This window comes from Carettochelys insculpta, chromosome 5, assembly GCF_033958435.1.
Source record: "Carettochelys insculpta isolate YL-2023 chromosome 5, ASM3395843v1, whole genome shotgun sequence".
Classification (NCBI taxonomy): Eukaryota; Metazoa; Chordata; order Testudines; family Carettochelyidae; genus Carettochelys; species Carettochelys insculpta.
The window spans coordinates 111741396-112894828 of NC_134141.1; the positions used below are offsets into that span (position 1 = coordinate 111741396).

The following is a 1153433-nucleotide window of genomic DNA, read 5'->3' on the forward strand; positions in this document are numbered from 1 at the left end:
ATCAACATTGAATTCCATCTGCCATTGCGTTGCCCGGACATGCAATTTTGTGAAATCTCTTTGTAACTCTTTGCAGTTTGCTTTCAAATTCTGCTAGCTCACTGTTTATCCTTTTGTTCTGGAACAAGAAGTCCTGTGGCACCTTATAGACTAACAAATATTTTGGAGCATAAGTTTTCGCAGACAAAGACCTGCTTCATCAGGTGCATGATCTGCCAAAGCGGGTCTTTGCCCACGAAAGCTTATGCTCCAAAATATCTATAAGGTGCCACAGGACTTCTAGTTGTTCTCGAAGATACAGATGAACACAGCTACCTCGCTGACCTTTTGTTCTGGATAATTTATGAGTGTGTAGAACAGCCCTTGTCTCAGTACAGGAGGAGGACAGCAAAAGGGGCAATTGCCCTCAGGCCCAGCATTTCAAAGGTACCCAGAGCAGTGCTGCTATGTACAGCTGTGGGCCGGGAACCAGCACCTACTGGACCTAGGCCCCATCCCTTCCACCCCAGGCCCTGCCCCCTTCCTGGTATGGAGCCAGGTCCCCCCTCTGCCCTTGTCCTGGGGCCCATGGCAGCCATTGGCTCTGCTGCCTGAAGAGCACCACTATTTACTTCTCTACACTCTCACCATTTATGATCATTATTTCCTATCTTTTGACTAGAGTACATAATACTGCTTTCAGGATCATCTATTGATCCTTAGTTCACTTTAATGACACGCCTTTTTTATTTTAATTGCCTGCCTCCATTAATAAACAAACTCCCTGCCACAAAGGATGTGCTGCTCCCAGCGTCCAAATTCATCATATATCACACTCAGGCTGTGCTTCAGTTAAGAGCTCTATCTGAGGTTAGAGTGAATAGATCCCAGTACAAATATTTGGGGGGCTACAGCCACCCCAGTTCCACCTAAATGGTGCCCCTACAAAATACAGAACAAACGTTTCCAAGGGATTCAGCTTTCACAGAAGCAAACGCAACAAAAAACACAATGTTCTTAATGTTCCACACACAGCTCAGCAAAGGGTCACCATATTATCTCCCCATCACACTGTTTCTATACATTACACAAACACATAGTCTCAAACACTGCCTGCGCAGAAGAACGCTAGTTCAGAGATTCAGGTAAGTCATAGAACTATCCCATCTTCGCCAACCACAAGTTGCCTCCTCAATCACAGTACAGTGACTGTTTTCTATGCACACTTTGATACTGAGACATTCCTATTAATTATGATTTTTATGTCAGTTTTACACAGTGGTGACTTTTTACACTCACTTGCCATCCCATTGGCTTTGCTCTTTATTCTTCCACAATATACTTTGCCTTAAATCTTTACATTATTTTCTGAGTTATCCGCTGTGTTGGCTTTGATGTAAGGGAGGGAGAATAGTATTCTGGAGAATGCGAGTGGTGTTCTAAGCCATGTTTCATCTGAGCCCAGATGGGAATGAAGTGTAAGTATCACAATCAATTAAAGCAGAAGAAATGAGTGTTTTTTAAGATAGTGCTAACTCATTTACTAGAGGAAGCTTGGTGGAGAATTTCTCTGTCTTTATGGAGGTTGATTTGTACTGGAAGAAGGCTCTATTCATCAGCATAATGGAAGGAGTGATATATAGAATTTGAAATGATATTTACATTTGGATGATGATGACAATCTTTAGTTACAGTTTTTCTCTGTGTATCTGTGATGTTTGCAAGCAGATGAAGTAGCCAATAGGCATTTGCTTATACAAACTCTGAATTCAATCTTGCTTTTTCTTTTGCTAGCTATTGTGCATTATACCTTCCCTATGTGTTTCAAGTTCTCATCACAGCTTTGTGGAAAATATGTTGTACGTTCACGGCTCAGAGCGCTTCACTTTCCAAAAACGTTCTAAAATGACCCTTGTTGTTCACAGACGGACTAGACATGCTTCCTAGTCACAGGCAACCTGATGAAATATAATGGTAATATATCTAACTATCAATTGTCATCCACAAATCTCAAAGTGCTTTACAATGAAGAGAAATTATGATCATCCCTAATTTACAAAGGGAAAAATGAAGGCTTGGCAATCAGTTACTTCTCCTGGGTTACTCAGCAGCTCAGTGACACAGAGGGGTACAGCACAAAGGAGCTATCCACTGGACCACCCTGTTTAGCTTTGGAAAATGTGTGTTTCCACTGGAAAAGCCTCAACAATTGGAAATAGGTAACCAGTGATTAATAGTATGAGAGACCACTATGCCCAGATTAACAGATTACCTGTGATCAGTGAGATAGCGCTATGAGTAGAAAATGAAAAAGACCAAACTGTTGTGAGATGAGAGCTAGACCTGGCCTCAGGGAAAGGCAAGCAAGGCAGGTGCCTTGGACTGTGCAGTTTCAGGGCCCTGCACTCCAACTGACTGTAGCATCTGAAACCCATCAGCTGGGCTCTGCTGTCAGTGTACCACCTTGGGCCCTGGCAGTGGGCGGGGCCCCACTGATGAGAGAAGAAACTCAGACATAGCAGGTAGTGAGTGAGGCTGAATAACAGTCCAGCTGCCAGCAATCACAGGGAGACAGAAGAGTCGTAGGTTTGTATTAAGAGACCAAGCAAACCAGAAGAGATGCTAATCCCGATGTTTGATTTTGTGTACCTCACAAAAGTAGACTCTCCTTCCCTGCTTACACTTAACTCCCACCTGAACCACTACTTCATAAGACTTTACAAAGTAAAAATTGCTGGTAAATCAACTTTCCTACATGGTTTTGAGCACACTATACGCTGAAGTCAACTCACCCAACACGCTAGGTTAGGAGCATGCAATAGGGTGGCTACAGCTCACTGACAGAAAAAGGGTTAAAGGCAGGCCGAGGGAGGCTGTAAATTGGAAAGGGGCTGAAAGGAGTAGCCAATCATGGCCACAGATTCATATAAGTGCTGCTGGGCAGAACAGAGGTCAGCTATTTTTGGAGCCTGAGGTGGGAAGACTGGCTGCCTTGCAACCAGTATGAAGTTAGCACAGTGGACAGAGCAGTGCGAAGCAGGAGGAGGGGAGTGAGAGAGAGAGCTCCTGGCCGGCCATTAAGGTCAGCATGCAGAGGTCTTGACATAAGTCTGAAGGAGATGCTGGAAGGCACAACAAAGAGGCCCAGGGAAATGTTCTGAGGAGTCAGAAATGATGAAGCAAGTGGCAGCCAGCTATGGGAACCTTGCGCCGGAACGCAGAGTAGTGAGAGGATCAGGTTCCTCCATCCCCCATAGCTCCATTCACCGCTGAGTAAGTGACTGGACTGAGGGACTATGATATAGTCACCCAGAAAGGGGAGAACTCAGGGTATGGCACAGCAGGAGGGCTGTTTTCTGAAGAAGACATTGTGGTCCAGGAGCAAAAGTGATGGTGGTGAGGCAACACCAGAACAAGGCACACTGTCAAAAAAAAGCTATTCCCTGAGACAACCAGTGGGAAGTGCCACAGTGGTACACCCCATTACTGAGCATTGTCTAACCTTTTGCAAAGCACCTAATGGTTTTGAGTTCCAGTTAGGATCAGATGCATTACAGACTGGCCGAAGCAGAAAGTATCTCAGTTGGAAGATGGATCTGACCCTGAATGAGGACCCATTGCAAGTGATTTTGGTTTGGGCATCCAAAAACAGAGGCACTCAACATTAGCAAACACCACTTTTGAAAAATGTTACCCTAAATGCATGACTTTGGGCAAGGGTTCTCACCCTGCAACATCCATTGTCCTGCCTACACATTTTTTGTGACTGGTTTTATCTAAGTAACTCAGATATTGACGGGGAGTTTCACTGAAGACTTTTATAATTCCTGAGTTTGAAAGAACATATGAAATGATGTCTCATTGTGGGATCCTATCAGGCACTTGGATATATGTTATGATTTTACTTAGTGCCTTGACTTCAGTTGCATTGACAGCGGGTCTGATTTTGCTGGTAAAATCATCACTCTGAAGGTTCATGATGGAAACTGACGTTATATTCTTATCCTGCAAAATTGTATAATGGTTAATTTCTTAACTTTCCCATAGAATCATAATCTATAATTCCACATGCATGATAAATTGCATTTGCCTCCTCTGCGCCGTGTGAACCACTATAGAACGATCATATGCTTACAGCCCTGATCGAAGGAAGGATTAGAAGGACGACAGAGCCAGCACATGGTCAGAAATAAATGATACACGGGTCCCAGTACCGTTGCCTATGGATTTCTAGCCATGAATTGAGACTGAGTTCTTCACTCCTGCCTGTTCCAAGCTGTCCTCATCCGATAAGGGGAGCACACACAGGATTTTTTATAATAAAATTTCTCCTTTGTTGTTTTTAAGGGGAAAGAGAAGAATGACACCTACATACAAACCCTGCTTCTCTGCAGCTGGTTGCTTGGCTGTAGAACTGTTGAACTATATTTGAAAGTCCTGCTCTACTGGGATTCTCTGGGTAGTAGATATTTGGCCAAAGTAGTCTCCAGAGCCATTTCAACATCTGCCTTCTTAGCTTTTTTTTTTTTGGCCCCAGTACAATTTTTCAGCTCCAGCCTAATTTCTCAAGCCGGTCATTGTTTAAGAATTTTGCCTTGACTGAACAGTAGTGTGCTACTTTCCCTCCTGCTGTGGCTGGAGATGGACCAGCAGGGCCTGGCTGGTGGGTGGGGCCCAAGGTAGCACACTGACAGCAGGGACCCAGCTGTGGCAGTGGATGCTAAAGTCAATTTGAGAGTACAGCCCTAAAGGCACAGGGCCCAAGGCAACTGCCTTGCTCACCTTGCCCAGAGGCCAGGTTTTGCTGTGGCCTCCATTTATTTCTTAAGGATCACCTCCTAGCAAAGTCTTTTATGACTCTTGTAAGCATTTAAAGTTTCCTAATAAATGTTCATGAAGGAAAATCTCACCCTTACATCCAGTTCATCTGTGGTATCTCTACCCACAAAACAAAGATGGGACCTGTTTCTGAGTCCCCTCCATTGCAAATAAGATGCCAAGATTTTGTTCTGAGCACAGGAGTAGATCTGTACTAAACCAAGGCTTAATTTTTAATTATTTTACCATCACTATATGGCAAACAAAGGCATGAAAAACAATTGCACATTATTTGTATGCTCCTGACCTTTTGAATTTCATTGAAGAGAGAAAAGAAGTTGACAATTAATTCCTCTCTCCCTGATTGTATTTTAGTTCCTCCAATGTATTTTATGTTCATCATACAGAGCTTCTCTTCTTTGCAAAAAATTAGCTTTTGAATTATGATGATTCATTGGCCATGTCACCTCGCTATTGCTAAGCTAGATTAAAGGGAGGCATGCAGTATGTGACTACTGCATGTTAGGTGGCTAAAACGTTATGATCCAGCATTCTGTCCTTAATTGAAAACACAAGTATCTTCAGACCGCAAGCTAAAAGTGTGGGTAAAGAGCCCCCAGATCAAAGACCATATTCTGCAAACATATAAACTTGGTGAATATTTTTATCTTGCTCATGTACATAAGGTCACTCCTGTGCTAGTGTTTGTAGAATCAGGCCATAAAACGTTAAATGTGCATGGGCATAAATCTAGCTGTATCAGAAGTCTTCTAACTAATTTAAATCTCATTTTTCTATTCAAATAATTCACATGAGCACAGCCATACTGTGTCAGTCTAAGGGTCCACCCGGCCCTGGATACTGTCTTTCAACAGTAGCCAGTGCCAGAGGCTTCAGAGGGAACAAATAAAACAAGACAATTATTGAATGATCCATCCTCTGCTGTCAAGTCCAAACATCTGCTGTTGGAGGCGTAGGAACATCCAGAGCATGAGGTTACATCCCTGACCATCTTGGGTAATAGCCGCTGGTAGATTTATCATCTGTGAACTGATTTTTTAACCCAGTTATACTCTTGGCCTTCAACATTCCCTGACAATAAGGTACATGGCGCTTTGCATTGTGCAAAGAAGCAGGCCCCATTGTTTGTTTTAAACCTTCTACCCATTAAAGTTGTAGACAAGATACCTTTTATGGATGTGTGCACGTGAAAAATGCAATGGACCTCAAATGTGCAGAATTTCCTAAAGTTTCCACAAACCCCAGTTATATGGAACATGGTTTTAATGAGCAGCCTAAATTCACCAGCTGAAAACAGCTGGATGTCTTTCTTTTCTTCACTGTTCATTCTAAACTGTGGATTAGTATTGCTGTATGATGTAGATCAGCATCCCTGGGAAACAAACAAAAATTGAGTTACCCATAATTGGAGGCCACTTGTGAAAATTTGGGCCTTAAATTCTATTTCCTGATCTGTAAAGTGGAAATATATTACTTGGCTATTTCGGTCATGGATTGTACGACTTCATTTTTAAGGCTCTTAAAAAATCTGCGAGATGTTCAGATGGGAGGCACAAAATGTAGAGAAGGTTTCCTATCAGTACTATCCAGAAGAATTCCTTTGAAACTGGAGATCCATGCTGTATCTTCTTAACAGATGAAGGGATAAAAGCAAACATGAGTTTTACAAAGTGTCAGTTCCAAATCATTACTCTTCTTATTTTAAAAGGGATTCCTCCTTTTCATTAGCATAGGAACATTATCATTTCAATCAAGACGGCCATTTCGTTCAGGGAATATAGTTTCAAATGATATTGCATATTTAGTTCTTCTTGTAGTAAGAGGATCAAAGGCTTGTAAATGAGAATGTGTGAAGAGCAGGCAAAGAATGACGTTCATTATACTATATAGGTATATAATAATGATCTATCTGATATAACACTATGAACCACAGCTGTCCGATATATTCTTATTGTAAATCAGGGCCATCTGGACACGGTTGGAGGTTCTCGGAAAGTTTAGGAATGCAAGCAGAGGTTATTAGTATCTCTGCACCCCTGTGAGCCCTGCACATCCTCCCTCTCCTCCACAGCCATTGACTCCACGCTCATATGGTCAGGAAATTCCCACACCATCGTTACAGCATCCTGCGGGACATTCCTCTGGGGAAAGCCACCCAACCCAATGATGATGAAAGGGGATGGATCTCTTTCAAATCCTGACTGCCAAACTATGGGGCTCGGATGGTAGACCTAAATATTTATTATTGGTCATCAGCTGCTATTTTTATTTATTTATTTGGGCCTGCCTCTGAAGTCTCCACTACGTGCATCTGATGAAATGGGTCTTTGCCCATGAAAGCTTATGCTCCAAAAAATCTATTAGTCTATAAGGTGCCTCAGGACTTTGCATTGTTTCTGCCAGATCAAGCAAATCCTGGTGCAATGCCCTGCCTGGCCAACAGTGCTGTTGCATTGAAAAACCAGCTCATAGGAATCCTTAGATGGACTTAGGTAGTGAGCAGGTTTTTAGCCTTGTGGATAGAGGAGGTATTTTTCACTCAGCATGACAGCTGCTGATTATTTGTCCCAGTCAAAATACAAGGAAATCTCACTCTGACCTGAATAGAAGTAAAAGATTACCAAGCTTCAAAAAATTTACATTGCAGTTAGAGCAAATTGTAGTAAGCCTGCTTAAGGCAACTGAGCTGCCTGAGTATTGAATTTTTCAGTGCGCTAGCAATTGGGAAAATTACAAGTTTCATTTGAGTCAAACTGAAAATCATATTTTCAAAATTTTGGTGAATTGAAAGTTAAAAAATGAACAAACAAACAAACAAACAAAAAAACAGCCAGGCTAAAAGAAAACATTTAGATTTTTGAGCAGAAGCTATCTGGCAAACTCCAAATGAATTTGTGCATAGTATTGAGTCCCAGGAAACTTCATATTTTGATGAATAAACTGTTCATCAAAACATTTTTGTTCAACTCTAGCAAGAAATGAGCATCTCTGAGGAATCTGGCCTGAAGTACCATAGACCGTTTATTATCGCCCCCTTCCCTTTTCCCATCACCAAGGCACTACTGGTTGAAACTCTGTTGTCCGACACTCTCTTGTCAAGCAACATCTGTAATCTGTCATGGTTTTAGTTAGCTGGATGACCACTTATCATGGGTATGGCTAAGTTTCCTGTGGTCCTACAAAGTTTGTTTAGAGAAACCAGTCCTGGCTCTCGGTGTTCTGCGCTGTTATTTAGCTGTAATTTACCCATAAATGTCTTCTAAGAGCCAGTGGAGGTGTTCATAATGTTGCTGGACAATATTTGTTTCTGTGGTCCAGCAAATTCTCTCATTCAGCACAAGTCAGGTCCCAAGGGTGCTGGACTAGACAGAATAAACCTCTATTCTTTTTTTCAGTGTTAAGGGTTAATGATGGTGGTGATATAGTAATGAACTAATAAGCATGCTAATGATTAGCAAAGTGCTGTTTTATATACTCTTTCAATTCCCAGTCTCATTTTCTGATGAATAAATGCTGTTACTTAATGGGTTTTCTTCATAAATTACATTTGTGCAGCTAGCACCCCATCTCCAAATGCAGGTAACTGGATGCAGACAGTACCACAAATACAGCTCAGTTTCCCAACGTCAAAAGTTTAGAATGGTTCATATATCACCCAGCTTTTTGAGCACCTAAAGTAACTTTAGCTATGTCGTAAACCTTCAGAGGTTCACCTGGTGTTAAGTAATTTAGTGTATGCTAATTGGCTAAGAAGAAAATATGGTTAGAACCACAATCACAGTGATTATGATGTCATAGTAATTTCTCTTGATGTTGCTGAGAGCTAGTATAGACTGAGATCACAACTGTGTTTTCTAGTCCTCTAATCAAGATGTTGAAAGTCCAAATAAGAACAACATTTAGGAGAAAGAGTGATGGATGCATTTGTGAGGCATGATGAAAGAGCTATAGATCTATTGCTTGACCAATTGATAAGTTTGGGGAGGTAGTGCGGGTTTTGAGGTAGATGTTAAGTCCCAAGGTGGAGAAGAAATCATTAAGGTAACAGAAGAGGATAATAATAATAATAATAAAATAAAGTTAAGAAGAAAAAAATTACAAACTGTCAGAAATGCTTCTTAAAGAGGTATGAGGTTCTGGAAAAGTTTTGTAGGAAGTTTGTTTTTCTAGACTGGACTAAATATTTGGAAATCTACTTTTGAGTCCTGTACTACACTTTACAAGAAAAAGAAAACCTAAATGGTCTTTCTCCTAACGTCTATGACTGTGTGATTTATAGACAGACAAGGTGAGGTAATATCTTTTATTGGATAAGCTTCTTGTTGGAGATGTATCAGGGAGTTAGTCTGTAGCTTCGAGAACAACAAGAAGTCTTGTGGCACCTTGTAGACTAACAGATATTTTGGAGCATAAGCTTTTGTGGGCAAAGACCCACTTCATCAGATGCATGAGTTGCGGGGGTGGTTTCAGAGGGGTATTTAAAGAATGGGATCCCAGAAAAAGGGAAGGCCAGAGCTGACAAGGTCCATTCAGCAAGGTGGAAATGTCCCATTATCAAGAGTAGGTATCAAAAGAGCTAAAAAAAAGTCAGATTAGACAGGGGGATATGAGCCATTGTCAGAGTCTAATGGGGAGATCTTAACACCCAGGGCAGAGAAGCTGCCTTTGTAAGCTGTGAGCCACTCCCAGTCTCTGTTTAATCCTTGGTTAATGGAGTCAAATTTGCAAATAAATTGCAGCTCAGAGATTTCTCTCTCCATTTGATTTTTTGAAATTTCTTTGTTTCAGGACTGCCACCCTTAAATCTGCTACTGAGTGTCCAGGGAGATTGAAGTGTTCCCCCACAGGCTTCTGTACATTACCATTCCTGATGTCTGATTCATGTCCATTTATTCTTTTACATAGAGACTGTCCAGTTTGGTCAATGTAAATTGCAGTGGGGCATTGCTGGCACATGATGGCATATATTATATTAGTAGATGTGCAGGTAAAGGAGCCCTGATGGTGTGGTTGGTATTAGGTCCTGTGATGATCTGGGTGTGAGAAGAGGGGTGAATACTCTGAGCAACACAGCAAAATGCAAGGTGGAACAAATTGTTTAGCATAAGCAGTTCACATATATGCTAAGGAACCACTGCACTCATATATGATTCATAAAAGGCAATTTATTGATAATGCCCAGGGTGGTCATTGATTGCAGATGAACTGTTCAAATGGGCATATTGTTATTTTCCCAGTAGACTTTGATAGAATGTCTAGTTTTGCTGTGTTCCTATTGTTTTATGTGACTCAGAAGTTCATTTCTTGTTGCACTGTAAACTCCTACAACTAAATTATCATTAGCCTTCTATGCCAATTCAAAGAACAGTTGAGAAATAACTCTAAATTGATGAGGGGCAGGAAATACATTTTGGCCAATTACTTGCATTTCAGTGAAATGTTTGGTGCAGTTTTGGCACATAAAAATCATCTGGAGTTTCTTATTTACTAGAAGCATTTTCCCCCATTTCTTCTAGACCATTATGCTTTCTCCACTTTCATGGGCTCTATAGAGGTTCTCTATCTCTGCTTGTGACTGAAAATTCTGCTGTTGAACAGATGTAAACGTATCTGTGATGAATGTATGCTGGAGTGAGTTTCGACCTGCTAGCTGTGAATGATTTTTCTTTGTATTTTGGCTTAAATGATCCTTGGAACTGATTTGATGTTTTTCAGAACACAACATTTTCAGTTTGCAGGGCATAGATTTCTTAATGGTGTGAAAGCATGAGACAAAGACTCTTGATGTAGCTTTTGTTCAAATAAGCACTAAAATCCACTATGTGACTAAATAATTATTAGTTCTGTCATTTGTCTGTTACTGTTATAACAAAGGTAATGGACATCAGTGGGTCTGGTGCACTAATTGCACATCACTCAAGACAGTCCTGTGACAGCGAGTGATGGACTAGCTCAGTGTTTCTTACCTCTTCAGGCTGGTGACCCCTTAACTGGAATAAAAATGAACATCATGACCATCTTACCATTACAAAATATCTATCCGTTATAACAATGATAAACTCAGTGCTTAATAATTTATGCGATGGCTTAGCCTCCCTGCACCTGTAGACTCAGCAGTTCATAGCCTGGCACCTCCGGGCTTGCTGCATCAGTTATGAAATTACAAAAATTGCTTGAGCCCTGGCACCTAATTATTTTTGCCCAGGATCTCTTGCATTACAAAGTAAGCACTGGCTAAGCCTATGTAACACAGAACATTTGACTTCAAAAGGTTAGGGTATGCTGGGAGTTGGGGAATGACATAGTGGAAGAGATTAACTGCATGGTCATGAAAATGGTGGCATTTCTAGTACAATTACTACATTTGACATTACAACCTTTGACTTCTTGGCTGCTCTGAAGTCATTCTGGAAAATGTATTGTCTTTGCTTTTGATTGTAACAATCTTTTCAATGCCTCACCATCCCTGGATTGCTTTCCATGACCCCATCATTTGAGAAGCACTGAACTAAATGACCCCTAGGTCTTTCCATCTGTAGTCAGTAAGCTGGATGCTTGATGCCCTTGCATGGGTGTGCAAAAGGGTAAGAAGGAATCATCCTTAGGGGGTGGGCAACTAGAATCACCCAGTTTGTATTCTCTGGGCTCGATCTGTAACCCCTCAAAGTCAATACTAGTTTTCCACTGTTTGCAATAGGCTTTCAGGCAAATCCATCAAGCACATGGTGCAGGAGTGTTAGGACCATCAGAGATGCCATGTACCTCTCAAGGTATGTGGATGGGCAAGGTTGGGAATGTGGCCATCCCCATCTATTGCACACAGATTGGCACTCCGAGGTCACCACTAGGAGGAAGTGCTTTCTGTTCAGAAGTATTGCTCCACAACATGCAGACAGATCATCTCTGAGAGCCTCTGTCCTCTATAGGCAGATTGCATCCAGCTACTGGTGTGGGCTCCTTTGCGCTCATCTATCTCCATCACAGCTGGTGTTGTAAAAGCTACAACACAGTCACACTGCATGATCCAGATGTCCTTTTCAAAATGTCTCTTAACTTTTATAACTACTACCTGTCTGGGTTCATTGCTGGAATTGAGTGTATGCACTCTGTCATTAAAAATACCCTCAGGGTGAAATTCTCTCCAATGCAGAAGGCCAGCTCTAGACAAATGCATCACATCCCTTTAAAAGCTAACGTAAGACTCACATACTGCTTTGCCCTTGTTCCTCTTCACAGAATGAATTTCACCCTAAGAAGCCTTAGCTCAGTGCTCAGCAAGTTAAAGCCAATATTAAAAATCTAAAGACAATTTATGTTTTTCTAATTGCACAATTCTACATAAAGCAACAGATGTACCAGAAAGTAAGACAGACTGGTCTAAACAATTCATATTATCCTATCTCAAGCACTCATGGCTTTTTGCGTGAATGTATGCACATCACTATGAAATAATAAGATGCAAATTTGAAGTGAATTGTAAAGGAACTTGATAGCGTGTGAAATTAAAACTACAGGCAGTTAAATTATTGATAGGAAATAAACTAACACATTTTGTAATTGTATTATATTTCACATATAGATGATTGTTCCATAACAAATTTAACATGATATGCATGATATTCCTCCTTTAGTTGAAACAATCAAGTCAATTGAAGTTTCCCAGCTAAGACAAAGTGGACCCTGAATAATTACCTGACTATTTGCATGCCTTTTCTGGTTCAGAAACCAAGTGAATTGTTAACTAAATCCACATTCACAGTCTTTATCTTAAACTGATTGCCCAAATAATACACCTCAACTAGCTCAGGGTACTTTCTGATGATGCTTCATTTTGGATGAATAGTTTTGTGGTCAGGGCACTACAAAAGGATACATAAATCACGGGATGAAATTCCAGGTTTTTCATAAACTTTTTGTATGATCTTGAGAAAGTCCCATTGATCTCTATAATTCAGTTCCCCATGTGTAAAATGGGTTAATTCTTTCTTTCTCCTAGGCTTTATCTCTCTTGTCTAAGTACAGTGCAAATTTTCGGGACGGAAATTGTCTCATCATATGCATATGCAGTGCCTGGCACCATGGGGCCATGATCTCACAATAACCCAGAAAGAATCCAGAGCCTGGACGTGTTTGCACGTTTCCTCTTGTAAGTTATGGAACTGGAGGAGCTGTAGATGCCACACATTTGCAGCATGAGTTATTGGTCTAAAATAAAAGTATATGAAAGATGATAATCCTGAACCTCCCACCACACTAAGCCATGCCAAGAATGAGTTTTTGGCAACCTATACTTGAGGATTCTGATCTATTTTTCTTGAGAATCATCAACAGCCACTCTGACTTAACAGTGGTGTACTAATACAATGAATGTAAGAAAAAGGTTATGCACAAGGATTTAGCTAACGATTCTCTATATAGTAAAAGAGAGGGAGCCTTGCTTGTCTGTATACTATCAAAACAAAAAAGCAGTCAAGTAGCACTTTAAAGACTTGCAAAATAATTTATTAGGTGAGCTTTTGTGGGACAGACAGACCCACTTCTTCAGACCATAGTCATACCAGAACAGACTCAATATTTAAGGCACAGAGAATCAAAAACAGTAATCAAGGAGGACAAATAAAAAAATGATCAAGGTGAGCAAATCTGAACCAGAAAAGGCCTGTTACTAACTAGGCGTAGTTATAATAAAAAGAAGTATCAAAATTATGCTGTCCAAGCTTCCATCCCTGAAACTTACCTGTTTCCCTTTTTTGCCTGGCATGAATTAGTCCAAACAAACTTTTGCTTTAAGGATTCCCTTGACCATAGGACTTCCTTTACTGGGGCTGAGAATCAATGCACAGACCCTCGGGGTTTGGGAGACCCCGGGTTGGGAATCACTGCTTTAGTTGATTCACATAAACCTCCTTAGAGAGATCAGGTGCTCCTATTGGCCAAGAAACTACTCCCTGGATTTCCAAATTACACTTAGGTATAGCTCAAGATTTTACACTGGCAAGCCAGGCCTTTATGCCCACTGTAGAGTCAATTGCCTTCTGACATAAATCTATTAATTATCTTCCGTCACCTGCCAGGGATGATGTAGATGGTGCTTGATCCTGCTGTGAGTGCATGGGACTGGACTCAATGACCTCTAGAGGTTCTTTCCAGTTCTATGATTCTATTCTATCATACAGCTCGATTGTAAGTTCTGATTCGCAACTGATTGACTGAATTAGAGTTGACTGAAAAGATTGATCAGAATTTACACATCTGAAGAGGTGGGTCTATTTTGTTAGTCTTTAAAGTGCTACATGACTGCATTTTTGTTCTGATACAGACTAACACGGCTAGCTCTCTGAGAGCTAGGTTGGTATTTTTCTGCAGTCTCTGTCTGCCAGGGAACAAGGTCCCTTATATGTACTTAATTATAATTGTTGCATATGAAAACCATTAAAGCTGTGACTACACATGCACAAAACACTGAAATAAGCAGCCCTTTCTCGAAAGAGTGGGAGGAGTGTTCACATGTGTAAAACTGTTTTTCAAAAGGAAATTGAAAGAACAGGGTGCAGACGTCGAAATCCGAACCCTGGTCCCAGATCAGGAAGGTCGTCCCCCTTTTGAAATACTAAATTGAAAGAGTACACATGTAGACGCTCCACAGTCCGCTTTTTCAAAATATGGGTCCGCCATGGTGCCAGTCAGCTGGAGCGCGGGGCTGCTCCAGCTGGCAGCAGCAGGGCTCTATGGTCCTTGCGTTCGGCTGCCTTAAAGCTGCACGCACGCAGGAAACCCATGGCTGGAAGCTGAGAACGTGCTAGGAGCAGCCTCTGCACGTGCTCCAGCCCCATGCTTCAGCGCCGCAGCTTGGCCAGCAGCCGGCCCCCCAGCAAACCCCACGGCCCCTCCTCCAAGCCCCCACAGGGCTCCCAGGGGAAGAATAAAAAAAGGGCCCCCTCCTGGATGGAGCGGGAGCTGTGGGACCTCCTTGGCCTGTGGAAGGAGGAGGAGGTCCTGCACGAGATGGGGGGTCAATCGGTCAAGAGGGGCTCTTTAAATGGGGTGGCTGGCTTGTGGCCCTCGAAGGCCTTGCTGGCCATGGGACCCCATCCATGACGTTTCCTGCTGCCCTTCTTTCGGAAGAGGGCTTGGAGCCGTGTGGACGCTCTCTTTCAAAAGACCTGCAGTGGCACTTCGAAAGAGTGGATCGAAATGCTGATCCGCTAATGGTGTCGGGTTCCCCCTTTCAACGGCCGCTATTTTGACCGCCCAACTTCGATTTTTGCACTTCTGAAAGGGTGCTCACACGTCAACCCAGCTTGTGTGTATGTGCCTAGGCTAGTTAGATGTACCAGTGACCAGTTGAGCATGCACAATTACAACTAAGGCTATGTCTAAGCTAGGGGGATCCATCCCTAGCATTCACAGTTTTAAAAGGCTTTGGCAGAGCTTCTGTACTTCTCTGCAAACAATCCCCCCTCCCCCACCAATGAAACAGACATTTCCTGTGTTTTAAAATTTTCTGAGACATCCCAACTCCCCCCATCACTTAACATTACATCTGAATACAGTTTTGGTATTTAACTAATCTTTCATTTTTAATCATGCTATTAGTTTTGATTTTATTCTGACCCAGAAGGCTTAAGAGTGATGGTGTGCAGTGCAATTCATCACAGAAGAGACATGCTTTGGTGATGTATAGTTCTAGGTGCTATCAGTCCAGTGATGTATTTCAGAGTAGGAACATGAGAATGAAGTTGAAAAATGAAGGGTATATGTTATGTATTGTTGAAGGATCCTGATGAAATCCGAGGTAGAATCATTAGTTATATTCAACATTCTCCAGACTCAAGGTAGTGGTCCACTCATAACAGCCATTTTGTAAATCAAGGGTTGAACTAATGAGTATTTCTGTATGTACTTTACATGGCCAAATTATGCTTATGCTTGTACACACTTTCTTATTTTTATATATTTATTTATAATGTGCCCCCTGCCACTGTTAGGTCTGTGTAATCTTTAAAACATCAAAAACTCAATTTTTTACATCAAACCATGTCAAATTATGAGACCTCCAAAGAAACTTCTTGGCAAAATAAAAATAAAAAAAAAGCAAATAAATTATTCAAATCCCTCTTCAAAAATACCCCTCAGGAGAAAGCCTGAGAGACCAGCAAGGCATTGTAGAATGCCAGCCCCTTGAAGGAAGTGAGCTTCAGAACTGAGGGTCTTCTACCAATAAGATGCTGTGTCTAAAAACCAAAGACATACAAATTTAAGGCAAATGTTCAAGAGATCCACACCCACGGTTAATACCTGAGTTTCAAAACAGTTCAGCCTAGTAAATTCCAAACTGTGTCTGTGTACTGTGCTCTGCAGTACACTCCCATGAGCAGATGGGAATAAGGGGACTTAGAAGTAGGTGGGGTCCTTTCGAAAAGGAGCCCAGTCTGAATGAGCCATGCGGCGGCGAGTTGCGTCAATTTCGATGCGCTGTGGCTGCCCACATGCTAATGAAGTGCTGAATATGCATTTCAGCACTTCATTAGTAAACTTCGAAATGGCCATTTGAATGGCCATTTTGAAGTTTGGGGCTAGTGTAGACACGGCTTTTATGTAGCTGGGTCACCTCTCCCACTTAGCTACATGACAAAGTCAGGGGGTCACATCCCTCCTCCCTGTTAGCCATTCCCAGGTTGAGAACCCACATTTGATATTATTATTAGGAAAAATGAACTGGATTATCTCCTGCCTCTATGGAAAGGTAGAAGATTCCTTTTGGGTGCCCACAAAGGAATTTCTGTGAGGATCTTCTGGCTTGTGGGGCCAAAATTTAGCAAAAGAAATGAACAATTCCTGCACAGTGCACAAATTAGCTTGTAATCTGTTAATATCAATGTATATTTATTATTATTCCTAAATGGTTTATTTCATCATAGTTAACTCACTACAGCACTTTGAACATTTCATGTTGTTGTCAATATTCTTTTTCTTAATTAGGTTCATCCAAAGTACCTTAACAACTGTTAAATAAAAACACATAAATATTGCAATTGTCCATATAAACAATAGTGTAATAAAAAAAAGAACGGGAAATTTCTTCCCTACAAAATTAATCCCAAATATAGTCTGACATAAAATATTACTTTTTTCTAGGAAAAGGAATATCCTGATGATATTAAATGATAGTCTTTATAGCCTTATACTTTCTTTCCATCTGTCTCACATTCTAGCTAGCTATCATCTATTTACTGGGCTTCTAATAAGCTGACTGCTGTGGTATGTAGGTACATTTCCTTGTTAGCATGTGTGATCAATAAGTCAGTAATAAAAGAAATATTCCAAGCTGATGTAGTGTACCCTGGAACTGAAAATATACTGGGAAGAATGTAAAAATGTTAATTTGTACCCATTAAAATGTTAATTGCCAAATATTTCTTCTGAGTCTTTCTGGTAACATCTTTTGGTATTGAAATGCCATTGCAATCTTATGACATCAAGGGGTTGGTTACACTAGTAACTTTGACCAACAAAACCCTGGTTTTGTCGACAAAACTGGTGGAAAGTCCACACACAAAATACTTTTTGTTGACAGTTTGTCAACAAAACTCAGTTTGTCAACTTTGCTGGCAGTATTCTGCCTCTCAGCCACGAGGCATAATGCTGCTGTTGACAGATTCTATTGACAAAAAAGCTGCGTGGACACTTGTTGCGGGAGGTTGGGGGAGGTCTTCTTTCAACACATAGAGCATCCAGAGCAAAGGGCAGCCCTGTCTGCTGTGTTTCCAGGTGCATGTTTAGTCAAGAGAGCAGACTGGCAGTCTGGCTGCTCTGTCGACAGCGACGAACGCTCTCCTGAGTGGCTTTTGTGTTTGGCTGCACTCTGTCAACAGAAGTTTTGTCAGAAAACCTCTTATGACAGTGACTTCTGTTGACAGAGTGATGTGTATCTGTGGCCCAGAGAATACCGTTGTTAGACATCAAAGAAGGCTCTAGGGATATAGTGTCAAATCAGAGACTAAAGGGATTCAATCTTTCCTCACACAAGAACCAACAAAATTACTTTGTCTTGAAGCTTTTGGTTCTGAAAACCTTCCAGAAGATTCTAGACATGGATAACACCACTCCAAAACAAGTACATTCATCAACTAGTAGCACCATACATCTAGTTGCCAGCTGAGATATGTGACCAGTTCAAACAAGCTAGTGTGAAAATGATGCTTCTCTAATAGAAGCTACAGCATAATCTAGATTAACCCAAGATCCTTTGTGCTTCAGGGAGCAGCCCTTGGTACTACAACTGTGGACTAGAAACTGTGGCACATTGGGAGAATTTCCTAGTTCCTGTCAGGATGTACACTCTGTCCCCACTGCAGGTTCTCAGCACTGGGTGAACTGGGAGCAGGTAGGCTGAAAGCAGAGAGGAAGCTGCTGAACTATAATCCTGTTCTATGTTCTTTGTAAAGCCTGTTCTTGGTGGTTTGTCTGAGTGGTTCTGGTCTGAGGTGCACACATAGTACAACACAGAGAACACAAAGCAGCATCAGGTTTAGTCTTCCAAAGTTGCGAAAAGTGCCTCAGGCCTTGCTGTGTGTTGAATGACCTCCTACAGGGACAGTGAACAGGAAGGCTACACTAGGAAGTGAGGGAAACACTCCTCTTCTGCTATCATTAACGTCACTCATCCATGAAGGCATCAGACTTCAAAATCAGTAATATGGTGCGAAGCCTCTAGGTCATACTGGACTGATCCTGAAGATGAAGGTTGGCATAGTGGAGAGGAATATCTTTAATCTTTCACAGAGTAGCAAATGAACCCTTTCTTCTCATACGAGGTCTTAAAGTCGTTAATGACTGAGGACACGTCCAGTCTTTGGCATTTAGTATACACCTGGTGACATGTCTTTACTATCCCATAAATATGGAGCTTGACTTACATAATTCACCTGTGGGTGAATGTGAATCTTTCTGCTCCTCTGGTCTGATTAACAAAGAGGTTTATTAGTGCAAGTAATACAATCTTTAAGTGTGTGTGTGTGGTACTTTCATAGTAAGGGGTACTGGTAATCAGATCACTACTTAACTCTGAATTTAAAATGCGTAACTTCAAAAATAGTGTATCTTACACATAATTTGCTATTTGCCTCTCCCTGTTATTAATCTGTAAACATTTTGCAGGGGTAAGTTTTTTTTTCTTTTCTGTACGCTTGAAGAATCTGAAGCACTGAGATGGTAATAGCCAGTATAACTTAATTTCCAAGGTAATTAATGAGGCTGCATTTTAATGAGCTTTTTATATAGTATTGTGAACTGGGCTGTTTCATAATGCCATTGTTCTCTCAGTGCTAGAGGAAAAAAAGCAGAACTTGGTGAAATTAATCTAAAACAGGAGTATGCCCTCTTCCCCGCATCCCCAAATCCTATGCAGCACTTTACTTTTATTTTTCTTTACAGGTGATTTTTTTTGGTAGCAAACAGGCAATTATTTCCAAGTTCTTACAAGGGAGGATTCATGGAGTTCTAGATTCTTGTCATGCTCTTATTGTTTCTGACCTTTCAGTCATTATTTTGTAGTTTAATATTCCCTGTCCCCCCACAGTCTGCAAAGGTGTCAGGTCAAAGCAGAATCAGTGGTGGCTAATGGAAATAAGCAAACCATTATTTCAAGTGCGTAATTTATTTTCTTCATGAAATGATTTGTGAATCTTAGTGTCCTTTAACTCTTTGTTAATAGTTTATGCAGATTTACCAGTGTAGTGACAAGATGTGTTTGTAGGGGGATAGGTTATATATTCTAAGGCTGACATTTAATGAATACCATTATGAGCGGTATCTGTTAATGACTTATATGTGGGCGTGAACATAGCAGAAATATGTGCATGTTAGTTTTATTGTTGGGAAAACCCAGAGGCATTTTGTTTCTGATGTAGAATCTGTTGTTGGCCAAAATGTTCATCAGTAGTTTAGATATAAGTCAAAATCAGAACCTTGGCTTCTAACTGGTTTGTGTTTGGAAAGATTCAAATTTAAATCTCTGGATCCAAACCTACCTCTATTGTTATGGCTGGAACTTAAGACAGAAGGGGCTTATTCTCCAGTTCAGGTTTGGATGCAGCTGAAATCCGATAATGAAGGCCAATCTTGTGACACCTCCAAGATCCAGTCTGGTGGAAATCTCACAACGTCTGCTGAGCTCCTAAAATTTCTCCACTTGGGGACAAAAATATGCGAGAACAGCGTGAGAAATTATGGTGCAGTCAAATCTCATTTTAAACACAAACCCTTGCCCTTGTTTGGCCTGTTATACTAATTAAGATGGGATATCAGTGTCTTGGAAGTATTCTCTTAGACAGAGACATCTAGTCTCTATCTAAGATGGGGTATGTCAAACAATCAAAGGTGTCACTGTCTGATATTAAAGTTTTTAAAAAAAGATTTGAGGTTTGTTAAAAAAGAACCTGGGCACATTTAATACCTTGGCAAATGCACCATTAAAAATGGTTGTAAACCTTTTCCTAAAGATTCAGAAAAGAAGAAAAATGGTTAAAGCATTTGCAAAATAAAGCTGCAAAGAAGCTTTCATTTCAGCAACATCCCTTGTTCCCTTTTCCTTTTGCTGGGGAGAGACTTTAGAAGGAAAATTCCCTTTGTTTAACAGTCTCCATGGTATCAAAAATGAAACTGTCCTTTTACGGGAAAAAAGAAAGAGTTAAAAACCATTGGAGCTGTTGCTAGTAATGTTGTTGTTTAAGTTTGATACCGTTGCTTAAAAAGACAAAACAAGATAAACGTACAAAAAAGGAGCAAAAAGAACAGCAAGGATAAGAATGCAGCTTCCCTCACTGTTGTTTTCCCTTGCAACCTTACTGCTGGAGAAACAAAGGCAGAGCCCAGGGTCTTATCAGCCACTCCCAGGCTTGGCAAACTTGGACCAGCACTAAGCTGTTTAGATCATTGTATTCAGCTGCCTCTGTGGTCACAGGCTTACAGCAGTGTATTTTGCAGTCTCTTTGCTAGTTTTTTATAAAAGACACAAACATGGGGGTTTCCACCTCTTCCCCAGAGAAACTAATGCATCATCTGTAAGACATGATTAAGATAAGAAGCTATGTTCCTGATTCAGCTTGAATGTACCCTTTCTTGGTCTGTTTTTGGACGGTGGCTATAAAATGTTCTTATGCCAACTTATTACCCTGATTGTATATGGTTTTATATATATAACATACTGAACTAGTTAGGTCAAATTCACAAATGTGTTCAGATGGTGTAATTTACAATCCTGCAATAAGTACATGGCAGCAGTTTTGACTCCGTTATCCAATGCACTGTAGCAAATCATCTCCTCTCCTCCTTAAATACTACTCTGGTGTCAATGAAAAACTGAGCAGAGGTTACTGTAAAATGTGTTTAGAGAATGTAGGCTACGTCTACGAAATAAGCTATTTCGATGAATAACGTCTACACGTCCTCCAGGGCTGGTGCCATCGATGTTCAACGTCGATGTTGGGCAGCACCACATCGAAGTAGGCGCTGCAGGGGAGCGTCTACATGCCAAAATAGCACACATCGAAATAAGGGTGCCAGGAACAGCTGCAGACAGGGTCACAGGGCAGACTAGCACTTCCAGGGCAACAGCTAGCTGCTCCCTTAAAGGGCCCCTCCCAGACACACTCAGCCTGCACAGCACGCGATCTGCAGAGCCATAGGCACGCACACCTCAGCGACGCAGTTATGGACCCCCAGCAGCAGCAGCAGCAGCAGCTGCCAGAGGTCCACCCAGCCGCCCCTGCAGGAGCAGTGCTCGCCCTGCTCAATGCCATGCAGGAGGCAGCTGATCACATTCTAGCCACAGAAGAGGAGCTGCCCCCAGGGGAGAAGGAAGCAACCCCAGACCCTGCAGCCCCCCGCTCCCCCCCGCTGCACATGCCGCTGGATGTGGAGCTACCCCACGAGCACCGACTGGTGGGAGCGGCTGGTGCTTGGGGAGTGGGACGACGACTGCTGGCTCCAGAACTTTCGTATGACCTGGCAGACATTTCTGGAGCTCTGCCAGTGGCTCACCCCCACACTGAGGCACCAGGACACTGCCATGTGGCGTGCCCTCAGCGTGGAGAAATGGGTCGGCATCACTGTCTGGAAGCTGGCCACTCCAGACAGCTACCGATCCGTGGACCAGCAGTTTGGCATCGGCAAGGCCACCGTCGGGGCTGTCCTCATGGAGTAAGAGGACCCACGGGGAGGGGGAGGCAGCCCAGGGGGTGGAGGGGATCCCTGGGGAGGGGGGCAGAGGGGAGTCCTGGGGAGGGGAGGGCCAGACACACCCAGCACACCCCTCCTCATTGGTGCTCTCCCATGTCCTTCCCCTGCAGGTCGTCCGTGCCATCAAAGCCCTGCTCCTCCATAGGCTCGTGCGGCTTGGGGACCCGGCTGCCGCCATTGCGGGGTTTGCCACCCTGGGGTTCCCAAATTACTTCAGGGCTCTGGATGGGACCCATATCCCCATCCGTGCCCTGGAGCACAGTGGAGGACGCTTCTTGAACAGGAAGGGCTACCATTCAGTGGTCCTCCAGGCCTTGGTGGACAGCCGGGGCCGCTTCCTGGACATTTATGTGGGCTGGCCTGGCAGCACCCACGATGCCCAGGTATTCTGTAATTCGGGCCTGTGCCACTGGCTGGAGGCGGGGACCTACATCCCCCAGCGGGAGATCCCTGTGGGGGACACCACCATGCCCCTCTGCGTCATCGCAGACGCGGCATACCCCCTCCGGCCCTGGCTCATGCACCCTTACATGGGCCGTCTGTCAGCCAGCCAGGAGCACTTCAACATGTGCCTGAACCACGCGCGCCAGGTGGTTGAGTGCACGTTTGGCTGCCTCAAAGGGCGCTGGATGTGTCTCCTCCCCTGCCTTGATGTAGGCCCCACCAACATCCCCCAGATTGTGGGCGTGTGCAACGCCCTCCACAACCTGGTGGAGAGCAAGGGGGAGGCATTCTTTCAGGGCTGGGCTGTGGAGGCTGGCAGGGCCGATGTGCAGCCACCCCCTGCCCCAGTCGCCAGGTGGACCCTGAGGGGATCCAGGTCCGGGAGGCCCTGCGGGCCCATTTCGACGAGGCCGCGGGGTGAACGCTGGCAGGCCCCCCACTGCACTCCGCATCCTCCACAACACTCCCTGCCCCTACACCCACACCACAGAGCACGCAAGAGCACCCCCCCCCCACTTTTCTTGCAAATAAAAATAGACCTGTTGTTCGTGAAACTACCAAACGTTGAATTCTTATTATATTATTTACAACAAATATAAATATTATATATTACATGAAGATAAGCAAAAAACAGTAGAACACAAGGAAGGGGAGAACGATTTACATGGGGGGGCAGGTATCCTAAAATAACAGGGGTCTAATATAAACTATATACAAAACACAAGTAAAAGGGGATATGTACAAAGGGGGGGCACGTCCTGGGCCCCGCACCCCCTAATGTCCAGTGCTGGGGGTGGGCGGCCATGACCCGCGCGTCGGCCTCAGCCCTGGCCGGGCTGGCTGGGGGCCGGGCGGACCGGCAGGTATGGCCAGCAGGTGTCAGCAGGCCCCAGGTCCCCCTCGGCAGATGGCCCCTCGGTGGTGGACGGCGGTGGGACAGCGGGTGGAGCGGCGGGTGGAGCAGGCAGCGTGGGCAGAGTGGCGGCCGGTGTGGCATGGGGGGCCAGGTAGTCCGTGATGTGCTCAAATGTGCGCATAAAGGCCCCCCATGCCTCCTGGCGCCAGGCCAGCGCCTGCTCCTGCAGATGGAGGTGCCACTCCTCCACCCGCAGGCGCTGCTCTGAGACCTCCAGCTGCCGCTGGAGGATCGCCAGCAGCTGGGGGTCCATCGCCGTCCTTGGATTGTGCTGGGTCCGCCGTCGTCCCCGCCCTGCGGCTGGTCGGTGCTCCACCGAGGGGCTGGCCTGGAGTGATGGCCCCGGTGGGCTCTCCGGGACCACTGACACCTCGCCGGCACTCTCCGGTCCCTCTGATGGTGCAGCTGCGGAACACAGGGGGGTAAGAAGAGTGGAGACAGCCGTTAGTGTAGGCCCCGAGCCGTGGCCCTTGTCCCTCCACCCCTCTGCTGCTGGGTCACCATCCCTGTCCCCAGGAGATGCTGCTGCTGCTGCTGGGTGTCTGACCCCCTCCCCCCGGGGGACCCTAGGTTCCACTCCCCCCATCCCCAGGGATGGGGCATGGCACTGTCGTGCTCGGGGGGCAGGGGCTGATGCACACTTCTGAGGGACATGCCACTGCTGTCCTTGGGGCCATGGTCATCTGGGCATGTGGAGGGCCCTGGTCATGTCTGTTGCCCCCACCCCTCAACCCTGGGGGTGTGCACTGGGGGGGGGTTACATACCTGATGGTCCGCTCCCACAGTCGGGGAACACCTGGTGGGCGGATGCCCTGCTGGAGCTCTGGGACAGGATGGTGATCCGGAGCCCCCCGTGGCTGGAGGAGGATCTCTCCTCCTCCTCCTCCTCCGGCGTCCCAGGGGTGGGCTCCTGGGGGGGGCCCTGGGGTGCGGGGCTTGCCTCCGGGGCAGACTCCGCCTCCGGGGCCTGCTGGGGCTCGTCGGCCGAGGTGTCAAGAGTGGCCAGAGGGGAGGAGGTGTGCTGGGGGCCCAGGGTTTCCCTGAGCTCCCTGTAAAAGGCCGAGTGACGGGGGTGGCCCCAGATTGGCTGACCGCATCCCAGGCCCAGGCGTAACCCTGCCGCAGCTCCTTAACCTTACTCCTGACGTGGTCAGGAGTGTGGGCAGGGTGACCCTGGGTGGCCAGACCCTCGGCCAGCCAAGCGAACGCATCTGCGTTCCGCCTCTTGCTCCCCATTACCTGGAGCACCTCCTCCTTGCTCCAGAGCCCCAGCAGGTCCCGGAGCTCAGCCTCCGTATAGGAGGGGCCCCGCTGTCTCTTCCCCAGCTGTCTGCCAGCCTGGGAGCCCTGGCTGCCCTTGGGGGGGTTGCCCTGGGGACGCTTGGGGGGCTGGCTGGCTGCCATGGGTTCAGGCTGTTGGGCTGCAGCTGCTGTGAGACATGCAGGCTGGCCGCGTGGCTGTGCTGCCGCCTGCATGCTCTCTCAGCTTCCTGCACAGGAAGGCAGGTGGTGGGGACCTTTAAGGGGCCGCTGCACGCGGCGATCATCGAGCTCAGGGGCTGAAGAGAGTGTCTCTCAACCCCTCAGCTGATGGCCGTCATGGCGGATCCCGCTATTTTGATGTTGCGGGACACGCATCGGCTACACGTGCCCTACTTCAACGTTGAATGTCGAATTAGGGCGTTTTTCCCATCCCCTCATGAGGATAATGACTTCGACATCTCGCCACCTTACGTCGATGTCAACTTCGAAATAGTGCCTGCCGTGTAGACACGGCGGGCGCTATTTCGAAGTTGGCGCGGCTACTTCGAAGTAGCCGGCACGTGTAGATGCGGCTGTAATGTGCTACTAATGGGGAAAGTCACTTCAACTGAAACGTAGCAAAACAAAAGAGCAGTCGAGTAGCACTTTAAAGACTGGCAAAATCCTTCATTAGGTTATGAGCTTTTGTGGGACAGACCCACTTCTTTAGACCATAACCATGCCAGAACCGACTCAATACTCAAGGCACGGAGAGCCAAAAATAGTAATCAGGGTTGACAAATCAGTAAATATTATCAAAATGAGCAACTCAAAGAGCAGAGGGGCCAAAGCGGGGAGGAGTCAAGATTTAGATAAAGCAAAGTATGTAAAAGAGCCCTTATAAAGAGCTAGAAAATTGCTGTCTTGGTTCAAACCACGTGTTAATGTATCTAATTTGAATATAAATGAGAGTGCAGCAGCCTCTCATTCCAAACTGCTGTGAAAATTCCCCTTCAGTAAAACACAGACTTTCAGGTCATTAGCAGAATGGCCCACTCCATTAAAGCGCTGGCTGACAAATTTGTGAATCAGGAGTGTTTTTATGTCTGTTTTATGCCCATTAATCCTTTATTTAAGAGAGTTTGAAATCTGTCCAATATGCAAAGCATGTGGGCATTGTTGGCACAAATTGAGAAACAAATTGACAGGGCCAGACAAATACTCAGAGACCAGCTACTCCAAGATAGCCCCCAAAAAAACCAAGAACAGAACACCACTGGTCATTACCTACAGCCCCCAACTGAAACCACTGCAATGCATTATTGAAGAGCTACACCCAATCCTTAATTTGGATGCCACGCTCCAGCAGGCCCTAGTGACAGGCCTGTTCTCTCCTACAGACAACCTCCCAACCTTATGAGGATTCTCACCAACAACCACAGTTTATACTGCAGGAATACAAGTCCTGGAACTTTTCCTTGCAACAAAGCCCGTTGCCAACTTTGTCCACATATCTATTCTGCAGATACCATCACTGGACCTAACCAGGTTATTCACAGAATCATGGGCACATTCTCATGTTCCTCAGCTAACATCATATATGTCATCATGTGCCAACAATGCTCAGATGCTTTGTATATTGGACAGATTTCAAACTCCCTTAGACAAAGGATTAATGCGCATAAAAGAGACATAAAAATACTCCTGATGCACAAACCTGTCAGCCAGCACTTTAATGGAGTGGACCATTCTGTTAATGACCTGAAAGTCTGTGTTTTACTGAAAAGAAATTTTTAAAGCAGTGTGGAAAGAGATACTGCTGAGCTCTCTTTTATATTCAAATTCGACACATTAACAAGTGATTTGAACTGGGACAGCAATTTTCCAGCTCATTATAGGGGCTCTTTTACATACTTGGCTTTATCTAATTCTTGACTCTGCATGCCCCTTCTGCCCCTCTGCTCTGTGATTTGCTCACCTGGATAATATTTTTTTTGATTTGTCAACCTTGATTGCTATTTTTGTTTCTCTGTGCCTTAAATGTTGAGTCTGTTCTGGTATGGCTATGGTCTGAAGAAGTGGGTCTGTGCCATGAAAGCTCATCACCTAATAAATTATTTTGTTAAAGTGCTACTGGACTGCTTCTTTGTTTTGGTAGTATATAGACTAGCACGGCTCTCTCTCTGTTACTGTGAAACGTACCAAAGTGATTTTATTTGTGATTGTTAACAGGAATAGGCTCAAATCACATAATTCACATCTGGGGTTTGAACATACAAGGTGTGTGGGTTTGTTTCAACCCATGGTGGGTGAGGCGAGGGAATCGAGAGCAGAGGCCTAGGGAAATACATATCTATCTCCGATTTCAGATTTCAAAGCTATAAGAGATGGGAATGTAGTCTGAGCTCATCTCTATTAATTACCAGAAACCCAAGCTTTCAGGAGCTTTTTTAACTCAATGCAACAAACAAAATGAAATGTTGGTCAGAAAATACTTGGAAATGTCATTTAAAATGAGCAAATCCCACTTTATCACTAATCACAGATCTAGCATACTCTCTCCCAATCTCCTTGCGTTATTACTTTTTGTGATCTGTGGTGGGCTATGCGTTTCAAACATGTATAGTATGCAACCATTACTTCATAACCCTGCGCAAATGCAAGTGTGGAATATATGAGTGGGTGGAAATTACTCTGAGTTAGTGTCTACTCTGCTTCAATATTACACAATTTCAGTTATCCTCAGTCACACTTGTGGCACTCCTTAATTCTAAAATTAATCTTGATAAATGATACAGGGATCATGTCTGTGGCCCCCATCCTTGTAGGTAAATGGGCAGGAAATGTTTGCAGAGATAGCACAAGGGTGGTGAGTGAATGTACATCTCAGATCTGTGGAAGCCTCTTGCATGCTGTACCTCTGAGAGGATACAGTATGTAGCTATATGACTTCTGTTGGATTTTTTCCTTGTGCACTGCATCTTTAAATTTCTACGTATTTGCTACCTGCTGGAAGTATCTGCCATTTTGCACACTGTTCAGATGTAATCTGAAGCAGTAGAGAAACTCTGACTGTTCAAGAGTGGATGGACTTGGGTTTCATAACCCTCCTCTGCATGTGGGTGAATTTAATCTGTTACGAAGATCTCTTGAATGTACAAGTCTTTCTATATAATTTATCAGGTTAATTTGGGGTCCTGAAGGTACTAACTGCTTATTAGGATTCTTAAATAGAGAATGTAATTATTATCCACTGGAATAGTAGTGCCATGAAATGTTTGCCCCGCAGTCCTATAATTCCTAAACACATGCACACGCACACGCACACGCACACACAAGCTTCTCATAAATGTCTATGGGATTTCTGAGAACCTTTCATTTTGCATATGTGGCTCTGGGGCATCTTTCTGGAAATTTTCCTTGCTCCTTAAAGCACTCTGTTGTTTAAGGGAGGCATAGATCAAAAAGAGCTTTAAGTCAAAACTTGTTTTGGAAGGAAAAATGCTCAGTGTAGTAGCTCTAAGCGGTCTTTGAAAAGGGAGCAAATAACAACCACAATAAAAAATTGCATTTGTTTAGCACCCATCACAGCATGGTTATCCCTGGGCACTTACAGAACTTGCTTGTTTGCATGAAAGAAAAGTTGAGAGATCACTGAATATGAATTTATGTAAATCACAATATAAAATTTCAAACAACCGCTTATAACAGCTGTTCTATTAAGTCACTCTCTCTTTTCATTTTTCTTGAGTTTAGGGGAAGAGGAAGGTCAAATTTCAGAGTTTTCTTTCTCATCTTTCAAATGTATTTGAGTTGAGTGCCAAAACGTGTATGAGTCTGAAGAATCTAGGCTTGAGAAGGTATTTGGAGATATGATATATTTTGATTTATAATACTGCCTCTGTAAGTCATCCAGAACAAGAGCAAGCATAAAGTCTTGTTTGTTTTAAGGACACACATGTTGTCTTGTCTTTTGTTGTTGTTGTATTCTTCAATAAAATACAACCATGAGACTCAAGAGATTTCCATATGTACTGCAGCCAATTAGAACCTGTCAACACAATTTTTGGAAATTGCATGAAAAAAATGAGTGGAATTAATTGCAGTGTAAAATATGTCAACAGAGAGCACATGGATAGAATTGAATGGCTAGACAGACTTGGAGAATATTCTGTGTTGATTTCGTGTAAAACTAGTGCAAACAAAATGTTCCAGTTCTGTCAATGCGCTTAGAGGTAGCCAAATCACTCTTGCTAACGGTATTCGATACTGTCGTGAATTACAGTGTGAACAAAGGACCAACTTCCTGCTACATTGGATATTTTGGTAACTTGATTTGCACTCATAAATAAGATGGCTTCACCTCGCAGTTTCCAACTGCTCACTCATTTACCATAGAGAGAGCTGCTGCACAGTACTATACCTTGGTATCTCTGCTCCAATACAGAGCCAGGCCCAGACGTAGCACCCTGGCGAGAATGTTGTATGGTCCTCCTTTGTGCCCAGTTTGCAGAAGGTACAAGTGTCTTACAACCCTAGCTCTAGAGTGTTGCTTGTTAGCTCAGACAGCAGAGATTTAACTGTTCAGCTTATACTTCAGTCCCCTTGTGGCAGTCAAGATAGCAGTCCTCTAAATGTGACTTGTCCCATATCTGACCTGCTGGGGGTCTCAGATGCTCAGGGGGAAAAAAGGGTTTTCTCTCTCCAGAGGGACTTCTTAGCCTATGGCTTGGGGTGTATTATGTCTCTTGTGCATCTGCTTCAGCTTAAGTTGCAGTTAGCCATCCTTTTAGCTGAAGAGGTTCCCAGTTCAATCCTTGGTATTGGCCAAGATGGTGGTTACCACATGGACCAGTGGGATCCAGCTTGCACCTTTCCTGTCCAAGGGCTGATTCAACCCCTAGTGCAGTTAGGGCAGTTTTGAGGAACGCTGTAACTTGAGTGCAGGCTGTCATGGCTTCTACGGGTACTGTGACAGAGCCTGATAATCATAGGTGTGTAGGACAATCTGCTACCACTTCTCTTGCCTGGAATTCATCCTTTCCCATGCCCAGCACATTCCTCTGAACTAGGGCCTCCTGTGGGCAAGAGAGCACAGAGCAGGCTATATTGGCTCAGGGCCTGGTGGAAAAAGTCCATTGCACTGTGCCTATTCCCCTCCGCGGAAACAGCTTGCAGATGCTATGGTACTATTTGGACCAGCTTGTCAGGTATAAAGTGCCTGTGGGACAAGATAAAATTTCACCCATAGCCATGATGTACACAACCAGTGCCAGCCAGCAGCTTTTTGCTGAATTTTGGGCTGTGCCTGGGGTCCCCAAGTATGTCTTGAATATGTCCAGATCACTTTTGTTCTCTGCACGTTAGTGGAGTGGCATAGATTGATGATGTGTTAATTAAACATTAAATGTATTTTGTGCTCATCACGAACATTCTAGATTCCCCAAGCACAATCCTGCCCAATGCCATAGGGTATGTAACCAGGACATCTTGCCCTCCCACCATTTGCACTGCTGTGGATTTTAGCATGGCAGATTAACTAGAATTAGCAAGGGTGTGTCTCCCCAAGCTGGCATTTACGCCTTTCTGCTCCTGTGGAAACAGCTCTGCTGTAATAGAAAATTCAGAATGCTTCTGGCCAGGGTGGGGTTTTCTACAGATGGAGATTGCAATTTCCACTATATTTACTGCACAACGCACACTATGGCGGACACTGCATATCGTGGCCTGTACATAAAAACCTCTGAAGGAGAAAGGAGACCCCCCCAGAAGCACTTTGTGCTTGTAGACTTTCTATCAAATTCTCCCATCGGAGGTTAGGCAGAAACCTAACCTCAGTTTGCCTAGGGTGGTTGTAGAACCTCCATTATTAGAGATATATAAGAACAGGCTGGATAAATTCCTAACAGGAATGACATAGATGGTGCTTGGTCCTGCTGTGAGGGCAGAGGACTGGACTTGATGACTTCAAAAGTTCCCTTTACATTTTGAGCATTCCATGATTCTATGAAAGCTCTTTTCCTGACCCAGAGATTTCTCCGTAGCTTTATGGGAAACTTAGAAGGATCCACACACATTTTAGGAGAACTCCTGAGATCAACAATTGCTACCTGAAGGCCCTGCTTCTTGCGCTGCTATCTTGGCCTCCATAGAAGTACAGCGACAACGTCCTTCTGAGTAGCCTTCACCTCTCCTACCCCACCCACAAGGACATGAAGGTATGGATGAAAGTGAATGAGAACAGGTGGTCTAGATGCTTAGACAGGCATATCTGGCTGAGGGAAGAAGAAAGAGAAAGGAGTGGGATGCTGGGTCTGTGGCACTGGCCTCTACGGTGTCTATCGAGGATTTTAAACTAGGTTTCTCACTATAACAGTGTTTAGCAACACGTGATTTGGTTCCTCTTCACTCAGGAAAGCAGTAGGGCCCATCTATTCTGATATTAGTGTTCATTTACTTTGCAAAAGTCACTGAAATAGTGCCAGTGTAACTGAGGGAAGAATTTGAGTTCTACCAATAAGCAATTAATAGCCTGTTAGTTAGTGTTAGAGTTGACAATTACATTACAGAGCATAGGGGCTCAGATACTACTATGACGGCACAAATGCCAAATCTAAACATAGGTAATACTTATAAAGGAACAATTTCTACAATTTCTCTATATTTAGCTTTTTCCCCGGGGGAAAAAAAAAAAAAGAAACAATTTAAGCATGTGGTTAAAGAAATAACATATAGCCCCCAATATTTCTTTAATTTACAGAAATGACAAGGAAGTCATGCCACAATGCACACTGGAACAAATTGCAGGGTTATTGAATCAGCAAACTACACCACTATTTGCAAACAATGCCATACTGGGCTCTGGGAAAATATAGAGGGAGATTTTTTGGTATTATTTAATGGCCTACAAAAATATTAAATCATTAGTTCAAGCAATCATACAGGGCAAATGAGCAAACAGACTTTCTGCTAAATGACAGTGATGTTATGTGCTTGGTGGTGATTAGCATCTTAATTTTAAGTAGCTGAGAAATACTGCAGGGGAAATATAAATACAACAATAATTTCTTGTTTTGGAAAGTTTTTATTTGTGGTGTTTCAACAGATGGTTATTTTTGCTTGCTGGAGACAGTTCTTGTGGGAAACCATATATATTTGGATTTAAAGTGGAAGGTGCATGCGGCATTTTCAAATTTTGCTTCCCACCCCTACAGTATAAATTCTTTGCATTCTGATCTGGGTTCATGTAACTGAGCCTCCGAAGAGAAGAGTGAAATGAATGCATGCATCTGTGCAGATTCACAGTGTACTTGTGTGCTACGTGTCAATTCTATAAAGAGCTCCATAAAACAAAGCAGATTGAATATTACTCAGGCTTATTCTGTAATGTTTGCTGTGCCAAAAATGATAAATTCACTTGTTATGCACCCATAAATCTCAGCAAATTAGGCTGAGAAACATTCCTAGCATAGCACCACATGTTCCTGCTTCCTATCTCCTCCGGTGTCCGCAGACAGGAACAAATAATTCAAGAGAGCCTTACCTAAAAAATCTTTTATATTTTTAACATCACCCAAGAGTCCTTACTTTTGTATTCAGTTCTCAGGCAAGCCGGCACTACTGTAAAAGTTGAATGAGTTTAGACCACTGTATTTATACCTTACTGCTGGTAAAATTAAACTAAACTGCCTGGATTATGTTGTTTTGATCTGTATGCCACTCTGAGTGAAAAACAAATGCTCAAGATTTTCAGAAGTGATCAATGGCTTTGGCTTTAAAATACCTTAAAGGATCCTGAAAAAGTGTCTTTGGAAAATCTTGGCCTTATAGCATATCTCAGGTTGTCCTCTCTCCCCTGCCTCAAAATACCTACAATCAAGACACTGAAAATACTAATCAATGTTGAAAATCATGAGCAATGATTGTATTTAGAAAGTTCCCCCATTACTTTACACTGCACCAGGTGGCTGCACCAAAAAACTTAAAATAACTTCAGCTCATAAACTGAAATTCTCTCAGTTGCTGGGCCTGGCCCAACTGTATTGTGCTCTGGACAGGCCTGAGAAGCACAGGGAGGATGAAGAAAGATCCCATTACACCACATTTTCATTCCCACCATCCTAGGACCAGCTGAAGACCGTTTCTACTTCTGCCGGAAATGATAGTACATCTTTGCTGCAGAAAAAAAGGGTGTGTTCTTAGTTTGTCTTAAAATAGCAGTGAAGACTTTGCAACTCAGTTTTAACTTGGGTTAGCAGGTTGAGCTCAAATTCCAGGCTTCACTACAGGTTTGCCCTCAAGTTGCTAACCTGATTTAAAAGCTCATCTGCTGTGTCTTTGATGCTACTTGCAGTGAAAAACACACCTTTACAGCAGCAGCTTCCTGTTGCCCTTAGTGTTGTTGGCAAGTAGGAGATCTCTGACCACATCCATTTTTTGTCAGCTTACGCCCAGGCCTGCCAAAAATGAGTTCAAGGGGATCAACTGCTCAAGGGTCTGGCATTTCAAAGGGGTTGCATTAATTGCAATAGTGGTCTGGCTCTCCAGGCCCCTTTGTAACTCCATGGGAGCATCACTCCACCACTCCGTGCTGCTTTTGAAGTGTGAGGGAGGAGGCCCAGCACTGTGCTGTTCGTGGTGCTAAGAATTGACTGCGCTGAGCCCCTGATCCTTCCATCCAACGGTCTGCCCAGAAGAGCTAGTCCCCTGCACACCTTGCCCTCAGGGTCCATGGTGGCTATCAGTCCTGCTGCCTATGCTTCTTCCTCAGAAGGCTGTAAAGAGAAAGTGGTGTAGAACCAATTATATCAGGTTTGGTTTTTGCCACCTTGAAACTTCACAAGGCCAGGAGAGCCCCCGGGTGAGTAAAGCTAAGCTTAAGGCCCCATTGAGCTGCTGGAGAAGTGTAGCGGTTTTATAACAGGTCTAAGAATTTGCTTCTTGATATATAAAGACGACACAGAAAAAAAAACCAAGAGAGTTTTAATAGGAAAGATAGGTGGGGTCAAAAGTGCTAACAACATGTGCATGTCCAACAACAGCGAGCTGTACACTGCATTTGCATACATACAATTCCTGCTAACTTCACAGGGAGCTGTGTCTACCTATACTATGTCTGAAATGGCTCATTGACTTTAAGATAGGGGAGTTTGTCTCTCATTTGGTGTCTTCTATTGTGGGGTATGTCACATAGTCTCTTTATCTTTTCAGAAGCATAGAGGTTATCACAATATCCTGAGAGTGATGAAATAAATCCAGGGAAGAATGACAGATATAACTCCAGAGAGATCCATCGTAGTAGTCTTCGGTCTTATCTCTTTTCTTATCTCTATCTGTTTCTCTCTGATTTGAGCTTTGTGTAGTGACTCTTGACCTGCTCATACAAAACCATAATCCCTCCTGTATTGGGACTTATACTTGTGGACTTAAAAACATTGTTCAATTCTTAGGAGAGAGATTTTTCTGGGCATCTGTGTCTGTAGTTAAGACAGACATCATTACTTTTAGCTTTCTTTTCTTTTGTTACCTTGTATTTTGAAGGTACAGTAGCCGAAAGGACTATCTCTCTGGTTAATTTTGTTAGCCTCTGTTAATAAATCCTTCTTGTTGCCTTGTTGGCTATTTTTCTTTATTAGACAGCTCTACATGTAATCCCCTCCTCACTACCCCTCCCCCCAGGATTTTCAAGGGAAAGCTCTGTATCTTTTACTTCTTATATTTCATGTTGCGCTTCTCAGTGACAAAGTTCCCTCAGGTTCCAAGGTTCACCAAGTGCTATTACTTACAGGAATTAAATCACTGTACTATTTTATCCTGCATTGTGTGGTTTCTTCAGAACCATTGTATGGTTTCTTCAGTATATGAGATGTCCTTTGCATAAGAATAATAATAGTGACTTTTCATTAGATTATTTATGGTGTTTTTTTCTTCCCCTTTTGGAAAAGGTCTGTAGAATAAACAGAAAATGATACATTTTCTATAGGTGCTTTACACGATCAACCAGCATATAATAGACAATTATATGTCTAACATGGAATTCCATGGTGTCATTTGAAAACTATTCAAAATATGGCATTCTTTATTGAACATTATAGGTTAGTTCTTCAGCTGGTGTAAACTGGCATTGCTCCACTGAAGTCAAATAAATATGGTGGTTTAGCACAGCGGAGGATTTGGTTTTGTAGGTTTTAAAATAATTTCTCTGGATCTTATTTGATTTCTGAAACATTCTAGTGTTTTATCCCTTCTTTAAGTGTCTGTTCTTCTACATTTCCAACGTTAATGACAACCATAACCAAACTGTACAATAATTTTGGGGTTTTCCTGGTGCTAGGGGGAATAAAATACTTTAATCTTTTTCTCAGTTCCTGGATGGAGCCTGCCAAAAGGAACAGATCACCCTCTACACAGGTATCATATTCCACTTCCTTTCAAACAGGACACAGTGCCTATGTCAGGGGACCGCAGATGTAGGTGGGGCCACTTAGAGCAGTGTTTCTTGAACTTTTTGAGATCACAGAACACCAAACAATAATATCTTTTATGTAGAATGTCTGTGAACATTTACTTAACTCATTGATGGTACTGGTTCTTCAGCAGTCATAATTTCACTCTCATCTGGCTTTCTTAAAAAGAAATTTAACTTACTCTGTTTACACATATTTGTGGAAATAATAAATTCAATAAATCATCACATGCCACACACATGGGTTCGTTGACAGCAAGCAGCTGACTGACAGCAGAAGCACCACAGTACAGTTACTCATGCGCTTCACGCTGTTGCTAGTTGCTATGCTGCTGTTTAGATAGGAGATGAAGATTTGAGGAGAGGGGAGGCTAGCACAATGTTAGTCAACCTTGTTGTGTTACCGCTTTCGCGAGATGTAGAAATAAAATTATGTTTCAGTATTTCCATTACTTTTATCATAAAATGGCTATTTATTGTAAAACTTTGAATTATTTTTCCAACACCTGTGAATTGTACCTGGAATACCTATATTCCACAGAACATAGTTTAAGAAACCCTGACTTAGAGGACAAAGGGGGCAAAATGGGTAACATTTATTTAAACTTTTTTCTTTCCTAGTGAAATCAAAGAAACTGGTTATTTCCCTAATTTCTGTTCCTTTAGAAAAAAAAGCCAGAAATGTGATATTATGACCCAGAAGTTACACAACATACAGACATACACAGACAGTCACATATACACATTCAGACTTTTTTAGGACATAAGAATCTTCATCAACCAACAAGTATGGAAAGTTCTGGCCCTGTCTGTTGGTCCTTTGTTTAATGTAGCGATCCATGACCTTACAGAATAATGACATAGATCCCATTTTGGCAAAACTTCCTTTGTAACCAGTGGAAGTTTTGCCAGGATTGGAACGGCAGGTCTTGGTCTTTGGTTATCAAACACATCCCAAAAGTAGTCATTTGAATATCATGAATAATTTAGATTCCAATATTTATGACACTGCAGTAACTGGAAAGCCTGCTCCTCAGAACACAGAATTATTAATTACTATTTTCTCTCCCATTTTAGCATGAGTCATTATTCATATCCTGCACATTATCACAGCTTTCTTGGTTTTTTTTTTTTTTGCTTTCATGGAATTCTCCTTAAGGAATTTAGCTACAATGAAAACGTTTTACCTTTTTTAGTTAGTAAAATGTTCTTTAAACATGACCTGCAACAAGACATATGTGGCAGAAATCACTGTAATAGGCTTTAAAGGTGGCTACTGGATTTTAATTGAACATTGTGATAAATTTGTCCTTACAACAGATCAGCTAAAACATACAAAAGGGATGTGGAGTAGAATTCAGCACAGAGATGGGCGAAGGATTTAAGATTTCATAAATTTCTTGACCAACATTATGGGTTCATGTAACTTATTTAAACACTTGAGGCCAGACACCTTATTGATTTAAACCAGAGAATGAGCTCAGTGGAGCTATGCCAGATTACACCAGTTGAGGATTCTGCCCCATTATTGTTTTTCAATAAACACTGAGTTTTAAAACAAACCAGTATATTTTTATAGCTGATGACAAGCCTGTGCTCTGTTTTTGTTATTATTACCTGTCCATCACCTAAGATGTTCTCATTGTTGTACATACTGGTATGAATTTCATACATTAAAGAGCTTACAGTTTAAGACCTCAATACTTAAATAGGAACCTACACCTAGTCTCCTCATGTGGAAGAGATTGCAATATCTGGGCCTAAATGAAAACAGTATTAATAGGACTTGGGAACACAGCAAGGAGTTATAAAAGGAGGAAGCAGCTAGAGTGAGCCAATACATCAAGCAATATGGTTTAAATTGCAGTTGAGGGTGGGATGGGGGATATAGGTTGGACATTAAGAAAAACTTCCCAACTGTTAGAGTGGTTAAGCACTGGGAGCAAATTGCCTACAGAGGTTATGGAATCTCTGTCACTGAAGATTTTTAAGAGCAGGTTAGACAAATACCTGTCAGGGATGGCCTAGGTGGTGCTTGGTCCTGCCGTGGATACAGGGGACTGGCCTTGATGGCCTTTCAAGATCCAGTTCTACAATTCCATGAGGGATAGAAAAGCCTTTTCACTCAGGCATTGTTAGCCTGACACAGGTGGATGATTTGTGTAGCCAAACTTTTACAAAGGAACTAGTGGTTCTTGAATGCCTTGATTTTTGGATGCCCCTTTTGAGACAGCTTACTTGGCCCCGACTGTCAGTGTGCTCAGCACCTTTAGAAAAACTTGAACACTGACAGCCACACTTCTTGTATTTATCATTTTCCACTCTGGCTTCTTTGCTGTATGTTTAGTCTGTATACAGCAGACCAATAATATGCAAGTCAGAGGACAATAGTTAAAGCCATGGTGTTTGTAGGGGTTTGACGTAACCACTACATTCATTATGTCTTGTAGAAATCTGATGTTGTGGTGTTGTGTGGTGGTCACCATTAAGGAATCACTTGCAATGTTATCTAACACTTCACAGTATGACCTTACAGCTAAAACTGCAAATCACGGCAACATCTCAGGTACTGAGGTGTGGTAGCACTTGTTAAATGTTGACATTTTAATGGTGGGCAGCATAAGTTCAAGCAGAACAATAATGAAAAGAGGAAGGAACTTTGGCCCTGATCATGCACTTTATTTCCTCCATAACACTTTCTCACTTATAATTTAATTACAACACATTAAAGAAACTTTAGATTTCATACTTTTGACATTGTGCACCATACCGTCAGTCCTCTATCATGGACCTAAAAGGCAAACTTCATTAGTGGTTCAATGAAACAAAGCAGCAGAAATGTAGTTCTGCAGGCTTTGTTTTGTTGGAGTACAGACTCTCTCCAAGGCATCCTTCAGTCTGCGTGGACTATGGATCGCGCCCTTCATAACTCCATTTAAGATAGTCATTTGCAGCTTTGACCCACACAAGAGTGACAGTCCTCGCTCCATCTGCTGCATATGTAGTGGGTGTCTGGCAGGTCCTTGCTGTCCTTTTTATGGGCTCGCTTTTCCTCTGCCAGCTGTCTGATCTTCATCTCACGCTTCTGAAGGCCCCTGTGTAGTTCCTGCTTCCAGCTGCTGTGGTCGTCTGCCAGCTTCTCCCAACTGTCTGGGTCGATGTCTACCTCCTTGAGGTCCCTCTTACAGACTCTTTGTAGCACAATTGGGGGTGTCCGGGAGGTCTTTTGCCAGAGGCTAGCTCGCTGTACAGGATGTCTTTTGGGATCCTTCCATCATTCATCCTGGGGAAGTGGCCAAGCCAGCGGAGCCGCCTTTGCCTGAGGAGGGTATGCATGGTTGGAATTCCAGCTTGCTCGAGGACTGTGTTGTTGGGCACTCTGTCCTTCCATGATATCCCAAGAATGCACCTGAGGCAGCGCAAGTAGAAGACATTCAGCTTCTTTTCCTGGCGGGCGTACAAGGTCCAAGACTCACTGCCATAGAGGAGGGTGCTGAGGATGCAGGCTCTGTAGACTTGCATTTTGGTGTGAGTGTACAGCTTGTTGTTGTTCCACACTCTCTTGCTAAGTCTGGACAGAGTTGTGGCTGCTTTTCCAATCCTCCTGTTTATCTCAGACTCCAGCGACAGGGTGTCAGTGATGGTGGACCCGAGGTAAGTAAACTTGTGGATGACCCCTAGCGTGTAATTGTCAATGCTGATTGATGGAGGTTCAGCAACGTCCTGACCAAGTACATTTGTCTTCTCTAGGCTGATGGTAAGCCTGAAGTCCTTGCATGCTTTGGAGAACTGATCCAGCAGTTTTTGAAGCTAGCCTTCTGTGTGTGTCACTACAGCAGCGTCATCTGCGAACAGCATGTCTCTAATGAGCACTTCCCACACCTTAGACTTAGCCTCCAGCCTTGCAAGACTAAACAGTTTCCCGTCAGATCTTGTGTGCAAAAAGATGTCCTCTGTTGAGGATCCAAAGGCATGCTTCAGGAGGAGTGCGAAGACGTTCCCAAACAATGTCGGAACAACGACACATCCTTGTTTGATACCACTCCTGATGCTGAAGGCAACTGATGATGTGCCGTTATATTGGATGGTTCCTCTCTTGTCTTCATGGAAAGACTGATTCATCTTGAGTAGCCGTGGTGGACAGCTTATCTTGTGGAGCAATTTAAACAGTCCATCCCTACTGACTGAGTCGAAAGCCTTGGTCAGGTCGATGAAAGTGACATAGAGTGGCTTCCTCTGCTCCCTTCATTTCTCCTTCAGCTGCCTCGGGGAGAAGATCATGTCAATGGTAGATCTCTCAGCACGGAATCCGCACTGGGATTCAGGATACACTCTCTCAGCGAGCTTCTGGAGTCTTCCGAGGATGACACAAGCGAACAATTTACCAATGATACTTAGGAGGGAGATTCCATGGTAATTGTTGCAGTCACTTCTGTCTCCTTTGTTCTTATACTAGGTTACAATGTTGGCATTGTGCATATCCTGTGGAACCTCACCCTTTCCCCAGCACAGGCATAGCAGCTCATGTAGGGGTTCCAGGAGTGTGTCCGTGGCACACTTGATTACCTCTGGTGGTATATCATCCTGGGCCTGGGGCCTTTGCTCCTGCAGTGCTGTCCAGAGCTTTCTTCAATTCGACCACAATTTGTTCCTGGTCCAGCTCGTCCATGACTGACAGGAGCTCAACGGCGTTGAGGGCTGTATCAACCACAGTGTTCTCGTATGAGTACAGCTTGGAGTAGTGCTCGACCCATCGCTCCATCTGTTTGGCTTTGTCAGTGATGACTTCAACCAGATTTGGATTTCAGAGGTGCTGTCTTGTTCTGTATGGGTCCCATTGCCTTCTTTATGCCCTCGTACATTCCCCTGAGATTACCAGAGTCAGCACAGATCTGGATACTGCTGCATAGCTTAAGCCAGTAGTTGTTGGCACAGAGCCTGGCTGTCTGCTGTACTATTTTTCTGGCTACTCTGAGTGCTTGCCAGGTACTCTGACTGGGTGAGCGTTTATACTCCAGAAGTGCAGCGGGCTTCTTTTCGATGACTGAAATTATCTCATCAGAGTTAGCTTTGAACCAGTCGTTTGTGTTTCCAGCCCCTCTTCCAAACACTGACAAGGCCGTATTGTAGATTGTGTCCCTCAGATGCTGCCATCTGGATGTTGCATCAGCACCCTCAGGGCTGCTGCGCAGAGTCTCCTCAAGGGTCTCTCTGAACATTTCAGCTTTTTCTGAGTTTGCCATCTTTCTGGCATCAATGCAGAGCCTTCCAGTTGGTTTAGAATGGTGCAGCTTCTTGTGTCTCAGCTTGAGCTTGGAGCAGAGTACTGAATGATCTGTATCGCAGTCAGCACTATGGTAGCTGCGTGTCAGGAGGACATTTTTGATGTTGTTGCATCTGGTGATGACCAAGTCTAATTGGTGCCAGTGTTTGAAGCGTGGGTGTCTCCATGACACTCTGTGCTGTGGCTTGGTTCGGAAAAATGTGTTTGTGATGCACAGATTGTGGTACGTGCAAAGTTCGAGGAGACGCTGTCCGTTGTCATTCATTTTTCCCACACCGAAGTGACCTAGGCAAGAGGGCCATGAGTCATGATCGGCTCCAACTCTTGCACTGAAGTCACCCAAAAGGTACAATTGGTCACGAGCAGGTATTTGCACTATGGCAGCACTGAGCTCATCATAGAATTTGTCCTTTGCTTCTGGTGCAGCATTCAGGGTTGGAGTGTAAGTGCTGATCAGGTGGATGGGACTGGTGCAGGTTTAAAGTTTGACCTGAAGGAGTCTTTCTGATCCGCCCATGACTAGTTCCACCATTTGCAGAAGGGTGTTTCTGATGGCAAAGCCAACACCGTGCTCCCTGGGTTCCTTTTGGGCTTTGCCCTGCCAGAAAAAGGTGTAGTTGTTTTCCTTTAGGGATCCCGAAGCTGCGAGTCGCATCTCCTGCAAAGTGGCAATGTCAGCTTGGAGCCTCTTCAGTTCCTCGTTGATGACAGTGGTCTTTCGGGTGTTGCTGATGTCCTGAAGATCTTCAGTCAAACCGGTCAACATGGTCCGTACATTCCAACAAGCAAGCTTGAAACTTTGATGATTTCCTTTTCTTAATTTTCTCGTTGGTTTGTCTGGTGCTCATTTCAGTCACTTGTCAGGTTTGGGAAATTTAAACGTAAACTTCACCCAGTGAGGGAAGTGAACTGTGGCGAGACAGTACCCTACTGGCTGGGGGCTGCCCAGCTTAAGGCAGGTGGTGATTGGCCAATGAGATGCGATGATCTCTCCTACTGTTGGAAGCAACCCCTGGCACTCGTTCTCTATGCCAATCGAGCAAGAGCTTATACCCAGTATCTGTTGCCTCCCCTGTTGGTTCAGCGCTGTTAAGCGATGCTGGAGTAACTCTCCAGGAGTGAGCCTGGGCAATTTTTATGGAGACCCTGGGCTTTCCAGACACCAGGCCCCCCCCTCTCGGCTTTACTGATATAATCCAAAGGAAAGGATAACCTCTACGTTTGGTACCAGCTCAGCTGCAGGAGTTGCTGGGACAGTGCCAGAAGTTGACATAGAACTGCCTTAGGACACCCCTCTGGATTTTCTGTCAGGGTTTACTCCCTTAGCCTTACTACTTCCCAGGATAACCCACAAGTCAGTGAGGCGTCTTCCTCTGCCTCCACAGGAGCTGTTGATTTGCAGCACCACACCTCCTGGTCCGCTGTTGAGACTGTGCATTAGAAGGGAGAAGGAGCAAGTCTCTTCATAAGGTCGGTATGTGAGACAGACCAGACCTCTCTCACTGTGTTTCGCCTGCAAGCTGACGCAGTTGCCCAGGGGATGGTGTTGCTGTAATGCACAACAGCTGCTAGGAGCCAACAGCAAGAGTTGAGTGGTGGGTGAGGACCAGTGCTTCTGTCCACCTGAAAAGGCACAGCTGCCGGAGAGTCAAAGGTACTACCTCTACCCCAGACACCCCATATCCACCGGAGTACAGACTACTTCTCTGTTACTATTCATTAGTGGTTGTTATTAATAGCTTGTTCCTCCCAAAACAAAGTGCAAGGTCTCATGCCCTTAAGATCCTACAATCTCATTTAAGGATTGATTTAATCTATGTTTCTAATTTAAAGTTAACAAAATGAGAGAAAGAACAAATGAAAGAGGATAAGGAGTGGGAGAGTTACATAAAGAACTTTGATCAGTTTGTATAAATCTCATGGACAATAAGCTTTTTTAAAAAAATCCTCTTGTTTAATTTGTTTACTACAGCTTTGTAGCAAAAATAAACGTGTAGGAAAGAGATGAATTAGCAACATGTGGCTTGTTTTGGGGAAGGCAGTCTAAGTATAAAAGACAGAATACAAATAGGCACAGACTTACTGTAAACCCTTTGCAGACTGGCCACTAGAGGGCAATAATTCCCATTCACATGTTCATTAGACTCAAAGCAGCGAAATTACCACAAATTATTTTCTATTTCCCTAAAAGTATTCTTATCTATACTGTGCTCTCTTACAGCAAGCATTACATAAGTTCACTTATTATTTGCAAAGGAAGAGCAACAATTTAGGCACTTAGCTAATTAGACATTTCTGTCTTTTGCTTTTGACATTTGCATCAACTTGAAATTTAGCAGACGAGATTACTGAAAGAATTTAAAATGAACGTTCTTGTGATTAAGCATTTAAATCTGAATACTAATGTATCTCAAACTGGGTTACAGCCATAATGAATCGACTATATTTAGTGTTAAAGTGGACCAATTAGCAGCTAAGTTTCAAGTGAACTTATTTACACCTGAATTTTTAAATATCCCCAATTTTTGATTGGCTAAAGTTAAAGTTGCCAATTTGGCACCTCTCTGCTGTTGATGGGAATTTGCTGGTCCTCTGATTTCTCCAGGTGCCCACCATTCTCTTTCTTCCTTCTCAGGGGTCTTCTCCATCCTACTGGGGATTCTTTTCTTTTCCAGCTCCTTAAATCACATGGGTCATGGCTACCCTTGGTCTCACCTTTCTGAAGGGGAATGCTAATGAGCCACTTCTCCAGATGCTAATGAGGCGCTGCCATGAATGCGTAGTGCCTCATTAGCACAATGGCAGCTGCGTGCATTTTGAAAGTGCCGTTTTTGAACTGCACGCTGCTCGTGTAGACAGGGGCCTTTTGAAAGGACACCCAGACTTCAAAAGCCCTGTCTTCCCATTTGGTTTTGGGAAGAAGTGGCTTTTGAAATCTGGAGGGTCTTTTCAAAAGGCCCCTGTCTACATGAGCAGCGCGTGTTTCGAGAGCGGCACTTTCAAAACGTGAGCATCTGCCATTACGTTAATGAGGTGCTGCATATTCATGGAAGCGCCTCATTAGCACCTGCCAAAGTGGCTCATTGGCATGCCCCTTTCAAAAGGCGGAAATTGTGTGTAGTCAAGGCCATACTGTTTTAGGAATAGAAGATAGTAGCCGCGTCTACACGTGCACGCTACTTCGAAGTAGCGGCACTAACTTCGAAGTGGCGCCCGTCGCGGGTACACGCGTCGGGCGCTATTTCGAAGTTAACTTCGACGTTAGGCGGTGAGACGTCGAAGTCGCTTACCTCATGAGGGGATCGGAATAGCACCCTACTTCGACGTTCAACGTCGAAGTAGGGACCGTTTAGTCGTTGCGCGTCCCGCAACGTCGAAATTGCCGGGTCCTCCATGGCGGCCATCAGCTGGGGGGTTGAGAGACGCTCTCTCCAGCCCCTCAGCTCACTGGTGACCGCGTGGAGCGGCGCCTTAAAGGTCCCCTCCCCCTCCCTTCCTGGGCAGGAAACTGAGGGAACGTGCAGGCTGCAGCCTGCACACGCGGCCAGCCTGCACCTACCTCAGCCCCCCACCCAGCAGCGATGGCTGCCCGGCAGCCTCCCCAGCGCCCCCAGGGGACCCCCCCCAAGGGGAGCCAGGGCAGCCAGCCCAGCCAGAAGGGCAGCCAGGCTGGGAAGCGGCAGCGGGGCCCCCCCTGGACGGAGACCGAGCTGCGGGACCTGCTGGGGCTCTGGAGCGAGGAGGAGGTGCTCCAGGTAATGGGGAGCAAGAGGCGGAATGCGGATGCGTTCGCTCGGCTGGCCGACGGCCTGGCTGCCCGGGGTCACCCTGCCCGCACTCCTGACCACATCAGGAGTAAGGTTAAGGAGCTGCGGCAGGGTTACTCCTGGGCCCGGGATGCGGCCAGCCGATCTGGGGCCGCCCCCGTCACTTGCTCCTTTTACAGGGAGCTCAGGGACATCCTGGGCCCCCAGTACACCTCCTCCCCTCCGGCCACCCTTGACACCTCGGCCGACGAGCCCCAGCAGGCCCTGCAGATGGAGTCCGCCCCGGAGGCAAGCCCCGCACCCCAGGGGCCCCCCCCGGAGGCTACCCCCGGGACATCGTGGCAGGAGGAGGAGGAGGAGGAGGAGGAGGGGGGCTCCTCCTCTGCAGAATCCGGGCTGCAGATCCTCCTCCTGCCATCCCGGAGCAGCAGCCGGGCCTCTGCCCCCCGGGGATCTCCGGACCGTGGGAGTGGACCGACAGGTATGTACCCCCCTCTGGTGGACACCCCTGGGCTTGAGGGGCGGGGGTAATAGATATGTGTCCAGGGCCCCCCACATGCTCACATGGCCATGGCCCCAAGGACACCAGGGCCATGCCCCTCACAGCACTGCATCAGCCCCTGCCCCCCCGCACCCCGCATGACAGTGCCATGCCCCATCCCCGGGCCAGAGGGGAGTGGAACCTCGAGGGGCCCCCGGGAGGAGGGGGTGGGACACCCTGCAGCAGCAGCATGTGATGGAGTGGGGGGAGTGCCAAAGGGAGACTCAGGCTACCTATGAGCAACAAGAGCGGAATAGCTCCCAGGGGCAAAGGAGGATCCTGGGGCTACAGCTGGCAGGTGACACCTCTGCCCTGAACAAACAGGAGGGAGGAGCCGAGCTGGCTTGGACTTGGGGGGCGAGGGTGGGGCCCACAAGTAGAGGCTAGGGGAAGGGAGAGCTGGAAGGCAGCCAGCCTGAGGAGGGGGAAAGCTGCATCCCCGAGGGGCACCCCTTGGGGTCTTCTCCCCAGGATGGGTTGGAAGGACTGTCTCTTCCAACAGCTGGTGCTGTCACTCCTGGGAGAAACTGGGCATCTGTGGCCTAAGAAACCTCTCCTGCTGTCAGACCCTGTGGGGTGAAGTGAGAGTCTCTCCCACCAGGGGACGGGGTGCAGGGCAGGGGGACCCCTGAACCCCATCCATCACAGTAGCATCTCCCGGGGACGGGGATGGGGAACCTGCAGCACAGGGCTGTGGGGGACAAAGGCCACGGCTCGGGGTCCACACTAACGCCTGTCTCCATTCTTCTTCCCCCCCTCCTCTCCTGTGTCCTGCACCTGCACCATCAGAAGGACCGGAAGAGAGTGCCGGCGAGGCATCAGTTGTCCTGGAGAGCCCTCCGGGACCATCGCTCCAGGTGGAGCGACTGGCCCCACGGCGGGCTAGACGGCGGACCCCGTGCCACCAACAGCTGACGGCGACGGACCCCCAGCTGCTGGCCGTCCACTGTCGGCAGCTGGAGGTCGCGGAGCAGCACCTGCAGCTGCAGGAGCGGGCGCTGGCCTGGTGCCAGGAGACATGGGGGGCCTACATGGAGACATTTAACCGCTTGGGGGACTACCTGGCCCCCCATGCCGCGCCGGCCGCCGCATCGCCCGCCCTGCCTGCTCCTGCAGCCCCACCATCAGCTGCTCCGCCCGTCGCCGTCCCGTCCGCCGTCGCCCCGCCACCCACCGCCGAGGGCCTGAGCGCCGAGGGACCCCTGGAGCCACCTGACACTCGCCGGCCATCGTACCTTCTGGTCCGGCCCGCCCCCAGCCAGCCCCGGACAGGGCTGCGACCGCGGTGGGGCTCCCGGCCGCCCACGCCCAGTGCCGGGCTATAGGGGCGAGGGGCCCGGGACGTGGCCCCCCCCTTGTATATAGTTGGACCCTGTTCTTTTCTGCCCCCGGTTTGCCCCGTCCCCCCCATGTAAATAGTTCTCCCCTTTATCCTCCCTGGTTTTCTTTTTATTATTGAGGACAGTTGTTTCTTTGTATTGTTTTATTTTTGTACATATTAGTTTTTTTCCACATGTTTGTACGTACTTTGTTTTTGGTTCTCATATTTATACAGTTAAAAAAAAAAAAAGGTTCGGAAAGAAAAAAAAAGTTTAAGTTCAGCCACAAGTGCGTGCTGTCATTTGTCCAGGACAAGTGGGAGGGGGGTGCGGTGGGGTGCTCCATGGTGCAGGTGTTGGGGCAGGAGTGTGGTGGAGGAAGGGGCGGGCAGTAGGGGGCCTGGGCAGAGTTCACCCTGCGGCCTCTTCATCAAAGTGGGCCCACAGGGCCTCCCGGACCCGGGTCCCTTCGGGGTCCACCTGCCGACTGGGGGCAGCAGGTGGCTGGACGTCTGCCCTGCCGGCGTCCGCAGCCCAGCCCTGGAAAAAGGTGTCCCCCTTGCTCTCTACCATATTGTGCAGGGCGCAGCAGGCACCCACAATCTGGGGGATGTTGTTGGGGCCTGCATCCAGGTGGGTCAGGAGACATCTCCAGCGTCCCTTCAGGCAGCCAAATGAGCGCTCCACCACCTGGCGCGCATGGTTCAGGCACTGGTTGAAGTGCTCCTGGCTAGCGGAGAGATGGCCCGTGTAGGGGGTGCATGAGCCACGGCTGGAGGGGGTACGCCGCATCTATGATGACACAGAAGGGCATGGTGGTGTCCCCCAGAGGGATCTCCCGCTGGGGGATGTAGGTCCCCGCCTCCAGCCGGCGGCACAGGCCCGAGTTCCAGAATACCCGGGCGTCGTGGGTGCTGCCAGGCCAGCCCACATAAATGTCCTGGAAACATCCCCGGCTGTCCACCAAGGCCTGGAGGACGACAGAATGGTAGCCCTTTCGATTCAGGTATCGTCCTCCACTGTGATGCGGGGCGCGGATGGGGATGTGAGTCCCATCCAGAGCCCCGAAGCAGTTGGGGAAGCCCAGGTTGGCAAAGGCCGCGATGGTGGCATGTGGGTCCCCCAGCCTCACGAGCCTGTGCAGGAGCATGGCGTTGATGGCACGCACAACCTGCAGAGAAAGCACATGGGAGAGCACCAATGAGGTGTGAGCAGGGTGTGCGTGGCCCTGCCCTGCCCTGCCCTCCTCTGCCCTGGCCCCCCTCCCCTGCCCTGCCCTCCCCCCGTGGGTTCTCTTACCTCCATGAAGACAGTCCCGACGGTGGCCTTGCCGACACCAAACTGCTGGCCCACGGATCAGTAGCTGTCTGGAGTGGCCAGCTTCCAGACAGCGATGCCGACCCGTTTCTGCACTGTGAGGGCACGCCGCATGGCGGTGTCCTGGTGCCTGAGTGCGGGGGTGAGCCACTGGTACAGCTCCAGAAATGTCTGCCGGCTCATCCTGAAGTTCCTGAGCCAGCGGTCGTCATCCCACTCCCCAAGCACCAGCCGCTCCCACCAGTCAGTGCTGGTGGGGTAGCTCCACAGCCGCCGGTGTGTGAGGCGGGGGGGGGCGGGGTGCTGCAGGGGTAGGGGTTGAGCCCTGCTGCCCTGGGGGCATCTCCTCCTCTGGGGCAAGGAGGTGCTCAGCTGCCTCCCGCATGGCACGGAGCAGGGCAAGCCCTGCTCCTGCCGGGAGGGCTGGGTGGACCTCTGTCGGCTGCTGCTGCTGCTGCTGGGGGTCCATGACTGCGGCGCCCAGGGTCTGTGTGCCTATGGCTCCTCAGACCGTGTGCTGTGCAGGCTGAGTGTGTCTGGGAGGGGCCCTTTAAGGGAGCGGCTAGCTGTTGCCCCGGAAGCACTAGTCCGCCCTGTGACCCTGTCTGCAGCTGTGCCTGGCATCCCTATTTCGATGTGTGCTACTTTGGCATGTAGACGTTCCCTCGCTGTGCCTATTTCGATGTTGGGCTGTGCAACGTCGAAGTTGAACATCGACGTTGCCGGCCCTGGAGGACGTGTAGACGCTATTCATCAAAACAAGCTATTTCGATGTCACTACTTCGAAATTAGCTACTTCGATGTAGCGTGCATGTGTAGACGTAGCCAGTGTGATCCATCCAAGCAGACAGAATAAGACCCTATCATTTCATTAGAAGAAGGGCTATACAAATGAACACTAAGGCTGGGTCTATATGAGCACCTTCCTTTCAAAAGGGGCATGTTAATGAGAGGGTTTGAAAGATGCTAAGGAGGCGCTGCAATGAATATGCAGCACCTCATTAGCATAATGGCGGCTGCAGTGATTCGAAAGTGCGGCTTTTCAAATCGGGCGCTGCCTGTGGAGACGGGACCTTCCGAAAGGATCCCCCCACCCAGTTTTTGAAAGCCCTTCTTCCTATCTGGTGTTCGAAAGGAAGGGGCTCGTGTAGACACGGGGTAAGAATATTTACAGATCTGCATGTATGTGAGCTGAGTCTGAATGTCATGGGCTTCCACTAATGCTCATGGGGCAGAGGCTGCTGCTGTTACATCCAGTGCATTTATGACACATGGCCATGTCTACACGTGCCCCAAACTTCGAAATGGCCATGCAAATGGCCATTTCGAAGTTTACTAATGAAGCGCTGAAATGCACATTCAGCACTTCATTAGCATGCGGGTGGCAGCAGTGCTTCGAAATTGATGCGCCTTGCCGCCGCACGGCGCGTTCAGATGGGGCTCCTTTTCGAAAGGACACCACCTTCTTTGAAGTCCCCTTATTCCCATGAGCTCATGGGAATAAGGGGACTTCGAAGTAGGCAGCATCCTTTCGAAAAGCAGCCCCGTCTGGATGCGCTGCGCGGCGGCAAGGCGCGTCAATTTCGAAGCGCTGCTGCCGCCCGCATGCTAATGAAGCGCTGAATGTGCATTTCAGCGCTTCATTAGTAAACTTCGAAATGGCCATTAGCATGGCCATTTCGAAGTTTGGGGCACGTGTAGACGTAGCCATGGAGTCCCATGGATTTCTGCGTAGGTACTCACAGAGGAAAGGGATGACACAGAATGAGAAAAGGTGCCAGAGTTTGGCTCTCAGTGAGTACCTTGAATAATCCCCAGAGCTTGTTGAGAGACATTTTAAAAGTGCTTACACTCACTGAGTGCCTACCTGGCCAAAGAGCGTCTCTTCTCCTGAAAAGCTTCTCATTGGTCCAGCTTCTCTGCTCTGTGCAGTTCCAGGAATTACTGGAAATTGTGGGGATTGGTCTTTTTTAACCATAGTATCTTCACTCCCAGTTAGGTGCAGCAGTGTTAAAACCGGTCTTGTTATTTTTGACTCAGTTGCAGAAAGCCTCATGTTACATTTCTTGGCACATATGCAGAGATGTTCAATAAAAACATGAACTACTAATGCTAGAAAGTTGCAATATAACACTACTTTATTTCTTAGAATGCAGAAGAACACACAAGAACCCCAAAATAGAGAGCAAAACTAGACTGTTGCCTAAAACATAGAGACACAACTAATCCTACCTTATTCTAGTCTGTCTGCTGAACCAACTCTGGCTTAGTCTACACCAGGGAGTTAAGTCGATTGCAGATACACAATTCTAGCTACAGCAATCAACTTATGTGTCTGTGCACACAAAGGGAGGTGGATGGAAGAGTTTCTCCCATTGACCTCTCTTATTCGTTGATCTATCAAGCAGTACAGGGGACAACAGCCAATCCCAGATAGTTTGATTTCACACTCCCTTGGTATGCACAATCAAACTCCAGAAGATCGATCTTGACCAGGTTGATCTTTCTGGTAGTGTAGACATATCCTAAGATCACTTGCTTTTCAAGAGAGCCCACTGCCAGCAACTATGATTGGGAACCCCCCTGAGAATTTAAAGTGATTTCATTTTTTTAAGGTTTCCAATAAACCATTCCTAGAAGAAAGACATGCCTCTTCACCTTTGCTCTCATGGGATAGTGGTAACCTTTATTTTCTCTGAGGTAGCCCAGTTACTCTGTATCTTCAAAAACAACAAGAAGTTATGTGGCACCTTATAGACTAACAGATATTTTGGAGCATAAGCTTTCATGGGCAAAGATCCGCTTCATCAGACAGGACTTCTTATTTTCTCTATTCTCCTTGTGTACTCAACTAGAGCAGAGGAGGAGTAGGAAGTGATATTTTCTTTCGAGTACATTTAACACCCATATGACATTTTGATAATTGTTGCATTCCAAATGAGTTAGCACCTGTTAAGTAAATATAGCAGGTTTAGTTTGCCAGCTGACCAATGCTTTGAACATACAAGCTTTTACAGTGATATCACTAGACAGGTTCCCACAAACTTATTTTAATTCCAAGGGAAATGGGGCTTAAAGACACCAAAAATAAACATTCCTCCCACAGATTCCAGTCATAGATTTTTTAACTGCTGTGATCACCCAATTTGACCTGCAAAATACACAGCCAAAGCTCTCATATACAGTAATTTCTGCACTGGGTTTGGAACTTGTATATCTACACACTGCAGCATTCACTTATTACATAAGACACTGAAATGGAAATTGACCAGATGCTAAGCACAGGGAAAAGTAAATAATGACTTGTTCACTTTCGTTGTCCAAGTAGAAGAGAAATGCTGAGGGGCAAACAAGCAGCAGAAACCAGGGAGAGTAAGCTAGAGTTTTAAGTGCCACAGGACTTCTTGTTTTTTTTGAAGATACAGACTAAGTCGGCTACCTCTCTGATGCTAGAGTTTTAAATCATTCTTGCATTAATAACTAAAATATTATTTGTAACACAGCTAAGAAAACGTGATTTAAAAATATGGGCTGTCATTTTTACCCTTATCCAATTTTAATGGAAGATAATTGAAGCTCGCTGATATGCACTGGAACAATTTAGTGTTGGGCATGGCTTGGGTCCCCCCCCGCAACAACTCCATGCTTCAGCCCTGTTGATTGGCAGAATATAACCTCCATTTATGCACTTGGCTCATGTAGTAGGGGCTCCATCTGCCTCTGCCTCCTCTCTGTCAGCTCATGGCCAATTTGCAGCCCTGACATCTCTCTCCAGCTGTAACTGTGCAACTGCTTAACAGCCCCTGATTCTCGCTACCCACATGGATTCTGTTCCACTCCAGCCTTCATGTCTGTCATCACAAAAGCACCTGGTACACCCAGATAAATCAGGCCTGACAGCTCAAGGTGGGGACCAGATCATACTTCTGGCTTAACAAACTGGCTAGACTAATGAGATGATTTAGAGTACAAACCCCTGCTGCTGTGGGCGCTATGTAAGCCTAGCGGAGGAGATGTGATTCTGTGTTGCAGGCACTGTGCTTCTAAATGGAAGGAGATTCTCTGCTGGGAAGGTGGAAGTTTGGGCTAGTGCTATGAATCCCTGCATGAAGGAATTTCACACGGTGCACATCGTCTCTCATTAGGCATTTTCCCTTAAATAGGCAACATATTTTTATTTATGATCAGTATTTTCAGAGGCCCAGATTCACTAACTCCTATGTTGGGAACTTGCATTGAAAATGCAGGTTTCACTGAGCTTCTCCGAACCCCAGCTCAACTGCAGCTTAATCCTGTAGACACCCCAAACTCACATCATCGCTAGATATTCCTCATAAAATTTCCCTGGGCACATACATTTGTGCCTCTGGGCATGTGAAAATGCCTCTCTCCAGGCACCTGGATACCCATGTTGCACCTAAAACCTAGAGGCTATATCTCCCTAGTGAAGAAAAACCTGTGGCTGACTTGGGTCAGCGGTTCAGGCTCATGAGATTCACGCTCTGGAGATCACTGTGAGGATGCTTGGGCTTGGGCTGGAGTCCAAGGATGGGGGTCCCGGAGCCTAGGCGTTAGCCCCAGCTTAATCATAGTACATAGCCATGTTTAGTCCCATTGTGGCATTATCCAGATTATAATCTAGATCTATGAACATCTGTGTTTTTTGTATTCCTTATGACAGTAACCACTCCTGATCTGCTCTTGTACAGCTAACAGCATGTACGTTACTCCCAGACCTCTGAGTACTACGGTCAGGTACTCTTGAATTACAGGAAGAATGGGCTTCCTCTGAGTGAGGAGAGCAGAAGCTTTACATTAAAGACCATTGCTTTTTCATGTCCTAAAACATGAATTTTAGCAGTCAGCTGATAGAAACAAAAGGAGCTGGATTCTTCTGCAGGACATTGGTTATGGTTATACACCACCATAGCTGCATTGCATAACTGCTTTTGTTTTGATAGTATATAGAAAAGCACAGCCATCTCTCTGTTACTGTGCCTAGGGAGGTTGTGGAATCTCCATCTCTGGAGATATTTAAGAACAGGTTAGATAAATGTCTATCAGGGATGCTCTAGACAGTATTTGGTCCTGCTATTGGGGCAGGGGGCTGGACTCATCACAGCATTTATCTGTGGTTCTGTTTCTCCAACACCATCTTTGTTTTGTCTCTTTAGAGGGTAACCTATTTGGAATATGTTGCTCTTTGCTGACCACAGCAGAGCCCTGCTCTCAGTTAAGACTTCCAGCACCTACTTCAGTGTAATACAGATGAATAACAATTAGTGGAGCTCTTCCTATTTTAAGCAGAACGGCTGAATGAAGAATCAAGCCAGCTGAGCTGTTTAGATTGGTATCCTTTCAAAAGACAAAAATCCCGTGTTGTTCTTCCTTTGGCATGTCACCCACCATAGAGTGTTGTGTGTACCCACAGCACTATATAAACAGTACATCATTTGCATCATTGATATAAGCATGCACACAGTCAGCATTTATTTCTGCCAAATAACAGCCACCAGGCCCAAAGAAACCTAAAGCCAAATGCAAACGCTATGAACCAGAAAAGAACACACACACTGTGAGACATACCAACTTTAGCTATCACATCTTAATGACCAGGTGAGGATTGTTTCGTGTGAGGGGAGAGAGGTATCATGGTGTATAAAAATTAGAAAACCATTCTTACATATGAAAGAAAGCACAGACAAGGGACTTGAAACAGGGAAGCATGCCAGATCTTAGGGAGCAGAAGGAAATGTAGGAGGTGATAAAGCAGAAATATAAAGAGGTTACTGTAACAGAGAGCTTTGAACAAAAGGAGCTTTAACTTCCTACAGAAGGAAAGTGGAAGTTGGTATAATTGTAGGGCCTATCCTACAAAACAGAAAGAACTACCTTAACTCATCTGAGCAGTTACTTCACCACCAAAGTGTTTTCATAATGGACGCTTCAGAATAAAACGTGAAGACTGAGATTTCCCCTTCTCCCCTATCCTGTTGGAATTGTTCTATACATGGTTCTTACGCCATATATTGTGAATTGGTGATATATATTGCTTTTTAGCTGTGTCTATATGTGAGCACCCTTTCAAAAGGGTGAAAATCAAAGTTTGGTGGTCGAAATAGCAGCCGTCAAAAGGGCACATCTGCCTCCATTTTTCAGATTGGCACTTCGATCCGCTCTTTTCAAGTGCTGTCGATGTCTTTCGGAAGAGAGCGTCCACACGGCTCCAAGCCCTCATTCGAAAGAAGGGAGGCAGGAAACGCCGTGGATGGGGTCCCATGGCCGACAAGCCCTTCTGGGGCCACAGCCAGCCGCCTCCTTTAAAGGGGCCCTCTCTCCACCTTCCCCTCCACATGAGCCAAGTGCTGCCCAGCCTGTCCCAGCCCAGCAGAGGCCGCTCGTGCCCACCATGGAGGCCCAGCGACAGCTTCTGCAGGAGGACGCCCTCACCATAGAAGCCCTGCTGGCAGTGCTGTGCACCATCGCCACAGCTGCACCCGATCTCATCGGGTGGCTGGGCTGTCCCCACTGGGCCGCAGGGCTCCCCCCCGGCTGCCCTGACGCCTCTGGACCCACCCCAGCAGCAGCGACTGGTGGAAGCACGTGGTGCTGGGGGAGTGGGGCGAGGAAAGGTGGCTGCAGAACTTCCACATGTCGAGGCAGACCTTCGACGAGATCTGCCACTGGCCCATCCCCGCACTCCGGCACCACAACACCTGCATGCGGCCAGCCCTCACCCTGGAGAAATGGGTCACAGTTGCCATCTGGAAGGTGGGCACCCCGGACTCCTATCGCTCCATGGGACAGCAGTTCGGGGTGGGCAAGGCCACCGTCAGTGCTGTACTTATGGCGGTAAGGTGGGGCTGGGGCAAGGGGAACCCTCCGCTGCAAGGGGCTGGGTGGGGCAGGGGTTGGAAGGGTGGAGGGCAGGGGGCTCAATGGGGCAGGGTCTGAATAGGAGGGGGGCAGAATGGGTCCGAGGCAGAGGGAGATAGCTGCCTCACCCTCACTAGAGCACGTGTCCCCCTTCCCCCTCTGCAGGTTGTCAGGGCCATCAATGCAATGCTGCTCCATAGGGTCGTCTGGCTGGTGGATCTGGACAACACCATTGCCGGCTTCCTGGACCTGGGCTTTCCAAACTGCATCGGCGCTTTGGATGGCACACACATCCCCCTCTGCGCCCCGCCACACAGCGCTGGCCAGTACATCAACCAGAAGGGCTACCATTTGGTGGTGCTCCAGGCCCTGGTGGATATGACGGGCCGGTTCACCAACCTCTACATGGGCTGGGACAGCTGCACCCATGGTGCCTGGGTCTTCCGGAACTCCGGCCTTTGCTGGTGCATGGGGGCCGGCACTTTTGTCCCCCAGCAGGAGATCCCTGTGGCAGAGGACGTCAGCATGCCGCTCTGCATGGTGGCAGATGCAGTGTACCCCCTGCAGCCGTGGCTCATGAGGCCATACACAGGACACCTCGACCCCACTTGGGAGACATTCAATGAGTGCCTCAACCATGCCCGCAATGTGATGGAGTGGGCCTTCAGGCACCTAAAGGGGTGGTGGAGGTGCATCTTCACGTGGCTGGAGGTCGGGGTCCTCAACATGCCCCAGGTGGTGGGCACCTGTTGCGTCCTCCACAACATCGTGGAGGGAAAGGGGGACGCCTATGTCCCCGGGGGGGCCCCTCTGGCTGTCACCGTCTGTGAGCAGCCAGCACCACTCCCATCTGCCAGGCCCACCAGGATGGCCACCGCATCTGGGAGGCTCTCAGGCAGGCCTTTGCCAATGGCCATCTCTGACCTGCATGCACACCCACATCCCACGCACATCTGCCACCCACCATCCCCACCACCCCCACCCCCACCATCCCCACATCCGCACATCCACCACCCACCATCCCCCTGAGGAGCACAGCATGGAGTGGTGAGCAATAAAGAAACATTTATATAACTGGTTGTATTGGTAACTATGTACAGGGGGGAATCTAACTTGGAGGGGGTGAGGCACTCATTCTGGAGCAGGGGTGGTGGGCTGCGAGCCCCATTGGTCCCTGGAGCCCCTGCCTCCCTGGGTGCAGGGTTCCAGGTGGGAAGGGGAGGGTGCAGTTAGCACTGGCAAGTACTGATGGTGAGTGGGCCTGGTGAGGGCAGAGGGTGCAGGCTCAGTGGGGGTGGAGGGGGCAGGACCAGCAGGGGGAGCAGCTGGGGGGGCCAGGAGGCAGGCAACAGTGGCCGTATGGTCCCAGACGGCATGGCCAATGACCTCTAGGGTGGTTAGGAGCCTATCCCAGGCTGCCCTCTGCCACACCATGTCAGCCTGGGTGAGCTGCAGGTGTTGTTCAGCCACCTCGGCCTGGCGCTGGCTGGCTGGGTCTTCCTCAGCCTGGTGGGAGGCCCTCCGGCCACGGCCCTGACAGTGTGCTGCCAGGGGTGGCGTCCAGATACCTCCAAGGGTTGCAGACAGGCTCTCAGGGAACAAGGGATGGTGTGGGGCTCTCCTGGCCCATGGATGGTGCGGCTGTGTGGAGAGGAGGAGAGCACGTCAGTAATGTGCCCTGGACGGAAGGGACCCAGCTGTGGCCCACCCGGCTGAGCCCACCCCATGGGCCCCCCACAAAGGACACTGATCCCCCCAGGGAACACCGACCTGTCCCCCATGGGCTGGGCCTTCCGGCCTGGGGGTGTCTCCGAGGTCTCTCATGCAGGTGGCCCTTCCTGGCCTGCGGTGTGGGGGCCCTGGGTGCTGTCCAGCACCGACCAGCCACCACCCCTATGTGGCTTGCGGTGCTGTCCACTGAGGGCAGGTGCTGGGCGTCGCTGGTGCGCCACCGCGGGGTGCCGCATCCCATGTGGTGGCTGGCCTGTGTTTCCCAGGAACACTGGTCCCGTGTGCGTGCAACCAGACATTACCTTGCCCCCACCCTGTGGAACAGGTGTGCGCCCCTCCCTGAATGTACTGGAGGGTCCCTTGGCGACGTCCAAAGATGTCTGGCTCTCGGTCACTTGGCTGGAGGAATGGGAGGGATGATGATGGTCAGCTTGCCTTCCTTACTTGACCATTCAGTGGTCCCCTCACCCGCCTGGGACCCCGGTCCAGGCTGCTTCTCTTCCTTCTCTGGCTGCAGCTCCTCGCTGGAGGTGTCCAGGAGTGCTGGGTGGGGAGCTCTCCTGGGGCCCCAGGATGCTCCAGAGCTCCCTGTAGAAGAGGCATGTGGCTGGAGCAGCTCCGGAGCATCCAGCCTGGTCCCTGGCCCAGGCATAGCCCTGGCGCAGCTCCTTAACCTTGGAACATACCTGCTCTGTGATACACTCCTGGTGGCCCCTGGTGTGGAGGCCCTGCTTTCAACTTATTCCAAATATAGGAACTGGCATTCGAGCGTTTTGCAGATGGATGGATTTTTGTTGTCTGGCCTACATACAGCTCGGTATGTCTGACAAACAGGTGGTTCGGTTTGTAATTGTTGGCAGGCAGCATGGTGCCTAAAGTTTTGCACGCACTTTCACAGTGTTTGCAAAGCAGGGATCACAAATTGAATATGACTCATGAATATGATACAATTACAAAAAAGATTAATATAATTCTGTGGTATATTATCAGCAATACTGTTGACCTGGTATACTTGGCATTGGTGAGGCCTCACTTGGAGTATTGTGTTAAGTTCTTTCAGAAAGATAAGGGCAAACTGGAAAGATCCAAGAGGAGCTGGACAAAAAATAATAAAATAGTTAGACAAACTGACCTGTGAGGAAAGGTTAAAAACACTAGACCAATTTAGTATTTCAAAAAGCAGACTGGAGTTGGGTGGGGCAGGAGACACCTGAACACAGTCTTCAGCTATGTTAAGGACCCTTACAAAGTGAATTATGTTTAGTTGTTCTTCATGTCCACTGAAGGTAGGACAAGAAGTAATCAGCTTAATTTTAAGCAAGACAGACTTATGTTACATGTAAAGAAAAGCTTACAAACTATGAACATAATAAAGTACTGAGCAAGCCTTCCAATGTGGAATTCCTTTTGGTTGATAGCTAATAAAACACCTACAGTTCTTTTATATGCTAACACAATTCCTGTTTACACCATATATCAATAAATTTAGTGCTCTACACCTACTGAAACTATATTAAGATTACTATGTTTGAACTTTCAAAAAAGAAGACCCCCTTGAAAAGGAATGTATCTGTGTCAGTATCTACCAACTCACGTATTAATGTACTACACTGTTACAGATATGCTCCCTCTCAGGGATGGTCTCTTTTTTGAATGTTTTAATGTGGTAACCCTAAGCTAGAATGCTCCCCATCCTTGAGCTGAGTCCCTCAGTGGGTGAAGGGAAACATGAGTCACAAATGGAATGATGTAATTTTTTACTCTGCTCATACTTATATAGCCTAGATGTCCAGGAAAGAAACCCTTAGTGTCTGTGGATACAATGCGTTAAAATGAACAAGACTGGGCACCTGATAAAGGGGGAACTTGGAATCTTGTTATGTCATGTGATTGATAAGGGATATTTTTTGTTGTCACTGCATTGTGCAATATTGGAATAATGACCCAGTGAAAAATGTTTTTAACTCATTACAATGTGCATGTTGCAAGAAGTATTTTGACTAGTAATACCTGAATTAGAAATCCCATTAGTTTATCAGTCATGTAAACTGAGATACTAAATAAACTCCATAAGTACTGAGTTAAACTAATATCTTGAGACCACAACACATGGTGGGATCAATTGTGGGAAAATAACTTTTCCCTCCCCAAAAAGGGGAATTTCTTTGTCCGTACCCTATGGAGGAAAGAGTTTTTAGCAATTAATTTGGGAATAAATAAACATTTACACAGAAGTAGTAAATATACTTTCTACATTCTGTATGGTGCTGTATTAATCTTTGGCTACTAATATCTGATTAAACAGTTCTAGTTGAGCTGATTATTTTGATATCTTGAAGTAACAGTAGTAGTAGTAGTAGTAGTAATAGTACGTGTTGAACCTCTCTAATCCATAACCCCCTCATCTGGCAGCATCCATAACCAAGCATGATTTTACTTAGCTGGATGACCACTTATCATAAGTGTGGCCAAGCTTCCCATGGTCCCATAAAGTTTATTTCCAGCCACCAGTCCTGGCTCACATTGTTCTGTGTTGTTATTTATCTGTAATTTATCTGTAATTTACCCCTAGATGTCTTCTAAGAGACATCTAAGCAAAAGAAGTGCTGGTAATGCTGCTAGACAATATTGACCTCCTATGTTCTGGCAAATTCTCTTGTCTGGCATTTGTCAGGTCACAAGGGTGCTGGATTAGAAAGGTTCAACCTGTGGTAATATTAAAAAATTCAATGCAACTTTGGAGGTTTTTAACAGAACAGACTGGACAAACAGTTGGGGATGATGTAGGTTTACTTGGTCCTTCCTCAGTGCAGATGATTGGAGTAGATGACCTGTCTAGATGCCTCCTAGCCCTACATTTATATGATTCTCTGGATATATTTCTGGGGCAGAGTTTTGCTAACTTGACTGGGGAGCCATATGAGTGCAGGGGACTGTCAAGAAGTTTCTTTGCAGGCTCAGGTTTTCAGAAATTTGTGTGGGTACCATCAACTAGCAACAAAACTAAAGAAGAGGCCAGGGGAAAGAACTGTTTTTCAAATGATTCACTTTCTTTTTGTGGATTTCTCTTGGGAGCTAAGCAATTTTATTTCCATTGTTACTCTAGCAACATATTTTATAAATAATAATAATTTGTAATGCTGTAACTTTTTAAGGTATTATGGCTGATTTAACAATATTGTCACTGATCTCATATTTGTGAGAGCTCAGTGAATAGACAGCAGAAATTTAAATGCTCAGATATCAAAAGTGTGTATGGATTCATGATTAATAAGAACCTCAAAGATTCTCATGCTAACTAGTCCTTTGTGAGCCATTATTAGAGTAGATCAGTCATTATGCATAATAGAACTAGCAAAATATAATTGCATATGTGATGTGTTCACTTAATATGGCTATTTGTTCAATAATTATTTTGCATTATTTTCCCTACCATTAGCTAATCAAATACTATTCATTATGTGAGTCAGTAAATATTTTATTAGATTAGGTCTAATTATGAATCATGCTTATTCATATTAATTCTCTCTTCTTTTTGGTTATCAAACTAATCATTGTTTATTTTGAACACAGTCACTATTTAAAAGGGTGTATTTAATAGTTTCAATAGTTTATTTTACATGCATGAGCTATGTGCAAACTACTCACTTTGGCTGTTTCCGGTTGGTTTTTTTTGGTTGTATAGTTGGTTACTTAAGTCATATGCTATCATTTTTGTTCCCCCTTTGAATGACTGAAACTTTTAAAACATGGAAAAACAAGTAACAAATAGTAAATAAGCCACTGCCAATATGAATTTGTGGATTAATATTATTTTGGTCTGAGAATACAGAGAACCAGCAATTGTCTAAGTTCTTGTGAATAAGAATGTGACTCCATAAATCAAACAAGTGATTTTATTTCAGCTTTTATTTGTGAAATTAAGTTTTATTTATTTGTTGAGCACTATTAGACCAATTCTAGCTGTTACTGGCTAATAACAGAGAGATGCCTCCTTGGACTGGGACCCTTCAGTGGTTCTTGATGAAAAGCTATACATGCAACTACAGAATCAATAGAAAATGATTATGGAAATTCAATTAACACTTCCCGTCAGGGCCACAGGGCACATTTCCTGATTGTTATGACTGAAGCATCAGAAATAAATCACATTGTTAGCCGGTGGCCGGGTAATGTGCGGTGAGGTACTCCCCTGGGTTCTAAGCAACCCAGTTTTTTGTTGTGCCGGCTGCGTTGCAGTGACAAAAGGGTTAACAACCGGGTCAGGCTCAGAGCTTAACTAGTTACAAGTTTATTAAGCTACAGTTATAAGCGTGTGGTTACAAAAGGCTATTGTTTACTTCTTATATGCTAGCAAAGTACAGGTGTTAACAAGTTACGTTACAATCCAATACAAAGATATCTGTTACCATCTAACACAATGATATCTTGACACAATGACATCTAGTTACAGAGCTCTAATTCTTTAGCTGTGCACAAAAAAGTCAGAGACCTAGCATGGGTGTATCTTACCCTCTCTGCGTCTCTTGATACCAGCGTAGCCAAGCCGGATCGGTCACTCAATTCCGCGGAAAGACGAATACGAGGTTGGGCGTCCCCAGTAGTGGACCTCGGGAGCAATCACCTGACCCAACCAGCAGGTAGTTGGTGGAATGCACTCAAAGTTAGAATTCTGCTGGACCCATCTTTTATACCCCTTTTGGGTTACGTATTCTCCTTCTTATCTATGGTGCCAGATCATACTGGTCTGTCTTTGTGACGCCAGTTTGTTACAAGGGCATTTCTTACTTAGTTTGCACTTGTAAGACAAGAGATAAGCAATTTAGGAGTACAGGACATTCTTTCTCTGCGGGCGGAGCACTTCCCCTTCTGGGATGGTTGTGTGTGTGTACATCATATCGATCAATGCCAGCGGGGTGATTTCTTGAGGGTCCCCCCCCTCATGTTGACAGTCTGGCCTGTTAGCCTTCTAGCTGTACTTTCTGCTTCTCAGGGTCACGATAAGATAGCATATCTGGGCCTCAATGAGGGCATCAAAGACTGTGCTGTCAGCAGCCATTTCCGTGCCCTGTGTGCTCCTCGGTGGGGGCGGGGGCAGCGAGCAAGCTGGCTTGTAAGGGGGAGACTTTGTCTGGCTACACACATTCCCATAACTGAACAAGACAGATCTGTGGATTTACAGCTTCTCCTCATAACTGTAAGGAGGCATAGGTTTAATATCAGTGTAATTCTACCTATGTCATTTGTAAGACTAGGATATTTCAAAGGAACCTAGAAGAACTAGGCACCAGACCACTATGAATTTCAACAGAAGCAGAGTGTTAAACTCCTTTGAAAATCGCAACCTAAATAACTGTTTCTTCAACATGCCCTAAGAAAGAACCCGATCAGTTCCTAACTAATTGGAACGAAAATCAAAAACCTGGCCACAGCTTCAGAATCATGGCTGTAATATGGTTTAAGGAACTAAGAACTTCAGTGAAATTGGTGCTTCAACTTTTTGTCTCTGATTATCTTTAGCACATGTCATTTACTAGAATATTGTGCTTCCTAATGATGCATGCCATCTGATTTACTGTCCTAGACTTTAATTCCAAGGCAGCGATCACCCTTTCAACATATCCTGCAGAAAAGTGGTCTTAGTGCAGGGCCTTTTTAACCAGTCCTGACTGAAAGCCACCTTGAATATTATTAAAATATTTCCCCCCCTCCTTTGTCAAGTTCATAAGCTATATCTGCACTGGCACGCATTCCTGAAGAGTGATTTGTGTTCATGCTCGCACATGTTCCCTTTACTTATGCCAGAAAGTCCACATATGCCATTCTGGACATGGACATAATGTCCATGTTGCCACTGTAGATATCCAGTGTTAGTGCTACCATTTCACAGGTGGTATCCTGGCATTCTGTGCATCACAGGGAGGCACTAAAGGAAGCTCTTCTTGTGCTCTGGTGGTACTGGTGCCTGCTTTTGCACATTTGCCAATGCCAGTTCCTGAACATGTCGCACCTCACAGTTATCCCTGCAAAATTGGATGGAAAACAGTAATTGGATCACGATCTTGTTCTGGTCCTACTCATGCTGTTTAACATAGGACAAATGACTATGCAGTGGAGCAGATTCTTGCTAAGATATTGGATGGAATTTGGACAACATTGTCTGACATATTAAAGATGGCTGGATTTGAAGTACAGGGCAGTTAATTCAGCTCACACTATACAGATACGCTGGTGAATGCTGGTATTTTTACAGTCTGTCCTTTGGTGGACTGTTGCTTTCGGTGTAGGAAAACCAGCACAGTGTGGGGAGATCACATTGTTTTGGACACCTGAAATGAGCAGCAGGGGTTTCAGAACCTCCAAAGAGGATGTAGACCTTCATGTAGCATGAACCAGTTCTTCACCACCCGATCACTCAATAAAAGGAAGGTATACTGGTGCAGTAGCATCCTAATTGCTCTGTGGAAGATGGCAGTGCTAGACAACTGTTGATCCATTGCAAACCACTTGGAGGCTGGAAAGCCACTGTCAGGATCATAATCCTGAAGATTTGCAAGGCAGTTAAAATTGTGATCTATGCATGGGTAGTTGCCATTTCAGAAACAATAGTTAGATTTCAGATGATGAGATTTCCAAACTGTCCAAGGTCATTGATGGCACTTGTATCACAATACTTTGCTCACCAAAAGGGACAATCTAGTGTGAGAACAAAAAAGATTACTGCTCAGTAAGGCTTAGCAGGAAAAAAATGCGGATTCATCATCCATTATGTGGGAAACACTAACAAGGCTCAGCTTGCCAGGATGCTGGAGAAATTAGGATTGTACTTGAATGGGAAGGAGGGACTTTATTCTGCAGAAGCAATATGATTCTCTATGGTGTGTCTCTGACATCTGTTATTTTGGGTGAACTTGTGGATCCATTCCTATGTTGCCTCATGAAACTATTCCAACATCAGTGACGTTGGAAATAGTGAATTCAGTTACAAACTGAGTAGCTGCAGAGTGGTCATGGAGTGCCCTCAAAGTAGGCTGAAAGCTTGCTGGTGCTGCTGTAAGACCTCTCATGCAGTTACTTTGTGCTGATAGGCAAGAGCTCTCCTGTTGCTATATTTAAACCACAAATAGCAGTGGTAGCTATGCTGGCAGGTGAACGTCTCCCACTGACATAGTGTTGTCCACACTGATACTTCTGTTGGTGAAATTTATATTGGGCAGGATGTGTCTCTGTTGTGCAAAATGTGCTGAGCTCAGGTGTGTCAAAATGAGCTGATAGGTGGGGGACAGGTTTAATTATTTCAAGGGTGATGGAGTAGAAGGGAAAAGTCTGAGTATCTGCAAGCTAAGAAATTGGGGAAATGTAGACCTATAAAGGTAGGCTGAGGGATATGGGCTTGTTTAGTTTACAGAAGAGAAGACTTAGGGGTGATTCAATAGCAGCCTTCAACTTCCTAAAGAGGAGCACTAAAGAGGAGGGTGAGAAACTGTTCTCAGTTTTGTCAGATGGCAGAACAAGGAGTAATGGTCTGAAGTTGAAGAGGGAGAGGTGTAGGTTACATATTAAAAAGAACCTACCTCACCAGGAGGGTGGTGAAGCAGTGGAATGTGTTGCCTATGTAGGTGGTGGATTCTCCATCCCTCGAGGTTTATAAGTCCTGGCTTGACAAGGTCCTGGGTGGGATGACTTACTGGGCGTTGATCCTACTTGAAGCAAGGGGCTGGACTAGATGACCTTCTCCTCCTAAGGGCCCTTCTAGCCCTATGATTCTATTTGGGGATCACCTGTATCTAAATGTTATGCTGTAATGGCTTAAGGCTCCAAGACCAGCAATCAGCTCACAAAGTTCTCCATCCTAGCTTTGAGATGTCCAATTTACTCCTTGCAGAGTGATTCCACTAGCTCATCTGGTCCCACATCTCCCCAAATTCATCTCCCCAATATCTTAACTACCCACTCAGACATTTCTCCTCTAGTTCATCACTGCTGAGGAGTGAAACCTGCTCCTAGTTATCAGTTCATTCCACACACACCACACTGGTTGGTTCTAAGGTCTCAGCAGCATGTGGACACTGCACTCTTTTGCTGTCCTGTTCAGTCCACCTCTCCAGTGGGAACCATTTCCATTTCTTGTGATGGGACTCCACCTCCATTAACAGGTTCCATCAAAGCTGCTCCCCCCTCTGGCACTTTGAGTGCAGAAGGTGGGGGACAGCAAGACAATGTAAAACTCCCCAAAGTCACAGATTCTGTCTTTGGATTGGTGCTATTGGCACCTGCCTAATGCAAAAGCTCCTTTGAGAACCAGGAATGCACATGTGGGAATTCCTTCTTGTGGGGTACCCCTGAGCTCCTTAGCTCTTCCTTTGGAGAGACGTTGAAAACTGTAATTTCTCTTAGTAATTTGGCTTTGCAGTCTTAGGTATATGCCCACAGAATATCCCACCTTCTAGGACACAGGAATCAGATCATGGTCTTAAAAGGGTGATTTTTATTAACAAAACAAACAAAAGACTTTTGGTGAAACATTCTTTTGTAGCTAGGGGGAATGGAGCAACTGAAAAAAGGAAGAAAAAAGATTAAAACACAGAAAATTGCTTCCCTGGGATTCAGTTCGGAACATTACAGTTTAAGAGGATAGTTACAGGAACTCACACAGAGAAGTCCACCAAAGGCAAAAGTAAAACAAAATAACCTGATTGTGTCTGACTAACATTCCTGGTGTGATCACAAATCAGTTGTTTCAAGGTTTAGTCCTTCCCAAGGCATGAATTTCAATGAATTCTCCAGGCCTGGTTCCCTGGCTTATTTCATGTCCTCCCACCTCTCCTCTGCTTGCACAATGGCAGGAACAGGATGGTGTCACTTACTACTTCCCTATCATTCCAGGAGACTCTCTATGATCCCCCAGCTATGGTTTTAACCCTTGTGGGCAAGATAGTTAGGGCTAGGTCTCAAGAGTTAACCACTATGAAAAGAATTTACTTAACTGAATGTCTGCATTGTCCAGAAAAGAATATCACCTCTCCCATTCATCACAGGTTCATAAGAGAATCCACTACTCCCATTGTTTGAGAAATTCAGATTGCTTCTGAATTGTTCTTCTGTCTATCCCTCCGAACAGCAGCTCCTCCAGAATCCTCCTTCTTCTGCCTCTGTTGTCTCTGGAGTACTGTTAGTGCCCTTGTGGTGGTATGGTTTTGTTCCCAGGAGCCAGAGTCCCTCCCAGTGCAAAGAGAAGGAGAGAGTTGTATTTCTGACCTTCTGAAGAAGCTAAGAAGTCCTCCTTGACTCCGGAAGGCCACAATTTTGATACTTTTCACCGTTCCAGGCAGAGACAACTACTGCAGAGATTCCAGGGGACTGCAGGAAGCTCTGATTACTCTCAGGCTGTGCCACTCTTGGGGAAAGGAAGGACTTCCCCTGCATTGCCTGAAAGCAGTGCATGAGGCGCTGAAAGTGAGTGGTGGGGGCGGGAGCAACACTGGGGTAGGGGTGAAGAGCCCCTGTGCACCTCTACACATTGCCTCTGATTCTGGGAATGTAAATATCTCACTAAACTTGGTTCAAGATAATTTTTGCAGCTCACAAGGAACTGGCTGAGACTAGTAATGGTAAGAAAACAGGATTAATGTTTTTAGCAATGTAAAATATTCATACTGTCTCAACTGGGCTGAGAGCAGATATGGTAATCCTTTCAAATGTTACCAGTTCACAATTTCTTCCCTTAAAACAGGTCAAAACGTGGAGAACCTAGCAGTTTTCAAAGGATCAGAACAGAAAAAGATTTCCAAGTCTCCGGTAGAAGTTTCAGCTGAGACAAAAGGTAGATGCTGATTGCAGCTATCCTGCAGCTAGATATCGTCCCTGGAATGCTTCGTAAAGGGACATGCTGACATGGAAGGGCAGCACAGACTTAATGTTCAGCCTACGTCTGTTTTACCCTTTTGTACACCAGGCTGATGGGTGGAAAACAACATTCATTTTTCTCTGTGATCACTCTATGCCACTGCTGATCTACCCTTTCTACCAAATGATCCTTCGACTTGCTGAGTGCATCCCTTTGGCATGTTTTTATGGAAAATATTGAGACATCTCTACTTCTCCACTCCCCAAAGCCAGACACATTCCTTTCTGAACGGGAGCAGGACTGCCAGAGAGCATGATCAGGGACTGAATAAAGAACATGCTTATAGTTGGCACAACAATGCCCCTTCTAGCTATCTTGAAATTCTTGCACTTAGCACTCACAGCTGGTTGTACACATATGATCTTCTGGTCCCTAAAGTCCAGGAATGTGAATTGCACCAGTTTCCACATGTGACTTGAATGAATCTGTTTGAGTTCCCTTATTGGTGAACAACCCGCTGTATTCAGACACTGTGTTTCTTTACAGTTCATCATGCTGGCTGTCCTTTTATGCTAACTCACATTATTCAGGCAGTAGAAGAGAAGGAGAAAAAGAGGGCAAGCAAGCAAACATGTATTACCATAGGGAGAAGAGACAGTGTCAGGGAGAGGTCCAGTGTTGGACACATTTGTTAGCAAAAGCTGCAGCCTCACAGAAAGGAAACAGCATCTGATTCTGCATAATACCAAGGGCATACAAGGACATTGCAGAGCATGGCTCTAGGGGACAAGCTCAAACATTTAAGAATGCAGATGACAGAAATTGTAATGTGCAATGACATTTTGCTTAATGTGTATCTAAAATAGTATAGTTGGGAGAAAGATTAAAAAATGTAGTGGCACATTCTCATCAGGTAAACAGCTTGAGGCACATAAACCTAATGAGTTTGCACCAGTTGTGTTCATTTCCTTTGAATACAGGGCACATAAATAAGAGAGAGGCTACATATGTGGAGTCCACCTGTGCTTACTGCCTTCCCCAGTGCCCCAGTGTGTGGGGAGGTTACAGTCACAAAAAAAGCCCAGAAGACAGGTGACCTTGCTGCAATCAGGCATTGGGCAATTGATCCTTCTGTTGAGACAAGTATGATCTAGAACTGAAATTGCTTGCAACAACAGGGAGGTCTCTGTATTTATGCTGAACTTCAAGTGGTTCAATTCACTCTGGATAAGCAACCCAACCTTCAGATGCTTATCCAAAACTCTTAATACTGGAAATAAGTCTAGGAAGCTTATAGGGTTTCTAGGGAATCACCTGATGAATTTATCTGGCTTAATAAAATAGGCTTTGTGACATTATTATAGTATTTCCTGTCCTGAGAAAGAGGGCATGCAGATGTATATTAAGATTTGAAAAAAAAAGGTTGTGATTCTTTTAAAAAGAAATTTAATGGCAATTTTGCATATACAATTATTTGCAAGTGCAAATGAGGGCATCAAGTATAGATCTCTAAGTATCTGATATGCATGCACAATCAAGTTGTTAGAAGTCTTTTGTGTCTTCATTGACTTTGGCAAAGAGTTTCAAAAATGCCCCTTTTTTGCATAGAACAGCATCAGTTCTTCTTCTATGTAACGAGAAAGGTACAATGGAAACTTTTGAAATAATGGGCTGTTTGTGGAACTGTTACCCTTCCCTATCATAGCCATGTGATGAGTAAATTTGATCAGTTTTTGTCATGCAGAACGAGGAAGACAGTGGGCGTATTTTTAGGCTTGTGAAGAGATATTTTTCAAAGAAGGTAGGAGATTTAGAAATGTGTAAATCATTAAAATTAATGAGAAAGATGCATCTAAATTTCCCAGACTATTTGGAAAGTCTTAGCTGATCACTGTAAAGAAGTTTTTTTTTAAACAAAAAATAAGCTTGTCAAAGCCTGGAAGTATTTTTTTTTATGTTTAAAATTTTGAGCTGAGCTGTCAGAGTTCACAGATCAACTGAATTAAGATAAAATAACTCCCAAATTTGAAAACTGTCTGTTGGAGCTCAGTTGTCCCAATGGTCTCTCTTTTTGAGAATCTAAGAATAGCTTTGTAAGATAATTTTCTGCAATGGTAACAGGATTTTAAGTAGCGCTGCTAATGAACTATCTTTAGTTGCTACAATAATGAAGCTAGTTTTTTGTAATGTGGTAAAAAATACCACAAAAAGATTTGGGTTAAACTACAAAATAAAATATCAACGTGATGAATTGGAGTTTGACTCTATAATTCTAATGAAAAATAATTAAAATTGCGGATGTAAAAGGCCATTTTCACCAGCATTCTGTTGACAGAATGGACTGACAGCTGGTAACAGTTGTATCTTCAAAAATTAATATGCAGTTTTGACTGAAAGTTTGGTTTTGTGATTATGATATGATCATTAACAACCCTGTCTGTTGTTAACAAAGGACTGGGAATAAAAGTGTTCTGGAGCAATATTCACTACTGATTGGACTTTTCTTCAGTCACAGGGCAAGGATCATAACTAAGGGCTTTGTTCAAGTCTCCCCAGTTCCCATTATCTTCAGCTGTGTTGTTCTGTGGCTGCCATTCCAATGGAATATTATTCTGTTGATCCTATGAAGAGAACTGTTGGAGTATTGGTTATAAATTTGGCAGACATTTCTGAGGACAGGTTGTGGTGCTAGCAAAATATAACTGGAACAGGAAAATGTAAAAGTTGTATCCATTTTAATAATTCATGCTGTGTCTACATGTGCACGCTACTTCGAAGTAGGGGCACTAACTTCGAAATAGCGCCCGTCGCGGCTACACGCGTCGGGCGCTATTTCAAAGTTAACTTCGACGTTAGGCGGCGAGACGTCGAAGTCGCTAACCCCATGAGGGGATCGGAATAGCGCCCTACTTCGACGTTCAACGTCGAAGTAGGGCCCGTGTAGACGATCCGCGTCCCGCAACGTCGAAATTGTGGGGTCCTCCATGGCAGCCATCAGCTGGGGGGTTGAGAGACGCTGTCTCTCCAGCCCGTGTGGAGCTCTATGGTCACCGTGGGCAGCAGCCCTTAGCCCAGGGCTTCTGGCTGCTGCTGCGGCAGCTGGGGATCCATGCTGCAGGCACAGGGTCTGCAACCAGTAGTCGGCTCTGTGTATCTTGTGTTGTTTAGTGCAAGTGTGTCTGGGAGGGGCCCTTTAAGGGAGCGGCTTGCTGTTGAGTCCGCCCTGTGACCCTGTCTGCAGCTGTGCCTGGCACCCTTATTTCGATGTGTGCTACTTTGGCGTGTAGACTTACCCTCGCAGCGCCTATTTCGATGTGGTGCCACGCAACGTCGAAGATGAACATCGACGTTGCCAGCCCTGGAGGACGTGTAGACGTTATTCATCGAAATAGCCTATTTCGATGTTGCTACATCGAAATAAGCTATTTCGATGTTGGCTTCACGTATAGACGTAGCCTCAGTGTTATTTTCCATCTTCAGTCTGCATATGCAACACAGCTTTCAGCATTCGGTACATATCCCAATTTGAATAGTAACAGAGAGGAAGCCATGCTAGTCTATATACTATCAAAACAAAAAGCAGTCAAGTAGCACTTTAAAGACTAGCAAAATAGTTTATTAGGTGAGCTTTCGTGGGACAGACCCACTTCTTCAGACCATAGCCAGACCAGAACAGACTCAATATTTAAGGCACAGAGAACCAAAAACAGTAAGCAAGGAGGACAACTCAGAAAAAGATAATCAAGGTGAGCAAATCAGAGAGTGGAGGGGTGGAGGGGAGGTCAAGAATTAGACTGAGCCAAGTATGCAGACGAGCCGCTATAGTGACTCAGACAGTTCCCATCATGATTTAAACCATGTGTTAATGTGCCGAATTTGAATACAAACGTCAGGTCAGCTGCTTCTTTTTCCAGAACGGTGCGATAATTCGTCTTCAGTAACGTACATACCTTTAGGTCATTGACAGAATGCCCAATTCCATTAAAATGTTGACTAACTGGTTTGTGCATCTGGAGTGTTTTGATGTCTGTTTTGTGCCCATTGACCCTTTGTCTATGGGAGTTAGAAGTCTGTCCAATATACAAAGCATCTGGGCATTGTTGGCACATGATGGCATATATGATGTTAGTAGAGGAGCATGAGACAGTGCCCGTGATTCTGTGAGTAACCTGGTTAGGTCCAGTGATGGTATCTCCAGAGAAGATATGTGGACAAAGCTGGCAGCGGGCTTTGTTGCAGGGAAAGGTTCCAGGACTGGTGTTCCTGGGGTATAGACTGTGGCTGTTGGTGAGGATCCTCATGAGGTTGGGAGGTTGTCTGTAGGAGAGAACAGGCCTGTCACCCAGGGCCTTCTGGAGTGTACCATCCTGATTAAGGATAGGTTATAGGTCTTTAATAATTCGTTGCAGTGGTCTGAGTTGGGGGCTGTAGGTAATGACCAGTGGTGTTCTGTTCTTGCCTTTTTTTTGGTCTATGCTGGTTCAACTGGCAACAGTCATGGTCTTTCAAGGTTTTATTTTTATGTGTGTGTATGTATATATATATATATATATATATATATATATATATTACACACTTACCTCATAGAGCTAGAAGGGACCTTGTGAGATCACTGAGTCCAGTCCCCTGCCGTCTTAGCAGAGCCAAGCACTATTCCTGGCAACTTTTTATTTTTCAATCCATTTGCCCCAAAGGGCCACCTCAAGAATTGAATTCACAACCCTGGGTTTACAAGGGCAATGCTCAAACCACTGAGCAATCCTCCCCTTACCAGTTTGCCAGATGACCACTTATCATGGGTGTGGCCAAGTTTCCCATGGTCCCATAAAGTTTTATTTACAGTCACCAGTCCTGGTCTGTGCTGTTATTTAGCTGTAATTTACTCCTAAATGTCTTCTGTATGGCCAGTAAGTAGTGGAAGTGTTGGTAATGCTGCTAGACTAGAGAGGTTCAACTTGTACTACAACTCCCAGAGTAGGGTTGAATTATGATTGATGTATTGAGGTGAATGCAGCACAAATGTGGACTTTGCATGCTACCTATGTCACGTTCTCCAGAAGCTGTCCCACAATACTTGATACTGAAGGCACTGGTCACAGCTGTGAATTTGTGAATTGTCATGAAGAATAGAAAGCACCCTACCTTCTCTGTACCCATTGTAAAACCCTGTAAGTTTTTGAAATACCTTTCCCTAATTGCCCAGCATAATTAACACACCTACCAGCTGTCTGTTGTGTGCAGCTTCCCAGCTGCCCAGGCCAGCTACACACTCCAGATATGCTATATCTTGGAGTTGACAAGAAATATTAGTTATCATGGATCTGCAGGTAGAAGATGCTGTGCAAGCATAGCACTGGACAGTCCATGGAAATGTGGATATGTAAAATCAGATTGTGCAGTGGATGCATGAGAAAAGGCTCAACAGGGATCAGTAGCAGCAGCACATGAAAGTGAAGGAACAGGCAAATCACAAGGTCAGGGATGCCAACATTTAATATAGTAGGCCTGAGCAACTGAACTTTTTCTTTTACAAAGAGCTGCATGCAATTTTTGGCCAAGACCCTGCCCCAACCCCACAGCACCACGGAGATGTCTCGAGTTACAGGCCCTAGTTATGAAAAGTGAGGAGGAGGAGGAAGTGGAGAGAAATGGAAGACATATGACCAAGGGGGTACAACCATGCTGCAAGCCAGGACCTGATTGAGACACCACTGTAACACAAGTATCAGAGAAGTAGCCGAGTTAGTCTGTATCTTCAAAAACATGCATCTGACAAAGTGGGTCTTTGCCCACAAAAGCTTATGCTCCAAAATATTTGTTAGTCTATAAGGTGCCACAGGACTTCTCACTGCAATACTGTGCATACAAGACATCAACCATATATAAGTCTGATGCACTGGAAGGAATTTGGGTATGTGTGGAAATTTATTCTCCATTACAGAGGTTGCACCCTAAACTTATCAGGCCACAGCTAGTGACTTTTCATTAATTTACACATACTAGAAGAGGTATCGTTTCAAGAAAGAAAAGTAGAGTTGTTATCTGCTTTTCATTCCCCTGTAGAGTTACTCAGTGTGGGTATGTGCAGCAGTTTGTTTTGGTACACAGGGATGATCCTTGACTCCTCCAGAGAGATCTCAGTGAAATGTTTGTGCAGATACTCAGCAACCCTTCCCTGAAAGTTTCTAAGAGTAGCAGCCTAATTGCTTCCAATATCATAGCACACCCTTCAGTGCCAACTAGCAATAATTTAATCAGTGAGCATTGAAATAAACAGTCTAGCAGCATATGGGCCCAGGCAGTTCAGCCCACCACCAGCTGCTCTGCTCGTTGTGTCTGTTACTCTCAGGAATAACAAGCAGTCCTGCAGAACCTTAGAGACTACCTCATTTATTGGGTCATGAGCTTTTGTGGGTAAGACCCACATCTTCAGATGATTGGAGTAATAGACTACTACTCCAATCATGTAAAGAAGTGGGTCTTACCCACAAAAGCTCACGACCTAATAAATGTATTAGTCTCTAAGGTGCTACTGGACTGCTTGTTATTTGCGAAGCTACAGACTAGCACATCAGAATAGAAGAAACACAATTCCAATGGAAATTAACGTAAGAAAACAGCCACCTAACAGTACCTATTTAGCTCTGTTTTTTGAACAGTAGAAGAGCATGAATCCAGGCAGAGGAAGCCATTATAACCTTTCTTTGCCCCTTACCTTCCACAGAGCAAATGTCCCCTGCATTTGCAAGATTCTGCTATCTGAGCTTTTTCATTTGAAACAATTTAGCAGAATCCTACAGTCCTACAAACATTACTAACCATATTTTAACTACCCCTGCATTTAATACAAACGTAGCTTGTGCTGGGTCACAAATTAAATTGATTACAATGAGCAAAACACCACTCCATCTGCTGAATATCCAATAAATGTACTAAAGCAGGAGCAAACTGTATTTACACAGACACACCCAGGGTTTCTCTCCCATTAGCATCTTGAGGCTGCTTCACAACAACATGACTGCCATAAGTATTGAGCAACAACGGGTCCCAAAGCAACACCTCTGGGGTCAAAACGGGAGTCAAGCAAGGCTGCATTGTTGCCTCACCCCTGTTCTGCATATTCAGAGCCATAACCTTCACCTCATTGATGGCAAGCTTCCAGATGGTGTGAAGATTGCCTATAGAATGAATAGGAAGCTTTTCAGTCTCAGGAGACTGAAGGTTAAAAGCAAGACCTCCACCACATTGATCATGGAGCTCCAGTATGTGGATGATAAAATGGTTGATACTCTTTCTCCTGCAGCCCTTCAGACCATCTTAAGTGCCTTCACTGAGGCATCTGAGAATCTTGGCCTCACACTGAACATCAAAAATACCAAGGTGTGCCACCAACGCTTGCCAATAGGACAATCCCATGTACCTTCTGTTGAAGTCAGTGGAGAACTGCTGGAAAATATGGAGCACTTCCCACACCTTGGAAGTCAGTTTTCCACTAACATCAACATTGATGCAGAAATCCAGTGTTATCTGAGCCATGCAAGCTCTGCTTTCACCCACCTGAGACGAAAGGTCTTCGAGAACCAGGACATCTATCCAAAGACCAAGCTCCTTGTATACTGTTCAGTGGTTGTTCCAGTGCTACTGTATGCATGTGAAATCTGGACAACATACAAGTATCATTTGAAGGCACTTGAACAATAGCATCAATGCCACCTCAGGAGAATCCTAAATATCTCTTGGGAGGGTAGGTGCATGACACTAGTGTCCTGGAAGAATTGAACATGACCAGTATTGAAGCCATTATCAATGACTTCATTGGATTGGTCATGTGGTTCAGGTGTCTGATCAGCACCTCCCAAAACAGATTCTGTTTTCTGAGTTGGAGAAAAGCCAGAAGAGCATTGGGGGCCAGCAGAAGTGATATAAGGACATGCTGAAGGCACACATGAAAAAGTACAGCACCAGTGTCGGCACTTGTGAGAACTTTGCCCAACACAGTTTCCAGAGGAGAACAGTAATCCATGAAGGAGTGGTGCATTTTGAGAGGTCCCACCACTGTGCAGCTAAGGAGAGGCGGAGAAGAGGAAAAGAACATCAAAAACTGCCCTGAACCCCTACAAGAGCTACCAACACCTGCCCCTACTGTGATAAACTCTGCGGCTCCAGAATTGGGATGATCAGCCATTAGTGAACTCTCAAATAGAAGAGTGACATGAAGACATCCTGCTCATTATCTAATGACCACCAAGAAGACATAAGAGTCTAAGAATGGCCATACTGGGTCAAACCAAAGATTCATCTAGCCCAATATCCTGTCTTCTGACAGTGGCCAATGCCAGATGCCCCAGAGAGATTGAACAATAATCATCAAATGATCCCTCTTCTGTCATCTATTTCCAATCTCTGACAAACAGAGACTAAGCACACCATTCCTACCTGTCCTGGCTAATAGCCATTGATGGACCTAGCCTCCATGAATTGATCTAGTTCTTTTCTGAACCCTGTTAAAGTCCTGGTCTTCACAACGTCTTCTGGCAAGGAGTTGCACAGGCTACCATTTGTTGTGTGAAGAAACACTTCCTTTTTTTAGTTTTAAACTTGCTACCCATGAATTTCATTTGGTGCCCCCTAGTTCTTAAGTTATGACAACAAATAAATACTTTTTCCTTATTCAATTTTCCATCCCTGTCATGACTTCATAGACCTATCTCATATTCCCCATTAGTCTCCTTTTTTCTAAGATGAAAAGTCCCAGTCTTTTTAATCTTTCTGGCACCTATTCCAAATCCCAAATCATTTTTGTTGCCCTTTTCTGAACTTTTGTCAATACCAATACATCTTTTTCTGAGATGAGGCAACCACATCTGTACACAGTATTCAAAATGTGGGCATACTATATATTTAGATAGAGGCAATAAAATATGCTCTGTCTTAATCTCTGTCCTCCCTCTCTCTTTTTTCTTTGTTTTCTTGTGGCTCTTGAAAAAGTAACTTCAGGGTTATATTATTTCAAACTCTCTATACAGAGAAGAATTCATAGCTATACTCTATCCTTGTGTTTAATCAGTTCTTTTCAAAACAGAAGCTTATTAGCAAACCCCTGGAGTAATGGTTCATGTTTGCGTTGGAAATCAAAACAAACTTCTTGTACATTCAGTGATAATGGTTTAGTTACATGCCAGATTTTAGGAAGGCCATAATCTATGATGTATGTCATTCTAAACAGACTAGAATGTTCATTTATTTTGAGGATGATAAATGAGTTCTAGAAAGTGACAAAGATTTGTGTCTTGCTCTGTTGATCTAACAATTCTCAGCAGCCATGCAGTCATGCCAACTTGATTGGGGAATAAAAATGCCATAGACTGATGAATATCAAAATGAACTGAATTGAACTAAATCTAAAGCAGCTCAAACTTCAGGCTGCTTAGTCCCAGAACAGACAACTGAATCCTTTAAGCTAGTCTTGACGGTGGGGAGGGGAAGGGTGTAGGAGTATCCACTTTTCCCATTCCCATACGATCATTTGTTTCTATTCAGTGTTAACTCAAAACCAGCTCAACATCAAAACTTGGCGCCAGACTGTAAATTCCTTCCTCACATAAAATAGGATCTTACTCCATGAACAATCACACGGAAATCAGTACAAAGTACCCAGTAAGCGTTTCTCAACTTGCCCCTTGGAGGGTAAATAGTCCTTTTAAGAGAACATATCTACAATTAATGTTTGGAATAATTGGTTAGAGCATAAGCTACGGTTGCTAGGTGACTTGTTTTCCACCAGAAAGCCTGTGTGAAAAGAGACCATGGTGGCTCCAGTCAGAGCGAGTAACTGGGCCACTGAAAGTCAAGTCAGTGGTGCAAGGAGGCTCAGGCAGGGTCCCTACCTGCACCGGTTTCACACAGCTCCTGGAACAATATTTGGGTCCTAGGCACAGGAGTAGCCAGTAGAAGACGAGTAGCCTCTGTGAACTTCCCCTGCCTCAAGTGCCAGCTCTGGATCTCCCATTGGTTGGGAACCCTGGCCAATGGGAGCTGCATGGGGTAGCACCTGCTGATGCAGGTAGTGCACAATGAGCCAGGCTGCCTGGCCACCCCTGTGCCTAGGTGCTGGACAAGGCAGCTGCTTCTGGGGCTGCACAGACCCAGGGCAGGCAGGGAGCCTGCCTTACCTCTGCTGTGCTGCTTACTGGGAGCTGCCTGAGGTAAGCACTGCCTGGCTGGAGCCCACACTCCAAACTTCCTCCAGCATGCCAAACCCCTCCCCCGGGTTAGAACCTCTTCTTGTATCCTAACTCCTTTCCAAAGCCTGCACCCTGATCCCATGCCCCAGCCCTGAATCCCCCTCACATGCAAACTCACTCCTGGAGTAGCCACCCACCCCTGCACCTCAGCTCCATTACTGAGCCCTTCCTGCCCTTGTCTGCCTCTAGAAGCCTGCATCCCACGTCCCTGTCTCACACTCCAACCTCCTTCCCTAGTCCTGGGCCTCCTATTCCACCCCGAGACCCTCATCCCAGGTTACACTCCAAGTTGGAGCCCGTACCCTCTCCCACACTTCACCCTTTGTGCCAGCTCAGTGCAAACTCACTCTAAATCTCTTGTCTCCAACTGAGAGCCCCATCCTGTACCCCAAACACCTCATGCCTGGCCCTGCCCCAATGCTTGAACCCCTCCTGGAGCCCTCAGCCCTCCCAAACCCCAACTCTCTGGACCACACCAGTGAATGTAAATGAGGGTGGGGGTGAGTGAGCGACAGAGGGAGTGGGATGGAGTGAGTGGTGGGTAGGGTCTCAGAAATAGCATGGGACAGGGAGAGGCAGCAGCATTCAATTTTCTGAAATTAGAAAAGAGGCAACCCTAAAATAAGCAAATGATAAATAATTGAAAAATCTCTGAGTAGAGCTGAACAAATAAAGGATTTCCCAGTTCAGGGGCTCAGCTGGAAAAATTCATTTGAATTACATCAAAAACCATTTTAATTTTTTTGTCAAGTTGAAACACTTGAAAAAATAACTTTTGTCTGAACCAAATATTTCAGGTCAGTTCAAAGTTGTTTGTTTGTTTGTTTTTAATTTAGAGTCAGATGAAATTTTAGTTAACTAGAAACACTTTTTTGTTTTTCTTCCTTTTATTTTGATTGGCACAAAATATTTTCATTGATTTGAAATTATTCTTTGTTTTGTTGCAAGTGTTTTTTGTTTTATTTTGCATTATTTTTAAATGGAGCCAATTTGGAAACCAAATGCCATTTTGAAATGAAAAGTTCAATGGAAACATTTCTGAAAAAAAGTTTTCATTTTTTTTGAGCCGGAATTGTTCACCAAATTCAACCCTAGAACACAAATAGTGTAAGTGCTTTCCGGAAGCATTTTTTAGGCAAAATTACTATTTTGTTGAAAAACATGTCCAATCAAATGTGTGATTAGTAGGATCTGCTAAGAGTTTCTAAACCTAGTGAAATCCTGTCTTCTTTGAGACCTCTCTTCTTCTGGGACTGGCACATGAGTATGTGAAAATGTCTAAATGAAATGTATATAGCAAACCTTCCAAAAGAAATATAAATCCTGCTTATGAAAATTGATTTTAGATGGGTGCATGACTAAATGGAGTAATTGCAATGCTATTATTGCTGTAGCCCTCACCCTTTCATGTCTTCTGTGTCATCTATCACCATCAATTTTATAACAGCTAAAATAAGCCCTTTGAGGCAGAGATAGGAAGGTATACTTTTGTGCTGCATGAAGCACCAGCCCTATTTTTGGATGATATAAAATCATAAAAATGACAGCATAGGGTGCCTTTGCAATTTTGCTGCTCTCTGCAAACTTCAGATTTGATGAAACAGATAATCTATCTATCTATCTGCAAGCACTTGGAAGGTGGTAAGGTGATATGGAACAGCCAGCATGGATTTGTAAAGAACAAATCACGTCAAACAAATCTGATAGCCTTCTTTGATAGGATAACAAACCTTGTGGATAGGGGAGAAGCGGTAGATGTGGTATACCTAGACTTTAGTGAAGCATTTGATACAGTCTCACATGATATTCTTATAAAAAAACTAGGCAAATACAACTTAGATGAGGCTACTATAAGGGAGGTGCATAACTGGCTGGATAACCACACTCAGAGAGTAGTTCTTAATGGTTCTCAATCCTGCTGGAAAAGTATAACAATTGGGGTTCCTCAGGGGTCAGTTTTAGGGCCAGTTATGTTCAATATCTTCATCAACGATTTAGATATTGGCATAGAAAGTACAATTATTATGTTTGCAGATGATACCAAGCTAGGAGGAGTTGCATCTGCTTTGGAGGATAGGGTCAAAATTCAAAATGATCTGGATAAATTGGAGAAATAATCTGAGGTAAACAGGATGAAGTTTAATAAGGACAAATGCAAAGTGCTCCACTTGGGAAGGAACAATCAGTGTCACACATAAAGAATGGGGAGAGACTGTCTAGGAATGACCACAGCAGAGAGGGATCTAGGGGTTATAGTGGACCACAAGCTAAATATGAGTCAACAGTGTGATGCTGTTGCAAAAAAAGCAAACGTGATTCTGGAATTCATTAACAGGTATGTTGTGAACAAGACATGAGAAGTCATTCTTCCACTCTATTCTGCGCTGGTTAGGCCTCAACTGGAGTATTGTGTCCAGTTCTGGGCACTGCAGTTCAAGAAAGATATGGAGAAATTAGAGAGGATCCAGAAAAGAGTGACAAGGAATGATTAAAGGGCTAGCGAATGTGACCTATGAAGAAAGGCTGAAAGAACTGGGCTTGTGTAGTTTGCAAAAGAGAAGATTGAGGGGCGACATGATCGCAGTTTTCAGGTATCTAAAAGGGTGTCATAAGGAGGAGGGAGAAAACTTGTACCTTTTGGCCTCTGAGGATAGAACAAGAGGCAATGGACTTACACTGCAGCAAGGGAGGTTTAGGTTGGACATTAGGAAAAAGTTCCAAACTGTCAGGGCGGTCAAACAGTGGAATAAATTGCCAAGGGAGGTTGTGGAATCTCCATCGCTGGAGATATTTAAGAACAGGTTAGATAGATGTCCCTCAGGGATGGTTTAGACAGTACTTGGTCCTGCCATGAGGGCAGGGGGCTGGACTCGATAGTCTCTCGAGGTCCCTTCCAATCCTAGTATTCTATGATTCTATGATTCTGTCACCAGGTTGACAGGCCTATTTGGCATTGGTTAAGCCTTGCATAAGAGCTGCAGCTGGGGAGGGCTGCCTGTTGAGAAGCCTCCTGGGGGTATCTCTGCAGCCTCTGCCCGCCTCAGAAAGAAGTTCACACCAGCCCTGCATAGCTCCGTGTGGGGGCCTCGCCCATTTATCATAGGCAATGGAGGGGCATTCAATATGTTGGCATATTGTGGGGTTGTGCAGGAGTCCATAGGAGCACCATTGACTTGAACATATGAATTGTCCACAAATCAGAAATAGTTGTGGCTGAGGACAAAGTCACATAGCTTAGTCCTGTGGCATCACTGGGGATGGTGTTACTGACAGCTGGTAGTCCACCCTCATGTGGAATACTGGGGCAAAGTGCTTCTACAACCATGATGGTGAGGATGGTGTTTACAGGAAGATTATGGATGTTTTGTAGTTTCCTCAGGAAGTCAGTGTTGCCTCGAAGATAGTTAGGAGTGCTGGTAAAATAGGGTTTGAAGAGAGAATCAACATCACAGGATTATTCTGCTGTAAGGGTGCCAATACCTGAGATAATGGGATGTTCCTCTGATACCATTTATTATACTGAGTCTTTTTTGCCAAGCAATATATTACTTAACCTGATTTTAAGACAGGTGGGCAAGGATTCCTGATAATTAACAAAATGCCATTCCTTTAAAAATGTCATCTTCTTTATTAAACTGAAGGTGGCATTCGCAGACACTGATCCATCTGCAGAGTGCAAATGTCTCTAGTTATTACTAGCATATGACCTGAGGGGAGAGAGAGATGGGGTATTGGAATGAGGAGTGACAAATGCTGAATGTTCAGTGAAAGGATAAGCAGCATCTTGGCAAAAGTCAATTATGTGTTTGGCCAATAGGAGTGAGATAAGGGGAATCAAATCCTCTTGGTGTAGGCACATAATGCATAAATGAGCCCAGGTCTGTATTCTTTGCACACAACACAACTAAAACTCCTGTTGACACCAGAGGAAGTGTGGGACATGATTAGAATATGTGATGGGCTTCTAGAAGGTGGGAACTTGCCGGAGGGGCTGTCATATAGCATCAACCCTCTTTTCATTTCTCCACTTTGAGCACAGCAACAGAGTAATTCAGAATCAGGACCATCAGCCAGCCGTGAAGTTCAAAATGAATGAGAGTGTCACCTGTTTGCCAAATGATTTTCCAGACCTCATGTTTTTTTCCCACTGGACAGGAAATTAGTGACAGGTAATTTCAAATATTATTGTCTGGTTACATTCATCCTTATGCTTGGAAGACCGATGGTTGTAAATTGAGCATATACCAGTACCTGTCGTAGAAACCTCAGCAAAAACACCACTTTCCTTTAATTACGAAGCAGCTGTCTTGGGCCTCTGTCTCTTTTGGGCCCTGTTTACACTTGGGAAAAAGAAGGTATGTTTTTACGCCGTGAAAACCAACGCACTATATAATCCTAGTGTAGCTAGTAAAATTGTCATTTTACCTCTACTTTGCTAGAGTCCTTGTGGAGGTTCACATCAATCCACTAAATCCAAGCAAAATTACAGTTTACCAGTCCACATGTGGGTTTTACAAGATGCTACCATGATATAAAAACAAGCCTTTTTCCTTGTGTAGCCATACATTTGGGATCTCACTAATTAATCCACACTTTCTTTTACCTTCTTCAACCCCAGTGTTTTACAGCCTGGGTATACTCTTAACATAAAGCCTGCTCATCTGAGATTATGTAAAGTCCCAAAGTAACCAGACTATTCACCTTCCTTTTGCAGAGCTTCTGTGCAACACACCGTGACTTAAATATGATTGAATTACACCTCCAGAGATTTCATTAACCTCACATACACCTTAACAAATTTTTGTATGGCTGCTGAATGAGTACTTAAACACTTTTTCTATGGAAGTGGTTTATCTTGAGGGGTTGTATATCAGTGTACTTATAAAGTGTGTGACCTGTTGTCATGGCCATATATTATCAGTGACTGTATTAATGAAACTCTAGAAGTGAATGTGAATTTAACCATAAGTCATACTTCAGGGGCAATATGTGTGTGTGCGCGCATGGAGGGATCATGCGTGCCACCCAATGTTTGTTCTTGGCTTTTACTAAGCAAGCTCAGATGGACTGAGCCTACTCAGCAACACTGCTGAAGCCAGCTCCTGTCATTCTGCCGCCCCTCCATCTGCAAGTACAAATCATCTTTGCTGAGCTGTCTGCAGAATTACACTGGGATGTGCTCCATTCCCTGCTCACGGTCAGTCAGAGCCTAACAACTACACAGAGAATCCTTGAATTCATTTAGATACCTTCATTGATTTCAGGAGAGCTGAACCCTTCATTGATTGAACTGCAATGAGCCAGCAATTACTCTGTATATATGCAAGTCTTTGCCACAAGGGTCTTTTTTTCTTTTTCTTTTTTTTTTTAACTCTAGCAAATGATACCAAATTAGATCATGCGCTAAGTAGCTACCAAGATCCGTATCTGAAAATCAGCCCCTATTAAAATACTAAATACATCAAATTAGCTCTGGAATTATTTCAAACTATTCTTCTGCTTTCAGACTAAATAAACATACCCAGCTCATTTTATTGTTATTGGAAAGGGGGATGAAATGCCCTCAGAGGATGAAGATATATATGACAAGTGCCAGCCTGAAAGGAACATTTTGTAGCATTATGAACCTTCTGAAAATACATTACTTTCAAACTACTTTGTATTTAATTATTTGGCCATGCCACATTTTCTTCTATCACTTTTTTCCTTTAAAAGAGGATATTGAGGCTGTAAAAAAGCAGAACACATATAGTCATCAGATTAAATTGCAGAACACTGTAAAGGTCAAAATCATTGCAGTATAGTATTATCTTTCAGAAACTGTCGCCAAAAGGGAATGGCCATATCTGAATGCTTACTCATGCAGAGATTTCAACCAAAAGTTGAAAGAGAAATATAAATCACATCTCAAGTCTGGACTTGATCATACGACTTCATAAATTGATTGCAAAGAGAATCAGAAATAACAGCAAATGAAGTCCCTTCTCATTCTAGAATGCTAGTGCCACTCAACACAGCTTACCTTTAAGATACTGGGCAGATGTCTTTCATTGACTTCATAGGAATTACATCTGTTTACAAGAACTTGAGCCCTGCCCCTCTGTTTCTGTGTCCAAATTTCACAGAATTTACTGAAACAATTTAGTTAGCACCATATGGAGTGTACTTGTTTCATTTAGTTTCCCCGGAGTAGACATAATTCTGCAAATTTTACTTGTGTGGCATTTACACCTATGTCTGTGGAATGATTTGCTACAATGAACAGAATCAAAAAACTAGACTTTGGTCATTTGTGCTGTAGCAGGGTCAGGCCATCAGACCCTAGCTGGGAGGGTGAAAGGGAGCTCAGGATGCACCCTGGGCTAGGGAAGGAACAGAAAGAACTAGTTAAGCTCCCAGGTGCAGGCAATAGGGAGTGGCAGCAGGTAATCAGTGAGGGTCAGCTGACCTCACTGCCGGAGTCCTGACAGAGCTAAAAAAACAGTCCCAGCCAAAGGAGGGTAGAGAGAGTAACTGAACAAGGTAGGGACTGGAGGAGGTGGAGATAATAGGGGAAAAGACAAATAAGGAGAGCAAGTAACATCTACAGAGAGAGAGGGCAGGGAAGGGGGAGTAGCTCAACTAGAGAGAGTCTGGGTTCCCCATATCCAGTGGGACGGAAGCTCTCACCATAGTAAAGGTGGAAAGGACTGACCAGCCAGCCCATACCAGCAGGGGTGGGTACAGCCTAACCTCTCCAACAGAAGTGGGAGGTGTGGAACCTGGGCAGGACCCAAGGATACCCTGCCAAAGTGAATTAATACTTCCTCCGTGGCATTTGCTTGCACCTATCCCAGTTGTTGAAAGCTTGAGTTTGTTTATCTGTCCAGCTTCTCTATTTAAATACAATCTGTCACTTCTCATCTGCTTCTATCTCAGCTGCTGGTTAGTCATTTGGTCACTTGATTACCAAGGAATGGAGGGGAAAAGAAACAGCTTGGCAAACAAATTGAACTGCTCAACATTTGAAGATGATCCAAGGAGGAAAAATGAATGAAAATGTTCTAAAATCCATTGTCTTAAGCAATATCAGCAGTTTAAACAATGTTAAAGGGAAAAAAAGAACATGGTTTTTAAGTATAAATGGATATATGATTAATTGAAGTGTATATGTAGCTGAGGTAATGACTTTTATTGGGGTGTCTCAGAACTGCTTGGTTAATTACACCTAAGTGTACCAACACTAGAGCTGGAAGCAGGCTGCCTACTCTGGGTAGACAAACCCATGTGAGCTAAATAGTATGGAAACATAAAAATAGGAGAACTAACAAGTGTCCATCTACCCTAGGTGGGAGTCACAATCCTAGCTGCTGTAGAGACCTACCTTATGACAGTTTGGCTGCTTATTTATGTTTAAAAGGTTTATTCTGTTGTGTGTATAACTAGATTATTTCAGAGCTAGAAAAACACTTTGTTTTAACAACCAAAGAATCATAGAAAGCAAGGATAGGGAAGAACTATTAGCATGATCAATCCTTCTCTCAGCCAATGCAGGTTTGTTACCTGCCACACATTTTCCAGGGTTTTGTCCACTGCAGTTTTAAATATCCCAGTGGACTTCTTCCACTTTCTTTGATAGACTATTCTGTAGCCGAAGAGCTCTTGAAATAAGATTTTTTTTCCTGATATTCAGCTACAGTTCTCCCTTTCCTAATTTCACCCCATTACTTTTAGCTAGATCCTTGTGTTCGAAATCTTCCTTCTGCCTCCTTGTTATTAACCTTCTTCTGGAGTTCATAGGGTCTGTGTTGTTCAGAGAAGCAAGACATATTGAACTCTTCTGGTCTTTTCTCATAGGTCACTTACTCCTCCAGACCCTTTTTCGTTTGGCTGTTCTTGTCTGAACTTTCACCAGTTTGTCAATAACCTAAATTGATTAAGTTAGGTTAAATTAAGTTTAACAAAAGAAGAGATGTGGTGAGGCTAGGTGAGGAAGAAACAGGGAATCTATACAGACCAGAGCTCAAAGAGAAGATTAAGATTATCACCACAGAGAAAGACCTAGATAAGACATTCACAGGGATAACCATGCTGATAGAAGAAGTAATTGATCAGACTGTTCCAGAAGAAGAGAAGATCAATAAGAAGTGGATTACTCAGGAGACACTAACGTTGGTACAAGAGAAAAGAGCGTTGAAGATCAGAACAGATGTTTCTGAGATGGCAGAACAGCAATATAGGGTGAAATGCAATGAGGTGAGGAAAGCAGTCAGAAAGGATAAAGATAAATGGTTAGAAGAGCAATGTGAAGACATAGAGAGGTATTATGGTGAATGTAAGACCAGGGAGGTGTATAAGATCACTAGAAATATTAATAGGAAATGGCAACCGAAGCAGATGGTGATCAAAGCTGAGAACAAAGAAGTGCTCATGAACAGGCAGAAGATTGTGCAGTGATGGAGGAGATATTGCACCAATCTATACAAAGCACAGTTGGACGCGAGTGTCTCAGAGAGACTGATTGAGGAACTGAAAGAGATATCTCCACTGAGCATTTAGAGTGAAAGCAATATTTCAAAGAAGGAAGTAGAAAAAGCACTGAAATGAATAGAGAACAACAAGAGCCCCGGAAATGATAAGATCACCGGAGACATGATCAAATACAGTGGAGAAAACATGATTCAGGAAATACACTGACTACGTAAAATAAAAATAGCATGGAAAGAAGGGAAAGCACCTAAGGAATGGTCAAGAGCCGTGCTAGTGACTGTACAGAAAAAAGAAAGTACATTGGAGTGCAAGAATTACAGAATGATTGCGCTAACGAGTCATCTAGGTAAGGTGCTGATGATGATACTGACTGAGAGACTAAGATTGCAGATAGAAGAACATATAGCAGATGAGCAAGCGGGGTTCAGAAAAGAAAGAAGTACCATACAGCAGATATTGGCACAAAGACTGATAGCAGAGAAAGCTCGACGAAAGAACAAGAACTTACACACTTGCTTCATTGATTTTCAAAAGGCATTTGACAGTGTAGATCAGAAAGTGACTTGGGTGGTGTTGGAGTCATATGGAGTGGATAGCAGACTGATACAGTTGTTGAAGGATATCAAAGAAAATGTGGAGGCAGTGGTGAGAACATGTGGGGTGTTGGGAAGTTGGTTTAAAACAAGTAGAGGTACGAGACAAGGAGATCCAATATCACAAAGTATCTTCATCACGCATCTGGAAAGAGTGATGGACAAGATCAAGTAAGAAGTAGAAGGGATATCTGTGCACAGGAAAAGAATTAACAACTTGAGGGTCATGGATGATATAGTTATCATTGAGGAAGATGAGGAGAAGCTAGCGAAAATGGTGCAGGTGCTAAATGAAGAAGGGAAGTGGTACGGACTGTTTGAACATTGATAAAACAAAACCAATGGTATTTGGAAATAAGGAAATAGGAAGGAAGATCGGTGTAGATGGTACTGAGGTAAAAAACATAAAGACGCTCACATACCTGGGGAACAACATAACGTGATCTAGACTGTAAGAAGGAAATAGTGACTGGAATAGCAAAAGCAAGAGCGAGTTTGAAGGCGACGGATGAGATCTGGAAAAGCAAAGTGATTAGCTTAGGAACGAAGCTGAACATCTTGAAAATATGTGTATTCAGCAGCATGTTGTATGGATGTGAGACATGGGTGATAACGAAAGATTCAAAAAGAAGAATATTGGCGTTTGAAAGCATTTGTTATAGAAAGATTCTGAGAATAGGATGGATGCAGAAGGTCACCAATGAGGAATTATAGAGAAAGGTACAGCTGAAAGAGAGCCTGCTGCAGAAGGTTATAAAACAGAAGCTACAATTTTTTGGACATATTTGTAGAATGAACGATGAACGAAAAATCAAGATCTTAGTATTTGGCATAATGGGTGGTTCGAATAGGAGAGGCAGACCCCACAGAGAATGGATAGATGATATAGTAGATTGGTGCAAAGCTAATCTACAGAACCTAAGCCACTCCACACTGGACAGGGAAAGATGGAAGGAAATAGTGAGAAAGACATCAGACAGCAACGGGTGCTGAGTCCACAGTTATTGAAGATGATAATGGATATTGAATATTTGCATGTATACACAATAGATGTGTCAGTGACTTCCTCCAGAAATGAATAAATTCATATATTTTGAGGCCAGAAGGGAACATTGTGATTATTTGGTCTGACTTCCTATGTAACCCAGGCCATAGAACTCCCCCTAAATAATTCTCTTCAAATTAGAGCATTGCCAGAAAACACACTTTCTTGATTCAAAAAAAAAAAAAAAAGCCAGAGATAGAGACCCTACCATCATTTGAGGTAATGATTTCTAATGGCCATTTTCCCTCACTGTTAAAAATGTATACCTTAGTTCCAGCCTCAGTTTGTCTACTTTGAGCCACTGGATCATGTTACACCTCACTCTTCTAGACTGAAAGGCTCATTATCATATATATGTTCCCTCAGTAGATACTGCAGACTGCAATCAAGTCAGCCCTCCATAGTCTCTTTGGTAAGCTAAAGAGAGGCTCAAGAAGCTCAATTACTCTAAAGGATGTTTTATAACCTTGAAATCACTCCAGTGACTTTTCTTTGAACCCTCTCCAATTTATAATCACTGTTCTTGAAAGGTGGTCGCTAGAACTGAACATAGTTTTTCAGCAGTGGCTGCAACGCTTTGCGGTATAGTGGTAAACTAACCTCTATCCTTTTACTCAAGATTCCCCTGTTTATGCATCCATAGTTTCCATTAGCCCTTCTGACCACAACATCACACTGGGAGTTCATGTTCAATTGTTATTAATTGGGTTTGAACACCTGTGGTTCTTCCCTTCAGTGGTGTGCAGTGACCCAACCGCCTTCCTCAAATGAATATCCTGTTTTGGAGACCTAAATAATTAACAATATTAAAACAGTCTACACACATCACCATTTTACCTAGATACTATCCCACTTGTGGTAGCCCAGACAGGCCTAACGTCTTCAGTTATCTCACTTGCTTCCTAAGTCCCAGTCTTCACCCCCAGAACGCATACCTGCCTCTTGATAGATAGTCCTTTTTAAGCTGTTTAAAATTCCTTTGTACTTTTATATTCCCAGGGCTTTGGCCCCTCTTGTTGAAAGCAGTTTTGTAGGTTGATTGGAGCCAGAGGTAAAATTGTCAAAGCAAACAGATCTCATGTTGTCACTTAATAACTCTTAATGTTTGCTGAGACCCGGCTTATCATGAGCCATTCTTTTTTCTTCCTGCTTATTTTCCCTGACAGCCCTCTCTTAAACTAAGCCAATATGTTCATACAGTAAACAGCCCAGCAGTCAGATCAGGAAACAATATCCATAAATAATTACAGAACAACTACAAATCCGTCTCAATCGTTTTTGAAATCTAAGAGTTTGATAGGAGTGCAAATTGAAGGTCTCTGACTCCAGCGGGTCCTGGATAGGGCCCTTAAACATGGTCGGTGTAAATTTGCCAGCACTCTCTTCTTTTTTCTATTACCTTCATTAACTTGAACTTTTCTAAATAGGGGATAGCATTGTATTCTTCTGTCATGGTCAGTCTTGGGCCTTCTGTGTTACTAGTTCTAAGTCACACCAGATTATGGTAGCTGTATTATATGAAATACTTTCTGTTAGGAGTAACAGAGAGGGAGCCATGCTAGTCTATATACTAACAAAACAAAAAAGCAGTCAGGTAGCACTTTAAAGACTAACAAAATAATTTATTAGGTGAGCTTTTGTGGGACAGACCCACTTCTTCAGCCCATAGCCATACCAAAACAGACTCAACATTTAAGGCATAGAGAACCAAAAACAGTAATCAAGGTTGACAAATCAGAAAAAAATTATCAAGGTGAGCAAATCAGAGAGCAGAGGGGTCGGGGAGGGTGGGTCAAGAATTAGATTAAGCCAAGTATGCAAAAGAGCCCCTATAGTGTCCCAGAAAATTTGCATCCCGGTTCAAACCATGTGTTAATGTGTTGAATTTGAATATGAAAGAGAGTTCAGCAGTTTCTCTTTCCAAAGCAGTGTGAAAATTCTTCTTCAATAAGACGCAAACTCTTACGGCATTAACAGAATGGCCCACTTCATTAAAATGTAGACTAACTGCTTTGTGGATCAGGAGTGTTTTGGTGTCTGTTTTGTGCCCATTAACTCTTTGTCTGAGAGAATTTGAAGTCTGTCCAATATACAAAGCATCTGGGCATTGTTGGCACATCTGTTCTGGTATGGCTATGGTCTGAAGAAGTGGGTCTGTCCCACGAAAGCTCCCCTAATAAATTATTTTGTTAGTCTTTAAAGTGCTACTTGACTTTTTTTTGTTCTTTTTCTGTTAAGAGTCCATGATATGCTGGACTAACTCTGATCAAATTCACTTTGCCTTAGAATTTAGATCACTGTGTACAGCCACTGCTGGGGCTTCGGCGGGAGGGGGGGAGTGTTGGGGGAGTCCACCTGCGTGCCCCAGAAGGGGCAGGGCCAAGGGAAGAAGAGGCAGGGCTTAGGACCGTCAGCCCCCCCACTACTCCCTCACAGCCACACATAGTGACAGATCAGCGCTGCTGCTCCAATTCAAAGCGGCTTGGAGCTCCAGCTGCTGCTGCTCTCAAAATAGCAGTGATGGCCACTGGAGCGCCAGGCGCCTGTGAAACTCCAGACCCTGAGACAACTTTCCCCTTTGCCTCCTCTTCCTGCAGCCCCTCCTGCCCCAATGGCAGGTCTGTCTGTGACACTCCATCCTTCTAAGGGGCAAAGAACCTGAATGACACCCAGAGGGGGCTTGGTGAGTTTATCGAGGGGACATTATGATTAATGTGACTCCAATAGCTTGTAGCCAATCAGCTGCTGCTAGAGTTCCTTGTAAGCTAAGCGCTTGGGAGGCCACCCAGGAGAGATTCAAGTGCCACCCAGCTGGTTAGCAGACCGCCCACAGTGGTCAGCAGGTGTTTCTATTGGTCGTACATGTTCAGACACGCCACATTCGTGGTGCACATCCCCACATGCCTTGGTGCACGTAACAATGTTTTTCTGTCTGTGAGTGGAAAAGATTAGAGGGAACACTGGCTGCTGCAAATAGCAAATATCCCCACTGCCTGAGTTACTAATCAGAGTTATTATGCAGGTGTCTGGTTGTTGCATCTGCTGAAATGCTCAGGATTCAACGGATCAACATATCTGGAAAGGAATTCCTTCCAGATCTGCCTGGCAGAGACTTTTTTTGTGCCGTCCTCTGCATCATGGGACACAGTATCACTTGCAGGTTTAAAGCAGAGTAAATGGTGATTTATTTGTAACTTGAAATCTTTAGTTCAAGATTCATCCAGTAAATCAGCCAGCGGATATGTGCCTATTACAGGAGTGGATGGTGAGGTTCTGTGGCCCATGATGTGTAAAAGGTCAGACTAGCTTATCCTGAAGGTCTCTTCTGGCCTTGAAATTTTTGAGACTATGAATTGTTTGCAAAAGAGGAGCACAGTGGACTTGATTCTCAGGCATAGCTTCCTTGACTTCAGGAGTCTTGCCTCAGTTTTTGGCAGTTGAGGAAATGAATTGCTATCCTTGAGACTGAGACTGCAGAAGTAGTTATGACTATTGGAATTGGAAAATACATTTCATGTGCAGGAAACACATTTCCTATGCATTTAAAATCTACATTACCATTTTTTCACTGCACAAAAACAGACATAAACAACTCTTGTTATTTTGAAAGCAATTATAAAACAATAATTGTAGGGGAGGAATTCCAGCTGTAAACATGTAATAGATAATAGTACATCTTTCTTACCCAAGCAAATTAATCTGCACCTTACCCAATGAAAAATTACTTCAGCAAGAGTTTAACAACAGCGCTTGGGAAAGGTTTTGTTAACAGCAGTGAATTTGGAGTTCTTCTCATAGTCTGTTTCTACACTTGGATTGCTATTTTTCTGAAATTTCCCTCATTTTTTGTTAAATATGAATCCTGTGCCATTATTAATTAAATTTTTCTTCCTTTTTCTTTTGCCCCTGTTTTCTCACTGGCATAATGCAAAAGAAGGGCCTAACAGGGATTAAAGATGAAAGTAAAAAGGGGAAGGCAAATGGAAAATTGGGGGCAGAAAGTTAATTTTGAAAACTGAAAGAAGAATTGTTTTTTGTTTGCTGGCCATTTTGATGAAGAAAAAATGAAAAGAAACGTCACACCTTTGTCACATTTTTTTAAAAAGCCCATTTTTTGTTAATTGTTTTTTTGACTTGATACATTTTGTCTAGCTCAATATAACAGGTTTCTCAAATAACAGAGCTACTTGTAAATTTCATTGATGAGAGGCCTGTGCTTCTGGATACATACTGGTTCTTCTTTCTGAGGAAACCTATCTGCACCATTCTGTTCACTCAGACTTGGAGCCCAGTGGAGGATCTCAGTCTAAGTCAGCATCATATACAGGATATGCATAAATATACTGCAATGCATTGCGTTCTGGGTAGTGTAGTCTTCACTTTTGTTCTCCAATCTACTCATTTAAATAATGCTTGCTGTCTTCTTTATTCTTCCAACCATTTTACACCAAGCATAAAGGGAGGAAAACAGCTGCTTCCCCAGCTGATACCAGCATCACTCTCCTCATGCCTAGCAGGTATGAATGTCTGCTTTCCTTGCCTTCTGAGAACTGGATGCCTCACTTTTGAATTGCACCTGTCATAGACCGGCCCACAGTTCTTTCATCATTACATCAGTTTGTGTGTGTATTTGGTAAGCTCTAGTCTCTGGAGTTGAGTTGCAAGTCCATGCCACAAGCATAACACTTAAAAGCCAAGACATGGAACTCAGAGTTCTTGCCATTAGATTCAGTCAAATTCAAATTCAGTCTCACCTGGAAACATTCTTGATCATGTGGCTACACATGAATAAAGTTAGTCAAGAAAAAATTCTCATGTTGGTATCTCAGGAACAGTTTGATCTGAACTATAATTTTACGAACTTTGAAAGAGGCTTAGCCATAACACTGGATATTTCATAATACTATAGAACTTAGATTTAGTTTGGATTGTGTAAGCCACTTCACAACCTGGTGGCATGTTAACTGCCTTCAATTTGGACTCAGGGATTTTACCTCCTTTGGCTCGCTATATGCTGCTAGATGAAGGACAAATTACTTCAGAAAGGCAAAAAAATAAATAAATCATGCCACATGGAATGCAGTGCCTTGTACCTGTGAATCAAAGTATTTTCATGTGTACTTATAGATTAATAATCTTCCCCTTTGCAAGGATTACCAGGATGAAACTAACTTCATCTCCTTGGGCCTGCTTCCTCTCTTTCACTGTGTCTCTGGAATAATTTTTGGGGTGGTGGTTCTGAGCTATGCCATCTCCCACCTTATGCCATCTGTGCCCTCTCCACCCCAAGATGGAGCAGCTGTGGAGCCCAGACGTCAGGCCAACAGTGAGGAACCTGGAGCCTGCAGCGGAGCTGCCAGGATCCAGGTGGCAGTGGAGCTCCTGGTGGCTAGGAACCTTGGCTAACAGCAGAGCCAGTGGGGCTGGTGGCTGGGCCTGCCCCCCCGGAGCTGGTGGCTGGCTGGGACCTGGGTGAGAGATGCAAAATCTGATGGTTGCTTCAACATGCTACGCTCCCCCCTGCACCCATGCTTCCTGTGCATATGCTCTTTCATGGGTGCCCACAGGATCAGCAGCAATGGGGCCCTAATCTTGAATGGTACCTCTGCATGCCACTGTAATATGGACAATAATAAGAACCACCTGATTAAATGCAATAAGATAATGTAACCTCCTACAGGTGGACTTGAACCTCAGTCCATGAGCCACTAGAGGCTGAGCTAAAAACTAGCTCACACCCAGCTAAGGCTCTAGGGGAGATTTATTCAGTCTCTGTGTCAGTGGTTTAGGTGTCACTGTCTGGGACAGTGAACCACAGCTACTGTGTTGGTTACAATTACAATCTCCATTTCAATGTAATAAAGTGCAGCACTTCAGCATCCATTCTCTCTAATGCACATTGTGAGTATATGAAAGTTTCGCTGAGCACAGTAGGATTACTCTGACTCTACACCAGTGTAACTGACAGCAGCATTTGGCCTAGAATTTTTCCTCATTATTTTGCATCCTCTGGAAGCCTGGAGACAACCTCTCAGTTTTTAAATAAAAACCCAACAGTTTTTTTTTTCTCCACAGGCAGCCTCCTCACTTCATGTCTTGATGTCAGTAGGATACAAGGACACTTGTATGCAGCAAGAGTTCTGCAATCACTGAAACTCAGGGCTCACAAAAGAGGAGAAAGGTAGCAAAATACAGTTATTGGGATGTAGGACTATACTAACAGCCATACTGGATTAGAGCAGTGATCCTTCTAATCCAGTATTTTGTCTGCAACCAGTTGTTCACAGGAAGGGGCAGGAAACTCAACAGCAGGCAGTAATTGGATAGCTTTGTCCTAAGGGAAAATTTCCAGCTAACCATTTATAATGAGAGGTTGTCTGACAGTGGGTCATTTGACCGCCTTGTAATTTTTGTTCCCTTATAAACCTTTCCTGTTCAATTCTATTACTAATTTTAGAGGCACAGACTTTGGAATGACCTGCTCAAAAACTTTTCATTTCAACATGGGATTTAGAACCTCAGATGCCAATGTTCGTATTTACCAGGTTTTGTTTTGATTTGGTGAGTGTCTGGACAGAGAATATAAAGTTTGCATAGGCAGTTTATGCCTTAATTGCCTTGAGATAGTAAGTCATGTTATTAGTGACAGAAAGTCAATTTCCCTTTAATTAGTTCCCTTTATTAGTTCCATGATGCCTTGCTGATTGAATTAAACTTTACATCAGAGGAAGAGTTATTATTTTTCACATTAAATGCATTTCCATAACCCTCCTCCTCCTAGGAAGCCTGAGGATTTAAATCCTGTGTCTCCACCAGTGATCTTGTTACAGAGAAATGAAAATGTTTTCGGTCATAAGTTGGACCATTTGGGACTTTAAATTACAATTAAACACAAATGTTATACTACTGACAATTTACGTTTCAATTAGAAACTTCATGACTGCACTGATTTTTAAAAAATGGTAATTAACGTCCTCCCTCAAAAACTAGTCAAGTGAAAGGTTGACACTAATGTACAAAAGCCAGGAAATGTTAGGGGAGCTGACAATTGTTGAGCTCCTGGGAAAGTGGAGGCTGTGTGCTCTTAGAAGGGGTGGGCTTCAGACAGAAGACAGGGCTGGGGCACCCAGGGCTCAGCATCACCCGAAGCATGCTGTGCCTCCTGCTGACAGCCCTTGGTGCAGTCTGGAGTATACCACCCATGGCTCAAGCAGTGATTACAAGGGCCTGGGGTTCTGGCTGCTGCCATTGCCACAGTAGAAGCAGCAGTGACTGGGAGCCCTGGGCCATTTGGAATATCTGGCCCCTAGGGCAGTTATCCCCTATGCTGTCCGCACCCCCTCCTGTTGGTGTCCCTGGGAAATGTTTAACCAATTCATACAGCTACCTCTCTGTTACAGTTTCTTCCTGCCAATCTAAGCTGTCGATCCAGTACCATCTTGATCCAATGGAGAGCTGGATTTTTAAAAGTTCACCTATGTGCACCTGCCAAACACCCAAGGCCTGATTCTCCATTGCTTGCACCTTGTGGAGTCTCTGAAACCAGTGTAAACTGGATGTAAAATGATGAGAATTGCAGATTTCTTAGACCCAAATTGTGCTGTTAGAGACTGCTTGAGGCTCAGGACAAGGACCATCAGTGCATGTTGCTAACGCATGCCTAATAGGCAGGCAGCTTTAAGTGATCTAGGGAAGTGTGAGTGTGTGTGTGTTGTGTAATGAGTTGCGTCTGAGTCATTGTTGCTGTGCAGATACAAAATTAGCATTCATGCCCTGAGTTTCTAAGCATGCTCAGTGTGTTCTCTGTAGCTGCACTACTCCACTGTCTGCAAATAGTTAGGGCAGCTGCGTCACATGGGTTGGGAGAAAGCCACTGAAGCAGAGAGCAGTCTGTTCTGCTTTGCAATAGATTAGTAAGACTGTTACCTTTCCCCACAGGAAAGCCCTGTTAGTTAGAAAGGGGAAATCAGGAGAGGAATTTCAGTGTTTGTTTTTAGCCAAATGATTTTACCATTGCGGTTCACCAACTATTTTCTTGTTTAAATCTAATGCTAGGAGAAGGATCCTTCATATTTTGCTTCTCAGTTCATTATTTTTGTTGTATCAAGGATATTCACTTACACATTTAATTAATACTTATTAGACAAATAGTCAGTTAATTAGTTAGCTGATTAGCTAATTGAGTCATTTCACAGTCTATCAGAGGCGGAGAAAGAGTCGTCTTGGGTTCCAGTTGGATATTTCTGCAGGCAAGAGAAGGGAAGCTAATGCTGCACTGCTTGTGACGCAGCAGAATGTACTGAGTTAGTGAATAAGGACTGTGAGATTCAGATGAATTCAGCATGAACTTTTGGAACTCCCAGTTACTTCACTGAAGCATTTGATTAGTGGTAGTAAAGTAGACTCTAGACCACCCAAAGGTTACTCACAGTCACACACATAAATTGATAGAGGCCCTGCATAGACTCATTTTCTGAGATTGCTTTTGATTCTCAGAAAGAGAAGCCCATTGTAATCAAACACAGACATGCATAATATTTATAAAAATAGATATTAGTTTTCCACACAAACCTCCTGACTTGTACATGCCCATTGGGCATTTGGGAGCTGGTTTGGCTCTCCTCGTAATTATTAGGCTGATTGTGCTCCCAACTGAAAGGTACAGAAAGGAATGCTACATTTTTTAACTCTGTGTGGGAACAAACACCAGTTATTCTAAACAGAAAAGTAGAAGGGAAATAGCACCTAATCAAAACATGGCTTGAACTAAGACTCCCCTGAAGTTCCTAGATTCTTAGTCAGAAATGTTTGGAAAACTCAAATGTTGTATTTACAGGAGGTGGTACGTGTGTGTATGTCGGGGGGAACTGGCTAAAGAAGCTGAGAATGAATGGATATTAAATGGTGAGGCTCCGAAAAGATGTGCTATCTAAGGCAAATCAGTATGAGGCAAACAGTATGTGGTAATGAGCTAGAAGAAGGGAGGGGGAGTTTACAGAATTTCCCCAATGGGGGTTCTGTTTTCCAGTGTGAAGAAAGGATAAAAATCATAGTGGGCAGATTGTAGCAGAGAGAGTGTGAGTAATATTAAGTGATACACTGCTCCATTGTGAACAATTAGCTTCATTTAAAACTTTCTCCATCAACATTTCTTCAACTCAATTGTGGCAAGGGGTTGGAAGCAGCAGGCCCCCAACTGCAAGAATATTCTGTGCATATTCTTGATTATTTTTATTATAGCTTTAGCATAGCTACAGGATGGGGCTTTCAAAACCCTTCAGAGCTGGGCTAAATCTTTTGCCATTGAAATTAGTGAGAGGTTCATTTTTGACTTCAAGGCAAGTACAGTTAGGCTAAAGCCATGTTTGCAATGGCAGACATGAAGTGCTGCTCACAAGGTGCTGCAGGGAAACCTCTGTTGTGTGTCTACACTGTCCTTCTTGTGGCTATGTTTACGCTATAGGTACTATTTCGGTATACGTTTGTATCCCAAATAGCAACTCCACGGCTACTTGCTGTGCTCAAAATAGAAGTGCTATTTGGAGCACAATATTCCATTTCTGCTACCTCTCGTTGTAAGAGGAGTAGTGGAAACCTCGAAATAACTGCTCATTTCGAACTCTGGTGCTGTTTGGATGGCACCAAGTTAGAAATAAATAAACTCCAAACAATTTATGCAATTTGCATTGCGCAAATTGTGTAAATTATTTCAAGTTAGGGAGAGAGTCTGTAATGGTGGAGCACATCCAAATTAGTAGTTTTAGCAATGCCACAGAGAGTGCATTGTGTTAGCTATCCCACTGTGCAACTGGATGCAGGGTGCTTTGGGACGTGTTTGCAATGCCGCATAGGGCAGTCAGCATAACATGATTCAGGGTTCCCAATCCCATTGCTGCATGGTCATCTTGCTATGTTGACAGCTGCTTTTCAACAGCAGTTGGGGGAAGAATGTGACAGGGAGTGGGAGTGTATGTAGGGCAGGAGAGAGATGGTGTGTTTTGGGGGATGACATTCTGTCTTGTAAATTCAGCCAGTGGCAGGAAACAACCCTTCCTGAGACAAGGGGAGGGGAAAACCCTGACACATCAGCCTCCTACCCTTGCCTCCCTCCCAGGCTTCATGCAGGGCAATTGCTCTCACTCACACATGCAGATGCCTGCCCCTGCGTTCTACAGCAGGAACATTTCATCTGAATGAAAACAAAAAAGCAGTCCAGTAGCACTTTAAAGACTAACAAAATAATTTATTAGGGGATGAGGCTTCGTGGGACAGACCCACTTCTTCAGATCATAGCCAGACCAGAACAGACTCAATATTTAAGGCACAGGTTCTCTGTGCCATGAAAGCTCATCACCTAATAAATTATTTTATTAGTCTTTAAAGTGCTACTGGACTGCTTTTTTGTTTTGATAGTATATAGACTAGCACGGCTCCCTCTCTGTTACTGTTCATCTGAATGGTTTGCTCTGTGTCCTGGAGCAAACCAGCACAGCACGAAGGGGTGTGCACTTGCCTGCAGGGCAGTCAGTGAGTTCCACAAAGAGCAGACAGGACTTGAAAGATTATGCACCTTTTGCAGAGGGCAGTCACAATGCAGCAGTCAATTCAAGGGCCACACTTGGTCCCTCCCACCCTCCAGCCCAGGCCCTGTATCCAGAGCTCAGTAAGCTCACACTTCTTGTCAAGGTGGTTTACCTTGAGAGCAGCACCTGCAGAGTTTGTGCATACTCAGTGCCTTGCCAGCATGGAAATCTCTGGAGTTGCAGGTCTGGGCGCTGATTTACTGCACAGTAACTTAACAGTGAAGAATTGACCTACGACTAGGTAAGTTTGAAAATCCTATGTAGTATCCAGACAGCTAAAGGTACATCGTATGCAACTAAGAGGGCAATCTCCACCAATATCTAGCAAACCCTGTGCCGTCTATCCTATATATCATGGTATTGTCCATCAAAACAGGACAGTGCTGCGTTAGAATTGAATTCTTTTGCAAGCAATCAGATCATGCACTATATCTTAGACTGTAAACATCTGGGGCAGAACTCTTCTGAAAAACACTTGGTACACCTCTAAAGGTACATACATACAACCCCATACCAACTCTGTGTTTATAACAACTCTGTGGTTTTGCAACAGTGGGGGAAGAGTTAATTATTAGTTTGGATAAGTAGCCATAGCACTGTATATTTGTGTGAGTTCTACTATCTATCCCAACAGGCACTCGCTTTTCCTTGCTGTTCTTCCCTTCAAAGGGACAATATGGTGGCTTCCTTTCTCTCCAATATCTTGGGGGTCAAAACACAATATGGTTCTCTGAGGGAACATCTCACATTCCTCCAATCTCTCTTAATGTTTTCCCCTTGTTTTACTCATTTCCCGGATGTTCCATCTAAAGTTGGATTCTTCTTCGCAGTTAATCTATCATACTGTCCTCAGCTCTTGGTAATAAAACCATGATCTATTCAAGGGTATTCATGGAGGTGTACAGCTTGCTAAAGGGCATGGCTTAACTAGCAATTCTCGGAAAACAAAATCTTGCTCACGCTGTCCACCACAAAGCCTGTCCTATCCATGCTCCTGCAACAATAATCACAACTGTTCCCAAAACTCCTTTCTCATGTAGTCTTTCCCATTCTGGGAGTTTATGATTCAGTGGTTGAATTTGTCTGATTAAATCAGTTATCATTTTTACATTATGTAATTTGCTTTTTTAAATAGGTATTTCTTTTGTGGAATTTCTGTTGGTTGATCAAATGAAAGAGTGAACAATTGTCCCAAAGAATTGTCCCAAGCAAGGGTAACACAAACCTTTTCCTGCTCTATTAGCACTGACATCACCCTAAGCACCCCAATTTGTCGAATCTTTCTCAGCAACTTCTTTCACCTTGAGTAGCTAAGTGCAGCTGTTACTCTGCATCTTTGCCACCTGAGTTAGCCATATTTTCAACGTTCTTGTTGAACTTGTTCACCTGACATTATGCCCAAGGTGGTATCTCATTGTTGATAGCATAATTACAACAAGATACTTTGGGTCTTACACTTCTCTACAACAATGAAGTACAGGTTGAACTTGGGGCTGGGACGTATCTGTGATCAGGGGGCATATTATAACATAGTGGTGGATGATGCTGAATTGGCTTAGCCAGGGAACACTTAAAGCTGATATTATGAACAACCCTCAACCTCAGTGGCTAAAAGGTAGTCACTATGAATGACATCTGAACAACAGCCAAGGCCATCCCCTGTGACCTGGATGATGACATCCTCTCACGCTAGGTGGAACATTATCACAATGCCCTGAATGAACCTCCAGGTGACACTTGTTCAGAGCTGAACAATTTAGCAGCCACTGTGGTTTTGGACCCTGACCCTTGCACTGATGTTGGGTGAAGTGAAGCATGACATCTGCAAATGGAATAATAGACATGCAGCTGGCATGTCCTCTTGGTCTTGTAGGAGATTCATTTCCGGCCATCTTTTATCTGGGGTAGAGAACTGGAACTATGCCATCCTTCTGGAAGGAGGGTAGTGTGATTTCACTTTGTAAGAGTAAGAGACTTCATATGGAATATAACAACTGCCTGCTGATCTCCTTGTTGTCTGTGCCTTGGAAGGTGTTTATGAATGTTTTGCTGGCTCATTTGGACCACCTGCTACATTGGAATTATCAACCCCAACACTCAGGCTTTATGAGGTCCATTTTGGTTCTTCACTTATCAGAGATACAGCATGGGTTCAAGAAGCCCCTGTACATATCATATACAGAGTTTTAAGATTTTATTTTATTCTGTTGATTGAGTCACACTATGCAAGTCCTTAAAGGGCATAGATATCTCAAACACTCTGATAGATTTGACTAGCAAGTGATATAATGGAACCACTGCCTATATAGATCTGTGGAATCTGATTTTAGCAGCTTTTTAATTCAGTACCTGGAGTCAGGCATGGCTGTGTGTTGTCTCCTGTACTCTTTTGTCCAGCAGTGGATTCATAGTGCAGCATTCCATCAGGCTATAGGCATTAGGACAGGTGATCTCTTGCTGTCAGGCCTTGACTATGCTGATGACATTGCTCTTCTAGTACAGAGCCCTGACAGATTTTATGAGGCACACCAGTATATGAAATAGGAGTGGACCTCTAGCTTTGGCCTTCACCACAAATTATACAAAATCTAAGACTACATCCATCTTTGATTCCAAACTATTTGAATAGTGAAACTGTCAAAGCAGTCTACTGGCTTTTGCTGTTTGGATTCCATATTCACCAATTCCTTCAATTCTCCCATGGAGGTTTTCCATTGGCTTGGCCGCACAGCATCTGCCATGGGTTGTGAACAATGCATACAGAATCCATTTAATCTCAACATGACGACAAAGTTCAGGAGCTATTTGAGCTGCATCCTCTCTGTAGGGTTGTAAAATTGTCAAACATGGACAGCAGGCAACTCAGTGGGAGGCCTTCCACAAAAAATGGCAATGAGGCATATGGGGCATAAAATGGAATGACTACATGAAGATATCTGTGGTTATTCTGGTCTATAGAACACTGAGACCATTGCCCACAGATGGCATCTTATGTTTTTCAGATGTGTCACAAGACGGCCACAAGACATTCCAGGTGAATGCCATTGTCCAGGTGGCTTGTGATATCTGGGTGGAGGTGGCTCAGAGGCAGACCCCTATCACATGGGTTTACTAAGTCTCTTCTGAAGTTGGACCCTCAGATTGTTAAGCCCTTGTGACCACATAGGAATGAATCAAATGATTGTTATGACTGACAGTTTGGTAAGCATTGAAGAAGAGAGAATATGCTTTCGTGAGGAGTAATCAGGATTAAAAATTCCTCTTTGATAGGCAGTATAGATCTGTGAGAGAGCATAGGACTGAGACTCAGATCTGGATTTAATTGCCAGTTCTTCCATTGACCTAGTGTGTGACTTCAGCCAGGTCATGTGTGCTACTGAGACTGCACTTTTAAGGGCTGAGTAAGAAAGAACTTAGCTGGGGCATAGGGCAGTCCTTGAGATTTTGCAAAGGTAGATGGGACCAGATACTGGAACCAGACAGAATAAACCAAATTTCTCACAGGCACCTTAAGCACATGTAATCAACCAGGCTCAGGTTCCCCAGAAACGAGGCTGCACCCAGAAGGCAAGTGCTATATTTGGTTTATTGAAAGCACGTGACACCCGCGACAGGAGCCCCGGAGATGCCACAGTCACCAGTGGGGGAAAACCCAATGCGTTGGAGCTTCGCTCGGGGAGAGGCTCTGTAACAGGCCTCCTAACACTAGCGGATAAAGCTCAACTCATTAACATAAGATTGCCTAAAATTGCCTATGCATTCCTTATCACTATCTCTTGTGGCCTACTGCCAGCGTAGCCTTGAAGTGTTAGCAAGCGTGCTTTGTTTTGCAGGTGTTGTCATAGGATTCCTCTGAGGGTTCACAGAGGGGTCGGATTGCTCTCATGAGACCATTACAAAATCTTCTCTCACCCTACAGCACAGCAAGACAGTGCTTCAAAGGTATTTAGGTGCAAAAATCCCATGGTAGTCAGATGCCTAAATACCTTTGAGGATCTAGGCCTGTGAGGCTGCTGAACGCTGAATCATGCAACCTCTTTCTACCATATCTTACCCATCTGTAAAATCAAGATGATTTATTTCTTGTTGAATACTTTACTTTTAATATATAACATACTAGGTACCCATCCTGTGCTATGAGTGGTTAAAAAGTGCTGCATAAAGAGCTAAGTCATATGATGTTTTCCTTTTTTCCTCTTTCTTTTTCTTTCTGTTTTTAGATAGAGCTCTGGTTTTGTTTCTTTCACAGCTCTTTAAAACCAGCGTAGGTTTATGTTTCTCTTCACCCAAATAACCACTGTGAAAATACTTTGGTAAGCAGAGACAAATGCAGAAGAAAGTATGTTGAAAGGTTACATATGCACAGAACTTATGAAAGGAAGAATATTTTTCAACTCTGCTTGCCAAGGAATGTTCTTTTGTTAAAATCCAAGTCTCATTTAGATGGAGAAAAAAAATCTTTTTTTTCCCAGGCTCAGAGCTTAGATTCCCTTGGGGGAACTTCTATAATTTCAAGACTAAAATGGTGGCTCAGATTTCTCAAATGACACGTCCTCCCTCTTCCCAGATTAGCATTTTTTCTCATTACTGAAAGCCTCACAAAGAATGCTTAACTAGGCTCTTCTAAATTTGCACATCCAATAGAAATATGGTTAGAATGTTACCGCATCTGGTGTGCCTGATGATTATTCATGTATTCCAGAAAGATGACTATTATGGGCTCCTGACTGCAGTCATTGATGAAACTCCCATTGACTTCACTGGGGCCACAATTTTGCTTTAAGGATCCGAACCTCTGTTAGTATCTGTTGGTAAATATTAATCCTTGGTAATTATTAATCCTTTGCTTCTTCCAAATCATATTCAAATTCCCTCATTTTCTCCTTTGTTTTCCTAACAACATCATTTAAAGCCATGCAGGTTACAATAGACTTTCTATAGCCATACCTTTTTCACTTTTTTCTTTTCCTTTTTTACCTTTTCCCTCTGTCTATCCTTTAAACACTTTACACACATTTCCAAGGGTCCTGTGGCACCTTATAGACTAACAGAAAAGTTTTGAGCATGAGCTTTCATGAGCACAGACTCAGAAGTGAGTCTGTGCTCACGAAACCTCATGCTCAAAACTTTTCTGTTAGTCTATAAGGTGCCACAGTACCCTTGATTGCTGTTACAGATCCAGACTAACACAGCTACCCCTCCGATACATTTCCAAGGGTCATTTTTGTTAATTGGTGTAAATGCAAATAAAACATTTCCTTGTTCAGTAACATAGTTTATGAAATTCTCTAGGGTTCTCTCCTTGTTGGCTGCCATTGTTCTTATTTAACCTATTTTAAAGTTTTCTTATTATTAATAATCTGAGTTTATTCTCTTCTCCCAAGGTACCTTACTGTTAAATTACTGCATTGTGCTATGAAAACAGGCTTTCACACAGTAGAGAAATCACATTGTTCCTGGTCTAAACCAGAAAAATGTGGGTCGTCATAAGAGGTAATCTGGATCTAAATGGTAGGAATTCTTACAAACATTTATGTGCCTAAGGTAACAGCAACTCAAGATTGTTGAATAACAGGTTCAATCACAATTTAATCAAAGATCATCAGTTGGAGATTAGTACAGCACTATATAGCATATAAAAGCATACTGCCCTTTTCTTGTAAACTCAAGAGCTAGGTCTGTGGCTCTTAATTGTAACTGGAGAAATGCTTTGAGAATAACAAGAAGTCTTGTGGCACCTTATAGACTAACAGATATTTTGCAGCATAAGCTTTTGTGGGCAAAAAGCCACTTCATCAGATGCATGAGTGGAGGGGAGTGGTTTCAGAGGCGTATTTAAAGAGTGGGGTCCCAGTAAAAGGGAGGGCCAGAGCTGACAAGGTCTACTCAGCAAGATGGAAATGGCCCAGTATCAATAGTACTTATCAAAAGAGTAAAAAAACAAGTCAGATCAGACAGGGGGATGTGAGCCTTTGTCAGACTCTAATGGGGAGATCTTAACACCCAGGGCAGAGAAGCTGCCTTTGTAAACTGTGAGCCACTCCTAGTCTCTGTTTAATCCTTGGTTAATGGAGTCAAATTTGCAAATAAATTGCAGCTCCGAGATTTCTCTCTCCATTTGATTTTTGAAATTTCTGTGTTTCAGGACTGTCACCCTTAAATCTGCCACTGAGTGTCCAGGGAGATTGATGTGTTCACCCACAGGCTTCTGTACATTACCGTTTCCCATGTCTGATTTATGTCCATTTATTCTTTTATGGAGAGACTGTCCAGTTTGGCCAATGTAAATTGCAGTGGGACATTGCTGGCACATGATGGCATATATTATATTAGGAGATGTGCGGGTAAAGGAGCCCCTGATGGTATGGTTGATGTTAGGTCCTGTGATGAAGTCACTGGTGTAGATATGTGAGCAGAGCTGGCAGCGAGGACTGTTGCAGGGGCTGGGTCCAGGCCTAGAGTCTCTGGTTTGTGATTTGTAGTGGCTGGTGAGGATTTGTTTAAGGTTGGCAGGCTGTGTGTAGGCAAGGACAGGCCTGCTTCCCAAGGTCTGTGAGAGTGAAAGATCATTGTTCAGGATGCGCTGCAGATCACTGATGATGTGCTGGAGAGGCCTTAGGTGGGGGCTGTATATGATGGTCAGTGGTGTTCTCTTGTTTTCCTTGTGAGGCCTGTCTTGTAGCAGGTGGCTTCTGGGTACCTGTCTGGCTTTATCAATCTGTTTCCTCACTTTCTTAGGTGGCTATCATAGTTTGAGGAAAGCTTGGTAAAGGTCTTGTAGATGTCTGTCTCTGTCTGATGGATCAGAGCAAATATGGTTGTATCTTAGTGCCTGGCTGTAAACAATGGATTGTGTAGTATGCCCTGGATGGAAGCTGGAGGCATGTAGATAAGCATTGCGGTCCGTGGGTTTTCGGTATAGGGAGGTATTTATGTGCCCGTTGCTTATCTGCACAGTAATGTCCAGGAACTGAATTTTTGTGTGGACTGGTCCAGGCTAAGGTTGATGGTAGGGTGGAAGCTGTTGAAATCATGGTGGAACTCTTCAAGAGCCTCCTTCCCATAGGTCCAGATGATGAAGATGTCATCAATGTAGCGCAAGTAGAGGAGGGGCGCTAGGGGACGAGAACTGAGAAAGTGTTGTTCCAGGTCAGCCATAAAAATGCTGGCATTCTGTGGGGCCATGGAGAAATGCTGCAGTTTTCATTCCCCAGATTCCAGTGTGAGTATCATTATATAGGGTTCCCAAAGTCAAACAGATACTCTTTACCCAAAGGAACCTATGTTCTGATATCAACTGGTGTGTGTGTGTGTGTGTGTGTGTGTGTTAAGTTGGATTCTCAGCTATGAGATACCACGAATTATTTGACACAATGTAATGCACAGAACAGGCCCACTAATGAGGGTGGTTTTGGTGGTGCAAAGAGGCAATGGCTCTGGGCCTGGCATTTCAGAAGGGCCCAAGGCACCCTGCCTCTGTCACTTACCGCAGCAGTAGCAGTGGCCAGAGCCCTTGGCCCTTTAAGTCACCACTGGTACACTGCATGGTACACTTTGGGTGGTGCTGAAAGGCTGGGAGGGGTATGGCTCACTCTGGGCAGCATTGAGAGTTGGTGGCCTCTGCCACACCCCTTCTGCCCAAGGACTTGCCCTTTGCTCTGACACAGAATTTCTGCATACGAGTACTTATTTGTCAAGGACCAGTGAACTGGGCCTTAGAATTCAACATGTTCTTTGTTAATATCCTACAGATTTAAAGATTGGTTAATCAAATATACAGAAAGAAAAGGATGGAAAGTATCAATATTTACTCATTTACTAGCAGATACAATTTGTCATTTCCAGAAATCTTCTTTTATTCCTCATCTCATGCTTAAGCCTCAGTAGGAGTCACTAAGTAGGTGTTTCCTTATCCATCATACCTTCAGGATCTGATTGAGTAGCAGAATGCCTATTATAACTTTTCACTCAGTGCTTCAAAAACTTAACCGGGATGAAGGAAATACATGTTTTCAGTTCCCTCCTCTGATGGATATGAAGAAGGGACTTGAACTCTAATGGGAATGCCCAGATTATTAGGCTATTGGGTCAATTTCTGTTTTCTGATGGAGCGTTTGAGATGTGAATAAATACACAGTGGAGTATATGGCTTGGAACTTGGGTCTCCCACAGCCCAGCTGAGTAACTTATCTAAGGGTTATCAGAGTAATTTGGACTTCATTGTCCTCTAGACATTTTCAGAATCCCCTGACCCCATGGGCTACCTCTTCCTGGAAGGGCAGAAAGCTAGAGATCGTTGAATAATAGTGAAATTGATTTGTGGGAATTTGGTCCATTGTTATCTGTGGAGCTATATTATTTGCTCATGATTGTTTAGAAGCCACTGGTTTGTTTATGAAGCTGGAATCCCACAATTTTCAGCAGAAATAATTGTTCACTCAGTAGAGAGGTATTGCTTTGTTCTCCTAGAGGCAGAGATAACAGGACTCACACAATATAGGCGGGCAAAAACAATAAGTGTAAAGTTGGCTTCATTCAAGTCAATAGATATTTGCAAATGACTTTAGTAAGGCCAGAATTTCACCCAATAAATCTGGCAACAAGGGAGGAGACCAATTTCTCTACTGTGCTGACCTGGAAAGTGTTGCTATGTTAAAACTTAATTTACTGGAAGAAGAAACCAGTAAAATGTTGAATTAACATTTGAGCATCTCACTCAACTGCTATTAGCTGCAATGTTTTTGCTATGGATGATTATATATGTATGTACAAAACCTAGCCTGTGGGGTTTGATCTCTGGACTGCTAAACATTATTGCTATACAGACAAATACTAATACTCAGCCATAAAGGCCTGGAGGATAAGCCTATGTATATTTAATACAAAAGCAGTTGCACTACAGATGAAGTGTGGTCTGCATTACCCAGCACACTGAAATAATTAGACATTTCTCTCAACAACCCAGGCACTAAATTCTAAGCAAATCCCTGAGATAGATTTTTAAGGTCAGTGAACAGAAGAAAGGGTGCAAGGGAAAAATTCACCTATGTGCATAGGGGCAGCTCAAGGCCTGCACCACTTAAGCCCTATTTTTGATGCTTTGTGCTGGCTGTCTTTATTGAGGCAAAATTCACTTTTCAAATCTTACTCAAACACCTTACATATAATGGGTGAAATCCTGGCCCATTGAAGTCAAATCTCACATTGATTTCAGTGGGGTCAAGATCTTATCCGGAATAAGTTATTAGAGTTAATGAAGCACTGTGTAAGCCCTGCCAAGATCGGAACCTGTAATTTCAGGGAATCTTGGTTATTCTCATCTGACACTTGGAACGCTATGTTTCATTTTTCTGAGATGTATATTATAAGCTGCCTATTTTACTGACTGCTGTCTCTGTCTCTGTCTCTCTCTGCATATATTTAAGAATGCAGTAGGAAGAGTATAAAAGGACAATGTGATGCAAATTCCAAAGATTTGTGGAAAAAATCACATTAGATTTATTTTATAAAGCCAAGACATTGAAAATAAATTAATATTGAAAGTTCATTCTGCATGATTAATGCTTTTGAATATTTACATTTAACTTTGCAAGAAATGAGAATCTTTCGTTTCCTGTTAGATGGCTATTGCATGATAAAAGATTTTGAAATTGGATGTTACAGGTCACAGATTTGCGTTTATATATCCATTTCATGCTTCAAAAAATCAGCTTCTTATAATGTAATACTTGATTATAGAAAAAGGCTGCCCATAAGAATAAATAAATAAAATGCTGATAGCTGTTGTTCACTGCCTGATAGGAGGGGTGGAAATGTGAGAATCTAGGAGAGCTCAGAAAAGTGTCACCAAAATAGCAGCAGCTTTGCTTAAGTCATTACACTTACCTTAAAAAAAGAGGCAGTTTTGTTTAAAAAAGGATGAGCCCAGATAAGGGCTGTGTCTGTAACAGCCAGATGCACAGGAGACCCTATGCACCAGTAAGGGTTTTATAGGGTCTGAATGTATAGGGTTTTATAGGGTGTGGGTGGGGAGGGATTCTGGTGGATAGAATCATAGAATACTTAGGACTGGAAGGGACCTTGAGAGGCCATCAAGTCCGGCCCCCTGCCCCAATGGCAGGACCAAGTACTGTCTAAACCAACCCTGGTAGACATCTATCTAACCTGTTCTTAAATATCTGCAGCGATGGAGATTCCACAACCTCCCTTGGCAATTTATTCCACTGTTTTGACCACCCTGACAGTTAAGAACTTTTTCCTAATGTCCAACCTAAACCTTCCTTGCTGCAGTTTAAGTCCATTGCCTCTTGTTCTATCCTCAGAGGCCAAAAAGAACAAGTTTTCTCCCTTCTCCTTATGACACCCTCTTAGATAGCTTCATTTTCTCCTCACTTCCTGCTCACCTCCTCTTTTTCTCCTTAGGGGAAATTTTTGCTTCCACTAGTCCTGGCTCTGTGTTCTGTGCTGTTATTTAACTGTAATTTACTGCCACATGTTTTCTAAGAGTCCAGTAAATAGTGGAAACATTGAAAATGTGGCTAGACAATATTGACTAGAATATTGAGTATGGTCCTACAGTCCAGCAAATTCTCTCATTTGGCACTGGTCAGGTCCTGAGGGTGCTGAACTATACAGGTTCAACCTGTAGTAACTTTCTATGTGCCTCATTGTATGCAGTGTTATAGGCATGGCAGTCTTAGGATATTAGACAAGATGGGTGAGATAATACTTTTTATCAGATCATCTTCTATTGAGGGAGAGAGAAAAACTTTTAAGCTTGCACAAAGCTGAAGAAGAGCACTGAAGATGCACTTTGTCTGCCTGTATGCCTATTGTTGGTTGAGCTCTAGGAAGCAGTATGTGATATGGATATGCACAAGTAAGCACAAAGTATTCAGAAGGTATTCATGCTTATTTTTAAGCAAGATGTTTTTCACATACATGGCAGAGCAACGGTTTAAAAAAAGTATGTTAGACATCAGTGGTTCCAGCAAAGCTGTGCACTGTTCTAAGGTCAAACTAACAAGAAAGCTGTCATTCACTCATTTCATTTCTAATGTCTGTCACTAAAACACTCTTTCAGTCTGAGCGTTCTGCTGCTGGTAATGAGATAGATAGCAGTGAAGGAGGTTGAGAGTTGGATTGGAATCACTATAATCCTGAGTAAAATTTAACTTAGTTTGTCTAATAAAATATTATGTCGCCATTTTCACATTTGTGAATGGTTTCATGCCCTTGACATTTTAATTTATGTGCAAATTTCAAGCCCATTTTTACACAAAAAGAATCTGGCAAAAATATAAATGTCCCCTGGAAAGTGAGCCTGTTCTCTCTTGAAACAAGAAAGTGAGACTCTCTGGAAATGGTTCAATTTCACTGGGAAAAATAATAACATTTCTGTAAAGAAAACATTGTGCATACCTCAGTAAAGCTGCCCATGGAACTAATCACACCTCCAGGAATTAAAGAGATGTAAAAGTAAAATATGAATTTTGAGTGGGTGTTGCATCACATTCCAAATATTTCACACACCTCTCATCAGTTTGTGGCTGAAGGGTCTAGACTCATTTGCTTTCCAGGGAGAGGTCGGACCCGGAAGGATCTCTTTCATACTATCATACAGAATTACTAATGCAATCAGTATATAGCAGCCTCACCTTTTAGCCTGATTCTGGAGTCATAATAAATTCTGAAGCCAAGTTCTACTCTCCCTTTTTTTTCTTTCTGTGACTGCAGTTTGAAATAACCCTTCAAAGGAATCACAGCAGTGATTTTAGCATTGGGAAATTATATTTCCTGTACTTTAAGTTTGTCCCACTCCTAACCTCCTCCCTCCATACGGATTTCTTATGATGTTATTACGGAAGTTCATTATGTAAGTATTTGATCCAAAGACAATCACAAACCTTGTTAAAGTTGGTGGATGCTCAGACTCAATGGAAGGACAACTGGGCCTCTTTAGGCAATGAGATAACCAGAAACAATGGGGCTACTGTCCAAGGTCTGAGTAAATCTAACTATGTAGATTGACACAGTGTTTCCTGATTGAAAATACAGAAGGCTAAGAATTAGAATTTGCAAGATATCGGTGGCAGAAGGACAAAGGTCTTTGTCACAAACTGTTTCTCCAGGCTAAAAGGATGCAACCAGAGTGAGCTTCTTAACACAGAATTCATTGAGCAGACACCCAGGGGATTTCTGAATAAGCGTGTGTGATCAGGGACACAAGACATTTTGTGCAGTTTTTGTAAATAAACAAAACTATGCCATAAAAATACCTAGCTCTGAGTCCTCACATAATGCCTAACCACTGAGGCCAAAGGGTTAATAGTATAACTGCAAAACAAAACACGTGTTACAACCAGGAGACAAGTATACACCTCTGGTATAGCTAAATTAAACCATGCAGCAGCCAGGAAACATATGCACACATGCATGCTACAGCAGAATATATAATCATTATCTCACAAAAGTGTTGAATATTCAGTGTTTGACGCCATATTAAGCAGAAGTATGGAATTTCAGGTTACCCCTGATTTGCAGCATTTGAATGAGGGGGTGGATTTTAATAATGATGTTTCTACTTGAATGCTCCTGTCTTCACTCAAATATTAAAGGCTCTAAAGAAAAGTAATTGCATACAATGCCAGAAAAGGACAATGAGGTCCATCCAACTCTGATTATATATGTACTTGTTTTAGTCAATCTATATATAATTGCATAACTCTATAGGCATCTAACCTTTCCCCCCAGCCCCCAAATGATTTATCTTCCTATTTGGATTAATTTCAATGTCTTGTACTCATAAAGTTGGCAACTAGTTCCATACATCAAATGTCCTTGATATATTCACTTTAAGCTCTTGCTTTTTAACAACTCTTATATGCAGGTGATTTGCATGAGTTTGTCCTATCCGTTTAGGATATTGAAAACCTTTGAAATTTGCCCTCTAAATTTGCTTCTGGAGTCCGATCTGCCTCATCTTTCTCTCTGAGTTTGTTTCCCTCTGTCCTTTTCAAGCATAACAAAGTCCTTGACCAACACTGTAAACTGCAATTCTAATCTAATTTTGGTCTTGCTAGTAGCTTAAACAGTGTCAGCAAAGCTGCTTTCAATTTATAATGTATGTCTCTATGCATACCATCTCATTTACTATTGCTAAACATTGTGCAGATGGTTTTAGTGTATTATTGATGACCACACTCCCGTTTTTTTTTCTAGCCTTTATTAGTATTGTGTAGATCTTCAGGGAGACTTATTCATAAGGGAAAACAGTGACAAAGTGACTGAGGTATGGGGACTAATGGTTACTTGCACTCCAATTAAACAAGACCTTAAAGTCAAGGCCTGAATTCTGTATGTAGCAAACCAAGATCTATTTTTAATTTTACCAGCTAAAAAAGCAAGAGACAAAACATAACCTAACTGTCATTCATGACCAGTTTAATTATACTACATGCCAAAATAATGACCTGATGTATGTATCATGAGTTTTATTAGATGCAATAACCCATTTTGAAAAAAAAATCACGTTCAAAACTTGAGTGATTCATTGAAACTGTGTTTGAACACAACAATAAAAATAAGTGGTCTGATTATTTGGAGAATATGGTTAGGTATCACTTGTGAATTTTGGTAGATGTTATGAAATTGCCGGACCAGGAAATGGCTCAACGGGTGTGCAGTCAGCCATTTGCTAACTGGGGTGGTGTCATGTCCCTCTCAAATGGGGAGCAACGGTGAGTCATTAACATGAATGGCACCCAGTCAGATTAGGGCATTTTAGGAAGATAGATTGGCTGAAGCCTAGGAAAAGAATTTGAAATAAGCTTGTGTAAAGTGAACAGATTTTGAAGTAGTGCAACTCCCTTCTGCCATCCTCTCTGAAAATGGAAACAAAGAAAGACAAAACCTGTTAGTGTTAAAACATAACTCAGAGGGAATCGGAGCACTAAAATGGAAGCTTGAGAAGGAATGAGGAACAAAGGGGAATGGTCTTTGTAGCAAATGGGTTCTTTTGACTGTGGGACCAACTGGGGAAGAAGGAAGCTTCTATGAAGCTCTCTGCAGGAGTAAGAGATTTCATGGTTCAGTGGAAAAGACATATTCAAGAGGGGGAGCTGAAAACACTGTGTCCTGAAAAACACTTGAATGCTGAGGAAGCTGAGGGAGGGAAGGGCCTGGTCTTTTTACCTAAACCTCTTGTGCAATCTTAGGTAAATCATACTAATAATTGTGTTTGAAAACATTTCAAAGCTTGCATGTTTTGGGCTTCATTTGTCACATGTGCCTGGAGAGGTAGAACATAAACCAACCTGTTTTACATATGGTTGAAGCTCTCAGAGTGTGCTTAAGCAACAGTGGTGGTCTTGAGTCAGGTGGTGGTGGTGGGGTGGGGAGCACAGTATTGGCCTTCAAGGCCTAGGGCAACTTGACTGCAAGTTCCTTCTTCTGTGAAAGGATAACAATCTGTGCCCAAGAGGTAAACCAGAAAGGCCAATGGGAGAGAGAATGCTAGCACATACCCAGACCAAAGGGAAGCTTAAGAGAGACCAGTGTGATAGACTTAAATGCAGAAGCCTGGTTAGTGGACAGCAGGGAGGCCCAATCAGGGTTGTGACAAATGCATTTCAGCTCATAATTTAATCTTAAAATTAGGCAAACTACTTTCTATAACTATTGCAATATCTTAGTACCTTGCTTTCCAGGCAGCCAACTCTTGCAAACAAAAACTAAATTACAGAAATGGCAGTGTGAATATATTAAAGCTGTCTGGAATTTGCTGACAGACAAGGTAAATTTTAAATTTCAGGGGGAAAATGGAAGAAATATACTTCAGAAAAAATGTTCTCAAAAGGTTTTTCCTCCTTTCAACTACCTATATTCTTAAGGTTTAGCTGAATAAAAGTTTCAGCTAGTAATAACTCATATATATATAGGCATATCAAAACCAAAAACAGTCAAGTAGCACTTTAAAGACTAGCAAAATAGTTTATTAGGTGAGCTTTTGTGGGACAGACCCACTTCTTCAGACCATAGCCAGACCAGAACAGACTCAATATTTAAGGCACAGAGAACCAAAAACAGTAAGCAAGGAGAACAAATAAGAAAAAGATAATCAAGGTGAGCAAATCAGAGAGTGGAGGGGTAGGGGGGGAAGGTCAAGAATTAGATTGAGCCAAGTATGCAGATGAGCCCCTATAGTGACTCAGAAAGTTCCCATCACGATTTAAACCATGTGTTAATGTGCCGAATTTGAATATAAAAGCCAGCTCGGCTGCTGTTACTATATATAGGCATGTTCTTGCTGCTACATGTGTATCAGAAAACATTTACATCTAGTCTCTTATTTTACTAAGCTTTGTTACTAGACAGAACTCCTGGGCTGGTGGTCAGCTGGACTTGTTAGGCTTCTCCTGCCTTTGTTCTGGTCACATACATTGTGTCCTCTTGCTTCCTGTGTGGGGCTGGTCAGGAGATCTTTTTTTAGAAACCAACAAACGCCTCTCCTCCAACAATTACCTCTATTTGGTAAAGTCTTTCAGAGAAACATATCTATTCTGATGCCATTCATTAAAACTGTTTGGCAAATGGTCTCTCATATATGGAGATACATATATCTCTTAGAACTGGAAGGGACATGGAGAGGTCATCAAGTGCAGTCCCCTGTACTCACAGCAGGACCTATCACCATCCCTTGCAGATTTTTTTTTAAATCTATTTGCCTCAGAATCCTAAATTTACCCCTTCAAGGACTGAGCTCATGACCATGGGTTTAGTTGACCAATGCTCTAACCATTGAGCTATCCCTCCCTTTCTGCAATATTTTGTAAGTTTTCCATTTATTTTGATTAGAGATTTTTTTCTGTTTTCATTTCTTAATTTTTATGGTATCTTCCCCTTTTTTTCTCCATTTTACACATTTTAGTGGCAAAATAGGAGCAAAGGTGGTGGGGGAAAGAGGAAGGCTAAGTCTATATAACAGCCTTATTTTCAAATACAATATTTTGAAATGACTATTTTGAACAATCTTATTTTGAATAACACAATCCCATGCAAAATGCAATTCTAAATAGCACCCACCTATTTCAAAATAACATTTCTGATCACATAGCATTATTTCAAATAGTGTCATTAGAGCCCATTATGGCTTATTTCAAAATAGCACTAGTCCATGTATTACAGCCCCTCTTTCCAAATAGCGATTCAAAATAGGAGTTATTCATCTCAGAATGAGGTTTACTGGAGTTGGAATAACATACACATTATTTCGGTTTTATTTTGAAATAGTGTGTGCGTCATCTACATGCTGCCAAAGTTATTTTGAAATAACCGTTATTATTTCAAAATAACTTGGTCATGAAGACATAGCCTAAATGGACAAAACAACCTTTCACAGCTGATTCTCCACTCTTGGTACTTTGAGTGCAGGTAATGGGGGCTGGCTAGTCAAATAAAACACTGGTAGACCCTCTCTCTGCGGTCCCTGGAGGCAGAAAAGGTCTGATTATTTGAAGAACATTGTTCGGTATGACTTGTGAATTTTGGTAGATTTTATTAAATTGCCAGACCAGCAAAAGGCTCAACAGGTGTGTAGTCAGCCATTTGCAGTCCTGGAGGCAGAAAAGGTCTGATTATTTGCTTCCATGAAATCAAGCAGTAGCTGCCTCCACCAAGTGTACATAGATCCCATTTCTAGGAAAGAAATCACTTGAAATCTCTTCCCTGAGGGCAAAACCTCCAGCCTGCTTTCACCAAGGAGTCAGAAAGAAACAACAAGAGGACCTACCTGCAAACACACCCAGGAGCTGTGAGCTCTCTTGTGAGGTGTCTGCAGCCAGGCATGTAGTTTTGAGCCCCTATAAGACACAAAAGATCAACCAGTACTTGTTAACAAGGAAAAACACTTTTATTATTAAAACAAGCCTACTTTTGAAAGCATTATAAATGGTCTAGTGTTAAAAAACATGAATTAAAGCAAAACACGGGGATTTTTCCCTGTGCCATTGGGAAACCTTGGTTACAAACCAAAGAACTTGTAACCTCTGGGTTATATGGGTGAACCAAAGAATGAAATAACAAGCTCAGACATAATTTCCAACCCCCCCAACTGTGTAAACCATATCCCCACTACTTTTCCCTACTCAAACTTTCTGATGAACCAAGGGATCTGTTCTGGAAGAGCTCATTACTTCCTCTAGCTCCTATTGGCTCTTTTCCACTTCCTCCAACCCCCTCCTTCAGAGGCAGATTAGCTTAACCCTTTCCTAATGATCCAGGTAAGTTTAGGATTTTCTTTGTGGCTCCTATTCATAACACAACATAAACCAGAAAAAGGTGAGTTTTGACTTTTTCAAACAAAAACACTTTGGTGTTTCTGAAAGATTTCAGTGTTGGAAAATTGGCCTTTTACAGCTAGAAGAAGTTATGACTGGAAAGTGTTTAACAGTTGAGCTGTTGGACTATTCTTTAGCTTTCTGTCTAAATTATTGAGTTCCTAGGAGTCAGACATAGCTGTACGTGTTACCAGGCAAAAGCTTTTTAGTTTCTTCCATTGTAAAATTTACCTGCTGTTCTTTCTTGTCTTACTGCATCAATGTTAACTTTGGCCAACACCCTTTTTGTTATTTCAGTATCTGTCACACTCTTGAAAATAAAAAATACTGCTGCTGTAAGTAAATAAGACATCTACTCTCAGGCTATTACTATATGAACAGCACAGTACCATTAAGTTAGGAAAGTGAATAAATAAACATGTTTAATATATTAATGACTAAATGGCAACACCATTTGGTTTCAAGGGTCTTATGTAGTTATCCTACGGAAGTGTATTGAGGAAAGCTACTATTTTGCTGATACTTTTGCAATTCACATAAAATAAAGAATCAACATTGCAGACAGGGAAGCATCAGCCGTGCCTCTCATGCCATGAAATATAACTAATATGTTCAGCACTTACCTTTCTTGCTTTTGAAAACAATTAAGTAATAATCAGTGTGACACCTTCAGTGGTTCTAAAGAGGAAAATTATGGGTTAGAAAGTGCATGAAAAGGGGGGAATTAGAAAATACCGGAGAAGATCAGCAAGGATGACATGAAGCTGTCACAAAAGTCCCTGAGTTTAGCATTCAAACTAGATCCATGTATTTCTAGTCAAAACCTGAACATGATGTTAAGGAGCATTACATGCCTCCAACATCCATAAATACTTGTAGGCTCCCAGAGAACTGTGTGAAACATTTCCTATCAGTAGAAAATGTGAAGAAATGTGCCTTTTCTTGCTGTCTTTAGTACCTGCAAAAATATTTTCAGCTGGGTTAGTTTCACCAAGTGTACCATAAAACAACTTATTTTTCCATCTGAATTCTGCTTTATGCTTCCTGGAATTGTATTGCTAAATGCACAGGCCACTTAGAGTCTACACTTAAGAGTTTTGTCAACAAAACTGGCATTTGTCAGCTAAACCCACGGAGCACCCACATTCCCCAGGCATTCTGTCAACAGCATTCTGTCACTCCCCCATGAGGCAGAACACCTCTGTCAACAGACAGGGCTTCTGGGACACTAGGCATCCCTATCTGCTGTGCTTCTGGTTGGCCATGCTGGCAAGAGAGCAGCATGACAGTCTGGTCACTCTCTGTCAAAAGAGTGGATCGCTCTTTTGAACCACTTGGCAGTCCGCCTATGATCTCTTGACAGAAGTTTTGTCGGAAGATATCTTCGGACAGAAACTTCTGTCATCAGATCGCTCTAGTGTAGACATAGCCCTAGAGAGGAAGTTATAAAATACAGCTGGCCACATCACTCAATCTTGATTTGTATATTGTTACCCACACCCTTGCTTATGGCTTCTGGTGCAACAGGAAGAACCCCAAAGTTTATCTATGATATGTATAAAATGGGACCATGAAATGGATCTGGCAGGCAATGTGAAGTTACATAGTCTATTTCCACTTCAACATAACCAACCAGCTCTCTCAATCCATATATAGAGATGAAATGTTATGTCTTCAATTGCCAAAGAGCAGCAGTAAAAGACATTTTCCTGTTTCTGCTATGGGAAATAAATGAGGTGCTGTGAAAATATTAGTAAAGAAATTGGATCTAAGTAGAAGAGCACCCTAGAAAGTGAAGCAAGAACACAGATGGAATACAGTAGACTCCTGGCTTAAATGAGGGTTGCGCTCCTGCACACACTCATATAACTCAAATTTCATGCAAGTCAGCGGGTAGCTGGGAACCAGGCAGCAGCCTGGCTCCTGGATGCCATTTTGGGCACCAGGCATGGCTTATCCCTGGCTTCCCCTAGCTGAGGGAGCCAGGGGCTGGAGTAGGGGGGTGGCAGAGGAACTACACTCCCACCAGCCTCTGGGAACCCCACGATTTTAGCTTGCGCTTAACTTGTGTTAATGCAAGTTAAATGTAAAACGAAATCGCACATATCGGGGTTTACTCTAGAGCCAAGGGTCAACAAAATCCTTCCCTCTGAGAACTCTGCTTGAGCTTCTGAGGATAGTATGGGCATGTGGACAATTCCAAAGCCCGGAAAGGTGTGCACACAAAATTAAATCTGTCAAAAATCTAGAGCTATATACTCTGTTTCAAGTGTCCAAAAATAGTCATTTTGTAAAAGCTCCACAACCCACAACTTCAGTCTGTTACGCTGAGATGTGAGCCACACCTTCTTTGAAAGAGGCTACAACAGATAGGGTAATTCCCTATTACAAGGATACAGACTACAGTGGAGTTCTTTAGGGTCTTAAAAGCATGGCACACTTGGGCTGTGTCTACACTAGCCTCTTTCTTTTGGAAGCGGCATGGTAATGAGTGAGTTGGGAAGATGCTAATGAGGCACTTCCAAGAATATGCAGCACCTCAGTAGCATAATTGTGGCCACAGAAATTCAAAAGTGCTGCTTTCAAATCACATGCTACCCACGTAGATAGGGGCCCTTCGAAAGGACCCCCTGGACTTTGAAAGCCCCTTCTTATTATTTGGTTTTAGGAAGAAGGGTCTTCTCAAGTCTCTGGGGTCCTTTTGAAAGGCCCCGCTCTACACGGGCAGCTTGAGATTCGAAAGCGGCACTTTTGAATCATGCATGGTTACCATTATGCTAATGAGGTGCTGCACATTCATGGCAGTGCCTCATTAGCATCTTCCCAACTTGATCATTACCATGCCCCTTCCGAAAGGAAGGGGATAGTGTAGATGTAGCCTTGATGCAGTGGACTGAGTGGGAGCCAATGGAAGGAATGAGAAAGAGATGGTTGATTGTAGTGAAGTGGAAAGAGGCTATTCAGCTTCATATTGCTCACTGGATCCATTTCACATTCACTGCTGACATTTGGGAGAGATTGTGTGTGTAAGTAACTTGGGACTGTTGATAAAGTTGAATTTCTACATCTGAGCAGCCTTCTTAAGTATTTTGAATATTTAATATAAGACTGATACTCTCTTTTGTTCCATTGGTATATTGTACATCACCAAGTTATTCTTTCTTTACTTACCTTGTAGTGTTGTTTTTTCTTTTATTTCAATGTTCTAATTTTGTTCTGATATATGTAATGAATCTATTGAACAACAATGAATGTAATGAAGAAAAGCCAAGAAAAAATATTTTTCGATGAAATTCATCCCTCTGTTGTGAGACAGCAAAAGGTTTATGCAGCACTGAAGTTGTTTGCCTTAGTGGGTCTACAATACTTCAAGCATTAACATAAGAACATAAGAATGGCCATACTGCGTCAGTCCAAAGGTCCATCCAGCCCAGTAGCCTGTCTGCCAACAGTGACCAGTGCCAAGTGCCCCGGGAGGTGGCGGGGGCCCGAAGACAATGATCAAGCGATTTGTCTCTTGCCGTCCATCTCCAGCCTCTGACAATCAGAGGCCAGGGACACCATTTCTACCCTTGGCTAACAGCTTTTTATGGACCTAACCTCCATGAATTTATCTAGCTCTTTCTTAAATTCTGTTACAGTCCTAGCCTTCACAGTCTCCTCTGGCAAGGAGTTCCACAGGTTAACTGCACTGAGTGAAGAAGAACTTTCTTTTATTAGTTTTAAACCTGCTACGCATTAATTTCATTTGGTGTCCTCTAGTTCTTGTATTATGGGCACAAGTAAATAACTTCTCCTTATTCACCTTCTCCACACCCATCATAATTTTATATACCTCTATCATGTCCCCCGTTGGCCTCCTCTTTTCTAAACTGAAAAGTCCCAATCTTTATAGCCTCTGTTCATACAGGACCTGTTCGAAGCCCCTAATCATTCTAGTTGCCCTTTTCTGAACCTTTTCCAGTGCCAGGATATCTTTTTTTTTAATTTTTTTAGGTGAGGAGACCACATCTGTACACAGTATTCAAGACGTGGGCTTACCATAGATTTATATAGGGGCAGTAAGATACTCCTTGTCTTATTTTCTACCCCGTTTTTAATAATACCTATCATCTTATTTGCCTTTTTGACTGCCTCTGCACACTGCGTGGATGTTTTCAGGGAACTATCCATGATAACTCTAAGATCTCTTTCCTGATTAGTTATAGCTAAATTAGCCCCCATCGTATTGTAAGTATAGTTGGGGTTATTTTTTCCAATGTGCATTACCTTACACTTATGCACATTAAATTTCATTTGCCATTTTGTTGCCCAGTCACTCAGTTAGATGAGATCTTTTTGAAGTTCTTCACGGTCTGCCTTTGTCTTGACTATCGGAACAGTTTAGTGTCATCTGCAAACTTTGCCACCTCCCTACTCACCCCCTTTTCCAGATCATTTATGAATAAATCGAACAGGATTGGGCCTAGGACTGACCGTTGGGGGACACCACTAGTAAATTTGGAAAATTTACCATTTATAGCTACCCTCTGTTTCCTACCTTTTAACCAGTTCTCAATCCATGAAAGGACCTTCCCATTTATCCCATGACAATGTAATTTACTTAAGAGCCTTTAATGAGGTACTTTGTCAAAGGCTTTCTGGAAGTCTAAGTATACTATATCCACTGGATCTCCCCTGTCTACATGTTTGTTAACTCTTTCAAGAACTCTAACAGATTAGTAAGACATGATTTCCCTCTGCAGAAACCCTGTTGATTTTTGCCCATCAAATTATGTTCTATGTGCCTGACAATTTTCTTCTTTACTATTGTTTCAGTACAGTACAGTAAGTGTACTACCTGTTTGTACCATATCTAATGTATTGAGCCACATGCCATAGTGGAGAAAAGTTTTTTTTCTAGGGAAAGGAGACTGCATGTATAGAAAAATACAATATCAGAACCTATTTGCCACTATGTCATTGGAGAAGCATCTAACAATGAGGAACAGATCAGAACCAAGAAAAATGAGTCACAAAAATAAGATAGTGACAGACAGATAGCTGGGTTGGTCTGTATTATACCAAAACAAAAAAGCAGTCTTGTAGCACTTTGGAGACTAACAAAATTTATTTTGTCAGTCTTCAAAGTTCCACATGGCTGCTTTTTTGTTTTGATTAAAAATAAGATGGGAGTAAGTTTGGGAGAGGCACCCACCTGAGTACTGTAACCTCTATTACCCTTTTACTGTCATATCCACTTGTCACTACACTAGATAATAAGAGAAGCTATGTGATGTACGGGGCAGCTGCTGTAAGTAAGTTGGCACAAAGCCAATGTGTCTGTCAGAGAATACATCCCAGTGCTGAAGACAATTAGGAGTATGACACACTTACCGGAAGGAACATCCTGTAAAAGGTGGCTGGATTTCTAGGTCATGACCAGTGTCTATCAATAAGTGGAACTTTCTGCAGTTTTGAAAAATCTCTTACTGTAGTGAACCTGAAGAAAAAGCTGTCTGAGAAGGTTGCCACCTGCGCTGCTGGACAGCACATTTGTTACAGTGACAGAGAACCTTCACATAAAAATAAAGAATTAGAGGATCCTATCCTTCATCATCTGTATGGCAGAAACTCACTTTCAAGGACAGTAACTAAAGCATCTCAGAAAAACAGAAAAGTCTTATGTTCAGACTTCCAAGTTAATAGCAGAGATCAGTGCTAACGTGGAAGCCCCTTCACCGTTAACTGAGATCAAATGAATGAAAGATAAGCAAATGGCTGAGTACTCCCCGTCTTCTTCAGACTTCTATACCCTCATCATACTCTGGGAATGCGAGTTTGGTCTGCAGATGGTGGATGTACAACATGTTTCAAAACTAGATAAAGAACTTAGTGAAGGAAGACAGAACTTAATCACAAGACTAAGTTCAATTTCTTTTTCTGTCACAGACTTTTTGTATGACCTTGGACAAGTAACAGTCTCTCTCCTTCAATTTCCAGTCTTCTGCCGGTATGTTGTATCCCTGTCTCCCTCCATTGGTTCGCGTTTTTTATCTGGAATGTACTATCTTTAGGGCAGGAACTTTTTCTTACTAAATTTATGCTTACTATTCTATACTATAGTGGGTCCCTGTATTGGCTGAGTTGTCAGTCTGCGGCTGTGATGAATAGTGAAGGTTGGTGATGGTAGTCAGATTTGTGAGGGGATTGTATTATTTTTTCACTGTGTATATATATAAAAAACTCTTAGCAAAATAATTTCCTAAAACTGACTGGTGTGTCATTGTTCTGCCAACACATATCTGTATCATTTTTGTGTTGGATCCTGCAAGTTGGTGGCTGCTTTGTAAGAATTCTACCATTTATATGCAAAACAGCTACCTCATGCTCAACTCTTGGAGAAAAAGAAGACTTATAGCAGTACAGAAGTTGTCCTGCATATTAGTAAGTTCCTTTAGAAGCAACAAATTATGTTAAAACTCTGAGGTCATTGGACATATTTCTGTCCTTCTCTTCTGGTACAAAGACATGTCCCTGAAGTTGTACAGTCTGCCAAAGCTGTGCCTATATTTAACTGAGGATAACAACACTGGAGTCCTAGGTGACTATGGAGCTCAATCATTGTGATTCCCCCTTTTCAGGGCTGCACCATTGCTTGCATCTTTTTCAGAATGCAGCAGTGCTTCTGCACATTGGCTTGACAGCTATGACATATTCAGTCTCTGTTTCCCTTATCTTGTTGACTATAAAGTGTACATTTTTTGTTTTTACGTTAGTGCTGTTGGTTTATAAAACCTGTGGCTGTATTTGAGGCTGACTGCTAGTACTGATGTGTATCTGTGCTCTATTGACTGAATTTTCAAATGATCAGCCTCCACATTTGGGGCCAGCTGGGTGCTGATCGCATATTTATGTGCCTAAATGGAAACTGAATTCTACAGTAAATCAGGCCTCAGACACCGAGCACCATTACACATAATCCACAGTTATGGCAATAATTGGCTGAAACTAACAGGTTAAAACTATATGGAATTATCATATTGATAAACAGATTGCAGAGGTAGACACAGAACCATGAACTCTGTGTTGGGGCCATTTTGAATGGGTAGATGTGCTCACAGCACTGATAGCAAAGGAAGAAGTTTCTCAGCCTCTCATACAAGCACGACCACACAGCCACAGGCTTCCTGGCGTCAAATTCAAATTTGTGGGCTTCCTGTTACGTAATGTCTGTAGATGCAGACATGGAAGCAGCCAGAGTGGAGCACCGGGGGACGTTGTGGAATACATATGGGACACCTCTGGAGGCTAATGAATTTGATTTTAAGGTCTGGTGCTTCCACACTGGCTTTCATAAGCACTTTTAAATTTGAACTTGACGCTACACCCAGCTGGTTCTGATGATGTTATGATATCAATATTAATGCTCTGTAAATCAAGCTAATGGTATTTACAATGAAGACAGTGATGTTGTAATATCGAGCTTACTGTCATAAATTCAAATTTCTCTTGTAGTGTAGATGTAGCCTTAGTGTCTATCAGTAAATTACATTATTAAAGTTCTAATAAGATATAGGTAACAGACATATACTATTAATACCTACTTCTGAGTCTCTAAAAGTACAGGTGTCTATCTCAAGAATTCTAGCCTATTTAATATGGCTTTGCAAATTACCTGCAAGGAATGATGTTCCTGTTTACCTTTTCAGTACTTATAGATTGTTTTTAGTTAAACCAGCTAACTTGTTGCTTAACCCCTCTTGGCGCATAGCATCACACAAGTATTTCAGCTATTTTCACAGACATTTGTAAGCCTGGTTTCAGTGATTCTAGCGCCAGTGTAATTGACCAAATGACCTGTTTATTTCCTACAGTTGTCAAACTAGTAACATTGATGAAAATGAGCAAACACCTTTCACCTTTACAAGTCATCATTGGCTAATTTAGTACACCAAGCCAAGTGAAACAGTTAATGACAATGAGGAAAATACAGCAACATTATTTTGTCATGAGGACCACTAATATTAAGACAGGAAGGTTAGAAGGATGCAGAAGTGTATATTATAATCTTCAAATCTGACCCAAGTTAAACAAGGCGTGACTTGCCTTTTACACAAGAGTACCTATCAGCCCACAGGCAGAAGACCTGCATTTGCTTTCAGTGCTTCACTGTGTTGTGACTACTATGAAAATTATCATATGCATATTTCAACATTTGGTGATTAAACTCTGTCATCTAAGTGGATGCTTGTTGTCTGAAAAAATGTGCAGCTTTGTGAGCTTCCACAGCTGGACTGCTAGGGGGACTTTTCCATTATAGCTGTGATCTTTTGTGGTTTTTTTCAGTTTCAGTGCGAACATTGGGCAAAAGCAAAAGCTACAAGGTTCATGCTGCTATTTCTAATCCCTGTTATTTAACATTTTAGAGTGAACTGTACAAATCATTTCTTACTCGTGATGGGTCTGATCTTTCCTAATGTGTTTTCCTTTGTTTCTTTAATTTTTTGGCCTTCTAATATTTGTACTGCCCCATCTCCCAGTGGGAAATATTGGGGATATTTATTGCCTTCCTCTTAAAATTAACTGCTTGTTATTATGGTTATTTATTGCTAACTATTTGCTTTGTGGTAGAATCTAGGGCAGCAGTGATGGATTAGGTGCCAAATTAATGCATAATGAATGATGGTTCCTGCCAATGTTCCTTGTGCGCTTGTGTGGTCGCTCAGTACAGATTCAAATGCCACTCAGCTGATTAGCACAGCAGGTGTTTTTGTTTCTATTGATGGTACACATTTGTACATGCATCAGTAGACATAAAAATATTTTGGAGATGGATGGAAAAATCCGCACCTGGATTAAAGGCAGTATTGGTCCCTGCCCTGAAAAGCTTGCAGTGTGTTTGGTACCATAAGTGTCTCTTAGCTCTCAATTAAAGCTCAGGAATACTCAGTACCCACAACCCAGAATTGAAGTCAGTGGGAACTGAGGCTATGCTGTGCTCTTCCTGGAGCCAGAACACTTTCTCCTTATGCAGACCAAAACTTAGAATCACAGATTCTTAGGGTTGGAAGGGACCTCCGGAGGTCATTGAGTCTAGACCCCTGCCTAAAGAAGGAACAACCCTAACTACATCATCCCCATCAGGACTTTGTCAAGCTGGAACTTAGAAACCTCTAGGGATGGAGAGTCCACCACCTGTCTAGGTAACGCATTCCAATGCTTCACCACTCTGTCGGTGAAATAATTTTTCTTAATATCCAACCTACACCTCCCCCTCTGTAACTTTAGACCGCTGCTCCTTGTTCTGCCATCTGTCATTACTGAGAACAGCCTTTCTCCATCCTCTTTAAAGCCCCTGTTCAGGAAGGTGAAGGCTGCCATCAAATTGCTCCTCACTCTTCTCTTCTTCGAAATTTATAAGACCAAATCGCTAAGCCTCTCCTCATGGGTCATGTGCTCCAGCCCCCTTAGCATTTTTGTAGTCCTCCATCAGACCCACTCCAATGCATCCACATCCTTTCTATACTGGGGGACCCAGAACTGGGCACAAATATTCCAGAAGTGGCTTCACCAGTGCTGAACAGATGGAATAATAATGTCTGTAGGTCTACTGAAAATGCTCCTTCTAATTAATGCCAATATGCCATTAGCCTTCTTAGCTAAAAGGGCACATTGTTGACTCATATCCAGCCTTTCATCAACTGCAACCCCCACGTCCTTTTATGCTATACTGCTACGTAACCAGTCAGTCCGCAGTCTGTCACAATGCTTGGGATTCTTCTATCCTAAATGCAGGACTCTGCTCTTGTACTTGTTGAACCTCATCAGATTACTTTTGGCCCAATCTTCCAATTTATCTAGGTCACTCTGGACCCTATCCCTACCCTCCAATGTATCTACCTCTCCCCCTAGCTTAGTGTCACCTGTAAATATGCTGAGGGTTCAATCCAGCCTCTCATCCAGGTCATTAATAATGATGTTGAACAATACCAGCTTCAGAACTGATCCTAGGGACACTCCACTTGAAACTGACTGCCAACCAGACATTGACCTATTGATTGCTGCCTCTTGGGCATGACCATCTAGCCAGCTTTCCATCCACATTACAGTCCACTTATCCAATCCACTTCCTTAACTTATGGGCAAGAATATTGTGGGAAACTGTATGAAAAGCTTTGCTAAAGTCACGGTACACTACAGAATCACAGAATCACAGGGCTGGAAGCAGGATCAACCCCCACTAAGTCATCCCAGCCAGGACCTTGTTCAGCCGAGACTTTAAAACCTCAAGGGATGGAGAATCCACCACCTCTCTAGGCAACGCATTCCAATGCTTCGCCACCCACCTGCTGAAGTAGTTTTTCCTAATATCTAGTCTACACCTTTCCCTCTTCAACTTCTGACCTTTACTCCTTGTTCTGCCATCTGACACCACTGAGAACAGTTTCTCACCCTCCTTTTTAGAGCTCCCCTTCAGGAAGCTGAAGGCTGCTATTAAATCACCTCTAAGTCTTCTCTTCTGTAAACTAAACAAGCCCAAATCCCTCAGCCTATCCTCATAGGTCTTGTGCTCCAGACCCTTAATCATTTTTGTTGCCCTTTGCTGAACCTGCTCCAGCAAATCCACATCCTTTTTATACTGGGGGGCCCAAAACTGGACACGATATTCCAGATGTGGCCTCACCAGTGCCGAATAAAGAGGAATAACTACTTCTCTAGATCTGCTCAAAATGCTCCTCCTAATGCACCCTAGTATGCCGTTAGCCTTCTTGACTACAAGGACACACTGTTTATTTGTATCCAGCCTTTCATCCACCATAACCCCTAGGTCCCTTTCCATCATACTGCCGCTGAGCCAGTTGGTCCCCAGCCTGTAAAAATGTTTGGGATTCTTCCACCCCAGGTGCAGGACTCTACACTTCTCCTTATTGAACCACATCAGATTTCTTTTGGCCCAGTCCTCCAATTTATCCAAGTCCCTCTGGATTCCCTGTCTACCCTCCAACGTATCTACCTCTCCCCCTAGTTTTGTGTTGCCCTGGAAGGAAATGAGGAGCGTCCACACACACAAGCGCTCCCCGTCGAAATAAGGGGCCAGCAAAGCCCCAAGCTGCTTCCTTAAAGGGCCCCTCCCAGACACACTTGCCCTGCACAGCACGAGATCCGCAGAGCCGACAACCAGTTGTAGACCCTGTGCACGCAGCATGGACCCCAGCTGCAGCAGCAGCAGCCAGAAGCCCTGGGCTAAGTGCTGCTGCACACAGTGACCATAGAGTCCCACAGGGGCTGGACAGAGCGTCTCTCAACCCCTTAGCTGATGGCTGCCATGGAGGACCCCGCTATTTTGAAGTAGCGGGATGTGGATTGTCTACACATGCCCTACTTTGACTTTGAATGTCAAAGTAGGGAGCTATTCCCATCTTTGGATGGGAATAGCGATTTTGACGTCTCACCGCCTAACATCAATTTCAACGTCAAAATAGCGCACGGTGCATGTAGACGCAACACGTGCTATTTTGACATTGTGCCGGCTACTTTGAAGTAGCTGGCTAGTGTAGACGCACCCCTATAGAGATAAAAGGTGGAATAGAACTGGTCTTTTAGCTTAAGGAGTAGAGTTGTGTTTTCATATAAAGGGGGCATAGGTTCAGTCTCTGTATGTGTTTCAGTCAAATGTGTTCTTATGTATATATAATTCCTGCTCGCTGACTAGCAGATTATTTAATATACTTGAGTTTCTCTAGCTTTACATTTTTAATCTCACATGGTGCACCTCTGATTATACTGAAGCTATGGTTGAGTTACGCTTGTGGAATGTGATCAGAATCAGCAGCTGTTTGTCCTGGCTGCTACATAGGTACCACAAGCCAGTATAAATCTGCAACTAAGTTAGTTATAATGTGCTATAAAATTCTAATGGTCCATTCAGTGACCTCACAACAGTGTAACTTCACTGATATTTGTGTAATTGCCTAGGTTTACATCCCTCATGAAATCAGAATCAGACTCTATCATTTGTTTTGGCATAGTCTAGGGTTGAAACTGTGATGATGGGTGTCAAATGACTAACAGGATAACACTATGCTACCAGTATAATAAGGTGGGTTGGACAATATAGAGAACTGGTGAGAGAGAGAGAGAGAGAGAGAGAGAGAGCGCAAAAGGCAGGTGAGTGTAAATTTATGTGGGGTTACATCAGGAAGTTAAAGGTGTCAAGCTTCTAGGGTTGTCCCGGAGTTTCCAGGAATTAAAGATGAACCTTTAACTAAAGATTATGTTGTAAAATGAAACCTCCAAGAATACATCTAACCAAAACTGGCAATCCTATGTGTGTGTTGAGTGTTTGAGTATTCCACACCTGGAACATTTCAGAAAAAAATATGATGATGAAGGACATGGAAAAGGGGAAATGTAGTGCCCATCTTCAAAAAAAGGAAAGACGGACAATCCAGAGAACTATAGATCAGTCAGACTTACTTCAGACCCTGGGAAAATAATGGAGGGATCCTCAAGGAATCCATTTTGAAGCACCTGGAAGAGGGGAAAGTGATCAAAAGTAGCCAACATGAATGCACCAGGGGCAAGTCTTGCCTGACCAATCTGATGAGCTTCTATGATGAGGTAACAGGCTCTGTTGACATGAGGAAGTCAGTGGATGGGATGTGCCTTGACTTCAGCAAAGCTTTTGATACTGTGTCCCACAACATTTTTGTCCATAAGTTAAGGAAATATGGATTGGATCCTTGGACTATAAGATGGATAGAAAGCTGGCTTGATGATTGGGCCCAATGGTTAGTGGTTCAATATCTGGATGGTGGTCACTTTCAAGAGGAGTGCGCAAGTCTCAGTTCTGGGGCCGGTGTTGTTCAACATCTTTATTAATGACCTGGCTGAGGGACTGGATTGCACCCTCATCAAGTTAGCAGATGACACAAAACTAGGGGGAGAGGTAGATACGTTGGAGGGTAGAGAGAGAATCTAGAAAGATCTGGGTAAATTGGAGGACTGGGCCAAAAGAAATCTCATGCGATTCAACAAGGAGAAGTGTAGAGTCCTGAACCTGGGGCAGAAGAATCCCAAGCACTTGTTATAGGCTGGGGACTGACTGGCTCAGCAGCAGTATGATAGAAAGGGACCTAGGGCTTGTGGTGGATGAAAGGCTGGATATGGGTAAACAGTGTGTCCTTGTAGCCAAAAAAGATAATGGCATACTAGGTTGCATTAGGAGGTGCATTTTGAGCAGATCTAGAGAAGTAGTTGTTCCCCTCTATTTGGCACTGGTAAGGCCACATCTGGAATATTGTGTCCAGTTTTGAGTCCCCCAGATATAAAGGATGTGGATGTGCTAGAGCAGGTTCAGTGAGGGGCAACAAAAATTATTAAGTGGCTGGAGCACATGACCTATGAGGATAGGCTGAGGAATTTGGGCTTGTTTAGTTTACAGAAGAGAAGACTGAGGGATGATTCAATAGCAGCCTTCAACTTCCTGAAGGGGAGCTCCAAAGAGGAGGGTGAAAAACTTTTCTCAGTGGTGTCAGATGGCAGAACAAGGAGTAATGGTCTGATGTTGAAGAAGAACTGTAGGTTGGATATTAGGAAAAACTACTTCACCAGGCGGGTGGTGAAGCATTGGAATGCATTGCCAAGAGAGGTGGTGGATTCTCCATCCCTTGAGGTTTTTAAGTCCTGGCTTGACAAGGTCCTACCTGGAATGACTTAGTGGGCATGGATCCTGCTTGAAGGAGGGGGCTGAACTGGATGACCTCCTGAAGTCCCTTCCAGACCTATGATTCTGTGACATTTTCCAAAAAAAAGTATGAAAAACCTATGGAAGCAGAGAGCAAAAGAAGGAGACTAACATGTTTAAAATTAAGCACACACATAAGTGTTCGTAGGATTGGGACCAAATCTTGTTTTGACACCAATGAAAAGGAAGGAAAATAGAGATATATAATTAATGGAGCTCCAAAATGTGCCTCTCCAAAGGTGACTTCAAAGAAACAGCTTGAAATCAAATTACCATCTACAATTAATAACCAGACCCTTTGAAATGAGGAATAAATCTGAGACTGTTGCAATCTGGTTTGCTATTCAACTGATATGAACAAAACCCAACGATACAGCTGTAATGAGGAACAAACTCTGAGAAAGAAAACAAGTTGGCTGTAATTGTGTGCATTTTAACAAGCAACCGTTGTCTGACATAAGATTTTTCATGATTTTTAAGTTAATGGACCAGAAGGTGCTTTCCCTAGAAGGTAGAAATTGGTGCAAGTGAAATGATTTGCCTTTGGTAGAGATCTGAAATTTGACTCATATTATAAAACCACTTAATAAACTACACTGGTAGAATTTTCTTTCTGTAAGGAAATGTTTTAGCTAGGATATCATTTCTTGTCCACTTTAGGTAGCTGATAAGAAGAGTTGCTTTAAATTTTGCAGATGTAAAGGCAAAAAAAAGTTAATAAAGTAGATACATGCTCACTAATATGCAATTCAAGAGTTGGAAGAAAAGTCAGGTAGTCTTTAGGCTACAGAGATATTATTTAATAGTCATTGAATTGTCACTGGAAAGCCACTATATTCTTTCAAGTCACGTGCTAGAAACATAATAGTGTCCTTTCAATATAATACATATTAGTGAAATGGTTGAGGAATTTGGAATGGTCCAGGTCTGTAAGATTGACTTCCTGATGTACTGCTAAGAGAAGCACAGGTGTGTTTCCTGGCATGTCCTAAAATGGTCTCCATTTAAGGAGTATTCATCAGAAAACTCCAATCCCAGTGCATGTTCATTTTGGCAGAAGTGAGGCGGTTATGCATTAAAGAGTCATTTCTTCTCAGGCTGCAATCTGAAAGGTCAGCAACCTCTATTTTTAGGTAGCTGTTTTCTTATCTTATTGGCAAGAAAAGCTTTTTGCTCCAGCTGGTGTTAGCCTTCCATCTGACCCCAGTGGCGTGCCAGTAATGTAGTTTATTTCTCTTAAGACTATGATGGCAAGATAAAGAAAATGATCTGTTTTGTTCATTTTTATGGACACCTGTTGGGCTATGCTAAAACAAAACATACACCCACAAATACGCATACATGCACAAAACCCTCTGAATTTCTTTGTATTGGTAAATTGCTTTGGAAAATTGCAAGAATTTCCTAAAATTACTCTATTAGTAAACTTCCCCTTCAGTTCCAGTTGCATTAAGGATTGTAATATAGATCAAAAATCAAATCAGATACAAGGATTGTCCATGCTCCAGCCCTCCACTTAGGCCCAGGTTCATAATCAGGCAGTTTTCCCACCCCCTCCATTATATATGCAGCAAAACACAGGTAATGGGCAATAGTATTGCAGACTGAACCTCTCTAATCTGGAAACCTTTTGTTAAGCATACTCCATAATCTGGCAAGATTTTAGTTAGCTGGATGACTGCTTATCATAGGTGTGGCCAAGTTTCCTGTAGACCCATAAACTTTATTTACAGCCACCTTTCCTGGCCCTAAGTGTTCTGTGCTCTTATTTAGCTGTAATTTACTTACATGTCTTCTAAGAGCCCACTAAACAGTGGAAGTGATAGTAATGTGCTAGAAAATATTGACCTCCTGTCATCCGGCAAATTCTCTCATGTGGCACTGGTCAGGTCCCAAGGGTGTCTAGACAAGAGAGGTTCAACTTATAGAGTAATTGAAAAATGAATGGCGGGGGAGATTGTGAACATTTCATCAAAGTTTTCCCCTTCCCTTAGTGGTTTTGTTAACAATTCAGCAAAATTTTGAATTAGGCCAGCCGTGGAGCTTTTGCTGGATTTCTGCTTTTATAAAAGAGGGAGGTTTCTTTGAGGACTCTGTAACTTCCTCCTAGACACTTTCAAAAACAGCCTGAATCTGGTGACCTGGTTATGGTACAAAAGACAATTCTTGAAGAAGGATGAATGTGTTTCCCATACTGATATAGGGGTGCAAAAGAACTTTTCTGAAGGAGATTGGTTGGCAGAGGGCTTATCTGAATGATTGTTTTATTGCTGCTGGGGATCTGCTGTAATATTTACATTAGTGTAAGTTGGGTGAAATTGTCCCATTACAATCAGCTTGTACAACCAAAGAGATGGAAAGATAGCATCAGGAAAGACATAGGCACATGGAGAAGGAAGGTCAGGATAAGAGAAGAATGGAAGATGTTGCGATTTCCACAATCTATATGAAGACCAAAGAACCAATTGATCAAGGTGTTATCAACATTTAAAAATATAGACTGGTATGTATGAGCAACAGTGTCAGTATGTCTGTAGAAGTAGTAGTCTACATTCACTATGTGGGAGAATGGAAGTGTGTTTGGGACTATGGGGTTACACAATCTGCAGTTTTTCTGAGGCAGGAGGGAATTTGGGCTGATAATCCTAGGTTAGGTGGAGTCAGAAGATGTCAGAAGGACTTTAGGAATATAGGAAAAAGTCTGGGACCAGACAAATCACATTTGTTAAATGTTCGGTCCCTGCACCTGAAAGCAGAGTCAGGGACAGCCACCAGAGAGGTGGTACAGTCTGTGATGTGAAGGCAAAACTGATATGTGGGTTGAAGAAATGATAGGGGTCAACTATGATGACCTGGCTGGATCGCCAAAGCAGGAAGAAGGAGCATCGTTAGTGGCAGAGACAGGAAGAGACACAGACAGAAAACAGGATGCACAAATGAGCAGCAGAGAAGGCAGTGCACCTGGAAAGAACTAAGCCCTACCTGGGAGTGAATCGTATGATACAGCGACACCGGTTCTTTCTTAGCGTGTTTACATAGTGGCCAGCACAAATGGGGCCTATAATGCTATGTAATGCAAATAAATAATAGTGATATATGAATTTATTGTAGTTCATTTGATAGATGACTTGGATTGAAAACAGATTGTCACTTAAATCATCCCTACATATGTAGGGGAGAGTAGATGTGGAACACTCCTGGCTGGATTTTGAAAAAGCCGTGTCATCCCCATGACTGCAGTAACATCAAAGTAGCAGATATTTGGTGCATTATAAGGGAATACCAAGAAAACCTGAAAACAGTGGAAGTGAACTTGTTTATTTTCATGAGGAACCTAGCTCAGTGAAAGCTTTTGACAAAGAATCTGCCAGACTCCAGCAGCAAATAGGATAAGCATGGTCACGAAAAACCAATGGAAGTAGTTTTGTGGAAAAACACACACAGTATATATCAGCAAACTGGCTTGCAGCTCCAGGTATCCAAAAGAAATTGGACAGAGTTTTATATTTAAAAGCAAACAAACAAATCTTGAAAAGTTCTGACCTTGAAATGTAACAGTGTTTGTTCTCTAAAATAGCCTAATTGTACACTAAAGTCATCTGTGAAAGTGGTGGTAGGAGAACGAGAAAGCCAACCCTCAATTTTGTCCCTCTTCCTAATCAAGCAGGGTTACTGGAAACCTGACAGAAAGATGGGGGAATGAGCTGGTTCTCCAGTGCTCTTTTGTAATGTTTATAATAGTGCAAAGTGGGAATAAACTATTGCCATTCTCACTGATAGTGTTTTACATACACTGATGTAAAGGTCTCCACTGGTGCAGGGCAAAAGGAAATCCAGTGAAAATTCTCCAATTTACCCCTACAATAGACCAACTCAATTCTGAGTTAATGTGTTGTATTGAATTTACTGAGACCATATTTCATGTAACAGATTTGGTGGGATTATAACTCTATTGCTACAGGTCGAACCTCTCTCATCTAGCACCCTCTGGACCTGATCAGTGCCGAATGAGAAAATTTGCCAGACCACAGGAGGTTAACATTGTCTAGCACATTATGGCTGTGTCTACACGTGCCCCAAACTTCGAAATGGCCATGCAAATGGCCATTTCGAAGTTTACTAATGAAGCGCTGAAATGCATATTCAGCGCTTCATTAGCCTGCGGGCGGCAGCCGCGCTTCGAAATTGACGCTCCTTGCCGCCGTGCGGCGCGTCCAGACGGGGGTCCTTTTCGAAAGGACGCCGCCTACTTCGAAGTCCCCTTATTCCCATGAGCTCATGGGCATGCCCATGATAAGTGGTCATCCAGGTAACTAAAATCATGACAGATTACAGGTGTTGCCAGATGAGAGATATGGAGTATGCTAGGGTAACTGGAGATTTAGCCCAGAGTTTTTGTTAGCTTCCTGCCTGTCTTCCTTATCAGATATCCTCCACAATTCCATGCTATTTTGAGCTAGTATGAGTCTCTTCCTGAGGCAGAAATATGAAGCTGGATCAGATTCTGCTCTCAACTCCACTGCTGTAAATCAGATTCTGCTCTCAACTCCACTGCTGTAAATCTGAATCACCCTCTTTTATTTATATGGAATTGCTCCAGGTTTGCAACAATGGAGCTAAGGGCAAAATTTGGCCCAGAGCGATTATTTTCTTGCGAGATGGATGGCACTTTTAATGGGAGGTTTGTGTATTTCAGTCTGTCACTGCAGTGTTTCCTTAAAGCCCTAATCCAACAAAGCCTTAAGCACATGCATAATTTTAAGCACATGAATAGTCCCCTAGGATTTCTACAGTTGGTGGTGTTTTTGTTCTAATTTCCTCCCCTCCATAGTGGGTAAGTAGCATACATTTAAAATCACCACATCCTTAGACCTGGTATATATTGTCTCAGGGCAGCAACAGATGAGAGAATTCTGGATTAGAGAAGTTCAACCTGCACTTTGATCAGTAGTTTCCAAGGGCTGCTCTATGCTGAAAAGTTGCACTGGCATAGCTACATCTCATGAAGGTGAAAAAATGTACACTCCTGAGAGATAGTTAAGATGACCTAACCTCCAGAATAGAACTGGATTGCCTTCAGTGAAGGGTGAATTCCTTCTGGCACTGCAACTCTACACTTAGAACACTAGAGTGGCACATAAGGCTACGTTTTGTTTCTAGAGCAAGGTACTGAATTGGAGTTTGATAGCTTAGTGTAAAATTCTTGTGGAAACAGGACACAACTAGATATTATCTCAAATAAACCTCAGATAGGGAGGGGGGTTAATGTTGGCCTTGACTACATACAATGAGGTAAAAATTATCGGTGCCTTGACTCCATTAGGATTTTACAGTGAGCTTGAGTTTGCCATCTCACTGTACACGCACACACCTATTAGGCTCAGAGTTTGTGTGAGGCATGCATTATATGCCGCAGTGCTCTTGACAAAGTCCTGTGGGAAAGAGATGCAGAGTTGGATTCATGCAGGGGACAGGAATGGAGACTATCTGGCAGCTATTCAGCCACCCCCATCCAAAATATTACATTAGAAATACATAGCAGGCTTACTGTCCACTGATGAAACATCTTGTCAAATATAAACTATACAGCAGCATATCCAGTGCAGAGAATGTGCCCTGGTTTCATATTAGTTACTCTGCTACCATAGGAAGGGAAGGTACTAGTCAGCAATATTCAAGCTGTCAAAGCCAAAGAGATATCTTTGTCCTTTTTAATCAGAGATTCCAATACATTTTTCACTTAGGAAACTAATAGACACATTACACATTTATACGGACATATTTTATCGGGGGAGAAATGCACACATTAACTTTTTATTCAAGCAAAGTAGAGTCATTGTTCTAAAATCTTGAAAATAATGTAAAGAGAACATGGAAAACCTGAAAACCTCACTGAAAACCTCTGATTGTGGTCTCAGAAAAATCTCAGAGGTTCATCTAGGCAACTCAAAAATAATGTTAATGCTTTTCATTATCAGAAGTCATGACTGTGTGGAAAAATCCAGCAGAATATTGAATAAGAAAAAGATTAGATTATTATTATTATTATTATTATTATTATTATTATTGGGAGGAAGGGGTGTTTCTTTAAAAGAAAAAAAACACCTTTAGGGGAAATAAGCCAGAATTTTACTTTTTGGAAGAGAGATAGATATAAGTAGTAACAATATTTCACAGGAATAACTTTGAATTTCAAAGCACTTGACAAATACCTGGTTTGGGTAATTTCTTTAAGTTGTCAGTTCTTGTACTTAAGAACTGCTTTCCTTCCTGTTTTGCTTAGTACTTAGCACAATGGTGCTCTTATCGCAAGTGAGATTTTTGGGCACTGATATGGAAATAGGAGCTATAGTAATAATAAAAACAACTATAAAGTTTCAAATGCAGATGTCCTGCCAAGGTCTGGCATACTCAGGCTCAAGTGATCCTTAACAGCAGAAGACTACGATGGCTTGGTCACATGAGAAGAATGGGTGACAAGAGTCTTCCCAAAGAAATCCTCTTCAGTGAACTGTCATGTGGGTGGAGAACAAGAAGAAGACCAAAGCTAAGATCCAAGGATACATGCAAAAATGCTGTGAAATAATTCAACATCAATCCAACATCCTGGGAATCTACATTATTGGATCAAAATACCTGGTGATGGTTGCTACGATAGGGCACATTATAATGTGCAAGTCACACAAAAGAACTTTGTCTTAGAAGGAGAAACTCTCACACTCAAGAATTCAGAAAGAGACTGATATGCTGTTATTTCAATCAACCATGCAAATCCAATAGTGGACGCATAAACCATGAGAGAAGCTGCAGACTCAAACACTGCCCATAGATCCTCACCACCACTGCTAACCACCGTCTCTCAAGATGAAAAGGGGACATATGCAATGTATGTAAAGGCTTACAACATCCTTGTCAGGTAGGTAACTTACAGGCAATTTGCTTCACTCATGACAGAAATGCCGTTACCTTTGCAACAGAATACAGCATGTGTCATTCCTGCTCACAGCAAAATTATACAATAGTTTGACAGGTATATTGCATCTATCTGAAATGAGAGTAGTTAATTAGGCAGGAACAAAGTAATTGACCAAGACAAAATTTAGCATGGATATTGATGTTAACAGCTCTGCTTTTACAAAGAGCACCTCAGGGCTTGTTAAAGATCATGAATAGTTAGACCCTATTGTTTATGGCTTCCTACAGTGGATGAACTCTTTTGAAAGAGATGTACAAATACTGTATGAGGTTGTATAGTATTACATAATTTAGCACATTGGAATGGGATTTGGTGGTGCTTGTCACTAAGACAGCTCTGGCTACCACTGAGACTAATTTTACCCATGGAGTATTATTTGGATGGTATTCGTGGGGAGAGAGATTCTAGCCCTCTGTAAGAAGGACATGTAGTAGTTGGAACTGGAGGACTGGCCAGATTCCAGCTGTATTGATCTGAATTGCTTAACAACTTGCATGCATATGTACAATAAAAAGGGGGCTTTGTGTTTCTTTTGACTATTTTCTTTCCTCCCACCAAATAAGAAGCTACTTGCAGGCAGTGTTACCATGACTGATCTAAAGGCTCCACCAAATCTGATGCAATTTTTGACTGATGTTTGGGGTTCCATCTGTGAGGAAGCCCACTAGTAGCACATCTTTCATAACAGACAAGTTGCTGAGCAACCAAAAATAGCTTTGAATAGCACTTGCTATATTTTAAAAAGATATTTTAGGGCTCTGTGCAGAAGAAAGTGTGCTTTACTGCAACCTCTCAGGCTTATTACAAGCTCTGGAAGTCAGAAGATCCTGGCTCTGTGGGAAACTAACCTCTTCAGGCAAAAGACTGGCCTAATTCAGAATCCCAATATGAAATAAAACTATCAGTTTTGTACTGAAAAAGTTGCACTGAGATAGTGGAAGGAGAATGAACTTCTCTTTGCAGGCTAATGACAGTTTCTTCGGTTATCACGTAACACTGCTGACTGGACAGTAAACAAGATCAACAATAACATTTGAGAGTAGAATCAAGTTGTGCAGGTCTTGCGGGGCATGCAATCTTACTGTAACATTTCCCTTGATTCTCCATCCCATTCTGTATTAGGGAGCATTAGCTTTAAATAGTTTGAGTTAATTATCACTATTGAAATGCACTAGGAAATTTTATAACTACTATTACTGTAAAATACAGCTGCAACTAGAGTGAAGTTCAGGATGGAGGCTAAATGCCTGAAGGTACCTCTACACTAGAGAGAGTTGTCAAAAGAGCCCCAATCCACACTAAAAATGGGTTGTATTGATATAACTTGGCACTTTTGTCGACAGCTTTCTGCCTCTTCCCCATGAAGTGGAACACCTTTTTTGATGGAATCTGTTGAAAAAAAGCTGTGTGGACTCTCTGTGAGGATGGGGGAGGGCTCTGTTGACAGACAGCCCTTCTGGGACACCAGGCAGCCCTGTCTGCTGTGCCTCCGGTTGGTTGTTCTCTCAAGAAAGCAGCTGTGCAGTCCAGCCATTCTGTTGACAGAGGAGATCGACAGAGTGATCCACTTTCATGTGCAGCCATGATCTATTGACAAAAGTTTTGTCAGAAGATATCGTCTGATAGTAATTTTTGTTGCCAGATCGCTGTAGTGTAGACATAGCCTGAGTGTTTTGCAGCATATATAGCCTATCAAGTCCCATTTTTCTGAGATTTCTGAATTGTACTCTCCCTATCCATGGGTTTAAGACTGAATGACAGTTTGAATTAGTGGCCACAGTACTGAGAATTTCCTGAGCATTTCTGTAAGTCCCCTAAACCTTGGATATTTCACTTTAATATTAGCTACAACATCAATTGATGCAAATCTTCTAACTGTCAATCAAGTGAATGACACTATGCTTCTTTACATCAGTTAAGAATTGGCCCCAATATATGTGGTTGTCATGTAAGAAAGGTGTCAGTGTATACAAAATGTAATGTACCAGCTCACAAATAAAGGACAGGCTATGGAAGTTAATGGAAGTGTTGACGATATTCAGTCTTCAGCATTAGTTCCAGCGTACATTCTCATTGAAGACCTGGCATTTCCAAGCCCTGTTGAAAATAAAGGCAACAAAACACCCACTGTGCCATGACATTTCTCCCTATAGATTCTTCCTGCTAATCGCAAATGATCTGTGACAAACTGAAAGGTGTGAACTACTCATCATCATCATCATCAACAACCATGGGCTCAGCACCCATTGGTATCTGATGCATCTGTCACTATTTCCTTCCATCTTTCCCTGTCCAGTGCAGAGTGGCTTAGTTTCTGTAGACTAGCTCTGCACCAATGTACTATACCATCTACCCCTTGTCTGTGAGGTCTGCCTCTCCTATTCAAACTGTCCATTATGCCAAACACAGGGGCCTTAACTTTTTGTTCATCATTCATTATGCAAATATGCCTGAACAGCTGTAACTTCCATTGAATAACCTTCTGCAGTAGGTTCTCTTTTGGCTCTAACTTCCTGTATAGTTCCTCGTTGGTGACCTTCTGCATCCGAGTCTTAGGATCGTCTACTACCTATTCTGCTTGTGTAGGAAAGATAGAAAATATGGCAAAGGACTGCCTTGGCTTAACCAGGAGATCTTGTGTGATCTCAAAATTAAAAAGGAATCATATAAAAATGGAAACTAGGACAAATTACAAAGGATGAATATAGGCAAACAACACAGGAACGCAGGGGCAAGATTAGAAAGGCAAAGGCACAAAATGAGCTCAAATTAGCTACAGGCATAAAGGAAAACAAGAAGACTTTTTATAAATAAATTTAAAAGCAAGAGGAATACCAAGGAGAGGGTAGGCCCATTGCTCAGTGAGGAGGGAGAAACAGTAATGGGAAACTTGGACATGGCAGAGGTGCTTAATGACTTCTTTGTTTCGGTCTTCATTGAGAAGTCTGAAGAAGGAGTGCCTAACATAGTGAATGCTAGTGGGAAAGGGGTAGGTTTAGATGATAAAATGAAAAAAGAACAAGTTCAAAATCACTTAGGAAAGTTAGATGTCTGCAACTCACGAGGGCCTGATGAAATGCATCCTGGAATACTCAAGGAGCTGATGGAGGAGGTATCTGAGCCATTTGCTATCATCTTTGGAAAATCATGAGAGACAGGAGAGATTCCAGAAGACTGGAAAAAGGCAAATATAGTGCCCATCTATAAAAAGGGGAATAAGAACCACAAAGGAAACTACAGACTGGTCAGTTCAACTTCTATGCCAGGAAAGGTAATGGAACAAGTAATTAAGGAAATCATCTGCAAACACTTGGAAGGTGGTAAGCTGATAGGGAACATCCAGCATAGATTTGCAAAGAATAAATCATGTCAAACAAATCTGATAGCTTTCTTTCATAGGATAATGGGCCTTGTGGATTAGGAAGAAGCAGTGGATGTGATACACCTCGATTTTAGTAAAGCATTTGATATCATCTCGTATGATATTCTTACCAATAAACTAGGCAAATACAACTTAGGTGGGGCTACTATAAGATGGGTGCAAAACTGGCTGGATAACCATATTCAGAGAGTAGTTATTAATGGTTCTCAACCCTGCTGGAAAGGTATAACAAGTGGGGTTCTGCAGGAGTCTGTACTGGGAATGGTTCTATTAAATATCTTCATCAACAATTTAGATATTGGCATAGACAGTACACTTATTAAGCTTGCAGATGATACCAAGCTAGGAGGAGTTGCAATTGCTTTGGAGGATAGGGTCAAAATTCAAAATGATCTGGACAAATTGTAGAAATGCTCTGAAGTAAACAGGATGAAGTTTAATAAAGACAAATGCAAAGTGCTCTACTCAGGAAGGAACAATCAGTTTCACGCATACAGAATGGAAAGTGACTGTCTAGGAAGGAGTATGGCAGAAAGGGATCTAGGGGTTGTAGTGGACCACAAGTTAAATATGAGTCAACAGTGTGATGCCTTTGCAAAAAAAGCAAATATGATTCTGGGATGTATTAACAGGTGTGTTGTGAACAGGACACGAGAAGTCATTCTTCCGTTCTACTCTGCACCGGTTAGGCCTCAGTTGGAGTATTGTGGAGAAATTGGAAAGGGTCCGGAAAAGAGTAACAAGAATGATCAAAGGTCTAGAGAACATGACCTTTGAAGAAAGGCTGAAAGAATTGGGCTTGTTTAGTTTGGAAAAAAGAAGATTAAGAGGGAACATGATAGAGGTTTTCAAGTATCTAAAAGGGTGTCATAAGGAGGAGGGAGAAAACTTGTTCTTCTTGGTCTCTGAGAATAGAACAAGAAGCAATGGGCTTAAACTGCAGCAAGGGAGGTTTAGGTTGGACATTAGAGAAAAGTTCTTAACTGTCAGGGTGGTCAAACACTGGAATAAATTGCCTAGGGAGGCTGTGGAATCTCTTTCTCTTGAGATATTTAAGAAAAGGTTAGCTAAATGTTGATCAGGGAAGGTGTAGACAGTACTTGGTCCTGCCATGAGGGCAGAGGGCTGGACTTGATGTCCTCTCAAGGTTCCTTTCAGTCCCAAAATTCTATGATTCTACAACAACTCCTCTCAAAATCCAGTATTCTTCTCTTCAAATCTTTCACCATCACCCATGTCTCACATCTGTAGAACATGCTGTTAAATATACACATTTTCAAGATGCTTAGCTTCATTCCTAAACTAATTGCTTTGCTTTTCCAGATCTTATCCATCACCTTCAAAGTTGCTCTTGCTTTCACTATTCTAGTCACTATTTCCTTCTTATAGTCTAGATCATACATTATGTTGCTTCCCAGATATGTGACCTTCTCTACATTCTCCAGTTCAGTCCCATCTACACTGATCTTCCTTCCTATTTCCTTATCTCCAAATACCGTTGTTTTTGTTTTATCAATGTTCATAATCAGGCCATACCACTTCCCTTCCTTGTTTAGCACCTGCACTGTTTTTGCTAGCTTCTCCTCATCTTCCTCAATGATAACTATATCATCTGCAAACCTCAAGTTGTGAATTCTTTTCCTGTGCACAGATGTCCCCTCTACCCCTTCCTTGATCTTGTCCATCTCTTTCTCTAAATGTGTGATGAAGATACTTGGCAGTATCGGATCTCCTTGTCTCATACCTCTACTCATTCTAAACCAACTTCCCAACTCCCCACATGTTCTCACCGCTGCCTCTGCATTGTTATTGATATCCTTCAACAACCGTATCTGTCTGCTATTCACTCTGCATGACTTCAATACCACCCAAGACACTTTCTGATCTACACTGTCAAATGCCTTCTGAAAATTGATGAAGCAAGTGTATATGTTCTTGTTCTTTCATTGAGGTTTCTCCACTATCAATCTTAATGCCAATATCTGCTGTATGGTACTTCTATCTTTCCTGAACCTCGCTTAGTGATCCGCTAGATATTCTTCTATCTGTGATCTTAGTCTCTCCATCAGTATCATCATCTGTACCATGCCTAGATGACTTATTAGGGCAATTATTCTGTAGTTCTTGCACTCCAATGTACGTCCTTTTCTTGTGTACTGTCACTACAATGGATCTTGTCCATTCCTTAGGTGCCTTTCCCTCTTTCCATGCTATATTACATAGTCAGTGTATTTCCTGAATCATACTTTCCCTGCTGTATTTGATCATCTCTCCAGTGATCTTATCATTTCCAGGGCTCTTGTTGCTCTTTAGTGGTTTCACTGCTTTTTTTATTTCCTCCTTCGAAATATAAGTCTCACTCTTGATACTCAGTGGAGATATCTATTTCAGTTCTTTGTTTAGTCTCTCTGCGACACTTGGGTCCAACTATGTTTTGTACAGATCAGTTCAATATCTCATCCATTGCTGTGGATATAGACTCAGACCACAGTCTTGTGATCACAACCATCAAGATAAAACTCCAGAGAAAGTGTAAGACACAGTTGAAGAAGAGAAGAGTTGTGGTGAGGCTGGGTGAGGAAGAAATAGCGAATGCGTCCACAGCAGCACTTGAAGAGCAAATTAGGAATGTGGCCACAGAGAAAGACTTAGATTAGAGAGTCAAAGGGATCGCCATGGGGATAGAAGAGGCAATTGAGCAAACTGTTCTGGAAGAAGAGAAGATCAATAAGAAGTGGATTGCACAGGAGACACTGAAGTTGGTTCAAGACAAGAAAGTATTGAAGATCAGAAGGGATGTTTCTGAGAGGGTAGAACATCAATAGCAGCCAGAAAGGATAAGGTGAAATGGTTAGAGGAGCAATATGAAGAAAGAGAGGTAGTATGGCAAATGTAAAACCAGCAAACTACTGCTTCCATTGAAATCAGTGAGATTTTACCATTGGTTTCAATGGAGTCATGATTTCATCCTGGGCATATAGGGCTTATCTGAACCCAATGGGAAGAAAAATTAAGTTGGCTTTAGTAATGTTTGAATCAGGCCCAAATTCAGAAAGCTGTCTCTGTATGAATATGTATTTCCATTTTTACTTGATATTCCACGTATGAGAATACGAATTACATTCATTGTCAATTTTGTTTGTAATGGTAGTGTCTAAAGACCAATCAAGAGTGGGGCTGAATTTTGGTAGGCATTGGTAGCTAGTCCGTGCTTCAAAGAGCTTATAATCTAAATAGAGACTACAGCTATAAGGTGAAAGCCAATGCAAACAAGCAAACAGCGTGATGGCAGCAAACATCATATTAGAATTCTAGAGATGCAGGCATAGGTACGTGCAGAAAGAGAATAGGGACAAGCTTGTATATACGACATGTTTAAAGTCATGTTCACTGATCTGCTCTCTGTTTCTCCTGGTACTCTTGTCCTTGTCTGGTTTTCTCCAACTTTATGGAAGATTTGAATTCATCATACTGGGTACTGGCTCCTCAACTTCATTTAAATAGACCTATAGTCTCTGATCTTAGCTGTGACTATTTGTTCCTCAGCATGTGGGAGTTCATGAATTAACTGCTGTTTGCTGGTATCTTTCCTCTTCTTCATCCTCCCAAGGGTATCCATTTGGCTTAATAAAAACATACTCTAAAATGACTATCAAAATAGCATACTACTAAGAATCAGGAAGTTAAGTAAGCTGATCTGTTGGTTAATGAGAAATTTAAAAAAAAGTCCACCACAATCAAAGAGGTCATCTTGTAGGCAAAATAAGGCATTTTACAGATTCCTGGGTCAAAATATGGAGATGGTTCAGTATGCCAGATTATGCCCGTTTTTATGTATATTTTCATGTTAATTGGACAGTTATAAATGAAAGCCATTGCTTGTGATATTCTAATTCCAAAAAAGCTCCAAAAACATTTTAAGTATTAGATTCGTTGGAGGGTTAAGAGAGAATCCAAAGGGACCTGGATAAATTGGAGGATTGGGCCAAAAGAAATCTGATGAGGTTCATTAAGGAGAAGTGTAGAGTCCTGCACCTGGGGCGGAAGAATCCCATGCATTGTTACAGGCTGGGGACCGACAGGCTCAGCAGCAGTACGATGGAAAGTGACCTAGGGGTTATGGTGGATGAAAGGCTGGATACAAATAAACAGTGTGTCCTTGTAGTCAAGAAGGCTAACATCATACTAGGGTGTATTAGGAGGAGCATTTCGAGCAGATCTAGAGAAGTTGTTATTCCTCTTTATTTGGCACTGGTGAGGCCACATCTGGAATATCGTGTCCAGTTTTGGGCCCCCCAGTATAAAAAGGATGTGGATTTGCTGGAGCAGGTTCAGCAAAGGGCAACAAAAATGATTAAGGGTCTGGAGCACAAGACCTATGAGGATAGGCTGAGGGATTTGGGCTTGTTTAGTTTACAGAAGAGAAGACTTAGAGGTGATTTAATAGCAGCCTTCAGCTTCCTGAAGGGGAGCTCTAAAAAGGAGGGTGAGAAACTGTTCTCAGTGGTGTCAGATGGCAGAACAAGGAATAATGATCTGAAGTTGAAGAGGGAGAGGTGTAGGTTAGACATTAGGAAAAACTACTTCACCAGGCGGGTGGTGAAGCATTGGAATGTGTTACCTAGAGAGGTGGTGGATTCTCCATCCCTTGAGGTTTTTAAGTCCCAGCTGGACAAGGTCCTGGCTGGGATGACTTAGTGGGGGTTGCTCCTGCTTGAAGCAGGGGGCTGGACTAGATGACCTTCTGAGGTCCCTTCCAGCCCTGTGATTTTGTGAACCTAATTTCTATACCTGACAGTTGTCACAAGTGATGCTTAAGACTGAAATGTAGGTAAGAAAATCTGGAAATGCATCTAATGGAGAAGGCAGGGGATAGGGCGTGAAGACTGGATTTTATTGGTAAGTGTGTAATTGTCTTTGCCTATGTTGTAAACATCATGCATTCTTTGGGAAGTAGGTGGTCTCATTTATTTTCATGGAATATTTTGTCTGCATTTTCCAGGTGTGCAGAAATAGAGACATGTCATTCCTGATATTGGGCATACTGGAAGGTTCTCAGCAGGGCATTTGCTGATAACCATCCAGAATTCCTTATATCAGTATTAGGGGTATATGTATGGGGAATAGGGGGTCTCAGAAGTGAAAGGTGGGATTTTTGTAAGGTACTAACTCTTCACCTAATTTAGCTCCCAGTAAAGTCAGAGGGACTTTTCCTCCAAACACCTAATTAAAAAATGCTAAGTCTGGAGAAGCTAAACATGGTCATTTTTAGCTTTACTTTTAATGGATTTTGGGATTTTAATCTATGGTCTTTTCCCATGGCACCTAGTTCTCAGTCAGAGGATTTTTCTATCGTGAAATGAAACTGCCTGGATTAATGCTCAGCAAGACATTCTCTGCACTACTTTCTCAGTGGAAGACAGAAGAGATGTTTTGACTAAATTTGCTATGCCAGAAGCCAGGAGGGTGGGGAATATGATGAAAGTGCACATTTTAGGTAGTACAATAAAATTATTTGAAAATCTCATCTTTGATCTATTCCAGCAATTTCAAGGCAAGGTAATTGCATGAGGGCCAAAGCACGTTACTAGCAGCACCTGAAAAAAGAATATGACCCCAAAAGGTAAGAAAGGAAGGTGTTTCCTTAGGGGAAGGGATTGAGCCTGGCATTCTTTTGTGGTCAAAAGAACTTGAGTGAAACTTTGTGGTTATGGATACGAAGGATGATCTGGCAGAAAGCTTTCTGTGGGAACCCTCTAATGCACCAGGAAGGAAGCAGCACTATCATAACCATCTGGTCAATGAGATCAAGACATATTTCTGCACATACTAACTTTGGGATGAGTGAATTTGTCTGGCTGTTTAATTGTTGGCTCTCTGCGTTTGTCTTTTTCTATCAGATTATTTAAAGCTGTGGAGTCAGGTGAGATTATGAGTTTGGCAACTGTTTGCTCCTTTGTTTCCTGGGATCATCCTTGATCATCTTTGATCAGACTCAGTCAGCCTTGAGGTCACCTTCCTCTTGTGTGATAAATGAGGGGATAGGACTGGCACAGATAAAAATTCCTGGGAGGTCACTTGCCTGCCTTGGTTTCTTGGGATGCCTCTCAATGAGAAGACATCGTTCCCTTTGACAGTAACATTCTGCATGTGTCCTTGCAGCTGGAGACAAGGAAGCAGCTGGGCAGCTGGTTGAGCTCCTTCTCCCCCCCCACTATACGGGTCTGCATTGCCTTCCATGCTGCTGGAGCTCCATGCACGCCCTCTTGCTGCCCTGGATTTGAGGGGTGTGTATGTTCATCCCAGGATTATAATTCAGCCAATTACCAGTTAGCCCCCATGAATTAACTAAATAGACTGCCACAGAATTAAGGGTTAATTAGTGGTAGGTTTTTAACACGAAGGTCAAATCTAGTTGGCAGTTTCTGCTAATCAGAATGGGAATAGGGGACAGACCAATAAACAACTGAGTCTGAACACACTGCTGATAGCTGGAAAACCTTGTACCTAGAGGCTTTGATATTATAACATTACTCAAAGTTAGAAAAGTGATGAGCCAAGAGAAGTTATTATGACCTGTGCAGTTTGTAGACATTAGTTATAAAATATTAGCTCTGAGAGGGTACTTTGGAGCAGCCCTCTAGAGCCAGCTTGAGAGACATTTTTCCTGACCCCCTTTCTTTCTGGCAGGTGAGCAATTAACCTGCAGTTAATGACTCAGTACCACATGTTAGGTAAATATCTGGGATGCTCTAAACCTATTGCTTATTTGTCTGTGTGTGCAGTGTTAGACAAAAGCATACTTAGTTGCTTTACTCGATCAGACGGAATTGCTGAGCTTCTGTGGATTTATTCCTCAAACTGCCTGTGGTGAAATACCTGAGTTGCCACTGTTGGTGGTTCTGAAATACCCAGGCAACACCTCTCACCTGCAGGTGACCTGCAAAGCAGCCAGAAGAGTTGCGACTCCAGCAGCAGTGAAGGTGATGCTTCCCCATGAGGATGTGGGAGGAGCTCAGCCAGCCACCAGCCAACCTACTGCTTTGTCTGTTCCTGTGCTACACGGAGAGCACTACTGCTAGGGAGAGGGTTGCCTCCTCACTGACAGGTATACCATCCAGAAGCATTTGGAGCAATCTCGGGGAGCATGACTCCACATGCCCCACCCATGCATTGTTTCTAGGTCCTCTCAAAAGCATCTGGTGGTCTGGGTTTTGATCATGGTTGGCCTGCTGTCCACCTCTGCGTTAAGACTGTGCGGGGCCTCCCTGGGGCCTTGGCTGTTACTTTTGCATTTTAAACTTGCCTGCCAACAAGCTGAGGAGGACAAGAGGCTCAGGAGAAAGGAGACATTGGCTTTAAGTCATGGTCAACAGCCCCTTCTATATATGGAAACATCTGTCCACACTGTAATAGAACTTGTGGTTCAAGGACAGGCCTTATCAGCCACCTAAGGATCCCCAACTCCCCTGGAAGATGACCATACTTGTTAAATGAGTGATCACCATTATCATCACCCCTGACTTATGGGGAATGCAAAGAACAAGACAATTATATTGTGATCTAGTCCCAGTAATCTAGTTACAGCTTCTGGCAGTCAGAGATTTTTGTGACACCCACAGCATGGTGTTGTGTCCCTGGCTACCTTGGCTATTAGTTCTATCCTCCAGGAACTTATCCAATTTTTTTGAGTACTTTTGGCCCTTGCAATATCCCTTGGAAATGACTTTCACAGGCTGCCACTGTATTGTGTGAAGTACCTCCTTATGTTAATTTAAAACCTACCGCCTGTTAATTTCATTGGGTGACCCCAGGTTCTTGTGCTAAGTGAATTAATCATTGGACAGTGAATACTACAGTAATACTCATTTCACAGGCATATGGTGAAACTTCATTAAACTTTGTAAATCACCTTCCAAATCCTTGAATCAAATGTGCTCTGGAAAATCAAAATATTAGTGTTCAGATATCAACTGGACAGAGACAGTCCCACAAAACTGCAGCAGGTATTTTAAAGGAACTTCTTAATAGTCATTATAAAATGGCTCATTTAGTTCTCAAATTTATAGTGCAAACCCTGGAACAGTGTCCAAGAATGGCAAAGCACCAGCTGACTCTCAGTTTTGAAAAGCAGGGGCTTTCTTTCTGAAAGGAGGAAAGCGTTCTTGATAACTCCATTTTATCAGAAGAGGGCTACGATTCTCCTAAAAGATATATACAATGCACAGTTCCTCTCTGAAGAGGAACTAGTGAAGTAGAGCAGATTGATTCCCCCAGAGGAAGAAGAGGAGTCCAATGGGATAAAGTAATGTGGTACTACTGAACTATTGGACAAGTCGTATTTTAGACGAAGGAAAAATGTGAGCTGCTTGAGGAAGAAAAATCCACACACAAAGCTAACACAGTAGAGTTATTCTTGAATAAATTATTCTGAAAGAGGTGTTCTGGAATAGCCTATTCCAAAATAGTGCAGCTACAAACAAAAGGCATTTTGGAACAGCACTCATCTCTTTTGAAATAGAGTGCCTGCACACAATAGATCCTATTTGGAAATGAGCCATTGGAAGCACTATAGCTTGTTTCAAAATAGTCTCTATTCCCTGCCTACACAGCACCTACTTTGAAATACATTTAGGCATCATGCCTCATACAGGCCGCGTCTACACTAGCAAGCCCTTTTGAAAGCAAAACCGAAAGGAGGGCCCCTTTTGGAAGAACCAAACACACACAAAGTGCTCTTTCAAAATTAATTTCAAAAGATCATGACATGGCTTTCGAAATCACTCTTCCCTTTCTGCATCAGGAAGAGCCCCTCCTGTCGAAACACTCTTTTCAAAAGAGTGCCAGTGTAGATGCTCCACAGGCTGCTCTTTGGAAAGAGCGGTCCTCCAAGGTGCCGGCCAGCTGGCATGTGAGGATACAACTGCCAGCACATGGGGGGCCTATAGCCAGTGTGTTCAGCCACGTTTAAAGATGCAGCAGCCCAGAAGGCCCATGCGGGAAGCTGAGAGTGCGCTGTCTTCAGGCACTGCATGAACCTGCAACAGCACAGGCTCTCAGTGAGGACTGAGGCCAGTGAGTCACCACACTGGCCTCATGGCTACCCCCCAAAGCCCCAGGGGACATCCTTCTGACCCACCCGAGGGGTCCACAGAGGGCAGATGGGCCAAAATAACTGGATCCCCTCCTGGAGTAACGGGGAGATTAAAGACTTGCTGGAGGTGTGGGGGTAGGAGGATATGGTCCTCCACAGCATGGGCTGGTGCAGGAATGCCACAGCCTTTGTCCGGATGTTGGTGGGACTGAAGACCCAGGGCCAGCTCCACCATGCTGCCCGGTGCGGTCGGTCTGGCCTGTGTAGGGACGCATGAGTGATGGGTTGAGGGGGTAAGTGGCATCAGTCACTTTGCATGGGGGCATGGTGGAGTCCCCAACTGAGAGGTCCTGAGGGGACGCTTAGGTCCCATCCTGCATTCTACAGCCCAGCCAGGAGTTCTGGAAGATCTGGGTATCATGGGCCTGCCAGACAACCCCACGCAGATGTCCAGGAAGCAGCCCTGGGCATATCTGAGGGCCTGGAGGACTACTGAGTGGTACCCCTTTCTGTTAACATATCTCTGCACTGTGGCCTAGGGCCCAGATGGGAATATGGGTCCCATCCAGGGCCCTGAAGCAGTTGGGGAAGCCCAGGTTGGTGAAGCCCTCCATGGTAGTGTCGAGGTCTGCGAGGTGAATGACCCTCCACAGGAAGATAGCACTGATCACTTGGATGACCTGCACAGGATGGAAGGTGTGTGCTTTGTGAGTGTGCATCAGGGTGCCTTGTCCTGTCCCTGAGGCCCTCCCCTACCCCCTCCCTGGACCCTTCACCTGTCCCCTCCTTGGGTCCCTCCCTGTCAACTCCCCAGGCCCCTCCCCATCTCTAATGGTTGCCCTTTCCCAGGTGCCCCTCAAGGTGTGTGTATGACCTCAGCATCACTTACCTCGAGCAGGATAGCCCTGACAGTGGCCTTGCCCACATCAATCTGGCGGCCAACTGAGCAGTGGCTGTCCAGGGTGGCCAGCTTCCAAATCGCGATTGCCACACATTTCTCCAGGGGCAGCACGGGCCTCATCTGTGTGCTGAAGAATGGGGGCCAGCCAGTGGCACAGCTCGAGGAAGGTCTCCATCCTCATTCAGAGGTTTTGGAGCCACTGCTTGTTGTTCCACTCCCTCATGACCACCCAGTCCCACCAACTGGCACTGGTGGGGTGGTGCCACATATGCCAGATGGCACGAGGGAAGGGGCGCGGGTGGTGCCCCGTGGCAAGGGCCTGCAGGACCGGGGTGGGAGGGGTCAGCCTCTGGAGGAGGAGAATGGCTGAGGCAATTATTGTGGCCAGCGGCTTGACCACATCACCACTTGTGTCTCCATTGTGGAGCTGGATGAGATCCACTGGGTACCTGTGGGGTTGTGAGGTCTCTCTGGACAGAGGGTCTGTGTTGTTGTGTATGCCAAACTGGCCCTCAGCATGTGCAGGCCAGGGCAGTTTGGGAGGGGCCTTTAAGAGAGCGGCTGGCTGCAGGTCCCAGAAGGGCTTATCTTCATGCAACCCCATCTGTGGTGTTTCCTGGCTTGTTCTTTCAAAAGGGCTCCTGGGGCTGCGTGGACGTGCCCTTTCGAAAGAGTGCCACTCCCTTTCAAAAGACCGGATTGGTGGATCAATCTGCTTTTGCTTGTGTCCACGCTCTTTCAAAGCCCTATCTTTCGAAAGGTGCCTTCTGGAAGTTTGCCTTTCAAAAGCACCCTGTAGTGTAGACACAGCCAGAATGAGGTTTACCAATTTCAAAATAAGATTATTTAGAAATAGCAGTTGAGTTATGTAGACATTTGCATAGTTATTTTGAAATAGTTGCTGTTATTTCAAAGTAACTTTGTTGTATAGACATACCTTAATTGCCCTTGTTTTGATAGCCGTTGCTATTCCAGCTCCTAAGAGGAAAATGTCTCTTTTTGGGTGTCCTTATTTGGGAAGAAATGTAGAGAGCCAGTGGGATTGTAATGAAATCAGTGGAGCTGCACCTGCTTACACTAGTGTTGTATTTGGCCTGATGACAGGTGGAGATGAAAAATGCATGCCTCATAAATGATATGTCTTGCATGACCTTTTACAAATACAGCAAGATTCTTTTGAACCACAGAAGTGGATACATTTATGCTAGTGCTTCTCAATGGAAATGTTGATGTGGAAAAAAAAGGAATGTAATGTAATTAGAGAAAAAGAAATCAGCCTTTAGATTATTTCAGTAAGTCAAGGCTACCACAAGGTCACCCTGCAGTGAAGAAATTCAAAGAAGAAGGTAAGCAATTCTGATCAAAGTGTAAGATAAAAGTATGGAGAACTGGAAAACTAGCTTGTGTTGAGCTGCTACAACAAATCATTACGTTCCAAAATAATAATGACCTAGTCATTTCAGAGTGATATAGTTTTCAAATGTTGCAAAGAAGTAGCTAAACTATTACTAGTAAATTACTATTACTATTACTATTATGGGCCTTAGGTCATTCTCATATGATCTAAACAGTGGTTGCCTGGTATCTGGGGTGCAGATATTTAATAAATTAATTACATATAAATTACATATAAAGTTTATTGTTTCTTAACATTTCTCCTTTGGATGTCCTGGAACTATCAAGCATGTATGTGTCCTTAGTGGTTATATTAATTACTTTGTACTCTGACTTTAAAATGGTTTCAGCTAAAGAGATATCGATCATTAACTGGGCTGAAAGTGAGGGATTGTTTGGCCTGGTTTAGCAGGATAACCCTCTAATGGACAGGTTTGCATGGTTATCTATCATACTAACATAAAAGTCCGAGAGCTATAAAAACAAAACAAAACAAAACAAAAACATTTGGTCATGTTACTACACTACCAATTGACACTCCAAATAGAGCTGGTTAAATTTTTTTGAAAGAACATTTCTGTATCAGAAATTTTTTTGTTTGCTTTTGATGACACAGAAATGTTTTGTGGGAACATGTTGATTTCAATTATTCAACATTGAAATGGAGTGCTTTGTTTAATTCCATGTTTCATTCCAACTGCCCTCTTTTGTTCAAACTTTTACATGTATTAATTATATTTTAATAATCTATATTGTACTTATGTATTATTGAAAAGTTTTACTTTGATAAAGTTGCTGTGATATTTAAAAATAACAAAATTCCATAATTTCCATTCTGTAACTTTTTAATCCCAGTTTGGGACAAAAACAAATTTTGATCTGTAATTTCCAATGAGATGGAAATCCCATTTTCTACCCAAGGCTACCAATATGTTCCTTGTCCTTCATAGTATGTATCCTGAATACTGAGGCTTCCTGTTCTTCTCTAGAGAGATTATTTCATCCTCTAAATTTATTGCTCCTTGACATTTTTTCCAAAGGGTCAATTTACATTTTACATTTCTTAATTTCCTACTAAGTGACTTACACATATTTTGTTTTTCCTATTGGTTAGAAAGAATGTGGCTCTTGACTTATATTCCAAAGGGATATTTGCACACATTTACCAAACTGTACAAAGAACTTTCAACTTGTTCTTGTTCTTCCAGTGAGTCAAACTCTATATCCTTTAAAAATATTCCTAGTGGCTGCAATGATCACTTTGTGAAAATGATCTGGAGAGAGTCCTTCCTGATGGAACCTCAGTGAAGAAAAGGACATTTTTCTCACAGCAACTCTACCAGTCTCTGTCAACTCAGATCATCTACAGAGGACAACAACGTCTTCATGTTCTCTCTTCTGGCCAGCTCACATTCTTGGTAGCTGCTACTCCAGGTGTCCGTGGAATATGCAAAACTAGAAGGTACAGATGAGTCAGAAGATTGCACATACGTATAATGAAAGCTTTTGAACATTTCATGGATATTCTACAGGAGATAAAAGTCTGATTTTTCTTCCCTATTGAATGAAACATGTTTAGTCCGCCTCTTTCAATCTGCAGGAAATTCTGTACAGTGCATTTCAGTCAATACATGATGCTGCTCCACTTCAATCACATATGTGGCATGCTGCCTCTATATGGAGTGGATAGTGTTTTATTTTTGTTTTAAACCTCAGAGGAAACAACCCCATTTATTTCTTCAGTGACTTGGGACACAATATGAGCAGCTCTAGGCTGGTAAGAATGTCACTTTTTAGCTTTTAAACATACATTCATACTGCCTAATTAAAATACAGAGTCATAAAATAGCTGTTTAAATGAAATTAATATCTTATCCTCATGCACATTTTTCATTTTGTTTTGAAGTGACTATGAAGTCACATCAAATCAGGATTACCCCTTGGTGAACATTTTTTTCAAATCAAGCACTGAAATAGAGGATGCTTACATAATAGTTGTGTGAAGGGATTTGTAAAAGGAGTGGGAGAGTTTAGAAAATGGGCTCAAACTAGCAAATTAAACCCCCTGAATGGTAGAAAAACAAAAAATTACCAAACAGTTCATTTAAGCCTGCCTCCAGGCACCTTTCTTTTGAGTGACTTACTCTCAAGGCCTATCTGTACAGAAATATGAACTATTCTTGAACAATTTCTCTAATGTAAAGCATGAGATAAAAATGTATTTGCCTGAAACCATCAGGCATGAATTTTGTTTCACCATTACTCCCCAACAACCATAGTTATCATGACAAACACTAAAAATCTACATACACTGAAATCCAGATCCTTAACTGCTGCAAATTAGCCCTAAGTATGTAAGTACTATAATTTACATCAGTGTGAGGATTTGACACTGCAAGTGTCTTTATATACCGTACTGACAAGACCTCAGGTAGAGTGCTATATTCTTATCTATCTGTAGTAAGTAAATTAGAAAAGCATAGAGAGATGCAGATTCACAAAGAGGAATGATAGAGTAGCATTTGGTATGTACTGAACTCATGTTCGTCCAGTAATTAAGGAGTTAATTACTTTCATCTGATACATGTGTGTTAATTTGTGCGCAAGTCAGATTTTGATATCAGTTTAATTTCCAGTGGAAATGAAGAGTCAATTTATTCAACTGAATGGAATTACACATTCACAGTAAACCCTCGAGATATGTGCAATCAAGTTGCACATGTATCGTGTTAATGTGACTGCAGCTCCTGACAGGAGCGGGAAACTGCTCCTGTCAAGGGCAGCAGCCTAACTCTTGCTGTCCCTGACATGAGTGGTTTCCTGCTCCTGTCAGGGGTGGCAGCCATTCCTGTCAGGGGTGATAGCCATGAGTCAGGGTGCCCTCCCTGACAGGAGTGGGGAAAAACTGCGTCCCCCAGCTGCCCTCACCCCCAACTTCCCCAAGTTTAGGCAAAAGTCAGTTTACCTGGAGGTTGCCTAGGATGCAACCTCCACATAAATCGAGGGATTACTCTATACCCATGTCACTTAGACCAGAAAGCAGGCTCAGATACCAGCTGTGCTTCTGTTGCCTAGAATTTCCAGGAGACAATACCTACCTTGTCAGTACTGGTTCCTCGTCCGCTGTAATCTAATTTCAGTCTTCATCTGAGAGGTGCTGTGCTGAGTGTGATTTACCAGTAGAGTGCTGACTGCAGGTGAGACTGCGGGGAAAGAGGGTCTGGGAGCAGGCCTGGGAGCATCATACTGAGTTCCTTGCTCTGCCACAGTGTAATCTAGGGCAAACGATCTACTGCTAAGTTCACAACGAATGTAGTGTGATAAGGCTGAGCACTTTAAGTGCTGGAGCCTGAGTTTGGTCCTAAGCTCCATGCATGAAGAGAGAGAGATGCCTTCGAATGAGATTCAGAAAAGCCAGCATGCAAGGTGGCTCCCTACCTAAACTAACCCATGGTAAAGACCAATGTGGTATGAGTGCTGTAAGCCTCATTTGACCTTGAAGATAGATCGCTGCAGGAAGGGAGGCACCTCCCTTCACTTGGGACTTTTAGCTGCAAACCCTCTTCTGGTGCTAGGATCCTTTGCCTTTTCAGTAAGATGCCTGGGAAGGAGGAGAGGACTTCCCTCATAATGTTTAGCCTAGGGGTTGGGCTGCTAGCTGAGAAGATGGAAACTGATAGTTCATATCCCTCTCGTTCACCTGAGGGGAAAAGGGGATTTAAATTGGGCTTTGCCTCACCTCAGGTGAGGCCATAGCCACAGGGCTATGGCATATTGAATGGAGAGCTTCCTGAGCCTCTCCTGTTGCAGCTGTTCCACTGTGGAAATTTAGAAAATCATTGGGCCAGAGAGAAAGGAGGAATGGGGGCTGATTCTGATGTTGTAGTCTGGTGGTTAGAGAACACAGCTGGGTTGTGGGTGACCCATGAGGATCCACTTCTCTCCCTGCTGCTCCTCAGATGGAAGAATGGACTTGAAGTGGGACATCCCACCTGAGCACCCTGGGTAATGAACTAAACGTTATGAAAGAACTCCCCCTACCCAACCATTTTGCATAAGCTTCCCTGGTGGGGACCTAGCTGGTAGGCGAGACTTGAACAGCTCACTGGATTGAGACCCACAAGCAAATGAGCTGGGGGAAGGCTGTCTTCTACCAGATAGTTCATTGCTCTAGGGTTTTGTCATATGGGTGCTGGCATAACGCTTCAGTGTGCATGCTCAGAAGCAGAGACTTAGATACTTAGGGAAATTTAACTGCAAATATTGATTGAGTTCAGGTGTTATAGGATTCAGGGAAAACTGAGCAGGAGTTTGTGAATCCAAGTGGGGTCTGATTAGAGAGCACTTAGGCACCTAAATCATTTTGTGCAGCTATCTTTTAGACTGTACCTCTTTTCCTCATTTATAAAATTAGGATAATAGCATCTCTCTGCCATGCAGGGGTATTGTAAGCATTAATTAAAGATTAGTTAATGATTTGGAAATGCTCCAGTACTACAGAAGAGCTTATGCAAGTACTATACAAAGCTGTGTTGATATTTTAAAACAACATCAAAGTTAAACCTTTTTAAGAAGATTATTCAAGTGAGCTCTTAGTTATTGGCTATTCTTCAGTGCTAGAAACATACCCAGCTTTACCCAAATGTAGCCAAACTTGAACCACACCACAAAGAACTTTGGAGAATCAGAACTGGAATCAAAACCTGAAATCTTTTGAAAAGGCAGATTGAGATGATTACATTCCTCCTGGCTGTGTCTTACTTTGGTTCCAGTACAGTCCTTTGAAATATTTAAGGCTTTGGTAAAAAAGTCAAAATTTTATAAGAGCATCTTAAGGTAAGATTTTCCATGCCATTAACCTTTTCTGTCCTTTTTCCCTCTGTCTGCTGCAAAGGGCCAGAAATATAATTAATTAAATGGTTCAGAGCACAAAACATTCCAGAAAAATACATAAAAATTCTGCACTGTGCATGATACCCCTTCAGTGGAAATAAAACAAACTTCACAGCCCAAGAGGAAAAAAAACTGTACCGTTTCCAGTGACAGAGAGAGAGCTCTGTTAGTCTGTATTCTAGCAAAACAAAAAAGTTTCCAGAAAACTAAGCAGCTGGAACAATGTTGAAGGAACATTGTCCACAATAGCAAAGCAAAAGGCATGTCTGAATAAAGGAGTCATTGTCTGGAATATTGAATACCATGCTCTTAACAGATGCTACAGCATGTAAAGGATATACATATAAAACTGGGAAATTGGAGCTCATTGGGTCATGTTGCTTAGGTGTAGAAATAGGCACTGGGATCAACTGCTGACTATAGCTTGACTTATATTGCTTTAAGTCAATTATTCAAGATCTGTGTGCCTCCCTTTCCCCATCTGTAATAACACTTCACCAGGTGTTAACTGTGGAGAAGATATTACCGTTCCATCATTAAGGGCTCAAGCGCCTGATAAAGAGACAGCACTTTGTTGGGCTGCCCCAGTAGCAGGCTGGGAATAGATTGCAACTCCAGAAAAACCTCTCTCCTGTACAGCAGCTACCAGAACATGGCCTGATCCCAGCTATAGCTTCTCCACTGCCATGACGCTAGGGTGACCAACCTTCTGATTGCCGAAGATTGAACTCTGTTGCCCTGCCCATTCTAGGAGGTGCCATCTCTGCCCTGCCCTTTCTCTGACGCCCTGTCTCACCCTCTTGCTCACTTCATCCCTCCTCCCTCCGCCACTCAGGCTGGACAGAGGGCTGGAGTGTGGAGGGGGTGAGGGTTCCAGGTCAGGGTGAAGTCTCTGGTGCAGGGCCAGAAATGAGGGGTTCAGGATTGGGATGCGGGGGAAGGGGGACAAGGAACAAGCTCCAGGATGGAGTTTAGATATGAGAGAGGGTTCTGACATGAGGCAGGAGTTGGGGCAAGAGAGCAGATTTGTGGGGTGGGATCTGGATAGTGTTGACCTCTACTGGTTCCCAAGAAGCAGTGGCATGCCCTCCAGCTCCTAGGCTCTGGGTGCTGTGTCCTTCTGCAGGCGCTGATTTTGCAGTTACTTTTGGTTGGAAACTGTGGACAATGGGAGCTCCAGAACTGATGCATAGGACGGGGCAGTACATGGAGCCCCCACAGCCACCCCTCTGCGTAGTGCCAGAGAGACAGGCCAGTCACTTTCCAGGAGTTTTGCAGAGCCAGCCATGGAGCTTACCAGCCACACTGTGCCATCAACTGGACTTTTAAGCAGCCTGAGCAGAGCCACAAGGATCCCTTTTTATTGGGTGTTCCAACCACAAACCAGACACCTATCAGGAAAGCTGGCCTGAGTTGAAGGGCTAAAAGTTGTAGCATAAGAATCAGAACCCAAATATCTACACTGCACTTTTTAGCCTTGTAACCTGAGTACTGTGAGCCTAACTAAGCTGCAACAGGCCACCTGTGTTGTGCAGCAGGTCTCTTATTACACTGTGGAAATACCCTACGGCACAACCTTAATATGTGTAATAAAGTTTGGGTCTGTAATTTGGACCACTCAGGCAGGTATATTCCAGATAAATATAAGGAGACAGGAACGAAACATCATTGTATGCTAGCCTGAACCATGGGCTTCTGGCCCATAAATGAGTCCTTTTTATTCCTAATGCCCCTACCGATCTGCCTGATTGTCTAACATCCTATGCCAGATGAAGACAGCAATAGAAATTCCAGTGTTAATGCTGGAAAAGAAAATCTGGCATAAATTGAAAATGGAAATATATATAATCTCCAGGCCTATGTTGAGGCTATATTACAGATTAAGGGAACTTTCAGCCTTCACTGAAGGTGCCAAATGCCACTCTACAGAGGCAAACCTTGTTATTAACCCTGACTGCAATAGTCCATAGCAGACCTCACCCAAAAGCACTGCAAAGAGCTATTGTCCTACTTCACTGAGATGTTTTGGGAAGGTTTCTCAGACCATATGGATCCATGTCCCCCTATACCCTCAAAAAACAGTCCTGTCCACATTCCTGGAGTTCAGTACATTGACTCATCAAAAGTAATGGGACTTCCTAAGGAAGTCTCGGCCTAAGAACTGGGAATCTGACTCTGCTATTCCTAGCTGGTGATAGTCAAGAACAACTGATGCCAGTCATGATTAAAATAGTCAGTGCCCTAGTCCATAGAAAACTCTTCCCTTCCTCCTTCAAACCGAATAGAATTACTAATACTAAAGAAAGCCACTATGGTTGGGTCCCTTGTGGCTGGGTAGTCTAGTGGTTAGATCAGAGCTTACCCAGGCAGAAACAGAGGGAGTGCTGGCTCCCTGCTCCCCTCACCATACTTCTGGCCCAGGAACACTGAACCCCTCCCTAGACACTCCTTAACTTTGGAGCATGGCTCCAATAGTCCAGATTACTCTTAGATGGGGAGGTGGGGGTGCCTGGCTCAGAGGACGGAAGGGGAGGGGCTTGGCCGGCCGGCTTGCGGGCTCATGTGGCTTGGGTGGCTGGCCCTGGCATTGCAGGGCTTGGGCAGCGTGGGTTGGTGGGTGGGCAGCTGGCCCCAGCAGCGTGGAGCTCAGGTGGCTTGGGCTGGCAGGTGGGCTGCTGGTCTTGGAAGCATGGGGCTTGGGTGAGCGGCTGGGGCAACTAGCCCCAGCAGCCAATGTCTCAGTCACCTTGCATGGGCAGCTCTGGCAGCACAGGGCTCAGGCAGGTGGGCAGCTGGCATGGGCAGCTCTGGCAGCTGGCATGGGGCCTGCACCAGGCACCAGCAAGGGGCCACGAAAAACTATTTGTACTTATTTTTATTTTTAAATGACATTTTATATCAAGTTTTTGTATTTATTTTGGGTTATGAATTTAATATTTTATTAAAGGAGGGGGTTGGATGATGGTGAAGAAGAGGCTGGGGGTGGGGGATGAGGGCTTCTCAAAAATCAGAAGGAAGGGGTGTGGTGCCAAAAAGTTTGAGAACCACTGAGTTAGAGGATACCAAACTGAAATGAGATCAAACAGATCGTCACCACAGCTTTTCCTGCTTGTTTCCACAAATGGGTCTCTAGTAACCCTTGGCTAAGATAAGGGTTTCCCCTTCATGAAACTTCCAGGGACTCTGCCTCAGAATGTAGCTTTTAAAAAAAATAAACCCTGCAGGTTAAGTGAGTGGGTTTCCAATAATGAAAGTGAAATATATTGTAAAATAGATGTTTGCGAACGCAAATAAATTAAAATATTTGACAATATAATAAACAGCTACAGCTTAGTTACCATGGTACCTTGCTAGAGCCTTTCTCCGGTAATTCTAATTTCACATCAATAGCTCTTGCCTTATCAAAATGTTTCAGTGCCTCAGGTGGTCTGACTATTTCAGATGCAAGATGCGAGCCCTGACCTTTTGGTCTGTATGTCAGGTTCAACTAATAATTTCTGATGTGTGGCGAAGATAAATATTTAAAGTCATCAGAAGTCCAGGATTTCACACTTGTGAACAGGTTATGCACAATTCTTCAAGCATCACAAATTAAAATTGTTTGGGCAAATCTTCCACATTTATGAGGATGGCGTCACTGCCTCTGAATATTAGTTGGAGACACAGATGGTCTTAGTCCTGACATGAGTGTGGGAAGTAAAGCGGAGGTTCGAACAGCTGTGTGTGATGCTGGCTGCTCATGTGAGGACTAAAATAAGTAGCAGGCTCCACACTCCAGGAACTCCTGCTGCTCTATTCACTGTAGAATTGGAACCTGACTTAAAGTAGAGGGGAAGGACCCCGGGCTGGCATGTCTTTGTCTTCCTTGTACATAGTAGCCCATGCAGCTCGTTAGTGAAGAAGCAGAGCAGGTTTTCCTATCCCAAGGGTACCTCTACACTGCACACTCCTTACGGCAGTGCAGTGTTCTGTGCCTGCCCCCAGAGTGGCTGTAACTATCGGTGTAGAAGGTGAGACATTGCATCCATGAGTAAACGTTACACTACTATTTTTGGCATCACCGTATCCTGCTGTCTCTCTGCTGCTGGAATACTTCTCTGCCACAAGAAGCTGCTGGAGCCTTTCTTTGCTACTTCCCCATATCAGCCTGTATCACTGAAACATGTAACTGCATGGTGGAGCGTGGATGCAGCCTGCTTTTTCACTGAGGCGTGGAGCTATGCATACTCTATGCACTGCCAGCAGGGGTGTGGAATACAGCTAGAGCTTAAGTGATGCTTTGGCCCATACACTTCCCTGTATATATACAAGCACTATCCTTGAGGTACAATCCCTGGAGTTTATTTGGGAATGGGATAACACCATGTAATAATACAATTTGCTTATGTCACTCTAGAGTCTTCCTAACGACAGTTCAGAAACTATATCCATGAACCATCTCATCTCAAAAAGAAACAAAAAAAAAAAAAACAGAAGGAAAAGACACAAGTGATAGCTTCCACTCCAGAGTCCCAAGAGAGGAGTAGCAGGAGAATGGCAGGTAAGGCTGCATGTGGATAAGCAGAGTCAAGGGAAGCAGTTTGTGGAAAAGTTGCCACCACACTCGCTCTGGTATTATGTTAATGGAAGTGGGAAATACACTGCCCACTGGCATTACCTGTTATGTGACATGCCCCCTTGGGGCACTGATCCACTAAAGCTCTGTTTGAGCTTGAGAACTATACCCCATGAAATCACTATTGGTAGGTAACTGTATATGAGGTTTCTTGGACTTTTCTTTGAAATATTTGAGCTATTGTTGAAAATAGAATACAGCACTAGAATCCCCCATAGGATAATTCTCGCATTCCTATTCTTCTATATACAAGCAACTGAATGATTTCAGAGTGAGAGAGAAAATCTGTCATTGCTTCTCTTAATGCTTCTGCAAAATCTTAATTATGCTATGAAGAGTGCATACCGATCTGTTTCTCTTTTAATGCTCTGCCAGCAACAGCAAGCAATGGCCATTATAAAGATTCCCAGTCTTCATCTTGTCACAAGGTTTCTAGACTTAGAAACTCATGTACTATAATTCTGAACCTTGACTAGACAGATATTTATTGAAAACTGAATTTATAGCTTTTGAGAGTAAACAGGAGCAATATCCACAAAGTGGTAGGTTAGGTATCCATGCCAAGGCAAGTTACGTGCAAGATATGAAGGCAGGTTACTTTTTAAAAGCCTGAACATAGGGGTAATAAAGTCTGATCCTGGCAAGGCATATGAACAAATGAGGATGCATTTCAAATCACCTGGAAATGCTTTAGATGAAGACATAAAGCTAATGTTGAAAACACACCAAATTCAGTAGATATGTAGCATAAGCAACCACCAGAAGATTTTCTTCTGGGAAAATTTTTGTCTGATGTTGTGATCACCTTTCAATGGATTCCTGAATTTTCCAGGTGTTTCCCACAGAGTGGCACCAATGTGTACTGATGTAGCTCAGGGAATCCTGTGCCAGGAATAATAGCAACCCAGTGAATGATGGGCCTAGTTCTTCTTTTGCAGTTTTCTAGAGGGGGAGATCCGGTGTCTGCCGGATTGTCTCCATCTCATTTTTCACCACCCACAGTTTCTGTTGGAAACTAGGATGCAAGTGTGAAGGTCATACAACAATGGAGATTAAATTCAGCACTTTTCTATGCAGAGTTGATGGAGATACAAGTACTTACACTGTGGCTGTACCTTTAGAAAGATGCATGCTGTGAAACACCTGTGGCAGTGTATGGTATGTAATTTCTGATAGAGATGTGAACATTTGTCAGTAGAATGTCCTTTAACATGCAAGCAGACTGTCAGTGAGTACTCTTTCTAGCCACAGAAAAGTTGAACAGTAACATGTAATCACCTGCTTATTACTGAGAAAACCTAATTTGAAAGGGTGGAGAGGTTGTGCATTGAAACAATTATTGTTACTTACAATCTATTTATAGGACAAGAAGAAGTCTTGTGGCACCTCATAGACTAACAAATATTTTGGAGCATAAGCTTTCGTGGTCAAAGACCTGCTTCATCAGATGCATGAGTTGGGGGGGTGTTCAGAGGGGTATTTAAAGAGTGGGGTCCCAGTAAGAGGGAGGGCCAGAGCTGACAAGGTCTATTCAGCAAGGTGGAAATGGTCCAGTATCAACAGTACTTATCCAAAGAGGAAAAAAACAAGTCAGATCAGATAGGGGGATGTGAGCCTTTCATTTGTGAAGGTTTGTACGTCTGACTGTCTGTCTATCCGTGATTCCATCCATACATCTAATAGTCTGTGGAAGAACACTTCCTAACTGAAAAGTAACAGGGAAGGAGCTGTGTTAGTCTTTATACTATCAAAACAAAAAAGCAGCCAAGTAACACTTTTTTGTCTTCCTAATTGGGAATAGCTCAGTCCACCACATTTGGTATGCAGCTTCTTCTTGGCCTTACTTAAAGCCAGGTCAGGTCTGGTCACCTCAGGAAAATGGTGTGTGCCTGGACTTTGAGGTCGTGTCTACACTTTGTAAAATCTTCGACATGGCCATGCTAATGGCCAAATTAAAGACTACTAATGAGGCACTGAAATTCATATTCAGCCCCTCATTCGCATGCTGGCAGCTGTGGCACTTTGAAAGTGCCGTGGTTTGCTCCTGTGTGGCTTGTCTACACTGGGGTTCTTTCCAACATCGAAATCCCCTTATTTCTGTCAGCTGATATGCATTTCAATGCCTCATTAGTATTCTTCAATTTGGCCATTAGCGTGCCATTTCGAAGTTTTTAGTATGTGTAGACATAACCTGAGTGTTTTCCAACTCATGGAAAGGGAGGGGTCTGATAGGAAGGACAGGTATGCTCTGCAATACTCACTGCGGGGGTAGTGAGCCCAGGGGACAATTATACTGCAGTGACCCCAAGGAGTGGTGGCACCAGGAAGAGAGTGGCCAGCTGTGGCTGGGACTCTCTATGTTGCTGGCCACCTGACATAGGTAAGTGGCCCTCCTGCATTCAATCCCCTTCCCGTCAGCAACAGCACTGGATGGGGGAGTGAGACCCCTCTGGCCAAAAGCCCTCTGCTTTCCCCCCCCGCCCCAAGGAGCTGCAGGCCTCCTGGGGGAGCCGGTCTACACAGCCCTGCCCACTCTCCCACCCCTGCAAAGAACTGCTGGGGGAGGGGAAAGGCAGCCCAGCCCTGCCCCACCCCTTGTCTCATGACGAACTGCTGACCAGAAGGCTTGGCAGCCCTCTTCTACCTGCAAGACAACACTGGCTGGGGGGAGCCGGGCATCAAGACCCAGCCTTCTGGATAGAGCTGCCATTGGAGCAGTGCCACACTCACTGCTAGGGGCAGCCCTGGCAAGATTTTCCCAACTATCTCACCTGAACCCCCTGGCCTGAGCCATCCCCTACCCTGAATCCTGCACCCCACTTCCCTGAGCCTCCCACACTTCCCATCCTCTCCCCTAAAGTCCCTCACCCTCCCTTGACCCACCATACCTCTCCATCCCTCCCCAGGGACCTCCAACCCCTGCCCTGATTCTTGTACCCCACACCTGTAGCCTCCTGCCCTGAACTACCTGAGCAATGCCAGGTAAATCTTCTGGTTTCCAATACAGCGAAAATCCATATCAGGGTCAAATCCTCTGTAGTGTAAGCAGACACAATTTCTCCTACGAGGAGTGGCGTTTGGCCAAAGTGCTTGCCATAAGGCACTTAAAAAATTGACTCAGACCAATGCAAAGTCTGGATAACAGGTGTGATGAGCGCAGCTCTGTCAGTATGAACATAAGAACATAAGAATGGCCATACTGGGTCAGACCAAAGGTCCATCAAGCCCAGCATCCCATCTGCCGACGGTGGCCAATGCCAGGTGCCCCAGAGAAGGAGAACAGAAGACAAGTGATTTATCTCCTGCCATCCATCTCCTGCCCTTGTTATGAAGGCTAGGGCACCATACTTTATCCCTGGCTAATAGCCATTTATGGACCTGACCTGCAAAAATTTATCAAGCTCTTTTTTAAACCCTAATAGAGTCCTGGCCTTCACAGCCTCCTCGGGCAAGGAGTTCCACAGGTTGACTGTGCGCTGTGTGAAGAAAAATTTCCTTTTATTAGTTTTGAACCTACTACCCATCAATTTCATTTGGTGTCCCCTAGTTCTTGTATTATGGGAAAAGGTAAATAATTTTTCTATATTCACTTTCTCCACACCATTCATGATTTTATATACCTCTATCATATCGCCCCTCAATCGCCTCTTTTCCAAACTGAAAAGTCCCAGTCTCTCTAGCCTCTCCCCATATGGGACCCTTTCCAAGCCCCTAATCATCTTAGTCGCCCTTTTCTGAACCTTTTCTAATGCCAATATATCTTTTTTGAGGTGAGGAGACCACATCTGCACGCAGTACTCGAGATGTGGGCGTACCATAGTTTTATATAGGGGAAGTATGATATCTTTTGTCTTATTATCGATCCCTTTTTTAATAATTCCTAACATCCTATTTGCCTTACTAACTGCCGCTGCACACTGCGTGGATGTCTTCAGAGAACTATCCACTATAACTCCAAGATCCCTTTCCTGATCTGTCGTAGCTAAATTTGACCCCATCATGTAGTACGTGTAATTTGGGTTATTTTTTCCAACATGCATTACCTTACACTTACCCACATTAAATTTCATTTGCCATTTTGCTGCCCAATCACTCAGTTTGCTGAGATCTTTTTGTAGTTCTTCACAATCCCTTTTGCTTTTGACTGTCCTGAACAACTTGGTGTCATCTGCAAACTTTGCCACCTCACTGCTTACCTCATTTTCTAGATCATTGATGAACAAGTTGAACAGGATCGGTCCCAGGACTGAGCCCTGGGGAACACCACTAGTTACCCCCCTCCATTGTGAAAATTTACCATTTATTCCAACCCTTTGTTTTCTGTCTTTTAACCAATTCCCGATCCATGAAAGGACCTTTCCTCCTATCCCATGACCACCTAATTTACATAAAAGCCTTTGGTGTGGGACCGTGTCAAAGGCTTTCTGGAAATCTAGGTATATTATGTCCACTGTGTGCCCCTTGTCCGCATGTTTATTAACCCCTTCAAAGAATTCTAATAGATTAGACAGACACGACTTCCCTCTGCAGAAACCATGCTGACTTTTGCCCAACAATTCGTGCTCTTCTATGTGCCTTGCAATTTTACCCTTTACTAGTGTTTCTACTAATTTACCTGGTACTGATGTTAAACTTATCGGTCTATAATTGCCAGGATCTCCTCTAGAGCCTTTTTTAAATATTGGTGTTATATTGGCCGTCTTCCAGTCATTTGGTACCAAAGTGGATTTAAAGGATAGGTTACAAACCACTGTTAATAACTCCGCAATTTCACATTTGAGTTCTTTCAGAACCCTTGGGTGAATGCCATCTGGTCCTGGAGACTTGTTACTATTCAGCTTATCAATTAATTCCAAAACCTCCTCTAATGTCACTTCAATCTGAGTGAGTTCCTCAGATTTGTCGCCTAAAAAGGCTGGCTCAGATTTAGGAACCTCTGTAACATCTTCAGCCGTGAAGACTGAAGCAAAGAAATCATTTAATCGCTCCGCAATGGCACTGTCTTCCTTGATCGCTCCTTTTATATCTTTATCATCCAAGGGCCCCACTGCTTTTTTAGCAGGCTTCCTGCTTCTAATGTATTTAAAAAACATTTTACTATTGTTTTTTGAATTTTTGGCTAGCTGTTCCTCAAACTCTTTTTTGGCTTTTCTTACTACATTATGACAGTTAATTTGGGAGTGTTTATGTTCCTTTCTATTTTCCTCACTAGGATTTGACTTCCACTTTTTAAAAGCTGCCCTTTTCTCTCTCACTGCCTTTTTAACATGGCTGTTTAGCCATGGTGGTTCTTTGTTAGGTCTCTTACTGTGTTTTTTTATTTGGGGTATACATTTAAGTTGGGCCTCTAGTATGGTGTCTTTAAACAGTTTCCATGCAGCTTCCAGGGATTTTAGTTTAATTACTCTACCTTTTAGTTTCTGTTTAACTAGCTTCCTCATTTTAGTGTAATTCCCCTTTTTGAAATTAAATGCCAGAGTGTTTGACCGCTGCGGTGTTCTTCCCGACACAGGAATATTAAAAGTTATTATATTGTGGTCACTATTTCCAAGCGGTCCAGTAACAGTTACCTCTTGGACCAGATCCTGCGTTCCAGTCAAGACTAGATCGAGAATCGACTCTCCCCTTGTGGGTTCCTGTACTAGCTGCTCCAAGAAGCAGTCATTTAAGGCATCAAGAAATTTAATCTCTGAATCCCGTCCTGAGGTGACATGCACCCAATCAATATGGGGATAATTGAAATCTCCTATTATTACTGTGTTTTTTATTTTGATAGCCTCTCTAATCTCCCTTAACATTTCAGCATCACTATCACTGTCCTGGTTAGGTGGTCGGTAATATATTCCTAATGCCATATTCATATTAGAGGAATGAATTGTTATCCATAATGATTCTATGGAACATTTTGATTCCTTTAGGATTTTTACTTCATTTGATTCTATATTATCCTTCACATATAGTACCACTCCGCCACCCGCACGACCTGTTCTGTCTTTCCGATATAATTTATATCCCGGTATGATAGTGTCCCACTGATTGTCCTCATTCCACCATGTTTCTGAGATGCCTATTATGTCAACTTCCTCCTTTGATATGAGGTACTCCAGTTCACCCATCTTATTAGACAGACTCCTAGCATTAGTGTAAAAGCATGTTAGAAAACTACCACTATTTATATGTCCGCCTTTCACAGACGTGGTGGATTTTTTTATGCACGATTGTTTCACATCTGATCTTGCCCATATATTATTTCCCACGTTCCCTATCTGACTAACTTCTAGGGAATCCCTGTCTATGGAGCCTCGTGTAAGAGAAGTCTCCGTCCGATCCAGGTGCTCCCCCGCACCAATCGGCTTTCCCCCACCTCTATGTCCTTTTTAATGTTTAATGCCAGCAGTCTGGATCCACCTTGATTTAGGTGGAGCCCATCCTTCCTGTATAGGCTCCCCCTACCCCAAAAGTGTCCCCAGTTCCTAATAAATCTAAACCCCTCTTCCCTACACCATCGTCTCATCCACGCATTGAGACTCTGAAGTTCTGCCTGTCTATCTGGCCCTGCGCGTGGAATGCCACCAAAGATGTTCTGGATTTCAGTCTCTTTCCTAGTAACCTAAATTTGGCCTCCAGAACATCTCTTCTACCCTTCCCTATGTCATTGGTACCAACATGTACCACGACGACCGGCTCCTCCCCAGCACTGCCCATAAGTCTGTCTAGATGCCTCGAGAGATCCGCAACCTTCGCACCAGGCGGGCAAGTCACCATACGGTTCTCCCGGTCATCACAAACCCAACTATCTATATTTCTAATGATCGAATCCCCCACTACTAAAACCTGCTTCTTCCTAACAGCTGGCGCTCCCTCCCCCGGAGAAGTATCCTCGGCACGAGAGGATACAACAGCACCCTCTGGAAGGAGGGTCCCAACTACGGGATGGTTTCCCTCTGCTCCCCTTGACTGCTCTCCTTCCCTGAGCCTTTCATCCTCCGTAACAGCCTCAGGACTGTCAGATTGGAGGTGGGACAGCCCTACTATGTCCCGGAAAGTCTCATCCACAAACACCTCTGCCTTCCTTAGCTCCTCCAGTTCAGCCACCCTGGCCTCCAAAGCACGCACTCGGTCTCTGAGGGCCAGGAGCTCCTTGCATCGAGCGCACACATACGCCACCCGCCCACAGGGTAGGTAGTCATACATACTGCACTCGACACAATAAACAGGATAGCCCCCACTCTGCTGCTCGGCTTCTGCCTCCATTTCCTACTCTAGTTATATATGAGGGTTAATTAAATGTTTCAGATAGAGGTTGTTATAAAGGATTTAGTTTAAGGGCAACAGAAGTCACTGGCTCCCTCCAAGCTCCCCCTCTCAACTCCCCTCTCCAAACTCCCTCCTGTTAGCACACACCCTGTTTGCCAGCACCCGGTCGCAAAGCTCCCTGGTCGCTTACTAGCAGGGTTTAAGTGCTCGGCCTCCCTGATAGCTCCTCCCTCTGCCTACAGCTCAGCCAATCAGCACACGGTGTTTCAATTCAAACCTAATCAGCTTCCAACTGCCTGCCTGCCTGCCTGCCTGAGCACACGGCCTTTCAAACACACAAACAAACACTCAGCTCAGCACTCCAAACAAACAAACTCCAAACTCCAAACTCCAAACAAACACACAAGCCCAAAACCTCCAAATATAAGCAGCCACTTACCCCAAGGTGCTTTAGTTTGCTCCTTCCTTCTCCTCCTCCAGGAGAGCCTCTCCAAACTCCCTCCTGTTAGCACGCACCCTGTTTGCCAGCACCCGGTCGCAAAAGGTATGAAAGGTCATGCAAAAAGGATCCTATCCGAATTGAATAGCTAGTTAGAACAGCAGGCCTCAAACCTCAGCAAACTGAGGACCCCACTTGATTTAACATTTTTGGGGACCTCCCTGCCCCGCCCCTTCTCCAAGGCCCCACCCTGCCCTGCAGCCATGCTCCCCTCTTGATCCATCCTCCTCCCTCTGTTGCTTGCTCTCCTGTCCCCTCACTCTTGTTCACCACTCTGGGACCAGCCACTGGGGTGCATGAGTGGGTTGAGGGCTCTGCTTGTGGGTGAAGGCTCTGAGGTAGAGCCAGGAATGAAGGTCTGATGATGAGAGAGGTCTCTGAGTTGGAACAGGGTAGTGGGGTATGGGAGAGATGTGAGGGCTCCAGCTGAGGGTGCAGGCTGTGGTGGAGGGGCAGGGATGAGGGGTTTAAAGTACAGAAGGAAGTGGGGCAGAGGATTGGGATGTTGTGGGAGGGTGCAGGCTCTGGAAGGGCATTTGGATGTGGAAGAAACTCTGGGCTGGGTTCTGTGGTGCAGGGGGTAAGGTCTCTGGCTGTGGGTGTAGGCTCTGGGATGGGGCCAGAAAATAGGGATTTGGGGTTCAGGAGGGGACTTCTGGCTGGGGCAGGGGGTGAAGTAAAGGAGGCGATGTGGACTCCTGGTGGCATTTACTGTGGCTCCCAGAAGCAGCCACCAAGGTCCCTGCATTTCCAAGGTGCGTGAGTGGCCAGGGAGATTCTGCATGACATGCTCACACAGATAGGCATCACCCACCTCTCCCATTGGTTGCAGTTCCTAGCCAATGGGATCTGAAGAGACAGCAGACAGGTGGCGGCAACTCATGGAGCTTCCCTGGTTACTCCTGTGCTTTTGGGCCACTTCTGGTAGCTGCATGAAAATGGCGCAGGTAGAAAGCCAGTATTTGCCTTGAGCAGTGAACCCCAGAAGGGCCTGGGAGGAAGAGGGAAGAGTTGAGGGAGGGAGGGAGGAATGCAGAGGAATTGACCAGCAGGGCCCATGTACTCATCCCCCTTTCCAGAATTCCCTCCAGTTTGAGACCCCAGTTTGAGAAACATCCGTGTAAAAGAGAATAGGTCCATCATATGGAAAATGAAGAAGGCAACTCCAAGCACAACAGATAGAGGAGAGGCACAGGTGTGTGAATAGGTGAAGGACACACAGGAGCAGTTACTAGGCAGGCTTGGGAGAAGTGTAGGAGAAGATAGAGGACATCCTGGTGAAATGATGACCTGATGGAACTTCATGTAAACCTTTTCTCATTCCTCTCATGTTCCCACCCTCCCACATCCCTTGTCACTTACATAATCACCTTGGGTATCCTTCTGTACCTCCCCCAGCTCACTCACAAGGCCTCACCACATTATTCCCTGCTTCATGAGCCATTTATGCTGTGCTGCTTACAGTGAATCCAGCTGAGTTACAGAGATATTCCTTGTATGATATTCCCCTTCTCTTAACTTCCATTTGTTTGCCTGGCTCTGTCATTAGACTGTGAGTATCTTGTCACAGAGATCATCCCTTTTGGAATGTCTACTTTGCATCTAGCACATATGGAAACTACCGTTAAATAATAATGGAACTGCTGCACGTGATACAGCTACTGTGTAAATTATGCCTAGTCCAAGTGAATGAAAGCTTGGCACTCTAATCTTTCAGTTTCTAGATACAGGACACTAACATTTAAAGAAACGAAGAATACCAATAGCAAATTCCTTATGCTCTCTGTGGGCTATCTCCAAGAAGGAAACATCAAAGCAACATATCGGGTGCGTCTACACTAGCTGGCTACTTTGAAGTAGCTGGCACAACGTTGAAATAGCACACGTCGCGTCTACATCCACCGTGTGCTATTTCAATGTTGAAATCGACATTAGGCGGTGAGATGTCGAAATCGCTATTCCCATCCGAAGATGGGAATAGTGCCCTACTTTGATGTTCAACATCGAAGTAGGGCGTGTGTAGACGATTTGCGTCCCGCTACTTTAAAATAGCAGGGTCCTCCATTGCAGCGGTCAGCTGAGGAGTTGAGATGCTCCATCCAGCCCCTGCAGGGCTTTATGGTTCCCGTGCGCAGCAGCCTTTAAAGCACCATGGACCCGGATTTCCTGTGGCAGGAAGCCAAGAGCATGCAGGCAGCAGCACACATACATGCTAGCCCTGCACGCCCTCCAGAGGCCCTGAACCACCATGCACCACCCATGGCATCGAACTGGCCCCCAGAGTGCCCCCAGGGCTCCACTTCTGAGGGGAGCAAGGCACCCCAGGCAGCCAAAGGAGGGGGCAAAATGAGGCACACCCCCTTCTGGTCAGAGGCCAAGCTCCAAGACCTGCTGGGGCTCTGGGGTGAGGAGGAGATGCTCCATGTGATGGAGAGCAAGTGGTGGGATTCAGAAGCATTCGCCTGATTGGCCAAGGGCTGGCCGCCTGGGATCATGCTGCCTGCACTCCAGATCACATCCGGAGCAAGGTGAAGGAGTTGTGACAGGGTTACACCCAGGCCCGGGACTCGGCCAGCTGGTCTGGGGCCACCCCCACCATTTGTCCCTACTACAGGTATCTCAGGGCCATCCTGGGCCCCCGGGACACCTCCTCTCCCCTGGCCACCCCTGACACCATGGCTGACAAGCCCCAGCAGCCTCAGAGCCAGATTCCAGCCTGAAGGCCAGCCCCGCACCCTGGGGCCCACCCGAGGAGCCCCCCTCAGGATGGCGGAGGAGGGGTCCAGCAGTGAGGAGGCGGGGCTCCTCATAGAACTCCCCTCCCAGAGCACCAGCCAGGCGTCCACCCACTGGGGTTCCCCCGACAGCAGCAATGGATGGTCAGGTACATACCCCACAGGGTACACACCCCTGGGCCATGGGGTGGGGGCATCAGACATGACCAGGAGCCCCACACACCCCAGAAGACCCTGACCTGCAACTGCCCAGCTACAGCATGGTCCCCGAACTGCAGCATGGCCATCAGCGCCCTTCAGCACCCACACCCATGGACAGCACAGTGCCCTAACCCCGGGGGCAGAGAGACCATGCAATGGGGACACCCAACAGGGACATCACACCCACTGACAGGGACGGAGACCCAGCACCCAAATGGGGGTGGGGGGAATGGGTCATGGGCCAGGGCACAGTACTAACAGCCTTCCCCTCCCTCTCTCTCTCTCTGCAGCTGCATCATTGGAGGCCCCAGGCAGCTAGGCACCCTCTGTGGTCCCCGAGAGCCCGCCGGAGGTCAGCCACCACCAGTGCCCAGGGACAACCCCAAGGCCTGTGGGATGGTCACGCCACTGCTGGACTCAGGGGATGGCCCCCGTGGAACCCCAGCTCCTGGCAGCTTTCCAGTGGCAGACAGAGGTGGCTGAGCAGAGACTGAGTTTTGACTGGGAGAAGTCCACCTGGCGCTGGGCGGCATGGCAGGAGTTCATGGGCATCTTCTGGGACATAGCTCGGTCGATCCAGAAGGCTCCCACCTGGCTCCCACCCCCTGCTGCCCGCTCTGCCGCCCTCCCCACTGCTTCACCCAATGCCCCACCACCACCTACCTGCCTCGCCCCCGGTGCACCACCTGCCTTGCCACCTGCTGCCCCACCTGTTGTGCTGCCTGCCAGCCCCCCAGGACTGGAGCCCATTGGGCTGAAGACCAGCTAGTGGAGGCATCCCAGCCATACCTGCCATTCTTCCCGGCCCCCAGTGGGCCACACCAGGGACTGCGGACAAGGGGGGCATTGCGACCCATATCCACCGGGGGTCATGCCCCTCTACACCCACCTCAGACTGATGGGCCAACAGTTGAGCCATCTGCTGGTCCCCCACTTGTACATAGTTGTCCCCCTTGCGTATAGTTGTTCCCCTTGTATACAGTTGTCCTCCTTTGTATATTGGTTGCAGTTTTTGTTGTGAACATAACACAGTTACCAGTTTTCAATAATCCACAGTTTTATTTTCCAAAGAACCTGAGATGTGTGCTTGTTGGGGGGATGGTATGCGGGCAGTGGTGGCGGAGTGCGGGCGGTGTGTGTGGGGCCCTCTGAGGAAGGCCAGGGAGTTGCTCAGGGGTCTCCCTGATCAAAATGGGCCCACAGGCCCTTGCGGATCCGTACCCCCTCACGGTGGTCCTGGTGACTGGGTGTAGTGGCTGGCTGGGAGAAGCCCGTGCAGGCATTGACTGCCCATCCCTGGACGAAGGCTTCCCCCTTCCTCTCCACAATGTTATGGAGTGTGCAGCACATGCCCATAACCTGGGGGATGTTCTGGAGGCTGACATCCAGGTGGGCAAGGAGGCACCGCCAGCAGCCCTTCAGGCAGCCAAAGGTCCTCTCCACCCCCGATGGGTGTGGTGCAGGCAGGCATTAAACTGCTTCTGGCTGACGTTGAGGTGGCCGGTGTATGGGCGCATGAGCCAGGGCGCCATGAAGCAGAGGGGCACAGTGGTGTCCTGCAGAGGGATCTCCCTCTGGGGGATGTAGGTCCCTGCCTCCAGCCGGTGCACAGACCCAAGTTCCAGAAGATGCAGGCATCATGTGTGCAGCTGGGCCAGCCGATGTAGACATCCTGGAAGCGGCCCCGGCTGTCCACCATGGCCTGCAGGACCACAGAAAGGTAACCCCTGCGGTTGATGTATCTTCCCCCCCCCACATGGTCTGGGGCGTGGATGGGGATATGGGTCCCGCCCAGGGCCCCAGAGCAGTTCAGGAACCCCATGGCGGCAAATCCAGTGATGGCTGTGCCCAGGTCCCTGACTCGGATGACCCTCTGCAGCAGCATGGCATTGAGCACGTGGACAACCTGTGGGGAGGTGTAGGGTGCGAGAAGAGTTTGTAACGGTCTCATGAGAGCAGATGGACCCCTCTGTGAATCCTCAGGAGAATCTAAACAGACTACTCTGTGCAAGGTGAAAGCTGCAAAACTAACTGCCATGGGAACAGCTGCAGAACAAGCCACGCTTGCCAAGATTTCAAGGCTACGCTGGCAGTAGGCCACAAGAGATAGTGATAAGAAATGCATAGGCAATTTTAGGCAATCTTATGTTAATGAGCTCAGCTTTATCAGTTAGTGTTAGGAGGCCTGTTACGGAGCCTCTCCCCGAGCGAAGCTCCGATGCGTCGGGTTTTCCCCCATGGGTGACTGCAGCGTCTCCGGGGCTCCCGCCGCGGGTGTCACGCGCTTTCATTAAACCAAATATAGCACTCTCCTTCTGGGTGCAGCCTCGTCTCTGGGGAACCCGAGCCTGGTTGGCTACAGGAGGGAACATAAGCGCCCATGAGGGTGTGCAGGGTGCCCCAGGACCCTAGCCCCAGCCCCCCTCCTGGGCACCTCCCCAGGTACCCCCTGCCCAGCCCCTTCCTCCTTGGCACCCCTCCCTCCCCAAACCCACAACCAGCCTCTCCCCGGCCCCCTCACCCCTCAGTGGGTGCATGCCCAGGCCTCCTTACCTCCATGATGACAGCCCCAACCATGGCCTTTCCTATGCCGAACTGGTGTCTCACGGAGCAGTACCTGTCTGGAGTGGCCAGCTTCCAGACGGCTATTGCGACCCTCTTCTCAACAGGGAGGGCGCACCGCATCCATGTGTCCTGGTGCCTCAGTGCAGGCGTGAGCCACTGGCAGAGCTCCAGGAATATCTGCCGGTGCATGTGGAAGTTCCGCAGCCACTGGTCATCATCCCACTCCCCCATGACCAGCTGCTCCCACCACTCGCAGCTGCTGGGGTAGCTCCAGAGCTGGCAGAGCACCTGGCGGGGGAGGAAGAGGGAAGCTCGGTGGTCAGGGGCATCCCCCTCTGCCCACTGGGAGGACTCCCCTGCCAGGAGCCGCTGGGCAGCCTCCTGTGCAGCACCTAACAGGGTGCTTGCTCCCTGCGTGACTACTTGGAAGGCTTCCAGGTGCTGCTGCTGCTGCTGGGGGTCCATGGCTGCTGTGAGTAGGTCTGCGAGAGTGTGGCTACTGCTCTGCAGACCTCGTGCTGTGCAGGTCGGGTGTGTCTGGGAGGGGCCCTTTAAAGGAGCGGCTTGCTGTTGCCCTGGAAGGGCTAGTCCGGCCTATGACCCCGTCCACAGGCTTTCCTGGTCCCTTATTTCGACGGGGAGCGCTTGCATGTGTTGACGCTCCGCATTTCCTTCCAGGGCAGCTCCTTTTGACATTCCCTGTTGCTACTTTGACATTGAACATCGACAGCACCAGCCCTGGAGGACATGTAGACAATACACGTCGAAGTAGCCTATTTCGATATTCTTACTTTGAAATAGGCTACTTCAATGTAGTGTGCTAGCGTAGATGTAGCCATAAAGTTCTACATACACTGATGAAATGAGAGACACATAGGTGAAACATGGGTGGTATCTTGGCAGAAAACCATTTTTTGTCAGATGCATTTTATTTTCCAGTTGTGTATGAATTATTCTTTGTAATGCTCTTGGTCTCAAACTCATGCTTTAAACATAATGCTTACAGTTGACAAATCTATTGTGCCTTGCTTCTGGGTTGCAATGCTACATTGTATTAAAGATCCGAGAATCTGTGTCTTACAACAGAAATACTTTAACACCAAATTGCATAGGGAGACATCTGAACTGGACTTTATTCTCAAATTTGACACTTTGGGACTTGATCTTAATAGAGATGGCTATGACCTTTATGCATTATAAAGACAACTTTTCCATCTTTGATATTCGTAGTGATCTCAGGCAAGTGACTTAACTTAATATATGGTTGGAGTAAATCATTTTCTTCCCCTCCTCCCCACCCTTTGTTAGTTCTCATTTCTTTTTCATTTTGTTTTCCATTTCTCTGTTATATGTGTGTCATGTGAGTTCTTTCTCAGCACTATTTCCCGATCTGAAGAAGTGGGTCTGCCCCACAAAGGCTCATACATAATTTTTTTTGTTAGTCTGTAAAGTGCCACAGGTTTGCTTTTTGTTTTGCGAAAATACAGACTAACGTGGCTACCTCTCTGTAACTATTTTATTTAAGGATATCATCAGTTTGAATCTAGCAAAGTGAATCAGAGTTATCATCTTTTATCTAATGTAGTGTTTCCCGAAGTGAGGCATGTGTACTACTGGTGGTACATGAAAGAATTTCAAGGGCAAGATGGCAGAAAAATAGATTCTTAAAATTCAGCACTGGGATGGAGCTGGCAGAGTGGGTACACTGATAAGGCTGAAGTCCTGAAAGGGGCACACAAATGTTTTCACTTTGGGAAACACAGATCTAATGAGTCCATGAAAACACAAAATGGATTTGGTCACTGGAGTTGTGTGCAGCGATTAATGAAATTGCATGTTTTTGCAATGATCATAAAGGCAGAATTAGAAGAGGTAAATTATGAGCACAATCAACACTTCTATTTTTCATACTTTAAAAAGACAATATACCAAACAAAAGGGAGTGGTTTCCACATTTAGGTCTCCACCTTGAAGTCCGTATAAAATAAAATTCTCATAAAATCAAATGATAGTTTTGCCTGAATAAGGTCTCTGGACATGAAGGCCAATGCAAGCTGGGAAAGCCTCACATCCACTACCCAAAATTTTTTTGGGGAAAAAAAATTTAAAAAATTCAGATCTGGAAAATAGTTTGTGTTATATTGTTTTGGTTAAAATATTTTTAAAATGTTTCAGTGACATTTTAAAATGTTTTAATTTTTTTCATTCAAAACTACTTTGTTTCAACTGTTATTTCCATTTTGTTTCATAAGGGTACAGTCTACAACAAAATGTTTCTATTTGGGGAAAACAAAAATGCATGTTTTCAGTGCACTGAAGAACTGAACCAGCTTTATTTTTGGGCTGAGCCAAATTCCACTTCCACCAAGTTTTTTTTTTTTTTCATTTGGACAGTGAACTGAATGCCCGGAGGCTTCAGTTTGTATTTTGGTCCTAATTTGGGCAGATGTATCTAGTTCTGAGTGGAGTTGGGATTTAAGGGTTTGAGGTAGTGTCATTTGAAAACAATTGAAAGATTCCCACTGATTTCATTTGAACTGGATCAAGCTTCTAGACCAGTGTTTTTGTATGTTTTGAGTAACTCCTTCTCATTTGCAACTCCTAAAGAGAAATAATACTTTCCTTTCCGTCTTTAAGTGGCTTTTACTGATCCTTCACAATATGTGGAGTAGGTCTTGCTAGTCAGGGAACCTGGACACCATGTGATAAAATGAGGTGATGAAAACTATGCAAAGCAGCTTGCAAATCAAAGATGCACGACACAAAAGGAAATTGTTACTGCCAACCAGTGAGTGAAAAGCAACATCACTTGCAAAACATTTCTTAGGACAGTTGTAGCATTTGCAGACACACTCTGCTGAACTTGAAAAGCATGTGTTAAGATATTGTAACAAACAACAAAGCTCTGGAGCTAATTATTTCCAATCTAGAGCTTTAGAACTGGCCTCAGACCAAACACATTTCATTAGGGTCAGTGAACATCCATCAGATGGGGATATTTAGTTCAAAAGACTTGATCTTGCAGTGTGTTTTATGAGGGCTGACAGCTGCCCTCATAAGAACCTCATTAATTTGGTTTTCTTACTTCATTATAGTGCCATATGAGCATAGCAATCTGCGCATGCAACACTTTGCAGGATCCTGTTCTTTCTAAACTTTACTCTTGGTTTTGCTGACTTTCTTAATCAACTCTAATGAATTCTATGAGCAATTTTTCCTTGTTTTGTAGTTTGTTCCTCTGAGCCATTTGTTCTATACTCTTGACATCTTTCTTATTTGTATAATTGCTCATGATTGGTTTTGTAATTTCCCAGTCCTGTACACTACCTTTTTGGGCAGGCTTGAAGTAGAATATAAATAGATGTTTCTTTAGTGTAATTTAACACTACTAATGTAGCATGGGTATCTGTAATATTGTTCTGCTAAATCCTCAGCTAATATTTAATATTGGTTTATCTTTATACCAAACATAAAACAGAAGTTTGTGTTAATCCTTTCAATTCCTACCCCACGCATCTGCAAGTCATAAGTTTATAGTGAGACCTGGGAAAATAGGCACAGATACAGCGCATCAGAGTAGTGGGCCATCTACACAGGGTATTTCCTGCAACAGAGATCAATAATAGATATATCTGAAGAAGGTGCATTAAACCTTGTGGTCAACAGTTTTGAAATAACCTGACCACAGGAAAAAAATTCTTCCTCCCCTCCATAAGTTAGGAGTTGGTTTAGCTCTTTTTCTGACAAAACCCTGAAACATTCGGCAACTGTTTTTTTTTTTTAATTTGTTTTAATTTTGGAAGTTTTTTGTTGTAAATAAAATCCATTTTCAAACTTGGGCCATGTCTACACTAGCCAAAAACTTCGAAATGGCCATGCAAATACATATTCAGCGCTTCATTAGCATGCAGGCAGCTGTGGCACTTCGAAATTGACGCGGCTCACTGCCGCACGGCTCGCCCAGATGGGGCTCCTTTTCAAAAGAGCCCTGCCTGCTTTGAAGTCCTCTTATTCCCATCTGCTCATAGGAATAAGGGGACTTCGAAGTAGGAGGGGTCCTTTTGAAAAGGAGCCCTGTCTGGACGAGCCACGTGGCAGCAAGCTGCGTCAATTTTGAAGTGCTGCGGCCGCCCGCATGCTAATGAAGTGCTGAATATGTATTTCAGTGCTTCATTAGTAAACTTCGGAATGGCCATTTGCATGGCCATTTCGAAGTTTTTGGCTAGTGTAGACATAGCCTTGATGTTCTAAGCAGGAATACGTAGAAAAAGACAATAGTAATTCTGAGGTCGCTTTCATTTTGGAGGGAGGCCATGTAGCTGTAACATTATCTGTTTAAGCTACATCTACATGAGGGGAAAATTTCAAAATGACCATGCTAATTGCCAAATCGGAGAATACTAATGAGGCGCTGAAATGAATATTCAGTGCCTCATTATCATGCTGCCAGCTGCGGCACTTCGAAAGTGCAACGTTTAGTTAACGCATGGCTCGTCTACACGGGGCTTCTTTTTGAAAGGGCCCTACAAATATTGAAATCCCCTTATTCCTAGGATAGAATAAGGCAATTTCAACATTTGCAGGGTCCTTTTGAGAAGGACCCCCATGTAGACGAGCTGTGCACGAGAGCAAAACACGGCACTTTTGAAGTGCCATGGCCGACAGCATACTAATGAGGCACTGAATATGGCCATTTTGAAGTTTCCCCCAAGTGTAGACGTAGCCTAAGAGGAGAAGAATCATTACTTCTATCTATTTATGTACTTATATGACCTTATTTCTTAGTATCCTAGCACCTCACTGTCACTAATGGATTTTACTGTTGCAAGAACCCTGTGAAATAGGGAAATACTTGTCCCTCTCTTTTAAATATGGGGATCTGAGGCATGAAGTGCATTAAGTGACTTGACAAAAGCCACATAAGAAGTCTTAGAATGAGCCAACAATTATATGCAAGTGCCAGTACATGCTCGACCATCTGGCTAGCCACAAGCCTTGTGCCTCCCCCCAAACTAGACAAATTGGGATCATTGAATTATCATACATTCAAATTCACTTATGCCCTCTTTGCTAAAATTCACAGTAAAAATCCTGGAAATATTCAGTTCAGTGTTTATAGCTAATTGAATCATCACTTTTTTCCAGGATTGCAATAAATAGAATTATGGTTATGAAAATGAACTAAGTGATAATGCCATTGGAAATGTGTGTTATATCTAATGATCTCCCTCAGCAAGATAAATGCCAAGGCATTAGCAAAAAATACACTTGTGAGGAAGCAGGGAAGTGGTTTACTACACTTTGCACGCAGCAAGGAAACCTTCATCTGGGCCCAGATTTCAATTCCAAGATCATTATTGTCAATCTGCTGAATAAGTGAAAATAACATACAATAGAACAGTTCTAAGAGACAAATGAGGTTATAGCAGGAGTGAAAGCTGCTACGTGTCCCATTGCTTTTAGGGCCTGATCCATAGTCTGTTTAAACCACATAGAATACGCACATTGATTTCAATGGACTTTGGGTAAAGGCTTTTTGTGAAAAACTATTCCAACCGGCTCAGATTGCACCCAAGAGGCTGGGGCAAATGTCCAGCAGTGCATGCACATGTGTAACACCCATAAAATTTGTCATGTAGATCAGTTTCTCCAGCTGCACGTGAATTGGCATTACTGATGGTGCACCCATTCAACTGCCATTTGAGAGCTTAGCCTTATTGCATATTTCAGGAATAAAGAAAACAGCTTGCTCGTAAAAATGCATTTTACTATGCTGATCTGTGTTGGCTGTGTTCATCCATTCATTCAGTACTAGAAGCCTGTCTAATCCCATCAATGTGGCTTTTGGATAAGACAGTTACAGTGACTGAAGCCCTCTGTACTGCTATTGTCATCATTGAGGTCTTGAAGTTTGACCAAAGAGTTGCTTGGAGCACGACTGTGATGCAGCGAATAATTTAACTGGCAAATATTGCACTATGGGAATGCAATGCTGATCATAGAATCATAGGACTGGAAGGGACCTTGAGAAGTCATCAAGTCCAGTCCCCTGTACTCATGGCAGGACTAAGCACCATCCAGACCATCTCTTAAAGGTGTTTGTCTAACCTGCTCTTGAAAAATCTGCTTATTTCTCATACTTGCATGAGTATACAGACATCTGAGATACTGATTTGATCCCTCCCCTTTCTCCTTTCTCCCTGCTATAAATGTTCATGTCCCCACCCCCCACCGCACCAATTTTTGACTCTTTTCCCAGGTCTCCATGTTTTTGACTGACCTGTGGGCTTTGGTCACCTGCCCTTTTCAAACCTAGTTTAAATCCTTCCTCAACAGTTTAGCAATCAAAATATGCTCTTCTTTCTTCCTAGTGCCATGGGCCCTTGTCAAGGAAGACAAAGCCCTCCTGACAGCATTATCTTCACAGCCGGGCTTTCACCTCCAGGATGCATCTCCCTCTCTCTTTCCTGGACTCCTACCCTTGCCTGAAATGATCAAAGAGAACAGCACCTACATTGCAAACTCCATCAACAGTACCCACACCCTGAGAGCCCTGTAATCATTTCTGATCTGCTGAGGGTCATACTTGTTAGTGTCATTAGTGCCCACCTGGATGAGTAGCAAGGGGTAGTAGTCAGAGGTCTGGATGGCCCTTGACAATACATCTGTAATGTTTCTGATACCAGCCCTTGGTGGGCAGCATACCTCCTGGGATGTGATATGAGGAGGACAGGTAAATACCAGCCACCCTACCCTACAACCTACCCTATGTTTCCTTCTGGGACTGGTGACTGCAATCCTCTCAGCCCTGCAGTACATGACTTTTCCTCTCCCTCCACTTCTGAGGGTAATTTCTCTTTGCTTGTTGCCCGGGTAGCAAATCAGTTTTCTATCACCATGGTGGGTTGCTTGGAAGGAGGGGTGGAGCACTAACTGATTCCAGTAGTAACCAGCAGCCAGTGTTCTTGCTGCGACAGAGCCATATCCTCCTCCTTCAGTGGCGTGACCTCAGCCATCTGTAGCTGTCTTGCTCCCTCAGCCTTGGAGGTCTCCACATGAATACTCTTGAGGAATTCTTTATGGGCACGATGCTCCTCAGCCTAGCCACCTCCTCCTGTAGTCCATCCACTGGCTTCCTGAGAGATTCCAAAGCAAGTAATATTAACACTGGATGCTTGCTGAAGACTGATTTTCTGTGAATGGGAAATGCAGCTCCCAGTCTCTGCAAATCCACACCAGGATCCAGGCAGAGGTATCCATAGTTAGGTTGTCTGTGTACAGGCATAAGTGGAAGAGACAGGAGCCACACTGGCACTGGCAATGCACCCCTCCTAACTGTACTGATTATATACTCCCTTTTATAAGCTCCCTCTCAGACTTTGCTGTTTGTAGTTCCCTGTTTGCTAGCTCCCTTTGGTCACTTAACCTCTGGCTTTTAAGGCCTTCTCTTTTTGGTCAGCTGTACCCACTGGTTAATCACACTGGGAATAGCGATCACAAGGCTGACTGAGACTGATCAAAGATGACCAAGAATAATTTAGGGGACAAAGGTTCAAACAGCCCCCTAACAGGCAATCCCAAGTGACCCTAACTAAAATAACTGAAAACCTGAAAGAAAAAGAAAAACACAAACTGTCAAACTCACTGACCCAGCAATTCTTACTCACTCCTTGTTTACCGCTCCCCAAATTGCCCTGTTTCCAATCCCCTTTCACTAGCTCCACACTTTCTTCAACACTTGGCAAAATATTTAGCAGGGAAATAAATCTTATGTCTCAAAATGTCAAACTTGGGCTACATCTACACTTGGAGCTAAGGTATGACTCCTAGCTCACACAGACACATAACTTTGGTTTGAGCTAGCAAGCAAGAAATAGTAGTGTAGTTGCAGTTGCACAAGCTACAAACAGCATGGACTAGCTGTCCCAAACACACATATGCCCTTCCTAATTCCAGTGGATACGTCCTCAGAGTGGTTAGCATGTGCTACTGTTTCCCAAACTACCATGGCTACACTACTATTTGTATCATGTTAGCTCAGATGAGAGCTATCATGAGTCCGTGTAGGGAAGCTGGGAATCATACAACTAGCTCATAGTGTCTATATAGTCTTGAACTCTAAATGTCCTTTAGTGCATAGGAAGAGATGAGGCTACCAATTTCCACTATTATATCAGATGAAATCTTGGATCTTAAGGCTAAAATGCACCATTATAATAATCTAGTTTGACCTACATAACATAAAGGAGTCTCATCCAATAATTTCTGATTCAAATGCCTGACTTCTGCTCGAGCTACATAATATTTTCAAGAAAGGCTCATGTGCCAGGGCTGCTTGCTATTACACTGTTTTTTTTCTCATCAGTTTCCATAGCAGTAGTTTCTGGAGGGCTGATAGGACAGAATAATCTGTCCTTAAAATAGATGGAGATCTTGGCTACAGTAAAATATTATCTTCAAGGACCTTTAGCCCTAGAGATGTCTTCATGAGCCACACCTCTGAGGTCACTTCTATTATTGCATATTCTATCTTTACAATCTCTTTATTAATTTTTAAACTATGCTACAAAACTGCAGAGGAGAATTGATAGAACATATCCACAAGACCGCAGCTTGTAGAACCCAGAGGAGCACCAAGCCAAGCCACGCTGTTCATTTAATTTCACAGATAATGTCTCACATTGTTTGTCCCTATTATACTTTCAAAATGTGAATTATAGAGACTAGGAAACTCTTCCCTGCACATGTCAGTGTTAGAGAAGGACTAGCCCTAGCCACCATGAACATCAGTGGACTAGGGGATCGGCAAAGAGTGGAACTGAGCCCCTGCACCCCCAGAGTCCTGGATAGCTACAGACCTGGCAGGATATCCCATTTGTGCCTCCTGCCACCAGCTCTCTGCTTGTTGGAGAAGAGGTGCATGGGCTAGAGAGCTGATGCGGCTGTAGAGAACCAAGCCCCAAGCCTGAGCTCAGGGCTTTTGGACAGGTACCTTGGGTGCATGACTAATAGGAGCCTGCATTGCTGTGTATACAAGAATCAGGCTGAGCAGATGTGTGCCCTGATTGGTGACTAAGAAAGGCCTTTGGAGGGACACTTGGTCTGCTTGTTTGCTAGCAGTGAAGACTGTTTGCTCACTAATAGGCGCATTGCAGTAATGTCTAAGTAAAGTCCTTCTCCACATGGAGGGAAAAATGGGATTGGCACAAATTACAAGAGAGGATGGCCCCCATCACATATGAATGGCACAGCTGGATCTCCTTGGTCCAGCACCCTTGGGACCTGACTGGTCTCTAATGTGTGAGTTTGCTGAATCAGGCTGGCCCCTACTACCACGCTCCATTCCCTGCTGATTCCCCTGCTGCTGGCCCTGGCCACTGAGATTTGCTCCTGGCCCCAGCTACTGGGCTCCACGCCCAGCACAGGCCAGGCTCCCTGCCACCAAGCTGCCAGCTTGGCTCCATTCCTGGCCTCAGCCGAGCTCCCAGCCTCCAGCCTTCTGGCCACAAGCCTGGATCCCAGCTGCCAGCCCCTCTGTTGCTAGACTCTCAGCCGGCCCCTGTTCAAGAGCCTCTGACACAATAACATCCATGATCCTGCTGGACCAAAGAGTCCCAGACCAGAAAGGTCCAACTGTATAGGCTATTATTAGTTAAGATAGTGTGACGTCCCAGCCATGGATCACAGCCTTTCTGATAGGTGCTATATAACCCAGAACAAACAGACATTCCCTGATGCCCCAGGGCTTACGATGCTGAGTTACAATAGCACAGGGTGTGTGTGTGGGCGGGGGGGAGGGGGGAATGAAGACCTATAGAGACACAGAAATTGCAGTTTCAGATATTCAGTACTGTGTACTATGAATCTAATTTTCACATGTTTATATGCATGCAAGCAGCAATTCAAGGGCCCAGCTGAAATGCTCAGAGGTTGTTCCTTCCCTGAAGAGCTGACAGTCCAAATGGACAAGACAAACCATGGCAGGGGAATCAGAGGTAGGCTGACTCGCCCATCATCACATAGCTGATCAACAGCACAGCCCGGAATAGAACCCTGTTTTTTTGAGGCATTATCCTTCACCCTACCCAAGGACCTGTGCAGTCTAAGCAATGGTATGTATGAATGAAGAGCTGTAACTACTCATAGAGCACCAAGGATCAATTCCCTAATCTGAAGGGTTGACAGCCCCCTGTCCCCAGTCCTACAATAGGATCAGTGTAAGCAGTTCTTACTCCCACACAGGATAAAACAACAGGGTTCTGCACAAATGCTATTAAGCCTCCAGCCTATGTCTTAAACTTATAGGGTACTCTGGTTCTCCCTCCTCCCCCAACCCACACCTATCATTGGGAGTTTACCTCCTTAACAAAACACATAGAAGGTGAATAGGACAAACAAATTAAATTTCATTATCAAGAAAAGGTGACATAAAGAGAAGCTAGGGCCTTCTCTGTTAGTGAGCAGAACGCTGTACCAATGGCAAACAACACAGAAGAAAATCAGTAACACTTCAGCTGCTAAATTTCTTAAGGTGTGAACCCCAGACCTCCAAGTAAGTGGAATGGATTTTCATCTTCATTCTCCCATCAATAAGTAGAAAGCACCTCTCTGGCATGTTCAGGGGCAGACGCACTCCGATGGACTGGATACAGCAAACACAAGGCTGGATCTTGGATTGCTGACCCCTTGGGTAAGTTGTCTTCCTTTTCCTCTTCTACTCTGTGTCCTCCTGGCTGTGCAGATGGATAGCTGATGGGCTGCTGTCCTGGGCATATGAGTAAGAGTCCCCTCCCAATAATGCACAGGTGCAAGACAGAGATCACAACTACCTAAAGATCACCTACTCAAGGACTGCTATCTCCGTGTGGGCAATATGTATCATTGGATCCATAACAGGCAGACTTGAACACTGCCTCTAGAGCAGTGGTTTTCAACCAGTGTGATGTAGCACACTGGTGTTCCATGAGAACTCTCCAACTGTGCCATGAAATTTTGTCAATTTTTCCTTCTTCATGGATCTTTGCACAGCCATTGCTGGAGCAGGGTGGGGAAATCGATGACCCTGCACCAACTGGAGCTCAAGCAGCAAGGCTGGTGCAGGGTTCATCCATTTTCTCCCCATGGTGGTTCTTTGCAGAGCTACCTTGAGGCTAAATGCCAACCCTGCCAGGACCCTGTTCACACTGGGAGGCAGCTGCGGTAAAGGGGAGGGAGAGCAGGAGCCTCATGTAGCTGGGACATAGTTTAAATTCCATGTCCTGTCCCCACTAGTGTGGCAGGGAGGGCAACCTACTTCCAGTGATTACTCGTCTACTCAACAGCGCTAGCATGCCATTGAGCAGATTTTGAAAATGTGTCTTTGCTCACTGTCTAAGAGGGTGGATTCTAACCATGAATGCAGTTGATCCTTGTTTAACTTGTTGCACATACTAGTCTGTTGCAAACCTCTCTAGTAAGACTGCAACCCTAGTAAATGTAAGTAAATGTGACTTTATAAGCAATTGATTCAGCTGAAAAAAGTGGGCGTTCCCTGGAATTTTTGTCTTACCAAAGTGTGCAATGGCACTGAAAAGGCTGGGAACTACTGCTCTAGAGAATACAGCTTCCACTTCTGCTTCCAGAGAGGACAGTCCCAGTGACAAGAGAGGTGGACTTAGTCTTCTGGTAACTGGGCAGATCGGTTGGTCACATAGCTAATCTGTTTCCATGATGGAATGACAAAGGCACCAAACTGGGATGAAGAAGGGGGACCAATCTGGATGCTAACAACAATCTGAGGCAATCCAAAGTGGTGAAGTGGCCTTTAAGGGAATAAAATAGCAAATCTAAAAGTTTCCTTTCAGTGACAGTTTGTTTGAGGTGATCAGATTGCAAGAGCAAGGCCTAGGATAAAAGCAAAAGGAGAAGATAAAGACAGCGCACGGAGTAGGATAAGTCAGCACAGTTTTACCATATTGTGGCTGGGATGACCAGTGAGTGCACCTTATTGGCTACTTTTTTAAGTCTATAATGTACAAGCCACTATGTCAATTTGAAAATGCACTTAATGCTAACACACGCAATAATGGTAATGGTGCATGGAATTTTGATACAAACACCTCGTTCTGGAAAAGCCTGCCCCCTAGAAAGGATGAGTAGAGTTTAACAAGCTGAGCATGTTGATTAGATGTATATGCAAGCAAGTTGGAACTGTTAGTCAAGTGGATCACGTGCTAATACTATTCAGCAATGTTTAGGATCCTACAGCATATCACAACTGCTTGGGTACATAGTGGAAGAAGTTAATAATGAAGTTATTTCAACTATTGAAAAATGCAGATTAGTAACTGGTGCACTTTTTTGTAGCATGATAGTGGTTTTATAAGTTGTATTAACTGTTTATTCTCTCATTTTTGGCTTTGAGTGTTTGGTTTTTTCAGATGTTCAGATACCTGCAGACTTGACGTCTTGGATACGCCTTTTCTTTTTTAAGCACAGCCAACCAAAAACATTTTTGAAATTCTTTTCGAACTGGCAGAGTTAATTCTGCTGGTAGGAAAGGGCTTATCCTGAATATCACAGTCCAGGCTTTCCTGGTAGCCTGTACCTCTAATGTCACAGCTGCATCTTAGGTGGCCAAAATACACTGTGGACAACATGACTGACTTGAACTGATGCTCTGGCCATTCACAATTAGTTGGAGGTGAGAGAGACAAGATGAAAAAATGAGAGGCATTCAGCTCTGCTCACAATTTATTTTATTTGTATTCTGTTACTAGGGCCTAGCAAAGCATTGACGTTTAGAGTTTAAAGTTTAGAGTTTACTATACATAGTGGCTTTTTTATGTTTACCTGTGATGCTCTCTGACCTATCCATGGCTTTGCCATGGGAGTAATTATTGTTTCTCTCAGAAATCAAGTAACTGCTGCCACTATTAATGACTAAAATGTTTGTTTTTTGATGCAAGTGGTTTAGTGTTGGTTTTGGAATCAAACGTTCAGTGTCTCAGAACACCTGTATAGCTTGTAAGGGGACTGTGAGTCATAAACATTTGTAAACTCTTTTGCTATATCAGGTGATAGGTGCTAAACAAATGGCAAAGGTCAGCATGAGAGGGATGAACACGGCTGCAAATAACAGCTTGTCTCTTATATGCAGTACATGCTCGATTGAACTGCCTATTTTAAATAGTAGAGTAAGAGAACTGACAGGTGACATTACTGCATGCAAAGCTTATAATGTTTCTAGGTGCCATTATTGTGTCCACTCAGAAAACTGAAAATTTGCAAAACATACTTATGTTGCACAGTTTCCTTTGCTGGAGGGAACATCTGTAGCCTACTAAATTCAAAGCTGATGCTGTGAGCCATCAAGTATGGCATTGTTAATTTTTTAATTGACACTTTCAGTACTTCAGTTCTGTGCTAATACATTCTGAGCAATTACCTCAGAGCATAAACAGCAAGCAATGCTGGAAGACCTTTGAAATGGTCACAGATTGGGACACAAAGGTAGGGACACAACTTTTTTCATTCATTTCCTTGGGCCTGGAGCAACTTCAGCTCTCACTTTGATTTACTGCACTAAATCGCTTTCTTTTTGTCAGCCTTCCACCAGTCGGCTCCACTCCAAACACTGTATCCACATTTTATCTGTTCAGTATCAACAAAAGCAAATAAAACCACAAACTATATCAAATGAGGAACTGACAAAATGGATGCAGAAAACAGATATTTTTCATGAACTTTTAACCTTAGAAAAGTTCTTTTTTTTTCTTCTTGAAAGAAAATCTTGTAAGTTATAAGCCATTCTACAGTACTTTAAAATTCATTTATTGCAGGGCACTGGAACAAACTACCAAGATTAGATGCCTTTCAGGAAATGAGTTTTAACCAAACACAAGTTATTGGTCCCAAAATGAGAGTAGCTGGATGAAATTATGAGACTATGATATACAGGAGGTCAGACCAGCTGAACTGATAGCCCCTTATGGTCTTAAAATCTATGAAAATCTCTGTGTGCTATAACACCTTGGCTGCGTCTACACGTGCACGCTACTTCGAAGTAGCGGCAGTAACTTCGAAATAGCGCCCGTCACGTCTACACGTGTTGGGCGCTATTTCGAAGTTGAAATCAACGTTAGGCGGCGAGACGTCGAAGTCGCTAACCCCATGAGCGGATGGGAATAGCGCCCTACTTCGACGTTCAACATCGAAGTAGGGACGTGTAGACGATCCGCGTCCCGCAACATCGAAATAGCGGGGTCCTCCATGGCGGCCATCAGCTGGGGGGTTGAGAGATACTCTCTCTCCAGCCCTTGCGGGGCTCTGTGGTCACCGTGGGCAGCAGCCCTTAGCCCAGGGCTTCTGGCTGCTGCTGCTGCAGCTGGGGGTCCGTGCTGCATATACAGGGTCTGCAACTAGTTGTTGGCTCTGTGTATCTTGCACTGTTTAATGAAAGTGTGTCTGGGAGGGGCCCTTTAAGGGAGCGACTTGCTGTTGAGTCCGCCCCGTGACCCTGTCTGCAGCTGTGCCTGGCTCCCTTATTTCGATGTGTGCTACTTTGGCGTGTAGACGTTCCCTCGCTGTGCCTATTTCGATGTTGGGCTGAGCAACGTCGAAGTTGAACATCGACGTTGCCAGCCCTGGAGGACGTGTAGACGTTATTCATCGAAATAGCCTATTTCGATGTCGCAACATCGAAATAAGCTATTTCGAAGTTGGGTGCACGTGTAGACGTAGCCCTTTTTATCTACAACTCTTCTCTTCACAGGCCCAGATCCTCAACAAAAAAAATTGGGCTCATAACTCCCCTGCAGTCTGGGCCCAATGCCTATGGCCCTCTTGTGCCCCTTGGCCATGGTTCTCTCTCCCACTTGGAAACTGGGAGGGAAGGTGTGGTCAGAGGAGAGGGGGAAGACTGACAGACCTCTCTGTAGATGAGTAGAAGCTTCTGTTGTTGCAGTACAAGCTTCTGTTGTTGCTTGTTCCTCGGAAGTCAGCAACCGAAGAACCCCTCAGGATCTTGGCCACAGATGCATTTTGTTTTGTTTTTAAAATGAGTCCATTAGTGGTTGTGAAATGTTCTGGCCTGACCTACTGGAAATGGCTATCTAGATGTTGGCATGAGGAATGGCATCAGATTAGAGCAGAGGGTATTCAGCATCTCATATCATTGATCACTGCTCTTTTTGGTCATATTCCCTGCGTCAGTGACAAGTCCATATACATAGAATTCTGACAGTCAAATTTGAGGTCTGGAAGGAGGGTGGGTAAAGAGGTGGCAGACATGTGGACACCTTGGCTGCCTCAGATCAAAAATGGTCCTGAGATGCTTAAAATAAGGGCATAAAGCAAGGTCATGGACATTTGGTGCTATGGACCTCTGCTGTCTCACTGTATAGTTGTTGCTGGTGCCTCCATACCTTTAAGGAGATGACCTTTAGTGCCTGATCCTGAAATGTTCACTCATCCAATCCATTTGTACACATGAGAATATCGTTGTTGAGCTATTGAACTGTTCAGGATTTACAAATTTCTGCCTTTAACGCTCTCTGGCATCTGTAAAATGAGGATAATAAATATCTATATATTATGCCCCATGGCATTTTTGCTACACAAGTGCTAAATAGTCATTCCCTAATTAAATTTATAACACTGACCATAAGTAATTAAATGATGTTCTGTTTTCAGAGCCACTGATTTGGTGTTTACTCTTTTACAGTACCCTTTAGACACATAAATTGGTGCTCCAGGATTTATGTGATAAATTCAACACAGTCCCTATAAGTAGAGATTTCAGTGTACAGTATTGTTACTTAGAAGTTTTCAGGGACTACTTTGTTCTTTTCACCTTCTAAAGATGAGTTCAACATTTATTGCCACTTTTTTCACGTCTTTTGGATTCACATTTTAGAAAGAGTACCCTAGTGAATTTTCTAGAAGTGAAAAGACACCCAATTTTCTTTTGTGGAGAGAATGTTCCAGAGAAATCTTACAAGTGTAGGTTTTGCTTTCATGTTCCTATAGTTGTCAGAAAAGGGAGTGGTTTGCATTCTGAACCTTGGTTCCACCACATCATCTCACCACTCTGAAGTTAAGCTGCTTGATTTCAGCAAACTAGAAGAAAACCCAGAGAGGGTGAGAGTAGTGAGGTGGTTTAGTCAGTCAAAAGGCTTGGTGCCCTGGGCTTCTGACTCAGTCTTTTGGTCAGTTCAGGTTGCCCTGGAACTCTGGATGAGGTCCAAACTGGACTGATCCCTTTGCTTGTAATCCATACATCTGCTTTCTTTGGTGCCAGGATGCATAAGTCGAGGACAGGTTTTGATACTGAGTGCTGGCGCAGAGCTCGGAAATCACAGCAGCATAAGACAGCCAAGGTTTAGCCAGCCCCTTCCGCACCTTCCCCTTGGTCACTTACTACCACACTCTGGGTCTCAGTTTGGGATGTGGACACATCTGTTTTAACATCTTTACTTCAAAGCATCCCACTCTCCCCCAGTTTAAAGCAGATGCCTGTGATCCTCTTGTGCTCCTTTCCAATGCCTCTCTCTTCCTCTTGGGAACTGTCTGGGAGGGAAGGGATGTTTGTGGAGGGTGGAAACTGATAGCCAGATCCCCTTAATAGAAGTTTCTATTTGTTGCAGAGCAGTGCTGCACATCCTGTGTCCTGTGCTCCACAAGGAGATGGCTTCTCGTCTTCATGCCTGCCTTGGGTGACAGCTTGCTGAAGCTTCCTTTACACTGGTCTTTTCTCCAGGAGCACTCAAAGCAGTGCTTAAGGGATGGGGACTTTCCCTGCCTTGGTCTCAGTGTGGGCTTTGTAAACCCCATCACATCGGGATTCGCGAGAGGATGTAGGCACCACCGTTAAAAATTTATACCCTCCAAACTTCCTGATCAGCTGCCACCAAACCCTGTGGGTGCCTGAACTCCTAACTTCCATACATAATGTGAAAATTTCTACCAGTAGGCATACACAAATCCACCTCAGTCCTGAAACCATTGAGCTGTTTGGCCTAAGCACCAGTAGGATTCACAAGTTAGGTGCTCTCCTGCCAATCTCACTGTGCAGTCTGATAATGTAGGTATGTTTAGAGGCCACCTTAGAACACATATCTCAGACTGAGCCGCACTCACAACACAGCTTAATTGACACTTTCAGTACTTCAGTTCTGTGCTAACACATTCCCCCCACCGCCTCACTTCCACTGATTGGTTAGAGAGTTAGTGGACCTGCATTCAAACCATAGTTCCACCTCATGCAGACTATGGCTCTACACTTAGATTTCATGTCTCCGAGATAAATGCCCCATCTATAGGGCATAATGCAGGAGGAGGACAACAAAAGCTCCACCACATTGTTGGGGCTTTTTATGGCTTATGAACCTGCTTCCAGGAAAGGTTTCATGTCTGTGAATCCTGAGTGGCTGATGGTGCCGAACTGTTACTGAGGGCTGGAGCTTAGACCACACTTCTGTCCTTGACATCATCTCATGGCTAACTCAGGCACAGTGGCTCCTGTGAATCTCTTTCAAAAAGCTCTTAACTCTTCTCATGTGTTTAACAGAGACAACTAGGGATAGTGAATTCCACTCGGCAGCAGGGCTTCTAAAGGTTAGACTGCATTACAGTGACTAAGTCTCCTTAGTGAAATCCACGTAGATCTCCTACAAGCCACCATAGTTGTTAGTGCCAAGGATATTTCATGACAAGAATCAGTGGGGTAGCCGTGTTAGTCTATATCTGCAAAAACTATGCAAAGTCCTGTGGCAACTTATAAACTAGCAGATTTTTTGATGAAGTGGGTCTTTGCCCATGAAAGCTGATGTTCCAAGAAATCTGTTAGTCTATAAGGTGTCACAGGACTTCTCATCCTTTTTAAGGGTATTTCATGAAACTACTCCACCTTGTCAGAAATGCCACTGAGGGTAAAAGCTTGGTGAAAGGGAAGGAACGCCAAAAGTTAAGCAAACACTGGTAATGTATAGTACTACTTGATCTGTCCCCCGGAAAGATCAAAAAATGCTAAGTAAACAGTAATCTTCTTAATTTCCCTATAAGTTACTTTCCATCATGATTTTTGCATGGGAAACTGAGGAAGAGCACATGTGTGTGACTTTTCTCAAGTTCACTGAGAAAGACAGTGAGAGAAAAACCCACAATTTTGCTTTAAATTGAAAATGTTGATGACATTTTTGGCCATTTCATGGTCTGAGATAGTTTCATGACATTTGTTTTTCTGGTTTGTGATTAGCAATGCCCAGAAGTCCTCCATCCCATATAAACTCACTCATCACTTGGCATTTTGGTGTTAGAAGGCTAAAAAAAACCAAAACAAATCCAGGTTTAAGTAACACAGGAACAGGCTCACTGAGCAATCAGAGAGGTGTAAATTCACTGGCTGCCTCACCCATAAGCTACTTCTACACGGGGATGCTATGTCGAAATAGCTTATTTCGATGTAGTAAAATCGAAATAAGCTATTTCGGTGAATAGCGTCTACATGTCCTCCAGGGCTGGTGCCGTCGACGTTGGGCAGGACTACATTGAAGTAGGCGCTGCAGGGGAGCGTCTACACACCAAAGCAGCCCACATCGAAATAAGGGTGCCAGGAACAGCTGCAGACAGGGTCACAGGGTGGACTAGCACTTCCGGGGAAACAGCAAGCTGCTCCCTTAAAGGGCCCCTCCCAGACACACTTGCACTAAACAGTACAAGATCCACAGAGCCGACAACTGGTTGCAGACTCTGTGCATGCAGCATGGATCCCCAGCTGCAGCAGCAGCAGCCAGAAGCCCTGGGCTAAGGGCTGCTGCACACAGTGACCATAGAGCCCCGCAGGGGCTGGAGAGAGTGTCTCTCAACCCCTCAGCTGATGGCCGCCATGGCGGACCCCGCTATTTCGATGTTGCGGGACGCTGATCATCTACACGTGCCCTACTTCGACTTTCAACGTCGAAGTAGGGCGCTATTCCCATCTCCTGTTGGGGATAGCGACTTCGACGTCTCACCGCCTTACGTCGATTTCAACTTCGAAATAGAGCTTGCCACGTGTAGATGTGGCGGGCGCTATTTTGAAGTTGGCATGGCTACTTCAAAGTAGCCGGCTCGTGTAGACGTGGCTATAGAGACCAAAGGAAGTTCGTTTCCAGCAGAGCACGACATTCCAAACAGAATATTGAAATAGACATCAATAACACTGACCAATCTGCAACATTTATTCATCCCATTAGCAGATTGAAGGGGAATGGTACATAAATGAACAGCATAGTTTGCAACAAGTCCTTACTTATTTATTTCAGGCCCCAGAACATCCCGTAATGCAAATGTAACTGCCTGCCTTCACAGTATTTTGTTCTGAGATTCGTATATTGAACACAAACTAGCTGCAACAAAAGGCCAAAACAATATGAAGGATGACAGCTGTGATGATAGGGAGGAAGAAAGAAGATTTTTTTTCCCCAGGAAGTCAATTAATGTTTTTGATTTGTTCATTTAAAATAAAAGTGCATCCTCAATTCCTTCACAGCCTGTTTTGTTTGGAGTAAATCAGTTTCCTGCATATGGAAAACTGTTGTTTTCATGACGCACTCTGTGTGTTACCGTACGGGGGATTATCAGACAGTTAAGCTTGCTACTATATACTTATGGTACAGAAGCATATTGCCTCTTATTTTCCAGAGTGTCACAGGCTGGAAGGCTCTTCTCAGCATATTGAATTTTCAAGATGTAAATTTAAAGCAGCAATTATGTTTTAGTAAGCTGTAAAGCATACACGAAATAACTATGCTGCCACCGTGCGCAAACCTATCAAATCTGTAGGTAGCCTTCTCCTTGATATCTGCATGGAACTGTTGATACTTACACTCATCCTCACAATTCAGCTTTAGCCTTAGTCTCTGCTCTCCTGTCTGGGGTGCTTATGTGGACCTCACAATTTTTAACATATTTGTCAGCAGAGCATCCCTGCGTGGGTGGGAAGTGTTAACCCGGTTTTACAGATGTCAGACTCATCCTTCATTCCATAACTTCCTGTTCTCGCTGGCCAGGTCTACATGGCATGCTGCTGCTGGCAGGGTCATGCAAATAAGGGCACTCGACAGTGCAAATGAGGCACTAATTTACAAATCGCGCAACTCATTTGCACACTCGCGTGATCATTGTGTCGGCAGAGGCTTCTGTCTATGCAAAACAAGCCATGTAGAAGGGGTTCTGTTGACCAAAACCCCACTTGTTGACAGCTCTTTATTCCTCATTTTCATTAGGGATAAGGGGCTGTTGATAAGGGGATTTTTGACTGATGGAACCCTGCTGGCAGCAGCATGCCGTGTAGATGTGGTCCTTGTGTTCTTCTCCTGCTCTTGCTCTTATGACTGCTACTAGCTCCTATTTGCTAAGATCCTCTCCTGGGCCCTCCCTCCCATGCCTTTCCCCTCATGTGGTTCCTCAAATCATAGCTGAGTGAAAGGATAGTGCCGTGATTAAAATGCTGACTTGGGCTCCAATCCTTGGTCTGGCACAGATTTCCATTGTGATACTGAGCACATTACTGAGGTCCAGTTTGGAAAGTCTCTTAGGCACTGCTGTGCTCAGTGGTGGACCACCCAACTGACTTAGGAGGATGTTGGAGGAGAAAAATATCAAAGACTGCAGGGTGGGGTTGGGGGTGGTGAGCATGTAAGTAGTTTATCTATTAAAAAAATCCCTCTAGACTGTAAGACATTGAAGAATGACTTGGGATTTTTCTAACCGACCACTAGACACTCTTGTTGTTCCATGCACAACCAGCCTCAGGCAGTTAAATTTTTACAATCTATTAAAGAAAGAAGTTTGGAATAAACCAAATAAGAGCTGCAATCTAAATCACAGCTGAGTCAGACAAAGGTTTGTGCTTTCTGGAATACTGCATCTAAACTACAGAAGAGGGTACTGACAAAATATCTTTAAATAAATATTTAACTGAATTACATTCAATGCTGCTTAGATTCCTCCCTCCCTTTTTCTTTTGAATGAAAACGCTAAAGAAAATGATGCAGCAAATACGAATATAGATTTTCTTCACTAAGCAAAGGAAGACTAACAAAGCTGTAGATTTTTTTTAAAATATGAACTTCATGCATAAACCAAAGAATTTCCAAACACCTCCTCATATATTCAGATTTTTAAAGGATTTTAAATTGAAAAGAAGTGATAATCTGGAATTTATTGTCTAATTCTAATATAAATGGAGATACCTTTTTCGTCATTTTAGCAAAATGAAACATCCAAAATGTACATGTAAATATAATTTACTTCCACTTTATGGTGTTTTGTATGAATTTAAATGAAATAAAGAGGCCCAAAGAGTCAAAGGCGCTAACATAATCCAGTCACTGAACAATATTAAACAGTTTCAAATAAGGTTTTGGGGATTGGTATACAGAGATTTCAGACTGCGTAGCGCTGTGGAAAACATACCATTAAAAAGCCTTTTAAACTTTAATTAAAGATATGAAAAGGAAAGAAAAAATAGTTAAAGCATTTGAAATGCGAAGTATTAACTAAAGGCTTCATTTTAACAACCGCCCTTGTTCCCATTCCTGTTTCCGTTAGATGGAAGGAGAAAAAAACATCCCTTTGACAGCCTCTCAGATGGTATTAAAGACAGTAATAACCATCCTTTTAGAGAAAGGAGAAGTTAGTGAAGCTGGGCTGGAGCTGTTATTGTTGCTGTTGTTAAAGTCCAAATGAGTTTACTGAACGATAAAACAAGACAAACACATACAAAAGGGAGAGAGAAAAGAACAGCAAAGAGAGAAAATTCAGCTTCTGTCACTGGTGTTGATTCATGTGCAACCTCACTTCTGGCAAAACACGGGCATAGCGCAGAGCCCTAACATGCACCTCAAGGCCCATCCAACTTGTACTGCATCAGGTGGTTTAGGACATTACTTACATAATGGGACCCAACCTGTGCTGAACGAGAGAATGTGCTGGACCACAGGAAGTCAATGTTGTCTAGCAGCATCACCAACATTTCCTCTCCTTAATGGGCTCTAAGACAATTAGGGGTAATTTACAGCTAAATAATGGCACAGAACATAAAACCAGGATTCGCGGCTGTAAACAAACATCATGGGACCGGGGAAACTTAGCCATGACCATAATAAGAGGTCATCTGGCTAACTAAAATCATGCCAGATTATGGATGTTGCCAGATGAGAAAGTGTCAGATTAGAGGTCAGCCTGTAGCTATCTTTTTGGTTACAGGCTTATAGCAGTATTGTAAAATAGGCAGTCTTGCCCTGCTGAGTCAAACTCTTTTACAGCAGAAGGAAAAACCAGAAAGGAGAAGGGACAGAGAGAGATTTTTAGATTCAGACAGAGTGGATATAGGTGGTGATACCTCTGGATTTCTCTCTCTGACCCAGGACATCTCTCAGGATCAGGATGATGATGGGCTGGGGGTTGCCGCAGGTGACAGGGCTGGAAGACAGGATAATGACGTCTGCTCCATTACTCAGTTTTATTCCCCAAAGTTTCTTGAAAGAGACCAAATGGAGTAATGGTGAAATAGTTTATTTTGCCCACAAATTAGGCCTACATTCTGATACATCCATTTTGGTGTTCTGATTTCTGTTTCCAGCATGACCATAGCACAGTCCTCGAGTTAAATCAGTAAGTCTTTTTCTTTGGATTAATTCAGTCTTGTTTTTGTACCTTTATTCATCAACATTTATTGTTATAAGTTATTGTGACATCTTATGAATTTACACCCACTTTTCTACAGTTACAGTTGCACAGACAATTAGGATAAATTTGTAGAACCAATTATAACAAGAGGACCCTTTGCATTGCCACAGGGAGGTGTGAAGTATCCTAGCACTAGGTTCACAAAGGAGCTCTTTAGAAGTATAGGAGTGGAAGGGAGTCTATAGTCTAACCCGTTGGCAAGATAAGGGGTTTGTTGTGGCTAAACCAGCCAAGACAGATAGTTATCCAGCCTCTCATCAAGCTTGCATGCTATGCCTCTATTAATGGAATTAAAAATTGATTTTTTTTTTGTTGGCAGATGCTATGTATAGTTCTCTCACGCTGAGGTTGCCTGCCACCACAACTTGCAAATCCTTCTCAGGAATGCTGCTGCCAAGCCAGTCAGCCCTGATTCTGTATTTGTGCATTTGTTTTTTTTCGTGGTGCCAGGAAATAAAAGTTCTTACAGGTAGGGGACTGGGAGGACACCTCACCACACGTCCCGCCCCGTTGAATCTGCCCTGCCCCAGCTCAGGACGACCATACTCTTCCCCTGCACAGGCCCTGTTCCAGCTAACGGTTCCTTGAAGGAGGGTGAGCTGGGGGCAGTACGGCAACTGGAGGAGCTACTGGCAACGCTGCTCCTCTCCTCTCCCGGCTGCTCCTCCAAACAGAGAAAGGATCAGAAATCCCAGCTCCACCCCATGTTTCTCCACAGAGTTGTTGGGTCTCCGTATGCAGCCGGGGTGGGGTGGGGCAGGCCTGGCTGTTGTGCTCCTCTCCCCACTGCTCCTCACAGAGGACAAAGGAGCAGAACCTCAGCACCTCCTCCAGCTGCTGTAGTGCTCCCTGTTCCACCTCCCAAGCCCCAGCTCTGCACAAAGTGGTGTGTCAGCTCAGTGGAGGGACTGGGGATGGCCATCAGGGAGTCTCTCCCGTACTCTGTACTGGTAAAAATAACTCCCCCAAGGCTTTGTCTGCACTGGCAATCGAGTGACAAAGATTTTGTTATTCACATTTTGTTACTTTCCCACCCAATCAACAAAAGCTTTGCCATGGCAAGTGCTAGTGTAACGGATGCTATGTTGGTGGGAGTGCTGTCCTGTTGACAAAGCAAGTGCCATTTGCAGGGCATTGGAAGTTTTTTCTTGTTGGCACAAATGCTGACAAACAGCATGTACACTGACTGGCTTTTAGCTGGCTTCCTTATCAGCCGTGGTTCCTCTTTGCTGGCCACCCTGCCAGCTGCTCACTCTGTTTCCTCCAGCAGCTCCTGCATACTGACTGCTCACTGCTCCTTCTGGCTGATTGTCAGTTACTTGCGCCTGCCTTTCTACCATGACCTCTGCAGGCCAGTCTCCCAGTGAACGTCAACTTTTAGCAGGCTGGGCAAAAACGGCATCCCACCACAAGTGACTTCAGCTTTTATTTAAGTGCTTAAAAACACAGCCTCCTAATGGAGCCTGTTTAGTTCTGTCTTTGAGCAGTGGAGAGGAACTGATTAAACCAGATTGGGGGGACCTTAGGGAGAAGCCATACCTCCTGGTTTGGACAACCAAACCCACCTTTTACTTTTGCATTCAAGCTCCTGGCTTAACAAGGCCTTTCAGAGGAGGGTGAGCCCCTCTTTTGGGCTAGGTTAAGCACAATTCTGCTCCTCCTTTGTTTATATAAAACAACAAATGTTGATAATGTTACACTATTCCTGCATTCACCAGTAAAGTGACCAAACACCAGCCAAAACTGATCAGTTTTACCCAGAAGGTTCCTCTTCTCTTTGATCAACACACTCTATTTGCTGGACATCTCAGCGGTAGTAGGTGTGATCCTGCAAAAACAGTTTGCTCCTGTAGTCTCTTCCCTCCCCCAGCTAGCTGTCAGAGCCTGCTTACATCCAGGACTTGCTCAAAGTTGAACAGGAAGTATGCAGTGAAACAGAGACATGAACTTGGGTTCTTGGCTTGCACTCTAACCCAACAACGATGGGTACCAAAGTCCACTCCCTGACACTCATTCTCCCAAAAAACTTATGACAAGGTTGTCTTTTTCTACAGCTATTGTACATTGCATTTTTACTCCTGGAACCTGAGTCATCACATTCAGGCTTCCACACTAAATATAGGATTCGTCATAGAGTAGTCCTAATGTCCTCCTAGCTCAGGTGTCAGAAAACTTTGGTTCCCAGCCCATTAAGGTAAGCTGATGGCAAGCCAGGAGACATTTTCCAGCACTGGCCATCCGCAGGCATGGTCCCCACATCGCTCAGTGGCCGTGATTTGCTGGTCCCAGGCTATGGGAGCTGCAGGAAGTGGCATGGGCTGCAGGATATGTGGGTCACCCCTTCCTACAGCTCCCATTGGCCAGGAGCAGCAAACTGTAGCCATAGAGGAGCTGTGGGGAGCCATGCCTGCGGATGGCCAAAGTAAGCAAAATGTCTTGTAGCCCACCAGTAGGTCAAGAGTCAAAGATTGCTGGCCACTATCCCTGCTTCAGTCTATTGTGCGTGCTTAAAAATGTCTGTTGGCAGCTTTGACTGCCAGTTCATGTTGTTTGTCTTATGTTTCCTCATCACTATGGAGAAGTCACTTTCTGAAGTCTAAGTTAAAGTGGAGGTCATGGCCATGGTAACGCACCTTCAAAGAAAAATAAAGCACAGCTGATATTTGACATTGTGCCCTCTTGTATCCCTCACATTCAAAAGACCTAGCTTCAGTTTTGAATCCTTTTGGTTTCCTATTGCAGCCTCATTATAGTTTTGCCTGATGTCATGCTGTGATAGTGCACAGGCAGATTTCACCCAGCCGTAGTAGACGGTACATGTTGTGCACCCCATGCACATATCTGAACTGCAACGGACCTAAAGAATGTTACCTATCGCCAGCAAATTTCATTTCCTTGTGTTTCTTAGCCTGTCTATGCTACCTCTTAAATTATTTTTTGAAGCTAGAGGATCTGAGTCTCAAACCTGCTAAATCTTTGATTCTTAGAGATGACACACATATACTTAATTTTACACATGACTAGCTCAGTGGCTATAAAGTTGACTTATGCATTAGTGTTTGCAGAATCAGGACCCACATTTAATTTGACCTTCTCCATTTGCTAATGGAGGCTTCCAAAAATGCCACTGAATTTATGTCTCCTTTTGAATACATTTGCAAGATATTTTGAATCCCATTCTCTTCCCCTTGTAGTTGATGGGAAAACTGCCATGCACTTCAATAGAAGAAGGATCAAGCTTTCTCTTCCAAATCTCTCTTTTTGGACCAATTTAATTTCCTTATCAAACTGCCCATTTACACTATTTTATTAGCCATTTAGAGTGGAAATTCATCAACATCATTTCTCCCCAGAACGGCGCTTTCTTCATTTGCACTCACCTAATTTAAAAATAAAAATGAGTCTATGGAGTTTTCCAAAGGACACTTTTACCCAGAAGGTTTCTCCTTTCTTTGCTTTGACAAAACACCTGCAACTGAATCATTATTTTGGCTTTTCAAGCTACGAGCGCAGGTTTTTTTCCCCCACCCTGATCCACTTTTCATCCCCAGTGCAATCAGGCATGTAGTTCCTAATCTTATGGAGCATTTGAAAATGATGATTCATTGTGAGGCATACCGAGCTGGTCATTAAAATTTAAAGCAAGGTTATCAGAGTTATTTCAGTTGTGGTCTTGGAAAGAGATGTGAGGAATGACTTGCAGCCAATTACTGCCTGGCCTGACTTGTGGTCCCTTCAACCCTTCACTACTCTCATCCTTTTCTTTTTTTAAAAGCAAGCTGCTGGGATGACTTTGCCCTGCAAATCGTATCAAATTCTGAAGTCTCCATCTGACTGTTAGGAAGTGCCTTGCAGGAGCAAATTGTAATAGGGCAGGTCTTTGTTCACTTTATGGTGTTTTCATTGTCTGTTTTCTGGATCAAGCAGAGTCCTCTGGCATCATATTCCTAAGTATCAATGAGGCAGACTAACGTAAAGACATTTTCAATGATCCTTTAAAATCCATCTTAAAAACTAAGTAAATGAAGGTTTTTATTCTGTTCTAAATTGGCTGCAAATACACTGCCTATAGGTTTTTGAATGTCCATAATAAAATATTCATATAAAATATGTCAAACTTGTATTGCACCTTTCATCCAGAAGCATCATCACGTGGACCTGTTGTTCCTATCAGACTCATTTCATGTACTCTGTTAGTCGGTGGAAGCCACAGTATATTTAGTGAGGCTCGAGACCAACACAGGGGTCCTCAGTTATGCTCCGGGTAAGCTGCACAGATGCATGGCCCTGTGTAGCCAGACAAAATCTCCCCACTACAGACCAGCTTTTGCCTCCCCTCTAAGGTGCCTCAGAGCACACAGGGCACTGAACAGCAGTTAAACAGCACAGTCTTTGATGCCTTCCTAAAGGGGCCCAGATGTGCTGGCTCGTCATGACCCTGAGGAACTGAAAACACAGATAGAGGGCTAGCAGGCTAACTGTCAATAAGGGGGGCCTCAGGAAATTACCCCAGCTGGCATTGATGGATTTGATGCACCCACACAGTCATCCCAGAAAAGAAATCTCCGTCCTTGTAAAAGAGTGTCCTGTACTCCCAAATTGCTTATCTCCTGTCTTACAAGTGCAAATTAAGTAAGAATTGCCCTTGTAAAAACTGGCGTCACAAAAGACAGAGCAGTACGATCTGGCACCATAGATAAGAAAAAGGATACGTGACCCAAGGGGTATAAAGATGGGCCCAGCAGCACTCTGACTGTGAGTGCATTTCCACCAACTACCTGCTGGTCGGGTCAGGTGATTGCCTTCTGAGGTCTGCAACTGGGGACGCCCAACCTCGTATTCGTCTTTCCACGGAACTGAGTGACCAATCCTGGCTTGGCTACGCTGGTATTAGGAGACACAAGGAGGGTAAGATATACCCATATTAAGGAGGGTAAGATGGAACCATATTAAGGTCTCCTTTTGGTGTACACAGATAAAGAATTAGAGCTCTGTAACTATATGTTGTTGTATTAAGATATCATTGTGTTAGATGGTAACAGATATCTTTGTATTGGATCGTAACGTACCCTGTTAACACCTGTACTCTAATAGCATATAAGAAGTAGACAATAGCCTTTTGTAACCACACGCTTATAACTGTAGCTTAAATAAACTTGTAACTAGTTAAGATCTGAGCCTGACTGCTGTCACTCTTTGTCACTCCAATACAGCCGGCACAATAAAAAGAACTTAAACCGTTTGGTTACCACAGCCTGGCCATAGGTGAGAGTGCTAGGAGCTCCCTGCTCTAGCAGTAAAAAACTGGCGTGTTTAGGACCCTGGGGCATCCATCAGTCTGGCCCAGGCTGCCTGCTGCACGGAGCGCTGTGCTCTAGCAGTTAAAGACTCGGATGGTAACAAGGGCATAGTTGGTACCTCACCGCACATTACCCGGCGACCGGCTAACACCCTGGAGTTGTCTATTTAGTACCATGCAGGTACTCCAGGGAACTAGACAGATGCAGGGACCTGCAGCAGCCAGAGGAGGGACATTCCATCCCCATCCTCAGACCCAATCTACCCCACCCTCCAACCTGCCACGGCTGGCATCATTTGGGGCCAACATGTTCTCTGCTGTGGCCAGGGCAGCCCAGTCCTGGCACTGATCCTACTGAAGCAGCTCAGCCTTGAATCTGCTATGGGTGGGGGAGCCTGGTCTCGTGGCTGCTATGGTGGGGAGAAGAGCCATTCTCCCCCCTACCCTATGCCAACCCAGGTGCTGCTGCAAGAAGACAGATGGGAAAGTCCTCTCCTTTCTGTAGCCCCAGAGCAGCATCCTTCATTGAAAACTTACCACCCATATCCTGTACTACCAGACAGAGTGCTTAGACCCTGGTACCCTAACCTTCTGCTCCAGCCCTGAGTATGTCATACCCAAACCCACCTCTGAGCTGGCACCCCCCAGCTGGAGCCCTTACCACCCTAGCACCCAACCCTTTGTTCTGGACCTGGGCGCTCTATCCCCAGCCCCATCTCAAAGCATACATGTCCAGCCAAAGCCCTCAGAGCCTTGCACCCCCAACTGTCTACCCCTTGCCCGAGCCCTATCTCACACTCCGAATCCCTTGGCTCTACCCCAACACATGAATTTTGTGATGTGCACCAAGATGAAGGTGACCCGTCACATCTCACCTCCATATTGGTGCACATAACAACTTTCATTGCACTTGGGGTGAGAAACACTGAGGGAACACTGGTCCTCAGTAGCAAAGATGGATAGGACTAGGGCATGAAGGAGTGCTGTGCCATTGAAGATGTTTCTGTCATCACTGGCACCAGAGTGTAGAAAACTGACTGATATGTAGAGATACACATCACATTGAGCTATAAGGGACCTTGGGGGGTTGTTGAGTCCAGTCCCCTGTCCTTTTAGCAGGGCCAAGCACCATCCCCTTTTTAAAAAAAAAAAAAGAAAAGAAAAAATCTGATTTGCCCCAGATCCCTAAATGGCTCTCTCAAGGTTAGAGCTCACCATACTGGGTTTATCAGGTCAATGCTCTAACCCCTGAGCTATCTCTCCACTCTAGAGCCTTGCCTTTTGGCTGGCTGAGCAGAAATTGCTGCAAGTGCCCTTACCCTTATTAACAGTTAAGGGACTCTCTTTTTTAGGGTTTCATTCACAAACCTTTCCCTGGCACTGAAGGGAAACAAGAGGACAATGGCCATGTCACTGCAAGGGAGTGAAATGGATTTTTGTCCTGACACATCTGAATTATTAACCTTTCAGCTCCACAGCGAAACACCCACAACTGGAAGAAAAATTTGGTGAGAGTGTGTGAGTTCCCAGCTCTGTCATTTTGACACAAGCCATTTGTCTGCTGAACGTTTGAAAATGAAATATTTATTCATAAACCCTGGTGGTGCCCTTTAAAGGTGGTTTTGTTTGCTGGGGAAGAAGCAGATGGCTCTGTTCACTCTGGCTACATGCTTTGCACATCACCAGTTAATTTGCTTCATTCCCCGTCCTCAGCAAGCCTTTCAGCGCTGTTAGTTATCAGACCTGCAAGGGCACACCTGTGGCTGGGCACAGGTTGCTCTGTGCTCCAGACATTCAAGGGAAATGCTCAGCATGCAGGCAATGGCTGGGGAAGTGGGTTGTTGAATTCCCTGTAAAATGAACCGTGTGCATGCCACATGTCAGTGAACTGTAAATGCAGAAAACAGTATTCCCTTGGAGAAAGCGTACACAGCAGGAAGGGGGAAGTTTAAGCAAACGTATCTAGCACAACCCTGAAATGGGGTGGGTAGGGGGAAAGGAAGGTAGCATTGTTCCAAGAAATGGGAGGCTTTGTGTGTTGACTGCTAGGGGGTAGGTGTGCCGATGCGGGGGTAGCCTAAAGCTGAACTGCTCCAGAAGTGGAGCATGAATCCTGTGTGGATACAAAATTTGTATCTGTAGCCTCATCCATATCCCCAGAAATGAGCTGTGGATAGTCGCATCCACATCCAGACACCTGCAGATATAAAGTGGACATCTGCGAGTTTCAGGATTATGTAAATTAATACTCACAGTAAACGCCTCTCCTGTGTTCCCGTCACTTCATTTAATGGAGTATTTTAGTCCCTTGTGTGGGCTGGTCAGTGTGGGGGTGGAGCCAGAGATTTTATTCCTCTCTATGCATGCGTAGGCTACGTCTACATGAGCAAGTTCTTTCGAAAGAGTTTTCAAAGGAAGGGTGCTCTTTTGAAAGATCCCATGGAGTGTCTACACACAAAAAGCATTTTTGAAAGTAAATTGAAAGAACACGGCACTCCTTTTGAAATCACTCTTCCTTTCCCATTTCAGCAAGAACGCCTTTTTTCAGAAGCTTCTTTTGAAAGAAAATGTGTAGACATTCCACAAGGCCCTTCTTTTGAAAGAGCTGTCTGTCCTCTTGGCACCTGATTTTCTGATCCCTGGCCCAGTCTTTTGAAAGAGCAGGGGCTGCGTGGATGCTCTCTTTCAAAAGAGCAGAACACTCTTTTGATCCACTTTTTTGTGTGTGGATGTGATCTTTCAAAAGAAGTTCGAAAGAGCTCTGTAGAGTAGACGTAGCAGTAGTGTTTGACCAGGCGTTGCTCTTCTGCTCTCTGCCTAGAATTCTAATCTGAGAAGGTTCAGGTAAGAAGAGGGGCTCCTGTATTCCAGCTCCCTGCCTTTCAGACCTGCCTTGCAGACCTTCCTGCCTTTCAGACCTGATTAAGGCCTGTGGCAATCTATACATATGTGGTACAGCTGCCCTCCAAATGTTGTGCTGAACGTTGGTTGTCCATACTTCACCTGAACAGACGTTGGCTGCATTAAGCATAACCTGCAATGACAAAGTGGGGGGAAGGAGAATCTACCTGGATTTCCATCCTCTTTTGAGTTGCCAATTTTATAAGAACATTTTTCTTCTAGAATTCTAACTATGCTCTGGCCAGTTGATTACCTTTGCAATCCTACAGAGATGCATGCAGTAAAAGGGATTATCTCCAATGACATTATCCTTCCTACAGATTTTGGAAGAGGATGTCCATATGTGTGATTGTCTGAGACAGTACTGCTTGTGTTACATCAGTAATGACTTTGATGCAATTCAGTTTTTACCAGAGGCCAACGCTACAGAAAAATAAACTTGTTGATGCGCCGTTGTCCTCAGGCAATCAATATCTGAACTGTATTGCAGTGTAAACCATAAAGAGGCAGAGCTGGGATGACTTCTGAGCTCAAGAGCACAGCTGTTTGAGAGAGGAATGCACATACAGCAGATCTTTTTCTAAGCCTAGATCTAACACTGGCAAAGTCATAATGAAATGTATGAACAATAGCCACCATATAGTCCCTTTCTCCAGAGACCATTGTGGCAGGGCCAGGGTGGAGGGCCCCCTAAGAGGGAGCCCAAACAAGCAGAAGGGCCTGCTGGGCAATCACAGGCAGCTGGGTGGGAGATTGCTCAGCCTAAGTGGGGCCAGCTGACTCCATGATTGGCATAATAAAAGGCCTTTAAAAGACCTTCACAGTGGGAAAAGTGGTGGGAGAGTGTGAGAGGAACTGGAACTGGAACTGGAACTGGAACTGGAACTGGAACTGGAACCACAATCACAATCACAATCACAATCACAACCACAACCACAGACGGAGAGGGAGAGGGAGGAGCTTCAGCCTATCAAGAGTGGGGACTGGCTACTGCTACAGCCTGGAGAAGGTACCAGGGGGAATCATCTGGGGAAGTGGCCCAGGGAGAAGATCTGCTGTGCCAAGGGCTAAGGGAGTCAGCCCTTCCCACTAGCAGTTGCATAGGGTGCCTGGGCTGGAACCTGGCATGAGTGGGTGGGGGCCAGGTTCTCCCCAGACCATCACTCACCCCAGCAAAGGCAACTCAGACCTTAAGTGAGGCCAGTGGACTCAATAGAGGCCAGAAGCCCAGGAACAAGACTGACTTTGTCACACTATCAATGGTTCAATGTTAGGCTGACTCATTATCACAATGTGAGTAACCATTGAAGTCAGTCAGCAGACCGAGGTGATGGTAAGGTTGTCAAGAACAATGTCCAAACTAAAACCTTCTGATACCTCTGGGAGAGGTTCTTGTGTCCATTCAGGCCCACTGACACACAAAGATGCAGGCTCAAAAGCAAATTATTAATTATCTGTCGTATGGCAGATCCCCAAACCCCTAATCACAAAACAAGCTGCAACAATCACTAGGAGGGATGAGGGAAGGAATAAGTTTAATGGTAATAAAGTCACATGGTTACTTAGGTTAGATCTGAAAATCATGAAGATGGAGTCAGTGGAAGAGTGAGGAAGAAGAGAAGAATTCTGAGTACCTACATTAATCACGGATCACTACATGTCTGTGGGATCCTTTTAATGAATACAAGAAACACTAGATATCTACTCTGTGGCTATGTCTACACTTACCAAAAACTTCAAAATGGCCATGCTAATGGCCAAATCGAAGAATACTAATGAAGAGCTGAAATGAATATTCACTGCCTCATTAGCATTCTGCCAGCCATGGCACTTCAAAAATGTCACGATTCGCTCGTGCACAGCTTGTCTACTTGGGGGTCTTTTTTGAAAGGACCCTGCAAACATCAAAATCCCCTTATTCCTATCAGCTAATTGGGTTTTGAGCCTGCCCAAAATAAAGAAAGAGGCCACTTAGGAAATGTGGATGCAGATCTATGTTAGGTTAGTAATCACCATCAGCTGATAGGAATACGGGGATTTCAATGTTTGCAGGATCCTTTTGAAAAGGACCCCTGTGTAGACAAGCCACACACGAGCAAAATGCGGCACTTTTGAAATGCCATGGCTAGCAGCATGCTAAGGAGGCACTGAATATTCATTTCAGCGCCTCATTAGGATTCTTCAATTTGGCCATTAGTGTGGCCATTTTGAAGTTTTTCATAAGTGTATACACAGCCTGTATGTTTTTCAAAGGAGTGTGAAGCATGTCCAATGCTGACTGAAAGTTAATGGGTTTTGGGAACCTTACTCAGGTTGCTTTGGGAAGAGGGGGAAATCACAGTTAATAGTTACTTTGGTTTTCTGATTTTCCATGTATAATATGTATAATCTGATGCACCCTGACATAAGCCACGTCTACACGGGGATGCTACATCGAAATAGCTTATTTCGATGTAGCGAAATCGAAATAAGCTATTTCGATGAATAGCGTCCACACGTCCTCCAGGGCTGGTGCCGCTGATGTTCAACGTCAACTTTGGGCAGCACTACATCGAAGTAAGCGCTGCAGGGGAGCATCTACACGCCAAAGCGGCCCACATCGAAATAAGGGTGCCAGGAGCAGCTGAAGACAGGGTCACAGGGTGGACTAGCACTTCCGGGGCATCAGCTAGCTGCTCCCTTAAAGGGCCCCTCCCAGACACACTCAGCCTGCAGAGCACGCGGTCTGCAGAGCCACAGGCACGCACACCCCGTCGAAGCAATATGGACCCCCAGGAGCAGCAGCAGCAGCCAGAGGTCCACACAGCCACCCCTGCAGGAGCAGTGATTGCCCTGCTCAGTGCTATGCAGGAGGCAGCTGACCACCTTTTATTCATGGAAGAGGAGCTGCCCCCAGGGGAGCAAGCCCAGAGGAGCTGCCCCCAGGGGAGCAAGCCCAGACCCTGCTGCCCTCCGACTCACCTCCCTCCACACAATCAATGCCCTGCTCCTCCACAGGCTCATGCAGCTTGGGGACCCGGATGCTGCCATCACGGGGTTTGCCAGCCTGGGCTTCCCAAATTGCTTGGGGCTCTGGATGGGACCCATATCCCCATCCGTGCTCTGGAGCACAGCGGAGGATGCTTCCTCAACAGGAAGGGCTACCATTCGGAGGTCCTCCAGGCCTTGGTGGACAGCCTGAGCCGCTTCCTGGACATTTATGTTGGCTGGCCTGGCAGCACCCATGACGCCCGGGTGTTCAGAAATTCAGGCCTGTGCTGCCGTCTGGAGGTGGGGACCTACATCCCCCAGTGGGAGATCCCTGTGGGGGACACCACCATGCCCCTCTGCGTCATCGCATACGCGGCATACCCGCCCTCTGGCCCTGGCTCATGCACCCTTACACAGGCCATCTCACAGCCAGCCAGAAGCGGTTCAACATGTGCTTGAACCATGCACACCAGGTGGTCGAGCGCACTTTTGGCCGCTTCAAAGGGTGCTGGAGGTGTCTCCTCACCCACCTGGATGCAGGCCCCACCAACATCCCCCAGGCTGTGGGCGCGTGCAGTGCACTCCACAATCTGGTGGAGAGCAAGGGAGAGGCATTCTTCCAGGGCTGGGCTGTGGAGGCTGGCAGGGCCGACGTGCAGCCACCCGCTGCCCCCAGTCGCCAGGTGGACCCCAAGGGGATCCGGGTCTGGGAGGCCCTGCGGGCCCATTTCGACCAGGCCGCAGGGTGAACGCTGGCAGGGCACCCACTGCACCCCCCCCCATCCTCCACAATACTCTCTGCCCCCACACTCACACCACAGAGCACCCAAGAGCACCCCCCCCCCCACACACACACTTTTCTTGCAAATAACTGGACCTGTTTTTTGAAACCAAACAGTGAAATCTCTCATTAATACAATATATATATGTATATATATATAGAAAAAAAGGGGGGCTATTTACATGGGGGGCAGGTACCATAACAGAACAGGGGTCCAACACAAACTATATACAAATAATGGGAGATATGTGCAAAGGGGGAGGAGGGGGCCACATCCTTGGCCCCGCACCCCTACTGTCCGGCGCCTGGGGTTGGAGGGCGTGACCCTCGCCTCGGCTGGAGCTCTGGCCGAGGCTGGGTGGGGGCCGGGCGAACCAGCAGATATGGCCAGCGGGTGTCTGCAGGCCCCAGGTCCCCCTTGGTGGCAGGCCCCAGGGTGGTGGACGGCAGTGGTATGGCAGACGGAGCGGCGGATGGCACAGCATGGGGGGCCAGGTGTTCTGCTATGTGCTCGAAGGTGAACATGAAGGCCTCCCAGGCCTCCTGGTGCCAGGCCAGTGCTCGCTCTTGGAGCTCCAGCCACCGCTCCTCCACCCGCAGGTGCTGCTCCGACACCTCCAGCTGACGCCAGAGGGTCGTGAGCAGCTGGGGGGGTCCATGGCCGTCCTCTGGTGGCTCCGCTGTCGGCCCCGTCCTGGGGCTGGTCGGTGCTCCGCCGAGGGGCTGGCCTGCTGGGATGGCCCTGGTGGGCTCTCTGGGACCACGGACACCTCGCCGGAACTCTCCGGGCCCTCCGATGATGCAGCTGAGGAATGAAGAGTGGAGACAGCCGTTAGTGTGGGCCCCGACCTGTGACCCTTGTCCCCCCACCTCTCTGCTGCTGGTTCCCCATCCCTGTCCCCGGGAGATGCTGCTGCTGCTGATGGGTGTCCCACCCCCCCACTCCCCCTGGGGGACCCTAGGTTCCGCTCCCCCCATCCCCAGGGATGGGACATGGTGCTGTCCTGCTGGGGGGCAGGGGCTGATGCACTCTTCTGAGGGACATGCCACTGCTGTCCTTGGGGCCATGGTCATCTGGGCATGTGGAGGGCCCTGGTCATGTCTCTTGTCCCCGCCCCTTAACCCCAGGGGTGTGCGCCAGGGGGGTACATACCTGATGGTCCACTCCCACGGTCGGGGGACACCCTCTAGGTGGATGCCCTGCTGGAGCTCTGGGGCGGGATGGTGATCCGGAGCACCCCCCCCCGTCGCTGGAGGAGTCCCCCTCCTCCTCCTCCGGCATCCCAGGGGTGGGCTCCTGGGGGGGGGCCCTGGGGTGCAGGGCTTGCCTCCGGGGCGGACTCCGTCTCCGGGGCCTGCTGGGGCTCATCAGCCGAGGTGTCAAGAGTGGCCGGGGGGGAGGAGGTGTACTGGGGGCCCAGGATGGACCTGAGCTCCCTGTAAAAGGGGCAAGTGGCGGGGGCGACCCCAGATCGGCTGGCCACATCCCAGGCCGGGGCGTAACCCTGCCGCAGCTCCTTAACCTTACTCCTGACGGGGTCAGGAGTGCGGGCAGGGTGACCCCGGGCAGCCAGGCCCTCAGCCAGCCAAGCGAACGCATCCACTTTCCGCCTCTTGCTCCCCATTACCTGGAGCACCTCCTCCTTGCCCCAGAGCCCCAGCAGGTCCCGGATCTCGGCCTCCATCCAGGAGGGGCCCCGCTGCCTCTTCCCTGGCTGGCTGGCCAGCTGGGAGCCCTGGCTCCCCTGGGCGGGGTGCCCTGGGGGAGCTTGGGGGGCTGGCGAGTGGCCATCGCTGTGGCGGTGGTGGACTGGGGCTTCTGCGGGCGTGCAGGCTGGCCGCGTGGCAGTGCTGTCACCTGCATGTGCTCTCAGCTTCCTGCACAGGAATGCAGGGGGCGGGGAGCTTTAAGGGGCTGCTGCACGCAGCGACCATAGAGCTCAGGGGCTGGAGAGAGCGTCTCTCAACCCCTCAGCTGATGGCCACCATGGCGGACCCTGCTCTTTCGATGTTGCGGGACGTGAATCGTCTACATGTGCCCTACTTCGACATTCAACGTTGAAGTAGGGCGCTATTCCCATCTCCTGATGGGGATAGCGACTTCGACGTCTCGCCGCCTTACGTCAATTTCAACTTCGAAATAGCGCTCGCCACGTGTAGATGTGGAGGGCGCTATTTCGAAGTTGTCGCAGCTACTTCGAAGTAGCCGGCACGTGTAGACACGGCTATACAGAATTATGTGCTAGGGTGCAGCAGAGTATAGTTATCACTCGTCAAAATGAGAAATTGAATAGACAAATGACAAATGAAATTCAGTGGTGTCACTCTACATGGCCTTATGGAAGTGTTCTCTTTGGTTTTGAGCCATATGGTTTCAAAGGCCCTAAGTTTGGTCTTGTGGTTAAAGTTCTAGAAATGGCATGACCCCATTCTGTGGACACACATTCCCAAGTTTTGATGGTGATTACTAACTAATGTATATCTACATCAACATTTCCTAAGTGGACTCTTTCTTTATTTTAGGCAGGCTCAAAACCCAGCTGTAACAACATGATTCATTATTTGACCTGTCCCCTTGTGGCGGCATAGGGCGCAGCAGATTCTCTTAGTCTTGAGGTAGGCTGCTGTTTCTTGGGAGTCAGCCCTCCATCCAAGTTACATATAATTCTGCCACTCTGAGATAAACAATCTAACAAACAATAGTCCACCAAACTCACAGTTACAGACTCTCTAGTTCTTATCCCACATCTCCTGGGTTTCAGTAACCCATACTCAATGTGTCCTGAGGCTTCCATCCTAACTTCCTTAGTAGGGAAACCCAGGGCCTACTCCCTCCGCTGTTCCGGTCCATTGACTCTTTATTAATCCATCAAGGTCTGGCTATGTGGACCCCTGAATCACTTTCTATCATGCTCTGTGTTAGGGCTTTCCAATAGCCTCTCCCTGGGCTTACTTTGCATTGGCATCATTCTTAATACACCTCTTTCTCCAGGCTCACTGCAGATCTTCTGAGTACTTTCAGCTTACCGGCTGCTTCTGCTGGAAGATTCTTTGCTCCTGTCTCCCCCTGAGCATTCATGATTCTTCCTGCCCTCTGCATGCCTCTCTGCCAGCCTGGATGCTTCCCTCATGGTTCCTTCCCAATTGCTTTGGGCTTCCCATGGTAAGGCAAACCTGCTGTCTCGTAGTCCAGCTCTTGTCCCTGGTTCCAGTCAGGTTTCTGTCACTGAGAGTCACAGATTCCACAATGGTCACTTCCAGCCTTGAGCTTCTCATCTAACCTCCTGCATAACACAAGCCATAGGACTTCCCCAAAATAGTCCCCAGAGCAGATCTTTTAGAAAAAACATCCCATAGTGATTTAAAAATGGTCAGTGAGAGAATCCACCATGACCCTTGGCAAATTATTTCAATGGTTAATTCTCTTCATGGGGCAAAGCTGATTGAATGATAAGCTCTTGTTAATGCCTTCTGGAAGTTTTGTGTGTCGCAGAACTTAAAGGGACCTCTAGAAGTCTTCAAGTCCAGTCCCCTGCCCTCCCAGCAGAAACTATCACTATCCCTGACAGACTCTTTTTTGTAATTCTAACCTGCCTGGCCATGTCTACATGGGAAGCCTCTGTCAGCAGAAGTCACTGTCAGAAGAGATTTCCTGGCAGGAGGCAGGACCTCTGTCGACAGATTACATCTACTAACAAAAGCAGATTGAAAGAGCAATCTGTTCTGTCAATGGAGAGCAGCCAGAGTGCTTGGCCCTCTCTCGCCAGAATGGCTGACCAGAAGCTCTGCAAACAGGGCTGTCCAGTGAACTGGAAGATCTCTGTTGACGAAAGGGCCCTGAAGCATCTACACGGCTGTTTTGTCAACAGAGCACTGTCAAGCATATCATTATACATGAATGGGGAGCAGTATAACACTGTTCCCGGATGTGCCGGGTTTTGCCGACAAATTATCAACAAAGCACATTTTACATGTTGACACTCTGTGGGTTTTTCTAACAAAAGCCAAGTTTTGCTGGGAAAAGCCTCTCACGTAGACATGTCCCCCCCAGATCCTTGAAGGCCCCCTCAAGGCTTAAAATTACAACCTGGGATTTACATGGCCAATTGATACACCCTATGGCATCAATGTACAAACTCCTTGAAAATATGGACTGTTGACATTCTTTTCATATCTTGGATCCATTCTGCACTGGGTTTATCTGGGTAAACATTACATGTTCTGCATTATCATGAGCCAACACCACAAACTCACCTGAAATGGGCCCTGGCTTGTTTGAAGTATTTATGAGCAAACTTTTCAGTGAAATGTACATCTAAGCACTAACCCTGAAATCAGATCTGAGTATACACAAATGCATCCAGTTAGATGATAGAAAGAGTGTTTGCAGTGGAAGTCAGGTCTTCTGAATTTCATTGCAAACACATTACACAATCCTAAACACACCTCTGGAAGTTATGCTCAACTTCTTGCATCAAGTCAATGAACAGGATGCAGGAAACATTGGATAAAATTCAAAAGCCTTTGTTATACAGGCAGTTAGACAAGATCCGGGGTCTTCAACCAAAATAGTGAGAAGAGCCATATATCTAAATTTGGTTACTAAATCAATACTTCAAGAGCTGCTATACATCTGAATATGAGACGGTCCTTCCCTCACACCACGACTCCTCCATACACAACTGCCCCACCTCCACAGAGCATCCCCCAGGCTCACAGCCACACCATCCACTCATGCCACAGCTGTCCCCCATGCTACAGTATCCCTTCTTCCCTCTCAGGGAGGGCCCCCAAGCACTACAGTCTCCCCTCCCTCATGAGTCATGTGCCACCAAAGGGCCATAGCTTGACCACCTCCTCCCACCATGCACCAGTTCACTCACTGCCCTTCACCCCCACACTCAGATATGGAGGGGAATGAGGGATCATGGCAGGGCTACTGAGAGAGGGAAAGTAGAGGGTCAGGTGGGGTTGACATTCTTGCTGGAGCAACAGCTCTGGAGCTTTCCTCCCTGCCTATGCTGGGGGAAAAGGGCAGGGGACTTGCACTTACCCCACTGCCCAGCATCCACAGCCCCTGGCCCACTTGCAACGTGCACCCCAGCTCCCGCCCAGCTTCCAGGCATGCTGGGGGAAGGGGCATGTCACACACACCCCAGTGGGGGGAGCTGATGCAGCCCAAGGCCCTCTCTGCTGGCACTTGGCCCTTGTCATTTCCCCCACCCACCTCCCCCAGCCCTGACCGTTGGTTTTCCCCACTACCCTGTCCTTTGGTTTCTCAGCCCAACTCTGGGTCAGAATCTTCGCACTGCCTGAGTCTGGTGCCCACATGTGCTGCCTCTTGACCCCCTCCTGTCTCCACCCTCTCTCTTACCACCACCCCCCGTAGTCGGGCAGGGGAGAGAGCTGACTGTGCCTCACCCCCTGCAGTGTGTGCAGCATGCAAGGCAAAGCAGCCTCTGCCACTTGTTGCATTATGGCATGCAGAGCTGCAGCCACGACAGCACCAGGAGCTGCAAATGACTCCTTAGAGAGCCACATACAGCTCCAGAGCTGCAGATTTCCGACCCCTGGCCTAGATGATTAAAATGGTACCTTCTGGCCTTAAAAAAGAAGAGATCTATGAAAGGCCCTTTCTGGCTGGAAAGGTCTCTCCAGAAACATGATGAATTTTATAGCTGATTTACTTGTTGACAAAATGACAAGTTCTTTAGAACATCAATTTCTAAGATAAGCAAAAGCGCACAGCAAATGTTCATAATAGAGACTCAAACCCAGAACATAAAACAGTGCAGCCTGATTAGCTGCATTGTACAGTTACAGTCAATTTTCTCCTTTACCAGGATCATCCCTTTGTCAGGTATTTATATTCTGTGTCTGGAAAGTTCACAGAACATGCCACACTGATATCAGGGCATTACAGATTTATTCATTTAACTATTCTAATACTCATTCTAAAACTCAGTTTTTACTCCACTCTAACTGCTTCATGTTTGTGCAAGTTAGGAAATTAGGGGCGATAGTGTTAGGGCTTAATGCCATCATCACTCAGTGGGCACATAGTTTAGCAACAAATCTTTCCCACAGAAACAAAGGTCAGGCCTCAGCCTGAAGCACTCCCTAAAAGTCTGGATTGCACCCTCAGCAAGTTTGCAGGTGACACCAAGCTAGTGGGAGAGGTAGATATGTTGGAGGGTAGAGAGAGGATCCAGAGTGACTTGGATAAGTTGGAGGATTGGGCCAAAAGAAATATTATGCATTTCAACAAGGAGAAGTGTAGAGTCCTGCACTTGGGACGGAAGAATAGGCTGGGGACCGACCAGCTAAGCAGCTGTACAGTGGAAAGGGACCTAGGGATTATGGTGGATGAAAGGCTGGATATGAGTAAACAGGGTGCCCTTGTAGCCAAAAAGGCTAACAGCATATTGGGGTGCATTAGGAGCAGCATTTTAAGCAGATTTATTGTTGTTCGCCTCTATTCGGCATTGGTGAGGCCACATCTGGAATATTGTGTCCAGTTTTGGCCCCCCCACCCCGGGTATAGAAAGGCTATGGATGTGCTGAAGTAGGTTCAGACGAGGGCAACAAAAACTAGGATATAAAAAAAAACCTAAGATATAAAGAAATCAGTTGTTACACCTAAAATCTTGGAAGCATATTGTTAACATAAACATACTGTGAAATTTCAGAAATTTATGTTATGAAGCTCACACAAAATTTCTTAGTATTTCCTTTCTCTAAAAGCAAGGAAAGTTGTTATGAAAACACTAGACAGCTCTGAATGATTAATTTAAAATAGTGTCTGTGTTTCAGTGTGTTAAATATGTAGTAATCAGGAATGATTACATTATGAAGTTTTACAAGTACATTTAAAGTGTAAAATCTACTTACAATACTGTTTAAAAATGTAAAACAGAGAAGAACTGCATCATGTATTCCATATTATTTATTGTTTTATTCAGCAGGACAGATGAGTTGCCCTTACTAGGAAGTGTCTGCAAATCAGTGCTAGATACCTTCTGGATGTCCACTCTTCACAGTGCACACACTGGAAAACAAACTCCATTTTCTTTAGAAAGACCTGCTTATTTCAAATGTTGTTTGCTACATTTGGCTTCAGGGATTTGGCTGGAAAGGATGAGTGTGTGCGGGTGGGAAGAGGAGGGACACAGTGGGAAGGGGACAGGGTTTGAGCAGAATAGGAGTGGTGTATGGACAGGTTCACAGTTTCACAGGCTGGAGAGCTTGCCTTGCCAAACAGGAGCTTCACTCACCAGCAATAAGTCAACAATGTCACATTGTTGCAAAAACAGCAGACACCATTCTGAAATGTGTTAGTGGGAATATTGTAAGCGACAGAAGCAGTAATTCTTTTGTTCTGCTCCATGCTGATTAGGACTCAACTGGATTACTAGGTTCAGTTCTGGGCACCACACTTCAGAGAACTTGTGGACAAACTGGGGACAGTCTAGAGGAGAGCAGCAGCAAATTACTAAAGTTCTAAAAAAAACATGCCCTACAAAGGAAGCTTGAAAAAATGGGTTTGTTTGGTCTGGAGAAGTGAAGACTAAAATAGGAATATGAATACTTCTCTTGATTTCGCTCTGAAGAGGCTCAGGTGCTACAGTGATAGGCAGCAGAGTGAAAATTCCCTATGTATTTACATCCAATAGAAATGCATGAGTCTCCTGGGGTATATTCCGTAGGCAGATTTAGCCCCCTTTTCATGTTTATTGTGACAGAGATACAATTTGAACATAGCACTCTCCGCACAGACTACATGTTTCTTCGTGTTTCACACATAGCTAAGACTGACTGCAGCTATATTTGTGAATCATGTGTAACCATGCATGACTCGCTGCCGTGGTGCCCCCTGCTGGTCACTAGAGAATTAGCTCTTCCAGCTTCTGGACCACCCTGTTCTGGTCAGTGTCTTGCCTGCTGCTGCCTTTCTCTGGGGTTCTCCCCTCCTAGGGAACCCCAAGCCCCAAATACCCACCTTGCCTCAGTTGCTCACTGCCAGTCTTCGGCTAGCCTCTTACCTCTGGGGCAAACTGCAGTCTGAAATGGCTGCTCAGAATTAGCAAGGGTTTGGAACTGCTGCCTCCTACTGCCCTGACTGCCTCTCCATTGCCCTAGTACCCGAAGGCCTTGTTTCAAGCTCTGAAGCCTGGGGTTTGCCTGGACAGTGCTCCCCTGGCTTTCCCCAGCATTGCTCTGTCCATGGTACCCAACTCTAGCAGACAGCTAGATTCCAGTCCTCCTCCTTCAAGGGCTGGAACAAGAGTGTGATCACCCTATCCAGCCGTCTCCTTTTTACAGCCCTCCTGGGCTCTGATTGCCTGCCCCAATCCTCCTCACTAAATGGCATCCAGAACAGCTCACTCCCAGGGCTGTTTTTAAACCTTTCTCTACCAGTGCAGGGCAACCACCCTGTCACACCTGTGCCATATTATCTATAAAGCTTTATATTTCTCCCCCACCCGCAAGCCTTTGCTGTCACCGTTTTATTGCATTTGGCTGAGTATTTGTGTGTCTGCCTTTTAACTTTACAGAAATTTAACAAAGAGCATTGCAATAAAAAGCATATTCAAAATGAATTCATGATCAAATCGCCCCATGGGGAATTTGTTAGGAAATTGGAAACAAAAACCTGACAAGTAAATAACCAGCTTTCACTTGCATATGCAAATACATCACTTTAATTGAGACAACAAGGTAGGTATCTGATCATTCTGAACATGTATTTGAGTTTATAAATTGCTAGCCTGATTCCCTCATTTCATTCCTCTTTGTTAGGCAGTTAATTTTTAATTGTATCTCATTTGGATATGCACTACTAAATTTTTTTTCCTCTGATGTATCACGGTTGAAGATGTTCTAGTACAATGAATGCAGAGTTAGGCCAGGGGAGGGCTTTTTAAAATGCCACCGTCATTTGCCTCTCTAGGGGCAGAAGTGTTGTATGTGCCTTTTGGAAAATGTAGCTGTAAGGCATGATACATGGATACAAATAACTAAGCCCACAAATTAGCTTGCTGCACATTCAAAACTAGTAAATGAAGGTTGTGCAATGTAGAATTTCAAATAAAAGGCAGAGGGGCTGCATTGAAAATACAGGACTCAAATGTTCAAGTAGTAGGGCGTCCACTTGTTTTGCTAGATCTTTGAGACACCTTAATTTGTTAACCCTAAGTTACTCTAGTAACCTGTGAAAAATTAATCGGAAGTCCAAGTATTTCTCTTTGTGGACATGTGTGAAACAAAAATACTGTCCCATGAAGCAGCAGCTGGCAACTCTATTGATAGCCTTGAAATGAATTGACAGGTGAAAGAGTTTTCGCTGCTGTGACCTGTGATACCTCTGGTGTGAATAAAGAGAGGCTTTTTATCTCTAGGAGAGGCTTCCTCAACCCACTTCATTAACAGGACAATCATTTTTATCCTCCTGGGACAGTGGAGATGATAGTTTAAAAGCATATCTATTTTATAATGAGCCACTGATTCTGACCAACAGCCTCCACTGAAGCCAGATTTCATCCTCATTGGGAAAGATGCTCAGAACTGTTGTGCCCAGAGCAATTTAATGTTTTGCCATCTGGTGGATTACAGACATAACTGCAGCCAAAGGAGTCCAAATTCCCCTGCGACACATTGGCAAAGTTGGGGGGAAAAAGATAAAAAGACACTAAGTGAAATCAGAATATCAAGTCTGAGTACCTTTGAGCTTTGTGGATGTCAGTTTTGCACCAAGCTTTGTGTGTTGGATCACACTTCCCCAAAAGTCTATTTCAAATTTTTCCTGTTTTTAGAAAATGTGAGTGCAAGTGTGATACCTAAGCCATGGGGTCCCAAAGCAGAGATTTCTGCACTAGGAAAAAGTGGGGAGGAGGATAAAATGGGACCCATTTAAAGTTACCACTCCCCTCAGCATCTTCTGACCCCAGAAGTGGGCAAAGAGGAAACCCCACACTCTGTTCTACAATGCAGCCATGGGGAACTCGTTGCACAGAGAGCCAGAAAGAGACTCCTGTCCTAGGAACCACAGCCAAAACTGGGATATCTGGGGATTCCATTTTAAACAGCAGAATGTTCTGCTTTTCTCTATCCTTTGCTGATTGGCTATGTGCTACAACCATCTCAATAGGCCTTTCACCCGAGCTACACTCCAGACTTGCCCATCCATCCCCATCGTATTCCCTTTCTCCCCCTTTGGTTCCTTTTTCTTTCCAGTTAGTTGATCCCTAGCTCCCTTTTCTTTCCAGTTAGTTGATCCCTTCCACTCCCAGACATGCAAAAATAGTTGATCCCTTCCACTCCCAGCCCCGCAAAAAAAAAAAAACAAACAAAAAAAAAAACCATTCAAAACATTCATCATGAAACTAACATGCCATTCTTAGTCATAACTTTGTTTACTCTCCCTGTATATTACCGCAGTGGTTCTCAACCTGTGGCCAAAGACATTTGCAAAAGATTTAGACTGAAAACTCTCAGAACAGAATTCAATCAGATAGATAGATGAGAGATTTCCAAAGGGATGTGCACTGCCGTACAAATTTCCAGAGAGATCTATGAATGATCAAAAAGTTGAGAACCACTTTGTCACAGATCTTCCCCCATCCTATTACGGGGAAGCAGGCAGAAATGCTCTGCAAATCCTTTGACTTTACAAAGAGACAATGAAAGAGTGCTGGCTAAGTTTGATGCATACTTTATACCTGAGAGAAACATGCTGTATGAAAGAATATATTTTAAACAGCCAATGCAAGAGCCAGAGGGAAATATTAAATGTTTTATAAGAGCTGTGCATACATTGCCTGAAAACTGCAATTTTTACATTGCAAAGCAAGAAGACATCAGAGACAAGCTGGTCATTAGGTTAACGTAAGAATTTCTCACAGCAGCTATAACTGAAGAGAGCATTAACCCTAGTTTCAGCCATTTAAATATCAAGCCAATCACAGCTGGTGAAACAGTAAAACCTAGAGCAACTTGAGAAATGTGAAAAACCTGAAACTAGCCTAGAAGCTAGAAATAAACACTTCTATATTAAAAGGCATCATCATAAAACCCCTGAGGCAAGGACAGAAAACTCTCAGGCTAAGAGGGACAAATTCCAGCCTACATGCACTAAGTGTGGGAAACATCATGTCCCAAAAAGTCATGCATGGCTAGCCAGAAGCTGATGGTGTAATAATTCCTTTAAATATGGAAATTTTGCAGCTGTTTGCTGTACCAAAGCAGTCAGAGTCGACTTATATTACAGACAGACAATCAAGAACCATTGTTTCTGGGACCTATCACTTGTGATGACGTACAGTCTGCCTGGAGAGTGAAATTGAATATTCATGGCAAGACTATTGACTTTAAAATAGACTCTGAAGCTGATGTCAGTCATCTCAAAAGGGATTTAAAATCTTCTGCAATGCCTCCCACTGCTGAAGTAAACTGATCTATAGCTCTAACTAGCCTTGGAGGTATTCTTAACTGCATAAACCAGTTCATGCTGCGTTGACATAGCTGTGTTGTGTTGGTCTCAGGATATTAGAGAGACAAGGGGGATGAGGTACTGTCTTTTATTTGTCCACTTTCTGTTGCTGAAAAAAAGAAACTCATGAGCCAGTTTATCACAGAAACAACTTAGAAAGACAAAAGCTGTGTATTCAGAGAGTATATGATCAAAAGAGCACAGGCCTTTTTAGCTGCTGCACGGCAGCCATGATGGAACTGATGACGAAGGTGGACGGACTCAGTGGTGGATTTAATGATATTGGCATTTGGAAACAAGATCCAGAACAAGCATCCTTGAGACCTTGCTGAGACATATAAGCTGGGTCTACACTACAGAGTTCTGTCTACAGAAGTTACTGTCGACAGATATTTCCCAACAGAACCTCTGTTAACAGAATGTGTCCACACCTAATACAGGCTCCCCCTGTCAATGCCCTTTGTCAACAGAGAGTGGCCAGACTGCCCAGCCCTTTGTCGGCAGACCAGACAACTGGAAGCTCTGCAAACAGGGCAGCCCAGGGAACTGGAAGCCCTCTCTGTCATCAGAGGTCCCCCTCCTCCCCCTCCATGGAGCATCTATGCTATTTCTTTGTTGACAGAATCTGTCGACAGAGGTGCTTGCCTTGTAGGGTCAAGACAGAACTCTGCTTGGAAAATTGCTGCATTCTGCTGACAGATTCTCAACAGAACGTATTTGTAGTGTGGACGCTCCCTAGTTTTGTCAACAGAAGGCCTCTTCTGTTGGCAGATCTCTGTAGTGGAGATCCATATATAGTGTACACCCACAGTGTTCCTCTTGTTCTTGCACATATAGAGACACATAAAATTATATGTGCAGATTGAAGAGGAGGCTCTGGCAAGCATATGTGCGTGTGTGAAATTTTATAGACATTTGTGTGGACTGTAATCATTTACGCAGATAACAGACTGTAATTCTCATTGGTGAAAAAGACCTGGATCAGGCACTGCTGAAAAGCGAACATGCATTGCTAAAGTTAATGAGATTTAACATAACTGATAAATATGTTCCTGGAAAAATCTAATAGTAGCAGATACTCAGTCACAGAGCATAGCATCAAACTCAGCTACCCATGAGATCAAAGATGATGTAAAGGCATATGTGGATGCTGAGGACATAGACCTATGTCAGAAGAGATGCTATTCCAGCTTTATTTTAAAAAAAAAAAGAAAAGAAAAAAAAGCAAATTCAACACACACTTCTACATTGCATTAGGGATGGCTGGCATAAATATCTAGAAAGTCAATAAGGAAATATTGAGACTACACTTGTATTACCACATGAAATGGCAGGAGAAAACTTGATATCTGATGTCTTTCATGGATGTGTTTTCACTATATGCCGTGAGTGGACAAACTAGCTAGTCTACTTCTACACTACAGCGACCTGTCAACAGAAGTTACTGTCAGAAGACATCTGCTGACAAAACTTCTGTCAACAGATAAGGCCACACATGAAAGAGGATTACTTTGTCAATCTGCTGTGTCAACAGAGAAAGGCTGGACTACTTGGCTGCTCTCTCGTCGGAACAGTCAACCAAAAGCACAGCAGACAGGGCTGCCTGGTGACCCAAAGCTCTGTCTGTCAACAGAGGGTCCCTTCCAAAACTTCCATACATTTTTTTGCCAACAGATTCTCTCAAGAAAGGAGTTATGCCTCATAGGGTAGAGCAGAGAGCTGTTGACAAAAGTGCCAAGTTCAGTATGTCAGCAGAGCGCATTTTAAGTGTGGACACTTCATGAGTTTTGTCACCAAAGTGGGGTTTCATCGACAAAACTCTCTAGTGTAGACATAGCTCCAGTGTAGTGGCTGGGCATTATCAAGGATGTAAGTATTATGAAGGAAAGAAGTTTTTCCATGTGAACATTGCAGAACTAACAGACCAACACAACACATCGCAAAGATGTGTTCACACCACTAACTCTGTCAGACAGAGCTTGGAAGAGACTAGCTGCAGATTTATGCACATTCAGAGGACATTATTGCTTGGAGGTCATGGATTGTTTTCCCAGGAATACAGAGGAATGTGTTAGAGACACACATTTTTGAACACATTGCACTGTTAGAAACCTGAAAAGCACTTCTACTCATTTTGGTGTTCCAGAAGGAGTTACACACAGTGAACCACAATTTACTACAGCAGAATGTAAGCAATTCCAACTGAAGTATAATACAGTAAACTCTTTTGTATCCAGCATTCTATTATCTGGAACTCTCAAATAACCGCCATTTTAACAAAAAGTAGATTTTACTTACATTTTCCACAAGTACAGTATAGTGAAAGTAAATACAAATAAATACAGAATTAACTTACAGTGTACAATACTACTATTGCTGGAAAATGAGGTACTCTGCATACTTTTTTTGTTTGTTTCTTAATATCTAATCTCGTTTTTCTTTAGTGTTATGTATTACTCCGTAGGCCTCTCTATTGTCCAGAATATTTGAATATATGGCAACCTCCAGGTCCCGGAGCTGTCAGATATGAAAGAGTTTACTGTATTAACCATATAACTAGCTGTCTGTATTATGTACAAAAGAAGTCATGAGAGCTGTAGAAACAGACAAAAAATCCTACAACAGGAAGAGTCAGAGAACCACCAGTAGCAGCTACTGGATATAATCCAAAACAACTCTCAATGGGAAGACAACTCAGCACTACCGTTCCAAGTGTGGAAAAGAATCTATCTCCAAAGTGGTTACACAAATCAGATAAAAGAGCTCACTAACACTTACAACAGATATGCCTCAGATTGCTGCTCAGACTAGAACATCATAACCAGGGCTCTTCATCTACCAAAATGCCATGGCAGGGTGGTCTGGCACCTTTTTTCCCTGGATGGGTCAGGGTGGGGTGCTGCACAGGGAGCCGCTCTGGGCAGCTTGTGCACAGTCAGGCTGCCTTGTGCCAGCAGCCACTCTGAGCAGCTCGCGTATGATCGGGCTGTGCCAGAAGCAGCTCTGGGTAGCTCATGCATGGCTGCAGGGTGGGAAGTAAGTCTGGGGGTTTGGGGAACAGTTTGAGGATGGGAGGAGTTAAGCCTGGGGGGCAGCAGCGGGAAAGGTTTGCAGCTGGGAGGGGTTAAGCTACCTGGGCAGTGGTTGAGTTCTGGCACGTTTTCTCTTTTTTATAGAAAAAGTTCACTGACCATGACTGTGTTCATGTCTAACTGGATGGAGAAAAAAGGTGGATAATTCCACTTGTTGCAAGGCACTCAGCGTTCAGGTCTTATGTGGAAAAGACCAACTATTTAGAATTAAAGGGAAACCAGCAACTTCGACAGTGTGTTCCTCAGAAAAAACGATCAACAGAGCAAATGCAAAAACCTCAAGCAGATGGCAAATGCCAGGAAGCCACTAACTCGGATTCCAAACCAGCTGGAAACAGTCACTGGGACTAATGCATAGCCCAGATGACCAAGTAGTTATGTGTTCAGGTCTCATAAATAGAAAACAAGTGTAGCTCAGAAATACTGAACAGACTTCTAACTACTGCATTTCAAAGACAGATAGTGCAAATATTGTAAATGGGAAGAATGTAGAAGTCAACATGTAACAGAATGCTAAAAATACATTGTATTGTTCACCCGCTAAGCAGCATTCTGCAGAAAATATGTTATTTAAATGAATGTCACTTATGCCAGGCAGAGCATTAAAGAACTGTACAATGAACACATCTTCTGTGTATAAGCAAGCTTTGTAGCCAGTCCATATCTGATACAAGAATATGACACCACTCAAAAGAAGTCTGTTGTCGGAAGCAAGCCAAAAATCAGGATAATTACTGAGAGTTTCCTCTGCTGCCAGGAAGTGTGAACAAGAACAAAGCAGATGCAAACACAGCATGAACAGCAATAAGTGAATGTGCAGATGCTCCCTGTAATGTGCATGTTAGCCAGATTTGCTCCTATCTGTGTTCTAGTACTAGGAGACTGATGGCTCATTAGAACTTGGCAGAGACCTTTTGGAAGGACAATTTGCTAGGGAAATAGTTAAACACTAGAAATGAAGCATCATGGAGCCATAGATTCTGCATGTGTTCTCCCCACCTTAGCAATGGGTGCTTATGGTGAAATGCGCAGTCCTGCTGCATGCCGCTTGCCTCTCTGATAATATTTATTTTGGGGCTTGGAGAATGCAGTGAAGTACACACTTAGAAAAAATGAAGTAACTGATCTGCTTTTTCTCTGCTATAAGTCCACAAGCTAGTACACTGCTCTCTGAGGAGAGTCATGTAAGAAACCAGCAGCCAAAATCAATGATGTAAGGAAAGGGAACTAACTGCCACTAAGTTTCTCCCCTCCCCTTTTCCATGTGCAAGAAGATAGCTCAAGGTAGGAGGGACCTGCTTACTGTACTGGGAGGGCAAGGGGTCCTCTAGCATCCCGTTTCTTAAACTATGTTCTGCAGAAGAACGCTGGTGTTCTGTGAACAACTTGCCGGTGTGCCATGAGTGTTTGAAAAAATATTCTGGCAGTGTATTTTTTCTGCTATTAAAACCAGATACAGTGTTACTTCTTCACTGCTACAATACCTGATTAAATTACTTCATTTGGTTTTGCTATGTATGTTGCTATTTGGTTTTTTAGGTCTGACGACAATGTCTTTTGAAGCAAATTTTCATGGGGGTTCCACATTAAAACTATTGGGCTATGGTTACACTATAGCACTCTGCTGGTAGAAGTTACTGTTGGAAGAGATTTACCAGCAAAACTTTTGTCAACAGAGTGTACCACACACAAAAGCCAATCGAAAGAGTGCTCTGCTCTGTCAACAGGGTGGCCAGACTGCCCAGCTGCTCTCTCAACAAAACAGTCATCCAGAAGCACAGCAGATAGGGGTGTTAATTGTCCTGAATGCACTGTCCGTCAACAGAAACTCTCCCCTGCCTCCCAAGCATAAACACAGCTTTTTTGTTGACAGAATCAGTCTACAGCAGTGTTACATCTCTTAGTGGAGAGGCAGAACACTACAGGTGAAAGTGCTGAGTTTTGTCAACAAGCTGTCAACAAAACACATTCTGTGTGTGGAAATTCGACCAGTTTTGTTGACCAAACTGGCATTTTGCCACCAAAACTCACGAGTGTGATCATAGCCTTATTTGGTGTTCCATGATTCTTCCTCTCCACTTATTCAGCACAGTCTAAGATTGTAGTAGATCTGGTCGTCATGACAAATTCACACTCTCTCATTGTGTTTTTATGCTCCCACTTGTACAACCCTTTACTACATGCAGACTTGTCTCAGACAGAATCCTTTCTTGACTCCTACAAACTGCCTTAGCACACAAACCCATGCACAACCAACAAAGGGAATTACAGAGTCCTGGCTGCCTTTAAGGGGTTCTCAGATCTCTTTATCAATATTTTGGTTTCAAAACTTGCTCAGACTTGTTCTAGCTTCTTTGACCTATAGGTAGCCAGATTCCACTTCCACAGCCCATGCTGAGCAATATCTGTTTCCATCAGTGAGACTGCTGATTAAAGTTCTCAGTGTTATAGCCTCAAAGTAAGCAGAAAAATAATGGCCCTGGATTATTGGCAAAAAATTAGGAAGAAGAGTGTTTTCAAAAGTGGGGTTTCCTTTCACAGGAACCCCATCCACGTGGCTACCAGGGCTTCTAGAAATGGCTTTTCTGAAAGCCAGATCATGCAGGAATATGCAAGTGAGGCATGAGATATTTAAATCCACGCCTCATTTGCCTTTCCAATCCACCACATTTGCATGCACTTTCCGAAAGGGAGGAGCCATGTAGATACAACTATAAGGTTTGGCTTTCCATCTACAACTGAATCAGAAGTTCATCACTGCTGGTTTTTCAAACAGATAGTAAGTTTGTTTCTAGCCGATGAGGCTTGCATTTGTTTCTAATCTATGAAAATAAAAGAAACCTGCCTGTCCCCTGTACCCATATCTTCTTTCTTTTTGGTCTTTTCCCAATCCTAATTTCTTTGTACCTATTTATTTCCTGGCCCTTTCTCTTGGGACAATCAACTGTTGTTGACCCAGGAGGAAAGGTAATAGGATTTATGGATTTGGAAAGGCTCACAAATCTGACTTAAATTGTAAAGATTCTAGATTCACACCTCTCCCGATATAACAGTGGAGTCTGAAACAGAGCCTGTCTCAGGCTAGAGGTGAGTTTTCTGGGACTTCCAATGATTACACAGACAATATTTTTAGCAGCACTTATTTTTGTTTATTTAGCAGCATGATGATATTTAAGCAGCACTTAACAAATACAAAGTGAAGGTGTATAATGCAGTCAGTATCTGGTTACAGTCAAAGGATTTCACTTAACAATATTCTAAAGCAATACCAATTACTTAACTAACTGCACTTATGGTTTAAACTTATGCTAAGCAAACAGGATGCAATACTCACTGATTCGTTTGAACTGTCTAGAAGCCGAGACCAGCTCACTTCAATTGGTGAGGAAGGAGATATTTCAGTGGTTAGACTGAAGAAGAGAAAAGATTGTTTCAGGAAAGACAGCGAAGATTAAAAGATAGTGGAGAAAGTAGAGAGAAAGAGAGAGCTAACCAGAGTTACGCACATCCTTCTGGTGTGGATCTGTCTGGCACATCTCCCTCCAAACAGCAAGGGTTTCATATGCCCATTTTACCTCATAATGATTAAGTTAAGGGCTGACCTCATAGAATCTTTGACAATAGCCGACACCCCAAGTTTGCTGATGATCTCAACCCGAACGTTTCGAAGTTTCTGTTAAAATGTCAAGGGGGAAATACCATTGAGTGACCTTTATCCGAATTTGGTTGGTAATTTCACACATTTTCTGGTGGGGGAAAACTTGGGCATCTACTGGCATCAGAAATGTACCCTGGATAGCGAAGATTTACGTGTATATCTTACCATTACTAACATGACCTTAACATTTGGCAAAAAGCCCCCTCATGCCACATTTGACTGGCAGGCTGCTAGGGTTACAGCTGACAGGAAAGATAGAAAGGCGTAGTCCTTTTTGGGTCTAAGTTAGCTAGACTATCATGACTTCTTAATACCTATGGCTATCATATAACAAATCCTTACTCAAACTGTATCTTAAAATACAGTTAAGCTAAGCTAAGCACAAGGCTAAGTTAAGCTAGCACAGGATACATTGGTTAACTTCTGCTTGCCAATAACTGAGGTTCTTGAAATAATGCAGCAGGGGCTCTTCACTTTCTCTTTATGCTGTTGTGTTATTTATTGTTGAGTTTCGTTCAATTACCTTTTTAATCTGCCTTTAATGGCCTGGTGATTAAGCTACACTGTGATTATTGTGTTTCCATCTCACACAGACTCCTGCTTAGTTGCTGAACTATTTGTATCTGGCGCTAGCTGTTGTGAGGCTAGATAGCACTTTGTCATAATGAAGTTATGTTGCTTGTTATGTTCTTGGTAACATTTTTTCTTCACATGTTTCAAGTCCTATAGATTACATTTAATCTTTAGAAATTAAAGAGTAAATCATATTTGTTCAAATTTTAGAAGATAGGTAATATATCTACTCATTATAGAAATTATTTCTAATTATCATGGCATTGATATTCACTAATATGCATCATCATTTATACCTCAGAGCTGCAAAACAAAGTAGAACAGCCTTTTTACCCAGCACTGAACACAAAGTAATTAACACTGACATAAATTCATAATCACACCATTACTGCGAAGATGGACAAGTGATTGGCTGATATCTGCTCTTTAAGAAAGATCAACAGGCTGAAACTGAGTGAGACAGAAGTGATGCTGCTGGGCAGAGGACAATACTTTCCAAAATTGCCGCCATGGTGCAGTCTCTATTGATTGAACATACAAGCCCGCAATTGGCCATACATTGTGTAGTCTAGGAGTATTTTGACTCCTTGCTCACACTATGTTCTCACACAGAATCATAGGACTGGAAGGAACCTGAAGAGATCACTGAGGCTGCATCTACACAATGAGATAACATCAAATTTAAAGGAGTTAGCTCAATATTAAAAAGTCACTGTCTTCACTGTAAATACCATTAGCTCAAATTAGTGAGCCCTAATATCAATAAGAAAATGTCAATATGACCGGATTGGTCGAGCATTAATTTCCAATTTAAAACTTCAAATAAAGGCTAGTGTGGAAGTGCTATGTCTTTAGTTTGAATGTATTGGCCTCCAGAAGTGTCCTGTATGTATCCCACAAAGCTACATGGTGGTCCTCCATGTAAGGCCACTTCCTTCTATGCTGCTCTCCATCCATGTGCACAGGAAGAACTTCACAGGGACCTTGCGAATTTTTGATTGAATTAGAATTTGATTTTGAATTCTGCAGTGCCCAGGCCTTCAAATACAAATATGTGTGGCTGATGGAAGCAGGTGGGGGTGGACAGGGCTGATAGCACACATGCCTGTTGCTACACCAGTGTCCACAGAGAACATGTGGTACAGGAAACCCGGCAGGTTTGTGGGAGGGCTGAAGTCACCACTGCCCACTGCTATGCCAACGTCCATGGTGGATGTGTGGCTGACGGAACCAGGTGGCGGGGGGGTAGACAAGGCTGATAGCAGAGCTGCCTGCCACTACACCAGTTTCTGCAGAGGACACGCAGCACAGGGTACCTGGGAGGGTCTGTGGGAGGTCTGAATTCTGTTAGTGGGTGCTTGGCATTCTGGAACACTGCTTTGCATTCTGGGATTCTAACATGAAGCACTCACAAGCAACCGGGGCTAAGGCACTGTGGGATAGGCACCCACAATGCACTGCTCATGCTGTAGAACTTGCAAAGGGCAATGGGGACACAGAAACTCGACACTGAAAAATGATGGGTTGAATGTCAAGAAGGTTTGTGGACACAAATTTGAATTCATAAGAATGAGGTTAAAATTGAATTTATCAAAAATTGAATTTATCTTGTAGTGTGGAGGTAGCCTTAATCTAATCCCCTCCACACATGAGAGGACTATGTACTATCTAGATCTTCCCTGGCAGGTGTTTGTCTGCCCTGACCCTAGAAATCTCTAGTGCTGGAGATTCCACAACCTCCCTAGGCAATTTATTCCATTGACAGTCAGGAAGTTTTTCCAAAGTTGCACCCTAAAACACCCTTGCTGCAATTTAAAATTCATTGCATCTTGTCCTATCCTCAGAGGTTAGGGAGAATGTTTTCTTTTTTAATCCTGTAATAAATATTTATGCACTTCAGAACTATTTCCATGTCTGCACCTCAATAGTCTCTTCTCCACATTTAACAAACCCACTTTTTTTTTACAATCTTACCTCATAGGTCATGCTTCTTAGACCTTTAATTATATTTGTTTCTCACCTCTGGACTTTCTCCACATCTTTTCTGCAATGTGACACACACAACTGGATGCATTGTCTTATTCAGCATTGAGTAGAGCGGAACAGTTACTAGTGTCTTGCTTACAACATTCTTGCTAGTATCTTTCAGAATGATGTGCTTTTTTCAACAGTGTTTAGTTCATATTTAGTTTGAAATATCAGCCCCTGTGGGTAATCCTTTCAACCATATCCACATAGTTAGGAAATTCCATCCTTTCTGGCGGACAAGGATCTGGCCTCAATTATTCTTGTCTTTATTGGCTTAGCTGGATTCCAGAAACACCATATACCTGGGACATGCAGCCTTCAGCTTATAGAAATATTCAACTGGTTCAGAGTGCTGCATGTGTCCTCTGCAAAAAGGAAGCCTGTCCTCTAATTTCTACAGTGGATTTCTATACAAAGTTGAATGAAATTTAAGGACACAGGCTTAATTTTCAAACCCTGGGTCCAAGTCATGATGTACTGGCTAGAAGGTAATCTAAAAGTCTAGGATAAAGACCATGATGTGCCTATGACCCAATGGTATTCTCAGCAACAAGAGTAAAGCTCACCTGTGCAGAAGATAGAATGATCTCTGGAGACAACACATAAAAGGCACGTTAAACACCGCATTACTCCACACCCTGTTAACATGATACTCCACAAATTTGTCTCTCTGGGGAGAGGATGAGAAAACAAACAACTGTGTAGGCATGATCCTTAATGCACTCTTAGAAGAGGCTCAGCTCAACAGCGATAAGTTGAGGTATAAAAACATATGCAGAATAGAATAGAAATCCTTGTCATTAAAGCAACAGCCTGGAATTGGGAAGATTTAGGCTCAACATTTGCCTGAATCACAGAGTTTGTTGGCCTTCGAAAAGGCACCTATTTTGAGTTCCATATTTGAAAATAGGGATAATAGCAGTGGAATACCCAGCTAGACAAGTCCTCTTTCATGTCAGCAATGTGTGTAGAAGTCCTGATAATACTGATAGTATTTGTGTCTAAAGGAATGGCCTTGTCTGGCTTGTATCTGGTAGAGAGGGATCAAATTATTTCTGGTTGAAGAGCTTCTCTGAAGGTTAAGAAAGAAGAGGGACACTTGCTATTCTGACCAATTCTGCCCATCACAGAAGGTCATTTGTAAAGCCAAGCCATTTCAACAAAGCCAATGTAGCTCAGCCTGGATTAGTGACCCCTTTACCACTCTACTACGTAAGATATGAGAGGAGATCAAATGAGACCCACTGGAGCAAGAACATGACATGCTTGTACTTGCTTGAAAGGAGGATTTGTAGCTTGTTTTGACTCCCCAGTCATCTTCCTTTTGTCCATGTCTGTAAATGTGAATCCCTTGCAAGTGTTATGTCCTGCCCCACTGAGCTGGCCAATGGACTTAGTTCCATGGTGAGGACTAGCAGGCTGGCAGCCTCTGGAACCTACGAGTTTCCAGGAAGTTGCAGCAGCCTGGTAATTGCAGGCTTGGGCAAAGCTGTAAGGAGACTGGAGAATTAGAACAGTTCAATGCAAGCTGCAGTGGGAAATGTGTTTCCAGATGCAGAGATTTTTCCTTGTGTTCCATAATATCGTTAATCAGGATGAAAAGGGAAAAAATCATAGAATCACAGAAGTCCAAAGTGGTAAAAAGACCTGTTATGGCATCTAGTCCATTTCTTTACCTCTTATGCAAGCCCTGGTCTGTAATGTGTCACCACTGTCCACGGTAGATCTACAAGCATTGAGTTCTAACTTGTTTTAAAATATTTAGAGTCATGATGCTTCCATCACATCTATTTGGCTTCAGTCCTAGTTTTTCCTAGTTTAAGTTGTACTTAATTTCATTATTTACTAAGATCAATACAACCAAATTTATTACATTGACATAATTGCTGTAGTACCTTTAACCACCCAGGTCTTGCAAATAGAAGTATATCTCTTAAACAGTATTTCTAAAGTTATTTCACGGCTATCCCCTCTAAATATGCTAACTAAACTTCCAAGTCATTATTTTAGCACACATTAATAATGAAGACTTTTTCTCTGCAGAGGGATGGATAGATGGCCAATTGAATACTCAATGTTCTGTCCTTGAACAGAGTTCATATCCATAACCATTTATCACATGCAACAACCAAACAATTTTAGTATATTAATTCTTCCCAAATCAGCAAAAAGATCAGTTCTATGTTTAGTAGATGGATTTAAGGTGAAAAATAAATAAAATTTATCTATACAGCACATCACAGAAATGACCTTTATAAGGCTAGATTCATTGATTAAAAGCAGACATATCACAGCAAGCATTGTTAGTAGCCATACAGAGTGCCATGGGGTAATTGATTTCCTCAAAGGATTCTGATTTTTAAAGCTCTCTCTGTTGGAATATTTAAAACTGTTTTGGAATAGAACATTCTGAGAAGGGACTTTTTTCACTTTCTATAATGTACCCTGTTAAAAGTGAAGTAAAAAAACAAAATTAGATTTGTGCCCAATTGTGCTTAGTTCTTGGCTGGGTCTACATGGGCACTTTTGGCTGGCAGAACTTGCCTTTTGTTGACAAAACTTGCAGCGTGTCTCCACGGTTAAAGCACTCTGTCGAGAGTTTGTCAACAAAAGGCAGCTGTTCAGCCGGCAGCATTATACCTCTCCCCAAGCAGGTATAATAACTCTGTCAACAGTATTCTGTTGACAAAACTACTGTGTAGCCACTCGGGGCCCATTGCCAATGCGCAGCAAGAGAAGTAAATATGGTAGGAGGCCAGACTGGCTTACTGGGGAAATCCTTGGAAAACTTAGACACAAAAAGGGAGCTTACAAAAAGTGGAAATTTGGACAGATGTCTAGGGAGGGATATAAAGGTATAGCTTGAGAATGTAGGGCAGTTATCAGGAAAGCGAAAGCGCAACTGGAATTGCGACTTGTGAGGAATGTGAAGGATGACAAGAAAAGTTTCTACAGGCATGTTAGCAAGAAGAAGGTTATCAGAGAGGGCGTGGGGCCCCTACTGAAAGAGAGAGGTAACCCATTGACAGATGATGTAGGGAAAGCTGAAGTACTTCATGTTTTCTTTGCCTCTGTCTTCACGGACAAGGACAGGTGTCGGACTAAGGTGATAAGTGATGCATTGTGGGATGAAGGTGGACAGCCTTTGGTGGGAAAGGAACAGGTTAGGAGCTATCTAAAAAAAAGTTAAATGTACATAAATTCATGGGCCCAGACCTAATTCATCCAAGGGTTCTGTGGGAGTTGGCATATGTCGTTGACGAGCCTTTGGCCATTATCTATGAAAAGTCATGGAGATCAGGAGAGATCCCGGATGATTGGAAAAAGGCAAATGTAGTGCCCATCTTTAAAAAAGGGAAGAAGGATGATTCAGGGACCTATAGGCCAGTCAGGCTTACATCAGTCCCTGGAAAAATCATGGAGGGGCTCACAAAGGAAGTCATTTTGAGGGACTTGAAGGAGGGGAAAGTGATCAGGAATACTCAGCATGGATTCATTAAGGGCAAGTCATGCCTGATCAATCTGATTAGTTTCTACAATGAGATAACTGGCTCTGTGGATAGGGGAAAAAATCAATGCATGTGATTTATCTTGACTTTAGCAAAGCTTTTGATACGGTCTCCCACAATATTCTTGTCAGCAAGTTGAAGGAATGTGGATTGGATAAAAGGATGGTAAGATGGATAGAAAGCTAGCTAGACGGTCATGCCCAGCGGGTAGTGATCAACGGCTCGATGTCGGGCTGGTGGTCAGTTTCAAGTGGAGTGCCCCAAGGTTCAGTTCTGGGTCCTGTTCTCTTCAACATATTTACCAATGACCCGGATGAGGGGTTGGATTGCACCCTCAGCAAGTTTGCTGCTGACACTAAGCTGGGGGAGAGGTAGATACACTGGGGGGTAGGGATAGGGTCCATAGTGACTTAGACAAATTGGAAGACTGGGCTGCAAGAGGTTCAGTAAGGACAAGTGCAGAGTCCTGCACTTGGGCTGGAAGAATTGTTACAGGCTGGGATCCGACTGGCTCAGAAGTAGTTCTGCAGAAAAGGACCTGGGAGCTGTAGTGGATGAGAAGCTGGACATGAGTCAACAATGTGCTGTTGTAGCCAAGAAGGCTAATGGCATATTAGGTTGCATCAAGAGGGACGTTGCCAGTAGCTCCAGAGAAGTGGTCCTCTTTATTTGGCTTCAGTGAGGCCGCATCTGGAGTACTGTGTCCAGTTCTGGGCCCCCTATTATAGGAAGGATGTGGATACACTGGAGAGGGTCCCGCGGCGGATGACCAAAATAACTGGGGGGCTGGAGCATATGACTTATGAAGAAAGGTTGAGGGAATTGGGATTGTTTAGTCTGCAGCAGAGAAGACTGAGGTGGGACTTGATAACAGCCTTCAACTTACTGAAGGGAGGTTGCAAAGAGGCTGGAGAGAGGCTGTTCACGGTGGTCACGGATGGCAGAACACGGACCAATGGTCTCAAGTTACTGTTGGGAAGGTCCAGGTTGAACATTAGGAAAAACTTTTTCACTAGGAGGGTGGTGAAGCACTGGAATGGTCTACCCAGGGAAGTAGTGGAGTCTCCATCCCTGGAGGTGTTTAAGTCTCGCCTCAACAAAGCCCTGGCTGGGCTGATCTGAAGGGTTTGGTCCTGCTTAGGGCAGGGGGCTGGACTTGATGGCTTTTTTAGGTCTATTCCATCTCTATTGTTCTATGATTCTATGATTCTGTTGACAGAACAAGTCTGCCATGGTGCTGGCCAGCTGGCACCAGTAGGCACCCTTCCCCCCTCCCTGCTGACTGCTATCATCTCTGTTTCTGGCCATGTTTAAAGTAGCTGACAGCCACAGCAGCCCCAGGCAGGAAGCTGGAGGTGTGGCTCTAGCCCTGCAGCATGTGGCTGGAGGCATACCCTTCCAACCACTCCCTGGAACAATAAAACATGTCCCAGGTAGCTGCAGAATATCCTGGGCCTTCCCACGGCTTAGGGGAGGGATCACAGGCCTCTGGAAGCTGGTGAGGGGGAGAGCAGGAACTGAGGACCCTCATGGTCCAGCCCTGAAATCAAGGATTGTTGGCCATCTGGGCAGAGGAGGCGGTAGTGCTGGCCCCGACTGCCAAGCACAGAAACACCCTGGGCAATGCTTGGATGGCCAAAGCCTGGGCAGAGACCAGCTACCCCACCACACCCTTGAGCAGGTGCAGGCAAAGGTTAAAGAACTCCACCAGGGCTATAAGCGAGCCTGGGACATGCAGTGGAGGTTGTAGGGGGGAGTAGGGGTGGCCACCTACCCCTACTATGAAGTTCTAGACCCCTCCCTCCTTGGGGGCAAGGATGGGGCCCCATGTACTGCTCCAGTAGGCACCAGGGCAGGGTCACCAAAGGTGGCACCCCCCAGGATCCTCCCAGCTCATTGGTGCTAGGCCAGGAGCCACCATCCAAATCAGAGTTGAGCCAGGGCACGCTCATCATTGCCCTGGACTCAATGACTCCAAGTGCTGCCAGCTCTGCCTGTGCATCCCCAGGCCTGTTCACAGGCCCATCCAGTGAGTACCCAGGCTGTCACACCCCACCCCACTCCCCTGGGCTTGGTGGGGTGGGGGCAGGCAGGGATGCCACATGACCTGACACAATGGCTGGATGGGCAGGCACCTGAGGGCCCACCACCTGCGCCCATGGCCATGGTGGTGCATTCCACTCACACCCATTGGGCAACTGACAGGCTGCTGCCAGCTTTATGGGGTCCCCTCTGACATCCTAGGTCCAGGGTGGGGTGGGGGCATCACTGCCAAGTCTGAGTGTGGGCTCTGCCGCACAGTGGGGTGAGCCATACGTGCGTGGCAGGGCTCTGGGCAGGGTACGGCAATGCTGGGCTCCTTGCCACCCATCCTGTAGCCTCCCCACATACCACCGTGTGGGGGGCAGCGGTCAGGCCAGTCCCTCCCTTACAGCACAAGCTCACTGTGTGGCAGGACTCTCCATGCAGGGGCACAGACGTGCACCCAGGCCAGCTACATCCCACAGCAGTGAGTTAGGGATGCCAACTCCTGGGTGGGGCCCACCAGTTGTACTTTCAGAAAGACTATCCCTTTTCTGATCCCTCCCTACAGCTGCACTGCCCAAGTGCTGGGCCAGCTCCATCATGCACCCAGGCAACCCCAGGATGGAGGCAGAAGCAGCAGAACACTGAGCCGTGCCCCCAAGAGCCAGCAGCCCAGGACGACCAGGGTATGCTTATGTCTGGTGGACATTTCACTGGGCTGATTATGACACCCCGTGGGCCTACACAGCCACCTTCCTCCTCCAGCATGACCTGATGGAGGAGTGGCTGCACTGTGAGGATGAGCGGCACTGGGACTGGGTGTAGGCTTCCAAGAAATGGTTGGCCCAGGTGGACCATCTCCTGGACATTGTGGAGGTCTTGGTAGGCTGGACCGCCCCACCTGCTGAGCCCACTGCTCCTGTCCCCATCACAGCCGGTGCGCCTCCCCCCCCGGTGGCCCCACTCCCCCAGAGACTGTGGTCCACACCCTATGCTCCACCTGGTGCTCCATGTCCTGCAAAGGGCAATGGATATGGCCGGGGTCCATCTCCCCCAGGGCCATAGCCTCCAGAGCCCCCTCACCTCTGCTGCCCTGCCATCCCTCCCACACCCTGCCTTGCTCCTCCCACTCCACTGTGAGTCATGGCCCTCGACACCTGTCCCTGATTGATTTCTCCAGTTGGGATCCCCGCTCACCAGTTCAGGGTTCCCCTAGCCCTGTCTGTAAATAGAAAGGCCCATTATATATGTGTTAATGTTTATTTTCCAAAACAGTTCCATAGCTATATAAAGATTTTATTTTTCAACACAACACCTGTGCCCTTGAGAGAAGGTGATACGTGTGTGTGTGCGGGGGGGGGGGGGAAGAGGTAGGGGAGGGTGTGGCAAGACTGTGGCCTCCCCAGGGGTGCCCTAGGGTGAGTGACTGGTGGCTGTGAGCAAAGGACTCTCATAGTGCCTCCCAGATGCATCCTGTCCATATACACCTGTTGATTGTGTGTCACCCTGGGCTGTTCATAGCAGCCCCCTTCCTCCAGTGCCCAGCCCTGCAGGGACTCCTTCTCCTTCCTCTCCAACAAGTCGTGGAGTGCACAACAGATGGCCGCAACTGCAGAGACAGTCTCCTCTCCCAATCTAGCTGTGTGAGGAGGCATACAAACTTTTCAAGTGGCTGAAGACCAGATTCACAATGTTCCTTGTCCAGGTGTGGCGGCTGTTGAAGACTTCCTGAGTGTGGTTCAGGTGACCTGTGCACAGCCTCATGAACCACGGGAGAAGTGGGTAGGCTGCATCCCCCACGATGCACAGAGGCATCTGTGTGTCCCCCGCATGGCCCGCTCCTGGTAGGGGATGTGGTTGCCCGCTGCCATCCTGTGGAACAGGCTCAAATTCCAGAGGACATGGGTGTCATGCATCTGGGCTGATCACCTGACATAGACAGCAAGGAACTGGCCTCAGTGGTCCACCAGGGCCTGCATGACCACTGAGTGGTACCCCTTCCAATTTATGAAGCATCTTGCACTGTGTTCTGGGGCCCGACTGGGAACATGTGTCCTCTCCAGTGCCCAGAAACAATTGCAAAAGCACTGATGCATGAGATATTGCCCAGATATCCATGCACAAAGTAAAGCTTAATTTTCTCTAGGGAATAGTGGAAACAACAGGAGGAGGGAGGGGAAAAAGGGTAATGGGTTTTGAAGGCATGAGTGTGCCATGAAGGAATTCCCTGGCTAACCAACACTACTGTAATTTTTAGGATGCACAGGGCAAATGCTGGCAGGATAGGAAGCCTGTATTGCATCAAGTACTAAAATGACTCAGCATGCATCCATGACTTTGAAGGATGCAGCTCAAACACATACAGCAAATGAACTCCATGCATATAAATAACCATCCTCTCCTACCCTAATGCTAAAGATAACAGTTTTAGATGAAAACGTGTGTAACACTGTCAAGTATAACGTTACAAAACAAACCAACCACCCAAATCAAATAGCAACATTTTCTCTGTTAACTCCCCTGATTTAGCTCTTGTACTAACGTAATTTTGTTACGTGAAAAATCTCAAATGGATTTAATTTACTAGGCTCAAGGGGGGGACAGCAGCTTTGTGTGCATGAAATGAAAACATTCCCACTCGGCCAATAAAATAGTGAGCCATAATCAATTTATTAACGTGCCACTATTTTTACATTCAAACTAACACCTCACACATACAATTCATCATGGCTTGGTTTACCTTAGCCTCATATTTCTCTGCCCTTAAACGTGATATAACAGAAAGTCTTCCATTAATCCCTATTAACAATGTTAAATAGGGGTTTTTTTTTCAAGGCCTCCAGTGCAATAATAAAAGCAGTGGTTCAGAACACAGCCTCAGGTCTGCACCTTGATCATTGTTTAGAGGTAATGGATTCACCTCTTTCTTACACTAGGGTAGCTCAGGAATAATTCACTGAAACCAAGTTATGACTGTGGGCAAAGTTAAGTACGTACCTGTCACCAACCAGGCTCAGGTTCCCCAGAAACGAGGCTGCATCCAGAAGGCGAGTGCTATTTTTGGTTGATTGAAAGCATGACACCCGCGACGGTAGCCCCAGAAACGCCGCAGTCACCAGTGGGGGAAAACCCGACGTGTCAGAGCTTCGCTTAGGGGAGAGGCTCTATAACGGGCCTCCTAACACTAACTAATAAAGCTTAAACTTATTTACATAAAATTGCTTAAAATTGCCTATGCACTACTCTTACTATTTCTTGTGGCCTACTGCCAGCATAGCCTTGAAGTTGCAGTAATCATACTTTGTTTTGCAGCTGCTCGCCTTGGCAGGATACTTGTTTTGCAGCTTTTCACCTTGCACAGACTGGTCTGTTTGGAATTCTCCTGAGGGTTCACAGAGGGGTCGGACTGCACTCTTGACCGTCACAATGTCTTCTCGCACCCTACAGTACCCATGTGTTTTCCATGATTAAGGTATTAATGTTCATAAATTTCAAACAGCTCTGGTGTATTATTTATCCTTCCCCACCTACCCTTTGTCCTCACCAAGCTAAATTATCCACTCTGATCTAAGTTGTGCAAACTTTACTTATATTAGTGTACAATTACTCATAGGAGGAACTCAAAGGCTTCCTTGGGTAAGCGCTTGCCAGTGTAACCAGTAGTTGTAAAGTCACCACTCTTACTCCCCACCCCCCCATCCAACTGTTTTTCATAAGTCAGTCTTACGCCTCCTTTTTTTGTTGCTCACTGGCTATGGCTACACTAGCCCCTATCTTTCGGAAGAATATGCTAATAAGCCACTTCAACAGACGCTAATGAGGCACTGCCAAGAATATTCAGTGCCTCATTTGCATAATGGCAGCTACACGCTTTTTGAAGCTACTGTTTTTGAAATGCACACAGCCCGTGTAGACAGTGGCCTTTCGAAAGGACCCCCTGGACTTCAAAAGCCCCTTCTTCCCAAAACCAAATGGGAAGAAGGGACTTTTGAAGTCTAGTGGGTCCTTGTCAAAGGCCCCTTTCTACACAGGCAGCATACACTTCGAAAGTGGTATTTTCAAAACCTACGTGGCTGCCATTATGTTAACGAGGCACTGCATATTCATGGCAGTGCCTCATTAGCATCTACTGAAGTGGTTCTTTAGCATGCCTCTTCTGAAAGGTGAGGGCTAGTGTACCCACAGCCACTGTGAATTCAGGTGGATAAAGCTTACAGACTACCTTTGCTGTGTTGTGACAAATGAAAATCCTCATGCACAAAGCTGGTGAATTTTTTGTTTTCACTTAGGGTCACTCAAGACAAATAAAAATAAAATGCCAGAACTCAGTACACTATACCACACAGCAGGCCTTTTGTATCAAAACTTTATTTATTAAACAAAAATGCACCATTGGAATAACATTTCTATAAAAATGAGTATGAGACTGTTCTACAGTGCATTACAAAACCCCCTTTTTCTTCATGTAGTAGTATACAAGATTGTGTGTAGAAACAGTCATTTAATTTTAAATTGTAAGCAAGTTTCCTTTCGCATAGAACAAGATTTACACTTAAATATTGCAGTCACTAGTCTAATTTGGTTAACAATGCTAGAATTTGACAATTTAAAGAAACCGTTTATTGGCTCAAAATGCCACTTTTAGGCCTTTTTTAACAACACATTTTTTTTAAACTAAGGCTAGTTAAAGCTGTAGTGTAACCCTTTGCTACCAGATTAAGGTATCACTAGTAGGCTAAGAATTTCAATTACCTTGCAAAGCCCTTTAAATGAAGAGATAGCACTGTTTTCCTCAATGTTGTAACAATCAAGTAACATCTTATGTCAGTGTTTCACAGTCACCATTTTTGGTGGTAACTCAAGTAACAGATACTAGTCAATATTTAGCAAAATAGCTTTTCCAGTTACTCTTGAGTAACTTATGCTTAGTATGCTTAGGTATGAATAATACCATTTCAAATCACAACACATTGAGACATGGAACACCACAGTTTTAACAGCCAGCTCTAGGTTTCCAACCAGATCTCCCTTTTATCATAAATTATCCAAAAGAAAACACTCTAAATAATAAATTAAATATTACTTATAAAAAGTACACCCTTCCCCCAACCCTCCCCTTCTACACATGGTGACAATTCACAAATGTGGGAATTGCCAGGTATATTTTACAATAATAAAAACAGCAGTTTTTCCTTTCTCTACCAACACTGCTTTCTTCCACTTCAAAATACATATACAGCATACAGTGAGAAACATTGGCTTGTGCCACTTTATGTCATATGTACTGTATTGTTATTGTTTTTCTCCCATCAAAAAAAAAAGTCAGCATGAAAATGTTTAAAATGCAGTCCACTGAGATCTCAAGAGAGGGCATCAGCAAATTCAATTTGAAATGAGACAGGACACTTGTTAGCCCACAGAGAGACACATCAAACAGATATGAAAAACAATCTCTGATCACTTTCAGGTAGTTTGTGTCTTTACTAATAACCAGCTTTTTCCATCCAGTTTCCAGTGCCCCCTTTTCTGACGGAATAACAAATGGTTTTCCTCTTACCTGCCTGTTGTGTTACTTTTTTCATTGAACAGTGTGCATGTGTGTTATCTGAAATATTTTTATTTTAAAAAGGCTATAATTATTTTGTTTCTAATGTTTATATAGAGATTCAATAACAGGTAAAGTCCTGACCCTCAAACACATATGCATGTGCTTTCCTTTGTTAAATTTTTAATGAGCCTACACACGGTAGTAAAGTTAAGCAGGTGTATAAGTGTTTGAAGATTGGGGCATTGTCATTTAAAAAAAAATCAGATCTGGCATGCCTGTTAAAGGATTCAGGGAAGAGATTTGGCTGTCACTTATGGATAAGGTAGTGCTGGAAACAGGATCAGAATGTTCAAATAGAAATAATCTTTCCATTATGAGGTTGAATCTTGGTGTACTATAACACATGATTTCCTAAGGTATTGTAATTGATACTTTTGTTCTCAACACTGTCAGTCTAATTTTTGTTGATTCAATTCTGTTGATTGCAGTGGGGATCCAATTGTGTATAAATGGAGTAATACCATGGAAAAACAGGCTGGAGAATAATATTGCATTTTTTTTATAATGTGATATGAAATGCACCAGCTCCCACCAAACTTGATGGCAAAGCCCTTATTCATTCAACGCTGAGTGAACAACACTTTTATCAACACAACAGTTCACAAAACCAGTCTTAGAAATAAGGACATAAGATTAGTAAATTATGATTTTGCTTTTCTTGTTAAAAGATGCTAAAGACAAACTTTGGATGTCGGAATAAAGTGACCACCATATTTTTTCCAATTAAGTTAATGATGATTTTCCTTCAGTGGAATCAGAGTGGTGCTATTTATGCCTGTATATATTCGTTTATTATTGGGCTTTATCCAGTTTTAATAAAAAATGCAGAGTTATGAGATTCACCTGGGAACTGTATGTACAACTAAGGGTAGGTGAACTGGTTTGGAGAAAATAAACAACAATCCCTGAAATACTGGTAACGTTGTTTTGAACATCCCCCCTCCCTCGCCACCAAAATGTAAGTTAGGCCTTGATCCTGCAAGGAGTCAGTAGGGAGGTTTCCTACGCTCGTACGGAGCCACAATGATTTTAGTGTGCAGTATTTCTGCAATTCTTGGCTTCTTCAGGTTAGGATGATGACATTCCCAAATATCATGGTTAACATTTGCATTATTATCCTGCTCAAACCATGAAGTAATGGAGATCACATGGGAGTACACCAGTTTTCCTGTCCACTTAGAAATAAAAAGGATAAATGGTGCCAGATAAGTAGCTAAATATTTGCATGTTATCCTAAACTGACCTTAAAAAAAAAAACAAAAAAAAATAAGAATCACCAGATTAACTTTAACCACTAAATTATCGAGGTAGGGGATCCCTAAACAATGAAATTCTAGGCAGCATTCATTTGTGAGCTCTTGCTCAGAATAATGATTATGATGCAAAACATACCGATGCAGAATTCTTCACAGCAGTCTCTTATCTGCTACCTGTAATGGTAGCCCAGGAAAACATTGATGGGTGGGATTAGCTAGTTACTTCCCATGGCAATATCAGCTTTACAGAATCATGTAATTTGTAAACTGGATTGGCAGGAGGAACAAATGGAGGTAATTTACTGATGTTCATAGCTTAGTATTTATCCAGAGTATTGAGAAAATGGAGGAATTAAAAATTAATCCAAGCACTCAGTTACTATTTTATGTGAGGCATGTATTCAATAGACACAGTTCTATTTTTCCTAGGAAATTTTAAACTCAGTTTCCAGAAGCATGCATTTTATCAATGAGAATGAAGAAGTTTAGCATTTCTTGGTGTTAGTTAATAGAATCAGCTGTTCTTTCCCAGAGTTTATATATAGAATAGAGAATACAAGAATGGTATTTTCCTCAGATTTTGTCCCCAGGCCTGCAAAGTTGTGCTGATTTAGATAAAATTAGTCACCTGGGTAATGATAAACAGAGGGACCGACACAATACATTGGGATGCAGCTATGACTGCAAATGACTACAAACTAGGGATGACTGAATCACTACAGGGTATTTAAGAATCTCCTCTCTTTGAAGTCTTGTGGATACCCAAAAATCATATTCTGAATCTTGCAAAAGTTCTGAAATTTTGCCTTTCTTTATTCATTTCCAGTTTCAGTCTGAGATTAGAAATAGAATTGCTTTACAATCCATAAGCAAGGCTGTCCTCATGAGAAACCCAGACCAATTTTTCAGACATACAAGGGCCTAATACTTAAAGAAAAATAATGGGAGCTGCATTCACAAGAAATATGGTAATCAAGGCCAAAGAACAGCATACACAATAACAAATATTCAAATAAGCATCTGAATATTAGGATGGCCACCCAAACAAAATTCAGTTGTCAAAATTTTGAAGATTCACCCATCACATATTTTAGATAAAATTTTATAACTTGAATACATTTGGTTTTGGGTTAATGTTCTATAATTAAAAGCCCCATGTTAAAGTCTGATGAGTCAGATCCTGTTTTCCAGACTAACTCAGACTTACTCCAGGATAAATCTAAGTACAGAATTTGGCTCTATGGTCGAAATCTTTGCTAGCAAGGAAGAGGCCTTTTTTCAGAAGTTGTATTTAAGGAAACATGACAGTAGGCTGGAACATCATGGGATCCAATATCAGGACTATGAATTTGGTAGTCATCATAAAAAACTTCTTTGTATTATTTTCAATAGAAAGTCTAACTTACAAATCTGCCAAAACACAAAAACTCAACCTTTCACAGAGATGTGACTTCCTTAATTCTTAGGACATATTTGGCTAAACTTTTAATCATTGAACAACAATGTATTTTTGTACGAAATATTTTCACAAACACACTAGAGTTCCTAATGAAATATTTGAATTCCATCTTTCACATATGATTTCCTCCCTAACATATGACTGTAGAAAATAATCTGACTATTACTTCTGTTACAGCACAATTTTTGCTCAAAATATTTTATCCAGGGATTCACATATAATTACCCATCTAATAAAAGGAAATATTAGGTTGTAAAGATCCCAAACCTTCCATGCTCTTTTAAAATTATAACCTACTCAAGCTTGAAATCAAAGGCAGAACTGAATGGAGTAATTCATCTGAAACTCTTATTGGGTTTTGCAGACTTCTAACTGATAAATATGCAAACAAGTTCCGTTTAATGATTCAGGATTTAACTCAGAATGCAGTTGAAAATTCAGGAATAAAAAGTAAGCACACAAGATTTAGTCAATTCAAACTGCTGCAGTTCTCAATAAATACTGTAGTATGAAGCTATACTACTAGAGGAGCCGGGGGAACATTGCATGGGTTCCAATAAATTCATGGCAGTATCCTGATGCTTAGTTGTGCTTGGTGGGTTTTTTCTCATGGTTGAACAAGGAGTATCCCACTGCAATCAAGCACCTGTAATTTGTTTCCTAATTATGCCCCACAGCTCCTTAGTTCACTTTCTTGGGTTTGTGGCTTGTCTGAAAAAACTGTGCTGTATCCTTCATTGCTAAGAGATATGTCTTATCTTCTTCTGTGCCTGGCCTAGTGGTTGCATTTCAATTTTGGCAGCCTGCACTGAGTGAAGGAGAAGTTATTGGTGACTGCGTCATTGAGTTCATGAAACTAAGCAGTCTCAAACAGGAGGCAGATGAGGAGACAAAGGGTGGGAGGAACATCAACCCATTTTCCTCATTGCTGCTGTGAAGGATGGCCACAGACGAGCTTTCAAATGTCATCTCAGTGCAGGGTGGCACAAAGGCCACCCATCTTTAGAACTGTTCTATTCCAGGCTTAAGTACATAATTACTGTGTGTCAGAGAAGATTGCATATCATACCCTCTTTTTGTAACTATGCAGCAGCTGGCAGTGTGCCACCAATGCAGATTTTTTTATGTTCCAGTTCTCTGTAACCAGCTATAAAATGTTAACTGTGGGAGGATTTCCAAATACTTGCAAAAATGGGTTGATTTTATAGCAATGGGCTAAGGCGCACTGCTTCTGCAAGGTGAGTGAGTGAAATTACAAAAGAAATGGGAGTTATTTGTCTTCTTGTTTTGTGCTGTTGGTAATTCTCACAATCCTTTGGCGCTATGTCATGATTTTTTGCTGTGGATGCTCTCATCAAAAAACAGAAAAACCAAAAAACAAAAAGTGAACTTCCACACTGACCAATGGTATATGTTTACAAAATGCATCTAAATGAAGCAAAACTAGATTTCCACTAAGAACCACACATCCCTGTTAAGTAAAATGTGAGATAGTCAGGATGCCTTGAGTATTACAAAGGCTAGCAGATCAAAATGAGCAATCAAGTGGCATCAGCCAGGGCTCTGCTGAATGATTAGTGCTGTAGAAAGGGTGGTTTTATAGGGTTGTCTATGTGTGTGGTGTATATGAAGTACTTGTATGCTGCAATGTTCCTGGATAATAATTCATCAATTATTGTTAGAAGGCTGAGCCTGTAATAGCGTTAAGTTGCTTCATTAGCCCCTCCAAACTGGCCATTTGTTCACTCAGATCATCCTGTTCGTATACCTGCAAAAAATCCAAATCAAAAGTCATTGTGAGCTCTAGCCAACAGCCTGTTCTACAGAACACAGAAGATGACAGGCAGGGGCAGTGCCACTTGAAACAACACATTGAAACAGTTCTCAGATTTTTCACTTTGCTCAAATGAGACCCAGGCACCTCCTTGCTCTCCTTCCACCACTGCAGCCAGCAGCCTCCTCTCTTGTATGCCTAATGAGAGAACTGAAGGACCAGACTCTGCGAGGAATCTTAGAGTTTCAGTATATGCCTGCCCAATGGCAGTGTTGCTTGTAATGCCTTGGATGATTCCAAAGTGAACTGTATAAATGAATGGGAATGACGGCATGATGCATGATGCAGGCGTGATGCATGGAAGTGCATAATGAGGGCAAGCATCAGAGAGATAGCCATGTTAGTCTGTATCTTTGAGAACAACAAGAAGTCCTGTGGCACCTTATAGACTAACAGATATTTTGGAGCATAAGCTTTCATGGGCAAAGACCCTCTTCATCAGATGCATCTGATGAAGCGGGTCTTTGCCCATGAAAGCTTATGCTCCAAAATATCTGTTAGTCTATGAGGTGACACAGAACTTCTTGTTGTTCAGAATGAGGGCCTGATTCTGTCAAGAGCTGAGCACCAGTGTTCCCTTAATTTTTTTCCATCCATGGGCAGAATAAGTTTTGTTTTGTGCTCCAACGCAGGTGCGGGTGGGCATCACCAATAGAAACACATGCTACTCACTGTGGGTGGCTATGCATGGTTTGCTCATCATCTGTCTGACAGGTGGATTTTTCTGGGGCAGCCACTCAAGTGCTCAGTTTATAGGGAACACTCCTGAATGCTCCCAACTCCTATTGTAGTCAGTGAGCCTTAACTCTTACCATTACGGTTAATGGGATCTGAGGGCAGTGACTCCTTGCCAGAGGTGTTCAGTACTGCAGCTTTGGGGCCTGTGACAGAGCAGGGGCGCTTGGTGTACAGAAGACAGACAGCTGAGTCCCTGTGATGAATGGGAAATGTACCTATAATTGGGAGCCACTGACCTCAAAAGTTCCTGAGACAGGAGTAAAATGAATGATTTTCTGCTTGTGCGTCACTGGGAGAATTCAAACACTAGTTATTTATGTGGACTTTTCAAAGTAAATGATTTGAAAGCACTGTGGAAATCTGCAGCCTGCAGGTCTGGTTGGAGTTAAGAATCCAATAGCATAATCAAACTTCTGCAGGAATAAACTTAAATAACTCTTACGATTCACACACCTCCACCCCCAAAACTCCAACTACTGAAAGAGCTTATTAACTGATGTGCCATTATTTCCTACAAGTGCTCCCACACTTGCTTAGTTTGAAAAGTGTCCCTCTTGGGAGATAAATTGTGCTGCTGTTCTCATATATTTAGAGCTGAAATAGCCTTTTGTGTTATCAAATGTTCCGTGCTAAATTGCTCTAGATGTCAGTAATTTTACCCAAAAAAGTCATTTTCATTTCTTTGCCCCCAATCCAAGACTCCGTGTTCCTTAAGTCCTCCATGTGGTAGAGTCAGTAGGACTTGGAAGAAGTTCCAAGAAATAGTAAGGCTGAAGTAATCCACAGGACTGCTTTGTGACCACATTATTCAGTAATGGATTTTGCCCACTGGCTCAGCACTACACTTCATTCCTGGCACTATTTGTTTCAGTCCCATTGCTGTTTTAGGTCTCAACCCTAAATCATGGAATCTTTGGAAAGTCACTTTCTTTAGTCTGACGAGGATATTCATCTTATCTGTTTTGGAAAGAGCCTAGAGATCTGTCAATAAATTCTATGGCAAGTGTCCTGCAACTAGATTTGCAATTAGAAGAATCAGTGATGTACATTATTATCATGATTACAAAGTGCCAGTGGTAGCATAAAGATCACTGGAAAAAAATTACTGAGTTAAGAAAGGGTCAGGTAATAAAACCTTAGTTTTTGGAGATGGGTCCCCATGCTGACTTTTACTCTAGCATTATGTGAGAAGAATTTGCTTATAGCAACACAATAGCACATTGCTTATGATACTACTAACAATGAAAGGAGACAAAATTTAACTGTCTTACATTTATATAGGGAGCAGGCCAAAAATCACTTTGTGGATGTCAAGAGCAGATTTATTGCTTTTTTCTTTTCTCCAAGGTTGTAAACATAAGAGGATTAGGTAACAAGATGCCAGGTGAACCTGACTCATGAAGCCCAGTAAGCCATTCTCAGATGCAGGGATATGAAAATAGATTGTATATAACAATCTGCCTCCCTTAGTTTCGCATGCTTTTCTCTGGCGTTTCCCCCCACCTTCTGTATAATACTGTGTGTAAGACTCTGAACAGGAGTTAATAGGATTATTCTAAATTTTCTGATTATTTTTCCAGACATCTTTTCCCTCTGATCCTCTCTCTTTATCGTATCTCCCCCTTTCATATTATTTTTTGTCTTCATTGTCTAGATTTAATTTACTTTTTTCTGACATCAGTTTTCTCATTCATTCACTCTTCAATCAGTACTTTGGCCCTTCTGGACCCCATGCTTGACAACGAGAATTGTTTTGAACTCTCAACTGGTGAAAAAGAGGCCATGCAAGTAACACTTTGAATTATATGTACACACAACATAGGTTATCTGTCCAACGGTATCGAACACAGGCCCAGATACAAAGACCACTGAAATCAATGGAAAGATACTTTATCAGACTTGGGATGAGACCTGGTGTTTCCTAATTGCTATGGCTGGGTATAACTTAATACATCAAGTAGGCAAAGATAAAGCTGTTCAACTAAAATGATTGTGCAGAGTATGATTTATATTACAGATACATCCCTTTATTAAAGGTCATATTATTTGTGATGAGATTGTTCTTACATTAGTTGGGTCCTCTGTCTGTTTGCTGCCCTCTTCTGAAACTTCTGGGGCTGTTGGCACTGAGACTGGAAGCAGGGGGGATCGCGCTTTTCCAGCTAATCCAAGTGATGCTGTTTTAACCTGAGCCTTGGGAAGGTTAGGCCCTAAAAGAGGAAACAAATCATAATAATAATGTAGGAATAATCCATAAGGGAATGAGAAGGCTTAAGGTGACTATGCGAAAGACATTTGATATAACTGGCTATAACTGGTGTTACATTTTCAACCCTAAGTACAGATTATCTTTTCCAACTATTCTGATATTATTTCTTCCTGAAGGGGCACTTCCAATTGGAAGGCTCTTGATGAAAGGCTGCCAATTAGCTTTCACTTGTGAGCAAGCTCTAAATCCTATTGCTGCCACATTCAGAGTGTCAAGTGTTTGGAAATGTCTTTGTAATTCAGATGGCAGCTGTTTTTGCCACCTGGCCAGACAACGGTGGGCTCATCTCCCAAAAGAGCAGTCAAAATCCTGCCCAGTACTAACACTAAACTACAAGATGTGCAGGTGATAGGAGTAGTAATGGTTGCTATACTGTTCATTCTGCCTGTCTTCTAATTAGACATTGTAACGAGGTTCCCAGTGGCTTTTCTGGTGGAAATTAAACTTCCTCTGTCAGGTTTTATCTTTTAAAACAGTATGTAATAAACCCACCATCCTGAGCAATGTGTTGTCTCTTACTATAATGGCTTCTAATTCTCATGGCTTTGCACTAGCTATTGCCGGTCTCATAATGGCAGCCTACTGCAGTGAGTACATGGCTCAGATTTTACAGACACAGGAACAGTTTGAAAAGGAATGGTGCACTATCACACAAAATGCACAGTATTCATTAAATATTCTGGGCACATATCAAAGACTCATGCTATTAGAGGTGCAGTTTTCAAAAGTGCTCAGCACTGGCCTAACTCCGCTTCCACTGACAAAAATTCCACACAGCCAATTGTGTAAAGCCAGCTCAATCTACTGCACCTAGTTTATCCCTTCTTCTGAATATCCATTAATATGAATCATTTTCACCTTGCCTCTGAGGGCACTCAGCCACTACAAGGCATGTTTGAGCTCTATGGTAAATTTTAAATTGATATGTCCATGTCATCAGCATTCTGCAGCCTGAAATTTCTCTGGCAGAGTAGATTACTTGCTAGAGTGGTGGAATCTCTCTCAAAGCCTGCAGCTCTCAGTTATCAGAAAATTGCTGCTAACACAGATGGTTTCTTTAGGGACAATTCTCCATTTACAGCACTGTACAAGACATTTTTGTATTCAATGCATTTGTTCCTGTGGAAAATCAGGACCAAAACTTGTATGAACAAATGAGTCTGGCCCACCAGCTTCCCCTCCTTATCTCCAGGATGTTGGAAGGACAAGTCATTTAAGATACTCGTGCTTTTGTCTACTTATTTGTAAATTGTGTTTAATATTAATTGGCTGATCCATTGTATGCCATGTTAGGTGCCATGCCACCCACCTAGTTTCTGTGTGATGTCATGCAGCTCTTTCAAGTTTCTCTGTCCTGCAGCCTGGAGCTTTGGAACAGAGCAGGACAAGAACCACTTGAAGTTCAAATAAGAGAAGAAAGTGGGGATGGCTGGGCCACCCTCTCAGAAAACCATCATCCATCATCTTTTAGGGCCATCAGTGATGCTACCAAAAGGAATAACTCTACTATGGTATGAAAGGCAGTTGAAGCACAGAAAGAATTGCCCTGCTCCTAACAAAGTGTTGCCCTGTTCCTAATAAAGTGTTTTGTATTTTTACAGCTCTAGGGAGTAGCCAGCAGACAAAAGCTGCAGATTAGTATTCTTCCATTTCAAACAATTGTTTTTACATTTTAAATTAGATTAAAATGTGTATAATGGAGATAAAACACTCAGGCTCTGCAGCAAAGGAAGTACAACACAGCAAAGACAATGAAATCCCCTCAGAGACCCCGCCCCCCAGCACATAATGACCAATAAAAAATATTAAAAAGAAGAGACTCATGATTGTGCAATCTCCAACTGTCAGCCTCTTTAATAATACAAGTTTAACTGAACAAACAATAAAAGAAAGTCAATACTGACTATAAATGATTTCTAAAAAGATACAAAGCCCATGCTAGATCCAGTTTAGTAGCTAAAAAGTTCTTTCATAACTGGCACTCCAAACTTCCTGGTAAGTTAAAGGATGACCAAAACATATAGCTATCCACCAAGAGATACAATCCCTTAAATGTTGCAAATGCAAATAAAATTTTAAATAAAGAAAATATGTTTAGCTTCCCTTTCTTCAGAGAAAAATGATTTTCAAAGAGAATTTTTTTTTGGCTGTTAAAGGATTTCTGCTGATGCTGAAGTGAATGCACATACCCTTATTTGCATTGGTGTATGTTTTCTTCAGCTTTGTGTTTGACCAATTTCTGGAGTCTAGCTGTATTTGGTGTTACAAAGAAGCAGTGTTTATTGTATAGCACACAGACGAAGACAAAGGCCTCCAGATAAACGAGAAATCATCCGAAATTAAACTTTTAAATGCTATTCACACAAAGAAATAGCATTGTGTGTCAGATTTTGGTGGGTATAAATAAGTCTATATATGTCGAATTAAATGGAGCTGTATCCGTTTACACTTACAACAGGTGAGGATCTGGCTTTATATTATTAACAACATTTTGTTTGTGGTTTCAAGATGCATTCAATATTTACTTTAATAGTATGCATCATTTATATGATGCAGAGGGAGCAGAGGCCAGAACTGACTGAGAAGCCAGGATAACCCAAGCTCATAATAATGGGGGTCTTTCTCCATTGGGTGACATGTATGAATTTTGCCATTCTTTGTACTGATCAATGTTTGCTTGTTCAGTGGTCTATTATATTGGAAACACTATGTAAACTACTGAACATTGATGAGTTTGAGGATTCAAGCTCACCTTATCAGATTGGAAATCTGGTACCCTTTCTTTGATGGCCACCTATGTGTGGTGCTTCAGAGAAAGATGAACACCTGTCCTGACTAAATAATTCATCAACAATACAGTCTGCCTGATGAAACACTGCAAATATCTATCCAGCAACACTGACATTGAAGATGAAATCTGCCATTGAATTTCCACTGCCAGTGCAGTTTATAGACATTTACAGAGGTGAATTTTTCATGACTGTGACATCAAGATGCAGACCAAAATCAATGTCTATAATGCCCAACTATGCTATATGGAGCTGAAATTTGGGTTCTCTATAACTGTCATATAAAAGAACTGGAAAAATTCCACTGAAGGTACCTGAGGAGAATATTGGGCATCACATGGCAGGATAGATGGACCAAAGTTAGTGTCCTCACAGAGGCTGAATCCTGGAGCATCAAGGCAACAAATGCCCAAAGGCAGCTACGATGGTCTGGTTATGTCAGGATGCCTGACATACATCAGCTTAAGCAGATTTTCTGTGCTCAGCTGAGGACTGGGGTGAGACGGAAGCACTACAGAGATGTGCTTAGGAACATGTTGGTAAAGTGCGACATTGATGCTGAGACCTGGGAGAGGCAGGTGGAAGATTGGGTAATCTGGAGGACCACTAACAAGAATGGTGCCCAACACTTTGCAATCAAGTATTGTCTTTATGAAGAAGACCAAAGAGCCTGATGTAAGGAGTGTGCCTGGGCCTGCATCAGCACCGCTGGTGTTGGTGCTGATGGACACAGAGACCTTGTGTAACTACTATCAGGGTGTACCTTGCGAGAACTGGCCTAATTTCTCACCTTCTCACTCATCAATTATAGGTGTCCAAGGGGAAATCTTAGTCAACAAAGAAAGGGTCCCAGAGATAGAGATAGAGAGAGCTGTGAAACAGTAGAGTGGTTTCAGTCCAGTTTTGAAAGATTAGGGCCCCAACTGAGCAAAGCACTTCAGCACATGCTGAACTTTAAGAACATGACTACTGACTTCAGTGTGACAGATACACATTCTTTAAGAACGTGTGAAATGCTCTCCTATATAAGGACATGGGCCTACATATCACAAACCCCACAGTCATAGCTACCGCTCTGGTTAGAGGCCTCACTGGAGAGACCAGTGACTGACTGCAATTCTTTCAACCACAAAAGTGGTTCCTTTGGATTATGGGTGAGGCACAGTGAAGAGTTCTATGCTGCACCTGTTGTGGATAAAAATAGGATTTCTACCTCCAGTACTACTAAGGTAGCATCTTTTGTAAGATCTAAATTAAATCAGCATTGCTTTATTTATGCCTATCTGCCCATGGCCTTTTAAAGGATTCAGAAGACTTTGCTTCAGCTCTTAGGCCTGGATAGCTGGGTGACTCCAGCATGTCATTGCTATCCCCTTGCCTCCATTTTTCTTTCTCTAAAATGGGAATAATGACATTGAGATCCCTTTGTAAAGTACTTTGACATCTATTGATGAATAACACCATATGCATGCTATGGCCTCCTCCCCTCACCACTTCTTCCAAACAGTGGTCACTGGAGTGCAGGCACACCTTGAATGGGAATATATCCTTGCATCCTTTGATGTGGCGCAGAATAAAACAATGCAAAACTGGTTTCTCAATATATTGTGTATACAATACACCATGTATTGTAGCTACATGCACTTGGTTGGTGTTTGTGACCATAGTATCTGGGCCTTCACCCATGGATACATGTTAAGCTCATAGCTAGCTTAAACTGCCTGCATGCTGATGTGCAATGCTGCTGAAATATAGAGCAGAGTAATAAAATGCACTGAGTAGTAAAGACACCACCTGGCATGTGCATCTGGCTGCCATATGTTATATAACTAATGAGCAAATTAAGTGTTTAATACTTTAAAAATATTTATTGTTAAAAAGAGGTAAAAAACACAATTTAGGTACTGTTGTCTACAGACTACAGCTTGAAGAATATTGTCTTATTGTCCAGTCACACTCCCTTATCAGTCTGTATCCATCTATTGTCTCCTTCTCTTACACTTAGCTTGTACATCCCTTGGGGCAAGGAATGTCTTTTGTGGACTGTTCTGTGTTCATTCAGCCCCCACCACAATGGGGTTCTGGTTTATGAGTGGGGATTCTAGGTACTACAGTAATAAAACAACAACGAAAACAACAACAACAAAAAATCTGGCAATTGATGAGTTGGGAAGCATTGTTGCCCTTAATTGTTTCATCTATGCACAGAATAAATTTTGTTATGTACACCAAGGCATGTGAAAATGTGCATGACTAGTAGAAACACATGCTGCCGTCTGTGGCTATTCTGCTAAATGGGTGAGCAGCCTTTGAATTACTCCTGGGTAGCTGCCCAAGCATTCAGCTTACAGAGAACACTAGGAGGGACCTCACCTTCTTACAAGTATTTAAAGCACTAAGAGTACACCTGCATTAAACTTTGAAGAAAAAAGATGGCAACTATAACTTCTGTAACTGTAAGTTTTCGTTTTATGTATATTAGCACCCTAATGGCCTAATAAAAATGTATTTATGGAGATTGCTATTCCAGCACAATTTGACTGGAACCTTCGGATGTCACTGTAAAATAATGAATAAAAGTAAACAATTGCAGAAATCAGAGTGGCACCATGTCTATTCATTGTTTAGCACAGCTGTATTGCATAATGTTTCTAAAAGAACACCACTTATCATCATCTACAGGCCTTAGCTTAAATTCTTGCAGTGCATCACAGACAATCTACAACCTATACTCGAACATGAATGCTAGTGGGAAAGGGGTAGGGTTAGAAGTTGAAATAAAAAAAGAACAAGTTAAAAATCACTTAGGAAAATTAGATGTCTGCAAGTCAGCAGGGCCTGATGAAAATCATCCTAGAATACTCAAGGAGCTGACAGAGGAAATATCTGAGCCTTTATCTATCATCTTTGGAAAACCATGGGAGACAGGAGAGATTCCAGAAGACTGGAAAAGGGCAAATATAGTGCCCATCTATAAAAAGGGGAATAAGAATAACCCAGGAAACTACAGGCCAGTCAGCTTAACTTCAGTGCCAGGAAAGATAATGGAGCAGGTAATTAAAGAAATCATCTGCAAGCACTTGGAAGGTGGTAAGGTGATAGGGAACATCCAGCATGGATTTGTAAAGAACAAATCATGTCAAACTAATCTGATAGCTTTCTTTGATAGGATAATGAGCCTTGTGGTTAGGGGAGAAGCGGTAGACGTGGTATACCTAGACTTTAGTAAAGCATTTGATACGGTCTCGCATAATATTCTCATAAAAAAACTAGGCAAATACAATTTAGATGAGGCTCCTATAAGGTGGGTGCAGAACTGGCTGGATAACTGTACCCAGAAAGTAGTTGTTAATGGTTCTCAATCCTGCTGGAAAAGTATAACAAGTGGGGTTCCGCAGGGATCTGTGTTAGGACGAGTTCTGTTCAATATCTTCATCAATGATTTAGATATTGGCATAGAAAGTACGCTTATTAAGTTTGCAGATGATACCAAGCTGGGAGGGGTTGCAACTGCTTTGGAGGACAGGGTCATAATTCAAAATGATCTCGATAAATTAGAGAAATGGTTTGAGGTAAACAGGATGAAGTTTAATAAAGACAAATGCAAAGTGCTCCACTTGGGAAGGACCAACCAGTTTCACACATACAGAATGGGGAGAGACTGTCTAGGAATGACTACAGAAGAAAGAGATCTAGGGGTTATAGTGGACCACAAGCTAAACATGAGTCAACAGTGTGATGCTGTTGCACAAAAAGCAAACTTGATTCAGGGATGCATTAACAGATGTGTGAACAAGACACAAGAAGTCATTCTTCCATTCTACTCTGCACTGGTTAGGCCTCAGCTGGAGTATTGTGTCCAGTTCTGGGCACCGCAGTTCAAGAAAGATGTGGAGAAATTAGAGAGGGTCCAGAAAAGAGCAACAAGAATGGCTAAAGGGCTAGAGAATGTGACCTATGAAGAAAGGCTGAAAGAATTGGGCTTGTTTGGTTTGGAAAAGAGAAGATTGAGGGGAGACACGATAGCGGTTTTCAGGTATCTAAAAGGGTGTCATAAGGAGGAGGGAGAAAACTTGTTCTTCTTGGCCTCTGAGGATAGAACAAGAGGCAATGGACTTAAACTGGAGCAAGGAAGGTTTAGGTTGGACATGAAGAAAAAGTTCCTAACTGTCAGGGTGGTCAAGCAGTGGAATAAATTGCCAAGGGAGGTCATGGAATCTCCATTGCTGGAGATATTTAAGAACAGGTTAGATAGATGTCTATCAGGGATGGTTAAGACAGTACTTCGTCCTGCCATTGGGGCAGAGGGCTGGACTCGATGGCCTCTCGAGATCACTTCCAGTCCTAGTGTTCTCTGATTCTATGATTCTACGATCCCTCACTCTCACAGGCCCAGGGTGACAGGTCTGTTCTTTCCTTTATACGGCCACCCAACTGCAAAAAAACACTCACTGGCTATGTCTACACGTGAAGCCTATATCGAAGTAGCCTATTTCGATGTGGCGACATCGAAATAGGCTATTTCGATGAATAACGTCTACACGTCCTCCAGGGCTGGCAAAGTCGATGTTCAACATCGACGTTGCGCAGCACCACATCGAAATAGGCGCTGCGAGGGAACGTCTACACGCCAAAGTAGCACACATTGAAATAAGGGTGCCAGGCACAGCTGCAGACAGGGTCACAGGGCGGACTCAACAGCAAGCCGCTCCCTTAAAGGGCCCCTCCCAGACACAGTTGCACTAAACAACACAAGATACACAGAGCTGACAACTGGTTGCAGACCCTGTGCCTGCAGCATGGATCCCCAGCTGCCGCAGCAGCAGCCAGAAGCCCTGGGCTAAGGGCTGCTGCACACGGTGACCATAGAGCCCTGCAGGGGCTGGAGAGAGAGTGTCTCTCAACCCCTCAGCTGATGGCTGCCATGGCAGACCCCGCTATTTCGAAGTTGCGGGATGCGCAACGACTACACGGTCCCCACTTCGACGTTGAACGTCGAAGTAGGGCGCTATTCCCATCCCCTCATGGGGTTAGCGGCTTCGACGTCTCTCCCCCTAACGTCGATGTTAACATCGAAATAGCGCCCAACACGTGTAGCCGTGATGGGCGCTATTTCGAAGTTAGTGCCGCTACTTCGAAGTAGCGTGCACGTGTAGACACGGCTACTAGCAGCCACACAGCTTACCACAGAAACACTAACCCAGGAACCTATCCCTGTAACAAACCCCATTGTCAGCTCTGTCCTCATATCTATATTAAAGACACCATAACTGAACCTAACCACATCAGCCACGCCATCAGGGGTTCATATATCTGCACATGCACTTATGTGATATATGCCATCATGTGCCAGCAATGCCCCTCTTCCAATGTACATTGGACACATAGGACTGTCTCTGCACCAAAGGATGAATGGACATAAATCCAACATCAGGAATTGGAATACACATAAACCTACAAGGAAACACTTTAACCTTTACTGGACATCCAATAAAGGATTTAAAAGAAGTCACACTTCTAGAAAAGGATTTTACCAAGATTACAGAGTGAGACATCTGACTTGGAATTTATTAGCAAGTTTGACACATTTACCCTGGGGCTTAACAGAGATTTTCTGTTATCTTACGCCTAACAAGGATAATTTCCCCACATTTGATATTTGCAGGAATGACACCCATCTCACATAACTTAATTTACTTCTTCCACTGGTCCTATGAGTGAGAGGTGACCCCCTGCCTTTTTTTGCTCCTCCTCCTTTCCCCCCCCAAATATAAACCCTAGATTCTTATTATCTGTTTCAAATCTGAATGAGCGGGTTTTACCCGTGAAAGCTTATTACCTAATAAATAAATTTGTTAGTCTTTAAGGTGCTATCATACTGCCTGTTTTTCATGAAGTTACAGACTAACATGGCTACTCTGTGACTGCATACTGTGAGTTGCTTGATGTTCATAGATTTGAGGATAAGTAAACAATTTACATTGAGGGCAATGAGTTTATGTGAACTGCAGGAATATGCTATTCTAGTATTCCTGCTGTAATGCATATTTGTACCTGTAAATCCCACGGTAAAAATCCTGTTACTCCTACGTAACTCATTATAGTAATTGGCCTTAAAGAGCTGCTTTTCTGTACAAAGACAGATGTTCTCTCCTAGATATTGTTACTGAAAAGCCAGAATGAGAATTAGCATTTTGTTTCCCCTTCAGCACATAAAAACTACAGGCAATTTCTAATGCTTGAAGTTGTAACTAAAATGACAACCAGAAAATGTTACTTAATTAATTATATATTTAAAGTTCCCTGGTAAATGTTTACACACCATGGTTAAAAGAGACATCCATTTGATTTGTTGGGCAGATAGATAAGAAACAAAGAATATTGGAAAGACAAAGCAGACCTCTCCATAAATACACTGGATGCAGAAGGTAGATGTACTAAGCTAGCTAATTTATGCAAATAAATTACTAATTAAATTAACAACCCTTTTGTTTCTAATGCTTCCAAACCCAGCAGGACTAGGAGAAGAAAAATAGGAACCAGCAGCTCATGAAAAGACAAATGAGAGTGCTCATCAGGTATAGTTCTAGTAGCCACAGCATGAATTTACTGTTTTAAAGTTTTATTTCTCAGTAGGTTTATTAATTAAACACTTCAGTCACTCATCAGCTATATAACATATGGCTGCTAGGTGCAAATTCCACCTAGTACCTTATTTCAGAAGGCCATATTGAGCACATTATGTTACTCTGATTTATATTTCAACAGCATTGCATATCGGTGGGCAAACAAGAGTTCTATATCATTAAATGATGATAATTGTAAATATATGTTTGCCCGGACAGAGGTCTAGATAGTATGACAATGGACACCCAGCAACTGTTATTAACAGCAGTATATTATGTACTGTGTGGAGACTGGTGTCAACAGCAAAATTCCAGCTGACTTTTGGGTGGCCTGAATTTCACTTGATGTGTTCAATATTGGTTAGTCCATCTCCAAAGAAGTCTGAAAAAAATAGAATGGTACTGGAGACAGCCATAAATATATTAGGAGTGTTTATTTCCGAGAGGATATAAATAAAAGGGTGACATGTTAGCCCTATGTAAATCAAGTATGGTACAGAGGTAGTCAGTGGTCCATTAATACTCACCTTCTCCCTTAAGACATGAAAAGGGGACATCCAAGGATATTTTGAGGCACCGCATTTAAAATTGATCATAGAAGATATATTTTTATGTAACTCATAATCAATGTAGAATTTGCTGGCATAGGAAGCCCCCCAGTTTCAGTGTGATTCTTGCTTAGGCTGCAAGAAATCGAAGGGGTTCTCAAGCCTTTCTATAAACGTCTATAGTGGATGACTTGGATGGCACTTGGTCCTGTCGTGAGGGCAGGGGACTGGACATGGTGACTCCTTGAGGTCCCTTCCAGTTCTAGTATTCTGTGGAAAGCTGATTCAATCATTGTCCGTTATAGGATTTCTTTCACTTTCTTCTGAAACATTTGTTTCCAATTTTTAACTTCCTGGAATTGAATCTACTGACTCCAGAAAAAGTACTGGAGGAAATAACATGCCAACAATTTTAATTCTGAATGAATTTCTCATTACCTTCTCCAGTGCAGCTAGTATAGATCAGGGAATTTTTAGGGCTGAATCAGACCCTTAGGAAGGCATGCAGCTATTTTCTCTCCATCCCTGGCCCAGGACACTAATATGTCTGGAGTATAACCAGTGCTTTTTAACATTCAGTTGCTCTCTCTCTGTCTCCCTGCCTCTCTTTAAATGTTTTCGTTTTTCATTCATAAATGATTCAAAGAGTGGAATTTTCACCTCATTCACACAGACAGTTTTTAAAACTTTCCTTTAAATGTTTCATTGAACAACACTGAGAAAAAGTACTATGCTTGATTAAGTTAAAATTTTAATCTAGTAATCAGACACTGCATTTTTCCTTGTTTCATCATAAAGTGGGAATTTGTAACCTGGGAATCATTTTAAGGTAAGAAATTGCTAAGTTCAGAAGGCAGAAGCTGACTGAATGTTTACATGCTCTGGAGGGATTTAAAAACTAATTAGGCAGACATTCAAAAGACTACAAGAAGCAGAACAAGTAAGCTCAGGAAAAAGTCAAGCTGTTTACTAATTAATTAGCCTCTTTCCATTGCAAGAAAAATCAAGACATAAGAGCAGTGACTCATCATCTACGGAGTTTGTTTGTAAGTGAAAACAGCTGCCAGCAGACACCAAAGAACATCAGTCCTGCAAACAGTAATGCTTGTACTTGATTTCCATGGGACCGCTAATAGTAGTAAAGTTAATCACATGCATAAACTTTTCTTGAATCAGGACCTCATTTACAATGCAGGATCCCAATTTTACAAAACATTTATGTACCCACTTAATCTTAAGTATAAACTGTCTCAATACAGAATGTAAATATATTGGATCTATAACAGATATTATATATACTGGGGCTGAACTAAGCCTTTAGCTTGGTAAGAACTGGACCCTTTTCTCGCCATGTTGACAGAATGGAGAGACACTCTGCAGAATTAGACCATAAAAGTCTAGGTAAGCTACAGCAGTCCCATTATGATTTCAGACCAAAATAATTATCTAGATCGGGGGTATCAAACTTTAGGTTACAGCTCATCATGGCAAGTCAATGGTGGGGTACAAGAAGTTTGGCTTACCCGAGCATCCACAGAAATGGCAGTTCACAACTCCAGTGTCCATGGTTTGCCTTTCCCAGCCAAGTCAGGTCCAGCCAAATAGTCTGCGGGGCTCAAGGTGGCACAATGACAGCGGGGCCTAGCCAGTGTGTGGTGCCTATGGTAGCACACCGATAGCTAGGTCTGACCAGTGAGTGGTGGATTTGACAGTTAAATTGGAACGTGGGGCCCTGAAGGGGTGGGTTCCCATACAACTGCCTTGCTCACCTTACTCTGAGGCCAGCCATGAGCCAAGAGGATTTGTGAGAAGCGTTGGCCCATTGGATGGGAATGGAAAACTACAGCCCCTGGGACTTGTGAGCATCTTATGACCCACCAGAGGCTTACCCTGAAGAGCTGTGACCCACAATTTGAAAAACCCTGATCTAGAAGCAATTTCTTTCAATCAAAACCAGCCATCATTTTATGTAATAACAGAAAAGAGAGGGCAAGCACAGCCCAACGAATGCAGTGCTTATGTTATACTTCTCAGCACATAGCTAGGACAATGTAGACAATTAAAGATATTAAAGATATGTAAACATTTAATTTACTACTTTCTTTCTATGTCTCAAATGCTCCTGACTGTAAAGATGGTGACAGACAAAACTTTATATTTTTAGCCTGAAATAAATAAATTCAAGGGTTTTTATTGTAATAAATTAAATATTTGTAGAGGGGTGCTTGGGGAGGATTAGGTATATCACGGTGCGAAGATGTCTTTTTTTCCTCTTAGTTTCACAGAAGTCCAACAGGAAACCCCAAAAGGATCAAAGATGACTTACGTTTTATTTGATACTGACTGTGCTAAAATGTGCAGTCTAGCTGTTTCAATGTGATTCTGAGCCTGTTTGTAACTACATGGCAGAATGATCCCATTAAGTGAGACAGTGCCTCTCAAGGGAGTGGAATGTGAAACCCTATGAAAAATATTTGAAGACAAGACTGATTTACCTGTAAGTGAAATAAATACAAAGACAGTGACATAAGTAAAAATGGAGCTTTTAAATATGACTTTCTCAAATGACAACAAACTGTGGTTTGACTCATTCCATAGGAAAAATGCCTTTAAAAAGAGGCAAAATTTCATTTGGGTTGCTTTGATTTTGTGGGGGAAAGAACTGAAAAGGAAAAGAGAGCAGAGAAAAAAGAAGAGGGTATTTTGTGAATTTTAAATTTACGGTGCCAGATATTTCATGGAATTTCACATTTGGAAGACTTTAGAAGTAATGTTGGCAAGACTTTTTATGTAATAAGTCTTCACAAGAGGTGTAACACAAAGATGAAAACAATCACTTAAAATGTTAACACATAGAAGATGACAGTTGAAGTGTTGAAGCATACAAGATGTTTGTTCTGTCCTTTCACATATACACTGGAGGAACATGGTGTTATTTACACACGTCAGTTGGATATTATCATGATTTTTCACAATTTCATTATATGAAGTAAATGCATATTACATGAAAACTTCTGTTACTCTGAGGTTGTTTCTACACAGGCCACCTCCTTCAGAAGTTGCATGCTAATACAGGGAGTGAAAGATGCTAATGAGGCGTGCATGCAAATTCCCTGCACCTCATTAGCATAACATCACGTGATTTGGAGTCTGGCAGACCTTTCTTCCGGACTCCAAAACACTGTGTAGAAGTGCAGCCGCTGGGGGGGGGCTTCCGGAAGGAAGTCCTTCTTCCAGAGGCCCCTTCTTCCCAAATATTGTTGGGAAGAAGGGGCCTCCAGAAGGAGGACTTCCTTCTGGAAGCCCCCTACCCTGGGGCCGTGCTTCTACATGGCATTTTGGAGTCTGGAAGAATGGTCTTCCGGACTCCAAATCACATGACGTTATGCTAATGAGGTGTGGGGAATTTGCATCCACACCTCATTAGCATCTTTCGCTCCCTGTACTCCCTGTGTAGAAATGGCCTTAGACTATGGATACACTATCAAGTTTTGCTAACAAAATGTCAGTTTTGTTGACAAAACTCATGGAGTATGCATACAAAAAAATATATTTGTCAACTGTATCTCAATAAAACAGAACTTTTCCCAGCAGCATTGTGCCTCAAAGCTTTGAGGCAGAACACTGCTGTTGACAGATTCTGTTGACAAAAAACTGTAAATGGCCGCAGGGGACCTTTCTCGACAGAAGGGCATCCACAACAATGGGCAGCCCAATCTGTTGTGCTTCCAGGTGCCTGTTTTGTCGAGACAGCAGTTGTCAGTTTGGCTCCTCTGTGGGCAGAGCAGAGTGCTCTTCCAGTTGGCTTCTTTGTGTGGCTGCACTCTGTCAGCAGAAGTTTTGTTGGGAAATCTCTTCCGACAGTGACTTCTATTGACAGAGTGCTGTAGTATAACCCGTGGACTTAGGGTTTTACTTTACACTGTCTTCTTTCTTTTCTATTTCTCAAATAGGGAAAAGGTTGTTAATTATTCCTTCTTAAATATGCAATGAAATCAGTGAGCTGTCAGTACAAAATGGCTGTTTCTGGTTAATGATAACTAATACCATCCCAAATCTATATTCACATATCTGAGAAAGGTTTACTACTCTACAATAGAGTCAAATGTTAAATAAGCCAGCCATGCTGTCCTTTCACAGCACTGTGAAAGTAGAAAGTTTGGAAAAATACCCAAAATTTTCAAAAGAGGATTTTTTTTTCTACAGAAGAGATATGAGCCTCCAGAATACAATTTTTTTTAAAAGACTAGACTGCTGCCTCAGTAGGCAAAACGTGGTGTCAACCCATTTGTTTCTACAGGGCTTGATCCTAAAAAAACACTTAAGCCCCTGCTTCATTTTAACTTCTGAAAAGCACGAATAGCACTATTGATTATACTGGAATTACTCAAGAATTTAAAGCTTACCATGTGCTTAAGTATTTTCTTGGACTGCAGCCAGACAGCTGATTAACATGCAAGATTGAATTCTCTTTTTCTTTATGTTTTGTTTTTGTTTTTTTGGGGGGGGTTGTTTTGTTTTGTTTTGTTTTGTATGGGATTTTTTGTTTTGTCTTCTGAATGCTTCATCATCAAAAGTAGCTGTGTGGAATGGAGGAATTCTGATCTGATAAAATGACATGGGAGCCAAAAATTTTAAAGTTTGATTGAGGGTAGGGAGGGTAACAAGCACGTATATGTGTATAAGAGGGATTTTAAACAGCAGTGACAACTGTCTCTCACTTCAAAAATTGTGTGAGAGTTATTTTGTTTTAATGTTCATGAGAATTAATATAGGATTCTGACACCAAAATGATATGGATCTGCCATTAGTTTACCAAAGACATTTTCTAACATACATCCTGTTCTACCAGTGTGTGCTTCATTCTCAAGACATTTGTTACTCTGTATTCTAGATCATTTATTGAGAGAATCTAAAACTATCATTTCTAACCAGCATTACAAGATGAGCAGTTAGAAGTAAAAGAACCAGACGTGCTCTCGGAGTTTTATGCAACAAACTTGTGCCTTTCTGTAGAAACTAATAGCTGAATTGGTGGGAATCAGAACTAGGTACAAGAAAACAATCAGATTTAATTGATATTTTCCATTAGCAATGGGAAATATTGACTCCAAGGGTACATTTCTAAAAGAATACACAGATTTATCTGGAAAGTTAATTAATTGGTGTCAGCTGGATTCATTCCAGCACTAAATGATATCTTGCTGCTTTGTGTTTATGTGCAGTTCTGCTCCACAGATTGACAGCCTCCCCCAGTTCTTCCTGATCAAATTTGCTTTGCTGAAGATTTGCTTTTGCAAAAGAGCTCTGGTCCTCAACCAGGAGCTCCTTTCCTACATGTGATACAAATAGAGACCTTATTTAAGGTAATCTCATCCATGCCTATATTTGTTTACTCTTTAGGTATTTGTCACTGCAGGAGGCATTATATGAATTGCATTGGGGGTCTGTGGAATTGGTGGCACTGCAGAGGAACAAGTTGGTGACAGCCCATGAGGTGGAGAATGTCACCCGAGCCTTATGGTTCTTGGGTAATCAGGAGGGACAGCCTGAACATTCTTATACAGCCAAGATGGAGGATCCTGCAGCAGGTGCAGCTCCCAAGAGCAGGAAGATGGACTGGGAGACCTAGAAGGGGTGAGGTTTTTAACAGGATGGTTATGGCTAAACTAACCATATCGTGAGGTTAACATGTTCAGAAAATGCTAGTTATTTCAGCAGATGCCAATACAGCACTGTGCATATTACTGGAAGCCACAAACCTAATGGCTGTGGTTTGCTGTCCCATGTAGTGGCACCTAGCCCACTTACAGAGAGAAAGAATGAATCTTCACTGCAGCCTGAGCTAATAGCCAGCTGGCTTTTAGCTCAAGCAATAGAGGCTCATGATCTGAGCTCCAGAGGTCCCATGTCACTCAGGGTTGCATTTTTCACACCCCTGACTGCCATAAGCTTTGCTGATATAAATGGTAGTATAAACATGTCTGCATACTTTTACCTGCTCTCTGAACATGATTAAGGACCAGCAGACTTCCATGACTAGCATCTGATGAAGTGAGTCTTTGCTCACGAAAGCTCATGCTCAAAACTTTTCTGTTAGTCTATAAGGTGCCACAGGACCATTCATTGCTGATACATGAATACTCCTGACCACGCTGAAGTAACAACACCTCCTACTCCAGAACTTAATGAAGATGACAAACCAAGCCCAGCAATACAAGCAGGACCACAAATCAAATAATGATAAATTGTACATATCAGATTATATATAATGATGTATGGTACCAGCTGATACCTATAGCACTAAATTCCACCTATTTTGCATTGGTTTATTTTTTTCAGTTCTGTTACGGAAAATACGTGCACACCTATATGAAAACAATGCAAAATTTTAGACATTCCATGGAAGGGGTGAAATTGGAGGAAATTTGGTGGTGTGAAAAGGGAAAGAGGGATAGAGCAGACATAAAAACAGTACTGGGAGTAAAGGCACGGTTAATAGAAGCCTGATGTGAATTTTAAGTGTCTGTTCTGATAACATTTAACAGCATTAGGATAAGTAGAACTGCACTTGTGTAAGAAATTACAGTAATCATCACTGTAAGAAAAAGAAAGATAAAATAACTAAAAAGCTTGAAAAGACCAGTTTAAATTAACACTAACTCTGTGTTGATGGTGGAGGAGAGTTATCAGGATAACGAGAGACTAATGCATGTATATAACAGAAGATTAAATAAATTTGTATAACAAGGGGAGGTAAAAACTGTACTGGCCAGTGCTGGAGGTGACTGTGATGACATAGTCTCATGGAGTTTTGCATTTGTAAGTAAGTGATCACTATTTGCTAAGTTTCTTTTTTTAAGAAAGATTTTTTAGACATATATAATGAAACAGTGGATCTCAATTCAACAATATGTGGCAGAAGTTTAAAGGGTCTTGTATTGAACATATCTGGTGTTTGCATCTCTCTATGGATATCTCTACATAACAGGTTTTTGCCAGCAAAATGGCTGTTTTGCCAACCAAACCTGTGGAGCTTCCAGATTCTCAAGGTGTTTTGTTGACAGTAAATCAACAGAATGCAGCACTTTTGTTGACAGCTGTAGCCCACTCCCCACAAGGAATAATGTCTCTGTCAACAAAGATCAGTCGACAGAAAGCCAGGCTGGGTGTTCCAGGAGCCCTCTGTCAACAGACAGGGCTTCTGGGACACTGGGCAGCCCTGTTTGCTGTGGTTCTGGTTGTCTGTTTTGCAGTCCGGTCGCTCTCTGGCAACACAATGGGTCGCTCTTGCAATCTGCTTGGCAGTTTGACCATGACCTGTTAACAGAAGTTTTGTTGGGAGATATCTTCCAACAAAAAATTCTGTTGACAAATACCTGTAATCTAGATATAGCCTGAGAAGGAAGCTCTGTAGCCAGTCCACATTTGGTAAAAAAGGCTGCTTGCTAGTAGCAGCCCTGCAACTTACTTACTTTGTACAAGAAAGATGAGAGAGGGAGCAGGTCTGTTGGCTAAGATGTTGTCATTTTTCCAGCCGTAACAGCAAGTTAAGCTACAGCTACACTATGAGTCAGGGGAATGATTCCCCTTCTCACACTCCTATTATTCTGCTAGTTTCCATCACATCAATGCAAGAAAAAAAACATCTATGTGGCTCATGGAGTGGCAGTGGAAACATAGGTTAGCCACGTGGAATAGGTACCCACTGGATTCAAGTGGGTTTGTCATGTTGCCACGTCTTCACTTCTGTCCGTACACTGTTAAATGACACTCACACTTGGCTGAGAAGAGTTAGTGTGTGTGTGTGTGCGCACGCGCATGCAGAAGTAGGGAATAACACTCAAGCTGATAGTGTAGATATAGCATATAGGGACCTTTGAGTGTGTGGGATTCCTAAGGCATGGTATTAACTAAGTAATATTAAATCAGTTGCTTCATGTTGATCTTACCTCTAATTTCTGTGGGTGTGATTTTTGTTTTCTTTCTTTTTATTCTGGTTTCTTTCTGTGACTTCTTCATGAAGAGGAAGAAAAGTGACTGTAACAGCAAACACCACACTGAACTAATTTCCTTAGGTATATTATGGGACCCTCTAAAGAAGGCAGTTAGTGGTGTGGTTATTACCAGGCATAGGTGGAAACTTGTACTAATCATACTAACCCTAGCTGGAAGGGACTTATATTAACACCTACACATTTTAAAAAGTAATAAATTATGTCATCATAATTTACTACTTTTTAATATAGTTTTGCATACTTGCTAGATTACTGCTTGCCAAAAATAAAGGTTATGCCAAGAATACAAGATTTCCTGATGAGCCAGAAAATGCAACTCAATCCACATTCCTCGCAATCTTTCCATACAGCTCCCAGGTAATATCCAGCTGCAATCACAGCAGGACTTGACCCTGCAATCTTCTGATATGAAGCCAGATACCTTGGGCATTGGGCTGTGTGGCCTAATAAATCAGGTAGTTCACTACAGCTCAGAAGATTGCAGGTTTGAGCCCTGCCATGGTCATAGCTAGCTAAGCTGTGATTAGTACTTTACAAATGGTAAGGGGTGGGGGCAAATAAAACCCTTAATTGTGCTGGATGATAATGATGCACTTTTTAGTTTTGTCATATCCACTAGCATACTGATAGAGCCATGCAAATCTGCAGACAGCCATTTATAATTGTGGGCGGTCCGCACTCATGGATGTGGATGCAGATGTGCCTGGCTCATTTTTGTGGATATGGATGCGGATACAAATTTCATATCTAGAACCCTGCAAGTAGGTGGATATCTACATGATATCTGTGTGTACCCACATCTGTGGATGTGGATATCCGCACACCATTTTTTGCAGCTGCAGACGAGGCTGGGTATACCAATTTTGATGCTATATAAAGCTCTACATGTTGGTCCATGGAAGATTGAAAAGATGGGAATTTTTACTTCTGCATATAAATATTCTGCAGAAATAAGTAAAGGGGCAATAGAATACAGCACTTTAGCAACTACAAAAATACAAGGGCTAAGTTATAAACTGTGATACAGTATAAAAGGCACTGTTTGAAAGGTCACATTTTCTTCTCCCTTACAGCACACTTACAGCTACAGAAGACAAATGGCTTGCTAACCCAGGTTCATTTAAAGTCCAGCTGATCATTGCAACTGTTAAAAGAAATGCCTATGTTAGGAATTTTTTTAAAAAAAACCTCCTTTCCTGGCCATTTGTAGAATTTGTCAGATTTATAATGTGGTAAGCTCAACACTCCATCAAACATTTTCTATTTAACCTGAAAGAGGACTAATGCAAATTGTTTAAATGTCTATGTCCATGATTTGAAAGGAGAAATTACCATAGACACAGTGGCGTATGGAATGGAGATTGTCCATTTACTCTCATGCTTTCAGATGAAGATTACATGTGAAACCCTAAATGCCTTACTTAAGGAAGAATTTTTATTCATATAAGTAGATTCTTTCATGTAGCATGATCATCAGGATTTGGCCATTTGTAGATAAACTTGTACTATTACATTATGATGAATAGACCCTGTCATATATAAATATATCATTTACTAGTAATAGGTGGCAAAAGAAAAAGACTTTTCAGTACTGTATGGTTTCTTTGCTTCTGTCTGAAGAACATAAGAACATAAGAACATAAGAATGGCCATACTGGGTCAGACCAAAGGTCCATCGAGCCCAGCATCCCATCTGCCGACGGTGGCCAATGCCAGGTGCCCCAGAGAAGGAGAACAGAAGACAATGATCAAGTGATTTATCTCCTGCCATCCATCTCCTGCCCTTGTTATGAAGGCTAGGGCACCATACTTTATCCCTGGCTAATAGCCATTTATGGACCTAACCTGCAAAAATTTATCAAGCTCTTTTTTAAACCCTAATAGAGTCCTGGCCTTCACAGCCTCCTCGGGCAAGGAGTTCCACAGGTTGACTGTGCGCTGTGTGAAGAAAAATTTCCTTTTATTAGTTTTGAACCTACTACCCATCAATTTCATTTGGTGTCCCCTAGTTCTTGTATTATGGGAAAAGGTAAATAATTTTTCTATATTCACTTTCTCCACACCATTCATGATTTTATATACCTCTATCATATCGCCCCTCAATCGCCTTTTTTCCAAACTGAAAAGTCCCAGTCTCTCTAGCCTCTCCCCATATGGGACCCTTTCCAAGCCCCTAATCATCTTAGTCGCCCTTTTCTGAACCTTTTCTAATGCCAATATATCTTTTTTGAGGTGAGGAGACCACATCTGCACGCAGTACTCGAGATGTGGGCGTACCATAGTTTTATATAGGGGAAGTATGATATCTTTTGTCTTATTATCGATCCCTTTTTTAATAATTCCTAACATCCTATTTGCCTTACTAACTGCCGCTGCACACTGCGTGGATGTCTTCAGAGAACTATCCACTATAACTCCAATATCCCTTTCCTGATCTGTCGTAGCTAAATTTGACCCCATCATGTAGTACGTGTAATTTGGGTTATTTTTTCCAATGTGCATTACCTTACACTTACCCACATTAAATTTCATTTGCCATTTTGCTGCCCAATCACTCAGTTTGCTGAGATCTTTTTGTAGTTCTTCACAATCTGTTTTGGTTTTGACTGTCCTGAACAACTTGGTGTCATCTGCAAACTTTGCCACCTCACTGCTTACCTCATTTTCTAGATCATTGATGAACAAGTTGAACAGGATCGGTCCCAGGACTGACCCCTGGGGAACACCACTAGTTACCCTCCTCCATTGTGAAAATTTACCATTTATTCCCACCCTTTGTTTTCTGTCTTTTAACCAATTCCCGATCCATGAAAGGACCTTTCCTCCTATCCCATGACCACCTAATTTACATAAAAGCCTTTGGTGTGGGACCGTGTCAAAGGCTTTCTGGAAATCTAGGTATATTATGTCCACTGGGTGCCCCTTGTCCGCATGTTTATTAACCCCTTCAAAGAATTCTAATAGATTAGACAGACACGACTTCCCTCTGCAGAAACCATGCTGACTTTTGCCCAACAATTCGTGCTCTTCTATGTGCCTTGCAATTTTACTCTTTACTAGTGTTTCTACTAATTTGCCTGGTACTGATGTTAAACTTATCGGTCTATAATTGCCAGGATCTCCTCTAGAGCCTTTTTTAAATATTGGTGTTATATTGGCCGTCTTCCAGTCATTTGGTACCAAAGTGGATTTAAAGGATAGGTTACAAACCACTGTTAATAACTCCGCAATTTCACATTTGAGTTCTTTCAGAACCCTTGGGTGAATGCCGTCTGGTCCTGGAGACTTGTTACTATTCAGCTTATCAATTAATTCCAAAACCTCCTCTAATGTCACTTCAATCTGAGTGAGTTCCTCAGATTTGTCGCCTAAAAAGGCTGGCTCAGATTTAGGAACCTCTGTAACATCTTCAGCCGAAAACTGAATTACCTAAGGAAGAATGGCAGGTGTTCATTGTAAAAATCTGGTGATTTTTTGTAGCCTTGTAATCACAGTTAGGTAACATTGGCTGTCTACACACTAGTGAGTTTTGTTGACAGAAGGTGGCCTTCTATTCACATAACTCTGGGAGATTCTACACACTTAAAGTATTCTGTCGACAGAGTTTCAACAGAACTCTGCATTTGCCTGGACAGTATTATTCCTCAAAAATCTGAGGTATAACAGAGTATTGTCAATGGAAGTTCAGTGTAGACTTGTCTGTGGACAGAGAGGACTTCTGGTTGCCAGGCAGCCCTCTTTGCAGAGCTGCCATTCCACTTTCTGGCACCAAACAACAGTGTAGTCTGGCAATTCTCTGTCAACAGAGCAAGTTGTGTGTAGATGCTAGAGGTTCTGTCGAGATTTCCCTGCTGACAGTAACTTCAGTTGATGTATGCTTCTAGTGTAGACATAGCTGCTGTGTGGCAAGAACCCTATGTGCAGAAAGCAACATCAGAAAACAGAACAGAATTCAGCAGACCTGAAATTTCTGAGCTGAAGGTTATTCTACCAAATTGAGTAACCCTCCAAGCTGCATAGTGTGAATTATCAATATTGGTTCCAACCTGCAAAACTTATTCACACAAGTAGTCCTTATTTACCACATAATGTTATTGACATCTACAGCACAACTCGCATTAGAATCATTCAGGTAAGGATTCTTGGATTGTGCTCATATGATGTGCAAAATATGTATAATGTAAACCTTATGTTATAAAACTTTTGTCCTTTTATTGCATTTATTTTTTATAGAACTAAAAGGGACTTTCAGAAGTCCTTAAGTCCAGTCCCCTGCACTCAAAGCAAGACCTGCTACCACCCCTGAAAGATTTTTGTTTTAAATCTAAGCTGACCCAGGCCCCTTTTGGGAGGGGGGGGACTCAAAGCCCTGGGTTTACAAGGCCAATGCACTAGCCACTTACCTAGCCCACCTCCTTAGCTTAATGTGTTATAGAAGCATTGTGAAATAACTGTCCAGAATATGGGATGATGAGTAGTTGTGCTAGCATAGGAGAAGCAGATGAAGGGAATCTTTCTTTAGAAAAGCTCCATACCAGCAACAAATAACTAACCTCCCCTATGATAGCTCCACTGTGCTGGATGGTGCATTGTGGAGGATGGACTAAAGACTCTACTCTTTCCACTCCTTTGTTGCAAGGCAGGGTTGAAGGTTGACTCTCAGTCTCTCCTGTTGAAGTTGTTCTGTAAATAGTCATTGGAGCAGAGACTTGAACTTGAGTCTACCTCAGATGAGTGAACATCCTAAACAGCAAATAAATGGTTCTGAAGTGATTCTCTCTCTCTCTCTGGGCAAATGACTATTCAAGTATTTTCTACACAGTTGTGGAGCTTCAACTGGAGAGACCAAGATGAATTATCCCCATAGCATGGGATGGGGTGAAATTGGGTTCAAATGTGTGTTCTAGAGCAGGGATTCAAAGCTGGTTTTCCAGTCACATGAATCACTGGCTTATGAGCTCCAGGAAGGCCCACCACCAACCTCTCCACATCCAACAACTTTGGGTTAAATATACAAACCAATGTAAAATACCTGGAAACAAAATGGTTTGAGTCAAAAATATTTGGTTGGATCCAAAAGAGGGAATTTCAATTTACCAATATTTTCTAGCATTTCTGGTTTATTTCGATAGAAACTGAATTTTTCCCCCTATTTTTCAGAACTGCCAAGAGAATAAAAAAATCAGCCCATATTTGCCCGTCTGTAGCAGTGCAAAATTATCCCTTTGCCCTTGGACCCATGGTGCAGGGAGGCAATTCAAGAATTTAAAGAAAAGTCTTACATGAATCTTTCTCATCTTCTAATGCTTTTTCTGGTAATTGTTTTCTATTTCTTCTCCTTCCTTGCATATTTGATTTTTATTTTTAATAAGTTTGCTGTCAGGACTGGATTCCAGGCAGTTTTTATGGCATATAGACATAATCCTTTTGTTATCAACAAAGTAAACCTCGAAACAGGAGCCAAGCATTTGGCTTTGGTTTAATTTATTGTAGAAAATATGAAACTTGAAATAAGACCAACTGATTCATTTGGCTCCTTATTTATTTAATTCCTTTCCCTTATTAGTTGACTCTAAATTTAAACTATTCCCTTATTTTTAATTTCCATTCTAGAAAGACACAATTAACTGCTGGAAATATTATCATAAAATGGTGTGAATTATTTTCTCTTTCTACAGGAACTTAAATAAACTTCTTTAAAATATAAGACACAAAATGCAAGATATATTTTCTTTTTAATAGGCTCTCTGTATGTCTCAGTTTCCCATCTCAGATATTATTCTGAAGGCTGGGGCGCATACAATGATAGATAATCCCTGCACCTGTACTAGAATACTGCACCTTAGTGGCTAATAAATATTCTTAATAATTCTTTCCTCATTTATTACCTGTTTGAGACAAAAGTGGTGTATAAGGGACTTTCGGTTCTATTGCACTCATTGGTGGAGGTAGCAAGGGATTGGCGAAGCTGCGGAGAGGGTGCGTAGGCCGGACACAGGCTGTGGGGATTGTTCTGCTTGGGGCGTCCTCATTGCTGGAATGTTCAGGCTGTGTCTGTGGTAGCATGGATGGCTGCTGAGGGACTGGTCCTTCACTGACCGCTGTAAAGGAACAATAAAATGAACTGTTATTGGTCAGTCTTCCAAGTCCTATTTCTTACTTCCTTGATCATTTCTCAAAGAGAACCTTTAACCTTTGAAGAGCTGTAAGATACATGTAAACCCTTCATAAAAAAGGTAATAATAGCTGAATTAAAAGATAAGAAATATTTCTAAAAGCAACCATATGCCTTAGCACTGCAGTAAATTTTCCTTCAAACGTAGTGATGAAAATAGCATTTATATCTCCCTCTGTGTATTTTATTTGTATACAAACTTCACATGTTCCCATTAGTACTGGATCTGGGTGTCTTTTAAATACTGAAAATCAACCAAAATCTACTACATATTTTAGAGAGTTTGTGCATCTGTGTGTCCATCCATCCATGAGTCCATTTGTTCAAGAACTGTTCTTAAATGTAAGAGTTAGGATCACCAAATCAGGCAGCTTCCTTCTATCCTTAACCCTAAAGCAAGGTCAGGGTGTGGTTGTGCAATCCTCACTGGGAAGCAGCTGGTGGGTGGCCAGCGCAGCCCCTGTTGATCTGGGCTAGCCCCGGTGAGAAGCTGGAAGAGCCCCCAGTCTTTGCCCTGAGGCCCTTGCCCCCCCCACATCCTTACCTGCTGCCTTGACTCCTGCAATTCCAATCCCTCCTCTGAGAACTGTCACAAGCCTCTGCTCTGCCTTCTGCACCCTCTGTCCCTGATCTGAGCCCCTCCTCACCTCCTGCGCTCCTCACATCTGCAACCTCCTGCCTTGAGCCCTCCACATCCTCAGCCACCTGCCCCGAAGGACCCAAGTAATGCCACGTAAGTAGTGTCGTCATAATATACCAGAGGGATAGTGAAACAAATCAAGTCTGCTGGAACTCATTACACTCTCCCCTATATTATTGTTACAGCCACAGTTAATGAGAGTTGACCACAAAGAAAGGACTTAATTTCTATTTAACCAAACACCAATGCCATTTTTCCTTGAGACAGCAGTAATATTCTCTTTGCCAAAGCAGTCTGTTGATGTTTTATTATCCTATACCCAAAGTCAATTTTTCTGTGATTTAAACACTCCATGTCAACCTTCAAATATAAATCAAGGTTGCTCTATATTCTAGAGTGTTTCTTATAACAGACTCTCAAAAATTACCTCTGTCATGAACATTCTCTGCCAAAACAGAGTTACAAATCTGGTTAAAGTACTGTGAAAGAAAAATGAAGTGAAAGGATAAATGTTAGTGGATGAATATTTTTGTCTTGTTTGTAGCCAGACTGATCATTTCATTGTGATTACAATTGGTTAGGCCTTTTCAGCATGGTCACTGAGCAACAGCATGGTCTGTCATTGAGAATGTGTATAGTATTGCAAATGGAACTACCAAAAAACCTGTTGAGCGATGATTTCAAAGAAGAGTGTCAGGATAAAAGAGATGTGACATGACTGTGCCAAAGCTTCTGAACTGGTTAAAGGCAACTGTTTAAATACTGTAACCAACTGAAGTTATTCACACAGTCATACTCGGGCTTCATTTTAACTTAAAAAGGATAAAACATCAGGTGAGTTGAGCTCTGATGCAAGGATTTGAATTAAGAATCATGGAATGTAAAACTGATTGTGTATTTGTACCAATCAACATGAAACTTGCAGAGAGGAGTACAAGTTGTGAGTAGGAAACAAAGAAAATCAGTCTGTGTACACATGGCTGCAAAACTAGCTATAATTGCTCAGTCTCTATACATAGATCTGTAAGGCTGCATCTACACTAGCAAGTTATCTCAGAAAATGAGACTCTCTTTCAAAAGAGCACATGGAGCATCCACACACAAACTGCACTCTTTCACTCCGAAATCGAAAGAATGTGGCTCTTCTTCTGGAAGCCCTCTTCTACTGCCAGGGATGGAGGTATAGCTTGGTGGCTTGAGCATTAGCCTGCTGAACTTAGGGTTATGAGCTCAATCTCTAAGGGGGCCATTTAAGGAGCAAACAGATTTATATATTTTTAAAAAAATATCTGATGGGGATGCGTCCTGCTGTGAGGGCAGGGGAGTGGACTCAATGACCTCTGAAGGTCCTTTCCAGTTCCATGAGATAAGCATACCAGGAAGAGTGCTTCCTTTGAAAAAAAGCAAGAGTAGACACATCTTTTGAAAGATCATTGTAGTGTAGACTCAGCCTAAGGGTATGTCTATACCGTAGCCTTATTTCAAAATAAACAATTCTGGAAGAGCTACTCTAGAATAGCTTATTTGGGAATAATGCTGGGGCACATAAAAATGCATTTTGAAATAGCGTTTTCCATTTCGAAATACAGTGTCTGGAGGTGTAGGTTATGTCTACACATAGGCTATGTCTACACTACAATGATTTTTTGAAAGAAGTTTTTCCAGCAAATCCATTCTGAAAAAACTTCTTTCAAAAGAGGGCGTCCGCACACAAAAAAGCAAATCAAAAAATCGATCTGCTCTTTTGATAGAGAGCATCCACACAGTCCCATCTCTTTCAAAAGAATGGGCTGGGGAATGAAAAATCTGACACTATGAGGACTGCTCTTTCAAAAAAAGGGGGCCCTGGGGCATCTACACATATTTTTTGCAAAATAATCTTTTGGAAAAAGGCACTCTTCCTCCTCTGGGAGTCAGAGCGAAAGAGCGCACTTTTTTGTGTAGACACTCCATGGGTTCTTTGGGTTTATTTTAAAATGGCTCTATTCCATGTCTTAACAACACCTATTTCAACATAGCTCTTTTGAAATAGGAGCTCTTTCTTGTACTATGAGGTTTAGCAAGTTCAAAATCAGCCAACTGCTATTTTTAAATTATTTCAAAATAGCACTTGCATTGTGTAGATGATAGTTATTTAAAAATATCAGCTGTTACTTTGAAATACCTTTGCTATGAAGACCTACCCTTAATAAAGAGTAAGTTTTCTTTTTTGAAACATGGAATTATCTCATTGGAATGCCCAGCAAATGATACAAGAAATGCTATCCACAGAACATGCACTTTATAACCAATGGCACAGATCAAGTTTCCTCATACTGCTCTGCCATAGTTTCATTAGATCACCTGCACAGCTGACGGTCATTCATTTTCTGTGCCCATTCATTTCTTGGTTATGGATCTTTTTAGAGTGAGAGTTATGTTGTTTATGCAGAAGAACCAAATCCCAGGAGCTGAGCAACTGCTTGAGAAAGAGATATCTTGTTGCTTCTGCATGTGAAGGGATTGAGGCATACAAAGTGGGAAGAAGGCAGTCAGATCAAATGTCAGTTAATCTATGTGCATGCTGGGTGTGAAGTGCTGACCCCATTGAAGACATTGGAAGTTTTATCATTCCCTTCAGCAGACTCAGGGTGAAATCTAATTTTACAGAGTTTTTTGCATTTTGGAAAAAAATTTGAATCCTCAGTCTAGTGCTGGCTCCAAGTCACTGAGTGTACTGGTCTTTGCAGTAGTATATGGGCATGCAATACTGCACTATCAGAAAACCATTACTGTAAGCATACTACAGGTCATCTTTCAAGGATATCACTCATTGAAGGAAGTTGCTCTGCCAAGAGATTAATCAAAAATATGAGGCTGGAGGGAACAGATTTTTTTGTTCTTAAGAGGAGAATTTTAATTTGGAAGTAATAAATGTCTCCAAGAACAAATCATAGCCATCCATACCTACCATAACAAGACCAGCTAGCTTGAGTTATCTAGGGGGGAATTGGTGGAATATGATCTTCCAAGACCGAGGTTATGTTATGGTTCTGGTACACAGTATACTAAAGAGCAAGATGTCCAGGAATCCCCTCTCCCCTGTCACAGAATGGTGACCACTGCTTCAGTAGCTTGTAACATCATTGTGTGTACACTCCATGAAAAGCATATGGAAAGTGGATCTACACAGTCTCTCAACTTTCCCACTGCAAACCCTGCATCACAGGCAAATTCACAGAAAGCTTGGGCTCTGTGGTATTCATAAGGAGTTCCCAAATCCCACCCCATTGAACAGAGCAGTGGTTCTCAACCTATTTACCATTGTGAACCATATATGCACCTCCCTCTGTGGTGTGTTGGTCACTTATATACTGCTTACATGGTTTTTATTTTGAGTAAACTAGATTTGTGCAGTCTTGATTCAGAAAAAAAGTTCCTTAGTACCTGCGCCAGCTGGAATGGCTCATAATTCAACAGTTAATCTTGTGGCAGGAGCCCAGAAAGCAAAAGAAACAAAGACCCTAAGCAGCTCATCTTTCTACTACAAAAAACAACGTGCCTGATGCTTACGTATCAGGCCTAGCTGTAATACTGGGGATGAAAATACTCTAGAGGGTCTTGTGGCTTTCAAAATCCAGAACTCATTGTAGAAATAATATGCAATTACAGAGCCAAGACAAATCTCAAGACATCTTATAATAATTAATGTCAATGTATGTAAGTAATTACAACCTACTCAGTGGCAAAATAATTTTGAAAAATGGAAATGAGGAGTTTTGTTCCAGAAACCTTTCATCTGCTCCTGATGCAATATTGCAGACATTTCCAGCAATTTGGAACTACAGGCAGAGGAGACTAACTATGATATGTGATCAAGGTCACAATCATTTGTAGTTTGCAAAAGTTTATGGGGTAGTTGGAAAGTTTCCTTGTCCTCACCTGAGTGGTCGCTGCATAACTGTGCCACTATCTGCATCTCCATCCTGCTTCCCTTCTGCTCCCTCCCTGGCTCTGTGTTTTGAGACTTCAAGGCTTCTTCCTCCACTGTTCTCTTTGGAGTAGGTTTTGGCTTGGATCACATGTCAGTGAAGGGGAATAAGCACACCACTTAAATCCCTATCTTGGTGCCCAGGGCTGAACCAGTGCTATGGGAGCAGGTTGGCAAACAGGGTAATGGAGAATGACTTGGACATTGGCTGCTACCAATGGGAGAAAATGGCAAATTGTGACTTAGAGGTTGTCTCTCTGACACGGTCTCCTTGCTCAGGGCAGTGCTCAGTGGAGGGAAAAATCCACCCCTCTGTCTCTTTTTCTTCATAATTTTCTTTCATGTTATCAGGAACAGCCTGCTTCTCCTACTGTGCCCCAGGCTTTCAAGTGCTGGAGGTCCACTTTGGGAGGATGCTGACCCTCATGCACAGACATGCAAGAACAGACACATATTATTACCTCCACTAACCTGCCAGCTATCTTCTGAGTTTATGGCCATAGAGAGAAAAACATGGTCCATTGGCACCAGCCATGCAGAAAGAAGTAGTTTTAATACTAACAGTCATTAGGCTCCTGAGAAAGTTTTTTGTATAAATCCAACTGGACTAAAAATAAAAGATGGTGATGGATAGAGGAAGGGAAGCTCGTTTGCAAAATCTGAAGACTACCATAACTTTTATTATACAAAAGGCTTGATGGGGGACAGTTTGACTCTTAAAATTGAATGCAAGGGACAGACGGGTCCATAAAAATTAGAAGGCTAGGCTTGGGCTGTAAATATCAAAAGTAAGTTGCTTGATGAATATGTCTAGTATTTGAGAAGGGAGTATAAAAAAATAAAACATACAGCCTTGAAAACCTAATGAGAACCATCAATTCACAGTTAGTTCAGGTTCCTGAGGGAAGAGAGGATGGAAGTCGGAAAGTTTATTTAAATAATGCATGACGAGGAGTGAGTTGCTAGTACCATATGATCCAGTTAACTCAATTTCCCACTTAGAAGCTAGACATTTGCCCTTATGAAATTCAGCATCAATGTCTAATCCCAGAAGAATTCTGATTACTTGAACAGATATTGTAGTTAAAAATAAGATTTTGATGGAAATCAGGCTCTCAGATAACCCTCACTATGAAAACAAACAAACAAACAAACAAAACATTGCACTAGTTTCCAGCAGTCCTCACTGTTGAAGTAAGGGCTTTGACAAGGTAAAGAAAAATGCTATACCTTGGGACCTAATCCAAAACCCAATAAAAACACTTCCCATTGATTTCAAGAGGCTTTGGAACTACTGTACTCCAGGCATCCCTAATCTGGGAATGACTGTGGCATGGAAACTGGCAGGGGGAGGAAGAAGCAGCTCTGCATGCCACCACTGCCCCTACTCCCCAGGTGGGGGAATGGCAGTGCAGTGATGCTCTTCTCCTGAAGCTTTTCCCCACAGCTTCCATAATGGGAGGCAGAGGGAAGTGGGGGAACTGCCTGGAAGTGGTGGGAAGCACAGGCCTACATGTGTGCTTGGGGGAGCAGGGCACCAAGTACCCCACCCCCATCCCCTGCATGCTCTGTCCTGCCAGTGATCTTCCTAGCCTGGAAAATTCTGTAATCCAGAATATCCTGCTTCCTCAGGTTGCGGGATTAAAGAGCTTCAAGTGCATTTTTACGTCCAGGTAAAGTCCATTTACCTTGCAGGAGATTTATTTACTCCTTAAAATCCTCTGCTACTGTCATGCTTTTTATTTATTTATGATTCCAAAAGGAATGAATGGTCTGATGATGCAATAGAAGAGCAGAAGACCCATGTTAAATTTAACATAGACTGAGCACTCTTCTGTATATGCTGCCTTTTCTCTTTCATTTGCACATAGACTAATAGAATCATACAAATGTAGGCTTGTACAAGATTTGGAAAGTTCTATAGTCTGTCCCCTATGGTGAGGCAAGGGCAAATAAACATACGTTATCCTTGACCAGTGTTTGTCAAGCCTATTCTTAAAATCCTAACATCATGGGAATTAAGCAACCTCCCATGGTAACATAGTCCAGTGCTTAACTATCCTTATTATTTGAAAGACTTTTTCCCCCTAATAACTAATCCAAATCTCCCTTGATGTGGATTAAGCTCATTATTTCATGTTCTATTGTCAATGAACATGGACAGAAATTGATCACAATTCTCATTATAACCTTAATATATCTGACAGACCATCAGGTTTTCTTTTTGAGTAAACTAGTATTCTAGTCATGAAATTTACCCCAGCAGGTTTCTGTGATGCCAAATGAGTCATAATTTAGTATGTGGGCTAGTACTTCCAGATCTTCTGGTTTATTGCCCTGTACCTCTTTGTTTGACATATTTGAGAAGTTTAATGATGTCAGATGTTTGATCCATTCATTGTACACCTTTTATGACATGATATCTTTGAGAAGTACTCCTACCTTAAATTGCAGCTGTTGGCTCCACCTAGACGTGAAATCAGAGGTAAATCTAGGCTATACCAACCTATGTTTAAACATGACTTCCAGTCATGACCTAGAGGTTATTGTACCCGACTGAAGTTTAGGAGGTGTGAGTTTTATTCCTTGATGGGGGCTGCTCCGTGCTTCTGTGCCTTCTCCCATGCTTTGTCTGTTTTTCTATTTAGATTATGGAGTCTTTCAGAGCATTTCTATCTCTTTGTATAGCATTTACACAATACGGTCCTCATTTCAGTTAGGACCTCTAGTCTTCACTGTAGCACTAGTAGAACATCATTTTTTTCCCCAGTGGAAAAAAATTAGGTATATTGTTGGAAGAAAGATGGTGTAGGTGTTGGGGATTTTATTTATGTATTTATTTATTTATTGCATTTGCTAGACTAAGACCAGGTCCAATTACATTAAATTAAGCAGAAATATTTCTGGTTGATTCTGACATAGCCCTTAATTTTTTAAAATTTATTTGTCTTAGTTTTTTTTTTCTCAGTAGATGATGAACTGTAATACTTGGCTGAAGGAAGATAATTCAACAATAGAAGCCCTGAAGACAACTAGAAATGGTTGTGGGAGCAAAAAGAGATGCTCATGCCTGGTTAATTTGGCAGACTGCACAGCAACACTCTCCCTAATGACAGTGCACTTTATTTATTCAAAGATTGCTTTCTCCTCATCAATCATATGTCTAGCCACAAAGTACTGTAGGTGGAATTACTCTGAAAGGAATTATCGCAGTGCATGCATTTTATTTTTAAAGTGACTGCAATTGGGCAAGAGTCTCATAGGGTTTCCACTAGGTGGTTCAAATGGATACAAACATACCTCATGCGCCTTCCCTAGTATGATCTTCAGTTGTCATTTGCTGTCAACAAAGCCCCCATGATCAGATGAAGGCAAAGAAGTGGATATGATTGAAATAGAATCCTGGAACAATTTGCTGAAAACATTTGCTGAAGCCAAGAAGCCATATGGGAGACCTAGTGAGGTGATTCAAACATGAAGCAGACACTCTAGGTGCTGTTTAATGCTGTCTGTTGATTGCGTGTGTGAGAGAGAAATGTGCAATGAGGATCTTTCATATTATGTATTGCTGCCAGTTCCTTTATTTAGTGGTGGGAGCATCAGTATATACAGCATATCTATCTGTCTATCTATCTACACATACACATTGATCTAGCCTCCACTCTAGTCCATTCAGGAAGAAAGCTAACCTACCATGTTATTACAGAGAGTTAGGCAACTGCTCGACTGTTTGTCTGTATGTCACCTATAAAATACACAAAATACATGAAAATAGTTTCTGCCTTATGGATTATTTTGTGTATGGAGCTTTATGGCAGCTCTTTTTGTTACATTTTGCAGCTGAGTGTCCTGCATCTCTGATGGATAATAAGAAAATAACAGTGTCTTCTTTGACTTCCCACCTGGTTTGTTGCACGTGTGGGAATTTATCCACAGATAATTCTTCTCACATCTACTTTGCTGTGTAAAAGCAAAATAGTCAGAGATTTTCAAGATGTCATTCTGAGAATACTGCCTCATGATTCCTGTTGGAGAGCTGAAGAAATCTCTGCTTTGGCTCAACTACTGCTATACAGAAATCATAGAATCATAAAACACTAAAACTGGAACATAAACATAAACATAAAACATAAAACACTAAAACTGGAGAAGTCATTGAATCCAGTCCCCTGCCTTCACAGCAGGACCAAGCCCAATCTAGACCATCCTTAATAGATGTCTATCTAACCTGCTCTTAAATACCTCCAGTGACGGAGATTCCACAACTTCCATAGGCAATTTATACCAATGTTTAAGCGTGACACTGTGACAGTTAGGAAGTTTTTCCTACTGCCCAACCAAAACCTCCGTTGCTACAGTTTAAGCCCACTGCTCCTTGTCATACCGTCAGAGACGAAGGAGAAAATTTTTTCTCCCACCTCCTTGTAACCCTCTTCTAGGTACCTGAAAAATGTTATCATGTCCCCTCTAAGTCTTCTATTTTCTAAACTAAACAAGCCCAAACCAAATGCTCAACTGCACTCACCACCTGCTTCTGGGGGTGATTCTAGGGTGGACAGGTTAATCAGACTTAGCTCAAAATGCATTTTTTCCAAGAAAAGGGTAAGGTATGGACCAGAGGACTGAGATGGGCTATAAGATCCTCTGGGGAGAAACCTGGCAACCTGGGGATCATGTAAAAGGATTGTTTGTGAATGGAAGTACTTGATGGCAAGTAAAAGATGTGAAAGGTCACAGGAGAGGTCTGGGGTGATGAAAAAAAAAAGAGGTCCTTCCACAAAAAGGACCAGAGGATATCAGCTGAACTAGCAGGCCCCATAGAGGGGAGGCCATCTAAATGATATGGGGGACAGGACACCACCTCCTGTCCAGTGGTCTACAGGGGAGAGTCAAGGGTGCGTATGCTTACTGTTGACAATTTATTAAATATATAATCCCTCACATAACATATCATGAAACAGATCAAGGAAACATACCATCCCTGAACCGTATTGCCCCACTGAATACTCTCAAAGTGCCTGTTAGAAGTGTAATTGCCTGCACATCCACATTTTGAAAAATTCTCCAGGATAAAGGCACACATTCCAATCTGTCAATTGTCTCTTTCATCCCTAAATATACAGAACCTTATAAGGTGAAATTTAAACTCTCTCCCCAAGCGTGGTGTCCACACATCACAAAGCTGAACACCCTGTGTTTTGGTATGTTAAAGCTGTGGTAATTTTGGGATCGGGGGAAGGTCTATATTGTCACAGGAAAACATGCAGTCAGGAATTAGTCACTTCAACCAGGCCTTCAAAGGCATCTACTTTTTGGCCTTCTATTGGATCAAATCATTGTAGGAGATGAAGGTGACAATGACGCTGGCTTCATAGATAAAATAGCTACAAACAAGCCTTCTACTGAAATTTTAATTGCCAGTCCCTCTGGGCCTGACCATAATGATGGAAAGCAAAAATCAAACAGGAAGGGGGGAACCCTCCCATGGGCTTTATTCTCCATGAATTAGCAGTAAAGACTTACAGGAATACAAAAAATGTATGTGATGGAGTGACATAAATATGCTAAATAGTAGCAGAGAGTAAGCCGTGCTAGTCTATACACTATCAAAACAACTCACCTTGATTATCTTTTTCTGATTTGTCCTCCTTGTTTACTGTTTTTGGTTCTCTGTGTCTTAAATATTGAGTCTGTTCTGGTCTGGCTATGGTCTGAAGAAGTGGATCTGTCCCACGAAAGCTCACCTAATAAACTATTTTGCTAGTCTTTAAAGTGCTACTTGACTGCTTTTTGTTTTGATAAATATGCTAGTAATTCATCCTGAAGAATAGAATAAAGATAGAGGGGATTATAAGAAAAGTATAAGCTCTCCAATTAGGATAATGTTAATTAACATGCAAAAACCTGGTCACAGGCTAGAACATATGGCCCATGATGTTAAGGCTGCTTTTTTAAAAATAAAGTGTGAAGGTGAGGCTGAGGGACAACTGCAGTGTGCATATGCTTTCCAAAGATCATTATAAGCTGTAAAATTAGTATAGGAACAAAAAGGGCTCCAATATATGTCTCTAACTAATACAATTCTGGAAAATGTAGGCTGTGGCAAGAAGGGTGGGCCAGTGGAACATGAAATAGTTTGGTACTTGGTAAACCTGTTTTTGTTTTTCCCTTTGGCTCTACCATTAGCCTGCTGAGTGTTTATTGTTTCAGACTGTTACAGTCTTCCTGAAGGGTCCATATCTGGTAATATCTTGGTAGAAGTTGTCAATGTGAATCTTCCAATGATTTAGAATAGTAACAAAGAGGAAGCCGTGCTAGTCTATACACTATCAAAACAAAAAGCAGTCAAGTAGCACTTTAAAGACTAGTTACCAATGATTTAGAGTTAGCCTAGGATCTTCTGAAAACGCAACCCACAATGCATTTTATATATATTTTATATATCAAAATACAGTGAGCATTCTTACGACATTCAAACACTACAGTGCATCACACAACTGCAGGGAGCTTCCGTTTATTCCCGGCTCATGCCAGAAAACATTTAGAGGAGAACAGTCAACATGTGAGAGGCTATTTTGTTCAAATTAATGTGTACACAAACTCTAAGTTAGTTCCTAAGCTTTCCTCTAAGGTGTACCATTCTGATAAGAAAATAACACTGTGCTTGCTATTTCACAGCTGCCTAGACTCCAGGGCCACCAGAGGCCTACTGAGATCATCTAGTCTGACCTCCTGCAGGCCACAGAACTGTCCCAAAATAACTCTGATTTGAACTAGAGCAGATCTTTTAGAAGAAAAACCCATCCAGTCTTGATTTGAAAATTTCCAGGAAATGAAAATTCATAACCACCCTCATTCTAATGATTAATTACCCTCCCCTCTAAAAACATACACAACTTCAACATGTTTCATCAGAAAAAAAAACAAAATACAAAAACAAAAAAACAAAACAAAACAAAACCACACCAAAAAAACAGTAAGGTAGTGTACTGACTTCTTCCTGTTCCAAAGGTCCGGTCAACAGAGAGTGTTGGGAATGGCACGGACCGGAGAGTGAACTGCGGATGAGGGTATCCACATGTCGGAGATGGCAGAATTCCTGGGTACTGGGCACTCTCGAGTGTTGGCACTGGGATAGCACTGACAACAGCTGGAGAGAAAGGGAGAGAGATAGGGAGAATATTAAAGATCTCAACATCACGTGGGTATTTGTGAAAAGTTAAACATCTGGATACAGTAGAAAACCACAAATGGCCACACTTCTAAAGCTGGATGCTCAAACTGCAGCCACAATATATGTATTTCTATGGTGCCTGATAAAAGGGGTCCTGGTCCATGAGTAGGGCTTCTAGATGCTACAATAATACAATTAATAAACTAACAACAATATCACACATATGTACATGACATCTGCATACAGGAATAGGCATGTTTAATGTAACTACAATATTTTCACATACAAAAGAATACTTTTATTAGTGAAACAATCTACATACAAAAATGTCTATTTAAATCTATGAAGATTAGGCAGCCAAGTTTGAATTTTTTTCCTGTCAAGTGACAAATATTTGAAAGAAACTTGAATGAATTAAGGCTTTAAGGGCCAGGATATGATCTTACTGGCTACTAAAAATATTACTGATTTATATCTGTTTAAATAAAATTGGCCCTGCACTCTGCATGCACAGTTCATGCTAATAGTTTGAGTGGGAATTACAACCAACAAAAAGAGAACAGAAAAACAATGGATTATGCTCAGATTTGTCACCTGAATATTTAAAGTCTCCTTCACACCACATGAACCTCTTTGACTTGGAAACTGTTGCAAGAATCTAATGAAATCAGGATTCCTTGGGAGTGATTTCCAGTATGTTCTGGTTTTGAACAAGCCACAAATAAATTAACAATAATCAACTAATGGACCAAATTCTGAATTTCCATATTTGTTTTTATGCACTTCTCAGGGAAACTCACATTGAATTCAATATACATTTTGCCTGAGTAAACATTGAATAGGAACATCAGGATTCAGCCAAAAATTTTAACGTTTGGCTTATATAGCACCTTTCATATAAGTTCTAAACAATTATAAAGGCCAAAGAGGTATTATTATTAATTCTAGCCCTTATTACATATATATTACACAAAGCTGTAACATGGGCAGTTTGCCCGAGGTCACACAATGAGTCATTGGTTATGTCAAAGCTTATTACATATTTAAGCACTAAATTACAAGACTCTTATGAAACATTTCTTGTATTTTGAGTGGAAAATGGGAACTGTAAAGCCGTACAAAACTTTTATTAAGAAATGATGATCATACTTTTATTAACTTATAAAATGTCTGGGCTCAACTCATCCATCCTTAGGGCAGATCTACACTAAAGTGGAGCACTGAATTAAGATATGAACCTCCAGCTATGTTAATTACATAGTTGGAGTCAATGTACCTTAATTTGCACTTCTGAGAAGTCTCCACTGCAAGAAGCAGGAGTACCAGTGCCAAAGGGGAGCCCTCTGAGTTTGGTTTAGCATGTTCCTGCCAGACATGCTAACTCAAACTCTGATGCTGCTGCAGCTGATCTTCCACTTAGTGAAGACATACCCTTGGAATAGAATTCTTACTATTCAAAGATTTAAATGTATCTGTGAAATCATATTATTCATTCATGTAAAAGTTAAATAATAGTCTTCTTGCTTATAACATTGTTAATGCCTTGCAAAAACATTCACTCTGTACAGAGTCATAAAAAGCCCAACACATTTACTGAAGTCCATTTCTTCATTCTTCTCCAGGGAACAGGTAATAAGAATTTAAAAAAATCTTAATAGTCACTGTAATATTATATTTATGTAGAGCAGCTAAGGGAAAAGATAGCTTCAAGCATTTTCAACAAATCTCTGCAATATGACAAAGCATGACAAGTCATTTGTTCTGACACAGCCTGCCAACAATTAAATTTGTATTTGACACTGATGCTTTCGGAGTTTGAAAGCACAAGTTCCCTCATCAAATTGTGGCACTCCTTAACCACTGCCCTTTTGCATCTAAAAGTTTTCACTCCATCCTATGAAATTTTTATTTAAGTATAAATCATTGAGATCATGAATTTGTTCTAATATTTGGGAAAAATACTAAAATCAGTGAACAAATCCCACCTCAAAGGTACTATTCTATTCTATTCTATGAGCATATTTCTTCCTCATACAGATGTAAGCATTATAAAAATGAATATTTTGGAATTCTGTAGGCAAATCACAAGAACATAATGTTCTAGTCCCTGGGGTAAGCAGACAAAATTTTTCTGCCTCATTTTTTTAAGAGCTCTTACATAATGATGAACGCCTTTTTCAAGTTATTTGTTGTCTCAGAACCTATCCTATTTTATCATTTTCACTAAGCCCACCAGAAAATGCAGAAAATATGTTCTGTTGATGCTGAGAAGGGGCATACATCTTTCACCAGTAGATAAGACTCTGAATTCAAATGTCCTGTTTTCCAAGATTTTATTCCTTAACTCATTATCATTTTGATAAAACAAATTGTGATATAGCTTCTTTCACAAACATAGCTTTGGTATTGAAACCCAGATCTTTAATTCTAATGCTAAGGGAGAAGGAAAGTGCTTAGGTTTCTATATCAGCAGTTACATTTCAGCCCTTTTCTCATTTTCAGTTCGCCCATCCACTCTTTGGTATGCATATGTGAGTTCAGTTGTATTGCTTAGGTATTTGAAATAAATGTACTGAATTATTTTCAGTTTTGTCCATGTGTGGGTCCTGTTTTTTGTTATTAGTAAGCTCAAACCAGAGCTCTTCTGAGACTCTGACTTCAGCATCATCAGACGTTTGCAAGACTACATGAAACCCCATTCAGTTGCTTTGTCCAGTTTAGTGCCTTTCTATGGAGGAATTGAGAGACTTAAGAGAGTCATCATGGCTACATTTCCATAACAACGATGGCCGCAAAGAGCCTTGCTTGTACCATCATGAAACTTACTAATGTTTGCCCTTTCACTCCAACACAAGACAGTTTCACCCACAATCTCCTTTGATTCATAGATCAGTGATTAGGTCACTAGCCTTGTAAACTAGAGGCTGTGTGTCTGATTCGAGGTGGGGCCACAAATGTATTTCATGATGACAGCTTTCAAATACCTATGGGCAGGTTAAATAAACATCTGTCTGAGATGGTGTAGATGGTGCTTGGTTCTGCTGTGAGTGCCGGGGACTGGACTCGATGACCTCTCAAGTTCCCTTACAATGCTATGTTTTTCTGTGCTTTTTAAAATGAACATAAATTGTTTCTATTATGCCACTTAACACTGCTAATATGTTTATTTTTCTCCAGAATAATTATCTGCTTTCATTTCTTGAGTCCTGTCTACAGCTTATCTCCTATCACTCTCAGTGTAAGAATATTGAGTCAGATATGGTAAAGTGGCTCAAAAACATACCACTTTAATTTAATGGGAAAACAATTTCTTTACAACCCAGCCTAAAAAGTATGCAAATTTGGCCTCACTGCCCTTATTCATCTTTGTTGGCACCAGGTTAAATCAGACGTAACAGTAGTGTGGCCAGTGCAGTTATTGTGGTGTAATTCTACTATGAGAAAGAGGATTATAATGCCCATCAATTTCAGTGATGTGACTTCACATTTTTTTCTGGAACAAATGAGATCAGAATCCAATCCATTGAATTTTTATCTTATGCATTCTCCATTTTTTATGTTTATACGTCCCCTTAATGAATAGTCTGCCAGGCCAAAATGCCAGCTGTGTAAAAGACTGTATTGTCTACCAGTGGAGACAGCCTAAAAAAGGAGACAGTTCCCAAGAATGATTTGTGCCTCAGTGGCTGCTGTTGGGAAGTGGCTCATACTTCCCAAGTATGTGGTAATCTCAAAAGAAATGCACTCTTTATGCCTAAATGCAGTCCCATTTACGTCAGTGGAACAACTCATATTACAAGGTAAGAATTGTCCGTACATAAATATACTGGCCGTGTCTACAGTAGCCATTTCGAAGTTTACTAATGAAGCGCTGAAATATATATTCAGCGCCTCATTAGCATGCAGGCGGCCGCAGCACTCCGAAATTGACGTGGTTTGCCACCGTGCGGCTCGTCCAGACGGGGCTCCTTTTCTAAAGGACCTCAGCAACTTTGAAATCTCCTTATTCCTATGAGCAGATAGGAATAAGGGGACTTTGAAGTAGCCGGCGTCGTTTCGAAAAGGAGCCCCATCTGGACGAGCCGCACAGTGGCGAGCCACGTCAATTTCGAAGTGCTGCGGCCGCCCGCATGCTAATGTATTTCAGCGCTTCATTAGTAAACTTCAAAATGGCCATTTGCATGGCCATTTCGAAGTTTTTGGCTACTGTAGACACGGCCAGTATATTTAAGTACGGACAATTCTTACCTTGTAATATGAGTTGTTCCACTGACGTAAATGGGACTGCATTTAGGCATAAAGAGTGCATTTCTTTTGAGATTACCACATACTTGGGAAGTCTACTATACTACCTTCACTACAGGGAAGAGCAGCGCTGCCTTGGTTGAATTTCCAGAGTTCAATTTAGCATGTCTAGTCCAGACAAACTAAATTGAACTCACATGGTGTCTGTGCTGGTGCCGGTACTCCTGCTTCTCCACAGTGGAGATGGTGTGGAAGCTGGAATTAAGGTATGTCAACTCCAGCTACATAATTAATGTTGATAAAAGAAGTCCCATTTCTTACAAACCTCCGGTGAACTTGGACAGAAATGTGACCTATGCCCATGTGAGCCTTGGAAGACAGCTCAGTGCTGCCCCTGCACAGACAATTCTGATGATAGTACTGGAGTTTGGTCTGGAAAAATCCTAAACAATCCACATCTACACAAATGCAGTTAGCTTAATACGCTGAATGTGATTCATTAGCACATTCCAAAGTTACGCGTTACCATAGCCCTTCCAAAAGGAGGGGCTAGTGTGGCCATGGCCATACAGTTCCATCTTATGGACATCTGAGTGACTACTGCTTTCTTCATTTTCCGGATTTGTTTGTAAAGTCTTCTGGTTACAGACTATCTTTATCTCGGTGTCTTGTTCAGTGGTGATCTCTTTGTGGCTACTAACTAACAGTTAAATAATCTATTTTCTTCCTCTGTTTGCTAAATGTTATAACAAAGAACAGCAACAATCATGGTACAAACAACTCTATAAATTGCATGTCCCCAAGTTCTCTACACACTAGAAATAAAATGACAGACCTTCAAGAGATGTGTGGTTTAATGGTTAGAGCAGTGGACTGAAAGCTAGGACTTCCTGATTCTGGTCCAGGTACTGACTCATTGGGAAACCTTGACAAGCCATGGTTTACTCCTATGTAAAATATAGTTAATGCTACTCACTGTAATTGTGTTATGAGGCTTAGTTGATAAATATTTGCATGATCCTTTAAGATTCTCAGATGGAAGATATTCTATTGTTCTCACCTAAAAGTGTAAGAGGGAGTAAGGGATGCAATACTCACGAGGGTTGTTTGGCTGTGAGTCCATAGGAATCATGAGCTTGGCACGTGTGGCTCTGCGGGCAGCAAGTGAGCGCTCTAACGTGGATATGCTACTTCCCACATCCTCTGTATCAGGACCTATTGAAAAGCAAAAAAGGGGTTACATACCACAGAGATGAAATCACTGATACCTAAGTTTAAGTGTTAGACCTGCTTTAGGATACTATCTCTGGAGGCATGACACTGCCCAATGTGAAGAAGCAGGGAGGCTCTCCTACTAACAGCTGAAATCACTGAGAGCTGTGTTAAGTGTTGGTACCTCAAGATATCCAGGTGGACTGGTGAGCAGCTGGCAGTAAGTTGTGACAATCTGTCCTCCGAACGGCTGGTGAAAAAGGGATGGAGGGGGTTGATCGGCCCACATGGTGGCTAGTGAAAAGGAGTAGTGAGAGAGTGCCCAGGCAGCTGCATGAGTAAAAGTGGCTTATTTCTCTCATGCTGGCACCCAGGGTGGGAGGTGAAGTCTGGAATTCTGCATCTAGATTCTGGGTCTGCCCTGACCAAGGACAGTAATTGTGCATGGGATGCAGAAAAAGGATGGGCATGTTACAGGGCTTTTGGCTGCTAGAATTAAAAAGCAGAGGGAAAAGGAAACCATTCAACTTACTTAGGAATGAGTCTTCTGCTCATCATTGGTTTATGAACCTTGTTTGTGGTGTTTTTCCAAACAAAGTCTGGGTGATTTCCCTCCTTTTAGAAAAAGTGTCTTTTCTACATAGAGACTCTGTGTTTGTGAGGGGGAAAGTACTGTCCTGGGAGGTATGTAATTGTCTCAGGTTACTGGCTGGGGATTCAAGATAGCTTTGTATTGCATTGTTGAAGGGAAACCACTAGATATTGAACTTGACACTCATTGCTACCCATACCCATGGGCAGATGGGATACATATACTTGTACAGTGCCTTGGCAATGAAACTGGGGCCTCCATATGCTAATCCACTACAAATGAAAAGAGAACTCACTATGTAAGATATCAAATGCTAAAACTTTGACAGTAACATATGGATTTTAGATCCCTTTAGAAGGCTGAAATTCTCCTTAGGGCTGCGATTTCTTTCACGCTAAAGCCTGTATCTCTTAGAGTAAATAAGGAATAGACATACGTATAATAGTACCAGCTGAAGAAATCTAAGCTTTTAGCACCACATACATCACCAAAGAATCTGCATTATTTAAAACTCTATGGCCGCATCTAGACTAGCAAGGTCTTTCAGAAAATCCATCCCTTTTCCAAAAGAACACGCTCAGCGTCCTTACAGAAAATGTGCTCTCTTGATATAAAATTGAAAGGATGTGGCTCTTCTTCCAGAAGCCCTCTTCTGCTCCTGGATCAGGAAGAACACCTCTTTTCAAAAGCTTCTTTCAGAGAAAAGAATGTGTAGATGCTTCATAGGCCCTTTTTTCGAAAGAACATTCCTCATGGTGCCAGATTTTTCAATTCCTGGCCCATTCTTTCAAAAGAGTGGGGACTGTATGGATGTGCTTTCAATCTTTCAATCTGCTTTTTTGTGTATGGACACACTCTTTTAAAAGAAGATCTTCTGGAAGAGACCTTCCCAAAGACCATCTTTCAAAAGATCACTGTAGTGTAGACTCAGTCTGTGTAATTTTCTAGACTAACTTGTCTCTGTCACTCATGAGTGATGCACCCACTGTAAATTCATGCAAAATACGCTTATATTTGATTCTATATGTTACTTGTCTTCCTCTCCACCAGAGATTTTCATTCTGAAAAGAAAAACAATTCTCTAGTAAAAGGGAAGCCCCTGTTGTGGAATGGACAATAAGGACAAAAAAGAGAAGCTAGACTGCCTATATGCTATTCTTCAATTGCATTATCAAAACAAAAAGCAGTCAAGTAGCACTTTAAAGACCAGCAAAATAGTTTATTAGGTGAGCTTTTGTGGGACAGACCCACTTCTTCAGACATGGTCTATTTTGCTAGTCTTTAAAGTGCTACTTGACTGCTTTTTGTTTTGATAGTGTATAGACTAGCACGGCTTCCTCTCTGTTACTATTCAATCGCATTTTTTGTGTTAGAGTTTCTCTTTCTTTTTGCACTACATTCTGATCTCAGTGGTGAAACTCTTTTTTTATTGCTTTGTCTCTTGGCTCTAATTTTCATATCTAATGTTTTCCATTGTGTTTTGCCTTCTCTCTGTCATTCTGCCCCTCGTCCTCCCAAGAGATTGCCCTAGAGTGGAATGTAAAGTGAGGGCTTGTCCACACAGACACTTGGCACGCGGCAAGCCAGGATGTGACAGTGCATCATGCTAGCCTGCTGTGGTCACCTTGTGGAGCCTGCATTTATACTCTAAAAATACAGTAGTATACTATGGCTACATCTACACAGACAGCTTCTGTTGACAGAAGTCACTGTTGACAGAGAAACCTCAGCAGTACCTCCGTCAACAGATTGTGTCTATGCACAAAAGCAGATCGAAAGAGCAATCTACACTGTCCGCAGAGAGCAACCACACTGCCCTGCCCTCACTCAACAGAACCGCTGACCAGAAGCTGTGTAAACAGGGTTGTCAGGGGAACTGGAAGCCCTCTCTCTACATGGGCACTCTGTTGACAAACCTCTGTCAACAGAGGCGCTATTCTGATCAGGACAAGGGATAACGCTGTTGACTGAACAGCCGAGTTTTGTCGACAAACTCTCGACAGAGCGCTTTAGCTATGTAGACACTCAGTGAGTTTTGTTGACAAAAGGGCTGTTCTGTTCTGTTGATAGAAACTGCCCACATAGATGCAGCCAATGCGTATACATTAAGGTCCATATACCAGTCAGTAGATGTACTAATTGACCAACCATGCAGACACACTCTATCACATTGGTTTCCAACTGAAGTTCTGAGCCCATCATGTTAGAATGGAGCAGAAGTCAAACATGATGCATGTTCTTCTAATTATAAGCCTATGAAAGTAGCACACCATTTTGGAAAAAAATGAAATATACTATTCTGCAGACACTGCTAAGTTGCTTAATAATTGATTTATTGAAAAAAATCATTTTTATCCATAAAGCAACTGAAAATATTTGATAATGATAAGCTAAAACCTACCAATGCTGAATAAAATAGAATTGAATTATCAATTGAAGAAACAAGTGATTTTTCCTTTTTTCAGATCTAAATTTCATCATACGTACTGGTCAGCAAGTATTGGGAACTACCATGGATTCTAGTCATGCTGTTATGCCAGACAAGAGCCACCATAGCGAAGCAGAAGTGTAATTTCTCCTAATTTTATTATGGCTCTCCTGATGTTCAGTGACAAGTCTTGGAGGGGTAGCTGTGCTACACTCTATCTGTAAAAACAACAAGGGCTGTGTCTACACTAGCAAGTTCTTTTGAAAGATTTTTTGAAAGAAGGGACATCCAGCAGATCATCTACACACAAAAAGTGTTTTTTCAAAATTAAATTGAAAGAACGTGGTGTTCCATTTGAAAGCACTCTTCCACTCCCATTTCAGGAAGAGCATCTTCTTTCGAAAGCTTCATTAGAACGAAAATGCATGTAGATGCTCCATGGCCCCCTTTTTTTTCCCCAAAAGAGCAGTCCTCATTGCACCTGAGTTTTTGATCCCGGCCCATTCTTTTGAAAGATCAGGGGATGTGTGGATGCTCTCTTTCATAAGAGCAGATCACTCTTTCAATCCACTTTTTTTGTTTGTGGACATGCTGTTTCAAAAGAAGTTCCTTTGGAAGAGATCTTCCGGAAGGATTTCTTTTGAAAGATCACTGTACTGTAGATGTAGCCAAGAAGTCTTGTTGCAAAGACCCATCAAAGCTTATGTACAAATAAATCTGTTAGCTTTTAAGGTGTCACAAGACTCCTTGATGCTTTTTACTGATTTTTAATGCATTTCTTAGACTGTATCTACATGGCAAAGTTATCTTGAAATAACAGCAGTTATCTTGAAATAAGTTTGGCAGCAACCATACAATGCTATTTCAAATAGAAATCAAAATTCAAATAGTGTATGTGTTATTCTGATTCCGCTCAACCTCAGTCCACAAAGAATAACGCCAGTTTTGAAATCACTATTTCAAAATAGGCGCTATTAAGACTGGCTGGGTCTACACGAGCCCCTTCCTTTCGAAAGGAGCATGTTAATGAGCAGGTTTGAAATATGCTAATAGGGCGCTGCAATGAATATGCAGCACTTCATTAACATAATGGCAGCTGCGGCGATTTAAAAGTGCGGCTTTTCGAATCGCGTGCCACCCGTGGAGACAGCACCTTCGGAAAGGACCCCCCAGTTTTTGAAAGCCCTTCTTCCTATCTGGTGTTTATGTCTGCAAAGAAAAGCTTGACAGTGTTTACTCTAAAAGCTCCAAAAATCAGGAGCCCTGGGACACTTTGAATCACTGGACCCTGCTCCCTTTGCTCTACTGTTCTACATCACACATTTCATCAGAGTGTTGGCTTAATTCTGCTGGCTGTTCCCCTTTTCAGGGCCTAGACTTCCCAGCCACGGGGCATACCTGTATACAATGCTTAGAAACACCTTTCTCTCTCTCTCTCTCACATCTGGTATAGCTGAGCCACATTTGGACCAGAGCACCCAAATTTATTGACTGACTGCCTTGTTCTGTTCCCCCCTACCCCACACCCAAGAAAATATTTACATATGCTTATAGAAGTTTGTAGTTAGAAACAGCTCCAGGCAGGCTGGAACTCTAACATTCAGTGAGAACAATAGGGTGATATTACCAGACTGTGAGGCACTCTTGCTGCCCAGCTGTGTTTCAGACTGGCTATGGCTGACTGGTGTGATGTCTTGACAGCTCTGCATTGGCGAATCTCTTCCTGAGGGGTCAGAACCTGATGGCTTTTCAATATTCTTCATCTCCATCTCTTCATGATGTATCCAGAGGTCTGGAGGCCTCAAGTCTTTCTGGCTGCCCTTCCTTTTCCCAGCACTATGGGTAGCACGCTTTCTATAGAAAAAGTCAAGATTGAAAGGTGAGAAAATGTCCTTGAACACCTGCAAAACCCCCTTAAATTAAGTGATCTTCTTTTTGTGGGACCTCAGGTTATGCAACAGAAGAATCCTTTTGGGTTTATCCTATAAAACAGAGGAACCAGTTATCTTTGGTCTGACTGCTATGCCTTTAGACCTCTTGGCGATAAATATATTATAGCAATGACATGTTAAATCCACAGGGCATGGGTGGTTGGGAGGTTACCAGGTGTCTGACTGCCTGGCACCAGCTGCTTATTGGTCTCTGAAGTGGCACTGGTGTTACTTCCAGAAGAGGTCTCTTGCCAACTCCTTAGAACTAGACATAAGGTATTGCACAAAGACCATATGTTAAGTAGATGAATGAAAGGGGCAAATGACAGGATATACTGCTGTTTGCTTCAGGGTGGGACGTTGCAGCTCAGCAGGGAGGTCATCTGTGCACCAGCTGATGTGCAATTGGAGAAAAATTCTTTCCAGAAACAATAGGGGAATGGTGAAGTTCCTCTTGGGAAGACCATAATTTCTGATTCAACTAAATGTGGCAACAGCAACTGAATAGTGCAGAATATATTCCTGCAGTGTTCTGTAGGTCTCATACTTCTCCTAAATTAGGAAAGTATACATTATATTTCTTAAAAGTACATTAAAACATTTTTAGAACGCAAAAGCTAAGAAATTCCAAGGGATATATCCCAGAGCAACTTTAACTTCCCTCCTTATGTATATTCATTACAATATGTTCTATCCTTAAAGGACCATAGACCATGTGTATATATACATAAAATACATAAAATATGCACATGCACACATTCATCTATATATGTGCATCTTCTGGTAAAGAAAACATATGCAATTTAAATATAAATCAAGAGCTCTCTTTTACAGCTCTCTAAAAACTCTCAATGGAGATGCATTATTTAAACTTCATTTCAGTGATCTAAAAATATGTAAAACATGCAGCCCCTCTGTTTTATTTTTAATGGTATTATTTCCAGAAAAACCTGCTTGAGCATTCACATAGCATTTTTTCTACACAGGTCTCAAAAAACTTTATATAAGTGGATAAATATAATTCAGTTTACAGATGAGGAAAGCGAGGTATACCCTGAAGAGGCCAGAATTTTTAAACTAGGGTGCACACATACTCATCAGAAAAATGTCTGCTGGATTTTTACAGATGCTGAGCACTCTCAACTCCTGTCAAGCCCCAGAAGTTATTAACCCCAAAATAGCAACGAAGGGTCCTGTGGCACCTTATAGACTAACAGAAAAGTTTTGAGCATGAGCTTTCATGAGCACAGACTCACTTCATCAGATGCTGGTCCAGCATTTGATGAAGTGATTCTGTGCTCACGAAAGCTCATGCTCAAAACTTTTCTGTTAGTCTATAAGGTGCCACAGGACCCTTCGTTGCTGTTACAGATCCAGACTAACACGGCTACCCCTCCGATACTTAACCCCAAAATGTATTTTATACATCTACCAAGTCATTTCAGGCTTAATTCAAAGCCCATTGAGCCAGGAACTCCTGAATTCTAATTCTGCTCTGCTGTTTATTTACTTGGTCAAGCTGCAGTGCCTTGGTTCACAATCAATAAAAGGAATAACATTTACTTAGTGCAGCTATCTCGCATGGGAGTCATGAACATTAATTTGTTTATAAAACCCTTTGAAGAGAAATGGTGCAGACTGATGCTACTATTAAATCTTAAATGTCCTTTTGGTAATTGAATTAAAAATTAAGATGTACTGCTCATTACTCTTTAACTGTGCAATACACACAGAGAGATTATGATATTATACAGTACACCTTGTGGAATGCAGTAAGACACAGTACATGCTGAATCTTTTAAGATGACTCATTCCACTTTGCTGGAGCATTGAATCTCGTTATGCAGACACTATCCTAAACAGCTTGGATGAGGCAAATAAGTGAAGACATAGCTGATAACTCATTAGCATCAGACCTTGGAAAGGATGTTTCATCCCCTGCAGGAGAACAGCTTTTTGCCTTTGATTTAAACCCATTACTGTACTATATCATAATTTTTCCAGGAGATAGGGATTCTTTCTCCCTGCAGCTGTAGACAAATAAATAGAAGGGAAACTCAGTGAAACCCTTTACAATTCCCCCTATTTGCCCCAACAGCATCATAAATATAACTGTTGTCTGCACTTTTAGTTCTGTAACTGGCTGTAGTAAAGGGAGTGCAACTGATATAAAGATGCTAGTAAGAAAAATTATCTCTTTACAAATGAGAAGTGATTTCACTTTCAGTTCAGTTATTTCCTGCAGGCTACTATTAAAGGTGTGAAAATGACACATCTTCCCCACCACTATGCACACCACCAACAAATGCAACCTAATGCCTGGCAGGCAAGAGTCAAAAACATAAGCTGCAGCTAATGAGCAATGTTAAGGTGGGAGATTCAGAGTGAACCTTAAAAAACAGAAGACACATCCCAAGGGAAAACTGCAGTGACATACTGAGTATGTCGAGTGGCTGCTGATTTATTTGTCTGAATTTTATTTTGCCTTCCTTTAAGTCTCCACCTAACTTCTCCTATCTCTGTACACATTTGCTACCATCAGTTATAATAATACCTTGAAGGCAATCTTTATTTCTATTGCTTTTCTTTACCCACTTCATATGCATCACATCAGAGTCACACCTGGACAGCTTCTGAAGGACAAACTCACTGCTGTGCTCTGGAGGGATTTAGGAACACTGAATTTACCTAAATGGACCAGACTAGCGGTCAGCACCTGAGGCTTCTGAACATTTCAGGCTTTGATTGATATTGCACAAGTGAGATTGATGGTCATATCTTAGTATAAATGGAATTAATAAGCATTGCATCATACAATCTAAGCACAATGTAGTTACCATCCAGTCTGACAAAGTCTGAAAGCACGTGTACACAGCAGCCATATTTCGAAATAAGCAAGCATAAGAAAAGACAATAACCTAACACAAGAAAAGACATAAAAATGTGGCCCCTTTTTTGTGTGTGCTCACATATTTGCCAGCAACATACTTCCTCTGTTGGGCTGAAGAACGCCTGGTACAGATCACAGCCACAATCACCACCACCACCACTGTAATGACCCCAACAGTGACCACGATGATGACGAGAAGGTTGCTGTTCTTCTGAGGTGTTACACTACCATGCGGAGGATGCATCTGCCCTATGGGAGGTTCTGCAAAAAATTATAAGAGGGTTTCAGCAGCAAAATTTAACAACAGAACGAGAACGTGTGGTGTTTAATAAGAGTTGGCAGCGACTGTTAGATTGTGGGGTACAGACCTTTTGCCCATCAGATTGCCTGGGTAAGTTTTGTCCCCAGTTGAAAGAGACAAGGAAAAAAGATATTTTATGCCACAGAAATACTTCTCTGACATAAATGAGGAAAGGTCACGGATTATGAGAAACAGCCTACTTATTTCATGCCCAGGAAGACAAATTGCTTGACACATTGTGAACACAATTTACCTCCCTCACACATACCTTCTCCTTCAGAGGCCACCCATAAAAAAGGAACAATTTAAAGCCTGTCTGGGGTGCGTGAATTCTGCTTTGCAGACAGACAGTGGGCTCAGAATGGTGTCATAAAGCAGATAAATTTATGCTTCACTGTATTTCAGTGGTACAGCAAACAGGAAAATATTGAAGCAGTAGGGACTGAGGTGCAAGGCATTGACTAGGGAATTGACAACCACTTGCAGGGAACCAAGAGGTAGTATTGCTATTAACAGCAAAAACTGAAAAAAAAATACATTTTTATTCTTTGTATAGTCCCTATTGATATTTACTGGAAAATTAATGTGTTGTGCACGAGCCAATCTGAATGTAAGGTTCAGCTCTCAGATTTCCATTCAGTTCATAAGCAGCCACACATTACATTTTATTATATTTATCGATGTTGCTTCTCTGGTGCAAATTGTTTATCATACATTGCTAGGAATGCAACAGTAGATAGAGAGCTCAATCCTCAGGTAGACTGAGAATCCTCATTGTCCATTAATGTCAGTGGAGCACAAGACTGGACCCCAAATGATCAAGTTTCATCTTTTCTTATTTCAGATCCAAATACCACTGACTTCAAAGATTGGAGTCTTGGTCACTAGTTTTATGGCTATTGCTATATGATGGATAACACTTTTTTTCATCTGTGCTGACAGCTTCTTGGATGGTTTAAATAGAAAAATAATTATTCCCCATACTTGCCATTCAGAGGACCCAGTTCTGCATCACTTATTCAGCAAAATTTCCATTTTAATCATAGGAACTTTTGCCTGAGTGAGGACTAAGGGTGCAGCATCATACACTGTAGACACTTACACAGAAGAATTGGTTCTTCTTTCTGCTAATGGATCTCATAAAGACTATGAACTCAGAACACTGAGAGACAATGACACTTACGTTTGGAGAAAAGACATGAACAACTCATCATCAGAGTTCAGAGACTTGGTGGGATGACTCGCATGATTGGAGCGCTGCCATGAAAGGGTATAAACTGTTCAGGAAGAACAGGCAAGGGAGAAAAGGAGGAGGGGTTTCACTGTATGTAAGAGAGCACTATGACTGCTTGGAACTCCAGTACATAGAGAGAGAAAAGCCTGTTGAGAATCTATGGGTCAAGCTTAGTAGTGTAAGCAACACTGGAGATGTAGTGGTTGGTGTCTGCTACAGGCCGCCAAATCAGGATGATGAAGTAGATGAGGCTTTTTTTATACAACTGGGAGAAGTTCCCGGATCACGGGCTCTCATTATCGTGGGGGACTTCAATTACCCTGACATCTGTTGGGAGACCAATACGGCGGTACACAAGCAGTCCAGGAAATTTCTGGAGAATGTTGGGGATCACTTCTTGGTACAAGTGCTGAAGGACCTGACCAGAGGTTGTGCATGGCTCAACCTGCTACTACAAAAAGGGAGGAACTAATAGGGAAGGTAGAGGTGGGGGACAACCTGGGAAGCAATGATCATGAGATGATAGACTTCAGGATTCTGACCAAAGGAAGGAAAGAGAGCAGCAAATTACACACCTTGGACTTCAGAAAAGCAGACTTTGACTCCTTCAGGAACCTGATAGGCAGAATCCCCTGGGATGCTACCATGAAGGGAAAAGGAGTCCAGGAAAACTGGCAGTATTTTAAGGAAGCTCTATTGAAGGTGCAGAAAGAAACTGTCCCGATGCGCAGCAAGAGAAGTAAATATGGTAGGAGACCACACTGGCTTAATGGGGAAATCCTTGGAAAATTTAGGCACAAAAAGGGAGCTTACAAAAAGTGGAAACTGGGACAGATGTCTAGGGAGGGGTATAAACGTATAGCTCGAGAACATAGGGCAGTTATCAGGAAGGCGAAAGCGCAACTGGAATTGCGACTCGCGAGGAATGTGAAGGATGACAAGAAAAGTTTCTACAGGCATGTTAGCAAGAAGAAGGTGATCAGAGAGGGCGTGGGGCCCCTACCGAATGAGTGAGGTAACCCAGTGACAAATGATGTAGGGAAAGCTGAAGTACTTAATGCTTTCTTTGCCTCTGTCTTCATGGACAAAGACAGCTCCCAGACTAATGCAATAAGTGACGCATTGTGGGATGAAGGTGGACAGCCTTTGGTGGGGAAAGAACAGGTTAGGAGCTATCTAAAAAAGCTAAATGTCCATAAATTGATGGACCTGGACCTAATTCATCCAAGGTTTCTGAGGGAGTTGGAGTATGTTGTTGACGAGCCCTTGGCCGTTATCTTTGAAAAGTCGTGCAGCTCGGGAGAGATCCCGGATGATTGGAAAAAGGTAAATGTAGTGCCCATCTTTACAAAAGGGAAGAAGGATGATCCAGGGAACTATTGGCTGGTCAGTCTTACATCAGTCCCTGGAAAAATCATGGAGGGGCTCCTCAAGGAAGTCATTTTGAGGGACTTGGAGGAGGGGAGAGTGATCAGGAATACTCAGCATGGATTCATGAAAGGCAAGTCATGCCTGACCAATCTGATTAGTTTCTACGATAAGATAACTGGCTCTGTGGATAGGGGAAAATCAATGGATGTGATGTATCTTGACTTTAGCAAAGCTTTTGATACGGTCTCCCACAATATTCTTGTCAGCAAGTTAAAGGAATGTGGATTGGATAAATGGACAGTAAGATGGATAGAAAGTTGGCTAGAAGGTCGGGCCTAGAGGGTAGTGATCAAGGGCTCGATGTCGGGATGGTGGTCGGTTTCTAGTGGAGTGCCCCAAGGTTCAGTTCTGGGTCCTGTTCTATTCAACATATTTATCAATGACCTGGATGAGGAGTTGGATTGCACCCTCAGCAAGTTTGCGGATGACACTTAGCTAGTGGGGAGAGGTAAATACACTGGAGTGTAAGGACAGGGTCCAGACTGACTTTGACAAATTGGAAGACTGGGCTGCAAGAAATCTGATGAGGTTCAATAAGGACAAGTGCAGAGTCCTGCACTTGGGCCGGAAGAATCCCAAGCATTGTTACAGGCTGGGGTCCAACTGGCTCGGTAGTAGTTTTGCAGAAAAGAACCTGGGAGTTGTAGTGGATGAGAAGCTGGACATGAGTCAACAGTGTGCCATTGTAGCCAAGAAAGCTAATGGCATATTAGATTGCATCAAGAGGAGCATTGCCAGTAGATCCAGAGAAGTGATTATTCCTCTTTATTCAGCTTTTGTGAGGCTGCATCTGGAGTACTGTGTCCAGTTCTGGGCCCCCAATTATAGCAAGGATGTGGATACACCGGAGAGGGTCCAGCGGAGGGCAACCAAAATAATTAGGGGACTGGAGCATACGACTTATGAAGAAAGGTTGAGGGAATTGGGATTGTTTAGTCTGCAGAAGAGAAGACTGAGGGGGGACTTGATAACAGCCTTCAACTTACTGAAGGGAGGTTGCAAAGAGGCTGGAGAGAGGCTGTTCACAGTGGTCACAGATGGCAGAACAAGGAACAATGGTCTCAAGTTGCGGTTGGAAAGGTCCAGGTTGAACATTAGGGAAAACTTTTTCATTAGGAGGGTGGTGAAGCATTGGAATAGTCTACCAAGGGAAGTAGTGGAGTCTCCATCCCTGGAGGTGTTTAAGTCTCGGCTCGACAAAGCCCTGGCAGGGCTGATCTGATGGGTTTGGTCCTGCTTAGAACAGGGGGCTGGACTCGATGGCTTTTTTAGGTCTCTTCCAGCTCTATTGTTCTATGATTCTATGATTCAGCTGGAAGGATGCAGAAAACAGAGTGACAGCACGGAGAGCCAAACTGTAATAATAGTTATTCCTATAAGGATAGTAAACAAATAGTAGGTGTGGTGTTCCACGCATAGCCGTGTGAAGTAGGAGTGAAACTGATATGTGGTTGAGGAAATCGCTAAAGGCTGATTTAAGCTTTTCTCTTGCAACCAGGACAGCAATTCAGGTAGGCCAAGTCTACACTACATCGGTCCTCTGGACGACTGCATTTACACTTAAAGTGCAGCCCAAAAGAGCTACCTGTTCTTTCGGAAGAGCACATCCACACAGCCGTGCACCCTCTTTCGAAAGAATGGGTCAGAAAAAGCCCCAGATGGGGGTTGCACGGCCAGAAAGTAATTCCAGGAGTGCCAGATACACGAGGTCTTAAAGGGCCCCTCTCAAACAACCCTTTCATGTACATGATGCTGAGGCCTACTGAGCTGTTTGCAATGAAGCTGAGCCTGTGTCTGTTTCTGACCCTCACTTGTGAGAAACATGGACGCACAGCAGCTGTGGATCCCCAGGATCACCCAGCTATGCCTGATGGCTACCATCCTGGCTCTCCCCCTCCCCCTCTTGCAGAGCACTGACTGGTGGGACCTGGTGGTCCTGACTGAGTTGGATGATGTGCACTGGCTGCAGGAGCTCTGCACCTGGCTTGCCCCTGCCCTCTGATGCCAGGACATGCACATGCAGCCATGCCTCCATTGCCTTGTGGAAATTCGCCACCCCGGACAGCTACTGTTCCATCAGGCAGCAGTTTGGGGTAAGCAAGGTGACCATCGGAGTTGCTGTGCTCCAGTAAGGCATGCTGTGCATCCTGGCTTGGCACAGGAAGGGAATAAGGGTCTGCCAGGCAAGGGGAACCCTCAGGAACCAGGGATGAGAGGGTGTGGGGAAGTGGGGAGAGGAAGCCCAGGTCCAGGGGAACCAGGACACCTCACCCCGACACAAGCCCCCTTCCAGAGGGACTGCCCTGTGGGAAGACATGCCCAGAGAGTTTGCAGGGGGACAGGGCAGAGGGATGGGGCAGGGACACCCTTGGTCACATCCACAAGCATATTCGCCCTCTGTTCCCTGCAGGTTGGCCAAGCCATTAACCAGGTGCCACTCTGGAGGTTCATGTGTGTCAGCGACATGGATATAGCCTTCACAGTTTCAACACCTTCAGCTTTCCCCACTGCTTTGGGGTGAACAACGGCACACATATCGCCATTAGGGTCCCAGCACACAGCGGTGGCTGGTTCATCAACATGAAGGGGTACCACTCCATCATACTCCAGGCCCTGGTGGATCACTGGATCCACTTCATGAACATTTATGTGGGCTAGCCAGGGCAGGTGAATGACATGCACATCTTCAGGACCTCCACCCTGGCCCACAGGATGGAGGCCAGGACCTACATCCCCTAATGGGAGCATGCCATTGGGGACATTGTCATGCCCTCTGCACAGTGGGCAACCTGGCATACCTCTGCAGCCCTGGCTCATGCAGCCCTACACGGACCCCCCCCGCGACCTCACCCTCTCCCAGGATATCTTCACTGCCTGCCTGGCACAGGCATGCTATCCTGTTGAGTGCGCAGTCGGATGCTTGAAGACAAGGTTCAGGTGCCTCCTCACACGTCCCTTGGATGATTTGTCCCTGGACTGGACTTCTAACTCCAGGGAACTGGGCCAGCTGGAGGGTCCAGCCTGTTCCTCTCTAGGCCCTGTCTTTCCCTCTGTGGTAGATGGGGACTCCAGGGCTGCAGTGTCCATGAGGCTGCTGGGTGTGGAGTTGTCCTTGGCCATGAGGAGCTCCTGCAGCTCCTTGTAATAGAAACAGCTGTCTGAAGCCTGCTTGGGCCACCAGGCCTGCATGTATCCCTGCCTGAGTTCTTTTACTTTACAGCAGACCTGTTCGGTGGTCCAGGCAGGGTGGCTCCAGGCTGCGAGTCCAGTGGCCAGGGGGGCAAACACAGGGGTATTGCAGCCGTGGCTCTTGGTGTCCTGCATGACCACCTTCTTCTGCCAGAGCCCCAGGAGGTCCTGGAGCTCTGGCTCACTCCAGGGGGAAGCCCTGCACTTAGTCCTTCAACATACCTCCTGGCTGCCCTCTGCCAGTTCCCTGGGGAAGATCTTTTCACATTATGGTGGCTGGATGCTTGTCACCTCAGGGGTGCCTGTCGGGTGTGTCTCGCAGGGCTGTATGTGCTTACAGCCTCCACACCCTCTGGTTCCTGCCACAGGTCCTTGCAGCATTTAAAGCAGCCAGGGGTGGGGACCAGAGGTCCCTGCTGGTGCTGGCCAGGGCATTACCATATTTTGATTGGCTGCTGTCATGTTGGTGGCTGTCTGTCTGTTGGCCATGGTTCATTCACACAGGACATGCGGCAAAGTAGCCCATGGCCTCAACTGTTCATACACTCTCAGCCCCATGCCCTGGGGACCCAGGGTTGCAGCAGCTGTACACGCTTTTGTGGTCACATGGCCACCAAGCCCTTCTAGGGGGATCATGCTACCTGTGCCTATATGGGGCACCCTGGAGTTATCAGCCCTGGTGAATGTTGAGGAGCCCCAGGCTTGCATGGCCTTGAAGCTAGCTGCCAGTCACTGTCCCTGTGCATTCCAAGGGAGGCCAGTGGAGCTGTCTGCCTGGTGCAGGGAAAGCTAGGCAGTGCAAATGGCTGAGCCCCGGGCTGCAGAGACATGGACCTCCAGCCTCCTCATGCCCTCCTGTGTGTCCTGGCCTGGTTGCTGGCCTCCCTCCTGACTGCCATTGTGTATGTGTTTTGGGTGCTGATGAATATTTTTTTACCTGCCAGGCCAACACCCTAGACCCTGCCAGGCCCCCTCCATGCCCAGCAGCCATGGTTGTGGCCCCACAGCCGGCCCTGCCTGGTGGGACTAGGTGGTCCTGTGTGAGTGGGACAATGCATGCTGGCTGTGGGTTTTCCTTATGACAAGGGACCCTTCATGGAACTCTGCAAGTACCTCATTCCCAGTCCCCCAGGGAATGGGGTGGAAGGTGGGGGGTTTGCCCGGACACGGGGGTCGCTGTGTGGCTAGCATGGGGCTCATGTGTGGCTGGTCCATTCCTGAGGTGCTCCCTGAGGACATGTGGCTCACAGCACTGTCCACAGATGTGGGTGCTGGATGTCACTTGCAGGCAGGCCCATGTGCTGGGGCAGCCCTGCTGCATGGTATCCCTGGGGTCAGGGAGTGGCCACGTGGCCAGCCTGCCAGAGGAGGGGGCAGATATTTGCACCACCCCATTCCATTCCAGCTTGGCCCCTCCCACACCACCACAGGGCGTGTGACACACCAGGTGCTTCCCAGCGAATCCCTCGTGGTGGCATTGGATGGCCCTTCTGGTGCTGTGATGTGTCGAGGGCACCAATGGCCACGTGATGCAGAGGGTTCCAGGCATGGTGTGGTTGTGGGACAGGAGCTGTGCCCTTGTGACCATCTTCCTGCATGGGCCCTCCATGTCACGGGGCTTCTGTGTGCTGTGCTGGGGGGGGTGGGCCAGGGGGGTGGGTATGCCCCCCAGGGGTGGGTATGGGACCATGTTGGCACTTGACTCATGTCCCTGCTCACGTGATGAGGTCTGAGGGACTCACTGCCACTTTAAGGGCAGCTGAAGCCCAGGACCATAGAGCTCTGTGGGTGCTGTGTAGAGTGTCTCTCCACTCCTGCTAACCAGCACATGGTGGACTGTTATTTTGGAAGAGTGGCTCATGGAGTGTCTACACACACTTTCTTCTGTAGGAGTCTTCCAGAGGAGGATGCTCTTCCTGAAATGGGAGTAGAATGCAGACTCTGTAAGAGATACTGTGTTCTTCTGGATTCCTTCCAGAAGAATGTTTTTTGAGTGTAGACTCTCCCAGGATATTCCAGAAGAGTGCCACCTTCTTCCAGATGAATTTGCCAGTGTAAATGTGGCCATAATAAAGTACTGAGTAGAGGTAAGGTTTGAGATTATTTAAGACCATTAAAATTTCAGAATATCTCATATCCCTGTTCACAAATTTTCCTCACAAGAAGTCCTGGACTCCAAAACTTCTTCAACCTCTTTGAAGCCAGGAACCGCCAACCAATGGGAAAAGGCACATGGAACTTAAAAAGAAGACAATGAAAAAAAAGAATGAAAAAAAAAGCAGAACTACAAAATCAAATCAAGGATGCTGGAACAATTTTTTTTCTAACAGGACCGTTGAGAACCACTGAAGCAAATTGTAAACCCTCTATATAACTGAAGCTACTTCAAGCCAGGCAGTCCTGCAGGAACCCCCACATCCCTAGATCCAGCACCTAGGCCACAAACTGATACTTTATAACAGTAATAGGAAGTGGTTTTTTTAACTGCAGTATCTCTCATGTCTTGATATAATACTTGCTGAAAAACACTGGAGATGTTTCCATTAAAAAGGAAAACAACACCTTGTTAAATAATAGCCATCACCCTAGGTTTCAGACAGAATAATATCCTTTAAGCAACATCTATAGTTTTTACAGGTTTTTTTTCCCAGGGACTTAAGACTACACATATTAATAAGCTGGAATCAAGAAGACTCAGATTGATTAGACTCATATCCAACAAGATTGTTCAGCTTCACAGAAATGGCATATAGCAATGCAAATGTAATCATTAGGTAATTGTATTTCTGCACTTTTCCCCCAAAGGTGTCTAGTGTCTCCCAAACAAGCCATTACGTTACTTCTTTCTTCACTTCGTGCTATAGGGGAATTACAAAAATCTTTATTAGTTCTTGATTTTCAAATGCTTTATGCCTTTTTAAATCTCAAGAAATGGTTTTGGAAAAAAATTGTTTGTATCTGAACCCTACCTCATGAGGTGAGGTTTCTTTTGACAGTGCTGTAGTTGGTAAAAAGTGATCTGAAGTCCATGCGTATCTTGATCTGATAAAAAGAAATTCTAAAGTACAAAGTAGGACACTAATCATATGTAAACAATTTAGTCTAACATACCATTACTAAATTGCTTGTAACTGCAGGAACTTTTCCTAAAATATGAAACACACATTTGCCAACTAGCTAAATATAGCTGGGAAAGGTTACTGAGTTCAGTATTCCATCCCTATCTTTTCTGTGGAACGTAACCAATCTGACTAAATCAGTTACGTGCCGTGCAATAATTGTGTATTTTCCATGAATGTGTGTGGATGTGTGCTTGAAAGCTAGTTTCCCCTTTTCCTTTAATCCAGTAGTGGCAATTAATAAAATATATATGATTGTATCCCTGGGGTTGTCTGTAGTAGAAATTAGGGTAATATTTATTGGTGGAGGATGCAGACACGTAAGGGTTAATTTGAACTTGAGCAGTATCTGGCAAGGGACTGACAGCTCTCTATTCTCCATAGCCATTTGTGGGAAGGCTAGCTAGCTCCAGGTTGGGTTCAGGAATGCTGCATGGACACCATGCTGTTATTGGAGGAGAAAAGTGAACAGATACCATTAAGAATGTACACTAAGAAACAAGCCTCAGCACTGCTCTAGTTCACCCTTTGTCCAGGCTCATTCCCTGGCTGGTTCCAAGGATTTAGTGGTGGAAAAAGATGTTATGGAGCAGAACACATATGGTGTACCTGGTCTCCCTTCTAGGCATAGTAGAGGTAATAGAGGAAAGGGGAGTCATGCAGCAGAGAACATACGGGTAGTCTAGGAATCCTGGTGCTCCTGCCCCACCGTCCCTTCCAGATGTTGGGTATGATGCCACTATTAGAGAAAGGAAAAGAGAAGAGCCTCCCCAAATCTATAGTGGAGGGGAAGATGACAAAGTTCCTTCTCCACCTCCTCTGGGCACAGACCGAGGGTGTTGACCCATGGACTCCTGGGGTAGTTTAATCAGGAGACACCATGAAGCACGTAGGCAGAACCATCCTGGTTCCATGTTCTTCCCTGTGATGACTCACTGCTTATGGTATTTAGGTTTCCTTTGCAGCATTTTGTTTTGCAGAATATCAGAAGGAGCAAATACCAGCTGAAGTGTAACCGAAAACACCATGGTTGTGTTGTCATGACAAAGTCTTGCATTCCACGTTTCATGTTTTATATCTCTCTTGTAGTGGGTGCCTCCTTGTTAGCATTGTTGTGTGTTATGTTTGGGAAAAGAGGGGATATTGCATTATACAGGGAAAAGTAGGATTTAATCTATGCCCCCCGCCCCCCCGCCATCTGCCAAACTGTCAATTACATGTCCATATGCATGGTGGTCCATGTCCATACAAAACCCTGTCGGTCCTGGTTAACGGCATTTATTATTATTATTATTATTATGATAGCCTGGATTACAGTTTTTATTTTGCATTATGGTATTGTTTGATATATTTTATTATTATAGCCTTGCCTATCATCATTATTTTGCATTTGGATATATTTTGTCATTGTGGCCCTGTCTACAGTTATTATTTTTCACTGCTTTGTTGTTTGATATTTATTTAGCTAGAGTGAACTTACTTACATTTGTTGTTTTGTTGTACATATTTAGTTATTTGTGAACTTGCTTACATTCTTTGTTCCATTATTGGTATGTATTCTGCCTTGATGGATACGTTTTATGCATTGGAAATTCTGGAGATTGTCTTGACAATTAAAATATTGACATGAATGAGAGGAATCATGTTCACCACTTGTGCATGGTCACTTGATTTGGTCCAGTCCAGTCATCACTGCTTTTAAGTCCTCTAATTTTCTGTAAACTTTGTTTTATAGCAGCTCCTAGGTCTGTACTAAGTATTATAAGTTAGGAAGAAATTCTTTATAGATACCATAAGTCCATAAGAAATTTTGGCTGTTCCTTTGGAAAGAAATTGCTTTCTCTGAAGTGAGCTTTCTTTATGTGAGTGAAGAAGTGTGAATGTGGGTGTGTGTGCAACAGAATCAGTATCTGAAGCCAGCTTGTCTGGGCAACCAATTGCCAGCATCACTTTGATGGCCAGAGAATAATAAGAGCTGAGCCCTGCAAAAGAACCCACCCAAGACAGTGAAAGAAGCCCTATCAAGAGACGATTACAGCATCCTGTGGTAGTGGGACAGGACGAGAGCTGTGGACTGAAACACATAAAAAATGGGTGCAAAACTATAGAGAGTTCTTTTTGCCATCACATCTCTGCAGGAGTTAGTCTCTCACTAGGATGGATGGTACTGACTGCTCCTGACTACAACACAAACACAAGAGCAAGCTGACAAGGGGTCATACAATCAGCTTGGCACTTCATAACTGCAGCCAGACATGCTGGACCTATTATGCTTCCTCCTGTGTCTGTATGCAACTTTTCACTTGCTTGAGCTTGTCTGTGTAAGTGTATAAGCGCAGAAGGGTAACAGTGTGTGTGGGTGTGAGCTTAAAAGCTAGTTCCACTTTCCTTTATTCCAATAGTAGCTTTTAATAAAATACATGTAAGTGTAACCCTACGGTGGTCTCTAGAATAAAATAGGATAAAACACACCTATCTTGATCTGATAAAAGTAAATTCTAAAGTACAAAACAAAGTCAGCTACTAATTAGATGGATCTGATTTTGCCTATGATGCCATTACTGAGCTGCTACTAATAGCAAGATCTTTGCCTAAAATATGAAACACACATTTGTCAATTAGCCGAAAATAGCAGGGAAAAGTTACTGAGGTTCAGTATTCCATCCTTACGTTGTTTGTGGAAAGTAATCAGTCTGACTGAATCAGTCAGGTGCCTTGCAATAACTGTGTATTTTCCAAACTGGGTTTATATAGCACCTCAGGAGCTCTGTTCTCATTTGTTCAAGAATGTGAAAGCTAAAGCTCTATTAGGTAACTGGGGAGGAAAAGGTGTTGATAGCATATCTAAAACTCAGTTTACTGTGGTCAGATTCAGTTAATCTTTCTTAATCTATAGCTTTTCCTCTTGCGTCTTGCTATAGCAGCTCCGGTTTAATTAATATTGCTTTTGCCAACAGGAGGTTTAACACATTGCAACAAAATACCATAAAATACATTCTATACTATTTTCCCTTCAAGTTATTTTGATTCTGTCTTTTATTTCTTTACTTCCTTCTCATCATTTTTCTTAGGATCTGAAATCTAACTAAAATATATCTTATGAAGAAAACACCTAAGCTTCTATTAGGGAAAGAATATCTTTTCAGCTGGAAATATGATAGGGGTTATTTTAATTTTTTCACTTGATGGGTCAGCTTCAAGCAGACAAAACAGATTTTTTACTTGTCACACACAGATAAAGAGGGCTGCCTTTATGTCATGCTTTTTAAAATGGAATACTTTCTCCCTTCCGTGGCTTACATTTGCTAAATCTACAGTAAATACAATAACTATTTAGTCGTGGTTAGGAGCTGCGAAGGGATAATTAAATTTTCTCAATCATCTATTTCATTTTACTCTTTACTCTCCAGGCATCGCCCTTTTATTTTACAGGCTACTTTGCACCAGTGCTTGCAGAGATATCTCAATTGGCAGTGAAATGTAATACTACTACAGGACAAAAATAATTTATTAGTCTTTAAAGTGCTACTGGACTGCTTTTTTGTTTTGATAGAATATAGACTAACACGGCTATCTGTTACTACTACAGGCTTCCTCACAGCAAAGCCTGATCAATATCAGCTGTTATTTTAATTGGCTTATGGGGCAAAACACTTGGAAAACCTTGCTTACATTTTATTTAACTCCTCCTAGTCTTGGTCGTTCAATTGCACAAAGGACAATTTATGTATACCTAAACTATAGTATTTCAAATATTTCAATTCATCAAAAGTGTAGTTCATCATCTGCTACTGAGCAAGTGGATATGGAGGAAACAGTAGATATGATGATTTTAGAAAGACTTTCGATACAATCTCAAATGACTTACTCATAAACAAACTACTGAAATGTAGTTTAGATGAAATTACTATAGGATGGATATACAGCTGATTGAAAGACCATACTCAAAGGCTATAGCTACACTACAGCAATCTGTCTACAGAAGTTACTGTCAGCAGATATGTTCTGCCAAGACTGATGTTAACAGACAGAGTCCACACATAAAAGTGTATCAACCTTTTTATCTGCTCTGTTGACAAAAGGGGCCTCCAGAGCACCCCATGGGGTTTTTTTGACAGTTTCTGTTGACAAAACTCACTAGTGTAACCATAGCCAAAGAATAGTTATTAATGGTTCAATGGCTCTCTGTCAAACTGGCAAACTATATTTAGTGGGATCTCTGTGTTTGGAATAATCAATACTTTCCATAATACGTGGATAAAGAAGAGAATGCTGACAAAAACTGATAGATATCACCACGCTGGAAGAAGTTGCATGCACGTCAGAGAACAGAATTCAAAATGACCTTAGCAAATTACAGAATTAGTCTGAAAGCACCAACATTTAGGAATGGAAATGCACAACCACAAAATTGGAAATAGCAGTCACAGTAGAATGGCTGAAAAAGTAAATAGTAAATAGGAGGAATAAAGTGCAAATCACAAATGGAACATGAGTCAATAATGTACTGCATTTGCTGAAAGCTGCAAATATGCAGTTGTTAAAAACTGGCAATATGCAGTGTATTAACAGGAGTGATGTATTGAGAAAGGAGACAATTATCCCAGCACCACTGTGGCCTCTGATGGCTATTATGTCCAATTGTGGCTTCCACACTTTAAGAAGAATGTGGGCAAACTGGAGAGAGCCCATATAAAAGCAACATTATAAACATTTAGAAAGCACGCTACATGAAGAAAAATTAAAAATCTGGAGACAAGAGGATGGAAGGGGGACATGCCAAGCTGTTGAACTCAGTTATAATAAGGATGTGAAGAACTGTTCTCTGTATCCACTGAAGATAGGACAAGAAGAAATGGGCTTTATCTGCATCAAGAGAGATAGAGGTAAGGAAACCTAACTATAAGGGTGGGTAAATGCTCCAAAACAGGCTTTGAAAGGAGGTTGTGGAATCCCCTTTACTGGTTTTTACGAAAAGTTTAGACAAATGCTTCTCAATAATGGACTAGGTTTACTTGGTTCTGTCTCAGAGCAAAGGCGTGATAGTCTCAAAGCTCTTTTCCATCTCTATGTTTCTATGATTCCGTAACAAACTATCATACTCCGCATGAGATTTTAAAACTCTCACCCGTATATGCACTGAACACTGAAGAAAGGAGTGGGTGAGAGGAGCAACTGCTGAAAAAAAAAGACTTAATAATGAAAGTTAATTGAATGGAGTCTAGTTCAATCTACACTTACCATTAAGGCTGCTTCTGTCAATCAAGTTCGTGTCAACAGGCCAGTAGGCCCCATCTCCATGACGACCTGTTAACAGAAAAGCATGTGTCAGAAACAGCATGACAGATAAACTGATCTAAGTGAGATTTGCTGCTTGAAACAGTTTCTCTGACAATATTTAAGCCATTAGACAGTGCAGTGAAAAGTAACTCAGTATGTGCATGAGAAAATCTGTCATAAAAGTCGATTTTTAAAACAAGCTGAATTTCAAGCCTTTGAGAGGGTTGCCTTTTTAATTTTTTCCCCTCCAACATTCCTTGTTAAACTGACAAAATAAAGTGAGGCAGCCATATCAGTCAGAATGTTCTGCCTCAAAAGTTGACAAATCTGAAGAAAAAGTTAGTTTCACAGCACAGATGACAGACATAATATTGGGCTTCCTTTGCATATGCTCACTGATGGGTCCCAAATGACAATTCTTTGAGTGCAGGTAAATTGTCATTATTATTCTACAAGGTGACAGTACATCTCATCTAGTGTCTGGGTGTCTAGAATGCCTCCTTTTACTTGCCATGGAAAACGAATTTAATATTTGATTGTATTCTTGTATAGGGTAAGTAACCCCTGTATAATTCAGTTTATGAACAGGCTTTCTTTGGGAGATTATATTTAATATTGAATACAATCAGTAAGAAGAATGTCATAATTTTCTGCAACATATTAAGCAAATAATTATATCATTTTATTCCATTCCCAGATATATTTATGGGATTGCCATTTTTACACTGCAAATACATAAATTTCAAAAATGATATGATCTGATTATTGTTCTTAAGAAATTAGAAAAATTGTCAGAATTAATCATTATTGATTTTTTAAACAAAGAACATTTGCTGCATGTTGCAAGTTTTTCACAAAAGTGGACCATCTATAATATACACACTATACACATAAAGAAAATAAGATAAATCTGAGATTTTGAAGTAAACTTTTGGTATGCTTGTTGCAATTGTGAGCAATTTTAGGTCCAAATTCAAAATGGTGGTTATGGCCACCTTGAGCCACCCAGCTGATGAAGCTTTGCTGTTGCTAAGGACTACGCTTATGCCTTCCCCACTCTTGGTAGATTCAGCCTGTCAGGGTTGGTAGGGGGTAAGGTGTAATTTTGCTATATTATGCCTATCCTCCACTGGTGTAGGATCAGTTAAGGACTGTAAACCACTGATAGAATGTAGTCAGCTCTGGTTCAGGAGAGAATCTGAATACTTTGCCAGTCTACAAATACTATACCAGGAACACACTGCTAATATGGATGCAAAACAAAAAACAGTCAAGTAGCACTTTAAAGGCCAGCAAAAATGGTTTATTAGGTGAGCTTTCGTGGGACAGACCCACTTCTTCAGACCATAGCCAGACCAGACCAGACCAGACTCAATATTTAAGGCACAGAGAACCAAAAACAGTAAGCAAGGAGGACAAATCAGAAAAAGATAATCAAGGTGAGCAAATCAGAGAGTGGAGGGGTGGGGGGGAAGGTCAAGAATTAGACTGAGCCAAGTATACAGACAAGCCCCTATAGTGACTCAGAAAGTTCCCATCACAATTTAAACCATGTGTTAATGTGCCGAATTTGAATATGGATGCAGTTTTACTAGCTAATCTATGCTTTTGGCAGTATTGCTTATTCCCACCTTAGCTCCTCTCAGCAAAACATGCTGTGCTGGTAAAAGTGCAATTTAGCATTTATTACTGCATTTACATTAGAGGCTTCTGCTGGACCAACTACGTTGGTCAGGGATCACACACACTTCCATGCCCCTAACTGTTATAGCTATACAGCAGACATCTGTAGTGTGGGCATGGCTTGAGTCATGTACTTTCCCAATAGATAAGGAGCTGACTAAGTAGATGTATTATTCTTCTTAGTTAGTAATAAATCAGGGTCCTAGCATTGAGTCATGGAGCCCTGTTACTTCCATCTTTCAGATGAGACATAATAATGAGCTGATGACCAATTTTGAACAATACATAACTCATGAGTCTTTTTCAGATAAATTATATGGGGGTATTTAACCCAAAATGTTCTATTTAAATTCCAACTCTGATATCTAATGTTCAGCTATTTGAAATCCCCCATCAGCTGCAGGTGGAAAACCACTTCTTCACTATGTACCATACACTATTATTACTGTTGTGCATTGTTAAACAGTTGTTGCATTTTATTCTAGAGGTAGCTGTGTTTTGGGGGAAAATGAAGTGATTCCTATGTATAATTTTGTCTATCAGTTTCTAAAGTGCTTTGCAATGAAAGGAATGATATAAATGTAAGATCGTTATTATCATAGGTGAATTCAACATAATCATCTTTTCAATCAGCATAATTGCACAGCAAGGTCGTAAAATATTTAGCTGTAACAAGTATCAGGCAAAAGTGAGATGAATGTAGGAGGCACTGTAATTCTATTTACAAAAACTGCATTCTGTGGTAGTAATATTCCTGGGATTGCAGTAAAAGCTTTCAGTATATGAGGACAAATTTTCAACAGAGCTCAGTACATTATGTATCTCAGTGGCAGACGCTGGATAGTACTCAAATTTTTTTAAAAAAATTTTCCTTATTTAGGTGTCTAAGTGAGAACTGATCTCTTTTGAAAATCAAGCCCACCCTGCCTTCTTTAAAATCTGTCTTCACTTTCAGATATTAGAACTTTTCAAAGCATTCCTCATCACATTGATTAAGGTACAGGTTGAACCTCTCCAGCCCAGCCCCCTCAGAACCTAGCAGTACTGAACAAAAGAATTTGCCAGATCACAAGAGGTCAATATTGTCTAGCAGCATTACCAACACTTCCACTGATTAATGGGCTCTTAGGAGACATTTAGGGGTAAATTCCAGATAAATAATAGCAAAGAACACTGAGATCCAGGACTGGTGGCTGTAAAGAAAGTTCATGCAACCACAGAAAACTTAATTACACCATAACAAGTGGTTATCCGGTTAACTAAAATGAAGCCAGGTTACTGATGTTGCCAGATGAGCGTGTGCCAGACTAGAGAGTTTCTACCAGTACTGATAGTTTGGAAACTAGAGACTAATTTAAGGTTTCACAAACCTCATCAAATCGTGGACTAAATAACTATGCAAAGCACAAACAGCATGGCTATTTTGGAGTCTTCCAGACAGAAAAGAACTTCAGGATCATGTAGACTGACTTAGTGCACATCATAGGCCACAAAACCTACCCATTCGCCCCATAGTGATCCTAACAATCTGCATTATTTATAGTATTTATAGCTTTTGGGAAATTAAACAACCTGTGCCACAGGCCAAGTAAAAGGAAGGGCTGAGGTGCAGCAGTAGTTTGATGCCTGCAGTGACAGGGAATTAATTCGGTGAGACTTCTTCAGAACTCAACCAACTGAACTGCCCTACGGGCAAACCACAGTGAACCAGACAAAACTACGAAGACAGCAGAGATTCCAAAGATCAAGTAGCACTTACTACAGGGCCAGGTTAAAGCCCAGACAATTCAGGCAGAAGCCAATAGTCCCACCTCCTGAAGTCATAGGTTAGTAAACAAAATAAAGATTCTAGCTCTAATACTTCTTGAAAAAGTGAGCCAGAGGTAAGCAACACAATGATAACTCTCTGACTGGGCAGACATCCTGAAACAATAGCTCTGAAAGATGTAAATGGCATTGTACACCTTCCTGTGATGCTACTGCCAAGAATTGCTGTTTTAAAGAACATACGAGTAGCCATACTGGGGGCACACCTATGATCCATTTAGCCCCGTTTTCTGTCTCTGACAGTGCCAATGCCACATATTTCAGAGGGCAAGAACCAATCAGGGCAGTTTTGAGTGACCCAGCCACTGTTGTCTGGTCCCAGCTTCTGGCACTTAGATAATTAGGGACATGCAGTGCATGGAGTTCTGTCCCTGACCATTTTGGCTGGTAACCATTGATAGACCTATTTGCTACAAGCTGCTTAGAATGGCTCTGACAACACTAAGCATAAGGCAGGAGGAGAGAAGGAGAGGTGGCAGCTTTGCAGAAATTTTGGTGGTGCCCAGAATGCCCTGACCCCACAGCCCTCTCCCACTCAAACTTTCTCTACTCCCTACCTGCCTAAGGCTCTGAGAGGGAGTTTGGATGGGGCATGGATGCAGGCTCTGGGTGGGAGTTTGTGTCTTGGTGCAAGTTCTGAGTCTTGTGCTGACCTCTGAACAGCTACTACACAGTTTGTGTCTAAGACTACCTTTCTCACTGTCTCAACTCCTCCTACTGGATCACAGGACAGCTTCTTCTTCCATATCGTACTCTATTGTTTTGCAGGCTTGGGGTAAAAAAGTTGACACTTCTTGTACAATCTTCTCCTGGGTAGAACGCTTCTTTTCTCACTTCTCCCTCTTTAGTGGAGACCCTATGTTTCCCTGTAAACTCTGACATGCACAGCTGGCACAAGTCTGGGTATTTGGTACTCTTCAGTTTCTCTCTGGGTGCATCTACACTAGGAACTAACTTTGAAGTTAACTTTGAAGTTAGGCACTACTTTGAAGTAGCCAGCAGAGTCTACACACGTTTTCCCCTTACTTTGAAGTTAAGTTCAGAGTAGAGAGCCCAACTTTGAAGTCTTTACTCCATTCCCAGAAATGTACTAGTGCCCTACTTCAAAGTTTAACTTTGAAGTAGGGTGTGTGTAAATGCTCTACTTCAAAGTTGACTACTTAAAAGTTGTACTTCAAAGTAAGAAACTTCAAAGTTATTTTTGTTGTGTAGACATAGCCTCTGAGTTGTGTCATGGATGACAGAATTAAAATTAGGTGAAATGTGTACAAAAATTGCCAGCTTTTCAGTCAAATTATGCAGAAAGGGTGGTTTTAAGTTTAGCCATCACTTAATGTGAATGGTTTCTGACCTTTATATTTCCCATTTGTCTTCTGTCTTCAGCTGGCTCCCTCTTTTGAATGCTTCTATGACTTAAAGGCTACGTCTACACGTGCAGCCAACATCGAAATAGTCTATTTCGATGAATAACGTCTACACGTCCTCCAGGGCCGGCAACGTCGATGTTCAACTTCGACGTTGCTCAGCCCAACATCGAAATAGGCGCAGCGAGGGAACGTCTACACGTCAAAGTAGCACACATCGAAATAGGGATGCCAGGCACAGCTGCAGACAGGGTCACAGGGCGGACTCAACAGCAAGCCGCTCCCTTAAAGGGCCCCTCCCAGACACAGTTGCACTAAACAACACAAGATACACAGAGCTGACAACTGGTTGCAGACCCTGTGCCTGCAGCATAGATCCCCAGCTGCCGCAGAAGCAGCCAGAAGCCCTGGGCTAAGGGCTGCTGCCCACGGTGACCATAGAGCCCCGCAGGGGCTGGAGAGAGAGCATCTCTCAACCCCCCAGCTGATGGCCGCCATGGAGGACCCAGCAATTTCGACGTTGCGGGACGCGGATCGTCTACACGGTCCCTACTTCGACGTTCAACGTCGAAGTAGGGCGCTATTCCTATCTCCTCATGAGGTTAGCGACTTCGACGTCTCGCCGCCTAACATCGAAGTTAACTTCGAAATAGCGCCCGACGCGTGTAGACGCAACGGGCGCTATTTCGAAGTTAGTACCGCTACTTCGAAGTAGCGTGCACGTGTAGACGCAGCTAAAGTGTCCCAGCAGAAAATGTCTTTTCTCCCACAACTATAGGTCAACTGCCATTATTTTTAATACGTTTTAACTTTGCCTTGTCAAGTCCCCAAAACTTGAAGATCCCCATGACTATATACTTTCTTTTTTTGTCAGTTCTCCAGCATTTGTAAATCTGGCATCAGTTCTGCTGTAAGCCTGTCAGATGCTTTCATTGTTAACTCATTTCCCCTGATTTATGGTTAATCATTTATATTTTAATTACTGCAACTCCCTTATTTTCAAATTTCAGGTATCCCATAATGTCCTCATCAGACTCCACTCACTCCAGAAAACAAAATAATTTTGCTTCCATTCTGCTTAATGTTATCCATAGGTGCTTGCTAGGAAGACTCATCATCTGATTCAGCTGGGCCCCTTACCCTACCAATATTTTCAGCCCTATACTCATTTACCCCCAGACAAACTGGCTGAGAAGTAGTTTTGTTTTTAGCAAATAGAAGCTACAGGTCTTTTCCCTTCCCAGGAACTGGCCAGGTGGTGGTGGTAGGAGGCAGCATTTAGAGGTTTGGGGCAAATAGATTAAAAAACTCTGTCAAGGGTGGTGCTTGGTCCTGCTGTGACAGCAGGGGACTGCACTTGATGACCTCTCAGGGTCCCTTCCTGCTCTAGTAGGCATCCTTCAGTTTGCATAGACTATGGATCGCGCCCTTTATAGTTTCAATTGAGGACTTCATTTACAGCGTCTACTGTGACTATGAAGACCCACACGAGAGTGACAGTCCTTGTTGCATCTCTTGCAGATGTGGTGGGTGTCTGGCAAGTCCTTAGTGTGCTTTCTGTGTGCTCGCTTCTCCTCTGCTAGCTGTCTGATCCTCATCTCATCCTTCTGACGGCCCTTGTGTAACCCCTGCCTCCATCTGCTGCGGTCATCTGCTAGTTCTTCCCAGTTGTCCAGCTCGATGTCTACCTCTCTGAGGTCTCTCTTGGAGACATCTTTGTAGCGCAACTGGGGGTGTCCGGGAGGTCTTTTGCCAAAGGCTAGCTCACCATACAGGATGTCTTTTGGAATCCTTCCATCATTCATCCTGTGGACGTGGCCAAGCCAGTGGAGCCGATGCTGCCTGAGGAGGGTGTGCATGGTTGGGATTCCAGCTTGCTCGAGGATGGCGGTGTTGGTAACTCTGTCCTCCCATGATATTCCAAGGATGCGCCTGAGGCAGCGCAAGTGGAAGACGTTCAGCATCTTTTCCTGGAGGATATACAGGGTCCAAGTCTCGCTGCCATAAGGAGGGTGCTGAGGACGCAGGCTCTGTAGACTTGCATTTTGGTGTGAGTGTACAGCTTGTTATTCCACACTCTCTTGCTGAGTCTGGACAGAGTTGTGGCCGCTTTTCCGATCCTCCTATTAAGCTCAGTGTCCAACGACAGGGTGTCAGTGATGGTGGACCCGAGGTAAACGAACTCGTGGATGACCTCTAACGTATAGTTGTCAATGCTGATTGATGGGGATTCAGCAACATCCTGACCGAGTATGTTTGTCTTCTTTAGGCTGATGGTAAGCCCAAAGTCCTTGCATGCTTTGGAGAACTGATCCAGCAGTGTTTGAAGCTGGTCTTCTGTGTGAGACACTACAGCAGTATCGTCTGCGAACAGCATGTCTCTGATGAGGACTTCCCGCACCTTAGACTTAGCTTTCAGCCTTGCAAGATTAAACAGTTTCCCATCAGATCTTGTGTGCAGCAAGATGCCCTCTGTTGAAGATCCAAAGGCATACTTCAGGAGGAGTGCGAAGAAGATCCCGAACAATGTCAGAGCAAGCACGCATCCTTGTTTGATGCCACTCCTGATTCTGAAAGCATCCAATAATGCGCTGTGATATTGGATGGTTCCTCTCATGTCTTCGTGGAACACATTCTTCCAAACAAAGCCACAGCACAGAGTGTCGTGGAGACACCCACGCTCGAAGCACTGGCATCAACTAGACGTAATAACCTCAAAAACGTCCTTCTGACACGCAGCTATCATAGTGCTGACTGTGATACAGATCACTCGCTAGTTTGCTCCAAGTTCAAGCTGAGACCCAAGAAGCTGTACCGCTATAATCCTGCTGGAAGGTCCCACATTGACACCAGAAAGACGGCAAACTCGGAGAAAGATGAAAAAGTTCAGAGAGATCCTCCAGGAAAATCTGCGCAGTGGCCCTGGGGGCGCTGATGTGACATCCAAATGGCAACATCTGAGGGATACAGTTTACAACACGGCCTTGTCGGTGTTTGGAAGAAGAGCTAGAAACATGAACAACTGGTTCGAAGCTAACTCCAATGAGATGATTCCAGTCATTGAAAAGAAGCACGCTGCACTCCTGGAGTACAAACGCTCACCGAGCCAGAGTACCCAGCAAGCACTTAGAGCGGCCAGAAGAACAGTACAGCAGACAGCCAGGCGCTGTGCCAACAACCACTGGCTCCAGCTATGCAGCAGCATCCAGACCTGTGCTGACTTTGGTAATCTCAGAGGAATGTACGAGGGTATGAGGAAGGCATTAGGACCCACCCAGAACAAGATGGCACCTCTGATATCCAAATCTGGTGAAGTCATTGCTGACAAAGCCAAACACATGGAGCACTGGGTTGAGCACTACTCCGAGCTGTACTCACGCTAGAATGTTGTGGTTGACGCAGCCCTCGATGCCGTCGAGCTCCTACCAGTAATGGGCGAACTGGATCAGGAACCGACTGTGGATGAACTGAAGAGAGCCATTGACAGCATTGCACCAGGAAAGGCCCCTGGCCAGGATGATAATCAAGAGATAATCAAGCGTGCCGTGGACACACTCCTGGAACCCCTACACGAGCTACAGTGCCTGTGCTGAAAAGAGGGTGAGGTTCCACAGGATATGCGCGATGCTAACATTGTAACGTTGAATAAGAACAAAGGAGACAGAAGCGACTGCCACAACTACCATGGAATTTCCCTCCTAAGTGTCACTGGTAAACTGTTCGCTCGCGTCATCCTTGGCAGACTCCAGAAGATTGCTGAGAGGGTGTACCCCGAATCACAGTGCCGATTCCGCGCAGAGAGGTCTACCGTTGACATGGTCTTCTCTCAAAGGCAGCTGCAGGAGAAGTGCAGGGAGCAGAGGAAGCCACTCTACATAGCCTTCATCGACCTGACCAAGGCCTTTTCACTTGGTCAGCAGGGATGGTCTGTTCAAACTGCTCCACAAGATAGGCTGTCCTCCACGGTTACTTCCTGCTCTATGAGATATGTATACCAATGTAAAAATAGAGGTGCCACTGGCACAGGCTTGGACTAGCTGATGGAGCTTCTACTCCCTTGGTCTGAGCTAAAGGAGCCCTAGCCTCCGCCTCCACTGGTGCTGCAACATCCATGCTGCTATTTGCAGGGCACTAGCACACAGCTGCCTTTCCAGGCTGAGTAGTTGCCCGTCACCTGCAGAGTATACAGGGGCAGATTTTTCAGGAGTGTTCATCTTGTTCAATGTTCTCTTCTTTTGGCAATCTGGTCCTCAGTTGCCAGATTGAGAGCTGTGGAGTGCTAAGCACAATTGCAAATTTGGTCCTTGTTTAGGGGTCTAAATGAAGGTAAGCTCTTTCAGAGACTTAATGTCAGCTGAGGGTGCCCAGCACTTGAAAGGCTTGCCTTGAGACATAAAGCAGCTGCAAGAGAGAAGGTCCGAATAAAAATGAGACTCTTCTAGCAGCTTAGGAGAGGAAGCTCAATGTGGATTTCCAAGCTGCCACTTGGGAAACTAGCTATGAATGACAGCAAGGTCATACAGGTTGAACCTCTCTAGTTTGGCACCCTGGGACCTGACTGGTGTCAAATGAGAGAAGTTGCCAGACCATGGGCAGTCAATGTTGTCTAGCAGCATTACCAACACTGCCACAGCTTAATGGGCTCCTCAGAGACATTTAGGGGTAAATTACAGCTAAATAACAGCACAGAACACTGAGAGCCAGTACTGGTGGCTTTATGGGACCAAGGGAAACTTGGCCACACCCATGATAAGTGGTTGTTCAACTAACTGAAATCATGCCAGATTATGGATGTTGCTGGATGAGAGTGTGCCAGACTACAGAGGTTCAACCTGTAAGAGAAACCAAGTCAGGAAGGCTGATGGACAGAACGAAGCAATAGAGTTTGAGCCTAGAACTGACAGACAGGAATTTGCAAGAAGGAGGAAAATGATTACCAGGAAACCCACTGACAGGAAATCTACTCACAAGAGCCTGCAATAATTTTTGTGACAGACAGTGGGCTTAGAAAGTGGGCTGGAAAAGCCACACAGGGAAGTAAGAAGAAAGATAAGATTGACATGCACTATAATTACTAAACTACAGATCAAGGCTGCAACTCCGCTAGCTATTCTTGAACAGGAGGCTTGCTACTGTTTTTTGGACTTGGACCAACAAGATGTGAAGATGACTCTGCACTCAGCCACGGGGAAGGATGCCAAAGTCACTCAATCCGATTCTTAGATCTGAGTAAGTCTGTTTTTCTCCACTCCTGTGGTAACCAGGATTCTTACCCCTGCTCCTACAGACCTGGTGTAAGGAGTATGGCTAGGGTGTTACTCAATTCCACTTATCCTCAGTTGCTGGAATGGCCTCTTAGAGGTGATGGCATCTGGGCATACATTAGATCAGCTCTTGTAGGCCCCAGGGTTGGCTGATAGGTACAGGGGCTGAATGTACTGGGGAGCAGGCCTGGCATGAGAGGGACACATCCATTCTCTTTCCATACTGGCTGAGCAGAAATTTCGTACCCCTGTTCACACTGCTTATGTGTCCATTGCTTCCAGTTCTGAGCCATCCAGCTCTCCCTTGCCTCAGAAAGGGGTCTGCAGCTGGAAAGTTGTTTGAGAAGGTATGTGCCAACTCAAGCTTGCTCATGTTCAACAACATTTTAAGTCCACCATCTACACTTCTTTCATCATGACATGCATAGAAGTGGAGGCTGCCATGCCACGAAGGTGTAAAGACCAGAGCTTAACCTCAAACACCAATCAGTTCCTTGTCACAGACTCTACTGCTCACCTGCCTAGCTTTGACCTACCATGTCATCAGTTGCTCCTTCTTAACCATTTCCAGACTGGACAAGGCCTCCGTGCAGCCAGCCAGCACTGCTGGGATCTTCAGAAAAATCCAAGCGGAATTGGAAGAATGTCTGCCGACCAAATTCAGCAGTGAGTTTTGAGAGCTCTACTTGGACACTACCCATTATCTCTCAGCTCACTGAATATGCAAACAGTAAATAAACAAATTTGTTTAGAAAGCAGCTGTCTGAAATTATCCTGAATTACTCATCTTTTTACCTACCCTATGTTCACAGTTTCCAGGAGAGATTTCAGTATAATACGAGAAGCCTGGAGCTAAGAGAAGCTTCAGCAAAAGCTAGAGGACAGCTAGCTGCCTTCTGCTGTGACAGTATGGGAGCAGGTTGCTGTCTCTAGGCTGACATCAGGCAGTAGATGTACTGGCAGTTGCTTTCATACTGGCGGCAAGGAGCCAGTAAGCAGAATAAGAAGACAGTTTCTAGTTTTCATATAAATGATATTGAACAGTGGATGGTTTATGCTTCAAATAGCCAAACCGCAACATGCCCCTGGTAATTCAAACATACCAAAGATTGAATTACAGAACGTTCCCAGCCTGGCTTACAAACCCTACTCCCCCGAAAGCTAAAACAATTAGTGCTCTGTTTATTCATGAAATCAAAACCACTGAGGTGTAAAATGACAGGTGCACTGCCAAGTATAATGTATTCATTCCCTACCCAGAAAAGTCAAAATCCTTTGAACACCTTCCCATATGCCTTCTGAATGAGCAAAACCACCATTTTCTCCAGGGTTTTGAGACAAGTCTTGGTTTTCAGCCTTGAGTGATCTTCCACCAGTGATTCTGACACTAGACTAATCTGAGAACTCCCTTGCATCCTGCCAAATATGCTTATTAGATCAGATATTCAGCAGGTGTAAATTGGCAGACTCTTCTGTTCCATTGTGTTTTTAAGGTTTATAAATGATAGCTAATGACTCCCCATTGGATCTGTATATTGTGAAATTATTTCTAATGGTAGTACATTTTATACACGTTCCTGCAAATTGCTCAAGTCTTGGGGTATGAACAGAAGGATAATGTCATTTTAAAATCTGACCTCTGCTCAACACACAGCCTAATTCTATTTTTTGAGTAACACAGATGTATATGCTTGCAAATTGAAACTAACCAACTCTGGAAAGCTCAAAGGAGTCATTATATAGATGATATATTTGAAGAAGAAAAAAACCTACTGAATTAAAGATATGTTCCCTTTCATTGAACCTTACAGCCAATGACATATATCTTACCTGAATCCAAACATACAAATAATCTTGTCACCAAAGACACAATTGTCACCAAAGACACAACTTTGGAACCAATCTTAAGCCTACATGCAATTGTTACCATTTTGTCATTACCTACCTATATTCTAATTTGTGCATCTCCAAGCAAATACAGATTGAAACATTTGATAGTAACTGGCTTAGAATAAAATGAAATTAACTAACCTCTTCATCGCCCACTGTCCACTTATTCCAAAACAAAATCATAAAGTGAAACTATTAGACTTAAACAACTCTTGCTACTCAGCAAATTTCAGAGGCTGTTTCTACAGGCCAGACCCTTTGTACCATGTACTTTGTGTGTGTGATAAAAATTTCATCTTTACCACCAGGTCTGTAATTTTACTTTTACTTTCATAGCAACAGTTATTGCCTTGAGAACTGAGCAGTCCTATAAATCTCACATGTTCGGAGTAAAAAGTGAAACTTAACTCCCACTTTTAAAAGCACCTAATCCATGGCATGAAGTCCTAAGGGATTTGGGTACATTTGGAAACTAGTTTTTAGCTTCTTAATGACTTAGGCACTTTTAAAAATTTCACTGTCTGTGTTATGTTCCTAATATCACTTTGCACCTCTAATCTCTGCAGAGTACTAGATGGAGCTTCTTATTCTTGGATATTCAGGGATGGATTTTAAAAGGTGTTAAGGTGTCTAAAGATCCATACTGATGTCTACTGTGATTTTCTAGGTAACCAAGTACACTAATAAGTCTTTTAAAACCAAGACATTGTTGAAAATCCCAATAGGTACTTTAGAAATCTGGACCTCAGTCCCTTTGATCTCATGTAATGGACATTTTTGCTGATAAATCAAGTTTAGCCATTAAAGATGCCAAGTACAAGCTGTAGCATTACAGTTCCACCTGTCCTGATCTCATTCTCTATATACCATTTTTTTCTGCACAAAGAGGGAATTTTAAAGTTGAGTCATAAAAATGGGATGACACTCTGTTGTGAACTCAGGAGTGGGGAAAAAATCTGAGGTTGCCAGGTATCCAGTTTTGACTGTAACTCCCAGCTGAAAAGAGACCCTGGAAGCTCTGGTCAGCACTGCTGATAGGTCAGTTAAAAGTGTGGTTACCAAAAGGGTGGCAGACTCCCAACCCTGTTGGCATGTCCTTGCAGCCCTAAGTACAGGGGTGGCCATGGGCGCTCTGTGTCCAGCTCCCTCTTTGAGCTCTAGCTCTGCAGCTCCCATTGACCAGGAATTATGGCCAATGGGAGCTACGGGGGAGGTGCCAGTGGGTGAGGGAAGTACTTAAAGCCATCTGGCTGCCTCTGTGCCCATGACCTAGAAAGACATGCTGACAACTTGTGGGAGCTGTCTGTGATAAGCACTGGCCAGATCCAGACTGTCTCACTTCCACACAAACTCCCTCTGGAGCTAACACCCCACACTCCAACGTCCTTCTCCAGGTCCTGCCCATGCTTGAAACCCTAGGCTATAGCCTGGAGCCCTCTTCTGCATCTCAAATCCCACATCCTTGCCTTTGTCCAGACCCTAGAGCCCCAGCCCTCAACTTCTCTGGCAACCAAACCCCATGACCCAGCCTGGATCCCCCTGCTGTACCTTCATTTTTGGCCCCACTGCGGTGACTTTACGCCCAGCTCAGAGGCTATAGCCCCTCCCTCAACCATCTCTCCCTTTCCCAGACAGTGAAACTGGGTGAATGAGTAAGAGTGGCTGAGAGTGAGTGACAGAGGAAGAGGAGATTGATTGATTGAGGTCTGTCATCTCAAAGAAGGTACAGGGTTGAAGCGGGGACTCAGAGAGTGGGTAAAACAGAGAGGACAGGGCAGGAGAATTTGTTTTTCTATTATTAGAAAATTGGGAGCCATCTTCTGACCAGGCTGATCGTCGGGTAAGTATAAACATACCCAAAGTCAGTGTTACATGTAAGGTAGGTTGGTGTAAGGAACCTGGTGGTATACATTCTTAGGTCAGCTTAAAGTGGCTTCCATCAACCTACAACTGTAGTGTAGACCAGGCCTTCAGTAGTGGACTGAAACATGCTGTTTCTGTATGGCCCATTATATGCTGTCCCCAAAGTTGCAAAAGTCTTAATACTATACATTGATTTAATTTCCATAATTCTGAGAAATTCTAGATCTTATTGAGAATTATTTGGGCTCAAATTTTACAGATCATATATTGCTTTCATTTTCATTCGGACAGAACTGTGATGAACCTTTTTAAGGATCAAACACATTACTCACTCATTGAAACAGCTGTCATCCATAAACATGATAGAATTAACTGCATGGGCTATATATTATTACTGATTTTGCAAAAGGGGGAAAAATGTGATTTGTCACCAGTTTCAGAACAAGTGCTAGCTTTTAGAGTATCCTGAGGTTCTGTTCAAATTAATCCAGGCTATTTTGATTGTATACGATTTTCTTTATATCTTGACAAACTGGTATAGCCCATTATTCCATGCTGTTAGACAGTGCCTGTAACCCATCCCATAAGTGCCCGTGTTTTGTTGGTGCATGAGATGATTACTACACTGTACAGTTCACAAAAGAGATGCAAGGATTATTTTGGATGACAACAGGCTGCATAAATGTGTGGTATAACACTATTCAAAATGCCTGTTTATCATTTTTTCTCCATATCAGGTCTTTTAAGCATTTCAACATTCTCTTCTTGTTTTCTTCATCTACAGACTCTTCTTTTGTCGTCTTCTTTGTTGACAAGTGCCCACCTGGTGCTTTTGGTTCTTTTCAGAGTTGAGCAGCAGACTGTGGAGCTGGCTTTGACATTACCTGTGAACTCAACTACTTCATTGGGTACAGCTCTCATATTCTCAGAGCATGCGGAGGTGATATAGCTGACATTAAGGGTAATGGTTAGGTCCCTCCGAATCATATGAGTTTTCTCATTCTCCCTGTAAATCTCTTTCTTTACTCCATCCAAGCTATAAGCCTAGCAGAAGGATAGGCAGGGGGTTAATGAAACAGCTGCAGCAAAAGAAATGGGTGGGCGCATAAGCAGAAAGTTGAAGGAAAAAATAATGCATGGGCACTCTTCCGAGTTGCTGTTTCAGAACCTGGGGAGAAAAAGGATCTCATTATGGCATGCCAGTCTTTCTAGATGCCATGAGGAAAGCTCTGTGGGAGAAACATTAGAGAATGTGTTGGCAGGAACAATCCTGCACTAACAGTAAATTAGACAGATGTCCTACCAAGGTTAAATCTGCTATTCTGTGACAATGAGGTATCTGATGGAGAAAGCCCTAATGACCTGATCCAACCCTGATGCAAGTGCTTTGCTACACATAGTTGTGACTATCCTGATGCCTGTTAAAACAACAGTAACCACATTTATAATTTATCAGTTATGGGGGCCAGTCAAAACACTCCCTGAATGAAGTCCAGATAAAAAAAACCTAGGGTATTCATAGGCTATGGCTGGAATATCAATATTCACCCACTGAATGCATTGGTTACAACGGAATCTCAGACCACAGTTGATATAAAAACATTTTCTGATCCTTGTACCCAATCAAATCAAATTTTGTTCAGGGTTTATTCCATTACGTAGATCACAAAAATTCCTAAGACTCTACAGAATATTCTGGTGACATTATTTCATCCTTTAGTTTTAAAATTTAATTTCGTATTCATGAAAGTTGGGCAGTATGGGCAGAATCTGCAAAATTCTAACCAGCTCCAGGATCCAGTTTTTCAGTTGTTAGTCCCTGGTCTCCCTTCTAAGGGTATGTCTTCACTATGCAGAAGATTAACTCAGTCAGGATCCATTTTCTGGGTTCATTTTCATGTGCCTATTAGGGACTAATGAAATTAAACTGTCAGGGCTTGACACTCAACCCCTGTACTTCTCCATATCAAGAGGACAGCCAGGTAAGCTGATTGTAGATAAGTCAATTCTAGCAACTCAATTGGCATAGCTAGAATTGTGTATCTACAATCTACTTTAATGTCTAGTGTAGATCTGGCGTAAGACTAACAATAAGTTTGTGGGCATCTGTACGCTATAACTGAGCTGAGATCACTAACTCATTTAACCAAAAAACAATCTAGTGGTAATCTCTTTGTTCTCACTGACATTGACTTTCAATTTACGGTGTACATGCAAAAGTCTGAATCTCATTACTCCAATGCATTCTTATTTATGTATTTATTTATTTATTTATTCCCTTAATTTTATCTTGTGCTGTAATAGTGATTAGCTATGGTCTGAGGGTATTTAATTTTCATGTCTAAGACAATCAAACCAATTGGCATATTTAAAATGTGTTTTGATTTTTTAAGAAATTTGTGCTGCCAATACCAGTGCCAGTATTTCAGGTGCCTTTGCATTCTATTTGACAGATGAAGATAGCCAAGGTTCAGTTTGCCAACATGCATCCAGCTGGAGCGCTATTGCTAGAGCCTGCACAACCCTGGGACTGTGTTTTAGACATTTAAAAAACTGTGACACTTTGGTGGACAAAATCCTCCATTGGAGGTAACTGGTGATGATGTGTTGGAACAACACTATGACCATGATTTGTATATGGGGTTTATGGACTGTGCTTGAAAAGGGAAGTCTGAAGAAAGATACAGTCTAGTGACACTAGCAAGAAAATGGGGGCCCAGAAGCAAATCACTTCTGAATTTGGCCCTTAGAGCGACAATAGTTCTCTCCCCTACACACACCAAACCCTGGCCTCAGGTAAGACACTTAGGCCAAATCTTCAAATCTGCAAACACCAAAACACGTAGGTCAGCACCCACAACTCCCATGTGATAGTCAGTTTAGGCACCTAATGAACTGTTTGATAGTGAGCCTGACTCTAGGTAAGTTACAGCTCTCTCTGCATGAGAATCTCAGAGCCTGAATATAAAGAAAAGACAAAACAGACCTATCTTACTCTGTCCAAAAACTTGCACTCCTGCTACACCTATCAGCCCAACCTTGGTGTGCTAGCTCTCCATCCTTTTGGTTTTTCAGTAGTAATATTCTATATCAACTTCTATGTGTATTATACACACCTCTTAGAAATTATCATGAGTTACAACTGTGTTTAGTGCTTATAGCGAGAGAGAAAGCCCTGCTTGCTCAGTTTCAGTTTGAAAGGATTATGTTTTTTCTGACAAAACCTTAACTGTAACATTACTTGTGATGCTATACATAGTCTTTTATCAGTGAATAGCTATCTTATGCATTCTCAGCATAAACATGTACTGAGCCTTCCTGAGCAGTAATTCTGGGCAAACAAATTTGAAGTAGCCCTGTTCCTATCCTGGTATTGTATGTGAGCACTTTTCAAGACTCTACTTGAATCTGAACTAAATAAATGGTTATCACAGTGGAAATGGATGTGCTGACATGCTTATTTATCTCATCTCATGAATTAAACTAGAGCACTATTTCTCAAAGGGTGTGCAATCATCCTCCATGCTAGTGCTCTGACGTTTTTCCAAGAGGGACTCAAGCAAGTGCAGAGAAAATGAAAGGAAGACTATACGCTCTGTGCCCTGCTCCCCAACCCCCTTTAGTTATTTTCAAAAAGCCAGATATAAGGCTGTATCTAGAATATTCAATAATTGTCCAAGTATTTTTGCTGTTTTCTACACGGATACAAGCCTGCAGACAAAGCAGACAAGAAACCAGAGCACCACTGATCCTGACTTCATCTTTAAATTATACACCCTTTTTTGTGGTCTGTAGCTGTGGAACAAATACCGAAGAAATCAGAACAAGAGGCAAAAGCAGGCCTGGATAACCAACCTATAGCAAGTTCATACAGCACACGTTCAGAAATGTAACCCCAATGTGCACAGAGAAACTAGAGGCCTCAAACTTTAATTAACACTTTGTAGGCAAACACCAACACCAGTCTGGAGCCTAACTGGAGTTCCCTATGAGTGCAGCTACCTGTCTGTGCACAGTCTGTCGTAGGGCTGGGCCTAGGTTAGCTATTTGGCATCTAAAGTGATAACAAGTGGGGCAGAAATAAATAAACCTATTTCTCACTTTTCATTCCAAATAATTGAGCCCTGGCACTAAACATTAACTTGTGCAATACAATGTCACATATGCACAATTCTACATCTAACTTGAATTAATGCACTATACCCTACTGCTTTGAAGAGCAACAGTTATCACTTAAAAATCTTATCTGTTTTCAAGTCTAGTTTGTCTTATATTTTTGGATTTCAAATTGCTAATCCAAATTTATTACCATAGAATAATAGAATCATAGGGCTGAAAGGGACCTCAGGAGGTTATCTAGTCCAGCCTCCTGCTTCAAGCAGGATCAACCCCCAACAAAGTCATTCCAGTCAGCACCTTGTCAAGCTGCACTTAAAAACCTCTAGGGATGGAGAATCCACCACCTCTCTAGGCAACGCATTCCAGTGCTTCACCACCCTCCTGGTGAAATAGTTTTTCTTAATACCCAACCTACACCTCTCCCTCTGTAACTTCAGACCATTACTCCTTGTTCTGCTATCTGACACCATTGAGTACAGTTTCTCACCATCCTCTTCAGAGCTCTCCTTCAGGAAATTGAAGGCTGCTATTAAATCACACCTCAGTCTTCTCTTCTGTAAACTAAACAAACCCAAATCACTCAGCCTCTCCTCATAGGTTTCGTGCTCCGGCCCCTTAATCATTTTTGTTGCCTTCCGCTGAACCTGCTTCTGCATATCCACGTCATTTTTATAGTGGGGGGTCCAAAACTGGACACAATATTCCAGATGCGGCCTCACCAGTGCCAAATAGAGGGGAAAAACCACATCTCTAGATCTGCTCAAAATGCTCCTCCTAATGAACCCTAATATGCCATTAGCCTTCTTGGCTACAAGGACACACAGTTTACTCATGCCCAGCCTTTCATCCACCATAACACCTGGGCCCCTTTCCATTGTACAGCTCTTAGACAGTCGGTCCCCAGCCTATAACAATGCCTGGGATTCTTCTGCCCAGGACTCTACACTTCACCTTGTTGAACCACGTCAGATTTCTTTTGGCCCAATCCTTCAATATATCCAGGTCACTCTGGATTCTTCCTTTACTCTCCAACGTATTTACCTCTCCCCCTAACTTTGTGTCATCTGCAAATTTGTTGAGGGTGCAATCCAGTCCCTCATCCAGGTCATTAATAAAGATGTTGAATGACACCAGCCCCAGAACCGAGACTTGTGGCACTCCACTTGAAACCGACCACCATCCAGATATTGAGATATGTGGGTAGCAATTTAGCTGACCAGTTACCAAAATGACAACTCAAGTTTCCCTCTCTTTGTATTTATTTAAAATCATTCCCAAGGCTATCTGAGCAAATTGGCATCTTCTTTATGCCCCAATTTTCTATTAAGATCAGAATCGAGTGATTACTTGAGTGCCTCATTTGTAACCTGGCATCAAATGTATAAGTTAAATGTCATAACTGGGAGTCCTGGAGTTACAGCAGTTGGGGATCTGACAAAAAATCAAGATGGCCAATTTGTTTTATCAGTTAAGGTAAGTCTAAAGTAACATGCTAACATTTTTATAGAGATCCAGTGGAGTTGTGTGCTCAACTTACACTATCTTTACTTATTGAATAGTAACAGAGAGGAAGCCGTGCTAGTCTATACACTATCAAAACAAGTAGCAACTTGACTGCTTTTTGTTTTTATCTTTACTTAGGAGAAGTGGTTCAGGATCTACTGAAAATCACAGCCTTATTCTTAACCATTCCTTACCACTGAAACTTTTATTACTAAGGCTGTCAATCAATTACAATTAATGCATGCAATTTATGAAAAACAAATTAACTAGATTAAAAATGCTCATAATTAATCACTGTATTAATCACTCCATTAGACAATAAAATATATTATAAATATTTCTGGATGTTTTTTCACATTGTCAAATATGTCGTCTTAAATAACACCAAATATAAATTGTACAGTAATCACTGTATAGTTGGATTTTTACTACAAATATTTGGACTGTAAAAAAGATATACAAGTTTTTCACTCAACTTCATACATGTCCACTTCTTGTTCAGACAATCATCAAGAGAAACAAGCTTGTTTACAGTTATGTGAGATAATTCTACCTGCCTCTTAGCTAAAATGTCACCTGAAAATGAGAACAGGCATTCACATGAAACTGTTACCAGCATTGCAAGGTATTTACCTACATCTACACTAGAAAGTTTTGTTAGCAAAAGTCAGCAAAAGTCATGGAGCATCCACACACCAAATGCATTTCAACAGTATGTCAACAAAACTCAGCACCTCTGGAAACAAAATTGAGCCCTTCCATTGATAGACTTTTGCCTCTCCCCCATAAGGGAGAACTCCTTTCTTGACAGAATCTGTCAACAAAAATGCCACATGGGCATGCTGGGGGGCCCTCTGTGTCAACAGGCAGCCCCATCTGCTTTGCTTTTGGTTGGCCATTCTGTCGAGAGAGGGCCAGGCAGTCCCTCACTTCTTTGTTCACTTTTGTGTGCGGACACTCTCTATGAACAGAAGTTTTGTTGGAAGATATCTTCCGACAGTAACTGTCAACAGATCGCTGTAGCATAGACGTAGCCTAGATGTGCCAGGTATGGTAAAACATTTCTATGCCCCTTTGTGCTTTTCCTTGTAGGCTCTAAAGATTTAAAATAGATGTTTTATTTTTGAGGTCAGTTAAGTAAAAAAAAATCTGCATTTTTAAGTTGCACTTTCATGATTATGAGATTTCCCTACAATACTTGTATGAGGTGAATAAAAATATACAATTTCTTTTATCTTTTTTTTACTATACAAATATTTATAATCCAAAATAATAAGAGAACAATGCACCCTTTGTACTGTGTGTTGCATTTGGCAGGATACATTTGAAAATACAGAAAAACATCCAAAACATTTACAATAAATTCTGTTACAAACAGTGTAATTAAAACTGTGATTAATCACATTTAAAAAAAACCTCACAGTTAATTGTCATTACTTTTTCGTTGTTTGACAACACTTTTTATCTCTGGTTAGCTCTAGTTTGAAAAACAAACAAACAAACAATGGGGAACGAATAATTTAATTTGAAACTATCTTGAAGCTCCCGAAATTTGCACATTTCCAAAAACACAACTGTTTTTTCATGTCAAAGCATGCGATTTCAAATTTTGTATGTGTTCTGGTGGAAAACATGATGTTGGTTGAAACCAAATGTCTATTTTCAAAAAGATAAATGTTGAGATCTCTGTCCCCAAAAATAAAGAATAAAATCCTGAAACCTTAGAATGGATTTTCAAAGCTTCCTAAGGACACGTCTTCACTGAGTGGCAGGTGTCTTCTGACCTTCTGGCAACTGACATGATGTAATATCCTAATGAAGATACAGTTTAGAGTTTTCACAGGTACTAGGAGGGTGAGGAAGCATGTTCTCATCTGTGATCTGCTTACATAATTGAAAGCTACAAACTGCCTTGCCTTCATTAGGATTTTACCCCATTTTAGTTAGCCTGAAATTAGTGAGAAATCCAAGTTCCAATCACCTAAACAATTCCATTGTCTTAAACTTTTCATATATCAGTGTGAACATTTCCCTCTCTCAATGTTCTGAACAACATTACTTATTTGGAAGATGCTATAGCTGTACTGGAAATGGATGCTTACCATAAATCAGATATACATAAAATGAAAATTTCCAAGCAAAAGACAACACAAATAATAATAGCTATAATAAGTTAACAGCAGAGAATCATGACTAAAAAGACAACATTTCATATTTGGTATATGTAGCAATGATGACGCCTTGAAAAGTTGACTAAACTTTGCCTTTATTAAATAGGTTCTGCTGCCTTGAGAAAGAAAATGATTTATGGTTTTTCACTTCAATACTTCAGAACTTTAATCTGTAACCCATGAAAGGGTGCAAGAGCAGTCTGAATATTATGCTGAGCTTAATTATACTTAATGTGAATTATTCAGAGATGCAGCAGAGAGACTAAAAATTTATTTCATACAAAGAAGCTTGACATTTTAATTGGTCCTTCAGAAAAGAGACAAAACAATTTCCTCTCAAGAAAATTTACATCTTCCCTATGAAAGCAGCAGCCTTAGCCAAGTAGAACTTCATTAACAAGATTAATTATCATGCCAGTGCCTGCCTCATCAGGTGTGCAGCCCAGGTGAAAAACAGAATGCAAAGTGATGAGCAGCATCATTCCCAACATTCAGCATTGATTTTAAGAGAAAACGTGACAGATTGAGGCCACTGTACCTTGGTCATTAGCCATTTTGTCAGGGTGCTCGACTGCAAGAAAAAAGACAATATCATTAGACTGTGACAGCTCCTAGCAGGCAAGCTGACATATCAAATCAACAATTTTGTTAACAGGTTTTCATATCAAATTGCTGCTTTCCTGCATTTTTGGTGGTTTGATTGAGAATAAGAGAGATATTTTACCATTCCCCTGTTCAAAGACATTCTGAAGATCCAAGAAGACAAGTACATGTTGCACTGTGTTTTGCATCAAAGGCAGTCACAAGTTTTTTTTAAAAAAATAGTGAAAAATATGCATTTCCTCAACTTGTTGGTCTCTGAAATTAGATGTGCCACCTGAGAAGTTTAATTAAGCATGGAAGTGAAAGAAAGTGTGCAAGAGAGAGAGAGAGAGAGAGAGAGAGACTGTTCCTTGAATAATTGCATACAAATCACCTATGTATTGAAAGCTAGATCCGAATTATAACGTCATTGTTTCAGCTCTGTACTTTTAAGTTATTTTCATGTTTTTGTATAATAATTGCACAAACAATGGCATGATGTGAAGTGTGCCAGACAAGACTTCAAAATTCAACAGACACATTTAAAGCTCTTCTGGAATGTTAGCAGCTCCTGGCAATTTTTTAAATGATGGAGAGCATTACATTTCCCTTCTGGTTCAGAAATAGCTACCATTATGGAAAATTATCCAATTTTCTGGTTAATAAAATGTAAAAGAAATTTAAGGTACAGGAGATTTTTAAAAAAGATTTTGACACACACAACTGAATTTAAATAGCTGAGTAAGCAGTCTTCAAATATAGAGTGGCTAATCTATATAAGGGCTGATCTGTTCTCCCTTTGAAGAATGCTACATAAATTGATTACACACCTTGATGTTTTGACCACCCTGTTACCACATGATTTAGTTACAAGATGTTCCCACGAACAATAAAGGCCCAAGATGGGAGCAACTTACGTATAGTACAACAGCATTAGTGTGTCTGTTTCTGAAAACAATGCTATCAGCACCTTATAATTTTAACTCCCATTAATACTTATGAAAGTTCCAGGCTCTCAGCAGTGGGAAAGTAGACCCCTAAATGATCACCATGAAGTGAACTATTTTAACTCTTACTCCTTTTCGTGTAGACACAAGAGATGTTAAGTGAGAAAGAAATAATAGAGCTGTAACATCCCCTCAAAATTTTAAAAAATATTTTGGGGAGAATGGGGTTATGACTTTTCCCAGAAAACAAATTTAAGTCCTTATATTTGCAGATTTATGCACTCCAACACTTGGAATGAGGGTAACTGTAGTTGCATTAAACCTGTGGGTGATCATCATATTTAAAAATTGACCTCAACATTTTCTCTCTTTTCCAGATTATAAAGGAGCTGTAATCTGTGTCAGTTACAGTATTATGGAATACTGTTGTGGTGGCTCATAAGTAATATTTCTCTATGGAATGTCATAAAGGTTCACATTTTGTACAGCTTATGAACAAGGATTTGCTTTTTAAACCACCACTCCAATACAGCTTTAGAGGGCACTGTAATGCTAGAAATGCTGCCCCACATCAGCTTTGTCAAATAGAAATGGGCCGTCAGCAATATATATTCCTGATCTCCTGCATCAAGTCCCCAAATACTTTCCCTGCTTATCTTGGGATAATGGCATTGGTAATATCTGAGAAAACTAAAAACCCAAGATAATTCTCTCTCTCTTTTATATAAACAACATCCATCCTTGAAATAAAGTACATACACAGATTTGTATTAAATTCAATATGTGCATTTTCTTATGTTTATTGATTCATGTTGATATATTTTGTATGTGATATTACTATACAGTTCAAACGGTATTGTTTTATTTGCTTCATTTAAAGTTCAGTACACAAATATGGCTTGTTTCTAAATTGAAGCTGAAATTTAGAATCAAATTACGTTTTAGTCAAAAAGGGGTTATGAAAAGGGGCTAAATATAGTGCTGTCATTTACCAGTTTGTTTCACAGATGAAAAAACATGTTATTATTAAAAAATTAATTTTAAAGAATGACGGATTTTCCTTCTGATCTGACTTGTACTCCATTCAGATTTTCTTAGTTAGCCCTTAGCCAGTCAGTCAGTCAGTCAGAAGTAATTTCCAGACTGAAGTTCTGCCCTATATTGCTGAATGGATTACAGTTACTTTGCTTCAGAAATATATTATTTAATGTTATTAATTTACATACAGTAAATCTTGAGGAACACTGAGGCTGAAATCGTGTTTTCCCACTGGTTACTGCATGCATCTTTAACTTCTAGAGGAATCCAGGTCAATGTGCTGTTTAATATTTCATCTTATAAAATATAATTTACTTCTCATTTTTATATATTTTTTCAGGACATCTAATGACATCAGCTGGAGCTTGTCTGCATCAGAACTAAATAAAATCTGAATCAGAGTTGATTCAGGTTTTGTTCATAATACAGAACAACAACAACAGAGGCATTCCCTAGTAAGTAATTATGGGGTAGATAATCACATCTGACACCCTCATCTCCTCCAGGCACACAGGACTACTTGGAAATGCCTGTACCAGAACAATTATGTCTTCAATGATCAATATGACCATACCCAGCTAAACATCATGCACTCAGATCCTTAGCTGGAGTTACAACAACTTAGAGTAGCTGAATAACTCTCCATTGGATTACATTGTTAACAACGGATCTGAGGTAGAAAAACATAAGCATATTGTATCAGAGAGGTAGCCATGCTAGTCTGTAGCTTCGAGAACAACAAAAAGTCTTGTGGCACCTTATAGACTAACAGATATTTTGGAGCATAAGTTTTCAAGGGCAAAGACTCACTTCTGATGAAGCGGGTCTTTGGCCATGAAAGCTATAAGCATATTGCTTATCTGGCAGTAATATTTACAATAAAACATATCTGTTTTGTACAGATCACTGCATTTTTCCTTACTAAAGACATGTTGCTGAGAATGAAAAAACACCCAAAAAACAGCTGAAGTTTTATGCACGAATAGGGGGTTTAGTTTCCTTGAAAGAGATTTGTGTGCTATAATATCTTAAATTGGATAACGGCAAGCGTTACTGATCTTTGATTCGTACTTAGTTCCTAGTGGTTTAAAATATATTGCAATCAAAACATCTATTTGCCAACAGAGCATTCATCACCAAAGTCACATGCATATCTCCAGTTAATAATAATTAAGGGGAGAAAACCAACATTTTTGCTTAACTCAGACTGCACTCAGGCCCTCAGAATTTCTTTGCACCTCAGTTGTAAAGACAGAGTTGTCAAAAAATCAGCTGAATATCATTGAACATGACATATTTAGGGTGGATAACATTAAATATTCACGTCAGAGTATTAGACATACTCCTAGCAGACTATTACAAAATGTAACAAATGTTTACATTTATTTATTTATATATTTATTGGTATCTCCTGTTACTCTCTTATCTAGAATTCATTTCCCAAATGAATGTTATGGTATTTTGTTTAAACACTACAAAGTAGGTGATATCTACTCCATTAATCTTTCTGTTTTCTTAGGTATCTGTGTCTCTGTATCTTTTATGTCTCTTTATTCTATGGTTACTATATTTTGATACTTTGAATCACTTTAAACTCTAGCAGAGTTCTTTACTTGGCACAATTTGGAAGCATGAAATTAAGTTGGCACCCATCTAGTTGATAGTGACTAAACACTTGCAAAGCTATCTTTTCACATTTCATGGTAGTTGCAAATGAATAATCAGGATCTTACAAACAAGTCATTCAGAATGAAACCTGAGTTGGACAAGTAAATCTTGAAAATCTGGATTGACTGTGATAAGCTCTGAACAAATTGATGTAATTTTTCATTTTTCTGATTCATGTTAATTCACTAAAACTGTTGTGTGATGTTTCTCATTCTTAGTCTGAACACTTTGTAAAGTGCCCTATGTAGACACAGATAACAGCTTACTCAAATGGGCCTGCACTGGCCCATACATTGTGATTTTTCCTTAATGGTAAATGCTAGGGAAGGACTGAAAATGGGGTACCCCTTCCCTCCTTCAAAAGTAGCAAAAGGGGGAGAAATTAGAAATGTTTTTATTCCAGTATTTTTAAAGGCTGAAGTTTCATAAAACATTTTTCCTACAAGAAAAACAAGAATGAGATGTATGAATTATCTGCATATGAATTATCCTTTTGTTCAGTCATTTTATCTGGTTTTTCATATCTATATCTATATCTATATCTATATCTATATTGATTTCTATATTCCTTCGCATTTACCATTAAAGAAGAATTCCAATGAATGGACTGGTGCTCTCAGCAGCACTGGCAGAGGGCAGTCCCATTGAACTAGCTGTTATCAGTGTCGCTATGGAGCATGTTACCAAATGCTCATGCTAAGTATGAGTATATATGGATATAGATATATTTATATTAAAGGTCCAAAGCAGAATGTTATATCCAGACCTTCCCCTTGCTCCCCACAAATGGCTTTGTATCTGAAATGTCCATCAATCAGAGATTTTCTGCTTTGGCCCATTTTCATTTTAAGCAGTCTTCTGTCAAGACACTATTTTTTATACTCAAAGCTCTAGAATTTTTTGTCTGGAAAAGCTACAGCTACATGTGACCCCAGTTCCCTAAAACAGAAACATAGCTTATGTCAGTGTATTTGTTTAATTAATTACTTTAAAAAAATAAGTATGAGTTGTTTCAAACATAGGACATACAGTTGCTATTAGTATCCTTTGTACCACTTGCAGTAATAAAGTCCACTTTTTACACAGCTAATAATGTCAGGGCAGATTGTGAAATATATTTGTGTGTGTGGATTATCTCTCCATTTCCACATTCATTGGTTGCAATCCAGAGATCCAGAAAGCACAGGCCTGGTTTACTGCTAACACAGTCTGAGGTTTTCTTCATCTTTCCTTCCCTTTACACTGGCCAGCAAGAGCGAATAATCTGACATAGGCTCATTTAGGTCTACAAATAGGTTGTTCCAAGCAAAAGAGAAAATTCCATGTGTACCCAATTAGACTATGCTGCTGACTATGTTGATCCATTCTTTCATTATTTTGCATGTGTTTGACCAATTGGCAAGGTTAGCTTATTTTTGGGTTCCTGTTTTCTGGATATGTCAGAGACTCACTTCTAATCACTAAGGCCATTTCTACACAGGCCACACTTTCGGAGCTAATACACGGAGTGAAAGATGCTAAGGAGGCATGGATGCAAATTCCCCGCAACTCATTAGCATAATGTCATGTGATTTGGAGTCTGGAAGAATGGTCTTTCAGACTCCAAAATGCTGTGTAGAAGCACGGCCCCCAGGGTGGGGCTTCCAGAAGGAAGTCATTCTTCTGGAGGCCCCTTCTTCCCAAAAATTTTTCACTCCGTGTATTAGCATGCCACTTCCAAAGGAAGTGGCCTGTGTAGAAACGGCCTAAGGCTGGTTCTACAAGAGACCCTTCCTTTTGAAAGGGGCATGTTAATGAACGGGTTCAAAAGATGCTAATGAGGCACTGCAATGAATATGCAGCGCCTCATTAGCGTAATGGCGGCATCAGCGATTCAAAAGTGCGGCTTTTCAAATTGCGTGCAGCCCATGGAGACGGGACCTTCTGAAAGAACCCACCCAGTTTTCAAAAGCCTTTCTTCCTAACACCAGGTAGGAAGAAGGGCTTCTGAAAACTGGGTGGTCCTTTCAGAAGATCCTGTCTCCACAGGTGGCGTGCAATTCAAAAAGCCGCACTTTCGAATTGCCGCTGCCGCCATTATGCTAATGAGGTGCTGCATATTCATTGAAGCACCTCATTAGCATCTTTTGAACCTGCTCATTAACATGCCCCTTTCGAAAGGAAGGGGCTCGTGTAGACACAGGGTAATAGTTCTTTGCAGCCACCAACAGTGCTAAAATAAAAACCAAAGTGAACCAGTGTCTGTGCAGTGAAATTGCAATCATGTGCAATTAACTGTCTGGCTCCTGGGTGGAAGTGGAATGATGTTGTAAGTTTTTTTTTACTCAATCAGTATGTGTCTGAATACAGTTGCTGCATTATTATTGTGCTTATTTTTGTCTTCTGTGGCACTAGCAACATTCTCTCAGTAATGGTTTCTGGGTGCCTCTAAAACTCTCTCATTAGTGGTAGCTTAGCTGACTCCTACGGTCACTGGAGTAAACTGCAAGTATTGAAGTATGAACAAGTTCATCTTATTAATATCTCATTAATATCCAACCAACAGAAAAATTCAAACCTTTCAGTGTTCGGAAGAGAATAGGATCAGAAAGTGGTCCGACTCCTTTGGCATTGCGAGCTTGGATTCTAAAGTAGTACACTGTATCTAGGTTGAGGTCCATAATTTGATGAGTAAGTCGATCACCGCTGATTGACTCCATGACCCAGTCATCAATTGGTGCATTTTTGTCCAAGGTGTAGAACAAAATATAAGCTGCATAAACATTCTCTTGGTTAGTATATAAAACACATTTTACAAAGTATATACAAACTTCAAATTTCAAACATGATAAATGTTTTTTATTTCACCTTGTTTGCACAAGTCTTTCATTAAATCTATTTTGATGAATGTTTCAAGCATGCATAATTTTCCTATTTCAAGGTCACAGTATCAGTTACAGTACTCACTGCATATGAAACACAGGATTAACAACTGCAGAAATACCAAGCAAAATGTAAAGTGTTATATTTGTTACTTGTACATTGTGCTTGTCAAATTCAGACTTGTGAACCAGCATGATATCAATCATAAACCATATGAGATAAATGTTCAGTATTTCTGGGTGGGAATAAAACTAAATAACATTGATGATGCACATCATTTACTGGGTGCTCATGTGAAGCTGTGCAATATTTCCTGGTAACTATATGGTAACTCTATTTGAAATATAATAACAGTAACTCATTGTAAAGCTATCACTGTATCTCACAATCCCTGGAAAAATAAATAGAAGTACCAGTAAAGGTAATTTGACTTAGTTCTCAGTGGTGCACAGGAGCCTGCCTAAAAGGTGAATACAGCTGACCCACTAAATAATAATCATACTATAATTAAATTTAACACTTTCGGAAGGGGGAAATACAAAAAAAAATCCACCATACTAGCACTGAACTTAAAAAGGAGAACTACACAAAACAAATAAGCTAGTTAAATGGAAATGAAAGAAATAGTAACAAAAGTGAAATGTCTGCAAATTGCATGGAAACTCTTTTAGGCCATGTCTACACTAGCTAAAAACTTCGAAATGGCCATGCAAATGGCCATTTCGAAGTTTACTAGTGAAGCACTGAAATACCTATTCAGCGCGTCATTAGCATGTGGGCGGCCACAGCACTTCGAAATTGACGCGGCTCGCCGCCGCGCAGCTCGTCCAGACGGGGCTCCTTTTCGAAAGGACCCCGGCTACTTCAAAGTCCCCTTATTCCCATCTGCTCTTAGGAATAAGGGGACTTTGAAGTAGGGGGGTCCTTTCAAAAAGGAGTGCCGTCTGGACGAGCCGCGCGGTGGCGAGCCGCGTCAATTTCGAAGTGCTGCGGCCACCCGCATGCTAATGACGCGCTGAATATGTATTTCAGCGCCTCATTAGTAAACTTTGAAATAGCCATTTTGAAGTTTTTGGCTAGTGTAGACACGGCCTTAAAAACATATTAAAAGCTCAAACTAAATGTATTCTCCAAATTAAAAAAAAAATATTACGAGGACCAAAAATTAGAATTTCCTTGGCTACTCTAATTCCTTTCTGGAAAAAAGACACTATTTCTAATATGAAACTTCCTGTCTTTTGGAAGGAGTATTTAAATGACATAGATTGGAACTTGTTAATGAGGCACTGATATGAATATTCTGCACCTCATTAGCATAATGGTGTCCAGTTGCACTTTGAAAGTGCTGCTTTTGAAACACACACTGGCTGTGTAGACGTTGGTGCTTCGAAATAAAACCCAGGTTTAGAAATTCCCTTATTCCCCAAATGAATTGAGAATAAGGGAATTTCCAAGTCTGTGGTTTATTTTGAAGCACCTGCATCAACACAGCCAGTTTGCATTTCGAAAGCAGCATTTTTGAAGCCCAACTGGCTTCTGTTATGTTAATGAGGTGCTGAATATTCATATCAGTGCCTCATTAACCAGTTTTGATCTGTGTCATTTGTATGCCCCTTGTGAAAGGGAGAGGCATGTGTAGACATGGTCCTTGTGTTTAAATACTCAGATGGTACAAATCAGCATGGCTACATCTACACTAGAGAGTTTTTAGAGAAAACTAGGGTTTTGTCAACAAAACTCACAGACCATCTACACACAAAATGTGTTTTGTTGACAGAAACTTTCAACAAAAAACTGTGTAGATGCTGGAGGTTGGGCCTTTGGTCGACAGAGCAGATCAAAACATCAATCTGCTTTTATGTTTAGACATGATCTGTCAACAAAAGTGTTTTTCAGAACATCTCTTCTGACACTAACTTCCATAGACAGGTGTTTCTAGTGTAGACGTAGCCCATAAATAGCCATTTCGAAGTTTACTAATGAAGCGCTGAAATGCATTAGCACGCGGCACTTCGAAATTGACGCGCCTCGCCGCCGCGTGTCTCGTCCAGACGGGGCTCCTTTTCTAAAGGACCCCGCCTACTTCGAGGTCCCCTTATTCCCATGAGCTCATTTGCATTTGTATGAGCTCATGGGAATAAGGGGACTTCGAAGTAGGTGGGGTCCTTTCGAAAAGGAGCCCTGTCTGGACGAGACGCACGGCAGCGAGGCACGTCAGTTTCGAAGTGCTGCAGCCACCCGCATGCTAATGAAGCGCTGAATATGCATTTCAGCGCTTCATTAGTAAACTTCGAAATGGCCATTTGCGTGGCCATTTCGAAGTTTGGGGCTCATGTAGACATAGCCCCAGAGAGATAGCCGTGTTAGCCTGCAATCTATCAAAACAAAAAAGCAGTCAAGTAGCACTTTAGAGAATAACAAAATAATTCACTAGGTGATGAGCTTTTGTGGGACAGACCCATTTCTTCAGATCTACAGCCCTACCAGAACAGACTCAATATATAAAGCACAGAGGTCCAAAAATGGCTATCATTGTTGGCAAATCAGATAGGACAGCCACAGACTATACCACAATAATACTAATCCTGGAACTTTTCCTTGCAACAAGACTTGTGGCCAGCTTTGTCCACATATCTATTCTGGAGATACCATCACTGGACCTATGCACATTAATTACAGAATCATTGGCACATTCTCTCGTTCCTCAACTAACATCACATATGCCATCATGTGCCAACAATGTCCACATATTTTGTATATAGAACAGATTGCAAACACTCTTTGACAAAGAATGAATGGACATAGTGCAGACATCAAAAATTTCCAAATACACAAACCTGTCAGACAGCACTTTAATGGAGTGGGGCATTCTGTTAAAGACCTCAAAGTTTGTGTTCTACAGAAAAGAAACTAACAGCCTTCTACAGAAGGAATGTTCAGAATAAATATTCGTATTCAAATTTGACACATTACCATGTGGTTTGAACTGGGACAGCAATTACCTGGCCCATTACAAGGACTCTTTTGCTACTTTGATGTTTGACCTGACACTTACTTCCCCACCCTGCACCCCTCTCTCTTGCTTTTCTATCTGATTTGCCAACAATAACAATTTTTCTGATTTGTCAACTTTGGTAAAAATGTTTGGACCTCTGTGCTTTATATATTGAGTTTGTTCTGGTGGGACTGTAGATCTGAAGAAGTGGGTCTGTCCCACGAAATCTCATCACCTAATAAATCATTTTGTTAATCTTTAAAGTGTTACTAAACTCCCTTTTTTCTTTCTTACTAGTTAATTCTTGAGACCTAACTCCAGTTGCCTTGCTTGTAAGGGTTAAAACCATAGACAGTGGATCCTAGAGTGTCCCCGGGAATGCTGGGGAAGCAGGAATGGAGTTGCCAGGAGGCCAGGAAAGTCAATGGGAACAGAGTGTGGGCTTTTGTATTGGGAACAGTGGCATTCCTGTTCCTGTTGTGTGGCCAGGACGGTGTTTGTAAGGACATGAAATAAACCAAGGAGCCAGGCATGTTGAATCCCATGACATCCAAGCCTAGGGAAAGACTATATCTTGAAACAATTGTAGCCCAAGGAGCAGCAGCCCTGGGAACTATAAGTTATGGACTACAAACTGCAGCATGCTGGGAGAACTATCTAGTTCCTGCCAGGATGCACCCTCTGCCCCCATCAAGGTCTCAGCAGAGACTAAGCTGAAGCAGCATGCAGGCTGTAGGCAGAGCAGAGGGGCTTCTGAACTGTGATCCTGTTTTTGTGGGCATTTTACAGAATAAAGCCTGTTCTTGGTGGTTTGTCTGACTGGTTCTGGTCTGATGTACACACATTAATACACAACACAGTGCACACCACAGAGCCTCAGGCCTAGTTATGTTATGTAAGAAATCACAAGGCTTCCCCTTTGCTGAATAACCTCACACTGGGCTAATGAACAGGAGGGGTTACACAATGGGTATGTGAGGAGAACAGGGAATGTTTAGACAGACATGATCAGGTTATTTTCTTTATTTTGGGATTTGTTGGACTTCTCTGTGCTGAGCATGTGTAAACGCTCTCTTACCCTGTAACTCTCCAGACTGAATCCCAGGGAAACAATCCTCCATGATTTTTAATTTTTATAAGCTGCTGTGTAACACACAGCAACACAGCAATGTTCCACCAAGTGGGTTCTCTTTATTTTTGTTGTTAATAAAAATCACCCCTTTAAAACTACGATCTGGTTCCTCTTTCCTACATGTTCTGTGTGCATGTGCCTAAGACTGCAAAGCCAAACTACTAAGCACAATTACAGTTTTCAAGCTCTCACCAAAAGGAGAATTAGAAGCTTGAGGACACCTGACAGGAAGGGATTCCCAGATGTCCCTTCCTGAGTTTTCAAAGGAGTTTTTGCATTTGCGGGGTGGCAGCGTTACTAATCCAAGACCAGGGAAACTATGATCTTGGGGAGTTTTTAACACAAGCCTTAGTGGCAAGGTATTTTAAAGTTATTGGTGGGCCCCCACCTTCTGCATTCAAAGCGCCAGAGTAGGGAACAGCCTTGACAATGAGTTGACGTCAGGAGAACCATTTTCTATGAAAATGTATATTTTTGAAATGTCTTTCTTTTGGATGTAATCAGTGTGTGTAAATGCTGAATAGAATGTATAGTGAAATAATGTACAAAGCATTTCCAGCCTGAGGTGCATTACCCCCTGGCAATTCTGACAGATTTGAATATGTCTTATTTTACTAGTAATACTGTACCAGATTTTTATTTGGTGTAAATTACCAAAGCCAATGGAGATATGTAAATTTACACAGGTTGAGAATCTGATCCAATAGGCTCTGAATTACCTGCATAGGACCTATATTTTAAAGTACTCTTGCATTATCATTTATGGTTCAGAAAACTTCAGCAATATGTATCAGGAATTATTAGACATTTTAGTGACACACACACAGGCATTTAGTGGCACACACGTATCTCTGACACACACAAAATATGCTGTATGACTTCCAAGTGTCTAACAAAATAGTCAATTAAACCATTATGTGCACATTTTTAAGTTGAATGATATTTGTCATAACAATTATATGCCTCTTAAATATCTATTAAAATCTGAAAGTGATCATTTTGATGCAAAATCTCTGATAGAACTCGATGATATTTTTCATACTAAATTAACATTATGGACTTGTAATGGATGTCTTAATTATGCATTGATGTTATCTGCAATGTTTTGAACAATAAAATTTGTCATTGTGAAGTATCCATTAAGTTCAGTCCTTGTCAGTCAGTATTAGTTTCCCTGATCATCAGTGCTCTAAGTTGTTATTATAAAGTTAAACATCACTTATAAATACTACTATTTATGTGATGTACTAAGTAACCTATCATTATATACCTTAGGTAGTATATTATTGCCAAATAAACTACTTATTATTAGTCATTTTTAATTGCCACAGAAGACCTTTGCTTGGAATCACTACATTTAGAAAGTATATTAATGCCTTCAGCATTTAAAACTAAAGGATTTATATTCTCTAATTCTCCGTCTCATTGTAACTCTAGCACTGAATTAACGGCTAACATAACACAGCATTTCCTCTGGGGGGAAAACACAGTTCAGATGAAATATAGTGCAAACAAACAAACATCTAGGAAGAATAACTGATGAGTTGAAACCAGTCAGTGAACAGAGCTGTAAAATGAAAACATAGACACGGAATAATATAAGCATTTACCAGTAATTTTTCCATTGGCTTCTAATGGAGGCTGCCAGCTGACAATGACAGCTCGTGGCTTCCCTTCCCGAGTAATGACTGTCAGATCCTTGGGAGCAGACGCTGGTGCTTAAAAGAATGCAAATAATAGACAACAAACTATCAGAGTCTCAGCTATAATCCTGGTTTCTTTAAAATGCTATATCAGTCATAAACTAATCATTATGCATTTACCTCTCTTCTTAGATCCTCTTATGCATTACAAATACATTCTCAGGTAATATATGCTGAGAACTGAAAACTAGCTATTTGAGGGAAACTCTGTATAGTTACATTCATTGAGGATATTTCTGGAAATGTGGATACTTTTGTCCCATTCATCACCTGCTGTACACGTTAGGAGTCTCAGGTCTTTTACCACATTTAATTTTAATGCTCCAGCTCCTACAAGGATATTTAAGGTGCCCATTTCCATTTACAAAATGAAATGAAAATATTCATAACATGAGACATTCTGGATAGAGTCACAAAATTGAGACTTGTGTAGCAATAGTATAAAAAGAGTCCTAAATAGAGTAATATATTCCACTAAATAGTGGGGGCTACTTCTGTGAATGTATTATACCTTATTTATGCTGCACATCCATTGCACAACCAAGTAGCACTTTTAAGACTAGCAAAATAGTTTATTAGGTGAGCTTTCGTGGGACAGACCCACTTCTTCAGACCATAGCCAGACCAGAACAAACAAGACACACAGAACGAAAAACAGTAAGCAAGGAGGACAAATCAGAAAAAGATAATCAAGGTGAGCAAATCAGAGAGTGGAGGGGTGGGGGGGAAGATTAAGAATTAGATTGAGCCAAGTATGCAGACGAGCCCCTATAGTGACTCAGAAAGTTCCCATCACGATTTAAACCACGTGTTAATGTGCCGAATTTGAATATAAAAGTCAGCTCGTCCACTTCTCTCTCTAAAACGGAGCGATAATTTCTCTTCAGTAACACACATACCTTGAGGTCATTGACAGAATGCCCCATTCCATTAAAATGTTGACTAACTGGTTTGTAGATCTGGAGTGTTTTGATGTCTGTTTTGTGCCTGTTGACCCTTTGTCTAAGGGAGTTAGAAGTCTGTCCAATATACAAAGCACCTGGGCATTGTTGGCACATGATGGCATATATGATGTTAGTAGAGGAGCATGAGAAAGTGCCCGTGATTCTGTGAGTAACGTGGTTAGGTCCAGTGATGGTATTTCCAGAGAAGATATGTGGACAAAGCTGGCGGCGGGCTTTGTTGCAGGGAAAGGTTCCAGGACTGGTGTTCCTGGGGTATAGACTGTGGCTGTTAGTAAGGATCCTCATGAGGTTGGGAGGTTGTCTGTAGGAGAGAACAGGCATGTCACCCAGGGCCTTCTGGAGTGTAGCATCCTGATTAAGGATAGGTTGTAGGTCTTTAATAATTCATTGCAGTGGTCTGAGTTGGGGGCTGTAGGTGATGACCAGTGGTGTTCTGTTTTTGGCTTTTTGGGGCCGATCTTGGAGTAGCTGGTCTCTGGGTATGTGTCTGGCCCTGTCGATTTGGTTTTTTTACTTCTCCTGGTGGGTAATTCAGGTTTATGAATATTTGGTAAAGTTCTTGTAGTTTTTGGTCTCTGTCAGTTGGATCAGAGCAAATGCGATTGTACCTAAGAGCTTGACTGTAAACAATGGATCTAGTCACGTGTGCAGGATGGAGACTAGAAGGGTGTAGATAAGTATAACGATCAGTAGGTTTTCAGTACAGTGTGGTACTGATCAGGCCATCCTTGATTAGTACTGTAGTGTCCAGGAAATTTATCTCTTGCATGTTGTAATCGAGGCATAAGTTGATGGTGGTGTGTAGATTGTTAAAGTCTCTGTGGAATTCTGAAAACCCTGTACAGAGGCTCTAGAAGTCTGAGTAAATTGGATCACTAGGTAAACTGGGTACAAGCAAACAATCTGCATTTTAATAGTCTGAATGTAATGCATGCATTTAGGAATGAAGACTACAGGCAATGCTTGCTGGAGGAGAGACTCTGTCTTGGGAAATAATGACCTTGGAAAACATCTTGAGGTTGTGGTGGATAATTAGGTCTCCATGAGCTCCCTGTGTGATGATGTTGCCAAAAGAGCTAGTGTGATCCTTGGAAGCATATATGGGGGAATCTGGAGAAAGAGAGGTATTTTTATCTCTATACTTTGCTCTGGTGTTTTTGCTTCTGGAATACTGTGTTTTCAATGCAAGAAGGATGTTGATAAATTAAAGAAGGTTCAAGGAAGAGCCACCAGAATAGGTAAATGATTAGAAAAAATGCCTTACAGTGATAAGATAGATAGATAGATAGATAGATAGATAATGTACTATCTATCTCTCTAGACAGGTATGCACCACCTCCATGCACTTCTGCTATTTAGCTCTGGGGCATGTGCACAGAGTGGTGGAAGGCACTCTCAGTGCATGGCTCCAAGTAGACGCTGCATTTAATTGTTCAAAGAGTTGCGTGCAGCTCAAGAGCCATGGGATAGATAGATAGATAGATAATACATGGCTCTTTGCACTCTATACATGGTTCTTAGTCCCTAACAAGTTGGCTACCCCGACCTACTTGGTTTCTACTATGTGAATTTTTTGATATTTGAACATCTGCTTCAAAGTCATTATTTTTTAAAAATACTGTTTCTAAAAATGTGGCTGGGTTGATGTAGAGTTAGAAAAAAAAAACATTTTAAACAGAGAGGTTCAAACTGACTGTCTGACCCAAAATGAAAAAAATACATATATGGTGCTAAAGACCTCGAAGTAAATGTGCAACCACATACTCAACAAGTTGTGATCCCAAATAAGGCATTATCAGACTACTAAATAATAATCAGCTAATCTTACAACAAATTTTTCAAGTGGCCCTATTCAAAAAACCATCCCAATAAGAAAGGTATAAAAAGGAAGCTCACATAATATTGACACATATTAATACATGGATAAGTAGGTGAGACTATTATTCACTCATGTTTTGTCTGAGATCTAATGGCTACTGGATGCTAAATTTAACTATTCTATTGGGTTTCCTTATAAATGAGCTTGGGGATGTTAGGATTGTTCATCACTATATATAGTTGGGGCAAAATAGGGATGGGTGTCATGAATGAGTGCAGGGAAGGGGTTAGTCTTCTAAAGTAGCCTGAATCTCACATGAGCCAATGGGAGTGAAGTAATCCTGTTTAAACTGAGAACAACTGCAGTTGCTGGGGCATTTGTCTCTAGGGGCTCAGAGAGAAAGACATGGACAGGGAAATGGCTTTCAGGCAGTTGAAATAAAGTACCCTGTCTGCTGCAGAATCAGCCATAGAGGTGGGAGTACCAGGGAAATGTATAGTTAGATGCATTCAAGTTATCGGGTTATTTGAAATTGGGATTGATGGTCTGGCTTGTACTTTGTTTTGTTATTGACTGCTGTGTTTCTCTTTTGTGTTACTGTTTTTAACTTGATGTTTTTTCCTCTGTAACTTTTAATCTGAATCCCAGGGAAATACCTTCTCTGCATACAACCCCCAATTTCTTTTTCTCTTATTTTGGGACTAAATCACTGTTCTTTGCAATTGCCTGTGAAGGGCTCGTCTGTGAAAGGTCTGTGTGCGTCTATCTTCAGCCAGAACCTAGCTACCAAATTACAGCTCTTCTCTCTCCTGAGGGAGAGTTAAGAGCTTGCGGTGCCCCCACAAGATAGTGTGCCTTCTTGTGGAAGGTGGGCGGTGTTTTCTCACTCAGTAGTGGCAGCCTACCCTCCCTGAGTGCCTGAATCTGTGACCTTGAGAAGTATGAAAGTAAAGCCTGTTTACAGGCAATGTGGTTTTTTTTTTTTTTTTTAATCTCTGTGGGGTCTCACTTTCTGCCTCACTTTCGGAGCGTAGCATGGGAAGTACCCCAAAAAATCTCTTATCCTAGTCATGTTCACAGTGTGGTATGCCTGTCTACTTAACTAGGCAAATCTGTGAAAAGGCAATAGACACTATTGTGTTGTGCTTCACAAAAAAACATTCAATTAGTACACTATGTCTGATGTGGGCTTATTAGTTTCTGCTGGAGAACTAAAAGTTAGGGTTAGGTTCAGATTGTAAAAATCAGGTATTGTGAGTAAAATCAAAAAAACAAATATTGCACTCAGCTATCATTAACTCCCCCTGAAGTCAATGGGAATTAGCTGTATGCAGGCCAAAATTTGGCTGGAGTATTGCTTTTGCATTAGGGGTATACATCATCTTTGTGCCCCATGTTGCTGATCTCTATGGAATTTTATAAGAATATTGATAGAAACATTCCCTGTTTTTCCACATGGAAATGGTTACAAAATAGGCAATAAAAATCAGAAATACATGATGCCTTTACTTAATACAGTGGCATTTCCATCTTAAATCATTGCATGGAACCCATAAAGGAAAATTTAAAGAAGCATGTGTTTCTACTGATTTTCCCTGTTACTAACTGATGTGTCCAGCTGTTGCCATTAAAAAAAAATCAATAGTTACCAACAGACATCACCACATTTTGCATCTGGTAAATGATTGATTTTGACATCTCTTTGTTAATGGGTTGATTTTTAATTGTGGCCATTGAACTTTCGCTGCTTCTTGTCATGAATAGAAAATATCACAGATATTACACAGCCATCCATGGTTATAAATCAGAATCAGAAGTCAGTTAAAGAGGAAAATATCATGCTCAGAGATATAGATACACTTTTTGTTGAGCATGGGAAATATAATAAAGTAAATGAATAGGTTAGATCCTACCCAGAACAATGTATCTCTAGTCTTTTGAGCCATTCAGGGCTAGACTGCAGACTTTTTTTGGAGACCAGACATCTCTTAGAAGAGGTCCGCCACATCCAAACAATGCATTCATTTTCCTGAGAACACTGCTGAAAAAGTGGATGTGTTCTGCTGACATCTCTGTACCCTAGTACTAGGAGGCAGAAGGGTTGTCCTGGCAGAGGGGCTTTTCCCAACAGAACTGTTGGCAAAAGATACGCAGATTGCAACGCACAATTTGCATATCTTTTGCCAACAGTTCTCCACAGTCTATACCCAGCTTTAGGCTGTGGAAAATCTACCAGTTCTGCAGAAGGCCTTCCTATTCAGAAGAAAGACTGGCCAGTTCTGGAGGGCCAAATATAAAATGAAACAAAAACAGTGAGCTAGGAAGTTCAAGTTCAAAACTCCCTGCCTCTTCTTCACCCCATTCAGATTTTTCCATTCCTCCTATGCTGAGGCCAGGGAGTTCACTGGAATGACTCAGAAGCAATTCTTCCAAAGAGCCTAAAGGTGAATAATTTATTCTAAACACATACAGAATTTAATAGAAAATACTCATCATGCTGTAGGGAACTAATACTCAGACCTTATTGGTTTAGGAGCCAAATTAGTGATTAATATTATGCAAAAGAGCTAGTTGTGTGAATTCTTTTTTTTTTCATTTACATATTTTATACCTATTATTCTCACAGCAAATAAGTTAAAAACTTAGTGCAATTTGATAACTTAATTGCTTAATAACACAGTAAAAGCATTCTGACTTGTTAATAACTTAGATTGGCTAATAATTAAATTGCACGCTATTTTAATATCATGCGCTAAGAGCCTCAGGGCAAATATTATTTAAAAGCCACTTGTGTCTCACAAGCCTCAGTGTGAGTTCCAGTGAGGTAGATAATTTTTTAATCCAGTCGACAGAATTCTATTCTTTTGGACACACTTCACCATTAATATCTGAAAGATAACGACAAAACCCAGAGAAAAGTTACCATTCTCTATTTTTTAAGTGAGAAGAGAGTGGAAGCATGGTAGAGAGATGGGGCCTGACAAGCTCCTTAACTTCTTTTTCCTGGTTGACAGAAATAAAAATCTCAGTCCTCTTTCACCCAGGAAGGAAGCTGCTTACATGAGACAATAAGTCCTACAGATACAAAGTCTGAAGGTGTGAATAACAAGCAATTTGAAGAGATTGCTTGACTTTTTTGTACATAATTGGTTTAATTTTGCAGATGCTGCCCCAGCTGCTGTGACTCCAACTCAGGATCTTTAAGCCAATTATCTAATGTGCACAAACAAACACCTCCAGAGCCTGTGGAACTGCACACATATAATCTAGTGAATAGAAATGTGGATCTTTGGCTTCAAAAGTACCTATACCTTTTCAGCCCAAAATAATCTCTAATAGCTAATAACAGTGCTTGATACCATCCCAGAGCCACTAGAGGGCAGGATCACATACACTGGAGCCAGGACAAGTAGCCTTTTATAAATCTAAATCTACTATATTTGGGAGAGTTTGTCTGCCTGTCTGTGTGTTTGTTTGTTCAAGAACTCCTCCTAAACAGTAAGAGATGAAATCACCACATTTGGTATCTGGCTTCCTCTTATCATAACTTAAAGCAAGGTCAGGATTTGGTTGTGCCAGGAAAATGGGATGTGCCTGGAATGGGATTGCCAAAGAGAAAAGAGACACTCTGTCTGGGATTCGCCCAGTCCCAAGTCCCCCGTCCCCCCGATCCCTTTAGGGGTGGCAAAGGAGCACTGAAATTCCGTCCACCCCCACCAACTCATACAGGAACATTGCTGCCTGTTGCTCTTCATCAAGAGGTGAGGGGAAAGTGCACAGTTTGCTGCATTCCTCACTCTGGCTGAGGAGTGCAGGGGGTAGATGAATCTGGACCTGCCCCAGCTGGGGGACATGCCCTGTCTTCCAGCTGTGCCCACTGGAGCTGCAGTGGTCAAGGAGAGGTGCTTCTCACCTGGCTCCAAACTACTGTGGTGAAAGAGAGCTGGGGTAGTCCTCTCTTGCCATGCAGCCCAGATCCTCTCGTCTCCAACCCCACCTCACTGCACTGATTTAAATATAGCATGTACATTTTCATTTTATTTTCCCAAACTCAAAAATTAATCAAGTTACAGACCTGAACAGCATCAGGAAATTCTTCTATTTAATAAATGAAAGAGGCTAACAAAACTGCCATCCTAGTCGTAGTAGTCTATTTCCATCGTTGTTCTCACCAGATTTTAGTTTTCTTTGAGAACTCAGTACCAATTAGGCCATATCAATAGTGGAAAAGACCTATGAAGAACACTGTACTTATGATCCATATTACTACAACCAGGACATTTTTAAAGTTATTAAAATACCTAGACATACCTGCTTCATACGTTGTGGCATGTGCAGTCATGCTCCACGTGCTTGACCTCCGACCTTTTGTTACCATGACAGAGAATTCATACATAGTGTTTGGCTTAAGGCCTATCACACTATGGCTCAAAGCAGTTGTGTCTGCTGACTACAAAAGAGGAAGAAAAAAGTAAAACAAATGAATGTATAAGCAAATAAGACTTGAAAAAATGAAAGCATAGCAAACTAACATACCCACACTCTTTCTCCACATAACAGAGCAAGTAGAAGAGCATAATACAGTCTAACCAAATTCCTTATGTAAGTATACTTTTTGGAAGCATGCTTTCCTATAATTTAGACACTTAACTAAGGGGTGGAGAGTCCCTCCCTCCCCCGACACACCTCTCTTTCTCACACAATATGGAATCAGACACAATCTTTCAAATGAAAGGATAATAAAATGGAAGCTGACACTGTGTCCTCCATTTGTGCCCTTATGGGAGAAAAGCAAAAGTATTTACATAAGTTAAAGATTAAACTTTTGGGCTGCTTTGCTCTGAGCCATAAACTTAATGTTACATGTAAATAAATTATTGACTTAAAATTTGCTTCCCTTTCAAATTAGATTTCGTCTCCCCCCAAAAATGTTGCTTGGTCTCTAATCAAATTTTGCAAACACAGTTTCTCGCAAGAATGGCTCTAACTATGACACTCTGGTCTTCCTAAGTTTCTTAGATGAATATATAGGTAATTTTTTAAGCAGTTGTAGTTTTTAAGTTTTGTATTATTGTTGTTTAAATATGTGTTTTGTTTGTATATTAGAGTCTCCACATTCATGACTTTAACATGCGCAAATTCAATTATTCGCGAGGAGGGGAATCGCCTAAATGTCACAGCATCAGCTGCAGCTGAGGACTTCCTTCTCTCACTATTAACGGGGGACTGCCTAAACCCCGCGGCAGCGGCTGGAACTGAGTGCTCCCTTCCCTCCCTGTTAACAGGGGGATTGCCTAAATGCTGCAGTCGCAGCAGCAGCTGAGGGCTCCCTTCAATCCCCCTTGATGCGGGCAGAAGGGAGCCCTAATTCCGGCCACTGCTGTGGCATTTAGGCAATCCTCCTGTTAAGCGCAGGCAATCCCCACCAAGTTCCCTGTCTCCACAAGGGAGTAAAATGCTATTTGCGAAATTCAAGATTCACGAGGGTTCTTAAGACCGAACTCTGATGAATGTTGAGACTCTACTGTATATTAAATATGCATTATTTGGTTCACTGCAGCATGTTAAGAACAGATATGTGAACTATTACTGATGTACATGTTAATTTTTTATAATGTAGATTTATCTGATTTAATTTTTGTCTCTGTTTCAAGAAATGACTTAAAAGAGTCAGCAGGTTTTTAATCATATGAGTGGAGCCAGAGGAAAATTACAGGTTGAAACTGGTGAAAATTGAATGAAGTTCAATCTGTATTTTCAAAGCATTATGGAGCTCCATCATGTTGGTCCCAGTCTTCTGAAGCGTTAGGCAGTTCCAGTGAGGTGGTGGACATCTTCTGTGCCCACTGATAGCAATGAGAATTGAGGGCATGCCACATCCAACTTTACAAGTGATCAGTTTTCATTTTACTGAGCTGCACATCTTTAACGTGTGTGATATATTTGGTGGTCTAAAGTCTACCAAAAGATTCCTGAACCACTGGAGCAGGTGAGTGAAATTTATGCCCAGTTATGTTAAACATCTGACTTTCATTATAAGAATGGATCTTTTTTTCACTGTTCAGTAGGATGTGTTTGAAACAATGCTGCTTTCTGGTATTCACCAGTAATGTCACCCTCATGTTGACATTAATGCTCACTTAATGACATATGTTGAATCTTTTAAGGGATTGCAGTTAGCTTCCAAGGCAGTGAAGAATACTATAGTAGAAGTCATCGATTTCAGAGACATATTAGTAAGTGTCAATATTAATGTATCATATAGGTCTAAGCTTTGCTACTGCACATGCATTCACATTGAAGCTTTGCACTGCATGTAAATGAAGAAGCTTCTGTATTCAGAGCCAAATTGTGTTATCTTTATACTCTTTGGGAGAAATACTAGCCTTGAGGAAGAAACCAAGAGATTTGCAGTTGACTTCTTTGAGAGTAAGGTTTCATAAGTTGTGTTGTCCTCTGCTCTGTGAGTAACCCTAGTATAATCAAGGTGTCAACTCATGGAATAAGGCACTATCCAGTTATGAGGATAAATTGGCAAAAATTGACATTAGCATGGTGTTTTAACTATGGGACAAAATTGTGATGGGAAACAGTGTTCACCTTAAGTAGGACACTGACTTAAGTGGGACTATTTGTGGAATGAGATACTGTAAGATGTGTGAAGATAGCTAAATCTTATAGATAGCACTGTGGCAATTAGAGTTATATTAGTAGGATGGACCTTGTAGTGAATGTTGGTGGAAAACAACTGAGGGAGAGGCCAAAAACTCTGTATGTAGACTTGATAAAAGCTGACCTTATGAAGCCCAATCTGCATGAAAGCCAAATATACAATCATGAGTTCTGGAAAAAGGCTACAAAAAGTGCTGACTCCCAATAGGGATAAAAAAAGCCACTCTGTAGAAATTATTCTTTCCTGTTTTCAAACTTGCTCAGGTATTAAACATGCCCATGATGAAAGCCAAGTCTCCATTACAGCACTACATTTGCACCGCTGATGTGCTGTAGTGCAGCTGGTGAAGATGTGCCACGCCGCAAGGAAAGCACTTTCTCTTTGGGATAATGACTCCGTCCTGGAGAGATGCGGAAAGCTATGTCACCAGGATGGTATCTCATACTAATATAGTACTGGTATGGACAATGCAAATTTTGCGTCACTTTGCATGTCCTTGAGCAACATAATTTATACTGACATATTTGGAAAACAGGCTTGGGTGCATATTCTGGACAAAATAGCTTTGAGTGAACATACTTTCCATTGTCCCTTTTTTATTAAAAGTAAAAGTGCACAATTGCTGCTTCGGGCTGACACAGGAATAGCAAAGAAACAGACTCCTACGCAGCACCTTTGGGGGGAACATTGCATTAAGTTTATATATTACTGTGGTCCCCGGGCTGTATGTATGACTGTGTTCTACTCCACGGTGGGTGTGATACCAGAGCTCCATCAAGACCTAAAACAGCGGGGGTGGGTATCAGCGGGGAGATTATTGATGTGAATCACATCACTCCAATGTAATGTCCTGCAGCGGTTCACATATATTGATTCAGTTTAGATCTTCCAGAGACAAAGAGACAATCACACGACTTTTGGCACTGAAAAGCTGTCTTTAAAATTAAATTAATGGATATGGCCTTCTTTCTAAGGTTGCCAACCCTTGAGGATTGGAAGGACTTTTGCCTAGTAGGGCCTCTGGTAAGATTTTTGCATGCAGATAGGAATATTTTCAACATTTTCTCTTTATGCTTTTACTGTGAGAATAAATGTGCTTGACTAGAGATAGCTGTAGCAATCTGTAACTGTTTGCAATACAGTGTTCATAACCCTCACAGGACAGCAACATGCAGGTGTAGTCTTGAGACTGAGTGGCTTTCTGGGGACATCAGCATATAAGGCAGGGAGATTTCACACAGAATGGAAGTGAACAAGTGTCCCTGCCCACACACAAGTGACAAATGGAGATTTTTAGGCCTGATTTATCACTCTAAAGTGGACCATAGAGGAGGGAGATATAGCTGCAGTTTCCTAGACATTGTGACATCTAGTTAATTGCATTTCAGCTACAGATTGGCTACACTTTAAAACCACAAAAAAAAAACAAAAACAGAAGGGTCTGGTTCTTAATCCCACAAATTTAATAAACTGTCAGTGTTGAAAAAATTGGATTTGGACATTATCTCAAATTCTGGATTCTCTCTAATTTCAATACTTCTCCTTCTATCTGGAGTCAACAGAAGTCAGCTGTTTTGTTGTCTGATTAATTAAAAAAAACCCCACATGATCTCCCCAACCTTAAGTTTTCTGTCAGGTTTGGTTGCCCATGTTATTACTTTATCTCACCCTAAGCAATTGATTCCAACCTTGGTCATTCCTAAGGTTCCAACCTACATCTATGAGTTCCATTTTTCCATTGTAACAGTTTCTCATTAAGAAACAGGGAGCTGACAGGCTGGGGTTTCTCAGGCATACACAGTTAATCTGTTCAACTCATTTCACACAAGTTTGATAATCTGGTCCTACTAAGATGACACTGAGAAGGCTAACTTAGTATTTTTTTCCTTTGGCACCTGCAATTTTCCACTGGTCCTGCAAATGATTAACATACAATGATTTGGGCAATTTCATACTTGTCTAAAGGTCACAATAAATAATGCTGTGTTCTTTGAAATCTTGCTCTTACTATCAGAACTAAAATAATAAAGATGTAGCTGGTTCTGCTGCATTCCACATTTTACTGAGAATGGGAATAAATCTCTCAACGGATAGAATTAAATCAAAATACAAAACTGCACTATTTCAGAAGCCTTTACTATACTGCCAACAAGCCCTAGATGTATGGTAAATGAGAATGTAAGAATTCAGTTATCTTGCAGTTTGATGCTGTGGCGCAGCCCAGTGGTATCTGGGGTTGAGATAGAGATCATAGTTATTTTGAGACCATTCACTGTATGATGCTTTTGATAAGATATTAAAGATACGCTGTTGCATAGTTAAGCAACTAGTAACTCTGGAGATATTTAAGGTCATGAGCATCTATAGCTAAAAGACTACTGGCCCAATTCTCTTCTCATTTACACTAGTGCAAGTCAAAAGCATTGGCTCTGAAGTAAATTATTAAGCAAAAGGAAAATCACTGAATGAAATTCCAGTAGCAATGTTAAGGTCATTATGAGAAAAATCACGACCAGCAGGGGCAGTAAGAACAAGAAGTTTTCCACCACTATTTTGTCTCTTTTCAAAGTCTATTGATACAGCAAAATAGCTCAGAATCCAATATTGTCAGATCTACATTAAAGAAGATGGTTGAATTAAGATACGGAACTCGGGCTATGTTAATTATGTAGCGGGAGTTGACGTACCTTAATCTAAACTTCTGTGCATTCTCCACTGAGGGAGGTCAAATATTCCCATCGAGTACCAGTGCCAACAGGGGTGCCTTCTGAGTTTGATTTAGTACATCCCTACCAGACACAGTTAATCAAACTCCAGAAGATTGACAGCAGCAGCATCAATCTTCCATGTAGTGAAGATGTACCCTAATAACCAGATTTAAAGGTGTTTAATCTCTAGAGAGATTTTCAAAAGCACTTAGGTCCCTAATTCCATTAATATCTTTAGAAATCCCTCCCTAAATTCATATGTTTCTATTCACAGTTTCACTTACTCAGTAACTGTTTTGTGATCCTAAGAGGTAATCTGTGGGTTGGTGCCCAGTCATGTGTTGGTTCACATATTTGCAATGTATATGTGCTGATCAAGAATACAGCCCCTTACAGCAAGAAAAGTTAACGAGTAGTTATGACATCACATGAGAATAATGGTGAAGTGTGTTTGTCAGGAGTGACTTGGACTTTATATAAGACAAAGTATATAAAGTAATTATAGTATGAAATTGGAGAAAATTTATTTTTTCAGGTTAGCGATTGTCATTTTCTGGCCTACAAAAGTGTTGAGTATCATTATTATCAATAATAATAATAATAATAATAATAATAATAATAATAGTCTCTCCTATTACAGTTATATTTTAATATTATTCTGTTGGCATTTCAAGTTTTAAGACATTTGTCATTTACAGGCTATAGGATAGTTATGCTACTACTGGTTACTTCCAAGTCAAGAAGTTTCCTGTTCAGCTGATGCTTTTCTCCTAATACAATGAGGATGGGATTTCCACATGTGTGGCTGACTTGAAACTGGCATCCCAATTTTGTCCTTGGGTATGATAGAGTCTTCAGACTGGAGCCATTACGCTGTCCAAGGAATGACTATCTAGTTTACGTATGAGATGTAAAATTAAGGATCAGTAACTTTAACCATTAGATTTTTAGTGTGGCATTTCCAGGACACTAAACACTCTTATAAACGCTCCAAATTACATATGGTAAATATTTTTTGCAGCCCTGTTAGACACTTACTATTCAGGGCAAAATTCCCATTGACTGTTTTTTGAGTTTTCCCCAAGTGAATTACAAAAGAGGTAGATTCAAATTATTGTCAAACAAAATATGAAGACAAGGAACTGCAGAACTTCAATTCATATCCTGTTATAATTTCACCTTGTATTTAGCACTTGCAGAATAGCTGGTTCTCCAACGGACAGTGTAAAAGCGAACCTCAGTAGTCTTTTGATTCTTTGGGACAGAGTTGTCTGCCCAGCTGACTCTCACAGCATCATGAGTAAGTGCAACAGCCTGGACACCTACTGGTGGGAGCATGGGGGTGGAGATATCTGGGACTGAGGTAGGGAAATCATCAAGCAAAGGATAAAAATCAACTTCTAATGGATCAATGGGATCTGGGTCAAAAACCACCACACAAGCATTAAAAAAATAAAAGAACAGCCGTTAAAAACAAAACAAACCAAAACATTCATCAGTGGATGCACATCACAATGAGTTAAATGATGAGAGGGGAACAGGAGAAGAACAGAAACAGAGGCATTAATTGAAAATGATAGTATATAGACAACATTTCACTTACATTACTGTAATAAATCTAACTAGTAATTAATGTTATTTTGCATGGTTTCTTCAAATACTTGCCAGTATGCTTTCTTTCCTTGGCTCCAAAATGAAGTAGAAATACATTGTTTCACCTTAAAATTATTTACTTTGCAGTAAAAACAATGACATACATAAACCATGCATTTTTAAAACCACACCGTCTCTCTAAAAGATACTCTGATGTGTGTAGGAGTTACCCACTCCCCAGCCCTACCCATCTATCTTTCTGCACCCTCTTTTGTTCTATAATGCTATTGAAAGAGCACTTGTACATCTGCTTAAATATTTGTCAGGCAAAAGAGAATATAACTTTAATGCTAAGATGGAGGCCCACATTTGTTGGTTGAATAATACCAGCATGATAAAGGTGTGCATCCTGGCATGGATATGTGGACTGTCATTTTCATCTCTGGGCACAGTATTTCCGTAAGGCATAAGCATACTTCTTTTACATAGTGGGTGATCATGCAGACTTCAAACAGATCAATAGAGTGTAATAATGGTAGGCAGCACCAGGTGAACTTAGCACAATACAGAGTCAATCTGTGGCAGGTTCTCTCACACAGAAAGGATTGCATCCATTTCCAAAATGCACTTCCATGTTGGAAAACTATGTCTGCAACTAGTCAACATTATCAAGAACATCCCAGGTCTGATTCTCCTCTCACTTCATTGTAATTGAACTCATTTCCATAAAATTAAATCTGGTTTTCAACAATGTAACAGAAGAATTGTATTGCTTTTGTTGGTGTTGGTGTTGTTTTATTAAGCTTTTGTGCTTGGGTAATAACTACTGAATCTTAATGAAGAAAAATACTGGACAGAGCAGAGACATTATATTAAAATGTTACCTTTTAAAATATATAATTTTACCAAAGGCAGGTGGCTGGCCATAATTTGAGTTTTTTGTACTATATTTAACCACAAGCCATGAGAGAACATGGTGAAATTTTGTTGTCCTAGGATACTGACTGGTACCATAGAAGTGTAGTTCTAATATATATTTGCAATTTTAAAACATTATCATTTTACCAACCAAAATTTTCTGGCTGCAGGAATTATGCCACAGTATACACACAACCCAAACCAGTTTTTTTTTTCTAAATTCACAGCCTACATAATTAATCAAAGAACTAATTAATCTGACATTTCCCAATTGATAATTATTTCAGTTTGTCAGACCTACATGTATTTTAAACTTCTGACACTCTTTGATCACATTTTGGTTTTTTAAATTTTGTAATTAATTATTTAGGACTTCAGTAGGCCAGAGCCTTTAGAATTAAAAATACAGGAGAAAAGCATGTTTAAAATTTATGATAAGCAACTAGATGGATTTTTTTATTGTCCTTACTGCTTCATCAGCTTTAGAATCTTGAGTATTGATGCTTGGGAAAACAGAACAATCTGATGGTTCATTTACAGTTCCAAAATCATCCAGACTTTTAGCATAATAGGACACATTGAAACGTGTTCTACCTATTCGCAAAGAACATGGCTACTCTGAAGGTTTCAATGTCAATGTGCATTACACAGATTAGATATTTTGGCAAATAAACCACAGCATCTTTCTTCTTTCCCCAGACCAACACTGAATTCTGAAGGTCTGTTGTACAGATGACTATGGAGAAAGACTAGGTATAGCAAATAAATCATTAGATTCAATTAGTCAATATATGTCAGTGCTTGAAACATGCCACCACTGAGCTGAGACACATTGGATTTTTTATAAACCTTTTCTGTCTAAAAATAAGTCTCTAAATACTTTCACTTTTCAAAACATAATTGTTTGCTGCTGTTCGTGTTGGACATCTGTCATTTGTAAATTGCATATGATTAATTAAAAAAAGTTTCTGAGTCCTTTAATTCTTTTTTTGCTTGTCACATTATTTGAGCTTATACGTTATATACACAGACAAGTTTCTATATCTGTCTATACATATACATTTCTTATGTGTCAAAATAAATAGAGTAGTTCTTTCTTTTTCACTCAGGTCAAGTCAGTTCAACAACCACTCAGGAACTTCAGCTAAAATACTTATCACTTTTCTGAATGTAGTTTTTTAAATGATCTTCCATGAGTAACCTAATGGTCCTGATTTGCTGCAGGAGCTGCATCCAGAAGGGTAAGAGATCAGATAGGAAGCTCCTTGTCAGAGCTGCTCTTAGAAATAAAAGAGAAGCTGCAAGCTTGAAATACCTTTTTCACACCTGGATAACATTTCCTTTATGAAAGGTCTCATCCGTGCATGCATACATTTTAAAAAAAAATTCTCCAAAGGCTACATTTAGGTAATTCTTGATGTAGCCTTATGACAGGAACAAAAAAATCTAAAAATCCCACAAGGATTTTGAACCAAGTTAATCAAATAAAGATTTCAAAAGACATATTCAGAATTCAGCATGTCTATCAGTGAGAACTGACCCTTTTAGTTACCAGACAAGAAGTAATATTAACATCATTGAAGCCAAAGACACATGCTCCCAGGTACTATCACGTCTGGATATGGACTCTCACAGTTGACTTTGTTTTTACATTGATTTATGTTTTCTTTTTTTTTTTTTAAACCTTTGGGACTTTCCAAGATTTCTTAGGGGAATACTTCACAACCATATATGGGCAAAGAATGGTTTTCCATTTGGAGCTACAGTGCTACCACCATTTGATTTTGTTATCCCTAATGGTTCACCCTAGTCAGTCTGTCAATGGTCTTTTTGCTCTCTCTGACATAAGCTTCCATCTTCTGAGGAAGTTCTTAACATGGTGGGTGAAACACAAGGAAAATCTACCACATGATGGTGTCACTCCAGAGGAAAATCATTTTTCTTTTTGTATTTATTCTTTTGAGAGCTTTCTATAGTTTCATGCAATTATTCTAAAAAGACCCCACACATCCATACATGTTAGATTGGATCAAAGAGCCCTAAACTTAGTGGCACTCTATTTTTTTGCAGCAAAAAATATATCTATGAAGAAACCTGCTGCATGGGAAGTGAGCAGTCCATTTAATATTGAGTATTCTGTTCTGTTTGAGTTTATATTATCATTAATTATGTGAAATACTTTCCTGCATCGTATCTAAGACCTGGCTACCTGACCCTATCTGTGCCTGTGACTGTTCTTGGCTTTAACTAATTAATTTCAACTTTGCAAAAATTATAAGGGATACAGGAAATAATTAAATGCTGTGCTTAATTTGTGACAGTAGCCACAATTTTAACCTCATCTTCAGATATTTAAATAGCTCTGGGATTCAGGCTGCTCCCAAGCCAACTCAATCAAACTACTAACAGATACGCAAGCATTACATTATTTTATACCATTTAATGAAAATTTACTGCTGTAAAATATATTTCAGAAATATGTATTAAATCATTATCTTATAGACATGTAGTTCAACCATTTAAAATTGGGTGGGAAAATGATCTGATTTATTCCAAAAGAAAACTTGGATGCAGATGAACTCTTTCTTAGGGTTTGCCAAAATGGTTGCCTAATATGCATGTGTGTAAGGCTAATGATAAGTGATATGGAGCAAAATACAAATCAATATTTACAACTCACCTGTCAATGATCTAGTGGTGGCACTTTCATAGAGAGGAACTCCTTCACCCACATTGTTAAAAGCTTTTAAGGAAATTACATAATGGGAACTTGGCTCTGCAGGCAAAAACAAACAAGGCAAAGCATATATTGTTAAAATCCACTTTTCTGAATCAGACTGGGTTTGAATTTTCATAAAAAATAGATAAAATATGTTAAATGAAAGCCTGTTCAAACTAAGCCAATGGCTAGTAGAGCAGCTTAGAAAGGTATAATGATGTTGTTTTCATTCCAGCCAGTCTTCTGATTTAGGGCTACTCTGACAGTTTGTAATCAAAGTTCCCATTTAAGTCAATAAATGTTTGCCTGAGTAAGGACTATAAGATCAGCCTTGTGTTCTGTAAGAAGTAAATACTGATGCACAACATAAGAACAGCCTTACTGAGGCCAGGTCTATATTTCCAGGAATATCGACACTGCCACAATCACTCTTCAGTGTTCAATTTAGCATGCCTGCTAAGGATGTACTAAAACCAAGTTAAAGGTGCCTGCATCAGTGCTGGTAGCCCTGTCCTCCTAGCCCATAGAAGAAAGAGACGTTGCCAGGAGTGAACACTCACATTGACCTCCATTAGTGGAAATGCCGCAGAAGCCCAAATTAAGGTATATCAATTCCAGCTACGCAATTAACCTAGCTGGAATTGCATACCTTAATTTAACCTTGTGCTGTAGTGTAGACCTGCCCTGAGTCAGAGCAAAGGTCCATGTAGACCAGTATCCTGTCTTCTGACAGTGGGCAAAGCCAGATGTCCCAGAGAGAATGACAATAATAGGTAATTTTCAAGTGATCCATTCTGTATTACCCATTCCCAGCTGCATGCAAACAGAGGCTGAAGACACCATTCCTCACCCCCGCCCTCCCACCAGCTAATAGTCACTGTTGGGCCTATCCTCTATGAATTTATTTAGTTGTTTTTTAATCTTTTAAGAGGTTCTTTCAGAAATTCACATTTTACCCTTCATGTTGTGTGCATCATGTCACTGTGCAGCATGGATTTAGTGGGGTATCAAAACTGAATCCACTGCCATTTATATGGAAGGAAAGCTATCAGTACATACGGTATGGCTGCTATTCCTTTTCATTAAGAGGAGACACTTTGCCCAGTGCCTGGTGAGGTCTCTAGCTCAACACCAAATACTCAGGTAGTGTATTTGGGGAAGGATTTGAGATCACAATTTTAAGGTTTCAAATAATACGGCTACGTCTACACTTAGAGAAAACTTTGAAATGGCCATACTCATGGCCAAATCGAAGAATACTAATGCGGTGCTGAAATGCATATTCAGTGCCTCATTAGCATGCCACCGGCTGCAGAAATTGCTGCTTTTTGCTCCTGTGCGGCTCAAAATCTTGGGGGATTTTTTCAAAAGTATCCCGCCAAGTTTGAAATCCCCTTATTCCTATCAGCAGATAACATGGCTATTTCGAAGTTTTCTCTAAGCGCAAACACACCCTATACCTGATTTTTCTTTCTTTCTTTCAAAAGGCATGTTAGTGCACTTTAAATATATTATCCTCCCCCCCACACGCATATTTTGCTGGAGATTTTGTTCTGAACCAAAATTTAAACAACTCACATGTCATTATAATCACTAAGGCTGCTGTTACACTACCACTCTGCAATTGGAGGAGCCATTATAATGAGGCAATTTGAAGCAGGGTAATGAAGCACTAACATGCATATTCAGCACCTCATTAGCGTAATGGCAGCCACATGAACAGACTTTGAATTGCAGATTGACAGTGAAGATGGGGGCAGTGAATTAAGCACCCCACTTCAACATTTCCTTTCTCTCACAGCACAAGATCAGAATAAGGGAATGTCAAAGTGGGGGGCTTATTTCAAAGCTGCTCCCATCTACGTTGTCAATCTAGAATTCGAAGTCTGCACTTCAAAATTCATGCGGCTGCCATTATGCTAATGAGGCACGAATATGCATGTTAGCACCTCATTAGCCTGTTTCAAATTGCCTCATTACCATGGCACCTCCAACAGGAGAGTGGTACTGTAGAAGCAGCCTGTTTTTGCTGAGGGCTACATCTCACTCCCTAACGTCTTTGTGACAGACATTACATCAATAATAGCTATTCCACTACTGTTGATCTTACTAATATTGAGAATTTATCAACCTTTAAGGTATCTGAATAATGGTGGGTTCCTGACATGAAACTGAGCCATTGTACATCACTCTGGTGTGCAGATAGAGGTTGATAATTTACTAACCACTGTGCTAATGAAGACCACTAATCTTCCAGGGAGGCACATCCAAAGCTACCCAGATATTCTGGGTGTGCTGTAAATGTATGGATGTGGAGGACAGAAATACTGATATATGAGAACTAACTTTTGGCAACATGAATATTCTTTGAAACCGTCACATGTCATAGGTTACTACCGTAGTATTATAAATACTATCCCCCAAGGAGAAGAAAATAAACGGAGTACGATCAATTTCATAATGTTTTTGGCTACTATTTTCAGAAGAAAACAAAACAACCTATTATTCTCCTACATGTTCTCATGTGATATGCTGAGTGCCACATTTTCTTCAGCAGCAAAACTGGTATTATTGTATTAATGTGGATTATAGCTAAGAATGCTGTATGCTCATATATGGGCCAAACATAAGGAATTATTTTTTTTGGATTCTTCTTTTAACTGAAACAAATGCTTTCAAGCGGAAAAGGCATGTGTTAATGTTTACGTTACAAAGGAGTTTTTTTGGAATTATTTACTTTATTCACATTCATATTAAATGAGATCAGCATGATAAATGTTGTCATGCTGAATAGAGAATTAACAACGTTACACAGCATGGCTACTGTCCCCTAATTTTTTGAGTAATTTTTCATTGACCAAACACTGTGACTTATTTATTCAATAGTCAGGTAGCTGCTCTGTTCTTTTTCCCAAAAAAACCAACATTTTAAAAAATTGATTAATGAATGATTGGAGTATTGTCCATTAATAATGTTCTAGACAAAGGCTTTCACAATTACCTCAATTGGTATTCACTGTAATATGATGATGAAATTATTTAGTATTCATGGAGACATAATATAGATAATTCATGTGATTTCCACCATGCATTAGCTTAGATTTCTAATCTTTGGGGGAGTGCCTGATTTTTGTTAATCTCTAGTTTCAATATGAAGATGTAGTTATAATAAAGAAACATTCACCTTACTCTCAAACTTTTAGATAATGACATTACAAGTTACTTTCTGAAAATAATCATACCATCTGATCTACATATCTAATCAGAATACATCTTGAACTTGCAATACGAATAATTGAAATTAATTGCTCACAAATAATATACTGACCAAAAATATTCTTAGCAATTATTTAGCAAACAAATTTGAACACATTTTTTGCAGAAAATTGTGAACTGTTCACAGAAAATCCACAGATGCTATATTCCTCAAACATATTCTTACTTAAACTGTCTACCCATTTCTAAATTAATATCCACCATACCTTAGTTACACACACACACACACACACAACTGTCTTGGTTTCAGATTTATAAGTACTTCAGATGATGGCCTCTTTAGCAAACCTGCATCGCATTTCAAGAGAACTTAGTTTAAAACTGGATGTGAAATGATTTATGGCTTTGAGTAACAAACAAGAAGGCTACATCTACACTAGCACACTAAGTCGAAGTAGCCTATTTCAAAGTAAGAACATTGAAATAGGCTACTTCGACATGTATCGTCTACATGTCCTCCAGGGCTGGTGCCGTTGATGTTCAATGTCGAAGTAGCAATGAGGAACGTCAAAAGCAGCCACCCCAGAAGGAAATGCGGAGTGTCCACACACACAAGCACCCACACACTTGGCCTGCACAGCACAAGGTCCGCAGACCTGACAATCAGTTGCAGACCCCTTGCACACAGCATGGACCACCAGCTGCAGCAGCAGCAGCAGCCAGAAGCCCTGGGCTAAGGGCGGCTGCACTTGGTGACCATAGAGCCCTGAAGGGGCTGGACAGAGAGTTTCTCAACCCCTCAGCTGATGGCCGCCATGGAGGACCCCGTTATTTCGATGAAGCAGGATGCGGATAGTCTACACAGGCCCTACTTTGACGTTCAACTTTGAAGTAGGGCACTATTCCCATCTTCGGATAGGAATAGCGGTTTCGACGTCTCGCTGCCTAACGTCGATTTCAACATTGAAATAGTGCCACAATGTGTGAAGACGCGACGCATGCTATTTTGACGTTGCGCCAGCTACTTTGATGTAGACACACCTGAAATGTTCATGGATTTCAGTAAAGTCTGTGATTAACTATGGTAATAAGTTACAGACTGGATCTCATATTTTATATATATATACTACTCTGATATTTGTAAAAATATCAAATGTGATCCTGTTTTGTGTGCCATGTTTTGTTCGGCATAGCAAAATGAAGGCTAAAAAGGTATAAGAGTGTTCTCTATAAAGATAAACTAAACAAGGCGATGAAAAGCTATCTTAAAGTTTGGTAAATATATTTATTATAAAATATATTATAAAATATATTACAAATATACTTACCAAACTTTAAGATAGCTTTTCACTGCCTTGTTTAGTTTATCTTCATAGAGAATACTCATACTTTTTTAGCCTTCATTTTGCTATGCCGAACAAAACATGGCACACAAAACAGGATCACATCTGATATTTTTACAGACATCAGAGTAGTGGCTCATAGTCATCCTGTGTTTGTTCAACATGCCAGAGTCTCTTTACTCCTCTGTCACTTTCAAGGAGCTTATAGCAGAATCTTGCATTGTTAGAGCCTAATACTCTGGTATTTGAGCTCAATATCAAACCTATATCCTGGACTGAATCTAGAAAACACTGCACTAAAGTCAAATACTGTTGCACGGCAAAATGTGGCCTTTTAAATTGCACACATGATTTATTACTATTAATTAATATATAAGTAATAATCAATAAATTAATAATACCTTAATAATATATTCAAATATAATATTAATATTACTGTGGACTCGAGGTGTTTATTTCTGTATTTAAGTTGGTTTTAAGATATAAATATTTAAAATGACAGTTGGCAATTAAAACTACAATCCAGTCAAGTCAAAAACACTAGGTCCAAAACAGCAATCATCCTACAAGAAGCCAAAAACAAATTTTCCCTGCCTCAGTTCTCATAAAACCCTAATTTTCCAATGTCCCCTTCTCCTCAATGCTTACACTCTACATGAGCTGTAATGTCTTGTACCATGTTGGTTTAGATGAAGCCCCACGTAGGGTTTGTTACAATGTTCTGCTCTTGTGAAGGAAAAGTCCTGGGGGACCACAGTGAGGCCTGATGAAGGAAAGGATGAGTAATCTACAGATCAGATGCAGCTAAAACAAGCCATGTTGGTCATGGCCACTCTATGATTGTCTAACAAGAAACAGGATTCTAACAAGGCCTCCAAACTGCAAATCTGATGGTTTGAGCAGGGCTGGCTTAGATGATACTGAGGATCTGCTCAAGGGAAGTTTGAAGTTGCGCTGGTAACACTATGTCTGTAACCTCCCTCACGCATGGATTGCAGTAGTGAGCGCTGCTTCACCACAACCACGTACAGATCCCCTTTCATCTTTCACTTCTTCTACATAGAATGTTGAGGTGGAGATGCCAGGCCCAGCTGCAGAGGAAGGAGTTCCCTTCTAGCAGAGGAAAATTAGACTAGACAGAGATGGCAGAATTATGGCTCCTTTCAATCATCTGAGGGTACATCTATTTTTACTGGGGGGTTGATGCACCATGATTGATCTTCCTGGGATTAATTTTGTCACATATGTGAAGACAAGGCAAATCTATCTCTCTGGGTTCTGCTGTCGAGCTGGTTACTTCATGCTGACATGTAGAGTAAGGGACATTGACATGAGCCTGAAGAGGCCCAATCTACACCAGGAAAGAAAGTTCATCCTGATACATCGATTTTAGCTATGCAAATGGCTTGGCTAGAATTGTGTATCTGGTATCAACTTTGATCCCTAGCACAGACCAGGCCTGAGTGGCACAAAGGGAACATAAACCAAAGAATATGGCCCAAAATGTTCTTCATATCATCCGGTGACCTATCTCAGCCTGCTGACCTCACTTTGTCTTCTCTGACTTAAACCTTATTTGCATCTCTTGGATCCCAGGAAATAGAGAAAAAGCTAAGTGCTGTAAGCATATTGAATACATTTCAACCCAGGCCCCAGCCCTCCTAACAAACAAGCCCATATATAACATATATGTATTAATATAGTATATATACATACTATATATATTTTGAACCAGAGAGTCGTGATAAGGTGGAATCCCATATGAGTAAGCCCTCAGGGCAGAAAACCAGTTACCTAAACTAATTTCATAAAGAAAGAAAAAAGCCACCACATACCCACCAAACAAACAAACAAAGAAACAAACCCAATATGTTCCTACTTAGGCTCTTGACTAAACCACATGCAGTGACCAATAGGATCAACATCTGTCAACAAATCAATTAACCTCAACATGGATATACTAATAATTCACATCGATGGGAAGAGATCATTAACCAATAGGACAAGCGCAAAATAGATGTTGAAAAGCAGATTTACAAGAGGCATGGAAGCATGTAGCATTAAGAGATGTTCAGAGTGCACGTTTGAAATAAAGATTTCGCAGCACATGCAGAAACTGAACAAGCTACACCATTGTAATTTGAGCAGTCATCTGAGTCATGGCCTACTTCAAGATCTTGCTTTGTGAAATAACTCTCAGTATGTATCCAAAGAATGCTGGAATTTCTTCATAATGGGAGCCACTCAGGTGTCACTCTGGAGAACAACAGCCAAGATAGGGCAAGCTACCTAATGTAGAATACATCTGTGCTTTAAGATTACTATGATGAAAGGCATGCAGTGCTGCTCCAGAATACCAAAGGAATTCACTGGACTACATGTGTCAGTGTAAGAGCAGATTTGACTTGTTTCAGGCAGGAAAACCCACACAGAAATTCTGACTTCTTGACACCTGGTCCCTCCTGGAGTTACCTCAGAGGCAGCCTAGGTGTGCACCACTATCTACACAAACACATTGAACTTGACATATTGTAGAATTGGTCTGATAAGATTTAATTCAATAAAGGCAAGTGAAAATGCTATGATTAGGAGGGAAACATCAAATACAAAATGAGGAATAACTAGCTAAACAGTGGGACAGATGAGAATGATTTGGGGATTATAGTGGCTCACAAATTGAATATAAGTGTTGTGCAAAAAGGGAGCTACCTGTTCCAGTCTATTCTGCACTGGTGAGGTATTCTGCCCAGGTCTATGCATCACACTGTAGCTGTGTCTACACGTGAGCGCCCTTTCGAAAAGGCGAAAATCGACGTTCGGCAGTTGAAATAGCAGCTGTCGAAAGGGCGCACCCGCTGCCATTTTTCAGATCGGCACTTCAATCCACTCTTTCAAAGTGCTGTCGAAGTCTTTCGAAAGAGAGAATGCACATGGCTCCAAGCCCTCTTTCAAAAGAAGGGAGGCAGGAAACGCCGTGGACGGAGTCCCATGGCCAACAAGCCCTTTCAGGGCCACAGTCAGCCACCTCTTTTAAGGGGCCCCCTCCCTCCACCTTCCCCTCCACATGAGCCGAGTGCTGCCCAGCCTTTCCCAGCCCGGCAGAGCCCGCTTGTGCCCACCATGGAGGTCCAACAACAGCTTCTGCAGGACGACGCCCTCATCAGGACACCCTGCTGGCAGTGCTGTGCACCATCGCCGCACCTGCACCTGATCTCATCAGGTGCTGGGCGGTCCCCCAGGGGTCACGGGACTTCCCCCCGGGGCACTGCTGGGCACCCCCCTGGGTGCCCTGATGCCTCTGGACTCACCCCAGGGGCAGCAACTGGTGGGAGCGCATGGTTCTAGCGGAGTGGGGCGACAAAAGGTGGCTGCGGAACTTCCACATGTCAAGGCAGACCTTTGACGAGATCTGCCACTGGCTCGCCCCTGCACTCCAGCACCAGGACACCTGCATACGGCCAGCCCTCATCCTGGAGAAATGGGTCACAATCACCATATGGAAGCTGGCCACCCCGGACTCCTATTGCTTCGTGAGACAGGAGTTCAGGGTGGGCAAGGCCACTGTTGGGCTGTACTTGTGGTGGTAAGGTGGGGCCAGGTGGGTGGTGGGGTTGGGACAAGGGGAACCCTCTGCTGCAAGGGGCTGGACAGGGCAGGGGGCTGGATGGAGCAGGGGCTGGAAGGGTGGTGGGCAGGGGGCTGGACAGGGCAGGGGCTGGATGGGAGGGGGGAAGGGGGTGGGATGGGGCAGGGGCTGAATGGGAGGGGGGAAAGAATAGCCCCAAGGCATGGGGAGATTGCCACCACACCTGCACTAGAGCACGTGTCCCCCTTGCCCCTCTGTGGGTCGTCAGGTCCATCAACACAATGCTGCTCCATAGGGTCGTCCACCTGGGAGATCTGGAAAACACCATTGCTGGCTTCCAGGACCTGGGCTTTCTGAACTGCATCGGCACTTTGGATGGCACGCACATCCCCATCTGCGCCCCACCACACAGCGCCGGCCAGTACATCAACTGAAAGGGCTACCATTCGGTGGTGCTCCAGGCCCTGGTGGACGCAAGGGGCCAGTTCACCGACCTCTATGTGGGCTGGGCTGGCCGCACCCGCGATGCCCAGGTCTTCCGAAACTCCAGCCTCTGCTTGCACATGGGAGCCAGCACCTTCCTCCCCCAGTGGGAGATCCCCGTGGTGGAGGACGTCACCATGCCGCTCTGCATGGTGGGAGATGTGGTGTACTCCCTGCAGCCGTGTCTCATGAGGCCGTACACAGAGCATCTCGACTCCACCTGGGAGGCGTTCAATGAGTGCCTCAACCACGCCCACAACGTGGTGGACCGGGCCTTTGGGTGCCTAAAGGGGCAGTGGAGGTGCATCCTCACATGGCTGGAGGTCAGGGTCATCAACTTGCCCCAGGTGGTGGGCACCTGTTGCGTCCTCCACAACATCATGGAGGGAAAGGGGGATGTCTATGTCCCTGGGGGGGCCCTTCAGCTGGTGCCATCTTTGAGCAGCCAGGTGCCACCCCCATCCGCCAGGCCCACCGGGATGGCCACCACATCCGGGAGGCCCTCAGGCAGGCCTTTGCTGACGGCCATCTCTGAACCGCATGAATACCCACATCCCACACACATCTGCCACCCACTGTCCCCGCCACCCCCACCCCCACCAGCACCACATCTGCACATCCACCACCCACCACCCCCCTGAGGAGCACAGCATGGAGTGGTGAGCAATAAAGAAATGTTTATATAACTGGTTGTGTTGGTAACTATGTACAGGGGAAACCTAACTTGGAGGGGGGCGAGGTGCTCATTTTGGGCCAGGGGTGGTGGGCCGTGAGCCCCATTGACCCCGGAGCCCCTGCCTCCCTGGGTGCAGGGTCCCCGGCGGGGAGGGGAGGGTGCAGGTAGCACTGACAATTATTGCCAGCGAGTGGGGCTGGTGAGGGCAGAAGGTGCAGGCTCAGTGGGGCGGAGGGGGCAGGACCAGCAGGGGGAGCTGCTAGGGGGCGGGCAGGAGGTGGGCAACAGTGGCCATATGATCCTGGATGGCGTGGCCAATGCCCTCTAGGGTGGTGAGGAGCCTATCCCAGCCTGCCCTCTGCCACTCCATGTCAGCCTGGGCGAGCTGCAGGTGTTGTTCAGCTGCCTCGGCCTGGTGCTGGCTGGCTGGGTCCTCCTCAGCCCGGTGGGGGCGCCTCCGGCCATGGCCCTGATGGCGTGCTGCCTCAGATGGTGTCAGAACACCTCTGAGGGCTGCGGGCTTCCTCTCGGGGACAAGGGACAGTGCAGGGCTCTCCCAGCCCACGGATGGTGCGGCTGTGTGGAGAGGAGGAGAGCATGTCAGTAATGTGCTCCAGATGGAGAGGACCTGGCTGTGTCCCACCCACCTGAGCCCACCAAAGGACACTGACCCCCAGGGAGCACCGACCTGCCCCCCACAGGCTGGGCCTCACAGCCTGGGGGTGCATCCAGGGGTCTCTCCTGCAGGTGGCCCTTCCCGGCCTGCAGTGTGCGGGCTCTGGGTGCTGTCTGGCACTGACTGACCGCCACCCCGGTACGGCTTGTGGCGCTGTCCACTGATGGCGGGTGCTGGGTGTCACCGGTGTGCCACCAGGGGGTGCCGCATCCCCTGTGCGGGCTGGCCTGTGTGTGGCCCAGGACCACCAGTCCTGTGTGCAGGTGACTAGCCATTGCATCATCCCCACCCTGTGGAGTAGGTGTGCGCCCCTCCCTGTAGGTACTGGAGGGTCCCTCGGCGACATCTGGGGTTGTCCAGCCCTCGGTCACCCAGTTGGAGGATCAGGAGGGAATGATGATGGTCAACTCCCCCTTCTCAATCGACCAGTCTGTGGTCCCCTCGCCCTCCTGGGTCCCCGGTCTGGGCTGCTCCTCCTCCTCCTCCGGCTGCACCTCCTTGCCGGAAGTGTTCAGGAACACCAGGGGTGGGGAGCTCTCCTGGGGCCCCAGGGTGCCCCAGAGCTCCCTGTAGAAGCGGCATGTGGCTGGAGCTGCCCCAGAGTGTCTGGCCTGGTTCCTGGCCCAGACATAGCTCTGGTGCAGCTCCTTAACCTTGGAGCATACCTGCTCTGCGGTACACTCCGGGTGGCCCCTGGTGTGGAGGCCCTGCGCCAGGTGGCCGAAGGCGGCGACCTTGTGCCGCTTGACCCCTATGTGGTGCAGGATCTCCTCATCTGTCCACAGGCCGAGGAGGTCCCACAGCTCCCGCTCTGGCCAGGAGGGGGCCCATTTTTTTTCTCACCCTGGGAGCCCTGTGGGGGCTCGGAGCACGGGGCTGTGGGGGTTCGTGGAGGGGCTGGCTGCTGGCCATGCTGGTGCTAGAGCATGGGGCTGGAGCATGTGCATAGGCTGCTCCGAGCACGCTCTCAGCTTCCTGCCATGGGTTTCCTGCGTGCGTGCGTCTTTAAGGCAACTGAACACAGGGACCATAGAGCCCCACTGCTGTTGGCTGGAGTGGCACCGTGCTCCAGCTGATCGGTGCCATGCGGACCTGTATTTCAGAAGAGTGGACTGTGGAGCATCTACATGTGTACTCTTTCAATTTAGTATTTCAAAAGGGAGCGATCTTCCTGATACGGGATCAGGATTTGGATTTTGAAGTCTGCACACCGTTCTTTCAATTTTCTTTCAAAAGACGGGTTTACATGTGTGGACGCTCCTCCCGCTCTTTCGAAAAAAAGGCCACATTTCGATTTTGTGTCAACGTGTAGACACAACTTTTAGGAAAGATGTGGCCCAATTCATGAGAGACAAGAGGAAAATGATAAACATTTAGAAAACCTACCTATGGAAACGAAACCTGGACATTTTATCCTTGAAAAAGAGGGGAGGTGGAGAACCAAATATCACCCTCAAATATGTTGAGGATGTACAGAGGAATGTAATCAATTATCCTCCATGTCTACTGAAAGGAAGAGAAGAACTACGCAGGAGCAATGGAGATTTAGGTAAGATACGAGGCAAAATTTTGTAACAATAATGAGAGCTAATCACTGCAATAGGATTCCAAGGGGAGGTCATTGAACTCTGTCATTGGAGACTTTTAAGAATGGGATGGACACACATGTGGGATTTTCCAGATGTACTTGATCCTGTCTCAGCACAGTGGGTGGCACTAGGCAATCTCTCAGAGTCACTTGCAGCCTTACATACTTTTGGTTCTATGTGCTTGAAAGGCACAATGAAGTCCTGATTCTGCATATTTTCACTGCCTTTATGAGAATGGAGATTACAAAGAAATAGCAAGATTGACATGTTCTTCATTCTGGACAATCTTATCCTATCCCCAGTGAACAAGACTGAAAAGTAGACATGTACCCAGTATAAGAAAATTATATCCTACTTAGAAACAATCTTTTAATCCTATTAGCAGTCTTTAATCTTATTATCTGTTCTCTTTATAAAATTCTGTATTAGCATAGCATTAACAACATGTCATGGTGATGTTCAAAGGAGTTAATTTCTTCCACCTACACTCACCCTGTAGTTACACTAGATAAAAGAAGCTTTACATGCCGACTTTAACTTCTGCTCGTCATTGTATAAAAGGCTGCCTTCCACCTCAGAACTGGCTGCATTTCAGCAATGGATAAGATCAACGTTACAATATCACTGGATAACGAGTGCTTGGTAATTTGAAATTTTTGCTTGGTTAGCAAAGGAACACTTTAAGTGATGATTGTTGTCACTAGGAATGACATGGAAATACATGCCTTTTCAACAGATTTTCCATAAAATATAGAACTACCAGAATAGTGTCCATTCTGCAACATACTAAAACTTGCATTTGTTTTTCATCATCTTTTAAATTACATATTGCATTACAACAGAGAGGAAATAATATATTTAAAAATGCTAGTATAATGCAATTTAAATTAGTCACATAGGCTGTGTCTACACTGAGCCCTAGTGCTGACAGTTTGATGCAAATAAGCAGCCTCAAAAAAGCAAAATGGATGCTAATTTGCATATTCACAGCTAATGTGCTTATTCATGCGACTAATTTGTATATTCATGGCAGAACTCAAGGTGTGTAGCTGTGGTTCTGCTGGCAAAAGCCCCCTTTATTGGCAGACCCTTATGCCTGGAAAAAATCAGTCTCATGAATATGCACGTTATCTGTGTGAATATGGAAATGAACCACCATTTTGCATTTTCGAAGCAGCTTATTTGCATCAAACTGTCGGAACTAGGGCTCAGTGCAGACACAGCCATAGGGTGTAGTCCAACATTTCTGCTGCTTGTCTATAAAATATGGGTCTAACGCTCCAATGGGTGCAAATGGAAGTCTTTGTGCACACCACTATAAGCAATGGGGGCATCTGTAATTAGTGAAAGTTGAAGTTTGCCTGCAGATGTGAAAGTTCAGCCAATAATATTTTCTAAGTCCAAAATGTTTAAATTTGGTACCCAAATCCAAATAGTTACATACGTTTACAGGCACCGAAGCAAATGGCCTGCTTTCTGAGATACTGAAGATACACGCATATGACCCTTCTAAGAAAATCAGGTTTCTAAATACAAACTTAGGTTTTTGAATTAGGGCTCCAAGTCTGAATGTTTTGGCATGCCAAAACAGGATGGATTAAACTTCAAATTCATTGCAGCAAATAAATAATGGACTTCTGAGTAAAACACTGGACTTGGATTGGGGATATCTGCCACAGACTTCTAGAATGATTTCCTCTTTCCATGCCTTAGTTCCCTGTTCATAAAATAGTATTACTAATTCTGCTACATTTTGTCTCCTTATCTATTTAGTTTCTTTGCTGTTATGCTCTTTGTCTATGGGCTGCCTCTCACTATTTGTTTGTAGAAGGCCCAGTTAATCGCAGCTGGGTCATCCAGACACTACTGTAATGATAATAATACATAAACACCTGATTATATTTTAAAATTGTGTGTAAGTTTAATCTATACTGGTGCTGACAGACTGCAGTGTTGCCATGCTGCTATTGCACAAGGATGCAAGTGGTGGAGAGAGGTCCTTGCTCACCTCTGTGCCAGAAGGAAAACTTTTGCCTTCCGTTTTAAATCCAGTGACCATGATTCATTAAAAGAGTGTGTGTGTGTGCGTGCGCGTGCGCGTGCGCGAGAGAGAGAGTGGGGGGGGGTGTTTTGTAAGAGCCAATTCTGCAGTATTAGTCAAGCAGATATCATACTGGCTTTCCTGGAAATTCACCTGGAGCTGGTACTAAAGATTTGGTCTCTCCTGTGTCCTGTATAGTAGTGTTTCATTTGGGTGACTCCTTCAGCAGCATGTGTTGCTGATTGCCAAAGGCAATCCTTTGGAATACAGTCTATGAATCAGTACAAGAATTAGTAGTATGAAAACCCATGGGGCCAATGTGTCTTTTTAGGGAACAGTTTTAAGGTAATGAGATAGTAACACTACTTTTAACTGGTGAATTTCATTATATTAAAATATTTCACTGTGATCAGCTGTAAAATTTAACATAATATATTGGAAATAATTATGTGTATACAGATAGATACACGTCCTGCCTCTGGAAAGATTTTATTTTTAAAAAATGGGAAGCTTGAGTCTCATTATAAATTCTCTCTTCTCTGTTAAACACTCATCTGCATTATTTTAATGCAGTTCAGGAGATCCCATCAACAGTAAATCCCATCTTTACAGTTGCTTTTAAGCTGTCATCTCATCATACACTATACCTGTTCACTGATTTCTCTTATGAGTCATGTCCTGTGTGAGTCACAACAAAGCGTACAGGCTTTTTGAGAATGGCTGTAACTTGAATGTATTTAGAAATAGGTCTCCTCCCCTGTGGAGACATGAACCTTTACAACTCCCACGGTGCATTACAAGCTCAGTACGTACTATGTAAGTTATAAAGCTAAACCAAGCTTAAAAATGTGGCACATACATTTGGAATTTATGTTACAAGCACAGCTGAAATTAGTAAAGGTTAAGCAATATGGCTGGAACTAAAACAAAATAGATGTGGTGAAATTAATTAAAAATGAACAACCACTGTGTAAAAGGCATTCTGACTTCATAGTAAAATGTATTCACTATGCTTCAGCCTATACCACTTTCCTCTTTGGAAAGATGAATACAAATAATGGAAAATCAAAGATGCAAATGAGGTGCTGATTTACAAATCTCATGTTTCATTTGCATAATCTCTTTTGATCGTGTTTTTGGAAGAGTTTTTTTTTATTCTTAAAGCAGTATAAAGGGGGTTCTTTCAAAAAAATTTTTTTCAAAAGAACCCTGTATAACTCATTTCTTCCAAAGAACCCCATCTACACTGGTTTTTTTTATAAAAAATATCTCTTCTGAAAATGTGATCAGAAGAGATTATGCAAATGAAGTGTGAGATTTGGAAATCAGCACTTCATTTGAATGTTTGATTTCCCTCATTTGCATTCTTCTTTCCAAAGTAGTAAGTAGTGCAAACCCATTTTTGTGCAGGATCTCTTTGTGTATATGCACAGAAAGTAATAATGGGACTTAGGGAGAAGCAAAAGGCTGTTTGAGTGCACAGAAATGGTACCAGCATACAGAGATACGTGAACATATGAACTTAGGATCTGTTCCAGCATGTTGCTCTCCTTTTCTGGTGAAGCAAGATGAGGCAGCTATAAGATGCTGAATCTGTGCCTTTGTAGAGAGAGAAAAAATCTTTGGAAAAAATATTTTTCAGTTGATTAGCACCATTTGGCAATAACCCTGCCGTTTTGCCAATGTATATGAGCAAAAAATATGTAAATTATTTCTTTGTGATATTTGTATCATCTATGCAGGAAACTTGTCCAAAGGCATTTATTCCTTGGTATTTTGTACTTCAAAAATAAATAATATTATTAAAATTCTAGCTCTTGTATAATTCTTTTGACCATTAAATATCAAAGTGCTTTACAAAGCAAGTGGATGTCATTCTTTCCATTTTACAGATGGGAAAATGAAGGCAGAGAGAGACAAGTGACTCAAGTTCACACAAGATCAGAATAGATAGAGCCCTACCAAATTCACAGCCATGAAAAACATGTCACAGAAACAAATTCTGGGCTCCCAATGCAAAATCTTGCTTTTTGTGTGCTTTTACCTATACTATACTGATTTAACCAGGGAGACCAGTGTTTCTCAAATTGGGTGTCCTCACCCAAAAGAGAGTTTGCGGGGCTGGTAGGATTATTTTAGGAGGATCACGGTATTGTCACCCTTACTTCTACACTGCTTTCAGAGCTGAGCAACTGTTGAGCACCAGCTGTTGGTTGTGCATGAAGCTCTGAAGGCATATGCACTGCCAGCAGCAGTGCAGAAGTAAGGATAGTAATACTAGCACCATGCCACCCTCATTTGTGTGCTGCTGCCTTCTGAGCTGAGGGGCCAGATAGTGGCAGCTGCTGAAAGACCAACCCCAGAATGACCTAGCCAGGGAAACCAACAGGCTCGCTGGGCCCTGGGCAAGGTATGAGAGCTGGATCTGTGCTCCCAGAAGGGGTGGAGCCTCTGAAGAAAGAGGCAGGGCTGTGAGTAGCAACCCCTCAATGCCAGCTAGCCCCCGACATGACCCCCCAGACCTCAGCACACCTGGAGCATGCTGCACTTTGGTTGTGATTTAATGGGTCTGGGGCTCTGGCTGTGGCTGCTGACACAACAGTGGTAATGGCAGCTGGGACCCCCAGACCCTTTTGGATTGCCAGGCTCTGGAGCAGTTGCCTTTTTTGCTTCCCCTCTCCCCAGCTGGTGGGCCTGAAAAAGTCACATCCATGAGAGATGCAGTTAAGCCAACACAAGCCCTAGTGAGGATGCTGATAAGTCTCTGTGTTGCAACCAGGATTTATAGGCACAGTACAGGGAGACAGAGCTGATAATAGAGAAAGGAAGGAAGGAAAATTATTCTGTGTTATGTTTGCTGCTATGAACCATTTCTCAAAGGAAGGAAATGAAATGAATAGTCCCTGGAGGTTAGAAATCCTTTCACTTGAGTGCTGTGCTTTAATTTAATCTTCAAGGGAGGCAGCGGAGTTGCATAAGCCATAACTTGTTTTTCTTTGATTTCTACTGCTCCATTTTTTTTTAAAAACTGTAAAAGGAAGAGAGAACCTTAGTATTATAATAAAAAAGCACTTTTGTCTCCTTTCATGTCTTTGTTGGAATCCACAACTGTCATCTGCAGAGATTAAACAAAACAAGGAGTTCTGTCTTGCTCGCTCGCTGTCCCTCTTTGCAGCAAACCAAAATAATTCTTAGCTTTATTTATATCTGAGGGTCAAATTTAATGTAAGCTGTAGTTAAAGGGAAGGTGAATTTGATGATGTCCTTGATATTCCTTATGGTATGTTCATTAAAATATAACTTTAGATCTCAAGTACTTCATCTGCATTTCCGCTTGCTTGAATTTCTCGATTCTGTGAGCAATGAGATGATCTGCACTCTTTAAAGTTTTACAGACTCAGAATTACAGCTCACTACTATAATGGAGCATTGTAGCTCCACATAGACCAGCACTGAGGCATGTGTTGGGGAGAGTGTCAGGGACTCCACATTTACTTTGAAACAGTAATTTCAACAGCTCTCTGAGCAGGTTGGTGTGGGTACAACTACTACCACTACCATGAGCCTCAGGCCGGTTGGGAAGCGGATTGTAACCTTACCAAGATATCTGCACTTATCCTGCTTGAAATCTAACTATTCACATTTTACTGGTCAGAAGCACACTTTAGCCAAAAGTAATTCAGTGTAAAATATAATGTAGTATAGCAACACACTGAAGAAGCCCAAGATCAAATTTAACATATCCCAAAATTTTCTTTAACTATTCTACTCACATGTGATACATGATTAATGTGAAGGAAATAATTTTAATTCATTTTTCACCATTTATTCTTTATAATCGTTTGTTGTTATCTGTACTTCAGTCAGTGTAGGAAACAAAACCCATCTAAAAAGTTTCACAACAGTTGTTTTAGTCAGTTTCACTTTCCTGCTCCTCACACTTGCAGCAAGGCTGTAACTTTTGTTTTGCAGTCCCTGCAGGGAAACTCATTCCTTTAACATTCTTTCAAGGAATGAAGCTCTGGTTATATTAAACCACTAGTTGGTAGTCTTAACAGAGGATATTACTCTTGCAGAAGTTCTCTGACACTGCAAATGCACAGAATTCATGTCCTCTGGGAAAAAATACACAGTTAGGAAGAAAGAGGAAGGTGCACAGGCACATAGGACAGGCTAGGGTTCATCCAGGGTCTCTGGGAAGGAAACTGTCCAACTCCCTAAAAAATCCCTTCCCACTACCCCTTCTCCCACAAAACTATTTCATATGTTTCCTACCCACACCTCAAAAGCTTCCAGGTTCACTCTCAGATTCCCATCAATTAATTCTCTCTCCCTCTGTTCTGCCATTGCTCCCAGCTCCACTAAACATTTATAGCAACAGAGAGTAAGCCATGCTAGTCTATACACTATCAAAACAAAAAGCAGTCAAGGAGCACTTTAAAGACTAGCAAAATAGTTTATTAGGTGAGCTTTCATGGGACAGACCCACTTCTTCAGACCATAGCCAGACCAGAACAGACTCAATATTTAAGACACAGAGAACCAAAAACAGTAAGCAAGGAGGACAATCCTCCTTGTAGCTCCACATAGACCATCCTCCTTGCTTACTGTTTTTGGTTCTCTGTGTCTTAAATATTGAGTCTGTTCTGGTCTGGCTATGGTCTGAAGAAGTGGGTCTGTCCCACGCAAGCTCACCTAATAAACTATTTTGCTAGTCTTTAAAGTGCTACTTGACTGCTTTTTGTTTTAAACATTTATACTGTTTCTGAGAGGTGTGGGAAATGTATTTCTATATTGTAGTTTAAATTATTTCTCCAAATTCTATATTAATATGCCAAGTAAAGAATCTATTAGTCAAAAATCATTTCCTAAATCTCCACTATCTGCATTGTTATAGACATTTGTTGACAGACATTTTGAAATAAATAAATAAAATAATTGAAACTAGCATGATTCTATTGTGTTATTTTGATAAATAAAATACATAGAATTGGGCAGAATTTTAAAATATTGTATGCAGACTTTTTGATGCAGAATTCCCTTGGGAGAAGCATATGAAAAACATAGAATTACAAAGTGTAAGTGGAGTTAACATGTTTCTATGTATGATATCTATTAGTGCTTAAAATTTATAGTTTAACCCTTATTTTCCAAACTATTGGTTAACAGGTTTGTTATGTGCCCTCTGCTTACACTATGGAGCTCATTATTTCCATATATGAACAGCATCAGTGCCACGGACATTAAAATGTGCGGCGCTTAAGTGAACCAAAATCCTCCACAGTGCTGCTCTATGCCACGGCAGTGAAGTCCCTCTTCCATCTAAGCCCCTAAAAGCGACACAGGAGCTTAGTTTTGTCTCTGAAAAATTTCAGAGCTCCATGAAACTGGCTGTGTCAGTTATGTGAAGTGTTCAAGCTTCCCTGAGAATTTTAAAATCAGGATTTACTTGTAGATACAGCTAATAACTTACGAAGTATTTTATAGGGAAGAATTAAGTCAAAACCAGAACTCCTTATTTGAGGCATATGAATCCGGAAATCAAATACTTTAAAAAAACCTTAGCTAGATTATGTACAATAGCTGAGTTTTAGGAGATTCAGTTCCAGGGACGGTGAAAAAGGATAGAATCATAAAAGAGTAGGACTGGAAGGGACCTCAAGAGGCCATCGAGTCCAGCCCCCTGCCCTCATGGCAGGACCAAGCACTTTCTAGACCATCTCTGAAACCCATCTATCGAACCTCTTCTTAAATATCTCCAGTGATGGAGATTCTACCACCTCCCTTGGCAATTCGTTCCAGTGTTTGATCACCCTGACGGTTAGGAACTTTTTCCTAATGTCCAACCTCAACCTCCCCTGCTGCAATTTAAGTCCATTGCCTCTTGTTCTATCCTCAGAGGCAAGGAAGAACAAGTTCCCTCCCTCTGCCTTATGACACCCTTTTAGATACCTGAAAACTGCTATCATGTCCCCCCTCAATCTTCTCTTTTCCAAACTAAATAAGCCCAATTCTTTCAGCCTGTCTTCATAGGTCATGTTCTCTAAACCTCTGATCATTCTCGTTGCTCTCCTCTGGACCCTCTCCAGTTTTTCCACATCCTTCCTGAACTGCGGTGCCCAGAACTGGACACAATACTCCAGCTGAGGATGCACATTAAAAAGAGACATAAGATTAATATTTCAAGATATGTACAGTACAGTACAGTACTACTTCTCCTCCTCCTCCACAAAAAAAAAAAAACACCTTTCCTCTGCTTGTACAAATGTAGGTGAACTTTTACATTACCATCACATTCAAGAAGATGAATTTGAGTTCTTTCTTAGGTCAAATTAAAGGATTTATACATAAAGGCATTCAGGAACTGCTGCATTCAGAGTTGCAGCACCTCAGTTTCATTTTCAAAACTGATTTAGGTACTTATGAGCCTTTTGGATTTTGGATCCTAGTTGCCTAAATCATGTTTAACTTTGAGACTCAGTTATGTCTTGCAATGCTGAGTACAGCAACACGAAATACTTTTAAATATAAGATTTCTGGTTTAGATTTTCAAATTGTATTTTTCTTCTTCTGTTCATAAACAGGTGAAGAAAGAGGTATTTTAAACAATGAAATCCTTAATTTCCTGAAGTTCAATACTGGGTTCATTTGATATTTGACCAGTAATGGGTGTTTTATATAGTGTTCCTCACTCATACATCTCAGGGAATTTTACAATGCAAAGGAGACATCATTAGTAGGGAAACTGAGGTAAAGAGAGTTAAAGTCACTTGCTTAAAGTCATATAGTAGGTCCATTGCACAACTAGACTAAAATCCGTATCTCCCAATCAAATACTCTACCTTTTGAGCCATACTGCCTGTCTTTTCACATGCTCGCCAAAGTACTGTTTAATATTGTGTATTTGATTTCTGCCATGTAATTAATAAAGAAATAAATCTTTTAGGATACTAAAAAGTTTAATTCAGATTATAATGAGCAACTTCTCAGTCCTAGACATTCATTTTTCACTTACTCAAACTTTTGTCAATAGCTGCACATTGCTTATTTCCTATCTGTTTTCACTTTTGATTTTGTGAATAAGTTTTAAAACAAAGCTCCATGGATGTGAGCCCAGTTGTCTCATTACAAGGTTTAATGCCTTTTGAGTTGGCTCACTCCAGAGATCATTATAACTTATGTGTAAAAGATTAGAATGGGCATATGTGAAAGTTCCAGTATTGAGCATTTGTTAAAACACCCATTAATCAAGTAATAACCTTACTATTTTAAACCATAAGGTTAAAAAAAAGAGCCAGCACATTGCAAATGGGCTTTCTTCTTGGAATTATTCATTTGGGAAATCAGTCAACCACTTATTTCTTTGACACAGAATAGGTAGAATGAAAGCAGTAGATGATTGCTCCTGAAATTTATCAGCAGTGACACAAATATCTTTCAAACACTGCAAAAGCAACAAATTCTTCACTGAGAAGGCTAAACTCCTTCCAGATATTTTCTATTCTGACACACTCAAGAGAAGTATCTCACTGGCAGTATGGCCACTTTGTGAGAATTGTCACTCGTCTTAATTTGACAGATTAAAATAAGAGGAAAAAGAATAATTTAAGTATAATATTTTGTTTGGGAGATCACATGTTGTGAAGGAACCACCTATTTTATTATGATATGGACAGTCAAAAAAAACAAACAAACCTTATTGCACCTGCTAAAATAATCTGTTGAATGAGATTGTGGGTCTCTGGCTCCATTTAGTGGACAGCCCATTAAATGGTTTCTGAGTCTGCTGTTTCTTCCAGCTGGTGGACTTGGGGCTAGGTTTGAAAAAAGTATTCAGGTACCTAAAGCAACTGATAGGAACATAGTAGGATTTTAAATAGCATGTAGGCACAGAACTCCTTTTGAAATCAATGGCACATAGAGTAGCCTCTATGTGTGTGTAAATACCTTTTACAATCAAGACCTAAATGACCAGCAATAGTGTTAGCTCAAGTAACAGCAGCCCATCTTCTCAGTACTAAAGGCCCTGGTTCAAAACCACTCGTCAGCCCAAGGAGAGACAGTCAAACTACAACATGAGAGTTAGAAGGGGCTGCTGGATAAAGCTTTTCAGGAACAGTGTAAGTGAAAGAACGCTTTTCAAAGATGCATCCAGTCCTTCAAATCCCTCCTCAAAGCTACTACCATCCACCTCAACAGGTGGAAGAATAGATGAGATCAGTGCTGATTTGGACAGTCCCACATGCATAGAAAGAGGTTGAGAAAACATACTGAGGCAATCATAGAATAAGAGAAATGGAAGGAACCTCAAGAGGTCATCAAGTTGAGTCACCTACCAACATGTTCTTAAATATCTCCAGTGATGGAGATTCTACAACCACACTAAGCAATTTATTTCAGTCCTTAACCATCCTGACAGAAAACGTACTACGTACAACCTAATGTACATCCTAAACCTCCCTTCCTGCCATTTAAGCCCATTGCTTCTTGTCATACCATCAGAGGCTAAGGAGAATAATTTTTCTCCCTCTACCTTATGACCTCCTTTTAGGTAACTGAAAGCTGATATCATGGTCCCTTTCAGCCTTTTCCTTCCAAACTAAACAAACCCAGTTCCTTTTATCTTATCTCATAGGTCATATTTTTTAGATCTTTAAACATGTTAGTTGTCCTTTCCTTAAATGTAGTGCCTAGAACTGGATAAAGTACTCCAAGCCTACATCTACACTAGCCCTTTCCTTTCAGAAGGGGCATGGTAATGAGTGAGTTGGGAAGATACTAATGAGGCACTGCCATGAATATTCAGCACCTCATTAGCATAATGATGGCTGCACAGTGTAGACAGGGGCTTTTCAAAAAGTCCCCTTGCCCTGACTTTGAAAGTCCCTTCTTCCTATTTGGTTTTAAGAAGAAGGGGCTTTCAAAGTCCAGGGGTCCTTTTGAAAGACCCCATCTACACGGGTAGCATGGGATCCGAAATTGGTGCTTTCAAATCGAGCATGGCTGCCATTTTGCTAATGAGGCACTTTATATTCATGGCAGCACCTCATTAGCATCTTTCCAACTTGCTCATTACCATGCCCCTTCCAAAAGGAAGGGGCTAGTGTAGACATGGCCCAACTGAGGCCTGATCAGTGCAGAGTAGAGTGGAAGAGTGACTTCTTATGTCTTGCTCACAACAATCCTGTTAATGCATCCCAGAATCATGTTTGCTTTTTATACTACAGTGTCACACTGTTGACTCATACTTAGCTTGTGGTCCACTACAGCCCCTAGATCCCTTTCTGCACTATTCCATTCTAGGGTATCACTTCACATGTGTAAAACCAATTGTTCCTCCCTAAATGGAGTATTTTCCATTTGTCCTTATTGAACGTCATCCTGTTTTCTCCAGTTTGTCCAGATTATTAGGAATTCTGACCCTATCCTCCAAAGCTCTTGCAACCCCAGCCAAATTGATAAGTATCATCTGCAAACTTGATAAGCGTGCCATTAATGTCATTATCTGAATAACTGATGAAGATATTGAACAGACTTCACCTCAAAACTGACCCTTGTGGAACCTGACTTATTATTGTCATGACAGAATAAGCCAGTAATAAGTATTCTCTCTGAATGATTATCGAAGCAGTTACATACCACCTGATAGGCCCATCTAGGCTGCCTTTCCCTAGGTTACTGAATAAAAGATCAAGTGATACTGTATCAAGTGCCTTACTATTGTACATCCTATTAAAAGTTTCTAGCCACTCATTGGCTAGCATGGTGAAGAAGAATGCTGATTGGTTTCTCACCCTCCCTGTTTAAACTCTAGTTTTGGCCATAGGAGACTCATAGGAGGAGCTAACTTCAAAGTTAACTTTGAAGGAAGGAAAAAATGCGTGTAGACTCTCTGCTGGCTACTTTGAAGTAGTGCCTAACTTTGAAGTTAGTTCCGAGTGTAGACTCGCCCTTACATTCTTATGTTAACCTCACTACTATAGTATCTAAGCACCATCCAACAGCGCATCTCTCTTTCCCCTGGATTTTAACTGGAATTGCTGATCCTCAACCCCTCTGAAGTCAGGGCACTTGTCTCTCAGGCCAGCCTTGGTGCTCCAATCATTTTTCTTTCACTCCCATTTTCAAGCTCTTTGCTATTCTCCCCTCAAATGTCCCTGCTGCATCAGTTAATGAAGGCAATGCATTTTCTTCATTTAAAAAGCTCATAAAAGTCACTTCCCTGAGGCGGTTAATTAAAATTATCTTCAAACATGGATTTAGGCTGCTAACTCTAGGTACCCAAGTTTCAAAACATTTGACACAGAAGTGAATCAGCATGGAATTGTGCAAGGTAAATCATGTCAGGCAAATCTGATTGCTCATTAATGAACAAATCTATTGCTCTAGAATCCAAATTATGTTTAATTAAATATTTAGCATATTTCAAAACAACACCCAAAGCATAAACAAACCAAAACAAACACTTCAGTGCATTTCCATCATTGGGAGGTCAGAGAAGTATTAAGTCTGAGCCTTGAAAAAAAGCCAACATTTTCAGTTGCACTTATCCACCACATAAACTGAAATGTGAGGCCTGAAATGAGATGGCTGAAGCTCCCTGATTCTGGAACTAGACTTACAGAGGTGCCATCATAGATTAGAATAGTTTTGAGCTGATCTAATCCACTGTAGCTGGTAACTTATACTACCTAGTGGTCTCCTACATGCCTAGCAGGAGAAATTCTGTGCTGGAATGACCCCTCGTCTTCCAGCACATTGGCACCACCAAATTGGTATAAAAGGGACAAAATAAATAATAGGCTGTGGCCTGAAGAATTAGAGAGGGAGATAGATGAAATATGTTAATAAATAACCCCCTGTACAGTTTGCCTGCAATTCTGATACACATAGTTTGAGACCATGGGCCAAATTATGAAAAATGGCTCATGTTCGTTTACCTACATACAAATTTACACTTGGTGATGCAGATTCTCTGTTCCATCTGAATGTGTAAATATGGGTTCTGAACAGACAGCCATTGTGATGATTTACGAGGTTCTGGACTGACATAACAGGATACCTAGATCACCATCTCCATATGCAAAATCTTCCAGAGCAGGCTCTCTCTCTATTGCACACAAGACAGTACAGGCTGTTCCAAAATGTGCCAAGAGATAGGGCTTTCCAACACTTCCACTGAAAAACATCTTTAAAAGTTCTCATATCCAGGAAGAAGATTCTCCTCCTGACATTTACCTATTTTTCCCTTCCTAAATTGTATTCTATTTCCCCCTCCCCCATGATGGGGTAATTTCTTTTCATTATGCAAAACACTTCTTTTCCCTGCATGAAGTCTGAACATGTAGACTCTTACTGGTATCATCTTGCCCAGTTATTTACTGCTTAGCTAAAATACATATTTATCTCCTTCACACTTGCTTTCAAGTCCTTTAACACACTTGAGCCATGTCTACACGTGCATGCTACTTCGAAGTAGCGGCAATAACTTCGAAATAGCGCCCGTCATGGCTACACGCATCGGGCGCTATTTCGAAGTTAACTTCGACGTTAGGCGGTGAGACGTCGAAGTCGCTAACCCCATGAGGGGATAGGAATAGCGCCCTACTTCGACGTTCAACGTCGAAGTAGGGACCGTGTAGTTGTTGCACGTCCTGCAACTTTGAAATAGTGGGGTCCGCCATGGCGGCCATCAGCTGAGGGGTTGAAAGACGCTCTCTCTCCAGCCCCTGCAGGGCTCTATGGTCACTGTGGGCAGCAGCCCTTAGCCCAGGGCTTCTGGCTGCTGCTGCGGCAGCTGGGGATCTATGCTGCAGGCACAGAGTCTGCAACCAGTTGTCGGCTCTGTATCTTGTGTTGTTTAGTGCAACTGTGTCTCGGAGGGGCCCTTTAAGGGAGCGGCTTGCTGTTGAGTCCGCCCTGTGACCTTGTCTGCAGCTGTGCCTGGCACCCTTATTTCGATGTGTGCTACTTTGGCGTGTAGACGTTCCCTCGCAGCGCCTATTTCGATGTGGTGCTGCGCAACGTCGAAGTTGAACATCGACGTTGCGAGCCCTGGAGGACGTGTAGATGTTACTCATCGAAATAGCCTATTTTGATGTTGCTACATCGAAATAAGCTATTTCGATGTAGGCTTCACGTGTAGACGTAGCCTTGGTTTACATAATAATTTTTGTGGTCTTGCATGAATTTTTCTCTCTGGGAACAAGGTACCCAAACTGGATGTTGTATTCCAGGTCCAGAGGTGAGTAGGAGCCTGTCCTGAGATGAAGTAAATATACTTCACTTCTCAGCATCATGCAGAAACACGGACACAGAAGATGACTGTCAAGGTCCCTTTCCCTCTCCTGTGATGTGTATCGCTGTAGATGGAGCTGAAAATAAGCCTATATTTGCAGCTGCTATATTACGCTGCAAAATTATGTCTAATGTTTTGCTCACTATCACCCATCACTCTGTCAGTATTACTACTTCCCAAGCTTCTACTGAATGTCTGAAGGACAGCATTTGTTCTAATTTCTAAAAGCATTCTCTGGGCTCCCTTCAGGGTTCATTTTTTGTGAATATTTGAGCAACTAAATTTAATTAGCACAGTTGCTCACAGAAAAATTATTTTCAAGGTTGTATGCATGAGTATTCACAGAAATTAAGTTTAAAAAGTACATATGGCAAAATTCACATTTGAAGTGTGTGTGTCCCTCAGCCAGTTAGAGAAAGAGTGCATGGGATGCACCTGGAAAAAAATCACAATTAAATGACACTGCTTACATTTTGAATATCTGTGATCAAATCAGAGTATAAACAACCAAAATATTGTCCAACATATTTGCATACTGATGAAATCTTGATCTGCTGGTGAAAGTTCAGTGAGCTAAAACGAAAAAGGCTACATTCACGGAATAAGTTATTTGTAAGTAAATATTGGGTAGAAATTTTAGAGTTGTTTCTGGAATTACAATTGATTAGAATAAATTGAAGCCATATAAAAGGAAAGCATGAGGCATTGCTTCAGGTACTAGTTACAATATGTCTTGTGAAGGGTTTTCAATGAGATGTATAAGCAATTTCTACTGGGGCCTTGCCCGAGTCCAGAGAACATATTGACCTCTGTAATTTTGTTAATATAATTTCTATTTCTAGTACTTTCAGGTCAGTGGAGGTGGGAGCCTTCAATTTAATCTTGTTAAAGTTATGAAACAATATATAGTAGGATGATTAAATTTGGAATATAAATTCATTTTGGAATCAAACATAATCATTGCTAGATCTGTACAATCATCACTAATGACTTTTATCCTTATATCCACTAACTTTTGATGACCCATTTAGACCTCTTTCCATTTTGCATGATAATATTAATCTCCATCAAAACATCTTCAAATCAACCTTTATCTACATAGCCATTTGGACTTTAGTGGCAGAGATTAGATGCCTGCAAGTACCTTCACTTGACCAGTTTCAAGAAAATTGAATATTATATAAATTTGAAGGACATGGAATATTTTTAAACTCACTCGGTGCTGTTCATTTGAGTTATTGGTTGTTCAGAAAATAAAGCAGCTCTGTTATCATAATAGTGCTGAGAATGGAAAAAAAAACTACAGTAATATCTAGCACTGTGTAGTTTGTTGTACGTTACTTAAGAATTAGCCATAAGTAAGAATTGTGAGCAAACTGTCAGAAGCAGTGACGGATTACCAACATTTAAAGATATAAAATATTCTGGAGATATTTTTAGTATGTTTCTGTATGTAAGTTTTCTGCATTATGCCTGTTTTTTCCTCCTCTCTCTTATGTATGAAGAAAGATTTTCTCTACAGTAGCACATGTCACTCTGGCTGTGTTTACACTGCACACAAATATTGAAAAGGGGAACATCAAAAAACTAAATTAAAACAAGGGATTTTGAAATAACACAGCCACACACACACACAAAGTGGATCTTTCAAAAGGGAGTGTCCACACAGCAATGTGAGCCCTTTCAAACGAACAAGCCAGGGAACACCACGTATGGGGTCAAATGACTGACAAGCCCTTCCAAGTTCTGCAGCCAGCAGCTCCCTTACAGGGCCTCTCTCAAACATACCCAGAGCACTGCAGAGCAGCAGACAGCACTGCAGGGACCATGTGCTGGGAAAGTCACTGTGCATGGAACATCAGCAGCTGCCCGAGGCTGACGCCTCCACTGACACCAGGGCCCAGATGACCATGGTCATCCTGGCCATGGTGGAAGCCCTGTGGCCCATGAACCACCCCCCACTGGGGTCCTGCAGGCCTTGGCCACAGGGCAACCACTGCATCCTGTTCCCCATCCCCTATGGTGCCTCTGGAGCCACCCCAGCAGTGGAGACTGGTGAGAGAGGCTGGTACTGGGCCAGTGAGATGATGAAAGGTAGCCCCAGAACTTCCAAATGTCAAGATAGACATTCATGGAGCCAAGCCAGTGGCTCACACCCACCCTGCAGCACGTGGACACTGGCACCCAGCCCGCATGGGAATCATGCTGTAGAAGCTGGCCACCCCAGACAGCTACCCGTCGGTGGACACCAGCTTGGAGTGGGCAATGCCCCCATTGGAGCCATCCTCCTGAAGGTAAGCCAGACTCGGGTCCCACACCCACCCTGGTAATGGAAAGGATACAGGTGGGCTCTACAGGGGAAGGGGCCTGGGGGGGGTCTTGCAGGGGAGGGGCATGGAGGGCCATCAGGCTCTCCTCTGTGCAGGCCCACATGTCAATGCCCCCTCACACAGAAGGTCCAGACAATCAACCACATGGTCCTGTAGAGGGATATCCATCTCAGGGACCTGGATGATGCCCTGGTAGGATTTGTGGCCATTGGGTTTCCCAACTACTCTGGCACTCTCAATGGCACCCACATAGCGATCCCCCCTACATGTAACACAAGCGGTACAACTCGTGGGTGCTGCAAGCCCTCGTTGATGCCTGGGGCCAGTTCACCAACATCTGTGTGGGCTGGTCTGGGCAAGCCCATGATGCCCCAGTATTCTGGAACTCCTAGCTGGGGTGCCTCATGGAGGAGGACACATATGTCCCTGCCCAGCAACTCCCCATGGGGGACACTGTGATGCCACCATGCATAGTGGCCAAAGGGATATACCCACTGAAACCATGGCTGATGCACCCCCACACTGGGCACACCACTTCCAGCCAGAATGCTTTTAATCACTGTTTCAACCACACCCACAATACCATGGAGTGGGCCCTTGGATGCCTGAAGGGGCGCTTCCAGTGCCTCAGTGCACAGCTGGACCTCAGCCTGCCCAACATCCCCAGGGTGGTCACGGCCTGTTGTGCTCTGGGCAGAACTATATACAAAGTGGTGGGGACATGCCCCTGTAGATGGGGCCACGGGCACAAGTGGGTCTAGTCCTCCACAGGGGTGGAGGGGCAGGACCTTCAGTGGGTGAGAGGACCCCTGCCTCCCTGGGTGTAGGGGCCCTATCAGGGCTAGGATGATGGGGAGGGAGGCTCAGGTAGGGTCTGGGGGCACTGTCCTGTTGGGGGTTCCATGTGGGCTGGGAGGGGCAGGGGGTGGCGGGTTGCTGGGGGGTGGGGGTGGCAGAGTGCTGGGAGGGTGGGGGAGCAAGCTCCCCCTTGCCCACACTGGCGATGACCAGCTGCCCACTGAGACCCATGCAGCCAGGGAGAGGGTGGCTGGGATAAAGGCAATGAGAGTTTGGGGGCACAAAGGGTGGGGATCTGGATGTAGAGGGGAACGGGAGTGGGGCTGAGGATGGGGCGGCAGGGGGCAGCTGAGGGGTGGGCATGGGGCAAGATGCTGGAGGGCCATGACCACCTTGCCCCAGAGCTCCCTCCCTCTGCCAGGCCCCATCCTCCCACTCCATTTGGAGCCACTCCTGGAGGGCAGTCATCTGCTCCTACAGGACAGCAGTGTGGACCGCCATGGCCTCCTCCAGGTCTAAATGATGGCAGGCCCTCTGGGGCTGGGTGGGCAGTGGCCTGGGTAGTTCAGCCTTCAGAGGATGAGACTGCGGAGACACAAGGGAGAGAGTGGCCACCCATCAGTTCTACCACCCAGCCCCAGGGACCCCAGCTGGCCCCCTCCACCATCCCTCCCACCACCTCTCAATGCTGTGTCTGCTCGCACAACACTCCTGGGGGGAGTCCCATGTGGCTGCTGGGGCCATATACATGGGGGGCCTGCTGGCTGTGGTCCAGCTCCCATATCCCTTCCCACTCAGGAGGGTCAGGGCACCGTCCATGGGTGTGGGTGCTGTATGCCACCATGTCTGGGTCTGGGACACGGCTGGGGGATGCAGGATGGGGCACCCCACCCCGCAGGCTGCCCAATCCACCCATTACCTACCTGGGGCTCCAGAGAACAGATCTGGGGACACTGGTCTTGTGGGACCCTGGCTGGAGGTGCTGGAGCTGACCCTGATGATGAGAGGGCCCTCATCCTCTGAGCTGCTCCCTGGGTCTACCACCCCAGCCTGGTCTGAAGATCCTGGCCGGGTGTGTGGGTCTGCATTGCGGTCCGGGTCAAGGCCAGCCATGTCAACCATGGCTACTGGCTCACGGGTGTCCTTTGGGCCAAGGAGCTGGTCCAGTGTGCAGGCACCTCAGGGCTGCTCCTGCCCACTGGTTGCCTGCAGGCATCCCTGGCCTGGATATAGGCCTGCATCAGCTCTTTAACTTTTGTGTGTACTTGATCAGCTGTGAGCTGGGGGTAGCCCCACTTCCACAGACCCAGCAACAGCTGTTCAAAGGCCACTGCATTTTGGGACCACCCGGTGCTGTGCAACAGCATATTTTCCTCTGCCCAGAGGCCAAGTAGTTCTGTAATCTTGGCCTCTGTCCAGGAGGGGTCCCTCCTCTTCTGGCCTTGGCTTGCCTCCAGCAACCCCTCAGGCTTGGAGGAGGGGGCCTCTTGGGGGTCCGTGGGGTGTGTGGGGCTCATCATCCAGCTGTGGGCTGAGTGGCACCGCTGTCTATGCTGCTGGAATGCGTGCCAGGCAGAGCTCATGCTCCTGAGGCTCTGGGCACGCTCTCAGCTTCCAGCACAGGGTTTCCAGGGCCATGCAGCTATAAGAGGCTGGCCCTGGAGACCATAAAGTCCTGCTGGGGCTTGCTGGAGTGTCTCTGCACTCTGATGCCACCACCATGGAGGACCTGCTATTTCAAAATAGTGGCCCCAGAGTGTCTATTCAATTTTGAAAGGGGCTGCTCTTCCTGAAATAAGACAGGAAGAGCAATTTTGAAATGCGCACCTTTTTTGCCAAAAGAGGCCGTTATGCATGTGGATACTCTGTGGCCTCTTTCAAAATTAGGCCCCCTTTTGAAATTAATATTGGGACATGGGGCTAGAGTAGACACACCCTCTGAGTAGTCTCTTCTTGTGTTACTGAATGTTATTACTAAAAGGGTGTACTTAGTGATCAGAGAAGACAACAGGAAGACAGGAAGTTACATGTTACATTCCCAGTTATCACAACAACTACCTGTATAAATTCTAACAAGTCATTTAACTTCTGTGCCCAGCTGTAACATGCAAGTGCATTATGCCTAGAGCATCACACACACATGCTAAATGACAAGAAAAATAGTGCTGTTCAAACAAATGCTATAGAAGAAAAAAGAAAGCCCATTGTCTATCATTAATTCATCCAAATTTGAACCATCTTCCTCATGCTAGAATACCAGTAGTTCATTTCCAAAATATCCATGTTTACCATGTGCAGCAGCAAGACGAATCATTACAATGTGTGTAATGAACAATGGGATAACAGAGACTATCTCCTTGCACCTTTTTGACAGATACACAATGTGGCTGGGTCTACATGGTGTGGCTCTCTCAGACCCATGCTAGTGAGCAGCCTCGAAACTGCAAATGGCCACTTATTAGAACAGTCCCATGGCTCATTAGCATAGCCCCGTGAGAGCTCGGTCTCAGCAGAGGGGGGTGCCAGTAGTAAAGAGGCCATGTAGATGTGTGAATTTTTTCAGGCCAAAGGATCTGGAAACAGAGGGACTTTTTGCCAGCAGGGGCACGTCCACATGGCCTCTTTACTGCTGGCATCCACCTCTGCCCAGACTGAGTTCTCGCATGGCTACGCTAATAAGCCATGGAACCATGCTAATGAGCAGCCATTTGCAATTTTGAGGCTGCTCATTAACATGGATCTTCCAGGAAAGCCACACTGTGTAGACCCAGCCTATGAGTTCTGTGATTGCAATTAAATTCCAACACGTGGGCAAGCTCAGAAAATATCATTTCTAGCTCCTGAACTTTGCAAAATGGGGCAGAGGCAAGGGGGTTGGGCAATTGGAGCTGATAAAGTGCTTTTTCAGATTTAGATTTGCTATGAAGTGAAGAAGTCATGCAAATATGCCACCAAAGTTCCATCCAGAAATATGCACTGCTGATTATATTTTGGAGTTTATCTTCAACTCAATCAGCTTTCCACTGGATCATCAGTAAAAGATTTACAGTAAAACATGATCACTCAAACCTGTCTGATCTGGCTAATATTGTTTTAAGCTTAGGATCGAGAACAAAGAAAAATGTCAACCAATCTGTGTTAACAAATAAATGCAGGATCTCAGTTAGATGAAGTATTTGTTCTAAACTCCAGAATCAAACCATTTTTATTTCTTTTTTCCCCCCCAACACTGCCATTGCTGTATCTCATTGTCTTGTAAAGAGCAAACAAAAGATGAATTAGCAATAACTTCATGCAAATTAAGAGACAGTATCTGTGCTCAGTAGAATAAAAAATTGTAATAAGATCTATTACTGATTATTATTTCCAAAGTCGTGAAGGAAATATAAATAAGTCCCCACCCACACTGTGCATTCCAACACTTGGAAATGTTGGAAGTCAGTACAACTTTATTCTGGAAATCTGATTATAAATATTTGCATTGATATCTTTGTTGCTGAATTATAGTATTACCACCTTGTTACAGGAAGACAACCAAGTTCCAGTCTTGGTCAATGGCAAGAGTGAACCCTTGATAGCCTCTGCTGTTAGTAGCCGAGTATCAATCATTGTTTGTGTTGACCCAAACCATACCATAGCAAACTCTGTCTATAAGTGTCTACAGAATTGACTTGTACTTAAGTTCTTTGTGATAATCTCAGAAAACTCCACCAAATGAGTAAAATCCAGAAGGATATTAGTTTTTTCTAAGTGACTAAAGAACAAAACATGATACCTACCTAAGTTTTCAATGGAGTAGTAGCGCTGTTTGCTGTCTACACGCACTGTCTCGGCATATGGGCTGCCCACACCATAGCCAATGATGTATCCACGTACAACAATGTTTGGATTCAGTGGTGGAGTCCAGCTCATGACGATACTGGTTGTCAATGGCCTGACATGCAGAGAACTTGGCTGATCAGGAACCTGTGATTCTGGGATATAAAGAGAGGATCCATTAATGTTCTGTCCATTGAGTTTTACCATTCAAAAAGGCAGAGTATAGATTAAGAAATCAATGATAAGAAAGTAACCATGAATCAACAGTTACATGCATAGGCTACATGCAATTTCTTTTCTGAACATTCATCCTTGTTTTGAAACTCAGCAACAAATGCATTGAGAATCTTCAGATTCTATTTTAATAATCTCTCTCTATTTTAATAATCTCTCTCTATTTTAATAATCTCTCTCTATTTTAATAATCAAATATCCACTCGACCATCCTATCTTTAGTGCATAAGAAAAGGCAGATATGAAATTATTCCGGAAAGCGTGAAATGGAAATGTTTGAAACTGGTAAAAAGTTTCCCATAACAAATTTTGAAGTCTTCCTGGTTTATATGCAAGTCAAATAAGATTTCAAAATCAGCTAGATAACTTACCAAGGGCCAGTTATTAATCTACAATATTTAATGAAATGGTTGTCTCTGTGCATGATATAATAACATTGTCTAGCAACAACATATCTCATTCCCGTGAAAACTGTACTGTTACTTTTGAGCGAGCAAACTGTAACTTTCTTGGGTTTGCCTATCTTGGCTCGGAGGCTGCTCTGGATAATATAACATTGCTTGGATAATAAAATGAAATCATACAAATGATACCTTTTATATAGATTCTCTCAAGGTGCATGTTTTTTTATGCAGTACTTAATAACTTAATGCCTAACTAGCACACTCTGTCTTCGATGAGTCCACTTTTACTTTAAAGAACAGAAGACTAAAATGTCTTTTGTTGGAGCATATAGTAGCTACCATATCACAAGTCTCTTTAGAGGAGCAGCACAGTAGCTTGTCTTTTTGAGAGCAGAAAGAGACAAGCTACTATTTTTCCCCAGTGAAGAGGCCTGCAATATAATAGGAAAATGACTGGGTGGGGGAACGGTACAAAACACTGGTGTAAATTCCAACAAAAGGCATTGAGATTGTGAAGCATTCCCACTATGAACCTTGGAAAAGACTATGAAAGAGATGGAATTAATAATTTTCAATCCTACTGTCAGATATTGTACAATGGCGTCCTTGGTACTTTGTGAGCTTTGAAATGAAATAGGGTTAACGTATTTAAAGTCTTCAGAAGAACTACTGAATCTGGTTAGTACATTACCAGTCGGACACACAAGTTCTTTGCACTCACTTTTCTTAATGCTGCTATACGTGGTCTTAACTTTAAGAATGAAGGAAATGCATTGAAGATTAGCTAATAACAAAACAAGAACTGTATTATACCAGCAGTGCCACTGCAAATCAGATACAATTGTCATTCATGGCCCTCTCACCTCCAAAATTTGTTTCAATGTAGAATATAAAGGTTCTTGAAGGACTGTCATTGAATACTGATGATTTTTAAAGTTACAGAAGTATCCTTACATGAATCAGACATATAACATCAGTTTAGCACCTTGTAATAGGAAGTTGTAAAATGAGGAAGTACTGTATTTCTTGCACACTATGGAAGCTGTGAATCTCAAGCAGTTCATGAAATCAGAATATTAAAAAAAAGCTACTGGCATCAAGCAATAATCTTTACATCTCATTTATATAACATACAGGGATTTTAACACCAGCTAGAGGTCTCTAGGTATCTGTTGGGTTCAAACAAACAATTTTATTCTGATATGCTGAACTGCTTGTGTGAAAGAATTCAAATATATGTATCATACAACTGTAAATCACAGTGTTACGGTATGGCTAAGTTCATAGAGATAACAATCCATTCTTAGGAGTGCTTGTTTCCCTGTTGGCAGACTCATGGAGACAAAATGAATTGGTTCACACTGGAAAGTGTTGTTCATAATCAAGAAGAACAGAAATGTAACATTTCTCAGATTCTATAAAACAATTACTGTGAATACTTTACTAAAACTCCATCAGACTTTAATTATGTTCAAGACCGCAGAGTTTCTGTACATGGGACTAAAATGTGCCAGGGGTGTATCCACCCCTCTTGGCGTGAAGTGGCTTTCATCAGTGGCTTGCAGTCATGTTAAACGGTCTTCAGCACCCCTGCTATACAAATTGTTCCACACCTCCCATTTCCATGACTGGTAGTTGTCCTAATTATTATAAGAAGTGCCACCAAATATATTTCCCTTGTGTAGCCATATTTGTTCTACCTTGAAGTAAATGGAGTAACTTACACTCCTGAACTATCCAAGCAATTCTGAAATGCACTGTCTTTGTAATGACCAGGCACATGGTTCCTGTGTGTGATTAAACTATTTCATCACATTACTAGCCATTATTTTGTTGGGTAACATATCTAAAATGCTCCAAAGTACTACCCTTTGTAGAAGGAAAAAAGCAGTCCAGTAGGACTTTAAAGACTCTCTCTGTGTTACTATGATTACAAGGAGGGTTTCTTCTCTGATCAAGTAGCATATCCCAGTACCATCATTGACAATTGTGTATGTTAACTGTACATAATCCACCTTGGACAACAATGCACTGAAAACTTTCTTAAACACAAATATATTATTTTAGGACAGACCCCAAGGTGATGTAAATTGGTATAGTCTGTCTTCCATAGAGGTATGATGATTTGTGCCAGCTGAATGTCTGGCCCATTGTGTCCATATCCACTCATTGATGAATATTTCCTGGTTCACCTGTTCCTACTGCTTTATAGATGGGATAGATGGACAATAGTGTTGAAATATCCCATGGTATTTTCAGAATGAAATCTTTATTTTTTTATTTTGAAATGAATTTTCTTTTGATATTCTGTGCTTTACATTAAATATGAACTTTTAAAAAAGTCATAGTTCAAACAAAAGCAAACGTGGTGCTTGATTTGAAACAATATATCCTCCTCCTCCTTTGTGAAGTAGGAATCACAGCCTTCACACAAGCTCTGCTCTTCACATACCTTTCATACTTAGCCCCTACTCACTCTCATGACCCACCATCTTTCAACAAAATATAAACTTCCACTTAGAGCACAGAGATGTCTCTTTTGCTCTCTTCTGTTTATTGCATTGTTACTTTTATACTAACTCTATGTCCAATTATGCCTTTGTTCCCAACTTTTCTTCTGCCTACCAGATATTAAACTGCAGATGCTTCCAAAAGAAGAAATCTTGAAATTCTGCTTCTATACATAAATCCTGAAGCCTGCTTTGGAAGATCTCCATTCTACTGCCACATTTGTCAATGCATCTAACATGAATAAAGATTCCACTCTCCATGAACTCCGCAATTGTGCGTGGAATTTCTTATACAGTAAAGCGATATCACATGCACTCATTCTCAGAAAGAAAAAATCTGTGTCCACCAGCTACCAAACTCAAATCAGAATTCCACAGACGTATGTGAAGGCAGAATCTGGCACACAAAACAAGTGATAAAAACAATTTGGCTTCTTATATCTGAACTCAGGAAACTATCAGAGGCAGCTGCTCTGATTCTTGGGGAGGAGTGGTGGCAGGACTGGGCAAGTACCCCTGCCCTGCCCCCTCATCAACAAGCTCCACCACTTCCTACACATGCTCTTCCCATGCCCTTCCCCTCACAGCCCTGCTCCACTCAATTCTCCACCCTCTCTTTGCCCCTGCTCAACTCCCTCTCCTGCTCCGTCCCTGCTCACTTCTTCCTATAGAAGCATTGCATCGCATCTACCACCTCTCTAGGTAACCCACTCCAGTACTTCACTACCCTTCTAGTGTAATGGTTTTTCCTAATATCCAACCTAGACCTCCCCCACCACAACTTGAGACCACTGCTCCTTGCTCTGCCATCTGTCACCAATAAAAACAAACAAACCCTGCCTTCGTCCTTTTTGGAACCCCCTTCAGATATTTGAAGGCTGCTATCAAAGCCCCCCTCCAACTCTTCTCTTCTGTAGTCTAAATAAGTCCAAATCCCTCAGCCTTTCATCATAAACCATTCACTCCAACCCCTTAATCTTTTTTATTGCCCTCCTCTGGACTGTCTCCAGTGCGTCCACATCCTTATTGTAATGGGGGGCCCAGAAGTAAACACAATACTTCAGACACAGCCTCACCAGTGACAATTAAAAGGAAGTGAAAACTTCCCTAGGTCTGCGGGCTATGTTCCTACTAATGCACCCCAGTATGTCATTAGCCTTTTTGTCTAAAGGGCACACAATTGGCCCATATGGCACTTCTCATCCACTGTAATCCTCAGAGCCCTTGCTTCAAATGTGTGCCATATTAGTAATACTGGTAGGAAAAAAATGATTCAAACAGAAATCAGCAGTATCTGGCAACCCTGTGTCTGAACAATGGTAAATAAAATGTCTGGGGGGCTGCACATAAAACTTCAGTGGGCTGCATGTGGCTGTCAGGCCCCAGGTTGCCCATGACTGTCCTAGAAGGTTCTCTAGAGTTCATTTGTGTATTTTACAGTTAAAATTTAGGGTAGTTTGTATTATTTTAATTTTTCTCCTTTACTCCCACAATTCATTTCCAAAAGAAACTATTCCGCAAGAAGGTTTAGTTTGTCATGATCTTAAACACTAATTTAGATCTGAAGTTAAACTACATCACTAATATGGATAATAGCTTCCATCTGTTCAATGCACTCAGCAGAAACTGAAAATCCTAAACCTGTTTTCCTGGAGGGTACCTTTGCAAACTTGTATATCTTGCATCCTTGCTCAAGCTATTTAAATCAGATCCATTGGGGAAGGTAAACTTCCATTTTTTTTAAAGCAAAAAATTTGAGGTTAAAAAATAAATATTTAAATACTTCACAGCTGTCAGTAAGGGCAAACAAGCTTTCCAGGGAACCTTGAATAAGCACTTATGTTTGGATTTCTAATCACTTTAACAAAACACACTAATTAAAAGGAATATCCATAGGGAGTATGTGTAGTTCTCCAAGATACCATTCGTCTTTTTGTTGCTTATGCCAGGCAGATATACAGAGAACCAGGAGAAACCATATAAACCATAGGAGCAGAAAGGGAATTGCAGTTAACAGTCTGTGCAACAGCATTTTTACTATTTAGCTGACAGTTGCAGGACTTTGCATAACTATAGTAATAAGTCGATTTCTCCCTTGAGTTTATCAAAGTAGCTCAGCGGTATATGTATTATGCAACACAATGCCTGCAAAGTGTTAGATTGCTGCAGCTTCAACTACAGATTTTTTTCATTGGCACTGTAAATGCAAATATGTGTAGATACAACATATGAAAAAGTCTTCAGTTTAATTTGATTATCAGTGTGTTTTCATTTTCACTCCACGTCCCTTATGATTATAGTGCTAGAATCTTTGCATGCATATACATACATATTGTTGGAAAGAAATAAATATAGTATTTTGATGTGGATTAAATGCAAATAAAAACAAATGTGTTCCAAAAAGTTACTATGTTTCATTTTGCTACATAAAGGAAGCCAAGGAATATTTGCTTTTCTTAAATAAAATGAAAATAAAACAGAACAAACAAGCCCACAACACATAAAATATTGAGAGGAGCTTAGAATATATTTACTTACTAAGATCTACCTTCAAATGAGTGACCAGCTTCTCTCATCTTGAGTAATGTGTCATTTCTGAAAGTGCTATCCATCCAAAATAGTAGTTAGTAGAATGATAGCATACATCATGAGATACCAGAGCCTATTGTGACCATATTTACTGGTCCTTTCACTTTGAAAAGGATCATCACTCTTTAAAATTTCCACTGAGTACAATATTTTTGGTGGCAAGTACACCAGATAGAGACATCTCTAGCTCCTCCATAAAAATGGAATTCAACATGCTGGAGAGGTAACAGTGCTCAAAGTAGAGTGGGCTGGTTGTAAGGCCACAAGGAAAGAATCGAAATTTTAAAAAGCAACATAATCTCTTGTTGTTCTTCTATTAATTGTTTGTTCATTCTTTCGTTCATTTCATTTCATCTCTGTTCCACTACGTATATTTTTTACTTTAATTTGCTTTTGAGCCATAAGTAGTTTTTTTTTCTTTCAGTTTCCCTATATGTTCTACTGAGTCCCTTCCCTTATATAATGGTGTGGAGAAAGTGAATATAGAAAAACTATTTACCTTTTCCCATAATACAAGAACTAGGGGACACCAAATGAAATTGATGGGTAGTAGGTTCAAAACTACTAAAAGGAAATTTTTCTTCACACAGCGCACAGTCAACCTGTGGAACTCCTTGCCCGAGGAGGCTGTGAAGGCCAGGACTCTATTAGGGTTTAAAAAAGAGCTTGATAAATTTTTGCAGGTTAGGTCCATAAATGGCTATTAGCCAGGGATAAAGTATGGTGCCCTAGCCTTCATAACAAGGGCAGGAGATGGATGGCAGGAGATAAATCACTTGATCATTGTCTTCTGTTCTCCTTCTCTGGGGCACCTGGCATTGGCCACCGTCGGCAGATGGGATGCTGGGCTTGATGGACCTTTGGTCTGACCCAGTATGGCCATTCTTATGTTCTTATGTTCTTATATTTGCCTCATGGTAATTCTCCATAGTTTTTTCCTCAAGTTCTATCTGCCTCTTTTTGTTCCATTTTACCTACATTTTGTTTACTTTTGAATGTTGGCAGGTGTTTCTATTATTTTCCCTGTTTCAAGTTCTTGAAATAGTTCAGTCACCTTTGCTTTTCAGTCACTTTTTCTCTCAGCATCTGTGCACATTTTTGCATTACACATAATTCATTTTGCTGTATCCTATTATCTTTCACTTACTATGTGGTTTCATTGCCAACCCTCAGAAAATATACACTTCAGAGGCAATAATACTCAGGACATTTGAAGGCCTTATTATTTTAAGGGTTTCCCTGAGTGAGTATGTTTATCATTTATGATGTCATTGATTCACTTCTAATTTTCTTTCAAACAGTCATGACACACAGAAATTAAATTCTAATAGCTGATGATTACAACAAAGACTTTGGCTCTTCATTGGTTATCAAACCAGTGATATAGCTTAAGAAATATTAATATTGAAAACTGTGTAAACACTATTAGCCAAGACCGTAATTGTATATTTTTGCAAGGACAGCAAAAATGAAAGAGATTGAAAAAGAGCTCTCTTAGAGTGCCAGTATAAATGGAGGAATAAAATTAAGTTGTCTCGTCTTCTCCCTTCAACTTAACTTGTTCAGAAAGCAGGCAAATGATCTTAACAGGCAATCACTGAGTTCTTCTGCTCAAAAACACCCAGAAAACAACTCCTGGGACTACAATCATTGGAATCTAAACCAAGACCTGCACAGCAACTGGTCAAAGACTTAGGTAACAATTAGAATGATAGCTGTCAGATAAAAACCTAGAAGGAATGTAGTGATAATGTCCAAAAAGAAATGTAATTACCATCAAGATCATTCTCTGGAGTTTCTGCTGTATACCAGTCTGAGGAGGGTCCTGTCCCATTGACTGTCATAGCAGCTACCTGGAAACTGTACTGGCTTCCTTTATCAAGACCTGTTAAAAACATAATTTAAACCAAACAGAAATAAAAATAATTTTCTCAATATTCCAGAAGTTTGCAATAGAACTAGAGTAAAATTAATGGTCTCCAGTAATATTTCAACTTCCTTGCCACATTGACTTGTGTAGGTGAACAAGCCTTTATTAATATTTTCATTTACATGAGTAGAAATAGTGCGTATATTCCCAGGGACATATTCATTTACAATAGAACCACTGATTTCCTATTACTGTTGCTACTTAATACTAACTTAGCTCATAAACTCAGTTCTGGAGCTTATATGGATATGATGAAGCAATCTGGCCATCAAACCTACTAAAATTGTTTTATTATTTTATTTACACTATCCTGACCATGACGCATAAGAAAACTATTACATCCATTCACAAACACTTTCTGAGGAAGAATGATGAAAATTAAAAACAGCCATTTAAATATATTAGTCATTGGAACCTTCAATAAAACTTTGCTGTACCTCTAAATTACTGCACAATTGTATCATCCTGCAAAAAACACCGGCATCCCAAAGAGAAGATTAAAACAAGTATCTATAACTGAATATTTAAATCATCTACTTAAAATAGCAAACTCTACAGGTCAGCTGCTCTAGCAAGCATTTTGTTTTATGTGTTTAATTATGACATTATAACAATTATTCTATTTTAATATTTTATTATATTAGAGAAAATAATAAAATCTGGAGGTTGTTTCGTTATTAAACCTAAATATGTATTTACACTACTTTTCCAAACACAAGTTCAAGTCAATATTTTAAAATGCAGAAAATCTTCCACGTATTGTCATCCCTCTCCCCTCTCTCTCCCGCAGAGATGACCAAGCACCCAATCCTATATCCTGTGTTCATGCTTATTTCTGAGTCTCATTTTACAGAACCAAAACTGGAAGGACAGCCTCTCTTCCCAAACAATGTTAAATTTTCCAAGATCAAGGTATCTGTATTATGTCTATGTTAGTATATACAGAACCGTGTGCATGCACATGTTTACTTTGCAGGGGAACCAATCAAAGACTTTGATGATATCAGCAGAACAAACTATAGAGCCATGTGACAAACCCCCTTCCCTGTGTACCTTTAACCACATCAGCTGCATTATTTCCATCAATCCATCACCATTAGGATCACATATAACACTTCAATTCTGTTAGCAGCCCCAACTTTTTCTATCAAAATCAATAGCAGAAATGTTTTATCTTTTCCCAACAAACTTAAAACGTTTATGTCCCCAAACTACCCTGTCTGCATCCAATAATCACTAGTTCTGAAACCTTTACTCAAGTAAGCTCATTATTTTTAGCTGCCTCTAAATTAGCAAGTTAGAAAGGTGTTCTTTAGAAAGATCCTGCAGCACAGCTACACAAAGGCCGTTTCTACACATGCCACTTTCTTCACTTTATGCTAATGAGGCATGGATGCAAATTCCCTGTGCCTCATTAGCATAAGGTCACATGATTTGGAGTCCAGAAGACATTCTTCCAGACTCCAAAACACCGTGTAGAAGCATGGCCCCGGAGGGTCTTCCAGAAGGAAGTCCTTCTTTCGGAGGCCCCTTCCTGAAAATTTTTGGGAAGAAGGGGCCTCCAGAAGAAGGACTCCCTTCCAGAAGACCCCCCCATGGCTGTGCTTGTACACAGCATTTTGGAGCCCGGAAGAACGTCTTCTGGACTTCAAATCATGTGACCTTATGCTAATGAGGCATGGGAAATTTGCATCCTTTCCTCGTTAGCATATTTCAGGCCGTTTATTAGCATGCCACTTCCGAAGAAAGTGGCATGTGTAGAAATGGACAAAGTGTTCTTTCAAAAGCAAATTGAAAGCAGGCAACACTTTTCAAAAGGGCTCTTCCACTCCCATTTTAGGAAGAACGCCTTCTCCTAAACCTCCTGTTGAAAGAAAATGCATGCAAACACTCCACAGGTCCCTTCTTTCCAATCAGCAGGCCTCATGGTACCTGATTTTTCGATCTCAGGCCTGTTCTTCTGAAAAAGTAGGGGCTGGGTGGACTCTCTCTTTCAAAAGAGCAGATCACTCTTTTGATCCACTTTTTTGTGTGTGGACTCAATCTTTTGAAAGAAATTCTTTCAGAAGAAATCTTCTGGAAAGGCTTCTTTTGAAAGATCTCTGTAGTGTAGATATAGCTCTTGAGACTGTTTATATGAGTAAGAACTATTCATGCTTACATCATGAGGTCTTACATAAAAAGTATCATCTGCTTTAGGTTTTCTGTGACGCTAAACAAAGTTTTTTTCATAAATATATTTTGTCCCTTACATATGTCTTTGTATGAGACAGAAATTTTGCCAAATCTCAATCAATGCAATTTTATTTTTTTAAGTAAATGCAGTGGGGGTATTTTGGGGCAGAGACTGTGTTTCATATATGGCGCTTAACTTGTTTCACAATACACATATATTGCTTGTACAATACACCTGTAGTAATCTGACAATATCCTGTGATACCTGGGACAAACTTTATGGAATTAAGATTAACTTGTTTTCAGGAAAGTTTAATGTTACTCACAGACTCAGACTTTAAGACAAGAAGAGTATGTCTACACAGCACAGTTATTTAGAAATAACAGCCATTATTTTGAAATAACTTTGCTAGCATCTACACAATGCAACTGCTATTTCAAAATCAGTAAACCTCATTCCATGAGGAATAGCACCTATTTTGAAGTAACTATTTTGAGAGAGGGTCTGTGTGGACTGTGAATAGAACCTATTTCGAAATAAGCCACTGAGCACAAATGGCTCCATTTCAAAATAGGCTCTATTGCATGTAGGTGCTGTATTTTGAAATAGCTGATGGCTATTTTGAAATGCATGTTGTGTGCAGCAGCAGTATTTTGAAATAAACTATTCCAGAAAATCTCTTCTGTAATAGCTTATTTTTAACAACTCTGCTGTGTAGACATACCTCAAGGGACCATTAGGAATAATACATTCAGGGCTCAATTTGAAATAAAAATGAAATTGTGTATAGGTTATTGTGGAATTGATCTACCTTCCCAGTAAGGGAGGGCTGATAATGTACTTCCCTCCATTATAAACTCTTTGAAGCCACCTCCCAGGAGAGTCATACATATACTAATTTCAACAGGATTCTTCAGGATTTTTGGATGAATAATCTGGTTTTAAACTAGCGCAGGTCCTTCTTTTTGATCAAGTAGTTATATAGAATCCCAGTCCATGAAGATCTTCAATCCTCGAGATATGGGCGTGAGAGGTTTGGAAGCATGAAGCCTACTGAGGTCCATAAGACTGTGTGCTTGTTCTGAGAGAAAACTGTGAGAAACCTGAAACTACAACTGTGGAGATTTGAAAGACTGTTTCTGCTAGAATCCATCTCAGGGTTGTGGTGAACACTGGCAAGCTTATTCACATGTGTGTAGGTCAGATCTGCTGGCTGGGGAGTGGGACATGGGGACAAAAGAGGCAACCACCCTGAGGCCCAGCAATTCAAAGAGGCCTGGAGCTCTGTAAATCACCACTGAAGTGCTGCACCATGCATTCAGTGCAGAAGGCTGACTACCATCAGTCTGCCCCTTCTGCCTGAGGCTTTGCCCATTCCAGGAGCACAGAGGCAGTCCTCCCCCACATTGCCCAGGGGCCTGTGGAGGCTGTTGGCTGTCCTGGCCCGTGTTCTCTATTGTTTTCAGTAGGTTGTCTCCATAGAACTTTTAGCTTAAGAATAAGAGTCTTTCACAGGAAACAAACCGGTGTGGTGACAAAACAAAACAGTAACAGAGAGGTAGCCGTGTTAGTCTGTACTCCAACAAAACAAAAGAGCAGAAATGTAGCAGTTTAAAGACTGACAAAATGTGTGTCCCTGTGGTGACGTACAACTGTGTAGCAATTGCACTTGTTAACTATCTCAAGAAAAAGGAAGCAGGTGCTTGGGCAGCCTGAGAACACCACAGTGAAGGCCAGGGACTGTACAGCTTGAGAATACCCTGGTCAGAAGAAAATGAGATGCAGGATCTGCACCAAAGAGAAGTGGTGGCTGGGGAGTTAGAAGCCTGATAGTGAGTGCCTTGGCTGAACCACTGCGGAAAAATACAGGCACAGCTGCTCAGTGCCAACATCCTCCTTCAGAGAAAAGTCAAATGAAATTTTTCTTTGTTTAGTATTATCATTAAAGTACTTATTCGACCGCTTACACTTAGCATGGCCATTATATTTCTAAAATAGAGTAGTGTTTGCCTTTTCATGCTGGGAAGAGAGATTTTCGACCATAGAATACAAGAAGAGGGAGGGTAAAAAGATGTCTGGTGGATGTAGTTACACTGGGAGAAAGGAGGTGTTGTTGACTCAGTGATCTGAGTAACTATGGTAGGTTTGAGCTGAAAGGAGGGAATTTGCTTTCAGATTCATTAAGGTGATGAAATCCAGGAGACAAATGTATGAAAAAAAGCATTAAGGAGAAAACAAAGTAAAAAAAAAACAAAACATTGTTTCTGTACAGCCCAATAAATATCACCTGCCAGCAAAGAAATCAATGTTTCCTTGAAGTGAAAATATATTTTATTCCCAAAGCATTTAATTCATCAAAACCCTGTAAGGTTACATCATGAACACTGACCTGTGAACAAGTACCAGAGGTTGTTTGGCTCCAGTGTTTCTATCTCACCCCTGCGGGTAGTCTTTCTGTGTCGGATTTTATAGGCAGTAATAAATCCATTTTGTGTGCCTGATGGTGGAGGTAGCCAACTAACTTTGATGCTCTGTAAAAACAGGAGATGTTAATGTTGACACATTTGCAAGAGAAGATAGGAAATGGAGCTACAATAAAGGGACTCACAAGTAAACAAAATGTGTTAGGATGGGGAGGGAGAAGGGATAGGTGTTGAGGCTTATTTGCTACAAAAAGCTGATTAATTTTGATTACTAACTTAAGAACAAGTATACATAATCTAAACCAGGCACCAAACACATAAGAAAATATGAAAACAAAATCAATATCTATTATGTGGCAAAATTAACTCTACGGATTGTTCATGTTTCAGCAATAAATAGAATGGTCTTTTGCTGGAAAACTGTCTCGATTTCAGGAACATTTCATTTCAACAGGCCAAAGGGATGACTCAGCTCCTTCACGCATTTCTGTGATATTACAGCTGTCATCTAGATATGTGAACATATACTGTGGCACGTCTCTGCTTTCCAATGAACCTCAAAGTTGCAAAACCACCTCACATTAGCTGTACAAATATTGAGATTCTAATAAACAGTTTTCCACCTCCATTAACTTCAGTGTAGTCTTTTCTGTCCAATACTAGTCCCCATCCAAAAAAAATTATAATTCCCATTGGTTTTAATCTTCTTGCAGATTCTGACACATTTGAGCATTTATCAGAACTGTTTGATGAAGTCAACATTAACAAGCTTGATCAAAACTGGTGTAACTATATTGATCTACCTTTAAGATAAGACCTTGGATGTTTCACTTTTGGAGCATCTTAAAGGATCCTGATTTCAGAAGTACTCAGCATCAAACATTCTGAAAAATAGGCTCTTTTGAAGTGCCTCAAACTGGGCACTCCCAGTGCTGAAAAGTACCCCCATATCAGTGGTCACTCATTTTTGAAAACTGAAGAAGTTGCAATTAGTTCATCAATATCTCTTCCCTAGGACCACTGTCTTGGAAATAACCTTGTGTAAGCCTCTGGTCCTGTGAGTGCCTTTAACTCCCATTAACATCAGCACAAGATTAGGATGTTCAAGATCTCACAGGATTGGGACCATCTAAAATCTATATGCATAGGCTGGGTCTACACTGGCCCTCAACTTTGAAAGGAGCACTATAATCAGGGTGATGGGAGATTACTAATGAAGTTCTGCGGTGAATTTGCAGCACTTCGTTATGTTAATTCTCCCCTGCAGCAACTTTGAAATGTGAAACTTCGAAGTGCCAGCATGAGTGTGGCTGCAGGCACTTCAAAGTGCCTACACTACGTCAAAGTGCCTTTACTCCTCAAAATTTTGGGTAGTAAAGGCACTTCAAAGTAGCACGGGCACTTCAAAGTGCCTGTGGCTACATGCATGCCGGCACTTCGAAGTTTGACACTGCAAAGTTGCTGTGGGGTAGAATTAGCCTAATGAAGTGCTGCATATTCAGCGCAGAACTTCCTTAGTAATCTCCCATCGCCCTGACTAATATCCCCCCTTTCAAACTTGGGGGCAAGTGAAGACCCAGCCATAGTGTTTAATACAACCTATGCAACCAAGTTTTAGACAAAAGGAAAAGACAACTATACGGCAGTGGACAGTTTCTAATCATATAAAATTTATCATCATTACTGAACTGCTTCATCCATGCACAAACATAAGTTAGACCTATATCAAATTCATTACTACAATATACAAATCAATTATGCAAGTCTACTTCTTAGTAATTCATTGGTCTAAATCAATTATATATTTAAAATCAATATGTAATGTAGCAATATGGTAGAAAAAGCTGCATTTTTTCAATTCAAGCAATAATTGTTTTTAAACACACATTTAGCATCTGTGGTTGTAAAAACTGCATTCACATACTATGTTACATGAAACTGCAGCTTCTCAGAAAAAGGCTATAAACATGGACATACTAGAGAACGTATACCTGCATCTATATTCTTTGGAACATTAACAGTAATTCTGTTAATATTTGCTTAACTGAAAGATTTTACCTCATACATCTGAGCAGTTTGTTGGCCGAAAACCTATGTGGTGCTGTGTACCTCCGCATGATCCTGTAGTTCCTTATCTTTCTTTGAAGTCAATAATGATGGCAGACTCTTGAATGATTGGCCCCAAAGGAGCAATGGGTTTGATCTCGCATTCACAGTGTAATGCATAAAACTACTTTATAGCTAGACAAGCACCAGTCTCTTACAGCACTACCCAAAGTGGTCACCATTATGGTAAGAGTTCACTTTCACCTTAGCTTGGTCTCCATGGACACCGTAGCAATGCTTTTTATCAATAGTACTTAACATGTGACCCTTGCTTCTTAAAAATCAATGGCTAAGGCTCTGAAGTGCCCCTTGTCCTTTACTCGGATTGAGAGTGAATGGTAATTACTCATACTTTAATCCTTTACATTTTATAGAAGAGACAGTGTATGGAAGGAAAATACTTCACTTCTATCCCACCAGAATATCTAGGGAAACCATAAGCTTGTTTTTTTTTTCTTATTTCTAGAAATAATAATACAGTAGACCCCGATGTACATGATTTCAACTAAGGTGTTCCTTGGATTAAAACGAGTCAAAATTGTGCATGGAGGGGAGCTGGGAACCACGCAGCAGCCTGGCTCCCGACTCTCCTCTGCTTGCGGAAGCTGGGAAACTAACCAGTGCTGTTGCACTGGTCAGTTTCCTGACTCCCAGGAATGGCAGGGAGCCAGGAACAAGGCAGCAGCCTGGCTTCCAGCTCCTGAAAGCAGAGGAGAGCTAAGAGCCAAGCTGCCGCCCAGGTCCCAGCTCCCTGCCAGTTGTTGGAGCCAAGAACCAGGCTGGCACCTGGTTCCCAGCTACTCCTGACTTGCACAAAATTTGAGTTACGTGTTGTTTCCCAGGAATACAACCTACACGTAACTTGATGGACTACTGTAATACACTGGGGATTTTTCACCACCTGTGCATTATTGCAATACATCCACTGTAATCAGCCAGTGTCCACTGGTCTGCACTTCAGTACAGTTATCACCAGCAGTATCATATGGGTCTCAGCAGCCAAAGTTCTCACTTGCTTCATTCAGAGCTGAGGATAGGCTGCACTTATGAAAGTCTGGCCCTGTGCTTTATTGTGGCACAGTAGTGGACACGACACCACCCCACTCATAGCATGTGGCAGAGATTATACCCTCCATTATAATATGTACACACGTCTTCAATATTTTGAAAGACTCTATTCTTTTAGTGATTGCAAACTGAATTGCATGATCACCCTCAGTTGACTGAGTAGGTAAATCTCTTCAGAAGAAAACAGATATTAACCTGAGCTTTCATCCAACATTCATTGACTTGTTTTACAAACCATGCACACATGTTGTGTGTATGCTGAGGTTCCTGCTTTTCTCCTTTCTCCTTTTGCAATGCTAATAGATGATGAGACTGCAGTTTTCAAAGGAAACATGCAAAGCGGTATTTACATTTACCAGATTTGTGGATCTAGTTGTTGTAATTGCACTCAGAAGAATCAGTTATGCACTTATATTGGGCATTTTTTAAGTTCACATATTACCTCATTAGCAAACCAGCCAAACTGGTCCACTGTGGAAGGGAAATTGAGTTAAAACTAGAGGATTCTAAAGTGAATTTGTAAGACTATTCTGCACAATACAGACACAAAAAGAGAAAGAACATAATAAATTCAAGTAAATTCAAAAAATCTGCTGTGGCCACAGCTGATGACTTCATGCAACTAAAAGATGGGCTACAGGACTCTACACATAGCTAACAAGAGCTGCGTCTACACGTGCACGCTACTTCGAAGTAGCGGCACCAACTTCGAAATAGCGCCCGTCACGTCTACACGCGTCGGGCGCTATTTCGAAGTTAACTTTGACGTTAGGTGGCGAGACGTCGAAGTCGCTAACCTCATGAGGAGATAGGAATAGCGCCCTACTTCGACGTTCAATGTCGAAGTAGGGACCGTGTAGACGATCCGCGTCCCGCAACGTCGAAATTGCTGGGTCCTCCATGGCGGCCATCAGCTGGGGGGTTGAGAGATGCTCTCTCTCCAGCCCCTGCGGGGCTCTATGGTCACCATGGGCAGCAGCCCTTAGCCCAGGGCTTCTGGCTGCTTCTGCGGCAGCTGGGGATCTATGCTGCAGGCACAGGGTCTGCAACCAGTTGTCAGCTCTGTGTATCTTGTGTTGTTTAGTGCAACTGTGTCTGGGAGGGGCCCTTTAAGGGAGAGGCTGGCTGTTGAGTCCGCCCTGTGACCCTGTCTGCAGCTGTGCCTGGCATCCCTATTTCGATGTGTGCTACTTTGACGTGTAGACGTTCCCTCGCTGCGCCTATTTCGATGTTGGGCTGAGCAACGTCGAAGTTGAACATCGACGTTGCCGGTCCTGGAGGACGTGTAGACGTTATTCATCGAAATAGACTATTTCGATGTCGCAACATCGAAATAAGCTATTTCGATGTTGGCTGCACGTGTAGACGTAGCCAAGAAGTCCTGTGGCACCTTATAGATTAACAGATACTTTGGAGCATAAACTTTCATGGTCAAAGACCCACTTTGTCAGATGCATGAGTGGGGGGGGTCAGAGGAGGATTTAAAGAGGGGGGTCTCAGTAAAGGGGAGGGCCAGAGCTGACTAGGTCTACTCAGTCAGGGTGGAAGTGGCCCATCAGCAACAGTTAATGTGGAGTTGTGAACATCAAGAGAGGAGAAAACAAGTCAGTTTACTGGGGGTGGGGGGATGTGGCCCATTACCAGTAGCTAATGTGGAGTTGTGAACATCAAGAGCAGAGAAATGGCTTTTGTAGTGGGCCAATCACTTCCAGTCTCTGTTCAATGCTTGGTTGATGGAGTCAAGTTTGCAAATGAATTGCAGCTCATTTCTTTTTCCATTTTATTTTTGAAATGTTTTTGTTGTAGGATGGCTACTTTTAAATCTTTGAGTGTCCAGGGAGACTGAAGTATTCTCCTACAGGTTTTCATATGTTACCATTCCTGATGTAGGATTTATGTCCATTTATTCTTTTATGCAGAGACTGTCCAGTTTGGCCAAACACTGACATGGCTACCTCTCTGATACACATAGCTAGGAGCTAGAAATGACTTGGTTCTAATCCAAAATCTAACTCCCATTTCCTACATAACCTTGGGCAATCACTTGAGATATGTGTTGAACCAGGTAGAACAGTTGGGAGTCAGGAGGTACAGGCAGTATCTTTGAGACTTCATGGACTCCTAGACAAATATTAAACTTCCCTCATTTCTCTGACAATCATAGTTACTGACCTTTATAAAATGACTGGAGACTATTGCATCAGAGGCTCAACTGAAAATATCATTTGTACCTCGGTCTAATTAATGCCTTTTACCAATATCAACAGCGACATTATGAAGATTAGTTATTTAATTTTTTGTAGAGTGTTGTGTATTTTATGCATTAAATATTAATAATTCCTGTTCAAATTTTATTCTTTCAAATTGTGTGCTGAAAATTCATAGGAATCTTGCATATTGTACTTGAGTACATATTCACTTGAAACAAATCTTTGCTCTCCCTCCAAATGAACTAGTTTAGTGAAAGATTTATATTAAATAAGAATGTAATCATAATGGAAATTAGAACTTTCTGGAATAGACTTCAGTCATTCAAAATTTCTACCATCGCCATGCTAGTTCCTTAAGAAGATCTACCATATTCCAGCAGGGTAATTGCGTCCTATCTACAGCACAGAGTACCACTGGTTCCAGTACTTCTAGGGAATGACATGAAATGAAGAATACCACTTACAGCAAACTCCAGTTACAAATAATTAGTCTCCTAACACATTTGATGGAAGGTGTGAAGATCAGTTTGACCTATCTTTTGTACTTCAGAACGTAAAAAGGAATTGTCCAATATCAGATTTGTAATACTGTAGTAGCCCAACTAGTCCAGTTTCCTTTCTCCAGCAGTGGTAAATGCCAGCTGGTCTGGAGAAAGGTACAGGGCATTCTTCATTAGGCGCTTATAGGCCAGTTTGTCTTCAGGAGAGATTTCCACACTAACTCCCAGGAGTCAGGTGCTAGTCTATGCAGTCAAGCATGAGGCTTCTATTCTCTCCTAACCCCCTAAAACCTCCCCCTTTTTTAAAAAAAATAGCTATTAGAATTTGTGATTGATTAATTACCCATTTAAAGGTCTAATTGCTTTTTGAATCCTGCTGAGTTCTTGACTTCCATGATATCCCATGTCAACCACTTAAATGGGATAACTGCACAATCTGTAAAAAAGCATTATCTAGGATTTTAAATTTGCTAGAATTCAATTTAATAGAATGTTCTTTTTTCATATTATCGGAAAGGATGGCCAGATAATTGTAATTAAGCAGGAAGATTGGGACTAAGTCAAAGTCCCCTGAATAACCTGATAGTCATTGAGCCAATCAGAGGAAAAAATATAGGTCATTTCATGTGTACCAAGTATATTGGAAAAACATGTGTAAGAAATATAAAGGTTATATTTGATAAACAAGTTTAATCTTCTGGTGAATTTTAAGGCAAGTTACTGCTTCAACTTTCTCAAGTAAATATTTCTTTTGTTCCTTAGAACATGAAAATCAATGCATTATTTGATTAGTAAGATGTGCTAATGTTGGCATAAGTGTAAAGTAATTGATTTCACCAGTAAGATAACCATCCTGCGGTGAAATGAAGGGAGTTTAATGTACTGACAATTTACTTTCTATGTATGAATTCTCCTACTTACAGGATAAGACCAATTTCCAAGAAATGCAAGTGTGAGTAGCTCCCATGGGATAAAGATTAACGTTACGTGCAAAATCTAAACTCTTAGGGACCAAATCATGAAAGTCTATGGAATTACAGAATGATGCTTAGTAAGAAAAAAGTGTCTCCTTTTGAAACATCATATGAGCCTCAGTTCTGTGACAAAACAAAGCGTAAACACTACAAATGATTATAAGCCCCTCAGACAAAATGGAGTACTTCAGTTGAGCACCCCTTTTCTATATGTATAAATATAAAAGAGTGAGCAAGTGAAATCATTTCCAGGGAGGACCAAATCCTGAATATTGGGCAGATCACCCATGCTATGTCCTGAGGCTCATTATGAAGTGCTGGGTGGAGGAAGCTTTTCCCCTGAGGCTGCAGCTATGAAATAGCTAGAAATTTACCCCGTGGCTAGTAATGCAGTCATCAGGCAGCAGTAGCTCTCATTTCTCTGTTCCTGGTCACTCCCTCTACCTGACTGGGCACAGATATTCCCCAAGGTGCTGTATAAAAGGCAATTCTACAGGGCATTCATTTCCTGAACCAACTCCTCAAATCATCTCTCTCTCTCTCTCACACGCACGCACGCACGCACGCACGCACGCACGCTTCACAGCAGAACCATGCTAATTCTGAAAGCGTAAGAGATGAGGTAGTGCAGAATTCATTCTTTATCAAGTTGTTTTGAATACAAGCTGGTCAGAAAACTTCAGAAACTGATAGAAAATAGGGATGGCATTTTTGTAAACACCAAATCATTAGTTCTAGCAGTTCCGCTTGTATAGATAGATTGTGCCACAGATCTTAGTGCCACTAACACATCAGCAAAACAACATAATTTAATTCAATTCATGATGGTTGATCTCCATAATAAAAATATTTAATCCACAATGTCTATCCTGTATCCTACATCAAAGAATATTCATTTCCTCTCTTCTAGAAGAGATCTAGCATGGTTGATTTAAAAAAGCAAAAACAGACTCCAAACTTCACTCTAATCTAAATCCAAACAGAAGTTTTTTCCTTAAATTCCTAAAATCAAATAAGTTGTATTTCCCTTTCACTCCTGAGACCATTGAACCTCTTTACTCTGGTGGGGGCTGGAAGTGCTAAGCTGTCTTATAAATAGACTGTTCTCATTGTAAGTCTGGAATACAAAATGCATCTCTTCTCTAGTGGGGCGAGCATCCTCTACTGCAGAAAAAGAGCTAAGACAAGCGGGAGGGATCATCCACTACTCCCCCAGCCAATGAATGAAGGGCTCCTGGGGGGCATCAGAGGACAGCTTCCTGGAACGTACAAGGAGCTGCTTCAGCAGATCTGAATCAGTTAGGTCCTAGCCAGGGAAGGGGCAGGACCAGCTCCCACCTGGAGTAAACATCCCAGTACAGCTGTACTGGGCAGGCTAAAAGGGTGTTAAGGAGAGGCTCCAGCCTGATACCAACTAGACTGTTGGCCCTGAAATAGAGGTCATAAGGGTTCAAGGGGACCACAGGAGAAGTGGCCCAGGGAATAAAGCAGTTGAGGGGAGAGAAGAGGAGGGCAGCGCCAGGCTGCCACCAGAGGTTCCCTGAGCAGGGACTCACAGTAGTAGGTGGGCCTGCGTCCCTCCCCTTCCCCCTTGTACTGCAACTAGCCACACCAGGGCAGTGCCCTAATAAACTGTAGTCTGCTCCTGACATGAGGGGTTAGACCCAGGCTACAGTGAGTCACAGTGGTGGGTACTCTGCAATGAACCAGGACTGTTGAACTCCTCCCCGGAAGTGGGCAAGGGGTTACTAGAGTGGTCACTGCTAAACAACATACTTTTTAAGAGAACGCCACAAGCGAGAGAGCAACTTGAGTCCAGAGCTGATCATATGAAGGGAGTGGCAGCAGACAATGCACCAGCCAGAAAGCTTGTTTTCCTCGGCAGGGCACCTAACTCCCAGATCAACCAGCAGGCGGTGCTGTGACGGTGAGTTGATTCCATTACACCATCTCACAAGAAAGCTGTTTGCTCAAGCTTACAAACCCAATATGAGAGTTTTCTTGTGGGGGATGGGGATCAACTAACCCTTCCTACTTAGAGGTTAGATCAAAACTGAATTTCCAAGCATTCAGGGCTTGTCTACATTTGCCCCCAACTTCGAAGGGGGCATGATAATCAGGGCCACAGCAGAGCACTAATGAAGTGCTGCGGTGAATATGCAGCAATTCATTAGGCTAGTTTTTCCCCCCTCATGGCAACTTTAAAGCTTCAAACTTCGAAGTTGCCATGGGGAAAAATTAGCCTAATGAAGTGCTGCATATTCACTGCAGCACTCCATTAGTAATCTCCCATGGCCCTGACTACCATGCCCCCTTTGAAGTTGGGGGCACGTGTAGACCCAGCCTCAGAGACTTAATTAGAAGTTTGATCATGAGTTAGATGACATATGTCCCATAAAAATAAACAAAAAAAAACCCACAGACCACACAGTGTAGTGCACTACAAAGGGAGGTTGCACAGTTGGGGGACAGCTTAACTCCATGATATATTATTGTCCATGAAATGCCCTACATATCTTAATACATCCTCTTGTTCTGTTTGTATGTGTGTGTGCACAAGAGGCAGCAGCAGTTTAATGCTGAATGCTAAAGCTGTATTTCCTCACATATACGTGAAGCTGTCAGATCTAACTCAGACCTCAATCCTCTTCAGAATCATCTCCACTACACATCTGACTTCCTCTGCACAGTTAGAAAAGCCTCCATTGTACAACTAATAGGAAGCTGCAAATTGATTTACAAAACACGTCTGATGCCACTGGTAGTTGCCTTGAATTCCAGCAGTTTTGAAGTCCCCGAACATATTGTTTTCTTGAACTACTTCTGCTCCATTGTTAATAAAAAGAAAACAGAAACTAGTATTTTACAGCATTAAGACACCCCCAGTCTTTTTAGGAAATTTCTCTTCTGCAAATATTTCCACCCAAATATCTTTCATATTAAAATTATATTGTCAAATACCTAAGATCACTTAAATACTGCAGTCTTTAAAAAAAATGAGGTAAAGGAGACAGATATAACACTGTTGCCTGAGTGGCTCAGCGTGGAAAAGGGGTGAGGTGGGGATTTGCCAAAGTGCAGAGTTGATTTTAATTTAATTGTATCTTGATTATGCAGTTACCAAGAGGGAAACAGGAGGACCTAACCATATACATGTTGCTTACACTCTTTAGTCACAAGTAAAGAGAACAATTGTTTAGGGTGGCACGCAGTATTCCCTCTAATTTTTCCATCCAGGGGCAGAATAAATGTTGCTATATGCACCAAGGCATTTGCAAATGTGTACCATCAAGAGAAACACACGTTGCTGGCTATGGACCCCCTACTTATCACCTGGGGCACACCCAAATCTCTGGTGGGTGGCTACCCAAGCACTCAGCTTATAGGGAAAACTGGTGGCACAAAACAGTGTAACCATTAATAATGGGAAGAAAATAAGTATGGGAAAAATAATTTCTTATTTTCCACCCCTATTTTCTATGGTTCTGCGATACAATTGCAGTTATACAATATGCAGCCATATATTGCTCATTGAACTATCTAAATAAAAAACAAGGAATATTGCTCTCATTCTTTTTAAACTGCCTACTCTATGAATATGTTTAAATACGATGTGGGTAAACAGGATCCACAACTTAATTTCTTCCTACAAGTAAAATATAGAACTAGAAATACTATGTAGCTGGTTTGGAATTTTTCCAACAAGCTACTTTTCCAGTTAAAATGCTGATCTGTTGATTTTAATAGGAGAGGATCACTTTTGATGAATTTCCCATTAAGATAAAAATTAAAAAAAGAAATTGTGAACAATGGGATGTTGACATTTTCTAAATGACAAGTTCCAGGATCTTTATTGCTGTTCAGAACAACTTTTCATTTTGAAATTCAAGTCAATTTAGTTAAATAAATAGAAAAGAGGCCCCAAAGTGAGACATTTCAAGATTGTTGAAGCAAAGTATTTCAAGTGACTTATTTCCAGTTCATAAAATCATTCAAGGTTTTGACTTATTGCTCCATTTTGGGTTAGGAATATTTGAGAATCTTAAAAATTTTGCAAATAGAGGAAAATTGTACCCTACCCAGCCATAAGAGAGGTAAACTATCACTTTTCAGAGGACCCCCATTCCCATGTGATTCAGACTCAGGTATTCTGGTGATATTTGCTTTTTTCCCCCTCCTTGGAGGAATTCTAGCTTCCAAATAGCTAGAAACACAAGGACAAAATAACCACCTTAATGGCCAGTTGGAAAATTGATATTGATGCTGACTGCAGCCTCCTGGCAAAATAGGAGTTCTATCTTTCTTTATTGACTGTCATATTGCATATGTAATGTTGCCAGCATTTACCAGCTCCAGACTCACAGGGACAGTAAAACCATCTGCAGGAAGCTGCTTCTTATCATGCAAATAAACCTATTTAAATCCAAACACCCATCCAACAGCCTATCAAACCAGATCTGATCTACAGTACCAATTTTATTCATATGAATTGGAGTGGGTGGGACAGTAATCTAATAATCCACATCTATAAAATGCTCAAGTCAACTTTCAAAATACCAAGAAATATTTTACGGTTCTCATGTCCATAGGCAAGTATCAATACTTCCGTAGATTTTTCGATTACAGATGCCATAATCATGCATTTGATTGATTAACAATTTGCAGCACCTGTAGCTGGCTGTCACTTAATTACTGATTACACCAGAACTGATTACATAAATGATATTTGCATGAGAGCCCTCTGATTAAGAGTTTGTAAAGCAAAGGGCACAACAATTCCAAAATAATTAGGCTATTAAGATTCAGATTAAAACCAGATCTCTAAATATTTCAAAAAGAGCTCCATTTTAGACAACAGTAAATGTTCTTTCCCCTTAATTATGCATCACAGTGCTGAGAAACTTCTTAGCAATCACTGTAAGGGAGCTAATCCCCTGCTGCTCCCTGGGATATGGACGGCACAAGAAACAAACTAGATGTCCATCAGAGCAAAAGGCAGAACAAAACAAACAACGCAATGGATCTCACCTTCTAACTTGGTTTATTAAATATTCATGCTGCAGCAATTGGGCTATATGAGTTTGTTTTCTTTTTTAAAATAATGCATTTTGTGATGCTGGCTGACCATGAGCTGGCTAGCTCACACCAAGGGCCCCAACCTCAGTGGGACACTGACAACAGTCTGGCTCACCCATGTGTGAGTATTGTTAAGAAAAGATATTAGAGTAATAAGAACACATTTAAGGGTTTAGACTTCACAGAATGTTTTAAAGTTGCTACCTTCATTCACCTCACTTGTAACACTTGCATGTCGCACTACAAGGTAATATCTGAGTGTCTGCATTATGAGCCTCTATCACCGTGTAACTCGGGAGACAGGAAAGAGACATTAGAAGGTAGTCCGTCGTGTCTGACGATGACGTCTTGAGCTTGCACAGGCTCATCGGTTGTGGACTCGCATGTGGCTGAGGAGTCCAAGCTGTGAATGGCTTGGGCATTCACAGTGGGGGCAAGGGAAATGTCCTGGCTCTGTTGGTGCGGCTGCTGCTGTTGCTTTCTTCCTCTCACGAGCACCAATGAGGCATACATGTCGCTGTTCTTCAAAGTGGTCATATGCATGTCATAAAAGAGCATGCCAGCACGCCAGCCTGTTTGGTCTTTTGCATGCTGCTCTAGCTGATCTGGTTTTAAACTAGCATGAGCAATGTTGGCCTTCACGCAGTCTTTATATCTCTTGGGAGGCCCACCTTGATTCCTTTAGCTCTGGGAGAGTTCACAGTAGAGGAGTAGCTTAGGGATTCTCAACTCTTCCATTCGTGTGATGTGCCCTGTTCCTAGATACCCCATACACCCCAGAAAGAGACATAAACCATCATGAAATGCCAATCACTAATAAGAGAAGGAAGGCCCATCAAAACCAAAGAGACTAGAGTGGAACATTAAAGAGGAAAATAGACTTTGTGGTTCACACCCATGAAGATGAGTTTAGAGCTGAGTTTACAGATCAAAAGCACAATGGGGAAGGGAATAAAACTCCTAGAAAGGAGGTACATTCTTATTGTTGCTTTGATTCTGGAGGCAAGGTTTCTGGGCATTTGCAAGACACCTCCAGCTCCTTACCTTGCGTTAGCCCAAAAGGATTTTTTTAATGTAGGTTTACCTTCTTTAACCTTGAAAATAACATTCATGTCCTATTCCCATTAATAAATCTATATACAGTTTATTATAAGAGTATAAGCATGGCTTGTGGGTATAATTTAAGGTTTGGTTGACAGTAAGTGACTTGTCCTCTGGGAGTGGCATTAACTCAAACATGTCTGAGATTCACAGGATAAGGGCCCATCTATCGGAAAGTCAGGCTTACCTCAGTGACAGATCAGAGCACACAGAGTCTGTGACTCCAATTTAAAGCTGATGCCATGCCTGCAGATTTTACAACTGATAATTATTTGGTGAAATCTAAGTCTAGATTTGGGATTTGTGCCAGAGTTCTTAATAGCCTGCCATAAGGTTGGTACTACTGCTGCTGAGTCACCCTGAAGGATAGCTTGACATATTCGTTAGTCACTTTGTCACTAAAACAGAAACAGGTCACTGTGACCACAGTAGATGGATGAGAGAGTTCTGAAGAGGTCTACAATATGCTCTTTATCTAAGGCTTGATTCTCCATCTTACTTCACTCATATTCAGTAGTATCCTTCTCCACAAATAAGAAACAAAGATGAAAGAGGGCAGGGGGAGAAGAAGAGCTGAACCCAGGCTCAAAAGTGTGTCTAGTCTGAGAAAGAAATGCCAGAAACAACATTTAGGATGAGAATACTCTTGGTAGCCCGTTTCCTTGGTATATTAAGCTTAGCTTGTGCGTTTGTTATATTTGCTTAGTTATCTGTATTAATTGGTTTGGCATCTCTTGTGTGACAAAGTCAGTCCTATTCCTGGGCCTCTGGCCTCTGGTCAGTCCATTAGGACCACTTAAGAGCCCTGTTGCCCTCACTGGGGCAAGGAGTGGTCCTGGGGGGAACCCAGCCCCCGACCACTCATGCCAGGTTCTGGCCCAGGGACCCTGTGCAGCTGCCAGTGGGAGGAGCTGACTCCCTTAGCCCTTGGCACAGCCACTCTCCTCCCTGGGCCACTTCCCCAGCCGACTCCCCGTGGTACCTTCTCTAGGCCGTAACAGTCACAGGTCTTCCCTCTTGATCTGTAGTAGCTTCCGCTCTCCTTCTGTGATCTCTAGTGTTACTGCTGCTCTCCTCTGCTCCTCTCAAACCTGTTCTCTCTCACTGCTCCTATCTCCTTGCATCTCTCTGCTCACCTCACTCTCTCTCCCTGCCCCTTCCCACTGTGAAGGGTTTTAAAGGCCTCTTGTTAGTCCAGTCATTGGGGCCAGCTGGCCTTAATTAGGCTGAGCCATCTCCCACCCAACTGCCTGTGATTGCCCTGCCGGCCCTTCTCCTTGTTTGGGCACCCTCCGAGGTGCCCTCCACCCTGGCCCGGCCACACTTGTAATCACTTGAAATCTATCTTCTGTAATTAAACTGATTTTATTTTATGCAATACCAGTTTGTGAAAGTCACACAAGGCAAAATCATAATGAAATAAAATAGATCTCCTACCAAACAAGACACTTCCCTATTTCTATCTTCCTAAAGTTAAAAAAAAAGTGCATATTATCTTGCTCTAGAATGCCTGATGTGAAAGCTAAAAGAATGAGAGATGCAGAAAGGGAATGAGAAAAAGAATAAGAGGATCTGACATTTCTGCCCCCTCCCTGCTTTTTCCCATTCCCCCCCCCCCACACTGCTTCTTGCATATCAGGGAACAGATGATCATGGAAAGCAGGAGAAGCTGGGAGGGAGGAACAGGAGGTGATTGACAAAGTCACTGGTTGGGTAGGAGGTGCTGGCAGGGGGGAACTGACTGCTGGTGGATGCTGAGCACCCAAGATTTTTTAAGTCAGTGCCAATGATCACAGACTTTCTTGGGTTAGCATATGAATGATTTTGTTTATTTCCACTGCAGTCCCTTCCCATCACAGATGATAACTGTCCACTCTTAACATACCATCATGCACATGACTGGCCTTATGAAAGCACTGGCTGCAAATCAAGTTGAACCAAGGTGCATACACTGGGGTCTGCATATTGTTTCTGAAATTTAAAAGTGTTTCAAAGTACAATTCTCAGAAGAAGCTGGGTGATTTATATGCACATTCAGGTGAATTTTAGATGTTATTAGCACCACCTTACAAAAATACTAACAAACACCACAACACTCCTGTTATGCAGAGAAAAAAAAACTAATTAATGAAAATTAGTGACTTGACAAAGAGACAGATGGAGCCAGTGTCAGAGATGGATTTAGAAGATACTTTCAGCAATGATTTTCCATGATATTTCCATAGAATCATGGATTTTAAGGCCCCTAGGCCATGTCTACACTAGCCAAAAACTTCGAAATGGCCATGCAAATGGCCATTTTGAAGTTTACTAATGCAGCACTGAAATACATATTCAGCACTTCATTAGCATGCGGGCGGCCGCAGCACTTCGAAATTGACGTGCCTCACCACCACGCGGCTTGTCCCGACAGGGCTCCTTTTCAAAAGGACCCCGCCTACTTCAAAGTCCCCTTATTCCCATCTGCTCATAGGAATAAGGGGACTTCGAAGTAGGTGAAGTCGTTTCAAAAAGGAGCTCCATTAGGATGAGCCGCACGGCGGTGAGCCGCATCAATTTTGAAGTGCCGCGGCCACCCGCATGCTAATGAAGCGCTGAATATGTATTTCAGTGCTTCATTAGTAAACTTCGAAATGGCCATTTGGATGGCCATTTCAAAGTTTTTGGCTAGTGTAGACATAGCCCTAGAGATATTTATAAACCTCTAATCTGCCTTGCTTTACAACACAGGTCATAGAATTTTACGAAGGCTATGGTTATACTAGAGGGTTTTGTCAACAAAACATGCCATGTGTTTGCACACAAACTGCCTTTTGTCAACAGCAAATGGACAAAACCAAGCACTTTCCCCGACAGGGTTCTTCTTCTCTGCTATTAGGCATAACGCCTTGGTGGACAGATATGTCAACAAAACAGGTGTGTAAATATCCCCAGGGGGGCTCTCTTGATAGACAGGGCATCCACAACAATGGACAGCCCGTCTGCTGTCCTTCCTGGTGCCTGTTTTGTCAAGAGAGCAGCCAGGCAGTCCAACTGCCCTGTCAACAGAGTGGAATGCTCTCCTGATTTGCTTTTGTGTGTGAACACACTCTGTCAACAGAAGTTTTGTTGGCAAATCTCTTCCAACAGTGACTTCTGTTGACAGAGTGCTGTAGTGTAACCATAGCCAACGGGTTTGCTACATCAAGCCTGTAACTTCTGAGCTAGAGCATATGTTTTAGAATAACTGTTGTCCCCAGTTCTGTATAGGTCAGATTCGCCCTGCAACACTTTTAGATCTCAAAGTGGTGGTTAAGTTGGACTAAAATTGTGCGTAGGTCTTTTGTATATCCCCTGCTTAAGGATGAATTATTTCTCATGCGAATAGTTCAAGTGGGCTGAATTTTGCTTCAGCTTTTATGAAGTTATCAGTCAAAACTTTAATATCAAGGGGAATTTTACTTAGCTTAGCCCTTGTTCAAGGTCTTCCAAATTTTACACTGTTACTTCAGAGGAGTTTCCTAGAATGAGTGGATTAAACAAAATTCAGTGCTGAGCTATGCATGACTTTTTGACAAACCCCCGTGCCTTTCAGAACAGTATTTTTACAACTTGAAGCTCATAGTGACTATGGAAAATATAAGTTCTCTTTGCTACTGATATTCTCCTATTTATTGACATTAAGCTATTATGAATATATCAGAAATAAAGGATTTCTTACACAGTGACAAAGCTATCTAGTAGATGGGCAGGAAAATTTTGAGGACCCAAACATGCGATACCATCTAAAATTAAAATGTAAATATTGGCATTTTGGCGACAAATAAAGATGCTCTGCCATTTTCCATACAGTAAATCATAATACATGCATCCATATCACAGAGTAACAGAGAATCCCATCTTGAGTCTCCTTTCCCCAAAACAGTTTTGCTATCTTTGCATTTAAAATCCTTCCCACACTTCATTTCTCCACATTTTGCACCCTAAGGCTGATCTTATTCATAAATTCTGATTGAACTTTATCTGATCTTTTGCTTTAAGCTTTTTGAATTCTATAGAACACTGGCTTTTTAAACAAAAGTACTTCACCTGTCATCTATTGCCTTGAATATCTCTGGCTACAGCCAGCTATGAAAATACACAATCTTTAATAATTATTTCAATGTTGATCTCTATAGTTTCATCTTAAATTTTAGGTTTTGGAGGGTCTTGTAATTTTCCTGGGCACCTGACATCAAATTCATCTAGAAAAAGTAAATGATTAGAAGTTACTGGGCAGTGCAACATATTATATTGATTATTAGGGTTAATTACTAGGATTGCTCAGCACAGGTCTTTAAATTATGCACCCACTGGCATCAGTTTAATTCTTTTTCCCTGGCTGCTTCTGCACATTCAATAACATTAAGCAGAGTTCTTAAAAATATCAACTTTGCCATAAAAATAGATTTTCCTTTTTTCCCCCCTTTAATTGAATACTTTTTATAGCTCTGGGGTGAAAGAAAAAGAGACATATTCAGCTGAAAAAATAAAAGGAATAGGACCCAATTACAAATCAATTACACTTATAAAACCAAAGTCAGACATTTGAAAATGAATCTCAGAAGCAGACATTTTTTCACTTTTAATAATGACCTACTACCCTTCTGGGCCCAGACCAGCAATTTCAGAAACCAAATAACTTGTGAATGATTTCTTAAGCAATCAACTGATTTTTTATAGTATATTTGCAGACAGTCTTGAACCCATTGGGCAAACATATTGTACAGACCTACAGATATGTTCATAAAAATGTGAGAACAGACACATTTCTCCATCTGGCTCAGTTCTTCATATGGCACTAATCAATGTAGTATGTAGGCAGGAGCATTTCTTCTTTCATTGAAGTCCATGGGAGGTTTGCCATGGATTTTAGCAGCAGCTGAATTTTCAAGCTTGGCAGATGACCTTTTTTTACTTGGAAGTCTGGTCAAAAATGAGAGCTGGCAATGTGTGGTGAGACACCGAAAGTCTAGTTACCACAGGCAAGGAGGCACTGAGCCAGCCTCTGCTCAGCCAGGGGCAACCTCCTACGTACAGCTGAGGAAGAGGTGGGGAACATAGGTAGGGAGTGGAGTCTGAGGGAAGAAGTGGAGTAATGGTGGGTCTGTTTTGCATCAGTCAGAAAGCTGGCAGCTCTAACTGGATTCCTTTGGATTAGCATTAACAAACAAATTTGAGGGATTTCAACATTTATATTTAAAGTAGAAAGCAGAGCTGGAAACCCCAGGCAGGAGTCTCAAAATATAAAGTAAAAGTTAGCCTTCTAAAACAATAGCTTAGGCTTTCCAAGTGCTGTGCTCCCTTGGATTCAATTACAAAACTCATGATTTAAGAAGGGAAAAAGAGCAGTAGAATGAGGACAATGGGCTTCAACAATCTCAGAGAATGAGTAGATAAGGGCCCATGGGAAGAAAATCTAAGGTATAAAGGAGTCCAGGAAAGCTGGTAATTTCCCAAAGAATATATTAAAGGCCTGAAATATCAATTTAAAAAAAGCCTACAAAAATTCATTTGCTCACTGCAAAATCTGTTTCTTTCTTTCTGACACTTAGGCTATCTCTACACTAAAAGCATCTGTGGACAGTAACGACTGTCAGCAGCGTTGTCGACAAAACCTCTGTCGACAGAGTGCATCTACATGCAAAAGCAGATCGACAGAGCAATCTTCTGTGCCGGCAGAGAGCAGCCAGACTGCCCTGCCCTCTGTTGCTGACCGGAAGTTCTGCAAACAAGGCTGCCCGGGATAACACTGTCAAGACAAATGGGCTACGTCTACACGTGCACGCTACATCGAAATAGCTTATTTCGATGTAGCGACATTGAAATAGTCTATTTCGATGAATAACGTCTACATGTCGTCCAGGGCTGGCAACGTCGATGTTCAACTTCGATGTTGGGCAGCACCACATCGAAATAGGCGCTGCGAGGGAACGTCTACACGCCAAAGTAGCATACATCGAGATAAGGGTGCCAGGAACAGCTGCAGACAGGGTCACAGGGCGGACTCAACAGCAAGCCGCTCCCTTAAAGGGCCCCTCCCAGACACACTTGCACTAAACAACACAAGATCCACAGAGCCGACAACTGGTTGCAGACCCTGTGAGTGCAGCATGGATCCCCAGCTGCTGCAGCAGCAGCCAGAAGCCCTGGGCTAAGGGCTGCTGCACACGATGACCATAGAGCCCCGCAGGGGCTGGAAAGACAGTGTCTCTCAACCCCTCAGCTGATGGCCGCCATGGCGGACCCCACTATTTCAATGTTGTGGGACATGGATCGTCTACACGTGCCCTACTTCGACGTTCAACTTCGAAGTAGGGCGCTATTCCCATCCCCTCATGGGGTTAGCGACTTCGACATCTCACCACCTAACGTTGATTTCAACTTCGAAATAGTGCCCAACACGTGTAGCCATGACGGGCGCTATTTCGAAGTTGGCGCCGCTACTTCAAAGTAGCGTGCACGTGTAGATGCGGCCATGCAGAGTTCTGTCAAGACTGTTGACAGAACGCTGTATGTGTATAGACACCGCCTGAGTTATGTTGAGAGAAGGCCCCTTATGTTAACAAAACTCTCTAGCCTGGACACAGCTTTAGTATGTTCCTTTTCTTTGTGGACTCAGCAGTCTGGCTTGTTCACAAAGATAAAGCTCTATATAATTCTCCCCTTTTGTAGTATGAAGTTCCCTCTGGACCAGATGCCCATTTGGCATCTCCCACAGTTCTCTGCCACTCCCTAGTTGTCAGTAGAGGAAACTGGACCCTCCCACTACTCCCAGTTCCAGCCCAGGGACCTTACAATCAGCAACCAAGATCTGCACAATTTCTGTCTTCTGGTCTTGCAGTTCTTTCCCTTGCTGCTTCTTACTGTACCTCCCAGAGGATTTCTACACCCTTTGGCATCACCCCTTCCCTCAGGGCCAGGAGCCCAGTGTTTCCTCCCTTCCCCTCTCTAAGACCGCACTGTGGCTGCTGGCTTCCACATTATAGCCCTTTTCTGCTGCAAACTTCCTGCTTTCCACCTTGACTAGCTTCTCACCCAGCAGTGCTTTATCAGGCATTAGACATTTTCAGTCAAGCCAGACTTTCACCAGATGCAGCCTATAAAATTAACTGGTCCTATGTGTGCCACCTCAAAACAATTCAGGGATGATAAGGGAAAATCCCACCCCAGATGAGTGCAAAACTAATAGACCAATTCCACACAATGGATAGTATCAATTGTTCACTTTCAAACCTGGAAGGCATATTAGTGGGGTCCTGCTAAGGTCAGTCATGGGTCCAATACTGCATAATATTTTCACTGATGACGTGGATAATGGACTACAAAGGAAGATACCAAAGAAGGAGGGTTTGCAAGCACTTTGGAGAAAGAATTATAATTTAGTTGACCTTGATAAATTGGAGAATTAGCTTGCAATCACATGATCAAATTTAACTACACATGAATGAACACTACTTCACGTAGGAAGGAAAAATCAAATGGACAGCTTCAAAATGAGAAAAAATGGCCTAGGCACTACTACTGCTGAGAAAGTGTGTGTGTGGCATGGTTATAGTGAAGCACAAGCTGAACATGAGTCAACAATGTGATGCAGTTGTGAAAAAAAGCTAATATTCTGGGTTGTGATAACAGAACTGTTTTACGCACGCCATGGGAGCTAATTCTCTCTCCCTACTCAGCACTTGAGGCCTCAGCTGGAATACAATACTGGGTGCCACTCTTTAAGAAAGATGAGGGCAAATTGGAGACAGTCCAGAGAAGAGCGACAGAGATGATGCAAGTTTGTTGTATAACCCCATATATAAGCAAAGGTTTTTTAAAAAATGAGTGTTTAATCTTGAGGGGGCAAAAAAAGAGGGCTTCAGGGGAGGGCACCAGATAACACCCTTCACATATATTCAGGTTGTTATGAAGAGGACTGTGATCAGTTACTTCTCCATGCCCAGATTATTTTTCTGAACTGGAATTTTGGAAATTCATCCATTTTAATAAACAACTCCTTTAACAGCCTGGCAGGGTTGTTGGCCACAATTAACTTCCAGAACCTGAAAGAATATTTACAACAGGGAAGTACCCCAACTTGTCAAAATGGTCATTTCTGGCAATTTTGACTCTTATGTTTTGTTAAAAAAAATTCAAACCAGCAATGATGTAGATGAAGTTGTATTTGAATTCTCACTACCCTCATTCACATACATACAACATTCATGTCCTTGAGGGTTTAAAATAAGAACTGCTAATTTCTTGGAAAGTGTAGACAGGTAATAATTTACCACATAACTTCATGGTGCGCAGAGCACACCAATGCATTAAGCAAATTATGTGGGTGGTTTCAGAGCAAGTGCAAGCTGTATCACATCAAACCCCCTTATTAAATATCATCAACCTATTGCAGGAGGGGGATCCTAGAAAGACAATCCTGGAGCTTTTTCCATAACATTTAAGAGTTTAGGGCCAGACTTTCTACTTCATTATACCAGGTAGACATTGGTGAAATTCCAGTATAGATGAATGCACTTAAATCCAGATAGAGTTGAAGTCACCTAAATTCAGAGTGAACTAGTAAGTCGTTTCTTATCTTTTGAACAAATAATTATAGGCATAACAATAATTCTACATAGTCAACAAAATTCCATGCTTGTATCACTATTCAACAAAGCAAAATTCTGGAAATACTATGATGTGTGTGCACGGTGCATGTTATCATCCCACCCCATGTCCTTCTCAGAGCTATAGTGGGCAAATGTCAAGAATAGTAAATCACCAGAACATGAGCTCTTCCCAGAAATAGTGGGTTTATAAATTCACAAAGCAAAACATCAGAGTTATACTGGATGTTAATCAGAGTTACACTGGATCTAGAGTTGGTGTTGATGTGCTCTGCTGAGCTGAGGCACTGCTGTTTTATTTTATTTATTTAAACACAACATATTTGTGAAGCCAATGAAGGATTTCTGGGACAGGGCCATTGAGGAAGAGAAAATTCACATTGTAGATTGTATTCCTCACAATTTAGTTGGTTCAATCTTTAGCACAACTCCAAAAAGAATAAAGCAGTGTTTGTAGGTGTTTGTGCTGGGGTGGAGGTTTAATTTAGCTCACTATAGTGGCAAGATCAAACAGCGGAGTTCATACCTGAATGTAAGCGTAGTCTATGTTTTGAATCTAGGATTTTGTTTTGTACCCAGTACTACTGAAAAGTGCTCAGCGCATGAATAATAGTTATCATAATCAATACACGCTTGAGGAATGTTACCACACTTGACTGTGGTAAGTAGGTCTGTTAAAACTCTGGCATTATCCCTTTATTATAAATAATAAAAATGAATGAAGAAGGATGCTATTGAAGATACTTCTGAGGTGAGAAAAACAAACAAACAAACAAACCCACATCTCTGAACCTGTTCCTCTTGAGGTATTTTCCATGATACATACAGAATTTTTGGCTTTAAGATTCTCCTATTATGTGACAGCACAGCTTATCCACAACCACACTGATTATCTCCTTGCCTCCAATATGCCCAGAGCCCTGTTGTTTAATGAGGGGGCTCTCATTAGATTAATCGGAGAAACAATTAAGCATGGATGTGTAGCATATATCTTTTGGCCCACGCAAATGTGGCTTCTCCTGGTGCACGCTGTATGAACTCAGTTTCAAAAGCTCATTTGAACAAGAGAAGCAAGATACTGAAATACTGCTGTGTTTAAATTAAAAGCATCCAGAATGCATCATAAAAAATGCAGAGAGGAATGGAAAGTAAGGAACTCACTGAGCATTCAAAGAACAACTGCAGAAGAGGAGAAACATTACATACAATGTTTGACTATAAAATGGTGCAGAGTGCAATTTAACCAACCAGTATAAGAAAATGTATATATGGAGAGATATTTAGCCACACAAAACAAAAAAGTATTCAAGTAGCACTTTAAAGACTAACAAAATAATTTATTAGGTGAGCTTTCGTGGGACAGACCCACTTCTTCAGACAGAAGTGGGTCCGTCCCACGAAAGCTCACCTAATAAATTATTTTGTTAGTCTTTAAAGTGCTACTTGACTGCTTTTTGTTTTGATAGTATATAGACTAGCACGGCTTTCTCTCTGTTACTTTTAGCCACACAAGTGATTATTAATATCTGATGTCACCCTACTCCAATTCTCAGATCTGTGAAAGTGAGTGAGGGTGGGGGAAAGGAGACAGAGCAAGTGGCGGGGCGGGGCATGAGGAAGAGGTGTTCATTTTTTTGCTGGTAATCCCCATGGGTGTGCATTGCATGTGTATACACAAACCTACACACAATATGCAAATCAGAAAATTGTAGTCTGTTAGGATAAAAGGTGCTATAAAAATGTATGATTCAGAGGCTAAATCTGGCCCTAACTGGTAATTACAAGCAACAAAAAAACTAAAAGCCAATAAAATATTTTAAATTATACAGCAGAGTGGAGTTTTGTATTGTTTTAAAAATAACTCTGAAAATGATTTTCTCATTTGGAGAACAGTTATATTTCCTTGGTTGTGTGATATGGAAACCAATATCAATAAAAGGAACAGTGTACAATTATTTTTGCTTTTGAATTTTTCATCCAAGCCACCACTTTCCCTTTGATGACATTTCTACTCATAACATCCAATTGCTCATGTGCTTTTATTCCAAAGAAATGCACTACCAGTGCAAATCATGAAGACAATTGTCCATAAAGGGCAACTATCTTTTCTCTGAAAGGTGGTCTTCACATGCTGGCTTTCTTTCCTATTCATCCATCCTAATTTCACACTGATCCTAATCAAACCCAGAGAAATGTTAGGCTTTACTATTGCCTATATAAAGTGGAAAATAATACTGCTATTAGAATCACTGAGGACGTCAACCTAAAGACTTGGAAATGACATGGTAATCCTGGGCCATTCTAAAACTCTTGTGACAGCCCAAGTTTGTTGAGTGACAGCGTACTGGTTTCTACCGAACTGACTTGGGCTGTGTCCAGATGTGAATGTGGTCATTTTTACATATGAAGAACGGTTGGGAATTTACACCAACTTAGCTATATTGCTCAGTGGTGTGACACTTCCACACTTGAGCAAACATTATAACTAAACCAGTGTAGACAGTGCCAGGTTGGTGGAAGAATCCCGCCTATTCAGCAGGTTGATTAGTGACACTGATGGAAGAATCCCTCCTGTCAGGTGTGTAGTGTCTATGCTGAAAAGCAACAGTAGCACAGCAGCAGAAGTGCAGCTTCACCACTGTAGCATTTCAAGTTTAGACAAGCCCTAAATCTACTTAATGAAAGAAAGAAAAAATATGGCTCAACTAATAAAAGATGATCTGTCTCGCTACAGATATTTACATTGTTATTATTATGACAGTTCTTTAATTTCTCCCTCTCCATTTCAGGAACAACTTTATTATATGTAACCAAATAGCCTACATTAAGGAGACATTAACTTTATACTGTTAAAATCTCACCATGTCAGAAATTGCAAAAATTAAAAAAGCCATTAAAAATTCAAATGGCAAAATTCACTCTACCTTGTGAAACCACAGTGTGTAGTTTTTTTCCCCTGGATATTTACCTTTTCAAGCCATAAGATATGTACCTTAATTATACATTTCTTGTAATTTAGCTAAGTTCATGTGTTTGTTGAAATCTTAGCTCACATTTCTTCCATGTGTGATTTTATCTGTGCAATTTTAATGATGTGATAACAGGTTTTGGCATTTGGTTTCCTAAAATGTTTATTAAAAAGAAAAATAGGTGTTAGCATGTAAATAGCCCTGATTAGATTTCCACACTACAAAGAGGCAAATAAGGGTACACAAATAAGGCAAAATGTGAAGGTACTCTTAGATAAATTCAGATATTGTATCTGGATCTACCACGACTAGCTTGATACATGCATACCATATGGAGGAATAACTATTTGACCCTATGAGTCTTACTGGATAGCTAAGACCTTTCAATAGGCAATTAATCTCTTATGCTTGTCATTAAGATGCCAGCATGAGTTAGCCTTCTTGAGTCTAGTATTTCTCCTTCAGAGCACCAAAAATAATTTTCAACAGGATGAGTCATACTGACAGAACCAGATTGAGGGAAACACAGGAGGACCTAGGCTTGCTGTCAGACAGTTATGGTTTTTTCCTGCAATGGAAGAGAAAAATCTACCTAGCTTTTAGTCTGTGAAGAGACAAAATGAGCAGAAGCACGCATGTTGACTGTTTGCAGGTGTGAACCCCTTTCTCCTCTTCTGCATAGTTCCCATGACTAAATACAATTATTTTGGTTCAGTTGGCTGTTAGTCACCATAGCACTGTTCATATTTTCACAAGAGGAGGACAGGTAGGTGCCTGAGAACCACTTGGACCTACAGTATGCTAAAGTGTGTGGAATGTGCTATGCAATGTACCTAAGTCCCAGTCTTAAAATGCAAAATGTGCAAGATTTCAAACTGGAACAGGGAAGAACAAGAGACCTTACACCTGAAGTGCACTAAGAGATTCAAAAGGGGACTGGGAGCCATATATTGTGACTATGGCAATGCAATATTTATTTTAACAGGACAGCAGCAACAGAACTGTTTAGGCAGTTTATGCCCAGTAGTGCCAACAGCCACTGTGGGCCCCAGGGTAAACTGGGAGGGATTCCTGGCACTAAGACCCCATAAGAAGAGGGGCCAAGGGTAATCAGCTCTGAGTTGTCTCCCTCAGAGGCCATGTAGAGTGGTGGAGCATTGCTGCTGTGGCACTTCAAGGGACCCCAAGTTCCTTCAGATACTAGTGCCAAAGTAGCAGTGGCAGTGGCCCTAACTCTGGGCCCCTTTAAAAGTCCAGGCTTTGGGGCAACGGCCCCCTTTGCACCTCTTTGTAGGCAGGGCCTGTTTATGTCTGTATCCTCGCAATGGAAGAAAACAAAACCTTGAGGCCTAACCCTGGGAGATGCAAAGTACACCTAATTCCTGTAGAAGTCAATGTGATTTATGGAAACTAAGCAGTATGTAGTAAATACTCAGTACCTGTCAGGATTGGGTTTTCTCATGTCTTTGACATGAATTATTTTCTGAAAAAAAAAGACATAGGACCAGATTTTCTCACAGATTGCATCTACACTAACAACTTCTTTCAAAAAATGGGCCTTTTCCGAAAGAACTGCCGGAGTGTCTACACACAGAATGCATCCTTTCAATCTGAAATCAAAAAAATTCAGCACTTTTTCTGGTGACCTTCTTCCTCTCACAAATGAGGAAGATCAACTTTTTTCAAAAGATCCTCTTAGGAAAAAAAAATATTGCATAGATGCCCCAGGGCCCCTTTTTTCAAAAGAGCAGTCCTCATGATGCCAGACTTTTTGATATCCGTCCCTTTCTTTTGAAAGAGTGGGGGCTGTGTGCATGCTGTCTATCAAAAGAGTGGATCAAATTTTTGATCCGCTTTTTTTGTGTGTGCATATTCTTTCGAAACAAGTTTTTTTTTTCAAAAGAAATCTTTCAAAAGAACTTCTTTTGCAAGATTGCTTTAGTATAGACATAGCCACAGATTTGGCACCTCATCTGCTTAGATGATTTTAAAGATTCCAGTAGTCACCTAGTGGCACCTTTTAGTGCCTAAATAACTGAAATTCTGGCCCTTAAAAGCTGAAGTGTCATTGGCACATGTTCCTAACTTTCAAGTCTTTTAAAAATGGGGCGTAGGCAATGCTTTACCCCAAGCACAGAAAAATTTAGTTCAAAAGGGGAAAATACCAAAATCTTATGAGGCCATGAAAAATGGGATGTAGGATAAGGATAAAAAGGATAATAAAATAGCTAGTAGGCATACTATTGATGCTTATAAACAATTGAAGAATAAAATCAGACTTGTAGCTCATTAAATTGGATTTTGTTTATTATGTAGGCTAGAGTAGTGCCTAAAAATCAGAGCCCAATGCAGTGTAAAAACAGAAAGAAACAGTCATTGCTCAAAGACCTTCCATACTTGGTCTGTCTGTTCTGGTATGGCTATGGTCTGAAGAAGTGGGTCTGTCCCACGAAAGCTCACCTAATAAATTATTTTGTTAGTCTTTAAAGTGCTACTTTACCACTTTTTTGTTTTGATAGTAAGAACATAAGAACATAAGAACATGGTTGCAAGACTTCCTTGTAAAGTGAAACTGTGTTATTCATTTTTAGTATAAGTTTGATTTTCAACATAAATTCCTGTGATTTCTACCTCAAATAGTCAACTCATGCAAGTGCAAGATAGGAAAGAAAATCTCTTTCTTGTTCTTCACTCTCCCAATATAAGCCTCTCAACAGAAGCCACAGATAGCTCTTAATATTAATCTTGTTCATGGACAAATATACCTTGGAGACCTTTTAAATACTCATTCCAATGCCTGTGTTCAAATTGGAAATCAAATATTACAGATACAGTGGAAGCTCCCAGCTACACTGAAGCAATAAGTCTGCTGTACAACTTTCTCACAGGGGAATGTTTGAGGGTTTCAAGTGCTTTCCTTTTCATGACTTCAAAACAATTATTTCTGTAGTTAGAACACAAAAGAGCGTTCTACAGCTGAAAAACATCTCTTCTAGGTTTATCATTTATTAGAACTTGGAAAAATGCCAAGAAGGAATCTAAACATCTCACCATTGGTTCACTGGATTTGACAAGTCAATGCACATACAGCAATTTTATTTTCATCATCTGTGTTTAAAGGTGCATTTAATAAAAAGTGTATGTTTTGTAACGGAATATTCATATATATGTGCAGAGTTTAAGCTAAGAGACAAGAGGGAAAATAAAACAAATCTCTCAGAATCTGGAAGGTTAAAATGTATTTCAGGCAGCTCACCAATTCCCAGAAATTATGGGTCATTTTCTAGAAGTAATAACAGTGTATTCCCCTAAACTATGTAACCAACCCTAACCTCTGCAGCAGTAAGTTTTCATACTTTGCTATGAATGGTGATGAAGTTTGGAGCATACATTTTTTATCCAAGACATCTAAGCTACCATGGCTCACTGAATTTGGATAACAGAGAACTGTATGCCCTCTTGTAGAAGTCATTGCTACAGAATCTATTTTCAGGGGTCATTACTTGGTAATTCTACACAGAGCAGCTTATTCACCCTTCTGGCTCACAGAAGTCACAATTACAGACACCAAGAATGAAGTCATGTAGGTACAATTTGACACATATCTAAAATCTAGGGCAGCAACGCTATCATTCCGTTCAGGTATTTACGAGGAACCTTGGATTCAACATTAGTTACAATTATTGACTTATAAGGGGCACATAGTCTGTGGCTGAGCAAACATGGTTTCAAACCTGTGATTGCTAGGGGCTAACATTATGTTCCAGGCAAGGCATTCTGCTAGCCAAACGTGAGCCGTCTGGCACCAATGTGATAGTTTATCCTGTGCACACTCAGTTCCAGCCCAATCCCTCTGCTCACTTCTGATAGGCTTTATCAAGTTAGGATAGGCTCAAGATTATCCTCAAGTAAATGCACATCTATAACAAGATCTTATGTCATATAAGATAATTAGTGACATCATTCTCGATACTTTTGCTGACTGGTTGCAGGAGTTAGAATTTAGAATTAGGAATAGTCCTAATATTTTCAGTGATATTGCACATTAAAACTCTGCCACCCAAACTAGAAGACTGTTTTATATCTCTATAGATGACTAGAGAATTACTGATAAATTTGAGGGATTATAGAGAATAGCCATTCCAGTTATCAGTGAGTATGGGGAAAGCTAATTATAAGCAAAGCATGACATGAACATGTTCACAAAAATGCCAACTCAGTTAATATAATCTTGCAAAGTACAGTTAGCTATGCAAAATGTTTACACATGCAACTTCCATGAATGTGCATGTCAACACAATAATTGCCCACAAAAACAACACACGCATTTTTTTCTGAAAATATATCCCTACAAGAAATAAATATGTACAATTTGACTATGTGAGAACAATGCAGGAACAAGACAACTATCTAAAATACGAAAGTTATATGTACTAAAGGAGAGGCATAAGTAGAAGAAAAATAGTTAAATTGTGAATGTGAAAATTTAGTTTGACTGAGGAGAGATGAATAGTGAAATACTGGTCACTAGAATAGCCTCGCAAGAGAAGTGACTGATAAGCACCATGACTTGGAACCTCCAAAATTAGATAAACACTAGAAAAATTCCTGGTGGGTAACAAAGGATGAATTAGGCAATGAATAGGCCCTGATGATGTAATGACTCTTTTCACCCGCAGTTTCAATCATTCTGTAGCAGAATCAAAGGCTTTTATTGCCTAACTTGTTTTAAACTGCCTCATAGTTCTTCATTCTCCCATTGCTCTGTTCTTGAAATTATAAAACTTTATCTTATAAAAGGCAATACAAAAAAGAAAGATTCCCCTAAAACCATTATGATTTAAACCCTACAGTACAAATAAATACAAAAAATAAACCCTTATGGTTACAATTCTACAGTCACTTCTGATCGTTTGAGAATGAAAGATTATTCTATTATTTTCCCTGTATTAAGTATATTGCACTCTAAGTGCTGCATTTCATTTTCTGACCTGCTCGTATATGGTGAAAAATCATTCAAATTATAGAGCTTATGGGGAGAGTTGTCTGACAACTAGTTTATAATTGAACTGGGTATGGGAGAAGTATTCCTCTCTTACCTCCCTCCAAGAGATGGATTGTCACTCTCTCTAAAATGAATAGAAGCAGTGAAGTCAGGTTCACTACTGACCCCACCCCAAGCCAATGACAGTACACTATTAATTACAGGTAAACTTTATTCCAAAGGTGAATCAGTGCATATGTTCACTGAATACATTCTACTGTACTGGCACACTGAAGCTGTAACTTTTAATTATCTGCAGAGAACTCCAAGGCCACATCTACACTGGCCCCTTCCTTTCAAAAGGGGCATATTAATGCTTGAGTTGGGAAGATATAATGAGGAGCTGCCATGAATATGCAGTGCCTCACTAGCATAATGGTGGCCACACATGATTCAAAAGTGCTGTTTTTGCATTGCTTCCCGTGTAGCTGAGAGCCTTTCGAAAAAAAACCAAGACTTCAAAAGCCCCTTCTTCCAATTTGGTTTTAGGAAGAAGAGGCTTTCAAAGTCCAGGGGGTCCTTTTGAAAGGCCACCATCTACAAGGGTGGTGTCCAATTTGAATGCAGCACTTTTGAATTGTGCATGGCTGCCATTATGCTAATGAGGCACTGCATATTCATGGCAGCGTCTCATTAGTATCTTCCCAACTTGCTCATTACCATGCCCCTTCCGAAAGGAAGGGGCTAGTGTAGACATAGCCCAACAGAGGAAACAGGCTGAATGTAGGCATACCTCACTCAAACTACAGCTTGCACAAGGGTGAACAAGGGCCTATCCATAATGACAAAACTTTCACTCTATGGTTACATCCATACAACAGCTTATTTCAAAATAAGATATTTTGAAATGGACAATTTGAAACATCTTATTTTGAAATAGCACAACCAAACAAAAATGCATTTCCAAATAGCACTTAGCTATTTCCAAATAGCATTTACAGCCCATAGCACTATTTCAAAATAGTTCCATTGGAGCCAAATATGGCCTATTCAAAGTTGAGGGAATGAGATTTACTTCAATCAAAGTAATGCACCTGTTATTTCACATTTCAAAATACCATGTGAATCACTTAGATAATGCCAAAGTTATTTCAAAATAACTGCTGTTACTTTGAGATAACTTGGCCATGTAGACATAGCCCTAGACAGCAAAAACTGCTTGATTAAGGCAAGCAGTATTAATGAGAGTGTCTATCAAGGACAGAGGTTTTAAAGATCTCCATGAAGCGAGCACACTGTAAAGCCCACCAATCTCTATTTCTTTTCTCTACCTCGGCCGTTTCTACACATGGCACTTTCTCCGAAAGTGGCATGCTAATAAATGGCTCAAAATATGCTAATGAGGCATGGATGAAAATCCTCCGCACCTCATTAGCATAAGGTCATGAGATTTGGAGTCCTGAAAATTTTCGGGAAGAAGGGGCCTCCAGAAGAAGGACTTCCTTCCGGAAGACCCCAGGGGGGCCGCACTTCTACACGTTGTTTCGGAGTCTGGAAGAACATCTTCTGGACTCCAAATCACATGACCTTATGCTAATGAGGAGTGGGGAATTTCCATCCGTGCCTCATTAGCATATTTTGGGCCATTTATTAGCATGCCACTTTTGGAGAAAGTAGAAACGGCCCTCTGGAATTTGCTTGGCTAGCTCTGTTATCCCCACACAGAGTTAGCCAGCTCCTGGCACTCCATACCAAGACAGTAAAGGGCCCTACCATATGGATTACAACAATAATTACTCTCCCTAGATGCCTCTGACACTATTTATCACCGTGGAATTGGGTAGGAGGGGAGATTTAAGGGGTGAGAGAACGGACTTGAAACACCTGCTGAGGAGAGAGGGTTCTGCATAGTAAACTCTCTCTGGGGGTAGCCATTTTAATTGGTAGCGTCACAAATAACAAGCAGTCTTGTAGCACCTTAAAGACTAACCATTTTATTAGTCATGAGCTTTTGTAGGTAAGACCCATTTCTTCAGATTATGGTAAGGCATCCTCAGACAGTTTGCTAGGCCTGTAAAGAGCCAGGCTCCTCAGTCCATCAGTGGGAGAGAACAGCCAGACTAAAATAACAATTGGTTTTATTTACAGGCTTAAGTATTTTCCCCAGGACACTGTCCCTTGAATAGAGGTATTTTGGTGCTTTGGTGATCTCTGAAACATTCAGTGGAAATTTAATTGAATAAAATTAAACTTTACTGTATCCCAGACATTCTCTGTATTAAAGATGCAAAAACGTGTTTGACACTGTAGCTAACTTCTCCAGGAGACATAGCCTTAAGAAGTGTTATGAACTTCAAATGAGTCATTGAAACAATGTGCTGGACAGAGACATAAAGAAAAGAGGGCTACATCTTGCCTGTAGATTCATCCTTAAAAGCTGAACCCTGAGGAGGACCCCATTGTCTGTTGATCACCTGTTTCATAAAGATCCAATCAGAGGCCCACTACAGATGAAAGAATGACTCAGATTCCTGGGTTTGGGCTTCCCCTGAACAAAAGCTATTATGAACTTGTAACCGCAGAAAGATGGGGACGGAGTGATCAGTCATCAGCAAGAGCCCTTGCTGGAGTTGAGTGGTTGCGAGTAAGCTGATGCCTCTAGAGTCTTTTATTGTTTACTCTTAGGCTTTTTACCATAAGAAATGTGCTTGCTTTGAAACAGCTATGGGACAACTCAGCAGTGGCAAATGCACTCTTTATAGTCTCTGAAGAGAAGACTAAACAGACGTACTTAGGCACCTTTTGCTGCAAGTGAATTCACAGTACAGGCAGGGAACTGTGCAACCTGGAACAACTCCACTCAGGTAGGAGAAATGGATGCAGTGGCTTCTTCAGAGTGGAGTCTCTTGCTGGACAACACAGGGAAAATACAGGTGCAGCTGCCCTGAACTGAATTGTGACCAAAGTCTCAGTCATCACAACAAAGAAACCAGGACCAGTACTTGTCTTGTGCCGGCACTTGCTGGCACTGACTACCAGCATGTCAGCAGGCCCAGCCATGGGATTTACTGAGGGAACGGGACGGGGAACTGGCTGAGTACTACCGACTCCTCTTTTTTTGACCAACTCCATCCATAGAGAAGGGAGAACCTACTTCAATAAGAGATGCCAGGGAGGTGGCCTGAGCCGTACCTTAGTAGAAATGCTACTGTAATCTGGGACTAATTGGTTGGGTGTTGGTGATATTATTGTAGGACATTGGTTTTTTTTACCTGTATGATCTCAAGGTGGAGGGCTAACTTATTTCAAATGGAATGTTTTCTACTTTATATCATTTTGAATTGCAGTAAGAGCCAGATATCAGTGCAATGGGGGTACTTGATTGAATAAATCCTTTATCCTTCTAAAGGTATAATATTGCACAATGCAGCTATGGATCAGCTGTACCAAGGATCATCACACAAATGTTACTGAAGAGTGGGCTTTCATTATTCTGTCCAATTCCAAGTTGTCACTTTTTCATCAGAGGCCAGTTGTTTTTCCCATTTGCAGATAAGTTTGTGAATTGTTCTTTTTACTGTTGAAAGTAGTCGCTTCCACTGTGTCATTATCTTCAGAGTCAGAACTGCTGCATATTCACTTGTGAAAAGGAAAATTTCAGGTACTGAAGTTGCATTCTGCTATCATCTAGCAGCAAAAACAAATTAAATCTGCTCCAGTTGGATGTGAGGGATTCAAATTTAATTACATGAAAGTCAGCATAGCTTAAACAGAGATTTTGAAAGATTACAGCATTCTAATTCTGATTTGACCAAACTCCCAGGATCAGTCTAGAGGTCTGAGAATATATATTATCAGGTCACCTATTACCTCCTGATTCTGCTTTCCTGAACATTTCAGCCATCCCTGTACTCCTTTCAGGATCTCGTGAGTGTCTGATTTTGAACCCAGCTAACTGTGAAAATTGAACAAATTAGGGTAGCATCTTTTTTTTTCCTTTTTTTTAAAATACATTGCATCTCCTAAGAGAACACCAGTGTACCTTGCACTGTGTGGTGTTGCAATCTTACACCCTTCATTAAGGCTGGACTCTCTGGTATCTTACCCTCGCAAGACATTTTTCACTCCTCTCCTTTGTTCTCTAGCGCTAATTGCAAAAGAAAATGAAGTTTTCGGTTTTCACACAAACACTGTTCTAAGGTCCTCTCCTTTCAAATGAAGGCAGCAGCCTGCAACAGCTGAAAGCAGTCAAAATCCCCTCTGAATTAATTTATTTTCTCAGAAGAAAAAATAAATAGCACAGGGGTTGATTCACCATTGTCATGCACTCAGTGTAGTCATTTGTACTAACAAAATGTGAATGTAAAATGCTACCAGATCACAGTAACTATCTACACCCATTTTGCACCAGCGTAAATAACCACACTACACAAAAGACCATTGTGAATTGGAGCTACAGTCTTTAAGCCAATTAGGCTCATCCTGAAACTGGCAGTTGCCTTGCTTAGATTTGCCACAGTCCTACTCATGCTGCCAGATATTCCCAGCAAGCTCTAGGAGGTAGTCTGTACTTCCACTTCTATGCTCCTGACAGGGTAATAAATACCCTGCCCTGTCCAGTAAACCTTCCCTTCCTGGGGGGACAGTATCAGACTCAAGGGCCTTCTGAATCCTTCAGCCTCTTGCCCATCTTGGTATTCAGGTAGGTACAGACAGTATGTTGCATCTACGACTAGGTACCTGCAAACACCCTTAGCTGCTCTCTAAGTCATACTGTTTGTATACTCATATCAGACATACTTGAAGTAACGTGCTATATGCAGCATTCCCTCATACTGTGCAGCACATAGCTATACTTCGGTGTCGTTCAGTGCCTCCTTGACAGATTCACCTGAAAATGTATTGTTTTACTCTATATGTGCACATGTATGGAAGAGAAAATGCATGTGGTCATCTTTGCATAATAGGAAATGAAAAGCTCCACATATAAAAACTGGATACCTCTCATAAGCTGTGTCTACACGTGCACGCTACTTCGAAGTAGTGGCACTAACTTCGAAATAGCGCCCGTCGCAGCTACACGCATTGGGCGCTATTTCGAAGTTAACTTCGACGTTAGGCGGCGAGACGTCGAAGTCGCTAACCTCATGAGGGGATCGGAATAGCTCCCTACTTCGACGTTCAACGTCGAAGTAGGGACCGTGTAGACGATCCGCGTCCCGCAACGTCAAAATTGCCGGGTCCTCCATGGCGGCCATCAGCTGAGGGGTTGAGAGACGCTCTCTCTCCAGCCCCTGCGGGGCTCTATGGTCACCGTGGGCAGTAGCCCTTAGCCCAGGGCTTCTGGCTGCTGCTGCGGCAGCTGGGGATCCATGCTGCAGGCACAGGGTCTGCAACCAGTTGTCGGCTCTGTGTATCTTGTGTTGTTTAGTGCAACTGTGTCTGGGAGGGGCCCTTTAAGGGAGTGGCTTGCTGTTGAGTCCGCCCTGTGACCCTGTCTGCAGCTGTGCCTGGCACCCTTATTTCGATGTGTGCTACTTTGGCGTGTAGACGTTCCCTCACAGCGCCTATTTCGATGTGGTGCTGCGCAACGTCGAAGTTGAACATCGACGTTGCCAGCCCTGGAGGACGTGTAGACGTTACTCATCGAAATAGCCTATTTAGCCATCGAATAAGCTATTTCGATGTTGGCTTCACGTGTAGACGTAGCCATAATGTGTTTCTAACTTCTGATCACCAGAATGTTTGACTATATTACTTTGTAGCAGCTAAAACTTATTTATTTAACACCTGGAATGCACAGGAGATACAGTTCTTAAGCCACAGCACTTTAGCATAAAACTGGTTTTCAAAGGCATCCTGTTATTTTCTATTACTCATATATATTGGAATAAATATTACACTATTCTTAATTTAAGTGTTCTTTTTAAGATATTAGAGGGTTTTTTTTCTTCATTTCTTAACAGGTATAAGAGAAAGATTTTTATATGCTCCTAATGGAATTTTCTGTATTTTACATAAAACTTGTTTGCACCCAAAACTTGTGATAGCAAAATCAAGCATGTTACTTACTGAGTTCTAGTCTAACCAGCAATTAAAGGCCAGCTCAGTAGCCTCTATATTTTAGACTTCTGAGTAAATAAAGAAAATCAATCAGTAAGACAGGTATGATGTCATAACCCTGGAGATGAATTGCTAAAACTTGCATACATTTCTTTACCAGTATTAACAAAATACTGAAATGTTAAAAACATGTAAATCTATATGCTGTTCCATCAAATTGTAGATGGATTTTCTTAAACAGATATCATTTTAATACCCTTGAGGAGACTAAAATAACATATTGTCAAACTATCCATCTGTTCAAAAGACAATTACAATATAATGTTAAGAAATGTAATAGAAATGGAAAGTCTTTTTAACTAAATTATACAACACAAATAAAATTGTAAAACTTTGCAAATGTTTCAAAAGTCTTATGATTCACTACACGCCACTGGAAAATCAACAGAAGAGAGACACACAAATATGTTGATGACTCAAACCAAGTGTATCCAGAGACGGTGGGAGAATGAATTGCCACTGTGTTTCTGATTCAGTAACTCTTTTTAGAATAAGTAAATATTTCCAAAGGCGCATTTTATTTTCACTGTGTTTCAGCTGAGAAAAAAAAAAGTCATACTGAGCAAATAGACACTTATAACAAACAGTCACCTAGCTGCATTTAGCAGATCATTTGAATGGACACATCATGTTAGGCTGAGCCTTTATCATCCATTCAGTGTCTGATTACCAACACAAAGAAGACTACAATTCATAAGTGCATCATAAAATGAGAGCTAATCATTAGAATACATGTTTATGATCCCTCCATGCTTATTTCTTAATCACCAGAAAGAAATCATGAAGAAAATCTGCTCAGTTGGCACTGTCATTTAAACTATTGTACAGGCCTCTAGAATTATCTGTAAGGGGACGATACTGTACCAATGATAAGATGATTTTAATCCTTTCTAGAGCTCTTATGGTTGGGAACAATAGGAGTTGGGAGCACTTTCACTCTCATTGACTTCAACAGGAGCAAGCTCATGCCCTTACTAAGATTTTAGAAAAATCTATGGGTGCGTCTACACTTACATTCCTCTTTCAAAAGAGGTATGCAAAGAAGGTAAACTGAAAATGCAAGTGATGTAAAAAATTGCATATTTGGTACCTCATTTTCATATTCTAATTTCAAAAGAGCTTCTTTCGAAAGAAGAAAGCCAGTGTAGATGCCGCTCTTTCGAAAGTAAACCCATCTTCTAAAGAATCCTTCTTTCCTTTATTTAATGGGAAGAAGGATTCTTTTGAAGATGGGGTTTACTTTCAAAACAGCAGCGTCTACACTGGCTTTGTTCTTTCAAAAGAAGCTCTTTCGAAATAAGAATATGCAAATGGAGTGTCAAATATGCAAATATACCTCATTTGCATTTTTATTTACCTCATTTGCATACCTCTTTTGAAAGAGGAATGCAAGTGTAGACGCACCCTACATGTCCAGACTTACTACTGTACTGACCAGAAGAACACTACTAAAATGCTCTTTGTCCCAAGTTGCCTGTTTAATTTACAAAACCAAATTTTGGATATCTAACCTGTTGATTTCAGTACTCACAATGGAATAGTCAAAATCTCCAAGTGAAGACTAGCTAGAAATAAGTAACAATACCAAGAGGGTCTCTGCTGCACAACTTCTAAACCTGGAATACAATGCTTAACTTACGTAAGGTCATGAGACTGGATACTATCTAATAAAAATATTATTGTAAATAGAGAGCACTCTTATCCAATACCCGTGATCCAAAAATTCCTGAAATTGGGCGTAATAAGAATCCAGATCCAAATGTTGTAGTTTTGGTCAGCTGGTGATTTAATCAGTGCTGACTGCTAACACAGTTTTCCAAACAGACTAGAGTGGTGGCCAGGAGAAGCAGCTAATCAGGAGTCAGGAAGGCCTGAAAAAAGGAGCTGCAGCACTAGAGTCAGCGCAGTGTGGCTGGAGACTTTGCAGAGCACGACCTACCTTGGAGAGCTCTGTGGGGAGACCTGGATGTCACTGCAGAAGATGCTGAAAGAAAAGGTCTCCATTAAGAGCTATTATAAAAGGGGGCTGGGATGGGCCCTATTAACAGCATACACTGGAATTAGTGCATATCTTCACAAAGTGTGGCTTGGCTGGAGAGTTGAGGCTGAAAAGACAACTGTGGTTGCTATGGACTATGGCTCAGTGGGGATGGTTGAGTAATAGAAGGACTGGCTTATATACAGGCTGTGACATAACCAGAGCTGCGTCTACACGTGCACGCTACTTCGAAGTAGCGGCACCAACTTCGAAATAGCGCCCGTCGCGTCTACACGCGTCGGGTGCTATTTCGAAGTTAACTTCGACGTGAGGCGGCGAGACGTCGAAGTCGCTAACCTCATGAGGAGATAGAAATAGCGCCCTACTTCGACGTTCAACGTCGAAGTAGGGACCGTGTAGACGATCCGCGTCCCGCAACGTCGAAATTGCTGGGTCCTCCATGGCGGCCATCAGCTGGGGGGTTGAGAGATGCTCTCTCTCCAGCCCCTGCGGGGCTCTATGGTCACCGTGGGCAGCAGCCCTTAGCCCAGGGCTTCTGGCTGCTTCTGTGGCAGCTGGGGATCTATGCTGCAGGCACAGGGTCTGCAACCAGTTGTCAGCTCTGTGGATCTTGTGTTGTTTAGTGCAACTGTGTCTGGGAGGGGCCCTTTAAGGGAGCGGCTGGCTGTTGAGTCCGCCCTGTGACCCTGTCTGCAGCTGTACCTGGCATCTCTATTTCGATGTGTGCTACTTTGACGTGTAGACGTACCCTCGCTGCGCCTATTTCGATGTTGGGCTGAGCAACGTCGAAGTTGAACGTCGACGTTGCCGGCCCTGGAGGACGTGTAGACGTTATTCATCGAAATAGACTATTTCGATGTCGCAACATCGAAATAAGCTATTTTGATGTTGGCTGCACGTGTAGACATAGCCCAGAATTCTAAATAGCTGAAAGAGTTTATTGAACTTTCTGGAAGAGCTTGCATCTGTATCCCTCATGGCTGAACAAAAAATTGTCCCAAACTTGCCCCCAGCATCCACAGGCTTAACCCCTCGCAGTCCCAAATCACCGTCCCTCTGCCCGCAGGCTTAACTCCCCCACCTGCATCTCCAAGCTACCCCCAGGTTTAATCCCCCCACAGCCCCAAGCTACCCCCAGGCTTAACCCTCCTCCCCATAGCTCCAAGCTGTCCCCAGATTAAACCGCCCCTACCAGCCAGGCACCATACACTCACCTGCAGTGACTCAATGGAGTCACTGCAAGAGCCATGCCGCAAGAGCCCCGAGAGCCATGGGGAGGCCTGACAGCCAAGCTGAACCCCGAGACTCACACTGAGCTGTGCCTAATCCCGAGAGCACTGAGAGCCACGAAGACAGCTTTTAAAATGGTATCACTGCCAGCTCCATGGGCTGGTTTAAAAGGCTCTGCAGGCCATATTCTGTCCCATGAATCACATGTTGGACACCTCTGGTCACTAAGCAAAACCTGTTACAATGTCCTAAGTTCATTCAAGTTTAATTGAATTATTTTTCTAAGATTCTGGTTCTCTACTGAATATATTTCATTCAAGAGCTAACAAATTAACTCCACACACACCTTTTCTTACTCTAAACATACAGAACATCTTCATCCTCAGATACTACACCTAGTGGATTATTATCTTTGCAATTGGCTATAAAAACATTAGTAATCCACAAACCACTTGCATTATGTGTTCTTTAGCTTTATTAAAACCTTTATAATGCTAAGAGACTCCAATTAAATCTTTTTCAAATAAGCTCTATCTATTAATCCTCTGTGGTCTGACCTGACGGGAAAGAGTATGAGCTCCCATTACTTGGTTATGTAAATTTCCAATTTGTTATTATGTGTCTGTGTCAACTCTGAATACAGAAGGTCTTAAAATGGAGGCAAAGTACTAATCATCAAAATGACAACTATCAGTTTGCATAGGGTTGTCCAAATAGCCCAACAACTTATCTGTCTCACGACAAGCATATACAATTGATACATTAATGGACATTGATTTATTCTCAGAAGCACTACTTTGGGAGGTTCACCACCCCAGAGATAGTGTCCTTGTGTCAAACTGGTTAGCATCTTTCTGTGGTCAAAGTATCAAAATTCTAGGAATTTTCAACTTTCAGGAAAGCTCCCATTGACCTCAATGAGTTTTGGACTGAGCCAGAGGGATGAAAATACCAAACACACCTAGACACTTTCTGAACACTCTTAGAGTTAAAAGCTCATACACACTTGGCCAAAACAATGTTACTCATTTCTTTTCTGTCTGCCAGAGACATATTCTTCCAGTGATTGCTGTCTACAATTAATCTGGATTCCTAATTAATTCTCCAACCCTATAAGCTCCAAAGATTACTAACTCAAAGACTTTCTGAAAACATCTGGTGTAGTTACTTGCCTGAACCACATCCCACCCCCTTACATGAAGGTTCTCCACATATGCAACATGGCACTCAAACTGAGGCACTGATTTTTCTAAGTGTGCAAAAATAGGGTGAAAAACTTTCCTTGAACTTAGTTTGCAAACTCTATAAATCTATACTATAAGGGGTATTGATAATATGGTTGAATAAATCAAAGGATACTATTTGTTATTATACTTTCATGGAAGGTCTACGTAGATCACAGAAACTGCTCTAGCAGCCTGCAAGTATTCCTTCTATTGCTGTTCCCTCAGATAAGTATCCCTTCTGAAATGATCTTGCTTAAGGTAATCTTCAAAAAAGAAGTTGCAGCAAACTGGTGAAAGCTAGCTCATGAATATAAACAACCTTTTCACCTAGTTTGCTACAGAACACAGAGGGGGCAGCTATCATCTGAGGATGACAGATGATACAGAGACAGAAAGAGGAAAAAACATGTCATGCTTTAATTGAAAAGGACTCTGATAGTAGAATAATTTAAGGAACAAAGTCTCTTTCCTAACAAAAATGCTAAAATCTGAAGAACAAAGAATATATTTCCAAAGAGATAAAATCTGCAGATTTGAATTCTCAGCACAGATGATGTACTGATGGCTGACTGCACCAGCAGAAAGGTGCCTAATGGAGTATTTTAGAAATGCTTAAAATGGTTGCCATTAAAATCTTGATATTTTTGACTTATTACGTTACTAATCCATTATATATGGATTAAAATCTAAGGATCAGGAGCCAGGAAGCCCTATAAAAGGAGCTGGAAGAGCAACCACCAGTCAGAAAGTGCCACTGTAAATTGCAAGGAGTTAAGACTGGGTGACTGGAACACTAGCACCACGGAGAGCTCCATGTGGAGCACTTTTGCAGATTATGTTCAGACTCACACATGTGGCGCTAAGGCCAGGGCTCCTAAACTCTGAGGCCCAAGGCCACCCCACCCAACACAAACCTTTTGCAGATCACCAGCCAACCACACATGATGATAAAATGCATTTGCTTATCTCTAAATACCTTAACTACTAAATTATACATATTCATCTACTGGAGCATAAAGACATAGATATGCAAACATAAGAGGGTTGTAGAGCCAGGGTGGACTCCCTGCTGTGTGGCGGGTTGGGGGCGGTCCTGACTCCACAGCCCACCTGTAAGATGGTCACAGGCCACTAGTGGTCCATCAAGCACACTTTGAGAACCACTGCCCTAAGTTAAGGCAAGCAAGTTGTCTTTAGAAGATGAAGTCCTGGAGGTACTACTCTTGATCAGAGAGTGGAACAGACAGAGGGAACAGACTGAGGGATTCCATGGGCAGGTTAAGCATGTTACCCTAGAAGGGGTCTGTGATTCACACAGGATGTGACTGAGCCAAAGTGCTGCCAAAAAAGGGTTTTGGCTTCAAACAGAGAAAGAGAGAGAGAGTGAGAACACACACATTTGGCCAGACAGGGGCAGTTGCAAGAGATGTGTTCTGGCCCATTATAGTTCTTTTTGAAATGTCTGTATCTCCTTTAAAGTATGAAAAAATGTTTTTAGAGAGATGAAGGTCTATGTATATATGAATAAGGGATAATGTTTAGTGACCATAGACTCCCTTCCTTGTTTCAAATAAAAACAGTAAACAAACTGCAACATTTAAAAGTTGAAGCTAAGCAAACACTGTGTTGCAGCTGCTGACATGGATCACTGTTAACGTTAAAAAAAAAGTTGCAACTTTGCAAGACAATTGTCAGCATCTTGACAAAACAGCCCTCCAACTCTATTACCTTGTATGTATATTTGTACGGCTAACAGGCTCATCCTTTCCCTGCTCCTCTCAGCAGTAGAAGACCAATATACTGTTGTTTCCCCAGTGTCTGACATCCAGGCATACCGAAGCATTCATTGGGATCCAAAGTACCATAAAATCCACAGACCTAAAGTATCCTTGTTTGCACTTAGTGATTCAATTCAACAGTGTGTGCAGCCATGTGTGAATACTGACTGCTATTTGGCTCTCATGTAATATGTTTATCTATTTGTCCTTGCTTGTGCTAGCATCTTTTCTTTGCCTTCTCAGCTGTAAAGGTAGTGTTACTCTCATTTACAGTTCTGCTGTTCAACTTTAAAAATCTGTTTTACTGCAAGATGTTTCTTAGTCAAAACAACTACAGAACACGCAGTAGGTGCAGAGGACTAAGTAATAACAAAACTAAATATATCAGTGTGGAATAAAATCCCTGGAAGGATTACAGAATTCAGACAAAATAAATTAGCATTAGAGATGAGCGAATAATTCACAATGAGTAATTTAGTCTCCTCTCTGCTAACAAAACATCTATGAGAATCTTACAATTTCCTCACATTTATTCAAGAAAATTTTGTAAAATACTGCTCTGATTTTGCATATTTGAACTGTTTAGATTTGCTACAACTGGTCCTATGAGTCCCACGATATTGTTTGTGTTGCCTGAATACATAAGCATAGAGACACTCCTGTTGCAAAGACTTGGATGTTCCAAGATTAAAACTTGATTTCCACTAATATCGATCTATACTGCCCGCAAAGGCTCACAGCAAAATAACAGCCAGAATAGATTCAGCTTGAAATGAACACACAAAGACATCTTTTAGCATTTTCCCTACCTCTAGTTAGCACAAAGGATAAAGTAATAGGTCAACAGGGAGCTGGTTCCACATTGAAAGAAACAGTTGTAATATTTGCAAAATCAACTAAATGATAAAGAAGTCCAATTTTTATCTGTAGCTGAAAGTCAGGGATTTAGGTTCCCAAACAGTCTTCTCAGTGAACTGAGTGGGTGAGCGGCTGCCCAGGAGATGCTGCCCAGATGATTAGAAGAGTCCCCACCACCACCCACAGTGGGCAATATGGGTTTTTTTACTGGTGGTGCACATCTGCACATGAGTCAGTGCACATAACAACATTTATTTTGTCAATGGATGGAAAAATTAGAGGGGACACTGCTCCTAAATCCTATTATTTTACAAAAATGATTTGGGCATTTGAATGCCAAAGTCATTGTTAAACAAGTGTCTGCATTTGGCCTGGCCATGCTCGCGAGGCAGGCACTGCCACACACTCTGTCTAGGCCGCAAACCACATCCTGTTGTCAGGCAGAATACCAAAGTTCTTAGCGCCAAAAATCTCAGGCTTCAACCTTTAGAAAGCAAACTTGGGTAGCAACCCAGCACGTCACCTAAATGGTTTTCCTCATTGGCTCATCAAAATCACCCCACTTTCATGAGGGGAGGGGGAGGTTGGGAAGGGTATAAAAGACCCTGCCCAACCGGTGCTCGAGGAGGTAGAAGCGCACGTATCTCCAAGCGCCGGTCAAGCAGACTGATCACCTGTCTGACCACCTCCCCTGGAACTCCAGGCGCAACTCAGGCCTCGCAACCGAATCCATTGAAATGCGTAATGCTTCTGTTAATAAGTATTGGACTGGTAAGTATTAAGTTGTAAGTATATGTTTAATAGAGTAGTAAGTTTCAGTTCATAGTTACAGGAAGGTTTAGTAATGCCAATAGTGTAAGTTGTTAACCATAGAGCCTGTTCAGTAATATAGAAAGTAGAATTCAATAACTGGGAAAACAAATATGTGAGTAATAATAGAGAACCAATAACTGTAAGCTTGCTTGTCATCTTAAGTAGTCTGTTCACTTACTAAACAATACAGTTGTCATTTCTGAAAGTATCAGAATTTATTATCAAACAAAAGGTAGGGGGTCAATGAATACAACCCAACCTAACCCCTGGGCCATTTTAAATAATTATTGGGACCTAGAGACCCCTCAGGGAGTTGTGGTTTTCTTGGTGGGTGTAATTTTATTCATTGAATTAATCATCCTTTGGAAACCCCAATTGTAAAGCGCAGGCCCCTCCCGTATCAGGTTCCTCCTGAGGACCGCCCGAACCCTAGGGGGCACTACAGTCATCTGGATATTTTTTTTAAAGATTTACCTATTCTATTTTTTTTAGACTGATAATTTTCTGTCCTGCAGAAACCTGGCTGGGGTCTGGGGTGACCCTACCTCCTGCAGAAGCTGGAAGCCAGGGAACTGACCAGCTCTGCTCTCTCTCTCCCTCCCTCCCAACCTCAGACCCAGGTCCCCACCTTACCTGAGGCTGGGCACTGGCTTAACTGTCTGATAGCTGCTAATCCAATTAAGAAGCTGAGAACTACTTCAGGAGTGTGAATGGCTTCTTAAGAGCCACCTGTGGGGCAGTCCAGCCCAGCCCAGCCCAGCCAGCAACCCTTTTCAAATGTAACCACGACCCATGTTTGGGTCCCAACCCATAGGTTGGGAAACCCTGTTCTAGTGTCTTTGGGTTGCTGGGTTCCTACCAACCTGGGAAGCCATAACTGAGCTGGAAGCCTCTGAGCTTGGATTCTCCAGTTCAATTTCATTTTGAATTTTTAAAATAAAATGTTTAATTACTCTCTCTCTCTCTCTCTCTCTCTCTCTCTATATATATATATATATATATATATTTCATAGGATTTCCCATCTGCAGGAAAATTCAAAATGTTGGTTAATTCTTAAACAATATTTTTCATTTGAAATTTCCCAGAGAGCTGTCAGAGCCTCTATTAAGAATTTGACTCCAAATTGAAGGGGGACGTATTTACAGAAGATACAAGTCTCTACCAGCACTGGAGTCTATAGAGATGTTTCCCAGGAACAAATTAAAACAAACATGCTATAGCTAATATATTGAAGATGAAAAGTTGACCCTAGAATGCATGCCTACTAAGAGCACAAAGTAGGGTTAAAAGTATAAAAAGACTTTTAAAAATATAGAAGATGAACCAGTGATAAAATATACCAGTGAAAATGGAAGGAAGTCCTCCTTCTGGAGGCCCCTTCTTCCCAAAAATATTTGGGAAGATGGGGCCTCCAGAAAAAGGACTTCTTTCCAGAAGCAACCCCCGCCCCCCAGAGGCCACACTTCTATATGGCATTTTGGAGTCTGGAAGAACGGTCTTCCGGACTCCAAATCATGTGATGTTATGCTAATGAGGCACAGGGAACATGCATCCATGCCTCATTAGCATCGTTTGCTCTGTGTATTAGCATGCCACTTCTGAAGGAAATGGCCTGTGTAGAAACAGCCCTTTTGAAACAGCTCTTCCTTTTCTGTTTCAGGAAGAATGCCTTCTTTCGAAAGCTTTTTTGAAAAAAATACTTGTAGACACTCCACAGGCTCTTTCTTTCAAAAGAGCAGTCCTCCTGGGGCCTGATTTTGCAGTCTCTGGCCCATTCTTTCGAAAGAGCAGGGACTGTGGATGCTCTTTTTCCCAAAGAGCAGATCACTCTTTTGATCCAAATTTTTGTGTGTGGACTCACTCTTATGAAATAAGTTCTTTCATAAGAGATCTTTGGGAGGGCTTCTTTTGAAAGATCTTAGTGTAGACAGCCTTGGAGTGTTAGGACTGCATATGGCCTTCTAGGCTATGTCTACATGACAGCTCTATTTTGAAATAACATATTTTAAAATAGATAACCACACATCCAGCTATTTCAAAATAGCATTTCTGTGGAGCCTATTATGTACTATTTCAAAATACACATTATTCCTCAGGAAATGAGTGTTACCAGAATCAAAATAGCACATCTAGTATTTAAATTTTATTTCAAAATAGCATGTGCATCATTTAGATGATGTGGTTATTCGAGGCAACTTGGCCATATAGACATAGCCCTACAGTTCTGCTCCCTACCACAGTGCTGGCTTAGGTATGACTAGTATGGAGACCATAGGAAATGAATGTATGAAAATACAATGTGGAACATAAGCATCATGTATAACTTTGAGTTGGCTCTTTGTAGTATAGGTAAATTGCACCTACAGGAGTTCATCCATAGGGAAACCCACTCAAGGCTAACTGAGAAGAACATTTAACTGACAATTTACAGGAAACGATTTAAATGCAGTAACCACAATGTTGGATGACTGGAGATTCACTGGGTTGGTTATGCGATAATGAATTTGTATTCTGTCCCCACCACACAAAACCATCTTAGTTCAGTAATTTTCAAATGATTAGACACTATCTACTATCTGATCAGTTGTCCATATGAAGTGGTTGATTTCAGTCTGCTCCCAATGGACAGGAGTCCACATCACAGAACAATTAAAATACTCCCCCAAATAACACCTTCCTGGCAGTCTCTGAGAGCTCAAGAATGATTTGGGCATGGAGACTAAAGTATTCTGTAGGCCCTAGAGGTGATCACTAAGGATTAGGGCTAAGGCAATCTGGCTGCTTCTATACTTGCTCCCTTCCATTGGAGGGGGCATAGTAATGAGGCAATTCAAAGTAGGCTAATGAGGTGCTAATGTGCTTACTCAGCACCTCATTAACATAATGGCAGCAATGTGATTTTCAAAGTGCAAATGTTGAATTGCAGATTGACAGTGAACATAGGGGCCACTTCGAAATAAGCATCCCACTTTGACATTCCCTTACTCCAATCTAGTTCTGTGGGAGTAAGGGAATGTCAAAGTGGGGGGTCTTATGTCAAAGCTGCCCCCATCTTCACTGGCAATCTGCAATTTGAAGTCTGCACTTCTAAATTCTCGTGGTTGCCATTATGATAATGAGGTGCTGAATATGCATGCTAGTACTTCATTAGCCTGCTTTGAATTGCATCATTACTATGCCCCTCTGACAGGAGGGGGGCAGCGTAGACGCAGCTTCTGATGAGATGTTTGAGAAAGTTACCGGCTGAAGAATCTTCAGATCTGCCTCTTTTCCCCAGTATTAAACAATTTGCTATTGAAGATTCTATAATAAAACTAAAACCACAGCTCAGGGCAAAGTAAAATAAGAACAATAAATCCATTTATTATTTTCCATTTCAAAATGAAAAGTTTGAAAAACTCTAAATATTGTAATGCTATAAAGAATGAAAATGGACGCACAATATTTTATATTTTTCCACATATGATTTTTATGCATGAAGATTTTTATTTTCTTGCTGAACACATTCCCTCTAATTTATTTCCAGGGAGGAGGCTTTCAGCTTTTGCAAATTCAAAGATTTCTTCAGGCTGTTTGAAGACAAGTCTTTTGCTGAGAACTCATAAGGCTTGCTAAATATTGCAGGTCACAGTATATTCCAACAGCATTTCATATTAGATATAAACAAAACATAATTCTTGCAGTCTATTGTATAGTTCAGCAGAAAGAATTTGGAAGAAAAAAAATATTAGTGCATACAATAGTTAGCTCTCTCTTCCTCCAGTGCTGAGGGTTGTCAACCTTGACATTTACAAAATTAACAAAGAAACATGTCACATTTGTTCTCTGAATAACCAGCAGTCAAATATGACCCCATGAACTTCTTTTAGAGTGTGTTCAGACAATGTCATTGTACATGATTATCCAACATCAAGTAAAGTAGGGCCCTGATCCTTACTGGGCTGTCTGGGGACTACAGCAGGGACTGCGTGGATACTCTCTTTCAAACGTGGAACAACAATAATTGTTTTTTGGTTGGGGGGGGGGGGTGGTGAAGGGAGAATGGCTGGAAATGATCATTTTATAAGCAGTGAACAAATCTTGAATTAAGACCACTATCTACTGAAGCGTATTAATAGCCACCAAGGAGTCCAGAAATATGTGCTATGCTTAAATTTGATCTCTCCTTGTAATCATACTAATCAAATGTTGGGTGGCTTTTTATCAGTTGAACTCTATCTTCTTGTTAATGAGTAAACTTTCCTTGTCAATTCCAATTTGATCCTTTGCCACATTTTATAATAGCAATGGGATCAGGCAATTTATTTTCCAGCCATACATTTATTTTTAATCTTGAAATAGTTTGTATTTGAGCAATTATATTTTCTTAACAGAGACACCATCTCCATCAAGGTTTCCCAGCTCAAAAACTTCAGCTCATTTATAATTTTTCTTAGCAGCAGCAACTTTTGAAAGGAAACGGATTCTCCTTCAGTGTCTGTGTAACTCATTCACCTCAGTTCCAATACAGCTTCCGAGCAAAGTCTTGTCTCAGAGAACCCAATCTAGCATCAACAAAGGGAACAGAAATATTCCCTCTGCCTTTAACAGGAGTTATATCAGGACAGTAGGAAGGTCAGAATTCAACTTAATCCTAAACCTAAAGTGTCTCATTCTCCATAACACTAAATCATTTTTAACCAACATGACTGTACCAAATTTCAGAATAGCAATTGACTAACAGAGGTGTATCAAGCCTAATGTACTATATGTGGCAAAATCCTTAAAATAGAGATCAGCACATATGGCCTTATTGAAATTAACATTAAGTTTATGTTTATACTTGCAAGATTCTGTGCAGAAAATTACATTGCCATTCACACGGCTATAAGGAAAACTGCTGTTGTGTGTTCACTGTATTAGCTGCTTGTGGAATAGTGTGTTCACACTTGCGGTACTTGCATCCCACAAAGTACTTCTGCTACTATGGCTGTGGACACACTTGGCCAAACTTTCGAAAGGGCCATGCTAATGGCCCAATCGGTGGATACTAATGAGGCACTGAAGTGAATATTCAGTGCTTCATTAGCACGATGCTGGCCGTGGCACTATGAAAGTGCTTGCATGTCAATCACGTGCAGCTCAGCTACAGGGGGCTCTTTTTGAAAGACCCCCACAGACTTTGAAATCCCCTTATTCCTATCAGCTGATTACCATGCTGAGCTTATCACGCTGATCCATGAAAGTGACTTTCCTCATCCAAAAGCTCTGCAGCCGCTGATAGGAATAAGGGGATTTCGAAGTCTGTGGGGTCCTTTTGAAAAGGGTCCCACATAGCCAAGCTGCATGCAATCTCCCACAATATTCTTGTTGGCAAGTTAAAGGAATGTGGGTTGGATAAATGGACAGTAAGATGGATAGAAAGCTGGCTAGAAGGTCGGGCCCAGAGGGTAGTGATCAACAGCTCGATGTCGGGATGGTGGTCGGTTTCTAGTGGAGTGCCCCAAGGTTCGGTTCTGGGTCCTGTTCTGTTCAACGTATTTATCAATAACCTGGATGAGGAGTTGGATTGCACCCTCAGCAAGTTTGCGGATGACACGAAGCTAGGGGGAGAGGTAGATACGCTGGAGGGGAAGGACAGGGTCCAGACTGACTTAGACAAATTGGAAGACTGGGCTGCAAGATCATCTGATGAGGCTCAATAAGCACAGTGAAGAGTCCTGAACTTGGGCCAGAAGAATCCCAAGCATTGTTACAGGCTGGGGTCTGAATGGCTCAGAAGCAGTTTTGCAGAAAAGGACCTGGGAGTCATAGTGGACGAGAAGATGGACATGAGTCAACATTGTGCCGTTGTAGCCAAGAAGGCTAATGGCATATTAGGTTGCATTAAGAGGAGCATTGCCAGTAGATCCAGAGAAGTGATTATTCCTCTTTATTTGGCTTTGGTGAAGCCGCATGTGGAGTACTGTGTCCAGTTCTGGGCCCCCATTTATAGGAAGGATGTGGATACACCAGAGACGGTCCAGCACAGGGCGACCAAAATAATTAGGGGGCTGGAGCATATGACTTATGAAGAAAGGTTGAGGGAATCAGTATTGTTTAGTCTGCAGAAGAGAAGACTGAGGGGGGACTTGAGAACAGCCTTCAACTTAGTGAAGGGAGGCTGCAAAAAGGCTGGAGAGAGGCTGTTCACAGTGATCATGGATGGCAGTACACAGAACAATGGTCTCAAGTTGCGGTAGGAAAGGTCCAGTTTGAATCTTAGGAAAAACTTTTTCACTAGGAAGGTGGTGAAGCATTGAAATGGTCTACCCAGGGAAGTAGTGGAATCTCCATCCCTGGAAGTGTTTAAGTTTCAGCTCGACAAAGCCCTGGCAGGGCTGATCTGATGGGTTTGGTCCTGCTTAGAGCAGGGGGCTGGACTTGATGGCTTTTTTTAGGCCTCTTCTAGCACTATTGTTCTATGATTCTATGATCGAAACGCAGCACTTTCGAAGTGCTGCAGCCAGCAGCATGCTACTAAGGCACTGAATATTCATTTCAGTGCCTCATTATTATCCTCCAATTTTGCCATTAGCATGGCCCTTTCGAAAGTTTGGCCAAGTGTGGCCACAGCCGTAGTAGCAGAAGTACTTTGTGAAGCTGAAATTCCTATGATGAGCCTCAGAGATCTCACCTAATTTTTAATGCCGCGGCTTATGAAGCTGTATACAGGAAGCCTTAACAAAAGCAAGAAATGATTTAATGACAGGCTGAGCAGGTGCAGAATGACTCTTTGATACGCTTTTAGTTGTTTAAAGACCTGCTGGCACAGCCTATATAGTCAGCTGGACCTGGCTGATGACAACATTATAATGGTCATAGCTGTGTGCTGTATGCACCATAATATTTATGAAGGGAATGGTGAAAGCTCCACTCAGGGCTGGACTTTTGTGGCTTAGCCACTGGGGCCTACATTTGAACAGCCAGAGACCAGGACTATTACAGGGGCACTTTGCAGAGCCATAAGGATTAAGGAAGCTTTGAGGCAGCAATTGGAAGCTGAATGCCACTATTAGAAGCTCAGAGCCAGTAGCATTTGCTGCTATGCTCAGGAACTCAGTGATTTTAATACTAATAGGAGATTGGGATTGGTGTAGACGATGCACTATTGTGGTTTAATAAAATTGCCCATTCTTTTCCAGGGCGATGTTTGCTTTCAGCTAATAGAATAAAGTTTGCTTTCAAACAAACAAACAAACAAACAACAAAAACCAGTTCTGTTCTCAAACAACAACAAACAGCACAGAAACACACAGAAGGAATACCTCACTGCAGAACCGTGGTAGGAGGGGTAAGGGAAGGTCCCTGGAGGAAGTGGGGTCCCTGGGATGCTTACAGATTTGTGTATGTCCAGGTATCATATACAAAAATGCAAAAGGTACTGCATTTAGAAGAGATACACTACAGAAGATGGGTGTTGAGTGCCCTGGGTATTGGGAGTCTGCAAGGCTGGACTGTGATGGGGCAGAATGCAGTGGCTGCTGTGAGGGTGTTGATAAGACTGTGCTGGCAGTGTCGGGGGTGTGGGGATAGCAAAGAATTTTGCACACCCTGGCTGCAGGGGAGGTCAGGAGCAGAGCTGCTTAGTTTGCAGGCCAATGGGTGCTTGGAGCATGTCTGCTTGGCACTCCATATGGTTTGTGAGGCAGTTCGTGGCTTTAGTCTGGTGCACTGATTCTCCTTTCAGTCCCTCCTCTGTTTCAACACTCCTCTGATTCTTGTTTTTTTTCTGCTGTGGAGTGTAGCATAACGTCAGGCAGAAAGTCCTCCCTATGTTTTCCCTGGCCTCTCTGGTTATGTCTACACTTGCCCCGAACTTCGAAGGGGGCACGGTAATAAGGGTGATGACAGATTACTGGGGTGAATATGCAGCACTTCATTAGGCTAATTCTTCTTTACTTCCCAAAGTACTTTCCAGCATGGTAGCCCCTGTGCAAGAAGCTGTATGCCTCTCATCAGGGAGGTTTTTATACAGTTCTTTAACTGCACAGTTTCTGCACAGAAGGTCACTTGGTAGAATGTACATCTGGGAGTTCCGCTCAGAAAGCTGCTTTACTGAGCAGGAATTTGCAAGATAAATGTGGCCAGGCCCCCCTAGCAGAAGGGTGGCCAAGTGGTTAGGTCCCCGTGTTACCTGGGAGCCTGGGGTGTAGGACTTTGGTCCACTTACTGGAGTTAGTTTCTGGACATGGCCCCAAGAGTCCAATTTCCCCCTACTCAGTGCAGTTCTCCTTTGGGTTCTCCCCCGGGCACCTGGGGGAGGGTTTGGTGGCTTGTGTCCTCCTGCAGCCACGCCCAGCAGAAGCTATGGCTCAGGTCCTGCAGTTGGTGGAACCAGGTCCTGCCTCTTCTCCGTTTGGCCACTAAGTGAGCCAGGTTCCATCCTTTTATTCTCCCTCCAGGCCTGGCACTGGCTGCAGGTTAAACAGTGTGGGGCTAATTGGGCAAAAAGGCCTCGTTTAGCCCCTGCACTGGCAGGGCCTCCTCACATTCCCTCACAGCTGACATACTCTAAGACAACCTCTCACTTCAGAGGTTACAATAGCTTGTTTGCATGTATCCACTCTCATTCTGAGCCTTTTAAGTAGTTCAATCTATAGCCCACTGAAATCAATTTGAGTCTAAATACTTTAGTGTTCTTTGTAGCTCAATCCTTAATATTTTTTTCATGGTACAAATGTAACCCTGCTAAAACTGGAAGTGCTGTAGAAATGAGACAATGACTATGAAGGGCAGCTGGTTAATATTGTAATTTCCACAGGAGTTAAAAAGTGAATGAATAAAAGATACATTGACAGACAAGGGATAAGAAGGTAGCTGTAAATTCTTGGCGTGCTGTTGGAGTACGTGCAGAGGATTAAGTACCTGTAGCAAGACGAGTAGCAACACTTAAGTCCTTGCAAATGGGTAAGAATGAAAGAGAGTGTAGCGCCTGTTCATATATGCAGCAAAGAGCTGACAGTTCTGTAAGAGAGTCAGCAAAATTCAGTGAAAAATCATAGCACAATGTTTAGAAAGAATCTTTAGTATGAGCTTGAAGAGTCAGATGACCAAATCCATTCAAAGAGATGTGAACTGTAAAATGACTTTTAATAAAAACCATTGACCCCTGTGTAAAATACTATCTCATAAGAACTTGCCATATATTTACATCAGTGGCAGCACTGACTTTACACTTTGCTTAAGGGTGAAACTAGGTTCAAGGCAATGGCAAATCAGGTTCCTTACCTTCAAGAGAATGGTTTGCTGCCACATGTGGCTAATGAGCCCCAAGAGAACTCAGTTCACTGACAACTTCAGAACAGAACCCTATAGGGTTTGAATAGTTCTGTCTGCAAGTAAGTAGAAACAGCCATGGACTCTGTGTCTATTTCTATTGCCAGCAAATTGGAACATCTGGAACTGGAAATTACATAATACATCAGCCACATGATTATTCTTGGCTGGTACATAACTGGCAGTGAAAAATATGAATTGTACAGCTGTTCACCATACCATAAATGCCTTGACTAACTCAGAGGCTGATTGTGATTAAGGGGGTTGTTAAGTTTCAGTCTTGACCAAAGGTTTATTATCTAAATGAAATACCACTTTTTATCCTTCAGACTTGACCCCTACATTGTACCACTACACACAAGAGAAAAATTGGAGAACTTATAATTCCTTGCATTTCCCACTTTGTCACAGACACTTGCCTACTCTGAAGTATATCAAGCTTGTCATCAAAGCAGAGGACAGAAGAGCAAAGTAGGCAAAAAAACCTACCACCCTATTTCCAAGTGTTTTTCCATTTTTATAACCAAATCTGAATAAAATGGTTTTGAAACTTCTGACATATTTTGCTGACTCAGGTTTAATGTTCATTTTAATTTTTGTGCCTCAGAGCCAACTTCTGCTCTGAATGAAAACCTAAGGTAACAGAATGTTCACAAAAAACACCTCTGGGGAACGTTTGCAGGCAAGTTTTGCAAACACAAAAATTTGAACGCTGTTAGGCTATGTCTACACTATGAGATAATATTGATTTAGAGTCATTTAGCTCGATTTTACCAAGTGCCTGTCTTCACTGTAAACTCCATTAGCTCAATTTATGGTGCACTAAAATTGACATAATGTTGATATCATAATATTGTAGTAACCTGAGGGGTGTAGTGTTCAGATAGAATTTAAAATTCCGAATAAAGGGTAGTGAGGAAGAGCTGTCTTCAAATCAAATTCACTAGCCTCCAGAGATGTGCCCCACAATGCCCCACAGTTCTCCGCTCTGGACTCTTCCATCTCTGCTGCTCTCAGGTGTGGAAAAATTAGGCAAGACGAAGACAGTTTCAATTCAGCAACTGGAAACCTGTGGCTGTAGGGTCATTAGAGGCTGAAAAACCATATTTTTCTTTGCTAGTAGCATGGCTATGGGGTCTGTAGATCTGTGTATACTCCTGTCAGCTGCCATTTTTTTCCCTCTGCTTCCTGGCACCTGCCGCTGCTCCCCCTGACTCACACCATGTGGCAGCTAGTCTGTGGGTGGGTGGGGGCCATGCTTGGATGAGAAATTTCTTATCAACTGCTTCCATTTTGTCATGAACCCCACATTCCCTCTCTGCCTTCCTCCCCACCCCGGGCAAGCACCACCCAGTCTGGAACTTTCCTGCACCTAGCTGCATCATGTGGCTTGACCCCGAACCAATAAAAGGATGTTCGATGCAAGGTGCCAGGCAGTTTGTGTGTGGTGAGGGTCCTGTAGCCAGCCAGGAGAAGTCTCTCTGGTCAGTCACAATTTTTGGGCAACAGAAGAAAATACTGTGTCACTAGTGTGGCTGTCCCCTCAGAGGAAATTTTTGCATCGACTTTATCCAAAGTTCAAGGAACTGGCTACAGCCGGGTTTCTTTCAGCCACCCCGAGCTATAACTGTTTTAATGACGGCAAAGTAGTAGCTATACAATTACCACAGTTCTCAAAGGAAGGCTTGCAGTGAGGAATATTCTTGTTCTATGGGTCTTCTTTTCCAGGAAGTCTACATTTTTGCCAGGTCCAAACCTATATCCAAGCCTACATATGCTGTTAATAGGGACAGGAGGTGGATCTCCCTAGGCAGTCACCATTTACAGGTCCCGGCTGTCGCCCGGGATCTTTTAGCCACCTCGAGCTGTAACTGTTTCAATGATTCAGTGCAGTTTCACTATAGTGCCCATGTCTACTTAACAAACAGTTGCTCTTTGCCAGGCCGTCTAAATTCAAATGCAATTGGTGGGTCCTGCCCCGGAGTGTTGGCCAGCATCCTGGCCATGGAAGTAGCACTGCTGGACCTCCTTTACTTTTACCTGGACTTCCTCCATGTTGCAGCAGGGGGTGGCCTCATTCCGCCAGGGTGGTGGCCATCCAGAGTAGACTTGGGCATTATGGTGCTTCAGCTTGGGATCTTGGAGTAGATTCTCCTCACCCCACTTGTCCAGGAGGGTCTGTACCTTTTGCCCAGTCCAGGAGGGACTCTAATCTTGGTGCCCCAGGCTGTCTCTTGGGCCTTTGAGACAAAATTATTGATCTGAGGATCTCTTTTTGCCAGCAGGTCTAAATCCAGATACAAGCCTGCAAAGATCCAGCGCTTTTGCATCCTGTTTTGAAAACCTGTTGGTTGAGAAACCCAAAATCTTTTTTCTAACTATTCCTAAGTGCTTTACTACTCCTTCCCTCCCCTCAGTTATAAAAATCACATCTCTGATACAGGCAAGCCAGATGCTGCCTGGAAAAGGGGACATTTAGTTAACACTGCAGGGGAATGAGGGAAATGAAATGTAGGAAATGAAGTGCGGGGAGATGTCATCAGATACCCACATCCACTTGTAGGGCATTTTTTCCCATGCTGCACCAGTGAATGTAGCCAGAACGCTACAGGGCTCAGGGAATTGTGGGACAGGTTCCAACAATACACTGCTGCAGCAGTTGATTTAAGCTACTAGTGTGTGTGGCAGCAATAAATCAATTTTGTGGGGAGCATGTGAGAATGTGAAGATGCTCAAAATCTAATTGATAAAACCCAGCATTATTAAATCGATTCTATACAATCAGTTTTAGCTCGTAGTGTAGTCACAGCCTTAGGTACATTTCAGATAGCCACCCAAATGTTTGCCTCAGGTAGAAGGCAGCATAGTCCAGTGTTTAGTTAAAGAAGATTGGCATCAGTACATCTGGGTTGTTCTCCCCTCTCTGCCTCTTGGTCATTGTGGAACCTTCAGGGAGCCATTCAGACTCTCTTGCCATTTCCCTTTCTGCAAAAGGGAATAATAGTAATATTTAGCACTGTAATAATGCTTTGCGATACTTGGGTTTCATGCACTGTATTCCTATTATCCAAATTTAAAGGCTAGATCCTACCCTTTCATCACTATAATGAATTCCGATATGCCAGAATATTATAACATGTAACTCAACAAAATTACTCTTTGCAAGTAGTTTTCCCTTGACATACGCATGAAGAAAACGGTTGTATTCACTCAAGGTATACCTTAGTGACCCAATGTCATTCTGCATAACAGCCCATTAGGTTTGGTTCAACAATTCTGTTGCCTTGGATCTACTGTCACCACAAACCTATGAATGGATGAAGAACTGAACATCAGAATTGGGAAGGCAGCTACCATTTTTGGCAGACTTACAAAACAAGCATGGAACAATCCTAAACTGACAGTGAAAACAAAGACATTAATCTATCAGGCATGTGTATTACATATCCTGCTTTATGGTTCTGAGGTATAGACCACGCTACTTGAACCAGAAAAAAATTAAACAGCTTCCATCTTTGCTGCCTCTGCAGAATTAAGACTACCAACTGGCAAGATAAAGTTTCAGATCAGATTTCCTATCAATATCTGGCATGCCCAGCCTCACAGCAATCCTCAATAGCAAAAGACTATGATGGCTTGGTCATGTGAGAATAATGGGTGAGAAAAGTCTTCCCATAGAAATCCTCATTGGTGAACTGTCAAGTGGGTTGAGAACAGGGGGAAGACCAAAGCTAAGATTCAAGAATACATGCAAAAAAGCCATGAAAAAATTCAACATCGATCCAAAATCCTGGGAATCTACATCATCAGATCGAAATCGCTGGTGACTATTGCTATGACAGGGCACATCATCCTTCGATAGTCCATGTGCAAGACACACAAAAGAACTTTGTCTTAGAAGGAAAAACTCTCAGATCAAGAATTCAGAAATAGAATGACGCGCTTATTGCAATCGACTGTGCAAATCCAATGTTGGATGGATAAGGCATGAGAGAAGCTGCAGACTCAAATACTGCCCATAGATCCTCACCGGCTCTGATAACCACCGTCTCTCGAGACAAAAAGGGGCCATAGAATAGAACTCAAGAAAATAAATCTGGCTACTTGGACTGAGAGAATTGCTTGGTATTTCTTATATTTAAGGAAGTTCTTCTGCACCATCAAACTTTCTTTAATATTAGGTGTTTGGTAGGATGACTGACTTAAATTATGGAAGTTTTGGTAATGTCTCTGATAATGTCTTTAAAAACTAACTGTTCCAAAGTTTGCACAGGTGAAACAAATGCCTTGAGCATGCGGTATCAGAAAGTCAAGATTGTCAAGAAAAAACTTTAGAGGCTTAGAACAGTAAACTCAGCGTCCTTTTCACAGGATCATTATAATCATCATCTGTCTCCTGTTAATTTTTTTTTTAAATGGTACAGTGCTTTCTTGAGAACACCAGTCTTAGCTGGATCTCTAAATGAAACCTACAGATATAGTGCACTCTTCTCCTTATAAACAATTTAAATGTAAACTGCCCATTTGAAGGATACTCAGAAGCTATGGGTCAGGAATTACCAAAATAATCATAGCTGCTGAACCACATATGTAGCAGCTCAAAAGTCCTTGGGGGACACTGACAGTAGTCGAAACACTAGTTCAATAGTTGTTGATGTTGAATTTCCTAATCATACAGCACTCAGTTATACTGAGAGGAAGCCATTATTTGATGTGCCTTCCAGCTATGATACACGACAGATTTAACATTTATTTTTTCATACACCCTTCCTGGCACCAGGCTAGTGGCAAAACAGTTTGAATTTGTCCAGAAGAAATGGTATTTCTAAGTTCCAGATACTAAATGTTTTTGTTAAAATTGCCTCAGTCTTCATTTGATGTGTTATATAATTAAACTTCTTGACCTTTTAGTTAAATTGCACTCGAGTCTTCAAGGACATGCGTACATGAGTGACAGTGAGGCACTAAACAGACTTGGAAGATGCATCTAAAACTTAAAACTAAAGCTAAAGATACTATTCCGTCTAAATAGCTAGAAAACCCCATAGCCAATTTAGAACAAAAATTTGAATCCTAGTATAATAATGCCTTCCTGCAACTGAAACAGTTTGGAGGGATAAGCGCAGAGGAATATTTACCAAGGGAATGACCTAGAAATGGTTTTGATGTCTGGGAACATGTATAATTAAAAGTGAGAAACAAAAGATATGTTGACTTACAGACTATCAGCAAATTTTTCCTTTTTAAAGGTTAAGCTCAATGTTCATTACAGTTCTTCCCCATAAATAATAGGTTTAAAGGTTAAAGAGCTCCTGCATTGCAGTCCTCTCCATAAGTAATATTTTTAAAGGTTAAACACATAACCTAGAGGTCTCCTCTCTGTCTAAGCAGTGGTGACAATCATTGTTTTCACATTTTTTAAAAATGTTCACTTGACTATTTTACAATATGTTTTATGTTTGCCTCTGGATCTCATTAATGTTCATTCCCATCATCCTGGGTCAAAAAATCTGTTGATTTTTTTTTTGTTTTGTTTTTTGTTTTTTTGTTGCGTGCTTGCAAAAAACTACTCACCATTTTATTCTGACTGTTTTTCATGTCACAAGACTGGAGAAAACATTTTATCTTTTCTCCAATATCAGTTTTAAAAAAGTCGCACCCTGTTAGAACTTGTTTCTATTAATAACATTACTTTGCACTGGTATAGCTCTCCCCAGCATTTCAATGCTTTAGAAAGCTTACTTAAATGATTCTGACACGCAGCACAGCAAATACCTTGCTAAGCTCCATACACTCTCATTCTTACACCCTTTGATATACAAAAAACCTCCATAACGTAGTAGCACAAGACAATATTTTTCAAATGGATTAGCTAAAATGAATTATTTAAATTGGTGACTTGATTTTCAATAGCTGTGAGCTCCCATAGGCTACATCTGCACTAGCGGGTTTTGTCAACAAAACTAGTGGAGCTTCTACACACAAAATGCATTTTGCCGACAGTCTGTCAACAAAACTCAACACTTACGCCAACAGCTTTCTGCCTCTCTGTGATGAGGAATAACACCTTTATTGGTGGTTTCTGATGACAAAAAAGTCATACAGATGCTCTGGGACACCCACAGTCAACAGACAGGGCTTCCGGTTCACCAGGAAGCCCTGTTCGCTGAGTTTCTGTCCGGCCATTCTGTCAAGAGCGTGGCCAGGCAGGCTAGCTGCTCTCTGTTGACAGAGCAGATTGCTCTTTCAATCCACTTTCGTGTGTGGTTGTGACCTGTCGACAGAAGTTTTACCGGAAGATCTCTTCCAACAATAACATTCCTTGACAGATCACTGTAGTGTAGACACAGTCACAGACTTCCACGGCCCTAAATAAACCTGCTTACTGGAGAAATAGCTTACAGAGGCAAACGTATACCAGTTAAAAATAATCTATGCCAGCAAAAGCACTTTTACTCACAGTATTATTGCACTTACAACTTACACTTTTGCTGGCATAGTTAAGAAGGTTTGGAGTGTTATTTTTTTTAACCTCAGCTTCACCATCTGCAAAATGGGGATCACTCCTGCTTAGAGTAGTTACCTTGCAAAGGTGTTCTGATTGAATTCTAATGAATTAATTCCTGAGTCTAGGCACTCTTCAATTCCTCTGAAGTCAATGTATACACAGGGCAGTCAGCAGCTGGCAACGTCAGATCTCAGTAGGTGGTCTATGCTTTGTGTTTCACAGATGAAATAACTGCATTTTAAATGTAAGGAATTATCATAATTGCTTAATACTCTACCATAGGGGTCCTAAACATTTCTTCAGTCATGCCCTTCCTTTCCTTACTGGCCCATGTCTACACCCTGGGAGTCAAGGAAGGAGGTGAGGTAGTGAGTGAGACAGGACAGGGTAAGGAAGCCTCCCCTTGCCAGACAGGCAGAACAGGGAAAGATGAGCTGCACGCTGGGGTGGGAGGAATGATAGGGGCAGGGAAGGGATAGCAGTGCTTGGGGCAGGAAGGGGAAGTAACCAGCACTTCTCTCACAAGAGCTGTCCCCAAGGACTCCTTAACATTCCAGAAGCAGCTGCTACTCTTGGTGACAGTGGTGGAGGCTGATTACTGTGGGTAACTGGATTCTCAGCATGCAGATGGTTGGGACTGATGCTGCTGACATGCAACCAAGGAGAGATCAGGGCTAGGTGGTGCGCCCTCCCTGCTGCCTGGAGCCCACTACTGGCCTGGGTCCACTGCATCTTCCCCCAGATGTTCCTCTGCATCTCTTAGAAGGGCATGTCCCATCCTTTGGGAGATCACAGCTCTATTGCAAGGTGTTCAGATAACACAATAATGAGCTCAATGTAAGAACCCAAGTAGATTATAAATGAATAGAACCTGCCTCTGTACCTGGGTTTGGCCAACCTCACAGACAGCTAGTGTTGGAGGTGCAAGTGCTACTTTTGGTGCAACATCACGTGGCAGAATGTATGCAGATGGCCAGAGTGGAGGTGCAAATACTGTATGTGCAAATCCAGGGCAAGGACATGATCCCCATTCCCCCAGATCATGGTAACCAGTAAAATACAAGGCTGAACCACGAAAAGCAAATCCTTAGTGCTTTATCATAAAGGACAAATTCAACTAAATCATTTCATATTCTAAAATGTCAATAATGCAAGACCATTTTGGGATGTATTTTGGGATATTTTAATACAGATTTCATAGGAAAATAATAGTAACTGGTTGAACTAAATGTGTTGTGACAGAACGCTGATCCTTTCACTCCAGTACGGTTTATAATTTCCCCTCAGTACAGAGCAGTCATCAGACTCAGACGCCAAAAAATGAAAAAAAAAAATTCCCACTAGCAACATCTGAGTCCTCTGTGTCTCATGTCTGTCACCTTGTATTCCACAGCATGGCTTTTGATGTCTGCATACCTTTAAGTAGCAGAAATTAATTCCAGGTGCAAAACCACAGACAGAGAAAAAGCTCAGCAGTGTTTTAGAATTTTAAAAAATACTGGCAGCCACAGTTGCATGGAAATGATAGGAACCAAAGGAGGGCAGTGGCTTAGAGGACAAGATTTGCATGCAGACGCATGCACAAGGCAGGTGACAGGGGGAGGAGGAGGAAGAAGAGGTCAATTTCCCAGGGACCTGGGCAATTTAAAAGGGCCCAGGGACTCTAGCTTCTGCTGCAGTAGCTTTGCTTGCAGTATGGGGAAAACATCTGTTGATTCAAAGATGCCGTGAATATGCTCCACACAGGTTCTGGGGAGAGGTTACTCAGGCTCTGGGGTACTCCAAAAGCCTCTTTGAATCAAGATGCACACTGCTGATGCTTTTCTCCGGAGCAGCTAGGCTGGGTCCTGGGAAGGGAGAGGAAGCGCGGTGTGGATTTCTGGGGCTCATCGAAGCTTGTGGGGGATGGGAATAGACCAGACTCAGGTCTCCTCTGGTGGAAGGTGAGGGGGCTTGTAGCCGCAGCCAAGGCAAGCAGGAAGAGTGAGGGGCACTAATTTATTGCCTGTGGCCCAGATTTGGTGTCAGTGAATCAGATTCCATGCAAAGCAGATGGCGCGGAAATAGGCATAGAGACATTTTTGAAAGGAGTAGATAAATGGTGCATCAATGCTGGAATCTTTGGTGAAGCAGAAGCAACACTGATTTACTGGGCCCAGGGGTTCTACTTCCAGTGTTGTCACTCATTTTCACCATGGACAAGTTATCTAACCACTTTGTAAAATGTGGGGGCGGCGGGGGTGGGGTGTCAAGAATTAGATTAAGCCAAGTATGTCAAAGAGCCCCTTGGCTTAATCTAATTCTTGACTCCTCCCCTCCCCCCCCGGCCCCTTTACTCTCTGATTTGATCACCTTGATAATTTTTTTCTGATTTGCCAACCTTGATTACTGTTTTTGGTTCTCTGTGCCTTAAATATTGAGTCTGTTCTGGTATGGCTATGGTCCGAAGAAGTGGGTCTGTCCCACAAAACCTCACCTAATAAATTATTTTGTTTATTTTTAAAGTGCTACTTGACTGCTTTTTGTTTTGATAGTATATAGACTAACACGACTCCCTCTCTGTTACTAAATTACTATTTGTTACTATTTATAAAAACCACCAGAGAATAGCTGGTGCTTTACAAAGGAGCTACTCACATGAATAAATAGTACCAAAGATGAAAATAAGTGGCAGAACTGAATTTTAAATTAGACAAATTAGGCATGGGAAGAGAAAGAAAAGAAAAACTTTCATGATTTTTTTAACAAAAAGTTTGGTTGCCATTCTGATATTTCTGAATTATCTGTGTCACAGAATCATAGAGCACTAGTACTTGAAGGGACCTTAAGAGGTCATCGAGTCCAGTTCCTGCCTTCTTGGCAGACCCAAACATCATCTGGACCATCCCTGATAGGGATCTATCTAACCTGCCCTTAAATATCTCCAGCTATGGAGATTCTACAACCCCCCTAGGTAACTTATTCCACTATTTAACTACCCTGACAGTTAGGAAGTTTTTCCTAATGTGCAATCTAAACCTCCCTTACTACAGTTTAAGCCCACTGCTTCTTGTCCTGTCCTCAGAGGCCCAAGAGAACAATTTTTCTCCCCCCTCCTCATTACCTTCTTTGAGGTACTTGAAAACCACTATCATGTCCCCTCTGAGTCTTCTCTTTTCTAAACTAAACAACACCAGTTCTTTCAATCTTCTTTCATAGCTTATGTTCTCTAGGCATTTAATCATTCTCATTGCCCTTCTCTGGACCTTCTCCAATTTCTCCACATCTTTCTTGAAATGTGGTGCCCAGAACTGGACACAAAACTTCAATTGAGTCCTAATGAGTACTGAGTAGAGCAGAAGAATGACTACTCATGTCTTGCTCTCAACAGTCCTGTTAATGCATCCCAGAATCATGTTTGCTTTTTTTGCAACAGCACCACCCTGTTTGTTTCATAGGTGTTTGTTTCTTTTGTACTTTATAGTGCTCATCAACCTAAAGGATTTTTTTCGTTTAATAATGTTAACTTGCTTGAAAATGGTTAAGAATCACATTAGCAGACATAATGCTGATCACAATTTGTCCTTGCCTAAGTTGATCAAAGTCAAGCTCAGCATTATGCCAGACAACAACCATGATGAAACCTTCATATCCTCAGGGTTTAATCATAATTAGTTGGCACACCACTGAATGTGATTTGTTCAGGTCTATCTTGACTACAAAGTAATGGTCAATATCACATTAACTAACTTTATTCCTGACAACTGTGTTCAAACACATGAATGTTTTACTGTGTTGACCAGCTCTCAGTGCCGTAGAAATGGGAGGCAAGTCATGAAGCCACAAATATATGGCTATTGGTGACAGTAATTTCCTAAAAGCAATGGACCTGATTCTTCACTATTTTCCCCTTACATAATCATTTAAAGCTTCGCAAATTATAGACAAAGAGACAGTAAAATGCTATCACAAGTGCATTTCAGGTTCATTTGCATTTCATTTTGACTTTTCCCAATGTGTAAATGATTGCAGACAGCAAAAAAGCAGGGGACAGTGGGACTCACTGAGTGCTAAGTGTTATAAGTATTACTTCTGTAAAGTAAAAGAGAGTCACCAGCATAGGCTACGTCTACACGTGAAGCCAACATCGAAATAGCTTATTTCGATGTAGCAACATCGATTTTAAAAAATAGGAAAAATATCATCTTGATGACTGTTGCCTCTCAGATAAACAGCAGCTGGTCTGTCAAAGAAATTAGTCTGGAATTCTGAAGAGTTTAATCCAAGACAGGTTTCTTTCTCTCTCCAAATGAAGAAGTTCTTACAGTTTTTAGCTGGAGCTAGAGTTATGTACAGAATTTCACACATATCTTCTCTGACAAGAATACCTAAATGCAGCTTTATATTTGTTGAAAAATCCTCATCTGAGGTGATTGATATGTCCCTTATCCATGGGCTGTGGTGTCTGTGTGGCTTTCCTGCCTCCTTACCAAACAGCCTCGAAAACCAAGCATCTAAACAAAAATTCTGCTTTACCAGCAGTAGTGACTTTATTCCCCACCAATTCGCATGAAAATTAAATAAAAAACTACAAAAATTTACCTCAAAAAAGTGTGTTTTAATTCTCATATAACAGTATTCAATATAAGGTATAGGGCATAGCCATTACAAAAAGTCAGTTGTAATCAACATTCATTAGGTTCATTAATATTCATAAGCTGTAGTTTAAAATCCTGTATAGGGATAGGTTAGTTTAGGATACCTCCTAAATATGTATTAGAGGGTGCGTCCTGGTTGCCGGGGCAACCGAGGGTGCGGACCTGAACTGACAGGTGTTCAATCAGGTCTGCCCCAGCTCTATAAATTTGAGAACGCACCCCGGGGCCAGTCAGTCCATCGGCGGTGAGGGATCCGAGAAGACCAAAGAAGAAGAAGATCTGTGGACTGTGTTAAGAGCTGGACTTAGTAAAGAGCTGAAATCACCAACGGGGCGGAAGAGCCTGAAGGACACCTGCGTGTCAGTCAACGCACGCTAGCCGACGTGGGCCACCGAAGAACTGAAGCGGACCAGCGTGAAGAGCTCCAGCCAGCCAATTTACAACAAAGGCTCTGGCAATTTTCATCCGGAGGGCTTGCCTGGCAGAATCCGCTGCCGCCACTAGCGGCACTCTGCACGGACAAGCTACAGCAGCGGTCCTGCCCTTTCTTCCACCAACCATAGCCTGTGGCCGGTGGGGGAAATAAAGGCCATCGCCGTTAGGAGGGTTTTTTGTCAACCACGGTGGTTCTTTTTCCCTCCTATTCTTTATTTTCCTCTTTTTCTATCTGGCCTGCCGCGGCTGCCGTAAAAGCACGCCTGTGAAGGCCATCTTTTCTTAACTCCAGTTGAGATCTGTGGCCCCGGAGGCTGGATAACAGAGCAGGAGAGAGAGGTATTCAAAAGTTGTTAGGTTTAAAGCTAAGGTTAGCTACGAGTAACTGGATGTGTGTATTCTATTGTTTATGTTGTCTGTTCGCATGTTGTTATCTGTGTTAAATAGTTTCAAATGGATGTAGGTTTCATGTTTTTTCTATTGTGCTTATTATTTCTGTTAGCTGTGTTAAAGTTTATAGTATTTTATTGTTATTTTACACATAGGGAATCTAAAGTCTTAGAATCAATTTAAGCAAACTGGGACTACCCCAGCTATTAGGTTTGGCGCCTTATATTTTGTAACCCTCACCTGCTAGATTAACTGTACAGCACAGGAGGCTAGTCTTTATAGCCTAGCCTAAGAATTTTTTCATGCAGATAGAAGAATAGCCTAGGACTTTATAGTATTACTTACACCATTCTAAACAGAGCTATTAGCTTCCCCCTTAACAAGGGAGGTAGAGCGGCCAGGGATTACCTTCAAAGGATTTACCCTGGTATTAGATACCCCTTTTGGGTAATTTAGGTGCCGCAGTAAAGGGCTGCCATAAGAGTTGGTTGGCATAGGCGGTGTCACACACACACACACACACGCACACATATATATAAGGGCTCTCCCCTGTAAGGCCAACAGGGCAACCCAATTAATGTTAATATATATATAAAAAGATAGCCTAAAGATAGGTAAAATTTAAAATAAAATAATAAAGTGAAAACTGCTCCCCTTTGTAGTTCGGCTTTGGGTTGAGCGACTGGCAAAACCCAATGTGGGTAAGAGCCAGAATTACATTAAAAATATATTAGCTCTGTGTTTAAATTTTGTTCCCTTTTACAGCACTCGAAGAAGAAAGTATTATGTCTGCTCCGGGACTAACAGTAAGTAGTTAGCAGGGGTAAGATAGAGTTGCTGTTTATTACAGCTCTTACACGGTTCAAAGGCTGTGTGTTTTACAAATTCAAAAATCCTGTGCTAAATCTAGTAGGACAAGGGATTAAATTAGTTGTAAGTATTAGAATAATTAGGCAAAGTATAAGCATTATAATAGAAATTAAACTTCCCCTCAATAAATTTCCTTTTTGTTTTGCAATCGAAAGACCTTGTCTGTTGTTCTTTCAGGGAAGGCTTTGTGCAGCACCACTCACACACCCTGTAAAACCCCATTGGACAGGTCATCTGTGCTACGGCCAGGGTCGCGGGGTAAAACCCTGGGGCACTCATTCAGAGCTATTGTGTGCCTGGTTTGGGTGCCTGTTGACGTGAACTAATTTGACTAGTCTAATTTATCTTAATTTATTCTATCTACGTCACGTCCTCGTTCGTTAATATTGGGGTAAATTTTAAATTATACTTTTAAATTTCCTGTCACATGGCACATTTGTGTAGGTGGATCATCCGGCAGAAGTCACATTACGAATTCCACAGGTTTTGTTTTCTTCCCCAAGATTTCCAGTTTTGTCAGTCAAATATTCAAAAACACCGTGTTGAACACTACTAAATGAAAAAGCTTCCACGTGAAGCTTTAGGGCTGAATTTGACCCCATATAGAAGCTAAGCAATGTAAATAAACAGAAATACTAATAGTGCACTTTTTCTGTATTGCTGGAATATCACAATGGAAAGTGCATTAGTAGTAAAAGAGGATACTGAATGTTCAAGTATGATGTGTAAACAGGTTATGAAATAAAATATCATGATAAGACTTTTGGCCACTTAAAAGGAATACATGTGGTTGTGATTACTGCTAAAGATTGACCCTGAATTGGCACCCGCAGAACTCATTCAGTCTCCAATAATTCTTGTAACTCTGTTTTCCAATAACCTTTAGCCACTTGCTTATCTCACCCCCTTGTAATATCTTGTATATTGAAAGGGACTGTTATTTACTGTACAGTAACTAGCAAAATGGAGCTCTAATATGACTGAGGACTCTAGGCTGGTGGTCCATGAGGATATGGCAGGTGATACCTGGGGGAAAAAAAAAAGATAATCACACTCTCTTTCCATAGTCCAGCAGGCCAGCAGTAGATGAAGGGCCTTGGCTCAGGAAAGGAGGAGGTTTGAGGAGGGGCTTTCTTCAGGAGGGTGGTTGGGAGGGGCTGTACTGTGGGGGAAGAGAAGGAAGGACCCTGTATGAAGCCAAAGCCTGACCACACCAGGCTCTGATCCCCCCCACAGGAAGGCTGGGCCTGGCCATGCTGGGTCGGGGAGAGAGGAAACTGGGAATGTGCTCACAGGGTGTGTGTGTGTGTGTGTAGGAAGTGTGTGTTTTTGTGGGAGCTGGGGTGTGCTCCCCTGGGAACTGTGGATATGCCCTTAGGGAGTGGTGTATGTATGTGTGTGTGGGGAAGAGATAGAAGTGTGCTTGTAATAGGGGCGAGGGTGTGGGGACCTGAGGATATTTCGTTATGTGCCCACCAGGAATATGTGTATGTGTGAGCTGAGAATTTGTGCATTGTGTGGGAGCTGGAAGTGTGCCCACCATACATGTGTGTGGGGGATGACAGGTGTATGGTCACAGAGTGGGCGTGTGAGAGGTGCAGGAGTGTGTGGAGGGGTGGGAGTGTGCTCCCAATGCGTGCATGTGCATTGGCAGAGTGTGTCCCCTATGTTTGGGTCAACTAACGCCCTTTGCATATTCAGCAGGTAGAATGTGGGCACTCAAACATGGATATGTGGCCCAAAAGAAAAGAGGCAGATGGTCAAAACAGCAGTGAGGCATCAGCAAACGAAACTTAGCACAGGGAAAGTAAGCGAAGAGTGCAGAGAAAATACTGTAGTGAATATACTTACAACTGGAATTTAGTTCCATTGGACCTGAGAATGAATTGTTACCAGTACTTGTCATATGCTAAGATGTGCTGTCGAATGAAACGTTAAAGCCTGCCAATCTCCACCATCATCTTGAGACTAAACATGAGGAACATGAGTCCAAGGCAATTGAATTTTTTTGAAAACAAGCTCAAAGAATTTCAAAGCAGCCCAGAAAACTATGGAATGTACACCTCAAGGCAGTGATCATGCAAAGGCAGTGGAGGCCTTATTCTGGGTAGCTAGGCTCCTAACAAAGCCAGGAAACCTGCACACAATCAGGGAGAAGTTGATACTGACAGCGGCTAAGGAGATGGTGGCTGTTATGCTGGGAGAGAAGACCCATAAGCAAATTAACATGTTTTCATTGTTGGAGAACAGTTCAGTGCAGAATTGCTGAAATGGCCCACAACATTTGTGATCACATACTAGCAAGAATATGAGCCAGCACATTTTATGCACTTTATCTGGATAAATCAGTAGACACTGAAAGCCTTTCAAACCTGCTCATCTATGTAAGGTATGAACACAATGGAGAAATACATGAGGATTTTCTATTTTGTAAATTGTTTCCCACACTCAACAGCAGAGGCTATTTATGGCATGTTGAAGAGCTTCATCACTGAAATTGAGATTGATGGGTCAAAACGTTTTGGACTTAGCACAGATGTTAGACCAACGCAGCAGGATTATTACACATGTAAGAGCAGTCACTCCACGAGTCCCATCCATTCACTACAGAACCCAGAGACAGGCATTAGGTAAAAAAGAAATGCCTGTTGATCTCAAGATGATTTTGGAGAAAGCAGTTAAAATGGTTAATTACATCAAGGGATGAATTTGCGAATATTTGCAGCTCTGAGAAGATGCATAGTGGTCACTATCAACTACTTCTGCCCACTGAGGTTCACTGGCTGTCCCAAGGAAAGGCACTCACTCATGTTTTCAAGCTGAGGTGAGAATTTTTTTACTTGACTCAGAGTTTGAACTTACACATTGCTTCAGTGATTTTCAGTGGGTTTCCAAATTAGCATATATAGCAGATATTTTTATTTACTTGAATGATCTCAGTCTGTGCCTTCAGGGAAAATCAATGACCTTATTAGATGTGCAGGACAAATTGGAGGGGATGATCAAGAGAAGAGAGATATAGGTCAAACAACCTGAACAGTCAAATTATGACTCCTTTGAGAATCTGTCAGATTTTATGGTCACGGCAAAAATGCTTCTTCCAAACAGTATGAAACATATCATCAGTGAGTACCTTCAATGTCTGAAAACAAACCTATGTGAGTACTTCCCTGCGCTCAACAAAAAATTGAACTGGATATGAAATCCCTTTATGGGCTTTAATGATGTCATCCTCGCAAGACTGACCTCAGAGCAAGACAGCCTTATGGAACCATCCTGGGACAGTGCTTTAATAAGGGATTTTTTTTGGCAATACTGGATTGACTTTGCAAAACTGGAATTTCAGCATTTGTCACACTGAAGACCAAATATCAAAATAATGTTCATGTTGAAGCAGATCTTCAATTGAGATTGCCAATGCTGGAACCTGACATCAAGCGTTTAACATCTGCCTTCTCATTAGATAAGTGCTACCTTTTTTCCCCCACTGGTAGGCCTAGTGTAGGTAAATGTACTGTGACAAATGCAATATGTTTGTGAGTGATCAAAATCAGTTTTGAAATAGTTGTGTTTTAAACACGTCTTGATAAAAAAGTTTGACTCCCATTAGCCATAAGCTATGTTAAAAATGTTAAAAATTGCTAACATGGTGGTCCACAAAAACAATGCAGTAGTCTGCATAAAAGAAAAGTTTGGGAAACTGCTCTTCTAGGCACCACCACAATATAAATGTTAATAATATTCCAAAGTGTTCTATGTAATTATATTCTTATATCTCCCACCACTGAGGGAAAATATTATGAATCCAGAAATCTCATTAAACTCAGCATGAAGTTCAAACAGGTGTGAGGCGTGCTGAAGCAGGTTATTGTATTAGACAAGGATGCATTATGAATCATAGTTGCCCTGTGCAATATTTAAATACAATTTTGGAAATGTGCTAGAATAAAGTTGAGCTACATTTTATTGTATTTAATAAAGTTCCAAAGTGGAAGTTTTTAACTGAACTAATTCTCAGGGACTGTCAGGTTGGAAGTAAAGAAAAAATTATCAGGACAAAACCTGACAGAACATAAAAGTGTTACAGTTTAGATTATTGCAAAATCTAAAGAATAAGGGAAGAACATCACAAACTTCATCCAGACATTCTCAAAACTGGTAAATAATATGAAGTTCAATGTGAAATTATCAGTTAAATTGTATCTTGGCAACAAATGCCACAGGAATCATATTTCTTAGCTATAAATAGAGGCATTTTAAATACTGTCCATTAAGCCAGTTCTGCTGCTTCATCAATTTTGTTTCTCTAGCTTTAGTGAATTTACTTTTCTTTTCATTCAGATTGTTCTTCAAAACAGTACCAAATTTAGAAATCTATTCCATATATTTTCAAACAACGCTCATGGTTTTATATGGGTCTACCAATGTACTTTATATAGGTTGAGGGCTTTAATGATGGACAAACGTGAAATGATTCAGAAATGTACTTTGTGAATAAAAGGCCCTCAGAAGTTGAGATGTGCACTCCTGGAATACCTCTTTTTTAATGGATTGTTTACAAATGGTGCCATATCGGTAGTTCCAGGAAGCAGGAATTCCCTAGCAGAAGAACACTTCCATGACTAGCAATAGATTTCCCACAGTATCTTGCCAATGTGCCTCTACCTTGACACAAGAGATGGGAGAACAGTTGAAATTCCATATTCAGCATTCAAAGCCTTTGCTTTCAAGGTCTTCAGACTGGAAATGAGAAATTTATTTTGCATGGGCACAGTAGACCTGCAGGCCAGGATTCAGCAAAACACTTAATCACATGCCTACGTCCATCCCCATGTAACAGAAGCACTTAAGTATGTACTTAACTTGAAGAATTTTCTAACATCCCATTGAAATTTTCTGCACAAATGCATTGTGAATCAGAACTATGGTATCCTACACTTCTGATTATGACCGATACAGCAAACCTAGAGATAAAATGCTTAATCTTTAGCAATAGAAACATCAATATCAATATTATATGAATAGACAAAAATAACTTTAAAATGGATTTTTTTTCATCTCCATTGCTGTGCAGCATTATTTCCTATAGCATATTCCTATTTTTGCTTTAAATGTCTTAACTTTGAATGATCAGTACATAAGGTCACAAAAGATTACCAGCTGCTTTTGACATTTGTGTCTTGAGAATAAGTCAAAAATACACACAAAGGTTTGGAATGAGATATTCCTATATACCTTTGCCCTTGGGTACTATATGTAGGAGAGTTAAAAGGAGAGTAGCAGTTAAAAATTACACATTTGCATTCAGGAAAACAAAAGATAGAAAATGGAGATCAGCAAGATTGAAATAATAATTAACATGAGATTATAAAATGTAAGTAAATTCTTCCTTACAGATAAGCTTTTGATTTAATTTGTTGGTGCCAGTGGTGCAAACTGAAATGTCAGAAGGGCATAGTCCATGTAACCACTTGTAAATACAAATTTCACACATGGACACTTGTCCATTATGTCTGATGGCTAGTGACAGTAATAAAGGCTGTGTCTATACTACAAAAATAACTTTGAGTACAACTTCCAAGTAAGCAACTTTGAAGTTGAGCATCTACACACACCCTACTTCAAAGTTAAACTTTGAAGTAGGGCACTACTCCATTCCTGGGAATGGAGTAAGGACTTTGAAGTTGGGCTCCCTAGTTCGAAGTTAACTTCAAAGCAAGGGAAATGTGTGTAGACTCTGCTGGCTACTTTGAAGTAGTGCCTAACTTTGAAGTTAACTTTGAAGTTATTTTCTAGTGTAGACACAGCCAAAGTGTGTGTATGTACATTTCTTGTAATGCCCTGAAGTGTTAACCCTGGGGTCTAAATAGACTTCCTATTGTGATAAGTTACCAAAGGCAAGTTTATATTGCTCCAGTAAATGAGGGGAAAAGGACCTTTGAGAAACACTGCATAATAAAATAGTATTTTGATCCTTAAATAACAGAATTAATAGCTAACATCTAAGATATCAAATGGAGAAGACATTATTAACTGACTTCAACAAAGGGTATGACTACACACACAGATTTAGCTGAGGTAATTTTGATCTACCTAGCTTCAACAACAACATAAATGAAGTCAGGGCAACCCAGGGTAGCAGCAGCACAAGCATTATAAGTTCACCAGGGACCCTGGGTATGAACTCATGTGAGTAACCAGTGCTGGAACTTCACTGCTATTTTTAATTGAGCTAGCTAGCAGGGATGCTAGAATAATTTTTACAGTGGGGATGCTAAGAGTTGTTGAATCAAACAGGAAACCTTGTACATAATGGAAACCACTTCAAGCCAGGAGGTGTGCAGCACACCCTGCATCTCTAGTTCCAGCACTTATGCTAGCTAGATCAAAGCCAGCTCAGGTAGGTCCACACATGCTGTAGTCACACTTCTGAGCAAAGTGTAGACACTCCCTAAAGGCTGTTTACCCAGCAAGTTAGTGCATGGCAGGCTGGTGCACAGTAACTGACGATATAGACAAACCTTTAGTGATCACTAAGATTTAATTGACACTTATGTTATTATGGATGAAAAGATGAATATATCTGTTGCCATAAAATTAGCCAAGTAGCAATAAGCCTACAAAGAACATACAAAGAGCACAAGCCATGGGTACGGAATATAACTTTCCGGTGAAATTTTTTCCCTACACTAAATTTGCTTCTCTATCTTCTTAGTGATCATTTATTATTTGGGATCACCTTTCCCTTCTTCATCTCAGCCACACTGACAGTGCTGCTGCCTGAATCCTGAATGAAAAATCACTACTTCACAAGTTTTACAGACACCTTCTCCCCACCCCGACACCACTGTCACTCCTACCAGTTTTTTTCTGCATTGGATTAATTCTTTTGCTCAGTTACAACTAATCTCAGTTGACTACCTTAAAATATTCGAAGAGAAGCTTTATTTTTAAATAAACTTGATCAATTGATTCTGTTCAGATTATTCCGTGCCTGTGTATCTGCTTTCTTAACAAACAAGCATGACTTCTTCATGCAATTTCTATTTGGGCATTTGCAGTGATTGGCTATGTCTAGACTGCAGGCTTCTGTTGTCAGAAGTTTTGTTGACAGAGTGCACGTCTAGACGGCAGACCTCTCAGAAGAGATCTGCCAGTTGGAAGCATTCTGTCAACATCCCTGGACACTTGGTTCCATGAGGAAGAAGGTATGTCTTGACAGACATTTTTCCCAACATTTGGCTCCGTGTGGATGGGCCAAATGTCAGAAAAGCCTCTCCCAACAGAATTGTTGGCAAAAGATATGCAAATGCTTTGTGCAATTTATGTATCTTTCACCAACAGTTCTTGGCCATCTAGATACAGCTTATGAGATAATAACTGATTGTTGTCAGCTGGTATTAATTCATGTGTGAAGATCCATTCATTTCCTGAAAGTTAAATCTAAGTTAATATAATTTGTCTTAACACATCATGTCCACACTGAAAGGACAAGATCAAAACCCATTAGGAAGATTCCTAACCCATTAGGAAGTGGTTGAAATTCTACATTTCTGTCCTGAAGAAAATTCTATGATTTCAAAATAGGTATCACCCCCAACCACTCAATAAAGTTGAAATGTGAAAATGTTTCACAGAACAAAATACTTCAAATCTTCCAGTGTTTAATTTTGACCTTATCCAAATATTTTGTTGGTGTCCAATCACAGAATCTGTAAGATGGAAAAATTCCATTTCCGCTTTATCATTTTGACATCTGTGTTATATTCAGACAATATAAAAGTTGAAACAACAATATCCAAACATCAGACAAACTGGACAGTCTCTACGTAAAAGAATAAACACACACAAATCAGATATCAGAAATGGCAATATACAAAAACCCATAGGAGAGCACTTCAATCTCCCAGGCCACACAGTAGCAGACTTAAAAGTAGCTATCCTACAGCAAAAAAATTTCAGGACCAGACTCCAAAGAGAAATTTCTGAGCTACAATTCATCTGCAAATTCGACGCTCTCAGCTCAGGATTAAACAAAGACTGTGAATGGCTGGCTAAATACAAAAGCAGCTTCCCCTCCCTTGGTGTTCACACCTCCAGATCAACTGCTGGTAGTAAGCCTCACCCTTGCTGACTGAGCTAACCTTGTTATCCCCACCCTTGCTCTGGCTTATTTATACCTGGCCCTGCAGATTTCCAAGACCAGCATCTGATGAAGTGAGTCTGTGCTCACAAAAGCTCATGCTTAAAACTTCTCATTTAGTTTCTAAGGTGCTACAGGACCCTTTGTTGCTGTTAGAGATCCAGACTAACACAGCTACCCCTCTGATACTTAACAATATCCAAGTCAGCCTTCTCAAAACAAAAATGTTTAGGTTCTATTAAAATGACACATTTTAATAAATTCCTGGAAAATAGACAAAAGCCAATATTCCCATTCAATATTTCAATTTTATCTGATTGGTATTTTTTGTTGGGAAGTTCTTGCTGGTTAGTGCTTGTGTACGGTGTATTTTCACATCACTAGAACAAAACTCGTCTGTTCAGACGACAGAGCTTTTCTCAAAGGCTGTTTCCAGACTATGAAATGAACTTCCACTGGAACTAAGAATCATCACCAATATCACCCTTCTGCTCAGAGGGCAAGACATATGTCTTTGACCTGCCTTTTCATATACAATCACATAGCAGCAGATAATACATATTTATTTATGAGAAGAAACCATTTTGTGCCAAAACACTAGACTATGCACACAATTTCTCAACAGTGTGAATCTGTGGGGGAGGGGAAAGAAATAAACCTTACGTGACAGATGTTAGTTCCATCACTTACTGCACTAGTGGAAAGTGCTCAAATACTGTGGTAATTAGGGTAGTAATAAACCAACATAGAATAGAATGCCTACTTACATTTATAACCAGATATTGGTATTTCACATTGTGAGGCTCATCTTCACAGTACCCTCTCATGACCCACCAGGGCACAACTCACCATGCCTCAGGATTGGCAAACACTTTTTATGATGTCCAATCTTCTATAGATAAGCATTGATAGAGATCTCAGGAGGTCATCAAGTCCACCCTCCTGTTCAAAGCAGGACCAACCTCAACTAAATCATCCCAGCCAAGGGCTTTGCCAAGCCTGTCCTTTAAAACCTTTATGCAGTGGTGGACAGATTCTCTGGCTAATGCGTTCTTCAGCCCCACCCCTTCTTAATATCCACAAATAAAAGACAAGCCAAGAAACCAAAATAGAGCCATGTCTGCTTCTATTAGGTCCTGTCTTCAAACAACCAATCCTCTGATCAGTCTCTCAGAGCCTGATCATTGCATCCCTCAGGAGGCTTGCACTACCAGCAAGCTGTCTCAGCCTCTTGCCTATAACCAGGCTGCTCTTACAGGAGCAGCAGAGCTCTGTTTTTCCTGTGCAGTTCTCAATTCAACTTGCTCTTCTCATTTTAACACCTATCAACATATGTGACATCTGTTTCAGGTGCAGCCAGGCATGGTTCATTAAGTCAAAAGTCTTCATTAACCTCTTCCTGGTCAGTGGACTCCTGTAAGCCTCATCACACGGAATGTTTTTTTTTTTAATTAATTTGATTCTTTCAGAAACAATTTCTAGCACATTTGTTCAAAAATGATCAGATTGCTCTGTGATAGATCTAGCTAGGGAGCAGAAAGCAATCATTCAGACAAATAGTGTAGCTAATGAGGGTTGCTTATGACTAAATTGGAACACATTTTTTCAATCTCCTGATTTTCCACTGTTTTGTGCACAAAAACATTTGTGCTCAGAAAGTGTACATGTGCAAAGGAGTAATTGTGCAGAAAGGCGTTACTACACCAAGAAGTCAACACAGTGTTTCCACTGATTCCAAGAAGAGCAGAACTGATCTCAAAGGATGCATTTTCTTTCATGTAAAATAAGTATTTAAGAATTTGGATAGTCTTTGTACACACACAGTTACACTATGGCTGTGTCTACACTAGCCCCCTTCTTTGAAGGGGGCATGGTAATCAGCCAGATTGGGGAACAATAATGAAGTGCTGTGACAAATATGCAGCACCTCATTAGGTTAATTTTTGCCACAGCAGCACCAGCATACCGTGTAGCTGCTGGGAGTAAGGGCACTTCGAAGTTGCGCAGGTACTTCAAGGTGCCCATGGTACGTGGCATGCCGGCACTCGGAAGTTTGCTACTTCAGAGTTGTTATGGTGAAAATTAGCCTAATGAGGTGCTGCATATTCATCACAGCACTTCACTATTATTCCCAAATCTGGCTGATTACCATGCCCCCTTCAAAGAAGAGGGTTAGTGTAGAGACAGTCTATGGGTTCACATTTTCAGCTGACACAAACTAGCATAGATCTAATGAAGTCACACCTATGCTGTCATTTTCCCACTGTCAAGAATCCAGCCCAAATTTGTGGGAAAATATATATGAAATGTGTGCTATCTTTGCATCCAGACATTCTAGTGACAAACCAAAACGAGATGTACATCACAGAAAAAAACAGTGTCTTTGAAAACTAGGAGCGAAAAATGGTAGGCATCCTTCAGTCTGCACAGACTATGGATCACGCCCTTTAAAGTTTCGATTTAAGACTCCATTTACAGCATCTATTGTGACTATAAAGACCCACACGAGAGTGACAGTCCTTGTTGCATCTCTTGCAGATGTAGTGGGTGTCTGGCAAGTCCTTATTGTGCTTTCTGTGTGCTCGCTTCTCCTCTGCTAGCTGTCTGATCTTCAACTCGCCCTTCTGAAGGCCCTTGTGTAACCCCTGCCTCCATCTGCCGCGGTCGTCTGCTAGTTCTTCCCAGTTGTCCAGCTCGATGTCTACCTCTCTGAGGTCTCTCTTGCAGACATCTTTGTAACGCAACTGGGGGCGTCTGGGGGGTCTTTTGCCAGAGGCTAGCTCACCATACATGATGTCTTTTGGAATCCTTCCATCGTTCATCCTGTGGACGTGGCCAAGCCAGTGGAGCCGACGCTGCCTGAGGAGGGTGTGCATGGTTGGGATTCCAGCTTGCTCGAGGACAGCTGTGTTGGTAACTCTGTCCTTCCATGATATTCCAAGGATGCGCCTGAGGCAGCGCAAGTGGAAGATGTTCAGCCTCTTTTCCTGGCGGGCATACAGGGTCCAAGTCTCGCTGCCATAAAGGAGGGTGCTGAGGATGCAGGCTCTGTAGACTTGCATTTTGGTGTGAGTGTACAGCTTGTTGTTATTCCACACTCTCTTGCTGAGTCTGGACAGAGTTGTGGCCGCTTTTTCGATCCTCCTATTTAGCTCAGTGTCCAATGACAGGGTGTCAGTGATGGTGGACCCGAGGTAAACGAACTCGTGGACAACCTCTAACGTATAGTTGTCAATGCTGATTGATGGGGATTCAGCAACATCTTGACCAAGTACATTTGTATTCTTTAGGCTGATGGTAAGCCCAAAGTCCTTGCACGCTTTGGAGAACCGATCCAGCAGTTTTTGAAGCTGGTCTTCTGTGTGAGACGCTACAGCAGCATCGTCTGCGAACAGCATGTCTCTGATGAGGACTTCTCGCACCTTAGTCTTAGCTCTCAGCCTTGCAAGGTTAAACAGTTTCCCATCAGATCTTGTGTGCAGCAAGATGCCCTCTGTTGAAGATCCAAAGGCATGCTTCAGGAGGAGTGCGAAGAAGATCCCGAACAGTGTCGGAGCAAGCACGCATCCTTGTTTGACGCCGCTCCTGATTCTGAAAGCATCCGATAATGCGCCATCATGTGAAAAATAGCTATTTACATTTCAATATTTTTAAAATGGGAGGAAATTATGGGTTTTTATTTATTGCAATAGAAAGAACAGAAGATAAAACAGGGAATGAAGAGTTTTGCTGAATGGCCCTTGGCAAGTCATTTATTAGTGCTTCAGTTTCCTTATGTGTAAAATATTACTAGTTACTCTGCTTTGTTAAAAGCTTTGAGATTTACAGAGGAATGATAATAATAGCACTTACACAGGGCCAACAACGGAACACATTAGCTCTAAAAGCAGAGACTTGGACCTTTTCCCCACTTAGCTACAAACATATTGGGCATGTCTCCTAGCCTCTCTGTGCCCCCATTTACTGAATTTCAAAATAAGAACATGTCAGTCACAGAATTGTCATGAGATTTGTTTTGTGATACAGGGAGAACTATTTGTAAACAAGGAGTTTCATTATATGCTTTGAAGAGAGAAACTATGTTTCTAAGAATAGACCTTTTCATGATTACCAGAGCAAACTGAACGCCTTTGCTAGTGATAGGGAAAACAGTTTGTTTTCAAGACAGTCAGCATTATGTGATAAATTCCAGCCTGCAAAATCAGGTGCTCACAAGAACGTTACCTCATTAAAAGCATTTGAAGGAGCAATTCTCTGTTTGTTAGAATCAACACAATTGAAAAGTCTCATTTGTTAGTCAGAAATTAATACCCATTCTCATCTGCTACATTGTTATCGTACGAGGTTCGTTGTCTTAATTAAACCAGTTCAGGTGCCTATGACACTTTGGCCTGTGGAAAAGAAAGAAATGCAGTACCCAACAAAATGACCATCACAAAAGATAAACAGGAATTTGCAATGCTTCATTCATCTAATAAGGCAGGATAAAGAGACAAATAAAGCAAAACACAGCGTGGATTTTAGAACATATCCTCTTATATAAAAATCTAGATATAAAATGTGTTTCTATAAAGGATATATATATATATATAGTCTGACAATGAGATGGTGAATATATGGGAGACTTACCCTTGAATTAACCACTTCCAAGGAGACATTCTGAGGCATTCCACTTGGTACTAAAAATGGGGAGAAATGGAAATCCTGCAGTTAGTAGGAGACTCACAAAAGGCTATGTGAAATATCTCTTTTTGAAAATAAGTATGGCTTTACTGTACATTTAATAATCTGATTATAAATGAGTCATTAGCTCAGGTGGCACTTCAGAGGTCCCCTAGAGCAACAAAAATAAATGCATCTATTTTTAATTCTAATTTTTAGTAGACCTGTTAGTCAGTAGATTTCCTGCAGTGATACCAACTATCTGATTTCAGTTACCTGTTTATTTCAGTTGTTGTTTATGGCAAGATCTTTTCAGTAATTGCTCTGGTGAGCACCAGGCTATTAAAATAATTGCATTAGAGAATTCACACTGTATTTAGATAAATTAGTACATGACATCCTACTTGGTACTGCAGGTTGAACCTCTCCAGTCCTGCACCCTCTCATCCAGCCACATCCAATGATCCAGATTATTTTAGCTGTCCAGATGTCCAATTATCAGGGGCATGGACAAGTTTTCTATGGTGCCATAAAGTTTGTTTACAGCCACCAGTCCTGGTTCTTAGTGTTCCATTCTGTTATTTAGCTCTAACTTACCCCTAAACATTTGCGAAGAGCCAAATAAGCAGTAGAAGTGTTGATAATGATGTTAGACATTATTGACTTCCTGTGGTTTGGCAAATTCTTTTGTCTGGCACTGATCACATCCCAAGGGTGTCATTCTAGAGAGGTTCAATTTACAGTTCTGAAGATCTCCCAGAAAACTGAAGATTTTGAAGTCTTTTTTTCTGATATTAGTAAAATACTCTTTAAAATATACCTTCTCACTCACACAAGAATACATGGAACCTTGGAGACACCATTTTTGGGTTTCACAATAAATTTTAGCCTGCACTAGTAAACATACCTCTTCAGTGTGACTAATGCTTATTTAGTACCTCGTTTTACTAGCTGTGCTGAGATGCCCTTGACTCCCACTAGAAAGGAATCATTAGGCACCAGAGTTGCAGGCCTTCAATGTGAACAAATGACTCACTCAGGTTCCTATCTAGTTAGAATTTCCTTAAAACATAAAATCTATTTATATTATACACCCCCCAAAGTAAAGCTTCTGTGCACCTGAGACTCATTTTTGCCATCATCATCCACTCTGAGTGATGTCATTAATACAAATGGAGTAGTTCTGGAGTAGTAGAATAGACCCTTATTAACTAATTGTTTGCAGGACGGACCGTGTCTTTGATGCCTGTACAGATCAGATTTATGCTACAGATCTGGCTGTGGGAGGATGTTTTCATATATATTTTCTCCTTGCACACATTTGATGTTCAAGCAATAGCTTAACAGACAGTATCTTCAAGTCTGAATTCATGGATTGTGGTGCTTTTGCACTTTGTCATCTGCTGCCACACACCTGTGTTTCTGTCTCACTTGGATAAAAAGAATTCTGAATCACATGGTAACCTGAGTCCCTTGGAATCTGAATACTTGATTGAAATTCTATGGCTTGCATTATGCTTATGGAGGGTGTTGGAGATGATCATAATGAGTCTCTTCTGGCCTTTAAATATATACCTGAGACATAATGTAAATGGCACTAATACAGGTTTTAAACACATTTATACTGTACTGAAACTAGTACTGATTGTAGTAATGAATATAATTGATAGTTTCTAGATTACCCTAAACAGCTTTAGACATGAAACTCTGAACTTTCAAAAAATTGTGAAAACAAGAGAGACATCCTCTTAAACCAAAATAACTGAGAGCTAGTGGTTAGGACACTCACCTGATATCTGAGACTGTGAATCAACTGAGGCCCAGCAGAGATACTTGAACCTGGTTGCTGACATCACAGATTATTGCTATTGTCTGCTCTGGGAGTGGGTGTTCCCTACAAATTCCATCCTGGACCTGAGGAAAGTTTACTCCAAACAGCTACATTTCTACAAAAAGTTTCAGTGTTGAGGAACCAAAAAAAAGTCTTTGAAAATTTTTGACCAGATCCAGTTGCTGTCAAGGTATACTAAGAAATTAATGTTTTGGATGAATAAGGCAATGAAGTGTTTGGCAATAATCCTTGAAAGTTTTACTTTATATAGAGACCATCACATGATTTGCTTTGGAAAGGATCATGGGCAATCAAGCATTTGAACATAGCTTTGGGTTTCTAAAAGTGAAAACTGCGTCTTCAGACTTTTCCCAAATGCTATGGGGTTTAAGGTCTCAAGACACACTTTCTATAGGAAGTGTTTCCAACTGATTTAATTTCTTGCATGTTAAAGTCTGTTTTCTGCCTTTTACGTTCGGAGAGGTACTATAAACCAATGAATAAGGCACTAGAATGGGAATCAGGAGACCTGGATTCTATTTTTAACTCTGCTGCTGAACTGTTGTGCAATCTGGGGCAAGTCACAGTGAGTTTTCTTCCCACCTTTTATCTTTTTTGTCTGCTAAGATTGGTAAACTTCATGGAACTGGGGCTTCTCCTTACTATGTATTTCTACCAGTGCAAGTACAATGGAGCCCCAGTTGTGACTGGTCCCTTAGCTGCTATCATAGTTCAAACAGTAATTAATTATAGCAAGATATGTTGGTATCCAAGGGTTAAACCAGCTGCTTAGTGTCTAAGGGAGCTGGTTGCTCATCAGTTCCTGCAAAGATTGCATTCATTACTTTATTTCAACAAATATGGAGAGAAACAGTCTTTACCTGTGGGTACACACTATTTCAATCCAAAAAGATCAGAATGAGTGAATAATGGATCTTGCAAAAGAAAGCCTGTTCTCATCATCTATTTTACAGAATTAAGAATTCAGATAAGATTTCTATATATAACATTTCTGTAATACAATCATCACCGTGATGTAAGAAGGAACTGTACACTTATAAAAGCTCCATGTTTGCAGTCTACACCAATACCTGATTTTTTTCCTCCCCTCCTGCCCAGGAAGAAGCATGAATTGTCAAAACAACCTGTTTTCCCATGCCATCTTATCCTACAGACAAAGAAGAATGTTGGTATAGTTGTTTTTGGTGAAGCACATGTGCACATGAGCATTATGGGAAGGCCATTACAAAGAGATGGGTGGATCATTCATCTCTTGGTGGTGGTGGTGGTGGTCAGCAGTCAGATTTGTGTGAACTTAGGTAATCAAAAATAAGTTGAGGTCAAATCCTCAATAATACTAAGGTGTTTAGAAATGTCAGATTTTAAGGGCAATCTAATAAGTCTATAAGCAACTTGTATCTCCCAAATTCACGTGGGAAATTGCAGCTCATTTAGATCAAACTTGCATTTTTTAACTAACACATTAAACTTCCCTGAAGTGGCATACTAGGAGTAGCCTACTCTACCTTATCACCTTAGGCCTTTTTTGTCATTATTTCTTTTCCAAGGATTACTGCTATTGACTGTCTGTTTTAAAAGATTCCTCCTGCAAATGCATTAGCCAGCATTTCACTGGATTGACTATAATTGTTTTTCTGTCCACTCTGATAACTTTTTGTATTATTTCTCTGTCCTGCTTGTGAACAACACCTCCCAATTTAGTGTTGTGTGCAAATTAAATTAATGTGCTGTTGATCCCTTCTTCCAAATCTTCAATCAGCATGTTAAATAAATCCAGACTCAGTACCAATCTGAGTCATCTTCATAAGAATATTGCTAATTGTCTGAAACTTTGTTTACTGTACTTTAGCCAAGACAATGTGATTTCATATTTAGGTTAAAAAAAAACCTCTGGGTTACCGTATCGAATGCTTTACAACAGTCTAGAAAGATTGTAATTACTTTATTTCCTATTTCTACCAGTTTTGTATCTTGATCAAAGCAATTGAATTTGTCTAGTGCAATTTGTTCTTTGTGAACTCATGCTGCTTATTACGTATAGTTCCATTATATTTAAACTAATCATTGTTCCATTATAACCTAGGTATTTACAGATTCACTTCACTGAAGTCAAAAGCAATACACTTCCTTTAACTTCAGTAGTCTTTCAATCCGAACCCAAATCCTTAGCATAGATTTTGCATCTCTCTCATATTCACAGAATTTTTAAAGCATCAAGTGTACTCTCTGTAGGTAATTACTCTCTGCTGTGTCATTAAACTAAGCAGGTACACTACACAAAAAAACCTGTGGAATAACTTCTTCTGTATTCAAAATCAAATGCTGCCAAGCGCAATTATACCTCAGATAATTAAGCACTGTATCTTTGACTTCTGCTGCATCATCACATTTTTTCAAAACATAGTAAATTATATTTACATTTGATGTGGCCAATTAAAAACAAACCAATATAACCTTAGATTATTTATAGGATTATGTATCAGGTGTTGGCGGTAAGAGTCATGATGGGGAGTCACTCTGAATATGTCTTATCATTCAATAAATTCAGGCTTCATTTACGCCTGTCCAATCACATTCAGAAAGGTAGACAATGGGATGCACAGTTGTAGTTCAGGAAAAATGTTGCCTGAAGAATATCCCTTATTAGCATTGGTGCCTGTGACAGAGTGAGCATGTTTTCACTTCCAAATCCCAGGTTATATTTGTAAACCTGGAGGTTGCCAAAAAGACCATATACTACTTGGACACTGAATCCTTGAGACGGATAAACTAGTGACCTTCCCACCATTTCTACAGTGTCACTCTTCAGAATTGAACAGGAGACTATTTTTTGTAGTGCATACCACACATCCTGTTAGCCAGATTGTGCAATATGCCACATGAATTGCAGTTATTTATATTTATAAGTGCTGATAAGATGCTAAAGCTGTGGAAAAGACATAAAGCAAGATCCCACCCAGAAGAATTCATAGTCTAAAATGCAGACACAGATGAGAGAATAAAGTAGGAAATCAGGAAGATGGACCAATCACCCTCCTTTTCAGGGAACAGACTGGAAAATAATAAGAGGCTCAAGGAAATGAAGCAGGTACTTACATTTGCAAGAGCTCCCTGAGCACTGCGTTTCAGACAGATTGGAATGGGCAGGAGGTAGGCTGGGAGACTAGCTCAAAGAAGTTGACAATACTGGTGTTAAGTACTTGGCAGGTGCTCAGTCAATTTCATAATGGGCCTTATAATGGGGTGGCACTCCCTTCCTACAACTGCTCCCCTCTGGCTAAGTGTGTATGCCTGCACTACCTCAGTTTGTTCTGCCTTTTTTGCTGCTCAGCCCTCAGGCCGAGTTAGTCCATGTGTCAATCAATAAATCCCTTCCAGGGCACACACGAAACAGACTCCATCTCAGTTGTTTCCCCACTTTGCTCAAGTGGTGCCTCCAGTGCTTCCCCTCCTGGAGATAAAGTCTGGGCCATCTCAAGGCACTTCTATTTCCAGGTGTCTGGCTGGATCACTAGTGTCCAATTTCTTCCCCTCCCTGGCACATCGAGATCGAGGTGACATCCTCCCAATTGCTGATGGAGCGGAGAAGAGTAGGGTGGGGCATTCCTGCCTTCAACTCCAGGCCACAGCCTGCAACTAAGTCCATTTTACAGCTGCTGATTCCCCAGGATGCTTCCTCATGGGCCTGCAGTGTCCTTGCCCTTACCTCAGGGCTCTATAACAGTATATCAGTAGATATTGACAGCCCTCAGTCTCTCACCAGCCCTCTATCATGTTGCTACTCCCTCAGGCAGACAGTCAAACTTGGTCTTTACTCCTGGACATCTCCTGCAGCACTGCACTGATTCTGGTCCAGAAGCAGCTCGTCTTATAGGCCTTCCTGGCTCCTGATTGGCTGCATCATCCTGCAGACTCTCTAACCTGCTTGGAGGACCTCTCTACGCCTAACTCCTCTGTGTTGGGTTATGGCAAGGCCTCAAGCCTCCAGCAAGGGGCTTCAGGGCCAGGTCCATTCTGTTGCAGGGCCATATAACCACTTAGAATACCTTAGTTAAACTAGCCTGTAAATTAGAGACCTTAGAGAGTATACAGGAAGGAACAGTGAGAAGAAACTTAATAAAATGTTTTGCATCATTGCCTCAGACTTGGGATGCCTTAGACCAAGTTCAAGCCCTGCCATAGAATGTTGGTGTGATCCTGGGGAAATCATCTAGCTTCTCTGTGTCTCAGTCAGCCATCTGTAAAATGGGGATAATAGTTTTTCCCCACCTCACCACAAGGTACAGTAAAAGCCTGGTTATCCAGCACCCATGTAACTGGCACATTCAGTTAACCAGCATGCTGTGGGGCCAGTTACCTGACTGAGGCTGGCAGAGTAGACTGGCTGCCCAGCTGGGGCTGGCAGAGTGGGGCTGGATGCCTGCCGCTTGGCTGGAGGAGGGAGGGGTTAGAGGTGGGCCAGATGCGAGCCCCAGCTTGAATATCTGGCACATTTTATTATCTGACATTCCTGGTTCCCCAACAATATCCCAGAAAGAAGTCACATAATTTTCTTACATTGGAGCTAACTATATGCAAGAGATCTGGGGTGTCACCAGCACTTCAAGGGGTGATAAAGCATGACACACTTCAGTGTTTAAAAAGGAAAAACCTGTACTGGTGCGATAGACCCACACAGATTCTAATAATTTCTCTGCATTAAATATTATTGCAGCATGCATCTCCTCTGCTACCTGTTACTAAACCCCCTTGCCTGCAAGTAAGCACATCAATAGCTCAGGGCATAGAACCAGCTGTTGATGTCTGACTAACTTTATATGTTCCATGTCCCGACTTTGTCAATTTGATCCTCACTACTTAACTTTTTTTAGAAAAAATGTATTCATATTATCATTATATCAATAATCTTTGAATAAAATGTATGGAAATAACTAAATAAAACTGTCTGCCAATTTCTGGGATTAAACACATTTTGATAAATTCATAGTCATGAGAGCTCAAAACATTTCTGGAATGGCAAACAGTCTGACCAAATATTAACTGAGCTTTAAACCGAAAATTAAACATTAAGGATCTGGTAAATGCTTTAAATCTGTGGTTCTATAGTTTCAGGCCTCGATGGTAAATCCTTGTGATTAAATTATATTTCATAGACTGTAGGTTTGATTCCTGAGCTTTGTGGATAATTCCTTCCTATAGACATGCAAAGAAATAGTATGCCTGGTTTATTCATGACACCATCTACTGTATCATTCACTATAAACTGCCACAGAGATTAAGCCAGAAGGAAACACCAGATCATCTATTCTGACATACTGTGTATCACAGGACATCAATACAACTCAACACTCAGACACTAAGCCCAACAACTGACATTAAACCAAAGTATTACAGCTCACAGTGAGGGTTCAAAAACCAACCAACCAACCAAACAAAAACAAAATAAAACAAAAGAGCCCACAACCATGATCCCTGGATGGGAGGACCTATATAAGCAGTAGTATGCACTGCAACAAAGAAAATCAGGTAGAACAATAGAATCAGTGCTACATCATCATTTTAATTTTTAGTCCTGTTTAAAACTTGGAAGACTGAGAAGAAAATTAGTTCCTCTTTGAAATTCCCTATCCAATTTCTCAACTATACGCCTGCACAAGTTTGTTGTAGTATTTTTTTAATAAATGATGGGTTACCAGCACTTTTAGAAAAATCAAGTAAGATTACAAGATCTTTGCAAAGATAGATGGAAAACTTGGTGGCCTGTAAATTTCAGAGAGGTAAGCTGATCTTGTGGTTAAAACATGTACTGGGATTTTGAAGAGCTGTGTTTAATCCCTGACTATACATAGATTTTCTCCTTAATTTCTCATTGTCTCTGCTCTCCACCTGTAAAACCGGGATAATAAATCTTCCTTTCTCCTACCCTTTGGCTGTCTGATTTATTTAGAACGTAAGTTCTTTGGGGTGGGAATGTTCTTTACTATTTGTTTATATAGTACGTAGTGGAATTAGGCCCTAATCTTGGCTGTAGTTTCTAAATTCTACTGAAATTCTGTTGCAATAAGTTTTGGTCCTAATTACCTTAACTGTATCACTTTCAGCTTCACACTCTTCACTTCCCTTCCTGCCTTCCTAGTGCAATGTTTTTGTTGGAAGTCAGATCACAGTATGATATTAAATGTAGAGGGACAGATCCTAGGCACCTCTGCCAACCATTTCTGGACTATTAAGATATTGCAAAACAATTGGAAAGCTGTCCTAAAGATGCTGCTAAAAACTATATCATTTACTTTCCCATGCTATTCTGGGACTGTAGCATGGAGCATGGCCAAAAATTCCAGGTTCCAGACTTTCTTTGGCCAGAGGAGTAGTACGAATGGCACCATGGAGGCTGGTATATTCTAATCCATATGGTGCTCTAAAATATGTCAAAGGCTTAAATGTCTCCTAGTGGCGAGGAATCAAAAATGTATCTTAAAGACAATTTTCCTCTCTTCCCAAGTCTTCAGCAGCACCAGGGACAGTTTTATGTCCATATGTCTGCAATTTCTATATTCAATGGGATAAGATAAAAAGACAAAATCAAAGTTGACAGGATCAAAATTTGACTGTCCTTGCTACAGACCATTGGAATAGTTTTACCAATGTCTTTTGGATATTGAAAAATCTGTTAGCTCTAAAAGAGAACTAGAGGAACCTGGATGCAATTCTTAATTCTCTGCTGGCAGCTCACTCTCAGAAAAACAACTCACAACAATATCTGAAGTGCTGAATTAGTTTGGATTCATGATAATTTACACCACTTTACCTATATGCACTGCCTGCCTCCTGATTTCCTGTATGCTGAACCTGCAAATTACAAGAAGTTTGCTCCAAAACAAAATACTTGCATAACTTTTAGTCATCAACAACTAGCCCTGAAGGATAGAACCAGTTGTGAGGGACAGCGTGAAGCAAATCTACACAGTTGCCTAATGTACACCAGTGTTTCTTACTTTTTGAGACCATGGAACACCAAAAAATAATATTCTATGAAAATTTTATTAAAAAATTGTTAGAGAAAAAAAAGAAAAAAGAATAAAAAGAAAAAACAAACAGCAGCATATACAGCAAAAACAAAATGAAGAAATTTAATTAGGCATCATAGCAATGAAGAGCTAACATCATATGTGGTTTTAATGAAAGAAAATACGTACCTGTGCCACACATCATTTCTAATTGCTATGCCACCATGGCACACGTGTTAGTTGTTCACAGAACACCAGTGTTTGGAACATAGTTTAAGAAACACTGATGTACACAGCTTCAAAACAAACAAAAGCAGGAACCAACATGTTTCACTTTAGGCTAGCCCCTCACTTTCTCCCCTTGCTTAACAGTGGAGAAGATAAAAGCATCTCGGGACACACTGTTCTCCTTCTGCAGTTTTGTAGAACATTGTCATGAGAGTATTCTCTTCAGTGACATTTTGTGCTCCCACAGAGGTGAAATCTTCTCACGCTGTTTGCAGAGGATAATTTTCAGATTCATGAATAACAACCTCTCCTTCTCACTTATGATGACATTTAAAACCAAAGTGGAGAACAGAGCCACAGCACTGCACTTCACTGTGTGGATTATATCTACATAAATTATGCAAAATATTCATTTTCACTTGTTTTTCTTTTGTTTTTATAATTATAAGTGTGAAGCAATTTATTCTGCCAAGATCCAATCTGTATTACAAGCGATGACTGAATTAGATGGATAGGCATAAGTAGTACTTGAAAAAAAATATTGAAGAGGTGTCAAATGTAAAATAATTGAAAGTTGAGTGCCAAATGAGGTGTGGGTATCACAGATGAACCTTTTAAAGAATACTACTATTATGGTCTGAAACACTACAGCCTACAATAATGTTATCATAGTGTTTTACCACTTCTGTCGGATAATCTAATATTTGATTTTTAATAAGGGAAATATTTGTAAATACAACAGAAGTCAAGGCAAAGGTTCATCCTTATCCATTACAATCTTCTTCCATCATCCAGAACCACCTAGATAGGAAAAGGAAATGTTTCTAGCAAGTGTGTTAGCTAGTATATTTATAAGCACCATTGTCTTTGTCACCACTGACTACAAAGTGGTGTTTTAAAATGTGTTAATTAAATATTCTGTTAACACATTTGCTAAACATTTTTGGTTTTGTGTGCTTAGTCTTCACTGTAAAAACATGCATTTTTACATCTCAGTAACCAGGGCTCTGTAATTACGTAACAGAAAAAGGGCAGGTAAGATTTTCATCTAAATTTTGCTACTTGAGGTCAACTCTTATACTCACATGAATGCCTGGTTTATCTCCACTAGGATTTCACAGCAAGATGGATATCTCAGTGTAAAAACCACCTTTTTGGCAGCGAAAACAACCCTGGTGGAGATAGCACTATTTTGAGCCTAAATTTAATAGTGATCCAATCCCAGTGCAGGAACAAAGTCCGTAATTTGGATATCTAAATTCATAAACACTCAGGAAAAAGCTAGACATCCTCATGGCTATCAGACTCTGTGGGACTATAAAATTTCCCACCTACATGTTTTTTCTCCTTGTGGAATATTGCATCTTAAAAACACAGGCCCGGGCATTGGATGCAAATGAAAATATTTTACGTTTTAATTTAAGATCACTCTTTTCCCTCTGGGTCAGATTCTAATCTTGCATACTTTAGAGTTGCTGCACTGAAGACACTAGAGCAATCTAGTTTTTACATCCTTTGAGAAGATGGACCTTTTTTTCTTAAATTCTCACCTACCTTTGTTTTATTAAACATGCCCTAACCTCAACAGAGTGACCTCCAATATTGGTCTCTCCTTTCTAATTAGCAGGATTCTGTTTTCCTCTAAAAAGTTGTAGCAAGTTTCTAGCACTTAAAAAAATCTACAGAGGGAAGTCATCTATGGGACACATTCATTTTTCTACATATGCCTATTGGGCTAATTCGTCTATCATTTAAACTGTCCTTTACACCACTGTAACCAAATTGATCAATGGAATTACTCCTGATTTACAAGTGTGGGAACTGGGCTCACTGACATCATCAGGAATCACTGCACTACCCTTGAATATCAACAAGAAGCCCTGTGGCACCTTATAGACTAACAGGTATTTTGGAGCATAAGCTTTCGTGGGCAAAGACCTGCTCTGTCATGCATCTGATGAAGTGGGTCTTTAGTCATGAAAGCTTATGCTTCAAAATATCTGTTAGTCTATAAAGTCCTACAAGACTTCTTGTTATTTTTGAAGATACAGACTAACTTGGATACCTCTCAGATAGTTGAATATCAGGCATTAGATGTTTCCAAGTTCAAAATAAAGTTCAATTTAACACCTCAAGAATGGCAAAAATATAAAGCAGAGGGCAACACAAGGGAAGAGTACCTATGCAATCACTGCGACAAGACAAGTAAGTAAAACAGACACTTTCTGTTCTAATGTGCCAAAAATGAAGAAGATCTAGAAAGGTCATATAATAGGCAGACAGAGGAGCTATGATTTCCGCCTCTGTACAAGACCTGAAGATATTTATTTATTTCTTATCAGATTTAATAGTTTACATGTTGGTTGTCAACCTTCATTTAGTTTGTCATGCCTATTATTGACTTGAATTGAGTACATGGTATCGGATCTCCTCAATTTATTCCAGTCCCCTGATAACAGTTCACACAGTGATCTATAACAGTAATCCATAAAATAAACATTTTTATCCTGCTTATATTGCCTATCCTGGCATCTGTAATTCTAACTTACCATCAGAAAGAGTCATGACTGTAAGATCTTCAGTGGGTACTCCAGGGCCGTAGCGGTTGTACGCCAGGAATCTTAAGGTATACTCAGTGAATTTTTTCAGTCCCTCCAGTTTGTACGATAGTCCATCAACCTCTATACTCTGGGCACATAAAATGGTAATTGTTAGTAAGAGGAAACATTAAAGAAGATGTGACAGTAATGACGGGGGATCAACGGATTAGACAGTAGGAGTTTTCTAACTCTAGAAGGCAATGCTAAATCCTTATTTAAATTGCTGTAAAAGGTAATTTGTAACAAAGCATTGCTTGTTATAGCTCATTTCTCAATAGACTCTGATATTAAACTGCCACATTTCAAGATAGAGCTGACTTTGGTCCTTAGATCTGTGGTTTGGTTGTTATTTAAAACAAGAAGAAAGTTTCCTTGCTTAAATCAGTCATTCCCTCTCCCATCAGACAGTGAGAGGTGTATCTACACTAGCAAGTTCTTTTGAAAGATTTTTCGAAAGTAAATCGAAAGAATGTGGTGCTCCTTTTGAAATCGCTCTTCCTGTCCCATTTCAAGATGAGTGCTGTCTTTCGAAAGCATCATATGTAGATGCTCCGCAGGGCCCTTCCTTCAAAAGAAATGTCCTCATTTTCGATCCCTGGCCTGTTCTTTCAAAAAAGCAAGAGCTGTATGGATGTTCTCTTTCAAAAGAGCAGATCACATTTTGATCCATTTTTTTGTGTGCGGATGCACTCTTTCAAAATAAGTTCTTCAGAAGAGATCTTCTGGAAGGGTTTCTTTCAAAAGATCTCTGTAGTGTAGATGTAGCCAGGAAAGGAATAAGGGAAGAGAACAAAAAAAATAAGGGCTGGGGTCATGGAGAAATTCTAGGAAAAAAGAAGAAAATGAAAGGAAGGCAAGAGCAGAGAGATGTTTTTGTAGGTGAAGACAGGAGTAGAGAGAAAGTTTTGTAGGTGAAGTAGCCAGATAAATCTACCCTGGGATTTATGATGCCCGTGACTGTTATACGCTACTAATAAATTAAACTAGTGAATATGGAATAAAGGAAGGTCCCATTTTAGTCCCTTGTCCTCCTGTAAAAGTCACATTTTCACACATACAGCATCTACAAATGACCTCATCAGGATCCCTGCACTACCTCAACTTTACCTTTATTTACATCATCTGTGTACAGCTACTGATGTCCTATGTTAATGGTCTGAGCTGTTTAAACTGTTGATGCCCCCACTACCCTTTTTCCTCATGTCTCCCACCCAGAGTAATCAGCTGTCTCACAGGATGGGAAGATGGAGGAACAAGCACATTCTTCAGTGGAGGAGGTGAAATTGGGGGTTGGCCTGGAGCAGAGCCAGGACCTGAGAACCTTCTAGTATTTTGGAAAGCCTTTGACTGTGAAGCAAGGCATCCCCTGGGATATAGCCCAACTGATATCAACACCTTAGGAGAAGATCAGGAAGCTCATGAATAAGTCCCTAGATAATCCTCTGATTAGAACTTCTTTAAAATGTATACTGCATATGTACATAATGGCATTTGTCTGGTGAAAAAAAATCCCCAGAAGCTTATCACTCCCCATTTACATCAAGTCTTATGGGGAAATTAGGTTTACTTAAAACCATTTCACTTAACATTGCATTTTTCAAAAACATAACTACAACATTACGCAGGGAGCTGCTATATTTGCTTGAGCGCAGAATCCTTGAAGTTGAGACCATGATTGCATGTTTCCACAGCTAAAATGGCATGTAAATTCTCACAGTTCAAAACTGTGAGGAGTTCTAAAAAATTGATTTTTTTTAAAATTCCCTCTCCTCATTGCATTTCAATGCACATATACCAGGCTCTTAACCTGAAGAGCAGCTGCTGCAGTGCACCATGCCACTGAAGTGCCAAAATTTCCATGATCAACAGGTTTCAAGCTGCAGGACAGCTAGCCACAGTCACTTGGACTGGATACTTCCTCTGCTTCCTGACTGATTTTGTCACACGCCTGCTTTCACAAGTAAGTGAAAGTTGACCATACAGCTCCATTAACTTGCTCACCTGTTCCTTTCCAGTTGCAGCCTCTGTGCAGAACAATCTGTAACCTTGGACTGGACCATTTGCATAGGCAGGGGGGGTCCCAGGAAAGTAGAATTGAGGTAGGTGAGGTAGAGACAGCCCGCAGGTTTTCTACTGGCCCTGGAACTTGCACTGCACAAAGAAAAATGGCCTGAATAAAGGCAGTCATTTATTGCAGCTCAGTTTCTTAATCATTTTGTTTTCCTTTTCAGTACTTTGGCAAAATGCTTTTAAATGGGTCTCCAAATACACACACTTCTCATGATGTGAATGTTTGCAATACTGCAGTGAAGTGCATTTCTCAATGAGGGAATGTTTCCCATATCCGAATGGTTTAGGGACAAGGCATTAATCCATAAAGGAACTCTGTAGAAAGATTCAAAATTGCATCAAAATAGCCTTCTAAAGATAGGAGTAGCTTTTATAAAATAGTGCCCTTAATTCAGCTTGTTGTTATAAGAAACATTATGTATACGTCCGATTCATTCCCAGTAGATGGAAACAGAGAAGCTGGCCTCTTTCCCTGGCCTCCCGTACCTCCACCTTTCTGTGATGCTTTTTTTTAAAAAAAGTATTCCCACATACCCCTCCCCCGTCACTTTTAAAAACAGTCTCTCTAAAAATGTGGTGTACAGGGGAAAAAAAAACAGTTCTAATCACTCCCAAGACTGGTTCAATAAAAAAAGGGACCCGAAGACCCAAAACTCTTTATTTACAAAGGATCAAAACACAAAGACCCACAGCTTAAAAATACCAAATCAAAACCCAACTTTTCCGGAAAGTATGATATAGCTCTACCATACTTATTGAGCAGCTATTCAAGCTCTTTATAGACTGACTCCACGGCTAATTCTTCAAAAAATGATTTATTGCTCTGTGTGTTGGCTTGGCGTTCTGTAACCAGTGAAACAATGGAATTTTAATATTGCTGTGTTATTTCTTATTTACTTCATTCACTTCATCATGTCTCTGTTTACTTACTTAACCTTAGGTGTATTTTATATGGCTTCCCATATGTATTGCTCTGGATCACAAGTACACTGTGCCTAAAATAATGATCATAATAAAAAAAGTCTTGGACATGCATTGAGAGCCAGACTGAGAAATCTGTACTGACAAGATGAGACACACAAGTAATCCTATTGCCTTGGATTCACAACTTGACACTGAACATTTTTATTGATCTGATAGGAAGAAAGGCAGTTCAGTGTGATTATGAGACATCCGCGAATATTTCAGACCGGGATGCCTAAAGTTTTGTCCCAAAATCCATATTTAGGAACCTAAAAAGCTTTCAGGTGTGATATTTTTGGTAAAATCAATTATATGAATCTGTAAGAGAATTTAGCACACCCCCAATTCTGTTCCATAACAAAATTTTTGTGTTTGTGCAGGATTGAACAATCTGAAGATGACACTGAAAGCTCACAATCAATACTTATAAAACAAAAAGCAACAATCAAAGGGTTAAAAACGCCAACCATCTCACAAAATTTTGCAATTACTGGAGTTAGCACAGCCAGTTCTAACAATCCTTTAGCCTGGAACAGATTTATTTTTAAGCAATGGAAAATCTGGAACTGAAATAAAGAAAGCTGATTCATTCTCCATTTTCAGTATAAAAGATGATTTCATGAAATATCAGGTAAAGGTGGGAGAGGAGATTTTTTGGGTCTTTTTGTTTTTGTCATGAACCAACTCAACCCCTCCCCCCAATGTATTAGCAATACTAATATGTTTTTCACTCTGAAGTCAAACTGTCATACATTATCATTATTATACATTCACTCTTGGCTTGAATTAGTTTCAACCAAATAACAAAATGTGCCAAATTTAGAAAACACCCCTTATAAAACTAATAGTCATTCCATGCATAGACATTCCTCACACATTGGACGATAAGAATGAACCACTATGCTGACTAATATGTTGAAGTCTATGTCTTTAATTCATCTGACCCTGAAGTTGGAGCCCAATGAAAAATAAAAGGTGAGAGAAAAAGGAAGAAAACCAGCAGAAAAGTTGCAAGACAAGTGGAGAGCCAATTCTGAAAACAATCTAAACTCTAAAGACTAGTGTGAGTCACAGTGTTTCAAATATCTGAGTTGTTGTTTCATGCCAATACCTTTTTTCTGCCTGAATATGAAATGGTTTGTTCATATTTTACATACAGAAAATTCTGTCACGCAAAACAAACTTGCCAGTTATTGTGCAGTTGGCAGATAACAGCATTACAATTCGTATAAAAAGCTTTTCACACAGTCAAATGCCTGTTACCAGACAGTTTCACAGAAGAAAGCTGTTAGTGTAAAATGAACAGTTTTGTGGAAAGTGACAGGGAAAGAACGTGACACTTTCTTCTGCTAATACCCGTGAATTTGACAATATGCTAAATGCAAAGTGGAGAATATCTAAAAGACTCCCTCCAGCTTGATACAAAGAACACAGTTGACAATTTCATTCCTCTGGCCCAAACAGAATTTTCTGCAATAAGGCTAAAGCACAGGAGACAGAACTGTCTCAGGAGCTGGACCGAGGTGTGGAGTAAACTGGTCCCGCAGTAGCCAAGGACCCGCGCAAACCTTGCCACTTTCCACTACAAATGCAAGGGGCTTTGATCTCTAACAAATACTCAGCAACATGTGTATTAAAAATGCCCAAAACCAAGCAACCTACTCTGCTGCATAGACTATACCTCCTGTGCATAGACTATACCTCCGCAGCAGAGGAGTCAAAAATAACCACCAAAAACCAGATGTTCGTCATGACTGAATGTGTTGTTGGAAGGCACTCAGATATTACAGTCACATACATGGTAGAAGAACCAACACAGTTTTGTAGGAAGCTAAAAATCAGTGGAAGGTTTAAGCGATGTATACTTTTAAATGGCATTTAATATTAACACTTAGTCCCAGAATCAATACATTAAAAACATTTTTCCCCTCCAACTTTCCATTTAATTAAATTTCAATATGTCTCATAGGTCCCTAATGTATTTAACATCTCAGCGCTATGGCGTGCAGGTATTATTAGGTGTTTACTGATTCCTGATAACAATATGTGTGTTTGTGGCAGGGTGGGGGGTGGGATAGCATATTGTTTTGTTTCTTGTTTTTATAAGTTACTTGTTTAATTTTGTTAGTGGAAATACTTCAGAACTATTTCAAGAGCCAATCAACCTGTACAAATCACACATCACCCAGAAAAGCCATTCCCACTCACAAAACAAAGCAACAGTTCTGTGGTACCTTAAAGACCAACAGTATTATTTATTAGGTAATGAACTTTCATGGGAAGAACTGACTTCTTCAGATTCTGTAGTAGAACTGAGAGAAAAGCAGAGACAAAACTGAGGAATCAGCTACATATAAAAATTACGAAGTACGAAGGGTGAGGAGAGGAAGGAGGGGGAGAGAGAAAAAAAATACTCTGGGAAGTGTCAAGTTACATGGATGTCTGCCATCCCTGCAAATATCAAAGGTGGGGAAATTGTCCCTTTAATGCATAAAATAACTGAGATCTTTGGTGAGGCCATAGTGATAGGTATCAAACTTGCAAATTAGCAGCAATGCTGTGAGCAAGACACAAGTAATAATTCTTCCATTCTACCCAGGACTGACAAGGTTCAATGGGAGTACAGGGTCCAGTTCTGGGCACCACAGTTTGGAATTACAAGCATAAATTGAAGAAAGTCGTGAGGAGAACAAAAAATAATTAAAGGACTAGAAAATATGGCTTGCAAGGAAAGATTGAAAAAAATGGGTTTGTTTAATATGACAAAGAGGAGACAGGAGGAGCAGGGCATAAAACTAAGTATGCGAAATCTTGTTATAAAGAGGAGGGAAAAATTGTTCTCCTTAACTGTACACGACAGAAAAAGAAGTCATGCTCTTAAATTCCACAAGGGACATCTGAGTTAGCTTTCAGGACAAATTTCCTCACTGAAAGGGCTGTTAAGCACTGCAACAAATTACTTAGAAGGCTGTGGAATCTCTACCATCGGAGGTTTTTAACAAGAAGTTTTTAGCCAGACACCTGCCAAAGATGGTCTAGAACAGGGGTATCCACCAGGCAGCCCATGGGTCAGAATCCAGCCCACAGAGCCTTTTTTATCCAGCCCAGAGGGCTGGCTGCCATAGCAGGACCAGCATGAGGCCGGTAGCAGAGCCCCAGCAGCTGGAACTCCGAGCTGCCATTGGCTCCAGGGGCAGAGCTCTGGCTGGGGTGCAGCACCAGCAGCAGAATGGTTTTGGGCTGTGGTGGGGATTGAGCCTGGGGGTGGACGGGAGACAGTTTGGGGCTGCGGTGGGGGCGTGAGGTTAAGGGTGGTGGCAGGGGGCAGTTTGGGGCTGTGGGGGGTAGGGTTAAGGCTGGGGTCTGGGGGTGGAGGGATGGTTTGGGTGGTGGGAGAGACTAAGCCTGGAGGTGAGAGCAGTAGTTTGGTGCTGTGCGGGGTTTAAGCCTGGGAGGGGTTTTTTATTGCTATTTGTGCTTGGCCTCTGGAACACGTAAACATTGCTGTGTGGCCCCCGATAAACGGTTGGACACCCTGGTTTAGAACATTCAGTTGTGCCTCAGTGAAAGGGACTGTACTAGATGACTTATAGAGTCTCCCTCATGTCCTACTTGATCTGTAATACTGTTCTTAAACTGTCCATAGCTGCTGTTGGTTCCACTGTGCCTCATTGTGTCTCACTGGAATTAATGGGGCACCACTTCGGCAAAGCTTTTAAGCATGTATCTTATGTCGACACTTATTCAGCCAATCACTTACGCACAACATGAGATTTAAGCTTAAAGTTAGATTCAGGATCCTGGGCTTTGTGGCATAGGGATAGACTTCTGAAAAGGGTGTGAGAATTTCAACTGGTTTTTGTATGCAGAGGTTCAATAAAAAGTGTTTTGCAATAAAAGCTCCCTTTTTAAATACTTCCAGCCCAAAGTCCACCCAAAGGTAGGTCAAGACAGAAGAAATGGAGGTCTGCATTAGAATGCAGATGGAAGGCAGAAACCATTCAAAGCTGATGAAATATAACTTTTTTTAGGTGTTTTAAATTAGTTCTTTATTTACAAAAACTTCATTTCAGCAGGTCGAGAGTGCTAGGAAGTCCAGAACCTGTTTTTGAGAGCTGAGGTAAGCGCTACTGGCTACTTTGGTCACCTATAACCAGACTGATCACTTCCCCAGCTCACACATTTGCACCTATGTCACCAAGCTTCCAAAGCCTCCCAGAGCACAACCCTTCTCACACACTTTGTCTGTTCTTTTGCTGCACTTTCTAAACTAGATCTCCTAACTACTGCCTCTTACTCAAACTGTTGTGTACAATCCTAACTTGTTTAGCAGCTAAGATCAAGTGTATATCCATCAAATCCTGTAAGCTCATTTTTAGAGCAGAGGTCTCATCTTCTTAAGTGCCCTGCACATCTTTAGTAGCACAGAAAATGAACAACAAACAAGCCTTTCCCATGCATTCAAATCCTGACATGTACTTCCTTTATTTCAAGCACTGTCAAGATGGATATTTCTATCTATTATTATGTATCACTGTAGTGCACAGGTGCCCCATCGTATTTATGATTGATGTTCTTCTTCAGTTACATCCAACACACTTTAAAACATTTTTCTCATGATTCATTCTTCCTTATGAGATGCAATGATTAAAATTTTCTTTCCATTACGTTTTGCTTTTCCTTTAAACAGCTGGTTCCTATGCTGATTCATAATGAAAACATTTCAAATGTGACACATTTATGAAGCCACTTGCATTCATTGATAATAGAGTGCATGCTTTGATTGTGTCTTTGATTTTTTTCCCTCTTTCCCTGTAGTTAACAGCTTTAATGATATTTCTATAAAATCTGTTTCCATGCTGTATGGGGAGATGTGACTTCAAAAGGCCTGCTGGCAATGTAATTATTAGCATAATGAAACCCCTGCTTCCCTGAACTGTATGCAGTTGAAAGAATGACAGCAGTTTGGTAAGAAATGCAGAAACTACCCTGGTTGCCTCTGCCTGCTGATCCAAGGGAGCTCTGCTGCACACAGGTTTTCAAAGTAACCATCATTTTAAACATACTTGCACATTTTGTTTTGCTTTACATCAGGCTATTCTGTATTTACTTAAATGATGTGCAACTATATTTCACAAAGTTTAGCTACTGCATGGAGTTTTCTTCACATTACTAGTAAACATGAAGGGCCAGATCACCTATCTTCAGATCTGCAAGAAGCAGGCCTCTTCCACACCCCTTTCTCTCAATTTCCTGTGGAAAAATCCTCTTGTGTAGCCATAGCCATAGTGAATGATTTATTCATATTTTTTTTTCACAAGAACAAATGCTGTGGTTACACTATTGCAAATATAAGGAGAAGTGAATTAAGGAATAGTATCAGGGTTCAGGAGACAATCTCTCTGTTAAGATGAAATTACTGTTCTTGGCTCTATCAAAGATTTCCCATGTGAGCTTGTGTAAGACATCTAGCCTAGATTGACACAGCATTCCTCTCGTGAGAAAGGAATGCAAATGCGGTAACCCAACATTGCAAATGAAGCCCTGATTTACAAATGTCATGCTTTGTTTGCGTAATCTTGTGGGATTTTGCTGTCAGGAGAGATTTTGGCAAAATGAAACAGCCATGAAGACAGGGTTCTGTCAGTGGAACCCCCCTTCATTGATGTAACCCTTATATGTCATTTTTTTGTCTTCATGGCTGCTTTTTTTTTCTTGCCAAAATCTCTCCCAACAGCATGATTGCACTAGATTATGCAAATGAAGTGCAAAATTTGTAAATTAGCGCTTCATTTGCAATGTCGGGTTCCCTCATTTGCATTCCTCTCTAGCAAGAGAAATGCCCTACAGACGTAGCCGTAAAGTTTCTGTGCTTCATTTCCCGTACTATAACACAATGAGAATACTTTCTTTTGCCCCTTCTTAGTTTCATCTGTTTAGATTGCAAGCCTTCTTGGACAATCATCTGCTTTTCTGCTGTGGTAATGTTTTAAGTGCACGAACATATATGCAACTGAGATTTTGCATATTTATTAAATGTACATCAATTGAGACATATTATTTGGATAAAATCTCTGGTTGCTAGACTTGAAACTTTACCAGGTACGTCACACGGATACGGAACTCCAGTAGAGTCAAAGAGCCTTGACATAGAACCCTCACAAGCCAAGATAGTATTTGTGTGGCAGCCTCTTCAGTTACATGTGGCAATAGGGGAAAATCACTGTCCACTGAAACATCAAACATTTCTATCACTTCCTCTGGAGTAGGAACCTGCACAAGACAGAATGCAGTCCTCAGGGCTTTGGACTAAGAACTGAAACCTAGATGTTAACATAGAAAAAACTCTGATGACTCAATGAGAAATATTTTTGCAAGTAAAGAAAGAGTATGGTCAATTTCCTCCCTTCATCCTCAAATCCATCAAAAATCATTTAGGCTTAATCGTGCTTGAGTAGCTCACATATGTTTTTTAATTTAGTATTGGTTTGACATAATCTGACATGATTTAGCAGTTACTCTGAAGTAAAATGGATCTTATCTGTCATCATGAGAACACGAGTCTTTCAGCTTATGCAGCATCATTCCAAAACTATTTCTGGACAGCATTCTGCTGAAATCTCTGTGTCTTTATACATCTGTCTCTAAACCAGCCATCATCCACGATGGTGATGATCAACTGAAAACTTCCACTGAAATAAAACTTTATCATTTGCATGGGTTAACAGTGAAAGAAGATCCTTGTTGATGCTTGAAACTGACATGGTGCAATTAAGTATCGGAGGGGTAGCCGTGTTAGTCTGGATCTGTAACAGCAATGAAGGGTCCTGTGGCACCTTATAGACTAACAGAAAAGTTTTGAGCATCAGCTTTCGTGAGCACAGACTCACTTCATCAGATGCTGGTCTTGGAAATCTGCAGGGCCAGGTATAAATAAGCCAGAGCAAGGGTGGGGATAACAAGGTTAGCTTAGTCAGCAAGGGTGGGGCTTACTACCAGCAGTCGATCTGGAGGTGTGAACACCAAGGGAGGGGAAGCTGCTTCTGTATTTAGCCAGCCATTCGCAGTCTTTGTTTAAGTGAGAGCTGAGGGCATCGAATTTGCAGATGAATTGTAGCTCAGAAATTTCTCTTTGGAGTCTGGTCCTGAAATTTTTTTGCTGTAGGATAGCTACTTTTAAGTCTGCTACTGTGTGGCCTGGGAGATTGAAGTGCTCTCCTACTGGTTTTAATAAAGACTTAAACAAAGTCTTGAACAAAGACTGCGAATGGCTGGCTAAATACTGAAGCAGCTTCCCCTCCCTTGGTGTTCACACCTCCAGATCGACTGCTGGTAGTAAGCCCCACCCTTGCTGACTGAGCTAACCTTGTTATCCCCACCGTGTCTCTGGTTTATTTATACGTGGCCCTGCAGATTTCCAAGACCAGCACCTGATGAAGCGAGTCTGTGCTCACAAAAGATCATGCTCAAAACTTCTCTGTTAGTCTATAAGGTGCCACAGGACCCTTCGTTGCTGATGGTGCAACCAAGTTTTCTTTCCCATGCTCGAATCATGTAGTTGGTACAGAGGCCTTATAAGATCACCCTTCCCACTTTAAAGCCCTTATGATAATTTATGATATATTTATGATATAAATAATATTTATTTGTAACAATGCCTAGACCCCAGAAGCAAGGCCCCATTGTACTAGGAGCTGTTCCTGACCCCAGAAGCAATGGTGGGAGGAACTCTAAGATCACTCAAGAGGAGATGGCTTCTCTCTCTTGCTCAATGGAGTTATGTTTCAAATTCACTTTCCCACTTCCCCATAAGATTCACAGACTCTGTCTCCAGTCCTGGGCCTGCTGGCTCAGCTCCCATAGTGAAATCCACCCACCAATATACAGGCACTCTATCCCCAATACATACTACATATTGAACCTCTCTTAGCCAGAACTCTCTCATCCAGCAACATCCATAATCTGGCATGATTTTAGTTAACCAGAAGACCACTTATCATGGGTGTGGCCAAGTTTCCTGGGGTCTCATAAAGTTTGTTTACAGCCACCAGCACAGTCTCTCCACGTTCTGTGCTGTTATTTAGCTGTAGTTTACCCCTCAATCTCTTCTAAGAGCCCAGTAAGCAGTGAAAGTGTTGGTAATGTGCTAGACAATATTGATTTCCCATGGTCCAGCAGTTCTTTCACTCAGCACTGGTCAGGTCCCCAGGGTACTGGATGAGAGAGGTTCAACCTGTACTATTCTCTGAGGTCTGCCAGGAAGTAGTGGCAAGATGCTCTGTACTTCTGGACCCTAGCCATGGGTTGGGTTTTGGAACTCACTAAAGAAACCTAGCTGAGACCACAGATTAGAGGTGATTTTTTTTGCCCTCCCAGAGTCAATACTCCCTGAGGCCGGGATTGCGAGCAGACTCTCACCCTCACTTACTGTGTACATCTAATTTCCTCAGAATCTCAGTAGAGAGGCCATGAGAGAAAGAGAATACATGAACCTGTGCAGACTCCATTACATAGCCAATTTTGTCTTCTAGGTTTGGCCCCAGAAGGCAGGAAACAAAGGGAACATAGCTGGCCCTGTTTCTACATTTGGGCAAATCATACAAGATCCAGAATGTCTGGTATCCCATTTGGAATATCTTCTATAGGATTCAGTGTGGAAATAAATAAATTGCCACAGAAATTGCTTCTCTGTCTGTTGGGCAGCTGGATCCATAATTTTGGCTGCCCTTGTCTTATTGAAGCAGAATTGAGTATAACCCTCTGCTGTTATAGCAATACACTAAAATACCAAAAATTTTAATATTTTTCTAGCATCCCAGGAATGAGATAAAAAGCAGAGATTGAAAGGGAATACACATTTCCACTGGAAAGATAACACCTGACATATATATTATCTTTTATAAGCAAAATGGCCTGTCATGTAGAGTGCAGACCTTTACTGATGAGTGAAAAAATATCAACCAAAATCAATAGAAAAAGCAATTTACTTCAATGTTATTGGAATTCCCTCAGAAATGACAATAATTGACTGTGATATACTCCATTTAACAAGCAAGAGACAGATTTCCACCTTGGGAAGTTTATGTAGACATTGATATCAACCATAGCTGGACAGGCCCCATCAAAATGGTGAAAAGAGTGCATTGTCAATTTCAGTTATCACCGCAATGCAGCATCCAGAAACTGGGCAACAAGGCAAGGAATAAGTGCTCATACCAAGCCAGTTATTTGTCACAAAAAGCAGGCACAGATGCCTCCATTTTGTTTTCAGCATCTTGCATAGGCTAATACCAGTGTAGCATGAAGACGCCATGAGATATTGTTCTCACTTCTACTGATAAAAATTATTTATGATTTCAGGATAATTGATGATGTTATTATACTGAGATGAGATGCCCTGGAAAAGGATATCACAAGAGACATTAAAGTTCAGGGTTATTTTTATAGCTAGTAAAATGTAAACAAATAACCCTGCAATAAATATATAAAAAAAAAAGAGAGATCTATGTGCTCTGATTGGAATGTCTTTCTACTGTGCAGACAACCTCACTAATCAGGAGCAATACTACGAAATACCTATTCGCCTCAAACTATCACTAATTCAGGGTGCACTGAAGTACTATCATTTCTACCCTAAGTGCAAAGCTAGGTTAAATCTCTTTAGAGGATTATACATTAACCCTGCAATGAATATGCACTGCCTCATTAGCACAATGGCGGACATGGTAATTCAAAAGTGCGGCTTTTCAAATTGCGTGCCACCCATGGGCCATTTCTACACAGGAGTGAAAGATGCTAATAAGGCGTAGATGCAAATTCCCCATGCCTCATTAGCATAATGTCACATGATGTGGAGTCCAGATGACTGTTCTTCCGGACTCCAAAACGCCATGTAGAAGCACGGCCCCCCAGGGGGCTTTCAGAAGGAAGTCATTCTTCCGGAGGCCCCTTTTTCCCTAACATTTTTGGGAAGAAGGGGACTCCACAAGAAGCACATCCTTCCAGAACCACCCCCCCCCGGCCTGCGCTTCTACACAGCGTTTTGGAATCCAGAAGAATGGTCTTCCAGACTCCAAATCACGTGACATTATGCTAATGCTAATTTGCATCCACCCCTCATTAGCATGTTTCGCTCCATATATTAGCATGCCACTTCCGAAGGAAGTGGCCTGTGTAGAAACGGCCGTGGAGATGGGACCTTCCAAAAGGACCCCCCCCGCCCCGGTTTTCAAAAGCCCTTCTTCCAATCACCAGGTAGGAAGAACGGCTTTCGAAAACTGGGGGGGGGTTTCTTTCGGAAGGTCCCATCTCCACAGGTGGTGCGCAATTTGAAAAGCCACACTTTCAAATCACCACGGCCGCCATTATGCTAATGAGGTGCTGCATATTCATTGCAGCACCTCATTAGCATCTTTTGAACCCACTCATTAACATGCCCCTTTCGAAAGGAAGGGGCACGTGTAGACCTAGCCTAACTCACTAGTAAAGATACGCTACATCCATCAAATGTAAAATGTGATCTTGGGTTTCACATACTGTGGGATGCAGGATGCAGGTCCCAGAAAGTGAATATGCGGTCATTCCAAAAAATTATATTGACATATTTAATGCATCCACGTGAGTTTCTAATGAGATTAGCACTTTTCAAAGGAAACAGTAGCATGGTTCAAATAAAAAAATAAGAGAGATGTCGTGTTTTATTCTAGTTAACTAAGATGAATGATGAACAGTAAATAACTAATTGGTGGTTCTTAGAATTAAACAGAAGGCAATATATAAAAATAACCTTACTTTTTGGTTTTGATTATTTCTGATATCACTCTCTTAATTGACTGCTGTGCTCATTCAGGAAACTGCTTGTAATGGGCCAGATTTTACCGCCTTACTTCTGATGGAGTACCTTACTCATGATGCAATTTAGATTTAGTTTTGATTCAGCAATGAGTAGCCATAGATCTCAAAGTGCCTATACAAAGGAGAGAAGGCATTATTATCCCCATTTTGCACATTACAAAACTGAGGCATAAAGCAATGAAGTGAGCTGCCCAGTAGTTGGTCCACCCACAGGGCTCTTTTTGCAGAGCTTCAAAGTAAAACTCTACTCATCTCCTGCCTGCAGTGCAGTACTCCGCAATCCTTAGAAGCTCCTCCTCTGAGGAAGGGTGGAGCTGCCAGAGCAGATCCTTAGCCCTTTCATCTTCTATATGGGGGTATGTAAACTCCCTTCTAGTGGCTTAAGAGTCAAGTATTTTGCTGACCCTCTCTTGTAGTGTATGACATTGCTTTCCTCCTCCATAACTACAAATGTTCCAAGGCTGTTGCACATCTGTGGCGACGACTTGTTTCTCCCATCCTACCAGTGGATGTAATAGCTGTAATGTAATGACAAGATTAAATACTGTCCTTAACAGTAACTGACTGGTAACTGTATAGTGACACACTGCAGGGAAAGGGATTATGTGGCTGGCATCTGTCATGTAAATATTTGTTTTAGTTAATTTTATTATTAAATTTTGGCACATGCCAGAAACCTCTGTGCAGGCAAAGAATGTATTTTCCTTAGTAGTTTTAACTTTGTGGTTCCTGGATTAAAAGCCCTTCATTGAAGTCAAACCAATTTGCCTATGGGATGGTGTGGCAGGGTGGGGCTAGGGAAGGAAAGACAGGAGTAAAAACAGGGCAGAGAGATGGAGCTGACAATCAGAGTGGGAGCAGCTGAGGAGTAAGCTGCTTTAAATCAATTAGGGACAGCTGATCCCACTGAGGGCTACCTTTATAAGCCCTTCTCCATGCAAGGCAGGGTAGGGTAGTGGTGGTTAAGGAGATTTTGGAAGGTAAGTGAGAAGAGGGAAGGAGACATGGGGGAATACCAGAGGTTGTAAAAGAGGAGAAGAGATGGAGCAATCCCGGGGCTGGGCTGCCCCAGTCCAGGGGACCTGAAGCTCAACCAGAGACTGTGTGGAACTGGTCAACCACAGGAGCCACATAAAGGAGGGGACTTTTTGCCAGGGCTACCACTAACGATAGGAGGTACTAGGGTGATTGTCTGGGGAAGTGGCCCAGGGAGAGGAGCTGCAGGGGCAAGGGTGAAAGAAGTCAGCCCTTGCTGGTAGCAGCCATCCAGGGTCCCTGGGCTAGAACCTGAAATGAGTGGGTGGGGACTGGATTCCCCCCAGACCACCCCCCACTACCCTAGCAAGGGTAATAACATTCATATGGTGGGGCCAGTGGACTGAACAGAGGACCTGGGGCCCAGGAAAGAGACTGACCCTACCACAGATGGTTATACACATTGGTATTTTTCCAAAGAGTTTGGCCACCAGCACCTCCAATGGTGACACTTTTCTCTTTAAAAAAATCTCACTATTGCCTCTCCCAATCATTGAAAACCATAAGTCAGGTCCCCAAAATAACCAGGTTAGTTTAAATATAGTAAATTTGAGGTTCCTTTTACTTGCCTCCTTGCTTTTGAGATCTTGAGTTTTTGTGTTTTTCCCCACACATGACATTTAGGAACTTACTATTATTTTTCTTTTAATGAAATCTGATATTCTTCCACAATTATATACATCTGGAAGCCGAGGGTCACATTTTTAACAGATTTTCCTGTACTGCACAGCATTAAATCTAATCAGCCTCTGCTGCTCTACGCTGTAGTTCACCTACAGGGAAGTAACATTAAACACTTAGTCTGAATTAGCATAGCTAAATTCACACCATCCAGCAGCTCCTGCTTCAATTTTAAAAAGACCTAAAAAGTGAATCCTAGCTGGGCTGGCCGTGCAGAGTTGTTGGAAGCAACAGTTCACAGAGGTTGAAGTTAGGTTAGAACAGAGCTCTGAGGCAGAAGATCAAGTTCAACTGGATTAAAAAAAATCATATGCTGGGAAGCATTACATATGAGGAGCAAAAATACATAACTTGGGGATGCAGGAAAGGTGAAGAAGCAATTTCCTTTTTTCTGTTTTTGTTGCCCTCTATCTTTTCAACGAGAAGGACAGATAGCTGTGAAAGCTAAAAGTAATTTAAATTCTGTCCTGCCCTCCCAATAAACTAATCTTTAACTTAAAGATCCATGTGACAATGGTATAAAGTTATCCTAAGGTGTAGTTTATTGAGCCATTATAGAAGAACATACATGATGGTATCACATATTTTTGGCTCTATAGAATACATGATACAAAGTCTGCTACCTAATTTCATGTGACCCCCAGAATTTTCTACCAAATCAGCATGGTAGAAGTTTGGAGATTTTTCATGCCAGGGACAGCTTGGCAATTTACTCCAATATACTGATAAAATTATACTGGATTAAATTAAATCTGATTCAATTAATTTTAAGAATATTACGGGTTCTTTGAATTAAATGTAAAGGCTATGTCTACACTAGAGGGTTTTGTCGACTAAATCCAGGGGGAGTCCAGATTCCCAGTAAATTGACAGAATATAGCTCTATGTCAACAGCTGTATCCTGCTCCCAATGAGGCATATCTTCTGACAAAAAAACTTCTGTTGACAAATCCCTGTAATCTACACATAGCCTAAAAGGCTTATGCAATAGTGTGAGATGTTACGTAATGTCTCTGGAAGGACACATGGCTAATGTAAAGTCTGAGACTTGCTATGCACTTCAAAGGCTTATTCAAAACAATGTGCCAGATAGAATGAATTTTTGAAGTTAAGCTGGTTTCCTAGGAAATCTCAGTGGGGAAGTGTATTCAAGTATATATTCCTCGGTTATGCAAACTCAACCTTTGACTTCACCCTGAGGTGACCTTTTATTCTGCAAAAGTCCTATGGTTTAAGTTATACAGGAGATCTGATTAGAACGTGCTGTGATTTCAAGGTCCTGGACTTGATGACCTCTCAAGAACCCTTCCAGTTCCATGAGATCAGTATATCCCATATAATCAAAGTTGTCCCTTTAGGCCTTGGACTTTATGAAACCTTTGTACACTGATCACTTCTTCCAAGAGGAAACATCAGAAACTGAAACTGTATAAAGGAATGACTCTCACATTCCTGTTCTGAGCAAAAGGTTTTTCTAGACTTGTAACCATGGGGGGGGGGGCAGGCGGGGGGACCCTTGGTGGAAGTTGAAGAACTAACTTCTACCAGCACCCTTGGTAGAGTTGGAGGGATCTTTGCTTATCACTATGCATGTAGGTTCTTTTATTGGTTTCAATATGTTTTCCTCTGTAATGCTTTTACCTTTAGAATAAATGTGCTTGCTTAGGAAAAGCTGTGTGGGACCTTGTAGATGTGCAAAATTTTGGTGTTTCTAGCCTATGAGGAGAAAGCAGACTAGGCTTCAGGTTCCAAACATGCCCATTGGCCTCTGGTTCATGAACACTGCACTGACTACCAGGCCTGAATGCCCTTTCCCACTGGCTGGTACTCGGCTTCCATAAACCCTGACTTAACATGGGGGAGTAACAGAGCAACATTTTGGTGCACACTCTCTTAATATGAATTTGTGGGTTTTACAAACATGCCCTAAATCTATCAGATTAGAACAGCAGACAAAATATTTGGAGCTATTTGCTGTTTGTGATAGTGACCAAGTCTATTAGAAGCAATTAAACCGAACTTATCAGTTCACAAAACATTTTGCAAATGAACATCCAGCAGAAGAGAAGACTTTGTTCATAGCCAGCCTGACCCAGTGATTTAGAAGTGAAAATCATCTATCCGTGTACCCCATTTCCATTTCCAGATCTATCCAGATGTCTGGGAAGAGCAGATTTATAAATTCATGAATTTCTGACATCTTTCCAAAACGTCACATGACAGTAGTTTCAGTAATGCCTGATTAGATCTAGATGATGACAAGACAACAATCTGTTAACAGTCTCACTGTTACATGTTCTGCTTTGATATGTTGTAAAAGCACCCACTGCTTATCTCCTTGGCACGCAGCCACAATAGCAGCAGCATTTGTTGCTTTTGGATCATTTTTTGCCGTTGATGAGCATGGTTCCTTCTGGCCTTAAAGTCTGAATATATAATGCTGGTCACTCTAGGGATATCAGCTTCTTGACATGAACGGGTTACATAGTTCCTCTCCTATTAAGATGTCATGAAAAACTGACTGGCTGTATAACTTTGCCCTTGACCAAAAGATAAAAGATTGTAAAGCATATGTCCTGACAAAACAGATGGATGCATCATGTCATAAAAATGACAGTTGGAAATGTAAAAAAACCACAAGTCCAATTGACCTCTCATCCAGCTACACTGGAAAACACATCAATCTATACTTGCTGATAAAAATTTTTAATGTTAGAGATTAATAACCCATAAACCAATGCTCCATGCATTACACTGAGGCTTTCTGAAACCGAGGCTGGCATTGTTTGGTTGGCCAGAAAAAAGATGTCATTATTGATATTATCACTCTGAAGATGTGAGCTCCAAATTCTAAATATGGGTTGAAACTCTCTCGTCTAGCACCCTTGGGATCTGACTGGTGCTGAATGAATTTGCCAAACCACAGGAAATTAATATTCTGTAGTAGTATCACCAACACTTCCACAGCTTACAGAGCTCTTAGAAGACATTTAGGGGTAAAAACAAAAAAACAGTCAAGTATGACCATCACTACAGTCCCCAACTCAAACCACTGCAACAAATTATTAAAGGCCTACAACCTATCCTTAATCAGGATGCCACACTCCAGAAGGCCCTAGGTGACAGGCCTGTTCTCTCCTACAGACAACCTCCCAACCTTATGAGGATTCTCACCAACAGCCACAGTCTATACCACAGGAACAAGAGTCCTGGGACATTTCCTTGCAACAAAGCCCGCTGCCAGCTTTGTCCACACATCTTTTCTGGAGATACCATCACTGCACCTATTCAGGTTAGTCACAGAATCACGGGCATATTCTTATGTTCCTCAACTAACATCATATATGCCATCATGTGCCAACAATGCCCAGATGCTCTGTATGTTGGACAGACTTCAAACTCCCTTAGGCAAAAAGAGTTAATGGGCACAAGACAGACATAAAAACACTCCTGATCCACAAACCTGTTAGCCAGCATTTGAATGGAGTGGGCCATTCTGTTAATGACTTAAGAGTTTGCATCTTACTGAAGACGAATTTTCACAACAGTCTTCAAAGACAGGCTGCTGAACTCTCTTTTATATTCAGATTTGACACATTAACACATGGTTTGAACTGAGATTGGAATTTTCAGGGTCACTATAAGGGCTCATTTGCATACTTGGCCTAATCTAATTCTTGGTTCTCTCCTCCCCCCCGCCCCTTCTGCCCCTCTACTCTCTGATTTGCTCACCTTGGTAATTTTTTTTCCTGATTTGTCCACCTTGATTACTGTTTTTGGTTCTCTGTGCCTTAAATATTGAGTCTCTTCTGGTAGGGCTATGGTCTGAAGACATGGGTCTGTCCCACAAAAGCTCATCACCTAATAAATTATTTTGTTAGTCTTTAAAGTGCTACTTGACTGCTTTTTTGTTTTGATAGTATACAGACTAGCCCAGCTTTCTCTCTGTTACTATTTAGGGGTAAATTAGAGCTAAATAATTCAGAGAACACTGAAAGCCAGGACTGGTGGCTGTAAACAAACTTTATGGGACCATGAAAAACTTGGCCACACCCATGATAAATTGACATCTGAATGAAAAAATCACATCAGACTCCAGATGCTGCTGGACTAAAATGTTCTGGACCAGAGAGGTTCAACCTGTACTGACATCTGAAATGTGTGACTGGAAAACGACTTCCAGTGCTGAGCAATGTTGACCATTTGAAACTAGGAGCCCAAATGAGTATAGACATATGACTGCAGGCAGCCATAGACTAGGAAAGGTACAGATTCCATCTCTTCATTGCTATCTGCACAAGGATGAGTCTTAATTATTTATTATTATCTATAAAGAAAAATATATATTTGCAAGCTAAAAGGACAAAGGTGTGTTTATGTAATATGCCTTTGTTCGTTAACTTGCCTATTCATCTCTCTCTCTCTCTCTCTCCCTCCCACAGATACACTTGCCATTATTGAGCTAGTTATGGCTTGACGTTGAATGTGCATTCTAAAATTGGCTTAAAAACGGGTACAAGTCTGTGTGTTTTTCAACATCTAACTTTTTTTGTGGGACATTTTGCGGTATTATTTTTTTATCCCCCAAATTTCTAAACATGTTTTGTTTAGATATATTTTTAAGATAAAGTATTTTAACTTGGTTGTGGCTGAAATTTGTCTGCATCAATCTGATTTTTTTTTAAATCGGCTATTTAAAATATGGCCTATAAGCACATAAAAAAAGACTGAGAAAGAAAACTTGAGCAGATTTGGAAACAATTTTTAAATACCAGATGCAGGGCTGTTTTTGCCATTATTTGTTTAGTTGCAATTAACGAATCTTTTCTCTTGTAGACAAAAAAGGTGATTTTTTTTCAAAGCACTTGGGGGAGATTAACAAAGGCACCTCAATATGCAGATAGATACCACTGAGATTTCCCAGAACGTACAAGCAGCCAAAGGGCCCAACTCATATTGATTTCACTTAAATGAATGGAGCATACAGATAATTTTTTGAAAAGCATGTAAATTGTTTAGGATCTTAAATTCCACTGACTTTCAATGGGACATAGATGCCTAAATCACTTGTGGTTTTTGAAATCCCACCAAATTCTGTTGCGAACTACACATTTCTGTCCACTTCTATTCTCTCACAACTACTGTGCATGGCAGATCATACAATGAGGACAGGATTAGAGCCTCAACACCCTGAATCCCACGGGAACGTGGAGACTCAGCTCCTCAGAAAATCAGGGGGCACATTTAAGTTTCAAAGTTGGATTAAGGGGCCTAAAAAGACATATTGTTTTGAGACATTTGGCTTGCACATTTATCTCCTATATATAATATATCTGTGTGCTCTGAAATGGTTTCTGAATAATCAAGCCAGTTCTGTGCTGCCATTAATGTCTCACTGCATATTTCGCTCTGTTCAATAGGGGGTTGTTTCCCTAAGAAAAATCAAACATTTTAAATGTGCACTTAAACAAGAATCTGGCTTTTCTTTGGCCTCTATAGTTGGGGGGAGGAAGTACCTACCCCAAACATAGTTTCTAACAAGGGGATAAAGATGGATTTAGAAATTAATATCACTTCTTGATAAATACAGTTTGTCCTGTCACAGAAATGTTATTTGATTTTTGTTTTGATAATAGAAGGTCAGAACATTTCAACACAGTTTTTATGTGCATTCATTAGTCCAATTTTTTTAAATGAATGGAGATTTGCTTATGACTCATGTGGAACAGACCTGGTGCGTGTTAAATTACTCAACTGTTTTCATAATGATGTTTTTAGCCATCATGAATATCATGACAATTAATCTTTGAGAGTGAAAATACAGATTTGAATGATGGATTATAACTGAATGGATTAATTCTTCCTGTTTATGATTTTTATCTTGTTTTATTAGGGAGGAATGGTTTTATCAACAGCCCAAACTACAGACTTTTATTCAGGGCTCCATCCTTCTTTCACTGAACCAGTGACTTCAACAGAAGAATATCTCTTCCTGTTTTTATTCAGTGGACCTAATCCTGAAAATATTGAGGACTGCCACCTTCTCCCGGCCCTTGTCCAGAAAAGAAGGCACTCTGCACCTTGTAGAAGAGGTTCAGCGCCTCACAGGATCAGTCCACAACCAATAGTAACAGGAAAGCTCCATAATTCTTTGACAGGTAAATATGACATTAAACAAATGACAACCCTTCCTCCAGATTATATTATCTTTTGCAGGTCTGACTTTTAATAGTGAAAAATGTACTGTTACACTATATTACAGTCATCCTGTAGCACTCGCTTGCAGTACTGCGTGACCTCATGGATAATGAAAATGCCCTGCCTTTCAACTCTCTGTTAACTAGGATCGCAATAAACTGCCAGAGAAAAATGGTTCTAACAGTGAAACCCCTTAGACCTAGACTGATGGACGTAGACTTTCACATGATTATGTTAAAGAGATGGGATTACTTACATTCATTCATCCTCACTGAAAAAGTGATTTCCAGTTCTGCTAATAATGACCACAACACCACTTCTCTTGATTGCACTTCTCTCATTTGCAATTACAATAGATATGTACTAAGATAATAACAATCTTCTGCTCTAACCTTAAAACCTTTAGTTAGTTGACCTTTATCACTCTCAAACATATGGTGAAAATTACAGATTGTGACTATTATTTCACTCTTTCATTCCCCACTTCACACAATTTCATTTCGTTAAGATGGAGGAAGGATCTGAAGCAGGAAAAAAAATCATCACTCAGTACTACACTTTTTCAATAATACATGGTTGATCTGCAAAGTCAGGTCTAGTTAACCAAGCCTCTCTGAAATGATACTCCCATCTTACTCAATTTTATAGATGTCAGACCCTCCAACTTCTAGCATCAAGGGTCATAGCAGCAACACTGCATTGATTTGGCTGCTGGAGAGATTTCCATGTGTCCAGAGAGAATGTACTGGCCCAGAACATGTTGCAGAAAGTTGATCCTATTTCAGCCAGCAATAACTTGTCAGTGTGTGGTTGGTTTGTTTTCTGTAGGAAGAGAATACCATGTAATGAAGCCCCTCCTCCCAAGTCTTCAGCTTACTCACTTTTCCATTGTCAAGAGATTATGTGGCTATTTTGTGGAGCGGGGGAAAGGCTAGGCTCAATGGACAGGAGAGTAGTATCACTGTTTTTTTGGTAGATTTGCTCCCTTCTACACCATACAGTGTGTGGCTGGACATATGAGTAACAGACGGGCTTCTATGCTGCTGTTAAGCAGGTAGAGTAATACCCTACCTCAAAGGGATATAGCAAGGCTTAATTAATTATTCTTTATCAAGCCCTTTAAGACTCTTGGCTAGAAGGTTAAATATAAGCGCAAAATAAAAGGATTCCATTAGACATGAAGATGATCAAAGGCAACGTTTACAAGCTGTGCATTACATGATGGCTAAGCAGTAAATCCATCACATTATTTAAGAGTATATTGACGCATCTCCCTATTCATCTTTTCTTTTATCAACCATGTTCAATACACACATATCACAGAGAAACAAGGTTATTAAAAGGCTTGTCTTAATACCTAAAGGAGGTGAAAATAATAAGGTTGGTGCCCCAGCAGGGAAGTTACCTTCAAAGAACAGCAAGAAAAGCTCAGCCTTCCAAGCTCTATTCTCTGCTACCCAGCTTCTCTAACAGCATTTTGAAGAGTCAAAATAATAACTCACAAAGTCTCCACATGTGGTATGAAAAGATTAGACAAGTCTTAAGCAGGCAGGGATTGAAATCCTGACTGATAATACAATGGTGAAATTATATACCATAAAAAGCAGAGGAAAGGGGGTTGGAGTTTAGTCGAATGGAAGATTTAATCTGAAGACATACTTTCATATAAATCCATCCCTTATATTTTGGATGATTATTTCAAAAGCTGGAACTTGTGCTTGTTGATCTCTTAAACTGATTACTGAGAAAATGAATGCACTTTTATAAACAGTCATTGACAGATGTGCATTTCCCATGTCCTTTTATATTGGTTTTATTTTGTAACAAAGCTAAACTGCATAACACTTCAGATATTTTTCAAATAACACAGATACATTGAAATTCAATTTGTAGTGCAGCTGTATAATTTATTGTACAATAGCTACATGTTCCAGGAGACAGCAACATAGGGAGTGAGTGAATTCTAGTTCAGAAGAGAGTTGTTTCGAAATGATAAGATCAATTTATCAAGGAGAAAAAATAATGATGGGAAAAGATATTTTTTCCACCATAAAATGTTGGTACTTTGTTACAACTTTCAAGTTACTGAATAAGAGATCAATTTTATTAAATACTGTAGGAGTTCCTATGTCACCTGAGCTTCACATACACTAAAAGCAACACTAGGAAGGGTTAGTGCACATTTGTACAAAGATCTCTTAGGAAAGTGTTTTCTGATAGAGATATTAATGTCATGGTTTAAATTGCTATACACATAGGCTGTCTCTACAGTGAGCCCTAGCGCCCACAGTTTGATGCAAATAAGCAGTTCCAAAATGCAAAATAGCTTTGTGTTTGCATATTAACGAGGGTAATTTGCATTTTTGTTGCAGAAATCAAACCGTGTAAACATGGTTCTGTCGACAAAAACCCCCTTTGTTGGCAGCCCCTTATGGAAACACAGACCACTTGGCCAACATAAATTTGCAGAACAGGAGACATTTAGAAAGGTCAAATGCAATTTCCTACATTGCATTTGTCCTATACTAACATCCCTACCTCTGTGCTGGTAGGGTGGGTTTGTTGTAATGATCGCAAACACGAGTGTCTTGGTTTTCTCTCCTGATTAACACGTATGTTATGTATATATGGCTTCTCCAGTCTCTTCCAAAGATATTCCACGTTTTGTAACTGGCCTGAAGGTAACTCTTTCCTAGATTTGATTTCATTCATGAAAGGAACTCAGAATTAAACTCTATAAAATCCATCTAAGCTTTCTTGAGAGGCTTGGCCTCTCGAAGGAATTGTCTCAAAGACCTCAGTCTACGTCCCCCCACCACTCAGAGCCACTCCTATCTCTTTCACTTGGAGTGGCAACAAGTCACGTACAACCACGAATCAGGAAAACCTGTCTAAACCTTTCCACTGAGGCAAAATGAGTTACAAAACTACATGATGTTCTCCTGCTGACATGAACGATGACTAATGAACTTCTGCTGCTGCAGAACGATAGAAACTGGAGCTGTCTGAGTTCCTTTCCTTGGGGCTCTGACTGACCAGGGTTCCCGCTTATCCTATCTAATATATTGTAGAATACGCTGAACTAGAGCAAGTTCATCTTCCTTCTGGATGAAGGAACACACATGCAAATCATTACAACTGGAAGAAACAGATAAGGTGCAAAGGGCTTGCAGAGACACTCCAAAATATATTGAAGATTAATCAATATATTCTAATTGCAAACAAAATATTTCCCATGAGCCATGATTAGATTAAATATCCAGAGCAGGAATCGGCACATTTTTGACCAGAGGCCCATATGGGTTAGGAATATGGAGGGCCAGCTGGAAGATTGGCAGAGGCTGTGCTTCACCAAACAGTCAGCATGGCCTGGCCCAGTCCCTTACCCAACCTGCCCATTCCCCACCACCCCATGAGACATCCTTCTCCATCCAGCATCCCCTGCTCCCAAACCACTGACTGTGCCATCCAGAGCACTGGTGCTGGTGGCAATGAAGCCAAGCTGCTGGACAGAGCTGCAGCCATACCACCTGGAGTGTCATGGCTGGCAGTGTGGCCCCTGCCCCACCCAGGCACTAGAAGAGCTAAGGCTGAGATGGAGAGGAGGCAGAAGAGGAGGTGCTGGGGGCTAACAGTCCTTGCTCACTGAGCTGCCTGGGAGCTGGGATGACTGAAGCCAGGAAGACTGTCCTGACCCTGCTCCCTGGTGAGCTTGAGGGCAAGACCAAAGGCTCTGATGGCCAGATGTGGCCTGCAGGCTGTAATCTGTCCCCTCCCTCTGGTTGAGAGCTACAGGACATTTTTCTATGCCTTTCAAGGGGATTAGTATTTGGTGGGGAGCGGGGAGGGTGAGTGTCTGTGTGCGTGTAAGATAATAAATAGAAAGTCAGCATAGCAACTATCAATATAATGTGATGTTCAGCTCTAATAGACAATTCACTGATCATATCAAACATTCTGAAAATGCACTGTAAGGACACATATCACTTTGAAAATAGAGAGAAGATTATTTAAACCATCCACCTGGACTCTGCTAATAATATTTACATTGAAGAATTATTTGCAAACCTTTAAGTGATGTATCAAGATAAATACACAGCTTCTGGAAAAGTATATTATTATTAATGCTATATAAATTGGAAATAACATTACACTGCACACTTACGTTCAGGCTGCGTGGCAACCTTGATGGATTGCGAACTCTCTCCTGGTCCCCATTCATTGTACGCTACCACTCGGAAAGTGTAGGTCTCCTCTGGTTTCAGATTTCCCACTGTAAGCTGAAGTGTCTCAGACTGTGTTGTGTTCTGTGCCCGTTCCCTAAGTAAAAACATTAGCAGAGAAAAAGAACTTTAAAATTAACATAGCCTTCCATGAAGTATGTATGTATAAATATTTGGCAAGCTAACTTTTAACTAAGTGTCACTAACTTTTAACTCTGTCTTTGGGCTATAGAGTTTCTTTTTAGGTGCCTGAAGCATTATATTACAAATTAACTTATTCAATGGGGCCCAAGAAAAAATGCTGCAAGAACTACAAGAAAGCCAAAGATGTTCTATTATAAATACTTAATAAGAAACACTGTTTTTTGGTCCCTTCCCTTTCTTAGTACAACAGAAGATGGAAACTGATGGGAAACAAATAGCTGCTCAATAAACAGAAACGTCTGTGATCTTGACAGAGAGGTGTATATGGGATCATAAACATTGGGCTAATGACAGAAAAAACAGGTCCTGATTGTTCCACAAATCAAGCTGTGTCAGCACTGCTAACAGATGTGCCTTCCTGAAGATAATGGGGAGAAAAGTATATCACCACCCAGCTAGCATTGCTGTCTTCAGGAGTGTCAGTTATTGTAGCTAATGCTAAGAGATCATATAGATACTAACTGTATACAATTCATAGACTCTCTGTACATTACAAAGGTCTGATTCAGAAGGTTTTCATAGCCTAGGAAGATTAACAGCCTCTGATTCATCTGTACAACTCCTATGACTGTCAACAGCATCTGGGGACTCAGATCAAGGGGCCTGTTTACTGAACTGAATAAGGAGTTTAGCCTTAGTCCTCTAAAATAATGCTATAACTGGACTTGTGCGGATAAACAAACCTGGGAAAGAGATTACAAGGAGTCCTCTTTTCTTTACATATCTTCCTGGATTCCAGCCATGTTACTGATTCTGGCCCCTAAGCACACAAGGACTAAGGATGTGTCTGTTGGTGACACTGGACTCTCTAAACAGGTCAAGAGGAAGCCATAGTTTCATGTCCTTTCCTACTAAGCAGTAGACAAAAGCCATTTATCAGGAGAGTACTTGAGAACTACTGAAACTATCTATTGTGACCACAAGTGTGTGGACAGTATCTGGACTCTGACAAGTGTTTGGAATACTCCAGACTCAGTGTCCCTGAGGGCTGCAACGAGATAATGTTCCTCCATACCTCTTCTACATTAGACTGTGGCTTAAAAGCTACATTAGAGCCATAATTGTTAAACAGAGGTAAACAGACTTAGAGGGGTAGCTGGGTTAGTCTGTAACTTCACAAATAACAAGCAGTTCTGTAGCACCTTAAAGACTAACAAATTTATTAGGTCATAAGCTTTTGTGGGTAGAGGACACTTCTTCAGATGATTGGAGTAGAAAAAATAGAATGCAGGGTTTATAGATCAGGGAGGGAAGAAAAAAGGGTGACCTGTCACTAGTAGGACCTATGGATGAAACAAAGTAAGTAGAATGCGTCCCATTCTTGCAAATATTAAAGATGGGAAAATTGCCCTTGTAATGCACAAGACAGTTGACATCTCCATTCTGTCCAAAGTTAATGTGTCAAATTGCTAATGAATTCCAATTCAGATGTCTCCCTCTGTAATTTTCCAGTAAAATTCTTTTGTAGACAAATTGCTGCTCTTAACTCCATTCTTGAATGTCCAGGAAGGTTAAAGTCGTTTCATATAGATTTATGTTACAAAGTTCCTGATGTTGGATTTATGCTCATTCATCCTTTGGAGCAGAGACTGGTTTATCCACTGTGCATGGCAGAGGGGCATTGCTGGCACATAATGGCATATATACCACTTAGTGGATGTGCAGGTGTATGAGCTTTGGCTAGCCCTCTGTGCCTTAACAGAGATCTCAACTATCTTATGCAATACAGGAGTACTTTCCCCACCATTGATAGTTGCAGGAATCGGACACATTCTACTTAAGTTGCTTCATCAACTGGTTCTCCTAGTGACAGGTCACTCTTTTTTCTTCCCTTCCTAATATATAAACACTGCATTTTATTTTTTTTCTACTCCAATCATCTGCTGAAGTGGGTCTTACCCACAGAGGTTCATGACCTAATAAATGTTAGTCTCTCAAGTGCTACATGACTGCTTATTATTGTTAAACAGAGGGATAGAGGCTTCTGACTCTGAGAAACTGTGAAAGCTTAGTAGGCTCTGATTTCTCCAAGAATCTTACCTTCAAAGTTTCAGAAATTCTATAGCCAGAAGAAACAATCTAGTTTGCACAGTCCTGCACAGTCTGGGCCCTAGAACGCCACTGGAATAATTTTTACAGCATACTTATTAGGAAAACATCCTTTCTTGATTTAAAAACTATCAGTGATGGAGAATCCACCATACCATATTTAAGGGCTTTCTCTGAACTCTCTATATAACATGACCACTTGATTTATGGGTTCCAGAACTCACACTATTGTAGAAACAGGTGCACTAAAGCCAAACACAGGGATAAAATAACCTCTCTGCTACTGCTTAAGCTTCCTGTTTACACATCTCAGAATTGCTTTTGCTCTTTTGGCCACAGCATTTACACTGGAAGCTCAAGTTCACCTGATTATCCACAATTACCCCCAAATCTTTTTCACACTCACTGACTGGTTCCCCAGGATAGAGGCATCCATCTTGAAAGTACAGCCTACATTTTGTGTTCCCAGATGTATTTCCTTACACTTAACAAGCAATCTGTGTTTTCCTATGGCTTTCTTCTAATTTATCAAGTGAACCAGACTGCTGTCATCTGCAAACTTTATCAAACTTGGCCCTTTCTTCTACCTGTTTAGTCTCAACTAACACTACCACTTTTTTGACCATCAGGATATAGAGTCAGTCTCTTATGATTAGGACAAATGGGGGGCCCAAGTTCAACTCCTTGCTGTACTGTGCAAAGCACTTGTGGATTAGACAAAACAGGGGCAAATACAGACTAAGAAACAATCCAGCAATGCCCTATGAAGAGCATAATAGTGACTTCACAGGTCTCTACTAATAAGTACAGCAGAAAAAAAAAACCAAAAAACAATGATGGATTTCCTATTATATGGACTCCATGAGCTGTGGAGCAGTGATGGTCTGGCAAAATGGAAAAAAAGAGAGGCGCTCTCCCTTTGGTTTTAGCAGCAAAAGTACAGCTGTGTTTGACCAGTCCAAAACCCTGGTCTCTTCCATTGCTAATTTTTACTATTCTCACTCTAGCAGTGGTGGAATCCAGAACATACCATGGTACTCCCTCCATATTTCAGGCTCACTGACCCTGAATTCAACGTCACTCAAGTCAGTGAGGTAGCAATAGATTCATGTCAATTCAAATTTGAATCCATGACAATCTTTGCTATGGGTGGCAGGTATAATATGTAAGTAAAGGAAATGCCTTTCGAAACCGCCAGCCTGGCCCCACCCAAACTCCAGCCCCAGCTCCTGGCCTCCTTCCATGTTCATTCCATGGACTGTCCAGGATTCAGCCCTGTTGAGAGTGGAATGGTACTGACAGTTCTCTGAGGGCTGAGGAGCCTAGGTCTGGGTGCCCTCCCTCTCTCCAGTGTCCCATCTAGAGCTGGGAAAGCGTGAGTCCAGGTGCTGCCCAATCTTCCCCCTGTGCTAGATCTGGGGCTGGAGAAGGCTGGGGCTATCCACTGCCTACATTGCCCCCCCGCATACTCCAACTGGGGCCAAGGAAGGCTGGGGCCACACAATGCTCGTTCCACCTCTTGTGCTATTGGGTTGATGGGGAAGCTGGGGCCACAGACCAGCCACTGGGGGAGGAATGGCTTGCCTCTATAGTGAGGCAGCTCTTGGCTCCCACAGTGTCACGGGAAGAAGAGCAGGGCTGCAAGTGGAACTGGTGGGTTAGCAGGCTTGCATCTCTTAGGCCTAGGTTCACCAGCTGCCCATGACCTTTACATTAACTATTTAGAACAAGGGATTTTACAACAGTAAGAAATAAAGAAAATAATAACTACAGTGAGACATGGGATGGTCCGATACATATTGCTACTACTGACCAGATGCACTTTTTTGTCGAGGTAAGTAAGCAACAAAGGAGTCCCTTCAAAGGATGAGATAGAAGGATAACAGCAGAATGAAACAAAAATGGGAAATGAGACTTCTCTTAAGTTCACAAGCTTCTCTAGAAGTTCAGATGTTGCAGTTGGTGTTATATATCTGTTTATCCTCCCCTTTGGCAATGCAGTCTGAAGGGATCTGTACAGGCAGGCATGTCTGAGTGAGTGAAAGAAGAGACATGGTAGCATTTTGCTCTTCGCAAAATAATAAAGAATCAGGCTCATGGAACACAGGTATGAGTGTATTTATAACTGTTTTGTTCCTCACGTCTACATCTCAGGCAATAGGACTTAATCCAGAATGAGGCATGTCAGAACAAGTGCTCAATAAACATATAGTGATTATGGTTAGAACTTTCAAAGGCACCTCAGAGATTCAGGTATTCTCTCTTCATTGAATTTCAATGGTATTTGGATATCTATTGACCCTTAAGCCCTTTAAAAAATCACTATCCCAGGTGTTCCCATCTCTGGCTATCTTGCTTTGTACTAACCAATGTTTTCCTCTTTATATGCCAGAAAAGATTTGTATTATACTAAAACAGGCTCCATTATTTGTCCAACTACTATTCTGGGGCTTTCCAGCTCTCTTATTGAGGATGTCATCCAAATGAAGTATTAGAAATCTGACATCTGAGTCTAGAAATGTTCCTTTTACAATTGCAATGGATAATTGTCCTACATGCCTTATATCTCAGAGTAATGATCTGAGACTAGCTGATGTATTGTTTTAGAAAAACTAAGGAGTTTTTTTTTCCTATGCTTTCCTCACTTTCTCTTAATTTCAACAAATAGGAAATGTACTGTAGCAAAAATAAATGTTCCAAATTTGACTGAGTAAAGACTGAATAATAACCCAAGCATGGACCTCAGGATTTAACTCAGGGTAAAATAACACAGAAAAAAGTCCCCCATTAGGGACTTTACAATTGCTCCCAAGTTCATGTGGGAGGCAATCTCATACTGTGGTGATGGGCAGGAGTGTAAAGCTGATAGCTAGATAGTGAGAGGGATAGACTCAAAAATGGGTGTTCTAAATTATTATTTCAAATCCTAAATCATGAATTGGGCACCTCCATAAATGATTTAATTTTCATATGAGAAGGATGAGCCACTTGTTAAGGTACTAGGTTAATGCTTGGGAGACCTTACCTCAGGTATCTCCTCTGTGCTAACCTTCCTGTATGACCTTGAGCAAGTCATTTATTTTTAATGCCTCTTCTTCATATATAAAATAGGGAAAATACCTCAGGGCCGTTCTGAGGATAAACATACTGATAATTTTCAAGCATTCAGATACTAAGGTAATGGGGCCCATGTAAAATGCCACAAATCCTGAGGACCAAGCAGACCCTGCTGAAATCAGGTGCCTTTAATGTTAGCCAACCGGAGCTCTTATGTGTAAAATAAACAACAGTTTCTACAGTGACTCTCCTACTTATAAGATGAAGCCTTCAACATGCTATTTCCAAAGTGAACATAGATCATCTCACTTTAGTGTATCAGAATGTTAATAATGCAATTACATTGTTTCCATACACCTGTCAGGTGAGTAACAAATGCTTTTGCATTATATCAAACATGTAATAAGTTGTTTCAAGGTGGAACAGTCATGTTAATATTTCTTGTTGTAAAATGAATATTATTAATTTAATAAGGTTTTAGAAAATTTATTGTGTTTCTTCCCATTATCGTCACCCGGTGAAGTATCAGAAAGACCCTGAAGTATTACTGGAAGATAATAAACAAACATGAGTAGTGTATCTGGGAATAATTTTTAAGAGCTTTCAGATGAAAACCTTTCTGTGAGACACCTGTTAATCAATACAGGGGCAGCTGAGAGAAATTTTACAGATTGTATTACACAGGTCAATCTAAATGTTCTTATGACCTTTGGGGCCTTAAATTTTGCACCTGTTTATTTCTGATCAACAAGAAAAAAAATTAGTGCCTTGGTCCTTTAGACTAATAATATCAAAGTGGTTCTCCATATATGAAACTTTGCAAGATCGAGAACTTAATTTCATTTACCACAGGGAAAAAAAGCTGATTTACTAATAGCAACTAAGAATAAGGATGGGCACAAACCAAAATCCCAAATCTAAACAAATTCAGAATTTGAAGGGTTAGAATCTAAATATGGATTTTGCTTCTTGGGCCCACGTCTACCTTAACATGTTGGTTTGGAATATATATTACAATAAAAAATACAGCAAACAAGTGACCCTGTAGCACCTTAAAAACTAATATATTTATTCATTAAGTAACAAGCTTTCATGGGTATGACCCACTTTTTCAGATAACCCACAAAAGCTCATTACCTAATAAATAAATGTGTTAGTCTTTAAGGACCTATAGGACTACTTGTTATTTGTGAAGCTACAGTCTAACGTGGCTACCCTTCTGAAAAAAATACAGTATTTCTCTTTTTATTTTTCACTGAAAAGATAGAATTCCATGGTAAACTAGGTATATTTTGAGGTGATATTTGAACTGTGTCTCTTTTTTTTCTCAAAATAACATACATTAGGTTATGAACAAATTGACAAAGGTAAGGAATGGATCTGTCTTTTTGGTACCAAATGCAAAACCACATAAAGATCAAATGACTGCATTAATCAGTGCTCACACTCGTCCAGGGTCAGCCTGACTAAGACAGAAAAGGCAGGGGTGGGGAGCAGAAGAAAGATGAAAAGAAGAATGAATGGAAATCAGACAGAGGGCAAATATTCATGCTTAAATTAGATCAGAAAAGAGAACAGAATAAAAAAAATATCCAATATAAGGGCAGGTTTAAAAAATAATTCAGACTGAATCAAGCCAATAGCCCAAAATTTGGGCAGGGGAATAAGTGACATATAAACCAGGATGTGGACCTGAATATTGTACCTGACACCTATTATCGCAAGTGAGAGAAAAAGGAAGTGCTACACAGAACAAACAGAAACTTGCTCAAAGGAGCTTGCACTCTGACGAATATGTCATACCTAAAGTCTGGATGTACATGCACCTGAGCTTTATGGGAAGTAAAAAGCTGGGTCTGGATCCAGATTTTGCATCTTAAGACCATGACTAATTTTAAAGATTTTGAGGAAATTTTTCAAAAGCACCTAAATGACTGGGAAGACTTAGTCCCATTGACTTTAAGTGAAACATAGGAGGAGGAGTATTTATGATTTGCATTCTTGTAGCACGTAGGAAACGCAGCCACAGACAAGGCATTATATAAGATGCTCATAATGTAGGCTGACTCCTAAGTGGGTAGGTTGCTTCTGTAAATGGAATATACATAACTACATGAGAAAATTTCATGGGTAACATAGATACAGCTATCTAAGTTTTGTGCTATTCTGATCAGTCTAAAAGTGCCTCTTTTTTGGTAAACTTAAGTAACTTGGGAAGAGATTTACGCTAAACCACACTAATGCCAGAATATACTTGTATGACAACATGTAGGCACCCGGGTGCTATGGCCGCGCCCCTCTGGGCGGCACAGTCCCCTACTGCTTGCCCTGGGTCTAGCCGTCCCAGGGCTTTGTCCCCTTTAAGAGTAGGCAATCGGCCAGCCTGCAGCTGGAGGGCCCCGCCTTAAAGGCTGGGGCGGGGCCACAGCCAGTCAAACAGTCCGGGGTTGGCCCTTAGCTCCGGGAGGGACCGCAGTCACAGCCGCTGTCCTGGGAAGCCCAGCCCTTAGTTCAGGGCAGGGCAGCAGCACAAGGGTTGAGGAACAAGCCCAGCCCTCAGTTCAGGGAGGGGTAACAGCACAAGGTTTGGGGAACAAGCCCAGCCCTCAGTTCAGGGTGGGGCAGCAGCACAAGGGTTGAGGAACAAGCCTGGCCCTCAGTTCAGGGCGGGGCAACAGCAGAAGGTTTGGGGAACGAGCCTAGCCCTCACTTCAGGGCAAGACAACAGCACAAGGGTTGAGGAACAAGCCCACAGAGGGCTTACTCCATCAGGGAGGGGGGAGGGGGTCACAGGCCCTCCCATACCACTGCGACCTGGCCCGAGGCCCTGCGGGTCGCTTACACATGACCATGGCAGTGGGGATCCAGGCCGCAACACACCGCCATGGGTTCTGGTGCAGCGTTCCCCGGGCCACTTCCTACCTCCACCTTCATCGGGGGAAGGTCCCAGTCCACCTGGTCAGGGGGTCCTGAGGGGCTGGCCCCCTCCAAATCATCTACCTTTGGGGGCTCCAGCCAGTTGGTCATCTCCACATCGTTGGGGTAGTTCAGCGGCGGTAGCACAGTGGGCCCGAGGCGATCCTGGGCCTGGGGTCTGCAGGGGTCTGCTGGAACTCTGGGGCAGGCCGCTCCTGCAGCCTCATGGTTGCTAGCCCCAACCTGTCTGGCTGGGCCTGGGATTTCCTCCCAGGAGGGGGTCCTCCACTGGCATGAGGGTCCTGGCAGATTTGGGAAGTCCGGATAGGTCCCCTGGGGCATCTGGATCCGTAGCTGTCCTGGCTGGTCTGGGCCGCTGGGGGTTTGCTCCTCCCTGCTGGCCGGGCGGCAGTGGGCTCTCTGCTCCTGGCATCCGGGAGCCCGTGAAGGTGCTCCCTCCCCTCCTGGAGGCCCAGGCTTTAATGGGTCCCAAGCTCTGCCCTTGGCCCTTCTGGCTGTAGGCCCCGACCTCTGAGGGGCGGGCCACTGGTGTTCTGGCTCTGGGCCCACACACCAGGGCCTCTGCGCAGCCTCCTCTGCCTCTGAGTTGGCGGGAGGCCGCAGCGGCTCACTACACAATATCCTTTTAAATTTACATTGAACAAAGCTTTCCCATGTAGACCAGGCTCTAGCCTGCTAAGTTACTCTGGCACTGTTGAAAATTGCACCCTTGTTTTTTTACAGTGTGTGGCATAATATATTTCAGATATTTTAATGGAAAACAAACATTAGCATCCACTAACAGATGTTTATCATTATGTTTGGGCACTTGTTACTCTGAATCATGTTTATTTTTTTTTCCCTTTAAATAATTATCTTCCCTATGTTAGCAGATAATTTGAAAGCATATTTTTTAGATCAAGCTATTCCTTTAAGCACAGAAAATTTTTGTGGCATTTGTTTATTTCTTCATAGATTTAGGTTTCTTTTATCATCCTTGTAACAAACAAACAAACAAACAAACAAACAAACAAAAAACAGCCACCATTCCTGCCATTTTTCTTTAAGTGCCTTTTTTTTCCAACAACCAAAACTATTTCAGTGTTTGATCCCTTGAAGCAAACTTACCCAAGTACGAAGATTAAAGAGCAGTCCATCAAAAATACACCAAAGGTGAGGAGGGTACAGTGATAAATGTCTTCACTTACAAAGGAGCTTCTCTTTGAAAGTGCAGAGACAGGGAAGCCCTCTTGTACAAATTACAAGCCCCCCTCTACACATACTTCTCCCTTTCTTCCCTTTAGATGTTTTTGGGGTATGGTAAGGCAAGACATCGTTGAAAGGAGTCCATCTTATTTTCAGCAATCCACTATTCCTATTACCTCTCATTCAAAGACTTGCCTGGCTCTTTGGCATGTAACAACTGCATGCAATGCAAGAGAGCTGATGGGGAAGGTTTAAAATTTACCTACCGGAAAGACAGAGTAGCAGAGAGGCAATAGCCTCAATTTAGCAAGTGTAAAATCTGTGGAGACTTGTTTCTCAATCTTGTTCTTGAACCTATGAGATGGATGTCACCCAGTAGTTAGTGTACAGCTACAGACTGGTGCTGAAGATTTTTGATTGTATGAACTTATATACATTCCTAGCATTACCAGTACTGTCAATTGTCAAGCAAAATTACTGTTATTCTCCAACACTGGGAAGACCTTCAGACTGTAGAGTTACAGTAATTTGCCTGACAATTTCTTTCCACGCCTGAGGTTAATGTCATATCCACTATTTTTGTAAAGAGAAAAATAGCTCTTCTGTAAAACCAATGTATGAACAATAAATGACTCAGTAGTCCATGGAAGTCCTTTGTGTAAAGGAAAACAACAGGCACTTTGCTCAGCCTCATAGGCTGAAAGTTCACAAGACCAGAGGCACTTCTCACTGTGGCAAAACTGTGAAATGTATTGTTTAAGAAAGCTTTTAATTACAATTGGCATTTTTCAGCGAAGTGCTAGAAGCTGCCATATTGCTAAAAAGCTTTTTTTTAAATATTCAAAGTATTGGAACCCATCGTAAGAAAGTGCTAAAAGCTTTCATAACTAAGTTATGATATCCTCACACAGCATACTACCTTATTCCTATGGTTCTCCATCTTTTCAGTATCATGGCACACTTTAATGAGGCAAACAACTCCAGAGCACACCTACTCTTTTTTTTCCTGAATTGATTGCTCGTAAATGCCACATTTACTTCTATTTACTATGATTCCAGTCTGACTAGAGAGGTTTTCAACATAGCAGTGTATACAACATAGTAGTGTATACAACAGGCCTGAACAAGGATCAAATGCATTAATCTTTTGAATCCACCACAGGAAAAAATATCTTAGACAACGACTACCGATACATTTGCAAAATCTTCTCAATGCCATGCTAGCAGTCTTGAGTAACCAAGTAGCTGCCAAAAGAAGTCTCCCCTCCCTGCCAGCCCATTGGAGCCATGACATATTTAAACTGGATCCCAGCTCCAACAGGCTCATTCTGTAAGTAGTGCTACTGAAATTAAATGGAAGAAAATATTCAGTTAGTGTAAATGGATGCTGCCCTTACTCAGATACAAATATAGAAATGGCTAAATCTTGCAATTAAAAAAATAACAGTCATGCTATATAAAAGTTTCATAGATAAATAGTGAAGTATTCTTTTGATTATTAAGCAAGATACTGCGTTAGACAGACCTTTGGCCTGATACAGTGTGGCAATTCCTAGATTAACATTGAAGCAGTTGAGAAATAATTGTAGCACATTGTTACTTCCATCCTCAGATCTCAAAGCATTTCACAGAACCAATGCTGAAAGTTCCCATGTGCGTTATTGGGTGGTAAAGGCCACTGACTAAACTTGGGGAAGGGACTGTTGCAGGGGAAACCCATGGGTGCTCCTGCAGGAGAATGCCTCAGAAACCTGCTGTTGAGGGGCAGGGACAGCCATAGCACCATTTGCAGAGGTATCTGGAGCAAAGAGCGCCCCGGTTGTCCCAAGGACTGCTGCTTCTCCAGTATCTACAGCCAGATGCAATGGCCACTGCTCAGGTGGTCCCCAGGGCCACACTTTGCAGGAGCACCATTTAGAAGTGTTTAACTTTACATCATATAAATCGTTTTTACCTCTAGGTTGGTCTTGGCCAACATTTCTGAAGCCTGAGGGTGGCAGTCAGGACCAAAGGTTGTTTGTTGCTTTCTGCCTCTTTACCACCTTGCTTTTGAACTGGAAAGGCCTGTGAAATGCTGCTTTGACTGGTGTTCCTAAAGGTTTTCTTGGATGAGTCCATGAGTCTGCTTTAGGATAGAAATGATCCCCCCCATGTTCAAAGTAATCCAAATCTCTGCCAAAGCTGCAGCTGACCCCTTTGGTTTCCTCTGCCTGGGTTTTTCTCAAACAACCCACAGAATCATAACTGGGTTAGCAGCTGAATTTGATTCATTGGCCCAGGTGTATGATACTCACTTAGGGCATGACAGCGTGTGGAGAAGACCCTGGAAAGGTGAAATTACACACCGTACTTTATTATTTTAGGGGTAACTATGCCTGCATTTGTAAGGCTTTGTTTGCTTCGGTTTGGTTGCCAAAATTGTAAGAGATTATATTCACTTTGGCTCTAAAGTATTGTTTGTTTACATTTGAGAGTCCAACAGTTGCTTAAGGTCTCATGGGGGGTAATTGTGTAGTCTGCAGTTTCACAAAAACAAGCAGCCCTGTGGCACCTTAGAGACTAACATTTATTTATTAGATAATGAGCTTTCATGGCTAAGATGCACTTCATCAGATTTGGAGCAGAAATAAGAATCCAGGGTTTATGTAGCAGGGAGCAAGGAAGAAGAAGGAGAAAAGAAGAAGGGAAGCAGGAGAGTTATCTGTCATTAATAGGACCTGTGGAAGCAGTAACACTAACCCAAGAACCTACCCCTGCAAGAAACCCCATTGTCAGCTCTGTCCACATATATATACTAGAGATACCATCACTGGGCCAAACCATAACAGCTACACTATCATGAGCTCATCCACCTGCCACATTCATTAATGTGATATATACCATTATGTACCAGCAACGCCTCTCTGCAATGTACATTGGATGAATCGGATAGTCCTTGGGCCAAAGTATGAATGGGCATAAATCAGACTTCAGGAACTGGAATACAGGTAAACTTGTAGGTGAACATTTTAACCTCCCAGGACATTCAACTAGGGATCTTAGAGTGGTTACTCTCTTACCAAAGGATTTTAGCATGAGATTACAGAGGGAGACTTCTGAATTGGAATTCATTTGCAAGTTTGACACATGTAAGATGGGGCTTAGCAAAGATCTCAATTGTTTTACACATTGGAGGAACAATTTTTCCACCTTTGATATTCACAGGAATGGAACTCATGCCACTTGACCAAATTTATTTCTTCCCCAGGTCCTATTAATGTCAGGTGACTTCCCCCCTTTCTTCTTTCTTCGTCTCTCTCTTTCTCTCCTTCTCCTTTGCCTTCTCTTCTTCCCCATTATATAAACCATGGATTCTTATTTCTGTTCCAAATATGATGAAATGGGTCTTACCCATGAAAGCTCATTATCTTCATGCTTTCACTTACAGGATCTAAAGGTTTTACTAATAATAATTCTACAATTGTAAGTTGCATTTTTATGAGATTGCAATACAGTTCTTGAATAATGTGAATTGAAAAAACGCTTTATCTTTTTTACAGTGCAAATATTGGTAATAAAAATTTAATAGAGAGCACTACACACTTTGTCGTCTGTGCTTTAAGTGAAACCAAAATATCCAAAAGCATAGAAAAACATCCACAATATTTATAACAAATGTAATTGTTGTTCTATTTTAATGGTGCAATTAAAAGTGTGATCAATCACAAATTTTAAAAAGTGATTAATTGTGATGCTATTTTAATTTTTTGACAATCTTATTGACATGCTATCTTCATATTACAAGATTACAAAAAAGTCTGTGGCAGGTCCATGAATAAAACTCAAGAACTCTGGTTCCTAGGTTATGCTTTCTACGTAAGCCCATCGTTCCTTTTCAATTTTATAGACATGCCATGGGGCTCCCACAAATGACATCATGTTTCAGGAAGATGGCTGCCTCCAGCACTAGCCTTCAAAATGCCAACTTAATTAAAGGGCTTTCTTGAAAAAAAATACATTTTCAATCTATAATCGTAAAAAGACATGCTGTGGGCATTGTGTACCTTCCAAGGTGCTCTGCTGAGCAAAACAGGTGCAGTTTTTCCATTAATGACAATGGTTTGACTCTTGCTATAAAAATTTTGCTCATAACCATAGCTTTCTGTTTGTTCTGTGTGGTGCATAGCAGTGTTTTCATAAAAATCCCTGTATATAGTTATAGTATCATCAAATAAGACATATAATGCTGGAGATCAAGGGCCTAACCTTGCAGTTTTTGCACTTACTAATATCTAAGATTCTTCTTTGGTAACAGTATTAATATTTTTTTATTACTATTGTAACACCTATGATCCCTCATCAGGTATCAGGACTGCACTGTGCTAGGCACCACACAACCACAGAACACAATTGCAGTCCCTGAGCCAAGAGGCTTACAGTATAAAACAAGAGACAACTGATGGATATAGACAGGAAAGTAAAAGTAAACAATGAGAAAATGGGACTGGGTACCTCACTGTGGCTCAGGCACAGTTCTCAGAACTAAAAATCTCTTTGCAGCTGCTGCTCCACCTTAGAAAATGGGATCCAAATGGGACAAAAAGTTTTTGAGGAAAATGGCTACACAAAATGATCCTGGGATTCCAAGATGGTAGTTTTTTTTTTTAAGTTTTTGTTTAGTTTTCAGTGATTCCATTGCAAAACCATTTACTTCTCAATAAATACAGCTTTCATGAGAGTCCCCTATCTCAGACTCTGCTCTTTATGGCTACTGCAAACGTAACAGTAATTATCATATAGTTGCTGTGTTTTGCAAACACAGTTAAGGGGAAAGTGACAGAACAAACTCCATCTGGATTGCTTACAATACTGTGAAAGCAGGGAAAAATCCAATGTAACTTTCGGATCCCAGGATGATTTTTCCCAGTAGAACAACAACAAAACAAAGCTAAAAACATTTTTTTCATGCGTATGCTGAGCACATTGGACAGAACCACATGGGAGCAACAACTAAGACTCCCATAACACTTTTATTACAAATAACTTTTCAATGTACAACTATAAATACTTATGAAACTGAGACATAGCATAGCACAAACTCCCACACAAAACTCTGGTATTGACATCTCACTTCTCACAGGTAATATCTGTACCACCTCCTGCACCCATCCTTGTTACTCCATTTTACGCCATTGCTGAATTAGACATTGGCTTTGTGCTGCAGTTTTCCTCCTTTATCGATTAAGAAAAGCTCATCAATTTAATTTCCCTTGTGATTTTAGCAGAATTTGAACTCGTATCTCCAGAGGTGAATAAAAGATAAATGTGTTAATCTACTAGCCATATACTAAGACAAGAAATTAGGGTGATACAGTTGTTACAAGTAAATTGGAATTGTGCAAACAACAATCAATATACTACCATTCTAGCCACAAAAGTGCTCTGATACCGAGGTATTAAGCCTGGTCTATGAATGTAGATAAATTACAATAGATAGATTACCATGGGAAATGGTTCTGCCTTTGCACTGACTATTATTGGCTACGTCTACACGTGCCCCAAACTTCGAAATGGCCATGCAAATGGCCATTTCGAAGTTTACTAATGAAGTCCTGACATGCATATTCAGCGCTTCATTAGCATGCGGGCGGCAGCGGCGCTTCGAAATTGACGAGCCTTGCCGCCGCGCGGCGCATCCAGACGGGGCTCCTTTTCGAAAGCACACCACCTACTTCGAAGTCCCCTTATTCCCGTGAGCTCATGGGAATAAGGGGACTTCGAAGAAGGTGGCGTCCTTTCGAAAAGGAGCCCCGTCTGGCCGCGCCGCGCGGCGGCAAGGCTCGTCAATTTCGAAGCGCCGCTGCCGCCCGCATGCTAATGAAGCGCTGAATATGCATTTCAGCGCTTCATTAGTAAACTTCGAAATGGCCATTTGCATGGCCATTTCGGAGTTTGGGGCACGTGTAGACACAGCCATTGTGAAGTATCCAAATATATAAGAATAGTTTTTGAGAGACACTATTAAAAACTGGTGCAATTTTAGGAACATGAACCCACTACTAATAGTGGGCTAATTACATTGCCTTAGTCATTTGCACCACCTACCTGTTGATGCTTTCCCTGGAGAAGTAAACAGTGTATGCCAGGATATTTCCTTTAGTTTCTGCAGGTGGGCGCCAGCTGAGACGGACAAACCGACTGGAGACCAACACAGGGACCACATCTCGGGGAGCAGAGGGAAGGACACTGGAACTTGGGATAGCTGAAGGGCAAGGAGAGGAATCAGTCAGAGAGGTTGGTGGAGCTAGGGTTTCAGGGCTGGTGGGAAGCACTGTAGTTGGCAAAACTGATGCATTAGAAAACAAAGGGCCACAAAGGGTGAAATGGAAGTATGTGAATAAAATGAATGGGAAGAAGGAAAAAAAAGAGAAAATGGACAATAAAAACCACACTTTAAATACAACATTCTGAGTAAGCAACAATCTACAACAGCAAGAAGCAAAGGACTCAGAAAATACTGTGTTAGGGTGCTGGTCTTCTGGAATTCGAGCTTATCTCATATATGTATAGTCACAAAAACTAACAAAAACCATATCGCTCATGCACAGATCTTTAGTTATCTGACAAACAATTTTAGCAACTCTTAAAAATCCATTTTCTCTAAGACATGTTTATTGGACTGGGAAAGGCAGAAACTAAGAACTCTTCTACAAATTATTTACTGGGTGATTGCTCACAAGTTCAACACAGGAAAAAAAGAGAATGGGAACTAAGATTTCAATTTTCATATAGGTACTTCTGAGCATCTGTTATTGAGTTTAAAAAAGTCATACATGTCAGGTATGTAAACAATAAAGTGAGTAAATCACTAGGTAAAGGTTTCAGTTTGTGACATTTACAGAAGTATTTGTGTATGTTGAAAACAAAATGTTTGTTTGGTAGATTGCAGTTCTAGCTATCTGGCACTTTAGCATGTAAATACCTTAATCAGCCTCCCAAGACATATTTCTTCCTAATGTGAAGTCCAGTGCTTACTCTCACAGGCCCCTTGCTGTTACCACAGTCACAGCTTCTGTAACGTCATGGAGCCATTCATAGAATATAAATGTATTCTTAGAATTCTTCTGGGATGGCACACTTTTCTGCTCAAGTTTCCAAAAGGTATGGGTGAGGCTCAAATGGTGTGAACGTTTATGGAGGTTGGAAGCTTGGTGGTGAACAGGGCTAGGGATGGAGATTTCTTCTGAGTGTTTAATACTGGTTTGGTTTTGCTGTGTTGCTATTTTAAATAATATGAAATACTCAAGAGTATAGCAGATGGGAACCTTTGATATGTTTGCATAAAGTCCGATAAGAAAAAAATATTGGTTGCCCATATTGTCGTTATGTAAATCTGGTACCTGATGTTACTCACTTAAAAATAGAATGTAATATATAAAAAAAGAAATTTGTCACTGATAGTGCACCTAAAGCAATTGCTTTTTCCATAAATGTTCAGCTTTACTGGCCATGAAGCAATAATCCCTGTGACTATCAGCAACCTCTTTTTACTGTTTGGTGTGTGCTGGGAACAGTGTTATGGGCCTTAACTTACATGGTGCCTGGTACCAGTTTGTGAACTGCATTATCAAAATGGAATACAAAGGAGCTTGATGTTTTCATAAAAATGCAAACAAGTAATATTCATTGAATAGTAGATCAGCTAATGAACTTATTTTCATGTCCTCACCCCCTAGTTCTAGAACCTTTGCTGATAACTAGATGTGCAAATACAGCCACATCATTTGACTATTTTCATGAGCAGAAATACTTCTTTTTTATTAAACCCAATACTCTGTACAGTAGTGTCCATTAAAAAAACATTAATACTTGAAGGATAATTGTCCTTGGAGGAAGAATTGTGAGACCCATAGAGGTCCTGTAGGATATTCCTCTTGTATGTATATGGTTGGAACAAAAGGCCATAAGTCTTGACTGTTAACTTCCTGGGCATATTTATGATCAATTATTATTGTTTGATTTTTGTGGTAGTTGTATTTCCTAGAATCAATGCACAGAGTTGATCTGTGGTTGGAGCTATACAAATGGAGAACAAAATGTGCAAGTCTGCAGTGGTGCATTCTTATAGTGGTGTAATTCTATTTGTTGCAGTGGACCTACAATTGATTTGCCACAAAAAGAGAGATTCTGAATTTTAGTATAGCAACACCCATTCCATAAGCCTCCTTCAAATGAATGCTGGACTACATTGTGGAAACACCAAGAAACTTGGTAACATTTATAGCTGATTGATAAGATAGAAATTTTATCAAGTTCACTGATTTTTGTAAGATCAAACGCCATCTTTGGGCAGGGTGATGATAGTGCAGAAGGGAACATACCAAGGTTGGGAGCTGGAGGGTCTACCCCTTTCTTTGCTGCTTTCAGTAAACACAATAGTGCTTGAAAATGGATTTTTCGCTAACTCTGTGAAAACCCATTTCACTTTATAGTCATTAGCAATGAGTAACAATCACATATTAATATGCTTAATACCAAAATAACCTGATACCTCATCATTTATCTCAACAAGCGATATCCTAAAATCCTCAACATTTTTCATATGAATATACTACAGCAAGTCACTAGCATCTGACCAGGAATGAATTTGTCTCATTTGTTCCCACTCTGTAAACAGTGGGCATTTCTTAGCTGTCTGAGCACCTGGAAGAATCACTTACTTCCGTGCAATTGAGTGTAAAACACAACTGTTCGGAATCACTTTGCACAGGCATAAATGACTTCATGAGATTCTGTAGAGACCATGTCAAGCGATGCACATAAGGTCATGTTCTCAAAAGAGCCCAGTTTCCACGCAGGCATCTAAGTAAACAGGCCAGATCATGAATCTGGCTGAGCTCTGATGAAACTCTGGCCCCAGCTGCATATACTAAGCTTCTTGAAAAGTTCTGCCCATAGGAGCCATCCCTGCAGGACAGAAGTCCTATAGAAAATGGAAGGTGTGTCCAGGGGAGCTGACAGCCTTATGGGCCCCTGGCCAGGTGTGTGTCTATGGGGGGGAACCCCCACTTTCCTGGAAGGGGCAGCCCAAAGGCAGCTAGCCCTTAGTTCTTCTCAGTGAGTGCTATGTCCCTCTTAGTCTCCCTAGCCCTCAGTGCTGCCTGGAGCTCATGGTGCAGCACTCCAGCAGCAATTCAAAGGGCCCAGGTCTCCACATGCCACCACTGCTACTGCAGCAGCAGCAGGGGCTGAATCCCTGGGCCCCTTTGAAGCACCAGGCATGGAGTCAATTGTCCCTTTTACTTTTCCCCATTGGTGGGCCTGGTGTGCTTGAGGAGGTGAACAGATCACTTTTAGACAGGAAATTCTTAAGAAGAGGGCATAGGCAGCACCCTCTGTATATCACCAAACTATTTCGTAGAAATTAAGGGCAACATTTTCTCTGATCTACCATATGCATTTGACCATGCCTTAAAGGGGTTACCCTTCAAAGAGGTAAGCTGTTTTCTAGCTGACTGAAGGAAAGGGAAGAGTGCTCTGAGGGTGGAGGGGGAAGAGAGGTCAGAAACTTCTGCAAAAGGAGGAAACGGGTCATCAAGGCCACACTGACTCATCTCCTGGGATAAGGAGGAAAGAAAGGCTAAAAAGGGAGCAAGCCCATGCAGGAGAAGAGGGGATGGGGGTGGGGGAGAGGATTCAAATGTTGTGCAATGCAGATGGAGTGGGCCTGTGAGAGTCAGTGAAGAGCCAGTGTTTCTTGGAAGAAAGGTGAGGGTCTGGTCACAGTACGATGATTGGTGGGACCCAGGGTGGTATGTTTGATTACCAAAGGTAGCTCCTTACGCTGATGGTGGGTTGTGGAGACCTTCAAGGGAAGCAAACACCTATGCAGGTGAGGTGGCTGTATATACTTATGGGATAGCCAGCAAGTGGTCAGGCAATTTTATCTGAGGTTGTCTCTGCAACACTACAGACTGCCCCAGTATATGGGATCCCCCTGAGCTGGGTTTGACTCAGCACATTGCAGATATGGGCAATGCTGATGGTAGGAGTGAACTGACTCAACAACAGAGGAAAGTTGCTGATTGTTCGGGTGATTTGGATCTGCACTGGGTGAAGGCTGAGGGGACTTGTGGTACAGGTGGGCCCCAGGAGTACAACGTGGCAGTAAGTATTGATCATGGGAGCCTTGGTGAGTTTCAAGGCCTGAGCAACATTTGTGCCTTTGAGGCTTTACATCAGGGAGATGGGGATGGATCTACCAGAGTACTGATTGGGCCAGGGCAAGAACTGGGAGTCACAGAAGCCATATCAGACTCATCTGGGGGACACCCTGGCAGGAAGCCCCAGCTGCTACAAACGAGCTTGCTGTTTCCAACAGCTTACAACATGCACAGTTAAGTGGGCTGGCTGGGGCAGTAATGCATGCATAGAGAGGGCACAAGCTTGAGAGACAAGTGACAAGAAGATGGGGCAGGTCCTGGCAACATGTCGGCAGGGGGATGTGGATGGGAAAAGGTGGGTGGGAGGGGGCAGGTAGAAGCCTTCAGAGTAATAACTGAATGAGGAGGGGGCTACCCACACTGTACATCTTTGTCTGCCTGATAGTTCCAGACATCATTTTCATTTTCCTCTTGATTTCCATTATTGCTAATATTTCCTTTTCAACAGTGAAAAACAGGATTGTTTTCTGTTTTTTTTTCCTCCTCTCCCTTGAAGTTGATAGTCCTGTAGCCAAAGCATGCATGGAGTTTATCTTCTGTACCCAGCTGTGAGGGAGGAAGCGATCCTTACTTGGGGACTTTCTCTCTGGTCAGTTAAATCTTTTTCCAGAACCAAGCCCACTGATGGGGGGAGGGAAAAGAGGGCTATTTCATCAGGGTCTGGTAAGTCAAAGGGGCTTAAGTCTCCCAGATGTCACGGCCACTGCTGCAGCAGTGGCGGTGGTCAAAGCCTCGAGCCCTTTAAATCATTGCCAGAGCATCACATCAGGTGCCCAGGAGGCACTGAGGTCTGGCTGCCCCTGGTTCTGCCCCTTCTCCCTACAGCCCTGCCCTTTCCTGAAGTGCAGAGCCACACACACCCCACTTTGCCTGGGAGCCCACAGAAACTGCCATCCTGTCCCTTCCCATGCCTAGAACCCTTACTCTTGAGGCAGTGTGGCCTACTGTTTGGGCACTGGCCTGGAGCCTAGGAAATATAAGTCCTCTTCCCACCTCTACAGTAGATCATTCGTGTGAATGTGACTTGGGCAGACTCAGTTCAGCTCTCTGTTTTTCCTCCTCATACATCCTCCTGGTCTACTTACATGTCAAGACTTCCAGGGCAGAGACTGTCATTCAGTATGGTTTTGTCAATACCTCACACAATGCATTCCTGATCTCATCTGGGTATCCAGTATCTCCACAATGGAGATAACAATCAATTAAATAACTTAATGGTGGGCTAGTGAGGAATGATGGTCTTCTGGCAAAATCTCACCCCCACACTCCAAGCACTTCTGCCTTTGCTGGGTCTCCACAGTTCATTCTTGGCCTTGATTTCCAGCCCTACACCAAACTATTTCAGCTTACATCTACAACCTTCTTCTCTTTCTCATTCCTTCCTCTCCTCTCTACTTAAACAAGGAAAACTTTCTCTCATTCCCTCCTCCATCTCTCTGTATGTTAACAATGCCTATTTGCCCACCCATCATCAATGCCTCGCTAAAATCCCTTTAGAAAACTCATCTCTGATGGATGACCTGAAAAGGCAGTTAATTTATGTGCAAAGATGAAAAAGTGCATATTACATAAATGGCTGACACAAAAGAGTGGGGAAAATTCATTCAAAAATGTACTGATTTCTCTTTCCCACCACTCTCTTTTCTAAATTTAAATTTCAAACTGTCTGACATTTTCCATCTGGCTCAAAGATCTGTTATGTATCTCAAATATGCATTAGAAGGACAAAAGTAAGTAGACAGAGATTCTATTTCTGCATTGGACTTGGGATCTCCTGGAAGTCTCCACACACCACAAGTTGCCAGAAGGGAAGGTGCAGGTTCTTGGCTCCATTAAACACCCACCCAACCCATATATAGGGATTGATGGGAGCCAAAACAAGGTGGTGACAACTCCATGAAAATAGTTGATTCATGTTCAGATATGTTGTAAATATGTATATCTGAAGCAAGATCTGGTCCTCAGTAAAAACTTTAGGAAGTGACCTTTTTTACCAAGTCCTGACAACATGTAGTTTTTTATGCATGGCAACGAATGGTATTATTGCACATATATGGCATATTTGTATTTGAGAATTTCTGCCTCCCCCTTTAATAAAATAAAACATTTTTTACCACAACCATTTTGCAAATATCCAGTAGTTGTCTCTGCTCATGTTGCAGACTCAGATGTAGAAAAACAGATGGGTTGGCAGGTCGGGATTTGGATGCGTTGGCAGAGCTTAGTGGGGAGAACCTAACAACACGTGCTCATGCTATATCTGGTTCTAGCCCCAAGGTAGTAATCCTTCACTTTCAAGACCACAGAAGAAACTAAAATTGAGAAAAAATAGCATTGCCATGCACCAATTAACTTTGTACAAACAGAGCTCCTTTGGCACAATTGTAAGGTTTCCAGTCAAATAAACATCCTGGTTAAATATTATGGGACTTCAGCTACATTTTTCCTTGGCTGTTGTCTACTAGTTGTAGGACATCAGCATGTTTGCAATTTATTTTGATGTACTAAGAGATTCCTTAACACGTCTTGACACATGTTTGCAAAAGGAAAATTAAATTATTTTTAAATTCTTCCAAAAGAAAAAAGTCCTTTCATCATCAACCTTTATGGCACGCATTCAATAGCCAGATGCTATGTACAGCTGATTTCTACTGAACAGAAATGTCATTACCTCCAATACTATAATTTGTACGCCTCTGTCACACACAGCAATCAGTTATCTTTCGTTGTACTGAAGTTAAATAGACTGGTCTGCAATTCCTTAGCTTGTCCTCATTCCTCTTTTTATAGATGGGCAAATATTGCCATTTTCCAGCTTTCTGGAATCTCATCTGTCTTCCATGAACACATTGTGATGGACCCACACATGCTTTATAGAAAATAGGTTATGAATATAAATATGTATAACTCAGAGATGCTTTGGACAAAATGTGTCTTGTAACCTATCATTTTTAATTTTATAACCAGCTGAATCTGTATAGCATATTTTTGTGCATGTATCATTCTTGTATGTGAAGTTAGTAATATTGAGTTTATGTCTGTTTATAATTTTAAATGTGGTAATGAGGGTCATCATTTTTGTCCCAATCCTAATGACTGGGCAAGCAGCCTTATGGCTTATAACTGGCTTTATTTTTCATATAGGTCTAGGAGGTGGTTTGTATAGGCCTCCATGTTGAAATTCAGTTTTTTCCCCCCTCACAGAGAATGTTAAAAGTTGAAAGTTTATTTAAGTAAGGGAAATTGTTCAGCTCCTGGTCTTCAGTCTGCCTTGGAAAATGTCTGAAACACTCCGAGGAAAAGCAAAAATACTCTATTATTTACTGGAGATCCAGCTCAGGATAGGATCTTTCCTGTCTTGAAGCTTTCAACTGATACAAAGGCAGCTGTTTAGGGTAAGAACTCACAACTAACTAGATTCTTAGGAGAATAGAACTAGATATGTGTTTTCTTCCATTTAATTTGGTAACTTGCTTTGATCTGCCTGGTTTTTTTCGTAATTTTTAAATACTACTCTTTCGCCTAATAAAAATTCTTTTGTTTAGAATCAAGCCCACTGTAAACTGTTATTACCTGGGAAGAGCTACCTCTGTGCATATGTCCCTTTAATTGATAAAGGGGGCCTGCCTAATGAGCACTTTCTGTGCAAATCTTTTGCACAAAGGTAGATTTACTGGGGGTTTGATCCCTTCTTGGGATTAACTTCCTGGGTGCTATACCTTAGAACAGCACTTGCACATAGCTGTGGTTAATCAGTATCTGCTTTGCTCTGCAGGACAGCAGTTACCCCAACTCTGTGCCTTGGCTAGTGAAGACCAGAGTATCTGGCTCAGCAGGACAGGGTGGTTGGGAGCCCCAGGGAGCAAGAAAGTGGAAGTTAGTGACCTGATCAGCACACCAGAGAACAACTCAAGGGGTCTTCCATGACTGCACCTTGTCACACCGTAACATTCTTGCTTTAGGAAGCAGCAATGAGCAAGTAAGCAACTAACCGTATTCTGTACTCCCTGAATTTTACAAATGACCTTCAGGTGTTCCCCATGAAGAGAATATTGTTGAAGTCCAGTCTGGTTCACAAAGTTTGGGGAAATACAGTGAAGTCCTGATCAAAATAAAAGAGTTGCAACCATCTAGCCAAACTAGTCAACTGATGTGATCAATAAAGGTGCTGTAGGAGCAACATATAAAACAGACAGCCACATTTCCACACCTCCCTCTTTTGGATGGCTCCACCAGTTTCACACTCATTTCAGAAAGCGTATACGCCAGTGTGTTTAAATACAGCCACTGGATGGTCAACTGTCACTCCTGGACTTCTCTTTTCTATTCTATAAGCACTACTTCTGCACTTCCCATTTTCACAATCTCCCTATGTAAGAGTCACCTTCTTGGCTGGCTTACTACCTGAAACAGCCTTTCTGTATCTTCATCTCTTCTGCGTTTCACATATTTTCACAACCTTCATTTAAAACATCTCCCCACGCTTTTGCTTATATCACTCACATTGTCTCTCTGCTGTTATGTATCATTTAATTCTGGAATGCAGTTTAAGATACAAGTTGCATGGAACAAATTTATACAGCACGTCTCTTTCTACCAATTTTACAACTTTCTCTCCGAACTGTTCCTTTCATGCTCAAACACAGGAGGATTCAATATCTACCTTCAGATTAAACCTCCCATTTTGGAATGAAGAATGGTCAGTGGGCTAATGCATTAATTTGTTACCATGCCAACACCCTGGCTAATCTCATTTTTTTAATGTACTAGAGAGGAAATTGACAGTAAAGTTGTAAAGCATAAAAAGGGCTCACTGGTGAGAACAGCTCTTGTACTTAAACCCATTAAATAGGCAAATGAAAGGAATAACTACTAGCAATGATTAATTAAGGTAATAAAAACTCGTTATGTAATCATAAATTGTGGCCATGCATCAACCGCCATCTCATGCACTGTCATTTTAAATAGAAAAAATATTAATTTCTGGAGTCTGTGAAATAATGATGTGCTTAAAAAAATTAAAAAACAACACGTCTGCTGTGAAAGAATGTTATGTTTGCAAATGCTGCCCACCAGTGATCGGAAATGGCCTAAAACTGCAGATGTTGAAATTGCTTTTTAACAAAACACAAAAAGTCAGATACGCAGAATAGTTACACTTCACATAAAAATACAGGAGGCAATCACTCATAATTATGGACAATTATGCCTATTTCAGTATAGTTATGATTTTTCTAGATCAATGGCAACATTGTATATGTCTTTATTGCTAATAAAATACACACCTTTCTCACTGTAACCTTCCTCCAAAAAAAAAAAAAGAAAGAAAAAAACCCTCTGTTCAAATGAAATTCCAAAAGTAACAGAAAATCTAACAACAAAATCATGCTCCATATTTTCAGGAGTGACTAATAGTTCTGGATGTCACTTTAACACTGTAATAGCGCCACATTTTCCAAAAAAGCTGAGCAACCACTCAGCTTCTGAAAAGCAGGTCATTTAGCGTGTATCTACACTGAAATTGACACTTGTGCTGGATGACTCAGGCTTGTGCAGCTTCACCTAAGAGTCTGCTTAATTGTGGTGTAGACATACAGATTCAAACTTCAGCCTGAGCTGAGTCCCAGAGCCCAGGCCCCAGCCTGTTCCTGAACATCTAAAATGAAATTAAACAGCATTGTAGCCTGAGTCCTAGGGATCTGAATCAGCTGGCAAGAGACAGCTAGGAGTTTCTAGGAGTTGTAGTTAAGAGATCACTGTATACCTCCTCTCAGTCTGAGTCAGTGAAATCTCTGTTCTTGCTAAGCCATAAAGTAACTCTATGGCACACCAGCTTGTCTGCTTTGCCAGCAAACTCCTCTGGATTCTCCCAGTCCAAATTCTGCCTAGCAGATAGCCATCAGTGAACTCTAATTCCTAAATTCCACAGTGATATCGCTCTCCATAACGTCCAGTACCTCTTCACTCACTAAATTTGCTGCTTACTTAAAGAGATAGTACACAGCAACTTCTTACCTTAACTAATGTTAACAAGCACTGTATATTTCAATCAAAGTATTGAGTTTACTTATGTTAAAAGTAAAACAAGTTTATTAAAGAATATAAGTTTAAGTGATAGTTAATATAAGAAAGAAAGATAGAAATGGTTCTAAATAAACCAATACTAAAAATATGCTTCTAAGTCTAAAATGAAAATTAACAAATTAAAGTCTTTAATTGAAAGAAATTTTTCTCACAATAATCTTTCTTCCATTATGACCAGCTAGATCTTTAGCTAGGACCCAACACGCAGAGTTCACAGTGCTTGGTTTCTTTGACTCCTTAGGTGAAGGATAAATCAAGGGTTTTCTCTCCCCCTCTTAATAATCCATTAAATCTTTGAGAGGTACTCTTTGAAAAGTAAGTTCATGCAAAATTCTCCCTTTTGCTAGGGCATAGATTCTCAGCTGTCCATTACAACACTTAGCTTGATAGCATTTTTTATCTTACATTATCAACATATTGCCAATGTCCCTGCCTGAGGACGAGGCTGGTCAGACAAGCAGATATACATTGTTTCTTAAGGCCAGACTGGGCTTATGCATTGCTTGCCAAATTTCTTTTGAAAACATAAATTTATAATGCTTTGTGCACACTATAATTTTGACTCCCAGTTTTTGATTAAGTCATTGGACATTTTCACTTTTACAACACTACAGGCAAATTTTAACATGTATCCTAACAGCTAGAAAAAAAGAAAGGAAATTACTAATAATTTAGGTTCTCACAAGTGTATGAAATTAGCTCTGGGGATCACTAATTATGATTAACTGAAATTTTGCTCTCTTCTGGATGTCCAACTCCTATGTGCCTTCAATGGGATCAAAGGTCGCATATGGCCCTTACATTTTAAAGGAGAAATGTTCTTCCAGACTATAAATTGTGTCCCACATTTTGAAAGCATTAAGGATATGCACATTTTTACACTTGCCCAGTGGGAGAGCAAATTTGCAATATGCAGCTCATTTGAAGCTGAGGAGGTGCCAAACTGTGAGTAAATATCAACATTTCCCTCTTTTCTTACAGCATTAGCCTGTATATACTGATGCTAATTTACTAAATGAAAGATTGGGTCTGATTGCTGCACAAACCTCACCTACACTTTGCATTATGTCTTGGTCCCATAATGGTGTCCTTACACCTAAGTGATGCAGTCCTAATTTTCACCCTGCCTCATGTGTGAAATTAGGAGCCCTGTAATAAATAATTTATGGATCTGTGCTAAGAATGCCTGAAATTGCTGCAAAATGGAAAGACTGGGGATTTCACACAGCATCTCTCAGGGTCAGACTGAGAGTTCTTTAAAGAAAGAAGAAAAAAGAAGAGAAGGCTTTGAGAGATTTTTGATGCCTTTACCCCCTGCTATAATAACCAGACTAAAATTGAAGCATGCGCTGCTTTCACTTTTCTTCTAGCTTCTTTTTTCTTAAATACTGACAAGAGAGAAGCACAAAAGACTAAAGCTGTGTCTACACTACAGAAGCTCTCTCCAGAACATGTCCACACCTAATACAGGCTCCCCATCTCAACACCCTCTGCCAATAGAGAGCAGCCAGACTGCCCAGCCCCCTGTCAACAGAACAGCCAACCGGAAGCTCTGCATACAGGGCAGCCAGGTGAACTGGAAACCCTCTCTGTCAACAGAGGGCCCCTCCAGAGTGTCTACACTATTTTGCTGTTGGCAGAATCTGTCGACAGAGGTGCTATGCCTCTTACGGTCAAGGCAGAACTGTGCTGGGAAAACTACTGTGCTCTGTCAACAGATTCTTGACAGAATGTATTTGAAGAGTGGACGCTCCCTAGTTTTGTCCACAGAAGGCCTCTTCTGTCAACAGAACTCTTTAGTGTAGACCCAGCTTAGTAGTTTAATTGCTAAGTTGTGATATAGTGGAGGAAGAAGGCTAGTTGGCTGTTAAGCGGCTGTGCTCTAAACTAGCAAACAGGGATGCCTCTGAAAAGAGCAATCTGTGCCTTTGCTCCCACTTTTCAGCACAGACCTTGCTTGGCTCATAGAAAGAGAAATTCTGCTAGTGAGGAGAGGGTACCTATGAGGAGACACTTGTTCTCTCAGGGTTGTTGGGGCACTGTAGCCAACTGGCATGTTGCTGTGCACAGCTCTGCAACTATGCTGAAACAGCAGCTGCCAAGGAACTGAATTCTGGCTAAAAATAGGGCCTACTGGAGGACCTAGGGTGCACTGTGGACTAGGAATAGCCACTCTTGTAGCCCAGAAGGGGTGGGAAAGGATGAAAGGCCGGAATAATGGACACTGAAAGATGACACTCAATATTCCTAAGGGTTTGCTGCTCACAATGAACTTGAATTCCATCCCCATCCATCCCTGTTTAGTGACCTGCACAAAGTGAAGCCATTTTGGCTTGTCTAGGGGAGGACTGACTTCCACTCAGTGACAATTTCAGTGCTAGATTATTATTCATTTGGGCAGCCATTGTCACTTTAATTACACCTGAGCAGTCAGCTCTGTTTAAGGAAGTTTTTGGCTCATCGTCTCCTTAAATTAGTGTGAATGTGAAGACATGCTGAACATCTGTGGTAAAAAAGGGACTTTAGTTTTGTCAGCCATTTCAGCTATGGCAGAGTCAGCAGCTCAGAGAATGACTTGAAAAGCAAGTTATACAGGGCAGCCTTTAGCCCTCTTGGTATTCTGCACTCCGGAGGGTATGTGTGTCTTTACCTCACTCCACAGCTAGAACTCCCACTGACTTGAACATACAATGGATTGTAGACCCGGTGCCTCCAAACTGTCTTCATAGTCTGTTTTTCCTCCCGGGGATTCTATAACGAGGCTAGCAGGTAGTCCCATTTTGGACACTGAACGTCTCTCTAAGGGCTTGTGCCACAATGTGCACACCCAGGATGGATACCACCTAGCTGAGTTTTAGGTATGCTACAGAATCACCCATGAAGCTACTGTAGGATGCTGTGCACTCTCATGAGCTCACATTCATAGGCCGGCATGCAGTGGGGATGATGCAAGCATTTTTCCCCTTTGTTCACCCAGATGTGGTTCCACAGGCCTTTCGTACTCTCCCACACCTCCATCATAGGCTTGAAAAGAAATAGAAAGGAACAATGAAGACAAAGGGAGCACTATGGCAAACAGTCTGGGCACAGCAGAGAGCATGGGAAGCAGGCTACAGAAAATAACTACGTAGATGTAATTTAAGGTAAGGCTATGCATGGCCTTGCATACGTGGACAAGAAATCTGAATGTGATGGAATAAGAGACAAAATGCCTGTGGAGAAATTCATTTGGCATGGTCCAATATGTGGAAGAAGATGACATTAAGAGTGGCCTTGTACACAGTCTGAATGAGAGGACAAGGCCAGACAGGAGAAGAGTTCAGTAATTAACAAAGGAAAAACTTTGGATAATGTTCTGTAAATTCTGGAAAATGACAACTTGTTTGTCCAACAGTTTTGGTAGAGCAGACCGTGAGGCACATAGTGAAGATTCAGGTGGATGACAAGTGAAAAGACAGCAGAACACCAGGAAAGAGGCAAGAGAAGAGTTAAAAGGCTGAGGAAACATACCAGACTTGTCAATGGAGTTTAGGAAAGGAGGCAGAGGAGAGATCGAGAGCAGTATGAAGTTCTTGAGGGCCCCATATTGTCAGCATTACATCATCTAGTTGGTTTCATTCATGTAAATTGCCAATTTTTTGTAAAGGTGTGTCTCTACATATGTTATCAATGCAACATAATTTTGCAAATGAAATACAAAGTATTCACATCACTTTTACAACCATATATGCATGAAGAACATCCTATTTAGAAACTATAACAATATAATATATTACAAGACCCTGCATATTCTAATTAACACTAGGTGATCATTCCCACTGGTTATTTTGAAAGTCTAAATTAAAAAATATCAAATTAAGGAACATACTGTTACATGGATCACAGGTGCTAAATTGCTACTATACATGTGGAACAATATTGTATACACTCACTAAAATTGTGAGGACATATGTATCATTTATTTAAGTCTGTAGCATAACAGAAGCAGAAAGCTAGGTGAAGGATCCAAGTAGCAGCACGACTGTGTAGGAGTGGGAAGAAAAACAGAGAAAGCATCCTTATGGATAATATTTTCTTCGTTGCAAAAAAATTCTGTGTTCATTCTTACGAGTGAATTTTCTTTAATTCTTTACCTTTTTCATCTGACAACAATTCTATCAAAAACCACTCTACTATTTTTTTTAGAAACGTGGCCTCTATAGCTAATACCTGTTTTTCTGTATTTTTCTTAAATACAGTACTTTCTGAAATGTTTTTATTTAGACACTCAAATCCCTTTTGGACACAGTTGTTAGGAGTTCCTGTTTGGTTCTTCAGTTTTCAGTGTACAGCAGTGCTAGAGTTGGGAATGTTACAATATTTATAATGCTTTATTTGAGGTATTCAGACATTATATATTTTACTTCCCTTCCATAGCTGGGCAAATTGTTTTTCATGTTTGCAGGAAAAAAAAAATCAATTGGCAATATGACCATAATGACTGCTACTTCCATGCAGTGACCAGATCTCAGTAATTAACTGACACCACAGTAGAAACGAAATCAATGAGCAAAAACACCAACGATCAGCACTCCAGTTTCAAAGGAAGGACTATTACTTACACCCTCAATCCTGCTTCAAGTGCTGCAGGGCCAGCATTGGCTTCATAGCTCGGTTGACAGCTGTCATAATCAATTGGTCAACAAGAAAAATTGTAGGGAAGAAAATAGTTTGTTGATTGTAAGAAATTCAGTCAGTTGCAAATATTCCCTTAGGAGATGCTGGCCAGTTAATCTAGTCAACCATCTCTGATTCATTGAATGGCTGCCTTTCACAGTAAAAGCAGAAATATACAGAAGACTTGTAAAGTGGCTAGGGGAACTCTAAATAAATTTCACAGCCAAATATCAACAGCATTAAAGAGAAAATGCAACTGTTATGTATGTTCAGTTCAGCATAAGTAACTGTGAGTCTATTATTTTTACAGGTCAAATCCAGCAATGCTTTGGAATGCTCAGTAAATTGGTATTGTGGCTTCAGTGTATACCTGTCTACTGCTGCTCCTGATGAGCTTATTATGCACTTTTGTATCTTTACGTTGACCACAGTCATCATCCTTCCTGTGACTCTGTGCTTCCTACAGGTGAGAAGAATCAGCGGCAGTGTAGGATTCAGGTGGGAATAGCCTCGCTTGCTACTGCTGAATATGCTGCCCTGTGGCTCTTACTGACTGAACACATTGGTGTTTTGTCCCCTATCTACAACCATTCTGTGACTGAGGTACAACCACTGTTTGCAACTTGCATCTCTGTTTACACATCACCGCTGTATTTAGCCTGGGCATTGCAGTGGATTTTATAGGCATACAGCTCAGGCTTTGTTTTACTGAAACAGTGCCACCTCTTCATTGGTTGAACTGTTGTTCTACATACAGTCATATTTCTTTGGCTTAAGACGAGCATGGCCAACCCGCAGCTCTCAAGCCACATGTGGCTCTTCGAGCCATTAAATGTGGCCGCTCCTCAGAGCTGCACACTGGGAGTCCATCTGCCACTCAACACACACACCCCACCACTTGGTGGGAGAAGCACGTGGCGATAGCAGTGGTGGCTACAGCAGTGGCATTGAATTAGGGCAGGTGAGGCTGGGGGTGTCTGGCTGTGTTGGGGGGAGGGCGTTCACTTAGAGCGTAGGGCAGGCTGAGGGTGCCTGGCTCTGAGGGAGGAGGACAGCACTGCGTTAGAGAGAGTGGCTGGGGGTGCCTTGCTCTGGGGGTGGAGCAGGTCATTCAATCAGGTATTAGATATTTATTTTATCTAGCTATACATCGATCTATGTTATTTTATATATCTATACATAGATATATGACATAAATATATAATATGTGGCTCTTTGAACTCTATCCACTGCTATTTTGGCTCTTCATCTCTAACTGGTTGGCCACACCTGGCTTCAGATGTAAGCTACAGGGACAAGGGAACCTTAAAATACTGGTCCCATGGAAGTCTTCGGGAGCTTAACCACTGATTTCAATGCTTATCTTCTAGGTATTCAACGATGCTTCACATGTAAGTTATGCTATAAATAATATATGATAAAATATATTGTACTAATAACTACTAATTAATAAGTGTAGTTTGGAATGAGTTTTTCATATAATTTTCCAGTTTCACACCTGAAACCTACTGAAAGAAGTGGGATCTGTGTCAAATAGAAAACCACTATTTTCTGCAGAAAATTAAGTCTATTGATCTTGTGTGCCGTGGGGAAAAATCCCAGTGGACTTAATTATAATTAATTATAATTCAGCTAGTCCAAAACACATACCAATTTACAAAGTCTAACATAAAACTATACTTAAAATGAGACATCGCTGTAATTAATCTTAATATTCTGTTTTTCATTGAAAAAAAGTACTAATGAAAGGTACCTACACTCTGGCTGAGACATTGGAGCCAGCAGATCTTTGGCTGGTATGTATGGGATTAGGACAGAGTTTTCTCAGTGGAAGATTCTGTTCTGACATTTGCTCACAATTTGAGTTTGTCAGCCTTTGAGGCACTTTTCAAAACTTCCTCTTTTATTCAGTGTTTTCCCTACGGCTGTGTCTACACTTTCATTCCTCTTTCATAAGAGGCAAACAAATGAGGGACATTGAAAATGCAAATGAGGTGCAGAGTTATGTCTGGTGTCTCATTTGCGTATTCTTCTTTTGAAAGAGCTTCAGTCAACCTGTGGAACTCCTTGCCAGAGAAGACTGCGAAGGATAGGGCAATAAGGCTGGGTCTACACGTGCCCCTTCCTTTTGAAAGGGGCATGTTAAGGAGAAGGTTCAAAAGATGCTAACAAGGTGCTGCAATGAATATGCAGAGCCTCAGTAGCATAATGGCGGCCTCAGCGATTCGAAAGTGCAGCTTTTCAAATCATGTGCCGCCCATGGAGACGGGACCTTCCAAAAGGATCCCCCCCAGTTTTTGAAAGCCCTTCTCCCTACCTGGTGATCGGAAGAAGGGCTTTCGAAAACTGGGGAAGGGTCCTTTTGGAAATTCCTGTCTCCATGGGAGGCACACAATTCAAAAAGCTGCACTTTTGAATTGCCGTGGCCACCATTATGCTAATGAGGCTCTGCATATTCCTTGCAGCACCTCATTAGCATCTTTCAAACCTGCTCATTAACACGCCCCTTTCAAAAAGAAGGGGCATGTGTAAACCCAGCCTAAGGGAGTTCAAAGAAGAGCTAGATAAATTCATGGAGGCTAGGTCCATAAGCGGCTATTATTCAGGCAGTAGGAATGGTGTCCCTGGACTCTGTTTGTCAGAGGCTGGAGATGGATGGCAGGAGACAAGTCACTTGATCATTGTCTTCTGTCCACCCCTTCTGGGGCACCTGGCACTGGCCGCTGTTGGCAGATGGGACGCTGGGCTAGATGGACCTTTGGTCTGACCCCATAATGGCCATTCTTATGTTCTTATGTAAGAAAAGCAGTGCAGAACGTGGCTCTTTTGAAAGTAAACCCCATCTTTGAAAGAACCCTTCTTCCCATAAAAAAGGGAAGAAGGGTTCTTTTGAAGATGGTGTTTACTTTCAAAAGAGCCATGTCTACACTGTTTTTCTTCTTTCGAAAGAAGAATATGCATATAAGGTGACAGATATGTAAATCTACACCTCATTTGCATTTTTTATTTCCTTCATTTGCATGCTTCTTTCAAAATAGGAATGCAGGTGTGGACACGGCCTACGAGAAGCTGGAGTGGGATAAGATATATGACATTCTGGTTTTTTTTTCAGAGTTAGTGGATATTGACTGAAATGGTGAAAATGGGCATGTCACTGTTGTTCTTGTACACAAAAATGCTGAGAGGCCATGGTAGATACATATTTATATTTCAAAAGATTAAGGCATGTCATCTATCTCCCATCATATAGTCACATATTTCCAGGCCTGAAGGAATGATTGTGATTGTCTTGTCTGAATTTCTATATAACACAAGTCATAGAACTTACCCAAAATAACTCCTAGGGCATGTATTTTCAAAAAAATCTCGATTTTAAAATTGTGATCATTATCTTTGGTATATTGTTCCTATAGTTAATTATGCTCCTTGTCAAAGAGGTGTTTCCTACTTCCATTCTGTATTTGTCTGGCTTCGACTTCCAGCCATTGGATCATATTATACCTTCCTCATATAGATTAAACAGATCGTTACAAAATACTCTGAAAAAAAATCAGGTTTTAGACATCTCACACTGGACGCTCAACATTAGTGAATACTTTGTACCATAATCGCTGTGTACTACAGTCTTCCATTTGTAAAACGGGAACAATAATTCATCTTACAGGAGTGTTGCAAAAATAAATTATTTGTGAAGCACTCAGGTATTACAGTGATGAGCATTAAGGGAAAGCCCATGAGGAAATCAATCTTTCTGTCTCTAGAGCAAAGTTTGAACTGATTTCAGTAAATAAAGCATGCTGCCATGAATTGAACATCAAGGAGAAAACTAAATCTTGAATAGCTTCTCATTAACGTGAACACCATCCATTCTGGGCACTGTATGAGGTCCTGGCAAAGGAGCTAATTCATATTTGCAGATGTAGCATTACATTATCAAAGACATCATCTCCCTTCTCAGAGGAAATCCAACCTGTGGTTCACAGCAGCGGTAACTGTTCAAATTATAGTTTATTGCAAAACTCAGTCTCACTTGGTTCCCACACTAAACTAACCCTAGCCTTCCTGACCAAGCATATCTGCCTTTGAAATACATGACTAATGCCCATAGTTTGCCAGCTTTACCCTCCCTCTCAAAATCAAATCACCAGTCATAGCTAAATTTACAAATCTAAAAAATCCACTATACAGCCACTTCTGACTTGAAAGAAAAATTAAACTATTGCTAGACTTTCTCAAAATGAGAACTGTCTTTGTACAGCCTGTCTTCACTTCAAGTATGCCTAAGAGTGGCCTTTTCCTTCGTTCCACACCTTTGCCCAAGGCATCACTTATGTGACTGGCATCATTTAAAGCCTATCCTCCTCACCTCTGATGGGCAGTTTAATTCTTTGGCTCTGCTAGGCTACCCCCCTTCAGCTGATAGGTCAGTTTGATAGCCCACCTCAGCAGCATGCCTGAGGCAGTTCAGCCGCAGCCATCTTCCTCTCAGTGTGGGTCTGCATTATGGTCTCAGGGTATGTCTATACTTACTGGGAGATTGACCCATTCAGGGCTGATCTTCTGGGATTCAATTTTGTACTTGATTCATAAAGACCTGGGTGTATTGCATAATTGTTTCTTAATTCACTGACTTATAAAATGAGTAGTTACTTTCTGCTAGGGTCAGAGACAATTCAGTATCACAAAGATCATGGTATTTTGTATTACCGATATTATGTTGTCTGCAGGCATGATACAGAGGCCTGAGGAGTATTAGGGCTGCAGAGAGGCAGCCAGGATAGGTGAAGGCAGCAGGGCGACACCTCCTGCCAATGAGGAGTGGCCATTCCAGATATCAGTTTGCCTCTGAGGCAAGATGATAACTGGCAGTGGATCATTGCGGAATAATGGGCACAGGAGATTGGCGTTCCTCAGGAAGGGAGAACCCTAGAGTGCAGGGATGCTGTCACTGAGCAGTACTGTGAGGAAAGGGCACATGGCATGAAAAAGTATAGAAGACAAGTAACTGAGGTGAACAGAGGGTGCTCCAGGCCTGGACAAACTAATTCATGAGGAGACCAGCAGGAGGCACTGCACCTGTAAGACAACCCTACTGCACATGGATACAAATATGTTAGGGTTTACAGGGTTCCTGTAAAGGGAACTTATGCCTCATCAAACTAGTAGAATTATTTGAAGTAGTCAACAAGCATGTGACAAGGAGGATCCAATGAATATAGAATATTTAGATTTTTAGAAAGCTTTTGACAAAGCTCACCAAAGGCTCTTAAGCAAAGTAAGCTGTCATGCAGTAAGAGGGAAGGTCCTCTCATGGACTGATAACTGCTTAAGGATCGGAAACAAAGGATAGGAATAAATGGTCAATTTTCAGTATTTGAAGAGGTAACCACTGGTGTTCCCCAGGGTTCTGTACTGGGACCAATCCTATTCAAAATATTTATAAATTATCTGAAGAAAGGGATGAACAGTGAGGTGAAAAAAATTACAGATGATACAAAACTGTTCAAGATGGTTAAATCCAAAGCAGACTGTGAACAGTTGCAAAAGAATCTCACAAAACTAGATGACTGGGCAACAAAATTGCATATGAAATATAATGCATATTGGAAAACATAATCCCAACTTTACATATAAAATAATGGAAGTTAAACTAGCAATAATCACTCAAAAGAGAGATCTTAGTGTCATTCTGGTTAGTTTCCTGAAAATGTCTATTCTGTGTGCAGCAGCAGTCAAAAAAGCAAATGGATTGTTAGGAATCATTAAGAAAGGGGTAGAAAATATGACAGAATACTTTACTGATGCTATATAAATCCATGGTTTATGCACATCTTGAATACTGCATGCAGATGTGGTCACCTCATTTAAAAAATAAAATAACTTGGTCTTGGCAAAAGTGCAGAAAAGTGCAACAAAGACTATGAGGGATTAGGAATGTCTGCCACATCCACATGAGGAAAGAGTAAGAGACTGGGACCTTTCAGCTTGGAAAGAGATGAGCAGTGTGTGTGTGTGTGTGAAGGGGAGCGGATATGACAGAGGTCTATAAAATGATGACTGGTGTGGCAAAAGTGAAGTAAGAAGAGTTATTTACTCTTTCCCATAACTCAAGAACTAGATATTAATAAGTAGCAATTTTAAAACAAACAAAAGGAGGTATCTTTTCACACAACACACAGTCAACTTGTGGTACTTCTTGCCAGAGGATGTTGCGAAGGGCAAGATGTCAAGAAAAGAGTTAAAAAAAAGCTATATAAATTCATGGAAGATAGGTCCACCAATAGGTGTTCACTAGGATGGGCAGTGGTAGCGTGCATTCTTTGTGTTTGTCAAAAACTGGGAATGGGCAACAGCGGATGGATCATTTGATGATTCCTTGTTCTGTTCATTCCTTCTGGGACACCTGGCATAGACCACTGTGAGACAACAGAATACTGGGTAGACAGATCTTTGGCTATTCTTGTGTTTTTAGACTAACAAACAGCACAGTGGTTGAGACTATGAGGGTCTGTGGTGTTTGGTGAAATCTCCAAAGGTCAGAGTTGTGAATGTGAGCTGGAGACCTTTCTGCAACTAATCCAGGACTATGGGAGAAGTAAGTATGACTACAGAAATCATTGCCTGGAGCACAAAATGCAGAATTAATTTATTTAGCCTGCCCTACAACAAGAGTAAAAAGATAGGAGAAGGAAGAGAAGGAAGACAAGACACTCAAACATCATATACATATACATATACATATACATGTTGAAAGGATTAGCATGAAAGGATTAGCATGAATTAGAATAATTCCAGAAACATTCTGTAGAGGAGGGACAAATACAGTTCACATGAAGGACTTCAGCATTATCATGATCAGGGCTTGATTTAAACACAGATCAATCAGAAACTGTAGTTTAGACAGCTATCTTATTTTAGGGGATGAGCTAGTCAGAGAAGGACTTAGAGAAGTCCTATGGCCTACGTGACAACAATGCTTTTCCTTTGTTGACTGTTGTCATTTAGAGTGATGTCAAAACAGATTGAGTCCACTGGAATCCAGACTAATCTTGTCTTTGATAAAGATGCGGTAAATAAAGAGGTGCCCTTGGGAATAATTCCGCAATGCGGAAAATAGAAAAAAAAACCCCAAAAATAACATCTCAGCCAGTGAAAATATTTATTCCAGTAAATGGGGATGGAGGGTTCTAGGGAATGTTTGTTCATTGTTGGCTTGTTCTTGTTTCTTTGCATAGAAAACTGTCCTGTATTGAGGGCAGTACACCTGGTCTAAATTTGCAAATATTCTGAAATCTCTTCCCTTAAGAAAGTCTGCAAAAATACACACTACATTTGAGATAAATGAGAATGGTAGACTTCATTTAAACCAGAGTTTATCATGCAAGCCAGAACCTTACAGGGCTCACACACTAGTACTGATTACACTGGGTGTAAGTTTTCAAGTTCAAGATTATAATTGAATGCGGACACATTTCTTTCATCAGGCATTCACAACTTCTTAACGTGCATTCCATTTAGCCCTAAATAAATGAACTAACTTATTCTGACAAATTTGTGACTCCAACCATAAATGTAATCAAACAGAAAGGTCTGCAGAAATCCATAGCTTTGGTCTGGTCTAATCAGAGTGCTCCTATACAGGAGCAATTTAACACGTTGTGGATGCTTTGCATTTAAATAATCTACCACTATGCCCAGAAACAGTGATATAATGGTACTCTTTTTACAAGCCTGGGGAGTCATCTGTTCTGCCTAAAACCATTGCCACACCATTTTCCCTTCTACCTGCTCTTCAATAATTGCTTATTAATTTTGTATTTTTAGCTGATTATTTTAAAACAAGCCTCAAAAGTTTGACCGTGCACTGCATACCAAAGCAAGAGGGCAAAAACATTCCACTTCACTTCATACATAGAACTACCTGTTATGGGAGTGCTGCTAGTTTATGCATGAATTCTCTGGGGAGCACATTATGTTCCTGGCAAACACTGGCTCTTCTATCTTCTATAAAATGGAGAAGAACTTAAATATCCATTGCTGTTGGAATCATATCTCATGTGCAGCAATAAGTGGAAAATTTTCATTTAAAAATGGATATTGTTTTAAAATGAGGCATTGCCAAGATTTGAAACAAATGCTACTGACTGGTGCTATTACAGGCTATTTGGTATAAAGTAATTTAATTTAAAAAAATATGAATGTATTATGCTTTGTTGTAATAAAAGGACATAAGAAAACACTAGCCAAGTACTTTGGTTCTTCTTTTTTTTCTTTTCTTTACGTCTTTTAATAATGGACTCAAAGCGTAGTTATGGGGCACCTCAAGAGCATTGATAAATCTGAAAAGGCCTGATTCCAGTATCACTTTACCTCCTATGAATTAGGTCAGGTACCAGTAGTGTTTCCTGTGAGCTGAATGCTTGGCAGGCCATCCAGGATAGATTCAGGTTCTGCAGAGCCTCTTAGTAGAGTGCCCACAAGCAGCAGCATGTCTTTCTATTGGTGGTGCACACCTGCACATGCCTTGGTACACATGACAAAATTTACTTCACCCATTGATGAAAATTAGAGGAACCACTGGATATCACCCTGAAGTCATCAGAATTGTATTGCTCCAATGAGATCAGAATCAGACCTTATGTTCTTCCACTCAGTCTATTAACAGAGGGTCTGCAATGCAGCAATGAAAGGCACGGACAATGGGGAAGGTAGTATAAGCCAATGTTATTACTCCTAAGACAAAGAAATCAAAATTGCAACCTACGTTGGTTATAGTAAGTGCCCACCATAAGTGATGCCAAATTAAGCAATATTCTTAGTAATTCAGTAGAAAAAAATGCAGAGAACTAAGGCTCCCCAAGTGGTATATGTCCACCTAATACGCCTGCATTTAATTGCCCATTGCCAACTAATTCCAAATGTCAGTTCAGAGCTCTGATAAAAATAAAAGAACATTAAGTAATAAGTTTTGGCAAAAAATATGTGGAATCTGATGTAGTCAAGCACCACTGAACTGAGCAAATGACCGGACATATATCTCTGTATGGCTACATTTTGCTTTCATTCAATGCAAGTACCAGTTTTCATGGATATTTGAAAAATACTAGGCTGGATTCTTGATTTCATCCAGTATCATGTACAGCAGTGTAGGGAATGGCCAGAGAATGTTGCAGCACCACGATTCTAGGGGCATTTCTGTTCAGAACCCAAAAAGTTTCAAGCAGACTCAGAACTATGCTGCTGATTGTTGTTCCTATCAACTGAGGATCATCATGGAGTAGTTTCACACCCTGGTGTCTCTCTGACATGCCCCTGGCATGGACATACAAGAATTCCCTATTTGATCAGACTGAGAATCCACCTAGACCAGTACTATGTCTCCGATACTAATCAGTAATGCAATGGAACAAGAGGAGGTAATATAGATGCTGGATTGGAGTGCTCTGCACAAATAATGGGGACTACTCATGCTTGGGAAATCCCCACTTTTGGAGATCTACCTGGCTTCCCCAGTGTCACAACAGGGGAGAGCATGCAGCCCTATAAAAATTAAACCAAGAAAATAGCATTAGTTATCCAACAACATTAACATAGAACACATAGTCTCTAGCTGCACAAAATATATCCATGTTTTTTTATATGCTCCATAGCTCATTCACAGAAAAGTCCCAAAAATGAAATGGTATATTCCACCATGGTTCCACCCTGTATAAATTTATTTTTTAATCTGTTATTCAAGTTCACCCTTAGATTTTACACCATTTCCTTAAGTATATCCAGTGGCATGTCATTCACTGGATTTCAAATTAATTTTTAAAATACTATTTTTAACATTTCATTTTGAACCTGCGGGATCCTAGAACCCATTAATGGAAAACCTCTCATGGAACTAGTTCTGCATTGTATTGATCCTATAAATTAATCATGAACGAGAAGCCCAGCAAGAGAAAAAATCAGGCTGGCATAAAAAAGTCCTTACTTCTTTTGATATGCAAATCAGTATTCCAATCTCATTCTTGAAACTGTGAGTACAATTTGCACACATACAATTACAAACAATATTGGAAAAGGAAATTCAAACACAAAAAAAGTCAAGCCATAAAAACCGTGCAGCTTTCATCCAGATATATACAATTTTTTTTCTGGATAGTAGTGATGAAAGAATGCACAACCAAATGAGTTTGAGGAACAAGTAAGTCTGATACCAAAGGTCAAAAATTTTCTACACCTGAAGGGAGGATTTCTCTTTCTGTGTCTAGAGCTGTTCGAATAACTGAAGGTTTTCAGTTAGCTGGCAGTTCTAAAAAATAGTGGTTCAGCTAAAAGCACAACAAAAACTATTCTCTTTTGGTCATTTTTATTTCATTTTGAAAGAAATGCCAATGAAGGCATGAAACTGGTAGTGGTGCTGCCCCTATAATCTTCAGCTAGGGTTTGGATAGAGGAGACCTAGATCTGAATCCCTGCTTTTGAAGAGGCACTTCAACCTAGGTCTCCCATCTTACAGATGAGTGCCCTAGAGAAATATAAACTCACTATCTTGTTCTGTTATCCCGTGACTACTCGAGGATTTTAAACAAAATGGTAAAGCTTCAACAGAATAATCAATGGTACAGTGGTTAGGGCCTTCACCTGGGAGATGGTGACATGGATTAAAGTCTCTGAAAGGCTACGTCTAAAATAGCAATTTTTTTTGACAAAGCCAGAGTTCTTTCAAAACATCCCGCAGAGCATCTACACACAAAATGTGTCCTTTTGATATTAAATCAGAAGAATGCAGCACTTGTCCTGGCAGCCCTCTCCCTTTCCCAGATGAGCAACAGCATATTTTTTCTGAAAGATTCTTTCAGGGAAAAAAAAATGTGTAGATGCCCCAGGGCCCTTTTTCCAAAAGAGCAGTCGTCATGGTGTCAAATATTTTGATCCCTGGCCCATTCTTTCAAAAGACCAGGGGCTGTGTGGATGCTCTCTATTTAAAGAGTGGGGTAAATTTTTTCAATCTACTTTTGCATGTGTGGATGCGATCTTATGAAAGATGTTTTTCCGGAAGAGATCTTCCAGAAGAATTTCTTTCGAGGGATCAGTGTAGTGTAGATGTATCCATACAGTACTGGGAAGATTGGTGGCAAAACAGCACGTGACCTGCAGCTCCTTTCTGCTCTGACTGGGCAGCAGAAGTACTCTGGTTTTTGCTGTGAACCTTCTGACCTCTACTCATCTCTGGGCCTAAGCCCTCAAAAATGGTGAGATAGTGGCAGCAGAGTCTCTCTTCCCCCAGGTTCCTGTCAAGGACCCTGTGTGAACGAACACTGAGCAGTTCCTTCCAGCAGAATAGTCTAAATCCACTGCTGTGGTCTATTTCCTACCTATGGCCATTCAGTTTGGAGCTTGTTTCACATAATCCTATCTGTCACCTCTCTCCTGGAATAAGACCCATTGTATACTTTTTGCCACATGTTGCCCTGGACTCATATCCCTCTAGCTGAGGGCAGACATACAGTTTTACGGGCCTTAGCTCCACGATGTCCTGTCAATCAAATTCTTAAGCTGACTTACACTTGGGTGCACCTCATTCTCTTCCACAATCTCTCTGGCTAGGGATGCAGTGCTTTTCTTCCAGTGGCTGTCCCAGCTGCCAGCTATGTAGTGAAGGTTCTCTCACACAGAGAGGCAGAGCTACCTCCTGGATCAACCATGAACTGAGCCAGGATCTCTCTTTTTTACCCCTTCCAGGCCTGGCATTGGCTGCAGGTTTATCAGGGCGGGGCTAGCTGGGCACATAGGCTCTCTTTAACTGGTTTTCTGACTGTTTCAGGCATCTCTGCTTCCTCATATTTTGCTATTCCAGACTAGAGATTCAAATAGGGGTCTCCTGCTTCCCCCATGAGCAGTGGGGCCAACAGTCACCAAGGACTCCAAGGCAAAGTAGGATGGGCCTAGCTATGTGCCCCAGAAAGGGCAGTCACCTTTAGCACCACTGGGTCTGGGGCACTGGGCTCCCCACAGCCATGTGCAAGAGTGGATCAGTCCTGGGGTCCTGGAGCACTGGCCACCATACCAGCTGAAGTAGAAGTAGTGTTTGGAACTTCAGGCCCCATTGAAAGGCCAGGTCACGGGGCAACTGCTCTTTTTGTCCACCTCTCAGAAGGCCTGCCCATGAACGTTCCAATTGCTGGGCTAAAGGGCCTATAAGGGATATGATCACTGCCACCACAATGTCTTGTGTTGAAATCCTGGAAACATTTTATTTCAATATTACAGAGAATTTTTGATTGTTTCTTTCTTTCTTTCTTTCTTTATACAGAAATAATTTACTGAAACTGACATGAGCTCAGAATATATTTCTACATTTTTAGCAATCCCTCCCCCAAAACATTTATCCAAAAAATGCAGGATACTTTATGACCTTGTTACTCTATGGTCTGAATGTGTCACAATCTTTAAAACATTTACCTCAAATCACCCCATGAGCTATGAAATTGCTATTATACATATTTTACAGATGGGAAACCATGGCACAGAGTGGATAAGGGACTTGACACTCAGTCTTTTAAGACCTAGACTAGATACCTAAATGGCTAACTTCCCCTCACAAAACAGTCACTAGTAGGGAAAGGGGAATTGAAGGAAATTGATTGTTGCAGGGAATTAAAAAGGAAGGTGAGTCCCTTGCTTTCTAGTGTGATATATAATGCCTGCTTCAAGCCCTAGAAGTTCCCAAGATAGTTGATATACTTAGGTATTGAAAAGCTATTTGAGGTCAATTTAATACGTATTTGAAACAGGGCTTTCAAGCAATTAAATAAGTCAGCCATCATTAATCGTTATGTTAAACAATAGTAGTATACCAAATGTTTAAATATTTTGAATGTGTTCTTCATTTTCATGTATATTGATTTAAATTAGAGTAATAGAATGTCAAGTGAAAAGTGCTCATTTTATACGTATTTATAAATATTACATGACTTTTTTTCAATTTCCCTATTGCAAGTACTCTCATGCAATCTATTTATTGTGACAGTTGAAGCTATAAATGTAGAGTTGTATACAAAAAATAATTGAATTCAAAAATAAAACAATGTAAAACTTCAGAACTTTAAGTCTACTCAGTCCTACTTCTTGTTCAGTCAATTGCTCAGACAAACAGATTTGTTTCCATTTGCAAGAGATAAAGCTTCCTGCTTCTTGTTTACAATGTCACCCAAAAGTGAGAAAACACGTGTTCACATGCCACAGTTGTAGACAGTATTGCAAGATATTTATGTGCCAGATTCACTAAGGCAAGGGTGTCCAGCCTGCACCTCTCGAGTTGCATGCAGCTTTTTGATCAATGAAATGTTGCTCCTGCTCAGAGACATATGCTCAGACTGCTTACCACTGCTCTGTGCATGCACCCCAATGCCTGGAGGGAGGAACATGTGATGGTGGTGGCACCAGTTTCAGTGAGTCCCAGGCATAAAGGGCATTGTGTTAGAGTCGGGGAAGGTGCCTGGGTCTGGGGCAGGGGATGGGAATAAGGTTATAGAATCATAGAATACTACAACTGGGAGGGACCTCAAGAGGTCATCGATTCCAGTTCCCTGCCCTCTTAGCAGGACCAAGCACCATCTAGATCACCCCTGAAAGATATTTATCTAACTTGCTCTTAAAAATCTCCAGTGATGGACATTTAACAATCCCCCTCAGTAACTTATTCCAGTGTTTAACCACTCTGACATTTAGGAAGTTTTTCCTAATGTCCAACCTAAACCTTCCTTGCTGCAGTTTAAGCTCATTGTTCCTTGTCCTATCCTCAGAGGCCAAGGAGAACAATTTTTCTCCCTCATCCTTGTAAACCCCTGTATGCAATTTACTGAAAAAATAGTTTATTGCTTATCACTTTACAGTGATTTATTTTTAATGAAAAATAATATAGAGTGAGCACTGCACAGCTTTAGTCTGTGTTGTAACTGAAATCAATATATTTGAAAATTTAGAAAAACATCCACAACATTTAATAAATTTCAATTGATATCTTATTTTTAAGTCCATTTAAAACCAAAATTAATTGTAATTGATTTTAACCTCAATTAATTTTTAAGTTGCTCATGTGAGTTAACTGTGATCGAGAGCCCTAATTTAAATTTATATTAGTCACAATTTTTCTCTCTCTAAACCCTATAAAATAGGCACTTACTATGACAACTCCATTTAAAAATGGTCCCAATAAATTGTTTTAAAACTCACTAAAATAGTTTTAAAATATTTTTAAAGATATACAGAAAACATGAAACTGTGATATGCTGTGATGGGTTTATCAATCCATGAGCCATTCCCCAGCACTCAGATGCCTCAAATGCATGTCAATAAAACCCTTACATTATAGCTATAAAGTGTTCCAGATGGCTCCTGTCCAGGAAAGCCCTTAAAAACTGACCTTAGCAGGAGCCTTCACTTGTTTAAATGAAGAAAGTGTGTGTGTGTGTGTGTGTGTGTGTGTGTGTGTGTACAGAGAAAGAGAGAGAAAAAGAAAGAGAAAGCTTGTATAATAATATGAAATATAATCGTATATGGTAATGCTTGACAATAGCAGTCAAAGAGAATATCACCAGGGATTAGAGCACCAGTCAAATTTCATTCAGGATGTATTGATGCTGTCTTCTTATACTTTACAGTGGATACCTAACTTAATCCTAGGAGGAAGAGCTGCAGTGTAAACTGATGTTTTCAATTTATTTATGAATGAAAATTGAGGGAACAGAAAGTTATCCAGCATGCACAGAAATGGCAGTTTTCTGCTATGTTCCCCAAATGAACAGTGAGTGGTTTGATATATTTTAAAAACTCATACATTCAAATAAAAAGATAAGAATCTCTTAATGCAAACCACCACTTTAAACAGTAGACCATTTTCTGCTTGACAGATTGTGCTTTCTTTTTCAGGTCATCAGGGTAATGTAAAAAATGGCAGGCAAACTGCCTCAAGCAAAATTCAAGAGTATACCAAAGAGTACATTCAAACAGTGGTCACACTAGAATAATTCTCCCAGTCTGGTATGATGGTAAAAAGCTGGGGTGTTAGAATACAAATTGACAGAGACTGATAAGAAAATAGTCTATCTGCAGCAAAAATGCATTACATTTTTGCAGGCTCCAGAAATTCATGTTAAATTAAAATAAAACAAGAGAAAACAATTGAATCCTATAATTTACCTCAAATCACAAAACAATAGTTTTGGCTGCCCATAAGTCCATGTACTATTGAGTTAATTAACAGTAAACCTATCATGGTCCAGTTGCTACAAACACTATGTGAAATATTCCACCTAATTGAGAAGCATCTGATAATTTATGAAATCTGTTAAAAATAATGTGCTTTACTCCATTTAATGCACGATAAAGCTGACAGGTCATGAATGAAAACCACATGCATGACTGTTTTTTGCTATGCTTTCAGTCAAGGATATCAATATCAGTGACAGGCATTTGTTTGTGTATCTGTGGTATAATTTTTTTGCTTATTTGACAGCATTTTAGACTTGTTAAGAATTTCAAGCTTAGATACGAAAATGCTATAGAACCTTCAGGGTCTAATTTTCAAAACTGAAAGCTGAAAGTGCAATCATAAAATATTCACACAGCCCTTTCTGCACCGACCATCAGCAGAAGCAAATACCATTTTATTTAAGGGATTAACTCCAATACCTTTCAGTATGGAGCAGATGCTTATCTTATATTAGCCACCACAGGGAGACATGATCACTTGCACTAATCCAATGTATGACATGAGCACTGTATCTATTTGCATGCCGTGCTACCAGTTCTATAGGCATACATGCAATGGCATAATTTTGAAAATGCAGCCCTTAATGGCATGGCACCGTAAATGTTGCATTGTCAGTCAAATGCCACAGCAATTTGCCAGGCAAAGGGAACTTGGGCAACAGTTGCAACCATCACTGTCTATGATGAAAGTTTTCAGAAGTTCATGTGTAAAAGACATTAAACAAGTCAGAGAAGCCTTTCAGGGTTCACGTCTAAAAGTATCTTTCTCCTACCACACATTGTCAGGGTGTTGAAGGAGTATCTTGGATTGTAATATATTCAGAAAAACACATCTCCAAATTATCCAATTTTCAGGCCAACATACTTACTTTGAGCAAACCAGTGGCACAGGATGTTATTTCATAGTATGGTTATATTCCCAGTCTAAGGGGCTAAAGAAAATATTTTTCTCCAGATAGGCAGAGAGAAGCACACATTGCTGGAAATCCATGAAGGGCCAGAATATTTCATATACTACTACCATGACTTTAGGTTAATAAGCTACAAAAGGTCCTATTTTCAGCTTCATATTAACTAAGTTGACCTTTTTCTTTCTGTAATTTATACCATTTGGCCATTTTTCTCACTGATTGTACCTGTAAAAGTACAATAATAGACTATGTAGATAACATTAATTGCACATGAAAATTGCAGGCAAGAAAAGGGAGCACAGGTTGCAGAAATCTGACCTTATTTGTCCTTAGGAAACTGACATCTTACTAAGCGAGTCTTTGCCCATGAAAGCTTATGCTCCAAACTATCTGTTAGTCTATAAGGAGCCAGAGGATTTCTTGTTTGGTTTTTTTTGACATCTTATTGTATTTGTACTGCTTAACCCAGTCATTTTGTGCTATGCTTTAAATCCTAGGTTGGAGTCTTAAAATTTCACTCATCTGACAGAAAATGAAATCTTTTCTCCTTTCTAAAATAATAATACAAGTGAATACATAGTTCGGATATAACTCTTTCTTAGATGTTCACGGAGTTACATGAGCATGGATTTTAAATACAGACGTGGGATTCTTATCTGGTGTCTGTGCGAAGGAACAACTGTGCAAATCTTAGGTCACATAAAATTTAATAGTAAAGAAAAACAGCTACCTTCAGCCTATTCTATATGAAAGAAATGGGTTGGTAACCTGGAGGAACTGCCTGACATCCATTGTTCGCTACCATCTGCAGGCTGCCATTTCATGTGCTTTAAAAGCTGCCCCCTTCATAACTTCTGTGCTGAGGATAATTGTGTATGCCCTGGCAATTGCTTATATCCTCTACATGCTAAAATGAGGAAAATTAATTTTAGTGTTCAGAGAAACTACTGGAGAGACTGATGGTAAACAGAATTATTTTGCGGCACAAGAGCCTTGAAAGCAAAACTGAAACACCAAACATTTGGAACAAGCGTCTAACACATTGCTATCCAGGTGGGTGAAAGGAACATTGGAGAAACACAAAGATCAGTGAAAAGTGGTCTTCATTTTCTTTTCTTTGCTACAGTAGAAAGGTCACATTCTGCTAAAAGATATATACGGTCAACTGTCTGTTGGGTACTGTTTGGTCCCACACGTTTACAGGGGAAAACAGGGAATTGCTTGAACAAATATCCATGCATGTCTGATATTGAAGAAAAGCCAGGCCATGACAAATATACTGAAGAAATTGTTGAAGAATATTTCCTCTTTTATGCAAAGATTGCCCCTGTGATTCTGCCAAGGTTATGAAGACCTTGGTTTATCAGCTCTGCAAATACTATTAACTCAAGTAACAGCTGTCTGGAGGCAGATCTGCTGATGTAACTTGCGTGTGTAATTTGTATTTAAACATTTGGGAAGGCTATTTATTTATTTCTTTTCGCTACAAGGGTCAGTGCACTTGCTTGTTTTTGCCAGCAGCTCTGCCATTCTCTCTCGCTGTGGCTCCACAGTTTGCACAGAGAAGTTTTACATAAAACATATATGCTCATGCAAAATAAGCAAAATAAAACAGCAGAAATTTAGCACTTTAAAGACTAACTAAAGCTACGTCTCCACGTGAAGCCTACATCGAAGTGGCTTATTTCGATGAATAACGTCTACACGTCCTCCAGGGCTGGCAACGTCGACGTTCAACATCAACGTTGCGCAGCACCACATCGAAATAGGCGCTGCGAGGGAACATCTACACGCCAAAGTAGCACACATCGAAATAAGGGTGCCAGGCACAGCTGCAGAGAGGGTCACAGGGCGGAATCAACAGCAAGCCACTCCCTTAAAGGGCCCCTCCCAGACACAGTTGCACTAAACAACACAAGATCCACAGAGCCGACAACTGGTTGCAGACCCTGTGCATGCAGCATGGATCCCCAGCTGCAGCAGCAGCAGCCAGAAGCCCTGGGCTAAGGGCTGCTGCACACGGTGACCATAGAGCCCCGCAGGGGCTGGAGAGAGAGCGTCTCTCAACCCCTCAGCTGATGGCCACCATGGCGGACCCCGCTATTTCGATGTTGCGGGACGCGGATCGTCTACACGTGCCCTACTTCGACGTTCAACTTCGAAGTAGGGCGCTATTCCCATCCCCTCATGGGGTTAGTGGCTTCGACGTCTCGCCGCCTAACGTTGATGTTAACGTCGAAATAGCACCCAACACGTGTAGCCGTGACGGGCACTATTTTGAAGTTAGTGCCGCTACTTCGAAGTAGCGTGCTCGTGTAGACACGGCTAAAATGATTTATTCAGTGATGAGCTTTAGTGGGACAGACCCATGAAAATATTTAAGAACAACTGCACTCACATTAGATGGGACAATTGCGTTACAGAATTTAGCAGTTCTCAATTACCAGGTGAAGGGTTTGGTTAGATAGAATGTATCTCATCTAGACATCTACAGTGTATTATAGCTATCCATAGACAAAATGAATGAATGCATGATATGAGAAGAGAAGTAGCAAATCAGGGTTCTTTAACTTAACGCTATGGGTTCTCAAAAATAGTTTATTGAGGTCTGGGTTAAAAAGCATTATTTATAGAGACAGATGGGAATTTTCTAGCAAAGTAATTTCTGACCAAAAAAACCCATTTTCTGTTAAATAAAAATTTGATGCAGAAAAATGTTATGCAGTCTCCATTCTCTCCTAAGGGCTGATCTGTTCCGTAGAAGACTAAATTTGCAATATGCAATTTGAATTTCCTTCTCACCAAGTCCTGTGTGGTGCGTCATGGCGTGTAGCCGCGACGGGCGCTATTTCGAAGTTAGTGCCGCTACTTCGAAGTAGCGTGCATGTGTAGACACAGCTACTGAAGAAGAATTATTGCACCGTTCTGGAAAGGGAAACAGCCCAGCTGGCTTTTATATTCAAATTTGGCACATTAACACATGGTTTAAACCGGGACAGGAACTTTCTGAGTCACTATAGGGGCTCATCTGCATACTTGGCTCAATCTAATTCTTGACCTTCACCCCCCGCCCTCCACTCTCTGATTTGCTCACCTTGATTATCTTTTTCTGATTTGTCCTCCTTACTTACTGTTTTTGGTTCTCTGTGCCTTAAATATTGAGTCTGTTCTGGTCTGGCTATGGTCTGAAGAAGTGGGCCTGTCCCATGAAAGCTCACCTAATAAACTATTTTGCTAGTCTTTAAAGTGCTACTTGACTGCTTTTTGTTTCAAATGTATGTGTGTATATCACTAGTCTGAATATTACTCAGTTTATAATGTAATCAAGTCATGATCACTTATACCTAATTTAGGGGTTTTTTTTTTAGTATTGTGATCAGTTCTTCCTTGCATGACAAGGTAAGGTCTAATACAGAATTCCCCCCATGATGGATGTAACACTTCTTAATTTAGGGGACTGTCATCTATAATCTTTAAAAATTCCAAAGATGTTTCAGTACTAGCAGCATAAGACCTCCAACATATGTTACTCAGACTGGAGTCCTCCAAGATTATGCTAGTGAAAAAGGAGCAGGTCATCCTGTTCCTTGATGTGATATGATGGTCACAGCACCCCACTGTATGGTTTATCTCTTAGAACAATGATCCATAATCTCTAGGATCATTTTACTTCAAATAATCAATGATTTAGCAGTATGTTACATCTATGCAGTTAGCTCTATCAAGCAAACTTGTAATCTCCTCCAAGTATGATCTTAGGGGTAGTTGACGAGACCTATTTTTCATAAACCATATTGTCTGGAATTAACTATATCCCTACCGTCTAATTCTTTATCAGCTGAGCCCCATAGCAGCTTTTTCCATTATTTTTTCCTAGGACAAACGTTAGGCTAATTGACCAATAGCAATCTGGGTCATTCTGCTTGACATTTTTGAACATCAGCACAACATTAGCACACTTCCAATCACCAGGAATGTACCCAAAATGTATTAAAAAGTATCAGAGAGCCAGAGGTCTTCTCAGACAACTCCTTTAGGACGCTATCCAGATCTTACATATCTCATAGAGCTGGAAGGGGCCTCAGGAGGTCATCAAGTTCAGTCCCTTGCCCTTTTGCAGGACCAAGCACCATACCTAATAGATTTGTTTTTAAATCTATTTGCCCCAGACAGCCTCCTCGTAGACTGAGCTCACAACCCTCAGTTTACAAGGCCAATGCTCAAACCACTGCTATTAAGTTTTCAGAGATATAAGTTGACCAATAACCTGTTCCATAGGAGAGAATGGACACAAAGTTCTCTACTTTTCCAAAGAGGCATTGTGCCACACTGAAAAAACTGCCATTTTATGCTGAAATGACACCAGGGCTGTGTCTACACTAGCTCCCAACTTCGAAGGGAGCATGATAAGTAGGGTGTTGGGAGATTATTAATGAAGGGCTGCGATGCATATGCAGCACTTCATTAAGCTAATTCTCCCCTGCAGCAACTTCAAAGCTTTTGAGGAGTAAAGGGAATTCTAAGTGCTCGGGCTACTTTGAAGTACCGGCGGGCTAGCCGCGGCTACATGCAAGCCAGCACTTCGAAGTTTGCTGCTTCGAAGTTGCCGTGTGAGAGAATTAGCTTATTGAAGCTCTGCATGTGCACTGCAGCACTTCATTAATAATCTCCCGACACCCTGCTTACCATGCTCCCTTCGAAGTTGGGAAGTAGTGTAGACACAGCACAAAAGAAGCATTTTTGTTTCATTTCAACTAGTAATGCTGAAATAATTGACTTTGTGAATGTTTAAATATTTTATTTTGATTGAAATGATATATTTCACCTTTTTTTAGGATTATGCGCACAAAATTTGACATTTCAACTTCCAGTTTGGGTGGAAAAAATGTTGAAAGTTTAGAATTTCCCACAGGACAGAAATTGCAAATCCCGCTCAATTCATTTCTTTAACAGAGACACTGAATCATTCCCTTTTCATTTCTATTTTTCTGAAAAAACAAAGCTAAAACTACAGAAAAGTTTAAAGGAGGCAGAAATAAAGCCTAGCAGTGTGAGATGATTAAAAGTGCATACATATAGTTTTTGTTAATTTGAATGTAGTTCAAAACTAATGATGTTGTTTCTGATTTAACATGAAGTCCATCCAATGACTGCCAAGTCTAGACCAGAATTTGTTTAACCTTCATGTAGTGACACCAGGCAGTGCAGGTCACATCTTTGATCTTACAATATTTTTTGCAGACTAGATACAAATACATTTTAAATCAATAAAACAGAATCGTCTCTCTTTTGAAAACAGTAAGATAATTAATGTATCTTTCCCTATTTTCTGCTTCCAACTTTCACTAATGCTTTAAGCTGCTGTAAATTAGTTGATAAACTATGCAAAATTTTCCCTTGTTTTCTCTTATCCTCCAAGGCACTATTTTTCATAGTGGAAGAATACATACCACAAATTCTTTGTTTTAAACTGGGACACTGAGTCCTCCTTTATCTTTGCCTTCTCTTATCATCGCAGTGTCTGAGGACAGCGAAACATTATCCCTGTTTATAGAGATGAGGAACTGATGCCCAAGTGGAGAGAAATCTCTGGGCTGCAATTTATTTGCAAATTTGATTCCATCAACCAAGGACTAAACAGAGACTGGGAGTGGCTGGCCCCTTACAAAAGCAGCTTGATCTGTCCTGGGTGTTAATATCTCCCCCTTAGACTCTGACAATGGGCCTCATCCCCCTGTCTGATCTGACTTGCCTTTTTCCTCTTTTGATACATACTACTGATAATGGGCCACTTCCACCTTGCTGAATAGACCTTGTCAGCTCTGGCCCTCCCTTTTACTGGGACCCCACTCTCTAAATACCCCTCTGAAAATCCCCACCACCACTCATGCCTCTGATGAAGCAGATCTTTGCCCACGAGAGCTGATGCTCCAAAATATCTATCAGTCTGTGACACCTTAGAGGACTTCTTGTTGTTCTCGAAGATGCAGACTAACATGGCAACCTCACTGATATTTGATGCCCAAGGAGAGTTAAGTGACTAGCCTAATAATAAAGTTTGTGGTTTAGCCAGGAATTAAGCCCAAGTCCCAGTTTATTGACCAATTCAATAGCCATGGTTAATGTAAAAGCTTTCTCCTTTGCAGCCATGCAATTTTCATTTTGCTCTTCTTCTCCTCAAAATGCACCCTCCCTCTTCAACTCATATGTACTCATTTACCTATTCTAAGAATTTGTAAGGTAGCTGTCACTCTCATGCCTCTTTAAACATGAATATAAATTAATATGCAATTAATCTATACCATATCATCCTCCTTATCTAAGACCCATTATATCCACTCTTCTTTTCTCTTATATTTGAATTAGCCTTTGAAACAACAATATTTAACTCTGTAAAATATATTAGGAATAAGGTCTGAGTGACACAAGCTACATAAATACGGACGTGGCTACACTAGTCCCCTCCTTTTGAAAGGGGCATGGTAATGAGTGATTTTAACAGATGCTAATGAGGAACTGCCATGAATATGCAGCACCTCATTGGCATAATGGCTGCCACATGTGCTTTGAAAGTGACGCTTTCGAAACGAACGATGCCCGCATCTGCAGGGGCCTTTCAAAAGGACTCCCTGGACTTCGAAAGCCCCTGCTTCCCAAAACCAAATGGGAAAAAGGGGCTTTTGAAATCAGGGGGTTCTTTTGAAAGGCTCTTGTCTACATGGGCGGCGTGAGTTTTGAAAGAGGCATTTTCAAAATGCGTGCGGCCGCCATTATGCTAATGAGGCACTTCATATTCATGGAAGCACCTCATTAGCATCTGCTGAAGTGGTTCATTACCATCTCCCCATCCAAAAGGAGGGGGCTAGTGTAGCCACAGCCTGAAGGATTGCCATACACAGTCATTACTAAAGTTTTAGCATAGTTGGATGAGCATAATAGTACATAATCAATGTCATATATTTTTATCACCACAAAAAAAAATTAACCTTTCCCCCATCCCAAAACAATCATTGTAGAATTTGGCTGGCATTTGCCATTTGACAGGTTTTATTGCTCTATCCAAAGTAAAGGACTTACATATGTTACCTTTTACTGGCTTGAGCCTAACATGCTACATCTCTGGCTTTTACACACACACACACACACACACACACACACACACACACACACACACACACACACACACACACACACACACACACACACACCTACAACTCTCAGTGACAAAGACACAAAACGCAAGAAAAGACAAATGAAACCCAATAACGTAAACCATTTTCATCCATGACTCTCTCGTGCTCCCCAGTGGCAGATGGCAGATGGTGATAGTCATTGTGATCAAACAGAAGTTTCCTGGAAACCACTAGACGAGGATCACTGGATGATAGATATAACAGTCACTTCAAACATGCCTGAGAAACACAAGAATTCTGAGGATTGTTACAGCCCTGGACATACTATAGGTACTGACTGAGGTTGCTTTAGAAACCACTTTTAAACCCCATTGTGAAGTGACTTTGCTGCCAATTATATCAGCTAGGACAGCTGTTTGCTTTGTGACTATTGTAGGCTGCCCAAATGGAGATAATCAAGGCCTACCTATCATTTGGCTTGCTAGAAAACCCTTGAAGATGATCCAAATAAGACACTGAAATTTAATTAACAAGTGGAGACATTTCTCTCAATGAGCAATAGGAACAGCTTATCAGACATGAGGACTTTATAAATGACCTTAAAACTCCATCACATTTCAGCCAATGTTTTAGTACATTATGTGAGTCAATAGAAGTATCGAGGAATTTTATAAATACCTAGCAGCACATATATGCACATTTTAAAACAAAAGCAATCATGAGATACTGGCTGAACAGTGAAACCATTTGTTTGACTGCACTCCTGGTCCACTCTAAATAAGGTTTGAGACCAAATAACTAACCTTATACAAACTAATTGCCTACAGACAAAAGAGCAGAGTATAAAAGGGGACATGCATACCCTATGCATACCCTCCTTCTGGCAAGCAAATTCGAGCAAAGAATTCATCTTACACAGAAGGTGTACTCCAGAGATTTGCATTTTAGCTATCAGTATTTATAGTATGATTTTACAAGTTAAAAAACTTTTAACCCATCTCTTAAACTTTACGTTTAACTCACTAGTTTGTATCCACTTGTCCATGGTATCACTCCGTACCTCCCACAACCTCCTTCTGAATACTTCACTCTAACAGCTGAGTCATGAAAGTACTCTTTCTCTGGCTGTCTGTGGTACAAAGTATACATGCCTCTTTGCTTTGAAAATCTTTCTATTTGCTAATACTGAAGCTAACTTCAGGGATCCAGAGTTTTGTAGGATGCCTGAAATGGGTAAACATAATTGTGGGAAAAGCAAAATAAATTCAGTTCATACAAATTCCTAACATGATAGATAGATAGATAGATACTATATTATCTATCTACCATGCACATAAAACATGTTAATGTAGTATGCGTAAGATATATGTATTAGCTAACACAGGGTTTCCTGATCTTGGTGACAAATACAACTGCAGTTAGATAACATTTGCCCATAGAGCATGCAGCAATGTTAAAGCATGTGCATTCTTTAAAAAGTCCTTCTGTTGTATGGAGTGCTTCTGAACTGAAGAAGCTAGTGTAATACTGTTGGTAGAAAATGATGGGGCCAATACTGTATGAGTTGTGGGATCTAGCATGATGAGTTAGTAAGCATGTACTGAAGTTTGTAGATACTTTCCAGGATAAATTTTTGCATGTCAGACACATTCTGCTAATTCTCGCGAAGAATGAATAAAAAAAAAAAAAAAGCCTTTCTTGAGACTTTGGAATGAGTACAGTTCTTCACTGTAAACAAGACCTTTGGGGAATGAGAATAGCTGATAGTCAGTGATTAAAAATGTTTTGAGGCTTACATCAACCCAGGTGAAAGGGCAAAAACTTTCTGTTAACACCAGGGCTCTTTTTGGTGAAGAAGCTTTACTTTAAACCAGCAAGGGTGAGGAGTTAAAGAAGTAGGTTAATCAAGGAATTATGAGGAGGAGGAGGATGGAAAAGTGAAATAACTGAAAGTGATAGACATTACCAATAAATCTCCTGGGGATTACTCCTCCCTCATAATTTACAGACAACAGCTCAGTCTGCAGAAGTCATTTTAGTGCCAAAGTATTCTGCTCCTGTTATGTAACCCATATGGCAACAACAAGCTTAAATGTATTGTTCTGTAACTGAAGGTTTTAGCATTGCATTTCACTTATTAGTTCACTTCACTGTGGGTGACAATCATTCTTCCTGTTTGTTAGATTGTCTTTAAAATTCTGCCTTAAAAGATCCTCATATTTAGGATCTTTAGGTGTGCAGTGAGAACTATTCTTTTAAAATGTGTTTTTATTGCCAAACTGGGATATTTTCTTATTAGTTATTCTCTTAGGCTGAATTGCTTAGTCCACGTTTCCAAGGCAACAGACAGGAAGCAGGAGTTAAGCAGAATCTTTCATCTGGAGAGGGAATGATGGGAATGGATGAGGGAGTTTGAGCAAGGTCAGGCATTTACCGCTGAATACAAATCTGTCACGCCTAATAGATGAAGCTCTTTAGTTTCTGAGTTACTCAGGCTGCTCCCAGCAGCCAAGGAGAAAATAAAAAGACACTCAAGCATGAATGCCAATCAGCTTGTGCTGGCAACAATGATGTATACACATGTGCCATAGCAGCTGTACCAGACTTGGCTCTAGATGAAAGGAGAAATTAAATAGGTGTCAATAATTATAGAAGGTCAGGATCTAATGCTCTGAATACTAAATATATTTTAATGAAATTGGATGGATGAAGAGAAAATATTAAACCAACTGGCCCAAGAGTCCTGGACTGAGAGTGCAAGGAGATTATGGGGCTGTTATATTGGAAAGGCAACCAGGCCAGTTGGTAGGTGGGAGTCAAGAAAAGCCAGGGATCATGAGAGATGACTGACCAGCAAGCACGTGTTTATCAGCTTCAGCTCTTCTGGCTGGTCTACAGGAGGAGCTGAAGACATGTTGGTTGGGTGAAATGGAGGAGCAACATGATGGTGGGAGCAAAAAGATTTGAAGAAACTGGTCGAGAAGAGCAGGCTTGCGGGGAAGAGACAGAATACAGTATGGCATTAGTCTCCAGGCTGCTATGTGGTCAATCAGAATGAAAGGATTAAGGATGTTGGGGCAACAAAGCACACAAAATATTAGCATGAGGAGTAGTCATGTCACTCTTTAGCTTCACAAAAAAACAAGCCGTCCTGTACCACTAACAAATGTATTTGTTAGGTAATGGGCTTTTGTGGGTAAGACCCACTTTTTCTATCTGAAGAAGTTGCTACAGGATTGCCTTTTTTTTCTTTTTTTACAAAATATTAGGCATATTAGTGATCTTACAGCAACAAAGGGAGAGAGGCAACATATATTATCAGTCCTGGAAAAAAATCAAACTCCATCTTTCTGACAAAACAAGGGCCATGAGCCTGGAAGTCCTTAAATTCTCCATGAACATTTGTTTGTCAATTGTCACTACAATGATGTGATGTTTTCACTACCTCTGAAACCCCTGAGCAAAGTGCTCACTTTTCAGAAGGTGTCACAGGGCCTCCCCAGGCTTCATTAATATTGTCTTATAGCTATGAGTATGAAGAAATCAAAGATACACTGGCAAAATGCATCAGTGACAGATCATTGTTAAAGTTACAATTTGCTATATAGGTGCATCTACACTTGAATTCCTCTTTCAAAAGAGACATGCAAATGAGGGAAAGTGAAAATGCAAATGAGGTTCAGGGTTTTTTCGAAAGTGGGTTTTACTTTTGAAAGAGCAGTGTCTACACTGCTTTTCTTCTTTTGAAAGAAGAATATGCAAATGAGATGCCAGATATGTAAATCTGCACTTCACTTGCATTTTCAATTTCCCTCATTTGCTTGCCTCTTTCAAAAGAGGAATGCAAGTGTAGACGCACCCTATGTGTATATTCTATATCTGTTCATGAATCATTCTAGTAGTTGAAGTTAGAAATATGAAGTCTGAAGCTGTTTATAAATCTAGGGATATGTCTACACTAGCCCCAGAACTTTGAAAGGGGCATGATAAAGAACCTAATCAAAATATGCTAATTACGGGCTGCCAAGACTATGCAGAACCTCATTAGCATAATGGTGGCTGTGGCACTTCAAAAGTGACACTTTCGATCACGCATGGGTCAGCTATACAGGACCCTTTTGGAAAGGACCCTGCACACTTTGAAATCCCCTTATTCCTCTTTGGTTCTTCTATGAGGTGACTGTGAACTGCACATGGGCTGAGATGCTTTAGAACAGGGGCCAGCAACCCCTGGCATAAGTGCCAAGATTGGCACATGAGCTGATTTTCAGCTCAGCCCCACTCCTCCTCCACCCTGCAGCTGGGAACTTGCTCAAAGCCATGCTGCCTGTGGGTTAACAGAAGACCAGCTCATGCTACCAACCACCAACTAAATGGTAAAGCTCCACATCTTAATTTGGTGGTGATGGGGGACTTCAACTACCCAGATATATGTTGGGAAACTAATACAGAGGGGCACAGATTATCCAGTAAGTTCTTGGATTGTATTGGAGACAATTTTTTATTCCAAAAGGTTGAAAAAGCTACCGGGGGGAAGCTGTTTTAAATTTGATTTTAACAAACAGGGAGGAATTGGTAGAGAACTTGAAGGTGGAAGGCAACTTGGGTGAAACTGATCATGAAATCATAGAGTTCACAATCATAAGGAAGGGTAGAACAGAAAACAGCAATCTAGAGATAATGGATTTCAGGAGGGCAGATTTTGGTAAGCTCAGAGAGCTGGTAGGTAAGGTCCCATGGGAAGCAAAACTGAGGGGAAAAACAGCTGAGGAGAGTTGGCAGTTTTTCAAAGGGACATTATTAAGGGCCCAAAAGCAAGCTATCCCGCTGTGTAGGAAAGATAAAAAATATGGAAAAAGACCACCTTGGCTTAACCAGGAGATCTTGCATGATCTCAAAATAAAAAAGGAACTATATAAAAAATGGAAACAAGGAAAAATTACAAAGGATGAATATAGGTAAACAATACAAAAATGCAGGAGAAAGATTAGAAAGGCTAAGGCACAAAATGAGCTCAAACTAGCTACAGGCATAAAGGGAAACAAGAAGGCTTTTTATAAATATATTAGAAACAAGAGGATGACCAGGGACAGGGTAGGGCCATTGCTCAGTGAGGAGGGAGAAACAGTAACAGGGAACTTGGAAATGGCAGAGATGTTTAATGACTTTGTTTCGGTCTTCACTGAGAAGTCTGATGAAGGAATGCCCAACATAGTGAATGCTAGTGGGAAAGGGGTAGGGTTTGAAGTTGAAATAAAAAAAGAACAAGTTAAAAATCACTTGGGAAAATTAGATGTCTGCAAGTCACCAGGGCCTGATGAAATGCACCCTAGAATACTCAAGGAGCTGATAGAGGAGGTATTTGAGCCTTTATCTATCATCTTTGGAAAATCATGGGAGACAGGAGAGATTCCAGAAGACTGGAAAAGGGCAAATATAGTGCCCATCTATAAAAAGGGCAATAAGAGTAACCCAGGAAACTACAGGCCAGTCAGCTTAACTTCAGTGCCAGGAAAGATAATGGAGCAGGTAATTAAAGAAATCATCTGCAAGCACTTGGAAGGTGGTAAGGTAATAGGAATCAGCCAGCATGGGTTTGTAAAGAATAAATCTTGTCAAACTAATCTGATAGCTTTCTTTGATAGGATAATGAGCCTTGTGGATAGGGGAGAAGCGGTAGATGTGGTATACCTAGACTTTAGTAAGCATTTGATATGGTCTCTCATGATATTCTTATCAAAAAACTAGGCAAATACAATTTAGATGAGGCTAGTATAAGGTGGGTGCATAACTGGATGGATAACCGTACCCAGAGAGTACTTCTTAATGGTTCTCAATTCTTCTGGAAAAGTATAACAAGTGGGGTTCTCCAGGGGTCTGTGTTAGGACCAGTTCTGTTCAATGTCTTCATCAATGATTTAGATATTGGCCTAGAAAGTACGCTTATTAAGTTTGCAGATGATACCAAGTTGGTAAGCATTGCAACTGCTTTGGAGGATAGGGTCATAATTCTAAATGATCTGGATAAATTGGAGAAATGGTCTGAGGTAAACAGGATGAAGTTTAATATGGACAAATGCAAAGTGCTCCACTTGGGAAAGAACAATCAGTTTCACACATACAGAATGGGGAGAGACTGTCTAGGAATGACTACAGCAGAAAGGGATCTAGGGATTATAGTGGACCACAAGCTAAATATGAGTCAACAGTGTGATGCTGTTGCAAAAAAGGCAAACATGATTCTAGGATGCATTAACAGGTGCATTGTGAACAAGACACAATAAGTCATTCTTCCGCTCTACTCTGTGCTGGTTAGGCCTCAGGTGGAGTATTGTGTCCAGTTCTGGGCACCGCAGTTCAAAAAAGATGTGGAGAAACTAGAGAGGGTCCAGAAAAGAGCGACACGAATGATTAAAGGTCTAGAGAATGTGACCTGTGAAAAAAGGTTGAAAGAATTGGGCTTGTTTAGTTTGGAAAAGAGAAGATTGAGGGGAGACATGATAGCAGTTTTCAGGTATCTAAAAGGGAGCCATAAGGAGGAAGGAGAAAACTTGTTCTTCTTGGCCTCTGAGGATAGAACAAGAGGCAACGGGCTTAAACTGCAGCAAGGGAGGTTTAGGTTGGACATTAGGAAAAAGTTCCTAACTGTCAGGGTGGTCAAACAGTGGAATAAATTGCTAAGGGAGGTTGTGGAATCTCCATCGCTGGAGATATTTAAGAACAGGTTAGATAGATGTCTATCAGGGATGGTTTAGATAGTACTTGGTCCTGCCATTGGGGCAGGGGCCTGGACTCGATGGACTCTCGAGGTCCCTTCCAGTCCTAGTGTTCTATGATTCTATCATTCTATGATTTATTCAGGGAGCAGTTGTAAGTAGAACTATTAGTGACTTTAAAAAGTGTCACTGGCATGCTGATGTAGAGAGTTCAAAAGGTCAAATTTCAGCACTACCTTGCTCTAGAACAGTGAATAGGATATAATACAGACTGCTTAGGACAAAAGCATAAGAGCTCTTACTTGGGTGGATACAGTGAGCGGAGAGGTTGTATGCAAACAATATTCCTCTCCCACTGCATGCCCTGCAAAAGTGCTACTCTCATTTCCAACCACTGAATAGAATTGGAGTTCAAGGATAATTCCCGTTGGAGTGTATGCATGGACCAAGGAGAGCTAGGGAGAATTTCTTCAAAATCCTAAGAAAAGCTGGTCAGCCACCCTATAGGAAAATTCATACTTCCCTTCTGAATTAGTCCTTTAAGGAAAGGATTCTGCTGCTCTGCTTAGCTTCCAATGCAATTCAGTATCTGAACGCCACATTTAGGTACTTTATCTGGTAAATGAATGAATGAAAAATTTACAGAATGGCTGTTAAACTTTTTTTTGAGGGCAAAAATTTCTCTCTGAGTTAAATCTCCACCCCACACTAATTATAAGTGATTGCAGATGAACTGTCAGAAATGTGCTAGTTACACCGAACCTTTCTGCAGAGAATGAATTCACTGTACTACCATACTGTGCTCACAGATTCATTACCAACATAAGGCTGCTTCCTAAACCCTGTAGGAATTTTTAATGGGATTTCAAGTAATTGAAAGCTAACAAACAAAATATGTTATGGTTTAGTTTTTACAGATTTGCAAAGAAATAGGCACAGTTATATAAGCAATATCATGTCATGTACAGTTTTTCATTTCTGTGAAATGGTGTGATTTAAAACAGGGCATTGTTAAACAAGTTGTGAACACTGCAAAATATCCATATTTGTTATTATATTTAATCAATTATTTTTGTTTTGCATCACTATCTGACATTTACATACAGAGATAAAATTCTCCAAGTTAGATACATCATAAAGGGGTGTAAAATAATTGCAAGAGGAGTTAAAAAAGATTCTGACCTCTTTTATACCAGCATAAATCCAAATAACTGCTAATTTCAAGGGTGTTCATATCAGAATTTGTTGTATTTGCTATTGCTAGATTGATTACACATGGATGGTGAGTTCAGGGCACAGTGGACTCTAAGGCTATGTCTACACTAACCCGGAAGATTGACCAGGCCAGGGTTGATCTTACAGGGTTTCATTTCACACATCCAGTATGGATGCATGAAATCAACCTCTCAGGAGTTGCAGTCAACCCCTGTACTCCTCGTAGGACATAAGGAATAAGGGAGATATATGGGAGAAACTATCACATTGACATTCCCCAGTACAGACGCCCAGTCAGCAGAGAGTAGATACGTTGATTCTAGCTACCCAATTGTCATAGCCAGAATTGTATCTGTGGTTGACTTAGGCTGCGTCTAAACTACTAGTTAAAATCAAATTTATTAAAATCGATTTATTAATGCTGGGCTTTATTGAGCATCCCCACCTTCCCACATTTTCCCACAGAATCAACTTATTGCTGCCACAAACAAGTAGCTTAAATAAATGCTGCAGCAGTGTATTGTGGGAACCTATCCCATAGCATTCTGGCAATTTTCACTGGTGCAACATGGGAAAAAACTGCCCCTCAGGTATATGTGAGTATCTGATGACATCCCACATTTCATTCCCCTCTTTCCCCTGTCGTGTTAAACTACATCCTTTTTTCCAGATGGGGGTTCTGGCTAGCCTTTATAAGAGATGTGTTTTTTACAGTTGAGGGGAGAGGAGGGATAGTGAACCTGTCCCAGATGACAGGTTTTTAAAAACAGGATGCAAAAGCACTGGATCTTTGCGGGCTTGGATCTGGATATAGATCTCCTGGCAAAGAAGGCCCTTAAAAGAATATGTTTAAGTAGACACAGGTGCTACACTGAAACTTGAATGAATCATTGAAACAGTAATGGCTCAGGGCAGCTAAAAGACAGCAGACTATAGCCAGCCCCAAAAATTGTGACTGTCCATGGAGATGCTTTCATTTTGTTTGGACCTGAATCTGGAACCTGAATCTCCCAAAAAAGACCCTTAGAAGAAGAATATGTTTAAGTAGACATGGGTGCTACACTGAAACTTGAATGAATCATTGAAATAGTTATGGCTCAGGGTGGCTAAAAGACCCCAGATTATAGCCAGCCCCAAAAATTGTGACTGTCAAGAGAGGCTTCCCCCAGGGGGCTAAATGACCCCTGGCTACTGCCAGGAACTGAAAATCATGGCCACCAAGGCAGACTTCCCCCAGGTGGCTGAAAGACCCCTATTACAGTCATCACCCAAAAATTGTGACCCTCACTGCATGCAAGCTGCCTGGCACCTTGTGCAGCACATCCTTTTATTGGTTCGGGGTCAAGCCCTGTGATGCGGCTGGATGCAGGAAACTTACAGACTGTGTGGCACCTCTGGGGGGAGGGTTCGGAGGGGATGCAGGGGTCAGGACAAAATGTAAGTGGCTGAAAAGAAGTTTCTCATCCAAGAACGTCCCCCCCACACAAACTAGCTGCCACATGGTACAGGGTGGGAAGAGGCAGAACCTGGCACCAAGCAGTGCAGAAAAAAAAGGCAGCTAACAGGGGTATAAACAGAACTACAGACCCCACAACCATGTTACTAGCAAAGAAAAAGGAAGATTTTTCAGCCTTTCATGACCCTACAGCCACGGGCTTCCAGGTACCAAATTGAAACAGTCTTCCTGTTGCCTAATTCCTCTGCACCTGAAAGCAGCAGAGATGGAAGAGGCCAGAGCGGAGAACTGTGGGGCTTTGTGGGGCACATATGGGCCATGTCTGGAGATTAATGAATTCTATTGAAAGACGTGGTACTTCCTCACTACCATTCATTCAGAATTTTATGTTTGAACTCAACTCTATGCCTGTCAGGTTACCACACCATTATAATTTCGATATTATGCTGATTTTAGTGCTCCATAAAGGCTGTGTCTACACGTGCCCCAAACTTCGAAATGGCCATGCAAATGGCCATTTCGAAGTTTACTAATGAAGCGCTGAAATGCATATTCAGCGCTTCATTAGCATGTGGGCAGCAGCCGCGCTTCGAAATTGACGCTCCTTGCCGCCGCGCGGCGCGTCCAGATGGGGCTCCTTTTCGAAAGGATGCTGCCTACTTCGAAGTCCCCTTATTCCCATGAGCTCATGGGAATAAGGTGACTTCGAAGTAGGTGGCGTCCTTTCGAAAAGGAGCCCCGTCTGGACGCGACGCGCGGCGGCAAGGAGCGTCAATTTCGAAGCGCGGCTGCTGCCCACATGCTAATGAAGCGCTGAATATGCATTTCAGCGCTTCATTAGTAAACTTCGAAATGGCCATTTGCATGGCCATTTCGAAGTTTGGGGCACGTGTAGACACAGCCAAACTGAGTTAAATGGAATTTACAGTGAGGACAGGCACTTAGAAAAATTGGGCTAATTGTCTTAAAATCAATATTATCTCATAGCGTAGACATAGCCTTACTTTGCCTAGTGTAGACGTAACCTAAGAGACACATAGAGCGGTACTGAGATAAAACTGTTCAAGAAAAGAGGTGGTGTACAGGAAAGAGTGCAGTATTCTTTCTCCCTTCACTAGCCACCTCTTTTACTACCTCTTTCTCTTCCACATCTATTTTTTCAGCTTGGCCCAAATGTGCATGAAAAAGTGAGTGGGCACAGGTGTCAATACTCTGGGACACTGAAAAAATGGCCCATGCCCCCTGCCTCTGAAGTCAATGGAAAAAGTCCTCCTGATTTCAATGGGAAGTGTATCAGGCAACTAAAGTGAATAAAATTTGCTTTGGACACAATGTTAGAGTGAAATCCAGTTCTTAGCAAATCATTGTAAAGAATGACCACATCTATACAGCTTTTATTTGAGCTTTCAAAACAAAAAGCACTCAAGTAGCACTTTAAAGACTAGCAAAATAGTTTATTAGGTGAGCTTTCGTGGGACAGACCCACTCCCACGAAAGCTCACCTCAAACTATTTTGCAAGTCTTTAAAGTGCTACTTGACTGCTTTTTGTTTTGATAGTGTATAGACTAGCACGGCTTCCTCTCTGTTATTATTTGAGCTTTGTTATTAGAAATCAGCTCAATTTTATTATTACAAATCAGCTCAATTGCTGTTTTTCAGATTTGGCCAGTTTAGTGGTTAGGCCAATCAAGATTCCTATAAGAATGTTACCAAAGTATCAGATTCTCTTTTTTCATTACATAAAGTGGAACTCTGGTCATTTAACTCATTCTGAATAACACTGCTTCATGAGTAGCCTTCTCATTACCACAGCCTCTCACATAGTAGAGTACCGGTTGAACCTCTCTTACCACGTACCCTTGGGACCTGACCGGTGCTGTACAAGAGAATTTGCCAGACAATGGCAAGTCAAGATTTGCTAGCATGTTACTAACACTTCCATTGTTTACTGGGCTCTTAGAAAACATTTAGGGGGCAAATTCCGACTACCAGCACAAAACACTAAGATCCAGGAGTGGTGGCTGGAAACAAACCTTGAAGGACCATGGGAAACTTAGTGACACCCATGATAAGTGGTCATTAGTCTAACTAAAATCATGCCAATTACAGAACTTGCCGCACGAAAGAGGTCCGGACTGGAGAGGTGCACAAGTGGTGTTCTTGTCTATCCTTCCCGTGGAAGGAAGGGGTCCACGTAGGGATCGTCGAATCACAGAGGTAAATGTGTGGTTGCGTAGGTGGTGTAGCAGGGAAGGATTTGGTTTCTTTGACCATGGGATTCTCTTTCGTGAATGGGGATTGCTGGGAAGAGATGAGATCCACCTCACAAAGAGAGGAAAAAGCATCTTTGTGGGCAGGCTTGCAAACCTAGTGAGCAGGGCTTTAAACTAGGTTCATCGGGGGGAAGTTGACACAAGCCCTGAGGTAAGTGGGGAAGGAGGAGGGAACAATCAAGTGGGTTTTATGGGTGAAGAGCACAAAGTGGGCCAATCAGACCCTTCTCTAAGTTGCTTGTACATTAATGCCAGAAGCCTAGGGAACAAACAGGAAGAATTAGAGGCCCTGGCACACTCAAAGAAGTATGAGCTGGTTAGAATAATGGAGACTTGGTAGGACGATTCGCATAACTGTTTAGGAAGGACAGACAGGGGAGAAAAGGAGGAGTAGTTGGGCTCTATTTGAGGGAGCAGTATGATTACTCAGAGCTCCTGTATGAGGGAGGAGAAAATCCAGTTGAGTGTCTTTGGGTTAAGCTTAGAGGCAGAAGTAACAAAGGTGATGTTGTAGTCGGTGTCCACTATGGACCGCCAGATCAGGGACATGAGATAGATGAGGCTAAGTCAAGCTTCCAAATCACAAGCCCTGGTTTTCATGGGAGACTTTAACCATGCGGACATTTGTTGGGAGACCAATACATCAGCACACAGACAATCCAGGAAGTTTTTGGAGAATGTTGGGGATAACTTCTTGGTACAAGTGCTGAAGGAACTGACCAGGAGCCGTGCACAGCTTGACCTGCTGCTCACAAACAGGGAAGAAGTAGTGGGAGAAATAGAAGTGGAAGGAAATCTGCGCTGCAGTGACCATGAGAGCATAGACTTCATGATCTGGACAAAAGGAAGAAAGGTGAGCAGTAACATACAGACCCTTGATTTCAGAAGAGCAGACTTCGACTCACTGAGAGAGCAGATAAGCAGGTCCCTTGGGAAATGACGATGTAGGGGAAAAGAGTTCAATGGAACTGGCAGTATTTTAAAGCAGTCTTACTGAAGGCATAGGAACAAACCATCCTGCTGCATAGTAAGAAATGCAAACATGGTAGACAACTAGCTCGGCTTAACGGGGAAATCCTTAGTCAGCTTAAACTCAAAAAGGATGCATACAAGAAATGGAAACGTGGACAGCTGACTAAGAAGCAGTATAAACATACGGCTGGAGAATGCCAGGCAGTAATCAGGAGAATGAAAGCACAATTGGAACTGCAGCTAGCAAGGGATGTGAAGAGTACCAAGAAGGGTTTCTACAGGCATGTTAACAATAAATGGGTTATCAGAGAAGGTGTGGGGCCATTACTGGATGAGGGAGGTAACCTAGTGACAGATGATGCAGGAAAAGCTGAAGTACTCATTGCTTTTTTTGCCTCAGTCTTCATGGACAAAGTCAACTTCCACATGATGGTCCTAGACAATGCAGTATGGGAAGGTGGAGGGCAGCCATCTGTGGGGAAGGAACAAGTTCTGAGCTATCTAGAAAAACTAGATGTACACAAATCCATGGGTCTGGATTTAATGCACCCAAGGGTATTGAGGGAAATGACAGAGGTCATTGATGAACCTTTGGCCATTATCTTTGAAGACTCTTGGAGATTGGGAGAGATACCAGATGACTGGAAAAAGGCAAACATAGTGCCCATCTTTAAAAAAGGAAAGAAGGACAATCCAGGGACCTATAGACCCATAAGCCTTACTTCAATCCCTGGGAAAATAATAGAGGGAATCCTCAAGGAATCCATTTTGGAGCACTTGGAAGTGGGGAAAGTGATCAAAAGTACCCAACAAGGATTCACCAGGGACAAGTCCTGCCTGACCAATCTGATTAGTTTCTATGATGAGGTAACAGGCTCTGTGGACATGGGGAAGTCAGTGGATGTGATAAACCTTGACTTCAGCAAAGCTTTTGATACAGTCTTCCACAACATTCTTGTCCACAAGTTAAAGAAATATGGATTGGATCCCTGGACTATAAGATGGATAGAGAGCTAGCTTGATGGTGAGGCCCAACAGGTAATGGTGAATGGCTCAATATCTGGATGGTGGTCGGTTTCAAGCAGAGTTCCGCAAGGTTCGGTTCTGGGGCCGGTGTTATTCAACATCTTTATTAATGATCTGGATGAAGGACTGGCTTGCACCCTCAGCAAGTCTGCGGATGACACAAAATGAGGGGAGAGGTAGATACACTGGAGGGTAGAGAGAGAATCCAGAGTGACCTGGACAAATTGGAGGACTGGGCCAAAAGAAATCTGATGTGGTTCAACAAAGAGAAGTGTAGAGTCCTGCACCTGGGGCGAAAGAATCCCAAGCATTAGTATAAGCTGGGGAATGACTGGCTCAGCAGCAGTATGATGGAAAGTGACCTAGGGGTTATGGTGGATGAAAGGCTGGATATGAGTAAACAGTGTGCCCTTGTAGCCAAGAAGGCTAACATCATACTAGGGTGCATTAGGAGGAACATTTCGAGCAGATCTAGAGAAGTAATTATTCCTCTTTATTCGGCACTGGTGAGGCCACATCTGGAATATTGTGTCAGAGGGGTAGCCGTGTTAGTCTGGATCTGTAGCAACGAAGGGTCCTGTGGCACCTTATAGACTAACAGAAAAGTTTAAGCATGAGCTTTTGTGAGTTAACTCACTTCTTCAGATGCTGGTCACGAAAGCTCATGCTCTAAACTTTTCTGTTAGTCCATAAGGTGCCACAGGACCCTTCGTTGCATCTGGAATATTGTGTCCAGTTTTGGGCCCCCCCAGTATAAAAAGGATGTGGATTTGCTGGAGCAGGTTCAGCAGAGGGCAACAAAAATGATTAAGGGTCTGGAGCACAAGACCTATGAGGATAGGCTGAGGGATTTGAGCTTGTTTAATTTACAGAGGAGAAGACTTAGGGGTGATTTAATAGCAGCCTTCAACTTACTGAAGGTGAGCTCTAAAGAGGAGGGTGAGAAACTGTTCTCAGTGGTGTCAGATGGCAGAACAAGGAGTAATGGTCTGAAGTTGAAAACGGAGAGGTGTAGGTTAGATATTACGAAAAACTACTTCTCCAGGAGGGAGGTGAAGCATTGGAATGTGTTGCCTAGAGAGATGGTGGATTCTCCATCCCTCAAGGCTTTTAAGTCTCAGCATGACAAAGTCCTGGCTGGGATGACTTAGTGGGGGTTGGTCCTGCTTGAAGCAGGGGGTGGACTAGATGACCTTCTGAGGTCCCTTCCAGCATTATGATTCTGTGATTCTGTGAACCTGTACTACTCACTGAGAGCAGGTTATCTGGTTCTGGTTCATTTATGGTGTTTGGTTTTCTTTTGTTTGTTTTTTTGTAACTCACTCTTTTCCACTGCTTCCCTTGCAGTGCCCTGCTCACCCTCACCCCATCTGCCAGTTGCACCTCTTTAGCTTCTGAGAAGGCAGAGATGTGCAGGTGATGGTCAGGGGTCCTCAGGCGAGGGAGTAGAGAGAGCAAGCAGCCACCTTAGGAGGTGTGATGAGACATGAGTGGCAAATGGGGCAAAGGCCAAGTAGAAATGGAACTTGAGGCAGAGGTTATGGACTTCCGACACCCCAAATATGGGAGACACCCCTCCCCGTTCCAGGGATGAATGAGTGCCCAATTTTAGAGCCACGGCTTGTATATAGTACTGAAGGGGTAGCCGTGTTAGTCTGGATCTGTAACAGCAACGAAGCATCCTGTGGCACCTTATAGAACAACAGAAAAGTTTTGAGCATGAGCTTTCGTGAGCACAGATTCACTTCATCAGATGCACTTGTATATAGTTGTATATAGTGTATTTATATATACACTTGTATATAGTGAATTAAGTCAAGGGGAGTCCTTCTGCAGAATTAAGTACTAGGACCCTTATAAGAATTCACTTTCATATTTACATGAATGGTCAAAGTAAACAATGACAGATTCTGATCTCAGGTACAGTGATGTAAGTTTGTTAATACTGATGGATGTGCATCAGTGCAATTGCAAACAGAAGCAGGTCCTTAGGCTAAAACTGTGATAGCTAAAGCACTTTTTACAAATATTTCATATAGTATGTGGCCAGGGCACGGCTGTAGCTCACATAATTAATGACCCTTATCTGAACCTTTCACTAAAATTCCAGTTAATATAATTGAAGGGTTCATCATGTTTAATTTTGACAAAGACAGAGTTTAGCTTGAGAACCTCTCAACTATAAATTCTGACCCTTGATAGCTGGTCACTTTGGCCTTTTACACCTTGCAGAACTGTAGTGTATTCTGTGCAAAGAGTAGCTTTTACTGCTGCAAATCTGCATTCCCTATTAGCAATCTTCCACTTCCAGGGGAAGGAATTGAAAGGCGAGAATGTTGCTGAATATAAATAGGAATAAAGTGCATTATAATTACAAATCTGGCTATCCAATGTACAGCTCTAAACCCTGAAATGATAGGCTGACACAGTCATCCCAGCCTAGACACCAATTACAATTACATCTAAGTGAGGCCAGAGAGCTAGAGAGAGGAAGGGGCTGGATGAAAGCGGCACCTTCTCAGGGATTCATCTCCCAAACTTCCAAGGAATTTCATTCTGCAAATTATCGGTGGATCACCCAAGCTAAATAATTAATGTTTAAACAAGGTGCATGAGATTATTCCTGAGTGGTAGGGAGAGGAAGTTGGGAGGGAAGGATGGAGAAGAAAAAGAATAAATAGAGGAAGCCTGTTTTATCTGTCACTCAGAAAGAGAAGATATTTGCATTCTCACAAGAAAAGTGCCCGCTTCCTCCCTTAGGAGGCTGCACAAGGCATTTTTCTGATCACTGCTTGATGCTGCAGCTGTAAATAAGTCAATATATGGCGAGACAGGCTGGTCATGGTCCACAGTCCACATTAGAAACAAAGAAAACATCATCATTTACAAATAAGAATATGCTGAGAAATGTCAGAATATAAGACCACTGTTTTGATCTTACAAAGAGATTTTTTTTCCTGTTTCTAAACTCAGCTTGCACTGCAAAATCAATTTGTGAGCTCATTACATAAATCCATATTAAACTATTTAGTCTATATTTAACACTATAACATGGATAGTCAGGGTGAATTAAGTAGATTTTATTTCTATGTGGCAGAGAGCCAAAGCTTACCCTTCCTCTTTTAATCCTTTTCTCGGCTCTCAGATTTACACTGACCAAAGATCCTTTGCACATAAAAGGAGACAGGCAGATGTGCACATGCGCGCGCGCACACACACACACACACACACGCACACACAGAGTGAAAAGGAAAATCTCTGACAACCTTCTATCTTTGGAGCTTTAAGTGCTAATCAAATCAATATATAACAGTCCACTGGCTGATGCATCTTGTGGCTATTTTATGCTAATACTTCCCAGCTTGACCTGTTACGACAAAGCACATCACTTATGCAGTACAGTCCTCGGTCTTCAAAGAGCAAACACTCTGCAATTTTTACACCCTATATATGGGGCTCGTGGGCATTGGTTATGTCTGTGGAAGATAAAAAGGCTTTTCAAGCCCATCAAGCCATTCTGGAAGAAGAGGAAGCATGTTCATTTTGCAAGGCAGAACTTTGCCATCAATAGGGGCAAGGTGGGAAGGGGGCCTGTCTCTGTGCCCTCCCTCACAGCCATGTTGAGTGCTGGAGCAGCACTGCTGTGGTGCTTCAAAGTGGCCCAGAGCTCTGGCAGCTGCTGCTACTTTAGCAGTGGTGGTAGCTGGAGCTCCTGGACTCTTTGAAATGCTGAGCCCCAAGGCAGCTTCTGCCTTTCCTGCCTCTCCCCTGTCAGTGGGCCTGTTTTCAATTATATTTTAGTAATAATGCCCCATCAGAGGGCTCCCACAATAGGCCTTATTATGCCAAGGAGAGGAAGCTCTGTTCTTTGACTTACTCTCTGAATAGGAGTTGGAACCGTGAAGAAATCTGCCGCGTAAATACAGGCTGAACCTCTCTATTCCCGAACTCCTTTGACTGGCAACATCCGTAAGCTGGCATGATTTTAGTTAGTTGGAGGGGCATTTACCATGGGTGTGGCCAAATTTCCCATCATCCCACAAAGTTTATTTCCAGCCATCAGTCTTGGCTCTCATTGTTCTGTGCTGTTACTTAGCTGTCATTAAATCTCTTCTAAGAGCTCAGTAAGTAGTGGAAGCATTTGTAATGGTGCTAGACAGTACTGATCTCCTGTGGTACGGCAAACTCTCTCATTTGGCACTGGTCAGGCTGTGAGGTTGCCAGATTACAGAGGTTCAGCCTGTATTACTGATCTGTGATGGGCTTCCCTTATTAATCCATTTATATGGACCCTACCTGACCCAGCCACTGACTCTACCAGTTAGGTGAGGTGGATATTTAGTCTCACCACTGGACAACATGGCCCACGGTATCATCGCTAGGTGGTACTACCAAGCATGGTCACCAAAACCCTGCCTCCTAACACTCTGCATGTAAATTCAATCAACACTGTTAGTTCCCATTCTGCAGAATGGAGATCATAATCCTCCTTATCTCCAATGGGCATTGCGAAGTTGAAATCAAGTTAATGATTCTGAGGCAGACATATATCATAATGACTAGAAATATATTGATATTATGTACGTTACCTAACAGCCAGCATGCAGATGCATTTGATTTTATGCAGCATGTAGAGACTTTATTTGGATCAGGATGAAAAGTCTGTTTGTTCATAGCTCTGTTTAAATGAAATTTTATTATGTGTTCTAACCTAGTTAAGCAGCTAGTTGGAGCTTTTATTTCACACATGGGGATCTGCTTTCCCTGCTTTCACAAGATCTGCTTGCCTTCACTGGCATCTGTGCCATTCTCAGCCAAGATGATTATTGCAGCAGGGCTGACAAATATACTCTCACCAGTATACATGCAGGCCAATGAGAAGCAGGAGGACACTACAGACCTCTAGAATTCTCTCAAATACCCACATGGGAAAATTTTGGACCCTGGTCCCTGGTCTCATATCATAGTCACAGGATCGGTTTCCCTAATGGACAGATAGGCTAATTTGCAGAAGCTCTCTATTTCCTTTAATAGCTTGTTAATAGCTCTTCTAGTCCTGGTTGCAGAGTTACTTCACAGATTTTCCACACACCCTTTCTCTCCATCTCCATGGCATGGCTCCCACTGAATCTACCTTAAATTAACATACCAATAGAGCTGCCCCCGGCAAGGTATGAAGCTAGCCCAAGGATAATGGCCCTGAGTACTTTAAGCATTTACACCTCAAAGATTAATTAAAACTTCTGAAGCTAGATGGTTTCTTATAAACAGCTGTACCAATCAATAATATTTTATTTCATTTTATACCTGATAGGATGCAGCTCATGTCCAGCTGGTCATACGCTGTGAACAAATGCACCCCCAGCTCATGATCAAGCAACATCTAAATGTACTACTTGCGTGGCTGCATGCTCTCTTTCTCCAAATCCTTTAGCATCAGGGAGCAAAGCCAGCCAAAGAACATTACTGACAAAAAATGCCTAATGATCAGCTTGCTGTTTCCTCACAAACAAAACACGTGCAGATATGTCTAAGCCTTTCTTGCTTTTGAACAAACGGCAACTCAAAGGAAAGGCTTCCAGCTTTAAATCCTTCGTTCCCTGTTGTGAAGATGACAGGCTGGCTCACTAGTTATAAAAACATCCAATTCTCAGAAAGCTTACAGTGAATATTGTGATCTTATAACAATGGGGCTTAGTCCTGTAGCTCTCTCTAAGCCTCCATTAGAAACTAGTATGTTTAGGAGAAAGTAAAGGGTTAACTCTTGGTTTAGATTTCCTTGAGCTGACACATGACATGTAAAGTCAGGCCCCAGTACACATAGCTCATGCAAAATGCTGTGCTGAGCACATGGATCTAGCTTAGAAGAAGAGAAGTATTTTGCAAAATTTTGAGGAAGAGGGGGCTTCTGGAAGGAGGGTTTCCTTCTGGAAGCTCCCCACAGGCCACCCATCTACACATCTATTTTGGAGTCCGGAAGAGGTTCTTCTGGACTCTGAATCATGTGGCCATATGCTAATGAGAAGCAGTAAATTTACATCCATGCCTCATTAGCATCTTTCAAGCTGCTCATTACCATGCCCCTTCCAGAAGAAGAGGCATGTGTAGATTCAGCTAAAACATGTTCTGAGAGCACAAGAGAAGAGCCACTTGTGGAGGGGGGAAATGCTCTGAAAAGCAGCACGAATGAGAGGTGCTGTGGGCCATGGGGCAAGGTGGGAGGGGATCCTGGCTCTGCTCCCCAGAAGGGGCAGGGCTAATGGCAGAGGAGGTGGGGCCTATATTATTCAGCTTGCAGCACCATGGTATTGCCCCCCCCACCCCACTCCCCGCCCCGGTTCCCTCCAAGCCACACGCAGCTAGAGCTGTGCTGCTGCGGCAATTCAAAGACTCTTGGAGCCCCAGCTGCTGCCATGGAAAGGAGGAAGCAGCTGGAGCTCTGGTCTACTTTGAAAGCCAGGCCTGGGGGCAACTGCTCTCTTTATCCGCACCCAGTCAGTGGGCCTGCTGGAAAGAAATGGAGTCCATCTTTGGGTAATTCTTTAACCATACTTCTAAGCCTAAGGAAATACCCCTGGAGTTAAGGAATAATCTATCACTTCAGCAAATAAACTGACGGTAGAACACTAACTATGAAAAAAACAGTCTAGGAATTTCACATTAAGATTTCCATTTTAGAAGAAAAAATGTACACTTCATGCCTGAAAAAAAAGCCTCTTTAATTGCGTAATAATGTCAGACACAAGGTGGATGAATAAAATACATTACCTCATTCCCTTTGTCTCTTTAATATCTGGGACCAACTTGGCTACAACACAACCACCTGTCACAAATGGCATGCTAAGGCTATGTCTACACTAGAGAATTTTGTCAACAAATCTGGAATTTTGTAAAGAAAACCTGGGGAATGTCCCCATTCCCAAGGCATTCTGTCGAGAGTAAATCAACAGAGCGTGGCACTTCCATCAACAGAGTTCTGCCACTCAACCATGAGACAGAATGCTTCTGTCAACAGAGATCTGTTGACAGAAAGCCAGCCAGGATGTTCCAAGGGGCCTTTTGTTGACAGACAGGGCTTCCAGGACACCGGTCAGCTCTGCTCTGCTGTGTTTCCAGTTGGTCCTTTTGTCAATACAGTGGCCAGGCAATTCGGTCATTCTCTGTCAACAGAGTGGACCACTCTTTCAATCTGCTTTGCAGTCTGGCAGCAACCTGTTGACAGAAGTTTTGTTGGGAGATACCTTCTGGCAGAAATTTTTGTCAATAAATTGCTCTAGTGTAGACATAACCTAACAGAAACCAGAAACTCTGAGAAAACATCGATCCACTACAAAAATTTACTCATTGGTGGTTTCAAAAACATTACTTTCACTATGGGATTGCAAAAGCAAAATTAAAAGTGTTTAGTCTTTGCACACTTTCAAATATATTAATTTGTTTTTGTAAAGTATAACTTTACCTTAAAATAGCAAAGCTTTCAACTATTAGCATTTGTTCTGAGAAAACTGCAGTAGATTTCTTTCACTGAAGTAAGTGATGGAATATTTTAATCTTAACTCCAGGCTGATTAAATTACTTCACCAGGAGAGAGTAAAAATGATCTGGATAAAGCTCTGAAAGGTAAATTTGCTATGTACTTGCAAGCAGTTTAGAGCTCAGAGTTGTCCGCTATTAGCAACATGGTTTATATGTAACAGTATATCAAGATTTTTCTATCTAGATATCCCTGCCCATTTAATTTTCCAAATTAATTTATAGACATTGCTTATGAAACCTAGCCTCCATATATAATATTTAAACTATAATTGCCTTCAAAATAAAACACTCTACTTGGTAGTAGATTGCTATAACTGCATAGTACTTTTTGTTTAACCAAACACTATATTCCTTCCCAAGATTATCACTGAGATTTCACATTTTAATTGGTAGCCATGATTATTTTCCAGCCTGGATACAAATGTTGGGGAGCTCAGGTCCATATTTGAGGACTCAGGCTGGCACAAAGGCACACAAAATAGGTTTCAAAGTGTAATGTTAGACATGGGTATCCCAATCTACCCTATTGATCAGGGAACTTTGTGCAGGACAGGTAAAATATTAAATTTCCTCAAGGACTGTGATTGTCACAGAATCATAAAACACTAGAACTGAAAGGGACCCCAAGAGGTCATTGAGGCTGGTCCTGTCCCTTGCTCTCACAGTGAGACCATCCCTGATGGAAAGATGTCTATCCTGCTCTTGTGATTTCTTTAATCTCTCACCTCTCCAAAGCAGCCCAGTTTTCAAACTTCAGTATGTAAATTGGGGTGCCAAGTTAACAATTACTGTCTGTACCAACACACCTATTTTATGGGTCTTGGTTCCAGTTTGAATACCCTAACATATGCACCCTGGCTCAAAAATTGGGACCCAGTTGTGTCACTTCCTCTTTTCAAAACAGGTTAGCAGGGTAACAACAATCTACATGATGATTTTGCTGAAGCATATACTGGAATCTCTCAGAAAGTCAAAAGAATTTCAGCAGGGATGTGTACAGTCATTTGCTATATCAGGTTGTTTTATTTCTTCTCTTCTTGTCCTTTTTCTTTCAGCACCAAATACCCTGAAGAAACTAAATTTTCTGTTTATATTCAAACTACACTGATACATCTGGCCTTCCTTTAAGTACTTAATTATTTGATACTTGAACAAAAGATGCAATAACTATTACAACACCTTCCCTGCATACATCAATTCCTTTCGTTACGAGTAAATGTATATCACATGTATAATGATTACCTTTGTTTTTCACCTGTAATTCAATGTAAAACTAAAAAATTTACTGTGTAATATTTTTTTATACATATTATTTCATCCATGCAATCAGAAGTCTGCAGTTCACAGGATGAGAAGATAAAACAAGCCCATCAACCTTCTCATTGCAGATTACTTTTGAGAATTGCTGCATTCAGAGATGAGTGGAAACAGATGGATAACTGTTAGAGGCAGGTAGCAGTAAACATAAACAATTTGAACTCCCAAAACTTAACTGACATTATAAACTATTAAGGCTTAGCTAAAACTTGACTCAGCAACTTGTGGGATTTTTCTACAGTGTTAGATCACTATGTAATATGTTATATTACTGTAAGTGAGGACATAAAATGCAGAGTTTGTGCCAAACCTAAATGAGCAACTATTAGAGGAACAGTTCAGGGAAACATTTGCTTTGCACACAAAAATTCCTCCATGTGAAATGAGGATTCCAGGAGTATAAAAATCTGGTCGTCCACATAATGCTTGTTAACACCAACACACATTTCTTCTCTTTCAAGGTTAAATTAAATGAAAATAAAAAAACAACAGGGCCCTGAGTTTATAGCAAGAGTTCCCATATTAAATTATAATAATTACACTTAATTGTCTGCAAGTAAGTAATAGGAGACTAGGAAGCACAGTATTTTCCATATTCTTAGATAGCCAATTCAGTGCTATTACCATAACAAATTAAATTCTAACAGATCTTGAAGTGTTAGGACTAATTGTGCAATTATTAATTCCATCATATGATGCTTCTGAAGTTACTATGTAATGTCAATACACAGTAAAGGATATTGCAATTAGCAACACTTGAGAAAATGGGTAGTGAAATACCTCTTAGGTTTCCCATGACTATTATTTATGATGATGTATTATTTATCTAAAAATGGATTCTGTGGCTGGGTTTAAAAAAGAACTATCAATTTAATAGAAAGCATTATGTTTTTATAATAATTTTAAATTAAACTAATTGCATATAATTTAATAAATAATACTGTTCTTGCTAAGCTATAGGCAGTAGACATCTCTCCCCTAACAAAACCACACACATTGTTAAAGTAAAGGTTGTAAAATTATATTTTATTTTTATTGTTATTGGACCTTAGTATTTTCATCTGTGTTAGCGTCTAAATTTCCATTTTCAAAAGTTGTCCTAAGTGAATGAAGAGCCTCAGTCCTATCAACTTTAAATGAGGCTGAGATTACTAAGTGACTTAAGTACCTTTTGAAAAAGTTACCCTCAGGCCCACTTTCAGATGTGACTTAGGTTCCTGAATATATACAGGTTGAACCTCTATAGCTGGGCACTCTAGTTCAGAAACATCCATAATCCAGCATGATGTTAATTAGCTGGACAACAATTTATCATCAGTGTGGACAAATGTCCCACTGACCCATAAAGGTCATTTACAGCCGCAGTCCTGTCTCTCAGTTTTCTGTGCTGTAATTCAGTTGTAATTTACCCCTAAATGTCTTCTAAGAGCCCAGTAAGCAGTGGGAGTAGTGGTAATGCTGTTAGACAATATTGGCCTACTGTGATCTGACAAAATGGCTCATTTGGCATAGGTTAGGGCTGAAGGGTGCCCGAAGGGAGAGGTTCAGCCTGTATTTTTAAGGGCCCATTTCTGTTATATCTAAGCACCTCACAATGTTTAAACCCATCGAATGGAAGGATGTGCTAATATTGCCATTGTACAGATGGGAAATGGAGGCATAGCATAGTAATTTATCCATGGTAATAAAGGAAATCTATGTCACAGCAAGGAGTGGCACTGTCCTCATCATTGGACTTCTGTTCTCACTAAGACTCTTTTGAAAATGGCCTCTGGAAATTGTAACTTGGGATGGCCTGGTACATCCTGAAGTTGGCATGCTTCAGCCAGGCTCACTTCTTCTATCGGGCTTTTAGCCACAGTTATTTTAGGGTGCTCTCACTCTATCACAGGGTAACTTGAGCAGAAGTGTTGTAAACCAAAGAACATCCAGCTAATTTTCATTTTTGCATGGTTGCTTTAAATTCATAGTCATGATATTACAGTGAAGGCCACTGTAAAATGCATGAACAAAATTTATGTCATTATTCTTATTGCTGCTCACGTGGTATTTTAAATTTGAACAGCACATTATCTATGCCTACTAAACTAAAGATATTCAGTTCTCATGATGGGGCAAGAAGCCCTTCCTTATCCCATGTATGGTATCATACGATTGGCTATTTGCTTTATGTTGTGAGGGTGTTATTTTTTTATTTTATTTTTTTTGGCTTTCCTGATAGAGGCAGGATTACTAGCTTTATGATGACATAGCAAATTCTTAGCACATCTGTCATGAATTATCACATGCATTGAGAGAGATAGCCCTAGTTCCCACCTTCCAGAAGTAACCAGTGGCGATCGCAACAAACACCCATGCTGCTCTTCCAAATGTTTATATTTGGCATACAAGGAGAAAGTGCAGAGATAAAATACATCCTTTCACAGTCTGCAAGGCAACTTAGGAGAACTCTTCCCCAATTTTCACTCCAGACGTTAGGACATGACATGTAGGGCTGAATTACCACTTAGGTTTGTCATGGATGCCCTCCATCATGATTCAAATGAATTACATTGAAACCTGGCACACAGGATCACAACACACTCACTCACATTTGGACTGGATGTGCCGCTCTTGTGATTTGGATCACAAGGTCACAGGGGTTGGTCCCAATGCCCCTTTCCATGACAAAGGAGTGGCCAAACCTGCCATGAGAGGTGTTGCAACCCCATGCACCAGGTCACAACACCTAGCTGCCGCCATGGGATGAAAGTGGAACAGGTTTCCTCTCCACTTCCTTCTGAACAAGACCAAGGAAAGTGTATGTTTGCCTAGGGCTTCTTTGCAGCCTTGGTATCATGGTTTTTTGGCTTCAATAGAATCCATGGTAAAGCAAGTGAGGTGAGAGTTATAACTACAGAGTGAGGTGAGTTTGAGGTGAGAACTATTGCTACAGAGCCATAAGCTCTACTGATAAATATTCAACAAAAAGATCTCCACCAGGTATAAAAGTGACCAAAAATGAATAAAGGTCAATTAGAGGCTGACAATACGTGTGTACTTCATTTCCATGAATACATGAAAAGTCCAAGCACAACTGAATTTAACAGAATGATGACAGAGGTTTTGCCCCTACAACTAAATGCTAATACAAATAATTGTTGTATGACATCAGGGACAGAGAGATTACTGTGAAAGGTTTAATTCAACCAAAGCTCCTCTAGCAAAAGAAAGCAATTTTTGATGCCTTTATCTGAGCCTTATTATGAAAACAAGATGCAGGATTCTTGCATAGATCTTGTGCTCGTGAATGTTAAAGCTATTATCTGTCATATGGAAGTCTGAGTAGATGAGGAAATGTTCATCTGCAAAGGAAAAGATGTTAAAAAAAGCATATGCATAAATTGGAGCCAACTTAGAACAGAACCTATACAATTGTGTCTTGAAAACACTGTTATTAATCCAATACCCTTTTCAGGACACCCATAAAGATACAGTGCCATGTAAAGTAACATATGTGTACCCATTTTATGACATTCGCAGTGGTCAGGTACCAATCATCTGGAATCAGACCTTCTTTAGGTTTTAACTTGCCAAAATCTCTTTCCCATTTTCACTTACAGTATCTATTTCAGGGTATTCATAAGGCACAGAACAACATATACAATTTATTAGTCAGGAAGTGAACCCGGCCAAAAGCTTTCTTTGTATTCCTCAGTGCTCCATACTCTGTAACCTGAAAGTTTATAGTTATACCTACTGTACTCTGCCTTTTTCTTTTCCGTTGAGTGGACTGACAGACAATAACTGATTATTAAAATATTTCTGGTACAGTACACCCTCTTTGTCTAACATAACAAATAGTTCATTTACTTTACTGTTGTCTAGTTATTTTATATAACGGATGATTCCCTTGATCTTTTTTTTTCAAGTTAGCTACTTCTTACACTGCCTGGAGCTCCCAATGATAAATTATATTCTCGCACATCTGTGAAAAAAATGCATATCCTTAAGCTAAAGAGTTGGCTAGCAAGGAATCTATTAAAGAAACACAGCTGACAATTATCCATTTATGGGAGTTGATTATTTCAGGATTACATTTGCTAGTTTCTTTATCTGCCCTTGTACACTATGGAGAAAATAATACTCTCCAGCTACCTCCCTCCCCCTCCCCCAAGTGTTTGGAAGGATAAATTTGAGTAAAAGTATAGCTATCATTAAAAATAATGATTTGGAAGTTCTTTGTGTAGATAGAAAGTTTCAATTTCAGCTCAGACACAGGTCAATTCTGTTTCAAATTTTAGATTCACAAATGGTGATTTTTAAAGTTCTGCAAATAAATAACTCACTGTCAAGAACCTTTCTGTTAATCATACTGTTCTCTTTATAAAGTGTATGCTGCAGTGGGGGTTACTTTAGAAAACCTCCCAAGGCGTGCAGAAGATCCTACAGACTTCAGAAGTTTCACAGGGATGGCCATTTTGATAGGGAGCAGGAACAAAACAGGGTAGCCTTGGAGTGTAGGAGGAAGCTGAAAAACCCAGGGGAGCTGAACTGCAGAAAATGGTGGAGTTAAAGGCTTTGGAAACAAAGAGCTTTTTATTGATTTTTTTTAAGACATGCAAAGGGGAGTTTATAACAGGACAAATATTGCAGACTTCATTGTGGAACGAAGAGCAATCCCCCAAATACATAGGTCAAAGAAGATGAAAAGAATAATAGTTGTTAATGTGAAATCAAAAAAGAAACCTAATCCAAAATGCATCTTTTTCCACTGTATCCTTTAGCCTCAAACAGATTTTAACTTATTAAGTAATTCATGCATTATAAGACTATGTCTATAGTGTATTTCTATCTCATACAAGTTTATAATTTAACGTTCAATACATTGCATCTATGACTATAATCGGAGCTAAAAGCTAGAATCTCAGCTAATTTTCCCATGAGACTTACTTGCTCCCCAAAGTTCAACCAATATATATTTAAATAGCATTAAACTTTTTCTAAGTCCATTTGCAATTCTAGAAGTTCAGGTTATCATCTGTGTAAACCCACCACCCATTTAGCTTGCATTACTCATTTTGATTGCTTAGTCAACTCACCACACCACAGTACTGGCACTGAACATAATTGATGGGCCTGAATCAGATGTCATATTGATTGTATAGCTGATATTGATGATATTACTCTGGGAAACTAAGTGTTCCTGCTGTTTAGTCAAGTCAGAATCATGTGAAAAGATGCACATTCAGGTAATGACAACAAGATTTGGAATCGGAGCAGGATCACTGTAACTAGAGATAGAAAAGAAATTTAAGATCTTCTGATTTACCTCTACACCTGATGCTATAATGCATATCTTCAATAAACTATTCATCAGCTGTTGAATAGATGACATGCTAATTTTAAGTTCATAGACGGGCCAATAATATTTGCAATTATCTAAAATGCAAATATCATTGTTCTATGAATCTCACAGAGGATAAATAGTTCTGTATTTATTTCCTGAATAAGGTTATTTTGGAAAATAAAAAGATTACTAATTTATCTAGAGAGTATTTTGATAAGCCTGACCTGGTTCATCAGAGAAAGAAACCTCTGTTAGTTCTTCTATATGTCTTGGACTCTAGTCCCACAAAACTGATGGCTACAAAAAAGGGGACAGTAACTATTTATAAAAGACTACATTGAAACTTCATGAGGCTCTCATAAGTACTCGCCAATAGAGAATAGTGGATTTAACAAGTCTATGCCCTAGCAAAAAGCAGATTTTCATGGTTGCTAGGGGTAACCCTCAGTCTGAGGCCCGTGGACAGGCCAAAACTGAACAGCTGTGCAATGCAGAACACACACTGAGTGTGAAATATATGGTGACTGTACATTGACTAAATTTAAACAGAGAAGGCTATGTACTTCCCACCCTGGTTGGCCCCAGCATTTAATTTGTATTTATAGCTGGCTTTTCTGCCATCTGTGCATGCTGGCCTTCTCAACATCTCAGAGGAATTGGAGTGGCATTGTTTGAGGATCTGATTAAAAAGCCAGGAAAAAGTAATCCATCATTTATAAAGGGAAATGGAGACAGGTACAATGGTATCCTGTAGCTCTTTAGGATTTCGTCTTCCATTTTCTTTTACTTTCATTCTAAACCAATGCCAAGCATAATAAACACTGACCAAAAGAGAGAATTTACTGACAGCATTTGAACATCTAGGTGGAAAAAGTAATGCATTATCCCTTTTCCTTTACACTGGTCCAATTGAGAAATTAAACTCCATTACAGTGGAGGATGGCCTCATTTCTCTGGGGTTCCACCTGTCCAATTATATTCCAGGAGTCTGAGTAAAATGCAAGATTTGGTTTCAAATAAAACAACTTCTTTGCCCCATAAAAGCTGCATTTCCCCTCCAGTATGAGTTATAATAGGGATGAAGTTGTTCTTATTGCTCTTTTAGTCATTATATTGCTCTGATCCTAGCTGCCTATGTGAAACATCAGTGGTGTTTGCTATGAATAGTTACTGTGCCAAGGTCTTTTCTTTAAACACCTTTTTTCTAGTCATGTTTCTCCCAAAGGAAAGGTAACAGCTTTTCTAGCCATGGTGTCATTACACAGAGGGAGAGAAATACCATGCAGATACAGTGCGCCAAGTTCATAAAGGCACAATAGAAAGTGAGGGGCCATACAGAGAGCACAAGCATAACTTGATTGTGCTGTGCACCCATCCAGACTATTAACAGCCATGTGTAAGACCGAAAAGGAGAGCTGCACAGTGAAGCATACTATTAATACAATAAGGATGAAAATCATGTCTCTGTCTGGGTTCCCATTAAGCAATACCATTGCTTACATGGATCCCCTGCTAGCAGGCCTAGTGTACCACTAGGGGCTTAGTGCAAGAGCCAGGGGATGTGGGCTGGGAAGGGGTCTGTGGCCTCCCTAGATGCTATTGGCATTGTGTTCCAGATATGGAGATCAGAAAAACAATGAGTGGATGAAGGAGGGATTGGTTAGCAAAGGAGAGGGAGATGGATGGGTGTGAGACAAACTGTTAAGAGGCATAAAATTTGAGCTCAGGCAGTCAATCATTCACTCTGTATTCAGGAAAAACATAAAGAAGGAACATTGCCCCTGTTCCCTTTTCTGCTTATCAGGCATAGTTGTTCATAAGGACTTACTATGCCAGGGACTTGAGACTCACAACTACTTGGTGAAGAGCACTGCACTGAGCTGTTAATCTTTGTTGTGCCCTGATGGAGCTGCCACTTGCATTTGCATCACAGTGCAACTACCTGGCATACTACTGCCCCCAGGACACAGGCCTGCAATATCAAAGCCTTTCTGGCAATCAATGGCCCCTTTCGTGTTATAGTTTTACTACAGCGTTCCACATTATTGGTCTAACACAGTGCTCGTGCCACATTTCAGCACTCATAATTTCACAGCATACCCAATATATATAACTCAGTTGCCTTCCCCGCCCCCAGAGCCAGGCAACCCCTTCTAACACACTATAGTGGGCAGACAGTTTACTGAAGAGTTAATGGCTAATTGCTAGAGAACACCGTTTTTTCAAATGATGGCAGAGGTTAAATTAGACATTATGATTTTAAAAAGATTCTGTGTGTGCACTTTTCAAAGCAAATTCTATAGCATGTGTTAGGAACCAGGCCAAACAAAATGCTCAGAATGATCCCTCGCAGTTTTAAAGCCCATCAACAATTGTGAACTACCAACTTTCTGCTTTTCCCAGTCCATGCCAGAGTGTAAAGGAAGTATGGCTGCATCTACTCTACAAATTAGGATTGTGATTCTTCCAGGCTCATGAAAGCATAACTGTGCTAGCTCTCATGAATCCATCATGCTAAAAAGGGTAGCATAGCCGTGTCAGCCTAGGCAGTCACCCCTACTATGTTCTCATGAGCATTCTGGTGGGTTTATACTGGGTGCCTCTAGTCCATGACACTGCTCATGACTGCTTCTACTCCTGCAGCTATGCAATTATTTTAGCACACTAACTCAATGCGAGCTAATGTAAGTACTTCTGTGTGGACTGGGAATCACACCCCTAGCTTCAAGTGTAAATGTAGCCTACCTTTCTGAATATTCTTTTTTTTTAATTTTTCTCTGGCTTATAGCTTAATTAACAAATACAACATGAATCAAGTCAACTGTTATCACATAGAATGCAGAAAGCATGTTAAAGGCATTTATATGTATTTGCCTGATTTAGTTTAAAATTAATAAACAATTTTATGTGTTTATAGTTTAATGTCCCATAAAGAAACAAACCCCTCCAGTTTTGGCATAAGAAAGGACCCTATATAACACCCATGAAACTATCCGTTTCAGTGCCACCAAAACCACACTTTTGCTCCCTTGTTGTATAAGAGACACCAGCCTTTCAGTCAGGACTCTTTACTACCCCTGCCATCACAGAGCTACATTTTACCCACCTCTTCCCCTATGACAAATATTCTGAGGGTTCCCTGTAGAGCCTTTACAGTATTTTATTCTCCATTGCATATGGGCTTTTACCTCCTGCCCTTCCCGCACAGCCCTTCATAATCCCCAGCCTCTTCTCATATGTCAGCAGGATGAACCCAGCAGTTGAAAGGGAAGACACCATCTTTGATTTTTCATGCAGAGTTTCTGACCTCTGGTGTCACTTCTGGGGGGCAACCGGCATCTGTAATAGTCTCAGTTACAGAGTCTCAAAGTTACACCACGATAGACCTGCATCTTCCCTAATGCTAAGAAGGAACATAAGCCTTAGAATTTAAACTAAGAAGACATGCAGCAAATATTTTAACATGACTGAGAATAAAGGTGTGTGTGTACAGGGGTAGGAGAAGGGAATAGTAGATGCCAAACTAGGATTTATGCTAATTGCTTTAATTACTGGTATGATTCTCTGTGTCCTTTGTATCTTACCCAGCTCAGGGATGATTAGCTGTGCACTCATCTGTGCATTCCCAGCGTCATTTTCAGCTACACACTGGTAAAAGCCTTCATCTGACTTTACGAGGCCCAGTATCCGCAAGTTGCTGCCACCCTAGAGAGACAAAGAAGGAGGGAGTGGGGAGGAGGAGGAATAATTGGACAAAATTGTCAAATTGAATGTCACTTATTAAGGAGCTTCAATAATATTTTGTTTGTGAAACAAGAGCAGAGAGCATTAAGGAATTAAGGAAATTTCAGCCTCCACTCATATTGTCTTTGTCTCCAGTGGATTGTAATAAATGACACATTCATCAGGAATTATCTGATTCCTTTTCTTCTCTTTGCACCACTCTGTTACAAGCATGGTGCCTGTGCTGTAAGGGTGAAATTCATACTGGTACAGAGGAGGGCCAGCCCAACAGCCCATATGACACACAAAAACCCCATATTAAAATATAGAGTGGGACTTAAATGATGCCTAGAGCTTTGCATAGGCTGTTTGCAGCAGGAGAGATGTGAAAGAACTTCCAACTTTTTGTACCCATGATATGAACAGTATTCTAAAGGTCAGATTCAACAGCAATATATGATACCCAAAGACCTGCAGCAAGAGAAGTGTCATTCAACGTTTGCTCCTAATGGGAAGGATTTCAGTTTTAGCTGCTAGCACAAGCAGATGTAAGTGATGTGGTAAATGTTGGCTGCTAAAGGATAATTCTTTGCATAAGAAAATACTGCAAGAGCAATTACTTTGCTGAAAATGGGAAATAAAAATTGAAAGGAAATTTCCTCTCCCATTACAATAATAATAAAGAAACTTTCCATTCCTTGGCAAATAAAATTAATACTGTCTGATCCTACTCATAACAAATAGTGATGTTGCATAAAATAGCATGAATGTGTGATTCATTATACATGGATACATCCTCTCCACAACAAAAATTATGGTGAAATACAGTCTATATTTATTAGAATCTGTTTAATTTACTTGAATGTAGTCCATTTTCCTTGTGGATGTTGAACATAACTGTAGCTGAGATGTCAACAAGGTCTGATGTCTTCCCTTGCATCTGTTGGTGGCTGTGGGACAGAATTGCCAGATCATCAGTGAAGTCCAGATCATCCAGCTTGGTCCACAGTGTCCACTGGATCCCATTTCTTTCCTCTGGTGTTGTCATCTTCATGACCCAGTTTATCACCAGGAGAAAGTGGGATGGCAATAACAATCAGCTTTGTCAGACTTTGGTCTTCATTTCAAAGCTGCTTGTAAACTGCCCCCTCCATAGTAAACTTTGTATATCTTTCCTTCATAACAGTTGTTAATGAGGCTAACTAAATTGGTTGGTGTGTCATAATACTGGAGCAGTTGCCAAAGGGTTTCCCTGTGCATGCTGTCAAAGGCTTGAACATCCACAAGGGAAAAAATTAAGATCCTGAAAATCAACATCAGTAGCACAGAGCTAGTCATACTTGGTGGCAGGGTGCTGGAAGAAGTTGAGAACTTCACATTCCTGGTCAGTGTCATTGATAAAGCAGGGGGACACCGATGTTAATGTGACAGCTGGGATTGGGAAAGCAAGAACAGCTTTTCTTTTCATGAAAAATATCTGGAATTCTAAGAAGATCAGAACTCACTCTGAGATCAGGTTATTCCGTTCCAATGTCAAATCAGTCCTAGTGTATGTAGCAGAAACCTGGAGAATAACAAAGAGGACTGTCCAAAAAAATCGAGACGTGTATCAGTAACCACTTCTGTAAAATTTTCCAGATCTAAAGGCCATCCCCTATTAAAAACCAAGACCTGTGGCAACTAACTCACCAACTTCCTATTGAAGAAGAAATCAGGAAGAGAAGATGGTGATGGATGGACATACCCTTATAGAACCAACCATCAACATTACAAGGCAAGCCTTAAGTTGTAACCCACAAGAAAAGAGAAAAAGAGAGCATCCAAGAAACACCTGGTGTAGAGACCTGAAGGTAGATGCTAAAAAGACAGCATACACCTGGTCAGAACCGGAAAAGACTGCACAGTACAGGGGACACTGGCAAATGGTTGTCAATGGCCTATGCGCCAAGATGGAGGGGCAGAAGAGGCTTATTAAGACTACTACTACTACTACTACTAGCCCATTTTTCTGATTAGAATGTGCATTCACTAGGAAATGGGCACTAAATGCTGCATTCTGATCTATATGAATGAGACAAATGCCAACCTTCTTATACCAAAGCCAACAAAAAGAAAAATATTATCTCATGACCTGTGGATATTTTTATCATTCTGCAAAACTGAGAGATGTATTAAGGATGGGATTTGCTGAAGCACCCTGCAAGAGTCCAACTCTGCTTCCATTGAAATCAGTTACAAAAGTTGCCTTGACTTTCATGAGATTAGTTAGGCCAAAGCTTTTGAAAATTGCACCATTGATGTTTAACTTTCAGTGCATCATATAAAATGCCATTTGTGTAATAAAAGATGGGAATGTCACATGGTAGCACGCTACCAATTATGTGTGATGGTGAAAAAATGTGTAACTGTGGTGCAAATGCTTCCATTGGAAGAAGTTGATGGATCATCACTGAAAGATCAAGTTCTCAGAATATGTTTGAAAACTGATTTGAAAGCAATGCAAAGAGGGGATTCCAGCTTAAAATCATACCTCTGGCAGAAATATCCATTCCATTTGTAACTCCTTTGATTTTAAAGGAAATTACACAGGGAAAGAAAATGCTGAAGCTGCAAGATTTGCACAGTTCTGAGAAGTCAAGATGACGTTTGTTAGCTCCCTTTAAAAATCTCTACTTCTCTTGTTTATGAACAAACAAAAATGTGTACAATAGTAGTGTATCCTAGAACAGAGGATTTAGAATACTAAGCCCTTCCCTCCTTTGTCCTAGTCTATCTCCAGTGTTGCCATTTCTTTTCCCTAACTAAAAAGACATTTCCATCTTTGCTCATGCCAATGTGAGAAGTACTGCCAGTCTCCATTGTAACCATTGATCTGTTACCTTCAAATATAAATATATTCATTTTTAAAAGAAAAACTAAGAATCTGTGTAGTTAATGAAAAGTGTAGTGGATGATTGACCAGTTATGTATTCTTCATCCAATTTAGTTCCTTCCCTTCGGTTGTCATCCCATACTAACTTACATCTGAAAGTGTAATTTCTCTGGACCATGGATTCATCAGTTTTTGTGTGTGGTAAAGCATCATATGTGATGGTGAAAGCATTAATAATTGGCAATGATAAATAAATAAATAACCAACCAGTCAGCCAACCAATCAAATAAATAAACTGAAAAGGAGACGTGATGCTATGCTTGATGCTCTGTGCTTGAGGAGATCCCAAACAAGAATCTAAACCTCCATTGAAAGAGTCAGCCCTGATCCAGATCCCCATGAAATCATTGGGAAGCCAACAGTGAGCACTCTCATGGTTTATCCCCTTTGTCCATCAGGAGGCAGGAGAGATTAGGTCTCCTTTGCTTTGATGTTTCTTACTTTTGCTAAATTAGTTAAAACACTGGTTATGAGGAAAAAAAGAACAAATTAAAATAATTGCATGTTGTAAATTAATCAAGTAGTGAATCTGTAATGGAAAAGGTCAGATAATTACCACTATCTGAAAATAATCACTAGGAATGACCACTTCTCCATTCTTGATCCAATCCACGGTAGGTACAGGTTTACCAGAGACAGCACATTCAAACTCAATGTCCATACTCTCATAGGCATAGAGGTTTGAAGGATGGTTTAAAAACCATGGAGGAACTGCAAGGAGAGAGAGAAAACCAAAACAAGGAGTAAGTGGAGGTGATTGTACATTTAGCACTAGGCCTGAAAATATGAGATAGACATGCAAAACATATCTGCAAATCAAATTATTTCCCCAAACCCTCAAGTTTTATTAAAAAAGCAAATATTAAAGAAAATATTTATTTTAGTGAATATAGTTTAATAGTCATATGATTTTTGCAAAAAGAATAGCTTAAAAACCCAGTAAGGAGAGCAAATAATAAATAAGCACCTTTAGTAACCAAGGACCTGATCCAGAGCTCAATGGACAAGGTGACAAAAGCATGCACCAACATGACATACAAAGTGATATGTACATAGCTAACTTTTAGACACGTATACCACCCATGCAGCATGAAGTATTTTTAGGGTTGAGATTCATATGACCAAGCAGAACCTGTGACTCGCCTTACAAAATATGGGGATTTAACTAATAAGAGTGAATGTTTTCTATGATGACAGAAAGAAGAAACAACGTGGATTATCTCTGCTAAGGACAAATTCTTATTAAGATAGTAATTATCTGTTGCCTTGTATTACTGTAATGTATTCTCACTTTTGCAGTATGGTATACAATATGCTAATTTAATTTAATTTCATCATTACCATAATACTGGTATGATGGAGATTTGCAATTTGAAGAAATCCGCTAATAACATCAAATTTCTAATGAGCTCCCTGTCACAGAAGGAAAAAAAAAAACAATTCACATACAGTTCATCAGCTTTCACAGGGGAACAATGTTCACTATTTTGAATATTCATAGTTGCTAGGAAGCCAGATGAGATTCATTCCTAGGTAGCATCCAGGACTTTTAATTTAAACAGAAAATGCAATTGTATTTCTCAAGCAACCATTTCAGTGTCTGATTTATTATCTAAATCCATTAAAAGAGGGGGAAAATAATTGACATGAAAGGACTGTTATGATTGAAAGTCAAAAATTTAAAAGATAGGACAGAACAGAATTAATGTTGCTTTTGCAACCTTAATTTCACTCTTTGTGCTTATATATCATGATTCTCTCTTTAATTAAATGACCATAGGTCCCTGCTTCTTTTAGTGAAAAGAATGGGGATGACTCACTTCATTAGCTATTATTCAAGATTTCGTTTTTTCTCATCGCTCAATACATGGCCTTATACCTAGTTATTATATTTTTGATATTCACAATTTAATCAAGACAAGCCACAGTGTTATTTTCAATGATGTTCCAGGCATAAAAAGTCTCAGGAAATTGAGTCATTCTGCAAATCTCAACAATTTGTGTTATAGCTTGTGATTACCCATCTTGACATAGTGGACTCTGTAAAACACCATCAAAATTCCACTGTGGTCTTGTTTGCTGCATACTATTTAAACTCTCTTCTCCAGACAGAATTACAAATTTCCTCATGGACTTTTCTATGGCACTCACCACTTTAGTTTGAGTGTTTCAAATTAAATAATTTCCATATTCCTATGAGGTGAGGGTCGAGTATCCTCTTTTCACAGGTGTATAGCTGCGGTATCCAGAAATTAAAGGTCAAAAACATCCAATCGTTTTGGTTGGGTGCACCTAAGATCCATTTTTTTTCAGAGTACACTGCATAATATAGTACTTAACATGTTTAAAACTCAACTCTCACTGGCTACGTCTACACGTGCCCCAAACTTCGAAATGGCCATGCAAATGGCCATTTCGAAGTTTACTAATGAAGCACTGAAATGCATATTCAGCGCTTCATTAGCATGCGGGCGGCAGAGACGCTTCGAAATTGACGCGCGTTGCCGCTGCACAGCACGTCCAGATGGGGCTCCTTTTCGAAAGGGCCCCGCCTACTTTGAAGTCCCCTTATTCCCATGAGCTCACGGGAATAAGGGGACTTCGAAGTAGGTGGCGTGCTTTCGAAAAGGAGCCCCGTCTGGACGTGCCGCACAGCGGCAAGGAGCATCAATTTCGAAGCGCGGCTGCCGCCCACATGCTAATGAAGCGCTGAATATGCATTTCAGCGCTTCATTAGTAAACTTCGAAATGGACATTTGCATGGCCATTTTGAAGTTTGGGGCACGTGTAGACACAGCCACTGACATCTATCTCAGTTGTGAGTGCTCAGCATGCCAACAAATTAAGTACTCAGTGTGCCAACAACTTAACCCTCAGGGTATCAAGTTGGCCACCCAGAAAATGAAGAGATGTGCCCACCTGTGAAAAGTTGTGCTTAAGAGACTTTTCCAAAATCACATAGAAAATCTGTGGGAGGCAGAGATATAATCCAATTCTCCAGAGTGACATTTAATTGCCTTAATCTTGAGGCCATCCTTGCACTTCCTGCAGTTTCCTGCTTCACTCACTACATATCTTCAAGTTGTGCAACAAAAAAAGTAACTTTGTGACTCAGGAATAATATGTTGCATACCAGAATGTGAGAGGATTATTATCTAGGAGTTATAGACTCTTCTATCCAAGCCCCTTGTAATCCTCAGATTAAATGATGCCAACAGCTACCCTGGGCATGTGCAAGGTGTGGAGATGCCCAGCTCCTTGTTCAGTAGTGGGTGGAGCCTTGGATGTGGCCAAGGACAGCCAGCCCTGAGCATCACTTGATGCAACGCACTAGGCCATACCCCAGGGCTCAGAAGCCACGTGAAGTGGTAAAGAGATGCTCCCTTGGTATTTTAATGGGGCCTGAAGCTTCTGGCCCCTGCTGCTGCTAATGTGGCCAAGTCCCAGGGCTCTGGGCCCATTTGAAATGTCGAGCCCTTATGCAGTTGCGTCCCTTACCCGTCTTCTTCCCTCACATCAGTGGATCTGCTCAGAATCGTTCAATGCCAGGTTCACCATTCTAGAAGAGCAAATCTCACAATATTTAACATGGCATTTTGATATAATTTATTCACAGATACTGCCATGAAGGCATTAGATGAAAGCCGAAGTGACACACTAGTCATCTGTAAGCATTGTGAGATATATTTAAAGATGGTGTGTAAAAAGTTGTGCATATCAAATAAAATATATATTTTAAACCATGTAATGAGGCAAAAGGTGATAAACAGACTTTTTGCCAGACAAAATCATCTCTATTTATAAACCCCTATTTTAATGTAAATTGAGCATTGTAAGCCAAGCACAATGGGAGCCCTATTTGCATTCTGAGTCATCATGAGCATATGATTTCAACACGTGTGTCAGCACTTGGGAGAAAAAAAATAACAGAAGGACAATTCAGTGATTTAATGGATTGTAACTAGAGGACAGGTAAAATACATTCATGGAGAAAATCCCTTGAATGGTGTGGGTTGTGCATGAAACTTGAATCTTTATTATGACTAAAACCAGAAAGTCTGCCAAAGACTGAATTCTTGGGACAAAATATACTGTACATTATTAAATAGGAAGGTAAAGAACCATCCATAAGTGTAGATGTAGAATTGCATTTTATGCTTTATTTTTACATGGGTACCATTTCTGTTTCCACTCATCCTTATTCATTCTTCCTTAAACCTTAATATTTGATAATAAATTTAGGATTGCTTCACTGTGTGTCCATATCTGTGATCTAGAGTTATACCAGTCAAACTGTTCTTTTGAGAATCACAAGTTACTGTGACTGTCCAGTAATAGTGACTAGATATTACAGAATGTTGCTTCAAAAGGACTTGGAGACAAAGGTAAACCAGATGCTAATCTGCAAGGAAAAGTAAGGTATGGCAGAGGCATGAGGAGATTATTTGAATAACTAATACGTTGGTGGTGTCAGGAAGCTGACACCCAGTCAAGCACCAGAAAGTCTCTCTCACACTTTGCGGGGTGTAACAGGGTGACTCTATCCTGTGCTCTTCAAAAAGTGTCATATTTTAGTATCTTCTTTGTCTTTTTCACAATTTCCTTTTCACCTCCCCCTCAGCTCAGTCAGGGTGCTTAATGATCAGGGGTACCTTAAAAATACAAGGTCCAGAACAAGGGTAGCTGAATTAATGCTGATTTTAAAAAAATGTCTCTGGAGTCAATCCTGACAATTACAGGCCCACAAGCCGAAAATCACTTAAAGGCAATTGATTGAAACTATACAAAAACACACAAAAGAGTCAGGACAGGTTTTGAAAGGGCAATCATGACTGACTGGCTGTTAGAATTCTTCAAGGCTCTCAACAAGCATATGGACAAGGGTAAGCCAGTGGCTATACCATATTTGGATTTTCAGAAAGCCTTTGACAAGGTCCTCTACTTCAGGCTTTTAAGCAAACTAATTAGTCCTAGGAGAAGAGGGAAGGGTCTTATATGAGTCAGTAACTTGTTAAAAGATAGAAAGGAAAGGGTAGCACCAAACACTCATTTTTCATGATGGAGAGAGGTAAATCATGGGGCCCCCTAAGACAATGCTGTTCAATCACTATGCCATAGCACACTGGTGTGCTGTGAGAACTGTCCAAGTGTACTGTGAAATCTTATCAAATTCCCCATGCTGCTGCTCTTTGCAGAGCCAGTGCAAGGGAAAATGCTGAGCCCTCAGGAGCCTGTTTGCACCAGGAGACAGTCAAAATGGGCTGGCAGGGAGCCTGCTCCCCTTCCCTGCTAGGGCAAGTGGGGAGGGAGGGAAGGGATGCAGTTTAAATGCCTAGTCCTAGCTCCAACAGGTTAGCCAGAAGGGGAAGCTGCTCTCTGGGCCTGCCTCCCCAGAGTAATTGAACATTTCAGTGATTACTCTATTACCCAACATCCCATTTGATTCTTGTTTAGCTTGTTATGTACACTAGGCCAGTGAGGCCTGACTGGGCTGTGAAGCCCATGGACTGGGACTAGGCCACTAAGGCCTGACTGGGCTGTGAGGCCCATGTACTGGGACTAGGCTGCTGAGGCCTGACTGGATTTGGGAACCCTGAGGGCAATGCAGGAGCCCTTGGGAGCAAGGCAGGGCAGGAGACCCTGCCACAATGTGTGACATTGTATGGTTGTAGATAAGGTATTCATTTTTGATTACATAGACATAGTGAGAAATTAATCTAAACTGATTCCAAATCACAGATTCATGGCCAGAAATAAATTAACCCAAAACCCAGCACCTAATCTCATGCACCTCACATTACTGAGACAATAATATTTACTTGCTAATAAGCATATGGAAATCACTTTTCAATTAACTTTAGAAACACTGAATCAGTGTTCTGAATGAATGAGGATCAAGAACCTTTTATAACCTCCCCACTCAAAGCTGTAAAATGGAAACAACATGAGCGAGAGCCATGAGACTACTCTAAAGATTAAATTTTGGAGAGATTTTCTATTTATATGAATGGGTAGATTTGTGCAATGGAGTCAAGAAAAGATTTTAATGTGTTTTGCCTACCTGTGAGTAACTAGAAACTATCCTTTAATTCTGGTCTAAGAAGCAGCATCAATGAACCAAAGCCTACTTTTTTTCAACTCCATCTTCTGTTCTTTAGTCGAGGTAATGAATTTTCATGGCTTTGAAATTACAAGTTTTTTCATTATGATTATAACAGAATAATCTACTGGAACTTCTTTTCTTAGCTGTTCAAAGTGATGTATCAGGTACAATCGACAATCTATAATGTAACTATCATATGTATTGCACTGTACAGAGGGAATATTCAGCAGCATGTGGCCAGTTAAAATTACAGTGGTACAGTGTTGTCTAGTGGCTAGGTAAATTGACTGGACTGATATGTGAACAAGTCACACAAACTCTTTATGGGTGTCTACCCATATATACTTTGTTTCATTCCCTGACCAAATGCAGCCGCATGTCTCTCCGATGCCATCCAATACATCTCTGCCAGTCCAAGTATATCTCTCATCACCTTCTGAAACAGCTCTAATTTTCCAGTCGTCCACAGTGTTTGGAGTTTCCATGTTCCAATTGACACTATATGTACAACTTGTAATTTTCTTTCAGTAGACAACTTATGGACCCAACCCCAATCACTCAATGGGTGTCTTGGACCTTGTTTATCTGGGCAATGTCTGAACCGGCATCTTTTATCACTTAGCCATACTGGCATATGATTTCACTCATATTGTTGTTTCACGGTCAGCACATCATGAGTCATGTGACCTACCTTCTCCCTTTATCCAGGCTTGGGACTAGCATGGAACCCCTACAGGCTTCATGGCAGAGTTCATGTGCAGTTGTGAAGTCATTTGGTCAGGGAACAAAATGAAGCATGAAGCAGGAGTCAGATTCCTTCTTAGAAAAAGAGCTAGGGGAGCATTGTTAGGATACAAACCAGTGAGTGCAAGAACGATGGTAGCAAGATTTGAAGCAAGCTGTTCAACATCTCAGTCATTCAGGTGTATGCACCCACTTTGGACAGTACAGAGGAAAAGACTGAGCTATTCTATAAAGACTTGACAAAGACACTGGAGCAGATATCAAAGAGAGATGTTGTGGTCATTGGAAGAGATTGGAACATAAAGATCAGAGGAGATAATGAAGGTTGGGAGAGAGTCATGGGAAGGTTTGGATAAGGTGAAAGAAATGAACAAGGTGAGAAACAGCTAGAGTTTGTTACAGAGTATGAGATGGTGATCTGCAACACGAGATTCCAACAGGACTGTGTAAAGTAGAAATATCTTGTCAGAATGGCTAATCACTATAATAAATTGCATAAGAAAGTTGTGAGATCTCTGTTATTGGGAGTTTTTTTTTTCAAGAGCAGGTCAGACAAACACCTGTCTAGGATATTCTGCAACAGGGATAGTTTATTTTTTGTCAAGGTCCAAATTTCTGGGTCAAGGTGTAATAATGGTGCAAGGTCTGAAAAAAAAAAATCAAACATGCCAACAATAATGATATCAGGAAAAAAAAGATTTTGAGATCCATTCAAACACATTTGTTGACCTAGATTTGGCCCACAGCCCTCCTATTCACTATGCTTGGTCTATGTAATACTTAGTCTTGCCTGAGTACAAGGAACTGCACTATAAAACCTCTTGAGGACTCTTTCAATCCCACAGTTCTATGATTCTATTATGTTTCTATGTACCCTCACAATTCTTAGTTTTAGAGGCTTGTACACTTTCCAGTGCAATGCTTTTATTGCTTAAGACTGCTGTATTTCTCCCTATTGCTTAGCAACTGTTTAAACATTATGACTGGTCATGGCATATCCAGCTGAGACAGTGAGTTCTCAATATATCGCCCATAAGACCAGTCTTGGAAACAATATCATCTAATGAAAAAGTAATACTGATATTCTACATAAAGCCTTCTGCTTCAGCAAAGTAAAGATGCTTCTGGTCTTCTTTGATTTTTTATCATTATTTTTATGCCTCTACAATTTTCAGCATGAAGGTCAGACTTTACTGTTGGTGCAGAAATTTACAACAGATCCTTGTGGCTCTGACGAGGGACAGGCTGAAGCCACCAGAAATGAAAATAAAAGATCACTGTAGCTATGCATGAAAGGTAGCTGTAGGAGATTTGAAAATATGACAAGTGGTTAGAGCTGGCATGAGTACTGCGGGCATTTTGAGGTTGATGAGCTGTTGGCGTTAGGATTTTGTTACTCTGGCCACATGGCTAGTAGTAATTCGAAATTTATAGGCCTTCTGGTAATAAGTCCCAAATAACTTCTATTGGTTATTAATCATTTGGTTAAAATACTAGAAGTTCTGTCTTGCTATTGGTAGGTTACTTTAACACCAGTGTCCTCATTCAGATTTGACTGCTTACATTCTTCCCTTAGAGAAAAGACTTCTAGAATTAAATAGGGATAACATTAGTTTAATAGGGATGAAACTAATAGGTATCTCCAGACTTTCTTAAGAATATCCTTTCTTATAGAACCAATCATAAAAGAATCATCAGATCAATCCCTTCTAATGATCCAAAATACCGTAATGCCATTTTAAGCACCAGTACTCTGATCATTATTGCTATGTTCTGCTATACATGCTAGGAGTCTACACATCCCTACTGTGCACTCAGACCTGTGTGATTCTGTAATTAAGGGGTTAGCACTTATTTTTAGTTTCAAATATAGGCGATACCTTTCAAAAATAATAAGCATATAAGTAAAGAGAGTTATTAGGTCATCTAAAATCTAGACCCACGTTAACTGATTCAGGATATTTTCTTCAGTAATACTACTACACATAGTTAAAGTAAAGTAATGGAGTTGAAGAAACACAGCCCCATGAGACCCTGTTGGGGCAGGGTGCACATCCTGGCAGGAACTAAGGAGTTCTACCAGCATGCTGCAGTTTGTAGTCTACAACTTGTAGTTCCCAGGGCATTTATATATATATATATAAAAATATGTTTCTCACCATGAAAGCTCATGCCCTAAAAACTTGTTAGTCTCTAAGATGCCACAGATGTCTCTAAGATGTTTGTTATTTGAGAATTAATTCAGAAAGACTTGGGTATTGTTATTTATATAGTGAAATTCTTAAGCATTTTAGTTATCCCTTTGATATCAGATTCCTCTCATGTTTAAGTACTATGTTGAATCACAAGCATGATATCATGGTTAAGCATATTATTTTGTAAGCAAATATAATGACAATTAAAATTGTTGCCTGCTGAAGTCAATGGTATAGTTCTCAGCAATCTCTGTGGAGTTAAGAATTCACCCAAACTACCTTCTGTGAGAGGCTGCACTCCAAAATAAATTTGAATACATAAAAGAATGGTAATGTCTGTGACAGATAGGAAGAATATAAAAAAGAAAACGATAACAAATGGGAAAAAAGACAGTGACTGGTGGCCAGGGGACAGGGTAGATAATTTCCTGTATCAAATTCAAGGTTTGCAGTGCAGTTTTATTCATTGTTTAAAATGACCAACTCTATTAAAACAGTTTTGCTTTTGTTTCCTCGATTGCTTAGATCTAGATTCATTGTATCATGAGCAGTTACTTGATGTATTGCATCTTTCAGCATCTGACAGAAAGCCATGGCTCCACTCTTTTTTATGCATTCACCTTGTGCCTGCTAGGAAAATGAACAGTTACTGAAAATGGTTCTTGGCACTGGTTTCCACAAAAAGGTATTGAAAATGAGATAGGTGCTAGTGGAGACGGACAAAACTATTTTAACACCATTTCAGAAACCGTTACTAAGAGCTGACTGAAGCAAGTTTCAGCAATGGCTCAATTTCCTAGTGTAGACAAGCCTCCTGAGGTCAGGTTATGGAAGTTCTCCATCCAGTTACATGAAATAGCATTGAAATCTGTTTTGCCTGATTTACTCTAGCACTTAATTAGTTTCCATTATTAGCTCAGTGAAATCAACGCTGAAAACCATTTTCTGAAAAAGTTCATTTTTGGGGGTACAAGAGGGAACTTCTGGCAACACTGAGAGCACCTTATGACAAGAAGTATTTCTGAATTGTATCTTTGCAACTCTAGAGTAATAAATGATGGACCTGTGCCATTGGGTTTCAAATCTTGCTACCCGCACTCTGGTCCTCACTGAAGAGTTAAATAATAAAGTAACAAGAAGTTACACAAAATTTTATTTTCCTTTTGTTCCTTAACACGGGAATCCTGCCTCTAGTTCTGTCTTTTTTCTCTCTTTGTCTGCTTTAGTTTTCTTTCTTTTGATTAAGGCACAGCACTGGCTTGAAAGGAGAGAGAGAGAATGAAAAAAAAAAAGTTGAAGGGAATAAAACCTTGTGGAGAAAAAGCCATGAGAAACCTTTATTGAAAATTAAAAACAGAGATGAAAGTGAAAGGAATATGTCTCACTTTACACAAAACCTGTATCTCTGTCAGAGGGAATTTGTCTTTTTTACAGTAAGTGCTTACTCCACACTATAGAAAGAACGGATGAAGAAGTTGGGATAATACACAAGCTGGTACATACTCACACCTGAAAGTCAAACTGAACTTCTCTTGTGGCTTGAAAGTGTTTGAGGAACATTTTTAATCTTTATTATTTTTATGTACATCATGATGAAAGTTAGGACCAAGCAATGATCTTTGTGTTAATTTCAGCCCAACTGAAATCAAGAAAGGTAGCTAACTCTCACAAGAGATACCATTCTCACAAAATATCTAGTCCAAGAGTTTCTGCCCAGCTTCCACTGAAGTCAATATAGGAATTTCTTCTGAGTTAAATGAAAGTTGGATTAAGTTAGTCTGGCAAATCTATGCATTTTAGATGGTTTTCTACTGAATATTTTGGGATTTATTCAAGCCAAACAGAGCCCCTAAACCAGAAACAAACCTGAGCCACAAAGTTTGAATCTCCCTCAAATTTTGCTGATGTTTTCAGCAGAGGAATTAACTTCCAATTCCAAACTTTCAAGGACAACTGTCTTATCAAGAGGATGATCCAAGAGAGCACCCCTGGGCCCCACTCTTTGGGAGGCCCTGCAGCGGCCAATCCAACTGCCTTGTGAATGAGATAGTTCACCCCTATTGTTAGTCTGCAGGACCTGGGGCAGCTTAAGGGAGGAGGCTGGGTCTGGGGAACTCTGGTCACTGCCATCATAGTGAAGTACAACCCAGCTGGGAGATGGTTGGCAGAGTGGAAAAACCTGCTGCATTGCTCTGCTCCCCACAACTCCTTGCACCCAGATGAGTGTGTGGGTGTCTGACCCTTCCTGCCATGCCAGACCAGGCCCTCCAGCAGCACCATCAATCACTTCACTTCAAGGAAGGGTTGCAATAGGAGCAGAGGAGGTGGAGCATGGTCAGGGTTTGGGGGAGGTGATGGGCTGGGACAGAAGACAGGAAGAGGTACGGTGATGGTAGGGTCTGGGCACAGGGGGAATGCCCTGTGCCCCATAGCCCTCAGAATATGATCGTGATTTCTAGGGAGGTGCAGAGCTATTTAACCATGAAACTGTAATTTACTATTGTACAGGCCAGTGATTCTCTACCTTTCCAGACTTACTCTACCCACTTCTGGAGCCTGATTTTTCTTCACGTATCCACAAGTTTCTTATCACTTAAAAACTACTTGCTTATAAAATCAGACACAGATTGCTTATTTTCACCATATATTTATAAAAATAAATCTAGTGCAGTATAAATATTGTACTTGTATTTCAGTGTCTGGAGAAATATAAAGAGGAGTTTGTGTTGACTTCACTTGTGCCTTTTATGTATCCTGTTGTAAAAGCAGGAAATATCGATATGAGTTGATATATGCCCTAGGAAGGTCTTGGTGAAACCCTGGTTGGGAACCATGGTAAAGTCCCTAAGTGAGCATTGCACTCCAGCTGTGCCTTGTTTTTGTTTAAGTATACATTAGTTCTAGTTCTCAAAAGGTCCTCTGGGCCACTTAACCCCACACTGGGACTGCACAGAGTTGCTCTCTGCAGAACAAGATATTCTGAGGTGCCTCTGAACATCGTGCATTGCTCAAACTGGTTTGTTGTCCCAGCCTCATTCAGTCCATGACACATTGTGATGATGGAGATAGAAAAGTTAAGAAGCATCTTATTGTAACTTGTTTTATTAATTAACACACACAGCCCAGTGTTGCAATACATGTGGTCACTCTCAGCTCTTTTGTTCCCAACACTTATGCCCAGTTTAGAGGGAACAATTCTGGCCCAGTTAATTGCCTCTACACAGAGAAATCAAGACAGTGAGCAAAGGCCCTTCTTTTTTCCTCCACTCCCACAAAAAGTACAACAAAACACATTTCTTTGAAGACTAAAACTTGCTCATAAGCTAAGACACAGGCTATATGGAAGAGCATCCTCTAGTGAGCCCAGCTATAACAATCCTTCCTACCATGCACAGTGAAGTCCACTGAACATCAATGAGTTCAATGCCAAGAAATCAATCAATTTAGGCACAGCTCTAATTACTTATATTCTCTTCTCCTAATGATGGATCTCAATAGCATCTTTTCTATTTTACTTTATCAAAAAGCTAAGATGATAGCCTCAAGGATTTACCTATTACAGTCGCACGTATTTCCTAGCTTGGTTCATTGCCTCCAGGCCTCTTTCACATTTGTCTGCATCACAGTGTTTTCGTGCATTTGCTGAATCACCACAAAAACTAAATCTTCTAAATCTGGCTGCATTATTCCTCATTAAGGACAAAATTGACATTGATCAGAACATAAGACCTGAACTAGAGTGGAGAGCATAATGTGAAACAGAAGTCCTCAGTATGATTCAAGGTCATAATTCTGCCTTATGCCTTCAAATTTAGTACCATCAGCACATCTGAATTGTTCCTCTTTTCATCTGTCTTGTTTAAGATATCTCTATTTTAAACACACACACACACACACACACACACACACACACACGTGCACTCACGCAAGAAAGGAAATTCTCAAGCAAATTACCCTTTGGCATTTCCAGGTTCTTCACAGATAGAAATACTATTTATATATAGACTGTTTTTTGAAGGTTGCCAGTTTTATATTCAACATGCAATTTTACCCTCTATGTAGTACCATTACACCATGCTTAAGCTTACTAATAAGAGTGGAATCTTATTTATATATTTAGTAAATAGGTTTGGAAAATTTAGAGTATAATATCCAACATTATTTCTTTGTCTTACCACGAAAGAAATCTCTTCAGAGAACATCAACAAGTCATTTAAGCAAAACTTGTCCCTTAATTTGATGTTGACTGTCTCTAGTCACATTATTTTCTCATATTAAATCCCATAAAATCATTTCCAATATCTTTCTCATCACTGATATTGCCTTCATATTTCTATGAATACTTACCAAATCTCCTGGTTAAATGTAATACTTAGATTGCCAATCTCCAATAATTACATTATTAGTTTGAAATATCTTAAATTCTGGCCAAAAATAAGCAAAGCCATGATTGTAATCATAGGTTGATACCTTTTAATTTTCTGTGAGAAGCTTTTCCTTAAAATGTACTTTCTATTTTTATTCTGTGTTCTTATCTGGGGACTTTACTGAAATCAATAAACTGTGGTTTTATTGGGAACAGGATTGGATCCTTCTGTAACTGCATGCTGTATTTGCAGCTCTGTGACCCATTCCTCGTTATTCATCTACAAATAATTTAGGAAGCACTGAAGAATAAAAAATGCTACTGGAAATAATCTTTTTAACTCTTTTACCTTCTGTAAACTTCTGGTGCATATTTTTCAATTTGACACTCCCAGTCTCAGTCTCCTGGAGAGCTGAGCTAAAGCACTTGTCAGAGTTAGGTCCCAATGGCTACAAATACAATCAGCAAACTAAAGAAAATATCTCATTGCCTCTATATAAACCCATGGTATGCACACATCTTGAGAACTGCATTCAGATGTGGCCTTTTCATCTAAAAAAAAAGATATCTTGGCATTGGGATATGGAACAGCGGCAATATGGAACAGCGGGATATGGAACAACAGTGAGGAGAGAGTGATAAGACTGGGACTTTTTAACTTGGAAAAAAAGAATGACTAAGGGCAGATAGGATCAAGATCTATAAAATCATGAGGGGTATGTTGAAAGTATATAAAGAAGAGTTATTGACTACTTTTCATAACACAAGAGCTAGGGGGCATCAAATAAAATTAATAAGTAATGCTTAAAACAAACAAAAGGAAGCACTTCACACAACACGCAGTCAACCTGTGGAACTCCTTGCCAGAGGCTGTTATGAAGTTCAAAAAAGAGCTATATAAATTCATGGAGGATAGGTCCATCAATGGCTATTAGCTAGGGTGAGCAAGGACAGTGTCCTTAGCTTCCCTTTGTCAAATGGGCAACTGTGGATGGACCTCTTAGGGACTACTTATTCTGTTTCTCTCTCTGCAGCACCTGGAATTGCCACTGTCAATATACAGGATACTGGGCTATATGGACCTTTGATCTGAACCAGCATGGCCATCTTTATGTTCTTCTGTTCTTGTTTTATGTTCTGATTTGAACTGTATTTTTATGAATTCAGGAAATTATACTGAAAAGAAGTTGTAGAGGCTGTCTTTGACTGACCAAATATTTACTGGGGGCAAGGTGTTTTATGCAGTTATAAAGGAAACAAGTTACCTTTCAATCTGCATTCTAGATTGCATATCCGCAATGCATATTTGTTCTGTCTAAGTGAAATTTCCATTGACATAAGATTTGAATACAGAATAAGTACGAGAGAGTCACACTACAGACAGAGGAATTTTGCATTTCCAGTGGCTTTATATTTTAATGAATATGTAAAATATTTATCTAAAATCTTTCATCTGGATAAACTTATTGCTGAAGTCACCACTAAAAGAAATCCCTATGGTGGCATGCAAGGTGGAAACTACACCATATGCTCCAGACTACAATGGAATCACTGACCCACTTCTATACATCATACAAAGAGCAACCAGCATCATTAACTTTCATATCCTACCCTAGTGATAGATGTGGTACTTAGAAACATGGGATATTCAAATATTATTCAGAGAGCTGAGAGATGCTACGGACACATGGAATAATCAGTCACTATTGTACCAACATTATAAATACTGCATGCATCTTTCTGGGAAAGCTAGCAATTCTACTGCTGGCTCAATGGGTGAGGTAAATTATTCTTCCTACTCTAATGTAAGTTATTGTTGGAAGGGGTAGTTGATGCAAATCCTAAAAGCAGGTAAAAGTCTGTGAAAGTTTCACTTTTTGGGGAAGTATTAGGTACTGGTTAAGCCTAGTTCAAGTGGTCTGGCAGACAAACAAATTACAATTGTAAAATATGGCTGCCCAGACCTAGGGAGAGCAGTCAATCTCACTCTATCCATGAGATACAGGACCTGCAAAACGAGCCTGAAGTATTTTAGTCTTCTTCTGGTCTTCATATAGAAGTTGGATGATTGCCTAGAAAGCTAGACTGAAGCCATTTATTATTTTATATATTTTCTCTCTGATGCTTTTTGTTTTGAATGACTATTACTGGCACTTTTATTTTTGAGAGCTGGCTGATCACTGGTTAACTCCCTCATCGCCTCTGAGAAAACATGACTGCAGCTGCTGAACTAAAGTTCAATCTGCAGTTCGCAGAGACATGTACCTAAGTCAATGGTCTGGATTGGGAGGATTTTTGGGATTTCACCTTAAGATAACTAATGGCCTGAAATTGAAATGGAAGTACCCTCCAGGTGATCATGAAAGGGCCAGAGGTGCAGTTACCTTAAGAACGGTGACAGCATGGATGCATACACACAGCTTTGGGTATATCTTTCTCATAGTAAAGGTAAGAATGTACATAAGCCTCAGAGGTTTGCTCTCCAGGCTTTGCAATTAGCATCAAAGAAATTGCAGCAGAAGAAATTATGTGACTGTAGGGCTGTGTCTTCACTAGCCCCAAACTTCGAAATGGCCACGCAAATGACCATTTTGAAGTTTACTAATGAAGCGCTGAAATGCATATTCAGCGCTTCATTAGCACGCAGGCGGCCGCGGCACTTCGAAATTGACGCGCCTCACCGCCGTGCGGCTCATCCCGACGGGGCTCCTTTTTGAAAGGACCCTGCCTATTTCGAAGTCCCCTTATTCCCATATGCTCATGGGAATAAGGGGACTTTGAAGTAGGCGGGGTCCTTTCGAAAAGGAGCCCCGTCTGGACGAGCCGCGCGGCGGCGAGGCGCATCAATTTCGAAGTGCCGCGGCCGCCTGCGTGCTAATGAAGCGCTGAATATGCATTTCAGCGCTTCATTAGTAAACTTCAAAATGGCCATTTGCATGGCCATTTCAAAGTTTGGGGCTAGTGTAGATGTAGCCTAGAAGGAACTGTCATCACGCAATTGATGAAGAGCATGGAACCTTGGTGTAATGTGAAGAACCATTATTATGAAAAATCATGGTTGAGTGTGACAGTAATGTCACTCAGTAAATCTGGTTCCACAATGGTTATTTTTTTACATAGCTATTCAACATACAGCTATTAACTATGTGAGTAACATTTTTCAGTATGTTCAGGTTAAATCATATTTTGATTTTTAAGTTTATGCTCAGGTCTACAAATCTTGTTATTTAGTTTGTTATTACTGTGGACTCCATCATCATAGTATGTGAGTGCATCTTATAATAACAGCTACACTGACATATTTAAAGGGTGCTCTGTTGTGTATTTCTTTGTTCTCCTCGCATAAATATTACATAGCCATTCAACATAATCTCCTGCATATTGGTAGAAGCTACAATGGGGAGCCTTGTGAATACCACAGATTAGCTCTTGGCTTTGAGGCTTTCAAGATAGAAGAAACGAGCATACCATTTATGCCATTCTGCTAGCAGGCAAAAGGTTAGAGTTTGGTATTCAGTGACCTTTGGAGGTTGGTGTTTTCCTCAAACAAAAACTGTATTTACAGTGACTGTAAGATTCCAGTTCACTAATCGTTTGTGAGTTACAAGGAGATGCATAGCTATGATCTGCCACATTAAAAAACCATGACATGACATTTAACAGCTGGATGGCTGGGATTCATGGACTATGGAGCATCCCTCTTGGCAGACAACAACAGATTTATCTGGAGCTATGGACATTTTAATGCGAGAAAGCTTCAGTTTAATTAGTTTCGTTCCTAGTCCAAGGTTTCACACCTATTCAATCTTGGGAATTAAATGAATAATTCCATCTCTAATAGCCTTTCCAGGACTGATTTTTGAAGTTTTGGTACTTGTGTTAAACTATGAGGTCCAGAATCTCAGCTCCTACAAATTGGTGTAATTCCACTTAAATCACTTTCCATTAGCTGATCTGTGCAGAAAGCGTTTGGACTTCTCTCACTCTTTTATAATTGTAGTAGCTAACATTAACAACCAATCTCTATGCTGCTTTGCTTACCAGTACTGGCATTGCACCCTCCTGGAACCTGATTTTTCAGTAACAATGGCCCCATTACTGAACTCATTGAGTAATTTAATTAGGGATTCCAAAATCAAATTACAATGTAAATGTTGCCTGTGTTGACCTATCTATCATAACAAACTATTTACAATTAGTGGGGCACCCATATTTATGTACTTTTGAACTCCTTTTTCATCAGGTATCTGTTATATTAGTTTCTAGTTAGTGATTATTTATAAAGTGCTTTGCAAATACATGTCTTAGAAGTACTATAGATCACAGTGTTGCCATGTTAATATCCGCAATCTGAAAAAGCATGCAGAGCACTAATCACTTGTTTTTCGAAACCTTGATTGTGTTCAAACTGCAAGGCTTAGAAGCTTACAGATATTGTAGAATAAAATGTTTTGAGCTGCAATAGAACCTAAAGTAGTATTTTTTTATAAATGAAATCACCTTAGATCTGGTTGGGAATCATCCACCAGAATGATCTGCTGATGGAAAACTGTTTTCACAGAATCTGAATTTACTGGAGGAAAATATCGATTAGGTTACACATTTTCAATTTCCCATTGGGGAAATAAAAATGAAATACAGCTTGAGCCTGTCTAGTCCAGCATCCTGGGGACCTGACTGGTGCCAAGTCAGAGATTTTTCTGGACATTAGGAGGTCAACATTGTCGAGCATTATTACCAACATGTCCACTGCTTACTGGGCTCTTAGAAGATATTTAGGGTAAAGTAAAGTTAAATAATAGCACAGAACATGGAAAGCCAGGACTAGTGGCTATAAACAAACTTTATAGACCATGGAAAAATTGGCCTCACACTATAAGTGGACATCTGGCTAACTAAAATCATGCCAGACCACAGATGTTACCGGACAAGAGTGTACCGGAATTGAGAGGTTCAACCTATATTCCATTCTAGGTTGGGTCTACCTGAAATGGAAATTGTGTGTGTGTGTGGTATTTTTTAACGATGCAAAATATTTTCTTTCAAATTAATTCCACTGACATGAAACTGCATGTTTCCATTAGCCGTATGAAATTTGCAATTTGCTTCCATCCATCCACTATCTGCTACAGTTGCATTCTGGAGTACTACATATTCCATAATGTTATGTACATTTCCCTCTGATCAAGCTGTGTAGTAGGCGTATGCTTCGGTGTGCATTAAGGAAGATGTAGTCTGGTTGAGAATCCTGACTGAAAGGAGAGGAAGAGAGAATAAGGCTTCCAACTTAAACTACCTTGAAGCAATGTGCCACAAAAGGAAAATTGCATTCATACTGAACTCATTAAAATTAAATTGTTTCAAGTACGTTCAATATACTAAAAAATACAACATTTTGGTTCTGAGAATACCAACATATTTCTTTTCAAGCATCAACACAATTTTTTTTTCCAAAATGTCTGTGCCACAAAAACATTATCACTGATTGGGGACAAAAGAAAGCATTGAAATGTCAGAAATTTATATTCTCTCTCAGCTGTAGTCAGCTCTGATTGTTTTACAAAATGCTTTTTGTTCTCCCCAACCTTCCCCACAAATTTAGAACAGCATTAAGTACCAAAATCTGACTTGTCAGTCACTTTCCTGCCTAAAATCAATGCCAAAGTTACATGCCTTTGTAGATCTCTGAGGATGGGGGGCCAGTTTGGGACATGGCTCCCAGCCCCCTCTGCCTGTCCAGGAGAAGGAGGGCAGTTTGGGCCGCAGGTTCCAGCTTCCCCGCCCCACCTCTTGTCCCCAGGAGGGTCAGGTCTGCCTGCAGCCTCCATCTGCACCCCTGCTGGGCTCCAGTGCAGCTGATCCCTTTGTCCCCTTCCCTATTGGTGATCCCCTCAAAGACTAATGCCACTGAAAACAATGGATTGACAATGGTAGAACTTTATCATATCTGTAGCTCTTTGGAACTGAATGATGCTTCAGTGATCCAGTTAACATGAATATCCTGCCTATAACACTTTTCATTTTAATGGAGAGCAAAGTGTGAAACTTCTGGTCCTCTTTCATGGCGAAGGAGTTTCCATTACACTCCAGTTGTCACAAGAGTTCATTTTTATGTCTTGCCTACAAGCTGTCTCATCTTTCTGAAAGAAGAGATTTGAAAGCATCTGAATTTCTGAATGAAACAGCCAGTGTATTTATGTAGGCAATTCTGTTATTCGAAAGCTTTTCCTCCCCCATCATAGCTAGGTTACTTTATTTTACATAATTCATAAACAAAGAATTATTTGATTTATAACCATGTAAAATTGCCTCATCCTTCCACAAGTTCAGACCCTTTTTAACAACATCCCCTGTAGACGAATGTTATCTAAATCAATTATTACAGTGTTAACATGACTGCACATCACAGGAAACAAAGGAGATTATTTACTAAATAATATATATACCCCTAGTTGCCTTTTCGGCATGAGTCAGACACAGAATAATACATAAAAAGAACAAGGAAAATCAAATTATGCTATTTACTGAAAGCAGAAGCCTCTCAGGACTCCCGGAATACTGACTATTGATCCAGCATCAAACTGCCACAAGAGAGAAGCTTCTATCAACTGTTTAAACCAGGTTACATTGATATTTATCTTGAGACATCAAACAGAAAATAAGATTTTCAAAAGACCCCACCCAAAAGCTCTGAATCTTCTTTTACTTACGCTCAGGGCTTTTGTTCCGCCGTAACGCTGTGGAATGAGCCACACATGTTGAGTGCCCTTCCCCCTGCTCCACACACACATGGCTCCAGCTGAGAGTCATCAAGCTCTTCCGGTCCTAGCATGGTTACTGCGCACCACCCGGGAGCCATGTGGTTCCTGCCACCTGCTGTTGCCACAGCAAGTGTGGTCCGGCACAGTGTGAGCAGGGAGGCAGGGCTGAGGCTGCAGGGAGGCAGAGCTGTGGCTGCAGGGAGGTGAAGCCTGAGAGGAAATTTGGGGCTGTGGGGGGGGTTAAACTACCTGGGGGCGAGAGAGGATGCAGATTGGGCTGCAGGAGGAAGTTAACCTTGGGATGGCAGGGAGGTTTGGGGCTTGAGTTCCAACAGGGGGAATTAGGACTTGAGTTCTGGTGGGGGTGGGATGGGGAGGAGGGCAATTTGGGGCTTGTGTTCCACTACTTTTTTTTTTAAGAAAAAAAAGCACTGTTTACCGTTAATTAAGTTCAACTGCAAAAGTAAGGATTTACCTCATATACTCATATAACTCACATTTCTGAAGTATCTGTGCTTCCTGCAACATTTAAAGGAATTATGCACCCTCACACTGGATACTCATGAGAAAACGAAGTGGTATCAGCCTGATTTCACCAAGAGAGAGGTAGAGTATAAGTGATGTATCCACAGTAACATGAGAAGTCTGAGACAAAACAAAATACTACTACTACTTAACATTTGTACTCCACATGGAGCATAGGTCATCTACAAGTCTCCTCTACTTCACTCTGTTTTGGGACAAAACTTCTAGCTGGCTCCAGGAGTACCTCAGTTGTTGTCCTTCAATCTCAGTAGACCTTCTCCACATTGTCTGAGGTCTTCCTCTTTTGTGTTTTCCTTGTGGGTGCCATGTAAGATCTTGACAGACTATGCTGGATTACTGTTTTCTGAGAGCATAGCCTAGCCACCCCCACTTTCCTTTCTTGATTTCAGTGTCAATTGGTTCTTGTCCTGCTCTGTTCCTAAGCTCCTCATTTGTGACAAGGTCTTGTCATTTGATGTGAAGGTTGTACCTCAGGCATCTGTTTATGAATGTCTGTAGCCATGTCTACACGTGCACGCTACTTCGAAGTAGCGGCACTAACTTCGAAATAGCGCCCGTCACGGCTACACGTGTTGGGCACTATTTCGATGTTAACATCGACGTTAGGCGGCGAGACGTCGAAGCCGCTATCCTCATCAGGAGATGGGAATAGGGCCCTACGTCGACATTCAACGTCGAAGTAGGGACCGTGTAGTCGTTGCGTGTCCCGCAACATCGAAATTGCAGGGTCCTCCATGGCGGCCATCAGCTGAGGGGTTGAGAGACACTCTTTACAGCCCCTCAGCTCAATGGTGGCCGCGTGGAGCGGCCCCTTAAAGGTCCGCTGCCCCCTCCCTTTCTGTGCAGGAAGCTGAGAGAGCGTGCAGGCAGCAGCAATAACACGCGGCCAGCCTGCACGCTCTTTAGCAGCCCCAAGAACCCCCCAGCGCACCAATAGCCGCCCGGCAGCCCCCCCAGCGCCCCCAGGGGACCCCCCCCAAGGGAAGCCAGGGCAGCCAGGCTGGCAGCCAGGCCGGCAAGTGGCAGCGGGGCCCCTCCTGGATGGAGGCCGAGCTTCAGGACCTGCTGGGGCTCTGGAGCGAGGAGGAGGTGCTCCAGGTAATGGGGAGCAAGAGGCAGAATGCGGATGCATTCACTCGGCTGGCCGAGGGCCTGGCCGCCCGGGGTCACCCTGCCCGCATTCTGGACCATGTCCAGAGTAAAGTCAAAGAGCTGTGGCAGGGTTACGCCCGGGCCCGGGATGCGGCCGGCCGATCTGAGGCCGCCCCCGTCACTTGCCCCTTTTACAGGGAGCTCAGGGACATCCTGGGCCCCCGCCACACCTCCTCCCCCCCGGCCACTCTTGACACCTCGGCTGAGGAGCCCCAGCAGGCCCCAGAGCCGGAGTCCGTCCCAGAGGTAAGCCCCGCACCCCAGGGGCCCCCCCTGGAGCCCACCCCCGGGGCATCGCAGCAGGAGGAGGAGGAGAAGGAGGAGGGGGACTCCTCCTCCACTGAGATGGGGCTGCACATCCTCCTCCTATCCCAGAGCAGCAGCCGGGCGTCCGCCCCCCGGGTGTCCCCGGACCGTGGGAGTGGACCTACAGGTATGTACCCCCCCGGTGTACACCCCCGGGGTTGAGGGGCGGGGGTAATAGATATGTGGCCAGAGCCCTCCACATGCCCAGATGGCCATGGCCCCAAGGACAGCAGTGCCATGTCCCTCACAGGAGTGCATCAGCCCCTGCCCCCCCGCCCCCAGCACGACAGTGCCATGCCCCATCCCCGGGGCAGGGGAGAGCGGAACCTCTAGGGTCCCCCGGAGGAGGGGGTGGGACACCCCGCAGCAGCAGCAGCAGCAGCATGTGATGGAGTGGGGGGAGTGCAAATGCGAGACTCAGGCTAGATATGAGCAACAAGCTGAATAGCTCCCAGGGGCAAAGGATGATCCTGGGGCTACAACTGGCAGGTGACACCTTTGCCCTGAACAAAGAGGAGGGAGGAGCCGAGCTGGGTTTGAATCGGGGGCAGGGGGGGGGGCGCAGGTAGAGGCTAGGGGAAGGGAGAGCTGGAAGGCAGCCAGCCTGAGCAGGGGGAAAGCTACACTCCAGAGGGGCACCCCTTGGGGTCTTCTCCCCAGGACGGGTTGGAAGGACTGTCTCTGACTGCTGTACTGTCACTCCTGGGAGAAACTGGGCATCTGTGGCCTAAGAAACCTCTCCTGTCAGACCCTGCTGAGTGAAGTGAGAGTCACTCCCGCCAGGGGACGGGGTGCAGTGCAGGGGGACCCGTGAACCCCATCACAGCAGCATCTCCCGGGGATGGGGATGGGGAACCTGCAGCACAGGGGTGGGGGGACAAGGGCCACAGCTCGGGGCCCACACTAACGCCTGTCTCCACTCTTCTTCCCCCCCTCCTGTGTTCCGCAGCTGCACCATTGGAAGGACCGGAGAGCACCGGTGAGGCTTCAGTGGTCCCGGAAACCCCTCCGGGACCATCGCTCCAGGCAATTCCCTCGGCGGAGGACCAACCGGCCCCACAGTGGGCAAGACGGCGGACCCAGCAACACCACACGCCAGCGACAGACCCCCAGCTGCTGGCCATCCATCATCGGCAGCTGGAGGTCACGGAGCTGCATCTGCGGGTGGAGCAACACCGCCTCCACCTGCAGGAGTGGGCGCTGGTCTGGCGCCAAGAGGCATGGGGGGCCTACATGGATTCGTTCAACTGCCTCGTGGACTACCTGGCCCCCCATGCTGCGCCGGCCGCCGCTGCGCCCGCCCTGAGTGCTGCACCCACTGCTCCGCTCGTCGCCGCGCCGTCTGCCGTTGCCCCACCACCCGCCACCAAGGGCCGGACTGCCGAGGGACACCTGGGGCCAGCTGAGACTCGCCGGACGTATCTTCCGGTCCGGCCAGCCCCCAGCCAGCCCTGGACAGGGCTGCAGCCGAGGCGGGGCTCCCGGCCGCCCACCCCCAGTGCCGGACTATAGGGGCGTGGGGCCCAGGACGTGCCCCCCCCCGTATATACTTTTGGGACTTATTTATTTGTGCCCCCCATTTGCCCCCCCCCATGTAAATAGTTCTCTCCTTCCTTGTAATCCCTGGTTTTCTGTTTTTTTGTACATATAATATATGCAAACTTTTTTATTATTCACTTATATAATAGTTTAGTTAGAAGGTCTTGTATATAGTTTGTTGTTATTAGTTAAAAAACAGTTCAAAGAAAACCAGTTTCATTTTACCAACAAGTGCGTGCTTTTATTTGTCCAGGAAAAGTGGGGAGGGGGGTGTGCTGTTGGGTGCTCCGTGGTGTGGGCATAGGGGCAGGGAGTGTTGTGGAGGAAGGTGGGGGGTAGTGGGGGGCCTGGCAGAGTTCACCCCGTGGCCTCATCGAAGTGGGCCCACAGGGCCTCCCGGGCCCGGGTCCCTTCGGGGTCCACCTGGCGACTGGGGGCAGCGGGTGGCTGCATGTTGGCCCTGCCGGCCTCCACAGCCCAGCCCTGAAAAAAGGCCTCCCCCTTGCTCTCCACCAGATTGTGTAGGGCGCAGCAGGCACCCACAATCTGGGGGATGTTGGTGGGGCCCGCATCCAGGTGGGTGAGGAGACATCTCCAGAGCCCTTTGAGGCGGCCAAATGAGTGCTCCACCACCTGGCGTGCGTGGTTCAGGCGCTGGTTGAAGCGCTCCTGGCTGGCAGACAGATGGCCCATGTACGGGTGCATGAGCCAGGGCCGGAAGGGGTATGCCGCATCTGTGATGATGCAGAGGGGCATGGTGGTGTCCCCCACAGGGATCTCCCACTGGGGGATGTAGGTACCCGCCTCCAGCCAGTGGCACAGGCCCGAGTTCTGGAAAACCTGGGCGTCGTGGGTGCTGCCAGGACAGCCCATATTAACGTCCTGGAAACGTCCCCGGCTGTCCACTAAGGCCTGGAGGACCACTGAGTGGTAGCCCTTGCAGTTTATGTAGCATCCTCCACTGTGTTGCGGGGCGCGGATGGGGATGTGAGTCCCATCCAGAGCCCCGAAGCAACTGGGGAAGCCCAGCATGGCAAAGCCCGCGATGGTGGCATCTGGGTCCCCAAGCCTCACGAGCCTGTGCAGGAGCATGGCGTTGATGGCACGCATGACCTGCAGGGAAAGCACATGGGAGAGCACCAATGAGGGGTGAGCAGGGTGTGCGTGGCCCTGCCCTGCCCGGGCCCCCCTGCCCTCCCCTCCCCTCCCCTGCCCTGCCCTGCCCTGCCAGGGCCCCCCTGCCCTCCCCCCCCCCCCCCCCCCCGTGGGTCTTCCTACCTCCATGAGGACAGCCCCGACGGTGGCCTTGCCGATGCCAAACTGCTGTCCCACGGATCGGTAGCTGTCTGGAGTGGCCGGCTTCCAGACAGCGATGCCGACCCACTTCTCCACTGGGAGGGCACGCCGCATGGCGGTGTCCTGGTGCCTGAGTGCAGGGGTGAGCCACTGGCACAGCTCCATAAATGTCTGCCGGCTCATCCTAAAGTTCCTGAGCCAGCGGTCGTCGTCCCACTCCTCAAGCACCAGCCGCTCCCACCTGTTGGTGCTGGTGGGGTAGCTCCACAGGCAGCGGCATGTGAGGCGGGGGGGAGGGTCAGGGTGCTGCACAGTTGGAGGTTGAGTCCTGCTCCCCTGCAGGCCGCTCCTCCTCCAGTGTGGCAGGGAGGTGCTCAGCTGCCTCCAGCATGGCATGGATCAGGGTGAGCCCTGCTCCTGCAGGGAGAGCTGGGTGGACCTCTGGCTGCTGCTGCTGCTGCTTCTGCTTCTGCTGCTGCTGCTGGGGGTCCATGACTGCGTTGCCCGAGGTCTGTGTGCCTATGGCTCTTCAGACCTCATGCTGTGCAGGCTGAGTGTGTCTGGGAGGGGTCCTTTAAGGGAGCGGCTAGCTGTTGCCCCAGAAGCGCTAGTCCGCCCTGTGACCCTGTCTGCAGCTGTGCCTGGCATCCCTATTTCGATGTGTGCTACTTTGGCATGTAGACGTTCCCTCGCAGAGCCTATTTCGATGTGGTGCTGCGCAACGTCGATGTTGAACATCGACGTTGCCAGCCGTGGAGGACGTGTAGACGTTATTCATCGAAATAGCCTATTTCGATGTCTCCACATCGAAATAGGCTACTTCGAAGTAGGCTTCACGTGTAGACGTAGCTTGTGATTTGAAGACTTTTTAGTATGCCAGGTCTCGCATCCATACAAGAGAATGTTCTTCACATTTGTGTTGAAGATCTGCACTTTCATCTTTGCAGATATTATTTGTGAACTCCATATGGGATGGAGAGTCTTGGATGCAGATGTTTCTTTCCCTATCCTGGCATTAATATCCTTATTTGTTCCTCCATCTATGCCCATAATACTCCCCAAGTACTGCCCAAACGGCTCCACATCTTCCAGGTCATCCCCTCCCAATGTGATGGTGGTGGTGTCAGAGTGGTTGATCCTCATTGTCTTGTTCTGTCCTTTTTTTAGTGCTCAGTCCAGTCACTGGGGCAGTTTTGTCTAGTGTTGTCACCTTCTCTTTCATGTTGGTGTGAAAGGAGGGCAACATCATCACCAAAATCAATGCCCTGTAGCTTTTTGAAAAGTGTCCACCGAATGCCTCTTTGATGGCCATCTGTTGTCCTGTTCATAATCCAGTCCACTGTGATCAAGAACAGGAAAGGTAACTATAGGCATCCTTGTTGTACTCCTGACAGTGTGCTGAAGGATTCTGTCTGAACCTCATAAATACCATATTAGTATTTTAGCCATGCTATCATTCTTCTTCTCAGTTCTGCTCATCATGCCTAAGATGTTGTCTCACTCAGTGACAATATGTTTGAAGTGTGATGTTTTTCAGTGTAACTAAAGGGTTTTCAATCTCGCCACTATTTTGTAAGAACGTTGTACATTAATTAATTCTAATACTATTGTGCACTTGTCTGGCATTTTCCAATTTACGAAACTCAAGGTATTTTACAAAAACTAATGAATTAAATATTGCCATGTTCCTCTGAGATAGATATTACAATCCACATTCGACACTGGAGAAGTGGGATCACAGAGATGTTAATGAATTAATCACCATCTCACAAGAAGAAAGAGACATAAATAGGAACGAAAACCAAGCCTGTGGAATCTTTGTCTTGCCCTTTTTATTCTATTATCAGGCCAACTGCAATGGGGTCCTGTTCCATGACCAGCCTCTAAGTAATAAATATAAACAGACAAATGCTTCCTCTCAAAGATAATCAATATACTTTGGAGTCAACTATTCAGGTATTGATCAAAGCAATTCATATTGAAATCAAAGGGCATTTTCTACCTATTGACCTTAGAATTAGCCCTACATTGTCAATTAATTCTTAACTAAAGCCATGATTGGCAGGTTTTCATATTAAACTAGGTTAGTGATTAGTATATAAACAAAAAAGCAGTCATGTAGCACTTTAAAAACTAACAAAACAATTTATTAGGTGATGAGCTTTCATGGGACAGATCCACTTCTTCAGATCATAGCCTGACCAGACCAGACTCAATATATAAAGCACAGAGGTCGAAAAATTGTTATCAAGGTTGGCAAATCAGAAGAGCAGAGGGGTGGCAGGAGGGGGATGTGGGTGGGGAAGTTAAGAGTTAGATAAAACAAAGTATTTAAAAGAGTCCTTATAATGGCCCAGGTAATTGCTGTCCCAGTTCAAACCACGTGTTAATGTGTCAAATTTGAATAAAAATGACAATTCTGAGCATTCCCTCTGTAAACAATTGGTAAAGTTCCTTTTCAGTAAAACACAGATTTTCAGGTCTTTAACTGAATGGCCCACTCCATTAAAGTGCTGGCTGACAGGTTTGTGAGTTGGGAGGGTTTTTTTATGTCGGTTTTGTGTCCATTCTTTGTCAAAGAGTGGTTGCACACTGTCCTATATACATGGTGTGTGGGCATTGTTGGCACATGATGACATAGATGATGTAAGTTGAGGAACAAGAGAATGTGCCTGTGATTCTGTGAATAACATGGTTAGATCCAGTGATGGTATCTCCAGAATAGATATGTGGACATTATTTTGTTCGTCTTTAAAGTGCGACATGACTGCTTTATGTTTTAATAGAATACAGACAAACACGGCTATCTCTCTGTCACTAATATATAAACAGTAGTGGAGGACCATCGGATTTAAATAAAGTATGCTGATAAGAACAGATAGTAAACTTTGAACCAAAGCTTTTCCATGGTTTGAAAATTTATAGCAGAGTGTAGAGAACTCAAGCCCTGTTGCCCTCCATCACTCCTTTTTTCAAACCTCTGCAAGACAGCACTAAGAAACGTATAATAGACATTCGGTACTCAATAATTTAGTCTCAAATTCAAATCATAGGAAGCTATTGAAGCAATAATTGAGATGCCTACAGTATGTGGTATATTTAATCTTAAATATACCATTAATTACAAATTTATTTCTACAAAGTAGCTTATTAAAATTACTACATACAAACAAAAAAATTGCCTTGAAGCTTTTAGCATCGTGCCAAACGTTCATGGTCCAGTTCTGCTGCCGATCATGTAAACCAGGCATATCTAAATCGACACGTGGATAGGCCCACTACCCTTGAGTCATGGAAAGCATCTCTAGCACTACTATTCACCATTCTGCACCACGGACAGCTGGAATTAGGTCTACTCCTATAGTCCATATGCCACCTACTTCTCATCCTTTGCACTTCTAACTAATGACTTCTGTCAAAAAATAGGATTTTGGTTTCAGAAACATATCTCCAACCCCTGGTGGCTTATTTTCCTGCTCAAAGTGGAAATCCTTGAACTATCAGAACTGATTGCTGTGGAGGCAATTATGTCATTGTGAATACAGAATTATATGTTGAGGTGAGAAATGAGCAGCAGGAGAGTAGATATGCACAAAAAATATCCTGTTTTCCTGAAAATGTGTTCAATTATAAAAAGCAAGAAAAATATAGAAAATATAGAACATAAAAGTTATTTTTAATAGAATGTTTATTGAAGATTTTCATGATGTATAAACAGCTCTTTAAGAGGCAAGTTACTCGTTTTCTGCAGATTATATGCTTTACAATCCAACTGAGTTATTGAAATGTTTTCCATCTGCCAATTTATTTACCTTAAATACACCGTGCTATGTTCCTACTCTGATACCAGCCTTCACACAGAGTGTTTACAAAATGAGTCTAGGTCAATTTATTTATACAAGTGACATTTATGCCAGCATTTAGTGGATGCCATCCAAACTGTGAACTCTGCATTTAGTCCTATTTGTTACATTGATTAAACTTTTAGTTATTTAACAGCAGAATAAAACCACACCAAAGTAGGGGGGAAAAGCCCATAAAATGCAATGATATGCTGCAAAACATCTTCCTTATTCTCAGAGATATTGCAGGGGTACTGTGAGTAAGGCACTGAAAGGAGCCTGGAGATATGATGCAGAGAGTATAGTTATTTCATTATTAAATAGTAACAGAGAGGGAGCCACGCTAGTCTATACACTATCAAAACAAAAAGCAGTCAAGTAGCACTTTAAAGACTAGCAAAATAGTTTATTAGGTGAGCTGAAGTGGGTCTGTGCCACGAAAGCTCACCTAATAAACTATTTTGGTAGTCTTTAAAGTGCTACTTGACTGCTTTTTGTTTTTATTTCATTATGTGACCTTTGGCTACATACTTGAGCGTTTTACTTAATTTATGGTCCATCCCTTCACACTGCCCTGGATTTTAAACTGAATGTAAATTACAGCTAATCAAAATTTCCATCAAAAATTTATTTACAACATGACACTTAAAAAAATGGAGTTGATTTTTTTTGTTCAAAAAGTTTTGGGCTTTATAACCAGCACTGATATCTTATACACAAGTGTCCCTTTCCATGGCAGCAGTATAAGCTGTCCCTAGTGTAAATATAAAGCTGCCCCTTTGTGAAATAGAAACAATAATGCTCATCTTTGCAAACACCATTTAGGCTGCGTCTACACTATGAGATAAAATCAAATTTAATTCAGTTAGCATGATTTTACCATTTGCCTGTCTTCACTGTAAAGACCATTAGCTCAATTTTGGGTGCACTAATCTTGAGATTACAAAATCACAGTTACCTGACGGGTATAGCATCAAGCTCAAATTCAAAAGTTCGATTAAATGAAAGTGTGGAAGCACATTTCTAAAAGTGAATTTATTCGCCTCCAGAGGTGTCTCGTATGTAACCCGCAATGCCTCTCTCAGTGCTCTGCTCTGGCTGCTGCTCTCTGGCTGCCGCTCTCCAGTAACAGGAAAAGTGTGAATTTCCTAGTGCTAGCAACGAGCCTTTAGCTGTGGGCTCATGTGAGTATGACAGCCTGAGAAATGGCTTCTTTCTTTCTATGCTGTTAGCGGTGTGAGTGCATCTACCCATTCAAATAGCACTTCCAGAGAGTTTGCGGATCTGTCTGTATGCATGCTATTTTTTTCTGCACTGCCTGGAGCCAGTCCTTGATACACCGCGCCACGTACCAACAAGACTGTGCTGGGAGTCGTGCTTGCATAACATGCTGAGAAACTTCTTCTCAGTGGTTGACATTTGTGTGTGAACCCCCTTTCCTACCCCACAGGCAACACACAGTCTGGGTCTTTCCCACACTCAGCCACATCACATGGTGGCCCTCAACCCAATAAAAGGATGTGCCTGCCATTTGGTGCTGACCATGCTGCCAGTCACGTGTTTAGAGCTCCAAGGGCAGGAAAGGTATTCTGGGCTTTGTGGCTATCATAGGGAAGTCTCCCCTGGTGGTCAAGATACTGAGGGCTTTGCTGCTCATGTGTGGAAGTCACCCCCAGTGGTTAAGATACTGGGGGCTTTGCTGCCACCTTGGGAAAGTCTCCCCCAGAGATTAAGATACTGGAGGCTTTGTTGCTGCCATGGGGAAGTCTCTTGTGATGGTTAAAATACTGGGGGCTTTGCTGCTGCTGTAGGTAAGGACCACCGCAACTGGGCCACCAACTACTGACACTCCATCACCCCCCTTTGCCCATACCAGGCCTGACTGCCACCAGGGAAAAGTTTCCCCCTGGCGACTACGGGGCTTGCTGCTGCCAGGGAAGGACCACTTCAACCAGTCCTCCACTGAACCACCCCCATTTGGCCCATAACAGGGCTTGCTGCCACCAGGGAAAACATCTCCCCTGGTGGTAAGGGGCTTGCTACCTTAGGGGAAAAGTGTCCCCTCAGTAGCAAAAGGGCTTGCTGCTAGCGAGGAAGGAAACCTCAACTGGTCCTCCACTGACCGCTCCTGCTTGGCCCATCGTGGGACTTGCTGAAGCCCAGGGAAACCAAAAATTATTTTGTTCCTGCACTTTCTGTCCTCTTTCTTCTCAATTAAAAAAACAGTGCCTGCATTAAGACTCTTCCCCAATATAGTGTATGGAGAGCCAAAAATTCTTTCTTCCTACATTCTTCTCAATTTAAAAAACATTCCAGGGCCCCGCATTATTTTCAGGGATGACATGCATGCAATGATGGGAGGTGGGAGATTCAGTGGATGGCCAGCTGAGAACATAGTCACTGCACAGAAGCCTTACAGTGCACTGGAAAGCCAAACACCCTTTCCAATACCAATGTAATGAAAAGGTAAACCAAAAATTCTTTCTTCCTATATTCTTCTCAATTTAAAAAAAATTCCAGGCTCCTGCATTATTTTCAGGGATCACATGCATGCAGTCAGGAGAGGCCAGATGCTCAGTGAACGGCCAGTTGAGAATACAGTCACTTCACCCAACGTAATGTGTGGGAAAACCAAAAATTCTTTCTTCTAATTTTGAAGGGTTCTGCATTATTTCCAGGGATCAACGTATTTTCAGGAATCAGGAGGAGAATGATGAAAATGCAATGGGGGAAGATGACGTCAAGACCAGCAAGCATACCCAGAATGCTACGGGGATGAGGGAACTGTATGTTAGCCAAATTGTGTGTGACACCAATGACTTGACTTTGTGGGGAGCATGGTGGAAATAAGGAAGTTCAAAATCAAACTTATAAATTCCAGTATTAGATCATCAACATAAATAAATTCTGTTCTATCTCGTAGTGTCGACATAGACTTGGAGATCCTTGAATGAAGGTTTACGTGTCACTCCTCATCATCGTATTGCAAAAGTGTTCTTATTTTTAACATCTGAGATACCCTAAACAAATTTCAAAGAAAATGGCAGATATGCCTGCTATCGTATGGCTAACATGGTCTGAAGAAGTGGGTCTGTCCCATGAAAGCTCACCTAATAAATTATTTTGTTAGTCTTTAAAGTGCTACTTGATTGCTTTTTTGTTTTGATAGTATATAGACTAGCATGGCTTTCCCTCTGTTACTATTCATTACATTCGGTAGAATACAATGTTTTCCTGAATCAAGACCAAGTGTCTCAAGCACTCAGGCCAGGTTTTCATCTGGTATAACCTGGCTTAGCTGTACTGATGTCAGTTTCAGGCCTCCTCACTCATCTCAGTCCCACTTTGTGTCACACATGGGGGGCCAACAGAACTGACAGGCCCATGAACAAGACTGTAGGGGGAGGAGGGGAGGTGGGAGTTGGTTCTGCAGTCCCAGAAAAGGGTGAGGACTTCAGGCAAAAGAGGCAGGGCTGGGGCCTAGCCTCCCTCAGCTAGTCCTTCAGTGCAGCCCTGAGTGTGCTGCTTGAGGCTCTGATAGCCTCCCCTATCAGCCGGCCTAGTCACAATGACATTAATTGTCCCTTGGGTCCCAAGGAGCTATGCTTTGAAGATGCTGATGGAAACAGCACACAGCTAGTTTTGTTTTCCCCTGTCTGTTTCTTTCCCATCTGTTTGCACTGCAGTCAGGTACATTATCTGCATTATTGGACAGTCCATACATAGCCTTCCTCAATTATTTCAGGTTGCATTCCATCAGGACAAGGTCAAACTGGGCTTGTGTATAATTAAAAGTAAACTACTTTGGGTATTGTGCAGTCTGTGTTGGTTCAGCCACAGGCTAGGACAGTTTTGGCCAAGAAAGCACAGGGAGGATGTCAATAAAAATGCAGATTTCCAGATGGGACAGATCGAGAGACATTGGCAAAGGACAGGAATATCCACTGGTAAAGACTTCTGGATTTAACCCAGCGCTGACCCATTAGAGGAGTTCTAAGCAATGCCCCTATTTTACCCCACTACCAAGAGGAAATTAAAAGGATCATATTCATGTGTCAGCAATAATTAAACATCAGTCTTACATTCACTGTCATGTATCATATAAGGGATACATTTGTTCATTTTGCTAGATTTTAAGGATTCTGGTTCGTCAAAGACCATATTGCCTCAATACTTATGTCAGTGTTGTGTTACATGTGGTGAAATGCCCTCATTCCACATTTAGCAAACTACCACAAAAGAAACATGTAGAACTGTATTAAGAACTGTATTGCCTGCATTATGACAAACAATCTTCATAATAATTAGATTATATACATCAGTGTCTAGAGGATCACACTATAACAAAACATCATAAACCTGCTGCTTTTCCCAATCAGAATAAAAGATCTGATTAGATGAGGGTTTTGCTGCGCTAGATTTAAACAAACTGATTATGGCGTGGAAGCAGCCCAGGGATGTACTAGATTTTTGCTAAAATTAACTGCAACATTAAGTAAACCAAACAGACCTGGTATAAAGCAATATCATGCAACGGGGCCTAATCACTTTTTAAACAAATTTAAAATGGTAATAACACTTGATGCATTTGGTTTAAAAATAAAAACATTTGTTCTATTAATTCTAAAGAGATGCTTCTCCGACTTCACTGCAACTTCCTACAGGACAAAATGCCACTCAGTCTCAGTGTTGATGTGACAACCAGTCTCAGTGTCACTGATAGTTCAAGTTCTTATTCATTAACAATCGGATGGGAAATAAGTTAATTCCCATCAGGAAACTCAGAAGAACAAAACAAAAACAAAAATAAAACCGGTTACAACAAGAGATAATTTCAGAACTTTTGATACACTGATGTTTTTATTTGGTTCAGGGATTGTTTGAATTTTCTAGTTGTCTTTCCCTGAGTATTCAGCTAACCTAGAACTAGATGGAACCCATCTATCCATTAGCTATAGCTAGATTAAAAAGAAGTAACCCACACAGTTGGAGGGTCAGCTTGTTTTTCTTTGACTCTCTATTCTCTGTATGAAATGTATTTGTACCCATATTATTCCATGGCCACTCTACCTTGAATGGTCTCTGAGAACATGTGCTAACTGCTTTAGCTACATAACCTGTTTTATCTCCCAAGTAGGTTTGACAGAGTCCTTTCCCAGGCCACAAATTAAAAATGAAAATAAATTAAAATATAATTTTTGTAAAACTAGTTCTTATTGAAGACAGACAATTCACAGGATCTGATTTTTTTTTCCATTGCTCTTGGCCTATGTTATGGCATGACCATTTGAAATATGGGTAGTAATGATCAAAGTTCAAAAAGTGTTTTTAGCACTGTGGGGTTGGGTTGGTACCCTCTCAGTTTTTCATGTGTTTCTGATGCCTTACCCCCTTATCTTTTCATTCTCCAGGATTCACTTGGAAGTTACTAGCTGGGATTGACTACTGAGTGTTTCTCCCTTTGTAGATTATTTGGTAAAACGTCCTTTGTCACCCCTTCCGTATCAAACAGCAAATGTCTTGATAGATTCCCTCTTCAAGTTCTCAGGTTTTATTAATTAATAAGGCTTGAAACAACTGACAGTTGACAGTAAATGAATTGGAAAATCTGGTTGGAATGCCATACCTGTCTTCTACATATTCAGTTGACTGACATGTACTTGTGACATAACTGAAGATTTGTTTTTAGATTTTTCAGTGCCAGTTTTGGTTATTACCCTAGCAATCTTACATCCAAGTGTAGTTCTCCCTCCAGTATCCCAAATTAAATTACAGTCCAATCTTGCTGCCTCATTTCAGATAATCAGGCCTGGACAACCATTATGCAAGGACCGAACTAAGCCAGTTTCTGAAATCCCGAAATCTTGCACTGAAGTATCCCATTACAATTAGTAAGTCACATTTAAGTACATCACTCCTGGTGATTTGGCACATTGAAGGCTGCTAAATAATTCCTCTGACTCTCCAGGGTCATTATCATTTGTCAGGGCACAGTACAAAACTCCTGAGTCCTTGTCATGCCCCGATTGAACTGAACCAGCTGCCAGATATTTATTGACAAGGGTCCATGACTTAAGCTCTCTTCTCAGCAGATCTGACAGGGGCAGAGCAGCTGCTTGGTAATATAATGGAGTTGATCCAAACATCTACTGTATAAGATGGGTTGACATCAGTTTTTGCTTCTACATCTTTTTCCATATACTTCATTTAAACTGAAAATATCAAAACTCCCACTGAAAATGTACTTTTTGAGGTATTAACATTTGCCTTCTCACTTCATTTACTTTATTCATGGATCATCATAGCTACATCTACAATGCCCCTCCCTTTGGAAGGGGCATGCAAATACGGCAGGTTGGAAATGCAAATGAGGTGTGGATTTAAATATCTGGCACCTCATTTGCATATTCCCACAGGACCTCACTTCCAAATAAGCTGTTTTTGAGAACCAAAACAACTGTGTAGGCAGGGTTCATTCGAAAGGAAACCCCACTTTTGGAAGCACCCTCCTTCCTACTTTTTGTCAGAAAGAATGGTGCTTTAAAAAGGATGGCTTCATTTCAAATGAACCCCATCTACAGGGCTGTTTTGGCTTTCAAAAACAGCCCTTTCGGAAGCGAGAACCTGCAGGGATATGCAAATAAGGTGTAAGATATTTAATTTTTGACCTCATTTTCATTTCCAACTGGCCACATTTGCATGTCTGTTCTGAAAGGGAGAGGCAGCGTAGATGTAGCTCATCTGTATAGTCTTTCACTAGGTTTGCCTTCCCTTTCTGGCCATTACATGGCTGTTTTTCCCCCTAGGCCTTTAAAATGCTTTATTTTACAAAGGCAAAACTGCTAGCCTTGTACACAAGTTTTCCATTCATCCTAGCTCAGCACTGACAGAGAATAGATTCATACCACCATTCTTAAGCTAAGGATTTTGATACTGAGAACTAAGCACTGTAGTTAAATCAAGCAACGTATATCTAGCAAAGTGTTAATTCTTCATGTTAATCATAATCAAAAATATCCTTGACATCTTTTTTCCCAAATATTCATTTAAAGCATCTTCAAGGCTGCTGCTCTGACATTTTAGCATGGTGTGTGTAACCAGTTTGGGTATTCTATTTGTTTAAATGATCAAAAGAATTTGAGTGTTCAAATAAGAGCTAAGAGATAACATGACATTGAGTGGGCTAAGCAGCCATTTTTCTATGCTGGCATCAGGTAAATGTAAACTGGATATGCTAAAGCTCCAGCAAGAGCTACAGAGATAAGCTTGCTGGGTGCACTTTCATTGACTTCATCATTGTCTCCCACCAGCAAGCTTGGCTTTCCATTAATAAATGGTATTCACAGTGGGAGATGCCATGAGAATAGTATAGATTTTTTTCCTCCTTTGTGGAAGACTGGATTTTGTTAATGGAAGAACAGCAAAAATAACAAGAAGAAAAACCTACATGATTAGTGACCCAACAGAAACAATGCTGCATATCTGCAGGAAACTGAAATGAGTTAATTCAAATCCAGCACTGAATGGAAAGTATGAATAGTTCTACCCATGGTAATACACATTTTTATGAATTACCAGAGATTAAGGAACTTCTCCAGAAAGGAGAAGAACACCTGTGATTATACAGTGCAGTGGGTGTTTTAACATATATGGATATACCAGAGAAAGTTAACTATTAACTTCATGAGGAATTCACCATTCACTTTTAGGCACATGAAAATTAAAGGAGCAGCTTAATTAGTTGTGTATTTTTAATCGCACATCTGCTCTTTCCCTCAGTTGATATTCTTTTTATCTTGATGGGTCAACAGCATGCATAGTATTCTTCACTCAGCGATATCTAAAGGAACAGAAATTCACAAAAACAGCACAAAAAGCAGCTTTGACACAGATGCAGATGTTGGTGGGAGATACAGTTTCTCATAGTCTGCCTTGCACATCCGATCACTAACACATACATTATATATATATATATATATGATATTATATTATATTATTAACATTATATATATATAATATTAACATTACATATAATGTATAATATATATAATGTGTGTGATATATTCATATATGTTAAAACACCTACTGCACTATACACACACACACACACACACACACACACACCAGCTTAAAAAATAGAACGGTAAATCAAAGGTTCTCCCTACAGAAGCACTCACAGCGTCTATTCCTGAAAAAAGAGAAAAGGGAAACTTTGCTTCAGTCAGGAGCATACTGTGTGCCAGGAAGGAGAAATGAAAACAGTGTGAACAGCACTGCAGCAGCTGTACCAAACTGAGTCACCACAATAACTTTTATGTGGTCAATTATAAGCCAGCAAAAAGGCCAGATTCACGGTGTCCACCCTATTAAGCTTAGAAAAAGACAGTGAGACAGACTATCTTCTTACCAGAACTAAAAGAAATGTGACTGAAAAGTGAAGTTAAAATGGTCACAGAGGGCAGGAATCATACTGGATAAAGGATGTCTTTTCTGTAGGCTAAATCAACACCCCTAAAGACAGAAGTCCTTTATCAACAGCATAGTAGAGGGGCATAAACAGTGCAAATTTTCCAATGTCATCCCATGAGTGCTTCCTCCTTCCTGACCTGGATACATCATATATGAGATTAACGGGGTACATCATCATGATCTCTCATTCAAACCTTTGCCTCTTGTGCACCCTAACACTAATGCTAATGAGTGCCATTTAATGGGGAGGAAGGCATTTAAGAGAGAAATTAACATCTCTCCATTGAATTCACCAAACTCACTGCCATATAGGAATAGTGACTAACGATGAAGCAACTTTGATCTACTTCTGCTTTGGGCTGACCTTAGCATCTGCTTAAACACTTTGCTAAATCTGGGCCTTAGTCAGAGCAGGTTCTATTACTGCTCCCTTTGGGCATGTAGTCAGCTAACCCTAACCCTTACCCTAACAAGCTTTCCAATCCAAAAATGTAGCAGGGATCAGTATCTGCAGTGCATCCTGGTGAAATTTTTTTCTCATACTATTTGAATGTTTATGTATCTTAGTTGTGGTAACAGCATTATTCAGTCAGGTTATAGATCATCTCATTTCATATTATGAGGGCTGGTGTCAAACTTTGACAGGCCCTGGGAGCTGGAGATACTTGACTCCCAGCCTGGGATACAACAGGGGCTGCAAGCAACGGGCAGGGCTAGGGGCAGCCAGCCCTCAGCACCACCCAGACCTCACTCTGTGGGGCTCTAGAAGCAATTTAAAGGGCCCTGAGCTGCCACCATTCCTGCCATGGTAGTGGCAACTCAAAGTCATAGGCCCTTTTAAATTACCAGGCACCAAGACAGCTGCCCTATTGTTTCCCCTTCCTCTACCCCCCTCTCCTTTCCAGCAGTGGCCTGATTATTATGCTGTCGTATTTGCTCTTATATTCCTTTCTGACCATCATTCACTTGCCTCAAAACTTTTCTGTTGGTTGCAGAAAAAAATAAACACCATGAAGGAGTTTTCTGTTTTCTACTTTCATTTCTAAAACATGATTGGAGACATGCATATTTTACAGTTTCCCTGCTCTAAGCCATTATTACTACTGCTCTCCAGTAATTACTTCCCTGAACATTTGCACAAGAAACTACATAAAGGATGCAGTGAACAATGTTAGACTTCTCAACTGTAGTGATGATTGCTGTAATTTCTGAATACCAGAATGTTTCTGGAAAATCCAACTTCAAACATCCTTCCTATCTGCTTAAGAAATAGTCTTTGTTTTGGGGTCTGAATCCTAAACAACTTAAAAAGGTTCTGAATATTCCCTTGAGAGTGAAGATTTATTCTTTTGTCAAACCAAATACATTTCTTGAAGCCTTTGTCATGCTATTTCCATTCTCATGGCTTAGTTCCAGGAGAAAGCACATAGTAAAATGAATTTGGTTGCGGATCATGCTATCCTGTTTTCTGTATTTTTGACAGTCAGATCTTCAGGATTCCCCCACTCTTTCATTTAGCTATGGTAACTTGGAAGATCTACATTTGTCAGATTCTTGGTGTTTCTGGTACATCCTTTTGAAGTCTTTAATAAAAAAGTATAGATACTTGAGCCAAAATAACAACATCTTATTGCTGTATTTGTTCCCCAGGGCCTTTGCAAAAAGGAGAGAGAAAGGTGAAGTGGAAAGGGTATTTATTTTGTTGGCTAGTTTTACTTTGCGAGCGTGGTTGCAATGAAATAGGATAACAAGCCCTATGGATAAGGGGGGATCTAGGCTTTAGTAAAGCACATGATACAGTCTCACAATACTTGCTTGTAAATAAACTAGGGAAATACAATTCAAATAGTGCTACTATAAGGTAGGCGCATAACTGGTTGGATAGCTGCTTCCAGAGAATTGCTTTCAATGGTTCATAGCCATGCTGGAAGGGCATAACAAGGATTATCAAATACTCTAGGATTTGATTTGGGACCATTTCTGTTCGATATCTTCATCTCAACGATTTAGACAATGGCATAGAGAGAACAGTTATAAAGTCTGTGAAAGATACCAAATTAAGAGGGGTTGCTAGTACTGTGGAGGTTGGGATTATAATTTAAAATTATCTGGACAAACTGGAAAAATGATCTAAGGTGAATATGATGAAATTCAATAAGGACAAACTCAAAGTACTCCACTTCAGAAGGCACAATCAATTTCAAACATACAAAATGGAAGATGACTGCATAGACAGGGATCTATGGGTCATAGTGGACCACAAGCTAAATATGAGCCAACAGTCTGATACAGTTGCAAAACAACAAACAAACAAATACACAAAACATAACTCTCCACTCTACTCTGCACTGATTAGGCCTCAGCTACGGGTGTATTGTGTCCATTTCCAGGTACCACATTTCACAAAAGATGTGGAAAAGTTGAAGAATGTCCAGAGAAGAGCAACACAAATTACTAAAGGTCTAAAAACATGACCTCTGTGGGAAGAATGGAAGTATGGGGTGTGTTTAGTTTGAAAAGAAGAATACTGTGAAGGGATATGATAAATAGTTTGAAATACCTAAAAGATTATTACAAGGAGGAGGGAGAAAAATATTTGCCTTATCCTGTGATGATAGGACAGAAGCAATGGGCTTAAACTGCAGCAAAGGAGCTGTAGGATGAGCATTAGGGGATGAAAAAAAGCCTTCCTAAATATCAGAATATTTTGGCTGCTGGAAAGCAAACATGCTAGACAGGAATGAGTTTGCTGCATATATACTGTGGAAACACTGATTTAGCAGTTATAGTGGTTCTGACTTCAAGGAATTACAAATGTATATTGTGCCCCGTTGCTTCATATGTGTAAGTTTCCTCATAGACACTCCAGCTGCAGCATACACACACTTCTAGAGCAGAGCTCTCACCCTCTCACACACAGGTAGCCCAACTGTACAGAGACAGTAAATTCAGCTTGCTGACTGTCATAAAAAAGCCACTTGCTGGTAGACAATCTTGTGACCCCACCCCCACTCTCCATTCCCCAGACACACAAACCACCATCTTTTTAAAAAAAATATAAACAAACAAAATGGAATTCCTTCTCCTTCGGTGAATTAAAGACTACGCGCCCCTTCTTTCTTGGGTTAGGTGAAGGTGGCTTTAAAGTGTTAGAGGGAGGTCCTTGTGTGGGAAAGGAAGAATGCATGAGCACTGACAATAAGGGTTCCAGCCTCATTGCTGTACTCTGATATTTCCACTCAGTCGTGGGCTGGCCTCTCTTGTCATGTACTGAAAAATATTAAATCATAGCACAGAATCACTACCCAGGCATAGGAGCATGTACACATTGTTGTGAGAGGGCTGTTGGCTGACTGGATCTGGATCTGCACTACTGGCTATGCAGAGTCATAACACTCTATTAGACACTCTGCTGACAGTGTGTCCCTGTTCCCGACCAGATGTGAGGTAGCATGACAGCGTCAGCTACCCAAGCAAAATTGCATTTGTAAGGTACAGAGAAGGAGTGTGCAGGATTTTCCCTACAAATAAGCAGATTAGCCCTGAAGTTCCTGAATATGCCAGCCTGGACATCCAGGGAAAACGAATGACACATCCAGGAATGGGTTGATAAAAGGAACACCTGACAAGAAAACACAAAATGTGAACATACAGTTCGCCTGAAATCACACACTCAGCAATTCATTATTATTTTTCATAGAAGCAGCTTGATTTTTTTTATTTCTGTTGCTATTAGTAGTTCCCAAAATATGCTTTCAGATATTCAGAATGGGACATTCCCTGCCTACAGATGTTCACAGTCTAAGCATGGACAGACAATTGCATGGTACTTAGAGAAGAGGAACAACATATAATGAAATTTGAATATTGGAAGTTGTCCTTATTTCAGTCTGTGAAATCCTCCCATTGCTTATTTATGCTGCAGGAGAAGCTTCAATCTTGCAGCTAAACTGTGTGCTGCTTTTTAATATTTGATGCTTGAAGCATAATTAAAGAGATCAAGAAGTAGAAATACAAGTTAGTTAAAGATACATTCAGTGCCCCCCAGGAGTATTTTCCATATGGAGAAAATAGTTTCTTGGAGATAGCCGCTTTCTTTGTCCATGTTATTTTAATAGGACTTGTCAAGCTAAGAGAACGTAGATGCCTATTCTAAGTCAAGGTTCCCATGGGGTGACCACAATGCTGAGCTGGGACTCTTTGGCACTGCATTACAACAGCTTTACTGATCACTTAATAGGATACATCATCTCAACACCTGTAAAGATTTAATGGAATATATATTCTAACAAATACGGTCTTTTAACCTCAAAGTTTATCATCCTCGCCTGGAGCCAGAGGCTAATGTCAATGGGAGAGTCAAATGCGGAATGGCGGGCAGGGTGAGGAAGTGGGGAATAAATCAAGATACATGTCCCAAATTCATTGAGTAACAGAAACAATATTAATCAAAACAAAGGTCACACTTCATATATTTATGTGTGTGCTCCATTCACAAATGCTTTCTAAATGGTTAATAAATGATAAATGGAAGCTATAATGGAAGCTATAAGCATGGTACTGACATGATTTATGTGCACTCTGGACAGTTCTAAGCACATAAGTAGGCGTTACGGATGATTATACAACATCATTATAAGCAACATACTGACCTTTTAGTCTCAATAACTAATTAACCATTTAATAATGTATCTATTAAATAATTCTTGACCATTCATAAGCTATAGGAACAATCTCTTATAGAAAGTGTGATCAAATTGTGTGTTGTTTATTAGCATCAGTAACATGCAAGTGTTTTATTCGGGATTGCTTTCAAGTTTCACAAAGACTGCAAAATCTTTTTATCATGTTAGACTGTTTGGTATAAGTATTCAGACATTATCTGTAATGATATAAAACAATGTTATACCCAAAATACTATACCCCCAGGTATAAACCTATCATTTTTCACTTACAGCCAGCAATTGGCCAATGCCCAGCAATGAAACACCCAGCTAAACGATTTTGGGAACATATCAGTATTTAGAGTCTCCACTCACTTTGTACCTAGGAAACTGACCAGAGGCTTGACTCTTGCCTCTGCCTGCACTTGTCCTGTTTCAGCCTTGCTTTATTCCTGTCTCACCCCTGCCCTGCTCCAGTCCTGGCCCTGCCTTGTTTCTCTCCTACGCAAGACCTGGTCTGGTTCTCACCTGTCATGTCCCTATCCTGCTCTGTCCCAGCATTCCCTTCCCAGTTCCTGGCTCCCACTCCCAGTTTGGTTTCTGGTTCCAGTGCTGACCCCAGTTCCTTTTCTGGCTTTGCTTCCTGGACTGGATCTGGATCTGGCTCCATCCACTGTCTCCATTTCTGATTTTGGCTCTGACCCTTTTCTCCCAACTCTGGCCCAGATCTGACCATTTGAGATGAAATGCCAATGACCTCTTTGAAAACTTATAGGAATTCAGGGGTGAATGTTTGAGGTCCATAAAAAAAAAAAATCAATGAATATCATGGCTATAATCCAAAGGCTGTGTCTAAACTAGCCCCAAACTTCGAAATGGCCACGCAAATGGCCATTTTGAAGTTTACTAATGAAGCGCTGAAATGCATATTCAGTACTTCATTAGTAAACCTCGAAATGGCCATTTGCGTGGCCATTTCGAAGTTTGGGGCTAGAGTAGACGTAGCCAAAGTGTGTTTCCAATCAACAAGCTACAGCTATGAATCCTAGGTGCTGGTTTGTATTTAAAAGTGTTAGGAGGAATGTGAGAATTCTGAGGGTTTTAAAGTGACCTTATTTGGCATGTCCACATGTAAGAATATTGACAAAATATAAAATAAATCTTTAAACTATATTAACAGTTAATCAACTTATTTTTGTTCCCCTTTAGCCATTGTTATTGATTCTGAAACAAGTAGTGCAAAGCTTTTACTTAAAATAATGGATGGTATGTTAGGATAAATGTCTGCAGTCAAAAAAAACCACAAAAACTGTCAGTGAAGCAACTTGTACATTAGTCACAGAACTATTTAACTCAACACAAAATCCTAACGTAAAAATGATGTTGGCATTAAACAAAAGGCCATCTTAAAATTCAACCACTGGAATAAATTTCCTAGAGATATTGCGGAAATTTTTATGAGCATGTTAGACAAACATCTGTCATGGATGGTCTAGCTGGTGATTGGTCCTGCTATGAATGCAGGAGACTGGACTTGATAACTTCTCCAGGTCCCTTTCAGTTCTATAATTCTATAAAAATGGAAACCTAAGAGACTAGTCAGTAAGATGTGTGTCATTCTGGGGCAGACTATGTATACAAAGTACCTTTATAGAATGATAACAAGGAGTCCCTATATCTGTAATTTATTTAGCATAGGTATTACAATAATTGCAAAAATACCTTGAAGAAACTTCAAACTCTACTATGAGACTTCAGGTGTGGGGCTCTACAGGACATTTGGCTTTCTCATGCAACAGCATGAAGCCTTGGTCACATGATGAGGACAAAGATTCAATTATGAGTCATAAGTAGGCATACAATATTAAACAATAATGCACTAGGATTCATTTAGGAACATATGAAAATAGAACATCCACCTCAGACTCTATTAAGATATGAAGAGAGTACAACTTTTCTCAGGAAAATAATGAATACCTAGAATATCATTTTAAAATCTGTGTTACTCAAATGTAAGTTGGAATCAGCACTCCTCAAATGTACTATTAGGTCATTAGCAATGTTTCCTTTAGTGTTTTCCATCCATGTGTGGAATATTTTTGTGTGTGCTGAGGCATGTGTGAATGTGCACCACTAATAGAAACACAAAGCCTAGCTGTGGGCACTCTGCTAATCAGTTGGGCTGCATTTGAATTTTTCCTGAGTGGCTGCACAAGTGCACAGCTTACAGGGAATGCTGGTCATTAGTACCATAAGCTTCAGTAACCATCATGCACACAGCAAGTCAGTCAACCATAATAATTATTGGTTATGTAGGCACATGTATAATAAAATAGATACGCATTCACATACACCCAGCAGAATTAGAAACTAAATGAAACATCATTGTTTACTACGTGTTTATGTGTGTTTCATACCACATCTAACTAAAGCTTGCACCCTGCAAAGCCACCCAGAGATGGATTTCTGTACATCAACAGGAGTCTCTTATGATCAGGTCCCTAGACTGCATACTTCTTGGGGCTCATTGTCCCAGTTCTGATAAGCAGAGCTCACCCCATTGAAAGTTCACACAGCAATCTGCATAGCTCAGCAGAGTGCATAGTAGTAAGTGGTATGAGATTCAGGGTTTGATCCTGCTTTCATTCAAGTCTATGGAAAAACTCAAGCCATCATCTCCTAATTTTTTTATTTTTTTTATTACAGAAAGCCCAGCATATTTTCACCATCATAATGGCATATACTCGAAAATCAATTCAAAATTTGACATTAAACTGATTATTAACTGTTGCTGTATGTATAGCTAACTTATATTTCTGTCTAATGTGTGATACCCAGGAGATTTTTTTTCTTTCTCCATCATTTACGAAAAAAAAAAAAAGCATAGACAATAATGCTAACAGCAAGGGAAAAGCCCCAATCACAGAAGCTACACTGGAATAACACTTCCATTTCTGCAAAATGCAGTGTATTATTAACAGAATAAAAATTGAAAACAATACAATACATGAGGAGAAATTCCCCATGAGTATGCATGATATGCTGTTGTTGCAATAAATAGCTTAAAATATATTGCTTGTTCAACGCTGAGGTTTAAAAAGCCTATGCTCAATGTAGAAAAATCTGACCCTATTGGATAAAAGACAGCTTTTAATATCTACTGTGTGTCACAGTACTACATCTTTAAAGCTCCTGCATGGATTTTGTATATTTGATGAGAACCAAGTCTTTGAAACAACGCATAAACCGTTTAATTGCTGTCATTTCTCCAGCTAAACGCCCATTCCTATACTGACATATAGGGCTTGTTTTGTGACCCAAGTATCATTAATGGCTCCATTCTGAAGGGTACTGAACCTTTATACTCTTTGATGCTGCAAGTTCAAGTCCCAAACGAGAAACTCAAACTCACAGTAAGATGACAGTGAACTGGGTACTGTATGTCCCTTGACCTACAGATCTTTCTCCTTATGAAAGAAGAGGCAAGGAAGCAATTGGATCCAGAGTTGTCCCAATCACCATAAGCTTGCTTCCTCCATGCATCTGAGCAAGGAAAATGCTTTAAGAGACATCAGCCAAGACCAGACATCTGAAACTGAAATGGCGAGAAGGGCCATTTTTTTCAAAGGACTTCATTTACGACTGTATCTCATGAATAGCAACCAGCAGAGACTCATGAGCAGATCAAGCTCAGCCATATTACCTGCTGGAAATCAGTGAAAATGCTCACTATGAAAGAAGATAATGTGGTCTAGTGGTTAGAGATAAGGATTATATTCTACACCATTGGGCTCTTTTCCTGCTTCTTATGCTAATTTGTCATCTGACCTCTTTCTATGCCTTAATGAAATATAGATGCTGGATTCCCACTCAGAAAACCAGTTAGAGTTCTACAAATGCAAACTCATCTGAGACTGGCGGTGGTGAACTTAAGAGAATTTAATGGTGACATACATGGCTGTTGGGTATCCAATTTTACTTCGTACCTTTAAAGACACTCTTTGCTATTTTTAAATGACAATTGGAGCAATATTGTTCATTTTAGTGATGCCATACAAATTTACATATTCTATGGCAGACCTAGAACTGAAGCATAAGAGTCTAACACCCAGGCACTGAAAGCCAGCATTTCAAATGTAACTCAACTGACAGCAAATTTAAATACCTTTCAAAAGAAAAGAAAAAGTAAAAGATGGGAGACAGAAAGCAGCAGAAGTGGCATATGGTGACAGAAAGATGTGTAAAGAACACCAGTGGTGATTTCCTGTCCCTGCAGTCTTTGCCTTTATAAACTTATTAAAAGCAACTACATTACAAATACACATCCAGGTTGGTTCAGCTGTTTTTTATTGCCAAAACAGATAAATAACTTTGTCAGGTGTGAAGAAGCGAGTGATACATAGTACTGGTTTATAGCATAACATAAAAAAAACATCTCCTGACATGGACTCAGAGAGAAATTGAAATGTTTTGATTTACAAGTAGACAAGATACTGGAGATGTGCTAATGTTGCCAACACATAGTTTGCCAGCGGAGAGTAGATGTTGGAATGAAGATTCAAATAAGGTAAGAGTAGACAGTTTTACAGCTCAGGGACTGGGTGGAGATCTCAACTACCTTCCTTCTTCTGATGCAAATAGTTGGAAAATGCGTGTCTGACTGAAACTAGCTACGTGCCTGCAGGTCCAGTCTCCACAGCTGCCATGGAAAGTAGAGATGTTAAAATGGTTAACTGGTGAAATGTTAATGCTTAGCCAGTTGACTGTTTAATGTAGGACCTCCTATCCAGTCTGCTATGGCTGTGTGATCCAGCTGGGTCCATGGGGTCCAGCCACCAGTCCTGCCATGGCTATGAGGTCCTGCTGCAACTGTGGTGTCCAACGGCCTGGTTCGCTGACCTTTCCAAAGGCAGGGTTGCTCCAGTCCAGTGTGCCTGTCTGCTGCCAGAATTCATGGCAAGGGCCAGTTAACCAGTGCGAATACCGATAAGCCTTGTATGTACTGGTATGCTTACCAGTTAAGCATTTATCACTAATGGAGAGAAGGATCATGTCAACCCCGGACTGTGGGGCGAATGGAAAAAAGAATCCAAGTGCTAAGGAAGGAGAGGGTGTCTCTTAGCTCAGGAAGCAAACACAGAAGTCAAGTGCTACACAGTTGTGCTACTACCTTTCTAATTATCACCCTCCCCTTTTCATCTGAGCATAAATTTTATTTCTTTTTCTCCTCATCATGCCTCACATTAAATAGTGTTAAAATAAGGAAAGCATTGCCTATCTTATCTAGTTCTATGGCAAATATCAAGATACCTAGGTGTCTTCTAATTACCCTGCAACAAATTATGGTATAATAGTATACAGCTTTTGCATCTAAACTAAGAGGGCAGTGACAGGTTGGATCATGTATTGTAAACTTATTACTGTACTTGTTACAAAACTGGAGTTCTCCATAAATAGTCCATGGGATCAGATTTTAACAGACAAGAATTCATTTAATTCCCCCATCTCCCTACTTGTTCATGTGGTACCATCTGCTTACACAAGGAAACCTGTAGAACAGTGGTTTTCAAAATGTGGTCCATGGACTCCTGAGGTCCACAGATTCTAAGATATCAAAAAGTGCCTGCACCTCCACTTGAAAATTTTAGGGGTCTGCAAATATAATAGGCTGAAAACTGTTGCTCCAGAGACAGTGTCTGAAAAGAATGGAGCATGGGTTACATCAGTGAACTTGTTTCATATTTTGGAAGCACTGTAATGTAAGACATTGCAAATGTTTATGAGGTTGTGCGTGACCTCCCCTTTCACTCCCAATTGTGACTACGACTCATGCTTAGAGAAAGCAGCTAATTAAATGTGATAAAATGCAATAGTATGATGGGAATGTTACCTGGAGAAAACAAAACAAAATGAAGAGGAAGAAAATACGTAGGAAACTAATGAGATAAATTTAATGGGACAATTTGCTTTGATAATAACTGGAAATAGAACATACAAACTAGACAAAAGGACACAGTTAGGCGATGTCTGAACTGCAGGCTTCTGTTGGGAGACAGGAGGTCTCGCAATAGAAGTCTGGAGCATTGGGATCATTCTGATAACATCCTCGTCTTCCTCATTTCATGGGGAAGAAGAAATGTCTCAGCAGAAGGGGTTTTCCTGACATTTGGCCCCATGTGGATGGATTAAAATTTGGGAAAGCCTCTCCAGACAGAACTGTCAGCAGGAGATATACAAATGCATTGCACAATTTGCTTATCTTTTGCCAACAATTCATGGTAATCTAGACATAGCCTTCGGAAGAAAAACTGTGTGTATATTATTTTTAAATGGCCAAGCAGATTTTAAAAAAATCATATTGCATGAAACGGTTGCCAAACAGCTCAAATATTCAATGTTTGGTTATGGGGGCAAACTGCAGGCTTTGAATCTCAAATTCTGGAGAAATTTGTTAGCTACATGCATTCTAACAGTGAGCATGGGGGAACTAAAACTGCAAGCAACTCTAAACTTTGTGGAAGTTTGAATTTTAACTTGGCTTTTGTAGATCAGACCGAATCTCCCAGTTTGTAAAATAATTATTATACTAAAGTCATAATTCCTTGTTCATAACAATCAAAAATAACTTATAACCCATCTGTCCCTATTACCTTCCTGAGTAAAACTCCATCTAAGGAGACAGACCTTCCCCAAATCCGCAACTGTAAAACTAATTTGCATGAGAATTTTTAGGTAGATTTTAAAGTCAATGCTAGACTCTCACTTAAAATCTTTGTTTGGACCCATTATACTTGACTCCTATTGCCATGCTTTCAACACTTGAGAGCACAGAGGAGTGCATCATAAATGAAATAAAGAGAAAAAACTGTCCTGTTAATGATTATTTTCTAGAAATCTCTCGTCAATTTTACTATGAGTTCCAGAGTGAGGGCATGGTCCTGAATCCACAAAACATTTTACTCTGATACCTTCAACAAAACCAGTTAAACACTATGGCTATGTCTACAATACAATGATCTTTTAAAAGAAGTCCTTACTGAAGATCTCTTCCGAAAGAACTTCTTTTGAAAAAGTGTGTCCATACACAAAAAAGAGTGATCTGCTCTTTTGAAAGAGAGCAGCCACACAACTCCTGGGCTTTCAAAAAAACAGTGCAGGGATCAAAAAATCAGGCACCATGAGGACTACTCTTTAGAAAAAAAGGGAACGCAGAACATCTACACACATTTTCTTTTGAAAGATGATGTTCTTCGTGAAACAGGAGCAGAAGAGCACTTTTGAAAGGAGTGCCGTGTTCAATCAGTTTAATTTCAAAAGAACACTTTTTGCGTGTAGAGGATTCTCTGGATATTTTGAAAAAGCCGCTTCTTTCAAGGAATATTTAGAAAGAACTTGCTAGTGTAGACGTGGCCTCTGACTGAGTCTATACTAGTGAGTTTTTTCAAAAAAGCCAGGGCTCTTTCAAAAACTCCCATGGATCTCCTACACACAAAATGTGTTCTTGTAACATTAAATCAGAATAACTCAGCACTTTTTCCAGTGGCCCTCTCCTGCTCCTGGATGAGTAAGATCACCTTATTCTGAAAATTTCTTTTGGAAAAAAACTGTGTGTAGATGTCCTGGGGCAATTTTTCAAAAGAACAGTCCTCCCTGGCACCAGAATTTTTGATCCATGGTGTTTCCTGGCCCATTCTTTTGAAAGATTAGCCATGGTATGGCTGATCTTTATCAAAAGAGTGGATCAAATTTTCAATCTGTGTTTTTGTGTACAGTTGTGATGTTTTGAAAGAAGTTTTTTTGGAAGCAATCATAGAGTCATAGAATCCTAGGATTGGAAGGGGACCTCAGGAGGTCATCAACTCCAGCCCTCTGCCTAAAGCAGGATCAACCCTAACTAAATCATCACAGCAAGGGCTTTGTCAAACCGGGACTTAAAAATCTCTAGGGATGGAGATACAACCACCTTTCTAAGTAACGCATTCCAGTGCTTCACCACTCTCCTGGTGAAATAGTTTTTCCTAATATCCAACGTACACCTCCTCCTCTGTAATTTGAGACCATTATTCCTCATTCTGTCATCAGGCACTATTGAGAAGACTCTTTCCATCCTCTTTAGGACACCCTTCAGGAAGCTGAAGGTTGCTATCAAATCACCTCTCACTCTTCTCTTCTTCAAACTAAATAAGCCCAGATCCCTCAGCCTCTCCTCATAGGTCATGTGCTGCAGCCCCCTAGTCATTTTGTTGCCCTCTGCTGTACCCACTCCAATGAACCTATAACCTTTCTATATTGGGGGGACCCAGAATTGGATGCAATACTCCAGGGGTGGCCTCACCACTGTCGAACAGAGAGGCATAATAACTTCTTTTCCAAAACAATTTCTTTTGAAGGATTGCTATAGTGTACACATAGTCTGAATGCATACATGATGAAGTCTAAATTAGCAGCACTATTTTGGGTGCTGTGAAAAGCTGTGGTATTGCTGTTTTGGGATGAATCTGTATCTTGAAATAGCACCTGCTATGTAGCCGTAGCCTTAGAGAGGACTATAACATGCTCATATCCTGTGTGGACTGGACACAGAGAGGAACTGTAACATGACTCAACATGCACATAGAAAGCATGAGAGAAGTACAAAATAAGTATCATGTTTGTACAGCTAATCCTGAACTACTGATTGAGTATAGTGTTTGGTTCATGTTAATCCATAGACTGAAACTCTGCCAGCTCTAATGAGAAAACTCTAGTCCTCGAGCACCTTTCAACAAGTGATCTCTGGTGATACAAGTGCAACTGAAAAATCTCCCAAAGAAAACACAAAATTCCTTCAAGAAGAAAAATATGTAGTACGTATGCACTGTCTTTACAGTCACTTTCTCCATTCAGTTTCATTCCACAGCTTTCTATTATTTTAAACTTTTTTGTTCTCACACAGATATACCAAAATAATTACACTTGCTTCCAGGAGGCATTTTTATGTAATAATTTCTAACTTTACTTAGCCAGTCCAGATGAGAAAAGAAACCAATCCTTTGAGGAAATTATATAGAAAAAAAATTGTGGTTCATTGTATTAACCAGATTTTACATTGTGCTAAGTGTAGAAAACATTAGCTATCATGCAGAAGAATGAAAATAGCCCACGGAAGACAATGTAGTAAAACAGCTGAAAAAATGAGTCCTCCTGGCAAGGAGCTCTTCCCATAGACAGATAGGCTATATCTACACTGCAGAGCTATTTCGAGATACTTTGAGGTATCTTGAAATAGCTACTCTGCATCTATGAAACACGCCCATTATTTCAGAATAATTTTCTAAATAACAAGTCAGCTATTTCAGTTCTCTACCTCATTGCAGGAGGACTAAAGGATGCCTTGAAATAGTTGAGCATGTTGACATTTTGTGCTGTATATACAGCATCAAATGTCAAAACATTTACTGAAATAAACTCAAAATAGGATACGCAATTTGTGTAGTGCAAATTGGATATCTTATTTCGAGTTTAGGGTGTGGTGTAGCTGTAGCCCTACTGAGGAGCAACTCCTATTTATTTAGCTGTATGAAGAATAGAATCCAACTGATAGTTTTCATGATACTTGATTCTCCCCATTTAGAATTAGCCAGAATAATGCACATCTGCCAACAAAGTGGGAAATATATAACTTTCCTGAACAAGGAGAATGAAAGCAGACCGCTTTTACCACAACAATCCAAGTTATTTGGAGACAAAAGTTGCTAAGGATACTTTACTGAAATATATGGTCCGAAAGTCCTGTGACTACTTTTTATCATGCACTAAAAATGTCTGCTTAGATTGCAATCCAGCATCCAGTGAAGTAAATACACAAGATTAGTGAGAGAACTGGATACGACTCAAATACAGATCCAGGGTCAGATTCAGCACCTGGCTAGCTCATATTTATGTCTAAATATGTTGCTGCCTTGAGGAGCACATTTGCAAAAGAGAAAGATCAGACAAGATTGCCTGTGACTCCGAGCAAGGTGGTGCATACACAAAATAGCTATTTTATTCAATAAATTGAGTTAGTTCTTGCACTACAGGGGACAGCTTTTCTAGGCCTTGCAAGGAAGTGAATTTGCAGGAAGGTTTTGAATGAAAGGAGACTGGAATTATGAAAATATGAGGACTGAGAAACTAGCTGAGGAGCCTGGAGCCTTTGATAGAGTGAAAAGGAAAATAGGTAGGATGTTTCAAGAAGGAAGAACAAGGAGGGGGACATCATTGTGCAGAGCCTTGGAGGCAAAGAAAATAATCTTGAATTTAGTACGGAAGATGAAGGGGAACCATTGGACTGATTTGAGTATGGGAATGATATGGTCCAAGCGATGGACCAGGAAGATCATTTTGCCTGTTGCCTTTAGGATGACTGGAGGGAAAAATCATGCTCTCCTGATTATGTTAATATACATCACTCTGCTGGTGCCCAGGTCATGTTTCACAGTATCAACTTCAAAAACCAGCAGGAAGCCAAATTCTGAAATAACATCAAAAATAAATTCTCATTCAATTAGCTATTTAGATCAAAGACGACGAAGGTCAGAATTCAAGGGATTAACGAATAAAAATTATTACTTTTTTATCACACAGAAGCTAATCCCTTCAAGACAAATATGTGGGAGGTTTTTTTCCCCATGTTTTTAGATAAGTACAAGAAAAATAAACTACAAGGAGGATTACATAAAAGAACAGTATCTGGGACTGTCAGAGCAAAGATGCTTTTTTACCACTTCCTCTGATGTGAACGAGTAAGATCTCGGCATTTCTAGGACTGCCAAAAAGATGATGCACATGTTGGAAGGTATTTGCCAGCTTTCCAGCCCTTTGTCTGCCACTTGATTTCTCTAGCAGCCTACATAATTCACAGTGTGTCATGGATATACACAATAAAAGCCTATTATTTAACACATTTACCAGCTTAATTCAGACTGACAGCACATACTTCCTTTCTCTGCTTGGATGAACAAAAGGAAGTCAGTTGAAAATATAGGTTGTATTTATGTTGGTTCCTCCAGTCTGTTCATTCTATTCTTTTTTCAGCCATAGCACCACTTTCTGACATTTACTATCTCAGTAAAGTGCCACAACATTTACAGGGTAGTCTCCAGGTTGTCACTGTGGTTTTAAGTGCCATGTTACTCTACAATAAAATAATTCAAGGGAAATAAGAGACTCTTCAGTTTTGCTGAGGGTTAACTTCTCTGTCTTGAACTGGTGTACAGGATTTACCTCTCTTGTCTCATCTCCCAAACTTGGGAGGAACTGCTGAGGCCACAGCTGGATGTGTAAAGGTCTTCCATCTCCATAGCAGTACAATGCTAATAGAACTATTGCTGGTTAGGGCTCTCACAACCACTACTCTTAACAGCCCACATCTGCAAGCCAAGAACTTTGACTGTGCAGTGGTGGGAACCTTACAATCTACTTGTCCGTAATTCATCTTTATCTTGCCCTGATTTAGATCATGTGTTGGACTTCCAGCTCCTGCAGTCCTTTGGGGTGGGGCTTCCAAGGCACAAGAGAGCACTTCTCTAAAGGATGATCTAGGTATGCAGGCTTTTCACTACTGTCGTATGAGGAAGGGTGCCTTTAGGTCTGTATACACGATACTGTACACACATGCCTGGTTGCTCCCTGGATGGCATTGAAGAAAGAGATGCGGTCAACGTAAAACTTACTATTTGATGTTATCTGCTTGTATTTGTAGTGAGGCAGCCTCATATGTTATAGAAATAGCATTTAATTGAGTATTATTAAATTAGCATATTTTTTCTTTAAACAAGACCTTTATACTTATTTAGGATAGATATCATTCTAAACAAAAAACATCAAATACACACTAAAGAATTATTCTGCACAGCAATTTGCTACCAGATGTATATTGTGACATTACAATCCAAGAACCTCAAAGACTGGATAGTGTATTGAGAGCTTGTACTAACAAGTATAATTCCAAAGCTGTAAGATACTTATTTTTGAACCATATTTGAAATATTTTGTTTGATATTAAAATTATCTGAATTGGTCTTTACGGCCCTTGATCATAAATAGCAGTCGGTGAACCATGCACAAAGTATTCAGAATTAATTCAACTCTCTGCCCTCTTATCTGCATGTATGTACTATGTCCCACAAAAACAAAAACAAAAAAGAGTGCCTTGTTTTTGATTGGGGTTGTAAGGAGCTGCCACTGTCATATAATAATAATAATAATAATAATAATAATAATAATAATAATAATAATAATAATCTAAAGGCTAGACGTTCAAGCAAAACAAATTGACACTGCAAATATGGTGAAGGCTTTCAACAATTAGACTTATTAACCATTGGAACAACTTACCAGTGAGCAAGTTGGATGCTCCATCACTGACAATTTTTAAATCAAGTCTAGATATTCTAGAAGATACGTCTTACGAACTATTTTGGGTAAATCCTATGCCCCGTGTTATCCAGGATGTCAGACTAGATCATCACAATGGTCTCTTCTTGGCCATAGAATCTATAAATCTAGGAGCACATCCTTCAGCCATTGCAATAAAACAGCAAAACAAGTAAGTCACTCTAGCCATGGTTTGCTGAGATGATTAATTTTATTAAATTCAAAAGCATCTACTGGGATAAGACAAGCAGGCTTTTACTCTCAACATGCCAATTCTTCCCAAAACTTTCTGTGCAGTACAGACCCTGACTGCATTCCACACTGCTTAAAAATCCTGATTAAAGTTGAAATCTAGCTGTCCTTATTCAGGCAAAACACCCAATAAAGTCAGGGTGGCATTTGGGTGAGTAGGAAGGATTTGGCTCATTACTCATACAAACAGCTGTCCAAATTGTATGTGTCCAAACAAGATGGTATTTCTAGTCCTTTGCTTTCAAATATGGCAGCACATTATACACAGAGTATTTTTATGCGAGATCTTTTGCATTGTTTTTCTTTAAAATAAAACTTTTGATGTATCTTAAAACAGATTTCAATTAAACAACTCATTGGAACTCTGTAGCTTTTGGTTGTGTGCAGTTTGATGGGGAATAAAACAAAAAAAAAAACAAAAAACAAAACAAAACAACAACTAGCCCAGCACAGCTTATTGCAATCTTAGAAAATAAAGCACAGGAGGCAATGAAAAACGACCAGTCATTTCTTTTCTTCCAACCGATATGTATCTTATTTATTCTTCCTTGTAATTTGTGAATGCTGTGCCATGCCCTATTTTGTCTTCCACCTCAATTAAAATGTAAATTTCTGCAGCCCATCTCTAATTCCAAACTGCTCCAAGCAGGGGAATTTAAACTCCTCTTAATAAAATCAACTACACTTGCTGCAATAAGATTCCTTTCAAACTGTTTGAAATCTATATTTTAAATGGTATTCTGTGTGTTACAGTTATATCATTGCGAAGAACTTTCCCATGAAAGCAGGATTGGAAGAACTACGCACGGGGGATAAGTATTGGCAGAATATCAGACACACATGCACTCACCATTCCTTCAACCATTATTTTGGGCAATTGCTCATTCTATAAACTTATTAAGTCATAATTAAATACACATAGTATGGCGTATTTGCGTCTTCAAAGTTCTCAAAATTGGTTCACAAACCAAGATCTGTAACTAATCCTTACCAACTGTATTTTTCAATCAGTATTTAAAAATCCTACATTGGAAGAGAAACGGACTCTCTCTCTCTCTCTCTCTCATTTTATTTCCCCTCTTGTCTGAGTTGTATGATGCGGAGCTAATGACTTCTAAGGTAAATGTCACTCTCACATCTATAAGATGTTATGTGAAGCAGTGATGTTGCATATATTTCTAATAACAGAGCCTTAAAGGAACTCGAGTCAACTAACTCCAGGAAAGACTGAAATCCAAGGTGAGGATTGAGAATTAACTCCTGTCCACCATACTTCTGTTAGCAAATTCTCAGGTGGATAAATCTTGACTCTTCCCACAACTGTGCAGGGGCACAGCCATGAGCCAGTGATGCAGCAGTCTCCAAAACTCCCATATGCCAAAGAACAGGGCATTCTGTAATAATAATCCCAAAATGAGGATTAGAACCACCCACCCACAGGAGAGGAAATGACTATGTGGATCCACTGCACAAAATTGCACTACAACCCAAGAGTATTCTGGTAGCTCAACTAATTTACCATCCAGACTTAACACAGAATAATAGCCCATGCGTACATTTCAAAGCTCTGCACAGCTCATGGCAGTTGTAGTGAGCATGAAGCACCAACACGGGTATTTCACATCCTGCCAAAACTTTGCACGGGGGGTATGGGGTTCATCCCCACAATCCCTGTAACAGCTGCATAAAAACAATCTAAACAAATATTTTGATGTGGCTCTTGATGTTCATCCTGAAATATGCAACTCTCTCCTCTCACTTCCTTTTTCATTCTCCTTTAAAATAGAATTGTATGATGCTCTAATGCATCACATCCACTCTGATACACAAATGGGTGTACTTTTGGAGTCCCTTAATTGAATATTAGAGTATCCAGCACATGGCAGCCACTCAGCATAGTCAACTTTCCCTGTTGGCCTAATTCATAGACAGTCTGTGAAACAGCTATTATGTCTCATCACCCTCATGGCTCTTTAAAGCTATACTTGTCATCTCCTTTCCATTCCATTATATTTGTTTATGCAATAGCTCTAGTCATGAAATTCTACTGTGAACATGTATGAGGGCTTGGGAAGACTTTGGAAGATCTCTGCAGAATACAGCTGACCTTGCAGCATCTACAGACTTTTGGAAGTTTTCAGAAAAGGAAATGGGTAACGTCCATTCAATTTATTTCTGCTTTGAAGTTCCTTTATATCCTATTTTGACAATAACTTAGAATAGAGATAACAAAGCCAGTAAACCAGTTGTGTAAGGCCCAGTGCATGGTTATCTCCCAGTCAAAAAATAAGGCCATTTTGATTGAGGTGCCTATTGCCAAAATTTAGACATCCAAGTTTAAATATTAAAGTCCATGATCCCAGTGTTACCCTAACAGTCCACTCATAACATTTCCTCACAATGTCACCCAGCCTACGAAGTTAGTAAAAGGAAGAGGCTGGATTAGAATCCAATAGTTCCCAGCTTCTATTTCAATTTTTAACCTGTTAGACCAAAGTAGTTTGCAAATGTGCAGTATGTAGAAACAACAGATAGGGTATGTCTATGCAGCAAAATTATTTTGAAATAAAGACAATTTTTTTAAATAACTTTGCAAGCATTTATACAATGCAATTAATATTTTGAAATCAGTTCTCATTTGGAATTTGGTAAGCCTTATTGTACAAGGAAATATGGGCTGTGTAGACAGAGAATAGGGTCTATTTTGAAATTACAGATTCCAGAATAGCTTATTTTGAAATAATTCTGCCATGCAAACATGGTATTTCAGATTAGAGCCCCTTAAAACAATACTTCTAGGGGTCTAATCCAAAATAGGCTCTGTTGTGCATAGATACACTATTTCAGAAAAAGTTTCACTTATTCTGGAACTTTCCTGCAGACATATTATTCTGGAATATCTCATTTTGGAATAACAACTCCAGAATAAGCTATTTCAGAATAACCTTGCTGTGTAGACACACCTGTAATAGGCTCTAATCTGAAATTAGATGATAGATGAATTAGAATCTATCATTGTCTTTCCTTAAATGATTGCTTGATGTGTTATTCATTTAATTAGTTTGAACCCACTCACCTGCATACCGAACTCCAGTGACAAACTCAGTGGAGAGGGAGTGTGACCTCTGACTATACCTGCTCCACAATGACTTTACTTCTTTTTTTCAGCTGCTTAGGGCTTGTCTATACTAAGCAGAAGTTCGACCCAGTCAGGGTCAATCTTCCTGAGTTCAGTTTTGCGCATCTGGTGAAGAAGCGGCACAATCAATGTCTCCCTGAGGTTGACTGTTGACTCCTGTACTTCATGCTATCAAGTGAAGTAAGCCAGGTCAAAGCAAGAGTAGAGAGGCTAGGTTTTTAGTAGTGCAATAAGTTGATTCCAGTATGTCAATTCTAGCTACGCAAATGCCATAGCTAGAATTGTGTATCTGAAATTGACCTATTTCCCTGGTATAGACTTAGCCTAAGTGTCATTTCCTTCTCTAGTGAGCGGCCAGACATTTGAGGAGAATCAATGCAACAATGTGGCTGGAGGAGGAGCCCGTCAACCCATAGCTATTTCCTCTGAAATTGCACAGGTAGAAAAATGTCCTTTTACTTCCTTTGAGCAGACAAATCTGGAAATAATGGTTGGGTTTGTAGTTTTGTTGAATGCAAAGGAGCCACTTGTGTGTGTCTGTTTGCTTGTTTTTTATAAATCTAAATTCTGAAGTCAAGTGATACTGTCTCTTGAGGTGACAAAGCACACTCATGCCCCACAGAGCCAAAACATCTGTGCATTTTTATTTATATATATATATATATGAATTTTATGTTTTATGTTTCATTTAATTTATCAGAAAAGAGAATTGTAATAGGGAGCCAGAAGCAAGCAGTTAGATATTGCTAAATCCTGCTTGTACACAAACAGAGCACATCAACAAGGCACCCAAGATGAGAGCTGTGCAGTTAGGTGCAGGGCTCCATGAGCACTGATAAACAATGAAATCAAAATCTGAGGCAGGAACTCCTCACAGAAAAGTAATATATTTAATCACCGTAGAAGAGCCTTCACTGTCTCTCTCCCTCCTCAAACACACAGACACAGTGGTAGATCGTAATTGAGCATACTCATTGACATGAAGCCTATATAATTTAGAGGGACTGTAGAAATGTACTGTCTCAACTCACTCTGTAAAATAAAACAGTAAACCTCACACCCTTTTAAAACTGAAAAAATTAAAACCATTTATAACAGTTACCACACAATGGCCTCTGAGATACCAAAGTTCCTCCTATTTTTGGAACAGGAGATATCCATTGGTAATGGTGTAAAGTAACTGTTGGGTAACACTTAGGTTTTAAGGGAGAAGGGGATTTCTATTTTTAAAGAAATTAATGAAAGGGGCTTCATGTGTCATCCTAGGAGAACATAAAGTGGACAGACATGTTGGCAATATTTAATGACAGAAGAAGACAGAGTATGAACTTCCAAACAAGGAAGAAATACTTTGCTTCTCTGGATATTGAACTGGTCTCAGGTCAGTTCCAGAATTCACAGTCCTGAACCTTTCACTGTTAGATTAGCTACTGTCAAGATCACAGACCAATTTAGTCAATTCACTTCAGTGGAACATTGCTTACATCATACTGAGGTCAAAGATCTAACAAAACAAAAAAGCAGTCAAGTAGCACTTTAAAGACTAACAAAATAATTTATTAGGTGAGCTTTCGTGGGACAAACCCACTTCTTCAGACCATAGTCATACCAGAACAGACTCAATATTTAAGGCACAGAGAACCAAAAACAGTAATCAAGGTGGACAAATCAGAAAAAAAAATATCAAGGTGAGCAAATCAGAGAGTAGAGGGCAGAAGGGGGGGAAGTCAAGAAGTTAGATTAAGCCAAGTATGCAATATAATATATTAATAAAGAATGACTGAAAAATGTTGATCCACACATCTCTACCCTTTGTACTATTTCAGTTTCCTGATGATGATAGACCGTGTATATGTGTGTGTATACACACACACACACACACACGCACGCACGGTCTATCGTCATCAGGAAACTGAAATAGTACAAAGGGTAGAGATGTGTGGATCAACATTTTTCAGTCATTCTTTTTTAAAATTTATACAGCAACACATTGAGGAGAGTGTTTTGAATGTACTTGTTTGTTCTCATTGAGTTAATCACAGTAACATCTGAGAATCTCACAAAATTTAACAAATTAATCCTCTGAACACCACTGAGGAGATAAGAAAATGTTATTCTACCCAGCATACAGGGGAGGAACTGAGTTACAGAAAGCTGGTGTAAAACCAGGTGAGCTTTGCTGTATTCAAACAGACTTCACTAATTTACAGCAAGCGATAATTTGGCAAAAAGGAATGAACTCTCCCAGAAATCTACGCTAGAGCTAAGTATAGGAATGTTAACTCCCAGTTTTGTGCTTTGACTGAAAGAGCATCATCCTTTGAAAGTGCATGTTTTTTCCTCCCAAGACAGTATGGCAAAGAAGCCACTTGTGTAGTTCTTGTCAACATGGAGATTCTTAATCATTTTCAGAGTGTTTATTTGCATGCACGTTCTATAAATACACACTGTTGCCCTATCACCAATTCTTCCCTGGGCTAATGCCAGGAAAACAACAACAACAACTGAGAATGATAACCAGCCCAGTCGTACAAGTAGCAAGCTACGCAGTCCACTGAGAAACCTGATTTCCAATGGGGATTCAGGCTCTGAAATGCCAAAACAGAGAAAATAGAGCTCATAATCAAGGTGATGCTTTCAGCTCCTGTCCCAAAGGATGAGGAGCATCTGTAATTTCCTGGCACCCCTTTCCAATCATCCTAGAAATTATTTGAAGCAGCAAAATGGAAGAAAACACTCATCTGTGTTTTCAGTCAACTAAAAGGTACATTAGACATAAGTGGCTTTCTGTATATACAGATAAAGAGAGAAAATAAGACAATACATAAATGGGTTTTCAATCAAACCCAAATTGAGAAAGAATCTGGAGAGCATGAATTTGCACAATATTTTTCATTGAAAATAATCTCTGTCAAGATGGATCTTTTGAACATGGGCATCAAAAGGTGCAAGGATTTTATTTAGCAATTAGTTGTGGTTTTGGTATCAATAAATCTGTGCTGTGCTGTACTGTATTTATCTTGCATTTTGTTTAGCCCTTGAACCACTGTTTAACTTTTTAAATAGATACAAGCAATGTTTTTTCTCAGTAGCTTGTCTGTTTTGAGCAACTGTCTGGGAGTCAAACCACAGCTAGACTGCTTCAAAACATTAGATAATATAAAAACAGACTTTTGTTTATAAAGGCATTCCAAATTTTAGAAGAAAGGGAAGGCAACATTACATAGTTTGTGTGTGTGTGCACTCTCATCTGTTATTTAGCATGAAAAACAAACCAATATATTTTCTTTTGTGATGCTTCAGATTTTGATGAGGAATTTAGAAGTTTGATTCAGGAGGGAAAATTTGTCCACATGTGAAATTTCAATATATTTATTTATTTATTAAAAAACTATCCTCAGGGAAAATAAAATGGCAAATATTTCATCAATGAAACAATTTGTTGTTTCCAGACCTCTTCTCCTGCACACAATATTGATAGTCAACAAAAAAAAGTTAAATCATTTTTGAAAGCAGAAAAACACAAGCTTTTACCAAGCAATGAAGGCATTTCACACAGGTCTATTTGCTTTCCAAGAGCTCATCTTTGATCTGTTTCGGTTTGATTCTGACACACATGATTCTGAACTTAACTTTCTCGAAGTTACTGATTTTCCTTCCTGAAATTCATTGCTTTATTCCCAGTCACTAGTTAGGTCAATAAACCAGGGGCACAAAATCCATTTTTATGGATCCTAAAAATGAGAGAAAACTTGATACTGCTGTACGCATAAACTTCTCAAACAGGTTTTATTAAGCCTGTTTGTGCAATACAGGGTTTGTAACTTTCACAAAATGAATGAACCAAGACCATATTCCTAAGAACACACAGCAACTTCAAAAAGATGCCTGTGAGCATACTCCATATTAATTATTAGACTTGCCTTATAAATGAGTTTCCAATATGCCTGCTCAATGAAAATCTACTGAAATCCTTAGGTCTCTCCTCTTTGTGTCTTTGTGGAAACCTTCAAGCTTCTATTCAAATGTTTTAATGTTACCAAATCTACAATTTTTTTTTTGATTGTAAGCTATCTGGGGCTCTTTTGTTGTTGTTGTTGCCGCCATGACCAGAGAGGTAGGAGTAATTACAATAAAAATATCTTCAGGAGCTCTACTAAATTTCTATGATTTAATTAGTTAATTGAAATGATTGGTGAAATATTTGAACACACACAGTAGATAAGTCATTTTATTGACTACCAATTCAGAATAATGCTCATTAAAAATAGGCTATTGTCACAATTTTCCATGGTGTGACTAAATTCACAGTCTTGGAAACAATTTCTCATCATTACATTTCACATGCCTAGTCACTGTCATGATTTTTGCTGTTGCTGTTTATGTGTCTTACGTGTTGCACAGCCCTAGGGTAATAAGCAAGAAAGGACCAACCAGGGAAATAACTTTGGGTGAAACAACCAGAAAATCATCTTCCTCTGAAGAGGGAAAAACAGACTACACTTCAACAACACTAGCTGGATAAATGGCATGACAACTTCCACCAAGTAGATCTTATCAAGCAAAAACAGTGATTCTGAAGAGGGGAATTCTCCCTCACTTGCTATTTTGTGCATTTTGTTAAATTTAAGCCTTTCCATAATCCTACAAACACCTTTTCAATACAAGCCCAAAGGTCACGGACAATATCACTTGATTATTTAAAGGCTATTGCTTTCCTAAATTGCATGCTGAGGTGAGGCAGCCTTCTGTTAATTAACCGTAAACTGCTCTGGGACATCTTTAGACAAGCAATAGGTGAGATCCAGTCTCTCTCTGAAGTGTGATTGAGAGACATTTCTGTTCTGCCATGCACAGTTTAGTTTCTCTTTGTTGGAGGAACTCATGAAAGAAGCAGTCAGTTCCACTCAAGAGAGCAGTCTTGATTAAATTGAAGGGGTGTGGTATTATTTGTGTGTGTGGTTAAGTAGTTATAGGGTTCCCACAATCTTTTTATGTGTGCCTTTTATAATTTTATAAATCCAAATAAATAAAATGTGGTGTCTGATTACTAGGCCAGCTGTAAACTCAAAATCTGCATGAAATTGTGAATTTAATTTGTGCGCACAATTAAGATCACATAAGCAATTTTAGCTAATTAGCCATCAGCTGTATACCACAATCCTCTTTTATCTTTATAGTTGTTCCCATATAATACATTATAAAAGTCACTCATCCATTCATACATCAAAACAGAACTTTGCATGACAATCACTTTGGCTGCTTCTACACTCTCACACTCCCATTGGAGGGGGCATGGTAATGAAGCAATTTGAAGCAGGCTAATGAGGCGCTAACATGCATATTCAGTGCCTCATTAGCATAATGGCAGCCATGAACATTTTGAAGTGCAGACTTTGAATTGCAGATTGACAGTGAAGATGGGGGCAGCTCTGAAATAAGACCCCCACTTCAACATTCCCTTACTCCAATCTATTTTTGTGGGAGTAAGGGAATGTCGAAGTGAGGTGCTTATCTCGAAGCTGCCCCCATCTCCACTGTCAATCTGCAATTTGAAGTACACACTTTGAAATTCATGCGGCCACTGTTATGCTAATGAGGCACTGAATATGCACTTAAGTGCTTCATTAGCCTGCTTTGAATTGCCTCATTACCATGCCCCCTCCGACGGGAGAGTGAGAGTGTAGAAGCAGCCTTTGACAGATTCACATTCAAAGTTTGCTAAATAGTCAGGGCTTCTGTTTTGGGAGTAATCTTTTTTAACTTTGTGAATTCTACATAAAATTCCAAAAACTGGGATAGATGGAGAGATTGGGGATTTCTATCTGTATGAACAGTAACAAGTAATGTGTATATATTAAACTATATACATTACTCAACAGTAGTATATACTGCCTCACACATACCACTTGCAGTGGCACTGCATGTTTTTGATTCTTCAACCGTGACTTACAAATTATGGGAGAATAATAAAGCATTAAAATACAAACAATATGTGAGAAATATGAACATTCTCTTCTCATTAAAATGCTTCCTGTTTCTCAGTGATGACAATTTAAGACTTCAGATATCCTCTTTTTTTTTAAGCTACAATAGCACATAAGGACCTATAACATGTTTTCCCTCTGTGAAACAGCAGCCTCAAGCACTAAACAAAACAAAAAACAGTAGCAACAGGGCCCCAGAAAGGTGGTTGGTGTTGTAAGAAGCAATTCTGCATGCATGCAATTGTCCTACTAAATGTTAACATCACGTGTCAAAATCAGAGATGTCGGGATATTACATATCCCATGCAACAGGTATTACTGAGCCCTTTCTATGCCATGAAAAAGATCTGTGAAACATATCTACCCAATAGGCTTAACACAAGAGCGTGACAAAATTCTGCTGAGGAAAGTAACAACTTTTGTCAGTTATAAACAAACAAATATAAAGAAACAAAAAAATAATTTGAGTGACATAACTTAACCATTGCAGTAGAGAGGTATGCAGGTTAGTCCGTATCCTAACAAAACTAAAAATTATTGTGTTAGTCTTAAAAGTGCTACAGAACTTAAGTATGAGGCTACAAAATGACTTGCTGATTAGCTTTAAATTTTTTTTATAGACTTGAGCATGCTGCATATCTCAGAAGCAGACCACTCAAAACACTGTGGTTTCTGTATATTTTTTTTTTAAATTCAGCATCTGAAATTTATGACCACATATCTGGTTTCAGAAGATTTTCCTGAGCGTTACCAATGAATGAGGCAAAATTCTGCTGAGTTTTCCTACAGTACAAAAATAATACCATCAGTTTGATCTCCATCTGGAGTCACTCCAGATTTACCCTGACGGAATTATGAACAGAATTTGATTCAAAGGTTTGATTGCTTCTTGGGAGTTAACTTTGATGGTTTTATTAGTAATAAGCTCTAGCTGCAGCATTCAGAGCAGTGCAGAACTATTTAACAGCTCTTCATAAAACATATACATATGTGTTCTGCTTGAAAATAAACATGGCTCACATAAAATGAGAACTGACTTGTGAATGTCCTTTCTTCTTGTTTTTTGGGGCACTAAAACCTTTTTAGTTAGTAGCAATGAGAAGCTGAGTTCAATGGATTATAGAGTTGTAAAGGCCTTCCATGGCTCAATATGTTCCTAATTCAAAATATCTTAATATCTCAGAGACATATCTTCAAAATATAAAATTACATAGTTTGGTATGTCCAGGTATTTGGGGCTATTTTATAGACTAGGCTATATATTCAAGCATGATCAGAAGCAATAGACCAGGAAGAGCTGGGTGGAAATTGCTTGCCTCTTTTCCTTGGCTATACCCAGTGCAATGGATGCAAACCTCTGCAGGGTTTTCTCTAACACCCTTCCCTCTGCGGAACAGACCTTCACAGAGTCAGCCACAGACGAGGTATCCCCTAGAAGATTTATGTCAACAGTCTCCATTCTCTAAACACATAACTTCCAGGTATCATTCTCTTTCCATACTCCAGTCTCACCTTTAACAAGGAGAGGTAGAAGTTCCGTGGCTCCCCACTGCTGCTTGGCGGTGCAGCTCTTACAATGGCCAACATACGGTTCCTAGGCCTCATCAACAAAAGCCACACAGGCAGCTGTTGAAGATGCAAACCCTTCACCCACCCAGGACAGGCACATTGGCTGGGGGCTGCTCTCCCCTCCAATCCCAGCAGATGGTGAGTCTGCAGTTACTCTTCTGTTTTCTAGCTTGGTTGGGCATGGGACCATGGATTGAAAGGGTTGAGCACCCTCTGTTGATTGCTCTGAGATAATCAAAGTATCAAAGAAAAAGAGTTCAACTGAAAGATAATTTTCAAAAGTGCATAAATAATTGAGCTGTTTAAAGACAATTAAATTTTAAGACAACTGATCATCTTCAGCAACCACATTAATACATTTATAGAAGGGGACAATTACAGCCTTAAAGAGATCTTAAGTATGTCTGTCTCTATTGATTAATTCCCTAGATAATTTCTAGGACAAAATTTCCCAGTTCCTTTGAGTTGAAAAAACTCTCTTTCAAAATATCTGCATAGTGATATAGAACTGGAAGTCCCCTGTTGCTGCAGGCACTCTTGTCAGATAATCCCTGAAAGAAAATCATCCTGATGAATTTTGCAGATGACACAAAATTTGGGGCATGGTAAATAACAGAAAGGACAGATTAATAATGCGCAGAAATACGGATCACTTGGTAAACTGACTGCAAGCAACCGATAAATATTTTAAAACATCTAGGAACAAAGTCTGCAGGCCATGCTTGTAGGTTGTGAGACTTTATCCTGGTAAGCAGTGACTCCAAAAAATGTAGGTGTGTGGACATGTGTATGTGTGTGTTTCCCTCCACCTGAATATGTGCTCCCTGAGCAATGTTGTAGCCAAAGAGACTATTAAATGCAGAGGCCTCAATTTTATTTAAAACCAAGGCAGCCACCTCAAATTACTTAGCAGGGTGAACCTCAGTGGGAACCAATGGTCTCAGGTACTACAGACTTTAGGGTGACTGTGAAGTTCATTCTTGCTGCTGAAGGATTGGAGCTCATAGTTCCAACTTCTTCCCTTCATCCACAATGGAGGTAGGAGAAATAAGATGAGGGGTGTCATAAGCCTCATGAAACATTCTCCTCATGCATAACGGAGCTCAGGACCAATGTCCAAGCAGACCACTGAACTACAGGGACCTCAGATACTTTTAACACACCACTAGTACAGGAACCTATGAAAGTTCAGACAACGATAATTGCAACTCCCATTTAAACTACAGGATGCCAGAAGGAAGGTGACAACTTATATGGTAGTTTTCCAGTTTTGCAATATGGCAATCAATCCCTTCAGACAGCAAAACTGCTCATCAGCCTGACCCCTACCTTTGAGTGAGACCCACCATCCTGGTTTAAGTCTTTGAACAGAGGGCCCAAAGTGATTAGTAGCCTTTGCAGCAAACTGTAGCAATCACCTACTCCCCTCCAGCTGTAGAGAAGGTCCAATCGCCTGCTCCCAATATCGTTTCCACCACCCAGTGTCAACAGCAGTGGGAAGGGAAGATTCTCGTGTCTGGGTGAATCTCATACCTGCAGCATATGGGAGGGAGGAGGAAGGAGCAACTTGCTAAGCAGCCCACCTTCCTCGAGGCAAATGGGAGGAGAAGAAGGAAGCAGAGGGAACACATGGATCACTTCCTTTAGTTGCACCTGGAGCTGAGCTCATCTACCCACCCACACCCACACCCACACCCTGAGTGTGTCGCCTGTGCTCCCAGCTCCATTAAACCCAAACCTCAGCTAGCCATACCCGCAGGCATTCTGTTTCTGCTGCTGCCACATGCCAGGTCCTACAGTAAACCCACAGCTTGCATTGCTTGTGGGTGGAGCCATCTGACGAGTGTGGCAGAGTAGGTGTGGGAAGGGGCAGATCAGGGGCAGGGCTTTGGAGAAGGGATGGAGCAGAGATGGGGGTGCAGTCCATGACAGAGGCATTGCTCTGGACCCCTTACCTGGGGCACTGGGGAAGACTACCCCAGGCCCCCGAATGATGGCCATGCCAGCTAGCAAAGTGGGCATTTATGTTGCCTTTGGTTTCAGGAACAAACACCACTAATTCAATGAAAGAGCAACAGCGAAGTACAGCAACTAACCTGCAACATTTTAAAACATGTTCCTCTGGTGCTAGATGATTACTATAATGAACGTAAGAAATATTGAAAATATTACTGTGAGCGACAGGATCAGTGGGCATGCACTAGACAGGTACACAGCAATTTATCCAGGTGGAAATGTGCAATCCAGTATATAATTACATTGTACTGCTACTATTCCATTCCCTCACCTTTTTTTTATTATTATTATGAATGTAGGGTTCTGCATACTCAACAATCTGCTGCCCCACATAAAGAAGATATATGGCCAAAGAGATGTTCAAAATAGTATCCAATGATGCATTTAAAGATAATGTGGTGCAACAAAGATACAATGCAAACTTAACTAGAAACACTGAATAAATATAGTTGCTGTTCTTAAACAGCTCTACCAGCACCTCTGACAGATGCAATGCTCTGTGTGTTTTGGCAGGAAGGAGCGAGAAAATAATGATTTAGGAAAACAGGTAAAAAAAAATTGGGGTTACACAGAATGAGAATGTTCTTTTTGTGACCATGACCAGCCTTTCCCCAATGTAATTCTATAGTACATAATTAGGAGTATTAAGTATTTTGTGTGTGATCTCTTGCAAATAAAGTTTTAAACCTTGCTGTATTTACTCAAGCAAAACATCCACATATTTCAATGAGAGGTCATATTGTGTATGGCCAGCAGGATGTGACATGAAGCATAGAGGTCATCTGTTGAACACATTCTCCTTGGAATGCTGTTTCGGAGTGGGCAATAAACACCTTGCCAGCTGGGTGGGGTTCGCCAGGGTTAGCCAGACACTTTGTTTATCTGCATGTCACAGGTACTGCCATTTGCAGGTCCTGTTGATCACAGAACACCATTCCTGACCAATGGAAGCTGCAGAAAGTGGCACAGACGAGGATACCACTTCCCACAGTTCCCATTTGCCAGGGTCAGTGATCCTCGGGCAATGGGAGATTCAAATAGACTTACCCATAGATGTGCAGCTAAATAAAGCACCTGCCAGATTGCTAGGGTCTAACCCTGGAGAACCACACCCAGCTTGTGGGATGCTTATTGCCCACCCCTGCTCTATTTCTTATAATCCCAAAACTCACAAGCCACCCTTCTCTACCCATTCGATTCACTAGGAATTGCAGGAAATTAGACATCTCTTGCTAAACTGGTCACAATTTAAACTCTAAGTCAGCTAAATTCGTAGGTCCACTTCTCACTCGATAGCATGGGAGCCACAAAACAGTAAGATTTGATAAGATGACTAATCAATCGGAATGTGAAAGCTCTCAAACCGAGAGCTTCGGGTAAATGAAAGTGTAAAAAAAAAAAGAAGAATGATAAATGACTTTGTTGCACTAATCATCATCAAATTTTACGTTAGAAATTGTCTTTCTAAGTAGAAATCACTTCAGCATATTGCAGGAATTTCTTGGACAAAATTAGTGACATGCCACTGACTAAATATAGAATCACTAAACTATTAGGTTTCATTTTTATATAGTGATGCCCAGTCAAGATTTCCCTCCCTCCCACCCCCACATTGTGAATTTGAATGTTAATAAAAAGTTTCAGATAAAATCTTCCATACACTGTACACGCAGTAGCCGTGACTGCCTCATAATATCACACAAAATAACGTAAATAGATGACTCAAAAGAGTAGTTCAATCTCCAGATGTATTCAGTTCTTGGCATTTCCACTTACATTGCTGAGAAAGAGAAGGCAATCAATGCCAATGGTGGTTGTGAATTTTTGTGATGCAGATTACTGCTCACAGCAAAACCACAAAAATAATTTCATGTAGGGGCTCCTGACATCATAATTACTAATATTAATTTCCCACTAACCTACTAAGATTTTTAGCAAATGGAGATCGTAGCTGAAGGTGAAAAATTAAAAATGAGTGGTTCTATTTCTAACTGTTGGAGCCATTCACTCCCTTTTCTCTACACTTGCAAAAGCCACTTGCTTTATGTTTGCTAGTTTTAGGAAGAGTTCTCATCGCTCACAATCCAATTGTCTTGTTGTGAGGATGCTACATCTCTTCATTTACCAGCTGACACGAAAAATTCTTAATATTGTTGATACTGGAGCTGTTTCAAAAATCCCATTTTATTTCTGTGAAAAATTACTCAATTATTTTGTTCATTTTTTGCAGAATTTTTATTTTTCATGAAATTATTGGAAAGGAAAACTGGATGTACTTTTCTATTGATATGTTTGGATGCCTTTGAATTTTAATTTTATTTTTGAAAGCCAAAATTAAACTAATGTGTCATTTTGAAACCAAAACATCATTCTGAATGTCCTATAATGAAAAAAATCAACATATTGTCTAAATCAAATGTTTTGTGATTTTTTTCATTTTGATAACTACACTTTTCACGGAAAAAAAAATCTAATAGAATCACTTCAAATAGCTCTAGTTGATACCAAATAGTAACTCAAAGCTAAAGAGAATGGGAGGCTGTCTTCTACCACATTATAACTAAGTTACAGAATGCCATGAGGAATTTGCATGTTAATGAGAGATGAGAATTTCTCTATCCTGGTTCCATTTGCAATCAATTAATAAATATAGATTGGAAGATCAAGCCACATTTTTATATGAATTCAAAGGGCGGGGCAACAATGTGTGAGCTTATTAACTAATTTGCTATAAAGAAAAAATAATTTGCCTTCTTAAATATGAAATTCTTGTACACTGTGCTTTATTTTGTATAGTTTGCATAAGCTGCAAAAAGTCAAAAGAAGATTTGTATCATAAAATATCTCTTTTTTTTACCCCACAAAATATATCCCACATTCTTTGTAATGGGTATCATTTTTATACAGCGTAATAATGAGTTAGATTTTTCAGGCTATCTTCACAAAAAATAAATCTCCTTTTTAATATGGGCCTGTATAACCAGAGTGAAGGAGACAAGTTTTATGATGAAAGAAGATTCTATGTGGAAAATTACTTTATTCAGCATTCACATTTTTTAAAAAATCCTTTTTGTCCTCAGACACATCAAGTGAGGACATCTCTCCCCTTGTTAAACACTCACTAATGAGTTTCTAGTCAGAAACAGTTTAAGTAGTGAATTATCTGGAATTTGCTCTTCATTTTAAGAGAAGTTATACAAAATTGTTTTGGAGTATATGACAGAAGCTAAACCACACTCACCTAGGAAAGGACTACTGTACTGAAGAATAGAACACATTTTTATGGAACTTTTCAGATTTACACCTCTACTTAAAGGGGTTATTTTTCATTTCTATCCCCTTTTACAGACATTATTTATGGGAAATAGGAAAAAGACAGAGAAAAATGGTATGTGATAAACTCTCACACACTTTTCCTTGGGCGGGGGTGGGGGTGAGCTTTTTAAATCTGAAAATTTTGCTACCAGACTAAATTCATAACCAATATCTTGTTTCCACATCCGTTCCCATAACAGCAACAAAGGGTCCTGTGGCACCTTATAGACTAACAGAAAAGTTTTGAGCATGAGCTTTTGTGAGCACAAACTCACTTCATCAGATGCAGCATCTAATGAAGTGAGTCTGTGCTCACGAAAGTTCATGCTCAAAACTTTTCTGTTAGTCTATAAGGTGCCACAGGACCCTTTGTTGCTGTTACAGATCCAGACTAACACGGCTACCCCTTCGATACTTGATCCATTCCCATGTACAGTTTATTCCATATGTGTGGAAATAAACTATGTGCAATAAAAAGGAAGGCTCGCTTGTGGATTGGGAACTGGTTAAAAGATAGGATATAAAAATTAGCAAAAAATGATCAGTTTTCAGAATGGAGAGGTATATAGTGATTTCCCCCAAGGGTATGTACTGGCACCAATCCTAGTTAACACATACAAATGATCTGGGAAAAGGGACGAACAGTGAGGTGGCAAAATTTGCAGACAACACAAAACTAATCAAGATAGTTATGTCCCAAGTAGAAGAGCTTCGTAAGGATCTCACAAAACTATGTGATGGGGTAATAAGTAATGCACGCACACACGTGCACACACGCACACACACACACACAAAATGATGTAGACTAAATTTTCTGTTACCAATCAAGACAGATGCTTTGGAGTCATTGGGGACAGTTCTTAGAAAACACTCTTTTAATGTACATTAGCAGTCACACAACAAACAATGTTGGGAATCATTAAGAAAGGGATGGGAAATAAGACAGAAAGGCCATGGCTACAGTAGCCCCTGCCTTTCGAAAGGGGGGATGCTAATGAGCCACTTTGGGAACAAGGGGCTTTCGAAATCTGGGGGGTTATTTTGAAAGGCCCCTGTCTACATGAGCAGCGTGCATTTCAAAAGTGGCACTTTTGAAACACGGGTGACCGCCATTATGTTAATGAAGCACTGCATATTCATGGTATATTCATTGATAGACCTATCCTCCATGAACATACCCAGTTCTTTTTTGAACCCTTTTATAGTTTTGGATGTCACAACACTGCATGTTTAAATATCTTGTGCTTCATTTGCATAATCTCTTTTCGGAAGAGATTCTTTTGAAAGAACAAAAAGCAGTGTAGATGGGGATCTTTTGAAAATAAAGCCCATCTTCAAAACAATCCTTCTTCCTGAAAAAAAATAGGAAGAAGGGTTTTTTCAAAAATGAGGTTTATTTTCAAAAGAGCCCTATCTACACTGCTTTTTTTCTTTCGAAAGAATCTCTTCCGAAAAGAGATTATGCAAATGAAGTGCCAGATACGTAAACCAGTGCCTAATTTGCATTTTCAATTTCCCTCATTTGCATTCCTCTTTCAAAAGAAGACTGCAAGTGTAGACACAGCAATATGCTGTGCTCTCACACACACAGCATAGGACAGCCCAAATATATTCTGAAAGGGTTTTATCCCTTAAGTCCTGGGGATTCAAAAACTGCTTTTAATTCAGATTTCAGTGTATGAGCAGCCTAGCATGGACCCAGTCAGGCTGGCAGTTAGCTCTAAACTCTCTTCTGTCATTCTGAAGAATTGTCTTCCTCCTTAATATGCAGAACTATAAGATAAAATATAACTTCTCTCTTAAAAAGGCAGTACTTGCAATACTGCATGCAGTATTAACTACTACTATACGCTTGATAAAGAAGCAGTGAAGTCTGGTGCACTGCATGCAATACTCCTATGCAAGTCACTGGGACTCTTCCTCCAATGACTGACCTTAAACAACCACAAAGAAGAGTCTGAAAATGATTAGCTGCCCATTCAGTTTCAAGTATATATTTACCAGTTGCTGCTGGGCTGGCATAAACAGACTACTGAGAAAAGCTGCCACACTGTAAATTATTGTGAATTAAAGGCTTTGGCAGGGGCACAAATAATATATTTGTGGAGTGTTAAAACTTAACACAGAGTGAACAAAGATGAATCCCAGCCCCATAAACCAATAAATTCAAAAGCCATTGAAAATATTTGAAACTGTGTTCCAAAGGTAGGCAGCTCAACAACACTTGGCAATTAAGTTTAATTACACATAACACTTTGCTTTTCCAATATAAAAAAAAGTATGTAGTATGATTACATTTGCATAAATTTCCATAACCATGTAATATGATTATACATACATTTCAAATACAGTATTCCTAAATAATAGCCAAAATTGATACCTTTCTCAATTAATTCCCACATTAAGTCACTCAAGTCTCAGACACTAACACTTTTTGAAGCAAAATTACATGAGCCACAACTAGAAAATTGTTGCTCTGTGACAACTGATGAACTATACATTTGTACGCTTGAACCATATTAAGAAAAACCTCTGGAAAACAGAAGCTGCATGCTGCAAAGACATTTTGCCACCTGAAGTCATTACAGAATAAAATTGTATTTTTCAAGAAGTAGACTTGTTGCTCCAACTTGATTAGTAACATTTATAGTTTTGTGAAACTCAGTGGACAAAACTTAAATCACACAAGTTTCTTTACAAATTTGATTCTCAGCCCAATCTCATCATAATATTTGTAAACAAACATTAGCTAATTTAGTTTCATAACATAACCAGTGAAATGAAATACTTCTGGCAATTTGCTCTGAGTTCCTTTGGATGCAAAGTTTTTCTTTGTATTGCTGAATTCAATCTTTTAAATTGCAAGCATAAGAAAATGTCTGATTTGACTGCTTCTAAAATGCAATAATAAAACATATGAGATGAAACAAAGGAAATTAACCTTTAGATCTGAAACCATGTTGAGAAAAAATAGGGGGTTAATTTGGTAGCAGTGACATTAGGGTCTTTTGAGTTTGGAAGAAGCTACAGTTTTCATTAACCCATGCACAAGAAAGTGCATAAACTTTCCTTTTCAAGTTGGCTGATAAGTAAATATGGGCCATGAAACACATGGCTTTGCTATACTGAGATCATGAATTTTAGTATTCTCAGGATTTGAGAGAGTACTGTGCAAAGAGTGGGTGGAAATCTCAGAGAGTCCAGAACCTCAAAGTAAGTGTCAATATTGGAATAATCAGGGGGTTCACAGCCTTTTTAGGCAAAATGTGTCAGGAAATGCAGTGAGGGAAAAAAGCAGCAGTGGGAAAGAGAGAATGGTGGGTCAGATGAAAAACAAGTCAGGTAACAGATCCATTAGGATCCTCCACCCGTGCAAAAGGGAAGGGATTGGTGTGGAATCAGCTGGATGAGCTGGAGGCAGCAATAGGTATGTGGTCAGAGCAAGGAAAAGAACAATATAGTAAAAAAGAAGTGATGGGTGTGGAAGTAGTGGAGAGAGGCCTTTTCAAAACCAGAAGATTCATTCTTGGTTAGGATGATGGTCAAAGGCTCCAAAAGGTTCTTCTTGTATGCAAGCTTGCTCTCCAGAGTTTGTAAAGTTTGCAGTATGATATTTAAAAAAAAAAGAAAAAAACAGCTATCAAACAACACATGGGAATGTATCTGTTGTTACAGGAACAGTGATAGCAAATAGGAACTTGAAAACCAGAAAACGTGTGTATGGTCAGCATAAAATATACTGATTCTCTGGGACTAGATACTCTTTTCTTCTGAATATTTTACACTGTTTAGACCTGAGAAATATTTTTCCATGATGTGTCTTTTTTCTCAGATGGCTCACTGAGATAAATTAACTTGTGGTATATAATTCTGAAATAATCTTCTGTTACTACCCACCCATGCCAAGGCAGGAACTTTAGTACTGAAGGTTAAGAGAATAGGAAGCTTCCCATGCCTTTCTCTTCTATTACCTCAGCAAAGCTCAGCAACAGTAAGCATGCTACACTCTGCTAAGGTTTTATTCTATGCTTTAGCTAGTGCTGACTGACTAGTCTACTTGTGTTCTTACTTTGGTTAAATACCTATGCACAAAAAGCATCTCTCTCCTTTATATGAGAAACATAGAGCTCATGTTATGATTTCTTCTTATACACAAAAGATGGGTAAAACACTCTTTGTTAAGTCTAATTAAATCACAACTGTAGGTGTAATTAAATCACAATTAGCTAAATTGAAATAAAATGTTCCTTATAAATCCCATGCCATGCTTAACAAATATGCTTACAATAAACTTAAAAGGGAACCACAAAATAAATCCTAAACATGTTGGTCTTTTCCAGCTACCGATAACTAAAGTTATTTGTAAACGTCTAAAGTTCTGCATATTTAAAAATTGCTTTTTGCCTGTTTACACTACTGTTGGGTTGTTTTGTTTTGTTTTGTTTTGTGTTACTGCAGTTTCACTTCATCTTCTTGCTGGGGATCGTTTGGGGCACTATGGAGAAGCTACATGGGAGAAGCCCCCACAAAACAAGCTTTGTTTGAAAGAAATGGAATCAATTGTATCCCGTGAAGTCTATTTTGGTGGTAGAGCTGCCAGTGAAAATGTGCCCGTTTAATAAAAATGGTACAAAAACTGCCTCTAATCTGTCAATATCAGAGCACGTACTGCTACTGGATGTGCCATATACAGTCTGTGGATGAAGAATTTCGTTACTCTAGTAGCTTTCGCAGCTGACATTGACTACTACTACTACTACTACTGCAACTACAGGCTAGAAGTTATGTGCTACAGGTAAGATAAAATTATGGAAAAAGTCAAAGCAAGGATGAATTACTATTAACTGTATCATTATTATACATTTCAATATATTTAATAGAAAGTATTCTGTTTTCTTTCCAGTTCCAGATTTAAATAGGAGAAAAGTAGTATCTCATGTCCAAAAATCCACATTTGGGATTCATGGAGGTTTACTTATGTGTTTTACATGAACAATGATGTCTCTGCCATATAGGTATAATTCAGTATTCCCCTCTGGCATATCTAAAATATGTGCCTGACTTAATAAATACATGTATTGACCCAGCTACCTTTTAAGAAAGCCTTTACTATGATCCATACAACAGTCAGTTAACCCATCCTGAACCGTTTGTTCCAACACCTTTGAAAATCTATCAGAAATGGAACACCCACACTGTTAACTGATCGGCCATATGCTGAATACATGTATCAACTCAGTTCCCCAGTGGATACTAGCAGACCACTACAGTGAGAGCTGTTAATGACTTCAGTTTCACTCTCCCAGCAAGTGGTGAATATACTCAGTAAAGTTGTGAGACATTTCTTCCAAGAATCTGAAGAACACCAAAAAGAATGAGAGGCAAGGGAAAGAAGGCAGCTGAGTGTATCGTAATATGGGTTGAGATGCCATTAATAAAAGCAGCAAAGTCCTGTGCACTGCATGCATGCAATACAAGATATTAAGGGAGGCAGTTCTGACATTGGAAGTCTTCTGTCATTGTGGTGAATAACTGCCAGGAAGATAGCTACAAGAAGTTAGTGGATATTATAGACCTTACTCTGGAGCCTGTTTTCCATCCTCTTCTCTTTTCTTAAACAGAAAATTGGCAGCTGCCCTGATTTGTATTAAATGTGTTTATTTTGCGCAGACTGCTCACTGAATGCAGTTCACCATTCACTTCATTGAGGATCTACAAAGATCATTAATCAGACTGAAGTTCAATCACTTGTTTTAGGTTGAATTAAACAGGAATTTTGAGGCAAGAGGGTAGAGATTGATTTAATGAACACTGTCATGAATGTTATATTAATATAATGGAGTATATGGGCTTTCCACAAAATCTTTTGAGTATTGTACTTCTCGTTTTCCTATAGTGTATGAAACACTACACACCAGAAGTGATGCTTAAGATGCCCATTTCAGGGACAGAATTACACTTCGTAGAATTTTCCGCAACCAACCAACCAAAAACCACCCAAACCCAATATATAAACAATTCCATTTTTTCAAATGATAAAAATGAAAGTAGGCAATATTTTAGAGGTTTATAAACATACCAGCCTAACATAATTTGTCAAACTATTTGTGGATGAAAGTGCTCCTGAGTGCTTCCATAAATGTAGAGCAAAACATGTTGACAGAAACAAGAAACCACTTATGCCCTTGCAATATATATTTATGCAGTCTTGAACTTACAGCTTAAAAGTTGAAAGATCATGTTCGGAAACACTCAGCTACAGTCATTTCTGCTGGTTTAGCTAAGTAACAAAACTAGATGGTGAAAATCCAACAGAAAACTTGAACATATTAAGGTCAAGGTATGAATCAAGAAATACACCAACCAGAAAAAAAATGATACAGTTATTCTGCAAGAAAGTCAATGGCCTGAAAGAGGCCTGGTTCTCTTAGGTGTTCAGGAGCATAATCACTTCTGGCTTTGTTTGTTTCTTACAAGCTGTTTGGAGGGCCTGTTTGTAGTGCGGGAGGTACAGGTGGGGAATCTGTAATTTTCACTCCACAAAACCAGTCAGCACTATAGGGAAAGTCCACTTTTCTTTTGTGTTTTCTTGCCTTGTCATCTTCTGTCCTTGGAACATGTCTAACTCACTGTTAATGCTACCTCAAATAAATAAAATGTTAACTTCCATAATATATTAATCATGAGGCAGTACTATGATACGGCAGTTTCTAGCTTTATTATCCAACATTCACCGCAGGAGATGCTGGCTGGTACAAGCACAGCACACGCAATGCAATATTTAACAGCCTTTCTCACTGCATTTTTGAAAATACCCTTAAGGCTAGAAGTCTCAGGAAAGCTCAGTACCCATATCTTGAACCAGCTATCAAGAAAACTCAGTGCCCGAGCTCTTTTGAAAACCTAGCCCTTATTCAGGTGCCTCAGTGGGAATAACTTAAAAAGGTGGGCCCGATGCAGGTTGTAAGCACATGAAAATATAATCCTAAGCTCTTTCAAAATACAGGGTCCCATAAATACCTGTATTGGGTATGCAGGATGGCAGTTGTGGAAATCACTATAAACAGAATAAAGATGTTTTCTTTCAAGGTTTATTTATGTTACTATTTCTCAGTGAATCAGTTTAGCAGAAGTTGATGCCAATATCTATAAAAAAACAATGTCAAAAACAAAACAAAAATGAAAAACCCAACTGCAAACACCCCCCCACACTGCTATGGTAAAATGAAAATAATTTCAGTTTTCCTGAATAGCAAAACGGAAAGAGATCTTTCAAAAAAGAGTTTTTTGTTTTTTTTTTGTTTTTTTAGTAACTCTAATGACTTTACCTTTATGCAAAAATCTTAAACACAAAATCAGGCACTAATAGGAAAGAGCAGCATCACAGTGGCAGATACAGACTAGGGTGTGGAAAGCCATGCAGGGCACATATACTACAACTCTGATGTGTTTTTACTCAATTTGCCAATTTAGTGTTTCACCATTGACACTGTTTTACAGGTTGTACCTCCCTGGTCCAGCACGCTTGGGATCTGACCCGTCTCAAAAGAGGGAATTTGTCAAACCAGCGGAGGTCCCTCACCTCTGACCTCCCAGGCTGCTATCCTTTCCTGCCACTGGCCCGCTGGGCTCCTTGCCACTGGCCCCCGATCTCCAGCCCCAGAGGAACCCTTACCACCAGCTCTCACCAGGTTCCCACTGGACCCAGCCCCTCACCTCTGCTGTGCTGACACTGGCCCCTGCTGCCAACCCCTGGCTCTGGACTCTGACACCAGCCCTGCAGACACCAGCTCTGGTCCCGGCCAAGCTGCTAATGAGGATCCAGTGCCACAGACACTGGCTCCAGTCCCAACTGGGCTGCCAGATGAAGCCCCAGACACCTCCAGCCCCGGCCCCTACCTTCAGCCAGGCTGCCAATGCCAGCCCTGCAGACCCTAGCTCCAGCCCCAGGGATACAAGCCCTGCCAGGCTGCCCATGTGCAGGGCTGCTGGCTTCTTGGACTCTGGGCTCCCAACCAGTGGGGCTCCCAGCCACTGGCCTCCCCCCAGCTAGCCTCCTGGCCCAGGGATCTCTGGTTCAAGAACATCCATGGCCCTGCCAGATCACAGATGTTGCCAAACCAGAGAATCTTGGTTGTGCAATATTCAACCTGTATATGTACCTGTGACAGGGGTGCATGCAGTACAAGTACTCTACACATCATCATGAGTTTAGTCACAGCCTAAATGATATTCCTTTGTGGTGGGCCAGGAGAAATTTTCAAGGGCTTACAACTGTCTAAAACCTCTGTAGAAATTAAGCTTTGAAACAATGTGACAGACAGACATACTTCCCATTTTACAGTTGTAGAAAGATAGGTACTTAGGGCCAGAGCTGTCTTGATTTAAACTTCTTGGGGATCTGCCACAGTACTCATTGGGGACTGATCAATCAGGCATAATGAACAATTGCCAATCCCACCAGTAGGCAGAATCCTTCCGACAAGGCACTTCTTGCCATTCTACAGCCTTAACCACAAATCCACCCTTCCTCTTCTGAAGGACAATAGGCACTTATAGTCCCACTCTTAAGGTTTGGCCAATAAGAATACACCATAACAAAACCAGAATTTGGTAATTTAGGCCCATTTCCTGTAATGGGTTGCACAAGCAGAGTCTGTTGTGTCCATGTGTAACGCACTGCATGATCCATGAAAATGATTGCATTCTATCTTGACCATTTAAAGAATAAGGAGAAGCCAGTTATAAATACATGTCAGATTAATTCCTGGATGAAGAAAGAAAATCAGGGTGCCACTAAAACTGACCTGTTTTCTCCTGCACAATGTAGAATAATTCTGGAAATGCCAACCTTAACATCAATATATCTAACACAGGGGTAACAATTAGTTTTAATTTAACAGATACTTGGATAACTAAATATACTGTGTTCTATTGGCTTTTATTACATTTTATTCTTTTATCATGGATGTCAACACATACTTTGCATCCTTGTAACTATCCTGAGTCATAGCTAGGTACAAATAAAACAGCAAAATCTGTCAATCAGTCACAATTTTAAAACGAAATAATGCAGAAGATCTTGGATATTAACAAATCCACATTTTGACCTGATTTTCAAAATATGTGTTTGACTGCAAGCCCTTCATCTGAAAACACAAAACCATATGTGTGAACAAATTAGTTATGAAACAATATACAAACCAGTTTTGAAAATCAGTCTGAGTCAAGATGGTATAGTTGCTAAGCAACTGCATTAAAAAAATGCACCATTCTTTTCTGTTTGTACATTTCTATCTCCTGTTGCTTATTTCTCAGGGGGGAAAAGATAAATATTTAAATTGGAATTTAATAACTGTTTTTTTCTTTTTAATTACACTACATTGAAAAATTAATGAATAATATTAATTCTTCTGAACAATAAGAGATTGAAATAAAAGAGAATTATGCATCTGTATGCATAGTCATGTATATTTGTGTGGTCAGCACGAGTGGGAGGGACAGCAAATGAAACTATGTGCCTGCTGTGTGCATATATGGCCCAATCCTGCCTCTGAAATAGCAGAAAAAGTCCACTGTGGCTCAAGGGTTAAGGTCCTAAATTTTGATTCTCAAGAGATAGACATCCATGTAGTACAAATAAAATACAGTCTACAGAAGAGTTTCTCTGCATGAACATAAGGAATGGTCTTAAATATTAGAAGATGGTAAAATTTTGAAGTATGCTTATGTGATTTAGGAACTTAAGGGGGGATTTGCAAAGGCACAAAGAGCAATTTGGTTCCTATCTCCCACAGAAAGTCATATGGAGTTAGGCTTATTTCCCTTTTGTGCCTTTGTAAATCACTCGAAAAGTCCCATTTTCAAAAGTGAAGTAGGGGCCTAGGACTCTGACTCCCACTGAATTTCTACGAGATTAAGGTTCTTCAGTGCCTAAAAGCCAGATTTAGTCAGCCATTTAGGTGCTTAAGGATGCAGATAGGTGTCTCATGGGATTTAGAGAAGACTAACTTGAAATCCATCGGAATTAGGTTCCTAACCTGCTTACATGCTTTTGAAAATCCCAATAGGCAGAAATATTCAGGCATTCCATAAAAATTTTAAGTGCCATGTGTCTTATTTTTTTGTAATCTATGAAGCTCTACAAATCAAATGTGGTACATCTTCAGCACCTTTTTATACCATCCCTGTGCCATAGAATCATAGCATTCATAGAATCGTAGAATTGTAGGGCTGGAAGGTACCTCAAGAGGTAATCTAGTTCAGCCTCCTGTCTAAAGCAGGATCAACCCTAACTTCCAGCCAGGAGTATGTCAAGCTAAGACTTAAAAACCTCTAGGGATGGAGATTCCACCACCTCTCTTGGTAACACATTCCAGTGCTTCACCATCCTTGTGGTGAAATCATTTTTTTTCTTATATCCAACCTATACCTTCCCCACTGTAACTTCTGACCATTGCTCCTTGTTCCGCCATCTGTCACCACCGAGAACAGTCTCTTTCCATCCTCCTTAGAGCCTTCTTTCAGGAAGCTGAAGGCTGTTATCAAATCACCTCTCAGTCTTATCTTCTGTAAACTAAATAAGCCCAAATCTCTCAGCCCCTCATCATAGGTCATGTTCTCCAGCCCCTTAATCATTTTTGTTTCCCTTCACTGAACCCGCTCCAGTGCATCCACATCCTTTCTATAATGAGAGGCCCAGAACTGGACACGATACTCCAGATTGATCCCCTAAGTCGCTTAGTCAGTTCAGAAAATTTTACCCAAAGCCTAAAAAGTGATTATCTTTGACAGATTCTAAAGCAGAACCCACAGGCAGCTGCACAATGCCAGTACCATACATGGTTGCCTAGAGCAGCAAAGCATCCAGTAACTGCTTGTGCAGATGACAGCAAGCTGGTATGGTAGAGCAGTAAGGACTGGCATTTGCTTGTTTGCCTATAACAGAAGAATAATTAGTATTGGACGTAAGGGATAAGTGGAGAGGTGCCACTAGAGAATACTGAGATACAAATAAAAACACAGCAATCTAATAACCAATGTAGTCCTTGTTCTGCAGCTTTGGGAACATATATGGAGTAGATCATTACAAGATACACACCAAACAACAGATTGCCATCCATGGTTGTGATGATCTATCCCTTAGGCAAAGTAGATCTCAGCTGATATTACACAGTGTACTTGGATCTTCATAAGTCTCAATTTGAGCCCTTTCCATGTTATAAAGTTGATCACTACAGCCACAGCCAATTATGTGTATCCTAAATGGGAGAGTTATGCATTGAAATAGCAAAGCCATCATGCCAATATGGATCCTCCTCTGCAGATGGATTTTAACAGATTTTCCCATAGATTGATGCATTTCCATCACCACAACAGAGATCTAGGGAAATCATTCTCAAATTCAGTGTCTCCAACTATTTCCCCAAGGTCATTGGAGAGACCATCAACAACAAATAGCTTCCTCCTACATACATGTTCCACTGTTGGATTGAAGATGAATGCACATAGTAGTTGAAACTAGCAACACAAGTTTTATTTATGCCTTTGCCATAAATAAGTGGCACAGAGAGCAGTGGCCTGTAAATTTGGAAGATGCTGGCCCACAGACATATTGACAAGGATTACATTTTCAAAAGTCTCTGAGTGAATGCTCAGCTGCCACCCCAATTCAATTATTAAATTAGGTGCCTATTCTTACATCGCCAAATACCTTTCCAGTTTCTCTCTCTCTCTCAATCTGGGCTCATTTTCAGTTCACACTTGTGACAGCCCATTAAGGGCAAGACAGTAGCATAATTTTTCCATCATGGTGCTGCAGACTTAACTGTTTTATGTCTGCATCCATGGGTTCAAGACACCAAAGATCATAGTAACAAAGGAAATCTTGTACTGGGTAAAGCAGTGTTCACCTTAGTCCAGCATCTGGTCTCTCACATTAACTAACACCAGCAGATTCAAACTAATGTTATTGAACAACACTTCAAAAGACAAAAATTCTTCTTTATTCTGGATTAGTTAGCTGTTGATGAAAGCCTGAAAACTCAGGTTTATACCTCTATCAAAACTCTAAAAAACCTTGTTTGTAACAACACAAGATGTTTTCATTAGCCGTGTATATTTTCTGTGTTTTTTTATAATCCTGCTAAACTTTTGATTTCAGTACTATCTTCTTCCCCTCCTTCCAACATCCTTCAATCTCCTACCAACATACTCTAAACAACAGAAATCATCATACCTCTGATCCCCACCATTTTGCCCCACATTTCTGCTATTTCTGCATCTCACCAAAAGCACCTGGGATGCCAACAAATCACATGAAGATTTAGTCATAAACAAAACCTATCAGATCCACTTGAGGTGACCTTCCTTTTTCGTGACACTCTTGCATGCAGACACTTAACTTATGGGGGGAAGTAAAACTTCTTTCACAGCTTTAATAAAAACAGAAAAGCCGAGAGTCATATCATTCTATATGATACAAAGTCTACAATCTTGAGTTACTTTAAAAAATGCTAGGAGAGGACTTCATCTTTTAAGATCAATACAGGGTTATATCCCCAATATCAATGCTTTTCATAATATTTTTAGTACCTGCAACTGTATCAATTTCATCATAATATTCTCTGATGCAAGTGGATGGACTGATTCCCAAGGAAACATTACAGACACTCAATCAATTGCATAACACTCATTCTCAACATTGTCCAAATGGGTGTTTACTGGAGAGAAAATAGCTGCTCCTGTGGAGCTCTTAAAGTCTATTGATCACAAAGACTTGTTTTAAAAATTGTCTAAATAAGAAGGCAAAGATGAAAAGAACAATTGATCCATCAAGTTCAGCTCCTGTCTTTTGGAAAGACTAGATGGATTTTAGGAGGCATACCTCTGAAGTATGAGCAGTCCTCCTACATTCATCCATTCTTTTCAGTTTTTGCAGTTCTTGCTACTTCAGAGAACATGAGCAACCTATGCCCTTTCCTAACAACACAGTGAAAAATATCTTCCCAGTACCCACGTTAAACACAGTATTTTTACATCACATGTCAAATCTCATATTTTGATAGTCAAATATTCCCATGAAAACACCTGGAAACAAAAGAGAATATGTGCTGAAGTCCCATGTAACCTAAACACACAACTTGAACTAATGCCATCAAAAGAGAAATCCTAAGAGGAATGAGAAGAAAATGGGCATCTCAGCATGAACAAACTGACACAGCACTCAGCAGCACTTTCCACATTCTTCAGTCTGAAGATCCGGGACACAGAGAAGCGAAAAAGGGGACTGAAAAAATGGTAAGAGGAAATGACAGGGTGGATGAGATATGCTCACGTGTCCTTTGTCTGATTCTGCATTCACTTCTGATGTATAGAGAAGAAATGAAAAGACAAAACAACAAAAGACAAACCCCTCAGATAGCTGGTATTTTACTTCTGGACTTTAACCTTACAGTGGTGGTAAAAATAACGTGAAAGGTGTTTTACAGCCTTTTTGAGACATGAGACTTAAAAAAAAAAATGGCCTGGGATATTCTATTATACAACAGTTTTTTTGGATTATCTGTTTCCACGTTCGCTTTCCATCAGATACTTAAACATACATAGTTCCAGATAGTGACGGATTCAGTTAGAAAATAAGTAGACAACTTGAACTGTGTTTGGCATTCAGAATAACACATCTGACTGAGCAATCTACTTCAGCTAGCTGCTATGTGGTTAGTGACTGGTCACACACAAAACATTCAAAGATATTAGCAGAACAGATTGATATGGGATCCTCAACTCACTCTACCATGCACTGATAAAGAGGGACCGATCCTCAACGGGTATAAATAATCATCAATCCAGCAGCTTCAGTGGATTTCTTCCAGTTTCTTTCAGCTGAGGATCTATCCCAGAATGTTTCTGGGTCAGGAATTTAAGAACAGTGAATGATCTTTTACAGCATGGGAACTATTTTACCATTGATGTTTAGTAACACAGTATATCACTGCCCATAATTTTCACATCCATAGTAGACAATCTTTCCAATACAAAGGGTTCAAGACTTCTGCCCAGAAAGATAAGTTCAAAAGATGCTTCTATAGCCTTAATATATAATTGTCTGTCTCCAGTACATAGGCATATAAAACAATGCCATTTCAACAGAGCTTCTCCTGTAGCACTTATTCTGTTCCTAACTTATTCACATGCAGGAATGTACTCCAGGCCTCCATTAGTCAGTATTTTCCATCCATTTAATCTGTCCACTCAATATGGCAATGAAAATTGTGCAGTGGAAATAAAGCTTAACATGATATATTGACTTGGCCATCCACTGCAATATTGTTTACCTCTTGATCTTGCAAAATAGCTTTGTTGGTAACTGGCTCCTAACACCACGGAGTCTCATTTGTGTTAATGGAAAATAAAACTAATGCAAAAAAAGGTGATCCTAAGAACACAACAGTAAAATGTACTTGTTTATATAGCTGCAGTTTGGAAGCATTTTCTAAGCATTTTCTACACATTTTACATAAATTGCTTTGCAAATCTAGGAACCATGGGTTTTTTGACAAGCTCCTCCATTTGCTGACAGTCTTTCTCTAGTCAGTGACCTGACACTATACAAACTTACTTCTGTATTGTTCCCTAGAGGATATTTACAGAGTCTTTAAAACACAGAAACAAAACAAAAATTATGTTATGTACAATAATCTCAACCCAGTTAAAACTAGCTTTGAGTTCCAAGTACAATTTTATTATGGACCTGAAAATTTGTCACATTAATATGGAATTGTTTATTGTTTATTTAGAAATGGCTAAAGACATTTGGTTCATGCTTTAAATTCACCTTTCAAAGACCAATATTCAACCTCAAAACATAAATGTTTCTGAAATCATAAGAAGATCTAGAAAGGAAGAGTTATTATGGATGCTCATCAGCATACCTCACCATAGCAATTACATGACCACTGATTGTCATCATTAAACATTTGTGTTTACTTAACCTAGTCCTTTAAAACCATTGCCAAACATGTAGCTGATTTATAAAGCTAGAAATAACATTTACTGGACTTTTAAACTTTCTACTGCATAAAGAGACATGACCAACATCCTGCCAAAAAGGATTTGTACGTGACATATTCACAGTTAAAAATGTAGCAACCTATATTATTGAACCTTTCCAGCAAGTTCATCCCTGTATGAGTTTATGACTGTAGTGAGCCGCTGTGGCCTTTCGCAGATGCAGAGGTGGAGGAGGCTGCTCAGAGGCCGTGGTGGGCAGGCCCTGAACTGGAACACTGGTGCCCCGCCCCTCAGAGGGCAGGGCCTAAAGCCAGAAGGGCCAGGGGCGGAGCTCGGGGCCCATTAACTGCTGGGCAGCTACAGATATGGATGCCCCAGGGGACCTACCCGGCCTTCCCGGATCTACCAGGGCCCTCACGCCGGTGGAGGGCCCCCTCCCAGGCCCAAACAGATGGCCTGGGGCTGGCCAACCCCAGAGTTCCACCGGACCCCTGCCATGCGGAGGTCCCCGATTGCCTTCGACCCACCGTGCTGCCGCCGCCAGACTACCCAATGATGTGGAGATGTCGGACTGGCTGGAGCCCCCGAAGGCAGATGACTTGGAGGGGACCTACCCGCCGGGACCTACCAACCAGGCTGACTGGGACCCTACCCAGATGGAGGTGGAGGTAGGAAGTGACCTGGGGAACGCTCCACCGGAACCCATGGCAGTGTGTTGCGGCCTGGATTCCCACCTCCACGGTCAGGTGTAAGTGATCCACAGGGCCCCAGGCCGGGTCGCAGTGGAGTGGGAGGGCCTGCGACCCCCTACTCCCTTCCTGGAAGGGTAAACCCTCACCGGGCTAAAGCCAACCCCAAGTAGAGGAGAGCCGACTCCGTGTACCTGCTGCCCCACCCCGAACTAAGGGCTGGGCTTTTCCCCAAACTCTGTGTAACTGCTGCCCTGCCCTGAACTAAGGGCTGGGCTTCCCCAACTGCAGACTTACCTGGGCCCCAGCCGCAAGGGCTGGGGCCATCCGAACTACCTGTGGGCTGACTGGTGCCTTGTCCTGAGGGAAGGGCGAGCCATCAGTGCCACCCCGCCCGGGCCAGAGGCAGACTCCATAGCTGGGGCCAACCGCCAGCTGGTTCCTTAAAGGGGACTGAGCCCGAATTCCGCTAGGACCGTGGGCAAGCTGTGGTAGCCCGTGCTGCTCCACCGGGGGCGGGGGTGCTGTCATAGCACGGGCCTCTACAGTGACATTATGGCAAGGACATGGAAGGGGTTGTTTTAAGATTCTCAGAAGAAATGCTACATAAGATCTTCCCTGTGAAAGACATTCATTGTCCTGCCAGATAGTATTTTATCTTTGAAATAATTAAGCCTTTGCCCTATCATGCAATGTAACTAACTTTGATGTAGCATTGGCCCACTCACACAGCCTTCAGGAAAGATATGATTATTGGAGTGTTTAATTTTTTTTAGATGACACATCTAAAATGGGTTGTCTGACATTCTCTCCAGAATATATGCTCACACAAACTGTTTATATTACAGCAATTATTTTTCCTAACAAACAATGGATGCTTTATAGCAAAATATGCATTTGCAAGTCACAGGTTTTTGTTAGATAAATAACCCAGTTCTTTGAAGAAAACATACAGATTTATCCCCCACCAATTGTAAATTCATAAAACCGTCAATTAGTTATTGCGTGTCTGTAAGTTAGGCTAATGGAATGAGCAACTCCTATAAACTTCTCAGAGATTTCCTACTTATGGAGATGAATTCAACATATATACATGTCCAATTGTTATGACAATAGGGATAATTTAGACATTTCTGTTGCCCTCGATTAGTGTGTTTGTAGTTTTTGCTGTATTTTATCTGTTCACTCTAGCAATACAAATATAATACCTGCTGCTAAGCAATATAATACATGCTGTTTATTTAAATCTGCCACCCTATGGTCCTACTAAAATAAATGACCAAACATTTAAAGGCTGTTTTACACCCATACTTCATTAGCTTATGTGACTTGACACTTATGCAAAAACCCACAATTAACTTTGCATAAACAATTGATTGTTTTTCATGAACAATATTTAAATTGTGCACCTCATTACATATTTTGCATGATTCTGTGTCAAATTTAGATTTCACTCTCATTGTGTTAGTAATTGTGCTTCCCTTTATATTAGTACAGCCCCCATCACAACAGGTAACAATTGCCCCCTTTTGAAACTTCTCTATTTTTTTCATTCCATTGTAGTACCTGAAACCAAGTTTGTCTCCAAAATTATCTTACACTTTCTGTTACATATTTCTCTCTACATAAGTACGAAAATAATGCAAAGTTAATAGCTATATAATGCTTTTTAGCATAAAATTATTATATACTCCTATAGAGTCTAGTCAACTATAGTAAGTACATTACAGTGAGTAGACAACATGGGACAAAATTTTCAAGTCCTGTAAAGATTTGGATGTGAAATGTCTGTTAATTTTCACATACAGGTTTGAAAGTTCTGCTTTGAATCCTGCTGTAGGATCCTATAATCTACTATAGCTGAGGGAAAAAATAAAATGTACATAATGAAGAGGTGTTTCTTAATCCACAAACAGGTACAGCTGTACATAATTTAATTGTTGGTTTCCAGTAAGCTTCTTTCAGCAAAGCTAAATAAGCGCCTTATCCCAAAAGTTTTCTTCCATTTCTGGATTTGATTCTTTTCAGAACAGAAACATGGGTTTACAATAAATAATTTAAGTGATTTTTGCAATTATAAAGTCATTTTTTAATTTTCATATCTGTAGTCAATAAAGCATTGTATCAAGAGCAATAAAATGAAAGCTTCTATCATGTGTAATTACTATAATATTGCATTATGGTTTGATAAAAGGATATTGTTATACAAGCATTGAATAGCCTATAATCCAAATGTGGGCTCTGTTCTTTAATGAAAGTATTTTTATGCATAAGCTTTAAAACCAGAATGCAAAACGAACAGCACACTGAAATTATACTATTGTTTGAAAAAGTATTATCTCTGTGTAGTTTCTTAAACCTTACTGAATAATGCTAATGTAGCTTGGTATTGTTCTCCGATTAAAAAAAAATACCTCTCAGAATTTAATGTAATTCTGGTACTATTAAAATTTGACACAATAGGGGAAAAAGCTTGTTTAAAATTTTTCTCATGTTTCTCAGACAACATGTTAAGTTAGTTAGCCAGTAAATTTATCATTTGAAAATGGGGGTGGGGTATTTTTATGTAAAAGATAACACACAAAATCCTCACTGTATGATTGATCAGTGGCTGGAATGAAAGGTGACCTTTCAAACTTTGAGATGGCAAACAACAACATATTTTTGCTTGAATTCCTGACCTTCAACCTAAGGATTGTTAAAGCCTTTTTCACAAGAAGCATAATACCTGATATGAAAGCAAGGCCACAGAGTGATAAGAGAAAATGGCAAGCCAGTTTCCATTGCAATATTATAGTTATGTGCATTCTGCAAAAATAAAATTGAAGAAAAGCCATTAACTGAATGGAGGAAGTTGGAATTCAACACCAACAAATATTCTAGTAGTAATTAAATTAAAGGCAAGGGACATTATAAAAATCTTTATTCTATTGTATGATGTTCTTCCATGAGGTATATTGATTATGTACATATATAATTTATAGTGGGGGTGAAAATCCTGTTCAAAGTAGGTTGGGAACCCCACCAGTTTACAGATAAATACCCAAAGACCTGCAGATAAAGGAGTTATAAGCACTAACGGTTATCAATATTCTTGGGAAAGAAAAAGATTCCTCTTGCATAGAGCATGGAAATCTGCACTCACCTAGAACTGTGAGCTCTGCAGAGGCACTACTGTTCTCATTCTTGTAGGTGACAATGCAAGTGTATGTCCCAGAATCATCGTCAGTCACATTAGAAATAATTAAGTTACTGCCGGCCAATAATGAATACTTTTTGGATCTGTAACATTGAGAAAAAGATCCATGTTCACATTAAATCTCCACATATAAAGAAAAATACTCAAGACCTAATGTGCTCAATAAAGCTATAACTGGCTAGCTGTGATCTTATAATGTTGTTATTAAATGTTAAAATTAAATTTTGAATGCCACTCTGACTTAAATAGCATTCCATAAAAGACGACATTTATGGCCAAATTCTGCCCTAAGATACACAAGTACAGCAGCAGATGAAGAAAACAGGAGTTTCATGCGCACATTCTGTCTTATTATTACTTAGAATGAACCTAGATCTGCTTAAAGGTGCACCAAACTGACAACACTTAAAAGGTAGTTAATGTTCTGCTTTCATTTCACGTTGGGAAATCAAATTTTATTGTACATAAGAGACACACATATGAAATACCTGACAGGAATCACTTCTTCTCCCCGCATCCATGTGAAGGTGGGCATGGGAAACCCAGAGACACAACACTCAAGAACGGCATCATTTCCCTGAACAGCTACCACATTTGACGGTCTCTGCAGGAAAAAGAGCTGCCGGTGCAAACCTGGATCTATGAAGGAAAAAGAGAGAGTTATAAAATGCTGAGTTTGTTCAGAACAGGAATACAACACAGGCTACCAATAATGAACCAAAGGAATCCAGGTCTTCAAGTGATCTCTCTGAAGAGGAAAAGAAAAGAGTTATGAGTTATAGAAGGGACATGGAATAGAGATCTGATGGAACTGTTTGAAACCCAGGTGATTTTATCTTTCTGAATAGTTATAGAAGTATTCTGTAGAGATACTGTAGAGATTCTGTAGAGAGATTAGAGTCCCAAATACTCCTGGCTCACAGGAAGAACTTGAGACAAATTTACTGAGGGATGTTGAGATACAGCTTCAAAGTTAGCTGCTAGTAAGGCAAGCAGAAAACTGACAGAAAGGGTGACCAGGAAAGAGTCAAATGAAATACAAGACTGGAAAGAGACAGACAAGCATTCCTTTTTAAAAATGTGTATATAAGAATAAACACTCAGAAGGTTAATTAAGGCATCATTTTAGATTACAGAGAAGATAAAATACTTCAGAACACAACTGGGAATATTCCTGATATGCCAAGAGAAGGAGATATCTTAACTCTGTTTCATCTCTATTTAAAATGATTTTGGAATGTAATCTTATATTTGCAATGCAACTACTATTATATCTACTCCCATGTCACCTGACAAATGCTGATGCCTGCAAATCTCAAGTTAGCAGGAAGCCAAAGTACTTTGCATTTCTCAGCATCAGGTCCAAAGCAGTAGCTCAGTTTACCAAACACATAGCTGTATGTTGTATTAATTGGTAAATTGATCAGTTCCTCCATGCGTACAGCCCACCAGCCACACCCAACTACAAGTTAGTAGACTCAGCACAGGATTTACCTGGTGAAATGTTATGCTCTGCACTAAGTTGGAAGTTGGACTACCTGATGAAAATGGTCTTTTCTGGCCTTGAAATCTATATGAACACTTCGCTTAGAAGGTGTAATTTAACTGAACAGAAGCTATACAGAAGTGGAAGCCTGTGTGGTGCTTTAAAAAGCTAGTTTTCCAAAACTGAAAACAATTGTGGAAAAAGGATTAGTAAAAATACTTGAACATAAAATTTAAAATGCCAAGTAAGAATTATGAATGATTTACTAGATGCTAAGAACAACCCACAAGTCTGCCACCATGAAAAAGGTGCTGATTAAGAGGGGAGATACAGACATCAGTGACAACTAATAATTGAAAACACAGTAAAAAGTGAGGAAGCTGATAATGAATACAAATCAGGAGGTAGAAAATGCTAAAATGACACTAATGGTATCACAGAAAAAAATCTACAGCCAGTAAGGTTAAGAGCAATAAGAAATAATATTTTAAATATATAAAGAATAAATTAAATTCGAGTAATGGTGCAGGTCCACTAATAGACAAGAATGATGAAATTATGCATCGTGGTACACAAAAGGAAGAAGCATTCAATTAATATTTCTGTTTTATATTTGGAAAGTAGCTGGTTGATGTATTCCTATATTACAGTGAAAAATGAATATCCTTTATCCCATCAGAAACTAGGGACAATATAAACTTTAATAATGGCTATTTAACATTTTGTTTACCCACTTTTACATTTTTTCTAGGAAGCAGAATCAAAAACAGGGTGAAGTTTCCTCTTTTGTCAGATCAAGACATTATTAATTACAAGTAATCAATGAAATAGTTTTATTTTAAAACCACAGTGAGTTTTACTTGTTTCTTTCCTTTCACTTCTGTGTAGCCAATTTTTGACACAGGTGAAGTGTACCAGATACATACATCTCAATCAGCACACTAATAAAAGTGATATGGCTATATTGGTGACTTTTTTAATTCATTCAGCCTTGCTTTGATGATAACTTCAAATCATAGCTTTAATAGTTTAGATGAAATAATTAAGATATACACAAAAACTTAAGTTGCAAGGAAACTTATTAATTTACTTGAATTTTCCTTAGGCCAGAATTTTAAAACAAGAGGGTTGATACTTGCACACATTTGCCAACCTGTATTTGTATATGTAATCAATATTGGAAATGGCCACCAGCACAGGAAATCAGCCAGTTTCTTAATACTCATATCTATAATACAGTTGCACAATTGTGCTTCTGCTTTCTTTGTCCTTCAACAAATTGCTCTTTACATTCTTCCAAGGCTCAGGAGCCTGAGTTGCCTTACCTCCCCCACCTCTTTCCTAGCATGACTGACTCTTTTATTTCCTGTAGTTTCTAAATATGCACTGTGATGCCTTAGACTCAGTCCAGCCACTCCATCCCTCCTCCAGTCTCACCTAGCTGCTTTTACTTATTAATACACAAATTGTCTAGCACCAGAAGACGATACTGTGCTATGTGGTAACAATACCTGCACTTCATCACTTCAACATCCTGCTCCACTAAGACCTTACAAGTGCAAGGCTGGGCCTCTCTCAGAACTTTTCTTTCTTGCTTAGTCACTGAAAGGCCAGCTGAAAACCCACACATCTGTATTTCATTTGCAAGTGCTCTTCAAAAGTAGATACAAATTATAAGTGAGTCATTCTTGAAAGATTAGCAAAATTGAATTAAAGCTTTTCCTGAGTGGGAGTGTGCAGGGCACAGGCAAAGACTGTGGGAGAGCGGGACATAAAAATCTTAATAGAAAACCGCTACAAAAAGAAAGAATGAGGAAATCACCTGCAATTTCTGAAAAGCAAAGGGAAGAGTAGAACCACGGGTCTCAGATTTCTGAAGTCTACTTAAGAAGCAGAAGGAACTGCTGCACAATGAAGAGCAAGACCCTGGAAGGTGATGAAGGACCTCTGGAAATCAATGACTGAGTCCTCATCATCCACAAATGTTAGTTATAAGAGTTGAATGTTTCGCAAAGGAAATCAGCACTTCACAGAACTAGGACTATACACCTTCCTTACACTGCTTGTTTAAAGGCTATAATAATTTTAGGACCAAAGGGACCAGGCAGTAGCTAATAAATTTTGTTTAACTGCTGAGCAAATCTAATATATTTGCTTTGAATGCTCGCCCCACCATCAATACTGAAAATAAGAACTGATCTGCTATCTCATGCTGTTAAACTTGACATATAATCCCTCCAAAAAAATCCAACTGAATAAACTTTACATGCGCTAGTTAACTGGAATGCGAAAAACGATGTCACTTTTAACAAAAAACAAACACTGGATTATATTTTAGTTTAGCAATAAGAAGTTAAAATATCAATACAATTACTACAAATTCATTTCCTGTGTTTTTGCCCAATTTGTCTCATGTACTTGCCATATTCACACTCCATACATAAAAAAGGAAAAAGAAGAAGGGAAAAGAAGAAAAGAAAAAGAAGAAAAATGCCATAATAAAGAACCAGAAACTAAAGACTTTGGCAACACTCACCTATGCCTAAAAAGAAGGGTAGTAGTAAAAAAAAGACTCCCCCTACCAGTCAGCATCATTTACAGACTTTGTGCTGTAAAACAGAAGGATCATAACAGCCTAGTAGAGACAATCAATCCACAGCCCCATTTTGCCCCAACCAATTAGTAAACCTGAGATAATATATACTGAACCCTTCAAAAGGGACAAGAAGTCCTGTGGCACCTTATACACTAACATATTTTGGAGCATAAGCTTTTGTGGGCAAAGACCCATACATCTGATGAAGCAGGTCTTTGTCCATGAAAGCTTATGCTCCATAATATCTGTTAGTCTATAAAATGCCCCACGACGTCTTGTTGTTTTTGAAGATACAAACTAACTCAGCTACGCCTCTGATACTTGTTACCTTTAAAAAGAATGATTAAAGCCCATGCTGCCCCAGTGCACATGAAGGTCTATGCTCCTCTATGGCATCTGGATGCTCTCCCAATTCAGAGGGAATGCACACTGAACCCTGTGAAATATCATTGCAGGGAGCAATTAGGCATGCTGTCCATGAGCCTGGAGGTCCCAAGATAAAACACCAAGGTTGTGGCCCCACTAGGGAATGGCATTGAAATGGCTTATCCCTATCCGTCATTTCAAAATAAGCTATTTCGAAATGGCTACATCTACACGTGTATGCTACATCAAAATAGCTTATTTCGATGTAGCGACACGTCTACACGTCCTCCAGGGCTGGTGCTGTCGATGTTCAACGTCGACGTTGGGCAGCACCACATCGAAGTAGGCGCTGCGAGGGAATGTCTACACGCCAAAATAGCACACATCGAAATAAGGGTGCCAGGAACAGCTGCAGACAGGGTCACAGGGTGGACTAGCGCTTCCAGGGCAACAGCTAGCCGCTCCCTTAAAGGGCCCCTCCCAGACACACTCAGCCTGCACAGCACGTGGTCTGCAGAGCTATAGGCACACACACCTTGGGCGACACAGTCATGGACCCCCAGCAGCAGCAGCAGCAGCAGCAGCAGCAGCAGCAGCAGCAGCCAGAGGTCCACCCAGCCGCCCCTGCAGGAGCAGTGCTCGCTCTGCTCAATGCCATGCAGGAGGCAGCTGATCACATCCTAGCCACAGAGGAGGAGCTGCCCGCAGGGGAGGAGGAAGCAACCCCCAACCCTACAGCACCCCGCCCCACCCCCCACGCCGCTGGCTGTGGAGCTACCCGACGAGCACCGACTGGTGGGAGCGGCTGGTGCTTGGAGAGTGGGACAACGACCGCTGGCTCAGGAACTTTCGCATGAGCCGGCAGACATTTCTGGAGCTATGCCAGTGGCTCACCCCTGCACTGAGGCACCAGGACACCTTCATGCGGTGTGCCCTCAGTGTGGAGAAACGGGTCGGCATCGCTGTCTGGAAGCTGGCCACTCCAGACAGCTACCAATCTGTGGGCCAGCGTTTGGCGTTGGCAAGGCCACCGTCGGGGCTGTCTTCATGGAGGTAAGAGGACCCACGGGGGGAGGGGGAGGCAGCCCTGGCAGGGGAGGGGAGGGGAGGAGAGGGGAGCCCTGGCAGGGGAGGGCCACACACACCCTGCACACCTCTCACTGGTGCTCTCCCATGTGCTTCCCCTGCAGGTCATCCGCGCCATCAACGCCCTGCTCCTCCACAGGCTCGTGAGGCTTGGGGACCCGGATGCTGCCATTGCAGGCTTTGCCACCCTGGGCTTCCCCAATTGCTTTGGGGCTCTGGATGGGACCCACATCCCCATCCACGCCCCAGAACACAGTGGAGGATGCTACCTAAACTGGAAGGGCTACCACTCAGTAGTCCTCCAGGCCTTGGTGGATAGCCGGGGCCGCTTCCTGGACATATATGTGGGCTGGCCTGGCAGCACCCACGACGCCTGGGTATTCTGGAACTCCGGCTTGTGCCGCCGGCTGGAGGTGGGGACCTACATCCCCCAGCAGGAGATCCCTGTGGGGGACACCACCATGCCCCTTTGCGTCATCGCAGACGTGGAATACCCCCTCCGGCTCTGGCTCATGCACCCTTACATGGGCCATCTGTCAGCCAACCAGGAGCGCTTCAACCTGCACCTGAACCACGCATGCCAGGTGGTGGAGCGCACATTTGGCCGCCTCAAGGGGCACTGGAGGTGTCTCCTGACCTGCCTTGATGCGGGCCCCACCAACATCCCCTAGATTGTGGGCGCGTGCAGTGCCCTCCATAACCTCGTCGAGAGCAAAGGGGAGGCCTTCTTTCAGGGCTGGGCTCTGGAGGCCGGCAGGGCCGATGTGCAGCCACCCACTGCCCCCAGTCGCCAGGTGGACCCTGAAGGGACCCGCGTCCGGAAGGCCCTGCGGGCCCAGTTTGACGAGGCCGCAGGGTGAACGCTGGCAGGCCCCCCACTGCACCTCCCCATCCTCCACAACACTCCCTGCCCCTACGCCCACACCACAGAGCACCCAAGAGCACCCCCCACACACACTTTTCTTGTAAATAAAAATAGCCATGTTTTTCGTCAAACCAGAATATATATCATGAACTCTTCTTCTTATATTATAACTTTGTACAGACAAAATAAATATTATATATATACATATTATAAGATGAAAGGAAAAAAAAGGGGAAGACAAGGAAGGGGAGAACTATTTACATGGGGGGGGCAGGTATCATCATAACATAACAGAACAGGGGTCTAATACAAACTATTTACAAAACATAGGTGAGGGGGATATATACAAAGGGGGGGCCATATTCTGGGCCCCACACCCCCTAATGTCCAGCGCTGGGGGTGGGCGGCCGCGACCCGCGCCTCGGCCGCAGCCCACGCTGGGGCTGGCTGGGTGCCGGGCGGACCGGGAGACAAGGCTGGCGGGTGTCAGCTGGCCCCAGGTCCCCCTTGGCGGATGGGCCCTCGGTGGTGGACGGCGGTGCGATGGTGGGTGCAGCAGCGGGTGGAGCGGTGGCTGGCGCGGCATGGGGGGCCAGGTAGTCCGCTATGCACTCAAAAGTGCGCATAAAGGCCCACCATGCCTCCTGGTGCCAGGCCAGTGCCTGCTCTTGGAGCTGGAGGCGCCACTCCTCCACCCGCAGATGCTGCTCGGAGACCTCCAGCTGCAGACTAAGTATGGCCAGCAGCTGGGGGTCCGTTGCCGTCCAGGGGCGGTGCTGGCTCCGCCGTCATCCCTGCCCTGGGGCCAGTCGGTGCTCCGCCGAGGGGCTGGCCTGGAGTGATGGCCCCGGTGGGCTTTCCAGGACCACTGACACCTCGCCGGCACTCTCCGGTCCTTCCGATGGTGCAGCTGCGGAACACAGGCGTGGAAGAAGAGTGGAGACAGCCGTTAGTGTGGGCCCTGACCCGTGCCCCTTGTCCCCCCACCCCTCTGCTGCTGGTTCCCCATCCCCATCCCCGGGAGATGCTGCTGCTGCTGCTGTTGGGTGTCCCACCCCCTCCCCCCCTCCCCCCGGGGGACCCTAGGTTCCACTCCCCCCATCCCCAGGGATGGGGCATGGCACTGTCGTGCTGTGGGGGCAGGGGCTGATGCACTCTTCTGAGGGACATGCCACTGCTGTCCTTGGGGCCGTGGTCATCTGGGCATGGGGAGGACCCTGGTCATATCTATTACGGCAGCCCCTCAACCCCGGGGGTGTGCACCGGGGGGGGTACATACCTGATGGTCCACTCCCACGGTCGGGGGACACCCGGTGGGCGGACGCCCTGCTGGAGCTCCGTGATGGCAGGATTATTTGGAGCCCCCCGTCGCTGGAGGAGGACTCCCCCTCCTCCGGTGCCCCAGGGGTGGGCTCCTAGGGGGGCCCCTAGGGTGCGGGGCTTACCTCCGGGGCGGACTCCACCTCCGGGGCCTGCTAGGGCTCGTCGGCCGAGGTATCAAGAGTGGCCGGAGGGGAGGAGGTGTGCCGGGGGTCCAGGATGGCCCTGAGTTCCCTGTAAAAGGGGCAAGTGACGGGGGCGGCCCCAGATCGGCCGGCTGCATCCCGGGCCCAGGCGTAACCCTGACGCAGCTCCTTCACCTTACTCCTGACATGGTCAGGAGTGCAGGCAGGGTGACCCCGGGCGAGCGAACACATCTGAGTTCCACCTCTTGCTCCCCATTACCTGGAGCACCTCCTCCTCACTCCAGAGCCCCAGCAGGTCCCGAAGCTCGGCCTCCATCCAGGAGGGGCCCCACTGCCGCTTCCCAGCCTGGCTGCTGGTCTGGGAGCCCTGGCTCCCCTTGTGGGGGGGTGCCCTGAGGGCGCTTTGGGGGCTGGGTGACAGCCATTGCAGCACTGGGGGGTTCTTGTGGCTGCAGAGGAGCGTGCAGGCTGGCCGCGTGGCTGTGCTGCCGCCTGCACGCTCTCTCAGCTTCCTGCCCTGAAAGGCAGGGGGCGGGGAGCTTTAAGGGGCTGCTGCACGCGGCGACCATCGAGCCCATCTTCTGTGGGATCCATCAATGCAGGGCCATTAGAGTGGCTGCCCTAGCCCTCCCGGGCTTCTGACCGTCATGGCAGCCCATGGCCCCATGTAGGTCCACCCCCGGCAGCGACGACAGCCATTCCTGGATCCCTGGATCTCTGGCCATGTGCCAAGACCCGTACCGGCTGCATCAGAGACCGCCCCACCCCCCACATGACCAGGGCATCCTATGCCTGGTCCTACCTGAGGGTTCCTCGAGTGGTTCAGGGGAGGCCCAGGTGGAGGTAACCTGGCTAGGATACTCAGAGGGCTCGGCAATGCACAGCAGTCCCTCACTTTGAGGGTACTTTAAGGACTTCAGTAGGGTGGACCATCGAGGGTCCTGGCTGGGGCTTCTTGCCCTGCCACTCCAGCTCCGCCATGTCCAGGGTCTCCTTGGGTGGTGCAGCCTCCCTGGGTTCCAGCAGTTGGTGGAGCTCCCTGAAGTAGGGGCAGGTGGCCAGCACTGTCCCTGACTGCCTGGCTCAGTCCCTTGCTTGGGCATAGCCCTGCTGCAGCTCCTTCACTTTGAAGCAGACGTGGTCGGGGATCTGGAGGGGGTGGCCCGTTGCGGCAAGGTTGCTGGCAAGGCAGGCAAAGGTGTCCGCATTTCTCTTCTGCCCCTCCATCCTGAGCAGGACATCCTCATCCCCCCAGACAGCCAGCAGGTCCTGGACTTCAGCTTCCAGCCAAAGGGCCCCCTTCCTCTTTGGGGGCTTCCCAGAGCCCTGGGAGCCCTGCCGCCTGGACCCCTTGACTCCACGGGGATCCTGAAGGTCTTGGCTGCTAGCCATTGGTCTGGCCACAGAGGGGTGTTGCTTTCAGGAGGTGCTAGGGATTGTTGTCTGGCCACCTCGTGCTCCTATGTCTACCAGCACACTCTCAGCTTCCAGCACAGGGTTTCTGCATCCCTGAAGCTTTAAGGCACCTGCAGCTGACAGCCATAGAGCTGTGGCTGTTGGTGGGAGGGGCCAGCTCTGTGGAGGACTTTTCATTTCAAAATGGCAGCCAGGGAGTGGCTACACACATTTAATTTTGAAATTAGCATAGAAAGGAGGCGATATTCCCAACACGGGAGTGGAATAACGATTTCGAAATGAACGCCTTTTAATTTCAAAATCAATTTTGAAACAAGCAATTGTCCTGCTCATTTTGAAATTGCCCCTCATTTGGAAATATTTTTTAAATGAGCTGCTAGTGTGGCCACAGCCCAAAAGCTTGATTCTGTCCTTACAGGGTCAGATAAATGGTCCACCTCTCCCATTATCTTGTCACTGACAGAAGTCAATCGAGTGATCCATCCCTTGTAATTGAAGATTTAGAGACACCCAAAGCAGAGGGCTGTGTCACTGAAAATCTTGGCTAGTACCCATTGACAGACCTCCCTTCCATGACTTATTCAATTCTTTTTTGAGCCCCTCTACACTTGTGACCTCCACAATATCTCCTGGCAATGTGTTTTACAGATTGATTGTGCATTTGTGAACATGTACTTCTTTACAGTTTGTTTTAAACCCGCTGCCTATTAATTTCATTGGGTGATCCCTGGTTCTTGTGTTAACAACATCCCTAGACCATTTATGATGTTATAGATTTCTATCATATCCCCGTTTAGTTGTCTCTTTTTCCAAACTAAAAAAGTCCTGGTCTTTTTAATCTCTCCTTATATAGAAGCTGTTCCAAAACCTTCATCATTTTTCTTGCCCTTCTCTGTACCATTTCCAATTCTTATATCACACCTTTTTTGAGATGGGGTAACTAGAATTGCACACAACATTAAAGGTGTGGTCATATCATGGATTTATGTCATATCATTATTATATTTACTGCCCTAGTATTTCCTAATATTCTGTTATGTTGTTTGATTGAGGCAGCATATTGTACAGGTGTTTTCAGAGAACTATCCACAATGACCCCAAGTGCTCTTTCCTGAATGATAATGGCTAATTTAGACTCCATCATTTTGAATGTACAGCTAGGATTATGTATTCAAATGTGCATTATTTTGAATTTATCAATGATTGTTTTCCACCATTTTGTTGCCCACTCAGATTTGCGAGATCCCTTGGTAACTCTTTGCAGTCTGATTTGGCTTTAATTCACCTGAGTAATTTTAAATCAACTGCCCCTCCTCCCTGTTTACCCCTTTCTCCCGATTATTTATGAAATGTTGGATATCACTGGTCCTAGTACAGATCCCTGAGAGATACGAATATTTATATCTCTCCATTCTGAAAACCGTTCTATTAGGTGCTTCATGTCTTTTAACCAGTCAGTGATCTATGAGCTTTTACCCCATGGCTGATTTAATCTGCTAAAGAGCCAATTTGCCTAATGCTGAATTTAAGCTTCCTGGCCTGTAATTGCCAGGATTGGCTTAGAACAATTTTAAAAGTTGAAGTTTTAGTTATACTTTAGTTAGCTGGTACAGAAGCTGATTTAAGTGACAGGTTACCTACTACAGTTAGTAGTTCTGCAACTCCATATTTCAGTTTCTTCAGAACTCTCAAGTGAATACCATCTGGTTCCACTGAGTAATTTCCATTTTGTTTATCAGTTTCTTCAAAAATCTCCTTTACTGACACCTCAGACTGGGGCAGTTCCTCAGATTTGCCATCTAAAATGAATACCTGATGTATGGGATCTCCCTCACGTCCTCTGCACTGCAAGATGGATTCAAAGAATCAATTCAGGAATACTTAATCCACATTTCACTGATGGGGAACTGAGACACAGCAACATTAGGTGCTTATCCAAAGTCAAACAGGAAGTCTGCAGCAGAACAGGGAATTAAATTCAGGTCTGTCCCTAACTGTAATTTACTGTTATTAATTATCTATTACTGATTATTCCTTTAATGAAACCAGGTTCATGTTTTATGTCTGTATCATGTCTTATTGCCACTTACCTAAGATCTCATTAGCCAGGAAAGATGAACTGCAGCTAATGGGAGCTGCAAGAGGTCATACCTGTAGATGCTGGCAAATAAACAAAATGTGTGGAGGCCCACCAGGAGCTAAACCCGGTGAACTACATCTGGCCTGTGGGCTGCTTATTGCCCACCCCCAATTTAATTTATCCTATGGAATGTAGACAAGAATAATTCAGATTTTGTTCAGAATTCCTCCCCGAGCCTGTGGAAGAAGGAAGGATGGAGGGGCTGGGAATTTTGCTCATTCAGCACTACAGCTATGGAGAGTGCCTAACAGGAGACAGACACTGTCACAACTGCATTTGAGCTCTGCTGTAATTGCTATGAAAATGGGGACTGGTTCTATACCACGACCTATTTTCTGACCTGCAGTCTCTTATGTACCAAATTACTTTTGTACTACACTCCATTAGTAAGGGCTGTTCAGCTAAAAGAAAAATATCACATCATATTTATGAATTTCGCTGAACATATTTGGCTAATGTATATCAGACCGGTACAATGTTATTTTATTACTGCATGAGTTTTTCTATTGAAAACTGCAGAGCAGAGGTTCCTTTAATATGACATTAATGTCTATAAGTGCTCATAGTCACATTTCTAAATTTGATCAGAAGAGATAAAGATTCATACTTAGTAAAACCCAATTTTTCTTTCTCCTGTCACAGAGGCAAGGACAAACCAATTCCCTGACCTGATCTCACCGTTATGCCTACAGGCTGCATAGCTAATCCCACGGAGAAAGCAAGGGTTATGTGTGAACAAAGATAGAGAAATGTGTCATTAAAGTGATACTGATCTGTCAATATATAGAATACATTAAAGTGTATAACTACAATACTGCATCTTGCTTGGGATTTTGCTTTTTCATTTTATTTTTTTATTTTTCCCTGAAGGAAATTCAGGCCTGGCTTAACTGAGTTATAGAACATCATATGAGACTGTATGGATAAGCTATAAATAGGTAAAAAGATTGTAACATTTGTTCTGATACCTGTTCAAGGTATTCTTTTTGCTACCATATTTGCAAAACACATTTAAAATCAGCAAGTGAGGCAGAGTCAACAAATAGTTGGCATATAGGACTTTGCTGTTGCCTTTCTGTGTGACCCTGGACCTTCAATCTTCCTAGCCTGTGATGGGAATAAAAATATTTAGAACCCTTTGAAATAATGAAAGTGGTGTTATTGAGGTTATTAATTTTAGCTATCTAGGTGGAGGTTTTTTTAATTAAACGTACCAGAATTTTGTCAAGAAAACAGCTGTTTTGGAAAAGCTTCTTCCACAATTATTTAATTTTCAGTGGCAACATGTTAAAGAATGAAGAACTGTAATATGAGCTATATTAACCCATATTGTTAATAAATTGTGAATCTGTCAAGAAAATAGGAGTGTAACCCTAAATAATTCCTGCTACCCTACTAAATATTCTCCTGTTTGTGCATGCAAGGTTTGCATTTTGGCTACAGGGTCACATTGAAAGTTCATGATTCCCATTATCACCTAAATCTTTTCAGAGTCACTTCTTCCTTGGAAACCCCATTCCCACCATTCCTATAAAAATGGCCTGCATAGCCTTTGCTCCTAAATGTGTGACTTTAACTCTGACTGTATTGAAATATGCCTTACTGGCTCACGCCCACATTACGAAACAGTCCAGAACACTCTGTTCATGACATGTCCTCCCCAATATGTACCACTTCCACAGTTTTTGGGTCATCTGGAAGCTTTATCAATAATGATTTTATGTTTTCTTCCATTAATTAGAAAATGTTATGTAGCACAGGGCCAAACATCCATCCCTGCAGGAGTCAACTAGAAACACCTCTGCTCAATGATGATTCACAATTTGCAATTACATTTTGAGACCTAGCAGTTAGCCAGTTCTTAATCTATTTAATGTGTGCCAGATTGATTTTGTATTATTCCATTTTCTCAATTCAAATATCATTTGATACCAAGTCAAATGGCTTACAGAAGACTCAGTACTGGTTATGGCACCCTGGGGACCTGACCAGTTCCAAACCAGTGAATTTGTCAGACCAAGGTAGGTCACTACTAACCCTTCTGTTGGCTCCAGGAGTGCAGCCCCACAGGAGTGCACCAAGACTCATGGTCACTGGTCTGCGCTCCCAGGCCCAAGCCACTGGGCTTCACAGGTACCCTACCTCCCTCCCCAGCACCACACTGTATTCCCCCACTCAATCAATGCTGACCTCTCTGCCCCAATCAGGGGGCTCTGCAGCCATGTTTCCTCTCTACCTGAGTATCCCACCTATAGCTGCTCCTCTCTCTCCCTCCCTCCTTGAGCTTGAGAGCTACAGATGAGATATTTGTGCTGTTCAGGAAGTTCTGGGAGGGTGGGAAATGAGTTGCTGAGCATGGGACCTAGTTTTCCTCTTTGAGCGCTCCAGCTCAGGAGCACCCACAGGGACGCCAGACCACAGATGTTGCCGCATGACAAAAGTCCAGACTATAGAGGTCCCACCTGTATATTACCTTAACACTGTTACCTTCACCAAGCACACTTGTGAAAAGTAATCATATCAAAAATAAAGTTAGTTTTCATAGGTTCTGTCTTCAATCTGTGTTGACTGGCACTAACAACATTACTCTCCTTTAATTCTTGATTTACTCCTGTATCTGCTGCTCCTCATTTTGCCGTGGATCAATGTCAGGCTGACAGGTCTATAATTACTTACCTCAGCTTCTTTATCTTTTTTAAGCACTGACATAACTTGAGTTTTCAGAACTTCCCCAGTGTTCCATGATTTATTGAAAATCATCACCAATGGTCCAAAGAGCTCCTTGGTCATCTCTTAAAATTGACAGATACATGTTTTATCTGGGCCTGCTGATTTTAAAATTCTAACTTTTTAACATCCTCCTGAGCTAATGTTGGAATGGAAAGTATTTCTTCACTATCAAATGATATGACTTATTTATCTGTCTTTTTTCCAAAATACAGAACAGAAATATCTGTTTGAACACATCTGCCTCCTCTGAATTAATATTGACGTTTGTACCCCTCTGTCTAGCAATGGACAAGTAGTGTTGTTAGGATCCCTTTTGTTCGTAACGTATGTTAAACATTCATGTTCCTTAACTGTTTTGGCCACTGCATTTGTCTTTTGCCTCTCATCATTTTTTTGTAATTCCTAGCATTTATTTTATGTTAGTCACTATAAACTTTCCTTTGTCCTGTATCCAAATATATATCAAATACACAGAAAGAGACACAGTTTTTACTTCCCTTCCAAGCCAGAATTGTTTTCTATCCAGTTGTAATCTTTCTCTGTTTTGGCTTCTTGGGCATATTTAGAGTTGCAATTATCACTTGCATTTTTCTATTTAAATTCTTTCAATCAGCTGATCTACCTCATAGTTGTTTTATGTTGCACCTTTCTTGTCCACTGTGACTTCAATCCTCCAGTCCCTAGCTCTGCCCCTGACACCAGGGCTTGTGCTGGTAGCTTCTAAAAATGGCTATGGTTGCCTTACTCAATTCCTTCTGATTGAGAATTGTCCCTGAACTAGACCCTGGGTTTTTCAAGTTCCCTGGCATTGCAAAATAAAGAACTAATAACAGGAGAATGCTGACATCCTCTGGAACCTTTTCATTCCGTCCTCTCTTCTAAACATCTGGCAATCCCGCCTAATTCTGGACAATAAGTAGACAACTACTGGACCTTGTTTTGTATTTCAGGTAAACACTTTGCCCTGAATTTGACACAAATGGCTATGAGTGTTGAGAAGATCTTGTGGTGCCGTACAGCTGATATAAATCCTTACATATAACTCCTTTCCTTCCGCCTTCAGCGGATATGTACCTAAAACAAGGGTGTATGAACTTCTTCTTTATGCCCAAAAGATCCCAGCTGTGCAACACACAGCAAGTCCAGGATTGAAAAATGGTGAAGATGAGCTTTATGCAGTCCTACATGTGCATGACAAAACACCTAGCCCAGTATCACTAATTTTTCAGCTCTCCTATGTCAAAAGAAATATTTTTACTATTTAGCATCTGGCAGTTTTCATTGTTATTGTTGTTGTGTCATTATGCGGTGTAAAATAGTTTTGCCACTGTAAAGCAATGGCCACTCCAAGGGGCTGCAGCCACTCCAAGGCTCCAATGCTTTCCAAGCATATTGTCCCAGATTCATTTAAAGTGCAAAGAACTAGTCTACTATAGTCACTATCCCCATATCTGTAAACAAATCTATTGCCCTCCTACTGACAATGTTCAATCTGGCTAGCTCATCCTCTATCTAGTGAGAGTTCATGAAGTTCATCCTGTACAATGGACCTTCAAATAACAAACTGTATTTCAAATACATTCAGAGGCAAATTACATGATACTATTAAAGGCCTTCTTCTGACCTAAGTTTGTGCATCGAATACCTTAAGCACAAAAATCAATTCTATCCCAACTGATCACAGGAAACTGAATGTATTTAATAAAGAAGAAAAACCCTAATCTGGCAACAACCCAAGGAGCTTTGAGCAGACAAGAAAAAGTCAGACATTTCTGGGCTATATGTTATTGCACTTGCAGCTCCATTCGTCCTGATTTTTTTTTTAAGTATACAACAATTCAATTTTAGTGTAAATCAATTTTATTGTACAACAATACAACAATTCCAATTTTGTTAGTGTATAACATGCTGGCTAACTATATATGCCTCTGTCTTTGTTTACTTCCCCTTCATTCTGACTATATGCTATACACAGTGTTATTGCTATGCTACACATTTTACAGCCATTGGGTTGACCTATTCAGAGCAGCATTCCATTATATTCTATAAGTAACACACACTACTTTTCTACCTATAAAATATTATGCCATGTCTAGAAAAATATTCATTTATGGGTGGATGGTTATTTGCATACAGGAATGAAATTCAGGACACAGTTTTGTTAAATGTTAGCATAAAGCTGGCTTGGAAATACACATTAATTATATAAAAGTTCTGTATGCTTTGTAAAAGAGACTTTCATCCTGTAAAAAAAAAACTACATTATCTTAATAATAAGAATTTATAGTTCTGTGTTGTGGTTCTACAAATTTCAGCCTCATTCTGCCTAAATAGTAAGAAAGCCTGTGTCCTCTCAGATAACAGACAGTGCCTCCCACATAATCCTTCAGTGAAGACAAAACCCTGATTTTATTTTTTTATAATTAAAATATTATTTAGTCATTTTATCTATTGTCAATACTTAAAAAATATGTCAGCACCGTGATTTTGTACCCTTCACTCCGAGGACAAACCCCACTTTTCTTGATTTAATCACATGAATAAAAATTACTCGCTGAGTGTGTTAGTTGGAGGGGTAGGTCTCAGACAAGACCCATGAGCAAAATAGTTACTATCAGTAACCAGAGAAGGACAAAAACAGTATCTATTACAATTATAACCCCATTTTCACAAAAAACTGTCTGAAACAATAAAATTGTGGGTTAAAATTTCACATTTAGCATCCTCCATAAAGGTGAACTTTCCTAGAAAATTTGAGAAAAGTCATGATTCATGAGAAGAACACAGGTATTTTTAAAATAAAATACCTTTCCCTAACAAATTCACCCTTATGGCTTAAGAGAATGTGCAATAGCACCAGACTTCTACTCCGGCTTTTTTCACTTAGGCTATGTCTAAACCAGCCAAAAACTTTGAAATTGCCATGCAAATAGCCATTTCAAAGTTTACTAATGAAGTGCTGAAATACATATTCAGCGCCTCATTAGCATGCGGGCGGCCACGGCACTTCGAAATTGACACGGCTGGCCACCACACGGATTGTCCAGACAGGGCTCCTTTTCGAAAGGACCCCACCTGCTTCGAAGTCCCCTTATTCCTATGAGCAGATGGGAATAAGGGCACTTCGAAGTAGCCGGGGTCCTTTCGGAAAGGAGCCCCGTCTGGATGAGCCACGCGGCAGCAAGCCGTGGCAATTTTGAAGTGCCGTGGCTGCCTGCATGCTAATGACGCGCTGAATATGTATTTCAGCGCTTCATTAGTAAACTTCGAAATGGCCATTTGCATGGCCATTTCGAAGTTTTTGGTGAGTGTAGACATGGCCTTATTGGGCTTAATAAAACTCTTATCACTTGTCTAAAGATTTAAAAACATGTTAAGCTTTACAGAACCTGTGTGACATACTGAATTATTACTCTGTGTCTTGAGACTTTGCAGCTCTTTATTCAAGAAGCTTCTCTTCAACAGTTCTTGACACTCTTGAGCATGCAAACCCGTCCTTTCACGTTTTTATATTGCATTGTTCATTGTGATGTACCTTGCCCCTACACCTTTTTTTTTTCCTGTTCCATATTTTTTTGTGCTCTACTTTGTACTCATCATTACGCTGAGCAGTACATAATGAAGCTGTCTGGACTGTACACATTGTGATATACACCTGAATACCTCTTCACTCATTGTATTATGTTCCCTAGATAAGGTATAACCAAATGTGACTAGAATGTTTAGCATCAGTATTTTTCTCTTTAGTGTTTATTTCATTGGGTCTTTCTGCTTTCATTTTCTCCGTGAACTAAAATCACAGTTGCCCATTGAAATATTGATGCTTTGTTTTATTACTCTAAGGCTGCGTCTACATGGTGCGGCTTTCCTGGCAGGTCTATGCTAATGAGCAGCCTCAAAATTGCAAATGGCTGCTTATTACCATGGTCCTGCAGCTCATTAGCATAGCTGTGCGAGAACTTGGTCTCGGCAGAGGGGGTGCTGACAGTAAAGAGGCTGGGTGGACGTGCCCGTCAGCAAAAATTCAGTCATAAGAGTCTGGCAACAGAAGGGCTTTTTGCTGACAGGGCATGTCCACATGGCCTCTTTACTGCCAGAATGCCCCTCTGCCAAGACCGAGCATTCACACGGCTATGCTAATGAGCTGTGTGATCATGCTAATGAGCAGCTATTTGCAATTTCAAAGGCTGCTTATTAGCATGCACCTGCTGGGAAAGCCACGCAGTGTAGACTCAGCCTAAGTGACTAAAATTACCACAGTGCTTGCACTATTTGTGTATATTTAGAAAAGAGTGCCACGACTGACAAATTACAGCACAAATTACCATGACGGCAAACACAGAGTTTAAAAACTATGTGTTAGTGTCACCAGCTCCTAAACCGGGTGGCAGGCTGCAGTTTTATAACAGTCTCTAGGAAGAGCTTTTTCTCTCTTCCGCGAGGGTAAGCCGTGCAGCCCTGCCACCTTCTTGATTGAATCTCTGGGGCTTTAGAACCCTTGTTTCACACCAGGAGCTTTGCCCAGTAAGTCCAAATAAGACAGGCTCCTACAGGTTGAAAGTCTGTAGTCCAGCACCCTTGGGATCTGACCAGGGCCAGGCAAGAGAATTTGCCAGATTTTGGGAGGTCAATATTGTCTAACAGCATTACCAACACTTCCATGGATTCCTGGGATCATAGAAGACATTTAGGGGAAAATTAAGTGTGTTTTTAGTGAAAAAAGAGGAGCTGGTACTCAGCTGGCTCCCCACCCCCAACCCCATTTATACAGGACTGGTGGCTGTATATAAATTTTATGGGACTGTGGGAAACTTGACCACACTCATGATAAGTGGTCTTCTGGGTGGCTAAAATCATGCTGGATTACGGATGTTGCTGGACAAGAGGGTTCTGGATTAGAGAGATTCAACCTGTAGTGAGAGTTGTATGCTCACGAGGGATTAATGCATCCCACCAAGCACTCTGCAGTGACACTTAAATAGCATTGTTAAAACATTACCGTTTATTAGTCAACTTGAACACAGCACAGGAAGTCCTTAGGTTAGCAAGGGGAATGAAGGTTAAGCATAAACCATTCTGGTTAGCCTAGGTCTTGCCTAAATGTAATGAACCCCCATGGTCAGGCTCCTTCCAGCAGCCAACTCTTATACTCTGCACCTCACACCTCTGTCCTTTGTTCTCAAAGTAGGAGATGTTGCTCAGCTTTTCTACTAAGACAGGGGTAAATTCAGCTCCATAAAGGTTATTGATTACTTGTCATCAGTGCGCTGGGGACTGTATTAGCCATTGCTGTCTTAGATTTACTGTTGATGTGAGTCAGTTTCAGCTGGCATTTTTTTCAGTGGCCCATTCAGGCTCAGACAGCAAGGTGGCACTCATATCTATGACTCTTAGACTACGCTGAGAGCATACAATGCATCTTCTCATCCTTTCCATAGCCTTGTGAAAAACAAATGTCAGCATATTCCAGAAAACTCCCACTTTGTTACAGCAAGGACCCCAAAATAATGAGAATTAAAAAAAAATAAATTGATGATTTTAAGTCAAATAAAAATACTGGGTGCATTTGAGTCAATTTCTGGAGCTTTACCCTTCAACCATGATGACTAGAATTTCATCCCCTCTTCCAACATAAACTAACAATCACGATTCCAGAAGCTGGGAGTTTAAGTAGAAAACCAAATATTGTAAACCTGGTGATCACATTGCAAGACTTGGCTACACTTGAATTAATATTGAATACTTATACACAGTAAATTTCAACTGAGTAAAAATGGTGCAAAATCCCTTGTTGGTAATGAAGAAAAGATTTTGACACTTGTACTGGGCCTTAAAAATAAGAATTTTTGTGTTTGCAAACTTCTCACCCCACAAGATGCATCAGCGGTGAGGACAGGTGAAAATTCCATTGTATTGACATGAAAAGAAGATACAGACAGTATATAATTCAGCAGAACTAACATAACTGTTCCATTACAAGATGAATGTTCTGAAGCTAGGAGTGCTAAATACAGCATTGAAAAAATCTAAAGTGACAATTTCTGTTATCGGTATGTTGTTTGTACAAGCCTGAATGGGTCATTGTAGCTTCAGAAATGGGCTGGTCAACCATCAACAGACTCACAAACAGGAAGGTGACATATAGATATCCTACTTGTTATTGAGTGACCGCTGAGAGAGATGTTTGGGCTGAGGCTGGCAACTCCCTCATCCACCACCTAATACATTCAGTCTTACTCTGAGTCAATACATTTTTTTTTAAGTCTCTCATCCTATTACCTACATTCTTGGCTCCTAGTTATATTTAGCTGTATTAAAATGCATGTTGTTCAAGTGAGCCCAGACCTCACCATCATTATTTACCACTCTACCCTACTTTTCTGTCATTTGCAAACTTTACCACCAATGATTTTATAGTTTCTTCCAGACCATTGATAAATATATTGACTAGAACTGGGCTAAGAACAGATTCCTGCAGCTCCCAGAGGACCAATTTAGCTGCACAGTGATGACTTTTGCTCAACTGGGACAGAAATTCCACTTTATAACAACACCTTCTGCCAGCACTGTGGGGTTAAGTGGTGCTCAAGCAGATGTGAAGTTCTATGCTCTGGTCTTTTAATACAGAAGATACTTAACAACCATCAAAGCATAGCTGAGCCCTTCCTGTAATTCAGATTGTGTCTTATTACTTCAATAGGAAGAGCAACTTGAAAAAAATCTTGCATCTGTGGTGCATTTGGCTCCTCCCCTCCTATAAAAACAAGTATGAACATGGAGATGATTGCCTAAAGGCAAACTAACTCTATTTTTCATTAAATAAGAACGAGTTGCAATTTTTTCTTCATCCTTGCTGCAGCACGTTATATGTGTTGGGAGGAAGAGAGGTTGCGGAGGGAGGGGGCAGATTCTGCATTGTAATTCAAAAGAGGTAACCGTGTGAGACAAAAGAAAAGTCTCCAGAATAGGTAACACTATATCCATCAGTGACATCTGCCCCTAAGGACAATGCAGGGCTATTATTTATAAAAAAGAGAATTAATGCTTTCAGAGAATGAACTGTATACGCTGTGCATCAGGAAAAACTCATTGCATTTCAGCACAGTACAGGCTTCTAAAAAGTAAAAAACAAAACAAAACAAACAAAAAAACCCTGGACCAATCAATATACACCAGGGATGATTCTGGCCCACTGTTAGTGATTTTTGTTTTTTGTTTTTTCTGGTAGCATACGATTCTTTTCTGTGTACAATAAGATTTTTTTTTCTCTCTGTATTGATTAAAGGCATGTATGGGGTATGTGAGTGTCTCTCTTGTTTTCTGCAGTTGTGTAATGTCAAAGCATCTGGTTGAAGTTACATTTCTGGAATGTGAAGAAAAAGGGTTAATTTTAATTAAAGGATAGGGCTATGCACTGGGAACAAGCATTCTTGGGGGGGAAGAGGGCAAGTGTTCTGGCTACTCATAAAATAAAGGTAGAAGTGAAACAATGGAAGGTTGTTAAAAGTCGTTGCTCAGATAAGCATCCTGTAGTTCCAAAGCTCATCCCAAGTTCAGCCGGTGATGTGTTGGAGTCTGATAGCAGAGGCCAGTGGTTCTTACTAAAATTCTGCCCCCAAGCTGGAAGCAAGGTTGACTACTGGTCCACCATTCCATCACTGCGAGACGTGATTTACCGCAGGTGCTCATAATACAGGTTGAACCTCTCTAATCCAGCACCCTATGACTATTGAAGTGCCAAATGAAAGAATTTGCTAAATTATGGGAGGTTAATATAGTCCAGAATCATTACCAGCACTTCCACAGCATACTGTGCACTTAGAAGACATTAGAGCTAAATAACAGGACAGAACACTGAGAGCCAGGACTGGTGGCTGTAAAGGTGGCATCTCAGCCTAGGGGCGGTAAGCGAACGAGAAGTCATCCTTAATAGGTGCCAGCTGGATGGTCACTGATGATGGTGGGGAAAGTGATGGTGATGAGGGAGATGAGAGAATAATTCAGGTGGCTCTGGGAGGAATGGTGGGAGTATATGGAAATACAAATGTACATTCTCTACCTATCATAAGTTGGCTGGGGGGTTGTGACTGTACTAAATGTATGTGAGAGGAACTATTTTCCAAAATCCCACATGATTGGCATTAGTTACTACCCTTTATTCAACAGGATCCTTATCAGTCATTCCATTATCTTGCCCAGGATCTATGTCAGACTGGAGGGCCTATAATTACCTGGCCATTCTATTTACCCTTTTTAAAATACTGTCATCAATTTATCTGTTGTAGGAACAGAGAATGTGTAAGTGGAGCTAGATCTCTTCCAAGAGATGAAATAGAATGAGATGTAGGTGAGTTGTGTGGAATTACTGAGTGTGGTGTTATATAAAATCAAGATCATTGGATCCTGCTTGTGTATGAACTTAGAATTTTCAACAGGCTCTAGTATTAAGTGAATTTTAGTCTCAGTGATACCACTTGTATTGTATTGGGAACATCTTCATATTTGTTCACATTCTTCTGGAGAAAAAACCTTCCACCTGATAGCATTTGTTCTCAGCTCAGGGTCATAACTGACTTTGCAAGAATCACAAGTGTGTGTCTGTGCTAAATCCAAGATTCTCCTGGAAATATATAGTTTTGTGTTTTTGCTTCGGATATCTCTGTAGAAAACTCTGATAAAAAAAGTGCAGAACGAAGTAAATAAAATTTATGTCCCCTAAAGCCACTGCGAGTAGACTATTTTACATATATTTTTATAAATATTTGATTATCTACCTCTGATTTGATTATCTAACATTGACTATCCTGTCCTAAAGAGGAACGATTCCATTTCTGGTGAGCAGCATGCATGACTAGAGGAATCAGCATATCAGTGGCCTATTATTTTCTGCATTGATCCACTGTCCTGCACTCCAGGAAGGAAAGAAGAGGAATCACAGGAGATTTTATTATTCACTTGCTTATGGGAGCTTGTCCCTGTAATCCTGCTTTAGATGGGGAAGTGAAATTGCATTTACAGGTTGTAAGACCCTTGAAATATTTTCAGAACTAATTGTGTTCCTCTCTCACACTGGCCCTTTCTGTGTCTCAGATACCTAAATCACTATCCCTCAGTTTCATGGGATGCCCATGGGCCAGAGGGGTCTGTTCCACTCTTGGAAGCCTAATCCTAGTCTGTCAGTAGGAATCCTATGGACTTGGAGGGCCTACTTCAGAGATCGCAGCAAAGAGATGGTGCCAGACATGAAAGCTCCTGACTGCTCTCTGCTGCTGGCTGTGTCCACGCTGTGCCCAGTGCCTTCCATCCCACCCACAGGGAAGTGGACAGGGAGGAGGTGGCTGCACATCATATTGTGCAACACTGCTGGGACTGAGGAACAACCTCCATCTGTGGAGCTACTATCATGGCTTCACTCCTATTGCGTTGATTAGAGCAGTGCTTGCACTGGAGCCTGTTCTTTTCCAGTCCTGCCTGCATCCTTTCCAGCCAGTGGAAGGGTACCTAGGTAACCTCACCAGGTCTGCATTGTGAAGGAGACTGTATTCTGCCTACAGAATTGGCCCAACGGTTGAACAAGATGCTCACATGGAGGAAGAAGAGGAGAGGGGACACAATTGCCTCCTTTTGCCTTTCACTACAGGTTGCACCTCCTAAAACCAGAATTTTCTTGTACAGCACCATCTCTAGTCCAGCAGGATGAGTGATGCTCCTGGACCAGAGGGCCAGGGCAGGAGAGCAAGCCAAGCTGACCTCCCAGCAGGAGGCAGCAAGTCTGGGTTCGGAGGTGGCATCCCCCCTGCAGGGGGCCGGGGAAGGGAGCCCGCTGCATTGGGAAGCTGCATCTGCAGGGCCAGGCAGCTGTGGCTGACCAGTGGGGGTGGTCAGGGACCAAGGGGAACATTAACCTCCCCTGGTCTGGCAAAATCCTTTGTGCAGGACCACTGATGTACTGAGGGTGCCAGACCAGAGAGGTGCAACTTGTTCTCTCAGGGTAGCTTCAGGGTCCCAGTAGCTGCCATTACTCAGACGAGGAAATGGAACTAGGGATATAATCTCCCCAGATAAGATTACTGAGTACAATTGTCTAAGAATTTGAAACGGAAATGTAGAAATTTGGAAATTTGAAATTTATTTGGAATTTTCCTGTGAAAAGCTCTGCAACTGGGAAGGTCACAACAAATGGGGAGGAAAGGGGAAAAAAAGCTGCAGGTGACTTCAGGAGGTGGGACACTACCTTGCTACCAGTGATTGATGGGTCAGGTTCTGCTCCCAAACTACAAACTGAAGGAATTGGGATCTCTAATCCCAATCTGTCCCATGGGTTTTGCCCTGGAATCTGCATCTAAGATATAGAGAAAGTTGGAATCTCTGAAATCAAATTGGCTCTACCCATCAAAGCAAGTGTTCCCAGAGCCAGCTACCATTCCCCAAAAAGGAGAATAAATAGAACCCTATAAAAGATTCACACATGAAGAGAACAATTGTAATATTTCAGAGGTAATATCCTGGCTCTTTTGAACTCAGGGCAATACTCCAAGTGGTTTCAAAGGGACTTGGGTTTGATCCCAAAAGTTCGAAAGGACACCACTGTGTCCTCTGGCTTCATTTGAACACATGTATTCCCATGACCACTGAGGAGGGAGTTTTCAACAGCTACTAAAAAAATACGATGGTTATCATCCTTATAGAATTTTGTTGGTTTGCCTATAGACTTCCAGGACTACGTGGCAAGGCACAGACTCACGCTGCCGAGCATCAATTATATGCATGATAATATTTCTAGAAACAGAGAAGCTGGAGCTAGATGGAAGAATAGCAGAATGGTGAAAAACCTGGAAGGCCCAAGGGTGCGTAGAAGTTACGAATGCACAAAGAATATGAATACACATACAAAAACATTACCTTTTAACTAAATAACTCAGCTCTCAAACCAGGGCCTATGGAAATTTGGCTGTTCACATAAGGCCACACGCTCACCACCAAATCCTTACACTTCTAAAGAACTTGAAGCCTTTAGAGGCAACTGGAAAGATAAGTTGACTGCCCACATCAGGAGTGACAAGGTTAGTGAGGCAATATTTTTATTGGATCAAATACAGTTGGTGAAAGACAAACACTCAAGTCACATATAACTGGGGCAGTATATAAGGACAATGCAAAAATGTACAATTCTTACCTGCCAGAACTCTGACTTCTGCTTCATTTCCAGTTCTTGAACTAGCAGGATTTTTTGCCAGGCATCTGTAGATCCCACTGTCCCCTGCTTGGATTCTGCTAATCTGTAAAGCTCCAGAGGGCAAGACAGCCATTCGGGTGTCACTAGGGCTCAGAATCAGGTCCTCCTGGTTTTTTTGCCAGTGTACTGTTGGCATAGGTTCTCCAATAACTTCACATTTTAACAAAACTGTGTCTCCTGCAAAAGCTGTGACAGATTCTGTCTGGGAAAGAAACCTCAATGGTCCTGCAAGCAGAAGGAAAAAGAAGCAATTATATAGCCACCGAAATACACATTGAATGCTGTTTCTAGGTTGAGCTGGATTTGGTTAATCATCGAGTCTGAAAAACAATAGATATTCAGAGAAGTACTTTGACAATTCTGTGATTCCTGAGTGACTATCAGGATGCTACTAATGAATGTAATTTAAAAAAGAAAATAATAGATATTCTATTGACAGAAGAGAGTACCAAAAGGCAAGTTGTTACTTACAAACTACTTGAGCAATAACTTTATCAAAGTATAAATGCGTTCTATGCAATCAAAACTTCGTCACCGGTTAAAATTCAAAGAAATATGCACTGAATTTAGGTAGGATTAAGAATTTTTTGTTATTTTCTTATCTTTCCACTTAATGTAATCTTTCTTCTATGCTGCACATCAAACTGTGTGACTGACATCTCCTCTGAAGAGATACTATTCATCGTAGTGAAACAAAACAAGTCTATGACCATGTTATTACAGGGAGAGGTAGCAATTCCTATATTTAGGCTGCCTACCACTTTTCGTTATGAAGGATTCTTGCAACCTGTGTTTGGAAAAGTTCTAACATCACTGTTTGAAGCAGGTCTTCAAAACACAATACGGTTGAAACCCTTGATGGATGTTTGGCTTATGCCATGAAATTCTATTGAGCAACTGAGATGTAGATGGTTTAAAAAAATCACCCTTCCCCCCAAGGAATGCAAATGAAAGATTTAGATATCCTTCAAAGCAGCAATGGCAGCAGCACTGGGAACATATGAGAGCTTTCAGAGGTGATCCCCACACCCTAGACCCAACACATGACACCAGTAACTCCTTCCAACGCCTCTGGGATAACTGTATTCTCTTTGTAGCAACTAACGTAGTTAGTCCTATATCTTAAGTGTCTGTGTAACACTGACAGACTGTGGTTGTCTGCAGGCGGAATTGAGCCTGGGATCTCTAGAGCTTACAACATGAGCCTCAACTGCATGAGCTAAAAGCCAGATGCCTGGTAAACAAGACTGCTGGACAGACTCATTAGTCTCTCTGTAATTGGGCAGCAGTGCTGGAAGCTGTGAAGTGTTCAGGGCTCAAATTCTACTGATGTAATATTTCAAAATGTAGGGAAGCAGTTGCTAGTGCCAGAGGCCGCCAAGCATGCAGGGAGAAGTTAAAGAAGAGCCCCTGGCATTTTAGCCGGTAAAAAGAAAGTCAAAATTTTATTAAGGAGGGTGAGCAGAAACTAACTTAATGATCTGATTGATGAATCACTAGAGTTAGGATTCAGAAGACCTGGGTTGAATTACTGGCTCAACCACATTTCCTATGTGACTGTGGTCTAGTAATGTAATTCACTCTTTCTCCCAACTCACTGCCTGAGATACGCTTTCCTAGTTCACATACTTGGGGGAAGAGGTATAAGGATAAAATCTGTTAATGATTGTGAGGGGCTCAGACACTATGGTAGAAATAAGTATCTGTCATTATTACATTTGCATGGAGTCTAGTATCTGCTGAACAAACACCAATATAATATTCACACATTTAGCTAACTAGTCAAGGATGGAGTTGAAGGAGCATATGGAGTTGGAGGAGAAAGGGGTTCTGAAAAGAGAAACAACAATTAAACTCTACGTGGTAATTTGTAATCTCACACAACAGCTGAACAGCCATCAGCTGCATCCTTCCGTGCTCTAAAGAGAGAGCAAAACAGCTACATTTCAAATGAAGCTGTTGGCACAGACAGGATGTAACAGCTTTTCACATACACCAAAACTGACGTCAATTTGAAAAGCAGCAACATTAAATGCTTTCCACTTTAGCTTTGTTTTAAACGAAAAATTTATTGAGTGTGGGCAGAAAGCTGTTAAAAGCCACCACTACGTCTGTGTCAGCAGAAAAGAAGGCTCGCTAAAGTTTAAGGGAGTTTAAGGGAGAAAAAACAAAACAAAAACAAAAAGCCAACACAACCTGTCCAGCAATAGAATCCATGAACAAGGCTTTTGACACAAATAGCTGGTTGTCCTCAAGAGTCCTTGCAGAAACCACAGGTGACCCAATTTTAGACAAATAAAATAATTGAGGGACCAAGGCTACTTCCCATGACTTTCTAAGACCTGTCCACCCTAAATATAATTCCAGACCTCCTTAAGAATTTTAGGCTTAGCACAAACCACCCTCAATCTTCATATGTTACAGATTAATTGAATGTAACAAAGGAGAAACATGCTTCACTTCTCCTGGAACTCAAGTGACACATGCATCTACCTTTCCCCCCAAACACCACAAAAAGCCCTTCAGGACCTCAGAGAGAGAGAAGGGTCAGAGATCTTCCTTCCCAGCCCATATGCAAAGCAGGGCAAGTGACTGCAGACTTCCCAAAAAAGCCTTTCTAAACAAGGATGTACAGTGGACAGTGGTGGTAGTGGCTGAGAGAGATATGCCTGCTTCAGTGGTGAATTTGGCTCTGCTTATATAACACACACATTTCACTAAACATGGAAAAGATGAAGAAAGGCACTCTGGCTAGGATTTTCAAGTCGGGCTGAGTAACTTAAAAACACAAGACTTAGTGACTCCACAATGGTACACGTGCTTCTAAACCACAACGATGCTTTTACAATCCTACCTTGTACACAGCTACAGCTCAATATAGTGTCGTATAGTGACTGTCTCCATCAGAAACTGGATGACCATGTTACACATGCAAAGCAAAGTCACAAGTTGTGCACTCATCCCAAAGCTCCACTGCTATCTACCATATCTGTTACAGAAAGAACACTTTAGGCATGCTTTACCAAGTTCAATAACATTCGTAGGCCTATAAATGTTTTAGACTTCTTCCTCTGTGAGGTCAGGTACCTTCAGTCTTATCAGCCCAAACATGCAGAGCACAGAGGGAACCATGAAAAAAACAAACAAAAAAGCCTACCATGGACTGTATATATACAAATGTTACAGTTTTATGTTCTGAAGCCCTAGGTCCTACACAGGAGCATGTGTAGTTCCATTGCAAAGCAGGGACCTTCCCTTTTCCAGTGGTTCTATACACCAGTGGTTTTCAACCGTGTGCCATGAGAACTGTCCAAGAGTGCCATAAAACTTCATCCATTTCCCCTCACTCTGGCTCTTTGCAGAAGACCTCCTACTTTCTGGAGCCACCTCCTCCCCTTTTTCCCCCTGCAAGCAATAGAGTAACTGCTGAAATTTTCAGCAGTTACTCCATTATGCAACATCCCTAGCATGGCACATGTTCACCTGCCCGCTTTTTTTTCAACCTGTCAAATATTGTGTGCTCTGTGGTGGATTTGAAACATTAACGCATTTGATTCTTGTTTAGCTTGTTGTATGTACTACTACATTGCAGACCTCTCAAGTGAGACTGAAACTAAAGTAAATGTAAGTAAATGAGACATTTCTGAGCAATCAATTCAGCTGAAAAAGCGGGTGTGCCATGGGATTGTCTCACTGAAGTGTGCCATGTTACTGTAAAGGCAGAAACCACTGAAATATACAACACTTCTGTTTATAGCTCTCCAGGATCCCACTTACAGCAGATCCCAATGCTGTCATGGGCCTTGGACTATATATTGCCCAGCTAAGGCCTCAGGCCTGTGGACGTTTAATGGTAAAATTCCATATTAGTTGGATTTTTTTTTAAATATCGTTCTTTTGAAGCGGTTTAGAAGCTTGGGATTTCATAATATGGCTCGGGGAGAGGACTTATGAGTAGACAGTGAAAAAGTCAAAACATTTACTACATGGTCAGCATTTATCACAGTGCTTTCCCCGCTGCACCTAAACTATTTTAAATATAACACACACACAATGCTCATTATAATATTGGCATCTGGTTCAGTCGGTTTAGTCTAACACTCTGGAGTTGATTCCCTTGCGTTGCTGTACTGGTTTTAAGACAACCATAGAAATAAACCACTCCACAGTTCAGGTTCATGTCATCTGTGGATTTCTCCTCACACCTGTAGTTGCCTTTCACCCATTGCCTTAGAGCACTATACCCAGACCTGCTTTTATTTCCAATCTGAAAATGGCACACATGTCTGATTTGCCCTGCAGCCTGGTTGGCAACCTATCAGGATCCTCATCTTTCCCTACAGAAGGTCTAATGATTGAGTAATTAAAGTTCATTTAATAAAAAGGCTTATCATTTGGGGGATAGACCTTGGGGTCTGGAGCATGATTAGCTATTAAATATTCAGCAATTTAGTACCATTCAGTCAAATCCCCTGAAGGAATGTTGCTTTAAGTGTTTTGTTTGTTTCAAACTAATGTCTGCAAGGTTACATAACATCAAGGCAAGACCTTTTTTCCACGTTCAATGCACAGAATAGCTAAAGGGCATGGAACCAAATTAATGAAAAGAGCTATATGCTTCTGTTAGGTTCAGGCAACTCCAAAGAGAAAGAGCAGCAGTGAGCCTGAAAGAGAAAATCTTACATAGAACTCTTCTTAATTAGTTTGCCTTTATTTTTTTTTCATTCTTTCCTCTCCCGTGTTTTTATTCTATTTCTCGTTAATGAGAAAAACTCGCCACACTAACTGAGTCAGGAAGACAATAGCAGAGAAAAGGGGGAAGGAGGAATATCAGCATGTTTTTAGTATTCATGGCTTACTGGCAGACTTGCTTGGGCTCTAATACTATATATATTTTCACACAGAAATCTGGGTCAGGATTGGGAACTACTTGCACAAGTACCTTAAAGGACAACTCATGGTAATTCATGAATGGGTGATGTCTGTAAGTGAAATTTGTCACACTGAGATTGTGCTGAAGCAGAGGGACAGAGTGGTGGTGGGTGGCACTGAGGTATTGAAGATGCTGTCTTTTTTTTAGATGTGTTATAAAAATAAGGCCACTTACGGTCATTGCAGAATCAATGGCAGGGCTCCCTCTCCCCCAACAGTGAATGTTTTTGACTCTGATACTAACGGTAAGGTCATAAGTCCCATTTTTACCTCTATCCAACCAAATTACTACATCACTTCTAAAGTCTCAAAGGGGTATGGGATTTCTTTTCCCTTCCTCTCCTAAATTCCTGTGCACCATTAAATAACTGACATTTTCCTTTCAAAAAGTTGTGGCATTTTAGTAGCTGGTGGAGAAAAGGGGGTACTGTGTGCTCTGATGGGATTCTAAAATAGGGTGAATGAATGAAAACATTTCATGTGGAGGAACTTCAGTTTGCTGAGGCAGTATGCATAAGAAACTTTAAAACAGAACATGTATTTTAGCATATGGTTAAATAAAGGTAATTTTGTGCTAGGGTTAATTTGTAATAATATCATCTAAATATTTCCTTTCTTGTTACAAGTCCAATCTAAGAAAATTGGAAGCAGTAAACCACAGCAGAGGTAATAATATTGATGAAAAGCTTCTGGCGAAGCTATATAATTTAGATTTCTGATTTAGGAGGACCTACTGGGAGAAAATTGAAGTTAATGATATACCTTTTAAAATACTTTTATAATGGAAAACCAACCAGAGAAGATGCCTCAACTGCTACAATAGAGCTATTCTGAGTCCTTTTTGTCATACGAAGTAGAAAGATTCACCAAGCTTTTAAGTTGTTCTACATAATGCACAGGATATTTTATGCCTCTGCAATTGCACCCAAAAATTAAGCACTTGTAGTTTTCAAAAAAAGAAAACTCAGTTAGGCAGTGACAAAGGGCAGTGAATGGGAAAAACAGCAGAGGCTGGAAAGTGATGATACATCCACATGGCAGGTTAAAGTGTAATTGTACAACATATGGCACACCCAGGAGCCTTGGGTTGCTTGCCCATACTAAAACCCACAACACCATGTCTTAATTATTATTGTTAAACATACTAACCGTGTTAAAATGGTACAGATGTGCCAGCCCATGCTACAGTTATACTTTAATGTGTGGTGCTGAGACACCATGGGTATCTCAGGAACAGAGCTGGTCAGGAGACAAGGTGAAGGGAAACAGAGGAAGCTGGTGAAACCCTCTGCTCTGCTCTGCTCTGTTTAAATGGACACTCCCAGGAAAGGAAAGTTGAACCAATATTCAAGCTTTTGCCCAATGACATTCAAAGCCTTTCATTCTGACAGGTTCCTGATGTTTCAAGTAATGTGTTTTGAAAGCCCCCTGGGGCAATTCTTAAAGTTTTCTAGACTAGGTGAGCAAAACATAAAACAGAAGAGACATGATTCAGCTAGTTCCACAAGCTCTCTTCCCCCCTTTCTTTCTGTCATATGCTATTTTGGTCCCTACCACTCCCATCACCATGCTATTCATATATTTAAAAACAGGACTTAGGCTCCTAAGTTACTCAGGTGTCTCTAAAATTTTTATTTTAAATGATTTACCCAAAGTTACACACAAAGACTCTAGCAGAGCAGGAAACAAAACATGGGTTTCCACATGAGCATCCTTTCTTTTTAGATAAAATAGCTGAAAATTTCTGTTGGAGACTGCAGAAATCCTTAGAAAACTTTACAAGAGGCCACAAAGTTTAAACTCATGAGGTGCTGTTAGTTTTCAGCTATCAGTGATAAAGTGAAAGAGAGCCCTCGAGGAGCTAAGTTTAGATTCCCATTCAGGTCTGTGCACATGGCCAAGAATGGGATGGGCATTCAACCCTTGTAGGAAGTTAACATTTGGCAACAAACACCAGATCCATCTGTGTGTCTGAGGGCACTAATCACTTTCAGACACTCAATTTCCCTCACCCCACAATATTTATAAAAGCATTTTAATAGAAACCCTTTATGTTCAATATTCTCCTGCCAAAAACCTCCTTTTATTGTGCTATGCTGATGTTCTCTTAGTCAGCGCCTCTTTGTTTTTGCCATCCCAGAGTGAGCAATATTGCGTTCTGACAAGAGAGCAAACACAGCTTAAATGTTGGTAACCAGATTCATCCGCAATAAACAAAGCATTTGGACTCACTACAGAGCAAACTGTTCTCAACACAGGAATAGGAGGATAAAGTGAGATATCATTTCTGCAATTTGCATTTAGCAGCCTAGTACCGAGTTAGGAGCCTATTACCACATCTTTGCTGTAGTACCACTAAATCTTTTTTCATCAGAATTTCACCTTGGAGAGAGAGGGGATCAAAATGCCATAAGGTTTGCATATTATATATCTGAAGCCCACCTGACATCTCCACAGTTATAAAGTATGATGTTACAGAAAAGATTTTGCAGTTTCTTAGGAATGTTAAACTAACTGAACTACTGTGCTACATGCCTGAGACTGGATTGAAAACAATTTCCTGTATATCCAAGTACATTTCCATTAGAATCAGACTCAATAATATTTGTTATTTTTTTAATAACGTGGGAACAATGTGCCAGATGCTTTAAGGACAACCATCCTGTGAAGGGCAGCAGGACATTTTTTTAAGTACCTACGTGAATTGGAAACCTCCATTACTATTACTTTCACTGAAGCTTGGGCTCTTAAATTGAGTGGGAGCTTTAGCAAATTGTATCCCATATTCTTTCCCTGGAAAATTATAATGACTCCAAGCCAATTGTCACTATTCGCAGGTATAAAACTAACCACCAGCATAAAATCTTGCAAAATCTAAGCTTAAAACAGTTGATGCAAAATAAATGGGACAAAACAGAAATCAAGAAAAGTTGGTGTGCTCAGATAGTAATTTTACTTGCATCTTCTCAGCTCTACTAATCTCTTCTCTTATGGGGTATAGGGAGGAATTAATGGGCTGGATTATCTGCTGATGTAAACTGATGTGTCCATTGCTGTTAGTTGCTAATTTACACCAGACGAGAATCTGTCCCGATGAGTTTAGGTGAGTTTTAGAGTAAGCTGAAGTGAAAAAGGTCTCAGGCAGCAGCAGCTAGAAACATTATAAAAGCTAAATAAGGTGGGACTTGGAGGAAGAGAGGGTAGATGAGTGGCTATTAGCATACTGGACTCCCAAGGCAGAGGCCTGGTACCAAGAGTATAGTGACATGAAAAGTCAGTTGCATCACTTTGTAAGAGATGAAGGTGAAAGGGAGCAGAAAAAGATCATAATAAAGAGATTTAAAAATGCATGATGATGAAAAAAACATTAACCACCTGCCCCAATGTTCAGAATGAAGAGAATTCTCACTGACATTTTCTCTACATACAACATTTCATTGTGATCCCTCTAGTCATCTGTAACCAGTGCTCCACAGTTATGGTGAGTTTACCCCGCTGTCCCCAGGTCCCATTTTCAAATGTGCTTGAAGTGTTATTTTTTAAAAACTAGTCATGCACAAAGTATAGGTACAAGAGATTTTCCAGCAGTCCCAGGTATGCATGCTAAACAAATAGATCTCAAAGGGGCTGTCTGGATTCAATGCTAGATCCGCAAGCTAGTTAATGGTCCCATGGTGATACATTCGGGTGGCACAATGGAACCATAAATGTAGAGCCAGTGCCCAGAGAGAAACATCCTACAGGCAAAAGGGGGACCCTTGGGAACTAGGCTCAAGGGGAGTGAGGGGTGCACTTGGGATGGGGGAAGCCCTGTCCCTGGGGCACTGTGCCATCCTGCCCTCTTACAGCCCTGCTGCTGAGGGGGTGGCCTCAACAAGGGGGACTCCCGGAGAGGTTGGGCAGGGAGAAGCAGATGGGAAGGGGCAAAGGACACCCCTGGGGCCCAGGGACTCTCCCTTTCAGTCTCTGACGTGTGTTTGGTCCTCTCCCTCTGCAGGTCATGACACACTTCAATAACATCCTGCTGTGGAGGGTTATTTGTCTGGGAGACGTGGAGGCAGTCATGGCCAGATTCACTATCCTGGGTTTCCCAAACTGCAACAGGGCCATTGACTGGACCCCACATCCCAATCTATGTCCCAAAGCGTAGTGCAGCCAATTACATCAACCAGAAGGGCTACTTCTCCATGGTGCTGCAGGCCCTGGTTGACGATCGTGGACAGTTTACAGACATTTTGTCGGGTGGGAGGGCTGGGCATATGATGCCTGTGGGTTCTACAACTCTAATCTGTGCCAGAGGATGAAGGCAGGCACATTCATTCCCTGCCAGGAGCTGGCAGTTGGGGACGTGCAGATGCTGGGGACACACTGGTGAAGGCCTGTACTGGAAACCTGGACTCAGATAGAAACTATTCAGTGCCCATGTAAACTGCACCACTATGCAGGCCAAGTGCACCTTCGGCTGCGTCAAGGCATGGTTCAGGTGCCTGCTCACCTGCCTCGATGTGCGGAAGTGTAACATTCACCAAGTTGTGGGGGCTTGTTGTGCCCTGCACAACATTTTGGAGGAAAAGGGGAAGGCCTTCCTCCCGGGGTAAGGGGTGGCCACTGGCCATGCGGGGTGTGCCCATGAATAGCCAGGTACAGCTGCTATCCACCAGGCCCATCAAGATAGTCTTTGGATGTGGGAGGCCTTGAGGCATTGCTTCTCCCAAGGACCCAAGTAACCCTCCCCAAGGCCCCCATAGTAGGGGCCTCAGGCCCACAGATGTACCCCATCCCCACAACAACCACAACCCCTCTCTCACCCCTCCTCAAATCCTTCACAATGATGAGGGACACAGGTGTGGTGACTGATTAACTGTATTTTATGGAACCAAATAAAAAAATATGTGAAAAAGAAATTATGCAATACAAAACTATTTAAAACAAAATGAAGTGCAATCATCTTTGAACTATTTACAGAGTGGGGGACAAAGAGGTAGGGGGCCTCAGAACTTGAACAAAGGGGTTTTGGGATGGGGGGGCTCAGAACATGTGGGGAGCAAACCCAGGGAAGAGCTAGACCCCAAGTGGTCTTGGATTCAGGATTCCCTCCCACCATAGCTTCGGGGCCCCAGTTGGGGTTGGGCTGGGGCGAGGACCGGTGGAGGTAGAGATGGGAAGGGGCTGCAGCAGGGTGTGTGTGGGCAGGGGGAGCAGAGGAGGTCTGGGGGCCAGAGAACACAGCATCATTGTGGGACATTAGCTGGTCCCAGGCCCACAACCACCGCTACACATTGACCATGAGCTGGTGTTCCACGGTCCCTTGCATATCCCAGAGGATGGTGATGTGCTGCTGCCTCAAATCTTCATGTACCCACCAATGGCTTCTCTGGCTGCAGGGATGGCCTGGTGGAGTGATTGGGGTGACCCAACTCTCAGAAGGTGTTGGTCCAGCTGTGTGGAGACAAGGAAGACAGATTGTGAGTCATTCACAAAAGCAGTCCCTAAGGGTCTGCTCCCCCATGGTGAGCAGTGACCAACAACCTCTGGGCCAAGGGACAGGGATGTCCCAGGAGCAAAGCCATGTATGGCCTGCACACTGGGCCCTGATGCTTGGGGTCTCCGTGGTGCTGCCAGGAGCATGATGACCACTGCACACTTACCCCCTACTCAATGGGCTAGTGACCAAGGGGAGTGGCCAGCCCCAGAGAGGTCCTCTCATTGGTGGTGGGTGTGCCAGACACAGCCTAGCCCTCCCCGGAGCCTACTCATACACCTGCAGCTTGCAGCGCTGCTCAGGGGAGTGGGTGCTTCCTCTCATTTGTGGGCATGCCCATATGCTGGGTGCCTCACTTCTTAGCATGTCTGGGATTAGGCCAGCACCCCTATGGCTAGCCTGCTTCCAGTCGATGCTGCCCATGCCCGGGGGCTGTTTGCTGGGTCTGGGTGGTGCATTCTACCACTACACATGGTTCCATGTGCTGGAATTGCAGTATGAGGTCCCTCCCAAGCTGGCCAAGTGACACTTGCATCACACCTTGTCTGTACCCACCTCCCATGCCCTGGGGTGTGTGACACATGGGGTACTCACCAGAGAGACCCTCACACAGCTCTGAGGATGGCCAGGATGTGGCCTGCCTGCAGGGGACCAGGTCCATCACAAGGACAAGGCTGCTGGCCTCCGACTACAGCTCCAGTGGGGTTTGGGTCTCAGCTGCCTCCTCCTCCTCCTCCTCTGGGAGTTCTTGCTGTGTTGGAGGAGCCTGGAGGCCTGGGTCAAGGCTCAGGCAAGGGGGAGAAGTGTTCCCACCCCACGATGTGCTGCAGCTCTCTGTATAAGGGTCAGGAGAGTGGTCCTGCTCCCGAGTGATGAGCAGCATCCAGGACCAGACAAACCCTGATGCACCCCTTTACTTTAGACCTCACTTGTTGGAGGGTGTGGTGGGGATGGACCCATTTGGCCAGTGTGGCTGCCATATGGCCAGAGATTTCAGCATTTTGCCACCTGGCACAGGGTTGTAGGTTTCTTCCTCGGCCCAGAGATCCAAGAGGGCCTTGATCTCTGGGCTGGACCAGGAGGGGGTCTCCTGCTTTGAGCTCCATGGAGGGTCCAGCGAACCCCAAAGCTGGTCCCTCAAGGGCTCAGTGAGAAGGAAGTCTCATGCTCCCTCCTGGTCTGCCATGGTGGTAACACTGTCTAGAAAGGCGTGGCTGTGAAGGTGTTTTAATAGCAGCCTGTAGCTCTGCTGCTCACACACCCTTAGCTTTCTGCCATGGAGTTCCCCAGGCTCCCTGTAGTTTTAAGAAGGGCCAGAGCCAGGAACCAAAGAGCGCTGATTGCTGTAGACAGGGTATCCACTGTCATCCCAGAGGCCTTTTGTTTCCACAGAAAGCCTCCCAGAAAGTCCAGACCCATGTTTTGTCAACAAATCTCAGTTGACAGCAGTGTTCTTCCTCCGGGTGAGCAGGGTATGGCAGTCAACAAAAACACTCGATTCTGTTGACTTACTGTTAACAGAATATGTTTTGCAATCTGGATGCTCTGTGAGTTTTATCGACAAAACGGCAGTTTTATCGACACAGCCCTGCAATCAAGACATAGCATGAATGTGCAAAATGACATAGCTTTTAATATTTACTAAGAGCTCTACCTGGGTTTGAATCACTGCAAGTGTAGCTATCTGTCATGCACAGCAGTCGAACTCTTAATTTTCAGGAAAAAGGCACCTGAAAGAGGGAAATCCTACTCATAAACCCCCAGACTCCCTTTTCCCTACTCATACTGAAATCAGAGAGTTCAAATCTCTTCATCTTCCTTTCAGCATTCTTGCCAAGGTGCTCAAGACTTGCAATAGCAAATGGAGTGGGCTTCCTGCCAATCACCAATGAAACTATTTAATCTGCTTCGGAAACAGGAAGTAAGCAAGAAAAAGTAACAAGGCTTTTATCACCGTCTGATTTAGAGGGAGATGTATTTCAAAATCCGTAGTGAAAAATAATGAAAACGGGTGTCTTTGTCGCCTTCATGCCATTCATTGGTAGTACACTGCTCATTAACCATGTAGTTTATTAAATTAAAACGTAAGCCATTTGTAGCAGGGACCTTGTTTTTTAAATGTGTGTACAGTGAGCAGCACAGTGCAGTGGGATCTTGTAGCACTATTATACAATTAATAATGCATATTTTTGTTCCTTATATTCATAATATTTAGGTTTTTTTCAATCACAGAAGAGACATGGAGAAATTAAATTCCTTTGGCAAAACTATAAAAGCTCTTCCCCAGATCACTGACATCTTGACTGACTCAGCTTGAATTGAATTGCTCTACATTGTCTGCCATTAGGATGCCTGAGAGATTCTTTGAGCAATAATCCCTAATTCTCCAGTATGGAGAGAGTTACACTGTGTTCTGCAGAAAGAGATGGTATAGAACAAGGCATGCCTGGGTCTTTGAAGATGAGCAATTGCTACCAGCCCATTGTGCTCTGCAGCATTTCTGTGGGGCAGCAGCTGCCACAAATCAAACCCTTTTAAATCAAATACTCAACACTCAGGCAACCCACTACCCAAATGGATTCCTCATTCTGAGTCAGTCACAGTGACCCCAGTAAGTGTAACAAAGGTCAGTGGCTGCGTCTACACGTCACTTCTTCCAGATGTCTGGAAGATGCTAATGAAGCACAGATGTAAATTTTCCATGCCTCATTAGCATATGGGCACATGGTTCAGAGTCTGGAAGAAGTTCTTCTGGGCTCCAAAGTACATATACAGACACGCAGCCCGCGGAGATCTTCCAGAAGGAAACCCTCCTTCCAGGAGCCCCTTCTTCCACAAAATTTTGAACCACATGCACATATGCTAATGAGGCATGGAGAATTCACATCTGTGCCTCATTAGCATCTTCCAGACAGCTCATTACGATGCCATTTCTGGAAGAAGTGGCACGTGTAGACATAGACATTGTGATTTGTATAAAACTAACATATATGTCTCAGCAAATCCTTTCATCATGACTCCAGTTCTGTATCTTGGAATTGAAGCTTTTAGATATCTCAGTGGTCTAAAGTGACATGACCAGTGGTTTATTCCTCAGTGATATCATGAGGTATTCCTAATATGACAGACCAGTTCTGACATATCGAAGGTCAAACTGTTCAGTGAAAGGATTGACTGCTGTCATAAATAACAGGCTGGTCCTGGACTAGACTTCAGGGCAGAAAACGTTTAGGTACATTCCTCTTCCAATCTATATCTTGAAACAGGGAACATATATCATCAGTGTGTGGAAAGAGCTTAGATTCAGAATATACTAAATTTAAATATATCTATATCAGAGCCCAGCACATGTCCTTAACCTTATGTTGACTTTCTATGGACTATTAAGTCACATTCAACTTCTCAGCTCTTATTTCAAGCCACATAGATAAATACTATGCAACAATTAAGCAATTAAACACCTGCAGCTGGCATGAGTCAGCTCACAGGTTTGCAGGACTTGGAGCTACAGGAATATTTAATTGTACTGTAGACATTCAGGCTTGGACTGGAGCTTAGGCTCTGGGACTTTCAGGATACAGAACACTCCTGGGTGCTTGTCCCAGATTCATAGTAAGCAGCATGACAGAAATGGGTCCCTAAGACAGATTTAAGCAGGGAGAGGGTAAAAGCCACATGGATGAGGTCAGTGAAGTCACACCAAACTCCATGGAAGAAGGTACAGCGATGGCAGTGCATGAAGCTAACAAACAAGTGAACAAGTCCAGGAACGCTGGGGGAGCAGAGCAGAAAGGGCATAATAAAAAAGCTTGACAAGCAAGAATTCCTGCCCAGGAATGGAAATTATAATTGAATTTCTAGCAGGTAATAAAATTCCATTAGAATTAAGCTGCATCACAAATCTCACCACCTTCCACACTAAATGCAATATGCACTTATTTGAGCTACGTTCTCTAACACACAAAGAGCTGGAGGTACATATTAAAACAAAACAAAACCAAAAAACAACACAACAAAAAACCCTTCCAAAACACTCTGCCCCACAAATATAATTCTCATGGGGAGAGGATGGCAGAAAGAACAAACCACATGCAACAGATGTCAGTGATATTGCTCAAACTGCTGGAAGGGTGCTGAAATGCTTCAGTGATGAGGGTGGCATAATCAACTATATTAGACAGAAAACATTTTCCACCAAATTGAGCTGCATTTGAACAAGCTTTGACTATCCTATTAGTTTTCCCAATTATGACTACCATCATTTTGAGCCCAGTTCTGCAAGGGGCTGAGTACCCTCAACTCCAACATACTTCAGGCAGAACTAACTTCAGTAAACATTGAGGATGGCAGTGCTTTGCAGCTTTAAACTCATTGTCCACTTGTTTTGCAGGAAGGTACAAAGCTCCTTACTTTTCCAAACATTCAAGGAGGTTAGCTGAGAGCTCACATTATAAGCAGACAAACCAGCTGGCAGAGAGAAGAGTAGGGGGAACATTCATATGTAATCAATACAGGTCACCTCGATTCACAATAAGCAACATAATAGAAATGGGCCCTTACGAGGACTTAAGCATGGACAGAGTAAAAGCCTTGTGGATCAGGTCAGCAAAGTCACACCAAGCACAAGAGAAGAAGGTACAGAGATGATTGCACATGAAGCTGACAAACAAGTGAATAAGGTGAGGAGCACCAGGGGAGCAGAGGAGAAAGGGGATAATAAAAAAGCATGACAAGAGAGAATTCCTCCCCAGTAATGCCAATTATAATTGAATGCCTAGCAGGTAATGCTTTTAGCATGTTGCTTCAGCAGAGCTCAATTTCCCACATCTGCTGCCTGAGGAAACTCTGCAGGCCACCTAGCCCATAAATGCCAATTGCAATTCTCCAGGAGTGATGGACTGGTAGTAATGCCCTGGAGGTCCCACCTTCACAGCTCCTTTCCTGAGGCAGTGAGCTGTAATCCTGAGGCCTCCCAACAGGGGCCTTAAAGGGCCTGATACTCACCATAAGAGTCTTTTAATAATAAAAAACTTAAGGGAAATGTTGAAGAAGCAAATTAGTTGAAAGTATCATTCCATGGAACTACACCCTGAAGAATTACAAATCATAATTCAGGTCCCCAGAATCACAATATTGTCTTACCATGATGGAATTGGGGGCATGTGGGGGCGGTGAAAGTGGGGGTTAGCTGTGCTTTGTTTTTTCGCCCTGAGGGTTCAAGTTTATGATTTTCTTTCCAACAATCAGGACTAAAATTTTCCTTTTACTTTTTTTTCTATGTAAAATGAGATTCTTGCATAATCACATGTAGACAAGGTCTACGAATTTATGGGAAACACCTAATAACAAGAAGTTCGCAATAAAGCCTCAAGGAGTGGGGATACTCTGTGCTTATTAACTTGTACTGTGAAGGCACAGTGAGACATCATATACTCCATATTATGAGAAATGTCAAATACTATAGAGGCATGTACATGTAAGAAATTTAATAAACTAAGTATCGTATCATTATAGTCTGAAATATTTTATGATACAATTAAATGTCTCTTATGCCCAGAACACTTATATATTGATTTATAAAGATACAGTTAAATGTATTTGCTACACAGTGGAAAATCTGGTGAGGATTTAATCACTTTGGTGGATTTTTTCTTTTCTTTTCTTTCCTTTTTTTTTTAAGTAACATTATCCTCCCATCCCTCAAGAATTATTTTCTTGCTCTTGGAAGCAGGTGCAAAGTGATAGGAATGGGGGTTTGGCAGGTTGTAAGTGCTTATGTGGTCTGGCCTAGCAATCAGAGGATGCTGGGATCCATGTCAGAGGCAGTTGCAGTGAACTAGAATCAGTAGTATTGTTAGTGTTGGGTTAAATAAGAAAGCCTTAAGCTCAAAGTCAGGCTGCGGTTGGATTAAAAGCTACCAGGCTGGAGCCAGGAGGCAAGAGTTAGGCTGGAATCAGAGGTTGGAGATCAGGAGACTGGGAAATATGGGGTCAAAGAAGCCCAAAAGTTGGTGTGATTGCCAAGGCAAATTCCTGGGGTTCTAGGTCTAGTTTATCCCAGTGCTGTTGGTGAAATCTTTTTCCAAATCAGGAGCATGGACTTGGGCAGCAGGTTCCAAAGAATATTCTCTGGGACCATAACCCTCCTGACCGGTTAGGCAGTACAGTATCCCACTCTGCAGTTTAAAGTCAAGGATAGCTAACTACATGCTCCTCATGCCCCTGGATCTAGACTGGCAGAGGTACCTGTTGGGGCTGATCAGGAAAGGGGTCCTCTAGTTAAGTCTTCAGGACAGATGTATGAACAACAGGTTGTATCTTAAGAAAGTCAGGGAGCTGCAATTAGAAGGTGATGGGTTTTTCTTTTTTTATGATAAATCCATAGGGGTCCAGGGACCTGGCAGTCTAGCTTGCAGGACAGCCAGAGCATACAGAGGTGCCTTGCTGCAAGCCAGACCTTTTTGACCCACCATGACAGCTAGACCTTCCTGGCACCAGTGATCTGTGCGCATCTTGTCACATCTTTGCAGTTTTCCTTAATCTCTTTGGCTGTGTCTCCACTTGCATTCCTCTTTCAAAAGAGGTATGCAAATGAGGAAAATAAAAATGCAAAGGAGGTGCAGATTTGCATATCTGATACCTCATTTGCACGTTATAGTTTCAAAAGAGCTTCTTTCAAAAGAAGAAAACCAGTGTAGACACTGCTCTTTCAAAAGTAAACTCCATATTTGAAAGATTCCTTCTTCCTTTTTTTATGGGAAGCATTCTTTTGAAGATGGGTTTTACTTTAGAAAGAGCAGTGTCTACACTGGTTTTCTTCTTTCAAACGAAGCTCTTTTGAAATTGGAATATGCAAATAAGGTGCCAGATATGCAGATCTGCACCTCATTTGCATTTTTATTTCCCTCATTTGCATACCCCTTTCAAAAAAGAAGTGCAAGTATAGACACAGCCTTTGTGTCTATGGCAAATTTGTTGGGGCCAGTCAAAGTTGTGGGGTTTAGAGAGCCTGCTGACAGAGCCAGGTGGACGGATGAATGGGTTGCATAATTGGCAAAGACCTATGCTCCACAGAAGCAGTACCAGCCAGGAAACTGAGAGAAGGGGACATTGCATGCTAGGGATCAGGAGATAAAGTGAGGTCTGGAGTAGCAGCAGGCCCAAAGTCTGCGTGGTTGCCCAGACAACATCCTGAGTATTAAATGGGGCACTTGTCCAATCAGGGTACTGCCACTGGTCTTTTGGGTAGTACTTCCTGCAGTTCCTAATCTCTGCAGTGCTCTTTGGACATAACTAGGACTACCAGCTTTACCAGGCCCTGAAGACCTGAGTTTTTGTCCCTGGATATTTACACAGATTCACTTACATAGCTGTGGGACCATGGAGTGATCAGGTAACATAATTTACCTTTTTATGAGACATATTTGGTAAAAGCATCTCTAAATTCACGACTGAAATATTGAACAGTGAAATGTGTGTTCTCTATATGGCCACTACACAGGAAAAATCTCAGGAGGAGTCAAATACAAATTTGACAAATGGACTGGTATTATATTGAATATTAGCTGGCAAAATAAATCATTGGTTGTGTATGAGAAACCATTTATCACTACTGTTATATGTACTATAGCATTTCCCAAAGGCTCTGATCACTATCATGGTTGTTGTGCTAGGTGCTGCACACACACATGTAGGGTTAGAGTGCTGTATGTCAAAGATGCTGTTTGAGTGGCGTGACAAGGGTCTTGAAACATTCTGCATGTAGGCATAACATATCCTTCAAAAACCCTGGTGTATATCCAGATTAAGCTTGCTAACTCTAAAGCACAGAGTGAGGTAACTCAGAACACCATCTGGCTCCCAGTTCTTCACCTTACTTCCACCCATGCTTACCCTAGACTAGCATTTTTGCAAAAGCACAACACTCATGCCATCATGGCTGGATATTGTGAAATGTCTTACAGGATGATATAAGGCTTTATTGTATATGCCCTTTTGCTGTAGTGAACAACAGAAATCTCAGATATCAGCCAGGAGGAAATATTTTCTAAAGCTTTCCCTCTCCAGAAAGAGTGTACACGGAAAAAAGGAATGAGTCATGTATTTCCATTTGTTCAGCACATCTATTCATCTGTCTAAAGGAGGAAAAAAGCTTGTTCTGGCATACAATAAAAATCTGTCAGCTGCTTATGAACAAAGCACACATGGAGGGTCGAATCCTGCTCCATTCATTAATAAATTCCAATTGCCTTAAATGTTATTGACTTCAATGGACATCCTTTCTGCTAGGGTGAAATTCTCATGCTCACTACACCAAACTGGAGAGAGAAAGCTTCAGGTAGGTGTTGAATAGTATGAGTGAAAGAGGTTACTCTTTCCAGACTCCAAACATGCAAAACCACTCTCCTATTGTTCCATTGATGGGGAACTACATTGTTGACCTTGGCATATAGTTGTTTAATGCTAAGAATAAACTTTCAAGCAATATTATACTTCTTCTTGGTTGCCCAGAGAGCTTCATGCCAATACTCTGTCAAACACCTTCTTAGAGTCAACAAAGACATAGTAGCTGTCCTGCTGGTGTTTTAAGCACTTCCCACACAGAACACAAGGGCTGAAAATCTGTTCTGTAGTGCTTTTTAACCCAGCATGAAGACCAGCCTGTTCTTCAGCAATTATATTCTCCACTTATGGTTTCAATCTGTTCAATGTGACTTTCATCATCACTTCACTGGGCCAGTTTATTAAACTTATGGCCTGGTAATCTTGACGCAATTGCAGGCTGATTTTCTTTGGCACAGTGATGATTAATGACTGTGGAGTCATTCATTGGTCTGCCAGATCTTGTTGCTGATCTTAGTGACTATCTGTATTACAGGTTTTTCTCCAAATTTCATCAGTTCTACTGTGATGATGTCAATACCTATAGCCTTTCCACTCTTAAGTGGTTTCACAGTGGTCTCTACTTCTTCACGTAACGTTGGAAAGTCATCCTCTGTTGAATCTGAACTTTCTAGGACACATGAATCTCCTCGTGTCTTGTGGTCATATAAATCAGAAGAGCAGTTTGTTCACCTGTTGATGACATCCATCTCTCACATAAAACTATTCCCTTCTTTGTGTTCAGTGGCATTGTTTTGGTCTATATTTCCTTCACCAGGCTTTTTACAACCTGGAAGGCTCATTTGGTATTTTTATTATTGTTACACTCTTCAGTTTTAGAGCACTGTCTTTTATCCATATCTCTTCAGCCACTTTCATTCCTGTCTTCATCTTTCTGCCAATGACTCTGTATTTATCAGCTCCCTCAATGTTTATCCTGTCATTTTTTAGTTATCTTCCAAAGTCAAACATTTGCAGTATTTCCTGTGTGAACCCAGGTTTTACCTTCAACAGTGTTTCCCAAAGAGTCTATTGCTACCTCATTCATTACAGCATTAAAATTGTTGGTCATGGTTTCTACATCATTCCCTAGAGAAAGCAGTGGGGCGAATGTTCTGATGATTATTGCTTGAAATGACTATGCAGTGTTTTGGTCTCTGAGTTTTTCTAAGTAAAACTTGATTCTGTTGAACTTTGGCCTGACAACTTTCCTCAGCTGCAGCCAGAAGTTTAACATCCCAAGATCATGATCATTTCCAATATCAGCACCGGGGAAGCTCATTGTTTTAGCCCAGCTGACCCCAGAAAGAAATTGGTATCGCCTCATGAAGTAATCAATCTGGCTGTGGTGTAGACCATCAGGTGCATGCCATCTTGATCGTCTGGCTGCTTTAAGTGCTCCTAATGTGTTTGAAAAAACATATTTTTAATAGCTGACAAACTTCAAAAGTCTCAGTGCTATCTCTTTGGTTACCATGTTACAGAAAGGAACACAGTAATGTCACCTGTCTGCCTGTGCACATATACCCACATTAGAATTCCAGTCTCTCTCTTCAATCAGGATATCTTTCCTGGGCACCTTATTGATGGTTTCTTGGAACTGACTGTAAACCTCTTCAATTTGCTCATCGTCATAATTGGGGGTAGTGGAGATTAACTTGTACCACTCTGGCATTGAATGATACTGCCTTTACAGATGGAAATAAACCTGCTGGATACTGGACAGCATCCTAAAACTGAATTCTTTATATCTTTATGGACAAGAATCATATGACTTCTCCACTACTGCAAGGAAGGAGTTAATACAGGCTGGGGGGGAGCCTGCACAACACCCCCAGCCAATGGATGAAGGGCTCCTGAGAAGACCCAATCAGAGGTCTGTTTGCTGGATCATCCCTGCGTATAAGGAGCTGCTTCAACAGAGCTGAGCCAGCTGGGTCCTGGTCAGGGAAGGCCAAACAGCTCCTATGCAATCCTGGGCAGGCTAAAGGGGTCTTGGGGATATTTCCAGACTGGTGCCTGCTTAGACTAAAGGCCCTAAGTAGAGGCCCAGAGGTGCAAGGGGTCACTGAGGAAGACTCCCAGGGAGTAAGTGTGTGAATGAGAGAGGAGAAATGAGATGGAGGGCAGGAGAGGGTGCCACCAGGGGGTTCCTGGGCCAGGCCTCAGAGGGTGGACCTATGTCCCTCCCCTCTCACATTGTACCACACCTAGCCACACTAACTTAGTTCAATAAGGACTGTAGATTGTGCCTGAGCTGAGGGGCTTGACAGAGGCTGCAGCCAGCCATATTGGTGGACACCCTGCAGGAGGACTCCTGAATGCATCCCCTCTGGAAGGGAGCAAGGGTTTAGTAGAGTGGGCACTGCTGGATGGCAGTGTTGTGAAAGGGATGATGCGATCTAGACAGCAACACAAGTCCAGAGCTGAGCATGTGACAGGAGCAGTGACGCACAACACACTGACTACAGGGAGGCACGCTGTTGAGGGCATGCTAATTCCCTGATCAACCAGCAGGAGGCACTGCGATGGTGAGTTTGCCGCATGACACCTATTCTGTTGACAAAATTTGTCCTCTCCTCTGTAATAAAGTATTACCCTTCTTCTATTAGTGCCTCTCCAAAGTTCTTCTTTCTGACCTCAGATTCCTAAAAGGTGCCATGTGTAACTGTTCCATTTCATGAACGAGGTTTTTCCACCTCAATATTTGTCTCAGTGTCCTTAGATTTTACGTAGCTATGGTGATGTTGTCGCTTCCACAGATCCCTTCTGTTGGGATTACACTAGTAGTGAACTTGGTACACCTGAACTGGTGGGTTTGGTGCATCTGAGCAGATGGTCCAGTCATTATTAACCCATGCTACCACCAATCCAGTATATACATATTTGACTTGCTCATTACATGGTGTTTCCTGGGCAAATTTCTAACCTGGTGGAGGCCCTCTGTCTCCAGGCAGGCCCCATTTGTCATCTCTTATGACATACAGGAGGAGCAATGGACCCATTCTGTCCTTGAACCCACAAGTGCTCTCCTGTTATTCCGTAATAATGGAAGCCAAATGCAGCAACTGCAAGAGTTATCGGGATTGAGTACTCTAATAATGTTACACAATACCAGAAAATGAAAGTAAATCAGCAGAAACCTTCAACAATGGTTAATAAAATGAATGTTTTATGTACTAGTAGATCTGACTTCAATTTTATTTTTTTATTCATAGCTGAGGATGGGTTACATGAAACTGAATAGCCCCAACGAACTCCTCAGTATTATGTTTTCTGTAGACTTATTTCCCCCATCCACCACACATTTACTTATGACTGCACAGGGGATATTATGCTCAGTGTTTGTATTTCCTGGCTCTGTATATCAAGATTAGATGGGGATATACTGTAGCAGCACTACATTCGTTCAGTGATAAATAAATATAATGCATCTTAAGTGGCCTTGATGTTCCATGAAAGCAGAAAATAATCCAGTTTTATGGTGCACCTCTCTCCTTCCAACCAGATACCTCCTACACACTCTCCATCCCATGCCAGCTGTCTCAGTGGGTTTTGAAGTAGCTGATCATCTTCCACTTTCAGCAGAGAGAAAGATAGTCAGCAGCCATAATCAAGAACAACAGGGAAAGTTGGATGGGAACAGATAAAAGTTGGAGTCATCTACTAACTTTAACTTATCAAAAAGTATTATGTTGTGAACTTACATAATGCTGTTTAACAAGTGAGCTCAAAGTGAGATATAAATGTGTATCCATTCACAAAGCCGTTTCTTTCTTTTGTCAGGTAACCAGGCATCATTTTGTCAGAGACACAATGCAAAAATCTATAGAAAGGTAAAGTCACTTCCCAAGGCTATACCATGAATCAATGGAAAAGCTAGAAGGAGAAGACAGCAATGCCATCTTCCAGGCCTCTGTCCTAACTGCAATACATTTTAAAGGAAAAGGATACAGGAGGAGACAATGCTTCCTATTGGTGAACATACTCAGACCAGAATTCTATTCCCAGCTCTGTTACTGGCCTCTTGAGTAGGACTGGGTGAGTCATTTCACCTTTCTGTGATTTTAGTTCCCCAACTGTGAAATGAGGATCATGGCACTCATCTCTGTTACAAATTGTTTTGAGATCCACTTGTGAAATCACTATGTAAGAACTAGGTGCTATTATTTCTACTCATTATAGCTTTGGTGGGCAACCTGAGGCCCACGGGACATTTATCATTGCTCACATGCAGCATTTCCAGATTCCACGGGCTTTCATCCATATATTTGTTTTTCCAACAGGTATTACTAAAGTGACATGCATGCAACTCAAGGGCATGTGAAATGAGGTACATGCTGATTGCACACAACTGATTGTGAGAGCCAAGCGCTTGCTCTGCATCTAATCAAAGTGCTGTTATAGTTCAATAATCACACCTTACAAATTCTAGGAACACAAGTGCATTTAGCAAAGGTATCCTACCCTGGAAGACTGTCTTGGTTACAACAGTCTCCTGGTGTGGAGAGATGAAGGAGGGCAACTCATGCAGCCCACTCACTAGCCTAGGTTGCCCATCAGTGCATTGCAGGCTCTTATATTGCTGTAATCACTGTAAGATCTGAGTGTCCTCCAGTAAAATGTTAATTTACATGACTAAAATCTGTTATGTGAGGTGTGTTACTTTAACACACTCCATTACCATTACCCTAATTTACATTAGAGACCACCCCACTGTTACACTCATGTGGTTGTATTAAATATCACTGTATGATTAAGCTAAAGGGGATCCAGCTGTCACTCACAAAAACACACACTCATTCATTCATGCCTTCAGCACTCACATGCTTCAGCACAAAAGGGGTTGCAGAGAGACCAAAGAGCTAAGGTACAGAATCATAGAATTCTAGAGTTGGAAGGGACCTCAGGAGGTCATCGAGTTCAGCCCCCTGCCCAAAGCAGGATCAACTCCAACTAAATCATCCCAGGCTTGACTATGTCAATCTGAAACTTAAAACCTCTAGGAATGGAGACTCCACCACCTTTCTTGGTAACACATTCCAGTGCTTCACCACCCTCCTGGTGAAATAGTTTTTCCTAATATCCAACCTACACCTCTCCCTCTGTAACATCAGACCATCGCTCCTTGTTCTGCCATCTATGACCACTAAGAACAGTTTCTCTCCATCCTCTAGAGACCCCCTTCAGAAAGATGAAGGCTGCTATTAAATCAGTCTTCTCTTCTGCAAACTAAATAAGATCAAATCTCTTAGTTTCTCCTAATAGGTCATGTGCTCCAGCCCCCAATCATTTTGGTTGCCCTCCACTGAACCCACTCCAATGTGTTCAAATCCTTTCTGTACTGGGGTCCTCAGAACTGGCGTTGCAGATCTGGAGCATCTGCCTGCAGCGACGGACCTCAGCTGGCAAGCTGATCAGAAAGAGAGCTTCTGTCAGGTGCTCCCTTCTTTTGTATTGGAACTGGGCAGATCCTGTCAGAGGTCCTTCCTCTACATCTATCACCAAGGAAGGTGCTAGATCTCTTCCAGGTCCTTGTTTGCTTAGAGAAGCATGTATCCCTGATTGCTTAAATGAGTCATCCCCGGCTCCAGCCCTTCTTAGCCTGTTCTCCTACCCACACCCCACCCAGCTTCCATTCACACTCACTCATCACCTACACAGTTCTTTCTTATTGAAGGATGGAATGTAGCTTAGAGTACATTACAGAATTTAAAAACCAGAATGGTTGAAAGTTACAAAGATTGCAGAACTCAAAAAATCTTACAGCAAATTGCAGAATTTAAAAGGCAAAGAGGCCGAGAGTTACAAAGATCCAATTACAAAGCTTCCAAGTTCAATAATTACAAAGATACCTCCCAAAGCACAGCAATTAAGAGCAGTCCAAATAATCAGTTAGAGCAATGACTTAGAATAATCTCAGAGAAGTACCTGTGTTAATCTGTAGCTTCACGGGGGAGGGGAGGGGAGAAAAAGAAAAAAAGCAGTCCTGTAGCACCTAAAGACTAACAATTTCCTTTCCAGAATCTGAAGTGGGTCTTATCCATGAAAGGTCATTATCTAATAAATAAAATTGTTAGTCTTTCCAGTGCCACAGAACTGTTTGTTTTTAATGACTGGGCCAGGACAGCTGCCCTCCCGTACAACAACAGTGTTCACAGCAACGCAGTCAGCTGCAAGAGGCCTTCTGTTGACAACATTAGAGTGCATCCACACTATAAACGTGTTTTGTTGAGAATCTGTCAGCAGAATGTCACAGTTTTCCTGGCAGAGCTCTGCCTTGACTCTACATGGCACGGTGTCCCTGTCGACAGATTCTGTCAACAAAAATAGCGTAGATGCTCTGGGGGCCCTCTCTTGACAGAAAGGACTTCCAGTTCATTGGCCTGCCCTGCTTGCAGAGCTTCCAGTTGGTTGTTCTGTTGACAAAGGGCGGGGCAGTCTGGCCACTCTCTGTTGACAGAGGACATTGACATGGGGGAGCCTCTATTAGGTGTGGACGTGTTCTGTAGACAGAGGTTCTGTTGGGAAATATCTGTTGATGGTGATGTTAGTCGACACAACTCTGTAGTGTAGACACAATTTAGGTGATTTATTAAATCATTGCTAACCATGTCAAAACTTATTTTCAAATTAAATGGCAAAAATCCTCATTAACACAGATAGCTCTTGTCCTTCCAGAATGTTGAGTTTTGCAAAACTCAAACTTCTAAAAACCAGGAAGGCCATGCAACCTTAACTCTGCCCTCCTGGAGCTGGCATGAGCCCCTGACAGTTATCTGCACACACTCCAGTTGCTTTCAGTGTTTTAGAGGTAGCTGTACTGAATTCTGGAGGCAGCTGATGTGGACAGCTGTCGGAGGTCTGTGGGATGAGAAGATCAGGGGATTAATTTGAGGTGTGTCAGAAAGATGTGGTTGTAGAATGAATAGATTTGGGTCTGAGTCCCCTACACAAGTGATCAGAGGAAAGAGATCAATATGTACTTTCAGGTTCCAGTCTGCACCATTTCACGACAGAATTGGATGGGTTGTGTCAATAGGTCACTCGGATCTTTTTTGCTAGTGATACTGTTAGGAATGAGGTGGGGTTGGAAAGCAGTCTGTGGATTTAATGGTAGAGAGGAAAAAGCATAGGTTCCAAGCGTAAAGGCTTTGCAAAAAGTTATAAAATGCTTGTTATATTTTACGAGAGTGGTATACTTTGGGTGAGTAAGCTCAGTGTTTGAGTGTAGGGAAAGTGCAAATGATGGTTGCCTATTAAAATGTAAAAGCACAGCATAAGCATGTATTAAGGTTGTTTGGGGAATTGCTCAAAGACTGCTAACTTAAGCTTTGTGGGCATTTACTATAACTCTGTATTTCCTGTTTTTCAACAGTTTGAATTTTGCTGAATTTCATGTGATGAAAGGGAACAAGCTATGGCTCGGCAACCTTGATTCTGCATTTTTTTTTTTGCCATTTAACTTAGTAATTTTTTAAATCAGAAAGGTAAAAGTTTGTTGGTAGGAGTTATTGGGCATTTCAATAGCTTTAATTCCCACCTAGATTTACAGTCAACATGTTACTGTGTGTAGGCAATAATAAAAAGATTGAGATTTTTTTAGTGTTTTTCATCTGTAGCTCTCAAAGAACTTTATTTATTTATCCTCAATTTACAGGTGGGAAACTGAGGCACAGAGGTGAAGTGACTTGCCTACAATCACCCATCAGGTCACAAGCAGAGCTAGGAATAACATTAGTGCAGTGGTCTCTCCTCTAGAAAGCATGGTTATTAAGTGATTCCTAAACACTCACGTCTCTTCTGATATGTTTTCTTTTAGTAGAATGGGGATAGTTGTTGTATTTGAAATGTTTGCAACATGTAATTGTTAAATGGGCTAGCGAGAGAAGTTTTAGCCATGGACTATGTACCAGAAAATTGATAGTGTTATTATATGGTGGTTACAGTAACATTAAGCATGAGAGAGAAGACTGCCATGTCTCTCTTCTCCTTCACCGCTTTCCCTGTCACTCTCTGTAACTTGGTGGTCAACAAACTACATTCCCAGCTCAATCTGTTCTTCCCTTCACACTAAGCCATTACATTGGCACTGTAGAAACCATTAACTTGTAAAAGAAGTTGTTCCTTGGTATCTTCTTCCGTATGGCATGGTGTACAGATAGGAAGCAGTTTACTGGAGGGCTCTGCACTATCTTGGTTATGTAGCCCAAGCTACAAGTGGGACAGGGCCTCTCACTCCCACGATTTTCTCCCCCCACCAGCTTAAACTCCTGTCCCCGCTTCAGCCAAGCTTCCCAGGCCATGCCCCAGGTACATCCAGCTTAGAGAACAGGCTACAGTGCCATCTTAATGGATTAATGGAATGAGAAGGATGGAGTGAGCTGGAAATGTACATCCTTGTCCAAAAAGCTGCAGAGAATGGCAAATGTCTCATCGTCCCCACCACTGATGTATATCTCAACTAATAATATTCCGGATTCGAGACTTGGACCCTGTATGCCCGCCAGGAAAAGAGGCTGAACGTCTTCCACTTGCGCTGCCTCAGGCGCATCCTTGGAATATCATGGAAGGACAGAGTGACCAACACCGCCATCCTCGAGCAAGCTGGAATCCCAACCATGCACACCCTCCTCAGGCAGCGTCGACTCCGCTGGCTTGGCCACGTCCACAAGATGAATGATGGAAGACATCCTGTATGGTGAGGTAGCCTCTGGCAAAAGACCTCCCGGACGCCCCCAGTTGTGTTACAAAGATGTCTGCAAGAGAGACATCAGAGAGGTAGACATCGAGCTGGACAACTGGGAAGATCTAGCAGACGACCGCAGCAGATGGAGGCCAGGGTTACACAAGGGCCTTCAGAAGGGCGAGTTGAAGATCAGACAGCTAGCAGAGGAGAAGCGAGCGCACAGAAAGCACAATAAGGACTTGCCAGACACCCACTACATCTGCAAGAGATGCAGCAAGGACTGTCACTCTCGTGTGGGTCTTTATAGTCATAATAGACGCTGTAAATGAAGTCCTCAATTGAAACTTTAAAGGGCGTGATCCATAGTCTATGCAGACTGAAGGATGCCTACTAATATTCCGGATTCCAGGTGTTTAAATTCACATTATCATCAGCCTTATAACACCCAGATCTCTTGGATGAGAAAGGAGAAGGCCTCAGACACCCCAAGAGGAGCAGGATCTCCCAGATTGCAACACACCCAGTGGACAGGGTGAGGGCTCAGAGCCCTGCTGTGGGGCAGACACTCACAGATCCCCAGCATATACACTGTGGTGGAGAAGCCATACATTTCTTCTGCTGTCTCAAGACCCTCCCTATCTTCCTAATCCCCCCACACCTTATTTTAGCCCTAAACCCTCTTCCCTTTTGCCATCCCTCACTACAGACACAAACCCTCACCCCCCCACTCACACCCTTAATCATCCCTTCTCCCCAGTGAGAATTCATGTCTCATTTGTTTTCTTTTCAAAACCAGTTTGAGCACCTTAGTTTTCTGATTATATTTCTCAATATTAATATAGTCAGATTACATTTCTCCACTATGAAATAAAATATGAAAGAACCTTGGCAGAAGCAGATTTTTCCCAAACATTTATAGTTCATTCTCATTTTTTTGCCTGGAGTGGATTTCAAACTTTAAAGTCACTAAAATTGGTGAACTTAATGAAATGTTGAGATCTCTATAACCCAAGGCTACACCCTGGGGACCCCTTACTCAAAAGACTCCACATTTGGATTCTTAACCCTACCCTATACTCTTATGGAGTATAAAACATTCACAACAAGCTACTTAAACATGTGGATTTTAGAGCACTTTGAACAGACAACTTAAAGAGGTCAGGCTTCCTAACTTTGGCTAAGTCACAGCTAGTACTGCATTATAATATTTGACAGAATTAGAGGAAAATGAAGGGTCTGGGCTGTACACATACACCAGCCACATACCCATCTCAAAGACTTGTAATGTAGCCCATTCTCTACGATGTTCTCATCTTAGAGAGAATGCACAGTAGAAATGAATAAAGCCTGATCACCCTCCTGCCTGCCCAATGCTGGGGAAATTCTAATATGTTTGAAGAATACACATTCCCAAAGCCTCATCCCATTCTCACCTGATTATTTTGGATGCATGTTCCAAAAATACCTCTTCTAAGCTCCCAACTCAGGGTAGGGTTTCCCAGATCCTGGCTCACATGATGGTGTACTTTGATGGGATCAGTTGCTCTTAGAAATGTAAGGTAAGCCTTGCTTAGGGTTTGATTCACATGGTGAGGGGTGCAGGGAGTGAGGGTCAACCCCCTATAGATGGGTAGGGAGCCCTATACCCTGAAACACACATGGGCAGCCCCCAGGAGCAGGGATTGCTATACCCCAGACCAAATGAGGGAGGGTGACTCAGACCCACACTCAGAAAAATACCTCCTCCCCAGTCCTGTCTCACACAAGGAAGGAAGTCAGGCCTCCATTACATGTGCAGGAAAGCCCCAATTCCTCATATACACACAGAAGAGTAGAATGTCCTTTTCTGATGGTTCTTTCCCAGCACCTGATCAGGGAGCCCATCTCACTTCCCCTACTAAACATGAATTATCCCCGTGAGAGTGCATGCACTCCTGTCTTCGCACCCTATCTACTATTGTAATAACCTTTGAATAAAACATGCTATATGAAGTATCATTTGAAACTAATAATGCACTTGTCAAATAATATCATTGTGAAAAGTCTATAGTAATACGTATAAACTTAGGAAACTCCCCCAAAGGCATATGTTCAAACTCCTGGCTGTGTCTACCCCTTTTCTGAGGGGTCCTTTCAGGGTGGGCATGTTAATAAGGCAGTTCAGAAGATGCTAATGAGGCACTGACATGAATATGCAGCACCTCATTAGCATAGTGGTGGTTGCACTCATGATTCAAAAGTGCCACTTTCAGAACTCTGCCGCCCATGTAGATGGGGGCCTTTCGAAAGGACCTCCCTGACTTTGCAAGCCCCTTCTTTCTAAAACCAAATGTATTTTACACATCCTGGTGCCAGTAACCAACCCAGCTCTGTCCCATAACTTATCTCCAAGTCCAAGTGTTGCTTTTCCTTTTTTCTCTGTCTGACATTCCATGTGACCCACTCCCCGTTCAGCTTTGCCCCTGAGGCAGTTATGGTTTCAACAGAGCAGATTCTTGGCCAGTTCTTCAACAACGACAAGTGCTAGTCCCTCCAGAATCATAGCTATCTAAAGGTCTCTCACTGGACTCAGAACGCTGATATAGAAAGAGAAGAACCACCTTTCTCTCCAGTGGTTTCAGTATAGCTCTTGTTCCAAACACAGCGGTGCGGTGGGGTGAATCTAGGGTGACCATTCATACAATATTAGGCAGCTGCTGCTTCTCTGGAGCTCCCAGGGAGCACCAGTGGCTGCTGCTTCCCTGGGGCTCCTGGGGAGCACTGGTGGCTACCGCTTCCCTGAGGTTCCCAGTGGCTGCTGCTTCCCTGAGCCAGTGGGTGGGCTGGCAGCTGCCACCTCCTTCCCAGCTCCCTGGGGCTTGGTGGAGCCGGGAGGAGCTACGTCTCCCCCCACATCTCCCTGTCCCATATTTGGGACAAGGAGATAGGTCACCCTAGGTAAATCTGAAGTTAACAGAGCAACTACAAATGAAAAATGAACAACCTACATAGTTCAATAACCACCATGACTGGTCAATTAATAGTATGATGAATCCCAACACTACAGACACATTTTAGGTGGTTTTGACTTCAGCAGTGCTAAAGCCAGTTTACAGGATCAGGCCCAAGGTTGGATATCTTCACCCTGAATTGCACTAGAAGAAAGTTATAGTGAAGTAGCCTTTCCATTGTTGGCTAAAGAAACTAATTCTGAAATTCACACTCTGAAGACTTTAAGACTCTGAAATTCACACTCTGAAGACTTTAAAAAAATTATTTCCTCCAAACAGCCATGTCAGAGGATATTAAATTATGTATCCTTTCAAACGATTACTGAAAAACAATTTAGTTATTTATGGTCAATGTTTAGACTAAAAGGATGCTTTAATTACAAGAAGATTATTATTTTCTGATTGGTACTGATTTGGCTCATTAGAGCTCTAATCCCTTTCCTTCATTTTACAGATTGTTGTAACCTTACTGGTTACTGTGATAATAAAATTATCCACTTAGGACCTGATCCTGGGAATTGCTGAGTAATTCCTTGGGAGTTCACAGCACTCTTAACACCCTTGAACTTCAAACAATGTTGAGGGCACTCAGCACCTCCTATAATCAGGTCTTTCTGGTGAGTGTAACTGCAGGGTAAGGCAATGAATAGTGAAACAACAGGCAAATTAAAAGCAGTGAGCTTGCAACAAATTTTTCCTCATAATATGTGCATGGTTAATGTTTGGTGATCACTCAAGGTACTTGCACTGTTAAATCTTTGAGGCCTCTGAAGAATGAAATGTTTGGGTCTAATTACACAATATATCACAGAAGTGTGTGGGAAGCAGAATTCAAAAGACAACCAGCTCATATTTTCCTATTTCCAACCATTTAATCACTGGGACATTGATAAAATTCTGTCTTCATGGTCTGACATTTTAAAAAGACACATGTATCATTCACAGAAGTCTTAGCAAATGCAGATGCTAAGGGAACAACTACTTCTCTAAAATATTTTATGTTATAAAGAGAGAATCATACCTACTGAAAATGGATTACCTTATAGAGTTATCACTTGAAGAGCATGAAAACAAAATAAGATTCTGACCCATTCCCATGCACATCCCTACAAGACACCTTCAAATTGCCACCTCTATTTACAAATTTACTGAGACAAAACTATGCTTATATTTAAGATTTAGTCCCAGGCATTTTTGGTATAAGTCATGGACAGGTCACGGACAACAAATAAAAATGTATGGGCTCATGATACATCTATGACTTTTTCAAAAAATATCCCTGACTAAATCTCTACGTCTGGGGTCCTGCTGCTCCAAGGGGGAGGTCCGACGGGGTGGGGAAAGGCCCTGCTTGAGTGCTGGGGTTTGACTGCTCCCAGCTGCTGGTCCCAGAGAGCAGCCCCCTAGTGCCCCTGGGAATGCTGCTGCAGTCACGCCAGGACCACTGTTCCTCAGGTGGTCCCCCAGAGCCTGCCACACCGGCTGCTGTTCCAGCATTCCCCAGCACCAGCTGCTCAGGATCACACAAGCAGCAAACAGTTTGGTTGACCCCTGAGCAGATGCTCAGATGCTCACTGGAGACATCCCCAAGATGGCCGTGAGGGCAATCCTTGGGAACAGCCACACCAGATGTTTCTCAGGTGGTCCCCACAGCCAGCTGCCAAAGAGTAGCTCTGGGGTGAGCTACTCAAGCAGCCCTGAAGTCAGCCACACCCACCACTGCAGAAGTCACAGAGGTTATGGAAAATCATGGAATTCTTAACTTCTGCAACCTCTGTGAAAGAATCAGAGTATCACATTTTTTTCTCCCACTAGTGCCAGAGCTATTTTAAGCAACAAGTGCTTTTCTCATCTTTTCTATCAGACTACAGAAATTAGAATTCAGTCTGTACGCTTAATATACAATACATAATCAAACTCATGTTCTTTGGCAAGATGACATTTTAACAGTGCAATACATTTCAAAACTCTAAACTCTCTAAGGGCTCAGATTTGTGCACCTGTAACCACAACATAGTTTAAATCTAGAGTATCAGATTTTGATGGTCTCTTCATGCTGAATAGTACCTTATTCTCCTAGTAGCCCTGCTGATTAGAAAAAGGGGTACAATCTGGCTCTAACTTTTTGTTAAAAAGCCCCATGACTTCTCACGGATCTTTATTTTCCATATTTTCCACTTATTTTACATAAATCAATAAAAATATTTTCACCAGAGTGCTTGCAGTTTTAAGTATTAGCATAGTACAGATCTATAGATTTATTTTATGCTTTATGCCTAGTAGAATATTTGTTTGAAAGGAATGCATGGGTTATAAGTCCCATGGGTCCATTTAATGACCATTGATCAAGAAAGCTTGATTTATAATACATATCTCATCAAAATAATGAAAACAGGTTTAACACAGAGAGAGGCTATTTTTATTTGTCTTATAATGCATTAGTAAATCATAGCACTGGACATCTCTGAAGTGTGGAAAAATAAAGGCATTAAAAACTTTGTTAATTTCATCTTGCTAGCAACTATCATATGCTTTTATCAGCTGGAAGGAAAATATCCACAGTAGAATAAAAGAATGTTCAAAATGTTTAACATCCTTCCTTCGGAATCAACATTTTAAGAATCACAAAGTTTGTAACAGTCACCCACAGGTGGCAAGACTGGTCACCACATTGAATGCTAGACAGTTTTATAACATAATTATGTACCACACCAGTGTTATTAGAATATATTAACAAGGGAATTCTCTTGCCTTCATTATCACTAGCTAGGATGACTGTCCATGCAATTTTGGTGAGAGAGTTCCCTTTTTAAGACTCATTCTGGACCCTCTTTTTGGAGGTGAGGTAGGGCAAACCTGGGCACTTGTCCTGTTTGCTGTTGCCAAGTGATGATATGTTTTGCCAAAAAGATGGGGTATGACCCTAGGGGGCGCAAGGAGGGATTTTTGGGGGTAAGAGTGAATGGTAACACAACACTAAGGTGATATGGGCACATATTACCCTGCACTCCCACCCCGATTTTTCAGACTTGATATCTATGCAAGGTGCTGGGTGCACAGCACAGGGGCTCAAGCTGCCAGCTCCAGGCTGGGGGAGAGGAGCTGGAAGGGAAGTCACAGGGATCCAGCCATGCAGGACTCAGGCAAGGGACAATGCCTTGTGGGTCACATCAGTCCTGCATGGGGCGGGGGGAACAGCTCAGCCCAATCCTAGGTGGGGAGAGAAGTGGGGGAGATGTGTATGTTCTCGAGAGGTTTGCCATCATTTTCACATGGGGCACGTGTGTGCTTTCTGGAGTGTGGCAAAGTGCACATCTTGAGTGTAAGCAGGGCCTGCATGAGCTCTTCCCAGACATCCAGTGATGAGCTGGGGAGCAAGACTTCAAAAGAAACTGTCTGTGTGTACATGAACATAATTACTCTGCCATATTCAGACAGAAGGATTCCTTTGCCTAAATCATCAGTTTTGCTTGTACTCAACTAAATAGAATAAAAATAACTAGACCTTTTCTAGTGGACTTAAGACTTATCATGAAAAGAGAAGCTGAAAATAAGTGTTTTTTTCTACCAACAGATTATTAAAAACAAAGATTCTTTTGAATAGCTTAATTGTAAATAACCACAATAGTACTTTTAGAAAAATATTTTAAAAGACAGTTTTTCAAGTAAAAGGCTAATTATAACTCTCTGAAATTTCTTTGCTGGAATGGCATGCACCTAGATTAATTGACTTTACTGCCTAAGAACTGGCAGTGCTTCCAAATTTTGACTAGTATGATTACTATACTTCCATGTAAAATGTTACCTAAAACTGTGCCTTGGTTAAATGATGTTTGACAGGCCCTTACATAATTTAAGTTTCAACACAAAATTAAATTTGCAGACAAGATCCATAAATTCCAACATTTTGTATTTATCGGTCTGATTAGGGCTCACTGACTGCTATGCTATTGGGACAAACTGGAGTAAAACACATTGTTGGTAAGACAGTATTGTCTAGCCAAGGTGAAAAGTAAGTTTTGATAGGGGACCCCATTTGTGAGTGGTCAAGGAGGTGTGCAGTCTGGCACAGAGCTTGAGGTATTGGATTGAGGTGCAGAAAAGGATGTGGTGTCTGAGAAGGAGTTTGGGTGAGGGAGAGGGTTGTGACCTGAGAAGGAAATTTAAGGGCAGGGTCCAGGTGGGGTTATGGGTACAGGAGAGAATTCTGGCTGGGTGAAGGGTGTAGGAGGAAGTGCAGGGTCTGGGACAGAGTTGTGACCTGGGGTGGAGGGATCTAAAGGGTTTGGGTGGTGACTCGTGATAGGAGGGGTGGTGACTCAGGGCAGGGAGATGGGGTGGAGGGAGGGATTGGGGTGTCTGAGGCTGACTTTGGAGAGGAGGCACTTACCTAAGCAGCTCCAAGCCAGTAGCCCAGTGGGACCCTCGGGCAGGCTCCCTGCCTGTCACAGCCTCACTCTGCTTAAAGAAGCTGGCTTCTCCCTACATGTGCCTCTCTGTGCCGTGTGCTTTCAGAGGTGCGTGGTGGGGAGATGTACTGTCCCCTGCCTCCATCACAATCTCTCAGATCCCACTGGCTTTGATCTAGCCCACAGGTAACATCTTGCCCACCCCTAATCTAGAGGTCACTCAGCATAGGTCCCCATTGTGTTAGATAGTATATGAACACTTAAGAGTCCCTGTGATAAACAGCTTATATTCTCTATAGAAAAGGCAGTCAAAGGCGGAGGGAAAAAAGACAGAACCCACAAGAAGAACACTGGGAACTCAGACAAGAGGGCTTCTCTACACTTGCCCCCGACCTCGAAGCGTACATGCTAGTCAAGGTGATGGGAGATTACTAATGAAGTGCTGAGGTGAATACGCAGCACTTCATTAGGCTAATTCTGCCCCACGGCAACTTTAAAGCTTCAAACTTTGAAGTGCCAGCATGCGTGTAGCTGCAGGCACTTTGAAGCACCCGCACTATTTCAAAGTCCCTTTACTCCTCCAAATTCACTTCAGCACTTCAGCAGTAATCACCCGTTGCCCTGATTAACATGCCCCCTTCAAAACTGGGGGCAAGTGTAGACACAGACAGAGATTATATGATTTGCCAAAAGTCTCACAGTAAGGGTGTGATGGACCTGGGAACTGAATGGGATGTCCTGAGTAGAGCTGGGGGAAATTTTTCATCCCAAACTCTTTTTTTGCTGAAAAATGCATATTCAGTAGGCAAAAACATTTCATGAATTCATGGAACTCCCACTACTCCACTCTGTAAAATATCCAAAAAGTCAAAGTATTTTATTTTGAAATTTTCAGCAATTTAAAATTTAAATTTAAAATTTAACCCAAACTATTTCAGATCAACCCAATATGATCTCCTTTTTTTCTTTTAACAAACTGAAAAATCAGGTTTTCATGCAGCTCTACCTCATGATTGCCTATCTGGGGCCTAAGCCACAAGATGAACCTTCCACTTTTCTTTGTCTCCTTTTAGACACTAACATATCCTATTTTCTGTTGTGCTCATTGTCGATGAACGTTCCACAGGTTTTAAGAAAAGAAATGAATAGCCCATGCTATCCTTTTGCTTAACTTGAACCAGTTATTCTACTGTCAGGCATAAAGTCTACATACTTTATAGTCTACGTTTGGGTATAAAATTCTGTAATGGAAGTATTACACTAGAAACGAGTCAGAGAATTTTCTCATAAATAGTCAACTTACAATAGTAACGTTTATGTCTAACAGAGGATCGCCTTGTATTGTCTGTACTGTTTTTGATATTTTGAAAGCCATTCACCACATTCACCTCAATTACATCTCAGCATATGTTTTGTAGGATTATTAGGAAATGTTTTGTGTCTGCTGCTTGATGCTCATGATTATTGGATTTAACATCTGTATTGGAGCTACCAGCAATAATTTGTTATATTTTCCCTGTAGAGATAAAGAGAAGGCAGACAGAACTGGAGAATTCACTAAGATACTTGAATCCTTTTGAAAACAAGACTGGCAGGAGCTATATTTATAGTCTGGCAAATAGGTAGGGAAGGTACAAGTATATCTGGCCTAAGGAGACATGACCTGGGTCAAATGCCAATGACTGTATGATGGGTAAACATTGTCTAGAATAAATAAGGCCCCCCAGTGAAGTATAACAACAGATTATATATTCTGAAATAAAAGCAGAGTGGAAAATAAGATTTTAAATATATGGAAATGAACCTACTGGATTATGATTGGAGTCTACTACACAGATTCCTACACATATAGAAGGAAGTCCACACTTCCTCCTAGGCGGAAGTGTGGCCTAGTGAGGACTTCCACCAACCCCAAAAGACAGTCAATAACTGACTGTAGTGGATTTTTTTTAAGTGAGTTCCACAATCAATGATCCTACTTTAAAAACTGATTTTGGCCTAATCCAGGATGAACCAAGAGTAAATTAGCCTCAGGTATCCATAACTAGCTGCTCCCCGAGAGGGATTTCTTCCAAGCCATGACCAGCCTGCTGGCAGTGCTGATGATGGCCGTTTCCCAGCAGCACTGCAGGGCCAGCTGCATAGGCCACCTCCTGCAGGCCCTCTGCCATGGGCAGTGGCTGCACACCACCCCAGTGACCCAGTGATGCTGGGGCTTTTCCTCCAGCACAAACTGGTGGGACCACCTTGTGCTGTGCGACTGTGACAAGGACTGGTGGCTGCACAACTTCAGGATGACCAGGCAGACCTTTGAGGAGCTCTGCCACTGGCTCTCCTCGGTCCTCCAGCACCGGGAAACCAGGATGCAGTCCATACTCTCGTTGCACAAGAGGATAGCTATTGCCCTCTGGAACCTTGCCACCCTGCACAGCCACCACTCCATCAGACATCAGTTTGGGGTGGGCAGGGCCACCACTGGGGCAACCCTGATCAAGGTAAACCAGGCTGGGGCCACACACCCCTGTATGGACACAAGGAGGGGGGCCCTGCATGGGGATGGCTGCACTCCTAGATGAATCTGTTTTAAACCCCATGAAGGTCAGCTGGGCAATCAACACCCTTCTCCTCTGCTGGATGGTCACTGTCAGGGACCCGGATGTCACCCTTGCTGGCTTTGCAGACATGGGCTTCCCCAAGTGTATCAGCAAGCTGGATAGCATGCGCATCACCATCAGGGTCCCGGAACACAGCATTGGTGCTTTTATAAACAGAAAGTGTTACCACTTCATGACCCTCCAGGCTATTGTCGATGCCCAGGGCCAGTTCATGGATGTGTGTGGGACAGTAGGGCAAGGCCCAGGATACCCTGGCTTTTCAGAACTCGTGGCTTGGCTGCAGGATGCAGGAGGAAACGTACCTTCCCCTGCAGGAGCTCCAGGTAGGAGATATCTCAATGCCCCCTTGCATCGTGACCGATGCTGAATACTCCCTGCACCCATGGCTCATGAGGCCCTTCACAGGACGCACCAATCTGTCCCAGCACATGTTCAACGCATGCCTGAACCATGCCAGGAACACTGTTGAGTGGGCGTTTGGGGGGCTAAAGGCATGATTTAGATGCCTTCTCACAAGGCTGGAGGTTAGCCTCCAAAATGCGCCTGCAGTGGTTGTGGCCATGCTGTGCTATCCACAGTATTGTGGAGAGCAAAGGGAAGCCCTTCACCCAGGCTGGGCCACCAAGCCTGTTGCCATGTTTGAGTAACTACCTGCAGCCCTTTCACACCAGGAGCACAGAGGAGGGGTGAGTGTCAGGGAGGCCCTGTGTGAGGCCTTCATCTGGGGCCCATGGTAACACTTCCCCAGACAGCTCCCGACTACACAACCCCTTCATGCCTACCTCTCACCACCACCACCCCACACCACACAATAAAGACATGGGATTAGGGGTAGGACTATAAATTTACTGTTGTAAATAATAGTTGCATGTTTATTAACTTCAAAACAAAATGAGTGCCGACAACTATGTAAAAGGGGGCAACTTTATACAAGAGGGATTTGGTGGTGGCATTGGAGGAGGGAACTAACTTGGAGGAGGGGGCCTGGCTGGGTAAGGACTCAGTTGTCCACCAGGATGGAGGGCCGGGACCTGCAGTAGCCATGGGAGCCCATACTGCCCTGGGCCCAGAGACCCTGTTGGTCCTGGGTTGGGTGTGGGACAAAGGGAAGGTGGTGTGATTGGAGGGCTATGGAAGCTTCGGTGTCAGCAGGAGGCATGAGGAGAGATGGGGAAGCTGGTGGGGAGGGAGGGGCCTGCTTGTCCTGGGTGGCACTGGCCTCCAGCCACTGCCTGAATGCCAGGCAGGTGGCAGGCAGAAGGGTGGGCAGAAGCTTGACCCCAAGGTCCATGGCCACACTGGGAGCAGTGGGTGTGGGCTGCAGGAGGTGCTGTGGGGTGGGCTGATAAGGGAGCAGGAGGTTGGTTGAGGTGGGTAGCCACAGCCTGGGTCAGGGTTTTCAGGCCGTCTGCCACCTGCACCCACACCTCCTGCTCCATCGCCAGCCAGTCCCGGAGCACAGCAGTCATCTCCCGAAGGATGGCCCTGTTGGCAGCCACTTCCTCATCTCCCCACATCAGCAGCAGTGCCTAGTCCATTGGCGAGCCCGTGGGGATGTGGGCTCAGTTGGGGTGGCAGACTCCCAGCCCTCCATGGCTGCAGGCTGGTCCCAGATGGAACTGGGGAACTCCTGAATGGCGGACCTGTGGAGACAGAAGGGGATGGGGAGATGGCCCATGAATCCTGTGTCCTGATCCTGGGGTCTGGGGCCCTGAGTCCACTGGCCACCTCCCCACCCCTCTGCCGTTGGATGTCCTGGGAGCCTCCTGTGGTCCCAGGTGCAGAGGGGTTCTAGCATGGCGAGGGTTGGGCCAGGTTCAGTGGCCACCCCTTCCCCAGGTGTGTGGACTGTAGGGACATGCAGGGGTGGGTGCCAAGTGTCATGTGGGTGTGTGGCCCTCTTCTGTCTGTGGCAAGGGGCAGGGTCCCTCTCCCCAGGCCTCAAGGGATCTCAAATTCCTCGTACCTACCGGCTGGTACCTCCATGAACTCAAGTGATGCCCAGCTAGAGATGTCCTGACTCAGTGTCCCAGAAGGGATGCTGATGACTAGGATCCCATTGCTGCAACCCTCATCCTTGCTCCTGGTCTCAGTTCCCTGGTCCCCCTGGCATGTGCTGGTGCCTCATGAGGGTCCTGGCTCCTGATCTGTGGCCACCTTGGTTCCTCCTTGGTCTCTGTGGGGGCAGCAGCAGTGTTCAGGAGGTGCTTTGGGGGTTGCACCTCCTCAGCCCCAGGAAGTCATGGAGCTCCGCATAATGGGGGCACTGGGTGTGTTGTGCCCGCAACCAGCTGGCGGTGTCCTGGGCTTGACAGTTGGCCTGTCAGAGCACCTTCACTTGTGTGTGAATGTGCTTGCCACTCTGGCTGGGGTGCCCTGAGCTGGTTAGGCCCCTGGCCAGTCAATTAACACATCCATGTTCTGTCGCTGCACCCCAGTTCGGAGCAGGACATCCTCCATGCACAGTGCAAGGAGGTCCTTGACTTCCTCCTCCATCCAAGAGGGGCACCTTTTTGCCAGTACTGGCTGGGCTGCTGGGACCCCTGGCTGGGCTAACTGATGGGCTCTGGAGGGCATGGAGCTCCTGGCTGTCTGACATGGCTGTCTGGGGGTGGCTGACACTATAGTGTCATCGGGGAACAGGCATGCTGCAGGGAGCTCATGCTCCCCCTGCTTGTAGCATGCTGTCAGCTCCCACCCTGGGATTGCTGGGTACCTACATCTTTACATGCAGCTGTTAGTGACCACAGAGCCCTGTTTGGGCTGGCCAGAGCGTCTCCAGGCTTCTGCGGGCCACCGCCATGGTGGACCCACTACTTCAAAATAGTGGGATGTGGAGCACCCACACACATCCTATTTCCCAGAAATGGAATAAGGACTTTGAAGATGGGCCCCCGTACTTCAACCACTGTTTCAAAGTAATATATAATGTATGTAGACACACCATGCTTAATTTCGAAGTAAGCCCTAACTTCGAAATTAATTTAGAAGTTCGTTGCTAGTGTAGACATGGCCTATGAGTAATATGTAAGGATAGTGTATTTGCTATAGAACCTTAGAGTTACAAACTCCTCAGGAACAGTGTGAACATTGAGTTAATACAGCTTTGAAATTTTTCTATGCAGAAAAATACTGAGGCTTTTAATTATCTTAATTTAAATGAAACAAGAACAAAAACAGTTTGCTTACCTCGTCAAATCATTTTTGAACTTTCTTTTATTTGTAATAGTTTGCATTTAACAAAGTACTATATTTCAATGTTAATTTCTCTTGCTTCCTTTTAGTGTTCATTATCTGTGAAAAAAATGCCAACACAAAACCCCACCAATTTAAATGACTATTCAAATAGCACCAAAAATACTGAAGGAAAAACATACCAGCATTAGTTTTTTATACAGAGTTTAAAGAACAAAAAATATCCAAACTCTGCTTTAATACTGGAAGATAAACTATGTAGAGTTGGAAAAAGAAATCTCTGGTATGCTACTTGAGATGGCTAACATGTTTTTTTGCTGACAAGGTTCATAATTCTTGAATCATCATTATGTTCGTTGGGGTGGTTTCAGGCTGCTGTTCAAACCATTGGAGACAGACATCATAAGCACACTTCTTGTTATGTGTGAGCTCATCATGATATTCTCTCCTGCCTCACTGGGTCTCTCCCTCCACCTGGAATGGCACCTGGGCTTCCAACACTGTGGGGGAGGGATGGACCAGTTTAATGGGAGAGCTCCAGCTGCTGCCACTGCTGAGGGGATGTCACATGCTGAGCTCCCACTTCCCCTATCTTCCTTCCCTACCTCATCTCTCTTCTTTTCCCCACTGTTTCCTGCCCCTATCTTCCTCCCTCATTCCCAAGTCCCTTCACCACTTTATCCCATCCCCTCATCTCTCTCCCTCCTCATGCTCTTTTCCTCCACTTGCCCAGCTTCACCATAGGTATAGTCAGCAATGAAAGGCTGAGTCTACACGCGCACACTACTTCGAAGTAGCGGCAGTAACTTCGAAATAGCGCCCGTCACGTCTACACGTGTTGGGCGCTATTTCGAAGTTGAAATCGACGTTAGGCGGCGAGACGTCGAAGTCGCTAACCCCATGAGGGGATGGGAATAGCGCCCTACTTCGACGTTCAACATCGAAGTAGGGACGTGTAGACGATCCGCGTCCCGCAACATCGAAATAGCGGGGTCCTCCATGGCGGCCATCAGCTGGGGGGTTGAGAGATACTCTCTCTCCAGCCCTTGCGGGGCTCTGTGGTCACCGTGGGCAGCAGCCCTTAGCCCAGGGCTTCTGGCTGCTGCTGCTGCAGCTGGGGGTCCGTGCTGCATATACAGGGTCTGCAACTAGTTGTTGGCTCTGTGTATCTTGCACTGTTTAATGAAAGTGTGTCTGGGAGGGGCCCTTTAAGGGAGCGACTTGCTGTTGAGTCCGCCCCGTGACCCTGTCTGCAGCTGTGCCTGGCTCCCTTATTTCGATGTGTGCTACTTTGGCGTGTAGACGTTCCCTCGCTGTGCCTATTTCGATGTTGGGCTGAGCAACGTCGAAGTTGAACATCGACGTTGCCAGCCCTGGAGGACGTGTAGACGTTATTCATCGAAATAGCCTATTTCGATGTCGCAACATCGAAATAAGCTATTTCGAAGTTGGGTGCACGTGTAGACGTAGCCTAGACGTTCCCTCGCTGTGCCTATTTCGATGTTGGGCTGAGCAACGTCGAAGTTGAACATCGACGTTGCCAGCCCTGGAGGACGTGTAGACGTTATTCATCGAAATAGCCTATTTCGATGTCGCAACATCGAAATAAGCTATTTCGAAGTTGGGTGCACGTGTAGACGTAGCCAAAGTGAATGGGGACAGGGAACTTGGTGAGGGTTAACTTTTCATTTTATATTACAAACCTTAGCAGATAGTGCTGAAGTAAAATATATTTCACACCGGAAAACTTTCAATCTCATCTGAATCCCAAAATAAGTCAATTATTCAGGCAGTGTGGTTTGTTAAATAAAAAAGTTTTTAATGACTTGATTATATATTTTTCCCAGTGTGGTACATATTCAACACTTCATGCTATTTTAGAGTATAAACTTGTACCACAGTGATCTTTTTCACAAAGTGATGCTTTAGCAGTGGTATATGAGGTTGTATTAAGGTTTGATTTATAAAAGATTTATGAAGAGTAATAAATGATTAACAAAGGTTATAATTATAAAACAGTTAAAATCAGATATTATGGCAGATTCTAATATCAGAATAAATAATATTGCCTAGAACCTATATAGTACTTTCCATCAGTAGATCTCAAAGCACTTTACAAAGGAGGTCAGTATTAGTCAGTATTAAAGGAAGTAACAAAGCTCTTTAATAATCTATAATAATTGATTAGCTGCTTCTTAAACAAGTTACCTAATTATTAACTCTTTGTGGACTGTTTGCAAATGAAATCTTATTATAAAATATCATCCATTCCCCCCCCACAAGTTAGTTAATTTATACTATGGAGCAATTAATTAATTGTAGACCAGGGATTTTGTGCCATTCTATGATACATCCACCACTCCTAGAGATAGGATAGTCATCTAGAGGGACTATTAGTTTGTTCTGGCATGACAGAACTATGTAACTATGGTTTACCTATGTAACTAGGTAACTATGGTTTACCTGATTTGTTGCACAGAGATAATTACATGGATATCTATTGTACCCTAGGTGTCAGATGCCAATAACTTGGATTGTCTCATACATCAAACAAAAAAAAAATGGCAAGACACGACAAGTAAATGACAAGTAAATGTTTCCAAGTAAATGACAAATATTTTTGCACATGCTGGGAAATAGGTCAATAGCAAAAGTCTAAAGGCAAACAGAGAGATGGGATGGACGGATAGAGAATAAATACAGCCCAAATGGACAGGTTATATGTATTGACAATGATTTGGGGGTACATGTGGGATTAACTTGAACACGTACCATTAGATACTACCCTTAAGACCCCACTTTTTGCTTGACATTTTTGCCCCTGAGGAGTTTAAAACTTTCATCACAAGCACTTAGCTTCATGCTAGGTGACCTATGCAGCATCAAAGAGGTTACACGGATGAACAAGTTTTGAACTATTCGTCCAATGTATTAAGCTCACAGGTCTCCCTTCTAACATTCTGCCTGTCTTTTTTCCTCCTTTCTCTGCATGTAGCTTTCCTCCAAAACCCTTTTAGTTGAGATCAGTGCAGGGCGCACACATTCAACATTCACATGCAACCTCCACTTTCTCATCTGGGGTCGAAAATGACACAGAACCAAGTGTGTTTCTAGTGGTCAGTATCACAGAGCTTCTGACAGAAGTTTCGCTATTGCGAAGAAACAAGAGTGTGGTCAGAATTATTCTCAACTTTGACAGGCAAAGATGAAGAACCAAATTCTGCTCTCAGCTGTATCATTGCCACCTCACTGACTTCAGTATTTCAGGGGAACACTATTAAAACTCCCTAGACCTCTGCTCACAAAGAATCAGGCCTACAAAGGAAAACATCTGTGGTTTACACAGTAACTCCCATTTTAATATTCATGTTACTATTTTTTATATTACAGTTATCTCCTCCAGACCTCTTGCAGGGAGCTGTGATCCAACTGTGATAGGCATTTCTACCCACAGTCTTTGTTACAAAAAGCTTACAGCCTAAGGGCAGACCTCCACTACAGTGTAAGGTTGAATTAAAATATGCTATTTCTGCTATGTTGATTATATAGCTGGAATTAACATATTTTAACTCAAACTTAATTTGTTCCTGTCGACTTCTCTTACTCGTAATTAGGGGTAGGAGTACCAGTGCCAATATGGGCATCACGTAAGATCAATTTAGCTTGTCCCTATCAGGTGTGCTAAATCGAACTCCAGAAGATCAACCAGGGCAGGGTCGATCTTTCCAGTAGTAAAGAAGTACCCTTACTATAGGAAAAGGCACAACAGGTGGCATTAACTTTAAAGATACCAGGAAGCAGCTGGTACTACTGAGTGACTATAAGCAGCAAAATAAGGCATAATCCCAGCGTACAAACTGTCTGGCCACTGTTAAGTATTGGGTGGCCAAAACCAAAATGAGAAACAAGGAAGAATTTGAAGGACCACAGTGCTTGTTTCAGGGGATCCTCCAAAGCATAAGGGGCAGCATGAGACAAAGCAGAACAGTGTCTGGGGGAAAACTGGACCAGGTTCACCAAAGAGGGATGGAGCTCTGGGGCCTTTTGAAGTGCCACACCAGTGCTGCTCCATGTGGCTCTGAGGAAGAGGGAGTGGGCCCTGAACTGCAATTTGAATAATGCTAAAGTTTGACTCCCCTGGGTCCTGTCTCTTCTGGGGGTGCAGAGCTGAGACTCTCTCCCATCTTGCCAGCTGTTGACTCTGCTGAATTGGACTGATGAGAGCTAAAAGCTGGTTTATTTGCCAGACCAGAGATGGAAGTTTACAGCTCAGTATTTGAACAGATATTGTAGAGGTTGATCATTCCAAAACTTATCAGAGAGGTATCCGTGTTAGTCTGTATCTTCAAAAACAACAAGAAGTCCTGTGGCACCTTATAGACTAACAGATATTTAGGAGCATAAGCTTTCGTAGGCAAAGACCCACTCATCAAATGCATAAGTGGGGATGGGGGTTCAGAGGAGGATTTAAAGAGGGGGGTCTCTGTAGAGGGAAGGGCCAGAGCTGACAAGGTCTAGTCACTCAGGGTGGAAATGGCCCATTATCAATAGTATACATCAAGAGAGGAGAAAACAAATAAAATCAGTCAGGGGGGATGTGGCCCATTGTCAGATTCTAATGTGGAGGTGTGTACATCAAGAGCAGAGAAACTGCTTTTGTAAGGGGCCAGCCACTCCCAGTCTCTGTTCAGTCCTTGATCAATGGAGTCAAATTTCCAAATTAATAGCAGCTCAGAGATTTCTCTCTCCATTTTATTTTTGAAAATTTTGTTGTAGGACTGCTACTTTTAAATCTGGTACTGAGTGTCCAGGGAGATTAAAGTGTTCTCCTACAGGGTTTTGTATGTTACCACTCCTGATGTCTGATTTATGTCCATTTATTCTTTTATTCAGAGACTGTCCAGTTTGGCCAATGTAAACTGCGGTGAGGCATTGCTGGTATATGATGGCATATATTATACTAGTAGATGTGCAGGTGAAAGAGCCCCTGATGGTATGGTTGATGTTAGGTCCTGTGATTAAATCACTGGTATAGATATGTGAGCAGAGTTGGCAGCGAGGTGTGTTGCAGGGATTGGTTTCAGGTTCCGAGTTACTGTGTTGTGGTCTATAGTTGCTGGTGAGAATTTGTTTAAGGTTGGCAGGCTGTCTGTAGGCAAGGACAGGACTGCCTCCCGAGGTCTGTGGGAGTGAAGGATCTTTGTTCAGGATGGGTTGCAGATCACTGATGATATGCTGGAGAGGCTTTAACTGGGGGTTGCATGTGATGGCCAGTGGTGTTCTCTTGTTTTCCTTGTGAGGCTTGTCTTGCAGCAGGTGGCTTCTGGGTAAGAACATAAGAACATAAGAATGGCCATACTGGGTCCGACCAAAGGTCCATCCAGCCCAGTATCCCGTCTGCCGACAGTGGCCAATGCCGGGTGCCCCAGAGAAGGAGAACAGAAGACAATGATCAAGTGATTTATCTCCTGCCATCCATCTCCTGCCCTTGTACTGGAGGCTAGGGCACCATACTTTACCCCTGGCTAATAGCCATTTATGGACCTAACCTGCAAAAATTTATCGAGCTCTTTTTTAAACCCTAATAGAGTCCTGGCCTTCACAGCCTCCTCCGGCAAGGAGTTCCACAGGTTGACTGTGCACTGTGTGAAGAAAAATTTCCTTTTATTAGTTTTGAACCTACTACCCATCAATTTCATTTGGTGTCCCCTAGTTCTTGTATTATGGGAAAAGGTAAATAATTTTTCTATATTCACTTTCTCCACATCATTCATGATTTTATATACCTCTATCATATCGCCCCTCAATCGCCTCTTTTCCAGACTGAAAAGTCCCAGTCTCTCTAGCCTCTTCCCATATGGGACCTGTTCCAAACCCCTAATCATCTTGGTCGCCCTTTTCTGAACCTTTTCTAATGCCAATATATCTTTTTTGAGGTGAGGAGATCACATCTGCACACAGTACTCAAGATGTGGGCGTACCATAGTTTTATATTGGGGAAGTATGATATCTTTTGTCTTATTATCTATCTCTTTTTTAATAATTCCTAACATCCTATTTGCTTTACTAACTGCCGCTGCACACTGCGTGGATGTCTTCAGAGAACTATCCACTATAACTCCAAGATCCCTTTCCTGATCTGTCATAGCTAAATTTGACCCCATCATGTTGTACGTGTAATTTGGGTTATTTTTTCCAATGTGCGTTACCTTACACTTACCCACATTAAATTTCATTTGCCATTTTGCTGCCCAATCACTCAGTTTGCTGAGATCTTTTTGTAGTTCTTCACAATCCCTTTTGGTTTTGACTGTCCTGAACAACTTGGTGTCATCTGCAAACTTTGCCACCTCACTGCTTACCTCATTTTCTAGATCATTGATGAACGAGTTGAACAGGATCAGTCCCAGGACTGACCCTTGGGGAACACCACTAGTTACCCCCCTCCATTGTGAAAATTTACCATTTATTCCAACCCTTTGTTTTCTGTCTTTTAACCAATTCCCGATCCATGAAAGGATCTTTCCTCCTATCCCATGACCACCTAATTTACATAAAAGCCTTTGGTGTGGGACCGTGTCAAAGGCTTTCTAGAAATCTAGGTATATTATGTCCACTGGGTGCCCTTTGTCCGCATGTTTATTAACCCCTTCAAAGAATTCTATTAGGTTAGTTAGACACGACTTCCCTCTGCAGAAACCATGCTGACTTTTGCCCAACAATTCGTGCTCTTCTACGTGCCTTGCAATTTTATTCTTTACTATTGTTTCTACTAATTTGCCTGGTACTGATGTTAGACTTATCGGTCTATAATTGCCAGGGTCTCCTCTGGAGCCTTTTTTAAATATTGGCGTTATATTGGCCGTCTTCCAGTCATTGGGTACCAAAGTGGATTTAAAGGATAGGTTACAAACCACTGTTGTTAACTCCGCAATTTCACATTTGAGTTCTTTCAGAACCCTTGGGTGAATACTGTCTGGTCCTGGAGATTTGTTACTATTCAGCTTATCAATTAACTCCAAAACCTCCTCTCATGTCACTTCCATCTGGGAGAGTTCCTCAGATTTGTCACCTAAAAAGGCTGGCTAAGATTTAGGAACCTCTGTAACATCCCCAGCCATGAAGACTGAAGCAAAGAAATCATTTAATCGCTCCGCAATGGCACTGTCTTCCTTGATCGCTCCTTTTATATCTTTATCGTCCAAGGGCCCCACTGCATTTTTAGCGGGCTTCCTGCTTCTAATGTATTTAAAAAAACATTTTACTATCATTTTTTGAATTTTTGGCTAGCTGTTCCTCAAAATCTTTTTTGGCTTTTCTTACTACATTATGACACTTAATTTGGGAGTGTTTATGTTCCTTTCTATTTTCCTCACTAGGATTTGACTTCCACTTTTTAAAAGCTGCCCTTTTCTCTCTCACTGCCTTTTTAACATGGCTGTTAAGCCATGGTGGTTCTTTGTTAGGTCTCTTACTGCGTTTTTTTATTTGGGGTATACATTTAAGTTGGGCCTCTAGTATGGTGTCTTTAAACAGTTTCCATGCAGCTTCCAGGGATTTTAGTTTAGTTACTCTACCTTTTAGTTTCTGTTTAACTAGCTTCCTCATTTTAGTGTAATTCCCCTTTTTGAAATTAAATGCCAGAGTGTTTGACCACTGCGGTGTTCTTCCCAACACAGGAATATTAACAGTTATTATATTGTGGTCACTATTTCCAAGCGGTCCAGTAACAGTTACCTCTTGGACCAGATCCTGCGTTCCAGTCAGGACTAGATCGAGAATTGACTCTCCCGTTGTGGGTTCCTGTACTAGCTGCTCCAAGAAGCAGTCATTTAAGGCATCAAGAAATTTAATCTCTGAATCCCGTCCTGAGGTGACATGTACCCAATCAATATGGGGATAATTGAAATCTCCTATTATTACTGTGTTTTTTATTGTGATAGCCTCTTTAATCTCCCTTAACATTTCATCATCACTATCACTGTCCTGGTTAGGTGGTCGGTAATATATTCCTAATGCCATATTCATATTAGAGGAATGAACTGTTATCCATAATGACTCTATGGAACATTTTGATTCCTTTAGGATTTTTGTTTCATTTGATTCTATATTATCCTTCACATATAGTACCACTCCACCACCCGCACGACCTGTTCTGTCTTTCCGATATAATTTATATCCCGGTATGATAGTGTCCCACTGATTGTCCTCATTCCACCATGTTTCTGTGATGACTATTATGTCAACTTCCTCCTTTGATATGAGGTACTCCAGTTCACCCATCTTATTAGACAGACTCCTAGCATTTGTGTAAAAGCACTTTGAAAAACTACCACTATTTATATGTCCGCCTTTCACAGATGCCTTGGATTTTTTTATATGCAATTGTTTCACATCTGATCTCGCCCATATATTATTTCCCACGTTCCCTATCTGACTAACTTCTAGGGAATCCCTATCTATGGAGCCTCGTGTAAGAGAAGTCTCCATCCGATCCACGTGCTCCCCTGCACACATCGGCTTTCCCCACCTCTTAGTTTAAAAACTGCTCTACGACCTTTTTAATGTTTAATGCCAGCAGTCTGGATCCACCTTGATTTAGGTGGAGCCCATCATTCCTGCATAGGCTCCCCCTACCCCAAAAGTGTCCCCAGTTCCTAATAAATCTAAACCCCTCTTCCCTACACCATCGTCTCATCCACGCATTGAGACTCTGAAGTTCTGCCTGTCACTTGCAACTAATTGGTGATCACACAAACTGACAGTTTTAGTATATTAAGAGAGACAGCCATATTAGTCTGTATTCTATCAAAACAAAAAAGCAGTCATGTAACACTTTAAAGGCTAACAAAATAATTTTTTAGGTGATGAGCTTTTATAGGACCTGACAGTTTGTGTTCTGCAGAAAAGAGACTAACAACCATCTATAGAGAGAATGTTTGTTTGGAACTAACATTCATTTTGAAATTTGACACATTAATGAATGGTTTGAACAGGGACAGCAACTACCTCACCCATTATAAGGACTCTTTTACATACTTTGATGTTTTACTTAATACTTACTCCCCCCTCCCCCCATCTGCTCGTATATCTAATTTGCGGACGATAACAATTTTTCTGATTTGTCAACCTCGATAACAATTTTTGGACCTCTTCGCTTTATATATTGAGGCTCTTCTGGTAAGGCTGTAGATCTGAAGAAGCAGATCTCTCCCATGAAAGTTCATCACCTAATTAATTATTTTGTTAGTCTTTGAAGTGCTACATGACTGCTTTTTAGTTTTAGTATATTTGTAGATATATGTAACACAGTTGTATCCACATCTGTCCCATCCACTGTCAAGAGTTCTGGTGTCAACTGAAAATGCATTTTTCAATCAATAAATCATACTACACACTTCTTCATCTGTATCATTCCAGGAAACCCGTTTTATTCTTTTTTCCCCAAATGAGTATTTCTATGCTGTTTTATAACAGTACAAAGTCACCACTTCAATACTTGCAAATAAAGGACTAACTCCCCTGCTGAACTCTCCTGCAAATTTCATTTCAATTTGGGGGATTTTGACAGAGGCCAAGAAGGTCTAGAATTGCAAGTTTCCTGGACATGGAAGGGGAAGGTAATAAGACAAAGCTGAAGGCCGAATGTGGAACTTACCACTAACCCACTGAGACCCACTAAAATCAGCTCCCCGGTAGATGGCAAGAAGAAAGACTCAGGGAGCTAAGCAAGGTTGGTACCATCAGCTGAAGAGCTGGAATATTTTCCTTGTAGATCCCGAGTGGCCTTTTCATTTTGTCTTTTCATTAATGCTTTTTAGAAGCATGTCCTTGTTGCAGAGCAGGATTCTTAAAACCAGTGAATAAAAAGGAAAAAATCCTTACTTGAAAAAAGCTGTTTTCTTGGTCTCTTCCCTGCTTATGCTATCTCTTTCCCTCCAACCCCACCATAGAAATGAAGAAGATAATGCTAGTAGCAGGCCAGCATGCATGAGTCACCCTACAATAATAAACCACAGCATGAGAGATGAAACAAAACAATTGCAGGAAGGAAAGAAATTGCACTTTCATGCATCAAAAGATATATGTATAAACAGCACTAAGGGAAAATGTTCTTTAAAACATCAGAAAAGGCTTTCTTGGCATCAGCTAATGGCTGGGTATAAATCTAGAGTAAATCTTTAAATAATCATGAACCAAATGAAAAAGCCATGCTTGAGTTACTTGAAATTCATATTTGATAATATCAGCTATGTTTTCAGAAGGCTGTAGGGTGGGGTGCAGCCAGGTCTTTCACCAAACATCAATCAGCTAATCATTCTGCCTAGCTGCACAATCATTTCTGCTAATGAGAGGTTTGTAATTTTCACTCATGATGACTTTACACATCCTTGCTGATTAATAGTGGAGAGAAACATCTCTGTAACCTGCTGCTCCCAAAGTTCACGATCCTCTGTTCTTGCAAAAAGTCTTTCACCTTTCCCATGTTCTAATTGACTGTGAAGCTCTCAGGTTTGCTATTTATTGTTGGTAAAGTCTAGCACATGGTCACACCAAAAAAAAACAAAACCCAAACCCCTCAATTAAGGGATAATTTCTGTTTCTATAAAGCAACTCACTCTGCAGAAATCTGTGTAATCTTTCAAAATATATGACTGGACATATGTGTTTCCACAAAGAAAGCACAGCAAATTCATAAAGTGGCCTAAAAATTATATCTTTATCTGCTGTGTTTTGACTTAATCTGGCAAAATTTAAAATGAGAATTTTAATTTAAAGCAGGAATTACCTCAAAAAAGGAGATATAATCACAAATTGCAGACCATTCCTCAGTTCTGACACAATAGAACTACTTTGAGAAAACAACTAAAGGTTATGAATGAATGTGGAATGGATTTTTAGTCTTCCTTGCCACCTAGCCTCCAAACAATCTATACTGTTTTCAGGAAAAGGAAAAAAAATTCTATGGCTATTTCCAGGTTTAAACCTGGAAACCTAGGGAATTCATCTAAAGCTATAAAAAGAGAACACCCCCACCCCCCAAAAAAATCAACTCAAACAGACTGCTCAGTCTTATTCTGTAATACACTTCTTGCAGCTCTTTACATTTATTGCAAGTATAAGATTTCTTAAATATATAGTGCAATTTTTTAAACAAAATAGACAAAAATCACAGTGATGTCTCAAAATTCCAACCCTATTATACATACCATAAGTTTAGGCATTATTTGTAACTAAAAAAGAGGATTTTAGTTTTCTTTTTCAGCATGTTCACTTCTTACATTTGACCAATATTTTCATAGAATCATAGAACATTACAACTGGAAGGGACCTCGAGGGGTCATCAAATCTAGTCCCCTGCCCTCGTGGCAGGACTATGCACTGTCTAGACCATCCCTGATAGATGTTTGTCTAACATGCTCCTAAATATCTCCAGTGATTGAGATTCCACAACCTCCCTAGAAGATTTATTAGTGTTTAACCACCATGACTGTCAAGAAGCTTTTCCGAATGTCCAGACTAAACCATCCTTTTGTTACCGTCCTCTTCATGGTATTCTTCCATAGGGGTCATTTGGCTCTGATCCTGTGAATTCTTACATACATGCTTAACTGTACTCAAATGTACAGCGTTAAGTATGTGCATTAGTCTGCAGGACTGAAATGTTAATTTCTCCTTTTATAAAGACTGATAGCCAAGTGAGCAGAAAAGCATTACAAAAATCTTTGCATTTTTAAGGATTTTCTTTCTTTTAGATTTACACTATTGAAAATGTTAATTTCTTTGATGTATTTTTCAAAAACTGTAATCAGTTATAAATATTTCATTTTAACCATTAAGTTGATGAAATCCCTTAAAATGGTCAATTTCAAGGCCAGAGCTTTAGGAACAGAATGGGGTTTCCAAGAAGGTGCATAAAGAGCCCCAGGTGATAGTGAATTGAGACACTTAGCTGCAGGCCAGAATACTTAGTCCTATAATTATTCCTCAGTCTTCCTTGATTTAAATGTGAGTTTGGTTGTGGAACAGTTGCATTAAAAAAAAAAATGCTGATGCTGCAAGTTACTCCACATGGGCACTCAATTCCTGTTCGGAGACATGCTGAAAAGCAAAGCCATTTACAGGATAAGAGGTTGCATAAGATTCAAACAAGCATAAATTCATTTTATTGTAGGTTATTCAAACATAGTTTAAAAAGTTTTCTGTGTACCATTTTTAATGTTTCAAATAATATTTGGGTTTTGCTGTCATTTCGTGGTGGGTTTAACTGGAAAACCTTCTATATTATAATTTTTCGAAATGTTTTGTTAGAAAAGGATAGTTTTGCTACACAGTTAGTATAGTGCTATTGTAAAAGGCAGATATTTGATTTTAAGCATGTCCCTGGGATGGCTCATGCTGGTATGGTAGCAAGTATTCAATTGCTGTTCAAGATAAGGGCCTTATAGAGGACATTCTAAACATTATTTTGCAGCTGTATGACTGTGACAGAAAATATGGCATAAAAGTGTAAAATCATCAGAGAACACTGTCTTAATTATGTGTTAAATTATAGTAAGAGACAGACAATTACATAATTGGTGTTTTCCCGCATTTTCAAGTTCTGCAGGTCTTGAAAGCCTTTGTGATGTTAGGGGACAAAAGACCAATTTTGGATTATCACAAGTTGGTATCTTATCTAACCATCTGGGGGGCTTCATGGGCTTCATTGCTACAGTCTTCAGGGTAACAAAAAATATTACTCACCATTTTTTTTTAATTTCTCAGACATCGACTCCTATTCCATATGCATTAAAAAGTGTTGAATAGGATCATCTAAATTGCTTTTAACAGTTTTTCCCTGATATAAAATACATAAATGTTGGCACTTCAAATAAAAATAGTTGTCCTTGTCATCTTTACCTTGGCACATTTGCAGAAGTAGTAAGACATTGTACAGACTCATACAAACTAGAAACAAGCCTCAAGCAAAACATCAAATATAAACTTTAGATATCTAAACTTTTCTTTTGCCAGTGGCACCTATATTTATATCATACCAAACCACACTCCACCAGATGCAAATCTTCCCACAGTGACAGTGTTCAAAATTTGTGTCTAAATTAGTTTGACGGGGGTCAGCTCTTGTCTTAACCTTCATCTTGAAAATGTACAAAAGCAGCAGCGTAAGAAAAAGAATGTTTTCAGCTACTAACAAGCAGAAAAACCTTCTACCATGTGCTGTCACAGAGGACAAATCATCTGTAAAAGCTTCCTTTAAAATGGAAATGTGGTTTCTGCATAAAACCATGACATGAATTAAAGTAATATCCCAATCCTGCATATGTTTAACTTCAGGTACATGAGTTGTCCCACTCCAATCAACGGAACTACTCAAATATCTAAAATTAAGGATATATGAAAGTCTTTCAAAGATCAGGGCCTTAAAAAAAGGCATTTTGAAATCTGGCTATAGCAAAGCAGCTCAAAATAGTTGCATGTATAGCCACTGACAGTTCTACTGTTATTTACTATTTGTATTAGATCATGTCATACCTATATTGTACCCATTTTACGCTAGGCATCAACATATGAACCAATGCCTTGCCATTCTGTTCGTTCACTGAAAACTGAGCCTCATAGCAGAAATACTCTAAAAAGATAAATGTTTAGAATATTATACTTTGCAACATTCTCCTTGCCCATTCATTTGGGGCAACTAAATTATTTTGAATGGACAAGTAAAATTTCCTTTACCTATTTTCCATTCTCATCAATCATCATTGCATAAAGCAGACAAGTAGAGCTTGTGACTGTGATGTGCCAATTTCCTGCAACGTCCTTGGAAAACCTCATTGAATTAGGTTTAAATAGCTTTGGAGTACATTATATTATAAATGAAAATTTTCAGTATTATTGTGGAGTTGTGCAGAACTTCTGTAGCAGGGAGACATGACCAGTGTAAACCCTGTGAAGTTATAAGATTCAAAGGATTGTTTGAAACGATGTGCCAGACAAGAAAAATATTCAAGACAAAGTTAAGTGGATTTCTCTGGTAACCTCTAGGAGAACAGGAGTGCAAATATACCACCTCCAGTTATGCAAAATCTTAGACTTTTGAAATTATAGCCTGAGGAGGGTCTTTTTGTCTGCCTTTCACCTATGACATGATGAAAGATCAAAATCCCAAGCAAAAGCTGTTATGAACTTGTAGCCACAGGGGGGGGAAAAAAGTCTGTGGTGGTTAAAAGACTGACACCTACCAGAGCCAGAGGTTTGATTTAAGGGTGATCTCCTGTAAGATTATTAGCAAGTACACAAGGTTACTGTATTTTTTTTGTCTGAGATTTGTTTTCTCTATAATATTTTCAGTGTAAATGTTTGTTTGGAAAGGGCTGTTCAGTAACCTATAACTGTAGACAGGCTCCATAGCGTCTGTAGCAGAAGCAACCAATATAAGCTCACTGTTAGGCGGTCTGGCTTTTAGGGAACAAAACAGCATAGTCAGTGAACTGTGCAGCCTGGAAACCCTCACTGGGTAGAAAGGCAGGGAAGTGGGGAAAAGCAGGGATCCAACTAAGTGAGGTGATTGCTGAGGGGAGAGAAGCCTAGAAATGGGTGCTCTTGCTTGATCACAGAAAGCTAATGTGAATATTTGCCCTAAATTGAGAGGCTGTTTCTACACATGCCACTTTCCTCTGAACGTGGCATGCTAATAAACAGCCTGAAATATGCTAATGAGGCATGGATGCAAATTCCCGGTGCCTCATTAGCATGAGGTCACGTGACTTGGAGTCCAGAAGACGTTCTTCCAGACTCCAAAACAACGTGTAGAAGCGCAGCCCCTGGGAGATCTTCCAGAAGGAAGTCCGCCTTACAGAGGCCCCTTCTTCCCAAAAATTTTCAGGAAGAAGGGGCCTCCGGAAGAAGGACTTCCTTCTGGAAGACCTCCCAGGGGCCATGCTTCTACACTTTGTTTTGGAGTTTGGAAGAATGTCTTCCAGACTCCAAATCGTGTGACCTTACACCAATAAGCCACCAGGAATTTGCATCTGGGCCTCATTAGCATATTTTGGGCTGTTTATAAGCATGCCACTTTTGGAGGAAAGTGGCATGTGTAGAAACAGCCAGAGTGACTGGGCTATTAAATGCTTGGGCTGATGTGCAATGCTGTTCATCAAGTTTCCAATTTTCTGTGATATTGATACTATTCTTTCAAGTTAATACACTATGAGTAGGTCTACACAGCAAAGTTATATGGAAATAACAGCTGTGTAAACCTAAATAAATAACAGTGGCCATCTTATTTAGAAATTGGTAAACAATTCATGAGGAACAGCACCTATTTCAAAATAGCTATTTTGAAATAGGCGCTGTTAAATCAGGGAATAGAACCTATTTCTAAATAATCCATAGTGTGTCCAGTGGCTCTATTTCAAAATATGCATTTATGTGTTTTGTGGGTAACAGCGCTATTTCAAAATAACTTATTTTGGAATAAGGCTGCTGTGTAAACATACCCTAAGAAATATTTATATCAATATACCTTCTACGTTGCCATTGTGAGGGCTTACATTCTATAGCAGTAAAAACAAAAATGGAAATATCCCCACAACAATACAACCCTTTACATTTTTTTCTAGTCAATGAATGCCAACCGCTACCTCTAGGGCTCCTGTTCAGCATTAGAAATACAAATAAATGGAAAGCAGCTAAATGCAAGACTACTTCTCTTTTGGTAACACAGCCAATCCTACTACAGGTTGAATCTTTCTAATTTGGCACCCTTGGGACTTGATCTGTGCCAGATGAGAGAATTTGCCAGACCATGGGAGTTCATATTGTCTAGCAGTTTCACCAACTTCCACTGCTTACTGGGCTCTTAGAAGACATGGGCCGTGTCTACACATGCCCCAAACTTCGAAATGGCCATGCAAATGGCCATTTCGAAGTTTACTAATGAAGCGCTGAAATGCATATTCAGCGCTTCATTAGCATGCGGGTGGCTGCGGCACTTCGAAATTGACGCGGCTCGCCGCCGCGCGGCTCGTCCCGACGGGGCTCCTTTTCGAAAGGACCCCGCCAACTTTGAAGGGGACTTCGAAGTCCCCTTATTCCCATCTGCTCATGATTTCGGCGGGGTCCTTTCAAAAAGGAGCCCCTTCGGGACCAGCTGCGCGGCGGCGAGCCGTGTCAATTTCAAAGCACTGCGGCCGCCTGCATGCTAATGAAGTGCTGAATATGCATTTCAGCACTTCGTTAGTAAACTTCGAAATGGCCATTCGTGTGGCCATTTTGAAGTTTGGGGCTAGCGTAGACGTAGCCATGTAGGCGTAAATTACAGCTAAATAAGAGCACAAAACACTGAGAGCCAGGACTGGTGGCTGGAAAGAAACTTTATGGGACATGGGACATGTCCACACCCATGATAAGTGGTCATCCAGGTAACTAAAATCATGCCAGATTATGGAGTTTGTGGGACAAGAGGATTACATATTAGAGAGGTTTAACCTGTATTAAACCACAGAATGTTAAGTCAGTTTAAAGTTAATATTTTGTTTAGCAGTTGATTAAAACCTTCATACTAGTTTAAAGTACAAATCACAGTTGCAGCCAGAGCCTAATGAAAGACAAATGCTCAGTATTATATATGAGAGGAGAAATCAACTGTACAGCTGTGAAATAGGGGAATAAATGGCTAGATGGTAATACTGATAAGAAGTTACACTAAATCAATAACTGAGGCTACTATTCGGGGGTTTATTAACAGGAATGTTGAATGTATCAGGTATTGGTGTGACCTGGGCTGATGTGCTGTGGTACTGTTGTTTTAGGAAAGCTGTTTGACATACTGGATAGTCCAGAGGACAGCAGCAAAAATGGTGGATCAGGATTTATTGTCCTTTCAGGCAAGAAACTGACCTCATCTTTTATAAAACTTTCATAAGGAAAGACCAGACTGAGCATGTTTAGTCTTGAGAAAAGACTTCAGGGGAACCTGATGTATGAAAACTTTACATTAAGGGCTATTAAAATGACAATTGTTATCAGTCATTTTCCATGCCTGTTGATGGTAGAACAAGTCATAATGGGCTTATTTTACATTTGTACAGGGTAAAAACTCATGCTTACTTAATTTCATTCATGACTGTAAATATAAAAGGAGAGTATGCGCACTGTTCATGCACACTCATAGGATCTGGTAACTAGAGTTATAAACCATTTTAGTCAGTACATGCTCTCTCTTGGAATACAGTGAAGTCATTGTACCCCACTGTGCTGATATGTGGAATCTGAAACCATCTAATCTTGGTGATTGCACATATACACAATTCTGCCTTACATTGACAAGCATAGCAACACATATTGATCCAAGAAGGAAATATTGATCAAAGAAAAGATGAGGTCAATTTCTTGCCTGAAAAGGACAACAAATCCTGAAGCCCACCAAGATACAGAACCATTGTGTGAATAGTGTGACATACACCTCTTTTATCACATCAGGGCTTAGCACTTGTCCATCTGGTTTAGGGGAAGTCGGAGCTGGGACAAAATAATCCAACTCCACAGATTTATTTTTTTATCATATTATTACAATATTCACATGATTAGATCTCAGACATGACCCAAGGTAACAAAAAGATTCATATGCTAACCCTCACTGGGGTACTACCTCTTCTTATTCTGACTATCCATCCCAGCCATCCTCACTAATCCATTCTGTATCTTGCTATACTGGGAACCAATCCCTGTTCCCTAAACAGAAATCAATTTCCCTTATAGACAAAATCAGCTCTTTACATAGCCTTTTAGTCTCCTTTATTCTAAGCATGTGGGGATGGGGCAGGCACAGAGCCTGTCTGAGATTCTCTGCTGCATCTTTGGGCTGGATCAGGTGTCTTGGCAGGCTGAATCCAGCCTGCAGGCCACATTTTGCCTGGCCCAGCTGTAAGTAGACGTAATATAGGTTGACTCACATTTGTGGTGTAGACATATCCTTAGGCTAGGTTTAAGATGAAGCTTTGCATTTTGAAGCAGAAGTATGTTAAGTTTGGGGTTGAATGCTAATTTTTCATCTGCTGTTTTCATGAATTATGACCCCAAAGGATACACATTTTACAAAATATTCTTGTTTTCCAGATTTAAGCTATCTTGAACTAGGGAAACAGCACTACATCAAAATATTTTTGTGAGGTTTCTGATTGGTTGACTGTATTGAACCAGTTCAGGAAAATAGCTTCCTTTTAAAAATATGATTAGGAATCAACACTAGAAGTTTCATCCAGCTACACTGAGTTGTAAATTAAACACCAAAATATAAAGGTAAGGAGAGTGGATTTGACATTTTAATTTACACTCACTTCAACTTTTTTTCAAATGAACTATAGCCAATTAGTATGTACAGTACATATATACATAATCTGGCTGGTTCACATTTTTCAGATGTCAGCATTATTCACCTCTTTTGAGATAAATAGAAATATATTCGCTATGTCTACATGAATAGTAACAGAGAGGTTGCTGTGTTAGTCTGTACTCCAACAAAACAAAGCAGAAAAAATATAGTTTTCCTGGAAAAACAGGGCTTTTGTTTGGAAAAAACATGGCTTGTCTGCATGCAAAATGTCAACAATTTGTCAACAAAACCAAGCACATCCTCTGGCAGGATTATATCTCTCCCTGTTCAGGTATAATGCCTCTCTCAACAGTGTTCACTCAGACTGCGACTTGCAAATTCCAGAAAACACCCCAAAACTGTGATGTGTTTTACCTGTTCACCATTTGGAGTTCTCTCTATCTTTAACATTTATCTTCAACAAAGCATTAAATAAAGCCTCACAGTTTTCACTGCATGTGTTGTGTTTCCGTCCAGGCCCAGCCTTAGGGCAAGTTGAGCAAGGTAGTTGCCTTGGGTCCCATGCCTTCAAGGCCCCATGCTCCCACCATCTGGGTCCTTCTGTCAGTGTGCCACCTTGGGCCCCACCCACCAGCCAGGCCAGGCCATCATCATGCCACCATGGGCTCCATACAGTCACTGGGAAGGCCTGTCTCTCTCACTCCAGCAGTGCAGCACAGCTTTGTAGTTAACCTTTCATCACTCAGTGAAACAATAAGTGATTGTAATACCATTTCCCCTTTCTCAAAACTGGGCAATGAAGAAACAAAGTTTTCAAAGAAGATAAAGTTATCATATAAAAAATCTTTCTCCCGGGAATCAAGCATAGGTGACTTTGTCATTACAATTAATCTCTTTGATTTTCAATATTTTCTTAATAACAACACACTATCCATTTTGAATGGTACATAACGTTTAAGGGAAAACAGTGCTTTTGGAAGGGATAAGAATAATTAGGTTTCAACAAAAGTTGTCCATCAATACTGCCTTTGGATGGAAAATTGAAGTTTAACTATTTTTTTTTCATGAAAATTGCTGCACATCCACATTCTTCGCTATTAACCAGGCTCCTGAGACAGGCTATATTTCCCATGATGCACAATGACCAGAGATTTTCATGACACAACTGCTGCCCTCTAGCTAAAGAGAGACTGTTCATGGGGGATGTAGTTTATAGAGAAAAAATATTATACAGAGGCAGAGCAGGGACATGACCTTTGGCATCCTACATTCCAGAGGGGCCTAAGCAGTACCATGACATAACCACTGAGTTATTAGTTAACTCCTTTTCTTGCTTTCCCCTCCTGCCTGCTCCCCAGTTTTCAAAAACTCTCAGTTTCATTCTTGTGTAAAACAAAAATAAATGTTGTAACCTGAATCTTTTTTCCACAGAATTGAATTATTGTTTTATAGCTACCTCCATATAGCAGACAGCCTGGTTAGAACCACACATTCAACAGACTGATTCCTCAAAAGCTCACTGAAATGAGTGACACATAAGATTCTGATTTATTCCTCACTCACTCGATCTCTCAACATTCCACCACAGCAAAGCTCCATTTTTTTGTCACAACCTTTCACAAGGGAGAGTCTGTTTGGAGATCTTTGGTGAACTCCGCAACTGGCTGATGAGATTGCTGTTAACCAAACACGTACTGCATGGTGGACAAGAGCATACCATCTCTCTCTCTACACCTAAGGGGTTTAGAGTCTGATCCACACCCAACTGCTGTCAGTGGCACTCTTCTGTCCCTTTATATTAATGGTTTTGCACAGGCCCCTACACTGTGCTCCTCAGAAAGTAAGAAGCTAGCACCTGGAATAAAATCCTAATAGAATTTCCCTGTTCCTACTAGATGGAAGTGCTATGCAACTGCAAAGGTTTAATTATAGACCACCACTGACCATACAACACGATACAATACAGGTAAGGAAAAACTTTTGCATGTATATCTCACCTTTTCATTAGGTAATCTCTAAAACATGTTCTCAGCATTAGTTATGACTCAGCAAGCTCCTGTGAGAATGGCAAATATTACAGGCATCTGACAGGTGAGTAAACTAAGCACATGGTGATTAAGTAACATTTTTATGATCTTAAGCAAGGCAGAATTTGTGACTTCCTCCTGGTTTTCATTCCTCATCTGCTAACGCTAACCACTACACTATACACTCTAAACAAAAATAACTACAACAGATGTTCCACTTTTTCTCCATGTCTATTCTGTCAGGTTGGAGATCTCCAAGACTGAGATACCACTGCCTAAAACACACAAATAAGCTGTGCTTTGCTACTCAAAGACCACAGGCTTGTGCACTGTGACAGATGCATGATATCTTCAGCCAAAGATATTCCCCCCACAGTCATTACTGTTGTCTTTTGAATTTTAATGAACATTGTCCAACAGTCATGCATACAAAAGAAGGTCAATGCTACAGGGCACAGGAGAGTGCCATAGATGATTCCATCCGCTTTAATTAAATTTTAGTTTGGGGCACTCTTTAAAATACAAAGTTTCAAAGTTAGAGATTTACTTCATTAGGTTTATGAAAATGAATTGCTTTGTTTTTGTAATTAAACAGTATAAACTACATTGTAAAAATGGAGAAAGCATGAGTGTTTATAGCTTCTGTTTATAATGGTATTCTCCAATTAAGATTTTCTGCAGTCTATCTATGGTGAGGTTCACCAATCTCCACAAGGAATTCAACTATAAATCCCCTACAAACACTGATCCATGTATTTTACTTCTCTTATCATAATAGTAGTCTCATGCATTTCCACGTGTGTACTCACGTGAGTAATTTTAAGCACTTGTATGTTTGTAGCATCCAGGACACAGTTGGTTTTATACGGCACCACTCTATCACAATTGTAATGAACTTAGTTGTTCAAACACCAGAATGAATGTTATGAAGTTGTTAGAGATCTGACAGCACTAGAAATAAAATATTCAAAGGCTGGGGGACTGGACAATCTACAAAATGTGGCATTTCGTGCATTAGGCCATGGGAAGGAATAGTAATGATGTTGAAATTCAACTTTACCTTCTATCCTGGAAAAATGCAAGACAAGGGGCTGAAGACAGGGCCCATGTGATGTTCAAGTGTAAAGGGGATGTGCTGGAATGTAGTAATTAATGAGTAACAGATGAAGTGGCTGGAAAGAATAATCAAAAGAGATTTGTAGGGAACTAGAACATCAAGAAAGGAAGACCAACATTGGAAGCTGTGTTTTCAGGTCAAATAGCACAGGAGAAATTCAAAGAACTGCATTTAATATTTGTTCACTTCAAGAAGATTTATATTAGGGTTCCTAGGTTGTGTCTACACCACAAAATAACTTGGAAGTAAGCAACTTCAAAGTAGAGCGTCTACACACAAAATGCACCCTCTCTTACTTCGAAGTAGGCTTCCCCCTACTTCAAAGTAAAACATCTACACACAATTAGCCACTACTTTGAAGTAAAGGGCCAGGAAATTATTCAGGAATGAGGTCGCATGGCTAACAATCCTCTTCCAGGCTTGCAGCCAGCCTACCCATTAAAAGGTCCCTCCCAACACCCCCACCCTGCACGTGCTTAAGGATGCTAGCCTGAGGCCATCAGTGGAGCACATGCTGGGGAGAAAAGCCGGGGACCATGCCCACTCACACCCTCCAGGAGGACGATGTCCTCTCTAACCTGGCTAGTCTGCTGGCCATGCTGGTCGCCCTGCTTTTTCAGTGGGGCACGAGTTGCCTGCACAGGACCCAGTCTGCAGTCCCTGTCCATGGCCCTGCTGCCCCTCCTGCAGGCCACCCCAACCCAGTGCCAGTGGACATTCATCACCAGCATGGAGTGGTGGAACTGGCTGGTGCTGGAGGACTGGGAAAATGAGCAGTTGGTGAGGAACTTTTGCATGACCTGCCAGACATTCAAAGACCTCTGCCACTGACATGCCCCAGTCCTGCAGCAATAGGACACCTGGATGCGGCCAGCAATCCTGGTACGGAAGAGGGTGGCCATCGCGCTCCAGAGGCTGGCCACCCCCAACAACCTCCGGTACATCACCCACTAATTTGGAGTTGGCAAGGCCATTGTCGGATCCATGATGATCGAGGTAAGTCCGGCCCCCACCACAAAACCACCCTGTGAACGGGCTACTGGGCAGGGGGCCCAACTGGCCCCCACCCCTCTTCCCTGCCACCTGATGGCCCATGAGCCCCATGGGATACTGGGTACCCAGAGGTTCCCATTTGGTGAGGATTGGCCCATGTTCCCTCCCCATCCCCAGCTGTGCGGGCTGTGGGCCTGTTCTGAGGGGGGCCCCATCCCTGTCCCTTGTGACATCCCACTCATCTTTTATATACCAGCTGCAACCTCCCAGGGCTCAGGTGGAGCTCGGCTAGAGGAGGCTTGGCTTGGTGTCCCGGGGTGAAGGGGCAATGACAAGGGTCCTGTTGCTGGAGCCTTGTCATTGCTGTCAGTCTTGGTCAGCCACTTCCTACATGGGGGGCTGGTAGTGCTGGAGGGGAACGCCTTGTCCTCACTGTCCATATGGGGGGACTGGCAGTGTCCGTTAGATGCTCTGGGGTGGCCACCTCCTTCTGCCCCAGGAGCCTGTGCAGCTCCTGGTAGTGGGAGCAGTGGATGGGCCATGCCCCTCACCAGCTGGCAGCATCACGAGCCTTGATGTAGGTCTGGCAGTGTTCCTTCACTTTTACTTATACACTGCTGCCAGTGCAATCAGGCGGCCCTGGGCAGCAAAGCTCCTGGCCAGATGGTCAAAGGCCTCTGCATTCCTCTGCCAGGCCCCATTTTGGTGAAGGACCTCCTCCTCCCCCTACAGAGCAAGGAGGTACTTCAGCTTCCCCTCGGACCAGGAGGATCCCCTCCTGGCACAGCCCTTGCCTGGGCACTGTGAGCCCTTGGATTCCTCCTCTGGGGACCCTGGGGCAGGGGCAGGAGGGTCCTGTTGTGCTGCCACTGTGGCCAAGGGGTGCAGAGGCAGGCTGGTGCTTCAAGAAGGGGCAGTCCAAGGGCGAGATCGTGCTGCCCCTGCTTGTGGCACAGTCTCAACTTCGAAGTAAGGAGTGCACAGTGTCTACACACACTTAGCTTTGAAGTTAAACTTCAAAGTAAGCCACTACTCCATTCCTGGGAATGGTGTAGTGACTTCTAAGTTAGCCTCCCTTACTTTGAATTTAATTTCAAAATAATGGAAAGTATGTGTAAACTCTCTGCATGATACTTCAAAGTAGCAGTTTACTTCAAAGTTAACTTCAAAGTAACTTTGTAAAGTAGACACAGCCCTCAAGAATTAATATGCTGGTACCTACAGTCACACAATCTGCCAGAGATATGTTCAGACTGTCACAGGCACACTTGCAGGGAGAAAAAGGTAGGGAATAGCAGCGGCAGTGATGGGCTACGTCTACACGTGCCCCAAACTTCGAAATGGCCATGCAAATGGCCATTTTGAAGTTTACTAATGAAGCGCTGAAATGCATATTCAGCGCTTCATTAGCATGCGGGCGGGAGCGGCGCTTCGAAATTGACGCGCCTTGCCGCCGCGCGGCGCATCCAGACAGGGCTCCTTTTCGAAAGGGCCCCGCCTACTCCGAAGTCCCCTTATTCCCATGAGCTCATGGGAATAAGGGGACTTTGAAGTAGGTGGCGTCCTTTTGAAAAGGAGCCCCGTCTGGACGCGCCGCGCGGCGACAAGGTGCGTCAATTTCGAAGCGCCGCTCCCGCCCGCATGCTAATGAAGCGCTGAATATGCATTTCAGCGCTTCATTAGTAAACTTCAAAATGGCCATTTGCATGGCCATTTCGAAGTTTGGGGCACGTGTAGACACGGCCCTGAGTCATTCACTGTAAGACTAGCTCATTTCTATATGTCACTGTAATGGATGAACTGGAAAGGGATCAAAAAGAATGAGGGGCTTCATTAGAAGAAAACAGTTTACAGACTGGCTGACAGACGACAGAATACATATGATGTTTCATTGAAAAGGACAATGAGAAATCAATAAAACTAAATAGTACAGAAATAATTAAACACTGCAACCATTCTTGATCTTCCTTCTATAAGCCCTTGCTTGATGTTCTACTTCAAATACTTCAATCAGTGTTGAGCCATGATGGGAATGGGAATACAGATGTTAGGAGCTTGGTGAAGAGTTCAAAGTGCAATTAGAGGGAGTTGCTGGACATTGTCTGCGACAAGCATATGCTAAGTAAAACAAAGAAGAAAGCATATAAGCCCATAAATTAGGTCAGCTATGAATGCTGGCCCATGAGAAAGAGAGCACCTACTTCTCACTGCTAAGATGAGAATGCTCAAGTGGACTCTAGATAAGATCATAGGCTACCCGCATAAAGATCTGAGTATTGAAGCAGCTCCCATCAAGGAAAAGATAAGGGGGTACTGGCTGAGATATCTGGGTCACATGAGAAAAAGATATGGGATACGTTGGTTATAGAATACATGATCTAGTAGTCATGGAACAGAGAGCATGAAGATGACCCAGGAAAGAGATGGTTCAAGATTCTGAAGAGGGGACAATAAGCAGCTTAGTGTTAGCTTGGAGGACATGCCTGTCAAGAGAATTTGGAGACAAAGTATAAGAGCTGCTGACCCTAATTAATGAGACAAGATAAAAAGAAAGAAGTTCCCTTCATCCTCAGCATAGCAGTTCATTCAGGTGCATCATAACTTGTTATATTGGTAAAAGCATGTGTCTTTGGTATCACCTTTCCTTTAGAGGAAAAAAATACCACATGTATTTTCTTTATAATTGATGTTCAGCAGAGAAAACTGATTCCAGTCTAAGATCCAGTACTATTAAAAAAGTTCTAGGATTGTGTAGCATCCTTCCACAGAGCACTTTATAAACAATAATTAAGTCTCTTATCATCCCTGGAAGTGTGGTTAGCATCAGAATAGTCCTCTTAGAGATGAAAAAAACTGTCACAGAGAGAATCAGGAATTTACCTAAGGTCACACAACAACTTAGTAGTCCTCACCAGAAAGAAAACCAAGATGTATAAGGACCCATTCTACAGTTCTACTTTGCAAAAACTCCTTCACCAGATCATTTTGAGGAGGAAAGGTACATTTATTAATAAATTAGAGGTAATGCTTTTATCCACGGATTAAAAAAATATCCACGTCATATTAAAATCAGTCAGGCCATTCCTGCGCAGCCATCCAGTGAATTGCTGAGCTGAGTAACAATCCTTCCACTTTTTTGGAATTCATATAACCCTTTTTCTCACTAACCAGTACAGTATACGTTGTTTCTTTTTGTCAGTGTTTTGCTACCCAGACTACTCATTAATTTTGAAAGTCAGAAGCATTAATTTATTGGCAGAGATTATGGGATTTTTTTTTTACTTGAACAAAGTTTTTTTTCTAAACGTAGTATTTTCAAGTTTCATTAAAAATCTGTAAATTTGCTGTGTTATACAATACATTCCATTTATTCCTAGCAGACTTGTTTCAGAAGTTTTTGGGACATCAATTAATCCTGATGAGAAAAATGACAAGAACGAGTGCTTAATTAGGAAAGTATTAGCATAAATTCTGCTGCAATCATGGTGCAGTTTGCTTTTGTCCAGTGGTTAACTGCTGTTTACAGTCTTTCTGCAATGAAGTACTGGACAAAAGAAAAACACACTTTCATTACCTCCACTTTTCTCTCCCATGCCCCAAACTGGAGCTCTATCATTTTCATCACTATTGGCCTCTCACTTTGCCAAAGAAAAATAAATTTGAGGCTTTCTTACACATCCTGTCCCTCACACACTCATACTTTCCTTCCTTGATTCTAGCAGAGACGCCTACCACCAACAGGTCAAGAGACATGCCATCTGTCTTCCATGCAGCATCGTAAGTTCCACTCTGCTCCCCATTACAAATATTATGACTCTTCTGTCCCTGATTCTCAGCCTAAACCTTTCTACTTCACTCCTCTGCTAGCCCCCCAACATCAGAAACATGTAAACAACATTGAAAAAACATAGGTGGGTTACGTTTTGATTGAAAAGTGAGACAGAGAAAACGTCTGAGGAAGTGAAAGTGTGGTTGGAAAAAACTAGCTTCTCCCATGAGTCTTGATCTTGCTGCACTTTCATGAAGCTAGAAAACACTCCTGTTTTCTCATGGCCTTTGGAAGACTCTAGAACAGGGGTCGGCAACCTGTGGCTCCGGAGCCACATGCAGCTCTTTAAGTAGCCACTTGCATCTCCGAGCACTGCCACACTGATGCCATGGGTGGTTCCACAGGTGGCTGCCACTTAAACTGAATTTATTTATTGAAAAATAAATTCTGTTTAAGCGATGGCAGCTCTGGAGCCACTGAGCTGTCAGGGGCAGCAGGGCAGGAAGCCCAGAAATGAAAGCCACTTAGTAGGGGGCCGTCCCCCCTGTGGGTGGAAGTCAGCCAGCAGGAGAGTAGGGGCAGCCAAGCCTGCTACTGTGGGAGCCACACTGCCTGCTGAGAAGGCAGAGGGGAGCAGCAGAGGAGCTGCGCTTGCTGAGGCAAGTTAATCCTGGAGTTGGGGAGGGCTCAGATGGGTTAAGCATGGGGGACAGAAGGGTGGGGCTCAGAGAGGGTAATACTGAGAGTGGAAGGTGGAAGGTTAGGGCTCAGAGGGGTTAAGCCTGGGGGTGGGGAGGCAGGTTTGTGGGATGGGGGGGTAAAGCCTGGGGATTGGGGGTGGGTTTGGTGGCTGAGGTGGGTACAACCTGGAGATCACAGAATCATAGAACAATAAAGCTGGAAGAGACCTAAAAAAGCCATCAAGTCCAGTCCCCTACCCTAGGCAGGACCAAACCCATCAGATCAGCCCAGCCAGGGCTTTGTCAAGGTGAGACTTAAACACCTCCAGGGATGGAGACTCCACTACTTCCCTTGGTAGACCATTCCAATGCTTCACGACCCTCTTGGTGAAAAATTGTTTCCTAATGTTCAACCTGGACCTTCCCAACCACAACTTGAGGCCATTGTTCCATGCTCTGCCATCCATGACCACTGTGAACAACCTCTCTCCAGCTTCTTTGCAACCTCCCGTCAGTAAGTTTAAGGCTGTTATCAAGTCCTCCCTCAGTCTTCTCTTCTGCAGACTAAACAGTCCCAATTCCCTCAGCCTTTCTTCATAGGTCATATGCTCCAGCCCCCTAATTATTTTGGTTGCCCTCTGCTGGACTCTCTCCAGTGTATCCACATCCTCCCTATAACTGGGGGCCCAGAATGGGACACAGTACTCCAGATGCGGCCTCACCAAAGCCGAATAAAGAGGAATAATCACTTCTCTATTGGCTATGGCAAGGGGTAAGGTATGGTACCCAGCCTTTTGTCGAAGGCGGGAGATAAATGGCAGGAGACAAATCGCTTGACCACTGTCTTCGGTTCACCTCCTCTGGGGCACCTGGCACTGGCTACTGTCAGCAGACAGGATACTGGGCTCGATGGAGCTTTGGTCTGACCCAATATGGCCATTCTTATGTTCTCTGATCTACTGGCAGTGCTCCTCTTGATGCAACCTAATATGCCATTAGCCTTCATGGCCACAATGGCTACATCTACACTAGCCAAAAACTTCGGAATGGCCATGCAAATGGCCATTTCAAAGTTTACTAATGAAGCGCTAAAATACATATTCAGTGCCTCATTAGCATGCGGGCGGCCGTGGCACTTCGAAATTGACGCGGCTCGCCACTGCACAGCTCATCCAGACAGGGCTCCTTTTCAAAAGGACCCCAGCTATTTCGAAGTCTCCTTATTCCTATGAGCAGATGGGAATAAGGGGACTTCGAAATAGACGGGGTCCTTTCAAAAAGGAGCCCCTTCTGGATGAGCCACATGGTGGTGAACCACATCAATTTCGAAGTGCTGTGGCCGCCCGCATGCTAATGAGGCACTGAATATGTATTTCAGTGCTTTATTAGTAAACTTCGAAATGGCCATTTGCATGGCCATTTCAAAGTTTTTGGCTAGCGTAGACATGGCCAATGGCACACTGTTGACTCATGTCCAGCTTCTCGTCCACTACAACTCCCAGGTCCTTTTCTGTAGAACTACTACTGAGCCAGTTGGACCCTAGCCTGTAACAATTCTTCCAGCCCAAGTGCAGGACTCTGCACTTGCCCTTATTGAACCTCATCAGATTTCTTGCAGCCCAGTTTTCCAATTTGTCTAAGACGCTCTGGACCCTGTCCCTACCCTCCAGCATATCTACCTCTCCCCCTAGCTTAGTGTCATCCGCAAACTTGCTGAGGGTGCAATCCAACCCCTCATCCAGGTCACTGATATGTATGTTGAACAGAACAGGACTGAGAATCGAACCTTGGGGCAGTCCGCTAGATAGCGACCACCATTCTGACATGGAGCCGTTGATCACTACCCTCTGGGCCCGACCTTCTAGCCAGCTTTCTCTCCATTTTTCCTTCCATTTATCCAATCCACATTTCCTTTAATTTGCTGACAAGAATATTGTGGGAGACTGTATCAAAAGCTTTGCTAAAGTCAAGACAAATCACATCCATTGATTTTCTCCTATCCACAGAGCCAGTTATCTCATTGTAGAAACTAATCAGATTGGTCAGGCATGGCTTGCCCGTCATGAATCCATGCTGACTATTCCTGATCACTTTCCCCTCCTCCAAGTGCCTCAGATTGACTTCCTTGAGGAGCCCCTCCGTGATTTTTCCAGGGACTGATGTAAGACTGACCGGCCTATAGTTCCCTGGATCATCCTTCTTCCCTTTTTTAAAGATAGGCACTACATTTTCCTTTTTCCAATCATCCGGGATTTCTCCTGATCTCCACAACTTTTCAAAGATAATGGCCAAGGGCTCGTCAACAACTCCCTCCGAACCTCAGATGAGGGTAACAACTTTCTAACTGCTACAAATAATTTTGTGTGCATTGTTATTAAAATATGGGTGATTAAAAATCATGGTTTGTTGGTATTTATTAAGGATTGTCTCGTATTCATATTCATTGTGGCTCTTGAAGGATTGAGTTTGTAACTGAATTTGAAAAATTGGCTCTTCTCGCACTTTTGGTTGCAGACCCCTGCCCTAGAGGCATCCATCTGGCTACAGTTACGTTTCTAAGAGTTAACTTGATGCCAGATCCATAGCATACATTAGGTCAGAATTTATCATAGATCACCTAGTCCCATATTTCTCAACCTTTTTGATACCCAGAGCTGACTTTCTGCCTGCCTAAATTATGAGAGATCTTGGGGACTAATACTGGTTCACTGACCAGCCATTCTGAAGTACTGATCTATTCAGGCCTTTTGTATATGACAGGGCATTTAATTTCACCGACTTATTCTGGTACTCAGACCAATTACTTGAGCCTGAGTAAAGCAAAACTTACATTGAGCTAAAAATGAATCTTCCAAAGACACATCAGGCTTTGATTTTTAAACATCAAGAAATGGAAAACTGACCACTTTCTTTGGTAGTTTGATCCATTAGTTCAGCATACTCATTACATAATAAATGCGTCCCATTTTAAAATTGAATTTATTTGGCTTCATCTTGGCTATTTTTATACTTTTCTCTGCTAGAAGAAAGAACCATTTAGTACTCAGTATTTTCTTTTCTTGAAGGTACTTATTCCCTCCAAACAAGTTCTTTCTCAACCTTCTTTTGGATAAGCTAAAGAGATTAAGCCCATTAAAGGATTTTCTCCAGCCGTCAAATCTTTGTGCGGCTCTTGTCTGAAACCACTGCAATTTTTCAATTTCTTTGTAGAATGTGGATATCAGAACAGGACATAGCATTCCATTGCTGATCTCAGCAATGTCATATATACAGAGCTAAAATCACCTTTTTTTACTTTAAGCCATGTCTACATTATGAGATAAATTTGAATTCATTAATATCAATTTTGTAATGCTGGATTTTATAAATTTGAATTTGACTTTCCTTACCTCCCCACGTTCTCCTCACAAAGTCAACTTCTTGCTGCCACACTCATTCAGCAAACATCAACTGTTGCAGCAGTGAATTGTGGGAACCTATCCACAGCTCCCTCAACCCTATAGCATTCTGGGTATGTTTGCTGGTATTTGACATCATCTTCTCACATTGCGTTGCCCTCATTCCCCTCCCGTGGTAAGCAAACGTCCATTTTTCCAGGTGGTAGGAAGGAAAGGGCATCAACAAAGATTGGCAAATGCACAGAAATCTCTGTCTTCTATAATTGAATTGCCCTCTAAAACTGTAGCTGTAACTGAATTATGAAAGATTATACAAAAATCAATAGGTGTGTGTCATCTCAACTAGCCCTCCTCTGGCTGTCTCCCCTCTCTTGATTACATCTCATCCCTGAAAATAATACAGGGACAATGAAAAACATGAAGGAAGTGTACATAGTAAAGTTTTTGGAAAAAAAAAAAGACTTGCTGAGGGGAGGGTTTTTGGATTCCCAGTCCATTATACAGCTTCTGTGCACAGTCTGTATTCTCAACTGACCCTTCACCCACTCTTCCCTGTGTGAAAGGGTCCAAAGAGTGAAGAAAGAGGATAGAAAAGGTGAGGAAAAAAGATTTTTGGCTTCCCTCTTTACTACACAGACATTGCCAACACAGGGGATGGGTCTCACTAAATTTCACTGCTATTCTGGGGTGGTTTGGTATTTAGGAGGTTGGATGGCCAGTTGATACGGTCTCTGAAAATCTTTTTTAGCTGTGGGGTGCAGGGTCCATGGCTTGAGGGCCACCTGATCTGTTACAACCTCTCCCCCTCCAGGTGGAAGCAAGCTCCCTAATTTGTAGCTGCCAGGAGAGACTTCCCTCCCAGTGACAGCTAGCCCCATGGGCCCTTGTTGGGGCAGTGGGAAGGGGGTTTCAGTGGGGGCCAGTTGAGGTAGTCCTCCCAAGCAGCTGCAAGCCCCTTCAATTTGTAGCTGGTGGGGGAGACTTATCCTCGGCAGAAGAAAGGCTCTGAAAATATTTGGGGGGGGCAGTTGAAGCAGACCCCCCAGACAGTTGGAAGCCCTTGAAAATCTTAGCCACTGGGGGACACTTCCCCTGGATGGCTGCAAGCCCCTGAAAATCTTAGCTGCCAAGGGAAACTTCTCCCCAGTGGCAGCAATGCCCTTAAAATCTTAGCCACTGGGGGAGACTTCCCTCTGGCAGCTGCAAGCCACCAAAAAGCTTCCCCACCCTTGGAGTGCTAACTGCACACAAGCCAAGACATGGTGCTGCCTAACAGCATGTTCAGCAGTGAATGGCAGGCACATCTTTTCATTGGGTCTCGGGGTAGCCACGTGATGTGGTTGAGCGTGGGAAAGACCCTGATTGCACTGCACTTGTGGGGGAGTTGGGGGCATGCACAAATGTAAACCACTGAGCAAGCATGACCCTCACAACAGCCTTGCTGCCATGTGGTGCAGCGGGGCAGTGGCTGGCACCAGGCAGCACAGAAAAAAATGCCAAGTGCTCAGCTAGAAGAGGTAGAGACAGAACCACAAACTCTATGCTGGGGCTATTTGCAATGGGTAGATGCACTCACAGTGCTAATAGCAAAGAAACTTGGACAGCAGTGGTCAGATGGAGCACTGTGGGGCATCATGGGTTACACACAAGACACCTCTGGGGGCTAATACATTCAATTTTAAGATGTGGCATTTCCACACTGGCCTTCACTCAAACATTATATTTGAATTTGACACGACACCCAGCTGGTTTCAACCATATTACGATATCAATATTAGTGTTCCCTAATGGTATTTATAGTGAAGACAGTCACGTGGTTATATCGAGCTAACTGACAAATTCGAATTTATCTCATAGTGTAGATGTAGCCTTAGTTTATACATCCCATTGGCCCATTTTGTCACCACATCCTACTGTGAACTCACATTTAGTTATGTGTCCCCTACGATGGCTACTGTCATTTTCAGAATCACTGTTTTCCATGATAAAGTCCTCCATTCTAGAGATGTGGCTGAATTCCTTGTTTACAGACACATTTACACTCAGATACATTAAAACACATTTACTGAAAAGTATCACAGAGGTAGTCATGTTAGTCTGTAGCTTTGAGAACAACAAGTCCTGTGGCACCTTACAGACTAACAGATAATTTGGAGCATAAGCTTTCGTGGGCAAAGACCCCCTTCATCAGATGCATGAGCATCTTCCTTGAGCATCTACACAGTTTTTTTGCCAACAGTTTCTGTCAACAACACGCATTTTGTGGCTATATGCTCTGCTAATTTTGTCTACAAAACCCCAGTTTTGTCTACAAAACTCTCTAGTGTACATGGAGCCTATCTCATAAGAATAGTTTACACTATTTTATGTATTCTCAGTGGACTAACTCAGTAAAGATGATTCTATTGGCTTAGATAAATACTGTAGAGCACATGCTTTTCTTCTGCAGCAGGTTTCACTTAAAGTCTATTTCTGGGTATCGTGTTAAGTCGAGTAATATTGTAACTTTTCCATCTTTGGATCTTTTTATAGGGAATTATATTATTAAATCATCTGTGTAAGTTACAATTCTGGACCATTCACCTTTTGATTAAGCGGTATCAGGTCTCCTAATTTCTGTTTCTATACTGAACTTCCCCAGTATAACGAAGGAAAGAATGTCACTGTCTAACGACAAGCCAAAGTGTAGGACAGAGATTTCACAACACAAAGCATCAGTGGCCATAGCAACCATAATACAGTGACCTTCTGGCCATTTTATTATGGCATCAATCAATATTATTTCATCAAAGAAAAACTGGGGCAGTCCCAAAATGGTCTGGAAGAATAATTTAAGAGTATAATATTTTTATACTGTCCTAAGGAAGATTAGAAATGGTTGTTATACAACAGGATGAGCCCTGAGCTACTAATGGAAAAAAGAAAAACAAGATCATATTAAAATCTTAAACTTGCACCTATGTTAATACTGGCAGGGTCTAGGAAGGATGGGGCTAAGCACTTGTTTGTGTCAGAATTTGCAAAATTACACAGTGTTCCAGGATTATTATGGATCTTGTCAAAACTACTCCAGAGGCAGAAGGGGAGGATTATGGTGGAATTGACTTTCTCTGACTGATTTTAATGAAAAGTCAGATTTCTGAGACAACATTATAATAACATTTCCACTTCTCTCCACAGCCTGAAGCACTTCTTTTTCCCTGCCGCTTGTCTGTGATTAAGCTGGCATCCATGCTTTGATGTGCTTTTTTTTTTTTTTTTTTTTGGCAAAGCATGTTCTCCCTGGATATCCCTTTCCGGAATACATATAGTTTCCAACTCACCAATAGAACTATATTGTGTCAGACACAGATCAAAACACGAAGGTGTCACATCTGTGTGAGAAAAAGAAACCATTTGTTACTTGATCCAAAACATCCTGTATGCCATGGACACTGAAAAATTAGCAGTGGTGAAAACTGTAACAATTAGGCATGTTCTCTGTTGATGCCCAAACAATACAGACATATTAGATGGCCTGATGAAGAACAAATGCCTACTCATTATTATGACTCAGTGTAGTTTGCAAGTTATACTGAGCGGTCTAACCACTAGTAATTTAAACAAACTAAAGAAATGAAATTGTGTTCATAAAAAAAGATTGATTTTCATTAAGTTACCCCACCATAAGATCTGTTTTGGAGGGATGAATCAGTACCATTATGTAAGAATTAGTGAAACCGTGCTATATTTACGATTTTTTTTAAATGATAACTTGGCTACCAGTCACAGTTACTTACAAACTGGGCCATGCAGAGGCTGACTTCCTTAGATTAAGCACAATACGTCAGTTGCAGAAGCTGATTAGAACAAGGACTTCGTGGGGTGAAATCTTGGCAACACTGAAACCAATGACACAAGTTCCAGTCACTTAAAATGAGCCAAGATTACATTCCTTGTGTATCCAATCCAATCAAATCTCTTGTTCTAACCATTAATCCACAAACTCCTTTCCTGTTGGTTTATGTTCACACTTTACTCAAAGAAGCAATAAATGCTGAAAATCCTGTCTATTTCCATAATATTCTGTCTGCATGGAGGTCAGGAAATACTTTGGCTATGTCTACTCTAGAAGCATCTGTTGACAGAAGTTACTGTCAGAAGAGATATTCTAACAAAACTTCTGTTGACACATCACACCTACGCATAAAAGTGGATTGATCTTTGATCTGCTCTGTCAACAAAAGGGCCCCCCAGAACAGTTACGTGACTTTTTTGCTGAAAGTTTCTGTTGACAAAACACAATTTGTGCACAAATACTTCAAGAATTTTGCAGCCAAAACCCCCAGTTTTATCTACAAAACTCTCGAGTATAGACATAGTCTTTGAACTCTGTAACCTATTTAAGTGAATTTATAATTAAATATTTTTCTTACAAGTTTCAGTTTGTTCCTAGGATGTTTCAAAAAGGGTGGATATCCTCTTCTGTATTTACCATCTGTAAATGGTCCTGAACAATAGCTAAACAATTATTGTCTTGTGTGTACGAAATCTACGTTGTATGGCAAATGCCAACAGAACTTCAAATCCTGTGGGGATTGATTTTTATGAAAAATTTTTGCCATTTTTAATTCACTCACTGCCAGAGGGACTGCTACTCTTTCTTCTCAATTATATAGATGAACTAAAAATATTTTGCATTTTAATTAAAATATTTTAACAATTTGTATGAAACAAAACATATTTGTAAGGATTAAGTTTAATTTTCATGAAATTTAATTTTGTGTGCATGCAGATCTCAGCACAAGCCAAAGAACACCTTAAAATGCATTGGCTCTATATTCATTTTTCCTGTCTGAGGTGTGCTTTGTCTATGTGCAAGGCTTATCATTTGTAGCATGTGAGAACACCATAGACCACAACTACAAACCAAAAAGATAGCTTTTGGCACAATGAGCATAAAATAAACCTAACAAGATATAACAGGTGTATAGAGAGAGACAGAAAGTGGAGAGTACAAGGAAATAATGAGACAGTTTTGGTCAGTACAAATATAAACCAGTTTTATTTGTGCTTTTACTGGAATTAATCAGAGGATCATCATTAGACTTTTAGGCTATGCCTATACAACCGGCACTCTTTTGGGATATAGTGGTATCACAAAATAGCTGCCCGCATCTAAGAAATGCACCCATTGTCTTGAAACAGTTTTCAAGAGAGCAGATGCACTATTCTACTATCCCTGTACTCCTCCTTCCTACTCCTGCCTTCCAGGAGTACAGGGATGCATTGAAATAGCACTTCATGTTGGCATGTGGCACCTTATAGACAGGGCCACATGCTGAAATAGCCTATTTCAAAATTGATTCAAAACAAGCTACACAATTTGCATAGCACAAATTTCATAGCTTACTTCAAGGTTAGAGTGTCAAGCAGACATAGCCTTATAGACCCACAAATTTGAGATTATTTCAGAAGTATTAACTAGCAAACTATTTCTGGAGTGTGGCAGTTCAACTCTTTCTTTTAAACTGACTGATTCTGGGTCACATCTTATGACTGAGATTGCCCCATGGATGAATCAACAACTAATTTTGAAATAATACCAGTTTTGTCAAACCGTATGATTTAGGCAACGTCTACACTACAAGATAAATCCAAATTTATTAACAATTGATTTTATAAAGCAGTTTTTTTTAATTTGATTTTGAGTACTTTCACTTCCCACCAGCTCCCAACAAATGGGACATATTGCTTCCACACAGAAATCAGCAAACATTGACTGTTGCAGCAGTGCATTGTGGGAACCTATCCCACAGTTGCCTCAGCCCCACATTCTGAGCCAGGAGCCAGATGCAGCAGGACTGTCAGTTTCCTGGGTACCTGTATCTTGGGGGACCCAGGAAACTGACACTGCGACAGCCCTGATCAGTTTCCTGGCTCCTGCTACTAGCAGGGAGCACAGAGCCAGTTGCAGCACGTAGTTTTATAGGGTACATATGGGATACTTGTGGAGGCTAATAAATTCAAATGAGAGACATGGCGCTTCCCCGTTAGTCTTTATTTGACATTTTAAACTCGAGATAGATGTTATATCCATCCTAAAATATCAACATTTTCTTATCAACATTAGGGCAGACTACATCGAGCTAATGATATTTACAGTGAAGACAGTGACTTGTTAATGTCGAGCTAACTCCTTTAAATTCAATTTTATCTCGTAGTGTTGATGCAGCCTTTGTTATGCTCAAAAGTAATATCAGAACAAAATTAAATATATAAGGAAGCAAAGTTGCTTTAAATGTTAAATATATACTACTGATTAGGTTCTGACTCTGATCTCTCCTGGTCAGAGTAAAGTTCTGTTTCACTGTGTGTTAGAAAAAATACATCCAGCAAAGATGATTATGAAGCAGCCACACAGGGTATTTGCTTGTTTTCAATCTACTGGGCAAAAATGTCTTTGGAAACCCTGAAAAACAGCATGGGTTACAATTAGTAGGAAGCACTGCTTGAGGTCTGTTCACTCTGACAAAAGTAAGCATGGTTGTCTATATGCAAGTGCAAATCAAATTCAATTGTTAACTTTTAGTTTTGTAATTTGCTGTGAATTAACATCTTACACAGAAAAGCTCTGGTTACCTATTTTTCGGGTGCATCCTCATTGCTGTGCTACCCATACATGGTTCAAGACCAAAGCTATCCTGGTTTCGCACACGGTGGATACAGAATATTGCTGTCAGCTCTGCTCAGTATCTAAAGTGAAAAAGAATCTCCCAATCTCTAGATAGCTTGTCCTCGTGTCCTATGCTATATCAATCTCCTTCCTAGTGTAAAATGTTTGCACACCTCTTACTAAATTCATTTTTGTAAAGGGGCCTCTCATTGCAGTATCTGACTCAGTGTGGCCCTGCAACCTGCCACTGCCTTAATTTCCCCATTCCAGTGCACCAGTAGCTACCCCAAGCTTTCCAAAATACATAAAGCACTTTGGTTTATCAGAAAAGTCTCACAACCAAAATGCAGATTTCCCCAGTGCAGTTGATATATCCCCTCTCTCAAGTCCCAATAGTTCGTCAGCACCAAAGTACATCTATGGCCATGTCCCAGGTTTGTGGTGCAGCTCTGGAACTGACTGCTGTCACATCAGCCACATATCATGCAGAAATCTGGCAGTGTTGTATCAAAGATCTTTATTGACCCTACAGCGAGGCCATGCTAAGAGAGCTACGTTTACAGTTACCACCAACCCAATCCAGCTTTCACCTTACCATAAGAAACTAGGTCTCTTCTGAGAAACTGACCTTCTTTCTCCAGTCTCACTCATGATACCATCTCCACCAATAAACATTCTCAAGGCCATATTCCATCCTTGCTCACACCCATGACATCCTGCAGAATCCAAATCCTGTCTCCAATGATTGTCCTCAGCGGTTCACACAGGTGTAATTGATAGGATTAGTAAATGATTAGTAAATGATTCTGTTAAAAGATGCACATGAGGAAGATAAAATCCATGTCTTGATGCTGCATTTTGAACAAGAGCAATGCATAGCAAACACTTATCTTCCTCACCAAAACTAGGACTCTGAATATATACAAAGAATGATGATATTTAGCAAGGAATTGTTGTTCTTAGAATAAAATTGCACTTTAAGCAGTCTATTCTCTTAAAATTATTCACAGGAGAAGGGTTTTTTGGGGGGCAGGGGGAGTTTGGTGGATGAAAAATGAAATAAATGAGCAACTCTCCTCCTTCGATGAGTTTCTTTTGCATTGTATTTTATCTTTTGGAACTGGAAATGTTTCTGCTCATCAGATTTACTGTTTTACCAGGAATTTATCTAAAAAGTTTTCATTATAAGGTGATTTCTGTTTGAGTCAGAAAAAAGAAAATGATTCTTTTAGCAGGAAATAGTTCATTCAGTCTCTGGCTAGTCTGAAAGAAGGGAACACTATTTCCTAGCACTTCCTTTCATCATAGTTTCTTCTTCTCCCATTTCAGGAAAGAACATCCCAAACGTCTAGGCTCCAGTTCTAAGCAATGCTCCACTCGAGCAAAGTACTCCTGAAACCAAAGGACTTTTGTTGTTTAGAGGGCTCTTTAGGTGGCCTAGAGTATCTGGAGCAGCTCCTGCTCTGTCTACCATCTCTGCAGCACACACCAGAATCAGACTGAGGAAAATGGGGGAGGAGAGCTTTAATACTTTTCCTTGTAACTTGAAAATTCATCCCATAAAGACACAAAATTGGGGGAAAAACCCACAATGTTAGGAAGTACAGTAATGCTTGACCTCAGACATAGTAACAAGTGATTAATTAGCACTGATTCTTGTTAAAGCAGGTGGTCAGGATTGTTTGCCTGCCAGAGTGACTCCTCTGAAATGTGTTTGGGAACAAATTGTCTGGCATGAATCATAGTCATCTAACCCTGGAATGGAAAGGTTTCCATTTGCCCTTACTAGAGTATTCTCATTAGATACCACACCTGAGTGGTTATCTTTGATTTCTAACCCACACATCATCTGTTCAGCCTAGTGAGATATTTGACTGATCCATATTCCAGAAAACAAATTTTACATTATACGCTTATTAAACTGCAACACCAATCATTTTGTCATTTCTGCCACAAAGTTAAGCAGTACACCGAGATGTCTTTAATCAGGTTCTCTTAGAAATCAATTGCTCCTCACAATCTACTCTCAGACCTACTGTTTTTATCCTCCCGATATTCATGGTTCACTGGTTGTTTTTAATCATGGTACTATGAAATCCTGTTGAAAGAATAACTGTGAACATGAAAATGCTAAGCTATGAAGCGTTTCAGTATTGCTTGATGTAATTATTTGCCTAAAAGTTCTTCACTGTAACATCACCTCAGTAAAAAACAGGATCTCTAATAGCTGCAAAGGAAATTCAGTAATTGACAAGAACTAAAAAGATTTATTGAAAAATTCCTATGGGTGCTAATGATTCACAAAAATGCTGCTTAAGCCATCCACATATGCCAAAGCTGCAGACATATAAAAGGGCTGATGAAGTACCTTGTAAATGTTCAGATAAAAAAGGGTGCATTTCCGATCAAGGCTAATAGTTAATATGGAGGTTTTGGCAACTGGATTAAGAGGTGGCTAAGGCTTTTTTTACTTGAGGAGGTTTGGCAGTCAGTCAGGGATTCTGGGACAACCACATTAGTGTACAAATATTCTCTGTCTCAAACTTCTGCCTTGGAGACACTCTCTTTCATCACATATTTAAGGTTTTCCTTTTCCTAGTGTTGTGTTTTTTGCTCATAACTTAAACCAAGGGTCCCATATAACAGTTCACTAAATACATACAAACATGCAACATCTATCTATTTGCGCTAGAAGAGAGTTCATAAACTATTGACAAGGATACTCCCCTGTTCCTATGCACTACACTTACCATGAACCAAATGTCACAGGACCAATCATAGCTTACTTTTATCACAATGTTCCAAATGGTGGTATACTTACAATGTAAGGAAATATGAATGACCATAGTGGGTCAAACCAATGGTCTATCTAGCTCAGCATTGGGTCTTGATAGTGGCCAATGCCAGGTGTTTCAGAGAGAATGTAAAGACCAAGCAATAAACAAATAATCCATCCTCTTATTTACTTCCAGCTTCAGGCAAATGAAGACTAGGGACACTCAGAAGATGATGGCTTATCCCTGCCCATCCTGGCTAACAGCTATTAATGGATCTATCCTGTATGATTTTAACTATCTCTTTTTTGAACCCTGCTATAGTATTAAATTTCACAATATAATCTGGCAATTTATTCCATAGGTTGAGTGTACATTGCGTGAAGAAATACTTCTTTTTTATTGTATTTAACTTTTTGTCTATCAATTTTACTGAGTGATCTGTAAGTCGTTTGTTATGCAAAGTTCAAATAATATTTCCTTTTGACTTCCACAACACCATTCACGATTTTATATAGCTCTGTCATATTCTCATTTAGTCATCTCTTTTCGAAGCTGGAAAGTACCAATCTCTTATATCTCTCTTCATATGGAAGCTGTTCCATACCCCTAACCTTTTTTGTTGCCCTGTTCAACATTCTTTGGAATTCCAAAATAGCTTTTCTTTTAGCTGGGGCAACCAGATATGTATGGAATAGTCAAGATGTGGGCATATCATGCACATGAAGAGAGGCCTTATAATATTTTCTGTCTTTCCAAACAGACAAATTAACACAGTGGTAGAAGATGCAATGTTCTCCTCTCTTTCTCCCTGTCATCCACAGACCATATGCCATCAGAACGCAAAGCAGGATAGTAACATGGAATTTTGCTGCCAGATGCAACAATCATACAGCCAACCACAAGGAATCTACGATGGCACACCAATGACAAAATTCTAATAAGACAATGGCATTTATTTAAAAAAATTATTCAAGATACATGTAGTAGATCCATATGGTGACCCCTCTCTCCGCTACAAAACACTCCATTCTCAGACTCCACTTCCTTCTCTCCAAAATCCTCAGTCCTGTGGTCTCTGTCTTCATCCTCCTTTGACTTTATTCCCAATCTCCTTTCTTTGCTCTCTGCCCAAGTCCCTTACATGTCTCTCGCTTCCCCCTCAAGCTGGGGATGCCAAACCAAGTCACAAATTTGAGATACAATGTGAACAAGATAAGCAGATAAGCCCCAGACTAGAAAGTGGAGTACCTCAGCCCTATCTTTTGCTTTGCTACAAACTTTCTGTGTAATTTTGGCCAAGTATTTAACCTCCCTGTGCCTGGGTTTTCCCTTTAGAAAAAAGGGGAGAATAATTATACTTAGTAACTTCACAGAATACTTCTGTTATCTCTGGATGAGAAGTTCTACACATATTCTCTTGTTTTTTCATAATTAAGTAACTAAGGTCATGCTCATTTTCAGGGGTCCATTTAATTTAGGTAAGGCCAAACATCTTATTTTCAAAATGTGTGCAATGTTTACTCCTGAGCTAAGATCTCATATGCCAGTCTTCACTAAGGTAAAACCTCAGAGCTGAATTATAAACCCCTGGAAACTGCTAATGGAATGCTGGCAGACTTAACTATAGTTACCCTAGTGGGGATCTCTGTAATAAAATGAATGCATTCACTCACCTTGTTTTACTAAATTTGATTGAAATGCAGAATATTAAGAAACCTAACATCTTTTCACTCAATTAAATTGCTTTCCTCCACTCCCAGACTTTTTGGTGTGCCCTTTGTGACACCCCTTACTTGCAAGCATCCTCATTTTCACCTCTGTGTTCAAACACATGCATTTAATGGCTTGCATTAGCACTCTCTTTTCTATAGGACTTAATTTCACATCAGCCAATTTTACTCTCAGTCTTATTCAGATTAAAGCAGGGTTATTATACAATGTACAAAGGTTCAATGTAAGTAAAATCAGGGCCATTTTTCTTTTGTGCAGTTGTTTATTTTACATGAAAACAACAGCCTAATAAATGTTAATCATTTGAATCATTTCAGATTGAAAGCTTTTCAAGAGCATTTTGCACTTAACATGTTTTTGATTTCCATTCTTAAGACTAGACAGTAAGTTAGATATTAGAACTGGAAGAGATCTTTACATCATCCAGTCAATTGCCTGTCAATGAAGAATTGTTTCAATGGAAGGTGAATGGAAAATAAGAGAATTTAAGAATTATACATTTCTCCTTGTAAACTGGTGATCATCCATCAACAATTATGGCATGCAGTGAAATCTGAGAATGCAAGTTTCCCCACACCTAGCTTGTCAATCAAATCCTCAAACTGTAAAGAGCACACTAAATAATTCTGTTGTTCAAATGCAGGTGGCAGTTAGAAGTAGAAAAATCGGCCATACTTTAATTATCTTTCACATTGTGCTTTCTGAAACTTGGGAGATTGACTCACCTCATTTAAATGTGTCCTTCCTTCAGTGACATTCTGTGGTATCTAAAATGATCTGCTTCTCATTTGCCCACCTGATGTCACCAAGGACAGGTTGTATACAGTTCCCGTCATCTGATTAAACAGAACCTTTTAAATGTGTATAGATTTTAAATACGGGAGGTCACGCTATCATTAGAGAGGTTAAATTGGAAACAAGAGAGCATGCAGGTTGGTCATAAGATCATTTCAAGACACACAGTTAAATTAACCTATACAAATCCCAGCAGGTAGCTATGTCTTTATTACACAGCTGGGGCAGGTAAGTGAAATCCTGAAATGGGGAGGAAGAATTGTCTGAAAAGGAAACTGACTTCTAGAGATGAGTAAATTTCACAAAGCACTGTCTACAAATATTTCTATTTTAGAAAATCAAATTTACTTTAGCCTGAATCGTTCAACCTTTTGTACTTGCTTTATGTGAACATTTACTTTATTGACTTTTACTAGCATGAATGCTCGTGAAAAGCAAATCTCAGAGCTATGTGAAAACTACATTTTAAATGCACACTTTACAAGATATTTATTCCAAAAAGCCTGTATGGTCATTCAGTTAGCGATCTGAAATCATTCAGTGCCAATTACCTGGACAAAAACCAAAATAAAACACACCTCAAATGTTTGTATACAAGTTTAGTACTGAACTCCTTGTAATTTTGAAAAAGCATATTGCATGCTTCAGCAAAGAAAGTTAAAAAACAAATACATCCCAAGAAACTGTGATCTGCTCTTGATAATTTTTATTCCAGTTTTGTCTAATAAATTATTCAGTGGAATTATTTGCTCTATTCTATGCATTTCCTCCATATAACAAGATTTAATATTTCAGTTTTCCCCCTCCATGTTATAAATCATACTGCAGATCACAAGGAAATGAATGGGCGAGGAATGACCCTAAAAGGTTTGTTGTTAATATTTCACATGCTTATGGAACCCCTCACCCCCAAAGGATCTCACCATGTGGAAACCATATAAATAAAGCAATTCTGGAATGCAGGCACATCCTCTGTGAAGGGTGGCAAGCAGCCAACACATGTAGCACTCCACATCTGTATGAAGGAGAAGTTTTTTCCAAAAATATCACTGAAAATCTTTATTCCCATGAAAACTGTCTAAGCTCTATAGTATGAAAACAGAGCAGATACGACTTTAATATCAGTTCTGAAAGACATGCACACATAATGGTAATCTGTTTATCTACCTCAGAAGGATGATGGATTCACTTGAATCATGGGATTGGAAACAAGATTTTAGAGGTTTCAGAATTAAAATTTAGATCACTAAGGCTATGTCTATAGTAGGCACAGAAAGTCAACTGCAGATACGCAATTCTAGTTACGGCAATTACATACTTAGAATCCATGTAACTGCAATCTACTTAACTGGTTTTCCACACTGAAGAATGGATTTAGGGATTATTGTCATGATCATCATCAATAACGCTGGGCTCAGCGCCCGTTGGTGTCTGATGCCTCTCTCACTATTTCCTTCCATCTTTCCCTGTCCAGTGCATAGTGGCTTAGTTTCTGTACACTAGCTCCACACCAATCTACTATATCATCTATCCATTCTCTGCCTCTCCGATTCGAACCGTCCATTATGCTGAATATTAGGGTCTTGATTTTTTGTTCGCCTTTCATTCTGTAAATATGTCCAAATAGTTGTAGCTTCCATTTTATAACTTTCTGCAGCAGGTTCTCTTTCGGCTGTATCTTCCTATATAATTTCTCATTGGCAACCTTCTGCATCCATCCTATTCTCAGAATCTTTCTATAACAACTCCTTTTGAATACCAATATTCTTCTTTTCGAATTTTTCATTATCATCCATGTCTCACATCCATACAACATGCTGCTGAATACACGTTTTCAAGAGGCTCAGCTTCATTCTTAAACTAATTGCTTTGCTTTTCCAGATCTTATCCATCACCTTCAAACTCGCTCTTGCTTTCGCTATTCTAGTTGCTATTTCCTTCTTACAGTCTAGATCATATGTTTTGTTGCTCCCCAGATATATGAACTTCTCTACATTTTCTAGTTCAATATCATCGACACTGATCTTTCTTCCTATTTCCTTATCTCCAAATACCCTTGTTTTTGTTTTATCGATGTTCAAAATCAGTCTGTACTGCTTCCCTTCTTCATTTAACACCTGCACCGTTTTCACTAGCTTCTCCTCATCTTCTTCAATGATAACTATATCATCCACAAACCTCAAGTTGTTAACTCTTTTCAAGTACACAGTGCTTCTACCTCTTCCTTGATCTTGTCCATCGCTCTCTGCAGATGTGCAATGACGATACTTGCTGATATTGGATCTCCTTGTCTTGTACCTCTAGTTGTTTTAAATGAACTTCCCAACTCCCCACATGTTCTCACCGCAGCCTCTGCATTATCGTTGATATCCTTCAATAACTGTATCAGTCTGCTATCCACTTCGTATGATTCCAACACCAGTCAAGTCACTTTCTGATCTATACTGTCAAATGTCTTTTGAAAATCGATGAAGCAAGTCTATATGTTCTTGTTCTTTCATCGAGCTTTCTCCGCTATCAGTCTTAGTGCCAATATCTGCTGTATGGTACTTCTATCTTTTCTGAACCCTGCTTGCTCGTGTGCTATATGTTCTTCTATCTGCAATCTTAATCTTTCAGTCAGAATCATCATCAGCACCTTACCTAGATAACTCATTAGGGTAATCGTTCTGTAGTTCTTGCACTCCAATGCACTTCCTTTCTTGGGTATTGTCACTAGCACAGATCTTGTCCATTCCTTAGGCGCCTTCCCTTCCTTCCATGCTATATGACATAGTTGGTGTATTTCCTGAATCATGCTTTCTCCGCTGTATTTGATCATCTCTCCCATGATCTTATCATTTGCAGGGCTCTTGTTGTTCTTTAGTCATTTCACTGCTTCTTCTGCTTCCTACTTTGAAATATCCATCTCACTCTCGATGCTCGGGGGAGAGATCTCTTTCAGTTCTTCAATCAGTCTGTCTGAGTCACTCAGGTCCAACTATGCTTTGTATAGATTGGGTGCAATATTTCATCCACCGCTATACAATCTTCTCCATGTTCCTGAGCACTTCTTCGTTTTCATCACTGATCGCCATCTGCTTTGGTTGCCATTTCCTATAAATATTCCTAATTGTCTTATACAGCTCCCTGATCTTACATTCGCTGTAGTATCCATCTATATCTTCATATTGCTCCTCTAACCATTTCTTCTTATCCTTTCTAGCTGTTTTCCTTACCTCATTGCATTTCACCATATATTGCTGTTCTGCCAGCTTAGAAACATTCCTTCTGATCTTCAACGCTCTCTTCTCTTGAACCAACTTCAATGTCTCCTGGGTAATCCACTTCTTATTGATCTTTTCTTCTTCTGGAACAGTTTGCTCAATTGCCTCTTCTACAGTGATGGATATCCCTGTGACTCTCTTATCTAGGTCTTTCTGTGTGGCGATATTCTTAATCTTCTCTTCGTGCACATTTCGGTATGCATTCCCTGTTTCTTCCTCACATAGCCTTGCCACATCTCTTCTTTTCTTAGACTGTCTTACATTTTCTTTTGAGTTTTATCTTGATGTTTGCAATCACTAGACTGTGGTCTGAGTCTACATCCACTCCTTGGAAAGTCTGGCACTGCTGTACTGATGTTATCCATCTTCTTCTTATTAAAATCATATCTATCATGTTCTTGGACTTCCTGTCATTTGATTGCCATGTCCACTTCCTACAGTCCTTGTGTTGCAATCTCGTGTTGCAGATCACCATCTCGTGCTCTGTAGCAAACTCTAGAAGTTTCTAACCTTGTTCATTTCTTTCTCCATATCCAAGCCTTCCCGTGACTCTCTCCCAACCTTCATTATCTGTTCCATCCTTCTCATCCCAATCTCCTCCGATGATCAACATATCTTTCTTCGGTATCTCTTCCACCGTCTTTGTCAAGTATTTATAGAATAGCCCAATCTCTTCCTCCGTACTGTCTGACATGGCTGCATACACCTGAATGACTGAGATGTTCAACAGTTTTGCTTCAAATCTTGCTACCATTATTCTTGCACTCACCGGTTTGTATCCTAATAATGCTCTTCTAGCTGTTTTGCTAAGAAGGAATCCAACTCCTATTTCATGCTTTGTTTCATTTCCTGACAAATGACTTCACAACCACATATCTCTCCTGATGCTGTCCAATGCATTTCTGCCAGTCTAAGTATATCACATTGGTATCTCTCCATCTCCTTCTGAAGCAGCTCTAATTTTCCAGTTGCCCACAGTGTTTGGACACTCCTTGTTCCAATGGATAGCATATGTGTAAGCTGTAACTTTCTTTTGGTAGCCAACTTATTGACCCAACCCCGATCGCTTGATTGGTATTGCAGACCTTGTTTATCTGGGCAACGTCCGAGCTGGCATCTTTTAACATTTAGTTGTACTAGCATCAGATTTCATTTGTATTGTTGTTTGACAGTCAGCACATCGACATACATCTGACCAACCCTCCTCCTTCATCCAGGCTTGGGACCAGCATGGAGCTTGCAGAGGGTTCATGAGAGAGTTATTTATGTTATGACATTATATTATTTCTGGTTTATTATTAGCTACAGTGAAATTCCTTTAATCCAGCCTCTGATGGTCTGGAAATTCTTGGTCCAGCATCTGTAGTCCCCTGAGATACATGAAGGTTGCGAGAGGGGTGAAGAAGCTGGAGGAGCATGACATGATGAAGAAGCTGGCTCTACAATGCTGCCCATTTCGCCCATTCTCCCTGTGCACAGGTGTTGAGATGCAAAGACCAGAACAGTCTCGTGTGTGGGAACAGAGGGAGCTGGCACCTGCTGCTGGATTACAAGCACAGCCTCAGCCAGACATAGCCTGTGGCGCCCAGGCCTTACCCAGGCTCTGCGCCACTCAGCACAGGCTCTGTGCCCCTCTGCCCCTGCTTAGCAGACACTGACCACATGGACTGGCCCCATCTTACTGGCTCAGCCTTGCACACGCAGGTCAGGGACCGGCTCCCAGACATCTGTTAGCCATGCTGTGAAGCAGCCTGTGGAGCTGCTGGCCCCAGCACCATGGTACCGTCCTAGGGCACGCTGAGCTCTGCAGGCTTCTGGAGCCCCACTCAATGGGTGGCAGTGGAGGATGCGCACACACCTGTTTTCCTCCACATGAGTGGCACTGTACAACCCATGGGGGTGGTGAAGAAGCTGGGGACACGCAAGGGGGTGGTTAGCTGCAGGTGGGCATGGAGGTGGTGAAGCTGCAGGAGGGCATGGGGATTATGGTGACATCCAGTAATCTGGAAAATCTGGTTATCCGGCACCTGTCCAGTCCTAGACTTGCCGGATTAAATGAATTTTACTGTATCCATTTCCTAATGTTTCCTAATATTTTGCGCTTTTTTGACTACTTCTTCACACAGAATGGATGTGTGCAGAAAACTATCAACAATGACTCTGGCATCTCTTTCTTGAGTAGCAACAGCTAATTTAGACCCCATCATTTATTATTTATAGCTGGGGTTATGTATCCCAATGTTCATAACTTTGCACTTTATCAACAATGAATTTCATTTACCATTTTGTTGCCAGGTCACTCAATGAGATCCCTTTGTAACAATTTTCACTCAGTTTTGGATTTAACAATCTTGAAAATTTTCAAATATTCTACAAATTTTTACCACCTTTCTGTTTACCCTAATTCCAGTAATTTATGAATATTTTACACATCATCAGTCTACAGACAGATCCTATGGGAATCCTATTATTGACCATTTTCCTTTGTGAACAATGACCATTTTTCCCTCACCATTTGTTTCCTATTTTGTAACCAGTGCTGATCCATGATAGGATCTTCCCTTTTATTCCACTATGGCTTAGTTTCCTTAAGAGCCTTGGTGAGGAACCTTGTAAAATATTTTCTCAAAGTTCAAGTACACTGTATCCACTAGATTCCTCTTGTCCACATGCTTGTTGACCCACTCAAAAATATCAGTAAGTTTGTAAAGGGAAATCAGGCCTCATCAGTGCTGGATAAAATACGTTCTGCTTCTGGGGACTTGAAAGCAAAGGAAATGAAGGATTATGTTCACAAAATTATGGCAGGAGGAGATGGTGTAATTTATGTAACTTTTAGCTAATGCACTCATCTGAGATGCTGGGGAGCCAGCTTATGTTCCCAATTCTGCCTGATGCAGAACAGGGCCTAAACTTAGTGTCACACATTAAGGAGCAATGCTCTAACTGCTAGGCTGTGAGATATGCTGGTGTGGAGCTCGCAATCTCTCCTCTTGAAGCTCTCCCCTTATCCATATACAGTCATTGGACTCAGGTCTCCTACCTTACGGTAATGTGTCCTAACCACTATGCTATCAAGTCTCTCTCTCTCTCCCTCTGATTGAATGACTAAGTATTTTATATAAAATGGAAAAGCTTCAGTTGGGCAGATCACTCTTATATATCCCAAAAGTTAAGGGACTCTCATGCAGTATGGAAAACCCATGTTCAAATAGTTGCTCTAATCGGAAGAGTTTAAATATTAAAGTGAATTGAATCAGAGACATAAAGGACTGGCAGAGACCTTGAGAGGTCATCAGATCCAACGTTCTGCACTGAAGCAGGACCCAACTAAGTCTAAACCATCCCTGAGAGCTGTTTGTCTAATTCCTTCTTAAAAGCCTCCAATGATAGGAATGCCACAACATTCTTTGCAAAGTAGTTCCAGAATTTAATTATCCTTCTAATTAAAAAGTGTTTTCTAATACCTAACCTAAGCCTTCCTTGAGGAAGATTAAGTCCATTATTTCTTGTCTTACACATAAAACTGTCATCATTGTTCCTCATATCCCTTGGAGGTAACAGCACTTAACAGAGGAAAAGATTGTTATGGTTCCCAATCGTCCTTTCCCAGATTATTTTAACCCATCCTCAGATGTCAGGCTTTCTAAACCTTTCATCATTTTAAACAAGCAGTCCTGTAGCTCCTTAAAGACTAACAGTTTTATTTATTTATTAATTGTATTTATTACTGTACTTCACCTTAGCCATGAAAGCGTAGTACCAAATAAATACAATTGTTAGTCTTTAAGGTGCTGCAGGACTGCCTGTTTTTTGTGTAGCTACAACCTAACATGGCTATCCCTCTCAGACTTATTTTTTGTTCCTCTTCTCTGGAGTCCAAAAGCAAGGGGCCCATAACTGAACACTGTATTCCAAGGCGTCACCTGTGCTCCACCTCAGGTGTTAATACTAGAATCACATATCAACACTGAATGGCGATCTCATAATATCAGACTGTTCTTTGATACATGTACTTTTTAAACTATCTGTTATATCACTAGTAGGCCTAGATGGAAAAAAGTCATGGTAAAACTGAAAGCAAGATTAAGAGAAATTACAGACTACAGAGAAAGAAAGAAAAAAAAAGCTGATTTGTGTTACATAAATAATTCGAAAGCTGTTGGGGACTTTCATTACATAACTAGTGTCCAGGATGGTCTTAGGCAAAGGAAACACAAGCTGACCCATGTAGTCCAATGCTAAGGCAGCAGCTTACAATCTGGCATCCCATCTCAAAGATTTCAGCACAACAAGCATAAAACTGACCCTGGGCAGTGAACGTGTTCAGCTGGACAGCAGAGGGGAGCAAGAAGGAACTAAGCGGTGCGCAAGAGAAAAGATTCCAAATGGAAAAGCAGCTACTACAGGCTGCATGGGAAGCACAAACACTAGAAGCTGATAGCAGGACCAGGCCTACCCTTTCCTCACAGCCTGAATGACTGCTCAAGCTGGAAGCCGAATGTTGTGGGAAGGAGATAGATAGGAGAAACAAAACAAAACAAAAAACAATAATAAAAAAAATCCCAAAATGATTCAGACAGTTTGCTGATTGCTTATTTTAGTGAAGTTGCCTGAGTCATAAAGGATGTTGTACACTAAGATGGGTACATACTAGTAAATTCCTTGCTTCTCCCATGCAAGCATTTGTGGAGACACCCCACTTAGGAAAAAGGAGACCATTAAATTAAATTTACACTTCCTTTGTAACAGTTCTAAGCATCAATCATAAATGCACATTTATGCCTGAAAAGGAAACAGAAGAGCGATATAAATGATGATCAAGCTTATAAGCATTATGACCATTGCACTTACTTCACCTAGTGCAATGAAGGACAAAGCAGATAAAATTAATAAAGAGAAAATTGAGGATTAATGGCCAGAAAAACTTCCCATGAAATATACACAATAGACTCCCTAAGAAATCACAGCACTGATTTTCAGTGCTACCAAATAACACTTTTAAGAAAAATGTGAAATCAGTGTATGAAACTGGCTGTAATCAAAAAAGACTGCTATGATAGGGACCCTAAAGAAGACAAATAGAATGCCAAAGAAAACCATAACACAGTCAAGGTTAATCAGCTCTAGAGTCCTACTACCAATTAGTTGTCTGGGCATTGTATGGAAGGCCATGATCAGTCTGGGATTAAGCTACGAACAAGAAATTGGAAGGCATGAATAGTGGATGCTTGAAGCAGAGGGATAGACTTGATGACCTCCTGAGGTCCCTTCCAGCCCTTTGATTCTATGCTGTAAAGATCCTTTAGGATGAGAAGAAGAATTAAGAGAATTAGTACTTGACAGCTTGGGAGGTGGACATATGAAAAGAATGCTTGCCTACTCTATAAAACGTGATGATCAGAATAATAGAAATAAGAAACGCAGCAGGCTTAGTGCTCTGTATTACATTTTCATGTCCTCTCTCCAGTCTACAATTTCCTAATATTCAGTGGATATTTACTTTATTTCATCTCAATACCCTTAAGTAATAGATAGCCCTTGTGTCCCTTTAAATAATTAATTTCTAACCCTAGATTATTAAATGCCCCAAAATCTGTATAAATAGTAATGCCCCTAGTCTCCTTAGTTAATTAAACATATTATGAAATACACAATTGCTTCTTTTAAAATTATTAGTGGTTTAATGTTTTAAAATGTAGGAAAAATTTATTTCCCTGTTGGAGATCTTTGATTTGGGATTTGGATTTCTCTATGTTCACATTTATTAGATTTTGATCTCAGGTTCAGCAGTGATCGCATTCACCAGCTTCCTGTTATTTTGCATTTGGCAATGTTGTGAGACAAATCACAACTTGAACAGGGCTGCAGAGTATATGTTCCAGAACCACAGACTATGGGGAGCACTGGGGTCCCCAACTACTTCCCATGAATCCAGGCAGGGTTCTCTGGGATTCCTGTCATGGATTTGCCAGAGTACATTGAACCAGTGACATTTAAGGCAAAACACTTTGGACTCTATGAATTGTCATTTTCAGACTGAACTTTGTTTTGTTGGAAATATTCCAACCAGCTGTGCTCATTAGGTAAATGTACAGGATCTAGCACAATGCTGTCTTTTTTCCAACTGGGGCTTTTGGGAACAATTTAAATAAAATATTCACATTACCATTCCCATCCACTTGCAAAATTTCAGCATTCCATATGGCACTAGAATATAGTTGTAAGTATTTTATAACTAATTTTAGAACTAAATGTAATTAAAATATGGAATCTAAAAAAAAATCACTCAGATTTTTTGGGTAGTGCAATAAATAATATTTAAAGCAGAGTTGATTTAATTGAGCTTTTCATACTGTTCTTCAGAAGGTAAGTGATACAATTTGAATTGTGAACATTCTATTGTATTTTTTTTTTAAATATTGTTCTATCCAAATTGCCTTTGCAATAAATTGAGTTTATTTTGTTCGTCCCACTAAGGCCGTGTCTGCACTAGCCCAAAACTTCAAAATGGCCATGCAAATGGTCATTTCGAAGTTTACTAATGAAGCACTGAAATACATATTCAGCGCCTCATTAGCATGTGGGCACTGCAGCACTTCGAAATTGACGCGGCTTGCCACCACGTGGCTCATCCAGATGGGGGTCCTTTTCGAAAGGACCCCGTCTACTTCGAAGTCCCCTTATTCCTAAGAGCAGATGGGAATAAGGAGACTTTGAAGTAGCCGGGGTCCTTTTGAAAAGGAGCCCCGTCTGGACGAGCCGCGAGGTGGCGAGCCGTGTCAATTTTGAAGTGCCACGGCCACCCGCATGCTAATGAGGCACTGAATATGTATTTCAGTGCTTCATTAGTAAACTTCAATATGGCAATTTGCATGGCCATTTCGAAGTTTTGGCCTAGTGTCGACACAGCCTAAGAGACAAAAACAAAGCTCATTTTCATACAGAAATACCTGGACATTTAGGAAAACTCTTGTAGTAAGTTTAGCACAACTCAAAACACATGTTTGTTCAAGAACTAAAAACTAGGTTTTGGGTTATTTTCAGAAATACATAAAATCTGTATCTCATTGCAACTTCACAGTCACCTCAAGCGGCTGGCAAGCACAAAAGACCACATGTATGTTGTCGGAAGTCAGGGTTCATTCTATTCTGTGTAGGTAATGTGATATAGTATAGAGGTATCTCACATTAGGCATTTAGTTCCACTGGTTTCCATAAGCAATACTATGTTCAGTTTCACCATATAACCAAAAACACTGGGCCTATGTCTACACTACAGCAATTGGTTGACAGAAGTCACTCTCAGAAGAGATCTACCACTAAAACTTCCATTGACAGATTGCGTCTACACATAAAAGCAGACTGAAAGAGCAATCCACTCTATCAACAGAGAGCAGCCAGACTGCCCAGCCCTCTCTTGACAAAATGGCCAATCGAAAGCTCCACAAACAGGGTTGCCCAGTGAACTGAAAGCCCTGTCTGTGGACAAAAGGACCCCAAAGCATCTACACTGCAATTTTATCATCAGAACTATGTCAACAGAAGCATTATTCCTCAATGTGGAGAGGGATAACACTGTCTGGGAAAGTGTTCTCGTTTGTTGAGACTCTGTCAACAAAGTGCCTTTTGTGGGTAGACGCTCGCTGAGTTTTGCTGACAAAAGCCCAGCTTTATCAAGAAAACTCTCTACTGTAGACATGGCCCGAGTGTATCACATGCATAGGCTAAATGTTTGTCATATTCCTGACTTTCCTAAGGAAAAATTGATATCTAATCTTCTTAGAACTCCCTTCACCTGGCCCTCTTCTGAGCAAAACTATCACATTGTGTGTACAAGTTTGGCACTATGGCCAGTGATGCAGAGTACAAGTAAGTAAATACTTACAAGGTTAAAGTCTGAAGTCTGTGCACCACTTAGGCTCTGTAGGTTCAACAGGGGTTCAGGTTGTCCAACAGGCTACTTTGAGGCCCTCTATGGTGGGTATCTTTTACCCTATAACTATTGAATAATACAAAAGGTTCAGTTTGAAGAAAGTGACTCTCAGTGAGTAGTATCTTGCTGCATGAGTAGCCCAATCGATTGTAATTGAGATTGAATCAACAGGAATGCAGAAAGATATTATTCAGGGTTAGTGAACTGGCAGAATGTGGTCATAAATGATTTTCAGCAATTATCGGTCATAATTTGCCACCACAAACACCTTAATCAATCTTTGGCATGTTGAACATGCAGCCTGATCAAGAAGCATGAAGCTGAAGTGCAAGAATTCTGTATAATCAAATCTTTTGTCTTGTCTTTTAATACAATGAGGATTTTAGAACCAACTACTTACACATCTAGTTCAGGACCTTAGTTCAAGACTGAAATTCCTGCCCTTCCTTCTTCAGTTTAATTACCAAATCTATATTACCTATCCTAACTTATTTTTCACAATTCCAAGCCAAAAGCATGCTCTATTGTAAGAGGGAGTATCAGGCCGTCATGGGCAATGCTGGAAGCCCAGGTTCTAAGTACATCCCTTTCCAGGAAAGTGACAGGAAAGGAGCATTGAAGGAGGATCCTCTAGACCTGCCTTGAGTGACCTCAGGGAAGCAGCCAGAGTCCAGGAGGCTCAGATAAAAGGAGCTGCAGGACTAGCAGATTAATCACTTGCTGGGATCAGAAGGGCAAGTCAAGGTATTCCTGTCTTGCCAAATTAAGACAGAAATGTTTTTCCCCCCACCTGATTTTTATTGCTGGGTTTGGGAGAGAGACAGCTGAAGAACCTTAACCCTGAGATAAGGGTGATGCTAAATGGATTAGAATGAAAGAGGCCCCTTAGAAGCAGCAGCAGCTAATTGAATCATGCAGGACATGGGAACTGTTTACTAGGTTGAACGCAAAGAAGCAGCCTAGCATGCATTCAAGACAGCCATTTTGGGAAGTGCAGGACAGCAGTCCTTTATACCATAATTCTATTTTCTTTTCCTTCTGGTCTATTGGGGAGTGAGGGGACATGCACAGATTCCATCAAATACTCCTCTCACTGGGCAAGAGTTAGGGTGCTGGCAAGCTGCATATTTTTCCTTTTCTTCCCTGGTAGTCACGGGAACAGGAGGAAGAGCAAGCAGCATCTTGGTATAGAGGGCTGCTGTCCCCCACTCTCTCCCAAAATGGCATCCTTGCATGTGTTCCTCTCCACTGCAGGTAAAGTAGCATAAACCCCAAAAGGTGGCAGATCTTACCTAGAAGCCAGAAGAAAGGGCTGAGTTGAAAGGACCAAGAGCTGACCTGTAGACTGTAGCAATGACTTTATTTGCTAGAGTCCATAATATCTTGGTAGGGGTACACTCTGACTTGGTAATTTGAACAGATGCCCAAATTGCTACAGACCACCAACGTAAGTCAGCAGCCTATAGGTGGCACCAGGATTAAGAAAAGGACTGTGGTCCACATCCAGCAGCTTGAAGGTTCTTGGGACATGAGTGCCCCATTATATCCATCTGAAAAAATTTACCCCTCTCAGATTAATCTAGTTCATAGCCTCATTCAAAAGCCAATTGCTGTACGCAGAATAACAGGCTTTTCCCTGACAGTCCCTCAATAGAAGAGCCATGCTTTGGGTTGGTTAGGCTAGTGTTAAAGCCAAAGACTTTTGATCACTGACCCAAGAATTGTATATGAATAGAAACCAAATTGCTCAATGTAATGTCTATATCTGAAGACCTACCCATTACTGGAAATGCCAATAATGAGCAGCCTGTTAAATTGGGACTTTTAATAAGATGTTAGACTAGGAGGCAGCTCTTAGTTTCTCTTCGCTGCTCTCATTCCCACATCAGCCATTTAGAAATGGTGAGCGTCAAGGCCTCAAGAGCCCTTGAGAAGTTCCTAGAAAATATGATTTGTGGTATATGGCAGGTTCCATGCTTAAAATTTCTTGACTTATTACTGACAGCTTTTATTTGACACATTTTCTTCAACAAACAGCACTTTAAAGAGTGAAAGTAGAAAGGGGAAAGCTTTGAAAGGACAATATACTTCCAATACTCAAGAGCAGTTTGTTCTAAGCAAAGGTGACTATTACCTTTTAGCAGTGGCTGGTTTATTGACTGTTAATGCTTTAAAAATGAGATGAAATCCGATGAATAGTCTTTATTACAGGAAAGATATATGCCCCCCATGCATGCCAGTGGTTTGGCAATCTTAATCTCTGAAGACATAACACTGATGTATGTTACGTTGCTAGCCAGCAAAGAGTATTTAAAATGCTGGGAACAGCCCTATCGCCTCCACATGATACAATCTAAGATTAGATTGTAATGCAGTGACTGAATCCTTTCCCAGTTCCTGCATAGTATATTAAAGCTCAGGCCATTTACACTAATATCTCACAGGAATGATTTCCCCCCCGCTTTTTACCATAGAAACAAGAAAGCACAGAGGGGGGATAAACAGGGTTGGTAACATGAGAGCAAATCACCCACATCAGACAATTCCACTATAATACAATGTCATGATTTCTGTGTTGATGGAAGCCTAAGGGTGTGGAAAAGAATCCATTTAGTAACCATAACTATGGTACCATAACTGATCACAGAGATTCACGCCTCAACTGATATATTAACCAAAGACCTATCCATTGCTTCTCCTGAGCCCGTGATAGCTGTCATATTAATTTTGATGGAATTAAATACACTGGCTACATCTACACGTGAAGCCAACATCGACATAGCTTATTTCGATGTAGCAACATCGAAATAGGCTATTTCGATGAGTAACGTCTACACGTCCTCCAGGGCTGGCAACGTCGATGTTCAACTTCGACGTTGCGCGGCACCACATTGAAATAGGTGCTGTGAGGGAACGTCTACATGCCAAAGTAGCACACATCGAAATAAGGGTGCCAGGCACAGCTGCAGACAGGGTCACAGGGCGGACTCAACAGCAAGCCGCTCCCTTAAAGGGCCCCTCCCAGACACAGTTGCACTAAACAACACAAGATACACAGAGCCGACAACTGGTTGCAGACCCTGTGCCTGCAGCATGGATCCCCAGCTGCCGCAGCAGCAGCCAGAAGCCCTGGGCTAAGGGCTGCTGCCCACGGTGACCAGAGAGCCCCGCAGGGGCTAGAGAGAGAGCATCTCTCAACCCCTCAGATGATGGCCGCCATGGCAGACCCCGCTATTTCGAAGTTGCGGGATGCGCAACGACTACACGGTCCCTACTTCGAAGTTGAACGTCGAAGTAGGGCGCTATTCCTATCCCCTCATGGGGTTAGCGACTTCGACGTCTCGCCGCCTAACGTCGAAGTTAACTTCGAAATAGCGCCTGGCGCGTGTAGCCGTGACGGGCGCTATTTCGAAGTTAGTGCTGCTACTTCAAAGTAGCGTGCACGTGTAGACATGGCTACTACGAGGCAAAGTACATGACCATGTCACAGCACAACTTAAAACAATGAAACATGGTTTCCATTACACCGATCTTGGATTATTCAATCCTGTGACAAAAATATCATTAATAAACATTTACTTTTTGTTAAAGATACAGAAAAAAGGGGGAAAACAGTCAAAACACTTGGAATATAAAGTATTAAGACTTTCATTTTACCAATATTCTTTAACATTTCCTTTCTCTATAGCTGTAGAGATTTTACAGAAGAAATAGTAACTCTGCTGGACAGTCTTTTAGATCAGTGGTTTTCAACTGGTGTGCCACAGATGCTGTGAGAACTGTCCAAGTGTGCCATGAAATTTTATCAATTTCCCTTCGCTGCAGTTCTTTGCAGAGCCACCGTGTGTGTGAGGGGGAAAGCAGGGGAACTGATGAACCCCATGCCATCTGGGGCTCAAGCCGCAAGGTTGCCTGAATCCCAGCTGACATGGGGTTGGTCAATTTTCCCTGCTGTGGCTAGAGCCACTGTGAGGGGAAATGGAGATCCTACAGAAGCCTGTTCACATCAAGAGGCAGCTGAAATGCTGCTTCCAGGTAGAAGCAGGCTGGCAGGGGAGCTTGCTCCCCCTCCCTTCTGTGGCAAGGGGGAAGGGAGGGAAGGCGGGAGCCCGTTGGAGCTGGGATGCAATTTAAATGTTGCATCCTGGCTCAAATGGGCTGGCAGGAAGGGGAGCCTGCTCTTTGGACCTGCCTCCCACACTGAGAATAATCAAACATTTCAGCAGTTACTCACTTACTCAACATTCCATTTGATCCTAATTTAGCTTGTTGCATGCACTTCTATGTTGCAGACCTCTCTAATACTGTAACCATAGTAAATGTAAGTAAATGCAACATTTATGAGCAATCAATTCAGCTGAAAACAGTGTCTGTGCCATGGAACTGTTTGTCTCATTAAAGTGTGCCACGCTACCGAAAAGGTTGGGAACCACTGTATAGTTTAGAGGGTACTAATGGTGATATTAACTGTTTGTTTGTTGTTTTTTTTAGGGAGGATGAGGAAGAGAAGAGGTTAGTTGAAATGGTCTGGGACTCCTTGTTGCCCTTGTTGTTAAAGTCACGTCTCCTTGAAGTCAAAACAGGATGTGTACTCAAAAGGGGACAAAAAAGAAGAGCAAAAATAGAAAATAGAACTTTGGTCTCTGGAGCTGACTCTTACGTACTGTCTCATGACATGAAAAACATGATCTGCTCAGTTACTACTAGAACTTCGCAGCTAGTACCAGCATCAGGCTATTTAGGGCATTGGTTTTAGCTGCCTCTCCAGTCATGAGTATCAGAGAGGTAGCCATGTTAGTCTGTAGCTTCAAGAACAACAAAAATTCTTGTGGCACCTTATAGACTAACAGATATTTTGGAGCATCAGCTTTCGTGGGCAAAGCATGAGTGTGGGGTGGGGTGGTTTCAGAGGGTTATTTAAAGAATGGGGTCCCAGTAAAAGTAGTGCTCCAAAAGACTGAATCATCTTTGCTGGATAAGCCAGAAGGTCAAGAGGAAGCTAGGAAAGAAAAAATATAAAGTAAGGCGCTAAAGAGAGATGCAGGAGAAGAGTTGAGAACAGGAACCCACGTCCCAGAAATATTACTCTTTCCAGTACATCTAGCTTCCCCTAATGTCAAGATTCCCCCTGTCATTTTTAGGGACCCCAAATGGGTTGAAGAATAAGGTAGTCCATTCCCTCATATTTTTCTACCAATTAGGCCTAATTTCCAGTGCAACAATTTCAGTCCATTAATCTCCAATCTTATCTGCTTCTTATTTACCAGCCCAACATCACACAGCCCTTGGTATCAGTGAACATTTTTGTTTAGGTTAATTCAGTCACCTTTCTGTTCCTTTTTCCAAATAATTTGAAATAATAATCTGAGTTGATCGTCTGTTATGTTCAACAATTTGAAGTACCCTGAACAATGCAGCCCCGTAAAAGAATCTTTGTGCAGTGTTAAGTAAAACATAATGCATTATCAGAGCTTCCTTTCTTCTCTTACCATTCACCCTTACCCTGTCGTATCTTCTGTCTCCCATGGTGTACTGCCAAAATTTTATCAAGAACTATCTCAAATATTTTCCAGATGTTGCAAAACTAGGCAAATATTAAGATAAAATGATGTGCCCCATGGAAGATCTCTGCATACCCACCAGGGTACATGTACCCCTAGTTGAGAAACACTGCCTTCGATTTGGGGGGCTCACAGAATTTAAAAACTGAGGAGCAGGACTCTTGCAGTTGGTACTGAAGTGGATCTTCACTAACTGGTGAAAGTGGGAAGCAGGGTCTCTCCTATATGGTGAAAAGAGATTGGAGTTTCCCCTGAGAACCAGAGCAAATGGTTGAGGATAATAGGGTTCCAGACCCTATCCCAGTACTTACTTTTCAGATTCTGGGATGCCACTGGGAAGTGGGGATAGAGACAGATTCAGGAGCTCCTGGATTCTCACACACAGGTTTAATAGCATGGCCCTGCTCCCTTTCCTCCTCCTGTTCTGTTGTTAGAGTTGGCAGGAAGGAAAGTTAATTCTGGGGTAGAGTTTCTTCAAGCCCTTAATAAATCTAAAGCAAATGTATAACTATCCCACTGGAGTATGAGATGTGATTTTAGTAAACACCCACTGTCTCTAGAACCTTTGAGGGCACCATTGGGACCAAGATAAGGCAAAGGGAAGCCGTTTTTATTGAAAATGGTGTTCGTCAATAGTAAAGCAGAGGTATTTTTCTGTGAGATGCATGTATTACTATATGAAAATAGGAGTCTGATTTTTGGCCTTGAGCTACAAATTTCCTGCCTATAGTGAAGGAATTATAGCTGTAAGAGCCACCATCCTGACCTGTTGAAATTTCACAACTTGGTTTAGTCGTTTAAATCCAGAACCAGCCTTTGCATTCCATCCTTCTTAGCCACAAAGAAATACCTCAAATAGAATTATTTTCCTTTACAAGGAGGAGTGTGATGGCAACCCTGTATTGCCTCAGTGCTATCAGCTGGCTGAACAGACATTGCAAACAGGAAATCTTTGATCAAGGATTCAAAATGTTCATGTGCACCTGAAGCAGAACACCCTCAGGGACATTACTCAATGAAAGAACTTTTAGCTTACCTTCCCCAGCAACCTGCTAAAAAAACAGATCTCATCTTCTTTCAAGTCTCTCAATCATTATGCATTTTCTAGGCCTACCTCTGAAACAAGAGAGGCTACACATTTATTTTTCTTCTTTAAGCTAAGCCAAGATTTCCTTTCACATGGAAGAACAGTTCTGTTAACAAGGGAGCTCTCCAGGGCTATGTCTACACTAGCCAAAAACTTCGAAATGGACATGCAAATGGCCATTTCGAAGTTTACTAATGAAGCGCTGAAATACTTATTCAGTGCCTCATTAGCATGCGGGCGGCCGCGGCACTTCAAAATTGACATGGCTCGCAGCTGCGCAGCTCGTCCCAACGGGGCTCCTTTTCGAAAGGACCCCACCTACTTCGAAGTCCCCTTATTCCCATCTGCTCATAGGAATAAGGGGACTTTGAAGTAGGCAGGTTCCTTTCGAAAAGGAGCCCCGTCAGGGTGAGCCACGTCAATTTCAAAGTGCCGTGGCCGCCCGCATGCTAAAGAGGCGCTGAATATGTATTTCAGCGCTTCATTAGTAAACTTCGAAATGGCCATTTGCATGGTCATTTTGAAGTTTGGGGCTAGTGTAGACACGGCCCAGATCTTCTGTGCTTCAAGTTCTATCCACTGATTCTTAGTAAAACTGTAGAAAAAATACTTAACTAATCTCTATAAGGGGACCTGGCTTCTTTCCACCAACATAAGACAAGGATCCTGTGTTTGCAAATCTCCCATAGTAAATCAAGTGAGATAAGGGAATATGATTTAGTTCTGGATATCTACTTGCATGACAACTATGACGATTCTAGGCATCCAAAACATTATTTCAGTCAGAGACAGACATAGTAACGCAGCGTTCATGATCAAAAGCAATCCTATTGCCCTGTGAAATACTTTAATAATGGTTTACAATGATCCTACAGAAACAAGCTGAAACCTAGATGCCACAGCATATTAAGTATCACAGCACTTCATTCTTTAACCTTTCATTCAGGGGCCCCAAAAGCTTTTGATTAACTGATTATGGTCTCATGCACAAATAAGGAGACAAACATGGAAGATACTGACTATCCTTTTAAGTGTTCATGAACTTGAGGTGACCACATTTTGACATGCCCACTTAAAGCATTCACAAAGACCAAGAACCTACCAATCTCACTGGTCTTCAGTTGCTATTGTAGATGTTCAGCACTTCTGAAAATCACACGTAGGATCACTAAGTCAGACCCCAAACAGTTGAGCTATCCAAAATTATTGGCCACGAATAATAATTTAGGTCTAAATGGCTATCATATAGAAACTCAATACAGGAAAAGCTGTGTTACCCAGCACTCAGATAACCAGCTCATTCTGTTAACCAGCACTCAGGTCAGCTGCCCAAGGGATCACTGCCCTGCTGAGGGCAGCCTCCCCTAAGTGGGACCAGCAGAGTGGAGCCAGTTGTGCTGCTGGGTTGGCAGCAGTGGGTCACCCCGCACAAGAGGCCCCAGCAAATGTGATTATCCAGCAACCCCTGTTTCCCAGGGATGCTGGATAATCAAGCTTCTTCTACTGTAGTAGAGCTATGTTCAGATCCAGGTCTCCTGGGCTACATCTACACGTGAAGCCAACATCGAAATAGGCTATTTCGATGAATAACGTCTACACATCCTCCAGGGCTGGCAACATCGATGTTCAACTTCGACGTTGCGCGGCACCACATCGAAATAGACGCTGCGAGGGTACGTCTACACGCCAAAGTAGCACACATCGAAATAAGGGTGCCAGGCACAGCTGCAGACAAGGTCACAGGGCGGACTCAACAGCAAGCCCCTCCCTTAAAGGGCCCCTCCCAGACACAGTTGCACTAAACAACACAAGATACACAGAGCCGACAACTGGTTGCAGACCCTGTGCCTGCAGCATGGATCCCCAGCTGCCGCAGCAGCAGCCAGAAGCCCTGGGCTAAGGGCTGCTGCCCACGGTGACCAGAGAGCCCAGGAGGGGCTGGAGAGAGAGCATCTCTCAACCCCCCAGCTGATGGCCGCCATGGAGGACCCGGCAATTTCAACGTTGTGGGACGCGGATCGTCTACACGGTCCCTACTTCGACGTTGAACGTCGAAGTGGGGCGCTATTCCGATCCCCTCATGAGGTTAGCGACTTCGACGTCTCGCCGCCTAACGTCGAAGTTAACTTCGAAATAGCGCCCGACGCGTGTAGACGCGACGGGCGCTATTTCGAAGTTAGTGCCGCTACTTTGAAGTAGCGTGCACGTGTAGACACAGCTCTGATGACCAGTACAGGTTGGGCCTTCCTTGTCTAGCACCCTCAGGACTTAAATGGTACCAAGCCAAAGAATTTGCCAGACCAGGGAAGGTCAAGATAAACTCACAGCTTGTGAGAAGAGATAAGAAACTACCTGCTGATGGCTTGATTGGAATTCTCCAACCTCCACTGCCTTCCCTGATGCCAGCCCAGCCCGTGGCAGTTGCCTGTACATGGCCAGCTGCATGACTGGGACTCCCCAAGCTGTTAGTGGCTTCCTGGCCCCTGCCAACCCAGCTGTGGCTCTTATGTGCCAGAGTCTTATCTGCCAGAGTCTGGCTAGTGCTCCTGGCCACAGAGCTCTCTGATCAAGCAACATCTGTGGTCCTGCCACAACAGAGTCCTGAGTTTCAGAGTTTCAATCTGCAACATCTTCTCACCATAATTATACCTCCTCCTGTATACTTTAAAAAAAAAAAGCTACAGAAATGAGGGCTAAAAATTCCAAGAAGTGGTAGAATGGTTTCCTGTCAGTGACAAAGATGTAAACTGAAAAAGAAAACCCAAATGATTCACATTTTACATCCCACAGAAGTTCAGCATTTTATTTTTCTAAGGCTGATTTAACTATGGAAGCAGTTAATTTTCAACTTCAACAATTTCCTCATGTTTTGAGGACAATAAATATGCAGCAAATATCTCATAGCAACAACAAGCTGATGCAATAGATTTAAGAAAGAAAAGTTGCTTGTCAAAAATACATTTTTTGTAGCAGAATGTCATGTCTGGTATTATTTTATTGCTTTCTTTTGGAGGAGTGGGAAAAAAACCCACAGATTTCTGTCAGAAGAATATTTCCATATGTTTTAAAGCTTCCTGACAATTTTAAATTGTCCACACAGGGACACTGTTTCCAGCAGTCCAAAGGATAGAAGAGTTTTTCCTACCTGCTACAGTAACTTTAGCTGTCCGACTGATGATAGCCCCAATACCTTCTAACGAGGCTTCACACTGGTAGAGACCTTCATCTGGCTTATGGTGCCTGGAATGGACTATGCTTTGTATCAAGAGGGAACCATTGGCCAGCTGCTGCCGCCTTTCATCCACTGCCAGGTTTAAGAAGACTGAATCTTTCTTCCATTTGATGATAGGAGTCCCTTGATCTGACTCCACTGTGCAATTCAGCAGCACATTACTTCCACGCATGGTGACAGCATCTGAAGGCTCAGTCAGGAACCGCAATGTTGTAAACCCCTTAACTTGTGAACCTAAAATAAGAAAAGCTGAGTTATTCATTCATGCAAAATGAGATAGACACCAGTTCTGGTGCATTAACTCACTGAAAAGTACGAACACCAAATCCCAGAAGACACTTTGGGTACCTGGCAAATATTGTGAAAATCAAGTTAAATGAAAATAGAATGTCTCAGCAAATGGACAAAAGAAAAAAAACCAAGATAAATATTTTAGTGCATCACTCTAAATTCCATATTTCCAGAAAGGAGACTAGCATTTAAGCAAAGCAAAATACCGCTTACCATCCAAACTCCATTACTCCAAAAAAAAAAAAAAAAAAGCTCCAATATATTCAGTGTTCCATAGTGCAAGTGGATTAATACAAAGTCTATGAACCACCTTGGTACCATTTTGAGGATTTACATAGAATTTACTCATATGGGCTCACGGTGCTACTGCTGGCCCTCTGCACTGAGCTGAATGTCCCTGTGATAAGGTTTTCAAGAGTACTTGAGTGGCTCTGTGTTTATGAACAGCCTTTCAGAAGAGATTCGGTAGGTGTGATCACCCTTTGGAGGGGTTCCAAATCTTTATGTATGGTCCTGCCTTACTCCCATCCTCTAAAGCACCCCTCTTGGCTGCTTTCCCATTTCTCTGCAACAGAGAGAGGAGAGTGGGAGGGGAGAGTTGCCTGGGTGCCAGCTGAGCAGGGGTCACATCTGCAACCATTACATGCTATTCTTACAGCCTAAATTGGTTACATCACAGTAGGGCATCAAGAAGACGTTGCCAGGTTGCAGCACTGGTGAACTGTGCAGAGTTAGGAGACAGTGGAGAAGATATCTATAAAGACTATGAACCTTAACTACTGAGGACTGGGAAAACTGCTAAGATCTTTAGAACTTTTCTAAAAACTTCAGAACTAATGGATTTTATTACTTACTCCATGAGCAGAATAAAAGGGAAAAAATGGCCCTGATTCTGATTTTCTACTGGATTTACCTTTTTCCAGTGATTTACATTCATGCCATGTGCGTGCAAATTGGATTCTGATTTGGTAATATTTTACGTGCACTTGCACAAATGTAAGTTAGTGAACCATGGTGCAGGCTGTGGAGTAACAGGCCTTGTAACTTCTGATGACTGCTAAGTGGTATCAGCAGTGCTCTGTTTGTGCTGGTACTTGCAACTGTGCTTTTTGGTTTTTTTGGTACCCATATCTTGGCAGCCCCAGGCATGGGATTGGCTGAGGAGGGTGTGGGGGAGGGCTGGCTGAGTATTGGTACTTTTATATTTATTAAAAAAAAAAAAGCACGGAGTATCAGAGAGTCAAAACTTACACAACATTGCATGACTTTAAACCTGCTGACTATGAATGGAAAATATTAGCCTCTTTTCCATTAAGCAAACCTTTTCCTCAACCTTCCTTACACAGATGCAGGCATACAATGTACCACAGTAACAAACATACCAGAGTATAAGATTTAAAACAATCAATCATATTCCTTCAGAGAAAGAACTATTATTTTAATTAATAAACCCAAAGGCTTTACATATTTATTGGGAAATAGAAGCAGCAAGCTGGCATTTTCTTCATGTCTTTGAATTACATTCTGAAATATTAAAATGAATCAATGGAATAATTATCCAAAGTAGACAGATACCTACAACCTGGGATTTATTTCATTTTTAAGTCACATTTTCCCTCTCTGAATATATCTCTCCCTCATTCCTGTTAAGGGTTGGCTTGACAACATGACCTTAAACTGCTTGCCTACTGATTGACAAAACCTCCAACATAAATATTTCCAGCCCTTCCCTGACTACCATCCTCCTCTCCATATTACCTTTTATCTGGCCATATTCCAAAGGAAGGACAACATTCATTGACTGGCAACAGATATATAGTCAAAGCTTGATCCTATGTCACTCACATGGGTTTAACCCCACTTGAAATCAGTAGAGTGATGTAAGAATTAGGCCTTAAAATATCATACTTGTGGATGATATAGGTCTGTCATGAGTCTCTTGTTAGTAGTGAACAGACCCATTTACAATTTAGGCAAATATAATTATCTTAAAAACATTTTTAATCTTCCTTAGGCCTCTAGTGTTTTGTTTTTTCAAACCACAGCTTTTTGTTCGACCTTTTTAATTGGGCCAATGAAACACAACATATTCTAACACCTGACTGTTTATGACATGTGATTGAACTTACATGACGATTATCAGAAGTAAGGAATCTACTTATTCTGAAACAATGGGCTTACTACTGATTTCCAGGGAGAGAGTACATAAGTTACAGAAGTTAAAAAAAGAGATTAACTTTCTTTTCATACAATTACCCTTGCAAGTCAGTTGCAATTTCAGCTATTCATATCTTTTGTAGAAGCTATAGTTATCCTAAATTGCTTTAGCACATGGCATCTAACAGCATGAACAACCTGTAATGCTTTTGGAATGTGAATAGAATTCCAACCCTGCTCTGCAACATTGCTCCTGGAACCTGAAATGGTTAGAAACCAAAGAAATGATCATATGCTTTCAAAAGATTGGAAGTCGAGAAAGGAGATTATGAGATAGTTTTTTTTAAGGTATTTACATGTCCAACAATACAGATAGCTATTCCCTTTCATTTTCAAAACTGATACTGTAGTATTTTTAATTAGGAAAGTTATGTCAGTAACTCCCCAAAATCCTAGCACTTAGTAAGCACATATAGGCTATGTCTACACTACATTCATCTTTTGAAAGAGGACTGCAAATGGGGGAAATCAAAAATGCAAATAAAGAACTGATTAACAAATCTCACTTGTCATTTGCATAATCTCATCTGATTGCTTTTTCAGAAGAGATTTTTTAGGAAAAAAAGCAGTGTTGATGGGGTTCATTCAAAGAAAAAATTTTTGAACATATCCTATAGGCCTAATTTTTTTTCAGTAATAAGGGTCCTTTCAAAAAAAGGTTTTTGTTTGATTTTTTTTTCCAAATGAACCCCAGCAACACTGCTTTTGTTTTAAAAAAAACTCTTCTGAAAAAGTGATCAGATGAGATTATACAAATGAAGTACAAGATTTCTAAATCAGTGCTCCATTTTCATTTTTGATTTCCCTCTTTTGCATTCCTCTTTTGAAAGAGGAATACAGAGTAGATGTAGCCATAAAGAATAGGTCTTCAGTTTAAATATTTAGTTTTGATATTTGTCATTTACATTTTTCATTTGTGTATTTAGCTGAGTTTACAGCAGGTCAGGAATTTTAGATGACATTTTGTTGGGTTAGCAAATGCCAATTTGTTCAAACCATTTATTCCCCCATAGGAACATACAAGACTTAACAAAATAATCCTCTAGATAAGGAGGGACTTTTAGGTGCAGTGCAGGGCAGAAGGAAAAGGGTGTGGATACCAACACCTGTGTGCTGGTCAGTAGCTACTGCACTCCCCTAAGATGTGGAGAGCCAGAGTCAATCCCTGTTCTGCCTGACCTTACCATAAGAATACATTCTTATTCCTCCAAAAAACAAGGCTCTTTAGGGCCAGTCCAAGACTGTGGTGCGAACTCCAAAAGAAACCAAAAGACCATCAAAAATTCAACCCATCTGTTGCTCTCTGTATTTTTGTTTTACCTTGTCTAATACATAGCAGCAATAACCCTACCAAGCTAATCACCCTATTGGAGACACTATTAGCCTCTGGAGAGAGAAAGATAGGCAGAATAGAGCTCATGCAACTGACGTTAGTCACGTTATAGAAGACGCCCAAGTTCTATATTGGTAAAGGTGGTACAAGAACATATACACAGAGGGAAAGGTCGGAGTCAGCTGCCTTCAGACCTCATCAGAAATCCCTGAGAAAGTCAGTTTGCTGATAGAGATGCCACACTTCTCAGCCTGTTTGAGGCTATTTGAGTCAATGCCCTTGACGATATCAGATATAGACTATTTCACCTAATATGCACTACTACCAGCTTAAGAGAGCAATTATGCAAATCTAATTCTTGTCACCTGACTACTTTTAAGCCAACCAGATTAATATAATCCAACAACTGCTTGCCTATGAAATATTGCCCTATACCTTGCTTTTTAGAGGAAACTGCAAAGTCAACAATGTTCTCATTCACAGAATGCTTCTGCAAGTCAGGGCTGATGCTCAGCTACTTTTATGATAAAATATGGCAACACTTTAGCATCCTACACAAACCTTGCATAGCAAGACAGAATTTGCCACTTGGAGTTGCAGAGAAAATTCAGAGTGACACAGTGTTGGAATGTGGCCAACACATTAATATGAACTATTCTGACAATAAATTCCCCATGACCTTTAGTGACCCACCACTAGTTTGGATGTTGGTGTTAGAGTTCATCCAAAAGACAGCAACTCTAACAGCACATGAACCCCTGTTGACATAATAGGGAGGAATAGCTCAATGGTTTGAGTACTAGCTTTTTAAACCCAGGCTTGTGACTTGAATCATTGAGGAGGCCATTTAGGGGTCTGGGGAAAATAGATTTAAAAAAAAGAAAAATCTGTCAAGAATGGTGCTTGATCCTGCTGAGCGGGCAGGGGACTGAATGTGATGACCTCTTGAGGTCCCTTCCAGTTCTACAAGATATGTATATCTCCATGTATGTACCTATGTACATGTATCTCCATCACTTCAGCCAGGGCCTACATATCCTCTTTGTTTCTCCTACCATAGCATGGTCTCATCCTGACCGTGCTTATATGTGACCTAGTGAGAAAAATATAAAATTCAATCCTAAAGAGTGTTATTTCCAGACACAGAAAAACTCCTTTCATCCTTAAGAGAGAAGGCTGTTTAAACGTTTCATTAAAAACATATTACACAACATTGAGGTCATGTGACAGACTTGACCAACATTGCTAGGGATCCTTAAAACAGTTCACAAGAAATTAAGTGTTCATCTTTTTGAGGATTCAGAAGGAAAACATATTCTGGTTGACAGGCTTTTTGCAAAATCTAGACAAAGTGGTAAAATGTACAGATCCTGAGTAATTGCACAGAAGAACACGCAGCTTGTTCTGCCACTTCCAGGTAATTTTTTTAGACTTTTTATGGACACTGAATTAAAAAAAAACAAAACCCAACAGTTCTATAATTGGAACATACACTGCATAATCCTGTCTCTCTAATTTGTTTTTAATGTTTTGCTCCTTGTAAGAGTACAAAAGTCAGCTCTTTTCTTAAAGACATTTGTTAAAGTCCCTTATTCCTTACTATATTCTGCAGAAAGCACAAAGTCAGATCAAGAATAAAAGTACTCTCTACTTAAAAGAAACTCTCTTATTAAAGAAATTCTACATCCTACAACCACTAGTAGCATCTACAGATTCTGTAGCCTTGCAAATAATGACTGTCATGTAGGAGTCTGTCTGTGACTGATTTTCTATTCCTTATTGGCTTCCAGCCCTCTCACCCACTGGACCTATGCTTTTCTTAAACATTCTTAATATCTGGCTGTCTGCTGGGGCTCTGAGGCCTCTGCATTATTATTATTATTATTATTATTATTATTATTATTGCAGTACAGAGTTTCAGTTGTAAATGGGATCCCAACATTATACACAGGCAGTGAATGATTTCCAGATAGACTGGACCCCAGAGACCAGCAAACTACCCCGACTGTTCTGGGCCCTAAAACTTTGACATAAAGGTTATCCTGCCCCATATATTCTGAAATGTAATAAAGTTTGAGTTAGTCTGAGATGGGGTTGAGCTCAGGCCAGTTCTTATATTAAATTCATCAACTGGTGGCTGTTGAATGTTATTTGTTGGTACAATTTTGTATTATCGCCTCTGCTCAGGTTGTCAGGCATTTTATAGCATGAGCCAAACGGATGTTGCTGTTACACTCCTGTTTAATGCTGTGTGCAATAGCTAGCTCATCCAAGCCCCAAGCAATCCAAGTATCTATGTGAACTTGGAATACACCAATTTCCTAATCCTGCCTACGCAGAGTGCATACCAAATTCCATATAAAAGTTCTATGGGTCTTTTAATAGTACTGCAACTTTTTTGGTCTTTTCCTTTTCAAGCATCCATATATGCTAATTTAATTTGCCTCTCTTGGTTAAAAGGAGTTGGGAGGAGAAGCAGAATGGTCAGCCCTAGCAAACAGCCGGGCTTTAAGGCATGAAAAAGCAACTGACTTCCAATTAAAGAGGCACCAACTCGAAAAGAAAAAAAACATTTCTGTCTGAAAATATGGTATCTACTATAATTACAGGTACCACCTAAGAAGACTGTCACTGAAGGAAAAAGATTTTTTTCTTCACTTTCTTTACTTTGGATTTGACAGTGCTCAGCGTGCAGTCACTTTCACTGTTCCCCCTTATAGCCATCTCATTTTCTCCACCAACATGGAAAACATAAAAACCGTATCAAAACATCTTAAAGCGCTTTTTTAGAAGTTTGGAACATGCTATTTAAAGAATCCTCTGTCAGAAATGGCTTTCTTCCACTCTCTCTCTCTCTTCAACTTACTAATTAAAAAATAGTCAACAAAAGAAAGCACAAGGAAAAAATACCAAGTTAAGTCTATGATGCCAATCCTTTTCCATGTGCCACATCCAAAAAAGTATGGACCATAGCCTGAAACTTCCCAAACATCATGACATCACTGGGGGTAAATGGCGGATCCTGTACATGAGGGGAAACACCAATGCATGAAACAGTCAGGAGGTATAGTATGTAAATTGTGTAAATGGCTCAGAGAGGGTAAAGCTGGCCCGAAGCACATGAGAAGAAAAGGGGGATGAAAGGGGGAAGATGGGGGATGGGAGGATGGGCCAGCAGGATTTGGCCACCAGATGTTGTTTGAGGTGCAGTGATCTGCACTAGGCATCCAGCCAGTCCGCGATACAGAACCAGAAAAAGATCCACCGGAATCATACTCATGGAGGAAAGGAAAGTAGGCTGCAGCAGTAATCAGGGAGCTGGGTGCAGAGACAAAGAACTGATTTAATTTCCTCTGACTGGGCTAGGCTCTGGCAAGTCCGTTGATTTGGGATTTTCAGCAGAACTATTCTCTCCCACATTGCACAATACAACTGAGTTTTTTCACCTGCTTACCATCCTGTCGAGTCAAGGCACAAGGACAGATTCAGACTCACCACACCTGTGGCACAAGAGACTGTCAAACTGGCACAATGAGTGCAGGACCTGGCTGTTATCCTCTCACATTGGCTAGAGGTGCACTCCGCACAACTGCCGTTTTCCCCAAAGGGGACAGAATTGCCTTTCCAGAACCCTCAGACAAACTCTGCCCAGTATAAAACTGGAGGATCCCACGGCACCAAGGTCACCAGGAGGAGACATGGCATACAACGATAACTACCTTCCCACACATCTCTGGATTCACACCACAATCTCCTCAGCTATTATACCATGTGCATTTCCTAGAATAGCTGAAAGGTTTAGAAACCCAATAGTTTTTAATCTACTTATCTCTATTACGTGCTTACATGTACAATGCCTGCATTGCCCGGTGCCCCCAGGTAAGAAAGGAGCACAGCTCAAAAGTTTAGTGAATTGTTACCCATTTAAAGGACTACCAAGAGGGTAAACTACACCCAACTCTACAATGTAAGGCTATATTTTTTGATAAACCATTACGTCAGTACTCAAGTGGTAGGAACATGTCACCAGAAAGAAACCAAAGACCAGAAATACAGCTTTATATTTTGTTCAGTTGGGTGTGTGGAGAAAAAAAAAAAGTCTTGTTTCCTGTTTCAGTCTGCCTGTTCTTTCCTGACAGAGCAACACAGTGCATTGTGTTGTTGGGTTGCAGAAGTTATCCTGTCAATGCACAAAAACTGATTTTTTTTTAAACTTTAAAATTGACATTTTGTATGTTGTTGAAGTTTCTCCTGCTACAGTTGCCTGGTAAGTTCCTGCTAGAATCAGGTAAACAAAAGGATACTGCGAATGATAGGCTTTGACTCCACACAAAAGTGTGGTGACACCATGAGTTACTCACCTAGTTTATCTAAAACACTGAGAAGAATATTCTAGTACAATTTGTAATTCCAGTGTTGTATTTCCAATGTAATCTCATACAGTACCTTTATTTGAATACCACCGGACCCTGCTCCAACCTACCCCTCACACTCAAGTTCATGACCCCTGTGGGTTGCTATTTCCCTTAGTCTCCTAGTGCTGTCACACACAATTAACGTATGAAAAGTCCAGGCCTGTGCATTCAGAGAACTCTGGTTGGCTGGAAAGTTCAAAGGAATAACATCCCTATGTCCTGCTGCTTAAGGTCACCGCTTCTGATTCAAGCTATTCCAGAAGGGAAATTTTTGACCCTAAACATGATGTAATGTTATTTTCTTAAAATATCATATTAACATCTCCAGGATTGTTTTTAATAGTCACTGGGAGACTGATGCCAATTCCAGCGACTCCAGGCCAGTACTGGAGGTTTGACAACACTACTGCTGCCAGCTATTGTCTGACTGCAGGATGAGGATGGCATTTGAGAGCGACTGCACAAGTTGCAAGAGATGGCTTGTGGAACTCCTGCTGCAGGACCACAGCAGGCAGGGTATGAGCCAAAGCCTGGGGAAAAGGTCCTGGGAGAGGCCTGAACTCATGGCCTCTCTAATAAGTCTGCACTGTATTGAGCTGGAGTGATTTCAGGCCAAAGGCTGAAGGAGGCTTCTTCACACAAAGGCAAGAGTTGGGAGTTTGGGACATAGCAAAGCCTTTCACACAGAATCTGCTGTAGCTGCCCTCTCAGTTCCATCTATCTAAAAAACCTGGAGTACTTTTAAACCACTTATGACCCTGACATCTGAGAATCCTTGTAGCATGCCCACTCTTACTACTAGGACTTGATTCAAATCCCAGTGAAAATTCCCTCTGACTTCAATGACCTTTACATGTAGGTCCCACTGCTCCTCTCTGAGATAGCTGCATCTCAGGCTCAGCCCCGGTCTTGATGTGATTTTTGTCTGTTCTCTGAAAAATTGTCCTTCTTTCTTCCTTGAAAGGAAGTTCTAGGAATGGCAAAGCTTGAGGTTAAAGTAAGAGGCTGCAGAGTCGCACCTCTCATGCAAAAGGCAGGGGAAAGATTTCTATTCTTCCCCTTTCTGGCCTTCAAGAGTACCGCACTTGAACTATTTTATTTGATAAAACAGTATGGAAAAAAAAGTTAACATCTATAATTCTCTTCCCCGCATAACCCATGTGTTCTTCACCTCTTGTTCTGAAAACATAGCCTCCCGGAGAACCACAAGAAAAACAGCTGATGATTTCACAGACTGTCATGAGAATTTGTCTACTATTTGAAACTGTTGTGAATAGTGCGAGGGATGTAGAACTGGTTCTGTTAATATATCCCCCAGAACTTTTCTGGGATTTCTAAATAAACCTGTGTGCATTGCATCATTATACTCCTCTGTCTGCACCTGTCTACTCATCTGGTTTACATATGGAATGGGAAGGCAAAGCAAAAACCTAAAATGTCATGCTAGAGTTTCTTTCCCTGTTTTAAATACAACAAGAAGTCCTGATTTGTCAGATTTGCCCATGAAAACTAATGCTCCAAAATATCTAATAGTCCAGAAGGTACCACAGGACTTGTCGCTGTTTTTGAAGATACAGACTAACATGGCTACCTCTCCGATACTTTCCCTGTTATATGCAGTTGTTTCCTTTGGAACATGGGTGACGCAAACTTGCTCTCTGTGACAAACTGACCCTGCCTCCTTCTAGGTCAATCCTACCCATTGCAAAACTGCAATGGCTGGCTCCATGTCAAAAGTGGGGGCTTCGGTAGCTAACTCCACTTCAGCACATCCAGAAGAGATATCTGTGAGTACTCATAGAGGTGGAACTAAACTGAGCTATGGTGTGGGAGAATGAGAGAAACATTTTGGGTTTCGTCCTTCTAGGTAATGGTAATTGAAGCAAAGAAAAAAAATAAATCACACAGAGATAGACTGCACAGGAAGAGGAGGAGGGGGACAAGGGCAGAGTAAAAAGGGACACCACCTGGTGATGAAAGCCACTGAAGAAAATGCTGAAAGAGCATTCAGAAAGAAGAAAGAAGGACACTGCAGCACAGAATAAAGGCACAGGAGAAAAGATGTTCAAGGAGGAGAATCAATGTGAGTGTGTCAATGGCAACACATGCATCTAAAAGGATGAGGATAGAGAAGTGGTCCTCACACCTGGCTAGAAACAAATCATAGTAAATTTAGTGAAGTGGTCTCAATGGAAGGGAAAGGAGAAAGTCAGATTGCAGGAAAGAGAGAGAGGAGAGGCAACGGGACCAGGCAAAGCATTCCTAGTGAAGGGGGCGAGGGATTTTTAGGACAGAGACACTGTATCCTGAAACAGGGAGAGAGGTGCCTTAGGAGAGGTAATGGGATGGAAGGATGGGAAACCAGTGTCAGAAGGGTACAGGATCATGAGCACACATGAAGAGTTTGGAAAACGAAAGCCCTAGGGACCATTTGGAGATGAGAATCGGATTGCAGGAGAAATCAGAGCATAGAATGTTGGGGTGCCCACTGGAAGAGACAGAGAGAGAGAGAGAAAGCGAGAGACCTACCAATGAGAAGATCTGTGCAATAAGACAACCAAATCCAACTTAATATAGAAACATCATAGCACCCATGCAATACAACAGCAGAACACCATCTGAATCCTCCCTGAAGTTTCACAGTCAAACTACTTCTCACAGAGACAAATATTGAGGCTGTATTTTCCTTGTTTCCATTTTTGTTCATTCTCTAAATGTGTTCCCTCCTTCCTCTGAGGCTATTTAGTAACGCAATAAATTAATTTGTACTTTACAGTGAACTCTTTAATCCTTTTTGTTCTCTCCCCTCCCAATCAAATGCACACTCGTAAATTTGCATACATTAGCATAATGAAACATTAATTACATAGTGTTCTGGGTAGGACAAGCACAGCACTTCAATCAATCTCAATAACTTGAATCGGGAAGGTGAAACTGGACAGTCTTATCGGGACAACATAATAAACACAAACACATCCACGGCGGCTGTTGGGGTGTGATTTATATCCACGGTTGGAAAACAAAAAGCAGAAAATTACAAAGAGGCTAATAAATATCAATTATCCTAATGATACATGGACAAATTGTTGTCTGCTGTTTATGGTAGATTCTAGGGCTGTGTTTGTGTTGGGAAATGACAAGGGATGAGCTGGCACATCCCCAACAGAGTAGGGTTTACCTACTTCACAGTATATTATTTGCTTCAGTCACTTGTGTAGCTTCTCCAAATTAAACCTTGATGAGTTCAACTATAAATGGTTAAGGATAGAAGGGCCCACTGTAATTATCTAGTCTGACCTCCAGCATAATTCAGGCCACAGAATTTCATGCCTTAAATCCAATAATTTAGAAGCTATTATTCCTCCCTCCCTATCTTCCTTTTGCAGAGGAGAGGATCCATGTAATATAGAATCCCCTGGCTCTCCTGCCCACCCACGACAAAGTCACACTCATCAGTGGCACACTAGAAGGACAAATGGAAGCTATTGCCCACCTGCTATACACTTGCACATACAGAACTCAGCCCACTTTAAAATGGAACTGGCCCTTGAGATAGGAACTGGATTTTCCTCTGTGCACAGAATTGCAAATAAAACTAGCTGTTTCCCCATTGTTTCTACTTATACTTTGTCGCTGTTATCTCATGTTATCCACTCTAACTTATAAAACAGAGAGCAGCAGAGCAGCTTCCCCCTTCATACCTGAAATTAAAGTGCTCCCATTTTTAGTAAAAGGCTTCTGGGAGAATAGCAAAATGGTCTTCGTTAACAAAACAAACTGCTCTGCTACAATAATGAATGGACATACTAAGGAAATAAATACTGTTCTCTGCAGATGCAGAGCCTTTCCCTCTTGACACAATGAAAATGCACTCTAAAGCCATGAATGAATTGTTACAGTGTTTGAAAAAATGCAGAGAATTTTTAAAAAAAGAAAACAACCTGAACGTAATTCAAATTGTATGACATCTAAGAGCAAATGAGATGGTTGGATCGGGGAATAACCAAGAGAATATCAGCCAGCCATTACTTCGCACATATCCCCAATGCATGGGTTCTTTCAAAAGAAAAAGAAAATGATTTGATAATCCATCACAGCTTTCATGTGTCATTTTCCTTTCAACTCAATTAATCCTTCACTTTAAATTAAAAATTATTGTAGCTCAGTGAAATATAGTCTAGCTGAACCTACTATAAGGTGAATGCACAACTGGTTGGAAAAGTATACTCAGTAGTTGTCAGTGGCTCACAATTTAACGTAAGGGCATATTGATTGGGGTACCACAGGGAATTCTAGTCAATATTTTCATTAATCATTTGGGTAACAGCATAAACAACACTCTTCATATCAAGCTGGGAGGGGTTACAAGCACTTTGGAGTAGAGGATTAACATTCAAAACTGACAAACTGGAGAAACGATCTAGAATAAACAGGATTAAATTCAATAAGAACAAATTCAAAGTACTCCATTTAGGAAGGATTAACAAACTGCAGAAGTACAAATTGAGAAAGGAGTACTAAAGAAAAGGATCTGGGGCTTATTATGGATCACAGCCTAAATTTAAGTCAAGGTAACATTGTTGGAAAAAAAGAAAACATTATTATGGGATGTATCAGCAGGAGGTGTCACAAGCAATACATGAGAAGTAATTCTTCCACACTCACACTGAGAAGTCCTCAACAGGAATACTGTGTTCAATTCTGTATATTACACTTTGGGCTCATCTACACAAGCCCCCATCTTCAAAGTGGGCATGCAAATGAGCCCAATTGGTGAATAGCAATGAGGTGCTGTGCTGCATATGCAGCACGCCATTAACGTAACTTAACTGTGCAAACTTCGAAGTTGCTAACTTAGAGGCGCCGGCAAGCAGTGTAGCCATGGGCACTTCAAAGTACTCACACTACTTCAAAGTTCCCTTACTCTTGAAATGTACTGGGAGTAAGGGAACTTCGAAGTAGTGTGGATACTTTGAAGTGCCCATGGCTAAACTGCTTGCAACTGCTTGGAAGTTAGCATCTTCAAAGTTGGTGCGACAGGAATTAAGCTAATGAGGTGCTGCATATCCAGTGCAGCACCTCATTGCTATTCACCAATCAGGCTCATTTACATGCCGCCTTCAAAGGAGGAGGCCAGTGTAGATGAGCCGTTTGGGAAAGAAGATATGGAGAAACTGGAGAAAGTTCAGAGGAGAACAACAAAAACTGTGGAAGGTCTAGAACTCACAAGCAATGAGGAGAGATTGAAAAGAACTCTGTGTGTTTAGCATAGAGAAGAGAAAACTGAGCCGGGCCTTGATAACAGTGTGCAAGCAGCTAAAAGGATTGTTATAAAATTGAGTGTGAGAAATTGTTCTCCTTAACTAACCCCTAAGGATAGGACAAGAAATAATGGCTTTAAATTGCAGCAAAAGAGATTTAGGTTAGACATTAGGAGAAATTTCCTAACTGTAAGGATAGTTAAGCACTCAAACAAATTATTGAGGCAGGTTGTGGAATCACTGCCATTACACGTTTATAAGAACAGGGTAGACAAATACCTCTCAAGGATGTTAGTAAACTCAGTCCTGCCTGTTGCAGGGGTCTGGACTAGATATATATCAAGGTCCCTTACAGCCCAACAATTAAAAATGCATAAAGGAAAAACATGTAATACATAAAATGGGGTGAACCACAATTTTATTTGAACTATTTCATGAGGAAAACAGAATCCTACCTGAATTTCTTTCTCTCTCCAATACACCCGAAAAGAATTCCAGTTGGTTAATGCCCAAACTGCTTGCAAACCAGGATTAATAACTTTCCAACTCAAAAAAATGTTAGGGAAATGTTTTGAAATTGTTAACGGTAAATGCTCTCACATTTTCATAGTGAGAACATCTGCTTTTCCAGTTCAAAATGATTTTTACTTTCAAAATTTAAGCTAATTCAACTGAATAAAAAGTTTAAACAAGGAAGAGAAGTCTCATAACTTTTAACTCATTGGCTTGGGTTTAAACCCTTGGGATATGGGACTCTTCTGAGTTCAAGTTTCTCCTCAGCCTGAGGGGAAGAAGGGATCTGAACCAGTCTCTATCACCTGTTAGGCTAATGCTCTCTAGCCCAGCCAAAGAGTTTGCTAGGCCCAAGGTGGCACGCTAACAGCGGGACCTGGCTGGTGGGTGGGGCCTAAGAGGGCACACTGACAGCAGTGCCCAGCTGGTGGGAGTGCAGGACTCTGAAGGCCTGGGGGACCAAGATAACCACCTTGCCCTAAGGATGGTCCTGGTCTATGAACAATCCAGAGGTAGAGAATATAGTTTCTCCTATTTCATTTTAAGTACATAATTAAAGAGCCATTTAACAGTGCAACAAAAACCTGAGTCATTCACCTTCTGAAAGAGTGTGCTAATGAGCAAGTGTACACCTTCTCTAAATCTTAGTCATTTTACGCAAGCTCGCCTCGGGTGAGTTAGACACCTGATCCCCTTCTCTGATTTAGTGAATCTCGATGTGATTCAGGTGTAAGATTGGTATCCAGACACCCATAGACATGCACAATCTCGGAGGCAAACAACAGGCATATAATGAACTTTTACTGAAAAAATTCCAGCACCAACTGTGTTTACATGCTTACGGAGTTCCATAGGAATTCTGTCCTTTAGAGCCAGGACTTAGGCACTCTTGTATTATGTTAGATGTTGTATAGGAGACCAAAGATATCAATACAACTCAGTTACTGTCTCAAATTAAATGGGGCTCAGGGTTTTGTATGCACAGCTCTTAGGATGCTTAGTACCATGGCATATAAAAATAACAATGTAAACCCCTATTAAAGATAAAAAACAGAAGAAAAAGAGTTAAAGCATTTAAAATGCAAAGTGTTAATTAATTTCAATCATATCCCCTATTTTTTTTCCTTTTAGCTAAGGTGATTTGTTAGAAGGAAACTCCCACAAGTGGTGTCAGAATTGTAAATAACTGCCTTTTGGGATAAAAGAGAAGATGAGTGAAATGGGCTGGAATGGTTGTTGTTACTGCTGCTGCTAATGTCTGATTGCATTTCATCTCAGGTGATGTTTGGAATTACCCTGGGGCTGGTAACAGTGGTACTATTCTCTGGGTCCCACTCTCAAGCATGATCTTAAGACAGCTCTGGAGTTATTACAGGATACCTTTTTGTTTGATCTACAGGTTGAACCTCTCTAGAGTGGCATTCTCTCGTTTGGAAACATACTTAATCTGGCATGGTTTTAATTAGCCGGATGACCACTTATCATGGGTGTGGCCAAGTGATCGACCTCTGATATTAATGAAGGCATCAACTCATACAGCCTCAAACAGGCTGATAAGTGTGGCAACTCTGTCTTGTTTCTACAAGAACAGCAAACTGACTCTCTCAGTGCTTTCTGGTAGGGGGCAAAAGTAGCGGACTTCAACTTTTCCCACTACGTGGAAGTTCCATAAAGCTTGTTTCCAGCCACCAGTCCTGGTTCTCAGTGTTCTGTGCTGTTATTTAGCTGTAACTTACCCTCAAATGTCTTTTAAGAGCCCAGTAAGTAGTGCAATTTTTAAAAATGCTGCTAGACACTATTGACCTCCCATGGTCTGGCAAATTCTCTTGTTCTGTACCAGTCTGGTCCTGAGGGTCCCTGACTAGAAAGGTTGAACCTCTATTTTTTTCCATATTGTTACTCATCAACATTAGTTATTATAGGTTGTCATGACACTTTACAAACTTTCACATGATTTCTATAGTTGAGCTCATGATTAGGATAAATGTATAGGTTCGATTACCACAATAACACTTACACAAAGATTTAGACACCTAACTTCTTTTCTGCAGTCAGATGTTAACCTCTTTGTTCCTTAACTTACCCACCATCCTGTGAAATTAACACAGTAATGACTGTTTCTATCTCACAGAAGTGTAATGTACACTTCATCAATTAATGTTTTGAATTTTTTGAGATGCTTAGATATAAAGGCCATATGTGCCTTATATATTATATGCTGTAGAGTTTTTGCTTCATATTCTGACAAAGCTGCCTACAAAAAAAAAAAAAATACCACAGTTGCAGTATACACAGGGGAAAAAAAAGAGGCTGGAGTCCACATGAATAGATGAGGACAACCAATGTGAAAAGTTCCATTGTTAAATGTGTCCTTTGAGATTAGACTGCAGAAAAATCTCAGGGGTCAGTTCACACAATTTAGTCACTCATATTAAAACATTCCTCCTCAACAATAACTTGCAGTCAATTTTATGTATGGAGCAAATAAATCAGAAAACCTGCATAGTTATTTTGTGAATCATATATATGTTTGCGTATAATAAAAGTATTATAGAAGTTTACCAGCTCCAAGGAAAAACAGAAGGAACAGTCCAACATTAAATTATCCACTTGAATGAGTTTCCAAATTGAAATCACGAAGATTGCAAGTACAGAGTTGTAACTACACGGGAATCCATTTGAAATAATTTCAGATCTGAATATCGCCATACGGTCCTGTTGATTTCAATAGAGAAAACCTACTCATGTGGATAATATTATGCAGATGGGACAGTGGCTTTGTGGCCTTTTGCCAAGGCCTTGTATGCTTGTGGCAACCTCTGCAGACAAATGCTTTCTGATTAAAATCTATAGGGATTACAAGTCTTACAAAAGAAAAAAGTACAGCAAAATATTTATGATCCCTCACTTCGAACTAACACTGCTGTTGCAGCCATATCGTTCATCTGCTTCTTGCAATGTTCCTTATTACGATGCTCCAGACCTAATGCTCTTTGAAAGCAGAACTTCTCAAAAATGTGAACGCTTAATGGCAGCACAGATATAAACAGAATGAGGACAACCCAAAATATTCCTCATTCCTATTGATTCACACAGTACAAGAAATGTACATGTTAAAGGTTTTCACCCTCTCCAATGTATACCATGAATATGATACAGTGTAACCTGTTCATGTATTTGAGCCCATTTTCCAAAGGGGTCAATAGCATAACACCCAGTTTTCTGCAAGCAATTTTGCTCATGCAGTGAATTGCACTTATTGTGTTTGATCATACAAATGATATAAATTGCAGCTGCAGAGGCAAATGAATTTTTGCGCATATAAATCAAATACTCTTTTTAGGGTCTTCATCAGGAGTCAGAAAATATGAGTTCTATTTGTAGCTTTTGGCCTCTGAGGTAGCCCTAGGCAAATAATTTAATCACTTTGTACTTGTACTTCTCCTCTCATAAAATAGCACCTGCCCGGCCTTTTGAGCATTTAGAAGATTAGAACCTTGAATATAATGCAGTATTCACTGAAGAACAAGAAAAGGCATCAGTGAATTAAAAGGATGTGTTGACATCAGTCTGGGCTGCTGAGTAGGTTAGCTACTTCATACCGAACCAGCGGAAGATTTCCTGTGTTTTCATTCCTTAAGTCTGCTCTGTCGATTAGTCCAACCTGGAGCTCATAAATACATGGATCATCATGACAAAGTTTGCTACCTTTTCAAATGACGCACACTCTTTTGCTACTATGTGAAATTAATTAGCAGCTTTTTAAACTCAGAATGGCTTAGATAAACTGTTGAATTGAGTCTGATGGGCATAAAAGATGATCGTCAAAGGAACAAAAAACCATACCATTTTTCCAATATCAGCAGTCTGCAGAAGGTAGGCCATGCCTGTCCACACAAGGCTTGGCTCTAATCGCAGCTGTCATTTATATTCCCTTTCATGAAGATTGAAATTTCTCATAATATAGCCAAAAATGGGCACCCAAAGCCAAAATGTATAACAGTGCACCAAAGGATAATAGACATGACTAACCTGGCTTGCTATCATAGTGAATAGTTAATTAAAAATGTTATATCATAAAGTGGTTTAATGCTTTAATAATAGCTTATTGTTATTTACAGCTCACGAAAATGTCAGGTATTTCACAGGAGACTGTCAGACAGTCTCTGCCTCACCACCTATTCACCTTATTTACAGGAAAACTTACTCACACCCCTCTGACCGTGAGGTTATGTAATAGGTTTCTGCACCTTGCTTGTCTGTGCAGACAATTCTTTGCCTAATGACAGACACTCATGTTGACTCATTCTACAGAAACCTGCTATCATGAGACAAAAAAGCCACACTTTATTTAATGCTTCTCTCCCCTGCCTCTCAGCATCCCATCTGATTCAGACTGGGCAGAGGTTCACCACAGACTATCTCAGAAAACAATCAGAACTTCATCTCCCAACCAGACGAAAGACAGGAACTGAGAGAAGCATATGAGGTAGCTGCTTCCAAAGAGGAAGACAAATAAGAACTTAGAAACAATTAAATGGAAGGATACTACCAAGACTTCCTGTTCTATACCCATTTGTAACACGGAAGGGCTTTCACCACATCTTTTACATGACCTACTGGCATACTTTGTCACTCTACAAGCACATTGTCCCAAATTTGAACATAATACAAATAACACAATTGTTTATCACACCCTAAGCAGCTAAGGTGTAACTCCCAAGGGATTTTTATCACCTTTTCAACTCTCCTAGCTCAGTGGTTTGAGAACAGCTCTTGTAAACCCAATGTGGTGAGTTCAATCCTTGATGAGGCTTTTCACAGACCTTTAAGCGGTCAGATTTTAAAAAATAATTATAATCTGTCACGGATAGTGATAAAACCTGCTCCATGAACTTTTCAAGTCCCTTCCAGTTCTATGATATAGTGTCTAAATGCAGATTATAAAATCAGTGCCAACTGCTATTTTTTTATATATCAGTCATACCAATCAATGCCAGAGCCCCACTGTGCTGGGCATGATATAAAATCACAGTGAGAGAAAGCCCCTACACTAAAGATTTTACATTCTACACAAAATAGGCCAGTAAAACAAACAGAAGCACAGAGCCTTGGCCACACAGCAGATGAAAGAGCCAAGCCTGGAAGCCAAGTTACCCAATACGGTAACCCAGGGCACTAAATCACACTGCACCAACAGCACAGTGTGTTAAAACAGCTTTGAGCACATATCACTTAGCGGAGCCACCTGCTGTGAATGCAAACTAGCTTCAACTTGTATTTTTCAGCTCAGAACCCACATGATCACTTTAGAATTAAATCTTTCCCTGTAACCTTGCCAGTCCTTGTGTCACCACATATGTCCCATGTCACACAGCCCATAACATTGAAGAAACATGTTTCATATGACATCCAGGGTAAAAACAGATCCTTAGAGTTGGATGACACAGCTAGCTATAGGTTCATCAGAATGGACACTGATTGCAATCAGTTTATGTGGGGGTCTGGGCACATATATAAACACATGCCTATTCCAGCTCTTGCTAATCTGTTAAAACATAATTAGTACTTTACATGCTCAAAGGACTACACAAACATCTAGTTAATCCTCAACCCCTGTGAGGAAATAGGCCCCATCTAGCAGACGGAGAGAAAGCAACACACATAAATTAAAGCACTTGGCCCAAATTCATGCTCTGAATGAGACGCAAAGCCAGGTTTAGAATCTTAAAAATTCCTTGCTCCTCATTCTGTTTTACTCACTAGACTAGGATGTTGCTCTCTCTATATCACTTCCTCTTAAAGGTAGCATGTTCTTTCCTGAGAAGTTATTTTAACTTGGGTTCATTATCTAACTACTAGGCAAGGAGAGGTTTAGACTGATACTTCTGGAGTCATACCATTAATGCATTTTCATGCCCCATCATCCTTTTCCTTTGCTGAATTTTTAGTGCTTCATTCTTCCATGTGGTTGTTCCCTTACACTGATACGCATGTCAAAAGAATCACTGAACAGTGGGAGCAAAAGAAAGCAGAGTTCACATTTCTAGATGCCAGCATGACAGACTGCCTACTGCATATTGACAAAGAAGTCCATTAAGATCACTTGAGGTGTCAAAATTATGTAATGTGAGAAGTATGGCTGGTCGGCCCTCTGCAGGCTAACCAACTTCTGGAAAATTCACCTGGGAAGAACCACAAAGGAATGAATCCAACAGACTTCATATCCTTTATTCTGTGTTAACGTGTGACCAGATGAACAGTCATAAAGGTGACGGGTCAACTAAAGGTTGTACTTTTATTTCATGGGTGAGAAGAAAAAAGAGGTCGTACTCACACTATGACAGACACCTCTGATTGTGCATAAAACCAGAAAGTGCAGAAATTATACATCTGTTCTTGATTACAAGACACTAGCTAGGAGAAGCACTTATCAAACTTTCTGGCCGCACCTACACTACATCAATCTTTTGAAAGATGGTCCTCCGGAAGATTTCTTCCAGAAGATCATCTCTCAAAAGAGCACATCCACACACAAAAAAGCAGATTGACAGATTGAGCTGGTCTTTATCAATAGAAAGTGTCCAGCCAGCCCCTTCTCTTTTGAAGGAATGGGCCAGTGATGGAAAAATCTGGCACCATGAAGACTGCTCTTTCGAAAAAAGGGCCCATGGAGTGTCTACATGTGTTTTGTTTTGTTTTGTTTTGTTTCCCAAAAGAAGCTTTTGAAAGGAAGCATTCAAGATTCACTCTTTCAATTCAGATTGAATGAGCATATTTTGTGCATGGACACTCCACGTATTCTTTCGAGAAAGGGCCTGATTTTCTCAAAGACTTGCTAGTGTAGCTGCAGCCTCAAAGTCTACACAGGCCCTAAAGGAATCTCTTAGAGAACATCAATGCTAAACCATGGGATTCTCCTTCACACTCTCTTGCTAACAGGCATCTCAATTAAGGTGGTTGAAAACACCTCACTGGGTTAGTCTAAAATTCTGTCATTGTGATTCAGGTTGATTTTGTTACCACATGGACATGTAAAGAGGAGCTACTGAAGTAGGTCAGATCTGTAATCGTCAGGGGAATATTGCCCAAATTGTGAGTCTGAGGGCACAGAGCTGGTACCAGGTCGTTCCTGGCTCCTGAATCAGGGTCAGGCAGCTTGATGGCAGATGATCATGGAAAATGCCAAGGAGCAACAGCCACAGTATGGAGCGACAGAATGTGGACTTTGTAAATGAAAAATTATGGTGAAATAAGAGTTTGGTGAAAAGGAGGTTCCATGGAGGTAAAATGTGCTGCACAGACTGACTCGGGGAAGAATAACTGCATTGAAAATACGTTGGAAACCTGGAATCTCCTCATCTGTGAGCCAAAGCTGGAAAGAGACAAGCCAAACCTTTCAATAGGACAAAGCTGAGCAATTTCATTGCATACTTATATTCTGTGACATAGCTTGTCTGCCTACAAATAACGGCCAATGTACAGTTTTCTTCTACACATGAAAAGTGGACCTGTTAAATTCTGCTTAAGTCAGCAGCAACTGTATTGAATAAAGTGCATTTATATCAGAGGAGTTAAGTGCTCATCTCAGTCATACAACAATTCCAGTGGAAGAAGAGAAGCCATAGACCATATTCTTCTCTCTGTCATACTGGTTTAAATCCACTGAAGTGCTTCTAGATGGTGTATTTCAGAGCCTGTGTGAATCCAGAGTCTAAAAAACAGGATATGGTGGCTAGCCTCACTGACAGCAATTATGCCATAAATGTAAGCAATTTATTGAGTCAGACACTCTTCAACTGGTGACTTTTATCTGGGGAAAAAGCATTAAATGTAGTGGTACCTGGTAAGGCTGTGTCAGCCTTTTCTTTGAAAATCCCATTTTTCAAAGGCTTGCAACTCACAGCCATAAATGTTGCCTCTATGTGGAAACTTGGTCGCTACATAAAATCCCAGTTTGAATACCAGATGTTTGTGGTGGCTGTTATTTGTATGCTAAAGGATGATGGGTGTTCTAAGAGAGATACTAACAGACTTTTAAATATGACAGTTAACCTCTCAGCTGCTGGCATCCACAATAGCTACTGCATAATGGAACAGACTTCACACCACAAATTATTAACCTGGTTGGAATCTGACACTTCCCCTGCCAAAGGAATGGCAGTAACTTAACCATTAGACTATCAACCAGGACGTGGGGGCATAATATATGCTTTACAAGTGTGTTACACTGGTTCCTATACACAAGTAGCAAGACCAGCACTTTCAGTTTAGCGATTTTTATTTTATTTTTATTTTATTTTTTATTTAGAATCAAGGAGAAGAAAAAACAAATATAAAATCCCCAAGAAAGAGATAGTACATATTGCTCAGTCTGTAAAATCCTTTTGTCTTTAAATACCTCCTAGTCGTGCCCTTTGGCAGACAGCTTACACATAAAGCATCCAACACAAAGCTGTGTATGCATTGTGCTCAGGTCTTAGAGTAACTTCAGGACAGAAACCAGGTCTTCATATATGCTACATAATACTCTAATACAAATATTACTTGACATACTGTACTTACAATTTAATATATGATCATTTTTCTTTGGAAAGGGAGCAGTTATCTTTAGTCTACATGGTTCTCTAACAACTTCCTGATACTTCAGTCCCTTTAAAAAATATTTCACTGTTCTTTGAGACTCCCATTCCATTGTCTGTTGCATAAATATATAAGCCATAAATAAGCCTCATGAACATGTAAATACCAAGGGTACTTGGTTTACTTGGATCTGTCTATATCTGTTATCTAATGCAATAAGTAAAGGAGACAAAAGAGGAAAAAAACACCCTGTGTGAAAAAAGTAAAGGTTAGGATTCAAGCACTTCCCTTTGAATTACTGGAAATTCTGCAAATAAACAGCATTCAGCAATTTCACTTTGGCACTAAATATGTTTTAGCTCCCATATGGCCCATCTCTACCAATTATGCCAATTAGCAAATAAATAAATAAAAGATGGAACAGTAGTGCCTTAGTTTCTCTCAAAACAAAACTAGGAAGAATGGAAAGCTATTTTGATTAATAATTAGTCATCAAAATACTCTGACTGACAATCAACATAATGGTACATTTACAGCACATATGTTTAATAATGGGTTGCTCGTTATGTCAGTTCTGCATATTCTAAAGAAACTTATCTGTAAACAGCTCTTTTAAAACACAAAATAATTATCCTTTTCATGTTTCACATACAAGCAGCCACGTTAAAAACAGCATGTATAAAGGTATGGATGTGACTTTTCAAATAGAACATCTCTAACCATTTCCAATTTACGTTTCCAATTAGGACACCCCTTCCACTGTAAACACCGTATTCATTCCAAACCAGGAGATACCAAGTCTCGTATGTTTTAATTGTAACATCAGGAAGACACATGTATTAAGAGCAGAATTTTCCGACTATATTTAAGAAGAAATCTCTCCTTAAAAATGGCTTTGTAAGTAAATTTAAGATCAGAAGATATTTTGTGTCATGCCTTAAAAATACAGTAACCATGTCTGCACAAAAATATTATTTTATACTTATCTTTCCTGCAGAAGTTGTTTACAGATTATCAGAGGTGGAAAAAGTACCCAAAAGTTACCTGAGTAAAAAGTGAAGCTGATTTCACTCGAGTACAATCAAGATGTGACATGGATGTGTGCATGTGCTTTTACTCAAGCAGTTTTCCAGAGGGACACTGGTGACTTGTACTTAAGTAAATCCCCCCTGCCCCCTCCCAAGAAACATCTGTACTTTTATTCAAGTAACTTGCTGGGTACTTTTTTCCAGCTCTGCAAATTATTCAGATTTAATAGCACCAAATTCAGCCATCTCAGAGGTAGAGGACAACATGCAAAAAGACTCTGTGCATAACTCTCCATGTAATGGGGTGGAGAAAGGAACTTTTGCCCATGCGTAAAGGAGCAAACTCCTAGGATAAGATTTTCAAACTTGTTTGTGGCACAGAGAGATCACAATTCAGTGTCGAGAGCTAGAAGAGAATTCCCCTTTTATGGGGTCATGACTTGTGGTGCATTTACACTGCATCTGGACTCTGTACTTTTATTTTCACCCGCCTGGTCCAGGTTTATGCATGGGGGAAGGGAGAGGGTGTGATGCTGTTCTACTCCACTTTAGTTGTCCTCAGTAGTTTAGTGTCCATTAGGTATCCTGCATAAACCTTGCAAATTAAGGCTGCTCAGAACAGCAATAATGTACATTAGGGTCAGGGCTTAGGAATCAGGAGTTATAACTGGTTCCCTGAGCAGAGCTGTGGTACAGGTGAAATCTGTCCCTATTGTTCTAAAGACTATGATTAGAAACAGAGCTAAGTTTTTAAAATTGGGTCATGTAATTAAATGGTTTAATTGTGCATATCATTACAGCCATTTCAATGGCTGTAAAAAGGAAGTTATAGGCAAAAAAAATCAGGTATACATGTTTAACAGTTAATTGTATACTTTTTGTTTTAAAAATCAGACCCTCAAAGTAAGAGAGAGGAATTATTTTTCAGGTATCATTCCAAACACCCACATATGATAAACCACTAATAATTTATTATCTACTTTGAAAAACTAAAAGGTTTCAGGCAAGTTTGCTAGACTTCCAGCATGTAATTCTTCACCATTTCTGGCTTTAAATACAGTATATAAAAATATATCTGAATATTTATAATTTTGGGGTTTACATCAACTTGGAAAGCAGATTTTTATCATGATTATATGGAACTGAGTTTTGGCTGTGACTCAGTCTATTATCAAATTTAGGTTTAAAAATACAGATAATTGTAGTGCATATCCCAGGGGAATAAGGCTTGACTTGGCATTTCTATTTGCCAAACACCTTTATTAAAGTAATTAAACAATTATTCCCCTCTCTTATTCAACATCAGGTTTCCCATTAGCAGAAACTTAACCACTGCTGTGAATGTGTCACATGTATAGTATTATTTGTAAAGTCATACTAATATAAAATAAACCACCCATTTACAATCTTGAAAAAAGTTTGCAACTTTTCTTAATTTTATTGCTGTTATTTTTGTTCACATCAAAGATACCAGATGGAAAATGCTGGAAAATGAAAATATAGGTTTAGATTTATGTACTGATTTATTTTTCTCTTCCTCTTCAATATCCGATGTGGACTGCCTTAGATGGACAATACTAAACTGAAATGTCCAGATAGAACATCTGGTTTATGATGCTAATTATGCTCTTAACCAGTCCAGCTTTCATACCTTACCAGTTCAACTAGACCCCAGAAATAATGCATTGAGGCCTTCCCCCTTTTAATCTAGATTATCACAATAATTTGAAAATGTCTACCATTGAGGACATTAGGGTTCCATCTACACTACAGTGATCTGTTCACAGAAGTTATCATCGGTAGAGATCTTCCAGCAAAACGTCTGTTGACAGATCACATCCACACGCAGAAGCAGATCAAAAGACAATTTTCTCGGTCGACAAAGAGTGACCAGATAGTGGCCCCTGGGAGCATAGGCACAGCTTTTTTATCGACAGAAACTGTTAACAAAGACTTGATTCCTCATCCTGGAAAGGCAAAACACTGTCATCAGAAGCGCTGAGTTTTGTCAACATATTGTTGACAAAATGCATTTTGTATGTAGATGCTCCGCAGATTGTGTAGACAAAACTCTCTAGTGTAGACGTAGCCTAGGAATATTGCCATTGACTGCAAGAGGAGCCAGAGAGGGCTCAGCATAGCTAACTGAGGGTATGCCTACACATCAAAGTTGTTCTAAATAACAGCATTTATTGCAAATAACTTTGCTAGGGTTTACACAAAAATAATAAATAATTTCCAAATAGGTAAACCTCACTCCACGAGGACTAGCACATATTTCAAAATAGCTGTTTCAAAATAGTGTCTGCGAATAACGCGCAGAGTGTCTACACACACTCCGCAAACACTCAAAAGTAACTTCAAAAGAACAGGGCCATTTCGTTGAAGTTGATCCTCTGTTCCTGTGGTGGGAAGAACACCCACTTTCAAAAGATTATTTCTAAGGAGAATAAGTGTAGATGCTCCGTAGTCTGCTGTTTTGAAAGAAGGAGTCCTCCATGGTAGCAATCTGCTGGCAGACGGCAGCACCGCTCACAGGACAAGCAGAGCTCTATGGCTCCAGCATCTGGCCGTGTTTAAAGACCCAGGCTCCCACAAGCCTCAGGCAGGAAGCTGAGAACATGTAGGCAGCAGGGAGCCCACGCTCCTGCACAGCCCACTGCCAGCCATGATGCCCCAGGCACAACAAGCACCCTCCCGAGCACCGTGGCCAGCAACCTGGACCCCTGCCCATGCCAGGGGTCCCCCAAGGTTGCTGGAGAGTCCTCCCAGGAGGAGGGCCAGGCTCCAAAGAGCCAGGACCCCTTGTGGACCGAGGCTGAGCTGCAGGACCTCCTCACCCTCTGGAAAGACGAGGTGGTCCTGCACCAGAAAGCTGAAGCATTCAAGCACCTTGCCAAGGGTCTTACCAGCTGCGGTCACTGCACCCGCACCCTGGACCAGGTGAGGTACAAGATGAAGGAGCTCCACCAGGACTGCTGCAGGGTCTGCGACAGAGTCAGGTCGTCAGGGGCTGTGCCCCTACTTTAAAGAACAGGACTGCTTCCTTGAGCCCAAGGAGACAGGACCCCTGGCCGTGATTGTCGGCATGGCAGAGCCCAGAACTGACCCAGAGTCTGTGATGGGGACCGAGGGGGACAACCGCCCAAGACCAGCAGACGGCACCAAGTGCCCGCGGAGGCTCCCAACCATGAGCAATGATGAGGGATCGAGTGAGGGAGCCCTTGTCATCAACATCCCATATGGCCCATCCAGCCTGGCCTCTTCTGACTTTGCCTCACCCGAGTTCCTGGAGGGACCCAGAGGTTTGTACCATGCATGCCAGTCACTGCAGGGCTTGGGAAGGGAGTGCACAGCCCCCCCCCACAACACACACACAGCCGTCGGCTCCAGGGCACAGGCAGGCCAGACAACCCCGTTTTCCTGGCCTCAGAGGGCTGACATGCAGCACTCAGCACCATGAGGCCAGGACAGCACCACGGGTCACCCAGCCATAGACAGATAGGGAGGTGGGGAGAGGGGAGCTCGCACTCGCAGAACACAGATGGGAAGCCCTGGGATGTGGTCCCTGCATGGCCCCAGGATGGGGAGGACCTAATGGGTGTGCTGCAGGAGTGGCTCACCATGGAGCAGCAGACACGGGACTAGGTGGCAGCCAATCTGAATGCCCTGACCCAGGCCGTGGTTGGCCACCTGGCCCTGACCGCTGCCTCATTGCGTGTCACTCCCACACCTGCCCCTCCTGTCCCCACTCCACTGTCCCCTGTGCCCCCATCTCCTGCCCATTCCCCCCACAACCTCCCCCCTTTCCTGATCCCCCATTGCACTCCCCCTCCAGAGGAGCCCCCCCCATGAGCCCAACCTAGAGTTCCTGGTCCCAACCCACCTCCCTATGGCAACCATCACTGGACCTAACCTCTTTAGTTACAGAATCACAGGCACATTGTCCTCTTCTTCAACTAACATCATATATGCCATCATCTCTCAACAATGCCCACCCACCATGTATAAAGGACAGACAGCAAGCACTCTTCAACAAAGAATGAGTGGACATAGAGCAGACATAAAAAATCTCCGAATACACAAACCTGTCAGACAGCACTTTAATGGAGTGGGCCATTCTGTTAAAGACCTGCGAGTTTGTTTTCTACTGAAAAGTGACTTTAACAACCATCCACAAAGGGAGTGCTCAGAACTAACATTCATATTCAAATTTGACATATTAACACATGGCTTGAGTAGAGACAACAATTACCTGCCCATTATAAGGACTCTTTTACATACTTTGATGTTTTATCTAACTCAACTTTCCCACCCCACCACTACCCCCTGCCATCCCTCCGCTCTTCTGATTTGCCAACCTTGATATTTTTCCTGATTTGTCAGCCTTGATAATTTTTGGACCTCTGTGCTTTATATATTGAGTCTGGTCTGGTAAGGCCCATGAAAGCTCATCACTTAATAAATTATTTTGTTAATCTTTAAAGTGCTACATGACTGCTTTTTAGTTTTGATAGAACCAGGTCAAATGTTCATGCCCCAGTTGCCATCTGAAGGCATGGCTTAGGTATCTCCTTGCCTGGCTGGCTGTTGGGGAGAACATTGACCGCCAAGTCATGGCCACCTGCTGTGCCCTCCAGAACATTGTGGAGAGGAAGAGGAAAGCCTTCATCCCAAGGTGGGGGGCCTTTTCTGGCCATGGCTATGAACAGCTGGGCATGGATCTCAGCCACCAAACCCACAGGGATGGCCTGCAGATCTGGGAGGCCCTGAGGGACAGCTTCTCAAGTTGTCCCCAGTGACCCTCCACAGGGCACCCCCAGCAGGGGCCTCAGGCCTGCAGCCCTACCCTATCTCCACTGTGACCCTTCTCCTTCACTCACTTACCCCTCCCTGGCCTCTCTCCAATAACAAGGGACATGGGGATGATGAAAAAATAGAACATTTACTTATGAAACTTAAAAAACTTGTGCAAAACAACCATTGTTAATGAAAACCATTTACAGAGTGCGACTTTTAACATATAAATTGCAGGGAGCTTAGGATGGGGGGGCCATCTGAACTTGGAGGGGGCTCGGGATGGGGGTGGGTGGGGCTCAGGCTAAGGAGGGGCTGCGGGGCATGATCCCACAGGGAGCAGGATCCTGAGTGGCACCTGCCATGGGATCCCTCCCATTGGTGGTCGGGGTCCCCACTGGGGCTTGGGGAGGTTTGGTGGGACAGGATTCACTGGGTGGAGCAGGGGCAACCTGGAGGAGAGGGGGACTGGCAGGGTAGGGCAGGGCAGCTGTGTCGAGCAGCCACTGAGCCAGGTCCAAGACTGCTGCGGGGGGATGTCCGGTGGAAAGCAAGGCAGCTGGGGCAGGGGCAGGGTTGGCGGAGCAGTGACAGTTGTGGGGAACAGAGGAAGCAGGCATGGGTGGCTGGGCCAGAGCCCCAGGCAGAACCAGAGTTGGACCCCAAGTCCAGCCAGGGACACTAGTCATCACGTTTGACTCAGGCCCCTCCAGTGAGGTGACGTCCGGGGCATCTCCAGACCTTTTCAAGGGACTATCTGGTGAATTCCTCATTGGTCATACACGCCGGGGTGTGTGTGGTCGGATGCATATGGGGAATGCCACAAGCCTTACCAAGCTGGCACATGTACAAGGCAGTGTGTCTCCCCAGACCCAGCAGGCAGCCCCTGAGCACAGGCTGCAGCCTGCTACCAGCTTCACAAGGAGCTGCACGAGCCCCAGGGCCATGAGGGATGGCGGAGCGCCTGCTCCTGCCATGGCTGGGAGTGGGACATCCACACAGGCTATGGCCAAGCCCCAGACACACCACCAAGGAGTGTGTCCCTGGCACACAGGCTTGCCCACAAAATACAATCAGCACCTACTCCTTTAGACGTTGCTGTGGGCCATGCACATGGTGTGGGGGAAGGGGTGCAGGGAGGGCCAGGCTGCGCACATAGCATCTGCTAACCATGCCGGTACTCCGTTTTGGTCAGACACCCCCCTTAGGTGTTAGCCTGGCGGGCCAGGCAGGTTGGGGGAATGCTGTGGTCAGCCTAGGCCCTGAGGCACCGTAGGCCATTGGTGGAGCTCTTTTAATTTGGCCCACACCTGCTCCAGGAGGGGCCCAGCGGAACGGCCTTCTCAGCCCAGAGGCCCAAGAGGTCTTGGAGCTCAGGGCCAGACCAAGATGGGGCCCACTTCTTAGACCGCCAGGGTGGTTCCTAGGACTCTTCAGGCAGGTCCTGTGAGGGGCCAGGGGGGTCTCAGAAGCCTCTACCATATGTTCCTGCTCTGGGAGTGGGTGGGAGGGCATGTGTGCACACAGCATGGTGTCTCTGCTGCTTGCACGCTTGCTGCTTCCTACCTCAGGGTTTCCAGAGCTCCCCGCAGCTTTAAGAGCTACCAGAAGCAGAGAGCATAGAGCTGTGATTGCAGTAGACAGGTCATCCTCCCCAACCCCACGCGGCCAGCTGGCTGGCAACAGGAAGGACTGTTCTGTCGACAAAAGCCCATCCACCCACAGAGTGTCCACACTTCTTTGTCAACAGATTCTCATGGAGGAAAGGCAGAAGGCGGTCAACCTAAGTGCCGAGTTTTGTCAACATACTGTTGACCAAATGTATGTTTAGTGTGGATGCTCCATGAGTTCTGTTGACAAAACTCTCTAGTGTGGATATAGCCCAGGTGATTCTGACCTCAATATTCTCAAAATTTAAACTGCTTATCACAGCTACTGCTAGGAAAATGAATCTGAATTTCTTACCACCGAAAACACAATTTCTACTAGAGAAATAAAATTTATGTCAATAAAACCCATAATGGGATTTTTGTAATTGAATTGTACAAACAACAGGAAAGAACATTGTGAAATACCCAAACATCATTTCTATTAGGTTATTTGTTATTATTAGAGATCACCACATTTTATTTACACAAAATATCCAAGAAACTCTATTAGCCAGTGATCAGATCTTGTTACAGCTATAATATGTGGTTAGTGATGAATTTTACCATTAGTGCTTGTTTGTTGGAAATAGTCCTATACGTTTACTTATCTAACTCCTATTGGATGACAAATTACATATGCTCAACCTCATTCAATAAGTGGTATGTTCCTTTTGCTACTTTGACATTTGCACCTTTCAAAGTGACCCACAGTCAACAAGATATAATTACATAGCATTCTGTTGGGAGAGATAACATATTTTTAAATCTTCTCTTTTACCAAACCCTTTGGATTGTTGGGTAGTGGGCCTGTTCATACTAATTCTAACAATACAGTGCTCACAAATATCCCAGATGCTTCATTATAATAATACAGGTATATATTCTACCAGATGTTTAGGATTAAGCAGAATTACTCTTAACTCCATGTATTCCAATATTCTCATTGATTTTTATGGTTTACTCAATGTGATTAATAGGGGGAAGAATATGGCACATCCAAGCAATGAATAAGTTTTATAACTCACCATTTAACTGATTTTCCCTGCTTATTTATCTGACGTTCCCTGTCGCTCATGTTTTTCAGGTGGCTCCCTCTCACACCTGTGCACCTTCTCAGACCTAAGCAACTCTTCTCTGATCTACTTCTCAGACTTTTCTCAAATCCCAGTTCTCTTCAAACCTCACATCCTGCCAGTGATGCCATCCCTGATGTCCTATTTGACTGGACACAGAGCAGACATCAGAAATCTCAATACACACAAGCTGGCCAATGAACACTTCAGTGCAGCGGATCATTCTGTTAGAAGACCTGAGAATTTGCATCCTAGAACAAAGAATTTAAAAACAGATTACCACGAGAAATTTGTGAATTGTAATTCTTTCTTCTAGGATGCAAATTCTCAGGTCTTCTAACAGAATGATCCGCTGCACTGAAGTGTTCACTGGCCAGCAATCCAAAGGGTTTGGTAAAAGATTTAAAAATATGTTATCTCTCCCAACAGAATGCAATGTAATTATATCTTGAATGAATGGAGACACCAATTACCTCACGCATTACAAGGACTACTTCCCTTCCTTTGATGCTTGCAATTGTCTCAGGCAGGGCACCTAACATCCCTCATCTCTCTGCTGCTTATTTCAGTTCTATGTACTTATTTGTCAGTTTTTATTGCCATTTTTTTTTGGTCCTCTGTACTTATAAATGTCAGTCTGTATTGGAAATAAAATTGATCTGATGAAGTGTATCTGTCCCACAAAAGCTCATCATCGAATAAATAATTATGTTAGTCTTTAAAGTGCTACATTTCTGCTGTTTTGTTTTGTTGGAATACAGATTAACAACACGACTACCGCTCTGTTACTATTTAACTATATACATTTTCCTGTGATACTCCTGTAACTGGCATAATTTGGAACAGCAAATAACCAGTCTCTCCTCTTCAGAGAGCTCCTGTAATCGTCTTTTTTGGGCTGATTCAAAATTATACATTTATCATAATTACGGAAAGGAACAAAAATTGGTTACCCTCATCCTGCTCTGTTATTTTTGTCTTGTCTATAGGCCTATAAGCTAATTGGAGCAGGCAGCATATACTTGTCCTCACTTTGAAATGCTGAGCACACTATTACTGTTATCCATTTTTAGATCACAAATACAACCATCACTCAGTTCAGCAGACTTCCATTTCTGAGCTAGAGAAAACAATTAAATCAGGTACAATAAAAGCAATGAAATCTGAACTCTTGACACCAGTCCTAATCTCATCACTCTTATTACAATCACTGGATCACATATTTCTTACCAAAAAAGAAATACTACCTTAGATAAATAACACATATGTGTACCCATGTCCATACCACCTTATGGTAGGGCCCTGAAATAGTGTAAGTAGAAACATCCTCTGACTCTATAGGCCCAATTAGGATCTCACACCATGTTTTTCACTTGTGTCACTCCAACAACTTCACTGAATCTTCCTCTGAATTACCCTGCTGTAAGTAATATCAAACAAAAGACAACTGTGGCTTTCCATTTACATTTGGAATCTACACATATTGAGATGGTTCAAAATTGACTCAAACCCATTCTTCCCATCTTTATTGAAAGTTAAATCTTTTTTCAAATATATGGTTAGTTCACAGTAACTGCAATTGTATGATCAAACAAAACAAAGGGGATTTTCCACTTTGAATTGAATGTTTCAATATGCTGTCATTGAAAAGAAGCCTAGACAATATCATTCTCTGGTCATTTTCTGACCACTTTCTCAAGCTAACTTTTATGCTACTTCTACATTAGAAGCATCTGCCTACAGCAGTTACTGTTGGAAGAGATGTTCTGACAAAAGTTCTGTCAACAGATGGTGTCTATACATAAAAGCGGATCACTCTTTTGATACCCGCTGTGAACAAAAGGGCCCCCAGAAGTGTCTACACAGCTTTTTTGTCAACAGTTTCGTCGAGAAAATGCATTTTATGTGTAGATGCTCTGCAAGTTTTGTTCACAAAACCCCAGTTTTGTCTAAAAAACTCTCTAGTATAGAAATGGCCTTAGATGCCTGCTTAATAAAGTTTTACATTCTACATACTTATTTTCTTACTCATGTCAAAAGGTACCCCCCCATGGACATAACCAACATTTCTATCAGTCTAAATTACATTACACCACTGGCCATCACATACAGCCCCTACCTAAGGCCTCTCCAATGCATCATCAGTGATCTGCAACCCATCCTGGACAATAATCCCTCACTCTCACAGACCTTAGGAGGCAGGCCTGTCTTTGCCTACAGCCAGCCAGCAAACCTTGAACAAATCCTCACCAGCAACTATAGATCACAACACAGTAACTCTAAACCTGGAACCAATCCCTGCAACAAACCTCGCTGCCAACTCTGCTCACATATGTACACCAGTGATATCATCACAGGACCTAACATCAACCATATCATCAAGGGCTCCTTTACCTGCACATCTAGGCCATGTCTACACTAGCCCCAAACTTCTAAATGGCCACGCAAATGGCCATTTCGCAATTTACTAATGAAGCACTGAAATACATATTCAGTGCTTCATTAGCATGTGGGCGGCCGCGGCACTTCGAAATTGATGCAGCTCGCCGCCGCGCGGCTCATCCAGATGGGGCTCCTTTTTGAAAGGACCCCGCCTACTTTGAAGTCCCCTTATTCCCATCTGCTCACAGGAATAAGGGGACTTCAAAGTAGGTGGGGTCCTTTCGAAAAGGAGCCCTGTCTGGACGAGCTGCGCGGCGGCGAGCCACATTAATTTTGAAGTGCCGCGGCCGCCCACATGCTAATAAAGCGCTGAATATGTATTTCAGGGCTTCATTAGTAAACTTCGAAATGGCCATTTGTGTGGCCATTTCGAAGTTTGGGGCTAGGGTAGACACGGCCCTACTAATATAATATATGCCATCATGTGCCAGCAATGCCCCACTACAATTTACATTGGCCAAACTGGACAGTCTCTACATAAAAGAATAAATGGACATAAATCAGACATGAGGAATGGTAATGTACAGAAACCTGTGGGAGAGCATTTCAATCTTCCTGGACACTCAGTTAACAGATTTAAAAGTAGCAGTCTGAAAACAAAGAAATTCAAAAAATCAGATGGACAGAGAAATCTCTGAGCTTCAATTTATTTGCAAATTTGACTCCATCAACCAAGGATTAAAGAAAGACTGGGAGTGTTTGGCCCCTTACAAAAGCAGCTTTTCTGCCCTGGGTGTTAATATCTCCCCATTAGACTCTGACAATGGATCACATGCCCCTGTCTGAGCTGACTTGTTTTTTTCCTCTTTTGATACATACTACTGATAATGGGCCATTTCCACCTAGCTGAATAGACCTTCTCAGCTCTGGCCCTCCCTTTTACTGGGACCCCACTCTTTAAATTCCCCTCTGGAATCTCCCCTCCACCACTCATGCATCTGATGAAGCGGGTCTTTGCCCATGAAAGCTTATGCTTCAAAATATCGGTTAGTCTATCAGGTGCCACAGGACTTCTTGTTGTTCTTGAAGATACAGACTAACACAGCTACCTCTCTGATACATTACACAGGTTGGGGGCCCCCTGTTAATTTCAGGAATAAAAATTGGGGCCTTATGTAAAAAGTTTGCTTACCCTAGGAAGGTGGTGGAATCTCCATCCTCAGAGGTTTTAAAGGCCAGGATTGACAAAGTCCTGGCTGGGACGATTAGTTGGGATTGGTCCTCTTTTGAGAAGGATTTGGACTAGGTGACCTTCTATGATTCCCTATATGTCTTTATCTATCTAGTTATCTATATCCGCCCCCACACTGACTAGCAGTGACGAAGCAAAAGAAAGTTTCTATGAGCACCTTGACCATCTTATGAAAGCAACTCCTCCTAGGGACAAGCTTCTCCTGTTGGGTGAGTTCAACACCAGGGTCAGCAAGGACTGTAGAACCTGGAAAGGGGTGCTGGGGCATCATGGCATTGGTAACATTAATGCCAATGGCCGCCTTCTCCTGAGCTTGTGTGTAGAAAACGACCTGACGATTGCCAACACTCTCTTCAGGCAAGCTGATAAATACAAGACCACGTGGATGCACCGGAGATCAAAACAGTGGCACCTAATTGACTATGTCATTGGTCGCAGGCCGGACATTCGAGATGTTAAGATCACCAGGGTCATGAGGGAAGCTGAGTGCTGGACTGATCATAGACTTATCAGATCAGTCCTTATGCTGTACGTCACACCACTGCACCACAAGAAGCTCAAGGTTGTCAGACTCTCCTTCAACATCGGGAAGCTGCAATATACTGGTCATCATGATAAATTCGTAGTCTTCCCTTGACAAAGTTCTGACATCCCATGGACCTCTGACTGGAGACCCAACACAAAAGTGGGACCAGTTCAAAACCCTGGTGACGGAGTCAGCCAAGTCAACACTAGGACTGAAAAAGAGAGTTCACCAAGACTGGTTTGATGAAAATGATGAAGCTATCATGCAGATCTTAGAGGAAAAACAGAATACATTTCTGCTATGGCAAAACGATTAGTCCTCAATCTCCAAACATGATCATTTCAAATACCTTCAGAGACAGGTGCAAATGGCACTTCACAAAATGCAGGAAGAGTGGTGGGAGAGTAAAGCTGATGAAGTCCAATACTACGCTGACACCAAGAACTCCAAGATGTTCTTCAGTGCTATCAAAGTTATATATGGACCTTCAAAGCCAAATACTACACCTCTCCTATCTGCAGATGGCATGACCCTTCTGAGGGAGAAGAACAGCATCAACAATAGGTGGAGAAAGCACTTCAGCAACCTTCTGAACAGACCCTCCATTGTCGACCCTGTGGCGCCAGACCAGATTCCTCAGAAACCCACATTGGACAGTTTTGACCTGCCCCTTACAATGGATGAGGTCAAAAAGGCAATCAGCCAGACCAGCTCTGTCAAAGCCCCTGGAATGGATGGTATCCCTGCTGAAATTTTCAAAGCAGCAGGACCAGTGTCACTTGAAGCCTTTCACAACATCTTTATCAGCATCAGGGAAGAAGACGACATGCCCAAAGACTTTAAGGATGCCACAATCATCTCGCTCTTCAAGAACAAGGGCAACAAAGCTGAATGTAGAAATTACCAGGGCATCTCCCTTCTCTGTACTGCCGCGAAGATCTTGGCTCAAGTCATCCTCAACCTTCTGATCACCAGCATCTCAGAGGAGAACCTACCAGAGTCACAGTGTAGTTTTCGCCCAGGCCGCAGCACCATTGACATGATCTTTGCTGTTCATCAGGTCCAGGAAAAATGCATAGAGCAGAACTTGGATCTGGACACCGTCTTTATAGACCTGACCAAGGCGTTTCACACCATCAACAGAGAAGCCCTGTGGATTACTCTGTCACAACTTCGCTGCCCAAGAACATTCATTAACCTCATACGCCTGTTCCATCATGACATGACTGGCTTTGTTCTTTCAAATGGCGAGTCCTCAGATTCATTTGAGATATCCAATGGTGGGAAGCAGGGGTGCATGCTGGCCTCAGCATTATTCAACCTCTTTTTCACGTACGTTGTTGTCCACAAAGTTAGGGACCTGAACCATGGAGTCTGCATAAAATATAGACTTGACGGGTCACTTTTTGACCTTTGTTGTCTGAATGCTAAAACCAAGACACTTGAGAGGCTCATCCTTGAAGCCCTTTTTGCTGACGACTGTGCACTTGTGGCACACAAGGAGTCTGATCTCCAGCTCATCTTCAGAAAGTTTGCTGATGCCACTCGCCTGTTTGGTTTGAGCATCAGCCTAGGAAAGACGGAGGTACTGTTTCAACCTGCTCCAGGATCTGCTGCTCTCCCCGCTTCAATCTTTCTTGAAGGAACAGAGTTAAAACAGTAGAGGAGTTCAAGTACCTTGGCAGTGTGATCGCCAATGATGGCTCCCTTGACAAAGAAATCAATGCCAGAATCTGCCAGGCCAGCTGGGCACTAGGACATCTGAGAGAGTGAGTGTTGAATTAGCACAATATCCAACAGTCCACTAAACTGAAAGTGTACAAGGCTGTAGTCCTGACCAGTCTCCTATTTGGCTGTGAAACCTGGACCTTGTACAGAAAACATATAAAACTGCTGGAGCACTTCCACTCACGCAGCCTGAGGTCAATACTGCACATTCGATGGCAGAACAGAGTTATGAACCTGGAAGTCCTGGACAGAGCAGGAACCACGAGTATCGAAGCCATGATTTCGAAAGCCCACCTTTGCTGGACAGGGCATGTCATATGAATGGAGGAGTCAAGAATCCCTAAGCAACTCCTCTACGGTGAACTCTCCCAGGGCAAAAGGAATCAAGGTAGGCCTTGCAAGAGGTATAAAGACTGCATCAAGGCTAACATTGCTCATGCTGGTTTAAAACCAGATCAGCTAGAGCAGCATGCAAAAGACAGAACAGGCTGGCATGCTCTTGTACAACACACACAGGACAACTTTGAAGAGCAGTGACACATATGCCTCATTGGTGCTCGTGAGAGGAAGAAAGCAACAGCAGCAGCCGCACCAACAGAGCCAGGACTATTCCCTTGCCCCACTGTGAATGCCCATGCCATTCAAAGCTTGGACCGCTCAGCCACCTGCAAGTCAACAACCGATAAGCCTGTGCAAGCATAAGAAGTCATCGTTGGACACGATGGACTGCCTAAGTCTATATCTACAGATAGATATAATAGGGGTTTTATAACATTATAAACTATTGTTACCTGAAATATATTTGGTTGGTGGAGTGTCTAACAATGAATTAAGCATTTATTAAAATATTGATTATTCAGTTTATTAACACTTCGTAAATTATTTAGAACCTTAAATTTGACATATGACCAGTAATGTTTATATATGCTCTTTACACTCGCATAAATGACTACGAAAGATCTATTTAACATGTTAACTTTGTCCCAGTGAAGACAAAATGCTACCATCTGGTAGAGCTTTAAACCCATCTGACACAGGTGGAATTGATTACACAAGGTATGGGACAGGAGAGAATCACATCTGAAATTTTAGCTACTATTTATTGAAGCAAGCTGTAGAACAATGCTAAAGGAGAATTTATGACAGAGTTGGAAATGGATGGATCTTAAAACCAGATGGCAAAAAGCACATTCAGCTCTCCTAAGAAAGGCCAAAGCCTACAGTACTGAAAATCATTTAGATACTACTCAATATAAGTATTATGTTCTGAAACACATATGCTTCTAAAATACAGAGATCGAAGTCTGCCACTAGCTATAGAAATAGATGACGAGTGCTGTGTTTCTGCACTAAGGGAAGAAACAAAAGCTTTTCAAGGTAACAAAATCACTCCTTGACAAGAGATGACAGGATATGGCTCTGCTTTTGAGATGAGTTTGGAATGTCACAGTCAACTAAATACTCCGTCAGGTGGGTTGACAAGTGATCTTCTTGATCTCCTGATGCCGATATTTTGCTTAAGGAAGAGAAGATGACAGAAACTTGAACCCATGAACCCAAAACATTCAGGAAAGGACAGACAAAAGAAACCTGTAGAGGAGTATAAAATTCAGTGTCACAAAATTTCACTTAAGAAATCAAAAGCTGACAGATAAAACAACATCTCAAGACTTTTTATGGTGAAATGCTTTTAAATGAATGATTGAGATGATTGCAGATACAATATGGCAAATGGTCACCTGATGAACACTGGCAATATTTATGGGCTCACTTACTAGGTCCTTGCCTAAGAACTGGGATTTGACAGGTTCAGTTAAGAAGATATGTATTTCATAGAACTCGATGGGACCTTGCAAGGTCATTAAGTCCAGTTCCCTAGCACCTTGGCAGCACCAAGGACCCAGCTGTTTTTACTTTCCCCTGACCTACATGCCCCACATTGGTGAATGGCCTTCTGGGGATTGAGCTCACAACCCTGTGTTTAGCAGGCCAATGCTCAAATGGTTTGACATGTCCCTCCCTGAAAGGCCTTCTGAAAAGTATCTGATATTAGTCCCATTTTCTGGGGGATACACGCTATCATTAACACAGTTAACCATTTCCTACTACCTGAAATTCTGGATTTTTCTTCTCTCTCATAAACAAATAAGAGCAGCTAAAAATGGAGCAACATCTGAAAGCTCATCACAGTGATTTGATGAATCAGGTTTGTTTGGTAACTCACAGAAGAAAGAGGCTTTTGAGAAGGTAAAATAATACTTTAGGTACTTTTATTGAGCACACCTCAGAACTTTGGAATTTAAATTAGTTAACAGTGATTTTTTTTAGTGATTTCAGGCAATCCACATGCAGTTATTCTTTGAAGAAAAAAAGACACAGGGCCAAGGGGCACTCTTGTGAAAAATCAGTCCTTGGTATCTAGAGAGAAACATTTGAAAATGGATGTAAAAATTACAGGCCAATTTTGAGCAATTTAATTTGAGGGTGTTTATAAATGATAGAAGCGGTAATGGCCCAAATATTTCAAAAATTTGCACAGCGACCTCCTGAGGTTCCTTCCAGCCCTATGATTCTGTGATTCTGTAATGGCCCAAATATTTTAACTCTTATTAAACTATTTGAGGCTCATTACTATGCAAGACTGAAAAACAATATAGTTGGAAGACACTTATGGTTTGCTTTATTTTTTTTCTGTTTGTTTTTTGGGGTTATTTTTTGGTTTTTGTTGTTTTGTTTTAAATATGACATACTTGAAGATCCTTCACTGAAATACAAGGTAGAAAACTGATGCCAAAGTATGCACATTGGAAGACAGCTAGAATCAACATTAAGCATTGTGTCTTCCATAACCCATAGACTACACAAAGATAAGCTTCAGTTTACATAATTTACAGGTCATCATGTCACCTTATTCCTGTTTTTCCCAATATAGGATCTTTTTAGCATTATATTTTGTGTATCTTATTGTAATGATTGATTTGGTCTTATTAATGTCCTCCTTACATTGCACTAATGAAACAACACCTTTATCCTGTCAGCTGTGAGCATAATTTAAGCATACCTACATAAGGAGAAAAACTGTCAGTACAAACACTTATGTCAAGCAAAGCTCTGCCAGGTACCATCCTGGCCTACCCACACTTGTTCACTATATGTAAGCATAAGCTAGTAACATAATTTTAATTTAACCTTTATTTTTACCATTAAGAAATTTGTATCTTTGAACACTATAATTCGAGACATGTATCATCCTAAATTAACCTTTTTTAAAAAAAATTGAGTAGGCGAGTTATGGTGGACAGTGTGACCTTAACATTAGCATTATTCTTATTTTTAACCAACACAGGTTTTCAAAAAGTTTATGGTTTAAGTGTAGTACCATGTTTGTAAACCATTAGAACACTCTGTCAGTAATTTTACCTGTTGCATTTTGAAGTGTTTTATTCAGTTTTAAGGCCTAGGGTATTTAATTGTCCTCAACAGAACCTTAACAAACTATAAAGCAAACATATAGCACGCAAACTGAGTCAAAAATAATAAGCCAGAACAAGTCCCCATACAAAAGCAATCCTTCCAGGATGTGCCTCCAGACAATAAAATGGTACTTATTTTTGGACAACAAATCTCTTGGAATATTATCCCCTTCCACAGTGAGCACCTTCTTCGGTCCGTACCTGAGTGAGGCATTAAGTGTTCTCGTACACTGCTCATTGATGAATGTACACAGTTCAACAGTCACCTGCAAAGGATTCCAGCTATTAAAAGCTTCTGACATACCAAAGCTCCTTATGGTTTCACCATGATTTGGGTTTGCACTATACATGTTTGCACCTGAATCCAATATTAGGAAAGTGGGTGGGTATTGATCAAAAACAGCACTATGCCAAATATACGTGGCAGGGAAAGAATAAATGAAAGTTTCTTGCCATCTGGCTTTCAGGGTTCTTCCAGCTGTTAAAAGCTCCTTCTCAAAAGAGTAGATTGCATTCCAAGAGCTCAGACGAACAGCCACTTTCTTACAGCCATGCATACAATCTTAGCAGGTGAGCTGCAATTCAATACACAGACAGCAGCCTTGAATTCCTTTGCATTTTGAGTGCACAACAGACAGAAACAAATCATCTTTCCATTCCATTGACATGACTCCATAAATGGGTTCACACCCCTGTGTGACAGAAAAAAATAGAGCCCAAAGCCTTCATTCAGATTATAACAACAAGAAGTCAACAACAAGACCTGCTTCATCAGGTGCCTGAGTAGGGGGGAGGCTTCAGAGGGGTATTTAAAGAGTGGGGTCCCAGTAAAAGGGAGTGAGAGAGCTGATAAGGTCTACTCAGAAAGGTGGAAATGGCTCAGTATCAACAGTACTTATCAAAACAGGAAAAAAAAAACAAGTCAGATCAGACAGGGGGACGTGAGCCTTTGTCAGAGTCTAATGGGGAGATAGTAGCACCCAGAGCAGAGAAACTGCCTTTGTAAACTGCGAGCCACTCCCAGTCTCTGTTTAACCCACTGTTAATGGAGTGAAATTTGCAAATAAATTGCAGCTCAGATTTCTGATTATGTTATATATCATCCCCCAGCAGGTGTCACTGTGGCATGATGAAGCACATCATAGTCAAACTTCAGTACCGGAAATTCTTGATTTAACAGACTAATGGGAGGAGGAGTGTTTGTTAAATCAGAATATCCATTAAATATGAGGATTTATTACCCACCTTCCCCTGCCAGGATTCCCTAGCCCCAGTCCTCCTCTACCCCTCGCCCCCCTGAAAAAAAATACAGGGACTCACCAGAACACAGCCACTGGAGCTGGAATCACCGGAGCCCAGGCACAACTGGAGGGGCCACGATGCTTCCTGGGAGAGCTGCCGCCACTGCCGGAGCCACCACGTGCTCCTCCCACCAGGGGCTCCCCTGGTGAGAGGAGTGTATGGTGGTTTCAGCAGATGAGGCAGCGGCTCCTCCAGGCTGCCACAACTGCTGCAGCTGCCATGTACTCCTCCCACCAGGGACTTCCCTTGTGAGAGGAGTTCATGGTGGCTCCAGCAGAAAAGGTGGTGCCTCTTCCAGGCCAAGGCAGAGGTAAGTACCCTTTTTTTTTTTTTTTTTGGGGGGGGGAGGGGGGGAGTGAGGCGGAATTTAGGATTTTACATATCCCAGTGGACTTCAGGAACAGGGTTGTCCCTTGTTCCCAAAGGTTGCTAAATCACGGTCCATAAGAATCAAGGGTTTATTGTAACTGACTGCAAACCAAGATATTCTTGTTGGTGGTACCTCATAACCAGCAAGACCTGTTTGTTCCTCCAAGTCGCTTACCCCCCGATTACTGTAATGACACTTCATAGCCTCAGAGAGCACAGTCATCTTTCCTTATATTAATTTAAGCTGTAAGACCATTTAAAGGTGCATCCAAAGAGCGCATGGCATAGAGAAACAAATAAATCTCAGCTGGTATTATACGTATCCTGCTGTCACCGCAGATGAAGGAAGCTGCCATATATGTCCTAATTTAAACAGAACCCAAATAAATGAATGGCAAAAAGGCAGATTATAGTTTATTTGCTATGAAGCCTATAGAATAAATACATGGGAATTTGTAATACTGCACTGATGGAAAAGTCCGATAGTAATGAGTAGAAAACCTTAACCTTTCTATACATTTTTAGTCATTTCTATGAGAAATCACTACAAAATTATATCCCTACTAAGAAGTTTTATAGAATAAAAAGACTATAGAAAGATTAGCATTTTCTGTACAATTCTATACATTTTGAGAATTTTTTATGGAAATTTGTCACATTTCTATAAAATTCTATTGGTTCCATCTTTAGTAAATTCTCTATGATCTTTCCATAAGGGAATAGATGGTCCCAGGGCAGTCAGATTTGGTTCTCTGTATGAAAGCATCATCCCCACATCAGTAGACTCCAAAAGAAAAGCTTTAGATCTAGAATCATATTCATTAGACACAACTTTAAAGTGATAGGAATCTATGCTATTGTCTATTGTGAGCATTTTAGCGTGGAGCCATTCAGGAAAGCAAGAGAAGGGCCTGCTTCTGTCAGAGCTCACTGGTGCATGCAAAAGGAACAGGATGCAGCATTGTTTTTTTACTGCATAGTTTGATGGAAGGATTTAGTTCCTTCTGCTACCAGTGCAGATGATCAGACACTGAATTAAACTATGCCTGATCTCTACCAGCAGGTGGAAAATACAGGTGCAATTGTTGTGCAAAAGAAATTTTAGAGATCATCAAGCCTCAATTACCAGATGGTTAGGAACACTCCTGCAGTACCCACCAAACAGTTCAGCAGCAGACAGAAAATTCCAAAGGTGTGGGTTCATGTCAGGAGTGCTCAGTTCAGATTTCGTGAAGTACAGTAGATGGCTGTGGTTGGGTTTTAGCTGTATGCAATTGTCCATTTTTTAAAATAAACAAAAGCACAAAGTCATAATGGATGCTTGTACAGTGCTTATCCAGTCTTTGATGCACAGAATGACTTACTTCATGAGTTCATCGGCAATAAAAAAAAATATTATAATTGACCCCTCTGCCCAGATGGAAACATCCTACAGCATTATGTATGGATGACTCTTATAAGGTGCTATAGAAATTTTACTGAGAATCTACAGAATTCACTAGAAACCAATGTCTCTCCTATAGAATCATAGGGTTGGAAGAGACCTCAGAAGGTCATCATGTCCATCCTCCTGCTGAATGAAGGGCCAGTCTGAACTAAATCACCCCAGACAGGGATTTCTCAAGCTGGGACCTAAAGATCTCTAGGGAAGGACATTCTGTCACTTCCCCAGGTAACACATTCCACAGCTTCACCACTTTTCTAGTGAAATAGCTTTTCCTAATACCCAGTCTAGACCTCTCCCATTGCAGCTTGAGACCATTACTCCTAGTTTGTTATCTGTCATCACTGAGAACAGCATCTCTCCATTGTCTTTGGAATCTTCTTGATGTAGTCAAAGACTGCTATCAAATTCCCGCCCCCCCCAACTCTTCTCTTCTGTAGACTAAAGTTATGTGCTCTAGATCCCTAATTATTTTTGTTGCCCTCCACTGGACTCTCTCCAGTGTACCCACATCCCTTCTGTAATGGGAGACCCAAAACTGGATGCTATACTCCAGATGCAGCCTCCCAAATGGCTGAATAAAGGAGATTAATCACTTCCCTAGATCTGCTGGCAATGCTCCTACTAAAGCATCCCAGTATGTCATTACCTTTCTTGGCTACAAGGGCACACTCATATCCATATTTATACTTGGCTCATATCCAGCTTCTCAACCACTGTCATCTCCAGGTCCTTTTCTGCAGACCTGTTACTTAGCTTGTCAGTTCCCAGTCTGTAGCAGTGCTTGGGATTCCTTCATCATAAGTACAGGACTCTGGACTTGTCTTTGTTGAACCTCATCAGATTTCTTTTGGTCCAATCTTCCAATTTGTCTAGGTCTCCCAGAACCCTACCCCTATCCTCCACATTATCAGCCTCTGCCTCTAATTTAGTGTCATCCACAAATTTGCTGAGGGTTCAGTTAGATTAGATTAGCCTGTACCTTTGTAAAGATTCAAGCCAAAGGTGTCCAGCCCATGGGCTGAGGCATACAGCAGATAACTTAGTTTTGACACATCTGCCCTTTACAAGGGACTTCACAGCCTTATATCAGAGGATAACTCTTCAAAGGAACAATCTTTATAGGAAGAATGCACTGAATTTTATGATGAAAGACACCTGAGGATGGAGGCAAAGAAAAAGATTGGATTTTATCATTTCCTCTATTCCTGTAGTTCTGGAAATCATTATTGCCTTACTTGTTTTATTTGTCATGCAGCAGGTGGGGTTTCTCCAGAGTTCTGAAGTGCTTGTGTTTTGCTAAAACTGTCACGTTTTTCAGGTTCTCAGAGTGCCAAGGGATTCCTGATTCCCACATTCCTTTAGAAGGTCAGGGCAATTGTGTGTTTACTACTTCCCATTTAGCAACACCATAACCTCATTGTTGGACCAACCAACATTATATATGTACAGTTAGAACCCATGTTCCCAGTTCTATTCTCACTTACACACATGCCACATTAACGATTTCAGAATATTGTTCTCTAATAAACAATGACAATAGTGGGGTTTTCAATGAGACTTCTTGTGGCCCATTTACATTAGTAAGAGGTGAAGAAAGGAATTCTTGGTCTGTATTGAGTAAAAAGCACATGAAATCCTATTTATCTTGACCACCAAAGGAACCCCCCTGACTTTCAAATGAGATTACCTATGATGCAGGTAAGGAGAGTAATATTTGCCCACAGATAGTAAAGGGATAGGAAACAAAATACAGAATACTTTCGCTTATGTGAACACTCACTGTGCATCTGAATAAGGCCAGCAGACTTGTGCTCTCAATAAGCAGTAAAATAGAAAATGTTTTTCATTTGCTTGCTAAATATTCAGTTTCTTTTGTGAAGAATTATACCTCAGGGGAATGTACATGATTTTTTTTTTCATTAGCACTTTAAACAGGTACACCACCTGCTTATTTAACAAACATATCTCAAATTAAGCTTTATTTGTCTTAAATTAACATTTTAACCCTTGCATTCAATGGGAAACACTGACTCCTTGTTGGCTCATCCCTTTTCCCCAGAGATATAAATCAATGCCTGCCAGGGTCACTTGCTTTAATGGTCTTGACTCATGTCGGACAAAACGTCAGACTCCTGTTACTGCTCTTGGCAATACACAGAGTGGATACTCTCCAAATTCAAGAAGCTTAAGGGGCTGCACAATCACTACACAAAGGAACTGATGTGTTTCATATTGAATTCTGACAATGATTACATATAATTGTGTCATTACCTAGAGTGAAATTAATGGACAGAGCTAGTCAGAAAATATGAAAAAATTAGCTTTGAAGTAGCATAATGGAGGATTTTAATTGTGGAAGAAATCAGTCACTTTTTCAAATTACTGGTTATGGTGCCATCAAACATGCACTATCAAAATCTCATTGTCATTTGGACAGCCATGCTTTTTTGGTCTTAAATTACAGCATTATTTTACAATAGTCAAATGTGTGTAAGAAGCATCTTCATTTCGATGTCTAGAAAAGTGCTTTGAAAATCATAATCTGAATATCTGTTTTCAGGTGATGGAGAAATTGTGTATTGCCAGGTCAATCACTGAAAGCCAATATTTATTGATGCTTTCAAAATTCATACATCAGAGCAAGTACCATTCAAGCAAGACTGAAGCAGCAAAATTTCAAAAGGAATCACACAGCTCCAAAGGATAGTTCGAATAGGCGAGGCAGACCCCACAGAGAATGGGTAGATGATATAGTAGATAGTCGACAGAAACTAAGCCAATCTCTGCACCATTCAGCACTGGACAGGGAAAAATGGAAGGACATAGTGAGGGAAGCATTAGACACCAATGGGCGCTGAGCCCATGGTGGTTGTTGTTTATGATGATGATGATGATACGTACCTGCATTAGTGGAAAATTGCTCTCTCTGAGTAAGTTTGGTAGTGTTCCTATAATGCTAAATATTTCCCATACAAATTGAGTTACCTTTTGGACTAAAGCCCCCACCACAAAACTAGTTGAAAGCACCCTTAAAGAACACCAATCACTAACTGAGAGGAAATTGGGCTGGATATAGTTTAAATTACTGGGTAATTGTGAGGCACTTTAAGAAAGCTCCCTAATTAGAAGTTCTGAGAAGAGAGTTGTGTGGTGACACAAAGACAGTACTTCACCCTCTTTGAATTTGTGAATGGAGCACTGAGTCTCTCTTGTGCATTCGCTAATCACATTACAGAGTGAGCTGGCTCAAAGAAGTGAACCTTCACTCCAAATCAGCAAAGCAGGTTTGCTTGCTATTGGCCTTTCTGCAGCAGTAAAGCTGGATCAGCAGTAGTATCATAACTAACATAATTGGATTTAAATAGAATAAAAGAAGGGGAGCTGATGTGAAGGGCTACCCAAAGCTCTTCATAGTGGGCCAGAGACATCAGTGGGAAATTTGCCTGAGTTAAAACTGTGCACAGCCTTCAAGATCTGGTCCATAATTTATGGGGAAAAAACTACATGATTGTTCATTCTTTTATTCTTGATGACAGACCACTGGATGAATGCGGATCCCACAGTTTCAAAGTTGGTGAGAGGGCTTTGTCTGGACTAGAGGGGAGAAAAAGAGTAGTCTCTCCTTTATGGTCTCCCCTAGTTTGGGAGTTGGGGTGAGGAAGGTATCATGATTAAGGCTAAGATTTAGTTATGGGTATTTTGAATGAAGTCTTGGACAGGTCACAGGCAAGAAAACAAGAATTCACAGCTCATGACCTGTCCATAACTTTACTATACAAACAATCCTGATTAAATTTTAGCACTTGTTGGGTTCTGGGATGTTTCAGCACTGGTTTCAGAGATCCATGGCTACCCACTGCAAAGGCTGTGGGGACTGCTTGCCCCCAGACACTTAGTGCTCTGAGGTTATGGGGATGGCTGCCCTTCAGCCGGCTACCTGAGGACAGCTGCTTGGGGTTGCCTAAGTACTAACTGGTGCAGCTGACCCTGGGGCATTCCCCAAGACTGCTGCTTGCGCCCTCCACAAGGCCACCACTTGGGCTGCTGCTCAGGCTCCCCAGGACCAACCACTCCAAATGCGAAAGTCACAGAGGTTGCAGAAGGTTACAGAATCCATGACTTCCTCAATGTCCATGACAGAATCACAGCCTTAATCATGAGGTGAGTCGGTGGGCCAGCATCGTGGCTTAGGTCATCAGACCCTGCACATCTAGGAGAGTATATCAATCACATCCATCCTTCCTGAGCCCCATCTTAAGCGCAGATCAGCCGCTTCCATCCTCTCCCTCTTGGGATCACTGCTGGGCCAGATTTTACTCTGCTGTAGGCATTGAGGTAGCTACCTTTTGGCAGGGGAGACCTTGGCAAATGCCTTCCGTCAGTGCCAGATTGGCTGAGTGCGATGACTTCTTCAGTTTCCCCACAGCAGCTCTGAGCCCTAGTGTGGCAGTTCAGGTTCAAGTGGTCACAATTTAGCAGGTGTATGTGCAGGGAGGGTGCCCATTGTAGTTACTAAATATTCCATAGGGGGTCTACTTCTCTGATAAACCAGAATTGAAAGAGGACATAGCAGGTGGTATCTCCTAAAGAAGATGGGCAGTGGGGGCGGGGTCAGGTTGCAGCTTGTAATATTTGGTTCATCAAGGAGACAACCTCTTTCCCCCAACCCTTTCCACTTATATGAGAGGAGGGCAGTAGGTCCAGCAATAGCGGTGCCTCCTTCCCCTGAGATGATTTAAGAAGGAATCATGACCTGCACATTAAAACATAAATAAATAAAGACATGCACATCTTGTAGAGACCTTGGGAGATCATTGAGTCCAGTCCCCTCTTCTTTTGGCAGGACCACACATCATCTTTTTTTTTTTAATCTATTTGCCCTAGATAATCCCCTCCAGGGCCAAGCTCATAACCCTAGAGTTATAGTGTAATGGCCAAACCACTGAGCTATCCCTTCCCCCTTACTGATTATTGCATGGTACTTCCAGATGAGTTAAGTTAATAAAATTGCCACCTCATTAACCCACATCCCTTGCATCTTACAAGTCCAGGTCAAGAGCAATGCTGCAAAGCATCCAACATAGTGCAAAGCCAGAGACAGTGAATTACACAACAATTTCCAACTATGATATTACAATTAGAGGAGGCAACATCTTGCAGTACAGTATTTACAACCTATTTGCAATTTTTTACCCTGATTTCATTATATGGGTTGCCATCTGCTTGTGCTTTGTACTGCAGAAAACCAAAAGGGCAAAACTGCAATTATCACATGATTTTGATATGAAATCATTGCATAACAAAGCTTTGTGACTCTAAAACTTGACATCCTGAGATGAATTGATGGCTGAGCTAACTCGAGTTTCCAGCTGAGCTGAGTTTTCAGGTGAGCAGATTATTTTTAATTAATCTGAAATGACTCATGTTTGTATGATGATATTATTTGTATCCAGAAGGCACCTACAAGCTGAAGCAATAGACGGGGACAGGACCCCAATGTGCGAGGTGCTGTACAAAAACAGATCAAAAGTACTGTTGCTTCTAATCAGTTTACAGTCAAAGTAATGAAACCCCTGAATCACCTACCTTTTACTTGGCCTCATGTTTCATGGGGAACCCAGCTTTATATTCAAAAGTTTACTTGTTGTAATAGAAGAGCAATCAGCTCTATATTTCTCTGGTATAGAAGTCAATCTGTAAGTTTCACAACACCTCTGGGGCATCCTGACCCCTATCAGGTTAAAAAGCCCATGCCAATTGCTATTTTCATGGCTTCTCAGAAATATCATTTCCAGTACCAGTTACAGAAAGGGTAGAGGCAAGTAAAAATAGTAGCAGAAAATAAAATTAATATTGTTTCAGTCTCAAAAAACTTTTGGTTTTGGGTTGAGTTTGAGGTCTGAATAAATAGTAATCCCAAGAGGGATGCTTTGGCCCACCCCAAGTAATCTGAGGGTGCACCCACTGTTTACCTTGATGGGATGGACTTCCCACCTCCTTTAAATCTATAAACAGATTGATGGTTTAGATGAGAAGGTAATCAAATCCTCAAAGGTAAAAAACAGCTCCTCTGATCAGAGTTCCAAAACACAGCTGCACTTACTGATGTGCGGGCTAAAACAGCTGCTGTCATCTCGCACGCCCATAAATAATATTCTTTCAAAGGAAATGAAGAAGCCCTGAGGTAAAACTAATATTTTAAAGCTCTATCCCTTGTAAGCTACAAAACTTCCCTGCTGACCCTGCCCTCTTGGGTCCATATTGATTTTTCAATTAAAAATTTATCAGGACTCAAGGAAGTAATAAACCCACCAAGATCACTAAGAGAGTTCTGAGGGATTGAGGGAGGGGGTCATCAGGCAAAGATGGTTGCTTTGAAGGACGGACGAGGACCCAAGCTTCAAAGGGCAGTTCATGCATGCAGTATCCAAATGTAAGGATGAGATGAGCCCATTGCAGTGGGCGAGAGAAAGACTGAATAGGGAGGAGGGAAATGGAGACGATCAATGGAGCTACATTCTAGTGAAAAGGTTAATTAAATCTTTTGCTGGCTTGTACTTTGGGAGTCACTTCTCCTAATGTAAATATATAAAGTGCCCTTTTCTGAGACTCCATTTACACAAATAGTTGGTGCATAGGAAAAAAAAAAGAGAGACCACAATAAATCATTTTACTTTCTGAAAGGTAGAGTGGTGCAAATGTATAGCTGTTGACCTGCAAATAAATCTTACTAGCCAGACATGTCTATTGTTGTTGCCTGGTGCATTAACTACCAGCACACACTTTTTTCCTCCCTTTAAACACCTACGACCAGCAGCTTATAGTATAGGAATACACTATTAAAATAGACCCGTGCAGACCAGCATGCTTAACTCTGTTTTGCTAGGTTTGTCAAGTCACTTCTCCAAAGTTCAAAGAACAGAACATTTTACAAGCAGAAGAAATTGTCACTGGCCATTCATGGTATTTTCATGGAGGGTCACTAACAACATGACAATAGAAGTATTTTTCTCCCATCCTCAACCTTACTTTGTCACCCTAACTAATGAAAAAGGTTCAAGTTACATGAGAATTACTTCATTCAAGTGCAGGGACACAGCTAATGTTGCAATAGAAATAACAGCAGCATCTCCAGAAGGCAGCAAAATACTTATTTTAAGTTTCCCCCAGCAGAGAAACTGGATTTTCTTTTAGAGAATCTGGCCTCCAGTGCATTTTGACTCTACATTCAGTAACAAAGACCAATTTAAAATGCTCTTCTTGATTTGTGTGTTTTGCAAATTACAGAGTATTCATGTTACCAAAATAATTACATTTGATAGAGTTGGAAGTGGGCGGTGGGGGAGGGGATATTGCCATACTTTCTTAACAACATGCCAACATTCATAGATTCTCATATGCTTGAGCAGAAACATCTCATGTGTAAAATCAAAAACTAAGGGCTGCACATTCTTCTGGGAGCTAATAGTTTTTTTTTTTCCCCCTCCTTTGCCAGAATGCAACCTTCTAATATTCTCCACAATTGCAAGGCACTCCACACACAATCCGTGTGTCTACATGTGCCCCTTCCTTTTGAAAGGGGCATGTTAATGAGCGGGTTCGAAAGATGCTAATGAGGCTCTGCAATGAATATGCAGAGCCTCATTAGCATAATGGCAGCTGTGGCTATTCAAAAGTGCAGCTTTTGAATCGCACACCACCCATGGAGACGAGACCTTTCAAAAGGACCCCCCCCCAGTTTTTGAAAGCCCTTCTTCTGATCACCAGATAGGAAGAAGGGCTTTTGAAAACTGGGGGGAGTCCTTTCGGAAGGTCCCGTTTCGACGGGCGCCGCACAATTTGAAAAGCCGCACTTTCCAATCACTGTGGCCACCATTATGCTAATGAGGTGCTGCATATTCATTGCAGTGTCTCATTAGCATCTTTTGAACCTGGTCATTAACATGCCCCTTTCAAAAGGAAGGGGCACGTGTAGACCCAGCCAATGTGACAGTGGCTTCAACTTGTACTGAGAGGCACTATCTTACTATGACAAAGAGAAGTCATTTGGTAGATACAGAGGATTCACCAGAAAAAATGTATTCAAGTTAGCAAAGATGACACAGTGTCCTCCTTGGCCATTCAGCCACTGTCTTCTGCTGCAACTCTAGTGGCAATGTCCCCAACCTGCGGGGAACTCAGGGAGGTGTAATACCTTCTCAAGAAGACGACAGTGAAAGAGCAGGCCACACTAAATCTGCAAATCAAAAAGCCTACTCCCTGTGACACAGCCAACCTTCCCTCCTCCCCCAGATGCCATACAGACAAATGCTGCAAAATCAGCGGGTCCAAAATGTAGTGGCAGGTTTTTATTCAGGCTTCATGAGGTGGAATGATTGTCTGCTTGTGAATTCCCCATCTCTTGTCTCTGCCTCAACATGCTCCACAATCTAGCCTCAAAATATTTATTTTGTTTTTTAAAACCTGCTCTGATCCCAGGCTCTAGACTGTGTACAATTCAGCCCTTAAACATATGTCAGTCTGACCATATGCCAGCATTATAAGCCTCTCAGACCAAATGACTAGGCAGTACTTTTTTCCCATTCAACCCAGCCCCTTGAGAACAGCCTGGAAGTAATAGGCTTTTGCAGCCTGCTCTGAAGATTACCAAATCTGGGCTTTGTTAGACCAAGAGGAAACAAAAAAATCTCCAAATGCTCTGACTCCTTAATGAGGACCACCTACTTCTACCCCCTGACAAACACATCCAGAAGCTAAACTCAAGCACCCCACTGCATCTCAACTGTTAGAGTGAAAAATAAGAAGACAGGCTTGTTTAAAATGACAGCCAAGAAATATGTGATTATGCAATATCAGGATCCGGAATCTCTTGTTCAGGGTAAGACAAGGCAAAGTTTCCCAAAGGGCCCCAGAGTCAACCAGCTGCTTTCTTTATGCATAAAATTTCTTCTCTTTGTAGCTGGTCTAAGTCATCTCTCAGTGTCCCCAGATCAGATTACAAAATTACAAACACTTTCAAATTTTAGGGCATTCAAATCTAGCCTTTCACCAATGTTAGCATTTCTTGAGGGGGCCAACAAAAGTGGACAAGAGTGATCCAGTGCATATATCATACTTGGACCTTCAGAGAGCCTTTGACAAGGTCCCTCACCACAGTCTCTTCAGTAAATTAGGCACCCAAAGGAAAAGTGGGAAAGTCATTTCAAGTATCAGTAACTGGTTAAGAGACAGGAAACAAAGGGTAACAATACATGGTAAGTTTTCATAGTGAAGAGAGAGAAACAGCTGGAGTCCCCAAGGATTTGCACTGGGATTGGTGTTGTTCAACCTTTTTATAATGACCTGGAAAAGGCGGCAAAAAGTGAGATGGCAGTTTACCGATGATATGAAGTTACTCAAGATACTTCGGCTGAAAGCAGACTGCAAAGAATTACGCAGAAATCTCACAAAACTAGGAAATGGGGCAGCAAAACAGCAGATGAAATTCAATGCTGATAAATGCAAAGTAATACACATTAGAAAACAATCCCAACCATACAAAGGGTCTATCTTAGCTGTTACCACTCATGAAAGAGATGTGAAATCATTGTGGATAAAAACATCTGGCCAATGTGCAGCAGCAGTCAAAATATTTACAGAATATTAGCAAACATTATGAAAGAGATAGAGAAGACAAAAATGTCATAATGTCTCTATAAAAATGCATGGTACAGTCATACCCAGAATACTGTGTGCTGTCCTGATCTCTTCATAGTGGAGGATATTTTAACATTAGAAATAGGGTAGAGAAGGACCATTATATGCAGAAAGATTAAAAAGACAGACTGTTCAGCTTGGAAAAGAGACGACTAGGGAGGGACTTGATAGAGATCTATAAAACCGTGAATGGCCTTGGGAAAGTAAATATGGGCATGTATTTATCCCTTCACATAGCACAAGAATCAGGGCGTTATTTCATGAAATTAAGAGGTAGCAGGTTTAAAACAAACAAAAGAAAGTATTTCTTCACACACTGCACAGCACCCTGTGGAACTCATCAGGGAATTTTATGAAGACTGAACATCTGACTGGGTTCAAAAAAAATTTAGGTAAATTCATGGAGGGTAGGTCTGTCCATGGCTGTTAGCTAGGATGATAAGGGATGCAACCCCATGCTTTGGGTGTCCTGTAACCTCTGACTGCCTGAACTTGGGAATGGACAACAGCTTCACTTCATAAATTTTCCTGCTTTTGTTTTTAGCCCCTGAAGCATCTGGCACCAGCCAATGTCAGCAGACAGGAAACTGGGCTAGATGAAACATTGGTCTGACCCTGTATAGCCATTCCTATGAGCAGATAAAAATATCCAGATCACGAGCTGCAATCTACCTCACACCAGACTTTTGTTCACTTGTATTGCCTGTTAAGATTGTTGGTTGTTACCAGAATACACTTGCAGTAGAGAGAGGGCCTGACAATCAGGCTTGGTGTAAGGCTAAAGGACCAAAACAATGGTCAATGCCTAGCTAAACCACCTCAAGCCTGAACAACAGAGGGTTAAAGCAAAAACTGTGAACTAGGTAAATTCTGCTCACAGGAATTTGGCAGAGCCAGGGATGATCAGAACATTACCCCAAGTGCTTAGGGCTCAGTGATACACAAACACATCCTGCTTGGTACCATACACTTCTCATAGATAACAGCTTAGCACCAAGTACATTCCAACCCAAGTTCAGGAACAGGTAATAACAACATGATGGATAATGTTATTTGATGGTACCACTACTATCCCCAAGTTAAGGGGTAGATCTAGTTACATTGAGGGGGCATTGAGGTATTACAATGAAGGGGTTGTACCTGGATAGGTAATATGCATGTAACTTGTTTGTACCTGAGTGTAAAAGTCACACTGAGTGCATTGCCCTGTTTAGAGGACAGTATTGGGGCGCTCCAGCCCCCTGAAAATATACTGAGGCCATTGTTGTGGGGTATGCAAGCACCAACATAAAACTGTACACACCTAATCTAGGTGCCCGGGGGGTTGGCGACAAGAAAACCTGGTTCCAGTGCCTTTGTGCCTCTCTTGATTTGTGGTTCTTGGGGGCTCTCCAAGGGCTGCAGAGTCAGCTAACTACGGAGTCTACAATGTTGTCTGAAGAGAGCACACACACGCGGCCAAGGTGATTAACATCAAAGGGAGCAGATTGGACTTCCAAGCACCATTCCAGTAAAGACTCCCGACTACAACACTGACCAGAGAAAAGGCTCCCAAAGGGTTACAGAATGTCATTTTAATTGATATTTGCACCACTGCACAAGCAAAACTTACATAAGGAGTTAAAAAAAACCAATAGCACATGTGATCTGTCAATTATGTAGGTCATTGGTGGTTTTGTTTATTCAAATATCTGTTTGTTAACACACGCACAGTCAAATTTTGAGGGTCTTGCATCAGAAGCCAGTTTAATGCAGAGAATCTCTATGTTATATGTTTGTTTGGAGAAGGGGGAACACAGAACCCAAGAAGAAAAGTTTAACAAAAGAAAAACATTTATATAGAAATGGAAATGAGCTGATAATTTCCAGTTCTTTGGGTTGCTTATGCCATTATCACATGTTTTAATTCCAAAAATGCAATACTTGGAGAAAAAATTGTACTGGCACATGGAACCAAATGATGCCATTGTGATGGTAAATGAGATTGCAAAAAGAAAATAACCACATCTGAACCCCTCCATGTTTACAAAAAGCATACTGGGAAAAGATCAAAAAGCAGTACTTAGCTTTGCACATGGAACAAGATCACCACTGAAAAAGAGGAAACTGAAAGGAACAAGCAATAGGCAAAATTTATGATAAATGTCTTATTTTTCTAATTGGTCACGTTTTCAATCACTCATTCTCCCTAAAGATTAGTGATCAGCTGCCAGTGATCAAAATGATGAAAAAGATAAACAGCATCTGTTCCCATCCACCTTGCTTTTCAGAAGCATATAATGCAGATTGGAGAAGTTTCTTTCAGCAGAGGCATCTGAATCTGATAATCTTGATCCTCCCCAGCAGGGGTCACTAAACTAATGATAAACATAACATAGGCTCTAAAAAATTGGAAATAGATATTTTGCCAGGCAAAAATTGCAGCTAGACTTCTGCTGTACAGATTTCTTTTGCAGTCTTGAAAATCTGTCTGTATAAAATGGTTAAGAAGAAAGAAAACAGATGATTCAGTTTTATAAAGCTTAGCAATCAAAAGTATAGCTGCAGATACATTATATCTGAAATCTGCAGCTTCTGCTATTATATACTAAATCTGTCTTTGACTTTCAGAAAAATCTTTCTTAATATTTTATTTCTTTAGGCTGATACTTCAAAACTCAGGAACAGAACTTCAGTTGGCAAAAAACATCCCAGCTGCAGAATCCTAGTATATGACTTTTGATGGAAGTAGTCCCCAGCCAATGTTATGCCTCTCCTTTATATGATTAATTGTAAAGTTCTTTCATCATTTTCTTCACAGTGTGAAGTATGTCCTTAAGTATTTCCATTATTCAGGAATATTTCTAGTAAAGAAATACATTCTAATAGGATGTTCTCCTTTAACTTTCCAAGAAGCAAAAACAAGATTAGAAAAAAACTACTGCTTTTTTCTCCCCCTCCTTATCATCCCCATTGTTGCACAGATTGTATGTTCTTTAATCTGCATTCTGTTTCCTCTTTTCACACACTTCGGTTCACTGACTGGATTAAATTCCTCCTTATTTAAAATATGGAAGATTTCATGTTTCCCTCAGTGAACCTTCTTTGTTTCTTATGTATAAATGAAAGTGAAAAAATCTTGGAAAAAAATGCATTGCTCGATGAACATGTTTAAGTGTTGATATGTCTATTTCCCTTTTTGTTTTTTTTTTAAGCTGGCACAGTCTCAAAGTTGCATTGTTCACTTTGAAGTAGTTACCCATTGTTTCCTCATCAGCCTTATCAAGGACTTCTGACAGATGACCCATCAAAGGCTTGTTTCTTTGTCTTCAAACCTCCTTATCACCCGTAATTTTTACTGAAAAGGGACAGTCTGTTTGGTCTACTGCCTTTTTCTCCAGGAGGAGCAGTTGGTGAGCCGGGGTCTCCATGTACCCCTTGGCTTTTATGCAGAGCATGTCTGCATCCCAATTATCCCAGGAGAAGTTCTGCATAAATTAGCTGATATTGTTACTAAAGCTGTCAGGAATAAATTCTTCTTATTTGCCACAACTGTCAAATGGAGGGAGGGAGCACCAGGATGAGCTTTGACATGCCACTGCTGCTCAAAGGCCCAGATGCAAATGCTCCCTCCTGCTAGAGTGTTGTCCTGGTGACTCCAGCCACGCTTGGGAGATTTTCATTATTATTTTAAAGCAACAGCTATATAACGAATACCAGGTTTCTCCATATATGCCAAAAATCATTGCCTTCTTGGGTAGGGAAAAAACAATAATAGAGCAGGAGAGTGCATATGATTTCCATTCCTGAATTTCTGAGGCATTTCTAGGGGCAGACTTACAATGGAAACTTGTATCGACCCAGCTACATTTCTCAGAAATGTGGAAAAACAAATCTCCGGGATACACAGCACTAGTTCAACCTAACTACTACCTCATCAGAAGCTGGACTAAGCAGAGTGAAAGGAGAACTACTGTCACTGTATTGAGTGTCTACATGGAAGTGCTGCAACTGCAGCTGTGGTGCTGTAGCAGTGTAAGGGCATGTCTACACTTCCAGGAAAATTGACCTGATTAGATGTGAGATATGAGAAATCGATCTGTCTGGGTTTGGCAGTCTACCCCTGTACCCAGCGCTATCGCGAGGCGTAAGGGTGATCAATGGGAGAAACACTCCCATCCATCTCCCTCAGTGAAGACTGTCAGATAAGTCAATTTCAAATATGTTGATTCGAGTTATACAATTGCTGTAGCTAGATTTGTGTATCGGAAATCAACTTGCCTGCCTTGTATAGACCTGGCCTTAGTGTGGACTTAGGCCAGGCCTACCCTACATACCTATACTGATATAACTACATCACTGAGGGGTATGAAACATCAACATCCATAAACCACCAAGTAAAACCAATCTAACTCTTCCTCCCTCTTCCACCATTTAGAGTGTGAAGGCTTCTTGTGCCACCAACATAGCAATCCCTTTACAGGGAGATGGATAAATATGCCAATTGGAGCTGTGTCACTGTATGTGAAGACATGCCCATAGCCTACAAAAAGCTTTAGGAACAGAGAGCGCAGCCTTACTTCCATGAGAATCAGTGAGAATTTTGCTACTGACTTAGAAGGGAGCAGGATTTTGCCTTTGGGTAATTGACAAAGTGGGAGGGGAAAAAAAATCTAAGGTTGCTTTCACTCCACCTGAGAATAGTCATTCCTTCATTGTGAAAAATTTTGGACCCTGTCTGTGGACCCATACTTTGTATTAACAACAGTGAAGAGTGAATGCAAAATTAGATATGTCACTCACTTATGCCAGTGATAGCATTTTGTACCTATGCCTACATAGGAGCACTAAGAACTTGAACCATGCACTCTTCTCACAGATAGACACTGGACCTGCCAATCTGTTCACTTATACCTGTGTAAACCAGCAATAACACCACTGAAGGCAATGCATTTACATAGGTTAAAAAACTGTTTTTTTTCCATCTTCATCCAAATAAAGTGAAAGAGGCCTTGTTCTCAGTACATAAAGTTTTACGTCTGGTAATACTAGTTGCTCGTGTGGAATTACTTCTGATTCAGACAAGTGCAAGCAAGGGGTAAAATCAGCTCCAAGGACTTTTATCTTTCTATTATTTTATGTTTTGTGGTAGAATCTAGACAGCAAATTCCAAGACCAGGTCTCTGTTTTGCTAGATATTGCACACAAAAAAAAAAAAAGTTCAAGTATCAAAAATACCTGTGATCTTAGCCATAAATCAGAGACAACTGGTGATGCACCAGACAAACAGGAAGTAACAAAACATCACACAATGCCAATGTTGGTTACAGGAATTTTTGAAAGCCATTTATTTATTTATTTTGAAGTTTCTCAGAAACATTTTTCTAGATAAAATTAACATACCCAACTTCTGCCAGTTTCAAAACAGGTAATATTTCCAGTTTTTATTCTCCCCTTTTTCTTCCTCCTCTATCCCCTTTTCCAGCAGCAAGCTCAGCATATTACCACTATCCTTGCCATAGGCATTAGAGCTTCCAAAGAAAGAAAGAAGAAAAAAAAAAAGGCACAGGTATAGATTGTCAACAGTTGTTGGACAGACAAAAACTAAGAACCAGACAGAAAGGTTGGTGCTCTTATTCTTGCCTATAGCACAAAAATAAATAGCAAGTTGTATGATTTTGCTACTAAGTACATTGAAACTGCTCTGAATCAAGAACAAGATGCAAATTGATCAACTGATTGTCTCTGGTTATTTTTCTTATGCAAGGTTTTAAGTACAGAGATCATATGAGACACCCTTTTTTGTTGTGATGGAGTGTACACCACCACATGGCCTGAAAAGGTTAATGGGGCTAGGCAGGTCAATTAACCACCTAGGCCACACTTGTAGGGAGTAGCCAGTGAGCATGAAGAATCTCATCTGCACATAATCAGGAGATGCTTATACTACGTAAACCAACAGAGTGTAATGGAATGGCAGAGAGAGAGAAGCTGTAGAAACTATTAGAAACAGAAAAGCAAGGCATGAAGTAACCCAGGGATAAAGCGGTCAGACTGGAGTGTACAGACCTTGAATTCTTGTTGTAGGGCCTCTGGACTGGAACCCAGTGCAGAAGGCAGGTGGGGGTTCCAGTCCAGGGAAAATGGCACTGTCAGCAGAGCCAACAGCCACTGCAGGCCCAGGGACAAGGTGTGGGTGTGGAGCAACTCTCCATCCCCAGAAAGGGTGGGCCAAGGGTACCCAGCCTTTAGTGCTGCCCAGAGCGTGACACTGGGCTCTCCCCTAGTCCTCAAAAGCAGCATAGCCAGTGGCATTTCAAAGGGACATGGAGCTCAAGGCCACTGCAACAATGGTGGCTAGAACCTCTGGGACCCTTGAAATATTGAGTCCCTATATCTCCCCATCCCTGTCAGCAGGCCTGAGCACTGTAAAGGACACAAAAGGAGAAAACTACCTAGAACAGTGTGTCCTGAGAGACTTGCAACATGTGTGCACCCCAGAGGAGAGAATTACATTGGCCAAGCCACAGTGCAGGAGCAACTGAGTCCTGAGATAGCAAGACTGCAAGCAGAGTTAAGTAACCATAGAAAGTGGCATCAGACTGGCAAGCAAATCCCCAGATGTGGACAGAGTGAAGCAGCTCAGCAGTGAATAGAACAACCTTGGACTTCATAGAGTAGGCTATGTCTACACTACAAAAATAACTTTTTTAAGTTGCTTACTTCAAAGTACAACGTCAAAGTAACAGACTTTGAAGTCGAGCATCTACGTATACCCTACTTCGAAGTTAAACTTCAAAGTAGGGCACTATGCCATTCCTGGGACTTCAAAGTTGGGCTCCCTTGCTTCGAAGTTAAGTAAGTGAAAATGTGTAGATTCTCTGCTGCTACTTTGAAGTAGCACCTAAATTCGAAGTTAACTTCGAAGATAGTTCCCAGTGCAGACGCACCCTCAAGTAACAATGGTGCTAGGAATGAAGGTTTAATTCCAATGCATTAATGAGGTTAATCTGATTCATACTGTTGGGTAGACAGTACTATTTACTTCTCCCAACTACTGTACATGCTGGCTGTGCATCAAAGCTATAGTTTCTAGCAGAAAAACATTTTCAGACACATTTTGATAAGACCCCATTTCCTTTGGCATATGTGGTTTCCATCAAAATTCTAACGTTTAATGGAATTAAATTTCAGAAGAAAGTATAAAGGGGGAGTTCCAACAATGTGAAAACGTCCCGTTTCAAAATTTTCATAACAAAATGTCCTGTTGTGAACTAGCTTATCATTTAGATATTTTAAAAATATGGTTCTGGTATACACTACAAAACTAGAAAATTGAAACAAAAATATTTGCATCAGTCCCAAAGTTTCCATCATAGAGAATTTTGAAATTTGCTGTTTCAGTTCTAATTAGAAATACAACTAAAGTTTGAAATTCAAAAATTCTTTATAAAATTGAATTCTCTATGTGGCTCTGCTCAGGGATTCAGCCTTTTTGCCCACTTACATGATACGAAGTTTTTTCTTTGAAGAAAACAATATTAGACCATGCCCCACCTTTTTTAAGCCTCTTTTTCAAAAGCACAGATCAACAGGAAGTAAATCTCTTTTCCAGGATTACCTCACCCCACTACCACCAAACTTTTTCTTCCTCTGTCATATATAAACATTTATCCTTTATGACTTCTTGGGCATAGTTACTTATCCTATCTGTCAAGAGGCTCTGGCTAACTTTAGTACAGCAACAACATTTTAAATATAGTCCTAAATAGAAATAAATTGGATTTGTAAGAGAAGAAACAGATTCCAGACTGTGCACTATATATATTGGATAATGACTTGGTTTATGAGTACATCATAGTAATAATTCAGATACAGAAACATACTGTTGTATTAACACAGTTGTTGATTTATTGTTACTTTTCTCAGTCTATTTGGCCTATGTAGCTAAATAATTTCAAAGTATTTTGACATACTTGAATTTTGCAAGAAATTAATCTGTTCTTTAAACTTTGAAATCTATTATCAGACTTTAGCTACAATGTCCTTGCTATACTTGGTAAGATATTAATTATGAACCATATTCATTGTACATTTTATAAAATTATTTGAACTTATCTTCAGAAGAAAGCATAAGGAGTGGAACATTACAAAAATTCATGTTTTTAATACTGATTTCGTTCTACAGCTAGCAAATAACCTTTGCTGCATATTTTACCAGTCTCAGAGAATAATTCTTTGTTAATACCTTGCACCAGCTCTAGTGCTGGTGTTAAAGCTTGGATCTCGGACATTCATAGTCATCTTGAGTCATGGGACTATGCAGAAGTAAGGATCCAGGCTTTGTAGGATAAGAAAGAAGGAAAAGATCTATTATGGCTTTTCTACAGAAACATTTAGCTCACAGCAAGTGGGAGTGTAAATCCACACTTCATTACCCTGACATGCACTAACAGTTCCTGAAATGTGATTAGATCAAAGGGACTGTTAGTGCTCATCATTAGGGTCCGCAAAGACAGTTCACAGCCAGGCTGGCATTCATAGATTCACATCCCAACTTGCTGTGAACTAATTGTTCCTGTAAATAAACCATTAGACGGAGTCAATTGCCTTGCTAGATAAAGGTATATTCTGCTATTAGGAAGAGGCATTCTGTCCTACTGGGGTGGAGAAAGGACTAGTTAGTCTGGTTGGGCTAGCCGGGGAATGACCACTCCCCATTGGCACTGGCAAACCTTATGGAGCAGATCCCCTTCCTTTACTCTCTCTCAACCCAAATGTTCACAGGCTTGTGGTTGGATTGAAACTGGATGTGGGAACAGTGCAGCAGTAGACCATGGCAACTTTGGAAACCCAGATATAGCTATCAAAGCTGGGCTTCCAGAGCTGCTATGGGTGTACACAACTCTCATTTGGGATTAAGAAAGTGAGGTTGTTTTTTTCATGCTCTCTATAGCATCTTAAAGGCCTGGTAATGAGAGAGAATATTGTTTAAAACAAGAGAAAAGGGTAACAAATATTGATACAATTGTAGCCAGTGGAGGTTCAAGGGTCCTGCTTTTGGGATACATCTGAGTACAGAACTAAGAGGGCTTGATGGCCATTGTTAGCCTGTGTGGAGAGGAGTTGTCTCAGGTCTCATCTCTCTGTTGTCTGGCCCCTCACTTCCCCTTGCCAGTGGCAGGTGGTGGGACTCACCTCTGGTATGAGACAGGTAGAGAAGATTGGGCTTTGGTTAAAGAAGACAATCTTCATTCTTTGGCCACGTGAAAAGGAGCCATTCATTCCTGCCTGAGACTTGATTAATGCCTGTTAATTTGGGGGGAGGGTTCTATCCATCTACTCCCACTCCTTAATCATATTTCATAAGCTTGCTACCTGCTTCTTTAAGTCCATTCACACAGCTCACCATTGGCCTGCACATCCTGGTCAAGAGTAACTATTAAAATATGAGAATTCCAGCTATCTGAATTCAGTTCCTGGATTTGCCACTTTAGTGTCAAGCGCTGAAAAAGGAGCTAGGAGAAAAGGAGTCATAGCCTGCTTTATATATGTGCATATAGACTTAGATTCTGATAATTAAAGACATGCTAACAATCAAACATTATTTTGCACAATATTGTGTGTGTGTGTGTGTGTGTGTGTGTGGTTTTCCAGCAACATTGTAAATCAAGAGCAGATTATCCAGTTGCAAATTGGTAATTTCTGGATGACATCCAATCTCTTTCATGCACATCTGCTCTATACCTCAGTAAAATGTACAGTACCCAGTCCTGTAAAAATCCAACATAACAATTTAAATATTTGTATAATTAATTATACACAATTAAATTTAATGTAATTACATTTGCATGGTCTGAGGTAACTACTTAATAATTAGCTTGCCATCAACAATGCCTCTTTTCTTTCAGTTTCAAGAGAAGCTCAGAGAACAGACATCGTCGCTCATTTGGGAAATAACCACTAGAAAAGAGATTCCAAGTCATCAACCTCCATTTTCTGATTACGCTCCTAAGTAAAACAGGCCTGTCACAAGCTTAGTGGCATGTCACTACACATATTAATAACTTTCCATGCAGCCCCTGATTAGAGTTCCAAGGTCAGGCAGTATCTTCCTCGGCTGTTATCTGCAAGAACAGCCAGCTTGCCAGGAGATCAACGGAGCTGGCAAGCACACCACTGTCACTTTATGATGGCTCAGCATGGCCAATAAAGCTATGTCTGTCTACCTACCACACTTTCATGGGTCAGGAATTTAATTAGACCATAGTGTGGAGAAAAAACATTTGTTTAGTTGTTCTCTTCAAATTTATTTATAGTGGCAACGTTGCAGGGGGCATTTTAAACTAGATGTGCATGATGTAGGTGTGAACAGTGTAACTGCACCAGTGCCATTTCAGAAGTCTCACATACTTAAGACTAATGGTCCATGTCGTATAACACCTAATATAGCAACCAAAACTCAACTCTGCCTCTGGCCAGCTGTGTAACCTTGGGCAAGTTCTTTGTCTCCCTGTAGGCTCCCATCCTTTGGCTTATCTATGAAGATTGGAAACTTCAAGGCAGGAAGTGTCTCCCACTACCTGTATGTAATCCTAGCACAATGTGGCCCTGATTTTACCTGGTGTTCTGGGTAAAACAAGTAATGTCCATGACTTTTGCATTATGGCCCAGATTTATTTCCTTTCATAGTAAGTCCTGGGATTTCAAGTTAACATACATCTTAATTTACAGCAGCCACCACTTAAAAACAAAACAAAGCAGCGCGTATGGCTCCCTCAGCTCTGATTCACTGAAGGTTTTCCCTGTACATAGAATGGGAGATAACACTCGCATCTCAGATATTGGCAGATAAATCATATTTTATAGCAATCCTAAGACATCGATATGTTGATAGAGACACCAATTCTCAGTTCACCCAAGCAACTCCACAGATTTCAATGAGATTAGCTATCTGACACAAGAGCAGAATTCAGTTCATAATGTGCTTGTTAAGGAAAATTTACTGGAAATACTAGAGTCTTTTTACCAAGACAATTGCAATATTTTCCTATGCTGCCCTGAAGGATGACCTGTTGAATTCCCTGAAAAACATATACAGCTAGTTTTTAAAACGAGGCATACACAGACAACCGTACTTGGACAGTTTGATAAATGTCAAGTAGAGTTCCTTTGGCTAAATCTGGACTCTAATATTTGCCTCGTTCTGTGATATAAAATTGGTTGATCTTGCTTGGTCTTTCATTAATGTACTGCACCATGAATCCTTCTTTCCAACAGAGTTTAACTTTAGAAAAGAAACTTTACAGAAAAAATAAGTTTATTGTTAGTCCAATTCTATCTATAACATTTTGACTATTATTGTACTTTGTTCCCTTTTTCTTGCAGCCACAGCATGCATATTCATTCCTATACATACAAAAGTGCTAAACCTGATTTGGATCTCACTCCATTCACTTCAACAGCATTTTACTGGTTTTACATCATTTAAAAAACAGTATCTTCCCTGTCTGTGATCAGATTTAAAATACAGAATCATGGTTTAGTGTGTCTATATTTTAACTTTATATCTAAAAAACTGAGGAAATAGCATACACTTTTTATGCAGGCAATCAAATTTAATCATTTCCTTGACAGAAGTTTGAGAAACTATATTGAGAATCAAGATTATTTAAAGCATTCTGGACAAAAGCTTTCCAACCTGGCAAGAGTCACTCTAATAGGAAGCTTTGTTGACAGCAGATCATAACTCCAAAGTGTTGAGATGGTATTTTTCCCATTTTATAAAAGAAACATTCAGCAAAGGTGTCAATGTTGTATTGGATACTGAACAAATATTCAGGGCAAGAATCTCCATTGATGTAAATCCTAAGGTTCTATAATATTATCCATCTCAACGTTCAGTAAGTTACATGATCTTCCCTGCACCTGATTCAGAGAATTCACAGTTGTGCCACAGCTTCCAGCAAGAGTAGCAGTGATCAGACTTTTTCATTTGTGTCTCTGGGATGCTGACTGATTGAAATATGGCCATTTCTATAACTAATATTGTCGCTGTTAAACAACAGCAATAAATCATTTACAAAATATGTTATATAAGGAATCAATGGAAAAGTCACAATCAAATATGATTATCCCTTTTGTATGCATGGATCTTTTTCTTAAAAAATAAGTAACAGATATTGATTATGTACTGGCCTCATATATATGTGCTGTATGTCTGATTAATACCACCAAGTAAAATCTTCATTCAAGCTAGAAGCACATTGTGGACTCTTTAAGTAGAAGGCCCAATCAAAGAATACTTTCCTCACAATGGGGAATGCCCCCACCTCCTGCTTTCCTGTGAACATCTTACCAAAAGATGGGAAATGGCTGCTCCTTATGAGTCATCAAATCATACCAAAGACATGTGACTTGCTTATGTCACAGACTCCATCTTATGCCTGTAACCCAAAACCAAACTAAGACTTAGAACATCTCCACATGGGGGAAGATAAAAAAGATCCTAGAAACAGATATATTTTGTCTCTTTCCTGCTGTAATCTTTGGACTTTTATCCTAAAAGAAGCATTGTATTCAATGGACTGAGGACTTTTCAATCTTTTAGAAGTCACCAGTGGTCTTTTATGATAGCAAAGTGTAACATCACTTCTACAAATCTGATACACTGATTCCAAAGTTCTTATATGTATTTGATTTCTTCAACATTTTAACTCTTTAACTCTATATATACCCTTAGATATTAGATACTAAAAGACTGGCAACAACATGACTATTGCATAATGTCTGAATTATATATTGACTTGGCTATGTGACTGATCTCTTCATGTTAGGACGATCATATATTTCATATTGATTTTAAATAACCACTAACCCTAAAATCGAGTACTTTTTGTTTTGAAACAAGGGCTGGGATGCCTAAAGATACTGAAGTTTGGATTTCTTGTTGATGAGTGCAGTGAGACAAAGTTTACTTCAACTACTGGGTTGGTATATCTCACAGAAGAATAACTACCAGTTTGGGGTGGTCCTGGCTTATTTCTCAGAGGTTTGTCCTGAATCTGGTATCCTGTGAGCCACTGAGACATGGTGACATCCCACTCTTACCAGTAATGGGATTTGTCCACATCCACCTCCATTAATGTGCAGCCAAGGTTTCCTCAATGGCAGAGCTTGGCATGAAGGCAGAGCTGGGGATCAGAACTGGGGATGGGGGAGGAGCTGGGATTAGCAGTGGACCTAGTCTGGAGGGACAGAGAGGAAATGAAGGGACATGCAGAGCCAGCCTAGCAGTTGTAGTAGAGGGAAGAATGGAGCTGCAGTTGGGTCAGAGCTGAGCTACAGAGTGGAGAGGGAGTGATGGGTGTAACTGGGTCTGGAGGCAGAGCAGAACTGGGGGGTGAATGAAGTTGGTGGAAAAGTGAGGCTGGGCACAGACCTGATCTGAAGGAGAGGTGCTGGATGCATGGTGCTCTCTCACTGTCCTCCATGAGGGCTGCTAGATCTGTACTCCTAACAATTTCTCCATGTGCCCCTAGAGGGATGTACCCCACTCATTGGGGCCCACTGAGGTAAAGGAATTAACTTCTAATGGTAGAAGTGAATTCCTTGGTTCTGAAGTGCCAGGTTCTACCCCAGATCATGGCTAATCTAACTGCAGCGTGTTTTTATAAGGGCAGTAGCTGTGTGGAGGACGGCGGTTACCTTATGACTATAATTCCTTTCATTCACCTGCACTAGCACTCATGGTGGAGGGGTGGCCACACTGACCTCATTAGTCATGGTTGGTTTGTTTGTTGTTTTCATCTTAAGCCAAGATATGCTAAAGAAGAACAATTCTCTTTTGTTACATAGTCTAACAGTTTATAATAAAATCTGAGCTTCATTGAGTCAGTTTAGGTCTAAAAGCTTCTTTCCAGTAAAAGGGAAAAAACATTTTCAGCACTTACAACTCTTCTGAATGAACTCTATAAATTATAGTGCAGAATATACTCTCCCTGCTCCATACCTAAAGAATACACTAAGGTACCTGTTGGAAGGTAAAGTAAGTACATGGGTTCATAGAAAAAAAGGCAAAGGTTTAACTGCTCAACATGATGTATTCAGCTTTTATGAGATCTTCAATTCCAGTACACAGCACAGAAAAATTTATTCCGGCAGTCACGCATGGAGGGTTTAAGGGTGGCTGGCTTATATTTATGACATGTTGCAGATAAACAATACAAGCATTTTCCTTGCACAGATGGTGAAAATGTTTTCTTGGGGAAAGACAGGGTGCCCTGAGGAGAGCTGGTCAGGAACTAGAAATTTCAATTCAGAATAAAAAGCCACCATTTGTAAATTTCTCAGGAAGCACATCCTGAAAAATTACAGTTTGGAACCTGTGAACAAGGTTTTTGACAGTGTCAACTTGTTTTGGCTCACCTGACAACCTAGAGAGAAACCCTAACCCACTGAAGTCAATGACTAAATCCAAGTGCTATCAAAACAATCCCAGTGACTTCAGGGAGACAAGAATTTCACTTCAAGTATTCAGAATGCTCTTCTCTTCCCATTTTCAGTTAGATTAGGCCTTTAAATAGATAGCTAACGAGCAAAAGTGCAAGTATCTTAGCTTATTGAGATATAGAGGAGAAGGTGACATATAGGGAGACAAACAATCTTATGTTTTAAAAAAGCTGACTAACAACAATGAAACTTTCATAGATTTTAAGGTCATTTAATCATCTAGTCTGACCTCCTGTACAGCTGCTTTTCATGTAGTTACTCTTGTATTAAATTTAATAACCTATGTTGGACTTGCCCATACCTTACAGAAGGGCACCTAGACTTGATTTTGAGGCATCAAGAGATGAATGAAGTCCCTTGTTAGTTCGGACAGCTTCACTGTCAAAAATGAATGCCTGATTCCCATTTGGATTTTAGCTGGCTTCAGCCTCCAGCCATTGGTTTATGTTTGCAGTGGCTGGACAGAGTAGTTGGAACCAGAGTCTGCAGTCTCAGCTAGACCAGGATACCAGGAAGCAGAGTCATGAGTCATGCACCAGAGTCAGGCTACATCAGGATTACAAAGGAATGGAGGCAGGAGACAAAGTGGAGGTCAGAATTATGAGTCAGAAGCCAGTAAATGAAGCAACGGCAAGAACGGCACACAGACCAGAGCAAGGTGGAACCCAGTTGTTCATATCTCTTCCTGATACTGCAGCTCACTTAAATAGTGCCAGTGGACCTGTCAGCCATGCTGAGACTTGGACAATCAGACCCCAGGATCAGAGCCTTGCACTTAGGTTGGGCTTTGAGGGTCTCAGTATATTATTGGCAGTAGAGTGCAGGACACAGGGTTGGAGCTTGGCTGCTCCTAGAACCCTGCAAGCCTGGGTTCAAGCTCTTTTTAGCCAGAAAATCTAATCACAGAGGCATCAAGTATCTTCACTTACCATCTGTTTTCTCAATTGAAGTACCAGAGTCTAGACCACTGAGCTCAGGAATTCCTACATACTAACCCAATTGTATCACTGACTTATTGTGTGATTATAAGCAATTCATTCAACCTCTGAATGTCAATTCCATCATGACTGAAATGGAGAGAATCATGAATAAATCCCTTTAACAAGACTTCTATGTTTTGAAGATATAAATGCCTTTATAAAATGTTATGTATAGTCACCAAGGGCCCTTTTTGTCATTTTTATCTGCTACAGATGTACTGATGTACAGTTTCTGGGCTGGATGCTGACCCTGTCTCCATCTCCTTAGCACCACTCTGATGACATAAAGGGGATGGAGAGTGGAACAATTCCCAAGAGGCATAAAGTCAGTATATCTTTAGAACTCAGGAAACAACAGATTCCTTTGCAATTTGGAAAATCTGGAAATAAAAGCTTAGAGTCAGAGCAGTACCAAAATGTGTACAATTGTTGATGTGAAAAGTTGGAAATAGCGTATTGAGTCAAATCAAATGCTTTGTTCAATCTGAACTGAATTGTTTTGTTTTTATTTTGGCATATTTTTTGAAGCTTAAAAAATGACAAAGAAAATTTCTAAACAAAAAGTCATTTTCAATTGCAAAAAAAAAAAAGCATTTCACTTTGAAAATATCAAAATAAACATTTTGATTGAGGGGTGGATTTTTCCCCTCCAGGACCATGTCTACACTACAAAAATAACTTTGAGGTTGCTTACTTCTAAGTACAACTTTGAAGTAAGCAAATTCAAAGTTGAGCGTCTCTGCACACCCTACTTCAAAGTTAAACTTCAAAGTAGGGCACTATTCCATTCCTGGGAATGGAGTCAGGACTTCAAAGATGGGGTCCCTACTTCAAAGTTAACTTGGAAGTAAGAGAAAACATGCGTAGACTCTGCTGGCTACTTCGATGTTAGCTGTGAAGTTAGTTCCTAGTGTAGACATACCCCAGGATGAACAATCCAGCAAAGCCAACAAGAAATTGAAAAACAAATCTTCATATTTTATATTTTGCCACTTTATGGGAGGGGGCAAAATATTTCACCCTACTCTAATCAGCTCTATATCAGGTGTTCCTAGGAAAGCATAGAGGGAATTCCTAAATAAGACCAGTGACGTTGCCAGAACTAGAGGAACCTGATGTAGTCAGAAACAAGGTCTGCAATCACAGAACAGAAGTCAAGAGTCAGCTAGACCAGGATAGCAGGAGGCAGAGCCATGGGTCAGGCACCAGAGTCAGGCTGAGTCAGGATCACAAAAGGTCAGAGGCTGGCAAAAGTGGTCCCAAGAGTGTATCATTTAGGCTGCTCTAAGTTACACCAAAGTCAGTTCAGTTCCTGGTCTGTCACAAAAGTCAGGAGAGAAGAAAGGGTGAGTCTGGGCCAAACTTTATTTCCTCTGTACTGAACCCAGTTTGGCCTGACTTGAGCATCTGTCCCTATATTCAAGTTCCACATTTAATTGTTGCACTTCCAGTTGTTCACAGTCAAAATATCACACTTGGAGAGGCCCTGAAAGAAAGGATGTGAAGCTACTTCTCCTGTTTGTTTTTCCTTTCCTCTTTGTCTGCTCCACGCAGCAGGGTGGGTCACTGGCTTTTCTAAGGAGACTGTTACACAGTTTGGAATCATATCAAAGAGCCACAATTGCTCACTATCTTTCTGCTATAATTCCACAGTGTCAGTGCCTGTTGAGACAAAGAAGAAAAGTAAGAGCAAGATAGCAATTTGTTTCCTCTAGCAGAAGTTGGCAGTGTTGGTCATTGATTTCAAAGCGCTGCTACAGCTCAAGCAGCAGTGACAGCAAAGTCATGTATTCATAACTCGTGGCACAGAAGGCATATTTATTGTTCTTGCTCAAGTCCTGTCTAGTCCCACTGGATACTACTTTTATTTTACTAGAACGTTGCAGGCTGCAATGGAGCCCCCCAAAAAGGTCCCAAACAAAGTAAACAGGAATAAATAGATTAAATATGCATTTGTTATTGTTTTTTGAAAGTTCTGTCTAGGTACATTGGGCACAGATTTCATTTTCCTCTCAAAGCACAAGCCTCACTGACAGCGCATAAGTCAAATATCCTTATCTGTCTATGCACAGTGCAGGCATATTTCATTTGTTGGCATCATGACACAGCGAGATACTACAACCATCTGAACAACTATCAATGCATCCCTGTCGTTGCCATTTTTCACATATTCCCTCTATTCCATGGCTGCTCAATATCTCTCAAATATGCCTATTTGCTTTAATCAACTTCCTTTAGATTCTAATCTGTAAGGAAAATTTGACCCCACTTAATGACAAATATAATGAAAGAGAAACAAGATCACAGGAGGGGAAGAATTTCCCCAAACTAGTCATATAAGTTCTTCTTTCAAAATCTCTGGATTTTTTCACATGAGTGCAGCAAACACCATTTATTAGAAATAATTTTCAGCATATTTCATGCTATCACTACTTTTGCTTATTCTCTGTATGGGGAAAAAGCTACATAATTGCCATCGCTTGAGAGGTTTCATAGAACAAAACACACTTCAACAAAATACTTGACAAAGCACTATAAAGAACAATCCTGCTGTTCCCCACCAAAGGCCATTTTCCCTCACTAACCTCTATGATTCCATGACACAAGCCAGCTACTGTAATAATACTAGAATTCTTTCACCATTCTTCTCTACCCAGTCTCAGTGGAAAACCAGAGCAACAGCTATTGCTAAGATAACTACAGCCCGCAGGTCATCCTTTTTCCAAAATCTCAAAAACAAAAAATTCTTCAGACAAAAAAAAAAGGAATCAAGAGACCAAATCTCATGCCTCATGGTACACTGTTATCATCTCAACAGTCAATAAGCAACCTTCTTACTCTTTCAGAGCACAATGAATAATTGTATGAGTTCACTGCAGGGAAAATGTTTTCACCATTCTCTGATGGTTGCTAGAGCCAGGCTGCTGATGCAATAGTGGTCTAACCCTGTGAAAATTTAATGTCATCTTCATTAACAGTAGCTGAAAAATTCTGCTTCACCAATGCTTTGTAACAATATACAGCAAGTGGCTAGTTTGGAAGGTTTTTTTTTTTGCAAGAAAAACCTTGACTTTCCTTTTCATTGTGTAAGAAAAACTCAGCCTTCCTCTTTGTAGGATGTAGAATATTTTCCCACTGCAGGTTAAACCTCCCTGGTCTGGCACCCTCAAGACCTAACTGATCCCGAACCAAGAAAGTTCAGTTCCAGCCCCTTTGATCTCAGCCACTGGGGCTCCATTCCCAGAGGCTGGGACTCCAGGGCCCCACTCACAGCTTCTTTGAGCTCTGCTCTTCCCTAATCCAGCAATGATCCTGGTCCTAGCTTGCTGTTTTTCCCCATGAGTTTCCAGCCCCAAGGATGCTGGACAGGGGTGTTTCTGAATTAGAGACATTTGGATTACAGAGGTTCAGTGTATTATATAAATTGTCTGTGTATTATATAAATTGACTGTGTCAGGCTGTGGCTTTTACTGAAATTCCCCACTGGAACATACATACATTCAGATATGATAATGCTGATTGCATAGCAACAGACAGAAGCAGACCAAGCTAGGAGCACCTCTCCTAAAGGACCAATGTGAAAAACTTCCCAGATTTGCATGTCTTTCCTTTTAACATAGCACAAATAAGATGAAATTGCATAGTGCGAGGAAATGTAGCAAGAAGAAGAAACGTATTTGTAGAGAGAGTGGATTGTTCTGCCTCCCTGTGAAACATCAATGAGTCACTCACCCCAAAAACAGAGTCAGATTGCATATTCAGTATAAAACACCTGGAACCTGGCTATGCACAGCTGTATAAGGCTGATTCCTATGCAGGGTAAGTCACATTGCTGCTTGATTTATTGTGGGTTGAGAAGGATCCTACTATAATAACTCCATAACACCTTTCCAGGGACTCATTTTCTTTCCATTTCTTCTCCATTCTCTTTTTGCATTCCAATATGCTTCTCCTTATTTTTATTGCATACTATAGCAATAGCATCAAACATGTTATCAGGTATACCTTAATGGGATTTCAAACAGACATGTGAACAGTATTGAACACACAACCCACATCTTTTGAGGTACCAGATAAGCCCTTTGATATGAGAACACTCTCAAATTAATGAGCAGGATTAGCTGAATGTGCTACCATTCTCTGGTCAACAAGCTACCATGAATAGACAAAATCTAGTGACATGTGGCCTTACAATACAACAAAAAAAAAGAAGTTGCTTATTCTTATGTTAATAAACAGGACCATATATATAGAATTTTTCAACCGTGCATCAAATTACTTTACTAAGGTATTATTTATTGCATTTCTTACATTACATAGATTTTAAATATTTCATAAAATGTTTGTAAACAATAGGTAGAAAACAATATAAAACGTACTCTGAAACATCTTTTCAAATATTTCTTTTCAAAACTAGACTACTTCAAGGGACTGGCTTCCTGGCTGCTTATGAATTATGGGAAAAGACAGATGTTTCACAGTTAAATATCTCAACAGCTTTTCCAAGTTTTCAAAATCTATTACTATTCTTAATGGTAATTAATAGCAAAAAAATGTGGCTAGCAGCATCTACAGAAGAAACTAAATAATTATGTTAAAATGATTGAAGTAAATACAAACTTAACAGTATTTATATGAATTAAATAGGTTTTTCTGGTGCCTTACAATTTAAAAAATAGACAAAAATGTTAGATTACCCAAATTCCTTGGTTTTCAATGGACGTGATCACTTATCTCTTGAGTTCTCCTGAGGGTATGATGGCAACTTGGGGAATTGGCATTATTCAGGCTAAGGATATACAGTACTCTGTATGTCCTTCTGCTCTTTCTGCTTCAGCAAACCAAGCAGGGACATTTCTAGAAAGAGGTTACCTCTGGCATTTGCCAAATAGTATTTAGCATAGGATATAGCATTTAGAGGGACATTTCAGTTATTTGTAGTCTTGTCATCCCCAGCATATTAGAGAGACAAGGTGCATTAGATACTAGTGCTGTTACCTAACCCAACTCTGACACTTGGCAGTTTGTTTAATGTTGGATGCGTCTGCACGAGGAAATAACGTTGAAATTAGGCACTACATATAAGTAGCCAGCAGAGAGTCTACACACATTTTCCCTTACTTCAAAGTTAACTTCGACGTAAGGAGCCCAATTCTGAAGTCCTTACTCCATTTCCAGGAATGGAGGAGTGCCCTACTTCGAAGTTTAGCTTCGAAGTAGGGTGTGTGTAGATGCTCAACTTTGAAGTTGCTTGCTTTGGAGTTGTACTTCAAAGTAAGCAACTTTCAAGTTATTTTTGCAGTGTAGACACAGCTGTTGAGTTGATCCTATTTTCCAGTGCAAAACACAAGAGATTGAAAAGAACTCTAAAGATCTATGACACAAACTAAAATGGAATAAAGAAAATGTGGCAGGCAACAGGAAGTACAGTATCATTCCATAGAAAAGGAGAGAAGGCTCTGTAGGAAGGAGCAGGCAGTCTTTTCTTTAACTACCTTTACCCTATACGTTAAGACCAAAGCAACCTAAACATCTCTAGTCTCCAATACTGGTTGGACACATTGATTTTCTTCTTCTGAGTGATTTTTCATGTCTCTGAACAAAACATGAAAATCCTTCATTACTCATACACTGGTGGCATTCTTGTATGATTTATTTAGGCTGTTAGAAAACACTCTGATTTGAGAGGTTTGAAGGGATTTGTTGTGTTTTGCTCTTTGAACTCTGTATTCTGAAGAATGTTATCTTTCTGTATTTTGGACTAACATAATAAGAGTAGGACTTGAAATATGGATTTATTTAAAAATAATCTTGGCACAAAGAAACACATAGATGATAATGAAGAATACTGCAGAGCTTGAATGATATAGATTGAGTTTCCATAAGTATATAAAATGGCTTCATACATAGATAAATGCTATTGCATATTTGTAAAGTGCCTGTTCCCTAAAATTATGACTACAAATACTTCATTTTTATTTTAATTTATCACCATCATATTTAATGAAAATGTCATTACTTCCTCAGAGCAAAATTTACCCTAATTTCAGTTAAACCCAGTGTTTTTTGTTTTTAATTAAAAAAGTGGAGACGGTATTCAGCCAGCTCCCCACCCCCACCCACCAGCTAATCCCATGGCTGGGGCTACTGAGGTGCCGGTACACAGTACTGGCAAGTACTGGAATGAAAAGGCCCCAAGTAAGCTCTCAGGGTGAGATTTTTGGAAAGTATTCAGGACTAGGCTAACACTTCTCCCAGTCAAGTCAATGGGAAACCTACAACCAACTTCAGTGGAAGTAATCTTAGGTTAACACTGAGTGCTTTTGAAAACCCCACCCTTAACATGGAGTCAGATGGGACCATAAGGCTTCATAGCAGCAAGCTGCACCAGGGTAATCTGACCCTTTGAAAACGTGAATTGGATTTGCCACACTTGAGCAGAAATTAGCATCTTCCTCTGTCAATGGGAAGGGATTGAGATTTCACTGGATGGGGTAGGGATGGGGGTGGGGGGGAACAACCAACTCCCACCCTGCCCCAATTTATCCCAGTGTTGTGTATGGTAGAAAACAATACTTCCTGATTCTTGCAGTTGATCATCTTGGATATTGTGAAGGATAGCATCCAAATACACACAATTTGTAAGAGGCCAAATGTTCTCAGTGTTGAAATAGTCAGTCTGTCACACCAGGGTGCTACAGAATTCCTGATTGCTGCAAGTACACAGAGCCTGCCTATGTTAGAATTCCATTTGCTGCCATATCCCTCTGGATCCTTGTCCAAGACAATCCAGTGATTTGCACTTTAATAACATTTGCCTTTCTAGGTACCCAACATTACTCAAATAAACTGCCCTGTCATGTCATCAAAATTATATAAACAGTAGGGTCCCAACATAATGCTTTATATATAAAGCCAGTGTGCATTTTAGAAAAAAATTGTCCTTCCAGTTTGGCTAGGGGCATAAAGACAGAATGACTCAAATTGAGTTGGGCAGCTTATGCCAAATCACAAACTGTACCTTTTCACATTGCTCACAAGTCACCCAAAAGTACTCAATGTAGATTTTTGAAAAATAAGTGACTGTTATGAGGACCAGGGAGTTCAGGCTTCATCATGTCTCAGTTTAAAACCATACTTAAAAAAACCCCACAACCCATCAGATGTGCTTTATTCTCCTGATCCCTTTCCCTCATCTGCACTGCATAAAGATATGCAAAGCCACAAGTCCACATGGGAATAAACTAGCCCAAGACAATGAACAGTGGCATAAAAGCCATTACCACTGACACCAGAAATTGCCCGTGATGGAATCTAGCAGACTAGAGCTTACAAAATTTGAAAACAGTTTTCACAAAAATGTGTGCATAATTTTCCATAATTTAATGTAATGTTATTTTGTACTACTCCAAATAGATTACTCTCTTTGGAAAAATGAATATTTTGCACATCAAATCACATGGGAAAATATTAAAAAATGGTTTCTGACCTGAAGTGGAGAAGAAAATTGTCCCTACAGGCAACACGATCCAATAGACTGGGTGTAGTAATGGGAGCTAACAACTTCCTTCTCCACCACAGGTTGTTCTGCACTTACATTGAAATTCATGTTGGAGCTTCATTTATGTCATTCAGCATCTCTACCAATATTATTTGCCCACTGTGTGTTGTGGAGGGAGGAGGAAATGAGGTGAGAGGTGCCTTTCCCAAAGTATAAGAACAAGCTCTTTTTGACCCTTAGGATGCATCTACATGAGCAAGTTCTTTCAAAAGAAGAGGGCTCTTTCAAAAGAGCCCATGGTGCATCTACACACAAAAAGCATCTTTTCAAAAGTAAATTGAAAGAATGTGGTAATACTTTCAAAATTGGTCTCCTTTCCCATTTCAGGAAGAGTGCCCCCTTTTGAAAGCTTCTTTTAAAAGAAAACATGTGCCAATGCTCTGCAGGGCCCTTCTTTCAAAAGAACAGCCTTCATTTTTGATCCCTGGCCTGTTCTTTTGAAAGAATGACTGATGTGTGGATGCTCTATTTCGAAAGAACAGATCACTTTTTAGATCTGCTTTTTGTGTTTAGACACACTCTTTTGAAGGAACTTCTTTCAGAAGAGATCTTCTGGAAGAGCTTCTTTTGAAAGATCTCTGTAGTGTAGACATAGCCTTAGGCTGTGTCCATGCTACCCCCTCCCTTTGGAGGGGGCATGCTAATGAGCCACTTCGGCAGATGTTAATGAGGTGCTTCCATGAATATGCAGTGCCTCATTAGCATAATGGCAGCCGTGAGTGCTTCCAAAATTCTGATTTCAAAACACACACCATCTATGTAGCCAGGGGCCTTTCGAAATGCCCCCCCCCCAATTTAGAAAGCCCCTTCTTCCCAAAACCAAATGGGAAGAAGGGGCTTTTGAAATCAGGAGGTCATCTCAAAAGGCCCCCGGCTACATGGGCAGCATGTTGAAGTAGTATCATAGATCGTCCATTTCCAGGCAGAGGTTGATAACTTTGTATCCAAAACTAGGATGTGCATATATAGCCCACTGGGCATTGTGTGTTAACAGTTTCTCCTCTGGGCCCAGTCATTAGACTCTGGGGGTTTGTTACAGTGACAGCTAACACAATACTTCCTAACTGAACTTATAACAAACTCATCCTCTGGGCATGATGTTGGGGGATGGGAGGCATGTAACACCCATTTTTACCAGTGGATTACACATGTTCATAGAATGACAGGAGATTAGGGTTGGAAGAAACCTCAGGAAGTCATTGAGTCCAACCCCCCACTCAACGGAAGACCAACTCCAACTACCAATTCCAGCCTGGGTTTTGTTAAGCTGGAACTTAAAAAGCTCTAAGGATAGAGGTAACACATTCCAGTGCTTTACCACCCTCCTAGTGAAATAGTTTTTTCCTAATATCCAAACTAGACCTGCACCCTGTGCAACTTGAGACCACAGCTTCTTGCTCTGTCATCTGACACACTGAGAAACAGCTTGGCTCCATCCCCTTTGGAACACTCCTTCAGGTAGTTGAAGGCTGCTACCAAATTCCCACTCCCAAATTTTCTATTCCACAGACTAAATAAGGCCAGTTCCCCTCAGCTCACCTCATTGTGAGGTGGGACACATGACTAATAATTTTTGTTGACATCTGCTGAATTCTCTCCAATTTGTTCACATCCTTTCTATAGTGAGGTAATGCAAACTGGTCACACTACTTCAGATGTGGCCTCACACCCAGGCTACGTCTACACATGCAGCCAACATCGAAATAGCTTATTTCGATGTTGCGACATCGAAATAGTCTATTTCGATGAATAGCGTCTACACGTCCTCCAGGGCCGGCAACGTCGATGTTCAACTTCGACGTTGCTCAGCCCAACATCGAAATAGGCGCAGCGAGGGAACGTCTACACGTCAAAGTAGCACACATCAAAATAGGGATGCCAGGCACAGCTGCAGACAGGGTCACAGGGTGGACTCAACAGCCAGCCGCTCCCTTAAAGGGCCCCTCCCAGACACAGTTGCACTAAACAACACAAGATACACAGAGCTGACAACTGGTTGCAGACCCTGTGCCTGCAGCATAGATCCCCAGCTGCCGCAGAAGCAGCCAGAAGCCCTGGGCTAAGGGCTGCTGCCCACGGTGACCATAGAGCCCCGCAGGGGCTGGAGAGAGAGCATCTCTCAACCCCTCAGCTGATGGCCGCCATGGAGGACCCAGCAATTTCGACGTTGCGGGACGCAGATCGTCTACACGGTCCCTACTTCGACGTTGAACGTCGAAGTAGGGCGCTATTCCTATCTCCTCATGAGGTTAGCGACTTCGACGTCTCGCCGCCTAACGTCGAAGTTAACTTCGAAATAGCGCCCGACGCGTGTAGACGCGACGGGCGCTATTTCGAAGTTGGTGCCGCTACTTCGAAGTAGCGTGCACGTGTAGACGCAGCCCCAGTGCCAAATAGAGGGGGAAGAATAATTTTCCTCGATCTGCTGGCAATGGTCCTACTAATGCAGCCCTATATGCCATTAGCCTCTTTGGCTACAAGGACACAGTGTTGACTCATATTTAGCTTCTCATCTGCTGAAATCTTCAGGTCCTTTTCTAAAGAACTGATGCTTACTCAGCTGGCCCCCAGCCTGTAGCACTGCCTGGGATTCTTCCATCCTAAATACAGGACTCTGCACTTGTCCTTGTTGAAGCTTATAAGATTTCTTTTGAACCAGTCCTCCAATTGGTTTAGGTTGCTCTCTGTGTTAATATTATCACAGTGAAAGACAAGAATGGACCCAGTAGATTATCTAGTCTGACCTCTTGAATACCACAAGCCACTAAATTTCACCCAAATACCCCAACATCAAATCTAGTAATGTGTTTGACTGAAAGATTCAGTCTGTATGAAACTTAATTGTTGCATCCACATGCAGACAAGAGACTCAAAGGCTAGTAGGGACTGTGGCAAAGCACTTGTACTTCAGTGAGCAGCCTAGCAGTCACAGCCAAGAGCTGGGAATGGTTTTGAAAGATCCCCTTATCAATGAGCGCACGTGTCAATGCAGCCATACAGGCTTGTGTTAAGCATTTCTCAGTTCACCAGCAGTGCAGTAGGATTTCAGAGAGGTAAAATGGATTGGAACTACTCTGATGCAGTACTAAATCACATAAGCAGTAATATTACAGTCAAAGAAGATATACCTTTGTAGACTGAAAGGAGAACTAGGCCCTGAAAGTCTCAGTTGCAAAGGTGTCTAAACTCAATGGAACTATGTGAAATAACAGTAGCATAACTGACAGCAAAACATGACCCTCTCTATGTAAAATTAAAGTTTCTCCTCTGTTGCTTTGGAAGAAAGTGGAGAACAAAGAAGAAAACTCCTCAAAAATATCAGTCGATCTATAGTGATGACTGGTCCCAGGGTTCTGAAAATTAGCATCAATTCTTCAAGGAGCCATGGCATAGAATTTCATGAATTTTTCATGCCTGCAATACACTTCCTCAATAATTGTGCCTTCTAATACAGTTGCTAATATTGTTTGAAATTCACATTCTGAAATAGGCTATTACCATTTCCCTTACCACAAAACATCAGCCATGTGTGATATTAATATTCATATTTTCCCTCCCCCGCATGCTAATACTTTTCTTACCAAATCCATTAATATGATAATACTTTGGTAATGAATTTGCAAAATGTCCACACAAATACTACATAGGCTAATACAATGAAAAACTGTGGAAACATTATACATAATTCATTAGCTTTTGTGACAAAAGGCTTCCAGAAGCAGTGTTTGGCAAACAGTAATAAATTTGAAAAGCAGCTATCTGATTAAAATTTATAGCTGGTGATAGACCCACTGCAAACACTAAACAATCTATGCTATTCATGCAGTTGCAAACATACCAGTTCACTGACTATGCAGAGTGTCTTTCAAGGCTTCAGGAAATCTTTACAATTAAGAATTTAAAATGGAGGGGTTTTTTCTGTCTAACTTTTCATGGGAAAGTTACTTGTCTAAAAAGAACTCAAGAGGATAGGGGGATGGGAGGTGCTTGTCTTGTAAGCACATATGAAAAGCCTATAAATGGTCAGAATGTTGACAGGAAAACTATAATTATTCATAAACAGACAGCATATCACACCCAAAGAGTGGGGACACATTTATGAAGGAGAAGGAGAATTTATTCTGCAGTACTTTTCTCAACAACTGAAGTAGTCAAAGTCTATTCTGGTCCTATAGCTGTGGAAGGAAGTATAGAAGGAAGGAAGGAACACAAGTATGTCATTCGAAATATCACTTGTATCAAAGTAGAGGCTCAGCCAAGATTAGTTTCTGCTGAAAGAATTATACATACAAGGCATTATACATACAAATCGTAACAGAGACCCTGATTTAAAGAGTTTTCAGTGGCGATAGACGAGAAAAACTAGGACTGACTAAATAAATATTACTGTCCTCAGTTTACAGATGGATTGCTAAGGTACAGAGAGGTTAACCACTCACAGAGGATGTCTATAGCAAAGCCAAGAACTGAACTTAAATTTCCAGAGTCCTAGTCTATAGACTTACCTGAAACACTATTTTGCCTCTATAAGAAGGAGTGATAAACGTGAAAGAAAAAACCAAATGTGAGGAGGTAAAACATATTCTCAAGAGATTAAATATTATGTGAATCAGCACATTTTGACCTGAGGGATGTTACTTTTAAGAAAATAAAAGACTCATACAATATAGAAATGAGCATGAATGGCAGGACAGAAAATCCCCTCCTGAACTGTTTCCCATACCTTTGCACATTTTCAGAACAAAGCCATTTTGAGGTTTTGAGATAAAATTTTATACATACCCCATGCCTCTTTTCAATTTATTTTCACATTAGATTTCTGGAAGGCTACTCCCATAGTATCTAGCCCAATTTTTCATACTGAACGGGTTAAATTCTGTATATGTTAATCTAAAGTAACTTCACAACATTCATATAAACTTTGGATAAGCCCCCATAGCTTAGGGAAGTTTATGTGGACTGAACTAAAATGTGAAGACTGAATTCAAATGTGAAGTCTTTGGTGGTTTGAACATCTCTGCTGTGAGGAACTGTATCAAAAGTTTATGGCTTAAAAGTAGAAAATATTGTACTTAAGAAATTGTTTGCCCTGCACAATGAAAATTCGTTGAAGGTCAATCCAGAACTACAATGCTGCCTGGGTGCCTGAGCTTGTGCTGTGCAGAGAAGAGCAGTTTGCTAGGTGTGAACTGGGGGAGTTCCCTACCAGGTGAGCCTTCAAGGGCTGATTAGACTGGAGGCAAGGCTTTGAGCCAGGCCTGACCAGCTAGCAGCTCTCTCTATGAGAAGGGAGCTCCCAGCGAACAAGGTGAGCAGCTAACAGGGAAGGGAGTTTGCCTCTGGGAGCTCACTGAGGGAGGAGCCCCGTGTTTGTTGTCCTTTTCAGGTATGGTGTTCCACCTGTGCCCTGCAAGGCAGCACTACCAGGAAAAGGAGTCTCTGAAGAGAAGAGCCTGAAGAGCGATGGGGGAAGGTGGACCTGGGGGCGCTGAGAGCAGCTGAGGGGAGAGGGGCCAGTGCAGTAAGGAGGGCGGACATGGGAGCAGATGGGGGTAGTGGGTTGGGGAGGGTCCTATGGTGATGGTAGCTGGGGGGAGGGGCGGTGAAAGGTGGGGAGGAGGGTCCTGGGAATATGAGTTCATTGCTCTGCAGGGAGCTATGGTGACTCGTGGTGACAGGGAGGTATGAAGTAGTGGGATCCTTAACCACATTCTCCACAACCCACTGCCTTGTGGGTTATCCTGGGAAGGAGAAAGGCTAAGAGAGTAAACCCTGACAGAAAATCCGGAGTGAAGTCTGAAGGCGGTTCGGTGTCAACTTCTGGCACTGTCCTGGCAATTCCTGCAGCTGAGCTGGTACCAGACGTGGAGGTTATCCTCTCCTTTGGACTATATCAGTAAAGCCAAGAGGGGGACACTGGTGTCTGGGGAGCCCAGAGTCTCCATAATAAGTGCCCAGGCTCGCGCCCAGAGAGGTACTCCGGCATCGCTGAACAGCGTTGCATCAACACGGAAGGCAACAGATACCGGTTATAAGCTCTTGCTCGATTGGCGTAGAGAACGAGCACCAGGGGTTGCCTTCGACAATGGGAGAGATCCTTGCATCTCACTGGACAGTCACTGCCCGCCTCAAGCTGGGCAGCCCCCAGCCAACAGGGTACTGTCCCGCCACAGTTCACCTGCCTCGCTGGGTTCGTGAGGCTTAAGGTTCCTGAACTTGACAAGTGACTGAAATTTGGGCACCAGGCAAACCAATAAGAAAATCAACAATAAATGAGAAACATCAACAATTTAAGCTTGCTTGCTGGAATGTGCGGACCATGCTGACTGGCTTGACTGAAGATCTTCAGGCCATCAGTGACACCCGCAAGACCACTGTCATCAACGAGGAACTGAAGAGGCTCAGAGTTGATATCGCTGCACTGCAAGAGACGCGACTTGCAGATTCGGGATCTCTAAAGGAAAAGGACTACACCTTTTTCTGGCAGGGTAAAGCCCCCAAGAAGAACCCAGACAGCGTGGTGTTGGCTTTGCTGTAAGAAACACCCTTCTACAAATGGTTGATTTAGTCATGGGCAGATCAGAAAGACTTCTTTGGATCACGCTTCAAACTTGCGCCGGTCCTGTCCACCTGATCAGCGCTTATGCTCCAACCCTGTACGCCACACCAGAAGTAAAAGACAAGTTCTATGACGTGCTTAGTGCTGCTGGAGCACAAATGCCTGCTTGTGAACAACTGTACATCTTGGGTGACTTCAATGCAAGAATTGGAGCTGATTGGGCCTCATGGCCTTCCTGCTTAGGACACTTTGGTGTGGGAAAAATGAATGACAATGGACAGCGTCTCCTTGAACTGTGCACGTACCACAATCTGTGTATCACAAACACATTCTTCCGAACAAAGCCACAGCACAGAGTGTCATGGAGACACCCACGCTCGAAGCACTGGCATCAACTAGATGTGGTCATCACTAGGCATAATAACCTCAAAAACGTCCTTCTGACACACAGCTATCATAGTGCTGACTGTGATACAGATCACTCGCTAGTTTGCTCCAAGCTCAAGCTGAGACCCAAGAAGATGTACCTCTGTAAACCTGCTGGAAGGCCCCGCATTGACGCCAGAAAGATGGCAAACTCGGAGAAAGCTGAAAAGTTCAGACACACCCTCCAGGAAAATCTGCGCAGCGGCCCTGGGGGTGCCGATGCGACATCCAAATGGCAACATCTGAGGGATACAGTTTACAACACAGCCTTGTCGGTGTTTGGAACAAGAGCTAGAAACACAAACGACTGGTTCGAAGCTAACTCCAATGAGATGATTCCAGTCATTGAAAAGAAGCGCGCTGCACTCCTGGAGTACAAATGCTCACCGAGCCAGAGTACCCAGCAAGCACTTAGAGAGGCCAGAAGAACAGTACAGCAGACAGCCAGGTGCTGTGCCAACAACCACTGGCTCCAGCTATGCAGCAGCATCCAGACCTGTGCTGACTTTGGTAATCTCAGAGGAATGTACGAGGGTATGAGGAAGGCATTAGGACCCACACAGAACAAGATGGCACCTCTGAAATCCAAATCTGGTGAAGTCATTGCTGATAAAGCCAAACAGATGGAGCGCTGAGTTGAGCACTACTCTGAGCTCTACTCACACAAGAACATTGTGGTTGACGCAGCCCTCGATGCCGTCGAGCTCCTACCAGTAATGGACGAACTGGATCAAGAACCGACTGTGGATGAACTGAAGAGAGCCATCGACAGCACTGCAGCAGGAGAGGCCCCTGGTTAGGATGGAAGACCACCAGAGGTAATCAAATGTGCCGCGGACACACTCCTGGAACCCCTACATGAGCTACTGTGCCTGTGCTGGAAAGAGGGTGAGGTTCCACAGGATATGTGCAATGCTAACATTGTAACCTTGTATAAGAACAAAGGAGACAGAAGCGACTGCAACAACTACCGTGGAATCTCCCTCCTAAGCGTCACTGGTAAACTGTTCGCTCACGTCATCCTTGGCAGACTCCAGAAGATTGCTGAGAGGGTGTACCCCGAACTGCAGTGCAGATTCCGCACAGAGAGGTCTACTGTTGACATGGTCTTCTCTCTAAGGCAGCTGCAGGAGAAGTGCAGGGAGCAGAGAAAGCCACTCTACATAGCCTTCATCGACCTGACCAAGGCCTTTGACTTGGTCAGCAGGGATGGTCTGTTCAAACTGCTCCACAAGATAGGCTGTCCTTCACGGTTACTCAAGATGATCCAGTCGTTACACGAAGACATGAGAGGAACCATCCAATATGACAGCTCATTATCAGATGCTTTCAGAATCAAGAGCGGCGTCAAACAAGAATGTGTGCTTGCTCCGACATTGTTCGGGATCTTCTTCACACTCCTCCTGAAGCATGCCTTTGGATCTTCAACAGAGGGCATCTTGCTGCACACAAGATCTGATGGGAAACTGTTTAACTTTGCAAGGCTGAAAGCTAAGTCAAAGGTGCGAGAAGTCCTCATCAGACACATGCTGTTCGCAGACGATGCTGCTGTAGTGTCTCACACAGAAGACCAGATTCAAAAACTGCTGGATCAGTTCTCCAAAGCGTGCAAGGACTTTGGGGTTACCATCAGCCTAAAGAAGACAAACCTATTCGGTCAGGATGTTGCTGAATCCCCATCAATCATAAGTTCGTTTACCTCGGGTCCACCATCACTGACACCCTGTCATTGGACACTGAGCTAAATAGGAGGATCGGAAAAGCGGCCACAACTCTGTCCAGACTCAGCAAGAGAGTGTGGAATAACAACAAGCTGTACACTCACAGCAAATGCAAGTCTACAGAGCCTGCATCCTCAGCACCCTCCTTTATGGCAGCGAGACTTGGACCCTGTATGCCCGCCAGGAAAAGAGGCTGAACGTCTTCCACTTGTGCTGCCTCAGGCGCATCCTTGGAATACCATGGAAGGACAGAGTGACCAACACCGCCGTCCTCGAGCAAGCTGGAATCCCAACCATGCATACCCTCCTCAGGCAGCATCGACTCCGCTGGCTTGGCCACGTCCACAGGATGAACGATGGAAGGATTCCAAAAGACATCATGTATGGTGAGCTAGCCTCTGGCAAAAGACCTCCCGGATGCCCCCAGTTGCGCTACAAAGATGTCTGCAAGAGAGACCTCGGAGAGGTAGACATCGAGCTGGACAACTGGGAAGAACTAGCAGATGACCGCAGCAGATGGAGGCAGGGGTTACACAAGGGCCTTCAGAAGGGCGAGATGAAGATCAGACAGTTAGCAGAGGAGAAGCAAGTGCACAGAGAGCACAGTAAGGACTTGCCAGACACCCACTACATCTGCAAGAGATGCAGCAAGGACTGTCACTCTCGTGTGGGTCTTCATAGTCACAATAGATGCTGTAAATGAAGTCCTCAATTGAAACTTTAAAGGGCGCGATCCATAGTCTATGCAGACTGAAGGATGCCTACTTCTTCTTTTCTTCTTTTTCAATCCAGAAAATGAAAAGGGCACCAGAGACCAGTGCAGTTAAGCAGGGCTGTGGAGTTGAGCATGATCCATCAGAAGGCTTTTAAAAAGCCTACCTTCGTTGGGGGATGGGCGATTTAGCAAGCAGTAAGTGAAAACAAGCTAAACAATTATTAGGACAACAAAAAGACCGTAAACATAGAACTTTAGTTTTCCCTAAGAAGAATCTTGAAATATTTATTATAGGAGATGTACACCATCATCAATATCAAACATACATAGCGTACTAAGGAGTCTTGTGCCACTGAGAGTGACCAGAGTTCTCAGAGACATTGTAGGGTGAAGCTCTCAGATCTGGCTCTGTCCAATGAATACATGAATCTTTGGAAAAGCTCAGCAGGTGATAATAGGTATGGTCAAAGCATGTACCCCTTGATGAATCAAAAGAGGGTCTGAGAGGCCTCTGAGCTGGAGGGTTTTTGTCCTTCCTGGCAAAATGCCAAAAGAGCAAGTGCCATTAGTTTTGCATTCAGAATGCTATTTATTTTTCTGTACATCCTCAGATGCCACTAAAGTTCTCATGCAACATTATTTACAATAACTTTTTTGCTTTGGTCTTTTCATCAAGACCTGCTGAAGGGAATAGAAGTGTCCCTTCCCTGAAGCCTCTACCACACTTCAGCCCTGACTCAAGCCTATAACCCTTTGGCTATGTCTACACTACCTCCCTACTTCAAAGGGAGGATGGTAAGTAGGGTATTGGGAGTTTATTTATGAAGTGCTGTGGTGCATAGGCAGCTCTTCATTAAGCAAATTCCCCCCTCCTTCCCACGGCAGCTTCAAAGTTTTGAAGTGCCAGCTTGCGTCCAGCTGCGGCTCACCCGCCAGTACTTTGAAGTACCCCTGAGGAATAAAGGGACTTCAAAGTACCCTGGGCACTTCGAAGTACTGGTGGGTGAGCCGTGTCTAGACGTGAGCCAGCACTTCAAAGTTTAAAACTTCGAAGTTGCCACAGGGGGAAATTTGCTTAAGGAAGTGCTCCCTATGCACCGCAGTACTTCATTAATAAACTCCCAACACCCTAATTACCATCCTCCCTTTGAAGTAGTGTCTGCGGTGCAATTGTGTTAACCCAGGGTCCCTGGACACTGCAAGGCTCTGAGCGCAAGTTAAGGTAGGATCTATTCTCTGAGCCATATTATTTTGGAGCAGATACATCCCCTCTTGACCCAGGTCCTAAAAGTCAACTCAAAGTATCCCAGGATTCCATGGAACAACTGCCTTAGTCTTCTTTATCCTCACAATCTGCAATCTATTGAAAACAGAGGCCAGCCCACTCTTCTTTGTGAACAGCAGCAGCTTAGGTTAGCATTAACTCATTCTCTTCTGACCACCTGTCTGCTAACTAATCCAACCTCTTGCAGAAACCAGAGGACAAAAACAGTATCCATTGTCGACCTCCCAGCATTGAAACTTGATTGTTGGGAATGAGGTCTGTTCAACAGTGGCTGCATCCTACTAAGCAGAAGATGAGCTAAAACATATCCAGGGCTGAATAGCAATAAGACTGGCCAGTAGTTGCCATACTCACAGTGAAATCCTTTACAGGCAAGCTCTATTGCTCATTCTTTTTAAGCAGCTAATGCAGGCTGATGCCTGCCGGCTCCAAAGAACTCCTCAAAGCCAGGGAAAATACCACCAGGTCATGAAACAGTCCATTCTGTAACTTTAGGGTGCCTTTTGTACAGTAGAACCTCAGAGTCAGGAACACTTTGGAAATGGAAATTGCTTGTAACTCTGAGCCAAACATTATGATGTGTCTTTTGGAAGTTTACAGCTGAACACTGACTTAATACCAGCTTTGAAATCTCAGTTTGCAGAAGAAAAATACTGGTTTTAAGCCATCTTGTCAAATGTTTTATTTTTTTTTCTCTTCTGCTTCTCTGCGTGGTCCACTTACCAAGGGCCACAGCTTATCAATACCATTGGGTAACTTGGCCCTCGGCAAATGGATCATTGGTCTTTGTTCATTACCCAGAGGTGGGGCCTCATTAGATCCTGCCAGCTGGAGTCAGTTGGACCTGAGGCTCACAGGGACAGGGAAGACCAAACTCTGAAGTTGGACAACTACTGCCTACTACACAGTAATGCAATAAAATGGTGTGTGGGAGTCGGTAAAACCTAGAAATCGAATTAGAGTAAAGTAAGAAAACAGTGATTCATTCAATAGTTTTTGTTTTTGTCTTCAGGGCCATGTCTACACTAGCCAAAAACTTCGAAATGGCCGGTCAAATGGCCATTTTGAAGTTTACTAATGAAGCGCTGAAATACATATTCAGTGCCTCATTAGCATGCAGGCGGCTGCGGCACTTCGAAATTGACACGGCTCGCCGCTGCGCGGCTCTTCCAGAGGAGGCTCCTTTTCGAAAGGACCCCGCCTACTTCAAAGTCCCCTTATTCCTATGAGCAGATGGGAATAAGGGGACTTTGCAGTAGGCAGGGTCCTTTCGAAAAGGAGCCCCATCTGGACGAGCCACGCGGTGGTGAGCTGCATCAATGTTGAAGTGCCACAGCTGCCCTCATGCTAATAAGGTGCTGAATATGTATTTCAGCGCTTCATTAGTAAACTTTGAAATGGCCATTTGAATGGCCATTTCGAAGTTTTTGGCTAGTGTAGACACGGCCCAGGTGATTTGCCCAGGAGAACAGTCACACGTAAGACTGGTAAGGGCAGTATGAGATTCTGGTGGGAATTGTTTAACAAAGGGGAAATATGATACTTACTCCTGAATATTAAAGTAAGTGAAGCCACAGATAATAAAGCCTTCTTTAAACTTTAAAGTGCTCAGATTATAGTTTTGACTCCCTGGGAATTACAAATTGCCTCCCATCACCAAAAGGTGATGAGGTGAGAAGTCACCCCGAAACAGTGAAACGCAGTGGCTTTGGCAGATTTTGGTTTGATTGTTTAGATTCCTTTCTGTTTGAAACTTTAAAGGGAAAACAGGAGGAAGAGAGACATCTAGTGCAAACTCGAGAGGTCACCAATATGCATATGGACAAAGCATCAAAATTTTGCTCAGCTCTGGGAACATTAGCTGCAACAGTAGTTGGTGGTCTGTCTTACACCTGTTGCTGACTGACATCATAAAATCTCCATCTATGATAACTGGCATTCTTGGGGCAGATCCAGCAGAAGGGTCCAGGCCACAATGGCAACATCTACACTACAGTGATCCGTCAACAGATGTTAGATATCTTCCAACAAAACTTCTGTCAACCAATCGCAGCCACACTTGAAAGTGGATCACTCTGTTGATCCACTGTGTTGACACAGGACGGCTGGACTGCCTGGTTGCTCTCTCAACAGAATGGCTGAATGAAAGCACACAGACAGGTCTGCCTGGTGACCCGGAAGGCCTGTCTATCGACATAGGGTCCCCGGAGTGTCCACATGGCTTTTTTTTATGACAGATTATGTCAAGAAAGGTGTTCTGCCTTGTCGGGGAGAGGCAGATGGCTGTCAACAAAAGTGCTGAGTTCTGTCAACAGAATGTATTTTTAGTGTGGACAGTAGGTGACTATTGTCAACAAAACTGGGGGGTTGTCAACAAAACGCTCTAGTGTTGATGTAGCTAACGTGTAGAAACAGAGATCCTTTTCACCATATATGTGGTCCCTTGAGGATGAAGAATGAGACATTCGCTTGACAGAATGGAGACAGGTGATTGAAATCAACTCTTTCCCCAGTATCCAGCCAGTCTCTATTGTTGCTGATCCACTTGGAAAAATAAGGAAACGAGTTAATTTTCAATACGTTCCTATTAGCTGCTTGACACCATGACTTTGAAGAATGGTGGATGAGCTAGACTACATATTTTAAGGCTACTGAACCACCTTTAAAATCCCACTTTCTGCCCAGCGAGCTGTTCCTATGTGGCCATATTCCTTTATGGGCCTGACCCAAAAACACTGAAGTCAGTAAAACGACTACCGTGGACTTCAGTGGCTATAGGTTAGGACCTATCTGAAAAACAGTGCATTTCAGGGTCCTTTTAACGAGCTTAAGCTTCTCTTCCCTTAGAGCTTTTCCACTTTCATACATCAACCATCTCCTTTGTTAGAAAAAACATTAACATGTGAATTCCCTGCTATCAGGAATAAAGATCTGCAATTATTACCACAAGGTAATAAAGATCTTTTTGTTCCCTCATTCAGAACATGTGAAACAAAGTGAGCTTTCTCCCCCCACACCACCGCTTCCTCCCCCTGGCCCATCCACCCAAAAACACTCTTGCATTTTTCATCTTCAAAAATATGAGCACATAAAAAGGGAAACAGAAATGTTAATTTATATTTAGGTCTAGAGCAACCTACACAGTTTTAATTACAGGATGCAAGTGTCAATTGAGAGTCATTTAATTTTTGCTGAGATTTATGAGGAAGCACTCGCTTAACAGAGTTCGCACTGGAGCATTTAAAATGCTTTATTGAAAGAATTTCATCTTCATCATTTACCACACGGATTTAGATGTCTTGCCCCCCTCCCTCCCTTCATTGTGGAAGAAATGAATCTTTGCCCTTGAAGTGGAATTCATGGTTGGGGTTTTGGGAGGATCCCATGCACTTGCCATCCAAGCTGAATGAAAAACAGCACATCCAGCTGCAACAATAGAAAACAGGTTTACTTGAGCAAAGCTGGGATTTTTTTTTTTTAATTTAGCCAGACCAAAAAAAAAAAACAAAAACAAAACACCTCTCTCCCAGTTCCTAGCACACACTTGTGCATCATGGAGTTATTTCACTGTCCTTCCCAACATTATGGTAAGTCTTAAAGCAGTCTTGCTGTGAAGAGGTGCTGCTTCTTACTACCAGCAAGCTCAAAAAGAAAAATGTAAAGGCTGCGGAGGTGAGGGAAACACAAAAGAGGCAGAAACTTGAAAGTGTGATAATGAAAGACTGAATATGGAGCAAGATAAATGTCACCAGGAAGAATTCTATATCAATAAGCTATCCTTGAATAACCTTCTTTGGAAAAATGCATAAAGTAAGTCAATCTATGTAATCCAGTTACAAACTGTTATCTTCTGGGCTTTATTCACACAGAAACTGTGTAATGAGATTAAGCCACACAAGTAAACATGCCCAGCTGTAACTCACTGGATCAGAAGACAAAAATCCAAAATAAAGAAAGCACGATGTGGACGAATATAATGTAGTCTTTTCAAAAGCAAACAATTCGGAAGGAAGCTTGTGCAATAGTAAGAATGCAGCTTCACTCCACTGCACAGTCTTGTAGAGAATAATTGTGCTGGCATCATTGTAGCAACAGTCATTTCTCAATTTCTTTTTATTATATGTAAAATTTACTTGGTTTTCAGGAAGACATGACAAGATGGCTGACTGAGCCTGGTGAATCTTTGTTTCCTCTGCTGTCAGAAAATGGTTGTCATCAAAACACTTTCATCCCTCACTTTTCTTTTTTGTTTAAAAATGCATTTCCAAAGTGTTGTTTAAAAACACGTGTAGGTTTCTCTGATTTTTTTTTCTAAGTTGAACCTCTGGTATTGCTATAGATTGCTCCTCTCCAATGTCCCTTAAATTAAGGGATGTTATTCCTTTTAGGATGTTACTCCTTGTAGTACCATAACTACCACAAAATGTGTTTTTCTGTCTTTTAAAGCCAACAAGAGCATGCCATTTAACACTGACATTATTAACTGAGCATTGCAGATGACAGAAACCAGAGTCTGCTGGATACTGCGGTGTACAGGTTGTAGCCCTACCTTCTTAAATGGAGGATGACCCTTGTTCACACTGGCCCACACTCCTATACGTGTGGAAGCACACCTGTATCACACAAACATAGTGTCCCCTCACCTTTATTGTTAAACATTATTTAATGCAGAAACACCTATGAAACCAAAACTGGAGAGAGAGAGAGAGAAACTTGTTCCAAAGGAAGAAATGCCACAGCATTTTGTGTGTAGTGCAGGAATAATGGGGTAGGTGCACCTCACTATGGGTTATCCCCAATGCTGGACCTTGGCAGACTCAGAATTATATTATGGCTAGGTGAGGAGGGTGATGCTCCAATCAAAGTGATGGTTAGGAATGGGAGATCCAAGAGGACAGAAAATTCCTCCTAATAACTTGATCTTTCAGAACGTAATTTTATGCATTGATGTGACCCGCCAGAGTGAGAGTGTACACAAGTGTATGAGAAATTACATTTAATAACCTCTTCCTTCCAAATAGCTTGTGAAGTCATAACAAGTAGGAACTCTCCAAGGAATCTTCCTGATGTGACAGGGCAGGAGGACTTGAATTTCTAATGTAAAAGGGTGAGGAACAAGCCACTCATAAGGGCCAGACAACTGTAGTTCTAGCAATGTCCTCTTCTCAATGGATACAAGAGGAGGAAGCAGCTACCTTCCTTCCCACCCACAGGAGAATGAAGCAGCAGAGACCTAGAGCTCCATATGGATGGTGCATAGGTTTACAGCACTCCCTATTAAACACAACATGGCCCTAAAGAAAGGAAAAGTGTAGAAATGCCCCCCCTCACTTTTTTTTTTTGCATATCATTTTTAATGTCTTTGTCCCATACATTGCATAGCTCTCGCAATGACTAGCTCCCAGGCACTGTGTGTCTGAGTCTGATCCTAGTGAAGTCAAACGTAAAAACTCCTACAGGATCAAACCCTAAGGCTATGGTTACACTAGAGAGTTTTGTAGACAAGACTGGGGTTTTGTCGAGAAAACCTGTGGAATGTTTATATAGAAAAGGGGTTTTGTCAACAGTGTTGACAAAACTTAGCACTGACACTGGTAGCGTTGTGCCTCAAAACTTTGAGGCATAAGGCTGCTGTCGACAGACTTCTGTTGACAAAACAGCTGCATAGACACCCCTGGGCGGGGAACCTCTCGATAGACAGGGCACCCACAACAACGGGCAGCCCTGTGTGCTGTGCTTCTGGGTGCCTGTTTTGTCAAGAGAGCAGCCAGGCAGTCTGGCTGCTCTATCAAAAGAGCAGAGTTCTCTCCCAATTTGCTTGTGTGTCTTCTCACTCTCTTCTTGGCGGTCACTTGATAATGAGTAGGATGTCTTCATGTCACCCTCCTATTTGTGAGTCTGTTGATGGCTGATCAGCCCAATTCTGGCACTGCAGATCTTATCACGGAAGAGGCAGGTGTTAGTAGCTTTTGGAGGAGAATGGGGTAGTTTTTAAAGCTTTTCTTCTTCTCCACCTCTCCTCCTCTGCACTATGGCAGGACCTCTCAAATTGCATCACACCCTCACAGATTACCATTCTCTACTGGCGATGGTCTTGGGCAAGGTCCTCCCAAGTATCGACACCAATGCTGCAGTTTTTTTCATGTGTGCCTTCAGCACATCCTTCTACTGCTTCCACTGGCCCCCAATGCTCCTCTGTCCTTCCTCCAATTCAGAAAATGGAATCTATTTTTGGAGGTGGTGATCAGACATCCAAACCACGTGACCAGTCCAACAAAGTTGTTGATGAATGATAATATCTTCAATGCTGGTCATGTTTGACTCTTCCAGGATGTTAGTGTTCATGCACCTATCCTCCCAAGAGATATTTAGGATTCTCCTGAGGAAGCGTTGATGATATTGTCCAAGTCCCTTCAAAGGATGCTTGTACGTTGGCCGGGTTTCACATGGATATAGTAGCACTGGAACAACAACTGCATGATATACAGGGAACTTTGCCTTGGGATAGATGTCCTAATTCTCAAAGACGCTTTGTCTCAGGACCACATGGCTCAGATGATGCTGGATTTCTGCATCAATGTCGGCTTTAGCAGAAAGATGACTTACAAGGTATGGGAAGTGATCCACTTTTTCCAGCACTTCTCCATTGACTTCAATAAAAGGTGCATGAGATTATCCCATTGGTGAAAATTGGTGGAGTACCTTGGTCTTTTGATGTTTCAAAGTGAGGCCGAGATTCTCACATGCTTCAGCAAAGGCACTTTAAGATGGTCTGAAGGGCTTTGGGAGAAAAAGCAACAGTCACATTCTCATCCACGTACTGGAGCTCCATGATTGAGGTTGTGAAGGCCTTGCTTTTAGCCTTCAGTCTCCTGAGATTTAAAAGGTTCCTGTTCATTCTACAAACAATCTTCAGAACATCTGGAACCTTGCCATCAAACAGGTGAAAGTGCATAGCAATGAAGATGTACAACAGTGATAGGGCAATGACGCAGCCTTGCTTGACTTCTGTTTTGACCTCAAAAGAGATCATTTTGGGATCCATTGTTGTTCAATGCTGTGGCAGACATGTTGTTGTGAAGCAGCCTTAAAATGCTAATGAATTTTTTGGGGCAGCCGATCTTTGAGAGGATTGTCCACAGGGTGCTATGACTGACTGAGTCGAATGCTTTGGTCAGGTCAATGAAACTCACATATAAGACTTGGTTGTGTTCACAACATTTTTCTTACAGTTGCAGGGAAGTGAAGCCATGTCTGCTGTTCCTCAGAATGGTCAGAAACTACATTGGGATTCTGGGAGAAATTATTCTGAGTGTGGCAGGAGTCAGTCTGAGAGGATTCGAGTTAAGATTTTCCCTGCTGTTGCCAGGGGGACATTCCATGATAGTTTCCACAGTCCAGTTTGTTGCCCTTCTTGAAAAGGCCAATGATCAGTGTGTCTCTGAAATCTGCTCCCTAGCCCAGATCTTGAGAATCAGGATGTGGAACTGTTTGTGGAACTCTGACCCACCTTCTTTGAAGACTTCGGTGGGGATGCCATCTGGTCCCGTTGCCTTGTTGCACTTAATCACGTTGATGGCAGCTTGGACTTCCCTCAGGGTAGGAAGTGTTGCAAGATCGTCTCTAGGCAGTTGCTGAGGGATTTGGTCAAGGGATTCTAGGACCACATTAGAGGAGCAGTTCAAGAGCAGATTATAGTACTCCTTGCAGTGAGAAGCAATGGCTTCATTGTCTTTCAAGAGTTGAGCACAGTCCTTTGATCTCAGGCAATTGATTCCATGGTTTCTCAGTCCATAAACAGCTTTGGTAGCACTGAAGAAACCTCTTGTGTCACTGATGTCTGCAAGATCCTTTTGTGCGGGCACATGATCTGCAAGAGGTTTTGTCAGGAAAACTTTCCTGACAATGACTTCTGTTAACAAAGTGCTGTAGTGTAACCGTAGCCTAAGAGTATCTCCACAGAACTTACCCACTCATAATCCTACTGCTCTATGGAGACTCAAACCTGTGGTCATACAAGTCAATGGCAAACCCTTCCAGTGACTCCAGTAGGAAGGACAGGGGCATAGAAGTCCTTGAAAATCAGGCCACTTACTCCAGTGTCTGAATATGGATTTAGCTCATCATGGTGAAATGTTTTATCTTTAGAGATGTGTGACTATATGAAAACCTCATTTGGTGGGAAAGAAATCCCTTCCGTTCATGAAGCATCAAAAACAGATTGCCAGGCAGCTGAAAATTCTCCCTCCAATTCATTCGAGGTCATATCTCAAGCATTTCCCCCAACCTCTATGCCTGACCCATTGCATGCAGAGGGAAGCAATGTATGCAAAGGAAAGCTAGAAAATGATTTATGTTGCTGTTCTCTGGTCTGCTGCCACTTGTAGTCAGCATTTTTCTTTGGGAGTACAACAGCAATCTCTGTCCCTGATCTAGCCAACAATGTTCTATGCAAATTCCAGCTGCAGATGTGATAAGACAGAAGGCATTGATCCTCATGCCCCCTTTTGTAATTTTCCATAGAACTGCTTCAGACAGACCTAAGTGACTATGAATCCCTATCACACTGCTGTCCTTTCTGTCCTAAGGAACGTATTTCTGTGGGGAGTAAGGACACAGACAAGTAAAACCTAGAGAAATTTGATCTTGGAGGGGAGTTCAATGAAACCTCATTATTGAGATTTCTCAGACTTCAAGAGAAGCATTAAAACAGCATAATTTCTTGGACATCTGTTCTCTGAACAGTAGGATTTAAATGATACAGTAAGACATTTCATTAATGAAATTACAAACTAGAAGCTTTGACATCCATTGCTAACTTGAAGTGTGACTTAGATTCATTAAAAGATTCACTAAGCTTTTGATGAACCTGAATTCTGTAGAGATATATAATTTTTTTACAGGAATCCATAAGAAATCAGGTGGATTTGTAAGGCTTTGACCCTCAGGCATGGAATAATTTGGTTCTTTGGGCTACATTTAGATGTTTGGTCATTACCCATGCAAGATGATTTCAAACATGAATAAAAAGCAGAAGAAAGGATTCACTCAAAAGTTCAGCACCTGTGAATCAACCTCACTGATTTTCACACAAGGCTATTGATTTACAAAACAAGTACTAAATAAAGTTGCACAGTTTCATTAAAAAAATGATCTGTCAATCCTCAGACGTAAGAAACCCAAGTATATAACATCCCAGCTGTTTGAAGTTTAGAACTGGAACTATGAAGAGAGTTCTTTGAATTCCTACTCAAACAGCTTAATAGTTTATAAGAGCTATTATCTTACTAATATTTATTCTTTGTTGGACTCAAACTTGTGTGCCCTTGTGAAAGAGCAATATTGATCTTTTCATAGCGTATGCATACAAATAACATATTTAAAGGGAGCATATATAAGTTCTGTCTCATTAAAGGTCAAATCAGATAGAATTTTACACCTTCAGCTGGGGACAAATGACATGCACACCACAAGTCAATAACCTTATGCACTCAAGGTTGACTGAAGTGCCATCTGAAATGCCGTCTCTTTTAGGCCATGTCTACACTAGCCAACAACTTCGAAATCGAAGTTTAGTAATGAAGCGCTGAAATACATATTCAGTGCCTCATTAGCATGCGGGCAGCTGCGGCACTTCGAAATTGATGCAGCTCACCGCCGTGAGGCTCGTCCAGTTGGGGCTCCTTTTCTAAAGGACCCTGCCTACTTCTAAGTCCCCTTATTCCTATCTGCTCATAGGAATAAGGGGACTTTGAAGTAGCTGGGGTCATTTTGAAAAGGAGCCCCAACTGGACGAGCCTCACGGCGGTGAGCTGCATCAATTTCGAAGTGCCGCAGCTGCCCGCATGCTAATGAGGCGCTGAATATGTATTTCAGCGCTTCATTAGTAAACTTCAAAATGGCCATTTGCATGGCCATTTTGAAGATGTTGGCTAGCGTAGACATAGCCCTAGAGAGAGAAGATTGGATGAAACACCCTTAGGACTGAATGGTATTTCTGCTACTTACTACCAAGGACAATGGCCATCACAGAAACAATTCCGTTTCCTACAGATAGTGCATCAGATCTGATGGTCCATTGTTAAGACACTGATTTTGACCCAGTATCCCTGGTATGCTGGCATATTTCTTGTCTTCAATATATGAAAATATCGAAGCTACTGGGATCCCAAGGTGCAGCAGGGAAAGGGAGGATGATAGTAAGACACCCTGAGGCTACAGGCCAGGAGTGGGCAACCAGGAATAGTGGGTAGACTGCATGAGTCACCCTCCTTCTCCTCAGTGGGCTGCAGCAGTCTGCGGTTCCCTGGGGTTCCCCTGCAGTCCCACAGCCCCTGTGTGCCTCCGTTCCCCAAACCTCTCACACACTGGACCCCCACACTAACCTTCTGATGCAGGAGGGAGGAAGGGGAAAGTATGTGGATGGAGCATGAACCAGGCGATCTATGGCACTCTGACAGCACTAGGAGGGAGTGCGGAGGCTGAGGAAGTTTGAGACTCCAGTGCCCTTGTGCACAAGAGGAACTGGAGCAGGAGCAAGCTGGGAGTCTGTGGGCCACAGGTGGATCCCCAGTGGGCCACATATGGCCCACCACTGCTTCAGGCCTTATTGACAGATTGGCAGCACAGCATGAAGTTCAATAATTAGAGGACAGTCTAGGAAGCAAGGCCTGCTTATTTTCCTGTAATTAACCCAAAAGAATAGCTTGATCTAAAAATTAACCTTGATATAAGAATAGCTCGAGATCTTAGGTATTCACCTTCTTTTCTTTTAACAGGATTGTTGTCTTTGTGCTTTTGATAAACCTTATTTTGCCACGCCATTGGGTGTAGATGGCTTGGAAATGTCACACAAGCCTTCCTGAAGATGAGAAACAGCCTCTAAGGAGAGAAAGCAAAGAAACAACATCTGGAAAACTACCACATTTTGAATTCTCATTCTAAAGGCCAGAGGCCTTCAGGCAATCCATCCCAGAATGTGTGTTACTTGCAGCACTGTAATCCTCCAAGGACAAAGAAAATGCTTAATGACCCCAGATGAGAACAGAGTTTCAAAAGCCTAAAGTATGCCACATTGCTCCCTCATATAGAATTATTAATGCTACAGTGCAGTAACAGCTAGCAGCTGACTGAAACAGGGCCTCACTCTACCAGACACTGTAAAAATACATATCTAAAGAGATGCTCTACCTTGAGCACCTTATAAAATGCATACATCAAACAGACAAAACATGGGTAGGGATGCAGAAGCACAGAGAGGAGAGTACTGGCCCAGGGTCATGCACTAGTCAGCAGGTGATCCTGGAATCAGATCCAGAACCCTCTGAGGTCACTTGGAACCTTCTGACTGACTTCAATGGACAGTGAATTGGGTTCCAGGTTCAGTGTCCTAGTCCCCTGGGTTACACAATCTTTCACATTAGCTCAAACTTTTATGCCTATATTCCCTCGCTGAAATTGTTTCCTTCTTTAAACACTGAAAATGGTACAGCTGTACCTTCATCTCAAAGGCACTATTCAAAACTCGTCTGGAAGGCTAAAATAGATCATAGCCTGTTCCTATGATAGTAATGTATGTATGAACTTAACTTCTGTTTTCCAAGTGAAAATCTGCTCTCAATGTAGCAACCACTTTGATGATGAAGACTTGAAATGGAATGGGTGAAGCTTAGGTGAAAGACTGATTTACCTAAGACTAAGACCTTCAACATTTCTGAAGCCTGCCAAGATACTGGGATAGTCCCCTTCACTGCAAAGTGTTCACACTAATTATATACTAGATCCCCCATACCCAACTTTGAAACTGTGATTTGATATTTGGGCTATCTTACATTCCCATGAAAGCTGTTCTCATGCAGGCATTTAAGTAACATTTTCTACAACACAGAAAAAGTAGTTCATTCTTGTTAAGTGGTCTTAACTTGAGAGAATTTGAGAAAGAATATTACAGAAATGTTTTCCTCTCTGATTCTGGTGCAGCTGATGTCTTTCACTGCTCTTTTGCATGTGTATATTCTCATTTTGAGGTAGTTGTTTAACTAAGCTCATTTAAGGCTGTTAGTCAAGGAGTGACTTATAAGAATTACTTATGAAAAAAAGTTACTGGAATTTCGGATTCCTTGTTTGCAGAATTCATTGCACTCAAAGGACAAAATCATGTCTTCTGATAATCTCACACACCTTTAACACAAGCCAGTGGGAATTTGATGTGTGAAGAGCTAAAGGCACCACACACATAACATGACAGAACCACATGAGCACAGCAGGATCCAAATACCCACAAATATTACACATATTACAAGTAAAGCTGCACTACCCACACACACTGCTACTGTGGCAAATTTCTGAAGGCTTCTAAAGCGCAGAAGACTGAAGACTGATACAGGGCTCACAAAAAGCTATGTAAAGAGGTATCATCCATTTCTTAGCCATCTATTTTTATGTGCCTTATTGCAAAAACACCCAGAGGAACAAAGATTCCCCCCATGTATATTTTCAATAGCACTGCAGTTTTCTGCAATTCTGCCACTTTAAGTAGTCTCTGATAATCCTCTTCCAAATAAGAGATGCTGTAGACCTTGTGTCAATCTCCATGTTAAGTCTTACTCCTTCCACTTGGTAAAGATGTCAGAAAACCCCATTGTTTCTCATCTTCTAAATAAGAGCTGCTCTAACATTGTCCTTGTTATCTCCTGCACGGTAATAAACCTTGCACCCTTTATTGGCCTCATGTTGTGGTGTATCTCTTGTATGCAGTGACTTGCACATCTTCTGATCATGCCCCAATTTGTTTCAGTTTCTGCTGTGTTCAGCCTTGCAATAGCAATCATTTGCATTGTTAGGCTACTTCCTACAGCTAAAGCTCACATGAATTTTGCTCTAATTGAGTTTTTTCCTAGAGCCACCACTCATAATGCCATTGCAGCTTTCTGGACTCTTTAGGTACTCTCTCCATTAACAGAGCTATTTTCAGACAACATATTAGGGTTGAATCAGCCCAAATAAAATTTTGTTTTTAGATTATTTCATTTTGTATAACCACACACTGATTGGTCCCTTATCATATCCCTTTAAACTCATTCAACATTGGCAACGCCCTGCTAACTTTCCGAACCTAGAACATATTGAACATTTGTTTCATTTTTCTTTTGGTTCCATTTATAAAAAAGTAAAAAGTCTCTGCAGTCAAGGGCAAGTTTTGGGGACATTCTCGGAATTCCACAATCTCAGATGTTTGGCCTGCTGATTTAACTGTTGAACTGGTAAACCAATAGCTGATTATAAATTTTAGCTCACTTTACACTCTGTCAAAATGTCAGTTATAGTTTCAGCACATACATATATAAATATACACACACATAGGTTGATCAGTCCTCACAGAGACCTCAGACAAGATCATTTTCTTCAGTCAGATATTCCTCTCTTGAAAGTTGTTTAAAATCTCAGTCACAGTGGCTTCAGACCGTAATTTGATTGTCAGCATTCCCTGCATTTGTTGTTAGTCATTTCACTCTACTCCTGGATTAGGATCCCATCCTTGTTACCGTTTGTAGCATTTTATTCTGTATGCAACACATGTAACATGTAGGAGCCACATGAGCACAGTGAGGTCCAAACAACTGTGTAACATGCAAGGCCACACACTTGCTTTCAGGTACTTTCCCTCTTACACACACACCACTGCTCTTTCTGCTCAGGCTGAGTTCTGGCAGCCTCTACAAATAAGGATGACCATTAAAAAAAGCTCATAAACTATTTTAAAGGCGACATCACATATCTGTGTATACCTACCCAAGAGTAGGGTACAACTTATCACTATAGACCTATCTTCCGGTTTCTGATACAAGGATGCTCAAGAAATTATTCCCCGCTTCTCATTCATGAGGCATTTGAGAAATGAGTCAAAAGCACAACAAAGGCTACGTCTACACGTGAAGCCTACATCGAAGTAGCCTATTTCGATGTGGCGACATCGAAATAGGCTATTTCGATGAATAATGTCTACACGTCCTCCAGGGCTGGCAACGTCGATGTTCAACATCGACGTTGTGCAGCACCACATCAAAATAGGCGCTGCGAGGGAACGTCTACACGCCACAGTAGCACACATCGAAATAAGGGTGCCAGGCACAGCTGCAGACAGGGTCACAGGGCGGACTCAACAGCAAGCCGCTCCCTTAAAGGGCCCCTCCCAGACACACTTGCACTAAACAGCACAAGATCCACAGAGCCGACAACGAGTTGCAGACCCTGTGCATGCAGCATGAATCCCCCGCTGCAGCAGCAGCAGCCAGAAGCCCTGGGCTAAAGGCTGCTGTACACGGTGACCATAGAGCCCCGCACGGGCTGGAGAGACAGCGTCTCTCAACCCCCCAGCTGATGGCTGCCATGGAGGACCCCACAATTTCGACGTTGCGGGACGCGGATCGTCTACACGGTCCCTACTTCGATGTTGAACGTCGAAGTAGGGCGCTATTCCGATCCCCTCATGAGGTTAGCGACTTCGACGTCTCACCGCCTAACATCGAAGTTAACTTCGAAATAGCGCCCGACACGTGTAGCCGCGACGGGTGCTATTTCGAAGTTAGTGCCGCTACTTCGAAGTAGCGTGCACGTGTAGACACAGCCAAAGAGTGATAACATGGGACATTATCCACAAAAATAAATTTCACAGTCCATGGCCAGGTGAAACAGTTAATACCCTCTTCAACATCACAAATCTGCATCTTTCATGTATTTGTGCTGGACCAATAGCAAAGTGCTGCATCAGAGATGCCACTCCAATTTTCTATCATGGGATGCACAATGGCTCCAAGGGGTTATCTTCTCCAACAAACTCCTGCCTGGAACAAGGACATAAAATTGAGCCACCTACCAAAATGAGTCATTGGGTCTTCAGTAAAACACTCATGTCCACCCTCCATAGCGCTCTCTTGCATGCCACTCCCCCGCCACAGGTGCTTACCCCCGTATCCACTCTTGTAGCACAAGAAACACTGGTTGCTGAAAGAAGTGTGAGACTTGGCAGATTCCCCAGTGGGAAACCCTGGGCCATGAGTTGTCCAAGTCAGCAGCAAAAAGGAACAGTGCTGGCCCCTCAGCTTGATAGGCAGCTAGCAAGAGAAAAACTTGGTGAATGGCATCATGACCTGTGAACAAGAGTCACAGAGCCTCTCTACTTTGGCTTCTTATGCTGGGAGTGGAGGGGTGGGGGTGAGTAGGGACAAATGTGAATGAGTGACATTGTGACCCTGTGCAAGATGTAAATGGTGAAATGACCCCCTTGGAGGATGAAGGACACTGGGCCAAATTTGAGCAGGCAGCAAAAGCTAGAGCTGCTGCTCCTTACCACTGATATGGATCCAGATCTGCCCCTCCCAAGGGTGTGCACAATGTGTGACCAGTGGAACCAACTGCTACTGCGGGCCCCAGGGCAAGGTGGGAGGTGGGCCCATCTCCACACTCCAAAAGGGGTGGGGCCAAGGCTGGAAGGATGGCGCCCAAGGCAGTCAGCCCATAGCGCTGTCCAGACTGTGGTGCTGGGGCCTCCCTCAGAGCAACACTGCCACAGTACTTGAAAGGGGCCTGATGCAACTGTCCCCCTTCCTCTCCACTGTCAGTGGGCCTGTGCGTAACAAATGTACTACTCTAAGCATCCCTGTGTGCTCTCTCTCTCTCTCTCTCTCTCAGTATTATTTTTTAGTAGTAGTGGTTTATTTTAATCATTTCCTGGCCTGGCCTCCTTATTTAAGGTGCAGTTTATATCGGTCACAAATCTTTAACAATTGTAACTATAAAAAAGTCTGATTTGCTCTAGCAATCTCATAGTTAGAGGTGCAACTAAAAGCTGTTTCCATTTTTTTAAATACTCTGAGGCCACAAATTGCCCCTTCTTGCTGAAAATACGTCCCTAGGAGTATAGCTATTCTGGTCATTTTCCTAGTTTGTTCAAATGCACAGTCCACAAATGTAATGTCTCATTAGAAAGACACAACATCAGCTAGTATCAATGAATAAAAGTAATTATATTTGTATCACTTTGAAAGACAGATCACAGTAAAAGCCTACCAATTACACAGTGAAAACAGACAGTTGGTACAGGTGGGGAATGTAATTGCAGCAGTATTCATATTTCCTTGCACAGAAGAATAACCATGATGAGGTTCAGTTTGAATTTATCTTTGTCCATGGATAGACATTGTATTACATTTTTCCTCTCCCCCTTTAGGGAACCTGAGAGTTTTTGATCTTGTCATTACGCATATTTCAAGTGTAAATACTTTAGATTTCTTATAAAATTTCTCATATAAAGGATGCAAATAATTTCTACAGCTATTGCATTTTTTTCCTGATGAGAACAAAGTTACTATTATTTTAAGTGTAAGAAATAAGATGTGTGTTCAGGGCCTTAAGGACAGGAATATCTCAGGCCCAAATGAAGAATTTATTAAACTGTCAGCAGGCCACTCTATCTTGTACAGAGCTGATCAAATAACACAATTATTAAGCAACAATAAAATTAAAAAAGCCAAAATTCACTAATTCTTCAACCAGCTTGCATTTTAGGCTACAATGGGTGGGGGGGTGAGGGCTGGTAGTGGCCCCTATGTTTACATAATCATTTCTAGTAATTTCTCTTAGTAAGGATTCTTGACTGTTTTTTAAAAAGAACCAACACATTTATTGTTTGCAGAGAACTTTGAATTTCGCCAGTGAGAAAGCCCAGAGGATACAGAAGTGCCTTGTCTTTGTCCCATAGAATTCCACCTCAGCTCTAGCTGAGATACGAAACACAACAAATTGTCAATTCCTTCCTTTCTCTTGTGCAGTGCGTTTTGGCAGGCAACCAAAATAAATGAACATTCACACTGTAAGGCTGGGCCTGTCCTGCTGGCAAAGTGGCAGCAGCAGTAATCCATGTTGTACTGGGAAACTCTGCGAATTGCATATTTATTATGATCTAGTCTATCATTACATCATCATTCACTCTTTTTCCATCGTACATTTGCGTCATGCAATGAAAGGCACAAAGGTTCACAATTTTGCTTGCTTGCACAGCTTTAAAAATTGGACATTTCTGTGCACTTAATGCTGCAATGTAAACAGCCTTCTTTTAATATAGATTTTGTAAATCATATGAAAATAACTTATTGATAAAACTTGTCATTGTTACAGGCTAAGCTGCACCTCTGCCCCTTTTCTGATTTTGGAGAGTGTACTTATGCTCTCTGTTCTCCAGCATCGACTTCTTTGGGGTGGAAATTTGTAATTCTCCTTCTTAGAGAGGTTGTGGGCTACAACTGTGCATCATCTGTTCTTAATCTATCAGATCCAGCTAATCAATTCCACGGCCAAGAGGATTCATTGTGATCAAGTCTAATCACATGTATGACAAAGGACCTTTCCTCACCCTGATTTAAAAATTGATAGCGATGGCAAATCCGCCACAAATCTTGGCACATTCTCCCAGTGATGAATTACCCTCCCTGTTAAATTTACCTTATTTCCCTATTTATGTAACTATGTAGCTTCAATTTCTAGGAATTGGGATGTGTTTCTCTGGTAGATGGAGGAGCCCATTACCAAATATTTCTTCCACACATCAGTAATTTTAAGGTCATTTTAAGTCTGTCATCACGTCATCCCTTTAGCTGTCTTTGTTCAGATAAATAGGTTGAGATCCTGGAGTTTATTGCTAAAAAGACACATTTTTAAATCATTCTTGTGGCTCTTCTGTGAACTCTCTCCAAGTCCTGAGCATCTTTCTTGCACTGTGAGCACAAGAGCTGAATACAATATTCCAGCAGCAGTTGCACCAGTGTGACATATAGAGGTAAAATATCCTCTCTACTCAAGCAAGATTTCTGTGTTTATGCAACAGGTATGTGCATTAGCCCTTTCAGTCCCACTGTGAGCTCATGTTCAGCAGATTATCAATTGATCTTGAGCACCTGTGGCTTCTTCCCTTTGGGAGCCTCTCACCAGTAGTGTGCAGTGACCAGACAGCTTTCTTAAAATGAACGTGTATTTTATTTTAACAGAGCATTTGGAGGGAAAAGGATATTAAAAAGGACAGTCCACATGCATCACTATCTAACCTAATGGCTTACTATCCTTGATGGCAACATAGACAGGCTTAATTTCTTCAGACACCCAGTTGGTGCCTATTTTTCAGTCTGGTTCCCATGAACAACCAGCCATCTCCTGAAGAAGAGTCCCTTTTAAGCATCCATATTCCTTTGTTCTTCTGCATGTACAGGCTTTGGCTCCTCTTGTCAAAAGCAGATTTGTAGGGTGGCTGGAACCAAAGGTAAAATCATCAAAATAAAGAGATCCGACATTATCCCTTAGCATAGATATAGCTTATCTCTAGCCTGTGTTTTTTCCTTACCATTTGTTTTTCCTGACAGCCCCACAATTAAACTAAACCAATATATACACGCAGTCAGTCGGCCCAACAGCTACCGCAGGCCTGAGGGCAAAGTGGGAGGGGGACCTAGCTAGAGGGCCCCACAAGGGGTGGAGCCAAAAGCAGAAGGGCAGGACTTAGAGAAGTCAGGTCTGGTCCACCTCACTACATACAGAATGAAAACACAGGACACTGAGGCATTGCAAAGGGGACCAGAGCTCTAGGCACTGCTCTTGCAACTGTGGCATGTTTCCCCTGGTCCCATAAAGTTTGTTTATAGTCACCAGTCCGGGTCTCAGTGTCCTGTGTGTTATTTAGCTGAAATAAATCCTTAAATGTCTTCTAAGAACCCACTAAGCAGTGAAAGCGTTGGTAATATGCTAGACAATATTGACCTTCCGTGATCTGGTAAATTCTCTTGTCCAGCACCAGTCAGGTCCTGAGGGTGCCAGAGAAGAGATGCTGCACTTCTTTTATTCTTCACTCCACAAAAGCAGAGGTTCAGAGCTACTGTCATCTAGAAAGCAGTTGCATGACAGCAATTGTAAAGGGGGCAGGGTATAATCCAGAAGTAAATGTACGATAGACAATAGGGTATCACGCTCACCTAGCAAACTCACTTTTAACCCACTGATTAAAAATAATTCCAGCAGTAGTTTGTCCCAAGTAACATTGCTAAAGTTTTGCACAGAGCTGGGGTTTCGGAAAGTCAAGCTGTGTGGGCGCATCTCCTCTGCCTCAGCCCCTTATTCACAGCAGCACAATCCTTTTTGCCAGACGGTGGCTGGAAAGCTACAGCACTATGCTGCATCAGACTGATAATTCAATATTCAGAGGATACTGCTTCACCTCCTGAATGGTACCCTCCGACTGCCCTTGTCATCTCTTTAGAGTTATATGCAAAATACTGTAATGTGCACCATTTTGTACTTAATAAAATGCCAGCAGAAAGTGTACTCTATCCACACATCCCCTATTTTTCTTCAGGTAGAAAGTTGGCCTCTGTTTTATTACAGCACAGATTAATTTTCCAGCAATACTGGCAGTGGCTCTTTTGCATCTACCAACAGTGAAATAGCAATCAAAGCCAAGCACCAGAGCAAACAGAATACATACCATCGCTATTCGAGATCCTCTGTTCAGCGGCCTCCCTCCCACCATCCTCCAGACCAAAGCTGATCACAATCAAGATCAGGCCCGAACTGTCATACTGAAACCCCAGATCAGTGACAGCATTTATTTTAAAGCCAAACCCTGGGTCAGATTTACTGAGGCTATAACTTTTTCACTGAACTTTGGTGCCACTTAATGGCATGCACTCCACACAAACACTCAGTAAGAAACCCATGTGCTCTCCAACATGAAGCCACAAAGAAAACCAAGTGCTTGTGGGGAAATCTGGGGGCCACAAGAACCTAAAATTCAAAACAAAACTCAGAACAGAGAGCACAGCAATGCTGATGAACAAGAACTGCAAGCAAAATCAGGATAAATTCTGACCTCACAGAAATGGTATAAAAAAGCCAACATGAGCTCAGAATCAGCCCAAGATTCACAGGAAACTCAACCAAATGAAACAGCACAGTAATTCCAACATGGAAATGGTGCATGGGCAGCATAAATTCTTATCTGGAGCATGGAAGCATCCTGCTGATCAACATTTCTTCACTGAAGCCAAAATAATCCTTCAGTGGAGCTGCTTATCTGAAATCCACTCTGCTGTTTGGATAAAAGCTTTTAACTCTTAAGGATCTATTCCCCCAGAGACTGAGCCCCTCCTGCAATGTGCTCAGTGTCCTCAACTCCTAATTAAGTCAACTGGAGAGGAAGCCTCTCAGAGCCTTCCAGGAATGGGTCAGGTTTGCACAGGGTCAGGCACTTAGAACAACACGACACCTGCCACAACAGCCACCCAGGTTAATTGGACGATTTAAAAGAATAAAAGTATCTTAACTCACCCAAAGCTCCCCAAAGGAAATACTGTTTTGTTGTGAAAGTTGAATGAATTACAACTGGCCATTTTCTCCAGTGTGTCCCAGTTGTAGTTCATTCTCTTCATATCTGCCTCAACAGTACATGGTGGCATAGTGTTGAGGCAGACAAAGAGAATGAACTACCCCTGGGACACATTGGAGAAAATGGCCAAAAACAGACAGAAGTTGAGGACCTTCATTGCTGCCCTACATGTCAGCGGGCATAACAAGCTTTAACTAACTAACTAAGTTCCCACATTATTGGAAACAAAATTGCGTTGAATTCTGCTTGTGGAGTTGCTCTATGTTTAGACAAATGTAAAGGAAACCAGAGTCCAGTTTTGTACATTACTGGCAGTGCTGAGCTTTCCATTCTTTGCACTTGTGGATCTCACTCCTTATTTGGCCAATTTTATGTTCTGTCAAACAGTTTCAGAATAAAGCAGTACTTTGGGAACTTACGGTAAAAACAGTTGTTCTCAGGTCTTTTACCCCGTAATTTTCCATGGAAAATAAGGGACTTAACCACCTACTGGTTTGCAATTAGACTGCTCACATGGATGGGTGCCAAATGTGAGGAAGAGTAATACAAATGGCCCCAGAATGTTTGTAAATTGCTTTAAGATACTCAAGGGATAAGAGCTGTAGAAGTTAGGAGTACTATTACAGTTGCCTACAATAGCAAAAGATTAGGAAAATCGTGATGCCCAGAAATCAAACAGATTTCATTTACATATGACCTTTTAGAATTAAGTATACAGTTATATGTTATAAGAAATCTCTGTATACTTAATTCTAAAAGGTCATATGTAAATGAAATCTGTTTGATTTCTGGGCATCACGATTTTCCTAATCTTTTGCTATTGTAGGGTGGAGATGTGAAATCACTGTTGGGACAGCAGGGCCTAGGCAGTTGTGTGTGTGAGAAAGAGCTCCTTTGCACCACTCTGGCAATGTACTTTTTTGGTTTTTTAAACATCTTTTTTAAACTCCTGGGGGAATTCATGAAGAATAATGGGAAAAATTCACCAAACAGGCAGGCTGCAACATCTTCCGCTGCTGGAGGGGTCAGAATCTGCCCCACACTTGCCTCCTCAGAAGCACCCCATAGGCCTGTCCCTCTGTATTGCATATACCGCACAGGCACAAAGAATCTCTCTCTTTCTCACACACACAACTGCCTAGGTCCTGCTGTCCCAACAGTGATTTCACATCTCCACCCATTACTCTGGACACCCAAACCTAGTTGCCCCTACTTCCAGGAAATGGACTCAAGACCTCTTTGTGGCTTTCTTCCTTTTGTTTTTAATTTAATTTCCGAGAAGCAAAGAAACCAGCAGGAGCCATGAATTCTGTGCGTGTGCAATAGATGCAGAATTCTGCCAAGAGTATATAATTGGGCTAGGACTTAGGATACCTGGGTTCTGTTCCTACCCCTGTCATTGCTTCACTGTGTGGCCTTAGGCAGATAATTTCACCTTTTGTGCCTCAGGTTCTCTATCTGTAAAACAGGAAAAATAAAACTCACCTTCCTTATAAAGCATTTGGGGCCTGCCAATGAACAGCACTGTAAACTAGGTATTATTACCTCATTGAAAACTTTGTCAGTGTTTAGCAAATAAAGCAAAAAATACACTGGAACAACATTTTCGAGCTGGATTTCACAAGCATAAGTAAAAATGTGTTCCTCACAGTGACTGCAAAATTCCACATTTATCTAAATTAGCCTCGTGCATATAGTAAATTGAATGTATTGGTGAAAATGCATAAGTGCAACAAGTGAAGGCCATTATTGAAGTGTACATCATTTAAGCTCTACTTTGACAACATGTCTGAAGGAATATTTAGCCATACATGTCTAGTTTGCTCATTCATATCAGTCCCATTTCATCACTAGTGACCTTCAGTCAAATTGGCTCATTCCATTTCCTAATGGACATCCCAAGAAACAACACCATGATTAATGGTTGCATTGGTGACAAAGACTCAATAGTCATAAAAACTGAAATACCATCCTGTCGCTAAAGGTGATCTCTTCTGACCAGTTCAAAGGATCACTGTGAGGTGCCTCGCATGGAGGGGTTTCCAGTGCAGCTGTCCATTCTTTAGCTAGTCAGTGAATATAGAAACAAAAGTCTCCAAACAAGGGCTGGACATCTAGCACTTTTCCTAAGGGATTCCAAAGAAAAGAGGAAAGAATTTGACTCACATTGTCAAACTCTATTTCTGCAATTATGGAAATTGGCCAGTTCAGTAATCTGTTTAGCTGAAAAGGTGTGACACGTGCCTGCAATATTCTCCATACAGCATAAAAAAGTGACATTCCTACCATTTGTGCAAGGTGCCTTGCCACAGTGAAATATCTCAGGAGCTGACACTCAGACTGTCAACAGCAAGCTCGGGGAAAAAAGCCGCAGAAAATAAGCTGCTGCAAAGAGAACTTATTACACCTATTTGAACGTAACTGAATTCATAAGCAAACAAGACAATAAATTCCCCATGGTAAGAAAGATGTAGTGAAAAGAAATGGCAGTGGCTAACTTGGTGTCCTGTCAAAGGATGCCCCATATTGTTTTCTTTTGGCAGAGGGTGGGGAGAATGTGGTTGACATGAGAGAAGGAAAAATAGGATTTTAAGGAAGATAAATTGAATATCACTTTTCTCTCTCCACTTTCATTCCCATATGTATTTCTCTCTTTGCTCTCAACTTCTGCAAGTGAAACAACTGCCAGTTTAAACAGTTATAAACAACTTAGAATCATAGAATCATAGAAGAGTAGGACTGGAAGGGACCTCAAGAGGCCATCGAGTCCAGCCCCCTGCCCTCATGGCAGGACCAAGCACTTTCTAGACCATCCCTGAAAGCCATCTATCTAACCTCTTCTTAAATATCTCCAGTGATGGAGATTCTACCACCTCCCTTGGCAATTCGTTCCAGTGTTTGATCACCCTAACAGTTAGGAACTTTTTCCTAATGTCCAACCTGAACCTCCCCTGCTGCAATTTCAGTCCATTGCCTCTTGTTCTATCCTCAGAGGCAAGGAAGAACAAGTTCCCTCCCTCTGCCTTATGGCACCCTTTTAGATACCTGAAAACTGCTATCATGTCCCCCCTCAATCTTCTCTTTTCCAAACTAAACAAGCCCAATTCTTTCAGCCTTTCTTCATAGGTCATGTTCTCTAGACCTTTGATCATTCTCGTTGCTCTCCTCTGGACCCTCTCCAATTTCTCCACATCCTTCCTGAACTGCGGTGCCCAGAACTGGACACAATACTCCAGCTGAGGCCTAACCAGCGCAGAGTAGAGCGGGAGAATGACTTCTCGTGTCTTGTTCACAACACACCTGTTAATGCATCCTAGAATCACGTTTGCCTTTTTCGCAACAGCATCACACTGTTGACTCATATTTAGCTTGTGGTCCACTATAACCCCTAGATCCCTTTCTGCTGTACTCATTCCTAGGCAGTCCTTTCCCATTCTGTATGTGTGACACTGATTGTTCCTTCCTAAGTGGAGCACTTTGCATTTGTCCTTATTAAACCTCATCCTGTTTACGTCAGCCCATTTCTCCAGTGTATCCAGATCCTTTTGAATTATGACCCTATCCTCCAAAGAAGTTGCAACCCCTCCCAGCTTGGTATCATCTGCAAACTTAATAAGTGTACTTTCTATGTCAATATCTAAATTGTTAATGAAGATATTGAACAGAACCGGTCCTAAAACAGACCCCTGCAGAGCCCCACTAGTTATACTTTTCCAGCAGGATTGAAAACCATTAATAACTACTCTCTGGGTACGGTTATCCAGCCAGTTGTTCACCCACCTTATAGTAGCCCCATTTAAGTTGTATTTGCCTAGTTTATTGATAAGTATATTATGTGAGACCGTGTCAAATGCTTTACTGAAGTCTAGGTATACCACATCCACCGCTTCTCCCTTATCCACAAGACTCGTTATTCTATCAAAGAAAGCTATCAGATTGGTTTGACATGATCTGTTTTTAACAAAACCATGCTGGCTGTTCCCTAGCACCTTACTACCTTCCAATTGCTTGCAGATGATTTCTTTAATTACCTGCTCCATTATCTTTCCTGGCACAGAAGTTAAGCTGACTGGCCTGTAGTTTCCCGGGTTGTTCTTGTTCCCCTTTTTATAAATGGGTACTATATTTGCCCTTTTCCAGTCTTTTGGAATCTCTCCCATCTCCCACGATTTACCAAAAATGATTGCTAAAGTCTCAGATACCTCTACTATCAGCTCCTTGAGGATTCTAGGATGCATTTCATCAGGCCCTGGTGATTTGCAGACATCTAATTTCTCTAAGTAAATTTTAATTTGTTCTTTTTGTATTTCAACTTCTAAACCTACCCCTTTTTCACTAGCATTCTCTATGTCAGGCATTCCTTCCAATTTCTCAGTGAAGACCGAAACAAAGAAATCATTAAACATCTCTGCCATTTCCAAATTCCCTGTTACTGTTCCTCCCTCCTCACTGACCAATGGCCCTACCCTCTCCTTAGTCTTCCTCTTGTTACCAATGTATTTGTAAAAAGCCTTCTTGTTTCCCTTGGGACACAGGTGACTTGTGGTAGCTCTCTGTGACCCCCAATAAAATTTTAATTGCTAAAGTGGCTGCTCCCTCATGCCCCTCCCTGTTCCTCTGGGCTGTCCTCCCTGCATACTCTTTCCCTCAGGCACCAGTGGCCTATGATTGGGGCTTTTTATGCCTGAAAACCACATAAAACACAGAACTGCTGAGGAGACTCATAATAATCAATAGAAAATACATTTCAGAGGGCATTTTAATTAATTTCCATAAAGGAGGACTCATTTATTTTCTAGTATTAAAAACTGTGACAAACTCTGCTATATGACTCTCAGAGAGTTGGCCTTTCATTAATTGCTGCAAGGGAGTAACCTTGACCCCAGGCAGCAAGCTATGTCATTGTCAGAGAGAAGACCTAACGGACTGTATTGATTGGATTTTTGAGGCAGGATGGGCTGCTGGATCAAAATGTAACTACTCCCATTATCCCTAATCAGTTATGTCTTTACGCATGTAATCTTCACTGCATGACATTCAAAATCAAATCCAGACACAATGATGAAAAAATTGCAACAAGGAAACAAACTAAAACCTGACAAAGTACAGTCAGAGAGCATTTTGTAACAAGTATAAGAACAATGAATAAAAAGGATGTTGCAGAAATCCCAATATATCAGCCCAGGCTGCTGGCTCCAGACCATTCTAAATTTGTGGTATGGCATTTTACCCATTTGCTCTTGAGTTAGGCTTATGATTACTCACCACTTACTTATGTTGGACATTTATTTTACAGTACCAGTTTTTATGCTGCTTGTGACAGAGATATACCTACCTCATAGAGCTGGAAGGGACCTTCAGAGGTCATCAAAGTCCAGTTCCCTGCCCTCACAGCAGGGTCTATAACTATTCCCAACAGTTTTCCCTTTGCCCCAGACACCTAAATGGCCCTCTCAAGGATTGAGCACATCCTCAGTTTAGCAGGCCAACGCTCAAACCACTGAGTTATCCCTCCCCACTGCAAAGCAGTGCTCCAGGTGACGCTTGACTTCATGATCTCAGCATTAAGTACTGTGTTCTGACCCACGGCAATACCCAAGCAAGTGGAGGGTTCATCTTAGTAGCTGCATAACAGCAGATGTAAGAACTTAACAAACGGAGTACAATAGCTTATTAGTTATAATTGCTGTTTTTCCCCTAGTTTTAGTTGTTCCACATTAAATTGAGTGTCATATTATGATGACATCTACCACTGCTTTATACAAACATGTCATTAATACTACAGTTTCCCACCATGACAATCTGAAGGGATATATAAAGAGCTTAAACGCCAAAACACGGATTTTTTTTTTTACCAAATGAATGAAATTCATTTTTGCAGGTGGGGAAGGGGATTTCCATTAACAGTGTGAGCTGCAGTTGATCATATAAACAGAGCTTTAAATACCACTATCAGGTCCATCAAGGGGGACAGGCATCCAAAGAGGACAATTGCGCTGGGACTAGTGATATAAAAGAGCCTGCAGCTTCTGGCCACTGATGCTGCTACTGCAGAGGCAGTGGTGGCTGGTGCCCCAGGCCCTTTAAATCACTACCTGACTGCCAAGCCCTGGCTACGCCAAAGGCTGGTGAGAGGGGCACATGCTCCTGGCAGCTCTGAGCTGGCTGCTTCATCCCCACACTTTTGCCTGAAGCCCTGCCCATCCAAGGGATCTGAAGAAGTGCCTCCCCTCCCCTGCCTGGCCCAGTGGCCTGGTAAGGCTGTTGGCTCCACTGACTGCTCTATTTCCTTCTGAGCGGTGACAGATTCGGCTTCAGTTTGGTTTAGCTGCAAATGGGCTGAATTAAAAATTCAACAAAAAACAAGCTTTTCATTCCAGGGAAGATTCATATCCTGATGGGTAAACATGAAGAATGAGACACGCTGGTTGTGTAAATCTTACGCAGCAAAGATTACTTCTGCTTTATTTTGCATCTTTGCAGTGTTGCTCCATTCAAAGAGGGTTGGTGTGCATACAGATATTCCCTTCTTTCCTCTGGCACTTCAAGATGCAGCACTGTAGTTCTCATGATTTATAACTCTTATCAATCTATAATTGACAGTTTTGCTTTGAGATCTCAACTAAGCTGATGATATGGTCTTTCTGGCTCAATTTGGTGAACTGTTGCAGCTGATGGCTGACCTGGCTGCATGAAAAGCAGCATGCATTGGTCAGGTTATGAATCCAGATAAAACTAAACATGTGCCAACTACCATCAAGCAGCGCCTAGCTCAGTAGTAACCTGTCCAGATGGCACAGGTGGTAGAATCTCCAACCCTGGAGGTTTTTAAGTCCCAGCTTGACATAGTCACAGCTTTGATGACTTAGTTGGGGTTGATCCTGCTTGGGGCAGGGGGCTGGACTTGATGACCTCTTGAAGTCCCTTCCAGCTCTGTGATTCTATGACACTGAACAGGTAGCAACTGTTAGATACTTCCGACAGTGCTGAACATTGGTTGAAACATATGGAAACTTAAAGTAGCAATTGCTGCCATGTTTTGGGGCCTTCAGAGGGCTCTATGGAAATGTTGTGACATCAAGTTTGCTACGAAGCTGTGTATCCATAAAACTATGGTTTCATCAGTGCTACTGTATAGCTGTGACATGGGCACTGAAGAAAGCTGAAGAGTAGGGACAATGTTTTAGAATTTAAACATCTTTAACAGTTGTTTCATATTAAGTGGCAGGAAAGAATTAAAAAATTGGGATATTTATAGCCAAATCCAGTAATTGCCTCCATTAGTTCTGGTTCCATTTTGGCAGACTTCTTGGTAGACCTATTATTAGGCTGAAGACCAATGGATTAGGAAACACGCTTGCCAACAAATGCTACAAGGCCAGTGATAAGATGGTTGCCAAACTTATAGTGTCATCAGTGCTTTTTTTGGTTTAAAAAAAAAGGAGGAGGAAAAAGAGCTGGTATTCAGCAAGCTCCCCACTTCCCATCCCCAGCCATTCCTGCAGCTGAGGCTGTTTGTACTCTGTGTCATGACAGTGGATCACAAGTGACATATTGAGTAGCCAGACAGATTAAGTTAAGAATCTAGGGGGCATTCAATCTGCAAGCAGACTAAGACCTTGTCTATACTATGAAATTAAGTCGACTTAAGTGGCATTAATGTATAGCCACCATAATAATTAAACTGCTGTTACATGCCTTCACCATGTTCCATATGTTACTGGTTCACACCCAAAGGAGCAGCGTTTGCATAAACCTAGACAGCACTGCACCATGGATAGGTACCCCACTATGCAACATGCCAACCTGTAGTGTGAGGTGTTTGGGAAAGACTTTGCAATGCATCACGAGTGCAAAGGAATCTCACAGGTGTAATCAGAACATGGATTCAGCACCCCCTGGTGCAGTTTTCCCAATCCCACTATCAAAAATCCCACTAACCTGCACATTTTCAATCTCTGTGAGATGCATGGACCCCACACTGCTCTTCAGTATTGTGCTAAATATTATGAACACACCCTGTGTGAGCCTTTGGTATTTCCTGAGCTGAGAGTCTGATAATGCTTGCGGGGGAGATACACTGCAGCAAGTCAACACTGGTATTGGCATTCATGAGCAACTGCACACTAGTGGACCACCCGTTCCAGCCCAATAAAAACACGGACTGGTAGATCACATCATTAGGCGGGTATGAGATGCTGCAGAACTTTTGGATGTGCAAGGCCATAATGCCGGAACTACATGCAGAGCTCGCCCCAAATCTCCAGCACCATGATACTAATGGGAGAGCTGTGTTTATGGTGTAGAAACAAGTGCTGAGAACCTTGTGGAAGCTGGCCCTTCAATCTGCTACCAATCAGTCAGGAATCAATTTAGAGATGGTAAATCTACCATAGGGGGTTGCTTTAATGCAAGTATGCAGGGCCATTAATTGCATCCCATTATGAAGAGCTGAATCTGGGCAATATGCAGAAAATAGTTCATGGTTTTTCAACTATGGGATTTCCAAACTGCAGACAGTTGATACAGGCACATGTATTCCTATTCCACATTGCATCAGAGCACACCACCCAAACAGGCTATGTTTCTCAGGTTTTGCAAGCAGTGGTGGATCACCAGGGTCATTTCACTGACATCAACACAAGCTGGGCAAGGAAGGTAGATGGCACATGCCTTTAGGAACACAGGCCTGTACAGAAAACTGAAGGAAGGCACTTTCCTTCCAGATCAGAAGATTAACATTACAGATGTTGAAAAGCTAGTAGTGATCCTGGGAGACCCTTCTTACCCCTTACTCCCATGATTCATGAATTCACATACCAGCCACCAAGAGCATCAAGGAATGCTTTAACAACAGGCTCAGCAGGTGATGAATAACTGCTGAATGTGCCATTGGCTATTTGAAGAGCTGCTGGTGGTGTCTACTCAAGAGATTAGACTGCAGTGAAGAAAATACCCCCATGCCATTGACGCCTGCTGTGCACATCATAATATCTATGAAGCAAAGGGAGAGAAATTTCTGTAGGGGTGGACTGGCTGTCTACTGATTTTGAGAAGCCAGATACCAGGGCTGTAAGAACTCAACAGGGAGCTATTCAGCTCAGGGAGGCTTTGAAGGAGCATTTTAACAGTGAGCCACAGTAATGCGAGTTTCTGTAGTATACTATATTTGGGGTGTGTGGCGGGGGTGGCTTTTTGTCCCTTGGTATGAACCTTGTAGCAAGTGATGACTGTGCTTGTATAACAATGCAAAAACAACTATTGAGTTTACCTTTGAATGCTGGCCACAGGCATATGTCAGAAACTAATAAAGATTAATTCAATTTCCTAATGCAGACTTTTATTCTACACCCATGAGAACATACCTCTTCCAACCCAAAATCAACTACTTACATTCAGGCAGAAGTACCTTTAAAGCAGAAGGAGCACAAAATTCACAAGCATACACCAACCTTGTCCATGACAGATATACATATCTCATAGAACTGGAAGGGACCTTGAAAGGTAATCAAGTCCAGTCCTCAACACTCATGACAGGAACTTTCAACCATCCTTGTCAGATTTTATATATAAACAAAAAAAAACAAAAACTAAGCTATCCCTGAAAGGCTTTCTCAAGGATTGAGCTCACAATCCTGAGTTTACAAAGCCAATACTCTAATCACTGAGATATCCCACCCTTCCCTCATCCCTGGTGGGTGTATGTTCAGCTGTTACTGTGTGCAGAGTCCTGAAGCGTGGGGTTGGTATACTTCTATGGTCCCAGAAGAGACATAAGACAAACACTACAGAGTTCTGTCAACAGAAGTCACTGTCGGATATTTCCCAACAGAACCTGTGTCTACAGAACATGTCCACACCTAATACAGGGCTCCTGTGTCAACTCCCTCTGTTGGCAGAGAACAGCCAGACCACCCAGCCCTATTGACAGAGCACCCAACTGCATGCTCTGTAAACAGAGAAGCCCAGTGAACCAGAAGCCCTCTCTGTGGATAGAGCCCTCCCTACCCCCAGATTATCTACACTATTTTTGTCAACAGAATCTGTTGACAGAGGCACTATGCCTTGCATGATGAAGACAGAACTCTGCCAGGAAAACTGCTGTGTTCTGTCAACAGATTCTCAACAGAACACATTTGTAGCGTGGACACTCTCTACTTTGGTTGACAGAAGGCCTGCCTCTTCTGTCGACAAAACTCTGTAGCATAGACGCAGCTATGGAGTGTGGGGTCAGGGGTAGCGTGGGGAGGTCCTAAAAGCAGTTTTCTATGGGATGCGGGGGAGGTAAGCACAGATGCACACAGCTTGATGCTCAGTCAGAGACTGAAGAATGTCTGTTTGCTCCCTGAGCAGCAGTGTCATCTCTTGCTGCCCATTTCCACCTGTCATCACTGTCTCTCTGCATTCTGTCCTTCATTGTCACCTCTGCTGTATCAGGTTGACAAGTGCTGGACAGCCAGGAGCAGCTAGACTGCTCAGGAGACACCAACTGTTCCACCTGTTTTCATACTGCTCATACAGCAACTCCTTCTCAGGGTTCACTGTAGTGCATTGTGATTCAGAACATCACAACACCAGAACACCACAAGAGTGCTTGTGAGTGAGGCAGGTCACCACCAAGGATGCCGTGCAGATTCTTGCAGAAGCAGTATGTTTGTGGCTCTGCCCCAGAGCAACTGTTTGCTTCCTGGTATGCCTGCACAGAGCTTCTTGATTTTCTTGCAGCACTATTGCATGTACTTCTCATAACTCTTCTCCACCACACCCCAAGTGATCTGGCAGTAGATATTGATGATCCTACAAGGGCTTGTCTGCACCACCTCCCTACTTCAAAGGGAGGATGGCAAGTAAGGCATTGGGAGATCATTAATAAAGTGCTGTGGTGCATATGCAGCACTTTATTAAGCTAACTCTCCCCTGCAGCATCTCCTTAGTGTTAACTTTGAAGTGCCGGCTCGCATGTAGCCATGGCTAACTGGCCGGTACTTTGAAGTACCTGGGCAACTTTGAAGTACCGGCAGGTTAGCCAGGGCTACACGCGAGCCGGCACTTCAAAGTTAACACTAAGGAGTTGCCGCAGGGGAGAGTTAGCTTAATAAAGTGCTGCATATGCACCACAGCACTTTATTAATGATCTCCCAACACCTTACTTACCACCCTCCCTTTGAAGTAGGGAGATGATGTAGACACAGCCCAACTGAATCAGAGCTCTGTCCTCTCAGGCACAATGTAGGAGCCTGCATACTTGGTGAATTTTTCCCCACTGTATTGTATGAATTTCCCCAGAAGTATAAACACGTGAAAAAGTTTTAATAATCCTTTATGTTGCCAGAATGGTGCAAAGGATAAGGTGGCCTTAAAAATGTCTTTGGTGATCAAGTGATTGGAACTGAACTAACTTTTGGAATGAAAAAATTTGCTATCAAAATGTGAACTATGAACTGACTTATCTGGTGATGGGTGATAACCATATAAATGAGTTTGATTCCTCAGTCATTATTCAGCTGCCTGTGATGTAACTGTGCACATATGACTGCATATATTTATTATCTAATACCTCCAAATTTAGGTTCACACCTGGCTACATTACTATTAGTCAAGAGAGTTTGTGGATTTTCTATCCATTGTCTTGTAGTTCCAGCAATAATAGTCAATGAAAGCCAGTGAGCTAGTCTTTTTAAGGCAATAACAAAAGCATGTCATGCTACATTATAAGATCTTTACAGTTACTACCTTTGGTTACAGCATACAGCTGGTTGTAATGCCACCCTTTTGGAGGAAAGGGGGAAATGTAAAAAAATATTTAAAAAACCTTGAGAAATATTTACCAAAAATGCCATTTTTTCCTAAATGTTGTTTTATTGGTAATTTATTGAAATACATTTAAGATAATGATTTCAAAATTTTCAATTGCCACAAACTTTGTTTTATGACTTCAATACACATTTAAATAAAATTTCGATTAAAAAGAAAAAAAATCACAAATATGTTAGTATAAAATGGAAGGTAGGTCTGCTCTAAATTCTGCAAAATGGAGACAGCTTTTTCATGACACTGGTTTCTCAATTTTAACTATATTGAAAAACAAATGCCATTTAAACAAGTTAGAAATATCTTCATCTGCTTTAATTCAAGGTACTACCATTGACGTCAGTGGAACTATGCTAAATTACACTATCTGATAAACTGCACTCATTTTATTATAGAAATGCTGTATTGAATAACATGGGAAGATCTGGTCTTATAGTTCAGTAGTTCAAATTTGGCTCTAAACCATATAAAATTCCAAATCAGTGGGCCAAAATCTACTCACGCAACTCTATTCAAATGAGTAGTAGTAATATAAGTGAGGGAACAACGTAATCCTTTAGATATACAGTGACATGACAGAGAAGAACTTGTTCTCAGTTTTATATTTCAGAAAAGCTTTTAATATTGCTATGCCAGTTACTTTAGCATCTCCAGCTTTTTCCCTTATTTTCTCTGTTTTAAAATCTTCGGCCAGGTTTGTCAGCTAGAAGAAAGACTGCAGAGAAAAGATAAAGTAAACACCCTAATTGGTGTGATCGCATATTTCCTCCATCGTGAAGAGTGGCAAAAGTAATATTGACCATCACTGCCAGTTGACGGTGAAATGTCAAGACAGGGTTACAACAATGTACTTTGTAATGAACCAACTATGAATACAAAGACGGACATGGATAGCAGAGATTAAGTGTGAATGAGAAAGTATAAACACTTCTGATTAACAGCCAACAGCACCAGCTGGAACAGACAACACACCAGACCTGCTAGTGCAAAAGGGTCAGCTATGCTGGTAACAGGCTTGGAAAAGCAACCTTGTTAATAGCAAGATGAAACCTCATTTGCTCACAATTTCATAGGCTGTTTCTTAGACATCTATAGTAGATGGAATTGTATTTAGCGCTGATTCTCTGACAAAAGGATTGTTTGTTTGTTTTTTTAAGAAGGATTTCAGCATGAGGATCTTTTACCAGCAAAGCTGCTAACACCTTCAAAACAACACTAACACAATCACCATACAAATAGTGAATGAATGGCCATGTAAAGAGGTTGTGAAAAATATGGGAAACAACATATGCCTCTTAAAGCATGCCAATTTAACATTGGTGAAATCTGGCTCTATTGAACTCAACAGAAATATAGACATTGAAAACAGTTCAAAATTTCACTCAAGTTGAAATATCAGGTATATTAGCCAAAGGCTATGAAGCTTACATATTGTACACATCTCATATCCAATTTTTCAACATCTGATTGTGAGATTCTACCTTTCACCACCACCCATTATGCTGACTATCGTGGTCTCATTGTTCACCCTCTCTCTACCCTTCTTTTGTCTCTTGACTTAGGAGATGGTTTGTACTACTCCAGGTAAAAGTTGCTCTGATTTAGAACTACAGCCCTTCAAGTGCTACAGAATCCAAACAATGCCATCAGTACATAGACCTAATTACCTTGAATTGACTATAATACAAGTAGAATGTTTTGAGCCTGTCGCAAGATAAGTTCCTAAGTCCGGATTCTGGCAACACACATCATAATATTGTATATTTTAAATTAGTCCAACAAAACTCAGAGTCAGATCCTCAGCTTCTGTAAATTAATGTAATGCCACTGATTCCAAGTCGTCAGTACAGTGGAGAGAGTCTGGCCAAAGTCTACTGATACTTGTGTTTCAGAATCTGGGCTGGGGGAGGAAGCTGTTTTTTCCCATCCCCCAGCCCTACGCCCATTTTCCCCATCACTGCCTCACCCTCTCCCTTCCCTCCCCACCACATGGCAGCCTGTCCCCCTAAGGGACATGGCTTTGGGGTGGCAGCACCACCAGGTCCCCATGTACTCCTGGCAGCAGTAGGAGCTGCAAGGAAGTGGAGTGCATTCAGGGTGCATACCTGCCCCACTGCACTCTGCTGCCCTGTGGTTCCCACCATCACAAGGAAGTGGGAGGTAGGAGTCCAGCCACTGCTGTCACCCCTAGTAATCTCTGAGGCTGCATCCCTCAGGGGATGGTGTGCACTGGAGGGGGAGAGAGGAGAGTGGTGGCAGGAACAGACAGGCTGTGGGTGACAGGGAAAGGCACAGAAAGCTCCCTTCCACCCCACACACCTGCTGGTACTTCTGTGCTGGATTGTGAAACTGTTCTGGCCAAGAATGGCTCACAGGCCATGAGTTTGACACCCCCTGCACTGAGGCTTGTCAGCCACTGAGAGTGGTAGTCTATGTTGCTTGTCTACTTGGTGTCGAATTCTTACTTGGGGCTGTACTGTCCCCCTCTACTGAGGGCTAAGCCACATAATTATTGAGGAGCCTGTTATTATCTTATACAAGAGAGTTTGGTCTTTCCATTCACATAGTAGAAATTCTTGTGTTAAGATGCAGAGGAGTGCTTCTCAGACAGGCATATCTGTGCCCCTGGGAGTACATGGAGGTCTTCTGAGAGCACATCAACTCATCTAGCTGTTTGCTTAGTTTTACAACAGGCTTCATACAAAGTCTGACTAGAAAGTCGGTAAAACTAAAATCTTACACAGACAATAACTTGTTTGTACTGCTCCATATACAAAAATGTAAGTACAGCATTCATGTTCTAGTTGATTCATTTTGTAATTATATCATAAAAAGTCATCCGTTTTTCAGTAAATGAGAACTGTGACACTTCTGTATTTTCATATCTGATCCTGTGAGCAAGTAATTTTTAAGTGAGGTGAACCTAATGGACAAACAAGATAAATCAGATTCCTGAAAGGACTATGTAGTCTGGTAAGGTTGTGAGCCACGCATCTGGACATCCTAGTACGCTTATTAAGTTTGCAGATGAAACCAAGCTGGGAGGGGTTGCAACTTCTTTGGAGGATAGGGTCATAATTCAAAAGGATCCGGATAAACTGGAGAAATGGGCTGAGGTAAACAGGATGAAGTTTAATAAGGACAAATGCAAAGTGCTCCACTTAGGAAGAAACAATCAGTGTCACATACAGAATGGGAAAGGACTGCCTAGGAATGAGTACAGCAGAAAGGGATCTAGGGGTTATAGTGGACCACAAGCTAAATATGAGTCAACAGTGTGATGCTGTTGTGAAAAAGGCAAACATGATTCTAGGATGCATTAACAGGTGTGTTGTGAGCAAGACATGAGACGTCATTCTCCCACTATACTCTGCGCTGGTTAGGCCTCAGCTGGAGTATTGTGTCCAGTTCTGGGCACCGCAGTTCAGGAAGGATGTGGAAAAATTGGAGAGGGTCCAGAGGAGGGCAACGAGAATGATCAAAGGTCTAGAGAACATGACCTATGAAGAAAGGCTGAAAGAAGTGGGCTTGTTTAGTTTGGAAAAGAGAAGATTGAGGGGGGACATGATAGCAGTTTTCAGGTATCTAAAAGGGTATCATAAGGCAGAGGGAGGGAACTTGTTCTTCCTTGCCTCTGAGGATAGAACAAGAGGCAATGGACTGAAATTGCAGCAGGGGAGGTTCAGGTTGGACATTAGGAAAAAGTTCCTAACTGTCAGGGTGATCAAACACTGGAACGAATTGCCAAGGAAGGTGGTAGAATCTCCATCACTGGAGATATTTATGAAGAGGTTAGATAGATGGCTTTCAGGGATGGTCTAGAAAGTGCTTGGTCCTGCCATGAGGGCAGGGGGCTGGACTCGATGGCCTGTTGAGGTCCCTTCCAGTACTACTCTTCTATGATTCTATGATTCTAGGTTTAATATCCACTAATAACCCATGAAGTGTAATTTTAGTTATATTAATTTTGCAGTTTTATCAGTAACTGCTTCTGTAAAATACTGTGGGTCCACTGGCCATACACCATCAAACACCAAGACCTCTGGCAACTAACTCACCACCTTCTTACTGAAGAAGAAATCAGGAAAAGAACTTGGCAACGGATTGGACATGCCCTCATAAAACAGACACTAAAAAGATGGGATATACCTCATCAGACCTGGGAAAGATCACCCAGGACAGGGTGAATCTTAGTGAATAGTCAATGGCCCATGCTCCAAGATGTAGGACTGGAAGACACTTACTACTAATTTTGCAGTTTCTTCTCTTCACTAAACACACTTATTCTGCAGGATAGATAATTGTTGTTTATTCTCATTTAGAAGAAAGTATAATGATGTCTTTTTTTCCTAAAGTATTGGATCATTCAAGGGTCAGGATTAGCTAAATTTAGACTAGATAAAGATAAAGATAATGAAAGCTCAAGGGACAGCATGATCACAGTTTATAATTAAATGTTATTGTTAAGGTAACAATACATCTTAAGAAAGAATTACTGACAGCCTGAAGAGAAAGAAGAACCAAAACACAATGTCCTTAAACTTAGAAAAAATGACTTAAATACCTGAAATCGGAGAAGTTCTTAATGGCAAAAGCAATTACTGGAAAAGATTTCCCAGGAAGGTGAGAAAAGCATAATAAACAGAGGCAGACAGTGTAGACTAATAATTAGAGCATTGAACTAAGACTTGAGAGACTTGGGTTGTAATTCCAGCTCTAACAGAGGCCTATGGAGTAACTGTAGGCAAGGACAGTCTCCTGTTTATGGCCTAGCTTAAAAGGGGAATACTTGTCATCACCGTAATAGCCAACAGTGGTCCTTCTTGGCATTTTCAGATCTGCATACAAGAACTAGATAGTTATATTATATACTCAACAAGTTAGACCATAAGTATTTGTTGCATTGATTTAGGGCCTGAAGCAACAAAGCTTAAATTTACTGAAGCTTAAAATCTTATGGAATACATCAGGATTACTTGCATGAATAAGGATTCCTGCTCAGTCAGGATCTAATTCAGTTCTAGCATATGCAGATCTCATACTGGGTGACCCAAAAAATGTTTCTTGGCTCTGTGAATCAGTCTCATTTAGTAACTCTGTTTTCACAATACGATACAGTACAGCTGCAGAGTGTAGCATTTTTATGCCTAACTTTCCCTTCACTTTGAAAGGTAAGAAAGATTATACAAGCTGAAAAGAATAAATAATTAGAGGCTTTTCTATCCTAGGTTACATATTCACCCCCTATGCTCTACCCTAGAATAATTTTTTTCAAATACTGCCAGCTAGTTTAAAAAGTGAAAATTTCCTATAAAATGTATACTCCGTCATTTCTCTCTAACAGAGGGCTTCTCAAACCAGGAGTTGTGGCCCTTTGGGGGTGGGGGGTCACAAAATGGTTACCTGGGAATCACTAGCTATCAGTTATCTGGGGCTGATAATCTTGAGCTATCATTAAACTAAACTGCCCTGCTCATTTTTAATTTATAAGGCAGAATCACACACAGAGGCTTGTGTTTGAAAGGGGTCACCAATACAAAATGTTTTGAAAAATTCTGCTCTGTCTCCATTAGCTAGAAAGCATTGTGGCTGAGTAAGGTCTTGGAATGGATCATGAAAACTGATAGGTAAAGAGATAGAGCACTAGTTTTTGTTTCACCTACTGAAAAGTCCAGTAATGAATTTTAAGCACTATGATACATAATTTACAAAGAGGACCATCTTAGACAACTGGGTATCCTCCATTTACTACAACACGCAGCAATGAGTACCAGCAACAATAAAGACAAACCAGCATGTGTCAACAAAAAACCTTCCAGGTCCAGATGCACAGTAGTAGTCTGAGATTCTAGTATCCTCCTGAGAGGCATGTATCCTGATGTTAGTTTCTGCATAACTACAGCTCTTTAAAAAAAAAAAAGACATGCAGCGGCACAAAAACTCTTTCGGAATAAAGCCAGTAGCTCAGTAGAGAAATACATCTCTTGAGAGCTATATCTTATGTCCAAAAGCTAATTTTTGCATCTGAATGCTGGCAGCTATGAAGCTAGATGATTGTTTGCTCGTATAAGCCTGTCAAGAGTGTCTGAGAAAGGTAAGAAGATACTCATTTTGTTGTAACAGATGTGGGGCAACAAATATCTCATCAGAAAATTTTTTGTATAGAATTCCTTAGCTGTGTCTACATATGCATGAAATGTCAAAATATGTGGCCCTCTTTCGAAAGAATGGGTGGAGAGTCTACAGATGCAACACCTCCTTTAGAAAGAAAATTGAAAGAATGGGGAGCAGACCTGACAATCTGAACCCCAATCCTGTATCAGGAAGATAGTCCCCTTATGAAAAACTAAATCAAATGAGTAGATGTGTGGACACTTCACTGCCTATGTTTTTGAGAGGGGGGTCCACCAAGGGCTGGTCAGCTGGAGGGTGGGGACACTCCAGGTGGCAGCAGCAGGGCTCTATGATCCCTGTGTCCAGCCACCTTAAGTAGCACAGGTGCAGGAACCCCATGGCGGGAAGCTGAGCACATGTTAGGAGCAGCTCCAGCACACCCTCTGCACAGCCTGGGAACAGCAGCAGGCCACCATGGCCAGTAGCCAGCCCCTGCTGGAGCCCCTGGGTCCCCTCATAGGGCTCCCAGGGTTCTGGGACAAGAAACAAAAAACGTATGCCCTCCTGGACCAAAAGGGAGCCGAGGGACCTCTTTGGGTTATGGAAGGATGAGAAGGTCCTCCACAAAATGGGGGTGAAGCAGCAGAACACCGCAGGACTCATCTGCCTTACCCAGGGCCTCTTCAAAATGGGCCACACAGAGCATAGTAAGCTTCAAAGTGAAAGAACTGCAGCAGGGCTATGCCCAGGTGCAGGACCAGGCCGGCTGCTCCAGGGCAGCCCCAGCCACCTTCCCCTACTTCCAGGAGCTCCAGGGCACCCTGGGGCCCTGGGACAGCTCCCCAACCCCGGCAGTCCTAGATACATCTGCAGATGAGCAGCAGCCAGAGGCAGAGGAGCAACCTAGACTGGGTACCCAGGAGGCCAACATGACTGAGTTGTTGAGCGAGGAGGGGGACCTCACCATGTACATCCCCTCCCATTCATCCAGCCAGGCAACTGGGAGCTGGGCATCCCTGGATGTCACTGAGGGGCCCTCCAGTATGTACTGAGGAGCCCTCCAGTATGTATGGCGGGGTATGCACCCAGTCCATAGTGTTGGGGGCAATGAACCAACCAGCCAGCCCCATGCAGGAACAGTGATCCTAGGCCTCACACTTCCCAGCACCTCGTGGTATATGGCACCCCATGGCAGCCCTCCAACTATGGCCAGTATCTACCTCAGTGGATAGCACTGTGAGCCACACGTGCGGCAGTGGCCAGTTGAGGCTGGACAGCACCTGGTGACTGCTCACCATGGGCTGCGAAGGCCCCACCCACCTGAGGTTCCCCCCCACCCCCGGCTGCCACGCTGTTAGATGGAATACCAGCCCTGGAAGAGGGGTGGGAGCTGTCAGGGTTGGGGGGGGTGCTAGCCCATGGTCAGACACCGCCCCCCCCGCCCAGGTCATAATACTTTGCTGACTTGCTGTCCCTCTCTCCATACAGTTGCACCATTCAGGGCTGGAAGCATCCTGTGTCATCTCTGGTCCCTGAGAGCCCCCTGGCAGATGTTCAGAGTGGCCAGGCCCAACCCCACACAGTGCGCTGTTGGAGTGACAGCCAGAGGACCCCTCGGTGGGCAGATGAGGACCCAGCCAGCTGCCACCAGGCAGAAGTAGCCGAGCAACACCTCTGGCTCACCAAGGCCAATGTGGAGTGGTGGAGGGCAGCATGGGACATGCTGCTGACCACCCTGGAGAGGGTCAGTAGCACACTCCAGGAACATGCAGCCAATGTGGCTCCCTGGCTGCCCCTAAACCAAGTCTGCTGCCGCCCCCCTGTTCCCCTCCATGTTCTTAGCTGTTGGTGCTCTCCACCCCTTTCCTACCCCACCGGGGACCCCACACCTGGGGGGGGAAGGGGACCCCAGGGCTGGCAGGGCTCGCAGCCCATTACTCCAACCCTGGACTAAGCCCTCCTGCCCCCCTCCAACTTAAGAGTCCTCCTGCCCCCCCCGGCACACCGTCTTTCACCCCCTTGTACATAGTTGCACATACCTTTCCATTGTGAATAAATTTTTACTTTACATATACCTCCTTGTGCCATGCTCCTTGGGGAGGGGTGGTGGGTGATGGATGTGCAGGTGTGGTTCTGGTGGGGGTGGTGTCAGGGGTGGGGTGAGGGTGGTGGTGGCAGGGACCATGGGTGGCAGATATGCATGGGGGATAGGGGTGCAGGTCACAGGCAGACATCCACGAAGGCCTGCCTGAGGGCCTCCATAATACAGAGGCCATCCTGGTGGAACTGGCAGATGGGGGCAGTGCCCGGCTGCTTATACCTAACACCGGCCCCATCACCCCCTACCCCAGACATAGGCATCCCCTTGCCCTCCACAACATTGTGGAGGATGCAACAGGTGCCCACCACCTGGAGCAAATGGAAGACCCTGACCTCCAACCTCATGTGGAGGGACCTCCACTGCCCCTTAAGGTGCCCAAAGGCCCACTCCACAATGTTATGGGCATGGTTTGTGCGCTGGTTGAATGCCTCCCAGGTGGGGTCAAGATGTCCCGTGTACGGCCGCAGGAGCCACTGCTGGACGGGGTTGGCCATGTCTGCCATCATGCAGAGCAACCTGGTGACATCCTCCTGCACTGGGATCTGACACAGGCGGATGAATATGCCAGCCCTCATGTGCCAGCAGAGCCCCCCATTCCTGAACATGCAGGTGTCATGGGTGCAGTCAGCCCAGCCCACATATATGTCTGTGAACAAGCCCCTTGAGTCCACCAGAGCCTGGAGGACAACCAAATTGTAGCCCTTCATATTAACGTACTGGCTGGTGCTATGTGTCGAAGTGCAGATGGGGGTGTGCATGCCATCCAATGCATTGAAGCAGTTCGGGAAACCTAGGTCCTTGAAGCCCATGACAGCGGCATCCGGATCCCCCAGGCAGACAACCCTATGCAGCAGCATCGCATTGACAGCTGTGATGACCTACATGGGGGGTAAGGGGGACGTGCTCCCATGAGGGCATGGTGGGCCGTTCCCTCTGCCCCCTGTCCCCTGCACCCAGATCCCTGCTTACCTCTGGCCCCTGCCTTCCCCCCTGCAGCTAAGGGTTCCCTTTGTCCTGACCCCCACACACTCCCATGGGAGGCATGTGACCTGGGTTTGACTTACCTCCATGAGTATGGCCCCAACTGTGGCCTTGCCCACCCCACAGTGTTATCCTACAGAGCGGGAGGAGTCTGGCATGGCCAGTTTCCAGATGGCGATTGTGACCCACTTCTCCAGGCTGACAGCAGGCCACATGCAAATGTCCTGATGCCAGAGTGTGGGGGCAAGCCAATGGCAGATCTTATTGAAGGTCTGCCTCAACATGCAGAAGTTCCTCAGCCACTCTTTGTCATCCCTCACCCCCAGCACCAGACGCTCCCACCAGTTGAGGTGGGTCTAGAAGCACCGGGGCACCTGGAGCGGGAGTGTCCTGGATGGGGGGGTGGGGGGCTGCTTAGCCCCTCCCCCCAGTGGCTCTGGGTCAGCTGCGGCAACAATGCAGAGCATTGCCAGAAGGGTCTCCATGATGAGGGTGTCCTCATGCAGGAACTGCTGCTGTGACTCCATCTTCAAGCATGAGTGAGCTCTGCTGGGCTGGGGACAGCTGGGCAGCACTCAGCTCTTGAGGGGTGGCGGGAAAGGCCCTTTAAGGGAGCAGCTAGCTGAGCCCCCGGAAGGGCTCGTTGGACATGGGATCCCTTCCGTGGCATTTTCTGCCTTCCTTCTTTCAAAGGAGAGCTTGGAGCTGTGTGGGTGCTCCCTTGTGAAAGAACACAGCGACCCTTCGGAACAGTGGATCAACCAATCAATCCGCTTTTAGCATGCAGTCACTCCCTTTTGAAAGGTGAAATTTTGAGTGTCCTCTGTCGATTTTTGACCTTTCGAAGGGGTACTCACATGTAGACCCAGCTCTTATGTAAAATGGTTTGTTTGATAGGAACCAAAACTTCTGTACACCTTGCACTGGGAAGAATTCTGCTCTGCAGACTTCTGCTTTGATTTAAATTGGGAATAGTTACTCTGCACTTAGTGGAGTGGCACCCATGTAAAAAAAGTATGTAAACACCCGTCGCATAAGACCCACTTTGAGTATCAATTCACACACTATTAGAATGCAGTTACAGGGAAAGTGTGGCTAATGATTTACCAGCAACACCACCACTATGCACAGGCAGATAAGTAAAAAATAACTGGCTTGGTTCATGTTGCATCACAATGAAGTATCAGATTCACCCTGCCCAACTGAAATTATTAGATAAATACTGAGTTCACCAGGATGAAATTAAACAATAAATACTTTGGTTTAAGACATTAGGATTAACTAAGAATACAAACAAAGAGGAGTCCTGTGGCACATTAAAGAGTAACTGCTTTCATGGGCTGAAAACCACTTTGCATCTGATTAACAAATAAATTGTACTGCTCGGCGCTTTTGCTGAAACAGACTAATATGGCTAGTCTATAACTAAGAGTAAGAATTAGAGAAGAAAAATGTACACTTAATGAATTAGCAATAGGATGATCTAATTGTTACAGCCGTGGAAAGGGAGTCTGATTCTCTTCCCACCTAGAGAATGCTAAATAAAAAGCATTTTTTCATTAACAAGTATTGGTGACATAACTAAAGAATGTGGGAAGATTTCTTAATCCATTGCTAATTTTGAATGCTCAGATTTCTGACCTCCCAGAAATCTGCCACTCACCATCTATGCACCTCGCCACCCCCTGCTACCAAGGCCCAGAACCTTTCCTTTCAAGGCATCTGTCTTCCAGTTATTTCCATTTTTCTGTCTGATGTAACCAAAGTAAGTAAATTTGCACCTGCTGATTTCTGCCAGCTGAGTCTGCTTCTCTTCAAATATATTTCTAGCAGAAGCATTCATCTTTTTTCCTGTCCAGGAGATACACAAGAATCCTGGTGAACACCACATCTCAAAGGCTTCAGTTTTCTTGTACTCAACAATATTAGTATTCCAGGATTCACAATAAGTCACTATGGAAAAATTAATCTTTTCACTAATTGTACCTCTATACATTGAGACATCACTGTTTTCCAAACTTCTGTAAAAGGCACCAAAGCTAAGTAAGCCATTCTGTGAATATGCTGGATTTCTTTGGAAAATCGTCCTTGGTTATGGATGTATGGCCACAGATTCATTCAATAAACTGTCAATCATTATCTTAAATTTTATCTTTTTTTTAAAACTATGTCAGTGTGCACACATGCTGTTTTCACCACATTCAAGGATGGTCGATATTCCTCACTAATTATTTTTACAGCCTCCAATATGCATGGAATCGCATCAGTGGTTGTTCAAAGGTTGCAGTGGTTATATGTTGGGGTAAGGGGTAAACATACAGGGTCACACGCCTCCCCAGATTTGCAAGTTGGCTTGTATAAGCATGCTTAGTTACACTACAAAAGCCAGTTGTCCTTACTCTACAATCCCCACTATCAATAGGAATGGGTCTAATGTGGCAAAGAACAGAGCAGCCTCAGTACATGTAAAGTTGTTGAAGAAATCCATCTAGCATCCATACACATGGTCAAAATCTTCCTGGATTGTCTCAGAATCTATTCTGTGTACACACTGAAAAGTTTTAGGGACTGAATACCCTCACATCTCATACACTGCCAAGGGGAAAGGGAATCTGTCATCCTGGTCCATTGTTGGAAGTTGAAGCTAACAATGAGACACTCTGGACCCTCCATATAGGCAAATATCCCCCCAAAATAGCTGTGTGGGATGCTACTGAATATTTTTGAGTAGTCAGTGAAACTATGATCAACAGGTGACTAAACTAGTTGCATTTTTCATGTGACAGGATGTTCATGACTTGATTACATATTTCTTTGTGTGAGCCCTGAACTGCAAACTGGTAAAGGGGTTCCAAGGATAACCTGAGTCTGGTATCGACATTCTTGTTTACAAAGAACATCACGTAAGGTCTTAAAGAATGACTAAATGCCTGTATGGAAAGTATGTGGTGATGTCATATAAAGAGTTTATGTCTACTGAAAGTGTGCTCTTAGATTCTATATTACAGGAGAGTTAGAGAAACTCAGGTCAGCAAAGGAACAGAGGAAGCAGTGTTAATCTGTATTTTCATAGAACAAAAAAGCAATCATGTAGCACTTTAAAGACTAACAAAATAATGTATTAGATGATGAGCTTTTGTGAGACAGGCCCACTTCTTCAGATCTGGAAATTCTGATGAAAGTAATTATTTTGTTAGTCTTTAAAGTGCTACATGACTGCTTTCAGGTCAGCATGTAAATTAAACACAGTGTTGACACATTTGCATACAAAGTCAATAAGAAGAGCACACACTGGGTAAGAGAACTTTCTCTTGAGATAAAATTTAAAAGTTTTGCTGAACTGTTTTGGGGAATAAGGGAAAAAAATCTCCAACACCTTGCTCCAACCAAAAAAACAGACAGTAATTTATATTCATGACAAAGGAATTGTAATCAGCTTTGTTTTTAATGCTTCAGAAGACATTTAGAATAAGAAACTTTTTTTGGACTGGAGATTAGCTTGTTAAGTTAGCTTCAAAGAAGCATGTTCTGATTTTCTTTTATGTGCAGCTTTTGTTTCTAATATCCTTTTTCACTACTTCTTGAATGTTTGATAATAAACTTGTTTTCATTTTCACCATAAAAGCAAAAATCAAGGCTAGTATGTACATTGTTCCTCTTATGACTTCAGACTAGGTACTTCTGCGAGCATTCAGGAAAAAAGGAGCTGGATACTACCGGGGAAATGCTTTGAAAAGAATCAAAACTGTGGTGCAGAGATTGTTAGCCTGCATGGAAAAACAAGGGCTGGCATAGCCCAGAGATGAGTGATTACACATCTAACACGCAGGTGGCATTAGGGAGCTGATACCTAAAAGCATAAACAAGTCCCCTTCACACTGGAGGCAGGAGGGTAACAAGATGACACATGGTCCTGGGCAATGTTCCTGTCCATCTTTTCCAGACACATGCAGAATAATTTTATGTGCACCCAGACATACTTGAATGTGCCCTACTTATAGGAACATAAAAGCTAGCTATGGGCACTCTCCTAATCAGCTAGACAACATTTGATTTTCTCCTGAGAAGACATACAAGCACATAGTTTGCAGGGAATACTGGTCCTGGGTACTCTCAACAATCACCACACCTCCAGGTCTCAGAAACCAACTTGCTGTGGTGGCAGTTCTGCTTCTAAACTAACAAGATACTGGCTTATGTAGAGCAGAACTTTGCTTACGTGCAATATCAGGAAGATAATATGATAGTTACTACACGCTTGTGTCTCCTTTCTTTGCTAAGGGCAGAAAGATTCCTTTCATCTAGTCATCCAGATGAATTCTAGTCATCCATCAGTCACTGCATATTTTCCACACAAGAGCCATACTACAGTCACCAATCACATTTAACAGTTATGCTAGTATGTTATCTGCTCCTGGTTCTTTCTTTGGCTACATTTTTATAATAGTTCACAAGATTGATGGCTCCAGTTCCATACACACTTTTCTATAGTCCAGTCTGAGAAGAGGCTCTGAGGAGGCATGTAGATTACTGTATCAACCTCTCTGCTGCTACCCTGCTACCATCACCTTCACTGATGCCACTCTGCTACCATGATCTTTTATTATGCTTGAATATGGGAAGACTTTGGCAGGAAGCCAGATAACTCTGAACTTACATTTTGTATTATGACTCTTAACAATTCTCAAATTCTTCTCCTCATGTCTTGATATAGTCACTCACTCTTGTCCACCTTTGACTCTATCTGCTCAGTCCTGTGTGTTCTCATCTATGTTCTTCAGTCTCTAAGCTACTCTGCATTTTTTTTTACCAATGCAAATGCTTTCTTGGCTAACTGTGGTGCAGTCCCATGCAAACACTTCAAAATTTCAGCATAGTGGTTCATTTTTCATTTTATTCCAAAGTTCATTCTGGCTGGAACCATAACAATTTACCTTTCAGCAAAGCCAGTTGATATGCCCATCATCAAGTCTATTTCCATCTCCACCTCAGTCCAAGTATACAAAATTTTTAATCTATAAGGCAATGCCTCCTCCTTTTGTCCGCCCTCCCTGTCCTTCCCATAAGAAAGCTAGCCAAGCAGTGCAGAACCTCTAAGTTACAAACACCTTAGGAATGGAGGTTGTTCATAACTCTGAACAAGCAATTATAGTTGTTCTTTCAAAAGTTTACAACTGAACATTCACTAAATGCAACTTGAAATTTACTATGCAGAAGAAAAATGTTGCTTTTAACTATCTTAATTTAAATGATGCAAGCACAGAAACAGTTTCCTTTTCATGGCAAATATTTTGAATGGTTCCTTTAAATAGCTTTTGTTTAACACAGTACTGTACTTGCTGTGTGTGTGCACATACACCTGTGTCTATATTTACCTCTGCTGCTATTCAGTTGCACACTTCTGGGTCCAAATGGGGTGTGTGGTTGACTGGTCAGTTTGTAATTCTCATGTTCACGATTCTGAGGTTTGCTGTATTCTCTCGTGACAAAGGCCAATGTCAGCTGCCTCAAGGGAACAAAGCAGAACGGGCAACCATTGAGCAGTTCATCTCATTGTCTACTCCCCTGTTTCTGGCACTCAGTAACTAGAAACACCATGATTGTGGGGTTGCCCCCCAGTCCATCTTTGTGAATAAACATTCATGGGCCTATCCTGAATGATTTTTTTTAACCCTGTCATAGTTTTGGCCTCCACAATATCCCCTAGCCATGAGTTACACTGGCTGACTATACTGGTTGACTTTGCATTGAGTAACAAGGATCCATGAATGGCTCAAAGAGATCATCATTAAATATCAAGCAGAGCTATCACCTTTGTAATTGGGGACTTGAATGTGAACATTGGACATATACGCTTATATGAAGAAATAATTGGAAACAATAGTATGGGTTTACATAATGAGAGAGGAATGTCTGTATTTAACTGCTGCTGCTCTAATCACTTGATCCTTACCAACAGCTTTTTCACCAACATCCTGGCTGTCTAGATTACAGTGATTTGTTGACATGTTTATGATGGGAAATATCTTCTGACAAAACTTTTGTTGACAGATCACAGCCAAATTGCCAAGTGGATCATAAGAGTGATTCACTCTGTTGACAGAGAGCGGCCAGACTGACCGGTGGCTCTTTCAACAGAACAGCCAACCATAAGTACAGCAGACAGGGCTGCCCAGTGTCCCAGAAACCATGTCTGTCAACAGAGGGCCTCCTGAAACGTCCATACCGACTTTCTGTCAATACATCTCTGTCAGAGGTGTTCTGTCTTGTGGGGAGCGGGATAAGACTGTTGACGAAAGTGCTGTGTTCAGTCAATTTACTGTCAACAGAACACCTTGGGAATCTGGATGCACCCCGGTTTTGGCAACAAAATGCCAGTTTTTGGCAACAAAACCTTATAGTGCAGACATAGTCCCTATGTTTATACGCATAGCAGTCAAACACCACAAAGAAATAAACTAAAAATACAACAAAACTGGACCATGAGGGTCCAATGAATAAAGACTTTCCTAACTAAAAATCATAGGTTAGATCATTTGCTGTTAGCCCCAAATGTAAAAAAAAAAAAAGAAAGCTGTTAGTCTGTAAAGGTACCACAGGACTTCTTGTTTTTTCTCAAGGATAAATCCTGATCTGGGTTTGAATCTCATCTTTGCCACAGATTTTGCCTCAGTTTCCCAACTTTATCTATTCAAATTGTATGTGGTCCATGGTAGGGAGCACTTCCAACTGTGTATTGTATAGCACCCGGAATAAGGGACTTGCAATCTCATTTAAGTCTCTATGTACTATCATAATACAAAACATAATTACTATTAATTATACTGGAATGCACTTCCTTATGTTACAAACTTGTAGTGGGGATTTAATTACAGATTGTACCACCCTGGTCTGGCACCCCAGGGACTTGACCAGTCCCAAATAAGGGAATCTGCCAGACAACATGAGGTCAATGCTGGCCCCTCTGCTGTTGACAGCTGTGTGACTCCACCCCAACAGTAGCAGAGGGGCTGGCACTGTTTGAACCTGGACTGGTTATTCCTACTTGCATTACAGTTTTACTTAGGGCGACCATATCTCCCTGTCCCAAACATGGGACAGAGAGACATGGGGGGTAGGGGTGGCTCCTTCTGGCGGCACCAAGGCCCCGGGAGCTGGCACTGCCCCATCAACCTCAGCCCTCCAGTGCCTAAACATGAGACAATTCATTCCTTTTAAAAAATAAGTCAGGACACCTTTTTGGCATCCCAAATACAGGACCATCCAGCCAAATGTGGGATGGATGGTCACCCTAGTTTTAGTTTCATTTGCTATTACTTAGTAAGTATATAAGCTCAAAGATAAATGATTGTTGACCTGATCACCTGATCTCAAAAGTCAGAATTTTGCAACTTCAATCAAACCCAGAGTTTCAAAGAGCAATGCATATGAAGCTGATGAATTTCATGTGAGTTTGGTTTTGAACTTTTTTCAAGATGAGCAGTTCTTGTGATTTTTAAAATACAGTAAACTTTCATATCTGGCAACCCCAGGACCAAGAGGTTGCTAGATATTCAAATATTCTGGATAAAAGAGAGGTATACCTAGAAATGCATAACACTAAAGAAAAAATAGTAGATATTAAGAAACAAATAAAAATGTATGCAGAGTACTTTATTTACCAACAAGAGTAGCATTGTACACTATATACTTATACTGAATTTGCTGAATTTATTTGAATTTACTTTCACTATACTGTACTTAGGGCAGACATAACTAAATTTACTTATGGTTAAAACTGCTGGTCATTTGAGAGTTCTGGAAAATAGAATGTCCAATATGAAAGCATTTACTGTAAAACAATACATCAGCTGAGGCTGATCTGAAGCATGACACAGATTTGTACAAAAGATTTGTGAGCTTCAGAGAATCTTTTGATGAACAGTCTTCACTATCAGTTTGTAACAAAACAATAGACTGAACTGAAATCAAGATCGCAAACTCAAACCTATTCATACGCAAGGGGTAATTGAAATCAGGACCATGTCTCAGACTCAGTAAGTAACATCACTGGCTGATAGTGGTACTTGTCTCTTCTTGTTATGGTTCATTTGTATCACGTACACTGGTCTAGATGTGACTTTCCATGTGTCATGGGCTAATCAAACTCTAGATCTAAATTTTGAATCCATTTGGAAATGGGGAGCTGAAAGCAGGCAAGTTCAGTAAAAAAAAATTGCGAATACTTTTTGCACAGCTCCACATGACACTCCCTGCGCCCAATGCTGCTTTATATAGGACACACAAAAGAACTCCAATTTTAGCAAATGAATTGCACTGCCTGGTCGCCAGGGCTCCAATTTCCCCTCCAAAAAAAATTCAGTCAACTTCTTTTTGTTCTCCCATATATGGCACTATGCAAATATTATGAAAGAGTTTAACTCAACATATGAGCTCCTAATGCTTTCCTCTGTCTTCTCTAAGATAGTCTTTAATTAGTCAATAATTGCTTGAAGGCTCCAATTGATTGGCATTATAAACACACGAAAATGAAAATGGTCCTTTTATTTCAGAGCTGTATTTAAGGCTTAGTAAAATGTTAGCAGCATATCATTAAGCAGAACAGAGCAAAGCAGCCTACAAAGCACATTTAAGAAGCATGACTAAATACTGCACTATCCTGCTTTACTTTTCAGATTAGGCTAGTGACAAGAAATAAAATGAGGATTATGCGTGTGCCATTCCAGGATCCATCAAAATACTATATTCTGCTTCGTCTTTCTTATAAATACCCTCACACTTCAGGGGAATTTGACAAACAGCTGCAAAAGCTCACCAGGTTTTTGATGTTGTTCCTGGTGAGATTTATGCTTTCTTTACCTCCAGAAGGCCGTGTGTTCATTTTATTAAGGCAATAACAGGTTTCATCTGTTTCTGTACGTTTTGTTCATCTGTTGTCAGGGATTAATGAAAAACATTTCAGGCTGGTATTTGAACAGTCAGACCATATCCATTTTCCAAACCTTCATTCTTCTTAAGCCTATCTTTTTGAGAAAAGACAATTACCTGTTTCCATAACCGGTGTTCTTCAAGATATGTTTCTCATGTGTGTTCAAATGTATGCTCACCATGTGCACCAGCGCTTCAAGTTCTTTTCCCTAAGCGGTCTCCGTAGGGGACTAGCTCTGGCACAGTCTAGAGTGGCGCACATGCAAAGCAGTATATAGGGCACCACTAACTCCCCACACACTCAGTTCCTTCTTGTTGAAACTTCAATAGTGGAGAAAGAGGCCAAGATCTCGAATGGATATGAGCAACATATCTCGAAGAATACCAGTTATGGGAAAAGGTGATCATCTTGAATAGACTTGAAAATCCATTTGAAAAAAGAAAAACTTGGGTAACTCCAAGCAGTACCCTTAGAGGTCAGTAGGAGTTTATGGACATGCAGATTGCAACACAGCTCTGCTGAACTCAGCATCTTCCATGACCTGCTGAGTGATAGCATGGTGGGCCATGGCAGCTGCTGTGCAGCTGTGGCACTTCAAGTAAGATATTACTTGATGGCACAGTTTCTCCCAACAAGTAGGTGATCCCCCTCTTTGTGGCAGTAGTGAGGTCAAAGACAACACCAGAGATTATGTCAGTCCAACTCCATCATTCAATGGTGTTGATTTTTCACTCCATACAATCAATCTAATTTCCTAAAGTAGAGCAGGCCTTAAGTGGAACATATGCCTTGTCCAGGTCTTACACACACACACACAAAGTTTCTAGTGGGAAGAAAAAGTGGCAGAGAAGTACATGTTTCATGGTAAAGGTAATGGGAAAATACCTTTTATCTCTAGGTTATCAATTCAAGTCTAGGCCAGAACAATAGTGACCAAAAGACATTTTCACATGATGGCTATTTGGTGGGCAGCGTGAAATGAGTTAGTATTGGAAGGCACCACAAGTCCTAATAGATGGCCAATGCTATAACGAAACCATAAGCACCTGAGATAACAATTTGTCAGGAGGAAGATCACAGAAGGACTGGGCATGAAGACTAATTTACTCCCTCTGTGGTGGTTGCTCTACAGGCACAGGGAGGGAGTAAAGTGGATAAAACTTGTGTTTGTTGCTACCCAATTATAAACATATCTGTGACAAAGTATAGCACTTTTATCTCCACCGCTGTCAGTTGGGACACATTTCTTGAACTCTGAAATTCACATGAAACAATTAGCAATACACTAAAATCCCCACTAGTTCTCTGCTTACAAACGTATTTACAAAGTACAAGGGACAGGGGTATAGTTAGGTATTTTTAAAGTAAATCAGAAACCCCACTGCGATATTTTCGTGTGACCTTCCCAGCTCATGATTGTTTTTAATTAAATTATTCAAAGAAAGCTGGCTCACTAAAGCTGTGTCTACACGTGCACGCTACTTCGAAGTAGCGGCACTAACTTCGAAATAGCGCCCGTCACGGCTACACGCGTCGGGCGCTATTTCGAAGTTAACTTCGACGTTAGGCGGCGAGACGTCGAAGTCGCTATCCTCATCAGGAGATGGGGATAGCGCCCTACTTCGACGTTCAACGTTGAAGTAGGGACCGTGTAGTCATTACGCGTCCCGCAACTTCGAAATAGCGGGGTCCGCCATGGTGGCCATCAGCTGAGGGGTTGAGAGACACTCTCTCTCCAGCCCCTGCAGGGCTCTATGGTCACTGTGGGCAGCAGCCCTTAGCTCAGGACTTCTGGCTGCTGCTGCGGCAGCTGGGGATCCATGCTGCACGCACAGGGTCTGCAACCAGTTGTCGGCTCTGTGGATCTTGTGTTGTTTAGTGCAACTGTGTCTGGGAGGGGCCCTTTAAGGGAGCGGCTTGCTGTTGAGTCCGCCCTGTGACCCTGTCTGCAGCTGTGCCTGGCACCCTTATTTCGATGTGTGCTACTTTGGTGTGTAGACGTTCCCTCGCAGCGCCTATTTCGATGTGGTGCTGCGCAACGTCGAAGTTGAACATCGACGTTGCCAGCCCTGGAGGACGTGTAGACGTTAGTCATCGAAATAGCCTAATAGTATCGAAATAAGCTACTTCGATGTAGGCTTCATGTGTAGACGTAGCCTAGATCTCCTTACCATGTAGTCTCAAAACACATAAAATATACTTGGAACCAGAACAAACTAGGAAGTCTCAAAAAGTTGCAGTGACATTTATATGTCTGGTTCGGGAATATGAATCCTGGGTGAGAATCCCCCTCTAGGCATTTCCGATAAACAGCATATTTCCTGCAAAAGAGAACTGAAGTAACTTTGGTCTCTACACTGGAATAGAAGACCTATGGAATGGCCCAGGCTCTGGTATCCTCCCAACTTATGGTGCTGCTCCCAGAACTTGGACTCCAGCTCCAGTCCAAACGTCTACACAATTAAACACTTAAAATTACTGCTGTATAGACATATCTTGGGTCTTAATTCCCCACAGCTACACCAGCTAAGATAACTAATTCATGTGCATTGTTTTAAAGGTATCAGTCTTACATCTGCTGTTGGTCCTGCTCTTCTGCCTGGCACTGAACTGTCATTTTGGTTTGCTCAAGTATTGATAAGCCAGAAAGGAAGCTTCTACCCCGACTTAAGCCCATTTATGAATAAGAATTAGTGAAAGGAGAGCTAAGTTATTAAAACAGTCTCCCAGTAGTCAGTGACATATACATATAGTAGTACTTTATAGATACGGTATGGCTACGTCTACACTTGCACACTATGTTGAAGTAGCCTATTTTGAAGTAAGAGCATTGAAATAGGCTACTTCGACATGTATTGTCTCCACATCCTCCAGGGCTGGTGCCATCGATGTTCAACGTCGAAGTAGCAACAGGGAACGTTGAAAGGAGCCGCCCTGGAAGGAAATGCAGAGCGTCCACACACACAAGCACTCTCCATCAAAATAAGGGGCCAGCAAAGCCTGTGGACAGGGTCACAGGCTGGACTAACCCTTCTGGGGCAAGAGCAAGCTGCTCCCTTAAAGGGCCCCTCCTAGACCCACTCAGCCTGCACAGCATGAGGTCCACAGAGCTGATAACTGGTTGCAGACCCCGTGCACACAGCATGGACCCCCAGCTGCAGCAGCAGCAGCAACAGCAGCAGCAGCCAGAACCCCTGGGCTAAGGGCTGCTGCACATGGCGACCATAGAGCCCTGCAGGGGCTAGACAGAGCATGTCTCAACCCCTCAGCTGATGGCCGCCATGGAGGACCCTGCTATTTTGATGTAGCAGGACATGGATCGTCCACACACGCCCTACCTCGACGTTGAACATCTAAGTATGGCACTATTCCCATCTTCGGATGGGAATAGTGATTTTGACGTTTCGCCACCTAACGTCGATTTCAACATCGAAATAGTGCACTGTACGTGTAGACTCAATGCGTGCTATTTCCACATTGTGCCAGCTACTTCAAAATAGCTGGCTAGTGTAGACGCACCCAATATGAATTATTCTTGATACACGTATGACCACTTCTAATATTTCATTGTGTGCTCCAAAAGGAGCAAGTAAGACCCATGAGTTGATTTGGCTCAAACTGTTCTGTTTTTTCCAGGTTTATTATTTAGTGATCAACATTAAAAGGGGCAACATTTAGTTACAGTTCCCACCTGTGCAGGGTGGGGGTGCAGAACAAGCCACCATAACATTGTATTGCAATTAAAGGAACATAATATTAGGTCTCATACACAGCCAAAGTACTAATCAGTTATAAGTGCATCTTTAAAAAGGCAACTGCAGGTAAAATAAGACACTGCTTTTGGAACGGCTAATTTTTGAAAAAACATTTGGCACTGGCATCTTGGCAGCAGAGATTAATAAATGTAGGACTTATGGGGTTTAGGGGTCCCCATGCACTGCACCCTGGCCGCAGGCCAGAGTGACTTTCACTTAGCAGGTAGAATAGGAAGTTTATTAGGTGACAGAGGCCCGGTTTGCACAGAAGAGAGTTAGTGTAGCAATCAGAGAAAGTCATTCCAACCCGTCCTGGGGAGAGAAGCCCAAGGGGTGGCCCTCCGGGGTGTAGCTTCCCCCTCACCTGGCTGGCTGCCTTCCAGCTGCCTCTCCCCTCCAGCTTCTAACTGCCCCTTCCGATTCAAACCCCGCTTGGCTCCTCCCTCCTCTTTGTTCAGGGCAGAGGTGTTACCTGCCAGCCTAGGTCATAGCCCCAGGGTCATCCTTAGCCGCTGGGAGCTGCTCTGTTTGTTTTACACACATTCAGCCTGAGTGTCACACATGCACTCTCCCCACATCATCACATAGACACATGGGGCTAGATCAATAACTAGTGTAAATTGTCATGGCTACATCACTTCATACTAGCTGAGAACACTGCTCAACTAATGCTTCTGTGCAGGTTGATCTAATCTGTTCTACAGTAGGCATTTTTGGAGCTTGCTTTACTGAGGTAATGAGGAGCTAATTACACTGAAGATCTGAAGAAACCAGAAAGTGAAGTTCGATGGTTCTGGGAGAACTGTATAGTACACACACATATTTTCAGGAGGAGGAAAATCAGCATCACTTTATTAATTTCACTGACTTTAGACCTACATTCAGTTTACAAGGGCAGAGGATGTGACTCAATATTTGCTTAGTTCTACATGTATTTATTATACATATGTCTAATGGTCCCACTGCTAAACATGGCCATGCCTCATGTGTTCGACTGTGCTAGAGGGACTCAACCTAGACCTTTTAGATTTTTTGCTTCAGAGAATTGTCCCATTTATTTCCTGGTTAATCTATTTTTCACAGATGCTGGTTAGGAAAACTTGTGAAATTCTTAGAATGCTATTACTTGCCATTTTGGTATGTGGACAGAATCCCTGAAGATATCAACTGGTCTGGCATCATTGTTTATTTAGACAATCTCACAGAGCATTTATGTTTTATTTATACAGTAAGAATGCAAAAGAGAACAATCTCCAATATGAAGAAAAGCCTCTTATACTGATTTGAAGCTATGCATGAGAGGGCTAGCTTGTGCCAGACATCAAAATGACATGTTAATAATAAATATGGATGCATTAACTCATTGGTTTTTTTCAGATATGAATCAGGCTGCTGGAAAATGTTGATGGGATATTTGATAGAAAGCCACCTTGAAAAATTACAGGGGTAATCGTGTCCAGAAATTAAATTGCAAATATTATTAAAAACAATAAGCTGTCAGTCACTGTGGTTTTCTTGAGTCCAGCCCTTGACATAGAGAAGCCCACACTACATGTGGGTCTTTTTCAAGGATTTTTTTTTTTTGTAATTAGAGGTTTTCTTGTATCATATGAAAACATGAACAGTTGGTTACCATTAAAAAACGTTGTTCATTAATCTATTTTTGGAGGCCATTTCTTTGTCATGATACAGCACAGCATTAGGGAAATTTGGCTGCAGCACTTCATTTAAGTTTAATATACTTAGGATTGAGGAAAATTACCATGACTTTTTTTTTAATGGTGATTTAATAGAACAGGCTGAATTTTAGAAATGGCTCTATCATTCTTTGTGAGTTTACTTCAAATGCATTCTACTGAGGCAGCTGCACTGCGTTATAACATTATGCTTTAACCCTCAGAGGCAACTTTGATTTCCTAAATACGTTTTCATAATTTCTTCCACCTATTATACCCAAGGACCCATTTTCACAATCTGACAGACACTTTTGGATAATGGCAAGCATCTAGACAAACCCCCTGTAATAAAGTCATCCCCCAGATAGTTGTAATGATAATGGAGATAAAAAAAAAGAATGGAAGGTCAATTTGATAAATACAAAAGGAGGAAAGTGGTGTCACTTCAACTCAAGCTGAAACAGGGCTATTACAGCTAATTGCTAGAATGCTTTATGATAAAATATGGTTTTGTGGTTAAAGCACAGGAACTTGAGAGATCTGAATTCTCTTCACAGTTCTGTCTCAGGAGTTTCTGTCTGACCCTAGTTAAATCCCTTAGCTGGTCTTTGCCTCAGTTTTCCTAGCTGCCAAAATAAAAATGCCATTTAATAATTACTGCTGAGTGCATTTTTGATGCTCAATTACAGCTACTAATTAATTTTGGCATTTTGCTACAGGCCTAAACACACTGTGAGCATTAACACCACCACTGTGCCTCGTAGGCAACACGAGTGGAGGTCAAAGTGGTTGGGGGTCACAAAACTGCATTCTTTCTGCCATTTGGGGGAGCTATGCATCATCTCCACACAGTCACTTTCAGTGACCCCCCTTCACTACAGTGGCTGTGACCATCACTGGCGCTTGCACAAGTACACAAATTGTTCTTCTCTTTCATTAAGCTTGTAACCTCCCACATTTCTATAAAGTGGCTGTTTTACCCTTCCTAATAAGTCTGTTTAAGTGGGAGGCCTCTTTACTGCTTGTTCACTTTTTAGGGTGCCTTTGCTGTTTTACCTTTGCCAGCAGAAGTCTAGGTCTGATTTCATGTACAGAGAACACCATGTACCTTTGATGCTATGAAACTATGATTTCCAGATTATGCACAACTACGAGAAATATAAAATCTATGAAAGAGCACAAAATGTAACTCTCTTTTATTCTCAGAAGTGCTTCTGGCTTGCAACAAAATAGCTGCTTAGCTTTGTTCAAGGTAAGAGTGCTTCGAAACAGGAAGGGATAGAGAACACAAGACAGAATCATTTCATAGCTATAAATCCACTCCTGGAATTCATAGAAATATTATATTCACCTGAAAAAGGAAGACAGAGACAGATACTGACTTATGCAATGGCACAGCGGGTATAAGCAGCAGAGCCTGGAGCAAAATGTCTTCAGTCCATTACTAATCCTTATGTTCTGTAAGACCGCATTCCCCTTCAAACTTGCCTGGTTCTTGGAGTGTCTATATTAAAATCACACTATCATTCAGAATTCATTGAAACTGGGAGAATTTGGTAGGCACCCTCTTGACAGTGAGCATTCTCATTTTTTATTTTTTGAGGATTTGCTCTTCTGGTTTCTATGGTGTAGGATAGTTGAAAAATATTTTTTTCAAGTCTCAAACCATCCCCTGGAAAAACAGCTAGAAGGCAAACCTATCATCAGATTCAGGCCTTTTTCCTGGAAGTAAATTTGTCCCTGAGGGCAGAGTAAAATTGGCAATATTATAAAGCTGCAGGGAGAGCACACAGGTTTCCATTTACATGACAGTTGTGCTCCAGCCACCAGGTCAACTGCTGCTCATCACTATAAGGTTGACTGCCTCCCCATTATGACTGTTAGCAGCACCACAAGTCTCTACAGATGCTCAGATTCTCATTTCTCTTTGTAAAGGAAGTTTCTAATTTAATGCCTGCTGGTAACTTCTGCACAACTGACAGCAAAATTTGTTGTAGAGCTAGGCAAACTTCCAATACCGAGAGGGGAAGAAGAAGGTAGACAAAAAAAAATACTCTGCTCCTTTCTGAGCCCTAGAGTTCAGTGTTCTTGTTTCAGAGTTTGAACCTTAAAATGAATTCTGAGCCACATTTATTCACTTGTTTGCACACCAGTAAAAAGTCTGGTAAGTCGTAATTGATTGTCCAGGACTCCCTTTGAGCGCACAGAACTTATTCACCATAAAGATGGCTACTGCTGTTGTGTAAGCCTCTTTGAACTGTAGACTACAAGCTGCTTTAAAAAGTTATACAAGACTTTAGTCTAGGCAGTAAACACTACATAAAAGACAGGTCTTTGTAAAGACAAAGAATGCATGTAAGGCAGGGAAACAGACAATCCAGCTATCTCTGGAAAACGTGAAGCTGTGAAAGCCTTACTATAATGTTACCTTGTCAAAGCACTATCTGTGCCACTGAACAGATTGTCATTTTCTCAGTCCTTTGTTTTCTCACTGTTTTGAAGATATAAAACATTGTGCAAGGAGAACAGAGAGTCGAAGAGATTGTCTTTTGACTAAGGCACAGAATTAGGAATGCTGGTGCCTGATTCTATTTCTCATTCCCTTGAAGACTCCCTGTGTGATCTCTAGGCATTAATTTACTTCATTAAATGAGTAATTTTTCCTCACTAAGAAAAAATGAGACTGTTTCTCAATATCTGTGTTCAGAAACGAGGTCCACAGGTTCATGAATCCGGGGTGCACAAAGTGGGGAGAAGGCCCCTCAGGGGTGCATGAAATTTTGTAAGTGGGAGTGAGCTGGGTCTCAGGCTCATCCATCTCATTGAAAACATTGAAAATGGTTACTGTTTTCATGTCTGTGTATTCACATTTATACGCCAATTAATAACCTTTTTACACTTAATATACTTATTTTCTTACACATGCCAAAAGTTTCCCCCCCCCCATATGAACATAACCCAAAATTCTGTGGCTTTGGATTACATTAGACAGGTTGGGAGGGCCCTGTTAATTGCAAAGATGAAAAGTGGGGACCAACTTAAAAAGCTTCCTCACCCCTGCTTTAATCCATATAAAGTACTCTGTGATCATAAGACAGACATTAATATACAAGTACTAAATATATACCAAGAATTTTAAACAACTCTCTCAGCTAACCTCTGGCTTGGGTTTCATTTTTTAAAATTAATGAATTAGTGAATGAATATGAAAATATCCACTCCCCCAGGAGAGATTTTACCTACCATACTTAAAGTCATGCTACTGAAAAACAAATCTTTCAGTTTCACACCTTCAAAGCTATGCATACTAACTCGAGTGCCCACTCCTGTGCAATACACTGTAGCCACATCTACACTAGCCCCTTCCTTTCAGAAGGGACATGGTAATGAGCAAGGTCCGAAGATGCTAATGAGGTGCTACCATGAATATGCAGCACCTCATTATCATAATGGCAGCCATGACAATTCAAAAGTGCTGCTTTCAAATTGTGTGCCACCCATGTAGATGGGGGGCCTTTCGAAAGGAACTCCCAGTCTTAACTCCCAGTCTGCTGTCAATAAAGAGGCCTTATAAACATGCGTCTGCTGGCTAAACCCCACTCTGCTGCCAGTCCCTTATGCCTGAAAAAATTCGGACTGGTGACAGGAGGATTTAGCCAGCAGAGGCACATCCACATGGCCTTTTTACTGCCAGCAGACCACTCTGCTGAGACTGAAATATCACACAGCTATGCTAATTAGCTGCTTGATTATGCAACTAAGAAGCCATTTGCAATTTCCAGAAATCTGCTTGTCATAGCTCTGCCAGCAGTGGAGCTGAAGGCCAGGGCTGTGTAGACATGGCCTAGGAGTTCTACATGATCCCAGTTTAAAGCTGACAGGATTAAAAGAATTTCCCATACTTTATTTCTACTCAGAACTGGCTCTGGGGAACTGATCTTTTCCAAAAGTGAACCTTCTGGATGCTAGGAATATTCTATTTCCAAAGAGTCCATCTGTGAACCAGTAATCTCCTTTGCAAACATCTGTAACACAATAGAATTATTGTGGGTTCTATATTTTAAAGAAAATCTCACTGAGTATCGGAAAGGAGCAAATCTTTAGCAGGAACTTGAAGCATATGGAGGTGGCCATTGCACACATCAATAACTGGTTAGTGATCAAACTGTCCATGGGACTGGGGGCGGGGGGGAAGGGGGAAATAGCCCCAGGGCTCAGAGGCCGCGTCTACACGTGCATGCTACTTCGAAGTAGCGGCGCCAACTTCGAAATAGCACCCATCACGGCTACACGTGTTGGGCGCTATTTCGAAGTTGAAATCGACGTTAGGCAGCGAGACGTCGAAGTCGCTAACCCCATGAGGGGATGGGAATAGCGCCCTACTTCAAAGTTGAACGTCGAAGTAGGGCACGTGTAGACGATCCGCGTCCCGCAACATCGAAATAGCAGGGTCCGCCATGGCGGCCATCAGCTGAGGGACTGGAAGATGCTCTCTCTCCAGCCCCTGTGGGGCTCTATGGTCACCGTGTGCAGCAGCCCTTAGCCCAGGGCTTCTGGCTGCTGCTGCGGCAGCTGGGGATCCATGCTGCATGCACAGGGTCTGCAACCAGTTGTTGGCTCTGTGAATCTTGTGTTGTTTAGTGCAACTGTGTCTGGGAGGGGCCCTTTAAGGGAGCGGCTTGCTGTTGAGTCCGCCCTGTGACCCTGTCTGCAGCTGTTCCTGGCACCCTTATTTCGATGTGTGCTACTTTGGCATGTAGATGTTCCCTCGCAGTGCCTATTTCGATGTGGTGCTGCCCAACGTCGAAGTTGAACGTGGACGTTGCCAGCCCTGGAGGACGTGTAGACGTTATTCATCGAAATAGCCTATTTCGATGTCGCTACATCGAAATAAGCTATTTCGATGTAGCGTGCATGTGTAGACGTAGCCAGAGAGACTCAAAAGGGCCTTGGGAACCTGGCTGCCACCAGTGCTACTGTGGCTTTGAGGGTGGCCAGAGCCCTGGGTCTTTTAAACAGGGGTGGATAAACATTGGAAGTAATTGCCTAGGGAGGTCATGGAATCTCCATCACTGGAGACACTTAAGAGCTGTTTAGATAGACCACTATCAGGGGTGGTCTAAACAGTGCTTAGTCCTGCCATGAGGGCAGGGGACTGGATGCAATGTCCTCTTGAGGTCCCTTCCACTTCTAGTGTTCTATGATTCTATGAAAATCTTCACTGGAGCTCCAGCCAACATGCTCCATGTGGTCTTAAAGGATTGGTGAAGTGAGGCCAGCCCTCAGTCTTGCCCCTCTCACCTGAGTCCCCTTCTCTTGTAGAAGCATGGAGCTCTTCCCCCAGCTTGCTATGGGGCCCATCATTTCTGTCAGGCCTCCCACATTAGTGGTGAATAATGGAACCGGAAGAAGGCTGTGGGGAAAGTTCAGTAAGGGTGTGTCTACACTTGCATTCCTCTTTCGAAAGAGGGATGCAAATGAGGCAAATCAAAATGCAAATGAGGTATAATATTGTGTATTTGGCACCTCATTTGCCTCATTTGCATATGCTAATTTCAAAAGAGCTTTTTTTGAAAGAAGAAAGCCGGTGTAGATGCTGCTCTTTTGAAAGTAAACCCCATCTTCGAAAGAATCCTTCTTCCCTATATTTAATGGGAAGAAGGATTCTTTTCAAAATGGGATTTACTTTAGAAAGAGCAGCATCTACACTGGCCTTCTTCTTTCAAAAGAAGCTCTTTCAAAATCAGAATATGCAAATGAGGTGCCAAATACACAAATTCAGACCTCAATGGAATTTTCAATTTGCCTCATTTGTATAACTCTTTCAAAAGAGGAATACAAGTGTAGACACACCCTGGCTGTGTCTACACTAGCCCAAAACTTCAAAATGGCCATGCAAATGGCCATTTTGAAGTTTACTAATGAAGCGCTGAAATACATATTCAGCGCCTCATTAGAATGCCGGCAGCCACAGCACTTCAAAATTGACGCGGCTCATCGCTGCGCGGCTTGTCCAGATGGGGCTCCTTTTCAAAAGGACCCCGGCAACTTCGAAATCCCCTTATTCCTAACAGTAGATAGGAATAAGGGGATTTCAAAGTTGCCGGGGTCCTTTCGAAAAAGAGCCCCGTCTGGATGAGCTGTGAGGCAGCGAGCCACTTCAATTTCAAAGTGCCGCAGCTGCCGGTATTCTAATGAGGTGCTGAATAAGTATTTCAGCGCTTCATTAGTAAACTTCAAAATGGCCATTTGTATGGCCATTTTGAAGTTTTGGACTAGTGTAAACATAGCCCCTAAGAGACATTCAAAGAGATAGGCCAGGGCAGAGCTGAGACAGACTCCGGAAATTTAACAATAATGCAAGGGAGACCACTGGATGGATTCAAAAGAGGCCAGTTTACATGGCACAATGAAACAAATTACTGGGCTGAATGCAGGGGAAAACAAATGAAATGTTCAAACTTGTATTACGCCTGAGGTGAGACTAAAGGCTCTAAGGGTTCTCTGTGGTCTGCCCTAACAGGAAAGTACTTTTAGTGTCACACAGGCTCCAAATCCATTTGTGTATTTCTAAGCATCGCAGAGCAATATTTACATGAAAGTAACAGAAAAGAAAAATTGACAGTTTGTGAACTAAGTAACCAAACAAAAACCTCTTTTTCTCATGTTAGCAGTAAGATTGACAATATCTCCTCCCTTACAGGGCTGTGTTGAGCATAGGTCAGTTACAGCCAAGTATCCAACCTATAGAATTTGTATTTCTGCAGATTTTATTGCCGGTGAAGAGTGCCAGGCTGCATCCCTGGAGGTCTGAACTCTTTACTTATCCATAGAGCAGGCGCAGCATTAACAACTGCAGCAGTAACTACCTTAGTAACCCCCTCACCAGGGCTTCAGCTTCAAACTAGACAAACCACTGCTCATGATAACTTGTGCCTAGTTCTGTACTCTTGAGCAGCTTTAACATGGCCCTAGTTCCAAGAGGCAGCACACTACCCCTTCCACAGCTCAATTTCGATGGCGGTGTTAAAAGCAAAATTATGCAATTCTATTGCCATGGGCTTCACAGACTTCCTGCTGGTGGATTTTATGACTAACGCTTGTCAGCATGAAACTGGACTGAATTTGTCAACTTATGTCATGCAAGCTAGTGATATGGATTAGTTCTGAAATAGTGTAGAAGAGATAAAAGTCTCCATTATCCGTTTGGGTATCACTCTGTTTCAGTGGCTGACCATCTCTTATCACACTACATCTGAAATACATCATTCACTATTTCATTATACATTTTAAATGTGTGTGTTCTGTTATATATTGCTTAACTTTGTTTCTATATTATTAAACTCTAAAACCATTTGGGGACAGTCTGTATGAATCACAAAATCATGGAAACTAGTGATGTAGAAGATATAACAGGGCATCTAGTCAATTTCCTTGCAACTGCTGAATTATTCCTACTTCTGTCTACATCCTATTTTTTTTTCTCCAAAACACAGTTCTGAGTGTCTCAAATAATGAACTCCATTACATTCTGGAAAGCTCAATAGATCTTAAAGGCACTGCAGACTAAAACTGCATTGTATACCATTACTGATTTGCTGAGTCATCCCATCCTACAATGTAAATAAAAGCAAAGAAAAACATTGGCTCACATCTTCAACAGATATAATTCTGGCTCAGATACTTATAAGATTGCAAGTTACTTATAAGCAGGTACTCCTTCTTCAAGTCCATAATATCTGTGCAGTTCACAGTGTTTCCAGTGTGTATTTTTCCTCCCAAACATCTTTGTGAGGTGGAGAAGTACCTATTATCTTCATTTTGCAGATGAATGAAGCTCTCAAACTAGATGACTCTCCCAAGGCCCCTGAGGAGGCCTGTGGTGAAACGGGAAGTTAGCCTAGGACTTGGGAGACTGGAGATCAACACTTTCAGGTGAATTCAGGGCAGCTACATTAGCTTACACAAATAAATCTAGAGCAGTCAAGTAGCACTTTAAAGACTAGCAAAATAGTTTATTAGGTGAGCTTTCATGGGACAGACCCACTTCCTATAGTCTGAAGAAGTGGGTCTGTCCCACGAAAGCTCACCTAATAAACTATTTTGCCAGTCTTTAAAGTGCTACTTGACTGCTTTTTGTTTTGATAGTGTATAGACTAGCACGGCTTCCTCTCTGTTACTAAATAAATCTAGAATATCAGATGGTATAACTGCAGTTTAATTTTTTCTAGTGTCTCAATCCTCCTCACAATCAAATGTTTTAGTCCTGAATAAAAATGCCTGAAGCAAATATGAAAAGACATTAAAAAGTCCATGATTTTCCACAATAAGTGTTGATAACACCTGATTAATAGACTAGATTGCGTTGATAAAGACTTGTGATCATGGAAAACAGAGACAGCGACAGAGACGTACTGTATCAACACAACTATTTGCTGATCCCAAAAGGAAACCCATTACTAAAATTAAGGGGTTCACATCAATTTACTCATTGGCATATTTGCCAGTAGGACTATTTAAGTATGGGAGGTACATTGTCAGGAGACTGAAGCCCTTCAGTGATGTATTGTCCATCCTATTTTGAGCTGCCTCAGAGAGTAAAAAACGTTAGTCTACCACCTTGACAGCAAAGGACAAGGTGACTAACTATCTGTTTGTATATTTAAACATAGTAAATCATGACAGAAGAAAAAGCTACAGAGCTGTTTAGGTGAATTCATCCCCTACTCTTGGGCCTTTAGGATTTTGAAAGTTTTATAGCATTGAAATATTCTAAATCTAGGAAAGCACTGACTTGCTGGACTGAATTTATTTCCATGAGATTTCTTGTTATACCTAAATCTGTCCAGTTTTATAATTCACTCTCAGAAATTCTTGAACTCTACAACATTTTAGATCTTAGTAACTACAGCTCTGCCTAGCAATTTATGAAGAGGGTTATAGTATTATAGTTCAAATGATGTTAAAGAAAAGGAAGTGTAGCTGAAAAGAATTACTAGCTGAAAAACTAAAATGACTTAGAAAACTTACAGATGTTATGGATTCTATTGCAGCCAGCATGGCTTTAGCTGAAGGACTTGATTTTCACCTCTGTTTTGCTCCCACTAAACTAAACCATATTTAAACGCCTGAAGACTGAAGGCAGAAAGCAGACTAGATACATTTATGTACCAATGCATAATCAACATTATCCTCAACATAAATCACAGGCATGGGTATAGTGTGTGTGGGCATGAAATAACATGTCCCACCCAAACACACACCCAATAATTAAGTGCCTCAAATTACACATTGCTGTTTAATATATGTGTGTGTTTACACACATGTGCATGCGCGCGCGCACACACACACACAGAGTTGTGGTTTTAACTAGACTGTAGCTAGTGACAGATGTACTTAGCTAGTTAATATATTTTAAAGGCTTCTAATCAGGAACATTTTTTCCTATGGATTTATTAATGCAAGAGGTAGACAACTTATTAGCCAAATCATGCAAGTATGAAGCAGATCAGTGACATACATTATTAAATTATACCTTCGGGCAAAAGGATTAATCTTTAAATTATGGTAGGCAGAATTCTCCCTATGGGAACATGACCCTTCACATGCTTTCCTGGAAGAGATCATACCCTTCAATTGATCTTCCCTCACTATCCACTAATTGATAATGCATGCTGTATATATTTAGCCTTTCTGTCATAACCCATAAAGCACAAATAGAGTTATTCCGACGGAAAGAGCCCTGCATTGTTGTAATGGCATTTTAACTTACAGTCTTTTCCCACATTTGTATAATGATCACCAGTATCAGGCTAATCAACTTTTGCAGATAATTTAATAACACTTTGGACCTCTACATAACCTTGCACCTTATAGTTACAGAAATGGATTTTTGCTTGAAATGGATTTCGCCCGAAATTGCCGCATGAGTCGGGAAAGTATTAACTCCATATTGCACGTTAGCAAATTGAATGACAGAAGGTCCAAAAGTCACACTGGTTGCTGCACAACCAGAACACAGATTTTTCTTTACTAGTGGTCCTCTGCTTTAACCACTTTCTCTCGATTTCAGTGCATGCATAAGCTTAAGCTCTATAAATGGCAATTATTTCTGGCTATACACTATGTGATTTCTGATTAGCAAGAACATTAACATACACCTTGCACCAAATTCAATTTGGGTTAGTCCCAAATTTGGAAAGGTAGCAAAGTCTTCACATCTCCAGTTGCCGAAAGCTCAGCAACCAGAGTAGGGAAGGCCACCAGGCATTCTTGCCTTTCCTGCAGTGTTAGCAATCTCCAGCACGGGTGCCAAGAGTGGCATATGAGCCGATTTTGATTGACACACAAGGTGGGCGCTCAACCCCATCCCTCTTCTCACACTTGCCTAGCAGCTTGCTGAAGGCCATGCTGCCGATGGATTAACAAAAACACCAGCTAGTGCTATCAACCACCACCTGAACGGTAAAGCTCTGCATCTTAATTGATTTATTAATGAAGCTGTTGTAAGTAGGACTATTAAGCCGTATCTACACTAGCACACATACATATTCAGTGCCTCATTAGCATGCCGCTGGCCACACCTCTTCAAAATTGCCACTTTTCACTGCCATGCAGCTCATCCAGATGGAGGTCCTTTTTGAAAGGACTCTGGGAACTCTGAAATCCCCTTATTCCTATCAGCAGATCAGCAGATAGGAATAAGGGGATTTCAAAGTTCCTAGGGTCTTTTGGAAAAGGACCTCCATCTGGACAAGCTGCACGGCAGCAAAAAGGGGCAATTTCAAAGAGCTGCGGCTGGCGGCATGCTAATGAGGCGCTGAATATGCATTTCAGCACCTCATTAGTAATCCTCAAAATATGCCATTTGCACGGCCATTTTGAAGATTTGTGCTAGCGTAGATGTAGCCTTAGTGACTTTAAAAAGTATCCCCAGCACCTGGACCAAACAGAGGTTGAAAGGCCAAATTTCTGCACTCCACCTCAGAAAGGTTGCTGACCCCCTGCTGCAGTGTCTAGTTATTGCAGACATCTCTTGGAAGAGAGATTTGCTATCTACCTTCCCCACAAGCAGAAAGACGTCTCCAGATAAACTTCTCCCAAGCTTGATGGGAGTTTTTATTCTGTGAAAGACAATGTATGGTCAAAACCAACACAGAGGGATACTTTTACCACTGGAGTAGCACCATGACTTCAAAACAGCTACAGCAGATATTAGTTTGGCACAGTAGGTCATCTAAAAAGCAAAATGTAAGTGCAGGTCTCCGGTAACACATTTAATGAGCATTGAAAGATACACTCTAAAACTGTCAAGAAATCTATCCAGACGGCAGCCAAATACACATTCTGAAAGAAATGCCATCATCGCAGGACTGCAAAGCAGTAGTACTCTCAGGGGATCTTTTACTCAGAAATACCAAGGGATAGATAATTTATAGTTTATTTAACATTAAAAATTCATGCATAAGTAGCAAACCACTATAACATTTGATGTCCATTTGACACAGTATTGCAATTCTCTACCTTTGGTACAGTAATGTTCCTACTTTATACATAAATGGTACTTGGTGTCACCTAACAGACTATAAGGTATGCAAGTACACTTTTGCATGTCATCGGGATAGGCCACCAGAACATAAGCCCAGTTAATCTAAGAGTTTGGACAGTGGTTCTCAACCAGGAGTACATGTAGTGTTTTTCAACCATTTTAATGTTCATCTTTCTTTTAATACTTTTTGCACAATAAAATGTATCGTCTATAAGCAATTTCTTCCAAAACAACCAGTTATGATTAAACTGTTTAAACAAATATATTGCAATGGTGGAAAAAAATGTGTCTGAAAATTGTGGGTACAATGGGTACATAAATATATTTGAAAAAGGGAAAGTTTATAAAATAAAGGTTGAGAAACACTGAACTAGGATATATATAATTATGGTTGTCTTGAATTGCCAAATATACTATTGAAAACTCGGGGCTAGCCAGTAATATTTTTATGGAGTGACCTATTTAAATAAATGTGTTTGATAAACACAGTCACATTAGCAGTGTCAAGGTAGTCCACCAGGTTGAGTTTATTTAAAAAAATAAATATAACCCACAAATAAATAAAACCCACACCAACGCTCAAACTGGTTTGAAAGTCTTGTAACATTATCTGATTTTTGCTTGACGAAGTTATAGCTATTGATAACTGCATGCACACTTCAATTTTCTTCAACTTTTCAATACATTTTCTAAGATGCAGATAATGGGATCTGTTAAGGGAGTAGTGCACTCTATTTGGCAACATAACAAAACCTCATGCTGCCTTTAAAAAAACAAAAACAAAAAAAAAGAGGAGACAGTACAGTACACAGCCACCTCTCTGCCACCTACTCCCCAGCCAATCCCATAGCTGGGGCTGCGGAAGTGCTGGAACTCAGTACTGTCAAGTACTGACACTAAAAAGAAGCACTGCATACACAACTGTAGAAAGGGACTAAATCAAGAGCTATTTATATTACTCTTAAACCTCAATCCTACATGGTATTTTGGGACTCAGATTTAATTAGATTTGAACGATCTTTGTTTTCTGTTCTGCAAAACAGAAACATAACCAACATTTTGCCAAGTAAGAAATTGGGCCACCCTTCATTTTGGTCAACTCTACAGAAAATGTTTGTTTTATAAAAATGCAACTCTACATCTAGGAGTACTATGAACTTCCTGCTGAAGTGCAAGGTACTGAACCTCTACTGAAGCACAGGGTCAGAAAGGAACAGTGCATCAATAAGGACCTTCACAAGCTTTCAACTTCTCATTAAGTATCAGGCAGCATCAACTGATACAATAAGAACTCTTGGGCCTAGCGTCTCCAAGACTATTGGTTTCTAATCAATCATTAGTAATAATAATCATTTGCATCTAGTGGTATCCAGAATATCATCTGGAGTGGGGAGATGGGTCTTCTGCCCTTCTAATTCCTAAATTTTTTCCATGAGGTTTGCTGGCATTGCATGTGCTAGCCCAATGCAGAGCTCTGAACTGTAATACATCACATTCCACACTTGTGGAATGCGAGTTCTGCAAAGGAAATACACTGCTCCCACCTTGTGCCCTGCTACAGGAGTCAATAATTCATTTATAAATGGAGGCAGAGTGATTAAGATAAGAAAAAATTAGTAATTTAATTAAGGATTTGGAAGTCAGTAGATGAGCCAGTATAACAGGAATCCCTTAGCTGGAGTTTGGGGTGGGAGAGATGTGACTCGGCATTGAAGAAATAAATATAACCAAGATTTCATTCAGAAAGGAAGGGGACGGAAGAGGATAGGCACTAAAATCAGGGGAAGTGATATCAGTGGTAGAGGGAAGTTCTCAGTCTACCTGTGGTACTTATGCAGCCTCACGTTTCCTCGCTGTCCCTCAGTGAGGTATAGCAGTGCTGTTACCCCCTTGTACAGATGGGGCAATGAGGCACACACACGAAAGGTCAGAAGATACCAAGCAGTATTTTCAAAAGTGCCTAGAAAGTTAGGTGCTATGTCATCTCCACTGAGTGAGTCTTTGGTTGCACAAAAACCTTTAAAACCCTGTACCTAAGGCCTGGGATCGTACAGAAAGATGATGGGGGAAGAAGAATCCAGGTCTCTGAAGGCTAGATCGCTACGCACTGTACCAGCCTCCCTCTGTGCTGCGCGAAAGAGAATGCTGATACATGGGAACAAAGCCAGAAAAGCCAGTTCTTTGAAAAGTATCAGAGGGGTAGCCCTGTTAGTCTGTATCTACAAAACAACGAGAAGTCCTGTGGCACCTTATAGACTGATAGATTTTTTCAGACCATAAGCTTTCATGGGCAAAGACACATTTTGTCAGATGAGAGTTCTTTGAAACTCCCACAAATAGTTCCCAGCCATTTGGAAGGATATCATGGTTGACAGCATGAAAAGCGGTACACAGGTCAAGGAAGATGAAAAGGAAGATCACATGACAGGAAATCACTTACCGCTCAAGGGGTGGCAGCAGCTTCTGTCCCATGCTGGGCTGTAGAGCAATGGCTGCAGTTAAACTTTGCATTTTAACTGAAACCATTGTGTTTTGTCCTTTTTAGTTGGGTTTGAGAAAAGGAAGGAATGAGAAAGTGTTGTGTGAGAATTAGATGTCTTTTTGCCTCAAATTCTTAGGGTTTCAGCTGCATCCAGACCAATTACAGAACAAAGACCAAAAACTGCACCCGCAAAGCCCAAAACATTGATCACTGAGGATTACTGTCAATTTGTATAATTCACTGGGCACTGAGTGTGCTCAACACTGTTCAAAATATACCAGAAAATGTAATCCCTGAGCCCATGAAAATAAATATGTGGCTCAGATATTTAAGTATTTATATTCCTTTCCTGCCTGCACTGCCCCTAAGATACCTCAGGGGGGTCAATGTTTTTTCTCAGCTTTAAAGTGTAGAATTTTCATGGTGTTTGGCTTTAAATATTCTCCTGTGAGAACTGCAACTCGGGGTATATCTGGACTATGAAATAAAGTTGAATTTATCAAAGTTGAATTTGTAACACTGGATTTTATAAAATCGAAGTTGAGTGCCCCCACCTGCCCATAAAGTAGTGATGTTCAAGAGGCTTGTGTTTTCTTTGAAATTGTGAGCCCTGTCAGGAGGCATCAGTGCCAACCCAGCGAAAAGATCTGTCAGGACTAAATGGGTAATCATTGCACAACACAATACACAGACTTTGTGAATTGTCCTGTGTGTGCATGAAGAAGCTACATGCCGAACATCTCGTGCAATCAGTCTGCATTCCACAAGAAGGAAATTTTCAAAGAATAAAAAAATGCTATTGGGTTTACTACAACCATTGTCTTTGATGAGCTAAGGTTCAAATTCACGGGGAGTAAGCAACAGGTCTCTTGGGACTGCATGCAACTGATTACTTTGTGCTCTTAGGTGTGTGGCAGGCATCTATCATGAAGTCCAGCTCACCTGGGTGGCTAAATGAACTGAAATGATCAAGGGAGTCCATGGTAAAACTGTTTGAGCCTATCACTGTTCGAGGGTCTGTGCCTGCTTCTCAAGTCTGCACTGAGGTTACAAATAGGGTGACCATCCATCCCATTTTGGGTGGGATAGCCCTGTACTTTGGGTGCCATCCCAGCATTCTTATTTATTTGCCACAGGGACTAATTGATCTGTATTCCACTATTTTTACTAGTGCAGGTGGCTGCTGGCCCACTTCCCCCGATGCAGGGAGGGAGCCAGGAGCTTCACTGGCAGGACGGCAGCGTAGTTCCTGGTGTCCCAAGTCATGGGGCAGCCACAGCTGCCCCCCTGCACTTCCCCAGCAAAGTGGCAGCCCTCCCCCCGCCCCCAGGGTAGCCATCACCTGATTCCCAGGTAGGGTAACCATCCATCCCATTTTGGCCATGATGGTGTCATTGCCCTGTGTCCCATATTTGGCCAGGGGCTGGGAGGATATGGTCACCCTAGTTACAAATCATGGTCAACAGCCATTCCAGAAAGCACAACAGAAGGGTTTCTCAATTTACCAAGAAACATTGAGCTTGCAATGACTTCTTTAACAAATCAGCCAATTCTAAAGTGTTACCTTTAGTCTGTTTAGGCTTTCATGGGTACATGGGAATGGTATTGCAGCACAATCTGTCTTCAGCTTTGAGTGAAATATTAACAGCAGGAACACTGCACCTTTCTCTTCATTGTCAGCTAATATTTACAGACAGAAAACAACTTTCCTCAATTATTGATTCTGACAACTTGAAGGGATTAGGAAGGTTCACAGCCTTATGATTTCACCATTAGTGTGGGGAGGAAACATGACTATAGTGGTTGCCAATATTTTTTATTTCAATTAACAGTCTCTAATTAGGAAATTAGAAACAAAAGAAAATTAATTTATTTTTTGTCTTTTGTGCCCTGCCAGGGTCCTCCTGGTTTAAATTTACTGTGTGGATGGGAAATGGTGGAAGCACACAGATCTGAATTTGTGCACAATGGAATAGTCCATTTCACTAGCAGGAAAAATATATTTTATTCTAATACTCATATCTTAAAGGGAATTTATTCTATATTCTTTCTGGGAATACATTTTAATTCCATCTTTGCATTTGTAGAAATTGCCATTTGGGATTCCACCTCTTTAGTCCACAGGGGACAACCTCTAATTTCAGCCAATCGTTTTGAATAATATGATAAGCTAAAATACAGAGAACAAATACTTCCTGGAGGAGTGAAATTATTCTCTGTGACTGAGTAATCTTGCTTGATAAATTTAATTGAGTTCCTTATCTTCCCTGCAGATCATTTAGGAATCCTAGGCATTTATTTTCACCAGCAGCTCTTGCAATGGAATCCCCTGGAATTACTTGTTTCATTTGGAACTGTTCTGTTTTAAATAAGGTTAAATGGACACTTCCAAAGTACACTGGAAAATCCTATACAAATTTACTCCAAAGGACTGCCCAGATTTGACATTCAACTCAATGACCCATTCTTCACATTCTGAAATGTTTGGCTTTGTATTGTCTCCCGCCAGCCCCCACCCCCTTTTTTTTTTTTTTTTTTTTTAGAACAAGACCTGGAAGGTGACAATGTGAAATAGCCTATTGTTACAGCATTTCCAGCTGTCATTGAAAGCAGAGTGCCAGATATTTAATCACAAACCTTGAGTTTATGATATTTCCAACCCAGTTTTGCAGATCCTCATGTTCCAGATATGATTTCATAGATTTCAAGGCCAGAAGAGGGTCATTGTGATCAGGTGTCTGACCTCCTGTTTCTCGCAGGCCTGAGGACTTCCCCAAAATAATTCCTAGGATGCATGTGTGGCTTGATATAATGAGATGTTCAGCAGAACAAAGGGTAGTTGGATCCTGACCAGTGAAGAGGAAGGATTAGGTCCCTGGGAGAAGCGTCTTGGATGGAGCAGTGCTGGGTAAGCTCGGGAGAGCTAGACAGAAGTTCCTCCCTGATAAAGGGCCTTGATGAAGAAGGCCTTGCTACAGGGACTGAAAAGGTGCAAGGGTCACAGGGAAGTAGAACAGGGAACATTGAGGGCAGATAAGGGAAAAGGAGGGCAGGATAAAGCTGCTGCCAGAGAATAGTGGGTGGGCCTGGATCCCCTCTTTCCTGCTCGCACTGCACCTTGCCACACAGGAGCACAACTTACCTCTGAGACAAGGGGATAGACTTTGGGGTTGCAGCTGGTCAGAGTGGCAGGTGTGTCCATTGTGTATTGCTGATACCCCCAGAAAGGGGAAAAACAGAGTGGTGGGCACTGCTGGAGAGCAGTGTCCTGGAGAGGATGCCATGATTTAGGGTCCATGGAGACACGCTAGAAAATGGAACAGATGATGGACAAGACACAACTAGAAGCCGGTGCCCTTGACAAATTGAGCTAATTTCCAACATCAGCAGCAGGAGGCGCCACAGAGGTGAGTCAACCCAGCTACACACCCCACATTTTTATTTTAGATTAAAGTTCCAATTATCTGAACATGTCAAAGTGAGACTTCACTGAAACCTAAGATGAGTTTAGGCAACATACTGTATTTGATATGGATTTTTTTAATGCCCAGAAGGTGGAAGATGTTTTTCTCCATAAGTTCCATGTGGACTCCCTTCTAGTTGAAGTCATTGAGTGTCACCTAGCTTCACAATGACAGTATGAAAGCATGATCTTGATACAAAATGCAGTTGTCGCTAATGATCTCGGGTCTTTTATTTCTTCAAAACCTTCACAAACCTCTGTAAGCTTTATCTGAGCTTTAAGTTTGTGATGAACTTCAAAGAGATGAGGTGAGATTTTGCTGTTTTGGGACTTCAGTGCAAACAGTTCACCATGCCCGTGGAAGATAGAGTTTTCCCACCGGGATCCTAAGCTTCCCTCTGCTTAGTGTGTTTCCAAATTCTTAAAGTGCTGCACAAAAGGAATCGTGTCTCCCACAAAACTAATGAATCTGCCCTTTGCCTCTCTAAGGACAAAGATTATTTACTTTGCTGGTTTCTTCATAAATCCTCCTGTAAGAAAACTAAAATCCAAGATTTTCTTAGCTTAAATGAAATTCTGAGGTGCAAAGTCAAAGCTGAAACTGAGCTTATCACAGTGGGAAGGGGAGAATTATATGAGTTTATGGACATCTTACACTGAAAGAGGAAAAAAGAAAAATGTTAAAGAAATGAATTGAAAGTCGATGAAAATAACCTGTTAGAGACTTTTTGTTTCATGCAGTGAGAAGAGCTCAGACTAACTGTCAAAAAGCTCTTTTCTGAGAGAAACGAGGTGGTCACAAGAGTCTCATGGGACTGTAGGTGACAGGAAAAAAGTGAAGGATGCAAATGAGCACAGAAACAGGAAAAGAAAGAGCTAAACCAGTTCTGGGTGATAGGCAGTGAATGGTGACAGCAGTCTCCAAAATGAAAAGAAAAATAAAGAAGAAGAAGAAATCTACTGTACTCCTAAATGCCACATTGATTTGCACCATACAAAGAGCAGAGACAGCAGCTCCTTCCTTTTCGGTGAGCCCAGCTCAGCCCAGCCTCATCCACACTTCTCCTCTCACAGTCAAAGTATTTGTTAATAACAAAACATCTGTGATGAAGGGGACACCTGAGATAAGTAACCATGACTCTAGGGAAGAGACAACGGAAACAAACATCACATTTACATAGCACTTTTTGTGTAGGTTTCAAAGCACTTTACCAAGTGGAGTCAGTATCTTGTTTCCAGTTTTGCAGATAGGGAATCTGAGGCAGAGAGATGAAGTAATTTGCCCAAGGTCACCCAGCAGGCCAGTGGCAGGGTCAGGATTATAAATAGAGTTCTTCTGAGTCCACATCCAGTGTTCTAGCCAACAGGTAATGCTGCCTTCTAGAAACAATGTTTTTCTAGAAAGTTTGTTTGAGTTGAAATTACACAATGCTCCTGATCAATTTGAGACGTACTTTAATGACCTTGATCTTACTTTGTTTGATAAAGAAAGGGACTTGTCCACACTGGAATACAAACTTTGAGATTTAGTGTTGCAGAAAGCTGTAAGAACTACACAGTCTTTCCACCTTGTGGGACTTGGAAGATCCAGGTTCATTTCCTGGCATTGTAACCTTGGGTAAGTTACTTTATGTTTCTGTATCCTGGTTCTCCCACTGTACATTGGTTATTATAATAATAATAATTTGTTTAGACTGCAAACTTTTCAGGACCTGGGCTGTCTCTTACCATGTACATATGCAAAATCTTGGAGAATGGAACCCCAGTCTGAATTAAAACATCTCATTGCTACTGTGGTAGAAATAGCCAACATTAACAATAAAGTGTTAGGGACAGAACTGGCTCTCAGAGAGCACTACATTCACTTGTTGTCACAAAGCTGGAATTTACTTTGTAAATCAACCACCGAAGTGAGATTTTTTTTTTAAATGGAAGGAGGAAGTGGGAAATGGCAGAGTTTGAATTAGTTTTCTGCATCTGTGGGTTTTAAAAACCTGACCCATTCTTTTGATTTTCCAGGGAATCTCCTTTGCAGTGTAGGATTGCTCACTAGAATAATTTAGAACTAGAATGGACAATGCTCTAGAAAATATACGTTAATTATGGTGATCTGATTTCACTGGTATATTATTCTAGTTTTGTAATCTGTAACAATAATACTCCCCTGATGCTATCAGCAGGCCTATTACTTTGATCTATATTTCTCTCGCTGACCAGTTGGTGCTGCTGCATGGATCCTTCTTGGCGGGAGACAAGCTGAGGAAAGCTGTAGGAGAATGGAGCCATGGAGGAGCATTACAAACCAAAAGCACAGCTGGTATCAAACAGAGTTGAGGGACAGAAGGGGTGAATGATATTGTACCTATTTCAAGGCTCTCCTGAAGGTTTTATTACAGAAGGTCTTTCTTCTGTTGGCTTGCTTTTAGGGGAATAAGGGAAACTGAGTAGGGTGGATCAGTTTAGGAATCCCTGAGCTTTCTAATAGGCCCAGAATTCTCTTGGAGGGCCAGCCGCTGTCCTTCTTCCCACTGCTTTCATTTCTCTCCCTTGGTGCACAGTAGCAGGCACCAAACCACACATGCTGGGAGTTGTGTTTGAGGGCCCAATTCTAGGAACTGCTACATACCACTCAGTGGAATCTACTAATGAAATTTCCATACGTTATTGTCATTTTTGCAAATGTGGCCTCTCATGATGTGAAGCTCCATGGTCCTAACCCCCACCTGTTACTTCACCCTTAGGGACTTGGCCATGGTCACTCACTTATTACTTAAAGTACTGAAAAAAAGGAATTTCTTCACTATTCGACAACCATTCGTTCCAAGGGTGGGATTGTTTACTGTCTATTAAATACAGACAACGTGGACCAAAGCTTCTTTACAAGAAGCAGAAATGTTCCATCCACAGAGCAAGTTGGGGTGGCCACCCCAGGCCCCACAGCAGCAACCCCACATGTTCTAGGGGGGAGGACTGCCTGTGGCTAGGCACAGGTGATGGAGGGCAGGTGGTGGTGGCAGCAACAGCCACAGAGGATTGCCTCTGTCCTGAGGCTCCCCACCCCAGCACTTCCCACACGTCAGGCTCAGTGGGCTGGGAGGCCATGGCAGTGTGCCGTATGGTGAGTGCAGGGGGGAAGAGGGCAGGAGGGAGGTTGAGGACGACGTGACCTCCTGCAGGTGTGGCTGCTGCCCATCACCTGCCCCAAGTAATCCCCCCAAGCTGGGCGCCCCCCACCTGGACAGTTCTGACAAGAAGCCTGCAAATCAAATGTGTTGAAGCGCTTACCCTTACAAACATCGAGAAGGTGCTAACCTTAGATTTGTTGATAGATGAGAAGGATATTTAGGATTTTTGAAGAAAAAAAATCAGATATAGTTCCTGACTCTACTTTGACATTGGGCAAATGAGTACAGTCTTGTCTACACAGCTAAATAACCCCCAAGGAAGGTTGGATGTGAATGTAGAGCACTATGGCTATGGGGCAATGATTCCCTGTCTGTCACTAAATGTATTCTGGACTTTCTACTGGAGGAGCGTGTGGGAGGTTGGGGTGGGGATTATGTGGTAATAGCAAGAAATGCGATTTTGGCAAATTAGATATACCCTTAGTCTGTCTCTATCATACAATAATATCAAAATACCATTTCTTTCTCAACCCAGGAATATTGTGAGAATGAATTCTTTAACATTTGGAAAGTGCTTGCAATGCTTTGGATGGAAGTTGCTAGAGAAATGTAAAATATTTTTATTCTTTTAAACTCCTGTATTTACCTACCCATCTGTAGGTGAGGTGGGGAATCAAAACAACACTTCCACATCAAGTCAAAGACAGACGATCAATGAATTATTTTAAACACCAATGAAAATTTCCTTGACAACAAGGTGGGGAGAGGCAACAGGCCAGATAAAAATTCCACAGAGGCTTGTGATTTATTGCAGAAATGGGATACTGGTTCGATTTCCTTTAAATAGTGATCTTATTGCTTTAATCAAGATTGAATCAAATGACAAATAATAAATCACAGAGCAGAGTTCACACCTGAATAAAGTAGTAACAGCTGCTAAGGGTGGAAGGGAGGACAAACAAGTAATGTTGAAGAAATCTAAAAAGGATTGATGATCAAGTTAAATACCTCATTTTTTTCCTATGTCATTTTGGTGATAATAAGATGATCATGATGCAGGATGTTAACATATCATAGCTAGGTGCATAGTTTAAATGAATAATGTATATCCCAGGCCAGCTGAGATTCTGCTCTTAATCATTTCAAGACCTTGCATCTCTTGAATATGGGATAAAAGGATTTCAGTGTACAAAGGCTGGGGCTGGGGGTGGGTGGGAGAGACAGACTCCTTGGTCATTGACTATATGCCTATTGCTGTTAGGATATTAGTGATACACATCTCTTTGGTCAATAGTGCTCCCTTATTTATTACTAATATGGGAGTAGTGTTTCAATGGATTATAACAGACTGCAGGTAGAAAGCCATCACTCCTGTGTTCTCTAAAATTGAAGATAGAGAAGCTTTATAAAAAGTACTGGTGCCACCAATCATTCTTGCACAGAATCCAAGAGGACAATTGCTGTGTATGGTGCCTTTTATCCAAGGATTTTAATGGGTATTATGAATATTAAAAATCAAAAAAAAAATCACACCTTGATCTGGGGACAGATAAGTGTTACAAGGCCCACTGACAGATTAGCACATTGGGGCATGGGAAGATTCAGGACAAAGGACCTGATTTTTATTAAGTATTGGTGTTTAAGTTATCCTAAATATGCTTACATCTCTGGCCTCCCATCACCATCCTCGCTGAGCAACTCACGATCTTTAATATGCTTCACCTCAGAATTCCCCTGTGAGGCAAGTGCTGCAGTTCTCAAAGCACCTAGGTGAAAAACTTGATCTGAACATTTGATTTAAATGTAAATTAGTTGTCCAGATCCTTCTGGAAATCACAGTAGACACCTTTCTGCTTCTTTAGGCACCTAAATACCTTCACAATGCTGTCCCTAAGTGACATGCCAAGAGTTACATATGGAGCTTATGATGGAGTAGACACTTGAACTTGTGTTTCTAGAGATCCAAATTGGAGTCCTAACTATTGGATCATTCTTCCTCAGTCTCTGACTTCCTAGGTTTTATGCCTGGTTCTAAGCCTATGTCTATACTGCTGCAGAAGGTCGACCTGCTCAGGGTCAGACTTCAAGAGTTTTGTTTCACAAATGCAGGAAACAGCACTTTCTGGGGTCAAAGTCAACCCTGGGACTCCTCACAAGGAATAAGGAAGGTATATGGGAAAAACGATCCTGTCAACCTTCTTCCACATAGACAGCCATAGCAGTTAACCAATTGGCGTAGCTAAAATTGCTTATCAGCAGTTGACTGCTATGTCTAGCATACACATAGCCTAAACACTGATTCACTGCACCGCTTCAGACAAGTTACTTTCCAGATGAAAGTTTGTAATGTCAAAGTCCTCTACATATGGAAATAAATTCTCAAAGTTAGTCATACAAAAGTCAGTGAGAAAGCTAGGAACAGAACCCAGGAGATCTTGTCTGCTCCAAACACCACACACACTTCTCAGATAAAAGGTAGTTTCCTCAGGCTAGATACCTAGTCATAATGACTGCAAGAAGCAAGATTCCCTACTTTAATGACTGGCCAGTGGCACTGTATCTATCAAGCTAGCATCAGCCATATTGCTGGAGGCTACATCTCTCTCCCAACACATGACCCAGAACATCTAATACATATTAATATAAGTATATGAGCACACAGCAAGGTAGATATATTGGGACTTTCACCATCTGGCTTTATATAATCAGGATAAAATTTGGACCTTCAGTAGTTTTACCCTTTCAGCAGCCAGTTAAAGGAACAGTTTTCAGGTGTGTGGACCTATTTGATCATCAACTACTCATTATGTTCTTAGAAATCTTTGCTTCTTTCTCCCCATCTTTTCCATTGTTAAGTGCAGGAGGCGAGTCTGCAGAAGGAAACACAGAAAAAAGCAGCAAGAAAACAAGAATGCTTTACTCAATTTTCCTTGAGCACTGCATTATTAGAAGCCCCAGAGCTGCAAATCTCAGCAGAAAAGATTTCAGTTAGTAATGTATAATCTGCCCATTGGCAGCCCATATATTATGAACCTCCCTATTTATTTTATAATAGCATCAGGGAAAGTTCATTGTGAAAAGACTAATTGCAGTGTATATCAGAATCTAGCATAGATTCTAATAACCTTAACACAGCACTTTCTTGCAAATATACCATAAATTGGACCTATATACTGTGAAAAAGTATTCTCAGAACAAAAATCTGCTTGTTCAGAATAGAAAACTCAAAAAAATGGTCTTATTTATTCCTATTACCTTAGAATCAAATTGTTTGCTCTCATATGGTGGGTACAACTTTACTATACAGGACCTCTGATGGATGAAGACTAGCACTGGGAGTCACTGGACAATAGAGAACATCAACACCATAAAGAGAAAACTCTCTGTACTGGCAGTTAAGTGGGAAGATAGTGCTTGTGTATGGTGAGTTTATCTTAACTAGATTCCTGCCTCTCTCACCAGCCATATCAAATATGCACAAGTTTGTAACATCTGTGACGTATCCTTAAGGAACCAATACACTGTAATAATCTTTGCACTTCTATCAAGCTTTCGTGCTCAAAGTGTCAGACAAACATTAAGACATCCTACATTCTCTCAGGCCTGTATGAAAATCTTACCATAAACGATGGATTTCTCACAGCAGGCAATTATTTTTCTCCTCAGTTTGCTGATAGAGAAACTAAAGCAGAGAGCTGCAGTGACTTAGTAACTTCAGAGCCTTTACTCCAGTCTCCCTTCCATGATTCCACTCATTTTACCATGGCACAGCCCATGTATCCATGTCTTTGGTTGCAAGGCTGAAAACTCTTAAGGGAAAAGTTTTCATTTATCTACTACATACCAGGCACAGGTATAGCCTGTGCAAATAAGTAAAAAAGTAGTAACAATAAATATCACCTTTATGTTTCAAACTGCATCTACTTGTGTTTGCAGCCATTAATGAAATAAAATGCTTAGATTTTCTTTATAGAAGGGGACAAAAAATGCTTGTGCTCTCTCTCTCTCCCCCCCCCCCTTCTCCTTTTGTTGACACACCCCTAACTCTCACATAACTAAAGGGATTTTGCTTGAACAATTCCAGAATAATCCTTTACAAGCTAACCCCAAATCTCAGCATTTCAGCGGAAATGAAGCCAGTCTGAAAGTGACAAGCCCCTTAATCCCTGAGGTTGGAAAAACACTTAATAAAAGTAAATTAAGTCTGGCAGCACTCTGATGAGGCAGATAAATATTAATTACCATTTGTCTAATGGAAAAATGAAGGTAGTGAAATTTTTACTTGGTACAGCCATTTTGTACTCAGGACAATACTGAAAATTCCTGTTCTCAGTTCTCCTTCAGATTAGAGGAATTATGATGATGTTGGATTGCTCAAAAGTGCCTGTCTTGCAACAGTTCTGACTTGTAATCGAAACAGTTTTGTAATAACTATGTACGCTCCAGGGCAATACCCTCAGATCAATATACATGGTGAAGAGCCCACTATAAGGTAGCAACACACTACATATAAACACACAAGAGATGGTTGTGGGGAAATCTGTAGCTAAAGGCCCCCTGAATCATGAAAATGGGAATATAAATGAGCTGCTCAGTTCTTGTTTTCCTTTAAAGTAATAAGTGTCTGTTCCTGGCGAGAATAGACATTTTATTTGTTCATCACTATCACGTCAAGCACAGCTCTGAGGAGCTTTATTAACTGACAGACAGAAAACACAGAACACAATGTGTTATATTTAATAGGCTCCAGAAAATATGACTATTATCTTTAAACATAAAACAATCACAGACGATGAAAAAGTTTCAAGATCACCACATATAAATTACAAGAGCCTTGGTTTGGTTTCTGCGATATATTCTAAAGAATCATCCCATTGTCCATCCCTCAAATTTTTATGCTTGTTCTGTGAATAGTAGAGTAACAGGAGTAGCAAACCATTGTCATTCAGGCCTGCTCAAAAGTGCTAACACTGGCTTTGACACTTAGTATATTGCCGTATTATCCTCCAGCACAATTCAAGAAAGGGTAAGACCAGATTTGATGTTCCACATTCAGCTCAATTACTCTGTTGCTTCTCAGTTGCTGCTCCAACATTCTTACATGGCCTAAAAGTATGTGACTGCTTTCATTGTTCAAAACACAAAGAACTGCAAAGAGAGTTAAATCTGCCTTGAAAATTTGGCTATAAACTTAACCACAGCACAGAGTATTCATGGTGAAAGGTGATGTATGATTACTGTCAAGAATGGCCTGATTGATTATTGATTGCAATCATCTACTACTTTCCATGATGGGATTGGTTATAACTCCTCATGCAGCTACTGATAACGCTGCGTCCGTCCTATTCAAAGGCAACATATGCCTTCCACACACGATAAATCACTCAATGAAGGGGGAAAAAATATACCCATCCTTTTTAAGATACTAACTAAAGGTTTATTAGGCACACAATGATGTAGTGCACTAAAGCGCCTGCAGGATTCAACTGAAAGTCCCTATGAACTAAATTTTGTTCTCAATATTGAGTACTGAAGCCATTGCTCTATAGGGCTTTCATTTTTTCTGTAAAGTTACACTGATTTGCATGGCATAACTCAGGGCAGGATCTGACCCTTTGTTTTTAGGAAAAGCTTTAAGTGGAGTAATGAAATGCTAGCCCTTAGTGAAAATCATTTTTGAAGTGTTGCTTTCACACTGAACAGCAGTGTTTCTTTAACTATGTTCCAGGGAACACTGATGTTCCATGAACACAGTTTCGAGTGTTTGGAAAAATACCCTGATGAGGTACCTATTCTGTTATGAAAACCAGATACAATGTTACTACTTCATTGCTATTGTATTAAACTAATTAATAATAAATTAATTATTAAAATAATTCATTTTGGTCTTGAGGTATATGTAGCTGTTTGTTTTTTGTTAGTTTGTTTTTGGTCTGACAATTTTTTGAATAAAGTTCTCATAGTCATGTTGCACAAAAATTATTACTGTTTCATGTTTTGTGGTCTCAAAAAGTTTAAGAAACACTCCTGTACAGCATATTCAACAAGGTATTTCCAGCTTGGTCACTCCAACCTTAGTTGCGCCACATAGGCCAGAATTTTTCAGTGCAGACAAGGGCTGGAGAAGGATTCTTGTTGCTACACCTTTGAATGTCTTTTCCTTAGTGCATTAGGTTCACACTGCAAGGTGATGCAAAGAAGAGGTAGGAACCACACGATACACACCCTTGAGAGCAGTTCCTGCTTTACCCTGAGCACACGAACTACCAGCAAAGCAGATTCAGGCTCCTTTCTTCCATTCTCTGCACTTTCCCACCCACTCAGTAACTGGCTTCAAGGAATTAAATGTTCTACCAACAGGAAAGCAATGCCTCAAAATAGCGACACAGATGCTCAGCTATTTGCTAGACAGATGTGCAGAGGTTATGAGGATATGAACACATGTAAAAACAGATTTCTATTGTTAGAATTTTTCCTACCTCTCAGCCTTGCACCTCTTTGCTGTGCTAATATAGCTTATACATAATAGGGTTTTGCAGTTCTTTACTACTTTCTATTAACTGATCTCAAAATGCTTAAGAAACAATTAAATTAACCTTCACAATCGCCTAGTCTTCCAGGTAACAGCTAAGTTCAAGGCATTAATACATTCATGGTACAGCTAAGGAAACTGAGGCATAGAAAGTTTAAGGTAAAACTCGGGCATGTAACGGCACTTGTGTGAGTTGGTTGTGTTTTAGATGCTCTGAATGCTCAGTGCAAGAAGAGGGGTGTTAACTTATAAGCATACTGGGAAACATGAGGCATATTGGTACCTGCACTGGTTAACCAGCGCTTGCTACTGAACTCCCATGGCAGGCAGCAGCACTGGGCCAGAGCTGTCCCAAATGCAGAGGGGCTGGCAGGGCAGGTGATGGGACCTCACAGCTGTCATAGTTGCTCTAAGATGTTCTCTTAGTTCACTGTGATATTCCTCCAAAACTGTGGAAATCATTTTCCCCCTTTCTGCCGTCATACATGGAACTGAAATCAACATGGCTGTTTGCCTTTGTCTAGCACCATCAGCCAGGACTCTTGGTTTGCTGACTTCAAGACAGCCTAGGAATAGGATATGTCCATAATGCAGCTGGGAGTGCAAACTCCACTTGGGCCATCATGTTAAAAACTAGCTGTGTGGACATTAAAAGGTCAGGCAATATCTCTATTTATATTACAGGTACATCTTTATTTGTAGTTGGGCTATGGGTCCTACTCATATAAATATACCCGTGATAACTTTCATTGAGCTGCTGCCCTAAAATAATAAGTGTGGAAGCAGTGAAAGGCAGCTTGGATTAGCCATCTCACGTGTGTATCCACAGAGGTTCTCAGCCCATGCCACCATCCTGCTGTCAGAACTCCACTGTTTTTATTGGTGTGAGGAAGAGTAGATCTACTTGCGCTGGGAATCACAGCTGGTAGATGTGCAACCGTAGTTTTACTCATAGGGTATGTCCACATGTTGAACCTTTCTAATCCAGCATCCTCGGAACCTGACTGGTGCCAGACAGGAGAATTTGCTGGACCATGAGAGGTCAATACTGTCTAGCAGCATTACTAGAACTTCCACTGCTTACTGAGTTCTTAGACATTTAGGGAGAAATTACAGATAAATAACAGCACAGCACTCTGAAAGCCAGGACTGGTGGCTGGAAACAAACTTGATGTGACCATGAGAAACTTGGCCACACCCATGATAAGTGGTCACCCAGTTAACTAAAATCATGCTGGATTACTGATGTTGCTGGATGAGAGTGTTCTGGGTTAGAGAGGTTTAACCTGTACCTTTAATCTATCTTGAATGGGTAACAGTCATAGCAAAGATATGGCAGCATGGGCTTAATCATGAGCTACCACCACCAGGACAAGCCCACTGAGGAGTCTGAGTATGCAGCCTTTACTACTGTTGTGACCGGCAATAGCTGGTCAGATATGCCTCCCCATGCTACTGTCACACCCTCATTTTCAGCATAGGCATGCCCACACAGAGCAAGAGACGTTATTCAGCAGAGCCTATGAAATTAATGTGGCTATTGCCTTTTGCTTAAAAAGAAGTGTCTAAGTGATTAAACATCCTGAGCATCAGAAGGCGCAATAACCATCCATACTGATCCCCATGTAAAATGTTAACCTGAATGGAAAGAAATGAAGCTTTACCAGGGGGCTCCATCACATATCCATATAGTAGGATAGGTCACCAAAGCACCGCATACCCATTGCTTTGGTGAGCATACCTTAAATATTGCCTATTGGGTCTTCTTCTTTTAGGGCCCAATCCAGAGCCCTCTGAAGACCTTAGGGCAGCTGCAGACTGTTCCACGTACATAAGATGTGAATCTCAGGCAACCAGAGATGTTATCAGAGCAAAAGTTTTTGCAAAGAACTCATACAGCAAACCATAGGAAGGTGGCAGATTTTTGTAAACACTAAGTATTAATCAGTTTTAGTGATTAAAAATTAATCTCAGATAAATAGCCTGAGGGAAAATATTTTCCAATTATATTAGACTGAAAATTATTTGTTTAAAAAATATCTAAAGCTATATTTCCCGTTCTTTTCCAAACCCAGAGTCTCAAATGCTCAGTCCAGGCTCACCTTCACCTATGCATTGCGTGCATATTAATACATTTAAATTGCTACATATGTACAGATTAACACAGCCATTTAGAACTCCAGATTTTCCCATCACATTTATTTTCATTCACTCTTCTAATAAACTCTGCAATAAACAATAGAATAATACCCTAGCAATTAAGTATAATTTAGCTTAATAATTGCTTAAACTTGTCATCCATACATCATAACCAGCAAACAATTAGGAATGAATTAACCCATGGGCGACATCATTAGATATGTTTATAAAGTATTTAAGAAATATGTAGAGATATGATAAGAAAAAAAATAACAAACATGAGCCTCAGGTGATTATATTACTCATGAGAGGTGAAGGACTGAGTGAGGGCAGATCAGAGGAGAAGAGTACCCAAAAAACCTTTATACAATACCATACCATCATGTAGTCAGTCTCAGCCAAACTCAGACATCTGTGAAGCAGCATGAGTCTAATTAAATGATTGAATTAAAGCTGAATGGAAAAAAATGTAACAATTGAAGGTTCAGAAACAATAAACCCCTTAAAATTTAAGTTTGAAATATTATTAATTGATGTAATCAATTGTGTTGTATAGTAGCCAGATGCCCCAGTGATGTCACAGGATTCCTCTGTACTAAGAGCTGTACAGACTATGTCACAATCAATGTTACCTATGTTTTTCCCTTCCATGGGCAGAATACATTTTGTTATGTGCATCAAGGCAAGTGTAGATATGCCCCGCCAGCAGAAACACATGCTACTGGTTGTGGGCACCCGTGGGTGCTCTTCTAATCAACTGTGTGGCATCTGAACCCTCCTGGGTAGCCACCTATGTGCTGAGTTTACAAGGAAAATGCTCAGTTTACTGGTCACATTGGAAAAGTCAAGGCTGGAATTTTCAAAGGAGTTTAAGGAAATTAAGTACCTTAATGCCACTCAAGTGAATGGAATTTGGGCATCTAATTCTTCCTTAAACGACGCTGAAAATACTAACCAGATAACTCAGACCTTGAAATGCTAAACATGTTTGCCTCCCACTGGAAGATCTTATGAGACTTGAAACTCGTTACTGGTCCAGGACTGAGCACTGGTTCCCCTTGAACTTCCATAACTTTTAAAAAAGAGGAACGGTGGTGGTTGGAGGTACTCATTTTCGGATCAGGATGGGGATGGATTAGCTTCAGAAAGTGGTGAAAGACTTGTGCAGCAATGCAGCTAATGACTTCTCTAGTAGAATCCCTCTTCAAACATTTAAGGAGATTCTGCTTGGAAAGCAATTTTAATGAACAGAACAGAAAATCTATTAACTGGTTTTTCTGGGACCAGTGTGTTCTAGTAGAAACCAACCAGCTGAAGGAGTCTAATATAAATGACAAAATATAAAGACTCCGTTAATCTATCTCGGTGTTCATGTCGATCCTGATATAATTTATCATATTAATAAATGTGCCTATCACCATATTATCTATGTTTATTTATTACTGTGGTAGTTACCAATACTAGATTAAGTAAATTATCATCTTGATTACATACAATATACTCAGTTTATAATAATTATATTCATTCTCAAGGCCTTAATACAGCATGTTTTGAGATCAATGGGATTTTTGCCTGAGAATTGCAAAACTGGGCTTTGTCAATTTATGGTATATATTCTTTTATTTGATAGATAATTACAAGGCTTGCAGCTCTGCTCCATGAAAATAAGAAATTCTTTGTTTAATTTGTATTTGCTAACAACCCAGGATTAGTAAATACTTTTTTATTTTCAATGGGAGAAAGAGTATATTTTTCTAAAAGGTCAATATCCTTTCTTCATGACCTACCAGTTACCTTCAGGATGTGCCATTAACTTACTGTGTAATGATGCTGCACTCTAAAAACAACCCATTGTGTGTATACTGCCCAAAGTTGCACAGAAGCATAATTGACCACATAGTTAAAAGGGCTAGACAGAAAATCTACCCGCACATGCAAGGATTTGCTTAGAGTTTTGGAATCAAGAGTTCTATTTATATTGACAGACACACTTTATTCAACTTTGATAAATAATACAAATGTTATATAAAACTGAATTGGGCTAAAATATGAATCAGAATATGAAATGCAAATTAATCATTTGCTAAGTGTAAAATACATAGACATTTGTAGCTCAAAAAAGGCTGTGGAAATGTCCAATTATTTACCACTCTTGTTACTTTCAAAACAAAATAAAGATGGATTTCTGTCTTATTAAAATGGTTCCCCTAATTCATTGATATTATCAATGAACAAACTTTAGAAATATAAATGTTACCGATCCAATGCCAAAAAGCTGCCAGTGGGTATAAATTAGCATAAACATATGTTAATACATAATTCACCATTTGCAACAGGGGTTTGTTGAAAAATTGATGAAAATTCATGAAAGAACATTTCCTGATTATGTTGCACAATAAACATGTAGCCAGTGGCATTAATAATGGGAAGGTAACGGTTTAGAGTTGCCATATGCCTATTTTGCATATTCTAAATGTGTACATTAGACTCAAAAAAATACTTCCTATGGATTATGTATATATGAATAGGAAAGTTGTGTTTTGTGCATTAAACACTTCTACTCTTTTAAGACATTCTGCTGTTTTCAGGGATGTTCTCTATCTTTGAGGAATTTCACCAGAAATAATAACTTTTTCAGAACAGTAGCATACTTTAAGTATGCTGTCAGTATACAGTATGTATGTATTCAGGCTGGACTAAAATTGAGCATCTGTACCACTTTTCAATAGAAACCTGGTTTTCATGGAGGCAAATTTTTCAACAGAATTAGTTTATGTTCTAGAGAAAATGTTGCCTCTTTCAAAAAATTGAAAATTTGTTTGTGAAAAAATAAGAAAAACTGCAGTTATCAGGTATCTGACTTTTCAATAAAAGTTAACTTTCTGCATAAAGGAAAAAATCAGCACTAAATATAGCAGCACACATGCATGGGGATGTACACATACAGGCAACATATGAATATCAATCTAAACCTCTCAATCTATTTCTTATTCTCCTATGGCCATACTGTCTAGGTTTCATAGAGTATCTGTGGCAGACAGCTAAGCAATAGTCCTCTATTTGGATTTAATACATTTTGGTGAGGACTTCCATACTTAGATATAGGCATAAATATAACTACAACATGCAGTCTTTATGCCACACACAGTGTTCACAAGTGAAATGTATGTGTAAACAATACAGGGCGAACTTTAATCCAGAACTGTCTCACCCAGCAACATCTGTAATTTGGTGTGATTAGTTAACCGGGGTGACCACTTACCCTGCTTGTGGCCAGGTTTCAGCTGGTCCCATAATTTGTTTCCAGCTACCAGTCCTGGCCTTCAGGGTTCTGTGCTGTTGTTTAGCTCAAGTTACCCCTAAATGACTTTTAAGAGACCAGTAAGCAGCAGAAGTGTTGGTAATGTGCTGGACAATGTTGACCTCACATATTTGGGCAAATTCTTTCATCCCATATTGGTCAGATCCCAAGGATCCAGATGAGAGAAGTTCAGCCTGTACATATTATATGCATATTGATGAACAGTATTTCTTTAAAGGTAGGAAACAAATAAAATATTTGTTGTAAAACAAAATAGCTAAATAAACAGAAAAACTACTAAGGCACCAGAAATTCATTCAGAACACATCGTGCTCCCAACCCTCCTGCTTTTACAAGGAGTCTCCCAGAATCATGCCCTATCTCCTAGAGGCTATCTGAGCCAAACTGGGGCATTTTGGACACAAATAGTCTATCACAACAGCATAGCAAAACCAGGCTCCCTTTCCTGCTTTCAGTCTGCACCACTCTGGTGAGCAGTCAGCACCATGATGGGAACTTCAGCCAATGGGAGGTTCAGGAGCAGTATCTCAGGACAGCAGTGTGTGGAGATCCCAGGTCCCCTTGCCTAGGAGAAGTAACTGGCAGAGTGGTGTACCTTTGAGAGCCACACCAGGCTGCCGTCAGGCACAGGGCACCTGTTTAATAGTACGGCATAAATCCTAAGGGCAACTCTGAATTTAGAAGTCCAAAATAGAGTTGTAAAGCAATGTTGGTTGATGAGACAGAGGATGTCTATATTGCAATAGAATAACCCTGAATGAACTTCTTCTGTTGACTTGCCTGAGGTAACTGCTGACCTCTGTCCCCTTCTGCACCCCCAGGCCTTGCCCCACTCTAGATCCTGTACCTCACACTTAAAATCCCTCCCAGAGTTTGGCCCCTTCTCCCCTCCCCCAACCAAAGTCCCCCAGAGCCTAAACCCTTCCCACCTCCCATGCCCAAAGTGCCTCCCAGAGTCTGCACCCTGCACCACCATCCCCACACCAGCCTAGAGCACATACTCTGCACCCGGTGTCTGCACTGCACACCCCTTTCCCAGATTGCAATGGAGGTAGGGGGATGGAGTGAGTGAGGGTGCAGCCTTGGAGAAAAAGGCAGGAAAGGAGTTTGAGCAATGGTTGTTTCCACAATTAGACAGATGGCAACTCTAAACAGACTGTCCACACATGGGGAAATGTGTGCCTCTTTTACTCCTAACTTATCATCAGAACAAGCAAGGCAGCATTTGTTTTACATAGTCATACAACTACAAAAGTGATCAATTTAATTTTAGTTGCTCTTAAGCATTCCCCCCACCTCCGACAGAAATGGGGTTGCACTCAATATATTGTACTCAGTGTCAGTGTTTAATTTCCAGGATAATATATTCATTGCAATACTTTAAAAACTCCCTGTAAACTAATTTGAAATAATGTCATTGTTTAGAAATGAAATTCTTGATTGCATTTGAGTTGATCTGACTCTGTGACTGATATGAGAGAGTTTGGATTATTTCCAGAAGGAATTTAGACATCTCCACTCCAAGTGCCATCTTTACACTGATGATGGCCTTCTACATTTGCACTGATGTCACAAACACGTGCATTCATCAGCTTTAATTTGTGCTCTAAATTAAATCATACAGGAGGTGTTCAGACAAATGTAACTGTGTCTTTGTAAAACCAGTGTCCCTAATAAAACTCTCTCGCTGAATTTAGAGCTGACTTTTCATTTATGGGACAGTGGAGATGGGCTGCATATTTTTTATGACATCAACAATGAATACGAATGAAGTCTTGAATGGATGACTATTTAGACTTATGATCTAAAAGTACCCATAGGGTCCTGGGTATTAAGCACAGAGCCCTGGTCTGGGAGAACCAAGCAAACGATATGTGATGGGAGGGGGGAAATTATCAAATGGAAGTTTTTGCATTGATAAGTGAGTGAACACAGCTCTTAATTGGCTTGCTACCAGAAGATATGGCAAAATGTAAAAAAGCAGTGAGGGGTGAGAAATCAGCTACTAGAGTAGATAAGAAAAATAAGCCCAGGTGTTTCCCAGAATTTTATTATCAGAAGATTTAAAATGAATGTCAGCAAACCTGTAAAGTGTCTTCACTTTATTCAAAAATTTAGCTGCAGCAGCTGTGAGAAACTGTTTCTAAAACTATTAAAACAGCGTGCGCACCTTCCTACCTACATCGCACTTACATTTTATGGGTCGGAGCCACAGGATACCAGAGGTGATGGCATTACCACTGAGACCCACTTAGGGATAAAACATGTATTTTCTCTCTGGCTGTCACTGATGGTTTCTGTCCATCACGGTTCACTAGAAGTTCTTCATCTCCAAATCATGCCCCATTCAGCTGCCAGGCAACCCCCAGCTGGAATGGCAATTAGCCAGATGTCAGTGGTCCTATTATCTCCATTGCTCAGTTCTACATTATTTAGTCACTGCACGATAACAGCAAGAAGAGAGGGAATTACAGGAGAGAATTCCACCAGGACTCCACTTTAGAAATCTGCAAGGAACCTGAAGGAGGGCCAAAAGTAACACTGAAATGAGGCAAAAAGTAGCTAAACACTGTTTGTATTCTTGATGTGATTTTTTTCACCTTTAACTCTTTGCTGCAAGAAAGAATAGGACCCTCTGGGACATGTAGAATGTGAAAATATTGTAGAATCCTTTTTATTTAGCACTCATCAGCAAAATTCTATACATAGCTATCCATTTTCTCCATGGCACTATCGCCAAACATCTGAAAATACAGGGCTGCAACACAGAGACAGTGAAGAAGCAAGTGAAATATGTCCTGTGTTTCATTTTGTGAGAAGGAAAATGTGCTTCTTTGAAGGATGACTGAAGGAAACTGTTTTACATAAAACTATATCAAGCTTGCTTATGAGCATCTAAATCCAGACCAGTTGTTATTTTTACCCATCAGATATAGCTGGGAAAGGGTGTTTAGTTGGAAACACTGGTGGAAATGCAAAGGAAGAGCTTCCTCATTAATGTTTATAGGTAATTATTCAAGGTCATCAATTAATCATCACTTCAGGTGCCCAGACAGGTGATTAATCAGTGGCCAGAGAAAGTTGGACCATGGGTGAAAAGCAAACATGACAGCGTGTCTTGGTAAATACTTAAAGCGTGGTTAATGTTTGAAAAGGGATTTTGTAAAGTGATACGGCAAGAGTCTATATTTATTCTCTCTGAATCTAATTCAGATCCAAGCAATCTTTTTTCTTATCACCAGCAGACCTACACACTATCCAGAGGCTGAAAACAGAGACTCTGTCTTCCATTTTTATGACATTCTGCACTTGTTAAATTCCTCAGCTGGGAGATACTCAGTGTTTCATAAGCCTCCATCAACTAAGCCTCGTGACTCCTGTGAAGTAGGTAGGTTTGTATTTTCCCATTTTACAGACGGAGAAAATTAAGGCACAGAGTAGTGTGATCTGCTTTGCTGAAACTGAAATATAAATGGTCCCATGTGACCAAGGAAATAGAGGAAGAAATCAAAAGTGGCTATGCCCTGATTACTGCTGGAAGTATTTAGACAGGGCTATACTGACCTATATACAGAATACGCATATGTGCAGGGCATTGGAAAATTTTGGTTATCATAGACTTAATATCTTTCCACCCGCCTCTTCCTAACCCTGTTCTGTGCCTCTGCTTAGTCTAGAGAGCATCTAGTTAAAAATAAAAAAGTCTGCCAGAGCTATTAAGAGAACACTGAATTCAAGAAAGAGCCATTCAAGTGGAAACGAAGCCATTTGCCAACCCCAGGTATATACTGTCAGTTTCTGTACTTACTGTAACAAGCAGCCCTTTAGCTCCTTAAAGACTCTTACCACAGAAGCTCATGACCTAATAAATGTGTTAGTCTTTATGGTGCTACAGGACTGCTTGCTATTGCAAAGCTACAGACTAGCACTGCTATCCCCCAGAGGGTAATTACTGTGTTAGTTTACACGATTGTGTTTTAAAAATATTTTATTATTGTGTTGCTTAAGATTATAAAAATCGTTATTCCTTCCCCGCCTCAGTCCCACACCAGGCTGCTGTCAGGCACAGGGAACTAGTTTAATAGTACAGCATAGGCCCCCATAAGTCTTAAGGGCATCTCTGAATTTAGAAGTCCAAAATTGAATTGTAAAGCTATGTTGGTTGATGAGACTGAGGGTATGTCTATATTGCAATAGAATAACCATGACTGAACTAACAAGCAGTCGTGTAGTACCTTAAAGACTAACAAAATAAGGTATTAGGTGATGAGCTTTGTGGCGCAGACCCCATGAAAGCTCATCACCAAATAAATTTTGTTAGTATTTAAGGTGCCACATGACTGCATATTTGTTTTGTTAGAATACAGACTAACACGGCTACCTCTCCGTTACTATTCAACATGACTGAACTGCATCAGTTGACTCAGGCTCACAGGGTTCAGGCTGCAGGACTATCAAATTACAGGGAAGATATTCAGCCTTGGGATGAAGCCTAGATCTGGGAGCCTGCAAGGAGGGAGAGTCTCAGCCCAGGCAATTTTATAGCCCTGGAGGGCCATCCCTGTGAGTCCAAGTCAGCTGACACAGGACAACTGTGGGCATTTATTGAGGCATAGGCATGAGTTGAGTGGCTGTCATGCATCTTTTTCTCCAAGATATCATCCTGTGCTGAGTCCAGGCCAGTGTACAACCCTCCAGAGAGAGATGGGAACCAGTCTCCTTTCTGATGACAGGAATCCTACCTAACATGAGTTCTGCATGCTGTGACAAAGGCAGCCTCTTCCTGGCCTGTACCATTCGCAGTGATATTACTGTGAACAGGAATCTGGTGATTTTTGCAGCCTAGCATTGAGAACTTGGCACAGATGGTTTTGCCTGCTTGGATCTGTGATAGCTACTGGATAGCTGATGTAGTCATAAGAATGTGTCCCCTGGACTGTTATATTTGAGGTTTTCTAGAGGGAAACATTGGCCTCTCAGGGCAAGTTCAACTGTTAGCCAAGGATTCCAAACTTTGCGGAATATACCATTGGGTCCAAACTGAAAACTTTTAGGAGCTTCTGGGTTGGTGTATAACAGAGGTGAAAGTAAGCTGGTGAGCTCCGGCGCACTTCTCCAGCAGGAAGGAGGCAGCTGGCTGGGGCACTTGGCTGCAGGAGGAGCAGCGCAGTCCCAGACAGGTTCCAGGGGCTTCCTGCAGACTGCCACACTCGACAGCATGCTCCTCCCATGATCCTGGACTGCCCCAGCCCCAAGTGCCATTTAGGGAAGAAGCGTGTGGTAGGCAGAAGGGTCCTGAAGCCCTCTGCCCCCCGAGATACATACAGGGACAGTGCTTGCTGTTCACCTCCCTGTCAGAGAGACCAAAGCACTTGGTGTTCGCATGCATTTCTCTCCAGAGAGTGGAGGGGGCAGAGGAGTGAATCACCCAAGCTGTGAGCTTCCTCTCATGCCTGTAAGTGACAGAAGGGAACAACAAGCAGTCTCCTGGAATGAATCTGGGAGGGGTGGACTTCCGCACCATTGCCTGCCTTGTACGGCCCTTATCCACACCCCCCGGCCCAGACTCTCAGCCTCTCCTCGCATCCCCACCCTCACTTCCCCTCCTCACACTCTAAAGCTCCTGCTGATTCCTGCAGCCTCCCAGACCCCTCCCCCTGCCCTGAGCCCCCCACACGCCACCCCACACTTACATTTCTTACAGGTACTGTCATATTGCTTCCTTGCCAAGCCTCTTGCCCTGAGCCCCTGTACCAAGAGGATGAAGGTGCAATACAAACAGTACTTGTAGAACAAAAAGCAGTGACTGATGAGTCACTATAGGGGCTTGTCTGCATACTTGGCTCAATCTAATTCTTGACGTTCCCCCCCACCCCTCCACTCTCGGATTTGCTCACCTTGATTATCTTTTTCTGATTTGTCCTCCTTGCTTACTGTTTTTGGTTCTCTGTGCCTTAAATATTGAGTCTGTTCTGGTCTGGCTATGGTCTGAAGAAGTGGGTCTGTCCCACGAAAGCTCACCTAATAAACCATTTTGCTAGTCTTTAAAGTGCTACTTGACTGCTTTTTGTTTTGATAGTGTATAGACTAGCACGGCTTCCTCTTTGTTACTAGTACTTGTAGAAGTTTGTTATTTTCACCTCTGGCACTAAACCATGCTCTCAGGCCAGGCTTGGCTACTCCCGTTCATTCAGAATAAACAAAAGTCATCATTGTATTCAGGTGGCTGAAACAATGGCATTCAGCACCCAAGAACAAGGCACATGGAAAGGCTGAACAGAAGCAGAATCAAGTGGCACAAAGTGTTTCAAATCCAGGGGCTAAGGATTTGATGGAACTGTTTGTGCATTTGTGTGAGACAGACTCTCAAAGCATCCTGATGCAACAAGGCAAGGAGAAGCTACACAGAAGCAAAGGAAAAGGCAAGCAAATGGCCTGGAAGCACAGGAATGTGCTCTTGAGCTAACGCAAGCAGAAAGAGTTCTGACTATAGATCGCTGCTGGAAAAAGTAAGCTTCAAGCAGCAAACAAAAGAAACCATTTCCCACTGTTTTGAGCCCTATTATATTCAGAGAAGGCCTTTATACCATCCTTGTAAATAAACAAGGCCATATCAAAATCAAATTTCCAGAATCACTCATTTCCTACCCCCAAGTAGAACCCCTGCAGCGCCACGAATTTAAACTAGCCACTCAAGTCAATACCATTTCTTTAACAGAGAGATGGACTAAAAGGGCATTTGACAGACTCCCCACAGAAAAAAATCAGGCAGCCTCTGACTTGCAAAACAATTCTTCATAGATAGTCCTTGACACCACATACACCCACTTGCCAGAGGGTACAAATGTGGGTCTCCAGTCACACGAGTGAGTTGTGTGAGGAAGGAAGTTAAGCATTTAGGATTTTGCTCCAGGACAATTAGGCAAGGAGAGGGTCAGTCCCAGATAGAGGGTACAGCTATGGAGGGGGCACGTTGGATCCCAAAGCATGGTGCATCCTCCCAGCCAGGCTGAGGCTGTAGGCCAGTGAGCTTCTGCAGAGAGTGATAGGCTTTGTCAACACAGGTCCCACAATAGGTGAGCTGTACCCTGCAGTACTCTGAGTACTTCCTCCATTCTGTATTTGGGAGCTGCTTTGTCTGTAGCCCCTTAGTGTGCTGTTGCTGCTGCAGGCAGATTCTCTTTGCCTCTTGTGCTGGAAAAATTGAGGCACAAGTAGAGGCCTGAGGAAAAGAAATGGTACTCTGCAAAAGGTGCCAGCTGTTCTGTCCCAGAGAAGCAAGGTACAGTTGGGAAGCCCAAGGGATGAACTGTGGAAGAATGTGGGCCTAAAAGCCAAAGCTTTGCTCCTAAGTGGATGCTACCTGCCCATTAGGACAGCAGCCAAGTAATAGAAACAGCAGCAGTATCTCCATGCCAGACAGGAAGTTACCATAATGAAAGGGGACCCAAAGGAACAGTGTGAGGTGACCAGCTAAGGATTGAGTTCTCAGATTCACTGCTGTCATGGAATGTTAAGCCCTACCTTCTCTGAGTTCTGTTAATGCTTTTCCCACTGAAGGGATTAGAAGGAGGAAACTCTGCAAGTTTCACCTTGTGATATTTTGTGGGCTAATTGTTTCCTCTTGTGGATGTTTCCAAGAATTGGCCCTCAGTTTGTAACCTGACGGCATTTCATTCCATTTTCATCTTAAACACTACCAGGTAAAACAAGTTATAAGAATAAAATGTGACAAATGTAGTGTTCCTTCTGTGTAAGCTCCCTCTAAAATAAGTCAGAGTTAAGCCTTCCCATACTACACATACCAGTCAGCTATATTGTATTTGAACCTGATTCCAACTCTCCCGCCAGCACAATATCTGCAAGTACTACATTAATGTGTCAGTGTATTGTGAACATTGGAATGGGACTGGGAAATGACATTCCATTTCCTGTGTTCCTGATGAGCAGATCTGACACAATTTAATGCAAGAAATTAGTTCAACTTGATTGGTTTGTATTAAAAAGGATGATAGCTGAACTGTACCTAATGATGTTATTAAACAAGTCAGTTGCTTTCTCCAGCTACCTCAGCTATAGGTGTTGTTTGATGAAGATGTTTCTTATGCTGAGCAAGCAGTGTGGGCTGCAGTGCTCAGAATAGGGGAGGGGGCACCAAGTAGTCTGGATTGACCTTGATCATGTCTCTTCATCTCCCTGTCACCTCCATTTATTTCTGAAGTGGTTTCAGACCCCAGGGATGAAAAGCCTTAAAGAAATACAAACCACTTTTTTCACTGATTCCAAGAACTTAACCTCTATAGTGTATGTCTGGTTGTTATACCAGACTTTGTATGATGCACGTTGCCTAGAGAGCTAGGTTCATTACAGCATTTTTAAAAACACAAGTGATGTTCACTCATGTGACAAGTTTAAGTAACGCCACCATTGGCTACTCTGACCCACCAGCAAACACGTTTCACTGACTGCAGCTGCATGGCTAGTAGTCATGAAAATGCTTAAAATAAAGTAATAGCTTACAGACAGCATGTCTACACTCGTCCCCAACTTCGAAGGGGGCATGTTAATCAAGGTGATGGAAGATTACTAATGAAGTGTTGCGGTGAATACGTAGCCCTTCATTAGGCTAATTTTCCCCTACGGCAACTTCGAAGTGTCAAACTTCAAAGTGCCAGTATTCAAATAGCCGCAAGCACTTCAAAGTGCCTTTACGCACTAAAATTTTGGGAAGTACAGGCACTTTGAAGTAGCACAGGCACTTTGAAGAGCCTGAGGCTACATGAATGCCGGCACTTCGAAGTTTGACACTTCGAAGCTGCCATGGGGGAGAATTAGCTGAATGAAGTGCAGCTTATTCACTGCAGCATTTCATTAGTGATCTCCCATCATCCCGATTAACATGCCCCCTTCGAAGTTGGAGGCAAGTGTAGACTATCCCAGATGTGCCTTGAGGACCACCAAATTTCTAATAAGCTGGACTGGGAGAGGGAAGAAGCAGAGCTGGGGACCTACCACCAGCTCACAAGAAGCCAAGCTTTTAGATCCTGTAAATGGAAAGTCACTTGTGATATCAGTAATCCAGATAATCAAGGACACCCCACAATGTATCTGACTTAACACGTTATCAATACAAGCTACAGTGAGCCTGAACTCTGGCTACAATTATCTAAAGTACCAGTGATTCACCAATACCAACATTTTTTATTATGGTCTTGGTAATGATCATTCTTTACATATTTCACTGTAATGTAGGGCAGAAGAAGTCAAACTGATGACTGGAAGGAGTAAAAAGAATTGACAAATTAGACCAGCCTTTAATTATGGCATCATCAACCAGCAGTGGCTATGTTCTTTCCCAATGACATTTTTGAAGTGAAAAGATGATCTTGTTTGCTGATAGGCTCACAAACACATTTACTGAAAACGTTTACCTTAGAGACTTACACACTGAACCTACTCCTGTGCGACCACTCAAGTGGCCAAACAAACTTCAGATGCTTAAATGGATATATCCTAATAAAGGAGGAGCAAAGCTGAACTCAGTGGGTCAAGTTCTCACATGGAATCGGACAGCTTTGCACCATAGCACTGACACAACCTGGCACCAATGCCAACTTAAATGGCTTGGCACTATTATCCACTATAGGAGGATTCCACAAGAAGGGAACCATTCACTTACCATCCCTGCTTTGCGGGGAGGGGTCACATGGCAGGATCGTCTCTACTTTGTGGCTCCTCAGTTGTATTTTTAGCTTCTGTGGTCACTGTTGTACAGCAAATATTAGTTATACCCTTAGAGCACAGCAGAAGAGAGCTTAGTACAGCAGAGAGAATTCTGAAATTGGGACCAGAAAAGTTAGTGTGGTATGCCCAGGATTGCCACTGACATACCACAGGCCCCTGATACCGGCTTCTGCTACACATGCTGCCTCCAAAGGGAGGTGTCATTGTAATGAGGCAATTCAAAGCAGGGTAATGAGGTGCTAATGTGCATATTCAGCACCTCATTAGCATAATGGTAGCCATTTGAATTTCAAAGTGCAGACTTTGAATTTCAGATTGACAGTGAAGATGGGGGCAGCTTGCTCATAAGCGCCCCACTTCGATATTCCCTTACTCCTGCAAAATTAGATTGGAGTATGTGAATGGCAAAGTGGGGTGCGTCTTTCGAAGCTGCCCCCATCTACACTGTCAATCTGCAATTCAAAGTCTGTACTTTGAAATTTGCGTGGCTGCCAATATGCTAATGATGCATTAAATATGCACATGAGCACCTCATTAGCCAGCTTCAAATTGTCTCATTACCATGCTACCCTCTGAAGGAGGGGGTGGCAGCGTGTGAGAAGCAACCCAAGTCACTTAATGTCTGTTCCAAACTGCAAAGACAAGAGTGAGGACAATGACAAGTCATTTTTAAAAAGTGTCATGGTGCTCAGATTGTATAGCAATGGGAAGAGCAGAACCACAAGCAAAGGCCTCAACAGACCCCTAAGATTAGCAAAGTGTAAAGGTAAACTTTCAGCCTCTTTTGCATGCTCACTCCACTTTCCATTCTTTACCTAGAATCTGGTTCCTCTCACTTTACAATGTTTTCCACTGCATTGATTTCACTGAAGTTATATGACTGTACGTCAGTAAGTGAGCAGAAAAATTAAGGCTGGTGCATTTGATACTCCGGGTAGACGTTAAGACAGGATGTTATATAAGAAGTCTTGTCTACCATAAAAGATTTTCTATACTTGATATTTTTCTTCATATTTGATTTAGAGAGAGTTAAGTTTATTACTTATCCCATAAGGAAATTATGTTAGCCTTAAGAATTCAGTACCCCAAGCTTTGCTGCAAATATGCTGAGCGCAGTCTGAAAGGACGTTATTGCTGTTTTGATACAAATGCTATTTCCAGTTATTTCAGATGCATAGGACACCACTCACGCTGATTTGGCTAGTGTTCTATAGGTAGCAGAATCCTTTGAGGGACAATCCAGAGTCCTTTTACTTGGGTTTCATTATTATCAATGGGAATTATGCTCAGCACTCTACTAGTAATAACTTCAGACAATTTGGCCCAAAGCATAGTCACGGGGAGAAAGAATATTAGGTGGATTTGGAATGGGTGATGTAGGGAAAGAACAGACAGTGAGAAACTTAACCCAAGATATCAAAACCTGCTGTAACCACACAATTTTTCAGATGTATTTATCCATGCAATTGTAATTCCACCGAACAAACCACACACCCAAACATTGAAAGACTATGACTGCCCGCTTAGTGCTCATCCTATAGGAATGTAGGATTCCAAAACACATCCAAAAAAGCCAAGATGCTGTAATCACATTAATATATCTGTTTGTCTTATACCCCTGGTAAAAGGTATGAACATAAAAATACATTTTCACACCCCACCATTAAACACACATAGGAAAATTTTACTGCAGAAATGATGGTGTTGAGCTTATTTAGGGGTCTAAGTGAGTTGTTGGTTGCTGAGTGTGGATTTTTGTGATTCTGAACACAATCATAATTACCTCATTTTTTAACTGAAGGTACCTCAGATAGTGAGATCACTTCTTCCAGCAAAGAGCTTGGAGTCAGGAATTCATTAGCTAACTTTACTTCCACCTCTGACACTAACTGCATGTATCGGAGGGGTAGTCGTGTTAGTCTGGATCTGTAACAGCAACGAAGGGTCCTGTGGCACCTTATAGACTAACAGAAAAGTTTTGAGCATGAGCTTTCGTGAGCACAGACTCAAGTGAGTCTGTGCTCACGAAAGCTCATGCTCAAAACTTTTCTGTTAGTCTATAAGGTGCCACAGGACCCTTCGTTGCTGTAACTGCATGTAATACTTACATCTGTGAACACTTTGAAAATGTTAAATGCTCTTCTAAAGACACATTCCATATATAAAATCTCTGTTTTAGTCCAACCAAAAAGATTCCTAAAAAGTGCAGTAAATATGATAGCAACTGTCTATTTATCTCAAAGAGATTGGAGCTTCACTTTCTAAGTATTTTTCATGGCAATGAGTATCAATAAAACATTCTTCCAGGATTGTGGTTCACTTTCCCTTCCTCGGTCTTAGGTGTTGTTTCTTCATTGCACTAGGGGCAAAAATTAGGAAATGTTTGTTTTCAAAGGAAAGAAGTAATGTGAGCAAGTCCTGAGCACCCAAGGATCTGGTCAGATACTCAGACTTTGTGGGGGTGGTGACAACAAAAAATACTTGTGAATGGACTTGAATAAAGATCACTGTAGGCTGTTCTGGTGGTAAAACAGCAAGCTGTCACACAGAGGATCAGGGTTTGAAAGTCAACTTCAATTACTCTGACTAGTATAGGTCTGAAGTATTGCATGTCCAGCTTGCTTGTTCCCATGGTGAAAGAATTCTTATCTCACGAAGTTTCATTGTATGATGAATTCAGAAATAAACTTTTTTATTCTAGCACAATTCATTGAGTCATATATGACACCTGTAAAACAGTTTCATGTTATTTTACATTAAGCTCTTAGGGCCTCTACCGCCTTCCCAAAATGATAAATTCTACAAATCAATAGTAAGAGACAAATTCCTTTGTAAAAACTATGTCCTAAATCCGAACACATTGCTACCCATGGTTCTCTGTTCTCAGTCATTTGTATTTCATGACTATTTCACATGCACTCCTGCAGCAGTGAAGGAGTTCTGCACAGCATTTTTTTCATATATTTTATTGAATATATACAGGAGAAAATAAAAGGTGTCAAGTAGGTTCTGATGAGTAGGTAAAAGGCAGTTAAACACCTTTACTCTGTCACCTGTTATGATACTCTTTGGCATATAGAGATGGGGAAAATGAATGACAATGGTTGTATTGTACTGCTGCTATGAGATGAGTGGGGGACGTGCTATAAGCAGAAGATATCCCCCTGAAAAGTACCAGCGACCTCTTGGAAGAATCACCAGATTTTTTAGGCAGTCTTCATCACCTGGATCAGCCCTTTGCCAGAAGAATATATTCTTCGGCTTTTTGCCTAGCTCACATGTAAATATTTCCACTAATGTTGCATTCACCACTTTGCTTGGGAAAACTAGCAAGAAGGTGTTATGGTATGAGTAAAAGAAGACGAGAATGAGATAACTATGAATTAGTTTGTGATCCATCTTAAATTATACTTGTGATCCAAGGTACCACCAGAAATTAGATTCAGAGTCTAGCCACTCACTCTTAACACTACTTTGATATCTCTCCCAGTTTAGAGAAACGTAGAACTTATGATCTCAATACTGACCATATCAGCTCAATTGTCCATCAAGTTCACTCTCTTATCTGAAAAAGTGCCAGATGCTTCAGAGAAAAGTTTAAGCTATCCTTGGTGAATAGTTGAACCTGCCTCCCTTCACCAAATGAGGCCAACAGACAACTCACTGCCACTTCCTTTCCATCAGGATGAATTCCGCTTCCACTCTACATATCTCCATGGGTCTAAAGGGGTTTGCCAGCTTCATGCACACACAAACACTCACATACAGACTGCCTCTGGGAGTTAATCTGGCTCACAGTTTAGTGTCTGTCTGTGTATACATGTTTGGAAGCCCTATCTACTTTTTCTTGACATTGTCCCAGATGATTGGATTTTGTTAGCAATAAGAGCTTCAAAACAAGAGTACAGTAGCTCTGCACTCAGGAGTAACTCTACAAAAACAAGCATTACTTATGGAAGAAAAGAAAATAAACTGCATTCAAGGGCAGCTACTAACAGCACCAAAACCAGATATTTCACCATAATTATGAGCTATCTTGGGATAAGCACTATCAGACAGCCTACGCTTAAGCAAAGCTGACACTACGGAGAAGGCTGCATCAGGGATTCTTCATGCAACATGGAACCTTCGGAGCATTTCTGCACTGTCTGACTCAGAAGATGTAGCACAGGTTTTGCCGCCTTGAGAGTATCCTTAGAAAAGTGTAACCAATTTATTATTTATTATTAATTGATTGACTCAGGGCCTGATCCTGGAAGTGTCCTGAGCAGCTGGAAAGTCCTATTCACTTCCATGGACCTAGAAATTGAAGCCTACGGGAACTTTGCTGTTGACTTCAGCAGAAGCAGGATCATGCTGCCTGCATACAAGTACTTAGCACAGTCTCAGCACCAGCTTCCATCCTGCATTCCCTTTTTTCCTTCTAGCAGAAATTACCTGTCTTCTCCCGTTTTTGATATCAAAATGTCTAGCCCTTCACATGCCAGTTTCATTATGGAGCAGACACCTACAACCTTCAGAACAGCCCATATAATGAACTATTTGCAAGTAAATATTGCAATTTAAACTGATGAGAAACAGATTGGGTGTTGCCTGTCAAAGCTCCAAAGGCCACATAATAAATGGCAAGGTAACAACAGCTCCAGCTCATTGAAATGCAGACATTAGTCACCAAAATTTCATTTGCACGGCTTATTCTCCACTGCCTCCTTAACAGATGTCAATGAATCAGAAATACATAGGGAAGTGAAGTGCAAATACCACTGAAAATCAAGAAGAGAGCTAGCAGTGGCTCAGAGCTGCATATCAATTCATGTCATTTGGTTACAGAGTGTCTTCTCTGCCACCACAGCCACAAAATTCCCTCTAGAGTGTTTGAGGCTACAGTGAGGAAGAGGCAATTGGGCATGATGGGGCAGAATATTAGCATCTTGTCTTTGCACCACTGTGTCATGAGACACACAGAGAAGTATACTCACAACACAGAAAAGTAATGGGCCGTTCATAGAATACTAGAAGTTCAACATGGAAAAAAGGGCTCATTAATTTTCGAAAATGAAATTAGAAACTTAAGTTCCCCTGACTTTCAATGGGCATTAGATTCCTAAATCCCCTTATGTGCTTTTGAAATGTTACCTTTAATGTATCACATTGTTTATTCCTTCACTGCAGTTAGTGCTTTCAGGACTCCTCCTTTCCTGCCTATACCCCATGGAATCATCAATACACAGAAATCGCTCAGATACATTTGAACATCTATCCTGATATACATTAGCTATAAACTCATTAAAATATTTAAAAAACAGAACTATCAGATGTCACACGTTCTGTCAACTTGTAGATGTGTGTATATGGGACTTACAATTTTAAGGTTATTTTTGCTATGACATCAAAAATAAGGAAGCTCTTGTTCAATCAGGAATGCTAAAAGAATAATTAAGTTATTCAATTTTATATCTAAAATCAGTGCTAGGCCCAAGGCAAGACTGTGTCTTAACAGCTCAGATTTTAGACGGTGTGAGTATACTGAGACCGCATCTGAACCATTTGTATGACCTTTGGCTTCTTACTCAGAGATTTCATTCTGCTTTAAAATGACTTCTATCTTCTTATGTATGTTTCATGGCTCACATCCATTTCTGTACAAATGGGCCAAATTCTCCACTGATATAAATCAGCATCACTTTACTGAAGTCAATGGAGATGCACTAATTCATGCTAGCTGAGGAACTGGCTCTATACTTCGTTTCTATTAAAATGTGATTTATTTTTGTATTAGAATATCAGCATAGTAATTCTTTTTATGCTACTTTGGCTAAGTCTATACTTACGAAAGACTTTGAAATGGCCATGCTAATGGCCAAATCAAAGAATACTAATGAGATGCTGAAATGAATATTCAGCGCCTTATTAGCAGCTTGACTGCTGATAGGAATAAGGGGATTTCAATGTTTGCAGGGTCCTTTCAGAAAGGACCCCCGTGTAAACAAGCCACGGGCGAGCATTCAAAGTGTTGTGGCTGGTGGCATGCTAATGAAGTATTGAATATTCATTTCAGCACCTCATTAGTATTCTTCAATTTGCCCATTAGCATGGCCATTTTGACGTTTTTCATAAGTGTAGACACAGTCTTTGCTTCATTCAGGTTTTTAAAGGAATGCTGTCAATTGAAAATTCAATCAATCATACTTCTGTCTAAAACCACTTTAGTCATGTTACAAGTAGCACCAAGCATTTATCATGACTGAAAGCCCACAGAGAGGTGGAAAAATCTTTCTGCTGTCCATGTGCATTTTTGTGCATTTGGCAGTGATAATTACGTAGCCAGTTTCACTGTCCCCTTCCTCCCTCACCCACTCCCCACTCCCTGACTACTCAGTAATTTTTCTTTGTATGGCTACGTCTACACGTGCAGCCAACATCGAAATAGCTTATTTCGATGTAGCGACATCGAAATAGTCTATTTCGATGAATAACGTCTACACGTCCTCCAGGGCCGGCAACGTCGATGTTCAACTTCGACGTTGCTCAGCCCAACATCGAAATAGGCGCAGCGAGGGAACGTCTACACGTCAAAGTAGCACACATCGAAATAGGGATGCCAGGCACAGCTGCAGACAGGGTCACAGGGCGGACTCAACAGCAAGCCGCTCCCTTAAAGGGCCCCTCCCAGACACAGTTGCACTAAACAACACAAGATACACAGAGCTGACAACTGGTTGCAGACCCTGTGCCTGCAGCATAGATCCCCAGCTGCCGCAGAAGCAGCCAGAAGCCCTGGGCTAAGGGCTGCTGCCCACGGTGACCATAGAGCCCCGCAAGGGCTGGAGAGAGAGCATCTCTCAACCCCCCAGCTGATGGCCGCCATGGAGGACCCAGCAATTTCGACGTTGCGGGACGCGGATCGTCTACACGGTCCCTACTTCGACGTTGAACGTCGAAGTAGGGCGCTATTCCTATCTCCTCATGAGGTTAGCGACTTCGACGTCTCGCCACCTAACGTCGAAGTTAACTTCGAAATAGCGCCCGACGCGTGTAGACGCGACGGGCGCTATTTCGAGGTTGGTGCCGCTACTTGGAAGTAGCGTGCACGTGTAGACGCAGCTTATATGAGCCTTTCACACATGGAAGACAGAAAATCATATAACACAGGAAAATGGAACTAAAAAACACAGTTGATGAGGGAGGACCCAAAGTTGATGGGGGAGGACCCAAAACTACTTTATTTAATTGTCTTAGTTAAATTTTAATTCTGATTTAGAAATGGACTGTATTTCAAGGGGATGTGTTTAAGACATCAAGGTTACGTCTACACTACAGAGATCTTTCGAAAAAAGCTCTTCCAGAAGATCTCTTCTGAAAGAACTTTTCAAAAGAAAGTGTCCACACAGAAAAGGCATGAAAAGGGTGATCTGCTCTTTCGAAGGAGAGCATCCACACAACCCCCTGCTCATTTGAAAGAACAGACCAGGGACTGAAAAATCAGGTGCCATGAGGACTGCTCTTTAAAAAGAAGGGCCCTGCAGAGTGTCTACACACATCTTCTCTTGAAAGAAGCTTCGAAAGGATGTGCTCTTCCTGAAACAGGAGAAAGAAGAGTGATTTCAAAGGCACTCCACATTCTTTCAATTTACTTTTGAAAGAACATTGTGTGTCCAGACACTCCATTGTCTCTTTCAAAAGAGCCCCCTTCTTTTGAATTAACTTGCTGGTGTAGATGCAGCCAGTTTTAAGAATAGAGAGGAAGTACAGTGCTTAACCCATTATCCTAGGACTTGGGGGACAAAACTTCAAAATTGCCATGCAAATGGCCATTTCGAAGTTTACTAATGAAGCGCTGAAATACATATGCAGTGCCTCATTAGCATGCGGGCAGCTGCAGCACTTCGAAATTGAAGTGGCTCACTGCCGTGCAGCTCGTCCCGACGGGGCTCCTTTTCGAAAGGACCCCACCAACTTCGAAGTCCTCTTATTCCCATCTGCTCATAGGAATAAGGGGACTTTGAAGGAGCCGGGTTCCTTTCAAAAAGGAGCCCCGTGTGGACAAGCCGCGCGGCGGCGAGCAGCGTCAATTTCGAAGTGCCATGGCTGCCCACATGCTAATGAGGCACTGAATATGTATTTCAGCGCTTCATTAGTAAACTTCAAAATGGCCATTTGCATGGCCATTTCGAAGTTTTGGCTAGTGTTGACATAGCCCTTGTATGATATTCTGGCTTGGGCAGCAGTAGCCGTTGTCTGATATTTGAGAGCCCTAGAAATGTTTCTGGTTGTCAGGGCAATCCTACACACAGAGTTAGGATACTGGTTCTCACTGATATATGAGTAGAGCTGTTTGAGTTTGTTTTGTTTTTTTATTTTATAAATAAATTTCTCTTTTGAAATGATAAATGGCTTTTCAACTGAAATGAGAATTTTTGCAGAACATATTCAGGAAAGATAAAATTTCCTTACTTTTTAATTAAAAGCAAAGAATCTGCCTTTCAAAACTGAAGACTCTTCTATTCCCTTTGATCTTAGTGTCCTGCATGTTTTTGTCCACTTTCTCACCTTTTCCAGTGTACAAAAGGGGAGGGAAGGGAAAGAAGGAGAGAAAATAACAGAATGAGAAAAAGAATAAAAATTGAAAACAGAAAAAAGTTGGAAGCAGAGAGTATGGAATAGGGAACAGTCAGTGGGTGCTCCGAAGGCGATACTGTGATCATGGAGAGGATATGGGTCCCAGAGCAGAGGTGACAGTGGTCGAGATACCACCCGAAAAGGGAGCGTGAACTGGGACTGAGTTAATTCCCAGTACCACCAACAGGAGGTGCCAGTGTGATGAGCACAACCTATTACACATACCAACAGATATTATACTTCCCATAACACAGCAGGAAATATTTAAACTGAGAGCTCAGTTGATTTGCCAAACATCCCACAGAAAGCCTGCGGTTAGCTTGTTGAAGAATGGATATGGGACAAATATCCAAGAGCAACAGAGAGAAACAACTAATAAAGATAGTTCAAGGGACTTTACTGCCCTAAGTAAAGGGATGTCTTCTGAGTGTCCACTTTCCCAGAGCTATACACATGCTCATTTTAACAAAGTGCCTTGTTCTTCTTTTGAATCAAAGAAAAAGAATTCACTGTTCGTACAGGTCTGGAAAGTGGTCAGATTCGGTTGCATGTTATGCCACGGTCAATCTGGAACAACAGCACATCAGTGAGAGCAGACACTTGGATTTTCACAGAGTGGAATCAGGCCCTTTTTATCATTCCTCAAGCAAGAGCTTTACTTGTTGCCTCTCTAGTTAGTGGTCAAACATTCCCCTATTGGCTGGGACACTGAATGTTGCAAAAGTCAGAGACAGTTCTTGACTTCTGTGCTATTGTAAAGAGACCTCCACAATGCTTCTGAAGAAATCAGAGGAGTGTCTCAGGTCGGCCTTTAAAGAGGCTCTTAATGAACTGTTGTGCTTTAAAGTCAAATAAACTCAGCCAGTTTCATTCAAATCTCAGCTTTAGTCACACTTTATATTATCTACACCTGTGTTGTCGGAACATAGAGACATGTCAAACAAGGAAGCAGCTTTGCTCTCTACTCTTCTGTTCCACTTTTTGCTTCTACCAGACTGTAACATGCCATTTTTCAACCTTGTTATAAGCTGCTATTACATAAATTGCTAAGTCTATTAGAATATCTTAATTACTGAATCTTTTGCTATCCTTAGCCTCTTGTGAAGCACAATTGTCATGATTTATATTATACTAACAATGCTATTTTTGCATTAGTAAGCAATTAAAGAACTAAACGGCACCCTTGAGAAGTTAGAAAAGCATGGAAGATTCACCATCACTTTGAATTATATCTGGTTTAACTGTATTAACAGAAACCTTCCAAAAGAATAAATAACTTGTCAAAATATTTGCAATGTTCAGAATAAGGTATGTGTATAGAGCATCATTAATGGCTCCAATTTATTATAGAAGTAAAACAAAGGTAAAGAAAACAGACTTCTGGTTAGATTATACAGGGATGTTGATCACTGGATTTTAGGATTCTTAAATAGAACCTTCAAAAGAAAATAGAGCAGATCAAGCACTGTTACGGCCTTTGCAAGTAGTACGAAGATGACAGATATGGTCATTAGACAATATAGTCCTTTAAATTTAATACTAGAGAAGTGGCAACCACACCGTGTTAGACGTGGCACTACTGTGACTGAAAGACATAGTTTCCATCATAGATTGCGATCAAAGCAGGCCTTTCCAATCAAGGCACACACCACCATGCAGACTTGACTTTATCTTGTGCAACTGCATGTGTCAGTAATTAAAATGAGAAAAGACAGTGAAAGATACATGGCTGAACTTGCTTCATCATCAGTGATGAAGTGGTTTCTAATAGCACGGCTTAGAAGGGGAAAAAGGCAGGGGGGAATCCTTGTCTGGATTCAATAATATAAAATCAGCTATTCCTTTTATTCGGATCCCCAGGGGGTTCAGAGTCAATCATTGTTTCAAATGCTGGTGGTGCTTTTCTGTGCATGGAATCCACTGAGTGGCATGAACATATACTGCTCAGATCAACTAGTAGGAGAATTAGACTCAATGTAGCAACAATCCTGTCTATTCATTTAAATAAAGAAAGTTTTAAGAACAAAGGTACAGAGCCTGGGAGACATTGGGTACCACTAAGTGAAAGGGACACTCCAGTATAACATAATTTCATTGTCCCTTTAAAAGAACTCCACTAGCCTGATTTTCTCAAGTGCCAAGCACACAGTAGCTTCAGTGCAATCTTTTGGGTGCATGTGCCATGCTTCTGAAAAACAGCTGCAAACAGGTAGTGAAAGGATGCCTGTCTCCAACAGAGCTTCTTTTTTGTTCACATTTTCTGCTATCACTGACCTCTTTTCCATGGCCCAGAAGGGAGCTTCAGAAAAATCATAGCAGGGCATGTGGTGTGTAATTCTCAAAACCACTGATATACTCTATCTTCAAGGTGAAGGTAGAAAATAATTTTCAATGTGATAACCACCAGTATGTCAGGCAGATGAATATTCCTCACTTTACTTAGTGAGAAGAGAAATCTGAGACTCTTCTGTCTTTTGGAGTCCTTAGTAAATAAAGTCTGTTACAGCCAATAAGCATCTCGGAGCTTTACCAGAGCAAGAGCTGTAGGAACTGTCTCTAGTTTTGCCCCCAGGTGGCCTCACTGTTATACTGTGTTTCCACAACCATTTCTTGCAGCCATGTGTTGTTTCTTGTACCTTTTGACCTTAATCTCTTTGAGGCAAGGACCATCTCTTTTTTAAAAAGTGCTTAGTGCAGGGTTGGGGAACCACCAGTGCACCAACCACATACAGTTTGTCAGGGTTAACCACTTGTGGGCTGCCAGATGGTTTGTTTACCTGTGTGTCTTCAGGCACAGAGCCCTGCAGTCCCCAGTATCTGAAGTTCACTTTTTCTGATTAATGGGAGCTATGGAAAGCAATATGGACTAGGCCACCACTTCCCACACCTGCATACTCTGGTTGTTTGGTTAACACAGAGAGCTATTACACCATGCAGCTCCAGCTACTGCCTTCCCATTGCCCTGACAGGCCTATGTCTGGGAATGATGGATAGCTAAAATCAGATTGTCTCCCAGGTCCCATGGCCAAAGGAAAGGCATTAGGGGCCTAGGTGAGGGGGCATGGTTAGACCAACAGATGGACTTGTGATCAGCTCCTAGTACCCTTAGTACCTTTCCACTCTAAACCAGGGGTCTCAAACTCACAGCCTGCAGGCCACCTACAGCAAATACGGCCCAGGAGTCAGAGTCCCACCCCTTCTTGCTCCTGACCCATTCTGTCCCCTTGAATGTTGTGAGTGTAGGAGGCCTCTATCCATGCTGCCACCACATGTGAGCCCTGCGCCCAGTAATTCCCTAGGCAGTGCACTCAGGAGACAGAGTTGGGAAAAAAAGAGAGATGCAACAGAGGGAGAGGGCAGGGCAAGGGGGTGTGGTTTGGAGGAAGGGTATGGATACGCACACCCCTGGCCACAGGGATTCCTGGGCTGGACTTTGAAACTGCTTTGGCTGTAGAGGGCCCACAAGCCATGAGTTTGAGACATCTATTCTAAATACTATGCCTGAGGCTCAGATTTGGGTGGACTGGGAGCTTACTGGCAGGCTGTGGCAACCCAAGGCCACTCATAATTACATCCTTGCTCAGTCCCCACAACAAAAAAAATACTCAATATTTTCAGCAACCTCCTACAGATGGAAAAAATAAAATGACCAAGGAAGCCATTCATTGCCCATTTCTATGTTATTCATTCACATTCTGAACTCCCTCCAATTTTTCAGTATCCTTCTTGAACTGTGGACACCAGAACTGAACACAGGATTCTGGTAGTGGTCATACCAATGACCAATACAGAAGTAATACGACCTCTCTACTCCCATTCAGTATTCCCTTGTTGGTACTTTCAAGGATTATATTAGGCTTTTTGGACACAGAATTTAGCACTGTGAGCTCACATTCAGCTCATTTTCTACCAGGACACCCACATCTTTTTAAGGTCATTGCATCCCAGTATAGAGTTCCTAGATGTATGACCTCACATTTGGCTATACTGAAATGGCTATTGAAGGACTGGCATACTGATTATAAACAGAGGGCTATTGCAATGCTGATTATAAAAAATTTAGCACAACCCCTTCTAAAATTCCTGTTTAATCTTGAAATACTAATAATCAGATAGTGATTTAAATATCCAGGACATTAGCATCAAGAACTCTTAGAAAGTGGAAAATACAAAATATTAAAAATGGAGATTTTTTTCTGCAATACTATGGTTTGTATTTAATACCGTTTAGATCTGCTGCTGCTAAAGATTTTGTATCATTGGTTCATCTGTTATATCCATTAGAGAACAAATTAGACTTTTCACTTATTTTTTATCCATTATAGTTAAAATTGATGTTATGGACCATTGTCATGCAGGAGTTTATAAACCTGGGACTAGTTTTTCTGCATAAACATTACTACATACCATTTTGTTTCTGATATCATTGGGTAACTTTTTTTCTTATCCAACTGATTCTTAACTCACACAAGGCCACTATAGATCAGAATATTAGAACCATGAATATTGTTTGTCATGCATACTTTCATCCCTGTAAACAACTAAGTATATTCTTATCTAGCAAGATATTTATTTGACAAAATATCCATCCTGTGAAAAAGTTCAAGACACCATCATTAACATTTGCAAACTCTAAATCCATGTTTAGGCTATTTAGCCAGTAGCCTGATTTCCAGGAATGGTGAGCTCCCACAACTTCATTACTTCACCATTCAGAACCCATCAGCATCTTACAAGATCAGGCTCCAATCTCCTCAAACACACAAACATTTTGGCTGTTTCTCTGAGCTAAACAAATCTTTAGAGCACAGAAAATCTGGCCAAGAAGACTCACAGATGTCTCAAAAGATGTTTTTCTTCCAGTTAGGCAGAAATAATGTATGAAATTTTTTTTTTTTACTTACTCTGGGGTTTTTACAAAGAGTACAAAGGTGAAAAGAAAGGGGAAAACACATTTATTTGATCATTTCAGTACTTTCAAAAGACTGAGTTCACACTGGTTTCTAGGAATGGACAGAAATTTGGAGATGACTGAGGAGAGGATTTTTTTAACCAGTTTTATCTTCCCTATTTATAACCTCTGGCACTTTCTCTGCAGCAACTAAACAAAAACTACATGTGAATGGTGTGATTGCCTGAATTTTTGACATGCAGAAACTCAAGGGATTTTGTTCCCTCTATTTTTCCTGAGTGAGAAGAACAAACTGCTCTCTCTTTGAATGTAGAATTAATTCTTGAAAGCCATTTGTTCCAACTTCAAAACTACACAATAGTGTGGTCTACACTAGCTCCCAACTTTGAAGGGAGTTTGGTAAGTAGAGTGTCAGGAGATTATTAATGAAGTGCTGTAGTGCATATGCAGCACTTCATTAACCTAATTCTCCCCCATGGCAAATTTGAAGTGTTAAACTTCAAAGTGCCATCTTCCGTGTAGCCGCAGCTAACCCGCAGGTACTTCGAAGTGCATCAAAATTTTGAGGCGTAAAGGTTGCACTTTGAAGATCGCTGGCTGGGCAACTTCCTGACAATGTCCAAACTATGTCCTCATGGCAGTATCTATCACCATCCCTGACAGATTTTTTTTTTAAATCTAACCTGTCCCAGAACCACTGAAAGTCACCTTCAAGGACTGAGCTCACAGCCTGGGTTTACATGGCCAAGTTTCAAACCACTGAGCTACCCCTTCCCCATCACTCCCTTGCACTCCATGGGTTCCCCAGAGCTCAGTCACTAGAAAGCAACTGTGGGGAGAGTTAAATATGGGGGGACCCTGATGTACCCGCTGTATCAGGTCCCAAACCAAGGCCCTATGGATTAATCAAAGTGTCCAGTCTAGTTACTGAGCTGCGCCAAATTGTATTTCCCCTGGATCACTTTCTACCAGTCCAGAGCTTCAGGGGGACCAACTGACCTACCCAGGCTCCTGGGAAAGGGGTGCGGACGTCCTGCTCTACACTCCTGGAAGTGGCAGGGCCTTTGTTGGAAGGGGTGGGGTTGGGACAGCTAGTCCTCAGCACAAGTAGTGCAATGCCTGAGGCTCTGGCACCCATTTAAAAGACCCAGAGTTCTGGACACTGCCACTGCAGTACCTTTTTTCAAATCCAACATCATTTTTTAGCTGGAGGGACCAAACCTGGGAGTGCCTCAGTTTGGGGCATAATCTTTGGCTAAGCAGACTTTCCTCAGTCTCTTGGTGGCCTGTTCAGTCAGTTAGTCTCAACTCCAAAAGAAGGGGATGGTAGGAATCAAAGTCCCTGCTGCTAGAGCAGCCTTCACAAAGCTGTTGCCTTTTCTGAGTCAGCTTCCACTTCCACCTTTCTCCTTGGGGCCACATGCAGCTTATTCCCATCCCCTTTGCCGGCACACACACACATACACTTGTCTGGGCATCCAGTGTCCTTTTAAACTGTTCTTCCACTGGCAACATGTCTTGCAACATTTGGCCACCTAGCCCAATGTTGCTCAGCTCCCACCCTGGTTCAGTGTGGGACCAGTAGCCCCAGTCAAATTCCAGACTGGTGATTTTAGGAGGACCAGATGTCCCCATTTTATAGAGACAGACCTGATACTTAGGGGTTTATTTTATAAGCACCTATTACCCACTGGCCCCGGCCCAATTTTTCATGCATGCTATCTGGTCCTTGATGACTTCAAAGGAGTGGCACACAGATACTCCAGGTCTAAGCTGAGTGCCCCCCTCCCCCCGGCCCCTTGATTTTTAGTGCCTTAAATACTGAAGTGCATGTTTATTGTAGCATGAATGAGGATATTAATTTTCCAAAGTCACATTCTCATTAGCTAGCTTTTATTGGCTTTTCATCATAACTCCCAAAGGTGTATGTAGCCCAGAACAAAAATCCCTATGCCCATTAAGTTAAATGAGTGGGCTGAGGGATAGGGAATTTGCAGAGGCATAATGAAAGAAAGTAATAGTTACTTGAGGAGAAAGGCTGATGTTTACTTTTAGCCCTTTCCTCCACTGTCCAATCTTCACTTTCAGCAGCAATCTGTGACCTTTCAGCCATGTTGAGCTTTTTTTTTTGTAAAGACTACACTAGAAACTAATGACTTATAATCCAAGTGTATATTCAGCCAGTTTATCAATGAAAGTGGCATTTGTATCACAATGTTGCTGAAAGAGCACTTGGGAGTAGTGTGAAGGGGTGCAAATAAATAAGGAGGGAAAAAAGATGACATTTGATAAAGTAGAGAAAAAGGCATATAACCTTTCTCTTCTGAGCTTTTGCCTGGTACTGTCTCTTCCTGTTTTTCTGGGTATTATGCTACTATGGAACGATGCAATTCTATGATCCACATCACTTCCTAAAATGTAGTTCAGAAAGATAGTTTACAATGCATGAAATGTAAGAGCTATACTCTAAGGCTATGGCTACTTTAGCGAGTTTCGCTGACAAAACCCCAGTTTTGCCGACAAAACTGACAGAACAAACATACACAAAAATGCGTTTTGTCAACAGTATGTTGAAAAAAGTTGGCACTTCCACCGACACCTTTCTGCCCCTCCTAGATGAGAAAGAGCACCTTTTGGCAACAGGTTCTATTAACAAAATACTGCGTGGACACTCTGGGGGCCTTCTCTTGACAGACAGGGTGTCCAGGACAATGGACTGTCCTATCTGATGGAGTTCCAGGTGTCTGTTTAGTCGGAAGAGTGGCCATGCACTCCAGCCACTCTCGACAGAGCAGAGCACTCTTCTGATTGGCTTTTGTGTGTGGTCGCAGTCTGTCGAGAGAAGTTTTGTTAGGAAATCTCTTGACAGATCTCTGTAGTGTAGACATAACCTGATAGTAATAAGCCACTTCATGGTATGCTGTAGTGGGCACACTGATTCACCTTATGGATGACTGAATTCAAGCCCCCCAACAGAATAGCTTTGTGACACATACGCTGTTGTGGCTTATTGCTGTACTAATTCTCATTATAGCACTTATGTTTCATAATATTGAGCAATTAGTCATCTTTGTTCAAAAAAAAAAAGTGAATGAGGAATAACCCTGAATAACTGAATAAGGAATAAGCCTGCCTTACTGAGTAACTCTTATAAAACTATAATGGGGCTAAAAGTGACAGGATTCTACATAAATGCTACTTCAGAGACTTAATTTTCCACTAAATTCTACAGGAGAGACATGAAAAGCGGTCAATCTCCATTGTATTCTATAGCATTTATCCTTAAAACTAAAGAGCAATAGAAGGTATCTTCATGTGGTCATGCTGAAGTTACACCCCCCCACCCTTTGTAATTAATAAAGATCATCTTTCCATTCTAGGTCTTTAAAATATACATCCAGGACCACCAATTGCATAAATATGCAAATATTATATTTTAGAAGAAATATTTCTGTGTCATATAGTTGATGGACACTAAAATGGAGAAGGATTACAGCTCTATAGACATTTTGTACAAAGCTGATGGTCTCTCTCAATTGCTTTCTTATTGATTTTATACTGTAGGCATGTGGTACATTAAGGATCATAGTTGAATTAACAGAGCATGTTGTTTTCATTTATCCTTGAGCTAGAATTTAATGGACTAGTTATGGAAAAAATATTTGCAAATAATTTTGGAATTAACAGTAGGCAGAGTAGTAACAAACTGAAGTGGAAATTAAAAGATCATCAGGAAAACTGGATAGAATGGGAAATCACATATTTTTTTGGAATGGATGCCACAGAATGTATCTTCTTATTAGCCTGGATCCTTCTTGACCCACAGATTCTCCACCATGAGGTATGCCTATGGCCTCCATATGACAGAGAAGCAACTTACAGAGCTGCAGTTCACCCTTCCATGGTCCCAGCCTTAGCCTGTTCAGCACATAGTATCTATTTTGAAAAAATATATATATATAAAATGAAGACACCCATCTCCTAGAACTGGAAGGGACCGAGGGAGGTCACCTAATCCAGTCCCCTGCCCTCTTGGCAGGACCAAGTACCATTCCTGACATCTATTTGCATCATCATCATCATCATCAATAACAGTGGGCTCAGCGCCCATTGGTGTCTGATGCCTCTCTCACTATTTCCTCCCATCTTCCCCTATCCAGTGCAGAGTGGCTTAGTTTCTGTACACTGGCTCCGTACCAATCTACTACATCATTTATCCATTCTCTGTGGGGTCTGCCTGTCAGATTCAAACCATCCATTATGCCAAGTACTAGAGTCTTGATTTTTCACTCATCATTCATTCTGCAAATATGTCCAAATAGTTGTAGCTTCCATTTTAGAACCTTCTGCAGCAGGGTCTCTTTCGGCTGTATCTTTCTATATAATTCCTCACTGGTGACCTTCTGCATCCATCCTATTCTCAGAATCTTTCTATAACAACTCCTTTCGAATGTCAATATTCTTCTTTTTGAATCTTTCCTTATCACCCATGTCTCACATCCGTACAACATGCTGCTGAATACACACATTTTCAAGACACCCAGCTTCATTCTTAAGCTAATTGCTTTGCTTTTCCAGATCTTATCCATCGCCTTCAAACTCGCTCTTGCTTTCGCTATCCTAATTGCTATTTTCTTCTCACAGTCTAGATTGTATTTTATGTTGCTCCCCAGATATGTGAACTTCTCTACATTTTCTAGTTAAATACCATCCACACTGATCTTCCTTCCTATTTCCTTATCTCCAAATACCATTGTTTTTGTTTTATCGATGTTCATAATCAGTCCATACCACTTCCCTTCTTCGTTTAACACTCACACGGTTTTTGCTAGCTTCTCCTCATCTTCCTCAATGATAACTATATCATCTGCAAACCTCAAGTTCTTAATTCTTTTCCCGTGCACAGACATCCCTTCTACCTCTTCCTTGATCTTGTCCATCGCTCTCTCCAGATGTGCAATGAAGATACTTGGCGATATTAGATCTCTTTGTCTCGTACCTCTGTTGTTTTAAACCAACTTCCCAACTCCCTGCATGTTCTCACGGCTGCCTCCGCATTATCATTGATATCTTTCAACAACTGTATTAGTCTGCTATCCACTCCGTATGACTCCAACACCTCCCAAGTCACTTTCTGATCTATACTGTCAAATGCCTTTTGAAAACTTGACAAAGAAGTGTATATGTTTTTGTTTTCATTGAGCTCTCTCCGCTATCAGTCTTAGTGCCAATATCTGCTGTATGGTACTTCTATCTTTTCTGAACCCTGCTTGCTCATCTGCTAGATGTTCTTCTATCTGCAATCTTAATCTCTCAGTCAGTATCATCATCAGCACCTTACCTAGATGACTCATTAGGGCAATCAGTCTGTAGTTCTTGCACTCCAATGTACTTCCTTTCTTGCGTATTGTCACTAGCACAGATCTTGTCCATTCCTTAGGTGCCTTCCCTTCTTTCCATGCTATATTACATAGTTGGTGTATTTCCTGAATCATGCTTTCTCCACCATATTTATCATCTCTCCTGAGATCTTATCATTTCCATGGCTCTTGTTGTTCTCCAGTCGTTTCACTGCTTTTTCTACTTCCTCCTTTGAAATACCAGTCTCGCTCTTGATGCTTGGGGGGATATCCCTTTCAATTCTCCAATCAGTCTCTCTGAGACACTCAGGTCCAACTGTGCTTTGTATAGATCAGTGCAATATCTCACCCACTGCTGCACAATCTTCTCCCTGTTCATGAGCACTTCTTCATTCTTATCTTTGATTTCCATCTGCTTTGGTTGCCATTTCCTGTTAATATTCCTAATTGTCTTATACACCTCCCTGGTCTTACATTTGCCATAATACCTCTCAATAGCTTCATATTGCTCTTCATCCTTACCTCATTGCATGTCATCCTATATTGCTGTTCTGCCATCTCAGAAACATCTCTTCAGCACTCTTTTCTCTTGAGCCAACTTCACTGTTTTCTGGGTAATGCACTTCTTATTGATCTTTTCTTGTTCTAGAACAGTCTGCTCAATTGCCTCTTCTATAGTGATGGCTATCCCTGTGACTCTCTTATCTAGGCTTTCTCTGTGGCGATATTCTTAATCTTCTCTTCGAGCGCTGTTTTGTATGCGTTCCTTGTTTCTTCCTCACATTGCCTCGCCACATTTATTTGCCCCAATCCCTAAATGACCTCTTCAAGGACTGAGCTCACAACCCGGGGTTTAGCAGGCTAATGCTCAAACTGCTGAGCTAACCCTTGCCCCAAAAATCTAGCCTGCCTCAGAACCTTGAAAGGCTCCTTCCAGGACTGGCCCCTTACAAGGCCAATGTTCTAACCACTGAGCTATCCCTCCCCTTACTTAAGAGCGTTATACTGCAACTTGACATTATCAGGTCTGAGCGCCTGCTACATGAGAAGCATCACCATTGTCAGTGTCACTTTTGCAAAGCTCTTTCAATATCTCTTACAGATGATCAGGCTAGTTGTGAAAAGTAGCGGCACTAACTTCGAAATAGCGTCGGGCGCTATTTCGAAGTTAACTTCGACGTTAGGCGGCGAGACGTCGAAGTCACTAACCCCATGAGGAGATAGGAAGTAGGGACAGTGTAGACGATCCGCGTCCCGCAACGTCGAAATTGCCGAGTCCTCCATGGCGGCCATCAGCTGGGGGGTTGAGAGACGCTCTCTCCAGCCCCTCAGCTCACTGGTGGCCGCGTGGAGCGGCCCCTTAAAGGTCCCCTCCCCCGCCCTGCCTCTGCAGGAAGCTGAGGCAACGTGCAGGCTGCAGCCTGCACACGCGGGCAGCTTGCAGCACCCTCAGCTCCTGAGAGCAGCGATGGCGAGCCAGCAGCCCCCCCAGCGCCCCCAGGGGACCTCCCCCAAGGGAAGCCAGGGCAGCCAGCCCAGCCAGAAGACCAGCCAGTCTGGGAAGCGGCAGCGGGGCCCCTCCTGGACGGAGGCCGAGCTGCGGGACCTGCTGGGGCTCTGGAGCGAGGAGGAGGTGCTCCAGGTAATGGGGAGCAAGAGGCGGAACGCGGATGCGTTTGCTCGGCTGGCCGACGGCCTGGCTGCCCAGGGTCACCCTGCCCGCACTCCGGACCATGTCCGGAGTAAGGTGAAGGAGCTGCGGCAGGGTTATGCCTGGGCCCGGGATGCGGCCAGCCGATCTGGGGCCGCCCCCGTCACTTGCCCCTTTTACAGGGAGCTCAGGGACATCCTGGGCTCCCGGCACACCTCCTCCCCTCCGGCCACCCTTGACACCTTGGCTGACGAGGCCCAGCAGGCCCTGCAGACAGAGTCCGACCCGGAGGCAAGCCCCGCACCCCAGGGGCCCCCCCCGGAGGCCATCCCCGGGACATTGCGGCAGGAGGAGGAGGAGGAGGAGGAGGAGTGGGGGGCTCCTCCTCTGCAGAATCCAGCCTGCAGATCCTCCTCCTGCCATCCTGGAGCAGCAGCAGGGCCTCCGACCCCTGGGGATCTCCGGACCGTGGGAGCGGACCCACAGGTAGGTACCCCTCTCTGGTGGATACCCCAGGGCTTGAGGGGCGGGGGTAACAGAGATGTGTCCAGGGCCCCCCACACGCTCACATGGCCATGGCCCCAAGGACACCAGGGCCATGGCCCTCACAGCACTGCAGCCATTAGCCCGTGCCCCCCTCCACCCTGCATGACAGTGCCATGCCCCATCCCCGGGCCAGGGGGGAGCGGAACCTCGAGGGGCCTCCGGGCGGAGGGGGTGGGACACCCCGCAGCAGCAGCATGTGATGGAGTGGGGGGAGTGCCAAAGGGAGACTCAGGCTACATATGAGCCACAAGAGCCGAGGAGCTCCCAGGGGCAAAGGAGGATCCTGGCGCTACAGCTGGCAGGTGACACCTCTGCCCTGAGCAAACAGGAGGGAGGAGCCGAGCTGGCTTGGAATTGGGGGGCGAGGGCGGGGGCCACAGGTAGAGGCTAGGGGAAGGGAGAGCTGGTAGGCAGCCAGCCAGAGGAGGGAGAAAGCTGCATCCCAGAGGGGCCCCCCTTGGGGTCTTCTCCCCACGATGGGTTGGAAGGACTGTCTCTTCCAACAGCTGGTGCTGTCACTCCTGCAAGAAACTGGCCATCTGTGGCCTAAGAAAGCTCTCCTGCTCTCAGACCCTGCGGGGTGAAGTGAGAGTCGCTCCCACCAGGGGACGGGGTGCAGGGCAGGGGGACCCCTGAACCCCATCCATCACAGCAGCATCTCCTGGGGATGGGGAACCTGCAGCACAGGGCGGGGGGGACAAAGGCCATGGCTCGGGGCCCACACTAACGCCTGTCTCCATTTTTCTTTCCCCCCTCCTCTCCTGTGTCCTGCACCTGCACCTGCACCATCCGAAGGACCGGAAGAGAGCGCCGGCGAGGCCTCGGTTGTCCCGGAGAGCCCTCCGGGACCCTCGCTCCAGGGCAGCCCCTCGGCCGAGGAACGACCGGCCCCGCGGAGGGCAAGACGGCGGACCCCGCGCCTACTACCGGCGGCGGCAACGGACCCCCAGCTGCTAGCCATCCTCCGCCGGCAGCTGGAGGTGTCGGAGCAGCACCTCCAGCTGCAGGAGCGGGCGCTGGCCTGGCGCCAGGAGGCATGGGGGGCTTATATGCAGACATTCAACCGGCTGGTTGATTACCTGGTCCCCCATGCCGCGCTGGCCGAGCCATCGCCCGCCCTGCCCGCTCCTGCAGCCCCACCACCAGCTGCTCCAGCCGTCGCCGAGCCGTCCGCCATCGCCCCACCACCCACCCGCGAGGGCCACAGCGCCGAGGGACCCCTGGAGCCACCCGAGACTCGCCGGCGCCGATACCTTCCGGTGCAGCCCGCTCCCACCCAGCCGCGGACCAGACTGCAGGTACGGCGGGGCTCCCGGCCGGGCACGCCCAGTGCTGGGCTCTAGGGGCGAGGGGCCCGGGACGTGGCCCCCCCCTTGTTGTACATAGTTGGACTGTTTGTTTTTGGTGCCCCTGTTTGCCCCGTCCCCCCCATGTAAATAGTTCTCCCCATTCTCCTCCCTGCTTTTCTTTTTTGTTGATGGCTCACACTTCTTTGCTTTGTGGTTGTATTGTTTTATTTGTGCCCATCTTGCTTTGGTTGAACGTTTGTCCCTCCTTTTTGGTTTGTGTTTCACATATTTATTTATTTACATACAAAAAAAAAGTTTCGTTAAGACAAAAAAAACATTTACGTTCACCCACAAGTTCGTGCTGTGGGGTGGGGTGCTGTGGGGTGGGGTGCTCCATGGTGTGGGCGTTGGGGCAGGAGTGTGGGGGAGGAAGGGGCGGGCAGTAGAGGGCCTGGGCAGAGTTCACCCCGTGGCCTGTTGGTCGAAGTGGGCCCGCAGGGCCTCCCGGACCCGGGTCCCCTCGGGGTCCACCTGCCGACTGGGGGCAGCAGGTGGCTGCACGTGTGCCCTGCCGGCCTCCACGGCCCAGCCCTGCAGAAAGGTCTCCCCCTTGCTCTCCACGAGGTTGTGCAGGGCACAGCAGGCACCCACAATCTGGGGGATGTTGTTGGGGCCGGCATCCAGGCGGGTCAGGAGACATCGCCAGCGTCCCTTGAGGCGGCCAAATGAGCGCTCCACCACCTGGCGCGCACGGTTCAGGTGCTCGTTGAAGCGCTCCTGGCTAGCGGAGAGATGGCCCGTGTAGGGGTGCATGAGCCACGGCCGGAGGGGGTAGGCCGCATCTGCGATGACGCAGAAGGGCATGGTGGTGTCCCCCAGAGGGATCTCCCACTGGGGGATGTAGGTCCCCGCCTCCAGCCGGCGGCACAGGCCCGAGTTCCGAAAAACCCGGGCGTCGTGGGTGCTGCCAGGCCAGCCCACGTAAATGTCCTGGAAACGTCCCCGGCTGTCCACCAAGGCCTGCAGGACGACTGAATGGTAGCCCTTCCGATTGAGGTATCGGCCTCCACTGTGGTGCGGGGCGCGGATTGGGATGTGAGTCCCATCCAGAGCCCCGAAGCAGTTGGGGAAGCCCAGGGTGGCAAAGGCGGCGACAGTGGCATGTGGGTCCCCCAGCCTCACGAGCCTGTGCAGGAGCATGGCGTTGATGGCACGCACGACCTGCAGAGAAAGCACATGGGACAGCCCCAATGAGGGGTGAGCAGGGTGTGCGTGGCCCTGGCCTGCCCTGCCCTCCCCTGCCCTGCCCTGCCCTGCCCTGCTCTGCCCTGCTCTGCCCTGGCCCCCCTGCCCTGCCCTGCCCTGGCCCCCCTGCCCTGCTCTGCCCTGGCCTGCCCTGCCCTGGCCCCCCTGCCCTGCCCTGCCCTGCCCTGCTCTGCCCTGCTCTGCCCTGGCCCCCCTGCCCTGCTCTGGCCCCCCTGCCCTGCTCTGGCCCCCGTGCCCTGCCCTGGCCTCCCCCTGTGGGTTCTCTTACCTCCATGAAGACAGCCCCGACGGTGGCCTTTCCGACACCAAACTGCTGGCCCACGGATCGGTAGCTGTCCGGAGTGGCCAGCTTCCAGACAGCGATGCCGACCCGTTTCTCCACAGGGAGGGCACGCCGCATGGCAGTGTCCCGGTGCCTGAGTGCGGGGGTGAGCCACTGGCACAGCTCCAGGAATGTCTGGCGGGTCATCCTGAAGTTCCGGAGCCAGTGGTCGTCGTCCCACTCCCCAAGCACCAGCCGCTCCCACCAGTCGGTGCTGGTGGGGTAGCTCCACAGCCGCCGGCGTGTGAGGCGGGGGGGGGGCCGGGGTGCTGCAGGGGTAGGGGTTGAGCCCTGCTGCCCTGGGGGCATCTCCTCCCCTGGGGCAAGAAGGTAGTCAGCTGCCTCCCACATGGCATGAGCCAGGGCAAGCCCTGCTCCTGCCGGGAGGGCTGGGTGGACCTCTAGGTGCTGCTGCTGCTGCTGCTGCTGCTGCTGGGGGTCCATGACTGCGGCGCCCGGGGTCTGTGTGCCTATGGCTCCTCAGACCGCGTGCTGTGCAGGCTGAGTGTATGTGGGAGGGGCCCTTTAAGGGAGCGGCTAGCTGTTGCCCCGGAAGCGCTAGTCCGCCCGTTGACCCTGTGTGCAGCTGTGCCTGGCATCCCTATTTCGATGTGTGCTACTTTGACGTGTAGACGTTCCCTCACTGCGCCTATTTCGATGTTGGGCTGAGCAACGTCAAAGTTGAACATCGACGTTGCCGGCCCTGGAGGACGTGTAGACGTTATTCATCGAAATAGCCTATTTCGATGTCGCAACATCGAAATAAGCTACTTCGATGTAGGCTTCACGTGTAGACGTAGCCATAGTGAGCAGTATCAGGAACATAGTTACCAACTAGAGACACTCTCATGGGCCAATGTGCCATGCTTCAGTTCTCAGCAGTAACTTTACTTCCTTTGGTGAGATTTGCCAAGGGAGAACTTCAGGATTTGACCCTTCTTACACAAGCCAAAACCTACAGCAGCTTCAAGCAAAAAGTTATGGAGGCTTAGCCTGCCCCCTCTTTCACAGTGGTGATGGTGCATGAGACACAAAGAATCCATTTTGAGTTTTCAGGGCTAGCAATTAGAACAAACATATTTTTGCTCATAAATAAAATATAGTTTATGGTATCTATGACAGGCAATAAACTTAGAATCTCTAAATGTTGCTTTCAGTCACTTTTTAGAGTAGAACTATAGATCCAATAACATATAATTCAGACCAAAAAAGTGAGTCCAGAAACAGCCTATGAATTTAAAGTGTGAAATTCACAACACAATTTGACTTTAAAATAAATAACTCTGAAAAGTCATCCAGCTCCCTTTGTAGCTACAAACTTGGTTTTGCAGCTTTTCCTGTGCCTTCTGGGTGTAGGAGGTAACTCATTTTAAGGGCTTTTCAGAGGATATTTATCTCTTTGTAAGTTTTACAAGTAAATGCAATGTGGATTACTTTAGAGGGGAGGGGAGGGATATTCTTGCCAAAACCATGAAATCACTGAAATTAAAATCTCCTGTAGAACTATTCAAGAATCAAATTGGGATGAGACAGTCTCTTTACACTTAAAAGGTAAGGTAGCTTTCACCCATTACTGACCTCTGAAACAACTCTGCAAAAACACAGTAATGTTGTCTTCATAAATGATGCTAACAATTTCCTCCATCAACTTTCTAGAGTAAGAGAGGCAACCAAGCTAATTATTGTTTGTGCTTTAAAAGCACCTGATCTCCAAGAGCTTTAGGTACCATATACATAGCAGATTACAGCTACATACAGCACATTAGCAAATGCTAGAGTTGAACATAGCAGCAATGTTACACAACATTTTAAGAAAGGAAATAGTATCGGGGGGTAGCCGAGTTAGTCTATATCTTCAAAAACAACAAGAAGTCCTGTGGCACCTTAAAGACTAGCAGAAAGTTTTGGAGCATAAGTTTTCATGGGCAAAGACCAGGACTTCTTATTTAAGAAAGTAAATAAATACTATTGTATCCAGTTGAAACTTTAAGCAAATTCAGGGTTAAAGTACATCATGTTTGGGGGTAAAGTACCATAGAAACTTTAGCAGTCCCAAGTCATTAGTCCCTTGCAAGGGTGCCACTTATGGGAAGCTAGGTAAGGCAGTAGCCCCCACTAAAGTTTGAACTCCTGGTTTTCATACTTGAGGTCTGCTTAAAGCACATGCTCTAGCTCCAGAGGCTGTTCTTAAATGCAATAGAGTTTAAGATGCTTTCAGCTTTGCCTTTGTGGCAGGAAGTTTGTATATAAACAAAGAGAGGCAGGGTGATTGAGATAACTATAAGAGGGGTAGCTGAGTTAGTCTGTATCACACCTCCGCATTAGCTGCTGATAAAGGGCCACATCCTCCCTGACTGAACAGACTTTGTCAACTCTGGCCCTCCCCTTGACTGAGACTCCCTCTTTAAACCCACCTCTGAACCCCGCCCCCCCACTAATGCAGCTGATAAAGTGGGTCTTTGCCCATGAAAGCTTATGCTCGAAAATATCTTTTAGTCTATAAGGTGCCACAGGATTTCTTGTTTTTTAAGATGACAACAAAAGGCTTGTCAGTCGAGTCATTGAAGAATTTTTAGATCACCAAAAAAACATATTGCCAGAAACTCTACTGAAAAGATGAGGGGGAGGCAAGGATAGGAATGAGTGGTGGTCTGCTGGGATTTGCATTTGAAACATTGTTAAACTTCTCGAATGTTCTTCAAAAAGGGGTAAACAGTGAGGTGGCAAAAACTGAAGGTGCTACAATATTATTACTCAACATAGCTAATTCCAAACCTGACAGCAGAGTTACAAAGGGATTTCACAAAACTGATTGATTGAGCAACACAAGGGCAGATGGAATTCATTGTTGATAAATGCATAGTAATGGACATGGAAAAATATAATCCCAGCTATATAGCATAAGCTTATATATATATACACACACATAATGATGGGGTCTTATATAGCTATTATCACTCAAGAAAGAGATCTTGGACTCATTGTGGATAGTTCCTTGAAAACATCTGCTCAGTGTGACCTGGCATTCCCAAAACCTAGCAGAATATTGGGAATCATTAGGAAAGCAAGAGATAGTAGTATAGATAATATCATATTGTTTCTATATAAAGTCATGTTATGTCCACATATTGAACACTGTATGCAGATCTTGTCATTCTAGCTGAAAAAGATATTGTATTCAGAAAAGATACTGAAAGGGCAACATAAATGATTAGGCATAAGAAGTAGCTTCCATATGAAAAGAGATTAGCAAGACTGGGACTTTTCAGCTAGAAAAGAAATAAGAAGGGTTGGGTTATGTTAGAGATCTAGAAAATTATAAATGGTGTGGAAAAATTGAACAAGGAAAAGTTATGTTACTAAAGGAATAAACAATAAGAAGCCAATGAAATTTATAGGCAGTGGATTGAAAACAAACAAAATAAATTATTTCTTCACAATCAACCTGTGGAAATATTTGCCAGGGAATAGTGGAACAGCCTAAACAATAACAAGGTTCCAATAAAAACAAAATGAGTTCAAGGAAGATAGGTCAATCAATGGCTAATAGCCAGAATGGGCAAAGATGACATTCCTAGCTTCTGTTTTCCAGAAATTGGGAATGGGTGACAGGGGATGGTCACTTGATTACCTGTTCTCTTCACTCCTTCTGAAGCACCTGGCATTGGCCACTGACGAAAGACAGGATACTGGGGTAGATGGACCACTAGTCTGATCCAGTATACCCACTCTGATGTTCTTACACAGAGCACAAATGTATCTGCCCCATACTGTAATTCACTAGAGCCCACTCCCCTTCTAGATCTGAGACACAGCCCAGGAGTCCTGACACTCCCCTCCCCCCCACCCCGCACCTCCTCCAGTTAGCATCAAAGTAAGAATATATATATATATTTATGTTAAGGCTAGCCAGTGTCCCTTAATTGACTTGCCTAACTCAGAAAGGAAAGTGCCCTCTACCACACTGCCTTCTTTCGGCTATTCATGGAATATTTTCCATCCCTGCAGTGCCCAGGCACAGCCATGCTTAGCTTATTCAATAAGGTCACAGCCCAAAGTGCTATTATGACAAGAGATTCATATGACCATATTTAACTATTCCCTTCCCAGGTGAGATGATGGAGTGTGCGGTGTTTGACCTATTTATAACACTAATTTAATTTCTGTTCAGTGCATTGTGGAACTCTTGCTCATGGACAAGAAGCAATGGGCTTAAACTGCAGCAAAGGGTGTTTGGGCTGGACAGTAGGAAATACCGTCAGTGTGATTAAACATTGGAATAAATTGCCTAGGGAGGTTATTGAATCTCCATCATTGGAGATATTTAAGAGTAAGTTAAATAAACATATATCAGGGTTGATCTAGATGGTGCCTGGTCCTGCAGTGAAGGCAGGGGACTGGACCTGAGGACCTCTCGAGGTCCCTTCCAATTCTAGTATGCTATGGGATCAGGAGAGCACACAGTGTAACAGGGAGAGTAGAAATGCCATACAACAGGTGATGTTTGTTCTGAAAGAAGAAATATATGTCAGGGATCTGGTGAATGTAGAGGTTTGTCTGTTATGCCTGCCAGAGTGTTGGAACAAAATCTGGACACTGTATGAAGCAACCAGGATGGTTTATTACACACAGCACTGGTGCAGTGTCACTTCACCCACCAGGACTCAGTGGAGCACTGCCAGACAATAGATTACAATTGATTATATAGATTATTTGTGGGCAGGGAGGGGAAGGGGGGAAACTACAGCATGGGTGTTAGCCAAGCCTGGATAGGTCTTAACAGCAAGACAAAATGAGCATAATAAGCCAATAATCTAAAAAAGGTTGCACAGGCTGACTCCTACACAGATTCAGCAATGCTGCTTTATCACAACCCAGAAAACTAAAGGCCTATGGCAGGGTGGGAAATCTCTTTTTCAGTCATGGGCCATTGACCCACAGACAACTCAGTCTGAGACAATACAAGTGAAAAGCAAACAAAAAGGCTCACCGTTGTGCTTCCCAACTTAAAAAAAAGGTGAAAAAAGGAGATACTCCTCATTCCCCTCACACACCAGCCCCAAAGCCTGGTGGACAGAGCTAATACATTTTGTGGGCCCCTCTAGGCTCTGTGGTGGGACCAAAATTAGGAGTTCTGTGTAGGAGAGGCAGGAGCAGGATGGGGAATCTGGCCAGAGTGGCTGTGTCTACACGTGCACGCTACTTTGAAGTAGCGGCACTAACTTCGAAATAGCACCCGTCGCGGCTACACGCGTCGGGCGCTATTTCGAAGTTAACTTCAACGTTAGGCGGCGAGACGTCGAAGTCGCTAACCTCATCAGGGGATCGGAATAGCGCCCTACTTCGACGTTCAACGTCGAAGTAGGGACCGTGTAGACGATCCGCGTCCCGCAACGTCGAAATTGTGGGGTCCTCCATGGCAGCCATCAGCTGGGGGGTTGAGAGACGCTGTCTCTCCAGCCTGTGCGGGGCTCTATGGTCACTGTGTGCAGCAGCCTTTAGCCCAGGGCTTCTGGCTGCTGCTGCTGCAGCGGGGGATTCATGCTGCAAGCACAGGGTCTGCAACTCGTTGTCGGCTCTGTGGATCTTGTGCTGTTTAGTGCAAGTGTGTCTGGGAGGGGCCCTTTAAGGGAGTGGCTGGCTGTTGAGTCCGCCCTGTGACCCTGTCTGCAGCTGTGCCTGGCACCCTTATTTCGATGTGTGCTACTGTGGCGTGTAGACGTTCCCTCGCAGCGCCTATTTCGATGTGGTGCTGCGCAACGTCGACGTTGAACATCGACGTTGCCAGCCCCGGAGGACGTGTAGACGTTATTCATCGAAATAGCCTATTTCGATGTCGCCACATCGAAATAGGCTACTTCGATGTAGGCTTCACGTGTAGACGTAGCCAGTGGCAGGATAAAACCTCCAGAAAGTGCAGTTGCCACCACTACCACTCCCTATCCCCTTTCCTCAGCTGAGGGAATGGCTGTGCTAGGCAGTGAGTGGCAGTGGTACTGTGCAAAGCTCCTGCCTGGCCAGAGCCTGTGGGTTGGATCCAGCCTGGCTTTGGCCTTTGAAGCTCCACCCTGCCATGGGCTAGATGCTGGGGGGTGGAAACCCCAAGCTTTGGAGTCCAGATCCAGGCAAACTGTGCCCTGGATCCATAGTAAAAAGCAAAGAATTAGCTCAAGAAAAGCCTGTGCCTACTGATAGCTTATTATCTTCAAATATTTCTTTTTCACCTCGGTTTTAAGCATTTAAATTCATATCATGTTTCAACATTAAACAGCAGCCAGTAGAGACAGACACCACTAACAAAGAGAAAACAGACATACAGCAAAGTTTTCTTGAATTGTAATGTCCTGTAGTCTTACAAATTCCTATTTGACTATAGATATATTAGTCCACTAAATATCACCGTGCTTCTGTTAAAAATATATATCTTCTTCTTTTAGGAAGAGTGAAATATTAAGCCACTCATTTTTGTAAGTGGCATCCTTCTTAACTAGAATAAGAAAACAGAGACAGAATGAATTGGCTTAAAGGAGACAAGTGAAATATTGGCCTCATTGGTTCAACAGAGCTCCCATGAACCTCAAAGGAGTCTTGAATTTTACCCCAAATTTCTATACAGCCAGAAAAGCAACAGTTCATAAGTATCCAACAATATTAGTTACACACAATGCTCATAATGAAAAGTCAACATTTGCCAACAGCCTTTGACCCCTCAATTCTAGCACTTTTTTCCCCCAAATAACCATGTTAAAACTAACATCTCAGGGATAAAATGACATGTCAGCTGATTTTAGATAGTTAAACCATGTTGCTTCAGAAAATGCAGTATTCCCCATAGTAAGTACAGGAAAATAGAGGGAATACTGCAAACTGTGAGTTTGTATTATCTATGTCTGTAAGAAAACCGGCCAATTTTTGTTAGCACCAACTATACAGTTATTCACTTGTAGTTAATACTTTTAAACAATAACCACTGTTTTGAATAGTGCCTTTTATTTTCTGAAATAAGATAGAAAACCACTGGTAGTTTTCTATCAATATAGAAATGCCACAGTTATTACTTAAACTGTGAATAGTTTATTCTCATTTGCTTTTCATTTCCTTCAAAGGAAAAAATGCCATTTTTTTCCCTAAAACTACATCACCCCAAGACTTGTGACAAACCAAGCCCAGAGTCTGAATTCAAACTCATTCAGATTTGTGCAGAGCTGTGTGCACTGCAGATTAATTAAGGCAGAATCATTATTATTTTGCATAACAATTTTTTTCTCAGGCAAAGTAAGGGTGCTGAGTCAGGTTAGAATAATAGAAGCTGAAACCAATCAATAGGGTTTCTCGGAGCTTTAGAGTTGACAAGTTAGGCAACAAGCCATTTTCCTGCCCTCCTTCCCCCACCCCATCCCACCTCCCATCTCCCAGGTGGGTTAAATTTTCTGCTCATTTTCATTGTCTGAGATTTAATTTGGCTCCTGCCATGTCAGTGAGGGGCAGTGGTCACAGCCTCTCTGCCTTTCCAGCTATGGACATGCATGGCACTGACAGCTACCAAGCCAGAGCTATGACAGCTCAGCTCCCTGTCAGTGAATGAGGCACAGCTAATACTATGTGTCAAGAGGCCATGTGGACTGCCATTAAAATTCATTACCAGCACAAGATTGAAGGCCTAAACTGATGCTTTTGACAAGCTTGAAATCAGCAAATGAGAATGGGAAGGGAAAAAAAAAGGAATGAAAACTTGACTAATTTTACAGACAGAATCTCATTTTCTCCTTCTCCTCACTTGTTTCATTTCCCTCTTAAGCTAATATAACATTAAATTAACTGCTTTTAGTTCCCCCTACTAAGCCTATTAAGATTTAACTGTAGAAAGTTTAAGGTTTTTATGCTTAAGTTGTCTTGGTATTAAACAGGCAGGCTCCAGCCCTCAGAGGCTCAATAAGATTCATCCTACAAGATCTGAGAGCCATGCCAAAGGCTGCTACAGCCCTGCGTGTTCAGAGAAAACTGGCCATTGAGTGTGGGGTCAGGGCTGAATAGAGTCAGTTGTGAGACACAGGAAGCATTGAAGGCAAGTGAATCCTTCTTACTTTACCCTTGTTTCTGGTAACCTGAATGACACTTTGGCTTTTGCAAAACTGAATCAATAGAGTCTGAATGAGCTTCTCTCCCTCTCTCAATTGGTTTAACTGCTGGTGACTACATCGGACTTACTCCAATAGGGCTATGTCTACACTACAGTGATCTGTCCACAGAAGTTACGGTTGGAAGACATCTTCCAACAGAACTTCTATCGACAGATTGTGGGCAGACAGAAACGTGGATCGAAACAAGCAATTTCTTCTGTTGACAGAGAGCCGCCAGACTGCCTGCCTGCTCTCTTGGCAGGACAGACAACTGGAAGCACAGCAGACAGGGCTGACTGGTGACCCGGAAGCCCTATGTGTTGACAGAGGGCCCCCCTAGTGTGTCCACACAGCTTTTTGTTGACAGATTTTGTCAAGGAAGTCATTCTGCCTCATGGGGGATAGGCAGAAGGCTGTCGACAAAAGTGCTGCATTCTGTCGATTTACCGCTGACTGAACACAGTTTTAGTGTGGACATTCTGCGAGTTTTGTTGACAAAACTCCCAAGCGTAGATGTAGCTTAGGAGTGTCAGAGCCACAGGGTATACTGTTATTTCAAAGGTCAGTGAACGGGATACCCAGTTCTGACATCATGCCAGCATAAATCAGGAACAATTCCACTGACATGAATGGAATCACACCATTTTTCTGAGCACACGCATATGAATCCTGGACAAGTGTTACCTGAGACATCATCAGACTTACTCTGGTGGCTGGGTCATTAGCTTCTCCAGTCCAAACTGGATACTGGCAGGGAGTGTGATGCAAACACAGGGTAGGTCTACACAGCAGCTTTATTTTGAAATAAGCTATTCCAGAAGAGCTGATCTGAAATAGTTTATTTTGAAATAATGCTGCTACACACAGGGGCCATTTCTACACAGGCCACTTCCTTTGGAAGTGGCATACTAATACACGGAGCGAAAAATGCTAATGAGGCGTGGATGCAAATTCCCCATGCCTCATTCACATAATGTCAGGTGATTTGGAGTCCAGAAGACCGTTCTTCCAGACTTCAAAACACCATGTAGAAGTGTGGCTCCGGGGGCGGGGTGGGGAGCGCTTCTGGAGGAAGTCCTTCTTCCGGAGGCCCCTTCTTCCCAAAAATTTTTGGGAAGGGGCCTCCAGAAGAAGTGGCCCCCCGCCCAGGCCGCGCTTCTACATGGCATTTTTGAGTCCAGAAGAACCGTTTTCTGGACTCCAAATCACCTGACGTTATGCAAATGAGGCATGGGAAATTTGCATCCGTGCCTCATTAACATCTTTCGCTCCATGTATTAGCATGCCACTTCCAAAGGAAGTGGCCTGCGCAGGAAAGGTCAGGCTGTGTCTACACTAGCCCCAGAATTTCAAAAGGGGTACGATAATGAACCAAATTGAAGTATGCTAATGAGACACTTCCATGAATATGCAGTGCCTTATTAGCATAATGACATCCACATCATTGTGAAAGTGCTGCTTTTGATTGCGTGTGGCTCATCTACACAGGATCCTTTTCTAAAGGACCCTGCACACTTCAAAATCCCCTTATTCTCATTTGGTCATAGGAATAAGGGGATTTCAAAGTGTGCAGGGTCCTTTTGAAAAGGATCCCATGTAGATGAGCCACGCGCGATCAAAAGCAGCACTTTCGAAGTGCCACATACACCATTATGTTAATGAGGCGCTGCATATTCATGGCAGTGGCTCATTAGCATCTTTCAATTTGGTTCATTATCATGCCCCTTTCGAAGTTCTGGTGTTAGTGTAGACATAACCACAAAAATGCATTTCAAAGGAGCACTTCGCTATTTCAAAATACATCAGCTACACACACAGAGCCTATCTTGAAATAGAGCCATTAGATGCACTCTGTCTTATTTTGAAATAGGCTTGATTCCCTGTCTTAACAGCCTCTACTTCAAATAGGCATTATTCCTTGTGAAATGAGGTTTATTGATTCTGATATGAGTCATATTCTATTTCATATTTATTTCGAAATAGTGGTTGTGTAGTGTAGATGCCAGCATAGTTATTTCAAAACAAGACAGACCTAGTCTACAAAAACTAAGCCATTCTGCACTGGATAGGGCAAGATGGAAGGAAATAGTTAGAAAGGCATGAGAAACCAACTGGCGCTGAGCTCATGGTTGTTGTTGATGATGATGATTGTGAAATGACTTTGCTGTGTAGACCTACCCACAGGTTCATAAAGTGCTGACTCTGAATCAAATCCAGCATCTCACTGTTGACTTGTTTCTTGTCTTTTAGGAGTTAGTGCAAGTGAACTTAAGCTGGTTTTTCTAGTTAGATGTAATAATTTGCACTTCTATATTTCTGTGCATCAAAGGGTCTGAAAATATGTTAAACTTATCTTAAATACGCCATTGCCCCTCTGAGGTAGGTAAACAATTATTCCCATTTTACAGATGAAGTACAGCAGCATGGAAAAGCCATGTGTCTTTCCTAAAGTCACAGGAAAGAGACAGCACTAGAACCCAGAAGTCCCCTGCCCATTCTCTGAGTGCTTCAACTGCCTTGGCTTTCCCATAGACATAGACATGCACACATTTTCAATCTTGCAATCTAAACAAAAGATCCTCCCACTCAAGCTCTTTAAAAATCACGTTTGCTTACAAAAGAGTGTGTATGCTGTGTGTCACTCAGGCATGTCCAAAGGTTGTCTTCAATCTCAGGCATGTACATGTGAACCTGTGTGTAAGATGATTGGGACCACCATTCAGTAGAGTGTATGCATCAAAGTACCCAGAGGATCCTTTCTCAATCCAAAGAGTTAAACAGCACCATAAAGGAAACAACACTATTCTTAGCCAATGAGTCAAGAGACTGTAAAGCCTGTTGTAGAACTGTATGCATGACTACCTAATCCTGTCTCATTTAATAATAACCACTAAGCCATTTGGTCAGTCCTTAGCACTAGAATAATTTTTTTTTACAATTCCCCAGAGCTCCTTTTCACATTGTAGAAGTGAACAAAGAGAGACAAGGCACCAGAATGACCTAAAAAATGCACCAGAGTGCTCTACAAACAGTTCTTACAGTTAATGGAAAACCTGAGCACATGCTGTGTGATTAGTTTCTTGTTTTATTTAGGGACATGCACACACTCTAAGTTTTCATAAATTTCATATACATACTGCAATATGTAAAAAGGAGAATGTCTTCCAACATCTTTCTCTCCTACTAAGCCTGAAAACCAAGACTGAAAATTAAACCTTTTGGTGGGAAAGGTTCTTCTTCCGTATGTCCTGGAAAAGAATCTTATCTGCTAGTAAGCTGAACACAAACACATATATTGTAGATACGTGATGGTGGGATTTCATTAAATAAATAAGGCAACAGGGCTTGTTCACAAAGGGGAAGTGTACAGCACTTCCAATTTGTAGAACAAAAAGTTTCTTTAACAAAGCAGTCCAGGAATATGTTAATCAAAATGCTACAGCACAAACAAAAAGGTGTAATCCAGGGATAAGGCACTGGATCCATGTTCAGGAGACTTGAGTTCTTTTTCTCTTCCTCCAGCCTGCTTTGTGAATTTGAGCATGATGCTGTACATCTAACTCCCCTTTCTCTGTGTTAGATATTTTGCCTGTCCAACTCATGGAGACAAACTTTCTCTCATTATGAGTTTGCACAAAGCTTATCACATTGCATCCTCTCTGCCACTACCCCACCTCATTTCCAAGTTCTTCCCTCCAGTACTGGCTTTCCCTCATCATCACACACTTGTTCATTTTCACTGGACTTGAGCAGGGATTTAGGGTGCAGGCGAGGGGTTGAGGGAGTCAGGGCTGGGGTCATGAGGTTCAGAATGTAGGAGGGGGCTCAGGGCTGGGCAGGGCTTTAGAGTGTGGGAGGCAGCTCTGGAGTGGAGCCCAGGAATGAGAGATTTGGGCTGCAGAAGGGGGCTCTGATGGAGGGCCAGGCATTTGGAGTGCAGCAAGAAGCTCAAAGCTAGGGAAGGAGAATGGGGGACAGGAAAGAGTTTAGGATGCAGGCTCTTGAGTGGTGCTTACCTCTAGCAGCTCCTGGAAGCAGCTGGCATGGCCCCTGGCTTTCATGTGAAGGGTTAGCTGGGGGCTCTGTGTGCTGACCCCATCTACAAGCCCCACTCCTGCAGCTCCCATTGGTTGTGGTTCCCAGCTAATTGTTGCTGCAGATCCAGCAATCGGGGAAAGGGCAGCATGCAGTGTATCCCTGCCCTTTAGCTGCACCTGCACTTAAAAGCCAGAGTGACTTGCTAGCTGCTTCCAAGAGACATGCAGAACAGCCACTGCAACCAACCAGAATTCTAATAACCCACTCAGCTGTGCTGACTAGAGCCACCAGAGCCTCTTTAGACGGGGCATACCAGCCAAGTGCTGGATGCCTGATAACTCTATCAGACATTCTGGTCAAACATGAGATGCCTGGGGACCCTAAAGCCAACTGAATCACTTAGACCAGGGGAGAGTATTCAAGCCCCCCCAACCCCTTTTTTTAAAAAAAAAAACAAAAACACCAACTCTCCAAAAATACTATACTCAACCCAAAAATGATATGCCAGGGAGATGCATAAATAAAGGTTTACCATGAAATCACACAGGCTGTGTCTGCACATTCTGCTTCTTCCAGAAGAAGCAGCATGGTAATGAGCTATCTGGAAGATGCTAATGAGGTGGGGATGCAAATTTTCCACTCCTTATTAGCATATCAGCACATGGTTCAGATTCTGAAAGAATCTCTTCCGGACTCCAAAGTACACATGCAGACACACGGCCCATGGGGATCTTCCAGAAGGAAAACCTCCTTCCAGAGGCCCTACTTCCCCAAAATTTTGAGGAAAAATGGGCTTCCAGAAGGAAGGTTTCCTTCCAGAAGATCCCCATGGGCCACGCATCTGTGCATGTACTTTGTAGTCTGGAAGAGCTTCGTTCGGACTCCAAACCACATGCTGATATGCTAATAAGGAGTGGAAAATTTGCATCCGCACCTCATTAGCATCTTCTGGATAGCTCATTACTGTGCTGCTTCCGGAAAAAGCAGCACATGTAGACACAGCCGCTGACTGAGTCAATGGAACAAAACTCCCATTGATTTCAATTGACTTATCAGATCACTTTCCCCATGCCTAGCCTATAAAAGAATTCTGCATTTTAGTCTTTGGTGCTTTTCAGTGGGCAAACCACATGCAGCTGAGGTGCCATGGTCTCGCTGTGGAGAGTTCAAAGCACCTAAAAGGGTTAAGCTCCCAATTCTAGTTAGAAACTAGCAAGAGTTGGATTTATAATTCCTTTGGGTAGTTTTAAATATCTTCCCCATCCACCCATGCACCAGTTTGGCCATCTCACTATTTGCAATGGATCTTCCATAGATGACATTAACTTTTGGTCTTTGCTACCTTATCATCAATGAGAAAGACTTTTTCTTTTTTCCAAAGAAACAAAGGGCTGTGACTGACTTTCATCAGTGATCAGGCACACACCTGCTTTTTATTAGTTGAAATTCACTTCTTATACAACAAGTTACTTACTATGGCTTTGATTGGTGTGATATTATTTCATTTGTATTGTAAATGCTCTGAATGAGGACAAACTGAAATGGACCATGGAAAGCAAAGTACTAATACATTAGAAGTAAATTTTTTAATATTAACAACAAGAACTTCTTCTGAAAAATGTTTGCTGGATCTTTGAAAACCTTTTATTGCCTGGTCAGTGGTTAGTAAACTTTTCCTATTCGTTTTTTAAAAAAATACCCAAGCTTTTTTCTGACACCTAAAAGCAAAAGTTTTGTTTGTTAATATTAAGAATTAAATTCTAATGTATTAGTGCTCTGCTTTTCATGGTCAGTTTCAGTTATTACTAGTTAATGTTTTCATAATTCAGGGCATTTACGTTTGCAATACACATTCTCAGGAAATCTTCACGGTCTGATATTGAAATAACTGGTAATTATACAGTGCAATGATGAGGTTTTCAGCTCCCTCTTCAGGGAAAGCCAGGATACTTCTTCACTTAGTTGTACCATAATAAAGCACTGTGGTCTACATATTATATCTGAAGTTGCAGAAGACTTGGGAAGAACTGTCTGGAATACTTTGCTCCTGATATTGCCCTCTTTATTCAGGCAAGGCCTCTGAAACCAACAGGTATTTTGCCTGTAATTAGTTCTGGATCAAAGTCATTCTTTTAATAAGAAATGTGTTAAATGAAGGTCAGCTGCCTTGCATTACTGAATATTTTACATTTGTTAAGAGCACCCAATATTTTGGAGGAAAACCAGGCAATTTAGTATTATTAGCTCAAGACATCTCTTAAGAAGTGACTCTCAGAAATTTGACAGGATATGGGAAAATAGAAAATCTAAAGACCCTGGGCCAGATTCTGATTTCATTTGTACTGGTGTAAATTCAAAGAGATTGCAAGTTAAATATTTGGGCTTGATTCTGCTCCCAATAACAGCAAAGCTTCCACTGAAGTTGCAGGCATAATTTCATGCAGGTACTAAAGCAATTATGGAATCATTCCAGAATTACACTGTGTAATTGAGCTCAGAGTCTATCCCACACAGTATTGAGACGGAGATGAAGTGGTTATCTACTCTCCGTATTTACACTGTCCTCATCACCATGGTATCTGAGCTTCTAATTTAAATTAGACAGACCTCAGAGACAAAGCTATACAGTTAGGAAATAGAAAACCCATAAACAGATTAATCAAGAGACATAATATTTGGTTAAAAAATCAACTTTCTTTGATTTTCCTTTTCCAAGGAGTTACATTTCTACTAAACAATGAAAGTGTCAATTAAACAGGACAACCCTAGCTACAGAGGGCTGAATAGAGCCACTTCAAGAATTAGACCTTAAACAGATGTTTCTTTTGGGAAGATAAAGGGCCCCATGGCTTCTTTAGATAGCCATTGTTGTGCCAAGTCCCCTTGGGGGGGATCTTTAAAAAGTATGTTCTCACATTGACATGTTGTGTCCATTGTGCCTGAGCAACTGTGCAGTAGAGGCCTTGGTGTGGAAATGAGGAGGAAAAAAGCTGCCCACCTGGAGTCCTGCCTTCCTTGCAGGAAGGAACCATGGGGAGGGAGTTTGGGGACCAAGCGATTTAGTAACAGATGTCTATTCCCAAGCCGGGAGGCTCTCAGCTTGGTACAACTACACAGAGACTATTAAGTCCCCGGTTGGAATATACTTTAGTCCTCCCAGCAGACAAATGAATTCCTGGTAATTTATTTTACCCACTGCTGTGACATTAGGTTTCTCCTGCCTGCAGGGCATGAATTATGAAAGAACACTGGACAATCTGCTGGGATTTAACTAATAGGTTTTCAGAAATTAAGAAAATAAAACCATTTCTTAGGACTCATAAATGAATTTCTTCATGTTTAATGTGTGTGTGTATATATACACACACACACACACACACCCTGAATAAGCAAAGATGTAAAAATGGTTATTAAACCACAAAGTTAAATAGTACTTTATTATTTAAATATAAATTCCAGTATAAAAATAGTGAAATTTGCATTCCTAATAGTCAGCTAACAAACGCTAATGGGGACAACACAGATAATTCCACACACATGATGCCATTAGTGCACCACTGCTAACCTTTAAAAATATCTGTTAATGTTCAGTTTAAAATAAAATATTATGATATGGGCTTACAAGCAGAGTCACCGTTTTTACCTATATATTCTGCTGTAACAGTAGTATTATAAAGTGGGTAATTCTGCATCTAATTTTGGATATACAATGACCTAGCTGTCTTACAGGGCTTTTGATCAAGGTGTTGGAAGGCAAAAGAGAATGCCAGTGCTTAGATTTGATTTCCAGGATGGAGTCTCTTAAATTTTCAGTTAACAGTAACACATTTTATTTGGCAATTTAAAAAATTCTCTGCATCAAAAGAGGCCACTGAAAAGGTTTGTTACATAAACAAAAATAAAATATATAAATGAATGCTATGCATAAATTTTGTGTGCACAAGTCATGCACCAATTTGAACCTGCTAAACACACCTTTGTGCACAGAATCCAACAACTAGAGCCCTGCAAATCTGCAGATCTCTGCTTTATGTCTTTGGGTATGCACATCCCTGGGTGTGACTGCTGCTATCTGCAGCTCATTTTTGGAGGTATGGATGCACGTGAATATAAATTTTGTATCTGCAGCTCTTCAAGTTCACAGCTATTCACTTTGGCAGTGTCCACACTAGCCCAAATCTAGATTACTAATGAGGCACTGAAATGAATATTCAGTGACTCATTAGCATGCTGCCAGCCATGGCTCTTCACAATTGCTGCTTTTCACTCCTGCATGGCTCGTTCAGATGGGGGTTCTTTTTGAAAAGGACCCTGGGAACTTTGAAATCCCCTTGTTCCTATCAGCAGAATCCCTATTGCTATTTGCGTGGCCATTTCAAAGATTTGTGCTAAAGTAGATGTAGCCTTTATGTCAGTGGATAACTGCAGCTACAGATGTGATATGCATGGCTCATTTTTGCAGATACAAGTTTTGTATCCGGGCAGGTCTCTACCAAGTGTGCGTACGAAGGGATAAACACTTGCAAAATAGACAATTGCATGTACAGGCATGGCTTGTGGATGTGCACTTCTTGAGGGGCACTGTTTTGCTATTGTTGAAGTGTTGGCCCTCAGTCTATATAGCTTCAATTATTCAGCCAAAATTCTGATTGACAAGGACAGACACTCTTTTCCAGTAGTTTAAAAACTGTAGGGTAGAGGAAAAGAGAGGAGCTAGTATTTTTAACCAGCCCTCTAAACCTATTAAAGACCCTCTAGGGATTCCTAGGATTAATGGGTTCAGCCAGCCAGAAGAGGGTAAAGGCAAGCGATCTGTATAGTGTAGGTCCCCCAGAAAATCCAGAGCATATCTGTTGGGTAATACCCACAAGACGTAATACTGCTTCTTGCAGCTCAACCTCCAATTTTGTTCCTTCTTTTCCTCTCAGTGAAGGGGGAAGATAATAAGTGGTGACCTAATGGTAGAACAATTACTGAGTGACCCAGGGGGTAGAGATACTGAGGAGCAACACTGAGGCGCTGCCTATCTGCCAGATGCCCAAAACTACATAGGATTTCCCATCAATCAAAGGACATCTGCCCTACTCATTCTGCAGACACATTCTGCATAATTCCTGAATACTTTTTACTGACATATGGAATGTAGCTTAGCCCGGGGAGCAGAACAAGAGCACCAAATTCATTTCCATGTTTGCAGAGTTCTAACACTACTTCAGTCCCACTGTGTACTTTGCTTTAGTAGGCCAGAGTGCTGTCATCATCAGTTTGTATACTCAGTAAACAAGTCCATTGTGGGTTTGTTCCATGCAAAATAATAAACCATCTATTCTTGTAAATTAAAAAGTAATGTATTAATAATGGTCACCAGAGTTCCATTCCTGCTCTCATTTAGGCCTATAGTAACATTCCAGTTAAATTCATTGGGAACAGGAACACATACCTTTTACATACAGAATGGAGACATATGCAATATGTCAAAAAATAGTAGAATAATTGAAGGATAAATAACATTAATTACTTAAGTACAGCGCTTCTATGCCCTATTTTTTTCCACATGAGGAGACAGGGAGGTAGGAAACAAGTTTTTGTATCTACTTCTCACTTTGGTAGGTTGTAAAGGAACAGGAATTGTCAAGTGTTCAAAAAAAATTCTATCTGTACAAAATCTTTAAGAGTTCCATTTATTTTACCAGACTTACAGTAAAGTGTATCTATTATCTTTCAGAAATGTGCATCTGTCTGTCAGTCCATGAGTCTGTTTGTTCAAAAACTCCTCCAAAACAATAAGAGCTAAAACCACCAAATTTGGTGTGTGGCTTCCTCTTATCAATTAAAATATGGTCAGAGTTTGGTTGTACCAGGACAACAAGGCTTTGTCTAGACTACAGTGATTTGGTGATAGAAGTTTTTGTTGGAAGATATTGTGCGACAAAACTTCGGGTGACAGATTGGATCCAGACCACCAAAGCAGATCAAAGAGTGATCCGCTCTGTTGGCAGAGAGCAGTTGGACTGCCAGTCTGCTCTGTTGGCAAAACACCCAACTGGAAGCACAGCATACAAGGTTACCTGGTGTCCCAGAAGCCCTTTCTCTCGACAGAAGGGCCCCTGGAACATCCAGACTGGCTCTTTGTCGAGCGATCTTGGCCAGAGGCATTCTTCCTCATGGCAAACAAGTACAACTGTCAGCAAAAGTGCTGTGTTCTGTCAACTTACTGTCAACAGAATGCCCTTGGGAATCTGGACGCTCCGCAGGTTTTGTTGACAGAACACCTGTTTTGTCAACATATCTAGTCTAGACATAGCCTGGGATGTGCCTGGAATCTGATTGTTTCTCATCACATGGAAAGGAATGGTTCTGGTGGCAGGGACCATTATGCTCCACAATGACCATGGGCGGTTGTGGGGAGGTCAGCGAGCACAGGAAACAGTGATATCGCATCTATTTTTCACACAATAGGAAACATTTGAGTGTAAAGAAGAGTTGACTTATGAAAGTCATCTAGTCAGTTTCCTAACACATGAAAATTATAATGTTTAGATGTATTTCTTACCTATATGCATTTTCTGTCTTGCCTGTTTAGATAGTCTACTCCGGAGAGTTTACAATCTCTGATTATGTCTGTACAGTGCCTATCATAATAGGACCTCATCCTCAAGGCCCTACTATAACAAGCAAACATAATAATAGCCTGTTAGACACAGCACGGTCCATAAAATAAACAGATGAAACAAAAATTACCTTTATAGTGAAAGCTTATTGACTTAAAAGGGATGCAACCAGTAAGATTCTATAAAAAACACTCTATAATCCTATGGAACTAAACAGAATGATCTCTTCCATAGATTTTTTGAACAATCTCATAAAACTGCACAGCAGGAATATAGTTCCCTGTTAGATTGTGTAGGAGGGTTCAAAACACCAAATGAAAAGTTATCTTTTTATATTAAATGCTATCATACATTTTTAAGTGCTCAAACAGTACATTTTTCTATGTGTGATATCTGCCATGAGCTAGTTTGAGGCAATGGCATCTGATGGACCTTCCTCTGGAGACAGAATGGGCTCCTGGGACACCAGGCATCCCTGTCTGTTGCGCTTCCAGTTCACCATTTTGCCAACAGTGTTACAAGGTTGTCACACGTATATTTATGACATGAAGGACCAAGTGTGGCTAGACATTTTGTACTCTTATTTGGGAGTTTCTGACATTTTGGACAGTTTGGTTCACAACCCTGCTGCAAAACAGAAAAAATGGTTATAGCGATGGTACACTTTCAGTGCTGCCACATAATTTCCATTCTAGGTAATAAAATGCATTATTTGGTTCATTTCATTTCAGACATGCAAAAGTTATAGTCTATTGTGTGTATGCATTTGAAAATAGAAAAGCTAAAAAGCACAGATCTTTTTATTAATTGTCTCCATTAAAGGAAATCCAAGGGAATTAAATTATAAATAAAATATACAATCTGCAAAACTGTACTGTCTGCATATTCAAAACTAGTAGAAACTGATTCCTGCCAACTAAGAAAATCAAGTACTAAAGGGACAACCATATAATGTAACCAAGGATTTATCTTCAAACAATTCCAAATGGAAATGTATATAGCACAATGTTGTGCAATCTAGAGCCTTGGATTCTGGACTTGCCACTGCTACAAGTCCCTTTGCCTACTCATACCTCAGTTTGCCTTCTGATATCGTCTTTACTACGCTTATAGAAAGCTGCAAGATCTCTAGGTGAAAAGCACTATGCTGAGAGCCAAGTTTGTCTACATCTGGGAGCCAGGGAACAGCTGAGTTCCATAAGACACTCTGAGCAATACAAGCAAGAAGCTGCTCACATAGGAAGAATGAGCCTAGAAGAGAGGAAGTAAGAGTTCTCTTCCTGGGGAAGGCCTTGGACTACAAGTTCAGAGGAACCCCCATGAAGCAAAGTAGGCTCCCAGATGAGAGGCGCACCTTAGATCTTTCTTTTTCCTTCTGCCCTTGTGAGCACCTCTGTCTCCCAGTGACAGGTGTGATAGCAACCAGAGAGCTAAGAAACTATGGAGGGTGCATCTACACTAGGAACTAACTTCGAAGTCGGGCTCCCTACTTCGAAATTAATTTCAAAGTAAGGGAAAATGTGTGTAGACTCTCTGCTGGCTACTTCAATGTAGTGCCTAACTTCTAAGTCCTTACTCCATTCCTGGGAATGGAGTAGTGCCCTACTTCAAAGTAGGGTGCATGTAGTAACTTCAAAGTTATTTTTGTAGTGTAGACACAACCTATAATTGTCTCATCCACCCACCTGTTGTAATGGCTGTAAGAGACAGAGCAGTGCACCATTTGCATTAAACTCAGTGTTTTCTCTTCCCTTTGTTGCCTGCAAGAAAGGAATGAAGGCCCCTGTAATGGGGTAACTGGCTCAGTTCTCCTCTTCCAGGGCCTTAATATAAGTTGGGACCAGAGCCCAGGTTATTGTTTCAGAGCTGGCACTTTACTGAGCTAACCAAATAGAAAAGACATCAATCCCACTTCATTCTCTCCATACCTGCAATGAGGTCTGGAGCTCAGCTTTATAAACCTATTGAACCGTGGGTGGTTAGGGTTTCCACACATGAGTGGGTAAAAGGCTGAATATGCAAAAGGTTCTTTGCAGCCCAGGAGACTGTTTTCATGCATTTAAGTGAATATAAAATTGCATGTCTATCTGGATAAGGGCTAGATTAAGGGAGACGTTTACATACATCATTGAATGAGGCAAGTGTAAGTGTACCCATATGTACAAGCACCGAAACCCTGGTCCAGCAAAGCGCTTAATGGAAGTTCTTGACCTTGAGCAATGACTACAACTGTTTTTATACTGTAGCAGATACTCCAAATAAGATTAAGACAAAGACTATCCAGACCCCAAAGAGCTCCCTGTTTAACTCACCTGCCAGAGAAAGGATGGGTGAGGAAACAGGCACACAGAAGGTCAGTGACAGGGCTGGGAACAGAATCAAGTTCTCTGGAGGCCAGACAAGTTCCTCATCTCTAGTCTCAATGCAACAGCTTTGTCATATGCTTGAAGTCAAGCACATATTACATGGTTTGCAGGATTAGGATTTATGTGCTGAAGACTCTGCGCTGCTGCAGAACATATACAACAAACCACCCCACTAGCCTGATGTGGCTAATTCCATATTAATATGGGAATAACAGATAATGATTGTATCTGTTTATGTAAGAAATGAAAATGTATATAGAAACTACATATGATTGCTACCCTCTCTCTCTCTCAGCACCCAATTGTCTCTTGTTTGGTTGGAATAGGCTCCTTGGCACAGGGACCATATTTTCATGTGAGTCTGTGAATCTCCACTAAGTAGCATAAGCTACTCAACCTCTGAGGCTCATAGCTGGAGCTACAACGCGCTCATATTCATTATGGATTGAGCACAGATGGGACCTGTAGCATGCACTCAGTAATAGTTACACTTGTATTTTCCCTACAATAAAGAGCTGCAGATACATGGTGTTGTTGATTAATGCCATGCTAGAAGGTGAGCAGATACTAGAGCAATGAACACATTATGAGAGCCTCTATAGACTAGACTATAGTAATGGGGCCCTGATTAGCACCTCTGGTCTTTTCTGCAATATAAATTATAAATAAACCATACATGGATATTAATTGGTACTCCAGCATTCCATGGGGATAGCAAACACAGCTGACAGAACATTCAAAACCACCCATACACCATCAACTGATATACACCGATGGATTATACTAAAAAATGAAAACACAAGCTTTTGCATGTCCACAATTTTATGTACACACACACACGCACGCACACACAGGCTACATCTACACTACAGGGATCTTTCAAAAAAGTTCTTCTGGAAGAGCTCTTCCAAAAAAAATTCTTTCGAAAGAGCATGCCCACACACGAAAAAAGCAGATCAAAAGATCAATCTGCTCTTTTGATAGAGAGCATTCACACAGTCTGCTCTTTCAAAAGAGCGGGCCAGGGATTGAAAAATCTGGCACAAAGAGGACTGGTCTTTCGAAAAAAGGGCCCATAGAGCACCTACACATGCTTTTTTTCAAAAGAAGCTTTCGAAAGGAGGCACTCTTCCTGATCTGAGAATGGAAGAAGGCCTCCAAAAGAAGAGCCACATTCTTTCCATTTCAAATCAAAAGAGTACATTTTATGTGAGGACGCTCTGCATGTTCTTTGAAAAAAGGGCCTGATTTTCTGAAAGAAATTGCTAGTAAAGATGCAGCCACGCACACATAGCTGTCAGATGTTGGTCCTATTTGCAAATTTGGCCTCAAAGAACAGCTCATGTCATGGAGCATTTGTCATAATGTATTGCATTGTATTACAGGATTCCAGATTGTTCTTCTGATTATTCATAAAATTATCCAAGCAAAACTCTATTATGTGCTGTGGAACATATTCCTGAAATGTTAGTGCCATGGAATTAATATTAGATAAAGGGATCATTAATAAAAATTGCTGAAGCATAATTGATCTGTGAAGGCTTAATGACAACTCCACTTGATATAGCATAGAGCATGGTTACATCCCTCCATCATCATGCAGGTTTTCACTGCTCATAATGATGGATTCAACAGGAAAGGCAAAGTCTTATCTTCATTAATGGCTACATGTAAAAGCTTTTCATTACCAGATAGACTATTATGGCTGTGATTTATTAATCAGGGAAGCATTTTTGTAGCCCTGAATAATTTAACCAAAAGGGCAGAAGCTTTTTACTCCAATCTTTTAATGGTTCAAAGAAAGGTCCCACCTGTTTCTTTTGTACACTGAAAACCTGCAGCCATTTAAGTGAAATTGTAGCTAATCACAGCAAGTGAACTAATACCAACATTTCATCTATGTTGTGGCTCTGCAGCTATCCAAACAGCCCTCTTCTTTATCAATAACATCTTGCTGAGAGTACTGCTGCAGAACAACAACAAAGCTGAATTTGAATGCTATGGGGGACAGGTAGCATAGAGAAGCAACAGTTTTGAAGTCTTGTACTTTTTGAAGGAAGTTTGCCTAGAAGCCATGTAACATCCAGGGGCACCATTTCATATGTGTGTGGGGAGGTGACCTCTGCATGCTGCAGTAGTGGCAGCAAGGGAAAACAGTGAGGGCATGGAGGGGGCCAAGTGAGAACTGTGGCTTCAGCAATTACTGAGCCTGCTCAGTACAAACCAAGCAGCAAACTGAGATGGGATTGGGGAACTGACCCTCTTTCCTTCCCACCCCCATACACATCCCTTCTTTCCATGGCTGCTAAGGCAGGGGGTGGGGCTTGGGTGGAGTAGGTGTGGGAAGGGAAGAAGGCCAGTGCAGCCCTGCAATCTCCACACCAGTTGCCTCTGGGTTAGAGCAACCTTTACGCTGCTCTAATTGAGACTGGGACCTGCCTAACTCACTCAGCCTGAATATCAAATTGTTACAACACTGCCTTTGCAGGGCAGCCCTGTAAGTTGAACACAGTAAATCTTGGACACATTTGAGAATCTGGCCTTGTGTCTGTGCTTCCTTATCTGTAGCTGGGGATCCTGCTACTGAAACAGGCATTGTGAGTAGAGCTGGGTGTAAAAGTGATTATTTTTCTTTTGTTGGTGTAACATAGTCAGTCTTATTCCTGGGCCTCTGGTCTCTACTCAGTCCGCTGAGCCCACTTAAGGGCCCAGTTGCCCTCACTGGGATGAGGAGTGAGTCTGGGGGGAACCCAGCTCCCACCCATTCTTGCCAGGTTCCAGCTCAGGGACCCTATGCAGCTCTAGGGGGAACAGCTGACTCCCTTAGCCCTTGGCACAACAGCTCTTCTCCCTGGGCCACTTCCCCAGACAATTCCCCCAGTACCTTCTCCAGGCTGCAGCAGTAGCCAGTCCCCACTCTTGATCTGCTTAAGCTCCTCATTCTCCCTGTCTGGTTTCTGGTGTTCCTGATCCTCTGCTCCTCTCAAACCTGCTCTCTCTCCCACTACTTTGGTCTCCTCACATCTCTTCTCTCCCCACCCTTCCCCCTGTCAAGGGTTTTTAAAGGCCTCTTATTAGCCCAGTCTTGGAGTCAGCTGGCCCCAGTTAGACTGAGCCATCTCCTGCCCAGCTGCCTGTGGTTGCCCAGTTGCAATTCCAAAACATATTTTTAAAAGCTTTTTCAGGCTAAACCAGAAACAATTCTTTGAAAACAAATTTCAGCTCATCCAAAAGTCATAAATATTTCAGTCTGAGTCTGAGAGGGAACAGCAGCCAAACTCCACTTGTAACATTTAGCCCAGAGGTTAGGCTATTTTCCCTGGCTGTAGAAAACCTATATTCAATTCCCGTCTCAGCCTGATGCAAAGAAGGGATTTGAACTTCCATGCGGGATGAGTGGGTCCTAGCTACTAAACTATGGGATCATTTGCTGTAGACTTTCTTCATCTCTCCTGTTAAAACTTTTTCTTGGCACATAAATAATTAAGCTTTCATTAAGCCTATGGAGCTATTTCTACACTACAGCAATCCTTCGAAAGAAGTTTTCCCAGAAGATCTCTTCTGAAAAAAACTTCTTTCAAAAGAGCACATACACACACACACACACACACACACAAACAGAAAATAAATTGATCTTCTCTTTCAATAGAGAGCATCCACACAGCCCCTGCTCTTTTGAAAGAACAGGCTGGAAATCGAAAAATCCAGAGCCATGAAGACTGCTCTTTCGAAAGAAGGGCCCGCAGTGCATCTACACACATTTTTTTCCAAAAGAATATTTCAGAAGATGGTGCTGTTCCTCATTTGAGAGAAGAAGAGGGCCACCAGAAAAAGTGTTTCATCCTTCCGAGTTAATATCGAAAGAACACATTTGGTGTGTAGACACTCGGCCAGATTTTTTGAAAAAGCCCCAGAGTTTTTGAAAAAGCTCGCTAGTGCAGATGTAGCCTGGAATAATTTTCACTCTTACCCTGGCTCCATGAATCTTCATTGTGGCAGTTCACAGACCCACATGAAGATAAGTCTGGCTACAGAAGCAAAGTCTTTCCATTTGGAGAGACTGTGGTCAAATACTGTTTTAAGCCAAGTGAAACTGACTGTGCAGTCTGAACTAGGTTGTATAATTTTCCGTCATTTAACATATCTCTGAAAAAAATCTATATGCTTGTAAGGCATTGATTACAGCTTTCTTGAAGAGAAGATAGAAATAGTAATAAGACTATAGTCAATCCAACCTCTCCTTCAACAAGTAGTATTCCTTTTCTGAACATCAGTGGAGATAGCAAGCCCAGTCTTTGATTTCAACTTCCATTGATTGTGATTATTGTATCTGATTTGGTTAGAATCCAGAATCTAAAACTTACACTAACCAGTATCCCAATGAGAATTTTGCTTCTTTTACTCAGGGCTATCATATCTAGAAGTTTAATTGCTATTTGATTAATTTTGTTTTATTTAATTTGAAGGAAAGCTATCTGAAATTCTATGAAAAGATCTTTTATTTTATACTGTCTTAATACTCCATGTGAGTAAGGCAACTATGGCAAACCTTTGCAACGTCTATCTGCTTCATTCTCAGAAGATTAGCAAAAGCACACATTCTAATCATAATATTGTAGCTTTAATTTCACATAATTATTGTTAATCATATATAACCTAAAAGTAAATTTAAAATAATCAAGGGATTCTTCTAACAAGTGCAATATTCATACTGTTTCTTTTTTTCTCACTATTTAGCCCAACAAAAAATCTATTGTGCTACTTGTCATATTCCTGATTAGCATATTTTAAAGGAAACAAACCAGCAGTCATGTAGAACTTTAAAGACTAATGAAATAATTTATTAAGTGATGAGCTTTTGTGGGGTAGACCCACAAAATATCTCCAGATCTGAAAAAGCGGGTCTGCAACTGCCTCATCTCTTCTAGAAGACCCCACCTTCCCCCATTTGCTCCACACACCCTCCCTCTGTTGCTCACTCTCCTCCACCCTCACCCGTTTTCACAAGGTTAGGGCCGGAAGTTAGGGTGCACAACAAGTTGGAGGGCCCTATTAGGAGGTTCAAGCTGTGGGTTGGAGCCAGGGAAGCGGGGGCCCTGGGATGGGGTAGAGGGTTGGGGTGTGCAAAGTGGGGAGGGCTACATTGAGAGTAAGGGCCCTGGGGTGTGCCTGTGGCTGATGGTTTTGCAGTGCAAGAGGAGCTCTGGGATTGTGCAGAAGGTTGAAATGTGTGGGAAGGTGGGGGTGAAGACTCCAGAAGTGAGTTGGCATGTGGGAGGAAACTCGGGGCTGGGGCAAGGAGTTGCGGTATGGGGAGGGAGAGGCTCTGGCATGAGGGATAAGGGATTTGGGGTACATGGGGGATTGATGTGCTGGTAATGCATTACCATGACATTCAGAAGCATCTGACCAGGTCCCCATAGCCACTAGGTACATGGGAGCCAGGGAGGCTCTGTGCAGTGTGCACTACCTTTACGTTGGCAGGATCCTCCCTCACAGCTCTCATTGGTCACGGTTTCTGGTCAATGGGAGCTGCAGAGCCAGTTCTTGGACAGCAGCAGTGTGCAGCACCTCCCTGGCCACCCATGTGCCAAGAGGCCATAGGGACTGGGGGAACCAGGGCAGGTAAGCCTGTTGTAACCTTGGGCTGAGGGCCCCAGGAGGCAATAGGAAGGAATAGGAGGAGTTGATAAGCAGAGCCCAAAGACCCCTTGGAGTTCCCTCACAGACCTCGAGGGGTCTGTGGATCCTGTTTGAGAAATCCTGGTCTAGATAATACTTTGTCCAGTCATGAACGCAGGGGACTCGACCAGATGACTTTTTGAGGTACCTTCCAGTCCTAATATTCTATTATTCTTATTTCTCTTAAGGCTTTAAAAGAATCCCCCCACTAACCTCTTAGCACGTTAATCCAGTCCCTCTGGTAACTGGTGCTCCATTTGCCTGCTTCTCCCACTGCTGTCTTCATGCCTACTTCCCTGCACTGCCATGTCTGGAACTTTGTTAGAGAGTAATTCTACTGATTAAATACTATTTCTGTATTCAGATCTAGCCTAAAGACCCACATCTACTGTGATAACTACAGGAAAATGTCGAAAATCTCAAAAGGTTAAAAGTGACTGAAATAGTCTGTATGCATCTTTAAAGAAAAAGATGAAGTGGATTACCAAGACATGACCAATCACCAGTTTCAATACTTAATTTATATGTGGTATCCCCTAACCATAATCACTATATGAATTATATTTTTAGAGGGCAAACTCTAGAACAGGGACCCTGCCTTCCATACTGTTTGTATAGCCCAAAGCATATTGAAGGCATGGTAATTGATTTTTAATTAGACAAGGTTCATTTCCCTTGTCTCATGTCTATCAAATGGGTCTATGTGCTCAAATAAAACTAACATGAAATATGTTTATTTACTAAGACAACAGTTAAATGAAGTAAGAGTAAACAAATGTACAAGTGTAAATTATAAGGACTCCCATCTCAAATGACAAAGGAGAACAGATGGAGCAAAAGGTCTCTACCATACTCTTGCAGCTTTAGCCAAGGACTTCAGGACAGGGGGCTGGTTCTGGATTACATCCAAGTGAACCAGCAGGTGAAGAGTGGACACCAGGGTACAGGCAAGTGTTGGTTCTGTTTTCTGCTGTTCTTCTCCTGTGTTGTTGTGGGTGCAAGTAAGATCCTGAGTAATGATGGCAGTTGCCAGTTCACCCCCGCATGCAAGTATGCTAAACCCTCTGTCAAGCCTACAGTGCAATCGTCAGGACTACACACCTGAGGTTAATAGAGCAGGTGATAGCACGACCAGCACTCTGCCACTCAGATGGGCAGCCTTCTTAGTTCTGTAGTAGCCATTACATATACTGCTATTGCTGGGTCAGGTCAGAACCATATTTTCCCACCTTACAGTGAAAAGGGCACCAAATTGTGGCAGGGTGTAGGGTGGGGAAAAAGAGCAACCAAGAAGTATTTCTGCTTGTAATTCACTAGAATCCAAGATGGTGCACAGGTGCTAACATAAGACAAAGTGGTTTCCCTTTACATGCATTGTTAGTAAATCAAACTGAGAATTACAAACAATTCAGACTAGGCCTCCCCTCTCTGTGCTATTTCTCACCCAAGTCAGCCATAGGTGGAGATTCTTTTTTATTCTTTAAAAAACAAAGTTGCAATATTTTCTTACAAGATCTAGGAGTAAACTGTCTCATGTAAGTAATTAAGTACTTTCAATTCTCATTAACTTCCATGTCAGTATTTTACAGGATTGGGCCTCCACGAATCAATTCAAGGTATTAACTAAGAATATAAGATATATTTTAATATGTTAGCTTTTGGCTGCATCACCCGTGACTGTGTCTCTTTAACCATGATGCATTATGAATATCTGGCAAAAATGTGCTGATTACAAAGGGAAATGCCATTGTGGCAAATGCAAAATAAATGATTGCTTCTGACGAGCTGACACATGGTATGTGCGTTGTTCCATTGCAAATGTAATCAGAAGTGCAAAAAAGATTCTTGAAGTCTGTCTCTGAAGAAAGAGCCATGTTGGAACCATGTCATGAAAAGTAAAGAAATCTTTAAAGAACATTATAATAATCAAGACAATCTATATATTTCATATCCCGTGCACCTGTCAAATCTTCTTTATTCTTCTAACAGTTGATTAGTGCTGGGGGGAGTCATTCGCAAGGCTCTAATTTATTGAAAATGCTTCCTTTCACACCTTTTGTGTTATCCATAAAAAGAAATGAGCCATTTATTCCAGATTACATCACCTAAACCTCAGAAGTGTGTGTGCAAGCTCCCTTCAGTATCTGCTACCAAAGTTCTATGTCCACAACAAGGCTTCAATTGAAGCAGAATCAATGGACACCCAGCTCTCACCAACACTTCTTCTAAGCCAAATCCTGCCTTCCTTTCTCAAGACTTACTAAGCTCAGTCTCTCTTTGATGTTAATGGAAATTCAGTTTAAGTCTTGGTCTACACTAGACTGCACAGTTGACTGCACATATGCAATTCTACCAATGCCAATTGCATAGCTAGAATCAACATATCTGCAGTCGACTGTAAGATCTGTCCTCACTAAGGGAGGTCAACAGGAGCTTAAGGCTGGTTGACGGCAGAGAGCAGGAGTACCGGAGGTCAGCTGCAGACCCAAGAGTGATCTATTTTGTGCACCTTTACCAGATGCACAAAATCGAACTCTGGGAGATTGACCTGTTCATCCAGTAAGTGTAGACATACCCTGAGTAATTCACCAGTGAGGACTCCAGGACTTGGGTCTATACCACTTCAGTAACAACTTGAAAAGTAGGTGTGCAAAATTACTGTTGGGAGAGCATTTCATTTCCTAAAGCTGCTTGGCATTATGCTGATTTGAGGCATATGTATCAATTCTCACAGTGAAACCATCTAACATTAAGATTGTTTACAGGTAACGGCTGGGTCTACATGGAGACATCCAGCCGGCAGCTTTATGCTAATAAGTAGTCTTGAAATTTCAAATGGCTGATTATTAGCATATCCCCGCAGTTCATTAGAATAGCTGCACAAGATCTCACTGCTGGCAGAGGGGGGTGCTGGCAGTAAACAGACCATGTAGATATGCCTGTGCTGGCAAAAAAACCCTCTGTTGACCACCTCATACACCTGAAAAAATTCAGGCCTGTTTACTGACGGCAACCCCCTCTGCTGACAGTGAAATCTTGCATGGCTGTGGTAATGAGTGGCAGGAATATGCTAATGAGCAGCCATTTGCAATTGTGAGACTGCTCATTAGCGTGAAGGGGCCAGCAGGACGTCTCCTTGTAGACCCAGCCAACAAGTGCATCCGTACAACTCAGTACATTGGCTTGCCTGCAGGCCTGTCATTGGAGCCAGACTCATTTAATCAACACAATCCCATGGAGATTTCAGACATATTTAAGTCCCAGCATTTAATTCTAAATTGATAGCTATGATGTCAAAATATTTATGCCCTGTTGCACCAGGGATTAATCTAAAGCAACATTTTACTTACAGCCTGCCTGTGTTTCCCCAACATTCACCTAAGTGGCTTCCTCAGTAGACTTACTGCACTCAAAACAGCATGTTTGCTTCAAAAGAAGCAATGGATTTAAATTGCAGCAAGGGAGGTTTACGTTGGACATTAGGAAAAATTTCCTAACTGTCAACGTGGTTAAAGACTGGAATAAATTGCCTAATGAATCTCCATTGTTACAGATCTTTAAGAAAAGATTCGATAACTATCTAAGAGGGATAATATAGTGCTTGGTCCTGCAATGAAAGCAGATGACTGGATGTGATGATTCCAGTTTTAGCATTCAATGATTGTAGGTTGTTTTTAATCTTCATGGTTATTCCCATGTCTTTCCTCTCAACCTTTACTATCCTTGTCCATATATTGTTTCTTAGCTTAAATGCTTTTCAGGACAGGAATTGTATCTTATTTATATTGAGAAGAACCTGGTGTAAACCTGGATGCTATTAAGGAATAATAATAATAATAATAATAATAATAATAATAATAATAATAATAATAATAATAAAGTGGCATACTACTAAAGACCATACAGTTACAAATAAGTGCTATGAAATTCTATTGCCCATCAGCAAATGAACATACTCATGTCAATGTGGAATCAGTAAAATCCAAGTCACTTTAGGTACTCCAAAAGAAGTCCAATGGTAGGAAGAATCAAAATGTTTTCATTCTCGTAGGTTGGGATTACGAATGATCAAATAGCCAGATCTACCTGAAAGCACAAGAATGAGTTGGCTCTGTTGTCATAAGCATTTTAACTTTTGTCTCATGGTGCTGCACTGATCTCAGATGTTAAAGAATGCACAAAAATCAGATTAGAAAACTTCAGAGAAAGATGGTTCTTTTATCTCATCACTCAGTGATTTAAGGCAAAGAGATGCTATTGTTAGCAACAATCCATCTGCCTTTCCTCTGGTTCAAATGCTCATTACTGCAAAACAAAATTTTGAGAGGCTCCTTTATTGTTTTGACTTTTAACTTCTGGTCCTTGCAGACATCAGTTTGCAAAGTGATTTGGCAGTTTCTGAAGCGAGAAGAGTAAGATTTGTCAAACACATTGAACAGCTATCCAGGAGGCATCAAATGAAAAGTCACCATTGTAAACCCCTTGGAGGATGCCCTCATGCCTGCAAGATGGATCAAGATCCATATATTTCAAAAATCTTATTTTTAATGGTAACAGAGAGTAAGCCGTGCTAGTCTATACAATATCAAAACAAAAAGCAGTCAAGTAGCACTCTAAAGACTAGCAAAATAGTTTATTAGGTGAGCTTTCGTGGGACAGACCCACTTCTTCAGACCATAGCCAGACCAGAACAGACCTCTGAATTTACACCTGCCCTCAGACTGTGCTAGTAAGGCCTCTGTTCTGGTCTGGCTATGGTCTGAAGAAGTGGGTCTGTCCCACGAAAACTCACCTAATAAACTATTTTGCTAGTCTTTAAAGTGCTACTTGACTGCTTTTTGTTTTTATTTTTAATGGGATCTAAAAGATGAATATTTCTGTACCTCAGAGCAAACAGCAAATCAAGCCAATGGACCAAATTCAGATCTCAGTGTAAATCTGGAATAAAGCCTCTTTCTTACACTCTAGCTTTTCAGCAATGTCAGATCAGACTCTTGCTCCAGTAGAGCATTATCCCAGAAATAATGTAAGATAGGTCTTACTAGCACAGTCTGAGGGCAGATGTAAATTCACCTTCTTCTACACAAATGTGGCTCATGTGCAAAATGAAGACATCACTATTATGGCCAGGGTTGTGCCATACCCTAAGGATACACAAATGTACTCCCTGTGCCCTCCGAGTTCTTCTAAAAGTAGAAACACTAGCTTGTGTTTCATTAATAGCGAAGAGACTGTCAACCCAGATGTTAATGCAACGTTCTTTATTTGCAATGCTTGCCATTTAAAGAATGCTGAAAGCATTAATAACTCTTCTTGAAGGGCTAAAATCAGGACGAGGTCTCTTTTTATAAGTAAGATGATCAGCATTACATCTGATATGTCCACTTTTGCATTATAGGCGAGTCTTCAGAAAGGGCAATGCCATGAATTCATGTCACATATTGTTACCCTGTTCCCTGCTTTTCCTCCTTCCCCACCCAAAGGACAGACTAATACCAAGCTCTAATATTGCTCATTCACTTGACTCTGCCTGAACAGCCTTTTATAAGGCATGAAGCTATTTCTTTATGATGGATGGCTACAGTTTATGTCCTAGCTGTCACTGGCAAGCACAGTTTGGAAATTCTCCATCACGGGCAGAATTCTGATGAAGCCCACAGCATCATTATCACATGCTAAACTCATTAGTATGAAAGGAAGGAAACAGTGGGCTGGGATTTCTGAAGTATCCACTAATCTTGTTGTGTCAGAACATAAATTCAATTTTCCTCTGTGGGACCTGACCCAAGTTGAACTTTTGTTTCCTATTAGCCACCATCTTCAGTTAGAGGTTGCAAACCCACAAGGATGTTCAGAGTATTTCATTTTACATTTTTAAGGTTAAGGAAGGACACGGAGACTCAGATCTGGCTGAGAAATATACTCCTAGAAACAAATTTAGCTGCATTGATTATGTCAGTATAAAGCTGATGAAAAATATTCTGCTAGTAAAAGATATCAGCATCAAATATCCTTAGGAAAAACAAGATGTAAGCATGCGTAGATAATTGGTTTTTGATATCTCTCTCCCTCTCACAGATTATGGTAAAACACAAACAGTCATGACAATGGTGAGATTTAAATCTTTCTAATAAACAATAGGGAATTGTAGCAACAACTGAGCAGAGAAAAGGGACAACATGGGGAAAACTCACACAGCAATGCATTTGAATTGTGGGATCAATAGATACATCCCTCAGCTCTAATGCATTTGCTTCATGTCCCATTGTCACAACACTCTTACATAATGTCATCCTAATTTTAGATTCCATATCATGCTGGAAAGCATTAATGATCCTCTAACAAATGGTCTTGGACATACATGTCCATCTCATGCTCAGTTCAAAATTCTAGTGATAAGCAACAGTGCTTCAATAACTCACTGATATTCCTAGAAATTACTCATAAGGAGAAGTTATCAACTGTTCCTTAAATCAACAGGTCAAGCAAAGACAAGGAAGGTTAGTACTCTAACAAACCTTTCACCAATTTCCAAACAACTTCTAAAGTATTTTCTAGCTGAAGATGCATTTTGGTCATTTGTATTAGCAGCAGCACATTTTAAATAATTTTGATTCTGCCACTATGTTTTGAATACAGATCATCAGTGAGTTTGGATCAGATAGGTTCATGAAAACCATTTATCTGTATTTGAAGAAACCCAATCATTCCAAACAAAGATCAACTGGAATCAGAAAGTTTTGCCTTGGTTGTATTAAACTATGCAAAATCACTGAGTACTTTCTAAATTCCACTCAAAACCATAACTCAGCTAAGGGATCTCTGTCCAGAGTCACTAGAGACTTGTGAGCCTCATCAAATTGATGGCAAACTCAGTTTTTGGGTTGGTAACCAGGTTTCAAGTTTCATTACGATTTTGTGTACAGCTTTGCATGATGTATTATTCCTGTTTCACATTACCCAAAATGCACACTGTTCAGTACTATAACCAGTAAAAATCCCAGTGTCATCAAAACCACTTTGCACAATGATCATAAAAATAATCTAGCCTGTGTTAGCCAGCAGCTAACAAAAGTTGATTTTCCTAGAAGGCGACAGTAAAATGTTAAGTAAAATGCAGAAAAAACCCCAGCTGAAAGATGAACTGTATCATTGTCAGCACCATAATTCATATTCAAGCAAACAGCCCAACTTACAGGTCTGCTTAACATGGGAACTTATAATGATTATGAATCTTGCTGGTGTCTTGGACTCACCCATATAAAAGAGCCTCTTGGTGCAGCCTTATAAAATCTGGCACAGTGACTAATCATGTCCAACAGGTTAGTATGAAGCACCTTTACTACAAAGTCAATGAATCAGGACAAGCCTGAAAATTTAGTTGGTTTCTTTAAGATTGAGGTTGCTTCTACACATGCCACCTCCTGTCAGAGGTGGCATGGTAATGAGGCAATTTGAAGCAGGCTAATGAGGCGCTAACATGTATATTCAGAATCTCATTAGCATAATGGCAGTCATGCAAATTTCAAAGTTCAGACTTTGAATTGCAGATTGACAGTGTAGATGGGGACAACTTTGAAATAAGCACCTCACTTTGACATTCGCTTACTCCCACAAAACTAGATTGGAGTAAGAGAATATTGAAGTAGGGTGCTTATTTCGAAGCTGCCCCCATCTACACTGTCAAGCTGCAGTTCGAAGTCTGGATTTTGAAATGTGCATGGCTGCCATTATGCTAATGAGGCACTGAATATGCATGTTAGCACCCCATTAGCCTGCTTCAAATTGCCTCATTACCATGCTAGGTCCAATGGGAGGTAGTATGTGTAAAAGCAGCCTTAGGCTGGGATTTTCAAAAGCTTTAGTTCTACATCACTTGGGCTATGTCTACACTACAGAGATCTTTGAAATAAGCTCTTCTGGAGGATCTCTTCTGAAAGAACTTCTTTCAAAAGAGGGCATCCACACACAAAAAGAGGAACAAAAGAGTTATCTGCTTTTTCAAAAGAGACCATCCACACAGCCCCTACTCTTTCAAAAGAATAGGCCAAGGATTGAAAAATAAGGCCCAGTGAGGACGGCTCTTTCGAAAGAAGGGCCCTGTGGATCATCTACACATTTCACTTCAAAAGAAGCTTTCAAAAGAAGGTGTTCTTCCTGAAACAGGAGTGGAAGTGCACTTCCAAAAGGACCACCACATTCTTTCAATTTACTTTTGAAAGAATGTTTTTGTGCGTAGACGCTCCATGGGATCATTCGAAAGAGCCCCCTTCTTTCGAAAAAATCTTTTGAAAGAACTTCCTAGTGTAGATGCAGCCTTAGCAACCCAAGGCCCATGGACTTTTACTGAGGGCTCATGCTTAGAGTTGCCAGCCTTCCAGGATTACCCTGGAGTCCCCACAAATTAAGGACTAATCTTCAACTAAAGATGATGTCATGTGATGAGACCTCCAGAATATGTCAACCAAAACTGACAACTCTACTTGTGCTCCTGAATCATGCAGGCATGTTTGAAAATACTATCCTGTTTTCCTATCTCACACTGACAAACAATAAGTTCGGCAATTAGTCGAGCCCATTTCATACTATTTTTTTACTACATTATCCGGTCCCTCAGTTTTCATACAATTCACAATTGCTAGGGTAATAGTCCTTATTTTTAAGTTCCCGTGTTACTTTAATATGAACACCAGGTCACTGGGAAGCACACTCTTTGGTTCTTTCAGTATGAGACCAAGGAAAAAAACCAAACTTCTGCTGAAAAGGATTTATGCAGTATAGTGTATGTTTAACTGAACATAGAATAAATATTGCAGGTTGATCCCATGGGACGAGGCTACAGCAGTTAAGTAAGAATGTGTTAATACGCAAAATTAATAAAGTTGTGCTTCATAATTCCAGAATGGCAGATAGCACCTAAATTACCCTTTTAGAACACGCCAGCTAACCCAACCTAACATCTGTTTGAACACCACATGCATAGGAATATTCACAGAGAGGTAATCGTGGTAGTCTGTATCCACACAAAACAAAAAGCAGTCCTGTGCCACTTTAAAGACTAACAAAATAATTTCTTAGGTGATGAGCTTTCATAGGACAGATCTGAAGAAGTGGGTCTGTCCCACAAAAGGCCATCACCTAATGAATAATTTTTTTAGTCTTTAAAGTGCTAAATGACTGCGTGGATACAAAACATTTTAAGGTTCTGCTGATTACACTTGAGAGATCAAATGGAAGTCTAGAATTTCAGGATGATTGCATTCATTTTTCATGCAGTTGAGGTATGATTGCATTTTGAATACAATGAAACAGAAGTCAATGTAAAACCAGCAGGTTTAAGGAACAGAAGCATTTGGGATTAATTTTCTCTAACCAAGTAATCTTGATGGAAGAAACAGTGCATAATCTATTTCATGTGCTAAATTGTCCGCCCGAAACACATAATTTCTTGTCAGATATAAATGGTAATGTCTTACTGAAGAGGCAAAGGTTCTAGGATAGTTAATCTAGCTGGAATCTGTAACAAGGGAAATGGAAATGCTAGAAGCCCATTACTTAGGGCTCTTAAAACTGAATGAAACAAAGCACTATAATGTTTTCTAAGTAGCAACAAGCCTGCAGTTGTTGGTGGAGTGGATGCCCCGCTCCAAAAACAACTTTTTTTTTGCATCTGTAATTTATTTTGTCTGTGTCTACACTACAAAAATAACTTTGAAGTTGCTTACTTCAGAGTACAACTTTGAAGTAAGCAACTTCAAAGTTGAGCGTCTACACAAACCCTACTTCAAAGTTAAAGTTCAAAGTAGTGCACCATTCCATTCCCAGGAATGGAGTAAGAACTTCAAAGCTGGGCTCGAAGTTAACTTCGAAGTAAGGGAAAAGTGTGTGTAGACTCTCTGCTGGCTACTTCAAAGTAGCACCTAACTTTGAGGTTAATTTCAAAGTTAGTTCCTAGTTTAGACACACCCATTGTTGTCAATCAAGAATAGTCCAAATTCCTATCACAGCAACAGACAGGTTTGCTTCGTTTTTTAAAAATGGCCAGCATAACTGATTTTTATTATCCCAGTATCTCTTTTAGGCAGTATTCTTTAGTGGTAATATTACTAGCTTATTGAAAGATATGAGACAAAGGGTATGCTGAGGGTGGGGTGGTAATCAATGATGTTGTTTTCATCTCTAGTACGGAGAGAGTAACATCCATTTTTAGATGCTGTATGTATATATTCCAAAAAAAATCTAGGTCATTGGGAAAGACACATATCAGTCTAAGCAAAGGGGGACAATGAAAGCATGGCCTAGGAGAAGGAAGTTAGTAAAGTGGAGTGTTATCATTATGCTGATGAATGGGAAATGCTCTGCAATTCTACAGGTGAAGAATAGGAAACAGCTCATTCATTTCCAGCTTTCCAGGCAAAGCTCTGCAGGGTGCTTAACACTGACAAGTCTATAAAGATGCTCCAGCCAGTTTCCACAACCCTGTCTAATAGCAGACTTCAACAAAGAAATTTACATGCTTGCATCATCTTTGCTGCCTGTGGAAAAAAAAACAGCATGGAAACCAAACAAGTATCTCAACTGCTGGGTGTGTAATGCATGCTCTTTAGAGAATACAGCAGATGAAGCAATTACACTTACACACACACACCCAAAAAGGCAGGTAGAGATAATACAGAATGTTTCTACTGGCAGTCCCCTATATAAAACTATGGTACGCCCACATCTTGAGTACTGCGTGCAGATGTGGTCTCCTCACCTCAAAAAAGATATATTGGCATTAGAAAAGGTTCAGAAAGGGCAACTAAGATGATTAGGGGCTTGGAACGGGTCCCATATGGGGAGAGGCTAGAGAGACTGGGACTTTTCAGTTTGGAAAAGAGGCGATTGAGGGGCGATATGATAGAGGTATATAAAATCATGAATGGTGTGGAGAAAGTGAATATAGAAAAATTATTTACCTTTTCCCATAATACAAGAACTAGGGGACACCAAATGAAATTGATGGGTAGTAGGTTCAAAACTAATAAAAGGAAATTTTTCTTCACACAGCGCACAGTCAACCTGTGGAACTCCTTGCCAGAGGAGGCTGTGAAGGCCAGGACTCTATTAGGGTTTAAAAAAGAGCTTGATAAATTTTTGCAGGTTAGGTCCATAAATGGCTATTAGCCAGGGATAAAGTATGGTGCCCCTAGCCTTCAGAACAAGGGCAGGAGATGGATGGCAGGAGATAAATCACTTGATCATTGTCTTCTGTTCTCCTTCTCTGGGGCACCTGGCATTGGCCACCGTCGGCAGATGGGATGCTGGGCTGGATGGACCTTTGGTCTGACCCAGTATGGCCATTCTTATGTTCTTATGTTCTTATGTTATGTTCAGTCTGGAGTGGGAGTTTCTACAGGGCCAAATACAGAAAATCAATCACTAGGTGAACTGAGACACCAGTTGGAGGAACAACGTTATAAATGGGAATATCAAGTAGCTTCAGACAGCAAGTATTTTAGGAGGTTACACTAAGGACTGAAAAAGCATCATCACTAATAATGAGCCTTGGTTGATAGCAATAATGACAAAAAGAGAAGAGAGGGCCTGCTTCTAAACACCTATATGAGAGGAGAAGGAAAGATAACTTAATTTTAACCCCTTGATCACCTCGGGCCAGGAAGTAGAAGAAAAATTGTATAGTCAGATTTGGATCCAGGGATTAAAATCTGAATCTCTGAATTATTCAAAAGGGTTTGGAGAGATTTCCTTCTCACAAATCCCTGCTAACTACCAATAACTGTCAGCACAAATTGAGATCTATGCCCTTTTTCTGGCTCACTCCACACCAGCATGTAGGGTCAAATGTTTACTCCTTTGCTCAGGCAAACCTCCCATGGACATCAGTGAAAGTTCTAAAGTCAATGGAAGTAAAAGATGAAGAAAAGACTCAGAATTCAGCCCTTTGCCAGAGTGAGATCAAATCATCCTGTTCTGGACATGCTGTGTGCTGAAGCAAGAAAAGACTGAGCATCCTACTTAAAATTAAAAACAATGAAATAAAGCATAAAAATAAATCAAGACAAAAAAAGCAAGAGGAGACTTTCTCAAGAAATAAATGAAACCTTGAGGCTTCTTTTTTATTTTTCTCCCTGTGTTGTCCTGTAGCGAATAATTTATTCCAGTATCACAAAAGGTGAGATGCACGCAGCACTTTTTGTAGATACTACAGATGATAACATTCTGTCATTGTAGAATTGCATTCTTACCTTGCCAAATTTTATCATACAACTTCCAATAAAAGAGGATAGTTTTATTAATACCATTATACGGTACTAAGTTAACATATGGTAGATGCAAATGGAGGGGAAAATTTTCTCTATTTTGTTCCTTTTTCTACTTCAAAGGAAAATAGCACATACACATCAGAATAATAATGTACTTCAAGACTCTAATGCCTGCAGATGAACAGCAAATGTGTTAATACATCAAACAAGTCAGAGGCAATAGGGTAAACTGCTGTCTTAGTGTAGCAACAGGGACATCTCTATGCCAGATCATAAGAACGAATGTATTATTAAAGAAACAATAACAACAATCATGCAACTTGTTCAAGATAAGCAATGGTCAATGAAAATCCTGAGATGTGTACAAGGATCAGCTAAAAGGAGATGCAATGCTTTCAAAGCTCAGACAGCAGCAGAGAAAGCAGCCTGTCAAGGAGAGAAAGATGAAAGTGGTAAACAGCACAGCAAAGGTGAACTGGCGATAAAGTAGGGAAAAGGGGAAAATCAACAAAGGCAGTTCTGACATTTCTGACATTCTGCTGAAATGTGCTCAGGTTTCCAGGATGTCAAGGGCTGCAGATGTTTTTCACAGCAAAGCTTAAAAGGATCATGCCATGAGAGCAAGGAGGCTGAATTCCATCTCACCTGTTTTGTCAAGTAAAAGATTATCAAATGATTCCAGATATTCTGATACACAGCCATCTGGCAAGCAATTTAACATGAAGAGGAATTCTGCCCAGTTACGACTGGGTCATGGGCCCAGCCAACTTCCCACTTACACATGTTCTCCATGCATTTAATTAGAGTCATGATGTCCTAAGCATTCAAGCAAAGACCCTCTGCGTCATGAAGTAGAAGGGTTGTACATATTACAAAACAATAGACAAGAACAGAACGCACAACTGCTAAATGCCATAACAACCCAATCTGCTAAGAATACTGCTTTTGTTCTGAAATGTTCCTGTAATCCTGAAAATTTTTCCATCTGCTTTCCTAACACTAGTTTACATCAAGTCTTTTAATATAGGACTCAAACCTTTCTCAGGAGAGTATTTCTAACAGTATCATTCACACTGCCATTCATGCCATGCTAACTCCGGCAGATTTTAGTACTTACTGAGGCCCACTGGCAGCTTAGGGCAGCCACTCTAAGCCTCTTTTTCCCCTTGAGTCATACACACCAGTATATTTATGTGCGGCTGTAAATCAGCCCTTATGGCATCTTTGCATGTCAGTTTTGCCTACCAACTTCAGTCAACACTGCTGTTTGCTCCAATAGAAGTTACCCCTCTGTGGCCACGTCTACACGTGCACGCTACTTCGAAGTAGTGGCGCCAACTTCGAAATAGCGCCCGTCACGGCTACACGTGTTGGGCGCTATTTCGAAGTTGAAATCGACTTTATACGGCAAGACGTCGAAGTCACTAACCCCATGAGGGGATGGGAATAGCGCCCTACTTCGAAGTTGAACGTCGAAGAAGGGCACATGTAGATGATCCGCGTCCCGCAACATCGAAATAGTGGGGTCCGCCATGGCGGCCATCAGCTGAGGGGTTGAGAGATGCTCTCTCTCCAGCCCCTGCGGGGCTCTATGGTCACCGTGTGCAGCAGCCCTTAGCCCAGGGCTTCTGGCTGCTGCTGCGACAGCTGGGGATCCATGCTGCATGCACAGGGTCTGCAACCAGTTGTCGGCTCTGTGGATCTTGTGTTGTTTAGTGCAACTGTGTCTGGGAGGGGCCCTTTAAGGGAGAGGCTTGCTGTTGAGTCCGCCCTGTGACCCTGTCTGCAGCTGTTCCTGGCACCCTTATTTTGATGTGTGCTACTTTGGTGTGTAGACGTTCCCTCGCAGCACCTATTTCGATGTGGTGCTGCCCAACGTCGAAGTTGAACGTGGACGTTGCCAGCCCTGGAGGACGTGTAGACGTTATTCATCGAAATAGACTATTTCGATGTAGCATGCACGTGTAGATGTAGCCTGTAGGAACAAGAGGATATGGCCAACAAAAGAGCGTTAAGAAAAGCAAATGTATCCCTCCCAACAGTCTCCCTCAAGCAATGTCTGCAACTGCTATACTGTCAACTTCCCAGCCCCGCAACTAAACTGAGATGTTACTTTGGTTATTTCAGATATAATTATGTCTCCCAAAATGTAAAATCCTTTGTACTGTACCAAACCCTTCTCTGCAGTAACGGACTAAGGATATAAGGGAATGCACCTTTCTAATGCTGCAGGGCATATCTTGTACCTCTGGTTCAAACCTAAATAACTGAGAAATGAGAAAAGAAACTTTGCCATACTATTCAAGGTGAGCTTGAAATGCCTTGGGAAGGTCCAAAATGGCACAGAGGCAGATGGCAAGTCTGAGATTTATTGAAGATGACCAGCTATAAATCAGAAAAATCTTCAGCTTTGGAAGCTAAGATGAATCCAGATCTCTGGCCCAAAATCTAAACTCACAACAAAGTATTGCTTGTACATTAACATCTTCATTCATACTACTTGACATTATTGCAAAAGATTAGAAAAGCCAGAGATACTTTGCTATAGCTTTTTAGCAGGAGAAGGCATTTGAAGTGTGTTTACAAAATACTCAACAGGTAAGCAATTCAGAACCTTGTCACAACTGGTTTATAGTACAATCTCACTTGCTGCCTGTTGATTGAATATTTCTCATGTTACTTATTTAGTTTACCCAATTAGCACACTGAAATTTGGCAGCTTCTTATCCCAAGATCAGGCCTCATATTATCAAAATTACTGTTCAGTGTTGCAACACACACTTAGGAAATTACAATAAATTATTCACAAACTCTCCAAGCCAGAAAGGCTGGTAGAAATAGTACAGAATAAGCTGAGCATCCACACACCTGAACTATCATTTGCAACACAACCTAAAGTGTGTTAACATTAAGTCATCATCCACCTCGACTTCATCATCAATGGTCGTCATTCTAGCATCTCCAAAGGACTACAGCTCGCCATCCCTAAGGGCACAGGCTGGAATTCAACTTCTCCAATGTGTTATGCTGATGACACTATGACTAATGCATATTGAATAGAGGTTTCTCCCCCTTTTCTTACTTGTATTTCCTCACCCTACTAATGTTGAGATGATTGTCTCTCATTGGTTACCAATTCTTTTACCTCAAGCTTATTAGCCTGTATATGAATTAGTAACTATGACATTCTTGTGGTCAAACATCTGCTGACAGTCCCAACTAAAAATATTCCAGGCTCGTATAAACTAGCATTTGGTGATTATCAAACCAGCAATTTAGTCATTATACCATTCTATCTTGTCAGAGCTTACTATGCAGAGTTATATTTGGTTAGCTACTTATGCTAAGGCTTTTTGGACCTCGTGCTTTAATTAGTTTAACTAAGCTATTGTCTTACAGGCTTTAAAGCTTGTAGGCTGATGGCACTTATTGCCTTAACTTATGTCTCATCTAACAAATACTTATACCTATGGGTACCACACCCTGTTATAGTTGAACATGTTTGTAATTGCCACTGACTTTCAAGACATGCTATCATGACTGAAAGATACATGTTATAATTATACTATGTAGAGCAATAAAACTAACTCCATCTCCCTAAACTCAAAGGGCTGTCCTCATAGGCTGTGCTAACAGCAATAACTTCCTGTAAAATCTCAATTGCTACAGGCTATATCTACACTTGCCCCCTTCTTTGAAGGGGGCATCGTAATCAGTGTGATGAGAGATTATCAATGAAGTGCTGCAATGAATATGCAGCAGTTCATTAGGCTAATTTTCCCCCATGGCAGCTTCGAAGTGTCAAACTTCGAATTGCTGGCATGCCATGTAGCCGCAGGCTACTTCAAAGTGCCTGGGCCACTTTAAAGTGCCTTTACTCCCCAAAATTTCTAGGAGTAAAGGCACTTCAAAGTAGCACAGGCACTTCATATTGCCCACAGCTACATGCATTCTGGCACTTCAACGTTTGACACTTCAAAGTTGCTGCAGGGGAGAATTAGTCTAATGAAGCGCTACATATGCATGGCAGCACTTCATTAGTAATCTTCCATTGCCCTGATTACCATGCCCCATTCAAAGACTGGGGCAAATGTAGATGTAGCCACAGAGTATGGAATCACACTGGTTTCTGAGACAAGAACCTGATGCCATAATAGACCCCTGGCTGCTGAGTTATTGTAAATTTAAATCAATCATGGAGGACATTGAAACTCTAAAAATGGTGTCCTGTTTTACAGAAATATAAAATTAAGCATGACCATTCTGACTATAAATTTAAGATATCCACAAGTATTATTGAAGCTGTAAGGTCTCATTTTGGGCACCGAGGAGGGGGAGAAGGATAGCTCACTGTTTTGAGTACTGGCCTGGTAAGCCCAGGATTAGGTGCTCAATCCTTGATGAGGCCATTTAGGGATGTGGGGTAAATAGATTACTTCTTTTTTGGAGCAGGGGGAAGAGGGAGAGCTCAGTGGTTTGAGCATTAGCGTGCTAAACCCAGGTTTGTGAGTTCAGTCTTTGGGGGGCCATTCATGGGGAACAGGGATAGTCAGTGGTTTGAACGTTGGCTTGCTGAACCCAGGGTTGTGAGTTTAACCCTTGAGAGGGCCATTTAGGGCTCTGGGACAGACATATATATACCTGTCAGGGATGGTGATAGGTCCTACTGAGAGTGCAGGGGATGGGACTTGATGACCTCTCAAGGTCCCTTCTGGTTCTATAAGATAGGTAACAACAGAGCAGAAAGGAAGAATGGTGTGATGGTTGTAGCTCTAGGACAAGTTTGTGCTATGTATGACCTTAGACAAGTCATGTAATTGTTCTGTGTCTCAGTTTTCCCATCTTTAATGTGGGCACAATAAGCACTTCCCCACTGCACTCCATATTTCTGTGATGAAGCATGTTTCAGACCAGGCACACTTCAAATGACAGGGATACCAATATCTGCACACAAACAAATTCTTGTGAGAGATTAGTAGGCTCTGTCCTCTCTGCAATATAGCTGCTGTGAGACCTGGTGGACAAGTCATATGATCTACCAGCTTCCCCCCTCTCCAAAGCAGAAACAATAACATCTCTCCCTCTTCATGGCAGCAATGGGAAACCTAACTCAATAGTATAAGATGGGTAGCAGAGTTAGTCTGTATCTTCAAAAACAACAAGAAGTCCTGTGGCACCTATAGACAAATAGATATTCTGGAGCATAAGCTTTTGTGGGCAAAGACCCATTTCATCAGATACAAGAGTGTGGGGGTTCCAGAGGAGTATTTAAAAAGGGAGTCTCAGTCAAGGGGAGAGCCAGAGTTGACGTGTGTTCAGTCGTGGAGGATGTGGCCCATTATCAGCAGTTAATGTGGAGTTGTGAACATCAAGAAAAGAGAAACCAGGTCAGTTTAGTCAGGAAGGATGTGGTCCATTACTGTTAGCTAATGTGGAGGTGTGAACATCATTAGAGGAGAAACTGCTTTTGTAACTGGCCGGCCACTCCCAGTCTCTGTTCAGTCTTTGGTTAATGGTGTCAAATTTGCAAATGAATTGCAGCTCTATAATTTTTCTTTGGAGTTTATTTCTGAAGTTCTTTTGTTGTAGGGTGGCTACTTTTAAATCTGTTACTGAGTGTCCAGGGAGATTGAAGTGTACTCCTGCAGGTTTTTGTATGTTACCATTCCTGATGTCTGATTTATGTCCATTTACTGGATACTCAGTAACAGCCCACAAAAGCTTATGCTCCAAAATATCTGTTAGTCTATAAGGTGTCACAGGACTTCTAACAATAATTTTAGCGATGGGCTTTGAGAACTTGCAATAGAAGTTGCTACTTTAAACAGAAAACTATGTGTTGTTGTTGCCATAACACAATGAAAAGTAGGTAGCTGTCCAAGACTGCAAAGTCAAGGGCACCACAGAATTTTACACAAGCAGAATCCAAGAGCTGGGGTTGCATAGAAATGTAATGAATGCAGTGACAGCAGCAATTCTGAGAGGCACTACTGAGATTTCAATAACCTCTCTGAGCGAGCACTGTCTTAGATACCTTATACATATTAGCTGCTTAGACAGGGAACACAGGCTATTATGGGAGAAGCTTTAGAAAGAAGATGTCTGTCAGCTGGGCCCCATGACTAAGGTGTAACATCCAGTGTGGAGCAAAGGTCACGTTGCTAAGTCGAGTCATCCTCTCAGAACTATTTATCCCTGGTTCTTACTGGAATCTCCACCCCAAAAGTGCCTGGTAACCTAGAGATGATAGATTCCTGGGGTTCTGTAGAAGAGAAACAAATAGGAGAAAAGAATAATGGAAACTGGTCACTGAGAAGCAGTGTAGTCACTGTTTGATGTGGGAAGGCAGAAACCTGACTTCCAGTGTTCAGCAGTTACAATTTCCTGAAGATCAGAGTCCAAAGCCATCACCTGAGGAGCTAGAAACAGCTAACACATCAAGCCCTGGGAGGTGAATGCTGGGCTGCATCAGAAGGTTTAACATCCCCGTTTTGGCCAAACTCCAAAGAAAGACCAGAAAAATCTTAGCAACCACCATAACTCCCCCTGCAGTACCCTTGGAGAGAAAATGAATAGTAATATCTGGAAGTACAATGTACTAAGTCTGTATACTCTCCTTTTGCTGCAATTTGAATACAGTTTCAATGAATACGGTTGCCTGTCCCCCAGGCAAAAATAGCAGAAGCACTGCAGGGGGATGAGCCCCTCAGAATTCCTGTGTCATCATTCTAAAGTTCAGAGAAATTTGTTCATCACATAATAGGCCAATGGAACACTGTGCCTTCCAAACCCACTGGGCCCCAGATGATTTTCAGGAAGCCAGAGCCATCTGCAGGCATATGCATGGGAAGGAGAGGTGCAGGGGTTGTTACAGCATCCTAAGCTTTTGGGCATCCTGACCATACACTCCTGCTGCCCATGGTCCCGGCCATTGGGATCACTGTTTTCTGGGGGTGCTGGCACTGGCCCCAGGTTCCTGTTAGCTGGCCCCATACTCTGTTCAGTGTCCCATACTCTGTTCAGGAGGTTCTACCATCAGGTCCTGGATGTGGAGCCCTGGGCTATAGGACTTGGTGAGAAGAATGTACAGAGATAAGAGAGGGGGTGCAGCTCAGCCCACCGCCACTCCAAAACCTATTCCAGTGATACTCTGCAGGTGGTCCTGTGTATCCACTGAAGCTCTGACCCTAGAAGCTGGTGCGTCCTGGTATTGCACTCCTCCCCAGGTGCTCACCTGGTCGCAACTACTCTGGTGATATCTTAAAACAGGAAGCTTTGCTGCAGAGGGGCTCTGAAAGAAAGATAAGACAGAGGCATTTTCTTGCCTGTACCCTGCAGGCAGCCAACTAGCAGGATGGTGTTCCCAATCCACCTGTTCTTCCCTCATCCCCTCCACTCCTGGCCCTCAGCTTTGCAGATCTTGACAATGCTTTCAATGCATATAGAAGAGATGGATGGGGGGAGATATTGTGAGGGTGGCTGAGGAGGTGAAAGATCTATGAATGGAACGTCATATATAGATCAGTGCTGTGGACATGATGCTGCATGCAGTTAGGCAAATGCATTTGACTATAGTACCACCTGCTGTCATTTATTCAATATGCTGTGGAAAAAGATGTGAACCTACAAACAGCTACCTGAAGATGATTTGACACCCCCCACTGCCTTTGCTAAGTACAGAATCCCTCCCCTATACACCTTCTTTTTCAATGAGTATTTCAGTCATATATTAGTTCTACTCAATAACTGTCTCAGAATTATTTTAGACCTCCTTATTCTTAAATTAAGTTATTTAGAGTATGTGGGGCTTTATTTTCAAATGATTTATACAAAATAAAAGAGGAATAAGAAGCAAAAAGAGTAAGTAACCTAGTGCAATTTAATTAAAGCAATTTCTGCCCAGATGAGACACACAATGGCAAATCTAAATAAGATTCTGAGTGTTATCAAGCAGAAAAATTAGACAGCTAATAACTATGCAGAGAGGTATGCTGAGTGGCAGTAAAGCTTGTGAAGAGATGGCAGTTCATGGATAGAGGACAAAAGATAAGTGTAAGTAGATAAAAAAAGAGATAAGGAAGGTAGCATTTAAAATGCAAGGCCAAGGAAGTAGTAAAGATGTGTGCCAAGAAGACAGGAAAGCCAATTGAATCTCAGGGACGTGCCAAGAATAAACAGCAGGAAGACTTGTGGAGAGGTTTTTGTCCTGGTTCCAGATCAGTAGTGTGAAAGATTACTTGGTTTGTCTCATAACATGTTAAAGAAATCCTTCAGCCAACTTCTAGAAATCCTTCAGCCAACTTCTCCTGAAGAAAATTGTTCACAAAGAGAGAGATGAAGAAAAGTGGGCTCCTGAAAATTAGATGTACATCAGAAATTAAAACAGCAAGGATATTCAAACATGGGGGGGAGCGTGATTTTTCAACTGAGTTATCAGTGTCTGAAAATAAGTGGAATTATCCACCTTTCACATAATAAAGTGCTGTGAGTATGATCTATATCCTTAATATGCTTACTGTGTTGCACGTGGTTCTGACAATGAAACCAAATCAGGCTTGCATACCAGCTGAGGGCTTACATTCAGGTTTTTTATTTTTCATTTTGTGTGTGTGTGTGTGTAACATTAGTGGCTTTGATCTCCCTTTGATCCACATTGTGAGAAAACGCTCAGTTCATGAAAAAAGAAAACCACTCTTTTGCATAGAGCTATGGTGGAATGAAAGAGGCACATGCCAGCTTCCACAATCAATTGAAGCTTACACACACACATGCTTGTCTCACACACACTTTGCAACTTGTTTTCATCCACAGGAATAACAGTGCTGTCTCTTGGTTTCAAGAGCCAACTGACAACTAAAACAAAATACAAAAGAAGCCAGAGCCAGCATTATTTCACAATGTCTGGTGTTATGGATCCATCCTTACAGAGACAATCACATCCTTAAAACAAATGGATAAATTAAGGTCCATATATGGCACACAGATAGCCTAGCTTTCCATTAATGAGGCATAGTCAATAAAAGCCTTAGAGCAAGATTTTCTCCTGGGCCGTGTCTACACAGCATTCTCCTTTCAGAGGAGGAATGCAAATGAGGGAGATTGAAAATGCAAATGAAGCACTGATTTCCATATCTCAAATTTCATTTGCATAATCTCGCACATGCTTCCAGTAGAGACTTTTCTGGAAGCAAAAACATCCATATAGATGAGGTTCCTTTGGAAAAAAAAAGTTTTCAAAAGAACTCTTCTTCCTGAAATGAATGAAGAATAGTTCTTTCAAAAATGCTTTCTTTTTTCATGAAAGAACCCCATCTACGTGGCTGATTTGTAAATCAGTACTTCATTTGCATTTTCAGTCTCCCTAATTTGCATTTCTCCTCCAAAAGGAGAGTGCTGTGTAGATGTGGCCCTTTTCTGTGAAGGGGGTAAGAGTTAGGTGTGGGGAAAACCTAGAGCTCAAATGCCTTCATAATAGACAGATGCAAGTTTCATTTTGTTCTCTTATCAAAGCATATGAGAGTTTTACATCTGAACAGCAATAAGCAAGGGTAACATAGAAATGTGCTGTACAAGGAAGAAGTAACACTTGCCCCTAACTCACTTGGATTTATGGCACCTGGGACCCAGCACACATCAGACTGCCAGTATCTACAGCTATGAACTCTTTTAAATGTGTGAAATCCCTACCAACACAGGAGGAGTACAAGGCTCTGCCGGTTCCATTGTTTACAATGGCAAATTGATTGTATTAGCTGAAAAACTAGTTTACAGGGAAAGCACTGTAATGTACTATACTAGCTACTATTATATTTTCACAATAAACCCATTACTGCAGTTGCCATGTGGAACAAGTTTTCTGTTACAAATGCTATGCTAGTTTCTCATTCTGTCTGTTATATGATATAACTACTAATGACAGGTTAGCAAGGTTGTTAGTATAGTGGTATCCATGAAAGTTTTGCTACTTTTATCTTTGCAGTTTAGATCGTACTACTATTGCCTCTTCCATATCCTTAAAATTGCCATGCAGAATTGGACACATGGTTCATTCATTTTGGCTTCTTACCTCTAACAGTGGTCAGCACAAGATGCTTCAGAGGGAGGTTCAAGAAACCCCCACTGCGGTCAAATGAAAGCAGGCAGACATACCTGTCAATGTCCTGTTTTGCAGGAACAAGCTCAGTTAAATGCATCCATTGCAGGATAGGGTAGAAAACATTTAGGTTATGTCTCAATCACAGGGATTTATTGAAAGCTTTGTTGGACGATATCTTCCAACACAACTTCTGTTGATGGATCATGGCCAGACTGCCAAAGCAGATTGAATGAGCAATCGACTCTGTCAACAGAGAATGTGGCTCGGATGCCTGGCTGCTCTCTCGATAAAATGGCCAAGCAGAAGCACAGAGAGATAGGCCCCTGGCATGTGTGGACTGGCTTTCAGTTGACAGAGACATTATTCCTCATGGGGAGCGGGTACAGCTGTCGACAAAAGTACTGCTTTCTGTCAACTTACTGTCAACAGAATGCCTTGGAAATCTGGATGCTCCGTGGGTTTTTCTGACAAAACCCCCTAGTGTAAACATAGCCTTACTGGCCATGGAGCACATTCAAACACTGAAGGGGCTGTTGGGAAACCAGAGCATAAGCGATTGCTCAGCCTGCTTCTGTCACTCGCTGTAGCTCTTTCTTTCTTACTATGTGTTTATATTATTCGGGTAGTCATACATACATATCGACCAGACAATACAGGTAATAGGAAAGTTTCAAGTACTTATGCAGATGTGTGTACTTATAAATACATGAATATGGCTACCACAGCATACACGTACTTACAAGGACTTCTCTGAAGGTTTACTTGCACCTATATGTAGGTACTTCTTAATCACTGATTATATCAACCCTGGATCATATCCACATAAATACATATTACAGGCACTGTCCCCACTACAGTAATGCAAAACAAAGCCTACGTACATTTCACAAGACACACAGTTAGGAAGAGATCATTAGGCTAATGATGTTACAAACAAGTTTTGTATTGCTCCATTAGGCAGCTACTTACTGGTCTGCAAAAAGCAATGATCCCGCAAATGACACCAGAAGTAGATATGATGAAGAGACTAGGAACACATAAGCCTGTCTTTCTTTCAGTGTTTGTTTCTTTCTCACTTTTTGCTTTGATATTGGAGGGAAGTATCTGATCCTGACTACTTCTTATACAGAATAGCTACATCCATTTTTTGTGTGGAGTCTAAAAAGTAAGCAAAAGCAAATCAAGTAGTCTGCATTATCTTCCCTTTTGTTAAGGTCAGAAGAACAGTGCAGCATACTTTGTTGTAACTAATGACCTTTGAGAGAACTAGTTGTAATTAGGGCTATCTATTAATTGCAATTAGCAAAAGCAATTAACCCAAAACAAATGAACTCCATTACAATTAATTGGGACAAAGAACTGTTTTAATCACACTTTTAAACCATAAGAAAATACAAATTTAAATTAATCATAAATGTCTTTGGATGTTTTTCTACATTTTCAAATGTATTCCTTTCAATTACAAAATCGAATACAATGTATGCAGTGCTCACTTAATATTATTGGGATCACAAATATTGGCATTGTAAAAAAACCCATAAAAATAGTACTTTTCTCTCCACTTCCTACAAGTACTGAAGTGCAATCTCTTTATGATGACAGTAAAGCATAGAAGTATAGATTTTTTTTTTGGTGACATAACTGCACTCAAAAACAAAATAGTATAAACCTGTAAAGCCAAGTCCACTCAGTCCTACTTCTTGTTCAGCCAGTCTCTTAGACAAACAAATTTGTTTACATTTATAAGAGATAATACTGCCCATTTCTTATGTATAATATCACCTCAAAGGGACAACAGGCATTTGTGTGGCACTTATGCAGATGGCATTACAAGGTATTTACATGCCAGGTAAGCTAAACATTCACATACCCCTTCTTCCTTTGGCCATTCCAGAGAACATGCTTCCATGATGATGACTGTCATTAACAATAATATGTCAAGTTTGTTACTGAACACATTGGGAAACAATTGTATTTTCACCCTCATTCTGCCATAGATTTCTGCGTTATGGCAGTCTCAAATTATAACCCAGCATTTGCAGTTGGATTTAGGATCACTTTAATGGAAGATCTGACAAAGGCCAAGGTACCAATTTGGGATTTCTAAACCCAGTTAGAGCACCCAACCCAAAGATTAAGTAATCTGAAGTGCCTTCCAAAAGGCACAGGGTATAGAACATGCTGTCAGAAGTCTTAAAACAACAATGCCCTAATTTGGAAACTAAGGAACATGAACAATCAAAAAAAAAAAGTCAACCTTTTGTTAGTGACATCTGACTCAGATAATGAAAATGAATATGCATCAGTCCACAATGCTCTGGATTATTATCAGTCAGAAACCAGTAACAGCTCTGAAGTATATCACTTTATGTGTAACTTTGTGTCCTTCATGAAGCAAATGTTTAAGGTCTCAAAGTGAAGTCCCCATAAATTCACTCATCTAAGCAATTGTGGAATACAGGAAACTGATACACCAAAAACCACCTAACAGATCTTTAGAATGCCCAGGGGCCTTCCTGAATTGGTTCCGTTTATTGATCATAAAAAGATCAATCAATGAGATACATAAGTATGCAATTAAAATACAGCAAAATAACTTTAGCGAACTGCATTATAAATATAAAATTAAAGACGCTGAAACACATATTTTTTTTTAAAAAAAAAGCTCACACATTCAAAAGCCTGTTCCACCTAAAACAAACCTTAATCTAGGTATATATGAAAGTTCCCATGTACACATTTTTCTGTTGATAGAGTTCCAGCAACTGTTGTGAAATCCACAACTAGATTATTATGGTGAGTGAATAAGCTATCTTCATATTGCTGAGTTTATTGACAGAGAGATGAAGGGAAACCTGCATTCTAGCTGTCTGCAGCATCACTGGCCTATAGTACTGCAGTTTGCAATAGTGCCAACTGCTTAGTTTTTAACTGCACAAAACTATCCAAAAAAAAAAATGCAGCACCACCAGGCTTAACTGACTCCCATGCTTCCGACAGAATTTAGAGAAATGAAAGGTATTCTTAACTAATTTCCCCACATTTAATAGCCCTATTTTTGAACAATAAAACGGAGTACTAGCTTCATACCAGACTCTCCACTCCAATAAAAGTTTTGCTTGAGTCAGAAATTCAGGATTTGGTCCTGTACCAAGAATAAGAAAATAAAACTGCAGCTTGAATTACAACAGTTTCATCTGAGGCTACTAAAAGGTCTGAAGAACCAAAAAACTGTAATTTGTAACAAAGATGGGGGGCTGAGGAGAACCAGATGGGTAAAGGACAGTATTGCTATCAGAATATAGAGTACAACCCTTCTTCTTTATCTGTCTGGCTCAAATTTGGCCTTCATTTTTAGTGGATATTGTAAATTAAACACATATAAGAGAAAATATTTTTTTTAAATTGCAAAACAAAATAGAACACCAGATTCTCAGCTGCTATCAGTGTAACTCCATTAACTTCAGCGGAGCATCAATCCTCAGTAAAAGACCTGGATCTATACTCGCAAAAAGCCAATCTAAGCACCATTGCTTTCTGAGCTAGGGCAACCTTTGTTACTCCTACATATGCTAATGTAATTCTAAATGATGTCAAATGAACACAAAGCTTGCTAGCTGCCTGAAGCAGCACTGTCACAGTGGGTAATGTAACCCAACCTATAATCTGCTGATCTTTGACAGCTCACTCACACAGGCAAGCCACCATTGGTCCCGTTTCTGATCTTGATTATGTGTGCTGCGTTGAGCATTTGGTATTCTATACCATGTTGCTCATAAGATGAGTGTCAACCTTTTTTTTTTCTTTTTTTTAACTGGCTATCTGCTTTAGCATGCAGGCTAAAATGAAAAGAGAAGGTAACCCACAAGAACATGAAATTTACAACACAGAAACAGTGCAGTTTCCAATACCTATGGTATTCCCCTCATTTCACATCATATAACGCTAATGTTACAAGTATATTTGACCAGATTCGGTAGTAGAAAATAGCAGCAGTCAAATTCTCTTGTAAGAAGCCTAGAACAAGAACAACAACAAAACATTACCTTAATCTGATCACCTCATTTCTACAGAAATTCAAAAAATGAAAAAAAATGAATTTATAAGAATCAGAGCACATTAGTTTAATTACAGATTGTTCATTTTATTTGGTTTTATTTTACCTTTTCTCCCACCAAATATCTCAATGAACTTTCACCTAGGATAGCAATGTCTGCAAGATAATTTTACTTTTGTGCACAGAGATAGATTTAAAAACTTGTTTTATTATTTGTTTTGGTGTTGTTTATCTGGTTGTAATGTCTTAATCTTCACACTTTAAAAAATACACAAAAGACTAAAAATGTCAGGATGAGGTTTCATTCTGTGAATACTCAGAGTCTACAAGTTACAGTGCCTTTATCTTGTTTTAGTTTATTTTGTTCTATATTTGCTGATTTGACCTTCAAGTTGCATTAATATAATAATGTTTGGAATGATTATTTTAAGAGCACAGAATTGCTGACCATTTTCAGAGGATGTGATTTTTAGAAATAGATTTTATAAGAATGGGTTATGTTTGGCACACCATAACAATAAGCCACTGGAAAATATTATATAGGAATTTTCCTGCCAAAGTGTTTTTCCTTTCACAACTGCTGCTGCCCTCAACATTATTAATATTGTATCTATCCAGTACTTACAGCCCAAAGGAGGCATCAGTATGATTATAAGAAAGAAGGTTTGGTGATATTTCAAGTTTTTTTTCTTTCAAATTGACTTTACATTTCAAAGAGTGCTATGTGCAATGTTGGTTCCTACACTGTGCATTGTTCTGTCTTTCTAAATCACCATCAGGTTAGTTTGCTTTGCATATGATTTTCCCTCTTGGAGTTCCAAAGACATCATCAGAGATGATGGATGTATTCCAAAGTGTCTCAACTGCCACAGAAAACAGAGGAACTGCTGCCACCTTGAACTCCAAGATTATCTCGCCGTCTTAAATTATAATTGGCAATATTATGCCTTTTAACAGCAGATGAGATGACATTTGGGGGAAAAAATAAAGACAGCTATGAGTCCAGATGGCTTGAAAGTTACAAGAATGAAAAACTGTCAGAACTGTAGAAAAAGAAAAAAATGGGACAAGTGAAGGGAGTGCTCCTGTCTTTGTAGGTTTTCTATAGTGTGAAGGAAATCCATTTTCTGTAGCATGTTGAATAGCAGAATTTCACCTGCCCCTACTCACTTCTAAACTCACATTTGAAATTTGCCACTAAAAGTATCAAAAAGACTAATTTGTTGGTGTTAAACTCTTCCACAATCTTTTCAAGCCAACTGATATCTTTGTCTTGCAGTGCAAGACTTTGTTTGAAAGAAACATAAACCAATTAAACATCAGGTGCAATTAACGTCTGCATATGTCACGCAAAACAGAATGGAAAATGTCATAGAGCTCCTATAATTAAAGTTAATGAAAATGAATACGTAAAACCCCAAGGATCTGTAAATCATAGAGGTTTGTCTCATCAGAAAATAACTGTATTACCTACCCTGCACGGTTACTCCAATATCCAATGAAGCATCAGCGAAATCTTGCTCTTTACTTTGCATCTCACAGAGATTTTGTGTGTGAGGCACATTGGAAACTGTCTCTGAGAGAAATGGAGCTCAAAGTCAGCTTACTGTTCATCAGTGAATTGCCCTTTACCAACTCAGTAATTGCACTGAGCTAAGAGGGGAAAAACATTATCATTGCTTATGTTCCCAACTGAGTAGGAAAATGAATGACAAAGAGCAGGACACAATAAAGAGGTATTTTGTGGCAAGCCATATGGTGCAAGGGTAGCTTCTGCTCTATGTTCATAATACAGTAAACCCTTGAAATGCGTGATTTTGAGTTGCACTTAACTCATTTTAATGCAAATTCAGTGAAACTCAAAATCCCACTCCCCCAGCCCTGGCTCAATCCCCTTGGCCATGGTTCAAACCCCTTTCCTCCGCAGCACTGCTCACGAACTGTGCACGGCTCCAGCTCACCCACCACCCCCGCATCTGGCTCTGGCTCCAGCTCACCACCCTCATGCACAGATCAGGCTTAACCTCACACAGCGTTGGTTCAAATCCCCCAAGCGTGGCTCTGGCTCAACCCCCCCACGCACAGCTCCAGTTCAATCCCTCTCCCTGGTTCAAAACCCCAGTCAGTTCACCATTCCCCCATGTGGCTCTGGCTCAACCCACCCCCAGTCACCTCAACATCTCCACAACTCCAGCTCACTCCCCCCGTACCTCTCCTGCAGCCCTAACACACTCCAGGCTTAACCCATCTGCCCCCTTCCCCGTGGCCCCAACCCACCGCCAGGCTTCACCCTCCCCAACCCCAGGACTTACCTTTCAAAAGGAGCTCCAGGTGCTCCTTCTGCTTTCCCAGCTGTAGAACGTGCGTTCTGCTGGGGAAAAAAGCCACCCAGATTTATGCAAAATTCCATTTATGCAAGGGTGTGTGGGAACACAACCCTTGAGTAAACTGAGGCTTTACTGTACATGGGCTGGTTCAACACCAAAGTATGTCCTCAACAGTTACACATGGGTCCTCACAATCAATAATCTACCTGGGTTCACTACCCAGTTCCACTATGGTGCTGATTCACTGTGTGACCTTGGACATACACCTCAATTTAAGCGTAATACTTGGAAAGATCCATTATTACATCAATGCAGATAGACTCACCACTGATGCAGATTGCAACTATTCCACACCGTCCTGTTTTGTGTTATTCTCATCCATGTCCTTCCATGAATCCTCTATAAAAGATCTATCCAATGTGCCAAAGTCCTTCCTCTTGTTCCTTTCATGTCTCATGGATACCAATGGAGTCTATATGCTGTCCATCTGTTGTCTCTGAGTCTTGCAACATGATTGGCCCGTATCTTTTCTCAGTCATGCAGAACTTGAACAACTAGACAGTCTCAATATTGTGAGATTCTTAGCAAGCCATAGCCACAACTCCACCATCGTCATTATGAAAGTGAGAGGGGACTGCAGAGAACTGAGGGTCATGCTGTATTATCAGAGTGTTCGTAGTTGCTATGGCTAAATCATAACCTGGTAACCAACCTTCTGGTGGTGAATCATTCCATACTGTGCTAGGCTGCTCTTTGAACAGGAGACACACAGTCCATCACCAGGACCATACTCAAAACCTTACTGAGTTGGTAGATCCTAAGAGAGTTTACACTCCACTGGCATAGCCATTGAGATCCCAGGGTCACCTCCATGCCACGATGAGGCAACAGAGTAGTACTTTATGGAGGCACTTTAATATAAGTACACTAATTCACCTGCCTCACAGCTCAGGGTTGTAAATCACTTCCTTTGGAAGAAGAGTGTAATAAGTATATGGTGCTTCTCAGGGAATAGAACATTAGGAATTAAGAGGCATAGAACAATCCTACATGACAAGAAGGATAAAGGTGCCAGTCAACCCAATTTTCAATCTCTAATTCCTGTGATTTGTTATTTTTAAAAGCACTCAAACATACACATTATTTATATACCTAAGAGACAGGTCTGAAATGAAATTTTTATCCCAAATACACTTGAACTTTGGGAATGTTTGTCTCCAAGACAGAAACCCGCTGTCATATACTTGCTAAGCATATTTTTTGTGTTATCAATGGCTTTTCTGAGGAAGCCTCTGCTCAGGTGAATTGTGCCATGTAATCCAACTGGACAAAGTTCATCCCTAGAACTATGGATTTACATCAGGGTTTAATCCAACCCATTAAGTAACCCCATCAGGAAATCCATACTACGTCTTTGTTATGCTGGGTGATTGCCAGCTGGCCAGTTTGAAAACCAAAGCCCTTTTGGATATCTACAGATCATGAGTTTTCACACACAGTGTGCAGCCTGTTCTTATTATGTTTGTCGGTAGGAAAATGTTCATCACTGTTTAGACAGCTCTCTGAATAAGAACTTTATGAAATGAAGACAGAAAGAGACAACTTTTGTGGTGTGATTTAATTAGTCATTCTTGACACAGTCCACTTGGAAGCAACTTCATAAGCAGTATGCCATCAAATGACATTGGTCCAGACAGTACTGCAAGCAACATGTGTAATACTGCCTCTGTTGCAGCATATTTTACAGGCAGGTGACATGAGTAAACCAATTTGCATTGCAACATCTATTATTAATTCCTTTTTTGTTTCTTTTAGCAATCAGAGGTGTCTGGCACAGGGATTCCAGGGGGGCACCAACTATGTTGCCTTTCCCCTCCCGCTGCCTCTCCTGCCCCTGCTCTGTTCATGCTCCATCCCTTCAACACCCATGCCTCTCCCTCCCCCCGATTCTTGCTCTGCCCCCACACACACCTCTTCCCGTGGAATTGCCATGCTGCTTCCAGTAAGTATGGAGCAGCCCCCGACTCCACCCTGCAACCCCCGGAGTGGCACGGCCTGAGAGTAGCATGAGCTAGAAAGCTAGCACTGCTCTCATAAGAAGAGCATAAGAACATAAGAATGGCCATACTGGGTCAGACCAAAGTCCATCCAGCCCAGTATCCCGTCTGCCGACAGTGGCCAATGCCAGGTGCCCCAGAGAAGGAGAACAGAAGACAATGATCAAGGGATTTATCTCCTGCCATCCATCTCCTGCCCTTGTACTGAAGGCTAGGGGCACCATACTTTACCCCTGGCTAATAGCCATTTATGGACCTAACCTGCAAAAAATTAACGAGCTCTTTTTTAAACCCTAATAGAGTCCTGGCCTTCACAGCCTCCTCTGGCAAGGAGTTCCACAGGTTGACTGTGCGCTGTGTGAAGAAAAATTTCCTTTTATTAGTTTTGAACCTACTACCCATCAATTTCATTTGGTGTCCCCTAGGTTCTTGTATTATGGGAAAAGGTAAATAGTTTTTCTATATTCACTTTCTCCACACCATTCATGATTTTATATACCTCTATCATATCGCCCCTCAATCGCCTCTTTTCCAGACTGAAAAGTCCCAGTCTTTCTAGTCTCTCAGGCCCTGCTGCTCTGGAGGAGATGTGTGACTGCTCCCATGCTCACTGGAACTGACATGGCGCTGATGGTGAGTGCAGTGAGGGTTGATGCTGAGGGGGGGATGCATGTGACCCCCCCCATGTATCCCCATGTGTCACCTATGTTAATTATGAGTAAAAATATAGAACAGGCTAGAGCTTTCAAAAGGTTTTGAGAACCACAGCCTTCAGTGTCCTTGTAATAGGAAAGGTTTTTTTTTTCATATGAATCAAATTCAGAGACAAAGCTCTCTCCACTGGAGCCAGACCTGGCCCTTGAATGACCCATGTTTTGAATAAGCACACTCATGTTACATGTGAGCTGGCTTGGAAATTTAGGATGACCAAAAATGAATTCCACTTTCACATGACTTACCGAGTTCAGATCATCTTTATGGAGTAAAACAAGTCGGCTTGGCTTAATCTTATTCATAGGGTCATTAAATATAGGGGAAATAATATAAGGCCTGAGTTTGATCTCACTTGGGCTATGTCTACGTCTCTAGAGAGATTACAGCCACAGAACAGATGTGCTGCTGTAAGACCTCTGATGTAGCTGCACTATATCAATGGAAGAGAGCTTTCCCACTGACATTACACCAACAAGCAGCAATAGCTATGTTGAAGGGAGACACTCTCCGGCAGACATAGCACATCCACACTGATGCATACATTGGTGACACTTTTGATGCACAGGACTAGTTTTCTCATACACCTAAGCAATATAAGTTATTCTGACATAACTGGTAATGCAGGCATAGCCTTACATTGGTTGTACAGTGACTTAACTCCAGTGGTGTTACTCCAGATTTATGCAGGGTCTGAGACTAGCAACAGGAGCACAGAAGTCACAAATCATATTAGGGCTGAAAATCAGGGTCAAAGGTCAAAGCATAGGCATTTTTTATGCTTCCCAAGTGAAGATACAATAAATGGGCCACATATTAGAGTGGCTGTTATAGAAAAGTACCCACACATTTAAATACATTCCAGCTGTTGGTGGAGGAAAAGATTGATTCCAGAGGCAGGACCATTTTAATTGAAGTTGGACATTCGTTGTATTGGAGCAAAGCCAATGCAAGCATTTGTTACTTCCCCCCACACCTGAAGAGTGAGTCCAAAGCAGAGGTAGAAAAAGTATCCCAAAAGTTATTTGAATAAAAGTGCAGCTGCTTTGGGGGGAATGCACTTAAGTACAAGTTACTGGTGTCCCTCTGGAAAACTACTTGACAAAAAGAACACACACGTCACCTGTAGATTGCACGCAAGTATCCAGAAGTGAAAGCAGCTGCATGTTTACTCAAGTAACTTTTTGGGTACTTTTTCTACCTCTGGTCTCAAGGTTACTTTGTGTTTTCCCTTTATCGTAAGCGTTAGCCATCTCCCTCCCTTGCAGGGCAGTTCTGGTCTCGGTCACAGCCCACAGCTACCTCATAAGAGGTTGTTACTCAGCACTTATCTGCCTCTGTCAGTGAACACCTTCAACCTTGTGGTTTTGGAATTTCCATGCCTCATTCTGCCAGCCCCGACCAGGGAGGCTCAGTCTAACTCCACACACCAATGCTTCTTAATTTATACTTCAGCCACTTCTCAACCCTCTCCTCGCCATGCTGGTTTTCCCTGGTCTACTCTACAAACTTACAACTATACACCTATATCACTCGAAGGTGCTGAAAATCCACATTTCTGAGTGAAGCAATGATACTGACCTAATTCTCAGTGCAGACAGCACTGTTTGTGGCAGGACTTCTTCACTTAACATAGCTAATACCTCTGAGGGCAGAGGAGTTCCCAGCCTGATGGGAGAACCCCTCCTGCCAGCATAGGTAGCTTACCTACCAAGTGCTACAGCAGCACAGCAGCAGTGGAGCAGCTATGATACTGCAGTGCTGTAAGTGTAGAGAAACCCTGAGTCAGGGATGGATTAGGTAACCTCCGCCAAGAACAATGTTCAGATCAAACCAGTGTATGCAGCAGTTTAAAAAAAAAAAGTAGCTACTGAAAAACTCAGGAACTCTTAACAGCATAAAGATATGGAAAATCAATCAAAATGTGGATGCAAGATAAAACCTCTACAGAAATAGTACTTAAAAATTGTTTTTCAGCTGCTTCCTTTGGAAGACATTGGTCTTATGCTTCAGTTTTTATTTTGACCTTAATGATATGTAGATGTTTAGTTACTGAATTATAATTTGCAAACCAAACATCTTTTTTTCCAATAAGCTAACATACCCAGGTATACACTGTCCCCCAGAATGAGCCCTAACTGTCTCCCAAGAGTCAACAGGAGAAAAGACCTCCAATCTATAAGTGTGACATTTTCTCAGAGCACATTTTAAAGTCAATGATTTTAAAATTAAAAAGTGAATCCCTTATGTGTTCCGCAAAAGCTACTGCCTATTTTGAATTAATTATCCCATGCCTTCTTTACTCCCAGATATCAGCTTCTGCCCTGAACAAGTGTTTTAACTTTACAAGTTATTTTATAGATAGAACTTTCAAATTGTAATGAAATATGTCTTCTGTATCATTTGTCTTACGTAATTATAATTCTATTTCTGCTATAGCACAACTGTCCAGTTCCCCCTTCAGCAAATACTCTTATACTGGAGCTGAGAGGACTCCCAGAAAGCTTTCCACCCTACCTCTTATGATGAGCACCCCCAACAGTCCCTACTTGGTCAATAATGCCCTCTCTGCTCTCACCAGAGTGGAAACTTACAACCACCAGCAGCAAAGGGGCCAGCACTGATCTCTCTTGGTCCCACAAATTCCCTAATTTGGAATTGGTCAAGTCCCAAGGGTGCCAGACCAGGGAGGAACAACCTATAGGTGACTTAATTTTTGCCAATTTTATTTAAACAGAAATGCTTTAAATTTTTTATTTCCAAGCACACTGGATAATTTTAGTGTATTTTGTTTTCATTACAGGCATCAACTCACTCAATTAACCCCAAGAATATCTCTTTCGTGTGTAAAATATTACTACTAAATGCTACAGCTCATGACAGTGTGACAGGGAAATTCAAGCCCAAATTTTAAGTCTTGGGGGGCCAAAAGACAGTTGCAATTTGATTTGTAGGGGAACTGCTCCTGCAACTCATTCAGCACCTCTGAAAGTCAAGCTCCCTATTTAAGTGCCTAAATATGGACCTAAATGCCTAATGGTAGATCCCTAAGTTTGAAATCTGTGCCTTAAATTACTTGTTTAAAGCTACATAAGACATCTGTATTAGGGTCTCCTAAATAATAATTTTGACCAGCTCCCAGTAGTGTGCTTACACCAATGAGATTCAAATTCAAGCGGGATTCATTCGAATAAGATGTTGCAAACTCTCCACACAGCACCCTATCGGCTCACATTATTAATGACTGAGAACAACAAGAAGTCCTGTGGAACTTTATAGACTAAAAGATATAAAGATATATCTTTTAGTCTATAAGGTGCCACAGGACTTCTTGCTGTTCTCGAAGATACAGACTAACACTGCTACCTCTCTGATTATTAATGATTGTTATTGTGTGTTATTTGCATAACAACAGTGTCCATCTGCCTTGGTAGGGAATGGGGTCCCATTGTGCAAGGTACTAAGTCAGCATTTTAAAAGAGAAGAGGACAGACTTGCAAGTATTTAACACCTATAATCCCCAGACAGCCCCTCCTGCAACGATAGGCTGCATATCTTCAAAGCACTGGTGTCAATTATTTGCAGGAATGGCTCTATAATTCATAAAACAGGTTAATCAGTGAAGGCATAGAATCACAAGCCTGGAAAGGACCTCAAGAGGTCATCAGCTCCAGCACCCTGAACATGTGGCAGCACCTTTTTAAAACTGGACGAGAGACAAATAAGAAATAAAGACCATAAAACACATCATATCTAGTTTATAGTTTCTGAAATATCTATATCTGAGGTGTATTTGATTCATAACAAGAACATATTCTTCACTCTTCCTCCCTCCCCCCATTTTCAATTTCCTGGGTTAGCAAAGCAATTGAAAATAACTCATTAATGAAAGCTCTTTGCATCCATAACTCAGGACATTGAACTTCCTTTCAAACCTGGTACTAAAACACCATTTACAGTTAGGCCTGTTAGATCAAATTCCAACTAAGTCAAATGAAAGAAACAATGTGGCAAAAGTAATTGCTCATTAGCAGTCACCCCCCCCACACACCCTCCCCAGCTGCAGCATTTTCATACTGTGCAATGAAGTATAGCACTGAGAAGCACAACTCAGTGTCAAAGGACATGATGATATGGGGAAAAGACCAAGTAAAATCAGAGTCATTGACCCATATTTAGGATATGTAATCTAGCACTATAACTAGCAGGGGGAAAATTGCAGATACAATATACAGTAAGCTCAGATAGTTCAACAGGATGTGTTTAAAAAAAATAAAATGAAAACACCTCAAAGAGAAATGTTTCTCTAGGCAGTCAGACTCAACTTCTCCTTCCAGCTCCTTCATAAATGCATCTGATCATTTAACACACGTATGTGTGGTTAATGATATTTTTAACCTTGGAAAGGAAGCTGGGATAATTTTTGAGGGGAGGGGCAGGGATGCAGCTATGAGCACAGATTGTTGCACTCAAACAAGGTATATTTATATAGATATAGATATATATTGACACTTCCTGGGGACATACTGGAGTGCAATAGCTGCCCTTTCTTTTCCTGTTTCCATCCTCCCCACCCCTACCCAAGACTCCCAGAATTTATATTTTGGAGGCCCTCCGGTGGTGCCAAGAATTCAGCAAGATTCAGACTGGGACTGGGCATTTATATAGATAAGAGCACCCACAATTTTTATAGTTAGTGCTAAAAAATTTGGAAGGTATAATACAGTTTTAAACTGCATGGTCAGGTTTTAAGGCAATACCTAATTATTAGGATTTAAGATAACACTTGCATGGGACAGGTTTTCTCACTTCTGCCTACACTGGGGGCGTCTTGTACCTTTCTCTGAAATCCATGTGATGCTGGCCAGTGTTCAAGCAGGCAACTGAGTTACCAGGATCAGTATGGCAATTGCTATGTTCCTCCATATTTGGCCATTTGCTGAACTGTGGATGCATATCTGGGGCTAGCTGGATACAAGCGCCTCTTTACAAAAAAACAGAAAAACAAAAACAAAAAAAAAGCACTGTCCGTTTAAAAGTTTAAAAGCGATACTTCTGCCAACCATAGCTTTGTTTATCAACACTAACTTATTGAGTCACATGACCAGCAAGAATCTTACTGGTCCAGACTTTCGATCTTCATTTTTTTCCCCTCCAGGGCCTAAATGCTAGGATACAAGAATATCACCGGTTTTCAAGTTCAACTCCTCACTGATTTCAGTGGGACATTGGGAGCGGGGGAAATCAGTGGCTTACTATAGGCCTTAGTTATTGCTCGTCTTCTTTGATGCCTTTTCTTCACTAAGGTTTCTTCAGTTGCAGGCTGAAATCAACAAGTTAGGCTGGTTCCATTTAAGAGTCTGGTTGCTTAATGATACATGTTTAATTTCAATTCATTAAATCCCTGCAATATGTGAATTATTTAAGTTCATGAGAACAAAGCTGAGTATTGTTCTGCAATTTATGGACTGCATCTTGGCTCTTAATCAGAGAGCGCTGGCTTCTCCTCCTCAAAGGCTCACAGAACAATTGAGGTTGCTTTCCTTTTCAATACCTCACACTCTGTTCAAGCACCCTGCCAGCTCTGCCCCTCTTAAAATATATGGCACTTTTGTTCTTAAAGAAAATGACTGTTTTTAGGTCATGAAATATGGTATAAATCACAGTGTGGGTCAATGCTTGCTAATTACCCATGACTAAATCCCAATTTAATGTGTATTGACACAGAGAAATTCCAAATAATTATACCTTCTCCCTTGCAGTACTACAGAGTCATAAAATATACATTAAAGAGGCCTTCTTTTAGGAGAGCAGGTGCTGAGCCTACATACTGACAAAAAGGCACTTCTGGGGTGTGAAATATGTTATTGAATTAGCAGTAAATGCATTAGTTAGGTTTGAGTTATGCTTTTGAACATTTAAAATGTGCATAGCCACACCATTTTCCTCCCTCCTCCTTTCATCTCATTTCCACAATGAAAAATGCATCAGTCGCTTGCTGAATACAATTTGGGACACACCAGGCTGCAGAGAGGACACCAAAAACTATGGAGAGGGACAATTGAGCTCCTGGGTGGTTTGGAGAGCATGGACTAAGAAGAAAGATAAAAAGAATGATATGTATACAGATGGAATAAATGAAAGACATTGCAGGTAGGATAGGAAAGAGGTTGTAAAGTTGTCAGGGCAGGTTTGAGAGAAAAGGAACCTTGGTTTTATTATAGTCTCCTGTGATTTCAGGCAAGTTTCTTTTCTTCTCTCAGAGGCAGCTTGTCCTTTCCTAAAATTTAGGCAAAAATTCTGTTTATAAAAACAAGCATAGCTGTCAAGTTTACAAAGTAAGAAACATGACACATTACTTTAAACATCCAATGCTTAAAGCTAAGAAGATGAACCATTTATGGCATCAAAACTCTTATTCTGCCACATAAACAAACACATTTTTCTTATCCTGTATGAAAAAATAAACATTTCTTTGAGCCTTAACTCTGACCCATTAATTTCTTGTGCCAAGCACTTTTTTTCCATTTGGAGGTCAATATCAACATATTGTCTTTTAAGGGACATTGGTAAGAAGGATTTATCAGCCAATATGTTTATCAGTTTACAGTCAATCTTTGGTAAAGTACTTACAATTGCTATTTGTTAAGATGAATGGAGGCTGTGGAGTCTAATAGGAAGTGTACATAATATTGTGAATATATGTTTATGTGAACCCGATTTGAAACTAACAGATATATATGGATGTAAGAAAATACATAATTACTATGTTTCTTTTTTCAGAACTTTGTTTCATGCTTCAAAATTTGGAATTACTGACAAGTAAAAAGAATTGAATTGGGGTTACTGGTAAGGACAGTTGTGTTTTTCTGAAATGTTCATGTCTTTGTATGTTATGAGGAGAATGGGCCACATTTTCTTCTCTTATAAATCACCATGACTCTGTTGATTTAAACGGAATGTTTATGCTCATTAGCACCCGCTGAGGATCTGTTCCATTGTTTTTATCTGAAGTATGCGGACAGGGAAAGATTTATGATGCCTTCACTATTGTTAGGATAGTACTCAAAAGCTTGAAATGGTATCAGAGCACTGTTGTGGTTAACACCTTTCAAATACAGAGTAACAGAGAATCCCAGCTTTGAAGACATTAGCAACTATTTATTTCATTGCTTTTAAGATATTGGGGGTTTTGAACAATGGCTATACCTGGATTTTAGCAATTTGTTGACAAAAGTTTTTGTCAGAAGTTATCTTCCAATAAAATTTCTGTCAACAGACCGCAGCCAACCTGCCAAGCTGATCACTCTTGTGAACCACTCCATTGACAGACAGTAGCGGGACTGTTTGGCTGCTCTATTGGTAAAATGGCCAACTAGAGGCACAGGACACACAACTTCCCAGTGTCCTAGAAGCCCTTTCTGTCGACAGAAGGATCCCTCAGAATGTCTAGACCAGCTTTCTGTTAACAAATTTCTGTCAGAAGATTCATTGTGCCTCACGGGAACTGGGATATAGCTATCAACAGAAGTGCTGTGTTCTGTCAATTTACTGTCAACAGAACTCCTTGGGAATCTGAATGGTCCCCAGTTTTTGTTGGCAAAACACCAGTTTTGTCGACGAAACTCTCTAGTGTAGAAATAGCCAAAACTAACTAGCTTTACCCCTGAAACCAAAGTGAGAGCTAGCTTTACCCCTGAAAGCTCATGACCTAATAAATATGCTCGTTTCTAAGTTGCCACAGGACTTCTTGTTGTTTTTGAAGTTACAGACAAACTTCTCTGAAGTTTGTAACCACAACTGGTTATGGACGCAAACAAGAATGAAGTTTGGGATTTCCCAGGGTCGGGATAGGAGGATGGTTTGGTGTCTTGTTTGGTTTCCCCCACATACGCAGGATTGTTGTTGTCTCAGGATTCCATAACTGTGCCTTATCTCTCCAAAACTGAGCCCCCTGGATATTCCTTTATGTCCTATCCCTCCAGAGCAGGACTTCTACAATGTCTAATGTTGCTGAGGAGCAGTGGTGGACAGGATGCTTCAATATGATGCTTTAGGCACAGTCAAAGGAAAGAAAGGGGAAGACACACCTGGAAGCCCTCTTCAGTTTCCCAAAATAACTTTAAAGAGCTCCACTCAAGAGGGCTCTAGAAGGCTTGGAGAACAAGATAAAGCCTCAGAGAGAGGGTAATAATGACAGCTACTCCAACAAGAGTCCAGAGGACAACCAAGAACACAATGCCTGACTATGAGAGTAGGAGGGACTTCAAATGAACAATTTTCTGTGGCCTCACGCCTCCCTGTTAAATGAGAGATGATACACCTATTGTGCATATCAGTGGCAAGCAACCACTTTGAAATATTTGACTGTAAATCCTTGTGTATGTGCACAGGGTAAGAATAACAATAATTACAATTAGCACACTGGAAAAATAGTGCAATGTGAGAGACACTGTTCTCATTAATTAGCCAGAAAACATTTTGCAGAGATATATTTAAAATGAAACAGTTGCTAAATTCAGCATAGAGAGTGACAAGCAGTTTGGTTTTGTGGCTAATGCAGCAAAGTAATACTCATTCACTGAAGGATGTGTTGCACACCATTCAACCTCTCTGTTCTTCAATATCTTTCCGACAAAAGGGGAATCGTCACATTTACTGGAATTTAGAAAGCCACATATAGCAAATGAGCATCTAATTCCCATGAACTCTTATTCGTGACTTTAAAAATCTTCTAGGAAATGTTTTGAATTCATTCAGTGCAAAAAAGCTCTAGAAATGTAAAGCCTTATGTGCAATGAGGTAGTGAGGTCAGTGTGGTTAGTAGTTTCAACAGAAAAGCTGAAGATTTTATGTGCAGGGAACAAGGTAACTTGAAGTAACTACCACTGGAGATTAGAATGGTACATATAGGTCAAACTTTGTGTAGACATTTTTGGCCAACAGTGAAATAGAATCTTCAGTCTTTCCTCTTTCACAAGCACTGAGTTCACTTTATAGTTTTTCTCCTTAAAAAATCGCCCAAAAGGCAGGAGCCAAAGCCCTGATAATTCAGGAACGAACACTGCTTTGTCAGAAGACTTTTTTAAAAATTCTCTTTTAATGGTACTTCAAAAAATGGTGCTACATGAAACCGCACTACAGTTTACATTACGATGTTCAGTCCAGCAACTTTTTATGTGATATAATGTTTCTAGAGCATGCTGGTCTATTGATTACTTTGTCCAAAATGCAGCCTCATTCCTTACAGTGTGATTAAGCAGAGAGAGTGCACTGGAAAATCCATTCATTTTTACCCATTTCTGGCAACAAAACAAAACAAAAAACACCCCTCTCTTCCATTACTACCAGTCCAACCCAATGCTGTGTTAGTTTTCCTTTTTGACTCTCTGGGGCATAGCTAGGATTAACAGTGCTTGATCTGTGCTCAGTTTGAGAAGCATTACACAGAAACTGTTGCAAAGGAAGAAAGCCTCTATTGATTCAGCAGAGATATACTCTTCCCCAACCCATTTGCTCACACAAACATCTTCATCTCTAAAATGAACATATTAAAGTGTGTACACCAGTAATTATTCAGAACATGGAAAAGTCTTCAGGAAGCCACTTTGGAAAACTGGGCTTTTCCTGTTGTATAAAGTCTCTGCTCAGTCCAGTATAATGCAGGTTTAAATTACGTAACTTTAACTCTCTGGTTTTAAATTCTGTAATTTCTGTAAGATTTTTAACAGTCATCATCTGTGTAACCTTTGAGTTTTGTATTAATCTTATAATATAATAATTTTTTCAGTGGCATGTTAAGAATTACCTTGCAATAATTTGTAACTGAAACTCCATTTTAGAAAGTTAGGTGTGTCTGCTGTTTCTTTTAGAAGTATGAATGTGTATGTGTGTGTGTGAGCGTATGTGCATGCAACCAATCTCAAAAGCCAGCCTGCCTGGAGGGCCAGCTGCAGCAGCACTGTGATGTCCAGAGAATAACAGGAGTTGAGCCCTATGAAAGAACCCACACAAGAAAGAGAAAGAAGTCCCATTAATAGAAGATCAAAGCCCCATCTGCTCTAGCTGATAACTCATGGTCATATGGAGTCCTGTTACAGCAGTGATGGCTCATGTTCATACAGAGTCCTGGGGCAGTGGGACAGGACAAGAACTATGTACTGAAAATTATAAAAAGATGGGTTGAGACCTATAAGGTTGGGTTCTTCTTGCCATCACTGCTCTGCAGGAATCTCTGTCCAAACCAAACAGAAGCTGCTTCCTCCCTCACGCTCAGTATGTCGGAGCAATGGACTAAATCAAGCAACAGACTGGTAAAACTCAACATCAGCTGGCAGGACTGTCACATAGAAGTAGCTATGTTAGTCTGTATCTTCACAAAACAAAAAACCAAGTCCTGTAGCATTTTAAAGACTAAGGCTGTGCCTACACTTACCTGGAAGGTCTACGGCTGCTATGTAATTTTTGGTACTCCCGTTGCCTACCAAAAATTGAATTGCAGCCGTCGACTTCCGTGCCTGTTTTCACAGCAGAAGGTCGATGGGAGTGCTCCTCCCGTCGACCTTCTTTAATACCATGCCACTCAAAAGAAGTTCTGGGGTTCATATTCGATCTTCCACAGCAAGTATAGACCCAGCCTAATAAAATAATTCATTAGGTGATGAGGTTTTGTGGGACAGACTCACATCTTCAGATCTGGAAAATTCTGATCAATGAAAATTGAGACAAAGAGAAAGGTAGAAAAAAATGAAATAAAAACTGATGGATCAGCTACATAGGACAGCTACATAGGATACTCTGTGTGTGTGTGTGTGTGTGTGTGTGTGTGTGTGTAAGTTTGGCTCCTTTTCCTTTGATGCAATAGCAGCATTTAATCAATTAATACAAGCATTATCCTAGGTAATATATAGTGAAATTAAGGTAACATTGTCTATACAAGAAACTCAGAATCACCAGTATGCACCCATCTCTACATCATTCTGGGAGCAACACACTACAATAGTTACAGGTATGGGAAGGGAAAGTACAACTTCAATCAAAAAGCTTCTTGCATGGCTGCTCAGAGAAAAACACATAACATGTAAACAAAGAGCTAGCTCCAGTTTCAAACCAGCTGGTCGTAGCTTCAATAACTACATGCATAAATGATGACTACAAGCTTCTATTACTGATGCCAAAATGCACCACATACACAGACCCACAGAGTATTTGAAATAATTGGCTGGTTTTACTTTTTGGTGAAAATAGCAGCTGCATGAGTAATGCCGCTACTATAGTCAGATGCGATAAATCTTCCTATCTGAACTGGAAGAAGGCCTGAATAAAATGTGTTCTCTGTGTCTCTGACTTGCTCAGAGTTTGAGACTCCCCTGCTTTAATTGCAGTGTCAGCCTTCATTAAAACTGAGAGTGCAACACAGGAAACAAATACAGAGGTTGCAAGGCGACACAGTTTTATTTGTATGCTGCCTGGCCCACAGACCTCATCATAAAATGCTCTGTACAGCTGCTGTTAAATAATGCAATTACAGAGTTAAGTAATAGCAGAGTATCTTTAGAAGGGAGGCATGAGGGAGAAGAGTGATGTTTTCAGCAGAGTTCTGAAGAGAGACACAGAAACTCTGAGGCAGTGATAAATCAAAGGCTACCCTTTCACTAGTAACGGCAAGTCTAGGGAGATAGTTGCTGTATGAGGGAAAGTAGTGGAGAAGGGCACAGAGCTCAATAGGGCATTTTAATGACTGGAAACCCAGTAAAGTGACCCACAGTGCTGAAGAATACTGTCTGCCAGAGGGAGGAAAAAGAAGAGGTCATAATCTGCAGGAAAGGTCATTTATGTTAAGGGAGTGGGTTGCTTGTAGCAGTACTCTTTAAGGCCTGAAGGGATGAGAATGATAATCTAGGCTGAACTCCAGCATGACACAGGACCTAAAACCTCATCCTTCAGTTTCAGAGGCAAGCCCATATCTTCTATTTGGGATACAACATCTCTTTCAGAAAAATACCCAGTTGTGGTTTAAAAATTTCAAAAGATGGAAAGCATGCATCCTTAACAAAATGCGTAACATATAACAAATCTCTTCCTCCTTCAGAACCATACTGAAAACTGACTTCCGCTGGAATGTCTAAATTTTCTGAAAAAGGATTCAGATATAAATCACAAGCTTTTGAAGTTGGAATTGGGCAAGAGAGAAAAGATTGAATATCTTTTCCTTATATTTTGTCACAGTTTTGTCTAGCACTCAGCTAACAAGGTGATGGGTGACTCAGAAGTACGAAAACAGACATAACTGATGGGGCAAAGACAGATCAAACAAAAGCCACAACACTTTTGCTGAAATCATTTATGAAATGTTCCATTTACTGAAAAATCACTTTTCAATAAGAAAATAGTCTTTGGTTTACCAAAGAAAAATCAATAACAATTTTTATTTATGACATTTTATAAACATATGTAACAACAGCCATGTTAAATTTCATGAAAAATGGAAAATGCATCAATTTCAAACCCAGAACAATGGAAGCCACTTGAACATTTTCAGTGAAGTCCCACTTTTTGACCAGCTCTAGGATTTCTGTGTGTGATATATGATCAGAGAGACCCGAAATGGCAATTTTCTCTGGCATTTACCATAAATGGAAAGGTTAGGAGATGAGCCGTTACAAATAGGAAAGGTCAGAATCTAAGAAAAGATTTCCAGAAGGAAGAGGAAAGTAACAAATTGTAGACAAAATATATCAGCAGGAAGTTTTTGACAGTGGTGGGAGGAGACATGTGGCTTATAGATCAAAAATAAGTGGCTTGAGAAATGGTTGTTTTATTACATTAGGAAAGGGCCAGAGGAACAAGGAAAAGGAGTGCCCTAATGGACAGAAATGGAGATGGGGCAAGTGCCCATTGATAGAAGAAAGACACTTCCATCTACTTAACTGAAGCATGGCTTGGAGGAGAAAGGAAAAATGTACAATAGCAGTTGCTTTTCAAAATGTGCTGCCTGTATGCAGTCCACTTTTGTTGTATGTGTTCTCCTCCTACCGTTGTTGGAAGTTTTCCCCTTAGCACTACTCATTGGTGCAGCTCAAGGGTCCTCTGCATGGAGTATAACACTGTGTTCAGGTAAAAAGAACAGAACCACCTCTTACCTCCCTTCTGTTCCTCCTTGCTGGAAAACTCCAAAGCAGCTCATGGAAGGAGAAGTGGTCATGGAATAGATGTGCAATACACCTCAAAAACAATAATCACAGAACGGTCACTGAGCAGTTTTTCTTCTTTGGATGACTGTATACATAAGTGGCAGGGGTGGGCCTGCAAGTGAAAACCACTAGCCATGACTCATGTGGATCCAGACTGGGGGAGCATTGGATGAAGAGCAGCCTGCAGAGCCATTTGCCCCTTGCCAGCCAGAGGTGCAGGATGAAGATGCTTCAGTGGCTGCATCCTAGGAGCTTGGAGTAACAGGTCCCCCCTTAGCCCAGGGCCATGGAATGCAGCCCCTAAAACCCTCTCACAATCTGGCCCTGCCCATAACTTGGCGATATTTGCTACTGGCAGCCACAGATCCATTACATGCCATTGTAGTTAATCTCATCGTACTATCACCTCCATAAACTTATCCAAATTGGGCAACTACAGTTGAACCTCTCTAATCCAATAACATCCATAATTAGGCATTATATTAGTTCGCCAAGTGACTACTTATTAAGGGTGTGGCCAAGTTTCCCAGAGGGCCCCATAAAGTTTTTTACAGCCATCTGTCCTGGGTCATGTGTACTGTGCTGTTTTTTAGCTATAATTTACTCCTAAATGTCTTCTAATAGCCCAGCAAGCAGTGGAAGTGTTGGTAATGCTACTAAACGATATTGACCTCCCATGGTCCTCCATGGTCCAAATTCTCTCATTCAGCACAGGTCAGGTCCCGAGGATGCCAGACTAAAGAGGTGCAGCCTCCACTAACTGACACTGAAAACTATGGAAACAGGCAACAAATAAAATGATACATGCTACTTGAACTTGTTGAAGCAAGACAAACAGATTCCTATGACTATCACAAATAGTTAAAAAGAGCTGATGGTGAGTTGGGGGCAGATCTGTCCTTTATATTTGCACTCTGTGGTAAGTAGCTGCAGAAGGCACTTGAGCTGCCCTTATCAGTACCGCTGAGGGAAACATTTCCAACAACTATATGCATGGCATGTGCATGAAAAGAGGAATAGATATGTGCAATACATCCTGAAGAACAATAGTTACACAACAGGTTAGTAAACATGTTCAATCACTCAAAGAAGAAATTAGGGCAGTGGAGACATTTGATGCTGCTAACTATGGACTAAGAACTGCCAGTGCTCCAGGAAATGAAGGAGCTATTGAAATTGGATTGATCAGCCCAAAGGATATCTCTGTATCATGACTCATGAGATAATATGGTCTCAGGCTATGTCTACACAGCAGCCCTATTTCAAAATAAACTATTCTGGAATAGGGCTCCTACCAACAAAAATGTATTTTGAAATACATGGTCTGCATAGATAGGCTATGTCTACACTATAAGATAATGTCCCATTAGCTTGACTTATGGAGCACTAAAATCGACATATTTATATCATAATATCTTAGTAATCTGATAGGTGTATTGTTCAGTTCGAATTTAAAATTCCAAATGATGGCTAGTGAGGAAACACCATAGCTTTAAATTGAATTCATTAGTCTCTAGACATGTCCCATATGTGCTCCACAATGCCCCACAGTTCTCCACTCTGGCCTTTTCCACCTCCACTGCTCTCAGGTGCAGAGGAATTAGGCAATTGGATACCATTTCAATTCAGCACCTGGAAGCCTGTGACTGTAGGGTCATGAGAGGCTGAAAAATCTTTTTTTTTTGTTCGCTAGTAGCCTGGCTGTGGGGTCTGTGTATGCCTCTGCTAGCTGTCTTTTTATTCTGCTCTGACTGGTGTCAGCCGCTGCCACCCCCACCTCCGCACCATGTGGCAGCTAATCTGTGGGAGGGGGTCATGCTTGTCTGATAGGACAAGAAACTTCCTATCAACTGTTTACATGTTTTCCCACTCCCCACATCCCCTTCCTACCCTCCCCGAGAGGAATTTTCCCTCTCGTGTCACATGGCGGCTAGTCTGTGAGTGGGGGCTGTACTTGGATGAGTAACTTCTTTTCAGCTGCTTACATTTTGTCCTGACCCCCACATTCCCTGCCCTCCCTCCCCTTGTAGGCGCCACACAGTCTAGAACTTTCCCATGCCGAGCCACATCACATGGCTTGACCCCGAACCAATAAAAGGATGTGCTGTACAAGGTGCCAGGCATCTTGCATGCGGTAAGCGTCCTGTACCCAGCCAGGGGAAGTCTCCCTGGTCAGGCATGAGTTTTGGTCAACAGAAGAAAATACTTTGTCACTAGCATGGCCGTCCTCGCAGAGGAAATTTTTGGATGGGCTTTAGCCAAAGAACAAGGGGTTGGCTGTAGGCAGGGGTCTTTTAGCTGCCTGGGGGAAGTCTCCCTCAGCTGTCATGATTTTCAGAGCTGTCTGTAGAAGGGGGTTTTTCAGCAGCCTGGGGAAAGTCTCCTTCAGCGGGCATGATTTTCAGGTTCTGGCTGTATCTGGGGGTCTTTTAGCCACCTGGGGGAAGTCTCCATTTTGGGAATAAGGGAATTTTGAAGTCTGGCGTTTACTTCGAAGCACCTGCATCTATGTGGCCAGTTTATATTTTGAAAGAAGCACATTCAAAGCATGATTGGCTGTCATTTTGCTAATGAGGCGCTGAATATTCTTATCAGTGCCTCATTAACCAGTTCCAATCCCTGTCATTTACATGCCCCTTCCGAAAGGGTGGGGTAGTGTCGACACGGCCATACTGTCGATGCAGCCATAGTGCTCTTTTTTAAATAGTGCCCATTTCAAAATAACTGCAGCTAAATAAATAGTTGCTTTGAAATAAGCACTATCCTGCATCTTAACAGCACCTATTTCACAATAGGTGCTTATTCCTCCTCCTATGAGGTTTACCAGTTTCAGAATACCGCACTTGCTATTTTGAATTTACTTTGAAATAGCATGTACATAGTGTAGACAACAGCGAAGTTATTTCAAAGTAACAGCTGTAGCCAAAGTGAAGATGGAGATGGAACATATGACATTGTTTTTTAAGGCATTGGCTTATATAATGGAAAAGACCTGTGTGTTATGTAAAAACTGAAGTTCAGGAACAGTGTGGGTTTGTGGAAGGAAACCTGGTTAACAGCAGCAGACCAGGGTGCAGGCAAAAGCAGAAGGGCAGGCAAAATATCAGCAGGAGAGGGATCAGAGATACCTATCAACCAAGGGGAGCAAAGGTGTTTGTGAAAGCATGGTGATAGTCCAGTTTCTGGGTGCAGAGAGGCGATGAAGATAATTATTCAGACAAAAGTGGGGAAGGTTATGATCAGAATAGCAAAAATAGGAGGGGAAGTTGATGATAATGGGAAAGACCCATGAGGAAACTGAAAGAAGCAAGACCAGTGCACTTGTGAATATGCCCTTTACACCAAATTTGTCTCTCCTGTAATACCAGAAAGGTCACGGGAGATGCAGCAGGTATAAAGTGGATTTATTTTTAGGGGAGTACGTGGTGTTAAGAGCAGCTGAGCTGTTGTTGGTTTCCATCCCCCCCAATACACACTTTTCTCTGAATTGTTGTTGTTGGAGGCCGATGTTTAGCTATCAAGGTTTGGGTGCAGGGAGAAGACGACTTCCTGTTAAATGTGAGATGGTAAATCTCAAAAATGTAAAAAGTCACAGAACCAATAAACCATACTCAAGTCATCATCATTCATCACACTGCTGTTTGGTTCACCCCATTTCCTCATCCTTTTTTGTAAATTGCCAAGCAAGGCCTTGATCCTTCATTTAGTTCTACTAGGGCTGTGTCAGGGTACAAGAGCTTCTTCTTGGATCTGACGGTGGGTCATGCTGGAGACTATAAGGTCTTGGGCTAAAGTGTCTTTTTGGCAATATGCAACTAGTAATCATATCGATTACGTTTAGAGTTGACATGTCACATGACACAGCTCAGCAGCACTGAAGATGGGTACCAGGGGTTGCAAAGTGAAACAAGCAAGCAAAAAAAAAAAAAACAAATTATGCAGCCCAAAGACCATATATCACACATTACTACTGCACCTGACTGTTATCTCATTTTGGTTTATTTACAGCTGAATTGGACTTATTTATGTTATCCACTCTCCCTCCATTTGTTTCCCTTTGCGTTGGCCTTTTTCCCCCCCTTATTGCTTGCTCTCTGTGCTGATACAGCACCTGTAGCTATAAATCATTAAAGTTTGACAGCACAGTTAATACTGGCAGTCATGTGGAGCTGACACTTTAACAGCATCCACATGCAGAGATGTGCCATACAGATTTCCTAATGGTTTCAGTTAGCTTTGTTAATGGGATAGTGACTCATTTAACTATGTACCTTAAGATATTTGCAAGTGTGGAAATGTAGGAGTTCCTGTCATTAGCTGAGACAATAGCATATTTCAATTCTCCAAATTACACATTGAAAGCATTGAGAAATTAACTAATACATCCCCACAGCTTGCTGTTATGGAACATCCATTTACCTAGAATTTTGGAATGAATTATATTCTGCAAGTCTTTATTCCAGGCTTTCCTTCATATCACGTGTACTGTGGCATCTATGAAATACCTGACACTGGCTAAACTATTGTCGTGGTGAACCTGCTGTCCTGCTGCAAAGATCATGTTTCATTTCACTGTTACCTTTAGAGACCTGCAGAACTCCAGCTATCCACTTTATATCCATAGGCATCTGCATCTGCTGATATAGAAATCTGCCACTCATTTTTGTAGAAACAGATGAGGTTACAAATTTTGTATCTAGAACCCTGCAAATTTGCAGTTATCTGTGGTATATCTACAGGTATCATGGATGCAGATATCTGTGAATCCATTTTGCAGACGTAACTGCAGATACGGACAACAATTTTGTATGGAGCAGCAACTTGGAGAACAACAAAGAAGATTGTCAAAAAATCCAGACCTTTATCAATTATTGCCTCTGTAAAATCCACTGGCCATACACCATCAACAACCACAACCTGTGGCAACTGACTCACCAACTTCCTTCCAAAGAAGAAATCTGGAGGAAAAGATGGCAATGGATTGGACATGCCCTGAGAAAACCAACCACCAAAATCACAAGGCAAGCCTTAAACTGGAACCCATAAGAAAAAGGAAAAGAGTTCGCCCAAGAAACACCTGGTGTAGGGACCATAAGGCAGACACTGAAAAGATGGGATACAGCTGCTCAGAACTGGCAAATATTGTCCAGGACAAGAGATCCTGGTGAATGGTCCTCGATGACCCACTCTCCAAGATGCAGGAGTGGAAGAGGCTTACTTACTTACAGGTCTATATTTATCTTCCTCCCTGGCTGTTTGTTGTAGCCATGTGATCTTCTATTATATGCTAAGATAGTAAACTTTTGGAGTGCAGGAACTGTTTTCTTATTAAAAGCCTGTACAGTGTCTAGCAAAGTAGATCACTGTTTACTGATTGAGGCCTCTAGCCCCTACCACAATAATTAACAAAAATCAACAAACAAAATCAGCGGGAGCTTAACCTCTGTACAGATGATCATCACAATATGGCCCCTCTTATGTGTGTGTGTACAGGTCCAACTCCTGAAAACCTCACTTCATCCTTGCTCAGGCAGAACTCCCATGTCTGAAGAACTTGGATATCTGGATCACGAAAAACATAAAGATATTTGGTCCACATTCTCAGATAGAGTAATTGGATATGCACAAGTGCAATACAAGCTTTTTCAATTGCCGTCAATAACTAAATAAGGTTACCTTCCAAGTTTGCTATAATCCTTAATGACATCCTAGAACATAATTTAAATTCTAAACGGTTCAAGGCAGGGGTCATCTTTGTGTGCGTATGTGTGTGTGTGTGTGTGTGCGCACGCATGTGCACATGCAGAACTGGGAACAACTATGGGTGTAATTTAAAATCTGACCCAAAATAAAAAATTAACATATAAACAAGAGAAAACATCTCTGTAACTCTCAAATGTACTTGTTTCCTTTCTTTCTCCCACTTTCTGTTTCTTAAACTATTGGTAAAGTTGATCACCTTGAGAATGTGTCTGGAAGAGATGGTTGGAACTTTAGATTGGATCTTCAAAAGTTTCTGAGGGAGTCAGATGACACGTTTCAGGAACTAACTCCCAGTCTCCCTTGAATATTTCAGCACTAATGCTGCCATTTTTTGGCAGGGCAAAAGTCTGACAGGCCAACTTTACAGGTTCAAGTTTGAGTACAAATGCTTTAACTGCCTTTGTATCCAGTATACAGATGGACAAAATGAGGCACAGAGCGATATGGATAACTTGCCCAAACTTGCTGGCAGTAGCAGAGTCAGGCATAGAACCTAAATTTGTTTGTTCTAACCGTTAAAACAACCTGCTGTGGTGGGAGTTGCATGTGAACTGAAAACAGAATAAACTCCAGAGAACTACAGTTGACAGGGTTGGCTTGGAAAGAAAAATGTTTAATCACATACTCTCCACAAACTCACTCCTATCATATCTCCATGAGGATACAAGCCCATCTGATATGATGGGTACTAACTATGCATGATAGATGGAGACACTTAAGACCACATTTTCACTAGCTGATGGCCAGGCTGTAGCCTCAGAATGTGCATATCTATTTGCAAAACCCAAATATCCTCACAAAAAGCACATTTCCATGAACAAACCAACTAATTATGTATACACCCCACATGTGGAATTACCCATTTTGCATACAAAAATTCTGATTTGCAAAAACAGCTTTCCTGTGTGAAATATGTTTGCCTACTAATTTTTCAGGACCATCTCTTCCTGAGAATCAACCATTCAAACTTTGGCCTTTGGAGTTATTGTTACGGGTTTTTTTTTTTCATAGTAGAGTGTCAAGTTAAATTTGAGTTTATGAAATTAGTGGTGTATGTTATGACTATTTAAAAATCTGTTACTTAAATACACTCAGGGCTTGTCTACACCACCACCTTCCTTCAAAGGAAGGATGGTAATTAGGGTGTTGGGCATTTACTAATGAAGTGCTGAGCTGCATAGGCAACACTTCATTAAGCAAATTCTCCCCCTCAGCAACTTCGAAGTTTTAAACTTCAAAGTACCGGCACGCGTCTAGCCGCGGCTCACCCGCCAGTTCTTCGAAGTGCCGGGGCAACTTCGAAGTCCCTTTACTCCTCAAAATCTTGTGGAGTAAAGGGACTTCGAAGTTGCCCCGGCACTTCGAAGTACCGGAGGGTGCGCCGCAGCTAAATGCGTTCCGGTACTTCGAAATATAAAACTTCAAAGTTGCTGCGGGGGAGAATTTGCTTTATGAAGTGCTGCCTATGCAGCTCAGCACTTCATTAGTAAATGCCCAACACCCTAATTACCATCCGTCCTTCGAAAAAAGGTGGTAGTGTAGACAAACCCTCAGCAAAGTTAAATCTATTTCTATAAATGAATCTATCTTCTATTGTGTTCTGAAAAGACTATTAATTCTATTTATTGTGTTATTCAGCAAAACCCCACTAGAATGTAATGAGGGAGAGCAGATGTAGGCAGGATAATCTGAATTTATTTCTATGTTTTTGTGAAAGGTATTTTCAATTAGTTTTTTTCACCTTGGTTTTAAGAAGTTTTGAGGTCATGGTGTAAAAACAGCTAAGACAAAACATATTGGTGGAAAAAACATATCTGACTCTTACATTTTTTTTGTTAAAGGAATTTTTAGGTTTCAATGATTCTGTAATACTCTCAGCTCTTCTTCACCATGGCAAATACCTTCCTGACCTTAATTAATGCCATTAAGTCTATAGATTTTTTTTACTGCAATGACTTAATCCTTTGGCCGCTCCTCAGTATTGTTAATGAATAGAGCCAATGGGAGGGAGCCATACTAAATGGAACATGATACTCTCTCATCTCCCTCAAGATTTCTGAAGTGCAGCAGAACAGCCACTGAAAAGATGAGCGGATCAGATGCACATACTACAATTGGTACTGACAAGGAAGCAAATATGCAACAAATGACAATGTTTTCAATGTCATTAATAGGAAAAGAAACCTAACCACCAAGGGCCAACCATTGTGTTAAAAAGAACACAGTGTTACCACCAAACCACACACATTGAAGACAGAAAGAAGCTATTCGTTAAGTGACTCCATATACCAGACAGTCTGGGATTGTTCCCTACTGTATAGTACTGATTTCTTATTTGTATGACACTTTCTTCTAGAGACCTAGTCAGACTAATGACCCTATTGTGTTTGATGCTGTATAAATGCAGAGTAAAAGATCTGATATAACCTTGTTTTAAATAAACAAACAATGAGTCTTCCATCATGGCCTTTGTGGAGTTTTCCACCAATCTCAGCATTTCCCTGATATACAGATTCCAGTATATTTTGCTAAATTTTATCCCACCATGACTAGCTATGTTCTTATTCTACTTATTCCCCCTTATTCAAATTCCTTTTCCCAAAGCAGGGAGGGCGACCTTGGACCGCATATACAGAGAGTGTCTCTAAGACTCAGTGTGTCCTCACCACAGACTGACCACACTTTTTGGTGCACCAGATTTATTGGGTATAGTGCATGTGCCACCCCATATCCTGAATTGGGGTTTAGGGAAGGTTTGGCAACAGTGAAACCTGGAAGGCTCTGGCCCTATGCATCCAGGAGAACTGGCACAAAAGGTGTTTTACTTTGATGCTGGTATAGGCCAGCTGCAAATACCACCTCCAACCCTGTGATGATCAAGGTGGATAACAGGGTTTCAGCAAGCGAGGGTGGGGTATCAAGGAAAGAACAGTCCAAAAAAGGCAGCACAAATATAACTGGCTGTACGCAGTGTTGTGTGCAGGAACATGCTGTGCAAGATCTTTTATGAAAGCTTGTAATGTTCTGAATTTGGTCGTCATTATGAGTTGTGTATGCAGAGTATGGTTATGAATCTGTATTTATAGCCTACCTTGGGGCATGACCTACACTATAACACTAAATACATCTCATAGTAGGAAGGGGCTCCTTCCAAGCCGGTTGTTTATACAAAACCAGGCACAAGCAACAACCCATGTATGGTATAACCCAGAAAAAGACAAACAATGGACGACTACAATTAAAATTAAGACCCTGGCTATCAAATTGAGGAAATTTCCGTTATTCTGAGTAACTTTGAATCATCATAGTCTGAAAGAAAGAAGGGGAACCTGCAAATCCTTAAGACGGGGTTTAAGTGAAGGGTAGCCAGAAGCTGAGGGATCATCTCAAAGGCAGGGGAATGCTGGTTCTGTTGTTAGGGCTAGTGGGCACATTGGGAAACTCTTCAGAGTCAGCGTGTAACTATATAAAATGTGGAAACCTATCTAACGTAGAAGTATAAAGCCTGAAGTTGTGTCTTTATTTTCTGTGTCTTTATGTTGTATGTGTTTGCTTTCCCTGACTATTTCACCTCCAAATCTCAGATTTTTCTACCAAATAGGCTTTTTGTTTAGTTTTACCTCAAGCAGATCTTTGTTGTGCAAACTGCATAAGTGTCCAGATGAACTGCTGATGAACTGAGGGGAAAGTCCAAATGTGTTTAGTTGAGATTTAGGGAGACTCAGGACAGAAGGGCTATTGAGGACATCCTGCATGAAGTGACTCAGCTGGTGGAAGCCCAGGTGGGACCTTTATTCTGGTAGGCTGCTTACTGGTGTCAGGCTCTGAGCCATAGCAACCTGGTACTAAGGGACCCAAAGGACCCTTACAGGTGTGTTCAGGACCACCAACAGGGGTGCTGGTGGGGGGGAAGAGGGCAGTTGCCCCTAGGCCTCTTTGATGTCATGCCAGCTCAGCTTTGGCTGCCAGGAAGTTATGGGGGCAGTGCTACTGTCTGAGTGGCACTCAGAGCTAACTGCCCCCTCCAATTTTGCCCCAGGGTCCTAAGCAGCTGTAGGTGCCACTGGATGTGTGTGATCCCAAAACGTCACACATACTTTTGGAATAAAAACTGTGGAGGCTCAGGTAGGGCATTGTAGCTTCCAGGACAAACATTCCTTCTCTGAGATAGTCATGGGGATGGGGACCCAACATCAAGCCCCCTCACCTGAGGGCTGTGGTCTTCTGGCACAACTTAGCTTTTATTGTTTACAGGCTTTCAAATATTGAACATGACTATTATGTGTCCCATTAATCACCATTTAGCCAAGCAATCACACAGCATAATAAACATTGCTTTGGCGATAGCTGTTGTTCAAAATAGTAGCCTCTCCACCATATAGCACAGCAGTTGCAGCTTTCAATCTGACATTTTTTTTAAACTGGAACTCTATCCTATGGACAATACAGCCTTAAGATGACATTGAAAATAATTAGGAATCCTTTCTTGCTTTTCTAATTAGTACCCTCTTTTCAGGCCTCTGGCAAAGGTTACAGTTGCAAGCTGCTCTTTGGGATTTTTTATTGATCTCAGTATGTTCCCTAATGGTAGGCATATATCATCAGCTCTGTTCATTTAAGTCTGGGCACACAAAGCCGATCCAATTCTACAGAGGAAAAAAAATGACTCATGAAAAATCTTTAATTTCTTTTGGGTCCCAGAGGGAGTTTCAGCAGTACAAAGATCAGGAGGGAAACTTTCTAGGATCACTGACTTTTAGACCTATTGAACAGAGTGCTATTTCAATTTATCTTCAGCTGTTACTACTGTGGCTACTTCACTCCAGAGTTTGTGGGAACATTGCCCAGTAAAGATTTTTGTGCCCTTAACTCAAGGGCTTCCTCCTCCTGGAAAATTACGGTGCCACAGATGATACATTTTGAAGAGATTTCCTGGGTTGTCCATTCAAATATTTTGTGTCTCCCACAAGTTTCACTAGCTCATTCCAAAACAAACTTAATCCATTGGAACTTATCCAATTCATAACTAACCAGTTAGTTCAAAAGAAGAACCGAGTCTCACGGATGAAGGACGTTCTAATTTGGAAAAATTAAAAGTTGGCTGGGAAAAAACCACATATTGTAGACAACCTCTCAACTCTTATTCTAGCTTTCCTACCTGCAAGAGCAACATTAATTCTGGAATTTTAGGATACGATGTTATCACTGATCAGCTCCTGCTTGCCTTACTTCCATATGCAGTCTCACTGAAAGCAGAATACATAGAATGAATGCATAAATAGTAACAGGCAATATATGAGCATGATGGATCATAACTCATCTATCACTTGCTTTTGTTTGTAATGACCATGTATGTTTCCATTTGTCCCATTTAATTCTGCACTGCAGCTCCCTTTCCATATATAGCTGTACCAAATTCAGCCATTCATCATTTCTGTAGTTTACGTTCTATTCTGTTTCCACTCTCTCTTGTTCTTACTAAAGTTTAGTTTTGTTTAATTTTAATTAAGTTTAGCTGAGCTTTTGTTCACAAATCCAGTCGTCTTGCTGTAATTTACAGAGTTCTCATTTTCCTCAGAAGAGACTGTATTCTTGTCGGTGTCACATAAAAGCTAAGCTTACAACCCAGATGTAGCTGCTATTGAAGTCAATGGGAATTTTGCCATCAACTTCATATAGGAGCAGAATCCCTGGAAACAAAAATGATGAACTAAGTGGGGTTCCCAGGGATTTTGAACCTTGGGAAACAACTCTGAATAGGCTGGTGCTTTTAAGAGCTATAAGCTGGAGAAGTAAAAGGGGCATCTTGGGACTTCCTGTGGTTTCAAAATATCTTATGAAAAGCTGGGAACATTTTTGACTGAGGGGGTCCCCCCAACCATTCTCTTTTCATTGTGCCTCTCTCATTCTACTGCCCCCACTCACTCTTTTTTCTTCCACAGTCAGTGTCCCTGTCCTCCCCCATAATCTGAGGGATCTATTCTCCTCTTGGTGTGTAACTCACATTAACATCAATTAGAGTTATGCATGCACAGGAAGGGGAGAATAGACCCCTTAGAGCGGAGCTAATTAAGCTCTTCTTTAGAGGTCAGACTCCACAGTGTCACAGACATCAGCAGCCTGCTGTCAGTCAGGTGCATCTTGGTTTCTCAGTCAATTCTCTGCACCTGTTCTTTTCTAGGTTTCCAATGGATATTGATAATTAAAGGTAGAGGACTGAGTGCAGGCAATCGCCTACTTCACTTCTTTTGGCACAGCTAGGAGAGGGTCTCACTTTTCAGTCATTCCCTAAATCAGTGTTTCTCAACCAATGGTAGGTGTGCCCTTGGGGATACGCCGAGGTCTTCCAGGAGATATATCAACTCATCCTGTTTTACAACAGGCTACATTTTAAAAAAATGCATAAAGTCAATGCAATCTAAAAGTTCATTCAGACTGACTTGTTTCTACTGCTTCATATGCCTTACTTTGAAATATAAGTACAATATTTCTAGTTCAATTAATTTATTTGATAGTAAGATGGTAGAAAGTCAGCAAGTTTCCAGCAGTTGTCTTCTGTGATATTTTTGCAGGTTTTTTGTAAGTAGTGTTTAAGTGAGGTGTAACTTGGTGGTAGGCAAAACAAATCTGACTCCTGAAAAGTGCACAGTAATCTGCAAAGGCCGAATGGCACTTGTTTCAAGACCTTAGATTACCTTCGGCCCATGTTTCCCAATAGGTGGTACAAATACCCTTAGGAGTACATGAGAGAAGTCTCTGGGTACTTATAATTTATTTGGAAAAACAGGTGTTTTATTAAAATAAGTTGAAAAACACTACTTGAAATGGACTTCGGCTATCAAATAGGGGCTGTGTCTACACTTAGTAAAAACTTCGAAATGGCCATGCTAACGGCCAAATTGAAGAACACGAATGATGTGCTGAAATGCATATTCAGCACCTCATTAGCATGCCGGCAGCTGTGGCATTTCAAAAGTGTCGCTGTTTGCTCCCGCATGGCTCATCTACACTGGGGTCCCTTTCAAAAGGACCCCATCAACATCGAAATGAGCTCATAGGAATAAGGGGATTTCGATGTTGGTGGGGTCCTTTCAAAAAGGACCCCAATGTAGATGAGCCACGCAGGAGCAAACCGCAGCACTTTCGAAGCACTGCAGCTTCCAGCATGCTAATGAGGCACTGAATATGCATTTCAGTGCCTCATTAGTATTCTTTGATTTGGCCATTAGCACGGCCATTTCAAAATTTTTACTAAGTGTAGATGTAGCCACACTGTGTACACTCATTTTTATGGATACTGCAGACTAAATATTGCTGTTAGACATCAGTGGGGTTGCACAGATGGAAGATCTTATAATTGTAACTTTGTAGAAACTTTAATAATGGTTTATAAACACTGTAAAATATCTTTGGGATCTCCCCTGGAAGAATCAATACAAAAATAAATAGGAACACACGAAAGCACATTTTAAGTGTAAATCTGATCAGGTTATGTTACACTTTTTTCTCCTGCATTCCTGAGTCAGCTATCAGCCTCTGAAATTTCATTGCTTGTAAGATCATTATTAAGCTCAGTGATAGGATTGTACCTTTACTCAGGCCCAATGGCAGTGAGGGTGGGGTACAGGGAGCAGTTACCCCAGGGCTCAGTGTTTCAAAGAGACTGGAGCTCCAGCCACCACCACTGTCAAAATGCTAATGAAAGTGGTGCTTTGGAAATGCCACGGCAGTACAGCCCAGCACATCTCATGGCACCAGGAGCACTGGAAAGTCTCACATCAGAATCAGAGGAGTAGCCACGTTAGTCTGTATCCACAAAAACCACAAGAAGTCCTGTGACACCTTGCAAACTAGAAAATTTGTTGGAGCATAAGCTTGCATGGGCAAAGACCCACTTCATCAGATGCATTGGTGTGGAAATTCCAGAGGCAGGTATAAATATACAGGCACATGAAAAGAAGGGTGTATCAATCAAGAGGAAGGTCAGAGTTTAATGAGGTCAATTCAGCCAGGGAGGATGTGGCCCACTTCCAGCAGCTGACATGGAGGTGTGAATACAATGGCTGTGGCCACACTAGCCCCTCCTTCTGAATGGGCTATGGTAATGTGGCATTTCAGTATATGCTAATGAGGCACTGCCATGAACATTATGCCAGTTTTGAAATGCATGTTGCCTGTGTAGCTGGGGGGCCTTTCGAAATGACCCCGATTTCAAAAGCCCCTTCTTCCCATTTGCTTTTGGGAGTTTTGAATTTCACATGGCTGCCATTATGCTAAAGAGGCACTGCATATTCATGGCTGGTCCTCATTAGCATATTCCAAAGTGCCATATTACCATAGTCCCTCTGAAAGAACCACAGCCCAAGAAAGGAGAAACTGTTTTTGTAATTGGCCAGTTACTCCCAGTCTGTGTTCAATCCTTGGTTGATGGTGTCAAATTTGCAAATGAATTGTATCTCTGCAGTTTCTCTTTGGTGTCTGTTTTTGAAGGATTTTTTGTTGCAGTATGGCTACTTTTAAATCTGCTGCTGAGTAGAGTCACCATCCAGCCCATTTTTGGTGCGACAGCCCCCTCTTTCGGGCACCATCCCGGTGTCCCTATTTATTTTTCCAAAGGGACTAATTGCCCCATATTCCACATTTTACAGCACAGGTGGCTGCCCCCAGTTCTGACTCCCCGACTGGGGAAAGCCAGGAGCCAGACCCACGCGGCAGTGGCACAGCTGCCGCCTGGCTTCCTCCAGCTGGCAGGAGCCGGGAGCTGGAATAGTGAGGCTCCCACCCGGCTTCCCGCAGCTGGCGGAAGCCGGGAGCTTCACGGGCAGGGCTGCAGCCCTTTTTCTGGTGCCCCAAGTCATGGGGTAGCTAAGAGCCACAGCTGCCCCCTGCAGCCCTCCAGCAAGGTGGCAGCCCCCACAAGGCAGCCATCTTCTGACTCCCCGCTGGCATGACCATCCATCCTGTTTTGTGCAGGACAACATCATCCCTCTGTGTCCCATATTTGGCCAAGGGAGATATGGTCACCCTACTGCTGAGTCTCCAGGGAGATTGAAGTGTTGCCCTACAGGTTTTTGTATATTACCATGCTTGATATCTGATTTGTACCCATTTATTCTTTTACATAGAGACTGTCCAGCGTAGCCAATGTCTATGTCAGAGGAGCATTGTTAGCACATGCTGGTATAAATTACATTATGAGATGTGCAAGTGAGTGAATACCTGATGGTGTGGTTGATGTGGTTAGGTCCTGTGATGGTGTCCCTGGTGTAGATATGTGGGCAGAGTAGGCACCAAGGGTTGCTGCAGGCAGTGGTTCCTGTGTTAGAGTCACTGTGGTGTGGTGTGTAGTTGCTGGTGAGAATTTACTTCAGGTTAGCGGGCTGTCTGTAGCCTAGGTCTGGCCTTCCTCCTAACATCTGTGAGAGTGGGACATGGTTGTTCAGGATGGACTGTAGATCATCTCTACAGAAATACTGCCTTGCCTTGTCAAGGTTCCACCACAATTTGTTGGCTAGAACCAGGAGTTATCGAGTGAAACTGATGATCTGTGGTATGGAGGAAGTTAGATGATCACAATGGCTCCCTCTAGCATTAAAAATCTGTAAATCATGATTCGAAAAACAAATGTATGCATGTGTAACAACAATGGACTTTGGGTGGCAGCGGAAGGGACTGAACCTTCAACCATGGAGGCTAAAGCCCTGTGCTCTACCACACAAGCTAAAAGCCAGCTGCTTTAGAGCCAAGCCTGTAGAGCAGAGACTTCACTCATACTAGTATGTGGTCTCAGTGCCTCTGGGGTTACACACATACAATGGGAGAATAGAAAATTCAGTTTTAAAAAGCTATTTTTTCCAGCTTCTAAGAAGAGTAGAATAAACGAGGGGAGGATATTATTTTTAAAAAGTTACAAAATGTATTTTTGGAGGGACTCCTGCAGAACTGAAGATGTGTAAGCTGTCTGTGGCTCAGAGCAAAATGTCAATATTCTATTACCAATTGCAGACATTGAGGATATGACAGATTAAGCATTTAAACATCAGGCTGTAATGTGAAAGGCATGAATATTATATCAGTAGCTAAAGTCTGTATTTTATTCACATTGTAGGGGTAAATGAATGGTCAAGTTAGCTCCCTTAGATTTAAAATATAAATACAAGACCTTTGAACATGTAACTATCATTCATAACAATACCTGCATTATGGCTGTAAAAATACTGCTGTCATCTTCCCCCTTAACTATGTTCCATATTTTATGCACAGGGAACTGATTTGATATCTATTGTACAGCGGTGTTTAACTACCATTCCAAGCAAATTAGAATGTAAAATATCTCAAAGGTCCAAATTCATTCCAGGTGGAAGAGCAAATACACCAAGTATAATGAAGTTAGGCCCATTTATATTGATTATGAATTTGAGCCACTTAGCAGAAACCTGTTTTGTCTGTGATTACAAATATTTACACTGTTAAAATAGTACTTTTCTTTTCACCTACTAGAAATACTGAAGTGCAGCCTCTTTATCATGAAAGTTGAACTTAACAAATGTAGAATTATGTACAAAAAACTGCATTCAGAAATAAAATAACATAAAACTTCAGACTAAATTCCAATGAGTCCTACTTCTTGTTCAGCCAATTGCTCAGACAAACAAGCTTGGTTACAATTTGCAAGCAAAAATACTGCTGTCCTCTTATTTACAATGGCATCTGAAAGAACAGCTGTTCATATGGCATTGTTGTAGCCAGCATCACAAAATATTGACATGCCAGCTGTGGTAAAGATTCATATGTCCCTTCATGATTCATCATTGATTCCAGAACACATCCATCTATGCTGATGACAGGTTCCCCTTGATAATGATCCAAAGTAGGGCAGACTGACACATGCTAATTTTCATCAAATGAGTCAGATGCCACCAACAGAAGATTGGTTTTCTTTTGGGGGGGTTGGGTTCTGTAATTCCTGCATTGGAGTGCTGCTATTTTAAAACTTCTGAAAGTATGCTCTGCACCTTGTTACACTTCAGATTCTTAAACTTTAGGTTAAATGACATAGCTATTTTTAGAAATCTCACATTGGTACCTTCTTTGCATTTTGCCAATTTTTTTAAAGTGGTCTTAAAATGAAAATGTGCTGCATCATTGTCTGAGATTGCTATAATACGAAATATATTGCAGAATGCAGGTAGTCAGATCAAGACCCATACAGTTCTCCCCCCAAGGAGTTGAATCACAAATTTAATTAATGCATTTTTAATGACCATCATCAGCATGGAAGCATATCCCCTGGAATGGTGGCCAAAAGAAAAAAAAAAGGAAGAAAAAGAAAGAAAGGGAATAAAATAAAATAACATAAAATAAAATAAACAATAAGAGGGTTTATTTTAATATTACCCATTAACATCTCATTTTCTTGTTATTGTTGTTTTAAATCAGATGTGCAGTAGAACATAGAATATACCAGGATGCCATTCATAGTATATTGGAATAATTATAATTTTAAATGCACAAAAATATGCAACAGCTAATTACGTTTTGCATTTAGCGCAATTAACAAATCCTGGTGTCAATAGTTGTTTGTAAAAATGTTCCCAAGTGACACAGAAACACTCTGAATCATCAGTACTAACATGTAATATTTCATTGATTGGCGTAAACACAGGGCTTTGTCCCACTAAAGAACACTGTTTTGTTCCGCTGGAGACCCAGGTTGGACTACCACTGCTAATCATTTGCTTCCTGGACTAACAGACAACTGTGCTCATCTCCCAGCACCAGCATGTGCACAACTGAAAACACAACTGACAGACTCTCACGGGTGGCCATTCAGCACTCACTAAGGCAGAAGGATGACTGAAGCATGGCTATAAAGCTAAGCTCTCGTTCAAAGCAGAATTTTGTGGGAGAACAGCTATGGATTGTGTGAGAGAGCACAGGAAACCCAGACTGGATGGGGATAGCTATTCCTTTTGGCCTTAAAATCTATGAACAGAGCTCTAGGGAAAAAGTGGAGGGAAATAGAAAGGCTTTCTGGGACAAGTCAGGTATACGGAGACCAAACTGGGATGAAAAAGGTCACTCCATTCAGCCAACTACACTAGTTAGGTGGGACTATACAACTTGTACTTCTCTTGTCTGGCACCCTTGGGACCTGACCAATCCCAAACCAAGGAATCTACCAGACCAGAGGAGGTGAATGCCAGCCGTTCTCTAGTACAAAGTGAGCACTATGCCTTTTGTTGTGTTGACACTGATTACAGTGTTGTGATTGACCAAGTGGGGTTTGGGGGCAGAAGAGCTTTTGGGAAGAAGCAGGGTGGCTGCAGAGCCCCACAGCTGGAGACCAGGAGTCAAGCTCCATAGGAGAGCACCAGGGCCATGGCCACTGGGCTGCACTTTTGGTCATGGGGTTCTGCAGCCACCCTGTCTCTTGTCTCAAGCATCCCCTGTCCCTGCACTCCTCCCACGCCCTTGGAAGTTGAACTATTTGAGATGCTATGTGAGGGCAGGGGAAGAGTTGCTGAGTACACAGCACAACTTTTCCACACAAGTGCTCCAGCCCTGGATGCCAGACCACAATTGCTGCTGGGCTACAGATGTCTGGACTATACTGATCAAACCATAGTTGGTTAATCACTCTATTAATTAGCTAAACTGCACAGAAGTCTAGCCTACACAGAAGCACATTCTTCTTACTGTAGCCCTCATCAAGCCTTTCTCCTACACCTTGCTCATCGTATCTTGTCTAATTTACAGTGCAGGCCCATCAAGGTAGAAATTATCTATGTGTTTGTACAGCATCTAGCTCACTGGGGACTTTAGACTGTATTGTAATACGGGAGGAACTCTGGCACTCTCTCGTCCAACAACATCCATAACCCATCATGATTTTAGTTAGCTGGATGACTACTTGTGGGTGTGGCCAAGTTTCCCATGGCCCCATAAAGTTTGTTTACAGCCACCAGTCCAGGCTCTCAGGCTGTGTCTACACTTCCCATAAAAGAAGGAAAGAAGGGTTCTTTCCAGGATGGGGTTTACTTTCTAAAGAGCTGTGTCTACACTGCTTTTCTTCTTTCGAAAGCAGCTCCATCAAAAGGAGAATACACAAATGAGGCGCCAGATATGCAAATATGCACCTTATTTACATTTTTGATTTACCTCATTTGCATGCCTGTTTTGAAAGAGGCATGCAAGTGTAGATGTAGCCTCAGTGTTCTGTGCCGTTATGGAGCTGTAATTTACTCCTAAATGTCTACTAAGAGCCCAATAAGCAGAAGAAGCATTGGTAGGGCTGCTAGACAATATTGACCTCCCATGAAACAGTAAATTCTCTCATTCAGCACCAGTCAGGTCCTGTAGCTTAAGTTCCAGAGATTCAGGAAAGACTTGACTGTTGACTAGTGGAAAACAAATTGTGGTGCCAAGGCATTTTGGTGACATCCAACTTTTCTGGAGATATAAAACCAAGATTCTGGCGTATCAGGGAAAATTTGGGAATTAAAATATCATTGTAAGTAAAAGCTGGATATTTACCATAAGCAACCATGCTATTATATATGTGAAGTGTAAGTGATTTAGAACAGTATTACCTGTGGTATCTCAGATATTGCAGCAACGCCAACCATATGCACTCAAACAATCTTGAGTCTGGTTCTGGCAAATCATAAGATTGGCTTAGAAATCATGCAATATTTTTAAAAATGAGCTTTGGAATTTATTTTTCTGCTAGTTTCTGAAACTCCATGGTATATGCAGATCGTGTTTTCAAGCTTTTCTCCATAACAACATGGGCTAGAAACTTTTTAAGGCAATCTGGGATTTTTATATAATTACTAGATTGCAGGAGCTTTGGCTTTAAGAAAAACAAGTGTCAAGATTTGCAAGAAAATTTTGAGAAATGGCAAAAGTGATCTTGCAGCTTAGTAACAGTTGGTAAATGTTTCATTTTACTACTGATTATTTTTGTAAGATCAGTGCTGGACTGGAATAAAATGGAAGAGGATTACAGAAACTCGGGTGTTGAGCAATTGCTTGTCTATGTATGCACTTAACTAAAAGGCTGTTGAACTAGTTTTGGTTCTTTCCTCCCTCTCTCCCTATCATGCATGACGTGGAGGATGGAGAATCATTAGAGATCATGTGGAGCTTTTAGGAGTGTTGACCCAAATGTCTCGTTCAATTCAACCTTGGGTAATCACATTCTGCTGACCCAAATCCTGTGCAGTGTTTCAGGAAATGCAGCACCTTCTTAGTGCAAAACACAACATTGAAAAACATTGATGAATAGAAAACAGAGAAAGAGGTACTTGTGCTGCAATACCTAACACAAAATAACCATTTTGAAGTTGAAATATTTGTTTTCTGCCAGATTTAAAAGGTCATCTCCAAGAAAGGTGTATGGGAAAAAAGATCCCATCTGAGAGTATTCTTGCACAAGGTACAGTAAATAAGATACAGACAGTGACAAAGGTGTTATATTTGCAGGCCACTTAACTCTATATGACACAGATGTATATATTATTTTTAAATGTTATACAGATTGAACCACTCACATCCAGAACCCCCGGGGCCCGACCGGTGCCAGAGGATGACAATTTGCTGGACGACACGGTCAATGGTTTCTAGCACATTACCAACTCTTTCACTGCTTACTGGGCTCTTAGAAGACATTTAGGGTAAATTATAGCTAAATAAAAGTACAGAGCACAGAATCTGGACTGGTGGCTGTAAACAAACTTTATGGGACTATGACAAACTTGGCCATACCCATGATAAATGGTCATCCAGCTAACTAAAATCATGGCAGATTACAAAGTTTGCTGGACGAGAGAGAAGTACGGCTTAGAGAGGTTCAACCTGTGTTCTAAATTGTTTGGTACTATTCTACGTTTTATCTGTTCTGCCTTTCACTTAGAGGTGCCTGAATTGCAGGAATTGCCAAAGTGATTGCTGTATAATTTGTATAGGTGGCAAGAGAAAATGTATATAAGACAGAAAAAAAATCAGCTTTGCTAGGAGTTACATGCCATATTTAAGCTCAGACAGCAACAGCTATATAACAGTAATTCTTTTTTAAAAATTTTCATAACCAATCAGAGAGATAGACATCATTGTGGAGTGGTTGGGTGGTGTTCCAATGCTTTGAAGATGAATTGATATGTGAGTAGTTGGACTCTAAAGATTGTAAAATGAGCTAATTTCAATTCCAACATATTTTTGTTTAATTACTGCTGCATTTTTTCCTTGAAAAAAAAAACACAAACAGTCTGTTACTCTGGAAACCATTTTAACTAGAGCTGGATTGAATAGAAAATCATGCAACTTTACTTTTGAAAAGCACCACTGTATATAAATGAATTTCTTTAAGCCAAACTTTTGTTCAAAAAATATTTGGGGTCCCGAATGGGGTATCATTTTTAGGGTAGAAGCGGTTTCATGGTACCCAAGGGCCAGTGGTGCACATCTAGGCAAAGGCTGGTTAGAATGACATAGGGAGCAATTTGAGTCTCCCACACCCTAGATGACTCCCCTAACCACTAGGCTATTAGCTCTTCTCAGGTCTCTCACAAATGGATTTTTGTAAAATTCAGAACTGTCTCACTTTTGTAATTTATTAAAACAAATGTCCAAACTTGATTTTTTTTCTTTTGTTTTCTGGAAAGCCCTTGTTTTATCCTGTTTTCATTAGCTTCTCTTTTACATTAAGTGAATTTGACATATATTCACTCACATCAGTGGGACTTTGATAACTGTATCTACCTGATATCAACAGCTATTTAGAAGTATCCATTTGAATCAAGCACTTATTCCTCGTTAGATGATTTTTAAGCATGCAGCCAGCTAAAGGATTGCTTTTTTAATATCCCAACTTTTCGTCAAACTAATAATCTAAAGCCAGATGGGGGCTTTATTTCAACTATTTTTAGACACCTACCAGAGTTATAATTCTGAGCATGACCATTTGCAAACAGAGACAGTTCTGTTAGCTCAGTGAAAAATCAATATACAAGGGGGAAAAAGATCTTCCCCACCATTCCACTGTGCTCTGTAAACTTATCATTTTGAGATAACTCAGCATTTTCTGGATTAATCCTTCCAAATGACATCAAAGAATCAGATTTGACTTCAAACTCTCCGGGGTCAAAAAAGCCACAGCTGGTGATGCGAAACAATTTATTAAAACTAGCAAAAGATGCTCTTGGGAAGAGTCAAGCTCTGTCCATATTATTTTACTACCTATCTTCAGCCACTGGTTTAGGGTGGGATTTTTCCCAGTTTTATCGTCTCTGGAATGATGTGGGTGTGACAAGAACCACTGTATGTTTCTCATGTCAAATAGACTAATCAAATCTATTTTACAGCCTGATCCAAAAATTAAGGAGCAAGTTCTGATCACCTGTGCCTTGCTGGGTAGCATTCTGTGCCTTAAATAGTTCCACTCATATCCATGGGACAGCGTGTGTAAGTGGGTACTACTCAATGGGCTTGTCTACATTACCACGTTCCTTTGAAGGAACGATGGTAATCAGGGTGTTGGGAGTTTACTAATAAAGTGCTGCCGTGCATAAGCAGCACTTAATTAAGCAAATTCCCCCCCACTCCCCCACCCCCCGAAGTACCAGCACACATCTAGCCACAGCGCACCCACTGGTACTTCAAAGTGCCGGGGCAATTTCGAAGTCCCCTTACTCCTTGCCAGTAATTTGAAGTTTAAAACTTCAGAGTTGCCTGGGGGAGGAGTTTGCTTAATGAAGTAATGCCGACGCATGGCAGCACTTCATTAGTAAACTCCCAACACCCAAATTACCTTCCTTCCTTCGAAGGAAGGTGGTAATGTAGACACAGTCAACATGAGTAAGGGTGTCCAAAGCTGTATGTTTGTGACTATTCTTCCAGCTTTGTAACAGCAGCTGAGTCTCTTTCGCTCTTACCAGAGGAGTGTCCACGTTAGTCTGTATCCACAAAAACAACGGGAAGTCCTGTGGCCCCGTATAGACCAACAGATTTATTGGAGCAATAAATCTGTTAGTCTATAAGGGGCCACAGGATGTCCAGTTGTTCTTTCACTCTAAAATAGTAGTGACATTTGAGGGAAAAGGGTAACCTCAGGCAGAACTGAGGTCACTGAGAAGAAGAACAAAGCTGTAATGTTGCAAATGTATAAAAATAGTTCCAAACCCATATGGAAGTGCTATGACCTGTGTGAACTGAAAATGGTGTTCCCCACTTAGGTGTGTCAATACCTTTGCAAACATCTACAACTGTGGCTACACTGCCCTTCCCTTTTGGAATGCAGCCATTCAAAAATGCTAACGAGGCATGGATTTAAATATCTTGCACCTCATTAGCATACTCCTGAGACATCTAGCATTCAAAGGGGGCTGCTTTTGAAATGCAAAGAGCCATGTAGCTAGGGTTCCCTTGAAAGGAAACCCCAATTTTGAAAGCACCGTTCTTCCCCACAAAAAATAGGAAACTCCTTTTGAAAGGTAAGTCCTGGGGTTGGGGAATGGGGACAGTTGGGGATGGTTAAGGCTGGTGGTGGCTTGGGACCATGGAAAGGGGAACAGCGGGAGTCAAGCCTGGGGTGGGTTAGGGCTGCACAAGGGATGGGAGTGGTGAGCCAGGGCCACCCGGCTCTTTGGAAGGCTGAGCCAGAACCTCTTGGGATTGGGGTGAACCAGAACTATGTGGGATGGGGGTGAACTGGGGCTGCGTGGGGCAGGTGCGCCAGACCCGGGGCTGCATGGCATGGTTAGCTTGAGCCAGAGCCAGGCATGTGTGTGGGGGGGGTGAGATGGAGCTGGGTGGGATAGGGGTGAACTGGGGTGAGGGGGTTGAACCAGGGCTGAGGGAGTGGGATTTTGAGTTGTGCTTAACTTGCATTAATGAAAGTTAAGCGCAATTCGAAATCGCGCATTTCCAGGGATTACTGTACTAAATTATAAAACTAGCAGTGTATTCTTGAAAAATATAACCATTAAACAAAGCATGTACATTTTCTTTTTATTTTCCAAAAAACCTTAATTGAGTTAAGGACCCGAGCAATGTCAACTAAATCTGCTAGTTGTCAATAAACAGGGAATTTAAAGAAGTTGGAAATATTTTTCCCATTAAAGAGGTGGGCAAGGAAAGAGCATAAAAAAGAGAGAGATTATACTGCAGCGAGGAGTGAGGTAAAGAAAAATCACTGCAGCTTCCCCAAGAATGACAGATAATTCAATTCCTCGGTTAACACCAGTATGAACAGTAAACAAGATACAACTCGCTGTCTTGCACTGATTGGGTGCCCTTAGAGCCTGCACTTACCTGAAAAATGCCCATAAATTTCAGACAATATTTGTTTTAAAGTTTTGGGGCCAAATTCTACCTCTAGTTATACTCATTGGCTTCCCCTATTTGCCATGAACAAAACTGAGGGCAAAATTCAATACTCGTTAATAACATCTGCCAAATAATTATATGCCTTTTTCCCCTTTATTTATTGAATAAATAAAAAGTAGTAGCTTTATTTGGGTAGGAGGTTTCAAAAGTTACAACAGCAACATTGTCACAGTTCATGTCCCAGTGGTGGTGTCCTGACCCAGTGCCTAGCATGTATCACCATATCTAACATTTTTTCTCTCCTGGCCTTTCATCCTGACTTATGGCTCTCACTGGTAATAGGTGATATTCCAATATTGCTGCTGCAGCTTGTGCCTGCCTATCTACCACCTTCTGGTCCATTTTTAAATTTGTCAAGAAACTGCAGTCTCGCAATTTTACGGTCTCTGAGAACTCTGTAGTGCTGAACTGTCTCTTATATCAGTTCACCAGTTTCAATACTGCTGAGATTCAGCAGTTAAAGCTATTGCAGGTGGTCTTGCTAATTCTTTTTATCTTAATTACACAGCTCACAGAAAACAGCTTATTGTGAGATGTGGTACATTTTTTCAGTTAATGAACATACAAGATTGCTGGTAAAATTTGTTCCCTGTATGCATCTTTCTGATTCAAAATCACTTTCTTATGTAGAGTTGTCTCCTCAAGGTTCTACCCAGTCCAACCCAGTACATGGTTTTAAAATGTTTCATTCGTAACCACCATTTTCAATCTGCACGAGTGCAGTGAATACATCCCTCCCATCCACTAACCCAAGACAGCTTATTCTTCAACTTCATTCCATATCTTCAGCTACATGAGCCATATACCATATAGCTTATTTTCAGTTTTTACTGCACTCGGTTTTCCACATCTTTTCCAAAGACCTATAGGACATAGAGCAGGGTGTTATATTTGGTCCTTTGGCCACAAAAAGGTGCTGTGAGTTCACTTCTACTCTTTGTTGTGCACAACCAATTCCTCACAAGGGACTCTGGAAGTACAGACTTCCCAATCTGCAGCAGGACAAAACAGACTATTTCCCATATGCCAGGGAACACAAGGGGACAACATGGCCTTGAAGTGAACATGGACAAGGAATTCATTCATTTGGTGTCTCTGGTCACAAAAGTTATGTCTACAACAGAGCAATCTGTTAACAGAAGTTGCTGTCACAAGAGATCTTCTGACAAAATGTCTGTCCCACAAAAGAGGATCACGCTGTTGATCCACCCTGTTGACAGTCAGACTGCCCGGGTGCTCTCAACAGAATGGCCAAAAAGAAGCACAGCAGACAGAGTCGCCCAGTGACCCAGAAGCCTTGTCTGTTGACAGAGGGCCCCCCCTAGTGTCCACATGGCTTTTTAGTTGACAAATTCTGTTGAGAAAGCAATTCTGTCTCGCGGGGGAGAGGCAGAGGGCTGTCAATGAAAGTTCCGAGTTCTATCAACAGTATATTGCAGAGGCTACATCTACACTCGCACACCACATCGAAGTAGCCTATTTCGAAGTAAGAACATCGAAACAGGCTACTTCAACATGTATCTTCTACACGTCCTTCAGGGCTGGTGCTGTCGACATTCAACATCGAAGTGGTGATGGGGAACGTCGAAAGGAGCCGCCCTGGAAGGAAATACGGCGCGTCCACACACAAAAGCACTCTCCGTTGAAATAAGGGGCCAGCAAAGCCTGCAGACAGGGTCACAGGCTGGACTAGCCCTTCTGGGGCAACAGCAAGCCACTCCCTTAAAGGGCCCCTCCCAGACACACAACCTGCACAGCACGAGGTCCGCAAAGCTGACAACCAGTTGCAGACCCCTTGCACACAGCTTGGACCACCAGCTGCAGCAGCAGCAGCAGCAGCCAGAAGCCCTGGGCTAAGGGCTGCTGCACATGGTGACCATAGAGCCCCGCAGGGACTGGACAGAGCATCTCTCAACCCCTCAGTGTGGATGCTCCTCAAGTTTTGTCGACAAAACCAGGCTTTTGCTGGCAAAACTCTTGTGTAGATATAGCCAAAGTGTTGAAAAAATCTGCCAAGAGACTAAACATTACATTAGAGGGAAGGCTGAAATAAAACAGTGTCTAGCCATACAGCCAGCCCTCCCCTAGGATAAAGCTCCTTTCAGTTCATGAAAGTTATTTACATGCCTGCCTTTGCCAAATTTTCTGAATCTGGCCCATTATCTGATACTGAACACAATGTGCACTTGTGAAATACAAGGTCTTTTACAGTAAGCAGGAATCATATTTATTAATGAATGTTAACTGTTGTGACACCTCCCTCATCTTACACTTACCATAATGCTTCTCTATATCTTCACTCTACTCCTCTAACCATTTCATTGTATAGCATCTCACTCTATATTGCTGTTCTGTCCTCACAGAAAATTCCCTTCTGATCTTCAATGCTCTCTTCTCTAGGACCCACTTCAGCATCTCTGGTGTAATCCGCTTCTTATTGAATAAGAAGAAGGTTGTGCTGCAATGGATGAGATATTGCATCGATCTGTACAAAGCCAAGTGCCTCAGAGAGACTGATCAAAGAACTAAGAGATATCACTCCCCAGGATTGAGAATGAGACTGATATTTTGAAGGAGGAAGTAGAAAAAGCAGTGACGTGACTAAAGAACAGCAAGCCCTGGAAATGAACAGATCATATATACAGTTGAGAAAGTCTGAGTCAGGAGAAACACCAACTAAATAATATGGTATGGAAAGAAGAGAAGGCACATAAGGAATGGGCGAGATCTATGCTAGTGACAATATGCAAGAAAAGAAGCACGTTAGACTGCAAGAACTACAGAATGATTGCCCTTACGAGTCATCTAGGCAAGGTGCTGATGATGATACTGACAGAGAGACTGAGACTGCAGATAGAAAACATCTAGCGGATGAGCGAGCAGGATTCAGGAAAGATAGAAGTACCATACAGTAGATATTGGCACTAAGATTGATAGCGGAGAAAGCTCAACGAAAGAACAACATCTACAATTGCTTCATCGATTTTCAGAAGGCATCTGACAGTATAGATCAGAAAGTGACTTGGGCAGTGTTGGAGTTGTACAGTGTGGATAGCAGACTGATGCAGTTGTTGAAGTATACCAATGACAATGCAGAGGCACTGGTCAGAACGTGTGGAGAGTTGGGAAGCTGGTTTAGAATGAGTAGAGGTACAAGACAAGGAGATACAATATCACTGAGGGATATCAGTGTACAGGGTTGAGAATTAACAACTTGAGGTTTGAGGATGATATAGTTATCGAGGAAAATAAAGACGCTAGCGAGAATGGTGTAAGTGCTAAATGAGGAAGGGAAGCAGTACAGGTTCATTATGATAATTGATTAAATAAAGACAACAGTATTTGAAGATAAGGAAGTAGGAAGGAAGATCAGCGTAGATGGGATTGAACTAGAGAATGTAGAGAAGTTCACATATATGGGGAGCAATGTGACTTATGATCTAGACTGTAAGACAGAAATAGCAACTTGAATAGCAAAAGCAAGATTGAGTTTGAAGGTGATGGATAAGATCTGGGAAAGCAAAGTGATTAGCTTAGGAACAAAGCTTGAAAACGGGTATTCAGCAGCATGTTGTACAAATGTGAGACATGGCTGACAACAAAAGATTCGAAGAGAAGAATATTGGCATTTCAGAGGGGTTGCTATAGAAAGATCCTGAGAATAGGATAGATGCAGAAGGTCACCAGTGAGGAAGATACAACCAAATGACAACTTACTGCAGAAGGTTATACACTGGAAGCTACAGCTATTCAGGCATATCTGCAGAATGAATGATGAACGAAAAGTCCAGACCCTGGTATTCAGCATAATGTATGGCTTGAATAGGAGAGGCAGATCTCAGAGAGAGTGGGTAGATGATGCAGAGCTAGTCTACAGAAACTAAGCCACTCTGCCCTGGACAAGGAAAGATGGAAGGAAATAGTGAGGGAGGCATTGGACACCAATGGGAGCCAAGCCCATGGTTGATGATGATGATGAATTCCTGTGACTCTTCCTTTGTGCTTTGGAGAAAAAGTGCTGCATATATAAATATAATGAAATATATACATAATTTGTGCAGACAGAGGTAAATTTATTTTCCCCAACACTTAAACTCTTTGAATACTTGATTTTAGCACATTAGTTTCAAAGAAAGGCTTCAGTTTAGTTCTAACTTATCAAAGGGGACAATAAATCTGTCTTCAGCCCTTCATACGGAAGATATATGGAATCCTCACTATTGCAAGGACAGTGAGAAATATTTTCCCTGTCAAGAGTTAGTGCTGAAGCCCTGAGAGCAGGCACCATCTAACTATTTAATTACTTTTGCAATTCCCCAGGTAAAATTCTAGGAAAGTTTCTGGATTTCCACAGGAAAAAAATAGTTATAATTGGGCACAGCCTTCATCAGAAGGCATAGAGAAAAAAAAACTTCCTGAATCATGCATCAAACTGAGATTCCTCACCACCACTAGATCACTTGTAATCTTGCTGCATACTCTGTGATATACTAGAGAAGCTACTGATGCACTTCCATCAAAGCTGATTAATCAAAATCAATGTGAGCTTCATGCTTATTTGTCTACATGAGACACTGGTTCTGTTCACACACAGGGAACGCTAATATTGTTTGCCACATGGAGCTTTTGGTCATCCAGGCATAGGGTGAAATGAGACATGGTTTAACCAGATCTGACTGCATTTAATTGACTGCACAAACAGCACGGTGGTATCTGCAGCAAATCCTGTGTGAGAGGTGAAATGAAGGTACAAGATCCTTATCATCAGAGAGTGCAAAGGCCAATACGTGTTTAACTATGGTCTGGCACAGGACAACACTTTTTAAAGGACTCTGTTAACATGGTATTTTCCATCAGTTTTTCTGTAATACTCTTTTATAGTGAACTCATTGGAAGCTTGAATCTGATACTCCTTACTGTTTTTATCCCACTCCTCTTGAATCAGATGAGTCATCATTCTGGACATTTTGTGCCCCTGAATGGGTCAAGAGTAGCAAGGCTTGACTCCAGAACCTGTGGGTTGTGAGAATCAGCCTCTATTACCACAGTAAAAGAGAGCATTTTGTTAGTCAAGCCTTTATCAGGCTCATCAATCTATCTAGATGGCCCAGCCACCACTGGAGGTGGACAGAACTACTCATTGGGTAGTGTGTGGGTTACCCTTTACATTTGCCTATCAGTAAAACATGGATAATAATACCTTCTTTGTAAAGCACTTTGAGATCTGCTGACAAAAAGTGCTATATCAGAGCTATGAATTATCTTTATGAGAAGATTGCTCGAGAATGCAAAAATATGACGTTTTAATTGTTTTAGAACAGAAAGTCAGGTTGCCCTTTAAGAGCATGCATAAGAACCACTTGAGTCCCATTTAAGCCATGTTTAGGCCTTCTCTAGCTGCCTGCACAGAGATGCGACTCAGCCAAAGAGCAATGAAGCAGGCTGAATTAGGGCCTCTCACCTTGTCACTGCCTGTGAGGACAGGGGACTGGGCTTCATGACCTCTTGAGGGCCCTTCCAATTGCAGTATTCTATTATTGTGATTTATGGAAGGTTTTCAAAGAGTTCTGACTTCATTTCACTCGCCTTCTTACCCTTCGACTCCATAAAGGAAGAGATGAGAAGGTCTGTGCCAAGGGCTCAGGAGTGGAAAGGAAATGAGTCACTGCAAAGGGTGATCTCAAATACCTCTACCCTGGTTCTGATGGCTCATTTTAAAGTAATGACAAACACAAAAAGACAGACATAAACAACCAATTATTCTACTCTACAAATTAGTCAAAGCTAAATCTAGCTAAACGCAGAGTTCAACATGAGCTTCCAAGTCTCAAGATAGTCATTACAAATAAATGGATGGGAAGATACTGCATTTTAAGATGGCAAAGCCCTGTTCCCCTTCTCTCACAGTTCCATAGAGCAGCTGGTGGCAGAGTACAGAAAAACCATATGGCAGGACTGCATCCCCCCTGCATGCTGGGTAACAGTACTTCAAGAAACATACTCCACTGCAGCACAGCATAATGTTGAAGCTTTGTGGGACACACAGTCAGGCCTTAATTCAGCAAAAGATTTACACATGAGCCCAAGCCCATTCATCTCCAACAAAACACTTGAGCACATGCTTAACTTCAAGCACTTTCTACAGCCTCCCTAGTGTCAAAGAGTCTTAAATACATGCCTAAAGTGAAGCACAAGCTTAGAAATGGTCTGCTGAACCAGGACCTGGGTCTCTGACTACACTTGTTCAGCCATCCCTGGTAGAGGGCTAGCAGCTACTGACATATCTCATGAGGTCTGAGCTCTGTGCTCACACTCCCTTGAAAAAGGCTGTTTACGCAGGCTTTGTGCTTAGGCCCTGGATTTGACCCAGGGATGCTTTCAATTTGACCCGGGACTGAGAGAGGGGTTTTGCATTGCATTATAAGGCTGGGTTTTTTATTTTTTGGGGGGTTTTTTTTGTTTTTTTGCAACAGTAAATGAAATCACTAATACCTAAATCATTCTAGCCAGAGGTAGTCCTGTGTTCCTCAAACAGCATTAGGAAGCAGCTCAGGGGAATGAGTTCCATTGTTGGCATGGAACTAAAGAAATAATACAGTACAGTGGAAAAAGTGAAAGGAGAAACTGGTTTTATTTTGTATATCACACTGGTATCTGAGCACCTTGATATCTTTACTGTATTTAGCCTCACAGCTAGGGAAGTTTGGGTCCTTCATGCAGAGAGAAAATCTTTAAAAGAGGAGAATACAGCAGTAAAACCAGACCATCTTGCAGGAAGACGTCTTTTTATTTTTGAATGACTGAGTTGCAGGTTGATGATACCCCTTTTTTACCACAGGCCAGATTTTCAATACAGCTCAGTCCTCGTTTGTACACAAAAATAATTGGCTGGAGTTTCAAAAGAGATCATACCCCCAGTGAGGTGAACTCTTTTGATAAACTGCCTGGAATTGTCATAATGAGATCAAATAGGTGCGGAGCTTTTTTGAAACATCTGTCCCCATAAGTGACTGCTGAGCACTTGAAAATCTGGCCCAATCTCTTTTGTAGTTCTGTCTGCACTGGTGTGCAAATCAAGATGAAAATACAGTTGATTTCTGTTGCAATAGCAGTTACTTGGCTATAGCACTTATAGGTACAGAGCAGTCTCTTGGGACTTTAACATTAAATTGATTTCATTTTCACTGTCTGAGGAAATTTCAACTAGATTGCTCCCATAAATTAAACACCTATTTAAGCCAAGGATCAAACATTTCAAACGGGAATATTGCCAAACATTCTCACAAGGTAAACATTTCCATCAAAAACAAGAAAGATCACATTATATATAGCAAACTCAACTTTAATGTATTACAAATCAATATTTCCCCTCTCTGCCTCCACATTTACCATCTTCACACATATCAAGCCAATTCTTTCACAAAGCACAGATGTATAAAAACTGTTCCAGTTTCCTGAAAAACTCAGCTGGAAACAAATCCAACGAAATGGAATAAATGCTTGCTAGAGAGAGCTTGATGTCTCTATGTCAGTCTACAGACCCTTGGGGACAGGTTCTGTACTTGAGCATTCAACTTAAGATGAAATCATTGGCGTGACTACATTTACATCAGTGTAACTGAATGCAGAATTTAACCCTGAAGCACCCCACTTTCTTCTGATAACAGTTTTGCATTGGTGTAATTCTATCACCTTCCATCATTGATTCACACTAGCATGGGAAATAAATCTGGCTTTTAGAATCTAATCCCAATCTATATTTCCTGTGTTTATTCAAAGTCCTCTAAACTGCTGTAAACCTAAGAGTATAAGAGCTTAACTTTCTCACCAATAGAAGTTGGTTCAGTAACAAAAATATTACCTAACTGACCTTGTTGTCTCTCATATTCCTGGCACCAGAACAGCTAGAACAACACTACATAGAGGCTTTCTTGAGGTACTGGGAGAGTTTTTGGAGCCTGGTCAAAGTGGAAGTACCACAAATACAGCCTTTTTATATGGCTTTTTTTTTTTATTAAAACAAGTAAACTTCTGCTGATACATGGAAGTGCAGATGCACACAGGAAAACAAAAAGAAAACAAAGGAGAATAAATGCAAAGTTAACAAAACTTTTTCAAATTTCTAAAGACATTTGGTCAAGTTTGGGGTTTTGCAAAGGGTGAGGGCAATTCTTACTTTAAAAGTCATAGTTCATCAAACCAGAAAACTGATGCACAACAATTTTGATATACATCCAATAATGTGTTAACAAGCACAATAATTCCTCATGTAAATGTCCCTGTGGGCCTTTTTGAAGGTGACATTGGGAAATGAAAGGTCAGTAAGAGTTTGCATTAAATTACATTCCACTTTTGATGTCACCTAGTAAATGCCATTCTGCCACATACATTAGACAAACAGAACAGTCTCATCCCAAAAGGACAAATGTACACAAATCCAACATCAGGACCTGGAATACACATACACCTAAAGTGGCACACTTTAATCTCCCTGGACATTCAGTAATGGATTTAAAGTAAACATTCCTGTGCAAAAATTTTTACGTCAAGATTAAAGAGGGAGGCATCTGAATTGGAATTCATTTGCAAATTTGACACATTTAAACTAGCCCTCTGAACAGAGGTTGCAACTACCCTGTGCATTATAAAGGCAATTTCCCCCACCTTTGATATTTGTAGAAATGGGATATATCCTAGTTAATTTGCTTCATCAAATGGTCCTACTAGTGACAGGTAACCACACCCCCTCCCCAATCTATTACCCCTGTATTCTATTTTTCTACTCCACTTTTCATCTAATGAAGTGGCTGTCACCCACAAAAGCTCATGACCTAATAAATTTGTTAGTCTCTAAGGTTCTACAGGACTGTTTAGTAAATGCTGGAAATGCTTTTTCTATACACAACCTTGTTCCCAAATAGTATTAATGATTAAATTCAATATAAGTCACTAAATTTCTATTTAAAAAGTACTTATTTAACAAATGATGGATACATAAGGAAACATGATTCCTTTAAGTGAAGGAAGTCATGGAGTTAATTGACTCAATGTTGCTCATAAATGCCAATTTAAGCACACGTATGGAAACAGTACTGAACATTCCTAATTTAAAAAAGAATCCTGCAACACTACGCTACATGGTTGCATTATTACAAGCTTGCCTTTTAATGAAGACATAACACACCATTTTGTAGCTTAATATACACAATAGATCAAAACTATATGCTATTTGCTAATACCATAAGAGGAGGAAAAATTGTTACCTACATGACTTACAATGCACATTATTATTTGAGGTTATGAAAACTGCATCAGATCACAGTGGCCAATGATTGCTGAGATGTATTGAACCTGGCAACAAATTTCTGGTTCTCAGAAACTTAAATAACATTAAGGCTATTTTGTCTGTACCAGTAATAGCTGATTTAGCTGTTAAAGGTAAGTATTCCTAACTGTTTGTTCACATGTTACATATCACTTTAGAAGCTGGAAATAATTACTACTATGGTGTTCATCTGCAATTTTTCTATTGCATTTCCATAAATTAAGGTTGCTACTATTGTTTTCCTTACTAGCAGTCTACCAAGCTCTCTTGCTCCACGTTAAACAAGGGTAGGGCTATATTTGATTCTCGTTTACCTCTGTGCAAATCCCATTGAAATCAACAAATATAACAGAGGGCAGAATTGAACCCACAGACTCTGGAATGATTTGCAGATCCACAGTGAAGGATGCAAATTATACCATGATTTTTGTCCAATAAATTGAGCACTTAGGGCTGAGACTGAATGATTCTCACTTACATCAGTGTAGCTCCTGATTAGTATAATGTGACTGAAGTCAGGGAGCAATGCCAGGTTCAGACTGATGCAAGAGAAAGGAACAGGTCTTACAGTACTCCCCTTGTTCTTTAAGTTAAGCAAACTACAGGTTGAACCTCTCTAACCTGGAATTCTCTCATCCAGCACATCCATAATCCATCATGATTTTATCTAACCAGATGACCACCTATCATGACTGTGGCCAAGTTTCCCATGGTTTCATAAAGTTTGTTTCCTGCCCACAGTCCTGGATCTCAGTGTTCTGTGCTGTAATTTAGCTGAAATGTCTTCTAAGAGCCCAGTAAGTAGTGGAAGTATTTGCTAATGTGCTAGACAATACTGACCTCCCATAGCAAATCAAATTCTCTCGTCCAGCACCAGTCAGGTCCAGAAGGTGCCAGACTAGAGAGGTTTGACCTGTTTTATTAACCATGATACAGGGCTCCAGAGTTTGGCCAAAAGTTATGTATCTATCTGAGCAACGTGCTAAGAAACCTTTTATCTGAGCCAGCGCAAACAGTCAAATCCCATCTATCCTCCAAGTGACAAAGACAAGTGTTTACTGTGACATACAAACACTAAGGTTATGTCTAGATTGCTGAGAACTGTTGGCAAAAGATGCAAAATGCACAACACATTTGGGTATCTTTTGCCAACCGTTCTGTTGAGAGAGGCTCTTCTGACATTTGCCCCATCCACATGGGGATAAATGTCAGAAAAAAACGCTCTGTTGAGACATCCTGTCTTCCTTATGGAACAAGGTGTACAGGAATGTTGACAGAAGCTCCCGACCAGCAGATCTGCAGTCTGGACATGCACTCTGTCAACAAAACTTCTGTCACCAGAAGCCTGCAGTCTAGACATAGCCTAAGATTGGGGAAGGGAGAATTGTTTCTATACCAGTCACATGCTAAGAAAAGACAGAGTACCTGTAATATGCTAACTGTATGATGTCACCCTCTACTGACTGGGCCACTGAAAAGATCTGGAATCAGATGGTCTCATATGATGGAGCATCCCATCAATTTATTTCCTCAGAGAGTAGAGGTGTATTTATCACGTTTCTAGATATATATCAAATTAAAGCCCATTACCACAAGAAACCCAGGACATGAAATCTGTTCACTTAGTTCAGTACTAACAATTACTGGGGCTGATACGATGGCCATTGAACACAATGATCATTCTTCCATTGACATCAGCAGGCTTTAGAGCAGGCTCATTAATTATATCTACTGACACAATCAAAACAAAAAGCAGTGAAGTAGCACTTTAAAGACTAGCAAAATAGTTTATCAGATGAGCTTTTGTGGGACAGACCCACTTCTTCAGACCACAGCCAGACCAGAACAGACCAATGGTCTATGGTCTGAAGAAGTGGGTCTGTCCCACGAAAGCTCACCTAATAAACTATTTTGCTAGTCTTTAAAGTGCTACTTCACTGCTTTTTGTTTTGATAGTGTATAGACTAGCACGGCTCCCTCTCTGTTACTATCTACTGACATGTTTCTCATCTATTATATTTGAAATATATTGTACTTAATGTTCCACTGTCCCACCCTCCCTACATCCATGTTTAGGTGAACTTTCTGCCCTGAGGAATCTGCAACCTGAGTTCTCAACAATACTGCTTGATAATAAACAAACAAACAAATAAATAAATAAAAGCTACACATCCCAATACCAAAAAAGAGCAGCATGAGCTTTGATCGTTAGTTACAGTCCTTATGTTGCCAGAATGTTGGCAATGTAAACTTCCGGTGGAAAAAGTGGCCATTTCTGCAGAACAGTGTATGGAGCCAAGGTACATGTGCCCCTGAATTTCTCATTTACCTTTTGCTTTACTATTGCCATTAATTTCCCTTCTGGAGTTGCTGTGCATCTGCTCAGAAGGTGTATAATGAAGAGCAGTGACATTAGAGGTAATGTAGATAAGTCACCTGTAATAGCTCATATGAATACAGAGGGGTGTTCTCCATCAGCTCTTCAGTTCATCAGGGCAGAGAATGTCAAGAAAATTATCTGGTTTGATGACAGAGAGAGGTGGGGAAAAGCTTTTAGCTACAAGGGAGTGTTTTTCCACTTACCATCCGAAGACCAGTGGACTGAAAAAAGAACATTTTTTCTTTAGTGCAATAGTTTGTGAAAGACATCTTCAGATGACTTCAGGAGACTGTTTACCTTCTATTCTTACATAATTTGAAAAGACCAATTACTCCCTTGTAGAAATCACAATTCTAGGATTTTGTATGGAGACAATTATCCACTAACATTCTTATGACCGACATTCCTCTGATTTGTGAAGCTACAACTGTTCAAATAATAAAAGCACCAAAGTCAGATTGCCTGGAGATAAACACAGAGAGGAGACAGCTACCTTTTAACTTTTATTTATTTTTCAGCTAACTACCGTGTTCTTTTGGACTGTAAGAGTTAAGTAGCATTAGCAGCTTTTATAATAGCAATATACTACACTTCTCTTCAAAAAGGATCCCAAAGGGTTTTACCTTTTTAATCCCTGATCTAGTACACATTTTCACATCACTGAACACTCAGCATAGTCTCACTACTGGCATGATAGTGGAGTTGTCCCACCCTGAGAATGCAGCTATATCTGGAAAGGAAGGTAGCACAGGTGTAACAGTCCACTACACAGTGGATTAGGAAAGGAAGTGATCTGATTGAAAAATGAAAGGGAAAATTAGGGAAGCAGAATGCAATTACTCAAGTTGGAATTTGGCCAAGACATGAATAGTAGCATCCCTGCTCATGGAAAGCAATATGGAATCATTAGCACCCTCAAGTGGATAGGACTTTGTTTTATATTTCAGTCAAAATATGGGCAGTTCCAGAACAATCCCTAGGCAGGATCATATGGGTCTCTTGCCAGAATCATCTAGATATAGCTCACTTCATGCCCTGCTGTTGCAGGGTTTGAGACACTGACCAAGGCATCAGAACCTTCCCAAAAGTAGGGGAGCTGGTCCCCACATCCCCTTCATTCCCCCCCCAAGACCCTGCCCTTACCCCCCTTCTAAGGCCCTTCCTCTTTCCCCCAGTGCCCTGCCCCCAGAGCATAACCAGGGAGTCCACCCTCACCCAGGTAGGCTGGGGCCCCAAAAGCAACCCTAGAAACTCATGTTTCTAGCCACAGATCCTCCACCCAGGGTAGGCAGAGAGTCTTCAGTCCACCAGCTGCCTGTGTGTCTCTTACAATGGCCAGGCTGCAACTCTGAGGCACCACCCTCCACCCCCAGCTGGAGCCAGATAAGAGACAGAGCAATGAAGACAGCTGTGGGGAGCCTGCAGAGTAGTGGGCACTCCACCTGCCCTCGGCCAGGTGGGGTAACCTGGGGGTGGGGATATCAGAGGTGGGCAGATGGAGGGTTCACATAGCTCCCACAACTGCTCAGGAGTTACCAGATGGGCTCCACCAGCTGCTGGCCTAGCCAGTGGGAAGGGCCTTGGAGGGAATGGGAGGTGGAGAGGAAGGAAACAGTTCTGCAGTAGAGATAAGTGGACAGGACAGGTCCCCTGGTTGCCCCGTTCTGGCACAACGGGCTCCTAATAGTATCTTTCATCTCCTGATGGCTGTGATATTTTGATCTGATTTTAATTGTTGAGTTTAGTGCATGGATTCTGGGTGGTTGGCTGCCAGCAATATACAGAAATCAGACTTGATGATCGTGTCGTTCCTTCTGATCTTAACCGTTATGTCTCTAGGACTTGCTGCAGCATGGATTCAGTTTTATCTTTGAGAAAAATGCCACAGCAGCCTCACTTCTCAGAGCAACTTAGTGTTCTTTGGAAGTTTCTCAATCAAGACATGACCCTCACCCAACCCGGTAAAAAAGGTTTACTAATTTCTGACCCATCATATTTGCACATCAGATAGGAAGATACTGATGTAGGGCATAGAACAGAGCACAGCATGAAGCAGTCTGCTGCAATTTTTGACAGGATAAAAGGTGCCCATAATAATTAAAGTGAATGGATTATTAGTGCCTATCAGTGAGTTGGCAAATTAATCATCATACACAGAACTCATTTACTGAGACAGACTTTGGCAACGTGAACAGTAAAATACATTAAAGAGCCACCAAAGGTAAAGGCCATTTGAATTGCACCAGGGTGGTTCCACTTATCCACAGTCTGAGAATTCTTTAGTAAAAATGAGACCAAATCAGTCTCAATTTTTGAGCAGTGTTTCCCATTAAAAAAAGTGAGGTGAACAGCTCTAAAAAATTAGCAATGCAGTATGGGCCAGAGTTTTGCTTTAACTGACTCTCTAAGTCTTGTAGCTCATAGTGACAGATAATCTTATTTATCCTGTGTTTTCACTGCAGTATCTTTCCTTTGTATTACTGTTGCAGCCAGAGGCCTCTATGCTACCAGTGCTTGTTGGCATCCACCTCGGATGAGTAGTGAATGAAATAACCAGCAAAGAATCTATAGCTCTCTTTTTTACTTCACTGAGGGACAATGTTGGATTTCATCAATAAGAACAGTATCACTGGCAGAGCACATACCTGGAAGCTCACTGCTATGATCCTTCTATTTTAGATTCCACTCCAGTTTTTCTGTTCGGATCTGAACTTCTTATCCTGAGGCTTACAGTTTCAATGCACTTTGTATTGCTAGCTCGTTTTGTAGTGACATTTATCTGCTGCGTGTAACATTCTAAGGAGTTACTATGAGGGCTGATAAAAATAGCTGGACAATGAGACTGAAGGGTTGCATGTGTAATGGACAAGGCTCACCACACAATGGAATCTACCTTGTGATTTTTGATTCACAGCCACCCTCTGCAATCATTCAATAATTTGCATTAAATGGTGCTTAAGCTTAAGAGAAAATATAAAACCCAGAATTATTTCACTGCTTGTTAGAGATTAAAAATATTTCACTCTTAATTCACAAAGAAAACCCAAAACAAAGCGACTGTGCCAAGGGATTGGAGTGGCTCTTCTCCAGTATACGCATTTCAGCAGGAAAAAATGTCCTTAGTATTGGAAATTTTGCTCTTTTTAAAAACTATCCAGGCTTCTGTCTCATGTGAATTGTTGGCGGGCCACAACAAACAACCATAAGTGACCACATCCTCACAGTGGTCTGGTAGGCCATTGATTTTAATTTTGTTTTATTAATATGATACATTTCAATTATGCTCAAATCAAGACATTGCTAATACTTTAATAATATACTACTAAGTCTAACCAATTCCCTTCACAAAGATGAAAACCTGATCATATTACTTGTGTGAGATGATGTTAATAACACTTTTAATACCAGTACTGCTGCTTTAGCAAGGCTTAATTAGTTTATTGTGATTGTGAAGAAACAGTTAATGTCCAGTTTATAAAGTGGAACATGCAAAATCACAATCAGCAAATTTCATTAAAAAGTTATTATTCAGATCAAAATTAGCTGGTCTAAACTGGTTCAACTCCATTTGTGTCAGATTTACATTAGCCATGTACCTAGCCCCACTTATTAAGTGAATCCTTTTCTCTATTGTTACAATCGTTAAAACGAACAGCGTTTTAAAAAAAAACATAATTTCTTCTTTAGCTAGGAAAAGTTGTTGGAATACAGCTGTACAAATGTTTTGTTTATGTCATGTTCCCCACACTTTTCAGCCGAGATGACCCCTATTTCAGATTAAGGAAAACCAAAGAAAGAACAAATATAAATGCTTGATGTGAGAGAGAGAGAAAATGCATAGGGGATCAGATGTAAGATTCTGCATCAGAACTGAAGATGCCTTTGAAATGTACCTTTTATTCCCTGGGACATCACTTGTTTTAGTTCCAAAATTTAGTTTCCCGTCTCTTTTATTGCCAAAAGTTATTTACATCAGAAAAAATCATGAACTTGTATTTATAGAAGAACTAACATACACTAATGGGATGAGCTCCATCGGCACTTTAAAGTTTGCCAAAGGAATGTTTTTGGGTGTCCTTCATTTGTAGCCCTATGTCAAATATTGCTTCCTACATTTCAGCGAGCTGAGTGGCAGCAGCTGCCTGATTATTTGTCCCTGTAGCAGGCACAGAAACTCTAACTTTTTAGGTGATGGCAGAATGATATCTTTCAATTACTGCAAAAAATTACTACATACAAATATTATATTTCACTCATCCTGACCAAGAAGATGAAACTGATTATAAACAGAGATGTCAACAGACAGTTTCATATTGTGATTATTACGTAATACGACAATAATTTTCATTTTTGGTTTTTAACATTACTTTTAATTTTTATTTTATCCAAAATAGGTTTTCTTTCTCCAAAAATTTCCCCAACCTTCTTTTTTCTAAAACAAAGTAAACTTCTCAGGACTTAAAGTAATTTCAGATGTGCAACAAAGTGCTGTTCACTGATTCATCTGAAACATTCTTGTGTCCAGAGGAATATTCTTGTGAATGGTGTTGGTTTCATTCCCAAAGCAAAAAAGGTGAACCTGAAACTTTTTGGCAAATTTATCAATACGGGGTGGGAAGTTAGTGAAATCTCCTTCCCCACATGCTATTTCAGAAGCATACACAATATATAAAAGGAGGTGAGTCAGTATAAACTGATTGTTATTTTGGATAACAGGAATACTGTGGGAAAGAGACAATGAAATTTACAAATGATTATGAAATTTACAAAATCTGATGAATGGGGCAAGCAGGAGAGGAGAGGAAATCCACCCGTCACAGCAAACAAACTATTGTAAAATGTCATATGCTTCCAGCCTACTTTAACGCATATCACAAAGCCCAAGGATTTCCTTGGTGAGCTCGTACAAATATTTCTCTATGAGATTCATCATAAAAAAAACCTATTTAAAAACTGAGCTTCATAGCTGTCCATCAGGAGCTTTAAGAAAATATCTGCCACCAAGTCAAATGCAAACAAAACCTCATCCTGGACAAGAGCCCAATGTGCTTTAGTAATACAAAGGTAAAGTTCAGAAATAGGTTGCTGCATCAGGGTATCATTCTGAAGATATGATGGTCTGCCATCAGTTTCAGAGAATCTGAAAGAGTAAAGGAGCGGAAGAGCTGAGTGGGTGTTTTAAGTGCCATATTTTTCCATAAGCATTACAGATGCAGCAAAGGGAAAAGAGTAAAAGAGAAGAATGTAGACTTAGACCCAATGGAGTTCTTTAAAATACTTCCCCCTACCCACTTGTAACAGAAATGCAAAAAGTGGATATTGTAGACAGAACCTCCACCATCACCACAAGAGTGGTTTTCAAATGCTTTTTACTCTTCAGCTAGCAAGAGGGAAGGGATCAGATAGAACGTCAAAGCAGGAGGTCAGCATGTGAACTGAACACCAAATGAGCACTTTTAAGTAGGAATGACTGGGGATGAAAGAACCTGACTCAGCTTGGTATGCCTGCCAGTATCCCCCAAGCACCCCACTACTTCCTTAGAAGTCTGTTCAACTCATAAGGAAGCAACTTTTTAAAAAAAATTTCAATGCTTTTGGAACACGTTCCCCTAGAAAGAAGCACTCTGTACAAGTCTATCAATTGACTTTGTCCAGGACTGCAAAATAGCCTACAACTACTGCTCTCTGGATCTGTATAGACAGGTGGAAACTCCCCCTAGTTTACCTGTAAGTCACATAGTTAATCCAGTTCACAGACCTTCAGACATGCCTAGCAGAGAGATTCATAAAGTTTGCTGAATCAGTTTTGGCTTTCAGACAGGCCTGTCAACAGGGGCAGGAAAAGAGGATAGTTGCACTGGGGCCTTATTATTTACAGGGGTCCAAGTCCCTGAGCCACCAGCAGCAGTGGCTGGAGTCCCAGGCCCTTTAAATTGCCACTCAGGTGAAAC

General features: G+C 42.0%; 1 protein-coding gene across 1 annotated transcript; it reads right to left on the bottom strand.

Moving 5' to 3' along the window:
* Positions 1-243358: 243358 nt before the first annotated feature.
* Positions 243359-831437, bottom strand: DCC (DCC netrin 1 receptor). The gene is given in 31 exon segments (XM_074995966.1): positions 243359-243448; positions 246320-246462; positions 270391-270603; positions 282282-282437; positions 287805-287921; positions 292566-292792; positions 295858-296020; positions 310275-310340; positions 332536-332568; positions 338790-338984; positions 344832-344939; positions 352020-352158; positions 358269-358507; positions 362281-362376; positions 395135-395329; positions 402686-402796; positions 407407-407548; positions 485996-486045; positions 497665-497803; positions 499717-499791; positions 499793-499866; positions 523682-523836; positions 539256-539412; positions 608847-608967; positions 612474-612628; positions 701424-701560; positions 701966-702116; positions 726805-727089; positions 830833-831153; positions 831236-831267; positions 831424-831437. Coding segments are annotated over 31 exon segments (4299 nt in total).
* Positions 831438-1153433: the final 321996 nt, after the last annotated feature.